At 37.0% G+C, this 1,015,627-nt stretch overlaps 83 protein-coding genes and 22 long non-coding RNA genes across 198 annotated transcripts; 58 read left to right on the plus strand and 47 right to left on the minus strand.

Moving 5' to 3' along the window:
- Positions 1-3,557: 3,557 nt before the first annotated feature.
- On the plus strand, positions 3,558-27,012 carry LOC149625023 (putative carbonic anhydrase-like protein 2). The gene is made up of 7 exons (XM_089851771.1): positions 3,558-3,810; positions 5,354-5,449; positions 8,280-8,346; positions 11,690-11,844; positions 16,428-16,559; positions 24,937-24,979; positions 26,905-27,012. Exons 2-7 carry the CDS (start codon positions 5,393-5,395, stop codon positions 26,928-26,930), a joined length of 480 nt encoding a protein of 159 aa, XP_089707897.1. The 5' UTR covers positions 3,558-3,810; positions 5,354-5,392; the 3' UTR covers positions 26,931-27,012.
- A 26,585-nt stretch (positions 27,013-53,597) lies between these two features.
- LOC149625024 (uncharacterized) lies at positions 53,598-83,418 on the minus strand. The gene is made up of 3 exons (XR_016374499.1): positions 83,335-83,418; positions 54,138-54,282; positions 53,598-54,026 (listed from the first exon to the last, which is right to left on the minus strand). It is a non-coding gene; the product is annotated as an uncharacterized LOC149625024 (long non-coding RNA).
- Positions 58,168-60,571, plus strand: LOC149625025 (uncharacterized). The gene is made up of 3 exons (XR_016374457.1): positions 58,168-59,102; positions 59,167-60,241; positions 60,331-60,571. It is a non-coding gene; the product is annotated as an uncharacterized LOC149625025 (long non-coding RNA).
- Positions 62,604-79,258, plus strand: LOC149625026 (solute carrier family 35 member G1-like). Of its 4 annotated transcripts, XM_089851789.1 has the most exons (3): positions 62,604-62,805; positions 64,111-64,658; positions 64,932-66,524. In XM_089851789.1, exons 2-3 carry the CDS (start codon positions 64,175-64,177, stop codon positions 65,492-65,494), a joined length of 1,047 nt encoding a protein of 348 aa, XP_089707915.1. In that variant the 5' UTR covers positions 62,604-62,805; positions 64,111-64,174; the 3' UTR covers positions 65,495-66,524. The 4 variants fall into 4 exon arrangements, with proteins under 4 accessions (XP_089707915.1, XP_089707914.1, XP_089707916.1 ...); XM_089851788.1 differs by lacking the exons at positions 64,111-64,658; positions 64,932-66,524 and adding an exon at positions 77,356-79,258; XM_089851790.1 differs by having other exon boundaries at positions 62,604-64,658.
- Positions 79,260-83,272, plus strand: LOC149625027 (transforming growth factor-beta-induced protein ig-h3-like). The gene is made up of 11 exons (XM_089851778.1): positions 79,260-80,122; positions 80,662-80,760; positions 80,835-80,899; positions 80,961-81,109; positions 81,168-81,344; positions 81,402-81,702; positions 81,763-81,972; positions 82,028-82,344; positions 82,404-82,540; positions 82,603-82,768; positions 82,825-83,272. Exons 1-11 carry the CDS (start codon positions 80,001-80,003, stop codon positions 83,110-83,112), a joined length of 2,031 nt encoding a protein of 676 aa, XP_089707904.1. The 5' UTR covers positions 79,260-80,000; the 3' UTR covers positions 83,113-83,272.
- A 780-nt stretch (positions 83,419-84,198) lies between the features above and the next one.
- On the minus strand, positions 84,199-87,319 carry LOC149625028 (uncharacterized). Its single transcript, XM_089851781.1, has 5 exons — positions 86,933-87,319; positions 86,461-86,840; positions 85,376-86,356; positions 84,643-84,787; positions 84,199-84,558 (listed from the first exon to the last, which is right to left on the minus strand). Exons 1-5 carry the CDS (start codon positions 87,111-87,113, stop codon positions 84,422-84,424), a joined length of 1,824 nt encoding a protein of 607 aa, XP_089707907.1. The 5' UTR covers positions 87,114-87,319; the 3' UTR covers positions 84,199-84,421.
- Positions 87,320-87,481: 162 nt separating this feature from the next.
- mIF3 (mitochondrial translation initiation factor 3) lies at positions 87,482-89,196 on the plus strand. Its single transcript, XM_089851802.1, has 4 exons — positions 87,482-87,756; positions 87,845-88,142; positions 88,206-88,473; positions 88,539-89,196. The coding sequence occupies exons 1-4, from the start codon at positions 87,726-87,728 to the stop codon at positions 88,692-88,694; spliced, it is 753 nt and encodes a 250-aa protein (XP_089707928.1). The 5' UTR covers positions 87,482-87,725; the 3' UTR covers positions 88,695-89,196.
- LOC149625030 (uncharacterized) lies at positions 89,150-91,791 on the minus strand. Its single transcript, XM_089851792.1, has 7 exons — positions 91,625-91,791; positions 91,460-91,557; positions 91,295-91,388; positions 91,148-91,230; positions 90,385-90,545; positions 90,092-90,315; positions 89,150-89,507 (listed from the first exon to the last, which is right to left on the minus strand). Exons 1-7 carry the CDS (start codon positions 91,721-91,723, stop codon positions 89,175-89,177), a joined length of 1,092 nt encoding a protein of 363 aa, XP_089707918.1. The 5' UTR covers positions 91,724-91,791; the 3' UTR covers positions 89,150-89,174.
- A 510-nt stretch (positions 91,792-92,301) lies between these two features.
- Positions 92,302-94,104, plus strand: LOC149625031 (putative serine carboxypeptidase CPVL). Its single transcript, XM_089851786.1, has 4 exons — positions 92,302-92,708; positions 92,767-93,303; positions 93,369-93,671; positions 93,784-94,104. The coding sequence occupies exons 1-4, from the start codon at positions 92,397-92,399 to the stop codon at positions 94,072-94,074; spliced, it is 1,443 nt and encodes a 480-aa protein (XP_089707912.1). The 5' UTR covers positions 92,302-92,396; the 3' UTR covers positions 94,075-94,104.
- A 152-nt stretch (positions 94,105-94,256) lies between these two features.
- On the plus strand, positions 94,257-104,421 carry Nipped-B (Nipped-B cohesin loading factor). 2 transcript variants are annotated; one of them, XM_089851773.1, is made up of 2 exons: positions 94,257-94,383; positions 95,516-104,421. In XM_089851773.1, the coding sequence occupies exon 2, from the start codon at positions 95,609-95,611 to the stop codon at positions 102,491-102,493; it is 6,885 nt and encodes a 2,294-aa protein (XP_089707899.1). In that variant the 5' UTR covers positions 94,257-94,383; positions 95,516-95,608; the 3' UTR covers positions 102,494-104,421. The 2 variants fall into 2 exon arrangements, with proteins under 2 accessions (XP_089707899.1, XP_089707898.1); XM_089851772.1 differs by having other exon boundaries at positions 94,263-94,383; positions 95,512-104,421.
- Positions 94,268-109,091, plus strand: LOC149625033 (pre-mRNA splicing factor CWF19L2). Of its 2 annotated transcripts, none has more exons than XM_089851776.1 (10): positions 94,268-94,383; positions 105,656-105,713; positions 105,811-106,089; positions 106,147-106,350; positions 106,408-107,280; positions 107,340-107,405; positions 107,472-107,798; positions 108,068-108,223; positions 108,317-108,499; positions 108,901-109,091. In XM_089851776.1, the coding sequence occupies exons 2-10, from the start codon at positions 105,696-105,698 to the stop codon at positions 109,060-109,062; spliced, it is 2,268 nt and encodes a 755-aa protein (XP_089707902.1). In that variant the 5' UTR covers positions 94,268-94,383; positions 105,656-105,695; the 3' UTR covers positions 109,063-109,091. The 2 variants fall into 2 exon arrangements, with proteins under 2 accessions (XP_089707902.1, XP_089707903.1); XM_089851777.1 differs by lacking the exon at positions 94,268-94,383 and adding an exon at positions 104,779-105,403.
- LOC149625034 (uncharacterized) lies at positions 109,059-111,230 on the minus strand. 4 transcript variants are annotated; one of them, XR_016374494.1, is made up of 5 exons: positions 111,091-111,230; positions 110,291-110,918; positions 110,076-110,220; positions 109,874-110,008; positions 109,059-109,203 (listed from the first exon to the last, which is right to left on the minus strand). XR_016374494.1 is itself a non-coding variant. In XM_089851799.1 (4 exons), the coding sequence occupies exons 1-4, from the start codon at positions 111,183-111,185 to the stop codon at positions 109,097-109,099; spliced, it is 975 nt and encodes a 324-aa protein (XP_089707925.1). In that variant the 5' UTR covers positions 111,186-111,230; the 3' UTR covers positions 109,059-109,096. The 4 variants fall into 4 exon arrangements, 2 of the variants coding, with proteins under 2 accessions (XP_089707925.1, XP_089707926.1); XR_016374493.1 differs by having other exon boundaries at positions 109,608-110,008; XM_089851799.1 differs by lacking the exon at positions 109,874-110,008.
- Positions 111,231-111,294: 64 nt separating this feature from the next.
- On the plus strand, positions 111,295-114,579 carry msl-3 (male-specific lethal 3). Of its 2 annotated transcripts, none has more exons than XM_089851779.1 (9): positions 111,295-111,425; positions 111,804-111,886; positions 111,956-112,051; positions 112,126-112,539; positions 112,606-112,779; positions 112,842-113,227; positions 113,292-113,471; positions 113,541-113,840; positions 114,275-114,579. In XM_089851779.1, exons 1-9 carry the CDS (start codon positions 111,318-111,320, stop codon positions 114,442-114,444), a joined length of 1,911 nt encoding a protein of 636 aa, XP_089707905.1. In that variant the 5' UTR covers positions 111,295-111,317; the 3' UTR covers positions 114,445-114,579. The 2 variants fall into 2 exon arrangements, with proteins under 2 accessions (XP_089707905.1, XP_089707906.1); XM_089851780.1 differs by having other exon boundaries at positions 113,295-113,471.
- A 647-nt stretch (positions 114,580-115,226) lies between these two features.
- Positions 115,227-117,382, plus strand: FRG1 (FSHD region gene 1). The gene is made up of 7 exons (XM_089851801.1): positions 115,227-115,309; positions 115,387-115,493; positions 115,550-115,845; positions 115,947-116,051; positions 116,122-116,213; positions 116,282-116,392; positions 116,453-117,382. Exons 1-7 carry the CDS (start codon positions 115,251-115,253, stop codon positions 116,487-116,489), a joined length of 807 nt encoding a protein of 268 aa, XP_089707927.1. The 5' UTR covers positions 115,227-115,250; the 3' UTR covers positions 116,490-117,382.
- SCCRO4 (DCN1-like protein SCCRO4) lies at positions 117,106-122,826 on the minus strand. Of its 2 annotated transcripts, XM_089851803.1 has the most exons (9): positions 122,594-122,814; positions 122,026-122,184; positions 121,724-121,923; positions 120,201-120,280; positions 120,053-120,129; positions 119,466-119,557; positions 119,171-119,384; positions 118,995-119,097; positions 117,106-118,037 (listed from the first exon to the last, which is right to left on the minus strand). In XM_089851803.1, exons 3-9 carry the CDS (start codon positions 121,804-121,806, stop codon positions 117,970-117,972), a joined length of 717 nt encoding a protein of 238 aa, XP_089707929.1. In that variant the 5' UTR covers positions 121,807-121,923; positions 122,026-122,184; positions 122,594-122,814; the 3' UTR covers positions 117,106-117,969. The 2 variants fall into 2 exon arrangements, with proteins under 2 accessions (XP_089707929.1, XP_089707930.1); XM_089851804.1 differs by lacking the exons at positions 121,724-121,923; positions 122,026-122,184 and having other exon boundaries at positions 122,594-122,826.
- A 5,692-nt stretch (positions 122,827-128,518) lies between these two features.
- Positions 128,519-137,034, plus strand: LOC149625038 (NEDD4-binding protein 2-like). Its single transcript, XM_089851775.1, has 7 exons — positions 128,519-128,720; positions 128,910-129,053; positions 131,483-134,360; positions 134,424-134,574; positions 134,633-134,845; positions 134,915-135,207; positions 135,326-137,034. The coding sequence occupies exons 1-7, from the start codon at positions 128,672-128,674 to the stop codon at positions 135,369-135,371; spliced, it is 3,774 nt and encodes a 1,257-aa protein (XP_089707901.1). The 5' UTR covers positions 128,519-128,671; the 3' UTR covers positions 135,372-137,034.
- Positions 136,838-140,634, minus strand: LOC149625039 (peptidyl-prolyl cis-trans isomerase D-like). The gene is made up of 7 exons (XM_089851791.1): positions 140,342-140,634; positions 140,140-140,277; positions 139,963-140,069; positions 139,711-139,902; positions 138,313-138,542; positions 138,005-138,239; positions 136,838-137,935 (listed from the first exon to the last, which is right to left on the minus strand). The coding sequence occupies exons 1-7, from the start codon at positions 140,403-140,405 to the stop codon at positions 137,804-137,806; spliced, it is 1,098 nt and encodes a 365-aa protein (XP_089707917.1). The 5' UTR covers positions 140,406-140,634; the 3' UTR covers positions 136,838-137,803.
- A 236-nt stretch (positions 140,635-140,870) lies between these two features.
- Positions 140,871-142,989, plus strand: LOC149625040 (coiled-coil domain-containing protein 130 homolog). The gene is made up of 7 exons (XM_089851797.1): positions 140,871-141,013; positions 141,254-141,387; positions 141,470-141,644; positions 141,723-141,807; positions 141,880-142,052; positions 142,144-142,282; positions 142,587-142,989. The coding sequence occupies exons 1-7, from the start codon at positions 141,011-141,013 to the stop codon at positions 142,916-142,918; spliced, it is 1,041 nt and encodes a 346-aa protein (XP_089707923.1). The 5' UTR covers positions 140,871-141,010; the 3' UTR covers positions 142,919-142,989.
- Positions 142,990-143,693: 704 nt separating this feature from the next.
- Positions 143,694-186,811, plus strand: LOC149625041 (tRNA wybutosine-synthesizing protein 2 homolog). 2 transcript variants are annotated; one of them, XM_089851796.1, is made up of 7 exons: positions 143,720-143,833; positions 174,073-174,241; positions 183,766-184,082; positions 184,829-184,979; positions 185,843-185,952; positions 186,040-186,197; positions 186,269-186,811. In XM_089851796.1, exons 3-7 carry the CDS (start codon positions 183,809-183,811, stop codon positions 186,650-186,652), a joined length of 1,077 nt encoding a protein of 358 aa, XP_089707922.1. In that variant the 5' UTR covers positions 143,720-143,833; positions 174,073-174,241; positions 183,766-183,808; the 3' UTR covers positions 186,653-186,811. The 2 variants fall into 2 exon arrangements, with proteins under 2 accessions (XP_089707921.1, XP_089707922.1); XM_089851795.1 differs by lacking the exon at positions 174,073-174,241 and having other exon boundaries at positions 143,694-143,833.
- LOC149625042 (guanine nucleotide-binding protein G(I)/G(S)/G(O) subunit gamma-12-like) lies at positions 143,817-183,182 on the minus strand. The gene is made up of 3 exons (XM_089851811.1): positions 182,639-183,182; positions 152,028-152,165; positions 143,817-144,705 (listed from the first exon to the last, which is right to left on the minus strand). The coding sequence occupies exons 1-2, from the start codon at positions 182,728-182,730 to the stop codon at positions 152,060-152,062; spliced, it is 198 nt and encodes a 65-aa protein (XP_089707937.1). The 5' UTR covers positions 182,731-183,182; the 3' UTR covers positions 143,817-144,705; positions 152,028-152,059.
- A 1,147-nt stretch (positions 186,812-187,958) lies between the features above and the next one.
- Positions 187,959-200,893, plus strand: LOC149625043 (uncharacterized). 2 transcript variants are annotated; one of them, XM_089851793.1, is made up of 7 exons: positions 187,959-189,544; positions 196,205-196,299; positions 197,094-197,215; positions 198,715-198,947; positions 199,003-199,211; positions 200,060-200,348; positions 200,424-200,893. In XM_089851793.1, exons 1-7 carry the CDS (start codon positions 189,466-189,468, stop codon positions 200,486-200,488), a joined length of 1,092 nt encoding a protein of 363 aa, XP_089707919.1. In that variant the 5' UTR covers positions 187,959-189,465; the 3' UTR covers positions 200,489-200,893. The 2 variants fall into 2 exon arrangements, with proteins under 2 accessions (XP_089707919.1, XP_089707920.1); XM_089851794.1 differs by having other exon boundaries at positions 187,959-189,532.
- A 4,526-nt stretch (positions 200,894-205,419) lies between these two features.
- Positions 205,420-206,303, minus strand: LOC149625044 (BET1 homolog). Its single transcript, XM_089851810.1, has 3 exons — positions 206,143-206,303; positions 205,842-205,996; positions 205,420-205,776 (listed from the first exon to the last, which is right to left on the minus strand). The coding sequence occupies exons 1-3, from the start codon at positions 206,165-206,167 to the stop codon at positions 205,621-205,623; spliced, it is 336 nt and encodes a 111-aa protein (XP_089707936.1). The 5' UTR covers positions 206,168-206,303; the 3' UTR covers positions 205,420-205,620.
- A 70-nt stretch (positions 206,304-206,373) lies between these two features.
- Snup (snurportin-1) lies at positions 206,374-207,561 on the plus strand. The gene has a single exon (XM_089851798.1). It carries the CDS (start codon positions 206,471-206,473, stop codon positions 207,494-207,496), a length of 1,026 nt encoding a protein of 341 aa, XP_089707924.1. The 5' UTR covers positions 206,374-206,470; the 3' UTR covers positions 207,497-207,561.
- Positions 207,562-207,696: 135 nt separating this feature from the next.
- On the plus strand, positions 207,697-241,190 carry dome (cytokine receptor domeless). Of its 2 annotated transcripts, XR_016374492.1 has the most exons (15): positions 207,697-207,861; positions 229,909-230,207; positions 230,696-230,956; positions 231,039-231,174; positions 231,259-231,437; positions 231,505-231,837; positions 232,493-232,840; positions 232,923-233,228; positions 233,695-234,030; positions 234,655-235,260; positions 235,345-235,435; positions 235,939-236,011; positions 236,133-236,300; positions 236,372-238,155; positions 238,518-241,190. XR_016374492.1 is itself a non-coding variant. In XM_089851774.1 (14 exons), the coding sequence occupies exons 2-14, from the start codon at positions 230,093-230,095 to the stop codon at positions 238,076-238,078; spliced, it is 4,659 nt and encodes a 1,552-aa protein (XP_089707900.1). In that variant the 5' UTR covers positions 207,697-207,861; positions 229,909-230,092; the 3' UTR covers positions 238,079-241,190. The 2 variants fall into 2 exon arrangements, 1 of the variants encoding a protein (XP_089707900.1); XM_089851774.1 differs by having other exon boundaries at positions 236,372-241,190.
- Positions 221,812-241,190, plus strand: LOC149625047 (uncharacterized). The gene is made up of 2 exons (XR_016374498.1): positions 221,812-224,850; positions 239,017-241,190. It is a non-coding gene; the product is annotated as an uncharacterized LOC149625047 (long non-coding RNA).
- Positions 241,191-241,253: 63 nt separating this feature from the next.
- LOC149625048 (bile acid-sensitive ion channel-like) lies at positions 241,254-246,000 on the minus strand. 4 transcript variants are annotated; one of them, XM_089851784.1, is made up of 11 exons: positions 245,956-246,000; positions 245,843-245,860; positions 245,326-245,730; positions 244,171-244,426; positions 243,137-243,309; positions 242,944-243,077; positions 242,706-242,880; positions 242,574-242,651; positions 242,412-242,514; positions 242,231-242,322; positions 241,254-241,837 (listed from the first exon to the last, which is right to left on the minus strand). In XM_089851784.1, exons 1-11 carry the CDS (start codon positions 245,960-245,962, stop codon positions 241,677-241,679), a joined length of 1,602 nt encoding a protein of 533 aa, XP_089707910.1. In that variant the 5' UTR covers positions 245,963-246,000; the 3' UTR covers positions 241,254-241,676. The 4 variants fall into 4 exon arrangements, with proteins under 4 accessions (XP_089707910.1, XP_089707911.1, XP_089707909.1 ...); XM_089851785.1 differs by lacking the exon at positions 245,956-246,000 and having other exon boundaries at positions 245,326-245,449; positions 245,513-245,730; positions 245,843-245,953; XM_089851783.1 differs by lacking the exon at positions 245,956-246,000 and having other exon boundaries at positions 242,231-242,319; positions 245,843-245,953.
- Positions 246,001-246,856: 856 nt separating this feature from the next.
- LOC149625049 (pleckstrin homology domain-containing family J member 1-like) lies at positions 246,857-250,431 on the minus strand. 8 transcript variants are annotated; one of them, XR_016374497.1, is made up of 9 exons: positions 250,160-250,430; positions 249,958-250,066; positions 249,807-249,892; positions 249,596-249,674; positions 249,381-249,535; positions 249,227-249,308; positions 247,224-247,323; positions 247,099-247,149; positions 246,857-246,991 (listed from the first exon to the last, which is right to left on the minus strand). XR_016374497.1 is itself a non-coding variant. In XM_089851807.1 (8 exons), the coding sequence occupies exons 2-8, from the start codon at positions 250,049-250,051 to the stop codon at positions 246,984-246,986; spliced, it is 555 nt and encodes a 184-aa protein (XP_089707933.1). In that variant the 5' UTR covers positions 250,052-250,066; positions 250,160-250,431; the 3' UTR covers positions 246,857-246,983. The 8 variants fall into 8 exon arrangements, 5 of the variants coding, with proteins under 5 accessions (XP_089707933.1, XP_089707932.1, XP_089707931.1 ...); XR_016374496.1 differs by having other exon boundaries at positions 246,857-247,149; XR_016374495.1 differs by having other exon boundaries at positions 247,099-247,323.
- Positions 250,432-260,508: 10,077 nt separating this feature from the next.
- On the minus strand, positions 260,509-265,349 carry LOC149625050 (uncharacterized). The gene is made up of 4 exons (XR_016374500.1): positions 265,203-265,349; positions 264,907-265,119; positions 260,686-261,558; positions 260,509-260,618 (listed from the first exon to the last, which is right to left on the minus strand). It is a non-coding gene; the product is annotated as an uncharacterized LOC149625050 (long non-coding RNA).
- Positions 265,350-265,851: 502 nt separating this feature from the next.
- On the plus strand, positions 265,852-272,924 carry LOC149625051 (neutral amino acid transporter 9-like). 4 transcript variants are annotated; one of them, XM_089851814.1, is made up of 14 exons: positions 265,852-266,001; positions 266,562-266,797; positions 266,859-266,985; positions 267,077-267,174; positions 267,721-267,784; positions 267,855-267,948; positions 268,018-268,185; positions 268,252-268,305; positions 270,577-270,870; positions 270,999-271,105; positions 271,190-271,294; positions 271,380-271,528; positions 271,597-271,686; positions 272,622-272,924. In XM_089851814.1, exons 2-14 carry the CDS (start codon positions 266,583-266,585, stop codon positions 272,785-272,787), a joined length of 1,731 nt encoding a protein of 576 aa, XP_089707940.1. In that variant the 5' UTR covers positions 265,852-266,001; positions 266,562-266,582; the 3' UTR covers positions 272,788-272,924. The 4 variants fall into 4 exon arrangements, with proteins under 4 accessions (XP_089707940.1, XP_089707939.1, XP_089707941.1 ...); XM_089851813.1 differs by having other exon boundaries at positions 265,858-266,001; positions 266,544-266,797; XM_089851815.1 differs by lacking the exon at positions 265,852-266,001 and adding an exon at positions 266,166-266,500.
- A 274-nt stretch (positions 272,925-273,198) lies between these two features.
- Positions 273,199-279,284, plus strand: LOC149625052 (SPRY domain-containing protein 3-like). Of its 2 annotated transcripts, none has more exons than XM_089851817.1 (10): positions 273,199-273,394; positions 273,566-273,736; positions 273,837-274,186; positions 274,254-274,410; positions 274,936-275,121; positions 275,203-275,352; positions 275,423-275,480; positions 276,441-276,503; positions 276,619-276,797; positions 276,908-279,284. In XM_089851817.1, exons 2-10 carry the CDS (start codon positions 273,692-273,694, stop codon positions 277,040-277,042), a joined length of 1,323 nt encoding a protein of 440 aa, XP_089707943.1. In that variant the 5' UTR covers positions 273,199-273,394; positions 273,566-273,691; the 3' UTR covers positions 277,043-279,284. The 2 variants fall into 2 exon arrangements, with proteins under 2 accessions (XP_089707943.1, XP_089707942.1); XM_089851816.1 differs by having other exon boundaries at positions 273,570-273,736.
- Positions 279,285-279,406: 122 nt separating this feature from the next.
- Positions 279,407-285,542, plus strand: LOC149625053 (leukocyte elastase inhibitor A-like). Its single transcript, XM_089851818.1, has 4 exons — positions 279,407-281,663; positions 282,406-283,091; positions 283,149-283,434; positions 284,169-285,542. The coding sequence occupies exons 2-4, from the start codon at positions 282,436-282,438 to the stop codon at positions 284,472-284,474; spliced, it is 1,248 nt and encodes a 415-aa protein (XP_089707944.1). The 5' UTR covers positions 279,407-281,663; positions 282,406-282,435; the 3' UTR covers positions 284,475-285,542.
- Positions 285,543-287,117: 1,575 nt separating this feature from the next.
- Positions 287,118-289,660, minus strand: LOC149625054 (uncharacterized). Of its 2 annotated transcripts, XR_016374504.1 has the most exons (4): positions 289,194-289,660; positions 288,657-288,852; positions 287,990-288,107; positions 287,118-287,954 (listed from the first exon to the last, which is right to left on the minus strand). It is a non-coding gene; the product is annotated as an uncharacterized LOC149625054 (long non-coding RNA). The 2 variants fall into 2 exon arrangements; XR_016374503.1 differs by lacking the exon at positions 287,118-287,954 and having other exon boundaries at positions 287,978-288,107; positions 289,194-289,598.
- A 160-nt stretch (positions 289,661-289,820) lies between these two features.
- Positions 289,821-292,390, plus strand: LOC149625055 (uncharacterized). Of its 2 annotated transcripts, XR_016374502.1 has the most exons (4): positions 289,821-290,079; positions 290,421-290,617; positions 291,211-291,328; positions 291,364-292,390. It is a non-coding gene; the product is annotated as an uncharacterized LOC149625055 (long non-coding RNA). The 2 variants fall into 2 exon arrangements; XR_016374501.1 differs by having other exon boundaries at positions 289,824-290,079; positions 291,211-292,390.
- Positions 291,046-292,782, minus strand: LOC149625056 (uncharacterized). Its single transcript, XR_016374505.1, has 2 exons — positions 292,486-292,782; positions 291,046-291,431 (listed from the first exon to the last, which is right to left on the minus strand). It is a non-coding gene; the product is annotated as an uncharacterized LOC149625056 (long non-coding RNA).
- A 5,210-nt stretch (positions 292,783-297,992) lies between these two features.
- On the minus strand, positions 297,993-302,058 carry LOC149625057 (protein phosphatase inhibitor 2-like). Its single transcript, XM_089851822.1, has 4 exons — positions 301,854-302,058; positions 301,388-301,567; positions 301,212-301,309; positions 297,993-301,134 (listed from the first exon to the last, which is right to left on the minus strand). The coding sequence occupies exons 1-4, from the start codon at positions 301,934-301,936 to the stop codon at positions 300,914-300,916; spliced, it is 582 nt and encodes a 193-aa protein (XP_089707948.1). The 5' UTR covers positions 301,937-302,058; the 3' UTR covers positions 297,993-300,913.
- A 326-nt stretch (positions 302,059-302,384) lies between these two features.
- On the minus strand, positions 302,385-310,125 carry LOC149625058 (deubiquitinating protein VCPIP1-like). Of its 3 annotated transcripts, none has more exons than XM_089851820.1 (15): positions 309,736-310,125; positions 309,080-309,659; positions 308,296-308,960; positions 308,041-308,236; positions 307,530-307,661; positions 307,223-307,462; positions 306,947-307,156; positions 306,302-306,533; positions 305,877-306,010; positions 305,642-305,796; positions 305,412-305,555; positions 304,562-304,892; positions 303,589-303,779; positions 302,692-303,048; positions 302,385-302,621 (listed from the first exon to the last, which is right to left on the minus strand). In XM_089851820.1, the coding sequence occupies exons 3-15, from the start codon at positions 308,941-308,943 to the stop codon at positions 302,511-302,513; spliced, it is 3,081 nt and encodes a 1,026-aa protein (XP_089707946.1). In that variant the 5' UTR covers positions 308,944-308,960; positions 309,080-309,659; positions 309,736-310,125; the 3' UTR covers positions 302,385-302,510. The 3 variants fall into 3 exon arrangements, with proteins under 3 accessions (XP_089707946.1, XP_089707945.1, XP_089707947.1); XM_089851819.1 differs by having other exon boundaries at positions 309,177-309,659; positions 309,736-310,124; XM_089851821.1 differs by lacking the exon at positions 309,736-310,125 and having other exon boundaries at positions 309,067-309,183.
- On the plus strand, positions 309,256-315,982 carry LOC149625059 (uncharacterized). The gene is made up of 3 exons (XM_089852060.1): positions 309,256-309,336; positions 312,571-312,971; positions 313,147-315,982. Exons 1-3 carry the CDS (start codon positions 309,256-309,258, stop codon positions 315,980-315,982), a joined length of 3,318 nt encoding a protein of 1,105 aa, XP_089708186.1.
- Positions 315,983-316,554: 572 nt separating this feature from the next.
- Positions 316,555-317,720, plus strand: LOC149625060 (uncharacterized). The gene is made up of 2 exons (XR_016374506.1): positions 316,555-317,150; positions 317,205-317,720. It is a non-coding gene; the product is annotated as an uncharacterized LOC149625060 (long non-coding RNA).
- Positions 317,268-320,533, minus strand: LOC149625061 (protein XRP2-like). The gene is made up of 9 exons (XM_089851825.1): positions 320,391-320,533; positions 319,994-320,317; positions 319,717-319,834; positions 319,391-319,655; positions 319,208-319,311; positions 318,998-319,126; positions 318,847-318,927; positions 318,647-318,740; positions 317,268-318,089 (listed from the first exon to the last, which is right to left on the minus strand). Exons 2-9 carry the CDS (start codon positions 320,071-320,073, stop codon positions 317,908-317,910), a joined length of 1,053 nt encoding a protein of 350 aa, XP_089707951.1. The 5' UTR covers positions 320,074-320,317; positions 320,391-320,533; the 3' UTR covers positions 317,268-317,907.
- Positions 320,534-322,428, plus strand: LOC149625062 (tRNA (cytidine(32)/guanosine(34)-2'-O)-methyltransferase-like). Its single transcript, XM_089851826.1, has 9 exons — positions 320,534-320,673; positions 320,824-320,899; positions 320,989-321,085; positions 321,157-321,235; positions 321,484-321,536; positions 321,610-321,663; positions 321,737-321,839; positions 321,923-322,107; positions 322,186-322,428. Exons 1-9 carry the CDS (start codon positions 320,553-320,555, stop codon positions 322,390-322,392), a joined length of 975 nt encoding a protein of 324 aa, XP_089707952.1. The 5' UTR covers positions 320,534-320,552; the 3' UTR covers positions 322,393-322,428.
- LOC149625063 (uncharacterized) lies at positions 322,417-332,696 on the minus strand. The gene is made up of 3 exons (XM_089851828.1): positions 332,166-332,696; positions 325,079-325,357; positions 322,417-323,629 (listed from the first exon to the last, which is right to left on the minus strand). The coding sequence occupies exons 1-3, from the start codon at positions 332,242-332,244 to the stop codon at positions 323,457-323,459; spliced, it is 531 nt and encodes a 176-aa protein (XP_089707954.1). The 5' UTR covers positions 332,245-332,696; the 3' UTR covers positions 322,417-323,456.
- Positions 332,697-334,096: 1,400 nt separating this feature from the next.
- Positions 334,097-339,109, plus strand: LOC149625064 (uncharacterized). The gene is made up of 6 exons (XM_089851824.1): positions 334,097-334,318; positions 337,618-338,046; positions 338,104-338,187; positions 338,257-338,583; positions 338,781-338,898; positions 338,970-339,109. The coding sequence occupies exons 1-6, from the start codon at positions 334,249-334,251 to the stop codon at positions 339,061-339,063; spliced, it is 1,122 nt and encodes a 373-aa protein (XP_089707950.1). The 5' UTR covers positions 334,097-334,248; the 3' UTR covers positions 339,064-339,109.
- Positions 339,110-339,148: 39 nt separating this feature from the next.
- LOC149625065 (WD repeat-containing protein 18) lies at positions 339,149-343,697 on the minus strand. The gene is made up of 8 exons (XM_089851823.1): positions 343,539-343,697; positions 343,162-343,359; positions 342,580-342,690; positions 342,375-342,508; positions 341,945-342,301; positions 339,545-339,842; positions 339,424-339,477; positions 339,149-339,310 (listed from the first exon to the last, which is right to left on the minus strand). The coding sequence occupies exons 1-8, from the start codon at positions 343,554-343,556 to the stop codon at positions 339,179-339,181; spliced, it is 1,302 nt and encodes a 433-aa protein (XP_089707949.1). The 5' UTR covers positions 343,557-343,697; the 3' UTR covers positions 339,149-339,178.
- Positions 343,698-344,056: 359 nt separating this feature from the next.
- On the minus strand, positions 344,057-350,581 carry Vps26 (vacuolar protein sorting 26). The gene is made up of 7 exons (XM_089851827.1): positions 350,424-350,581; positions 349,885-350,028; positions 349,745-349,820; positions 348,762-348,918; positions 348,217-348,381; positions 347,820-348,138; positions 344,057-345,861 (listed from the first exon to the last, which is right to left on the minus strand). Exons 1-7 carry the CDS (start codon positions 350,424-350,426, stop codon positions 345,784-345,786), a joined length of 942 nt encoding a protein of 313 aa, XP_089707953.1. The 5' UTR covers positions 350,427-350,581; the 3' UTR covers positions 344,057-345,783.
- Positions 350,582-351,171: 590 nt separating this feature from the next.
- snf (U1 small nuclear ribonucleoprotein A snf) lies at positions 351,172-352,343 on the plus strand. 2 transcript variants are annotated; one of them, XM_089851829.1, is made up of 5 exons: positions 351,172-351,335; positions 351,417-351,589; positions 351,657-351,807; positions 351,883-351,976; positions 352,065-352,343. In XM_089851829.1, exons 1-5 carry the CDS (start codon positions 351,272-351,274, stop codon positions 352,222-352,224), a joined length of 642 nt encoding a protein of 213 aa, XP_089707955.1. In that variant the 5' UTR covers positions 351,172-351,271; the 3' UTR covers positions 352,225-352,343. The 2 variants fall into 2 exon arrangements, with proteins under 2 accessions (XP_089707955.1, XP_089707956.1); XM_089851830.1 differs by having other exon boundaries at positions 351,173-351,335; positions 351,657-351,789.
- Positions 352,344-353,532: 1,189 nt separating this feature from the next.
- LOC149625068 (uncharacterized) lies at positions 353,533-357,638 on the plus strand. Its single transcript, XM_089851831.1, has 4 exons — positions 353,533-353,939; positions 355,767-356,827; positions 356,917-357,129; positions 357,194-357,638. The coding sequence occupies exons 2-4, from the start codon at positions 355,857-355,859 to the stop codon at positions 357,507-357,509; spliced, it is 1,500 nt and encodes a 499-aa protein (XP_089707957.1). The 5' UTR covers positions 353,533-353,939; positions 355,767-355,856; the 3' UTR covers positions 357,510-357,638.
- A 718-nt stretch (positions 357,639-358,356) lies between these two features.
- On the minus strand, positions 358,357-364,178 carry LOC149625069 (protein FAM199X-like). Of its 2 annotated transcripts, none has more exons than XM_089851832.1 (6): positions 363,964-364,178; positions 362,911-363,018; positions 362,693-362,817; positions 362,285-362,617; positions 362,001-362,203; positions 358,357-361,042 (listed from the first exon to the last, which is right to left on the minus strand). In XM_089851832.1, exons 1-6 carry the CDS (start codon positions 363,990-363,992, stop codon positions 360,872-360,874), a joined length of 969 nt encoding a protein of 322 aa, XP_089707958.1. In that variant the 5' UTR covers positions 363,993-364,178; the 3' UTR covers positions 358,357-360,871. The 2 variants fall into 2 exon arrangements, with proteins under 2 accessions (XP_089707958.1, XP_089707959.1); XM_089851833.1 differs by having other exon boundaries at positions 362,911-363,109; positions 363,873-364,005.
- An 18,147-nt stretch (positions 364,179-382,325) lies between these two features.
- LOC149625070 (pyrokinin-1 receptor-like) lies at positions 382,326-470,821 on the plus strand. Of its 2 annotated transcripts, none has more exons than XM_089851837.1 (4): positions 382,326-382,527; positions 383,136-384,346; positions 464,377-464,625; positions 469,749-470,821. In XM_089851837.1, the coding sequence occupies exons 2-4, from the start codon at positions 383,371-383,373 to the stop codon at positions 469,808-469,810; spliced, it is 1,287 nt and encodes a 428-aa protein (XP_089707963.1). In that variant the 5' UTR covers positions 382,326-382,527; positions 383,136-383,370; the 3' UTR covers positions 469,811-470,821. The 2 variants fall into 2 exon arrangements, with proteins under 2 accessions (XP_089707963.1, XP_089707962.1); XM_089851836.1 differs by lacking the exon at positions 469,749-470,821 and adding an exon at positions 465,796-467,544.
- LOC149625071 (uncharacterized) lies at positions 388,656-394,188 on the plus strand. Its single transcript, XM_089851834.1, has 2 exons — positions 388,656-391,404; positions 391,504-394,188. The coding sequence occupies exons 1-2, from the start codon at positions 389,851-389,853 to the stop codon at positions 393,955-393,957; spliced, it is 4,008 nt and encodes a 1,335-aa protein (XP_089707960.1). The 5' UTR covers positions 388,656-389,850; the 3' UTR covers positions 393,958-394,188.
- LOC149625072 (uncharacterized) lies at positions 395,617-401,149 on the minus strand. The gene is made up of 2 exons (XM_089851835.1): positions 398,401-401,149; positions 395,617-398,301 (listed from the first exon to the last, which is right to left on the minus strand). The coding sequence occupies exons 1-2, from the start codon at positions 399,952-399,954 to the stop codon at positions 395,848-395,850; spliced, it is 4,008 nt and encodes a 1,335-aa protein (XP_089707961.1). The 5' UTR covers positions 399,955-401,149; the 3' UTR covers positions 395,617-395,847.
- Positions 420,318-423,922, minus strand: LOC149625073 (uncharacterized). The gene is made up of 3 exons (XR_016374507.1): positions 422,307-423,922; positions 421,399-421,586; positions 420,318-421,255 (listed from the first exon to the last, which is right to left on the minus strand). It is a non-coding gene; the product is annotated as an uncharacterized LOC149625073 (long non-coding RNA).
- LOC149625074 (uncharacterized) lies at positions 440,435-441,012 on the plus strand. The gene is made up of 2 exons (XM_089851838.1): positions 440,435-440,835; positions 440,908-441,012. Exon 1 carries the CDS (start codon positions 440,454-440,456, stop codon positions 440,826-440,828), a length of 375 nt encoding a protein of 124 aa, XP_089707964.1. The 5' UTR covers positions 440,435-440,453; the 3' UTR covers positions 440,829-440,835; positions 440,908-441,012.
- A 4,502-nt stretch (positions 470,822-475,323) lies between the features above and the next one.
- Positions 475,324-494,046, plus strand: LOC149625075 (cathepsin L-like proteinase). Of its 4 annotated transcripts, XM_089851840.1 has the most exons (12): positions 475,324-476,747; positions 476,805-476,918; positions 476,994-477,211; positions 492,339-492,398; positions 492,463-492,714; positions 492,773-492,967; positions 493,034-493,133; positions 493,198-493,295; positions 493,354-493,520; positions 493,589-493,656; positions 493,730-493,774; positions 493,870-494,046. In XM_089851840.1, the coding sequence occupies exons 5-12, from the start codon at positions 492,463-492,465 to the stop codon at positions 493,965-493,967; spliced, it is 1,023 nt and encodes a 340-aa protein (XP_089707966.1). In that variant the 5' UTR covers positions 475,324-476,747; positions 476,805-476,918; positions 476,994-477,211; positions 492,339-492,398; the 3' UTR covers positions 493,968-494,046. The 4 variants fall into 4 exon arrangements, with proteins under 4 accessions (XP_089707966.1, XP_089707967.1, XP_089707969.1 ...); XM_089851841.1 differs by lacking the exon at positions 475,324-476,747 and having other exon boundaries at positions 476,760-476,918; XM_089851843.1 differs by lacking the exons at positions 475,324-476,747; positions 476,805-476,918; positions 476,994-477,211 and adding an exon at positions 490,654-492,269.
- LOC149625076 (cathepsin L-like proteinase) lies at positions 489,326-490,830 on the minus strand. Its single transcript, XM_089852062.1, has 7 exons — positions 490,702-490,830; positions 490,490-490,642; positions 490,044-490,421; positions 489,824-489,981; positions 489,644-489,756; positions 489,545-489,575; positions 489,326-489,462 (listed from the first exon to the last, which is right to left on the minus strand). The coding sequence occupies exons 1-7, from the start codon at positions 490,792-490,794 to the stop codon at positions 489,399-489,401; spliced, it is 990 nt and encodes a 329-aa protein (XP_089708188.1). The 5' UTR covers positions 490,795-490,830; the 3' UTR covers positions 489,326-489,398.
- Positions 494,047-494,242: 196 nt separating the features above from the next.
- LOC149625077 (cathepsin L-like proteinase) lies at positions 494,243-496,194 on the plus strand. The gene is made up of 9 exons (XM_089852063.1): positions 494,243-494,342; positions 494,412-494,949; positions 495,008-495,202; positions 495,270-495,369; positions 495,434-495,531; positions 495,590-495,756; positions 495,832-495,899; positions 495,962-496,006; positions 496,070-496,194. Exons 2-9 carry the CDS (start codon positions 494,569-494,571, stop codon positions 496,165-496,167), a joined length of 1,152 nt encoding a protein of 383 aa, XP_089708189.1. The 5' UTR covers positions 494,243-494,342; positions 494,412-494,568; the 3' UTR covers positions 496,168-496,194.
- Positions 496,195-497,431: 1,237 nt separating this feature from the next.
- Positions 497,432-498,416, plus strand: LOC149625078 (cathepsin S-like). Its single transcript, XM_089851844.1, has 2 exons — positions 497,432-498,155; positions 498,216-498,416. The coding sequence occupies exons 1-2, from the start codon at positions 497,868-497,870 to the stop codon at positions 498,414-498,416; spliced, it is 489 nt and encodes a 162-aa protein (XP_089707970.1). The 5' UTR covers positions 497,432-497,867.
- A 55-nt stretch (positions 498,417-498,471) lies between these two features.
- LOC149625079 (cathepsin K-like) lies at positions 498,472-502,757 on the plus strand. The gene is made up of 14 exons (XM_089852064.1): positions 498,472-498,577; positions 498,642-498,739; positions 498,799-498,965; positions 499,040-499,107; positions 499,168-499,212; positions 499,299-499,389; positions 500,271-500,364; positions 501,501-501,695; positions 501,760-501,859; positions 501,928-502,025; positions 502,080-502,246; positions 502,318-502,388; positions 502,456-502,500; positions 502,586-502,757. The coding sequence occupies exons 1-14, from the start codon at positions 498,472-498,474 to the stop codon at positions 502,681-502,683; spliced, it is 1,443 nt and encodes a 480-aa protein (XP_089708190.1). The 3' UTR covers positions 502,684-502,757.
- Positions 501,004-501,608, plus strand: LOC149625080 (cathepsin S-like). The gene is made up of 2 exons (XM_089851845.1): positions 501,004-501,124; positions 501,189-501,608. The coding sequence occupies exon 2, from the start codon at positions 501,189-501,191 to the stop codon at positions 501,447-501,449; it is 261 nt and encodes an 86-aa protein (XP_089707971.1). The 5' UTR covers positions 501,004-501,124; the 3' UTR covers positions 501,450-501,608.
- Positions 502,758-506,817: 4,060 nt separating the features above from the next.
- On the minus strand, positions 506,818-511,540 carry LOC149625081 (uncharacterized). Of its 3 annotated transcripts, XR_016374509.1 has the most exons (3): positions 511,336-511,540; positions 507,625-507,821; positions 506,818-507,041 (listed from the first exon to the last, which is right to left on the minus strand). It is a non-coding gene; the product is annotated as an uncharacterized LOC149625081 (long non-coding RNA). The 3 variants fall into 3 exon arrangements; XR_016374508.1 differs by lacking the exon at positions 506,818-507,041 and having other exon boundaries at positions 507,561-507,821; XR_016374510.1 differs by lacking the exons at positions 506,818-507,041; positions 511,336-511,540 and adding an exon at positions 508,164-508,664 and having other exon boundaries at positions 507,561-507,821.
- Positions 509,484-511,298, plus strand: LOC149625082 (uncharacterized). Its single transcript, XR_016374511.1, has 2 exons — positions 509,484-509,529; positions 510,104-511,298. It is a non-coding gene; the product is annotated as an uncharacterized LOC149625082 (long non-coding RNA).
- An 853-nt stretch (positions 511,541-512,393) lies between the features above and the next one.
- LOC149625083 (uncharacterized) lies at positions 512,394-548,447 on the minus strand. 8 transcript variants are annotated; one of them, XR_016374514.1, is made up of 3 exons: positions 514,228-514,456; positions 514,070-514,154; positions 512,394-512,618 (listed from the first exon to the last, which is right to left on the minus strand). It is a non-coding gene; the product is annotated as an uncharacterized LOC149625083 (long non-coding RNA). The 8 variants fall into 8 exon arrangements; XR_016374512.1 differs by lacking the exons at positions 514,070-514,154; positions 514,228-514,456 and adding an exon at positions 548,310-548,447; XR_016374515.1 differs by lacking the exons at positions 514,070-514,154; positions 514,228-514,456 and adding an exon at positions 515,821-516,124.
- LOC149625084 (COMM domain-containing protein 8-like) lies at positions 516,788-517,817 on the minus strand. Its single transcript, XM_089851847.1, has 4 exons — positions 517,680-517,817; positions 517,318-517,455; positions 517,107-517,256; positions 516,788-517,052 (listed from the first exon to the last, which is right to left on the minus strand). The coding sequence occupies exons 1-4, from the start codon at positions 517,803-517,805 to the stop codon at positions 516,870-516,872; spliced, it is 597 nt and encodes a 198-aa protein (XP_089707973.1). The 5' UTR covers positions 517,806-517,817; the 3' UTR covers positions 516,788-516,869.
- LOC149625085 (phospholipid-transporting ATPase VA) lies at positions 518,156-547,531 on the plus strand. Its single transcript, XM_089851846.1, has 16 exons — positions 518,156-518,373; positions 521,263-521,925; positions 541,443-541,647; positions 541,715-541,803; positions 541,863-541,975; positions 542,041-542,306; positions 542,369-542,869; positions 542,932-543,319; positions 543,379-543,860; positions 543,934-544,014; positions 544,083-544,403; positions 544,477-544,734; positions 544,805-544,990; positions 545,071-545,271; positions 545,355-545,542; positions 545,898-547,531. Exons 2-16 carry the CDS (start codon positions 521,291-521,293, stop codon positions 546,205-546,207), a joined length of 4,224 nt encoding a protein of 1,407 aa, XP_089707972.1. The 5' UTR covers positions 518,156-518,373; positions 521,263-521,290; the 3' UTR covers positions 546,208-547,531.
- Positions 548,448-549,292: 845 nt separating the features above from the next.
- On the plus strand, positions 549,293-572,305 carry Uch (Ubiquitin carboxyl-terminal hydrolase). The gene is made up of 7 exons (XM_089852073.1): positions 549,293-549,334; positions 549,410-549,421; positions 549,571-549,699; positions 549,773-550,012; positions 550,080-550,203; positions 550,299-550,357; positions 571,910-572,305. Exons 1-7 carry the CDS (start codon positions 549,293-549,295, stop codon positions 571,997-571,999), a joined length of 696 nt encoding a protein of 231 aa, XP_089708199.1. The 3' UTR covers positions 572,000-572,305.
- A 29,837-nt stretch (positions 572,306-602,142) lies between these two features.
- LOC149625087 (cysteine-rich venom protein-like) lies at positions 602,143-606,469 on the minus strand. Of its 2 annotated transcripts, XM_089851848.1 has the most exons (6): positions 606,220-606,469; positions 604,857-606,155; positions 603,481-604,518; positions 603,005-603,419; positions 602,641-602,930; positions 602,143-602,581 (listed from the first exon to the last, which is right to left on the minus strand). In XM_089851848.1, exons 3-6 carry the CDS (start codon positions 603,665-603,667, stop codon positions 602,238-602,240), a joined length of 1,236 nt encoding a protein of 411 aa, XP_089707974.1. In that variant the 5' UTR covers positions 603,668-604,518; positions 604,857-606,155; positions 606,220-606,469; the 3' UTR covers positions 602,143-602,237. The 2 variants fall into 2 exon arrangements, with proteins under 2 accessions (XP_089707974.1, XP_089707975.1); XM_089851849.1 differs by lacking the exons at positions 604,857-606,155; positions 606,220-606,469 and having other exon boundaries at positions 603,481-604,710.
- A 7,732-nt stretch (positions 606,470-614,201) lies between these two features.
- LOC149625088 (uncharacterized) lies at positions 614,202-633,705 on the minus strand. Of its 2 annotated transcripts, none has more exons than XM_089851857.1 (6): positions 632,748-633,705; positions 619,628-619,897; positions 619,092-619,228; positions 618,361-618,992; positions 618,200-618,259; positions 614,202-615,506 (listed from the first exon to the last, which is right to left on the minus strand). In XM_089851857.1, the coding sequence occupies exons 1-6, from the start codon at positions 632,940-632,942 to the stop codon at positions 615,289-615,291; spliced, it is 1,512 nt and encodes a 503-aa protein (XP_089707983.1). In that variant the 5' UTR covers positions 632,943-633,705; the 3' UTR covers positions 614,202-615,288. The 2 variants fall into 2 exon arrangements, with proteins under 2 accessions (XP_089707983.1, XP_089707984.1); XM_089851858.1 differs by lacking the exon at positions 632,748-633,705 and adding an exon at positions 627,980-628,285.
- A 785-nt stretch (positions 633,706-634,490) lies between these two features.
- On the plus strand, positions 634,491-637,339 carry LOC149625089 (E3 ubiquitin-protein ligase COP1-like). Its single transcript, XM_089851855.1, has 4 exons — positions 634,491-634,951; positions 635,012-635,830; positions 635,896-636,274; positions 636,335-637,339. The coding sequence occupies exons 1-4, from the start codon at positions 634,719-634,721 to the stop codon at positions 636,989-636,991; spliced, it is 2,088 nt and encodes a 695-aa protein (XP_089707981.1). The 5' UTR covers positions 634,491-634,718; the 3' UTR covers positions 636,992-637,339.
- Positions 637,340-637,484: 145 nt separating this feature from the next.
- Positions 637,485-639,545, plus strand: LOC149625090 (abasic site processing protein HMCES). Its single transcript, XM_089851859.1, has 5 exons — positions 637,485-638,176; positions 638,244-638,433; positions 638,506-638,580; positions 638,645-638,707; positions 639,100-639,545. The coding sequence occupies exons 1-5, from the start codon at positions 637,806-637,808 to the stop codon at positions 639,364-639,366; spliced, it is 966 nt and encodes a 321-aa protein (XP_089707985.1). The 5' UTR covers positions 637,485-637,805; the 3' UTR covers positions 639,367-639,545.
- Positions 639,546-640,049: 504 nt separating this feature from the next.
- LOC149625091 (medium-chain acyl-CoA ligase ACSF2, mitochondrial-like) lies at positions 640,050-644,892 on the minus strand. Of its 2 annotated transcripts, XR_016374520.1 has the most exons (14): positions 643,338-644,892; positions 643,003-643,131; positions 642,880-642,933; positions 642,644-642,810; positions 642,478-642,589; positions 642,173-642,414; positions 642,016-642,107; positions 641,872-641,945; positions 641,612-641,719; positions 641,391-641,539; positions 641,178-641,319; positions 640,643-640,753; positions 640,306-640,571; positions 640,050-640,243 (listed from the first exon to the last, which is right to left on the minus strand). XR_016374520.1 is itself a non-coding variant. In XM_089851856.1 (13 exons), exons 1-13 carry the CDS (start codon positions 643,551-643,553, stop codon positions 640,446-640,448), a joined length of 1,722 nt encoding a protein of 573 aa, XP_089707982.1. In that variant the 5' UTR covers positions 643,554-644,892; the 3' UTR covers positions 640,050-640,445. The 2 variants fall into 2 exon arrangements, 1 of the variants encoding a protein (XP_089707982.1); XM_089851856.1 differs by having other exon boundaries at positions 640,050-640,571.
- Positions 644,893-646,539: 1,647 nt separating this feature from the next.
- On the plus strand, positions 646,540-698,367 carry Pi3K21B (phosphatidylinositol 3-kinase regulatory subunit alpha). Of its 5 annotated transcripts, none has more exons than XM_089851852.1 (20): positions 646,540-647,437; positions 653,685-653,762; positions 656,910-656,957; positions 672,937-673,049; positions 681,829-681,963; positions 684,567-684,647; positions 684,718-684,772; positions 684,837-684,953; positions 685,026-685,124; positions 685,198-685,425; positions 685,499-685,627; positions 685,701-685,908; positions 686,004-686,113; positions 686,187-686,367; positions 687,285-687,383; positions 687,497-687,677; positions 687,758-687,996; positions 688,096-688,272; positions 689,349-689,603; positions 698,141-698,367. In XM_089851852.1, the coding sequence occupies exons 1-20, from the start codon at positions 647,089-647,091 to the stop codon at positions 698,166-698,168; spliced, it is 2,910 nt and encodes a 969-aa protein (XP_089707978.1). In that variant the 5' UTR covers positions 646,540-647,088; the 3' UTR covers positions 698,169-698,367. The 5 variants fall into 5 exon arrangements, with proteins under 5 accessions (XP_089707978.1, XP_089707976.1, XP_089707977.1 ...); XM_089851850.1 differs by lacking the exon at positions 698,141-698,367 and adding an exon at positions 691,722-694,126 and having other exon boundaries at positions 646,543-647,437; XM_089851851.1 differs by lacking the exon at positions 698,141-698,367 and adding an exon at positions 691,722-694,126 and having other exon boundaries at positions 646,543-647,431.
- A 1,099-nt stretch (positions 698,368-699,466) lies between these two features.
- Positions 699,467-701,256, minus strand: LOC149625093 (uncharacterized). Its single transcript, XR_016374521.1, has 2 exons — positions 701,146-701,256; positions 699,467-700,557 (listed from the first exon to the last, which is right to left on the minus strand). It is a non-coding gene; the product is annotated as an uncharacterized LOC149625093 (long non-coding RNA).
- A 1,775-nt stretch (positions 701,257-703,031) lies between these two features.
- On the plus strand, positions 703,032-704,951 carry LOC149625094 (uncharacterized). Its single transcript, XR_016374522.1, has 2 exons — positions 703,032-703,154; positions 703,741-704,951. It is a non-coding gene; the product is annotated as an uncharacterized LOC149625094 (long non-coding RNA).
- A 2,569-nt stretch (positions 704,952-707,520) lies between these two features.
- On the plus strand, positions 707,521-710,646 carry LOC149625095 (uncharacterized). 2 transcript variants are annotated; one of them, XR_016374524.1, is made up of 3 exons: positions 707,521-708,204; positions 709,241-709,592; positions 709,682-710,646. It is a non-coding gene; the product is annotated as an uncharacterized LOC149625095 (long non-coding RNA). The 2 variants fall into 2 exon arrangements; XR_016374523.1 differs by having other exon boundaries at positions 707,521-709,417; positions 709,503-709,592; positions 709,682-710,645.
- Positions 710,647-716,136: 5,490 nt separating this feature from the next.
- Positions 716,137-717,847, minus strand: LOC149625096 (uncharacterized). The gene is made up of 4 exons (XM_089851860.1): positions 717,836-717,847; positions 717,646-717,761; positions 717,447-717,582; positions 716,137-717,377 (listed from the first exon to the last, which is right to left on the minus strand). The coding sequence occupies exon 4, from the start codon at positions 717,313-717,315 to the stop codon at positions 716,359-716,361; it is 957 nt and encodes a 318-aa protein (XP_089707986.1). The 5' UTR covers positions 717,316-717,377; positions 717,447-717,582; positions 717,646-717,761; positions 717,836-717,847; the 3' UTR covers positions 716,137-716,358.
- A 1,740-nt stretch (positions 717,848-719,587) lies between these two features.
- Positions 719,588-746,616, minus strand: LOC149625097 (uncharacterized). Of its 3 annotated transcripts, XM_089851863.1 has the most exons (23): positions 746,331-746,616; positions 745,697-745,979; positions 744,103-744,277; positions 743,891-744,008; positions 739,482-742,220; positions 738,071-738,468; positions 737,894-737,980; positions 737,012-737,176; positions 728,315-728,493; positions 728,119-728,234; positions 727,790-728,046; positions 726,735-727,045; positions 726,065-726,261; positions 724,993-725,206; positions 724,215-724,397; positions 723,311-723,510; positions 722,625-722,858; positions 722,469-722,565; positions 721,842-721,929; positions 721,610-721,738; positions 720,944-721,141; positions 720,778-720,882; positions 719,588-720,654 (listed from the first exon to the last, which is right to left on the minus strand). In XM_089851863.1, the coding sequence occupies exons 2-23, from the start codon at positions 745,951-745,953 to the stop codon at positions 720,505-720,507; spliced, it is 6,597 nt and encodes a 2,198-aa protein (XP_089707989.1). In that variant the 5' UTR covers positions 745,954-745,979; positions 746,331-746,616; the 3' UTR covers positions 719,588-720,504. The 3 variants fall into 3 exon arrangements, with proteins under 3 accessions (XP_089707989.1, XP_089707987.1, XP_089707988.1); XM_089851861.1 differs by lacking the exons at positions 719,588-720,654; positions 720,778-720,882; positions 720,944-721,141; ... (10 more) ...; positions 728,119-728,234; positions 728,315-728,493 and having other exon boundaries at positions 729,511-737,176; positions 746,331-746,425; positions 746,504-746,600; XM_089851862.1 differs by lacking the exons at positions 719,588-720,654; positions 720,778-720,882; positions 720,944-721,141; ... (10 more) ...; positions 728,119-728,234; positions 728,315-728,493 and having other exon boundaries at positions 729,511-737,176; positions 744,103-744,259.
- A 140-nt stretch (positions 746,617-746,756) lies between these two features.
- On the minus strand, positions 746,757-748,240 carry MED30 (Mediator complex subunit 30). The gene is made up of 5 exons (XM_089851866.1): positions 747,815-748,240; positions 747,619-747,745; positions 747,390-747,557; positions 747,220-747,315; positions 746,757-746,918 (listed from the first exon to the last, which is right to left on the minus strand). Exons 1-5 carry the CDS (start codon positions 748,054-748,056, stop codon positions 746,820-746,822), a joined length of 732 nt encoding a protein of 243 aa, XP_089707992.1. The 5' UTR covers positions 748,057-748,240; the 3' UTR covers positions 746,757-746,819.
- Positions 748,241-748,291: 51 nt separating this feature from the next.
- Positions 748,292-750,375, plus strand: Uqcc1 (Ubiquinol-cytochrome c reductase complex assembly factor 1). The gene is made up of 9 exons (XM_089851865.1): positions 748,292-748,509; positions 748,605-748,696; positions 748,757-748,855; positions 748,967-749,039; positions 749,261-749,318; positions 749,387-749,495; positions 749,558-749,638; positions 749,709-749,822; positions 750,231-750,375. The coding sequence occupies exons 1-9, from the start codon at positions 748,482-748,484 to the stop codon at positions 750,318-750,320; spliced, it is 744 nt and encodes a 247-aa protein (XP_089707991.1). The 5' UTR covers positions 748,292-748,481; the 3' UTR covers positions 750,321-750,375.
- eIF2Bdelta (eukaryotic translation initiation factor 2B subunit delta) lies at positions 750,372-756,903 on the minus strand. The gene is made up of 11 exons (XM_089851864.1): positions 756,787-756,903; positions 755,782-756,429; positions 755,263-755,302; positions 754,969-755,163; positions 753,260-753,398; positions 752,989-753,180; positions 752,699-752,929; positions 752,052-752,143; positions 751,696-751,781; positions 750,748-750,928; positions 750,372-750,690 (listed from the first exon to the last, which is right to left on the minus strand). Exons 1-11 carry the CDS (start codon positions 756,796-756,798, stop codon positions 750,449-750,451), a joined length of 2,058 nt encoding a protein of 685 aa, XP_089707990.1. The 5' UTR covers positions 756,799-756,903; the 3' UTR covers positions 750,372-750,448.
- A 107-nt stretch (positions 756,904-757,010) lies between these two features.
- LOC149625101 (uncharacterized) lies at positions 757,011-759,382 on the plus strand. 4 transcript variants are annotated; one of them, XR_016374527.1, is made up of 6 exons: positions 757,018-757,292; positions 757,471-757,597; positions 757,685-757,890; positions 758,616-758,738; positions 758,840-759,113; positions 759,187-759,382. It is a non-coding gene; the product is annotated as an uncharacterized LOC149625101 (long non-coding RNA). The 4 variants fall into 4 exon arrangements; XR_016374528.1 differs by having other exon boundaries at positions 757,023-757,292; positions 757,685-757,725; XR_016374525.1 differs by having other exon boundaries at positions 757,011-757,292; positions 757,685-758,738.
- LOC149625102 (uncharacterized) lies at positions 757,576-763,304 on the minus strand. Of its 2 annotated transcripts, XR_016374530.1 has the most exons (3): positions 760,590-763,304; positions 759,951-760,515; positions 757,576-759,858 (listed from the first exon to the last, which is right to left on the minus strand). It is a non-coding gene; the product is annotated as an uncharacterized LOC149625102 (long non-coding RNA). The 2 variants fall into 2 exon arrangements; XR_016374529.1 differs by having other exon boundaries at positions 759,951-763,304.
- Positions 763,305-763,887: 583 nt separating this feature from the next.
- Positions 763,888-769,509, plus strand: LOC149625103 (uncharacterized). Of its 6 annotated transcripts, none has more exons than XR_016374538.1 (8): positions 763,888-764,202; positions 764,875-765,703; positions 765,778-765,994; positions 766,074-766,209; positions 766,274-766,479; positions 766,587-766,717; positions 766,806-769,015; positions 769,108-769,509. It is a non-coding gene; the product is annotated as an uncharacterized LOC149625103 (long non-coding RNA). The 6 variants fall into 6 exon arrangements; XR_016374536.1 differs by having other exon boundaries at positions 763,892-765,703; positions 766,806-768,376; positions 768,451-769,015; XR_016374535.1 differs by having other exon boundaries at positions 763,891-765,703.
- Positions 769,510-769,583: 74 nt separating this feature from the next.
- Positions 769,584-771,960, minus strand: LOC149625104 (uncharacterized). Of its 4 annotated transcripts, none has more exons than XR_016374533.1 (6): positions 771,677-771,954; positions 771,369-771,498; positions 771,076-771,281; positions 770,228-770,350; positions 769,853-770,126; positions 769,584-769,779 (listed from the first exon to the last, which is right to left on the minus strand). It is a non-coding gene; the product is annotated as an uncharacterized LOC149625104 (long non-coding RNA). The 4 variants fall into 4 exon arrangements; XR_016374534.1 differs by having other exon boundaries at positions 771,241-771,281; positions 771,677-771,950; XR_016374531.1 differs by having other exon boundaries at positions 770,228-771,281; positions 771,677-771,960.
- Positions 771,961-773,536: 1,576 nt separating this feature from the next.
- On the minus strand, positions 773,537-781,999 carry LOC149625105 (ecdysone 20-monooxygenase-like). Of its 3 annotated transcripts, XM_089851877.1 has the most exons (10): positions 780,268-781,368; positions 780,152-780,188; positions 778,389-778,614; positions 777,957-778,197; positions 777,081-777,271; positions 776,488-776,686; positions 775,613-775,769; positions 774,601-774,843; positions 773,964-774,209; positions 773,537-773,881 (listed from the first exon to the last, which is right to left on the minus strand). In XM_089851877.1, the coding sequence occupies exons 3-10, from the start codon at positions 778,591-778,593 to the stop codon at positions 773,762-773,764; spliced, it is 1,602 nt and encodes a 533-aa protein (XP_089708003.1). In that variant the 5' UTR covers positions 778,594-778,614; positions 780,152-780,188; positions 780,268-781,368; the 3' UTR covers positions 773,537-773,761. The 3 variants fall into 3 exon arrangements, with proteins under 3 accessions (XP_089708003.1, XP_089708002.1, XP_089708004.1); XM_089851876.1 differs by lacking the exons at positions 780,152-780,188; positions 780,268-781,368 and adding an exon at positions 781,427-781,999; XM_089851878.1 differs by having other exon boundaries at positions 780,152-781,368.
- A 4,280-nt stretch (positions 782,000-786,279) lies between these two features.
- Positions 786,280-789,567, plus strand: LOC149625106 (hepatic sodium/bile acid cotransporter-like). The gene is made up of 6 exons (XM_089851879.1): positions 786,280-786,876; positions 788,083-788,288; positions 788,384-788,588; positions 788,668-788,928; positions 789,202-789,328; positions 789,394-789,567. Exons 1-6 carry the CDS (start codon positions 786,664-786,666, stop codon positions 789,444-789,446), a joined length of 1,065 nt encoding a protein of 354 aa, XP_089708005.1. The 5' UTR covers positions 786,280-786,663; the 3' UTR covers positions 789,447-789,567.
- Positions 789,568-790,266: 699 nt separating this feature from the next.
- Lgr1 (Leucine-rich repeat-containing G protein-coupled receptor 1) lies at positions 790,267-913,617 on the minus strand. 6 transcript variants are annotated; one of them, XM_089851871.1, is made up of 21 exons: positions 909,535-909,621; positions 908,673-909,442; positions 817,628-817,869; positions 805,939-806,013; positions 803,633-803,707; positions 803,481-803,558; positions 803,322-803,393; positions 801,673-801,738; positions 801,532-801,600; positions 801,305-801,379; positions 797,238-797,448; positions 797,018-797,168; positions 796,372-796,719; positions 795,930-796,100; positions 793,747-793,975; positions 793,480-793,685; positions 793,045-793,411; positions 792,515-792,844; positions 792,172-792,449; positions 791,906-792,042; positions 790,267-791,752 (listed from the first exon to the last, which is right to left on the minus strand). In XM_089851871.1, exons 3-21 carry the CDS (start codon positions 817,750-817,752, stop codon positions 791,372-791,374), a joined length of 3,444 nt encoding a protein of 1,147 aa, XP_089707997.1. In that variant the 5' UTR covers positions 817,753-817,869; positions 908,673-909,442; positions 909,535-909,621; the 3' UTR covers positions 790,267-791,371. The 6 variants fall into 6 exon arrangements, with proteins under 6 accessions (XP_089707997.1, XP_089707999.1, XP_089707996.1 ...); XM_089851873.1 differs by lacking the exons at positions 908,673-909,442; positions 909,535-909,621 and adding an exon at positions 913,499-913,617; XM_089851870.1 differs by lacking the exons at positions 908,673-909,442; positions 909,535-909,621 and adding an exon at positions 832,422-832,632.
- LOC149625108 (uncharacterized) lies at positions 808,403-812,081 on the plus strand. Its single transcript, XR_016374550.1, has 4 exons — positions 808,403-808,882; positions 810,206-810,405; positions 811,390-811,438; positions 811,521-812,081. It is a non-coding gene; the product is annotated as an uncharacterized LOC149625108 (long non-coding RNA).
- On the plus strand, positions 858,931-908,478 carry LOC149625109 (cell adhesion molecule Dscam1-like). Its single transcript, XM_089851867.1, has 28 exons — positions 858,931-859,123; positions 860,588-860,760; positions 861,909-862,666; positions 881,249-881,569; positions 885,571-885,735; positions 885,812-885,961; positions 889,390-889,686; positions 890,325-890,591; positions 896,976-897,153; positions 897,652-897,881; positions 899,723-899,884; positions 899,957-900,241; positions 900,346-900,465; positions 901,368-901,541; positions 901,870-902,017; positions 902,084-902,232; positions 902,380-902,511; positions 902,575-902,742; positions 902,811-902,881; positions 902,946-903,183; positions 903,258-903,356; positions 903,656-903,841; positions 903,949-904,242; positions 904,302-904,454; positions 905,545-905,726; positions 905,825-905,906; positions 906,232-906,327; positions 906,395-908,478. Exons 3-28 carry the CDS (start codon positions 862,585-862,587, stop codon positions 906,427-906,429), a joined length of 4,464 nt encoding a protein of 1,487 aa, XP_089707993.1. The 5' UTR covers positions 858,931-859,123; positions 860,588-860,760; positions 861,909-862,584; the 3' UTR covers positions 906,430-908,478.
- Positions 870,265-870,850, minus strand: LOC149625110 (uncharacterized). The gene is made up of 3 exons (XM_089851735.1): positions 870,660-870,850; positions 870,439-870,592; positions 870,265-870,331 (listed from the first exon to the last, which is right to left on the minus strand). Exons 1-3 carry the CDS (start codon positions 870,810-870,812, stop codon positions 870,315-870,317), a joined length of 324 nt encoding a protein of 107 aa, XP_089707861.1. The 5' UTR covers positions 870,813-870,850; the 3' UTR covers positions 870,265-870,314.
- Positions 909,930-912,653, plus strand: LOC149625111 (uncharacterized). 5 transcript variants are annotated; one of them, XR_016374548.1, is made up of 5 exons: positions 909,930-909,967; positions 910,103-910,284; positions 910,347-911,648; positions 911,712-912,136; positions 912,199-912,653. It is a non-coding gene; the product is annotated as an uncharacterized LOC149625111 (long non-coding RNA). The 5 variants fall into 5 exon arrangements; XR_016374546.1 differs by having other exon boundaries at positions 910,347-910,531; positions 910,610-912,136; XR_016374545.1 differs by having other exon boundaries at positions 910,347-912,136.
- Positions 913,618-913,739: 122 nt separating the features above from the next.
- Positions 913,740-918,735, minus strand: LOC149625112 (sialin-like). Of its 2 annotated transcripts, XM_089851874.1 has the most exons (11): positions 918,476-918,735; positions 918,172-918,311; positions 917,120-917,334; positions 916,750-916,989; positions 916,140-916,323; positions 915,940-916,073; positions 915,369-915,518; positions 915,151-915,283; positions 914,904-915,059; positions 914,331-914,416; positions 913,740-914,264 (listed from the first exon to the last, which is right to left on the minus strand). In XM_089851874.1, exons 1-11 carry the CDS (start codon positions 918,541-918,543, stop codon positions 914,073-914,075), a joined length of 1,698 nt encoding a protein of 565 aa, XP_089708000.1. In that variant the 5' UTR covers positions 918,544-918,735; the 3' UTR covers positions 913,740-914,072. The 2 variants fall into 2 exon arrangements, with proteins under 2 accessions (XP_089708000.1, XP_089708001.1); XM_089851875.1 differs by lacking the exon at positions 913,740-914,264 and having other exon boundaries at positions 914,335-914,447; positions 914,862-915,059.
- A 176-nt stretch (positions 918,736-918,911) lies between these two features.
- Positions 918,912-919,840, plus strand: LOC149625113 (uncharacterized). 3 transcript variants are annotated; one of them, XR_016374544.1, is made up of 4 exons: positions 918,912-919,038; positions 919,098-919,242; positions 919,307-919,363; positions 919,427-919,840. It is a non-coding gene; the product is annotated as an uncharacterized LOC149625113 (long non-coding RNA). The 3 variants fall into 3 exon arrangements; XR_016374543.1 differs by having other exon boundaries at positions 919,307-919,840; XR_016374542.1 differs by having other exon boundaries at positions 919,098-919,840.
- A 1,850-nt stretch (positions 919,841-921,690) lies between these two features.
- Positions 921,691-924,844, minus strand: LOC149625114 (uncharacterized). 4 transcript variants are annotated; one of them, XM_089851893.1, is made up of 8 exons: positions 924,586-924,844; positions 924,294-924,424; positions 924,074-924,222; positions 923,893-923,952; positions 923,444-923,476; positions 923,134-923,235; positions 922,449-922,509; positions 921,691-922,359 (listed from the first exon to the last, which is right to left on the minus strand). In XM_089851893.1, the coding sequence occupies exons 1-8, from the start codon at positions 924,632-924,634 to the stop codon at positions 922,216-922,218; spliced, it is 729 nt and encodes a 242-aa protein (XP_089708019.1). In that variant the 5' UTR covers positions 924,635-924,844; the 3' UTR covers positions 921,691-922,215. The 4 variants fall into 4 exon arrangements, with proteins under 4 accessions (XP_089708019.1, XP_089708021.1, XP_089708020.1 ...); XM_089851895.1 differs by lacking the exon at positions 923,893-923,952 and having other exon boundaries at positions 924,586-924,839; XM_089851894.1 differs by lacking the exon at positions 923,444-923,476 and having other exon boundaries at positions 924,586-924,827.
- A 188-nt stretch (positions 924,845-925,032) lies between these two features.
- Positions 925,033-929,279, plus strand: LOC149625115 (glutamate receptor ionotropic, kainate 2-like). Of its 3 annotated transcripts, XM_089851889.1 has the most exons (8): positions 925,033-925,337; positions 925,457-925,635; positions 925,696-925,793; positions 925,912-926,005; positions 926,103-926,406; positions 927,079-927,293; positions 928,208-928,488; positions 928,555-929,279. In XM_089851889.1, the coding sequence occupies exons 2-8, from the start codon at positions 925,591-925,593 to the stop codon at positions 928,829-928,831; spliced, it is 1,314 nt and encodes a 437-aa protein (XP_089708015.1). In that variant the 5' UTR covers positions 925,033-925,337; positions 925,457-925,590; the 3' UTR covers positions 928,832-929,279. The 3 variants fall into 3 exon arrangements, with proteins under 3 accessions (XP_089708015.1, XP_089708014.1, XP_089708016.1); XM_089851888.1 differs by having other exon boundaries at positions 925,033-925,635; XM_089851890.1 differs by having other exon boundaries at positions 925,033-925,635; positions 928,527-928,572.
- A 141-nt stretch (positions 929,280-929,420) lies between these two features.
- On the minus strand, positions 929,421-937,410 carry LOC149625116 (equilibrative nucleoside transporter 3-like). Of its 2 annotated transcripts, XM_089851887.1 has the most exons (13): positions 933,870-937,410; positions 933,519-933,688; positions 933,371-933,452; positions 933,152-933,306; positions 932,994-933,088; positions 932,867-932,917; positions 932,713-932,798; positions 931,936-932,082; positions 931,837-931,870; positions 931,678-931,781; positions 931,177-931,291; positions 930,694-931,021; positions 929,421-929,987 (listed from the first exon to the last, which is right to left on the minus strand). In XM_089851887.1, exons 1-13 carry the CDS (start codon positions 933,870-933,872, stop codon positions 929,876-929,878), a joined length of 1,482 nt encoding a protein of 493 aa, XP_089708013.1. In that variant the 5' UTR covers positions 933,873-937,410; the 3' UTR covers positions 929,421-929,875. The 2 variants fall into 2 exon arrangements, with proteins under 2 accessions (XP_089708013.1, XP_089708012.1); XM_089851886.1 differs by having other exon boundaries at positions 933,519-937,409.
- Positions 937,411-941,115: 3,705 nt separating this feature from the next.
- On the plus strand, positions 941,116-950,726 carry LOC149625117 (uncharacterized). Of its 2 annotated transcripts, none has more exons than XM_089851901.1 (2): positions 941,116-941,841; positions 949,146-950,726. In XM_089851901.1, exon 2 carries the CDS (start codon positions 949,146-949,148, stop codon positions 949,650-949,652), a length of 507 nt encoding a protein of 168 aa, XP_089708027.1. In that variant the 5' UTR covers positions 941,116-941,841; the 3' UTR covers positions 949,653-950,726. The 2 variants fall into 2 exon arrangements, with proteins under 2 accessions (XP_089708027.1, XP_089708028.1); XM_089851902.1 differs by lacking the exon at positions 941,116-941,841 and adding an exon at positions 944,448-944,529.
- A 3,313-nt stretch (positions 950,727-954,039) lies between these two features.
- On the minus strand, positions 954,040-974,884 carry Npc1a (Niemann-Pick type C-1a). 4 transcript variants are annotated; one of them, XM_089851880.1, is made up of 22 exons: positions 974,709-974,884; positions 964,119-964,210; positions 963,920-964,061; positions 963,135-963,298; positions 962,564-963,065; positions 961,139-961,439; positions 960,987-961,062; positions 959,987-960,192; positions 959,707-959,907; positions 959,561-959,636; positions 959,366-959,494; positions 958,228-958,791; positions 957,561-957,650; positions 957,299-957,489; positions 956,275-956,393; positions 956,073-956,190; positions 955,950-956,014; positions 955,298-955,445; positions 954,998-955,229; positions 954,808-954,921; positions 954,562-954,724; positions 954,040-954,399 (listed from the first exon to the last, which is right to left on the minus strand). In XM_089851880.1, the coding sequence occupies exons 1-22, from the start codon at positions 974,743-974,745 to the stop codon at positions 954,341-954,343; spliced, it is 3,789 nt and encodes a 1,262-aa protein (XP_089708006.1). In that variant the 5' UTR covers positions 974,746-974,884; the 3' UTR covers positions 954,040-954,340. The 4 variants fall into 4 exon arrangements, with proteins under 4 accessions (XP_089708006.1, XP_089708008.1, XP_089708009.1 ...); XM_089851882.1 differs by lacking the exon at positions 974,709-974,884 and adding an exon at positions 964,988-965,254; XM_089851883.1 differs by lacking the exon at positions 974,709-974,884 and adding an exon at positions 964,984-965,254.
- On the plus strand, positions 966,030-968,523 carry LOC149625119 (uncharacterized). Its single transcript, XM_089851892.1, has 6 exons — positions 966,030-967,103; positions 967,193-967,329; positions 967,500-967,648; positions 967,733-967,834; positions 967,898-967,946; positions 968,018-968,523. Exons 1-6 carry the CDS (start codon positions 966,791-966,793, stop codon positions 968,180-968,182), a joined length of 915 nt encoding a protein of 304 aa, XP_089708018.1. The 5' UTR covers positions 966,030-966,790; the 3' UTR covers positions 968,183-968,523.
- A 108-nt stretch (positions 974,885-974,992) lies between the features above and the next one.
- LOC149625120 (alpha-tocopherol transfer protein-like) lies at positions 974,993-976,356 on the minus strand. Its single transcript, XM_089852074.1, has 4 exons — positions 976,233-976,356; positions 975,912-976,154; positions 975,044-975,348; positions 974,993-975,001 (listed from the first exon to the last, which is right to left on the minus strand). The coding sequence occupies exons 1-4, from the start codon at positions 976,354-976,356 to the stop codon at positions 974,993-974,995; spliced, it is 681 nt and encodes a 226-aa protein (XP_089708200.1).
- Positions 976,357-976,545: 189 nt separating this feature from the next.
- Positions 976,546-980,114, minus strand: LOC149625121 (general transcription factor II-I repeat domain-containing protein 2A-like). The gene is made up of 2 exons (XM_089851884.1): positions 979,918-980,114; positions 976,546-978,712 (listed from the first exon to the last, which is right to left on the minus strand). Exon 2 carries the CDS (start codon positions 978,665-978,667, stop codon positions 976,697-976,699), a length of 1,971 nt encoding a protein of 656 aa, XP_089708010.1. The 5' UTR covers positions 978,668-978,712; positions 979,918-980,114; the 3' UTR covers positions 976,546-976,696.
- Positions 980,115-980,385: 271 nt separating this feature from the next.
- Fdh (alcohol dehydrogenase class-3 Fdh) lies at positions 980,386-981,691 on the plus strand. Its single transcript, XM_089851891.1, has one exon. It carries the CDS (start codon positions 980,386-980,388, stop codon positions 981,523-981,525), a length of 1,140 nt encoding a protein of 379 aa, XP_089708017.1. The 3' UTR covers positions 981,526-981,691.
- Positions 981,679-984,044, minus strand: LOC149625123 (uncharacterized). Its single transcript, XM_089851885.1, has 2 exons — positions 983,898-984,044; positions 981,679-983,584 (listed from the first exon to the last, which is right to left on the minus strand). The coding sequence occupies exon 2, from the start codon at positions 983,582-983,584 to the stop codon at positions 981,845-981,847; it is 1,740 nt and encodes a 579-aa protein (XP_089708011.1). The 5' UTR covers positions 983,898-984,044; the 3' UTR covers positions 981,679-981,844.
- A 6,134-nt stretch (positions 984,045-990,178) lies between these two features.
- Positions 990,179-991,053, plus strand: LOC149625124 (acetylcholinesterase-like). The gene is made up of 2 exons (XM_089851900.1): positions 990,179-990,591; positions 990,808-991,053. The coding sequence occupies exons 1-2, from the start codon at positions 990,191-990,193 to the stop codon at positions 991,019-991,021; spliced, it is 615 nt and encodes a 204-aa protein (XP_089708026.1). The 5' UTR covers positions 990,179-990,190; the 3' UTR covers positions 991,022-991,053.
- A 5,170-nt stretch (positions 991,054-996,223) lies between these two features.
- LOC149625125 (uncharacterized) lies at positions 996,224-1,001,634 on the plus strand. Its single transcript, XM_089852075.1, has 7 exons — positions 996,224-996,245; positions 996,411-996,521; positions 998,654-998,756; positions 998,815-998,923; positions 999,631-999,699; positions 999,935-999,975; positions 1,001,327-1,001,634. The coding sequence occupies exons 1-6, from the start codon at positions 996,224-996,226 to the stop codon at positions 999,941-999,943; spliced, it is 423 nt and encodes a 140-aa protein (XP_089708201.1). The 3' UTR covers positions 999,944-999,975; positions 1,001,327-1,001,634.
- Positions 1,001,635-1,002,152: 518 nt separating this feature from the next.
- On the plus strand, positions 1,002,153-1,004,248 carry LOC149625126 (uncharacterized). Of its 2 annotated transcripts, none has more exons than XM_089851898.1 (4): positions 1,002,153-1,002,778; positions 1,002,842-1,002,973; positions 1,003,548-1,003,895; positions 1,003,961-1,004,248. In XM_089851898.1, the coding sequence occupies exons 1-4, from the start codon at positions 1,002,731-1,002,733 to the stop codon at positions 1,004,117-1,004,119; spliced, it is 687 nt and encodes a 228-aa protein (XP_089708024.1). In that variant the 5' UTR covers positions 1,002,153-1,002,730; the 3' UTR covers positions 1,004,120-1,004,248. The 2 variants fall into 2 exon arrangements, with proteins under 2 accessions (XP_089708024.1, XP_089708025.1); XM_089851899.1 differs by having other exon boundaries at positions 1,002,682-1,002,792; positions 1,002,871-1,002,973.
- LOC149625127 (uncharacterized) lies at positions 1,004,176-1,012,349 on the minus strand. Its single transcript, XM_089851897.1, has 3 exons — positions 1,006,377-1,012,349; positions 1,006,201-1,006,305; positions 1,004,176-1,005,672 (listed from the first exon to the last, which is right to left on the minus strand). The coding sequence occupies exons 1-3, from the start codon at positions 1,006,524-1,006,526 to the stop codon at positions 1,005,232-1,005,234; spliced, it is 696 nt and encodes a 231-aa protein (XP_089708023.1). The 5' UTR covers positions 1,006,527-1,012,349; the 3' UTR covers positions 1,004,176-1,005,231.
- Positions 1,012,350-1,015,627: the final 3,278 nt, after the last annotated feature.

Raw genomic sequence — 1,015,627 nt, forward strand, 5'->3', positions numbered from 1 at the left:
TGAAATTTGAGAATGCCTGTTTTAGCTCCCAGCTACGTATGTCAGAATGGTTTGAGCTCAAAAGAGAAACCCCTATAGGCCAAACCTGTCCAATGGTCTAGCAATAGGGAAAGAGAGAGAGAGAGAGAGAGAGAGAGAGAGAGAGAGAGAGAGAGAGAGAGAGAGAGAGAGAGAGAGAGAGAGAGAGAGAGAGATAGAGAGAGAGAGAAAGTTTTCGGGGAATGGAATTTCCCAACGTTGAATCAAACGAAAGCGGGACGCGTCTATGCAAGGATAATTAAAACATTCTTGCAAAGCGAAGTGCGTATCCCATCATTCATTCATTCGAATTCCCTGGCCATCCTCCATTCGTAGTAAACCCAACGCGTGTTTTCGGATATAAATATCTGTCAGGGTCTCAGGGACCGTAATAGCATCAGATTTGGATTTATTAGGTGATAATTGTCGATCTATTTCGGTACATTTTTTTGACTAATTATAATCGGACGACGCAAAATCTTGGAAAATCAGACACTAGGATATTATGTCGATCGCCAAGGCTTAGCTATACACATCGAGTGATGCCAATCCCCATTATATTACAATTATGACTTTGGGGAAGACTTTGTAATCTTAGTGCACGCGCTAAGTGGTAAGGGAGCTGTGGAGTAGCGTTTCGCGGTGCGGTCTCAAACCATTAAACGACTTGTTAGAAACATTAATTACACGCTTGAGTTGCGGCCGGGTTTCGCGATACAAACCCCTAACCTAAAGATCCCGTTTACAATTCTAGGAACAAATTAGCGCTCTATTTTAATTACAATTTTCTCTTACTAGTTCCCTTTAAGCGAACTAGAAGCGAAACCTCAGGGGGAAAAGAAGGGGGAAGGAATCAGCTGACCACCATACTTAGGTCTTAATATTGTACTAATATTCTAAGAGGAGAAAATTCATCAGAAATTATCAAATATCCACACCTCTACGGCAATGTTCCATTTGTAAATATAGAATATTAGAGCAAGAAGTGATATCTAGTTTATTAGGGAGAAGGTTTAAGATGACTAAGTATTCGCGCACCATAGTCCCAGTCCCCCTTTCAAAATACAAGGGGGGACGCAAAAGGAGGCTGGGCTATTTCGCCTCTCCTCAGTCGGAAAATACGTAATTTTCGTCATTCGCGTCGCGCTGACGTGGGTATTCAAGAACGAATGAGATGCTGGTTGTAATTTAGAGGCGGGGATCAACTCCGGACCTACGTTTGAACTGGAGATAAAGCTAGAAATTTCCCCAATTTATACCTTCTCCCTAATGAACTAGATATCACTTCTTGATATTATCCTCCCTCTCTCTCAAAAATGCCGACATAAGATGAAGCCATTTATATTTAGATAAATAATCGTGAAAGTACCAACCTCTAAGTGATAATTTCTAATTAATCTACTTCCGAAATAGATGTAACACGGGTTCGCTTTTCCACAGGGTTCGGGTTGGGCAAAAAGTAAGTGGGAGGTCAATAGGAATGCTTTTAATAGTTGGGTTCTCGCAGTTAATTCACCGGTGCTAGGCTTATAGGTGCACTCTGGGGCAAATATAACCACTACTTCCTACGGAAACGCAAGCGTACTCCGGTAGATTCCGTTTCCGTTTCCGCTTGCTCCTGGGAGTCCGACTATAAGAGTTTTTAGCCAATCGACGCTCGCTCTGCGGCTAAGAATGTACGGAGCGGGTCAATCTTAAAGAAAATACCGAAACATCCAAGAGTCGGTGGCGATATTAAATCGTATATTTCTCGAAACTGGACAGAATATTTCGTTAGCCGCAGGCGGAAGGTCAATAATTTTATGTTTTTATTCATAGTAGAGTTCTTGGCAGAATAATTTGGCTCGTAAGTAGACCAGTTTATCGAGGGCGTCGAAGCGGAGAAAAATTGCATGAGAGGGAGGGGGGGTTTAGGCCTTGGCGCAATTTTTATTAAACCATTCCCGCCGTCCAATCGGAATATGTCAACAAAGAATGTTTTCCGCTCCGATAAATTAATTACTCTCTCGGATTTTTCTCATTTTTCTGGTTTAAAGAATAATTTCCCTCGAATTTGCCCCTTTCCTCCTTTTCTTTAATAAAACTCGCTTGTTCCCAACATTTTACGAAAAAAGAAAGAAAATAAGAAGAAAAAAAAACATTAAAAAACAGATCGATGTTTCTTCCCATGCATGTAGTTTTAAGATTAGTTTAGCTCTGGCTTACTTAAACCGCACGAGAAAATGCGAGTAAATATAGCGTGCGTAGATTTTTTTGCGGCAAAACATTTCTCACACGTTACTTTTGCTTGTCGTTTTTCCGATTCAAAAAGTGAAACAATTTCTTTTGGGGGTTATAAGTTTTCTTTCGCGAACAATGATATAAATATTTTATATTTCGGCAAAGCGTACCTTAATACGCCCCAGTTTTCTTCCCATGCAGAAAAAGCGGCGAAAGTTTAAAGTAACTTTTACAATAGCGCGGTTTAATATACTTCTGTAAATTTCGAAATGGTAAAATTCATCTTACCCGTTTGCCGCCGCATGATCCTTGGTAAGATAATAAGATATGTTCCATAAGTTTGCCACTGGTTACTTAGAGCTTGTCATGAAAGCGACGCCTGGTGCGGAGCAGTCAAATTAAGGCTTAGTACAGACTAAATAGGAAGATTGACTGCAACACCAACCGAGTGTAGTCTGCAATTCTCGCTTATCGTTCTCGAACTAACTCGAGCTGTAAGTCTCTACTATAGAGCTATTTCAGAGGGGGTAATGGCTACGTCACCCATGCTATTTGCCCATAGAGAAAACCCTCACAAAATGTCCGCCCTACACTCAAAGGCAGGCCCAATTTTCGTAGCAGACGAAATTTTTCCCCACTGAAATAGCTCTATTGCGACGTTTTGGAAGTGTCATACTTACGGAACAAATCTTATAAACTTATGTAAATAAGGAGTGAAATTAAATAAAAGCGCGTGCGGCACGCGTTTGGAGTTCTAACGCAAAAGATACTCGAGGGTCGAAAACCCTCGAATCCGAGAGAATCCAAAATTTCCAATTCCCAACAGCAATATCAATATCTCCTATGGCGCTCTTACGTATAAACCTTATTGTTCAAAATGATTCAGATTCCAAACGGAGTCTGGGATCCACGGGGTTCCTTCATAAAGTATTACGAAAACATTTCTTATATTTGACCTTCCGACCTTAAAAACTACAGAGCCTCGTAGAAAACATAAAAAAAAAATGTTTTTTGATTAAACCTTGCGACAAAATAACCATATGGTATCCGAGATAAAACGCAATTATCCCCATTACCAACAACAACAACAAACATAAAGGAAAGGTCCCCAAGTGACGTAAGAGACGGGGCATCTTCTATTTCGGTGGAAAAGGGGCTCATAATGCACGTTCGCAATAAGCGCGTGGGAATATCAAAGCCCGATAAAATTTAATTAAAACAGCACTGGCGCCAAGTTTCAAGTCCCTCCGCTACCCCCCCCCCGTGAAGGATACTTATATATACGGTTGAATAAATTAAAGTTTATAAAATTTTATATTTTAACTAATTTTGGTTCCATGGCGTCGCCCGGTCCGGGCCCGTCTTTGACCTTTATAGGTGAACGGGTTCATTAGTAATACCGGTCACAGCGTTCGTTTTCGAGTGGAATCTACCGCTAATTCGCCGCTAGTTAACATATCGGGTGGTCCACTATCCTACAACTTCCGCTTCCAAGAGATTCATTTACGCTACGGTCGAACGGATAACGTCGGCTCGGAACATACAGTCGATGGACATGCCTTTCCAGCCGAGGTAAGAACAAAAATATCTAACATTTAAAGGGAAAAAATCCTTTTCTACACACTAGACCTTAAAGGAACGGCCTTTCTCTAAATAAAAAATAAATGATCTCTTATTTCAAAATAATTAGCATTTAATTAATCTTAAAAAAAGGACTACTACGCCTTCCGCCATAGGTTTAGTGGCGTCTGCTAGACAGTACCTCTTACCCTTACCTCTCTCAGCCTGTGAGAATTCAATAAATCGCGTAGCGGTAAGACGTTCTGGCTAACTAAACCACTGGCGGTACAGTAGTTTTAAGACTATTTAAAATGCTAATTATTTTGTAATAATAGATCATTTATTTTCTTTTTTTATTATTTTTCCTTTTATATTCATAAAAATGGCCGATATTTTAAGGCATAATGTTATTTTACCTGAACCTTTCCTTTAAGGAATGAAATATTTTAAAATCAATTAAAATTAATTTGGGAAATTACATAAAGAAATGGAGAAATATTAAGATTTTAGTAATAAAACCCGAAAATCGGTGTATTGCGGGTGAAACATTTCTACAGGCGTTCTACGGGAAACGAATGTTAAAGCTTCAGCCTGGTGGGATGCTTCTCCGCATTGTTCGAAAATGTGGTAAATTTGAACAAAACGGAATTCAATAAAATTCCTCTATATATACTTCAAGACAGTGAAATTAGTTTTAGGGAACAATATAACGTTTAAAATGTCTACCTATATAATAATTAATTAATATAAAAGGGGCCGACCTCTTCGTACCAATTTAGGCCTAAAATGCATCGTACCTTTATCCTTTGTAAATTTGTATGCCACGATTACCAAAGCTAGTGGATGTATGTTGTATAATACGCGATGCGTAGAGAGAATTTCACCGATAATTAGTTATAACCGAAGTGAACCAACAAGCGAACGTGAAAAGCTTTTAAACACAATGTTAGCGACTTAGCTAAGCCTAAAACAACACGGCGCTTCTCAGTTATTCAATTTATACTGTGTTGAAGGGTTTTGGGGTAGCTAGGGCGATTAGAATTAGGACTTGCTCTAAAATACGGTTAAAACTTCAAAGTTATAAAGCATTCCGCCAGGACAAAGGTCGGAATTAAGTTCAAATGGTCCCGTTTAATACCGTCAAACGCGGGAAAGAGGTAGAATTTGGCGCCATACTCTTAGCTTCCGCAACAATAACGAACTATCTATGAACTTGTACGTATTGTTTTCCGGGTCAAATTATCAAAATTCCGGAATACGCTATATACAATTTCTAAATTGCTATTGCCGAAAGCGCGTAAAATCTGTCAGAGTGTAATTTGAAAGCTCAAAGGGAGGGTAAATAATAATGGTAACAGAAAAATAAACCTCGGTAAAGTAACCTTAAAATTTGATTGCTTTTATGCACTGACAATTAAAAATACATAGTATTTTTTCAATATACGTTCACCGTCTCTTTAAAAATCTTCCCTTCCTACGAGCAATTAGACAATTCTAAATCCGTCTTTTTAATACATCTTCCTATAAAATAAATTTCCATCTCGTTTATTTGCAGTTACAAATATTCGGATACAACACGGACTTGTATGCCAGTATGGCCGAAGCTGAAGCCAAAAGTCAAGGCTTGGTTGCAATAGCGATATTACTTCAAGTAAGATCTTATTTTTAATAAAATAAAAAGTTGATTTGATTTTCTTTTTTTAAAACAGAAAGACCTAATTAGGTACGAAAATTAATTATAATAGAATTGGGAATAAAAAATGATCCATTCGAATCAATTTATTAGAGAGAGAGAGTGTGAGAGAGAAAAACGAATGACTCTCGAGGATTCATTTTGCAAAAGTTCATTTTTAACCCCGTCTTTTTCTGACAACGACGATCGATTTAGGGCTAGGGAGGGTTTTGTACGTCATAAATAAAAAAATATAGAATTAAAATGGCCCGGTGGATTGCTAGAATTCCGGCTTAGTTTTTGGAGCAAAAAATTTAATTAATTCATGCAGAGAAAGAATTTGAAAATGCTAAATGAATAATATTGTTATTTTTGCTTTGCGCTGGTTTAAAAATAGACAGAAATTCGCGGAGAAAAATTGAATTCGCCAAATAAATGATATTGTTATTTTTGCAATCAAAAACTGCCGCGAGCTTGAAATTCATTAAAACAGGGTTGCCACGGAATTTTCAGAACCAAATTCCCTGACTTTTCCAGATTTTCCCTGACCGTTTTCTTAGATTTTCCCTGACCTTTTTAGGCCGAAAGCGTAAATGTTTACAGTCCGTTTTAAGTGCTTATAATTAAATAAACTCTCAACATTAAGTTTTCCAATGTATTTGTAGCACCAAAATGATTAAGAAACATTTTAACTATAAATAACAGTCTAAGAGATTTTTTAGAGAGCATTTACTTTATAAAAATAGTTCTAGACACTTTTAAGGATTTCTCTAGAGTTTTCTGTGTTAAGAGATTAGGACGAGGAGAAACTTTCATTACTCTTTCAATAAATAATAAAGACTTATCCCCAGAAATTTTACCCACTAAAATCAAATCCCCTGACTTTTCGGCCCATTTTTAAATTCCCTGACTTTTCCAGGTTTTCCAGGATTTCCAGGTAGTGTGGAAACCCTGTTAAAAGTATAGAGATCACCCCAAAACCCAACTTTCCCTTATCGATTTATTTTCTTTCTTTCTTTCTACAATTACCCTAAAGTTTTAACCTTACCAAAAGAAACTTTGTGTGTCAATACCAACTCCAATTAAGCATTCTAAATTAAGTAAATAAACTGGTTGACACAAACATTTTTCCGCGGGATCTAAAGGGGAAGAAAAACCCAGTTTTATTATTTTTATCCAGGAATAAAAAGACAGGAAGCTGTCTTTTGGATGTCTCAGGGTTATATTAACCCAAAACCCACACGAGACTACTTGGAAGCTAATAGAGAGGATAAGGAATTTTATTCCTTAAAAAATATACCCGCATTGAGAGAATTTGATAAAGAGCTTCTTAGCCTGTCTACTAAAGTTTAAGCATCAGTGTCGGCGGCAGTTCGACAGGCATCGAAGATAAGAGAACAAAACAGAAAAAAAAAGAAAGAGACGATGCTAGCTGGCTACGACGTTTTCAAAGTATATTGCGGGGAAAGGGTTTGAATTATTCACTAACTTTTGAGACTAGAGCTCCTGGGAGTTTCCCCTTCGGCTTTCCAACCGTTTAAAAATGCATGATCCGTACAACACTATCGGTCGAATCCTGCGGCAGTCTATACTGGGATTTCTCAAACTTTATTTTTTTTTTCTACTTATACTTTGTTTGTAAATGAAAACACACTAATGGAATGGAAGAGTATAATAATCCTCGGGGTTATAGTTTATATTAGCAACTAGCTGTTAGCCATGACCTCGATTCCCTGGAAGTAGTATGGTAGCGTCTTAATCTATGTGGGAAAATGTTTCATCAAACTTGATCGAGTAAAAAAGATCCAAAATTACAAATCTATATCTATATAAATCAAAGTCCTGACTGACTGATAATCAACTCCCAGCCCAAACCGCTTGTACTAGAAGGCGGAAAATTTGTTGGAACGTTACTCATAAGTAGTAGGCGCGTACTAAGAAAGTTTTTCCAATCCGCCACCATCTTTATAAATGGCGCCCAGAAATGTAAAAAATCTTCTTTATTCAACAAAGTCCGAGCGTTTCAACCCATTTCACAAATATTTAGTACACTGGTTTCCTTTAACCTATAGACGGGCTGAATAGTCTTTTGGGTTCGATTGGTTTGCCATCATTTTAAATGGCGGCCAGAAATTTAAAAACCCTTCTTTAAGGAATAATGTCCGCATGAAAAGTAATAAAAAATGTCCCGACGGGCTGACGGGCAACGCCGAGTGCCTTCGCTCCTAGGGTGCTACAAAAATATTAGTCATCAGTAAAATCTACCCATTCTTTATATCATTTAGAAGGTTTCCATTCCTTTAGTACATTTCCGCGGTTAGAAAGCATAGCACTTGACTAAACACACGTACAAGGATGATTTTAGGAATATTGGTCGAACGGTGTTGCTCTTTACCAGGCATAGTTTGCAATATACAAAATGAAAACACCCGCGCAGTCCCAAATCACACCTTGTCTAAGGGAGTTATTCCTTATCGTATAAAATGCAAACACGAGTTAACATCCATAATATTTACAATATCGCTTATTAAATATTCAACATACAAAATAGTCTACCAGGCCTACACATTACCAAGGCTTATCGAATCAGACGCAAAATTTTTTACTTATCTATATACGCAAACTTGGAGTGCTGTGATATAACCCAGACATACGTTTCTAGAAGAAGCTAAACATTTATTTTTATTTTTTTCTTCACTTTAGGAAGCTGTGGGGCTTAAACTTATGTTTATTTAATACAGTACTGCTTTTTTTCTCCCTCTCTCTCTCTCCATCTCTATCTTCCTTTTCCCAAACTGATCGCACATAGCTGGGAGAATTGACAAACATCGAGTTGCGTCTACTGACAAGTCAACTACAGCAGATTTCATTTAAAGGTAAAAAATAAAAAAAATGTGCCTTTTTTATATTCAGCTCAGGGACTTTAATTCAATATAGAAATATTTCCGTTGGTTTGATTTGGTCTAAAAGTATTTTTGTATAGTCGTATCAAGAAGTGATATCCAGTTTATTAGGGAGAAGGTATAAATTCGCCAAACTTTCCAGCTTTATCTCCAGTCCACACGTAGGTCCGGAGTTAATCCCCACCGCTAAAATTCCAACCAGCATCTCATTGGTTCTTGAAAACTTACGTCAGCGCGACGCGAATGACGAAAATTACGTATTTTCCGACTGAGGAGAGGCGAAATAGCCCGGCCTCCTTTTACGTCCCCCCTTGCATTTTGAAAGGGGGACTGGGACTATGGAGCCATAGATAATAAACACCAGGATCAGAAGGTCGGGGGAGAGCTTGCCGCGCTTTGTACAAACTGGGTAGGTTCTACTTCCGGAAACCAGCGCATGCGTACGGCGAGTCATGCACGAAAAACGAGCAGGCAGACCTCGTCTGCGCAGAAGCGGAAGTCAACTGCGGAAGTTTGGCGTGCGGCCCCCCCCCCCGCACAGGCGCGGCAAAGAGAGATACACTACGGAAGGCATACCTTCCGATCCTTGTGTATATTATCTATGATGGAGCGCAAACACTTGGGCATCTTAGTTAGTAGTCCCAGTCCCCTTTTCAAAATACAAGGGGGGACGTAAAAGGAGGCCGGGCTATTTCGCCTCTCCTCAGTGGGAAAATACGTAATTTTTGTCATTCGCGCCGCGCTGACGTGAGTTTTCAAGAACCAATGAGATGCTGGTTGTAATTTAGAGGCGGGGATTAACTACGGACCTAGGTTTGGACTGGAGATAAAGCTGGAAATGTGGCGAATTTATACCTTCTCCCTAATAAACTAGATATCACTTCTTGGTCGTATTAAATCTTATAAAGTATATAGAATGGATCCACAAAAAAAATTTAGAATAGAAAAGAAATAAAATCCTAGCGAGAGATATAGATGGATACACTGTAATTGATTCTAATCCCTATTAAACCTCAATCAATCTTAAAGAATGGAGTAATCAATAAGAAACCCCTTTCTTCTTACGTCTAAACAAATTCAATTCAAAGGTTTGAAAGTTTCAAATTAAAACTCTTATAGGGAAAGGCATCTCTCGATTTTTCCACGTAACATACTTGATTAGATTTATTAAATTAAATTACTTTTCTCCGCGCTGTCTCTTTCGTCTTAATTTTTCAAAAAACTGGGAAATCTAGCGAATCTAAAGAATAGTCGTGGCTCCTTAGTCTTAGCAGATCTGACAAGTCCCACGCACTCTTTAAAAAACCTTTATACGGATCAATAAACTATTAAACCGTTAAAGCCCTCCAAAAATTTCTCCCCTCACGAACCAGAGGACGAAAAAAAAAGGAAGAAAAGAACAAAGAAAATTAAGTTTGTTGGTGTAATTAATTTCGGAGGTCTCGTTTGGTTCTTCATCGATCTATACTGAAAGACTATAAAGAACGAAGATGGCTTTGCCGACTTCAATGGTTATTTCCTGAAAGGTCCTTGGGCATTAAAACTAGCGTGTGCCGCTTTGGCAACTTTTATTTCAATTAGCCAAGCCCCTTTTCGGTTGTCCCTTCCCTTAAGAGTCGCCGATTGACGCAGCTACTCTTCACGCTTCAAAGACTAAAGAGAAATCGCTCCATTTATCACGGCAAAGTTGCAAAACGTTTCTCTAACTTAGCTCATATTTAAATTATGGGGATAAAACTTATTCGAAAAGTAATTCGGCAAAAATTTAACGATGGTTAAACAATTTTTAAAGGAACGTTCAGGTAACGTAACATTATTCCTTAATAGAACGTCCTCTTCTAAACATAAAATGGAATAATATTAAAAAAATAAATAAATGAGCTCTTATTACAAAATAACTAGCATTTAATTAGTCTTAAAAACGAGGACTACTGCGCCGCCATTTGTTTATTAGCGTCTGCTAAACGCTCAGGGCTGGAAATAAGCACAGGACTACTGCGCCATCCGCCATTGGTGAAGTTGAGTCTGCTATCCAGAACCTCTCAGCCTTATCTCCCTCAACCTGTGAGAATTCAATCAATCCCGTAGGAGTAAGAGGTTCTCGCTAGCAGACGCCACTTAACCAATGTCGACACAGCAGTCCTGGTTTTTAAGTCTAATTTAATGTTATTATTTTGTAAATAGAGATCACTTATTTAATTTTTAATATTTTTCCTTTATATTTAGAAAGATACCGTTATTTTAAGGCATAATGTTATGTTACCGCACCTGAACTTTTTCTTTAAATATATTTAACACACGTCATCGATGACAAATGTGGTCCGACCTTTTGACCTTTCCCCATAGGTCAATATTTCGTAGCCTTCGAATTACAAATTCAAACGTTGTCGGAAAAAGTTGACTTCAATACATAATACAGCGGCTAAGGGAATCGGCTCCTTCGAACTCTGCATTGGAAAAATTGGAAAACTCGAGACTTCCTCACGTTCCGATCCTACGATTTTCTATCGATTCTCGAGCGGTATACTAGGCCCCTAGTTTCCGTTTACGTTTAAGCTAACGAACCCTGGTTCCAAAAAATAAAAGACGACCGTTCAACGCTGCAGAATCGAGGCTATATAAGCCAATAAGCGCTATTCTCGAACCTCTATATTCCCGAAGTTCCTATAAATCCCTTTCCCCCCAATATCCTTTTATTGATTCAAATTCGACGGATAAACGGCCGGGCAATACCAAAAAATCGAAAAACCTTTATAGTAAATATCCTCAAATAACTGTAATTCACGACGGTGTAACACGATTTATTCCATACACGCTATCTTCAATATATATTACCCGCCTCTTCGATTAGAGTTTACAATGTTTCCCATTAAAATAACCAAACCCATGGAAGGTCTAAGCGCGATTGTAAAGAACTTAATTTAATTAAACGGCTATGAGTTAAAAATACGCAATTACGCTAATAGGCATTTGAATTAACAAAATAAATTTTTGTGTGCCATAAACGAATAAGGAAGTTTGGTGAATGGCATAGTTCTTCCCCAATATCATAAGTTTATGATACTTCGTCATGCTAGAGACTTACTGAGAGCTAGTTCGAGAACGACGCGAGAATTGACTACACTTGCTAAAAATTGCAGTCCATCTTCCTATTTAGTCAACGACTGACCAGGCGCCACTTTACGAGACTTCAGGACAAGCTCTTAGTAACCAGTGACAAACTTATGGAAGAAATCTTATGAACTTACGCCAATATCTAAGATATCAAATATGATGTAACGCGATATTCCCTCATTCTTTCTTATTCCGTTTCCAGGGCAAGAGGCGTATTTGAAATCTTTCTCGCTACGACAATTGATTCCCGATATAGATTCCTACATCACATACGATGGTTCTACCACAATGCCCGGATGTCACGAAACGGTCACGTGGGTTGTCGTCAACAAACCTCTCTATATATCCAGACAACAGGTAAGAACAATAGTCCTTTGCTTTTACTCAACTTTTCGCGAGATTCTCATTTCGCCGAAAAACTTTGCATTCTCACTCTCTAAGTTCAAAGTAACTTTCCATAGAATAATTCAACTTGATCACTTCACACACTTTTGCCTTGAAATGGCAAAGCGGTCAATAGAAAAATTACGTGTGATTTTAAAAGCTTATAGTTAAAATCAACTCAGTAACAAGTTCACAATCCTTCAGTTGCAAAGCGATCATTACTTGAGACTAAAGAAAAATGAGACAGTAGGCAAGCGTGTGGGTTAATAGGCTTAGAATAATTCAACTTGATCACTTCACAACTTCCGCCTCGAAATTGCAAAGTGGTCAATAAAAGAAAATATTTGGTAACGTACGCGCATTATTCGTAAATTTATGGGCTTATTTAAAAAAAATATCATCTATCACTGAATTTTACTAGAAAATTCATGACATTTTCAGGTTTTCCATGGTTGTAGGCCCATGAACCCTGTAAATTACAACTTTAGCCCTGGTTAAATCTTAAAATGAAAATTATTTAGTGCCTATTTCGACGCTATCTCACTGGTAACACCAGTCTATATTGCTAGTAACAGTAAAAAATATTGAAATAACGGGCAAGAAACGGAGAGCTCATTCGTTTGATCGAAAGGGTCTAAGGAGTTACGGGGTGGGGGTGGGGAAAGTGGGTGAATCGATGTAGAGCCAACTATACGGGTCGTTAATATCGATTAACTATAATCGTCCTCGGCTAATTTTCCTAAAAGGCTCGCGCAGCATTAGTTTAATTACGGTATAAGGCGATTTTCCTACGGGAATGTCAAAAAAGGCGGGAGATTTCGGCAGCTAGAGCAAAATGAAGTCCACGCATGGCCTGGTGAGCAACTAACTTCAAACTAACCTTATGGACGGATTGGATTGACTGCGGCAAAGAGTTCCCAACTTCCCACGGGTTCTTTTATTTAGTGTGACAGCGCGTGGGCGTGTTGACCTCATATTTAAGTTATGTCAAATGAAATAATAACGCTTTCACGAACGAAATTAGAGATATGCTAATTTTTGGAGCGAAAGAAAGTTTAGGTTAAAATGCAAATACGTGATTTGAGGGGAATGTTTCATCTTATTTAATATGCGTGGTACTTTAGAGCAAGAAAAAAATTATATTTCAAATTGCAACTATTTAACTAACGTCACATTACAATTAAGAGAGCATTTAAACATTGGAGTACCCGTCTTTATCCTCAGCAGACAAGCACTGCGAAGTTGCGTAATGCATATATCACGAGCTTCGTCCCGCACACGTTGTAAACTTAACTAGAATTGACCTCGCAACGGGAAGGACCAACCAGTTGCGGAACACCATCCCTGTAACTGTAAGTAAGGAGATAGGGTCCAAATTGGTCAACACCCTGACTCCGCCTGCGAGAAGCCAGATTTAAGTAGTTGGTTGTGGTTATACGCAAGAACTTGGGTGTCCATCTATGTCAGATGTCAACGTTTTTGAATATAATGCACCGAAATACTCCTTACGTTTTTCGTATAGTTTCAATTTGAAATATTACTCAGAAGTTAACCAGCAAAATGTGGTTATTTTCCGTGGCATGGCGTCATGAACCATAAGCACCAAGGTCGCCTAAACGAATTTCAGGCGTTTCCTTTTGGTATACGCAAACGAAAGAAGAGAAAAAAACCTAAATTATCCTTAGACTGGTATATTTGCCATGTAACAAAGCTCTCTAACAATAATAAAGTAAATGGAATAACAACTCAACTCGGGGAAGAAAAGGGAGAATTGGGGACAAATACAACATTCATTACTCCCCAAACAATTATTTATCAATTAAAATGGTCTTCGCAAATGACGCTATAGAGAATAGGGTTCTCGTGTTTCTTGCCTCATCAAATTATCCGTCAAAATAATGGGGGAAGGACCCGGGGAAGTTATACCATGTACCAGTCCAAATTACTGGGCGGGAACCCTGAAAAATATCTCAGCGAGAATTAAATACTAAACTTGGGAAAACTAAGCACTCCAATTTATTGCAAAGTTGGAATTACTTTTTTATAACATCGTGGCACAGTCCTTGATCGAAAATCTTTGTGACTAACATAAGTTCAAAAGATACGTTCCACATGTTTGTCACTGGTTACTGAGAGCTAGTCATTAAGTAATGTACGTCATAGATTCTCGTAAAGCGACGCCTGGTGAGGCGCTGTCAACGGCTTAGTACAAAACTAAACAGGAAGATGAACTACAAAATAGAGTGTAGTCAATTCTCACGTCCTTCTCAAACTAGCTCTCAGTAAGTCTCTAGCATTACGTGTCATACTTATAATAATTTGATCAGAAATAATCCCTGGAACATAATAAACGTTAGGCGTCTTTGAGAAGACCATGTGAAAATCTTATTTAAAATTTACGAAAGAACAATTTTCTACCGTATCCAGCTTTTAATAGAGAGTTTAACAAAATTGACCAAAAAAACTGTAGCCAACTGTTGCCTAAGTCTGCGTTCGGACAAAATCAACCGATGTGATCGGTTCCATTTAAAGCAGGGTCGATAGCCTACCAGACGATACGTTACATGTCACTGAACGTCGTGGAAACACTATATCAATCTCATCAAAAAAACGAACGAACGAAACCCTGTTATTAGACTTTGTAACAAAATAATCTACTACCGAATCCCGCGGGAAATTATCAGAAGAAAAAGAAGAGACATTCCTAAGGATATAGACAGAGATGGAAATAGATCAATATAAAGTAATCAAACATCTTATCTTCGAAAGAACACGTTAAGAAACACCATTCGTCTCATACAATAACGTCGCGTTTATGTACTTCATACAAATCCCCGCACGAGTAGAAGAGCAAACATAACTGTAAATACGGTGATTTTACAGGCATAAAACGTCGTAAGACTGTTTAGTATAAAACATATAAGATAATATAAAAATGCTTTCAGTTATCAATGATTAGATCATCATCATCATCACGCCGTCTGGCGGGAAGAAAACGGAACTACAGAATATTTTGAAAAATGATCAAAATAAATCATACTTTCAGAGATCTCAGTATATATATTTCTAAAGATTACTTTCCTTTACGATTTCCTAGAGTAGATTAACTTATATACATCACTTGCCAATACTCTAATATGTACCGCACTTTCCCCCATTATGGGTGTAGAAAACTTCTATAGTTAATTTACTTCTATTTTCTGGGGCCGGGTTTTTCCGTACTAGTGGACTTGGACTTGATAAAATAAATAGTGAATTTATCCTACTAGGCCTACTATATTTCTCGATGAATTTTTCTTTAGACGTCTGGATGTTTGCTTAGACCGAAATGTTTAAGGTGTGAAAAAATTATTTGGGGTAAAAAATAAATAAATAAATAAAACAGGATGCTAAAAACATCAAATATCGAAATACTTTTTCTAAGGATGAAACTTAATAAATTATTACGTTTAGAATTTTTAGTTTATAATGATATAAGGTTGCGTAACGAGAAATTGAAGTAGGACGCTAAAACATGACAAATATTTACCACAGGGAGCCCTTAAATTCCTTACAGGAAAAACAGGATTTCTTTTCAAGTCAAAAATATAGGATCAGGGATAGATTTAATTTTAGAAGTAGGAATAAAAAAAAAAAATAATCTGGGCACGCGTCAAAGTCTCGGACCCCCTTCCCCTGGACAGAGGGGTATGAAAGAAGAGGCGGGTCATAGCGACAGAGGTAAACAAGGAATTACGTATTTTTCGCCGACCCGTCAGCAACGTTATCAAAACGTAGTGAGCCAATAAGATAATTTAAAATTTTCGTTACGTGTTGGAGGGAGGGGCTCTATACCGGGGCTATGAGTCGGACTGAAGTAAATACTAACCGTTCTCGAAAATTAAATCTATCCCTGCTCAAGCCTATAGTTAACTAATCGAGCATTCAAAGGGGTCTAGTGGTCTACGCGGGAAAATTTCTAGGATCAGAGATAGATTTAATTTTAGAAGTAGGAATGGAAAACAGAGTAATCTGGGCGCGCGTCAAGGTCCCGGACCCCCTTCCACGGGACGGGGGGTATGAAAGAAGAGGCGGGTCATAGCGACAGAGGCAAAAAAGGAATTACGTATTTTTCGCCGACCCACCAGTAACGTCATAAAAACGTAGTTTAAGTGAGCCAATAAGATAAGTTAAAATTTTCGTTACGTGTTGGTGGGTGGGGCTCTTTACTGGGCTATGAGTCGGACTGTAGTAAATACAAACCGTTCTCCATTCCTACTACTAAAATTAAATCTATCCCTGATAGGATATTATAGGACCTTTCGTGGAATTATATGATAATATAGGAAAGGCTCAAAAATATACAATTTTAGAGGAATTATAGGACCGATGTTGGGCTCCCTGTTACATAGAAATTGATTTGATTCATATAATAGATGAAAATGCAAACAAGAATTAATAACTCGTACAAATTTGTCGGTGATTTAGGGTCTGAATGCAATGGCGCGGATTGCATTCAAATAGCGGCAATCAATTAACTAATCCCTTTTCTACGTGTGTTAATTTCTTAATCGCAGTTGTACGCTCTACGCAAACTGATGCAGGGTGAAGTAACGCACACGAAAGCGCCATTGGCAAACAATTTTAGACCCATTCAATCATCCAAACACCGTCTCATCAGGACCAATATCGATTTTCAACGATCATTGGTAAGTAGATTCATTTTCATTACGTACCTATATTAAGAAACGTATACTCCCCGCTTCAAATTCTCCACGGAATAAGGAAATGTAGGGGGAAAAGACTTATACAAATAGCGCTAGTGGAGTATGTCCCAATATTGACACTAAGTCTACTCGTGGGAAATCCTTCAGTTACATAGTTCCAACTCTTCAAAATAATCAATGCCTCATTCGGTACCAATTCCCCAAAACTGTGGCTTATATCAAACAATATAACAAATCCGATTATTGTATTGTTCCCTAATTAATACGTAATCAAACATGCCAATTACGAAATAATTGTATACTAGTCAATTGAAAATTAATTTACATTCTGTTGTTCAATAATCGTCTAACAATAACAAACGCTATTTTGAGCGTTTCTATTTACTGTTTAATTTTACTGAAGATAGAACAAGAGGGCAAACCAATTTCGTTTTGGTGTTTTAAATTTATTTTGCCGCTTTCCGTCTCTACTTAATTACGGAACAGGGGTAAGGGGAAGACGGTCGAAACTTAACGCTAATTGATAGTAATTAGTTTGCCTCCATAAGGAAAAGGAATTTCGCAATTTTAAGAGATCATCGGTCCTTAATCGGCATTATACTTGAACTTTTCAAGAAGGAGAGAGATAAAAGGAAGCCCTATACGATAGTCCACAATTAAGACTAATAAACCCTCTAGTCGTATAAATTAAAATGGAAATTCAATTAAACTTCAGCGAAAATTTGTTCCTCGTCTTAATTTAGCTAGCTCCAATTTAAAATATATAGGCCTATATGGGATATTTTTGATTTGTGTGGATAGGAACTTAATTATACATTTTCAAAGACAATTAAGAGGCAAATTATAATAATTATTCGCTAATTACTCGAAGACGGGGCTTGAGAAAAAGGAGAAGATATAAACCCTTTAGATTTAAGTTATGTAACTTTGCCTTACAGACTAATTAAAATTAACGATCTTAATGACGCTAATTAAGGAGTACACATAATTTGCGCTGGGATTAAATGTAGACTGTAAACAAGACCGTTAACTAAAACGGAATAAGCATGAAATTGTAGGCAATAGTCAACTCTACTAAATATTAATTAAAAACCAAAAAGTTGATTATTTTCAAAGCATATGATAATTCTCGTGACTTAATAAAACCACAACCATTGTTTTTGAACCAGCCAAAAGAGAATTTCGATATAAAAGGGTTAAAATAGCTTTTAAATCCAGGCCACAGCTATTGAAGCGGGTTTATTTCTTTTTTATCCATTCCATAAAGCCATTATTACCCTGGGATTTTTTTTATTATTATTATGTTAGTCTCGTGAAGGAGGCTCAATGCGGTAGTTAGCGTTTATGCAAATTTTAAATCGTTTATATATAAAAAAAAACGTTACGGAAGCGGATATATTCCATTTAATTCTTTCCTAAAGCCATATACAGACTGTATAAATCCGATGGTTGAAGTACCAGAGAAAAATGAGTTGGGGCTAATTATTTCTCTATTGAAATACCCTTAACCATCCCTTTTACAAACTAAAATAGAACGTAAGAAACCAATCACTGATATCCAATTTTATACCGAGGCTTAAAGATGCAAAAGGAGGGGGTGCTGCTGGTGTTGGTTATAAATGAGTGCAGTTCCCGCCATTTTACCCTTATTTCCCGCCTTTTTTTCTTCAAGCTAACAGCAAGAAGTGATATCTAGTTTATTAGGGAGAAGGTGTAAATTCGCCACATTTTCAGCTTTATCTCCAGTCCAAACGTATAGTAGGTCCGGAGTTAATCCCCGCCTCTCAATTACAACCAACATCTCATTGGTTCTTGAAAACTTACGTCAGCGCGACGCGAACGACGAAAATTACGTATTTTCCGACTGAGAACGGGCGAAATAGCCCGGCCTCCTTTTATGCCCCCCCATTGTATTTTGAAAGGGGGACTGGGACTATGGCGCGCGAATACTTAGGTATCTTATACCATCTCCCTAATAAACTAGATATCACTTCTTGCTAACAGCTAGCAGCATCCAGAAATACCCTATTTTGCCCTCAGAGAAGTGTGGCTTACTTTATAAAGCAAAATTTAAAGAGGTTTTTTATAGTTTTCCCTTCACTATTTTTTTGGGGGAGGGGGCATGGTTCTTAAAAGAAGTGATGCCAATAGCTAAATAGCTATAGCTCCCAAGCTTCCGTTGGCGGTTACGCTGGGTTCAAAATTCCTGAGTCGGAGCCAGCAGAACGCGGCAAGGAGGTCCGCATTATTGTCTTTTATTTTTTTTACCCACTAAGAAACGTGTTGGGAATCTTTAAAGTTCCTTTTGGTTTAGGCTTATGGCAAATACGCGGGAAAAATTTCTATTGCGGATCTTCTATTCAGTGAATGTCAAAAGCGGAGGTTTTTTGAGAGAGAGAGAGAGAGAGAGAGAGAGAGAGAGAGAGAGAGAGAGAGAGAGAGAGAGAGAGAGAGAGAGAGAGACGGAAGAAAGGTTCAAGGATCGAATCAAAGTTTTAAGCGAGATTACGAATATTATGCACCCAGAGAGTCCAGAAAAAAATTGACATTCTTTATAGGAAAAATATAGGATTTTTTTCCGGAATTATAGGATTTTATAGGAGAAAAATGTATTTTTATAGGAAAATATGGGACTAAAATGATCATATAAAATAATAGTTTGGCTTAAACTATGTAGAAAAATCTCAAAAATTAATAAATTGCACGATTAAAAATATTGGGCTTTAAAAGGAGCTTCTCTAAAAAAATCTTAAGTGGTTACAGGCTTTTGGGAGTTCAATAATTAACATAAAATTAAATATACCTAACCAAAATGCGCACCCGATTGTGAAAAACATTAGCGACAAGGGGGGGGGGCTATTTTTGTTTACCATTCTTTACTTATAAGAGATTTTTTTACTCAAAGTTTCGTCGAGACCCACTTTAGGTGACACGTCACTGACTTGTTGGGCCATCATACGGCTTATAACTTTCCAAAGATATTTTTCATCGTATCGAGCTTTCAAAGTTTCTCCAAAAAACTCAGTATAGACTATAGACGCCCCATCACATAAAAAAAAAGAATTCTCGATAAAAATCATTCGATAGAGGATGAGGAATATACATTATAGAAGAGAAAAGATAGCTAGCTATAAAAGGGCCGCGGATGGATGTCGCGAGCTTCCAGCTTGTTCCACTCGTCGAATGGAAACCTTAGTCTTCCTACTACACAGGGTTGCCAGATACAACCCTTAAGGGAAAAGGCAGTAACGTATTTGAGAACAAAAGTACGGCAACTACAAAATAAATACGATTTCATACCATTTGGAAATTAAATCTTCAACCCTCGTGTCCGTAATTTAAAGAACAAAATTACTAATGTTATAATTAGGTATTTTAAAAAAAATTCCTGAATATAATTTAATCCCAAGACCATTTAAAAGAAGAAAGCCATTAGGGAAATTAATTTCAACCTCCTAAGCGTAATTTGTAATAAGAAATTAATATTGCTATATAATCCAAATAAAATTGCAGAGAAGCATCCCACCAGGCTGAAACCTAAGCATTAATTTCCCATAGAGCGCCTGTACGTATGTTTCACCGCAATACAGAAACGTTTATCAGAGAAGCATCCCACCAGGCTGACACTTCAGCAGGTTTACAGGTTTACAGGTTTATTAGAGTGCCGTACAGGGTACACCCCTTTAGAACGGGGCGGCATTTGAAAATACACAATATATATACAAAGTTACACTAGAGAAAAATATATACAACAATGCTAGCGACAAACAGAGGAACGATTAATTAATTAATTAAATATATAAAATTAGATTAAAAAAACGAAACTAAACTAAACTGCACTAATCGGAGGGGGGCGCTGCACAACCAGTGTCCAATATAGCGTGGGGATCTTGGAGATTGGCACGCCTCCACGCTTGCTTCTTCTGGAACCATAGTGAGAGCACACTCCCCACCAGTTGATGGTCCCATGGAGCACCGGTTAGGCCCAGGACAACCTCCAGGGAGTCGGCAGCGTGGGTATTACGCCATAGTTGAGCCGAGGGGCCACTCAGCGTCGCGGGGCACTCCAGGAGGACGTGCTGGACGTCTTCGGCCACGTGGCCACACAGGCGGCAGGTCGGGGATAAATTGCCAAAGTCAGCCTGACGAACTCCTGTGAGGAGAGACCCGGAGCGGGCCTGAAAGAGAAGCCCACTGACGTGGGAGCCGTCGTAGAAAAGTTCCGGGGCAGGGTGCGGTTTAGCGATGTACGCTCGCAAGCTCCGCTTTTTCGCAACAGCGGTGCGCCAGATGCGTTGGGCATGTTCGCGTCCCTCGCCTTCTACGAGGTGGTCCCATTCTCTAGGCGTGGTTGCGGTACCACGTTCGGTACCCTTACCATATTTGCGATCCAAGAGCGCCACGCGTAGCGTCCAGGCCGTGACCAGACCATTCGACCGGAGGGAATCGTAGACCTGTTTGGCCAGGTGGGTACGGGGGAGGAACTTCAGACGTCCAAGGCATTAATTTCCCATAGAATGAATGAATGAATGGATGGTTTATTGACCCTTTTGTTTACAAATCCCTTTTGGAACAGGGAGGAACCCACTAACGTGGGGTCACAGGTCCGAAAAAAACATTAATTTAGTGTTTTTATTGTATTAAATTTAAACTTATTACGCGAAAATTATTTACAATTTCCATTAGAACGCCTGTAGAAATGTTTCACCCGCAATACAGCGATGTTTATCAGAGAGGCATCCCGCCAGGCTGAAACTGTAGCATTAATTTCCCATAGAACGCCTGTACGTATGTTTCACCCTCAATACAACAGTGTTAAACACCAGGAATAATTCAGGTGAAGTTAAGATTATGAGCAGATACTGTAAGCGAGAGTAATTAGCGTCACTTTCGCGCGAGTTAGGCAACAAAATTATTCCCGCTTGAATTACGCGTCACTTGAGACGTTTTTCCATTGAAAAGCCCCTCCCAAACAGTTGACACACACACACAAAAATACTTTTTGCGTCCGTATATCTCTATAGAATATTTTTCCTAGCGAGATAAAGGCAGAATTTTTATAGATCTATTATCGATATATCTCAGAAAGAGAAAAAAAAAACGTCGCGAGGGAGGAATGAGGGGTAAGACAGAATCGGAATCGAATGAGGCTATTAGACGTCGAAACAACGTATTCCGATTCGGATTCCTCGCATGAGAAGAAAACGGAAATTGTTCCTATCCATATCACACACGCACCCAAACGAATATACACCCCTTTCGATTCCTTTTTTTTTTTTTTTCTTTTTGTTATATACGAACGAAGCTATATGCCTAACTTTTATTTCTTCTTCCTTCTTTCTAAGCCTTGGTTAAAGCCTAGGTTTTTTTTTCTCTCTCTCTCTCTCTCTAAGGGTTTCCTCCTACTTCCTGGGATATCGTCTTACGCCTTACGTATTTTTGACACTCGGGAATTATAAGCTTAAGGTAACGGTACACGTTTGAACCCCTTCCTTCGTTTCCAAAGAGGAGAAAAGAAAAAGAAGAAGACGAAAAAAAAAGAAAAATATAATAAGTTAGAATTATATCCTATACGATTTTTACCCACATCATCTTTATCTATGGCTCCCTATATACAAGGTATTAAATTGGGGTAATGTTTCTTTTCATTCAATTTCGCTTCGCCCTATTACTCTGACCTTAAAGATACACCGTACCATAAGTGAATAATAAGCTACAATAAGTCTTCAATGGCCATGAAGTAACTAAAGTAAAGTGAAAAGAACTCGACGGGAAGTAACGAGACGGAATTAGACTTTTTAAGAGCGTTATTGTAATTCAGGAAAAGGTTAAGAGGCGCTTATAGGGTAACTAAATGAGTCTAGAGAGGTCGCCGGCGTAGGTTTCAAAACTCTTCATATCATATATAATAGATAAAGTTTAATCTAATTACATTTTCGGAAATTCTAAGGGGAATATACTTCAACACGTCTTTGAAGTTGAAAGTCTAAAATTCAATAATTAAGAGTATACTAAGTCAAAGAGGCTAAAAAATTATATATATATAAATATAAAGAATTTAAGAGTTATTCCAATATTCGGCAACTACCACAGTACTCTAGTAAAATCGAAACCGAACTTAGCAAATACCATATAAGTTAGTTTCTTAGATGTTCTGAATTATATTACACCCGCAAAAAAACCTTAGTTAAAATTAAAACTCTAGATCTGAGGTATAAAAAATGCAGAGAAATCTCCACAGCCTATAAACCCAATATTTACAATATTAAACTTTAAAATCTTCAAAGGAGCACATGGATATATGAAAATAAAAAAAAAACATTTAAGGATTTATAAACCAAAATATTGTAAAATCGACTAAACCAACCTGTAAGGTTGTAGCCATTCGCGACCCCCACATGACAACGTTGATGAGAAACAAACATTTACAAAAATACGTTATCATATACACCGAACTAAACAACATTCAAACTAAAACAATGGGGGAGTACTTGACGGTAAAAATATCAACATTAAAAATGACACGCGATCGCCGGACTAAAAAAATAATCGGGTGAATAAATAACGTCGTTTAACCATTAATCATTTTAGAGTATCGCAGAATAAAAGCAAGTTGGTTAAGGCCACAATAAAGACCCCATCAATCGCTTAATTTTGTAAGAGCCTTAATTCCGTTAAGTACAAATAAATAAACCGTGAAAAATCTAAAGTAAAGTCAAAAGGACCTTAGGAAACACAACAACTACGTAAGGTCAAGTCAAACTAATATCCCATCGATATGATGTATCTTAAAACTATACGGTCAGAGAGATCCTAGTATTGATCGAGGTAAAGCAACCCTCCTATCTTGTTTTACATTATTTTTTTATTCAAATAAGATAAGTCTATAACTAAAGTAGATTAATCAGCTCCTACTCCCCCAAAGAGAGCTTTAAACGAAGGAGCTATCAATAAGGTAACTTCGAATAAATTTACTTCGTGTATCCCGATCGAAAAGAAAAAAGAATTTATGAAGGTTGGTTTCACGTTCAAAGCGGGCGCTAGGTAATATCGGGGGTCACGGCATCTCTCAAGACTAGTTTTGCATGCCATGTCCCATGGCAGCCGATACCCTATACCCCCTCTGGTTAATTTAATCTTTTCTTACGAAGCCCCACCCTTAAATCCCTACGTAACAAAAATCCACGAGATTGGCTTGGCTCGGCTTCAGTATCGCGTGTTCTCGGCTAATCCAGATCGTAAATTTACCGCGCCAACAAGTCACGGTGGTACGACGAGAGGTGGATGTGGTTGCTGAACGGGGTGAGGTCATGGTGACTTTAAACGGTTTAAGGATTTATCCATCGAAACCATTTGGTTTACAGGGATGGCAAAGTTAAATCAAAACGCGTAGCTTGTACGAGCGTTATTATGTGGGATCGGTAAAAAAGCATATACTGGAAAACAAAATGGAAAGAACCTTGAAACAAACATAGTTACCAAGAAGCGATATCTAGTTTATTAGGGAGACTATATAAGATGCCTAAGTATTCGCGCGCCATAGTCCCACTCCCCTTTCAAAATACAAGGGGGGGACGTAAAAGGAGGCCGGGCTATTTCGCCTCTCCTCAGTCGGAAAATACGTAATTTTAGTCATTCGCGTCGGGCTGACGTGAGTTTCAAGAACCAATGAGATACTGGTTGTAATTTAGAGGCGGGGATTAACTCCGGACCTACTATACGTTTGGACTGGAGATAAAGCTGGAAATGTGGCGAACTTATACCTTCTCCCTAATAAACTAGATATCACTTCTTGTAGCTAGTTACCTCGAGTATTTCAAAAGCGCAATATTTATAATTGTGTACCGTGAAAAAGGACATATATAAATTCAATTAAACCCCAGAAAGGAACAATATTTTCCTTAAAGTTTCAAAATAAACAAAGACCCTCTAAGTTAAGATCAAAATACACAGACATAGTCCCTATAATACTACAAATATAGCCCCGATCCTGGGAAGTGGCTTCCACGAACCTCTCAAAAAATACTTCATTCTCGCGAGGTTGAGTACAATAAATCCTTGCAAAAGAATCTCTCGTATTAGAAGAGAACGGACTTTCAGGATATACATTAACGTCGCTCGCCTTCGCTAATGAATTCGTAATTGGCTCAGAATTTGATATAAGAGTCGAGGAATAAGGGAGGGGTATATAGTGTAAGTATCTTCCTCTTCTTTTTTTTTAAGAGGAAGATAAGAAATCTCGGAAAAGAAGATGAAGTTACGAGCTTCCAGTCCTAATTACGTTTTTAGAAACCCGGATACTCTTATTTTTTTTTATCCTGTCTCATTCTACTTTTTTTTTTTCTATTTTCTTTCGCAGGTAACGCAGTGCCCAACTATGAACAGGGAAATGTACTACGAAGGTAAGAAAATAATATAAAAAAAAAACTCCAAACGTCTTAGTGCAAAAATATCGTAATTAAATTTTGAAATAAGATGAATCCCGCCTCGCTGTACACTCTTATTAAATTTTACAGTAATATTACGAGTTACTAGAAAAAAAATTAAAGGTTAAATACATCCTCTAAGTTAAGGGAACGATGTAGAACAGTTTTCTTCAAAAAAAAATAAGAAAAATACAAAGGGATTAGAATTTTTCTGGAAATTTATGTTTAAAGAAAAACTGTGCGTAAACTGAACTGAAAACCAACGTAATGCGGTTCTAAATTTAAGATTTACAACCAAAATCGCACTCTGGAGTTCTGAAGAATCGACGTTGAACAAAATCAGGGATAGATTTAATTTTAGAAGTAGGAATGGAGAACAGAGTAATGTGGGTGCGCGTCAAAGTACCGGACCCCCTTCCACGGGACGGGGGGGAATGAAAGAAGAGGCGTGTCATAGCGACAAAGGTAAAAAGGAATTACGTATTTTTCGCCGTCTCAGTCAGCAATGTTATCAAAACGTAGTTTAAGTGAGCCAATAAGATAATTTAAAATTTTCGTTACGTGTTGGAGGGAGGGGCTCTATACTACGCTATGAGTCGGACTGAATTAAATACTAACCGTTCTCCATTCCTACTTCTAAAATTAAATCTATCCCTGACAAAATTATACATGGGAGTATAATTCAACACACAATCAACGTAGAATAATAGACACTTTCGATGTAACTATAAGGGAGAGACACGGGGCTAAAAGTTTGCTTACCATCTCGCTTTCTGGCGCCTGCGCTGTAGTCTTTTTGTATCACGAGAGTGCGCATAGACAACAATGTACCAGCCCCCATGTATGTCCCAATACTACCCCGTTTTACATCGAAAAGGTCTATTACAAATTGAGTACATCCACATCAAAATTTATAAATTTTTGAGTTACCATATTTTTGCACTAGGGCACTTTATCGATTTCTCGTGATAGTGCAAGCAGACTCTTTTATATCAATCAAATGAATCATTAAGCTACGCAGAGAAGGGGGGGGGGATAATACGTATAGAACATATTGGTAAAGGTATAGCTAGAGGACACGTGTTCGGATACTCACAGAACCTCCGGAAAAACCTCCCCACGGCATTGTCCTCAACTGAGAAAGGAAAAAGATTTCCAGCCTTTTTTTTTCCTCACTTTAATTGGATAAGGGTGTACTCTCCAAGAGATATATATATTCAACGCTACCACTTTTAATCATACATTTGGATTTGAGAATCAAATAAATGCACTCGCACTAATAGTGCTTCAAATATAGAATCCGAATTGAATTTTACTTGTTTGCAAATATCTTTCATTATAAGCAGCCAATTAAATTGGTAGAAACTGCGATAGAATATTATAATTAACTTGAAAATACCATTCCGAATGTCATATTAGACAGTATCAAGAAGTGATATCTAGTTTATTAGGGAGAAGGTATAAGATGCCTAAGTATTCGCGCGCCATAGTCCCAGTCCCCCTTTCAAAATACAAGGGGGAGAGTAAAAGGAGGCCGGGCTATTTCGCCTCTCCTCAGTCGGAAAATACCTAATTTTCGTCATTCGCGTCGCGCTGACGTGAATTTTCAAGAACCAATGAGATGATGGTTGTAATTTAGAAGCAGGGATTAACGCCGGACCTACATTTGGACTGGAGATAAAGCTGGAAATGTGGCGAATTTATACCTTCTCTCTAATAAACTAGATATCACTTCTTGACAGTATATTATCCTGTCTACAGCTTGTACCCAACCAAAATTTTAACTAAATCTAACTTAATCTGTTAATTAGTAATTCAACCAAACCTAAATAGAGTTCGTTAGTCGACATCCGACATCGAAGCATCAAACAAATTTTTACTTTCGTATTTTCTATTCCTAGCAAATATTAAATTATGGAAACCTTAGTATCTCTATGAAACAACGCAACAAATTCGTATGACGCAAGTCAATCGAAGAAGGCGCGGAGGCAGCTAAAGCCATATTAGCCGACGGTACAAACAAAACATACACACAAAAAAATGAAGAGTACTTTTGGAAGGACTGCCAAGTAGGACTAACGCCTCGAAAGGAACCCGGATATCCTGTCAGTGAACGATGGGGAAATCACAACACACGTCACACGAAGAGTAAAAGAGACAGAAAAAGAGAAACAGTTCAGTTACAAAAATAAGGCAAGAAAAACTCAGGACGAAAAAAAATAAAAAAAAAAAATAAAACTACTATCGTACGAAAAACATCGTACACTAGATAATACAAAAACTTTCCAAAAATGGACTAGAAACGTCAAATGAAGACAACTCAGGAAGGTAAGCGGAAATGAAAGCTCGATTGTTTGTTCGAATCCTTTCCCTCCTTCATATATATGTCGAGTAAATTTAGTCTGTATAGTATTTAAAAGGGGCATTGAAATATCGTTCAATTTCTTCAGTCGAAAATGGCCGATTTTTTAATATATACAGACTTAAGGTGGTATCAGAAGTGAGATGAGACTAGAAGTGAAGGGCTCTAGCATTGGTAATAGATCCTGGCACTAGTGAACAAATTTGAGGATTTTATGCCGCTTCCATCGCGCCTACAATACGCGCCGCGTTCGCCACCTAGCGGATTTTAGAAGAACAAATTGGCGGGAAAATGACCGCGTCTTTAAATGAAGCCATAGGCTTCTTGTGTAGTTAGTTGTAGGAATTATTACTGAAATTTCCCAGAAAGGGTGAAATTTTAACAATTTTCGAAATTCTAGAATTCATTGCGTTAAAATAAATGAATGGATTAACGCGCTTAAAGAGAAAAAGTAACTTTTTAGACTATCTTATCTAATCCCAGTACCCAAATTAAATGTACAGGTACAGTACAGTTAACCTCAAAAATGTGTCTGTCTAGAATCACTTGCTAGTTAATTTAATTAACTCACAACATAAACATATTTATTTAATTCGAACACTTACATAGATGGTAATATCATAAACTTGCTTGGTTACAGAAGTTTCCCTTGTACACTCTCCAGTGACTACGGTATTTCGTTTAGTTTACTAATATCTCTTTACGTTAAAAATATGTTCATTTTTAGCCATATCGTAGTATACGATAGGCTCTTAGTTTGACCCGAGCCGTAGTAGTAGTAGTAGTAGTAGTAGTAGTAGTAGTAGTAGTAGTAGTCGTGGCCGGAGTATTCGCTTTCGTTATCGTCAGATTTTAGCTTAAAAGGAACTTTATATTACCACAACCCACCCATAGGGGTTACTGGGCTCGGTTAGAGATTTAATTTCAATTAAAATTTTTTCAGGTCAGACCCGGGAATTGAACCCGGGACGCTGGCGCAGTAGACAAACAGTCTAACCACTAAACCATAGAGACTTGATAAAAACCTCGAGTTTTTTATTATTTATTTTTATCTCTAAAATGTCGGGGTGATGTGGGGTGGGGTACCTCTTAATCTGTGGGGTCGGATACTTTTGAATTTTTATCTGTGGGGTCGGATACTTTTGAATTTTTATCTGTGGGGTCGGATACTTATGAATTTGTATGTTTGGGGTTTTTATATTTATTTTCTTTTTATGTATGTGCTAATTAAATAGATAACGATTTTCCCCGTTTCCTACCGCGCTCATGTGTTTCGTTCTCGTTTGGTAGCTATCGTCATCTATGTTATGTTTGACTGGAACGTTTTGGCGGTTAATTCAAATGTGGGTTTAGATAGAGCTAACATAGTGCTAAATGAGCGTTATGCGTTTGATCATTTAGCATTACTAAAGGTAATTCGAGGGGATAATCACTAAAATGCGTAATCACTATAACTAAACTTTCTCTTTCAAAAGTTTCTGGGCATAAGTCCTTGTTAGAAATTTATAAGATGCGATAAGTGTGCATCGGCAAATTCGGCATAAGTCTATGTTGTAAGCTCATCGAGGGGATTATCACTAAAAACTATCTGTTCTTCGATTCGCCGGAATATTAGAATTAAACCATAAGTAAATTTATACGGTTATAATTTAATCACTGTTTAGAGAGTAGGGAATCGAGGGGCTATTCACTCTGATTTTATGCAAAGTAAATCATTTAAGCATTGAAAAAGATAGCGCTATTCACTCATTAGGGTAAGGTATAGAGGGGCTATCCACTCGTTAGGGTAGGGTATAGAGGGGCTATTCACTCGTACGATATGGCTACTATTACGAGCCCTTGGGCCGTCTTGTTTATTAGATTTTAGACTATTCGAAGAGTAGAATCCCTAAAATAATTTTGTAAACCTAATGCTAAAAATCCGACGTATTTTACAATTGTAGCGCTCCCCATCTTTAAATTGCCAATCTAACATTCGCGAATTTCCCGCCAAGAGTTTTCAATTCAATCCGCTAGAGGCGCTGCTTGCTACTTTACCTCTCAATCCTCGGCGCGTATAGAGAGAAAAAAATTGGTCGAGTTCCAAAAACATTTCCTACCCCCTTCCCCTCAACCTAAAGCGGCGGAACACGGACGCGGGTGCTTGAATCTAGTTCGGCCGTCTACCACCGCGAGCGTCTCACGTTTTGGAGGGGAAATTATGAAACCGCCACCAGAGGGCCAACCGTTGATGTGTTATCAAGAATATTCACTTTCGCCGAGTGAAGAATTTGGTTAGCTCAATACTTCTAGTCTCATCTCACTTCTGGTGGTATTCATAAACGTCGGACGCAACGCAATTTAGTACAGGCGACGGCAGGGCGTCGTGCGCAAACGTCCTGCCTTTGCCTGTACTAAATTGCGTTGCGTCCGACGTTCATGAATTCCACCTTAAGACGCGTGTTTAAAATTAAGACGACGATAATTCATTAGAGTGTATTACACTGTCCCTTTAGAAAGAACTACCACTTTTCAATTTCCGTAAAGATCTATATATCTCATCGCCGTTTCTCCAAATAATTAGATGAATCTCATTTGACGCAGTCGATGGAAATTAATTAAAATCGTTCCTTCCAATAAACCATATATACTCGTTTCAATTTTCTCAGTTACTATATACAATAAAACAGGTTAAAATAGCAGCGCGTACAAAGCTAGACTGGCTTCACGGGCCATTCTCTCATTTCAAGCGTATTCCGACTGTCTCATTAGAAATTAGATTAATAATTTTCCTAGGCGCTTTTCAACCTAAGTTTTTCAGCAGTCCCCTTCAAAACAGGCCAGGGATTTAATTTTGGGAATTTTGAAATTTAATATCACCTGAATTTAATTAAGCCCTATTTAATCTAAAAAAGGGGAGGTGTTAACCAGGATTAAAAAATTCGGAAATGTCAAAAGTCCAAAAAACAAAAAAATCAAAGGGATATTAAACTGGAGACAAGCATTCTACGAAATTAAAATTTAAAAATTTCTTTAACTAAAAAGAATAGATAGAATTAAAACAGAGCAATGTGGGGGCGCGTCAAAGTCCCGGACCCCCTTCCACGGGACGGAGGGGAATGAAAGAAGAGGCGGGTCATAGCGACAGAGGTGAAAAGAAATTACGTATTTTTCGCCATCCCCGTCAGCAACGTCATCAAAACATAGTTTAAGTGAACCAATAAGATAATTTAAACTCTTCCTTACGTGTTGGAGGGAGGGGCTCTTTACTGGGCTATGAGTCGGACTGAAGTAAATACCAACCGTTCTCCATTCCTACTTCTAAAATTAAATCTATCCTGATAGTGGTAAAAGAATGTCTAGATTATAAATATTCAAAATATAGACCTAGCTATTATTTTAAAAATTTGATTCTTTTTTTTCTTGATGCCTAATAGAAATCGTGGGAAAAAAATTCAACCACAATTTTCTTCCTAATAATATATCTAATATGAAACTTTGAAAAATATTGGAAACTTTTTGAAAAGATTTTCATTTGAGCTTCTTGAAGGAATACTGGGCAAAGGAGTTTTGTTATAGTATAGGAAAAGATGTTTTAAGGGCAAACTAATCAACATTCTGGCAGCGCGATGGTGTAATGGAATTTCTAATGGAAAAATAAGCGAACGTAGCGGGCTTCTCAATATATATATATATATATATATATATATATATATATATATATATATATAAACCCCGCGTGCATCACTATATCTCTTTCCTATTTAAATTCCTCTCGAAGAAGAAGATAGAAATATTGATTTTGAAAAGAATTGGACCAAAAAGAGTTAAGAGACTTTGTACGCGATCAGTTGGTGAATAAAGTGGAAGGCGAGAGATGAATGATTTCCGTTTTATATTAAGAAACGAAAAAAGAGTGCTTCGACTTACAAATCATCAACAACGAAAATCAAAATAGGCTAGCTATACCTCATATACCTTTGAAAAATTAAATTTCGAAACCAGTAAAACAATATAATTACGTAATATTAATATTAATATAAAACCATCGCCCGTTTCATGGAGTTAAACCTCACATTCACCAACTTACCACGTACGATAAATTCAACATGGGATGGGGGGTCTTTATATCAGAGCTCTCTCTCTCACTCCCTTCAAAAGCGCCCTATCGATTCGAGATTTCTCCTTTCCCTAACTGTCCTGAATCTAGAATCGGGAAGTTTAAACAATTTCCAACGCGTTCGTCCAATCTTACCCAATGCGTGCTATACTATAGCAATGCCTAGCCTTCAATCCGATTCTGTTTTGCTTTCAAATTAAGGGTGTATAGGAGAGGGAGGGGACTAACCCCCTTTCATTTTGATGACGCGATTGCGATAAATGTGACTGTGGGTTCAGGAAAAGGCGGGAAAAGCGTATTTATCAGACAACAACAATCGCCGACAAATTCTATAAATAACAATTTTTGACATTTTAGGTCTGTAAATTAATTAGGTTTACTAATTTATTTTAGATTACTATAGCCGATGTAATTCAGTCGCAATTTAGTTTATTTAGTTCTACTGAATGTTTTATAATTCTGATTTAGATATTTTGGACAAATGTTTGCGAACCAGAACTCGAAGCGCCAATCTTTATCCTCGGAAAAAAATGGGCATTCCGAAGTCCCAGCTGTCTTTAGCCTAATTTCACCCACATTTTATGCTTAAAAATCCCGGAAACCCATTAAGATATGCTTAGTTGATTGGGAACCAAAACTTGAAAGTGTCCATCTTTATCCTCCGAATAAAAATGGTCATTCCGAAGTCCCAGCTGTCTTTAGCCTAATTTCACCAACATTTAATGCTTAACAATCCCGGAAACCCATAAGGATATGCTTAGTTGATTGGGAACCAAAACTTGAAAGTGTCCATCTTTATCCTCCGAATAAAAATGGTCATTCCGAAGTCCCAGCTGTCTTTAGCCTAATTTCACCCACATTTTATGCTTAAAAATCCCGGAAACCCATTAAGATATGCTTAATTGATTGGGAACCAAAACTTGAAAGTGTCCATCTTTATCCTCCGAATAAAAATGGTCATTCCGAAGTCCCAGCTGTCTTTAGCCTAATTTCACCAACATTTTATGCTTAACAATCCCGGAAACCCATAAGGATATGCTTAGTTGATTGGGAACCAAAACTTGAAAGTGTCCATCTTTATCCTCCGAATAAAAATGGTCATTCCGAAGTCCCAGCTGTCTTTAGCCTAATTTCACCCACATTTTATGCTTAAAAATCCCGGAAACCCATTAAGATATGCTTAATTGATTGGGAACCAAAACTTGAAAGTGTCCATCTTTATCCTCCGAATAAAAATGGTCATTCCGAAGTCCCAGCTGTCTTTAGCCTAATTTCACCAACATTTTATGCTTAACAATCCCGGAAACCCATAAGGATATGCTTAGTTGAATAGGAACCAAAACTCGAAGTGTCCATCTTTATCCTCGGAATAAAAATGGGCATTCCGACGTCCCAGCCATCTCAAGCCTTTCTTCAACCAAACTTTATGCTTACAAAACTGAATTAAAATTAAGCTTGAATTATGCCATAACACCACCCAAGGTCTGAGTCAGGGAAGTGTCCTCACAACGCCGTGGAAAAGGAAATTTGGGATGTAGGGAAGGACCACCCCGTTGTGGATCACCCGCAACACTCCTTGGGGACAAGGAATACGCGGTTCGAATAGGACAACACCCTGACTCCGCCTCTGAGACGCCAGATTACAGGAGTACGCCACTACTCCCGGCGAAAAATGTTAAAATCCTGTACCCTCGGTTGTCTCAATTATATCAACCTTCAACACGAAATCTAATAAATACGCTTTTCCTCATATTATTCAATAGAAAAATAACGTTAGGGAGTCAGCCTGATAACTTAACCCAAAGAAAAACCATGGAGAATTTTCACTTTGAATCTTCAGCTCGAACGAAGCTAACCCTTTCAAAAACAAATGACCTTTTTAATCCACATCTCCCACTCCCGTCTGTGCACTCGAATCAATATGAAAAACCCATATAGGCCTAGGTGCGAATCATCGAGGCGGTATAGTCTACCCCTAATCAATAGCAAAAGTGGCATGCATACACTTGAATGAGGCCATGGTTTCTCATTATTTGTATTCTTCATCAAAATGAAGTCTTCTCCTTTCAATCGGAAAAAAAAATCTATTATTGGTAGCGGAAGAAGAAAATTTACACTAAGAAATCGAAGATCTATTCTCATATTACTAAATTCACAACCACGCGCAAAATACACCTTCGATAACTTCCGATTTGTATACTGACTTAAGCAGGCGAGAGAGAGCCGACGCAAAATACTTATGGTGGTTCATAGTAAAAAAAAAAGAATGACGCTTAACCAAGTACGGGTTCTTATATACAATATTGCGAACTAAAAGGACCCCAAGTTGGTGAGGAGGATAGGGACTAATACTTCTGTCAATTTGCGGTTGGTTTATGTTAGCTCAAACATTGAGATGAGATCTATATCCGAAACGAACCGTCATCGCTTGAGCAATCACCCTGCCACTTACTCGTTTATTATTCCATTGGCTATATTCTACCACTCCATCGCCGCGATGCCTGATGGTCCGGTTAGGGAATGATAATGAAAATGTAGAAGAGGATAGCGAAAACACTGAGCGCGACCAGGGACCCGCTTCGAAGGTTATAGAATTATAGGCCTTTATTGGTTAGAACGCATCACGTGGGCAGTCAAAAGCTAGTATTTTCTAACCCTTAACAGACTTGGGTTTAATCAGGGATAGATTTAATTTTAGAAGTAGGAATGGAGAACAGAGTAATCAGTAAATCTGGGCGCGCGTCAAAGTCCCCCTTCCACGTGACGGAGGGGTATGAATGAAGAGGCGGGTCATAGCGACTGAGGTAAAAAGGAATTACATATTTTTCGCCGTCCCCGTCAGCAACGTCATCAAAACGTACTTTAAGTGAGCCAATAAGATCATTTAAAGTTTTAGTTACGTGTTGGATGGAGGGGCCCTATACTGGGCTATGAGTCGGACTGAAGTAAATACTAACCGTTCTCCATTCCTACTTCTAAAATTAAACCTATCCCTGATTTAATACAAATCATTTGATACCTTCCAGTTACTCTAATTCCGATTGGGGATAAAACAGGTACTACCCTTCTTTCCTGAGAAAAGAATGACACTCCAAATGGGGCCCCATTTCTTATCTTTACCTGATAAATTTTCCATTATGTTATTTTTTCTAGATAGATATATATATACGTTCGATACACCGTATATCTTTTTCTTTAGGTTAGGGTATATATGGTCGGTTTGGGATTATAAGAGGTCTGATACCTTACGTCTACCACAATATCCGATTTAGGATTTATTCCACTGGGCTATTATTAAATTTATAACATTTTATGGAGCGCGAATGCTCCCGCAATGTTATACGATTCGTTCGATAACAGGAGGGTTTACGACCACTACGTCTATTGTAAAACAAAAAACCCTGACAAATATACTGCGTGTTTCGAAAAAAGAAAGGAAACGTGGTTGTTATATTATTTAGCAGAACCTACCGCACGAAATATTTAGTGTGGGAGATGGGATGAGAAAATGCATTACACGCAAGATTTTATTTATAACTGAGGCAGATTATTTCCACAAAATAATTAATACTCCAAGCCAGCCTCAGTTTTGTAATCAAACCATTTCGAAAATAGTACGCAAATAGTAACCCTAAAAAAAACAGCTTAAAATGAAAAGTTTACGTAACATAACCAAGAAGTGATATCTAGTTTATTAGGGAGAAAGTATAAGATGCCTAAATTTTTGCGCGCCATAGTCCCAGTCCCCCTTTTAAAATTCAAGGGGGGACGTAAAAGGAGGCCGGGCTATTTCGTCTCTCCTCAGTCGGAGAACACGTAATTTTCGTCATTCGCGTCGTGCTGACGTGAGTCTTCAAGAACCAATGAGACGCTGGTTGTAATTTAGAGGTGGGGATTAACTCCGGACCTACGTTTGGACAGGAGATAAAGCTACTAATGTGGCGACGTGAGTCTTCAAGAACCAATGAGATGCTGGTTGTAATTTAGAGGCGGGGATTAACTCTGGACCTACGTTTGGACAGGAGATAAAGCTACTAATGTGGCGACGTGCGTCTTCAAGAACCAATGAGATGCTGGTGTTAATTTAGAGGCGGAGATTAACTCTGGACCTACGTTTGGACTGGAGATAAAGCTGGAAATGTGGCGAATTTATACCTTCTCCCTAATAAACTAGATATCACTTCTTGACATAACATTATGTCCACGTTTTTAAGACCAATTAAATGCTAATTATTTTGTAATAAGAGATTAGTTATTTGTTCTTTTTTTTTCAATATTTTCCTTTTTATATTTAGAAAAAGGCCTTTCTTTTAAGGAATAAATATTAAGTTTACTGAACTTTTCTTTAACGAAAGAATTAAAACTAAATTAAGAAATAATCATAGCCGGAAAAAACCGATCTTACGAAGTCGCAAAAAACATCTGAAAATGCATCCATTTATACAGTATAAAGCGAATAAAAATAAAAATCGCAGCGACTAAGCCATTTAGACAAAAAGTATGAGTATAATTTTCCCATTCCCTCCTCTCTTAATTCAATTTCTATTGTTTAAATTCAGTCAGACACGTTAATTTCCGTTAAAAAAAACAATGAAAGGTAATCTATTTGAGGGGGCCGAGAAAAACACGTTAACTCAATTAAAACCTATTTTCTTTCTGATACCGTCCACTTCTCTATACCCTCTAGCTTTTAAACGAATTGAAAAACAAAGGAAAAAAATCTAGTTCTATACAGAAGTATAATTGAAAATAAAAAGACTTCAGAGAGAGACGGGGATAGGGGGCTGAGGGCTGGTTACCAATTACCGCTCTTTCAAATTAACTCAAGATTTTAAAGCTACGCGTCAACTAAAACTGAACTAGCTCTTAGTTGTTTGAAAGAGAGAAGCCAGGGTTTTGGGATTAAGGAAGTGAGGAGGAGGAAGGGGGGGAGAATAGCTGGAAGGCGCCTCGAAAAAAAAAATAAAAATAAAACAAAAACACACAAAAAGATCTGCAATCTAATATCGCGTTTCTGTTCCTGAAAAAAAATATGTGGAAGCAAATAGGAAATGGAGAAGCGAGAGTCGAAAGTAACAAGATGGTAGTACTACTATATGTACTCGCCATTTTGAGAGCCATTAGAAAAGTCTTTTGTTAAATGTATTTAAATAGTTTAAGCAAAAAGTGATATCTAGTTTATTAGGGAGAAGGTTAAGATGCCTTAGTATTCGCGCGCCATAGTCCCAGTCCCCCTTTGAAAATACAAGGGAGAACCAGGGCCGGAAATAAGGAAAAATTCCTATAGGACATGTGTCCTATAGGACGTCCCCTTTGACGTCCCCTTTGACTGGAAAAATTATAGGACATTGTCCACTGGAGTGTGCAAAAATATTGTCGCTTCTTCAGAGTCAAACTATAAAAACTTGGGAAACATTTACTGGTCAAACTGTCCAGTGGCCCTCTTAGTTTTTAGAAACATTATGGGACATTTTAAAATTTTATTGGACAATGTCCATTGCCCAGTGCTTATTTCCGGGCCTGGGGGGAACACAGGAGGCCAGGCTATTTCGCCACTCCTCAGTGGGAAAATACGTAATTTTCGTCATTCGTGTCGCGCTGACGTGAGTTTTCAAGAACCAAAGAGATGCTGGTTGTAATTTAGAGGCGGGGATTAACTCCGGACCTACTATACGTTTGGACTGGAGATAAAGCTGGAAATGTGGCGAATTTATGCCTTCTCCCTAATAAAACAAGATATCACTTCTTGGTTTAAGTTATACAGCTACAATTTAGGTGCAATTGTATTTTCTATAAATTTTAGCGCAATCGATGGATTGTATTTCCTATGATTTTTGGCGTAATCGATGGGTTGCATAGTCTAGGCCTTAAAGCGCAATCGAAAGATTGTATATTCTAGTATTATGGTGTTAGTCCAACTCTGCTACACATTATAGAAAACATAAGTTCGTTCAACCTTGAACCTACAACAACTAAGGAGCTCAAAGAAATCTCCAATCGAAAAGGGACCCACAGTACTCGAGTCGCGGGACTAAAAACGAAATGAGCAAATGAGATTTATGTTTTTTTTTATCCGCATCGACGAAAAAACCCAAAAGAAAAAAAAATAAGTCTTAATACGATCATTTCCTATATACTTTTCTCTTTGGCAGGCAAGCGAAAAAGCAAAACTGCGGAAAACAGGGACTCCTACCCAATACAGCTCTAGCTACTAAACAACCAGGTCAAGCTATATACCTACGGATCTCCTATCAACTTCAGCGCAACACGTGTGAAATAACGCACGGGCTTCCACGGAAAACGTGGTGGTGGTGGTCGTCGTCGTCGTGGAAATTGAACGCGAAAAAATGTTTCCGAATGAAAGAACAAAAGAAAAAAATATAAAACAATGTCTTCCGACAAAAGAAAAAAAATTACTAACAAAAAATTGAACCCAACCTTATTACACTCTTAAACTACAACAAAGGTGAAGCTACCGCGAGCTGGAAACGTTACGCGACTTTCTAATACACACAAATCATACCTCGAGGCAAAATAAAAGTGGTATGAACCGCAAAAATTGTAATTCAAAACTAGCGAATGAATAAAATGAAAAAAAAAAGAAAAATCGGTCCCTCTACATAAAAGTGCGTTGGAATTTTCGAAAACCAAATTGTTCGGAACGGAAAAAAAACTTATTTTCTCAGTTTGGCGGGGAAAAAAGTAAAAAAAAATGGCGGGTAAACCGTGCCAAGAATATGTATATTACTTTCTAGTAAAGGATTGACACAAGTTACTCTGTGGTGCTGACAAAGGCTTAAGTATTTCTGCCCTAAACCTTAAAAAAGTATGAAGGAACGAAGCAAAAAGTTCTTATACGGTTTGGGTTTTATTTTATTTTTTTCCTACTTTGCGAGATGGGGTTTTCAAAGAATAAAAAAAAAATATATACGCCGCGGAAAACTGAAACCGCGTTTGAATAAATGTGACACCGCAACTTTACGTCCCCTATACGCTTGTATGATTGTGTGAAAAAGGGATGCTTTCACCACCACGACGAGTAACAACGTTACGAAGAAGAAATTCGAGATGAAAGCTGACTTTCAGTTTTTGTTTATACCTATATATATCTCCCCCCTTAAAAATGCTACCCCTTGTTTCTGTTTTAAAAATATTTTTTGAGGTTAAATATACATTTATATTTAAAATCGATATGTTTGATAATTAACCGCTCCGATTGTTAAAGATTATAATTATAATTTTCTCAGAAATTTTTTTTTTGTCTCGGAGTTGAGGCTCCAAATCAACTAACCCCTGATATTTCGAAGTCTTCCCTGTGTCTCCAATTTTAGTATAAACCCCGTCATAACAATTTAACCATACAGCTCAAAAAGACTTCTCTAAAATACAAGGTAATTAGCCAATAAATCTTACGGGTTCAGGTATCGATTAAGAACTCTCGAATTAACTTAAATAAAAGTCAAAATTTCCCAAAAAAAATGTTAAAAAAACCCAAGGTATCCGATGGCGTTATAACTGTAACACCACTGCAATCTGGTTTAAAACAAAACACAACGGACCCTCCCAAACCAAGACTAGTCAATAAATATTACGTGTTCAGGTCGCGAGTAATAGAACTCTCGAATTTAACTTAATTAACAGTCAAAATTTCCATAAATATTCAACCCCCCCCCCCCAGGTATCCGCGTTATAACTGTAACACAATCGCAATTTGGTTCAAAATAACACAAAACGGGCCCTCCCAAACCAACCAAATTATTCCTGGTGAATATAGCGAGCAAAACTCAAGTATTTCCTATAGACAACTTTACCATCTTGGGTTCTACCAAGAAGTGATATCTAGTTTATTAGGGAGAAGGTATAAGTTCGCCACATTTCTAGCTTTATCTCCAGTCCAAACGTAGGTCCGGAGTTAATACCCGCCTCTAAATTACAACCAGCATCCCATTGGTTCTAAAAAACTCACGTCAGCGCGACGCGAATGACGAAAATTACGTATTTTCCGACTGAGGAGAGACGAAATAGCGCGGCCTCCTTTTACGTCCCCCCCCCTTGTATTTTGAAAGGGGGACTGGTTCTATGGCGCGCGAATACTTAGGCATCTTAAACCTTCTCCCTAATAAACTACATATCACTTCTTGGTCTTACGAAAGAAAAAACTAAGACATCCTTATCCCAGAGATATTTAGATGGATCTAGTTTTTGGGTTCTGTATATGAAAAAAAGTATGAAATTGTGGTGCGGAGATTTCCAAAGTAAAGGGGTCTAAAATAGGGTTAAAGAAAGCGTTCCCCGCTAAAGGAAAGATACTATTCTTAGGGGTTTGGATTGATGCTTTTAGAGTGCTGATAAGATACCAAAGGGAGCCCAAGACTGTGTGGCCCAGGATATAGAAGAGGGCCCATTGGGCGTATCCCCGCGGGTCAGATAATAGCTTACGTACGCCACATCGCAAAAGGAGAACAAAAAAAAAATACACCGTTAGGTATTTTTTGCGCTTACTACGTAACACAGATAGAAGCAGATCACTAAACGTTACACCATAGCTGCACGCGTGTCCTATATATAACATCAGAAATGAGATGAGACTAGAAGTGAAGGGCTCTAGCATTAATAGTAGATCCTGGCACTAGTGAACAAATTTGAGGATTTTATGCCGCTTCCATCGCGCCTACAATAGAGAGAAAACAAGACGGCCCAAGGGCTCGTAATAGTAGCCATATCGTACGAGTGAATAGCCCCTCTATACCCTACCCTAATGAGTGGATAACCCCTCTATACCTTACCCTAATGAGTGAATAGCGCTATATTTTTCAATGCTTAAATGATTTACCGTGCATAAAATCAGAGTGAATAGCCCCTCGATTCCCCACTCTAAACAGTGATTAAATTATAACCGTATAAATTTACTTATGCTGTAATTCTAATATTCCGGCGAATCGAAGAACAGATAGTTTTTAGTGATAATCCCCTCGATGAGTTTACAACATAGACTTATGCCGATGCACACTTATCGCATCTTATAAATTTCTAGCAAGGACTTATGCCCAGAAACTTTTGAAAGAGAAAGTTTAGTTATAGTGATTACGAATTTTAGTGATTATCCCCTCGAATTACCTTTAGCAATGCTAAAATGATCAAACGCATAACGCTCATTTAACACTATGTTGGCTCTATCTAAACCCACATTTGAATTAACCGCCAAAACGTTCCAGTCAAATATAACATAGATGACGATAGCTACCAAACGAGAACGAAACACATGAGCGCGGTAGGAAACGGGGAAAATCGTTATCTATTTAATTAGCACATACATAAAAAGAAAATAAATATAAAACCCCAAACATACAAATTCATAAGTATCCGACCCCACAGATAAAAATTCAAAGGTTTCCGACCCCACAGATTAAGAGGTACCCCACCCCACATCACCCCGACATTTTAGAGATAAGAATAAATAATAAAAAACTCGGAGTTTCTATCAAGTCTCTATGGTTCAGTTGGTAGAATGTCTGCCTAATGCGCCAGCGACCCGGGTTCGATTCCCGGGTCTGACCTGAAAAAATTTTAATTAAAATTAAATCTCTAACCGAGCCCAGTAACCCCTATGGGTGGGTTGTGGTAATATAAAGTTCCTTTTAAGCTAAAATCTGACGATAACGAAGCGACAACCCCGGCCACTACTACTACTACTACTACTACTACTACTACTACTACGACGGCTCGGGTCAAACAAAGAGCCTATCGTATACTACGATATGGCTAGCCTATCGTATACTACGATATGGCTAAAAATTGGTCGAGTTCCAAAAACATTTCCTACCCCCTTCCCCTCAACCTAAAGCGGCCGAACACGGGCGCGGCTCCTTGAATCTAGTTCGGCCGTCTACCACCGCGAGCGTCTCACGTTTTGGAGGGGAAATTTCAGAAACCGCTACTAGAGGGCCAACCGTTCTTGTGTTATCAAGAATATTCACTTTCGCGGAGTGAAGAATACTTCTGGTCTCATCTCACTTCTGATAACATTAATTTTAAGTCATTGAGTTTCGATAAAATATATATAATTTGGACTACCAAACACGAGCTTCTGATAGCTTATATAACACTGCTACGAGTTTGTAACAAAAAAAAAAAAGAATAACCCGTAAGCGCGAGGGAATATCTACAAGGGTACTTAAGTATATATAGAAAAAGTATACCATCAACCATAAAGCTAAGACAAAAGGTCCAAAAAGCTTGTCCTCGTTTTCGTTTTTTTTAAAGGGGCTATAAAATCGAATTTTCAGGTTCAATAGTTCGACATGAAGCGCGTCTCTCACATTCCAAGGCCTAAAGCTATCAAATTCATTTGGGAGGTTTAAATTTCACAGAATTACGTTCTATTCCCAAAAGTGACATAGACGAACGAAATCGTACCAGGTGCTCTATTTCTCTCTTAAAAACACACATTCTCTCTCTTTCTCTCTCTCTCTCTCTCGTTGTGTTCGTCCGTAGATAAAGGCGTAATAAAAATTAACCTGCAAGGGAGGCCCGAAGTTTAGGTTCAATAATGGCGGTAAACACATTATGCTTGTGAAAAAAAAACAATGTGGTATAATATTCTCGTGGTGGGGCGGAAGAGTGTAACGTAAACAAGCAGAGCTCGTGTTGTATGTCGTAATTCGAGCAGACAATCAGATAAAAACAATGTAAAAGCACATGCAGATTATGTGGCGCGAATGGAAATATGAATGTTATGAAAACAAAACTATGAACTATGAAAGATGTTAAATGAGAAATTATTTTTGTACTTAGAGAAAAAAGAATAAAACTTAATTTTTTACACACCGAAATCTTACTTATTTTCAGTCAGTATTGCGTTACTAAATCGTTTCTAATTACCCAACCCAAACAATTAATGCAATGTACTTCCAGGGACAACGAAATACCCATGGTTCTCTACGGTTCGAACAGGACAACACTAGGACCCCGCGTCCTGTACCGACGGATTATGGGTAGTACGCTAAGACAACAGGTGAAAAAAACCAGTATCTCAAGCTATGGTATAGAAGTGATACCTAGTTTATTAGCGAGAAGGTATAAGATGCCCAAGTATTCGCGCGCCACAGTCCTGTCCCAGTCCCAGTCCCCCTTTCAAAATACAAGGGGGGACGTAAAAGGATTCCGGGCTATTTCGCCTCTCCTCAAAGTAATTTTCGTCATTCGCGTCGCGCTGACGTGAGTTTTCAAGAACCATTGAGATGCTGGTTGTAATTTAGAGGCGGGGAATTACTCAGGACCTACGTTTGGACCGGAGATAAAGCTAGAAATATGGCGAATTTATACCTTATCCCTCATAAACTAGATATCACTTCTTGCTATGGTATAGAAAATGTATCCTCAATTTTTGTGAACTAATCTCACGAGGATCTAAACCTAACTTGGCAACCAATAAAACAAGCCAATTAACCTACTTAAAGTAAACAGTAATCACTTAACAACTCCAACTAGAAAATAGGTAAGTCAGGGCTAATTTTTGTTACAAAGTGATAAACTCGTCTGGGATATAAAAGTTCAGCATGGTTGTTTCTTTTTGTTAGAGACAAAGTAATTTAAAGAAGAATGAAGGCATAAAAGGCAATTGCTTCGCCTGCAGCGTCAGAGGTATTTTCCTACGTTTTTTTTTCCTCTTTGCCTTCTTCCACTTCTAGGCTATATCTATAAAAAAAAATACTGTTTTTCCTTCGACTTCGATAGGTAGGCATAAAAAGCAAAATAATCCACGGGAGTTTCCACCATCCCAATTTTTCCCGTTCAGAGGATCGTACATAGCAATGAAGTTCGGGAGAAAAAAACGGTTTTAGCTACTACACACATATAGATAGGAAAAAAACCTTTCCTAAGAAACATTTGAGAAACAAGCTTATTATCATTACAAGGAAACAAGAAATTGAACGAAGGTAGGGATGGATAAAGAAGGATCCAATCTCGTTGTCATGGAAGCAGCTGAATTTGCTTCCCAAAAGAGGTTTTTTCTTTTTGGAAAGTTTCGATATTAACAAAAAAAAAAAAAAAAGTTCAAAATTCGCAATAGAAATAATAAAAAACAGTAAGTCAAAGACCCTTATATGAGCCTGGTGAACAGCTCTCAACACTTTCAAGATGAGTATGGACGGACGTAATTGAACCCACCATATTAAAGTTGGCAACCATAACTCTACGATATCATATTTAAAACCCAGCGTGAAGATGGGCTACTCTAGCCTTATTCAAAGCCTAGCTTGGAAATGTAGGCTTAGAACCTATTAAACCGAATACAGCTCAAAGATGCGAGACAGAACTTAAGAAGCCCCATCTTAATCCTCAGAACTTTGTAGAACTAGCCATTACAAGCCTTGTATCCCCTAAACTAGAACTAAAACTACCCATAACCTTGCACCCATTAGGACATGTCCAGTAGAACTGGACCCAAGATATAATAAAGAAAAGCAGTCCGATAAAATCTTGTATTTCTAAACTAAAATCATCCTTAACCAGCACACCCATACTCCAGGACCAGGTCAAAGTCAACCCAACCCAACACCCTCAACCCAATAATCCGATAAACCTTTCAATTTTGGTTAGAGAAAAACAGCTAAAAAGGTAGAGTTCTTTAAAGTTCTATACAGTCGCGATTTTTACTCAAATCCGGGCCAAGCCAAAAAAAAATAAAAAAAAAACTCTCTCTTTAGAATTGACCCCCGGAAGGTTTCTTTTCTGCAGAAGTGGGGGTTTAGTAGGACCGTTATTTAAGTCTTCGAAATTGGATCGTAAAAACAAATTGTCTTTAGAAAGAAAGAATGAAAGAAAAGAAAAAAACTGGAGAATAAGGGAATTCAACTTCCTCAACAAGCAACTATTCCCGAAGCATTGCATGGGACTTGGACCAACTATATGCCTAAACCTGGACAAAAGGTTATAATTAGAAGTAACTAAGGCAACGCTTACCAAAAGTCTAAGATATTCACAACCTAAGCGTTGCTTTAATCTACTTCAATTAACGTACTTCGGTTATAAAAAGAGAGAGAAAATAGAGATTGAACTGGTGGTAGGTAATATATGGTAAAGAAATAGCGTGTTTCGAAGGAAGGGGAGCAAGTAGAGATCATCGAAGTATTTTAAGAATTGCTAAGTGATCATTTACTGCCAGGAAAGAGATCGTTAAGAAGAGCTCGAGAAACGTTATCCCTAATACACTAAGAAGAAAACTACCTCTCTTTTTCGAAATCGAAACCATCAGCTAGAGATTTGTTTCGACGACAAGAACTTAAAAATCCTTATTTCTTCTCCTCTACTTTCCTGCATGAAATTTAACACGCGGACTAGCTAGTTTCGAACGAGAAGAAGTTCAATTTAAATATGCAGAAAAATACAGGAGTAATTTGAGTAAAGTGAAGAATTTCCCGTGTATATGGCGCGAATAATAAACAGACTACAACAACTTTGTCCATAATGAAGAAAATAACGAAAACATATACTTAACTAACATGGGTCATCTCAAGATAACTCTTTAGCTTGTCTTAAGCCAGAGGCCCAGAGCTAGATATAAGTATTAATACTTCTCTTCGATAGAAGTGTACCACAAAGCGGGGTAATTGTAAGATGATTCTTCGCAACATCCATTGCCAACATTTGGAGTGCTCAAGGTAACTAAACCGAATCACATACGCGGTAAATAGTTTCCTCATCATTGCGCTTCACTATTTGCCAAGGCGAACTTGTGGATTTTTGTCCCACTTCAAGACGAGATTTGTGCAGGGTTGATTGCTGGGGAGTTAGTACCAAACAGTTACAGAATTCACCCCAACACTGGGCGATGCCCATCTAAAGTTTGATGAGCAGGAGAGCAATCAACAAAAATGGTAAGCCTGGGAAGAATCATAACTGAAGTATTAAGAGTATACAGAGTGTCATCCTTCTTCTATTATCCCCTTCTAGTATTATAGAGAAAATTTATACAGTATAACGTGGAAAACAATAAAACCCCCCAAATGTACTTTCCGTGTTATTAAAAAAATTTATACTAATTACGCAATTATAATTGCATTAAAATAATTGTGACTCTGCTATAAAGTCTCAACGCCTTTTTGGAGACTAGCTCTGAAACATAACTTCCCTCTACTTCAACTTCATTTCGTATTGTATCATTCTTCATAATAACAAAAACAAATGATAGGAAGTTATGGAAAATATAACGCTTGATACCCCAGTTTCTATAATTAAACATCATTTAATTTAAACTGTGGAAGGGAAATCTTATTTCGGTTTTATATACTACTGAGCTCTGTACATTTGTAAGGGGGTATGAATAGAGACATTAGCATTCTGGTGGAGTTCAAGCGAATATCGCGTTAATCCCGCCCCATCCACTTTGCTAGTCAACTAAACTGAAATGTAATACGACTAGACTCTCGATTAACCGTTTTCGACGTTGTCTATCGTAAACTATATAAAGACGACCTCGCCTCGCCTTTCACCATGGGCAAGCCAAATATGCTAATTTTTACAACGACGATCGCGTAATTATACCCTTACCGAGGGCAGTATCGACCGAATTATTTCGTCAAGTACCGTTTTTAACTGGTCTGACCGTAAGTAAAATGACAAACCTGTCATAACTAAGGGAACAGAAGAGGAATAATACATAAAAAAATTCAATTTAATTTCTTCAGTTGTTAAGAATAATCCCCGAATAATGTAACAGGGTAAAGTTACTTCTTTTTAATATGCCTAGAAACTATTTAGATAAAGACAACAAGAAAACCCACATTAAGAATTTGGTATGCTACCTAAATAAAACTGTACGATTTACCCTAGTCTTTATTTTCTTTTAACATTTACCAAAAACTCTTTTTCAAAAGCGTTTTTTTTCTTTAAAACTGAAAAGGATCAGCGTCGTGAAAAGCCGCGGATTTTTTTAATACTTAAAGAAGAAAAAAAGACAATGTACCAACAGAATGCAAAAAAGAGGTATTACCCATCAGTCATAAAACCCTCGGCTGGTTTATAAATTTGCGATGCCTTAAATTTCGTTACACATAATTAAAATTAAACCGGGAAATATATATGCAAATGGGGAGTGGGAGTGGTCCTTATACTTGGAGGGGGGGGGGCAATTATTATCTATATCTCCAACTGCCACGAAGAAGCCCAATTATTCGATTTGAAAATATTTGAATTACATAATTTCTATAAAAAAACATATCCAATTAACCTAGGACTTGGTTAAGGTTAAAGTAGTTATTTCTATCAAGTTCTAACACTCCAAATATGGCGAGTTACCCCAATTTTGTCAGTTACTTTACGTTCGCTCTGAGTAAGAACTAAAGTATGAAGTGAGAGAAATTTTTCTCATTTCACACTCTACTCGTCAAAAATCCTCTTTTTTTCTCTCTCTCTCGCTCTCTCGAGGTTATATGTTCTCTAGAATTTCTTTTCTACTTTTCAACCATAATAGGATCCGTCTTTCTTAAAAATCTTCAAAGCTAGGAGCATACTCCTAAAGTATCTTTCCTCGAGTAGACTGACTATTACTATATTCTTCCCATCTCTAGAAAAAATACGAAGAAACTTAGCCAAACCTAGGCTTATTTTGAATTATAGACAAAGTGTCTTGGCCCGAGTCTCTCATTCTTTCTCTTAAAAAAAAAAAGGTTTGCATTTGAATTTAGCTTTCTTGATTTTCTTCCATAACTTAACGCCTTTAACTTTTTTCCTTTTAAGGGTTATTTTTTCTTAAGCATTTATTTTTGTTGGAGTTTTCGAGTCTTTTGATTTGAATTGGGACAAGCTTAAACTTTCGCGCGTTTGTTACTTTCACGATGACAACAGATTGAGACGGAAGACGAAGAAGTGATGTCTTTTCTTTTTCTTGTAAGTAGGCCTATATCTCTGTCAATTTTATTAAAAATTTATTGAGTGTGCATGCGTGGAATAAAAAGGAAAAAGGGTTTAAATATATTCGTAATAGGTTTTGTTTATACTACATTGCTTTGATAGTGTTTGCACAAACGTCCATCTTTACTCCTCAAAATAAAGATGGACATTCCCAAGTCCCAGCTGTCTTTAGCCTACAATTTCACCAACATTTTATGCTTAACAATCCCGGAAACCCATAAGGATATGCTTAGTTGAATAGGAACCAGAACTAGAAGTGTCCATCTTCATCCTCCGAATAAAGATGGTCACTCCGAAGTCCCAGCTGTCTTTAGCCTAATTTCACCAACATTTTATGCTTAACAATCCCGTAGACCCATTAGGATATGCTTAGTTGAATAGGAACCAGATCTAAAAGTGTCCATCTTTACTCCTCCGAATAAAGATGGACATTCCGAAGTCCCAGCTGTCTTTAGCCTAATTTAACCAATATTTCATGCCCAACAATCCCGGAGACCCATTAGAATATGCTTAGTTGAATATTAACCAGAACTCAAAGCGACCATCTTTATCCTCGAAATAAAAATGGTCATTCCAAAGTCCCAGCTGTCTTTAGCCTAATTTCACCAACATTTTATGCTTAACAATCCAGGAGACCCATTAGGATATGCTTAGTTGAATATTAACCAGAACAAGAAGTGTCCATCTTCGTCCACCGAGTAAAGATGGGCCTTCCGAAGTCCCAGCTGTCTTTAGCCTAATTTCACCAACATTTTATGCTTAACAATCCAGGATACCAATTATGATATGCCTAGTTGAATATTAACCAGAACTAGAAGTGTCCATCTTCATCCTCCGAATGAAGATGGTCATTCCGAAGTCCCAGCTGTCTTTAGCCTAATTTAACCAACATTTTATGCTTAACAATCCCAGCTGAATAGGAACCAAAACTCGAAGTGCCCAATGCCCATCTTTACCCCTCCGAATAAAGATGGGCATTCCGAAGTCCCAGCTGTCTTTAGCCTAATTTCACCAACATTTTATGCTTAACAATCCCGGAGACCCATTAGGATATGCTTAGTTGAATATTAACCAGAACTCAAAGCGACCATCTTTATCCTCGAAATAAAAATGGTCATTCCGAAGTCCCAGCTGTCTTTAGCCTAATTTCACCAAGGTTTCATGATTAACAATCCCAGCTGAATAGGAACCAAAACTCGAAGCGCCCATCTTTACCCCTCCGAATAAAGATGGGCATTCCGAAGAACCCAGCTATCATAAGCCTCGCTGAAGTACAAAGTATGTTTCAAAATCATAGTTAAAGTATAGTGCTCGGTCACATTGTAAAAAGTCAGAATTCCTTTCTGTTTTCATGTTAGCCTACTTTCGCCAAAAAGACGCTTTGCTGAAAGGGGATAGTCTGTAAAATTTGGCTCAAGAAAAGAGGAAAATCGAATTATATGGGTGTAAAAAGTTCCGTCTTCTATATAATAAAAGCCGCTTGGCTTGGCTGACTAGTTCTATATAAGGGATCTAAGTTAGAGTCAGATCATTTCTTTTTTTAAGAGAATGAAAGCCAGAGCTAAAGTCTAAAGAAAGGGCATCCCAGCTCGAAGTGACGGCCCTTCGACGAGAGCTAATCCCGGAAATAGTCGCTGATTTATGTGGCTCCTTGTCTCAGAGCGGCAGCCTCCCCTATTGGTTCGAGTAAGAATAATGCCCATTGCCCACTATACATTCAACTACAGTCATCCTAGACATTCCTCGAAGTCAGCGTTACCAAAGTATACTAGACCCTCGTAAGTCGCTAATACTAATCCCGGGTGACTTTGACCACCACTTTCCGCGTTGTCCTCCCACAAATATACGAGCTGGAACGATCGGATCGGTTACAAATAGACTGACTAACTGACTTCCCCTTGGTGTATGGCTCGCTAGGTAAGGGAAATTAGTTCCATGTATGTCAGGGAATCGGCTATACGCTTTTTGTATCGCATCGTCTTGGTGGGTTCACGATGAGCGAAATAGAAACAACGTAGAAGTAGCCTCGAATCAACCAATTGGGACTTATTATAGATTCACAGTGCCCTTAGGGTTGATTATCTTGACACAAATATCACGATTAAAAACTAGAAATCTGGGTGCCAACGTTTATCCTCAGTTTAAGTAGTTGATCCTTGCAGTCCTAACATGTCTAAATCCGACATCAGAACTCGAGGTACCCATCAGCGGAAATGAATTTCATGATCGATCACCAGCATTACAATTTCAATGTGCACTACATAAAGTTCGAAACAGTCCTCATGCAGTTCAACACAAGTCAATACGATACAAGTATACGTCAGTCTTTCGGAAGGAAATGTACTTGACTAACGTACTTTTAGCACTATACCCGTCTAAAGCTTTTTCTCCTCTTTGTCTTTCTTTGCTCTATTGGTTCTGTTCTGTTTTGTCTTGGCAAATTGTTACCTGTGCTCCAATGATATTAAACACATCGAGCCTGCCTTACCCGTCCAAGAAGAAGAGAAAAAAACGGCTTTGAAAGGAATGGATTGTTGTGTTGCGTCTATAGCTAAGAGGCCAATACCTATGGGTTAAAGGACATGACTAAACTTTGATTCAATCGTAGTTTGCAGCTCGGGGAAAGTTCAGGCGGATTTATAAACTATGTTAAACTACCTTAACTAAACTAAATTTAATTAGCGTTTTAAAGAAATTACCATGTACCACTTCTTAATTAAAATTCTCAATTTCCTAATGATATGTATCTCATCTTTGGCAATTGGGGAAAAATACCCGAAACTAAAAAGCACCTTGCTCACTTGTCATTGTCAAAGAGAATCATAAATCAAGCGCAATAATTGAGAGGGCGCCAGAGAAAACACTCTAGATCACAGTAAAAACCTTGTTATATCACATTCCGGTGTTGAAGGAATTAAAAACAATAAGGTGAAAGGCGAGAGAGAAAAATAACTAAATTGATCCTTCGCAAGAAACCCTTAATAACCAATCCATACACAGGGTTCGGACGAAATTTTTATATTGAAAAGCCCTGACTTTTCCAGCTTCACCCTGACAAAATTTTGCTAATATCCCCTAGCCCACTTCATCACACCAAAGAGAATATACCAAGAGGAGCAGAAACTTTGTAAATAGGGACCGGCTCTGAATTCGGAGAAACTAGTTCCGGTTGTTCACGTGACCATGTCGTCTACTTAAAAATTACCTCTTGTACGTCAACGTTCAACGCAGAGATCAACCCTTTCCCACCACCAAAAATAAGCAGTCGACCTAATTTAACCAATAAAAGGCGTCGCCAATCAACAAAAACCGGATCCGGGCTTTTCAAAACCCTTGTGAAAGGCTAGACTTTCTGCTCCTCCTGGTATATTCTCTTTGATCACACCTGGCCCATCCAAATCCCTGACTGATCCAGGTTCTGTACGAACCCTAGGCTATCTCTTTCAATAGTTCGAGACTCAAGTTGATTTTCCCCAGTTTACAATAGGTATCAAGCAGAATTTTAGAGCTAGAATAGATATTTTCATAATTTCACCTGTATTTATTTTCATCTCCGCTTTGAAGCAAACATTTAATCTAATTAAAGAACCTAGTACAAACATTCCACTAGCGAAATTAAAATTGGCCAGAAAAAAAAATTAAAGTATATCCATTCGTGTTCAAAATTCTCGAATATTATTCAAAATTCCTCGGAGAGCAAATTCTGAATATTCATAAGGAAGAAGGAGGGATAATTTGTAACGTGACTAGTTAAGAGACGGAGCCGTCAAAGGTCACGCGGAAAGTAAAAGGGAAATTCGAGCTAATTATTTCTTTGAAGATGAAACTCTGAAACGAAGAATCAAATACGCCTTAAGGTCCCACCAATTATAACTAACAAAAATCAAGGCGCGGTTGTACCGTGAAGCTCAGTACGAACTAGGGCGAAAGAAAAATTACAGACTCCGTTCCTTAGCTTTCATGTTAACGAATTTTTTTTTTTTTTGTAATTCTTCCACGAATAAAAGTAATTTAGTCTAAACAATCCGTTGCTTTTACAAGAAAAAGAAAAACCGCGGCGCACCTTTGCTAAAACGCATAAACCGAGTGCGAAATTGCCGTAACTCCGCAATTTCTAAGTTACGTGGTGCAATAAGTTCATAAGATATGTTCCATAAGTTTTTCACTGGTTACTGCATGAGAGCTTGTCATGAAATGACGTTGGTAAAACATCATAGATTCCTGGTGAGGCGCTATCAAAAGGCTTAGTACAGAATAAATAGCCTTTATCTTCTTTGTCTCAACAAATTGAGATAGTATACGTCATACGTCACTGTAACCATAAGTTCATAAGATATGTTCCATAAGTTTGTCACTGGTTACAGACTGGAGCTTGTCATGAAGTGACGTAGGTCATAGCTTCTCGTAAAGTGACGCCTGGTGAGACGCTGTCAAAGGCTTACTATAGACTAAATAGGAAGATGGAAGTCCTGCAAAATTAACTAACCGAGTGTAGGACTTCAATTCTCGCTTGTCGTTCTCGAACTAGCTCAAGCTGTAAGTCCCTAATATCTTATAAACTTATGGTAGTTCCCGTTTCACTTTTAAGGATTATAATACGGCGGTTCCTTACTAATATTGAGGTGTTCTTAAAAATTCCTATCTGAGAGGACAAAAACAAGCCAGCGTTTTGAAACTTCGCGTTTGAGGAACAGTTACAAGAAGTGGCTTCCTAAATTACAACGCACGCGCGCTGCAGCTTCAGTTCCACCATACAAGTTTGAACCAAATACCAATTAATCAAGACAGCTCCAATCACGAGAAAATTACAATTACCCCCAATGCTTTAAGCACGCAATGTTGCGATTCCCACCAAGTTCACGAAGTAACTTGGTCTACAAAACTCCTGTACAGGTAAAAGTTACGAGGTTTCGGCCCCAAAATTTATCAGCATCGTAGCGCGGTACGCTTCACTAAAGGTCCTAGATTACACTTTGGATTCGTGTAGGGATGGTAACGGATGTACGCCGGGGTAAAAACGAAAAGCAAACATTAGAGAGTGGGTTTCTTAACTTAATTTATCATCTCTTAGTATATCGCCAATAAGGGGAAACGCGCCGCCATCGTTTCTTAACGGTACAAGAGTAAAAGTGGAAGTAACCCACTAGTTCCTTAGAAAAACAAAGATTTTTCCGGGGCCTCAGCGAGCCAAATAAGCCAAACCTGCTCTGCAACATATATATCACCAAACGTCAATGATTTGAAGTAAAATTTGCCCCCAAAACGACACTATTCCCTAGTATGAGGTCGGTCCAACATTTTTCACGTCACCCCTGAGCTCTTGGCAATAACTTAGCTCTGATAGCATATACAGGGTTCGTACGAAATTTTTACATTGAAAATCCCTGAATTTTCCAGGTTATCCCTGACCAAATTTTGCTAATATCCCTGACCTTTTCAAGGTGTTTACCAGAGCCCACTTCATCACACCTGTCTCATATTTAGCATTGCTCGAAGCATGGTTTGATATAACAAACGAAATCCCTGACATATCCCTGACTTTTTAGGAAAGACGTTTAAATCCCTGACTTATCCCTGACTTATCCCTGACTTTTTCCCCTAATTTTCATATCCCTGACTTATCCAGATTATCCAGGTTCCGTACGAACCCAGATATATCAACAAAAATTAAGAATTGCTTGACTTCAATTATAAGTATCAATCATTATCCTAAGCCTTTGCATCTCAACGATTTATAAGAATTTCGTACAACTACGACATGGATCATTTCTCTCTTGAAAGAGAAAATTTAACTTCATCTTATCTACGTTACCCCCTTTTGAATTGAGGAACAGAAAAAGGTTCAGGGGTTGTGACAGGGAAGGAGGTTGGTTGGTTGGTGGTAAAAAGAAGATGATTTTTAATTTAACGAAGGTTTTTGGTTTCAAGCAAAAGTCTGTCTTATTATTAAATTAGAATTTGCCGTCGACGAGAGAGAAAATTTATTAAGTTATCGAGTTACGCGAGAAAAGAAATTCTTTTATGGATGTAGATATATACTGGACAAGTCTTTTCATTTGCTAGCGTGGGTTTGTCTCGCTTTGAGATTACAATCCCACAAAAATCCCTTTGTTTATTTTCAGAAATAACATAACATTCGCGCCAATTGTGGTTCTCTTAATTTTTTTTTATTGAATAAGTACTGAATTGTACGAAAACCTAATACCAAAATAACACCCTCCCCTTTCAGTGTATCGTTCCCCATAAGTGTTAATTTCTGCACATAAAACGTAGAACACATTGCTTAAAGAGTTGTGGAATCTTTTATCTCAAAGATTTGAATATGTTACTGAACACACGTGTTTTAACAATATTAGCTTAAACTAGGGAGGAACATTTTGAACTTTCACCTAACACACTTCAAAAGTTACCAAACATAAGGGTTGTGCGTAAAAGTAAATCTGGTACTCACAGATTTGTTGTCATCTATGCCTTGTTATCCCTTTAAAATAGACCTACCTTTCAACGTTGTAATTGTCCATTACCCAGGAAAATAGATCCGTAATTTTGGTCCGGCCAAACGATTCCAGTTGAAATTTCAAAACTTTAAGCCTTAGCCTTTTTAAAACGACATGGGTACTGGTATTTGATTCCATGATACGGCCCTACTATATAAAAAAAAATTGTTGTAAATCATCAAAACATACCTTATACAATTATCAAACTACTTAATATTAATAAACGATAAAAAACTACACATTAATAAATTAATACCATACCTTAATTTAAATTTTTCATCGAGTCTGCGACTCTGGGCCAATTTGTCGAAGAAAAAAAGACCTAAAGGGCAACTGTTACCAAGGCAACGATCCAACCAATCACAGCTCGCTATTTTGATCTACACTAGTGCTATCTACACTAAGCCTAAAATAAAGATTTTAAAACCAAATTAGGGTTAACGAAAATTACTTTCGGAAATTCAGTCAAAACTTTGAAAATATTGACAGAAACTGACCAAAATTACTCAAAATTGGTAGTCAAACTGATAGTTAATTAAAATTAACTAAAATTAGGGGTTTAATAATAAAAAAATTACTCTTTTAATCCGATTTTCCGACTCGAACCGGGAGACGATATAATACGTGTCGATCTCCCGTAAAACAATGAAATCATGAAAATGAAATTGTCTTTTGCGCATGCGTGCCTAGTAACCCAAGTTCAAGTTTAGTTTCACCTTTTTAATAGAGCCAATACAGGGAAAGGCGGGGAAGTGAAAACATTTAATGAAGTTTTTTAACTTCATAGCTTTTTCTCTATTACGTCATATGAAAAATAAATTAAACAGATAGCTCTACAGTCTACACCCACTGGAAATTCTGGAATAGAGCCAATACAGGGAAAGGCAGGAAAATTAAAACGTTTAATGAAGTTTTTTAAATAATGGGAAAGGCACGAAAATGAAAACGTTTAATGACGTTTTTTAAATAATATTTGATATGTTAATTTTATCAATCTTTCTTGTTTAAGCGGAGTAGTTAATATTTCGTTTTTTATTACCAATAAGAGAGTCAAAGTCTCAACAAAGGTGGTTAACCACTGAGCACTGATTTTAGGGATAAAATAATGAGCTTCTGTGCTGCTACATTGATTAAATTGCAACGTTGTTTAGATAATCAATTTTTGCGTACCTTAATTGTTAATTGTTTAAATTATAAATGGTCCTCGGCATACCTTGACTCTTTCCTAAAAAAAGAGAACGAACTTACATGCAAGAACACGATTAATGCATTCAAAAGCAAGTTAAACATAAAATATTTAAAAATCCAATATTACAAATGGATTCAGGCAACCATAAATTGATATTTTAATAAATTAATAAGGTTTTGGGGCGACTATACCCAAAATTGTTTCTTATACTTTAATAGGATTGTATACCACGCGCTTTACTTGTCGAATACCGTTAACAATCCAAACCCAAAATATAATTTTTACTTCAAAATAATGGATATCTGAATTAACTCTCTCAAAAGCGATATCAAAATACGTGTATTTGAATCTTTTAAGCGTGAGAACGAATAAAGATTACGGTTCTGTTTTTAAGACAGTTTTTTCCCCTTCCCGTTCAAGATTGAACCGAACCCTTTAAAAAAGTATCAAGTATAAAGAAAAGTGGTTCCCAACTTCCCCGGGAAAGCTGAACCTGACAATGATGAAGAGGGACTCGAAACTGTTCAATTCTCTTTCACACATTTCGCGATGGGCAACTCGATCCCCTTTGATAAGAAACTAGGAAAGAAAAGAAAAGATGGGTCCCAGTCGGCCATTGTGGTGGATAAAAACCCTAACAAAGAAACTTGATTTAACCAGCCAAAGAAGGGAGAAATCAAGCACCCAACGATTAAGACGCCTTTGCAATCGTACCATTGGCTAAAAGCACATTTCTCGAAGTGATATCCAGGGTTGGTGTTCAAACGGATTGAAACGGGCATATAGCTTTTCAATCTGGCAGTACTGCTGGACCATCGTCATACAGCTACTCTCCCATGTCCCATCTCTAAGTATCATCAGAAGTATATATTACTACTTCTCTTCTAGAGAAGCGTATACGGCTATCCGCAGAAATGTTTCCAGTTACGCATTTCCTTGAAATCGCTTACCTTAGTAAGCTTTCATTCCGACGTGGCTATCACCATTAGAGTAAAAAAAAAAAACTCTCGCAGTCTGTAAAAGCGTTAATCGAAACACTTGGACTGAACTCTTTTAACTCCAAGAAGGGTAATTTAGACTTTTTCGATTAAAAGCCTGGCCCGGTAAACACGTCGATTTTCTTCCTCTACCTTATACAGCGAGAGGTTGGACACTAGATACCCTTTAAGGTCAACGTTGTACCTTCTCATGAAAAATCTAAAAGAAATTTTAGGTAAAATAACCCACACCTTGTCAGGGTGTAAAATGACTAAGGTTGAATAAAATATAAAGGTTGTTTCTGGTAAGTCTGACATAAATTAAGGGGGATATTCTTTGGGCAATTTTGAGTCGAAAATATTACTTTTATCTATAACATTTTTCCGTCCCGGCCAACGTTTTCGATTTATGATTGGAGTATTTTACAGATGACCCCTTTAAATTTAATTAAGAAACTGATTAAGACAATGATTTCTAATTTAATTATGGGGTCATCACTAAAACACTCAAATCAGAACTCGAAAACAGTGGCCCGGAAGACAAAAATGGAGATAGAAGTTACATTTTCGACTAAAAATCGCTCAGAAAACATCCCCATTAATTTATGGCAGACTTATCAGAAACAACCTGTATAATATATAAAGATATATATAAGGGGCATTTGGAAGTTCTTTAAATTATGCTGAGCTTATGGGGCACCGATTAAATAGTACCTACATATAAAATCTACTTTATTTTTTCTTTCTCGTTTATTCGCAAATACCCCATTAACAAAAGAAAATTAATCTAAAGGTTATTAAATGATAGTAATCCCACGACGGGATAGATCCTAACTTGACTAATATATACAACAATTATTGTACAACTTCATAATTAATCTACTTCTGCCATTAAGAATTTGGGTATGGGGGTAGAGTGAGATTCGCTTTAAACCCTTTTTTGGCGAGTCCCTTCATCGTGGCAATTGACAACAGGGAAAACCGCTCTCTTCTAATTACTATTAATTACTCGACCTATACTTAAAGTCTTAAATGATCTTGGCAATTTTGTTAATACCGGAAGCAACCTTTGGTTGAAGACTCGGCACTATTTCGCATGATGGGTATTTAGTATTTTATACCGCCTAAAATCAGGCGAAGGAAAAGGTTTTCTCGTGTTTGAGTTGACCCTCCCGGCTCTAGTGTTTCCAGATGATGGAGTTTCTAAAAAGAATGGCAAAGAAAATAACTCGCTTTCAGAGTCTTGTCAAACAAAAGTTTTGCAAAAAGGAAGAGTCCAGTTTCAGCCTGGCATGGTCCGTACTCTCGGGTCAATTCCCAGGGGCAATTTTTTCGAGATTAATTAAGACGAGGTCAGATATACCGTACATGTATATACCGTTGAGCCGGATGGGATAACCCAAGCGTATAAGGGCTAAGGTCCAAGTTTTATTTGTCCGTTTGAGTCGTCCATCTATGGCTTGGTATCGTGCACCGAACCAACAATCAAGGACACGCGTGTATTGTACAAACAGTTTCGTTTGGTATTATATGCCTTTGATGAACAAACTTTGACTTATATTTACGTCACGCGAGGAGAGATTTGATTGGATATTTACGTCATATTCCCAAAGGGTATTAGGGTTAGGGATTTCGAAAGAAAATCTCTTATTTCTAACTTACGCCAACGTCTGGCGCGATACAAATAAAAATCTTGTTCGAAATTAAAGGTAAGGTATCATCTTAAACTAGTCTAATCAATCGAGACTCTTTGGGAGTGTAAAACAACTATAGTTCACCAAAAAAGGGACAGGACATAGTGCGTAGGTCCAAAGACGTTATATAGGGCTTAAAAGTTACCAATCCGCAAAAAATTCTTTAGTTTGGAGCCATATTTTAATATAAGTCTTTGTTTTCCACATACCCATCAATATTCAGAGGTCAGATACAAATATTTTCGAACCTATCATCGTGGGTAGGTTTTAGTCGTAGAAGTTTAGAAGTAGGAATGGAGAACGGTTAGTATTTACTTCAGTTCGATTCAGAGCCTAGTATAGAGCCCCTCCCTCCGACACGAAACGAAAAGTGTAAATTACCTTATTGGATCACTTAAACTACGTTTTGATGACGTTGCTGACGGGGACGGTGAAAAAGACGTAATTCCTTTCTATCTCTGTCGCTATGACCCGCCTCTTCTTTCATACCCCTCCGTTCCGTGGAAGGGGGTCCGGGACTTTGACGCGCGCCCAGATTACTCTGTTCTCCATTCCTACTTCTAAAATTAAATCTATCCCTGGTCGCTCCTATTCCTTTAAGAACCAAGCAATTAAAATTCTCATTGAATTTATTTCACCGTTGCGTTTCAAAAGCAAAACGAATACGTGCGTTTCGTTATATACTTCCCGAATCCCGGCGTAAATTGCCTGATTAAAAATATATATGTTCTAACTCGTACCCTACCTTCTGGTCAATAGTATGTTTGAAAATGCCTCGTGTTTTAAAATTAAAATATTTTAGTAGGTATAGAAACTGGAAAAATCGATTATTTTTGTTCCTAAAGTTTAACCTCCATAGACTAAAAGTTAGAGTATCCCGACTCGTCGCTGCATCGACAAAAGTAAACGAAACTAAAGATATACGAGTTATTTTCCTCGTTTTGGGCCTTAGATTCATTTTAATGTCTAGTTAGATATTGTAAGTATCCTTTGATGGGTTTAATATATTTCATATTGAGACTCTGTAAGCTAACGGGGAAAGGTTTATGGGCGAATATAAAGTCAACATTTCCAATTCCGTCACACCACGTGTTTATACTGTCAAAAAGAAAGCCAAGAGAGTAAACCTAAACCTATGTGTGAAGGATTTTTGACAGACGATAACTTTCTTTGAAGGATGGTACGTACGTATTTTAACTATACATCAAAAGGAAAAGGTAACCAGAGCACTTACTGCCGATTCAATGCATGGGTATAAGGTCTAACTTCCGAGACTGAACCAATTCAATTTCCAATTCATACCTTTGATCTTAACTATACAACATTTTGACTCAACCGATTCATTCTTTTCTCGCCTTCTCCATTGGTAAATTAATTCAGTTCATCCAACTTTTATACACATGATCTAACTGATTCATACGCGACTCTAGATGACACGAGACGAAAAGGTGCATTGTTTTAAAATGACTTTATCTGGATTTTTACACCACTCCCTGGGGACTATCAGGAGTATATAATACTTCTCTTCGAGAGAAGTGTACCATAAATCGGCGTAATTCACCGTAATTGTAACATGATTCTTCCCAACATCAGCACATTCGGAGTAAGGTTACTAAACCGAATCACAGACGTGATAAATAGTTCCCTCATCATTACACTATTAGCGCTTAACTATTTGCCAAGGCGCATGCGCTTGTGGATTTTTGTTCCACATCAAGACAATCAAGATTTGTGGGTTGATTTCCGGGGATTTAGTATACCAAACAGTTATGAATTCACCCTAACACGGTGCTATGCTCATCTGTAGTTTAATGAGCAGGAGAGCAAACAAAAAGGGTGAGTCTGTTAAGAATCATGTTACATAACAAAAGGATTAAGAGGATACAGAGTGACATCCTTCTTCTATTATCCCCTTCTTAATGTATTCGTTGATGCGCTAACCACTCAAGTTATGTCTCGTAAAATTTGATTGGCTGTTCCATCACGTGGTAATACTTTGACCTATCCTAACATAACTAAAATGACCTATAAGTCACCTAATATAAGCCTTGGTTCATCAGTTTTTATTAAGATAATGGACACGGTATGGGGGTTCAAATGTCTGTAAACCCGGGACACTTCAAACTATACGAAAACAATGATTCCAGGGCGTCTTTCAGTTGTCGGTCTTCCGTTTAGATCCGACCAAGCATTAAAGCTGATTAGTTTTTTCCTGCTAAACCTAGATTATAGACCATATGGTGGGTTGTTGTTAGTAGGGGGTAAATCTATATAAAAAGGCGATAATGTGGTCCTAAAACCTTGGATGTGATCAGAAACAAATTTGGTCGAAGTTACCAAGCCAAAAATTTGTTTTGTGGAGGGCTGTAGTCAAGAAGCATCGTTTTACTGTAAGAATTGCTAGTTCTTTGGGAATAATCAAGTCAAAATTTCCCGATAATCAACTCTTTCTCGAGTGACTCACATCCTTCAAAGGAATCGTGGCGCTCATACAGGGAGATTTAGGTGAAATTTGTTGTTGACAACACCCATATACTCCTCTGTTCTTATATTACCGCAAAAAAAAACTAAACTGAGGCTCTCTTTCAAATTAGGGCTCCGAAAAAAGCAACTATACGAGAACAGATCCCCCAATCGGACAGGCCTCGCTAACTCTTCTATCGAACCCGAGGGTTGAGCGATACAAAAACAGACGGATATGTGACAGACTGTCTCGAATGCATTGGCAATCCGTCGCTCGCTTTAAAGTTCAATTTTGATAATGAGAATGGGTGTGCGTCACAGAATTAAGGGTTGGATACAAACTGACTAAACTTATAAACAACCGATTTTGATCAAATGGTAAATAAAAATAGCAAAAAGTGCAACTCTAATTAGTTGTTGTAATAATTACCACAACAACTTCTTTCCTAAAAATGGTCTTCCAACATAAAGCAACTCCTAGAAATTAATAGAAAAGATCTACCGCTCCTTCATCGCCACCACAAACCTTTTCGACGTAAAAAAGGGGGTAAGCAGCCCTCAGTTGATACATAGCCGTCTCTGTGCCATCGTATGATCCAAAAAGACTACAGCGCAGGCGCCAAAAAGTGTGATGGAAGGCAGAGTTTTACCCCCCTGTCTTTCCCTCTTAGTTACATCGAAATGTTCTATTCCTAATAACTGTCTTAAGTCATTCCTTGCAACTGTTGTATAATCTTATCAAATCATTCTGTTATACAATCTCTCGAATTTGTAAACTTAATATCGTTTAATTCTTTCCTAGAAGGGAACTAACTTTACTTGTAAAATTTACTCGAAAATCGGCTAAAACAGAAGCGTATTAAACTAAAGTACTTCCCTTGAAAACCGATCCTTATATTGAACGTGCACAAAGTAATTCGGGAAAATACTCTAAATTAGTTTAGGGTTGCTACAAACTCTACATAAATATGGTTTTAACTTTTTTGGGAAAGAGAAATAAATACGAATTCTTTGGGTAAGTGTACTTCATTTAGTTTTAGTCCCAAGTCGACAGTACTTAACAGTTGTTCATTAGACGAAGCGCGTGTAAAGTTACAAGGACCAACTGGGTCTGGTATTTCCTCATCTAACCATCTTGTACTATACGAGAAAACAAAAAACAAAAGTTCTTGAATCTTGAGAAACTCAACAGGTGGAAGAAGAGATTCGCTCATTAAAAGTACGGAGCGAGAAACTATGGTATACTGTTCTTCATGGCACTTAGTACCAGATTTGTGCATTAATGAATTTTCTCGAGTTGCTAGACTAAAACCCTTCCCATCATTCCTCGCGTACCCGGGAACTAGAAGACTTCGCTTATACGATCTTTTATTGTGATTTTCTGCCCCGGAAAATTTCTCTCAGTTATTGCTTCTTGGGAATCAAGTGAAACTTAATTATAAATTTAATTTAGAAAGAGGCGAAACATGTTTTCCACAAAATGACAACATTCGCCAGTTTTAATCAAAAATGTCCTTCGAAATTCTAGACAAATATTGTCACAATTCATTCGCGTTTCTAAGAACATAAAGATACTAAACGCGTCCTCGCGTACTTCAAGTCTGAAATCCATTTCATCTTCGAATGAACAATTTTCAGACGAGTTTAAAGCTACGTTCCCATATTCTTAGTAACGCGAATTAATTCTTGCTACTGCTTTAGTAAGTTAAAGGAAAAGTCCATGTAACATAACATTATACCTTAAAATATAAATGGAAAAATATTAAAAAAATAAAAATGATCTCTTATTACAAAATAATTAGCACTTAATTTGCCTTAAAAACGAGGACTACTGCGCCATCCACCATTGGTTTAGTGTCGTCTGCTAGCCAGAACCCCTTACCCCTACGGGATTGGTTGAATTCTCACAGGCTGATAGAGGTAAGGGTAAGAGGTTCGGGCTAGCAGATACCACTTAGCCTAACCAATCTGTTTTCTAAAACTAATTAAATTCTAATTATTTACCTGAGCTTCTCCTTTAACATTTACATTTACATTTACATTTACAAAATAAACAAATGTTTTTCTTTTAATAATTTAAAATTCGTGAATGCCAGACATCTAGCTATATTCACAAAGCCTACGCTATTCGAAAACCAGAGTCAACCTGACATCTCTACGGTAAACAAGCCGACGTGTATGTGTTGGCGCATCATAGATCAGGAAAATTTTATATATATATATTGAAAAAGGCAGTTTATTAATCGAAGAAATTAAAGCAATTTAAATAAATTAAATACGCGAATTTAACTAAAGAAAATTTGCGCGAAACGATGTCGCTAGTTAATGTAAACCATATGGATTAGTTATTTTTTTTTAAAAAAGGTATCGACCCCGCAGACATACAGTCACTTTGTAAGCCTTCTGAAATGGAGGCCCGAAGTCGAAAAATGCGTTGGAAAATTTCATAGAGGCCCCTTTACCAAAATGTATCAAAATATAGTTAATAATTATTCTTCCTTTTTAGTAGCGTTAATTATTTTAATGGGTAAATTTAAATTTAGTATTAATTATAATTTAATAGTCGTGGGAATTTAAAGGCGTCTACATTGACTGGGAATTTCAAGGTAAGCCAACATAAAAAAAATTTCCCGTTACTATGACCGCAGACTATATATAAATAGCCAAGCACGTGTTATAAGAGGAAAAAATTTATTGTATAATTTATACGTATAGCTTTTTTTTTTCAAAACATTTTCCTGTTACTATGAGGCGGTTGCTTTAAATAATTATGCCATTAAAGGTCTAGTTTAATTTCAACAAGAAAACATTTTTGGCAACAATTTTCACTGAATTAAAAATATGTCAAAATTTTTTATAACTATCGGTTTTAAGGAATTAAGGGATCGTGTGTCACACTGCTGCTTACGTTAATGATTAACGTAGGCAGCGATCACACTTGTGGCAGTATTTTCCAAAATATATTTTGCCAAATTCAAATTCAGTCGAATGTTTTTACTCATAAAAGTTATTTAAAAAATTTACCAAGAATTCAGGGAGCCCAGCCAAAAATTTAAATTCCTCATAGGAAAAATAGGAATGTTTTTCCGTAATTATAGGATTTTATAGGAGAAACAATGTGTTTTATTGGAAAATATAGGACTAAAAATTCTCATATACAGGGTGTTTTTGAAAAGTCCATCAATAATGAAGGAGCGTGTTTATTGGAATATTTTGAGTCGAAAATGTTCTATGACTATTTTCCGTCCGAGCCACTGTTTTCAAGTTGGAATTGGCGTAATTTACGTATGACCCCTTAAATTTAATTATAAAATTGAAATGCAACTGTAATTTAATTCAAATCATAACTCGAAAACAGTGGCTCGGACGGCGAAATGTCATAGAACATTTTCGACTCAAAATATCCCAATAAACACGCTCCTTCATTATTGATGGACTTTTCAGAAACACCCTGTATAATACTATTTTGGCTTAAACTATGTGGTAAAATCATCTAAAAAATAGCAAAATGGATTTTACTTTGAAAAGAGAAACGTAATTAAAATATAATATATAAAAATACCAAGCGAGCTCCGCCATTTCGGTATCTAGGCAAATGTGATCTAGAAAATAAGAGCTAAATTTAGTTAAATTTGATGCTAAACTTCGACTAAGTCAAAAATATACGATATCATAAGACCTTTCAGGAAATTATAGGATAATATGGGACAGGTTCATAAATATAGGATTCTATAGGAATTATAGGACCGCTGGGCTCCCTGTAGTAATAATAAGTAAATATAAACAAATTCCGCCAAGATGCTTTCCCATAGAATTAATGTGTATGGTTAAGAAAAAAAAACACGAACAGCATTGTCGCAGCTGTTTTCATAACACGAACACGCTTTGAGTCATTTAAATGTTTGAATCAGGACCGTAGACGACGAGCAAAAAACTCCGTACCAGTATTTAAAAGCATTCTAGTCAAGCAACAAAATGTCGGTTGTGACAATCGTACCAGTTGGCAAGTCCTCGGAGTCAATGACCATCATCGAAACTTTCCAATTAAGCGACATGATGCCCAAACCACGGAGCATCACGGGTAAAATACTCGTCAGTCCATTTTTGGGCGTGTACTGCGCTTTCGTGGCTTCCACCATTTCACCATTCACGTACTTAACGGCGGCCCTCATCACGGAGGTGAATCCGATGATGATTCTTTTGGTGCGTTCGGTTCAACAAATCGCCTTTTTCTACGTCATCGTCGCCAAGAACGGGAAGTTATCGAGTATCTTCGTCAAGGAAGAGTTTCTCTACGTTATCTGTCGGGCGGTATCGCAATCAATTTCCATGGCAACTTATTACTACGCCCAAACCAAACTGCCAACAGCGGATGTCTACGCTATCAGCTCCAGTTCGCCATTATTCGCCACCCTGGGCGGCTATATCTTCTTGAAGGAGAAGTTCGGAGTCGCCCAAGGTAATATTCTGATATTTTGGCACGTTTTTGGTTCGAGATTTTGGTTTGGCACGACTTTCTTTACGTAAATGGTTTCACACTTTTCCGTTGTTGTTGTTTGGTTTTGTTTTCATTTTGGTTCGATGGTTTTGCTGAAATTTTCATTTGCCTGGGTTGTGTTGTCAGCAATTAGACCTTGTATGGTTCCCACCATTAACATCCAGTTCCATGAACGTAGTTGGCCTTTATAGGCACGATGGCCAAAATCCTTCATAACTTAAATAATTATAAAAGGTGTTGGCGCTGTTGCCGTGGTAATTGGTGCGGTTTTCATATCAAAACCCAACTGGCTTTTCGGGGAGGTTGGCGGTAACTCAACGGAGGACGTCTTAAGCGGGACCACCTTGTCCGTCATATCCTGTCTCTTCCTCGCTTTCCAAATACTCTTCTCTCGTAAACTACAAATCACGGATACATCAGCCGTTGTCCTGGTCGACAGTTTCTTTTGCGCTTCCGGAACTCTGGCATGCCTCTTTTTCTACAACGACTTCCGGTATCCGAGTTGCGGTTATCCAATTATCCTGTGCCTAGTGGGAGGCGTAACCGCGATGATCACTAACGCCTTGACCGTCCACGCCGGCAAACTAATCAAAGCCGGACAACTTTCCGTCATTCGATCCAGTTCCATCTTCTTCACGTACATTTTTCAAATATGGATCCTGGGACTGATACCAACTTGGCACAGTGTCGTTGGAGCTTCTCTTATATTACTGTCCTTATTAGCAACCACCGTTAAATGCCGGAAAAAACCAAAAAGACTAACTAGAGTAGTTAAGATCGACGAAACTTTACTTTAAAAGATAGATAAGGCATTCGTGGTGACCTTGAACTCTACCTTCAAGGTCACGATGACGCCTTGACGTGATATTCTTGGATAATCGTTTGGAAATGTGATATAAGATTAAGATAATAATAAAAAAACTCAAACTGCGAGTGCCTGAAGCGATATAAAAAAAATTAGTAAGAGCCAAATGATAAGCGATTATATTCTAGGCAGCTTATAATTACATTTATACTTTTTTATGGGCAATGAAATGTTGCTTTAATTTATATATTTATTAAAATATTTAATAGTAACCCCAGTATTGTTTTGAACCGAATAAGTATATTCCTTTCATATACGTAATATCGACTACTCGACCCAAATAAAACCGCGGCAAAAGAAAAACCCATCGAAAATTATGTAAATTTATTACAAGTTAATTGAATCTCAACAACAAACTGGTGATAAGCGCCTGATACTCAGTATTAAAATATATTGAAATATTAGACGCTGTTTTGTACGCAAATTATCTCTGCTTTAGTGTTTAAAATATAAAAAAAAGTTCATCAACCCTAGATTAAATTAAATAAATTATTTACGCAAAATATTATCAAAATCGTGGTAAAGAGAGACCGAAAATGTCAAATTGATACATAAAATTACGACAATCATTTTGAGAAATCGTCTGTTTTTCTATTGATGTTAAATTATAATTCCCCATATCCAACCACAATTCCCTTGAAATTCTCGTTTAATGTAGAATAATTAAATTAATAAAAAATTATATAAAATTTAAATAATGGGCCAATATATTATTTCATAATTTTTTTTCCTTGATTATGATAGCTGTTATTCGTTTTTCCGCCCTAACAAGGAAAAAAAGAAAACAATTTATAGTTCGTACATTTATACGCGAACGCTGTATATTTTCATCAAAAGGTAGGGGGCGACTGAACTAAGCCTAACAACAGAGAAATCATTCACGTGTGAAACGCAAAAAGGGACGGACGTGAGTTTAGAATTCATTTTGTCGCTATGTGAAAAGTGCTTTGTGAAGAAACAGCTTTCATATTTATAAAAGTAAGAGTCATTAAATGTGTTTTTTATATTGTTGTTATTTTATTATTATTTTTTTTTCAATTACTCTGTAGCGAATTGTGTAACGGTCATAAGAAATAATAGATTAAATTTAACTAACATGTCAATCCACTACAAAAGTACGAAGGAAAAAGGATTAGGCTATCCGGGTTTTTCGCTACCTTACTCATTTCAGGAAGCGTAGGTAATATTAAGATAAAGTCAGTTTGTCTAGGGGATGATTTTATAGGAGGTAAGATAAATTAATTTAAGACGGTATTGAGAGTTACCAATAGGACGGTACCTTTTACTTTAGTCAAACAAACTAAAAATGTTGCTAAGGTCATGACCATACAAATTAATATACAAATTGGCATGCATGTTCTTAAGGAACATATTTAAATATAATAATAATGACACTAATAAAATAATATAATAACATAATAGTAAAATGAATAAAAGTCAACGTCACGTGATCATATTTGGCGGCGGCGGCGGTCGTCGCGCGCGGTGCTGAACACTGCGTCTGCGTAAAACCGATTATTTTAATCGTCCGAGCTCTTTTAATAGAGTCTTTTTGATGCGCGGTATTCGGCGCGGGAGATGAAGAGTTTTTATTAAATAACAACCATAGCGAACCGAAACATTGGCGAGTTGGTTTTTTGGCGATCTCGGTTATAAAGTTTAGACCTCAGTCCGGGACGTCCAGAGACCAGCTCTCCTCTTCAAAATCGTGGGTCTCTCTGTTCTATCTTTTATTCTCCCTCAAGTCTTTGGGACCCCGCGTCCCCGAGAGTAATATCGTCGTCTCTTTTCGAAGGCGCCACTTCCATGCCCTTAATGGGTTAAAAGGAAGTCATCGTTGCTCCTCTTTCATCTTTTTCTCTACCGCCGGTCGGATTGTCCTTTCCAAGAAAGTTCAGCTTTCTATAGGTAAAGCGCGCCCGCACACACACACACACACCGAATAGATTTTATCTTGGTCCTGCTACCAATTAGGCGGACCAAGCGCACCCGTACTATATACATATATACATATAAGCAACAATGCATTTACCAATTCTATTTTACTGGTACGTAGGTTAAAGGCAACTCTCAATACTTTTTAGTGAAATAAATGAATAAGAAAGATTGTCAAAATTCGTTCTAGGGAAGCTGGAGGGAGAACGCTTCTCGCTTTGAGTAAGGGAAAGATAAGGACTAATGACTTAAGGATATGGGTTTATGACTGTTGGGATTTGAAAGAGCGGTTTCGAACTTCTTTGGCCGAGAAAGTCCGAAATTGGTTTATCTACAAAATCTATCCGGAATAGAATTTTTGCAGGGAGGTAACAATTATATATTTTCGTGGAATTGACATGCCCACAAGCTTATTCTTAGAAATAGGAATTTTTAGCGTTACAATACCCCCCAAACTGGCTTCGAACGTCCTCGATCGAACTGATATTTTAACATTGAAAAATGAACTTTTAGTTTGATATTAACATTGATAAATTGACTTTGAGTTTGATATTAACATTTTAAAATACGAACATTGAAAAACTACTCTTTAGTGTGGTATAAACATTAAAAATCAACAGTAAGTTATGCGTATGGATTGAAAAAAAAATTGAACAGTAGGTTATACGCGTGTAATGAAAAAAAATTAACATTGGAGATATCTCAATATATACAAGTGCACTTTATAAAAAGAATTATTTCGAAATAACAACAAAATCGCGCCTAAAAATAATATTGTAACTGGTCCGTAAATCACACTTTAGATATGACCTTTCCAGTTACGGGATCCCTGGGTCGTAACACTCGACCTTTAAAAATTGGTTCCGAATCGTCAACCGGCTCATCTATGTCAGATTCTGCTTGGGACTTTGTTAAATCGGATACTAAATTGTCCACTGGTTTATCACTAACGGATTCCGCAGGGAGCGCTACAAAATTTTCGTCGTCTAGCTCACTATCATTAGTTACTGCCAGAGACGCATCAAAATCGCTATCCTGAAGGGTTAATTCCTTACGCTCTTTGAAAGGTTTTAGCTGAGAAATATGGTACGTTCCAAAGAGTAACTTTTTCGTCTCCATATTCTCTAATTTGTAAGTCCTAGAGCTTAGCTTTTTAGCTATTTTATAAGGGCCTTCATAATTTTCCGCAAGCTTACCAACAAAATTGGAAGCTGCGTTCGATAGGTGATGGGTTCGCTTAAGAACTAATTCTCCTTCGTCCAATTCAAAGTCTCTATGGCGTTTGTCATAGTTGGCTTTCTGCCTAACTTGAGCCTTTTTGATGTTATCGTACGCAATTTCCAAAGCTTTTTGTACTTTTGGAAAAAGGTTGAAACCATAGAACTGAGTGGCGTCATCACAATCAACTAAATCCGCAACCTGATTTTGAGGGGCAATTACATTACAGGCCGTTCGAATTTCGCGGCCGAACATTAACTCAGCGGGACTGAATCCCGTGGACTCATGAATTGCACTCCTTATTGCCATAGCGTATTGCTGTAGATATAAATCCCAATCCTGGTGATTATTTGTGACATAGGAGGCAATCATGGTCCCTAAAACTTGATTCGATCTTTCTACCGGGTTTTCTTGAGGGTGGTACAACGACGTATAGCGTTGCTTTATACCCAAGTTTTCGAAAACTCTGGCGAAAATCTTTGAAACAAAAACTTTACCATTATCACTAACAACCGTGGATGGTAATCCAAAACGTGTAAACACATCATCAATTAAATGTTTCACGATGGGTTTCGTGGTTGCTGACCGGAGGGGAAACACTTCGACCCATTTAGTCAGGAGACAGGTGATCACGAGGATATATTTATATCCCCGCTTACTACGACAATACGGGCCTTTTAAATCGATTGATATCGTGGAAAAGGGCTCCGTTACGTCACTACACTTCATCAGACCGGCAGGTAATTGTCTCGGTATTTTGTGTTTTTGACAGACCGAACAAGAGCCGCAGTATTTCATCACGTCTAGCGTGAGTCCTTCCCAGGTAAACTGGCTCTGAATACGTTTTATTGTTTTTCTTACACCAAAATGACCGGCTGATGGAATGTCGTGACTCAAATATAGAATCCGTGCTTTCAAAGCATCGGGAACAAAAATTTTGTAAGAGTCCCATCCGTGGGTACTCTTCTTAGTGTCGTAGTATAAAATGTCTTTTCTAATGTCGCACCGGGGGGCTGCCTTTTCTATATATTCCCGCAACTCTTTATTGTCGGGTAAATAACCTTGTCTTAAATAAATTAACAACGGACCTAATTTAGGGTCTTTAATTTGGGCACTAATAATCTCAGCATTATCATACAGAACTGGGCGACTATCAGGGTTACTGCCAGAAATGGTCGAAACTTGACCTGCGGGACTAAGGTTAGGGGGATCAGAATCTTCTGAGATTCTGGATAGAAAATCAGCGACAGCATTGTTCTTCCCGGGTACATGGTGTACATCAAAATTAAAAGATTGCAAATGGGCGTTCCACCTTGCGAACTTTCCCGTAGGGTCAGGTGCGGTGAGAAGCCATTTGAGCGCACTATGATCAGTATAAATATCAAATTTCGTGCCTTCTACGTAAGGTCGAAACGTGTCTATTCCAAACTTAATGGCTAAACACTCTTTTTCCGTCGTGGAATATTGTTTCTGAGTGTCATTAAGTGATTTGCTCGCGTATTGAATGACATGCTTTCTGCCATCAATAACTTGTGATAACACTGCACCCACGCCAACATTGGACGCGTCACAGTGGATAACGAAAGGGTATCTATAATCAGGCGAACTAAGAATGGGGGCTGATGTAAGATGGCGTTTCAGAGTATTGAAAGCGGATTCTTGAGCTTCTCCCCAACTCCAGGTAGTATTAATTTGTAATAAAGAATTAAGAGGGCTGGCTATTTTTGAAAAATCTTTAATAAATCTTCTATAATAGGACGCCATACCAAGAAATCTACGGAGTTGTTTAATATTTTTGGGGGTCGGATAATTGCTTATCGAATCCGTTTTCTCACTGTCTACTTTTATACCATCGTAACTAACTACATGGCCTAATACCCGACATTCCTGTCTACAAAATTGGGTCTTGGATGCTTTAACTGTTAAACCAGAACTTAAAATACGCTCAAAAACTTTTCCGAGAGTGTTTATATGAGTCTCGAAGTCGGATGAAGCGATGATCAAATCATCTAGATACGCGCATACGCCGGAATTAAACAAATCACCGAAAATATTGTTAACCATACGTTGGAAAGTAGCAGGGGCGTTGGACAGTCCAAACATTAACACTTTAGGTCTAAAAAGACCTCTGTGGGTAACAAAAGAAGCAATATCGCGGTGAGCCGCGTGTAAAGGGACCTGCCAGTAACCACTGCGCATATCCAACGTGGTTATGTATTTGGGTTTATGGAGAGATTCGAGGATATCGTCTATCCTAGGGAGAGGATAGGCGTCTTTGCGAGTAACGGAATTTAAATTTCGGTAGTCCTGGCATAAGCGAGGAGCACGAGGAGGTTTACAAATTAAAACGCTCGGAGCGGCCCACGGACTATCGGAGGGCTCAATTAAGTCTAACATTAACATTTCGTCGATTATTTTATCTATAATGGAGCGTTTTATAGGGGAGTATCTATAAGGGGGTGAAGCGAGAGGTAAGCTATTACCTACGTCTATATAATGTTCAACTTTATGGGTTTTACCGGGTATTAAAGAAAATATGGATTTATATTGGTTTACTAAGGAACTTAGTGTCGATTTCTTATCCGCATCTAATGGAGCTTCGTCGAGGGCCTTTGTTATGCCTTCTTCATCAATGTGAGCACTAAGATCGGGAGTGGATGACAAACTAAAAATACTGCCCTTACTGCCAAAAATGGGGGCAAAATCGATTTTATCCTTACTACTTTCTGGATACCAAAAATTATTTTGACCGAAGTCAACAATCATACCCACATTTCCTAAGAAATCCCGACCTAATATACATTGGTATGGAATATTGGAGACATAAGCGGCTTCGAAACTAACTTGTTTCCGGGGAATACAAAATGGAACTCTAACGGTACCCTGCGTGGCTAATAAGGTGGAATCTGGTTGAGCTAAAGCAAAATTTTTGTTGGTAGTTACAAAACCTTGTTGTTCTAATAGGGGTTTTAAATCGGTACGAATTAAAGTGTGAGTAGAACCATTATCAATTAAAGCTAGGCACGGGACAGAGCCTAAAAATATGTGTAAGAAATTTCGGTTTTCTGGCAAATCATTCGTTTTACCAGATGGCCCTGATGGCTCATTCCCCGTGCTAGTTTGTTTAGATTTTACATTTGTTGAGAGGGCGGCGCAGACGCGGCCGAGTTGGCACTTTCTACGTCGCCTCGATTTCCGTTTCCCGAAACCGGGGTTTGACCATTTAATATTAGCGGACAATAGGGGCGCACATGGCCAACTTCTCCGCAACCATGGCAAGTGACATTCGGGTTAAAATAGGGACCGGAATTAGGGGCCACTCGATTAACATTAGGATTACGGGAGCGATTGTTTACTTGGCCACTGGAATTATTTGTACGGTTCTGAAAATTATTTTGCCGATAATTATTACTATTATTATTGGGACCTGCATTATAATTCATAGATCTTCCCGTGGGAGGAATTGTCCGGCCGTTATAGCTACTAGGGCGACCCTGCGAAGAGCGATGGTTCGCCTGAGGGGATGGCCTATTGAAATTTCCACTATTGCCCTGGGCTAAACTTCTACTGGTAGGGGGGTTAGAGTCGCTTTGCTCGCGACCTTCCCTTCTTACAATTCTTTCGACGCCCATTGCGTCATCCAGTAGTTCACGAACACTGACATACTTGTCTTTAACAACTAAATGTTTTTGGATACTATCCCTTAGCCCAAATCGAATAACTTTAATTTGTTTTTCCTCCCTCATGGGTTTGTTTAATTGATTAAACAATTTTTGTAAGCTCTCGACATAATCGGAGACACTTTCTAGGGGCTTTTGCCTTTTATCATAAATTTTTCCTTTAATTATCTCGTCTTGCCCTTTTCTTTCAAATTTTGCTTTCAAACCCTCCTCAAATTGGGCAAAAGTTTCAAACGGTTCATTTTCTATAAAATAATCAAATGCTGGGCCGTGAAGAGCGGGGGCTATAAATTTTTGAAGAAAATATTGGTCTGTTACATCATGAGCGTAGCGCAATTGCTTAGCTCTCTTCAAAAATTCTTTAGGGCCCGAATCAGTCGGGTTCCCTGAATAAGACATAGGGGGCAACGGTGTTGAATAGACGATAGGGGCCATAACTTGGTTGGCGCCTGCTATTGAACCAGCATTTACTACCGTTGGTCCTTGAGATTGGGGAGTTAAGGAAGGGGCTTGCCCGCTTACATTATTTGGAACTACATTCAAATTAGTCGCGACACCCAAGGGGGGAGGATTAGAATTAATTTGTGGGGGTGTAGTCGCTTGAATTTGGTTCGAAAGACTATTTGTGACCAGCAAAGATTGGCGAGATGATGAGCTAGGGCATAGCGGCGGTGCCGGGGGGTTCGGTAATACTGCACCTACAACGCTAGGCGCAGGGGTACTCGAATTTTGAGTCTGAGCACCTAATAATTGCGTCAATAATAAATTAAGCCTTTGCTGTTCGGCCGCTTGTTGATTTAATTGGGCCATTATTAAATTTAATACGTCGCCAGGTATCGGATTAGTACCTGGGGCGTTATTCCCACTACCCGAAGGGGTAACGGTAACATTCGGGCTAGTACCACTCTGAGTACTATTACTAGTCATAATGGGGATAGTATTACTAACGGTTACCTGAGTATTAGTAGTAGTCGTAATAACAGGGTTAGGGGTTGCCTGGGAGACGTTTCCCGATACTGAAGTAATATTGGTTACGCTGCTAGAGGTGACCGGTGGGGTGACAGGTCTATTTCCTACGATTTGATTCGGACTCGTAGATCTGACAGGGGAATTATTCCTGGAAGAGGGGTTACTACGCGCTACGAAAGCCATATCAACTAATTGTCTATTTCTATAACGCTCACTGCGAGATTCCTTGCACAATAATGTGTCTTCTTTGCTAAATCTAGAGTAGGGATTCGTTTCACTCATTAGGCGAGTTTACCATAAAATAATAATAAAATTACGATCTAGCAGAGGGTGCATAGAGACCAGAGACGTTCAATAAAACCAATTATAAAATACTATTAACTTCCTTGCAAAATTGTCAATCTACAACAGTATCCTGGAAATGCCAAAATGAAAACCAACCAATCAACGAACAAACTAATAAAAATAACACATGGCACCCTGAATATATTGAGATTTTTTTTAATTTTTTTAATTTAGCTTCATAAGTATTTAATTCTTAGTTTAATTAACATTAAATCCCGGACGGACCCCCAGTTTGTAGCGAATTGTGTAACGGTCATAAGAAATAATAGATTAAATTTAACTAACATGTCAATCCACTACAAAAGTACGAAGGAAAAAGGATTAGGCTATCCGGGTTTTTCGCTACCTTACTCATTTCAGGAAGCGTAGGTAATATTAAGATAAAGTCAGTTTGTCTAGGGGATGATTTTATAGGAGGTAAGATAAATTAATTTAAGACGGTATTGAGAGTTACCAATAGGACGGTACCTTTTACTTTAGTCAAACAAACTAAAAATGTTGCTAAGGTCATGACCATACAAATTAATATACAAATTGGCATGCATGTTCTTAAGGAACATATTTAAATATAATAATAATGACACTAATAAAATAATATAATAACATAATAGTAAAATGAATAAAAGTCAACGTCACGTGATCATATTTGGCGGCGGCGGCGGTCGTCGCGCGCGGTGCTGAACACTGCGTCTGCGTAAAACCGATTATTTTAATCGTCCGAGCTCTTTTAATAGAGTCTTTTTGATGCGCGGTATTCGGCGCGGGAGATGAAGAGTTTTTATTAAATAACAACCATAGCGAACCGAAACATTGGCGAGTTGGTTTTTTGGCGATCTCGGTTATAAAGTTTAGACCTCAGTCCGGGACGTCCAGAGACCAGCTCTCCTCTTCAAAATCGTGGGTCTCTCTGTTCTATCTTTTATTCTCCCTCAAGTCTTTGGGACCCCGCGTCCCCGAGAGTAATATCGTCGTCTCTTTTCGAAGGCGCCACTTCCATGCCCTTAATGGGTTAAAAGGAAGTCATCGTTGCTCCTCTTTCATCTTTTTCTCTACCGCCGGTCGGATTGTCCTTTCCAAGAAAGTTCAGCTTTCTATAGGTAAAGCGCGCCCGCACACACACACACACACCGAATAGATTTTATCTTGGTCCTGCTACCAATTAGGCGGACCAAGCGCACCCGTACTATATACATATATACATATAAGCAACAATGCATTTACCAATTCTATTTTACTGGTACGTAGGTTAAAGGCAACTCTCAATACTTTTTAGTGAAATAAATGAATAAGAAAGATTGTCAAAATTCGTTCTAGGGAAGCTGGAGGGAGAACGCTTCTCGCTTTGAGTAAGGGAAAGATAAGGACTAATGACTTAAGGATATGGGTTTATGACTGTTGGGATTTGAAAGAGCGGTTTCGAACTTCTTTGGCCGAGAAAGTCCGAAATTGGTTTATCTACAAAATCTATCCGGAATAGAATTTTTGCAGGGAGGTAACAATTATATATTTTCGTGGAATTGACATGCCCACAAGCTTATTCTTAGAAATAGGAATTTTTAGCGTTACAACTCTCATGGCCTCATTACTTTTAAACCTTATGTTCGTTGATCCCATCAGTTCAAAAAGTGTCACGAATTAAACTAAGTAATAGTAATAAACACCAACTGTCATTAAATCTAACCACGATGGAACGCATAATTGATGGGAAACATTATACAGGGTTCATACAAACCTGGAAAACAGGGAAAATCAGGGACATGAATAGTTGACAAAAACCTCAGGGAAAACTCAGGGAAATTTAGAATTTTTAGTAAAATTCAGAGAAATCAGGGAAATTTGCGTCAAACAGGGGCCGAGTAATTAAGCAAATTGTTCATGAACATACCCTCCATAGGATTAACATTACAGTATACTTTGGAGGCTCATAACTCTGGTTATATTAGAGATACGGGGATGCCCTTTGATTATGTTAAGATTTGCTTCATAGGATACTCCATATACGGGAAAAACCTGGAAAACCCAGGAAAGTAAATCTCAGGGAAATTTGTTTTCCAAAAGTTGTTTGAACCCTGATTATAGTTAAAGCGATACAAAGCCATAGTTTAATTATTAATTATTGCCTCAAGTTAAAACCTTAGCGGTTGTACGTTTAAAATAAAAATACTTCGTTTCTAGTGGTAGAATATAAAACTGTTAAGTTCAAATTTGGTATGAGTATAAAAAAAAACCAGAAAATATACATTTATACGAAACTACTATTACATGACAAAATACAACCTTTCTCTATTACATCTGCATTCTAGAACGCAATAAAATACTTCCCAACTGTTGAAAGTATATTTATCTTAAAAATACAACAAAAACGCTTCATCATGGCACTTCAACAATTACATAGAGGTTCAGAAAACTTTACCAGCATTGAAACGAAATAACGTAAAACTGCCCAGAATGTGGCTAATCATTAATCCTGCCTACATGTACTTAAAAATGTACTGTTCTAAAAATTATATTTTCGTGCACGAAACCCTCCTTATTTTTAAAAACTGAGAGCCTCATCTTGTACACTACGATGTGGCTAAAAACCAGCAACAGTTCCCTAAAAAAACCGAGGGAGATTTAGGCGTTTAAGAAACAAGATTCCCAACTTCCTTAAGGCAAGCAGATTACAGACAACCCCATCAACTTAGCTCTTTAAAATGTAAAAGTATTATGGCTATAATTACAAGTACGTGTCTGTGGCGAAATAATTAACTACACGAACACAAAAAGTACCAATCTTGAAGGTCAAGTTCCAGACGTTTCAGTAAAGAAACTTTACGTGACCACTATCTTAAAAGGTCCTCAAATACAAATATACTATGACACTATCCCTTCAAATAATTGGCCCCAAACATACGCAATTTATATTTATATATACATTTTTTTTTATTATTATCAGCCATAGCCTTCAGCCCCACGAGTTATAATCTTATAATACGATATGGTTTTTTTCGAACCATGACTTCTATTCATTTATAATATTGAGAGAGATAGTGATAGTATACTGTTCCTTTGAATACAAGTCTTAAAATATATTACATAAAAAAAACGCCTTGAGTTTTCATTGCATTTCGTTCCATTCGAAAACCGGGCTCCGTTGAATTAACATACAGAAGAATGGGAAAAAATATTCCTTTAGTATAGCCTTTGCTATTTACGCCTGGAAGTTTGTTTGATTTACGAGGAAATGCTATTTCTTATAAAGGAATTAATTCTGGTGGTCTAAGCCACAGTGGTATGTACGTGTTTCATTTATAATCTACTGATATTATAAAAAAATAAGTGGGTCATTCGCTTTCTCCGATTTATAAACTATACACAAGTCAATGTAGGTTGAAGGCTACAGTCGCTTATAAGGGTTTTGCACGCACGATGTTGTTACATTGCCCTGACGAAGGTTGAAAGTTCGGTAATTTATTGTTTGAACAAGCGTCGCGTCGTTCTAATTCCGGGCAAGGTTTAATTACTTTTATAAAATAAAAAAAAAGGTTAACCCACGCGCATTCGTCGTTGTTTACGTAACGAATCAGTAAGAGGCTGAGCACGTCTTCTTCGTTGATTTTTTTATCAGAAAATGTAGCGTTTTATTTGAAATATATCTCTCTAGGTAGTCCTACAAAATGGAGGGTCAACCGTCAGAGAAAGAGGTTCGAACAGGATGCGTCCAAAGTATTTACAAGAGTAAATTCCTGGGGGTGTACTGCGCCTTCCTATCTTCAGCCGGGTCACCTTTGCACTTGCTAACCGCTGCCATGATTCAAGACATCTCAACGCCAATGATTCTCCTTGTTCGTTCCCTGGAACACTTTGTTGTCTTCACAATTATCGTGGTGCTAACGTGGACGACCATAGGTGATGCTTGGGTTCGTGGCGAAGTAGCCATCAATATCGGGCACGGATTGGCCTCGGCGGCTTCCTTGTTCTTTGTCTACTACGCCTTGGGTTTCTTACCCAGCGCGGACGTTTACGTCATTAGTTGCGCCACGCCCATTTTCTCTACAGTCGCGGCGTATTTTGTGCTGAAAGAAAAGTTTGGATTCGTGCAAGGTCTCAGCGCGATTACCGTGGCTGTTGGTGCGGTTATCATAACAAAACCCACGTGGCTGTTCGGTAAGGGTCATAACCGCGAAGGTGCTTGGATCGGGACCTTATTGGCGATTTGCTCCTGCATTTTTACGACAATTCAAGCGTTATCAGTGAGGAAGCTTCAAAAAACACCAACGGGAATAGTTATAATATTCGCCGCGATTGTCTTCACTATTGTCTCAGTCTTGTTAATGGTTATGTCTAGCGATTACCGTCTACCCCATTGCGGTAGGGACTCTCTATTACTATTACTTGGTGGCGCGTGTCAAATCATCACAAACGCCCTTCAAGTTTTCGCCGGTAAGCTAGTCAAGGCGGGCAGGTTAAGCGTCATTAAAACCAGCTCCGTCCTCTTCACTTACATCTTCCAAGTCATGTTGGTAGGTGAAATACCAACGTGGCATAGTTTACTGGGTGCCACTTTGATTTTAGTGTCCGTTTTATTAACTACCTTGAAAAAGTGCGATTTTTGCGATTCGTGCTTAGTTGGGCCAGCCAAAAGATTCAGGTCCAAAGAGACACGGGATACGTCGGAAGCAAAAACAAGCCAGAAGTATATAGTAGCTGATACGGTTGTCAAGAGGAATATAACGAAAAAGAACGAGTTGAAGGAAGAGGAACTTGAACGGTTAGACGAGACAATTGTTTAGAGATTATTAAGTATCAGTCATCATTTTGTTTTAAAACAACATTATCACGTGAAAGAACGTGTATACAATGGCAAATTCCGCATTGTGTTGTCAACGTTGAAGCCCATTATTTATGCTTAATATTTAAGTCTGTAAGGTTTGTTTGTAAGACCCCGGTTTAGTTTACTTTTACTTTAAAACCTTAATTATTACAACAGAGTTTGTTTATTTTGTTATCAATTTAAGGAATATCTAAATGTGATTAATATTACCGGTGAGATATTTAAATATAACTACTTAACCTTAATATTAACTAACACGAATTAACGTCACTTATTTACGAATTGTAACCTATTTGTTTTTAAACAGTAAACAGATAAATATATAAATATTAAAATAAGTAAAATATAGCTGAAAACTTCCAAAGCAGAGAAAGTACTGTATAATTTTTGTCAGGAAATATATTGTTCGGTTAATATAAATCTCTAAAATATACTAGTCAGTAATAACCCATATACAAAAGGTTAATAAATACATCCGCGGCTATTGTACATACATGTATTTTACGAAGCTGATATGTCGAAAGTAAAAAAGCGACTAGGTTCAGTATTAAAGTCTATTTTAATTACTAATTGCAATTTCCTTAATTAATTTAGGAAACGAAATCGTAGCTATCATCTTATAAAGTTTATCATCCTTGGGTGGGAGGCGGGAAGAGCCACGAAGGTCATAAATTAATCTAAATTAATTTGGAGATGTCGTATTGCCTTGAGTTTAATTTAAGAGATTAAATAGATAGTGTAATTTAGAAAAACGTTACGCAATGCCTCTAGATATGTACGTATACTGAATTTAAGCTCAAACCATACGATAATTAATATAATTATCTCTCTTCCCACAACTCTATACGAAACGCTAACTTGTTGAAGAGGGAAAATTGGTCGGTCCTAACCCTGTGTTTCCGAAAATAAATGACAAGTAGTTGGAAGTAGGAAAGAAAGAGTCAAAAATTTAATTGATCATTTTGAAACAAGTAGTTCTAAGTTTCTGTCAAATCCTGGCCTCACTAAAATATAGGCTAGATTTTATTTATATTTAAAATACCAGAACCAGGGAAGTGAAACTTCCATAAGCCACCTCGTAACCGGCAAATACCCAAGGAGATAGACATCAATGCTTAACCAGCTATTTCAACCACTAGACAAATAAGACCTAAAGACATTCATTACTAACTTGACAGGGCCTTGGGATTTGGAAACGCTAAAAGTTAAGAGGGAAAAATAGCAAATGGCACCACCACTCCTCCCAATTACCCTTCCGCCTTAGTTCCTCCTTGTACTTGGTCGGCATTTACAAATGAAGCGTAAGAAAAGAAAAGAAAAACACTCGTGTCCTCCCCTCGAAATAACTCCTACGACTTTTTAACTCGGGTATTTCGGGAACTAAGAAGCCAATTTCTGGCTCGCTATCTTTGGGACTTCGGAAGAAGAAAGTTAGTCAGTCAGTCAGTGGTAGAAAGAGACTGGCTCTTGTCTGTATGATGGTTAAACGCGGCGCAATATTTGTAGTGTTTTTATTGGTGTGTTGTTTCGCCAATTCATCATGGGCTGAGCGTCGTCGAATACCCGATTGGCAAATTAAGATTGCGCAGAAACAAGGGTAAGTATAACGTTATTCTATGTCGTCATAATGTTAAGTAACGTTTATGGTATCGAATTTGGACATAAAACTTGAGAAACGAGTGTTATTGCAACGGTCCAATAAACAGTGGTTCCAACTAGCGCTTTTAGGTGCTAAAATATCTGCTTAGTTTTTATTCATCTCAACCTGTCGTACAGAACTGACTTAGCCACTTTACGTTAGTTCCAAAAAAACGCTGCACAAATAAATTTTATCGAATACCCATTTAGCATCCATAAAAATAGTGGAAATATTGCCAAAAAGCTTAAAACTCCAAACCCATTTTTCAAACTTAAAACACCAACCTTCAAAATTTACAAGGGAATAAGGCATTGACCCCCTCATAAGTTAACGGTTAAATTCTACCAAAGCAAATTAGTTTCGCCTCCTAATTGCGAGTGCCTTTCAATTACACCCTGTAATTGCGGAAGGCCCCCTAATTTTCGGAATTACTGCGGAAACCCATCCATATCAAGCCTAAAAAAATTAAGAGAAAGTAATGAGTATCATAATTTTAGGCCAAACACATGCGCTGTGGAAGAAATCCCAGGAACCAATAAAAAATACTGGACCGAATGCAAATACTGGAGCAACAGAGAAATATGCGGAGTCAAAACGTAGGTTGGGCTTCAGGATTAGTTTATTATAAAATATATTTATATCAATTCGCCACACTATGAAAACGTAATAGGGTCATCAGATACGAATGCTGCGAAGGTTACCAACAGATAAAAGGGAAACACGGATGTACTGGAGGTGCGATCTACTTGTACGCTATCCTTGAACCTTTAATTTCTAAACCGCGCTTCGTTTGCAGTGAAACCCATGGTTGATATTTTGGAAACGGCCCGGAATTTGGGCGCCACAAGTTTCGTGGACTTTTTAATTCAAACAGGAATAGCTGAGAGAGTAAAGGAGGAAGGTGGAGCTCATACCATTTTCGCTCCCACCAATGAAGCGTTTAAAGTATGATTAATTAACGCGATTAATGCAAAATTTAAACTCAAATGTATTCGATCCGCAGAACATGGAGATGATTCACCAAGAAATCTTCAACCACAGTCTAAGAGATTTCAATTCCTCCCCATTACTTTACCACATTGTACCAAGACGAATTCATTCAAAAGACTTCGGAGCTAATTACATGGCGGACACGCTGTTGGGAGGTCCGCAACTTCGCATCAATAGATACGCCAATGGCGTAAGAAACTTTGAAAAGACATCCAAAGACCCAGAATAACTTCAACTATAATTACAGATGATGTCGGTTAACTGCGCACCCATCATTCGTAAAGACCAAGAGGCCCTTGATGGTATAGTCCACCTACTCGATCAGGTCCTACTACCTCCAGCCAGTGAGAGTTTTACAAGTGCCCCAGAAATGATATTTTACGATGGTCGATTCAGAGAGCTTTCCCGGGCGTTGCTACAATCTAATTTGGTCAATGAGCTTAGATCCCAAGGACCTTTCACCATTTTCGCACCATTCGACGAGGCATTTCAGAAATTGACCCCTAATGACTTGAAGAAAATCACCGACAATCCTCAAGCCCAATTAGGTACTTTATTACGAGACATTTATGACAATGATCCTAAGTGATATGCATGTATTTTTACAGCGTTGTTAAAGAACCACATTGTACACCATCCAATTTGTCCCACGGCCATCATAGACAGTCATAAAATGAAAACATTAGGCGGTGAACGTTTACACTTCTCTTGCAATGGATCAAGTATGATGGTCAATGGCGTACGCATGCCCGGTGAAACTATACTGGCTAAAAACGGACTGGTAGTTGTGGTCAATGACCTCCTCATACCCGACGAAGGTAATTTACTAATTACCTTAGATAAAAACACTTTAATAATCCGGGGACTCGATAGTTAAAAGCGTGGTTGACATTGCGAAAGACCGAAGTTACTTGAGCAAATTCAACGAAATAGCTAAACTAGGATCTCTGGATGAACTTATCAAGGTGACGGACAACGGTCAAATAACCATTTTTGCACCAACCGACGCGGCTTTTGAAGAAGTCTCAGCGAAAGAAATGGAAGCCCTGAAAAAGAACCCGGAAGCAGCCAGGAGTTTACTCAATTACCATACGGTACACGGTAGAGTTACCAAGGACACGATGACGGATAACCAGAGAGTGGACAATCTTAATAAGCAATCTATACTTAGGTTGAAAGTTTATCGAAAGGTTAGTGAACTATTCGAATATTCAAAGTGTGGGTGCCAAGAAAATAATAATAATTTCAGGCGACTGGAGTTGAAAACGCAATTATTAAAGAAGGAGACATCGTAGGCATGGATGGTATTTTGCACGTCATTGACAAAGTTATGTTTCCTCCCGATTTCAGTACTTTGGAAATGTTCAGAAAAGATAGAAATTTTAGGTATAAATACGGCGGTAAACGGTCCAGGACATGAATTATATTTTGAGAATATATTTTTCCAGTTTATTTTCTGACGCTATAAATCGAGTCAAAGAAACGGATCCTAATTTCCTAAACGTTTTTGAAAACGATTCGATCACCATTTTTGCCCCTAACGATTACGCTTTCCAACAAATGGACGAACAGGCATTCGCTAACTTGATGGAAAATCGCAACCAACTTAAACAGGTTATCAAAAGAAATATACCAGATTTTTGATAACTTCTAACCATAATTAACTTCAGGTTTTACAAAATCACGTGGTGGACAACATGATTTCGTCCGGTTCCTTCCAATCCCGCTTGGTTTACAAAGTTAACACGGAAAATGAACCGGTAAAAGTTCAGAAACGACACGAGGGAGATTTAATGGTCAACAACGCGCACGTGGTCAAGCAGGACATATTGACCAAGGACGGAATTGTCCACTGCATTGATAAGGTACTCCTGCCCCAAGGGGAAGCCCAACCTAACAGATACAGAGATTCCAGAAAGAGAAGGTGGTCTAGGAAGCGTCATACCAAAGGACATTAATCACGTTTTTTTTCGTTAAAAATGTCCTCTCTCAGTACTTTCGAGTTTCGAGGTGGTAGTCCATAATGTGTAGTTTTTGTCGTCAATGTTATTATCATGTTATTATATGAGTCGCTTTTAAGTTATTTTCTGAATCGAAATAAAATTTGAGTAATTTCGGCTCTCTGCTTTATGATTGAATCAGGGTTTACGGGAGGATATCAAGGGGTAACACTACTTTACCATTAACTTCAGTTCCACGTTGTCCAGCCAAATGCATGCAACAATCTCCCTCTGCCCCAAAAGAAATCATAACTTACAGGTTTCATGGACATGGACAGAGTGATGATATGAAACAGTTGCGTTGGCATTTGAGTTAGAAAGTCAATGAAATCTCACTCAAAAAACGTGAAAAGATGACCCATAAGTTCATGTAAAGTCATTAGAAATACGCGAAAACAGAACACGAAACTTTTTGTAAAGTCACTAGAAGAACGCGAGAACTCGACAAGTGTTCCATCCATGATACGTAGCCTACGTTAATCAAGGCCTGTGCGTGGTAGTTTCAAAGGGGGCGACTTTAAAGAAACGCGACTTCTTATTTTATCCCTATTTTACCGCGAGATGGCATTGATAGCTGGACCGAAATGCGCATGAAAATGAGTATTTAAAATTCTAAGCGCGCGAAAATGAACATTTCAAATTCCAAGAGCGAGAAAATGAACATTTCAAATTCCGTAAGTCCAGTTAATAGCGCTCTCAGGTGAGAGAATTTGGCAACTTTTGCCAAAACGAACAATAAAAATCGGCTCGCTCACACAGGCCTTGATTAACGTAGGCAACGCATGATATTACAACTACAAGACAAAACGAAGTTAAAATTCAAATGAAATTTAACACGCCAGTCAAGAGAAAAATTAAATTAAAACAAACATTAGAACACTAGGCCTAATATTAACAGAAATCAAAGCGTATTGGGCTTCACACGTGGCTTTTGATAATAGCACTATAAAAGTGTAAAAGAGCCAAAGCTTAACATTTCAAACTATGAAAAACAGCGATAGGTCTATTAGATTTTTCCAAAAAAATTATGATAAGGACCACAAATAAATTATCAAATGTTTATTGAATACTTAATTTTCATACAATTATGTATAGTAATAAAGAAAAAAATGTTTTTGCTTTATAATAATAAAAAAAATTGGTTAAACAAAAATCACAAAAGTGAAAAAAAAGATTAAGAAAATTAAATTTACCCTAAAAATTAATCTTTACCACAAACATAAAAAAAAATAGTAACTATGTGATATGAGTTAATGTTGGTCAACGGCTAGGCAGACGAGGGATGGAGAACTTCCAAAATAGCGGCAATGTCTCCATTCTTAGCCTTAATAAGAGGAAGAAGCCACTGTCCTTCATTGGAATACCCCATATGAATCATCTGATTCAAAGCCAAGCTGTATTTTTCTGTAAATAAAGAAAAAAAAAACGAATTAGACATAAAGATAATTAAACAACTAGTTGATAAAATAATGGGACAAAATTATTTACCATCATCCATTGACAAATCAGGGTAAATTTTAGAAGAGGATGAAACTGCTGAGTCACTCCTTACAAGTGGGACACCTTCGGCAGCCGCTTCCTTAACTGGAGAACTTTCCTTGTTCAAGAGAGTCCATTCATTTTCAGGGAACTCCTGTAATTAACAAATTACATACATCTATATCTATATAAATCAAAGTCCTGACTGACTGATTGACTGACTGACTGACAATCAACGCCCAGCCCAAACCGCTTGCCCTAGAAGGCTGAAAATTTGCAGGAACGTTACTCTTAAGTAGTAGGCGCGTACATCCGCCACCATCTTAATAAATGGCACCCAGAAATGCAAAAAAATCTTCTCTATGCAACAAAGTCCGCGCGTTTGAACCGATTTCACAAATATTTAGTAAATTGGTTTCCTTTAACCTATAGACGGGCTGAATGCTCTTTTGGGTTCGATTTGTTGCCATCTTTTTAAATGGCGGCCAAAAACTAAAAAACCCTTCTTTATGGAATAATGTCCGCGTGAAAAGTAATAAAAATGTCCCTAGGGGCTGACGGGCAACGCCGAGTGCCTTCGCTCCTAGGGTGCTACAAAAATTTTAGTCATAAGTAAAATCTACCCATTCTTTATATCATTTTGATGGAAGTTCTTATTACACGCGAGCAACGCCGCGGGTAACAGCTAGTTATTTAAAGTGTCATTAAGGTTAAATGACAAAGCACAAATAACAATAATTACCATCATATCTTCAGATGGTTTAGACGACTCTGGATAAGAAGGGCGTTTTGGAATGGCTCCAGTAGCTTTGGCGGAATCTTCAACAGCAGTTTTGATAGCAGTAGCTTCTTGTTCAACTTGCTTAGTGTCCTCAGCAGCTGGTTTAACTACATCAGTAGCTCGACTTTCAGTAGTTTCAGTCTTGGCGGCTTCTTTGGTCTTTGTTTCCTCCTTCTTTTCATCCTTGGCAGGCTCGGGTTCAACATTTTGAGGGTGCAATCCACTCAAAACTTCGCACATGATCCCTTGAACTTCAGTCATGCGTTCACGAAGGAATTCTTGTCTTTGGTCAGGTTGCAGACTCTGCATGTGTTGGTACAAGTTACCAGACATGTCTCGAATGTTGGATAAGATATTGCGAATGGAAATTGGTTCTTGAGAGTTGTCTTTTGGTTTCTCAGCGGCTTCGGTGGAGTTAGTGGTACTCTGCATGGTTTGGAACTGTTTAAACATGTTTTCAGCTTGTTTCAAGAGACAATTTTCATCCAATTTTGGTTGTTCATCTTTGGATTCCTTGTCGTCTTTATTTGAGGGGCAAGAGGCGCAGGGTTCGATCTCTCCATCGCTATTTTCAACATCAATTGTTACATTGATGCCCAGAGGATCCAAGAGATTGGCTACGGAAGTTCCAATGGTTTTCAATAGCTTTTGTTTATCAGAAGAATCATGAAACCCAGATAACTGTTCAAAGTCCAACAGAAATGGGTTGTCAAGGATAAAATCGGGACAAAGTTTCTCAGAACAATCCTTCTGCCCCGCAGCAGTCGCTTTGTCAGAAGCGTCCATTTTCTTTCCACATTTTCTTTGCATCTTGCGGTTACGTTTCTGCCTAATATGTTCCATCAATGCCATGTATTTTTCCTCACGTTTATCAATCGAAGCCGAATGACGTGCCATTTTGTGCCAAATGTGTTGAATGGGTTTAAACCAGTTTCTGGTAGCCTGAGAAGAAGAGAAAAAGATATTATTGTAATCGCGCTCTATCGCTGATACCCGAAGAGGCTCCCAGGATTTAATTATTTAACAGCTCAAAACCAAATCCTTACAGAAACTTTGGTAGGAGCAACAATTCTGATCATGTCATGGTCATAGTGGGTGTTTTTGCTGATGCATGATTGGCAAAGATCATAATCGTCACAGATTAAGCACTTGAAACGTGGTCCAACCACTCTACCATTACATCCATCACAAACTATGTTAGGATGTACTTCTTGGAGAGGCAAAGCGGCGGTGGTCTGACTTGTTTCAGGTGCTGGTGTCTTGTTCTGTACTTGTTGAGCGGGAGTTAGCTTCACTTGAGGTAAAGAAGGCTTGATTTCAGGGCCATCTTTTTTAAGAAAAATTTTGAATGTTCCCCCTGAAATGAAGACGAGAGCTTGTTGAAGCTCTTCTTCGCTTGACACTGTGATAATGTCATTATCTTCATCTATAAAATCAAGAAGAAAATTTGGGGTCAATTTTCAGCTTCATTCCTTTGTTTAAACCTGAAATCCTGAAATCTTCAGTAATGTTAAGTACCTATCCAACTAATACTGAAGCTAGCGTTATTCAAGTCAGGGAAAAGTTTTCCCAACTTTTGTACCAGATTGGCGTAAGTAATGTCGGTAATTACTGCCAAACGGACTTCTTTACAAACTGCGTACGTTTTATCTTCGCAAAGATAAGCTTTGACTTTCGTGGAGTTATTATTCATCGCCATTTTTAAAGGAATGTTGACGCCTAGTAATAGTAATCCAAGTATTTCTTTTGGTCCACCGTAATATAAAGCTAAAACTTTGTAATTTTATAACTTTCTCGCTTAAAAATAACGTCAATTCAGGTGTATCAAAACTCAAGTTATGATTTTTCAAAATGGCAACCTCGTTCTTTTATAAGAGACCGTTCTTTTCCAGAACTAACTGGAACAATCTTCAAAACAGAACCCGTAATCGCTATATGAGTCAGCTTGTGCCCGATACATAGTGTCAGCGATTTTTGTTTACCAGTTTAACGCATACTATTGGCTCTTGACACAGTGAACCGCCCATTACGTCATGAGTAACCAATGGTAAGTGTGGTCGGGATCCAAGATATCATCTCACCATAAAGATCAGCAATAATAAATCGAGGATTATTGAATAAATCAAACACTGTGTACGCCTTTGGCTTCACTGAACTTAAAGGAATGACTGTTTTCGTTTTGAAAATCGCCATGATGACCTCGTGATTTTTATGGAGACTGACGAAATATTGTTGCAAATATTGAGCTCTGTGATTGGGTGAACTTTACCCCGCCAAATTGAAACGCACCAAGGCTTAAGTGGTAGTAATAATGATGCGTAGAGGATGTTTGACATTTTTTGGTGTGTAAATTTGGAGTTTATTATTCTAGTGTTTCTTCCAGATAACAAATTTAGTTAAGATTAATTTAAAACCAAATTTATTTCATAGATTTATTAATTGGGAAGCAAAGTTTCAGTAGATTGAAGGAAATAAGAACATTTTCAAGGAATTATAGTAATCTCTGCCGATGCATTGATTTTAATTACAATAATTTGCAAATTAATTACGCGAGAAAAATAGCAACAGAAGCTTCTGACAGTGATGAAGATGATAAGATATCTGAAAAAGACCTAAATAAAACCACAAAGAGCAAAGAATTAATTTTTTTAATTGGGGTGGATGGCAAAATTTTAGGAACTAAGACCAAAGGGGAAGCTGAACAACTTGCTAGAAAAAATAAATGGAGGCAAGTGACGGAATTTTAATTTTTTTCTCCGCGCACTTTCTAAAAATTTAGATAAAATTCCAGTTTAATTCAAGACACAACAAATGTTGTTGGAATTAGAAAGCTACCAACTTTCAAGCTTTTAACAACATCCCAACTTCAAGAAACTTTGAATAAAGTTGAAAAAAAGCCAAAAAACCAAAATGCACCTCCTGAGAAAAGTTTAGCCTTTACTACTAAAATTGGTCATAATGATTTATTGACTAAAGGCAAAACTATTCAAAAATGGGTGAAGAAAAACATAAATGTGCGGCTATTAGTCACTGGAGATACAAATAATGAAAAACAACTGGTACTTCAAACAAATTAAACTCCAAAATAAGAGCATTCATTTATCAATTTTGGTGAAACTCGTAGGAAGATATGTTAAAAATTTTAGAAGATTTGCTGAAAGATGAAGCCAGGTTTCTCCAAAAACGCATAAAAAATGGAGTTTTAAAAGTTACAATTGCCAGCCAAGCAACAGCAAAAAAGCCAGCAACACTAACAACTGAGAAGAGTTCAAACAACTAGAAATCCTAAAACATGGATAAAGGATGCGCGTGAAAAACATTCGACGCTCAACAGGATATGCAACTCCCTATACTAAAAAGTAGACAAGTTGATACTAGCGCCGCCTGGCTACCAGCGCTGGAAAGCCTTGCGTGAAACATAAAAAATACTGGACATAAATGAGAAAAAAAACCTCTGTTTGGCTTCTAGCAGAGGACTCTGAGGAAAAAATCGACGGTAGCGCGTGTTTTTTTCTTATGTCCAGTATTTTTTATTTTTAGCGCGAGGCTTTCCAGCGCTGGTAGCCAGGCGGCGCTAGTATCGACTTGTCTACTTTTTAGTATAGGGAGTTGCATATCCTGTAGATAGAGCGTCGAATGTTTTTCACGCCCATGATCGTATTTATCCATGCCTAAATCAACTGTTCTTAAATTCGTTTAGAAAAAAAAATAAATAAATTAATAAATAGTCAATCATGGGTTTATAAAAACTTCAGTTTTATTAACATTGACAAATTACTTCATTATTTGTCTCAATTATTTCATTTAATTTCGAGTTCTTTTCACTCTCTACCTTCTCTCTAACGTTTAATACATCACTCTTTGACACCGACAATTCTTGAACAGTTTCTATCAATTGGTTTTTTACAAATTCTTTATCCTTAGAAAGTATAGCTCTTTCTTCTTCAAGACTCGGTTTATACTCGGCTAATGTCGAAGCCATAGATTTATGCTTGTGATATTTGTAGCGTTTTTTCTCTTTTGTTGTTGATTTCTTTGATTTGTTCTGATAACCTCCTGGTTCGTGCTCGTGAGAATGTTTTTTCAGGCTTTTCTATTAATTAAAAATCAAACTACAATTAAACAGAACCATTTATTATAATTATGTATGACTAGCTGTTGCCCGCGGCGTCGCTCGCGTGTAATAAGAACTTCCATCAAAATGACATAAAGAATGGGTAGATTTTACTGATGACTAATATTTTTGTAGCACCCTAGGAGCGAAGGCACTCGGCGTTGCCCGTCAGCCCGTCGGGATGCATTTTTTATTACTTTTCACGCGGACATTATTCCATAAAGAAGGTTTTTTTTTTAATTTCTGTCCGCTATTTAAAAAGATCGCAACAAAAAGAACCCGGAAGACCATTCAGCCCGTCTATAGGTTAAAGGAAACCAGTGTACTAAATATTTGCGAAATCGGTTGAAACGCGCGGACTTTGTTGCATAGAAAAGATTTTTTACATTTCTGGACGCCATTTTTTAAGATGGCGGCGGATTGGAAAAATCTTTCTTAGTACACGCCTACTACTTATGAGTAACGTTCCTGCAAATTTTCAGCCTTCTAGGGCAAGCGGTTTGAGCTGGGCGTTGATTATCAGTCAGTCTGTCAGTCAGGATATAGATATAGATATAAGTTACCTTATGTTTATACTTTTTATCACATCCTTCAAATGTACAAATGAATTTGGGTTCTTCGTGCGAACACCTTATGTGTTGTTTTAAACTTTTTTCTAACAAATATTCTCTGCAACAATTTTCATAAGGGCAGCTGATTGTTTTCTTATTCGACTCGTGATATTCAAGATGTTGTTTTAAGTTACATTTTTTCCTAAATATTTTTTGGCAAATGTTGCATTTATGTTCTATTTAAGAAAAACAGCGATGATTAATATAAATTTTACATTAAAAAGCTTTAAAAATGTAAATATTACCAGGTGGATGACAAAGTTTTTGGTGTTTTCGGTATAATGTCCATTTATCAAATGTTTCCGAACAATTTTCTTGTTTGCATTTATAGCCTTTATGGTATTTTAGGTGGCGCTTTAGATGAGCTGGGATGACAAAAGCTTGATCGCAACCTTCTATCGTACACCTTAAAATTAAATTGATTAGGTTGCAATTTTTGTGGGTTAGTTTAACTATACTAACATGGACGAAGAATGCGCGTGAGGAAATTTGTTTTCACTCTACAGGATCGGCAACTCCCTATCTCGAACGACAGAATATTCTGTATATACTCTGTTACAACGTCGGTTGTCAGCACGCGCAAAGCTATTTCTCTATGTAACGTAGCTTTGTACGTGCTGTCAAGAGACGAAAAACTTCAGGATCTTCAGGATTTAAAATATCCGCGAGTTTTTTAGCTCGAGTGCACGGACCTCTAGGCCTTAGTTTCAAATGCGTGTGAAATTGCATACAGTCTACTACACGCATTTGAAACTAAGGCCTAGAGGTCCGTGCACTCGAGCTAAAAACCTCGCGGATATTTTAAATCCTGAAGATCCTGAAGTTTTTGGTCTCTTGACAGCACGTACAAAGCTACGTTACATAGAGACCTAGCTTTATGCGTGCTGACAACCGACGTTGTAACAGAGTGTATACAGAATATTCTGTCGCTCGAGATAGGGAGTTGCCTATCCTGTAGAGTGAAAACAAATTTCCTCACGCGCATCCTTCATCCATGACTATACTAACTTATAAGGTTTGACTAGCGTATGTTGATACTCATGTACAGTTAATTGCTGATGTTTGGCAAACCGTTTTTTACACGTTGAACACTAAATTTTTAGTAAATTAGTCCAGTTGTATCGTATGTGAAGCTCAAAGTAACGAATTGCAAACCTGAAACTGTTTTAATTCACTGTGAGCTCTTTTTTCGTGTTTCTCCAATGTGTGAAGAGATGAAAATGTTTTATCACATCCTTCAATGGTACATCTAAATAATCCATTAATTTCAGCTCCATTTCTTTTGTATAATTATAATTTATAAATAAAGGTGAAATTTACTCAAAGGATTGGCTTTTGTGTGTTTCTTCGTGTCTTTTTAAGTGATGAGGTCGTTTGAAAGTCGCCATGCATCCTTCATGACCACACTTGAAGGGTCGCTAACATAGCAAAAATTTTACTGTATATAAAAATGAATCAATTAAGAATGTCTTAAAAGTTTCTTACTTCTTCATTATGCGATAATAAATGTACTTTTAAACGCGAACTTTTGGAAAAATACGCGGAACATCCATTATGAGAACATATATATGTAGCTCGAGCCATATTCAACCTCAACCACGTGGACTGGACTGTTTCAGTTTATCTTAAGCCGGCGCCATTGAATTACGTCATGAAAAAAAAAAGTTGCTTGCGTTCGGTGGATAAATCAGAGTCCGGTATGCTTCCGGTTCTTTATGTAATTATATGGAACCATAACTGTACCCGGTTTTCTTGCTTGGTAATGCTGATCTCAACCCTAGTGCCCGCGAAATTTGATTTTATAAAAAACAGAATTTATGAACGATTTATTAAATCTTCCATTTCAATAAATTAAATATAAAATATAAAAACTTAAAATTTAGTTTTGTTTAATTTAATTTTAGTTTTTTTTTTGTTTTCTCTTGACAATTTGTAACTACGTACGATGCCCATTTACACGTCACTTTGATGACTTTGTGGGCAATCATTCACTCAATAAATAAATAAATAAATAATTTATGAATCAAAATAATTATTATGTAATAATTTATATTTATCTTAAAATTAACATTTTGCGTAATAACTCTGCAGGTGTAACATAAACTTATCACACCCTGTATTATTAGTGCCAAATTATAAATTATTCACCCTCAACAAATGAATAGAATGATGATTAAACTAATGGTATTCAAAAAATAGTTTCAAATAAAATAGAACAAAAACGGGTCAAAATATCAAACGTTAGCCATAATTAAACATGTTTTCTACGGGATTAGAGGGTCTATTAAGGTCTATCCTTCTGGTATGCATAATTGAAAGGGCGTATTGTGGAAAATTTACCCTTGTACCATTATTCCTTCCTACATTCCCACTTCCGGTAAATGGTAATTTCGGAACGACTTTGTTTCTGACACCCTACATTGAAAGTGGACAAGTAGATGAAGCTAGAAACCTTAGTAAAGTCGGCCCTCTTCCGAATGTACCCGTCAACGTCACCAGTTATTCCGGATTTATAACAGTAAACAAAACCTACGATTCAAATTTATTTTTCTGGTACTTTCCCGCCATTGTAAGTAGCATTCACTTCCTATAACGTGTGGCTAGTCTTTTACCAACTTGAATTGCAGGAAGTTGACCCAGCAACTGCCCCGACAATAGTATGGTTACAAGGTGGTCCTGGCTGGTCCAGTCTCTACGGCGTATTTATGGAAAGCGGTCCATACTATATTTACGACGATGACAAAGTTAAAATGAGGGAATGGACGTGGTGTAAGCTGTTCAATGTCATCTACATCGACAATCCCGTTGGGACTGGTTTCAGTTTCACTAAAAAATCGGACGGGTACGCCAGAGACGATGAGGACATCGCGGACAACCTGTATTCGGCCATTATTCAACTGTTTCAGCTATTTCCCGAGTTTCGAGAGAACGATCTTTACTTAGCTGGAGAGTCTTTTGGTGGTAAATTTGTTTCTACCTTAGGTGCCAAGCTGCACAAGTTGAAGCCCGATAATGTCAGACTTGCTGGGTTTTTTCTTGGAAACCCCCTGCTGACTTTAGAAGTCCTTGAATGGGGAGACACGTTGTACAATATTGGACTTATAAATTACGAGCAACGCCTTCATTTTGAAGCGGAATTAGACCGTTTCCAATACTTATACCAAGTAAGACTTCAGAAATATTTTTATTTTATTAAACTATTACTACAAATATGTAATTATAATTCAAGAATCGTCGATTTGAAGAAGCAGGTGATATAATATTTAAATTGTACTTCGGATCCGATTCCTTGGAAGAAGTTGGCCCATCCTATTTCAACAACGCTACTTGCTATATAACATCCACGAACTTGGTTTACACTTTTGACCCAGCATCCACAGCGACCTATTCGCAATACTTATCACTTCCGGCTGTAAGGAGAGCTTTACACACCGGAAACTCTACCGTCTGTAACGGAAGTGTAGTTATAGAATATTACAGAGATATCGCGCCCGTCACTGAAGATTTTGTGAGCTTAATGAATGATTACAAAGTAAGTACCATCACGAATCTATATAACAATTGTTATATACACTGTTGTATAGATTCATGGTACCATAGGCGGTAAGTAAAATCAACATAGTTTAGCATCTCCTTTTCTGTAGACAATGTTGTATTACGGGGAAATGGATATGCTCATCACCTACAGAGCAAGCGAAAAGATCATCCGTGACCACATGCCATCATGGAAACATGCCAGCGAATATCGCGCTGCTGACCGTGTGTTTTGGAGGACAGATAGTAATGACACAGATTTGGCTGGATATGTAACGTCGATAGGCCGTTTCCGGCACGTCATGGTTCGAGGAGGTGGACATTTATTGCCTTTTGACCAACCGGAGCGTACTTTCGACATGGTTCGGCGTTTTATTCTCGACATTCCATTCGAAAGTTAACCTTTTACTGTAAACCACGTGAAAAATAAAATAAATTTTCAAATTCAGCGCTATTTTGACGGTGTTGCCAGTTTAGTTCCAGTAGTTCCCTAGCCCACCATTAAACCTATATTATAACAAGACTTTTGTGTTGTAGTTGGCCTTAGATCCAGTTCTAAATACTGGCGGCCGTTTCGCGCGCAGGTTTCGTTTCTGGCAGCACTGACTTTGCATGCAAAATGGCCGATTTGCTGTCCGTTGAGGATCGCTGTTGAAAACGAAAATTTAAGTGTGTTTTAAAGAAGATAATACGGATTATTTTTCGAAGAGGTAAGATAATAAATCTTTTTCAATTGTTTGGTTCCTCTCAGGTTGATTAAATTTTAGCGAAAAAATAGATATTATGGTTTAATTAGGACCGTTTATTTTGGTAACCTCTCGAACGCTGCGCAGGATTCTTCACATTTCCGAATCGTCTCACTCAATGCCCCGCGTTCTTATAGGGGAAAGGGCGACGTAGGGAACGGGAATAAGCCCGCCAACTTGGGATGAAAGCCAAATTCATTATTTTGGCGGTTTAAAACAAAAACTACACATTCAAAAATTAGCTAACTTTATTGTTCGAAACTTATTTGGTAAAGAAAGTCGATCGATCAATGCGTAAAAGTTTGAAAAAATAATCAACGTTCATTTCAAGTTAAGCCTAATCTATCGTTGACGTTGTCTTGTTTATACGATTATTATATCCTGCTAACGGATTCTTTAGTTACGGAACTCTTATATTAAGCTTAAAAATCCTGATGATTAAAATGTTATGTTCGATTTGGTTTATAAGGTGCTGTTCGTAAATGACGAACTTGTTTAAAACTTAAAACTCAGCGTTAGTTGATTCCACTGACCAAGGCCCGAAGATGCATCAAATAATCTTTCATTCATATACATCAACATGTAGATAAACATATAGATATAATGCATTTCTCTTTAAGCCTTGTCAGTGTTTATATTCTTGGGGAAACTATAATATTAAGTTAACAACATTAAAATCATAGATATATGTGTTAAATATCTATTAATTATGAAATTGACTATATCACTTGATCATATGACAAGGAGTCAGCTTTTGAAGCCATAATACTATGTTACAGAACTGTGGTATTTTACCATTATGATTATTAAGCTGTCAAACATATGAAAAAAACATAGAATAAGTATTTCATGTAGTGGGCCATGGATAGTTTAGTGAAAGACTTGAGAAAATTACGCAAACAAATTACACATCGTCATATCTTTGATGTTTAGGCCTTTATTAAGCTTATTTCTTGCATACTTCAATGTGCCATAGTTGTTTGAACAAACTTTTTTGCAATATATATATATATATATATATATGAGTTCTGAATGTTTTACTTGTAAGGAAGTTGGGTGTTTTGTTTGCTAATTTGTTCTCTTGTTTTGAAGCTAGGCTGCTCCATGACCCATATTTGCCAAGATGTCAAGTCACGTCATCTTCGGCTTCATTGTGTCACGAAGAGAATAAGTGGTGTGGAAAATCACAATGAATGGGGAAGGTCCTAGCGTACCCATCACAACTTTAGCTGGTATTCAAAGCCTAACAGACTTGCTGCTCGAGTTACCCCTACCAACTCCGTTACCCGGCACAACTGGTAGTCAAAGAAGCCTTCTTCCGCATGGGGCTCATGAAGCGGAAGAAGCTCAGAGATTACTGGCAGGACCACTTGACAACTTCCTGACCCAGCAGCTGCTAGATGCCTTGAACAGAACATCGTTGGACCAAGTAGAGGTCAAAGATGGATATTGCGGCCACAGTGCTCATTGTGGACAGACTTCTCCTTTGTTACAATATCTTTTGAATCGAAATCCGGGTGTATTTGGCGGTTTAATACCTGTTCAAACGCCCCAGCCTTCTCCTAGTGCCACCAATGCCAATGTTCCCCAAACTCAAGTGGCTGGAACATCTAACCCGGCTGCTCAGCCTGGGCAATCTGGCACACCTGGGTCATCACCGTGGATGCAAAATCAGTTTTCTCCCAATGCCATTTATTCTCAACCCGCCTCGTCATCTTCGTTTAGCGCGTCTCATCTTTCGTCATGTTCGCCTCACTCAAACTCACCCCAGTTTCCCGCCCAAGAAAGTCCGTCTTATTTTGAGCAATGCGCCCCACTATCCGCGGGTGGCAACCCACCACCCGTGAATTCTAACATTTGCGCCGGAAATCCGGCTACTCCAGGGACATCGTCAACCCCGAGTTTGCAATCAAATCACGGAAGTATTCCCCAACAACCCAATCAACTTTCTTCTTATTCGTTTGCCCAAGTCACGGGACAACCACCCACGGTCAACCATCCGCATACCCCCACTGTTTTGGTCAGTCCCAATTCGATACCGAACAATTGCTCTCCTCAAACGCCATCTAGCATAGTAGCTGACGATAAAAGCCATTACGCGACGGTGGTAAAACGCGATGATCAGTTATTGCAAACTAATTCTCAAAGCGAAATTCCGGTTTTAAACTCTATAAGCAATGGCGATTGTAGTAAAGGTAGTGTTAAAACATTTTCATCCGACGAATCAAGAACTGACGCTTTTACTCCCATTCAAACCGCCATACCGAATTGTATTGACAATTACCCTAATAATCACGGGGTTTCCTCGAAATTCGCGCAAGAGCAGCTACTTAAGAAAAATATCGGGGCATCCGCGTGTGAAGAAAGAATAAGTCAAGACGCGAATCAAGTCGAGCCATCTCATCGCAAAGTTGTCAATTCTGTTCCGAATTCCGAACCCCCCGCGGAAAGTAATTTAGATTCGAGCTCCAAGGTGCCCGTAATGCCGGCTAAAAGAGATCGTCGTCAGTCTTCGGCCAGTGAACCCGTTGTTGTTTTGAAAAAACTTAGCTTTGAAGAACAAACTTTGGCCCAAAAAAGTATTAAACAGTTTAATAAGAAAGTTGTTACCAAGCCTGAAATTGAATTGGAGCGAGAAGATACCAGTCCCGTTGCGAAAAAAGCAAAAATTCAAGGGAAAAATTGCGAAACGTCACCGAAAAAGAAAGCGTCGATTTCTTCCAGCAGTAAAAAAGAAACCAACTACAGAGTTTTCACTTCTAAAAGAAAAGAACCCGATAAAAACAAAGTTAAAAGCGCCAAAAGGAATCTCGACCCTGACTATGATGACCGAGACGATAATAACACGTTGGCGGACAAAGTCAAGAAGAGAAGAAGATCAAACCAAGCCAACTACGCTGAATCTCCCGTCTCTGGTCGAGAAGACCTTTCCGATGTTGAGAGTAGCGATGGTTCCGTTAATAAAATGTTTTCGCCAAAAGCCAATATCTCAACTGGACCAGTTCTCAAAAAAGTTAAGAAAAAAATCAGAAAAGATATAGTGGATAACCTGGAGGATATTTCGGAATCCAACACGTTTCAAAGCTTCTCCAGAATAGTTGACACCATCTTTGACAATATGGAAGAAATTGATTTAACGATTGAGCTTGACGAAAATGCCGACTGTCCGGAAGAAGTCTTGATACCATTATATCAACTGAGAGAACTAACTGGCGAAGCTGCTAAGATGAAGATGTTGAAAGTCACAAATCAGTTTCCTATTGATAAACTTAATAAGTTACTGATAATCTTGGAAAGAAACGTAATGGATGGTTTGAAAATCTATCCGGAAAGTAACGCCAATGAAGATGATGAAGAAGAATCAAAAATATTTATGGAATTAGCCATGGACAGAGTCACTAGAAGCGTTGACGCGGCTTTAATATGCATGTATATAATGACGTCAGCGAGTATGCCTGAAAAGGTGTTTCTGGAAGACCCTATTGAAAAGATAGTGACTCTTGCCAAGTTCCAGCTGCAAAATTCCGTTTACCCAGTCTTTGACCCAGCTTATAGGGTTGATCCTAAATCCAAAGATGGATATTCAGGAAGCATTAAACAGAAACGAGCTCACGCTAGTAAAGGCCGTCATAAGCCCATCGGTCATCTGTACAACAAGCTACATGAAATCGTGGGCTTATTAGGAGAGCTGTTAGACATTCAAACAATGACGGACACTATAATTCTTAAAATGTCCACACTGGGTGTCAGCCCCTTTTTCGTAGAAGGAGTTAGCGAACTTCAACTAAGCGCCCTTCGTCTTGTCACCTCCATCTTCGCTGGATATCCCAAACATCGTCAGCTCATTTTGGAAGATATACTCGCTTCTATAGCCAGGTTACCCACCAGCAAAAGAAGTTTACGAAACTACCGCCTAAACTCCGAAGAGAACATTCAAATGCTGACGGCGCTAGTTCTACAACTCATTCACAGCGTTGTTCAACTACCCGATGTAGTCGAGAAGCCAAAGTCAATGAACCTCTTAAGCGGAATAAGTGACAAGAAGAGTCATAAAGGAAACTCCGAAAAGAATGAGAAAAAACCGGACAATTCGGTTACTCCTGATAGAGAAGTTTTAATAGCAACTAGCTACCAAGCCGCGATAAATACTGGCTATCAGTTCTTAACGGTTTTTCTTAGAAAATGTGGAACCAAAAATGAAGAAATGGATTACCGGCCTCTTTTTGAGAACTTTGTTCAAGATCTCTTGAGCACTCTAAATAAACCCGAATGGCCAGCCACGGAACCCTTGCTTAACCTACTGGGCACTTTACTGGTAGCCAACTTCAGTAACAAATCCGTGGAAACCCCAATCAGGGTAGCGTCTTTGGAGTACCTTGGGGTTGTAGCTTCTCGTTTAAGAAAAGACGCGGTTTCGAGCCAGTCAAGAATAGAGTCCATCAACGAGGTTATCCAACAAGTTGTCAAAGAAAATCTTGACGAAGATGACGCGCCTCTGTCGTCTATATCGCCGAAAGGCAAGAAATCAAAACTCATCAAAAATTCCAAAATACCAAAGAAAGACGAGACGCAAATTCTACAGAAAGCCCTTCTGAATTACATTGACGACAACTTGGAGAGCGATCCCACTCTTCTCTTCGCCAGGCGGTTCTATATAGCTCAGTGGTATAAAGACACCAGTTCGGAAATTAACACCACACGCAATAAAAGCAAAGGGAAAAGCCTAGACGCGTCTTCTCCACCTCTTTCCCAATCAAAGTCTAACAAGCATAAACGAAACGCTTCAGTTAATGCCAACTACGCTGATGAGGAAGAAGAGGAGGAGGACGACAAAGAAGAAGCGGAAGAAGACCACGCGGAACAGTTAGCGCTTATTGAAGAAAGGAAGAAGTTCCTTTTCGCGCTAGTGGCTCCTAGGTCCGAAAAGAACAACCTTAAAAAAGACATTAACGAGTTGGACTACGAAACTGCCGAGTTGGTTGCCAGGTTTCTTTCCTCAAAGAGGTCGATATCCAAAAAATTTGATTTGTATTTGATGAAGATCTTAAACGTACTGAGTGAAAGTACAGTGGCAGTTAGAACCAAGGCCATGAAATCATTGAGCATGGTTGTGGAAGCCGACCCCTCAATTCTAGCCCGTCCGGAAATGCAAAAGGGAGTCTCTAGTAGTTTACAAGACCCTTCAACCAGCGTTCGAGAAGCCGTTATTGATTTGGTGGGAAAGTTCATTCTAATCCGTCCAGAGCTCACCCATCAATATTACAGCATGCTCACCGCGAGGATCTTGGACACTGGCGTCAGTGTAAGAAAAAGAGTCATCAAAATTCTAAAAGACGTATGTCTCGAACAACCGGATTTTTCAAAAGTACCAGAGATCTGCGTCAAAATTATTCGAAGAGTAAACGACGAAGAAGGCATTAAAAAGCTGGTTGGAGAAGTTTTCCAAAGCATGTGGTTTAACCCCATACCGGACAGAGAATCAGAGCGGATACTCCAAAAAGTAAAAAACATCACTCACGTGGTTGCCGCTTGTAAGGACATTGGGCTAGAATGGTTCGAGCAGTTACTGACGAATTTGTTGAAAGCGAAGGAAGAAATCCACGTTAAACCAGTGGTTAAAGCTTGTAAGCAAATAGTCGATTGCTTGGTGGAGAACGTTTTGACTTTGGAAGAATCAACATCAGACACAGCGGCCTCTGAAAACTTGGCAGCCTGTTTTACTACACTCAATCTCTTTACCAAAATTCAACCTCACTTGGTAATCAGGCACGCCACGACTATTCAACCTTACTTGAGCATTTCTTCAAATACGCAGTACGATTATATGGTGGCCCAAAACGCCGCGAACATTCTCCAGAAAATAGTGCCATTACTCGATCACCCGAGTCAAGATTTTTTGGTCCAACTCGAAGAAACTTTGGTGAAACTGGTCTTGCAATACAACCACCCTCCTTTATTAAATAGTTGCGTGGCTTGTTTCGGTACCATCGTTAACAACGTTACGAAAAATTACCGTTTCGTCAAGGATGTTTTCTTGAAATTTTTCGTTTGCGCGCTCGGTTGCAGAAAGCTCATTACTGAGAATAAATTTCACATCAGCCGCCGCGCGAGCTTATCTCGAAGTCTCCATACTATTGGTCTTTTTTGCGTGCAATTTGACTTCAATCTTCCTGCCTTAGATCCGGACAAGCTTCTCCCTCCAGCGAGAATTTTCGAAGTTATGCATTATTTTACCTTGTATAATGATAATGAAATTTCTCTCAAAGCGTTAATCGGACTCGGACTCTTCCTTCAGAGGTATTATGATTTTATGATGGGGCCAGAGGTAAAAGAGCTCTACCAAGCCATTTTAACCAATCCAAACGCGTTGCCTCAAGTGAAATGTCAAGTTCTTCGAAATATGAGCAACTATTTAGCCGCCGAAGACGCTAGATTAAATTTAAAAGATTCCGAATGGAACAAAGTCGGGAAAACTGAGGACCTAAAGGAAATGGATGCCTCCGCGGGGATGGCCAGTACGGTTATACAAATCTACCTGAAACAAATTTTAGACTCGGTTCTTAGCAAAGAGGACACTGTCCGTCAGGCCGCGTTAAAGGTCATACAAGTAACATTAAGTCAAGGTCTCGTGCATCCAGTTCAGATAGTCCCGTACCTTATTTGTCTCGGCTCTGACGACGATAACACGACGCGGGGCAAAGCCGATCAATTGCTTCAAGACATTGAAAAGAAATATCCGGGATTTGTACAAATGAAAGCGTTAGTCGGTGTGCAGATGTCTTTTAAACTACAACAACTATTAAAACCTAAACCAGACTCTTTGGTTCGAGGTTTTCGTATGGCCGAATGCCCCGTTAGTAGGAACGGATTCCTATACTCTGTGATCCGCGGTACGCGTCAAAATCGGCGCGCTTTCGTTCTTTCGCTTTTAAAGAGATTTGACGAACAATGTCGGACACCTCTCGCGCAATTAATTTATTTCGCGGACAATTTAGTATATTTTCCGTATCAGGCGCAAGACGAGCCTCTCTTTATCATGCATCATATTGATGTGATGTTGTCCGTCACCGGGGCGAACCTATTACAATCATTTCGCGAGGGGCTAATCCCTAAGGAGAAACCCGACCTACAAAACAACAATAATAACAATTCCGCTTCGGTTAAGAAAGACCCTGGCGGTATTTGCGAAAACGGTTTACCCGAAGAGAAAGACGCGTCTAGCCGCGACAACGCCCCACCGACTGATCCTACTGTGCCTGAAGCCCAGCAAACCACGCAACCGGTTGCTGAGGAAGATGACGACGACGACGATGATTTTGAAACGCTTCTCTCGCGCCTTCCGCAAGATACGATAAACCTCCAGGAATGTATAAACATGTCTCAAGGCTGGGTTCTTTTACTTTTCGTTAAACAAACTCTTAAGGATATGTACGGGTTCACGGACGGTAAATTACAGCAGTATTCTCCCAACGAAGCGGCCAAGGTTTACGAAAAATCTCTAAACCGTCGGAGCGGTGTCACCTTCAAACCAATAGCGGTTTTAGAGTTTGCTCAGCAGTGTTTGAACCAACCCGAACTAGAGCTTTTAGACGAGGAAGGAAGGAAAGCCTTGGTGAACCATTACCTTAACTTTAAGCAACTCATGTTATCTATCGATCCCAGCGAAGATGACGAGGAGGAAGCTGGTGGCGCAACTTCCAATAGTGCGCGCAATAGTGCCCCTTCGGCGGACCAACTATTAAGGACGTACACGGGAGTCGCGACCGCCATCAACGCGAGTCGAACTGGCGCTAGTGGCGTTCAAAAGGAGGACGGAAGTGGCGAAACCACTAACGCGAACAAAGTTGTTAATACCAACGACAGTTTAGTGACGACGCCCTTAAGGGACCTCGCGGTTAGTAATAAATCCGCCAAAACACCGGCCACAAACAGTAGGTCAAGGTCGAAGCACAAAACGCCCAAATCTTCGAGCAGCCACAAAGAAAAAGTCAAGAAAAAACACAAGAAGAAGCGACGGAGAATTATAGATTCGGATGATTCCGATGATGGAGACAGTGACCCGGACTATGAATAGTAAAAAGTGAACGGAAATGTATTCATTCATGTTATTATTATTATTTTATTACGAATTTTACCAGAAGGGTACAAAACATGTTTTCTTTTATCATTACACGAGCCTGTAAATTTATCCATTTTTCAGACGTGGTGGCAGAAAAAAAAAACGCGGGCAGGTGATGTAAATAAATGTAATAATAGATCAGTTGAAAAAAAAAAATAGTAAGTTTATATTTTTCCCCCAAGCCTCGAAAAATAATTTACGTTAACAAAACTTAGGCTTGTAATTTATTTCTTATTCATTAATTAAGTAGATCAAACTGTATTTGTGTAATTAATATAAACTATTTTTAACCTTATCATACACATACATTATCAGAAGCGACATTATATATAGTTTTTATTCTAACATAACATAACATACCATACCATAGATATTTGAAGCGAAAAAAAAAAAACACTAATTTTGTTTGTCCCGTTTCGTTTGTTTTTACTTACCGAGTATGGTACCTTTCTTTTCCTTCAGTTCTTAAAGTTAATAAACATTCTCAGTTACTATATCCCTATACCTTTTTACAAGAAAGAAAGTTACGTTTTTACTTAACACCCAGTTTTTTATTCAACTAAAAACATTCCTGTAATTTTAATTAGTTAAAAATTGAAGCGAACACGATGTATTTATAGGTTTTTTTTTTCTTATGGTAGGAAACACTGCTAATTTTTTTTTTTTCAAACAGCGATATACTGCATTTAAAACAAAGGTTCTAATCTAGATTAAAACAAATATTAATAGATTAAATTTATTAGGTTAGTGGGGGAATAATACAAAATTGCTTAATACCGGAGCCTACGTTAATCGTAACGTAGGCTCCGTTAATACGATCGAGAGATACAAAGATTGGTTGGAACTTTTTTGGACTGCTGTGGTGCTTTGTGGCTTTAATGACCAAAAAAAAATAAAAATAATAATTTTTATATAAAATAAAATAAAATAAAAAGAAATAAAACTAAAAATGGACAAAGATATAAATATAAATATTGTATCATCTCTCATCATCATTTATTGAAATGAAAAGAAATATACACATAGCCGCCGGTCAGGGGTGTTATTTTTATTTTGGGTTTCATAAAATAAATAAAAGGCCTCTGAATGAGTATAACTGTAAAATAAAATAAATAAGATAGTTAAAAAAAGTGTAAAAACTAAAAACACACAAACGTGCATATAGTGATCTCTATAATTTGAAAAACTTTGAAAACGCAACGCGTTAGGTATAAAAAGAAACGAAATAATTCCCCCCCCCATACCTTCATTAAACCCCCCCCCCTTTCCCTTCGTTACATCAGAAGGTTGGTTTAAAAATTAATTTTATCAAAAAATGCCAATTAAACAGACAGGAAAAGTTTATCGCCTTTTTATATATATATATAAATAAGTAACCATCTCTAAAAAAAGTGATAATTAATAATAGTAGATAATTTGTGTTGGGTTCGTTTTTAATAACTTGTAATATTTGTATCTTAATTTTTTAGCGCAAAAAAAAAGTGTAAGTTATATAGAAAGTGTTTTTTTTTTCTTTTGGGGTACGAGTTAAAAGTTGTATTTTATAATTTACAATTATAAAAATGCAAGCCATTTACAGTAATGTAATTGTAAATGAACTTTTCATATTTATTTATTATTATTATTATTATTAAAAACCTCAAAACGTTCCCCCATTTACGTCAAATACTGCTAATTTAAAACAAAAAAAAAATATTAATTAAAACCATTTTGGTTTTTTATTTCATTGACATTATAAATGTTTTATTGTTTTTTTTTGTTTTTTTTGAAAATTTTAATTTTTAAAATAAAGGGGTGTATTGTATAAGCTTAAAAAAGTTGTTTCCAAACTGTTTTTCAAACTTTTTCCTTCTCATAAATAAAAAAAAAAGTTTCTTAATTTCAATTTGTTTATCAAATAATTAATTTAATCAGGGATATATTTAATATTAGAAGTAGGAATGGAGAACAGAGTAATGTGGGCGCGCGTCAAAATCCCGGACGGACCCCCTTCCTCGGGGGGGGGGGGGTCATAGCGACAGAGGTAAAAAGAAATTACGTATTTTTCGCCGTCCCCATCAGCAACGTCATCAAAACGTAGTTTAAGTCAGCCAATAAGATAAGTTAAACTTTTCGTTACGTGTTGGTGGGAGAGGCTCTATACTGGGCTATGAGTCGGACTGAAGTAAATGCTACCCGTTCTCCATTCCTACTTCTAAAATTAAATCTATCCCTGATTTAATAAACAAATGAACGAGTTGTATTATTTAACCCTTTAATCTGAACTCTGAACAAACAACTTACGATACCGGTAAAGCTTTATATTCGTTTCGATCTTGATTTGTTTTTTAGGATATTATCCTCGTAAAAAAGGGCTGTAAAAATAATTGTATAATGTCTACATTGTACAGAATATGTTTTCCGACAGCACAAAATGCATAATTCCATTGAAATAAAAGAAAAATAACCATAAAACACCGAGATAAAAAGGAAAGACAATATCTTTTTAAAATATCACCATTTAGCATTTTCATCAGTTCGATTCATTTGACGAAAGAAATATATATATATATATATAATATATCTGTTAAATAAAAATGGTACGATACATTTTTGTATTTCGGAGATATACTAAAAAAATCGCAGAAACAAAGCAGCAGCCGTTTTGGGTGTTGTTTACCTTTTCATAAGAAAAATATCGCAACACCTTGAAATAAAATTGTTTGACCATTTGTAAAAGTTCGTTTTGAGGAATTAAAGATATGGTCATGTAAAGTATAGTATCGTTATCGTGTTACCTAAGTAATTTAGTTGGGGATTTCTTTTATTTGATTAGCTTTCCTGCCCGTTCATAAATAGCATAAGTTTATAAGATATGGTCCATAAGTATGTCACTACCCATACTTCGTAATGTTAGAGGCTTAATGAGAGCTAGTTCAAGAACGACGTGAGAATTGACTACACTCGGTTTTGCAGTCCATCCTCCTCTTTAGTCTGTACTAAGCCTTTGACAAGGCCTCACTACGCGTCGCTTTACAAGAATCTATGACGTTTCACCTACAAGCTCTCATTAACGAGCGATAGTTATTTAAACTACGCTATTGTTGAAATAACGAATTTTTTAATGTCTTTTTATAGGCACAACAATAGATATCTTCGAACATAAGTACTATACACAATGGATTTTGATGATAAGGTAGATTGGTGCACTACCAACGGGATATACCGTTGGTAGTTCATTGGTGGTAATATGGCTAAGAGAAGTGCTGTATAAAATATCTGACGTCTTTTAGAGCGAGAAAATTAAACGCAAGAAATCGAAAAAGAAGCATTCCAAGAAAAACAAAAGCAGTTCCGATAGCGAAGAATGGATTGAATCTACCAGTTCTTCAAGCTCTAAGCCATCTACTTCAAAAATGGTCGAAAAATCTTTACCAATAGATTCAAAACCAGAAAGGGACGATTGGATGGATATTGATGACGTGTTACACACCGTAACGCGAAAAGATATGAGGGACAAGAAGAAAAGAGATACTGATACGGGCAACAAATCTTTATCGTCAATTGACCAAGTACAATAAAGGAGTAAATGGATTTGAAACCACAATGACATTCACTTTACTTAATAGCCTGGTCAACATTCAAGGGAGCTAAATCCTTATTGGAAGGATGGCGGAAAAGGTTTACCTGCTGAGGAAACCAATAAACCAAAGGCTCTTCCGTCTGTCGGTGATGGAGGTTTAAACTGGCTAAGAAAAGCCTATAAGAGAGTTCATGAACAAGCCGAAGAAGAGGGGAAATCTGTTGAAGAAATAGCTGCTCAAAGATGGGGGGTAAGTTTGACGCTTTAATGTGGAATATTGTGATTAGAAGTGTTTCTATTTAATTAGTCTTTGGAGAACTTGGAAGCTTTGATAGCTGAAGCCGAAGGAAAGAGTGGAAGACAAGGGTCATTTCAACGGAAAGGGGATTATGATAGGTATTATTCTAGACGAGGTCAGCCCGACAATCGTCGAAGTCGAGACGACGAGCGTAAAGGTCGAAGTGACGACCACAGAGATAGAACCACCGACGATCGTAGAGGTCGAAGCGACGACCGAAGAGATGACAGAGGACGTCATAATACTGACAATCGAAAAGACGTCGATTATGATTCAAGAGGACGCGACAACAGGAATCGGTTCCAGAAACCAGGAGATGATCACGCGAGGAGTGACGACCGTTCATCACGAAGTCATCATCAAAATCGACAACCACGTTGGATGAAACCATCGAGCGAGGACGCGACAAAGAAGAAACCAAGTCAAATTGAACCCAAGCGGAACACTCCAGATAGAGACGAGCCACGAAATGAAAAAATCCAACAACAACAGTCACAAGTTGAGACCCCGAAAGATGACAAACCAAAGTTACAAACCATAAAAGCATTGTCAGAAAAGGAAATGAATGTCCTCGGTGCAAAAATCCTCAAAGCGGAATTAATGGGCAATACAGAATTGGTTGGCAAGTTGAAGATACAAATGAGCAATGCCTTGAAAGCCAAAGAAATGGGAATTCAACCTGACAACGACGAAACCACTCAAGGAAACCAACGAACTGTCGTTTTGACTCAAACAAATGCTAAGGGAATGAGCCGACCACTTCAAGAACCCGATTCTTCATCTGACGGTAGACGTAGAAAGATGAAAGTAGCAACCCATGACGGGGATGGTAAAAGAGTTCGTTACTTCCATGATGACGAGAAATATTCCTTGAAAGAAATGGTAAGTAAACGAATAAACCAATTCAGTTATAGCAACAACAAAAATAATTGCGCAATTAGTTTGAAAGAGAAAAATTCACTACTGCTGATGATGAAACGGCTATGTACCTCAAAATGGCTGCTAAGGTATGATGTAGTTAATTTTTTTTTACCTATAGCCTTAGGAACATTTTTAATACCAATTCTTAACAGAATCGACCCAAAACGGATGAAGATTATGACATTGATGACGTATTTGTCGACAAAGCAGCGAGAGGCGCTTCTTCAAGCCAAGACCATGAACGGTCGCGACAAAAAGCAATTAGGGAACATAAATCAATGTCCCACGCTACGGAAAACTGCTATCAATGCTTGGATAGTAAAGTCAATCAAAAACATCTTATCATAGCCATGGGACACAAAGTCTACCTATCACTTCCCTACCACGAATCACTAGCTGATGGTCATTGCTTTATTGTCCCCATGAATCACGTCGAATCAGCCACCCTGGTTGATGAAGATGTTTGGAGCGAGATACAGGTTAAATTTAAAGGAAAGCGCGGCTCCGTTGATGCCCCTTATGGATGGCGTTTCTGCTACACAGTGGCTAAGCTTGCTAAAGGCTACTTAAGCCAAAGGCAGGAACCAATGGGAACTAGTGCATTAGGTCTGATTGGTTCCTGCCTTTGGCAAGGTAAAATTTGTGTCCAGAAGATTAGCCAGAATGATAGGGGTGATCATGGAGCCGCCTGTTACTTTAAAATGGTTCTAATATCTTGCGAACTCTTCAATTGATAATTTATTCATAGCAATTTCGTAAAACATTAACCCTAATGTTCCAAGATCGTGGACATGACACTGTATTCATGGAAACTAGTATGAACCTCAGACGTCATCCTCATATGTACATTGAGTGCATACCATTAGATCAGGAATCTGGAATGATGGCTCCTATGTACTTTAAGGTATAATTCGGAGACAATCAATTACACTTTATCACTAAGACCATGAATCTTGTTGTAAAGATTCATGATAAAACTAGACTATATTACTTCTAGAAAGCTATATTGGAATCTGAAACTGAATGGGCTCAAAACGTTAAACTTGTCGATTTGTCTAAAAAAGACATTCGCCATTCCGTTCCTAAAGGTCTACCATATTTTAGCGTTGATTTTGGACTACAAGGTGGTTTCGCTCACGTTGTAGAGGACGAGAGAGATTTTCCAGTGTATTTTGGAAAGGTAAGATATTGTTCTAAGATTAGGGCAAGATATTATATCTAGTTTATTAGGGAGAAGATATAAGATGCCTTTGTATTCGCGCGCCATAGTCCCAGTTCCCCCTTTCAAAATACAAGGGGGGACGTAAAAGGAGGCGCCGGGCTATTTCCCCTCTCCTCAGTCGGAAAATATGACTGTAATTTTCGTCACTCGCGTCGTCGCGCTGACGTGAGTTTTCAAGAACCAATGAGATGCTGGTTGTAATTTAGAGGCGGGGATTAACTCCGGACCTACTATACGTTTGGACTGGAGATAAAGTTGGAAATCTGGCGAATTTATACCTTCTCTCTGAGATACTAGATATAACTTCTTGATTAGGGGGAAAGGGACTAACAACAGTTGTTTCAATTTTCAATCCAAAGGAAATTGTCGGAGGTTTATTGGATGTCGAACCGCGACTATGGCTGAAACCACCCAAAGAAAAATTTGACGACCAACGAAAAAAGGTTTTGCAGTTTACAGAATGGTGGAAACCATACGACTGGACTAGTGACCTTAGGAAAGGAGACGGAGATTCCGATTAAAATCAATAAAAACATTTTATTTGACATCATTCATTCATTCATTTTTATTTTTTATTTTTCGACTGTATTCAATTATCATTGGCCGTGATCTTAATTTGTATCCGTTGACAAGTTGAAAAGCCTCCTCAGCTACCGTATTATCTGTTAAAAAATTAATGGTTTTGAGTATGAAAATTTACAGTGCAAACATGGATAAAGAATACGCGTGAGGAAATTTCATTTGTTTTCACGCTATAGGATAGGCAACTCCCTATCTCCGACGGCAGCTTATTCTGTATATACTCTGTTACAACATCGGTTGTCAAGACGCGCAAAGCTAGGTCTCTATGTATAACGTAGCTTTGTGCGTGCTGACAAGAAACGAACGAAATGCTCGTTTTCAGGATTTAAATCTCAAGATTTTAAACTCTGAATATGGACACTTCTTTCGTCTCTTGTCAGCACGCACAAAGCTACGTTACATCAGAAGGGGATAATAGAGGAAGGATGACACTCTGTATCCTCTTAATGCTTTAGTTATATAACGTCATTCTTCCCAGGCTCACCCTTTTAGTTCGCTCTCCCGCTCATCAAACTTCAGATGGGCATCGCACCGTAAGGTGAATTCTATAGTTGTTTGGCACTAAATCCCCAGCAATCATCCCACAAACCTCGTCTTGACATGGGACAAAAATGCACAAGCGCATGCGTCTTGCCAAATATTTAAACGCTGATAAAGTAATGATGAGGGAACTATTTATCGTGTATGTGATTCGGTTTAGTAACCTTGCTCTAAGTGTTCCGATGTTGGGAAGAGTGACGTTACACTTACCCCGCTTTGTGGTACACTTCTCTCGAAGAGAAGTATTATATACTTCTGGTTACATAGAGTCCTAAGTTTGCGCGTGCTGACAACCGAAGCTGGAAACAATCTGCCGTCGGAGATACGGAGTTGCCTATCCTGTTCCTGTAGCGTGAAAACAAATTTCGTCAGGCGCATTATCCATGGTACAAACTCGTAAGTCGTAACCCGCCTCTGAATGTCACGAAAGCTTGTCCTTTCATTCTTCCATTTAATATTCGATATTGAACTGGTTCCTCTGTAGAATCAAACCTACCAAACAATGAAACTAGTTCTCGAATATCAATTTTAGGGTGTAAATTCTTAATGTAGAGAACCTGTAAGATTAAATGTGTAACGCAAATACTATCATCAGAATTTAAAGTGAATTAACTCCGATCTTCTTACATTACTAGGGTTCCCGGGTGAATAATCTTTAAACCTATCAATCCGCCTTATTTCCTCTAAGGAAATTCGGTTTGCAATTATTTCAGATTCTTCTAATGGCACCGCTACGTGGTATAAGGAAGTGTCAATGTTAATTTTATCTTCTTGTTTTGTTGATGGTAATGTTTCAATAGATTCTGACGATGTTTTGGTTTTAGTTTCAGTTTCAGCTTTTCGTTTTGCTCTCTTTCTCTCTTGACGTGTTTTACTGTTATCAATTCTCTTTGAAAGCTGAGCGACATAGTAAAAGGGATCTTTGGAAACTTTTTGGCAATCTGCCTCTTTTTCTTTTTGTTCGGGTTTATGGAATAGTTCTAGTTTTAGTTTTATTTGTTCTAATTTTTCAGTTAATATAGTCGGTTCTACGGGTACGTTTGATAGTTTAATATCAGCTAAGTCTTTCTTCTCTCGATATTGTAAGTATAAGTCTATTTCTTCAGCTGAAAGTCCGGCAAGTTTGAAAGTGTTTATTTCATCTTGATTATTTTGAGCTAATTTTAATTCTGGCAATGAATGAAATCCCTTGAAATTCTGTGGAATCAGACTTTGATTTTCGGCAGCGATAAAATTCTTGTGTTGTTCAAATTGTCTAAAAAAAACAGTTTTATACTATTTTTAATTAAAAAAAAAACGTCGAAAACATCAGTTCAGTACAGGCGCAACCAATAGACTAATGGCACCCCATGTTATTTCCCCATAGAGCTTAATAAAGTCGAAGGCAGAGGGCTGCCATTACTCTATTCCTCCCTGCTGGTACCAACCTTTTGAGTGTCAATGTTTTTTTAGTTTGTTTTTCAACCATGCATTTAACTGTTTCATATTCAATGTTTGATTCAGGGGGGCATTCAAATTCCATTTTTTACCCTTAATAATACTTAATTAGCTAGCTTAATTACTTTTTATTTTCTTATAAATAAAGGATCTTATAACGTTTAGCCCTGCGTTTCTCACTGCACAGTTTCTCTGCCAAACACCATGGTGGAAAATCATGACAACGTACGGAACTCGTGGCGTTAAGTTTAAATTTAGCGAAGGAGATAAAGTTTTGTGTTACGAGCCGGATCCGACGAAAGCGAAAGTATTATATGAGTCAAAAGTTCGTATATTTATTATTACAATTAGTATGAAAACTTAAGTTTTCAGTTAAAATTTGTGTATTTAACCTTATCGGAGTTTGTTATTAAGCCTTGGCTATTGACATTTATTGTTATTGTTTGTTTCAAATTTTCAAGGCTTTTTTTTCTCTTTGTCCGGGAATAGAGTAATGGCACTTCCCTGCCTTTGGCTACGTTACGCTCTATGAGAAATTAACATGGAGTGCCACTACTCTCATAGGGGCATGTTGCCATAGAGACATGTCTTTGCGGCCTTGTTTAATTTTTTGTCGTCAACTCGTCATACCAGCTTATCTGGCACGAATCTACGATGCCAATTGCCAAATAGCGCTAAAAAATTCATATTTGTTTTCGTTTAGGTTTTAGAAACTGTAGTTAGTAAGGATAGCAGAGGAAGGAAGGTAGCGGAGTATAGGGTTCACTTTCAGGGCTGGAATAGCAGGTATTTCATCATGGTATACCATGTTGGTTAGCAAAATTGACCCTCAGACGTTAATCCATGGTTTTTTAGTTGGGATCGATGTGTTAGGGAGGATTTTGTTCTGCAAATAAACCCAGAAAATCGCCTTCTTCAGAAGAAATTGGCCCATGACGCGGCAATCCATTTGTAAGCAATAACTATTGGCATGGCTCCTCTAGTAGTAGGTTGCCATATTCCTTGGCTTAACTTTCTTTATTTAGGAAGGGGAAAAAGCGAAAGAAACTGCCAGCTCTTTTTAGGGAATCTATGAAGAAGGGCTGCTATGATTCTGATGATGAAAATGATACGGAAGAAGATGGTTCTATTGAATCTAACCAGGACACTGATGATATGAAAGATGATGATGAAGAAGAGGAAGAGGAAAAGGATGGCAAACACGTGTTTCCGGAAATAAAATTGACTGACAAACTGAAAGAAAAGCTGGAAGATGACTGTTTCCTTATAACTGCCAAGAATAAATTGGTCAATCTACCTTGTGAACCCAACATCGTTCGCATCCTCGAGCGTTACGTCAAGCAAACTGCTTACAATCTCCTTTATTCCACACCCATGAAAGGAAACAGGCATCAGTCAAGGGGAAGCAATGCTTCTCACACTTCAGACATAGAGACAAAGTTGGTGAAAACATCGCTTGATCGTCCCAAGTTTGTAATAAAGCTAATTGATGAGTTTGTTTTCAGAATAAATCTCTCTAAAGAACTAGTTGATGGCATTCGTATATTTTTCGACTTTACTCTCCCACTTTCCTTACTTTACCGGGAAGAAAAGCAACAGTATGAGACCATCAACAACCTGGTCATCAATTCCACTCCTAGTCCAATTCCATCATTACCTCACTTGTCACCAAATAAAGAGTATAAATAAATAAAGCAGCCATTATTTGGTGCATAATTTCATCAAACATCACAATTTTCAGTGATTCTGATGAAAGAAATGGTGAACACAAACGTTCTAGAACTCCCGGGGAAGATTCCATTCCTTGGCACAGTTTCCAACCTCTTTCCCCAACACCCGTCACACCCAGTAACAGCAGCGTTAACTCTCAACCTTCTTCACCTTCTTTCTCCAATGCCATATTTAATAATGGACAAAACAACACTCCTTCATCCCCTCTTTTCCAATCTTCTAAGCTGGGAAATGGCCTGAATCTTAACCGTAACTCATTAAGAAGCGCGAACAATGGAGGAACCAATTCGAATGACACGGCTACAACGCAGAACAATCATAATGTTTCAAGCAGAACGAGACTTTCATCCAGAAGTCAGTCTTTGTTAAGGGATCGACAAAGTCCTTCTAGTTCCAGTAAGAAGTTTGGTTACTTTCTATTTGAGTTAGGTGACCAATGTAACGTATCTTCATTGTTAAGCAGTAGAGGATGGCGCATCATCCAAAAGAGTTCTTAGATCATCTGACCGACAACGGGAGAAATTAAGATTGGATCAAAGCCTCTTTAAAAATGACCAAAACTCTAATGACACAACAATTTCGGATGTTACAGGTGGCAATGGTTCAGCGTCCCCTTCAATGATTCTTAAAAATTTGTCTGGTAATAATGAACTCGTCCTTATCATTTAAATATGAAAATTTTTTCTAAGATTGTTAGATTTTATTTCAGCTAATACAGTTATCGCAGTCGTCACGAATCCATCTCGCGCTATTTCTCCCCCAACAAATGCAAACTTGCCAAGCCTAAGTATGAGTTCATCAGCGTCATCAACTCACTCTGATTCAACCCTAAAAGCGGTAACGGTTAATAGCAAACGCGATGTTTTCACCTCTGCAACGCGTTTACGCGATCATTCAGGCGTTTTGAATGAAGTATTGCATTGGCAATTGCTTCCCCAACAAGTATATGAAGAAAAACCCGTCACTCCTTCAATAGTATATGGTGCCCAACATTTGCTTCGTCTCTTTGGTAAATTATTGCTACTAGAACCATGGATGAAGGATGGTTCGACGCTCTACAGGATGTGCAACTCCCTATACTAAAAAGTAGACAAGTCGATACTAGCGCCGCCTGGATACCATCGCTGGTAACCCTCGCGTAAAAAATAAAAAATACTGGACATAAGGAAAAAAAACCACTGTTTTGCTTCTAGCAGACGGCGCTAAGGAAAGAAAAATCGAAGGTAGCGCGTGTTTTTTTTTCTTATGTCCAGTATTTTTTATTTTTTACGCGAGGGTTTCCAGCGCTGGTATCCAGGCGGCGCTAGTATCGGCTTGTCTACTGTTTAGTATAGGGAGTTGCACATCCCGTTGAGCGTCGAAAGTTTAGCACGCGCATCCTTCATCCATGCTAGAACTTTGAGTGAGGAGTTTTTAATGTTTTTTCTTTTCACCATATGATAGTTGTCCTTCCCGATTATTTATCAAGAATGAATATGACGCGTCGAAAAAGAAATACTCTCGTTGATGGCATGAAATCTTTTATTAAGTATTTAGACGATAGTTGTAGTGAACTGTTTCCTGATTCAGCAACGTACAAGGACTTGGATGAATTGAGTGGCGCTAAAAATTAGAATGTTCCCTAGAAGCTCGAGTCTTTATCTTTTAAAATTTATTTTTTTTTACCATTATTTTAGTTTTTTAACGTAAATGTAAACAGTTTGAAGCCTGTATAGTGTATCGTGACTAAAGTTTAATTTAAAAATTAACTAGTGTTAAATTATTCCTAAAGGAACAATTATGTAAATAGGTCGATTTAATATTAGTTGCATACAAGTTGGCTTAATTCATAGTGTTAAAAAGACAGCGTATCGGCTTGAAGCCTCTCTCGTCTTCAAATTGAATCCGAAATTTGTTACAAGTCTATACGGTGCCTTTTTAACATTATGGAAGCGGCCTAAAATAAAAATTAAATAAACTTTTATTTTGTTTTTTAAAAAATATGCAAGGTTATTGATTGGTTTTAGTTCGTAATTACGCAATTAATTTCAATTTTCGCGGTCAGATAAGAATGAGCCAATCACGGCCTTCGACACAAATTTGCAGTCGGCCATAAGCCAATAGAATTTTGAGAATTTAGTGTCGTCTGCTATTTTGAGCAACAAAAATGAGTGAGTACGCTGGTGTGCGAACAGGGAAATTGAGATTAAAAGGTGAAAAGCGGCCTAAAATAAAAAATTAAATAAACTTTTATTTTGTTTTTAAACAATACGCAAGGGTTATTGATTGGTTTTAGTTCGTGATTACGCAATTAATTTCAATTTTCGCGGTCATATAAGAATGAGCCAATCACGGCGTTCGATACAAATTTGCCGTCGGCAATAAGCCAATAGAATTTTGAGAAATTAGTGTCGTCTACTATTTTGACGGCCCAACAAAAATGAGTGAGTACGCTGGTGTGCGAACTGGAAAATTGAGATTAAAAGGTGAAAAAAAGAGGTAATGTGGTGAATCTTACGCAATAAATCAAATTTATATATTAATTAACAATATTACAACTATTTACACATCTTTAGTCGTAAGAAAAAGTCCAAAAGATCGCGTGAAGGTGATGGTGATGATGCTGCGCCAAGGCCTAGCAAAAGTAGAACATCGGAATTTGACCAAGATATGATTTCCCACGGTAAATTACGATAAAATTAATTAAAGAAATGGCGTTTATTAACACCTTTTTATAAGGCGGATGGTGGGTGGCGAGAAAAATTGAGGAGATGACAGGTTCAGTTGCAATTGAGATGGTACCACATTGTTACGTTCGTGCCCTGGACAATGGGTTATTTGTATTAGGAGGCCCACATCCAGCGGGTGAAGGGCCTTCCCCCGAGGAAGTTCTTACGGCTGTCAAAATAAATGATAAAAATATAGCCATGAAGTCCGGTTATGGTAAATATCTAAGAACAAATCAAGAAGGCTTAGTAGTTGGCAGATCTGACGCTATTGGTGGTATGGAACAATGGGAACCTGTATTTCAAGATGTAAGTGTGATTTCTCTTGCATTTTTCTAAACCCAACCCAACCCAATGTGTTTGGTTTCCATGGTTAAGTCACTTGAAATAACGCCGATTTATTTTATTAGGGTAAAATGGCATTACATGGACCAAATAGTTGTTTTTTATCGGCAAATGATGATGGTGACATTGTTGCCAGGGCTAAAAGTGCCACTGAAAATGAAATGATTAAAGTAAACCCACCCCTATTTAGAGTTAATTAATTTATAAGTCTTTAGTATAATTAAATTTAAATAACTATAGATTAGATCCTTTGCTGAAAGGCAACGTGAAGAGGATGATGGTCTACCAGATGAAGAGAGGGGATCAACAGCCCAATGTGAAATGAACTACGTGTAAGTTTTAATTGTAATTAAATAATTAGTATAATAGATTTTAATTCAGTTATTATTATTGCTTATAGGAAGAAGTTCCAAAGTTTCCAAGACAGAAAACTAAGATTAAACAATGAAGACAGATCCAATATTAAAGTGGCTAAAAAAGAAGGAAATTTACACGAAGTTCTGCTAGACAGGTAAGATTAAATTATAATATTAGAGTTTAACTTTGCATATCTAATTTAAAAACTTTATAGGAGGGCTAAAATGAAGTCTGATAAATTTTGTAAATAATTATTAAACATTTTTGATTTATGAAAAATTACCTAAATTCATGTTTAATGAATACAAACCTGGAAAACAGGGAAAACCTGGAAAAATCAGGGAAATAAATAGTTGACAAAACCCTCAGGGAAAACTCAGGGGAATTTAGAATTTTTAGTAAAATTCAGGGAAAACTCAGGGGACTTTAGAATTTTTAGTAAAATTCAGGGAAAACTCGGGGGAATTTAGAATTTTTAGTAAAATTCAGGGAAAACTCGGGGGAATTTAGAATTTTTAGTAAAATTCAGGGAAAACTCGGGGGAATTTAGAATTTTTAGTAAAATTCAGGGAAATTTGCGTCAAACAGGGGTCGAGCAATTAATACCCTCCATAGGAATAGCCTTACACTAAACTTTGGAGGCTTATAACTATGGTTCTACTAGAGATACGGGAATGTCCTTTGAGTATGTTATAGTCCTATTTGCCCCCCCCCCTCCTCCTTCGTTAACATTTGCCCCATAGGATACTACGGGAAATACCTGGAAAATTCAGGAAAGTATATGAAGAAAAACCTGGAATGGAAATCTCAGGGAAATTTGTTTTCCAAAAGTTGTATGAACCCTGATAGAAGAAACTGTGGTAATACTTTGGTGGTGTGAATGTATTTAATAATAATAAGCCATTATTAGGTACATAACAGTCCAAACAGGAATTAATTCCTCAAAAGCAGGCACAATTAATTAATTACACCAGGTCGTTTAATTATTTAATGGCGGCCTGGAAAATTAAAAATATGGAAATGTTGAGTCATCCATCCATCCATCCATCTCACCAACAAAACCAAATTAAAATAAGTAACTAACTAACACTCGGTTAACTCCTGAGTATTTGAGAGAGGGAATTATTTGAATATCTCAAAACAATTTTTTTTTAATAATTTTCTCTAAAAAATAGGAATTAATTCATTTGGCAATGGGTTAATTTAATTTCGTTTTTCTTCTTGACTCATTTTGTCAAAACGATAAGTTAAATTTAATTCTTGTACAAATCGCGTCTTCATGAAGAGTCATCACCCCCCCCCCCTTTCCCCATTTAATAATTAATTACAAGGAAAAAAAATAACAATTAAACTCTTAAACCTAATTTTTTTACGTCAATTGCGCAAAATTAATTTATTCACATGAAATTTTCTTTTTTTTTTAAATTCAAATTTTTAAACAATTAAAAAAAACTAATTTAAAAAAAAAACACAAAGAACAATGAACTTCATTAATTAAATCCAATCGAATTCATCTTCATCTTCATCATCGGGAATTAAAATATAGTACATGTACTAACTTCTTTTTTTCTTCCTTACTTTAGTTCCGCAAAATTTTTACATTTTTTTTTTTTTTCAATAGAAAAACCAGTCACTTTTCTGCTCACTTTTAATGAAGCTTTTACCAATTTTTTTTTTTTTTTTTTTTTAGCTTCCACTTGTACTTTTCATTTTATTTAAATACAACGCGTTTTATTGATTATGCAGAGGTATCTTATTAGTTTTAAGCCAATCAACAAATTCGTCTAGTAAGACAGGCCCTAATATAAAAAAGAGAAAAAAACTTTGTGACCAAGCGAATATTTAAATTCATAGTTATTATATTAATATTAATTATGCAGGGTTCATAAAACTTTGCCTGCTGGAAAACTTTAGGGAATTAAATAGTTGACAAAAACTGGGGGAAATTTGCTCTGAAGGGATTGCAGAAACTATTAAAAAAACTCAAGGAAATCAGTTTTAACCAGGGTTCATACAAACCTGGAAAACGGAAAAATCAGGGAAATAAATAGTTAATAAAAACCTCAGGGAAATTTAGAATTTTTAGTAAATTTCAGGGAAATTTGCATCAAACAGGGGCCGAGTAATTAAGCAAAATGTCCATAAACATACCAACGTCCATAGGATTAACATTACACTAATCTTTGGAGGCTCATAACTCTGGTTGTATTAGCGATACGGGGATGTCCTTTGAGTATGTTATAGTCCTATTTTCCCCCCATCCAACCATACTAGAAACTTACGGCTACGTCAAACAGGGGCCGAATAATTAAGCAAAATGTTCGTCAACATACCAACCTCCATAGGATTAACATTACACTAATCTTTGGAGGCTCATAACTATGGTTCTACTAGGGATACGTTGATGTCCTTTGAGTATGTTATAGTCCAATTTATCCCCCATCCAACCATACTAAAAACTTATGGCCACGTCAAACAGGGACCGAGTAATTAAGAAAAATGTCCGTAAACATACCCTCCATAGGATTAACATTACACTATACTTTGGAGGCTCATAACTCTGGTTCTATTAGAGATACGGGGATGTCCTTTTTATTATGTAATAGTCCTATTTGCCCCATACGGGAAAAACCTGGAAATCTCAGGGAAATTGGTTTTCCAAAACTTTTATGAACCCTGGTTTTCCAAAAGTTGTATGAACCCGGTTATGGTTGGTTAGCTTTATAATTATTAGAAATATAAAGAAGGTCTCATACACGCTCCATCTTCATCATAATTGCTTAGGTTTGACTGAATAACTCGACTAAACTCCAAGACATTGCACCATTGGTCTTTGTTGATAACCTTATACTTTGATTGCTATTTACAATAAAATAATTAGTAAATACTAATTAATTACTTCCATCGTTGGAAGAATTGAAAAGAAAGTTACTTCTAAAAATTGGTGAAAAGAACCGTATAATGGCCAATTTTTTCCTAGCAATAATTGTAACATGGCTTTGGCAGTGTCGATATCCATACTCCTTTGGTCTTTGTCCCTCGCAAAATCATAGGCGTATCTATAGATACTTTTAAAATGCGTCGGATCTCGTAAAAGAGATCGGAGGTATTCAAGTTTACCCTGAATTTTTTGTATACTGTCACACCTGCCGCGAAATTAACAAAGTTTAAAACAAAAAAAAAACGGCAATAGTAAGTTGACAAGTCGAAAAAGTCAACAAACTCACTGCATATCTGTTAAACCTCGCAACCATTCACTCAATGTAAAAAAACCCATCTGTTTCGCTTCCATTTTCCAAGCTAAAACTAACATAACTATCTGCAAAGTATAAAAAACACGTTTTAACGTTCAAGTTACACATAACATAGTATAACCAGAAGGGGTAGGCGATAATAGAAGAAGGGTGCCACTCTGTATCCTCTTAATGCTTTAGTTATGTAACGTCATTCTTCCCAGGCAAAGGAGCCCTTTTAGTTTGTTTTCCCGCTCATCAAACTAAGTTCAAATGGGCATCGCACCGTAAGGTGAATTCTATAGCTGTTTGGCACTAAATCCCCAGCAATCATCCCACAAACCTTGATTGTCTTGACGTGGGACAAAAATGCACAAGCGCATGCATGCGTCTTGCCAAATATTTAAACGCTAATAGAGTAATGACGAGGGAACTATTTATCGTGTATGTGATTCGGTTTAGTAACCTTGCTCTAAATGTTAAATTGATGTTGGGAAGAGTGACGTTACACTTACCCCTCGTTGTGCTTGTACACTTCTCTCGAAGAGAAGTATTATATACTTCTGGTGTAATGGACTTACATTTTCTGGTTCAACACCTATATCCTCGCAAAATTTTTCCATTCCTTCAGGACCTATAACTTCAGGGTCATCCGGGCCTAATTAAACATTTAAAATTAACTTTAATTAATAACATACATTAAGTTTAATGCTAAGAAGATATACTTACAGACATATTCTTGAAACAATACAGTACACCTCTTAGCGGAAAATGAGTCTGATAAGTCATTTGCCTTCTGTTTTCTAGAGCTGTGATAAAAAAAACTTAACATTAATTAAATTAATTCTATAGTTAATATTAAAATTTATAATCTACCCAAGGCCATCCATTAAGCGGGGAAAATAACCTAACCTAATCTATTCTATTCTATTCTATTACCGCTTGCTTTAGCTTATAAGCTACTTAAATTAAAAATGGGGTAGGTAGGTCAAGCTTATACGTTTTTGTAGGTAGGTAATTTGATACTAATCAGGGACAAAAAATAATTACATCCCAAATGTCTCTCCTCTCAGTGTTTTAGTCTAAAGAAACGAAAGAAGCATCGTTAAAAGAAGAAAACTAACGGCAAGGGCAAAGGGGGTGGGGGGTAAAAACTATTTATAGAATTAGAGAGGAGATGGGATCATGGGAGAGTACATAGACAATATAATATATAAGCTCCCAGCTACCAACTTGAAAGAGATTTTAAATGACAGCCAAAGCAAGGAGGGTGACGTGAGTAAGGAGGAACATGCCAAACACGCTGTGGTTTAAAGAAAAAGTTCAGGTAACATAACATTATACCTTAAAAGAACGGCGTTTTTCTAAACATAAAATAAATAAATTATCTCTTGTTATATAACAAAATAGTTAGCATTTAATTTGCCTTAAAAACAATCAAGGACTACTGCGCCATCTGCCATTTGCTTTAGTGTCGTCTGCTAAAACGAACCTCATAGCCTCTCAACATAAAATAAATAAAAGATCTCTTATAAGTTATAACAAAATAATTAGCATTTAATTGCCTTAAAAACAATCAAGGACTATTGCGCCATCCGCCATTTGCTTTAGTGGCGTCTGCTAAAACGAACCTCATAGCCCTACAGGATTGGTTGAATTCTCAGAGGCTGAGAGAGGTAAGGGTAAGGTAGGGTTCGAGCTAGCAGACGCCACTAAAGCAATTGCAATGGCGAATGGTGCAGTAGTCCTCCATTTGCTTTAGTGTCGTCTGCTAAAACGAACCTCATAGCCCTACGGGATTGGTTGAATTCTCACAGGCTGTTAGAGGTAAGGGTAAGGTAGGGTTCGAGCTAGCAGACGCCACTAAAGCAATGCAATGGCGAATGGTGCAGTAGTCCTCTTTTTAAGACTAATTAAATGCTAATTATTTTATTTAATAAGAGACCATTTATTAATTGTTTTTAATATTTAATTCCTTTTACATTTAGAAAAAGGGCGGCTGATCTTTTAAGGTATAAAGTTATGTTACCGGAACTTTTGTTGGCTAATTTGGAGTTTTATAATCACTAAAGAAAGTATGTAATGCATAGGTTAATATTTGACTAATTGCTCATTTTCACCGAAAATTATTTATAGAGGAATAAGGGCCGTTTTATAGATAAGCTAAACTTTATAAACCTTTCTTCCCAATCTAATTTTATTTGGAATTAAACTTCCCTTAATTTTATGGGTGTATATATATATATATATACCTAATGTACGTTTTTGCGCGCTTAACGTTGGTTTTATTATCTTCGTCCAGGTCAGCTCCTCTGCGCCTCCTTTGAGGTGGCATACTGTTATCACCAAAAAGTGGCAAATCCGCCCGACTAGTCGAACCTTTATAAGGGGTACCACTTAAAATATCTCCCGAGTCGCTCTGATTAACGGTAGTGGCTTCCTCTTCTAAAGTCTAATAAATTGATAGAAACTTATTAGATTTTCTCCATCTCTCCTGATATTTTAGCGGGGAACAAAATAATAGGGTCTTTTTTTTCTATAGAATTCTTCTCACCAAATTGCAGAATGATTTTTGAAGAACAATGTAACTGCTAGTTGGTTCCGTGTTGAAGGTTTTTTTAATGTTTAATAATTAAGATTTTTGTTTTGTTTTGTTTAGTTTGGTCTAGAAGGTTTTTTTTTTGTTTTTTTGCTTTTCTTAAACTTCTAGGCCCTAAAAATGAAGAGATAAAAACAATTTCCCCGCATGAATTTGGAGTGGACGGATTTAATTAAGCTAAGTCATTAATGAAGCGATACATTTGAATAAGATTTAACACCACCATTTGCATACGCATCAAGGTTAATCTAAAAAGCTAAGAAAGCCAATCTAATTCTAAACCTATACGTTTAAATGGTTTTTTTAATCTTTATAATTAAAATTTTTAATTAATTTGGCCGAAGTTTGGAATGGTAAATTGGTAACTCCTAACTTTTCAAGCCTCCAAGGCCTACTAGCCCTATTTTATGCATGGTCTATTAATTTCTAACTTTTATAATCTTTGCCTAATGCTGTGCATATTTTAGCCCCATTTTAAATAAGCTAAGAACCTTAACTACAGATAATTAAAAAATTATATTACAAATTAATCCACGCCATCGTTGAATGAAATGATGGTTAATTGATTCGTTTTCTCTTCGACATCCATGGAATGGATTCCAAAACACTGCTGTTTTCACTTCCAATCGAAAACCCTCCTTGGCGCGGGCATAGCCTACTCGATCAAAACGAATTTATATTGGTAATACAGGGCTGTACATAATGCACTAATCAAAGCATTTGACTACTAAAATAAATCGACAGCTATCTTGAGCCCTTTTAGTTACTTATAAAAATATCCCTATGTACAGCCCATCTCTATTTTTAAAGAGAGTGTCTACACTACATGGATGAAGGATGCGCGTGAAAAACATTCGACGCTCAAGAGGATGTGCAACTCCCTATACTAAAAAGTAGACAAGTCGATACTAGCGCCGCCTGGCTACCAGCGCTGGAAATCCTCGCGGGAAAAATAAAAAATACTGGACATAAGAAAAAAACCGTCTGTTTTGCTTCTAGCAGACGACTCTAAGGAAAAAAATTGACGGTAGCGCGTGTTTTTTTCTTATGTCAAGTATTTTTTATTTTTCCCGCGAGGGTTTCCAGCGCTGGTAGCCAGGCGGCGCTAGTATCGACTTGTCTACTTTTTAGTATAGGGAGTTGCACATCCTGTAGAGCGTCGAATGTTTTTCACGCGCATCCTTTATCCATGGTGTCTATTCTCACCCCCGGGTGGAAATAGCCTACGCGCTATTCTCACCCCCTCCCGGGTGAAAATAGCTTATACCCTATTCTCACCCCCCTACCACGCGACCTCCCGCGTAACGCCATTCGGCCGAGATTATTTTGGTCATTCTTTTGGTTGAGAGGTAAGCGAATGGTTTTTATTTTGTTCTTCCCTAAAAATTTGGTGTTTTATTTGTATACCCTTGAAAGTAATAATTTATATTAGTCCATATTACTTATTACTAATAATCTTAATATATTTTAGTGTATTTAATATAGTTATATTTATATTATTTTATCAATTTATTGTTAAATCAATGCCTACGAGGCATTGGTTAAACAGTTACTGCCATAATTTTCGTCATCCACAAACTACGAAAACAATCCTTGAAAAATCTAATTTATTATGATATGTTTACTTTTGTATTTGGTTTCGTAGAAATTTATAAAATTGCAATCAAAGTTTTGTGTTTGGAAAAGGCCTAGTTAAAATTTGTTTGTTTGATGACGTAGTAAGGAGAAATTTTCACTCTAGATGTTGCTCACGTGACCCCAGTTAGTGTCGCCGCGTGCGCGAAGCAGGCTGGGAAATAGCACACTTCCTCTGGTCCAAAACCAGTTTATTAATTGCTTGGACTAGTTTTTTAATTCAAAAAGTGGGGGTTACTGGTCCTCGGGACCAGTTTATTAATTGCAAATCTATTGGAGAACAAACGCTGGGACCAGTCCGGAGACCAGTTAATTATTTCGGGGACTAGAGGGGTCACTGGTCCCAAGGACTAGTTTAAAAAATATCCTTATTTCCCAGCCTGGCGCGAAGCCTATTTTATTCAGATTCGAGCGGCATTAGTAGGCTGGATGTCTCGGGCGCACGCGCTTGGCTTTTCCGCGAGATGCCGCATTGAGTTGAGATGCCGTGAGTGACGTAGCGAGGAGAAAAACCCGCCAAATATCTTCTCCGCAAATTTGCTTTTTCCCCCAAATTTCAAGTTTTCGAAGTGTTTTTTCTGTGTTTTCCCTTGTTGTGTTTTCTACAACAATAACAACCACGACTGGGATACGGATAAAATACTTGAATTTATTTATTACATTGGTTAAAAGATAATTACAAGTTCAGAGAACCGCGTTACATAGAGCCCCCCAGAAATTTGTCAGACTTTAAATTTTGCCAATTTTGGTTTTTGCAATTTTGCGACTATAAAATGTATTCTGAATGTACTAAAAGTATATATTTTCTTAGATAATTTTTTCTGCTCTACCTTTTAGGCACAAAATCTCAGTTTTTATGATTTTGCTGCTTGTCACCCTTTAAAAGAAAAACCATCAAAATCCACAGTAATTAAATTTTGAAAACCTTGTTTAATATCTTATATTATATAACCCTGTTTTAAAAAACGACTTAGATTGGAAGTGGAGGCAAATGATCCTAAACCCAAACTGTTTCATCGCCAACCTATGAGGAAGTCATGTTTTCAAAAAATTAATACAATCGAAGAAACAGTATCGCAGGCTGCGGCTGCACTTTCCTCCAATGCAGATTTCTTCTCATCCAAGAACAGTGTCCCTATTGATGAAGATATGACTGAAATATACGATGTTTCACTTTTTAAAGCCACAACAATGCCGATTGTTGCAAAGAAGAAAATTGGAAAAACTGTCCCGAACGTTCCTAAAGAGGGACAAACATGACTTGCCTTCATAGATGCGCTGCAGAATCAAACGTGTCACTTAGCTACAAATCCACTTCAGCAACACTTATCAAGCGCTACTACGGCTCTCGCTGTTGGGAGAAAACCCAAAGAAGTTAAAAAATGTGAGGAACCTCAAGCTACAACTTCAACTGCGATTGATGGAAATGTTGTTAGAGAGAGCGATAATTTTAAAGTACCAGCGAAAAATATCGCTGTTCGAACAAAACCCAAGCCAAAAGATCAAGGAAAAGAAAATAGGCAAAGTGAAGTACTAACTGCGTCCGACACAACTTCTGGACGAAAAACGTCTATAAGTGGAATTAATTTATATTTAATTTAAATTTTAATGATTCATTTTTAAAATTTTTAACACTGATTGTCTTATTCTTTTTTATATTTAATATTAATTAATTTATATTTAATTTAAATTTTAATGATTCATTTTTAAAATTTTTAACACTGATTGTCTTATTCTTTTTTATATTTAATATTAATTAATTTATATTTAATTTAAATAAGTTGCCTATTGAAATTTCAAATGATTAATTTTTAAAATTTTTAACACTGATTGTCTTATTCTTTTTTATATTTAATATTAATTAATTTATATTTAATTTAAATAAGTTGCCTATTGAAATTTCAAATGATTAATTTTTAAAATTTTTAACACTGATTGTCTTATTCTTTTTTATATTTAATATTAATTAATTTATATTTAATTTAAATAAGTTGCCTATTGAAATTTCAAATGATTAATTTTTAAAATTTTTAACACTGATTGTCTTATTCTTTTTTATATTTAATATTAATTAATTTATATTTAATTTAAATAAGTTGCCTATTGAAATTTCAAATGATTCATTTTTAAAATTTTTAACACTGATTGTCTTATTCTTTTTTATATTTAATATTAATTAATTTATATTTAATTTAAATAAGTTGCCTATTGAAATTTCAAATGATTCATTTTTAAAATTTTTAACACTGATTGTCTTATTCTTTTTTATATTTAATATTAATTAATTTATATTTAATTTAAATAAAATTCAACCAATTGATTTTAGTATTCATGGAAATGTTTTGGTTTTGAAATTTCGCGGGTTATTCTATGTTCACCTGGGATCGACTTCACTGGGCGGTGAAAATAGCAGCCAAGCTATTTTCACCCTGCCGCAGCCTTTGGGTACGTTCAGTAACGAAAATCTCAAAGAAATCGCTGTTTTCTTGATGTTTGGTTGATGGGCTCGAGACGTCACAGTGACGTAAATTGTTGTTGAACGGAAAAGTCACATTTTTAAGTTAGCGCTGTTTTCGAAAATGGGGTTGGGGAAACGTCTTACTGGCCCTCAAAACGTTACGAAGCGCAAATGGTTCTTGCCCACTATTAACGAGCTCGCAAATAATGAAATTGTTTAAGAAAATTATGTCCATTTGAATGGTAGAAGTAGTTTTGTAAAGAAAACTAATACAATTACTGTTGGAATAGCATCATTGGAATTTAATTTTTAAATCCCGCGCCAACAACAGTCAAGCGCTACGTCACGCCATCAAAAAAACCATATCGATTAGATGGTTTTTCTGATGAGCAAGCGCTGAGCATCATGACGTCAAAACCGGAAACGCGAAAAAAGCGTACAGTAGTGAAAATCTGGCATCGCTTAGTAAGCGCTGTCATCAAAGAGGGTTACTGAACGTACCCTTTACCTCAATTCTCAGTCACGTGGTAGGGTGGATTTAGCCTCTACCAGCGTGGGAAATAAGGCGGTGGCACAGGGCAAATGACCAGTTTAAAAATTGCCTGGACCAGTTTAAAAATTAAATCGGAGGGGGTCAGTGGTCCACAGGACCACTAAGAAAATTCAAGGGTTTCCATAGTCCAGACATTAGCTAATATATTTTAATTATCCACTTCTTCAATTTAGCAGACGACGCACCCTGGTCAGTGGTCATGGACTAGTTTATTTATTCCAGGCCAGAGGGGTCGCTGGCCCAATGTCCAGTTTAAAAAAATTCCTTATTTCCCACCCTGGCCTCTACGCTATTTTCACCCAGGGTAGGAATAGGCTTCCCATAGATGGGCACTATCATATCATTTGATAGTTTTACCACTTGATACGATAGAAAACTAAATCTTCCCCAATCAAAGTATCAATTTTGATAGTTATTTTCGAGAAAAATTTGAATTATAATGATTGATTGAGTTTGATAGCTTAGAAAGTGCACTCGAAGTTGATATGATTCATTGATTCGTTGAAATCTTCTAGAGAAAAATATCGATTCTCAACGTGATCTAGCTACTAACCCCATCTTTTAGAAATCATAAAAAACGATAGGCATTATTCCTTGAGAAATATATTGATTTTTTGAGTGATTTTATTTGGCGACATCTGTTTTCTGATTTCATTTTAAAAAAATTATGAGCTAATCTTTGATAGGCAATTTTGATAGTTATGAAAATTTCTGGAAAGATAAGTCGTTTTTTGAATGATATCGAAGTTTTTAATATATTTGAACGTTAGCAAGTGTAGGTTTATTCTATAAGAAGATTCTGTACTTGGTGGTCGTTATAACCCTCTCAAACAAATAAATAAACGATGGTTCAACAGTTCAAACTGTGAAGACGGAGCTTCTTGTATATAGAGGAGGAAGAACGATTCCACGAAATCATCCAAACGTAGAAGTAGATAAATTAAAGTGTAGATTTAATTGCAATTTTTGCTTTTAATTATTATTAGTTAACCGTTTATAGTAGATGGTTTAGATTAAATCAAGGGCGAATAATTTGAAAAAGTTTGGATAGTAGCTTTTGAACTATAGACAGTTAAAAGTCAAACTTGAGAAATGAGATTATGGAAATTATATGAATATATGAAAATATTAGAAATTCTACAAAATCAGGAAATATCAGGAATCGATTAAACAGAGTAAAATTAGGTAGAGACCAAATCAGTTTGATCGAAAACAATCAAATTTAAAGTCCGGAAATTAAATAATCGATTAATTTAGTCGTTCCTAAAGATTTATATTTGATTTGATAGGCAAAAAATCTATCTAACAATGAGAGCCAATCTAACATATTGAAGGAAGATTTGATAGTTTCACCATCTATGATTTGTTGAGAGGGAAAAAATCTATCTAACAAATAATGCCCGTCTAAAATATAGCTAGAAGAATTGATAGTTTCGCCAAATATGATAGTTTGAGAGGAAAAATATCTATCTAACCAGCAGTGTCAGTCTAAAATATAGTCAGAAGAGTTGATAGTTTCGCTATCCATGATAGTTTGAGAGGAAAAATATCTATCTAACCAGCAATGTCAGTCTAAAATATAGTCAGAAGAGTTGATAGTTCCGCCATCTATGATAGTTTGAGAGGAAAAAAATCTATCTAAGAAGGAGTTCCACTCTAAAATATAGCCAGAAGAATTGATAGTTTCGCCATCTATGATAGTTTGATAGGAAAAAAATCTATCTAAGGAGGAGTGCCCAACTCTGAGGCTTCCGCCTATTTCTACCCGGGGGGGGGTGAGAATAGTGACACTCATTTTTAAAACGCAGTTGGCCATGGAACGAAGGCTGTCGTCTGCTCTTTTAAAAATGGAGGTTGTAGGTGTACAATTATTATCTCTTAATAAATTTTATATTTCGTAGAAAATTGTTTATGAAAATATAGTTAAAGTAGGTTTTACAATTATAATTATCATAATGCCAAAGAAAAAGAAATCAAAATTGCGTGGATACGGCGTAGAAAATGGTAAATTTTCAATTTCAAATGGTTCTTAAGCCTTGGTCTTAACTGCGTAGAGAACTAGAGATGTATTGTGCATGTATTTATTTTCTGGGATTTACCAAGCTTGGTAGTACAAATTAATTGCTGTGCTAAGCCTTTGTAAGCAAGAACCAGATGTTATAGACCGTATGGTAAATTAAACGTTATTTTCAGGGGCCGGAGATGTTATAAGAAATCAGTTCGCATCAGGGGATGGATCAGATCCCGCGGAGTCCCTAAAACATTTACAAGAAATGTTCCGAGGCAAAGTTGATGGAGATGTTGTTCAGTTAGTGTTTTCAGAATGTGGTTTCAATGGTAATATCTTTACTCTTTGAGGAAAAGTTCAGGTAACATAACGTTATACCTTAATAGAACGGCCTTTTTCTAAATATCTAAGGAACAATATTAAAATAATAAATGATTACAAAATAATTAGCATTAATTAGTCTTAAAAAAAACTAGGACTAGCTCTCTGCCTGCCATTGATTTAGTGGTTCCTCTTGCGCGCGTGATTGAGTGGGCTATGCTCTGCCTTACCCTGATCAGGGCTGGAAATAAGAAAAAATTTGACCCCCCCCCCCCTTTGACTGGAAAATTTGTAGGACGTCTTTATAGTCAAGCTATCAAAACTTCGGAAAAATTTATTGGTCAAATGTCCAGTGACCCCTTAATTTTTAAAAAGATTATGGGATCTTTTTTAATTTTATTGGAGCATGTCCAGTGTAGTGTGGTTATTTCCAGCCCTGCTAATACCATGGATAAAGGATGCGCGCGAGGAAATTTCAATTTGTTTCCACGATATAGGATAGGCAACTCCTTATTTCCGACGGTAGCTTATTATTTTTATTCAATATGTACTCTGTCCCAGCTTCAGTTGTCAGCAATCGCAAAGGTAGGTGCATGGATAAAGAATGCGCGTGCGGAAAGTTTTTCACGCTATAGGATAGGCAACTTCCTATCTCCGACCACAGCTTCTGTTGTCAGCAAGCGCAAGGCTAGGTCTCGATGTAACGTAGGTTTGTGTGTGCTGACAAGAGACGGAAGAAAATAAGGATTTGAGCTAAAAAAAACTCTGTGGATATTTTAAATACTGAAAATCGGTATTTCTTTCCTCTGTTGTCAGCACGCACAAAACTACATTGCATAAACATTCCCTCAGTAGGTTAACATGGGGTTTTTAGCCACATCGTTTGATGGGGGCATTAGTTTGGCATGGTCTGAAGAAGATGTAGAAGAAGAAGTATCTTTCGTCTTTTTAAAGGGAGAATGAAAAGAGGGATCGGTGATTTTCAATTGGTGGGGATTATGATTTGTCTATAACAGTGCAATGCGAATGTACACTGCACATGTTAATGAACGCACTTAGAGTGAAAAGGGATAAATTGTGTTGAGGTGATATTTTTCATTAATTGGTGATTTTAAAGAGGAAAGGCTTATGATCTATCTTTAACAGTACAATGCTGATGCACTGTGAAAATATTAATGAACAAACAGTAATATCTGTATGTCTTTTATGAACACACAAATTTATCATATTGCCTTACCTAAAACGAGAAATTTCATTCTCTCTTTAAAATCTCTCATACTTTAAGCCATGACTTTTCTAAGAATCCTTACTTTCTATACAATAAAAAGTTCGGGGTTTACACAAAGAAAGAACTCAAGTTGGTTGTTTTACCGAATTCTTTCTCTTTCAAACGCTTCTGGGCATAAGTTCATGTTATAAATTTATAAGTTGCTATATGTATGCGTCGGCATTACTCTATGTTGTAAACTCTTCGAGGGGGTAATCACTAAAGCCATCAGATTTATAAGTACGCGTTGGTATAAGTTTATGTTGTAAAGTTAAATGAGCGTTATGCGTTTAATCATTTTAGCATTGCTAAAGGTAACTCATCGAGGGGATAATCACTATAACTAAACTTTCTCTTTCAAAAGGCTCTGGGCATAAATGTTAGAAATTTATAAGATGCTATAAAGGTGCATCGGCATAATTTTATGTTGTAAACTTATCGAGGGGATAATCACTAAAACTATCTGTTCTTCTATTGCCGAAATATTACAATTACATCATAAGTAAATTTATAAGGGTAATAATTTTATCACTGTTTAGGGTAGAGCATCGAGGGGCTATTCACTCTGATTTTATGCACGGTAAATCATTTAAGCATTGTAAAAGATAGCGCTATTCACTCATTAGGGTTGTTCACAGTATACTTTGGAGGCCTCATAAGTCTGGTTCTATTAGAGATATGGGGTGTCCTTTGAGTATGGTCGTATTTGTCGCCTTGCCAACGATACTATAAACTAGGGGTTGCGTCAAACAGGGGCCGAGTAATTAAGCAAAATGTTCAAAAACATTCCCTCCATGGGATTAACATTACACTGTACTTTTGAGTCCCATAACTCTGGTTCTATAAGAGATACGGGGATGTCCTTTGATTATGTTATAGTCCTATTTCCCCCCTTCGCTCCATAGGATACGCCATAATCCATATACGGGAAAACTCAGGGAAGTATTATATGGGGAAAACATGGAAATCTCAGGGAATTTTTTTTTTTTTTTCAAAAGTTGTATGAACCTTGTTATAAAAAAAGCCATTCTTTTAGGGTATAATCATGAATTTATTCCTTTAACATTTATTCATGTTAAATGAATAAATTCATGGTATAATGTTACGTTCCCTGACCATCTCTTTTAGTTAGCATTTAAATTTCACCCTGATAATTAATTTGGTTTTCAGTCGATCAAGCATTAGAGTCTCTACTTACACTTACCACGGAAAATGAAATGAAACAAGAGGTTCCTGGTGCCACTTGCAATCCCCCTTCTTATTCTGATATTAGACCCAAGGCCACTAATAATGCTTCAGGTTTCTTTGGCAAAAGTATATCTACCGATTTGGCCAATAATGTGCCTTCTCAATCGTCCAAATATCTTTCTGGGGAGCAAAAAGTTGATAAGCGCCTTTGTGATTTTGCTGCTAGTAGATTTAACTGGATAGGCATATCAAATTCATCCGATTCATCTACAAATGATTCTGATATCTCAGACCCTGTCGCTAGGAGAAATTCCAGAGAATTGAGACATAGATACGTAGCCGATGTTGTATGTCATAAACCGGACACAACTATAGAATCCCTTAATATTAATAAGGGAAACAACAGCAATACTTACGAAAATGTCGTCCCTATCCCTAATTTTGCGAGTATTCTCGGAGCTTCCGGTAGCCCGGTAAAACCAACTCCAGCACCTGATTATGAAACTATATTCCCTCAAAGCTCTTTGAATAAAAGCTTTTCACCCGAAGTTGCTAATGTTAGTAATGACAAATTGGTGGGAAATTCTATCGTCGAAGTTATTACTTTAATCAACCAGCACCAAAAAGTCATGGTTGTATTAAGAGGCCTACCAGGCAGTGGCAAAACAACTTTGGCCAAGAACTTAGTTCATGATGGAATGATTCTAAGCACTGATGATTATTTTAGCCAACGAGGGGAATACTTTTTTGAACCTAACAAACTTTCTGAAGCTCATAGCTGGAATAGAGATCGCGCAATGGTCGCCATGAAAGATGGTGTTACTCCTATTATCATTGATAACACTAACGTCGAAGCCTGGGAAATGCTACCTTACATTTCTTTAGCGGTGAAATCAAATTACGTACCCAAAATATTAGAACCAGAAACATCCTGGAAATTTAAAGTCCCTGAATTAGCCCGTAGAAATACCCATCAAGTCCCTAAAATAACCATCCAACGTATGTTTGACCGTTACGAATTTGGTCTGACAGTTGATGATGTCTTGAAACGTCGTCATCCTAGCTCAAATATTGTAAACCCGGTAACGCCTCAAGTCAAAGAAGAAACCCAGACTTTTAGTAATGGTTTATTACCCAGAAATAACCCAGTCAGACCCTCTAAATCAGAGTCCCATCTGGCAAAAGTCACTTCAAAGATTGAACCAAAATATGAAAGCCCCGAAATATCTTCGTCTAGTTCGAGATCAGTCAGTTCAGCGAGTCTCAATCCTCTAAATTTGGAGACCGCTCAACCGTCTCGCAAATTAGATTTAGAGGACTTGATGGCTTTGGCTCAACAAGACAGCGAAGATTCTCAAAGCGCTAGTCGACGAACTTCAAGTTCTAGTCAGGATGCATCTGGTTGGGAATGTGACGAAGAGTTTACCTGGACCAAAGAAGAGGCCCAAGAAATTGCCCAAAATTACGGAAGCTTTTTTACAACTCAAGATATTCCCGAAGAAAGTGACGTGGATAGTGCGATTGGTGAAAATCAAACATCGCCCAGCCCTGTTGAGAAAGTACCTTCGTTGGAAATTGAAATGAGCAACCAAAAAATTAGAGAATGGTTTGAAAAAACGGTGCCGGATAAAATAGACGAACTAAAAATGATTGAAGAGCCTAAACCCATGATAGTGGAAACTGTCTTCTCCACACACGTTATCCCAACATCCCCAATGAAAAATAGTGCAAAGAAAGATAGTTCGGAATGGGATGTGTTAGAAGTCGGCGATTGGAGTAGCAGTAGCGAGCTTGTGGAAGAAACAGTTGAACCTAAACCTCATCGGTTGCCAAAATACCACTCTAACTTAAATGAAGCTTCGTTACTACAGTCAGAAATATGGAAGGTTAAAACTTTTAACGTCGAAACCCAAACAATCTCTGAAGATTTCGCAGCCCTGCAAAGAGTTTCCACAAAGAAAAACATCGAAATAAATAATAGCTTTAAAGTAATCGTTGCAAAACCTCTCAATTCCTGCTTACCAAAAGTTAATAACTCCGCGAGCAATAAGAGAAATTCGAGACAAGTTTTGATGTTTGACAAAAGTACAATCACTGATAGCGTTGAAGAAATTGATGAGGAGTCCAAAATCAAACTACTCGCCTCAATGTTTCCATCTGTTACGCAAACTGACTTGGAAGACGTCTTGGAAAAATGCACTGGTGATCATAATTGGGCCATGAACCAACTTCTGGATTTCGGACACGAGTACAACTATCCCGATGTAAAACCTCCCACACTTACTCTTCTGAATAAAGAGTCTGATGGTACGACTGACAGTGGAGTAGAAACTAGAGATAGCGGATCGAGTGATAACGAAAAATCAAGTCCCGGTAGTACTCCTCAAAGTGCCAGTGATGAAGGGATTGGAATGGATCTCGAAACTTCGAAGGTATCTCCAAAATTAAATACCAGGAAAGTTACTTTGGAGTTGCCAATGGACCCTTTATTCGCTATGCAATTGGAGGAATTATTTGGACCGGTTAAGAGAAGAGACTGTGGAGATGATATCAACCCGGAAGACTTAAAAATCACCTTAGATTTGGAGTCGGCGAGAATTATCCATAGCTTATGGAAAAAATCGGTCAATAAAGATTTTGCCGAAGCTAGTACAAATTTCACCATTGATTCCAATAACCCAGTGTTATTTAAAGATATAATGGCTTTGGAGCTTGAAATGGCTAAAAAACGAGAAGCGATTGAAAAGGAAAGGATTAAAAATGGAGAGGATTTAGCTACGAGAATGAAGAGACAGAAATTGTACAATTTATTCCCAGGAGTTGATCCAACTGCTCTTGATGATATATTTGACACCAATAAGTACGTCTTTTCATCATTGAAACGTACATACACTGACCACTAATCCGATTTCATTCTACACAGTTTTAGTCTACCCCAATCTCTCGCCGCTCTTGAAGAGATTTTGGGACACGGGCCAAATGGATCGCCTCTGTTTAGCCAGGAAGTTGCTCAACAAGCCGAAGATGAGTTGGTAGAACAGGCTCTGGCCGAAAGTAGACAAGATCTATGTTACGTAAGTTACTGGTTATAGTCATCTATATTGGATTGAAAGAATAATGAAGTTTTATTAGATGGAAGATGATTGGCTTAGTTGGGTGGCGGTTGAAGAGTTTGATGATCCGGAGATGAAAAAATTACAGAGTAGTCTTTTTCAAAACACTGGTTACGATGATTTACGTCAAGAAGCCAAGACGTATCACGATTTACGTATGGAATCCTTTCGAAAAGGGAGAGACGCTTATAATAGAGGCATGAAAACAGTGGCGTCTTTCTACTCGCAACAAGTAAAGAACTATAAGGAATAGCGAATACTTCGTGAAGGTAAGCTTAAATTTTGTGTTTTTTTTTTTTAGGGACGCCTGCACTCCCAGAAGCTCCGAGAAGCCAACTGTCGCGCTGCTAACAAGATACTCCAAATACGTAATGCTCAAAATGCTCCGTGTGTACTTGATTTACACGGCCTTCATCGGGACGAAGCCATCCTGGCTGTCAACCAGTTTATTGAGAATAAGAAGGAAGAGCTAAGGAATGGGCAGCTAAATAAGATCGTGCTTTTCATCATCACTGGACGAGGATTACATAGTGCCAATAAACAATCAAAGCTGAAGCCAGTTGTGGAGGACTTTCTCAAGCGTGGACAATATAGGTAAATATAGTTTGAAATGTTCTTCTTGCGTTTTTGGATCGTAGTTTAGTTTGGTCGGTGGGATTTTTAACAAATGCTAATAAATTTTTACAATTCACATTGAATGAACGCGTTCTAGATTTGAAACCGTTCACGATGGACTTTTTAAAGTTACCCTGACGTAAATGAATGACGTCACGTGACGTAAATTGATAGTCACAACATAACATACTCGGTGTGTTTTTAATTATTGTACATATACGTAGAGTCTTCGGAAAAAGTATTAATTAATTTTTATAATCACTCCAGAGGCGTTTTATTTTAATATAAAATGCGCGCGCTATTCGTTTGTTTTTAAACACTTAAATTAAATTCCCCAAAATGCCATAAAACCAATAAAACGATAATCAAGACACTTTTAAACTATAAAACAAATCAATGATAATACTCATAAAAGCGCGGCGGTTGTTATTCATCAAATCATTTTGTAGATCATGCACAAAGAAAGAAAACAATGTTAATAATACCGCGGAAATATGTAAATTAGATATTCTAATTTCTCTAAAAATTTAGGCATAACCAATTGAAATTATTTTAAATACTTGAAAATTAAGAAGCGTACGTAGTTTACACCCACCATATAGATTTTTTAAAAGAAATATTTTTAAATAAGAAAATGAAATGTTAACTATGAAATTTTTTACTATTTAGCGGTAAAAAAATGTTAATTAATTTGCTCAGAAATAATTCGCGTTATGATTTAAACTTTTAAAATACTTCGATATCTATTCTAATCTTCTACACTCACCTCTAATTTTATCAGGGATAGATTTAATTTTAGAAGTAGGAATTGGAGAACAGAGTAATGTGGGTGGGCGCGCGTCAAAATCCCGGACGGGCCCCCGACCGGGACGGGGGGGGGGTATGAAAGAAGAGGCGGGAGGGTCTTAGCGACAGAGGTAAAATGGAATTACGTCACTATTTTTCGCCGTCCATGTACTCAGCAACGTCATCAAAACGTATAGTTTAAGTGAGCCCTGCAATAAGATAATTTAAACTTTTCGTTATTACGTGTTGGAGGGAGGGGCGCTATACTGGGTGGTCTATGAGTCGGAATAACTGAAGGAAATACTAACCGTTAATTATCCCATTCCTACTTCTAAAATTTAATCTATCCCTAATTTTATAAACAAAAACAAAAAAAAACAAAAAAAACACGTGCCTTTTTTAAACACACTGACAATGAACTTCGATTTTCATAAAAGTGTTCGAAGAAAAACGAACTTTTACACTTTTTACACACTCAACTTTTTAATCTCTTTCAGTTTTTAACAACACGGTGGCAGGAATTATAATTCAATACACTTTATATCCCCCTTTTAATTTGATTTTTAATAGTATTATAATTATACTAATCTTTATCGTTAAAGAAGAAAAAACTGTTAGTCTTTATTAAATAAAATTTCTGGGTTTTTTTAATATATGGTTTACTTTATAGGAATGAACTTAATTTTACGATCCTCAGTTGTACATAAAATTGTTTAAATTATGTTTTAAACAACTGTTTATAAAAGATTTTCGTTTGTTTTTTTACTAAAAATGGGCGTCAATTCTTTATCTTTATCGCTGAAAAAATCAATGGAAAAAAACATTTTACAAAACAAAATGGATTTATTAATTAATTTCAAACATATCAATTAATGATTCTGCCGGAAGATCGTCTAAGAGCCGTTTTACATTCTTTCAAATCTTTTTCGAGATATTTACATAAATACATCGAAGACATCTGGGTTTTTTTATTCCTTTCTTTTTACCAAATACACTGCATCAATTCAATTCAATTCAATTCAATTATAAAAAACATTCTCAAATTAATTTAAAACACAAATTCATTTTCATAGATAGGAAATACAAATTTAGTTTTCAATATTAGTTATTTTATTAATTATTACTACAGCTAATTAAATTCCAACAGCTACTAATTACGTATACTTTTCAAACAATTAATAGGCCTATATATTGCTTAATAATACGCGGGTTTTGAATTTGAAAAACGTAATTAAGAAGTGCATAGATTTGTTTCGGAATGACAGGACTAAATGTCAAGTAACTATTTTCTCAGTTTACGTTTTATTGATTTATAAAGATTGGTTTTATGTTTTAGACGTTTTTAACTTTTTCTTTCCTTTTTTTTTTGTTTTTTGCATATTTAATTTTTATTACTTTGGTTTTTTATTTTTTCCCTAATATAAATTAAAATTTAATTCCTTCATTAACCTAAATGTCTAAATCTAAAACCAAAGTGAAATACGGAACATTGTTTTTCTGTATCAAGAAAGGTACACAAACATAACGGTCAATTTAACATTTTTCTGTATCAAGGAAGGTATACAAACAAAATAACCAATTAACGATTAATAATTTTTAATTTTAAATAGATTTTAAAGTGATATCATATTTTGAAGAATCTACGTGAAAAAATTCCAACTTATTATAAGTGTTAAAAATTAGGGTTTTGTAACGTTTATTTTAAATTTTTTCTCCATTTTTAAACATTAACAAAGTATTTTTTTAAATGATTTCAGTTTAAATTAGTTATACTGAATTTATAATCATTCTAATTGAACATTTTTGAGTAGGCTTTCTTTTCTTTAGCTTTATAAGCTTGAATTTCGCCTTTAACAGCTGCCAACTCGGCCGAAATTGCTTTACTATTTGGGGATAATTTCAAGGCTTCTTGAAGACTCATCTACGTTGAAAACATTTATTATTGCATCGATGGATGGTGAACTGATTATATAACTTTTTAAATACTAACCAAGCTCCTTTCGTAATCCCTTTTGCCATGGAATGCTTGTCCTCTTCTAAATAACGCTTTAGGATTTTTAGGTTCAATATCTAAAGCTTCGTCACAATCTTCGAGAGCAGAGTCATATTGTTTCATTTTCAATTTGCAAGCGGCGCTATTTAAAATGCAAGGTAATACAGCGGAAAGAATGCTCCTCTCAACGTCTGGAGATAATTCATTGCTTTCGTGAAGTTTATTGAGATACCTTGCATTTTTTAAATAAATCAGATGGTTACGTAAGTAATTGTAACGCAAGGACTGGAAAATGCCCAAAGTACCTTAGAGCTTTTTTATATTTTCCACACGCGTTTAGGTAATCTTCTTTTTTAAAATAGACATTTCCAGAAGCTTTGATTTTTTCGGCTATTTGATGAATAATGGCAACGTTACTAAAATCTAATTCAGAATCATCGGGGAAAGGAGGAAAGACATCTTCACTGCCATCATTTTCGACAAGATTAAAACTTTCACCCGGTTGATATTGGCCACAGTTGGTTATCTTAACCATCTAAACCGGGATGAAATTTACCTAATATTTAATTCAGCTCTCTTGATGGGCCATTTCTAAAATAAAAGTTCAGGTAACATAACATTATATCTTCAAAAAGAACAGCCTTTTTCTAAATATAAAAGTAATGAAATAAAATAATTAGCATTTAATTTGTCTTAAAAACGAGGACTAAGTTGACCAACTGCGCCGCCATTATTTTAGTGGCGTCTGCTACCCAGAACCACTTACACAGACGGGATTGGTTGAATTCTCAAAGGCTGACAGAGAGGTAAGGGTAAGCAGGGCAGGAAATAGAAAAATTTCTTATAGGTCATGTCATGTGTCCAGTGAAGTGTGAAAAAAATAATGTCGCATCTTATCAAATGTCCAGTGACTCCCTCAGTTTTTAAACTTTTTTATTATTATTGGACAATTTCCAATGTCCTGTGCTATTTCCAGCCCTGAGGTTAAGGGGTTCTGTTTAGCAGACGCCACTAATTTCCAGTCCTGAGGTTAAGGGGTTCTGTTTAGCAGACGCCACTAACTTCCAGCCCTGAGGTTAAGGGGTTCTGTTTAGCACACGCCACTAATTTCCAGCCCTGAGGTTAAGGGGTTCTGTTTAGCACACGCCACTAATTTCCAGCCCTGAGGTTAAGGGGTTCTGTTTAGCAGACGCCACTAATTTCCAGCCCTGAGGTTAAGGGGTTCTGTTTAGCAGACGCCACTAATTTCCAGCCCTGAGGTTAAGGGGTTCTGTTTAGCAGACGCCACTAATTTCCAGCCCTGAGGTTAAGGGGTTCTGTTTAGCAGACGTCACTAATTTCCAGCCCTGAGAGTAAGGGGTTCTGTTTATCAGACGCCACTAATTTCCAACCCTGAGGTAAAGGGGTTCTGTTTAGCAGACGCCACTAATTTCCAGCCCTGAGGTTAAGGGGTTCTGTTTAGCAGACGCCACTAATTTCCAGCCCTGAGGTTAATGGGTTCTGTTTAGCAGACGCCACTAAACAAATGGTGGCGCGGTAGTCCTCGTTTTTAGGACTAATTAAATTCTAATTACTTTGTAATAACTAATAAGAGACCATTTAGTTCTTTTTTAATATTTTTCCTATTGTATTTAGAAAAAGGCCATTCTTTTAAGGACCGTATAATGTTATGTTAGCTGTCCACTTCCTATAAAGGAATTTACTTGGAATGGACGGTCGTTACTATCAGTTTGTAAACTTTCAATCATTTGTACAACCCCAAAACCTTTTTTCACTACTCCAAAAACCACGTGTTTATTGTCAAGGTGTGGAGTTGGAACTGTCGTGATGAAAAACTGAGATCCATTTGTGTTTGGACCTGAATTGGCCATGCTTAATAGACCACTCTTATCATGCTATAATTAAGTTTTTAATTATTAACTAGTCGTTAATTTTAATTAGCTAAATGTACAAACCTTCAACTCAAAATTTTCATCTTCAAATTTCTCTCCATAGATACTTTCACCTCCAGTTCCATTGCCATGCGTGAAGTCTCCACCCTGGATCATGAAATTCCTTATCACTGAAACGCAATATTATGTGTAAAATTAAAATTAAACTGAAAAAAAGTGTGGCTGATGATTTTAACATACCTCTATGAAACGCGCAACCCAAGAAATGAAGGGGTTTTCCCGATTTCCCAATGCCTTTTTCACCAGTACATAGTGCGCGGAAGTTCTCCGCAGTTTTGGGGGTTACATCTTGAAACAGTTCAATCACAACTCGGCCACCTGAAAAAAAACCCTTAATTAGTTATGGTATTTCCTTAATGTTTGATTATTTATACGATTGTACCTTTTTCTTCCCCAATTTCTAAGTCTAAAAACACATGTGGATTTCCATCTAACGGAGCTGCCATTCTTCTTAAACAGTTACACACTTCTGAAGTTGTTCGCCTTGATTTGATTTACTTTTAATACTATCACACCTTAATTATACGTGAAAAGAACTGCCCATAATGAGCATAATAAGTTTAAATATTTTAATTATATATATATATTAAAGTCCGCAATTTGTCCCTTTAAACTTTAAAGATTTATTAAAGTTAAACTTGTTTCCATTTCCGGTATTAAAAGTCCATCATGTTAAAGTGGTGTTTCGGATGATTTTGTTACTATGCACTGAACGAACTGGAAAATAAGTGTTTTTTTAGTTCCCATTTTATAATCAAAGGGGTTCTAAAAATATAATATATATATTTATAAACATATATATTCCTCCATATTTTGTTAAAATTATGAAAATTAGATGTTTTAAAAATGGAAAATCATGAATGGGTATTTTTAGTGTCGTTCGGTGCTTTAATCAATAGCTACCGAATGTTTAATACTGAAGATCATCTTCCGGAAAATAAAATGGCGATTGGCGAACCGGATTAACGGTGTAACTTGGAAAAGTGTTTGGTTTTATAACGTTTTAAGGGAAATTACCTACTTATTGAAGTGATACACGCTATATATCAAAATGGTAAGCAATATTTCATAGTATTCAATTATTAAATGTCAATATAAAATGAAAATAATAAGTTTAGAAAGGTTTAAGTCTGAATATTTATTTGTTAAGCCTTGGTGACTGTGCTTCGTCTATAGACTAGTGGCAGCCCATGTTATTTCTCTATTGAGTTTAATACAATGCTGCCATTACTCTATTGCTTGCAATTAAGAATAAGATCGCCGCGTTAAAAATTAATTAATATTTTCTTTATAGGCTGAAAGAAAAGCGGTTAACAAATATTACCCGCCGGAATGGACTCCAAAACAGGGTTCAATCAACAAATTCCGTGGTTCTCATCCTTTAAGGGAGAGAGCCAGGAAACTCGACCAAGGAATTCTTGTCATCAGGTAAAACAACCTGCGGAAAAATTACTTTCTCTTGTTACCTTAGAGTCTCAAAGACAATATAAACCATAATTTATTTTTATAGATTTGAAATGCCATATAATATTTGGTGCGATGGTTGCAAAAATCACATTGGGATGGGTGTTCGTTACAATGCGGAAAAATCCAAAGTTGGAATGTATTATACAACCCCAATTTATAAATTCAGAATGAAGTGTCATCTCTGCAGCAATCATTTTGAGATTCAAACAGATCCAGCGGTATAATATAACATAATTAATTAATTAATTAATTTAAATTTGCTACGCTTACTTTATTGCTCCTTGTAAAAATTGCAGAACTTGGATTACACTGTTTTAAACGGAGCTAGACGTCAGGAGGGACGTTGGGATCCTACAGAAAATGAACAAGTAGCCCCTGAAGGTAAATTAATTATAAAATAGAATTTTATATATGCATTTAATACTTAATTTATTTTAATATTAAACTCTACAGATAAAGAAATTAGCAGAAAACTTGTCGATGATGCAATGTTCAAGCTGGAACACGGTGTTGAAGATCAAGACAAAAAGAGAGCGGCTGCACCGGAAATCTTCAAATTAGAAAATTTACAAGGAAGGTGGAAAGATGATTATGCCTTAAATCAACAATTACGCAAAAAATTCAGAGTAAGTTTAACTTTAATGATCAGTTAATTAAATTAAAATAGCTGAGTTATTGATTTTAATTAATTTAAAACTAAAGTAACTTAAATTTCAGACAACAAAAAAAGAAATTAAAGAAGCTGAAGAAGTTGATAAGAAACTGATGATTAGGAATTCTCTTAGTATTCCTCTGTTACCAGAATCAGCAGATGACGCTCGTTTAGCTCAATTGATGAAGCTGACACCCATTGATAGTAATTAATTATTAAATTAATTAGCCTTATTCCTGATCAGCGCCACCAACCCATAGCGGCGACTTTGAGAACTACTGTAAATGGCAAGCCAATCAGATGTCGCTAAAATCTGGTGACGTCACTGACGGGCACTCTCGGGGTCTTACCAAAAATGACGTCACCAGATTTTTAGCGACATCTGATTGGCTTGCCATTTACAGTAGTTCTCAAAGTCGCCGCTATGGGTAGGTGGCGCTGATCAGGAATAAGACTAATTATAGTATGCTTATATTAATTAAAACGTTTTTCCTCCTAATCTCTGTAGCCTTTGAGAAGAAGCAACTTCAAAAACGGATAGAAATTGACAGTAGACCAATATTGCCTTCCGCTAGTGATATATTAAATAATAAAAAAGATTCTATTTCTATTAGCCCAACACAGAATGCAATTAATAAATTAGCGCAAATGGTTAATTATCAGAAAATTCAAGCTACAGCGCATATTAAAAGCTTAGACCCCATTCAATTAGGGATTGTTAAGTGTAAAAAGGATTTAACTGAAAAAGTTCAATCAAAAACACCGGAATATGTTGTAAAATCTAGTTTTTCCTCTCTTGTTGCTTCCGATTATAATACAGATTCTAACAGCGATTCTTAATTAAATTATTTGTTAAATATTTTTGTGTAAATAAATTGTAAAATAAAAACTGTTGTATAGAAATGAAAGAATGCGTTATTTTAAATTTCCCGCCTATGGCCTGGATTTCCGGGCTGAGTCACGTGATATAGTTCCAGCTGTTCAACTTCTAGCATTGAGTTGAGAAAATTACCCCTAGAGTGGTCTTCCATCCTCTAGGACATAAGACCCAATTAACTATATCACGCGCTTGTGACGCCATCCCGGTGCAACCAAGGGAACTAAAAGAAAAGGCGGGAAGACCAGGGCCGGAAATAAGCACAGGACACAGGACATTGTCCAATAAAATTTTAAAATGTCCCATAATTTTTTTAAAAACCAAGGGAGTCACTGGACATTTTGACCAATAAATTTTCCGAAATTTTGATACCTTGACTATGGAGAAGGACACCTTTTTTGCACACTCCAGTGGACAATGTCCTATAAATTTTCCAGTCAAACCGGTGGTCACTGGACACATGTCCTATAACAAATTTTTCTTATTTCCGGCCCTGGGGAAGACCCATTTAACTATATCACGGGCTTGTGGCGCCATCCCAATGCAAAGAAAGGAACTAAAAGAATAGGCGGGAAATTTGACTGATTTCAAGAATATATGCATTTATACATTTCTTATCTAGGCTTCGAGATGGCGGCGCCATCGCGTGATAAACTTGCAAGCTGTCCGTCCTGATGTTTTCAAAAGTGTCCCACGTACTCCGGCCCGCAAAGGCCACTCTAGTGGTACTTTTCTCAACTCAATGGTTCCAGCTGTTCGTAGCGTAGCAGACGATGTGTAACCACGTTTTTGAATTTTAGGCAGTTTAGTAATTAATAAGTTACATCAAAAACAGTTTTATTCAACATCAAAAGTGCGTTTTCTAGCAACCAAAAAACGTGAGTACAAATTTTATAATTGTATTTTTAATACAAAAATTTGGCACGGAGGAAGCGGGGATTCGGGGAACACTATTTTACAATGGCCAAGGCTTCGTACAATTTCGTTTTATCTATTACATTTATTTAGGTTACTTTTAAGGTTTTCTTTTTGGATAAGTAGGCATTCTTTTTGTAGGTGGTTGTTTTTTCGTCATAAAAATTGGCAAGGCTTTGTTTTTTTTTCAACAAATTTTTATATTAATTTTCATTAACATACAAACATGGCTTCTAAAACTGTCGCAAACTTAATTGTTAGTTAATTTATAATGCAGCGAATTATTTATAAATTAAATTAAATTAAACTGGCCTCTAAAAGCTCTCCCTTTATCTTATACACTCATTTTTTGTAAGAAATTTGACGGAATGAAGTTAACAGTTCATAATTTTTAAAATACCACCATCGGTTCTTGTTAGTGACAGTTTGTTCTATGTAAAAGTGTTTTATTGGCGGCAGATTACCAAGTTATTGAAATTCACGAATACAATCAAACCTTTTTTGGTGAAATAACGCAAAAATGTTCCCTACTTTTACAAAATAATCAGATAGTGCATGGTCAAACGCAATTAACATATTACGTTTTGTTTTCATTATGGTAAAAGCAAATTTTATAACATACATCGACTGGTATCTTCAACCATTATACGAAATGTACATACTGACCAATGTGTCTCGATGACACATTTTTTAATATATATCTTGCCGTATGATAGCTTTATTATTTTCTCTACTTGTTTTCCAACAATTTGTTTATTTTTGGGCCCATGATGGAGACGTAATGGAGGGGTTTGCCGCATACGTGTTCCACTTTTCCCCCCACTTTTGTCTCAAGCTGAAATTATAGCAAATTCATGTCATTTAAATAGCGATATGTAAATTATGAACTGGCTTGGGATCATTTATTATTTTGTTAAGAAAGTTTATGGAAAGGAATTGCCATTACCAAGAAGCGATATCTAGTTTACTAGGGAGAAGGTATAGAGTAGTGTCGGTAGAGAGGGGAGTAGACTGTTTATCCCTCCCTCTAGGCGCGTTTTTGTAAGAGGCTATACTGTACGCGCCTGGTAGGGGGGATGACACTGAGCTAGAGCTAGATGTCAGTTCTACGTATGCAAACGTCATACCCTTCTATCTCTTAGCTAAGTGTCATCCCCCCTACCAGGCGCGTACAGTATCCCCTCTTACAAAGGCGCGCCTAGAGGGAGGGATACACTGTCTACTCCCCCCTCTACCGACACTACTCTATGGTATGACGTTTGCATAGTAGAACTGACATTACTCTATAAGATGCCTAAGTATTGGCGCGCCATAGTCCCAGTCCCCCTTTCAAAATACAAGGGGGGGAAGTAAACGGAGGCCGGGCTATTTCGCCTCTCCTCAGTCGGAAAATACGTAATTTTCGTCATTCGCGTCGCGCTGACGTGAGTTTTCAAGAACCAATAAGATGCTGGCTGTAATTTAGAGGCGGGGATTAACTCCGGACCTACGTTTGGACTGGAGATAAAGTTAGAAATGTGGCGAATTTATACCTTCTCCCTAGTAAACTATATATCACTTCTTGTTATTACAAAGTTCTTTTTTTTATTGTATTGTTAGCAACAATTTCTAGATTCTAAACCATATCTCATTTTACGTAAAAAAAAAAAAATATAAAACAGCGTAGTTTTTTCGAGAATGGGTGGGCAGTTACGGAAATGGCGAATACTCCCTCAAAACAAACTTTAGAAATATATTTCTTCTCTAAACCATGATATTTGCATATCAAGAACAAAGGAGCAAGCTTTATACCCCTTTATATTTCTTTTCGGGTTTTTTTTACTTAAGATTAAGAATATCTCAAAGATGAAAGAGTTACGTAAGAAAAAGGAAAACTCTGTATATTTTACCATTTTTTTTCTATCTTTCTAGAAAAGATAATGGGGAATTTTTTTAACCCTAAACCTGTCAGTAGCATACTGTTCTCCCAAGTAGAATTTGAAAGAGCAAAGAAAGTGCTATTAGAAAACTGGGGTAGCGCTTTCTTGACAAGTTTAATAGTCTAGCTGTCCTCAAAAACCTTCTATCCCAGATATAAAATCAACAGAAATAAGAATTAGCCTTTTTTCCACGTTTTCTTAAAAAAAATTCGTGGTCCATTTTACTGCTTTGCGAGTAATTTTTTATCCATGGTGGTAAGTCTACGGAATGTCGGTTCTGCCATAGAGGATAAACAGTAGAGGAGTAGACACTTTAGCCTTTAGGGTGTTTCCGCCAGAGTAAAAAGGGGGAAGAAATAGGGGGCGAAAACCTTTTTTCAGGGGATGTCAACATGGCGTCCTAACGTGGCCAGAGCGGGGAGTCGGCAAGGGGAGAGGAAAGGGGGAAGATAACTTGACGTCACACGCAAAGACCCTTTACCAGTACATAAGGGAATATCTCGCCAAATCTTTACTATTTATTTTCGGTTGTTTTTTTCATTGTGGTGATTACGTGCAAGAAGTGATATCTAGTTTATTAGGGAGAAGGTATAAGATGCCTAAGTATTCGCGCGCCATTGTCCCAGTCCCCCTTTCAAAATACAAGGGGGGACGTAAAAGGAGGACGGGCTATTTCGCCTCTCCTCAGTCGGAAAATACGTAATTTTCGTCATTCGCGTCGCGCTGACGTAAGTATTCTAGAACCAATGAGATGCAGGTTGTAATTTAGAGGCGGGGATTAACTCCGGACCTACTATACGTTTGGACTGGAGATAAAGCTTAAAATGTGGCGAATTTATACCTTCTCCCTAATAAACTAGATATCACTTCTTGTTACGTGTCTACCAAGAAACCAAGTGCACATCCGGAAGTAGCTCCAAATAATTCAACAAGAACTGAATACAACAACTGCGTGTCTACTCCTCTATTGTATATCCTCTATGGTTCTACTTTGTCTGTAGCGGGGAAAGATATGGAAAGTCAGAAAAACCTCCGAGTAGCGTGAAAATTCCCAGAGGGAAAAACTAAAATCCCGGTTTGGAATGGCCTGGGAGTAGAAAATTGGGGTAATTAAATTATCTAGTCAGGAAATAGGAGCCGGGGCTTTTGTCTAATTGAATTAACGCGCGGATAGAAAGCAACCGAAAATCCAACTTCGAATTATTTAATTTAAAAAATCCTAAAGTAGGATGTCAAAAGAGAAAAATCTCACGATGACGGATTTAAATCATTATCAGGGAGCCCAGCGGCGGTCCTATAATTCCTATAAAATCCTGTATTTTTGAACCTGCCCTTTACTATCCTATAATTTCACGGAAGGCCCTATAATATGCTATATATTAAATTTTGACTAAGTTGAATTAAGTTTTCGTATAGTTTAGTATCAAATTTATCAAAATTTAGCTATTTTATCGAGATCACATGACTAGACGACGAAATTGCGGTGCTCGCTTCGATATCTCGTCATTTTTTCTATACTACCAGGGATAGATTTAATTTTAGAAGTAGGAATGGAGAACAGAGTAATGTGGGCGCGCGTCAAAGTCCCGGAACCCCTTCCACGGGACGCGGGGGGGGGATGAAAGAAGAGGCGGGTCATAGCGACAGAGGTAAAAAGGAATTACGTATTTTTGCCGTCCCCGTCAGCAACGTCATCAAAACGTAGTTTTAAGTGAGCCAATAAGATAATTTAAACTTTTTGTTACGTGTTGGAGGGAGCTGGGGTTCTATACTGGGCTATGAGTCGGACTGAAGTAAATACTAACCGTTCTCCATTCCTACTTCTAAAATTAAATCTATCCCTGACCAAATCCTTCATTAAAAGTCCCTGAAATATCGAACCACTGTTATGAAACCAAAACTGTTTACCCGGGGACAGCTTGTTTTTCTTTTAATATCAAGCCAATCACCTGCTAGTGACAGAAAGGGACGAACCTTCTAAAATTGGAATTTTAGTCGCTTGATAACATACCCAGTTCAAGCGCTAAATTTTCTTTTTATATTTTGTTTCTCTTCATTGAACCGAAACTAAATTGTTTGTTTAACTAGGAGATTACTCGCGTGTAAGGACTTTATGGGTAATTTTTAAACCGTCGTTCAAGAGCCTGGAGCTACAATATCTTTATAACATTTGAGAAGGACTCGTTAAACCATTGTTTGAGGTTCATATTATGATGAAATATTAATATTTCAATGGATAAAAGTGAGGATTATAAAATTAAATTTAAACGGTACAGGGAAACCCAGTGGTCCTATAATTCCCATAAAATCCTATATTTTTGGATCTGTAGGATGATATATATCCTATATTATCATGAAAGGTGCTATAATATCCTATATTTTCATGAAAGGTGCTATAATATCCTATATTTTCATGAAAGGCGCTATAATATCCTATATTTTCATGAAAGGCGCTATAATATCCTATATTTTCATGAAAGGCGCTATAATATCCTATATTTTCATGAAAGGCGCTATAATATCCTATATTTTCATGAAAGGCGCTATAATGTCCTATATTTTCATGAAAGGCGCTACAATATCCTATATTTTCATGTAAGGTGCTATAATATCCTATATTTTCATGAAAGGTGCTATAATATCCTATATTTTCATGAAAGGTGCTATAATATCCTATATTTTCATGAAAGGTGCTATAATATCCTATATTTTCATGAAAGGCGCTATAATATCCTATATTTTCATGAAAGGCGCTATAATATCCTATATTTTCATGAAAGGCGCTATAATATCCTATATTTTCATGAAAGGCGCTATAATATCCTATATTTTCATGAAAGGCGCTATAATATCCTATATTTTCATGAAAGGCGCTACAATATCCTATATTTTCATGTAAGGTGCTATAATATCCTATATTTTCATGAAAGGTGCTATAATATCCTATATTTTCATGAAAGGTGCTATAATATCCTATATTTTCATGAAAGGTGCTATAATATCCTATATTTTCATGAAAGGTGCTATAATATCCTATATTTTCATGAAAGGTGCTATAATATCCTATATTTTTGACGTAGTCGAAGTTTTCGTATAGTTTAGCCTCAAATCTGTCAAAATTTAGCTCTTTTATCAAGATCACTTTTGACTAGACAACGAAATTGCAGAGCTCCCCCATGATTTTTATATATTATATTTTAATTAAGTTCCTCTTTTCAAAGTAAAATCCAATTTGTTAATGTTTTTAATTTTATTACATAGTTTAAAACAAAAACATTATAATATTTGAGAATTTTTAATCCTATATTTTCCTATAAAAACAAATTCTTTCTCCTATAAAATAAAATCCTATAATTTCTATTTTTAAGGAATTTAAAGATATTTGGCAGTAATATTATTTCGAATTGTTTTCGCTATTTTTACACAATGGAAAATTTTGTCACCCTCGAGGCATTTTGTCGTCTTACGCCAGAACAGAATTATGACGTTTCGAAAATAAATTCGTTATTATTAAGGCGCGAAAACTAATTAGAGAAATGTCAGTAAACAAACATCAATTTCAATTTACTCTCGACTCTAGCTAGTTCCCTGTTGGCGAGTAGATAAATTATTCCGCGAAACAAGAAAGGAAAACGGAAAGTAACAATGCCCTTCGAATATTTTAATTTCTGAAGTTCATGCAAACAAAACGACTAATTTTGGACCTCATTTACCAAGCAAAATTCAGCAGAAAATCACCATTTTGCTTCCATTTGGGAATTTACCTACGCTCGAAATAGGGGGTATATTATTAACGTCTCATTTTGAGATAAACAATAGAAAATACACGCCCCGGGATACGCTTTAGTATTCGGTTGTTTAATTTAGAAAATGGTATGCATTTTGATACCTTTATTCCGATTAAACAGCGCGGGGTGAAACAGTTAGGTGTAAAGCAAGATATCCCGCCGGTAAAGGGAATGGATACTTAGTTTTCAACTCAACAAAGTAGATTAACGTGAAGCTGCTAATACGTATTGACGTTATGCAATCGATCAAAATACATTCTCTGCTAGTTTGATAACTTGTTTAAGTGCAGAAGTATATAATACTTTTCTTCGAGAGAAGTGTACCAACCACAAAGCGGGGTAATTGTAACATGATTCTTCCCAACATTATTTTACATTTGGAGTGCTCAAGGTTACTAAACCGAATCACATGCGAGATAAATAGTTCCCCTCATTATTACTCTATTAGCGCTGCTTAACTATTTGCCAAGGCGCATGCGCTGTGTGTGTTTTTGTCCCAGCCACGTCAAGACAATCAAGGTTTGTGGGTTGATTGATTGTTGGGGATTTAGTACACACCAAACAGTTATAGAATTCACCCACGGTGCGATGCCCATTTGAAGTTTGATGAGCAGGAGAGCAAACAAAAAAGGGTTAGCCTGGGTAGAATCATGTTACATAACTAAAGTATTAAGAGCTGGATACAGAGTGTCATCCTTCTTCTTCTATTATCCCCTTCTGAGGTAAATGTTATTCCACCGAACCTTGACTCCAAATGGATTTTGACAAACTATTCCAACCCTTTACGATGTTTACACGCCAAATCGGTTTCCCAAATCGATTGCTTATCATCAAATAACATATAGTTTTAGTAATTTAGACAACTTCTATTTGACTCTGTGTCAGGTTATATTTGCTTAAAACTCCTAATTTGAATACATCCACGCCCCAAGTAGAGACCAACATCTACGGTTCAAAGTTTGCTTTCGATTCAAGTATAGCTCGCTCACTCTTTGGGCAGTACCGAAACGGTACCAATAAAATCTGATTTAAATCATCCACTTGAATAAACTGAATGGGTGAAATTCAGGGTGCGTGGTTTATTAGAAAGTTCGAGTACCCAATACCCGAAGGGGATAATAGAAGAAGGATGACACTCTGTATCCTCTTAATACTTCAGTTATGTAACATGATTCTTCCCAGGCCCATTCTATTGTTTGCTCTCCTGCTCATCAAACTTCAGATGGGCATCGCACCGTGCTAGTGTGAATTCTAAAACGGTTTGGTGTGTACTGAATCCCCAGCAATCAATCAAACCACAAACCTTGATTGTCTTGACGTGGCTGGGACAAAAACACACACAGCGCATGCGCCTTGGCAAATGGTTTAGCGCTAATAGAGTAATGATGAGGGAACTATTTATCGCGTATATGTGACTCAGTTTAGTAACCTTGAACACTCTAAATGTTAAGGGATATAATATTGGGAGGAATCATGCTACAAGTACCTAGCTTAGTGGTACACTTCTCTCGAAAAGAAGTATAATTATATACTTCTACTAATACACGCTCTTTCAAAATGGATGAACTGTCTCGTTTTCCTATAGAAAGATAAATTTTGTCATAGGCACTCGAGAATGACATGATTGTAATATGCAAGGGACCTAATCTTAAGGCACGTCACGCGTTAATATTAGGAATACCTCTCAATATCCTCTTTGGGTTATGTCATGAACTTCTCGAGAAATAAACCTTTAAATCAAGTTTCTATATTTAGCCTTATCCTTTTCTGTCTATTGGGCTTAAAGGGATGAAGACTCAAAGAGCTTTTACGATGCACCCGTTATATTATTTATGCAAATTAGAAATCAACTTGATATCCATTAAATCTGATCGCCTTCTATCCATTCTTGGTGGCTTAAGATTATAATTAATATCGTATCGTAGGTAATTAAACGTCAGATGATCTGACCTTAGTTGACCCCTATTACGTGATTTCGTGATACGCCATCTTTTTCGTGTGCATTTTTATGGTATTAACTAATTTACTAATTAATGTTATGTTTTAAGGGACTTAAGGATATTAAGATTTAATAAACTAAGTTTTATTTAGAATTTTAATTAATATTTTTTTAAAACCATACCAGGGATAGATTTAATTTTAGAAGTAGGAATGGAGAACAGAGTAATCTGGGCGCGCGTCAAAGTCCCGGACCCCCTTCCACGCGACGGAGGGGTATGAAAGAAGAGGCGGGTGGGTCATAGCGACAGAGGTAAAATGGGATTACGTATTTTTCGCCGTCCCCGTCAGCAATGTCATCAAAATGTAGTTTAAGTGAGCCAATAAGATAATTTAAACTTTTCGTTACGTGTTGGAGGGAGGGGCTCTATACTGGGTTATGAGTCGGACTGAAGTAAATACTAACCGTTCTCCATTCCTACTTCTAAAATTAAATCTATCCCTGAATATACCTATGACGATAACGACGAAAAAACCACAATTGCTAAATGATAATGCAGGCTTTATTTTCTTTGAAAGGATTTTCTGATTGCGTTATTCCCGTCACTAGGACGTCAGTCTTTTGATGCTCCACACAATATTGAATTAAACTGAAATGAAAAATAAAACAATCGTTACCAAATTATAGCCTAGAAATTCTCCTCCTCGAGGTTGCTTTTAAATTTAGAGCAACGTTTCACGTGATATCATTGTAAAGCCCAAAAATTACCCGGGCTCAAATAAAAAATAGATCAAAAATTGCCCAGGCTCAAATTAAAAATAGATCAAAAATTGCCCGGGCTCAAATTAAAAATAGATCAAAAATTGCCCGGGCTCAAATTAAAAATTGACCCCACAATTTCCCCAGCTCAAATAAAAAAATTTCCCCAAAAATTTCCCGAGCTCAAATAAAAAAATTTCCCTAAAAATTGCCCGGGCTTAAATGAAAAATAGCCCAAAAATTGCCCGGGCTCTAATAAAAATTTCCCCAAAAATTGCCTGGGCTTAAATGAAAAATAGCCCAAAAATTGCCCGGGCTTTAATAAAAATGAGCCTAAAAATTGTCCGGGCTCTAATAAAAATGAGCCTAAAAATTGTCCGGGCTCTAATAAAAAATAGCCCAAAAATTGCCCGGGCTCAAATAAAAAATAGTCCAAAAATTTCCCGGGCTCAAATAATGGCGAAGATGGCGCTAGTGGTTTGCCCCTACTATACATGGTTCTCGAGGATGTGTGGAATTGGCATTAAAAACGAGATTTTTCAACAGTCATAAGTATGTCTACCTTCTTTATATGTCTATGGTTAAAGCGCGCCAAAATTAAAAATTCAAAAACGAAGGCTTAGTCTAAATTATGGCTATTACAAAGCATGTGATATCCCCTCGACACCATTTTCTTGAAACTCGTGGAATTAAAACAGACGCCTACAACCAACGGTAAACTTATAAAGTATTAATTGCGAATTAATTCAGATTTAAAGTCAATTTAAAACAATTCACGTTTCCACAAAGCGCTAAAAAGAGAGAGTTCCCAAAGTAATGTAAATTCAAGGATCTTCTCACTCTCTAAATGTCCGCGTAAAACCATAGGACGTGTGTTAAACCGAAGCTTTATACGAATGCACACTTTATCCGGATCTTAAAATTGACAAAGTGCTAAAGACACTGATAACTTCGTATTAATTCGTTTCGCGTGGGCTTTCGCATTGCCCTGGGAAGCATTAAAAATAAGTATTGCCAGGCGATTAAATTCATTTCAAATTTACGAGTCTGCGAGGCTTACTTTGGCCTGGAATGGGGAACACCATGGCAGCCCACGGATAATATACAAATAAACAATGCCGTTTTGCATTACTGTTGAAGGCTGATGGCATCCTTTTTGTTCTTAATTACGATGCAAAGTGACTGGGGAATCCTATTAGTCGCTTTAAGGGCGGTTTAGGAGAAAAGAGGCACCTCTCGCATTCTAAATTAGTATCTTCAAGTATTAGGTCGGAAAATTTTCAGAATACGAACGTGGTACCAAAAGCTCGTAGATAAAACAAAAAGAATACTTCCTACACAGTTCCCAGCATTTGGCTGTAGACGCCATCTAAAATTAGAAGCAAACCCAGAGACAAATGAGATAAGATAAGATGGAGTGGCAATGAGATGGTGGCCGATCTGCGGCACCGAAACTCTCCCAGTGTACCTTGCTCACGCCCTTATCCTTCGGTAGGCGATTATTATGTGCTGTCGTGAAGCGCCATTGTATTTGTATGAGAGCTATAGCTTCTAGAAACTTTTTAAGACTAAGAGAGCGTCCTTTACGATTCCGTACTGTACGACCCTACCTAAACGCTGAGGATGTTGAGAGGACTTCGGTGCCATAGGTGGGGGTACAGAGGCCACGTTATGGGTATGGAAGTTTCCACTCCATCCTTCTCTCCTTCAAGAACAAAGGACCCTCCTCTCAACCTCTACACAAAGCAACCAATCAGAGAAGAGGTCAAAGGTTTATAGAAAATGGTACTCGATGGTGGTGTTTCAAACATTAATACCTCGTCCAGCATTTTAGGCTACTTTAGGAGCCTATTCGCGCATGTTCCCTGTGCTACGGTCGTGACTTCAGGAAATCACACACACATGGGGGTCGACACTATTCTGAGAGGTAGAAGGGGGTTTCTCATATTACGCGCCGCGAGCAAGCTTCAATAAAGTACATTTTTTGTTTTTATCCATTAACTTTTGTTAGCACCTACCGTACTCACCAACTGTTATAATTAATTTTAATCCGTTGCTATTTTAATATAAATATAGTTGGTCAAACTATAGCAACGCCAGTTGGATTTAGGCTTAAGAGATATTATTTAAGATTTATGGGAAATTCTCTGACGGTTTTAACTAATTATTATTTTCTAGTAATCATGTTATTTTCCATATAGATGGGTTTACCAGAAATGAGTTTTTTTAACCGTAACGGAATTAATTATATTTTTATGATTTCACATATTAAATTTTTAGTTTTATATCCGCACAATATGTGGCTTAAATTTAAAGGGCCAATTTATGTTTATAGCAGCGATGGGTTTAAAGCTTACGTTACGTTTATTGATTTTAGAGTTTGTTGGTTTGGCTATAAATATCCCAGAGGAATATAGGTACCTTCCAATATTACAGCGCCAGCCTTTCCTTCGAGTTTCCTTCTCAAGGTTTAATATGAAAATTGCTTCGATATATAAAGTTATAGCTTCGTTTTGACATTTATGGAGGACAGGGAATAATATATATTTTTTTGGGAAAATTTTTATAATTTTTAATTTAAAATTGATTTTGGGAGTACGTTCTTAGGTATACTTAGAGAGTAAAAATCATCAGAAATTACACTGCGATTTTCTTGGTCTAAAGATGCGGGTTTTGTTGGATAAATGTATACCCTAAAAAGGGTCGTATTCTGATATAGTCTGGCATAAATTAAGGGGGATTTTCTTTGGGCAACATCTCCTATAATATCATGAATCATGATAGGTCCTATAATATCCTATATTTTAGACTTAGTCGAATTAAGTTTTCGTATAGCAAATTTATCAAAATTTAGCTCTTTTATTTTTTTATGAATTGTCAAGAAGTGATATCTAGTTTATTAGGGAGAAGGTATAAACTATAAATTCGCTACATATCCAGCTTTATCTCCAGTCCAAACGTAGGTCCGGAGTTAATCCCAGCCTCTAAATTACAACCAGCATCTCATTGGTTCTTGAAAACTCACGTCAGCGCGACGCGAATGACGAAAATTACGTATCTTCCGACTGAGGAGAGGCGAAATAGCCCGGCCTCCTTTTACGTCCCCCCTTGTATTTTGAAAGGGGGACTGGGAATATGGCGCGTGAATGCTTAGGCATCTTCTCCCTAATAAACTAGATATCACTTCTTGGTATTATGTTTTAATCAAGTTCCTCTTTTCAAAGTAAAATCCAATTTGTTATTATTTGAGATTTTTCTACATAATTTAAGCCAAAATAGTGTTATATTTATCAGCATTTCTAGTCGTATATTTTCCTATAAAAACATATTTTTTTCTCCTTTAAAATCCTAGTATAATTTCGGGAGAGAAATTCCCATTTTTAATATAAGGAATATAAATTGTTGTCTGGGCTCTCTGCCACAAAAACAGGTATGATTATATAATTGAATAAACGCGGTGTGTACACGCGCCACTGCTTTCTGACCAAAACTCTGGCTGATTAAAGAGCGGGGAACTTGGGGATAATTTCAAAGTCTTATTCAGTTAGGGACTGGCCTTTACGTGCCATCAGACAATAAGAGAAATAGAAGAGTATGCAGAGGCGGCGGGAAGGGCGGTCTGTGTAAGAAATGAGGAGGATACAGTCACTGATTTGAAACGTACCACCATGCAAGTTGCAGCCCAACCTACTTTAGGTCCTCCCTGTCCTCTCCACGAAATAATTTGGAACTTGTTAAGGCAGTGGGGCTTGTATTTCGTTCCAGCGGTGTAGAGAATTCTACCATGGCGGAAACGAATCTTACGGACCGATGCTTCTCCTCAATAGTTAGCCTCTTTTACTTCCGTCTCTGGCTTCGATTCCCCATTTACTTCCAAGCCATCCCCCCCTCCCCCCCCTCTCTCTCTCTCTCTCTCTCTCTCTCTCTCTCTCTCTCTCTCTCTCTCTCTCTCTCTTTTTCTTCTTTTTCGTGATTAAATATTTTCCATTCCATCTGCTATTGCCTCCTTTCCTCTAAATACTGGCTTTCTCTATATAGTCAAACGGGTGGTGATGTCCAAGTTATAGAAGTGAACCGTGTCTTTTTAAGTGTTTAGCTTTTTCTTTCCCTAAGCTTAAAGTTTAGCATAAAGATTATGTTTTCTACCACAAAAATCATGTTTTCTACCACAAAAATCATGTTTTTTACCACAAAAATCGTGTTTTTTACCACAAAAATCGTGTTTTTTACCACAAAAATCGTGTTTTTTACCACAAAAATCGTGTTTTTTACCACAAAAATCGTGTTTTTTACCACAAAAATCGTGTTTTTTACCACAAAAATCGTGTTTTCTACCACAAAAATCGTGTTTTCTACCACAAAAATCGTGTTTTCTACCACAAAAATCGTGTTTTCTACCACAAAAATCGTGTTTTCTACCACAAAAATCGTGTTTTCTACCACAAAAATCGTGTTTTCTACCACAAAAATCGTGTTTTCTACCACAAAAATCGTGTTTTCTACCACAAAAATCGTGTTTTCTACCACAAAAATCGTGTTTTCTACCACAAAAATCGTGTTTTCTACCACAAAAATCGTGTTTTCTACCACAAAAATCGTGTTTTCTACCACAAAAATCGTGTTTTCTACCACAAAAATCGTGTTTTCTACCACAAAACTCGTGTTTTCTACCACAAAACTCGTGTTTTCTACCACAAAACTCGTGTTTTCTACCACAAAACTCGTGTTTTCTACCACAAAACTCGTGTTTTCTACCACAAAACTCGTGTTTTCTACCACAAAACTCGTGTTTTCTACCACAAAAATCGTGTTTTCTACCACAAAAATCGTGTTTTCTACCACAAAAATCGTGTTTTCTACCACAAAAATCGTGTTTTCTACCACAAAAATCGTGTTTTCTACCACAAAAATCGTGTTTTCTACCACAAAAATCGTGTTTTCTACCACAAAAATCGTGTTTTCTACCACAAAAATCGTGTTTTCTACCACAAAAATCGTGTTTTCTACCACAAAAATCGTGTTTTCTACCACAAAAATGTTTTCTACCTTAAGGATTAAGTTTTCTACCCTAAAACACCAAAATAAAACTTAATTTGAGTGTATGAATATATTTTTTTAAGAATAGTATTTTGAAAATAATACATTTCAACACCGAAATACATCAAGGAAAACAACAGGGAACTTGGTAATTGAATCAGCAACACTTGGTCGCCCCTTTTCTCTTAGTACTCATTTCTCTGTGTTATGTCTCGCCTTTTCTGTCTCGAGGAAATAAGCTCCATTTCTATTTTATGTAACGCGAAATTATTGCTTTTCTCCTAAATATAGCTCTCGGTTGACTTATCGTAAAAGTATCCCCAAACCGAATGACGCTTAAAGACACTTGTCCCTTCTTCCCCCCTCCCCCAATCCCTTATTAATGCTTGTTCAACTGGACGTTCGGGTATACGATTCACTCATCCAAACGATATGGCTTATAGTCAGAGCCGACCATAACCTTGTTTTCATAACGAAAATTGATATCGCGTCTATTTGCCCAACCCTTCTCCTAGATAGAGTATAACTTCAGTGGTTAAGGGGTTGTTAACTACGACTGTTTTAGTTTTTTAAAAGAATTGTAGGATTGCCACAGCACATACATGTTACAACTAGCTGTTGTAAACTTTAGAACTTTTTGTAAAGAATGAGTAGATTTTACTGATGACTAATATTTTTGTGGCACCCTAGGAGCGAAGGCACTTGGCGTTGCCCGTCAGCCCGCCGGGAAATTTTTTATTACTTTTCACGCGGACCCTATTCCATAAAGAAGGGTTGTAAGTTTTTGGCCGCCATTTAAAAAGATGGCAACAAATCGAACCCAAAAGGTCATTCAGCTCGTCTATAGGTTAAAGGAAACCAATGTACTAAATATTTGTGAAATCGGTTGAAACGCGCGGACTTTGTTGCATAGAGAAGAGTTTTACATTTCTGGGCGCCATTTATTAAAATGGCGGCGGATTGGAAAAATCTTTCTTGGTACCCGCCTAATACTTATGAATAACGTTCCTGCAAATTTTCAGCCTTCTAGGGCAAGCGGTTTGGGCTGGGCCTTGATTATCAGTCAGTCATTCAGGACTTTGATTTATATAGATATAGATTACCCCGCTTTGTGGTACACTTTTCTCGAAGAGAATTATTACGTACTTCTGATGTAAATCAAAATCTGGTCTCATATGGCATTGAATCATGGTAGAAATTCAGCCACAGGTCGTAACCTGTATTATGATGAACTAATTCTGGTTGTACTACTTCAATTGTAATCATCTAGAATGATATATTACAATATTATCGTGTTGTATCCGGACTATGTTTGTTTCCCGTTTGTTAGCAATCAATTATAACTTTTCCCCCATCGTTGAAGTCATGATAAAAAGAACAAGAAAGGGGTGCTATACTTGACAGTTGTAAACTCTTCTTTGGATAACCGAAGGAGAGAACAACAAGTTTCCAGCTATTGTTCCCTTGTTCTTTGTCAATCTTCCCTTTAGCTTCTTATCTATCAGTCCGGATATCCCAGTATGGGCGGAGTTAGACGATAGACTATTTCTTGGTACAGGAAATGGGCGGAAACGAAATACGGGATACATGATCCTCGCCGCTACTGCAAATTACAATTTCGTAGATATTTTGCCATTTTTGTGCTATGATGGTATACTATAAACTCTATCAGAGATAGATTTAATTTTAGAAGTAGGAATGGAGAACGGTTAGTATTTACTTCAGACCGACTCTAGCCCCTCCCTCCAACACGTGACGAATATTTAAATTATCTTAATGGCTCACTTAAATTACGTTTTGATGACGTTGCTGATGGGGACGGCGAAAAATACCTAATTCCTTTTTACCTCTGTCGCTATGACCCGCCTCTTCTTTCATACCCCCCCCGTCCCAGGGAAGGGGGTCCGGGACTTTTAGGCGCGCACATCACTCTGTTCTCCATTTCTACTTCTAAAATTACATCTATCCCTGACTCTATATTATATTTCTTATATCTACTAGAATAGTTTCAAATATTCGTGAAATATTTGCTCTAAAATGTCTTACGAGGTCCGGACTCCGGAGGTCTGCTGCCAGGGTTTTCGAGTCTCGTGGGGCTTTTTATTATGCATGCAATCTAAGCAACTTTAAATATATACAGGGTGTTTGTGAAAGGTCCATCAATAATGAAAGGGCGTATTTATTGGGCCATTTTGAGTCGAAAATGTTCTATGACATTTTTCCGTTCGGGCCACTGTTTTCAAGTTATGATTGGAGTAATTTACGGATGACCCCTTAAATTTAATTAAGAAAGTGAAAGACAGCGCTAATTTAATGAAGGGGTCATCCCTAAAATATTCAAATCATAACTCGAAAACCGTGGCTCGGACGGCAAAATGTCATAGAACATTTTCGACTCAAAATGGCCCAATAAATACGCCCTTTCATTATTGATGGACTTTTCACAAACACCCTGTATATGTGTATTTTCTGAACGTCTATATGAAAGAAGAAGAAAGGTTTCTTTTTTCATTGAGATCAGCTAGAACACGGTATGATTTCAAAAAGCGCATACATCCCTTTTTTGAATCCGGTAAAAATACCTGGTTTTTCGTCGTATTATATTGATTTAATGGCGGAATATTTTTGTCGAGGTCGCGATGGACCGAATATTTTGTCAAAAGAAAAATATGCCAGACTTCAAGTAAAGTAAACATTTTTAAGAAGCGGGTTAGTTGCAAAAACTCTGGGGAATATATTTAGGCAAATTTCTTTGGCGAAAGTTTTAGATTTAGGCCTAAAAAAGTTAAAAACTAGGCTTAGGAAGTATTATCGGTTCAATGTCGCGTGCATAACTTCAAGAGCGTGAGATCAGCATCTATTCTAAACCAATTCTTTCAACTTCAAAGTCATATTTAGAACTTAAAAATAGACAATCTTGAAACATTCAAGACTGCTGCCTCGGAGAAAACGTTAAAAATATACCGAAATATTACCGGTATATTGTTCATGACGACTCTCACGATGTTGCTCTTGAGAGTACTTGAAAATGTTTCGAGTCTCTGTAATTCTTTTCTCTTATATCCCATCCCTTGGATTGAATGCTAAAAGGACCCTCGAAATATGCACGCAGTTTTCCACGAAATTCGAAACCTTTCAAGTTTCAACAACGCAAAAGTCAAATCGACTCAGAAGTTTAGTTTACGTTATTTTTTGTTTTTATAAATTTCCATAACTTCTGAAGTCGAAGCAACTTAGGAATGTGTTAAGTCGCATATATTGAAGTCGTTATATTTCAAGTTTGCGTTAGTGGCGTCTGCTAGCCAGAACCACAGTAGCCTTCGTTTTTAAGACAAATTAAATGTTATATACTAGCTGTTACCCGCGGCGTCGCTCGCGTGTAATAAGAACTTCCATCAAAAGGATATAAAGAATGGGTAGATTTTACTGATGACTAATATTTTTGTAGCACCCTAGGAGTGTAGGCACTCGGCGTTGCCCGTCAGCCCGTCGGAACATTTTTTTATTACTTTTCATGCGGACATTATTCCATAAAGAAGTGTTTTTAAGTTTTTGGTCGACATTTAAAAAGATGGCAACAAATCGAACCCAAAAGACCATTCAGCCCGTCTATAGGTTAAAGGAAACCAGTGTACGAAATGGGTTGAAACGCGCGGACTTTGTTGCATAGAGAAGATTTTTTACATTTTTGGGCACCATTTTTTAAGATGGCGGCGGATTGGAAAAATCTTTCTTAGTACGCGCCTACTACTTATGAGTAACGTCCCTGCAAAGTTTCAGCCTTCTAGGGCCATCCGTTTGATTATCAGTCAGTTAGTCAGTCAGGACTATGAACTATGATTTATATAGATATAGATTTCCTTATATATTTAGAAAAATGGCCGTTCTTTTTAGGTATAATGTTATGTTACTTAAACTTTTCCTTTAATGAAGGAAAGGAAAGAACCATTTTGTATCTTAAATCTTTTTCATGGATTCGCAACAGCTACGATTTGCTAAAACTACCGCAGCCAGAACATCATCGTTCCGCGAGGCTGAGTACTTTTTAAAAGTTCATATTCTTAGACGTTTATGTACATTACCTAGTCTAGAAAACTGCGTAAAGTATATGGAAAAAAAGGTAAATCTTTCCACGTAATAGTCTTATACGACGTGGGAGACTGTATTCTTTTCTTCTTTTTTTTTACGAATTGATTTTTTGATTATAAGCGTCAAAGAAGCCGCGAGTTGGTCGTAAAAACTCTTGTTGGCACCGTGGAAGCTATAGCTGCACCCTCGGTTTACCAAAAACTCGCGAGTCTGTTTTGTCGGTAAAACAGGGTTCATACAAACCTGGAAAACCGGGATAACCTGGAAAAATCAGGGAAATAAATAGTTGACAAAAACATCAGGGAAAATTCAGGGAAATGTTTGTCAAACAGGGGCCGAGTAATTAAGCAAAATGTTCATAAACACACCTCCTCCATAGGATTAACATTACACCCAACTTTGGAGGCTCTTAACTCTGGTTCTACTAGAGATACGGGGATGTCCTTTGATTATGTAATAGTCCTATTTACCCCCTCCCTTCCTTCGTTAACATTTGCTCCATGGGATACTCCATATAGGGGAAAAACCTGGAAAACTCAGGGAAGTATATGGGGAAAACCCTGGAAATCTCCGGGAAATTTGTTTTCCAAAAGTTGTATGAACCCTGTAAAAGAAGAGAGCTAGCTAGCTACTAGTGAATCTCTTTTATTCTTTTACCTCGTTATATCTCCCATCACTTGGTAAGATTCGCCGCGTCTTTTGCCGCCTTTACTCGCGTAGTACTACGCCCGAGTTACGATGTATAGGTATAGAACTAGGTCCTCTTCCCCCATCAATTCCTATATAGTGTATAAAAGCAGGGAAACAGCTCCAAAACAAATAGTATAGCTGGGAAACCAGCTAGGGTCTTCAACTTTTCGTACCGCACTCGCTAAGGGGAAATGAGAGGGAAACAAGTAGGGGACGTCGACTTATAACCCCCCCCCCACTTAACTGAAGCTTGTAATTAACCATGGCACAGTAGTCCTTGATTGTTTTTAAGAATAATTTAATGCTAATTATTTTGTATTAAGAGATCATTTATTTTAATATTTTTCCTTTTATAATTAGAAAATGACCAAGGTATAATCAGGGATAGATTTAATTTTAGAAGTAGGAATGGAGAACAGAGTAATCTGGGCGCGCGACAAAGTCCCGGACCCCCTTTTCCACTGGATGGGGTGTATGAAAGAAGAGGTGGGGTCATAGCGACAGAGGTAAAAAGGAATGGCGTATTTTTCGCCGTCCACGTCAACAACGTCATCAAAACGTAGTTTAAGTGAGCCAATAAGATAATTTAAACTTTTCGTTACGTGTTGGAGGGAGGGGCTCTATACTGGGCCAAGAGGTGATACCTAGTTTATTAGGGAGAAGTTATAAGATGCCTAAGTATTCGCGCGCCATAGTCCCAGTACCCCTTTCAAAATACAAGGGGGACTATTTCGCCTCTCCTCAGTCGGAAAATACGTAATTTTCGTCATTCGCGTCGCGCTCACGTCAGTGTTCAAGAACCAATGAGATGCTGGTTGTATGGTAGCTAAGACCATTAATGGTCTTTGCTACCATACAACCAGCATCTTGGTCTTAGATGGTAGAGGCGGGGATTAAATCCGGACCTACGTTTGGGCTGGAGATAAAGTTGGAAATGTGGCGAATTTATACCTTCTCCCTAATAAACTAGATATCACTTCTTGACTGGGCTATAAGTCGGACCTAAGTAAATACTAACCGTTCTCCATTCCTACTTCTAAAATTAAATCTATCCCTGGTATAATGTTATCTCAACATTTCCTTTAAACGTTGCTGTATCAAGCCATCAAACCAATAAACTCAAATTATTCCCGCTCGGGGAGGTGTAAAAAAACTTCTAATACACTCTCAATCCCAAAGACGATATTTCTCGCCCACGTCAAAAAAGTTCCACCGCACCAAACCCAAGGCGCTCTCTCTCTCTCTCTCTCTCTCTCTCTCTCTCTCTCTCTCTCTCTCTTTCTCTTTCTCTCTCTGTACTTTAGCGCGACTATCAAACTGAATACTATTCTAGTTCACTATAGGGTTATGGCCAAGAGGTGTTATCATTCGGAAGAGTGGAGAGACAAAAAACGTTAACCCTATTTTTGTTAGTTTCTTTTCCTCTCTTTTTTTTTCTTTGTGGGATAAAGAATTGTAAGAAGTATGCCTAGCTCTTCTTATTCTTCCTCAGCTTTTGTTGACTGTTTTCATCGCATTTACTCGCAACTTCACGCTTCTCCAATCTCGGAATAGTACCGTTGTTTCATCTCTCTGTTGGATTGCATTGTACATTCGTGATTTGACTGTATTTGGGAAAATTATTGGAGGTATGGAGGCTTGAAACGTACGGGATTGGATCATCTGGATGAGAAAATGAGGAACCTCTGCTAAAATAGAGATATTCGCATTTAGCTTTTTTACATCTCCCGTATATTCCGCTGTATTTATACTCCTAGTTTGGTTTTTCATCCGTGTTGTTTTGAAATCCCTTTATTTAAGGGATTTGATTTTTTTCGCGAATATTTTTACAGCCTAAAGGTTACGAAAAACGGATGAGAAAAATACTTCTGTCAAGTCTGCTAAAACGGAAGTGGGTCTGATCTGATTTCCGACAAACCGGAAATCAGATTGTCTTTTTTTTTTGCATTTTTTCTTTTACGTCTTGGGTTTCGTTTGTGTTCCCCGGTGTACAGTTCTTACTAGTTTTTTCATTAGTGGAAAACTCAATATCGTTTTTGGGAAATATTCAAAACAATCAAGTTTTATTTAGTTCATTTACTTCCTTCTTTCCTTTGGAAACGTTTCCAACTACCGTTAAATTAAAATGATCACGCGAAATGCATTATTAATTTATTTATAGGCCTAGATCTTGAGAGGAATTAAAAATAAAATAATAATGAAAATAATTGTTTGTTCATCCTGGTGGGTAGCTTCACCCTGAACCTTGGGTGTATTGCTACTTGATAGTGCGCGGCGCCTCCTCTCACTCCGTTGGCAGAACAATAATAATAATAAAAAAAATCATTGTATCATTACCATTGAACTATTTTCATACTGTATTTCATTTTGTATATAATCTGTTTAATTTTACCTTACAAATGTTCAACAAATTGTAACGGTCTGTACCAATTGCTTGCGAGCCAGTAGTGGCTCCTCCCTGTTTCAAAAGGGATCTCCATATAGAAAGCAAATAAAGATTCATTCATTCATTCATTGCGGGTAAAACATTTCTACAGGCGTTCTATGGGAAACTAATGTATTAGGTTCAGCCTGGTGGGATGCTTTCCCGCAAACCCATAATACTAAAATCAAATATATAAACTGGAAATTTAAATATTTACGTTTGATAAACTTTAAATTAATTAATATATTTTCGAGCCCTAACTTAACTTTAACATAATAAAATTATAGGCGAAAATTTAATATAACCCATAAATTATAATTCCCAAGGTACAATAACAGTTTTAATCTAATAAAACTGAAATTTACAGAAATCTGTTCCTTGATGTAATATTTATCGGGTATCCTTTCTGCCTGTACCCCCGATACCCCAACTTTTTCTTATTTCTTATTTTAATCTCTCATACCAACTCCCAAAAGAAACTCCCTTTTACATAAACACTAACATTGTAGGCGAGATCAGGAGGGGGGAGGGTTGGTGGTATATAAAGTCGCCTGTGCTATAAAGTTATTGCTTTGAGACCAGACTCGGTGCGAGCTTGAAACTTCTTCTCCCCAAAACCGACAGGGGATAGCCGAGAGACTATATAAGGTAAATAAAAATGGCTTATCGAAACTCGCTTCAGGCTAGATTTTTCTTTTAGCTAGCTTTTCTACTTACTTATATTGCAAAGGCTTAAGCCATATTATTGATTTCTACTTCACGACCATGTTCCTTCTCGGAAAGAGTGTAAAACCGAACTCTTTGTCCACCCAAGCACCGCGAATGGAACGTAAAATACTGGAGATCATTATAAGCTACAATATATTCCCCGAATCTAGAGTATTCAGGATCACAGGATGGACGAATTAGTCCTACCATAAAGGACTTCTTAGCTAGCTGTTAGCTTAGAACTCTTATCCTGGGGTGTACCGAGTGTCCTGTTGTCCCTTCTTGTTGGGACCACCCCCTTTAGCTTCCATTTTTGTCGAGGTAGGTGGTGGTATTTTTCTATTATACTGGTTGGTTTATTCAAGCGAGTTTAATTTGGATGTCCGTCCATCCAGGCCGAAAAATAAATAAAGTCAGCGGTTCCCCAATTAGAAAAGTTCCTAATCGTCACTCGTTTTTATATTAAACTGGGATTTTATTTTTCGGTATACGGATAACCCGAGCTACTTTGCTTTTACGCTAATGTTCAGCACCCTTTTTTGACTGGGAACTTGGGTTTTATTGCCGAGTTGTATTTAACCCTCTCTTATGTAAACTTTTGCGATTCTTGATGAATCTGGAAGAATTAACCGCGGAAATAATATTCACGGATGACTAAATTGATATCTCTTCAATAAAATTCTTTATTCCGAGGGGCTAATCACTCTCGGCTTCCCCGTACACCGGAATCACGCTTTAAAATTTTAGCACTGGGTGCCTCGGGCTAAGGAAACAGTCATGGACTTTTTAATACGCTCCCAAAAAAATAAAATTATTTTAACCAAGTGCATGAATAAGAACTCGTGGCGGGTTTTGAATGAGAACTCTTGGGGGTTTTGAAGGAGAACTCTTGGGGGTTTTGAAGGAGAACTCGTGGGGGTTTTGGATGAGATCTCTTGGGGGTTTTGAATGAGATCTCTTGGGGGTTTTGAATGAGAACTCTTGGGGGTTTTGAATGAGAACTCTTGGGGGGGGGGGGTTGAATAAGAACTCTTGGGGGGGGGGGGTTGAATAAGAACTCTTGGGGGGGTTTGAATAAGAACTCCGTGGGATTTTTGAATGAGAATACGTGGAATTTTGAATAAGAATACGTGGAATTTTGAATAAGAATACGTGGAATTTTGAATAAGAATACGTGGAATTTTGAATAAGAATACGTGGAATTTTGAATAAGAATACGTGGAATTTTGAATAAGAATACGTGGAATTTTGAATAAGAATACGTGGAATTTTGAATAAGAATACGTGGAATTTTGAATAAGAATACGTGGAATTTTGAATAAGAGTACGTGGAATTTTGAATAAGAGTACGTGGAATTTTGAATAAGAGTACGTGGAATTTTGAATAAGAGTACGTGGAATTTTGAATAAGAATACGTGGAATTTTGAATAAGAATACGTGGAATTTTGAATAAGAGTACGTGGAATTTTGAATAAGAGTACGTGGAATTTTGAATAAGAGTACGTGGAATTTTGAATAAGAGTACGTGGAATTTTGAATAAGAGTACGTGGAATTTTGAATAAGAATACGTGGAATTTTGAATAAGAATACGTGGAATTTTGAATAAGAATACGTGGAATTTTGAATAAGAATACGTGGAATTTTGAATAAGAATTCGTGGAATTTTGAATAAGAATTCGTGGAATTTTGAATAAGAACTCGTGGGGGTTTTTTGAATAAGAACTCGTGGAATTTTGAACAGAAATCGTGGGGTTTAGTAATTGGCCCCTTGCTTTTTCCTTTGTTCATACACGACTCCAGAAGGTGCAAAGCCGTACATTGTTTTTTTTAAGGGAAATACAACTTAATAACCCCATTTTGTTTTTGCGAAATGAGGCAGGAGGGAAAAATCTTTTAAAATAACAATAGCCTTATAAAAATAGTCGTAAAGTTCTAAATATATCGTTTTCTCCTTCCATATACTTTTACGATGTCACCAAAACTTCCCTCGAACAAAAAGAGTCCATAAGATTTAGAAGTTTAATAAGGAGAGTCCTGCATTGGACCCCCCTATGGGCCATGCACGCGCCATATACATTTACAACTCTCAGAATCGAGCCAGGGACCCACCGGAAAAGAAAGATTAATGTTCTCCAACACGAATTTATGACTGCCTGATAAAATGTAAATAAAATGCCGTCTCGGAAATGTAATGCATGCCAAACTCGTTCTAGTTTAACGACGCGAATATGAATGCCCTGGGAAGTAAATAATAAAACCCACTTGAATGAATTTCTTTAATTGTTACGTGAATATTGGAAATAATACGACGCTTATTTACACATTATTTGCGGCGGCATGACATCTCTCTTAGAAAATTCGTGGAAGAAATGAATTATTTATTTCATTTTTATTGTACGCCTTCTTTTTTCAATCCAATAAAAACCAACGTGGTATGCATACGTATTACAGTATGGATTAGATATACGAGGTTAGTAGCTTCAATATGCTTCTAGTGGTTTAGAGAAATGCTTTCCATTTTAAAGGTAGCTACTAGGATGACATTTTATTTTTGTTTTATTGTTAGGAAGAACTTAATTAATAAACTAATGAGTATTTCAAATTAGTACCATTCAGAGAGGCCAGCAGTCCCATAATTACTATAAAATCCTATATTTTTTAATCTTTTCTCTATTATCCTATAATTTCATGAAAGGTCCTATAATATCCTATATTTTTCACTTCTTGAAGTTTTCGTATAGTTTAACATAAAAATTATCAAAATTTAGCTCTTTTATCGAGATCACATTTGATTAGACACCGAAATTGAGGAGATTTCTGGGGATTTTTTTATGTATTATATTTTAATTAAGTTCCCTTTTCAAAGTAAAGTCCAATTTGTAATTTTTTGAGTATTTTCTTCATAGTTTAAGCCAAAATAGTTTTATACTGTATATGAGCATTTTTAGTCCTATATTTTCCAATTAAAAGATTTTTTTCTCCTATAAAATACTGTTATTCCGGAAAAAATACTCATTTTTCCTATAATGAAAATAAATTTTTGACTGGGCTCACTGTTATTAATAAAATAATGATAATTTCATATTAGAAACATGTGCAGAACAACCACCAAAACTCACTCTCCTCAAATAACTACCACACCCTGTATTGTTTTTACTTGTTATTATATCAGTATAGAAGAATGGCGCATCCTGGGTTATTTCCCTATTGTCTTATACCCTTTAGCAATAGTAGAAATACGCTATTACCCTCAGGTCATGCAGTATTCCCAAAGTCCCTTTAGTTTACTGCACAACCGCGTGTTTAATTTTAGTCTTTTTATGTTCTTGCTTTAGTTGCATGCCCTGAAAGAGACTCTCGGAGAATAAAATTAGCTTATGAATAATTACCCACATTAGAATATAGAACGTCAAGGGTAAATATGATTAATTATTACAGCATGGGTAATGACTCGCGGTGCTTGAAAACTGACTTTTATGGAAATGTTCGCGAGTATTAGTCTAGGATGCTCATAATGTATTTTTATTTTTCTCCTCTCTTTCTGGATTTGTTAATATTAAGTTTAATTTATTGTCTCTGTTAGATGTGTATATGGAAGTACCATTTGCAAGCATAAAAGTATGTTTCAAAAATAAAACATTGACGTCTGTAGTTTTTTAAAGGAACGCGTCAGCTGTAACATAACATTATGCCAAGAAGTGATATCTTGTTTATTAGGGAGAAGGTATAAATTCGCCACATTTCTAGCTTTATCTCTTTATCTCCAGTCCAAACGTAGGTCCGGAGTTAATCTAAATTACAACCAGCATCTCATTGGTTCTTGAAAACTCACGTCAGCGCGACGCGAATGACGAAAATTACTTGTATTTTCTGATTGAGGAGAGGCGAAATAGGCCGGCCTCCTTTTACGTCCCCCCTTGTATTTTGAAAGGGGGACTGGGACTATGGCGCGCGATTACTTAGGCATCTTATACCTTCTCACTAATAAACTAGGTATTACTTCTTGATTATACCTTAAAAGAACGGACTTTTTCTAAATATAAATGAAAAAAATATTTAAAAAAATTTATGATCTCTTATTTCAAAATAATCAGCATTTAATTAGTCTTAAAACACTGACTAATTAAATGCTAATTATTTTGTAATAACAAATCATTTATTTATTTTTTTTAATATTTAATTCCTTTTATATTTAGAGAAAGCCATTATTTTAAGGTATAATATGTAGAAACGAGATCTTTTCCTTTAAGTATTAATTAAATACTCAATCGTTGAGCTATAGTTGTATATTTTTAGCTAAACGATTGGCGCCATCGGAATGTTTACTTTAAAAAATTCTTGACTGGAATGTGGCATTTTAAGGATATTGCTAAGCCTTTTTTAAAGAAGGAAAGTTGTAAAAACTTACGGAGAGCGCGTGCGATTTATTTAAAGCCTTGGTGATGAATGAAAGCTTCAATTAGGGTTAATTTTTTTTCCTTAGCTCAATTGCTTTCGAATGGTTTCACTCTTTCTTCCCTTTTAAGTAAGCCCTCTGGATTTATAAACTAAAATATATTGCCAAGGCTTAACGTGTACCAGTACATATCCCTTTTAGGCTAAAGCTAAGGATTTTCGTCTCAGTGACGGCATTAGGGTTCGAGGGAACAGAATAAACGAATTAAACCCCTCAACTAAGGCGTAGGAAAAAAGGGGGGAAAAGTGTCCTCGAGGGAGGATTGGGGACCTGTACCGCGAAACCGAAGATAAAAGGTCATCCACGTTCTCCATCTGCACCATCTCTTCGACCAAAAAAGAAATTATAGGAAAACCTACCTACTATATACCATCACTCTCCATAGACTGTTTTATCACGGTCCGCGTTTAACCAGCTTTCCAGAACGCTGCACACTAACCTGTTGAAGGTAAATCCCCTACATGGTGCCGAGCTAATGATTATGTTTTATTTTTACGAAGTGCTATCGCGAACTAGGCCTAGTCTGTCGTTTGATGGATCAACGCTTACAATATTTCAAAATTATACAGCTTTGAAAGAGAAGAGACCCAAAGACGAAGTGACATTGAAAAAACGGTTTTATTATGAGAGTTTAAGCTCTTTCCAATGTTTAAGTGATGAGTATAGCTTGGAACTAACTTTCTCCTAAAATATTTTTTCGTTCAATAGACGCGCCTGTAAAATAACTGCAATGTTTACTTCCCATTTACTTTACTTCCGGAAAAATCCATGCTAAAAATAGTAAAATTGTTCGGATTATTTAATATAAAAAACAAAAAAAAAAGAAACAATATTAACAAGAACTCAAATATCGTATTTCTTAATTAAGTAAAATAATTTTGGAAAGATCAAAGAAAATTTACTGGATGTCTCAAAATTGGAATGTGCATGACCATCTGAATTTTTTTTGTCATTGATTAATACTCTAGTATACCAAGGTTTTCTTCTACTAGTTTGCATTGAGGTCTTATTAATTATATCTTAATATTGCAGTAGATGTTATTACGGTAAGACATAACTACGCGGGAATTTACTTCCTTGGCTATCAGAGAATTTGAGATTAAGGGCTATACCCGGAAGCTAGGTTTCGTGCAGCGTACTTGAATAATGCATGAACCTTCGTAGAATCTAACGGAGAAGATCATTCTTCCCCATTGCCTTAATTCAAAAAGCTTTTTCCTTTCTTCCTTCTTTTTTTGTCCGCGTCTTTTTCTCGTGGAAGCCAAGAAACCATACTTCTGGAATCGAAGGTGTCCCGACCGCCTTTAGAAGCGCGTTTCAGGGATATGAGGCGCTTTTTAGTAGTTCTTTCGTTTTGCAGCTGTCACTGATTGACTGTAGCAGAAGTAAGACGGGACTAGAAGTACTGAGATAACCAAATTCTTCCCTTGGCGAAAGTGAATATTCTTGATAACACACCAACGGTTGGCCCTCTGGTAGCGGTTTCTGAATATTCCCTCCAAAACGTGAGACGCTCGTGGCGGTAGACGGCCGAACTAGATTCAAGCACCCGCGTCCGTGTTCCGCGGCTTTAGGTTGAGGGGAAGGGGGTAGGAAATTTTTTGGAACTCGACCAGTTTTTTCTCTCTAGTGTAGGCGCGATGGAAGCGGCATACAATCCTCAAATTTGTTCACTAGTGCCAGGATCTACTACCAATGCTAGAGCTCTTTACTTCTAGTCTCGTCTTACTTCTGACTGTAGCGATATCATAAAAATAACTCTTTCAGTTAAATTCTATTCCAGTATACTATTTTCTTTGTCGACAGCTTTAGCTTTGCCTTATTCATATAGAGAGCCAATCCTTAAAGACTCGAAGAGAGATAAGAGGGAGTTGGGTAATGTGTGAAATGAAATGAAATGGAATTGATTGACACGCTATCTCTCGTCTACTTTCTGATCTGATTAAAGTGATTAGGCGTTTCCCCTGGCGTTGACATCACTGATGTCCGCCGGCTAGCTCCTTCGCCCTTTCCTCATTTAATTAACAGCTACTCGTATCTCCTTTGCCTCAACAAATTGAGATACGTCATACGTCACTGCGACCATAAGTTCATATGTTCCATAAGTTTGTCACTGGTTACAAACTGGAGCTTGTCATGAAATGACGTAGGTCATAGATTCGAGGTAAAGCGACGCCTTTTGAGGCTCTGTCAAAGGCTTAATAAAGACTAAATAGGGGAAGATGACTGCAAAATTAACCACCGAATGTAGGACTTCAATTCTCGCTTGTCTTTCTCGTAATAGCTCGAGCTGTAAGTCTCTATCATTACGAAGTAAAGGAAGTGTCATATACTTATATGGAACACATCTTAAATAGACTTATGCTGTGACGTATGGATGTTTAGAGGGTAAATTGCAAAGAGCTTGATTTAAGGTGGCAGAAAGCTCTTACGCAACTTGTCGGTAATTAAAAGACGATTAAGGCGAATTTATTGATTATAAACAAGAATTTTCAAAGTACAAAAACCCCCGATTCCTTCGCCAACTATGTGTTTTCAATTTGATCTATTTGAATTATAAATAAACCTGATGGTAAGGGAGAAAAAATATTATTTATGAATTTGAAATTAAATTTTCGATATGTTTTTCTCAAGGCTTGGTGCACTTCACCAATCAAAACTCGTACCCCCGAATCCCTCGGTTTCATAAATAATAAGTTAGAATGAAGATCCCGTTTGAGCCACGCGGAGAAAACAAACATGGAAGATCTAGAAAAGTTGGTTTTATCGCGTACCATGACCCATAGTCGAAATTGTTATCTCGCAGCGTGCGGTTGCGAAGGTCCCTATGGAACTGTTAAAAACCACCGCCTGTAGTATAGTATTCTAGATCCAGAAAAGTGGAAAAGGGGTTTCAACCAGCCAAGAAGTGATATCTAGTTTATTAGGGAGAAGGTATAAGATACCTAACCCTAAGTATTCGCGCGCCATAGTCCCAGTCCCCCTTTCAAAATACAAGGGGGGACGTAAAAGGTGGCCTGGGCTATTTCGCCTCTCCTCAGTCGGAAAATACGTAATTTTCGTCATTCGCGTCGCGCTGACGTGAGTTTTCAAGAGCCAATGAGATGCTGGTTGTAATTTAGAGGTGGGGATTAACTCCGGACAGGCTACGTTTGGACTGGAGATAAAGCTGGAAATGTGGCGGCGAATTTATACCACCTTCTCCCTAATAAACTAGATATCACTTCTTGAACCAGCCCTGGACGACGTTGTAGAACTTGTAGTGGTTGAATTTGTGATAGAAAAATTGCTTTGCGCTATTTTGGTGGGGTTGGTAGTTCGGATTTCTTACGTTCGAACACGTTTTGATGGAGCAAAATATATTTATAAGACCACTCTTGGTGTGTGTTGGGGGCCTTTTATATCCACGCTTGTCGTCGAGATATGGAATTGAAAAGAAAGAAAGAAAAAAAAATAGTACGTGACGCGATTGAAGTCTGTCTTATCATAGCAGACCAACTTATGTGCTGGTTCAATATACCAGAAAAATAAGCCTGTCAAAACTGTTGCTGCTACAGTAATCCGAGTTTAGTTCACGCCACCATTTCAACCTAGCCACCTCAAGGAGCCCAGTGGTCCTGTATAATTCCTGTAAAATCCTATATTTTCGAACCTGTCCTATATTATATTTATAATTTCATGAAAGGTCCTATAATATGCTAAGGAATTTTAATTTTTGGCTGTTCTTGCTGCTAGCGTTCATATATAGAACTTCGAAAATAATAATGAAATGAAATGAAATTGAAGTTTAATGTGCATAAAAAAAGTTGCAAAACAACTCGCGAGATTATACACAGAAATTAAAATTATACAAATTGTACATACACAAATTATACAAAATTACATAGATATATACACAAATTTAAACAGTATTATCCGAAATTATACAAAATGTTCAAAGCCACGACATTGGTTGATTCTAGGAGAAACCAGAAGTCCATTAAATTAGCCTAGGCTATGCTAATTTAATGGACTTCTGGAGAAACTTATTAAGTTAGTATTGTTAAGTGTTTTATTTAGTAATTGTGTAACAACTCTAGACGAATTAAGCGAATAATAATAATAATAATCTAGGCTTTGTCTATGAAGGAATTTCCACACATCAAAGTGGATAGTTTTGGAAATTTACAATTAATCCTGCAAAGGCCTAAAAATTGTTAAATACACCTTCGAGAAGATATATTTATAGGGTTTAATAGTTGATATTTATATGGGAATAAATTCTCCTATGGTTCTTCGACATTGTTATCTATTTTTCCATCATAAATTGTTAAACGTTTTTTTTTCTTCTGGTCAAATGCGAACGTATACAGTAGGCTTCTCCTTGCGACTAGACTATTTCTTTTTTCAGCTCGAAAGTGAGTGTTGCCGCTTAGACCAAGTGTAAGGAAAATGTTCCGTGAAAGCGCACCGAAACGATTTATCGGTTTTACACGATTCTTTTGTGGAGTATCTTTTATGATTGGATGAAAGGTGTTCAAACCAAGAGCACACCTCTCTGTCGTCTTTACTCCCAATGGGTAACTATATCTATCTGGAATACGTAAAAGAAGCTCACCTGGACTCCCTATCGAGGTTTCCCATTAAATACGCGCATGCACCCTGCATGTGTTTGTATTAAATAGATGAAATCGGTAGTAAATTAACTGGAAATTGTGATCATTTTAGATTAAATGATTTTCCGATTGTTTATGGTAAGTTTGGCATAAATGAAGGGGGATGTTCTTTATGGTATTTTGAGTCTTAACTTGAAAACAGTGACGTACCCGGACGACAAAATGTCATAGACTCGAAATCGTATAAAGAACATGCCCCTTAATTTATACCAGACGTATTTCATAACTTTCCTTTTATCTACTTCTGTTTAAAGAACTATTGGGCGTTTTCCTATTCAAATAAAGGGGTGAAAATAGCACTTTTTCATGGTTTATGTCTGTTAACGTGTAAAACAGGGTGTGGTGGGTCATAGGCTGTCTGGAAATGAGTAAAATTTTTGCATAGTTTAGAATAACTCACCAAGTCAAAATATTTGCTACTCGACTGTAGTAGGTCTATATAGTGGTTTATGGAAAATTTTATTATCTTACCCCTACTGACTTGAGTTAATTTTGATTAGTTTAGGGCAGGGATAGATTTAATTTTAGAAGTAGGAATGGAGAACAGAGTAATGTTGGCGCGCGTCAAAGTCCCGGACCCCCTTCCACGGGACCGGGGGGGGGTATGAAAGAAGAGGCGGGTCATAGCGACAGAGGTAAATAGGAATTAAATATTTTGCTGTCCCCCTCAGCAACGTCATCAAAACGTAGTTTAAGTGAGCCAATAAGATAATTTAAAATTTTCGTTACGTGTTTGAGGGAGGGGCTCTATAATTGGCTATGAGTCGGACTGAAGTAAATACTAACCGTTCTCCATTCCTACTTCTTAAATTAAATCTATCCCTGTTTAGGGTAAAAAAAAAATTCATTTTTTTCTTTTTTAAATTATCTGTGTTTGGGTTTTTTTTTTTCAGGTCAATATGTTATCCATACCATTTTAAGCTCAAATTTGCATACCACTCATTTTGGAACACCCTGCATGCTCAAGTTACAAAAATAACCCTGTAAACAACTTAGTTTTACAACCGAGAAAACTTCGAAACACCTAATCTCTTTTATCTGAGGCGGCAATAAATTATTGCGCACCAACTATTTACCATCTCCTAAACAAGTTTTATCCGACTTTTAGCTGGATGCGTGCGAAACCAAGGCCCCGATTTCTCAGTTTCGTTGGCTATTCCCAATTAGTACGTGGGATTAATTAGTTACGGAGATGCGAGATTCGGGGATAGGGGAGATAAAGAAATTCTACCTTTACAGCCGCCGCCGCGATAGTGTTAAAGCCCCCCTATAGATCGTGGTTAGGCTTAGGGCAACTCTCATTAAACGCTTAAGAAGAATAAGAAAAAAAGCTCCAGACCAACCAGAAATTTAGGAGACTATCCACTAATGAGAAAGCTCTCCTTTACACCTATACAGCAACATACTGTTCTTGCTACAGAGGGTGGGTGTTCAAATTGTTTGAGTAAAGCTTTGAAACTGTGTAATTATGTTAGGTGACGGAGAACATTTGTGAGTGCACTATCGTTTCTTCTCTTAAGATTTGTACTTCCGTGTTCAGAATTAACAGCGAAGTCCGTCAAATCGAAGCCCAAAAGCCGAGGGGTCGGTCATTCATGAAATCCCGTACGCTACGTGTGAAGTAAGAAATCCGATATCAATGCTGACTTCGAAATCAAATAAAAAATCCGAAATCAGCAACGAAATCACAAAATCAGCAACGAAATCACAAAATCAGCAACGAAATCACAAAATCAGTAAAAAAAATCACAAAATCAACAAAGAAATCACGAAATCTACATAGAAATCACAAAATCAACAAAGAAATCACGGAATCTACATGGAAATCACAAAATCAGTAAAGAAATCGTGAAATCCATTACAAAATTCACGAAATCGTAAATCAAAAGAAATCACAAAATCCGATGAAATCACGGGGAAACTCCCAAAATCTGAGGAAATCACGCGAAAAACCTCAAAATCCAACGAAATCAAGGGAAATATCGCAAAATCCGTCGAAATCACGGTAAAAAAATAGCAAAATCCGACGGAATCATGGGAAAAATCTCAAAATTCGATGAAATCCATTGGATTTTATCGAATTCTGAAATCAAACAAAATCCGACGAAATCTAACGAAATCCGAAGAAATCAAATTAGATTTCGAAATCCCGTACACTTTTTCCTAAACGTACGACCCCTCGCCAAAAGCCCTAATGCCCGTCTTCCAAATATTAGAGCAACGGGTTGAAAAATATATTAATTATATCTATGTTTATATAGATATAGTTTATATTTAAATTTACAGAAAACTAACATTCCTAAATCCTTATAGGCCTAGGTCTAATAATATTCGTTTTTAGTAACGAAATTTTGAATTAAAATTTTCTAAAAATGTTCAGTTGAAATTCCCCAGAAAGAATTAATGTTGGAAATAAAAGCGAAATTTTCCATCCTTTATGTAATACAGAAGGACATTAAACTGAACTTTGAAACTAATTATTCTTTAAGCCTGACCTCTGGAAGTGTTAAAATAACCTCGAGTTAATAACCTTCCGTCACTTGAAATTAAATTTACATTATCAGTAAAAATTTCCCCCCTTGCTTTAAGAGAAAGAGAGAGAGAGAAAGAGAAAAAGGAATGAGCGAAAATGTAATTTCGTAGAAAACGCGAATGGTCGAATTCGCTTGCTGTGTGTTACGGTATATTAATTTTTCACTAGCAACTGCCTTTATGGTTGGGTCTTTTCACTGTTTCAGGGATGTTTCTCCCGCGGTTTATCCTAAAAATCCTTTTTGCTTTTCTATAGAGACCACTAGCTGTATCTGGCATCGTAGGAACTTAGCTGAGGAGTGAGGAGAAATTAAAGATCGGAATCTAGAACATTTTAATTCAATTTCTCTCGTCTCTTGACGCCTCTAGTCTTAACTATATACACTTCAATTTCTCTCATCTACCCGCTCTTTCCATTGTTAAAGCGATATTCCGTAATGTTATCTACGTCATTTTCCATTAAGTAACGATCTAAGGTTCTGTTGTTAGGCTTAAGTGTTTCCAGAATACACCAAAACCTTAAAGATATTTATAATGACGTTTTCATATTTTTTCTTTATAGCAACAGAGTTTAAAACTCGCAATTTTGACGCTGTCTGCATGCGCGATGTTTTTAACCTCGATGCAAATGTCTAAAACGTATTGTTAGGCTTAAGTGTTTTTCAGCCATGCACCTACACATTTTTACAGTTTTCCGTTTCTTCTAGAGCAGTTTCTAAATTTGCAACTAAGTGCTATAGTCTGAATGGTATAGGTAATTTTCCTTTACGTAGCTCCATGCAAAGGCCCAAAGTCCAGTTTATAAGTTGGGCCAGAAGTGTATAATACTTCTCTTCGAGAGAAGTGTACCAAAAAGCAGGGTAATTCTAACATGATTCTTCCCAACCGATTAACATACGCGATAAATAGTTAATCATCACTCTATTAGCGCTTGCTGATTTTTGTCTCACGTCAAGACGAGGTTTCGGGGTTGAATGCTGAGGATTTAGTGCCAAACATTTATAGAATTCACCCTAGCACGGTGCGATGCCCATCTGAAGTTTGATGAGCGGGAGATCAAACAAAAAGGGCTCCCTCGCCTGGGAAGAATCATGTTACATAACTAAGTTGTTAAGATGATACAGAGTGTCATCCTTCTTCTATTATCCCCTTCTGGCTAGGCTTAAGTGTTTTCTCCTAAAAATACACCTAGGCTTTAAAAGATATTCAAGCCAATTAAGACGTTACTGCTATCTAAAATTCTGTCTTCCACACCATCCCGGAATTTGCAAAGTTCTCTTTATTGCACGGAAGAAGTATATGTAAAGAGTTTTTGAAAGAGAAAATTGACTTTCTTATGAATGAATGAACTGACGTATATTTTTACTCTGACTGAATCAATAGAAAAGAGGCTTTTCAATATGTAAAATAGTAACCCCAACATTTTTCTAACCAATAACACAATTTATTCCCTGACAGGGCGCCCACGAGTACGCCCGAAGAACGAACAAGCTTAGTCCCCTTCAACAGTAAAACTTTAATCCTCTTTTGACGCTTGTGTTCCCGTAAAACACGCTCTCCCGTCAGGCACAATGAAGAATATCTTTATAGCTACGTGTATGCGTAGGTAACCACAACGTAGCTTATGGGAACGGAGTTTGTTCTGGCCTTGGTTACGTCTTTGTTGAGCTCGAATGCGCGAAAAACGAGTTTAGTTAAGAAAAGATGTGCTACAAACTCCGAGTTTGAATTGTGGAAGATGGAGTGGGTATAATTATAGTGTTCACTCGTTGTAACGCGAGTCTTGACTAATACCCTATCTCTAAAATCCACTGCCAGCGCGAATAGAATAGCAAACTGGGGGTCACGCGAGTTTACTGTTTAACCCCTAAATTGTGACAAGTTTTCCTGACAACTGAAAGCTTCAACACTCTCGTTAGGCTGGGGTTTCAACTTTCAGAGCTCCGATAAACATAAGTATATAAGATATGTTCCATAAGTGTGACACTATAACTATACTTCGTAATGCTAGAGATAGAGCTAGTTCGAGAACGACCCGAGAATTGATTACACCCGGTTTTGCAGTCCATTTTCCTATTTAGTCTGTTCTAAGCCTTTGACAGCGCCTCACCAGGCGTCGCTTTACGAGAATCTATGACGTTTCACCTACGTCACTTCACGACAAGCTCTCAGTAACCAGTGACAAACTTATGAAACATAACCTATGAACTTATGGATAAATAAGAAAATATGGTCAAAAACGTTAACACACGTAGCTCTTAATATTACAAGATCGCAATTTTTCTTGTTAGAAAGATGAAAACCAGAAGCATCCATAAAATATTCGTGCTATTTTCTCTCTCCTGTTTCCTCTCCATCCCTAGTTTTTCAAAATTCTTTTATTCCTCTATTTTTACCCATGAATTCGACCTTATTTTTCAGTTTCTTAAGGGCTAGGATACTTCCTACAATAATTGGACGTTTCAGAAAATGCCTTCGAGTTATAGATAGAAAGTGTGCAACCTCTCGAACAGAAAAGTTAGATGGAAGGATTTTTAGAAGGCTTTTAGAAACTCTACCGCAAAGATTTTTCGTTTAGTTTTTTCTTTGGATTGGAGAGAGAGAGAGCTATTGGATATTTTTAACTGAGAAGAAATATAATGTCGCCGAATGGATGGATCTCCGCCATTGCCTATACTTAAACCAATCTTGAAAGATGGAAATAAACCTTAAACTCTTGGCCTTTTCCAACATTGACGCGTACAATAGGGACCATTTTGATACAGTTTAAATGTTGCCTTTGCTTTTACTATCTATTCATTCGTACATCGTTGCTAGGATTCACGATTGAAATAATAGATTGGAGAAAGATGTAGGCATAGTTCATTACAGGAAGGGCTCCCCGATATTCTTTATCATACCAGAGCTATTTATTACTTTGTAGGGTTCATACAAACCTGGAAAACAGGGAAAACCTGGAAAAATCAGGGAAATAAATAGTTGACAAAAACCTCAGGGAAAATTCAGGGAAATTTCGAGTTTTTAGAAAAATTCAGGGAAACCAGGGAAATTTGCGTCAAGCAAGGGCCGAGTAATTATGCAAAATGTTCGTAAACATACCCTCCATAGGATTAACATTACACTATACTTTAGAGGCTCATAACTCTGGTTATACTAGAGATTCGGGGATGTCCTTTAATTATGTTATAGTCCTATTTGCCCCCCCCCTCTCCTTCGTTAACATTTGCTCCATAGGATACTCCATATACGGGAAAAACCTGGAGAATTCAGAGAAGTATATGGGGAAAAACCTGGAAATCTCAGGGAAATTTGTTTCCCAAAAGTTGTATGAACCCTGCTTTATAGACAATATCAAAGATGGTATACTTTAAGTTACGATCTTCAAAAACTGAAGTCTGTTCGTCTTCTTATATGTTTGTGTGAGTGATGGACTCCCTACTGGTTTTCCACGCAAAGAATATTTTATCAAAGGAAGCATTTACAGTCTGAAAATTTTTCCATTCTTTTATATTCTATTGGGGACTACTACATGTATTGAATCGTTTTATCTTTCCTAGTCTCACTTAGAGTAATGGATGAGTAGCTTCCCACTGTCCATATCGTCCTATCCACCCCGTTAAACGTACTGCTGGGCTTTCTTCAAAACTCACGTTTTGCTATTATACGTAAAGATTTATTGATCATTCAGTTTTTCCGGCTATTTTTCTAAATATTCTTTTTGCTCTCGAGCTTCTAATGGTAAGGGGGGAGGTGAGTTATTCAGGGCTCCAATTAATCACGAGTGATTGGCATACGTGGCACCAGAGAATTCTCACCTCGTTAGTTTCTGGGGAAAGTTTTGGAAGGAAAACTAAGCTTTGGGCTTTTTAAAAATCTTCTATGAATAAATTTATACGTCTTTCACGTTAGGGTGACGTCAGTTTGGCGATAATGGCGCGAGAAAATGGGGCGAAAGGTTTTCTGAGACTAGAAAATGCCATAGGGTCATAGAGAATTGCACCAATGGGAGTATGTTCTTTGGGCGATTTTGAGACGAAAATGTTCTGTGGCATTTTGTTGTCCGCGCCACTGTTTTCAAGTATTTTGGAGTAGTTTACGGACGACCCTTTAAATTTAATTAATAAACTGAACTAGGCAATGCTTTCTAATTTAATTAAGGGGTCATCCCTAAATAACTCAAATCATAACTTGAAAACAGTGTCCCTTGTGGCAAAATGGAGATAGAAGTTACATTTTCGACTCAAAATCGTACACCCAAAAAAACCCCTGTATACATTTCATCAACTTTCATTTCTTAGATAATACCATTCTTTCTTGTATTGTGTTATCATTATTTTAATTTGATTGAGTTATAGTCTCGCTACCCTCTCAAATCTTAATTAGGTTTCACAAAACAAAATAAATGTGCTCTATATTGCTTAATTCAATTAAATCTGATAGCCGCGTTAATCATTTATATGAAATGAAAACCCGTTCGAGACTTCTTTTTTCTTCTTGTTCTTATTTTCTTTTTCCTTTTTGACAAGGGTTTTATTTTAAGTGCGACGTCGGGACCCGTTTAAATTAAATTTTGGGTGGAAAAGCAATCCCAAAGGGTAGTTTAGTTTAGTCAGTTCAGCCCATCTGATATTTATTGGAGTGTGTAGCTGAATAGCTGAGACAGACCGCTCTAGAACGGGAAACTCGGCTAGTCATTTATAATATCTGGTGAGAGAGAGTTCCCGAATTGTCTGATGTGATTTGAATTAAATATTTTACTAAGTTTATGAACAAACCTCGCGTGCTGCATGCCGCGAGTCGGAAATCCGCGGAGTAGGTCATTTTCCAATACATCAAACGGAGGATTGCATAATTTTAACTGATTAATAAGGATCTGCTTGGTTTATTTTAATTTCGATGTTTATTTTTATAATTAGTTTCATTAATATGATTATTAATAAAGAGGAAATCCCTGAACTCCAGAACAAATTACAAATCCTGTTTCCGGTTTACCTAAAAATGATCCATTTACTTCCCTGAGTCACTAAAAGAAATTCCCAACATTCCCTTGGGCGGAGTGTATATATATATATATATCTATATATATATATATATATATATATATATATATATATATATATATATAACCCCCCTGGGGAAAAGAAAGAGCAAGTATATCAAATCACTCTGTTAAATTGTCAGGTCAAAGGGCATCATTTATATTATATTCGGAATTTCAGATGAAATCCTCCCACCAGCTACTTAAAGAAGGTACTTTCTCCGAATCTTGCGGAGAGAAAAGAAAGTCCAGAAGCGTACATAATGAATATAAATTCGGAGATAAATTCGATTTTTCAATCTCGCCCCTTTTACTTCCGATACCCCCGACGGCTGACTACATTACCTCTGTCGAAGATCATTTATTATATCTGGGGGGGAACTTCCCAAATTGTCCGCGATCTAAATCATGAATAGAGTTTATGAGATTTAACGTCAGATATTGTTATCGCATATGGATGCACTCCTAGCTATATTCAGAAATTACGTTATCTGTGTATGATATTTAGGCGCGTAGTTAAACTGTACTAACTAACCGGAAGTAGATCCAAACAATAATACGATTTGAAATGTGATTGTGAAATTTGTCAAAATCATCCCGAGGAATCTTGGGATTGATTCGAAAAGCTTATATTAAGTATAAAGAATAATTGTTAATAATAATAAAAGGTGAGACAATCTTAAGAGATTTTAAATGGAACTTGAAAAGGTAATTAATTATGAAAGACTCACTCTTCGCAAGCCTGCGAGACGCTAATCCGTTGTATATTCGCTTCCTGTCTCAATTGTAGCACTTGTTTTTTCATGGCAGTCAACTGTGACATAGTCTGTTGACTGATTTTCACTGAACTCTCAATTTTGACTGTTTATGTAGGCACAACCACAAACGAGAAAAATTTACTTTCTAACAAGATTTATTTTTAAATCTTAATTTCCCCTCCCTTTAAAATGGCCAAGAAAATTAGCGGTGGTTTAACTTAACCGTGACAAAAGTTTCGCGACAGTTTAAGGTTGTCCGGTGTTTGAAAGCTGACAGACGGTTTACTTTTGTAGCGATGGAAAGTCCCGTTTCGCTTCGTTCCGTTTGGAATAAATTCAAAGAGAGCGATAACTCTGGCAGCTAGCTATGTCGCTAAAAGGAACCCCGCAACAAATAGTTTATGATATAAAACGAGTTTCGCGATCTCCTAGCTCACTCTTTTAGCCAGACCTTAGAAATAACCACCGATACCTCGCTGCCACCGTCTGTGGACCGTCTTGGTACTTGTCGAGCCGTACCCCGTGAACTAGATGGCGCAAATTCTATCCAGTGGTGTAAGAAAGGCTCGGGAAGCTGCGGGTGTGGGATGAGGATCTCCTAGCGTTGCCTGGCAACCGACCAGAGAGAGAGAGCTAGACTCCGTTTCTCTTCTCTTATACGCCTAGTTCTCTCTTGGGGGAAGAAAAGAGTCTATTTCCGAGCTTAAAGTCCTTTTACTACGGTGTATATTGTCTGCCTACCTTCTACCCTCGGCGTCTGTGTCTGGTTTTGTACCGAGAACTATAGCTACCTACTTTGACTTGGTTTTTACCCGTAGAAAATATTGAACAAGTTTTGTGTTCACTATCTTAAATCAGCTGTATTCTTACATCCCCAGTGCATCAAGTAGCCACATTGTATACCGAAATCATTTGGATTTTTGGAGCTCTTTTAGAACTTTACGTTTTATTTTATTTTATCTTTTTCCTTGATATTAAGGAGAAATAATATATTTTTATTATTGCTACCAAGAATCCAATTTTTATTTTATTGAAAACATTGATTGAATGATAAAAAAAAACCTCTCCAATTTAAGCAACAAATGTTTTTATTTTTGTAGGCGAATGATCGAATCGTAGTGGTTGCTTCATTGGACGATAGAAATGTCGAAGCAGCTGTTACCGAATGATGGAGGGAGAGAAAATCCGGAACATGAAAGTACCAGGCTGGTATCCAACAAGCCTAAATCTCCTTACGAACAACTGAAGCAACGCCTAGAAGATTGTATAAAGGGTCTCGCACGAACGGATCCCGATCTCGAGAATGTGACGTTGCTTTCTCGACTTATGTCGGATATTCCCAAGAAATGGGAGAAACACGGGGACTTAATCCTTCTACCGGCCAATTCCTTTCAGGATCCGGCTTGGGAGATGTTAGGTGAGTGTCAGCCAACCTTGGGTACAAGTTCTAGCGTTGACCTTTTCGAGGTCCCTCGCGATCTGTACCAGCAATTCCTCCCACGCTTCCTCCTTTTAATTGACCAGTAAGTGATAATATTCAATTTCCATAATGTACCCCTAGTATAAGAAATTCATTTAGTGTCAACAATATAAATACAACCAAGAAAGGATATGTAGTTTACTAGGGAGAAGGTATAAGATGCCTAAGTATTGGAGCGCCATAGTCCCAGTCCCCTTTTCAAAATACAAGGGGGGTCGTAAAAGGAGGCCGGGCTATTTCGCCTCTCCTCAGTTGGAAAATACGTAATTTTCGTCATTCGCGTCGGGCTGACGTGAGGCTTCAAGAACCAATGAGATGCTGGTTGTAATTTAGAGGCGGGGATTAACTCCGGACCTACGTTTGGACTGGAGATAAAGCTAGAAATGTGGTGAATTTATACCTTCTCCCTAGTAAACTAGATATCACTTCTTGGTACAATCCTTTGGTCTAAAGACAAATTTCAGAACCAGAATTTTCTACGTTCGGCTGTTTTTGATATTATCACTTGATTGTCGACAACTTTCTAAGATTCCATTTATATATTGGAATACTTTTCCCATTAGATATCAGGTTAATTCGAACGGAACCTTATTTAACTTTCCAAGGCGTCTGGTTTTATAGAAAATGTGAATTTTACCATTTTTCTCTTATATTTGATATTGTTAAATGATCTTACACTGCAGGGCCGGAGCTTTGGACGATTGTCTTAGAATGTCTAAAGTGTCGCGGATTGGGTCGGAAGCGAAGCGTCTCTTCGGACCATTTCCGTTCCTCTAGAGTTGAATTGATCGTTGGAGACGACGTTTGGGTCGAACACCGAGATAATGGAATAAGGTATATTATTACACTCTCCTTTATACCGTATATATATTCTTGGAGATAGTAACGGGAGGACTTGTCATCGTTAAGGTTTAGGCCTACTGGGCTTGGACTTAGCCCTTTAGAGTCCTCGGAGAGCAACAAACCTCTGATAGTTAATTTCTCCAATATTTTCCGCTAATCCTGTAATATGACTCTGTAAAGTTCTTGCATGGACTTTCGAAACGAGCCACGCTTTGTTTCGCGGTGACCCCGTTCTAGTTGTACCATGACCCTTCCATTTTCTCTCGAAACCTCTTAGGGCTAATAAAAATGATACACTGATTTGCTTCTATCTGATTATATCGATGATATCATAAGTTCATAAGATTTGTTTCATAAGTTAGTCAATGGTTACTGAGAGCTTGTTATGAAGTGACGTAGGTGACATCATGAATCTATATAACCATGAATATACAGGTCTATCATATGCCCCTTCTATCATGTCGATTTGGTTTGGGTATTACCCTCCTAGCTTTGACGCGTTTTGCGTAGCTCTAATAGCCAATCACAAGACAAGAGGAAGTGACGTTTCAAATTTACACACCCCCGGACTCCCCCTCCCGCTCCTAACACTAGCAGACGCGTGACTGATGTCTCCTTCCGCATCAAGAGGTTAGACAGCGTAACGCAGCTGTATATTCATAGTTATATAGATTCATGGTGACATGTCATAGATTCTCGTAAAGCGATGCCTGGTAAGGCGCTGTCAAAGGCTTAGTACAGTTCTCGAACTAGCTCTCATTAAGTCTCTAGCATTACGAAGTATAGGAAGTTTCATACTTATGGAACATATCTTAACGCTTATTATCTAAATGTCTGGTGTTATTTTGTTTTAGGTACACTTACGATGTTACTAAGTGTATGTTTAGCTCGGGAAATATAACTGAGAAGTTAAGGATAGCCTCTTTTGATTGTAGTAAAGAAGTTGTCGTTGATATGTATGCTGGTAAGGGCTATTTATAATCATTCTGGAGTTTAATTTTCACCCTAGCATCGTAGAAATACGGAACTATTTTGTGCCGTATGATTTCAGGTATCGGTTATTTCACCTTACCGTACTTGGTTCACGCCTCCGCCCTTCACGTACACGCTTGCGAATGGAACCCTAATGCCGTCGAAGCTCTACGTAGGAATTTAACCCTGAATAAAGTTGAAGATAGGTGTACCGTTTACTTCGGAGACAACAGAATCGTAAGATATAATCATTTTATAACCTTATGATCCTCTAATGTCAGAGGTGACTTCCAAATTGGTTCGGTCAGGTCTGCCCCGTTGGCGTGGCCGATAGGGTCAACCTAGGATTGATTCCTTCGTGCGAAGAAGGTCTAGAAACCGCTTGTCGGGCTTTGAAACGGACTACGGGTGGTGTTCTACACATTCACGGTAATGTCACCTCTAAATCAAAAGGGGACATTGTCCAGGACGTTTGCGAGGATGAAACGCGCTGTTCTAAATGGACAAAGAAAGTCCGAACGCGACCAGAATGGGAACAATGGGGTCAGAACGTCCGCGAGAAATTGCTCTCTATTCTGCGCGAAATCCACGGAACTCTATGGGACGTGTCGGTCATTCATGTGGAATATGTCAAGTCCTACGCGCCCAGGATAAGCCACGTGGTTTTGGACGTTCGTTGCACGCCTCGATAACACGACCATTGTTAATGTATCTCATCTTCAAGGTTTGAAAACCGAGAACGTGTGTCTATTGTTTAATTAGAGCCGAATACGCCAGAAGCGAGAAGCCTAGCTGAGAATAATTGTACGTAATCACGAGTGGCATAATAACAATAAGTATGAAACGTCGCATTGACGTAACTCTACATTTTCTTATTGCTCTTCTCTTACTAATAATCAGAAGTATATAATACTTCTCTTCGAGAGAAGTGTACCACAAAGCGGGGTAATTGTACATGATTCTTCCCAACATCAGAACTCCGAATCACATACGCGATAAATAGTTCCCTCATCATTACTATACCTATTAGCACTGCTTAACTATTTGACAAGGCGCATGCGCTTGTGGTGCGTTTTTGTCCCACGTCTAGACAATCAAGGTTTGTGGGTTCATTGCTGAGGATTTAGTAAATACCAAACAGTTATAGAATTCACCTTAGCACGATGCGATTCCCTTATGAAGTTTGATGAGCGGGAGAGCAAACAAAAAGGGGTGAGCCTGGGAAGAATCATGTGGCATCCTTCTTGTATTATCCCCTTCTGTTATAATGCAATTATTGACTTAAATATTTAATCACAACAAAGCAACGGGTTCGCGGCGATCAAAACAAATTGAAGATTTTCACCCCGGAACTAAATGTCATACAAAGGCACTTAATAAACCCACACATGGCATTAACATTTTGTTGTTAGCGTCATCCTTACCTATAGGCTCTCTTTTTTTTTTCACCTGTTTTCTGACGCTCTCTCGGAAAAATAAATGTTCACGCGGAACAATACAAAATTAAGTTCACCGCATCGCGTGCGTTTTGATTGTTTTGTTATGTTTTTAAATCTCGTGCATCCATTGCATCAAACGACTGCTAGATATTAAAACTGAACGCCCCTTACTGCGAAACCGGTGCACGTCTAAAGTACAGGATATATAGCCTTAGCAATATTGTAAAACGACAGAGAAAAAGCTACAGTTCATATACCGGTATTAAACGTGGGTTTACCTCTTTAGATGAAATATATTTAAAAAAAAATGTGTAGGCGCTCCTTCAAAGTTGTTGACAACAAACCTTACGCGAAATAAATAGGACTTTAGATTTAATCTAAAATATTTATTTTTATATTCCGAAACATATATTACATTTAGGCCGACCAAAGCTGTTAATATCAGCATCGTCATGAATAAATTATTAGCTAATACGTGACAACTATATTTCAGTTAGTATGAAATATTTTTCGTATCTTCCAATCGGCTCAAAGGGTATAATGTTTTATTTCGTAGGGCCTATATAATATATTTATTTATAATCTACAAATTAGATATTTTGTTTGGTCGAAAAATAAGCTATAGAATACGTTTGAAGCATCATTCGAAATTAAAGCTCCCAGACTTGACTTAACAGCTGCTAAATCTAAGCGTATATATATATGTACAATAATCACTTTCGAATTTTAAACTAGCAAGCTATGGAAGAAATATATTTACACGCATCACCGAAGTTATAAAATCGTCTATTTAAAATTGCCACGTAAAAAAAAGGGGTAGACAACCCTCAATATCGGCACATACATATCGGTTGATACATTGTCGTCTCTGCGTACACTCGTGATTCAAAAAGACTACAGCGCAGCCGCCAAAAACGGAGATGGAAGGCAGAGTTTTACCCCCGTGTTTTTCCCTCTTAGTTACATCGAAATGGTCTATAGAGAGCTTTCAGTTGGAGGAGGAGCTGAGTCTCGTGACATAATTTACGTTGCCATATTGGGGGCAGGAATGAGCATGAGACCACCCAATATGGGTACCAGAACAGAGGTAAGACTTGGGACGGTGTGACGTACTACTATCCCATCAGAAAGCTCTCTATAGAATGGTACTGAGAGGGGAGGAGCTACGGGGACGTGACGTCAATATTCGTAGTGTAAATTGTATAGAGTGCTGTCAGAAGCGCCGCTGTGACGTCACCCATGCTGTTTTCCCATAAAGAAAAAACGGTAACTGTCATGGCCGCCCATTGCTAAAGGCAGACTCGTGACGTTTAACCTTGGACCTGACAGCACTCTATAGCCTGATATGACAACTTTCAATATGGTCGCCAAAACCGAGGTAAGAGATAGGGGGTATGACGTCACGAGAAATGTTCGTAGTAGCAGACTATACGCTCTATCAATTTTGAAATTAAAAATTTGCACTGAAATGTTTTTTGTTTTTAAAAAAAGCGGTGAGGATATAGACATTAACTTCGGATTAATTACTTGGACGCTTGTTGTAGTTTTAAAACAAAACGAGAGGATTGTAATCGTAGTTGTTTTTGTTGCAGTAGGAGGAGTCTCTTGCCTCTAGCTTATTATTATATAAAAGTCATTGGCGTTTCGTTTTGCTCTTATTCATTCGGCTTTTGTTTTAAAACGGCGAAAAGTACGGGGAAAATGCGCTGTACACAAAACTGGGAGGGGAAATGTTTTTGAACGCAACTTCATCCCAGATAAACAAGGGACAGACATATGCATGGATTGCCTATGTCACATGGAGAGAGAGCGTGTGATTATCATCTACATTGTACAATTATTAAAGTATACTGGAACTGAGCTTGCTTGGGAGAGGGTGTATTCGTAGTCACTTTGTTGTCAGTCCTACACTCTAAGTACAATTAACTCGCGAAATACTGATTTAGCATCGCTTCTCCGAAGTCCTAACAATTCAATCTCCTTAAATCCTGATTTCGCGTCGTTCTCGATACGAAGCAGTCAACTCTGATCCGATTATAAAGGACCTCGGGGATATCCCAACAATAATGGAAGAGAAAAAATTTCCTGGACGGATGCTGAAGAGCCAAATGAAATGGGAGAACTCTAGCGAAGGTCAGCCGGATGGTAATTATGCCTCTAATTTGGTTTGAGACGCGCTCTCTTTTGTCTTTGTTAAGACTGACTTATTTCGAGTCCCTTTTCCATTGGGTATCTCGATCCGTACCGTACCGTACGACCTAATGCGGGTCGAAAATAGCTCTTCTTTATTGGGTTAGCCTGAGAATCGAATGTAATTAATGACTAGTATTCATTTACACCTAATTAGACTATACGCGACAAGGCGCAATTAAACCAGGAGGAAATAAATTACTACACTTTCCATAGGTTTTCATTTGTTCCTTATAAAGCAGCGTACGTTAAAAACAGGTTTTTATCGGTTCCTAAACCTTTCTTCCGAGATTTTTTTTAATAAATAATTAAACACCGTTAAAACACTAACATCAACTGAATCATGCGGTTTCCCTAAGAAAAATCGATTTTAAGAAAAGGCTATGCATTCATGTGTGAACCAATATTGTATAGACTTCACTTCACTTAGCTATAGGAAAAGCGGGAAACGTGCGCACTAATTTTGGCCATGGGCTAATCCATCAATATTGATTAACAATGTATCGCGATAGGTATAGATTAACCCGAAGATATCATTGTTTGAGGTACTTAAGTACAGCCAATCTAGTATTTATCTCTGGGCTCCTCAACTCTTCTTTTAGAGGGCAGTTCTTTTAGTACCCTTTAAGTGAAGCTAATGGGGGAGCTCTAAGGACAACACCTTTAAATAATAGAAGTATTAAACACTTAAATATTAGAAGTAGTTAAAAACTTAAATATTAGAAGTCATAGGCGTAGAGTTCTATAGGCCCGTGGGGCCCGAGTCCCCCCAAAAATTTTAGAAGTGGCCACAGGCCCCTCCAAAAATGTTTCATCCGTAATACCGAAATCATGAAGATAGTGACCTCATAAAAATAATTTTTGCGTTTAACTGACTGTAAAAAACCATTAAAACCACTACAGAGCAGTGTTTTCCGAACAGAATAGTTTTATTTTGTTCTGAAAAATGTAAACAAAACGACCCAAGGGCTGGGCCATAATAGTAGCCACATCGTTATCTATTTAATTATTCTTACTTCAATAAATTTACTTCTGTTATTTTTGTAATAGTGCGACATAAACAGAAATCTTGAAATTTCTTTATGTTATAATTGTGATAACCCGGTTCCGAAAAGCTTTTGCTTGTAAATTTCCCCACGATTTCTTTGAATGTTGAAATAGGTGAGTGGCATTGAAAGCGTGAAATACTTGTCGACGGGTGAAAGAAATTTTAAAGGGAGTTTTAAACCTTCCATTTTAAGGCTATATCATAATTCCCTCTCTCTCTCTTTCTCTCTCTCTCTCTCGCTTGAAACATAGAGCAAATGTGAAACAAACAATGCTTAACCTAATAATGCTTAGATGTACATCATACGATATTACTGAAAAAGGAGTTTCTAAGAGATTTTTTTCCTTTTCGTTGAAAAAGTGAGTTGACCGGTCAAGGCAGCAGCGGCTGGCAGCCCATCCTATTCAGATTGGCTGGTTATCATGGTTTTCACGTCAATTAAATTTAGATACTACAACAATTTCGTTGACCGTTGACACAAATAATGGAAGGAATGAGGGATGGGATTGAAAAGTGCAACTGGTCTTCTGAAAATAACCCGTTTTTATCATGCTCTCGTCTAGTATAGTCAGAAGCCGATTAGGCTTTACACATGAAGTACGTAACATGTGTCATTGTACCTGGAGGAGCTAGACGATATTCTCTAAGCTCCTGGGAAAGACCCCCCTTATGCGGAGGAACATAATTCGGTAAGGCGGCTCCTTCGGATCCTTGCGATCCTTCCGCTTTAAGAACCGATTTACCAGGTACGTAAATTAGGGAACTACTTTAAAAACTGAATATTCTTTAGTTAAAACTATATACACAATACCAAAGATTAATTGGGAGTAAGGCATGAAGACTCTGTTTTTTACGAGGATTTTTTTCTGTTCTCGCGGCTACGGCGAGCCCAGCCGCTGGCGGCTCCGGAATCGGGATAACGCCGATACCTAGCCGAGGCTTAGTGTAGTTTTCGAGTCTACTATTATTCGCAGAGCTATTTTTCTGTTGAAACTAAAAAAATTCTTATAATATTTAGTTGAAGACTTATTAAATGACTCGAAAATTTTCGAAACTTGAGCTTTAAAATGTTTAATATAATATAACGACTAACGAACGATCGCAAATTTGCCTTTCGAGCTTCGAGGATATGTCGCCGCTGAGGTCCCATGCAAGAAAATAGTAATAGCCGTCGCTGATTGGTCAGGCGTTAAAGAGGCTATCTACGGTTAGGGGACTTATGATTGGTTAAAAGTTTTTTTGTTCGTCTGTTTAGTTTTTATGTCATGAAATGATTGGTTAAAAGTTTTTTTGTTCGTCTGTTTAGTTTTTATGTCATGAAATCTATGGCCAAAGCTATGGAAAAGCGGGACTTACGTAATTTATGTGTAAAGCATAATCCGCTTTTGGAATAATGCGACAAATGTAAGGCCAGGGATACTAGATGCTTTAAGAGGGATTCGAAGGGAGACGGAAATTGCGACAGAGTTATCGGCGTGTCATGCGCAGTACAGTCTACCGTACTTCTAGATTTTAGTGCAATTCAAAGCCAAAATAAGGATGATGGCGGGAGGATGCGAAATCTGAGAGAAATAGGCGCGCTGTGGACGGCTTAGGTCCGGTGGGACGCAAAATAGGGGGGAATACTCGGAATAGGAATTAAATTTGTCCTTCATAGGGAAAAACCAGACGGCGTGAGTTATAGATCCCCGTTAAAAAAAAACCTCTGTCGCAGTCTCGTCTGAACGTACGTGAAAAGGCTCTAGCTGATCATCTTACTTTAAAAATCTAGTATCCCTGGTAAGGCGCGGCACTGGCCAACTCCATAGCGTAGATAAACAATTTTCAAAATGTTTTTCGAGGCACAAGTATAAATTAGTCTTAAGGGTTAAGTCGCTCTCATGGTTTCCTAAGTTGGTGATTTTCCCGAGTTTTGAAAGTGGTCTCGAAATTTTTGTAAGGATTTTTACATTCGCATTGTAATGCGCAAATACGGATAAATTTGTTTTAAAACGGCCTAGATTATCTTACATCCATAGTACATGGATATACTTAATAAATATACTATCCAATGTAGTATATTTAAATTTATTACTGAATATTCGTTAGGTATTTATATACATCATATGCATGCATCATGAATGATGCTATCTATGTATTGGTCCAGGCCGGTTGGGCCGGGCCCCACCAAACATTTACGAAACTCTACGCCTATGTTAGAAGTAGTTAAAAACTTAAATATTAGAAGTAGTTAAAAACTTAAATATTAGAAGTAGTTAAAAACTTAAATATTAGAAGTAGTTAAAAACTTAAATATTAGAAGTAGTTAAAAACTTAAATATTAGAAGTAGTTAAAAACTTAAATATTAGAAGTAGTTAAAAACTTAAATATTAGAAGTAGTTAAACACTTAAATATTAGAAGTAGTTAAACACTTAAATATTAGAAGTAGTTAAACACTTAAATATTAGAAGTAGTTAAACACTTAAATATTAGAAGAAGTAGTTAAAAACTTAAATATTAGAAATAGTTAAACACTTAAATATTAGAAGTAGTTAAACACTTAAATAAAAAGTAGCTGAACACTCAAATAAAAAGTAGCTAAACACTTAAATATGAAGTAGTTAAACTTAAATGTATATTACCCCTTTTATAACTTTATTTTAATAACTTTCGGATATTGCACATATCCCATATTTCATTCCCGCGACTAAAGCCTCTTTGTAATTGGAACTCTTCTTTACGTGGTTAAACCTAAATCACCCTAAATGACTAGCTACTTACTATAAGGGGTAATTCTGATAATCCTAATTCTGACCAAAATTTATCACCCTTTTTCTATGACAAGCGGAGTTTATGAAGAGGACAATACGCGTTTATGTAATTTATACAGAGAAAAACGTTAATCAATTACTTTTAATTGTGTTCGAATGGGTTTTTAATGACGTGAAGAAAAAGTAATTCTTTTTTTAAGCTCTGCTTGTTTTTAAGCTCCCTGAACTGCAAAATTGAGAATGCCTGAAATTCTCGCGGTTTTAAAGAGAAGGTAACATTGTAGCTAAAGACTTAGTGAGATCAAGAAGCGATATCTAGTTTACTAGGGAGAAGGTGTAAGATGCCTGAGTATTCGCGCGCCATAGTCCCAGTCCCCCTTTCAAAATACAAGGGGGGGACGTAAAAGGAGGCCGGGCTATTTCGCCTCTCCTAAGCCGGGCCGGAAATAAGAAAAAACATTTATAGGACATGTGTCCAGTGACCCCCTATTTGTCTGGAAAATTTATTGGACATTGTCCACTGGCGTGTGCATAAATAGTGTCGCATCTTCATAGTCAAGCTATCAATACTTCGGAAAATTTATTGGTCAAAATGTCCAGTGACCCCTTTAGTTTTTAAAAATATTATGGGACATTTTAAAATTTTATTGGACAATGTCCAGTGTCCTGTGCTTATTTCCGGCCCTGCTCCTAAGTCGGAAAATACGTAATTTTCGTCATTCGCGTCGCGCTGACGTGAGTTTTCAAGAACCAATGAGATGCTGGTTGTAATTTAGAGGCGGGGATTAACTCCGGACCTACGTTTGGACTGGAAATAAAGCTGGATATGTGGAAAATTAAACCTTCTCCCTAGTAAACTAGATATCACTTCTTGGTAAGATCTTGAGGTATTTCTGGGGGTAATAATGTAATTGTGACAGCTTCCCTTTAGAATCGAAACGTGGTTTAATAAAAGAAAAAAATCATATAAAAAGCCAGAGGTAAAGGAAGAAAAACAGACAAAAATCCAATAAATTTTATCGATTAGGGTGGTACAATGGGTTTTAGGTTATGGTTAACGGTAGCTAAAACAATTTTACGGGGACCTAGTTTTCACTCAAGTCTGCATAGTCTTTAATGAGATAAAATAACCATTAAAAATTCAATTTGTGTGTATAATTCTTTGTCACCGGAACCGATTAATTTAATTTATAAATTTACATTAACATTAACACCTTTTTATACGCTACTAATAGCAATCAGTCAGGAAAATACACAGGCACACTTAAATTAGTGTACTTTAAGTTCAGAGTAGCTCAAAAATCGGTTTTTTTTCCTTTCCATAATATAATCCTCTTAGTAAAGTTAAAATTTCCATTTTGCCATGTAGACGGGTGTAATTTTGAATATTTTTTATCGTATCTACGAAATGAAGTCAATCCCTGGGAGAAGCACCGGTGTAATATCTTTTTTATCTGTTCAAAAAACCTGAATAATTCATGTAGATAGATCCTGATCCTTTCAGATATAGGGCCTAGTTCGTCTCCCCTACTGCAAAATATACCGGTCAGTATCTCAACTTTTCCTTAGAAATTACTACTAGTTCTTCTAAAACGTCTAGGTACTTATAAATCCGTATATTTTATACCTTATTAAAATGCACTTAGACATTTTAGGTTCCGTCAATTTGAATATATTTTCTAAAAAGAACATCGTGATTGCTAAGTAAATTGGTTCGGAAAACTAGGCCTGGTTGGAATCCTTTCACAAACAAAATGAAATGAAAATCCTTCAGATAGAGAAATCAATCATCGTATCATCCTTAAAACAAGCAATTTCGAAACGAACTTCGTTCTGTATTTTTCTTGACGCGATAAATTCGTAACCCGGAGATGTCGAAAAGGGTTTGAGATCTCCCGCCTTCTTACTATTCTTTTTATCTTGGAAAGACCACGCCCCTTTCCATCGTTCCTTTCAACTCTGTCGTCTTTCTCTCTCGCTCTCTTTGCACGTCTTAGCACAGTTTTTGTTCCATCTCGAGGAAGCGGGCTCGAACTGCAATCTATAATGATTAATGGGGGAAGGGAGGGGGCAGGTCTGCCAATTTTAAGAGAGGAGAGGAAAAGAAAACAATTGCTTAGTGGTGAAGTGTGAAAATGGAGAAGGCGCGAAAGAATTCGTTTTGTACGCTTAAGACCGTGTCGTTGGTTATTTCAAGGACTCTCTGAATAACGAGGGGCTAGCATCTTCGTCTGATTGATTCTATCTCTGCAGGGATAGATTTAATTTTAGAAGTAGGAATGGAGAGCGGTTAGTGTTTACTTCAGTCCGACTCAGCCCAGTAAAGAGCCCCTCCCTCCAACACGTAATGAAAAGTTTAAATTACTTTATTGGCTCACTTAAACTACGTTTTGATGACGTTGCTGACGGGGACGGCGAAAATACGTAATTCTTTTCTACCTCTGTTGCTATGACCCGCCTCTTCTTTCATACCCCCCGTCCCAGGGAAGGGGGTCCGGGACTTTGACGCGCGTCCACATTACTCTGTTCTCCATTCCTACTTCTAAAATTAAATCTATGCCTGATCTCTGTTTTTGTTCGACTGAGAGTACTTAAGTTTAAGGATTTTAGTCTCGTTGAGTTTTTCAAGTCCTTGATAGCAATTTTTCTTTCTCTACTTGAGAGGAATAATCCCAATGTTTTCCTCTTTCTCTGTCTGTAAGCATCCATTATCTTAGATCAGGGTCTTAATTGGTATTCCGTCCAAAAATGATTAATACTTAAATAATCCAAATTATGTTATTAATTTTATTTATTCTTTCTTTTTCGTGTCTAGATAAATTAAACGAAGATGAAGAGAGTCTAATTTTGAATCGGATTGAAAGTAGTATGAAAAAGCGGGATTTTTGCCAAGTTTACAAACTAATTCAGGTTAGTTATAACTTAGATATGCAATTTCAAAGAACAAAAAGGGTTAACCTTTATCCTTGAAAAATTATTAAAAAAATACCGAAGATATGAAACTATTCTTAAGAAGGCTTATAACAACAAACTATTTCAACCATTTCAATTTTGAAAGACAATATTCATAAATCAATATTATTTTTTTAAGAATTTAGTTCTTGTTGAAGTCTTGTATATATTTTAGTGGGTTTTTTTTTCCAAGAAAGAAAACAGAAAAGGCAAAACATTCTGACAAGCTACATTTGAAACTAATGCATTTTAAATTGCCAGGCAATTTTTTTCTTCTTCATTGAAATACATCATTTCAGAAACATATTTAGTATTTTTTTCTTCAATTTTCTTGAACAAATAGAGCTTAACTCGAATCGATAATAACATCTTTCCTTTATAACTTCCGAAAGATTTACCGAGGGACTAGATACTCGGCGTAATTCTAAAGAAAGGGTTGCGTAATGTTTAAAAGGCCTACTCTTCAAGTTGCTACATGATATCCCCCAGTATGTGTTTACAAACATTTCTACAAGCCCTCATAAGAAATGCAAGGTCTTCTTTAAGACTTTAACCCTGTAGAGGCAGACTTTAGTGTTTTCTTTTTGAAAAAAATATTTGACAGAATAATCTATGAACTGAAACAAAATAAGCCCAAAAAGAAAAAAAAGGCATCTATAGCAGAGGCTGGATAGGGGCATAGAGTTGTCCTACTTTCCGTTCCGTGTTCTAATGGATCAACCCCCTCTTGGGGGCATTTTGGCATTTTTCAGAATGGTAAATTCAGTGATAACCTTCGAGTGATCGATTTGTGGGACGCGGCCCACTACGCCGAGAAAGAGATGTCTATTCGACGTCCCCTTACCCCTCTTATGAGATTTCGAATCAGGCAAAGGTAGGTCAAGAGACAGACATTGTAGGACTTAAGGCCTCAAAAGTTTGCTACATTTGTAGATCATATCCTAGCTATAGACTATATTATCAGGGATAGATTTAATTTTAGAAGTAGGAATGGAGAACGGAGTCAAAGTCCCGGACCCCCTTCCGAGGGACGGGGGTATGAAAGAAGAGGCGGGTCATAGCGACAGAGGTAAAAAGGAATTACGTATTTTCCGCCGTTCCCGTTAGCAACGTCATCAAAACGTAGATCAAGTGAGCCAATAAGATAATGTAAACTTTTCGTTACGCGTTGGAGGGAGGGGCTCTATATTGGGCTATGAGTCGGACTGAAGTAAATGCTAAACGTTCTCCATTCCTACTTCTAAAATTAAATCTATCCCTGATATTATTTATACCGTAAAGTGTACGACTCTTAACAGGGTTACAAGCGTCTTGTTCTTGCGTATAGTTTTTGGCGAAATCGATGAGGATATAGGAATTTTTCCATCGAAAACAGATTTAAGACCTCGTTTTCTTTTCTATATTGATTTCTATAGAGATCTAGCATCTTAGCGACTTGAAAGATATCAAACTCCACTTATAAAAGTGTTTTTTCTTCTTTTCATTTGAAATATTTTGGTGTTTTCCAAGCCGCTCAACGTTTAAATAGTTGCCGCTAGAAAGAAGTATGGTTCTCTAGAAAGAAATGAAAAAGTAAAGTAAAACAAAACAAAAACAAAAAAGAAACACCAGAATTGAGACATCTTTAGGTCTTCCCCGTCTCGTACACTTTCTAGTAGAACGGAACGTAGATAAAATTTATCTTTTCTCTTACTTCTAAAACCAGGCTTTTGTGGGGGATTCTTATTGTTTTTTAATTGTTATTTTTCAATTATGTTGATAATTACTAAAGTTCCATAAGTATGACACTACCTTTACAAGTTCGTAATGCTTGAGACTTACAGCTCAAGCTAGTTCGAGAACGACAAGCGAGGATTGACTACACTCGGTTAATTTTACACTCCATCTTCCTAATTAGTCTGTACTAAGCCTTTGACAGCGCTTCAACAGTCGTCGCTTTACCTCGAATCTATGACCTACGTCAATTCATGACAAGCTCTCACCAAGAAGTAATATCTAGTTTACTAGGGAGAAGGTATAAATTCACCATATTTCTTTATCTCCAGTCCAAACGTAGGTCCGGAGTTAATCCCCGCCTCTAAATTACAACCATCATCTCATTGGTTCTTGAAAACTCACGTCAACGCGAGTCGAATGACGAAAATTACGTATTTTCCGACTTAGGAGAGGCGAAATAGCCCTCCTTTTACGTCCCCCCTTGTATTTTGAAAGGGGGACTGGGACTATGGCGCGCGAATACTCAGGCATCTTACACCTTCTCCCTAGTAAACTAGATATCGCTTCTTGATCTCACTAACCAGTGACAAACTTCTGGAACATATTTTATGATAACAATGATACGAATGACTTCATTATTTGCGAATTGTCCCTTAGGTATCCCCCACCACCGAATATCTGTCCGAGTGGTGTCCGTAAAACCTTGTCGCTTCCTTTGAGAGCTAAAGTGGTGTTGGATAGTTGGTACGAAAGCCATAAGGATAACCCATTTCCAACCCGAGGCGAGAAAGAGTCGCTGTCGAAACAGTCCGGATTGACCCTAACTCAAGTTCAAACCTGGTTTGCTAATCTAAGACGACGGAAATTGAAGTCTTGCAAAGAACCCGAAGGTAATTAAACCATTATTTCTGTTACGCTTACATGAAAAAATGTCGTTATCTATAGATTACAGAGAACAGGGGACACCTAATCATCAATTATCCAGCGAAACGTCTTCGGATTTCATTTCTAATTTCAATCGTGCTTCGAATTCGCGTTGGTTTAATTACGATAATTACCCATTTCGAATTTCAAACGAGGCCCAATCTCATCATCTGTTACCCTTGGATCTCTCGTCTTCCAGTAGAAGTCCAAATCAATATCAAATTGAAGAGGTAAGCCCCCCCCCGTGCCCCCGTTGATGCGTCAATGACAACCCCCCCCCCCCGGGTCTCTATGCAGTTTATTTTGGCAAATTACCGAAAGAGCTCCTTTAAAACCCTTAGGTGGAATTTTAAATTAAGTAGCTCGAGAAACCCTTTTCTATAAACGAAAGAAAACTATTTAAAGTTCTTAAAATAAAATAGTTTTTTTTCCTTTCGTTCTATCTATGCTCGGGATTGGAGAGAAGATAGTCAGAAGTATATTAATTCGAAATAGTAATTAAAGGAAAATTTGAGATAAGATAACATTATACCTTAAAAGAACGACCTTTTTCTAAATATAAAAGTAATTAAATATTAAAAAGGTAAATGATATCTTATTAAAAAATAATTATCCTTTAATTAGTCTTAAAAACGAGGACTACTGCGCCATCCGCCATTGATTTAGTGGCGTCTGCTAAATCGAACCACTTACCCATACGGGATTGGTTAAATTCTCACTGGCTGAGAGAGGTAAGGGTAAGAGGTTCGAATAATGTTATGTTACCAGAACGACACGTTTTCCATATGTTACGGGGTGTTTGCGTCTGCCACACAAATGCAACATTTGACTACTCTGATATTTAGTGGCGTCTGTTAAATTGGACCACTTACCCTTACGGGATTGGTTGAATTCTCACTGGCTGAGAGAGGTAAGGGTAAGAGGTTCGAATAACGTTATGTTACCGGAACGACACGTTTTCCACTTGTTACGGGGCGTTTTCGTCTGCCACACAATAAATGCAACATTTGACTACTCTGAGGTTTCAAATGGAATGGTAACTTGTGGTTGATATACTTTTGAAACTTTTGGAATTTAGCCGAATGCGAGACTGCAGGAGTTGCTTAGCGATCCAGGAGACAAGAGTCACGTAGCTAGGGATGCGGGAGGCAATCTGAAAGTCTGTTCGGGCCCCTCTTCCATTTCGCCGTACAACAATTTCGTCGAAAGAGCCGTTTCCTTTTACGTTAAAGCCGCTGCAATTGCGTTTCCCGGTTATTTGAATCCTTCGGCTTGCACCAGGCATACTAATATCGACCACAATCAACCTCGTCAAAATCTCGCGTTGCCAGGTCAATTCCCGTATTATTGGAGACCAAATATCGAAGGTATATAACGGTGATTGAAGCAACTGCGCCGCAACCAAATTGCATCTCAATTATACGTATTTTTTACGATTTTAGACAATCCTGATTCTCCGCAAGATTTACGGCTACCCGTTGTACGAAATAGAAGCCAAGATCTATAATTTTGTACCATGTACATATCATATGTTGAGTGCATCGGATAATGCTAGATCTACTGGTATCGGGAATAAGGCATTAAATAGTTCTTTTTTTTACTCTGAACCCAATGCCAGTAAAATCAATATCTCTTTATGCACTCGTCAATAATCTCTAGCAAATTTACTGCCAAATATTGCTCCGCTCAAAACCGATTACTGCCTTACTAATCTAGTCAATTTTATTATACAGTGAAACAAAAGTTATACTTTTATAAAATGTTATAAATTGTTTATTAAATTTGGAAAATATACATTTTCAAATAATTTGAATATTTTTCCTTTATTATTATAGGCCTAGATTAAAATGGTAATTGGCGCGTGACTTTTTCCTACATTTTTTCGCGCGCAGGTAAAAAACACGTGATAAATTTCAACGGTGATTGGGCCTAAAAAAAGATACGGAATTTCCAATTTTTAAAAGAAAAAAATGATACCCGCGCAGTTTCTGTTACCTTTTATGTGGTTCTCGGAAGTTCCCGGAGTTATTGGGAAGGTATTCAATCACCCACCCAGAATGATTGAGTCCGAAATATGCGAACCCATTTCGCTGAGGTTGGAGAAGGGTCCTATTCTGAATCTTTGGAAGCGAGAGGCATCGACGTCTGAGGATACCATGAAACCGGGTGAGAGGGGATCCGTTTTAGTTGACGATGACAAATTATTGGTTCGATTTTGGGCTTTGGGCCGCCGTTTCCAATGTTTGGCTATCAAGAAGGCTTCCGTCGTATCCGGAGACTCTCTAGAAGTTACGTTTCAGGGACCTCAAGGTTCCATGGATTATGTCTTCACTGAGAAAGACTTGAATCATTTTGAAGGTACGTCGTCCTTCAATCTAAGTTAAGCCCAAGTTTTCGAATTAGAGATATATTAAACTAAAGTTATCACTGACTCTATTGAATTCTTTTTTGTATTGATTACCTCAATTAAAATTTCTGTACCTAATCTAAGTTAGATAAGGTTATTCTCTAGGACACTTGTTGGGTGATAGTACTAGTCCCTGTTATGGCTACCCAGAAGAAGATGGTAAACTTTCCATGGTAATTGAAAGCAAAAACGAAGGACATCTCTTCGTGGAACCTAGTACTTCTGTATTGTATTCTGACGTAAATAACGCTTCAAGTACTTGGTACAACAATATAGTTTACCGTGGTGCAAAACCGGACAGCGATGTAGGTTTCAATGACGCAAGTACTTGGCGCAACGAAATAATTGATCAAGGTACGAAACTATAATGGTAATGAAGTATAGTTGTCTTAGCAATCATAATCCTACCGCTATTAGAAAGATTCCGACCTGAGAGGGGCATCCAGAGAAACTACGGGGAAAATAAAAATGACAATAAAAACTTAACAGAAGAAATAATGCTTAGAAGATTGAAGAAGTTGAATGGTTCGCACTTCACGATATGCACCTTCGTCCACAGTTCAGTTTACGAAGAATTTAATTATAGTCAGTCTACCTTGGTTAGCAAGTTGATCCTGATATATACATATATGGATAGGTATAATTAGAAAAAACACTTCCCACAAACCAATTAATTTTAATTTTAACTTCTTATTTTTCGGCTCGAGAATCTACCGATTGTTTGACTACGACCAAGATGGTTTAGCCGACAATCTCGGTGCGAGACTAGTTAATTTGACCATAATGACCACCCCTTCCGATGGTCTTATCGGCAAATACATCTTCTATCCGAATAGGACTGCTCCACTTAAGGCGCAACAAACCCTATTTGCTTTTCAAAAACTTAGGAATAAACACGTAAAAGACTTTTCCCGCGTAAGCGTGAGTCATTTGTTAATGGCGGCCAACATGGATTTGGCTGGTTTAGCTTTCACCGGTCCCTTTTGCGTCCCGACGCACGCCCTCGGGGTAATTAACGCCCTGATTAGTGGACAATTGCGAATGATACCCAACTTTGCGTTTCTACTTATGCACGAGACCAGCCATATTTTGAGCGCGGTTGACGTTTACAAGGGCACCAAGTGCGCTCCCAAAAAGTTTCAAAGTTATCATCCGGATTTTGGTTTCAATAAAGAAGTGGAGAATATTCACAAGTTTCAAAGTCTGCGATTCACAGAATGCAACCGGAAACCAATCTTCAAACGTGTCATGGAAGGTTTGGAGTGATTATTTATTTAATATAAACGTCACCCTCCTCGAACTATTTTGAACTTTTCAGTGGGTCCTTTCGACCAGTGTTTCGTACCTGATAAACCCTTGATCGGTGAATGTGGAAACTTGATCATCGAAAAGGGAGAGGAGTGTGATTCTATGTTCGTTAACGCGACTCGTCCCTCCGATGGATCAGTGCTCTGTTGCGCGCCTCCTTTAACCGGAGTACAAAAGCATACCATACTTTTAGACGCGCCTTGTCGTCTAACCAGGAACTCATTCAGATCCGTTTGCGACCCGACTCATAGTCCTTGCTGCAAGACTGATTGCCAATTAGTGACGTTTGAAGCGAAAAAAGTCTGTTTTCAGTCCAAAACTTCTTGCGGACCTAAAGCCTATTGCGACGGTGTATCTCCCGAGTGTCCACGACCAAAACCCACTCCAGATGGTTCACCTTGCTCAAATGGCAAGGGTATTTGTCGTAATGGGGAGTGCGTCCAACCAGACTCTCCAGTAGTTCAGCCAGTGCTTCCTGTCTTCCCTCCTAATAAAACCGACCCTTCTTCATTAAATACCGAAAAAGGTTGTGGGCTAAATAGTCCAGCTACAGTCAGTTCGGAAGTGCCAACATGGGTCGTTGGCAAGACAACGACAAAACCAAAAGTGCCTACACTAGTACCTATTTTGACAACGTCCAAACCAAAAGCACCAACAGTAGTTCCTGTTAAGACAACAACAAAACCAAAAGTGCCTCCACTAGTTCCTGTTTTAACAACCGCTAAACCAAAAGTGCCTCCCATAGTTCCTGTTTTAACAACCGCTAAACCAAAAGTGCCTCCACTAGTTCCTGTTTTAACAACCGCTAAATCAAAAGTGCCTCCACTAGTTCCTGTTTTAACAACCGCTAAACCAAAAGCGCCTCCACAAGCTCCTGTTTTAACAACCACTAAACCAAAAGTGCCTCCACTAGTTCCTGTTTTGACAACGACGGAACCAAAAGTGCCTACACCAGTTCCTGTTTTAACAACCACTAAACCAAAAGCGCCTCCACCAGATCCTGTTTTAACAACCTCTAAACCAAAAGCGCCTCCACAAGCTCCTGTTTTGACAACGACGGAGCCAAAAGTGCCTCCACTAGTTCCTGTTTTAACAACCACTAAACCAAAAGTGCCTACACTACTTCCTGTTTTGACAACGACGGAACCAAAAGTGCCTACACCAGTTGCTGTTTTAACAACCACTAAACTAAAAGCGCCTCCACAAGCTCCTGTTTTAACAACCACTAAACCAAAAGTGCCTCCACTAGTTCCTGTTTTGACAACGACGGAACCAAAAGTGCCTACACAAGCTCCTGTTTTGACAACCACTAAACCAAAAGTGCCTACACTACTTCCTGTTTTGACAACGACGGAACCAAAAGTGCCTACACCAGTTGCTGTTTTAACAACCACTAAACTAAAAGCGCCTCCACAAGCTCCTGTTTTAACAACCACTAAACCAAAAGTGCCTCCACTAGTTCCTGTTTTGACAACGACGGAACCAAAAGTGCCTACACAAGCTCCTGTTTTGACAACCACTAAACCAAAAGAACTTCCACAAGCTCCTGTTTCAACAACCACTAAACCAAAAGCGCCTCCACAAGCTCCTGTTTTAACAACCACTAAACCAAAAGTGCCTCCACTGGTTCCTGTTTTGACAACGACGGAACCAAAAGTGCCTACACTAGTTCCTGTTTTAACAACCACTAAACCAAAAGAACCTCCGCAAGCTCCTGTTTTAACAACCACTAAACCAAAAGTACCTCCACTAATTCCTGTTTTGACAACGCCCAAACCAAAAGTGCTTCCAATAGTTCCTGTTTTAACAACGTTGTCAAAACCACAGTTACCTAATTTCGTATCGGTTTTCCCTACAAAGCTATCTGATGTGACAATCTTCCCTCCTATTCAACCTATTAAACCAAAGTCAGAACCGACTGTGATGCTAGGAGGGAGTACCATAGTGTCTCTCTTCCCAAATATCCAACCGGGAAAACCTATAATTACGACTGAACCACCACAAAACCCCGAGAAACCATGGACCTCTAATTCTATATTCATATCTTCAACAGCGAAACCAAAACCAAGACCAATGCGTGACTATGGTTTGGAACCGTTTTTTGAAGTGGTATGCATTTCTTAACCCTTTTCTTTCATTTGACTTTTAATTATTAAGTAAAATATTTTAATTTATTATATAGTATCATTGGACTACACCATTATTTGCGATATTAATCGCACTAATTATCCTCTCAATGGGATCGGGGATTTATTTCGTTGCTAAACCGGTACCTAGTTAGTCATAGAGGTTTTTATTTTTTTACATAGTGTAGGCAGAGAGAATTTAGAAGGGGAGTGGAAGGCCCCCCCTTTGACTCTATTAAACGTGATGACGCCCAAACAAGATGTCGCGTTGAGCTTTTTGGGGTAGGCGAGTTTCCGGTCACGTGTTCTAAAATCTATCTATTACAAACGCATCATACCGGAAATCGACCTGCCTAGATAATGTTTAGCAGACGACGTTGCGCTACATTCCAAACCACCCCTTCCACTCCCCTTCTAAATTCTCTCTGGTGTAGGAGTGTATGTACACCAGTGTAATGCAATCGAACATCTTTACAGGGGCCCATAGAAAATACATTAGGACGTTTCACCCTGTAAGTTGGCTTCTCTATGAAATTTTTAGAATATATCTTAATTAACTCGGTTTTAAATTAAATAAATTAAAGAAAAGAATAACTATTATTTGTTTTGAAAAAATATATTTTATTTATAAATAAAAACTAGATACACTTTAATTAGAATAAAATTTGCCACACACTCCATGTGGCTTATTTCAAGGAATTTTCAGTAAACATTCCAACAAATATATTAAAGACACTTTGAATTATTATAGGAGCATGTATATTTCGAAAAAAAGGGTTAGATTAATAGTTTAATAATTCATTTTAATTTTAATATAATATATATCACAAAGAAAACGAAGAAGGAAAACAGAAATAAATATAAAATGTATCTGTTGTGTCCAGCTTTTGATAATTTTATTAATCGACCCGCTGTTGACTGTAGAAATCCTTGAGTTGAATCAAAGTCATCGTCCTTATAGTATCAGAAAAATTTACAATTAATGTTTATAGGGATGGGCTAATTAATTTAAATTTTACCATGTGACGAAGGTATTTATTTTGCTCCTTGACTTCATGTCCAATATCAATTGAAAGAGATTTGAGCGCTGTAATTTTGTCTTTTAGTCCATCAACTAATCTTTCATTCTCCTCTTCGACTATTTCTCCTGTTTGCTGGCCGTAATAATTCCCATCTAATTAAGTAGGGTAATTACTTATGGTATAGAGGGCCATAGTTGAATAGTTCATATGGCAAGAATACTTAAGCCTTGGCGTTAAGGACAAAAGACACTTCAAACTCTAAATAAAGTTAATACTAATAAAATAATTTTATACTAACTTGACTGGGCAAATGATCTCTTCATTATGGAATCCTAAAATTATAATTTTGTATTTTATTTCACACTAAATTAACATTGAATTATAAAAATTTTCCCGGTAAAGGTAAGCCTCTGAACGGAATTGAAATACTTTGACACGTCATCGTAGGATACGTCTTTCAACCAATCAAATCACTCCCTTCCACTATTTGATCTTTGACCCCACACATATGGTTTCATATCGTCTGCTACTGTGCTACAATGTAGTTTGTTTTGATCTGTCAAAGACTGATCAAAATAAAGTGAATTATCCTTAATTTTTGTAATATTAATTCTACTTGTGGTGAAATGGCATCAAATATGTGTGATTTATCATCGGCTCTAGACACTATTAAAGTCGATCGTTTAGATCAGTATAAGAATTCCGGAAAACTAGTGGCTTCTCAAGAAGATAGAAGATCAGCATTCTTGAAGAATTTAAAGGAGAAGAGGCAAAGTTACGTCAATTTAGCAAGAAATTTGGCGATTGGAGATGTTGCCAAAGCGGCGGATTTATCAGATGATGAAGAAGATGAACCAGTTGCCATGGAGTGTGACCTCAAATCCAATCATTACAGGAGGAAACCCCAAAAATCAACTCGTAAAAATTTGTATAGAAACCAGCTCATGCTTTCTGAATGGATGTTGGAAGTTCCGAGTGATTTAGAATCAAACTGGCTCCTCAAATTATGCCCCGCTGCTAAAAGGTGTCTCATTGTAGCGTCAAACGGTGAAACTAAAGCTTACTCTCGTAAAACGGGCCAAAGAGTCAATATGTTCTCTTCATTACTACCAGGGGGGTGTAGAGAATATTCACACAAATCCTCAATCTTCACGATTTTGGATTGTTTTTATAATTCAAAAGAAAAAATATTTTATATTTTAGACATTATGTGTTGGAATGGCAACGAGTATTACGACACTGAAGCTGAGTTTAGATTTTATTGGCTCGAATCAAAGTTGGCAGAAATACCCGGATTGAGAGAGAAATCTAGTTATAATTGGTTTCCCTTTGTGGAATTAAAAAGTCATTTGTGTGATAAGGAAACAATGCATCGGGTTTTAAACTCTGATTTGCCATTTACAAATAAACTGGATGGGGTGTTGTTTTTTCATAAACAAGGCCATTACACTCGTGGTCGTACCCCCTTAGTAAATTGGCTTAAAGGCTTTATGGTAACTGAAGTATTTGGTATCCCAGTTTCCATTAATCAAGACGAAACAAAACCAAATGCTTATGTCTCATTTGAATTATTTGCTCAGAAAGAAATGGAAAAGATTAGTGCAAAAGAAAAATTAAACTGCTTAAATGAGGTGTCGATGAATGTTGATTAATTTATGTAAATACAGGCCATTATTTCGTTCTGATTATTTTAATAAAGTTGTATTATTCCCGTGTACAGTGCTTCATTCTCTATCTGTTCATATATTAGTTCTTGCTTTCACATAGGTGGCAGCACGAGTGTAAGAAAATTGCGGATTTGTTTTTCATTGGGTGCCACCCCCTCCATCTGATTTCGTAGCTGATGACGTATTCGCGGAGACCGAGGAGACATTCCACAATTTCCTAGAAATGGTGAAGCTGAGTACAATCGCGAAGTGCGGGTCCCGATTGAATTGCGTTATATAATATTACCACAGGTGACAAACAAAAACAATTAGGTGTGATTTTACAAGATTAACCACCGATTGATGATTCGGTAAGTCTCAAAACTTTCTCTTAATGTCTAGAATACCTTAAAACGGGTGTTCTTTACGTCTACTTTCGTTAACCAAGGCTTAACGAAATACGTTCAATCCGCGGTTTTTGCGATCAATTACTAAGCCTTGGCCAGTGATGCGTGCAGCAGCGGTGGGTTCGGGACGGGTGAAGCTCGCGTTTTTTACGGCGGGGGTTTATTTCCTCGGAAGTCCTTCTTTATGCGGAAGGCCGTCGATTTTTCGCTCTCAGCGGGAATAGCGATAGACAAAGGCCTGCTTTTACACTCAATTCTCAGCTCTTTTATTATGGCGTGAAAGGGGTTATCAATTAATATACTTTAACAAAGAAAACGTAACAATAACGTGTCGGTTATTAGCCATATCAACTTTTATTGTTCACGAGATAACTTTTAATTTGACAAATACGGAAAGTTACGGTTTTAAAGTAACTGAAGTTTTATGTAGGCCTATTATGCAAATTACGGCAAAACCAGCCACTCCTCCTTCCTTAGCAAAAGTTTAATAAATTCCTCTTGTCATATCAATCTTTTGAATTGTTATTACGGATAATACAAACCCTTGAAACCATTGGAAGTTTTTTCGATTAAAATTTAAACTATTTTGTAGTTCTAAATATTTTCCACTCTATGATAATCACGCGGAGTCTAGCCAATGTTAAAATAAGCTCTAAATATAGCATATCTGGGAATTAAAACAAATTTCTCATCAATCCACACCATCTACAGACATAAACAGTGAGGGGAAAAATAGTCGTAAATCGTTTTCCAAACAATAAACAAAGCTGGAACATTGGATAAAATGTTCCTACACCCCACTGACAAAATGTCTGGCCAGTGTCGAATTTCTAGCATTTCCAAATTAGCCATGCTTGGCACGTTGCGCGCAGTTTTCTCTGAGCTCCTTACCTTCGGTCAGGCTAAGTTATAGCTTATAAGTTTGGCTAAACAAGGCATTATAGCCCCTGCTGTACCCACCGTCAATTAAGCGGAAGTAGTTATTGGTCGCAGTGGTACTAAGGTCCGTTCGGGCGCCGCTTTGTTTCTTAACTTCTGGCAACCTTATGTTAATATACTTCGATCGATCTCTCCCCATGTTTTCCCGCCTTTTGCCCTATGACCCTGAATTTACCCGGGTTCGCCTGGGGTGTTAAGGGGACACATCCCAGGCGGTGGTTCTACATTACCCACCTTTTTTTTTCCCTTAAAATTGCTAGGGGGTCTCTCGGCGTCCTTTTTTGGTGAATAAAAAAAATGCTAAAATAGGCGTTACTATTTTCACACCATGCCAAAAAAAAAGAAAAAAAAACGTAGTTCCGACACCTTCTTTTAATATACCGTAGTATGTACGCCTGTTAAAGGAGAAACGGTGCCGGTTGTATATTTTTCCATCAGTATAAAATTCCCCTGGTTGTTATTGGGGGCTATCAGATTTTGAAAGCATCCTAACTTTAGGGATTGCTTTTGAGCCCTGGCAAAAAGCTCTCGCTGTGTTTACCTATTCAGACTTTTAAGGGAAAACGCTTTATATTGTGTTCATTTTATTTTGAGCGTCTATTTTTAGAAAGTTTCTTTAAATTCACACAATTTTTCTTTCGTTGGAGCAAGAAGTGATATCTAGTTTATTAGGGAGAAGCAGAAGTCCATTAAATTAGCCTAGGAAGTAACCAAAAGTGGGGTTTGGGACTGCCCTCTCTTGTGTAGCAATACCGAAGAAGGGCGACACCTTCGCCACCTCGCGGTAATTTTTCTCAGATCTCCGGTTTAAGTGCGACTCGTACGCCAAAATTTGCCCTATCGAGAGAGAAAAAACTATTGGCCGAAAACGCCCCCTTCCACTGTAAAACCGAGCTCTCTTTAGCATAGGAGAAGGGAGGGGGTGTGAATTTTGGAACAGTGAAGGTCATTCAGTTTTTTTATGACTCTTCGTAAACCTATTGAAAAAAACTATTTAAAGGGAGGGTGAAGTAGAAATCAAGTGATTTTTTAGCGATTCTTCTACTAATTACAAGACCAGTCTGCATAGCCAAACATTCAGGAAATACTTCCGAATGATTTTAAAATTCAAATAAGGTTCAGATTTAAAAGATAATTTTAAATAAGGACGTCCGACCAATCGCGTAATCTCCTGCCTTTTTATAATTAGTAGAAGAATCGATAAAAACCACTTGATTTTCTACTTCACCCTCACTTTAACAACCGTGGCCGTTCCTTTTTTTAATTTTTTATAAAGTAAACAATGTACCCTTTAAAGATCCAGCTGAAGAAGTCACGCCCCGCTCACGTCAGGAAAGACTTCCTAGAGAGGAGCTCGAGATTTCTGTGTTAGGAAAGGGGGAAAAATTTAACCCCCCATTCATGGAGCTAGAAGGAGTTTTTATCCCAGCAGAGACGTACGCTATACCAGCCATTGTAATTGTTCACTTCCTAGGCTAATTTAATGGACTTCTGGGAGAAGGTATAAGATGCCTCAGTATTCGCGCGCCATAGTCCCAGTCCCCCTTTCAAAATGCAAGGGGGGATGTAAAAGGAGGCCGCGCTATTTCGCAGCCTCTCCTCAGTCGAAAAATACTTGTAATTTTCGTCATTCGCGTCGCGCTGACGTGAGTTTTCAAGAACCAATGAGATGCTGGTTGTAATTTAGAGGCGGGGATTAACTCCGGACCTACGTTTGGACTGGAGATAAAGCTGGAAATGTGGCGAATTTATACCACCTTCTCCCTAATAAACTAGATATCGCTTCTTGGTTGGAGATTGAGTAAACTGCAGTGTTTTTTTTATTTATTTATTTATTTATTCAAGCCAATCCCCGCGTTTTGGAAATCTTTTAAACTAGGCCCGAAACATTTCGAAATTTCCAAATCATTTGTACCTACCATTTTATATTAACTTAATAATATTCCAACTCTGAAGTTTCGTAATATTTTTGCATAAATTTATTTCTTAAGAACAAGAAAACAAATCCTTATAGTATGCCTATTTTATTTCAGTTTAAATTTCACCCTGATCTTATTAGGTCCTTTAAATATCCTTGTTTCAAATTTCCCCTTTAATAATTTTGCAAAGTCCTTCTAGTTTTGAGAGTAATTAAGAATAATGTAAAGAGGTCAAATTGCCAATATTCCCGAAAACCAGTTTTGTCAAAATAAAAAACCATTTTACCCGTTTCTCGTTTGCTCGCGTTGATAAAGCTGTAATAAAATATTCGAAACAAGCTTTCAAATCTGGTATATTATCCATTAGTTTTTTTAGAAACGTCTCTAATCCCTATAGCTTAATTTTAATCGATATTAAATTATTTGAATCAATTATCAAATCGTCTTCCTTTTTCCCAAATATATTTATGCATATTCATTTTGTGATTTTTTATTACAAAACTCAAAAAGACCCAAATAAATAAATAATATCGAATATTAAATATTTTAGAGTATAGCCAGAAGTGAGATGAGACCAGAAGTACTGAGCTAACCAAATTCTTCACTCGGCGAAGGCATAGATAATAAACACAAGGATCGGAAGGTATGCCTTCCGTAGTGCATCTCTCTTTGCCGCGCTTGTGCGGGGGGGCCGCACACCAAACTTCTGCAGTTGACTTCCGCTTATGCGCAGACGAGGTCTGAATGCTCGTTTTTCGCGCCGCCCCGTGGCACCCGTGTGGCCCTTAATCTAAACCGAGGCTTAGGATGTTTTTCAATAATTATGGAAAATACTAAAGTATAAATTAACCTGACCTTTAAGGGCTATCCTTCTTTTGTTTCTAGTAAGTAGTTTATAGTCAGTTAAAGCCATAGTGCCAAGATATGCTCATATGATACTATAAGATGATAACCGATAGGCCTAAAAACTTTAAAGAATGCACGTGGGGAAATTTGTTTTTCCACACGTGCATTATTTATCCATGATTCTACGCTGTACGCATGCGCTGGTTTCCGGAAGTAGAACCTACCCAGTTTGTACAAAGCGCGGCAAGCTCTGCCCCGACCTTCTGATCCTGGTGTTTATTATCTATGGCGAAGGTGAATATTCTTGATAACACAAGAACGGTTGGCCCTCTAGTAGCGGTTTCTGAATTTTCCCTCCAAAACGTGAGACGCTCGCGGTGGTAGATGACCGAACTAGATTCAAGGAGCCGCGTCCGTGTTCGGCCGCTTTAGGTTGAGGGGAAGGGGGTAGGAAATTTTTTGGAACTCGACCAATTTTTTTCTCAGTAGTGTAGGCGCGTGGGAAGCGGCATAAAATCCTCAAGTTTGTTCACTAGAGCCAGGATCTACTATCAATGCTAGAACCCTTCACTTCTAGTCTCATCTCACTTCTGGTATAGCTATTTAGTCAGGAAGCGAAACCATGTTTTTTATTATTTTTTTCATTGTTGAGAATAATTATGGAGTAAAATATGAAAGAAGCAGTTGTTTTTTAACTTTAACGGTATATTTGTTTTAAAACATTCTGCGCCTTCAGGCGCGTATCGTGTGCCAGTGTGTGCGTGTTTAAAGGTTTTAAAAGTGGCAAGAATGTTTCAATTGGGCAAGGATGTTTGATGAATATCAGCAGAAGGGCATAATAGAAGAAGGATGACATACTATATCCTCTTAATACTTCAGTCTAACATGGTTCTTCCCAGGCGAGTGAGCCCATTTTGTTTGCTCTCCCTCTCATCAAACTTCAGATGGGCTAGGGTGAATTCTATAAATCCTCAGAAATCAACCCACAAACTAGAGACGAGTCGGGCCCCCGATTTAATCGGGCTTTTTCGACCCGACCCGACCCGAACCCGATTCGGGTCGGGTCGGGCCAAATTAATTTCAAAATTTTCCGGGTCGGGTCAGGTCGGGTTTTTATTTTAATTTTTTTTTTCGGGTCGGGTCGGGTCGGGTTAAGTTTATAATTTTAAAGTTGGACTCGGGCCGGGTCGGGTCGAAAAGAAAGTCGACCCGACTCGTCTCTACTCGACCCGACTCGTCTAGAGACGAGTCGGGCCCCCAATTTAATCGGGCTTTTTCGACCCGACCCGACCCGAACCCGATTCGGGTCGGGTCGGGCCAAATTAATTTCAAAATTTTCCGGGTCGGGTCGGGTCGGGTTTTTATTTTAATTTTTTTTTCCGGGTCGGGTCGGGTCGGGTTTTTATTTTAATTTTTTTTTTCGGGTCGGGTCGGGTCGGGTTAAGTTTATAATTTTAAAGTTGGACTCGGGCCGGGTCGGGTCGAAAAGAAAGTCGACCCGACTCGTCTCTACCACAAACCTTGATTGTCTTGACGTGGGACAAAAATCCATAAGTGCATGCGCCTTGGCAAATAATTTTTTCTATATTATCAGGGATAGATTTAATTTTAGAAGTAGGAATGGAGAACAGAGTAATGTGGGCGCGCGTCATAGTCCCGGTCCCCCCTTCATGGGACGGAGGGGTATGAAAGAAGAGGCGGGTCATAGCGACAGAGGTAAAAAGGAATTACGTATTTTTCGCCGTCCCCGTCAGCAACGTCATCAAAACGTAGTTTAAATGAGCCCCAAAAAGATAATTTAAACTTTTCGTTACGTGTTGGAGGGAGGGGCTCTATACTGGGCTATGAGTCGGAATAACTGAAGTAAATACTAACCGTTCTCCATTCCTACTTCTAAAATTAAATCTGTCCCTTTTAAGGGCTAATAGAGTAATGATAAGGGGGAACTATTTATCGCGTACGTGATTCGGTTTATTAACCTTGAGCACTCCAAATGGAAAATAATGTTGGGAAGAATCACGTTAGAATTACCCCTCCCGCTTTGTTGTTGGTACACTTCTCTCGAAGCGAAGTATTATATACTTCTAATGTTTTCCATCATGATAACTATAACTCGGATTTGCAGGACCCAAATTAACTCTTTCTTTTAAACTTAAGCAGATGTTAGGAAATAAATGAAAGGGGCTTTCCTTTGAACTGTTACGAAGTAACGAGGTAGAAAGAAGAAAAATCCCCTTTTCAGATTATTAAAATAATCCTCCATTCGAGGTAATTTTTCTCAGTGGACCCTTGATTTTTGTTTACGGTTTACTCTGCTGCCGCGAATGGAGGAATGGGTAGAAGAAAACCCGCTGCTGCTTGAGTTAGGGTTTAGATTAGGTTATTTACAGCTGTCTCCTCGCTTCTTCGGGTTCTTGGTAGGAGGCAAGATTATGTCACACATCAACCACGGCTCGATGTGAGAGTGAGAGAGAGACTAAACTGAAGAAAAAATTTGGGTGCAAAAAATCGGCGCCACTTGTTATAATCTATCCATCCTTTCTTTCTTTATTTCTTTCTTGGCTTAACAAAAATAAGTTCTCTTATAGCTTCTCTGAGGGTGATGGTGTTATTGGTCTTATTTAAATTCTTTCCCAAAAACTATTATTGCTTGTACGTTTAGTCACCCCCTTGAAAGGCAAATGCAAGGAAAAGCAGGGAGCCCAGTGGTCCTATAATTCCTATAAAGACTATATTATCCTATAATTTCATGGAAGGTTTATATATATACTATATATTTTTAATTTAGTCAAAATTTCCGTATAGTTTAGCATAAATTTTATCAAATTTTAGCTCTTTTATCGAGATGAAATTTGACTAGACACCGAAATTACGGATGCTCCCTCAGGATTTAAGTTCCTCTTTTCAAAGTAAAATCCGATTTATTTTTTGTTGAGATTTTTCTACATAGTTTAAGCCAAAATAGTATTATGTATGAGCATTTTTTTGCACATGTCAGGGTTCATACAAACCTGGAAAAATCAGGGAAATAAATAGTTAACAAAATCCTCAGGGAAATTTGCGTCAAACAGGGACTGAGTAATTAAGAAAAATGTTCATAAACATACCTTTAATAGGATTAATATTAATATTAAACTAAACTTTGGAGGCTCATAACTGTGGTTATATTAGAAATACGGGGGATATCCTTTGATTATGTAATAGTCATATTTGCCCCCCCCCCCTCCCTGCTTCGTTAACATTTGCTCCATAGGATACTCCATATACGGGAAAAACCTGGAATTGTTAGGGAAATTTGTTTTCCAAAAGTTGTATGAACCCTGCAAGTTTTTCTCCTATATAATTCTATAATTCCGGAAAGAAATCCAATATTTCCTATAAGGTATTTAAATTTTTGACTGGGTTCCCTGGGATAGCATTGGATGCAAAACGGGCTGTTTATTATACGGTCATATGTCGAGAAGTAATTGAGATATACACTTCTCATCTGGGAAAGGTTGCGGTCTTGTTCCAGCCATTATTGGAGTACCGAAGTATCAGAAGCAATACGCGACGGCTTGTTTCGTTCCTCAATAATTTATTCCCAAGTACTATGGAACCAGTTCATATATATATAGCCTTGGTAATTTGGCTGCGTTCGACTTTAGATTATCCTATAGCTGATTTTTTTATTTCTTTCTTTGCTCGTATAGTAAGTAGTCGTCTCTCTCGCCATTCCAGATTGAGATGTGCCGGAGGTTAGGTTTTATTTTATTTTTTTTTATAAGCTAGTTGAATTTTTTCCCAAATCCGGCGTTTTTTTAATAAATCGGAAGTAGATAAAAGCGAAGTGGCTAAAATATCTGCGGTTCAAGCATCCGTTTCTACATGGGTGACGTTTTAAACGCCGTTTTTATTTATAGGGAGATCACGTTTGACCTTTGACCAGACACAAATGTTTTTAAATATTCAAAAATGCGAATTAAACGCGGTTTTTTGCTATATCAGCGTTGCCACGGGTCAGGGAAAACCTGGAAAAGTCGGAGAATTTAAAAATGGGCCCAAAAAGGTTAGGGAAAAGTCAGGGAATTTTAAATGTTTTAGCAAAGTCTCTGGGAATTTGATTTGAGTGGGTAAAATTTCTGGGGATAAGTTTTTATTGAAAGAGTAATGAAAGTTTCTCCTCATCCTCTCTTAACACAGAAAACTCTAGAGCAATCCTTAAAAATGTCTACAATTAAATGCCTTTAAAATAATCTCTTAGACTGTTATTTATAGTTAAATGTTTTTAATCATTTTGGTGCAACAACTTAATGTAGAAAGTTCATTTAATTATAAGCACTTAAATCGTGCTGTAAACATTTACACTTTCACCCTAAAAGGTCAGGGAAAATCTCAGAAAAAGGTCAGGGAAAAGGTCAGGGAAAACCTGGAAAAGTCACGGAATTTGGTTCTGAAAATTCCGTTGCAACCCTGTATATTTAAAACAATGACAATGGGGCCTAAAATGTCAGGGAAAACTTGGAAAACTCAGGGAATTTGAGACTGAAAAAATTTCGTGGCAACCCTGTATTATTAATAAGTGTCAAATTGGATTATTTCTCTTTGAAAGCGTTTGCAGAAAGAGGTGTAATTTCGTAACTTCGCGTTTATCTACTAATTAGCGAGGGGAGGGCAACTGTACACTTGTCAGAGGCGCGGTGAGACGCCCCGTTGTAACTTGGAAATATTTTTCAGTTTCTAAAAATCCAGTTATGGAAATATGTATGTGTTCGCCGTACACTACTGCCATCGTTATGGCGACGTTCAGACTGTTTTTCCCCCTTCCCCCGAGATATCTCCGTATGCCTGTCTCTTTTTTTATGTCATTCGATAGTCGATACATATTTTTATACCCTAGACATTTTTTCTGACGCCAGGGCCCCATGAATGCTAATGAAAATTCATGAGAACGCACCACGCTATCAACACTATAGCCCCTGAACTCCTCCTGAAGAGGCTTATGTTGCCATAATGAACCGTATCAACCCCCTCTCTCTAAGTTAGTTCATTTGGAATTAGAAAGTGAATTGAAAATCACCCTTTTTTGCCTTAATTTTGTTGTATTAAAGTTTAAGTTAGTGAAAGGTCAAGGGTTATTTTTCTTATATTAAAGTTTAAATTGGTAAAAGGCCAAGGGTTGAATTGTAGTATTAGGTCCCGTTTTAAAATTAAAACATTTTCCATGAATTTTTAAACGACTGAACTAACATAGAGATTTTATTTAAAAATTAAAATTAATCAAAAACATTTTATATTTCAATTCTGAAAATTTTTGGGAAATGTATAAAAGCATAAGTTTATAAGATATGTTCCATAAGTATGACGCTACCTATACTTCGTAATGCTTGAGACTTATTGAGAGCTAGTTCGAGAACGACGGAAGCGAGAATTGACTACACGCGGTATTGCAGTCTATATTCCTATTTAGTCTGTACTTTTACGAGAATCTATGACGTTTCACCAAGAAGCGATATCTAGTTTACTAGGGAGAAAGAATAAGATGCCTAAGTATTCGCGCGCCATAGTCCCAGTCCCCCCTTTCAAAATACAAGGGGGGACGTAATAATTAATTTTTCTGATTGCGAATCTGATACCCTTGTTTTGATTTTTCTTCATCGATATACGGTGAAATTTCTTATTTTTGAATATTTGATTATAACTTGGATAAGAAAGAAAATTAAGATATTATATCATCTCGGAGTGTCATTTTTCAATAGCAGTTCTCATATTTATGATTCTGTTTTTGAATATAAAATTTGAATTATCTAGTATCAAGAAGTTATATCTAGTATCTTAGAGAGAAGGTATAAATTCGCCAGATTTCCAGCTTTATCTCCAGTCCAAACGTAGGTCCGGAGTCAATCCCCGTCTCTAAATTACAACCAGCATCTCATTGGTTCTTGAAAACTCACGTCAGCGCGACGACGCGAGTGACGAAAATTAGTCATATTTTCCGACTGAGGAGAGGCGAAATAGCCCGGCGCCTCCTTTTACGTCCCCCCTTGTATTTTGAAAAGGGGACTGGGACTATGGCCCGCGAATACAAAGGCATGTTATACCTTCTCTCTGAGATACTGATATAACTTCTTGCTAGTATATAATTTAGTTAAAAAATATGTTACGTAAATTTAGTTACTTTCGAAGCTCCCAACTGACTATTATCCACCATATCTTTGTTTGGTGTACTGAAAAATGTCCTTTAATCCAATAATGTCACCTACAATCAATGAATGCTTCAGGAAGTAAACAACTTGATAATGATAACATTGTTCTCTAACAATCAGCGTGGTTTAGATTATGACTATATAAAATTTTGTCGTTGAAGTTACGAAAGTTTAATAGATCAGCTTCTAAATTTGCAGTAGGAAAAAACCCTGATTACAGGGTGCGACGATAAATAGCTGTTATCTCGAGATACAGTTATGTTACCCCATATTAACACGTTTGTCGTCGTATGCTACTAACGTACAAGTACACTTGACGCAACTATAGACTTGCGTAGATTCCGAGGGACAAGTAACTCGGCGTAATGAGTTGGCGCGCTGTAAAGGAATTTCTTATATCAAAAGTATATAATACTTATCTTTGAGAGAAGTGTACGAACCACAAAGCGGCGTAATTGTAACATTCTTCCCAGCATCACTTTACATTTGGAGTGCTCAAGGTTACTAAGCCGAATCACATACGCGATAAATAGTTCCTTCATCATTACACTATTAGCGCTTATGCGCTTGAGAATTTTAGTCCCACAATCAAGGTTTGTTGGTTGATTGATTGCTGGGGATTTAGTACCAAACAGTTATAGAATTCACCCTAGCACGGTGCCATGCCCATTTGAAGTTTGATGAGCAGGAGAGCAAGCTAAAAGGGCTCACTCGCCTTGGAGGAATCATGTAACATAACTAAAGTATTAAGAGGATGCAGAGTGTCATCCTTCTTCTATTATTCCCTTCTGCTTATATGTACTCTCCAAAATCCCCCACCCTTGAAAGTGATTACGCGTACTGGTAATCGGAATCTGAATCTGAGAATGAATAGCCCCTCGATGTTTGCCAAGATAATGAGGTAAGTGTACAACAATATCCTCCTCGAGACTAGATTTCAATTAATATTGACAAAAGATTAAAACACCGCGCAACAATAGAGGCGGTATTAAATTTCCATCTCTGTGTTGAAGCACTGCCGGCTCATGGAAATTTAATTATATAATTAAACTAGACATAATTTTTAAATATTTTGAAAGTGAAAGTAAAAAAAATAAATCTCTTTAGAATTTTATTAAATTTCGATCAACCCTCTTAATTACTTTCTGTTCGTTAATCCATATAAATGATTAAATTTATAAAAAGAAATTTTCTTCCTAGTTCAAATTAAATCTCTCCAGAGGCTGTACAATTTTTTCCTACCGAAATTAATATCTATAGAATAGAATAAATAAATATTATATTGACCTTGGGTGGTGGAATAGTTGAAAAAGAGGGTTTGGTGCGAAACTGCATTTTTAATCTGGCGCCACTATTCTTCACAATATTTGAGGTGAAAATTATTAAGAAGTGAAATATGTATTTCTCTTTTTCTTTTAATTGCGTAGTTGGTAGTATACACGCACTCTCTTGTAGCTGTAGGCCTAAAAATTAACAAATTTGTTTAAACCACCTTTCCCCCAAAATAATCAAATTTGCATAACTGTAAATCGAATTGGTTGCACCGTTATAAATAAATAAAAATACACTCACTATTCAGGATCAGTTTAGTGGCGTCTGCTAGCCAGAAACTCTTACCTCTACCTTACCCTTAACCCAATACCGTAGGTTCTGGCTAGCAGACGCCTCGTAAGAAATGGCGGATGGCACAGTAGATCTCGTTTTTAAGACGAATAAAATGCTAATTATTTTGTAATAAGAGATTATTTATTTCTAGAGATGGGCCGATTCCAGTTTTAACCGATACCGATATCATTCGATAATTGGGAAACCGATACGTACCGATACCGCGGATAATTTACCCGATCATTCGAATAAACCGATATTAAACCGATACCGATATATTAACCAATATCAATAATAAAATAAATAAGAAAATAGGTTGTAGAGATGGGCCGATACCGATCCCATATCGGTATCGGTGCCGATATTTGACTTTAACCGATATATCGGTATGGTATCAGTTAAAAATGAACCAATATTTTTCTTTAAAAAATATCGGGTAGAAATATCGGTTCATTTTTAACCGATACAGATATATCGGTTAAAGTCAAATATCGGTACCGATACCGATATGGGATCGGTATCGGCCCATCTCTATTTATTTCTTTTTAATATTTACCCTTTTATATTTAGAAAAGGCCGTACTTTTAAGGTATATTAATTTTGTGTTACCTGAACTTTTCCTTTAATTTCAAATTAAAGGTAAAGGTTTGGTACCTTTTGAACGTCTTTTTTTTCTCCTCCATATTGGCAACCTTGCCAGCCATTGTAGGCGGAGTATAATAAACGAGCTGTATATACCCCTTTTTTCGTTGATTGACTCGGGCTGACGTAGCACCGGCATACAATTTCCTCTTTATTCTTATTTTTCTTCCTTTACGTGGTTGCGTTGCCTTCGCGATCCGAACGCAAACAATTGACCTTCTGTACTGGACAGGCCGCCCATGGTCTCTCTCTTCTCCTTCCAGGCATCGATTCGATTCCCAATTACTTTTATCGCTCGATTTAGCTACCAAATATAGCGCTTGATGTTTGTAAAGGCGACGGGATACCGTGATCTTTTAAATATAGAGTTTGAACCATTATGGAAAATAGATTGGTTGAAATAACCTTGTCTGGAATCACGAACAACAGGCTATAGTAATATCGAAAGAGTTAAAAGACCTAAAGATAGTTTGATTTTATTGATGTTTAATTTAAAGTCTAAAAGAATGGATAGTTTAAGTACGTAACTGTTGCTGTTACGTCATTTTGGAATATTTAGACCCGTAAAAGAGCCTTTTTTTAAGCCAGAGGGGGGGCGGCCTTTACGATTCCGTACTGTACGACCATACCTAAACGCTGAGGATGCTGGGAAGACTTCGGTACCGTTCCGTAGGTGGGGTACTGAGGCAAGGTTATTAGTATGGGGTTATTATTCCATCCTTCAAGATATTACAACTCTAAGGGAATAGTTCCTTCTTTTAAAAAGTTGTGACGTAGTACTTGCACCCGAGAAAATGAGGTTTAGTTGGCGCGGAAAGCCGTCACTTTAGGCTTAAATTAGTCTTACTCTAAAAGTCTACGTAAAGTAAATTCGACCTCGCCTTGGGCTTTATGTACATACAATATTGGTAAACACACTGAGATGAATCTGACACCCTCAGCCGTGCCATAGCACTGTACCCTTGGAGTTGCGTATAACCTTGTGATATTAATAAAAAGCGATAACAAACCGTGAATTATGAATAAATATTAGTTCTTATATCTGATCGAGCGAAAAATACACCCCGAAACGTCACAGGAAATCCTCAAAATAAAGAAAAATGTTTTATTCAGCTACAAGAAAGTTATTGTACGTAACTAATTTCTGCAAGAACAATCAATCGAATCTTTACGTGTTTCGTAGCAGTTTTGGCCCCCTTTACGCTTGAATGATAGTGGAAATTATTTGCCGTATTCCACAAAATTTTAAGGAAATAAATGGCTTTCTAGACGCATTTTTAAAGGATTAGTCACGTGGTAAGCAATAAGGACTTCAGCCCAACAACAGAAGTGAAATTTAAAAAAACGTTTTTGACACTACTGTTTTAAACTGATTCACGCATAGATACCCTCTGATTATTGGCGTTAACTCTGATGATTTCTGATAACGCGTAGCAAGAAGTAATATCTAGTTTATTAGGGAGAAGGTTTAAGATTCCTATGTATTCGCGCGCTATAGTCCCAGTCCCCCTTTCAAAATACAAGGGGGACGTAAAAAGAGGCCGGGCTATTTCGCCTCTCCTCAGTCGGAAAATACGTAATATTCGTCATTCGCGTCGCGCTGACGTGCGTTTTCAAGAACCAGCGAGATGCTGATTGTAATTTAGAGGCGGGGATTAACTCCGGACCTACGTTTGTACTGGAGATTTGACTGGGACTATAGCGCGCGAATACATAGGAATCTTAAACCTTCTCCCTAATAAACTTGATATCACTTCTTGGCGTAGGAAAGCGAAATGCTCTCTCTCTCACTCACCCTCCCCTCGAATTTTCTAGCTCGTTTATTGGAAAGTCGCCCAAAAAGGAAGGAGTTCATCACGAAACTTGATTTTCCTCTCCAATATCTTAACCCTTTAAATACATTCCCCTTCTTATATACGTAGTAAGACCGGCTTCTGATGTAGTCGTAAAATAACGGAGATCGCTGCTTCGCCTTGCCTTTCATAAAGCCCACTTTATGGAGCTTCCCAAGAAGTAAATTAATTCAACCACTCGAAGTTATCCATTTGATATAATATAACAAATTTAAAAATTTAGTAAACATTAATATTTAATTATAGTGTAACTAGATAGTGATTGAAAATGAATTTAAAATGTAAAATGTAATCAAGGTAGCAGCTAGAGTTTAATTTATTTATAATTAGTTACCTTTGTTTAATTTTAATTACACAAACTAGGTAGAGATTCCACGAATTTTACCTTATTCGTTAGTGAAATATCGACGTAGGAAACCTTCCAAATATTGTTTCATCTTGAGCGATTTCAACATGAAAAAGTATCTTTGACAAATCTAGAAAATTTCCATTTTCTTCTTTTGTTTTTTTTTTCTCTAAAATTTAACAAGTTTAAAGACTTCGGAAAAATGTGCTAACGTTTTTTTAAGCCCTCAGTCACTTAATACCGGTTTTTATCTAGCTTTGAACGAATTTGTCCTTATTTAATTTTGACATTGTCGTAAAAATTTTGCCCGGGCGACTCTGAATACTTACTTGGTTTGGGTTTACTTAGACACAAATATGATTTTAATTTATCCTGGAGTTTAAAATTGAAATTATGCATTCGTTTATTTAATGAAATTCGTGAAATTAAGTCATTTATTTATCAAAAACCTAAGAAAACTCCGAGTCCATTCGGTTCCAAATATGAATTTATAATTAAGTACTCAAAATATAATTTGTTCCGCATAATTAAATAACAACAGGTTATATTCTAATCTATTATTTAAATATATTACGGTTTCTTTCTTTGCATTTAATTATTTGAAAATGAAATTTCTTAAGTTCTCTTACTTGAAATTCCGTATAAAATCTTCAGCAGTTCTTATTGTTGAATAAATTTAACTTTGAATATGGAATAAACTAACATTATTCAACAAACCATCTATTTCTGCCCCATCTTTAAACTAAGGTTCCGTAAAACCGTAGTAACTTTCCATTATAAGCTCCTCTCCAAAGACCCCGCCTATTTTGAAATAACATAAGAACATTTACTCTTGTTGAAAATTCTGATTAAATTAAAGTTCGATTCAAGGATAAATTAGAGAATGATCTATATTATCATAACGATTTAGTTCCACGGAGAGAGTTAGGAGAAAAAAATGTTTACCAAGAATGTTAAGGGGTCAGAGACTTGACCTTTTTTCTCTCTATACATCGTATGATTGATATGAAATCGAGCAAAGGAACCTCTTAACACGTGGTCCCTTCTTAAAATTGATAATCAAACTTGTCAAAAACGCGCCAATTGCCACCGAGCAAGTGATATAGCGCCCTTTTTTAGTGAAGTGAAAAGATTTATGGTTGAATATTTCTTCACTAAACATGCCCCATTCACCATTCACCATCAAATTCCATAACTCATCCCATAAATTGCGCGTCTTATTTCCCTTGACGTTTGCTGGGAGTCGCAAACTTTCTTCTCTAGAATCCCCAGACGTTATATTACAAAGATTCCGGAGTTTTCGGGCTATCTTGATTAAGAAGCTACGATTCGAAGAAACTCTTGTATTTTATAATAACAACGGGTCCTTTTTTCAAGTTATATGACGTTCGGGATGACATGTAGATTAAACCGAAATCCTCAGACTTTAATAGATGGTTTTTCATCTGTTACATTTCAACTAAACCGACCGACCTGGAAAGTTTCGCGCGTTTATTTCAGTTTCATTTACTTCCGTTAACCCTTTAAAGAATTACGTATCGCTCGGTTATCGTTCGTTTTTCACCACTTGTCACTATATATTTATTAATTAAATTCATTCTGTGAAAACTAACTTTCAAGTAAGGATTTTTCTTTAACTGGAAGAGGTTAACTTTAACCGATGTATTTTGGACATTCGATATTTGTATTTCTTTAAATTCAATATGGGAGGCGTTGATCTATGGTATTTTTCAAACTAACTGGCATTTTTAGGTTTAATTTCTCCAAAACCCCCCTTTATAGTTCTCTTATATAGTTAATTGCCTCTGTATGTTTCTGAGACATTTTAGGGCCAATGGTTTAAGTATATAAAGCGGATTAGATAAGTTTAAGTAAGCCTTTAAAAGGGTTAGACTGGAGAGTGAATGTTTAAACTTCTTCTTTCCTTAGTTTTAAATTCACCCACGAAACTTATCTTTCTTTTTTGAAGACGCGAGAGTCGGTGTCCTTAAGTAGTAGAAGTTTTACTTTTCTTAATTCCTTCTTAAGAGAGGTAGTCTTCCCGATTCTCCACACTAATGTAAGTTCACTTTAAGTTTGTAAAAACATTTTTTGAAGATGTACAGTACAGTACAGTACACCGTTTGCTAAAGGCACGGTTTTATTAGCTCGGGGGAAATGTTTTCAGTTAAGAACTAGGGAGTATAAACATACCGACAAGGTGAAGAAAAAATATCTTGCACGGCAACTACCTGCCACCTGGCAAAATTCTGCTTTTCAAGTTTTCTTTTGGTTATTGGTTCGTAAGTACGTAAGATATGTGAAGCCAAGAAGTGATATCTAGTTTATTAGGAAGAAGGTATAAGATGCCTAAGTATTCGCGCGCCATAGTCCCAGTCCCCCTTCCAAAATACAAGGGGGGACGTAAAAGGAGGCCGGGCTATTTCGCCTCTCCTCAGTCGGAGAATACGTCATTTTCGTCATTCGCATCGCGCTGACGTGAGTTTTCAAGAACCAATGAGATGCCGGTTGTAATTTAGAAGGGGGGATTAACTCCGGACCTACGTTTGGGCTGGAGATAAAGCTAGAAATGTGGCGAATTTATACCTTCTCCCTAATAAACTAGATATCGCTTCTTGGTGAAGCAAAAGTTTGTCACTGTTTACAAACTGGAGCTTGGCATGAAGTGACGTAGGTCATAGATTCGAGATAAAGCGACGCCTGGTGACTGGGGCGCTGTCAAATGCTTAGTAATGCAGACTAAATAGAAACAACAAGCGATATCTAGTTTATTTGGGAGAATTTATAAATTCGCAACATTTTCAGCTTTATATCCAGTCCAAACGTAGGTCCGGAGTTAATCCCCGCCTCTAAATAACAACCAGCATCTCATTGGTTCTTGAAAACGCACGTCAGCGCGACGCGAATGACGAAAATTACGTATTTTCCGACTGAGGAGAGGCGAAATAGCCCGGCCTCCCCCTTGTATTTTGAAAGGGGGACTGGGACTATGGCGCACGAATACTGAGGCATCTTATAACTTCTCCCTAATAAACTAGATATGACTTCTTGATAGAAATATGGACTGCAAAATTAACCACCGTGTGTAGGACTTCAATTCTCGCTTGTCGTTCTCCCTTGAACTAGCTCGAGCTGTAAGTCTCTAGCTTTACGAAGTATAGGTAGTGTCATACTTATGGACATATCTTATGAACTTATGTTATTAGTTCTGGTTTTGTATTAATATACGAATCTATAGTCGATAAAGTAGTTTCAGCGATTATAAAAGGAGTAAATGCTGTGATAAATTTTAGTTTTGCTTCAACGTCTTTTGCAGACGGTGAACGTTGAAGTGCAAAATTTTGCAACCTGTTAACATTTATTTAATGTTTATTACAATGAAGTCTGTTAAAAATACAGCTAATAAGTCTGAAATTTTAATAGTATACTTTCAACTATTAAAAGATAATTTCACAACAACTCTATTATTTAGTGTTTATCTCACGAAAAAACGTCTAAAAAGGCCTAACAGTATTATAACTGCTAGATTAAAGAGAGTTTCTTAACTGGCTTATTTCGTTACTCGCTTTGAACTTTTAGAAGCTTCTCTCCTCGGCTTGGCTTGATATTTATAATAAAAATTAAGTTTCCTCTTTGAAAAGTTGAGCAATAACCGGTTTTTAATTTTGTCGTAACATTTATATTTTTAATATACTTTTGCCTCTACTTCATCAAAAGGCATTAGAAATATGTTTTCCCGCTTTCCATAATCAATTTTGCAGATATCTTTCAATTGGAAATAAATGATCGAGGCGCTAGTGGTTGTAACCCGCCTTGAAAGCCTAATTTGTTAGTTATAACAATTTATATAAATTGAAATTATTGCTGTCATCAAAGACAAATGTGGCATTTTAATTGCTGACGTGAAAAATTGAGCAAGAGATATTAAAATTTAACTTTGAAATATTCATCTATTGAAAATTGAAGGAAAAGTTATTTAGGGTTAAACAGCTAAGCCTTCTTTTTTTTTTTTTTAAATTTACCCTAATTTTCATGTTAGTAAATAAATAGGTACCTTTTTTCACTTTAATAAATAAATAGGCACCTTTTTTCACTTTAATAAATAAATAGGTACCGTTTTTTCACTTTAATAAATAAATAGGTACCGTTTTTTCACTTTAATAAATAAATAGGTACCGTTTTTTCACTTTAATAAATAAATAGGTACCGTTTTTTCACTTTAATAAATAAATAGGTACCGTTTTTTCACTTTAATAAATAAATAGGTACCGTTTTTTCACTTTAATAAATAAATAGGTACCGTTTTTTCACTTTAATAAATAAATAGGTACCGTTTTTTCACTTTAATAAATAAATAGGTACCGTTTTTTCACTTTAATAAATAAATAGGTACCGTTTTTTCACTTTAATAAATAAATAGGTACCGTTTTTCACTTTAATATTTAAATAGACACCGTTTTTTCACTTTAATAAATAAATAGGTACCGTTTTTTCACGTTAATATTTAAATAGACACCGTTTTTTCACGTTAATATTTAAATAGACACCGTTTTTTCACGTTAATATTTAAATAGGCGCCTTTTACCACGCTAATAAATAAATAGGCACACCTTTTTCACGTTAGTTTATATACACCGGTTTTTTCACGTTAGTAAATAAATAAGCACCGGTTTTTCACGTTAGTAAATAAATAAGCACCGGTTTTTCACGTTAGTTTATATACACCGGTTTTTTCACGTTAGTAAATTAATAGGCACTGATTTTTTTCACGTTAATAAATAAATTGGCACCTTTTTCACGTTAATAAATGAATAGGCACCGGTTTTTTCACGTTAATAAATAGGCACCTTTTTTAACTTACTAACTGAATAAACCGATTTACATCAATAGCGTATCACTTAACGATTTAAGAGAACCCGAAGCGTGTCGTCTTTCAAATTTAACTTTTATTTTCTTCTATCATTTATACATAATGATACTCATTTTACTCTACTAATTATTCGCTTTAAAAAAACCCTCTTCGACTTTAACTTTATTTGTAAGTTAATAACAGGCAATTTTATACAAGTGGTATCTTTTTTATATACACCCAAGTTAAATGGCGCGTTTAGGAACCGCTTAATCTTTTTTAATACTTTTCCAATGATGAGTCGAAATTAAATATTAAGGAAAAACCGATTTAGATTTTGTGTGTCATTTTTTCCGGCTATTGTTTTATACTCTTTAGATTTTTGTTTCTCCATCTGCTCCGGATTAAGTAAGACGTAAGGTTTTTTAGGTTCATCGGCATTTCGATTTATTATTCTTGTCGAACTTAAGGTATTAGGTATGCAGGTGGTAAAATCAAAAATCGCTCATTAAACTCGTAACGCGCTCGCTACATTAGCGTAATTCCCCTATTAGTGCCCTTGAAAACGACGCCAGTGAAAAAACTAGATTCATACACGACACGGGAATATAAATAAATTTTTTCTTCTTTTTTTTTTTATTTTTATTTTAGAACCTATCCGGCGAGTTCATTACTTGAGGTAAAAATGTTTCCCAGTTTTAATGATGTAGGCATAGGTATCAAGGAATGTTTCATAGTTTGATTAATCGAGTTTTATTATGAACCTTTTGTCGTTGCGTTTGGTTATTTGCTACCACTTTTTTGGGGGTCCAATTTAGCGTCGTTTATTTTGAAGAGAGAGTGATTTATATACCCCACAAAAATAACAAAGGATTTATCAGATAAACAATTAATGTACTTTTACTGACTGAATTTTCATAATCTTTGAGCCAAGTTCGTAGAGAAGTGTTGAAGGTTGTAATTTATCTACCTTTGAAATTTTGAATCTACTCTTAATATCTGAAAATTACTTTGAAACTAACCTCAAGGTCTGCGAATTATTTTGAAATATTTAAATATACTGTTAAAATGAGCCTAAAGATCTGCGAATTATTTGAAATATTTAAATATACTGTTAAAATGAGCCTAAAGATCTGCGAATTATTTTTAAATATTTAAATATACTGTTAAAATGAGCCTCAAGATCTGCGAATTATTTTGAAATATTGAAATATACTCATTATTTAGAAGTCAATTTCAAATTTTAATAAAATTTGAAACTGACTTCTAAATACTGACCCTTAAATTTGAAATTGCTTCAAATTTTTACGCATAAATTTGAAATTGCTTCAAATTTTTACGCATAAATTTGAAATTGCTTCAAATTTTGACGCATAAATTTGAAATTGCTTCAAATTTTGACGCATAAATTTGAAATTGCTTCAAATTTTTACGCATAAATTTGAAATTGGTTCAAATTTTGACGCATAAATTTGAAATGGCTTTAAAATACTGACGCATAAATTTGAAATTGCTTCCAAATACTGACGCGTAAAATCTAGAAATAATTTTCGAAGTGTCATCTACCTACTTCAAACGAATTAACTTCTAGCGTCAAAACATATTTATGCAGGCGCTGCAAATCTTTGAAAAAGAATTTAATATATATTTTTTCTTCTTCTTCTTCTTCTTCTTTCATTTGAAATATCATTTGCGGCTCTTTGCTTTAAGCTGGCCCGTTTTGCCTTTTCGACTCTCTTTATAACGTGTTCATCTCAATAATATTCTCGTTTAAAAAACGAATTATATTTTACATCATGGTCATAGATGGGGGAATTTTGACTATGTAGTTCATTTACATATTTTGCCCGTCTAAGGTGAGGGAATATTACCTCTACCCGCATCCATAAATCGTTTCGTTATTTTTTTTTTTTTTTTTTTTTTTAAGAAAGATAAAAACTTAACAGTTCGACAACTCCCATGACGAACTAAGAAAAATTATAAAGAAAAATTGTTTCTCCTTCTTCGTCGTCGTCGTCGTCGTAAAAAATTAACATAACTCATTAGAGGCATGAAAAACTTAATGAACTTTTTGTTAATGAAGCCAGTTTATAATAGTTTGCCTTGGTAAGCTTATATACTGCGTTTCTGCGAAATGATATGGTAGACAATTTTAAATTGAGCAAAATATTTTAGTTATCAGCCTGATAGATAAATTATTTTTTTTTATTATTATATCCATTGTTTATTATCGCGATATATTTAAAATCACACTTTTTTTTTCGTTAAAAGTCCTCGTGTTTCAAGTATAACTCGGGAACTTATTATTGGTTTTAATTAATTATCAAGAGGTCATTGAGTTCATGACTCTTTGACGGTAATGATATGATAAGCATATATCGGATCCTAGATCTGGTAATTTTTGATAAACTTAATTATTAATTAGTTTTTCGTTAAATTTTATATCGGTAACTACGTAAAATTTGCTATTCGGTTATTGATATGATCGGTTCTAGAAGTGTAGAACTTTATCGGTAACAGTTCGCGGTTTGAATCGGCCCATCTCTAAAATAAATGAACGTAAACGTAAATAGTTAATTCAAGATTATTTTTTACAATTTTTACAAATAAACAAAAAGAGAGTAAGTACACGTTTTAAACAGGGAACATACCACTATTAAACATCCTGTAATATCTTATCTAAGAATTACAGACTCCAGCGGATTTCAGGGTTATATTTTGCGTACATTTAAAAATAACTTTTTGTTATGTTTATTTTGAACGGGGTTATGTGTACGATTACTTCGACGGGTTTTTTTTTTTAATGAATAATCTTCACTTTTTCTAGATCTTATTTTTGATCGATTAAAACGGACATACGGAAAAATGTTGGTGCAGTGTCCGCAGTCAAATTAGGCATTCCTGCTTAGGAAGGCCAAAAAATCAAAAAGACTGTCAAATTGTGACAACCCAAATGATTGATTAATACCAAAGTCATCGGAAATATTTTGGTGGGAAATAAACCCATCACAATGAAAATGTTACGATTAAAGAATCTCCTCGCTGGTGCTTTGTTTATAATGATCTATTTAAGTCATTACGACTACGCTGATGGATGTATTTTGGGGGTTGGAAAGAACCTTGGATGTACGTTATTTACAATTGTTTAAGGAAATGGAGAGATAACGTAACATTATACCTTAGAAGAACGGCCTTTTTCGAAATATAAAATGAAAAATATTAAAATAAAAAATAAAAAATAAATGAGGACTTATTACAAAATAATTGCTTTTAATTAGAATTAAAAACGAGGACTACTGCGCCAACCGCCATTGGTTTAGTGGTGTCTGCTAGAACGAACCTCTTACCCCTCTCAGTGTGTGAGAATTCAACCAATCCCGTAGGGGTAATAGGTTCTGGGTAGCAGACGCCATTAAACCAATGGCGGATGGCGCAGTATCACTCGCTTTTAAGACTAATTAAATGGTAATTATTTTATAATAAGAGATCATTTATATTTTGAAAAAGAACGTTCTTTTAAGGTATAATGTTATGTTAGATGAACTTTTCCTTTAAAAGAAAAAAATATGAAAATATTTCGCAAGCTTAATGAAATTCAAACCCTGTTCCATTAGATATGACCAGAGATAAAGAATTCTTAGTGGGTTCTTCACCAAAATTTTATTGCAATTTAAACGCGAATCAAACTGAATTTGACTGCACCGATTTGGCGATTGTTTTTAAAAATGAGCGAGTCAATTCGAAATGCCTGAATTCAACCACTCTAGAATTTTCACTGCAAAATGCTAACGTTGATAAATCTGGCATGTATCATTGTAAAATAATGAAAAATGGTCAAAACCTGTACGTTTGCGCGGCTTCCTACAACTTTGGAAGTAAGTTAGCTCTAAAGAGACACGCTCTGTTCGATATACAAGTAACTTAACCCCCCCCCCCCTCATTTTATTCCTTAAAAAGCTGAACCGCAAAATGTCACGGATTTTCAATGTATTAGCGAAGGTTTTCAAAATTTAACTTGTTCCTGGAAGCCAGTTCCGAATAAGGTTAAAACGACATATACAATTGCCGTCAGTTTTGGCTTACTTATTGTACAGTAAGTAATCTAAACTAGTCCAGTTTCTATATTTGCCGCGTTAAAATTACCATCTTATTTAATTAAAATTTAAAATTTCAATAGAAACATGGACACGGCTCGTTCGTGTCCGTCACAACACACTAAACCAGTTAGCTGTATGTGGGGAATGGATACCAACCCACTTTACCATCGTAACGTGGATTTTATCACCTTCCTATTAACGGGAAATAATACATTCGGAACTAACACGCAGTATTTTAGAATAAACACGTCTGAAATTAGTAAGTCGACGAGTAAATCGTTAATCTCGTCTTTAAAGTGGTACGTAATAAATTTTCCGTTCGATAGTTCGAGCTGGTGTCCCGGTAGATTTTCGTCTTGATGAAATTGGAAAGAGTTTCGCCAGCTTCATTTGGAAGCATCCGTTATATATGCCTCCAACATTAACCCCACCAATGATTTACGAAGTTAACTACAAGAATGAGTTTGAAGATTTCTGGAGGGTCCTTAATTTAACGAATGAGGCGCTAATCAACAGTAAAATCAACAATGACGAATACAAAATTGAATTAGATCTCATACCCAATACGAATTATATCGTTAAAATACGTTGCCGAGTTCAAGATTCTATAGATTTGTGGAGTCCATTCGCCACTCTTAATGTGAAAACGCAACTGGATAGTAAGTGAAGAAACATACGCGCGACGGGTCGGACGTTCGGCATTTTAGTGTACGGGATTTTGAGATTTCAAGATTTTGAGATTTTGCCCCAGATTTTGAGATTCTGACTCATATTTTAGAAATCTGGAAATCTAGTCCAAGATTTTAAGATTTCGGGATTTTAAAGGAGATTTTCAGATTTTGAACGCGATTTTCAGATTTCGAAGAAGATTTCAGGATTTTGTTCAGGATTTTCAGATTTTGAAGGAGATTTTCAGATTTTGAAGGAGATTTTCAGATTTTGAAGGAGATTTTCAGATTTTGAAGGAGATTTTCAGATTTTGAAGATTTTCAGATTTTGAAGATTTTCAGATTTTGAGGAGATTTTCAGATTTCGAGGAGATTTTCAGATTTTGATATTTTAGGATGAGATTTCGGGATTTTACGTTAAGATTTCGGGATTTCTAGATTTTAATGTGAGATTTCGGGATTTTAGGTGAAGATTTCGGGATTTTCAGATTTTGACGAGAGATTTTAAGATTTTTAGATTTTGACATGAGATTTCGGGATTTCGAGATTTTAAACAGATTTCAAACGAAGTGTACGGGATTTTGACAAACGTCCGACCCCTCGTATACGCGAGTTACTTTAATAATTGAAATGTGTCTCCTTATAGTTCCGTATTCCGTACCGTCGATAATTCCGCAGTCTTTCATGGTAGTCAACTCGGGTTACCGAGACGTAGTAATTTACTGGCAGGGAATTGAAAGAAAACATTGTAATGGCGATGATTGTGGTTATTTCATCAAAGTAATTCCGATAACCGCGAAGAAAAGGCGGCGTAGGAGCATTGAAAACAGTGCCATCCGTCTCAGAAATTACACTTTGGACGGTTTCGACCAAACCACTCTAAGAATTGAACGCTTAAACAAAGATGTCGATTACGAGTGTGTCATTCGCGCCAAAAATATATTGGGACCGTCAGAAGGTTTTGCTAAAATTCTAATTCCTAGCAATGATAAACGTAAGAGTGTTCTAGGCTCTGAAACCTTTGATATCCATTCCATTCTTGAACGAGTTTGCAATTGCAAATTTTTCCCCCATAGTTCCTCGTAAACCACGGGAGCTTCGAGCCTCGTCTGGAAAAGAGGGCTACTTTTTAGAATGGGATGCTCCGGAGCATGAAGATTCGAATAAAATAAGCTACACCGTTGCTTGGTGTGAAAATAAACAACCTAGACCATTCCCGTGCACCGGGAGAATTAATTGGCTAAATGATTCTTTAACCGAGAGAAGCGTAGTTTTGAAGCTGCCCGACAATGAGTACATTTACCAATTCGCCGTGGCTTCGAATAATGATCGTTTCTCTTCCGGTCTCGAATGGGTCCCTTGCGTTGTTCCTTTCGACAAGGGTGAGTCTTAACGTCTTAATATTCTTTAATCAGTTTGTCCAAATGTGGATGAGAGGGAAAGTATGACAATGGCCATAGAGCCTGTGTTAAAAAACGCGAACATCAAAGTTTCGCCAATAACTATTTAGTTTACTATTGACTGATGGACTTGCATGCAAAACTCGCGACTGAAAGTAGTTCAGACATTTATGCTCCTTGGTTTAAACATAGCCCACTCGATCACGCGCATCACGACGCAAGCTGCTCGCGCTATAGCTAAATTACCGAGATTACACAATAGCAGACGACGGTAACCGCGAATTAACACAAGACCTATTTGAAAGGAGTGAACAGTCCCAGTATAGCTACGCCAATAAAACGGTCAACTACGGCGAAACTCTGATGACTCGCGACTTGACTTTTGGCCATTTTCATACTTTTCCTCTCATCCACTTTTGGTTTGTCCTAACTCGAAGCGTTCGTTTAGTTTTGGATAAAATTCGACACATCAATGTCGCGCGAGGCAATGACCCTCGCAGTTTGAAAGTATCGTGGAATCTCGATTGTTTCGGTCAGGCAAACACTGTTAGATATTACACTGTAGCCTATCGCGAATGCCCTCACTCTTGCAATAGAATTCAAAATCGTCATTTTTGCGAGAGAGAACTCTTTTATCGCAACTTTAGCCAAAGTGCTATGTCGAACGAAGTCCAGGTTAACGGCTTGAAGCCATTTAGTCATTATTTGGTTAGCGTGGCTGCTACCAATGACAAGGGAACGAGCGAATATAGCGACGAAGTGTATCAACAAACACCCCCCGGAGGTAAGGATCTTAAAGGGACTGTAAAGAAGGCATTGGCGGGTGGGTAAAAATTATTTGAAATACGTCAGAGGCACGTGACCAAGGAGAGGCGTGGTTCAAAGAAGTGTTCATAGTTAGTTTTATTTCAAAAACCACCACTTCATGGAATTGGCGGTGCAATCTCGCGTAAAACAAGGACTAGATGTTAACTAGTTCCACTCCATGAGGAGTCTTTGTATCTTGGTATCACCATAAGTTTATAAGATATGTTCCATAAGTGTGTCACTCGTTAATGAGAGCTTGTCATGAAGTGACGTAGGTGAAACGTCATAGATTCTCGTAAAGCGACGCCTAGTGAGACCCTGTCAAAGGCTTAGTACAGACTAAAGAGAAAGATGGACTGCAAAACCGAGTGTAGTCAATTCTCACGTCGTTCTCGAACTAGCTCTCATTAAGCCTCTAACATTACGAAGTATGGGTAGTGACATACTTATGGAACATATCTTATAAACTTATGGTATCACGTGATGTCTGTGACGTATTTCAAATAATTTGTACCCACCCGCCGATGCCTTCTTTGCAGTCCCTTTAACTCTGTTTAAATGGTAGCTTGACGTCATGACCAATATATAATATTATCTATAGAACCAAGCGCTCCTGTTGATGTTACGTACGGTAGCGTTACTTCAAACTCGGCGATTTTACATTGGGAAAAGCCTATAGAACCAAATGGAGTCATAACCTCCTATAAGATCTTATTAAATGATAAAGCGGTTCAAGAAGTTGGACATAAGCAAAGCTACGTTTTGAAAAATTTAACCAGCTACCTTAATTACTCAGTCGCTGTTGAAGCGTGCGTCTCCAATTTATGCGGAAATTTGTCGTCCCCCGTTTCGTTTATGACCAAAATCAGCACTCCTGGACGTATGGCCACCCCGCGTTATAGTATGAGAAACGCTTCAACCGCGGACATTCAATGGGACCCTCCCGCCATGCCAAATGGACCCATTGATTATTACGTCATGCATATAAGACCCGAGAATGACCGTAACAGCTCCGTATCCGAAGGAACTGAAGTGACAGAAATGACTGGAGACACGACGAATAAAACTGTAGATTTTCCTTGCGACCCTGAAGAACCCGAGAGACCATTCATGGTTTCCATTCAAGCCGTTAATGTTGTTGATGGACAAAGATTGGAAGGTCCCATTAGTTACCCTATGAAAGTTACTTGTTTGCCTTTCAAGGATGGTAAGCCGCCAGATCAGTGAAAAACTTAAGTTCTTATTGGATTGGCGTCCCTTAACCTTTTACCTTTGTTCGTTGTTGAAACAGAAACTATGGGTCCATTAACTATTGGATTAATTGTTGGAGTCGTTCTTGGTTTCATTGTTTTGATCGTCATTCTTTACAGCCTAGTTAATTGGTAATTGCAACTATAATAATTATCAGAAGTATATAATACTTCTCTTCGAGAGAAGTGTACAAGCACAAAGCGGGTGGGGTAAGTGTAACGTCACTCTTCCCAACATCGGAACATTTAGAGCAAGGTTACTAAAACGAATCACAGCCGCGATAAATAGTTCCCTCATCATTACTCTATTAGCGTTTAAATATTTGGCAAGACGCATGCATGCGCTTGTGCATTTTTGTCCCACGTCAAGACAATCAAGGTTTATGGGATGATTGCTAGGGATTTAGTGCCAAACAATTATAGAATTCACCTTACTGTGCGATAGTTACCCATTTGAACTTAGTTTGATGAGCGGGAAAGCAAACTAAAAGGGAAATGAGCCTGGGAAGAATGACGTTACATAACTATAGCATTAAGAGGATACAGAGTGTCATCCTTCTATTATCCCCTTCTGTAATTATTGAATTTCGGCTTCTTTATTGTATTTTAACGCGAAAATGTCTATTACCGTTTAGGATGAAAGGTAAAGTGGAAAAAATGCGAAATATTACTGCCGATTTGCCCGAAGGCTTGAATTCTCCGCAATCGGTAAATTATAATAATAATTTATTAATTTCTAACTACTATGATTATATTTTTAAAAAGAAACTTGTTTGAAATAAAGAATGCATATATATATATATATTTTTTTTTTTTTCAAAAAATCCAGAAACCCTTGAGTACTTACGAAAACTTTAAAAATGGTTTAATCAACAATCCGGATTTGAGTCCGAAACCGGCTTACGGTCGTTTAGATTCATTCATGTCCGAAGAGGATAGCTTTAAAAATCGTCACGGTTCTGGTACATCGCAGTTCAGTGCCACATCCACGGATGAGGTATTTAAATTTTATTTAGAAAATAGGCTTATAGTTTTAACAGGTAAGCCGCTAATAACGCATTTCCATAGCTTATTACGAAGCAACAAAATATAGTCGCTGAGAAAGCTAAGCGTAATCCTAGTGGAGATAGCAGTGGTTGCGGTAGTACCGGTGGTCACGATAGCCTGTCCTCGTCTTTGACCCATCGCACTAACTTGTCATCTGACAGCGGTAACGAAGCGGATCTAAAACACCCCCCTTCTCTCGAAGTAGCCGTACGCGATGGTGAACCTTCTAAACCCGATGGCGAAGAGAAACAAGTCGATGTCTCTCGAGTGTCCGGTAGTAAAGATTCCGGAGTCGATAAGGGAGATGATTCTGACGAGAAATCAAAGTCACCCGTTAGTCCGTATTCGCAATTTTCAAGTTACGTCGATTCGAGTAATAAAGCCTTGGGAAGTTACTCTCCGCAAACACCTTACAGTAAATTCGGTATGGAACAGAGTTGCTACGTTCCATATTCGAGAGGTCGCAACATGAACCTCTACGGGCATAATTTAGCCAACAGTGAACCCTCCATTAACGAAATGGATGAAGGAAACTATTCTTGCATCGGAGCCGAACAGCGGATGGTTGGAACCATTTTAGATTCCCAAGCGGCTGGCCAATACTCCAAATTAGGATTATCTCGAAGTATCCACGATGTTCTTGGATGGAGGGATTACTCCGGGGATGGTGACGAATCACCCGAAATTAAGAATGGTAAACACGAAGAAGGCAATGGCGTTGTCTTACCTTATTCTCGTTTTGGTATCCGCCGCGTGGAATCTCCGACAACAAAAAACAACCCTTACATTACCGTCGGCATGGCTTTCTCAATGGTTGATAAAGACCCCAATGAGATATTGAAGCAGAAAAGGCAACAGGTCCCTTGGCTTCCCGACATCGCCACCATAACCAGTGGTGGTAAAACTACACCTTTGTCTAATGACGCAAAAATACCTCCTCCTCCTCCTCCTCTTCAAGATGATATGGTTGTACTACAACCAAATGATCAAGCTTATTCAAAATTTGGAATGGGAAACGGGGATTACGTAATGGCGAATAAGAATACGTTGCCAACTTTAACTCTACCGGGTGAAGGATATGTTGGGTATGATGACATGAAGATCGTGCCCATATCGAAAATGGTCTCGGATTTGGAGAATTTCAGGGCCGAAGTTGAAGATTTGAATGCTGAAAGTACGGATTATGGCTCAGATTCGATAGAAAGCCACGGGATAGCTCCTTACAGTTGCTTTCTCACTTCATCCTTGAAAGAGCCGCCGGATGAAGTCCACGTCGAAGATACTCCGGAGCCATTTTCTCTAACCCTTTCAGACAATATTTACGCTCCTCCGAGTTACGACGATTTGAAAGAGATGATTGTTTCTCCTGCGGCCAAATTGCCATCGCCACCATCGTCGAGTGTTACTCCGCCGCCATTATCTTCAGTAAGTAATGGTTACGTATCGACGGAAGCCATGACGCGTATCGCGAACAGTGTATCGGTGGAAAATGATAGGACATTACCTTTGTCGAAAACGACAACCAGCGGCGTGCCACACGAGCTTCTACCGACGATATCGTCTTCGTCCAGTGGTTCCGAATTGAAAGAAAGTATTAGCCACCTTCCTGACGTTAATATTAAACGTAGTAACGGTTACGTTACACTCGGCGAGCTTCCTTCGGTATGTGGTTCCGGCGGCTGCGGTAAAGAAGAAGCGCGGTACAACATACCTATAACGGATGTATGAAATTAACACTAAATGAGCTTTAATATCTCTCCCTGTTTTTTCTTCACGAAAAAATTTGATTGCCGTCGATAAAATTGGTAAGAAATTTTGTTTTTTCGTAAAATTTCTACTATGCCTACATATATATCGAATCGCGATTATAAAAGGTTCCTCAGAAAAAATAAATGGTTTCGTTCATTTGTGTTGTATTGATTGAACGCGAGAAAACCATTGATAGTATATAATCTCATTTATAATTTCTTTTAATAAGAAATAAGAATTAAAAAGTAAACAATTCATTGCCGGTAATTGGTGTTTTTTTGTTTTTTTTTTTACACAAAAAACCCTTTAAATACAGACGTTTTCGGGCGCCATCTCTCCCTAGAGTCCTGAAAAATACGACAGATAGATCGTTTTATATGATTCTTTAGCCTCACAGTACCTGTTTTTATTAATTAAGCGCTCTCGAATGTACAAAATGAAGCGAAACAAAATTAAATTAAAAAGACTTTGCGAGTGCGCCATCAAACTTTAACTCTTATTGGTTAATATTCCGAGATTATGATATAAGGACGATTCTTACAGAAATTAGCGCGCGCTCTATTAATTAACCTAGTCAAGAAAAGAAAAGAAACCATATTTTAAAAAATAAAAATAAAAACGAACTAAATGGATTTTCATCGATGAACGATATTACAAAAAGATGGAAGTACAACTCAAAAAAAATATATATTACGAATTTATTCGTACCAAGATGTATAGTGACTTAGCTTAAAACAAACAAACAAATAAATACACGCTCATCTTTATAACAATTTATTTAGTAATTAGTGGAGTGATTACTAATTATCTTTTGGCTAAACAAATTAGTCGTAGCTTACGCTTATCTTTAACCTTAATGACAAACTGTCAAAATCCTTCCAAAATGAAAACGGTATGTTAAGAGGGGAGGATTAGAGATATTATATATTGAATTATATTGCAGGGTATAAAATATATATATTAAAAGTACGTTAACAAAAACCCCTTCTATCTTTCTACCTGTTAATAGAAATATAAATGCACGAAATACGGTATATTGCCTCCTGCCAACGTGACCACATTGGTTTTTATTATTAACAAGAAGCGATATCTAGTTTATTAGGAAGAAGCTATAAATACGCCAGCTTTGTCTCCAGTCCAAACGTAGGTCCGGAGTTAATCCCCGCCTCTAAATTACAACCAGCATCTCATTGGTTCTTGAAAACTCACGTCAGCGCGACGCGAATGACGAAAATTACAGTCGTATTTTCCGACTGAGGAGAGGCGAAATAGCCCGGTCTCCTTTTACGCCCCCCCCCTTGTATTTTGAAAGGGGGACTGGGACTATGGCGCGCCAATACTGAGGCATCTTATACCTTCTCCCTAATAAACTAGATATAACTTCTTGTTATTAACTTACCGTTGGGGTTTAACCTTCATTAGTGCAAGCGGCACTTATTCGGAACTAAATCTTTCAAAGTCTATTCGTATTTGAACGAAACAAAATTGCGTTTTATTTTTTCGAAATTTACGCTTGGCACTTGCCGAGTAATGAATGTTCAACCCCAAATGTTTCGTTATTAAAGTCCATAAAGTGAAGTTTTTTAAAAACAAAAATTATCATAGTGGTGCTAAGCCTAATTCCGCGTAGATATTAGATTTACAGAAACTTCTAATAGTTTTCTAAATACTTCTAAAAGCTTGGCACCATCCAATTATTTTAGAAAAAAATAATAATAAGGGATTAAAAAATCATTCAAAATTGTCCATGCCACAACTAAATATTGAAAAAGGAAAAACCCAACCTTGGAAGGAATACATTAATTACTCCGTCTTAGGTTGGTTTCTATTATATACTGAATACAAATGAAAAATAATTTTGTGCCATTACGGAGTTTTTATATGAAAAGTTTTAAAAAGATATACCAGTTGCATTGCTTCGTGCCAGAGATGTTTGCGTCGTAAGGGATTTTCTCAGAAGGACTGTAAATAAGGTTATTGGTTAGATCTCTATTTTCTACGCTACTTAAAAAAATAATTCTTGTAAATTAAAATTAAGTAACTGTTAATTTGTTTTTAATTAAAGTTTAAAAGGTCACATTGGACTCAAAATTTATAAAAAAAAATATTTTTTTTTTTTTTACAAAAAGGGGAATTTGTTAGTTGAGATAAAAGTTTCGTTTTTGGTGCTAAGGGCTGACGTACTTTTTCTCATGGGCTGTTATTAAACACTAGCTTTAAAATAAATTAATTAAATTAGATAATTAAATACGTCTTATAGCTTTTCAATTTGATGAAAAGGACAATCTCTTTCGTAAGTAATGTTTTTAAATATCCCCCGCCTAAAAATAGACCAAAAAAAATTAGGCCTAAATAAATGACTTATTTTTTATTGTAGGGTAATATTACTTCGCGCCTTAGCTGTAAATAATTTTTTTTAATCGAAATTTTAAAGAAGAATTACCGTTTTTTAAATTTAGAACCAAATTTTTTAATTGAAAGAGAAAAATCTTGGTCGCGAGGAGGATTAGGAGAGAAGCTTTGTTATAAGTTTTTTTATTATTAAATTTTTGGTGATATGAACTTGGATGACCCTATCGCGGAAGTAAGTTTCGGATGTTTAAAAATTATTAAAAAAAATTGAGAATTTGGTAAATGTTTTTTTGTTTTATTTGAGAAGCAAAAGTGGTATATTTTACTAAGCGAAAGAATTTGAGAAAAAAAATACGAGGGTTATTTTGGAAATACGAAGGAAAAAAAAACAAACAAACAAAAATGTAAATACTATTAAAACGAAGGAAAAATATTAAAAAAAAATAATAAAAAAAACAAGAAAATGTTTAATATTTTGTGTTAAAAAGTTGCACACTTGTATAATATAAAAAAAACATGTTGCCATATCTTGTAAACGTCCATGTTCCGATGAAAAACTTCCTGAAACAATTTACAGTACACCCACAATAAAAACAAAACAGAATACAAATATTAAGTAAAACAAAAAGAATTATTAACTCTCGTCTTGTAATACCTTCCTGTAATTTGCGCTTTCCATGAAAAGGTTATGAAACTTATAATTGAAAAAGAATTAAATAAATAAAAAGTTTTTGTTCAATATGTTGATTTTGTTTTTAATCTTGCTAAGTTTTACAACTTCAAATTGATGTACTTTTGTTAATTGCTACTGATTCTACGTGGAGAAAAATTGGCATGGACGTTTGCGTAATCAAAAGTAGACGACCGCATCGTAACCTTTAACCCCCGGAGTCATAGTTTGAATTATATAAAGTCCATGCGGTTACTCACACTGAAAAATTAAGGGTAAGTAATTCGTTACGAATTTTGTGTCTAGTCTAGTCAGAGTCACGAGGTTCTCAGTTTTATTTCTTCACAAATTAACGTTTAATTATTCAAGGTTGCCATAGTAATTAGTTTAATCTTTCGGGGTAACCGCGTAAATAAGTAACGAAGAACTGAAGTTTTTTAACTGGAAGCTCTCGTTAAAAAATTCGAAGTAAAGAAAATAAAAATAACAGCAGCCAGGCACGCGGTTTTCTACGTAAATTTAATAATAGCAACGTATCTTTTTGAATGAGTCGTTTTAAGCGTGAGATATCCGCAATGACTTTTTGCTTCGGTTAATTAGTATCTTGTAAATTCGCGTGGAATAATGCCAAAAATACTCTAGAAGAAAGATGGTGATTTCGATGACTGTTATAAGACTGGCTCCCAAGAAAAGACCCATCAGACCACCGATTTCGCCTAAAAATAGGTTATGTTTCATTTCTTTAAAAAAAAGGACCTATTCAAACGAATATGCCAACATGAGGGCCAATGGAACCAGGAATTTATACAGGTGACACAAAAAAAAATGTGATGATTACTTAAAGATGTAGGAGGAGCTATTTCATATCCCTTCATCGTCGTCTAGGTCTAATATTCCCGCGCTTACCTAAGTACCCAAAGCAGAAGCGGATTACATGTAATCCGCTTCTGCCCAAAGTAACAAAACTACATCCTTACGCTCGGAGATAAGGATCGCATTGACCTCTCCCCCCTCCCTGTCGAGGTGGGGAGGTCAAGGGTCTATTATGTCTCATCTCTATAATTTCCTGATAAAGTTATAAATTAACCAATTTCTTTGTAAGTACTTACTTAAAGTTGAAGAATACGTGTAGTGATGGTACTTGAGGAATTCGTAAGTTGGATCTTTTTGACGTATGGACAGGCTAACTTTACCATCCCTACTAGAATGATTAAAGGAGTTACTTCCGAGGGGTTGGATACTCGTAGCTTTTAAAAAGATATTTTCCCAGTCTTTTAGTAACGTAATTACCTTACTTTACGAGTCCTTTTTATCTCCCTACTTATCCTGGCGTAATTAACGCTCAGTTGGTAATTAAATTCATTGCACGCAGGTTTACATTTGTATACTTCGTCTAATTTAAAATATCATCAGTAGCTGACCTAATAATTACCTCGTAATTATCAAAATTACCCATTATTTCGCTGTGTTTTGGCAAAACGCACTGGAACATTTTCGGAGGGTCACAGTATTGTTCGTGCTCAGTGTCATCTGTACAAAATATATCAATTAATATTAGGCTATTCAATTCGTTACGCAACGTACTTAATCTCTCGTCGATTATTAGTGTGCAATTACACAAGTACTTGATGGTTTCCATCATCATGTAATTCTCGCAATTCATTTGGGTATACGCCTGAGAATTTATCGTATTACCATTGGGACAGTCCAATCTATAAAAGCCCATGTCACCTCCCTTGTATCGTTCCTTGTGATCCGTCTATGATGAAATTAGGTTAATTAAAATGTCAACCCATAAATTGGTAATTTCAATGTCGAGTACCACTTGCAAGGTGTATTTTACGTTAGCCATCATTCCAGGCCATACGGCCACCCCGTCTTCGAGAGCCTTTACTAAAGGAATCGATCTCGGGTCGTGAAAAGTGAAAACAACTCCTTCACGTTCGGTCGCGTTGTCTAAATGATACGGACGGAGATATAATTGAAGCTCTATATACTTTAATCTATTAATTAACCTGAAGGAACTGATACATCAACAGATAAAGGTTTTCGATAAAGGGCCGCTTGTAGAGTCTCGTTAGGAGCAAACGTAAAGCACATTCCATTGGTGGTCAGATAACCTTTGAAGATTGAACAGCAATCTACGGTACCGTCCCCTAAATAGCAGTACGTGAACAGTTCCTCGCATCTGCGTAAGTTATTAAATGATGAATTGCATTGTTAAATTGTAGTTGAATCTATTTGGGTTCATATTTTTAAACAAACTCCGTGGCCTTTTAAATATAAAGAAACTAATTAAAACTTTCGAAATTCCACATTAATCACGCTGACTAATTATCCGAAGGTTAATTGTGAACCAGCTGTTAAACTTGCGGTTGTAGTTAAAACTATTTATAGGCCTACTTCGTTAGTCATGCAAAAATTGTTGATCCAAAACCACCTTTCAAAACTTTAAGAATATCGAAGGGCTTCTTAAAATTAATCTTCTTTGAAGTCTTTCGTAATAAATGGAAATTCTGTTACAAAAATTACGCATATGCTACGAGAGAGGATAAAAAGATGAAGCCCTATACATTAACAAGACCTGAGTTCTGATTAGGAATTTATAAACTAGAGTATCTCTCATTAGTTTTATACCCCATGCCATTCTGATTCTAGTAGAATTTGCGTAAGTAGTTCATACTATCGTTTGTCAATTCCTGATAGTGTCAACTTATCGATTGGGCTTGTTCAAACAAGAGTTTGTTGCCTTTGGTTACTCGCGAGGTTTTAATGAAAATCTAGAAGGGTTTTGGTAAGAAGCGTTTAGGGAATGTTTTGCGGGTTCTTAAAGATAAAGAAGGACCTAAGTAACTTGTCAAGGGAGGTGATATTATCGATATATAACCCATCGAAGGTTGATGTCAAAATTCAGAAATGTGGCAAAGAAATTGCGTTACCAGACTCCATTTTCTCTAGAAGAAATTTTTGTACTTTCCCAAAATTTAACATGACCAATGTTTGACGATTATCAGTGGTAACTCTTTCAAAGCAAATATTGTTCTTATACCGTATACTTTCGTTGGAAACTAGATCCTTCAGATTAAGAGGATGTCTTCTCTCCTTCAAATTGGCGAACTCTTCTTCGGCGCGTAGGATGGAAGAAGAGGCTGAGGATCTGGAACCTCTAGAGACCCTGTCAGATAGACCCAAGATCAATGATTGATTCGGAAGTAATAACTCGCCCCGCTCCTTGAAGGTTAGTCCCGTAAAAGGTGGGCCCAATGACAGGAAGATGTAACGTGATAAATTAGCCGTGTAACGCTCTGGAAAATAATAGACGATATAGATACTCGGAAAGAAAAACATGTCTTCAAAATCAAATTAAGCAAAGGATGCATTTTTTATTTTAGGCACTAAATTATAGTTAAATTGGTTCAATTTCTACAGAATTTGGACCAAATTGCTCAGAGTCACGAGAGATTCGTTGCTTATACTCATTTGTTCATAAGTGAATTAGTTTAAGAGATAATAGTTAATTTGGATCTTGATTACGCTAATGCTATTTCTATGGGTGGCAAAAGCGATCTTGATTTTAGCAGGAGTTCATAATAACCCCCGGGGGTTATTATGAACTCCTGATTTTAGTATATTAAACTACTCGATCAATACCTACCAAAATTGGACCAAATGTAGGGTTTGTTATGACACACTAAATAGAGCTTTCTTTTGTTTACTAAGTTTATTAGTTTAAAGGGAGCCATCGGAGGGTTTGCATTTCCCTCCCGCGGATTTCCGAGCCCTCTTCTAGCTACGAGGGGAGTGAATAGAAAGTATCCCCCCATGGCCACCTAGAACCAGGCTTCTCCCACAGAAAACTGAAACAAAGTTGGACGTGCAGATTCAGCGCCACAAAAGTGCAGCGTCGAAATTTTAAACGAATAGGCAGACTGGCTAGCATACCCTCCGGTGGCTCCCTTTAAGGCATATTAAACATATATTTATCTCGATCGCCAATGCTATTTCTATAACCGTACTAAAGAGGGATTTTCTCTAGAATGGTCGAATCAATATCTATTAAGATTGCTCAAATATAGTGCTAATTACGAAGTATATAATGGTAATGGCCATTAGATTCTAGGTAAATTGGTATGGGAGATGTTGGACCTATAGGTTATTGGTTTCGCCAATGTTATTTCAATGCGCTGAAAATTGAAATGCATACTTTTTAGAGTGAATGGCGAATAACTGCAAATTGTTACTCCCGGGAACAAAGGCATTTGCTCTAAATCGGAAGTTAATTTGTCTTTAACCATGAACGATATTCTGTACGGAACTTCGTTGAGGGCCTTATTTAAGATGGACGCTGTGGTTACTAAGTAGAAAGTCGCGATGGACAGTAAAAGAATCACCCATTTGGCTCGCTGCCTCAAAGTCTTGGATCTGGCAATATGGCTTAAACCGTGCAAGGAACTCGTGGAGAGAAATTTGTTAATTGCTTTCTTAACACCTTCCTCCCAATTATGTTTATCCTCGATTTGCACCTGGTCATTTGACTGGTCATCCAAACCGGTTTCGATTGTGCAAGATTTTTCGATGGTATAAAGTTGCCCCTTCATTTCAGAGCTACCTAACGAAAATCGTCAAATACCACCAATTTTAAAGGGAGTATCAAGTTGTCTTCGAAATAGAGGCTCCATTTAAAAGGTTAGGAAAATTTTCAAAATTTTATAAAATCTTACCTTTAAAACGAAAATTAGCTATTTTCATTTTAATAAATATTAAAGTTGAATAATATATTCTCCTAGGAACTTTGGTAATTAATTATTCAAATTAAGGGAACGGTTTTAATTACCTTTCATTTATCAGAAAGGAACTAGGGCCATGTGTTACCCGCGGCTTTGCTAGACTTGGCGCGAAGGGGTAGAAAATAATTCCGATTTATAACTTTATCCACTTAACTTGGCCGATTCTTATCTTTATTAAGTTTATAAACTTCCATAGGTCATACTGTATATAAGAGAAATGTGTTTGTACTACACTTCAACTGGTATTACTGTAGCTAAGTTAAAACGAATAGGTGTCTGATGACGGCGATATGAAACTAATTGAAAATTATAATATTAAGGAAATTGCCGATTTTTTTGGAGGGGGGGGGGGTGTCTAAAATATCTAATTATTTTTATTTAAGCCGACTAGAAATTTTTAATGGAACATATCTTATAAACTTATGGAGTATATCTTATAAACTTATGGAGTATATCTTATAAACTTATGGAGTATATCTTATAAACTTATGGAGTATATCTTATAAACTTATGGAGTATATCTTATAAACTTATGGAGTATATCTTATAAACTTATGGAGTGTATCTTATAAGCTTAGGATAGTATCAAGAAGCGATATCTAGTTTATTAGGGAGAAGGTATAAATTCGCCACATTTCCAGCTTTATCTCCCGTCCAAACATAGGTCCGGAGTTAATCCCCCCCTCTAAATTACAACCAGCATCTCATTGGTTCTTGAAAACTCACGTCAGCGCGACGCGAATGACGAAAATTACGTATTTTCCGACTGAGGAGAGGCGAAATAGCCCGGCCTAATTTTACACCCCCCTTGTATTCCCCCCCTTTTATTTTGAAAGGGGGACTAGGACTATGGCGCGCGTATACTGAGGCATCTTATACCTTCTCCCTAATAAACTAGATATCACTTCTTGTTATAATATCCATCTTTTACCATAAAAAAGTGCGAAATTTCAGTTTTAAAATATTTTTTATTTAACTCTTCAAATTTTTTCATAGTTTAGCAAAGACTATTATAACAATCCATTTATATTCTCCTCTTCAAGCGGTATTTTACAAAAAGCGTGAAATTTGTTTATCAGTTGGCTATAAATGCGTAAGAAAATTAAATGTCTCAGAAATCTTGACTACAAAAATGTTCAATTTTTTTTTTTCCCGCGATTTGAATTCATTTTTCTACCACAGTGACTTACTGCGTGATAGACGAGAGACAGATTTAGGCACACGCATTGGTCTGGCACAAACTAATAAAAGAAATAATGCTCTAAAACGTATAATTATTTTTAAAATCAATTAAGATAAATTAAATTATCGATACTTATTAGTGATGCGTTTCATCTACTACATTAGGGGCTTTGTTTTCTAACTTAGTCAATAAGCTAATGCTTCCAAGTCTATTAGAAGCAATGGTGTATTTCCTTCAATGTGAATAAAGGCAGGGATTAAGGGTTCATAGAAAAAATTTTGGTTAATTTTATTAATTGTTATTTTATTTTAGTTCTTAAATGGGCTTAAAAAAATTAAAAATAAAATAGCAAATTAAATAAAAAATATATATATGCAATTTATAAATGATTTTAATCAAATACAAATAAATATTTCTACAAAATTTCGTGCATCAGGAAAAATATCATGAAAAGTAATATTTTATTTTTATTTTTATATTTTTTAGGTTTAATTATTTACTAGTAACAAGAAGTGATATCTAGTTTATTAGGGAGAAGGTATAAATTCGCCTCCACATTTATAATCTAGCTTTATCTCCAGTCCAAACGTATAGTAGGTTCGGAGTTAATCCCCGACGCCTCTAAATTACAACCAGCAGCCATCTCATTGGTTCTTGGAAACTCACGTCAGCGCGACGCGAATGACGAAAATTACAGTCATATTTTCCAACTGAGGAGAGTGTAGCGAAATAGCCCGGCCTCCTTTTACGTCCCCCCCCCCTTGTATTTTGAAAGGGGGACTGGGACTATGGAATACGCGAATACTTAGGGATCTTATACCAGGGAGCCCACTCTTAAATTTAAATTCCTTATAGGAAAAATAGGAATATTTTTCCGGAATTATAGGATTTTATAGGAGAAAAAATCACGTGTTTTTATAGGAAAATATAGGACTAAAATGCTCTAATATAACACAATTTTGGGCTTAAACTATGTAGAAAAATCCCAAAAAATAAAAAATAACAAATTGGATTTTACTTTGAAAACTCAGAAGAACTTAATTAAAATATAACATAATATAATATATAAAAAATCCAAAGCGAGCTCCGCAATTTCGGTGTCTAGTCAATTGTGATCTCGATAAAAAAAAGCTAAATTTTGATAAATTTGATGCTAAACTATACGAAAACTTCGACTAAGTCAAAAATATAGGATATTATAGGACCTTTCATGAAATTATAGGATAATAAAGGACAGGTTCAAAAATATAGGAATTTATAGGAATTATAGGACCGGTGGGCTCCCTGCTTATACCTTCTCCCTAATAAACTAGATATCACTTCTTGCTAGTAATTGGAAAAAAAAAAAAAAAAAAATTCAAAAATACATATTTTCATGAGACTTTACCTTCATTTATTTTAATATTTTTAAGGAACAAAATTATAGGAGACAAAATAATAATTTATAAATATCAAAAATAACAAATAATATAAACTAATAAAGCTATTTCTTTTTCTAAATAATATAAAAATACTTCATGCATTTTGTATTTTTTTTTTTTTTTATAAAAAAAATCAAAAAATACTTCATGCATTTTGTATTTTTTTTTTTTTTTTTTATAAAAAAAATCAAAAAATACTTCATGCATTTTGTGTTTTTTTTATAAAAAAAATCAAAAATACTTCATGCATTTTTGTGTTTTTTTTTATTTTTTTATAAAAAAAATCAAAAAATACTTCATGCATTTTTTTTTTGTTTTTTTTTTTATAAAAAAAAATATAAAAATACTTCATGCATTTTTTTTTTGGTTTTTTTTTTTATATAAAAATTATCAAAAAATTGTAGGAGATTACGAAAAAAATAATTTTTGTAAATAATATTATGTAAAAATTGTGAGGTGAGGTGAGGTGCTGGTTCAATTCGGACAGGGCATTGTGTGATTGTGAGATGCAAAATAATAAGGTTTATTTTTATTTATTTATTTTTAAGTTAGGGAAAGAAGCTGTGGATCTGCAAAATCAAAGCAATTAGCAATTTTAGGAACTAACTAACTAATAATTTAATAATTATTTTTTGGGCTTTTAAAAAAGGTGCAAAAATGTGCAAGAAAAAAATAGCTGTACATGTTAAATTAAATTAAATTAATATACCATACCTGAATATGTTTTTGACATAGATCTTTGTACACCAGTACCTTTTTGATCACGTTTCCTAGTTGGAAAGGCTGCTAATGGATCCTATTTAGAATTTTCAAGTAAGTTTTTTAAACTTTTTTCAAATATATTGAATTTTTTAAGGTTTTCAAGTACCCTTCCGGTAATTTTTAATATTTTAGCTTGAACCAAGTATAATTTAGCCCTCTGATGTTCGTAACTACATTCTTTAAGATGTTTAACCCATTCTGTACAGTGTTTTTCAGTTGGACAACTGAACGTATGCTTTTTTTCTTTATCATCATTAAAAACTAGGAATTGATAATTATTAAACACTCATTAATATAATTATAAAATTAATATTAACCTACCAATTGTAAAAACAAAGGGTAGATCGGCAGAATTATCCTGTTGAATTGAACAATGCTCTACTACAAGCAAGCCAGCAGGCTGCAAAATTATAATTTCCTTAAATATATAGGGCAATGGCACCTCCCTGCCTTTGGCTATGTTATCCTCTATGAGAAATTAACACGGAGTGCCACTACTCTATACTATAAGACTGTATTTTAAAATTCTCACTTCTTTATCACATATGCCTCCATATTCATTCAATTTAAAATAGAATAATAAATTCCCTTTTATTTTAAACCATCGCTCCTTATAAACTATAAACAGAGTAAAAGTGATGAATAAATTTATTCATTTGTCGCTATAATATATTTATTAAGACCTTCTCTGAAACCGGGTGCTTTATAATTCATTCTTCCTTCTTTATCAGCTATTTGGGTAGCAACAGATAGCAGTTCTTTTTCATTTACCCTCATTTTGATTTAGACAAGCTGAGAAAATATTATGATGATAAACTAATTAAATATATCTTAAGAATAAGACGCCCCCAAAAGAAGCCTAGTAACAAACAACAACAAACTTACTCAAATTTCTAATTATACCCTAAGCCTTGGTCAAATATTGACAACTTAAATTTTATCACTTACATAACGTTTTTTATCGTGATTAAGGCACTAATTTTGTTCGAAAATCCTGTTAAGCAATTAGATTTTGATTCATTTTTATGAAATTAAACTTTGATTTAAACTTATTTAAACTTCGCGTAAGATTTGTTTACAAAATTCTGACAGTCTTACGGTTGCTACGCATGCTCCAAGAGCCACGTGACTTTCCCTTTCCCCTTGGGGTCGGGACATAGCCCACTCGATCTCGCGCAACACAACGCAAGCTGCTCGCGCTATAGAAGCCCGTACACGACTTTTAAAGAAAATTCAAAGGAACCCAAAATTAACAGTAAGTTCTATGGGAGGAGGTAGCTTTTTTGGCCGGATACTTTGTCCTATTCATCCAAATGACCTGAAATTTTAATGAGACGTGTGTTTTGACGTGCTTTATAATACTAAAAAGTGTTCAAGTTTCTAGAATGGATAGTATTTTTATAAAAATTATTTTCTAAAGTAAAAATGATGGCTTCAGTGCTAAGGAGCACCCTACACGCTCAATAATTTGCGCAAAAAACGTGGGGCCCGTTATTTAAGTTACAAAGAAACAAGACGACCCAAGGGCTCGTAATAGCAGCCACATCGTAGCATACAGTACAGAAAATTTGAGTGAATAGCCCCTCGATGCGCTACTGTTTTAAAATTATTACTGAAATTTTTTTACTTCAGTGTGACACGACGAAAAACGTGAGTGAGTACCCCCAGGATGCGCAACCTTTAACAGTGGTAAAACGAAATACCCATTAAAAGAAGTACAGATAATCCCAGTGAATAGCCCCTCGATGCCCTAAAAAAAATTATAACCCCCTAATTCTTACTTCAATAAATTTACTTACGTTATAATTGTAATATCTGGGGCCCCAAGCTAGTACCTTCTTTTAAAACTCTTCTCTATTTATGGAGAAATAGACGTAACTTCCAAGAATAAACACTACCTTAAAACCATTCCAAATATAACGTCGGTATATAGTTCCTTTTGCTTTTAAAAATTCCCCTCGATTTCTTTGAATTTTGAAATACAGGGGAGCGGGATAAAAAGCGTGAAACACCTATTGTTGACGGGTGACAAGAATTTTAAAGGGAATATTAAACCTCCAATTTAAATTAAGGCAATACCATAATCCTCTCTCTCTCTCGCTTTAAATATATCGAGCAAACGTAAACCACAATTCACAAAGCTTAACCTTACATGTACAATTAAATGCAATGCTTAAACTTGCTATTATAATCCCCATCCTTTTAAAATACACGAACAAAAAATATCACCTCACCACAATTCTCTGACATTCACTCTCCCTTCAATGACGAACGAAACATTTTATGCTGCCAAAGACATAAAATAACCATTTCTTCGGTTAGCTCTGACATAACCATTTCTTCGGTTAGCTCTGACATAACCATTTCTTTGGGTAACTCTGACCACATTCCAAATCGCGAAAAACTACTACTACCACCACCCCCACCACAGGCTCGCGGGACAAAGTAATAGCCTCATCTTATATATACGATGTGGCTAAAAATAAAACGTTATCCAGACTAACATTTGTGCAAAGTTCAAATATAATGCTAGAATATGTTTTAGGAAATGGAAAATCATTTGCAGTAAATTTTGGACAATATTTGCGTAAAAAACTGAGTGGAGATATAGTTTTAAATTAATATACTTAGTTGTCAAGGGGGGCCAAAAAGAAAAATAGATTCCTCACCGCTATCAGGGGTAAATAACGAAAGGAGTTAGAGACGCTAGCTTCCGTAGTGTAGAATACAGTGGGACTTTCAAACGTAGACACAGAAAAGAGAAAACGCCTCGGTCGCGCCGCCTATAATTCAAAATAAGTATCATATTTTCCAACCAATAGCGTGGCAGCAAAGATTCGAAAGGCATGCTGGGATATCAATTTTCTAATGTCTGCTAGTATTCGTCTGCTAGTGTTCGTCTGCTTACGACTGAGTGACAATTAGGCTTAGAGTAAAGCTTATTCATTAAGGTGCACTTGGATTAGAAACATGCAACTTTAAAGTTGGTAAATTCTTATTCGATAATGAAATGGAATTAAATGTCGTTTTTGCATCCTTCAATATAGTTTTAGTTGTTTTAATTTCTTTAGTCATAGATACAGTCGATGATCCTGATCCCACAGTTCCCACTAAGCCTTGGCTCACTGGGCCGACTCTGTCTGTAACCGCGCACTTACGGCAAAACAAGTTTGATCACATTTTGAGGATTTCCCCGGCTTCAAATTGCAAATTGTTGACTTATCTTTCTTCTTTAATTAAATCGCTGTTTACTCGTGATTGAATATAATAATTATATTGGGTTGATTTATGAGACGACTTCACAACATCGACACCCGCCATTTTACTTTACCCAGAATACCTTGCGGCGCGAGATTTTAAGGCAAAACTTTTAAGGTTCTGGTCTTATTTACAATACAGTTCCAAAGATGGCACTACGTTAGTTACAAATTCTATGACGTTTCAAGGTCCCACTGTATTCTACACTACGGAATCTAGCGTCTGTAACTCCTTTCGTTATTTACCCCTGCCGCTATACAATGCTTGTTCGATGACATTCTGACGCTTCTTGTGTGGTAGACTACATTATAACGTATTATTTTTCATCAGTATCCAAGAGAGAGAAAAAATGGGATATAGAAGCAGTACGAGCGTAGTATTAGCATAAGTTTATAAGATATGTTCCATAAGTATGTCACTACCCATACTTCGTAATGTTAGAGGCTTAATGAGAGCTAGTTCAAGAACGACGTGAGAATTGACTACACTCGGTTTTGCAGTCCATCCTCCTCTTTAGTCTGTACTAAGCCTTTGACAAGGCCTCACTACGCGTCGCTTTACAAGAATCTATGACGTTTCACCTACGTCACTTCATGACAAGCTCTCATTAACCAGTGACACACTTATGGAACAGTAGTATTAGTAATTAAATTTATTTAGTTTGTAAAAATACGGGCGTGTTTAATTTTGATCCCTTACATATTCTTTCAGTAACCATCTAAAGAGACGGGACCCGCGGTTTGGACGTTTCTCTTCATCCCCCCCATCCTCCTTGCATCATGAAAGGTAAGACCCGATTTACATATTCTCAACTCTACATTAGCTTTCAGTAGTAATACTTCTCAAGTAAGAGAAAGTATGTTAAAGTATTTTTAGCCACATCGTTTGATCTACATCTAACCATGGGGGTATTGGTTTGGCTTGGTCTGAAGAAGAACAAGTATCGTTCATCTTTTTAAAGGGAGAGTGAAAAGAGGGATTTTTGATTTTCAAAGGGTGGAGATTATGATTTGTCTATAACAGCGCAATGTACAACGCACATGTTAATGAACGCACTTACAGTGAAAAGGGATAAATTGTGTTAAGGTGATATTTTTCATTCATTGGTGATTTTAAAGGGAAAGGCTTATGATTTATCTATAACAATATAATGCGGATGCTCTGTGATAATATTAATGAACAAACAGTAATACCTGCAGTCTTTTATGAGCACAAAGATTTATCATATTGCCTTACCTAAAACTAGAAATTTCATTCACTCTTTGAAATTTCTCATACTTTAAGCCATGACTTTTGTAAGAATCCGAAATTTCTAAACAATAAAAAGTTCGGGATTTACTTAGAGAAAGGGCTCAAGTTGGGTGTTTTGCCGAATTCTTCCTCTTTCAAACGCTTCTGGGCATAAGTCCATGTTATAAATTTATAAGATGCGATATGTATGCGTCGGCATAAGTCTATGTTGTAGACTCATCGAGGGGATAATCACTAAAACTATCTCTTCTTCGATTCGCCGGGATATTACAATTACAGCATAAGTACATAGGGGTAATAATTTTATCACTGTTTAGGGTAGGGCATCGAGGGGCTATTCACTCATTAGGGTAGGGTATCGAGGGGCTATTCACTCATTAGGGTAGGGCATCGAGGGGCTATTCACTCATTAGGGTAGGGCATCGAGGGGCTATTCACTCATTAGGGTAGGTCATCGAGGGGCTATTCAAACTCACTAGGGTAGGGTAAGGCAAGGCATTGAGGGCTATTCAAACTCATTAGTTCAGGGTATTGAGGGGCTATTTACACATTAGGGTAGCGCATGGAGTGGCTTTTCACTCATTAGGGTAGCGCATCGAGTGGCTATTCACTAAAATTTTCTGTACGCCGGTTAAGTACGGTACGATGTGGCTACTATTACGAGCCCAGCCCTTGGGCCATCTTGTTTAACTTTTATTTATTGGAAAATTATGATTTGTTTTGTTTAACCAAATGGTTCGTGTTCAAGCATTATTATTTGCCGATTAAATCAAATTAATTGAATATTTCTGTTTAGTTCTATCATGGAAGAACTAATTTATTTATTATAATTGCAGATGTACGTTGAAACTTTTTTCCACCCTGCACCGTATCCCTCTACCCGTGGACACTCCCTTAAACTTGCAAAACCACGCGCCCTGACGTCTATCCGCCAACATCATTTCACCCACACTGTCATCTCAGATTGGAACGCACTCCCTGAATCTATTATTACCATCTCAGATAAATCAAAATTTCGCGCTAAGTTATCGGCTCACTTCAATAATACCCCAAATTGACCTGTAGTCATACCGTTTTTTACTTTGTTACTTATATTTTTTCTACTTTGTCACTTATTTTTTTTTTTTTTTTTTTTTACTTTGTTACTTATCTTTTTTTGTTTTTTTTTCTTTTTTTTTTTTTACTAATGTCTAACTAAATCGTTAATCTCTGTACAACTAAATCGTTAATCTCTGTATAACTAAATCGTTAATCTCTGTATAACTAAATCGTTAATCTCTCTCGGTTGTAAATCGTTAATCTCTCTCGGTTGTACTAACCAAGCTCCAATGGCTTACCTGTACTGAACTAAAATAAATAAATAAATAAATAAATTGTTTCAAACGTTCCTGGCAATTCCGGCGTTACTCTATTCCTTGCCGCCATATTGGTATTTCTTTCTAAGCTATAAATGTTTATGTTTTGAGAGGCATACCAAGCACGGAGGGGTCCGACATTCCAAAAAAAAAAAGCGTTCGGAATTTCGTGATTTCCACTTTGATTTAGTAATTTATCGATTTCTTGAAAGATTTTCGAGAAGCGTACGGGATTTCGTGTAAATGTCGGACCCCTCTACAATGTATAATTTAATAGTGAGGTTGATATAGTTTATAGTGTCACCGAGGGGCTAAACACTCGCGCATTATGGCATCAGTGTAGAAAAGCGCTTGTTGGGAGAGAAAATTTATTTTTTTAATCCATCCACCGGACTGAAACAATAGTTGGGTAGTCATTTTTGTTTATTAATTGGTCTAAGTTCCGAGGTAATTATTTAGCAACCCTGGGTTATCTAAACAAATAATTAATACGAAGTTATAAAAATGGATAAAGTTACAATGACCATTCGGGTCCAGCGACATTATACAAGAACAATTTTAAAGTTTTAAAACTTGGTTAGGTATAAATTTCCCCCTTAGGCAGGTGACCATTAGGGTCCCAAGACAAGGTATAGAGGAAAGAGGAGTGTGTCAAAGTTTTTAGATCCTGGTTCAAATGGGCTAGAACCCCTTCTGCTTCCGTCTCACACTCTCCACCCCCACCTTGTTTCATATTTAATTCCTAGCCAGTGGTCATTTTAAATTTGAAGAGAAGAGAAAGCCTGTACTTTTCGAGGAATCATTTTTTTAGTTTAATTGCCTGTCAATTATGGTTCTTGCTTAACCTTGTTGGATTGTTTAAAAGAGGTTCAATTTATGATTTGAAAAAGTTGAATTATCTGAAATTAAGTTGGATTATTCGAAACGGGGCTTAAGGCAAAAGAAAGTACTAGCTTGTGGACCCGTGGATATTACAATTATGACGTAAGTAAATTTATTGAATTAAGGATTAAGGGTTATATTTTTCTTATTATTGATGGGGCATTGAGGGGCTATTCACTCTGATTTTCTGCACCTCTTTTAAGGGGTATTTACGGGTATTTCGTTTTTACTTTTTTTTTTATTATTTTTATGGCATCGAGGGGCTATTCACTCTGATTTTCTACACTTCTTTTAAGGAGTATTTCGTTTTACCACCGTTAAAGGATGCACATCGTGGGGGTACTCACTTACGTTTTTCCTTCGTGTCACACTATTATAATTATAACGTGAAGTTAAAAAATTGAAGTAATAATTTTAAAACAGTTACAGGGGCTATTCACTAAAATTTTCTGTACTCCTGTTAATTGCGGTACGATGTGGCTACTATTACGAGCCCAGCCCTTGGACCGTCTTGCTACAAGGTAGTTTTCATTTTAAACGAGGTAAACGTGCATTCGGGCAAAGGGTGCAGTTTTTGCGCGTTTGGGTGTTTTTGGGGACGTTTCCCTTTCGCTAGCTCGAGAGAAATCTTCGGGATTACAGTTAAACAAAGTTTGCTTAAGTTTTTACTTCTGTTATTTTTGTATTCAAGGTTGGGTGGGTTTTTTTATTATTGTTCACTTGCACTTATATATTTTTCTTTTATATGCTTAATCTATGCATGTTTAATAATATTTATACAATATTAATTTTAACAATTAACTTATTTCTTAAAACGCGTAAATTTCTTTCCTTTTTCTCAACACTCAGTGACTTTACGCACTTCCTATCTGTACGCAAAAGCATAATGCCACCAAATACCCTGGTTTTCCATCAAAACAACCTCGTTTTCCACCGTAGGATATTAGCGTGGAAAAACAGTGGAAATTCTCAGCCGATTAAAATTTGTTAATAATAGAAATTTTCTTATTATTTTCAGTACCTGGACTCAACACTCGGAAGTTACACGTTTATAAAAATATTCTTATTATTTTCATTATTAATCTTTTTAATAAAATCTAATGTATCAATGTAATATATTTCAAAATAAAAACTTGCATTAATATTTATAAAATGTTATTTGATAAAACTATTTCTATTTATAAGCTTATTAATTATAGTTATGGCGTCAAGTAATAAGAAGAATAAATGACGTTAACCAAAGTTATAATTAATGATTACCACACTTTTGAATAGTATTTTAATTACAAATTTTTAATAAATCCGAATGTATCAAATGGAATAGATTTCAAAATAAAATATTGAATTAATATTTATAAGTCTGCCTGATAAATTTAATTTTACTTGTAAGCTTACTAATTATATTTAGTGACTAAGGTATAGAAACTTGCTTCATGCCTCTGAATTAGAGAGCCGTGAGTCGAGTATGTTGACGTGAGACACGTGACACACTCTTAATAAACAGAATAACTGAATTTATCCAATGAATATTTTGAATACAGTATCAAAGTTATAATGAATGATTTTATTCGAAGTGCATAGTAGTAACACAAAACTAATGCTTATAGTATTTACTTTAGCTTGTGCTGGTTACATAAAAGTGTATGTGTGGTAGTGAACGGATTAATCAAACCCGGTCACGTGACCTATGACGTCAGATCACGTGACCTATGACGTCAGATCACGTGACCTATGCCGTCATATCACGGCCATATGAAGTCATATCACGCGATCAATGACGACATATCACGTGACCTATGACGTCATATCACGTGACCTATGACGTCCGACCACGTGTCCTATGACGTCAGGTCACGAGACCTATGCCGTCATATCACGTGACCTATGACGTCCGACCACGTGTCCTATGACGTCAGGTCACGAGACCTATGCCGTCATATCACGTGACCTATGACGCCAGATCGCGTAACCTATGACGTCATATCACGTGACCGGATATGACGTCAGATCACGTGACCACGTCACTGAGGTAATTGACTTGTGACGTCACGACAGATGTTAATGGTAATAGGTAATGACTATCCATTCAGTATACCTAGCCTTCATTCATTTAGGCCTAGCGTTCATTCATTTAGGCCTAGCGTTCGTTCATTTAGTAGGCCTAGCGGTGTGCAGCTATTTGAATTTCGTGCCTGGGATATGGCGCACCCGAGTCCGCGCATAGGACCTTTAGCGCCCCCGACGTTGGAAATTTACTTAGTTGATCGTTACGGATCAGCCGGCTCATTTGTTGCTGGAAGCCGTCGAGGAAAGTCGCTTGGAAAAACCTTTCCCGCTCAGCTGATCATTATGGGTCAGCCGGTTCATTCGTTGCCTGGAAGCCGTCGACGTCGCTTGGAAAAACCTCTCCCGTTGATCGTGACCCCGGCTTTTGAAATTGATTCTTGATCGTTCCGCCATTTCGCTGATCGTTTTTCCCGAGGACGCAAGCTGAATTCGAAGCTCTTCAACTGATTTGGCGGCCATTGCTTGACCTCCTCGTGCTTTAACAGTCCGTAAGCCTAACTTTACAATAATCCAAACTCATCTATGCCCCCTTAAATTATTTATTTTATTTCAAGCATTTAAATTAATTAGGTAGTGTTAAATGTTAGTGAATTTTATTTATTTATTAAAAATCAAGTACCACAAATAAAATTTTACAACGAGATGCTGGACAAGAGAGAATCCCTTAGTTTAGGGCTTATTATTATTAGCTATTAAAAGGGGTACGTAATTAATTTAGATATAACGCGACAGATTTTCGGACATCAGAAATTTAGAACACGAGGCCAGTTGCCCTAAGCCTAAATTAAGCCTTGTCCCATTTAAACCCTAGTTATTTACGGGATCTGTCTGTGGGAATAGTTTTGAAATAAATAGCGGGTTTTCCTAAAATTAGTTTAGGGGCTATTGTTAATTAATTTAAGATGGACAGTTTCTAAAATCAAGTTCCGCAGAGAGAATTTTAAGACACGTGGACAGTTGCCCTAAGCCTTGTCCCATTTAAACCCTAGTTATTTACGGGATCTGTCTGTGGGAATAGTTTTGAAATAAATAGCGGGTTTTCCTAAAATTAGTTTAGGGGCTATTGTTAATTAATTTAAAGATGGACAGTTTCTAAAATCAAGTTCCGCAGAGAGAATCTTAAGACACGTGGACAGTTGCCCTAAGCCTTGTCCCATTTAAACCCTAGTTATTTACGGGGTCTTGCTTTGGGAATTGTTTTAAAATAAATAGCGGGTTTTCCTAAAATTAGTTTAGGGGCTATCGTTAATTAATTTGGAGACAAAGCGTCAGTTTCTAAAATCAAGTTCGGCAGAGAGAATTTTAAGACACGTGGACAGTCCAAAGCCTTTTCCCATTTAAATCCTAGTTATTTGCGGGGTCTGTCTGTGGGAATAGTTTTAAAATAAATAGCGGGTTTTCTTAAAATTAGTTATTTCTATCCAATTATGGGAAATAATTAGTTAGCCAGAGTATTTATTTATTTAAGGGTGGGAATCACGGTAATCAAGCCTTTATTTAATTCGGGGTGGCAATTAGTCGGTGGTAATTTTGATTCCTCTCTAAATTTAGTAGCCAGTTTTTGAATTAAGGACTGCCCAAAAGTAGGCAATAGTTTAAGATGTGTTATTAATATTTTTTCATTTATAGATGCAGCTGATATTCTTGGATTTTTCTGTCGCTGGTTATTCCGAGATGTATCCTTCCCGATGACTTATCATTCCTGATGACATCCTTTGTTGGTTGACGTTGCATGATGACTTCCGCTGTTCTGGACTTGCTACGTATAATTCCTGATGACAAGCTTTGTTGGATTCCGTTACACGATGTCTTCTTCCGGACTTGCTATCTCTCTCAACATTGACTCGCAATTACGGAGAAAATTATCGAAGCTAGAAGACACAAAATTCATCTTTTTTACTTGAAAATTTTACATGTAATCACTTATTTTAGTTTTTTACTTGCCAATTTTATATGTAACTACTTATTAGTTTTTTCGCGTTCAAACTTTAACTTATATAACTCTTTAATAATTTGTTTGTTCGAAATGTTTGTAAACACTTGGTTTTTTTGTTTCTTATTCAATAAATTTTGCCTTAAACCTCGTTCTTTCTTTTCTTGAATTTTTTTAGATACTAGACTTGGTTTCTTTTTTTAAAAGTCAACACTTAGGGAGTTTTTTTTTTACCCCTTTTTTTATAATTTTTACAAAAAAATAAAGAAAATAATACAATAAAAAATTTTTTTCAAAAAAAAAATTATTAAAATTATTAAAAACTATAAAAAAAATCAAAAAAATGGTAAAAATAAGCATAAAAAATGTCAAAAAAACTACCCTAAGTGTTTTTCGACTATTTTTGTTCCTTCCCCAATATCGAAACTTTAGATTTAAACTTAAGCTACCACCCCCAAAGTAAGCCTTGCGAGTCCCAGTTCAATTCGGGAAACATTAAATTTAAACTAAGGCCCGCTGTAGAGCCCCCAAAACCAGGAAACTTCGTCCTTAGCATGGGATTTCCAATGAAAGTCCACTCGCTGACGTCCACTTGTTCCTGCGCAAGAAAAATTCATATTAAAATTTGGAAAAAAACGGCACACGAATAACATCAAATTAATTACCTTAAAACGGAAATCCACTCGAGTATTCTCGCATGATGCGACGCTAAAGGTTCCGGCATAAGACAAATGAGTATTATTTGACAAATGGCACACTCGTAACATTAATAGGGAAAGAATACCATAAAAAGCTAAGTCTCGCCTTAAATCCGCTTAAAATCGTGTTTACTTTTAAAGGACAAAGCGTAAAAGCAACCTTCTACCTTAAACCTAAATCAGAAATTTATTTAGATCCTACAAAACTCCCTCAACGAGTTGCCAAACGCTTTTCCTTAAAAAATATAATTAAAACCATAAACTTGATATCTTAATACCGCAAAGGGAATCTCACCTATTGAAATCCTGATTACGCGTTCATTATTCTTAAAAGGGAGGGCTAGGACCAGTGTTCACCTATTCCATAAGTAAGATTTTATTTATGTCCTGGCGAAAAGAAAAATCCCTAAAATTTAAAGGACACAAAGCGCTTCCCTTCTAACAATAAATAGAATAACAAATAATAAACTAAATAGCCTAATAATTGCCTTAAAGTCGCTTCACACTCTGCCTAAATAGTTTTAATAATGAGATTCCCTTTCAACGGATAAAATCAAAGTGTAGGCCCGAATGAAGAATAGAATTGTCCTGTTAATATTGCTATAATTACTATTAATAAGACTTAATTTTTGCACTAAGGGCCTAAAATGTTTAACACGCTGTCTAAATAGTTTTTGTAAAGAGATTCAGTTTCAACGGATAAAATCAGAGTGTATACCCTTATTAAAAATGGAATTGTACTAGGTTTATTGACCTGATTAATATTGCATGCCATTTGTCAAATAATAGTTATGCATTCTGGAATCCAACATAAATTGCTCCTTTGGAAACGACTGATAGCTATAAAAAATAAAATTCAAACAATCAAATACAAATTAAAATTTCTGTCAGCTTAAACAGCACAAGTATTTTCAGGGCCGGATTAAGCAATTTTGCACCCGGGGGCTGAGATAATGCGCGCCCCTTAAGTCGAAAAAACAAAACGAACAACAAATGTTGCTAAGGGGGGAATAGTTTAACTTAATATGCCCCCAACAAGCGTTGCACCCGTGGGCCAGTACCCCTCGCCCCCCTTTTAATCCGGCCCTGACTAAAACATACTCAAAGGGCATCTTCCCATATCTAGTAGAACCAGAGTTATGAGCCTCCAAAATTGGGTGAGTGCTATTCCTATGGAGGGGGGTATGTTTGTGAACGTTTTACTTAATTACTCGGCGCCTGTTTGTCTTAATCCCAAGTCCTAAGTATGGTTGGATGGGGGCAAATAGGACTATAACATAGTCAAAGGACACCCCCGTATCTCTAGTAGAACCAGAGTTATGAGCCTCCAAGTTGGGGGAATGCTATTCCTATGGAGAGGGTTTGTTTGTGAACATTTTACTTAATTACTCGGCCCCTGTTTGAATTAATCCCAACATGGACAAAGCAATACTGAAGGACGGATGGCAGAGGGAGAATGTTGAAAGATACTTGTGAATTCGCCTTCTAGCGGAAAATAGTAGCAAACCTGGTAGTGGGGGATTTGACTCAGTATTTTTTATAGTCCCCCCGTCCATTTTGGGGCTGAAAAGGGGGAAGTAAGCTTAACGTTGGTTATTTAGTCGCTTAGTATGGGGCTCTATGGGCTGCCATCGGTCCTTCAGTATTGCTTAGTCTATGATCCCAAGTCCTAAGTATGAACATAGTCAAAGGACACCCCGTATCTCTAGTAGAACCAGAGTTATGAGCCTCCAAAGTTGGGTGTAATGCTATTCCTATGGAGGGGGTATTTTTGTGAACGTTTTACTTAATTATTCTGCCCGTTTGTCTTAATACCAAGTCCTAAGTATGGTTTTATGGGGGTAAATAGGACTATAACATAGTCAAAGGAAATCCCCATATCTCTAGTAGAACCAGAGTTATGAGCCTCCAAAGTTGGGTGTAATGATATTCCTATGGAGGGGGTATGTTTGAGAACATTTTGCGCAATTACTCGGCCCCTGTTTGCCGTAACCCTGGGCTTTTAGTATGATTGGATGGGGGACAAATAGGACTATAATATATTCAAAGGACTTTTGCCTCCAAAGTTGGGTGTAATGCTATTCCTATGGAGGGGTGTGTTTGAGAACATTTTGCTTAATTACTCGGCCCCTGTTTGCCGTAACCCTGGGTTTTTAGTATTGTTGGATGGGGGACAAATAGGACTATAATATACTCAAAGGACATCCCCGTATCTCTAGGAGAACCAGAGTAATGAGCCTCCAAAGTTGGGTGTAATGCTATTCCTATGGAGGGGTGTGTTTGAGAACATTTTGCTTAATTACTCGGCCCCTGTTTGCCTTAACCCTGGGTTTTTAGTATTGTTGGATGGGGGGCAAATAGGACTATAACATAGTCAAAGGAAATCCCCATATCTCTAGTAGAACCAGAGTTATGAGCCTCCAAAGTTGGGTGTAATGATATTCCTATGGAGGGGGTATGTTTGAGAACATTTTGCGTAATTACTCGGCCCCTGTTTGCCGTAACCCTGGGCTTTTAGTAGGATTGGATGGGGGACAAATAGGACTATAATATACTCAAAGGACTTTTGCCTCCAAAGTTGGGTGTAATGCTATTCCTATGGAGGGGTGTGTTTGAGAACATTTTGCTTAATTACTCGGCCCCTGTTTGCCGTAACCCTGGGTTTTTAGTATTGTTGGATGGGGGGCAAATAGGACTATAACATACTCGAAGGACATCCCCGTATCTCTAGGAGAACCAGAGTTATGAGCCCCCAAAGTTGGGTGTAATGATATTCCTATGGAGGGGGTGTGTTTGAGAACATTTTGCTTAATTACTCGGCCCCTGTTTGCCGTAACCCTGGGATTTTAGTATGATTGGATGGGGGACAAATAAGACTATAATATACTCAAAGGGCATCCCCGTATCTCTAGTAGAACCAGAGTAATGAGCCTCCAAAGTTGGGTGTAATGCTATTCCTATGGAGGGGTGTGTTTGAGAACATTTTGCTTAATTACTCGGGCCCTGTTTGCCGTAACCCTGGGTTTTTAGTATTGTTGGATGGGTGGCAAATAGGACTATAACATACTCAAAGGACATCCCCGTATCTCTAGGAGAACCAGAGTTATGAGCCTCCGAAGTTGGGTGTAATGATATTCCTATGGAGGGAGTATGTTAGTGAACGCTTTCCTCAATTAATTGGCTTCAGTTTACTCGATCTCCAAGATTTTAGAATCAGGGTTCATAAAGCTTTTGGAAAAGAATTTCCCTGAGATTTCCAAGTTTTTCATACATACTTCCCTGAATTTTCCAGGTTTTTCCCGTATATGGAGTATCCAATGGAGCAAATGTTAACGAAGGAGGGGGGTTGGCAAAATATGACTATTACATAATCAAAGGACGTCCCCGTATCTCTAATATAACCAGAGTTATGAGCCTCCAAAGTATAGAGAGCTTTCAGATGAGATAGTAGTACGTCACTACCTCTCATGTCTTACCGCTGTTCTGTTAGCCATATTGGGTGATCTCAGCTACATTCCTGCTTTAAACCCACCAATATGGCAGCGTAAATTATGTCACGAGACTCAGCTCCTCCTCCAACTGAAAACTCTCTATGGTGTAATGTTAATCCTATTGAGGGTGTGTATGTATTAATAATTACTCGGCACTGTTTGATGCAAATTTCCCTGAATTTTACTCAAAAATCGAAATTTCCCTGAGGTTTTTGTCAACTATTTATTTCCCTGCTTTTTCCAGGTTTCCCTGTAGTATGGTTGGATGGGGAACTCAATGCGCAACCAACAAGCCTTGCGCCCGGGGGCCAGTGCCCCCCACCCATATTTACACCAATTGATTTGTTAATTGAAAACATTCTAGAGAACTACAGTTACTTAACAACCTCACTTCCGCGTTAATAATTATACACCTGCCATTGAAAGGTTTTCTACGCGCTTCAGTTTAGGGCAATATACAGCCATTAACTTAGACAACAAAAGTGCACTAGTTATTTAGAACTATGAAGTTCCAAATATAAAATCAACTAAGGTTATGTTTTCTACAAACAAAGGTCGTAATTCATTTAATTGATAATCCTATTTGGCATTGGTTAACGATAAAGTTTCCACTTGTAACACTTAATTCCCATTCGGTTGCGATAAAACTTTGATATTTAATCTAAATTAACCCTTAATAAATAAACAAAATATTTACCTAGAAAGATCTCTGTAACAACCATTGAAGGGCTTCAAGTTCAAGCCAACTTTCCAACGTGGTCAGGATACTAAGCCTTGGTCGTAGTAACACATGCCAGTGACGTCACGAGGTGAGGTGAGGTGCACTGCCAACGTGGTCAGGATACTAAGCCTCGGTCGTAATTAACAAACGTATTTGGCACGTTTAAGCATAAATTTTCCAGTTGCAACGCTTAATTTTCGATCGGTTGCAGTAAAAATTTGGTATTTAATACAAATTAACCCTTAAAATATAAATAAAATCAAAATATTTACCATCAAAGATCGCACAGAAAAACGGAGCGGCAAGTTTCCACCGCAAACGCCCCAAAAATAACCCACAATGGATACACTTATTGGTTGCAAACATGGACCGCTAGATGGCGTTGCTGAAAACCAAAACTAGGCTGGCAGACTTCAAAATATGGCGGGAGCGTGCGTTTCAATTTCATTGTTTCTATTTTCTAATATAATTAATAATTTAGTTAATTGTAATTTAGTAATGTCTTCTAAAACACTTTTCTCCACTTTTAAAAGGTTGTACCGGAGTTTATGGATTCCTACAGCTGGAAAAACCACAATATAAAAAGGAAATCATAATAACATAATCACTAATTCCTTTGTACCTTAATTAATTTTACAGGGGAACCAGTTTTACGTGGAAAATCAACTCCGTTGATCTAGATCGAATAAAAGTTTTGAAATTCAAAAGTGTAATATATTCCAAAACCTTTGTTTGTTTTTGGCCTAATTATTCCTGTTCTTAATTAGATAATTAGTAAAATAAAAATAGTAATGAAGAAAGAAGATGCTATAGGTTTAGCCGCGACACAAATAGGGAAATCGCACTAGCTTGCGTTGTCGAGTGCGTGATCGAGTGGGCTATGGCATCAAACATCCGGCCTCCCTGGACCCTGGTTATGGTCGGGGTCAAATGATCAATTATTGTTATTGACAACAATGACACGCGCTTTGCATTTTTTTGTATTTTTAAAAGTATAGGGTTTTGACCAAATTAATTCAAAATGTGAAACTGCTATAAATAAATAAATAAAACCACATTCCAGGAAGTAATGTAAGTATAAATTTTTGATATTTCACAGAAAACAAGTACCAAACTAAGTGTAGTCCGTGAAAATTGTACAAGGCTTAGCGTCAATGAAATGGAAATGGGTGGCTTCACTAAGTTCACTTTACCACTACATGTTTATGAACTTCTTGCGCACTCATGACATTTTTTAAGAAATATCAATCATTTTAAATGATATTTTTCATGAGTCAAATCGTATAAATTTTCCACTAGCAACAAAGTACCAATGAAAAAATGATATCTGAGTGTGACACACATTCCTCCTTGAAAATGTCCCTCCCTCCCACTCTTAAGAAATCAACTAATCTAGGTCTAGGTCCAACAACTTTTTCTCTTAAAAAATTGAATCGATCGAGAATAAATTGAAAATATATAGTCCTGATTATGAAAAGTGGATCTGGGCCTCAAATTCTGTGGCCAATTTGTTTACTCTACGCGTGAGATAAGATCGAAGAAACTTTCTTCTAATCAGGATTATTCTAATGTATAAGAGAGGGTGGTAGTACATTTCTACTTAAAAAAAATAGTCTTTCACACACTCTTAGAAGACCAAAGACCAAAACGCAATGAACAGCAAAGATTCAAGGCTCCAAAGAGTAAGGGATTGTTCCCCGACACAACGTTTATTAAGATCAAACAGGGAAAAGAAACTACTACGTCACTTGAGAGATTCATCCCCATCTCGACCCCTTTTAAGTAACAGTCAAGATTCATATTTGACCATCAAGAGTGTAAATGAATCGGGGGAATTAGTAGCCAGCACTCGAAGAGGAGGGACAAGGTGTGAATATATTTTCAAAAATATATTTATACCTTAAAACATTAATTTAAATTGGTTCCAGACGACCTTTTCATTATCCAGTTGGTCAAAGAGGTCACACCCAACCTGACCCTGATACTAGCGTAGCTGCAAATTATGAAAGATACCGCTATTATAGCAGACTTGCGGATCCAAATGATGATACACTCGTAAGTAAAATTAAATAAACACTCATTATATAAAATATCATTACATAAATAATTAATTAATTTATTCTCGTATTTTTAATGAAAAACGCAGTCCATTCCAGACCATGTTTTACCTGATATATTTTTCCACCCGTTTCTTTTGATACCAGACTCCGGCCAAAATGGTAACCAAAGTAGCATCATTACTATGTAAGTAATATGATCAATAATTAATTGTATAACAGGGAGCCCACCGGTCCTATAATTCCTATAAATTCCTATATTTTTGAACCTGTCCTTTATTATCCTATAATTTCATGAAAGGTCCTATAATATCCTATATTTTTGACTTAGTCGAAGTTTTCGTATAGTTTAGAATCAAATTTATCAAAATTTAGCTTTTTTTTATCGATATCACATTTGAATAGACACCGAAATTGTGGAGCTCGCTTAGGATTTTTTATATATTATATTATGTTATATTTTAATTAAGTTCTTCTGAGTTTTCAAAGTAAAATCCAATTTGTTATTTTTTATTTTTTGGGATTTTTCTACATAGTTTAAGCCCAAAATTGTATTATATTAGAGCTGCATTTTTAGTCCTATATTTTCCTTTAAAAACACATTTTTTCTCCTATAAAATCCTATAATTCCGGAAAAAATTCCTATTTTTCCTATAAGGAATTTAAATTTAAGAGTGGGCTCCCTGGTATAAGTAAGTTGCGTACGGTTAAATTTTAATATTTTTAACTGTAGATTTGCTATGTATAATACGATGATGGGGTCAAGTTTATTAAGTATTCCTTGGGCAATTGAAAAGGTATTTAATTTTTATACCTTATTATAATAATTAATATAAAATATAATATATAATTTTAATGATAAAATAGGCTGGGTTTGCCTGTGGTCTAGCATTAATTGTATTAATGGGGTTGGTATGTACTTACACCGCGTATAGAATCATAGAAATGCCTAAAATGTCTGGTAAGATTAGTTGTTTTAATTAATTTAATAAGTATGATTTTAATTAACAATTTTTTTTTTTTTTTTTAGGTCTATTGGGGTCAACTGTGGAGTTTTCGGATATTTGTTCCTATTATTTGGGAAAATGGGCCAAATGGCTGAGTCTATTTTTTTCTATAGTGCCATTGTTGGGTGGTGCAGTTGTTTACTGGGTTTTGATGTCTAATTTCTTGTATCATACTGTATTGTTTGTTTACGGTAATATTTATCAGATTATTTATTTCTCTTAGATGTTTTTAATAAATAATTGTTTTAATTTTTTAGAAGAAGCAACAGGGGAAATGATATCAGTTACCCCCGACAATAAGACTTTAGATGGTAAGTATGAAAAAATATTGGTTATTGAATTAATTTGCAAATAGTTTAATTGATGCGCAATTAGTTTATAATTAATGCTCAAATAGTTTCATTAATGCGCAAATAGTTTGATTAATGCGCAATTAGTTTGATTAATGCACAATTAGTTTAATTGAGGTGCAATTAGTTTAATTATGGCGCAGATAGTTTAATTAGTGCGCAGATAGTTTAATTAATGCGCAGATGCTCAGATAGTTTAATTAACGCTCAGATAGTTTAATTAACGCTCAGATAGTTTAATTAATGCTCAGATAGTTTAATTAATGCTCAGATGCTCAGATAGTAAAGTTAATGCTCAGATAGTTTAATTAATGCTCAGATGCTCAGATAGTTTAATTAATGCGCAGATAGTTTAATTAATGCTCAGATGCTCAGATAGTTTAATTAATGCTCAGATAGTTTAATTAATGCTCAGATAGTTTAATTAATGCTCAGATAGTTTAATTAATGCGCAGATAGTTTAATTAATGCTCAGATGCTCAGATAGTTTAATTAATGCTCAGATAGTTTAATTAATGCTCAGATAGTTTAATTAATGCTCAGATAGTTTAATTAATGCTCAGATGCTCAGATAGTTTAATTAATGCTCAGATGCTCAGATAGTTTAATTAATGCTCAGATAGTTTAATTAATGCTCAGATGCTCAGATAGTTTAATTAATGCTCAGATGCTCAGATAGTTTAATTAATGCTCAGATGCTCAGATAGTTTAATTAATGCTCAGATAGTTTAATTAATGCTCAGATAGTTTAATTAATGCGCAGATAGTTTAATTGATGCTCAGATAGTTTAATTAATGCTCAGATAGTTTAATTAATGCGCAGATGCTCAGATAGTTTAATTGATGCTCAGATAGTTTAATTAACGCTCAGATAGTTTAATTAATGCGCAGATAGTTTAATTAATGCTCAGATGCTCAGATAGTTTAATTAATGCTCAGATAGTTTAATTAATGCTCAGATGCTCAGATAGTTTAATTAATGCTCAGATAGTTTAATTAATGCTCAGATGCTCAGATAGTTTAATTAATGCTCAGATAGTTTAATTAATGCTCAGATGCTCAGATAGTTTAATTAATGCTCAGATGCTCAGATAGTTTAATTAATGCTCAGATGCTCAGATAGTTTAATTAATGCTCAGATGCTCAGATAGTTTAATTAATGCTCAGATAGTTTAATTAATGCTCAGATAGTTTAATTAATGCGCAGATAGTTTAATTGATGCTCAGATAGTTTAATTAATGCTCAGATAGTTTAATTAATGCGCAGATGCTCAGATAGTTTAATTAACGCTCAGATAGTTTAATTAACGCTCAGATAGTTTAATTAATGCGCAGATAGTTTAATTAATGCTCAGATGCTCAGATAGTTTAATTAATGCTCAGATAGTTTAATTAATGCTCAGATGCTCAGATAGTTTAATTAATGCTCAGATAGTTTAATTAATGCTCAGATAGTTTAATTAATGCGCAGATAGTTTAATTGATGCTCAGATAGTTTAATTAATGCTCAGATAGTTTAATTAATGCTCAGATAGTTTAATTAATGCTCAGATAGTTTAATTAATGCTCAGATGCTCAGATAGTTTAATTAATGCTCAGATGCTCAGATAGTTTAATTAATGCTCAGATGCTCAGATAGTTTAATTAATGCTCAGATAGTTTAATTAATGCTCAGATAGTTTAATTAATGCTCAGATAGTTTAATTAATGCTCAGATAGTTTAATTAATGCGCAGATAGTTTAATTAATGCGCAGATAGTTTAATTGATGCTCAGATAGTTTAATTGATGCTCAGATAGTTTAATTGATGCTCAGATAGTTTAATTAATGCTCAGATAGTTTAATTAATGCGCAGATGCTCAGATAGTTTAATTAACGCTCAGATAGTTTAATTAACGCTCAGATAGTTTAATTAACGCTCAGATAGTTTAATTAATGCTCAGATAGTAAAGTTAATGCTCAGATAGTTTAATTAATGCTCAGATAGTTTAATTAATGCTCAGATGCTCAGATAGTAAAGTTAATGCTCAGATAGTTTAATTAATGCTCAGATAGTTTAATTAATGCTCAGATAGTTTAATTAATGCTCAGATAGTTTAATTAATGCTCAGATAGTTTAATTAATGCTCAGATAGTTTAATTAATGCTCAGATAGTTTTATTAATGCGCAGATAGTTTAATTAACGCTCAGATAGTTTAATTAATGCGCAGATAATTAATCTCTCTTTACAGTAATTTGTGTTGTTAGTGATGAATCAGATACAAATACAACAAATTTGCCTAACAACATTACTTTTCCCGATGAACTTTTCTATAAAGTTTGGGATTTGGATGGAACTGTGCCCCTATTTTTAGTCGTAATACTATTGCCTATGATCAGTTTAAAAAGCCCGACATTTTTCGCCAAGTTCAATGCTCTGGGAACATTTTCCGTTGTTTATCTTTGCATTTTTGCTTGTTACAAAGCTTTCCATTGGAAAGGTCATTTCAATGTTGTTGACATTGACAGCGATGATTACGTTCCCAGTGAGTTTCTTTCAAGTTTCAATTGTTTCTTATCTAAACGAGCCAGATAAAATTTTGTTCATTTATGAAAAAAGTAAAAAATAAAATGAAAATTTGTCTAAAAAAAAATAAAAACTATCCCGAAATAGATTTCCAAACAACATTTCCAGCGTTAACTGGAATTTTATCTATGGCATTTTTTATACATAATGGAGTTTTGACTCTCTTTAAAAACCAGAAAGAACCGGAAAACAATGTAAATTAGTCAACCACTGAATTGGTTTTCATTTTTTTTTTGTCAATTTTGATGTTTTTTATTGGTTTTTTAAAATTTTTTTAGACGAGAGATTTGATAATTGCATTTTTTCTCGTTGGTTCAACTTACCTTATCTTGGGAAGTATTTTCTACATATTTTTTCCGTTACCCAAAACATGTATACAAGATGTAAGTAATTAATTAATTAAAGAAAGAGATTAGGAATTATTAGATTTAAATTAATAAATTATAATTAATTTATTAATTAATTTAGAATATCTTGAATAATTTTCAACCCTCCGATGTTATGGCAATGATTACTAGATTTTTCTTGTTATTTCAACTATTGACTGTTTTTCCCTTGATCATTTATTGGTCTAGAATACAACTTATGTTGGCTATATTCAACCAAGCATATCCAGGGTATTTCCTTTTTTTTTTTTTTTTTAAATTGAAAACGAAAATTGGCAATGTATTAATTAAATTTTTAGATGGAAACACATTCTAATCTTAAACTGCCTTATCCTGATATTTTGCATTTTATTTGCAATTTATCTACCACATATTGGAACAATTATAAGGTAAAATTTTATTTCTTAATTGTAGATTTTAATAATTTATTGCATATTTTTAAGAATTTATTGCGTATTTTTTAGAATTTATTGCATATTTTTAATCATTTATTGCATATTTTTAATCATTTATTGCATATTTATTAATAATTTATAGCATATTTATTAATAATTTATAGCATATTTATTAATAATTTATTGCATATTTATTAATAATTTATTGCATATTTATTAATAATTTATTGCATATTTATAAATAATTTATTGCATATTTATTAATAATTTATTGCATATTTATTAATAATTTATTGCATATTTATTAATAATTTATAGCATATTTATTAATAGTTTATTGCATATTTATTAATAATTTATTGCATATTTATTAATAATTTATTGCATATTTTTAAGAATTTATTGCATATTTTTAAGAATTTATTGCATATTTTTAAGAATTTATTGCATATTTTTAAGAATTTATTGCATATTTATTAATAATTTATTGCATAGTTATTAATAATTTATTGCATATTTATTAATAATTTATTGCATATTTATTAATAATTTATTGCATATTTATTAATAATTTATTGCATATTTATTAATAATTTATTGCATATTTATTAATAATTTATTGCATATTTATTAATAATTTATTGCATATTTATTAATAATTTATTGCATATTTATTAATAATTTATTGCATATTTATTAATAATTTATTGCATATTTATTAATAATTTATTGCATATTTATTAATAATTTATTGCATATTTATTAATAATTTATTGCATATTTATTAATAATTTATTGCATATTTATTAATAATTATTGCATATTATTAAGAATTTATTGCATATTTTTAAGAATTTATTGCATATTTTTAAGAATTTATTGCATATTTTTAAGAATTTATTAATTTCATGATTTATTCATTCATTCAGATATTGCGGTGCCCTATCAGGCTTGGCTTATATTTTTACATTGCCAAGTGTGGTTTACATGATTGCATTACACCACCGTAATTCTTTAACAGCCACAACTGTTATAGTACATTTATTTATTATTATGTTGGGTGTGGCTAATTTTATTTCCCAATTTTTTGTCTAAAATATAGACATCTTTTATATAATCTTTAAAAAAAGTGATAAACAAAATAAAGCATTTTATTATACATATATTTTATATATGATACATTGTAGAAATTCAATATTATATATACTAAATAAAATTTGCAATAATTTTAATTTTTTCTTGTCACGTATCATTTCGCTGGTTAAAATTGGCGCCGTTTTTAGGCTCAGAGTTGTGTAATTCTCCACTGGCTCCTAGTAATCAAACACCATGGAGTAATATTTAAGTAAAATTAGCTGTGGTTTAAAAATTTAAGGAAGTCTTCATTTCCACTCCAGTAAAATTTCTCCATGGGAACGGTATGGTAAACCAATGACGTAACTTTTCCGTGCTTTGATGTTTGATCATCCGGAAATTGATTACGTAATCAGTGACAACACACAATGACGGCGGACACCGTGTGGTGTGGGTGGTTCGCTAACGTAGTTCCCAGGGTAGATCCTTGCAGGTTCATTCTAAAATCACGTTGCATATAGTTCCTTTAATAAATTAAATGTAATTGCATTGCAAGTATATTTAAAACACGATATTTTGGTTAAATAAATTAAACCAAAAGATCTGACATATTGACACAATAGCCTAGGTGGGTGAAAGTTAAGCCTTGGCTAATATTCCGAGTTGTTTCTTTTTGGGGGGAAGTTGTCTTTCTGCCTATTTTTTTTAGAAATTATTTGCAAAAATTGCAATACCGAAAATAATTCGGCTATCAGACACCAAGATCTAATTACAAATTCAATATTATTTTCAATTAAAGATAGTAATTGGTTCGGAACGTCGGAATGCTGTAACAAACTAAGTTCTAGGACCAGAAGTTTTGTGACATCTGGTCAGTCCAGTCTGGTCTACTCCTATCTGTTGCTTCATTAATTATTAGTTTCATATGCTTAATTGCAATACTCCTGAATCATTTGCATACTTTAGAAAGGTCAGTACTTTCTATTTATCGCTTTAAATTACCTTTCTATTGTCAAACACATACATTTCTGATAGTGTTTTTTGTTTTTATTATTATTATTTACGTTCAGATCCTTTCATCTTTTGATAAAATGGAAGATATACTTCAAAGGCATATTTCTAAGATATATCGTAGGGATAGAGCGGTAGTTCGAGAAGCTTTAGTAAAAAAAAGGGTTAGAATGGAAAGGATTAAAGTAGAAGGGGATGTTCTAAGTTACGTAGCTACCGAAGGTGATCAGAGTGGCCTTTATGTCATGGGTGAAACATTATCTCCCGAAAAAAACTACTTTGAAATTGAAATACTCGATAGTGGGGTATCTAAGGAATTAAACATTGGTTTGGTAACTGCCCAACATCCTTTAAATCAGCCACCAGGTTTTGTGGCTGATTCTGTTGGTGTGCAAAATAGTGACGGAAAGTATGTTAATTTTTTGAAGTAAATAATTAATTATTTGCATAAATAACACTGACAATTTAATTAATAGACTATACACAGGCTCTTCTAGAGGGTCTTTCCAAATTTGTAAGCTAGAATGTGGTGATGGAGATAGATTAGGATGTGGAATCAAATTTGACGAATTGCCTTCATGGGAGAATCAACAGACATTGGTGCCAGTTTTTTTCACAAGGAATGGAAAAGAGGTAGTAAATATGTTAAAGGGTATGGGAATTTACAATTTCATATCATATTTTAGCACGAAAGTGGTATTATATTACACTTTCAAGTCTCTACTTTCAAAATATAATGTTTTTAATATAAAGGAACCAAAGTTTCTATTTTTAAAATCCATTGGAAAATCACGAAAACTCAGTTTCGATATATAAATCATTTTGTCTTGTCAGCTTGTTCGGTTGGTTTATGACATCACTATGACGTTGAGGAAAAAAGCGCGGGAATCCTATACGCGCGAGCGCGAGAAACTTTTAAAAAGTGGATTTTAAATAATTTCATATGAAGCATTTTCAAATGCATATTGCCAAATAACTAGAAATCGGAGAATTAAAAGCTTGATATTTTTGAATTCACAGTAATTAATTCTATCTTTTGCTATATAAATCAGAGGTTTTTCAAACGAAGCTTCTCATACCCTTTAAATAAATGTGTTAATATCTATATTTTGCGTTTATTTATTAATTTTACTGAAGAATTCCGTATCTATTTATTAGCTTGGTTGCGTATCTTTTCCGTGGCCTGCTGGTGGTTTATTCCCGGCAATTTGCCTTAGCTCTACCGGAATGGAAGTGCAGCTGCTAAAAACTGTTAAATGGATTGATAAGGATGATATGTTCATGTGTATTGATAGTAACGAAGATGATTGGATCAGGCTACATGATATTAGTCTAAATGGATCGGTAATATAAACTAATTTTAGTATTTACTAAATAAACTGTTCCCATTATTCAGCATTATATAATATTAATATTCTTTTGCAGGTTTTGGAATATTCTGGTCAAGGCAAAAGTATAGTTGATGTAGGACTAGCTCAAGCGCGTTATCCCTTAAATACCACAAATCATTATTTTGAAATTGAAATATTAGACCCTGGAAAAAATTGCTATATTGCTATTGGATTAGCCAGACGAGTAAGCGAACTTTAACTATTATTTTATTTTGGTATTTGTTTTTTTAATAATTAAATTTGTTTCATTGTAGGATTATCCAAAATGTAGACATCCTGGTTGGAATAAAGGTTCTATCGCTTATCACGCAGGTAATTTGTCAGAATTTTGCATATAAAAAGAATAATCGCGCATTTTAAAGTAATATCATAGCCCTATTATACTTCCATAAGTATGGGTTTGCCATAGAGGCCTTACAAATTTATGAAACTGTTGCGCCATCTAGGATTACATTTTTTTCCTTCAAAATGGATCGAAGAGAATGGATTTTATGATATTTCATGATTTATTTATTTTTTATTGGTCAGTTTGGTTGGGATAGTGATTTAATTAGGAGATTTTTTTATTTTCTCCACCAGAAGACGCCTCTATAACCTTTGGTTAAATATTTTTACTTTTGGGAGGTTGTTTTTTATGTTGTTGTATTTTGAAATAAAAAGATATTTCAGTTGGTAGAGCGATACATATAAGCGGGTACGTGTGGGGTCAAAGGTCAGGTCACGAACGTCCAATGGCGCCATCTGGCGGCGGCTGTTACAATACCCACCTAGAGGGTTCATACATGGATTAACTAACGCTAGGTATTGTTCACTAACCGCGTTTCCCATGTCTTGCAACTACATGTTCCGAATTATTCCTTGATTCCCCCAATCTATTGGGCCAAAACGGATGTAGATATAGCGCCATCTTTAGGCGAAATAAATAGTTTTTGCGGATTTTAATGACGGCTTAGTCCAATTTAGACAGGATTTCAATTTTGACGTCATAGAACACGTGATATTTGGTCCAATTTTCTTATTAACTTCCTGTTAGGGATTGTAGCTGCTGCTAGGGGGCGTTTGGAACATGCATGCTTTATCATTTCGGGGGAACGGACTATCCCTAGCGTTAGTTAATCCATGGTTCATACAAACCTGGAAAACTCAGGGATTGGGAAATAAATATTTGACAAAAAAACTCCGGGGAAATTTCGAATTTTTAGACCCATACTTACAGGGATTGTTATGGGGTTATGATAATATGTATCTTGTGTTTCCGTTTTCTTTGTAAAGATGATGGCAAAATCTTTGTTGGAAGTGGTGTAGGGGATGATTTCGGACCAAAATGTCACAGAGGTTTGTGTTATTTTTGTTCCTTCCTTTACTATTACTATTATTATTATTATATGTCGTTTCGTGTCGTTTTTGACTGTTTTTTACGTAAACGTTTTTTGGAAAATGTCATTTTTAGGTGATGTTATGGGCTGTGGCATTTTATTTCCTCGTGATTACGTGTGCAACTACGAAATAGATTCGAGAGAAATGTCCCCGTCGCCTAGCGAAGATCCTTATCACGACTCTCAAAGCGAATCCGAAGATGAAGGATGGTTTTTGGAAAAGGATAATGTCGAAGGAGTTGCTCTAGTTCAGGTAAAAAGTTTTTGTTTTTCTGGCAGTGTAGTTATTACGATGTAGACTCTGTTGGTTATTGCCAGGTTGTTACTGTTAGTTCTTTTACAAACTAGTGACATTTTTAACAGGTTTTCTTTACGCGTAATGGCAAAACCGTTGGGCAAAAAGAAGTAGGTATTCCTAAGGGTGGTTTTTACCCTACAGTCGGTATGCTAAGTAGTAGGGAAAAAGTTCGCGTAGATTTGCACCCTCTAACGGGGTGACATAATTAATATAGTACCTAAATCAAATTTAAATAATTATATGTAAAGTTTAATAATTTTAGTCAACAAATTTAGCTAGAAAACTGGCAACACTCCCGAGTCCTTAGGCCTATTACCATAAGTTCATAAGATATGTGAAGCATAAGTTTTTCACTGATTACAAACTGGAGCTTGTCATGAAGTGACGTAGGTCATAGATTCGAGGTAAAGCGACGCCTGGTGAGGCGCTGGCAAAGGCTTAGTACAGACTAATTAGGAAGATGGAGTGTAAAATTAACTGAGTGTAGTCAATCCTCGCTTGTCGTTCTCGAACTAGCTCGAGCTGTAAGTCTCTAGCATTACGAAGTATGAGAAGTGTCGGCATACTTATGGAACATATCTTATAAACTTATGGTATTACCGATGCAGCTGCAAAGGCTTACGAAAGCTCTAGCCTAGCTACTGCGTCTGCTAGCCCTATTGTTAGTGGATAGCTTAGCTAAGCCTTGACAGACTTATGGGGATTCGGGAATTTATTCAAAATCAGTTTATATTTAAACATGATCGGATGATGAAAGTAATTAAGGTGCTTCGTAGATAAATAACTTTAAAAAGTTTTGAGAAAAATGGTGATGAAACATGATGGTCCCTTTAGTTACAAATGACGTCATGCCCCCCCCCCCCCGGGTGACGCCCGTTGGAGAATAATTGCGTTTTTTGCGGGAGATTAGGTGGTGATCAAATTAACCGAAATTTTTTATCTTTATATACCTACCTACTCCCTTTAAAATTACTATTTTAGATTTAATTGTAGCCAAAATTCACTGCCATTAATTTTTCTCGGCCAGCATTTTAACTGCCAATTGTAAATAAACTGTCTGATCAGTCTGGGAAATAAGAATATTTTTTAAACTAGTCCATCATCATGGCACCAGTGACCCATCCCCCTTAGTGTCCAAAATAATAAACTGGTCCATCCTTTAGTTTTCCTATAGATTTGCAATTAATAAATTGGTCCCGAGTACCAGTAACCCCCACTAATTGAATTTAAAAACTGGTCCAAGCAATTAATAAACTGATGTTTTGGTCCAGAGGAAGTGTGCTTTTTCCCAGACTGCTGTTGATTATTTAATTTGAACGTCATCACGTGATTGGAGTTTTATAAATCCCGCTTTTAATCCGCGAAATTTAAAAATAACCTAACCTAAATTCGTCTTGTGTAATGTTTTTAGTTCTGGTTAAGTGTTTTATACTTTTCTCATTATTATAACGCCCATTTTACAACCAAGATTTTTACGAAAATGCGTTTTTAAAAATGTGCACGATAATCTAGAGAAAATTTGAATGAAACCACCGATTTATCAACGTAAAGTGTATAGTACTTAAATTTGCGCGTTATGATGTTAAGTCGCGGTCATTTTCTGTCGATAATTAGATTATGACCGTGTGTTAACTAACTATAAAAGCAGCCATTATTGTTTCATTGCCATAGTTTTGATCAGGGATAGATTTAATTCTAGAAGTAGGAATGGAGAACAGAGTAATGTGGGCGCGCGTCAAAGTCCCGGACGGACCCCCTTCCACGGGACGGGGGGGGGAGGGTTAAAAAAGAAGAGGCGGGTCAGAGCGACAGAGGTAAAAAAGGCCCCGTCAGCAACGTCATTAAAACGTAGTTTAAGTGAGCCAATAAGATAATTTCAACTTTTCGTTACGTGTTGGAGGGAGGGGCTCTATACTGGGCTATGAGTCGGACTGAAATAAACACTAGCCGTTCTCCATTCCTACTTCTAAAATTACATCTATCCCTGTTTTGATATAATTCAGTCAATAATCGAATGTTTCAAATGAACGTGTAACGCTATACATTTCTATGTTAGACTGTTAGTACGCTAGCCAAAAATTTTTATCGTAACCCCCATAAAAACATTTTATTTATAAAGAAAAAAAAACGTGTTTATGATTATGAAAAAAATTAGCTGCAAATCACGAGAACGTGTTTTTGAGTGTATATAAACGTGTCCGTTGTACATGTGTAAATAGAATATCATATTTTATACGCAAAGTTGGCTTTCGCGAAAATTGTATTATTTTCTAATCGTAAAAATTAATTCTAAAAAAAAAAAAACAAATTGTACTTGCCTTCCAAAAAAAAACTTATATACAAGCAAAAATTTGTTTAAAAAAAAATGCAAATTTATTTGTCTTCAAATGATGTGACAATTAACGCTTGATCTTCCTAATTAATAAAACCCATAAAATATGATATGGTTTGGCCTGTGTTTATTTTCTTCTTTATACATAAGTGCATATGTTCCATAAGTTTGTCACTGGTTACAAACTGGAGCTTGTCATGAAGTGAATGAGGTAGGTCATACATTCGAGGTAAAGCGACGCGTGGAGAGGTGCTGTCAAAGGCTTAGTAATGCAGACTAAATAGGAAGATGGACTGCAAAATTAACCGAGTGTAGTCTGAAATACACCCTTTCGACGGGAAAAGGGGGGTAGGCAACCCTTCGTATCGGGAAATACAAGAGGGTTGCTCCAGTGCCATGTTGCGCACTCTCAGATCCAAAACGCCTACAGCGCAGGCGCTAAAAAGCGAGATGGAAGGCAGAGTTTTACCCCCGCGCCTTTTCCTCTTGTCGTTCTCGAACCAGCTCGATCTGTAAGTCTATAACATTACCAAGTATTTGTAGTGTCATACTTATGGAAAATAACTTATGATTATCATACTTGCTCGCTTTTATCTTTTAAGAAAGACTTAACTTTTTTTTTCTTATAATTTGCTGGCGTATTTTAAAAGAAAGGCGTAAAATAGCAAAACCATGTCTTTCTAGACTATCTTAAACAACAAACAATCATCTAAGCCTAAACAAAGTTTATGTGTAGATAAGTAAATTCCGCTTCAAAAGTATGGTACTGGTTTCCATTTAAATATGTTTATTGGACCAGGCAGCCTTCTGATTAGTATCAAGAGACCACACAAACCTCTAGGCCTAAAACTTAATAATTCTAATGGCGTAAAGCAAGTCATTAAGATTTCTTGTTTTTGCTGGGTGCGGTTTATTTTTATTGAATCTTTAAATATACCGGAAACAAAAAAATAAAGATGGACAATTAAAACTCCTTCTAATTTTGCCACTTCACCTTAGTTACGGACTGATAGATACATTCTTAAAATGCAAATTTATGAATTAGTGCTTTGCTGCGAGGTTGAATTTGTACTCGATTCCGGTAGCAGGGAGACCAGAGGTCTTATAAAGTCCTGTAATTTTGAACCTATAATTTCATGAAAGGTCCTATAATATCCTATATTTTTGAACCTATAATTTCATGAAAGGTCCTATAATATCCTATATTTTTGAACCTATAATTTCATGAAAGGTCCTATAATATCCTATATTTTTGAACCTATAATTTCATGTAAGCTCCTATAATATCCTATATTTTTGAACCTATAATTTCATGAAAGCTCCTATAATATCCTATATTTTTGAACCTATAATTTCATGAAAGGTCCTATAATATCCTATATTTTTGAACCTATAATTTCATGAAAGGTCCTATAATATCCTATATTTTTGACTTAGTCCAAGTTTTCGTATAGTTTAGTATCAAATTTCTCAAAGTTTAGCTCTTTTATCTAGATCACATTTGACTAGACACCGAAATTGCGAATTAATATGTTCCTCTTTTCAAAGTAAAATCACATTTGTTATTTGAGATTTTTCTACATAGAAAAAATAGTATTATCCATGAGAATTTTTAATCCTTTATTTTCCTATAAAAGCACATTTTTTTCTCCTGTAAAATCCTATAATTCCGGAAAAAAAGAGTTCTATAAAGAATTAAAATTTTTGGCAGGGCTTCCGGTTGTAGTATCATTTAAAGTTATTATATAAACTTCTTAAGGGAAATTGACTAATTTTCATCCCTCCCTCTCTTGCAAATTAACGAGGTCAGATTTAACGCTAAATTAAAATAGTTTTTGGCAATTTCTAAACAGTAAACAATTTGTCAATCTTAAACAATTTAGGTTTGTAGGATCTCGAAAGAAAATCGTTTTTTTCGGGTAAATCAAAATCACTTTCGCGTCCTTAATAAGTCGTATTTTCAATAGGGTTAAGCAACGAAGGTTAGCAAACTATATAATTTGGAGTTACATTTATTTCGAGCGTATCTTAGCACGCGTACAATTCTTAGTTGTTATTTTAAAAAGCCAAAACCACGTTATTATATTAAGTAATGCCAGAAGGTACTACAACGTAACTTCGTTACTTATTTCGCCGCTATTGAAGGCCAGAAATACGTGGTTTTCGCATTAAGACGCGTACGCGGACCTTAAGAAAACCGTTAGCTAGCGTCGCGCCTAACGAAGTGTGACTTAATGTCGTCCCGCTCCTAAGAGCATTCACTGTGTCCTTAGAGGTCACGCGAAGAAACGGTGTCCTCTCTTTTCAAAAAAGGTATAATAAATCCCTCTCCGTTTCGAATCCGTGTTATTAGCGTAGGCACCACCCTCGCGCAAAAACATACCAACTTCTTTTATTGGCACCCAAGAAACCAGAGAAACCAGTCGCGCACTTCTCAAGTCCTCGATACGTCCTCAGCGAGCTGGTCTCCTGAGCTTATTCTTTAAAAGGTAAGTTGCTTATAGTTATATAAATTATATCAACTAATGTTATTATTTATTTAACGTTATATTATTTATAAAACCATAACGTGCCAATATCACTTTAAATATTTTTGTACCAAGTTGACCACTATAAATTATTACTTCCTGTTATGAATTCAAATACTTTAAAGTCCATACGAAAGCTATATTTTTATATATATAAAACTAACTGCAAATTTAATAAAAACTAAAGTTTTCACTTCTTCGGGTCAATGATACTTCACGCGGTCAAAGTTTTAGCTCGCGTATGGTCTTCGTTTATATTATTGTCCCACGCAAATATAGTTGTATGTCGGTTTATAATGGACAAAAGTGGTGGTATTTTATTTTATGGAATCTCTTCCGTTGGCCTTTACCTTTCTGTATTTCTATAGTTACCCTTAGGCGAACTGTCAAAATGTAAATTTTTCATAGTATTGTCAAATCAATAAAAGTTCTAAAACCCCTACACCACCCTAACCCCAGGAAGTTTAAGTCTAAACTTGTAAAAAAAAAAATAATAACTGAGACGTCAATGAACTATTTTTTTTTTAAATCATTTGGTGGTATGTTTTCGAAGGGAATGGTTAGGTGTTTAAGCTTAATGTTAATTTTTAATCCACTATATAAGTTAATTTAATTTTATTGGAAAAAATGGGTCCCGTATTAATTATAATTTTAACCGTAACTTGATCGAAGTTTAATTATCAAATTCAACGCGAACTTCTAGGTGTAACGTTCAATTATCTTCGAATTAAATATGGAAACAGTACAAAGCAAGACGTGGGCGTTAATATTATTGCTCGGGTTAGCAATTTGCTATTCCATGGCTGAACCAATGGCCATCAACTTTGGCATGCGCAAGTTGGCGTTTTCCAGTAACCAATTCGGCTTAGATTTACTCCGTACCATGGATACCAGTAGAGGTGACGTGGTGTTTTGCCCCTTCTGCATCGGTTCGACATTAGCCATGCTATTACTGGGTGCTAGAGACCATACGGCTACTTCCTTACGTCAAACATTGTATTTATGGGGTATGAGGCCGCCGGAAGTTCACCGCGCGTACCACGACCTAAACGATCACTTGAACTTTAACTTGAAGAACGCGGTCAGACATCGTAGCCACGGAATTTATCGACAGTTCCCGAACGCCGAAACCTTGGACAACGATTTGCTGCATTACGATACTATGTACATGCAGAGAGATTTTGGTATCAAGTACCCTTACCAAATGTACTTGCAACGGTTTTATAATACAACCGCGCACCCCTTGGATTTTGGTTTGAACGGAGAAGAAACCAGGCATCATATTAACGCCGTTATTGAGAAGGAAACTGGTGGCAGGATCAAAGATATTCTACCAGACCGTCCTCCGCCAAACACCAATCTTATGCTAATTAGTGGTGTTTATTTCAGGTAATTAACGAGCTGTTCTCTTATCTAACCATTGTTCTAAACTCGTTATGTTTTCAGAGGAACACTCGGTTTAAATATGTCCGCTATTAGGCAACAATACCAGTTGGGTAACCAAGTAGCGCACGACGTTCTCTTGGAATCCCGAAAGGCCCGAGTGCGAATTGGCCAGCATCCGTACCTTAACTGCACGGGTATCGAAATTCCTTTACAAGATGGTCTGATGTCCCTCGTCTTACTAATACCCATGGAAAAGGAAAGCATAGCGCTACTTGAAACCAGATTGAGCGCCCAGAGGCTTAGCGATCTCATGGACAGCATGGAAGTTAGAAAAATCGCTCTACAAGTAAGTCAAGATTTGTTTGGTGCTAAGATAGTGCGGATTTAGACATAGCCTTCCAATGGTACTCAGAGTTATCATTACCTTAAAGATGGGCGGATGCTCTTTTTAACATTTTAAAATTAATAAAAGCGAAAAGAAATGGCATCTTCAATAAACTTGATTTAGATATTTTCCTCGCTCTGTTAATCTAAGTTATCCGCTTTAAAATAATGTCGCTTGTCGCGCGTACTAGACCAGGGGGCTCTTTTTTGACGAAATGCTCGAGAAATTAGGACTTAAACGGTGTTGCTTCGAAGAATTGAATGTCCAACGAGGATAAGCGATTGTTCAAAGTTGTCCAGGCGTTAAAAGTCTACACCGCAACGCCCAAATAAGATTGCTATATACGTTTCTTGTAGAGTCACCATGCGTAGAAAGGATATTGTTCTCTAAAGAGAAACGCGATTTATATTTCGTAACACGGTAACCATCACCATTTTAATATCGCCTCGTTGACTTGACCACGCGTTGTTCCATGGACAAAAGGCGTTATCTTCGCCGTTGATCTTAATGGATATTTAGTTAGAATTAGGGCCTTTACAAGTTCATCGTCGCTATGTAGGTGGCAAACGAAGCGACCAAGATGCTAATGATTTTCTTAAGAAAACTGTCGTCTACGAATTTTTATCTCTAGTAATAGGTCAAATCTTTATCATCTCTGACCGAATAACTAAGTTGTTTTTTCTGGTATAACGCAGATTCCCCGCATCACCGTGAAAACGAGGTTCAGCAATTTGAGTGATTCTCTACGCAAGTTAGGTCTTCATAGCATATTTCAACCTGGTTTCGCCAATCTCTTCGACATTTCCGACTACCGTTGGATGCATGTCACTAACATCATTCACCACGCGGAGATTAACGTCCACGAAGGTAGCCCTGACGTTAGTCCTCTTCAGATTCCGGCTGATACCCTCAGGGTCAAGATGGACAGACCCATGCTCTTTTTCATAGTTGACAGCCTAACTGGACTGGCTCTGATTATGGGAAAGCTTAACAACAAATAGATACTCTACGATTGATAACAGACATTCTTGAACGTGAATTAACGTACAAGGAACTTAGGGAAGAAAAAAAGTTTACATTTTTCCAAACATCTCTCACAACGGACTCTAATTTTACGTTACTGTAACGGTGCAAAACGTCAGAATCATTACAATGTATATTTTCCCTCAGAGTATAGTCTTTTAGTGGCTTGGTTTGCCTTGAAATCTCCATTAAAAACTGGTTTTTAAATAGGAATTTTGCCCAAGCCCCTCAAATATTATAATACTATTTAAATTACTATTTTCAATTTTCTATTTAATAAATTAAATCGAATATTTCCTTTTATCTTAATTAAACTTAAATCTAGTTATTTTATAAGCATTATTATAGGTAATAATTGTTTTCCGTGTAAAATATTTTTTGTAACTTTGTACAATATCTGGGAAAACTTTGAAAATAAATCGTGTAAAACTGTAAACATTTATTCAAAACTACAAAACAGATCATCATTCAATCCTGGCAAGGAAATGGTAATTTATTCAAGCGACGGAACCGTTTTAAATTTTACATTGCGACGTAGACAAGTGGTATGGTAGCTCGTTACGTAGCTTCCTTATACCACACAACAATCGCCGGGTTCAAGTCATGGCGAGGGAGATGTAATTTATGTAGATATTTTAGTCCTGTAGCATAGAAAACTTATTGAATTAGACTTTTGCCCGGACATCTTAGATCTTGTATCCAAAGGGCGAGTAATTCAAAAAGATTCCGAGTGCCGAACTATAGGGGTTAAACGTATAATGTATTTCCTACGAGCCCCTGTAAAATTGTTACCCGCAATACACCGGTGTACGATTGGGCCAATATAGGTTCATTGGTTTATTACGGAAGCCGTACAAAGTACACCCCTTTAAAAAATAAAATTGAATACAAAAGTGCAGTAGCATAAGAATTAAAACTTGAAAATGAGAAATAAAATTGGGTCTCCTTTACCATTGATTCTCCTAAGTTGTGGGTTTGATATTGATTCGGTGATTACAATGATAAATGTACTATAGAATAAATAAATTGTTCGTCGATTTAATGAATCTCATTTTTATTCCTTTCCTTGTCAATTAAGTTACAGGCATATATAGGATTTTAAAATGAATTAATTAGATTAAAATGGATTGGAAATATGGGTTAATTAGAGGTTCCCGGTAATCACTTTAGCACTGTTAAAGGCAGCGCGTCGAGGGGCTATTCACTAATGAAAATTTTCTTTTATTGCTGATTTTTATTTATGCTTTAAAAAAAGATAGGGCTTCATTGGTGATTTAAAATGGATGGGGATTAGTGGTTGCGTCTGGATTACGAGTAATCATCGAGGGGCTACTCACTAAAAACTTGTTAGCGATTTTAAACGGGATTGGGATTGTGGGTGACTTAGGGGCTACGGGGGTTGTTATTATTTTACTAGTGATGAACGGATTATTAAGCATTCACACATTTGCCGCTAGGGGAGCTGCAAACGTAGTTACGTATTTACTGACATCTAAAACATGATAAAATTCTGCTAGACATTCGTGTAAGCTTTCTTCTGGTGTAAGCAATAGATAGTTCATAAATTGCCGCTAGGGGCGCTGTGTACGTAGTTACGTATCTACTGACATCTAAAACATGATAAAATTCTGATAGACATTCGTGTAAGCTTTCTTCTGGTGTAAGCAATAGATAGTTCTTAAATTGCCGCTAGGGGCGCTGTGTACGTAGTTACGTATCTACTGACATCTAAAACATGATAAAATTCTGATAGACATTCGTGTAAGCAATAGATAGTTCATAAATTGCCGCTAGGGGCACTGTGTACGTAGTTACGTATTTACTGACATCTAAAACATGATACAATTCTGCTAGACATCCTTGTAAGCAATAGTTAGTTCATAAATTGCCGCTAGGGGCGCTGTATACGTAGTTACGTATTTACTGACATCTAAAACATGAATAAATTTGCCGCTAGGGGCGCTGTATACGTAGTTACGTATTTACTGACATCCAATACATGAAGAAATTTGCCGCTAGGGGCGCTGTCTATAATATTATATAGGCCTAACGGTGTGTTCTCTAATTTGAATTAGCGCCCACGTCACGCTTCGAAGCGCCCCCAACGACGGAATTTACTATAAAACTCGGACGCCACTTGTCCAGGTTTCTTTTCTCTCTGCGCCGGCGACCAGTCAACATCGTTCCTTGATCAGCTCCTCGTAATCCTGACTTTCGAAGGCAGTATTGGATGGAAAGCCACGTTTTACGCCGATGGTGGGACGTGACTCTAAGCTCTCCGCCATTGAATGTCCATTAGAACGTTGAAATCAACGCGAAAGGTTAAGCCTAATACGGTATGTGTGAAAGTCTTTCAATAATCCAAAGCCATCCAGCTAGCAATTTATTATTTTATTTAATCCTAGAGTTTAAATTATTTAGGTAGAGTTAATTGTTAGTTAATTGTGTTTATTTATTGAAAATTAACTACAATATGAAGAAATTTCCAGACACGAGGTCAGTTAGACAAGGCTTAATTTAGAACATCTCAAATCAAGTACTTGGGCTCATATTAGGGTAAATTAAATCCCTTATCTATTTTAAATAATAAACCTAGACTGTTTGCAAATTAGGTCTCATTTAAGGGCGCGAAACTATATTACCTAAAATGTGTAACGTATGGTTTAACGGGGACAGATTAGGTCCCAGAAGGCTAGACTTAACCTTTTATAAAAATTTATCCGGGCCTGGCACTAATCTCTAAGTTTTTACTTTATGCCGTCGTTTTAATTTAAATTAACGAGAGTATTTTAGAATTATTACGCGTAAATTATAGATTTGAGATTCTAAAATTTCATTCGTGGCAGTATTTAATTATTTTAGATAATGAACTACGGTCTATTTAATAAATTAAATGGTTTAAATTAATTAGTGTTAACTGTTAATAAGTTATCACTAATTATGGAGATTAAGTCAATTTAACAAATTTAAAATGACCCACGAACGCGAAGTTAAGGCTCGAGATTTTTAATTTATATTTACGTAGTTTTTTCCTTAGATTATTTTAATCTATGGTATTGTTTCCGTGAGCTGTTATTTTGTTGGGACCTTGAGTAGCCGTTTAATTCCGATATGGAAATTGCTTAATATTTAGTGCAATTCTTACATTATATTTATGGGAATATTTTACTTGGTTTTTTCTTAAATTATTATTTTGCTAGGACCTTAAAGTAGCCCTTGAATTCTGATTTGGCTTAATATTTAGTGTGATTTTTAAATTTTGTTTTTGGAAATATTTTACCAAGTTTTTCTTCAATAATTTACGGAAACAAAGCCATAGATTAAAATTATTTTTTGTTAGGCCCCTCTAATTCTTATTAATAATTGTTATTAATATATTTTCATTTTTAGACGCGATGACGTTCTTGGATATTCTGTTGCTGGTCATTCGGAGAAGTTTCCTAGCAGATGATTTCAACCTTTGTTAGAGACGCTCATTCCAGATGATTTCAACCTTTGTTAGAGACGCTCAATCCAGATGACATCTTCCTTGGATTTGCGATACAAGATGTTTTCAACCTGTGGTGGCCATGCAATCATTCTCTACAAAGATGCGAAGAACATCACCGAATCTAGAAAATTCAAATTTTTATTAGAATTATATTTGCAACTAAATTTCTTTTGACACGTTCAAACTTCAATTTACGGTACACTTTTTGTAAAAAACCTTATTTTTTAACTTTTTGTTCAATAAATTATGCCTTAAACCACTCTTTTTGTTTTCTTAAAAATTATTTGATTAAGAGGGAAGGTTTGAATTTTTTAGCTCTAAACAGATAGCCTATTTTTTGAGAACCTTCTTTTAGGCTTTTTTTAATTTATATATCAAAAAATAAAACGATCAAATTGTTTTGGAAAAAATTATGCTAGAACCAGCTTAAATGGTTTAAAAGCCCAAAAAAGGGTCCAAAAATACTACCCTAAGTCCAGACCCTAAAAAATTCACGCCATCCCCCATATCGAAACTTTTTTAAGAAAACAAAGAACGTGAGGCAAGAAAAAAATGTTTTATTGAGAAAAAACAATTGAGGTGTTTACAAAAATTTTGTACAAAAAAATATTTAAAGAGTTCCATAAATTAAAATTTGACCGCGTAAAATTAAATAGGGTAGGCTAGTTACCGATTAAATTTAAGAATAAAATTAAGTTCATTGCGGAAAAACTTCACGGTCCAATCAGTTGGAAGGCCTCGTGTTTCGCAAATCCAAGAAAGATGTCATCTGGATTGAGGGTCCTTAACATCGGATGAACTTCCAAGTCTACTTGAAAACGTCTCTGAATGACCAGCAACAGCTTATCCAAGAAAATCATTCGCGTCTAAAAATTAAAATAAATTAATTACAAATATTAAGGCAATGCCTAATTTTAAATAAGTGCTACTTTAAGCCTAGCAAAATAATAATTTACCGAAATAATCCCATATATTTAAATAATTAGCGAAATACTGGCGATATATTGCTAAGAAATTTTTTTTAATAATGCAAGTTAAATTTCTTAAGCCTTGTTCAAATGTCTTAACATCGTGGTCGTGGTTTATTTAATTTTAATTCAAAATTATTATTTAATAGACTGAATTTACGTCAATAATAATAATTAACTGCCTGTTTCATTAAAACTACTTAATTTATTATAACAGTAAGTTATTTAAAAAGGCTTACATTTGCTGCGCATTAACAAGTTAGTTCATTCCAACATGGCCTTGCTAAATCGATTCCAAAAGAACATTCAATGGCGGAAAAGAGCTCTAGATTCTGGATTTATTCCTTGAAGGCGAAAAGAAAAATGGCTGATCGTCGGCGAAAGGTCTGATTTCCAAGAGCTGAGCAGGAAACGATCTTGACTCCACGATGCCAATCGAAGAAAGAAATTTCGGTCGGTTACTCCAGAACAAAGTTCTCTCCCGCAAGATTTACGCCCTCAAGACGTTAAAAGCAGACGACAGTAATTGGAGTAATACCGTTTTTCCGTTGGCCTATTCCATGGAGTAATTTTCTTGGAGCGAGAAGGAAACTTTCTTTGAAATTCCATAAAATTTGTTGTTTCCTACAATATTGCTCCATACCTTCCATTGTCCTTTTCCATGGAGTAATTTTTATGGAGCGAAAACGAAAGTTTCCCTAAAATTTGGTGTCTCCTACAATATTGCTCCATACCTTCCATTGTCCTTTTCCATGGAGTAATTTCCTTGGAGCGAAAACTACTCCATGGAATAGGCCAACGGAAAAACGGTATTACTCCTTGGTTGAATTTACACCAATTGGTTTCGTCTGCTTTTAACGCCTTTAGGGTGTAAATCTTGCGGGATAGAACTTTGTTCTGGAGTAACCGACCGAAATTTCTTTCTTTGATTGGCATCGTGGAGTCAAGATCGTTTCCTGCTCAGCTCTTGGAAATCAGGCCTTTCGCCGACGATCAGCCATTTTTCTTTTCGCCGTCAAGGAATAAATCTAGAATCGAGAGCTCTTTTCCGCCATTGAATGTTCTTTTGGAATCGATTTAGCAAGGCCATGTTGGAATGAACTAACTTGTTAATGCGCAGCAAATGTAAGCCTTTTTAAATAACTTACTGTTTTAATAAATTAAGTAGTTTTAATGAAACAGGCAGTTAATTATTATTATTGACGTAAATTCAGTCTATTAAATAATAATTTTGAATTAAAATTAAATAAACCACGACCACGATGTTAAGACATTTGAACAAGGCTTAAGAAATTTAACTTGCATTATTAAAAAAAATTTCTTAGCAATATATCGCCAGTATTTCGCTAATTATTTAAATATATGGGATTATTTCGGTAAATTATTATTTTGCTAGGCTTAAAGTAGCACTTATTTAAAATTAGGCATTGCCTTAATATTTGTAATTAATTTATTTTAATTTTTAGACGCGAATGATTTTCTTGGATAAGCTGTTGCTGGTCATTCAGAGACGTTTTCAAGTAGACTTGGAAGTTCATCCGATGTTAAGGACCCTCAATCCAGATGACATCTTTCTTGGATTTGCGAAACACGAGGCCTTCCAACTGATTGGACCGTGAAGTTTTTCCGCAAATGAACTTAATTTTATTCTTAAATTTAATCGGTAACTAGCCTACCCTATTTAATTTTACGCGGTCAAATTTTAATTTATGGAACTCTTTAAATATTTTTTTGTACAAAATTTTTGTAAACACCTCAATTGTTTTTTTCTCAATAAAAATTTTTTTTCTTGCCTCACGTTCTTTGTTTTCTTAAAAAAGTCTCGATATGGGGGATGGCTTAAATTTTTTAGGGTCTGGACTTAGGGTAGTATTTTTGGACCCTTTTTTAGGCTTTTTTTTACTTTTTTTACTTTTTTAAACAATTCAAGCTGGTTTTAGCCTAATTTTTTCCAAAACAATTTGATAGTTTCATTTTATGATATATTAGCTAAAAAAAGCCTAAAAGAGGGTTCTCAAAAAATAGGCTCTGTTTAGAGCTAAAAAATTCAAACCTTCCCTCTTAATCAAATAATTTTTAAGAAAACAAAAAAAGTGGTTTAAGGCATAATTTATTGAACAAAAAGTTAAAAAATAAGGTTGTTTACAAAAATTTTCAACAAAAAATAATATAGAGTACCGTAAATTGAAGTTTGAACGTGACAAAAGAAATTAAGTAGTTGCAAATATAATTCTAATAAAAATTTGAATTTTCAAGATTCGGTGATGTTCATCGCATCTTTGTAGAGAATGATTGCATGGCCACCACAGGTTGAAAACATCTTGTATCGCAAATCCAAGGAAGATGTCATCTGGATTGAGCGTCTCTAACAAAGGTTGAAATCATCTGGAATGAGCGTCTCTAACAAAGGTTGAAATCATCTGCTAGGAAACTTCTCCGAATGACCAGCAACAGAATATCCAAGAACGTCATCGCGTCTAAAAATGAAAATATATTAATAACAAATATTAATAAGAATTAAAGGGGCCTAACAAAAAATAATTTTAATCTATGGCTTTGTTTCCGTAAATTATTGAAGAAAAACTTGGTAAAATATTCCCAAAAACAAAATTTAAAAACCACACTAAATATTAAGCCAAATCAGAATTCAAGGGCTACTTTAAGGTCCTAGCAAAATAATAATTTAAGAAAAAACCAAGTAAAATATTCCCATAAATATAATGTAAGAATTGCACTAAATATTAAGCAATTTCCATATCGGAATTAAACGGCTACTCAAGGTCCCAACAAAATTACAGCTCACGGAAACAATACCATAGATTAAAATAATTTAAGGAAAAAACTACGTAAATATAAATTAAAAATCTCAAGCCTTAACTTCGCGTTCGTGGCTCATTTTAAAATTGTTAAATTGACTTAATCTCCATAATTAGTGATAACTTATTAACAGTTAACCCTAATTAATTTAAAACATTTAATTTATTAAATAGACCGTAGTTCATTATCTAAAATAATTAAATACTGCCACGAATGAAATTTTAGAATCTCAAATCTATAATTTACGCGTAATAATTCTAAAATACTCTCGTTAATTTAAATTAAAACGACGGCATAAAGTAAAAACTTAGAGATTAGTCCCAGGCCCGGATAAATTTTTATAAAAGGTTAAGTCTAGCCTACTGGGACCTAATCTGTCCCCGTTAAACCATACGTTACACATTTTAGGTAATATAGTTTCGCGCCGTTAAATGAGACCTAATTTGCAAACAGTCTAGGTTTATTATTTAAAATATATAAGGGATTTAATTTACCCTAATATGAGCCCAAGTACTTGATTTGAGATGTTCTAAATTAAGCCTTGTCTAACTGACCTCGTGTCTGGAAATTTCTTCATATTGTAGTTAATTTTCAATAAATAAACACAATTAACTAACAATTAACTCTACCTAAATAATTTAAACTCTAGGATTAAATAAAATAATAAATTGCTAGCTGGATGGCTTTGGATTATTGAAAGACTTTCACACATACCGTATTAGGCTTAACCTTTCGCGTTGATTTCAACGTTCTAATGGACATTCAATGGCGGAGAGCTTAGAGTCACGTCCCACCATCGGCGTAAAACGTGGCTTTCCATCCAATACTGCCTTCGAAAGTCAGGATTACGAGGAGCTGATCAAGGAACGATGTTGACTGGTCGCCGGCGCAGAGAGAAAAGAAACCTGGACAAGTGGCGTCCGAGTTTTATAGTAAATTCCGTCGTTGGGGGCGCTTCGAAGTGTGACGTGGGCGCTAATTCAAATTAGAGAACACACCGTTAGGCCTATATAATATTATAGACAGCGCCCCTAGCGGCAAATTTCTTCATGTATTAGATGTCAGTAAATACGTAACTACGTATACAGCGCCCCTAGCGGCAAATTTATTCATGTTTTAGATGTCAGTAAATACGTAACTACGTATACAGCGCCCCTAGCGGCAAATTTATTCATGTTTTAGATGTCAGTAAATACGTAACTACGTATACAGCGCCCCTAGCGGCAATTTATGAACTATCTATTGCTTACACGAATGTCTAGTAGAATTTTATCATGTTTTAGATGTCAGTAGATACGTAACTACGTACACAGCGCCCCTAGCGGCAATTTATGAACTATCTATTGCTTACACCAGAAGAAAGCTTACACGAATGTCTATCAGAATTTTATCATGTTTTAGATGTCAGTAGATACGTAACTACGTACACAGCGCCCCTAGCGGCAATTTATGAACTATCTATTGCTTACACCAGAAGAAAGCTTACACGAATGTCTAGCAGAATTTTATCATGTTTTAGATGTCAGTAAATACGTAACTACGTTTGCAGCTCCCCTAGCGGCAAATGTGTGAATGCTTAATAATCCGTTCATAACTAGTAAAATAATAACAACCCCCGTAGCCCCTAAGTTACCCACAATCCCAATCCCGTTTAAAATCGCTAACAAGTGTTTAGTGAGTAGCCCCTCGATGATTACTCCTAATCCAGACGCAACCATTAATCCCCATCCATTTTAAATCACCAATGAATCCCTATCCTTTTTTAAAGCATAAATAAAAATCAGCAATAAAAGAAAATTTTCATTAGTGAATAGCCCCTCGACGCGCTGCCTTTAACAGTGCTAAAGTGATTACCGGGAACCTCTAATTAACCCATATTCCCAATCTATTTTAATCTAATTAATTCATTTTAAAATCCTATATATGCCTGTAACTTAATTGACAAGGAAAGGAATAAAAAATGAGATTCATTAAATCGACGAACAATTTATTTATTCTATAGTACATTTATGAAGTATAAACAAAAGTATATAGAAATAAAAACAAAAAGTAAACTTCGTTGAAACTTGCTCGCGTCGTGTGATATGAGAAGCCCTCCTTTATCTCTGAATGGCGTCGACCCCGTCCCCTCTGCTTGGCACTGGGAAGAAGACGTCAATAGGCTCATGATGCAGCAGATGCCGGTATTTTTCTTTGAAATTAGAAAAGTTCATTTTTAACTCATTATCTTCATAAACACTAGTATTAATACTTGGAATGCTTTAATTAGCAATTTAATTTTAAACTGAAACTTAGTAACAAACATCAGAAGTTAAAGGGGCTGTTCGACCCGACCCGACCCCCCTCCTTCTTTTTTACCCAACTACAAAGCTAAGTTCTGTGAGGAAGACCGTCGTTTGCCCCACGGTTCGGACTGCCCGTTTAATATCCTGAGAAGTGTAAGGCTCGACGCGTACTCGAAACCATCTCCCTTGTTAGTTAAAAGAATTAACTAACCCACAATCCGAACAACTAAGATACCGATTTTTAGCGATATTTGAGAAACCAAATAATTTAAATTTTAAACTAAATCCTGTATGGTACCCGTGTTTTTTCCCCAAGGAAAATAGTAATCTGTGGAAAATAGCTATAGGTAATATAACGCTACCAGTTTTAGCTTCAAGATTGTACAACCTAGGTCCTAAATGTCCATTCTCTGAGAAAAAGCTAGGGAATATCAAACATATTTTTTAACTGTGGAATAACGCAGAGATTTCTAACTAATATCATAACTTTATAGAATATTTTAGCCTAAACACAATAAAACAGCATAAAACACAATAAAACAGCATAAAACACAATAAAACAGCATAAAACACAATAAAACAGCATAAAATACAATAAAACAGCATAAAACACAATAAAACAGCATAAAACACAATAAAACAGCATAAAACACAATAAGACAGCATGAAACAAAATAAAATAGCAAATAACACAATAAAACAGCAAAAAAACACAATAAGACAGCATGAAACAAAATAAAATAGCAAAGAACACAATGAAACAGCACAAAACACAATAAAACAGCTCAAAAAACACATAAATACACGTTAAACAGCATAAAAACACAATAAAACTGTATAAAACACAATAAAACAGCAAAAAACAATAAAACAGTATAAAACACAATAAAAAAGCATAAAACACAATAAAAAAGCATAAAACACAATAAAAAAGCATAAAACACAATAAAAAAGCATAAATACACATTAAACAGCATAAACACACATTAAACAGCATAAACACACATTAAACAGCATAAAACACAATAAAAAAAGCAAAAAACACAATACAACAGCATAGAAAACAATAAAACAGCATAAAACACAATACAATAGCATAAAACAACATAAAAACACAATAAAACAGCATAAACGCACAATAAAACAGCATAAACGCACAATAAAACAGTATAAAAACCACAATAAAACAGCATAAAACCACATTTAACAGCATAAACACACATTTAACAGAACAAAACACAATAAAACAGCATAAAACCACAATACAACGTGCAGTAGTTTGTAGGCAATTTCACACGTGTCTGAAACTAAGGCCTAGAGGTCGGTGCACTCGAGCTAAAAAATCTCGCGGATATTATAAATCCTGAAGATCCTGAAGTTTTTTGTCTCTTGACAGCACGTACAAAGCTACGTTACATAGAGACCTAGCTTTGCGCGTGCTGACAACTGATGTGGTAACAGGGTATATACAGAATAAGCTGTCGTTCGAGATAGGGAGTTGCCTATCCTATAGCGTGAAAACAAATTTCCTCACGCGCATTCTTTATCCATGTCAAGACAGTAGAATGGTTTTTGCGCACTCAATAAAATCAAATTGCAAGGGTTGAGTGTAACCAAGAAACTTTTCCATATTGGCTTAATCGTACACAGGTGTATTGCGGGTAACAATTTTACAGGGGCTCGTAGGAAATACATTGTACGTTTAACCCCTACAGTTCGGCACTCGGAACCTTTTTGGAATTACTTCATTTTCATGGTCGCCCTTTGGATACAAGATCTAAGATGTCCGGGCAAAAATCTAATTCTTTAAGTTTTCTATGCTACAACTCTAGAGGTTTTCTGGTCATATAAGTTTATGGCTTAAAACCTCAAACGGTAAATATGACAAATTAATTCGAGACCAGATGATAGTACTATCATAAGTTCATAAGGTATGTTGTAGAAGTTTGTCACTGCTAACCTGGAGCTTGTCATAAAGTGACGTAGGTGAGACGTCATAGACTCTCGTAAGAGACCGTCCATAAACTACGTCACACTCTTATGGGGGGGAAGGGGTTTCTAAATTTGTGACGGTCCGTGACAAGGGGGAGGGAGGGGTTCTTCGATGCGTGACGTCACATTTAGCATTGATTTTGTTACGAAGTCGTTATAGAAGAAGAAAGACAACATTCCATAGTCCACCGTTACAATAATATACCAAAATTGTTATTCCATCATCGCTTAAATAGTAGAAAATTTAAGCAATTATCTACTATTTACACATTTATATAGCCAATTTAAATAGCGCATTTAAAATAAACAGGCTAAAACAGCGTAAACTCTCTTATGTCTCTGTTTATTCGCCCATATTATTTGTGAGGATGAATCAAATCCCCCTGCCGATAGAAATGGTTTCGATTCTTTGGCAAATTTTCTAAATCTCAAGCTCGATTAGTCTGTTTTCGGTGACAGTGTCGAAACCTAAAAATTGTGCCCCGGAACTATTTTGAAACTTATAAAAAGCACATCCAGACATTAAAATTCTAAAGGTCAATCAGAGGGAAAAAGCTTAAAACGGAAGAGAACTTGAATTTTCAGCCGAGCAAAATATTTCTGAGAGGGCGGTATATCACTCAAAAAATTAATCAAATTAAATTTGTAAATTAAGACAAATCATAGTGCGGAGGGGGGGGGGGTGTTAAAGAAATGTGACGTGGTTTTTAGGGGAGGGGTCTGAGAAAAGCGTGACGAAGCGTGATCTGGGGGGACGGGGGGTCAGAAAATGCTTTTTTTCGCGTGACGTAGTTTATGGACGGTCCCTTAAAGCGATGCCTGGTGAGGCACTCTCAAAGGTTTAGTACATTCTGTATAGTAAGATGACTGAAAAACAGAGTGTAAGTATGGATAAAGAATGCGCGTGAGGAAATTTGTTTTCACTCTACAGGATAGGCAACTCCCTATCTCGGGTGACAGCTTATTCTGTATATACTCTGTTACAACATCGGTTGTCAGCACGCGCAAACCTAGGTCTCTATGTAACCAAGCTTTGTACATGCTGTCAAGAGACGAAAAACTTCATGATCTTCAGGATTTAAAATATCCGTGAGTTTTTTAGCTCGAGTGCACGGACCTCTAGGCCTTAGTTTCAAATACGTGTAGTAGGCTGTAGGTAATTTCACATGTATTGAAGTTTTTTGTCTCTTGACAGCACGTACAAAGCTACGTTACATAGAGACCTAGCTTTGCGCGTGCTGACAACCGATATTGTAACAGAGTATATACAGAATAAGCTGTCGTTCGAGATAGGGAGTTGCCGATCCTATAGCGTGAAAACAAATTTCCTCACGGGCATTCTTTATCCATGGTGTAAGTCTCTAGCATTACGAAGTATATGTAGAGTCATACTTATGGAACATATTTTATAAACTTACGTTACTGGCAATGTCCTGCGTAGAAAGCTTAATACTCGGAATGAATTTTTGACAAGGTATAAGATCAGAAATATATTACCTTACACGAAGTTCACTTCAATAATGGTTAGTACCGTGGACATCAATTTTTTCCCCCTCCCGACGCGCGCTAGTCGCGAAGAGAAAAATTTTTCCTCTTGAGAGAGAACTGTGATAAATGGCCACTGCCAAGATAATCTGACGTTTCCTAGAAACGGCGGGATTCAACTGTATTTCGCGCAAGTGAGAAGCCGCTGCATAAGATACAACCATGATACGATTGTAAGAAAACCGGTTTTACGCACATTTTTCTCACTACGCGTCGGTAGCGTTTTTATTTTCACCTCTCTGCCTCGCTGTTCGGGAGGAACGGTACCGTTTCTAGCCTATAAAAATACTTCATAGATGATGGCCGGCGCGAGGTAGGGAGAAGTGAACTTCGTGTAAGGTAATATATTTCTGGTAGAAAGCTTAAGCTTAACACTCGGAATGTATTTTTCACAAGGTATAAGATTAAAAACTCTTTTTATTTCATTTCTCTTGTTTTTTACACATCTGTATCCTCACGTTACATATTTCTAATTGTTGGTATTCCCTTATTTATTTTTACATAACTTTATCATGCCATTAATTTACATTTGTCAGATCAAAATATTCTATTCAATTCTTTCAATTTACAATTCAATCGCAATTAAAGAAATGAACGAGTGACAAAGTCGTCTCGAAAAATTTTATAAACAATTAACCAAGATGTTTGAATTCATAGTTCAAAACGGGTCAAATCTAGAGAGCTTGCCACATTTGATTTGAAAAGCGTTCGATTTCTAACTTAGACAATTTTAAACTCAATTTTCCACAAAACTAGCCTTTTTTTGTTGCCCATCGAAAGAGGTTTCTAAAATACTACAAAAAGGTAAGGGATTGTGGTACGTAATAATCATCTCCTTAAACAGGAGTTTCTATTATTTTTAAAGCTATCCCGCGGTGGTTTTGTTTTTTTTTTGTGCTAAGGTCGGCACTTTATAATTTATCCAAGGCATTTTTAGGGTTGTACAAGGTTAAAGTTTATAAAAAGTATCTAAGTTCACCTAAATTAACATTTACGAGTTTTCTTGCATGATAATAAATAACTAATTAAGTAATTAGTAACTATTTAAAGGGACTACGAAGAAGCAATCGGCGGGCGGGTAAAAATTATTTGAAATACGTCACAGGCACCACGTGACAACAACATACAAAGACTCCACATAGAGTGGGACTGGACACCTAGTCCTTGTTTTTCGCGAGATTACAGCGCCAATTCTCCGAAGTGCTTGTTTTCGAAATAAAACGAACTAAGCTTCTTTGAACCACGCCTCTCCTCGGTCACGTGACTCTGACGTATTTCAAATAATTTTTACCCACCCACCGATGCCTTCTTTACAGTCCCTTTAAAGGAAAAGTTCAGTTAACATAACTTATACCTTAAAAGAACAGCACAGCCTTTTTCTAATTATAATTATAAAGTAATTAAATATTAAAATAATAAATAAATTATCTCTTATTACAATATGATAATTAGCGTTTTTTTAGTCTTAAAAATAATCAAGGACTACAAACAAAGCCATCCGCCATTGCTTTAGTGTCGTCTGCTTAGCCAAAACCCCTCACCCCTACAGGATTGGTTGAATTCTCACAGGCGAGAGATAAGGGAAGACACCACCAAAACAATGGCGGCCCAGTAGTCCTTGATTGTTTTTAAGAATAATTAGCCTTATTCCTGATCAGCGCCACCTACCCGTAGCGTCGACTTTGAGAACTACTGTAATCGGCAAGCCAATCAGATCAGATGTCGCTAAAATCTGGTGACGTCACTGACGGGCACTCTCGGGAGTCGGGTCTTACCAAAAATGACGTCACCAGATTTTAGCGACATCTGATTGGCTTGTCGATTACAGTAGTTCTCAAAGTAGCCGCTATGGGTAGGTGGCGCTGATCAGGAATAAGGCTAATTAAATGCTAATTATTTTGAAATAAGAGATCATTAATTAATTTAATTCCTTTTATATTTAGAAAAAGTCTGTTTCTTTTAAGGCATAATGTTACGTTACTGACCTTTCCTTTAATAACAAAAAGAAATCAAACAATTATTTAAATTTTAAAATCAACAAAATAATTTCACATCATTCATTAGTATAATATTAATGAAAAAAATTAGGATAAAAATAATTAATAACTAGGGGTGTGCGGGTACCCGATACCCGAAGATTACCCGTTCGGGTATCGGGTCGGGTACCCGCCCCGATACCCGAAAATGAATTTTCCAACTATTCGAAACTACTCGGGTAGTAAAAATAATCCCCTCCATTACCCGTGACAAGCTGAAACTGGTTGTCGGGTTATTCGCGGGTAGAAAAATAAGAATCAGAAGTGAAAGGGGACCACCCATTGTCCGGTTTAGAAAGAATCGAAATTTTAAGAATGACGAAATTCCATGAAACATGGTTTCAATGTGAAATTTAGTTCACATAAGGTATGCGTTCTGTGGTAGTTTCATTCTGAGACAGACTAGAATCACCGCACGCAACGCGACACACCTATATATTGCCAGTATTCTGTGTTGAAATAAGACTAAGGGTTAAGAAAGTGAAAGCGGAACCAGAAGTTAAAGAAAGCATCAAAAAGAAAGAAACTAAGAAAGAGCATACATTGAATAACGCAGGATTGAGATATAACTGTAAGAAGTGTACTAAAGGGAATTTTTGAAGGAAATATCAATTTATTTAAGCCTAATTACCCGAATACCAGGCAAAAATTTTTGGGTACCCACACCGATAACTAACTTTCGTCTAACTTTTAATACCCGACTATTACCCGACAACCATTTTTCGGCTAAGCCTAATTACCCGAATACCCGACAAAAATTCGGGTACCCGCCCCGATACCCGATAACAGTATTTTTGATTACCCGAACCCGATTCGAAATTGAAAAATCACTACCCGCACACCCCTATTAATAACACGTCAGTTTTTATGTTATGTTTTTTATTTAATGTCAAAATTGAAAATATTAAATTAATAAGCTGCCAATGCTGCTGCCGCCATTTCTTAATTCTTTCCCCCATTGATTTATTTTTTGTTCATGATTCTTTTGACCCATCAACATAGTAAAATGTAACGTTAAATGTTCGTATTAAAAAATGAATTTTTAATTTTTTCTTCTCGGTATTTTTGACATTTCAAGTCAAAAATTATTTTATTTGATATTATTTTTCGTTTGATTTCAGTCCCACTATCGTTAAATTTCTATTTCATCCCGACTTTTTGATGTGAAAGACATTAGTTTTGGTTCTTAATTATCATATAACCAAATAAAAAAGTAAAAGTAAAGTAAAACCTACTTACACCTTGACTTTTAAAATTTTTCCGTTACTATAGATTTATTTTTTTCTACATTTTTGACTCGATTATGGAATCATCCTGGGCCATTTCGTTGGTTTCACTAGACAAATTTTCCGTTTTGACTTCTTGATTCCCGTTATTTTCTTCGTCTTCATCTTCATCTTCCTCATCATCATCGTCATCATTTTGCATGAGTTTACGTGCCAATTTAACGGCGTAAAATTCGTTATAGTGACTTTTTCTTTTTTGCTCAAATAACTTTCTTTTGGCTGTAAATAAATAAATAAATTAATGTATAACCAATGGTTTGATTGAACTTGATACCAAGACTGTATTATTCCCTGACCTCTTTCTTCTTCCGTTTCATTGGCAAACTCATCATCATCGCTGTCACTTTCTTCTTCCATCATGGCTTTGGGCAAAACGTCAGATCCCATTTCGATTCTTTGATAGAACAATTTCATAGCACAAAGTATTAGTTTAATTAAAGAATACGTAGACATTACACACGAGGTAACTTACTTTTTGGCTAAGAGATTAAGATCTAGGGGTTTGCTTTCGGTAGGAACATCTCCGTCAAGTTCATCTTTATAATAATTATATGGGGTTTTTGGTTCTTCAATTTTCATGTGCCCGTAATCCTTATCTGCCGGATGTAGCGTTTGAAGGATATTCATTTCGTCCCATTTTATATCTTGCGCTCTTTTAGGATAGGAAATGGAAAAGTAGCGGTGGTTATATAGAGATACACATGTATGAATGTCACTCCCTCGGATATACTATGAAACTAGGGCAATCTATATTTTCTACAACACAGACTTGGCTTAAAGTCAAATTAAGGTCACTTTCTTAACCTAAACTAATATAATTCTAAACAAAAACCTATCTTTATTAATATAAATTTTGGTTCAAGATCTTATAGTAAGAATTTCCGATGTTTGTTTTCATTTTTTACCAAGCTAATTCGCTAAGCCTTGGTTCTCCTTACCTTCTTTGGGCTTCTTGCTGTTCAAAACTTGACGAGGTTTTCAAAATTCCCTTTTGGGGACGTTTCATAAGGTTTTCGGCCATTAAAACTTTATTTCATTTGTAAAATTTCAATTTATATCACTCTTTAACAAGAATTTTAGGATTATCTCGAGTTTCTAGAAAACACGACTTCCATGATAATCAACAAACAGAATCCGAGGCTCTGATTGGCTGATAACAACGAAGTACAGGGGAGACCTCTACAGACACCAGATTCAAACTGGTATCGAGCACGTGCTTCGGAAATCATTGTTTTTTTTTCAAAGTTAGGCCCGATTTTAGGCCTATGCCATGAATTTAAAAAAAACCACAATAACGCAAAAAAAGTCAAAAAAATTTTTTTTTACATATAATTTATCCAAGTTCTGCAAATTTTTCGGAAATCATTGTTTTTCCCAAAGTTAGGCCCGAGGTTAGGCCTATGCCATGAATTAAAAAAAAAGCACAAAAACGCAAAAAAAGTCAAAAAAAATTTTTTTTTTACAAATAATTTATACAAGTTCTGCAAATTTTTAATAAATGAGTTAAAATTTTACAATGTTTACAAGTATTTCAAAAAATTACATTTTTTTTTGAAATTTCATTAATTTTAATTTTTAAAGAAAAAAATTCGAGATTACGAATTTGTATCCATAACTGATGATTTACTATTATCATCAGAATTATTATCATCATCATCATCATCAGATGTAACATCCAAAGCCTGATTGATGGCTCTCATGGCTTCCTACAAAATACATGACAATTTACACAGATTAATTAAGTAGATTAAGATTTAAATTTAGTAATTTACTTACCATAGATTGCTGAGCAATACTGGATACCAGATTATGCATTTGTTCCGTGATTGAATTAGTTTCATTGTTTATCACAGGATTAACTACTGAAAAACCTGGCCCTTTCCTTATGAAAGAGGGTTCGGGTGTTTTTGTGGAAGCTTCTTTCAAAATCGAAGTAGTTCTGTTACTTCTAGCGGTTTCCATTTTATCACTGGAACCACCGAGTCTGTTTTTCATATCGCAAGGCTTTAACATTCCCAAAGCCCCACCAACTCGCGATTCAACTTCTTCCTCAATTCCGGAGGAAACTTGAAAATGTCCGTGAGGTTCTAAACACAATTCCAAACAATCCTTTTCCGAATTATACCTGAAGACCTAGAAAAATAAGATATTATCATGCATGTTCTTTCTTCTTTTTTGTGACAAAGAATCAGGGGTGTGCGAGTACTCGTTAAGTTCGAGTACTCGACTCGATACTCGATAACAACACATTGAGATACTCGAGACAGATTCGAGTAGCTTTTTAACATTTTAAATACTCGACAAATACTCGAGTCCGAGGCTTACAACTATAGCAGACGATGAGTTCATGATCATTTATTTTGAAAATCACCTGTTCAATGTTGTTTAATTGATCACTAACAATCTTTTTGAACTAGTTAGATGTTAGATAATTGAACATCTTCGTTATTTTCAAGAAATTTACAAAATTGCTACTCGACAAGTCAATATTTGAGACTCGATAATTACTCGAAAGAAGCAAAATTTGACCTATCTAAATACTCGATACTCGAAAGTATTTTTGAGACTCGGCTCGATACTCGATAAGAAATTAGTTTCGATACTCGGACTCGGCTCGAAACCGAAAAAACGGGACTCACACACCACTGCAAAGAATGCCTAAATTAGTATTACTTTATCGGGTAGATGAGAAAATCTGTAATGTTTATTGTCTTGTAGCCCAATTTTTTGAGCTTCTCGATAGAAGAAACCCTTTTTTACAAACATAGAGGCGTGTTTTTGAGAATACTCCCATACAGTTTGGTTAGAAATTAGGGCACTTAAAATCAACAGTTGTTCTTCTTGAGATGTTGGCTTTGAAATTCCTAAAACAAAATCCAAGATCAACATCATATACATTCACAGGGTTCATACAACTTTTGGAAAACAAATTTCCCTGAGATTTCCAGGTTTTTCCCCAGATATGGAGTATCATATGGAGCAAATGTTAACGAAGGAGGGGGGGGGGGGATATGACTATAACATAATCAAAGGACATCCCCGTATCTCTAATATAACCAGAGTTATGAGCCTCCAAAGTTGGGTGTAATGTTAATCCTATGGAGGGTATGTTTATGAACATTTTGCTTAATTACTCGGCCCGTTTGGCGTAGCCGTAAGTTTTTAGTATGGTTGGATGGGGGATAAATTGGACTATAACATACTCAAAGGACATCCCCGTATCTCTAATATAACCAGAGTTATGAGCCTCCAAAGTTTAGTGTAATGTTAATCCTATGGAGGGAGTGTTCACGAACATTTTGCTTCATTCCTCGGCCCCTGTTTGTCGTAGCCCTAAGTTTTTAGTATGGTTGGATGGGGGACAAATCGGACTATAACATACTCAAAGGACATCCCCGTATCCCTAATAGAACCAAAGTTATGAGCCTCCAAAGTATAGTGTAATGTTAATCCTATGGAGGGGAATGTTTTTGAACATTTTGACGCAAATTTCCCTGATTTCCCTGAATTTTACTAAAAATTCGAAATTTCCCTGAGTTTTCCCTGAGTCTTTTGTCAACTATTTATTTCCCTGATTATTCCAGGTTATCCAGGTTTGTATGAACCCTGCATTCAATAAGAATCAACGGTTAAGTGAAATTAGTACCGGAATAAAGCGAGGCTAAAAACTCTTCAGCAGGGTCCTTCATAATTTCTACAAGAACCCTATCACCGTGCCCCAAATTAAGTGGTTTTGTATCTAAATCTGGATAAATTTCTTTAGGCGGGACACCCGCTTTTAAGTTCTGTCTCGAAGCGGGAATATCAAACTCTTTCTCGATCCAATCTTGAAGTTCCAAATAAGTCGGTGGCGTGTTAGATAAAATAAAAGAGCCTTGTCGTCCGTCAGAAGTTACAACTCTGACAAGTTTTCTTTGAGGTGTCGTAGCTAAAGCAGCGTGTTTCTCAGATGTTACTGTTTTAGAATTTGGACTTTGCTATTAATTAAAACAAATAAATAAATAATTAATTAATTGAGTTAAATCAGAAGGGGATAATAGAAGAAGGATGCCACTCTGTATTTTCTTAATGCTTTAGTTATGTAACGTCATTCTTCCCAGGCGAGTGAGCCCTTTTAGTTTGTTTTCCCGCTCATCAAACTAAGTTCAAATGGGCATTGCACCGTAAGGTGAATTCTATATAATTGTTTGGCACTAAATCCCCAGCAATCATCCCACAAACCTTGATTGTCTTGACGTGGGACAAAAATGCACAAGCGCATGCATGCGTCTTGCCAAATATTTAAACGCTAATAGAGTAATAGAGGGAACTATTTATCGCGTATGTGATTCGGTTTAGTAACCTTGCTCTAAATGTTAAATTGATGTTGGGAAGAGTGACGTTACACTTACCCCGCGTTGTGTTGGTACACTTCTCTCGAAGAGAAGTATTATTTACTTCTGGTTAAATTAATTAATTAATTAATAAACAAATAGAAAAATTTAAAATAAATAAACCTTTTTGTTTTTAGGCCTCATGGAATCATAATTTTCCGCGGCTTCTACAGTTTGTCTTTTCTGTTGTTGAGGGGCAACTATGGCCACTTTTTTCATTAATTGGCGTTCAGTGTTGCTAGCGCCTAATTCCTCTTTATGCAAGAGCTAATTAGTAATTAAATAACTTGATTAAAAATCCATCTTCTAAACATTTTCTTCAATAATAATGTTATAAATAAATAAATAATTACCTTAGGACCGGAAGCAACCAATTTCATAGGTGGAGTTAACGGCAAGTTTTCATCTTCTTTGGGTAGGCACTTTTCAACCAATTTTTCAGGTAACTTTGTTTGTTCAAGAATTTTATCCACGACAGACTTGACTAAAGATTCGGTACCAAACTCTCCTAAAAAGAAAATGGGCAAACATTTCGAGTTTTAGCTATTAAAGCTAATTAATTTAATACCTTCGGAAGACCCGCATTACCTGGAAAATTCTTCTCAACCAAATTCATGGCTATGTCATAAGCATTGCTGTTTAAAGTTGCGTCACTTTCAAAAGCAAACCACGTGACAACTTCAATTATATCTTTTCCTTTCCATTCTAAAGATACTTTAAACCTAAAACGAAGAGACTTAATTAGCCTTATTCCTGATCAGCGCCACCTACCCATAGCGGCGACTTTGAGAACTACTGTAAACGGCAAGCCAATCAGATGTCGCTAAAATCTGGTGACGTCATTTTTGGTAAGACCCCGAGGGTGCCCGTCAGTGACGTCACCAGATTTCAGCGGCACCTGATTGGCTTGCCATTTACAGTAGTTCTCAAAGTCGCCGCTATGGGTAGGTGGCGCTGATCAGGAATAAGGCTAATTAAAACTATTTATTAATTAAAATTAAAGTTACGCGTACTCTTTAGGAATATTGTCGTATTCTTTCCCATTCCAAAAGTGTTTCCATCCACAGCCACACAAACCGGACTGAGACGGTGTTTTTGTTTGATCTCCGTTAATGTAATCTACACTACCATCCTTATTAATTAATCTTAACTTGGGCCAATTACACATTGTGCATTTTTCGATTCTAGATTTCTCATAATCAGGAACCAGTTCGTCTTTAACCGCGTCATAAGTGCAGATAAGTCCTTTAAAATAAATTAAGTTATACTCGCTAAAAGTCTATTATATTTACACCCTTACTCTTACCAAGAAGTGATATCTAGTTTATTAGGAAGAAGGTATAAATTCGCCAGATTTCTAGTTTTATCTCCAGTCCAAACGTATAGTAGGTCCGGAGTTAATCCCCGCCTCTAAATTACAACCAGCAGCCATCTCATTGGTTCTTGAAAACTCACGTCAGTGCGACGACGCGAATGACGAAAATTACAGTCATATTTTCCGACTGAGGAGAGGCAGCGAAATAGCCCGGCCTCCTTTTACGTCCCCCCCCCCCTTGTATTATGAAAGGGGGACTGGGACCATGGCGCGCGAAAACTTAGGCATCTTATACCTTCTCCCTAATAAACTAGATATAATATCTTCTTGCCCTTACTCTTACCATGCGTAGGGAATGAATAAAGCTTATTTGGCATAAGATTTCCGTGATTTGAAACTGCCAAACGATATAAACCTCCGTTTCTTCTAAATAAACTGAGAGAATGTTGTTGTTCACAGACCGCGTTACAACGTATACAACGATATAATCTCTTCTCTATTACTGCCCTTTGAGTTGCTTTAACAACTTGTTGAGATTGAATACCAACTACTCCTAATAATAAATGTTTAACAAGTTTAAAATGTTACGAAACTTGAAATTTAAAACACTTATTCCTACCAACGCGACGGTAAACATAGTGATGCACATCAGCAACTAAACTGGGGTGAACTACATTTTCTTCCTGAAAAACTTTATCCATGGCAGCGGCTAAACGTAAAATATACGAATCGCCTAAAGTTCGGTCCCCTCCTATAGTACAACAGTCTTTTTCATTGAATTCAATATATTGGTCTACTAGTGACTGGGATATTCCCCAAGCTTTAGGTACTAGGCTTCTATGAAGTTTTGGCAATGAGGCTATTGACAAAAATGATAAGATTTTGAATTTTATCGCTGCTACCGAAAGAAACAATGGCTTCCCCACCTTTCTTAATTCCAACTAAAGGAATGTAATGATTTCGACCCGAACTACTCCAAGCGATACAGAGTGGTTTGTTTAAGACTCCTTCTTTGTCTTTGCAATTAGAAGGCTCAACAAAAGCGGGCAAGAATAAAGCTAAATAGTGTTTGGATTTAATGAGCACTTGGTTACGTCAAGAAGCGATATCTAGTTTACTAGGGAGAAGGTATAAATTCGCAACATTTCTAGCTTTATCTCCAGTCCAAACGTAGGTCCGAAGTTAATCACTGCCTCTAAATTACAACCAGCATCTCATTGGTCCTTTGAAACTTACGTCAGCGCGACGCGAATGACGAAAATGACGTATTTTCCGACTGGGGAGAGGCGAAATAGCCCGGCGCCTCCTTTAACGTCCCCCCTTGTATTTTGAAAGGGGGACTGGGACTATGGCCCGCGAATACTTAGGCATCTTAAACCTTCTCCCTAGTAAACTAGATATCGCTTCTTGGTTACGTGTTTTCTATTAAATTCTTACCGGAATAATCCCCCAAACTTTGCATACCCGCGACTGAATCTAACAAAATAATTGGTCTTCTCAAAATATTTGCAAGACCAAAGATATGTATGTTTCTGAGTCCTAATAATTCTCCATCGGGTGGAATAAATTTAGGGTCACATTCATCTATAATAGCACTCCATTCCCTATCATCGACAAACTCTTTAAAAAGCTCCTAAAAATTATTAACATCTGTTAATAATTGATCAGTCTTATATATTACATCAATTATACTTTGTATTTTGGTAAATTCTCCTCAAAATGTTTCTTTAAGTTACATCTTAATGGGTGCCAAAAAAGTTCCCTGCCGACCAAAGCTCTGGAAATAGCATGCACTAGACAATGCCCATCTCCATCAGCGTGGATGGGTATCAAACGATTTTCCCCATCATTAAACGCTCGAATTAGTTCCAGAGTATCAGACAAATAATTGATACTGCCTGACACGTCAAAACCGTAACCAACAATGTGTAAATGTTCGGGATCAATTAGAAAAGCACGATCATGTAAAACTCCGCAGTCAAACATTTCTCCTTGATTCATGGCATTTAACGGTTTGGCCTGCCCAGTCTTTTTATCCATTCCATATGTTGTTAAGTAAGGGGATAACAGTTTGCAATGATAGTTAGATAAACCAGAAACTAAAACCATCTCAGCTCCTTTTTTAGGAGGAGATTGGGGTTGACGATTGCATAAGATGTTTCTTATCAAGTTATGGATAAAAGATTCGGGATCTGGCAATTCCTCAATGTTTTTGACTTTAGATCTTTCAAAACGTTGACCACATCCATTGCATTCAATATTGGCATCATAGTACGTGAAGTATAACTTAGCTCCACAATGGTCATCCGGACAAATGCCACTTAACATCTTATCCTCCATTTCCGAATTTTATTAACCTTGTCATTAAAACAGAATAATTGTAAACTTTACAGAGCTCTAAGACACTATCGCGTGATGCCTTTGTCATTAAAAAAATCTTATCTGACTGATATTAAAAAGTACGTTGGTTATTTACCGTCAAAACAAGTAAACATTAAACAATCATCTCATCTGGGCCACCGAAGCCTTGGCTTAGTCATCCGCTTTATATAGTATTAACTTATGAAACTTACCCACGGGCTAGACGACGTCTTTTAAACAAACTAAATTATGGCACGCTTAACTTTAAACGTTAGTTCGTTAAATTTTAAAATGACAATAAACGTTCTACTTAAACGACAGCAAATTGACAACTTCTTAATAACAATAAACAAACCTCAACAGCATCTGACAGTCAGCCTGATCGCCCTAGCGGACGAAAAAATTATAAGAACGTGATTGGTTTAAAATTTCTAAGATAATTTGAAAAAAAGCGGGAACGTGGAACCAAGGTCAAAGTTGATTTCCTTGATTAATTTTATTCAAATTGTCATTCTTATAATACGATACAGGGAATATTTATGCATTTATTTTTTGTCAAATGATGGAGTCCAAAACATGAACATCTCATTCCATTTGCTTCTAGGTTGACATTTATGGTGAACATCGCAATAAACCTTTTTTCCACCCAAATCACAACACTCTCGAGGTGGTCCGGATGGATTGTCGGGATAACACTAATAATTTTAAATTTTATTAAAAATCTTGTTGTAGACAGTAAATGCTGAAATAAAAAGCAATAATTTTACTCACATATTTGTAAAGCGAGGCGCAATTTCTATCAGAATTAACGCAACTAAGAAAAACGCAAAATACACAGCAAATTTGGAATAATTTCATCCTCATTTTTTAATTGCAATGATCACAGAAACTTTCCCAAGAGAGAACCGAGTTTTTGAGGTTACCTATCAAGAGTGCAGGCTGATGAATCTGGATGTAAAATCCGAAATGTCCATTCCACAGAGCGTGATATGATAACATATCGAAACATGAGTAATGGAAAAATAATAAAGAATAGTCGAAACTCATTTAAACTATCTGAGCAATAAAAACTTTTCTTATATTTCTACAATCTAAAAATCGAAGAAGAAAGCACTCAACATATCGGGAACAGATTTCAGAAACCTCCTACACTAGATACTTATTTATGTTCCTATTGCATTTTGGTTTTACTTTATTCGATTTATTGATTTTCCAGTCAATAAGTTTTGCCACAAGTTCATAAGATAAGTTCCATAAGTTTGTCATTGGTTAATGCGATCAGAGCAGCAGAGTTTGCCATGAAATGAAGTAGGTCATAGATTTTCGTAAAGCGACGCCAGGTGAGGCGCTGTCAAAGGCTTAGTAAAGAATAGGAAGATGGAAGTCCGGCGAAACTACGTCGTGTAGTCAATACTCGCTTGTCGTTCTCGAACCAAAGATGAGAGAGAGAGGGAGATAGAAACGACGTGCTTTTTAAAATCCGCCGAAAAATGGGAAAATAGGGGGGTAGTAAAAACAATTTTCGGTACGTTTAGTTTTTGGACGCACATCCTTTGCGCATGGGGGGATTGCAGTGTTTCCACTTTGCGGCGAAAAAGTCCGTTTTCGGCGAAAATCGAGTCTCTGAGCATAGATGGGCACTATCATATCATTTGATAGTTTTACCACTTGATACGATAGAAAACTAAATCTGCCCCTATCAAAGTATCAATTTTGATAGTTATTTTCGAGAAAAATTTGAATTATAATGATCGATTGAGTTTGATAGCTTAGAAAGTGCACTCGAAGTTGATATGATTCATTGATTCGTTGAAATCTTCTAGAGAAAAATATCGATTCTCAACGTGATCTGGCTACTAACCCCATCTTTTAGAAATCATAAAAAATGATAGGCATTATTCCTTGAGAAATAAATTGATTCTTTGAGTGATTTTATTTGGCGACATCTGTTTTCTGATTTCATTTTAAAAAAATTATGTGCTAATCTTTGATAGGCAATTTTGATAGTTATCAAAATTTCTGGAAAGATAAGTCGTTTTTTGAATGATATCGAAGTTTTTAATATATTTGAACGTTAGCAAGTGTAGGTTTAATCTATAAGAAGATTCTGTACTTGGTGGTCGTTATAACCCTCTCAAACAAATAAATAAAAATAAAATAAACGATGGTTCAACAGTTCAAACTGTGAAGACAGAGCTTCTTGTATATAGAAGCTCCGTGCTGTCACTGATGTGAACGACTACTCGAGGAGGGAGAACGATTCCACGAAATCATCCAAACGTAGAAGTAGATAAATTAAAGTGTAGATTTTCTGATTTTTATTACCCACAGTTTTAATTGCAATTTTTGCCTTTAATTATTATTAGTTAACCGTTTATAGTAGATGGTTTAGATTAAATCAAGGGCGAATAATTTGAAAAAGTTTGGATAGTAGCTTTTGAACTATAGACAGTTAAAAGTCAAACTTGAGAAATGAGATTATGGAAATTATATGAATATATGAAAATATTAGAAATTCTACAAAATCAGGAAATATCAGGAATCGATTAAACAGAGTAAAATTAGGTAGAGCCCAAATCAACTTGATCGAAAACAATCAAATTTAAAGTCCGGAAATTAAATAATCGATTAATTTAGTCGTTCCTAAAGATTTCAATTTGATTTGATAGGCAAAAAATCTATCTAACAATGAGAGCCAATCTAACATATTGAAGGAAGATTTGATAGTTTCACCATCTATGATTTGTTGAGAGGGAAAAAATCTATCTAACAAATAATGCCCGTCTAAAATATAGCTAGAAGAATTGATAGTTTCGCCAAATATGATAGTTTGAGAGGAAAAATATCTATCTAACCAGCAGTGTCAGTCTAAAATATAGTCAGAAGAGTTGATAGTTTCGCTATCTATGATAGTTTGAGAGGAAAGATATCTATCTAACCAGCAATGTCAGTCTAAAATATAGTCAGAAGAGTTGATAGTTCCGCCATCTATGATAGTTTGAGAGGAAAAAAATCTATCTAAGAAGGAGTTCCACTCTAAAATATAGCCAGAAGAATTGATAGTTTCGCCATCTATGATAGTTTGATAGGAAAAAAATCTATCTAAAGAGGAGTGCCCAACTCTGTCTCTGAGCACCAAAATATTGAAAAAGGGCGAAAAGGCGAAAATGCGGCGAAAACCTTATAAAACGGCGAATCAAGCGGTGAAAACTTTATTTAGATTTTTTTATGGTTCTGTTCGTTTCATCACACATTTTTCCTTAGTTTTTTTTTTCCACCTACGAGCACTAGTGCTTAGCCGTTAGGCCTTGAGCACCAGGAAGAATGGAGCGGGAGACCCTACGCGGCCCAGCACAGACGGGGACCGCTAGGTCGTATGTGGATAAGCAGGGAAGGAAATGAGGTTTACGTGGGAGGTGACGGAAGGTGGAGTTGGGGTTAGTCACCTCCGGCGGACACGGGACAGTCGGCACCTATAGGGTAGGATCGCCGACATGTGTCGTATTCCCTCAAACTTTGCCGCCCAGAAGCTGGGCTTACAGGAGCGCGCCATACTCCCGGCTTTTTCCTTAGTTTTTATAATATCTAGTAGGTTATGGGCTCCAGCGTACCAAGCTGGCCGCTGCCAGAGCTGAACTCTCCCGTCGACTCGCTAATGGTGAAACTGGTCTTCACATTCGTAACTGTAAAATAGTTAAGAGACCTCAACGCCCCACACCTCTCCCACGTTCTACAAACAGTTCTTCTGTGGGCAAGTCTCCTACTCCCTCCCATAGTGTCTCTTCTGGTACTGTGCCGAAAACGTTTGCCTTTACCGCACCTCCAACTCCACCACCAGCTCCATTCGCCGCTGGTCCACCTCTATCCTTCCCCAATAATCTTCCAGTTGGTGTCCCATCTCTCCCTGGTACTGTTGGACAACCTCAGTACCCTCCCCCAGTACCGTGGTCCCCTTACATATGTCCTCCGCCGTTCACCACTCATCGTCCCCCGGCATTTCTTGCCGTGTGATACTGTAATATCAACCTTAAACTCTCGTGCCGCTGTATTTCGTCCTACTTTGTCTACATATTTACAATGTTACGCTTCGTCATTTTTACCCACTGGCTCCCCGAGTCACACTGAACGTGTTTCCCTCTTATCATCTTGTGATTCTCGCGCGCTACTGACCAATGTTCGTAGCCTTAACACTCGTTATAAACTGGATGAGCTTACTACTCTAGTCGCCACATATCATCTCTCCCTGATTGCCGTTACCGAAACCTGGTGGTCACCCGAAGTTCAGGACTGTGAATATCCCCTACCGGGATTAACCCTCTATCGGCAAGATCGACTTACTAGTTCCTACGGCGGTGTAGCGCTTTATATACTCTCTTCGTTACAGGTTACCGTCTTAAGTTTTCAAGACTTAGGTCTTCCCAACTTCACCCCAAATATCCATGGTCTTGATATTTTAACTGTTTTAGTGTCCCAGTCTACCTTTAAGATTGTTATATCTGTCATTTACCGTTCGAGCAATGCGGCTTACCGCAATCACGACCCATTAATTTCGTACTTAAATACGTTAATTGCCTACTGTGATATCAATAAGTTCCTACTCCTCCTCCTAGGTGATTTTAATTACCCCTTAATTGATTGGTCTACGACCTCCCCTAAACCTGGTGCGTGTCGGTTCACTAAACATTTCTGTGATATTATACAACAACATTCCCTCTCTCAAACTGTTCGTTTTGCTACCCGTGATGGTGGTCCATTTTGTAATGATAATTTATTAGACCTCATTTTTAGTTCGGATCCTAACCTTGCACATTCACCAGTTTTATTACCTCCAATTGGTTCGAGTGACCACGGTTCTGTCTTATTCAACGTTGTACTCTCTCCCGCCAGTCGGATACATGTCCCTAAGCCTAATTTTTTTAAAGCTGACTATGTTGCCTTTAGTTGCTTTTTATCTACCGTTGACTGGTCATTGATCTTGTGTCAAGGTGATTTAGATACTATTTGTTCTGCCCTCCTCACACTGCTCCATTCTGGCGTGCGAGCTTTTGCCCCGCTAACTAAACCCCATAAAGCTGTCTCCGCTGCTCCTCGCACTCAAGCCAGTCATGACTTCAAACAAAAAGCTTGGCAGCGTTTCTGTAAAGCTAAATCCCGTGGTGCTACGTCTGAAACACTCCTTCGTCTCCGTAATGCTTACTGTCAAGCTCGCAATGCCCACACGACACATTACCGTAATTCTCGGCGTAGGTACGAGAATTCCCTCACCACCCTTATCCGTTCCAACCCGAAATCTTTTTATTCCCATATAAATAAATTTCGTCAGTGTAGATACACAGTCCTGCAATTAAAACGCCCAGATGGCTCCCTGACCAATACTATCGAGGAGTGTGCTACCCTCCTTAACGATTACCTTGCCACTACTGTCCAGTATCCATCCTCGCGTCCAACGTTTAACTTCCCTCCTATCCCCACGAATTCCTCGGTTATCCCCTTAAGTGAATTTACTTGTGACCCTAGCGACATCCTTCGACTCCTCACTCATTTAGATGTTAAGCAATCACCAGGTCCCGATGGTATCCATCCTAACCTCTTAAAGGCCCTTGCACCTCTCTTAGATTTACCACTTTATTTGCTCATAGTCATAGCGCGTTCCTTTTCTTCGTGTTCTGTACCCACTACCTGGAAAGAAGCCAATATCACTCCTATACATAAAAAAGGGTCTAGGGCCGATCCCGCTAACTACCGCCCTATTAGTTCCTTATCCCAAGTCTCGAAGTTATGTGAACGTCTCGTTCATGAACAATTGCGTTCCTTTCTCGAATCGAAAAACTTTTTCTCCCCCTATCAACATGGTTTCCTTCCCCGTCGTTCTTGTCTCACAAACTTACTTGTTGCCACGAATGAATGGACGCAGTGGTTGGATGTTGGCCACTCCGTAGACGTCTTATATCTCGACTTTAGTAAAGCGTTTGATTCGATCCCTCACTGTGCCCTTATCTATGCCCTCGAGGTTGCTGGTGTCACGGGTAATGCCCTTGCTTGGCTCTCCCACTATCTCCTAAACAGGCGTCAGCGAGTCGTCCTCCAAGGTGTCACAACCGACTGGCAATATGTTGAGAAGGGGGTGCCCCAGGGGTCCATCTTGGGTCCCCTCCTTTTCAACATATTTATTAACTCCATGCCGTCAGTTGTGAAACACTCTTCTATTATCCTTTTTGCTGATGACGCCAAGCTATATCGTCGTATCCGTAACTCCTCTGATCAAACCTTGCTCCAACTTGATCTTGATGCACTGGTTCACTGGGGTATTGCCAACGGTCTCTCATTTAATGTCACAAAATGCAAAACTCTCCATTTAGGTCGCCGTAATCCCCTATTCGACTACTCTATAAATGCCACAACTTTAGCCACGACCTCTTGTGAAAGAGACTTAGGGGTATTTATTGACCCCCTTCTCAAGCATTCCGTTCACACGCTTAAAATTTCTAAGCGTATCAGGAGTCTGACGGGCATAATCCGCCGTAACTTAAATTTTAGGTCCATACCCCTTATTAAAACGCTCTACAATTCATTAGTCCTTCCTCTAATTGACTACTGTTCACCAGTTTGGTCCCCCCATTTACTAACCGATATCCACTTACTACAGAAGGCCCAAAATGCTTACTCCAAGCTCCCGCACAAACTTAGTAACTACCCAGCCCCCCACCGTCTATCTTCACTAAACATTGACCCTATCACCTTACGACACAAAATCAACAACCTGTGTTTAGTATTCGATATTGTCCACCGTAACCTTGATTTAGACCCCTCACTATTTTTCACCCCATATTCCAATACAAGAACTCGTGGTCACTCTCAAAAATTAACTAAACCGCGGGTCGCGACTACCTTCCGCCAAACGCATTTTGCCATTTCTGTCATTGATGATTGGAACTCTTTGCCTAATGATATTATCTTACTCTCTACTAAATCTCAATTCCGTCGTCATTTGATAAACTTTTTCCGCGCTACTTTGTAACTTTCCATTTCTCTAAGTCCTTTTCTGTATTGTTAGTTAGTTTTTTTTTATTATTACTATTCTGATTGACCAACTTATACTGTACCATTTTAATTACTTTTCCATAATATCTTTATTTTATTTTTTTTTTATTTTTTTTTCTTTCCACGTGTAGGCCTACATGGTCTTAATTAATCTCATGTTGTTATTTTTGCCTAATGTTATTGTAATATTGCTCCTGATTATCTGTATGTTAATGTTTTCTTACATTGTATTACACTTAATTTTTTTTTTTCTTTTTTCTCGACAATTTTTTGTAACTACGTACGATGCCCACTTACACGTCACTTTGTTGACTTTGCGGGCAGTCATTCACTCAATAAATAAATAAAATAAATAAATAGGGTCTGATTAGGCTCTATTAAGTGGTAGTGATTGGTGCCATTGCTTGGCGGTCTTAAGTTATAATGGGACACAACAAGCGTGATCGATTTGGCTCAACGTGGCTAGTGGCTACGCTTTGTGTTTCTCTCAAGCACAGCCAACTCCATCGCGCTATAAAAGCCCCATCAAACAATTTTTCCTTTGTATCAGGAATTTTCGGCTTTTTAGCTCGAAAAATAAAAGGAGTCAGCTTTTAACATGATCGTCTATGGGAGGAACACCATTTTTTAACCCTTATTTTAAAAAATTTGGTTCATATTTCTTGAAATTTAAATGAGATGTGAAAACTAAAAGCGAAAATTTCTGATCCGGCCTTTTACATAGCGTTTGCAGCCTAAGTCCTATAGAGTGGGCTGTGGTTGGACCAATAAAAAGAGAAAAAATTAGGGGATTTTTTGCGGCGAAAATCTACTATAGATGGGGCGAAAAACAGCACTTTTGCACCTAAAATGGGCGAAAATTCTAACCTTCGAGTGGAAACAATGGGGGATTGACCTCCTCGCCTTAACTCTGTCATCCCCTACGTCAACTGTGCGCGAGAAAGCTGCGCTCAGGCACCGCGGTGTACCGCAGATTTACCCCCGTTTTCACCACGCATGGATCACGGCTGCTTATACTGATTCTCTCTCCCTCTTTGCTCGAACTAGCTCCTAGTAATTCTCTAGCGTTACGAAGTATTGGTGGAGTCATACTTACGGAATATATCCTATTATAAACTTATGGTTTTGCCGGAAGCCCGATACAAGTAGGCCTTGGCTTCAAACTTCTAACACAAAAGTGACAAAACTTTATAAAATAGTACTGTAGGCAAGAACCTTCTTTAAAAGAAAACACAACATCAATTACACCAAGACGCAATGCAATGACAGTTAAAAGTGATTTATTCAATTAAATTAAAAGCACGTTGTGTAAATGGCAACAAATTCGTGTTGTACAATATATTTTTCCAGTAACAAAATTATAGTTAATCGTACAGTTATTGCCTATCGCCCGTTTTCTATGATTTCCGTGTATAAATTGGTATGAAAAATATATGTAGAAATCCAGATATTGATAAACATTAAAACCAAGGCTTATTTTGAAACAAAATTTCAACATTTTAAAATGACTAGAAAATTAAAATAACCAATTGTAAATAATAAATTTTTAAAATAAAATTAACTTATTCAGATTGATTAAAATTATTAATAATATTCTGTTGTTTAAGTTAAAAATTTCCTGTTTAAAATAAAAATTAAAAATAAATAAAATACTTACATTTAAGTGATTTCTTTTGGTTTGAGCGGAGTAATTAATGGCCCTGCTCCTCAAAACCTTAAAATAATTAGGGGAGCAAAATTGAAAAATTAATTACACATTCAATATTTCAAGTGTAACTTGTGACTTCTTTGCGTTTTCTTTTGGTTTTTTTGGTCATTTTAAATGTTATTTGTTTAAATTATATTGTTTTTTGAATTTTGTAAAATTTGTATGCAGTGTTTTGTTTTTGTAGTTTCCTTGATTTAGACGGACATTTGGATATCTGCGTAAGTGAAGAATTGCTCAATTTGTTTCGTGGCGTTTTTGCTTGAGGAGCTGACATAAACCAATCCAGTTGAACCAGTTTCCAAAGCAATTGACTTTGCCATATTTTGACAATTGTTTGTTGACTCGTCTCCGTTATACTCCAAAGCAATAACAGGACCTGAAGAAAAAAGAAAATAAATTTGAACAAAATAGATTACTAATTAAGAAATATTAGACTACAGGGAGTCCACTCTTAAATTTAAATTCCTTATAGGAAAAATAGGAATTTTTTTCCGGAATTATAGGATTTTATAGGAGAAAAAATGTGTTTTTATAGGAAAATATAGGACTAAAATGCTCTAATATAACACAATTTTGGGCTCAAACTATGTAGAAAAATCCCAAAAAATAAAAAATAACAAATTGGATTTTACTTTGAAAACTCAGAAGAACTTAATTAAAATATAACATAATATAATATATAAAAAATCCTAAGCGAGCTCCACAATTTCGGTGTCTATTCAAATGTGATATCGATAAAAAAAAGCTAAATTTTGATAAATTTGATTCTAAACTATACGAAAACTTCGACTAAGTCAAAAATATAGGATATTATAGGACCTTTCATGAAATTATAGGATAATAAAGGACTGCTTCAAAAATATAGGAATTTATAGGAATTATAGGACCGGTGGGCTCCCTGATAGTTTCTAAGTTTCCATTTATAAGTAATACCTCTTTTGACTACTGTATTGTAAGAGTCAGTTCCAAAAACTCTTTCAGCATCATTTTTATCCATTAATACTTCTTTAGTTCTGACTAGTTTATTCTTAAAGTTAATAATTAATAATTAATTATCAATTATTAATGGATCAAAAATAAAATTTAATTTAATTTAATTAAAAAGGATGACCAGGGGTCAAATTTCAAATTACCGAGGATTTTTCTAATTTCCTGATAAATGCCATGGCTCTTTCTTGGGTTTGACCATCAGGAAAGAATACTACAAGACAGCTCTGTCAAAATATAAACACAATTAAGTATACTAATTACTAATTAATTAATTAGTATTTTAATGTTAATTACCTCTTTGGATTTCTTTTTGAGTTTCCCTAAAGTTTGAGGCACTAAACTGTTTTCGGCTTTAGTAGTGACTTGAACTTGCGATAAATCATTAGATGAAGGTATTGGTATAAAATCTTCCACTTCGGTTTCCTGGAAAAATTAATTTTAATTATAATTATAATTATAATTAAATCGTAAAATAATATAGTTAAAAAGGTTTTTAAATTTTACTTGGTCTAAAAGTTCATAATTTTTTTCACCATCTCCGGGTGTAAAATCATGGATAACAGACCAACTATTATTAAAAGGGGTTAACCCAGCATGGCGAAATTGTTCTAAAAGTATCAGAAATTAATTAATTAATTAATTAAGCTTTTAGTGATTATTAAATGATAATGTTTCGGGTTAATTTACCATCCAACTCCTTATAGTTGTACCGATAACAACCAAATTTGATCTCGGAGCAAGATTCTATAGTTGGTTGAGTCGTACAACTAATAAAAATGTTCATTCGTTTACAATCTCTGGCACGGAATTGTTGAGAAGCCAGAATAACGTAACAGTCTTTGCAATCACGGAGAAAAACACTGCCTTTAGTTGGACCAATGTATATGTTACAACTTTCACAATCATCTACAGTTACAGTGTTTAGCCAATCAAAAAGGAATATGTTGCAATTCTGAAATATATATTAGTACATTCTCTTTGTTATTAATAACAAGGGAATGTTAAAAACTTACTTGACAGTTTTGTATTATAAACTGCTCTCCATTGATTGAGCCTGGTAATTTTCCCGCAGTTTCATTTTTGAGGTTTTCTATCATGAAATCTTTAGGATCCACTTTTTCTCTTTTATCCCTGCAAATTTACGTAATTTTTCAACATAGATTACCCATTAAAAACTCCTTCCCATTTTATAATTCAGCATCCAGATGCATTATGCATGCATAACATTCACATTATCACATTCATAGATAGAATCCATGATAAAATCATAAATAAAAAACCAAGGCTTACCAAGAATAAACTTTATCTTCAGCTTTTTCCTGTATTTTCGATTTTACCTCGTTACGATTTTTTGCATAAACACACCCCATAATTAATTCACAGATCTGATTAACTCAAAAACAGAATTTTTAAACTCTACATAGTTAAACTACACTTATCCTTAATCAATAAATTGATTCCCCCGAATTCAATTCAAGCAGACGACAATACGATTTTGAAGGAGAGAAGAAAGGAGTGGTATTTATAACTTTGCCTGCCTCTGTACCGGCCCCTCCCAGCATCCTCAGGGTTTAGGTAGGCTCGTGCTGTACGAAATCGTAAAGGAAGCCCTCTCTGTTTTAAAAATAGAAGCTAGTTCTCATACAAATACAATGTCGCTAAGCGGCAGCACTTAACAATCGCCTACCGAAGGGTACACTGGGAGAGTTTCTGTGCCGCAGGCGGGAGGTCTCCGATCATGACTACCAACTACCACTCCATATAACCTCTTTTCTCCCTGTTTTCAAATTTGGCCTAAATTTTTCTCAAAGAGTATAAGCAAAAATTTGGGTTAAAATAATTGATTAAAATGGGAAAATCCTCAAAGGATCGAAGGGACGTTTATTATCGCTTAGCTAAAGAAGAAGGTTGGCGAGCAAGAAGTGCATTTAAATTGCTCCAAATAAACGAAAGTTTCAATCTGTTCGATGGTAAATATTGGTTTTCCTAATAACCAAGGTTTAAGTAGAATAACATTAAGGGCTGGAAATAAGCAAATATGTTACGGTTTAATCGTTTACGATAACTAAAGAACCACCGTTTTATAAGTAATTAAACTAAATTTATCGTTTAATTTTTAGAAGTAAAGAAAGTGGTTGATCTGTGCGCTGCTCCAGGAAGCTGGTCACAAGTTTTATCAAGAAAACTCAACTCATGGTAGCACTGCTTTATATAAACTATTTGGCGCGAATTTTGAAATTTGTTTTGGTACTATTTGGCGCGAATTTTGAAATTTGTTTTGGTAGTGCCAATGACGAAAAGGATGTTAAAATTGTCGCCGTAGATCTTCAGGCCATGGCTCCTTTGCCAGGAGTTGTACAAATACAAGGAGACATTACCAAAGTAAGTACTGATATAAATTATTAATTACAATTAATTAAATATAATTTAAAAAAAATAAATGAATTTTGAAGCTTTCAACAGCTGAAGAAGTAATTAAACATTTTGAAGGAGAACATGCAGACTTGGTAGTTTGTGATGGTGCACCTGATGGTAAGTTAATTTTTACCCCTCCATTAATCCACCTTATTCCCTTTCGCGGGAAGTTAGGCTTAGCTCGGAAGTTAGGCTTAGCTCGGGATTCATGGGGGTGAGTAATGGGAAGAAATTCGTCTGTAGTCTGCTACAAAAGCCAAAAATATGTACTGTAGCAGATTACTCACCCCCATGAATCCCGAACTAAGCCTAACTTCTGGCGAAAGGGAATAAGGATTAATTAACTTAATTACTTAACCATTTAGTAACTGGCCTTCATGATATTGATGAATACATTCAATCGCAATTACTTCTTGCTGTAAGAAATATTTCATTCATGGCTAATTAATTAATTAATTTTTTTATAAACAATATACTAATTAATATTTTAGGCTCTAAATATTACAACTCACATTCTAAAACCAGGAGGAAATTTTGTTGCTAAAGTAACAATCTTAATTAAAATATTTTTAAGTCTATAATTATAATTTAAAATTAAAAAAAAACATAATATTTCAGATATTTAGGGGCAAAGACGTAACTTTACTATATTCCCAACTCAAAGTATTTTTCCCATTAGTTACTGTTGCTAAACCAAGGAGCAGTCGTAATTCAAGCATAGGTATATTATATTATATTATAAGCCTATAACTTACCTTTGATATAAGTCTGCCTTTTCCTTTTTTAATATTTTTCCAATTTCAGAATCTTTTGTCGTCTGTCAAAATTACTCTCCTCCTATTGGTTACATTCCAACAATGGCTAATCCATTATTAGGCCAAAATTATGATGATTTAAACCAATTAGAAGGTCCCAATCGAGTGATTGTACCATTTGTTTGCTGCGGTGATTTAAGCGGTTACGATTCTGACAAGCCATACCCCTTGGAGGTTTTGTTTTATTCAAAAAAAGTTACTTAATTAATTACGAAATTCTTAATTAAACGAAAGTATGTAACTATTTTACAGATGAAAGATGGAGAAAGCTACGTGTACCATCCTCCGACACAAGGACCTATTGACCCTCCTTATAAAGAAGCTTGTATGTTAAGAAAACTGGATAAATTAGCTAAACCAAGCTCCCTCGGTGGAAAATCGGAAGAAGACGCGCCTTCAAACGCGTCAAATGACGATTCAGTTGATGTAAATTATTCTTTAAGCAATTTAACACTGTAATTTCTTGAATAAAACGTTCAAATTGTTATTATAAAATGTCTGGTAAAAATTTATTAAACATTACTTTAAAAAATACTATATTATTAAAAGACAAATATGAATAAATTAGGGGTAAACCACCAGTGGTGTGCGAGTGCCGTTTTTTCGGTTTCGAGCCGAGTCCGAGTATCGAAACTAATTTCTTATCGAGTATCGAGCCGAGTCTCAAAAATCCTTTCGAGTATTGAGTATTTAGATAGGTCAAATTTTGCTTCTTTCGAGTAATTATCGAGTCTCAAATATTGACTTGTCGAGTAGCAATTTTGTAAATTTCTTGAAAATAACGAAGAAGATTTTCAATTATCTAACATCTAACTAGTTCAAAAAGATTGTTAGTGATCAATTAAACATTGAACAGGTGATTTTCAAAATAAATGATCATGAGCTCATCGTCTGCTATAGTTGTAAGCCTCGGACTCGAGTATTTGTCGAGTATTTAGGATGTTAAAAAGCTACTCGAATCTGTCTCGAGTATCTCAATGTGTTGTTATCGAGTATCGAGTCGAGTACTCGGCTCGATACTCGAAATTAACAAGTACTCGCACACCCCTGTAAACCACGCCCTCAGTATTTTTAAATACCAATTAATTTAGCCATATAGCTGAGACCACTAGACTAGACAAATGCATTTATGATTAATAGCGCTCAAAAAAAATGAAAGAATAAAAATTAAAAAGTAATAAATAAGATCTATATCATGTTATAAGTTTATAACTTATATTCCATAAGTATATTACTCAAATATACTTGTGAAACTTGTGCTAGAAACATCCACCAAACGCCAGGGAAAAAAAGTCCCAATAGGTTTTCATAAAATTTTCTTAAGCCTTGGCCTTAAATTTCACAAATTCCGAAGTTACATCATATTACTTAAAATATTTTAAGTTTTTAATTTTATATAGTTATTTTTAGAGGTAGATAGGCCTGTGACCCAAAAGGTTGGGTTTATTGGTAAAATTTTGGTGGTATTTCGAGAGTTATTATCCCACGTGTTCTTATAATTTTTAAATTAGGCGCCATTCGTGCTACAGAATAGCCAATACCAATAGAGGAAGGGTGAGATGTACTAATGACGTCACTGTTAAAGATGCGCCCGATACACTGGCTTCCGTTGCACCCAGTTGGTAACTTCTTCCGTTTCTGTTGTCAGTGTAGGCGGTTTTAGTTATTGCCATACCAACTTCCGCAAAGGAACCAACTAAACATACACGAAAATGTCTATGTATCAATATACTACAAACTTCAATAACTTCATACATAAGTTCATAAGATATGTTACATATATTTTTCGTATATGCTAGAGACTTACAACTCGAGCTAGTTCGAGAACGACGCGAGAATTGACTACAAGCGGGTTTGTTAGTCGGTACTAAGCCTATGACAGCGCCCAGTCACCAGGCGTCGCTTTACGAGAATCATGACCTACGTCACTTCATGACAAGCTCTTACAGGGTTTATACAACTTTTGGAAAACAAATTTCACTGAGATTTCCAGGTTTTCCCCCATATACTTCCCTGAATTTTAAAGGTTTTTCCCGTATATGGCGTATCCTATGGGGCAAATGTTAACGAAGGAGGGGGGGAGCAAATAGGACTATTACATTATCGAAGGACATCCCCGTATCACTAGTAGAACCAGAGTTATGAGCCTCCAAAGTATACTTTGGAGGCTCATAGTGTAATGTTAATCCTATGGAGAGGATGTTTACGAACATTTTACTTAATTACTCGGCCCCTGTTTGACGCTGATTTCCCTGAATTTTACTAAACATTCTAAATTTCCCTGAGTTTTCCCTGAGGTTTTTGTCAACTATTTATTTCCCTGATATTTCCAGGTTTTCCCTGTTTTCCAGGTTTGTATGAACCCTGTCTTAGTAACCAGTGACAAACTTGTGGAACATATCTTATCAACTTATGGTTCTTGGTGTATAATACCAAAAGTATTATCATCCACTTTTGATAATACCAGAAGGGGATAATAGAAGAAGGATGCCACTCTGTATTATCTTAATACATTAGTTATGTAACGTCATTCTTCCCAGGCTCACCCTTTTAGTTTGCTTTCCCGCTCATCAAACTACAAATGGGCATCGCACCGTAAGGTGAATTCAATAGTTGTTTGGCAATAAATCGCCAGAAATTATCCCACAAACCTCTTCTTGACGTGGGACAAAAATGCTCAAGCGCGTCTTGCCAAATGTTTAAACGCTAATAGAGTAATGATGAGGGAACTATTTATCGTGTATGTGATTCGGTTTAGTAACCTTGCTCTAAATGTTCCGATGTTGGGAAGAGTGACGTTACACTTACCCCGCTTTGTGGTACACTTCTCTCGAAGAGAAGTATTATATACTTCTGATAATACGAAAAAGATTAAAAGGAAATGTTTCGATGAAAACTAATGAAAGATTTCACTTATTTTCACGATATTAACGCTATTCGTGCGTAGCAACTTGACACGACGGTTGCAGTCTCAGAAACCACTTTAATTTAATTTTCTCTATACGAATTAAAACGGTTTCCAAGACTGTAATAGTACCGAGTTAATTCAAGCGTACGAAGCAAGCGTACGAAGAACATTTCCCATAAACGATACTTCTTTCTAAGCCTAATTATGTCTAATAAAATTTAATTATTTGTTACTGACCTCCAGTCCCTCTTGGATATTCCTGGGCCGGTGCCGTTGGCCTTATTGGACTTTCTAAGGTGTTTTCGCCACCATTGAACATTCGACCAGTCCGTCGAACCGAGCTAACCCTCATGAAATTTCGGTAGTACGGTCTACTGGAAGGTCCAACACTCTCGGGTGAATTCGTGGACGAAGAACTGACTGCGTTTAGACCAGATTCTTCCACGATTTCTTTAATTGTTGAAGAGAGTGTCGTGGCGTTGATGCCAGATTCGACAATGGTTGGGATACTTGTAACTATAATTAAAAAAAAATTATAAAAAAAAATTATAAAATAAACCGTTAAAGTAATAAATTTAAGATATCAGCAAGAAGTGATGTCTAGTTTATTAGGGAGAAGGTATAAGATGCCAAAGTATTCGCGCATCATAGTCCCAGTCCCCCTTCAAAATGCAAGGGGGGACGTAAAAGGAGGCCGGGCTATTACGCCTCTCCTCAGTCGGAAAATACGTAAATTTCGTCATTCGCGTCGCGCTGACGTGAGTTTTCAAGAACCAATGAGATGCGGTTGTAATTTAGAGGCGGGGATTAACTCCGGACCTACTATACGTTTGGACTGGAGGTAAAGCTGGAAATGTGGCCAATTTATACCTTCTCCCTAATAAACTAGATATCACTTCTTGGCGTAGAAAAAAATAATTAAAATTTATGTAAAATAATCAAAAGACCTAGTTAAAATTTAAGGAAATCAATATATCTTCAATCTTACGAGGAAGTTTAAAAATTGAGTAGTACAAAATGTAAAGGGTTAAAAAAACAAGTTTAAAAGTTTGTTTGGTGGGCGAATTTTGAGCGCCTACCTCATTTGTTTAAATAAAAACAACCCCGAATAATTTTCCAGAAAAATCGAAGGAGGAAGATTGGGCATTTACCATACATAGAATGGTGTTGGACACTTTAGGATTATTTTAACGATTGCAATGCAAGTTTTCCATCGAGGTGTTTTCGAAATAAGTGTTTGACCCCTCGTTCCTTCAGAGAGAGGAAGGGTGTCGTGATTTCTACACACGATTATGTATAGTATGTTCTAGCCTCCGATAACAGAAGATATTCTAGAATATTATAAGTTCATAAGATATGTGAAGCATAAGTTTGTCACTGGTTACAAACTGGAGCTTCTCATGAAGTGACGTAGGTCATAGATTCAAGACCAAGAAGTGATATCTAGTTTATTAGGGAGAAGGTATAAATTCGCCACATTTTTAGCTTTATCTCCGGTCCAAACGTAGGTCCGGAGTTAATCCCCGCCTCTAAATTACAACCAGCATATTATTGGTTCTTGAAAACGCACGTCAGCGCGACGCGAATGACGATAACTACGTATTTTCCGACTGAGGAGAGGCGAAATAGCCCGGGGCCTCCTTTTACGTCCCCCCTTGTATTTTGAAAGGGGGACTGGGACTATGGCCCGCGAATACTTAGGCATCTTAAACCTTCTCCCTATTAAACTAGATATCTCTTCTTGTCAAGACTAAATAGAAAAATGGACTGCAAAATTAACCGAGTGTAGTAAATTCTCGCTTGTAGTTCTCGAACCAGCTCTCAGTAAATCTCTTAGTAGCTGCATTACGAAGTATAGGTAGTGTCATACTTATGGAACATATCTCATAAACCTATGATACTATGTATGCCCCCGATAATTTATATAAATTTTACAAAAGTAATAGCAGCCGAGCCGAGCTTCCTTTAAATTTCGAAATAAAATGACGAAAAATAGTTCACTTATAATTCAAGATATTGTAATATCTGATTTACGGCCTAGATAACATGGCCTAAAGATGTAAAAACCTGCAAATTTTTTTTCTTTTTCCAAGACACGACTTTTTTGGCACGTTTTATTTTTTCTTGTGGATGTAGAAACCTCTTTCGTTTAGAACATTGATTCTAAGAAAAAAACTGAACCTGTTTAGATTTCTACGGGAGTGTACTCCTGGCGCATTTCAAAGTCAAGTTCAAGGGAGCGATAAATTGCTCGTAAAATTTCTCAACAAGTTGGTGAAAAGTTAGATATAAAATATTTCTCAACATTACGTCATTTAACAATAGAGATTTTGCACGAAATAGGTTAAATTTATTACTTTTCGTTTACAAGGATTTAGTACATAGTCTTTTAGCGGCTTGTGTTTCTTTGGAAAACCGGTTTTAAAACCGCTGAAAGACTATAGTTGTCATTCGAATCTAGAACTAACAATACGCATGGCTAAGGAAGCTTGTAACGTTCAGAAAACCTTGAAATCTTTTTGTTTATTTTTTTGCAATTTCTTTTACTCGCTCGCTTTGTGATGCAATAATCTTTTAGGGAACATATATTTACTTTAAAATCTCTTGTTTTTATACTAATGGTGCATGGCTGAATTTTTTAAATAAAATCTAGGTGAATTTAGAACACTGGCAAAGTACATCACTGTTCCCATCCATTGTGAACATTTTGTTGTGTTAAATAAATAAATAAATAAAGTCTTATTCATTGGTCATAGATGGACACTGGCCCAAGGGCCCCACAAATATATAGCCATTGAGGGGGCCCGGGGGGCCCATTGAACCGCATTGCCCGAGGGTCTGTAATGCCGTTAAGAAGTCACTACTTCAAATCATGTAAAATTTGACTCAAATTGTACTGAAATCAATTAAATACAAAACGTTTTTCCATGCAATTTTACATTCAGACTTCAAAAGTTACGGGCACGTGTTTAATGTTTTTAATTATTATTGTCATAAGTTCATATGTTATGTATCTTGTAAACTTATGCTACTGTATCAAGAAGCGATATCTAGTTTACTAGGGAGAAGATACAAATTCGAAACATTTCCAGCTTTATCTCCAGTCTAAACGTAGGTCCGGAGTTAATCCCCGCCTCTAAATTATAACCAGCATCTCATGGGTTCTTGAAAACGTACGTCAGCGCGACGCGAATGACGAAAATTACGTATTTTCCGACTGAAGTGAGGCGAAATAGCCCTGCCTCCTTTTACGTCCCCCTTGCATTTTGAATGGGGACTGGGACTATGGCGCACGAATACTTCATCTTATACCTTCTCCCAAATAAACTAGATATCGCTTCTTGACTGTATGAACTTCAATCTTATACAAATTCTTAAACTTAACCAAGCAGAGCAATCGGCACGTGGGTTCCTGACTTGTTTCAATGAACTCCAGAATCTGATAGGGACCCTATGTGCGATATAAAATGTGAAAAAACGTGGAGGAAAACTAGTATAGTCGAAACATTATGACTCAAAAGTGATAAAAAAATGTTTTTTTTTTTAATAAAGAAATCTATGATTTGAGCTTTTACTCCCACAAAGCCATTGTCAAAGCATGTAGGAAGCCAGTACACAAGTGACTAGCAACGAAGAAAAACACTTCTTGCTCTAAGTAACTAACAAAACGCCCAAGTTATTTGTACAAAATTACTCATACAAGGCGGACGGGTGATGGTGGGATTTTTAAATTAAAAATTAGCAATTCCGTAAAGGGGGTCGTATACTCGTACATTAAAAGAGGTAAATTCAGCCGAAAACAGGATATCTCACACCTATGACCTCACGACCAACTCGGAAACACTACAGTGTTGCCACATATTTTTAATTTCAAAATTCCCCGACTTTCCACGTTTACATTAATAAAATCAAGAATTTTGCGGGTAAAATTAATAATAACAGGGATAGATTTAATTTTAGAAGTAGGAATGGAGAATAGAGTAATCTGGGCGCTCGTCAAAGTTCCGGGCCCCCATCCCCGGGACGGGGGGGGGGGTATGAAAGAAGAGGCGGGTCATAGCGACAGAGGTAAAAAGGAATTACGCTTTTTCGCCGTCCCCATCAGCAACGTCATCGAAACGTAGTTTAAGTGAGCCAATAAGATAATTTAAACTTTTCGTTACGTGTTGGAGGGAGGGGCTCTATACTGGGCTGTGAGTCGGACTGAAGTAAATACTAACCGTTCTCCATTCCTACGTCTAAAATTAAATTTATCCCTGATAATAATAATTAGTTAATGGTAGTATAATTAGTAAAATAAATTAACAAATGTGTAATAGACCTTTTCGACGTAAAAAAGTGGATAGGCAACCCTCAGTATAGGAACATACAAGGCGGTTGTATCATTGACATCCGTCTCTGCGCAGTCTCGTGATACAAAAAGACTACAGCGCAGGCGCAACAAAACCAAGATGGAAGGCAAAGTTTTACCCCCGTGCCTTTCCCTCTAACTTAGTTATATCATCGAAATGGTCTATTCCTTAACAATATTAAGGCAATTTTAAAATTCCCTAACTTTCCCATGCACCATGAAAACATAGTTTTTTAAAACAACAGACCCCTTAATTACAGAAAGGGAATAGATAAACAATCATTCAGTGTGAAAAGAAATGATGTTACTCTGCCAAGTCCAATTTGGTTCACGCACTTTTTACCACCGCACCAAACCGGTTAAGATCGAAAGCGTATTTAAAACAATGCTTTCAACCGCACCATTAACTTACAATCAAATTATACAATACTTTTTCTTTTAAAAATAAAAGTGAGCAAACACGGAGGAATTTGAGATGTGTTAAGAAGAGTGTAAATTACTAACCGGGGTTGGACAGACGTTAGTGTTTGAGAAAATACATTATTTTAACCATCAAAGATGTAGAAATGAATTTAGACCGTTCTCTCGCGATAAGGAGACGTTCAGGCACGTTATTTCTGGATGTACTACCAAGAAGCGATATCTAGTTTACTAGGGAGAAGGTATAAGATGTCTATAAGTATTCGCGCGCCATAGTCGAAGTCCCCCTTTCAAAGTCGGAAAATACGTAATTTCCGTCAGTCGTGTCGCGCTGACGTGAGTTTTCAAGAACCAATGAGATGCTGGTTGTAATTTAGAGGCGGGGATTAACTCCGGACCTACGTTTGGACTGGAGATGAAGCTAGAAATGTGGCGAAATTATACCTTCTCCCTAATAAACTAGATATCGCTTCTTGGTACTAATATATGGAATTTTCGTTAAAATGCTAGACACCTCGGATATTGTAACTTCTTAACAAAACCAGTTTGCTGTTAGTTCTTCCAAAGTTCTAAACATCTCCAGGCGTAAAAATTCGTGAAGTACCGGTATAATTTTATCGACCTTGTATTTCTAAATAATACTTAACATTTTCCAAGTAAATTTCGTTTTGAACATCTTAACCATGGGATTGAAAGAAATCTTTTCTTAGATCATGAAATGTCACTTGTATTTAACAAGATTCACTAGTTACACGAAGACGCATCTTAAAAGAAACCCTAAGAAAATTACCGGAAATGATAATTTATCTTATATACAGGGTGTTTCTGATAAGTCTGCCATAAATTAAAAAGATGTTCTTTGGGAAATCAATTTTGAGTCGAAAATTTAACCTCTATCTCCATTTTGCCACGACGGACACTGTTTTCGAGTTATGATTTGATGGAGTGTTTTGGGGATGACCCCTTAATTAAATTAGAAATCATTGTCTAGCTCAGTTTCTTAATTAAATTGAAGGGGTCATCACTAAAACACTCAAACCAGGGATAGATTTAATTTTAGAAGTAGGAATGGAGAACGGTTAATATTTACTTCAGTCCGACTCATACCCCAGTATAGAGCCCCTCCCTCCAACACGTAACGAGAAGTTTAAATTATCTTATTGGCTGACTTACACTACGTTTTGATGACGTGGCTGATGGGGACGGCGAAAAATACGTAATTCCTTTTTACCTCTGTCGCTCTGACCCGCCTCTTCTTTCATACCCCCCGTCCCGTGGAAGGGGGGTCCGGGACTTTGACGCGCGCCCAGATTACTCTGTCCTCCATTCATACTTCTAAAATTAAATCTATCCCTGCTCAAACCTTAACTCGAAAACAGTGTCACTTAGGGAAAACAAAATGGAGATAGAAGTTATACATTTTCGACTCAAAATCGTGCACCCAAAGAACACCCCCTTAATTTATGGCAGACTTATCAGAATTCCAAGTATGAGAAACCATGGTCGCTATAAGTTCAATTCGGTTTATTTAATTTCTTAATAAATAAAATTTGGTATTTAATTAAGGTTTTGGCGTCCCAGACGAGGTGAATCGGTCAACCATAGACCGTAACGTACAAAATTAACAAACGCGAGTGACAATTAACTACCGAGCGATATAAATATTAATGAAAAAGAATTTTTTTGGTGAAACGAAAGTTAATTTGGAATGAAAATCACGCCTCAATGTAATTAAAAACGCACTGGTATCCGGTTTTTAACAAAGGTTTATGCATACTATAGGAGAAAATATAGCGAGTTTGCAACATAATTTCAAATTCTTGTAGGTGATCTTATCTTTTTCTATCTATTAGTTCATCGTCCTAGAGTAGTTAGTTTATAAAGACAAAATTTATCCCCAAATTATTGCTTTAATTGCAAAATAAACTTATTATTGTTTACTGAAACAAGGTGACAGTTTTAAATTTATTTTTTTTGTAATATAAAATTATTTTTGAACAAAAACGTGAGTTACTGCGAATTTACCCTGAGTTCTTAATGAAATTCTAACAAGGCTATGGAATTCTTCTTGAATTCAAAATAGTTATTACTCATAAAAAATAAACTGCACCCGGTCCAGGTTCAACAGTTCGTTAAAAAAAATTCACATCCGGATGGTTTAATAATTCTGATATCTAGTCTTATACATTGCCTTTGGCAAGATGAGAAAAGAATTCGTAGTATACTTAATTTCTTTTAAATAAATTAGGTTTCTATAACCAATTAAAAACTGGAACAATTTTTCGATATTTTATAATCTATATCAAAACGTACGTACCTAGAGGGTTAGCCCTAAACAAATCATACGAAACTAATTCAGATCAGGAACTATGTAGCTTTAATTTAAAAGATGGAGATGGTAATTCTAATTTAATCTAGATTATAAACTCCCCCGCGGCTTGTTAATGACGATTAAGTCATCGTGTCACCCAAATCGATTATTTCCAAACTAATCAGCGAATTGTATTATTTAACTAAGATTAAAATTAACACTTCAATTAAAACTCAACTCACCATCATCTCCATTACAATTCGCAAACGCCAAAAATGTCAATAAACACAAATAAGAAACTACGTTTAAATACGTATCCATTTTTATCAAATTTAAAAAACGTTTATATTTTCTGTTAAATATTTTCCATTGTCACATTTCTGTTTTACGTTTCCAAATTATAAAACAAAGTCAGGTGACTGAGGTCGGGTAAACGAGTAGACAAGTAAACAAACGAACGAACGATTAAAAACTGGAGCCACAAAAAGAAAACACACGCACAACAACAATCCGAGCGTTCCGTTTGACGTTGTGGAAGTATCTGAATGACAACTTTTAAGTTTTAGCAGAAGTTTTAAAAATATCTGAAGCGTGATGATATTGAGACGCGACTACCCGTAACACCACGCGTTCGCTGGGAAGTAGTGTTTTTAACGAGTTTACAATGGCGCTGGCTTCGAAGCGACCAATCAGGATTCGAATTATGAGCCAAAAACCTTATAAAAAGAGGGGCGCGAATCTTCAAGACACAAACTTGGTTGGAGCGGGAATGAAGAAGAATTACCTTTGTGTACGTTTGAAATTAAGTCAGAACCAATCCTCCCCCCTCTCTCGTTTACCCGCATAAAAACGAGCTTAAAACAAATGTACAAGACCATAATAAATCGACATCGATCTCATGGGTGTCGTTTGCCCCCCAAAAATTAAGCAAGAACTGATTAATAACAAACCAGGGACAAGTTTAATTTTAGAAGTAGGAATGGCGAACAGAGTAATTTGGGCGCGCGTAAAGTCCGGACCCCCTTCCACAGGACGGAGGGGTATGAAAGAAGAGGTGGGTCATAGCAACAGAGGTAAAAAGGATTTGAGTATTTTTCGCCTTTCCCGTCAGCAACGTCATCAAAACGTAGTTTAAGTGAGCCAATAAGATAATTTAAAATTTTCGTTACGTATTGGAGGGAGGGGCTCTATACTGGGTGGTCTATGAGTCGGACTGAAGTAAATACTAACCATTCTCCATTCCTACTTCTAAAATTAAATCTATCCCTGAACAAACCAAGGCGTTCTTTGGGCACTCTTTCAACAGTAATACTATATTCAATTAATTCTGGTATTAAGAACCGATAAAAGACAAGAGAAAGTATTGAGGAGAACGTGAAATAGCGGTGTGCGCAACAAATTCAATTTTTGAATGCTCTGAAGTCTTATATGGGTTCTGACAGAAGGGGATAATAGAAGAAGGATGACACTCTGTATCCTCTTAATACTGTAGTTAAATGTAACATGATTCTCCCAGGCTCATGGACCTTTTTATTTGCTCTCCTGCTCTTCAAACTTAAGATGGGCATCGCACCGTACTAGGGTGAATTCTATAATTGTTTGGTACTAATCCTCAGCAATCAACCCACAAACCTAGTCTTGACGTTGGACAAAAATCCATAAGCGCATGCGCCTTGGCATATAGTTAAGCAGCGCTAATAGAGTAATGATGAGGGAACTATTTACATGGCGTATGCGATTCGGTTTAGTAACCTTGAGCACTACAAAGGTTAAGGGATGTGGCTAAGAATCATGTTACAATTACCACGCCCGCTTTGTGGAGGTACACTTCTCTCGAAGAGAAGTATTATAAATGCTTCTGCTATCCAAAAACTTTACGACTTTTTGAAGGGAACACCTTTATACAGGGGTGCATAGGAAATTTATGGGGTTTCTAGCCCCTACTGCATGGCGGGCTTTGACGCGAACATATTACAAACAATTGCCTTAATTACATATTAAGGTTAAACTTAAATAAACATATTTCTAACTTTTACTGGTGTATAATAGCGGAGAGATAATTGGTCGTATTTTTTTAGAGAAGGGTTACTATGGAAACGATAGAGGATCCGTACCTGTCCCTATTGTATAGATCTAGTCATTCCATCGTCTCCTATAGCTACTAAAAGCAAAAGTCACTAGGACATCGTAGAGTAAGGATGGATTACTGGAGCGCGGATATTTCAAAAGCCTATCTATTACAAACCGTATTTCATTATAATCGCGCAACATCTTTCAAAATATTTACGGTCTGATGTTAGAATATCGATATTAAAATAAATAAAGATGGTGAAAATACCAATCCGGACGGCGGTGTTCTTTAGTTACCTGGCTTTACTTCTTGAATTTAATTCAGGTAAATGTAATTTCCTTATTTCTAGTATGAAAGCGTTGCCTCAATTAAACTTGACCAGAAGTATGTAATACTTCTCTTCGAGAGAAGTGTACCAACCACAAAGCGGGGTTCTTCCCAACACCATTTTACATTTGTAGTGCTCAAGGTTACTAAACCGAATCACATACGAGATAAATAAATAGTTCCCTCATCATTACTCTATTAGCGCTGCTTAACTTTTTGCCAAGGCGCGTAAGCGTGTGGATTTTTGTCCCAAGTCAAGACAATCAAGGTTTGTGGGTTGATTGCTGTGGATTTAGTACATACCAAACAGTTATAGAATTCAACCTAGCACGGCCCAATGCCCATCTGAAGTTTGATGAACAGGGAAGAATCATGTTACATAACTAAAGTATAGAGTAATGGCACCTACTTGCCTTTGACTGTATTAAGCTCTATGGGTAGTTAACAAGGAGTGCCACTACTCTATAGGGAGATAACAACTGGCAAGGGGGAAGAGATAGTCTGACGTCACGCAGCCCCCCTCTGTTTGGCATTTTTGAGCGTAGAGTACTGTTTCCAACCGTTAGGGGGGATGAAACTCCAGTAACAGATAGAAAGGTGTGACGTTTCAGGGTCAGAACTGTTAGCTCCCTATTAAGAGGATACAGAATGTCATCCTTCTTCTATTATCCACTTCTGACTTAACTAACAAATTCAGCCTATGACAACATCACTGAAGAAGAAAAGGTTTGAAACCCCTTTTTCTAACGCTGTAAAAGCGCCATGCATAATTCCTTTTTACTACCTAGTACCTGCCATTACGTGGGTGTGAGTTTGTTATTTGTTTTGCAAATTCATTTAAATATGTCGGCCAAAATAAGGCGTCACTCGGTGAGTTCGGTATATTCTCTATAGAGTTACATTTGTCGTCGCGTGACAAGATGTCAAAGCTTCGTGGACCTTGTCAAAGTATCAAATGTTGGTGGAGGAGGTTGGCATAACGATATAAAAGGGGGCGACATTCTCTAAGAGGTTTAGCTCCATTTCACGCGACCCACCATTATGGCTAATATAAACGGAACACGCTATTTTATCTTCCTTGAAAGAAATAAAGAAAGAAGATACGAGTTTACTTTGTAAACCTCCGAGTCTATAATGGCAGACGTTGCTTGGATAATCATTGATTGGACACACAAATATTTGGGAGTTTTTTTAGATATAAATTAACTTTAGAACGTTAGAATTCATTTAATATTGTAATTTCATCCCTATCTATATGCCTTTGGATAATTTTAAACAATAAAATAAGCTAGGTTCAATTATTATTCAGGGTTCATACAACGTTCGGACAACCTATTTCCCTGAGTTTTCCAGTTATTTTTCCTAAATACGGAGGGAATGTTAACGTACATTTTGCTTAATTACTTAGTCTATGTTTGCTGTAACCCAAAGTTTTTAGTATGGTTGGATGGGGGGGCAAATATGATTCAAAGGACATTCCCGTATCTCTAATAGAACCAGAGTTATGAGCCTCCAAAGTTGCTTTTAATTAAGCCCATGTTAATAATAACGGGAGTGGTTTTTTAAAGTCGAAGCAACCCCTTCAGAGCAAACTAACTCAAACCTCAGAGTCACAAATTTCCTTGAATTTTACTAAAAATTCGAAATTTTCCCGAGTCTTTAGTGAACTATTTATTTTCCTGAGCTTCACAGGTTTGTATGAACCCTGTTATTGACACCACCGTAAGTTATGGTCTTCCAATGAAACATAAAACTGACCACGCAATTCTTAACCAATAACTAAACATTACTCATACCAAAATAGATGATATAATGTCAAATTGTAGAGCCAAAAACATTAGTTATTAAAATATATGTTATAATAGATTATTAAACGAAAACTGAAAAAAGTTTTGTACGAGCAATTTTTCATGTAAGAATAAGCATCCGAAGCGTGACGTTTCACCTCGGCTCTTGGTCCGAATCTATAGTGTCAGCTTCCATAAATCAAACGACCATTGTTTACCGGGGAGTGTCCCTTAGCGGACAACTAACGCGCTAGGAATGACCCCATGGGTGGAGTCTGAGGAATACAAAGTACCTTCAAATTAAGCTAATGAAATATATGGGTGCCATGTCCCGGCCGTTTCTACCAATTACAAGCTCGACGTTGTAATCCTTTAAAAATTGTACAGAATGAAACCTGTGACTCTAGCCTACTTTTTTGAGGGGATAGGTGTGGAACCAAAGACGTGATTTTTACTCTAAATTACAAACCACCTTTTAACGGCGCGGAATTCCAGTCCCTGCTTAATTTTAACATCGATTTTTATTGCACATTTCTTTAGATCTTAGTATCAACATAAGTTCATAAGATATGTGAAGCATAAGTTTGCCACTGGTTACAAAATGGAGCTTGTCATGAAGTAACGTAGGTCATAGATTCGAGGTAAAGCGACGCCTGGTGAGGCGCTGTCAAAGGCTTAGTACAGACTAAATAGGAGGATGGAAGTCCTGCAAGAGCGAGTGTATTCAATTCTCGCGTCGTTTTTGAAATAGAGTAATGTCAGTTCTACCATGGTTCTACTATGCAAACGTCATACCATAGAGTAGTGTCGGTAGAGGGGGAGTAGACTGTGTATCCCTCCCTCTAGGCGCGCCTTTGTAAGAGGGGATACTGTACGCGCCTGGTAGGGGGGATGACACTTAGCTAAGAGATATAAGGGTATGACGTTTGCATACGTAGAACTGACATCTAGCTCTAGCTCAGTGTCATCCCCCCCTACCAGGCGCGTACAGTATCCCCTCTTACAAAAGCGCGTCTAGAGGGAGGGATAAAAAGTCTACTCCCCTCTCTACCGACACTACTCTAAAGCTCTCAGAAAGTCTCTATATTACGAAGTTTAGGAACATATCTTATTAACTTATGGTATCAATCAAGATGAAAAAATTAAGCAGACGCCGATATCCGCCATTAAGAGGGTTTCATTATTGGTCTATAAATAATGTGAGGAACACGGCTCGTAATTTTTACGCAAGGATCTGTTTTAGGGCGCGGTTTTTAATGACACAATATATGGAAGGACACGCTAGAATTATCGCGAATTATAAAATATAGCGTATGCTTGAGAAAAAATCAGATAGTTATACGGTAGTTGAAGCTAAAAATCAAAGTACGTGATGATCTATGACTCTAAGAGCAGACTGATTGATGGTCCGCCGGAAGTTGATGGTTTCCTTCCGTCGAAGACGCTAAAAGCTTCCGCGGTTACCTTAAACTGTTAAACACGAGCTAATTTTTCTGTAATTTTATACAGCATTGATTCCAGGTACTGAAGAAGATAACTGGTCAGAAACTAGCGTGTCCAATAAGGAAGTTTCTTTACAAGAACTCTTAACAACCTCACAAGAAACTGGACAGACTACGGGAATTGAAGACGCAACATCGAGTCCTCTATTATCTACCATTTTTAAAGTTAGCCCAGTTTATAAAAGGGAAACCACTTTGGGTTTACGCGATTCCAGTATCTTTAGAAACCCAAATACCGAAACCACAAACACAGCATCAAGTGGCGAACCTTTGGAACCCACTTTGGAAACTGTGCCAGACATCAAAAAAACGACGTCAGCACTTACACCCCCGATAACTTCACCATTCCACGTTTTAAATAAAATTAATGTAGTCAGTTCTACAGAGTCGTCGTTAGCTTTTACTGATGGAAAGGATGGCCCAACTGAAGTCGATGGTAATTTTTAGAGGACAATACACTAATTATTTTAGGGCTAAAGATAATGTTTTGTAGGTAAAGAAGTGTGTCATATTAGGGACACTCTAATGTGCGTAGAGGAGTTGAAATGCCATGGGTCCGGTGAAATAGATTGTTCTAGTAATAACTATTATTATTATTAATTCCCTCTACAAGATTTCAATTTTTTCCTTAACTCTTATGATAAAGCTCCTCAAGATTATAAGGAAGATGAGTACTACTACGATGACGAGAAAGTGTCTTCCACCACTTCAACAATTACTCCAATAAGCCCAAATAATAAACCATCAGTAGCTGAGGAACCGACAGCCACCAATAATACATTAAAAGCTTACCTGAATTTCAATAGAAGACGGAAGAAGATTCATCAAACAACAAAAGCTGGTAGAAATAATTACAATGCCCTTGATGATGAAACGGATGGTGCTGACGCTAAGCCTTGCATCCTGACTGGTGAAGTTCAATGTTTTCCGATTCCAACATACGATAACTGCCGCGGGAAAAGTATTTGTGGAGGTAAATCACTTTTACGTCGTTATCGACTTTATTTCAACTCTTGTTAATTAATTATTCACCCTAATTTCGATTATAATATCTGTTAATAATAATACGCGGGGTCACATTGCTACTAAGCTAATAACGCGCGGCTTTTCGCGCCGCGGCACTAGCTAACTCCAGTTTAGTTCAGTTCTATATTTTGGTTCTTTTTTCAGATCCAAAAAAGGAGGGAACTTCGAATGGCTTAAAAGATTGGGAAATCGCCGTAATATCAGTTTTGACCATATTAGGTGTTGTATTGCTGTCAGCGCTCATTTATGTCATTTATTCTTCGTAAGTTATATAGTTTTATATATAATTTGAGGATATAATTACAAAATTTGGTTGTAATTCTTATAAATTAGTTGGAAAAAGAAGAAAGTGCGTCCTAGGCCTAGGCCTTCAGTACCAACCACAAATGTGCATCATATCATGGGACGTAATGCGAGAACTTACTAGATTTTTGGAAAATATTTAAAGTCACACTTAACTAATAAAAATTAAGCTTAAACTGTTAATAAAATCAATTAAAAGTCTCCCAATGTCAATGTCAGTTAATTAAAAATGAATTTTATTAATCATCAGATACACTTAACGCTTGCAATACATTTTCAACCGCGTAATTATAAAGTTGCTGGTTAATTTCAGCGTGTCTTTGTAGGGCTTCCTTGAGATTAACTTTACTATCTCCCGGTTCACTTTCAACCTTAAATAAATAAATAATTACCAAACATAATTAATTAATTAATTAATTAATTATAAACTATTTTAAAACAATCTTGTATATCTCTTTCAATAAAAACATAATTAATTAATTACCTTATAGCTGTTTTCATGAACAATATTTTTCATTTCATTAAAACTCAACAGACCCTGAAACAACGATAAACGTGTTAATTATTAAATATTAAATAACTAATTAACTATTCAATTATATTACCTCGTTTTCAATTTTTGATCCCTTAAAAATTTGTATCTGACGTTTTACATTTAAATCTTGATCATCTTGAGATATTTGTCGTTGGAATTGACTGATGGTGAGAGTTGGTTTGAATTTTTCATTTGAAATAAGATGATAAGGAGTTGGAATGAAAAAGACATTCAATACTGGTCCTTTGTGATTCAAATTACGAATGCATTGTTTGCTAGGAATATGCCAAACTTTGGCAGAGTTATCGTAAGACCCCGATAACAGATTTGATCCGTCAAAACTAACAGCTAGACTTGTCACTTGTTTCCTTTAAAAAAAAATGGAAATTAATAATTAAGTTTCTTCTTCTGTAATAAAGTAATTATACAGGGTTCGTACAGAATTTTTAGAATGAAATTCCCTGACTTTTCCAGGTTTTCCCTGACTAAATTCCACAAATTTCCCTGACCATATGCAATAACTTACAAGGCGTAAATATATGAAAACCAATCTAAATTCACTCGAATCATTTTTGCACGAGTTGTCATTGTTATAAAGATAAGCCAATTAATTCGTTTAAATTTAACCATAAGTAAATCATAAATAAGTTAAAATAACCGGAGCGAGCGAAGCAAGCTCCGCGAATTTTGGGTTCTGCTCAAGTCTCAGACCACACTTTTTTGGTCACCCTTATACTGTTATCCAGACTATCAATTTCCCACCAATATATTTTTCCGTGACATTTCCCTGACTTTGTAGGCCCATTTTCAATTTCCCTGACTTTTCCCTGACCTTTTAGGCCCATTTTCAATTTCCCTGACTTTTCCCTGACCTTTTAGGCCCATTTTCAATTTCCCTGACTTTTCCCTGACCTTTTAGGCCCATTTTCAATTTCCCTGACTTTTCCCTGACCTTTTAGGCCCATTTTCAATTTCCCTGACTTTTCCCTGACCTTTTAGGCTAGAGGACTGCAAAGGCTTTGGGAAAACTCCAACTCCATAGAAAGCCAAGGGACTCCCTCAATTTTGGTCGGAGTTGGAGTTGGGTAAAATAAATAATTTGGCTTTGGGTGGCTTTGGGAACATTATCTCTGAAATGGAACGGAGTGGAAATATTTCGAAAACTTATACGGGAGTCGGTCGGGACTGGATTGTTGTTGGATTCAGGTGGCTTTGGCTGGCGTTGGCATTTATAGTATCCAAATGCAGTTGGTGGCATTGAGAGCCAGCCTTATTTTATTCAACCGGAGTTGGGTGGCATTAGTTATATTAGTCAATTTTTCCTCTTTGAATTTCCCACGCGGTTGTTTTTGCGCAATCGGGATGCATGAAGTTCAACCCCACACAGACGGCACATGACGGTCGCGGCTGGTACAGCCGTCCCTCCGCAAAAAAAATCAAATTCATTGCTGTGCGAGAGAAAACGAAACTAAAACTATTTGTTCTTTTTGAGATAGAGAGTCATAAATTTTTCCGTCGCCTTAGATTAAACGTAAAAAGGAAAACTACAATTATAAACAATGTTCGAGTTTATAATAAAAATAATTGAAAAAATGCAGTGGGATAACGGTGGAAAACCTTCATGATATATAAGTTCATAATATACCACACGGCCGGCTGGGAAACGTTGGGGTAAATATAAATGAAAATTGGTTAGGTTAAATGCTATAGTGTTTGGAAAAAGAAAATTTGTTGAAGCTCTCATTGGCTTTGGCAGAGATGGGAAAACTTGTCGGATATCTCATTAGTTTGGTCAAGGATTAGAAAACTTGTCACATATCTCATTGGCTTTGGCAGGAATTATTAGAAAACTTGTCCGATTTCTCATTGGCTTTGGCAGGGATTGGAAAAATTGTCAAATTTCACATTGGCTTCGGCAGGGATTGGAAATATTATTGAATTTATAAATTGGCTTTGGCAGGGATTGAATATATTATTGAATTTATCAATTGGCTTTGGCAGGGATTGGAAATATTATTGAATTTATCAATTGGCTTTGGCAGGGATTGGAAATATTATTGAATTTATCAATTGGCTTTGGTAGGGATTGGAATTCGTGTGAAACCTCACAATTGGCTTTGGCAGGGATTCAAAAATGAAATGAACTTTAGTGTGGCGTTAGGGAGGAGTTGAAAATATAACAATGGCGTTAGGGTGGCAGTGGCGTTTGTGAAAATTTTACCATTGGAGTTGGCAGGCTTTGGGAATGACTTTTTTCAGTTTGCAGCCCTCTATTTTAGGCCCATTTTCAATTTCCCTGACTTTTCCCTGACCTTTTAGGCCCATTTTCAATTTCCCTGACTTTTCCCTGACCTTTTAGGCCCATTTTCAATTTCCCTAACTTTTCCCTGACCTTTTAGGCCCATTTTCAATTTCCCTGACTTTTCCAGGTTTTCCAGGTCGTGTATGAACCCTGTTATATTTAACTTACGCGTGACCTGTGAAGACAGATTGTTCTTTCTCTTTCTCCGTTAAATGGATATCTTTATCAGCTGAGACATTAAACAAGTTAATTTCATAAATATGGCCACTGACTCCACCGACGTAAAGATGAAATTCACTAGGATCCATAGCCACACTCATTAAAGCAACATCCAAAACAAATGATAAGAGTAATTGGCCGGAAGAAAGTTTATAAATTTTGCAAGTTTGATCCAATGATACAGTAGCGATTCTTGAATCATCTCTGAAACATCCAATATGAATATCCGTCACTTGAAGTTGGTGATCGGACCAGGTATGAACCGCTTCGGGTTTATTATTAGAGTCATTTTCAGTGCTGATAACTCTTAAAATCAAAAATGTAATTAATTAATTATTAATTAAAGTAAAATTTTTATTAAAAAATTAAATTTACGTACTTGGCAAGGGACCAAACAGAAACTTGTCCATCAGCGCATCCCGTAACCAAATGGGAATCATTATCACTGAATTTAATGCATGTTATAGCTTGGAGGTGAGATGATACGACAGCTAAAAGTTTGCCATCTGAAATCTATTGCAAAATTGATGGGTTAAGTTAAGTTAAGTTTAAATTTCTGGCCACTATTTATATTATATTAATACCTGCCAAATATGAAACTTTTCTTCAAAAGCAGCGACACAAAATGAACCCTTATGAGACACGGCAATTACCGATGGCTTAGATGGGCATAAAATCTTCATATGAACTTGTTCCTAATGAGATATTTGTAGCATAACATACTCCATACCATGGATAAAGAATGCGCGTGGGGAAATTTGTTTTCACGCTATAGGATAGGCAACTCCTTATCTCGAGCGACAGATTATTCTGTATATACCCTGTTACTACATCGGTTGTCAGCACGCGCAAAGCTGGGTCTCTATGTAATCTAGCCTTGCGCGTGCTGACAAGAGACAAAAAACTTCAGGATATTTTAAACGATTTTAAATCCTGAAGATCCTGAAGTTTTTTGTCTCTTGTCAGCACGCGCAACGCTAGATTACATAGAGACCTAGCTTTGCGCGTGCTGACAACCGATGTTGTAACAGAGTGTATACAGAATAAGCTGTCGTTCAAGATAGGGAGTTGCCGATCCTATAGCGTGAAAACAAATTTCCGCACGCGCATTCTTCATCCGTGCTCCACACCAAAGATATCAATTTCTAATTATTAAGCTTACTTACTTTCTTATTAAGGGCCCATACTAAGATGAATGGTTTGTCTTTTTGGGCAGCAATTATGTAACTGTCACTAATGAAAGCCATTCCTCGTTGGCAACTTGCACTACCAGGAGATTTGTATGTTGCAAGGACAGTGCCAGTTGTTGAATCCCATACGCAAGTGTTCCATGGCTCTCCTGAACCGTCACTTGTTACAATAGCCTAAAATTATAGGCAGAAAAATAATCAACATAACTTTAAAATTAAAAAATGTATTAAAAATAAGGCATTATGTATAATGTAAATAACTTCAAGCATGGCAGGTGCAAAGGCTTAGCGATAAAAGTTGAAATTTGCTACTCCCTACTATGTATAATTTAGTATATATAAAAATTACTTACTTCTATATTTTCAAACATTTGTATTTACTGTTTTTTTAAATGTATTAAATCAAAATAAAATAAGATTAATCAAATTGTGTAATTTAATTGTAAAAACCGGCCCAGAAACAAAAGGCTTCGTCTGCTATTACAATTACTGATGCCGTTTCCTATTGGTTGCTAGCAATCTGCCACCATGGAGAAATATTATAGGATTCATAATCATAACTGTAAACAAATGTAATTCTTTTATAGGAAAAGTTCTGATAACGTAACATTATATCGTAACAGAATGGCTTTTTTTAAATATTAAGGAAAAATATTAAAAAATAAATGATCTTTTAATACAAATAATTAGCATTTAGTTAGTCTTAAAAAACGAGGACTACTGCGCCGCCATTTGTAATTAGGCCTACCCCAAGGGGATTGGTTGAATTCCCACAGTCTATAACAGACTATAATAACACACATGTAAAAGCGGTTAGGCTTAAAAAATAAATGTAACATAATTATTTTCTCCTCAAAACATTGCAAAGAAATTTATTAATTACCTTTTTTCTTTTATTTACAAGATGTTTTTATAATACATTGTTTGGGCAAAAACCAAATATATTCGGTAGAGGCACCGGAAAGCCTATGTACACTACCACGGAATGTTATGTGAAAACAAATTTTAATTATATTTTGAATTTTTTCCGACTTTAAAAAGGAGATAAAATAAAATTTAGAAATTAAAATGGCAATCAATAAATTTGAGGCAAGATGATGATAACCTTAAAGGATTTACCGTTTATTATTTTAAGCTGCGTTAAATAGATTATTTAATTATTTTATTTTATTAAGAAAGGGTTAAAAATAAGAATACGATTAATAAACAAAGTTTGAATGAACTAACGCGCAAAAATTATAATTATTTAGGGAAGAAATGTAATGTATCGTTTGTTCTACAATTGTTTAAACTATTTGCATATTTTTGGCCCATAGTAAAAAAAAAAAAAGAAAAAGCCTGAATTTTTAATTTTAACATCAAATAAAACGATCGATAAAATAAAAATTGACGCTACATAATTACTCTGTCATCAATATAATATGGAACTGCATTACAAACACAAATATATTTATTATTATTTATATATAATCATATAAATCACTTATTTACACCTATAAATTCCTTTGTTTTTTTTTGTTGCAATCTCTAAATAAATTTGTTTTCATATTACGTTCTTCTCGGTCGGTGTGTGTATATATTTTTACTTTTCAAAAATTCCATTAAATTTCTTTGTTGGTTTGCCAAATTAGCGTAGCTTATTCCTGATCAGCGCCACCTAACCATAGCGGCGACTTTGGGAACTACTGTAAATGGCAAGCCAATCAGATGTCGCTAAAATCAGGTGACGTCACTGACGGGCACTCCTCGGGGTCTTACCAAAAATGACGTCACCAGATTTTAGTGGCATCTGATTGGCTTGCCGATTACAGTAGTTCTCAAAGTCGCCGCTATGGTTAGGTGGCGCTGATCAGGAATAAGGCTAATTAGTAAATTAATTAATTTATTTATTACAATTATTATTTCAAAGTTTCTGTACCGATGTTTTAATCATTTTCATTTAATCATGATTTTTCAAAGTTGAGTAGAAAAATAAATTAGAGAGAATCAGCGAAAAAAACCTAATCTATTTTTATTGTTTTCTTTTTTTGAGGCATAATTTTGAATTTTGTTTACTCGTTTAACGTTTTGTTTATTTACTTCTTTAAACATTTAATATAGTAAACTATTTTTTAACTATAGAGACATATCTGTGCTGGAATTCTACTCAACTTAAAATTAATTTAAAATAAAGAAAATTAACTTAAACAATTTAATGTAAATTTAATTTAATTTAATTTAATTTCTTTGCCATTTTGTTTTTTTTTTAACTTAATTAAGTCGGTTGGTTCTCTTTTTTAAAATTGCGTGTGAAGTCTATGGTTGTTTGTTTGTTTGTTTGTTGGTTTTCTTTTTAAATTAATTAAAGATTGATTTTGAACCTCTTACATATTTTTTTCTTTCACCCACGAGTTTTGTTTACTTTGTTTTATAGTTTTGTATCATTGCCATAAAATTGTAATAATTAATAAGAAAAAAAAGGGGCGGGGCGTAGAGACAAGAAGATAATTAAACTCATCTCTTTATGGCAATTAACTTCTTCAATCATGGTGGTGGCAAATTTCAAATTTGGGGAGAATACAACTGATACAAAAAAAATTATTATGGACTATAAAGCTGCTATTTAGAATCTACCGTTAATGGTGGCTGTTGGATTGGTTTTCTTGTTCGTTCACCTTTTCTCCAAAGGACAATTTCCTAATTAATTAAAAGATTGATTGTTATGTTAGTTGGAATAATTAAAATCCCCTTAAAAATATTGCTCATGTATAATGTTACGAATTTTACTAAAAATTCGAAATTTCCCTAAATTTTACTAAAAATTCGAAATTTCCCCTGAATTTTACTACAAATTCGAAATTTCCCTGAATTTTTACTAAAAATTCCAAATTTCCCTGAATTTTTACTAAAAATTCCAAATTTCCCTGAATTTTTACTAAAAATTCCAAATTTCCCTGAATTTTTACTAAAAATTCCAAATTTCCCTGAATTTTTACTAAAAATTCCAAATTTCCCTGAATTTTTACTAAAAATTCCAAATTTCCCTGAATTTTTACTAAAAATTCCAAATTTCCCTGAATTTTTACTAAAAATTCCAAATTTCCCTGAATTTTTACTAAAAATTCCAAATTTCCCTGAATTTTTACTAAAAATTCCAAATTTCCCTGAATTTTTACTAAAAATTCCAAATTTCCCTGAATTTTTACTAAAAATTCCAAATTTCCCTGAATTTTTACTAAAAATTCCAAATTTCCCTGAATTTTTACTAAAAATTCCAAATTTCCCTGAATTTTTACTAAAAATTCCAAATTTCCCTGAATTTTTACTAAAAATTCCAAATTTCCCTGAATTTTTACTAAAAATTCCATATTTCCCTGAATTTTTACTAAAAATTCCAAATTTCCCTGAATTTTTACTAAAAATTCCAAATTTCCCTGAATTTTTACTAAAAATTCCAAATTTCCCTGAATTTTTACTAAAAATTCCAAATTTCCCTGAATTTTTACTAAAAATTCCAAATTTCCCTGAATTTTTACTAAAAATTCCAAATTTCCATGAATTTTTACTAAAAATTCCAAATTTCCATGAATTTTTACTAAAAATTCCAAATTTCCATGAATTTTTACTAAAAATTCGAAATTTCCATGAATTTTTACTAAAAATTCGAAATTTCCATGAATTTTTACTAAAAATTCGAAATTTCCATGAATTTTTACTAAAAATTCGAAATTTCCATGATATTTTACTAAAAATTCGAAATTTCCATGATATTTTACTAAAAATTCGAAATTTCCCTGAATTTTACTAAAAATTCGAAATTTCCCTGAACTTTACTAAAAATTCGAAATTTCCCTGAATTTTACTAAAAATTCGAAATTTCCCTGAATTTTACTAAAAATTCGAAATTTCCCCTGAATTTTACTAAAAATTCGAAATTTCCCCTGAATTTTACTAAAAATTCGAAATTTCCCCTGAATTTTAATAAAAATTCGAAATTTCCCCTGAATTTTAATAAAAATTCAAAATTTCCCCTGAATTTTAATAAAAATTCAAAATTTCCCCTGAATTTTACTAAAAATTCGAAATTTCCCTGAATTTTACTAAAAATTCGAAATTTCCCCTGAATTTTAATAAAAATTCGAAATTTCCCCTGAATTTTAATAAAAATTCGAAATTTCCCCTGAATTTTAATAAAAATTCAAAATTTCCCCTGAATTTTAATAAAAATTCGAAATTTCCCCTGAATTTTAATAAAAATTCAAAATTTCCCCTGAATTTTAATAAAAATTCAAAATTTCCCCTGAATTTTAATAAAAATTCAAAATTTCCCCTGAATTTTAATAAAAATTCAAAATTTCCCCTGAATTTTAATAAAAATTCAAAATTTCCCCTGAATTTTAATAAAAATTCAAAATTTCCCCTGAATTTTAATAAAAATTCAAAATTTCCCCTGAATCTTACTAAAAATTCGAAATTTCCATGAAATTTACTAAAAATTCGAAATTTTCCTGAATTTTACTAAAAATTCGAAATTTTCCTGAATTTTACTAAAAATTCGAAATTTCCCTGAGGTTTTAGTGAACTATTTATTTCCCTGATTTTTCCAGGTTTTCCAGGTTTGTATGAAGCCTGCTTTAATAAAACCAAGTACTTACTTGTTGTTTAAAATACCTCCTCTCCTCTTCATCAACAAGGACGAGATTGAGATAATATCTGACAGAAAATTTCTTGTTGATATCCTTCATAGTAGGAGTCAGGTCGTAACCAGCCAAGAAGAGACGGATTGGGATGGATTCCCCTCTAACAGGCGCTCCATCCATTATTTCATACTTGGCAATTGTTTCATTTTCGTTAAAAGTATTTGGACCAGATCCCGTTGTCTCTCTCTTGATAATAGCTATCTCCATATGTTTGATCTTTATGCGAACCAGTAAGAAGTAAATCTTACCCACTATTACGTCTTTCAAGTGATACCTTAAACCCCAAAAGCCAATTAATTAATTAATTAATTAATCTATTGGGACTTTAATTTAGTTAAAAACACTTTCATACTTAGACTTGTTGTATTCAAACTCAATGTGAAGGCAGTCTTCAATCCCAACTTCCATTTTGATGGAGGAATTCATTTCTGGATAGGAGCTTAACGTGTGAACGATAATATCAGTTTCTTTAACTACATCGGATATTCTCCTGACAACTGTTGCGCGTAAAAAGTACCTGGAAATAATACTACACTGTTAGAAAACACAATAATGAAATACAAGAAGTGATATCTAGTTTATTAGGGAGAAGGTATAAATTCGCCACATTCCCAGCTTTATCCCCAGTCCAAACGTAGGGCCGGAGTTAATACCCGCCTCTAAATTACAACCAGCATCTCATTGGTTCTTGAAAACTCACGTCAGCGCGACGCGAATGAAGAAAATTACGTATTTTCCGACTGAGGAGAGGCGAAATAGCCCGGCCTCTTTTTACGTCCCCCCTTGTATTTTGAAAGGGGGACTGGGACTATGGCGCGCGAATACTTAGGCAACTTATACCTTCTCCCTAATAAACTAGATATCACTTCTTGTGACATATTAGTAAGAAACATTTACCGTAATCGAACATTAGAGCCTGTGTAAGATTCAAAAGGTTTCTCAACATTAACAAACTCAAATGAGAAGCTAATATTTTGACCAAGTTCTCCGGGTCTGGCTAACTCTTTCAGGAGAGATGTAAATTCGTGGTGATTTCCCCTATCATAGTATAACTCTGAGGAATACATATATATACTTGTTAATTTAATTTATTCATAACATGGTTAATTCAGGGCTCATACAACTTTTGGAAAACAAATTTCCCTGATTTTTCTACATTTTTCCCCATATATTTCCCTGAGTTTTCCAGGTTTTTCCCATATATGGAGTGGCTATCCCATGGATCAAATGTTATCGAAAGAGGGGGCAAATAGGACTATAACATACTCAAAGGGCATCCCCGTATCTCTAATATAACAAGAGTTACGAGCTTCCAAAGTATAGTGTAATGTTAATCCTATGGAGGGGATGTTTATGAACATTTTGCTTAATTACTCGGCCCCTGTTTGTCGTAGCTCTAAGTTTTTAGTATGGTTGGATGGGGGATAAATCGGACTATAACATACTCAAGGGACATCCCCGTATCTCTAATATAACCAGAGTTACGAGCCTCCAAATTATAGTGTAATGTTAATCCTATGGAGGAAATGTTTACGGACATTTTGCTTAATTACTCGGCCCCTGTTTGTCGTAGCTCTAAGTTTTTAGTATGGTTGGATGGGGGATAAATTGGACTATTACATAATCAAAGGGCATCCCCGTATCTCTAATATAACCAGAGTTACGAGCCTCCAAAGTTGGGTGTAATGTTAATCCTATGGAGGGTATGTTTACGGACATTTTGCTAAATTACTCGGCTCCTGTTTGACACAAATTTCCCAGCATTTTATTAAAAATTCTTAATTTCCCTGAGGTTTTTGTCAACTATTTATTTCCTTGATTTCTCTAGGTTTTCCCTGTTTTCCAGGTTTGTATGAACCCTGTTAATTATCTTTCCTAACCAATTTGTCCTATGAATTCTATTTTTATTCCTTGATGTTCGAGTTTCATTCCTGGTTTTTTCAGAGTAATGTTGACCTAAATTATGACGTGTTGAATGGCAATGGGGACTGACTTTTCGAAACAAGAAGTATATATTTACCTTTCCAGAAACAGTTTCACCATCATAGTAAAGATAGTGTTTTTCTTTTTTACCATCTTCCGTTTTAATTTCAGCCATTTTTCTAGTTTCCCTGCCATCGAGGATAATTTCGACGTCAGCCGTCTGCCCAAACCCAAAGAAACTCTGGAAATTTGATCAAACAGCTTTAAATTATAAGACTTTTACCAAACCAAGTGTATATATGATAAATTTACAAGTCTATGGTCGGTGGAAAACATTACGAATTTATTTAGGAGCACCGAATAGAGTTGGGGAATGTTACCGCAAAGAATTTGTACATAAATTAAATTTAATTAATTTTAACTGCAACATTAAAGTTTACCCTGGCGCGGGCTAAAAGGCAAAGTTCAAGTATAGCCAAGGCTTAGCGACTAATATGGTTTTAAAGGGTTATTCATACGTAATGATAACTGAAACAATTTATTATATATACCTTAACTAAATCGGTTATAGTTTAATTAAATTATGCTTAATTCGACTGTTAATAGCGGCTTAAATAATTATTATTAATTTCTTACCATTCTTCGAAGACTGCACTCTACGAGTGTGTACTGGCGGTCATGGGACTACAGTCACTACACCGCCTTCTTCGGCACTTCCGCTTTCCGCTAATTTAATTACGTCACTAAAATAACATATAACTTGATTACTTAAGATAATTAGAAATATTTAGATTATATTCGATAAACGTGGTTAAAAATCACTTTCTTAAATTGCGCATTTTTCTAGTATTTTCCCTATTTTTATATAATCACTATTTTGTTCGAAAAAAAAATATAAAAAAAATCCTATACAGTAAAGCCAAATAAAAATAAATAAAGCCAAATAAACGTAACTTTTCAGCGGAAAATAAAAAAGATAAAATATTTTTGCTTGGAATATTTTAAGAAAATATTTGCAGATCCCAGTTCACCGTCCGTGTTTCCGCTTTCGAACTTTATCGGAGGGATAGAGCTGAACTGAACTGAGTTACAAAAACCACTGCCTACGTTAATCAAGGCCTGTGAGCGGTAGTTTCGAAGGGCTTGCAACTTGCTTTTTAAGAAACGAGACTTCTTATTTTACCGCGAGATTTCATTGATAGCTGGACCGAAACGCGCGGAAAAATGAGTATTTAAAATTTCAAGCGCGAGAAAATGAACATTTCAAATTCCTTAAGTACAGCTAATAGCGCTTCAGGTGAGAGAATTTGGCAACTTAAATTGCCTAACGAAAAATAAAAAGCGGCGCTGCACACAGGCCTTGATTAACGTAGGCAACGCAAAAACTCAACATTCTCATTATTTAGATTTTAGTCTTTTTTGGAGTCGCCGACTGAGCGTGTGTTGAATATTTTTCGTTTAAACCTTTGATTTTCTACCTTAATATGGATATTAGGCCAAACCATACGATTTACATCAATAATTTAAATGATAAAATTAAGAAAGAAGGTAAATATTCTGTTGGAAGGTTTTTCAACATGGTTCTCTTTGATTATACGCTAAGCCTTGTCTCTCAAATACATCTTTCAGAGCTTAAGAAGTCTCTCTTCGCAATTTTCTCCCAGTTTGGTTCTATTATTGAGATAGTAGCGTTAAAAACCTTAAAAATGCGAGGCCAAGCTTTTGTAATATTTAAGGATATCAACAGCGCGACAAACGCTCTTAGAAGCATGCAAGGTTTTCCATTCTATGACAAACCAATGGTATATGACAATTTAATTTTAATGGCAATACCTATAGATTAAAACTCTAATTAAACTAATTCAACAGCGAATTCAATATTCCAAAACTGATTCTGACCCCATTGCCAAGTTAAAAGGTACGTATGTTGAAAAACCGAAGATCCCGAGAGTTGTGGAACCCAAGAAACCTAAAAAGAAGGCGGACAAAGAGTCAAAACATGGTAATTTAATACACGGAGGTTAGTGGGATACCTGGAAAAGCCTGTTAATACCTTTTACTAATACTACTTAATCTATTTTTTAATTTCACGAAGGAAATATGCCTGAACAACCACCAAACAATATATTGTTCTTAACAAATCTACCAGAAGAGACAAATGAAATTATGTTGTCTATGTTATTCAATCAGTAAGTTCAATATTTTAAAGTTTTTAAAACCCTAATTAGTAATTAATTTTATTACAAATTCTTTAATTATTTAATTTTTACTTTGTAGATTTGCTGGATTCAAAGAAGTCCGTCTAGTTCCAGGTCGTCATGATATTGCTTTTGTTGAGTTTGATATTGAAATGCAAGCAATGGCAGCCAAGGAAGCTTTACAAGGCTTTAAATTGACACCAACTAATGCCATGAAAATTTCATTTGCAAAGAAATAATTTTTTTTTTTTGTATTATTATGTGGGCTTTTAACACAAAAATATTGACTGTATATTTAGATCCATGTTCACAAATCATAATCATCACTGAAATAAATCGTTTTGAAAATTTGCAATAATTTTTGTTCAAAAGCTGATTTTTTTCCCATTGTGTCTTATTTTCCATGGAGTAATTTTATCACGCGCTTGTGGCGCCATCCCGATGCAACCAAAGGAACTAAAAGAAAAGGCGGGAAGGGGAAGAGCCAATTAATTAAATCACGGGCTTGTGGCGCCATCCCGGTGCAAGCAAGGGAACTAAAAGAAAAGGCGGGAAGATCCAATTAACTAACTATATCACTTGCTTGTGGCGCCATCCCGGTGCAACCAAGGGAACTAAAAGAAAAGGCGGGAAATTTGACTGATTTCAAGAATACATGTATTTATACATTTCTTATCTAGGCTTCAAGATGGCGACACCATCGCGTGATAAACTTTTAGCTGTCCGTACATGGTACAGTCGGTCCGTCCCGATGTTTTCAAAGGTGTCCCACGCATTGAGTTGAGAAAATTACCACTAGAGTGGCCTTTCATCCGCATGGATATACAGACCAAATGAACTCTATCACGCGCTTGTAGCGCCATCCTGGTGCAAAAAAGGGAACTAAAAGAAAAGGCGGGAAATTTGACGAATTTCAAGAATACAGTCATGTAAATGGCCGAAATTCAAGTTCGTTTTCTAGATGGCGACACCATCGTTTGATAAACTTGGTGGCTGTCCGTCCGTCCCGTTGTTTTAAAAGTGTCCCGCGCTCCCCCAATAGGCAGGTTAACGCAAAGGCCACTCTAGTGGTAATTTTCTCAACTCAATGGTCCCACGTACCCCTTACGTGCCAAGGGGATCGGTCATTGTTTCTTCTAAAATCCGCTAGATGGCGAAAGCGGCGCCTCGAGAGAAGGAATTTAAAAAAAAAGTAGAAAAAGGCGGGAAATATAAACTTAAGAAAAGAAAGGTGGAAAAGGCGGGAAATTGAAACTTACATATGGTATAAGTTTTATAATTTTTTTATTTTCTAAATGTTTATTAACAAAAAGAAATATTTATAAAAATAAGGCAAATTTAAAGAACAAACATAAAAACAACTTTCTGTAATATATATAAGAGTTAATTCCCTTACAATCTGAAGATTGCCAAAAAGAAAAAGTTGAACGTCATGGCCTCAAATCTTTTGCCAAAAAACAAAAAAACTCGCTCCATGATCATAATCCATCTTCCGAGATAAAACCAGTAAAGCGAAAGGCGGAATCAAGGTGATAATGTACCTGCGCGAAATACCTTTCACTCTTTTGCCTTTAAAAGAAAGATATAGATACTAGACAGGGGTCACGGAGCAAAGAGTATAAAAATCTCAGCGGGTATTATCCGGTATTTGCTAGGTGGATTATAAATAAGGAGAGAATGGAACGTCACACGTTACGTCATGGTAAAGAAAATATCACGGTTGCTAATGGCAACCAGAGAAACCCTCTCTTTCTCTTCGACTCCCTCGCTGCATCCACAGTCCCAGACTTCAGTCAAAAGCCAAGAGCTTACTAAGACAGTAGCGGGAGCTCGGGCAATCTCCCGGATTACAAAATTTACTTGCTACCAATATCGCGGTAAATACTCGTAAGAATAACATCTCGTGGCAGTGTTATTGAAATTCAATTAGTGTTATGGGGCTCTACAACATAAGGTAAGGGAAATTCTAAAGATTTTATAGTCCTTCAGCGACTTTGAAGCGATGAAAACTAAAAATATTTAGTTTAAAACCATAGTAGTGTCGCGAAATTTTCCTCGCTATACTTCCAAGTCGCTCGAGGACTATATTGTTATTTTTCAATGTAAATATAATCTTTTCCAAGCCCCTCAAACCGAGATTTACAACGGCGCCTTTAATTTTAAATATTTATTTATATCGTGGACGGTTTGTAAGATTTCTAATAATATTAATTAAATTTAATTTATAGTTTTTTGATATTAATAGTGTAACCCCATGTTATCTTATAATATATTTTAATACAGTTAAAAGGCATTAAAAGCCATTAGGCCTATTGCTTTACGAAGATTGCTATAAAATCCTTGATAAGTTAAATTTCAAGGTTAACATGATCGATAGCGCCGAGACATATTAAAAAAGATCTTATAGAAAAAAAAAAATTAAATTTAAGAATTCGAAGGTCTTTTTATGATTACATTGCCGTCTGTGCTGTGAAATATTTTTAATTATAAATGGCCTAAGGTACGTAACATGTACTCCACTTTAATCGAAGTTTAAGGAAAATGTACAAGAAACAATTTTAATACCACCGGACTTCAAAATAATCCCGAGTTAGTCTGGAATTTATGATATTAAGGTATTTGCAATTGATATTGAGGGCGGATGAGAGTTACTAATCAATAATCTGGACCAGGGTCTTTATCTGACCAATCAGAGGATGGTACCAGTACCGCGTCACACGGGAATATCAAACTAAAGATATTTGAACAAGCGCAAACCTTTCTCTAAACATTTTTTTAATAAAAAAAACTTCTGAGGGATTCGGTTCAAGAATTTTATTACCTTAGAAAAGTTTCTCCCACGTTTTTTTTCCGCCAAGAAATACCTTCGTCTTAGTCTAGCGTGGGCTTTGATGCCCATAATTGGTATTACCAACCGTCTTTTACCTTGAATTTTTTTTTCCAAGAGGTCATTATCATAATAAAATAAAACGTAAACGTTGGTCTGAATACATCCCGAAATAATTTCGGGAACGGAATCCGTTCAGTTCCCGCGATTTTCAGAAAATATTGAATTAAGTATTTATCTCGTTTCGTTTGATGGAGACATAACGCGCGCGCAAACTTTTCTATTGTATTAAATAATTTAGTGTTTGAAAAACCGGCAGAGCGTATAATTTTTACGGATATTTAAACTTCCGGCCTATAGAATGATCGCGTTTCTGGTTATAAATAGAAACTTAAATAAAAGAAAGGGTTGTTTGAAACATATGGTTCATTACGGTAAAAAATATTTAAAAAAACCCTGACAGGTTGTTAATCATAACTCGACGGCAAAATATCATCTATGTTCTAACATTTTCGACTCAAAATCGTACACCCAAAGAACATCCCCCTTTATTTATGTCAGACTTATCAGAAACACCCTGTATATATTTCCCGCGTATGTTTCTCAGGGTTTATCTAAAATCTTGATACGTAATTATGAATAGCTGAAAATTTGAAGAATAGTACTAAAGTAATTTAAGATGATTTTCACACAACCTAAAAACTTTATAATTACAAAGATTTATACCTAATAAATCAAATCTTTTTTGAACCTTTGATGCTATAGTGACGGAAAAACCGCGTCATTTCTAAGCCAACTTTTTTCCTTCACTTGAAAAAAGAGTAACGTGGGCCCTGAAGCATACCCGCGTTAAAAAAAAAAGAATTTATTTTTAAATTATAAGAGTGAAGTTAGAACATAAGAGGCGAAACAAAGCGCTTTCTAAAAATTCTTATCACTTTCTTTCGTTTGCAGAATCGTCATTTCAAACACTTCCTTAACGCGACGACTGCGGTATTACGATGTTAAATTAAGCTGAGTTTGCTGTTCGAACCCCGACAAAAGATGCTGTGGAGATGGCACAAAACCTTTTACGTATTAGGTCTTATCGCCACGTTCCTTATGTTTTCCTACTTCTTCATGATACAGGACAATTCTTATCAACCGACCAATCGCGCGAATGGTAAAAACGATCACAAGGGTCTCTTCGTCGAGAAAATCGTAGCGTACGCCGAGGACTTCTTTAACCAAGTCAGCAATTACCCGTGCCACAATCTAACCTTGAACGACGTCGATAAAGTCGATTTAGTTAATGGTATGTGGCAAAAACCAAGAGGGTCCGAGGTGTACGCTTTCACGGCGTACTACGACAACAGGTACAAGTCTTCCAGCGGGAAAGAGTACCATTTCGTTCGCGTTATCGCTAGTAACTTAGGGAACGTTGAAAACCCGGTATACTGCCAATTATGGTACGCGAACCGCACTAATCCTTTAGTGGTGCAGGCAGACGCGTCGGAAATTTGGTCCAAAATATGGGATAGAAACTCTAAAAACTTGTACTACAAGCCTTATTTAATTTCGTGCCCAATACCGTCCACTTTCAGCGATACCGGGACTTACCCGGCGGCGGTGACCGTGACTCTTGAACCCTGCGTTTACTCCGGTACCTTCTTGGAACTGGCCAAACCTTTGCCTCGCGATGCTAAAAAGAAAAGTTTCGCGGTGTGCGTGAAAGGAATGGACTTTGCCGAAGATATCTCGGTTAAATTTGTCGAATGGGTTGAGACTCAGTTGATAATGGGAGCTAGTTCCATCACCTTCTATTTATTTCAAGTACATCCCAATGTTCAAAAAGCCCTAAATTACTACCAGTCCTTGGGTAAGGTCATCTTGAGGAATTTGACCTTACCAGGAAGACAACCCAATTCCCCACCATCTTCCCGTAGCGAATTCCTAAAGAAAAATCAGTGGCAGAAGCGACGCCACGAACTAGTTCCTTATAACGACTGTTTCTATTCATACATTTATAGTCATAGGTTAGTAACTGGTCTTATCCCGGGCCAGCAGCGCACACCGTCGGCGACCCTTTACCGTTTTCTAAAAGTTCAACTTGTCCTTTCGTCAGGTTGGTTGCGTTGGTCGATTTGGACGAAGTTATAGTTCCCACCACTTATCCTTCGTGGGAGAAACTGTTCGCTGTCATAGTCAATAATCAAGCTGACGTCTTGGCCAAATACGCGTCATTTTCCGTCCAGAACGTCTACTTCTTCGATGACTTTGGGCCGACTTATGACCCTGATGTTCCCCAATACCACCACATTCTACGCTACATTCACAGGTCGCGTTCACCCAAAAACCCACACACGCTTTTCACTCTTTCACGACGCTTTTCTTCGTTATAGGTCGAGCAATTTCAGCAAACCGGGGTACGCGGTCAAGAGTTTCTTGTCGACAAGCACGACTCTGATGGCCTTCAACCATTACGCCTTGAATACTCTGTATCCGGACGTCCGTCGAAGTGCCTTGGTTAGCGCGGACATGGCCCGTCTTCACCATTATAGAAAGGGATGCCCCAATGGCATGAAAAACGACTGTGATAATATATTCATGAAGTACGTTAAAAAGGACACGACTGTTTTCAGGTGGAAAGAAAAAATACGAGACCAAACCAAGGCCACGTTACAGAATATTGGTCTTTTGGGCTTGTCAATTACTTAATTATTAATTATATTTATTTATTTACGTTTTTAACTAACCATGGACTGTTGTTGTTATTATAAAGTCATTGATTGAGTTGCCATATTTTTAACCTAGATCTCAATGAAATAATAAAGATTTTATACAAAAAATCCGAGTCTTCCTTTATTTTCGCGAATTTCCCTCAAACCGATTACGCGTAATCCGCAGAAGTGAGATGAGACTAGAAGTACTGAGCTAACCAAATTCTGCACTCGGCGAAACCAAAGAGAATATAAGGGAGGAGTTGAAGCTCCACAAGGCTAAATTACAATGTTGTCCCTAAATTATACTAGTGGTACGAGGGAGTTTCCGGCTCAGTCGCGCCACCTACGATATCATTTAATGTCTCAAACGGAAATGCCTCGGTACTGCGTATTGAAGATGCGCGGTAGGAAAGAGCAACAAGAATTTCCCCTCTTTCCACTCCTCCCCTATATTCTCTTTGGCGAAAGTGAATATTCTTGATAACACACCAACGGTTGGCCCTCTGGTGGCGGTTTCAGAATTTCCCCTCCAAAACGTGAGACGCTCGCGGTGGTAGACGACCGAACTAGATTCAAGTACCCGCGTCCGTGTTTCGCCGCTTTAGGTTGAGGGGGAAGGGGGTAGGAAATTTTTTTGGAACTCTACCAATTTTTTTCTCTCTAGCGTAGGCGCGATGGAAGCGGAATAAAATCCTCAAATTTGTTCACTAATGCCAGGATCTATTACCAATGCTAGAGCCCTTCACTTCTAGTCTCATCTCACTTCTGGTAATTGGCATAGAGGGAAGTTGTTGTGATTAGCCCCTCGCACCCGTCGCGGTTAATAACAAAAACCAACCACATATACTTGAAATCCTTTACTTTAAAATGATTTTTTTTACATTACAAATTGGTATTTGTTTAATTACAATCTACACGATTTTCATCTATGATCTTAAAACCAATTTTATTTAATTTTCCTGTAAAACTTTAGCAGATTGACGGAGATATTTTAGGCCTAGTTTAAGTACAAATTCAATTAATTTTAATTTCAGAGAATAATGAATATCCCAATGTTTACTGATGATGATTATTTTCTGACGTCTTGAAATTTCAGTTCTTATCAAAGGGGCTTTAGAAGAAAATTGTTTAGGGTCAAAGGGCAACGCTATGGATTCAAACATAAGAAACGTAATTATAATAAGTGTGACGTTGCCATGATAATGCTCAATAGGGAGCTAACAACTGGCTAGGGGGAAGAGATAGTCTGACGTCACGCAGCCCCTCTCTGGTTGGCATTTTTGCGCGTAGAATAATGTTTCCAACCGTTAGGGGGGATGAAACCCCAGTAAGAGATAGAAGGGTGTGACGTTTCAGGGTCAGAACTCTTAGCTCCCTATTCCTAAAGGAAGGTTTGTTCCCAGGGATTTTGGTTGAGTTGCTGACAACTGATCTCATAAAGTGTCACGTCTTATTACTATTACGTCACTTACGATTCAAAATAGAAATGGAAAAATTGTGGTGGTAGTTTTAAGGCACTTTACTACGCGATAATTAAACTAATCATATTTAATTTTTGGTATATTTCTGATAGAAAAAAAGGCAATTTTATTAAACTGATCCAAAAAAACTAAGGGTAAGTATTTTGAAATTACCGAGTTAGAAAGAAAAATGCTTAGAAATTATATATAATGATAATAATGGTAGAGTAATTAAACTAATTACTAAATTAATTTGAACTGTAAAATTTATAAAAGTAAAAAATATTTAGAAATGTTTGTGTTACTGAAATTAATCTGAATGCAGTTAATTCTTATAATAATTATAATTTCCAAACTTTAGGCCTTAAAGGGACTCACCCGCGCTGTTGAGGGGGGGGAGACCGCCCTTAGTTCAGGGGGAAAACACCCAGCTCTTTGGCCATAAGGAATGGCGGCGCCACCGTCGCCGTGGGGGGGGGGGTAAGCAATATACTAACCAACGGTTTGACCCCCCCCCTCACCCCAACAGCTCCTGCCAGCCCCTTTAACCTGGTCTGAAAAATGCTCTTCATTAAGCCTAAAGCCCTAAACTCACCTATTTATAATTTCAACTGATTACGCAGCAACAATTGAATCTATAAAAAATGCGTAGCTTTTGATATGAACTTGTACTTTTTGTTATTTAAAAATAAAACTGATCGCTAATTTCTCCAGTATTTATGTATTTTCCCGCAAAACTATTAAAAAATTTGAGAACTTCATTAAATTAAATTTGAAATGAATGAAGTCATTCTGTATCCTTAAAGCAAATGTGGATGAGAGGAAAAGTATGAAAATGGCCAAAAGTCAAGTCGCGAGTCATCAGAGTTTCGCTGTAGTTGACCGTTTTATTGGCGTAGCTATACTGGGCCTGTTTACTCCCTTCAAATAGGTCTTGTGTTAATTCGCGGTTACGCGGTTACCGTCGTCTGCTATTGTGTATGCTAGAACTTCCTCGATTTGTGTTTGTAGTCAGAACAGAGTAACTGGTAATGTTTTAAAAGCTATTTGAAGGTATAATATGGATTTAAGTTAGGTTTTCGAAGCAATAGAAGAGCACATAAAACTAGATACGTTTACAACAAATCTCGGTAATTTAGCTATAGCGCGAGCAGCTTGCGTCGTGATGCGCGTGATCGAGTAGGCTATGGTTAAACCAAGGAGCATAAATGTCTGAACTACTTTCAGTCGCGAGTTTTGCATGCAAGTCCATCAGTCACTAGTAAACTAAATAGTTATTGGCGAAACTTTGATGTCCGCGTTTTTTAACACAGGCTCTATGGCCATTGTCATACTTTCCCTCTCATCCACATTTGCTTAACGGAAAACTTCAATTAACATATTAATTAAATAAAATAAAAAAAACCTGGTTCCCAATAAAGCAGGTGTACGCTAAAGTCTTTCTTTTTATAAAACAAAAATACAAATAATTTGTGGCCTGCTTTGAAAAAATAAATAAAATAAAAAAAACCAAAAATAAAAATAAAAACTTCAAAAAAAAAAAAAATGTTTAAAAAATATCAGTTTCACTGACAAACATTGATTTGTCAAATTTTCAATCAATCCAATTATTTATTTCTGTATTAAAAAGTGCTTATAAAAATAATATTCTTTAGCTTTACTCCTGCTTTTAAAATGGGGAGTTTCGTAGTTTTGTCGTTTTTGTTTATTAGAAATCAAAATCAACTTTTCTTTCATTTTAAAAAACCTGGGGGGCAAAAAAAGGGGGCGGGGCTCCATTTTTACAGGGCCAAGACAAACAAACAAAATCTGTTTGTTTTCTTTAAAAATATATGAGTAATTAATTAATTAATTAATAATAATAATAATATAATAACATAATAATAAGCCAAAGGGGCTACGCCAATATATCAATATCTTCAATATCATCAACTGGTTCTGTACTTAAAACTGTTAAAGAAACTACTTCTTCCCTAACAAATAAACCACTCTTTTTCTCTTTAAGTTTTTGACGATGTTGACGTTGGTGCCAAGCTTTTAATTGTTTACATTGCTCTCTTAGTTGCTTCTGAAAATGGTTAACATTTGTTTAAAATTTAAATTAAAATTGCCAAAGTTGCGTGTTTATTTATTTTTTCTTCAAAATTTGCCAGGGTTCGTACAAAATTTACGAAATGAAATTCCCTGACTTTTCCAGGTTTTCCCTGACAAAATTCCACAAATTTGGGGCTCTGGTCAAATATCAGACAACACATTTTCTGGTCACCCTTGTACTGCTATCCAGGCTAAAAATTTCCCTCCAATATATTTTTCCCTGACTTTTTAGGTCCATTTTTCAATTTCCCTGACTTTTCCCTGACCTTTTAGGCCCATTTTCAATTTCCCTGACTTTTCCCTGACCTTTTAGGCCCATTTTCAATTTCCCTGACTTTTTAAGTCCATTTTTCAATTTACCTGACTTTTCCCTGACCTTTTAGGCCCAGTTTTAATTTCCCTGACCTTTTAGGCCCAGTTTCAATTTCCCTGACCTTTTAGGTCCATTTTTCAATTTCCCTGACTTTTCCCTGACCTTTTAGGCCTATTTTAAATTTCCCTGACTTTATAGGTCCATTTTCCAATTTCCCTGACTTTTCCCTGACCTTTTAGGTCCATTTTTTAATTTCCCTGACCTTTTAGGCCCATTTTCAATTTCCCTGACTTTTTAGGTCCATTTTTCAATTTCCCTGACCTTTTAGGTCCATTTTTCAATTTCCCTGACTTTTTAGGTCCATTTTTCAATTTCCCTGACTTTTCCCTGACCTTTTGGGCCCATTTTCAATTTCCCTGACTTTTTAGGTCCATTTTTCAATTTACCCGACTTTTCCCTGATCTTTTAGGACCATTTTCAATTTCCCTGACTTTTTAGGTCCATTTTTCAATTTCCCTGACTTTCCCCTGACCTTTTAGGCCCATTTTCAATTTCCCCGAACTTTTCCAGGTCGTGTACGAACCCTGTTTGCCCTTTAACTAATTAAAAGTTAAATTACCTTTGAGGGTTTAATGTTGCTAGTTACATAGTTACAAGGCCCCATTCCTCCGTTACTGCTACTACCGCTACTCGATTCGGAGCTAACTGATGGTGTTGAGTTTGATGAATTTAATGTTCTTCTATTTGGGGGTAATTTAATAGCGTGTCTTTCTACATAATCTCTTATCCTCTGTAATTTGTTATCATCCAAACATCCTAAATCTATAATTAAAAGTTTGCGTTAAATTAAATTAATTGATTCTTTTAAGATTAAGAACAATAGCGAATTAAAATTTAATTTACCTATAGCAAACTCCGTATCAGTTGAACTAACAACCGCAACTGGGTCAATGATATTAATAACTTCTAGTTGTTCTCTAAGACCCATTTGATGGCTAATAATTTGAGTTAGAGCTTCAACCATTCCTAATTTTTCCTCGCTACTCATTCTAGACCAGGATTTCCCCGAAGCTAATGGATCTGGTGATTTGTTACGTTTTCTAACATTAGTGTGAGGTGTAGGAATAGTTGTTGGGACATTAGAAAGAATATCGCAACTACTATCACTATTCCAATTTGATTCATTCATCGGAGCAGCTGTCCAGTTTAAAGACTCAAATCCAAGTGAGTCTTCAGCTGTTTTTTTGGATTGTAAGGTCTTCTTACAAAACTGAATTTGACCATTAGATAATAAAAATAACATTTTATTACCTGCTGGGCTATTTTCAGTAAGAGCTGAGCATGATCCTGAGCTTAAAGGGCTCATTAGTTCATCCTGATTTGTGTAAAACTCATCACATAAAAGAGAGGGTAAGGCTTCCCCTCCAAAGGTCAGACTAATTAACAAATACAGATTGGGAGAAGTTAAATTTTTCAAAGGGGGTGTATTGTATGTTTGTGTTTTGTGAACTACAAAGAAAATTATCTACCTTTCTGTGGCATCCTGTTCTGGAAAACCCATGTCTAAGATTCCCTGGCAATCTAGGCCAGGGAAAGGGTTTAAATCCTTACAAAGAAATGGATCTGAATTCCAAGGGCTGGAAATTGCCAACATAATATTTCCAGTGTTATAAACAAAAGGTACATAAGCTTAGGCTTAGGAAACAAGCGTGATAATAAAGCCTAAAGGCCCGTTCAGACGACACTCTTTTTCTCGCTACGCTCGCTGTGCTGAGCTCGTCAGATTTTCTGGCTTCACCAGCCTCTAGAAAATGCACTGTTCACACGGCCAAAATTTTCTCATTCTTGATCTCGGGAAAGCGAGAAAAAAAGTTGAAAAAATTCAACTTTTTTTCTCTCTTTGCTCGGCACAGCCAATAGAGTGCTTCCGAAATGACGTCATTCTTTGTTGTGTAGGCTGCTTCTATGTGGAAATGTGTTTTCTTCGGTTTCGCTGGTTCGAATCCCTTGAAATTTTAATGAGATATATATCGAAGGGTTATAAATTATCGTGCAAAGTTTTAAAACGAATAGTTCTTTTCTTAAAAAAGGTTTTAATTATGCATAAATAAAACTTTAATGAATTTTTTGGAAAACAACTAATCGTTTTAAAACTTTGCACGATAATTTATAACCCTTCGATATATATCTCATTAAAATTTCAAGGGATTCGAACCAGCGAAACCGAAGAAAACATATTTCCACATAGAAGCAGACTGCACAACAAAGAATGACGTCATTTCGGAAGCACTCTATTGGCTGTGCCGAGCAAAGAGAGAAAAAAAAGTTGAATTTTTTCAACTTTTTTTCTCGCTTTCCCGAGATCAAGAATGAGAAAATTTTGGCCGTGTGAACAGTGCATTTTCTAGAGGCTGGTGAAGCCAGAAAATCTGATGAGCTCAGCACAGCGAGCGTAGCGAGAAAAAGAGTGTCGTCTGAACGGGCCTTAAAGCCAAAGGCCGATCTTGCGATTCTGTCTGACGCGCAAATGTATGCAGTATGCTTAGCCTCATTTACGTTAGACAAAGGCTTAAAAAACATACCTCGTTCCTAATACGCTAGATTCAACCATTCTTTCAATTTATCGCCAGAAAAATCATCCACTTAAGTCTTATTTTCATAACTATATATTAACCGATACAAAAAATTAAAGAATATTCGCTACTTTCACAGAAATATGGAAAAATCTGTCACTATTTTACGACTACACATCAAAGGTCTTTACCGAAACAGACGTGCCTACGTAATGGTAGACGCTACAGCCTCCGGCGACAAAGCTGATTGGATAAAACAGTAGAGCCGACTTCCGGTAACAAACTAGCAAATTAGCGCGGCAAAGCGCGTTCTTTTAAAATTAGACTTAACTCTTCGTTGATGTTTCGCGCCTATTTAAACAATTATGTTAATATCGATCAATATTGTTGAAAAAAAAATGCACAGTGCAATCTTGGACGAATTGTTTTTCAATGAAACAACTAGAAAAAGAAACAATGAACTTCAATTTCATGATTTAGGCCTCGTCTCTTTTGCGAAGTGAAAGCTTTTCATATTTAAGTCATTTTGTATTTAATAAACACCAAAATACAAGTAATGTAACGTTTACAAATACTAAAAACAGCTTTCCAAGGATAAAAATCTCAAATATTATTTGAGCAAATCAATACAAATATGAATTGAGCATCTTCATGCCTTGGACTTTGAAAGAAAAAACTATTTAAGTTTGAACATTACTGTGATTATCTTCAGAAAATCTGCGCGGGCCAAGTCAGTGGATCTAATTCTGACGTTTTATGTTATAAGTTTTAGGGAATCGGGCTTGCCGGCCTTAAAATAACCCTTAATCAGTTAGTTTTTTCGGTATGGCAAGGCCCTATCTTTATTCTTTAAAAACGCTATACCCATGGCCATTAAAATGTCGCAATCAAAAAGTCATAAAGAGCTCCCTGTCTGGGTGGTCATTAAAATGAAACTATCTAATAATCAAAAACAAAAGAAGGGCGTTAAAGAGATTACGAGCTAATCCTTCCTTTCCCTAATTGTCAAGTGACCCTAAACTTAACTAGCCGTATCCTACGGCTTTTGACAACGTTACTCGTCACTGGGGAAAAGAGTGACATCCACTTTGGTACCACGTATGATTGATTCTTTTTTCCACACCACCGTTTAAGGTTTGAGCGGGTTTGAGTGCTTTTTGGTGGAGATTAGACAGTGATAGGGTTAGTAAAACGTAAAGCGGAGGTTGCCGCGCTTTTTAAGTTTCCATACACTGGAAAATATTCCCTTATACCGCTCGATACTCTTTTGACACGGTGCAACCTATCCTTTTATTATCCATTAACCCTGGTATCCCTTTAATGGTGGCTGCACTTCGTTGGTCTTTTGATTAAACTCCGGTAGCTCTTAAGGATCCGTTAATTGGTTCAAGGGGTTTTTTTTTTTCGAGGAACAACCCATATTATTTTTGATTATCAAGTCTCGAAATAAGCTACTTATTGGCCTAAAGATCCATTCCCCACTAATTCAGCGAACTTGAATTATTTTCAAATCGGATTTTATTTACAAGTAATCATGTCTTTCTTTGAAATGTAAATTTTTTTTGAGGGAAGCTCCAAAGAGATTACTAATTAGCTAATTCCGGGAATTAGAAATCACGTGTAATGTGGTTTATTTTCAACTGGAAAGAAATATTATTCGATTTTTTTTCTGATTTAAGGCAAGAAATAGATTAATCTGAAGTTAGAAAGGTTCAGGAAATTTAACATTAAACCAAGAAGTGATATCTAGTTTATTAGGGAGAAGGTATAAATTCGCCACATTTCCAGCTTTATCCAGTCCAAACGTAGGTCCGGAGTTAATCCCCGCCACTAAATCACAACCACCATCTCATTGGTTCTTGAAAACTCACGTCAGCGCGACGCGAATGACGTATTTTCCAACTGAGGAGAGGTGAAATAGCCCGGCCTCCTTTTACTCCCCCCCCCCTTGTATTTTGAAAGGGGGACTGGCACTATGGCGCGCGAATACTTTTAGGCATCTTATACCTTCTCCCTAATAAACTAGATATCACCTTAAAAGAACGGCCTTTTGTGTAGAACCGGGATCTTTTTCTTTAATTGAAATCCCGATATTACTCCACTTTTCTTCCATTTTTTTTGAGTATGTAGTTTTATACTTATATCGCTTGTATCAGGTACATATATAAAATAGCGATGTGGTAAATCATAATGATGAATGCTCCACGTTTTCAACAAGTTTTTTTGGGCATCCAAAGTTTTTTTTTTAGCGTTTTTTGTTGGGGCTCCTCCGTGATTTGTTACTCTGGCGTGACCCCTCGCTCCTCAAATTCTCACCGTGGCTAGTTGAGACATCTCCAGCCCGCGAATTTTGCCACGTAATAATTCCAATTTCCTAACGTGATTCTTCATACTCTCATAGTTGGAAAGTTTTTCCAAAGCTCTCTCTCGTCTCGTCTTATAAATAGAGTTTACTAAAACGTGTTGGTTAATGTATTTTTTGAACTATGTTGGACTTTGATTGTTGCAAGATAATTGTTACGGGTAGAAATTAATCTTGAAATAAGTGACCGTTTTTGAGTTGAAAGTGTCCCCAACAATCATATAATAGGATATTTCGATGTAACCTGAAGGGGATAATAGAAGAAGGATGACACTTTGTATCCACTTAATACCCCCCCTGATCATCAAACTTCAGATGGGCATCGCACCGTGCTGGGGTGAATTGTATAACTGTTTGGTACTAAATCCCCAGCAATCAATCCCCAAACCTTGATTGTCTTGTCGTTGGACATAAGTCCACAAGAACATGCGCCCTGGCAAATAGTTAAGCGCTAATAGAGTAATGATTTGGGAACTATTTATCTTGTATGTGATTCGGTTTTGTAACATTGAGCACTCCAAATGGGAAATGATGTTGGGAAGAATCATGTTATAATTACCCAGCTTTGTGGTACACTTCTCTCGAAGAGAAATATTATATACTTCTGTATTTTATTATAATTCTGAAATTATTCTATAAAATTCCATTATTCGTCAATATATCGTAACTGGTAAATGACGGACCCTTTTTGTAACACCCTGTAATGTGAAATTTGTAAATGTTCTTAGGGGTCATTGAGGTCGAGATTGAGACAGAGGGAAGTCTCCGCTTAAATCCGTCTCTTTAACTCATTATATACTTATGCTAAATTTCTAATTAAAATCCTTAAAGTTCCTGTTAATATTACAGACTTGGAAACTGAAAGTTTTTGAAGTTCGTGTGCAAATATTGTTTTTAGGGAAGAAATAAGGTTTTTTTTTTCTTCCCTGAACCCACTGGAGATCTTTAAGCTTAGGCAAGAAGCGATATCTAGTTTACTAGGGAGAAGGTATAAATTCGCCGCATTTCCAGCTTTATCTCCAGTCCAAACGTAGCCTGTCCGGAGTTAATCCCCACCTCTAAATTACAACCAGCATCTCATTGGTTCTTGAAAACTCGCGTCAGCGCGACGCGAATGACGAAAATTGCGTATTTTCCGACTAGGAGAGACGAAATAGCTCGGCCTCCTTCAACGTTGCCCCTTGTATTTTGAAAGGGGGACTAGGACTATGGCGCACGAATAATTAAGCATCTTACACCTTCTCCCTAATAAACTAGATATCGCTTCTTGGCTTAGGAAAATACTTTTTTCGAAGCTGTGTAAAAAAGAGCTAGGGATAATTCTTTCAGCTTTCCAGCAATCGCCGACAGAGTAAATGTTATTTTAAGAATGAAAAACCTTTAGTGGGCTGCATTTTACTCATATACAGGGTGTTCCTGATAAGTCTGCCATAAATTAAGGGCGATGTTCTTTGGGAAATCGATTTTGAGTCGAAAATCTATAACTTCTATCTCCATTTTGTCCCCCGGGTCACTGTTTTCTAGTTAAGATTGGAGTGTTTTAGGGATGACCCCTTATTTAAATTAAAAATAATTGTCTAAATCAGTTTCTTTATTAAATTTAAGGGGTCATCCGTAAAATACTCCACCAATCTTAACTTGAAAACAATGGTTCTTAGCGCAAAATGGGGATAGAAATTACATTTTCGCCTCAAAATCACCCAAAGAACATACCCCTTAATTTATGGAAAACTTATCAGAAACACCCGGTATGGTGAAAGACTTTATATTAGGTTTAATTTTTTTTAAATATTTTTGGTTAAATTTGGAAAATGTCAGGTAAATTTCACCGTGTAGAACGTTTAACAAATATGCCGAAAATATAAAAAAAAAAAACAATTTAAGAACAAATTGTCCGAACTTAGACAAGAACCTAACTTTTATCTAAAGCTTGAAATAGAAAAATACCCCTGGCCTTATTGATGCCCTAGACAAGTGAAATCATCTTTCTGAATAATTTAAGTATTTCTCCAGTGTATTTTTAGCCATTCTCCCATTTTCTATAGCTCTTACCGACTTCAAAATTATCTTACACTTAAGATTTTATTACACAACTTTTTTTGCACGAATCAAATTTCAAACACGCGAATCTCTAATCATAATTATTTTATTCTTCACTTGGAGGTGTCGCGATTCGCGAATCAATCTGAACTAGGCTTCAGCGAGACGCATTCCATTTTCTTATAAATACATTACCGCACCATAAGTTTATAAGATATGTTCCATAAGTATAAAGTTTCTTATCACGCATCGTTCCCAAAATGCTTTCCGAATATAGCTTTGAACTTTTTCAACTTTTGATAATTTCGGTTTAGTTTCAAACCAGGGATAGATTTAATTTGAGAAGTAGGAATGGAGAACAGAGTAATGTGGGCGCGCGTCAAAGTCCCGGACCCCCTTCCCCGGGACGGAGGGGTATGAATGAAGAGGCGGGTCATAGCAACAGAGGTAAAAAGGAATTACGTATTTTTCGCCGTCCCCGTCAGCAACGTCATCATTACGTAGTTTAAGTGAGCCAATAAGATAATTTAAACTTTTCGTTACGTGTTGGAGGGAGGGGCTCTATACTGGGCTATGAGTAGGACTGAAGTAAATACTAACCGGTCTCCATTCCTACTTCTAAAACTATAACCATCCCTGTTCAAACGTAATGCGAAACTGAGCTCTAAAAATTCGTCTATTTGACACTTGGATGAAAAAAAAGTCCCATTATTTTTTTCCCCCGGATTTGAATAATATCTTCGGAAATTGTCGAGTGTTCTTTTCCACTTTGGGTCGAGGTGCGCTGAGCTGATATAGTGGAAAGAACTATATTGCATAGGCAATGATCTCTTTCAAGCAAATGCCTCTCAAGAAAGACTTTCTGTTGGCCTTTTTGGCCTCTCAAATGTATCGAGGCTATATAGTTCGGATTTCTTTTGCCAGCATGCGGAGAAAAGGGATTCCATCGAGCCCAACTACATCGACATACGAGTGACCATGCTAATGTTTAATGTAGTGACGCAGTCAAATATATTTTGATGAGAACCCTGAAGGATGAAACTTGGATATATTCGATGAAATGGATATAATATGCTCTAGCAAGAAGCGATATCTAGTTTACTAGGGAGAAGGTATAAGATGCCTAAGTATTCGCGCGCCATAGTCCCAGTCCCCCTTTCAAAACACAAGGGGGGACGTAAAAGGAGGCCGGGCTATTTCGCCTCTCCTCAATCGGAAAATACGTAATTTTCGTCATTCGCGTCGCGCTGACGTGAGTTTTCAAGAAACAAATGAGAAACTGATTGTAATTTAGAGGCGGGAATTAACTCCGGACCAACGTTTGGACTGGAGATAAAGCAAGAAATGTGGCTAATTAAACCTTCTCCCTAGTAAACTAGATATCGCTTCTTGGCTCTAGCCTATAGTGGATTCAATAAGCTATTTAAGTTACTGGATAAAATTTCTATAAACGCACCCGTTTCATGTTTTTGGGTATCGTCTTCCTTAGGTCAATTAGGGTTTTTAGTTTAGCTTCGCTCAAATTGACCATTGAACGATACCCGGAAATTGTCGACTTTAATCTATAGTTTGACATTAACACTTGTTTCGTCTATACTTATAAGAGATCGAGTGTAAGGAGAAATTCTAGAGAATGGGAGAAAAGTATATCATAAATAGGAATTGGCCGACCGTTTGCTTTACCCCATATCGATTTTGCTTTTTATACGATGACATTCAAAGAGAAATCGCTAGAATGGAATCAGAGAGAATTATAACATGAAAAGTAGAGCATAATCTCTATTCTTTCACTTTTGGTCATTGCGTGTTTATGGTTTCAAATATATACCAAAACCGCATCGATATAATGCTGTGAATCGAGCAAAACAAAGTTACAACTCCGTGGCAAGAACACTCCTCTATAAATAATTCTCTCTGATATACCGCTTTAAAGGCATATTCTAGTATCAAAACATTTTATTTCGCTGTTGTCAAAGGCAAATAGTGATAACAGAAAGTGAAACTGTATGAAGGGCGCGAATGACGAGTGATTCACGCTGAAAAACATAATTCCTTTCGTACACTCGCGTATGAATACCAGTTCGAGTAAGCGGGCAAACCGAATTATAATAAAAAAAATTTGATAATCTTTAGGAACAGATATGCTTTCATCCATACCAGTGCCTTACTTTCCGTTACTTACATTTGCCTTTGCTAATAAATTATGAAAGAGACGTGGACTTGATATTGTTCAGTTCATAACAAAATTTGAATTCCCTTAAACATACTTGGGCCCTGATTGTTGGAACCCGAAGCATTTAGTATCGTTAGACAGGGTAGAAATAGGACTATAACATACATAAAGGACTTCACAGTACCTGGAATTATAATGTGTCGTACGGTGTAAGTAAGCTAATGTTAAACCTATGGATTGAGGAGAACATTTACCTTAATTATATTTGTGAAAATATTAATGTCGATTCACCAATTATTACATCACCAATCTTCTAAAAAACGTTGCACTATAAAATATCGCGTTTTGAAGACTTTTTCGACTCGGAAACTTTTAGTTCAGTGGAAATGCACCATCGAAATAAGCCGAGTGAAGCTCGTAATAAGATGTATAAGAATCTTAAAAAACAGCCAAGGCTTCAATCGTATCAGCCTGCGAATTCCTTCGAAGTAGTTTTAATCCCATGCAGATTGTTATATTTACTTCGAGTTTATCGACTTTAAAAGTTGAGCACTCTTATAAAACGAGGGTAGGAAAATGAAGAAAAAGTAAAAGGCTTTTAAGAGAGTTAACCCTTGAATGGAAAGGAGTGTATACTGTATATGGCCGCTCCTAAACTCGAGATGGAAATTGGGAAAAGATGGTGAAAAACATTCCATTAGTTTTAAGATATTTTTAAAGTTGAAACTCGGTTATTCCATTTTTTTTACGCATTTCATTTCCGATCTGATTCGATCCCAAACGGTATAGGAAATTTCCAGGATTTTATACCCTAGATCTCTTGACCTTTGTGAACCTTAAATAACCAGCGCCATTCCCAACGGGTGATATGGGTCTAGTAACGCTTTAATTATAATAATTAGGTTAAGCAGACTAGACTGGAAACACGTTTACATTAAATTCGGGCAATTTCAGTATCCATCTATTTTTATAGCACTGAAATTTTAATATATTCGCCATGGTTTTTGAACCATTTCTGTATGGAAGTTGAAACATGTATGATATATTTTGAGTAGGCCTAACTTCTTAAGCTCTAAGACATGCATAATTCGTAGTTCTTTACGACGCGTGTAACAGCTTTAGACAAGGAGTTATATACCTCCTAAAAAGACCTTTGTATCATAAGTCTGTATATTTCTTATAAGTATGGTACTGTTTTTTGTACAAATACTCGTTTTTGGTTGTAAGAAACGCGTTCAGTTTGAGAACGACTGACTAAAGAAACTTTTATACCTTGCTGATACATTTATGGTTTTGTACTCTGGTTTTACATTGTTAAAGTCTTCGTACCTATAATTTTTACCGACATCTCAGACTGAAAGATTTCACTCTAAGTAGCTTCCAAACTTATAGGTATAAGCATAAGTTTATAAGATATGTTCCATAAGCATGACACTTCCAATACTTCGTAATGCTAGAGACTTACAGCTCGAGCTAGTTCGAGAACGACAAGCGAGAATTGACTACACTCGGTTTTGCAGTCCATCTTTCTATTTAGTCTGTACTAAGCCTTTGATATGCAGCGCCTCACCAGGTGTCGCTTACGAGAACCATACGTCACTTCATGACAAGTTCCAGTTTGTAACCAGTGACAAACTTATGGAACATATCTTATAAACTTATGATTTAAAGAATGGTTCCTATGCATACTTATATATACCCTTCAGTACGTATTCTTTAACTTCTGAAAATATTACCGTGTAGCTTGAGAAGGTGTAAAAAATTTGCCCGTAAAATTTTAAAATGCATTTTTACAAGCACTTAGAAAAGTGCTATGTTCATAAATTTCACTTATAATATATTTCTTATGGTGTTACGCTCGCTACTAGAAACCCTTCTTATAAATGAATAAACGTGAAATTATAAAATTGAAGCGGAGTTATACGGCTTGTAAGGTATTTTGGGTATATTCAGGAAGAACTTCGTATTAGTGAACTTCACGTTTCAGGTATATGTTAAAACATCTATTATTTTGTGGCTTTTCCGGCACGTATTGTCTTTTCTCGTTTCCCTATATTGATCCTAAGCCTTTGCTTTTCCTTTTTTGTGACTGTCCGCAAATATACTTGAAAATCTTCGTATTTATCTCTGAAATACTCAAAGCCTCAAACCTTACTCTCTCTTTCAAATAATAAATGGTGTTTCTGATAAGTCTGGCATAAATTAAGGGGAATGTACTTTTTTGGCAATTTTGAGTCGAAAAAGTAACTTCTATCACCATTTTGACGTCCCACTGTCTATATTCCACATTAATTTCAATTTACCGGAAGTGAACATCTTCCAAGTGGAATAATATAACCAGGGATTGATTTAATTTTAGAAGTAGGAATGGAGAACGGTTAGTATTTACTTCAGTCCGACTCTTAGCCAAGGAGGATAATATGGAGGGCCGACTTAGTATAATTTTAGGAAAGTGACTGGTAGCCCTGCTTACGCTAGTGGCCCCTGGTTCATCTGCGGAAAACTAGCGTTTTGTCGTCTGCAACATATTCGGTCCGCCATCGCGATTCGCCAAAAAAAAATATCCCCCTACCTCACCCCTCCGCGAAACCAATAGTTTTCCGTAAATGAACAGGTGTCAGCAGGATCGAGCTCCAAAAATCACTTAACACCCCCCAAAGGCTAAGTCGGCCCTCCATATTATCCTCCTTGTCTTAGCCCAGTATAGAGCCCCTCCCTCCAACACGTAAGGAAAATTTTAAATTATCTTATTGGCTCACTTAAACTACGTTTTTATGACGTTGCTGACGGGGACGGCGAAAAATACGTAATTCCTTATTACCTCTGTCGCTCTGACCCTCCTCTTCTTTCATACCCCTCCGTCTCGTGGAAGGGGGTCCGGGACTTCGACGCGCGCCCACATTACTCTATTCTCCATTCCTACTACTAAAATTAAATCTATCCCTGATATAACATTTCTCCGGCATACGTGTATTTTCAACATTTCGACTTCCGACCACCGCTTTTTTTTACATAATTAAGGCGTAGCTACTTCTAGTAAACCTTGATCCTTTAATTAAGAGTTATTTTATGCTAATTATATCGTAGAAATTCGAGCTAAACTTAGATCCAAAATTGTAACGTACAACTTTTCAGCGTATGTAAAGGATTATCCGACCACACGAAAATAAGAATGATTGATTAGATTTTCTCATCCCCCTAAGCGCGCCCTATCGTTTCTCCGAACTTTTCAAAATTCGAACACATTTTTTTAGTAGCTGGGGCAACCGCCCACTCTATGACGTCATAGAGTATAGTCAGGGCTCCTATATAGAATTTTAGAGCGCTCGATATGGTTGCTATAATTTATTTTCAAAGGATTTGTAGAATTTAAGCCTTGAGATTTAACCAGAAGAAAATAGGGGAAGTGGGTAGCCGTAGCCTTGAGCCATACAAGTCGTCCAGTGATTCTCACTTACAATGGTCGATTCCCCTACCACCCTTAAAATTTGAATCTGGCCAATCGGCGCGGAGCATAAAATAGTACCAGATTTCATTGCGAACGCCACCATGTAGCGAACTGTGGAACTAACTTGTGTAGTCTGCTTATATTTCTGCTGTGCTTCAGTTTGAGTTAGGGTTACGTCAGGCAACGGGTTAATGCGGATATTGGTTTAATTAAGGACGAAAATTCGGTTATTTAATAAAATGAATGTCGTTAAGAGTACGCAGTGTGATTTAACTACTACCGATAAGAAAACTCAGGCTGTGTTGAAAGGAAAAGTAAGATCTACCCAAACCAATCCCAATGTTAAAAATCAAACTACAACAACTTGGATACAACTTTATTACTTTGAACTCTTCCCTATCACAGTTTAAAACTTCGGACAAGTTAATTTTTTCCCTGGAACTTAGAAATACCATTGTATTTAAAAATAAAGACATTTTAAAATAAGTTATGAATTTAGTACTTACCACTCGATTCCAGCCTCTGCCATTCTGCCTGAGTGCCTGAGTGCCTCACTGCCTCTAGCAGACGCCTCTAGTCAGTTGGAAGGCGTAGGACCGTACTGTCCACAGAATTACGTCACTCGTGTGTTAATGCGCGTAAAAATCCTATCTCTCTTCACCCCCACGGGGAGGGAAATGGCGCGAAAAATCCGTAAACGGGACGCCTCGCGAAGTTGCCCAAGCTACCCACTTCCCCTATTTTCTTCTGATTTAACTTAAGAATGTGATGGATATCTTTGGCTAATTTGGTTATTTACATCATAATCGTTCGAAGGGGAAGAAGTATTGCTAGATAACATAGTCAAAGGAGTTTCCCGTGTCGTAATCATAGAGGATGTACAATAGAGGAGTAGACACGTTTGCCTTTGCCAATACATAAGGAAATTCCTCGCCATAGTTTGCTATTCATTTCCGGTTTAAACTTATTGGGAAAGACATATCATTATTGGTTGAAAAATGTCGTCTGCTTTACTGTACATCCTCTATGGAGGTGGAGAGTGATATTTAGACAAAGGTAACCAACCACGTGTCTACCAAGAAACCGAGTGCCGGAAGTTGCTCCAAAATTTTAACGAGAACTGCATGTCTACTCCGCTATATTGTAGTCTTTTTGTATCATGAGAGGGTCCATGCAGAGAAGGCAATGTATCAATCGCTTTTTTTACATCAAAAAGGTCTATTGTTACGAAACCCAAAATTCCGACGATTATCTTTGACATCTGTAAATATGAAAAAGTTTCTTTCAACGGTTGACCAAAGTGAGCGATAACTTAACAAGAGAATTGGCCGATAAATGATAACAGAACGCGACCGTGTTCTACAACGTTAACCCTCGTTCGTCTATCCATCTCTAAAATTTTATCGTGGCCAAAATGCTACGTGACAAACGACGTTTTAACGTCAAATCAAATTGAATCTGGTTGCAGTTCCAGGAATTCTGTACAGGGTATTTCACTCGAATTCTCTTGTATATTTTGAATTGGTTAGTTAGAGATCTGAAACTATATAGTGAACTAACCACGATGCATTCGTATCTCATGATGCTATGTTCACACTTGCACAGGAGTCGGTTGACAACTCGTTTGCAGAACTAGTTTTGAAACGGACTTTATTAATAGTTCGAAGCGATTTCAGCAGCCTCGGTTCACGCATTAAGACGCTTCTGTTGGTGGAATTGTCTGCTTAGGCCGGTGAAAATAACCTTACCAACTGACTGCACGTTTGAGATATTGCAATGTTTCTTGAATCATTTCTATGTATTTAATCCTTAATCACGATTTAATTCAAGCACCTTATTTTACTGTCAATCGATCTGTTCCATCCAAATTAATAGAAAAAATCACATATCTACGCTTTTTCAAGAACAATTCCATTTTCCGAAAACACATTATCATGAAATAAATTATTTTGAAGAGGTTTAGTGTCGATACGCAATAAGTTGTAGTGCAAGCACCAGTACATGCACAAATACAAGCATCAGTGCAAGCACCAATACAAGCACCAGTGCAAGCACAAATACAAGCACAAATACAAGCACAAGTGCAAGCACAAATACAAGCACAAGTGCAAGCACAAATACAAGCACCAGTGCAAGCACAAATACAAGCACAAGTGTAAGCACAAATACAAGCACAAATACAAGCACCAGTGCAAGCACAAATACAAGCACCAGTACAAGCACAAATACAAGCACCAGTGCAAGCACAAATACAAGCACAAGTGCAAGCACAAATACAAGCACCAGTGCAAGCACAAATAAAACAGTGCAAGCACAAATACAAGCACCAGTGCAAGCAGAAATTACAAGCACCAGTGCAAGCACAAATACAAGCACCAGTGCAAGCAGAAATTACAAGCACCAGTGCAAGCACAAATACAAGCACAAGTGCAAGCACAAATACAAGCACCAGTGCAACCCACAAATACAATACAAGCACAAGTGCAAGCACAAATACAAGCACAAGTGCAAGCACAAATACAAGCACCAGTGCAAGCACAAATACAAGCACAAGTGCAAGCACAAATACAAGCACAAGTGCAAGCACAAATTCAAGCACCAGTGCAAGCACAAATACAAGCACCAGTACAAGCACAAATACAAGCACCAGTGCAAGCACAAATACAAGCACCAGTGCAAGCACAAATACAAGCACCAGTGCAAGCACAAATACAAGCACCAGTGCAAGTACCAGTACACGTACAAATATAAGTACCAGTTTAGAATACCCCTGAAAACTAGAAATTGGCCTACAAAGCCGCTTCAAGTTGGTTCGCGAAGCAACTCCAAGAAACCGCGTTTGTAATTACCTACTCGAATATCAGTTTTGTTCACACTTAACTTTGCAAGCGTTTTGAATCGCTTCGAACCCGTTTCTCACGTAAGTGTGAACATGGCTTTATTTATTGTGGTTGAGTCTTTATTTTCGGTAAAAAATTGGTAACTTCCCGTGGAATAATGTACGCTTCCGGTAGCGTATTGTCCTTTTCCGGAACAAAAATGTCGAAAGTTTATGTTTATTTACGGGGTTATTGGCCTGGTCGGCTAGTTGGGGTTTGTTTTTCTTCTTAAACTTTCTAATGCATGTCTATATTCGGACCTCCTGTTTAAAAACGAATTAGGCCTAGAAAATTATTTACTAAAGAGGCTGCGTAAATTAAATTTAGAAATCATTGTCTTTCAGTTTCTTAATTAAATTTAAGGGGTCATCCGTAAAATACTCTAATCTTAACTTGAAAACAGTGACCCTTAGCAGGGATATATTTAATTTTAGAAGTAGGAATGGAGAACAGAGTAATGTAGGCGCGCGTCAAAGTCCCGGGACGGGGGGGGGGTATGAAAGAAGAGGCGGGGTCATACCGACAGAGGTAAAAAGGAATTACGTATTCTTCGCCGTCCCCGTCAGCAAAGTCATCAAAACGCAGTTTAAGTGAGCCAAAAAGATAATTTAAACTTTTCGTTACGTGTTGAAGGGAGGGGCTCTATACTGGGCTATGAGCCGGACTGAAGTAATTACTAACCGTTCTCCATTCCTAGGGACCGTCCATAAACTACGTCACACTCTTATGGGGGGAGGGGGTTTCTAAATTTGTGACGGTCCGTGACAAGGGGGAGGGAGGGGTTCTTCGATGCGTGACGTCACATTTAGCATTGATTTTGTTACGAAGTCAGTAAGAGGCAGGTTGGCTCTCTTATGTTATGGAAGAAGAAAGACAACATTCCATAGTCCACCGTTACAATAATTTACCAAAATTGTTATTCCATCATCGCTTAAACAGTAGAAAATTTATGCAATTATCAACTATTTACACTTTTATATAGCCAATTTAAATAGCGCATTTAAAATAAACAGCGTAATCTCTCTTATGTCTTTGTTTATTCGCCCCTATTATTTGTGAGGATGAATCAAATTCCCCTGCCGATTGAAATGGTTTCGATTCTTTGGCAAATTTTCTAAATCTCAAGCTCGATTAGACTGTTTTCGGTGACAGTGTCGAAACCTAAAAAGTGTGCCCCTTTAACTAAGCTTTATGGAACTTTTTTGAAGCTTATAGAAAGCACATCCAGACATTAAAATTCTAAAGGTCAATCAGAGGGAAAAAGCTTAAAACGGAAGAGAACTTGAATTTTCAGCCGAGCAAAATATTTCTGAGAGGGCGGCATATCACTCAAGAAATTAATCAAATTTAATTTGTAAATTAAGACAAATAGTGCGGAGGGGGGGGGGTTAAAGAAATGTGACGTGGTTTTTAGGGGAGGGGTCTGAGAAAAGCGTGACGAAGCGTGATCTGGGGGGACGGGGGGGTCAGAAAATGCTCTTTTTCGCGTGACGTAGTTTATGGACGGTCCCCTACTTGTAAAATTAAATCTATCCATGCCCTTAGGGCAAAATGGTGACAGAACATTTTGCACTCAAAGTTGTCACTTAATTTATGGCAAATTTATCTAAAACACCCTAAATATTAGATTCCCAACTTGCCTCTCTGTTGAATTAAGTAGTTTTACAATAAACTGTATGTACAATTAAGAAGAATTATTTTCTAATCGAATTCAAATTCGTAGTCATCAATAACTATATCGGTGAATAGCAACGCGTTTAGGCTTTAAGAGGTCATTCGAAGCTCCACGGGTAATTGCTATGGGATTGAAATTTGGAGGCCTGTGGCAGATAAGGACGCATTTGACGATACAAGGATCCTACATTCAGGCTTTTAAAGGTGTCCTGATGGATTTACAGCTTACATAAGGGGGCTTAAAGATAATATTCAACAGTGATGCACGAAAATCCACCGTCATTTAAGTCTATTATAATCTCAGTGGTGGTTAGTTTATTGGTAATGAGGGTTTATAATACCAAAGATTAAGTTCAAAATTCGGAAGGATTTAATTATATACAGGGTAGAGAACGTCGCCGAACACCACGCTAGATTGATAACTTGTACGGGATTTATAGCAGAGGCTAGAGGTATTACCACTCCATCGCTCTCTCCTTTAAGATGGAGGCGCGAAATTTTGCTGGAAATAAGTGGGAAACGGAGTATGAATTTGTTTTTTTGCGAATTCGGCCAGCCCTTCACCCAACACTGGCTGCCCTGGCGTGATATTCTGCGCGTTGACTTTTTTTTAATTACTGAAATGAAACACGTGGCCGTCGACTCTCATTTGTAGACTTAAAGGCATTTTAAATGGTCTCGACCACGGTTTTAAAAACTAACGGCGCGTGTTTTCTTCAGCGTGGCGATAACCAAGTGGTATGTATAAAATCCAGTTAATTAGGGTATTTTTTTAACACCAATTAAGGGTGTTTGTACTCTTGGATTTTTTAAAATTAAGTGTGTATTAGATTAATTATGAGTAATCACTAATTAAGGTTATTGCCGTAAAATTAATTATGAATAATCACTAATTAAGGTTATTGCGGTAAAATCAATTATGAATAATTACTAATTAAGGTTATTGCCGTAAAATCATTTATGAATAATCACTAATTAAGGTTATTTCCGTAAAATTAATTATGAATAATCACTAATTAAGGTTATTTCCGTAAAATTAATTATGAATAATCACTAATTAAGGTTATTTCCGTAAAATTAATTGTGAATAATCACTCATTAAGGTTATTGCCGTGAAATTAATTATGAATAATCACTCATTAAGGTTATTGCCGTGAAATTAATTATGAATAATCACTCATTAAGGTTATTGCCGTGAAATTAATTATGAATAATCACTCATTAAGGTTATTGCCGTGAAATTAATTATGAATAATCACTCATTAAGGTTATTGCCGTGAAATTAATTATGAATAATCACTCATTAAGGTTATTGCCGTGAAATTAATTATGAATAATCACTCATTAAGGTTATTGCCGTGAAATTAATTATGAATAATCACTCATTAAGGTTATTGCCGTAAAATTAATTATGATTAATCACTAATCAAGGCTATTGGCGTAAATTATGATTTTTTTATAAGCGACAACTTCATGGTGATAAACACATTTGACCCCGGTTCATATTTAATTTAAAATACCTTAAAAAAACTTACTACTAGCCCTATGGCCAGTACAGGAGAAACACCTGTCTTATTAATTGCGTAACTATCTAAATATACCGGTAATTTTCTCCAGAAAAACTAGGGGGGGGGCTTATTAAACCCAGGAATTAATTAAAAAATAAAAATATTGGAAAACGGCCTAGAAATTCCCGTGGTTTAGAAATATAAGCTTAAAATTCAATCCAACGTTTTAGAGTTTTTTAAATTTTATTTTTTCTTTCAACTTACGCAAGTCATGACAGGCTAGCTAGTCGATCAATTCAACCCCCCCTTTTTTTAACCTCCCCTATAATCAATGAAAAATTGGACTCCAGATATTTAAAAAGGTTTAATCTCAATCCGGTATTAAAAGTGTTTTCGAAATTCCAATTAAGTCATTTTTTGTTACAAGTTTTATTTGAAAACTTAGTTATATCAAGAAGTAATGTCTAGTTTATTAGGGAGAAGGATAAATTGGCCACATTTCCAGCTTTATCTCCAGTCCAAACGTAGGTCCGGAGTTAATCCCCGCCTCTAAATTACAATCATCATCTCATTAATTCTCGAAAACGCACGTCAGCGCGACGCCAATGACGAAAATTACGTATTTTCCGACTGAGGAGAGGCAAAATAGCCCGGCCTCCTTTTACGTCCCCCCTTGTATTTTGAAAGGGGGACTGGGACTATGGCGCACGAATACTTAGGTATCTTGTACCTTCTCCCTAATAAACTAGATATCACTTCTTGGTTATATACATACATAGTTTTCGAAAATGGTTTTTTTCTTCTTTCAATCCCGTTTTTGAGTAGTGAGACATTAAAGTGTAAGACTAGAAGTTCAGCTTGAATCAGTTTTTAGTTCACTGAGGGATTGCGCTGAAGTTAATTTAAATATGAAAGAATTTGCGGATTTTATCTGCCCTCCTCCCTTTAGTGAAAACTATAATTTGAATAAATTATAATAATCACTCTTCGGTGCAGTTAAATCTTGTTGAAAATTATCAGGAGAGACACTTTGAACTTTGGTAATAATGCCAAATTACAAAATCAATTTATAGATTAAGAATTTGACAATTTATGGGAAGAAACTTGTTATTTTCGATGAAAATAAATTTAATTTTATTAATGTGAAATTATGGGAATGTTAATTTGCAGTGATAATTGCCAGGGCGGCACAGTAGCCCTAGTTTTTTTGACTAATTAAAGGCTAATTAATTTTTATTAACAGATCAATATTGTCCCTTCTACACTTAGAAAATGGACGTTCTAAGATATAATGTTATGTTACCTGACCTCTTCTTTTAATTAATCAGTCAGTATGGAAACTATGAAAAATCATACCCCCATAACGCTGTTGGAAATCCATTCCAAAGTGTCCAACTATACGATAATGGTAGAAACACCCTATCAATTCTCACACAACTCCAACCAAGAAAAAAAATAATTCCAAAAATAAGTGTAACCAAGTGTTTTTGATCTATTTTTAGCTTTTCAATCTTGTAACTTTCTTTTCTCTTCGATAAAAAAAAGCGTAAGGGCGGTGAGTTGGTTGAAATGCAGTGACTCTCGCCTCTCCTTACTTACTCCTTTGGAAACTTTTTACTTTTTTGAGAATGGTTGAGAAAACCTTAAGGACCCCCGGGACACACAGGAATCGCTATCGCCACCCTGGCCATGACGTCACTATGACGTTTAAAAATACCCGGTTAGGTCCAGCCTACCCCTTTTCTTCACTTTCACCCACTTGTCCTCGATGCTCGGGACCCTGCGCGTCACCTAAGACTTACTTAATTACAACAACACTTAGTAGGAGAGCGTTTAAGAGAGTTATCACGATATTTACGATGAAATCATGTATACATCTTGGAGAAGATGGCGTGTAATAAGAAATAAACATAAGGTGTACAATTTTAACTAGTCAGGGTTGAACTAACTGGGCCTGACAACACTGCGCTAAATTTCAAGCTGAGATAGAAGAAAAGGGGGGGGGTCACGATCTCTTGAAAACCATCTTTATCTTAATTAAATATCTCTATTTATGACTTCTTAATAATCTAACAGCTTTTTTCTCCATATTTTATGTCTTTCATAGCGACTTAAAAACTTCAGAAGATGCCGGTTGCCGAAGTAGCGTGTTTCTTAGACGGACGTAATATCACACAAGTTTCGTACGCAGAGCGGGATTTCGTTGCGGAGTGTGTTTTTGGTTGGCTAGGCTAGCCAAGAAGAGCGAGTCCCAGCTCATTCCCTCATTCAAGTTTGGAACGTGACGGCAAACGGATAGGAATAGCGGGCCGAGTTTTTTTGCCCCAAGAGCCTAGAAAACACCGAGAAAAATCTTCTCCATCAGTGCTCTTCAGCTTCCTTTTCTCTTAATCCCAATCTCTCTCCTCTTCCATTGGAAAAAACGCCATCACTTGGGATTGAGAACGACGTAAAACTTTCGAACTTTGAGAGAGAAAAAAATATTCGCGGTAAGTTGTGCCTTCATTATTTTGGTTTTGACGATTTTCCGCCTCGTTCAATTTTGAATAATTAATATGATGATTAGATTAATTGATTAGCTAGGCGGTTTCCTTAATTAGAATCGCTTAATAATTATTTTTTGCACCTCCTTTTTCTACGACTCAGAAGTTATAAGGGAAAAAGAAAAATTCCTTTTAAATAAATACACAATTTTAGTTAAATTATAGAAAGGTGGTGGTGTTTTCTTATTCAAGGATTTATGATGGTTTACTTTCTGGAGTTTAAAGTATTGCCTGATTTATATTCCAAATAGATGCTAAATTTAGGCTTAGGTGTTTTGAATTTGACCTCTGGTTCTAAAATGTTATTTAAATATTTATTATTTGTTCCTGTAAATTTAACTTGGATATAATATTGCTCATAATTTAGGTATAATAATAGTAATTTTAAAAATTAATTAACTGAATTTAAACAGCACTGAAAGCAATATAACTTTGGGTTAGTGTACTTCTGTAAATGAATTAAACTCCCCACCTTATAAAGGCATTTGCATATATTTTGGGGAATATTAATTTTATTTTATTTTCTTGTTTTCTCGCTTATATCTTTTTAATAGTTGACGAGGAAATTCCCAAAAGACATCTAAGAGAAGAAACCAAACCGGAAGCCCGTAATAACGTAATAGATAAGGAAACACCATACCATACGAATTAACCGGAAACGCTTTTGCTATGACGTTAATCTTCTTAAATCGTGGAAAGTTAACGAGAGCGCGAGTATGAATAGTGTCCCAACTAGTCGACTCCGTAATTGACCTAAACTCCGAGGCAGAAGTTAATTATTACGAAGTTATGGGCACAGTGGAATATCAAAGCGAAGTTTATTACTCGGCGACAGCGATAACCATGGAGGATTCGGACTTCTCAAACGGTTCAATTAACGCTAGTACAGCCAACTTGACGCATTTGGACTTGGGACCCATTCGCGATTCTTTGAGCACCGTTATCCCCATGACTTTCGTCTACGCGTTGTTACTGATTACCGGCGTTATCGGTAATATCTGTACGTGCGTCGTAATTACCCGTAACAAATACATGCATACGGCGACTAATTACTACTTGTTCAGTTTGGCCGTTTCTGATTTGTTGCTTCTAGTCTCGGGGTTACCCGTGGAACTATACCAATTATGGTACAAGAGACCTTACGCTTTCGGAGAGTTTTTTTGCATTTTTCGAGGGTTAACGTCGGAAACTTCGACGAACGCCTCGATTTTGACGATTACTTCGTTCACCATGGAACGATACGTCGCGATTTGCCACCCTTTACGAGCGCATACCATGTCAAAGTTATCTCGCGCTATCAAGTTCATCGTGGCCATTTGGATTTGCAGTGGACTCAGCGCCATACCATTAGCTATCCAATTCGGTATCGTTTACTTGGAATATGAAGGAGAAGTCTTACTAACCAGCGCCACGTGCTCCGTTAAAAACCCTTTGACGCACGCTTTTGAAATCTCCACTTTTATGTTCTTCATTTTACCCATGACGCTAATCTCTGTCCTGTACATGTTGATCGGCGTACAATTGCGACGGTCATCGAGATTAAATCGCCGCAACGGTAACGTCGGCGGCGGGGCGCCCGTCACCGTAGCCAACGGCGTCAAAAGTTACGCCACGGACTCCGGCGACTACCGAAGCAAAATGTCCGAACACTTACAACAGAATTCGTCATCTTCGACCAAAGTCGGACGTAAATCATCGAAACAGTCTAAAAAAGGATCGCCCAATTCGGCGGCGTCTTCCAGAAGGGCTGTGCTTAAAATGTTGGGTAAGTTCATAGATTTTTTTTCCATTCATTTCAACTTGATTTCTCAAAGCGTATTTTGGGAAAAATGTTTGAGAGACAAGCTTACTATTTTGAAATTTATTTTTTTTTGGAAGGGAGTGCACTTGTATGTCCCAGAGACAAACTTATCAGGGTTTAAAATGTTTCGTGCAAGTAGTTTACTCAAATTTTGGGTGTTTAATGTGCCCCCGTTATTGTAAAATGTATTGATCAACAACCTTATCCGGTTTTAATTCTGCCATTATCAACAATGTACAATTGAAATGGCTTCTATACGATTTAGAGAGGAAATATATTCAATACATCCTGGGTATTCCTTCCGTTTGGGAGGAAATTAAATATCATGCCTTTGTATATTGCGTTAAATGTTTAGCTAGTCACGTAACGGTTTTCTACAGGAGTTACCTTCCGATCTCTGCTTTAAGTATAAGTTTGTTCTTGTAATTTAATCTGGGATCACTTGGTTCCTGTCCCTTGTCGTCAGGAAGGAGTTGGGAAAATAGTTTGCCTACTTCCTCGATTCACTGTCTTCCATCCTTTGTGTCTTGTATGTGATATTAACGGAAGACAATATCTGCCGGAAGCGAGGTATCTCTTCTCAAGATACATATTTTTCCAATAAACTAAAGCTCGGTATTTATTGAGCGTGACGCGTTCTATGTAAAAATTGATTTTTAAAAATATTTCGAACATCGAAATTTGGTTATCGTTTATACTTGGAAACTTTTAGTGAAAGCCCAAAAGACCGTCCTTTTAAAGGAAAAGTATGGGAAATTTTTAATTCTAGGGGTGTTTGCGCGTGTGCTGTCCATTATTCAGATGAAATTTTTAACGCGACACTAGTCCTTTTAGGCTAAAGTTTTGAACAGCGAGTTGCAGAATGTGTAGTAATCGATAAGATGTAGTTTTCAACTAGCTCCCTAGTCGCTTTAACTCTAATAGTGTTGGAGGAATTTTTTGAACGGATATCCCATACTTCGATTGGTTCTAATCTTTTACACCAATATTGAACTTGAGCTCAACACGTCCAGAGTCCAGCCGTATGCGGGCCTGTAGCTATAGGGCCCTTTTCAAACTCCGGTAAGCTGGATTATACTTGAGAGATTGCGATGGATGGTTTTCTTACAGGCTTGGAGCTGTACCATGTCGATTAAATTTGATAACTGGTGCTTATTGGAGACCACCCGTTAGTTGACCCCGTACATGTAGCGATGTTGATATGAATTCAAACTTGGAAAAATTAATGAATTTGAAAATACCCATGCATGAAGGTGGATGTTCTTTGGGTGCACGATTTTGAGTCGAAAATTTAACTTCTATCTCCATTTTGCCGTGATGGCCACTGTTTAGGAGAACTTTATAATTTGAATGTTTTAGGGATAAACCCTTAATTATATTAGTAATCAAATCATTGACCTTCAGTTTCTTAATTAATTTAAGGGGTCATCCGTAAAATACTCTGGACAATATTAACTTGAAAGCGATGACCCGGACTCGATACTTTCCTACAGAATTTTTTTTATTGTTTGTAAGGAAATTTACAAAAGTATTATCAGAAGTGAGATGAGACCAGAAGTACTGAGCTAACCAAATTCTTCACTCGGCGAAGGTGAATATTCTTGATAACACAAGAGCGGTTGGCCCTCTATAGCGGTTTATGAATTTTCCCTCCAAAACGTGAGACGCTCGCGGTGGTAGATGACCGAACTAGATTCAAGGAGCCGCGTCCGTGTTCGGCCGCTTTAGGTTGAGGGGAAGGGGGTAGGAAATGTTTTTGGAACTCGACCAATTTTTTTCTCAGTAGTGTAGGCGCGTGGGAAGCGGCATAAAATCCTCAAGTTTGTTCACTAGTGCCAGGATCTACTATCAATGCTAGAGCCCTACTATCAATGCTAGAGCCCTACTATCAATGCTAGAGCCCTTCACTTCTAGTCTCATCTCACTTCTGGTATTATGGCAGTTAAAGTAATTCGCAGTTAGTTAGTCGTCAAAGAGACGGATTGCCTATAGCTTTTAGACAATACAACAGCGAAGGCTAACGAAGATTTTGCGTGTTAACGACTCTATTGATTACATTCGAGAATTCTTTACGGAAGAAATACGAATTAAGGACGTCGGTGATTAACCTCATCTTATTGGTTACTATGCTAATTAAATCCGGTTAATTATAATGAATTAATCAATTCCAACATAATTGGGTACACGAGTATAACTCGCAGTCTCCCACTCTTTTCTAACGAAATCAGAACAATCCTCTTATCGTCAAGGCCTAAAAAACAAGCTCAAAATGAAAAAAAAAAAAAAAAATAAAGCGTAGACGATGGAATTGGGTCTAATGACCGTCGTGGTAATTTATGGACTATAATCCACCCAGATTTGCAACTTCTTTTTATTTCATATAAATCCACAACTGGATGGGTAATTCTAATCTGTTGCACTAGCTGCTGCCGTCAAAAGTAAAGGCTAAGGTCATTGGTCAATATACAGGGTGTTTCTGATAAGTCTGGCATAAATTAAGGGGATGTCCTTTGGACGATTTTGAGTTGAAAATGTATAACTTCTGTCTCTATTTTGCATTAAGGGTCACTGTTTCAGAGTTAAGATTATCCAGAGTATTTTACGGATGATCCCTTAAATTTAATTATGAAACTGAACTAGACAATGATTTCTAATTTAATTAAGGGGTCATCCCTAAAACACTCAAATCATAACTCGAAAGCAGTAGCTCTTAGGGCAAAATGGAGATAGAAGTTACATTTTCGACTCAAAATCGATTTCCCAAAGAACATTCCTCTTAATTTATGTCAGACTTATCAGTAACACCCTGTATATGAATAAAATACAACTCAGGGAAGCCTACCCTTAGCAAATGAAATTCGTTGGGTTTAATTGCTCGTGTCCATCATTTTCGAGGTATCCTATACTTGTTGCTTCAGTGTTAGCCATTCTTACAACACCTTCGATTCCTTGGCGTTGTTTATTCTAGGACACCCTGGGGTAACCTCCCCGCGGGTATTACAATTTCCAATGGCGAGAGTCGAAATTGGTGCGGGTTTGTATTTTGTCACCTTTCCCAACTCGGTCAAGGATTATAACGCTCAAAAGTAGATTAATTCTAAAGTTAAGAAAATTAGGGTTTCAACAATTATTCTAGATGTTTTCGTAATATAAAAAATATATTTTATATAAATTGCAATATATGGTAAGGCGCCAGTGTTAAAATGAAACCTAAGCCGCTTAAATTAATATCAGACCAGGGATAAATTTAATTTTAGAAGTAGGAATGGGGAACGGTAGGTATTTACTTCAGTCCGACTCATAGCCCAGTATAGAGCCCCTCCGTCCAACACGTAACGAAAAGTTTAAATGATCTTATTGGCTCACTTAAACTACGTTTTGATGACGTTGCTGACGGGGACGGCGAAAAATACGTAATTCCTTTTTACCTCTGTCGCTATAACCCGCCTCTACTTTCATACCCCTCCGTCCCCTGGAAGGGGGTCCGGGACTTTGACGCGCGCCCACATTACTCTGTTCTCCATTCCTACTTCTAAAATCAAATCTATCCCTGATCAGACAAAGCCTTAAATTATTTACTTAACCGTAAATGGACGAAATTCAGTAAAGAGCAACGTTGCAGAATTTTAGGAAATACCTCTTCGTATACAGGATATTTTTGGAGTGTTTATCAATAACTTTGAGTGAATATCTTTTTCCTTTATACTTCCAAACAAATATATTCCTCTTTAATCTCGTCTTCCATTTCCTAGACACCCGTCATGGTTGACACTGAGCGGCTTGCTCGCGTAACGCCTGATATTTCATATCATTTATAGTCAGGTTTTTGTCGCGCGAGTATAGGAGCATTGTTTTCTATTTTGGCTCCTAAGGGGAACCCCTTTATCGTTTGCAAAATTGCCTTTGCAAATATTTTCCTTCGCTCTTGGGGTGATGGCCAAGATTTCCTTCAAGTGTTTGACAATTTGTCTTTGACAGACCGGCTGATTCTGGCATACCACGCTCTATCCATGTATGCGTAAGTTTATAAGATACGTTCCATAAGTTCTTCACTGGTTACAAACTGAAGCTTGTTATGAAGTGACGTAGGTCATAGATTCTCGTAAAGCGACGCCTGGTGACTGGGGCGATGTCAAAGGCTTAGTACAGACAGAAGTGAGATGAGACTAGAAGTGAAGGGCTCTAGCATTGGTAATAGATCCTGGCACTAGTGAACAAATTTGAGGATTTTAGGCAACTTCCATCGCGCCTACAGTAGTACCTATTTGAGAGTTCAACATAATTGCCGCCGTTGCCGCCGATGCCGCCGTTGCCGCCGATGTCGCTGTTGCCGCCGTTATCGCTGAAGTCGCTTCAATCTCCCCTCCGACGCCAGATATTTCATGCGCGCCTTATCTTTATTGACTTTGATAAGGGAAAACATATGTTAGGCTTAAGACTGAGCGTCATATTTCCACAACTTCACCTGAAACTAGAATTCATTACATCATTATTTTGTGGTACCCGATATTTGTGGGCACCTTATCGTCGAATACACTGTGTTTGACCTAATATATATTAATGGAATACACTATGTTAGGCTTAACATTTTTAACGAAGTAGGCGGGAAATATGAACGGAAAAAAGACTGTACGGTTTTCGGATACGACGGTGTACGTGATTCCTCAAGAGGACAGGGTGAACCATGAGTTTCGTAAACCTGCAATGGTTTTGAATGCAATTAAAGTGTAAATACGAATACATATTATCTCCGATATTGGAGTTGAAAATTGAACTTTTCGCTAACCCTTGTCTTACATGTGACTCGGGGCTTTCTACGTCACGTTGACTTTCGACAACGTGGCGGAAGGGGGAAATTATATATGTTAGGCTTAAAGATTAAGCGTCATTGACTTTGGCCGCCCGGTTGCCGCCTACCGCCAGGGTGCCACATTCAAACTTGACGCCCAGTTGTCGCATACCGCCAGGGTGTCAATTTCAAACGGGAATTGTCCTGAAATCTCATGATGGCGGGAAATTGTTGTGATAAGGAGGGAAAATTTGCGTGATAAGGAGGGAAAATTGGCGTGATAAGGAGGGAAAATTGGCGTGATAGGGAGGAAAAATTGGCGTGTAATCATATTTTCCGAGGGCAATGTTAAATCTATACTTTCACTGATAATAGGTCCTTTGATAGGGATGTTATCTTACTCTTACATGTTAGGCTTAACACTAGGTGCCATATTAACTTTCGATGATGTGTTTCCTTCGTATATTTCTAAAGTAAACATGAGTAGACTATAAAAAGACCCCCAAAGATCAGAAAACATTTTATTTTGTTCCTGACTCCAGTCTTGAATGTTCTCGAGCTATTATCCTGAACTTTTACCGATAAAAGTATCTGCAAAGGGTGAGATTTTTTCTTTCTTTCACAAGTCTCGTGAAGAGATATATTTAAGGTTCAGTTTTAGTAAACTTAAATTGTAAGAATGTTTGAGTGTAACGTTTGCAAGAGTCAGTATGCAAGGAATAAGGATCTCATGAGACATAATCGTGAAAAACATGAGGGAATTAAATTCTCTTGTGATGACTGCTCTGCAACTTTCACAAGGCGTCAAAACTTAGTAAGTCACCAGGCTAAGTTTCACGGTGTTAAGAGACGTAAAATAGAAGACCCCAAGGACGTTTCTGGCCCCTCGACCCATAACAACCACTCAGTTACCTACCCCGCTCTTATGATCGACGCCGAAAGAGTGTCGCCAGCCCTCACTCTAGACGACCTGACAAGGCAGGAAACGGGGGCTCGACGCATGCTGATGGACCAAGGGAAAGTTCATGATCCTGACGAACTGGACGATCTAACCAGTCAGGAAAATCCGGACTTACAAGCCCTGATGGACCACGAGGAAGTTCACGATCCCGACAAACTGGACGATCTAACCAGTGAGGAAAACCAGGCCTTACAGGCCCTGATGGACAGGGAGGAGACCAAGCGAGCCAATGACGAACCTCAACCCATGGTTACCACACCCGTCGAGCCTCTTCTCGATCAATTGGAGGAGTTAAACGTATTGCGTAATGCGATTTTCTGCGCTAGATTTACGTCGGCAGTCGTGGAAACTAGCACGGAACTTTACATTGGTAGACATAGAGCCGCCATAGAAAATTACTTAAGAAACAAACTAGCTCAAGATAGGGGGATTAAATGGTATTTGACTGTTAGGGCTCGCTATACACGCGAATTGGGAAATTCGGAACAGGATGTAGAAACTCTAATATACCATAGAACGCGCAATCTTATTATTTTAACCCCCGACGTTATTCCGGGACAAATAGATCAGGGGATAGTAACATTAAAACGGTTAATGGAAGAGTTTGAAGCGCAAGGTAGCGGTTGGTCATTAGATAGAATTATGTTTCTACAAATTAACATAATTGCATATATGCCTTTACATGGGGGTACGTATTTCGAAACCCCCAAAAAACTCATGTCTAAGAAAGCTATTCTTAATGTTAAAAACCATGATAATAAGTGTTTTCTATGGTCAATTTTAGCTCATTTACATCCTGTAAATTTTAGAAATAACCCGAATTGCGTAGAAAATTATCTCCCTTTTCAAAACGAGTTAGAATTGACAGGAATCACATTCCCTGTACAAGTTAATGTAGCTGTTTTAGAAAGGTTTGAACAGGTTAATAACTTATCAGTTAGCATCTATGGTTATGAGGATGAGGTTTTCCCCCTTTATGTGAGCTCGAACAGGGTCGACGATGCGCGTCAAATAGATCTGCTGCTACTATCTCAGGGGGCAGAGAAGCATTTTTGTTTGATTCGTAGCTTGAGTCGGCTTCTATCGTCATTCACCGCACATAACGGTAGAGCCTTCTACTGTCGTTATTGTCTGCATCGTTTCTCCGGCTTCGGCTCAGAGCAAAGACATGAAGAGCACGTCAAAGAGTGTAGCTTACACGACCCCCAGAAAATCAAAATGCCTGTCAAGGAGCCCATCCTAGAGTTCAAAAACATCGCCTGGGAGCAAAAAGTAAGTTTTGTCATCCACTTTTGGTTTTACTAATACATAAGAAGCGCGCGATAAAGTGTGCCATGGAATAAAATGTTTCCAATTTTTCTGTTCCATTAGGTGAAGTTCGTCATCTACGCGGATTTCGAGTCAATCTTAAGTAAAATACAGGGATGCGATCAGGACGCTACCCTCTCTTCTTCCACGAAAACCTCCCAACACGTTGCCTGCGGGTTCAGCTACGTCATCGTTGGACAAGACGGTTCAGTGTCAAAACCAGTGACGTACAGAGGAATGGACGCGGCGGAAAGGTTTTTACAAAACCTTATTCGTGAAGATGAAATCATCCAAGGGAAAATAAAAGCCAACGTACCCATGAACCTGAAAAACTCGGAAATGACGGAATTTGTATCAGCCCAAGTCTGCTACCTATGCGGGAAGGCGTTCACCCATGATAACTGCAAAGTTCGGGACCACGACCATACAGATGGGTCCTACAGAGGAGCGGCTCATAATACCTGTAACCTCAAGTTGAAGACATTGAAATTCGTTCCGGTGTTCATGCATAACCTATCCCGCTATGATGCTCACTTGATAATGGACAAAATCGGACTCTTTAAACATCAAGAAATTAAGTGTATCCCGACGAATTCCGAGACTTACATTTCGTTTTCTCTGGGAAATCTACGCTTTCTAGACTCTATCAGGTTTATGCCAGCCTCGCTCGACTCCCTCGTTTCCAACTTGGCCAAGGGAGGTGCGGAAAAGTTTAAATGCCTAAACTCTGTTTTCAAACCGGACGAAGTGGAGCATTTACTGAGGAAACAAGTCTACCCGTATGACTATTTCGATCGCGAGGAGAAATTTGACGAGACGGAGTTACCACCGAAGGAGGCTTTTTTCAACTCGCTCACCGATGAAAAGGTTAGTGACGAGGATTATTCCCAAGCCCAAACAGTTTGGGAAAAATTCAGGATCGCTAACCTCGGCGAGTACCATGATTTATACGTCAAAACCGACGTTTTACTCTTGGCTGACGTATTTGAAAACTTCCGAGCCATGTGCTTGGAATATTACAAATTAGACTGCGCTCACGCCTTTACCGGTCCCGGTTTTGCTTGGCAGAGCGCTTTACGTATGACTGGAGTTAAATTAGAACTTCTTTTAGACCCTGATATGCACCTATTTATCGAGAAGGGAATTAGGGGAGGAGTTTCTCTGATAACCCACAGGTTGGCTGAGGCGAATAACAAACATCTTCCTGAAACCTACGACGCTTCGAAACCTAGTTCCTACATCACTTACCTGGACTGTAACAATCTTTATGGAACAGTAATGTGTCACCATTTACCTATGAGGGGTTTCCGATGGTTGCAGTCATGTGAAGATTTCACCAGAGAAGTTATTCTTAACCAACCCGACGATGACCCTCAGGGTTTCATTCTAGAGGTGGATCTTGAATACCCGGACAGTTTACACGTAGAGCATAATTGTCTCCCCCTCGCCCCTGAAAGACGTGTTGTTACCGCCGGCGAACTATCTCCATATTCAATAGATCAATTGAACAAATTAAAACTGAAAATTAAAGATAGTCTTCCCAAATTAGTCCCCTCGCTTTATAACAGAGAAAAATACGTGCTCCATTACCGAAATCTAAAGTTCTACCTCGCTAAAGGTATGAAATTAGGGAAGGTTCACCGTATTCTCACGTTTGAACAAGGGGCTTGGTTAAAACCCTTTATCGAGTTTAACACGGAGAAGCGGAAGATGGCCGCTAACGCGTTCGAAAAGGATTTCTTCAAACTATGCAACAACTCTGTGTTCGGGAAGACGATGGAGAATCTACGTAACCGCATAAATTTCGACCTTGTGCAAACCCGGGAGATGGCAATCAAGAAGGCGAGTTCTCCGGCGTTCGAAAGGTTTACAGTTTTCAAGAACGACCTAGTTGGAATTCACCAACTGAAGAAATCCTTAACCTTGGACCGACCCATTTATACGGGCTTCACCATTTTAGACTTGTCTAAACTGGTTATGTACGATTTCCATTACAACACCGTGAGAGCAAAATATGGGGAAGCCGCCAAGCTTCTCTTCACAGACACAGATTCCCTGACCTACCAAATCTTCACCGACGATCTGCCCCGAGACTTTGCCGAAAACAAGGAGATGTACGACTTCTCCGATTACCCTCGAGACCATCCCTTGTTCAGCGAGGAGAACAAGAAAGTTCTCGGCAAGTTCAAAGACGAGCTTAATGGAGTACCGATTCAGGAGTTCTGCGGACTCCGTCCGAAGATGTACTCCATCTTGTCGTCGAAGGGGGAAAAGAAGACGGCGAAGGGAATTTGTCGTCGTGTGGTTAAGAAGAAGATTCGTCATGCCGACTACAAGGAATGCCTACTTCAACGTAAACTCACCGTGGAAGAGATGAAAAGAATTGTGAGTTTGAAACATGAACTGTTTTCCGTCACCCAAAAGAAACTCGCATTGAACCCGTGCGATGACAAGCGATACATCATCGACGGTGTGGCTACTTACTCGTTAGGATATTTTAAAATTAGGGATCTATAAAAGCGAGTTTTCCTCCGTGGCATAGCCCGGTTTCTCGCTTTATGTAAATTATTTTTACAAATATCTTAGAACTGTGTAACTTTAATATCTTAGAATTTTATAACTTTTTTTTTAAAAATATCTTTCGTAAATTTGTATATGTAAATATTTGCAAACTCGCTATTTTTTTTTTATATATAAATTTTTGAATGCTGTTGAAAATAAAATAAATATAATTATAATTATGTTAAAGTATTCTTCTCCAAATTTTTCCTACTCTTATTCATTTATCATGTACGAGGAGGAGAGAGGGGCCCGGCCTACCCTTCCGTTCAAAGTTTCACAGTTTGCGTTCAAAGTTTACTATTTCTTTTCAAAGTTTCACTATTTCTTTTCAAAGTTTCCCTATTTCTTTTCAAAGTTTCACTATTTCTTTTCAAAGTTTCACTATTTCCGTTCAAAGTTTCACTATTTCCGTTGAAAGTTTCACTATTTCCGTTCAAAGTTTCACTAAGGGATTGATTACATCACTTTACATACAGTCTACCAAAAATGCACTTATTCTCCTAAACAAAATTTATCGTACCATCAATGATTGTTAAGTCACAACTCTTACAGAGAAGGGACTGATTTCCGAATTCCAAGTGCTTTATTTGTTTACTTCCTTATCAGCATGATAAGGAACTGTCGGCGGAAAATTCAAAAATCGTACCCTATATAATCAGTTCAGTTCCGAGTTTAATTTTAATTCAGTAGTTGAGCAATTGACGATAAATTTGAAAATGTCAATCCTATACGAAACGTGTGTTTGTTTTAAGACCCCCCATTTAACTTGGGTTTATAGGACCTTGGGTTATCAGAAACTTTTGAAGTGGGCGAATTGGCGACTGATAAGATAGAACCTTTGCAGGGGAGGATCAGATCTTCGAATTCCATTATCCAGGGGGGGGGGGCAACCACCCGCCTAGTTTAAAAAAGAGCCCCCCCCCCTGGATAATGGAGTTCGAAGCTCTGACCCTCCCCTGCAAAGGTTCTATCTTATCAGTCGCCAATTCGCCCACTTCAAAAGTTTCTGATAACCCAAGGTCCTATAAACCCAAGTTAAATGGGGGGTCTTAAAACAAACACACGTTTCGTATAGGATTGACATTTTCAAATTTATCGTCAATTGCTCAACTACTGAATTAAAATTAAACTCGGAACTGAACTGATTATATAGGGTACGATTTTTGAATTTTCCGCCGACAGTTCCTTATCATGCTGATAAGGAAGTAAACAAATAAAGCACTTGGAATTCGGAAATCAGTCCCTTCTCTGTAAGAGTTGTGACTTAACAATCATTGATGGTACGATAAATTTTGTTTAGGAGAATAAGTGCATTTTTGGTAGACTGTATGTAAAGTGATGTAATCAATCCCTTAGTGAAACTTTGAACGGAAATAGTGAAACTTTCAACGGAAATAGTGAAACTTTGAACGGAAATAGTGAAACTTTGAAAAGAAATAGTGAAACTTTGAAAAGAAATAGGGAAACTTTGAAAAGAAATAGTGAAACTTTGAAAAGAAATAGTAAACTTTGAACGCAAACTGTGAAACTTTGAACGGAAGGGTAGGCCGGGCCCCTCTCTCCTCCTCGTACATGATAAATGAATAAGAGTAGGAAAAATTTGGAGAAGAATACTTTAACATAATTATAATTATATTTATTTTATTTTCAACAGCATTCAAAAATTTATATATAAAAAAAAAATAGCGAGTTTGCAAATATTTACATATACAAATTTACGAAAGATATTTTTAAAAAAAAAGTTATAAAATTCTAAGATATTAAAGTTACACAGTTCTAAGATATTTGTAAAAATAATTTACATAAAGCGAGAAACCGGGCTATGCCACGGAGGAAAACTCGCTTTTATAGATCCCTAATTTTAAAATATCCTAACGAGTAAGTAGCCACACCGTCGATGATGTATCGCTTGTCATCGCACGGGTTCAATGCGAGTTTCTTTTGGGTGACGGAAAACAGTTCATGTTTCAAACTCACAATTCTTTTCATCTCTTCCACGGTGAGTTTACGTTGAAGTAGGCATTCCTTGTAGTCGGCATGACGAATCTTCTTCTTAACCACACGACGACAAATTCCCTTCGCCGTCTTCTTTTCCCCCTTCGACGACAAGATGGAGTACATCTTCGGACGGAGTCCGCAGAACTCCTGAATCGGTACTCCATTAAGCTCGTCTTTGAACTTGCCGAGAACTTTCTTGTTCTCCTCGCTGAACAAGGGATGGTCTCGAGGGTAATCGGAGAAGTCGTACATCTCCTTGTTTTCGGCAAAGTCTCGGGGCAGATCGTCGGTGAAGATTTGGTAGGTCAGGGAATCTGTGTCTGTGAAGAGAAGCTTGGCGGCTTCCCCATATTTTGCTCTCACGGTGTTGTAATGGAAATCGTACATAACCAGTTTAGACAAGTCTAAAATGGTGAAGCCCGTATAAATGGGTCGGTCCAAGGTTAAGGATTTCTTCAGTTGGTGAATTCCAACTAGGTCGTTCTTGAAAACTGTAAACCTTTCGAACGCCGGAGAACTCGCCTTCTTGATTGCCATCTCCCGGGTTTGCACAAGGTCGAAATTTATGCGGTTACGTAGATTCTCCATCGTCTTCCCGAACACAGAGTTGTTGCATAGTTTGAAGAAATCCTTTTCGAACGCGTTAGCGGCCATCTTCCGCTTCTCCGTGTTAAACTCGATAAAGGGTTTTAACCAAGCCCCTTGTTCAAACGTGAGAATACGGTGAACCTTCCCTAATTTCATACCTTTAGCGAGGTAGAACTTTAGATTTCGGTAATGGAGCACGTATTTTTCTCTGTTATAAAGCGAGGGGACTAATTTGGGAAGACTATCTTTAATTTTCAGTTTTAATTTGTTCAATTGATCTATTGAATATGGAGATAGTTCGCCGGCGGTAACAACACGTCTTTCAGGGGCGAGGGGGAGACAATTATGCTCTACGTGTAAACTGTCCGGGTATTCAAGATCCACCTCTAGAATGAAACCCTGAGGGTCATCGTCGGGTTGGTTAAGAATAACTTCTCTGGTGAAATCTTCACATGACTGCAACCATCGGAAACCCCTCATAGGTAAATGGTGACACATTACTGTTCCATAAAGATTGTTACAGTCCAGGTAAGTGATGTAGGAACTAGGTTTCGAAGCGTCGTAGGTTTCAGGAAGATGTTTGTTATTCGCCTCAGCCAACCTGTGGGTTATCAGAGAAACTCCTCCCCTAATTCCCTTCTCGATAAATAGGTGCATATCAGGGTCTAAAAGAAGTTCTAATTTAACTCCAGTCATACGTAAAGCGCTCTGCCAAGCAAAACCGGGACCGGTAAAGGCGTGAGCGCAGTCTAATTTGTAATATTCCAAGCACATGGCTCGGAAGTTTTCAAATACGTCAGCCAAGAGTAAAACGTCGGTTTTGACGTATAAATCATGGTACTCGCCGAGGTTAGCGATCCTGAATTTTTCCCAAACTGTTTGGGCTTGGGAATAATCCTCGTCACTAACCTTTTCATCGGTGAGCGAGTTGAAAAAAGCCTCCTTCGGTGGTAACTCCGTCTCGTCAAATTTCTCCTCGCGATCGAAATAGTCATACGGGTAGACTTGTTTCCTCAGTAAATGCTCCACTTCGTCCGGTTTGAAAACAGAGTTTAGGCATTTAAACTTTTCCGCACCTCCCTTGGCCAAGTTGGAAACGAGGGAGTCGAGCGAGGCTGGCATAAACCTGATAGAGTCTAGAAAGCGTAGATTTCCCAGAGAAAACGAAATGTAAGTCTCGGAATTCGTCGGGATACACTTAATTTCTTGATGTTTAAAGAGTCCGATTTTGTCCATTATCAAGTGAGCATCATAGCGGGATAGGTTATGCATGAACACCGGAACGAATTTCAATGTCTTCAACTTGAGGTTACAGGTATTATGAGCCGCTCCTCTGTAGGACCCATCTGTATGGTCGTGGTCCCGAACTTTGCAGTTATCATGGGTGAACGCCTTCCCGCATAGGTAGCAGACTTGGGCTGATACAAATTCCGTCATTTCCGAGTTTTTCAGGTTCATGGGTACGTTGGCTTTTATTTTCCCTTGGATGATTTCATCTTCACGAATAAGGTTTTGTAAAAACCTTTCCGCCGCGTCCATTCCTCTGTACGTCACTGGTTTTGACACTGAACCGTCTTGTCCAACGATGACGTAGCTGAACCCGCAGGCAACGTGTTGGGAGGTTTTCGTGGAAGAAGAGAGGGTAGCGTCCTGATCGCATCCCTGTATTTTACTTAAGATTGACTCGAAATCCGCGTAGATGACGAACTTCACCTAATGGAACAGAAAAATTGGAAACATTTTATTCCATGGCACACTTTATCGCGCGCTTCTTATGTATTAGTAAAACCAAAAGTGGATGACAAAACTTACTTTTTGCTCCCAGGCGATGTTTTTGAACTCTAGGATGGGCTCCTTGACAGGCATTTTGATTTTCTGGGGGTCGTGTAAGCTACACTCTTTGACGTGCTCTTCATGTCTTTGCTCTGAGCCGAAGCCGGAGAAACGATGCAGACAATAACGACAGTAGAAGGCTCTACCGTTATGTGCGGTGAATGACGATAGAAGCCGACTCAAGCTACGAATCAAACAAAAATGCTTCTCTGCCCCCTGAGATAGTAGCAGCAGATCTATTTGACGCGCATCGTCGACCCTGTTCGAGCTCACATAAAGGGGGAAAACCTCATCCTCATAACCATAGATGCTAACTGATAAGTTATTAACCTGTTCAAACCTTTCTAAAACAGCTACATTAACTTGTACAGGGAATGTGATTCCTGTCAATTCTAACTCGTTTTGAAAAGGGAGATAATTTTCTACGCAATTCGGGTTATTTCTAAAATTTACAGGATGTAAATGAGCTAAAATTGACCATAGAAAACACTTATTATCATGGTTTTTAACATTAAGAATAGCTTTCTTAGACATGAGTTTTTTGGGGGTTTCGAAATACGTACCCCCATGTAAAGGCATATATGCAATTATGTTAATTTGTAGAAACATAATTCTATCTAATGACCAACCGCTACCTTGCGCTTCAAACTCTTCCATTAACCGTTTTAATGTTACTATCCCCTGATCTATTTGTCCCGGAATAACGTCGGGGGTTAAAATAATAAGATTGCGCGTTCTATGGTATATTAGAGTTTCTACATCCTGTTCCGAATTTCCCAATTCGCGTGTATAGCGAGCCCTAACAGTCAAATACCATTTAATCCCCCTATCTTGAGCTAGTTTGTTTCTTAAGTAATTTTCTATGGCGGCTCTATGTCTACCAATGTAAAGTTCCGTGCTAGTTTCCACGACTGCCGACGTAAATCTAGCGCAGAAAATCGCATTACGCAATACGTTTAACTCCTCCAATTGATCGAGAAGAGGCTCGACGGGTGTGGTAACCATGGGTTGAGGTTCGTCATTGGCTCGCTTGGTCTCCTCCCTGTCCATCAGGGCCTGTAAGGCCTGGTTTTCCTCACTGGTTAGATCGTCCAGTTTGTCGGGATCGTGAACTTCCTCGTGGTCCATCAGGGCTTGTAAGTCCGGATTTTCCTGACTGGTTAGATCGTCCAGTTCGTCAGGATCATGAACTTTCCCTTGGTCCATCAGCATGCGTCGAGCCCCCGTTTCCTGCCTTGTCAGGTCGTCTAGAGTGAGGGCTGGCGACACTCTTTCGGCGTCGATCATAAGAGCGGGGTAGGTAACTGAGTGGTTGTTATGGGTCGAGGGGCCAGAAACGTCCTTGGGGTCTTCTATTTTACGTCTCTTAACACCGTGAAACTTAGCCTGGTGACTTACTAAGTTTTGACGCCTTGTGAAAGTTGCAGAGCAGTCATCACAAGAGAATTTAATTCCCTCATGTTTTTCACGATTATGTCTCATGAGATCCTTATTCCTTGCATACTGACTCTTGCAAACGTTACACTCAAACATTCTTACAATTTAAGTTTACTAAAACTGAACCTTAAATATATCTCTTCACGAGACTTGTGAAAGAAAGAAAAAATCTCACCCTTTGCAGATACTTTTATCGGTAAAAGTTCAGGATAATAGCTCGAGAACATTCAAGACTGGAGTCAGGAACAAAATAAAATGTTTTCTGATCTTTGGGGGTCTTTTTATAGTCTACTCATGTTTACTTTAGAAATATACGAAGGAAACACATCATCGAAAGTTAATATGGCACCTAGTGTTAAGCCTAACATGTAAGAGTAAGATAACATCCCTATCAAAGGACCTATTATCAGTGAAAGTATAGATTTAACATTGCCCTCGGAAAATATGATTACACGCCAATTTTTCCTCCCTATCACGCCAATTTTCCCTCCTTATCACGCCAATTTTCCCTCCTTATCACGCAAATTTTCCCTCCTTATCACAACAATTTCCCGCCATCATGAGATTTCAGGACAATTCCCGTTTGAAATTGACACCCTGGCGGTATGCGACAACTGGGCGTCAAGTTTGAATGTGGCACCCTGGCGGTAGGCGGCAACCGGGCGGCCAAAGTCAATGACGCTTAATCTTTAAGCCTAACATATATAATTTCCCCCTTCCGCCACGTTGTCGAAAGTCAACGTGACGTAGAAAGCCCCGAGTCACATGTAAGACAAGGGTTAGCGAAAAGTTCAATTTTCAACTCCAATATCGGAGATAATATGTATTCGTATTTACACTTTAATTGCATTCAAAACCATTGCAGGTTTACGAAACTCATGGTTCACCCTGTCCTCTTGAGGAATCACGTACACCGTCGTATCCGAAAACCGTACAGTCTTTTTTCCGTTCATATTTCCCGCCTACTTCGTTAAAAATGTTAAGCCTAACATAGTGTATTCCATTAATATATATTAGGTCAAACACAGTGTATTCGACGATAAGGTGCCCACAAATATCGGGTACCACAAAATAATGATGTAATGAATTCTAGTTTCAGGTGAAGTTGTGGAAATATGACGCTCAGTCTTAAGCCTAACATATGTTTTCCCTTATCAAAGTCAATAAAGATAAGGCGCGCATGAAATATCTGGCGTCGGAGGGGAGATTGAAGCGACTTCAGCGATAACGGCGGCAACAGCGACATCGGCGGCAACGGCGGCATCGGCGGCAACGGCGGCAATTATGTTGAACTCTCAAATAGGTACTACTGCCTACGCTACTGAGAAAAAAAATGGGTCGAGTTCCAAAAACATTTCCTACCCCCTTCCCCTCAACCTAAAGCCGCGGAACACGGACGCGGGTCCTTTAATCTAGTTCGGCCGTCTACCACCGCGTGCGTCTCACGTTTTGGAGGGAAAATTCCGAAACCGCTTCAAGAGGGCCAACCGTTCTTGTGTTTTCAAGAATATTCACTTTCGCCGAGTGAACAATTTGGTTAGCTCAGTACTTCTGGTCTCATCTCACTTCTGGTATAGACTAAATAGGTAGATGGAAGTCCTGCAAAATTAACTAACCGAAGGTAGGACTTCAATTCTCGCTTCCGTCGTTCTCGAACAAGCTCGAGCTGTAAGTCTCTCAGTAACATTACGAAGTATAGGAAGTGTCGTCATACTTATGGAACACATCTTATAAACTTATGGTGAAGGAGATGATTTTTTAAAAGCGTATACAGCGCACGAAACTAAAGCTTTTAGAGTTATTAGTATTTTGTCTTATTTCCTTTTGCAACTCAGTTCACGGATCACCAGAGTTGGCCTGGGTAATTTGTAAAACGCGAAGGGCCACATTGATTTATTTTTCGGTTCAATTGAACGGCCTTAATATTCATTTTACAGTTTAAAGGTTACGCGATTATCGCGTCTACCAGCTGTTTAACATCATCATCGTTTTAAACGCTCGCATTTCTAAGATTCCTAGGCCTCGTTTTAACCAAGAACGCTTTCCGTTTCGAAGTCGATTGAGAAACGCGATGTAATGACGCGTGTATATACTGCTGTTCTGGCTAATTTGCATTTTCTTCTCGACTGCGAACTTCTGACAATGGCACTCGTCGGGTACAGTTTAGTTATTCGAGAAATTTAATTTATATCTTGTTCAGACGGAAACTTAACGGAATATCTAATTAATTCATTGTATCCGCAACAACAAGGGACCGAGTTATCTTCTCCCTCAAAATTTTAGATATGGTTTGTGGTATAACCCTCGTCTACTGATATTTATAGTTACCTCTCCAAGGTTGAATTTACTTAAATGAATAATATTGGTTTGGCAGAAAGTGAAATATCAAAACGTACCAAGCTTTGATTAAAGTTAATTTATATACCAGAAGAAGGATGAAACTCTCTATCCTCTTAATACTTTAGTTATAAATAACATGATTCTTCCCATGTAGGCTCACCCGTTTTGTTTGCTATCCCGCTCATGAAACTTCAAATGGGCATCGCACCGTGGCGGAGTGAATTCTATAACTGTTTGGTACTAAATCCCCAGCAATCAACCCACAAACCTTGATTATCTTGACGTGGGACAAAAATCCACCACAAGCACGTCTTGGCAAATAGTTAAGCGCTAATAGAGTAATGATGGGGGAACTATTTATGGCGTATGTGATTCGGTTTAGTAACCTTGCTCTAAATGTTAAGGGATGTTGGGAAGAATCATGATATAATTACTCCGCTTTGTGGTACACTTCTCTCGAAGAGAAGTATTATATACTTCTGTTTATACTAATCACGGAATCAAGTAAGGTTGGTAAGCATTTAGTTAGAAATATATGGTATTTTACTATGTAATTGGATAAAAGGGTGCGTTTTCTAGTGGTTTTCCTTTAATCCATTTCTTCATCTTTCATCTAATTTCCTTGAATTAGAGGTAACACGCGGAAGCATCTCCCCATCATTCGCGAGGCTATATTGACGGTTAAGCTGGCGACCCTCGGGCAATATTATTGACGTTAATAAAGGGCTACCGGCTCCTCCCATTTTTAGAAAACTCCTTAGAATTTTATTAAATTTACTTGAGAAACTTAAATTAAATTAATAAATTCTAACTTTATTAATATCAAAATAATTTAAACTATAGTGAAGGCCTCTTAGGACCCTATTATATTTGAGCCATAATAGAGAAAGATGCTTAACATGGAAGCATTCTGTATATACGAAAATTCGTTTATTCCGTTTACGGTGTTACTCATTAAAATCTTCTGACTAAATTCTCCAACACGATCCCTAATAGCCTATATAGGCCTAGTACAAAAGGTCCCCTAACACCATGATCTAGAACGTCGGGTGTTCTTGGTTGATCAAGAAGCGATATCTAGTTTATTAGGGAGAAGGTATAAATTCACCACATTTTCCAGCTTTATCTCCAGTCCAAACGTATAGTAGGTCCGGAGTTAATCACCCCCGCCTCTAATTACAACCAGCATATCATTGGTTCTTGAAAACTCACGTCAGCGCGACGCGAATGACGAAAATTACGTATTTTCCGACTGAGGAGAGGCGAAATAGCCCGGCCCTCCTAGGGGGACTGGGACTATGGCCCGCGAATACTTAGGCATCTTACAACTTCTCCCTAGTAAACTAGATATCACTTCTTGGTTGATGTTGTTACTCGACGTGAGAACTGCATGGTTGGCTTTCAATGTATCGCGTTACTGTGCTGTGTTAAACCTTTGTTTTAATATATAAGCAAGTAAAAGGCGAGACCAGACGAATACAAGGCGAGCTCGTTTGTTCAAAGTTTATTCATTATGTCCTTAATGACTTCATACAAGGGGAGTAAATGGAATTGCGAATACGATATACCTGGGAGTATACATGGACTATTTCGATGAGATACGTTATGTAGCTTTTGGATATGGTTACACTAGCTGCTTTTGTTTATTGATAAAGTTGGGCTGCATGCGTTACCTGTTAAGGTCCTTTCGAAGATTATCCTAAATTAAGTGTTCGATTTTGAGTCGAAAATTTTCTATGACATTTTGCCGTCCCAGCCACCGTTTTTGAATTTATGATTTGAGTATTTTACGGATGATTTCTAATTTAATTAAGGAGCGGTCATCTATAAAATACTCAAATCATAACTCGAAAAAGGTTGCCCGGACGTTAAGATGTCACAGAATATTTTCAACTCAAAATTTATTTCCCAAAGAACATTCCCCTTAATTTATGGCTGACTTATTAGAAACACCTTGTATTAAATTTATCTTTAGTGGTAGTAAAAAATGGATTAGAATTAGTTATTTGTTCCAAATATACTTGATTCTGTTGGAGTTTGAAAAGGTTTCTGGCAATTTCAAACTAATTTTTCTACTTGGGAGATTTCTTCCATGGGAAAAAATATTCCAAGGGACCATTCACTCAGTTCTACCCTAGCTGGACAGCGCTGAAATAATTATACGTAATGTATTGAAATTTGAGAGTTAATAGCTCCTCGAAAATATTTAGTCAAACACTTTTAATAGCGTATTTATTTATTAAGCAATTTTACAATATTCAATAGAAAATTCCACACGCGATGTAGCGTTTTATAAAAAAAATTGTCTGGTTCGATAATAACTTTCGCAAACTAGGTAGTATACTTATTATTTATTTATTTAATTTTTTTTCCATTTGCAATATTCGTAGTTCATGGGATTTTTTTATGTATATATATTATCAAGCAGTGATATTTTATTAGGGAGAAGGTATAAGATGTCTAAGTATTCGCGTGCCATAGTCCCAGTCCCCCTTTTAAAATACAAGGGGGGGGGACGTAAAAGGAGGCCGGGCTATTTCGCCTCTCCTCAGTGGGAAAATACGTAATTTTCGTCATTCGCGTCGCGCTGACGTGAGTTTTCAAGAACCAATGAGATGCTGGTTGTAATTTAGAGGCGGTGATTAACTCCGCACCTATCCGTTTGGACTGGAGATAAAGCTGGAAATGTGGCGAATTTATACCGTCTCCCTAATAAACTAGATATCACTTCTTGATATTATCTGTAATTAAATTACTATCGCCTTTTCCACAGATATTAATTGGTAATATAAGAATATAGAAAGAGAACTTTAGTATTTCGAAGTGTCGATTGGTTTTTGTAACAAAACTATTTGATATATGCAAGTGTTTCTGATAAGTCTGCCATAAATTACAGGCGATTTTTAGTCTAAAATGTAACTTCTATGACATTTTTCCGTCATGTAATGATTTGAGTGTTTTAGGGATGACCCTTAATTAAGTTAGAAATCATTGTCTAGTTCAGTTTCTTCATTAAATTTAAGGGGTCATCAGTAAAATTGTCCATCCAATCATAACTTGAGGACAGTGTCACTTAGGGCAAATTGGATATAGAAGTATAGAACATTTTTGACTCAAAATTGATTTCCCAGAGAACATTCCCCTTAATTTATGGCACACTTATGAGAAACAGTCTGTATATACATATACGTTCGCGACCTTGGTTCGATATTACAACTCTAATAAGCGTAGCTGTTAAAGTTATGGTTAATGTAAAAATTTATGTAACTTAAGAAATACAGACGTCGTATTAGAACAAAAGGAAATACTGTTTCGACGTTGGAGCAATTTAAACATAACAGGATATCACTCGAAATTGTTTTTCCACCATAAATATCATTAATTTGATGAATAATTTTTGGCCAATATTTAACTATGGTCTATGGCTTATCAAGATACTCGAAATGTATAAAAGGCCTCTCAAAAGAGAGATAATTCCACCAAGGTCAAAAATTATATAATATTAAAAAAATCACCGATTATATATTACTTCCGCCTATCAATTTGAAGAAGTAAATTAATAAAGATAACCTTTTTCCCCATAAAGCAAACAAATTTTTAATGCAAACATTTTGCCGCCCGTGTCACCGTTTTCTAGTTATACAAAAATTATAGTAGGTTTCCTGGTTTTACCTTGAAGGAGAGAGGGATGGAGTGGTAATCCCCATACTTGTAACATTGCCTCTGTACCCCCATCCACGGAACGGCAGCGAAGACCTCCCAGCATACTTAGTGGCGTTTAGGTAAAGGTCACCCCCCTCTGTATTAAAAATTTAAGCTATAGGGAGAGGGCGTTTGTCAGGGAGGGAAAGAACATCCGACGTCATTTTATACTTCTACTGAGGGAGCGTTTGTAGGCGCGATACTGAAATTCCCCCGCTAGGGGGATGGAATCGAGGTAAGAAATATAAGCCTATGACGTGCCAAGAATGGGTTTGCCCTCTCCCTATAGTTCTCATACAAATACAATAGACACAATCAACAAATCTTTTGAAATTTTATAACGGCTCAGATCTCGTTCTCGGGTTTTGAGGCGAGAAAGGGATAACCTGATTGGGTTGATTTTGCCATGCGCAGAACCTGTTTTACCCCACGAGTCAGACTCTAATCCAATCAGAAAAATAAGAGATTTATTTTCGTTGCTCAACGACAGACGGTACTACAGTCAACTTTGTTAGTCACGTGATCCTATCCCTTAGATGGAGACGAGACCAAGCCAACTTGTTTATTTGTTGGTTGGGTCTATGGCGCTACGACGCAGGACTCAACAATCGCGGCCTATCGAAGGGTAGTAGCGCGAGGTATACTGGGAGAGTTTCAGTGCATGCCGCAGGTCGCCCATCATCATCTCCTCTCCACCTTACACTTTTCTCCCTGGTTATACAGGATAACCACTATGACTTATTCCATTTCATTTATTTGGTCGTATTTTACCCGCATAATTATGGTTATGTTACCCGAGTAACCCGACAGTTATTGAAGGGAAACTTTGAACGTATCAACTTCGTTGACGCTTATCTGTCCTACACATACTCTATTTTCACTCCACTATATATGCACCATAAAGGGATCTCCCTGGTGCCTTGCAGGATCTTTCCACGCGACTTTACTATGATATGATGTGCAATGGCGTAATGCGTCAGCCATTAAAAGCTATTTTTCTAACTTATGGCAGCGCTTTCGGGCGCCTGTCAGCTTTTCTATATTAGTTTTTTTTTCTGGCAAGGGTCGTGCAGTTACTCGGAATTCAGATATATCTTGGACAAAGCCGCTGTTAAGAGGGATGGAGAAAATTTATTTAGGTTATGGTTCTTATTTTTTGAATATAAATTTTCTGATGAAAACTAAAACTTTTGAATAAAATTACGAAAATTTCCCAGAAATTTATATATGAAAAGAACGAAAATATTGCGTTTAAAAATAATTTTGCGAAACAGTTCCGCGGAAGTCAAATCAACTAATTTGTTTGATCAAGTTGCTAATGTTCTTTTTGACAATCAGTCAAGCTAGAGAAAAAATCATTAATGTTTATAAAATGGGACAAACACTTAATGAAAATGAATTTTCTTTCAAACCAAAGACTGTTAACCAAATTTGAATAGGGTAAAAAAAGTGGCAAGAAAACTGCATTGGGAAGAAAAAAATCTAACGGAATCCATTAAGATTCATTTTACGTCCGCAAGATTTCATTGCTTAGATCTTCGTGGGATTGGACAGAATACCAAAGAAAAGGCAATCTTTTTTATTCCCATAAATTCGATTGCTTTCCCCGACTTCCTCTATGTTTAATTGCGGAAGAGGATGATTTGAACGCATCCATGAGTATTGGCAAGTGTCACACCCCCTTTACAAATCCATGAACGCCGATAAGAATTTGCAGCGCACTGTTCCGAAATAAATGTTAATGACTTAATGATAACGGGTAAGAAGGGGCCCCAGCGAATGCGCATTTATCTTTTAAAGGAGAGTTTAAGAAGCCGGGTCAACCGCGAGATTTTTCAAGTATGACACGATAAAGTCATAGTCGAATTAGGGTTAACACCTCCTGCAAGTATTTGAGAAATTTAAACATAGGTAACAAATTTAAAATTCGATATTAGTTTTTTCTTAAACTCTCTACTTGGTCTCAAATAGCTAGTAATTGCTCGATATTTTGGAACGAACTGCGCAGTCGATTCGTACGTATATCGACGACTCCTAAATTGGTAACATCATAGAGGTTATACAATAGAGGAGTAGACAGTTGTTTTATTCAGTTCTCGTTAAATTTTTGGAGCTACCTTCGGCGCTATGTTTCTTGGTAGCCACGTGGTTACCTCTAAACATCACTCTCCGCTTACATAGAGGATATATAGTAATGCCTACAACATTTTGAGACTAATAATGATGTCTTGTACAGAAGGTAATCACCCATCAAAATTTGGCGAGATATTCCCTTATGTATTGGCAGAAGTGAGATGAGACTAGAAGTACTGAGCTAACCAAATTCTTCACTTGGCGAAAGTGAATATTCTTGATAACACACCAAAAAATTCAAGCACCAGCGTCCGTGTTCCGCGGCTTTAGTTTGAGGGGAAGTGGGTAGGAAATGTTTTTGGAACTCGACCAGTTTTTTTCCCTCTAGTGAAGGCGCGATGGAAGCGGCATATAATCCTTAAATTTGTTCACTAGTGCCAGGATCTACTACCAATGCTAGAGCTCTTTACTTCTAGTCTCATCTTACTTCTGGTATTGGTAAAGGCTAAAGTGTCTACTCCTCTACTGCGTATCCTCTATGGTAACATCAAGAAAGGGGGGTTTCTAAGGAGAATTCGATGGATGGCACACTTGGGGCAAACGACCATTTATCGTTGACAGGGTTACAATGCTTTCCGCTTTGCATTTGTCGGCGTCTAATTACAAACGTCATTACTATATATCTATATATCCCAATCTAGGGTCAAGAACTTATATCGTTATCATCGATTTTCGTTGGGGAAAATAGGTTTAATTCATAATCCTTTAAAAGTTGTTTTTTCTTCTTCTTTAGTTTCCGAAGATTCCCCTTAGGCGGTTCATTCAAACTTATTCGCAACACTGTTTTTCGATAACTTTAAAAATAATAAAAAAAAGTAACAGAAAATAATTCGTTATCTTTCGCGAGAGAAACTCTGAAAGTGTTTCGGGTGAAGGAAAAAAATGTGTATATACTTTATTTCCGGTATGATAGGAGAAACTTCAGAGAGATAAGTCGGTTTCGCTTAAGATGCTTGTTCAATTTTCCTATCCTGGAACGTCTAGCTATAGCTGCACGAACCATCCATCGAAAAGGAAACAAAAATTCTTCCTGAAGGAACAATCTTGAAAACGAAAATACCTCCTTTCATTTTTTTTTGTGCCAAGGTTTCTCTCGTTTCTTTTTTTTTCCAACTTTAAGGATGGGCTAACCTCTCGTGGTCAGTTCGAATTTTCAGTAGAAATATTGGCTAGGTGTCAGATTCAAAGCTTAGGGTTTTATGATCAAGTATAGTGTTGGTTTTTGGACGGTGTTAAACTAACAGGTATCGGATAAGAAGCAACTAGCGTTTGGTTTTCTTTTTTGTTTTTGGTCCAAAAAAAAAAAAATAAAATAAAAGCTTACGGAGAACATCACGAATTTTCAGTACCATCAAGAAGTGATATCTAGTTTATTAGGGAGAAGTTATAAGTTGCCTAAGTATTCGCGCGCCATAGTCCCAGTCCCCCTTTCAAAATACAAGGGGGGACGTAATAGGAGGCCGGGCTATTTCGCCTCTCCTCAGTCGGAAAATACGTCTTTTTCGTCATTCGCGTCGCGCTGACGTGAGTTTTCAGAACCAATGAGATGCTGGTTGTAATTTAGAGGCGGGGATTAACTCTGGACCTACGTTTGGGCTGAAGATATAGCTGGAAATGTGGCGAATTTATACCTTCTCCCTAATAAACTAGATATCGCTTATTGGTACTTTATCTGGTAGCTTAGGTTAAAAGTTATTTCTTATATAGTGCAGCTACCCTACAAAGCTAGTTTCAGTGTCAAAGGTCAAGTGGTGTTGTGGAGATTTGGTGATCAGTCAGTCAGAGTCAGTCAATGAGTGGATTTCGCAACTATGGATGAATAGCAAGTATGAAAATGTCCGCGAAAACGCTTTTAAAGAATAGAATACTGTTTATTTCTGTATATTTTAACTCTAAAGTTTTGAAGTAACGCAGTTTCAAAAATCCGAATTGAGATGATGGATAATCGTATTTCAATATTAAGAAACTTGACGTGAAAGTTTCAAGCTCTTCTGTTTCGGATCATTAAATTCGACGCCCTTTCGAGGGGCCTCCCATAAGGATTTTGACCTTGTTTTAGATATACTTTGGAAAATGTACAGTATGTATATTCGTCCAAGTACTTTAATCAAACTTCTGTTCAGCTGGAACAAACTTGTTGGGATCGAGTCAATGCTGTCTAGGCCTATATCTGGTTGTTGATCTCGTTTCAACCCCGATTGAATTTCTCTCCGAGATATTTGGCACCGATATCGTCTCTAATAGGGTACATCGAGTGTCCTTTTATAGCTTTGGTTTCCGATTTATGTAAACCAACTTGAGTGGGTTTGTGATTTTTTAGCTGTTTTTGTTTTAATTGCGAATTGCGAGTGGGCTTTTCCCAGCATGCCTTGCTCTAACCAGGGATAGGTTTAATTTTAGAAGTAGGAATGGAGAACAGAATGATCTGGGTGCGTGTCATAGTCCCGGACCCCCTTCACGGGAAGGAGGGATATGAAAGAAGAGGCGGGTCAAAGCGACAGAGGTAAAAAGGAATTAAGTATTTTTCGCCGTCCCCTTCATCAACGTTATCGAAACGTAGTTAAAGAGAGCCAATAAGATAATTTAAACGTTTCGTTACGTGTTGGAGGGAGGGGCTCTATACTGGGCTATGAGTCGGAATGAAGCAAGTACTAACCGTTCTCCATTCCTACTTCTAAAACTAAATCTATCCCTGGTAATGCCAAGTATAGCAACTTGAGTGGGTTTGTAATTTTTTGGTTGTTTTTGTTTTAATGACTAGTGGGCTTTTCCCAGCGTGCGTTGCTCTAACCCTCAGTGCTCCTAGATTAAACAAAGGCTTAGTACCTATATGATACAATCTTCTTGTTGAACTCGAGACGACCTCGAACTTTCTTTTCTCAGTCTTCCTTTTGGTTATTTTTCGACAATGTTTCTAAGTGAATTTGTTATATAGGAAGTTTGCAAGGCCATGCACTGTCCCGAGGAAGCACGCTGGCGCGCTATGATTTTATTTAAGGAAATTGCGTATAAGAAGTCTAGGGTAAAGAAAAAAGGAAGAGTATATATGTGTGTGACAATATATGCTAGAGGCAAATACGCTTACGGGCTCTTTGTCGAAGACAAATTGACGTTGATGAATGGCTTCCATTGACCACTTATTCAATGAGTTGTTTGCTTATTCGTTTAACCTTTATAAAAGCGCGTGCAATGACAAAATTTTCTCCCCCCCCCCTACCCGAACTGCGAAAAATGCAAAGAGTAATTAATCTAACCCAATCTTTCAGTGGGACGCACGTAACCAGGGATAGATTTAATTTTAGAAGTAGGAATGGAAAACAGAGTAATGTGGGCGCGCGTCAAAGTCCCGGACCCCCTTCCAGGGGACAAAGAGGAATGAAAGCAGAGGCGGGTCATAGCGACAGATGTAAAATGGAATTACGTATTTTTCGCCGTCCCCGTCAGCAACGTCATCAAAACGGAGTTTAAGTGAACCAATAAGATAATTTAAACATTTCGTTACGTGTTGGAAGGAGGGGCTCTATACCGGGCTATGAGTCGAACAGAAGTAAATATTAACCGTTCTCCATTCCTACTTCTAAAATTAAATCTATCCCTGTGGTAATTATTAACGCAAGTATCGGCTGTGGTTTAGTTTAAATAAATGCCACTAGATGCTCCCATAATCGAGGGGTGAAATTGACTTACCCTCTAAGATTAGCAAAGGCTAGTTTTTAACTCCGCTCTCATGTACTAGTTCTGATTGGCTCCTGCCTTTGGTAAGGTAAAGTTTGCGTTAAGGGTGCGACAGTAGCCGGCTGACATTTTCTTCAAATCCCTTCGTAAAGAAGTATAGTATTTTTTATCAATCCTTTTCGAGTTAGTTAGGAAGACCGGGTAGTTGATGATACTTGTTTGTGGAAAGTATTTGTGTCGGAGCAATTTTTCTAATGGTCATTTCGGGTACGACGACTTCCCCTCTTAAGTTAGAGAAAAGATCGATTCCGGTATGTTCATCGTAAACTCGTATCCTCGACAAAATCGCGCAAAGTAGTTCCGAATTCAGGAAGTTCCTAAGCCCCAAGTCTGTTGTGCCCAAAGTAGTCTATTGTATGGGCCATTCTATAGAAAATATAGCCAAGGAGTAAGGGATAAATGCCGTCATTTAAAGGAAAGGTGCAAGAAAAAGAACAGCCTTTTCTAAATTTAAAAATAAATAAATTATCTCTTATTACAAAATAATTTAACATTTAATTAGTCTTAAAAACGAGGACCACTGTGCCGCCTTTGGTTTAGTGACGTCTGCTAAACCGAACCTCTTACTCCTACGGGATTGGTGGAGCTCTCATAGGCTGAGAGAGGTAAGGGTAACAGGTTCGGGTTAGGAGACGTCACTAAAATAATGGCGGATGGTGCAATGGTCCTCGTTTTTAAGACTAATTAAATGCAAATTATTTTGTATTAAGAGATCAATATTTTCCCGCTTATATTTAGAAAAATGCCGTTCTTTTAAGGTATGTGTAGATAGAGCATCTTTTGCATGAGTTGAATTTCCAGTATACTTTGGTGTATTGTCTCTGCAACTCTTTTCTAGGCTGCAAAGGTTAATCCACTAGGACTTCCCCCTGTTCCCTTTTTTTCCGGATGACCGGTTAGGGATAAAGTTTCCGGTTAAAAGATTTATCGGTATGGAAGAACGCTCTACCAATTGCCGCGCGCTTCGTCTAGCGGAAAAATGGGGAAACATCCCGCGACTTAAAAAAATAATGGTATCCTTGCCTATATAACTGACTTTATATCGCTTGGTCCGCTATCCGATCTTGACTAACTTTTCGCTAAACTTGATATCCTTATGTTATACAGGCCTAGTACCAACCCCATTGTATTCGATTAGCTTAACGAACGAAGGGAAGGGAAGATACGACGAACTTCCTATGCGTGGAACCTTTCTTTGACCAGTCTGAAGAATGATCCGGTTAAGGTGATACGACCTTCTAGTTTTTTTCTCATTCCGCCCATTTGTTCCGGAAAAAAGGTGCTTTGTGTATTTCAATTAGCGACCCCCGGACAGCCAACTTCCTGAGCATTAGCTAGAAGGTTCAAGTTACAAATTATAACGTATGATGATTCTTCAGAAGTCGGAAGCTATTTTGTTCGAGTATTTCCTGCCTGGCTTGTTCCATCTTCAATAATTTTGATACGCGAGCGCGATATAGTTCCTTTCACGAAGGTATCATTATGATTTATCTGGCTTAGGTTCGAATTAAGATGGTTGTATACAAACTCGCGTTCTTGAATGATAAGGACCATTGAGATGACATAACTAAAGGGAAAGACACGGGGGTAAAACTTTGCCTTCCATCTTGGTTTTGTTGCGTCTGCGCTGTAGTCTTTGTGAATCGTGAGAGTGCGTAGAGACCGCAATGTATCTACCATCTTGTATGTGCCGATACTAAGGGTTGAATACCCCTTTTTTACGTCAAAAAGGTCAACTTGATCGCTCCTATCTCTTACCTCGCTTTGGCGACCATATTGGAATGTTTTTCGTTGTGACCCCTAAATGCTGGTAACAAAACATCTGACCCAGTACAATCTCCTAACTTCTCGGCAACATAATTTATTTTTAGCTTAAAAAGGATGCATTTCAACGGTCCATTTGCGTCGTGTCGTACTTGGCAAATATTAGTGGAATTTATTGTTGAATTGCATAGGTAATTCTCAACTGTCCTTCGAGTTAGTCGCTAACAAATTTGAATAAATAACGTTACTTACAACATTAAACGCGAGGCGGACGTTTTTTTAAGCCTTGGACCGAATTTCCGCGCGGTAAATCACTTTGTAAAAGACGATAAGGTACATTGCAAACGTTAAGGAGAAAAAAGGGTAATTTTCCTTTAGGGGTTTTAGTCGGTGACTCTCTTGAATCATCCGTGTCATAAACTCCAGTTAATAGCCCCTCCCTTGTAACGCTGCCCTATAACAAACTCTTATGGAAATATATTACCTTGCTCTGATAAACAAATTCAGTCTAGTAACCAACCTAGCTGGTTCGAAAGTGTATGCATGCATTTATTTCAAAGAGAAGTTTTGAAATTCACTATGTAATCATTGACCTACTAAACTGAAACTATAATATACAGCGAGAGTGCATGGGAACTCGCTATACGGAGGGCTCCAGTATGTCACTTTCTGTTTAATCTATTTGCCTTTGCTAGAACATGGATGTTGCTAAAGTAATAATTTTGAATAATGTGTACTTTGATCGAAATCATATTGGTTCACTTCTTTTCCTAAACTGATTCAGTTGAGAGATTTATTTAAATTTGCAATTAAAGCAAGCATACGTTTGTAATGTTTTTAAAACACATAAATTTCAACGAAGGGATGGACGGATTTTTAACGCGTTCATATTTATAGTTGGAATCAAAATATTTACAGCCAAAAGTGCAATGAGGAGAAGGCATTTTACGGAACCGTTACACAGTATAAACAAAAAATAAGAACAGCACCGGGTTATGGTTTAAATTTAGGTTTTCTTTTTTCGTTCTTCTATATTTTTTCAGTTTTTTATGTATAACCAGGAAGTGATATCTAGTTTATTAGGGAGAAGGTATAAATTCGCCACATTTCCAGCTTTATCTCCAGTCCAAACGTAGGTCCGGAGTTAATCCCCGCCTCCTAATTACAACCAGCATCTCATTGGTTCTTGAAAACTCACGTCAGCGTAAATTACGTATTTTCCAACTGAGGAGAGGCGAAATAGCCCGGCCTCCTTTTACGTCCCCCCTTGTATTTTGAAAGGGGGACTGGGACTATGGCGCGCGAATACTTAGGCAATTTATACCTTCTTCCTAATAAACTAGATATCACTTCTTGGTATAACCTAGAAAGATTAAAGGATACGCGCCTTGGGATTTAGAGTTTGTTAAAATTTGAGTTGACATTAGAGACCTCAAAATGACACTGGTAGTTAAGAAACTTGCAAATGATCAACTTGTTTGTGGCTTTAATTTTCTGTGACAGATTAAAATGTCGGTGCTCTCGGTAACTGTATGTTGGGATTTACAATACTGCAGTCTGCGTAGAAGCGAACGTTCAAACATCGCATTCAAACATTCTGTTGATATTAGTGTATTGTAGATTGGCATTTATACAATGCGAATCTATTTGTTCCAGTTCGACTAGTAATAATGCAATTTATAGCTATTGCATTTATCACATCATTGGCATCAAAATCGAAGTGAATGAAACCGAAGTTATCTACATCTTTATAAGTCAAAGTCCTGACTGACTACTAATCAACGCCCAGTCTAAACCGCTTGCCCTAGAAGGCTGAAAATTTGCAGGAACGTTACTCATAAGTAGTAGGCGCGTACTAAGAAATATTTTTCCAAAACGCCGCCATCTTAAAAAATGGCGCCCAGAAATGTAAAAAACCTTCTCTATGCAACAAAGTCCGCGCGTTTCAACCGATTTCACAAATATTTAGTACACTGCTTTCCTTTAACCTATAGGTGTGCTGAAATTGTCTTTTGGGTTCGATTTGTCGCCATCTTTTTAAATGGCGGCCAGAAATTTAAAAACCCTTCTTTATGGAATAATGTCCGCGTGAAAAGTAATAAAAAATGTCCCGACGGGCTGACGGGCAACGCCGAGTGCCTTCGCTCCTAGAATGCTACAAAAATATTAGTCATCAGTAAAATTGACCCATTCTTTATAACATTTGATTGGAAGTTCTAATTACACGCGAGTGACGCCGCGGGTAAGAGCTATTAATTTAATATACAAAGAACATCCCCCCTTAATTGATGCCAGAGTCCAGACTAATCAGAAACACCAAAAATAACGTAAAATGGGACAATATAAAGGGAAGCGTAAGGTACCCTCGCGTATGATTGCGAAAATGAAGGCAAGCTGAATTACAGTTACGGAGTGTCAATCAACTTCTAACCTATCTACGTTGTCCATAAATACCTAAACGTTATTAACTGATTATTATCCAGCTAGGCAACGAATATATTTTATATATTAATCGGAAAAATTTACATTGTCTTCTCGGCATAGCGTGCGTAACTTTGCAAAATAGAATAGGGATCCATGACGTAATGCCGTGTCTCGAACTTATAACATTCCTTGCAGCTGATACGAGTCTTTCGGGGCCGGACCATAAATCCCATATAGCTGTCTCGATAAATCTTAACCGACCATCTGCTGTCTTAAGTGCCTCGGAATTTCATAAAGAGACGATACGATGCTCTTCGCTTATTTTTTTTTATCCTCGACAATATAAAGATTATACGCTTAATCAATATACCAAATGATGCCTTTATCTACCAAGAAATGCCTCCGTTAAATCTAAATACCCAATATATTAGACTCGTCAATTGGCAATCTCATCTTCATTTCTTGTACTTACGTATTCATTTTGAATGTTCAATAGGATAAAATTAACTTCATTTCATCAGACTGTTTCGGAAATTACATACAGGGGTATTCTGACTCTTGCCAAGTATCACCGCCAGAGGCAGTGAGAGATGGTTACCATCCCACATTTATTGAATTCGGGCTCTATCTAGCGTTGCTTCTTGGCGCGAGGCATAATAACCCAATGTATGCCTCGCCCCTATATTTCGCTTTCTCTGTATTTAACGGTATTTAATTTCCGAAATTATTTATGGAGAAATATTTACTTTCGTGTTTTAAAGTTTTGTTTTTGTGGACAGACAGCCCGAAATTTTAGTATAAGCCCCGTTTGCGGTATCAGTGGGATAAGAATAATTTTATTTATTACATCAAGTATAGCGTTGAACTTTCTTAAATTTAGTCTATATCCTGATGAGGGGCCAGTCGCATTTTTCCCAGGTCATAATCGGGAATTGTTTTTGGATTTTGCTTGTTTTAATGCCATTTTTCTCCGTGTACAATGTCGAGGTTTTCGCGTGAAGAGAGTGTATTAAATCTTAAGATGTGTTTTGTACTATATTGGGAGTCCTTCAAGCGTCTTTTTAGAAAGAAATCGCCTTTTATCCATTCAAAACACTACAATGTCGAGGTTTTCGCGTGAATAGAGTTTATTAAATCTTAAGAAGTGTATAGTTTCCTTAGGAGATAAAACCTTGGGTACATTGGGTGAGCAGTCTCAGAAGCGCGTATGTAGAGAGAAAATGCATTTATCCATTCAAAATGCTGTAACACGCGAAAGTTTCGACAGGGTTTGTAAGATTGTCTGTTTCTACTCCATAAAGGTTAGCCATCAAGTATTTCCAGGACTACATAGATTTCTTCTACTTAGAATCTTTTCTGTCCTCTGATTGAAGGTGAGGAGAAGGACTTTAAGACTTGCTCCTCATTTCTAGTATTTTATTGGCCATTCACGTGACAACAGTCGACCCTAGGTTTACACATTCAGAACACTGAAAGAGTTCGACACTCATAGGTCTCGGCACAGGTTGCTAGCTACGTCAGTATCACATGGTTTCTGCGTTGAAATGACTTGTGCATCACGTCAGGGGTGACGGTTTTTACTGGTCCTCCCCTTTAATCCAAGCAGAAAGGCCCAGAAAATGACTTGTTAAAGATTCCAAGTAGAACAGAAATCTGTAGACTGCGGTTCTCCTACTCCAATAGGTATAAACATAAGTGCATATGTTCCATAAGTACCTGAGAGCTTGTCGTGAAGTGACGTAGGTGAAACGTCATAGATTCTCGTAAAACGACGCCTGGTGAGGTGCTGTCAAAGGCTTGGTACAAAATTAACCACCGAGTGTAGGACTTCAATTCTCGCTTGTCGTTCTATCTCGAACTAGCTCTAGCATTAATTACGAAGTATAGGTAGCGTCATACTTATGGAACGTATCATATAAATCCAATAGATATAAACGTGAGATAGCGGATTTACAACGCCATAATTCGTTGCTCCATGGTCAGCCAGATATGTTTTTAGTTTCTGGACAAGTTTTGGATCAATTGTCTTCGTTTAAAATTCGTACTAATTTGGTAACATCGCTCTTCCTTCCATTATTCCTCGGGGGTATAACTAGCTTTTAGGACTGAAAACAAGAGCTTAATATTTTCCACTGATTAACTCGTGCGGTTATTACAGAAGGGAGTTCGTATGTTTAAGCGAAGAACGTTGCCGCCCTCACCCTTTAAGCTTAAATGAAGCTCGAGTTCATATTTTCCAAACACCTTCTTTGATAAATGATCGTTTAGCGTTAGAACCGAGTTAACCAACCCTCTCGTACCATCACGCCTTGTTAAATATGTTCCAACGGTCCCAGGGAATTATGGGTAAGAAGAATGGACCTTAATCAGAAGGAAATAACTTGAAATAAAGTTGAAAATATCTGCTGGAACTCTGAAATGTACATTGCTGTTTCCAAAAAGGGGTGCATGGAGTTCTAAAAAATCCTATATATTTGAATCTGTCCTATATTATCCTATAATTTCATAAGAGGTCCTGTAATATCCTATATTTTTTACTTAGTCAAGGGAAAGATTGTGTTCAATTGAAACGGCACCAGAAATTGATTCTCTACAATGTATACTTTATATTATCAACTTCATTATTTCATTAGCAAATCATATCTGTTAGCTTAATCCTTTGTCTCTGTTCATTCTTTTGACTGAACAATCACTATGAAAATATTTGAATATGTTCGCTAAAGTCCATTGAATAAAGACGAGACTACACGTTAACTCAGGCGGTGTAATTAGAATTTAACTACCAACGGTTCGAAGCCTTGTTCTATATTAAAACTTAAAACGCGAATAAAATTAAAGGAAGGGGGCGGGGTTTATGCCCTTAGGGCTCTTTTCAACTCGATTACAATGAATCTACATATAGTCCCGTCCCCCCCGCTCATCCCCCCAACTTTTAGATCTATTTAAACCCCTCTCCCTCGCACCAAACCATACTTTTAATAAATGATCGCTCGAATTTATAACTTGTTAAAATAGCTCGGCGCCTTAATTAAGGTGTGAATTTAAGTCGTGAGATATTCTAGGGCGTCTTCAGTTCAACGGCATTCAAGTAAGCGCTTTGTTATAAAGTAAAAGTTCAGGCAACAAAATATACCTTAAAATAACGGCCTTATTATTTAAAAGATAAATGGTCTATTATGTTTAAAAGTAATTACCATTTATTTGGTTTTAAAAATTCTGTCTACTAGCTTTAGTTTAGTCAGAACGGGATAGGTTCACCACAGTAGTCCTCTTTTTTGGACTAATTAAATGCTAATTATTTTGTAACAAGAGATTATTTAATTCTTAGTATTTTTCCTTTTATATTTAGATAAAGGCCGTTCTTTTAAGGTATAATGTGTAGTACTGTGATCTTTTCGTTTTAATACATCGCCGAGTCGCATTTTTGATAACGTAGAGCTACCATTGTCCTAACAATTTTCACCAAATTCGGGCTCGCTTTTCCAAAATGAACGCGTCTATGGGAAATCGGAAACCAATTTTCCTCTTTTGTGACATCAGTTGTGTTTGTTTAAAGGGAAGGGATGCCATAGAATTTTCTTGCACCTAGAAAAATAATAAATATTTAAATTTGAAACTATAATATTATAGAAGATACATAAGTTCATAAGATATGTTCCTTAAGTTTGTCGCTGGTTACTAAGAGCTTGTCATGAAATGACGTAGGTAAAACGTCATATATTCTCAAAAAGCGACACCTGGTGGGTAACTTAGTACAGACTAAACTGAGTGTAGTAAGTTCTCGCTTGTTGTTCTCGAATTAGATCTCGGTAAGTTTCTAGTATTACGAAGTATAGGCAGTGTCATACTTATGGAACATATCTTATAAACTTATGGTTACAGTAAGTAAACTTAATTACTCTTATCGTCTTTAATATTGTAAAGATAAATAATTTGATTAGAAATATTTTTAATTTCTATCGTGCTCTTTCGAAATCAACAACACAAAGACAATTTTATTTTATCGTGTACTTTCCTTTAAACTTCTTGAAGGGTAATTAATAAAATTCTAACAATTCATATTTATTCTTCAGTTTGTTTACCAAAAGTTAGTGTATTATTTGTTCTTCGGCTTCCTGAAGCAAACACAACGCGTATTGTTGTTTATTTCAATCCCTTAATATCTAATTAATTTTCAACAATTGCAAAAGATAAAATATTTATTTACAAAATGAATTCATACGTATCACGAGAAAGGACAATTATTTTACAGATTTTAATACCGAACTTTAACTGATATCGTTAACCTTCTGTTTTAAAATTTAGATCTTCCTCATTATTTCCAAAAACGTTTTTCAGCTATTTTTTTCATAGACAGTATATTTTATTATAATTATTAAAATATAAACATGACCTTTATATTAATTGATATCGTTAACCTTTTATTTCACAACGATTTACATATTTAGATCTTCCTAATTATTTCCGAGTTTATTTTCAGCGAATGTTTTCCATAGATAGGCTAATATATTTTATTATTGTTATTATTACTTTTTAAAATTGAAACATGACCTTAATGATGTAAAATATTCGGGGTTGTTTTGGAATAATTGATATCGTTGAAAGGACAAACGCTATTTTTGTGTAAAGTCACGTTTCCCTCTCGAATCCGTCCGTATTCTTTTCCATTCTTGGGAATGGAATTTTGTCGTCGTAATGCCTAAACATCTTTTTATCTCGAATTTCTTCTATTTACATTTCTTTTGAAAACGTAAACCAGAAGCAAATGTTCCGGTAAACAAGATGCACCCATGCTTGTTGCTTTTCACGCGTTGTTAGTTACGACTACGCGGTCCCGTTTAGATTATGTAAACTTTTATAATACTCGTTGTGGTCTCCTCCATAATCTAAGTCTGTATAAATCAAAGTCCTGACTGACTAATAATCAACGCCCAGCCCAAACCGCTTGACCTAGAAGGCTGAAAATTTGCAAGAACGTTACTCGTAAGTAGTAGGCACGTACTGAGAAAGATTTTTCCAATCCGCCGCCATCTTAAAAAATGGCACCCAGAAATGTAAAAAATCTTCTCTATGCAACAAAAGTCCGCGCGTTTCAACCGATTTCGCAAATATTTAGTACGCTGGTTTCCTTTAACCTATAGACGGGCTGAATGGTCTGCTGGGTTCGATTTGTTGCCATCTTTTTAAATGGCGGCCAAAAACTTAAAACCCTTCTTTATGGAATAATGTCCACGTGAAAAGTAATAAAATTGTCCCGACGGGCTGACGGGCAACGCCGAGTGCCTTCGCTCCTAGGGTGCTACAAAAATATTAGTCATCAGTAAAATCCACCCATTCTTTGCATCATTTTGACGGAAGTTCTTATTACACGCGAGCGACGCTGCGGGTAACAGCTAGTTAATATGAGAGAGAAAATGAAATTTTGTGTAGCACGAAACGTACCGAAAGTTTGCTTTTTTGGCGGTAGTGACGTAAGAATTTTGTTGACCAGGAGCGTAAACCGGATGCTGGAATAACCAATGGGTAACGTCCCAGTATGACTGATAATCAAAACCGAGGGGCACGGCCTTAGTGAATGAAAATATTGCGGCCTCAACGGACAGACAATTTTGTCGTTTTCGCAAAGCATCCTTTAAAATTGACCATTATTTATTAAAAAAAAAAACGAATGGGACCAAGACTTGTGTCTAAAATTAGCATATCCAAAGGGGAATTGATTCCTAACAAGGACGGTTTCCTCTATTTCAATATCCTATACGAGTATGACCCTTTGAATTCTGAAAACTCTAAATACAAATAAGCATTTTTTTCTTTCTTGCCGGATCGAGCATGTTCGCCCTTATAAAAGATACGACTTTTATGCTAAGGAAGAAAAGGATCTGATAGATTTTTACAGTACGGTTTTCATATACAGGGTGTTTCTGATTAGTCTGCCATAAATTGTGGAGTAATATTCTTTGGGAAATCGATTTTGAGTCGAAAATGTAACTTCTATCTCCATTTTGTCGTCCGGGTCACTGTTTTCAAGTTAAGATTTGAGTGTTTTAGGGATGACCCCTGAATTAAATTAGAAATAATTGTCTTTCAGTTTCTTAATTAAATTTACCGGGGTCATTAATAAATTACGCCAAACATAAATGGCAAAATGGAGATAGAAATTAAGTTACATTTTAGGCTCAAAATCGCCGTCAGACTTATCAGAAACACTCTGTATAATCCAACTGTAATGTTCATGCATACGCTTTCCAAGTCAAATTCGCCTTTAGAATTTAGCGAAGATTTCTTTTTCTTCAAAGGTTGACCCTCCTTCTTGGTTTTACCATAGAAAATTAATGATGGAGATTACTTACTTTTGTTCACTTAATGATGCGGATCATGCGGTTATTGAACTTTCCTGAACAGGAAATAAGGAAAGTAAATAATTTGATCACACGTAGTTAATAATGAGGATTTTGTGAGTCGGGGCTTCGAAAATCGGCACGGTCGCTTCAGTTCGCTAGAACCCTTTTCACTGGAAGTCGGCCTTTAAAACCAATGTGGGACAACTTTAGGGAACGTTTTGTTTTTCAAATCGCCTAATTTGTTTTTTATTATTCTTAACCCTGGCGACTATTTTGACTTGACGTCTCCTTCAACAAGAAAAGAAAGAAAAGTAATGAATGTTTTCAAAATATGGTCCAATTTTCAAAAACACCGCAAAGGTCGTCTCGAAATTTATTTTCACTGGAACACTCCTGTTCACTATTTTTTCTTCCATGTCCTGGGGTGGTTTTTGCTGATGTGGCAGCCCACTTTGTAGACGCTTCCTACATGGAAGAATTCCTATATAGAATTTTCCTTGGAAACTTGCCCCTTTTAGAAGTGTTTTCCAGACAGAAGGTTGAGTTTAAAAGCGTTAAACAGAAAGCTTTTAACAATTTAAACAGTTCCGATTAGTTCAACGAGTAAAGTTATTAATCAGTTTCGATAAGAACCCGTATAAGACTTGAGAAAGTATGGAGAGTCATTGTGGGTGTTCCATGATCTCATTCCTTTTGCACCGTGTCGTTACGAGCTTATGCACAAAGCAACCTACCAGTTTGTGGGGGAAAAATCTGACTTCACCTCGTATGCAACGGCTCAATTCTGTCTTTGAACTTTCTCGAGCGTTAATGGGTTCTTGGTTTGCAACAACAATTGAAATTTTGGAAACTAATATTAATGATACCGGGCCATTGTTTAAGTTAGAAAGAGCGGGAATTTATTGTTAATTCTCTCATGAAGTTGAACACCTTCATTAATAAATAAGCCAAATAAACCTTGATAACTTCAATATTCACGTGAGCGTTGCGCAAATTCATGACGCGCTTTGATTCCCGTTGATTAGCGCATAGAAAGGCGTCCTTTTAGCGTTTAACTCTGTGTTGGATTGTATATGGTGTCGGTATGAGTAATGAATCGTAGGTGCCATCGCCGTATCGTGGTTCGTGACAGTCTCTAACCTTGCCATGATTAACGTCTCTTGGCCCATTACCAAAAAGACAGTTAGCTTGACACTATACCACAATGTCACCGACTTAATTTTCACGCGCGCGACTGTAGCGTGAAACCGAAAGGAATCTCCTCTTCTAAACCATCTATATTCAATCTTGTTAGCAATAATACCAGTTAATGTCGTACGTCAACACTATAACAAAACCATAGATATCTTTAAGCTTTAGATAAGGACGAAAGTTCTAAATTGATATTCCTAGCGACGATTTAATACATTCTTAAATATTATTTATGGCACCGATTAAATAAAGAGGTGGTTCCCACTTTGTTATAACAATTATATTTTTAAGACTCGGTCAGTTACCATGCAATTATCACGTACGATATTTATACTATAATCACCTTAACGTGACCAACCTATAAAAGCCAACGCATTAAAGGTTAAAGGTCAACCAAGTAGTCTGTGTTTGCATAGAGGATATACAGTAGAGGAGTAAACACTTTAGCGTAAGGATTCGTCAAATTTTTACTAAATCTATTTCCGGTTTTCTCCCATTGGGCGATTCTGTACAAGATATATTATTATTGGTTGAAAAATGTCGTCCACTTTATTGTATATCCTCTGTGTTGGTGTGGTGTAGAGTGATATTTGGACAAAGGTAACCACGTGTCTACCAAGAAACCAAGTGCTTCCGGAAGTAGCTCAAAAAATTTAGCGAGAACTGAATACAAAAACTGTCTACTCCTCTACTGTATATCCTTTATGATGTTTTTGACCCCGGTTCCCAAAAATCCCTGGGTAGACTAACCTTCGGCAGTTTGACTAGCGGTTGGGCCAGTATACGACAACCCCTTTGGGAGTCTAAGTACTTGGTTAGGGCAAGTGCGCGAGGGTCCGCCGCGGAAGCCAAGAAATTAAGCCTTTTTTTCCTCATCAGGCCTCGTTATACGGTCTCTAGTCAACTACCACGGTTGCAATGTTAGAAGCGGTCAAGTTAAACCGCTTCTCTACCTAGATTAAGTATTTTATGCGCCTGACCTGCGGTATACTTTCCCGGGAAACTATTTCCGTTACCCATTCTAGACGTTCCACTGTTACCTAGCAGCGTTTACTCTGAAGGAATCCGTAGCCTGTGAGACTTAATGAGGAAGCTGTCCATTGGTTAGGGTTGCGTCTAGTTATCGACCACACAATTGTATATAGTATCACCTTGTTTTACTCCGTACATCTCCCGAGCGGCGGTCGAAAATTAGTTGTTGAGAGAGGAAGCGGTCTTACCGAATCTTCCCCCTAGCATTTACCACAAAAAAGAAAAAGTAGAAAGAAATAGAGGAGAGGCTAAGCCTTTGCGATTGAATAATTAACGCAAAAACCAGGTAAATTCGACTTGAGTTACAACGAATTAGCATTGAGATGCCTTATTGAGAGAGTAATACCGCAAATTCGGCAAACATTTTTCTTGCAACGCAGTTCATTTTGTTTTTGCTCCTTGCGCAAGCTTTTATTTCCCAGTAATTTCTAAGTGCGCCTAGAGTTAATCTATAAATTGATTATACAACACGTGTATATTATAAAACGTACTCGCATTAGCTATTAGATGAAGGATTAATTAGGGTAATTAACAACTACCCCCGGAAAAGTTGTTGCGAATTCGAATTACGGGTCTGCACGAACCTAAAAGTATGTATCGACCCAGAGGGTATGTGTGTGTGTGCTTAGTATAACTCGTTTTGAAGATCTTCATGTTTGTAATATTGTTAAGGTATAACCAAGAAGTGATATCTAGTTTATTAGGGAGAAGGTTTAAGATGCCTAAGTATTCGCGCACCATAGTCCCAGTCCCCCTTTCAAAATACAGGGGGGGGGGGCGTAAAAGGAGGCCGGGCTATTTCGCTTCTCCTCAGTCGGAAAATACGTAATTTTCGTCATTCGCGTCGCGCTGACGTGAGTTTTCAAGAACCAATGAGATGCTGGTTGTAATTTAGAGGCGGGGGTTAACTCCGGACCTCCGTTTGGACTGGAGATAAAGCTAGATATCACTTCTTGGTATAACCATAAGTTCGTATGTTCCAAGTTTATCACTGGTTACAAACTGTAGCTTGTCTTGTAGTGACGTAGGCGAAACGTCATAGATTCTCGTAAAGCGACGTCTGGTGAGGCGCTGTCAAAGGCTTAGTAGTACAGAGGGAGCTTGAAGCGTTGAAACAAATTGATGTTATTTCGTTTCAGAGGGGTAAAAATAACTCAAAAACCCTTAAAATTCTGTAAGGAGACGTTTGTTTTCTTTCTTATACGGAAGCTCTCAGATCTTTGGCGTTACTAGCTTTTGTCGGCCGAGTTGTCATATTAGGAAGCTCTCTTCAATTTCGCGCCTTTTACCCTAGCTTCTCTAGCCGGAAACTAATTAAAGGGTCGCCGCCAAGGTTTCCTTCTTACCATTAGAGCCGCATCGTATTCTAAATGGGAAAATTTTCCACGACTCTCTTCAAAATATCCGGCGGGAAATGCATGATCTGTCTCATCTTAAAGGGTTTTATTTTTTTAGTCTTTTTTACGAAATGGGCCAAGGGCTCGCTACCAAATATTTGGCTTCTTCTTTAGCTACTCGACCACGCCAAGCGAAAGCTTCTTCTACAAACTATAGTTATAGCGAAAGCAAATAAAAAATATCAGAAAGTGTGCACCGTAGATATGTCCGGGGATTCAGGAAAACCGAACTGCATTTATCAGATAATCTCCATGAACAAAAATATTCGCTATGTTAGTCGTCATTGAGAAATTAAAAAATACGAAATTATATTAAACTAGAGCGTTGATTGGTCGATCAAAAAATACATGCTAGAAACCAGGGTTTGATTAAGCAATTTTGCACCCTGGGGCCGAGATAGTGCGCGCCCCCTTAAAGGCCGACTTCCATCGAAAAGGGTTCTAGCGAACTGAAAACCGAGCATAGAGAGTAACAATATGGAGCGACCGTGCCGATTTTCGAAGCCCGCTGGGTCAAAAGTTGGAAGGGCTCTAGCTAACTGAAAGCTGTGTAATGTGGTTCTAGCGAACTGAAGATGAACAATAGAAATCCTTTTAAATTAATTTCCTCTCGAATTTTTCCTTTCCCCTGAAGGAAATTCTCTATTGTGTATCTTCAGTTCGCTAGAACCACATTGCACGGCTTTCAGTTAGCTAGAACCCTTCCAACTTTTGACCCAGCGGGCTTCGAAAATCGGCACGGTCGCTCCATTGTTAGTCTCCATGCTCGGTTTTCAGTTCGCTAGAACTCTTTTCGATGGAAGTCGGCCTTTAAGTCGGAAAAAACGGAACAGCAAATGTTGCTAAGGGGGAATAGTTTAACCCAATGCGCCCTTAACAAGCCTTGCGCCCGGGGACCAGTGCCCCCCCCCCTCCTTTAATCCGGCCCTGCTAGAGACTTTTTGTCGTTAACTTCATGCCAACCATTAGCGCCGCCTCACTTTCTGTAAGTTATATTTGCCTTTGTTAATAACCTCTAAAACTTAAGAGGGTGGGGGTAGAAAGGGGAAGCCTCGTGTCACTCTCGACTCGGAGAAATGTCAAAAATTTGGCGCTTTTTAAAAATATTTTGACAAGTGAGAAAATGGAAGGAGAAAAATGAGTTTTTATTTCTTTCGGCGTTTGTTTGCGGAAGCTATTGGAGCGTTGTTTCAATCCGTTTTAGTTTTGATTCGCTGGAATTATCGTTTCGACATTCGATGGGTTTAGTGGGTTCAGGCTCTTGTTGCCATGATTCTAATCCGATTTGATTTTAATTAGATCAAACGATTCCTTTTAAATCATGTAATTTTTTTTATCCAGAATTTGACCTTCGATACTTCTCCGCAGCCATAAATATTTGATAATGCCGTATCAAATAACATTTCTATTTTGAACACGTTGTTAAATCGTAGCAATATTTGTCGTGTATTATACGAATACTTTTTTTCCGTTACCTATAGACTTCGTGGCATATTGAACTATCAATCACTAAATGGCTTATGAAACATATTGCTATGAATGAATGTATGGAATTTCTTCTGTAATATTCTGCTTTAGCTAAAACCATAAGTTTACAAGGTATACCAGCAAGAAGCGATATCTAGTTTATTAGGGAGAAGGTTTAATTCGCCATATTTCCAGCTTTATCTCCAGTCCAAACGTAGCCTGTCCGGACTTAATCCTCGCCTCTAAATTACAACCAGCATCTCATTGGTTCTTGAAAATTCACGTCATGACGAAAATTACGTATTTTCCGACTGAGGAGAGGCGAAATAGCCAGGCCTCCTCTTACGTCCCCCCCTTGTATTTTGAAAGGGGGACTGGGACTATGGAGCAAGAATACATAGGCATCTTAAATCATCTCCCTAATAAACTAGGTATCACTTCTTGGTATAACATATCTTATGAACCAATACGGTTTAAGGGGCCGCAATTAAAATAATATTCACGAGAGAAATAAAGGCATTCAGCGTCGAAATAAAACTGGCAAACGTTTGAAATTGACTCTATTCGAGAAAGAGAATTCTTTTAGACCCAAACGGTTTAGTTTCTTCAAAAGATATTGTTTCGATTCGTTCATATTTTATTGATGAATGAAGAGTAACTTGGGACTAAACGGATTTCCCGTATCAAGTATATACTTCCCTCGTTTCCCTTCATTAATTGGTTGAAGTCGAATGAGGTACGGGCATTTTTCACTCTCCACGGTATAGTTTTCAAAAACATCCGCGGCGACCCTTTCTCCGATTTCTCTCAAAACAGCTGGTGCTCGAATAAGAAGTGTGTGCCAAGGGTGAAATAAAAATACAAAAGAAAATTTAGTCAGGCTTGGGAGACTTTTCAATAGACGTAGCTTAGAAATCTCGGATACTGTACCGTTTGAGAAACTTTTAAAACTTAAAAGGCTACACTAATAGGTGCTCAAGGAACTAACTACCTAGCTGTTGGTCTATTTTTGGTTTTTATCGTGTAAAGGAAAATATCCCGTATACCAAGAAGAGATATCTAGTTTATTAGGGAGAAGGTATAAGATGCCTAAGTATTCGCGCACCATAGTCCCAGTCCCCCTTTCAAAATACAAGGGGGGACGTAAAAGGAGGCCGGGCTATTTCGTCTCTTCTCAGTCGGAAATACGTAATTTTCGTCATTCGCGTCGCGCTGACGTGAGTTTTCAAGAACCAATGAGATGCTATTTGTAATTTAGAGGCGGGGCTCAACTCCGGACCTACGTTTGGACTGGAGATAAAGCTGGAAATGTGGTGAATTTATATCTTCTCCCTAATAAACTAGATATCACTTCTTGATTATACCAGTGATAGATTTAATTTTAGAAGTAGGAATGGAGAACGGTCAGTATTTACTTCAGTCCGACTCATAGCCCAGGATAGAGCCCCTCTCTCCAACACGTACGTAACGAAACGTTTAAATTATCTTATTGGCTGACTTAAGCTACGTTTTGATGACGTTGCTGACGGGGACGGCGAAAAATACGCAATTCCTTTTTACCTCTGTCGCTATGACCCGCCTCTTCTTTCATACCCCTCCGTCCCGTGGAAGGGGGTCCGGGACTTTGACGCGCGCCCAGATTTCCCTGTTCTCTATTCCTACTTCTAAAATTAAATCTATCCCTGATTATACCTTAAAAGAACGGCCTTTTTCTAAATATAAAGACTTATCAGAAACACTCTGTATGTAAGAAAATTTCCATAACTGAAACGTCGTGAACCTACATATAATCCATTATATCAGAACGTGTTAAATTATGGTTAAACTATAGCTTGACTTTGTCGCCCCGAAAACTTAAGTCGTTTTAACGGTTCTATACCGTATCAGTATTCCGAATGAGAAATGCCACCCACCCCCCTTTTTTTGGTCTTTCGCTTTTGGGACGTGTTTATGGCATCGGAACCCGAGAAAGAAAGAAAACCCATACCGAAAAACCCCAAAAAAACCTAAAACCCTTTTTAGGTTAGAACTAAAACAGCCTCGGGGGCCCTTATAAAATAGATGGTAGAAAAGGACCAAAAAAAAAATGGCGTAAAACTGGCCCGGGGCCTTGCTCGCTCGCTTTAGAAACTAAACGGATATCCATAAGGGGCTAAAAGTCGAGATCGTACAATTGATTTTTCTACAACAACACCATAGAGATAAGCGGAAGTTCCTTCTATGAAGTTACGTGTGCATTCCATTTACTGATCTCCATGGGGTGCTCCAGGATCAGTAATATCATCAAAATCTGTATAGGGAGCTTTCTCTAGATTCTAAGATTCGTGAGATAATTTTCTCGGCCATACTGGTGGGTTTGAATGCAAAAGGAAAGCTGATACCCACCAATATGGCTGCCAGAACCTTGGTAAGACTTAGCAGGGTATGACGTACTACTCCTCGGCCAACTGAAAGCTCTCTATAGACGTGGCTCCGAAAATGAGGCGTGTTTTATTTACAGAGCAATCTGTAATTAACAAAATTGGCCCCATGGTTTATAAAAACTCAGCCCCGGGTTTTATTGTGTTTTTATAATTATTATTTGCGTGAATGGTTGAAATTGTAATTCAAAAGTCACTGCTTAAAAAAACCTTAAAGCAATAAATAAAAATATCTTAAATTATCTTTAAAAAGAAAATGTTTTTGCATTTTAAATTCATGAAAATTGAAGATTTTAAGTGTGTTTTTTATTGTGGCTAAAACCCGTGTTTTTTTAATTCGAACGATGATTGGCCCTCCCTGTCAGATTTTAGGACGTGTATGGAGCAAATCGCGAGAGACCTCAGAGCTCGTATAAATGGAATACACCCTCTTACTTTTAGAATCATCCTAGCCATGTTCGATGTATTTTATCCGATTTTACTTCGAATTATTAGCTTCCGATAGAATCGTGTTGTAGCGTTTTTCCCGTCGACTCTTAAGTAATATTGAAAGCTTTCTTTTTTGTGCGTATATCTTGTTAAAGAAAATATTTTTCCATTGGAATCTAAACCCAGCTATATCCTTGGTACGTTGTCCTATATAACTTTGGTCTACGAGGAATTCTATTTTTTTCTTCTTAATATATTTTGATATTTCTTAACTGAAACGTTTATCCATTTAAGCTGCAAAGAATAACCTTAGATAAACAAGGCTTTTCCCTCCCCGCTTGGTATTTTCCACTTAACCTCTCTAATAAATCGTAAAAATGTTTTTCTTTCGATTTAAAATCGATTTTAGAGGTTTAAAATATTTCGTTTTAAACCTAAAGAAATTTCTTTCAAAAATTATCGAATTTTTCTATTGATATTTTGAAACTAAAAATTTTCCGGGTGGAAGCCGTATATACGTTTGGAATTTATTTATAAATAAATATAATCATTTTTATTTTATTATTATTAAAATAAGTTAACTTTTGGGACTTAATTTTCTTTCGGCTTTTAATTAAATTTCATGGAAATATTGGGTATAGAATAGATAGAGGCGATTTTGAAGCTTGGATCACAAATTACAGAAAATAATATTAGGTTGAAACAAGAAGTGATATCTAGTTTATTAGGGAGAAGGTGTAAGATGCCTAAGTATTCGCGTGCCATAGACCCAGTCCCTTTTTCAAAATACAAGGGGGGACGTAAAAGGAGGCCGGGCTATTTCGCCTCTCCTCAGTCGGAGAATACGTCAATTTCGTCATTCGCGTCGCGCTGACGTGAGTTTTCAAGAACCAATGAGATGCTGGTTGTAATTTAGAGGCGGGGATTAACTCCGGACCAACTATAAGTTTGGACTGGAGATAAAGCTGGAAATGTGGCGCGAATTTATACCTTCTCCCTAATAAACTAGATATCACTTCTTGATTGAAATTCAAACGAATGAAAAAGATCTTTAGTTTAAATATTTCGGCATAATATACTTAGATCATATTTTATATCATACTAAGCATGTGACCCGAGTCATCAATATACCGTATAATTTACATAATAGTCGTTTATAAAACTTTTCTTAAAATAAAGTCAAGTTACTTTGGAACGCTTCACCTATAGATACTTTGAAAGAATGAGCTCGGCGGCGAGACACTTGATAGTAAAGAACTTAATTTTCCTTTGAATAGGAAAACTTGGCCAAGGCCCTAGCGCTGTACAAAAGGCTGCCGCTGCTGCCTCCTCCAAAATGTCACAGCCCGGAAAATGGGCACCTCCTGTCTTTCTTTGCCCAAGAAAACTGCCCCCTCATCCACCCACCCCCCACCCTTACTCCAATTTTTCCATAATTCAATCTTTTCATCCTAGTAATTTATCACTCGACACTTTTGCTTCCGAAAAACTAAAGAGATACGTGGCTGGCTGCTGCATAGGGAAAAGATTTTTATATACGTTAGTTTAGTTTCTTCTGGGCCGTCTGTCTGTCTGTTAGTAACGATCTGGCAAGGCTTAACTTGTAAAAATGTGATTAAAAATTGTCTTCGTTTTAAATGTTTTTGTTAAAGTGTATTTCCGTATCCAGCAGGCTTCGAATTAAAAAAAACCCAGCCCCCAAAAGAAATAACCCCATGGGTTTTATTGGGTTGGGATTTACCACCATCAAAAACCCATCACTAAAATCTTAAATATTTATGAATTTAAAATGTTAAAATGTTAAAATCAAATATTTTCATTTTAAAGATATTTATTGTTTTAAAGTAATATTTAAAAATATTTATGAAACGTTTTAACATTGTTTTACAATTTCTACCATTCATACAACAGAAAAACCCATTAAAAACCAGAAAAACCAATAAAACCCGGGTTTTTTCGATCCCTGGTGTACAGCTCAGCTCCATCGCGATAATTTTGGCGATCAGACACTGTGTTATAAACGATAAAACATTGTAATTAAGAATATAGACAAACTTCCAAGGAATGTACGGTTTAAATGTACGAAGAAAGAATTATTCGTATTATCATATATCTCGCTAGAGTTATTGAATTCACTTACAGAACGTATATTATCTACTAATTTACTGCCTCTTTTAAACAAACCACTTAAAAATTAGCTAAGCCTTTACCCTTAGAAATTATAAATAGTGATGGTTTATTTTTAAACAAGTAAGATTTATCGGGCTATTTAGGATTTCGTTTTGTTTTGATAAAGATGTCCTTTAAGACTAAAAACAATTTTTTAACTCTTAAAATTTTAAAAATCCCTTAGAACGTTGAATGAAATTCATACTAGGCCTAGTGAAAAAATTAAATCCTCTGTTTTTAAACGTTTTAACCTTCTACCGGTACCTCGGAATGATTTAGAATTGAAATAACAAGCCGGGGGAAATTAATTTGACAGCGTCTCTTTCTATTACTATCCTCTTTCCAAACCGAAAGTAGCTTCTTCGTTTCGTTCGTTGAAATAGAAACAATTAACGCAAAGGCTGGGGGCTCGTGGCTTAATAAGCGCGCGATAATGTACTCGTTAGTAGTTCTATTTTATCAAACGGAATATATCTTATTTTGCCAATTCTCAGCTCGCGACAATATTTTTTCTTCGCGGCAATCGAGGCAGTCAAAACAGGAGAATTTTGGCGCCGAAAGAACTTTACGCGCGCGACAAGGTTTAAGGATTATTAATCTAGAGGTTGGCGTGCCCTGATAAACTTTCCAAAATTATTGAGATATGCCATTCCGTAAGTGCATAAGATATGTTTACCATAAATTTGTCACTGTTTACAAACTGGAGCTTGTCATGTAGTGATGTAGGTCATAGATTCTCGTAAAGCGAGGTCTGGTCAGGCGCTGTCAAAGGCTTAGTACAGACTAAATAGGATTAGATTGACTGAAAAATTAACCTCCGAGTGTAGGACTTCTCCTTTGTCGTTCTCGAACAAGCTCGAGCAGTCTCTAGCATTACGAAGTGTAGGTAAACTTATGCCTTACATCGTAGTAAAGAATGTCCGCCAACCTTTTTTATCAATTGGCTTTCTATCAACCTTCGTTTTTACTCCATAAAAAATAGCGGACGCTTTTTCTCTCCGAGAGTGGGAGGATGAAGCTCTCTTTATCTGTTTTTATATTTTAGTTGAGACATTTTTTAGGCCGGGTTTTCTGGGTAAGATTCGGTTTCTCCGATACTTTCTAGTTCCTTGCGGTTATGTTATGTTTTTATGGTGTTTTTGCCTCATCTATTTTCGAAGTATTTCATACTTGCTTTTTTCTTTTTTTTTAGTTCTTAGAGGTTTTACATTTCTCTTACGCGTTTATGTATTGAAAGTTTTCTGGTGTTTGGAGTTTGATATCAAAGAATCTTTGATTTTTATTGATCCTTTTGAGCGGTTCTTTTTTTTTAAATAAAAATATGTTAGTTCGAATTTAATAGACGGTTAAGTTATCTCCACTGAGTGTCTAGATGTCGCTTAGTTTAAATCCGTTTTAATAATCAATGGAGTATTTATCGATTAATAATGTTGGAAATAGTTTAAATATAACGGATGAAACATTGACAGCGTTTATTAGGCTACGCCCTTTAAGTATATAACGCCGATAATTCAGTCCGACTCTTTTTAATTTTCCGCGTCAAGATGAGTTACTTCGACATTCTGGGCTTGAAGTTTTTAAAATGCGAACTCGTTCTCTCGATTATAATTATGCACTATTACCTTTTAACTTTTATCATTATGATTTTCGTTCAGTTTCACGAGTTCTTTCAAACTTTCGGCAGTTTCTTCGTCAGCATTACTTCCCAATTGGTTATAATTTATTACGGCATGTGGAACCGTAAGAAGTTATATTCCTTGTTCAACGATATGACCGATTCATTACGCGCGATTAACGCGTCGCGATATCGTCAACTGATGAATCGATTGAAAATCGTCGTAACTCTTACGTATTGTCATATTTTGATGGTCTCGATATTGTCATTTTTCGGTAGTTTCAAGATGTACAACTCGACGATGAGTGAATTTTCCTTTAAAAGACTGTGTTTGCAGTGCAACATGTCCAACATTGATTACAGAATTAGAAACGCGGCGATAACCATAGAACACACTTTTAGCAACGTAGGTTACTCGAGTTTGGCATTAATGATAACGACGCCTTACGTTATTTTCGCCGTATTTTTAACCGAAATTCTTCGCGATGTCGAGGAGCAAATAATTATTTTACCGCAAAGAATGTTCGATCTCAGGGCGTTTCAAAGTATCCTTCGTAAACTGGAAGATATCAACGATTTTGTCAACCGTCTTAACCATTTCTGTCAAAACCCGGTTCTCTTATGGTTCGCCAGCACCTTACTGACCTCTTGTCATAACACTCTCGCCCTGAGAAATTTGGTTTCTCTTTACGCGCACACGAAAGAACAGTTGTTCGCCGTAATCTCCACGACAGTCCAGGATTTCGTCGTTTTGGTGCTGATAATTATATTCGGGTCGAAGGTCGAAGAGCGTGCTAGACGTTGCCGTTGTCTTTTACTGCCATTAACGGAAGGAGCCATAGACCACAAACGTCAAATTGAACTCCAATCATTGTACTTGCGATTCAACACTCGAAAATTCATTTTAAAAGTCGGTGGCGTGTTTAGCATTTCGAAAAGTCTATTGTTATCGTTTTTAGGTGTTTTTGCGACGTACGGTGTTTTATATTTACAATTGACGCAACAGCCTTTGACATAACGGGGAAAAACAAAATGAGGCGTATTTATTGACGTATTACAAACACCTTTAACGTGCCACGCCCAGCGAAACGCGATGTTAAAATAAAACGGTCATCTAATAGTTCTAACATTGACGCCATGGAACAAGCTCGTAAAGTTTTCGTTTTCTTAACCAAGCTTTGGATCGCAGTTTCAGTTCTTTTCTCCCAGTACTCGCTGGCAGTGACATTGTATAGTGTCTTCGTGCAGAAGTCAATTTACCGGCAGCATTACGGTTTCATAGTAAGCGGACTTAACGGCGTATGCTGTTTTTACACGCTTCTTACCAAAGGCCGGAAAATTTTAAGTATCATCCGGAATTTGAAACATCAACTACTAACCGCGAATCCCGTTGCATTTTACACGTTGAAACGTCGAATGTTTATGCTAATTATTTTCGTCTGGCTTTTCGTCGTCGTAACGGTCACTTTGTGCGCTTTCGAATTACCTAAAATTAAAAATGGCATAGATAAACTCAATTTAAATTATAGCGTGAATTTTCTGACAACATTTTGCTTCGGTTGTGACGTTTCCGGGGCATCTCCGATTGTTTACAACGCTATTTTTTACATGTACATCGTATTTTATCTAATTGTTAGCTTGACTATTTATCTGTTAATTTCAATACCTTACTCCATGACTATCAAAATGACCGAAGAACTTTTAAAAGAAGTTCGAAATTCCATTCGGAAAATCGATTTTGAACATCGACATCGCTGGCATTTTCGAATGGAATCAATTCGAAACGCGCTTCGAAACGTTTCTAAAAGCGTTAATAGTATCAATGAAAACTTTGCTTGTATAATTTTTATTTTTATGGCTACCTCGGTTGTTTCACTTTGCTTGAACGGTACGATTGTCATTTATTACTTGTCTTTAAGGCGTTATAATGGATTGTCCATGGCCTACTGTTTCATAAGCTACGGTCAAGATATTGTCCACGCTTTTATATTGATTATTACGGGGTCAAAGATCAAAGAAGAGTCGGATAAGTGCGTCATGGTCGCGGTTGATTCGTTAAACGACGCGATTTCCAATGGAAATGGCGCCGAGATGCAAATGTTATTAAACCAATTAGAATCTTACCGTTTGGAAATGAGAGCCGGTGGATGTTTTGTCGTTAAGAAAAGTTTGATTTTCACTTTGTTAGGAGTCGTGGTCACTTACGCCGTAGTTTATGTTCAGTTAAATCCTTACGCTCTATATTTGTTACGAAATGATCATTAATAGAGCTAATAACGTAACGTAAATAATAGACCTTTGAGGTAAAAATGTATGGTTATTAATAAATTTTCTTATAAAGTTCCTTAGTTTTAAGGCTGACTCGATAAATTCACCGTTCATTTTGAAACCTTTGGTACAGATGCACTTGAAATTTGTCTTTTCTTCGGTACGTGATAACATATAAATAGGTTTTTTTTCAATTTACGCAAACTAATGTTTATTAAAGGCGTATATTACATTACAAAAAGAACACGCCCTAAGACACAAACCAATCGATCACCCATAAGAAGAGCCTATTAGAAATGAAGTTTAGTTTTCATTTTATCACTTTAACGCGAGACATCGTCATGAAACCACGTATCCCTACGAAGATTTTCTCCTTTTTAACCAAGTCATGGATTATTTTCTCTATAATATACATCCTGTTTATAATAATAGCTCTTTTGCGTTACTTCATCTTTCATAACTCGGTGTACGGTGAACAATATGGTTTCGTCGTTATTGGAATTCAACATATTTTCGCGATGTACCATATGGTCACTAAACGGAAGAAAGTCGAAAATATTATCTCCAATTTGAAAACCCAGTTACTGTCCGTCAACCCCGCTTCATATTACGATTTGAAACGAAAGTACAAGATGATCATATTATCCGTCATTGGTTACGCCGTCTTAATCGCGATTTTGGCAACTTTGCAAACGATTAACTTAGAAAACGTGAATGGGTTTCCCGATAATGAAACGCGAGCGTTATCGCCCTTAAAGTTTCTATGCCTGGGTTGCGACGTTTCGAATATTTCGTCAACGGGAGGTTTTCTAGCCAGTCTAAGCATTTGCTTCTTCTATCCGATGACGTCACTTACTGTGGCTTTAATGGTATCGATACCTTACGTCATATCGATAAAATTAACCGAAGCTCTTATGAAAGACATTGAAACATCGATAAGGAAAGTCGATTTTAAACTGCACACCTCTAATCACTTAAGTTTAATCAGAAGGAAAATTAGAGATATTTCAAAGTTTGTGGATAACATTAATGACAATTTTAACTTTGTTATATTGGTTTTTTTCGCCACTTCCGTTATAAGTTTCTCTATTAATGTCACTACAATGATACTTTACGTCAACTCAATCAATAACAAATTTTACGCTCTCGTTTATTGCTTCGTTAGTTACACTCGCGATATTGTTCATATATGGTTTTTGATTATTATTGGGTCAAAGGTCAAGCGTAAATCGATTCATTGCGCTTCGTTAGCGGCTGACCAATTGAACGAAGCAATCGCGAATGGTAAGGGTTTTGAGATTCAATTATTGTTCGCGCAGTTAGAAAGGTCAAATTTTGACCTGAGTGTCGGAGAATGTTTCGTGATTAATAAGAGTTTGCTTCTGTCATTTTTGGGGGTTGTTGTGTCTTACGCGATCGTGTACGTTCAATTGAATACTAAAGCCTTGGAAATTCTGCAATTACACAGTTCTCGTGAAAACGTGTCAAAAATTTAAAACCTTTTAATATCGTAGAAACTGTTTCAAAAATTATTATTAGTCAAATTCCTAGCTTGGTATTTAAATTTATTTAAACCTGATATTTTTAAAGAAGTTAGTTTTGGAAATTTCGCATTAACCCTGTTTAATTTATTGGGAAATGACTGTCGTGTTAACAACCACGCCCTTGTTGCACTTATTGAATTTATTATTACAGTAAAATGTAATTTAAAATATAAAGCGTTCTTATTGTTGTTTATATGGTCCAAACATTACCACACCTAAAACAAAATTCAAAATAAAACCCGATAAAATCATTAATTCGATCGTTATTTTGATCCGGCTAGCCTATATAAGCTTCGGAAAGTCGATTGAACGTGTATTATATTCGAGTCAACTGATGAAAATGAAGAGCTTATTAAAGACGATATCAAGTTTTCTTATTAAATCTTGGTTGATTTTCTCCGTAATCGTAATAGAATATTGCAGTCTACTGTTCGTCCGTATTTTATTTCAATTAAATCTTTGGGATAATTCGAATATCAGTTTCCTCGTAAATGGTTTGAAATACAATATTTCCCTTTTAATTCTCGTAACTAAACGACACAAAATTCGTCGACTTTACTCGAGATTGAAATCGAATTTGATTTCAGTTAACCCGTTGGCATATTCGAGGTTAACGAAAAAGTTTCGATATTTCTTGGTTGCGATACTGTGTTATTTTTTTCTTCGTATTATTGGGAATTTCTTTCGAATTTCAAAAGCAAGACGAGAGACGTTTTACGGAAAATTCGAGCGTGGAATTTCTTAAATTTTACTGTTTTGGTTGCGATTTAACCGAAGTTGACATTGGTTTATGGAATTTTGTCGTTGCCTTGGACATGATTATCTACCCAGTTTCGCTTTTAACCGCTTCATTTTTTATCGTAACTCCGTACATCGTTGTTGTTAAACTGTCTGAGGAATTATTGAAGACCGTACGATTTCGGATTGGTAACGTTGACTTTAAACGTGGTTACGGCACGTCGCAACTGAGCTCGGTAAGGAGATCATTGGTAACAGTGTCCGATTTTGTTGGTAACATCAACGATTGCTTCTCGACGACGTTACTATCGTTCCTGGTACTATCTTTGGTTTTCATTTCGATTAACGTTACGACAATTATTCAATTCGTGCGACTGTCCAAACCCGAGTTCAGCACCTTAACGTATTGTCTCGTTATGTACCTCGAAGATTTCTTAACTATTAGTTTAGTGATTCTTTCTGGTGCGAAGGTTAAAGACGAATCGGACCGATGCGCCGCAACGGCTGCGTTGCTCTTAGACGAAGCGGTTATGAATGGAACTGGACTAGAGATTCAGTTGTTGTTTTCCCAACTGCAAAATCGTCCCTTAGAATTGAAAGTCGGAGGATGTTTTGTAATCACACGTAGTCTAATTTTGTCGGTTTTGGGAGTTCTTATAACTTACGCGGTGGTTTATGTCCAGTTTAATCCAGACGTAATGAAATTGTTGGAAAGAAAAAGTTAATTTTGGGATATCGATGATCAAACTATTCAACTGGTGAAAACATTTATATTCCAATTGTACCTTTGACACTATGACAGTGCTAAAATTATTTCGCAAATTTTAGAGTGATCAGCTCCGCGTAATTATTTATTTAAACAGTGCATACCCGAACAAAATTATCCATATTTAACGCTACCCTTGTGATGTTCTCAATGTGCTAAGTTTCTACAAAAAAGGGTGTGATAAACTCAATTTGGGTGTGGCACATTTACTAACTTACATACATGTATTTACATTTAACAATATAATTTATTGATCAAGGCTGCCATTTACTCTTCACGCGTATTCTGTCCCCGGGAAGATTGCGATTAGTTTCAACTTGGGTTTTAAGCGGTCAATATGTCGAGTGGAAGTATTCCGTCAAAAGATCTTTCCAAGGCATTCACTGATGTACGCGAATCGAAAATTAACGTAATATATTTTCGCGGAGTAGTCACTATCCTTATTTTCCCCGTCCTGTACATACACTTTACCGCCCTCAGCTGCTTGACGGGTCTTCTGTGTTCGTTCTCAATTAGCAATATCGTTACATTCGCATTCGGTTCCTCCTCAATTACAGCGACCATAACCTCGATTCACTTGGTGTTACGGCGTCGTAAAAATATTCTCGCTTTATGGAGTGAACTGAAAGTCATCAGCCAATCCTTAAATTTAAAAGCGTACAACAATATGGTCTTACGCACTAAGATTATCGGGATAATATTATGTTTGTATTGCGTCGTAGCCGCGCTACTCGGAGGACTGTCCACTTTGGATGGTAACTCCAAAAGATTTGATATTTTCCAGCTACAATGTTTTTGGTGTAATTACACGAACATACCGGTGTGGGTAATCGATACCTATGCGTTTTTCGATTACACAATCTATCCGTTTGGTTCTATCGCTATCAGTGGTCTGTTGGCCAATTGCTACGCCTTTCAAGCATCGATGTTACGCGTAATTGGCGACGGTATCATTCCTGAACAGTCAGAATTATCAACGATCTCGCGTGATGTACCATCCTTGCGTCGTCGTGCTCAGAAGTTCCTGTCCTACATCGAACGAATGAATTCGCTATACCAGGACATCATGATCATCTGGGTTTCGTGTACAGTATTTAACGTTTGCGAAGGCGTTGTCCGTATGATTACGGCCAGCTCAATCCATAGCCAGTTATTCTTAACCTACTTGATTGCTATTCAATTTCAAGACGCCTTCATATTGGTGTATTTGACCATTGTCGCTTCGCGAATACCAGACATTTTGGCTCGATGTTTGAAAAGAATGTCCTACTACATCGTGACATCTTACGTCGACAGTAATCGAGCCGAATTGCAATTTACTTACTCTATCCTTAACCGTCCTCATGGTCTACGCATTGGAGGTTGCATCCTTATAACTAGAAATTTGTTACTGTCCTTCGCTGGTTTGACCGCTACTTACGCGATAGTTTTTCTGCAATTGAGTCCCGAAGCCTTGCGTAAACTTCACGGTGAAAATAGTACTTGCACTAACTAAAACTCTGGTAAGATGGCGTTAGATTCGCCTTTGAGTAATATTGATTAAGCTTCATCTAACTCTTTAATTATTATAAAAGGAAAACACCCTTTCATCAAAGAATTCACACAACGTCAAGATGCAAAGAGAAACGGTTGTACCAATCATCCCGCGTCGTAACGGTAATGTTGTCAAAGTCACTTTCACTTGGAAATTAATCAAGTGCATCTTTATTCCATGGACCGTTTTATCGACGATTATAATTCATATCTACTTCGTCGGGATGATTCGACTTGTTTTCGTCTACAAAATGGACAGGTCCATGATGATATTTTACAGTTTAATACTGGCTATTAGTTGCCTCTTAATTTCGCTGTACTTTTTCCTGTACCGTCGCGAGAAACTAATTGTTTTAATTAAAGATATACTGGAAACTATGTACCACGCTAACCGGAAGAATTATTGGCTGGTGTACAAGAGATTTCAAATTTACTTTTTCATCGTGTTTGGTTATGGACTGGCTTTGTGCTGTTTGGCAACCGCTGTCGCGATTTTTGGCATGGATGAGGACAGTACAGACATCACTACTGCGGTTTACGGAGTGGGTATAATGTACACGGACAATCCATCGGTTCTCCTGGCGATTGTTATAATAGATCATGTCGCCTACACCCAGTTATGTATGGCGTTCGGACTTTTGATATCCGTCGTGTTTTCCCTGCTAGTTTTAACTTTGGATTATCTTCTTAAAGATTGTCTCTCGGATCTAAAAAACGTAGACTTTAACGACAACTCTTTGTCAACGTGGCGTAAGAAGTACTACGAAATTCGAAACTTAATCGATCGGCTTAGTGAATTATCGGGCAATTACTTGTTTCTTTGGTACGGCTTTACCTTGTTGAGTACTTGTTACAACGTAACTTATTTCGTCCAACAAATTAATTCTAAACACCCATTGCGAATAATCTATTACTTTTTTGTTAATTTTCAGGATTTGTTTAATCTGACCCTCGTGACCCTTACCGCCTCTAAATTACCCGAGACCGCGAACGCTATGATTTCCGTTGTATCCAGTTTAATTGATAAGGCAGCGGTCAGCGGTAAATTATCCGAAGTACAATTGCTTTTTCAGGAATTGACCTGTAACCCAATTGGATTGGGTATCGGAAAATGCTTTGTCGTTAGCAAAGGATTGTTTCTGTCATTTTTAGGGCTAAGCGTTACTTACGCTATCGTCGGTATTCAAATATTCCCTGATTATGCAAAAAAAATCGACGGGAGTAATATGTGAAAGATTCCCTAGAAAGTTTTTAACTGTCGCCAAAATCACATAAACAGCTCATCTTGAGGAAACACATCCCACAAATAGCTAATCTTGACGAAACACAAGCACACGTTCATCGACCTTTCTTGGTCCGATTGTCACTTTAAGGACAGTATCTGCTTTCGCGATGTCATTATGAAACTTACGAAAAATACAGAAATATGGTTGCACGAAGCCCATAAAACTGGGTACTACGTATTATTATTGATTCTTGGTGTAGTCCCAGTACACGCAAAGACTAACAATAAAGTACACCGAAACAACCTTTATCGCTTATAATAAAAGCAATTATATCACTTGATTGCCTATAAAATGTTGAAAAGCCTTTTGTGTCAACCTACTCTCAAATATAATTTCCTCTTGCTTGAAAAGACAATTAAAAACCCTCGGATAACGAGACAAAGGAGTCGGAGACTCTTACGTCTTGGGTAAACAAGGGCGGAGTGTCCATTTTCGATAGATGTCTCTTTGAGATCATATTGACAATCGCGATCATTTCAAGGCCCGTGCTATCAAGCAACGCTTTTAGTTATTGGTCTGTCATGCGTTCGTTAACCATGCGAAAACTCGCTCGGAAAATGTCCCTTCTTCAGATAGAAGATGGAAGATTTGTTAAGGAAGGAATGTTCCCGGTTTCCTTCTCGTTTTTTAAGAGTTTGAAAATTGCTCTTTGCGCTTGGATATCGTTATCTTTTATATTCATTCACGTTTATTTCTCGGCAATAATTGGAGTTGTTTATAGTAAAAATCCGAAGTACATCAGCTACGCTAGGTAAGCTCTGCAATCCGTAATCAGCATTGGTATCGACGTTGGTTCAATCGAATTGAACCTTTGTCTTTACCAAGGGTGACATTGGTGGGTTGTCTAAATTTTTCCGTGAATGTCATAGATATCCCTTGATTATTGGGACATCCGTCAGTTGTGGAGGTTTACTGGTCACCATATACATCTTTATCTACCGTCGCGAGCGACTGAGCCGTTTAATGAACGAATTAATCACGATCCTGGACATTGTCGAAAGTCGTAAAGTTCGTAAACTCGTACGCCGTTTCAAATTGTCATTGCTACTCATGTTTTCCTACGCATTGTGGGTCAGTTTCGTCGGGTTGTATTTCAGCTTTAAATCGACGCGTCAAGATCGGCTCTTCGCTATATTTTTTTACTGCTACGGTACATGCGACCCGGAAAATTTCCCGGATTGGCTGGGAAATTTCTTATTGAGTTTCGATTTGTTCACGTACCCGTTAGCCGTTCAAGGCGGATGCATGTTGGTTGTTACGTTCTATACTTTCTGCGCAATCTCTGTCGCGCATGTCGTGCGCAAAGTTAAACGTAGCTTAAAAGAATTCGACTTTGAAGAACCCGCAAATTCAAAACGATTAAAATTTATTCGAGTACAACTGCTGGAAATTGGATCGTGCGTCGATAAAATCAACGAATTATTTCAAAACATTATCTTGATTTGGTTTTCCGTGACAGTTTTTTCAACTTGTCATAATATGACGATTATGATTAAAAATAGAAGCGTTTTCTGTAACCTAAGAGCTAGTCATTTTTATATTCCAATGTATTTCCAAGACCTGATTAATTGTACCGCGTTAACTTTAATCGCGTCGCGGGTTGCCGTTGAGATTGAGAAAATTACGAAAATGATACCAGCCTTGTCAGAAAAGGCCATACCTTACGGAAAATGTCCCGAAATTAGATTGATGTACACGCAGATTAGCGCCTACCAAATCGCATTCAGAATCGGTGGTTGCTTCGTAATAACCAAGAAATTGTTATTGTCATTTTTTGGAGCTGGTGTAACGTACGGTTTTATGTATATTCAATTTGATCCTGATGTTTTTAAGAAATTACAAGGCGTAATGGTTGATACGAATATAATGCCGGGTAACGCGAATGACATCGTCAGTAATACTTGGAGTCAGCGGAATTGTTCTTGTAATGATAATGCCACTTTTATTAAATGAAACAAGCACTAGCACTCTCCAAATATTGTCAGAAGTGTACCACAAAGTGGGGTGATTGTAACATGATTATTGCCAACATCAGAACATTTGGAGCAAGGTTACTAAACCGAATCACATATGCGATAAATAGTTCCTTCATCATTACTCTATTAGCGCTTAATTATTTGCCAAGGCGCATGTTGATTTTTGTCCCACGTCAAGACGAGACGAAGTTTGTGGGTTGATTGCTGAGAATTTACTACCAAACAGTTTTAGAATTCACCCTAGCCCATCTGAAGTTTGATGAGCGGGAGAGCAAACCAAAAGGGTGAGCCTGGGACCACTCTCCAAATATTGTCAGAAGTGTACCACAAAGTGGGGTGATTGTAACATGATTCTTGCCAACATCAGAAAATTTGGAGCAAGGTTACTAAATTAACCGAATCACATACGCGATTAATAGTTCCTTCATCATTACTCTATTAGCGCTTAATTATTTGCCAAGGCGCATGAGCCTGTGGATTTTTGTCCCACGTCAAGACGAGACGAAGTTTGTGGGTTGATTGCTGAGGATTTACTACCAAACCGTTTTAGCCCTTCTGAAGTTTGATGAGCGGGAGAGTAAACCAAAAGGGTGAGCCTGGGACGAATCATGTTACATAACTAAAGTATTATCCCCTTCTGATATTACGAACATTTGATACGCATTTCCAATAAATTGACTTAAGACACTCTGAGGAAAATGGGTCAATTCTAAACGCATAACAGTTTTCAAAAGCCACACCCTTGTTTGAGTAAGGCAAAATATATTTATACGTAGTTGGTCAGTGTCTTGGTGTATCCGTAATTCTCGTCAAAACCTATTATCAATGGAAATTTTACGGTAAACCAACCCGCTCAAATGATATATATCGATTTTACCTTAGACTCGTTACGATCTGAGAAAAAAAACAAAACTTGTTATAAAGAGCCATGTTCGCTTCGCGTGCAGTTGTAATGCCCTACGGGGCTGGCTTAACTAAAAACACGTACGATGTTTTCATAATTAACGGTGTTAAAGTTTGGACTGTATTTTCCTTCGTATATTTGCAATGTTTTTCCGTGTTAGCCGTAGTGTACAGCGCAAACAACAACCGCGACATCGCCTTGCAATTCACGATGCCAGTTTTGCAAAACACCTCGGTGATCATTTGCACTTATTGCGTCATATTGCGACGTCGACGAATTATAACCTTTTTCAACGAACTATTAAACGAACTTAAAGAACTGAATATCGTCTTTGTACGACGAGTAAAGTTGTGTTTCGTTTTTATCTTCTTGTGTAGCGTTTGTATGGTGCCTTTAGGATCTGTTGGTGCCTGGCATGATTTCATGAATATGAACAATATAGACGTTGTCGCGTTTTACTGCTTCAATTGTAAACATATTACCTCCTTCGATTTTAATCGCGTGTTGTTTACAGTCACGATTAGTATTTATCCCATAGCCGCGTTGGCTCTCAACGCATTTTTATCAATTTTCTATTGTTCCATGGCCGTTATTTTAACCAAAATTGGACGTGACATAGTGCAAAATGCAAAGTTGTGTAAAAACAAGGTTAATCTACGCTACGTTGCAAATAGATTTAATATTTTTACTGAATATGTCGACTACTTGAACGATTTTTCTCAGAGCGCAATTTTCTTATGGTATTCCACAACGTTACTAAGTTCTATTAGCGCTATAATGTATTTTATAATACAATCGAAGCAATTGAGTACGAGTATGTTGATTTACAATACGATTTTATGTTACAAAGATTTATTTAATTTAATAATTGTAACTTATTTGGCGTCAAAAGTTAATTCAATATCCGAGGAATGTTTAACGGCTTTGAGTCAAGTTGATTGTAATACCGCGGAAGGCCACGAGGACGAGGAAGTGTCTTACGACGCTTTGCATTTGTTATTTACGCAGATTTCTTCACGGAAAGTTAGTCTAAGTGTAGGAGGGTGTTTCCCCATTTCAAATCAATTGTTTTTGTCCTTTTTAGGCTTAGCCGTAACTTATACGGTCGTGTTTATTCAATTTAACCCCCAAATTATTAACATACTGAATGGAACCAAAAATTAAATAAAAATCTTTACAGACTGACAGGTATTCAACGTCTAGCCCAAACCGCTTTATCAGGGAAGCGTAAATTTTGCAGGGACTTTTCTCTTAAGTAATGTGTACTCACTAAGAAATATGTTTTACAAAAATATCCTGACGGACAATGATAACTTTACGAAGTTCGAACCAGGGATAGATTTAATTTTAGCAGTAGGAATGGGGAACAGAGTAATGTAGGCGCGCGTCAAAGTCCCGGACCCCCTTCGGCGGGACCAGGGGTATGAAAGAAGTGGCGGGTCATAGCGACAGAGGTAAAGAGGAACTACGTATTTTTCGCCGTCCCCGTCAGCAACGTCATCAAAACGTAGTTTAAGTGAGCCAATAAGATAATTCGAACTTTTCGTTACGTGTTGGAGGGAGGGGCTCCATACTGGGCTATGAGTCGGACTGAAGTAAATACTAACCGTTGTCCATTCCTACTTCTAAAAATAAATCTATCCCTGTTCGAACTTAATATGTTTCTTTTTTGTTGTCTTTTTGTTTTTAAATATACAGTTGTCACAATATTCTAACAAACCATCCATCATAAACAATAATAAAAAAAAATTATGATTGACTTATATACTCCACCTTTTTTGTTCTTATCGAATAAACCACGATTAAAAAGGGACTCAGTATTTATTTTCTTATACTGCTATTTCACTTCGAACCGCTCGCTATGAAGGAACAACTTCGGAAGAAACTCGCTTTAGCTTCTCTCAAAGTTTCCGCGGGAATTCGACCAATTTATAACAATCGTTACTGGCGAAAATTTATAAAATTTTTGATAGTTTGCGTGGCGATATCTTGCGTTAATTTAATTTTAGTTCTAACTACGATAAACTATGGATACGCGTCTTTTCAACGGTTTAAGATTTTAGGTTTCTCTGTAAATTTAATTTGCCTATTTTTTCGACGAGAAAAGTTACGTAAGGTTTTTTTCTTAGTTGTCAATCTCGCGGAATCAACCAATAAGAGAATTATCAAACGTATGAAACTTAAATGTATCGTCGCGATTCTATTGGCTGTTATTTATAGCGCGTGGTTAGTTTTCCTGTTGTTAAAAGAACTTAAATATTATATAAAATTGTTAGATGGAACGAGCCATAACGAGACCGTCTATCAAACATTTGGAGAACTTTCTAGTTTCGAGATGTTTTCAACGGTACTTCGCGTTTTTTACCATCCATCAGAAATTATATTTAGTTTTTCTCAGTTAATTCTTTATTGGTTTTTGGCCCAGACTTTAGTGGAAATTTTGAACGAAACAAAACCAATAATGTTCACTGAACGTCCGGTAAATTTGATATTTATCTGTCGATTTTTACGTAACTTTCGTGACGCGGTTCGAGAAATGAATGATTTATTTCAGAGTGTAGTTTTTATTTGGTTCGTAAATGGTGGAGTTTCCACTACCGCATTTATAGTCATATCTAGACACTCTTACGTTATGTTAATGAGAGGGTTTTTAATGCCCGCGTCCATATTGACCATGGTTGATGTTGGAACGCTGATTTATTTGACTCTCGTGGCTTCGAGAATACCGGAGCGTATCTCGCAAATTTACGGTTGCATTTCGGATTTGTCCGATTTCGACGTCACTACATTCGAATTTCGACAGATATCGTTGCTTTACCACGAAGAAAAACGCGAGCAAATTAACCTGAAGGCTGGTTCCTGTTTTCCACTGTCGAAAAAAACCATTTTATCGTTCTTAGGTATAGTTATTACGTACGCGCTTATTTTCATACAGTTTATCTCGGAACTACTCAAATTTCAAAATAGGGAATCCTAAACCGTAACCCGATGGTATTGTAGTAATTTTTTTGTTCTATGATATATAACAATCACCAAGAATATATAACAACAAAATAGTTTTAGGGGTTCCGCAATTGTCCATCCAGTTTTGTTAGCATTTCGGCAATTTGAATTGTCATTGTTATTGCTAGTGATATATTACATATAGCAACATCTGTTCAATGTAAGTTATAAACCTTCACATAAATATTCACTAAGACAATAAAAAAACTAAATTAATTTACAGTGTTGATTGACACACCGTATTTACAAAAATAATGTTTTCAATTCACGTCAATTTCTTTTGACATTTTTATGTGCGTGTTTGCATAAATATTACCGCCCAAGAAAAAGTCATTCCTTTCCATTTTTCTTTCGGCTTTGTCTTCAATGTTCAATTGTCACGATAGTGACTGGAAACTTGTCTACGATATTAAAAGAAACTATGTTGTTAAATGTAAACAATTGACTTTTAGAATCGATTACCTTAATGTATTTGCGACGCCGTTTATTTGTATAACAAAACATTGAAGATTCAACGCCCATGGTAACAAAATATTCAATATCAGAACCGGAGACTTCAATTTTAATTTCTTTGTCACGCAATCACTCGTGCCTTTGAGATTCAGAGGAAACGGTTGGCTTTAAAAAATGTTCGCCATGTTTAAAGAAATGTTTTCTGTCGCGTCGTTGAAGGTAAATTTAATATTCGGTTCCGAAAGTGTCGTCCCAATACGTAATCGCAAGTATTGGGAATATTTAATTAAAATCGTAATTGGCTGGGTCTCGGTCTCTTTCATGGTACTTATTTATGCCACTTGTACCGCATTGTACTACTCGGTGCACAATAAAACTATTTTAATACCAGATTTCTGGTGTTACATCGTTAGCTATTTTGTTCTGATCGTGAAAAGATCGAAACTCTATCAATTAGTTCGACAAATAATCGATCTTTGCGATTCGATTGACAGAAAAATCGTTGCATCGTTGCAGTGTCGATTCTTGTGGTTTTTCGCGTTTATGACAGTTTACAATATCTATATATGTTTCACTGTATTCCATTTTCAATCCCCCGAAAAAACATCGATGAATAATCATTTGTGTTTCGGTTGCAACTTTACTTCGTGGAAATTGGAGGCTTTACAAGCGTTTCATTACGCTTTTAACGTGGTTTATTTGCCGTCAACTGTGGCATTGAATTGTTGGCAATTTGCTCTTTATTGTTTTATAAGCAAAGCCTTATCAGAAGCCTTGAACGTGGCAATAACGGATTTTTCTAACGATTGCGTCGGACTTCGGGTAAACTTTACCCAATTGTTAATCGTTTTCCGCGAACGTTTGTCTAAAATCCAACTATTAGTCGACCAAACTAACTCGATTTTTAAAAATATAATTTTACTATGGTTTGCCTTAACTTTATACGCCACCAGTGTTAAAGTGGTGGAATTGATTAAAAGCTATTCCGATCCCAATAACGTATACGCCTATTACTGGGCATTGCAAATGCGAGAGTTGGTCTTGCTCTTGTCTTTAACTCTGATTGCTTCGAGGTTAGCGGAAGTAAATGACCGCATCAACGAATGTTTGACCCAAATGACCGACAAGACAATTTCTGAAGGCGATACTAAGGCGATGATGATCTTAATGCTGTTTAATAACGATATGAAGAATCGAAAAATGGGTTTCAAAGCCGGTTCTTGTTTCCTCATCACCAAGAACTTGTTGTTGAGTTTTGTGGGACTTGTGGCTACTTATACCGTGGTGTTTATTCAGTTTAATCCGGATTTGTTGCAAAAGTTGCATGGAAAAGAACAAGGATCGAATTGTACATTGATTTGTAGTTGAATCATAATGCATTTAACAATTTGAATTAAAAAACTTAAATTACACTATCTTCAATACCTTTTCTTCTAACGGATTGTCTTTAAACTTGAAATTTTGCCTTATACCCTCATAAGATAAATGTATAGCCAAAAACCTGCATGTGATATGTAAATATAGTTTATCGATCACTCTTTTTAATTGAAATCTTTCGAAGCCATATAAAAGTCGAAAAGAAAATGACCATGGCATAGTAACTTTACTGCAAGGTTGTTGGAGATTGTGACTTTACTGTTGTTCTGGTAAAATACTCGTTAATATTTGCTTCCCAACCAATCTATAACTTTTTAAACACGTGAAAGTCTAAGCTCCGCTAAAAACGGCACCGCCTAAACACGGTTATACCGTTTGATGTGTTTTGATCGATTTTTATATTCTTACCTCTTTTCCAAATGTAATTTCGCTTCATTTCGTGTCACAAACGTCTCTTAAGAAGTCACCTACTCAAAATAGAGTCCATAATGTTGCAGTACAACTGTCTGAAGAGAAATTTATCAAGAGTATATCCGTTTAGCAAACGAAAATCCCAAGACAATAGATTGTGGAGATACTTTTTTGGATTCATGATTTGTTGGAGTGTTATCTCTTCCATAGGGGTAGCGTACTCTAACTTTACGTCGTTTTATTCGTTCGTTAAATTCGGCACAAGTAAGGACAACATCAACTCTGTGGGGCCAGTGGTTTCTCAGTCGATTTTCTTTTTGACTTACTGCTTCCTGGTATGGCGTCGCAAAGAGCTACGTCGCATAGCGAGCGAAATTGTGAAACTCGCTGACGAAACCGATAGAAAAATCATGGCACGACTTCGACGACAGTTTTCAATTATCCTTTTCGTGACATTTGTTTACGCTCTCTTCGTGGTTGGGACCATGTTTAAAGATTCCGATACAACATTTAAGACAATGTACAACACGTCCTATCAAGACACCTATTTATGTTTCGGGTGTGATCACGAGTCGTGGGACTTTCAAACATTCAAGACGTTTATGACGATCTTTACGATCTCGTACATCTTATCAATTGTCGGTCTTAGCGCCGCTCAAGTCATCTTGTATTGCTTCGTATCCAAGGGTTTGGCTGATATTCTTGGGGTGTGCGTCACTTTGTTGGAAACGGAGTGTCGTTCGACGAGTTTGAAGATTTTTCGAGAACGATTTTCACGATTGCGCTTATTGGTCGCTGTTACTAACGATTTTTTCAAGAACATGGTCCTAGTTTGGTTTGGAACCACCTTATTCGGAACTTGTCATAACCTCACCAATTTTCTAGAAATTTGGACGATTGAACCCATTGAAATCATTCTTACATACGCCACCATTTACGCCAAGGATTTCGTTTTGCTGTTGGCCCTGACTCTGATTGCGTCAAAAATATCCGAGGAAGCTGATCGTATCTTAGACGTTCTGCCATCGTTCACAAATGACGCTTTGTCAAGTGAAAATCAAACGAAAGAGCTCTTGGTGTTTTACAGCGAACTGAACACGAAGAAAATGGGTTTTAAAGCCGGTTCTTGTTTCATCATCAGCAAAAATTTGTTACTGTCGTTCTTAGGGTTAGCATTAACCTATACTGTTATTTTTATTCAATTCAACCCGAAGGTTTTACGCATGTTAACTGGAGATGTTGATGAAGATAATTCGCGTAATTGCACTTGTCCAAAATAATTATTAATTCGAAATAATTTTAATTCTATGATACGTTATTTTCGAATTTGTGTTTTAATTAAGTTTTAATATTGCTCCATACCCTATAACATCCGTAGAAGGTGGTAAGGTATAATCATTGGAAATTCGTGACTTTCTCCAGCGTACGTCTTTGACCCTTCAGTATCTTGACGCCTTAAGTGATATGTAAATATTATAATTGCATTAATCCATAACGCACTTATTCGGGATCTTTCGCGCACCACACAAAGGACGGATTGCTAAACAAAATCAGAGATTAGATAAGATTAGCTTGAGTAAAAAAATCCCTTCTCCAAATCAATTCTGAATCACAGTTGACCGTCCAGTCTCCTCAATGAGACAATTTCTTTGTTCTCCGTTTAACACCGTTAAAATGTACGAAAGTAAAGTCTGGCTCGTTATTTACAAGTTAGTTACGTGTTGGGCATCTATATCGTGCGCATTGTTAATCTACTTTATGGTCACTATAATGTACGTTTTACTACGAGATCTCAACTACGCGGAACTTGAACATGACCACACTCCCATGATATCTTATTCATACTTCAGCTTCGTCATATCATTCCTTGTATTGGTATTCAAAAGAGCGCGAGTACGTCAACTATTCTATGACATAGTTGACCTGGCCGAAGTGACCAATAAGAAAATCATGAAAAGGGTTGAATTTTGGCTGAAGATTGTACTTGTAATTACCGTGGTTTATGGTATCTACTTGACATTCGTCACCGCAAGATACAACACCTCTATTCAATGTGAGATCCAAATGTCAAAAAGATTGTCTCATTTATGCTTCGGGTGCAATTACACCTCGTGGGATAGCTTGACTTTTCGGGACTTTTTATTTACATTCTCGACGCTGCATTGGCTCGCGGTGGTCGGAGTTAGTTTCTGCCAATTTATACTGTATTTCTTTATGGCTTTTGCTCTATTTGACGTACTGAGACACTCAGTTGAGAATTTTTCACGTAATTGCACTGAAGATGGGTTGATAGCTTTCCGTGCGCAACATCTTAAGGTAAGGGGGTTAAATAAATAACACATAAAGTTGTTAGTATTTAAAATATGAAATTTTCGTGTTGAAGGTTCGTGGACTAATTGATCGAATGAATGCCATTTTCAAAAATATAATCTTTCTGTGGTTCGCAACTACCTTATTCACTACTTGTCGCAACATTACCAACTACCTTAGCGTATATTCGAGTTTAGATCTAATATATTCGTACTATTGGACCATTTATTTGAAGGACTTTGCACTCCTGGTGTCTTTGACGTTAGTCGCCTCCAAAATTCCCGAAGAAATTGATCGAATTTACGACTTTTTACCCGAATTAGTGAATACAGCCTTGACCCAAGGTTGTCCCAAAGAATTACTGATATCAATTGTGTTTTACAACGAACTGCAATCGAGAAGGGTTGGTTTGATTGTCGGATCTAGTTTCGTGATAAGCAAAAGATTGTTACTGTCGTTTTTAGGGTTGGGGGTTACTTACACGGTCTTGTTTATACAATTTAATCCGGATATAGTGGAAAAGATAAAAATTGGCTAAAGATTGTTACCTTGAACTATTGGGTTTGAATTGGATTTATCTATACATCATTTTGACAATTATCTATATGCTTCTGAAATAAATGTCTAGAACATAACACTAAACATTGACACTATTTGTTAATAATTTTCTAGCTGTCACGAAGTGTTTTGAATTAACGCTTTATTTATGACGACCGCACCTATAATATAATATAATAAACTGTAAAACCTTTATTTCAGTAAATAATAAATATTGGTAAAAGTAAACAACTCTCTGAATTGGCGCATTTTCGATTATTTCCATCATTCTGCCCAAAACACTTGCAGAGTTCGTACGCGGCCAAAATGAAATTGCCGAGGAACGTCAATTGCTTTAATTCAGATTTAAGTTGGTTTCGCGTTGAGTTCTTATGGAATGTCTTATTCAAAATGAGCGTGATTTGGATAACCGTATCGTGTTTGGCTTTGACCTACAACCTCTTGACCTTGTCACACGCTATATTTACGCACGGAATACGTGACGCCATTTCTGGATCGTATTTAGGGACCATGGTCATCACGGCAACTTTCGTCTTGACTTATTTATTTCTAATTTTCAAACGAAAAGATTTACGACGTCTCTTTCGCGAAATAATCGATTTGGCCGATTCTACCGATAAGAAAATCGTTAAACGAATTCGATTACGCGTGATATTGGCGCTCATCCTGGCTATGATATACACGTTGTATTTAAACTTTATAGCGAGATATTTCTTGACGTATCGTCACAGATTCTACGGAAAGAGGCAGAGCTTTTCGCGGCTTTGTTTCGGTTGTAATGTTACTTCTTTGAGCGATTCGCAATTCGAAACGATGTGCACCCTTCTCACCGTGTCTCATACGGCTTCGAATATTGGAATTAGTTTTATACAGTTTGCCTTGTATTGTTTTCTGGCCCAACTTATATCCGACACTCTACGTAAGAAAATAACTCTATTTTCGATTAATTGCCTCGACGTTGAACTTTCAATCGACGCGTTCAAAACTCTCCGCGATGAACTCCGCTCAATTATTCGATTGGTTGATGCTACGAATCATTTGCTTAAAAACGTAGTTCTCTTTTGGTTTGGTTGCACGCTCTTCGGTACATGTCGTAATATCACCATGATCATTTCCAAGTCTCAACCAATACGAGACAACGTTCATCTTAGTTATTTCACGGTTTATATGAAGGATTTTATATTACTCGTGTCTCTAACTTTGATTGCCTCTCGTATTCCGCAAGAAGTCGAACGTCTTTACGATTTTCTACCCTCAGTTACCAAAGATATCTTGGCTAATGGCTGTAGCCAAGAGTTGTTGATATTTTATAACGAATTAAGATCTAAAAATGTCGGTTTGAAGGCCGGTTCTTGTTTTGTTGTTACCAAGAAATTATTAATGTCTTTCTTAGGTTTAGGGTTGACTTATACGATTGTGTTTATTCAGTTTAATCCTGAATTACTTAAACAACTACAAAATGAGTACACCTAGTTAGTGAAAGTTTAAAAAATTCTGGAAGTACGAACGAGGCTTTGTACTTTTCGTCTTTTCTGTCTTAAAAGGTAAACAATGTCAAAATAGTATTAACGCCCTCTTAAAATGACGTATTGTAATTTTTAATTCGTGTTTTGAATAGTCAATACAAAAATGCTTTTAATATAACTCTTTCACGCCCTTTTTTCCAATATTTACACGCGTTTTACTATAAATGGCTTTAACTGAAAAATAAATGTAACTATTGCTTTGTTCGAAATAAAAATCAATTACACCGTATCTAGTCTACGGATAATACTCTTACGCTTAAGTTAGTTGAGCATTAGGAAGCAATTGGATATCGCCTACATTTGAGTATTGCTTTAAGAAATTAATAATGGTAAATTTAAATCAAAACGATTCGATTGAAAGTAGTAAGTCATTTATAGATCGGAGTTGGCGTTACGTTTTAAGATCAATGATTTGCTGGAGTTTTCTTACCTTTCTGGAAATGATACACTGTAACCTCGCCGCGACATACTTCATCTACGAATTTGGAATAAGACAATTTGATGACGATGGTCACTTGGGTAATTCTACTGCCATCTTCTGCTTCATCTTTACGTACTGCCTCTTGTTATACCGTCGAAAAGAAATCCGATTCATTCTTAACGAAATCACGAAACTTACAAAGGACACGAACTCAAAAATCCTGACGCGACTGAAATGCCGAGTGACAATTTTCTTCATCTTGATTTTGATATATAGCCTTTACCTCGCCTACCTCACTTCAACTCATTTATCGCGCCTATCAGCGGTAATGCAGACATCGCCCAAAATGAGCCACGTGTGTTTCGGTTGTAATTACAGTTCGTGGGACATTAAGACCTTCAACTTGTTTCTCATGGTAACGTCTGGTTTATATATATCGTGCAGTATCGGGGTTAGTTACTCTCAAGTGACTTTGTACTGTTTCTTGACTTTGGCTTTGGCTGAGGTACTTGGCGATTGCGTAGATTCCTTTAAACGTGACCTAAGTTTCACGAGTTTTGAGGCTTTCCGTCAACGTTTTAGGCGCATTCGCGTCTTGATGAATGATATCAACAAAGTCTTCAAGAACATCGTTCTGATTTGGTTCGGTTGCACCTTGATTACAACGTGTCACAACGTGACTGTCGTGATTAAGGACTTTACGGATGAAAATAAAAGCACCCCGCTATTATATTCTACTGTTTATGTCAAGGACTTTATCTTGTTGATGGCCCTGACGCTCATCGCGTCGAAATTATCCGAAGAGACTGGTCGTATCTTGGACTTTCTTCCTTCAATGCCCAATGACTGTTGTAGTAGGGGAGATCTCTTGACCTACTACAGCGAACTTAACGCCAGGCAAATGGGTTTCAAGGCTGGTTCCTGTTTTGTCATAACCAAAAACTTGCTACTGTCTTTCTTGGGTTTAGGATTGACCTACACCGTGGTGTTTATTCAGTTTAACCCCAAAATAATGATGGAGTTGTCCGGCAGGAAAATTGTTGACTGTAGTAACTGTTGTTCTTGTAATGGTACCGGTTAATACCGACCTCGCGTGTCCGAACATAACCCAGCCATCAATCATTAAAAACACGATTGCGTTAAATGATCACGCCCTGATAATAACGTTAACTCCCTCTTTTCATATTGCGTTTGAAATAAAATATATATTTATAGAATTATTTCAACAAATGCAATTTCGTTTCATTTCGCGATACAAACGTCTCTTAAGAGGACACTTACTCAAAATGGAGTCTATAATGTTGCGTCTGAAGCTAAAGTTATCAAGCGTACATAGTTTTGACAAACCGAAGGCTCTGGATCATAAATTGTGGAGATACTACTTCGGATTCATGATGAGTTGGAGCGTTTTTTCGTGCGTCTTTGTAACCTACTTTATCGTAGTGTCAACTTTTTCGTACATTAAATTCGGCCCAAGTAAGGACAACATTAATTCTGTGGGGCCAGTGGTTTCTCAGTCGATTTTCATCTTGACCTACTGCCTCCTGGTATGGCATCGCAAAGAGCTACGCCACCTTATGAAGGAAATCTTCAAACTCGCTGAAGAAACCGATAGAAAAATCATGACGCGACTTCGACGACAGTTTTCAATTGTCCTTTTCGTGACCTTCGTTTACGCTCTGTTCTTGGTTGGGACAACTATCAAATATACCGCAGGAAATTTTAAGCTAATGCACAACAAGTCCGAGAAATTCATTCATTTGTGTGTTTGGTGCGATTACAACTCGTGGAACCCTCAAGCGTTTAAAGCGTTTATGATGATCTTTATGAGCTTGTTCACTTTATCAATTGTCGGTCTTAGTACCGTTCAAGGTATCCTGTATTGCTTCTTGTCCAAGGGTTTGGCTGATATTCTTGCAGCTTGCGTCACTTTGTTGGAAACCGAATGTCGTTTGACGAGTTTGAAGACATTCCGCGAACGTTTTTCACGTTTGCGCTTACTGGTCGCTGTTACCAACGATTTTTTCAAGAACATGGTTCTAATTTGGTTTGGAGCCACCTTGTTCGCGACGTGTCACAACATAACCGTGATTTTAGAGCCATTGACGAAGGAAACGGTATTATCCTCTCTATCATACTCCACGATTTACGTCAAGGATTTCGTTTTGCTGCTGGCCCTGACTCTGATTGCGTCGCAATTATCCGAGGAAGCTGATCGTATCTTAGATGTTCTGCCTTCGTTGAACAATGACGCTTTGTCCCGTGAAAGTCAAACGAAAGAGCTCTTGGTGTTTTACAGCGAACTGAACGCGAAGAAAATGGGTTTTAAAGCCGGTTCTTGTTTCATCATCAGCAAGAATTTGTTATTGTCGTTCTTGGGGTTAGCGTTAACTTATACCGTTGTTTTTATTCAATTCAACCCAAAGCTTTTACAGAAATTTACTGGTGATGTTGGTGAAGATCTTTCACGTAATTATACTTGTCCAAAATAATTAAATCAAACACTGACCTATTATGTTATTTTCGAAAGTAAATGCGCTTTAATATGTATTATTGTATAAATGTATAACCAAAAACCCATAAGTTAATAAGGTACGTTATGATAGCACCATAGTACGAAATGAATTTTGAAATGTACTCGTGTGTTTAATCGTAAGCAACTATAAACGAAAACTCTAAATAAAAAGCAAGTATTTTCGGATCATTTAAAATACCAGATTCGCGACATTCAAAGTTCGTTAAAGTCTCGTAAAAACAGACCTATAACCATTTTACGATTTCTACTCTACCACCTAAACCTATATCTAAAATTTTATCAACCTGTAAAACAAAGCCACAAAATTAACAACCGAACCATTGTAAAATGTCTAGCATATGATACTTCTAGCTTTATATCGTACGGTATTCCTTTTAAACATCTTCTCGAGATCAAATATCTTTATTTGAAAATAAAGTTCTAAGTTGTAAAACACAGTATCTTCGTCGTATCTTCCGTTCACGACATACCACCTTTTGAAATTAGAGGTAAGTAAGAAATAAAATTGGTTTGGTTTCCTGCTCGGCGATGGGAGATCCGAGTTTGAACTAGGTATACAGCGAATCGAATTGCAGCCCTCGATAAGGCCTCGTGTCCCTAGCGAGGGTCTCTGGTTCTCTTGGCTCGTTAAGGTTTTTATCCTTTTGTTATTATCCGGAGACCAGTCTTCCGGAAAAGAACAGAAATACTTCTCTTTTGTATCTTGAAAGATCTCATTGCACTTCTTCATTTATTTTTCGTTCTTATGCATACCTATATTATTGAAATGCCTTAAGAATTTGTGTACTATTATTGGATTAACCAAATACAGTAATTAGGCTATTATCAATTGATGACTGTGGCTTCGGAAATTTTAAAGCTATAAATTTGATAAGGCCAGATGGGGATAATAGAAGAAGGATGACACTTTGTATCCTCTTAATACTTTCGTTACGTAACATGATTCTTCCTAGGCTCAACCTTTTTGTTTGCTCAATTGCTCTCCTGCTCGTCAAACTTCAGATGGGCATCGCACCGTGCTGGGGTGAATTCTGTAGCTGTTTAATACTAAATCCTCAGCAATCAACCCACAAACCTTGATTGTCTTGACGTGAGACAAAAACCCTCAAGCGCGCCATGGCAAATAGTTAAGGGCTAATAGAGTAATGATGAGGGAACTATTTATCGCGGATTATTCGGTTTAGTAACCTTGCTCCAAATGTTCTGATGTTGGGAAGAATCACGTTACAATTACCCAGCTTTCTGGGACACTTCTCTGGGACATTTCTCTGGGAGAGAAGTATTATATTCTTCTGCTATACATTAGGTAAGATCCATAAAAATTAATAAACATCAGCTATGAAATTTTTTTATTGAACTGTTAAAATTATTGTTAATAGAAATAGTATTTCACCACCGTAGCCAAGGGTTAGATTAAAAAGCTAACAAAGGTCATAAAAATCCAGCCGAACCGTTATTGAATTGAATCACGTGGTTTATTGCTACTAAGTCACTCCTAGAACTCTATGGTTGCCGATAATAATGTCTTTAATGGTTTTAGAAGACCCTTATATCACCACGTGGACGTGCTTGGACTGCAGTGGTTCCCTAAGTATTGACGGTATACCGTTCCCACGTATGTCTGTATAACCATGAAATACGAATGCGTTTTAATCTCGCAGGAATATGCTCTTTATTTTGTTTAGAAGTTTTCACGTGTAGTTTCTGTTCATGCATTTTAACATTGTGGATATAATTGAAGTTATTCCTACCACCCATCAATATCGTAGGTTAGCCATTACATTTACGCCTGAATCATTCACATATAGGTTAAAGGTCATGACCCTTAACGCAAAATTTAAAAATGTCAGTGTAAAACTTACCTAAGCCTAATTTGAAACTCTCAGGCCTAAAAACATGGAATTTTTAATAGGTCTGAGAACCGTTCTAAATTGTCTTAATAGTAATATTACGAAATCTAAAAGGCTGACCTGATGTGAACCGCCTCTCTAGTTGAGTTATAAAATGAATGCTACTCTACCTATAGCAAGGTACATTACACGTCTACAGCATCCTCTCACGTGACCCTTATCTAAGCCTTTTTCCCACGAGACAACGAGGCTGGTACGTACATATCGACGAGCAAACATATGGTAGCTATTATTTCTTATTATTACAAGGGGTGATTGGTTTTTTTCCTTGTTTTTGCGCGGTTTCCTGACCATTCAGAGCGTGAAATCTCTGCGTAACCCTTCTACGACAATGGGTTTGGTCACTGCAGCTTTGTTGGGTTAGCAAACTGCGGTTGAATCGTATTACTTCAGCCAGGATTATTTCGAGATGGACAAGAATTATACTTGGCCTAATTTAGCGGCAGACAGCTGGGCGTCTTTTTGATAGTGTTTGTTAGATATTTCGCTAGGATTTGTGGGTATTTGTTAGTAAAGGATTGTTGGTCTTAACGGTAATTGGTTCTGTTAACGTGTAGAAGTAGATTTTTTTTTTAACCCTAAACTACTTTTAATACGGTTCCAAAATAGCAAACAACTCATCAATTCCTGCCCCAGTAATTTTACCGCAGAAAATCTAATTTTATAACAAGCAATAACCAAAGCAAAATTCACTTAACGTAACAAAACCCTTGACAGGCGTTCAGTAAAGCTTTTTAGAACATTTTTTCTTACAACTACCAATAAAGTTTTTCATCTAAATTCTGAAAAAAAAAAAGTCTTTTAACACCACCAGATACCGATATATCGACATAAATTCCGTTTAGGGTATAAAAACAAAAGTGTTTCGGGCCTTAGCTTCCATGGTAAGCTGTGACGTGTTACTGTCACAGCTCGTCAAATATGTCATCCCGTGGGGTACCTTCCCACCAAAAAAATCCAATAATTGAGCTGAACTAACGGATGGTATCCGTTAAAACCTATGGGCATTTTTTCTATACAGTGATATAATTTTCTTTTGGACATAATCGATATTCTATGAGCATTATGAGGTGTAAATATTTTCGATGTGGAACTTCAGTTTCTCAATCATATTCATATTTGGGTAAAATGGAAATTTTATGCCTTATTGTTCTAAATTGCGAAGTTAACTATAGCTTCTTTTGGAACAGTTGCTGCGTGTTCTGAAAACGCGTGTAATTGCTCGGCAATAATTGAAACTATACATTTCCATACCCATTGGGGAGTCGCTGATAAGGCCCCCAGCTAGGTGCAGCGCCTAATCAAGTCCTCTGACGTGTAGATACACTGTCTTGCAATACCCTGCAAAGAAACGCTAAAAACATCTGTGGTAATTAAAACATATCCATGTAGGCCTAGCCCATTTTCTGTTGTAGTTCTTTTTTCGCGTCTATTCGGTTGATGCCTTGCCTACCTACAATTGATGTTGAAAAATGTCTAGGATGGCATTTTTTTACCAGCTACTTTCCCAAACGAACGCTAACTTCATAGCAGTTGGCGTTGTTCGGAGTTGCGGAAGACCATGGAAGACTCTAATGGCTTTGACGCCTCCACGAACTTGCTTCGGAACCATCCATCTTCTATTCTCGGAACGGATAGAGCTGGAGTAGAATTTTCCGATAAAACCAAAAATCTTACATGTTAGTCTTATATAAAACACGTACCGAGGCTATACCTAAAGCAACCTGTCAGCTATAGGCGTCGCTGTTACTCTGTTGCGCGATGCAATTGCTATTCTTGTCCGTCTTAAAATTTGGAATTTAAATTTCAAGTTTTTCCACTGTATATTTTAAACAATTCTGGAATAGTTTGTTTTGGAAAATCGATTTTGAATGCTTTTAGATGGGCATCTTAATGGACTTTTAGGCAACACTCGTATGTGTCAATGGTGCAGTGGTTATCACTGCACAAGGAAGGCCCCATTTTCGAAGCCTAGAAAGGGACATCTTTTATAATAATAGTTAGATATAATTTGTAATTAAATAAGTTTAAGTCAGACCGTCAACCCATGTATCACGTATCTATCTATGGTGCAGTGGTTATCACTGTACACGGAAGGCCCCATGTTCAAAGCCTAGAAAGGGACATCTTTTATAATAATAGTTAAATATAATTTGTAACTAATTAAATAAGTTTACGTCATATACAAAGCAACCCTTGTATCACGTATCTATCAATGGTGCAGTGGTTCTGACTTCCGCTGCACACGTATTGTTTTTGCATGTATATTTTTTTAGAATTCTTAAAACATGGCCGTTGTAAGAGAATCGAAAGTGTATGTCCTAACGTATTCCCCATAGACCAATTTTTTCGGCTATATTTTGGTAAGTCTCAAGGTGTTTTGTTTTGAGGGACCAATTTTTCTTTCGTGCACTGTTTGGAAAACTATGTGTGAATACCTAGTCACGGCATCCCTCGTTACTTTCCCCAAAGACTCGAACATTGTCTAAAGCCCAGTACCGCCATTAGTCCATCCATTTGGGCTGCTTTTTTAATTTTACACGTAATTTTAATTACGGTAAAATTTAAGAAACGGCACCAAAACCCCTGTCCCTGTCCCTGTCCCTGTCCCTGTCCCTGTGCCGGACGCGTCTGCGAAACGAACGCTTACGATAAGAGAGGGAAACCGGTCGCGTCCGCGAAACGTACGCTTACGATGAGAGAGAGAGATCGCTAGCGTACGCGGTGGCGATACGAAGCTCCGCGTAGAGAGAGAACTGCCTGCCTGGTATATTAGTGAGAGGGGGAAGAGGGAGAGGGGGCATCCCGCTCGGAGAGAGAGGAAAGAAAGGTAGTTTAAATCTCGCGGGCTTTTTTGAGTGAAGGGAAACAAGATGATAATTTTCGTGCATTACTGCACTTTTTTAATTTTACACGGAATTTTATTCCGTTAAAATTTAAGAAACGGCACCATGCGCGTGATACATCAGAGATTATGCTGAATGGTTAGGTTAGGTTAGGTTAGGTTTCGTAAAATAGAGGGGACGGTTTACGGTCATAGTGATTTCTGGTTTAGGGGATCCAGGATTTGGTTTTAGATACATTATTTGATTCGTATGGTTTTGAAAAATTATACTTTAGTGGGGTGCACAATTTAGTTTCATTAATATTATTTGAAATGTGACGTTATTAGAAATTAAGGGGATACACGATTGCGTTTCAGAAATGTTTTTAGTTGTACGATTTATTGGAGATCAACTATACGGGGGGTCACGTGAGCCGTGTAAAATTACTATTAAGGCCCAGCCCTTGGGCCATCTTGTTTCTTTTTTTTTTAAACCACAGCACCTTTACGACTTTCGTACGTACGTACGATTGGATATTTCCGCTGAGCTGGATGATCGAGATTTATTTTTTATCCCTTTTTTTGGTGTTTCATCTTTTTGGCCGAATATTTTCTTCCTCTCAATTTAACTCACGGAATATGATGGTTCCTATCAGAAGTAAGATGAGACTAGAAATACTGAGCTAACCAAATTCTTCACTTGGCGAAAGTGAATATTCTTGATAACACAGCAACGGTTGGCCCTCTGGTAGCGGTTTCTGAATTTCCGCTCCAAAACGTGAGACGCTCGTGGCGGTAGGTAAACGGCCGAACTAGATTCAAGCACCCGCGTCCGTGTTCCACGGCTTTAGGTTGAGGGGAAGGGGGTAGGAAATTTTTTGTAACTCGACCAATTTTTTTCTCTCTAGTGTAGGCGCGATGGAAGCGGCATAAAATCCTCAAATTTGTTCACTAGTGCCAGGATCTACTACCAATGGTAGAGCTCTTTACTTCTAGTCTCATCTTACTTCTGTTCCTATATATATATATACGCCGAGCCTGTACTATTTCCGCTCGCAAAATAGGACCAAATTTTCTTACCAATTTCCACTTTCCAATCTCTCGAATCTTGATATGTAATATTTCCATAGAGGTGCATTGAGAGAGGAAAGAATATCAAAGACTTTCAAAGGAAAAGTTTCATAAGTATTGAAGTTGTGTTTTAATTATCAATTAAAGCAAAGGTATAGCATTGATAGGCCTAAATTGATCGTTAATATGGAGAGAAAATGCTAGTCGCTAGTTACTGATCTTTCCCGTCAAAAGTCAATAACGTAGTTAGTCATTTTGTAAATATTTTTATTTACAAATCACAAAATTAACTTACTGGGTTTAATTTTGACACTTTCAAGTATTTAAAACCATTAAAATTAACATAAAATTAGGCTTAAGATAGCTATCGAAATTTTATTTGGAATTAATAGCGCATTTTTCGTAATACTTCACCTTTAATGAAGGCAGATTGAAGTTTCTAAAAGGCCTCTTGGGCCTTAGGGAGATACGGATTCGATTTGAATTTTTTCCCTCCGAAAAATTTCTTCCTAGAGTAGTTGATGAAATAATTAGGTTTACTACGTCAAAAGGTTTCAACGTTATTTCAGACGTGAAAAAAATAGCTAGTCTTTGATTTGGTTTTCCTAATATCAGAAGTATGGCAATTTTTCTATTAGAAAAGGTATTTTAAAAGGCTTGACGCATTTTTCGAATCAAGTAAAAAAGGATTTTTGCATAAAAAGTTCATTAGATTTTCTTGGAAACAATACCTATCGACTGAAACTTAAGATTCAGTCTTTAAGAATACAAACTTGTCTACGATAACCCCGGTAGTTACTGGCTATTTGAACGCGACACGATACGTTTTAACCCTAATGTTAGTAACGTCTACCATGATGTTATTAGTGGCTAGCCTGTAGATTATCAATATCCGATCATTCATCTAAAAGTGACACGTGTTTCTTTCTTTCTCTTCTTTATAGTTGCCGTCGTGGTTGCTTTCTTCATATGTTGGGCGCCCTTCCACGCGCAGAGGTTAATGGCCATCTACGTCACGGCCCCAACGGAAACGGACATCAAAATCTACGAGGTTCTTCTACACATTTCTGGCGTCAGCTATTACGTCAGCGCAACCATCAACCCGATTCTATACAGTATTCTATCGCTCAAATTCCGTCAGGCTTTCAAGGAAACTTTGGCTTCCTGTATAGGAAGACGCGTGTCCAGAGCAGGTCAGTACCTCTTTTTTTATTCGCCGTATCATTTAGTTATTTTGGACATGACTCGCTTTTTGACCATTCCATACAAGTGAACTCTTAAAGGGATTGTGAATGTCTAATCTCTCATCATAACTCGAAAACAGTGGCCCTCAGGGCAAAATGTCATCGAACATTTTCGACTCTATATAGCCCATAATTAATTTATGCCAGAATTATCAGAAACACCCTGTGTAACTGAACAATCCGTACTGAAAGATTTTTCAAACTCGTATTTCACAGTCCCTTCAAGATATCATTTTGAAAGGCTTAGCAATCTATATCCATGACCTTTTAGGCTGTTAATCGATCAAATCAAAAAACGCGAAGGGGAATGCGCTGAAAAGGGGCGCTATTTTTGGAAGAAATCCATACTAGTGGGGTAGGCTGTGAATGGTCACTACTAGACTAAACTAAACTGCACTTCTTTTTATCAATGTCTGACCCATTTGGATTTATGTCAACGTAAAGAAAAGAAAAAAAAAATTCCTCTTGTATCTGTTGTTACTTCTTTTCTAACTTCTTCTTTCTTCCGTCTTCTATACTTCTCTGAATCTGTCTTCTACTTGTCCTTTCCAATTCTAATAACTCTGTGACTTTGTCCTCTACTTGAAAAGATCTATAATTCACCTTCTATTTGTCAATTCACCCCATCGTGGTGGAATTGGATGTTTTGCCTGATGCAATGCTGCTCTTAAAATAATGACATGTTACAAAGGCTTATAGCTAATCAAAGACATCTATCTACCTTCGCACGAAACTAAATTCCACTAATCAGAAATGAATGATGTAACTAACCGTAGCGTATTTTGTTACGAGCTTGTGTCTTAGTTTCTCTAGTCATCGTTACGGAAGTATACTTGGGCTAGCTTTGATCATATGGACGTGAAAGTTCAAATACTAATGGAGATGTATTAGAGGTTGTTTGTCAATTCGTATACACTATGACGTATAATCCTTTAACAAATTCACATCCATGAACGTTTAAATTTGCCAAAACTACGAGCCTGTCGTACATCTCCATTTAGGTACGTTCTCCTCCCTTTAAAGTCGAGTTTAAACTAAACGATGGCTAGCGAAATGGCACCCCTTTATCGAACAATAAAAAGAGTTGCAAAAGCTCGGTCCTGTCCACTGCCTCTGCAGGGTCCAGATACGCCTCGGCCACTTCGGCTCCCAGAAAGTCGACGGCTATGGAAAATACAGACTTGACCATGATTTCCGAATCTTCACCACGATCGAGTTTGGCCAAAGTTGTGGCGTTCATAAAGCCATTGACCAATGGTCATCGCAACAGTCAACATCAGATTGACAGCAAACGTGACAAACTTCCTTACAACAACAACCGATCCGGATCAGTCGCTGATCGATCAAACTTGTTGGACCGACAAGAATCGGTCGTATCGGCCAACGCGCCAACCGTTGCTAGTAGCGAAGGGGCTGGTAGCTCTATCAGCAACAGTAGCTTGCAAATGTTAGACGATGACGCGTTTGATGGCGCCGAGTTACGCGATTTTATGGCGCATGAGCAGATAGGCAGAATTTAAATTTTTTAATGGTCTCGCACCCCGAATTAATTGAAATTATAGACACCAGAAGTTAATGAGAGGGAAGGAAAATAGCTTTATTTTATATTTACTGTCCTGGCATTGATCTGTCTTTATAGTACCTTCTTAACCTTAACGCCAAATTTGCTGTGAGAGATCAAATTAAAATAGACATAAATTATACTCACCTGTACTCTAAAACCAACTAATTAGCTTTAGAATTCTCCTAATTATCCACCAATTAAATATGTTAAATAACACCTGTGATATATATACGATAATTTTTGTATATATGACTCGTTTCTTAATTGTAAATCTGTAAAATTAATTAACTTTCAGTCCGAAAATGTTAATTAAAGATAATAGATTATATTAAACTTAGAACCAGCTTAAAATTAGATTAAACCGAACGCATTGACAGCGAAAGTTCCCAATGCAGTAAAACCAAAGATATCTGTGCCATATAGTTCACCCTTTTGTGTAGGAAACGTATTTCAGTGCGTGTAAAAAAGATTCGCTAAGACTTTTGAGTTTGTGTAGGGTACCTCCATTTGTCTCGATATCTTCACTTATCTCAATAAATAGGTTGTTGAACAAGCTTTCACTTTCTTGGATTGAAATACTATCTCTTTCAAGAGTTAACTGTGTTAGATTTTGAAATTGACGAGACGCAGACCTTGTAAGGTATACCTTTAAAGTCGTACTTCATACGAATGTACTTCTAGTAGCGGAAAATTGATGTATCTACAGTCGCGTAACCTCTAAACTTTTTTCAGATAAATTCCACACACTTTTTGCCTCAAGTTGTTTAGCTCGAATTCGCTAAGAAAGTCTGGATGGCTTTCTTCACGACAGTATAATCCTATACTTCTTGTTAAAAGCATCAAAACCAATTGAAAACAATGGCTATACTAACTCCGCTATAGTTGAAGATGTCCTTATAACACTTTTTTAGAGGGGATTAGTCCTAAGGACACACACACCGTAGGTTTCTCTTTAGACCGGGGATATCTTCGAAGTAGAGTCGATTTGTGACCTAAAACGACACATAGGTCCTGATAATCCGTTGTTTCCCCGCTGTGAGAGTGGCCTTGTTGGATCTATTCTGTCTGCCATAGTGTTGGTCTAATCCACTTAGGTATTATTGAGTGGGGGATTTGTCTCTTACGTTCTTTGTTGCCTCTCAAGGTCTACTAAAACCTGTGCCAGTGGACGAGAACCATTCTCACGCTGCAGTTGTCATTAATGATCTAAGTAATTTCAGTGCAAGTTCTTAAACAAATTTACCTTTCAGTATTTTATTTGATATTTTCATATTAAGTTTCTTTGATATTTGACTCATCCTTTTATTGGAATTTTTGAGTTTTCAACCTTATCGTTGAATATTTAGATGTCAACTGCTAACGTCTAAGGAAATAAAAAAAATCCAATAGCTTTGCTTCTTTCCATCTTGCAGAGTACGATAGGATTTTTCAATATCAAATATCTTTCTGGTAAAGTCGCGAACCTTTCCAGTCTGTTTTTTCTTCAACGACATCAATTTTCACGACTTGATATGTACGTTTGCGCATCTATTTATCGACTTTTTAGCAATATAAGCTTTGGAATTGGATATTTCCAAGCTATATAGTATAGTTCAATATATACTTTTCCAAGAGGCATTCTAGGTTAAAGGTCAATATGTATAAATGACCTTCCATTTGAAGAAAAGTAATTCATTTCACGTCCTCGTTTTATAAATAACCGTTTTCATGACAGAACTTGGAAATAAGAGTGGTTGAAATCTACCCAACCCATCGACTAACTCAATTCTTTAGGGAATGCTTTATATACTTTTTTTATAAAATTTATTTCCCGAATCAATCGTATAGGTCGCTTCCTCGGTTAGTTAGGACTGTCTCAGGTTGCAGTTCTTTATTTTCTTTCCATGGTCACAGTGGACAGTGACATCGATCGATAATTACTGAAAGCGAAAACGTTCTATGGACTAGGACAAACGTTTTCCTCGCGGTTTCGTGGAAGCGATAAAGTTACAATCGTCGTGCTAACCAAACGACCTCGTACTAGCTCTATTGACAAATGTTTTTTCATTAGAAGTCTTTGTTTAAGCAATTATCTCATGAATATTTATTTTCTGGGCTGTTGCTTCTAGTATTCTTGGAGATGTATCGCGGGGTTTTTGTTAATTTTGCTTTGCCAGTTATCGAGTTGGGACGTTTTTGCTATAGGCTTTCGCTGGTCGTGGTCTCTCGCTTACACTGCAACCTGATTTTTTAGTCTCTAGCCACGAGGTATCTCTACTATTGGGAAGTGAAGTTAGGGTCCCATGGGTATAGAATTGAGTCACGTAGGATTGTCATCATTTCAGAGGTGACAGCTTCTCAATGGCACAGAGGTTCCAAGCAATCTCTTCACGAGCCAGAGACCGCCGCGGAGCCTTGAACAATGCACTCCCCACTTCACAGTATCCGTCTCTTCTCACTTCCTCTCTCTTACGTTGCGACAAATGTGTACCACTAGAGCTAGAGTTTTGACCGTACTACGTCTCTCTTCCGGCTCCGATGACGTGCACTATCCAGGACGTAGTTTCTGTAGCGTGCAAGAAAGGTCTTAGAACATTGAAAGAGTACGCGGTTTTGTTTATAAACTCCGAGACAGTATTAAAGCACCGTGAAAAATCATTTGAACGCTTATCTTACAGGTGGGTTTAAACAGAAACCAAAACCTAGCATGATTGTTCAATGACCTTTCTTGTAAAATTTATCTATGGTATGCGCATGGTCAGTGAGATCGTATGCGAAGGAGAGTCAAAGAGGGTAGGTAACTATAACGGCACACCCTGGTATTTCTCTCATGCGCACCTACCTCGGCGCTGAGGAGTTAGACGTCACGTGATGTCTTAAGAATACTGGCTGTAAACAAACTTGCCTGATTGCGCATGTATGGAACACAGATACCGAGTCACAGCTCGGTACTGGTTTTGAAAGGGGACTTGACATAGAATTCTGTCTATCCGAGTCTCCTTCTCACACGTTCTCACTGGAATTTTTGGATTTACCGCGAGTGCTTGCTCGGATTACCACAAATATAAACGGTGATATAATTGACACTCTGCACTCTTCTTTAATTGAGGAATTTAATTGTTTGGATCTATCACCCTATTCCCCACTTTAAACACAAAAACAAACGCCCCTAAATAAAAAGCAAGGAAAGCAAAGTATCCCTCTGAAAGGAGGTAATTTGCCAGTTTTCTAAATCTAGACTGGATATCATTTCTATACCATAGGTAGGGAAATGTTTCGTAAAAACATACCGCAGATTTCCATAAAAATTCGGAATATTATTCTTGTCTGTCTGTCTGAGCCTGTGTATGTAAATTCATCCAAGTACTTGTCTTTTTCTCGAGTATAAATCCTTCCCCTTGGAATAAGTAACTATAAGATTTGAGTTTCTTACTCCAAGATTTCCATCCACCCTCAGGAAACAAATTTGTCTTGAATGGAACGAAACAAAAGACTCGAAAAAGGTGTTTTGTCTGTTATTTCCTTACAGAATGGACTTCCGCAGATTTCGCATCTTATCACGCTGCTCATACAACGTCCGCGACAGTTTGAAATCAAAAATGAGCGGTCCACTTTACATTTCTTTCTCCCAACGGTTTTAAAAGCTTCAAACGAACAACGCCAAACCAAAATCGTCGCCTATCTGTCTTGACCAGTCTTTCTTCCTGTGTTTTTACTCGGAACAATTTTAACCGGAAGTCGCTCGACTACACGTAGCCTTACTTCCGGTCTATGTTTTTCGGAACTCTTTTTTGTCCTGTCTTTTCTTTTCCCGTTTGCGCTTTATTGAGAACACAATATTAAAAATCTCTCCCTAGCGAAGAACTATATAAAGTCTTTCTTATAGTAAAATGGTCGTCTCTGATTGGCTAATAAGTTTAAGTTAGGAAATTTTATTAAAGTTAATATACCTATACGGAGTGCAGGGTCTTGCTAAATACCAGTTAATCTTATTGTATCATAGATAATTGTAAAAACATTAACAGAAATGGAAATTTTTTAAACTAACCAAAATTAAATATATCTAGCTGTAGTTTACAAAAAAACATCAAAGCACACCCTACAGTACAAGCAAAAATATCCTTAAATATCTTTAAATCCAATCCTTAGAATTATATCCAACATGAATTCGTGTCAACCGAAATATATAGTATGTATAAAGTCGTATATATTTAATTTCTCGTTGTTAATTTATTATCCTTGAAATTAATAATTATTAATGTCCATTAGCTTAATTAATAATTAAAGACCTATTTAAAATAGGTTGACAATACACTCACTGCGCGTGTCTATATAATAAATATCTATATGTATACATGAATATTGGTTGGGGTTTCATTTCCAATATTATATCTATAACCTATAACCTCAAAAACCATTGAAATGTGTGTAAATATGTTTATTATTGGTTCCATAACGATATTTATAAACGTCAAACGTTTGTCAGTGCCTTTTTCTAAATGTAACATAATGAAATCATGTATTTTCTTCCGAACAATGTAAAATTTCAACCTTTTATTCGTTTCTCCTTCGTAAAACACGTTTTTATTTCTAATTAGAAATAAACGTGAAAATAAGGAAAATATTGTTGGTTTTTTCTCAACATCTTTAGTCAAAACAAGAAGTGATATCTAGTTTATTAGGGAGAAGGTATAAGATGCCTAAGTATTCGCGCGCCATAGTCCCTATCCCCCTTTCAAAATAATAGGGGGGGACGTAAAAGGAGGCCGGGCTATTTCGCCTCTCCTCAGTCGGAAAAAACGTAATTTTCATCATTCGCGTCGCGCTGACGTGTGCTTTCATGAACCAATGGTTGTAATTTAGAGGCGGGGATTAACTCCGGACCTACGTTTGGACTGGAGATAAAGCTGGAAATGTGGCGAATTTATACCTTCTCGCTAATAAACTAGATATTACTTCTTGGTCTAACATTCATATTATCAGAAGGGGATAATGGAAGAAGGATGCCACTCTAAATTTATTAGCTCTGTTTAACGTTAGTTAATTTCTCGTTTGGAGTCGCAAAAACATCTTCGATAATTCTGTTTAATATTACAAAGCCCATAGTAAAAAAAAGGCTTAGCTAGGCACCAATTAACCTTTATCAATGACCCCTGACCCATTTACGAAACGTATTACGTTGTTTTGACCCGTATTGAAAGGTTAAAAACTCGATATGGCAAAATTAAACGCTTTTATACACAGTCAAGCATCTGTGGTTATTTTTCTTCGAGCCCGGTCAAACCAGCTGATCCCCGAAAAAAACCCTTTTCATTGAAAAGAAACCATTCTAATTAATAACGATCCCTGGCTGCTTTTAATAATTAGTTTCTTTAATGAAGGGAATCTGTCAGAAAGCTTGGCTTCAAACTTGGTAGGAAAAAAAATATATATGTTACCCTAGAGAGCTAGTGAAAACCCTGGCTCAACTTCCAGCCCCATTTTTTGCGAGGGGCTGATATTGGATGACCTTACCCCCGGGTTGACTGCTGAGCAAGGCGTAAGGCGCGAAGAAAACTCGCTCGGGATTCAGCCTTCAGGAGCAAGGAAAGGGTAATAGCTCATTTTCTTTCACGGCTCTGGCCTTCTTTATTGAAAACTGATGACACATTTTCGACCGAGTTACGTAAAAGATAAGAAAGTGGTGATCTGTACGCTTTAAGGGGCTTGGACTTGATAGAATTTTCTTAGTAATAAATGCGTTAATTTTTCTTACGTAATTATTCGTTTTAGCACAGTTCGTTAGTGCTTTGTCGGTTGAGCTGTATCGCGTGAACAGGTTTGGCCACTTTTTGAAAATTCCGTATCCTTTATTTGATAATAGCATAAGTTCATAAGATATGTTCCATAAGTTTGTTAAGGGTTTCAAACTGGAGCTTGTCATGAAATGACAACGTAGGGCATAGATTCGAGGTAAAGCGACGCCTGGTTTTGGCAATGTCAAAGGCTTAGGACAGACTTAATATGCAGATAAACTGCAAATGAAACTAGCTTGTCGTTCTCGAACTATCTCTCAGTAAGTCTTTAGCATTACGAAGTATAGGAATTGTCGTCATACTTATGGAACATATCTTATAAACTTATGAGAATAGTAATGCTTCCTTATGGGAATTTTTGTATCTTCCAAACCGCCCAAAGAGTAGATCTATAGTTTGCGTAACGGAATGAAGGGTTACTTCAATTACAACCCCAAGCATGGTGTATACTTTCAGCGGTCAGTGTAATATACAGGGTGTTACAATATAGAACTTACTGCATTTTTCCTGTGAGTATTAATGCTCAGGCGTCTTTTAGGGTATCATTTGAACCTGGGACAAAAATACTCTCTCTGTTTTTTGGGGTACCCGAGATAAATGTCTCTCTCTTTTTTTCCTGACTCCAATCTCTCTTCCTCGCTTCCTTAGGTTTCCCTTATAAGTCCTCATTTTTTTCCTTTTTCGGCAACAATTCCCATGCCTCGAAATCGTTCTGCTAAACGTTTGTAAGTCTTGTACATTTTGTTCAAATTCTTCTACATGTACCTACTCCTTTTCTTTCCAGGAAAAAAGGAAATTTCCAGATATATGGAAAGCGCTATTAATTTTCCTTGGACTTTTTTTATATTCCTTAAAATTTTCTTTACTTATTTCCTTGGCTATCTTTTTCTTTTCTTCGCGGGAGTCTCTTTTTACAAAAACTAATTTGGAAAAAAAAAGAAAATTATCGGGATTTTACCAGCGTAATATGCACCGGTAAACTTTAAAACTTTTCATTCTCGTGGTTATTAGGACGCGCATAATGGTGGGGAAAATATGCGGTAATTTAAATGGATCACGTATTACATATATGACCCAAAAACGTCAGTAGAAATAGAACCAATGGAGATGAGACTGAGTTAAAGTTCGATCTCTGTGGGTTAGATAATAGATTTTTATAATTATAGTAAGCTTTAATGATGATATTTTAACTTGATCGCCCATTGAATACAACCTAAGCCTTGGTCTAACATAACCCTAATCTAAAATAAGCCTAGGTCTAACCAATAAGTGATATCTAGTTTATTAGGGAGAAGGTATAAGATGCTTAAGTATTCGCGCGCCATAGTCCCAGTCCCCCTTTCAAAATAAAAGGGGGGACGTAAAAGGAGGCCAGGCTATTTCGCCTCTCCTCAGTCGGAACATATGACTGTAATTTTCGTCATTCGCGTCGCGCTGACGTGAGTTCTCAAGAGCCAATGAGATGCTGGTTGTAATTTAGAGGCGGGGATTAACTCTGGACCTACGTTTGGACTAGAGATAAAGCTGGAAATGTGGTGAATTTATACCTTCTCCCTAATAAACTAGATATCACTTTAGAAAATTAAAGAAATTTACGGAGATAAACCACGTGTAATTACTCTAATTACACGTGGTTTATCTCCGTAAATTTCTTTAATTTTCTAAATTACTTCACATCCGTGTATAATAATAGTTATGTTTGACCTTTTTAGATATCACTTCTTGGCCTAACATAACCCTAATCTGAAAAAAATAGGCCTAACATAACCCTAATCTAAAATAAATAGGCCTAACATAACCCTAATCTAAAATAAGCTTTAAATGAACCTAAACTTAACCCTAATTATCACACAATGGGTGGTTAGCTTGCCGGCTTATCCCTCTGAAAGGTATTGTCAGAAGATCTAGCTCGCACTTCATAGTCTGCATTTCAAATTTAATACTGACGAAAACTTTAATGAAGGTAAAAGTCTGATTTGAGAAATAACGGATGAACTTCACTAGCTTCGTGCCTGGTTTATGACGTAACAGCAGTAAAATTTGCGTCATACTTAAACTAAACACCAAGAATTGTTTTTCTTATTCTCAGGGAATATTAATTGCAAAGTATCAGTTTCGTATATAGTCCTTGAAAATAACGACTACTTGCTTTTTACAAGAAATTTACGGAATTTCCAGCAAGCAATTCATTATGCCAAAAGCTAAGAGCGCGCTGTTTTACCGGTTTTTCTTAAGGCCAAAACTCCCTGAACCTTGCGGTAAACACTGACAAATTAACAAGAAGTAGAGACAAAACCAAACCAGAGAAAAACCTAGCTCTATTAGAAAAACATACTGGATTAGATTTAAAATTTCGTGAAATAAATTTATAGTTCCTTTGGATATATTTGGTTTCTGAACAAGCAAGCACTTCTTTCAAGATCCCATTTAACTTATCTCCCTAAAACCATGTGCACGTTTTTCTCGACTACCATCGAATGAAAAAGAAAACGTTTAATTACGTTAATGGTATTTCTCTTCAGGTCTTTTAAATCTACGAATTTAAGGTTGAAACTCCTCTATTTTGAAAAAAAAAACGGAGATAAATTCCACTCTAGTTATTTGATTGGGTTTTTTTTTTACACCAACTCGTGGAATACTGAAATAAAATTGAGAATATAAGGTTATATAGCACCAGAAGGGTATAATAGTAGAAGGATGACACTCTGTATCCTGTAACCTGATTCTTCCCAGGCTCACCCTTTTTGTTTGCTCCCTCGCTAATCAAACTTCAGATGGGCATCGCACCGTGCTGGGGTGAATTCATAACTGTTTGGTACTAAATCCTCAGCAATAAACCCACAAACCTTGATTTTCTTGACGTGGGACAAAAATCCACAAGCGCATGCGCCTTTAGGCAAATAGGTAAGCGCTAATAGAGTAATGATGAGGGAACTATTTATCTCGTATGTGATTTTGTTTAGTAACCTTTGCTCAAAATGTAAAATGATGTTGGAAAGAATCAAGTTACAATTACCCCGCTTTGTGGTTGGTACACTTCTCACGAATATAACTATTATATACTTCTGATAACACTTATTAAGTGTTATTGGATGCTCAACGTTGCGAATAAATATTTCGCATATTAAAATAGTCTGGAGGTAGGTAACAATGAATCTTATTTTAAAATTCTTACCAAAAAAAATAAAAGTTATAGAACTTTAACCATACTCCGAACGCGGTGTAGGCCTACTGGTAGATAAAATAAATGATCTATCAGCTATCTGTAAACGATTTTCCACTAAACCCATCTTCAATCTCGGTATTCTTCGAACAAACTTACCTCAAGCGAAACGAAACGCAACGCAACTTGTTAGATTTTGGGAGCCCTTTGGAAAAAGAACGAAAAAAAAATGTGCAAGAGACAATTTACCACCTTGGACTAGAACCAAGAGTAGATCTACTTTTGCTAGAACCAAAAATATACTAGCCGTACCATTGATAAACCAATGAAAACGTCGCCATAATTGACCCCTTTTCAAAGGTCGGGGTTTAAAATAGAGTCTGGACCTTGACCACTTTGTTGACTTGGATTCAAAGACTGGCTTCGAACAAAACGACTTTGGTGGACTGCATGGCAACTTTCTTAAACTATTCCTTAGGACCAGTGACCCCCTAGTGTCCATAATAATACACTGGTCTCAGGACTGTTCCCCCTTAGTTTACCAATAAATAAACTGTTCCCGAGGACCAGTACTCCCACTAATTGAATTTAAAACTGGTCCAAGCCAATTGAAGCCATTAATAAACTGATTTTAGGCTAGAGGAATTAAGTGGGCTATTTCCCAGACAGGTCTTAACCCAATATCAAGCAAACGACACTGCGTCCCCATCCCACCATTCGAGTCTCTCTTTAAATGCTCCTAGATTCAACGGATATACCTCCTTTAATCTAAAGAGAGAAAATGTTTTTAAGAAATGATAGCGAAGGTCCAAGGCCCTATAGCTAAGAGTATAGCAATAGCTGTAAATTACCAGCGACTGAGAAGAGATTTATCGAGATCGGAAATAGATTTCCACTCTGTTTATCCAGCTCCCTATATATTGGGGTTGGTACTAAAGGGGTGAAATTCACCTACACCATCTTTCAAGACTCCCAATGTACCATCACCCAATTTGGGCAAAGTGTCGGTGTACCTATCCTTTCCCCCGTCCGTGATGAATTACGTAGTAAGACCAGAGTGTTGCGAGGGTTAGGGTATATACGACTAGGTTCTTTTCCAAAATCATTGCCAAACTCTCAATCTGCCAGACTGACTACCCTCAAAATTGATCATTAGTTATATTAAATAATAAATTTCGTCTCCTAACATTTATCCTCCTTTAAAAATAATTTTCCAGGAAAAGAGAGAGAGCTGGAAATAATGTAATTTAATCATATAGACCATTTTGATGTAACTGAGAGGGAAAGACAAGGTTTTTGGCGCCTGAGCTGTAGTCTTTTTGTATCATGAGAGTGCGAAGGATTACCTACCCCCTTTGTTACATCGAAAAGGTCTATTATTTAAAAAAAACCATTTGAAGTATTAATTTTCTGAGGCCAGGTTTAGATCTACATTTTAAAATTGGAAATCAAGACCATTGCGAAACAGGATTCGCTTTACAAATCCACTTAATATGTTTGCTAATAATTTATCAATGACTGTCTAATTCAACGCGTAAAATTTACACTCCCAGATGGAACCACATTGAAGGTACGAATTAAATTCTATTTCTTAACTATACATGTACAGTAATGACTTATTTTTCAGTCTCACGACATCTGCTGCTGTTCCTAGTAACCTTTGAACCTTCCCTCCCCTCGGGCGTCGCATTTTTGATACGTGCATCGCCGTCGCGCCATTCTTTATACGAAAACGAATTCAGTGAGACAATTTTTATTTTTTGAAGAAACAAAGCGAGTCGCGAGTGCTGAATTTTAATGATGTTTCTCGATTTAGAAACATAAATCTTTCGGTCCAAGATGCCCAAAAGTGAAGGAAAGAAAGAGAGAGAGGCGGACAGAACGATCTGATTCGAATTTGTCTTTGAAAGATGACTTTTCAATGGTTACCGCGGGCCTGCAGCGGCCTGTTTCAACTTCACAAGGGTGGATTTCTTTCCAAGTGGAACACTCCAAGACGTTTCAACTTCCGTCGGGCTCCAGCGGACCTAATGGGTATGTTTTAAGACGTTTCGATGTTGATTTTTCAAGTGTTTTAGTTTGTAACTTTGTAAGTGAGTAGGCTATTTCGGTATCGCTAGGAGTTAAGGAAAAATCAGCCTTCCACCACGCTATTCGCGATTTGATTTAGCGTATTTCATAAGTATAGTTTCAATCTACCGTCGAAATAGACTAAAAATTTCGAATGAAAGGTTTATTGTATGTTTCCCAAAAATGTATCTGAAATGATTGCTATTTATTATTAATTACAATTTTTAAAATCGCGAATTCATACCAAAATAAGAGTTTATAGCGTGTATTACAAAGAACCATAATGTTTACCAAAATTTATCCTAATATGACCCCACTCATTACGAAAACAGATGTCCTTGCCATTAGGTTTTTTTTTAATTTAAAGAACTCTGCGCACGTAAAAAACCTCTTAACCGTACTACGTCTATGATGTGTGTAGTGTAAACAAAGCCAAGTATTGGTTTAATTATCCTAACTCTGTCTTCAATACCATAGAAGCAAAGTTCCAACCACAACTTCGTAAGAAACTTCCTTATACTATACAGTGTGTTTCTGAAAATTCAGCCATAAATTAAGGGGGATGTTCTTTGGACGATTTTGAGTCGAAAATATAACTTAATTGATATTTTGCCCTGACCGTACCACGTCTATGATGTGTGTAGTGTAAACAAAGCCAAGTATTGGTTTAATTATCCTAACTCTGTCTTCAATACCATAGAAGCAAAGTTCCAACCACAACTTCGTAAGAAACTTCCTTATACTATACAGTGTGTTTCTGAAAATTCAGCCATAAATTAAGGGGGATGTTCTTTGGACGATTTTGAGTCGAAAATATAACTTAATTGATATTTTGCCCTGAGGGACACTGATTTCGAGTTAAGATTGGAGTATTTTATGCATGACCCCTTAAATTTTATTAAGAAACTGAATTAGACAATTGTTTCTAATTTAGTTAAGGTGTCATCCCTAAAACACTCTTAGAATCATAACTCGAAAACAGTGTCCCTTATGGCAAACTAAATGGTGATAGAAGTTACAATTTCGACTCAAAATCGCCCAAATAACATCGCCTTTAATTATGGCAGACTTATCAGAAACACCCTGTATACTTACGTGTAACTTTCTTAAGGATCCTAGATCGCCAATCTGTGCTAAGCTTATTATCTTCTTTTATTATATTAAATGAAAATGGGATTGAACACTGACTATACTTGTATAGTTCACGCGTAATCTAGCGCTCGTATGGCGTGGGTGGTGAGTCATTGACTTTGTCTTTGGAGCCTGTAACTTTACGTAATCATAATAATATCATAATGTGGTATGGGCGAAAGAAATCTCTATTGTTGACTTTCTGACGTGGATGACACACGTACTTAAAAAAATATTGAAGCCATATACGTTTATTCAAGGCAGTTTGTGAAGACTATTTTCTTTTCTTTGAGGTTATACATTGAGTATTATAGCGCCGTGACATTATCAGGGCTGTAACCCTATCCTGAGTTGAATTCGATACCCTAGCTACGTCTTTCAAGACATGAGCTCCTTATACCGAGGATTAAAAGTGACTCCACCCCATTCCCTCAAAATGGCGGGCTAACATAGCAAGGCGCTCATTCAGGAACCGATAGCCCCTTTAATGTACAGAAGCAATTGTACGCGGGCTTTTTTCGCCATGTTCGCGGTTGAAACCACTCTGAGAGATAATTGGCAAACGCGGTCACGTGTAAGTCGGTCGTTTTAAGCTGAACCGTTTCTTTTTCCGGTTATTCCTTCCCGTCCCCCCTCTTTTACCAGGAATAAGCTAAGCCTATTTCGACTCAAGATGAAAAGAAAACGAAAAACTCATTAATGGCTTAGGGACAGCTTCTCGATCTCACTTGGAACATTCCGCTCTGTACCTAAATCTGAAAAAAATATATATATATAAGAGATTGAAGCGGACCAGACTCTAGAATAATAGTAGGTACTTAACGACAATTGCATAGTTGAGTTGGGACCAACATCGTGGGTGTTTCTTTTTTCTTTTCGTTCATGGGTCCTTGTGGTTTTTCTGTCAGAACCTTTTAGTCACTCCAGTCCTAAAGAGTGAAGATGGAAACGCTTAATTTAGGACCAAGGCTTAAGTTAACGCTAAAACTTCTTAAAGTGATTTCTTCGTATAAGAAAGTTACCAACTTATCACGCTTTTCTATAAGACAGTAACGTACTACGCCGCTTTCATAATATCTACTCCAAAGTCAAGTGAGGTTGGACCATACGTTTATAATATATGTTCCATAAGTATGACACTACCTATACTTCGTAATGCTGGAGAATTACAGCTCGAGCTAGTTCGAGAACGACGCCAGAATTGACTACACGCTCGATTTTGCAGTCCATCTTCCTTTTCAGTCTTTGACAGCGCCTCAACGAGAATCTATGACCTACTTCAATCACTTCATGACAAGCTCTCAGTAACCAGTGACAAACTTATGGAACATATCTTATGAACTTATGGTTGGACTACTACTTAATTCATAAATACTGCTTTGGGTGCACACAGAATTCAATTCTACACTGTAATTACTATCAGGGATAGATTTAATTTTAGAAGTAGGAATTTAGAACGATTAGCATTTACTTCAGTACGACTCTTAGCTTAGTATAGAGCCCCTCCCTCCAACACGTAACGAAAAGTTTAAATTATCTTATTGGCTCAATTAAACTACGTTTTGATGACATTGCTGACGAGGACGGCGAAAAATAGGTAGTTCCTTTATACCTCTGTCGCTATGACCCGCCTCTTCTTTCATACCCCTCCGTCCCGTGGAAGGGGGTCCGGGACTTTGACGTGCGCCCACATTACTCTGTTCTCCATTCCTACTTCTAAAATTAAATCTATCCCTTACTATTTGAGTTTTCTGCGACAATTATTACGTGACGTATCACGACGTAATTCCATATCTAAAGTATTTCCCTGAAAGGGTTGCGTCCTTGAACCTGACAAATTTTGATGAACTATGTTATGGGCGCCTTTTCGATAACTCTAGTGGTCCATAAGCGCACTCGCCGTCAATCATACTTCGTTATATTCTTTCATTTGTAGAAGAGGGTGATTGTGACGATTGATATTAAGCACCGGAAACATTATTTTACGTCTCTAGTTTAGTTAAAGCCATCAATTTAAGTTCTCAGATTTGAAATCTCGCCTTATGGAAGCAGTCAACACATTCAAATTTATTAAAGTCGACATCGCGAGACTGAAACGCGATCGCCGTTGACCTTCATCCTTGAAACAAAGACATCCTTTTATGTACATATTGGAATGCCTTTCAGAAGTGAATTAATTATGGCTATCTCGAAGTTATGAAATACTCTTATTTCACTTTAATAGTAATTCTGATTGCGAGCTTAAAGGAAAAGTTCAGGTAACATAACATTATACCTTAATAGAACGGCCTTTTTCTAAATATAAAAGTAAAATGATAATTACTTTGTTAAAAGAAATCATTTATTTTATTTGTGTTAATATTTTTCCTTTAATATTTAGAAAAGGCCGTTCTTTTAAGATATAATGTTATCAGTGATTGGTTTAATTTTAGAAGTAGGAATGGAGAACGGTTAGTATTTACTTCAGTCCGACTCATAGCCCCTCCCTCCAACACGTAACGAAAAGTTTAAATTATCTTATTGGCTAACTTTAAATCCGTTTTGAAGACGCGTTGCTGATGGGGACGGCGAAAAATACGTAATTCCTTCCTACCTCTGTCGCTATGACCCGCCTCTTCTTTTATACCCCTCGTCCCGTAGAAGGGGGTCCGGGACTTTGACGTGCGCCCACATTACTCTGTTCTCCATTCCTACTTCTAAAATTAAATCTATCCCTGATGTTATATTACCCGAACTTTTACTTTAGTTTCTTAAAACTCTTTAAACCAGATGCTGAAACCGTTATTTATTTTGACAAGCTTTATATTATCATAAAACCGATAAAAATTGTTTTCGATACATTATAGGCACGATGTACGTTCCCCTCATTATAAAGTCGCCATAGATATCGACAAAAATATGTCCGTAGTTGTATTAAGATTGTCAGTTATATATATATTCTTCAGTATATTAATGATATCTATGTGTTTGCCACACTCCAAATCCCCGCCAAAAAAAAAATTAAACTCTCTTGAAACTCTTTTCGAATAAAAGTTACGAAAATAAAAATAAATACATCTAGGTTTAGATTAAAGAAAGATAAAACAGTTTAAATCATCGTCAGTTCAAAAACAAACATTTAAAGAGAAGAGAAAATGCATTAAAGTCCGTCCTCGGAGAGCAAGAGAAGTGATGTCCCCTTAATGAAATGTAACCATGAGAAACACTGCAACAAGAAGTTTGACAATTCCAATTTACCTAATCTATATCTATATAAATCAAAGTCCTGACTGACTGAAGACTGACTGATAATCAACGCCCAGCCCTAACAGCTTGCTCTAGAAGGCTGAAAATTTGCAGGAACGTTACTCATAGATTTTTCCAATCCGCCGCCATCTTAATAAATGGCGCCCAGAAATGTAAAAAATCTTCTCTATGCAACAAAGTCCGCGCGTTACAACCGATTTCACAAATATTTAGTACATTGGTTTCCTTTGACCTATAGACGGGATGAATGGTTTTTTGGGTTCGATTTGTTGCCATCTTTTTAAATGGCGACCAGAAATTTAAAAACCCCTTCTTTATGGAATAATGTCTGCATGAAAAATAATAAAAAATGTCCCGACGAGCTGACGGGCAACGCCGAGTGCCTTCGCTCCTAGGGTGCTACAAAAATATTAGTCATCAGTAAAATCTACCCATTCTTTATATCATTTTGAAGGAATTTCTTATTACACGCGAGCGACGCCCCGGGTAACAGCTAGTTACTAAATAAAGATCTCAACAATTATGCATAATATTAAATGAAGATCGTAACAATTATCGTATTTCATTGGGTGTCATACTTCTTGTTGTGATATTACCTACGATACAGAGGAAATTCTGAAATTGACTCCCCCAGATTTGGTTGGCATTGGACCGAAAACCTTTTTCCATTTTTGTTTCGTTTTTTATTTATTATTTTTTTAGCAATTCCGCGACAACGGTTTCTGTTCATGGAAATGGCGTGCAAAGGCTTAAAATAGGGTTAGCGAATCTCAATTACGAAGCTGTCAAACGCGATTACGCTAGTCTTTTCCACAATCAAATGTATGGGCAAATTATTGGAATTTTTCTCTGGCTTGAAATTTTCGCTGACTCCTTCTAGACTGGCGTAATTAAGTACGGCCAAGAGAAAAATATAATAGAGAGTATTTTCTCTTGGTACGGTACGATACCTTACCACAAGTCACGTTTGACCACGTACAGTCTTCGATATACTTACGTAATATGTTACGTAACTACGTTTTAGACGAGGGACAAGGGGACATCAGAAAAACAACTTCCGTTAGAGGTATCGGGTTCAAGAAGGAAACGTGATATCCTCGCCACATTGCTACCCACATCAGTGGAAGTCCTTTTGGAAACGAGAGAAATATTACAAGCACCCATAAATTGTCTTTGCCTTTGACACCCGGTCACAAAAAGGGTGTAGTTTCAAGTTACATGGAATCTCAAATACCCTGAAAAGCACGTCATAAAGTCCATGATTTGAAGTAAACATTTCTACACTAGGAACTCTCTCCAGGCCAAACAGAATCCAATTTATGATACTATAAGTTCATAAGATATGTTCCCTAAGTTTGTCACTGGTCACTGAGAGATAGTCACGAAGAGACGTAGGTAAAGCGCTGTCAAAGGCTTAGTACAGACTAAATAGAAAGATGGATGTCCAGCAAAATTAACCGAGTGTATAGTCAATTTTCGCTTGTCATTCTCGAACTAGCTCTCATACGAAGTAAAGATAGTGTCATACTTATGGAACATATCTTATAAACTTATGCATGCTATGCGTTACTATCTACTCATAATTACCGTATTTGAAACCAATATCTTTCTTTTAAACAAGTGTTGTTTGGTTATAACGAAAAATATGTCCCTTTTCGTGAACCTTTCCTCGTTTTTAGCTGATAAGGAGTTAAAAACAAATACTGTGGTATTAAAAATACAAAATCTACATTGTTATGAATTTTTAAGCCGAAAAATCACTTATAATTCATCATTGAAGCGTGATTCTACCCACAAATTTTTCTTGAGTACCAAAATACTGTTAAAAATAGCCCTATTATGTAATATGTCGGTATTCACGAATTAGAAGCCTGCACGCTCCTAAGCCTTTGCCTTTTATTTTTCTTCCTTCAGAGTTCCTGTCGCGGTTGAAGAGGCAATCACGCATTGTACGATCATTGAAAGGGGAACTAGATTTATTTCTCTCGGTCACTTATTCATAAGAATGTCATAGCTGATATGATATGTTTTGGATCCGGATCACTGCTATCAGAAGCAAAAATATATATATTATTCGTACATTTTTCTCCATTCGAGATAAGAATAGCGTAGAAGCGTGAGGGGTGTTGGGGAAGTGATTCTTTGACAATTGACGCCCTGAGGTTCGATCCAAACTGAGTCGTCCCTATATCGAGAATTTACGTCTTTATCCTTTGAATATTCATAGAATTTTGAGTCTATTAACCGGACGGTAGTTCATGAAACCTTGGGTGTTTCTGATAAGTCTGGCATAGTTTAAGGGGGATGGATGTTCTTTGGGCGATTTTGAGTCAAATATGTTCTATGAGATTTTACCGACCGGGACACTGTTTTCAAGTTAAGATTGGAGTATTTTACGGATAGTATATTCAAGGGTTAATTTAACGGACTCATATTGAGGTTTACATTATACAAAATGTGCTTTGTTATGTAGGCCATTTCAAGAACACATTTTTTTCTTCTTTTCCTTAACTTGACCTTATTCCCTAGAGGACGCGAGTCATTTTGACGGATGATGACCTTTTCAGAGCAAGGAACTTTTGATTCTGACCTTTCTTTGATGCCTTTGAAATTTGGGGTAGGGTAGTAAACATAAATAGACATTGCGTAATGATTTCGTACGCAACTTTTGCCCTCATGAACCCAAAATTATCAATCGAAACGTTGGATAAATGACCTTTTCAGACCGAGGAACTTTTGATTGTGACCTTTCTTTGATGCCTTTGAAATTTAGGGTAGGGTAGTAAACATAAATAGGAATTTCGTAATAATTTTCTACACAACTTTTGCCCTCATGAACTAAACAAATTCTAATCGAAACGTTGGATAAATTCAGGCGTTTGAAAAGAAACGAGTCGAGGCATTGAACCTAAGTTTTGAAGGAAAATATGACCCCAACTGTGTCATATGATAAAGTGCAAGTAAAAATAGCTTAAATTGGTCCGAATGCGTTCAGTATAGATAAATACGCGTTTGGGAATTGAAGGCGTTAGGCTCGTAAAAGCAGTATGAGCAGATAAAACACACTAAATTCTGTTTCCTTCGGCAATAAAACCTTCCAATAACTTTATTCTAGGAAACTTTCCTCCCTAAAAAGTGAATTTTCGATAAAATTTATATTACTTTTATGTCGTCGTATAAATTATCATTCTTTGAAAGCAAGATCTGTAGTCATCGAGCAACGTGGATAGCACCAAATTTCGACGAAACGGTCATTGCAACGCGAATTTTGGTAGCTTCGAAGCCGCTTAAAGACTATAGTGTATATTACTAGTGGTTTTATGTTATTTTTGAGAAAAAAAATGTGACATTTTAAGAACAGAAATATAACTTAAGTAATGAAATTCGTTGTGTTTTGTCTGAGCTCTTTCGCGAGGTAATATGGGATTAATAGAAAAGTGAATGCAATTCTAAAAGTTTTACATTAATTCAATAAAAATAGTGGTTTAATTATACTTTAAAATAATTAAATACGATGTATTATTTATTTTAGCTTATAATTCTAAAGCTGGATCGTCTATGTATTTTTAACACAAGTGCTATTAGAAAAAGCAAACATTCAGGGTGAGGCCTCGTAATGTATTTTCAATACAACGCCTGTAGAAATGTTTAACTTACAATACACCAATGTTCTGGGTGAAGCTACAATATATGCGCTTTATGTTATTTTTAAGGGAAGGGAAGTTTTAAAGAGTTTTTCAATTATTTTTAATTGAATTTATAGATTAAGCTTAAGTTAAAACAAGTTAGAAAAATATTAAATACAACTTATTTTCAAAAAAGGGTCTCCATCGATTGAGCCAGAATCCCACCATAATTGAGCACTGCTTTCATAAAGATATAAAAAATATAATTAAGAAAAATATAAAAACAGCAATTTCGTGCTCTGCTATTACGTTTCCTTTGTAAGTGTTGACGTAATTTTCCCAGGAATATTAAACAGAACTCCCCGCTAAATATTAATATTTTTAATATAAAACGTTGGCATAAATGTTCACGCTCAAATTTTTTCAATTCTTGGGAATTCAATGAATGCGTAATCGAAAACCGTTTTCCGGCACCGTTCTCCCTCCATCAACCATTTAATAAGATTCTGTGTCGTTACATCTTGCTAACAAATATCTCTCTCCCTCTCTCAATCTCTCTTACCCCCTTCTCTCGCTCTCTCTCTCCCTCTTTATCTCTTTCTCTCTCACTCCCCTCTCTTTCGAGCAAGAATAACAGATACGATTACTGGATGACCTACATTGCGTTCTGTCCTGATTCCCACTATAATTCTTGACCAGTGGGCCCGGTTAAGCTGACGGTCTTGCAATCTAAAAGATACAATTGCTGTGAGAAATTTATTTGTCTATATTCAAGGTTTTAAAAGAAGTTCAGTCTTCGTATGGATGTTGTTTAGCAAGAAAAATGTATGTACTTATATAAGGGAAGGTTTACTTTCTAAGAAGGATTTATTGTATAGTAAATAACCGAAGCAGAATGATTGTGTTGTCTAGATACAACCATAAGTAAAATAATTCACTTCACTATTATATGTTATTGGTAGATTTTTGGGAGCAACGTTTCAAAATTTTTACAAAAGAGAAAACAATTTTGTAGAAATTTTATGTCCTAACTTGATTTATTTTCCTGTATACGAGAAAATACTAGAATATTCTCGGGACTAGGAAGTTAGAGCGTAATTACTTTATTCGTGGCACTACGTAGTACGTAAGTAACAACGGTCGTTATCGCGTGGCCGGGTCAGGGACTTGGCATTTCTGCCATGTATATGTGCATCGACCGAGTTTCTGACCATTTCCAGGACTCCAGCAATAGCTATTCATTCTACTTTCGCTTTGAAATAAACACGTTCCATCCGTAAACACAGCCAAAACTCTAGTTTCCTCTTTGTTGCGCGTCTTTTCTAGCAGTTCATGATGGCGAAAGTGTTTCCTAAAGAAGATGTTTCCCCATCTTACATTTTCCGGAAGTTGGCCCGCATTTTTAAAGAAGCCTTGAAAACTTTTCTGACAAGGTCCAGCCAAGTTTTCAGTCCTCTATATATTTATATTTATATATATATTATTTTATAAATTTAATAATATTAATATTATTGTCTGTACAGGGTGTTTCTAGTACGTCTGACCAGGGATATATTTAATTTTAGAAGTAGGAATGGAGAACGGTTAGTATTTACTTCAGTCCGACTCATAGCCCAGTATAGAGCCCCTCCCTCCAACACGTAACGAAAAGTTTAAATTATCTTATTGGATCACTTAAACTACGTTTTGATGACGTTGCTGACGGGGACGGCGAAAAATACGTAATTCCTTTTTACCTCTGCCGCTATGACCCGCCTCTTCTTTCATACCCCTCCGTCACGTGGAAGGGGGTCCGGGACTTTGACGCGCGCCCACATTACTCTGTTCTCCATTCCTACTTCTAAAATTAAATCTATCCCTGGTCTGACATAAATTAAGAAGTAACATTTTCGACTCAAAATTGCTCAAAGAACATCCCCCTTAATTTATTGCAGACTTATCAGAAACACCCTGTATAATGTAGATATAACCAGAGTCAGCACTTTATATAGATATAACGTTTTGTTGCTTTATTCAATATTTTGCTTGATAAAATTGAAGGTTAACCCGAGTTATTGATTTTCCCTTCAGATTTCCTAGAAGTTTTAGTTTTACTTTGGGGTTATTATATGACATACACGATAATCTAGAATTAATTACGGGGTTTGCCCGCCGACGTAACGTCTTCCTGGCCTTTCATAAATCAAGGAAATTCCGCATTGTGAAGGAAAATTCCAAGAAAAGCGAGGTTGCGTTTATGAAAATAATGGCATTTCTCCGGGGTAAAGCTTAAAGCGTATACGGATGTTTTAGTTATTTTTCTAGATGAAAAGATGGCAAAGGGCATATTGAAACCAAAAACAGTAAATTCGTCAACATAGGAAGCAATGGGTTATGGATTTCTGGTCTATACTCACGGGGAGTCTGGGAAACTTCGATTAAACCAATGGATGGCTGCGCTGTAGTCCACGCTTAAATGAAAATTATTTAATTTTCTTTTTATCAAGAAGTGATATCTAGTTTATTATTATTTTCAGCTTTTTACATTTTAAATCGTAATATTTCCACTACACGCGTAATCATCCTTCGCTTTAAGCTTCGTCATGGCATACAGAATATTTCTGTATCTCTTTACCTCTTCTTACTAAAACCAAGAAGTGATATCTAGTTTATTAGGGAGAAGGTATAAATTCACCACATTTCCAGCTTTATCTCCAGTCCAAACGTAGGTCCGGAGTTAATCCCCGTCTCTAAATTACAACCAGCATCTCATTGGTTCTTGAAAACTCACGTCAGCGCGACGCGAATGACGAAAATTCCGTATTTTCCGACTGAGAAGAGGCGAAATAGCCCGGCCTCCTTTTACGTCTCCCCTTGTATTTTCAAAGGGGGACTGGGACTATGGCGCTCGAATACTAATATCTTCTCCCTAATAAACTAGATATCACTTCTTGCTTTTATATTTAGAAAAATGTCGACTGTTATTTTGGGTTTAATACAATTTTCTAATACGCGACTGTATAGTAAAATTCGACCATTTATGTTACAAACTTTCGAAGCAAACTTAATTAAATACTATAGTATTAAGGGGGTGAATTTGTACCGTTAAACTGGGTAAGGGTAAAATTAATGAAGTAATTAAAAATATTGCCTGGACCGGGCTAGACGATTAAGCCTCGTATATTACACCTTCACAGAACGGGTTAAACCCGAGGGAATTCCATTAAATCGCGTTAATATAACTTCCCAAAACCTTATCAACTTGGACTAGGTTAATAAGCTTTTTTCCCATCGTTTTTAATCTTAAGTACAAGTCCCTTTTATTATTCAAATTAGGCTTAGGAAAGAAAAATTATACATGCAGGGTTCGTCATTTTCTGCCCTGGTTATAGGTTATTCCAAGGGCAGCGGGGTTTCGCCCTAGATGCGCTTGGATCTCGGGCCTCGGAGGCCTAACTGCATGGCTCTTCTTAATTACACGCCAGGCTGATTCGATTAAGATTTCCAAAGCTATCAAAAGAGATTGTTCGAAATTCTAAGCAAAGAAAAGTAAACTGAATATACAAGAAGTTCTTTAAGTTTTTTTCTTAAACAAGCGTCGAATTTTCTAACTTTATTTAATATACCTTTTATCAGATGGGGATTATAGAAGAAGGGTGACACTCTGTATCCTCTTAATACTTAAGTTATGTGACACGATTCTTCCCGAACCCATCCCTTTTTGTTTGCTCTTATCAAACTTCAGATGGGCATCGCACCGTGCTAGGGTGAATTTTATAACTGTTTGGTACTAAATGCACAGGAATCAACCCACAAACCTCGTCTTGGCAAAAATCCACAAGAGCGCCTTTCCAAATATAATTATTTATATTTGCAAAGTGTTAAGTATATAACACTTCTCTCCAAGAGAAGTATTATATACTTCTGATTTTATTCCTCGAACGTTTACTGGTTCGCTTATTTTTTTCTTCGTTAAACACGAAGCTATGAATTCCTAATTTTTAAATAAACTTCAATTTCAAACCGTCACCCCCTTTTTCTTATCATTTGTTATTTAAATTTTATGTAGGAATGGATTATTTAACTTAAATATTTATAATTTTATTTATTATTAACAGTTGGTTAATAAATACATATTTTTTTTAAACGTGGTGTCTCCTTGCATGTATTTATATGTATGGGAAGGATGCAAAGTCGGCGATTCCGCACATATTTCTGCGGTTTCTAGCGATCCTGTTTAATTATGAATTAATTTAATTATTGATCTTTAACTCTAAAATAAATTTTCGATTATTTAAGTGGCTTTAAAACCAACCTGATGTATCCATTTTCACCCCAATTGGCACCTGTAAACCAAAATAATTTGAATTAGTTCGGTTAATTGTGGTTTCTTATATAGATTTTCTTTAATTACCCCAAGAGTTCTTGATGGTCCAATAATCTTGTCCGTTTTCAGTACCATATCCAACTAAGAGGACAGCGTGGTTGACAAATTGGTTGCAGTTGTTTTCGATAAAAACTCCACGGCTGTTAAATTTCAAAATATATATAGTTTAAAAGGATTCAACAACGGAAGTAATGAAATGGTTATTACGAATATGCAGAGAAGTTATCGTTAACGTAGACAGCAACGGAAATTGGTCCGTATTTGTACAAATACTCCTTCAAAGTCGCTTCGTCACCCTTGGGTACATCGTAGAAATCGGTGATCTTGGTAACGACGCAACCGCTGTTGTATCTGCATTGTTTTTTCTGTAAAATTATATCAGAACTTAGTATTTGTATAGGGATGGTAATTATCTATGGATACTTACCACGTTCTCGTAACCGTAGCAGTTCAATCTTTCAATTCCGAAATCCTTGACGTACTTGTAGGCATCGTTAGGCCATCCACCGCCGCAACCTTGGGTACCGTAATTTGCGGAGCAATCCAAAAGTTGTTGCTCGCTCAAGTCAACGGCTTGACCAGTCTTGATAGCCCAGGCTCCTTCGAGAGCTCCGGCTACGGCAAAGGTCCAGCAGGAACCGCAAGTCTGTTGGTTTTTGACGGAAGTAACGGCGCCAGAGTTTCTCCAGTCGTGAGAAGCGGGAGCGGCACGGGCACTGATTTGTAATTCAGCTGGAACAGGGTTGATGGTACGGTTAGCTGGGGCACGGAATCCGCAAAGTTTTTGAACGATCTCTTCTTGGGTCTGTGTTATATACCGAAGAATTGAAATTTGTAATTGAATTCTATAGGAAAGCGCGGTTACTTATATACCCAATCGGTGTACTCGTTGACGGCCTTCTTGTAAGAGTGGACACCCATATCGGCGGCTAAGTTGTGCTCCAAGATACTCTTAACGTTCCTTTCCCATGACAAACGCTTTTGATTTTCGTGGGCATCACTTTGGAATTCTTTCTTGAACGTTTTCTGATGCGTAATGTTGAGAATTAGGCTTAGCTCATTTTACCTATTAGATGTATTTATACCTTAAAAGTGGCCCAATGATGGTGAAGGTTTGGATCGGCGGCTTGGCAAATGCCGAAAGCGGCTGCTAACAAAATGAAACTCCACCTTACCATCTGTTAAAAGTGAAAAATAGAATTAACTCCCTATTTAGGCATCTATTTTTGGGGCCTGGTCCTTTTAAATTAAGCTCATAAATTAATTAAAACCTCCCGCACAACGGTTAGCCATTTTAATTAACCAATGGGAACCGACCTAATAATCTCTAATGCGATTAGGGTGCTTTTAACAATTTAAGCAATCATTTGAATTAAAATTAGGAACCTTAGTAATTAAGATAACGGCGAAGAAGCCTTTATTTACCTAGCGCCAAATCATCTTATATTTAAAACCCTCGTTCCTAGGAGAGAGAGAGAGAGAGAGAACCCTTTTAATATCGCTTCCTAGCTGATTGTATTGTACTATCTTAGCACAAAAAATTAAGTCAAAATCCTATTCTTTTACGGTCGTACGACGTATACGTTGCAAGGTGCTAAGAAAGTATAATTTCTAATAAGAAGGAATACATCTCTTTGAAGATACTTTAGTTAAAGAGAAGTGGTTCGGAAAGAGGCCTTATACTTCCTTGAAATAGCGAAAGCGTTTTAATAACGAAAGTCTTAGTTGCGCTAATCTTTACGAAGGAAAATAATAAGAGAAACAAACTTCACGAAGAAAATATGCCATTCTTCCAAGCTTTTAATGAATTTAACTCTTTTCTTAACTTCGTTTCGGACAAAGACTAACAGCTGTAAATGAAAACTAACTGACTTGGCTATCTGATACGGGGAATTTTAAAAAGCATGGATGAAAAGATATGGATAATTTATCCACTGTTGTTTTCACTAACAAAATATTGCAATGAACGATATTTTTACTTACGTTTGTAGATCACAAAAACTTGTAAAGTGAATGGATCTATGGGTACCCTTGTTTTTATACTCTGCTTTATGGGTATTCATAACAAAATTATTAATTGCATTGTCGTCTTTTCTATTGTTTTTCGTGAAATCTATTTTTTTGATTGACAATTTGATGAATATCCAATTCGTATTTGCGTGGCGTAAATGTTTCGAATATTTGTGTCATGGTAAATAGGTTAAAATTTTCATTTGCATAATTAGATTAACTCGTATTTAATTATCAGTTAATTACTACTTTGTAGAAGATATAACGAAGGTGGTGATAAATTACTTGGAAAACAAGTTCATAAATTAACTGGGAAGACACTTTGAAATTACGAAATGATGTTCTTAGGTTGACTGATGGTTGTTTGTAACTCAGGTGTTTTATCGCCTCGATCGTAAAGCCAGCCTGAATCGTTTATAACGATTTTGACAGATTAAATCGAAGTCCTTTTCGATATCATTAATTTCGTAAAGAACGCATTGCGTTTCTCTGTCAAATATACTGGAATATAGCACTTTTGATGTTTAAAATATAATGAATAATTGGGTTAAATATTACTGGGTTGATAATTATAAATGTATGTCACTTTTAAGACTAGGACAAATTAGAGTAAACACTATCACATCTGGCGAAAAAATACGGTGTACGTGGACTTACGCTCTCTTATGACAATTATTAAGTACAATTTGAGTAATTATCCTTGAAAATCTAGGTATAAATAGATCAGGATTCACTATGGTATCCTCACACTCCAATCGGATTGGAACTCAAGGTAAAAATTATTTTCTTGTTAATTTTTAATCTGAAATTCTGACTTTGTATTTTTTACTTCTTAGATGAACGGTGTCCTCGTACTTGTTCTCGGTGTTTCGGCGTTGCAGTTGGCGTTGGGTGCCGATCCGAAGCTTGACCCTCACTGGGCCCAATTTAAGACCAAACACGGCAAGGAATATTCCAACGAGGCTGAAGAAGCGCAGAGAAGAGAAATTTTCGAAAGTAACGTAAAGCACGTTGCCGAACACAATGCTCTCCATGACGCGGGACTAGTATCCTACGCCAAGTCAGCCCATCATCCTCACGGCGATAAAGTAATATAAAATATAAATACCTGTCTAACATCATCTTGAACCGATACTTTCCTCCCAGACCTTCGAAGAACTGCAGAGTACCATTCTCGCAACCAAAACAAAATTCCAAGTTATTCCTCCATCCGACACTTCCCAGAATTTTTCCTCCGTTATTAGTAACAGAGGACACTGGTGGGTTGATTGGAGACCTACACGCGTAACTAGCGTCAAGGACCAAGGTGGTTGCGGTTCCTGTTGGACGTACTCAGTCACGGTATGTTTCAAATTGGCGCTTCGAAATTTGGTTGAAAGATGTTGAAAGTTTGTTACCTAAAAACAGGGCGCTGTGGAAGGACATCTACCTAGAATCAACAAGCAGTTGAAGGACCTTAGTAACCAACAGCTTGTGGATTGCGCGTCTGACCGTCGCGGGGAAACTGGTACGTTTTCGAAAGTGTATTTTAAAACAGATAGACTTCAACTCGAAATATTTGTACTTAACAGGTGGTGACGGATGTAACGGAGGATGGCCACAAAGCGCCTTTCAATATGTCGAGAAGTATGGTCTACAAAGTCAAAGTTCCTATCCTTATAAGGCCAAGGTAGGTAAAATACAATAATGAGTAATTACGGAATTAACCTTCATATTTTACCTTTCAGCAAGAAAATTGCAAGTACAACTCCGGCAGTGTCGTCGACGGTACCAGAATCAAGGGTTACGTTGATATCGCACCTTCTGGGGATGAGATGGCTCTAGAAAACTTCGTCGGTCCATATGGGCCAGCGTCAGTAGCTATCCATGTCAACAGCAACTTCATGAACTACAAGTAAAACGGATGGACAAAATCTTGTTGCAAAACAGTTACACTAAAATCTTTTTTAAAATTATATTTAGATCCGGAATTTTCGACGACCCAAATTGTAGCAAAGATGTCAATCACGGAGTTCTCATTGTTGGATACGGTAATATTAGTGGTTTAAATATTAAAATCTCGAGTGTGTGTATCTTTAATAAGTTTGAGTGATTCATTCATAGGTCGGGAGAACGACATGGATTACTGGATTGTGAAGAACAGCTGGGGTAATTAATTAATGAAATAGTAATGTTAAGTTTTCCTCGGTGATAGTTGCAAAATTAAATTCCGGTGTTTCTTCCGTACTTTCATCAACTTTCAGGTCCAAACTGGGGTGATAAAGGATACATTCGCATGCGCAGAAAGTCCAATAACATGTGCGCCATTGCATCCTACGCTTCATATCCCAAGATGGAATGAGACGACAAGTTAATTTCAAAAATGTTACTCTGTTACACGTAATGTTATATATTAAAATAAACAAATAAGCATTGAAAAATATGAACTTATTTCTAACATATACTTACTTTCCTATTCGTACAATCAAGAACCCAAATACGTTCTGAGAACGTATGAATATCCACCTGAAGTTTCCATGAGCACATACTTTTGCACTGTCTATATCAGTTCTTCCTATAATTTAGTACAGATAATGTATTACCTTTGGTATTACTTAACGTCACAAACAATAAGCTACGTACTAGAGTCCCGCCTTAAAACCCGTAGCTCATTCCCCACATCTGGTTAGAAAAATCAATCAATTATATTTGAAAAACAAACAGACATAATTTTACGGTAAACATCCCAAAAGTCAACGAATCTTAAAGTACTATTAATGAGAGCTATTTTTTATTTGTGTTTCAGTTACAGTTACATCTACCATAACAATAAAAATCGTTTCAAAACATAATGCGACAAAAGTTGATCATCAATTCTTATCATGAAATGTTTATCACGATTGACAAAAAGCATCTGGCAACTTTATTATTTCTGACATTAATCAAGTACAATTTGAGAGAATATGTTTGAAAATTTAGGTATAAATAGATCAGGATATCCTCGCAATCCAATTGAATTGAAATTCGAGATAGAACCTACTATCGTGAACATTATTTACAAAAATTTAAACTTTGAACCCTTTAGTTCCAAGATGAACGGTATTCTAGTACTTGCACTCGGTATTTCGGCGTTGCAGTTGGCGTTGGGAGTCGATCCTAACCTAGACCATCACTGGGCCCAGTTTAAGGCCCAACATGGCAAGGAATACGCAAACCAGACGGAAGAAGCATTGAGACGTGTAAATTTCGAAAGGAACATAAGGCACGTTGCAGAACACAATGCACTTCACGAAGCGGGACTCGTGTCCTACACCAAGTCAGCTCACTATCCTCACGGTGACAAAGTAATATAAAATATTAATACGCGCTTAACATCAGCCTGAACCCATTATTTCCTCACAGACTTTCGAAGAGCTGCAGAATACCATTCTTGGAAGCAAAACACAGTACCAACTTATTCCTCCCACCGACACTTCCCAGAATTTTTCCTCCCTAATTAGTAACAGAGCAAACACTGCGACTGATTGGAGACCAGAACGCGTAACCAGCGTCAAGGACCAAGGTAGTTGCGATGCCTCTTGGACTTATTCAGTCACGGTATGTTTTAAATTCTCGCTTCAAATTTGGTTTTGGTGTTAATTGAGAGTTATTTACATAAATTCAGGGCGCTGTGGAAGGAAATTTAGCAAGAATCAACAAGCAAATGACCGACCTTAGTAACCAACAGCTGGTGGATTGCGCCAGTGTCCTTCGAGGTGAAACTGGTACGTTTTTGAAAGTGTATTTTAAAATAGACAAACTATTACAAAAGGTGTTTCTACTTAACAGGTGGTGACGGATGTGATGGAGGATGGCCACAAAGCGCATTTCAATATGTCCAGAAGTACGGTCTACAAAGCCAAACCTCCTACCCTTATAAAGCCAAGGTAGGTAAAATTGAACATTGAGTAATTACTGAATCAACATCTATCTTTTATATTTCAGCAAGAAAGTTGCAAGTACAACTCCGGCAGTGTCGTCGATGGTACCAGAATTAAGGGGTACATTGATATCGCACCTTCTGGAGATGAGACTGCTCTTCAAAACGCCGTCAGTAATATTGGACCAGTATCAGCTTTTATCCATGTCAACGAAAACTTCATGAACTACAAGTAAAAACGGACTTCATTAATCAAGTTTCGAAACAATTAAGCAGAGTTGTGTACTTTATTTACGATATTCTTCAGATCCGGAATTTTTGACGACTACAGATGTTTGATGATTGTCAATCACGGAGTGCTTGTCGTCGGATACGGTAATATTCGTTAAGTTCGATTGCGTGTACCTTTAATGTGTTTGCGTGTTGTATTTTCGCAGGTTCCGAGAACAATCTCGATTACTGGATTGTGAAGAACAGTTTCGGTAACTCATGTTAGGGCAAAATTAAAATCAAGCTTTTTCTTCCATATTTACATCAACTTTCAGGTCCAAACTGGGGTGAGAATGGATACATTCGCATGCGCAGAAACGCCAATAACATGTGCGCCATTGCATCCTTTGGTTCCTACCCCAAGATGCAATAAGGCGACAAGTATGCTTCAAAAAGAGTTACATTACTACCCGTGATGTTAAAAATAAAATAAATAAATTTACCTACATTGAAAATAAAATTAACAAATTACTTACCTATACTAACTTACTTACCTATTGCCGCCTATTGCTACAATAAAGAACCCATATTAAACCTGAAAACATATTCTTTTCCTGAGAAACCTTACGTTTCTGTGATTTCTGTTAAATATAATATACCAGTTGCATCCGTATTTTAATTTTTACAAATTCGAGTAATTTTTGAAGGGAACTTACTAAGCAAAATACAGATCACGGCACTTGCATTGAATTATTTTTACTTAGCCCTAACAGTTGAAATGAGATCCCATTATTCTTATCTTCGTAAAGCTATTTCAAACGTTTCTTGGGACAGGAACAGCAAATTCTTCAAGATTTTTTTGAATTTATCTTAAAAGGGAGAAATTGTTGAACCTTTTTAGGCTTTCCTGTTTTTAGACGCAAACAGATTTCTCCGGTTTTTCTTAAGTATCATTACAAGACCATTTCTATAAATAAACTCATAATTTTGCTTTGGGTCGGTTTATACTTGTCCATAGACCACTTCGGAAATTACTTGCCGAGAAACTAGCACACAGAGGCGAGACCGTCATCGGGGTATTCTCCATCGAACCAATAAGAAACGCCAGATGAAGCCCGAGCTAGCGGTACTTCTTGGCGAGAAAGAGGATACCCCATTTTCGGCCTCGCCACTAATTGCTGGTTTCTCTGAGCGTACTTTCCGTAATGGTATGGCGATGATGCACGAAGGGGGAACCTGACGTTACGATACTACAGCCCAATTCTATCATTTTAATGTCCTCAGTTCTTATATATGGGTTGTTTCTTGATAAGTCTTCCACCTTTAAGGTCTTTCTAAACTTAAAATTAATTCAATCAAATGGCAATTTTAACAACGGAATACGTTTTGAAACTTCACTACTAGCTTAATTGTGCTTGAGTGAATTACGGTTGTGCTCACCAAGATTAGGCCTATTAGATAAATTAAATATTCTTATGTAGTCGAGTAACTGATTAAATTTAAATTATTTACGGGTTCAAGGAATTTAGTATAGATAATTTATCACTCAACGACACAAACAACAAAGCTATACGTACTATGAGTTCCCGCAATAGCTCATTCCCTAGCGAAGCAATAAATTCTTTGTCAAATTCAACCTTTTTTTCGCAAAAGATGTTAAATTATTGCTCGAATTCTAAAGGTAAAACATCATGAATCATGAAATAAATTGAGGCGATGGACATTTGAATTGACAAACGACCAAATATTTCTCGATTTTCTAACATCTGGTTAGAAAATCAATCAATTATATTTGAAAAAGTCGCATCCAAAAAGGTCAACGAGTCTTAAAGAACAATTAATAATAACTATTTTCTATTGCGTTTCAGTTATAGTTAAATCTGCTATAAAAATAAAAATGGTTTCAAAATATAATGCGACAAAAGTTGATCATCATTCTACCGTGAAATGTTTATCACAATTGCCAAAATACATTTCACATCTGGCGACTTTATTATTTCTGACATTTATCAAGTACATTTTGAGTAATTATCTTTGAAAATTTAAGTATAAATAGATCAGGATTCGCTATGGTATCCTCACATTCCAATCAGATTGGAACTCAAGGTAAAAATATTTTCTTGATAATTTTTAATGGAAAATTTTGACTTTGTATCTTTTACTTCTCAGATGAACGGTTTACTAGTACTTGTACTCGGTGTTTCGGCGTTACAGTTGGCGTTGGGAGTCGATCCTAACCTAGAGAATCACTGGGCACAGTTTAAGACCAAACACGGCAAGACATACGCTAACCGGGCCGAAGAAGCATTGAGACGTGTAAATTTCGAAAGGAACGTACGGCAAGTTGCCGAGCACAATGCTCTTCACGACGCGGGACTCGTTTCCTACACCAAGTCAGCCCACCATCCTCACGGCGACAAAGTAATATAAAATATAAATACTTGCCTAACATCAGCCTGAACCGATACCCTTACCTCACAGACTTTCGAAGAACTGGAGAGTACCATTCTCGCAACCAAAACACAATTCCAAGTTATTCCTCCCACCGACACTTCCCAGAATTTTTCCTCCCTAATTAGTAACAGAGCAAACGCTGCGACTGATTGGAGACCAGCACGCGTAACCAGCGTCAAGGACCAAGGTAGTTGCGGTTCCTGTTGGACTTACTCAGTCACGGTATGATTTAAATTCTCGCTTCAAATTTGGTTAAGGTGTTTATTGAAAGTTGTTTATGTAAATGCAGGGCGCTGTGGAAGGACATTTAGCGAGAATCAACAAGCGAATGACTGACCTTAGTAACCAACAGTTGGTGGATTGCGCCACTGAGCGACGCGGAGAAACAGGTAGGTTTTTTGAAGCGTATTTTAAAATAGAGTGGCACCTACCCGAGATATTTGCACTTAACAGGTGGTGACGGATGTAACGGTGGATGGCCACAAAGTGCCTTTCAATACGTCCAAAAGTACGGTCTACAAACCCAAACCTCCTATCCTTATAAAGCCAAGGTAGGTAAAATAGTATACAGAGTAATTGCGAAATCAACCTCTTATCTTTTATATTTCAGCAAGAAATTTGCAGGTACAGCTCCCGCAGTGTCGTCGATGGTACCAGAATTAAGGGTTACGTTGATATCGCACCTTCTGGAGATGAGACTGCCCTTCAAAACGCCATCAGTAGTACTGGACCGGCATCAGTTGCTATCCATGTCAATGACGACTTCATGAACTACAGGTAAAACTGACTTCATTAATCAAGTTTCGAAACAGTTACACAACGTTGCGTTCTTTATTTACCATATTCTTTAGATCCGGAATTTTCGACGACGCTACCTGTAGCAAGGAAGTAAATCACGGAGTTCTTGTCGTTGGATATGGTAATATTAGAAGTTCGATTGCGTGTATCTTTAATGTGTTTGCGTGTTGTATTTTTGCAGGTTCCGAGAACAATCTTGATTACTGGATTGTGAAGAACAGTTGGGGTAATTAATTTAATAGTACAGTGTTCTCTTTGTTATAGCTGAATTAAATGTCAATCTGTTTCTTCCGTATTTTCATCACCTTTCAGGACCAAACTGGGGTGAGAATGGATACATTCGCATGCGCAGAAACTCCAATAACATGTGCGCCATTGCGTCCTACGGTTCCTACCCTAAGATGCAATAAGACGACAAGTATGCTTCAAAAAGAGTTACATTACTACACGTGATGTTAAATATAAAATAAATAAACTTACGAGCATTGAAAATAAGACTAACTTATTACTAACCTATAAGCTTAACTTAATACTAACATTTACTAACTTACACACCTACTGCTACAATAAAGAACCCAAATAAAACCTGAGAACCTATGAACAGTAACCTTACGTTTCCGTGATCTCTGTTGAATATTGTACTATTATAGTTGCATTCGAATTTTAATTATTATCCATGGAACTTAGAGTTGTACTAAGAGGGGAGGAGCTACGGGGTCTCCACGTCAATGTTGGTAGTCTAAATTATATGGCCTGAGCTGACGACTTCCAATATGGTAGCCAAAAAGGGATGTAAGAGATACTCTCACAAATGAATGCCAACCCTGAAGCTCGATTAAAGTTAAGAAACGGGGGAAGGAAATTTCTCTAGCCCCTTAAGTGCACACTACCTATAAATAAACTTTAATTTGTTTTAATTATTCAATATGGCGGCAATCAACGATGAAACCCAACTAGACAGAGGTCAGAGATACAGTTACTGCAAATCAATTATATCTTTGAATGTTCTCAGTTCTTATATTTGTGTTCCTGCTACAATCAGGGATAGACTTAATTTTAGAAGTAGGAATGGAGAACAGTTAGTATTTACTTGACAAGGACGGCGAAAAATACGTAATTTCTTTTTACCTCTGTCGCTATGACCCGCCTCTTCTTTCATACCCCTCCGTCCCGTGGAAGGGGTCCGGGACTTTGACGTGCGCCCACATTACTCTGTTCTCCATTCCTACCTCTAAAATTAAATCTATCCCTGCATGCTACTATTGATAATTCTTCCAATTGTAGACAAAATTTAAAATACTTATCATTATTCCTAAAAGATGACAGTTTTAACAAGTGTCACGTAACGAAATACGTTTTCAAATTACATAGTTCTAGCGTAAATTGCCGTTATCCTCTTCAAATATAGTAAACAAATGTGTTAGAGCGAGAAAGGTCTTCTTTAGCACTGTAAAATAAATTAAATATTTTCCTTTCGTTGAATGATTGATGAAACTTGAAACAATAACGTGTTCACATAAAGAGCGAGTTATACACTAGTAGAAACCCGCTTTATTAGTCGTAACTCTTAAGCAGTAGTTTATTCAAGCTTTGTTAGGTGTTAAATCATTGCCCCAATTACAAGGATAAAGCTTCATGAATCATTAATTTATTCTTAGTGATTGACAATGCATTTAGTCATTTGAATTGAAAAACGACCAAATATTCGTGAAAGATTGAAATATCTTGCTTACCTATCTCGCATCTTGTACTAAACTTTAGAATATGAATCATTTAACTTCGTTCAGACCACAACTGTAATCTAACCGGGGTGTGTCCCAAAACGTCAACGAGTGTTAAACTACAATTTATTATAACTATTTTCGATTGTGTTTCGGGAATAGTTAAATCGACTGTAACAAAAATAATCATTTCAAAATATATATAGGACAAACGTTGATCATCAATTCTTGTCGTGAAATATTTGTCAAAGTTGTCAAAAATTAGCGTCTGCCAAAAATACCGTCTACGTAGACATCAGCTACCTTTAACTTAATTATTTATGACAATTACTTGAGTAATTATCTTTGGAAATTTGGGTATAAATAGATCAAGATTCGCTATGGTATTCTCACATTCCAATCGGATCGGAACCCAAGGTAAAAATTATTTTCTTGGTCAATTTTAACCGAAAATTCTGACTTTGTATCTTTTATTTCTCAGATGAACGGTTTGCTTGTACTTGTAATCGGTGTTTCGGCGTTGCAGTTGGCGTTGGGTGCCGATCCTAAGCTGGACCCTCACTGGGCCCAGTTTAAGACCAAACACGGCAAGGAATACGCGAACGAGGCTGAAGAAGCGCAGAGACGCGAAACTTTTGAAATTAACGTAAGGCACGTTGCAGAACACAATGCTCTTCATGACGCCGGACTCGTATCCTACGCCAAGTCAGCCCACCATCCTCACGGCGATAAGGTAATATAAAATATAAATACTTGCCTAACGTTAGCCTGAACCGATACCCGTTCCTCGCAGACCTTCGAAGAACTGCAGAGTACCGTTCTCGGAAGCAAAATACAATTCCAAGTTATTCCTCCCACCGACACTTCCCGAAATTTTTCCTCCGTTAATTCTACTGTAGGAGATTGGTGGGTTGATTGGAGAAGTTCACGCGTAACTAGTGTTAAGTACCAAGGTAGTTGCGGTTCGTGCTGGACATACGCAGTCGTGGTACGTTTCAAATTGTCGCGTCAAATTTGGTTGAAAGATGTTGAAAGTTAGATACATAAAACAGGGCGCTGTAGAAGGACATTTACCGAGAATCAACAAGTCGTTGAGAGAGCTTAGTACCCAACAGCTGCTGGATTGCGCAAGTACTCGCCGCGGGGAAAGAGGTACCTTTTTGGAAAATTACTTAACTCATAATAGACTGACTTCCACCCGAGATATTTCTACTTAAAAGGTGGTGACGGATGTAACGGAGGATGGCCACAAAGCGCCTTCCAATACGTCCAAAAGTACGGTCTACAAACCCAAAATTCCTATCCTTATCAAGGCTATGTAGGTAAAGTACAATATTTTGCACGGAAAGAAAATTCATATTTTAACTTTCAGCAACAAAACTGCAATTACAACTCCCGCTATGTTGTCGGTGGAACCAGAATTAAGGGTTACGTTGACATCGCGCCTTCTGGAGATGAGGGTGCTCTGGCAAACTTTATTTATTATTATGGACCTGCATCAGTATCTGTCGATGTCACCAGCAACTTCCAGAATTACAGGTAAAACTGACTTTATCAAGATTCCAGAAAGTTGCGATGAGTTGTTTAAGTTATTTACCATATTATTTTAGATACGGAATTTTTCACGACAATACCTGTAGTAATCAGAACACCAATCACGCGGTTCTTGTTGTTGGATACGGTAATATTTGTTGTTAAACTCTCGAATACATTTGTGCCTTCAACATGTTTGAGAGATTCCTTCGTAGGTCAGGAGAACGGAGTCGATTACTGGACTGTGAAGAACAGTTGGGGTAATTAATGAAATAACAGTGTTTAGTTTTATCGTTAATTCATAGCTAATTTAGGTGTTTCTTCCATATTTACATCAACTTTCAGGAAGTAACTGGGGTGAAAATGGATACATTCGCATGCGAAGAAACAACTGGAACATGTGCGCGATTGCCACTTACGCTTCATATCCCAGGATGGAATAAGATGCCAAGTACGTTTCAAAAAAAGCGTTACATTGTTAAACGTAATGTAAAAATAAAATAAATATTGAAAATAAGATTAAATTATGATTTAGTCCCATTTCCCCCAAAATAGTTCTCCCAAACGCTACTTATCCCAATCCCAGTTTACCCAAAATTATTTCTCCCAATGATTTTTAACCCAAATATTTATTTCTCCCAAAATTAAAATAAGTATCGTATACATTTTACTATTCTAAATTAAAACCATATTTTATTGCCTCCAAAAACTCTTCGGGTGTTTTAGCGCCGGTGTCCAATTGTTCTCTTAGAATGTTCCGTTTGTTTTCGAGATCGCGAATCATTTTTAGAGGTGGTCTAATCTAACAGAGTGAAGACGGCTCATAGAGTCTATTTCAATTTCTTGATGGACCTCTTTTCTTTTCATAAACTGTATGAGTTCATAGATGTCGGGATGAGGGACCTTCAACGCTTTGTTCCACTTGTTATGTGTGCCTTCACAATCATTGTTCGTTCTTGCATCCGCGTTGTCACCATGGCACCACATGAATTCTGCAGGGCTGAAAGATAAACCACGGATTGCGGCGATTGTTTCTATGGCGCGAAACATACGATCATAAGTTTCGCGAGATTTATCTGGTAGCAATACAAATAGCTGAGGTAATATTTTTTTTTTAACGAGACGGTGCAATGTAAAGAGTTGATAAAATAGTGCAGGTGAAGCTTTGAATGTTCCATCCATGCATATGCGTTGAGCAGAACAGATTCTCCCAACCATCCGATCAGTTCCGAAAATGAGTATCTTATCTTCGTCGCCTTCGTTGAATAACAGAAAATTATGCTCAGATATAGTCCTAGTCACTCGGAGAGGTAAAAAAGTAGACTTAATTTGATTTTGAAATAAGCGCGTGACAGTAATCACGTGACGGTATACTATATAAAAGGTATCGAGAGGGCTGAATCAAAAGTAGATTTTAGAGTTCTAGTGAAGAATGTAGATTTTTCTTGTCCAATTTAACATAATTAATTTTTATCTATCTGATTTTTGGATTCAATTATTCTCTTATTTGCTCGTTTATGGTTTAATTTGTTACCTTATTGTTCTATTTGTTTGTTAATTGTGTTTTATTGTGTTTTTATGCAGTTTTTATGCTGTTTAATGTGTGTTTATGCTGTTTTATTGTGTTTTTATGCTGTTTTATTGTGTTTTTATGCTGTTTTATTCTGTTTTAAGCTGTTTAATTTGTGTTTATGCTGTTTTATTGTGTTTTTAAGCTGTTTTATTCTGTTTCAAGCTGTTTAATTTGTGTTTATGCTGTTTAATTTGTGTTTATGCTGTTTTATTGTGTTTTTATGCTGTTTTATTCTGTTTTATTGTGTTTCTATGCTGTTTAATGTGTGTCTATGATGTTTTATTGTGTTTTTATGCTGTTTTATTGTGTTTTTATGCTGTTTTACTGTGGTTTATGTTGTTCTATGCTGTTTTATTGTGTTTTATTGTAGTTTCTGTGCGTTTTATTGTAGTTCCTGTGCGTTTTATTGTAGTTTTTGTGCGTTTTATTGTAGTTTCTGTGCGTTTTATTGTAGTTTCTGTGCGTTTTATTGTAGTTTCTGTGCGTTTTATTGTATTTTTGTGTTTTATTGTACTTTCTGTGCGTTTTATTGCAGTTTCTGTACGTTTTATTGTAGTTTTTGTGTTTTATTGTAGTTTTTGTGCGTTTTATTGTAGTTTCTGTGCGTTTTATTGTGGTTTTTGTGTTTTATTGTAGTTTTTGTGCGTTTTATTGTAGTTTTTGTGTTTTATTGTAGTTTCTGTGCTAACTAAAGCATTCCAAGTATTAATACTAGTGTTTATGTCGATAATGAGTTAAAAATGAACTTTTCTAATTTCAAAGAAAAATACAAGCATCTGCCGCATTATGAGCCTATTCACGTCTTCTTCCCAGTGCCAAGCAGAGGGGACGGGATCGACGCCATTCAGTGATAAAAGAGGGCTTCTCAAGTTCTCATATCACACGCCGCGAGCAAGTTTCAACGAAGTTTACTTTTTGTTTTTATATCTATATACTTTTGTTTATACTTCATAAATGTACTATAGAATAAATAAATTGTTCGTCGATTTAACGAATCTCATTTTATTCCTTTTCTGTCAATTAAGTTACAGCAGGCATATATAGGATTTTAAAATGCATTAACTAGATTAAAAAGGATTTACACTTTAGCACTGTTAAAGGCAGGGCGTAGAGGGGCTATTCACTAATGAAAATTTTCTTTTATTGCTGATTTTTATTGACGCTTTTAAAAAGGATAGGGATTCATTGGTGATTTAAAATGGATGGGGTTTAATGGTTGCGTCTAGATTACGAGTAATCATCGAGGGGCTACTCACTAAAAACTCATTAGCGATTTTAAACGGGATTGGGATTGTGGGTAACTTGGGGGCTACGGGTTGTTATTATTTTACTAGTTATGAACGGATTACTAATCATTCACACATTTGCCGCTAGGGGCGCTGTGTACGTAATTACGTATTTACTGACACCTAAAAACATGATAAAATTCTGCCAGACATTCGTGTAAGCAATATATAGTTCATTAATTGCCGCTAGGGGCGCTGTGTACGTAGTTACGTATTTACTGACATCTAAAACATGATAAAATTCTGCTAGACATTCGTGTAAGCAATAGATAGTTCATAAATTGCCGCTAGGGGTGCTGTATACGTAGTTACGTATTTACTGACATCTAAAACATGAATAAATTTGCCGCTAGGGGCGCTGTATAAGTAGTTACGTATTTACTGACATCTAATACACGAAGAAATTTGCCACTAGAGGCGCTGTCTATAATATTATATAGGCCTAACGGTGTGTTCTCTAATTTGAATTAGCGCCCACGTCACACTTCGAAGCGCCCCCAAACGACGGAATATACGATAAAACTCGGACGCTACTTGTCCACGTTTCTTTTCTCTCTGCGCAGGCGACCAGTCAACATCGTTCCTTGATCAGCTCCTCGTAATCCTGACTTTCGAAGCCACGTTTTACGCCGACGGTGGGACGTGACTCTAAGCTCTCCGCCATTGAATGTCCATTAGAACGTTGAGATCAACGCGAAAGGTTAAGCCTAGTACGGTATGTGTCTTTCAATAATCCAAAGCCATCCAGCTAGCAATTTATTATTTTATTTAATCGCAGAGTTTAAATTATTTAGGTAGAGTTAATTGTTAGTTAATTATGTTTATTTATTGAAAATTAACTACAATATGAAGAAATTTCCAGACACGAGGTCAGTTAGAAAAGGCTTAATTTAGAACATCTTAAATCAAATACTTGGGCTCATATTAGGGGAAATTAAATTCCTTATCTATTTTAAATAATAAACCTAGACTGTTAACAAATTAGGTCTCATTTAACGGTGCGAAACTATATTACCTAAAATGAGTAACGTATGGTTTAACGGGGCCAGATTAGGTTGCACTAGGCTAGGCTGAACCTTTTATAAAAATTTATCCGGGCCTGGCACTAATCTTTAAGTTTTTACTTTATGCCGTCGTTTTAATTTAAATTAACGAGGGTATTTTAGAATTATTACGCGTAAATTATAGAGATTCTAAAATTTCATTCGAGGCAGTATTTAATTATTTTAGATAATGAACTACGCTCTATTTAATAAATTAAATGGTTTAAATTAATTAGGGTTAACTGTTAATAAGTTATCATTAATTATGGAGATTAAGCCAATTTAATAATTTTAAAATGAGCCACGAACGCGAAGTTAAGGTTAGAGATTTTTAATTTATATTTACGTAGTTTTTTTTTAATTATTTTAATCCATGGCATTGTTTCCGTGAGTTATTATTTTGTTGGGACCTCGAGTAGCCATTTAATTCTGATATGGAAATTGCTTAATATTTAGTGCAATTCTTAAATTATATTTATGGGAATATTTTACTTGGTTTTTTTTTAAATAATTATTTTGCTAGGACCTTAAGTAGCCCTTGAATTCTGATTTGGCTTAATATTTAGTGTGATTTTTAAATTTTGTTTTCGGGAATATTTTACATAGTTTTCCTTCAATAATTTACGGAAACAAATCCATAGATTATAATATTTTTTTTGTTAGGCCCCTCCAATTCTTATAAATATTTGTTATTAATATATTTTCATTTTTAGCCGCGATGACGTTCTTGGATATTCTGTTGCTGGTCATTCGGAGAAGTTTCCTACCAGATGATTTCAACCTTTGTTAGAGACGCTCATTCCAGATGACATCTTCCTTGGATTTGCGATACAAGATGTTTTCAACCTGTGGTGGCCATGCAATCATTCTCTACAAAGATGCGATGAACATCAGCGAATCTAGAAAATTCAAATTTTTTATTAGAATTATATTTGCAACTACTTTATTTTTACACGTTCAAACTTCAATTTACGCAACACTTTATATTATTTTTTGTTGAAAATTTTTGTAAACACCTAATTTTTTTACTTTTTGTTCAATAAATTATGCCTTAAACCACTTTTTTTGTTTTCTTAAAAATTATTTGATTAAGAGGGAAGGTTTGAATTTTTTAGCTCAAAACAGATAGCCTATTTTTTTGAGGACCCTCTTTTAGGCTTTTTTTAGCTAATATATCATAAAATAAAACTATCAAATTGTTTTGGAAAAAATTAGCCTAAAACAAGCTTAAATTGTTTAAAAAAGTAAAAAAAGTCTAAAAAAGGGTCCAAAAATACTACCCCCAAGTCCAGACCCTAAAAAATTCAAGCCATCCCCCATATCGAAACTTTTTTAAGAAAACAAAGAACGTGAGGCAAGGCAAAATTTTTTATTAAGAAAAAAACAATTGAGGTGTTTCAACAATTTTGTACAAAAAAATATTTAAAGTGTTCCATAAATTAAAATTTGACCGCGTAAAATTAAATGAGGTAGGCTAGTTACGGATTAAATTTAAGAATAAAATTAAGTCCATTGGCGGAAAAACTTCACGTTCCAATCAGATTGAAGGCCTCGTGTTTCGCAAATCCAAGAAAAATGTCATCTGAATTGAGGGTCCTTAACATCGGATGAACTTCCAAGTCTACTTGAAAACGTCTCTGAATGACCAGCAACAGCTTATCCAAGAAAATCATTCGCGTCTAAAGATTAAAATAAATTAATTACAAATATTAAGGCAATGCCTGATTTTAAAGTAAGTGCTACTTTAAGCCTAACAAAATAATAATTTACCGAAATAATCCCATATATTTAAATAATTAGCAAAATACTGGCGATACATTGATAAGAATTTTTTTTAATAATCTAAGTTAAATTTCTTAAGCCTTGTTCAAATATCTTAACCTCGTGGTCGTGGTTTATTTAATTTTAATTCAAAATTATTATTTAATAGACTGAATTTACGTAAATAATAATAATTAACTGCCTGTTTCATTAAAACTACTTTGTTTATTAAAACAATAAGCTATTAAAAAAAGGCTTACATTTGCTGCGCATTAACAAGTTTGTTCATTCCAACATGACCTCGCTGAATCGATTCCAAAAGAACATTCAATGGCGGAAAAGAGCTCTAGATTCTGGATTTATTCCTTGACGGCGAAAAGAAAAATGGCTGATCGACGGCGAAAGGCCTGATTTCCAAGAGCTGAGCAGGAAACGATCTTGACTCCACGATGCCAATCGAAGAAAGAAGTTTCGGCCGGTTACTCAAGAGCAAAGTTCTCTCCCGCAAGATTTACGCCCACAAGACGTTAAAAGCAGACGACACTAATTGGAGTAATACCGTTTTTCCGTTGGCCTATTCCATGGAGTAATTTTCTTGGAGAGAGAAGGAAACTTTCTTTAAAATTCCATAAAATTTGGTGTCTCCTACAATAATGCTCCATACCTTCCATTGTCCTTTTTCATGGAGTAGTTTTTATGGAGCGAAAATGAAAGTTTCCCTAAAATTTGGTGTCTCCAACAATATTGCTTCATACGTTCCATTGTCCTTTTCCATGGAGTAATTTCATTGGAGCGAAACTTCATGGAATAGGCCAACGGAAAAACGGTTGAATTTACACCAATTAGTGTCGTCTGCTTTTAACGTCTTGAGGGTGTAAATCTTGCGGGAGAGATCTTTGCTCTTGAGTAACCGACTGAAATTTCTTTCTTATATTGGTATCGTGGAGTCAAGATCGTTTCCTGCTCAGCTCTTGGAAATCAGGCCTTTCGCCGTCGATCAGCCATTTTTATTTTCGCCGTCAAGGAATAAATCCAGAATCTAGAGCTCTTTTCCGCCATTGAATGTTCTTTTGGAATCGATTCAGCGAATTCATGTTGGAATGAACAAACTTGTTAATGCGCAGCAAATGTAAGCCTTTTTAAATAGCTTATTGATTTAATAAATAAAGTAGTTTTAATGAAAGGCAGTTAATTATTATTATTTACTTAAATTCAGTCTATTAAATAATAATTTTGAATTAAAATTAAATAAACTACGACCACGAGGTTAAGACATTTGAACAAGGCTTAAGAAATTTAACTTAGATTATTAAAAACATTTTCTTAGCAATATATCGCCAGTATTTTTCTAATTATTTAAATATATGGGATTATTTCGTTCAATTTTTATTTTGTTAGGCTTAAAGTAGCACTTATTTTAAAATTAGGCATTGCCTTAATATTTGTAATTTTAATTTTTAGACGCGAATGATTTTCTTGGATAAGCTGTTGCTGGTCATTCAGAGACGTTTTCAAGTAGACTTGGAAGTTCATCCGATGTTAAGGACCCTCAATCCAGATGACATCTTTCTTGGATTTGCGAAGTTTTTCCGCCAATTAACTTAATTTTATTCTTAAATTTAATCGGTAACTAACCTACCCCATTTAATTTTACGCGGTCAAATTTTAATTTACGGAACGCTTTAAATATTTTTTGTACAAAATTTTTGTAGACACCTCAATTGTTTTTTCTCAATAAAAAAATTTTGCCATGCCTCACGTTCTTTGTTTTCTTAAAAAAGTTTCGATATGGGGGATGGCTTGAATTTTTTAGGGTCTGGACTTGGGGTAGTATTTTTGGACCCTTTTTTAGGCTTTTTTTACACAATTTAAGCTTGTTTTAGGCTAATTTTTTCCAAAACAATTTGATCGTTTTATGATATATTAGCTAAAAAAAGCCTAAAAGAGGGTCCTCAAAAAAAAAAGGCTATCTGTTTAGAGCTAAAAAATTCAAACCTTCCCTCTTAATCAAATAATTTTTAAGAAAACAAAAAAAGTGGTTTAAGGCATAATTTATTGAACAAAAAGTAAAAAAATTAGGTGTTTACAAAAATTTTCAACAAAAAATAATATAAAGTGTTGCGTAAATTGAAGTTTGAAAGTGTAAAAATAAATTAAGTAGTTGCAAATATAATTCTAATAAAAAATTTGAATTTTCTAGATTCGCTGATGTTCATCGCATCTTTGTAGAGAATGATTGCATGGCCACCACAGGTTGAAAACATCTTGTATCGCAAATCCAAGGAAGATGTCATCTGGAATGAGCGTCTCTAACAAAGGTTGAAATCATCTGGTAGGAAACTTCTCCGAATGACCAGCAACAGAATATCCAAGAACGTCATCGCGGCTAAAAATGAAAATATATTAATAACAAATATTTATAAGAATTGGAGGGGCCTAACCAAAAAATTATTTTAATCTATGGATTTGTTTCCGTAAATTATTGAAGAAAAAATATGTAAAATATTCCCGAAAACAAAATTTAAAAATCACACTAAATATTAAGCCAAATCAGAATTCAAGGGCTACTTTAAGGTCCTAGCAAAATAACTATTTAGAAAAAACCAAGTAAAATATTCCCATAAATATAATTTAAGAATTGCACTAAATATTAAGCAATTTCCAAATCAGAATTAAATGGCTACTCGAGGTCCCAACAAAATAACTCACGTAAACAATGCCATAGATTAAAATAATTTAAGAAAAAAACTACGTAAATATAAATTAAAAATCTCTAGCCTTAACTTCGCGTTCGTGGCTCATTTTAAAATTATTAAATTGGCTTAATCTCCATAATTAATGATAACTTATTAACAGTTAACCCTAATTAATTTAAACCATTTAATTTATTAAATAGAGCGTAGTTCATTATCTAAAATAATTAAATACTGCCTCGAATGAAATTTTAGAATCTCTATAATTTACGCGTAATAATTCTAAAATACCCTCGTTAATTTAAATTAAAACGACGGCATAAAGTAAAAACTTAAAGATTAGTGCCAGGCCCGGATAAATTTTTATAAAAGGTTCAGCCTAGCCTAGTGCAACCTAATCTGGCCCCGTTAAACCATACGTTACTCATTTTAGGTAATATAGTTTCGCGCCGTTAAATGAGACCTAATTTGCAAACAGTCTAGGTTTATTATTTAAAATAGATAAGGAATTTAATTTCCCCTAATATGAGCCCAAGTACTTGATTTAAGATGTTCTAAATTAAGCCTTTTCTAACTGACCTCGTGTCTGGAAATTTCTTCATATTGTAGTTAATTTTCAATAAATAAACATAATTAACTAACAATTAACTCTACCTAAATAATTTAAACTCTGCGATTAAATAAAATAATAAATTGCTAGCTGGATGACTTTGGATTATTGAAAGACTTTCACACATACCGTACTAGGCTTAACCTTTCGCGTTGATTTCAACGTTCTAATGGACATTCAATGGCGGAGAGCTTAGAGTCACGTCCCACCGTCGGCGTAAAACGTGGCTTTCCATCCAATACTGGCTTCGAAAGTCTGGATTACGAGGAGCTGATCAAGGAACGATGTTGACTGGTCGCCGGCGCAGAGAGAAAAGAAAAGTGGACAAGTAGCGTCCGAGTTTTATCGTATATTCCGTCGTTTGGGGGCGCTTCGAAGTGTGACGTGGGCGCTAATTCAAATTAGAGAACACACCGTTAGGCCTATATAATATTATAGACAGCGCCTCTAGTGGCAAATTTCTTCGTGTATTAGATGTCAGTAAATACGTAACTACGTATACAGCACCCCTAGCGGCAAATTTATTCATGTTTTAGATGTCAGTAAATACGTAACTACGTATACAGCGCCCCTAGCGGCAATTTATGAACTATCTATTGCTTACACGAATGTCTAGCAGAATTTTATCATGTTTTAGATGTCAGTAAATACGTAACTACGTACACAGCGCCCCTAGCGGCAATTTATGAACTATCTATTGCTTACACGAATGTCAAGCAGAATTTTATCATGTTTTAGATGTCAGTAAATACGTAACTACGTACACAGCGCCCCTAGCGGAAAATGTGTGAATGCTTAATAATCCGTTCATAACTAGTAAAATAATAACAACCCGTAACCCCCTAAGTTACCCACAATCCCAATCCCGTTTAAAATCACTAACGAGTTTTTCGTGAGTAGCCCCTCGATTATTACTCGTAATCCAGACGCAACCATTAATCCCCATTAATTTTAAATCACCAATGAATTCTTATCCTTTTTAAAAGCGTGAATAAAAATCACCAATAAAAGAAAATTTTCATTAGTGAATAGCCCCTCGACGCGCTGCCTTTAACAGTGCTAAAGTGATTACCGGGCACCTCTAATTATCCCATATTCTCAATCCTTTTTAATCTAATTAATGCATTTTAAAATCCTATATATGCCTGCTGTAACTTAATTGACAAGAAAAGGAATAAGAAATTAGATACATTAAATCGACGAACAATTTATTTATTCTATAGTACATTTATGAAGTATAAACAAAAGTATATAGATATAAAAACAAAAAGTAAACTTCGTTGAAACTTGCTCGCGGCGTGTGATATGAGAAGCCCTCTTTTATCACTGAATGGCGTCGATCCCGTCCCCTCTGCTTGGCACTGGGAAGATGACGTGAATAGGCTCATGATGCGGCAGATGCTTGTATTTTTCTTTGAAATTAGAAAAGTTCATTTTTAACTTATTATCGACATAAACACTAGTTATAATACTTGGAATGCTTTAGTTAGCACAGAAACTACAATAAAACACAAAAACTACAATAAAACACACAGAAACTACAATAAAACACACAGAAACTACAATAAAACGCACAGAAACTACAATAAAACGCCCATAATCTACAATAAAACGCACAAAACTACAATAAAACACACAAAAACTACAATAAAACACACAGAAACTACAATAAAACACACAGAAACTGCAATAAAACGCAATAAAAATTCAATAAAACTCACAGAAACTACAATAAAACACACAGAAACTACAATAAAACGCACATAAACTACAATAAAACACACAAAAACTACAATAAAACATGCATAGAACAGCATAAAACAGCATAAAAACACAATAAAACAGCATAGAGCAACATAAACCACAGAAAAACAGCATATAAACACAATAAAACAGCATAGAACAACATAAACCACAGAAAAACAGCATAAAAACACAATAAACAGTATAAAACACAATAAAACATCATAAACACACATTAAGCAGCATAAACACACATTAAACAGCATAAAAACACAATAAAACAGCATAAAACACAATAAAACAGCATATAACAACATAAACCACAATAAATTAACTTTAATTTACAAGGTACATAACAAAACCACCCCATCGTATATTCAAGAGCTGTTTGAGAAGGGAAATACACGTAATCCTAGATACATTACTAGAGGTAGCCACACTAGCTTCCCAAGAGCACGCGAAAATAAATGGTCCCAAAAAATGGTTAAAAACATAGGAATAGAACTATGGAATGCGCTGCCTACCGATTTACAAAGCTGCAAAACTATTACAACTTTTCAAAAAGAACTGAAAAACTATCTTCGTAGCACTTAGCGCACGTAGTCCTCTATTCTAGTCCCTATCAAAACCAAGAATATTTTATAATAGAGATAAACTAAATGAAAAATCCTCTTAGATTACTTTTATTTTTTTTTTACTTTCAATTTTATGAGACTATATTCTTTTGCAGATTATTGTTTCTTTATCTTTTAATTTTAAACAATCAAAGAAAATCTTTAATGTTATACAATTAAAACATTTAAAATATCTTAACGACGGACTCTCCTGTAAACCATGCAAAAGCTGAAGAGAATATCCTAATAAAGCTTATTATTATTATTATTATTATTATTAAAACAATTATCAAACAAATAGAACAATAAGGTAACAAATTAAACAATAAACGAGGAAATAAGAGAATAATTGAATCCAAAAATCAGATAGATAAAAATTAATTATGTTAAATTGGACAAGAAAAATCTACAATCTTCACTAGAACCCTATAATCGTTGCCTACGTTAATCAAGTCGAAGGAGGGGACTTTTAAGAAAAGGGACTTCTTATTTGCTCCCTATTTTACCGCGAGATTTCATTGATAGCTCGGAAACCAAATCATCTTCCAATAGTTTATATTGTTCCAGTTTACCCGATGATAAAATAGAGGACTGGGTGAAAACGGTTAAGTTCAAAGTTCAACTACAACAATATTACGTTTTTACAAGTTGGAAAAAATATTACCTCTCCGAGTCAAGAGGATAACTATTACTACAAACTTATTAACCTAGATATAGAATTATTTCTCTTTTTTTGAAGTAAAAATTTACGAATTATTAAAGCAGTATTCCAAGAATAGCGAATATACTATAAAGCAGACGACATTTTACATCCAATAAAGATATGTCTTGGACACATGGAAAATCAGTCAATGGGAAAAAACAGGAAATTAAGTGTATAACTTTAGGAGAGATATAACCTTTATGTGTTTGAAAAGGCCCAATTGTCTACGCTTCAACTGTTAACCCTGTATTCTCATAACTACATTCACAACCGGTTTGCCGTATAAACACTATTGTCTCGTTTCACCTCAACGATATTCTTAGTTAGCCAACATGGGTGTTAACGTTAAATACCACCAAAGCTGACTTGTGGTTACACGCAATGAAAGTCAATGCGCACCATAACAAGAATGAGTCTCCGAAGTTGCAACCCGATTACGAATAAGCCCTTTCACTGATCTAATTACCACAATGATGCTTTCTCCTATTATAAAATCTAAACCTTATTATTTAAACGTGTATTTAACTTTCGGCTCCCTCTGAACCGTTAACGTCTCTTCATTACAGACACGAAAATCAAAACACATAATTTACTTCACCACAGGTCTCAATTATTTACTCTTTGGTTCACTAAGCCTATTACGGATAAAACTTGATTTAAACGACACAGTCTTGGCCTTAGCTTTCTTCTTGCAATCACCAAAGCAAGGATTATTCTATATACAGATGTAGTATAGCTTAAGTACTATATAAACAGCCATTTCAAATAATAATATTGAAAACTATTCTTGGAATATCTAAATGAAACAGAGCTTTCAAGTTACAAAACTACTAAAGGCATCGTAATTACGAAAACTATTTCCACAAATTCACTTAATATTATGGAAAAAGGGAATATTAAGGTTCTGTAGGATTTCTTTACACATGAACACAAGGCGAACCGCTAACGCGGCAAACTAGTGTAACAACGGACGGACACACACAGACAATCACATAGACTGCTTTTTAACCCTTTTCGTATTAATTTTGACTTGAGAAATAAGATTATCTTAAATACTAAAATAAACATACTGGTGTTCATGTGGGATGGACAAAAGATCAGATGATGGTGGTGTTTAGAAGCCAGTAAGTACAGACTGGTGTCCATGTGGGATGGATAAAGGATCGGATGATAGGGGTGTTAGACAGACAATGGAGTAATAGGCATTGTAAGTGGAATACAATTTTCCAAATTTCCGGTCCGGAATTTGGGAAAACGTTTGCTCCGATTTGAAAATTGCGAACGCGGTCCCCTGGAGTGTAAGTCAATAACAACAGACTGACACACACACACTCACACAGACAGACAGACACGTCGAAATTAGAACCTCTCCGTGACATACGTCACTCGGAGAGGAAAAAACGCTAGATTTAGAAAGTTTTTGGGTTAAGTGGGAACTGGGAGAAACAACGCCTTTGTTTAAATGGGAACCAAAATATTTTTGGGTTAAGTGAGAATTGGGAGAAATGGTTTTGGGTTAATTGGGAACATACCTAAATCATTGCCATTACTAACCCAATCTGATATTCCAACCTATTCCCGCAATCAACAGCCCATATAAAACCTTACTCTTTTCTGTGACCTCGCACTTTTTCATTTTTGTTTCGTTTTATGCTTGCCACTGTGGCAGGTTCAATAGTGAGGGCGGAACTTGAGATCACGGCATTGCAACCAACTCTATTCTTGAAAGTTCTATGGTGTTGCGCTCGGTTGTATTCATTGACGCGAGTGGCATTTTAAATTGATAAACGACCAAATATTTCCAAAATATGAAAACATGGTTGATAAAAAACCGGTTAAAATATAATTCATATTTCATTTTCCACGCGTTGTCTTGTACTTAAAACCATCGTAAACTTCTTTCAGTTGGTCCGACAGGTGGGGTGAGGAAGGATACTTGAAACTGAGACGTAACGCTAATAACCAATGTGGTGTTGCCGATTTTGCGTTTGCAGTTGAATTGGCATAAAACAATAAGCGTGCAATTTACTAAATGTAATCAATCCCAACTAACAATAAAACTTCCCAACCTATTCTGCATATAATTCCGAAGTTCTTGTTATGTCCTTGTTAAATTCTCTAATACCTCATGAAAATAACGACAAGGGCTTTGGTTCAGCCAATTAGCCCCTGTAAATCCCCTACAATTAATCCCTGTACAACACCGACGCACAAGGAGAAGTACCTATTCTGGCCACCAGCGTCGTTTTCCACCCTGTATAGTGTGTTACCACGACCTTTGTAGTGACGTCACATGCTCTTATCTCTTACCTTATTTTCAGGCGACCATATTGGCAGTCGCGAGACGTCGTCAGCTTGGGCAATACAAATTCGGGACCCAATATTGACGTCACAGTTTCCTCCCCCCCCCAGCTTCGCGGTAGCACACTATATTACTCATAGACTAATCCCACAACCTACATAGATAGGAAAGTTCTATTACCAACTGAAAATATGAATTTCAATTATAAATCATTTCAAGTTACGATTTTTTAAATATTTATTTTATTTACAGAAATCAAATTAATATCATAATTAACTGGAATTTCAATTTTTATTTTTAATTAAGAAATTAGTGGTGAGAGTGCCTTATTAGCATTTTCCAAAGAATTAATCAGGTTTTTCAGTTCATCTTTGGACATTTCAATTGAGACTGTTTTCTTTCCATTGACGGGGTCTTGTAAATCCAAATCAAGTTCTAGTAAGGGTTGAAATAACGTACCCATCTTATCGCTGGCTAATACCATCTGTAATTAGAAGTTTTAGAATAAATCAGGTAAGTTATCTTACACCCTAATTACCTTAAGTTTCCAATCAAAATCTTTCAAAGATACTCCGTCATTTTGACATGCTTGTTGAGTTAAACTGTTTTCTATTTCGAGTTTTCTTGTAGTTAGACATTTAGATAGAATTGTTTGAGTAGATTTTGGAATGTTAGATTGAAAGGAGTCCTATGATTGTTAAGTCAAAAATTAAGCAACATAGTAAGAAATTGTGACTAGAAAATATTACTTTATCGCTTGAAAGTTTTATGATCACGTCTTTTAAGTAATTATTAACACTCCACCAATCTTCCAGGGTCCAAAACGTATAATCATCCATATTTCCACCAACCTTTCCACAAATCCCATCAATAATTGAGTGGAAAAACTGGAAAGAGTTAAAAAAATGTATTTAAATTTCGCGGGTAGTGATTTATATTGACAGATGGGGATAGTGTCGCTACAGCTGTTCGATCTATATCGATTGACAACAGCAGACGCCCTCCTACGCTTTAATCAATATTTTCCTTTTTAGTTACGAGATAATATTGCGAAAACGTACATAATTCGGCTAATTAAGTCTAAATTGAAATGTAACAAAAATTTTCTTACATTTTCTAACTTATTTTCCGGACATTTTGACAACAAAGTGATTGGATCGCTCGACGGTGCCTCACTAGGATCCGCCATTTTCCACGAATAAGGGGCCGTACATAAAGTCACCAAGTGGGAAAACATATTTGACTTAATTAAGCCTAATTGTACTAGAGTAAATGAGTAGATTTATTAGGATACAATTAATACATGAAATTTAATTATAATAAATCACAAATATAATCTTAATGATATTTATTTACAAGGAAAATTTAAAAAAAATGCATTTTTGGATCTAAATTATAGAAGACTTTCCCTGGAATATTTTTCTTCCCTTGATTGGTTGTTGGTAAACGTCACATCCTATCCTAGGCAGACTCTTTGGCCGCTACGGCCGCTACGCTACGGTTCCCGCGTATTTGTAACCGGAAGTCCGTGAATGCGGGTAACAGAGGGGGAAGGAAATAAGCGGAACGAAAAATCGTCTGTCAAAAAGTTAGTTTGAAGTTTCTCTACACTCAACTTAGTCAAGGGGGAAAGAGAGAGACGTGCGTGTGTGCGTTTGGTCCCTGGATTACTCTGTTTTTCCTTGTTTTCTCGCGTTAAACGTTCGCGGTTTTTGTGTACGTAACGTCAAAATGTGGATGTGTTTATGAAAAAACCCTAGAAAATGGAATACATAAGGACGATTAGACGAGCGTCAATATTGTCGGCAAGTTAAATTATTTTTCTAACAATATTAGGCTTAGCGAAATTCAAGTACCACCGCGGCCCGGGTTGCTCTATATGGCCGATTTTTTCGGAGGAAAGAAAAAGGGGGTCGAAGCGGGTCTACTGAAACTGGCAGAGCCTTTAGGGTAGTCATATTTAGAAGGATAGAGAGGTGTTTTCAGTTTTTCACTAGGACACATCTGGTGACGGTATACGAATGCGGAACCAAAATTATTTGGTGGTTTGTGACCTTTTATTACGTACGCGTTAGAGTGGGTGATATTAGAAGTTTCAGGGAGATAATCATTTCATCCATCAATAATGAGCCTATACGGTAAACTTCCGGTTTTTTATTTAAAATCACGAGTTAGTTTCATCCTTTATAGTTTTAAAATGGGCAATTAAAGACCTATTTTTTGTTAAACGTAATAGAATCAGTATTCATGGATTTTCTAAATAAATTCTTCAAAATTTATGCAAATGAAGATATGTGAGATGTTTGGTTGAATTTATGGGTCAAATTTTATTATTATTTATTATTTTAAAAATACATTAACTAAATTATGTCGGTAAAACCTTCCCTCATCTCCGGAATATTATTTAGGCCAAAAATGCGGGTACCTTATTGAATTAGGCCTATTTTTCCCTGCATTCATTCGTTTTAGTTACACAATATGGCTTTTCAACGTGACCTCTTATAATTACATCGACGCTACCGCAAATAACCGTTAAAAATTGTGTTATCACACGGTCTTATCGCGTCCGCAAACACTACCTTTTGCTGGAAAAAATAAAAAAACCTTTTTGATAAAGAAAGGTTAGGGTTAGATGTTTCTCGTGTATGATACAGCTGAAATGAAGCCCAGCTTGACTCTTTTCTTATCATAAACAATTTGCTTTCAATTAATAAGAGTTAAGCCTAATAAGAGAAAGAAATTAGATCGTTAAGAATCATGGAATTCAACCTTGGTCCTTGGGGAAGGGTGGAGTTGATTTTTTGAGTGGTCCTCATTGGTTTTATTCAACCTTGATCCTAAAAAAATATTTAGGATAAGTTCCGTTAATTTTTTATTTTATTTTTTTTTTAGACAGGGGAAAACCCTTTCTTATTGGTCCAAAGTTTAGCTTATGGTAGAGTTCACTCGAAGCCCTAATTTCTGCGCCCAAAAAATACACCGGTTTTTGTTTCAGAATGACCTGCATTCGCGGTTACGCGTTAGAAATAACTAAGACCTATTCATATATTTTATTACAGGTTGTGTAAGATCAAATTTAAATATTATTCATAGTTTACAGACTAGAAGGATTCATACCATTTACACAAGGAGGCCAGGCTTCAGGTGTTACAAGGAGACCTCCTTGTGTAAATGGTATGAATCCTCCTAGTCTGTAAACTATGTATAGAAACTTCATGTTAATATACTTCTAAAATTATTTCAATGGCGAACTTTGATATCGAAGTCTGTCAGATGTGTGGACCCATTTGTTACGATATTAAAATAATGGCCCCTCTGTATTTTTGGGACGGGAAATTAAGAGGGGAATGGTTTATTTTTGTACGTAGTTATCAGGGGTTTTTTCCACTTAGAACTGTCAAAAACCATCTCAGATACAAAGCAGTCGGTTAGGGTAGATTTGATTAAGATGTTGGATAGTTTTTCTCGTAACATGCAGTTTTCAGCGCGAATTTTAAAATACATTGGGAAGTATCCGACACCTCTAGTGAGACACAAGCAGTCTGGCCGCGGAGATATTTCTTACTTACAATATTTTAAACTGAAAAGAGACCCAAAAGGGATTTTCTTTCCTTATTTAGCTTTTCGTTCTTCAGTTTGTAATGGGGGTGTAATAATTTCTGTTATTGATACCTGATACCCACATTATTCCTTGGTTACCGGTTTAGTATATTTCTTTCGAGGGGTCAGTCACTAATCACGTCCCTCGATTTGCACCTTTGATTATCAAAAGGACTATACATGGCAGGGCTAAAATATTTCACGCAATCTTATATTAGAGTGATTAGCCCCACGTAACGTTTCCTCGCCGAATTATGTCTGACTTGGCTATATATCGAATGATTGATTTACGATTAGAAATTTATGAATCATCTTAACATATTTTTGTAACTGAGGATCAATTTCAGGGCTTATTTCGCGATAATAAAAGTGGTTGATTTTTAAGTTTAAATCATTAGCAAAATGGTACGAAAAGTAAATATTACCAGAGTTGTCACGTCATCACATTTTCTCTTATCCTGTTATCAGCGGGGCGGACTCTTTCGTAGCTAGAGGTGAAGTTACAGCTGTAATATCTTTCATTGCTTAGTTTAGCACGGAAAACCTGTAAATGTTAGGCAATTCAAAGATAAAGGTCGGGAAAAGTCGAGAATGTGGAAGACTTATGCCGTGTTCTATTGGATTCTAGCAATCTGCCACCATGGTGCAATATTAGATTAGACATAGATGCATTTAAAGTAATTTCAAATGTTCTCAATCCAATGGAAAATGGCATTAGAATTTCCAACCAATACACGATGTTAAAGCAAAAGTTCATAAGGTATGTTCCTTAAGTTTTTCACTGGTAACTGAGAGCTTGTCATGAAGTGACGTAGGTCATAGATTCCAGGTAAAGCGACGCCTGGTGACTGGTTGCTGTCATAGGCTTAGTACAAACTAAATAGGAAGATGGACTGCGAAACTAACCGAGTATAGTCAGTTCTTGCTTGTCGTTCTCGAACTAGCTCTCAGTAAATTTCTAGCATTACGAGGTATAGGTAGTGTCATACTTATGGAACATATCTTATGAAATTAAACCAATTTCATCGCGGACTTGATGGTGTACATCACTATTCGATTAAGTTTTAAATTCCCCTTTTGTTTATATATTCCAGATGAGGAACCCTTAACGAACCTTTAACGATGGTGACCGAATTCACCACGCAACCGTCGGTCAGTTTCGATGAGACTGTGGTTAAAGCCGACCGTATGGGGTCCATCAACGACTCGTCAACGGCCTCACCTCCTCCCGCCCCTATACCAGCGGCATCTCCTCCTAAAAACCGGAAACGGGTCCCGGGTTTCTTCCGGAAACTGTTTGGTTGGAAAACGCGTAGCCGTGGTGCCTCCGAATCGAATCAACACGGGGCCAACTCTGCCAGGGGTCATCGTAGGACGGCTAGCAGTACGAGCACTGGCAGTTTCAGGTTACCCCGGCGCGTGTTGGTTCCAAATCACACGGTACCCGATGACGTACCACCCAAGTTACATCCGAATGCCGATTACGCCGGGAATCGAATTCGTACGACCAAGTATACGCCTTTGACCTTTGTACCGAAGAATTTGTTCGAACAGTTTCATCGTTTCGCCAATTTGTACTTTCTGTTTATCGTGTTTTTGAATTGGGTGCCGGCAGTGCGCGCTTTCGGTAAAGAAATAGCCATGGTGCCCGTCTTGTTTGTACTGGGTGTCACCGCCATAAAGGACGCCTTTGAGGACAGACGAAGGTATCGCTCGGACAAAAGGGTCAATAATTCAACGTGCAGAGTTTATAGCAAGTGAGTACATATTTACCTTTATTGTCAACACGTGGAATCATCTGGTGAAGTGGGAGGGGCTTAGAAATAAGCAATTTTACGTCACAGGCGACGCGTAAGCTGTAAGAAAATTAAATCTCGCTTAAATATTAACTTTTATTAGAATTTACGTTTAGTTCGACAACATATGGTACACCATATATCACTTATGTTAATTTTAATTTAATGATTCCACGTGTTTTCTTGTTTAAAGGCCGGATTTTCTGCTAGAGGGTTCTCCTGGTACAGAAAATGACTCGCGATCGAGTAACAATAGAGAAGCGAGTCGCCTAAAAAATACGGTTCTCTTGGTACAGAAGACCGAGAGTTGGGGGTTCTACCTGTGCAGAAAATTGAGATACGGTAGTCACGTTAAAATATTTGAGCCCCGTTTTTTCCTCAAACTTCGACGCCCAATATTTCCGAAAATACGGTACAGAAGCCCGAGCAATAAACATACTTACACTTTACATTTCAATTGTAATCTGTTCAGCAGTCCTACGTTTGTAACACCACTTCGCGAAGAACAACAAAGTCAGTGGAAATTTTACCCCCGTCGAAGCTCTAAGTACGGAAAACCAGTAGAGTGCTACTAGGAATATTGTCGTAACGTCACACTCTCTTATCTCTTACCTTTCTTCTAGCAACCATATTGGAAGTCGTGAGCTTTGACAATGCAATTTAAATCCCCAGTAATGACGTCACGTCACATGGTTTTTCTCTCGAGCTGTAGCTCACTATAGCCTACGTTCATTACAAAAGATCCTCTTCTTACGGGGAAAAGTTGTCGAGGCAAAAAAGGAGGGTGACAATAATGGGCCAAAACAGTACCCCTACCGCCAGAGGGGTTGAAAGTTATAAGGCACGGTCACTAATGGGTTTCTACAATTGTTCGTAGTGGGGACTCCAGAAATTTTGGGAGATGCTCTTTCAAAGTAATGACAAAAAATCTTCTTGAAATACCGCTATGGTCCCGAACTTGGCACAGTCCTTGTTGTAGAGAGATTTCAGTTGGCCGAGTAGTACGTTACACCCTCCTAAGTCTTACCACGGTTTTGGGAGCCATATTGGAGGGTTTCAGTTTTCCTTCTGCATTGAACCCACCAATATGGCAGTGTAAATTATCTCACAAGTCTTAGTTCCTTCACCAAACGAAAGCTGTCTCTGGATATTTACTTAAAATTGATTTTACTGCTTCTTCAAACTGGATATTTTTGGACGGTAAATTTTTAACAGAAGTGAAACCACGTGACGTGAAGAAGTTTTATAGTTTTTCTATGCTATACTAATTTCACTTATACTAATACAACCCCCTCCCTTCGGGTTGGGGAGTTTTAAGAACGTATAGACACCAGAAAATTTGCTTACCCCAAGTCACATAATGAACTTTTTCTTTGTAATGCCCAAACGTTCTGAGTAACTATATAGCTCTCTGGGGACCGAGGAAGATTTTTAACAGTAAAGCGCGCAAGTTTTACCCAACTTTGGTCACGCTTTTTTTAACAATATAAGTTCGAAATATTTCAGTAGAGCTCCATAGTATCATTAGAAACTGTTTCGTATGCTATGGAATGTCTTACTCGAAATAACGTTTACCGGATGCTTCGGAAAAGAATTACATGTACGAATGTGCTAGTTCGGATGTTACTAAACTTTTTCGCTTTGTAAAATACTCCGCGGAATCAAAATCCAGCCGATTGATTAAAAAATTTCTTCCATTTTTTTAATTTGAAATATAATTTTTTGAACAATTGCAATGAAGTGTAGAATTACTTTTCTCACTCCTGTAGGCAAAAATTCTTAAATTTACCATATGGGCTGCATGTGCCTACAATTATCTAAAACATTTTCACAACATAGTGATATAGCCATAGCCCTCACTCGTTGGTTTTCACATTTTCAAAGAAATAGTTTATTTTGAATATAGATTCTCTACCTCAATAGTACACTTCACCACTGATTCTTTGACAGATTTGTGTTGCCGTGGCTAACAATTGGGAGACTAACCCCCCTGTGGTATTCAACAAAACCGATATGTGGTTTAGAAGATAATTAAATTGGCTATACCTTGAACTTCAAAGCAATAGTTTACTTTGTTGAATGTTTATTGCTCTGGCTTCTGTACCCGAAGAACCGTACTTTCGGAAATATTGGGCGTCGAAGTTTGAGGAGAAAACGGGGCTCAAATATTTTAACGTGACTACCGTATCTCAATTTTCTGCACAGGTAGAACCCCCAACTCTCGGTCTTCTGTACCAGGAGAACCGTATTTTTTAGGCGACTCGCTTCTCTATTGTTACTCGATCGCGAGTCATTTTCTGTACCAGGAGAACCCTCTAGCAGAAAATCCGGCCTTTAAGTGGTTTTGCAACAGTCAAAGCGTTGTTGTTATTGTAGTTGTCCAAGTGTGTTATGTTTAATTAAGTTTATTATATATTAGGCGGTGTTTTAGATAAATTTTAGTAGAGGTTTTCTTAATGAGCGTTAGCAAAAATTGTCAACAGTGCGAAAAATAACTCGAATACTCATTAAGGATATTCGGTTGATTGCTTTTCAATTCCCTATATTGACGTAATATTATTTATTGCTTTATTTGAAATAGACTTGGGTTTTTTAACATCATAAATAACCTAGATTCTGATTGCGAATTGATTTTTGGTGAAATTTGAACCAAGTTCTTGATCAATTTCCTTTCATATGCATATAGAATATAAACAGTCTGGACTTAATGGATAGTATTTCAAAAACACATCTTTCGTGCTGTAAGAATTTCTAGAATAGTTTTGACTGAAAAGTTACTTAAGCCTTGGTAAAGTAAGAATATCATAATGGATAAACAGACGGAAGTTGTAATGATTCTATTGCGATTGCGCAATTGATACTCAATGGGGAAATTTCTTGAAGGGATCGCGAGCCAGGCACGAGTCAGTGTAATTTCCTGGAACTGTCAAAACATTTCTCGAGATTATTTAGGCCTAACGCAATTTATTAAATTGGGGGGTAAATTTTTTAAACCTTGAATTAAATTCGCCTTACTCTTGATAAGTAGGGGTTTTTTTCCTCTAGGATTACTGACGTTCAAAATGATGAACAAAATTTCGATATTTCAAAATGAGTTTATTTGCATAAATTTTTAATTACGTACGGTTTATTTGAAGAAACAATCGATTAAATAATAAATGATAAAATCGTGTTCATTTCGTAGTATTTTACGAACTATCGGGAGTTTTAAAGGCATTCTTCTTTTTAGTGGTAATATAAGTTTATAAGATAAGTTCCATAAGTATGACACTACATATACGACTTCCTAATGCTAGAGACTTAGAGCTCGAGCTAGTTCGAAAACTATAAGCGAGAATTGAAGTCTTACACTCGGTTAATTTTGCAGTACATCTTCCTATTTAGTCTGTATTACTAAGCCTTTGATAGCGCCTCACCAGGAGTCGCTTTACCCTGAATCTATGACCTACGTCACTTCATGACAAGCTCCAGTTTGAAACCAGTGACAAACTTATGGAACATATCTTATGAACTTATTTTGGTAACGATAGTGAAATATTGGCAATAGACCCAAACTCGACTAATACCGGTTTTTTTAGGGTTTTTATTTTTAATTCTTTTTCCCACGTATGAAAATCATTATTTGTTATGAAGGTTTGACCTCAAAACCACTTTACCCACCATTAAGAATTCACTTTCTTCCTGTTTAAATAATTTAAAAACCAAACAATAACTTAATTTAAACAACAAAGAAGAGATAGCATTGACGTCTAACTTATTAATGTCGAAAATTATTCGAAATCTTTCCGCGTGCAATTTCCCTAATTTTGTCATTTATTTAGAATTGATTTGTAAATATAGTTAGGTATGGTTTTAGTTACGATATTGTATAATGCGAGATTGCGAAATATGGTTGCGATTGTGGGTTGAGTTACGAGTTGTCTACACGGATGTGTCTAGCTTTGTTTACGAGATTTTTGTGATTTAACGCAAATTATCAACCAGATCCGGTTAGTTACATAGTTGGGATTGGGAAATGAACTAACTAGAGGTTCTTAATTAGGGGGGGGGCGTTAATTGAAAGGGCATTTTTCTCGACCCCCGTTTGAAATGATCACAACGTATTTAGTATCGTCAGACTCATAAGTTTATGACACTAAATACACTTCGTAATGCTAGAGACTTGTTGAGATCTAGTTCGAGAACGACTACACTCGGTGGTTAATTTCGCAGGACTTCCATCTTCCTATTTAGACTGTACTAAGCCTTTGACAGCGTCTCACCAGGCGTCGTTTTACCCTGAATCTATGACCTACGTCACTTCATGACAAGCTCCAGTTTGTAACAGGGTGGGAAATAAGGATTTTTTTAAACTGGACTGTCTGGACATTAAGCCAGCGATCCCCCCCCCTGGCCTGGAATAAATAAACTGGTCCATGACCATTGACCAGGGCGCGTCGTCTGCTAAACTTAAGAAGTGGGTAATTAAAATATTTCAGTTAATGTCTGGACTCTGATTACCCTTGAATTTTCTTAGTGGTCTCCTTGACCACTGACCCCCTCCGATTTAATTTTAAACTGGACCAGACAATTTTTAAACTGGTCATTTGCCCTGTGCCACCACCTTATTTCCCACGCTGGTTCACTTTGTAACCAGTGACAAACTTATGGTGAACATATCTTATGAACTTATGGTATCGTGTTATAGAGGACATCTTGGGCTATCGTAGACATAAAGGTTTTTTTTTTTACCGTAAGTCACGTTACGCAACAGTTATAACGTTCCATAAATTGGGGGCCCACGCTAAAGTATATGTTTAAATATAATAAAAAATAAAACATTACAATTCTTTATGAATTTGTTAGACAGGCGTTTAAAATCGCCTTGAAACTCGCGTTAAACGCTTATAATAACTTAACAAAACCAAAACGCATAAGGAAGTGAAAATATCATTATTTATTAGTCAAGTGTAGGCTAAAAAAATATAAAAAAATTATGAAGCAACAAATTTTTTTTAATTAACCTCTTCTTAACGAACCTCCGTAATTAATTGAGCGTTAATTAAAATTTATAAGAAGACATAAATTAAAAGAGCGCAAGACCTACGAAAGCGTAATAAATGAAAGGTCATAATTTAATTTGTAACTTGTATTATAAGTTATCAAAGATTTTAAATAATTTATTTTGAAACTCGCGTGGCTAATTTAGGGACTTATTAACGCGAGCAAACCACGTTAATTACCGGACAAAATTCACGTGATTGTGCAATTAACGGTTTTGGAATTAAAATATTTTTTTAAGAAAAATTTCTCCTTCTCAGTGGCAAAACCTGTTAGTCAAGATTTCAAAAAAATTTCTTCCACTTCAATATAAAGCGAGCGAGGCCGTGTTCGTCCCTAACAGGTCCAAGTACGGAAGACAACAAGTGTATACGTAGTATACATATAAGCGCGCGTATTTATAATGTTTAGATTGAATAATTTGGCGGTATGTTTGCTACGAAAGTTTTGGTCCAACTTAATTTGGACGGTTTCCTCACCGGGATAATTTAGGTTAATTTACTGAAACCGTTTCGGTTATTTTTCCTAACGATGCGAATTTTTATGTCTTATGGTATAATTTTGAAATGTGTTGTATAGTTTGTAATTGCGCTGGTCCTTTAAAAATGCGTAGTATTCTGCGCATTTTATGGAAAGCTCAGTTAAGACAGGGTTCGTGAAAACTTGGAAAGGCCAGGGAAATTGTTGGCTAAATATTTAGGGAAATAAATTGTTGGTTGAATATTCGGGTGAATAAATTGTTGGCTAAATATTCAGGGAAATAAATTGTTGGCTAAAAATTCAGGGAAATAAATTGTTGGCTAAATATTCGGGGAAATAAATTGTTGACTAAATATTCGGGGAAATAAATTGTTGGCTAAATATTCAGGGAAATAAATTGTTGGCTAAAAATTCAGGGAAATAAATTGTTGGCTAAATATTCGGGGAAATAAATTGTTGGCTAAATATTCGGGGAAATAAATTGTTGGCTAAAAACTCGGGGAAGTAACTTGTTGGCTAAATGTCCAGGGAAGTAACTTGTTGGCTAAATGTCCAGGGAAGTAACTTGTTGGCTAAATATCCAGGGAAGTAACTTGTTTGCTAAATGTCCAGGGAAGTAACTTGTTGGCTAAATGTCCGGGGAAGTAACTTGTTGGCTAAATGTCCGGGGAAGTAACTTGTTGGCTAAATGTCCGGGGAAGTAACTTGTTGGCTAAAAATTCGGGGAAATAAATTGTTGGCTAAAAACTCGGGGAAATAAATTGTTGGCTAAAAACTCGGGGAAATAAATTGTTGGCTAAAAACTCGGGGAAATAAATTGTTGGCTAAAAACTCGGGGAAATAAATTGTTGGCTAAAAACTCGGGGAAATAAATTGTTAGATAAAAGCTCGGGGAAATAAATTGTTGGCTAAAAACTCGGGGAAGTAACTTGTTAGCTAAATGTCCAGGGAAGTAACTTGTTGGCTAAATGTCCAGGGAAGTAACTTGTTGGCTAAATGTCCAGGGAAGTAACTTGTTGGCTAAATGTCCAGGGAAGTAACTTGTTGGCTAAATGTCCAGGGAAGTAACTTGTTGGCTAAATGTCCAGGGAAGTAACTTGTTGGCTAAATGTCCAGGGAAGTAACTTGTTGGCTAAATGTCCAGGGAAGTAACTTGTTGGCTAAATGTCCAGGGAAGTAACTTGTTGGCTAAATGTCCAGGGAAGTAACTTGTTGGCTAAATGTCCAGGGAAGTAACTTGTTGGCTAAAAACTCCTGGAAATATGTGTGTCTTGAGTAAGGGGTTGCTTCACCTAAAAAAACCACTCCAGCAGTTTCTGGCCTTGCTCCTGGAAATATATGGGAAATTTATTGTAAAAACTTGGAAATATGAGGGAAATCAGTTTTCCATACGTATGAACCGTGTAAGAGCGTTATTTCATCAGATAGTCGCGCTTAGAGGATGGGTGTGCAATGATTTAGTAGGCGTAGTGGTTTAAACATCATCTTCCACCTACATTTATATGGCAATTGAACAAACACATGGGTCCAACACAATATTCTTGAAATTAATTTTGTCGCGACGTATTTCGTAATAATCGCTGTTTGATCTATGGCAGGTAAAAGTACAGGGTGAAGCTTTAAAAAAAACATTTTTTAATTTTTCTTAAATATATTTTTTTTCTTTTCTCTCTCTGTTGAAATCTTCTTTATCTCTAACTTTTTTTGTAATAAAAGAGTCTAGAGATAACCCGCAGAGCTAACTTTCCTATCGAGCTTAGAGTTAAGTTAAACTGGTTCCTTTTGTTATTTTTGCTCTAGTCCTTCGTTTTCGAAATTTTATCGAGATAACATTTTTTATTTTATTTGAAAAAAAAATTGCTATCTTTGGAGAAATAAAAAACGGTTTATACTAATCTACATTCCGAGAAAAAAGTCGTAAATTTTTATCCCTTTTCCAATTGGCTGCAGGATCTGCGAGATTCCGCCATATTCAATCAGACCTACCTACGATTAATTAATGATGTTTTAATGATGCACTTTAAATTCTCACTCCAATAAAATTACTCCTTGGAAAATTGCATTAAATTCTATTAAATTTTAGCATCTTGGTACTGGAATTAAATTATTTATTACGTCTTCTCGATTAGAGTAAAAATATTTCAAACATGAAATAATATTTGCATGGTGCTTATTAATTTATTATTAAAATATTGCGCCGTCTCAATTTGAGGTTATGTAAATTTATTATACCGATAAGTAATGTTTTTAACTTGGTTTTTAATCCTAAATTTTACGTCAATCATTAGTAATTTGCATAAGTATTAAAAAAATTTGCATATTTCGTTAGGAATTTTAGAATAATTTATTTTAATCGAAATAGGTGCAATCTCTCGCGAGGTATGATGAAAAAAAATGTAATACCATCATAAGTTTATAAGATGGTACCAAGAAGTGATATGTAGTTTATTAGGGAGAAGGTATAAATTCGCCACATTTCCAGCTTTATATCCAGCCCAAACGTAGGTCCGGAGTTAATCCCCGGCTCTAAATTACAACCGGCATCTCATTGGTTCTTGAAAACTCACGTCAGCGCGATGCGAATGACGAAAATTGCGTATTTTCCGACTGAGAAGAGGCGAAATAGCCCGGCCTCCTTTTACTTGCCCCCTTGTATTTTGAAAGGGGGACTGCATGGGACCATGGCAACTTAGAACTTCTCCCTAATAAACTAGATATCACTTCTTTCGGTCCTTATTTCGTTCATTTTACTTCTACATAGTTTGATCAGATAATTTAATTTAATTTAAGAATATGGGTTTAAACTTCACATAAATATAAAAATAAACACGAGGATCTAAATTCTCGAATATTATTTTTCGCTATATCAGCGCGACGATACGATGTTGTTATCTTATATAAACTGATGTCTCTATGCTCAGAACGTGTTTGTCTATAGAACTTGGTGACCCGTACCATTTTTCTGTGTTATATTTTTCTAAACGTTCTGTAGTCCTTCATCATCTATAGTCTTTGAGTTTCTTGGTTTGTCACGAAATTTCTGTTAAAAACCGGTTTTATCAATAGGAAAGCCAAGCCACTAAAATAGAAGGTAGTTGAGGGTGTAACTCTAAACTTCTAACTTAGAAAGAAAATAACAAAACTAAAATGTTTGCGGTAATTAGTATTTTTGTCTTATGTTGAGAAACAAACCCATAAGAACTTCGTAACAGTTATTTTTAAAAAATTCTTCTAGAAGTGTTTTGCGAGATTAACCCTTAAATTTAGCAAAAGTTCATAAGATACGTTCCTTAAGTTTGTCACTGTTTACCGAGAGCTTGTCATGAAGTGAAAGTTGCCCTCGTTTAATTGTATTGTACTCTAAGGGAAGGTCATGTTAGATGCCACCAAGAAGTGATATCTAATTTATTAGGGAGAAGGTTTAAGATGCCAAAGTATTCGGGCGTCATAGTCCCAGTCCCCGTTTTAAAATACAAGGGGGGACGTAAAAGGAGGCCGGGCTATTTCGCCTCTCCTCAGTAGGAAAATACGTAATTTTCGTCATTCGCGATGACGTGAGTTTTCAAGAACCAATGAGATACCGGTTGTAATTTAGAGGCAGGGATTAACTTCGGACCCACGTTTGGACTGGAGATAAAGCTGGAAATGTGGCGAATTCATACCTTCTCCCTAATAAACTAGATATCGCTTCTTGTGGCCACTAAAACCCGTTCAAGAACAAAGATTCTCTATAGTATAAAAGGTTCCTGGTTCTCACGTTCTATTCATTGTATGTTATATCCTTCAAGGTTTGACCATATTTTTTTCTTTACTTCACAAATACTTTATAATTTAACCTTGGTACTGTCATAGAATTAACCGTAAAATTTACTGTATTTATTTCTATAAAATTCATTTACTTTTGAAGGTCTCTCGCTTTCGTTTCAAGTGTACAACCAGGTGAATTAAGTCCTAGAAAAACCCTCAATTGTTAAATCGGATGAATTAAATGACATCAATTAGAGACTATTTAATTAGCCCCGCGGGTTTGGCATTGAAACTTTGTGGATTTTTTATTTTTATTTGATGAGGTATTGGTGAAAATGCGCCTTGAAAATCAATGTGAGTGGAGATTAGCACGTGGTTAAGTTGTCTCGTTATCGAACGTATGTCAATAATTGCGGGTTCAAGGAATTTTTATTCCACTATCTCAGATGATATACACAAAGGAATGAAACTTGAACTTAATTGTCATCATTTCTGATAATTTTACGGAGCCAAGAACCCATGTGATATTTGAGAAGGTTTAAAATTACATCAAGAAGGGATATCTAGTTTACTAGGGAGAAGGTTTAAGATGCCTAAGTATTCGTGTGCCATAGTCCCAGTCCCCCTTTAAAAATACAAGGGGGGACGTAAAAGGAGTCCGGGCTATTTCGCCTCTCCTCAGTCGGAAAATATGACTGTAATTTTCGTCATTCGCGTCGTCGCGCTGACGTGAGTTTTCAAGAACCAAAGAGATGCTGTTGTAATTTAGAGGCCGGGATTAACTCCGGACCTACGCTTGGACTGGAGATAAAGCAAGAAATGTGGCGAATTTACACCTTCTCCCTAGTAAACTAGATATCACTCCTTGATTACATCTTTGGTTTTTACAAGCTCGTTCTTTTGTATATCCGAGTCGTTTTTTTTTGGAGCAGCCCAATCTTTGAACTTCTCAGTGTTTATACCAGAAGTATATAATACTTCTTTTCGAGAGAAGTGTAGCACAAAGCGGGTGTGGTAATTGTAACATGATTCTACCCAACATCCCTTAACATTTACTGTTTCTAAGGGTATTTTTCAATACATACGTTAGAAATTTTTGCATCAAAAGGTACTTAACTATATTTTTAGCCATGAGATTGAGAATCGCGGTGTAGGACTATATCAAGGCATTCCAATTTGTCATAACAGGTGTTATACACATCAAACGTCAGAAAAACTGTACAGACGTCGAAGCAAAATTTTACCTTTTGTTGAAAATATTTTGACATTGAAATGAAAGTATGGGTGGTTCATATATATATATATATACATTTCAGACATGGAATGCTTTTAATCCTTCATAGAAAACTGGTTTTACCATGGTTAATTTAGGTACCTTTTAAAATTGCAAAAATATTAATTTTAAAAACAATGTACACTACCTAGACATTTTTTCCTCGTAATGGCAGAGGTGTGTCGGTTTTGAGTTTTTTTTTTTTTTTTCAAGGAAACTAATAAAGGCTTATGGTTTGTCATTTAGGGTGCAATTAGGCCTAATGATTTTAAGCCTAATTTGTGACTTCTATTGAAGTTTTTGGCATTATTAAGCCAGTTGGCTTCAACACGTTTGAAATTAACTAAGAAGTCAAAAACCACCATAAATATTTGACCCGGGAAATCAAACAAAACCAAGAAATAATAAAATATATATTTAAAAAAATATAATAAAAAAATCCAGTTTTAAATGACCGACATACTTTCACTCCTTCGAAATATAAAGGAATAAAGTCAATCTAACTTGAAACAAAAGAAATACTTATACGTTTAACTTAACGCTACGGATCTCGCTAACGAGTTAAGGTGACCTAATTTGGACTAGATACTAAAGCTGAAATTGAGGTTACCATCGTACGAACGAATGATTATTACGAAATATTAAGACTTAATACGAACCAGTTTGACAACGGCGTAACTTGACATTTGTATAACTTTTAATCTTAAGCGAGATTGGCGTTATCTGTAGGGACTAATGACATTGGTTGTTATAGACTTAAATGTGGGTGGAAACGTTTTGAAATGATACACAAAAGAAGTAAAACGAAGTAAAAACTTTCAAAACAATATAAAAACTTGATGAAGTAATTTTGATAATTCGCCTACGTTGATTTCTTCAAGGGCATCCATTCCCGCGTTTGTTAGCCTATTGTTAAAGGTGCTGGGTGATAGGAAGTATATTAAACCGACGTGTAATGAATTGCGTGTGGTTTCTGTATTTTTATAGTATTTTTGCATAAACTAATAAATTAAGAGCAGACGGTGGTCCGGACGGCAAAATGGAGATAGAAGTTACATCTTCGACTCAAAATCGATTTCCCAAAGAACATCCCTCTTATTATATGCCAAACTTATGAAAAACACCCTGTATATTAAACAGGGTTGCTACGGGTCAGGGAAAACCTGGAAAAGTCAGGGAATTTGAAATGGGCCGAAAAGGTCAGGGAATTTTAAAAATTTCAGCAAAGTCAGGGAATTTGATTTTAGTGGGTAAAATTTCTGGTGAAAGAGTAATGAAAGTTTCTCCTCATTCTCTCTTAACACAGAAAACTCTAGAGCAATTCTTAAAAATGTCTAGAATTGTTTTTGTAAAGTAAATGCTCTCAAAATATCTGTTAGACTGTTATTTATAGTTGATTCTTATTCATTTTGTTGCAACAAATACATTGGAAAACTTAATGTAGAAAGTTCATTTGATTATAAGCACTTAAAACGTGCTGTAAACATTTACACTTTTGGCCTAAAAGGTCAAGGAAAATCTCAGTAAAAGGTCAGGGAAAACCTGGAAAAGTCAGGGAATTTGGTTCTGAAAATTCCGTGGCAACCCTGTTAAACTTTTCTACGAATGAATTGTTAGTTGGTTAGGAAAGTCAGTGATAACCTCGGCTTGATACACTTTTAATTTATAATCAAATACCTTTAGCCAAGATCGCCGTTGCCAGGTAAGGCAAATCACCTTTATAATAGTCTCCGATAAATTTCATTAAATTTCCCCATTAAAAATACCGTCATCGCGTCTCTTAGTAACGCGGGAAATGCATATCCATATTGGGGCGTCGACATAAATTTTTCTCGTGTATTTTAGAAAAGAAATCGAACACTTATTTGTTACTTCCTGTATGGGATATACGGTAAGTTGTCGCGTTGTCACACTTACTGTGGTATAATTTCTTTTCCTACGATACGCTACATTGTTTTACGAGTATGACACGCCCCTTAGACTGTCTTATAGTACAAAGTTAATTCGATTCTTTTAGCATATTTCAATATAAATTGTCATGAATACGTTGTAACTCGTAAGAGGAGGTACATAAACCTTAGTGAATAGTACAAACTTAATGTTTTGCCGGACGTGGCGAGCGTGGGCAGTGAGTGTCGGTCTGTTTGATTGACGGACACTTCTTTTGAAGTCGTGCATGTCCGCCCTGTACCTGTAGTTAATTTCCCTTTTTGCTTGAAATGGACCATTCATTCACCATTGTTCGCCAGATTTCTGGTTTCGGTTTTGTATATCCTTTTTTGGAGGTCAACCCGAATTCTCGTAAAGAACAAAGGGTAAGAAGAAGTTAGTTATCCCGAAGTTATGTCACGATGTCATAAGTTCATGAGATATGTGAAGCGTAAGTTTGTCATTGGCTACTGAGAGCTTGTCATGAAGTGACGTAGGTGAAACGTCATAGATTCTCGTAAAGGGACACCTGATGAGGCTTAGTACAGAATAAACAAGATGGACTTGAGTTTGAATGTTTTCATTTACGTTGAAGGGTTGTAAAAACTAAGTTAATTTCCTTTTTAAACTAAATAAATTTAAGTAAGAATATCTTGTTTAAATTATATGTAAAACAATTTGAATTATTTAGATTTAAATTTTTGGCGCAGCTTTTGATAACTTTAAATGACTATGGTTAATCTACTTCTCGTGGAGACCCGATCGAGGAAGGTCAAATTTATGCCTCAAAAATCGTGAATTCCGGTTTCATAGAATCGGTTCTCGGTTGATATTCTTTGAAATGAAATTTAACGGAAGTCTGGCAATATAATATAATGGATTCGAAATCGGGATATTACGTAATTTAATTTTATATATATATATATTTTTTTTACTTTTATTTTCTCTTCTCTCATTTATTCTTCGATGTGATGTTAATTTCCACGTAAATTCTTTATCCGTAGGATTCGATATTTAATGCAAATATTTGTGACGTCACTTGTAATATATGAAATTCTACGGAAATTGCAGGTCCGTGTGAATGTGATTATTTGCAGTGTGGCTTAGTTTGTTATCTTTAGATAGAGGCTCGTTCATACTCAAATATACAGGGTGTTTCGGATAAGTATACCATAAATTAATTAAGAGTCGAAAATGTAACTTCTATCCATCCGTCAAATACTAACTCAATAATCTTAACTCGAAAACAGTGCTCCGGACGGCAAAGTTTCATAGAAGTTATATTTTAGACTCAAAATCGCTTTAAAGAGCATTCCCTATGCCAGACTTATCAGAATTAAACACCCTGTATAAAGGGATTTTAATGCGGAACTGTTATCTCGTTCGTTATTTTAGTAAACTCGAGTTAATACCGCTTCTATGTCCTGTACGGAAGTCCGAACATAATCTAAACATTTTCCAACTTAGTTTCACTTTGTTTTTGATTCTTCAAGTGGATTTATTTCAATAGTTCTTTTCCATATATATCCCCTTATCTTCCAAAATCGAATACCACTTCTTTACAGTCTCCGTATTTCACAAAATTTTGTAATTTGTATTATCTTAGCTCCTTGGAACACGCCTAAGGTTTTTAGTTTCTTAATTTTAAAGTGTAATTAAGTTATTAATGAGCCGCTTAGTATCATTAAAATTCAGTTTGTTTCACTACGTAAGTCACGCGCGGAACGTTTAGAATTTAATCTTTAAATTTTTCCGCGTTGAATTTGTTCATCTCATGATGAATGCAATAGATTTTAACCCTATGTTTAAGTTAAACACCCATTGTCTAAAAGAATCTTCAAACTGAGAGGAGTAACCGGCCGGAGATATCATTCCCAGTTTTATAAAAATTTAATTCACCATAATTTATTATGTTTATTTATCCGTCTCTCTGCTTTTTCCCCATCTTAATACAGACACGGCATCCCACGTTATACTCCCATAGAACGTTAGAGATTTCATTTATAAAAACTGCCTTTTCTATAAATTTTTCAATGCTAGCAATTACGATACGCTCGGAGTGAACTTTTGTAAATTTGGCGCCAACCCAAGTGAAAATACGAGACTGTGCAGACCATCTCTTTTTCCCGCTTTTTTTAAAATGGCGGGAAAATTGCGCCACGTGGAAACGATGTTCACGAGAGAAGGCCTTTTTTGACAGGAGCTCTTGCTTTTACGGGGAAAGAAAACTCGTCAGGGTGGGTGGGTTATAGTAACTACACGCCACTGACAGAGCGTTGTTTTGGTGAAAACCAGTGGTCCGTTGGCGTGGTGGGTAGCCCGGGTTGGTTCCAGTTGGTAATTTAGAAATGGGGGCCTCTCATTGAGCTCAAGGCCAAACAAGAACACGAGCACTCGAGTAATCCGTACTGGTTTAGCAAAACCTTTAACCCTTCTTTATCTTTAGGATGTCCTCCGTGGTACGCCGCGTACTTTCTTCATTGCCTATCGTGCGGTCTCTACTTGATCCCAAAGTTCTTAGTTCAAAGAGTAGAGTACCAAAGGGGCGGGCGTTGAGCCATTGGGTCAACCCAACCCATAGCGCTGATGAAACTTTGTAAAACTGGCGCCCTTGATTAGATTTTAAATTAAACTTAACATTTTTATTATATCGGGATTTTGCGATATCTTAATTTTACTCCCATCAAAATTCAGTAAATACCGCAATTCCGTCACGTTGAAAGTTGATCAAATAACCTTGGCTTGGTTGGTAAAGATTCCATCGCACGAACTCGAGGAATGCCATCTGATACTAGAAGAAGGATGACACTCTGAATCCTCTTAATACATTCGTTATGTAACGTGATTCTTCCCAGGTTCATGCACCTTTTTGTTTTATCTCCTGCTCATCACACTTCAGATGTGTATCTCACCGTGAGGTGTTGTTTGGTACTAAATACTCAACAATCAACCCACAAACCTTGATTGTCTTGACGTGGGACAAAAATCCGCAAGCGCATGCGCCTTGGCAAATAGTTCAATAGCGCTAATAAAGTAATTACGAGGGAACTATTTATGGCGTATGTGATTCTGTTTAGTAACGTTGAGAACTCCAAATGTTCAGATGATGTTGGGAAGAATAAAGTTACAATTACCCCGTTTTGTGGTACACTTCTCTCGAAGAGAAGTATTATATACTTCTGCTAAAATTAGAACCCGTATATCATATACCTTACCAAATCCTTAATATCGCGTTAGATTACGTCTTTAAAAGTGACGAATAAGAAATCTGTTAGATCTTTTCTTAGTATATCCTGGTTAGAGTAATCTCAATTTTTCGAAGCCCTTTCTTTAAGAAAAACTAAAGGTGATCGTCATCTTGACTCCCGTTGGAAAAACCACCACTATTTTCCTAATGATAATGTCCTCCGACGTTTCTAAAGCTAGAGAACCGACAATGCTATATTATTACAGAATATTTTTTCTCCTAGTAAATAACAGTTTGATGCGTAGTCTACTTAGCTTCGGGGGTAAATTTTCTAGTTTGTAAACTTGAAGAAAGAAAAAAATATCGAAATTTGGTAAATAATGATAGGAATGAAATGAATTCTTGAAACGCGAGATAACGCTTAGAAACAAGATTGAAATGAACCATACATACAACCCCAATATATAAATGTAACAGTAAAATATATTGCAAAGTCCTTCAAGAAGCGATATCTAATTTATTAGGGAGAAGGTGTAAATTCAGCACATTTCCAGCTTTATCTCCAGTCCAAACGTATAGTAGGTCCGGTGTTAATCCCCGCCTCTTAATTACAACCAGCATCTCATTGGTTCTTGAAAACGCACGTCAGCACGACGCGAATGACGAAAATTACGTATTTTCTGACTGAGGAGAGGCGAAATAGCCCGGCCTCCTTTTACGTCCCCCCCTTGTATTTTGAAAGGGGGACTGGGACTATGGCGCGCGAATGCTTAGGCATCTCAACCTTCTCCCTAGTAAACTAGATATCGCTTCTTGGTTCTTACAAACATATTTGTGTCTTTAAAATATCAAATTTCAACAAAATACCAAAGTTAACTTTTTTGTTTTTTAACGTTCAAACGCGAACGTCAGACGTTTCATTCCTTAATTCTAATAATTCATGCATTTCTCGACGTTCAGACGTTTATTCCAGTTTGCCCGTCGACGTCAGAGTTTTCTTAAACTTATAGGGTAACTGCTTTAAAAAATTCAAAACATCTAAGTTTAGAAGAAACACTTAAAAGAATAAAAAACTTTACGAAAACCTAATTTATATTAAAGCATAATTTTAAAAATAACATTAATTGAAGCTTAACCTTCGAGTTAGTTAGATTATTACGTAATATAACTAATGGTTAATTACGTGTGTACGTTTCTAACCACAGAAATAACCAGTTTTCAGAACGGTAATTGCTACAGAGCCCAAAATGCGTATACGCATGCCCAATTATTTCTTCAACTCAAGCGAGCTTTTGAATTTGAAATCAAATGTCCGTTAAATTTGAGAACCCCCACTTTTCCCATTCCGTGAGAAAGTTAAACTTCTAAGTTTAGCTTTAATTTAAAGTTAAAAATAATAAATATACCAAGGATTTAATTTTGAAACTTTATATATTTTAGTCCTAAAACGGTATATTTTATTTTTTTCATATTAAATCAAGCAAAATAATCGAGATTGTAAAGGAAACAATAGAAATAATTTTATGGAATCGATTGAAACGATAGTCTGCAATGAACCATTAATTTCTTTTTTATTTCTATACCATTTGGAAACAATTATTAAAATGAAGTTTTCTTTGCTTTTTTCAATTTTATAAAACGTTTTGTCCTACTCCGACTGTCTTCTACAGACTGACCTAAATTTTAAAAGGTTATAGAATCGAACGTTGCCATTTTTCGCAGGTGTCCCTGGAGCTGTTTGTCTTAAAATACTTTTAATATAAACACAGATAACTTTGAAATAATAAACAAAATTTTTGAGAGAAGAAAACGTTATGTTTTGTACGAATAAATATTTTGCCTGAAACGAGACGTTGGTTATAATTTAAAACATTGGAAGTTTATAATAAATAGGTTCATGTTGAAGTGACGTAGTCGTTAATGAATTTTTGCGGCTTAAGCTTAATTGACTTTTTCGTTTCCCCTCAAAATGGCGGAGAACTTTACAGAATTTGAGGACGCCTGATTGGCTAAATGGGGAGATTATTTTTACACCCTTGCCCGGCTCCCTATTGTTGGTGAAAATATGTATTTACGCTGTGATATGATGAGTGTCCGATGTAAACACTTTCCTGCCGCTATATATAATATCAGGGATAGGTTTAATTTTAGAAGTAGGAATGGAGAACGGTTAGTATTTCCTTCAGTCCGACTCATAGCCCAGTAAAGAGCCCCTCCCTCCAACACGTAACGAAAAGTTTAAATTATCTTATTGGCTCATTAAAACTACGTTTGGATGACGTTGCTGACGGGGACGGCGAAAAATACGTAAATCCTTTTTACCTCTGTCGCTATGACCCGCCTCTTCTTTCATACCCCCCGTCCTGGAGAAGGGGGTCAGGGACTTTGACGCGCGCCCAGATTACTCGGTTCTCCATTCCTATTTCTAAAATTAAATCTATCCCTGATTATACATAATTCTGTCGCGAAAAAATCTTAATTTACGTAAAATTAATTTTTTTTAAATAATTTTGGATATTGAAACATTGAGGGCCACCAGATCTTGAACCACTATATTGCTTTCACATCTGTTTACGAGTGCACTTTTATTATTAAATAAAACAAAGACCGCTTGTTGTTCAACAAAAATAAGTTCGAGTAATTTGCATTCGTAATAATTCGTCAACAAATCTCTTGGTTCTACTAATGAAAATCTCGGTTATTTTCCGGTTTTTGTTGTCTAATTAAATTTTGCATAAATTACCGTGAACGCGGGCGCTTGCATTTCATAATGACTTACTTTTGTCTCATTAACTTTCCTTTTAATTTGTAAAAACAATTAAGAGATATTATAATTATTTTTAATTATCGCGTGGTGTTGTTTTTAAAGGTTATTTCTGTTTATGAATTTGTGTGAAGTTGGTTTGAACTTAAAATTCTATCATCTGTTATTTAATAATCTAGCGAACGCGCAAATTAAGGAAGCTTTATTTGTTTCTTTATTATTTAGAAGAATTTTAATGGTTAAATTCACATCTTGAAAGCGTTAAAATACTTTAATATACAGCGTAACTGATGTCTTTTGGGTTGAATGAAGGAAATGGGCCTCATATGGCGCTCGTTGTCCATTTGAATAAGGAAACGAGTCGAAATACTAGCCTAAAATGTGGGAAAACCTTTTTTTAAATTGTCTCCTTTTAACTTGCAACTTCCTTTATCGACTATGATAGAATTAATTAAGCGGGTAAAATGAACCACCATACTTTAATTTGGTGTTTAATTTTTTTTCTTTTTAATAAATTGACATTTAAAGGGCTACTATAACGTTTAATTTTATACCAGGGATAGATTTAATTTTATACCAGGGATAGATTTAATTTTAGAAGTAGGAATGGAGAACGGTTAGTATTTACTTCAGTGACTTCAGTCCGACTCAAAGCCAGTATAGAGCCCCTCCCTCCAACACGTAACGAAAAGTTTAAATTATCTTATTGGCTCACTCAAACTACATTTTGATGACGTTGATTGCGGGGACGGCGACGAATACGTATTTCGTTTTTACCTCTGTCGCTATGACCCGCCTCTTCTTTCATACCCCTCCGTCCCGTGGAAGGGGGTCCGGGACTTTGATGCGCGCCCACATTACTCTGTTCTCCATTCCTACTACTAAAATTAAATCTATCCCTGTTTATACTTATTGGTTTGTAACAATGTCCTACGTTTTTGACTGTGCTCTTTCTGCCAAGTACGGGAAAAGATTCGTGTCTCGTGACTGCCATTTGCCCCACGTGACTGTCCATTTAAGTCATTTAACAATTTTACATTTTTACCGGAATTCTGTAGATCTCAGGGTCGATACGTTAAAAAGTTATGGAAAGAAGTGACTGTGGGTGATATCGTTCACCTGTCTTGTAACGAAATGATACCGGCAGATATTTTACTCCTGCATTCGAGCGATGAACAAGGCGTTTGTTACATTGAATCGGCTAATATCGATGGTGAAAGCAATCTTAAACAAAGAGAGGTTGTTCGTGGAGCAACCGCGATGGTAAATTAATACCGCATCCGTCAATTAGAAACTGTGAATTTCAAATTTATTAATTTTACGAAAATAGCAACGGGAAGATTTCCAACCGTCGAATTTTACAAGTAGAGTCGAATATGACGTTCCAAACAATATGATTTATAGATTTTACGGATTAATGTATGTAGATTTAACTAGTTAATCTTAATTAATTTTAAAGAAACTAATTATTTTTTTAGATATGATGAAAATAATCCAACTGCCAAAATACCGATAACAACGGACAATTTACTTTTAAGGGATTGCATATTGAAAAACACTGATTTTGTCGAGGGCATTGTTATTTATGCTGGTATGGATTTATATTAAACGCTGTATTTTGTTGCAATTGTTTGATGACGGGTTTGTTTGGCAAAGGTCACGAAACGAAAGCCATGTTGAACAACGGAGGTCCACGTCACAAACGTAGTAAACTCGAACGTTTCATGAACAGAGATGTTGTATGGTGCATAATAATCCTTTTGGCTTTGTGTCTGGCTGGAGCCGTCGGAAACGCGCTATGGTTGGCTTCATTTGACGGAAATATAATAGTGGAATTTTTAGTTAAAGACATGGATTCCTATTGGGATATTCCCGCCCTACAAGGATTTGTCAACTTTTGGACATTTCTGATCATCTTGCAGGTATTTGAACTCGAAAGTATGTACCAGTGGTTAATACTGACGCAGTTGTCCAATTTTCAAAGGTGATGATACCACTGTCTCTCTACGTCACTATTGAACTAATAAAACTCGGTCAAGTCTTCCATATCCACGAAGACTCCGATCTCTACGACGCCAGGTCCAAAAAACGCGTCGAATGTCGAGCCCTAAACATTCCCGAAGACTTGGGACAAGTTCAGTACATTTTCTCGGACAAAACGGGAACCTTGACCGAAAATTTGATGGTGTTTCGAAGATGTACCATCGGAGGTGTTGATTACAACCACGGTTTTAAGAATACCGAATCCCAGACTGCGAGGGTGGTCGAGGCTGATGGCAAAACGAAGGAACGTCCTATGATCATCAACGCCGCTTTGCAAGATACTCTTATGGGGATGGATATGCAACTTCATAAAAATGCCATCGAAGGAAGCCCGAATTCTCAGGTTCATCTTTCACCCGAGTTCCAAAAAATTCAGGATTTTTTTCTGTTGATGACAGTTTGTAATACGGTTGTCGTTTCGAAACATCCTCACATGGACCAGGTAAGGCTTGTTTACTCAGTCTTCAGCATGGTAAATATGAACCATTCAATCCTGCTCTTCAGATGAATTCGAGTGGCTTTATCATGGGCAACAACTCGAGCCTCAATTCGAGCGCTTGCCCTTCATTAGCGAACACTCCGGGAAGTTACGCCGCCAACTCTCCCATGAATCACATCTCGACTCCTCAGGACCGATACGCGAAATTGGTTAATACTGAAACTCCCCCCAGTTCCGCCGCTTCAACTCCTACCAGAAGACCAAATCGATTACCGATTCCACTGTTGGGTGGTAGCCGAGCTAGTCCATCTCCAACACCACCATCGCCAAAAGAAATTAGACCTTTCTTCGAAGGTGAAAGTCCAGATGAGATTGCCTTAGTCGAAGCGGCCTTTAAGTACGGTTGCAAGTTGTTGAAGAGGACATTAGATTCAATTCAAGTTTGTTTACCAGGTAGGGAGACATTGTTTTATACACTATTTTACTGTATTCCAACAAAACTATCTTTACAGGCGAAGGTTTCATTGAATTTCGCGTCCTTCATGTGTTACCATTTGACGCGGTTCGCAAACGAATGTCCGTCATTGTCCAACACCCTTACACGTGCCAACGCATCCTGTTTTGCAAGGGTGCTGATTCGACCGTCTTACCATTACTAGCCTCCACGCAAGACCAAGAAATGCAGTACATGATCAGCAAGACGCAAAACCACCTGAACAATTACAGTCGACTTGGTCTTCGTATCTTGTGTATGGCTAAAAGGGTGCTTACGCCAGACGTTTACGAAAGTTGGGCTTCCGAACACCGTGATGTCGAGCTAGCCACTGAAGAAAGGGAGCATCGTTTGTACAAATCCGCTTGCAAAATCGAGAAGGATCTCGAATTAATAGGAGCAACCGGCATTGAGGACCGGTTGCAAGACGGTGTCCCTGAAGCTATAGCTAATCTCAGGGCTGCGGGAATCGCTGTATGGGTACTTACGGGTGACAAACAAGTAAGTGATCTGATCCCATCTCTGTCAATTTTAGTGAAAGTAAACTAATACTGGAGTTACCTTTTGATTACAGGAAACGGCTATTAACATAGCATATTCTTGTAAACTATTTTCGATGGGGATGGAAATTATAACGCTTAACACTCGATCCAGGGTATGTTTAATTCTACCACTGCGTATTTGAGGGCTGTTTTCGCCTTTTAACCGGTAAATTACTTATAGGATACGGCGGAAAATACTTTAAGGTTTTATTTAACCCAAGTTGAGCGAGAAATAAGTTACGAACAGCAAAAAGACTCATTTTTTTCGTCCATCGCGTCTTTTGTCCATTCGGGCCTCTTTGGTCGTCCTCCCACTGCCAGTAACACGAGGGGAAGCGTCATATTTTCTCGAGACAATACCCTTCGACGCAATCAACGCGCCCTAGTAGTCGATGGACGCACGCTTACCTTCGTTCTTGAGAAACGTCTGGAGAAACTCTTTCTCAAACTAGCCATGAATTGTTCCTCCGTCCTATGCTGCCGTGCCACTCCTTTACAGAAGGTAATTAATTAATCGCTAAGAGGTTTTTATCGCGGTGTCCACTGACTCGAGGTGCCTTATCTCTCTTCAACAGGCTTCGGTGGTTAAACTAGTCAAAGAAAAACTCAAAGTTCTTACGTTAGCCATCGGAGACGGCGCCAATGATGTCAGTATGATTCAGACGGCGGATGTTGGCATTGGAATCAGTGGTCAAGAGGGAATGCAAGCCGTAATGGCCAGTGATTTCGCCATTGCCAGGTTTAAACACTTGGAGCGTCTTTTATTAGTCCATGGGCATTGGTGCTATGATAGATTAGCCAGGACTATCTTATACTTCTTTTATAAAAACGCTGTAAGTTTTTCATCCACCCTCGCATAAATTTCTTCGGTAACTTTTTAATCAAAATTATACCACGAACCAGTCTTTCATCTTCATAATATTTTGGTACCAATTCTTCTGCGGCTTCTCTGGTCAAGTCATGATCGATCAACTTTACCTGATGCTCTTTAACGTTCTTTTCACGAGTTTACCCCCTCTAGTCATGGGTATCTACGACCGCGATGCGCCCGATTACTTGCTGTTAAAAGAACCAAGTTTATACGCCCTGGTAAGTGCCTCAATCTCAATTTGTCCGCGGGAAAACAACTGGACAATGGACATTGATGGGTCTTCGTGTCTTCAATATAGGGTATGAACTCTCAAATCTACCGGAAGTACTCGTTTTGGGTCAATATGGTGGATGCTTTGTATCAAAGTATCATCATTTACTTTGTACCTCATTTGGTCCATGAAGATACTGACATCGGTATCTGGGAGTTTGGGACCACTATTTGTACCGCGGTGACAATGGTTCAACTACTGCATGTTGCCATAGAAACTAAGTCATGGGTAAGTTTTATCTCCCTGTAATTACTAATTAATTATTTACTTTGGGAATTAGGGTTAATTAGACTTCTTTTATTGGTCAACAGACTGTGTTGCATATGTTAGCCATTGTTTTTTCTGTTGGGGTGTTTTTTGGTTTCGCGGTTGTCTACAATTTATTGGCTGTTGGAAACAATCAATTGCAGAATCCATACTACGTCATACAGCATTTGATGAACACCGCCAATTTCTGGCTTATTATGGTGTTAGTGACTGTTTTAGCTTGCTTACCAAGGTAAGGACGTTTAACTTAAAGGGACTGTAAAGAAGGCATCGGCGGGTGGGTAAAAATTATTTGAAATACGTCACAAGCACGTGATTTAGGAAAGGCGTGGGTGGTCCAAAGAAGCTTAGTTCGTTTTATTTCGAAAGCCACCACTTCATGGAATTGGCGCTGCAATCTCGCGAAAAACAAGGACTAGATGTTAACTAGTTCCACTCCATGAGGAGTCTTTGTATCTAGGCATCACGTGATGTCCGTGACGTATTTCAAATAATTTTTACCCACCCGCCGATGCCTTCTTTGAAGTCCCTTTAAGTTTATCTTTGGTATTGAGTGTATACTTAGGTGCCTTTTCTATTCACTGAAGACTGGTAGTTCGCGCTATGCAAAACAATTTGACTCCATCGAAAGTGACAACTACTATTATGGAGTATAGGGACAATGCCAGACAACACGAAAATTCCGTCATCTCGGTCTCATGGAGTCGAGATTCGTCTTTAATTTTGCGAAGCAGCCGTTCCAATTCCATCGAGGATCAACAGTCGAATTCACTCGAGAGACCAAATGGAGGCGGCCGCGTCATAAAGCCACTGCCAGAGGGTGAAAGTAACGTAACGCTAAGAGTTCCTACCGTTTCTTCCACTTGCAATCTTACCAGCCCAACTTTGATCGTTTAAAAAGTATTATTTTATAATTAATTCAGATAAAACAAAGAAAATATATATTTAATTACTGAGAAATATTCAATAATATACCGATACATGACATGACAAAGAGTGCCTTACAAATTTATCAGGACCTAGGCTTAGCTTAAGGCACTGAAAATTATCACAAATTTACAATGCCTTATGTTAAGCCTCAAAATAATCAGTTTAGGCCTAACGTGAATTAAATTCAAGTAAGGAAAAATTAATTCATATGTAAGAAATTTTAAATAGATTTTAGCTCCAAAGTTGTGCCTTGGCTTCTGTCCAAACAAAAGAAACCTACCAAATATAGGCCTAAATAACTTTATTTTTTATAAACTATAATTAATCTTCACTTAAAATTAATTCCCTTCCCCTTTACAATGCCATTTGCTAAGGCTTAAGCTTCAAAATAATCAGTTTAGGCCTAACGTGAATTAAATTCAATTATTTAAATATGGAAAAATACTTTTATAAGAAATTTTAAGTACATTTTAGTTACGAAGTTAAGCCTTGGCTTCTGTCCAAACAAAGGAAAACGTACCAAATATAGGCCTAAATAACTTTATTTTTTGTAAACTATAATTAATCTTCACTTAAAATTAATTCCGCTCCCCCTTTACAATGCCTTTTGCTAAGCCTCAAAATAATCAGTTTAGGCCTAACGTGAATTAAATTTAAATATGGAAAAATACTTTTTATATGAAATTTTAAGTAGATTTTGTCCCCAAGTTAAGCCTTGGCTTCTTCCCTAACAAAGGAAAACGTACCAAATAAATAAACTTTATTTTTTATAAACGATAATTAATCTTCATTTTAAAATTAATTCCCGTTCCCCCTTCTGCCATTCATTCTGATCTCTTTTAATTAAATCTTTAATTGAATGTTAAATTTTTGATAATATTAGCTTAAAAATGTTATGGTAGAATTTTTTTCTTTTTTTTTTTAATTTTTGAGAGAAATGTACGCGCTTTTTCTTGACAGCTCATCTCCATTATATTTAAAAAATATATATATATTCTCAAATGTGATGTTTAAATTTATACTTATAAAATGCCAAATATTCATTCCGAATAATTGATTGCAGTTTGAGAAAAAAAATGTGCCTTAAAAGTGTTTTTTTTCTAAATACATTTTTTCACTAACCCTTCATTAACGCCAGAAAGCACAAATTGTTCTATAATTTTTTTTACATATTATAAAAAAATTGCTTAATTTTAAAATTATAATTAATATGTGTATATAAAAATTTTAAACATTTTTTTATATTGTGATAGTGTTTAATTAGTTAATAAATTTTTAATCATTTATTGCATTTGAGTTTTTTTACAGAAACCTAGGCCTAAAAGTTAGGCCTATTGCACTGTCAAGACCATAGATAAAACCGTTGCCTACGTTAATCAAGGCCTGTGCACGGTAGTATCGAAGGGGGGGGGGGACTTTTAAGAAACGTGACTTCTTATTTTCTGCCTATTTTTACCGCGAGACGGCATTGATAGCTGGACCAAAACACGCGCGAAAAGGAGTATTTAAAACATAGACATTATAACACTATTAAAGCCTAGACAAACTATTGGGGAAAGCGGTCCTTGAACGTTTTTGTGATGGATTTTTCGCTTCTCCTCCTTCGCATGTGTGATAGGGTGAATGACTGGTGGCGCCCCCTATCGACGAGCGAAGGAGTTATTAATAAGGAGTAGTGGCACTCTATGTTAACTCCCTATAGGGCATAATAAGTCAAACCCTCGGAGATGCCATTACTCCATTTTATACGAGCTAAGAGCGGAAAAACGTATTTTATAAATTTTACACCTGTAAAATCTTTTAAAAAACACTTGGAACTTGTATTTCTACTTACTTTCGAGGAAATACCACCGTTTTCTGAAGGTAAGAGTCTTTTTTTATACATTTATTAGTAATAAAAACATTTAAGGCGAGCTAAGCCTTGGTCTTGTAAAACACGGCAGATGAGTGATTTTGAAAACGACGCTAATCCTCGCGCTAATCACTAATCTGCCGTGTTTTACAAGACCAAGGCTTAGCTCGCCTTAAATGTTTTTATTACTAATAAATGTATAAAAAAAGACTCTTACCTTCAGAAAACGGTGGTATTTCCTCGAAAGTAAGTAGAAATACAAGTTCCAAGTGTTTTTTAAAAGATTTTACAGGTGTAAAATTTATAAAATACGTTTTTCCGCTCTTAGCTCGTATAAAATGGAGTAATGGCATCTCCGAGGGTTTGACTTATTATGCCCTATAGGGAGTTAACATAGAGTGCCACTACTCTAAGCTCATCCTTATTAATAACTCCTTCGCTCGTCGCTAGGGGGGCGCCACCAGTCTTTCACCCCATCACACATGCGAAGGGGCGAATGCCTTAAAACCGTCACAAAAATGACTCTCAACTGTTCCTCTTGTATCTCTATGATTTAAAATTCCAAGCGCGAGAAAATGAACATTTAAAATAATTTAGGTCCAGCTAATAGCGCCTAAGGTGAGAGAATTTGGCAACTTAAATTGCCAAAATAAAAATAAAAATCGGCGCCTTGCACAGGCCTTGATTAACGTAAGCAACGGTAAAACACATAGATACAAATAGATGTAATTGTAGGCTTAAATTTTAGGCTATTTGTAGGCTTAAACTTAAGTGTATTTATTTTGGATTTAAAAAATGTCATTTATATAGTCGTTTGCATTTACGCACATAAAAAGTGCATTATTTTTTGCTCACTGGTGATTTTAGACCATAGAGTTAGACTGTCATCTGCTACGAAGCCAGTCGTTTTTTTTTTTCAGACGGGACCACCTAATTGGCTAGACAACTTTTTTATCAGGGGAAAAATTTCTCTACTAGTTTGAACAGCCAATCAAATCACCGCATTGTAGACGCCAGTCACGGGGAGGGGGGGGGGACTCGCTCCACGTGACGCCACTCTCATCGATTTTGCCGGCATTCCACTGACCGAAACCGTTACCGTTATTACTTACTCACTGTAGTTTCCTTCACTGTCTCGCTGAAACCGCCCTATCTCAGTTCCTTTCTTTAAGTTTAAATACTTAAATTAATTAAATTAAAATGGCTGATATTAACTGGCTTCCTTTGGAATCTAACCCAGATGTATGTATCTAATTTTTAAGAATATAATTTAAGTAATTAAACGCGTACTTATAAGGTTTCTCTAATTTTTTGCAGGTCATGAACAAGGTTGGTTTTAAGCCTTGGCTACTGTCAATGTGTTAAAGTCTAGACGCCGTCATTATGACAGGCAGACCAAGACCAGACTATTTAATTGATTTTTATTTTAGGCCAAAAATAGACTTTACGATACGAATTTCTTAATTATTTTATTTTAGTTTCTACGTAATCTTGGTGTTCCTGCTGGGTTTTCAATGGTAGATGTTATTGGTATTGATAAAGAGTTGCAAGGTGACGTTCCTCAACCAATTGCCTCTCTACTTTTACTCTTTCCAACTGGAGATAAAGTAAGTGTTAAAATTTATTTAATTATAACATTTAGAAAGTGTTGAACAAGGCTTACTTGTTAATTAAAATTAGCACGAAGCTTTCTCTAAACAACAAAAAGAAGATATTGAGGCTAATGGACAAACTGTCAGCGATAATGTCTATTTTCTACGTCAAACTATCAAAAACGCTTGTGGTACTGTAGCTTTAATACACGCTGTTGCCAATTCCTCTCAGATTGAATTAGAGAGTGACTCGGCTCTTCAAAAGTTCTTGGAAGCTACTAAGGGATTAAACCCTGATGAAAGAGGTGCTGAATTGGAAAAAGCCGAGGTAATTTGCGCTTGCGAACGAGTGTTTTATAATTGCTAGGTATTAAATTTATCAATTGCTTGCGTAGAGTATTTCAGAAGCTCACGAACAAAGTGCCCAAGAAGGTCAAACTCAGGCCCCTCCCGCTGGTGAAGATGTTAATTTGCATTTTGTCGCTTTCGTTCATGTTGATGGGAATCTTTATGAATTAGGTATTTATTGTCAGAAATTAATGGAGAATATCTGGGATGTTAATACGTCACGTAATATTTAATTTTATTATTTTTATTTTATTTTATTTAATTAGATGGAAGAAAGGCCTTCCCGATTAATCATGGAACCACAACTCCGGAAACTTTATTGGAGGTAATGGAAATTTTATTTTATTATCTTTAGTCGTTAATAATGTATGCTGGATTAGTGTGCTTTGTCACGTATTACGGTCAGGATAATGTTAGAAATTAATTAATTAACTAATTAATTGCAATCTAAAATATAAATTGATTGTTAAAAGTGCTTCGCGGTAGAGATGGCGCGAAATACGGGTTTTTATTTAGTTCGCGATTTCGAATAGAGATGGCGCTGCATTTCCCGCTTTATAATTATAGCCTCCGTCCGTTGCCTACATTAATCAAGGCCTGTGCGCTGCGCCGATTTTTATTTTTATTTCGGTAATTTAGTTGCCAAATTCTCTCACCTGAGGCGCTATTAGCTGGACCTAAATAATTTGAAATGTTGATTTTCTCGCGCTTGGAATTTTAAATACTCATTTTCCCGCGCGGTTTGGTCCAGCTATCAATGACGTCACGCGGTAAAAATAGGCAGAAAATAAGAACTCTGTGGTTTCTTAAAAGTACCCCCTTCGAAACTACCGTGCACAGGCCTTGATTAACGTAGGCAACGGTACGTCCATACATTAAATTAGTTAAAAATGCTTCGTGGTAGAGATGGCGCCAAATCCGGTTTTTATTTAGTTCGCGGTTTCGAATAGAGATGGCGCTGTATTTCCCGCTTTATAATTATAGCGTCCGTAGAAGACGTTAATTTATAGAGGGAATGAAAATTTTAGTCTTTAATAATGCATGCTTGATTAGTGTGCTTTTTTTTCTACATATTACGGTCAGAACATTGTTAGAAAATAATTTTATTATAAAATCTAACTTAATACTTCAAACTAAATCGCGGTAGGAATGGCGCTAAATACGGTATTTTATTTAGCTCTCGATTTCGAATAGAGATGGCGCTGTATTTCCCGCTTTATAATTATAGCGTCCGTAGACGTTAATTTATAGAGGGAATGGAAATTTTATTTAACTTTAGTCTTTAATAATGCATGCTTGATTAGTGTGCTTTTTTTCTACATATGAAGGTTAGAAAATTATTAGAAATTAATTGCATTATAAAATCTAACTTGATACTTCAATCTAAATCGCGGTAGAGATGGCGCTAAATACGGTTTTTTATTTAACTCTTGATTTCGAATAGAGATGGCGCTGCGTTTCGCGTTCTATAATTATATCCATAGACGTATAAAAGTATAGGACATAGTATTATAAATCGTTATTTTGTCTATGCCAACGAAATTAGCAAATGAACGCGACTTAACGAGATAAAAATGTTAATTTTTTTATGATTAGCAACGCGAGTCATTCCCCATTTTTTTTTTCTGGTCAATCTGGTCTCTCCCAAATTATTTCTCATATTTATTCTTAGAATTAAAGAAAGGGTAAATGACGTCACGCTTTTGTAGTCACCAATGCTATAAAGACATAGGGAACGTTAAGATTTCGCCTTGGGTCATCTTCTGTTTAGTTTTAATTTTCAAGTTCCGGGAATTAAGTTTTAATTGCCGTGAAAAGTGACTAAGAATTTTCTTAAACAGTTTAAAGAGAGTATTTTGGGTTTATTTTCTTTAAGAGGTTAATTAGGGCTTTTAATTAACGGCAAAATTGTTTAGCAAGTGTAAAGTGATGTTATAATAGGGATGTTAAGGGTCAGGAATAACCTGGAAAAGTCAGGGAATTCAAAAATATTCCCAGGAAGGTTAGGGAATTCAAAAATATTCCCAGGAAGGTTAGGGAATTTGATTTTAAGGGAGAAATTGCAACATTGAATATTACCAGGGTTTATACAAACCTGGAAAACTCGGGGACATTTTTAGTAAAATTCAGGGAGATTTGCGAGGTTTGCTTTAACTATTAAAAACGACTCCCGTTGTTACTACTCCATATTTGGCACGGTTCATACAAACCTGGAAAACCGGGAAAAATCAGGGAAATAAATAGTTGACAAAAACCTCAGGGAAATTTCGAATTTTTAGTAAAAATCAGGAAAATCAAGGAAATTTGAGTCAAACAGGGGCCGAGTAATTAAGCAAAATGTCCGTAAACATCCCCTCCATAGGATTAACATTACACTATACTTTGGAGGCTCATAACTCTGGTTCTATTAGAGATACGGGGATGTCCTTTGATTATGTTATAGTCATATTCCCCCCCCTCCTTCGTTAACATTTGCTCCATAGGATACTCCATATACGGGAAAATTCAGGGAAGTATATGGGGGGGGGGGAAACCTGGAAATCTCAGGGAAATTTGTTTTCCAAAAGTTGTATGAACCCTGGCTTATGATAGTTACATTCTGCATAATATCCCTATAGTATTGCCTACTTTTGATCCAAAGAATCAGGGAAAATTAGATAAAATAGTCAGGGAAAATAAATCAGGGAAAGTTAAATAAAATAGTCAGGGAAAAACTAGAAGGAAAGTCGGGAAATTTGAATCTGAACATTTTGTGGCAACCCCTGTCCATGGAGGCATAATTAGAACTAAAGTTTGGTTTAGCTAGTCCGGGGTTAAAAGGTTAGGGAAAATGTTTCTGCAACGATTTTCTTTCTTAGCTTTTTTTTTCTAATTTATATTCTGGAATATATTACCCGAGATGAAAAAAAGGCCTGTGGCGTTTTATTGTAGAAGCAACTAATCGACCCCCATTCTACCCCTAACCTATCTTTACTCTCTGGGCTTTATATGAATTTTCTTTTTGGCCTGATATGATCATTGCAATTTTAGATGAATCCCCCACCCCCTTCTTGATTCAGCACCCTCTCTACCTTCCCACAATCCCCTAGAAAAAAAGAAATTCAAACGAGGCTTAAAACTAAAGAATAGGATGTTTTATTGCACTGGGTTTTATTTTAGTGTTATTGCAAGTCTGGAAAATTCGTTGGATTTTAAAAGTTTCAAATTCAACAAATTTTCTATGGTTTTTTTTAACCCGTCGTGTAAGGTCCAATAATATCCAATATTTTTAACTTAGTCGAAGTTTTCGAGTAGTTTAACATCAAATCTATCAAAATTTAGCTCCTTTATCGCAATCACATTTGACTAGACACTGAAATTGCGGAGCTCGCTTAAAACCTTTTTTATTATTAATTATATTTTAATTAAGTTCCTCGTTTCAAAGTACAATCCAATTTGTTATTTATTAAGATTTTTCTACATAGTTTAAGCCAAAGTAGCATTATATATGAACATTTTTAGTCCTATATTTCCCTATAAAAACACATTATTTCTCCTATATTTTCCTGTAAAAGTTGATTTTCCTACTATAAAATCAAGAAGCGATTTCTAGTTTACTAGGGAGAAGGTATAAGGCGCCTAAGTATTCGCGCGCCGTAGTCCCAGTCCCCCTTCAAAATACAAGGGGGACGTAAAAGGAGGCCGGGCTATTTCGCCTCTCCCCAGTCGGAAAATACGTCATTTTCGTCATTCGCGTCGCGCTGACGTAAGTTTCAAAGGACCAATGAGATGCTGGTTGTAATTTAGAGGCAGTGATTAACTCCGGACCTACGTTTGGACTGGAGATAAAGCTAGAAATGTTGCGAATTTATACCTTCTCCCTAGTAAACTAGATATCGCTTCTTGATAAAATCCTATAATTCCTGAAAAAGGGTTCAGTAATATTAGTGTTAAATTTATCAGTTCACGGTACAAATAATATTTAGATACCACCACCCACAACAACAAAATTCTGACTTTTCAACAAATAAAATGAGGGGGCGTGGTCAGGGAAATGACTTTAGACGGTCAGGGAATTTTGAAATGAAAAAAAAATAAATATAAAAAAATCTATTACTTAACCCCTATAATAAAACTTTTTTAACATTTATCAAAATCTTAAAATCTCGCCAGTTTAAAACTACACAAAACTGTATTTCTTTTCTCACAACAATGATATGGTCCCTAAACAATAGAAATTGAAGTTTCGTGATACGTGTAGTTGTTTTCTCCCAAAACAAAGTTCAAGAAAAATAATATATATAAATGTCATTCTTAAGAACGTACGTTAATTCGAACGCAGGTGGAGATATGCCCTGATTTTTTTTGTTTTAATCATTTTAATAACTCTTAACGTTCACTGGTAACATCTGCGCTCGCTCGAATATCTGAATAGGAATGTTTTCTGACCACGAATAATTCCATAAAGGTTTGGTGGGGTCAGTCAAAAATTAGGTAAAATATCTCTTTAGTCAAAATAAGCCCATCCCTAACCCCTGATATTAATATTTTGATAATTTCCGATATATTACGAGTTCTTTATTCATGTCTTTTTGAGAGTTGGGGTTTCTTAGTCATTCGAGAACCAAGAGGGGTTAGTCACTTTGATTTTACTTCTTAGTACTTCGTGTCGAATTTGAAAGGTCTTTTCAAACCATAGAACTTTAGACTCAACTAGATGGGTCAAAATAGTTGAATCAGGAAAAATTGGTCAGTGATCAATTTTTTATTTGGTGATTCAACTTGTCAGATTCAACTTGTCACACAACTAGTTTAATCAACTCAAGTCGGGGTTGCCACGGGTCAGGGAAGACCTGGAATAGTCAGGGAATTTTAAAATGGACCGAAAAGGTCAGGGAAAAGTCAGGGAATTTTAAAGTTTCAGCAACCTTAGGGAATTTGATTTTAGTGGGTAAAATTTCTTGGGAGAAGTCTTTATTGAAAGAGTAATGAAAGTTTCTCCTCATCTTCTCTTAACACAGAAATCTCTAGAGCAATCCTTAAAAATGTCTAGAATTGTTTTTGTAAAGTAAGTGCGCTCTAAAAAAAATCTCTTGGACTGTTATTTATAGTTAAAATGTTTCTTAATAATTTTGGTGCAACAAATACGTTGGAAAACTTAATGTAGAGAGTTTATTTAATTATAAGCACTTAAAACATGCTGGAAACATTTACCCTACCGTCCTTAAAAGGTCAGGGAAAATCTCAGAAAAAGGTCAGGGAAAAGTCAGAGAATTTGGTTCTGAAAATTCCGTGGCAACCCTGTAAAGTTCACTGATCTAAATGAGTCAAAAAAGTTGTATCGTCTGGAAAGGCCTTTTCAACACTTGAATTGAAAGAGTGACTGTCCCCTCGTTGGTGATTTATTATTGGTTTGGTGTTGGCAAATTTGTTTTGCTTGCTTATGGCACGCGTAGTGGTGGTACAGAGTGTATCGTTTAATGGTATCGTATCACCCTGTATATCGCGGTCTATATTGGTTCTTGGCGGTGAGGGGGGGGGGTAAGATATCCATTTCTTTAGGCCGTTTATTAATTACTGGTTGGGCTTGTAAGAGCTGGCGTTAGTTGTTGTTCTTGGCCTCGCTTAGGGACGCCTTTCGTTTATAAAAAGGGAAACGCCCTGTCCGGGTTTCTACATTTTTCATCGGCAGATAGATTTCCTTCGTTTTTAATTTGGTTTTATCTTCGTTCGGTCGGTCTTCTAGAAAGATGCGGCTGCCCGCCAAGCTCCCATTATTTTAACGATCAAAATTGTTACGCGATGCTACAGCGGCCGGTCCGTACGTCCCCCTTCTTTACGACTTAAATTATGGTGCCTTACAGATAATTTTCAAACTATTTTTTTCTTCTTTTAATGGTTTTCGAATTTTCCCCTCGATGTTTGTTAATTTTTTATTTTATTTTTTTTTTCTTATGGTAATGAAGAAATTTAACGGTTTGTTTAGTCTATTAACTTCACTAATTACAGTTTGATGAGAATTATTGTAGTCCTGGTGGCATTCTTTTGACCAATGTGCCGTTTTCGAGGTACCCTCTTGGTCGTACTCGCCGCGTTTATGGTAGAGGCACCCTTAACTCCATCTTGGTCGTATGCTCGCCGCGTTAATGGTAGAGGTACCCTTAACTCCATCTTGGTCGTATGCTCGCCGCGTTTATGGTAGAGGTACCCTTAACTCCATCTTGGTCGTATGCTCGCCGCGTTTATGGTAGAGGTACCCTTAACTCCATCTTGGTCGTATGCTCGCCGCGTTTATGGTAGAGGTACCCTTAACTCCATCTTGGTCGTATGCTCGCCGCGTTTATGGTAGAGGTACCCTTAACTCCATCTTGGTCTTATGCTCGCCGCGTTTATGGTAGAGGTACCCTTAACTCCATCTTGGTCGTATGCTCGCCGCGTTTATGGTAGAGGTACCCTTAACCCCATCTTGGTCGTATGCTCGCCGCGTTTATGGTAGAGGTACCCTTACCCCATCTTGGTCGTATGTTCGCCGCGGTTATGGTAGAGGTACCCTTACCCCATCTTGGTCGTATGTTCGCCGCGTTTATGGTAGAGGTACCCTTACCCCATCTTGGTCGTATGCTCGCCGCGTTTATGGTAGAGGTACCCTTACCCCATCTTGGTCGTATGCTCGCCGCGTTTATGGTAGAGGTACCCTTACCCCATCTTTGGTCGTATGCTCGCCGCGTTTATGGTACAGATACCCTTACCCCATCTTTGGTCGTATGCTCGCCGCGTTTATGGTACAGATACCCTTACCCCATCTTTGGTCGTATGCTCGCCGCGTTTATGGTACAGATACCCTTACCCCATCTTTGGTCGTATGCTCGCCGCGTTTATGGTACAGATACCCTTACCCCATCTTTGGTCGTATGCTCGCCGCGTTTATGGTACAGATACCCTTACCCCATCTTTGGTCGTATGCTCGCCGCGTTTATGGTAGAGGTACCCTTAACCCCATCTTGGTCGTATGTTCGCCGCGGTTATGCTAGAGGTACCCTTACCCCATCTTGGTCGTATGTTCGCCGCGTTTATGGTAGAGGTACCCTTACCCCATCTTGGTCGTATGTTCGCCGCGTTTATGGTAGAGGTACCCTTACCTCATCTTGGTCGTATGTTCGCCGCGTTTATGGTAGAGGTACCCTTACCTCATCTTGGTCGTATGCTCGCCGCGTTTATGGTAGAGGTACCCTTACCCCATCTTTGGTCGTATGCTCGCCGCGTTTATGGTACAGATACCCTTACCCCATCTTTGGTCGTATGCTCGCCGCGTTTATGGTAGAGGTACCCTTACCCCATCTTGGTCGTATGCTCGCCGCGTTCATGGTACAGATACCCCCTCTTGGTCCTACTCGCGGTGTTTATGGTAGGGTATCCTCTTGTTTTCGAGATTACGCTTGTTTAATGCCACGTTTCCAAGGCAACCTCTTGCCCAATTCTCAAAACCAAAGTGCAATTATAATCATAACCTCAAGTTTAAAACATTAAAATTTCTTTTAAAAACGGCCATAAATAAGCGTTGCCCTATTGGGACAGGTGCATCTGACTTTTTGCATATATGGTTTTATGTTTTTTTTTAAAAAAAAGAGAGAAATGAACCCTCCACCTGAGAATATCAGCTTTGATAATAACAACTCTTGATTTTCGTGTAGTATTATAGGAGGTTTATCCAAACGTTTAAAGTTTAGCGATCGGGGAGTTCTTTGGTTTTTTTGGGGAATCGTGCTTACGGGCACACGTGACTCTAACACCATTTTCGCACCTTCAATCCTCAACCCCCTTGGGCTCCACCTCCTGTTTAGGAATACACGAAAAGTCGTGAGTCCGGGCCTTCAGGGCCACGCGACCATATTAATATAATACATATTTATAACAAATTTCCCTTTTTCTAAGAGATAGTCTCACGAAACATCCTGCCAAATTCTTAATGATCTTATGGCTGCGCTCTGTCGTGGTTGTTTCATGTACATGCAGGGACCCAGATAGTTTAGGGGCGCCATTAATTGTTATTGTAATCCAAAGTATTTTCTATCTTAAAGGCCTATCATATACTCGGCGGACTTCCATGTGTATCTCATAAAGGCCGAGTTATGACCCTCCAAAAGTTTTTTAAAAAATGTTAACCCTATGAAGAGAATGGTTACAACCCCGAGTTTTAGGTATCGATGGAAAGGGCAGGGCAAAAATGTGACTATAACATACCATAAGTTTATAAGATATGTTCAATAAGTATGACACTTCCTATACTTCGTAATGCTCGATACTTACTGAGAGCTATTTCGAGAACGACGAGAGAGAATTGACTACACGCGGTTTTGCAATCCGTCTTCCTATTTAGTCTGTACTAAGCCTTTGACAGCGCCCAGTCACAGGCGTCGCTTTACGTCGAATCTATGACCTACGTCACTTCATGACAAGCTCTCAGTAACCGGTGACGAACTTATGGAAGATATCTTATGAACTTATGAACATACTCGAAGGATATTTTCGTTTCTCTTGAAAAACCCATCGGTTTTTGTTCCTCCTCCGTTGTTCGGTGTGAAACTATCTCTTTAAGACTCGGTTTACTCTCGAGATAAATTTCCTTAATTGATAAGTTTTGCCGTGTTGAATAGTCTTGGCCAGGGTATAGTGTGTTAGGAGGTCCCGGGTTTTGTATTCTATATAGTCATATGAATGTAAATATATTTAAAATTATGCTCGTTAATAACGTCTGCGTGCTGTCTGTGACCGTAGGGGGTATGTTGCGACACGTGTATCTTCTACCTAAGATGATTCGTTGTATCATTCTAATTTATCAGGGGATGCTTTCCATCTCTATGGTTTAATAAATGGCTTTCGAATTATTATTAGGCAAATACCAATCATTTCGTAGACATTTTTTTATTTGCATCTGTAGGTACAGATTAAAAATTATTTCTTAGGGTTTTAGGGATGTTTAGCCGTTGTTTGGTTTCACTTTTACCAAGAAGTGATATCTAGTTTGTTAGGGAGAAGGTATAAATTCGGCCACATTTCCATCTTTATCTCCAGTCCAAACAAACGTAGGTCCGGATTTAATCCCCGCCTCTAATTTACAACCAGCAGCATCTCATTGGTTCTTGAAAACTGACGTCAGCGCGACGCGGATGATGAAAATGACGTATTTTCCGACCGACTGAGGAGAGGTGAAATAGCCCGACCTCCTTTTACGTCCCCCCTTGTATTTTGAAAGGGGGCTAGGACTATGGCGCGCGAATACTTAGGCATCTTATACCTTCTCCCTAATAAACTATAGATATCACTTCTTGCTTTTACTATGAATGCGTTCGTATTACCAGAAGATGATAATAGTAGAAGGATGCCACTCTGTATCTTATTAAAACTTAGTAACGTAAATTAATTCTTGGTTTTTACATACATAAATTAACGTAACTGTACACGAAAATCCTTTACTATATCGCGCTTAATATAAACCCACAATTTCAAATGAAGCCGTATTTGTGACCCGTGCATTTTAATTAAATAGTAGGCGGACATTTTAATATTAAAAACCAAAAAGCATTTGTGGAAATAAAAAAGAAATCCATGCACTCTAAAAAAAGTGGTCGTATATTTGGTAAAGATTAGGAAGTTTAGCCTGGTAATAAATTATATCCATATATAGGTGCCGTTTCTATAAGCTTCTTTTGCTTATTTAAGATTTGTGGTATTTTAGTTTTTTATATACGTGTAGTAAAAACAAACGTTTATTAGCACTACTCAAACCTACGCGGACTTCTTTCCTCGCACCCCCAATATAACCCCAGCCAGCTTGATGAAAAATCGAGGTTTTTAACATTTAAAACGATATTTTTTTTTTCTGGCCACTACTCACTATAAAATAAAATATACGCCCACCAGAAGGCGAAATAAGAAGAAAAAATGTATATTTTAACATGTTTAGACGATAATTAAGTAACTTATGAACGTACCCTGGCTACAACGTCTTAAGAGTCATTTTTCGTAAATATTATTGGAAAGAGCGTTTTAAGTAATAAATACTTCAAATTAATATAAGCCGTCTGTCTGCGTCTATCTGTAATATTAAAGAAGATTTAAGCGATTAAGGTGATAGGTGATGACGACGTTTGGGTCTATTAGGCGACTTGTACCACGTGACCTGATTTATAAAACAATGTTGTTAAAAATATTGATTATTTTGGAAAGTCAGGGAAAATCACGGGAAATATAGTCAGGGGAAAGCTTGAAAACGTCAGGGCAACCTTAGGGAAATCGCGGGAAATATAGTCAGGGGAAAGCTTGAAAACGTCAGGGCAACCTTAGGGAAATCGCGGGAAATATAGTCAGGGGAAAGCTTGAAAACGTCAGGGCAACCTTAGGGAAATCGCGGGAAATATAGTCAGGGGAAAGCTTGAAAACGTCAGGGCAACCTTAGGGAAATCGCGGGAAATATAGTCAGGGGAAAGCTTGAAAACGTCAGGGCAACCTTAGGGAAATCGCGGGAAATATAGTCAGGGGAAAGCTTGAAAACGTCAGGGCAACCTTAGGGAAACCACGGGAAATATAGTACTTCGAAAAAGTCAGGCCGGCAACCTTAGGAAAAACACGGGAAATAGTCAGGGCAGCCTTGAGAAAAGTCAGGGAAAATCACTAGAAATAGTCAGGAAAAAACTTTGGAAAAGTCAGGGAATTTGAAAATTGAAACCTTTAGGGGCAACCTATGGCTGCGTTGTGGATTCAAAACTATCCAAGTTCCATTATATTTGTTTATACGCTAACTTGATGAAAGATTGTCTATAGGGAAGTTACATAGGAAGCACACGCAGGGGTCACATCAACGGCGATGTAACTGGCGACAGATAGACGCCGAGCGACCACGGGGGGTCTTCTTATACACCAACCAACCAACGTTTTCATACACGAGTCGAGGAAAGAAGTTATTTGAAAGAAGAAAAGTCAAGTGGCCATACATACATAGATGGTTGCTTGCTTGGTATTTCGAGGGTCCTTTTACTACGCGATAGTAGATTTGTTGGTATGGTATGGTTTCTACGGTTCACCACCGGAAGTTTTCGACCAAATGTTATAATTAATATCCACCCACTTTCTCAATTTAATTTAGTTTAATTAGTGTCATTTTATAAAAAAGACAATTTGTTATTCACTTATCAAGATTAGTTACATGGTGGCCTGAAATAAAAATTAACCGCGTAAAACTTGAAGAAAAAAATATATTGGCTGGCTATATAGGAGGTCCCCTGGCCACGTGATAATATCGAGTCTTACGTGGCGCCTGCCTTTTTTTTCTGTGGTTTTTGTGGTGGCACACGTGCCGGCCCATTCATTTAGTTTTTCGCGCCGTAATTACGTAGGTTACAGTCTGTCACCGAGTTTGGGTCCTCCTTAGGTGTACCGTCAGGTATTGGTGAACCCCTACTTGGGTGCCTTATAAAAAATAAGGCGTATTTGTACCAACTTTAGAAGTTTTATATCGTTATAAAAACGGGTCCTATCGATTCCAATATAGATGGTTCATGGTGGTTAGTTCAGACAGGTCCAGATAAGACAGTTCCAACTCGTGGCAAAGCCGCCATGGCTATTTTAAATTTTGATAAGGACGTACGGGGAATGCCACCTTATAGCCAGCTTTTTCGCTCGACCTTATCTAACAAAGGTCAAGCAATTTCCGTCACTTACTTTTTTAACTCGACTCGCTTAAGTTTGCTTCAATATCTGTTTTTTTTTTTTTTTGTTTTTTTTTCTGGGTATTTTTCTTTTTTTTTTTTGGCAGTAAAGTTATTTTAAAAGTAACCGCCCAAACATTAAACTTGATAGTTTATTTCGATTTCCAAATCTCTCCTATAGCTTAACTTAACCTTGTGGGTTTGATAATCCAAACTTGTCTATGCAGTTGTACTAACTATATAATTGGGTGATGTGTCGAGAAAATAGGGCTTAAAAAGAAAATTCGTAGACCAACTTGTAATATCACTAGAGAGACCCAACTCAGGGAGCTCAGCGGTCCTATAAAATCCTATATTTTTGAACCAGCCCAATATTTTCCTGAAAGGTCCTATAATATCCTTAGTCGTTTTCCTATAGTTTCGATTCAACTTTATCAAAATATTATATATGAGCGTTTTTAGTCCTAAATTTTCCTATAATTTATCCTATATCAAGAAGTGATATCCATTTTATTAGGGAGAATTCATAAATTCGCCACATTTCCAGCTTTATCTCTAGTCCAAACCTAGGTCCGGAGTTAATGCCCGCCTCTAAATTACAACCAGCATCTCATTGGTTCTTGAAAACTCGCGTCAGCGCCACGCGAATGACGAAAATTACGTATTTTCCGACTGATGAGAAGCGAAATAGCCCGGGGCCTCCTTTTACGTCCCCCCTTGTATTTTGAAAGGGGGACTGGGACTATGGCGCACAAATACTTAGGCATCTCGTACCTTCTTCCTATTAAACTAGATATTACTTCTTGCCTATATCGTATATGGTTTCTTAGTTTCGTCTATATAACTAACAAGCAAATGTTAAAAAATTTAAGAAAATTGGTTGAGAACTACACTTGAACTCTTCAAATTTAAAATTAAAAAAATACCTAAAATAGATTGAAAAATTAATGCTCCAAAAGAAAAAAAGAAACCTAATTGTTTTAATATATCTTTAATCTTATATAAGAATTAAACATAATTAAATTAACTTAGAAAGGAAAAAAAAAGCTTACAAGGAAGTATAATATACTGCAAACTTCAACTTTATTATCTAACATCTACATTTTTTTTTATGTTTTTGTTTTGTTTTTTTAAAAATATAATTATAAATTTCCTGTGCCAGAAAAAGCCTAGATTTCTTTACATAATTTTGGTTAAAAAGAAAATAATTTTTCACGCAACCTAGCTAGTGATGGCTAAATTTGATTAAAGATTTTTTGCGAGGTTATTATTTTGCATAGGTCGTACTAAGTTTGCGGTTCAATATGGGTTAATATATATAGATATATATACATTTCATTACGGTAATACTTGGGTCGAGTTCAGTTTGACCCAGTTCCCACGCTTGTCGTGTACTTACGTATCAAGGTAGGTCTTGAAATAGCAAATCTCTTTTAAAGAAGTTCTCGGGTGGGTTTTCGTCTTATACCAGGATAATCTTTACCTTGTCCGCCTCAATTCATTTTAGTGTTTTGGTTTTAGTTTTACAAAATAGGGTACCTGTTTGTTTATATATGAAGATTTTCTCACCTTTTTCAAATCGCGTGTGTGTCTATCTCATTACGTAATCATAACGTTGGTTATGTTCATTTTTTAACGGAGTTAAGTGGTGCCCTGGCCTTGGGAGTAAGTGTTTCTGTAATAAATAACAGGGTTGCCACGGGTCAGGGAAAACCTGGAAAAGTCAGGGAATTTAAAAATGGGCCGAAAAACTCAGGGAATTTTAAAAATTTCAGCAAAGTCAGGGAATTCGATTTTAGTGGGTAAAATTTCTAGGGATAAGTCTTTATTGAAAGAGTATTGAAAGTTTCTCCTCATCTACTCTTAACACATAAAACTCTAGAGCAATCCTTAAAAATGTCTAGTATTGTTTTTGTAAAGTAAATGCTCTCTAAAAAAATCTCTTAGACTGTTATTTATAGTTAAAATGTTTCTTAATCATTTTGGTGCAACAAATACAATGGAAAACTTAATGTAGAGAGTTTATTTAATTATAAGCACTTAAAACGTGCTGTAAACATTTACACTTTTGGCCTAAAAAGGTCAGGGAATTCTGGAAATTCCGTGGCAACCCTGAATAAGATTATGTGAGGAATTAGTCTAGTAAAAGACTTGGGTGTAATTGGGGAAGGAAGTATTTGATAGTCATCCAAATTGTCCTTTCTTTCTCCGTGCAGAGATACACAATATTATTTGCTTAAGGCACACGGCGCTTGACTCTTGAAAAATTGTGTTAGAAAAAAAATAAGAAATATTTAGTTTTAAAACGTACACCAAATTTCAATTATCCATCATTCGGGGACAGATACAATTTAAAGTTAAGCGCGCGGAAAGGAAAAAAAGAAAATGTCCGAGCTAGGCGAGCGCCGCGCATCTTGTCTGAATGATTGGCCTATGAAATTTCAAGCCCCCCTTGCGAAGAAAGATCTCGTCAAACGTCTGAGACTACTAACCTTCGAGATATTCGAGAAATCTTTTCTTAAAGTTTAATTTTCGGCAATGCACACTAACGCAGGTGCTCAATTACTCCCCGAAAAGTTGCGAAATAAAAAGTATACTTATGAATTATAATCACTTCACCCATGAATCTTCCATCCCATATCTGACATAGTATATAATACTTTTCTTCGAGAGAAGTGTATCAACCACAAAGCGGGGTAATTGTAACATGATTCTTCCCAACATTTGGAGTGCTCAAGGTTACTAAAACGAATCACATACGCCATAAATAATTCCCTCGTCATAACTCTATTAGGGCTTAACTATTTGCCAAGGCGCATGCGCTTGTGGAATTTTGTACCACAAAATCTGGGTAATTGTAATATGACTCTTCCCAACATCATTTTACATTTGGAGTGCTCAAGGTTACTAAACCGAATCACATACGCTATAAATAGTTCCCTCATTATTACTCGATTAGCGCTTAACTATTTTCCAAGACGCATGCGCTTGTGGGTTGATTGCTGAGGATTTAGTACATACCAAACAGTTATAGAATTCACCCTAGCACGGTGCAATACCGATCCCATCTGAAGTTTCATGAGCAGTAGAGCAAACAAAAAAGGGGTTAGCTTGCATGGGAAGAATCACGTTACATACAGAGTGTCATCCTTCTTCTATTATCCCCTTCTGCTAACATTAATCTTTATATTGTATGCCTAATAATTTCATGGATAGTTATAATTAAATTCATGGTAGATCTTATACTAGCGGATTATAGTATAGTTCCATGATGGGGGTCATCCATCATGTTGCGCTAGGAGACGTTTGACGTGGAAATTAATAGAACTTTTAAAGTTTAGTTATAGCCAATGAGATCCAAAGAAATAAATGCCCTTTGAGTAAATTAACTCAAAGTCATCAGAATGTTTTCGTTCCTAATATTATTCCCATAATACCTCGCGAATTTTCACCCAATAGTAAGTCCAGATAATTGCCTTAACAAATACTTCCGGCGTTACCTCAATCTGAGCACAGGTAGTTTTTTGAATCCATTATATCGCTAAAAATAAACAATTTCTGGGGTATAAAATTAAAATATTATCTTTAATATTTAATTTTAAACTAATTTAACGTGTAAAACATGTTAAGAAAGCATAGTTCTTGACCTTTTTTTACATTCTTTATTAAATTAAAGCTTTAAACTTCCTTAGTAATTAAAAACCTACGTAATTTCGAAACATTATCAAATAATTTATAATTAAAAATGTTCGTAATTTTTACGGAAAACGTTACCCGCATAAGAGATATTCTTTTTTTTTTAAAAAGTTGCAAAGAAAAACATAACAGAATATATTGGTGAAGTATATAATTGCTATGGTACAATAATGGTTATTATCTTTTAGAAAGCGCTCTCCGTTTTCTTGGTCCTTTTATGATGGATTAGTTTTAGCTTTAGGATGGCGTAGGAGGGTTTTAAAAATATTAATTTATATTCACAAAATTGAAAGAAAGAAAAAAATTAAATAATATTCCCGAATTTTAATAATTTTGTTCCAGATTTTCTAAAAAAACCTTTTTGCGTAATAGTTTAAGTTTGTAATGTTTTCATTGACTTTCAAGTTATGTTCATTCTATTGTGTTTTTTAAACGTTGGGAGGGGTTTTTGTGTTAGCGGTCAAAATTTATGTTAATTGTTTTTTTGGTAACGAAAGTCGCCAGTTATTAATTTCTGGTATTTTTTTTTAATATGAGTGATATAAATTTACCAAGGAGTCGCGTATTTTAATGTAATTTTAACGTATCATAGAGCCCAGCGGACCCTATGTAATCCTATATTTTTGAACCTGTCCTATAATATCCTATAATTTCATGAAAGATCCTATAATATCCTGTAATTTTGAGTTAGTCGAAGTGTTCGTATATAGTTTAGAATCATAGTTATCAAAATTAAGCTCTTTTATCGAGATCACTTTTGACTAGACAGTAGACACCGAAATTGCTTCAAAGGCTCGATCAGTATTTTTTTATATCATATTTTAATTAAGTTCCTCTTTTCAAAGTAAAATCCAATTTCTTATTTTGTGTTTTAGATTTTTCTACATAGTTTAAGCCAAAATCAGGGATAGACTTAATTTTAGAAGTAGGAATGGAGAACGGTTAGTATGTACTTCAGTCCGACTCATAGCCCAGTATAGAGCCCCTCCCTCTAACACGTAACGAAAAGTTTAAATTATCTTATTGGCTCACTTGAATTACATTTTGATGACGTTGCTGACGGGGACGGCGAAAAATACGTAATTCCTTTCCACCTTTGTCGCTATGGCCCGCCTCTTCTTTCATACCCCCTCCATACCGTGGAAGGGGGTCCGAGACTTTGACGCGCGCCTAGAATACTCTGTTCTCCATTCCTACTTCTAAAATTAAATCTATCCCTGATTTAAGCATATTTTTCTCCTATAAAATCCTATTTTTCCTATAAGGAATTAGAATTTTAGGCTGGGCTCTCTGATATGGCTTCAAACACCTCGGTTTGGTTTGGTTACGTTAGGTTACTGCGATGACAAAAAAATTAACGTTTTCTGTTGTATCTTTGAACTTCCGCGCTTATTCGTTATCCATTCCTGCATGCAACCAGATATATTTTTTTTTAAATTCTTATATTTTCAGAGCTCTGGCGCAATTTTAAGCCAATTATAAATTAAAGCGTGGTCAACCAACGATCAGAATCAAAACTATAATAATACGGTATCCGTATAAAATTCTGACGTCACCCTCTACCTTTAACAGAGCTAAATGTTTCTCTCGATCCATGAGCCAATTTACCTTCAGGCTAATCCAAAAATTTCTTGATTTAAATTCCCTTTTAGTTTTTACACGTATATCCTTTGCCAACTTTAGTAATAGCACTTGTTTAGTATTGATTGTGTTAGGGGCTTATGGGAATCTAGTACGGATGCCGTTATTCTTTGGATAGAACCCGCGAAAGATGTTTTACTAAACTTATTTGGTAATCGTGGCACGTACTGTTTTTACACATTATATCTCCACCCCCAATTAAAGTCGAATTTTTGTGGTTCGTTCGCTGAATATATCGTTTCCTGCTAAAATTCTCGTCGCCCGTTTTTGATTGGTCGCGAGGTATCTTATATTAGATATCTATATCAGGGTTATTATAGGTCCCTCTAAATTAAAAAAAACCAAATGATAAACTACCTAATTATTCAAAAATGTATCTATTTTGGTTCTGGGTGACATTTTTGTTTATTAATTCTTAAGCTGTACACTTTAATTTAGTCTTTTTTAACCGCGATGCAGGGCCCCCAGAGGTCCTATAATTCCTATAAAATCCTATATTTTTAAAACTGTCCTATAAAATCCTATAATTTTGGCTAAAATCTCCAAAAATCCTATGATTTTGAAATTTGGGCGAATTTAATTTGTTAAACCAGGACTCTGGTCTAAAAAATATCATAAAATGGAGATGGTTAGCCTATTGTAGCTTAACTAGTTAAAAATAGCTCGGTATATTATGGTTCTGATAACTGAACGTTCAGTGCGCGCCATCATGGGACGTTTTGCGTGTGGGCAGCTAATAGGGAGTCTATTAGTTGTCATTTTCTAGATCAAAAAAAGGCCGGAAATAATTTTTTCGCAGTACTGATTCTTTAAAATAAAGAAAAAGTAATATTTGAATGTCCTATATAATCCTATAATTCTGGAAAACCGTCCTATAAAATCCTATATTTTCATGAAAAAAATAATTATAATTCCTATAAATATCTGATTCTTTAAAAAAAAAAGAAAAATTAATATTTGAGTGTCCTATATAATCCTATAATTCTGGAAAACCGTCCTATAAAATCCTATATTTTCATGAAACAATAACCATAATTCCTATAAATATTAATATTGAAATTCGGCTGCGCGATGTTATTTTTCACCCACAATTCCTTTCCACTACATCCCACACGTAATTAAACGTTCCACTTTAATTTAATTTAATTACCATTAAATTTAAGTCGTAAAGAAAGACATTTTAAAGAAAATAAAACCAAATTCCCCCCCCCCCTTTTGTAAGAATAAGTGGTATTAGATCATCCAATGTCTTTTCGACGTTTAAACGCTATCGACTTTTAATTCGGTCGTTAAAATAAAAGTTGGGGGTTCGGCCCACCAATGGCGTTTTAAGAAGCGTAAAATTGGAACTTAATCTTGACACGTCCCGCCGCCAAAAATTTAACCACTCTCCCTAAGAAAGCTTTAAGAAAGTCGAACTGTAATTTTGTAAGCGACTCACGCCAACGAGAGAACTCTGTATCTGATAACGCGTGCGCCATTCGCCTTCGACTCGATTTATTTTTATTGAAAAGAATTAAATATAAATTTTAATTTAATTAGCTGTATACGAAATAGAAATAACCTCTCCCTTTCTGTAAGAGAGGCCCCCCTTGCGTATGGTGTTATAATTTTCAGGTTCTCTTTAGAAGTTTCTAAACTACTTTGACTTTGTTAGCCTGACATCAGTTTTAATTGGGGATTTTTTTTTTTTTTTTTTTTTTTTTTAGTTCATTGCTTATTTATAGTTATTGGCTTTTGGTTTTTTCTTTAACTTGTCAACAATTGGAATTTTAAGAATGTTTTGGAGTTAATTGAGACGTTAAGTTTTTGCCAATCGTGGATTGATACTTTTTCCAATAAAAGTTAACATTTTTGTAGGGTATATATCAGGGAATTTGAAAATTAATCTAAAAAGTCTGCGATTATTTTTAAATTGTCGTTTGAAAATTTTGGGTTTAATTAGATTTAATTTTAGAAGTAGGAATGGAGAACGGTTAGTATTTACTTCAGTTATTCCGACTCGTAGCCCAGTATAGAGCCCCTCCCACCAACACGTAACGAAAAGTTTAAATTATATCTTATTGGCTCACTTAAACTACGTTTTGATGACGTTGCTGACGGGGAGGGTGAAAAATACGTAATTTTTTTTTACCTCTGTCGCTATGACCCGCCTCTTCTTTCATACCCCCCCGTTCCGGGGAAGGGGGTTCGGGACTTTGACGCGCGCCCACATTACTCCGTTCTCCATTCCTACTTCTAAAATTAAATCTATCCCTGCTACAACACTTTTTTTTTTAAATTGTCATATGAAAATTTTGGTGCGTTAGTTACACTTTTTACAATAAAAGTTAACATTTCTGCAGGGTAAAGTCATGGAATTTTAAAATAATAAACAAAAAAATCTGATAATTGTGAGACTGGATGCTGCGCCATGCAATGGTTATAAAAAGTTTAGGATTAAGTCAAACCAACCCGCATCTGACTTCAGACATAAAAACACCTTAGATAAATATAGTTAACCTCCACTTAAACGTAACTATTCACCAAAAGAAAGAAAAGAATTCTAACCCACAATTGTCACATTTTAATATAGACCCCACATACATAACCTAATAAATAAGTTAGCGTAGGTAGTGCCATAATTAAGCCATTAATTTTTTGAGTACCTTCGCGTCCCTGGTTGATATAGGACTGCATACAGTTCTGTCTTTATAACATAATCAAGTCATATTCCTTAAATAATTTCGGCCCCGAACACGCAGAATACGCTTCTAAATTGTTCCACCCTTGGAAACCAAAAATAAACTCGAAGTTATCAAAAAGATTCTATGGGCCATTTTGAGTCTAAAATGTTCTATATTTTGATGACATTTTGCCACTCGAAGGGACACCCAAAAACAAGTTATAGCTAAATTATTTTAATGGTGGTCCCTTAAATTTAAGTGAGGAGCTGTAAGACAATACTAATTTAAGTTGTCAAACGTGTACTCGGTGGCTGTTATACATGGTGTTTCTGATAAGTCTGGCCAAGAAGTGATATCTAGTTTATTAGGGAGAAGGTATAAATTCGCCACATTTCTAGCTTTATCTCCAGTCCAAACGTAGGTCTGGAGTTAATCCCCGCCTCTAAATTACAAGCAGCATCTCATTGGTTCTTGAAAATTCACGTCAGCGCGACGCGAATGACGAAAATTACGTATTTTCCTGACGACTGAGGAGAGGCGAAATAGCCCCGGCCTTCTTTTACGTCCCCCTCTTGTATTTTGAAAAGGGGACTGGGAATATTGTGCGCCAATACTTAGGCATCTTATACCTTCTCCCTCCTCTGGCATAAGTAAGGGCGATTTTGAGTCAAAAATATTCAATCTCCATTTTGCCCTAAGGGCCACTGTTTTCGAGTTATGTTTTGATTGTTTTAGGGATTAAATTAGAAATCATTGTCTTTTAATTTCTTTCTCTTTTGGTAGAGTTTACATCCGTCAATAACTTAATTGAGAGTGAATTAAGGTTAAAATTTTAATTTAATCTATTTCTGTTTATACACTGAATTCTTCCGTAATGCCACGGGGGTCTTCGTTCTTTAAGTAAATACGTTGTTTCGGGTAAAAGGACTTTTTGTTGTCAAAAAATTTTGGGTGTTTTCTTGTAAATTTTTTAAATGAATGGACACCCAACGTGTTTCAAACTTTATGTTTTCTTTTTTAACTATACAGTTCGTCCCTTATGGCTCGCACGTGCTTTGATTATTAATAGTTTTAACTAAGGTCTTAATTATGAATTTTTAGAATAAACATGGAGCGGGTATTAAAGTTTATTATATTTGGTTGGGTTATAATCGTAACGTCATTTTTATAATAAATTTAACTAGATTAAAACAACATTAAATATAATGGCGGCAGCGGTGAATTACGTATTTTATAACTCGTGTTGTACGCGTCTTCATCGGCCGCCTTTCACGTACGCCTATAAAGGTCAACTCGGGTCACGCCTTATATAAATAATTTGTTAATAAACGAGTTTTGAAAGAAATAAGAAAAATGATACAAAGCCTTTATAGCGCAGCCAGTTGAAATTAACGGCTGTATAGTCTCTTGAAAGGTAAATTGTTCTGAAAAATGAACTCTTGTCAAACCGAATTTATAAAGAAACGTTTGAAATAAAAATTAAGAGAGAACCTACCTACACGCATGCACTTTCGCAAATCGAAATTGATGTAAGAAGATAACTTAAGCAATTTTAGTTTATAGTATTTGAGAATCTTGGTTTGATTCAATTCAAAACGGGTTTTTCAGTATGGGTTTTCGGTGATAAACAATTCTCTAAAATACTATACGGAGTTAAACTGGTTTTATTTTTCACATAAAACACCAAATCAAACTTGTATACCCTCTTGCAGAAACATACTATTTATCAATGCATTAATTACGTAATTTATTTTTCTGTTTTCATTTTGGGGTTTAAATGAGTTGTAATATCAGGGATAGACTTAATTTTAGAAGTAGGAATGGAGAACAGAGTAATCTGGGCGTGCGTCAAAGTCCCGGACCCCCTTCCATGGGACGGGGGGGGGGTATGAAAGAAGAGGCGGGTCATAGCGACAGAGGTAAAAAGAAATAACGTATTTTTCGCCGTCCCCGTCAGCAACGTCATCAAAACGTAGTTTAAGTGAACCAATAAGATAATTTAAACTTTTGGTTACGGGGCTATGAGTCGGACTGAAGTAAATACTAACCGTTCTCCATTCCTACTTCTAAAATTAAATCTATCCCTGGTAATACTTTGCTTTGTACTACTTTAATTTATATTGTGTGTTAATACGGCTAATATTTGTTTACTTTTATTTAATTATTAATTTTATTTATATTTATTTACAGGACGCTAGCTCAGTCTGCAAGCAGTTCATGGAACGCGATCCTGACAATGTTCGTTTCACCATTGTGGCTTTGGCTCCATCTGAAGCTTAGCAACCTAAATGGAGACACAACCCTTTTGCCTATTTATTACACGCAGCGTTAAGCAATTAAAACAGTTAACCTTATCAATTAACCTTAGATTATAAAATACTTTAGCTAAAACATTTAAGCGAGAAACTCAAAATTTGCCTTAAAACTAAATGTGTATGTAAAGCTTCGTACAATTTTTTTTCTTAACCACTAATTTAAAAAAAAAATTAATTAATTTTCGTTTAAATACGGGTAAATTCATTTAATAATTTAACGTCTGCTGTAATAATTAAAAGGCTTTATTTTTCATCATTTTTCAAAAAGTAAGTGGAGTATTCTTAATTTGTCAAAACACGTTTAGTTGTTGTACATGCATACCATCAGAAGGGGATAATAGAAGAAGTGTGACACTTTGTATGCTCTCAATACTTCAGTTATGTAGGCCTAGTATGATTCTTCTCAAGCTCGCCCTTTTCGTTTGCTCTCCCGCTCATCCAACTTCAGATGGGCATCGCACCGTGCTAGGGTGAATTCTATAACTGTTTGGTACTAAATCCCCAGCATTCAAGTAGGCACAAATCTTGATTGTCTTGACGTGGGACAAAAATCCACAAGCGCATGCGTCTTGGCAAATAGTTGAGCAGCGCTAATAGAGTAATGATTAGGGAACTATTTATCGCGTACGTCGTTCGGTTTAGTAACCTTACTCCAAATGTTCTGATATTGGGAAGAATCATGTTACACGTCTCTCGAAGAGAAGTATTATATACTTCTGATACCACATAGCAGATACCAATGGGTGCAGCGTTTAACCTTTTAGTTCTCCAAAAAAAAATGCTTAACCCTACAGTATGATTCTGACTCTTTCAGGATATAAAGAGCGTATTTTTTACGTTCATTTTATTGTAAAGAGACCCAATCTGTATCAGATTTTTTGCGCCTGGTGACTGTCGTTGAATGAATGGCCCTATCCGATTCTGAACCATTTTTTCTCTCTCTCTCTTTTTTGGGGTTAAACCGTTTTTTTTTTATTTGGCGGTGTATTTCTTTGTTGCTTACGTTGCATCTAAGGGTAAAGTAATTGTAACATGTTGGGATCAAGGCAGATTGCCTCGTATCATTCTGGACCGATAGTCGAGAGGGGTCGCGATCGACGGATGTACGCGTCTTGAAGAGGGTTGTACCTTAAATGTCAACACTTATTTTTTGGTACGATGTTAAAAAAAACCACATTTTTTTATGAATTATTTGTATTGGGTTCTGTACGCATTACTAGCCAGGGTTCGTAGTACCAGCATAGGTGGGCATTAGGAAAGATCAGGAAATATCCAGGAAATCCGTAATTATTTTGTAGAAAGAAACCTGGAAAACTCAGGGAAAGGTATAGGAAAACCTGAGAAACAATGGGGGGAGGAAACCCGGGGAAGGTATGGGAAACCTATGGGGAATGATCCAGAAATATCCAGGAAAACCGTAATTATTTTGTAGAAAGAAACCTGGAAAAATCAGGGAAAGGTATGGGAAAACCTGAGAAACATTGGGAAGAAAACCTGGAAAAATCAGGGAAAGGTATGGGAAAACCTGAGAAACATTGGGAAGAAAACCTGGGGAAGGTATGGGTAAAACCTGAGAAACATTGGGAAGAAAACCTGGGGAAGGTATGGGTAAAACCTGAGAAACATGAGGGAAAAAACCTGGGGAAAGGTATGGGTAAAACCTGAGAAACATGAGGGGAAAAAACCTGGGGAAAGGTATGGGTAAAACCTGAGAAACATGAGGGGAAAAAACCTGGGGAAAGGTATGGGTAAAACCTGAGAAACATGAGGGAAAAAACCTGGGGAAAGGTATGGGTAAAACCTGAGAAACATGAGGGAAAAAACTTGAAAACTCAGGGAAATCAGTTTTCCAAAAGTTGTATGAACCATTTATAAATTTACATTACGAGTTTAAATTTGAACATATCTGTCTGAACTAGACCCCGAATTGAAACTCAATCGATCGTGGTATCAAAAATGTCGATTTTGTTTTCTTGTTTTCCATACCGTAAAATTACCTGGGTTGGCTTATGGCCCTTTAGCTTAGCTGTATGTAGGAAGCGCTTATTTTTAGGGGAGTTGTAACCCTTGGATCATCCATCCGCAATCGTACCTTGGTCCTTGGATTAACAAATTACGGAAATACAATTTTTTTTATCCCGAAAAAATCGTTATTCTCGCTTAAATTTCAAACGGTGTATTGGAACCCCATATAGTTATTTACTCCTATTTTCCTATGTATGATGATCGGATAGGTGGGATTTAGTATTGGGTGACCGCGTTGAAGAAGATTGAACGGTTTTCATTCTTATTTCTCCTCCCCTGCCTGCATCTTTCGAGTTGGTTTTTTTTGTCCGGTAGATCTGTTTTGTGGTCAAGTTAGTAAGGGATTTTTAGGCCAATTGCAGCAGGGTGCAGCGGGAATACATCGTCGTGTTTTCTGATATCTCTGCGGAAGTTATTGCACGCGGTCGACCTCAAAATAACGGACGAAACTTTCACGTTTCCGTCAAAATTTATTTCTAAAGTCTTTTTTTTTCCTTCGGTGTTATCTCTCAGTACCATCCCTTGTCAATGATAGATGAATTTCACCTCTGTATAAGCCTAGTGTGGTTGCTTAGTGTCATATGATTTATCTTTCTTAAACGTACAACTTTTAGGCTAGCCTATTTGTTACGGGTTGCCTTGGAAACACCGCGGTAAAGTGAATTCATAATTGATAGTTTTTTCATGAGGCTAAATAATTTAAGGTAAGCGGACGTACGCCACGTATTATTCGCTGAGTTCCAGGCAGGAATATTTTGCCTCGACGTCAAATGCTAATTACTTTGTAAAGAAAGATCATTAATTTCTTTTTAATATTTATCCTTTTATATTTTAAAAAAATGCCGTTCTTTTAAGGTTTAATCAGGGATAGATTTAATTTTAGAAGTAGGAATGGAGAACGGAGTAATGTGGGCGCGCGTCAAAGTCCCGAACCCCCTTCCCCGGAACGGGGGTGGGGTATGAAAGAAGAGGCGGGTCATAGCGACAGAGGTAAAAAAAAATTACGTATTTTTCGCCGTCGCCGTCAGCAACGTCATCAAAACATAGTTTAAGTGATCCAATAAGATAATTTAAACTTTTCCTTACGTGTTGAAGGGAGGGGCTCTATACTGGGCTATGAGTCGGACTGAAGTAAATACCAACCATTCTCCATTCCTACTTCTAAAATTAAATCTATCCCTGATATAATGATATGATACCTAACCTTTTCCTTTAAATAACCATCGGCATATACGCGAACGGTCGAAACAGGCCCTAAAATCCCACGATCGCCGACACTAGCACCTCGGCAAGTTGACACGTCGTTCACAATTTCATTTTTTTTTTTTCTTTTTCCACTTCCCTATTTGTGACAAACACGGAAATAGATCGCCGCGAGTCATAGAATACACACATGGAGTTAAGCCAATCAAAAAATAGAAATTCAGTGGAGGTTAAAGAACCGTTGATAATAACTTTTAAAGGATTAGATTTCTTCCCATGCCGCCGCGGGTCGACGTTTCACCCCTTTTGGGGTACACGTGATCGTACCCAAAGGGTGTCGAAGCGGATCAATTTCCATAGTGTACGCCGACCGCGTCATAGGATAGACCATGGTAGACTTTTGTCACTTTTATTGAAAAAACGTCCGAGCAGTTTATAATGGAGTCGTCCCGTTGAACTTCAACTCTTTTTTTATGTTAGACTTATACCTAACGCGGAAATTGATACCCGGTTAAAGGGTTAGTTTTTAAGGGGATCTGTCCAGGATGTTTTGCTGTCAGGATTGCAATGTCATTGACGTTTTCTTGCGAATGATTGAATTACTGAGCTGCAATTCAGGAGAGAAAAAATATGATAGATATTAATGCATTTTTTTTGCCCAGTTAACATCCGGGAATATTTGAAAAAGTTTCAGAAATTTTAATAAAGATTAACTTCAAAAACACCTAAATTTAAAATTGTCATCGGACAATTTCTATATCTTATACAGGGTTCATACAAACCTGAAAAACCTGGAAAAAATGAGGGAAATAAGTAGTTGACAAAAACCTCAGGGAAATAAATAATTTTTAGTGAAATTCAGGGAAATTTGCGTCAAACAGGGGCCGAGTAATTAAGCAAAATGTTCATAAACTTCCCCTCCATAGGATTAACATTGCACTAAACTTTGGAGGCTCATAACTGTGGTTCTATCCCCCCCCTCCTTCGTTAAAATTTGCTCCATAGGATACTCCATATACGGGAAAAACCTTGAAAATTGAGGGAAGTATATGGAAAAACCTGGAAATTTGTTTTCCAAAAGTTGTATGAACCCTGTTATAGTGTAACCATAAGTTTATGTTCCATAAGTATGATACTACCGATATACTTCGTAACGCTCGAGCTAGTTGGAGAACGACAAGCGAGAATTGAAGTCCTACACTCGGTGGTTAATTTTGCAGGACTTCCATCTGGGTCCTATTTAGTCTGTACTAATTAAGACTTTGACAGCGCCTCACTAGAATCTATGACCTACTTCAATCACTTCATGACAAGCTCTTAGTAACCATTGACAAATTTATGCTTCACATATCTTATGAACTTATGGTGCAACGTATTGACCCTTTTTCTTACCACCTCTGATTTAAAAAATAGAAAACACCTCGAATCATCCAGATGTCGAGTGTGTGATCCAAATGTAAATTCTTTACAGACGTTCGTTTTGCACTTCTTAATAGAAGGTTTTTTGGGGTGTAATTCGAAACGTGTCTTGTGTTGTGTGCGGTTTAGAATCGCACGATTGCGTTTCGGTGTACAGTACACCGGCGGGGGATACGCTCGGTTTGAACCTAAGCAGACGGAAAAATAAGAGAGGATTATTTAGTTACTATAGATCCAATTCCCTAAGCCTCGTGCTGCTTCGAGTCGATGAGAAAAGCCAATTGAATTAAGTGATAGAATAGAACATGGTTTCGAGTTCAAGTGACCCCCCTTTCCACCTTCTCCCCTTTAACCCGCGCACGCGTGAGAGGTCATATACAGGGTTCAAACGAACATGGAGAACCCTGAAGAGCTGTATAAATATCTGCGTGTGAAATTGGGTGTGTTAAAAGAAAGGTTCAGGTATCATAACATTATACCAAGAAGTTATATCTAGTTTATTTGGGAGAAGGTATAAAGTAGCCACATTTAAACCGTTATCTCCAGTCCAAACGTAGGTCCGGAGTTAATCCCCGCCTCTAAATTACAACCAGCATCTCATTGGTTCTTAAACTCATGTCAGCATGACGCGAATGACGAAAATTACGTATTTTCCGACTGAGAGACAGGAGAGGCGAAATGGCCCGGCCTCCTTTTACGTCTTCGGGCCCTTGTATTTTGAAAGGGGGACTGCAGGACTATGGTGCGCGAATACTTAGCCATCTTATACCTTCTCCTTAATAAACTAGATATCACTTCTTGCCCTAACCCTGTGTTTAATTTTTGTATTTAAATTTTTCATTTATATTATTAAGGAATTTAATAAGATCCATCGCTGGGTTAAAGGTCACGTTTGATAGATGATAATATAAATCCATTTATTAATTTGAAATTTATCAATCTTACTAAACATTGAATCAAATGTCGAAATTGCAAAAATTGAAGAATCGCAATGCGCTTTAACGAACTGTAGCCGTTATGCTTTAATCGTTTTAAAATATTTTTTTCAATTTGTATGAAAACCTAACTTAACAGATGTACAGTACATACGTCAATACCTTATATACTGGTTTTTACTAAAGTATAAATTCTAAAAAGAAAAAAAAAACTTAATCTAGGGGGTCCTAGCTAGCTGTCGAAGGGAAATCAAAATGCATCCCTTTGATGTCGGAGTCAATCTTTGGGTGCCAAAAACATCCTGCCCCAAACCAAAAGAATCTCTTTATTCAAAGTAACCCTTTTCTATGATCTAAAAAAAAGGATTTTATTTTTAATATATAAGAAACTCCCTTGACACACCGCGCGTTTCGTGGGTAGCCCTAATCTGGTCGCCAGATTTTAGTCTGTACGAAGAAGGGCAGGATATTAGAACCTAATCATCAACCGAAAATTACACCTATCGCTTAAAAAATTGTGAAATGCCCGACCTCTTTCATATTTTGAAACCCTCTGGACAAAAATGTATGGATGGATGAATTTTATTTTTTATGATTACGAAATTGTGACTGACAGTCTATACGAATGTATGGTTTGACCTTTTAAGAGGCAATCGTTCGTTAGGCTTATAAGAACGTTAATTTCAATAGGTTGCAACAGGGATTTTAGAAGTAGGAATGGAGAACCGAGTAATCTGGGCGCGCGTCAAAGTCCCGGACCCCTTTCCCCGGAACGGGGGGGGGTATAAAAGAAGAGGCGGGTCATCACGACAGAGGTAAAATAGAATTACGTATTTTTCGCTGTCCCCTCAGCAACGTCATCAAAACTTAGCTTAAGTGAGCCAATAAGAACATTTAAACTTTTCTTTACGTGTTGGAGGGAGGGGCTTTATACTGGGATATGAGTCAAACTGAACTTACTGAAGTAAACACCAACCGTTCTCCATTCCTACTTCTAAAATTAAATATATCCCTGGTTGCAATAACTTGGCGGGTTTCTTGTTGTTGAAGTTTCTGTTCTCTTGAAATTAATATTACAATGTTTAAATCACTAATTTTAATTATTTTTTATTTACAGGTTTTCAATCGTTTCTTTTTTTTAAATATTTTGGATATCACAAACTACGCATTGTTTTTCTAGTTCCTATTCGTTTATTAAACAATTAACCCCTTAAGTAATAATTTTAATTAATAAACCCCACTAACAGCTTTAAACACTAAAATAAAAATGTGATAATATCAGGTCCAAAGACAGCAGTGTGTTTTTGCACTAAGACTATATACTTACATGTGAGCAAAAAAAGAAAATACTGATTGCAATGTGTAGAGTTATTTTTGATCTGAAAGGATGAAAATAATTAATCTTTATTTTCCCTAAAATAGCTTTGTAATATTAAAAATAAAGATGTTGATATCGTTCGGAAAACAATGACATGATATAGTGTTTTAGTTCCGTGAGTTCCCTGGCATTCAGACGCCGAACTAAGACGCTCAAAGGCAAAAGTACTTGCGGAATCTATGGAGAAATAACCCGTGTTTAATTTATCCGGCAGATTTTTCAACTATACTTGACAAATTGCTGGTAATTTTTTACTTACAAGTACCTTCACGCCTATGTGCTCCAAAGGTCTACGCAGTTATCTTACTGTCTTCATGACGTCCGTTATTTTCCCGCCATGGAGGTCAACGTTTGTTTGTGTTAGAATTGGGTTATCAACAATATACCCATAAATTTTCGTGTCTTTGCATTTCGATACGACGTTGTGTGGAAGGGAGGTCTACGTTGCACTGTTTTTCGTCAACTATACCATCATAAGATAGTTTCGGTAAGTTTGACGCTATCGCCTAATATCAAGGGGTACAAACGGCTATTTGGCATCATTGTGCCCTCATATATGCGCACGGTTGCCACAGTCAGGGAATTTGAAAGAGGGTGTAAAATTTTAGGGATTTTGAAAATAGTCGTACAAGTCAGGGAATTTTCGTTGCACACCGACTTGAGAAAATGTGTAGCTAGGCGCACCAGCTCAAATATGGGACAATGATAACGTCTTATATGTCTACACTAACTGGTTATGACAGTTCATAATAAAGTTTAATTAACTACTAAATAGTAGTTTCAATTAAAAACTGTGATAAAATAAGCATAATTTTTGAAGGCTGCATTCTTACTTGTCTGTTAGTGTAAGTTTGAAAATTGGTCAGGGAAATTTGCTTTAGATGGTCAGGGAAAACCTGGAAAAGTCAGGGAATTTTGAAATGAAAAATCTGTGGCAACCCTGTTTGCGGGTTTCGAACTTATTCGATCATAATCTTTTGAATCAGGGAAGATAGCGACTGGTTCCCGAGTTCGCCTGATTTTTCAATTTCTTTACCATCGAGGCAAATAAATCTTTCTTTTATATTGGTGGTAATCGAAGGGGTCCAAGTAAGCGGAATAAATACATTTCTATAAATGAATAAAGAAGTCCCCAAATTCGGTTCTGTATGTCCCCCTAAAAGCAAGGGGTGCGAGACTCGTGTCCGTTAGCCATATAGACTGACTGCCGTGGGGTTTTCTCCCCTTTATCGTCCAGGAACAACGGGTACCATTTCATTGTGAAATCGGAACCCACCAATTCCATCAAATCGCAAATCGATTTGACCTTACCCAGCGGGCCTCTGTTATTTTTACCCAGTAAGGTAATTTAGCGTCTTGGTGTACCAACTACCAAAACATCGTAACCCATGTCTAAGCCTGGTATAAAGATACAATGTTTTCGATTGAAGTTACGTTCTTGATTTATCCAAAAAGGGGGGAACCGGAAGTGCGAAATCGTTTTGAAATGAATTGCTTTGCAATTGTCGTTCTGATGGAGTGAACCTTATGGGGTTGATAAATCCTTCTATTGTTGGATTACGATATATCTTCAACGTTATATATGATTGGCCCCCTTTTAATACAATCTAAACTTCATATTTTCCTAGTTATCCCATCCCGCCTGTGAAGGTTCCAGGCCTAGGGGGCTGTGTATTTTTTGTGTCGTAGAGAAATGGCAAAATACTTACTGTACGTAACAATATCATATTTTGTGTTTGATATGAATGATTCAAGTATATGGGCAACGTTTAGTGTTAAGTAGGGATTAAAAATTATTATTAAGTACTACGGGGTTTTTTCTCCTTCGAGTGTTTGTCGGGTATCGCCCTTAAATAGTGAATATATTTAACTGAGTGTACAGGAAAAAATAAATTCCTATAGGTTCATGAAATTACAACTAAATTTTATCAAACAATTGTACCTTTACACCTCCTACACTTAACGTTGGAATAATTCCCAACTATTAATATCAATTTTTGGCCCATCACGCGAGTTCTCGCGCGTCGACGCCTAAGTTACCGTTGTTTCCGTTCCCAGGCCTATTTTTTGCCTACTCTTTATCGTTAACCGCTGGCGCATGCGCATTTTGTATAAGCTCGCTAGCTCTACTAATGAGTCATAGGAAATCGCGTGGCATTGAATTTGTCTGCCCTAAATGAATGAATTTACAAAGGCCGCGATTAAATCTTGATTACTTAATTATTTAACTTTAGATTAATAAAGTTATTATTCTTTTATTGAAAACTAAAATAATCGCGAAACGATGTTTGAACCATACGGCGACTAGAAATTTAGAACCGGTGTTTTTTGCTGCATTCCTTCGCAGGCGCCATTGCCACGTTGGTCCACATTGAGGCTTTTCGCGTCGTAGACAACGTTTGGCCGCCATTGATGACCCATCGTTTTCTTTGAACATTCAAAGCAGTTAAGGGCTCGGTTTTAAGCTTAAACTATGACCAAAGGCCATGTCCTACCAAGCAGAACCACAACATTTATAGTTCCTGGTCCTCAACCTCGATTATACGGTAAGTACTTCGCCTTAGCTTCATGGAAGGACATACATACTCCGTGTCTTCAAGTCACAATAATTTTGAACCACATAGCTACAACACCGCATTTGAACAAATGGATCACCTTCCTGAATTCTAGCACCAATTCCCAAAGATATCTTCAAGAACTTCTCATCCATAAAGGTCTGTCTAATTAAGTACTTGTAATTGTTTCGTCCCGTGTCCGGCCAACACGTTGTTGGTCAAAATATTAGGCTTTTATTTTAAGCCTTGGCTTCTTTAAAAAATTCAAGTTATATCATACAATATTTAATAGCTTTTTAAAACTTTTCCCTTTATTGGTATGTAAAGAATTTCGTTTATTATCGGTGTCGAATTCCGTTTTTATATATAGTTTTTGACCTTCGATAAGGTCTTAATTGTAGAGTAGAGTAGTGTTTTAATCATCATTATCAGTTGATAACCGTAATAGATATATATCATTAAAGAAATTCTAAAATGTTTTGGTATTATTCGTGGGAAACCTTTTTTTTTTATAAATTTTAGGTGAGGTTAAATCCTTAATTTAAACGATTAAATTTATAATTCCAAATTGAATTTTAACCAAGCATAATACTAAGTCTATATTCATGTTTAAAATACACTCGCTTCACGACATGAACCCAACCGCAATTTTGTTTTTTGGCTAATTAGATATTTCCACATGTGTCTCTTTTCTTTTTTTCCGAAAAGTCTTTGGTAGATCTTTTTTGGCGGTATGTAATTAGTTAATGTGTGGGCCTCATTGCTAAGCTCTCTATGGGACCCCATTTTTGGAGGGGTGGGAGGAAACAGAGGTGATTTAAAAACGCGTCTTTTGAATTATTCATAAGAGTTAATACCAATTTTTGCTTACCACTTAAGCCTAACGTCAAACCGAGTCGTTAAAAAGTTTGGGATACAAACGGTAGCCAAATTGCGGTTTGTGTTTTTACTTGTTTTGACCATTTTTTGACTGTTTTCTTGGCTGTAATCATAAGTTTATAAGATATATCCATAAGTTTGACACTTAGTAATGCTAGAGACATTGAGAGCTATAGTTCGAGAACGACAACAAGCGAGAATCGACTACACTCGGGTTTTGCAGTCCATCTTCCTATTTAGTCTGTACTAAGCCTTTAACAGCACCTCACCAGGCGACGTTTTATCTACGTCACTTCATAATAAGCTCTCAGTAACCAGTGACAAACTTATGAATTCACTACACTCGATGGTTAATTTTGCAGTCCGTCTTCCTATTTAGTCTGTACTAAGCCTTTATCAACACCTCACCAGGCGACGTTTTATCTACGTCACTTCATGACAAGCTCTCAGTACCCAGTGACAAACTTATGAATTCACTACACTCGGTGGTTAATTTTGCAGTCCATCATCTTATTTAGTCTGGATTATTAAGCCTTAGACAGCGTCTCACCAGACGTCTCTTTACCCTGAATCTATGACCTACCTCATCCACTTCATGACAAGCTCCAGTTTGCAACCAGTGACAAACTTATGGAACATATCTTATGAGCTTATGCTATAACGTCCAACTTGGGATGATTATTTTCGTTGTCCATAATCGTAATTATAAAGTTACACCCATTCTAGAGGTCCTAATATTTAGTTTTGAAGTATTGAACTAATTATTCCCGTTGGAAAATTAGTTTTTTATATATATATGAAATCGTAATTTTATTCAGTTTTAAGTTTAATTGTATGTTAGGGCAGAAATATTGGCGTATTTACAAAAGAATAAAAGTAACTAACGAGTCTTTAAGTATTTAAGAAAAATAAAGTTCTAGAAAACGGGTATTTTAAAAGCAATCTTCAATCGAACATTTTTAGAGGATAAAAAAAACACAAATGCCATCTTATAAATTGTTTCGGTTTGACCTTTAATTTGACCCCTCGTTTTAACACCGCCAACGCCTTTTTTAGTCGAAGAAAACTCGTGGAAAAAATGCTTAAAACAAGTAATATAGAATAAGATGGGGAAATTCGTTGATTTTTTAGGGCTAAGGTCAAAGGTTAGATAATCTAGAGACTTGAAATTATAAGGATTTTGCCCTAGTAACCGGACTCTTTAAATGTCCGTTTTTATTATGAATTATAAAAGCATTTAAGTATAGCGATTGAGATTTTTATTGGAGGATTATACAAGATGCTAATAAAACTCGAAAACTTACGAAGGTGTGGTTTCAGCCATGAGCAGATTTTCTATTGGGTGATTTCGAAAATTATTAGTTTGAAATAATTATTGTTCTGGTGTTATGGTACTTTCCCGGATCGTGACTAGAGTCTGCGGAGATTCAAACTATGTTCTAAAAAAGATTAGAAATTAATTTTATAATTATCTATTAGTAAAAACATAAGTAAATAATAATAAGTTAAATAGAGTAATTTAAGTAATGTATTCATAGTAATTTAGGTTATTTTTTTTTAGGTTTTTAAACTATTTTTTAATGTTCCTATTAGGAGATAAGCTAGTTAATCCATGGTCAAGGACTATAGCCTTAGAAGGTCAGGGGTCATGGAATGCTTGAATTTAATTTTAAGTCCATATTCTAGGAAATGTAAAGTAAATTTACAATTAATTATCAGTTAAATTTTAAATGAATAACATTAAGTTAAACCACACCAAGGCTTATCTATGCTTAGTAAAAAAATTACGGGTTTGTATGAATAGCATTCGAGAAATTATTGCCATGTCCGTTTTTTCAAGACGTCGTATAATTAGTATCACATAGAAGGTTTAAACGCAGTTAGCGAGTAATTATGGGGTAAATAAGAATTAATATTTTGAGATGAGAGTCGGCATCCTAATATATCCTGGTCGAACATGAACCGACCAATCGCCTTTCATCTCTTTATCCGGGTTTCATGATCTATTAACTGGAAAGAGTCGAAAGAGAATTTATAATCGCCTTGGGAAAATAATTCTGATACGCGATAGCCAACATTTTTTATAATCATTAATTGTTTTAAGACAACTCTCATTTTCTTATTTTTTGTTTTTGGAATTTCATAACTGAAAGTTTTAATTTCACTTAAACAAATTAGATAACAAACTAACCATAAGTTCATAAGATATGTTCCATAAGTTTGTCACATGGAGCTTGTCATGAAGTGACGTGGATAAAACGTGATAGATTCGAGGTAAAGCGACGCCTGGTGAGGTGCTGTCAAAGGCTTAGTAATGCAGACTAATTAGGAAGATGGACTGCAAAATTAACAGAGTGTAGTCAATTCTCGATAGTCGTTCTCACACTAGCTCGAGCTGTAAGTCTCTAGCATTACGCAGTATAGGTAGTATCATACTTATGGAATGTATCTTATAAACTTATAATTTTACGAATTGGGGATGATTGTATGTCTGAACTCGTCTTAAATTTAACTTTCAGTATTGTACCTTTTTGTAAAACGGAATTTTTAAAACTTTAAAAGCGACTTATTTTATCGGCCCTAACAAATCTATGGATTAGTTCCTGGATGTTTTTGACCGAAATTCTTGTAAAATTACTTATATAAAGGTATTTTCCGAGTTTCGAAGGATTTATACGGTAGTATAGTTAGTGTACAGCGTGGCTTAGATAACTAGCGGTAGTATTATCATCTTCCTCACGACTGACAGACCGTATTATCTAACCACGTGGCATGGTTAAATGTTAATTATTAAGGAGCCAGCAATATCCATCCAAATTCAAAAACCAAGCTTACCTTATTAGCCCTGGTACATATTGACGTGATCGAGTTAGCAATGTTAAAAATAAATCCCTCTCTCCATAAATGGCGGCCGATCACGTGATCATATTTTTCCCGCGTAAAACGTCGAGAGATTCTTGAGAACTCTGCGGCGCTCAAATGGACCCATACTCTTTATGCCAAACTTATCAGAAAAACCCTAGAGTTTCTGGATTATTTACTCGACATGAAACTAGATCATTGTTTTTCCCTAATTAGCCTTTAACCCTAACCTTTACTTGCAATAGGGAGCTAACAACTGGCTAGGGGGAAGAAATAGTCTGACGTCACTCAGCCCCTCTCTGGTTGGCATTTTTGCGCGTAGAATACTGTTGCCAACCGTTAGGGGGGGATGAAACTCCAATAAGAGATAGAAGGGTGTGACGTTTCAGGGTCAGAACTGTTAGCTCCCTATTGGTAGATTACAACCCTCGAATAGCTAACCCATCCTATAGGGCTATAACATTGAATCGCATGAAGGCATTTTGAAAATGTCACTTGAATTTGACCCTTGTGTCTCTCGGATCTTTACTCGTGTTGACAAGATTTAATCGTCCACAAAAGATGGTGGTAGCTGGGTCTCTTACGGCTCGCACAGGGGAGATTATTGCTTTTCGAGCTTTTTGATATACGTTCGGCTCGATTGTTCTGTCGTTATTGACTCCCTAGGTTCTTCATCAGATTGTACCCTGATAAGACGCTGCTTTTTATGTTAGACAAGGGATTTTACTTCGATACGAATCTATTCTTGGTTGGTGGTTTTAGTTACGGATGAATTTAAACTGTTCGTCTTACATTACATCCTTGTTTTTCTTAAATTTTATTGTTTTGGATGAAATCTTGCTCGGATCAAACGATTTTTTATTGTTTTCTACAATATTGTCCAAATGGATTTAATTTTATGTTCTGAAGTAATGTAGCGATGGAAGATTAGGTTTAGTATGTTGAAAGTTGAAACATTTATCGCTGTTTGTTTTGGCATGGACTTTATAAATATCGTATGGGATAAGAAAACTGGGGTATAGACGTTTAGATGTAAAAAAAGATGGTAGGCAATCCTCAGTACCGGGATATACAAGGGAGTTGATACAATTTCACTCTCATGATACAGCGCAATCGCCAAAAAGCGAGGTACTTCTTTGCTGGTCCTTTTATGTACATAGTCCATGGCTTTTTGAAAATCTTATTTCGAATTGTACAAGGCTCTGATCTTCTTGGATACGTGGATAAAACCTTGAAAATGAAATCGGTGAAATATGCCTGATACTTGTAAGTAAATAGGCTTAAGTCTGAACTCCGCTATGAAATATTTCCCGAATTTTTATACCCAAGGCTTTTTGGTTTTTCGTGGAAAGTCAACTCTGTCTTTGAACCAAGAAGTGATATCTAGTTTTTTAGGGAGAAGATATAAATTCGCCACATTTCTAGCTTTATTTCCAGTCCAAACGTAGGTCCGGAGTTAATCCCCGCCTCTAAATTACAACCAGAATCTCATTGGTTCTTGAAAACTCACGTCAGCGCGACGCGAATGACGAAAATTACGTATTTTCCGACTGAGGAGAGGCGAAATAGCCCGGTGGCCTCCTTTTACGTCCCCCCTTGTATTTTGAAAGGGGATCTGGGATTATGGCGCGTGAATACTTGGGCATCTTATACACCTTCTCCCTAATAAACTAGATATCACTTCTTGTTTGAACTAATTCAACTTGAGTCATTTGAACAGAGCATTCTCGCCTACTGAATAAGAAGGTATTTATTTAACCTGAAATTATTGTCCATTGAAAAAAATGGCAACCAAACCAACGCACCATAAGGTTAATTCCGAATCTAGAGACAACATCCGATTTGACGCTTCGACTGTTAACCCATCACCAAATAAAAACACCAACGCCTTAACAAATGGGTTCGATCCTCGTTTCCCCCTTATAAGGGGACCCTCTAACAGTGCCCCCTACCGATAAAATAAAAAAACTTATTTTATTTAAACCTCAATATATACCGAAATCCGGAATTCGACGGATTCGATCCTAGAAGAAAAGTTTGTTTGATTTCTTTGGGCGTATTCTTAGATTTTTTTGTAAAAACTTTTTCTACACTCGGAATCAAATTGGTAAAGCGAAAAAAGGTCACGTGACCTCGAATCTATTCCGATATTCTTTAATTTGATTGGTCTAGAGGATATTGACAGCGCGCGCTGCGTGGGATCATTCTCAATACATCGCACGCGCTTATCCCAGAATGAATGAATGAATAAAATTCAAAAAGAGTTGGTGATGTAATTTTGGAAACATGCAATTGTTGTTGTTTCGGTTTTCACAATTTTTGTACCGACTTTAATTCGTGTTAGTTGCTAAAAGGGGCCACACTTTGGGCATCAGGCTTGTTGTTTTCCATTTCCTGGTCACGCTGTGCATGCGCGAGAACCCCATAAGTGAAAGTGTGAAATAAGCGCGTTAATCTTGGTGAGATTCAAAGGCGCTATCTCAAGGTCTGCGGGGCAATTTTTAACACGTGAACAGTTCGGAATAAAAAAATTTAGAGTAGAAAAGAGAAACACGGTCATAAATCTGAGCTAAAATCGTAAAAAGTCCGGTGAAATGAGGAAATTTTTATTATTCATATTTTTGCATGGACCCTCTCAAATGACCCCCGTTGCTTGTCATCGCGGTTAAAATGAGTGCAACAATACAGTAACTGGCCTGTTAGTTTTTCTACGTTCTCACAAGTTCATAAGAGATTCTACGTTCTCACAAGTTCATAAGAGATGTTCCATAAGTTTGTTACTGAGAGCTTGTCATGAAGTGACGTAGTTCATAGATTCTCGTGAAACTACGCCTGGTGAGGCACTGTCAAAGGCTTAGTACAGACTAAATAGGACTAGATGGACTGCAAAATTAACCGAGTGTAGAACTTCAATTCTCGCTTGTCGTTCTCGAACAAGCTCGAGCTGTAAGTCTCAAGTATTACGAAGTATAGGTAGTGTCATATTTGTGGAACATATCTCATAAACTTATGGTTTTGTATACTCGACGCACTTAAGTTACGTCCTTTTGACGTTCAACCTTAACCATATTTAACTATACTAAATATTCTTGTTTAGGGTTCTGTCTTGGTGGGTTTTTTGTGTCGTGTTGGAAGAGGAGGGGGGGGTACATTTCCCAATGGCTTTACGATCTTCATAGCTCGGGCAATTTTTTTTCTTTTGTTATCCCGAAATATGTCGCTCGTTCCATCCCTATATGAATTCATCCCGAGCTTCTATGATCATTTCTGAAAGTTTTTCTCTCCCCTCAGGTTAGGGTGGGCCGTACCTTTATATCTAAGTTGGCGCGCGAGTCCCGTCTATTTTTTATGACATTTTTTTACGATAGGACGACTTCACCATCTGTATAGTAGTTTTTATTTTTTAACTTACCTGACTAAAATCAGAAGTATATAATACTTCTCTTCTCTTCGAGAGAAGTGTATCACCAAGCGTAGTAAGTGTAATGTGATTCTTCTCAACGTTTGGAGTGCTCAAGGCTACTAAACCGAATCACGTACGCGATAAATAGTTCCCTACAAAGCGGGGTATGTGTAACGTGATTCTTCTCAACATCCCTTAACATTTGGAGTGCTCAATGTTACTAAACCGAATCACATACGCCATAAATAGTTCCCTCATCATTACTCTATTAGCGCTTAACTATTTGCCAAGGCGCATGCATGCGCTTGTGGATTTTTGTCCCACGTCAAGACAATCAAGGTTTGTGGGTTGATTGCAGGGTTTTAGTACATACCAAACCGTTATAGAATTCAGCCCCACGGTGCGATACCCATCCCATCGGAGTTTGATAAGCAGGAGAGCAATGTAAGCAAAAAGGGTGAGTCTGGGAAGAATCGTGTTTCATAACTAAAGTATTGAGAGCATACAGAGTGTCACACTTCTTCTATTATCCACTTCGGCTCAAATTTACCTGAAGACTGAAGTCGTTGGGACGGTTGCTTTGAGTTTTATATATATATATATATATACGAATTCTTTTGTCAGGTTTTTTGAATTTGCCGAAACTATCTATGCCAGAAGCACCTAAGGGAAATATCTTTTAAACTTTTAAATTAGTTTTGACGTTATGACACTTTCGAAACGTATAATTATGGGTGCTCAGTTTTACACGTTTTTTTACACCAACAATATTGTAAGTTTAAGGTGTTTATGGGGTGTTGGGAAGGGTGCTTTAGGTGTTAAATATGGGGTCCTTTATTATTACAAGCTCACTACAAGCAGAAGTGAGATGAGACCAGAAGTACTGAGCTAACCAAATTCTTCACTCGGCGAAAGTGAATATTCTTGATAACACAAGAACGGTTGGCCCTCTAGTAGCGGTTTCTGAATTTCCCCTCCAAAACGTGAGACCTCGCGTGAGACGCTCGCGGTGGTAGACGGCCGAACTAGATTCAAGGAGCCGCGTCCGTGTTCCGGGGCTTTAAGTTGAATGGAAGGGGGTAGGAAATGTTTTTGGAACTCGACCAATTTTTTTCTCTGCGTGGGAAGCGGCATAAAGTCCTCAAATTTGTTCACTAGTGCCAGGATCCACTATCAATGCTAGAGCCCTTCACTTCTAGTCTCATCTCACTTCTGCTACAAGTAAGAGTCTAGCCATGTCGGTCATGCCTCTAGCGGTGTCTCATAGTTATCCAGTCTGTAGGCTTGCCCCTGGAAATTTGTTTCCCTGCATATCATTTTCGTATTGTTCTATTCCATATGCTTTCTTACATTTGTTGAAAACCCCATAGATTGCTCATTGATATCAGTTCAAAACCATTGTTTAAATTTTAAGACTTATTGTGTTATTTTTAGAATTTAAATTGTTTTGAGTTGTTTTATTTATATTGTTTTTAGTGCAATCACCTTGTCTGATATAAAGGTTAAACGGTTTTTCTTTATATGTACAGTTTTCCAAAACACGCGCGCTTTAGTTGTATTCTAGAGATGGAGTTGATATTTTTTTCTCGCAATTTATATACATTTTCCCACAATTTTGTTTTTTAATTTTTTTCTAAAATATCCTGTTTACGAAAGGTGATACGATACCACCGACGGGAACTATATGTACCTATAATATGCGGGTTATAAATATAAAACGTTTATATGTCTAGATGGCAAATCTTTTAACCAAACAAGGTTGGCAAGTGATATTATTAGTTGTAGGAACGATAAACGTATGCGCTTAAAGTCCAAGTGTATTTACCTGAAAACTTGAAATTTTCTGATTTAAATAGTCCTAATGTTTCTCTGGTTTATGCACGTGTAAAGCATCGAGTAACAAAACATTTTCGTTTCGCTGGAAAATCCCGATTCCCTAAAAACATATTTTCAATCAAATAAACCGAAAACCATGTTTAATTTTGAAGGTTTTAAACCCATCAGTGTAAGATAGATACGTCGTTTAAACGAAAAATATGGCAATTTTCTTAAACCCGTGGCCGCTAGGGGTCAAAGAGAGTCTTTTTTGATATAAGGAACCGTTTAAAATACGTTTTAAAACGATTTCTTATTGTCGGACCATCTCTAAGACTAGAGTACATGCATACCTCAATGTTCCGGGCTCTGATAGCGGCGCCTAAGCTTGCCTTAAATGGGGTCCATTTATAAACCACCCTTTTAGGCATCCTTGTATACACAGAGGTCACGTGTTGTATCGGGGTCTATAGTCTATTTTGAATAGAGTAATTTCTTTCCCATATACGGCAACGTCATAACCCTCTATCTCTTACCTTAGTGATATCCCCCCTCCCCTTCCCTTCCGGGGGCAAATAGTATTATCAAGTACAAAGTTGCCCCTAACGTAGGGGATACACAGTTCACTCCCCCTCTCAACCGAAATTACTCTATTCAAGTGCTTTGAACTTGAAACGGAGTATTATTTTATTTAAGTAGTAAATGCCATTGCCATTATTGCGATATTATCATAAGTTCATGAGGTATGGTCCATAAGTTTGTCACTGGTTACTGAGAGCTTGTTATGAAGTGACGTAGCTGAAACGTCATTGATTCTTGTAAAGCGACACCTGGTGAGGGGCTGACAAATAAGAATATGGACTGCAAAACGGAGTGCAGTCAATTCTCGCTAGCGCTCACTAGCATTACGAAGTATAGGTAGTGTCATACTTATGAAACACATCTTATAAACTTATGATATTATAAATTCTGATATGGGCTTTCTAGAATTAAGGAATGAAGTTATAGTGGGTGACTTACTTTACTTCAAAATAATTAGGAGATTTTTATGATATTAATGAAAATTTATTAATTAGTTAAACACAATTGATTAAAATTAACTGATGATACGGCAACTTTGCCAGCGTTTTTCAGGCGGAAATCATGGCCATTTGTTTATGTGTGGATTTCTGCAACAAGAAAAACTACCGCGGACGGACGATTCAGATTTATTCGGATAGTCAGGCCGCTCTCAAGGCGCTAAATCAGTGCCTTGTCGATTCTAGACTGGTGCTCAGCTGCCTGGATCTGCTGAGTTCTTTGGCTGCCCGCAACAAGGTTCAATTGCTGTGGGTGCCAGGGCACTGCGGATACCTGGGCAATGAGAGGGCTGATATGTATGCCAAAAGGGGGGCTGAGGCGAAGTTCTTCGGACCTGAGCCTGCGGTTCCCATCCCCCATGGCATCATTCGCCATAGGATTCACTGCCGGATGTCTGCACTTCAACTGCAACTCTGGCTAGACATGGATGGGCAGAGACAAGCCAAGGAGTTTGTCCCGGGTCCTTCTATTACTAGGGCAAAGGAACTGCTTGCCCTTACCAAAAGCAAAATTAGGCTGGTCACCAGTCTCCTCACTGGACACTGCCGGCTGAATAGACACCTGCACCTACTGGGCATCGTTGATGACCCACTCTGTAGGTTCTGCCGGGAGGAAGAGGAAACCTCCTCCCATATCCTATGTTGCTGCGACTATCTCGCGGCCATGAGGTTTGAGCATTTCGATATGCATACTATGGAACCTCACCAGTTCTCTACTGTCTCGGTCAATCGGATTCTCCGATTCATCGAGGCGACAGGACTCTTCGCAGTCTAACCAGTTCGGGGCGCACAATATACCCTTGGTATCGGTGCTCGACGCGGCGACGCGTCACCCCCTTCAACAATAACAATAACAACTGATGATACACACAAACAATCTTTCTATCGTAAACTCCAACGATGGCGCGTTGATGTAATTCACGTTTGAATCGGTATATGTTATCTCCATTTGAAGTCTCATCCGGGTACAGCAAAGAAAAAAAAACAAAATGAAGAAAGGTCAGCTATTGACCCTCCGTTTTCCCTCCTTACCCTCGAATTAGTTTCAAATCTCAATAATGGAAGCCACTATGAACTTACCTATAGTCATCTCTTATAGGAGAGAGGTCAGCTTTGGGGGTCAAGATAGCACGCTGCGAGAAAATTGCCCGTATACATTTTGGGGGGGGGCATAATAAAGGTCGTAAACAGGCACGCGAACACCGCGCGGGTGATCTCTTTCAAAAAAGCCTTTGGCGGCAAATCGGATTACTGCAATCAAATCATAATCACGTGAGACCTTATACCGTCTGTAAAGGTACAAGTTCTGCTATGACGTTATGGTCATGTTTTGTACTCGGTATTAACGTTTCAACCTGATTATGATTGAAAATTCTGTTTAAAGTGGACTGCGCCCACGAAAACGGTTTGTTTATCCGAACTAACCACCGTTTTGTTTAAACGACAGCGTATAAACAAACGAATTACGAGAGCATGTAACGTCGCGTTGCAAAAAAGTCGCCCGGCGGTGCCCGTCAGCAAGTTGGCACATTTTTTTTTACTTTTCAAGTCGCCATTTTGAAAGAAGTCGGCAAATGGAACCACAAAAGCTAGCAAGCGCGTTTAGGGAGCCACGTGTTCTAATTATTAATGAAATAGTTTGAAACGCACGCACGAACTTTATTTCATGGAGAAATGTTTTTTACATTTCTGGATAGCCGCCATCTTTCAAGATGGACGCGGATTTGAAAAATATTTCTTAGTGAGTGGTGCCTACTACTTATGGGTAACGTTCCTGCAAGGCGGTTTGGCCTGGGCATTATTATAAGTCAGTCAGTTAGTCATTCCAGTTCATAAGATATGTTCCATACGTTTGTCTTTGGTTATTGAGAGCTTGTCATGAAGTGACGTAGATGAAACGTCATAGATTCTCGTAAAGCGACGTCTGGCGAGGCGCTGTCAAAGGCTTAGTACAGACTAAATATGAAGATGGACTGCGAAACCGAGTGTAGTCACTTCTCGTGTCGTTCTCGAACTAGCTCTCGGCAAGTCTTTTACATTACGAAGTATAAGAATTGTCATACTTATGGAACATATCTTATTAATTTATGCTTATATAGATACAGATTTTAGTTGTATATTTTATAAAATTACTGGGTGAACATCTGGTCTGTGCAGTCGTAATGCTATAGTGTTAGTGTTATTTTTGGAAGACTAACGAGGCATACGCGACCGGGGTGATCTTTTTGATGTTGTAACATCGTCAACGATATTATTTGCCTTAAAAATCAGACAAGGGTGTCCTAAAGTTGTCGTTAGTATGATTTTGACGGAAGATGTGTCACCTTTTTTGAAGTTGATGGATTACATTTCCAAGGCGCGCTGATCTAAAGCCATATAGGAGCAATGCAATCTTGATAATACTACATTTTAACACTGGGAAGGCAGAGTATCTATGGGACGTTCACTGATTTTAAGAATGTTTTTAGTTCGTTCTGGAGTTTTTAATTCAACATCATCGAGAACCTATTTATTGGCTTCCTTTTTTTGACCAGCTATGTATAACAGCTCGATCACCTACTTGTTTATTATGATCGTATGATTGATTATTAGAAATGATTTTTATACATTAAACTCATGTACGAGTTAACGATCTATATACCGGTATTTTGTTGTTAGTGTGTGTAAGGTTTTACGGAAAAATAAACCTTGTTTGATCATGTATGATGCATCACGTGTTTTTTCAAAGCTTCTACGTATGCATGGTGTGGCTTCTATGGGGGAATTCTACGTAAATTATATAGGCCTAGGCCTAGTTTTTGTACTACGTAGTTTAAGAAATTGAGCGGGAAAGCGCGTCCGAAAATGTCTCGCGCTTTAAACCTAAGATTTTTCTAGTTTTGGCGCGAGAAAGAATTCCCGCGCTTTTAAATTTTCTCGTCAAAGTTCTAGAAAAATTTAAATTTAACCAGAAGGAGATAATAGAAGAAGGATGACACTCAGTATTCTCTTAATACTTTAGTTGTGTAACTTGATTCTTCCCAGGCTCAACCTTTTGCTTGTTCTCCTGCTCATCAAACTTCAGATGGGCGTCGCACCGTGCTAGGGTGATTAACTGTTTGGTACTAAATCCCCAGCAATATAAACCCACAAACCTTGATTGTCTTGACGTGAGACAAAAATCCACAAGCGCATGCGCCTTGGCAAAATAGTTAAGCCCTAATAGAGTAATAATGAGGGAACTATTTATCGCGTATGTGATTCGGTTTAGTAACCTTGAGCACTCCAAATTATATACTTCAGATTTAACGAAATTGAAGTGATAAAGGTCTCTCTAATATCATTTGAGATATCATTTGAGATATCATATCATGAACGTAGTTACTGCACCGATGTTATGACTTTACAAACTTGATCAATAATAAGTCGGTCCGACACTAAATTTTCGGTATATTTTAAAAAGGCCCCTTTTGCCCTCAAGAGTCAAAAAATTTCTAAAAACTTCCATTAATTATAATTTCATGCGCAGAACCGCGAAAAAAAACATCATCGTATCGCCATATTAGCAACGGGTTGGGGAAAAAATGACTGGAAGGCAGCGAGCGCATGGTGCCCACCTGCGCTTGCACCACTTGAACACCCCCGCAAGTGGATTTTAAAAAATATGTCTTTAAGTGGCGGTTACACGACTCTTACCTACCTGTAAGGTAAAGAAAATTTCCCGTGTCCATGCGATGCAAAACTCTTTGACAGTAGACCATTTCGGAAAAACTACACAGAGAAACCAACATACAGGGGCGAGGCAGCCATTGGGGTATTATCACTTGGGCCGAGGGACAACGCCAGACCATGGACGAAGTAATACTGTATTGTTTTGTCCATGGCCAGACGGAGGTCGAGTTAACTACAGGCGAGAGGCTAGCCAACTTGCACTGCCTCTAGCGGGGCTTCTTGGCTAGAGGGAGAAAACCCCAATGGCCTCCTCGCCCCTGTGTGTTGGTTTCTCTGTATTCAATTTACGAAGTATTGAAATAACCTAAAGTGAGAGAGACTGTTAGGAGACAAGTTTGCTCTATATTTTCGCAAGGAAGAGTAAATCGATGACGTCACAAAGTAGAGCACTGATTGGTCGACCAAATAAGCTAGACTCGTAGTTGGACACCCTTGTGACTCACTTTGTTATTTCAACTTTCCTTTGACCGTACTCGCGTACAAGCCGAGTAAATCTGCGTCATTGACGCGAGTTACAGTCTTACCGAAAGAAACTGGTTCTCGCAAATTAATCTAGCAGTGAAATATAAGCGTGTGGCCGGGCCTTTAATGTATTGTACATACTTTATCATGGCGGGGGAAAAAGAAGAAAAAAAAAGAAACAGGTAACGCACGGCAAATTTTATTTTTATTGAGCGCCAGCGGCACCTGCTCTGTTGGCGATGTAATGAATGATTCTAACTTAGAGAAAGGTCTCTTATAGCGCGTCTTCTCTGATGCCAGTCATGCCACGAGGAGAGAGAGATGGTATCAGTTTTCATTCCTCCGGTTTAGACTTGGGTTAAGAAAAGATCATCATTTTCTGTGTAGAGTTTACGTTGCGCTCTTTTTGTAAGTTAAGTTTTAACCTCCCACCTCTTTCCTAAGAAGAATTATTATTACACCCCCTACTTGCTTTCTCTATGGAGGATTTTTTTATTTTCTGTTGCTCCGAGCCGTTTTTACTTACTCGTTCGTCAAACCTTTGCGATTTACATGTGGTATCCCTTTACTTTCATCGCATTGTTGTAGAGCTAAGCTTGAATATGTTAAGTATTAGCAGGATTTGATACGGAATAGACATTGCCTTAATTACATGCAAATTATAACCAAATAGTTATACCAACCACAAAGCGGAGTAATTGTAACATGATTCTTCCCAACATCTGAATTAACATTTGGAGCAAGGTTACTAAACCGAATTACATACGCGATAAATAGTTCCCTCATCATTACTCTATTAGCGCTGCTTAACTATTTGCCAAGGCGCATACATGCGCTTGTGGATTTTTGTTCCACGTCAAGACAATCAAGGTTTGTGCGTTGATTGCTGGGGATTTAGTACATACCAAATAGTTATAGAATTCACCCTAGCACGGTGCGATACCCATCTTAAGTTTGATGAGCATGAGAGCAAACAAAAGGTGCATAATCCTGGGAAGAATCATGTTACATAACTGAAGTATTAAGAGGATACAGAATGCCATCCATATATCCCCTTCTGGTTAACGTAATCATTATGAAAATTGAACTGGCTTTCTAAAAACAAAAATAGACGTAAATCTTTCGTTGCTTATTGAGGGCCCTTTAAAGGATAAAAGTTAAAGTATAAAAATATGTAAACAAAGAAAAAGGAAATATGTATAAACACACAAAACATATTGCTTCGTCTCGCTGTTCTTCAAAGGAACGTTGTATTTTTTAATTTTTTTTCGTTTGTTAAAACCACGTGCCGCCGCGTCTATAATTACAGCCTGACTCGTTGCAGGTTCCTGACACGCACGCTTTCGAACCCAAAGAAGAAGTATACCCCATCGGCTTTCCCCTTTCTAAGATGAAAATGCACCCCGGGCATGCGCCTCGAGTTTTCGTCGCTCGCGCTTGGCGCGAGGTCTCCGGAGTTAACTAGAATCGGAAAGGTCAACGGGGTCAGGAAACGAAGTACGCCTATTGGCTGATGAATGTTAAAGGTCACGCGCGTGGTGTTGGCGTTCGTTTCTGTTGTATATTTTAAGCCTAATCGTTAGTTCTCTTCTAACCCCCGCGGGGGTAATGGGCACTCGATTGCAATATAGTATGAAAATAACATTCTACAGCATCGGATAGATGAATTTTTTTCCATGATCAATTACCAGGTTAAATTCCATCCGCTGCATATTTTCGTTAAAATAGATCTCGGGCTTAGATAAAATATTTTATGGCGATTATTTCCGGATTTTTATAACATCTTATAGACATTTCTTTATACAAGTTTTTTTTTTCAAATGAGAAATTTGACCTTTAAAAACTGCGTTACTGAGTACTTCAGTATATTTCAAATCTTGGAATATACTACGATTGAAATGGTTAGGTACTAGAAAAACGCTATATGAAAATATGTAGAGCAAGGATTTGTTTGTTCCTAAAAGATATTATACAGAATGAAATTATAATTAAAAATTATATCATTTATTTATTTATTTATTTTATTTTAAACACCGCGTTGAGACATCATTAGCGTTATGAGTAAATACATACATTACTCGCGACCGTCCGCACGGTATGACCAAGAAGTGATATCTAGTTTATTAGGGAGAAGGTATAAATTCACGCCACATTTCCAGCTTTATCTCCGCCTCTAAATTATAACCAGCATCTCATTGGTTCTTGAAAACTCACGTCAGCGCGACGCGAATGACGAAAATTACAGTCATATTTTCCGACTGAGGAGAGGCGAAATAGCCCGGCGCCTCCTTTTACTTCCCCCCTTGTATTTTGAAAGGAGGACTGGGTCGATGGCGCGAATACATAGGCATCTTATACCGTCTCCCTAGTAAACTAGATATCGCTTCTTGGTATGACCAATATGACAAAATGTTGTAAGAAAATGTGAAATCATTAATATTTTAAATTCGGTATGAAGACAATTAGTATAATTACTGGTGTTTGTACGCATTGTTTTGACCCAACTTCCGCGAATTCTCGAGCCAGGTTTTTATATTTTTAATTTGAAATAGAAAAATGTGATCGTTTTGAAGTTTTCTCTTGGCAAAGAATCAAACAATTTCTCTTAGCAAACAGCGGGGTCTACCTTTGTCACAAACTCGTCTTTTGAAATATTTTAATTATACCTTTATAAAAATTAATCACGGTCATTTAAACAAGGAGGAATAAATTTTGGATTTCGTACCTTGGGCCAATGGGGTTAAGTTAGTGAAAGAACCACCCAAGTCGGACTCGTAGCTATAGTACCAAAATACCTCTCAAGTACGTAAGTTCTCCTTGGAATTTGTGTTTAATGCGATCTCCACGCGCCGGTTCTTCTAGTATTCAAGTATAGCTTAATTATCTTTACATATTCGTTATTTTACATTATTATTCTCAACTGTACAATAATAATTACGATTAGGGGGGTCCCTAGATACATTTTTCTAGTAAACATTAATTGTTTTGCCAAGAAGGATTTAGTTCAACTTTCCTTTCTGTATTTGCAAAAACATTACGGATGTGATTACCAATTTTCAAGCAATAATACGAGTATTTTAATCAAAATTTAAATAGAAGTGTTTTTTTTTTATTTTAAAATTCCACTTGTTATTCCACTTGCCGAAAAAAGTGATACTCGAGGTCATAAGTCAGTTTTTATGATCTCGCCTCAATCTTAAGTTTATAAGGTATGGCACTTCGTTATGCTAGAGGCTTACTGAGAGCTAGTTCGGTTTTTGCAGTCCATCTTCTTATTTAGCCTGTACTAAGCCATTGACAGCGCCTCGCCACTCGTTGCTTTATGACAATCTTTGACCTACGTCACTTCATGACAAGCTCTCAGTAACCAGTGACAAACTTATGTAACATATCTTATGAACTTATCCCTCAATTTATAACTACAATGTTTTTGTTTTGCAATTTGTACGAGCAGGTAAATAATTACTTGCAATGTATTTTCGACGAAGGTCATTTTTAAATATATATATGAATAACGCAACTTTAGAATTGAAGAAATGAAATAATAAGTTTTTTTTTTTTTGCTATCGTTTTTATGTACCCACGCTTATTTTTATTTTGAAAAGGCAACAAATTGGTAGATCGTTTATAAAACACCGGATATCAGTCATAATAAAAATTACATCATATGTGTCATGGTGTTAAATTTGTAGATTATCTTTTGAAATCTAAAAAAAAAAATATTTATTTTTAAACTATAGTCTGTCAAACGAAAGAAGAGCCCTGAGAAATTTGTCCAAATTGGTGTCGCCACCATCGACCCCATAGTACTTTATCAACTTGTTTTGTTTTGTCAATAGTCGTCTGTAATATAGTCTGCTATATACAGATACTTTAACTTATGTCATTAAAATATATTGCAATACTAGTTCAACAAAGATAAAACTGGTGTCTTGTCGTTAATTTTGTTTTATTTTCTTTAATACTCGATGATCGTAAAAAACCATGAAACATAAACGTATTAAATATATATTGCAAAAGGTATTGGTTCTATTGCGATTATGCCTATCTGTATATAGCAGACTATTACAGACGACTATTGACAAAACAAAACAAGTTGATAAAGTACTATGGGGTCGATGGTGGCGACACCAATTTGGACAAATTTCTCAGGGCTCTTCTTTCATTTGACAGACTATAATTTATTCACAGAAACCTAAACGCGTTAAAAACAGTTTTTTAATCCCCTAATATGAAACAGGAAAAATATGTTGTTTATTACTCAGTTAATTGGGATAATTAAAGCGTCGAAAATTAGCTAAATTTAAAAGCAACCAGAGTTCAAGCTAAATAATAAATAAAGAAAAGAATGGTTTTGTATGGAAAATGTGGAATGTATGAGAGAGGAATTCTTTTAACGTTACAAACCTCATATCATAATTCTAGTTGTAAAATGTTTAGATTAGAAACAGGCCTGAGATCTTGGGGTTTTTTATTTTTTTAATAATACCTTAGAGCATTCGGTATGTTTTGTTTTAGTTTATGTGTCCATGGAGCAATTTGATTCAGTGTAAATAATATTTAAGTAAATATAAAAGATAATTTTATATTTTGAATCTCCGGGGTGCTTCACTATAAGGGTTATATATCTAGCTCTTTATTTGGGTTAATTTTGGGTCATTTGCAAATTGCATATGCTACGTTTTTATTATATGTACATACAACATTTAGAAAGTTACCTTGAAGTATATTAAATCGAAGTTATTATTATTAGAGATACGGAAAACCATGCGCAAGTTTATTAGAGGAGAAAGGCGCGAGATTTTGGCGCAAATATGTGGCGCGAGATTATGGCGTAAAACAATTTACCGCGAGATTATGGCACAAGATTTTTGGCGCGAGATTTTGGTTCTAAAAAAATGGCGCGAGATTATGGTGCAAATAGGTGGCGCGAGTTTATGGCGTAAAACAATTTGGCGCCAAAAAATGGCACGAGTTTTTTGGCGCGAGATTTTGGTTCGAAAAAAATGCCGCGAGATTATGGCGCAAAAACTTGCCGCGTGATTTTGGCGCAAAAAAGAATATGCGGGAGAGATTAAAAACAGGAATCTCTTCATATGAAAATCAAAACAAAGCAGTCTACAACGAATTACTTAGTTTCATTTTTCTGCCCATTTGTTTCTTAAAAATAAAAATATAAATATAAATTTTTAAGATTCCTTTGATGGTTTGCGCGTATTAAGAAATCGTTGCATCGCGTGCAAATTGTGTACAAAGTCAAATAAATTGTTAGCGGATGAGTCGGTTAAAAGTATCAGGCGGCTCGGGTAAGTCTGGCGCCGTCCGAAACCCATAAACATTTTGGCTCAACCCCTATTAAATGTTTAAGTCCCCATAAACACCTATAAGCCCCATACACGCGCCTGTATAGTGAGTATACTTTATTTAAGCGAAAAATAACAAGAAAATGCAATTAACCAAGAAAAACATTCTTATACTCTACCGTAAATATCTACATCCTTTAAAGGTCTACTGCACGTTGAAATATAATTAATATCAGAGCCCTTTATTGTTTCACTCAAGCAAATTTCAACCCTACACTATCCCTTTGCCGAAAATTCAAGCCAGGTATTTCTTAATCATCAATAACTTTCACCGTACTCCCACAACAACCAACCGTACCACATACGATACGGTCAGTTTCTTGTACGAACTAAATGGCTATAGTCTAGAAAATTATTCGATATATTTCACTGAATTCAAGGGCAGTTTGCCTACTGGATAAAGGTAAGACTGGTTAATAAACCCGTGTTAAATCTCGTAGAAATTAATAAAGCCGATGCAAACTTGGAGTTTGCGCTTTATAGTAAATTGGGCCGGTGAATATCGCCGCCACGCCCACGCGTCCATGCTATACATTTTCCCGCCAAAAAAAAAGAGAGAGGGCAAGATCCGGGTCAAGATGCCCCCCAGGGCCCGTATACCCGCCACTACAGTTCATGAATGCACTCGAGATCTAAATTATTGTAAATGCATAAACCGATACATTTTTTATTCCATCTTTTTTACCAAGAAAAAGTATTCTCCCTCATTTTCTCATTCATGTTATTACGCTGTTATTATACGGTTTACGTTTCTTACCCAATTTTGTGTCTTTATGCCTGTAATGGTTAAACAAAATGCGCTTGATACGCGTGAAGTTATTTATTGCTTTTAGTAATAAAGTTTAATTGGAAAAACAGGCTTGTAAGAAATGCATTAAAATCTAAAACCAATAAGACATCACATACAAAACATAGAATTAATTGATCTCAGGTTCCCCCGCCCCAATTCATCTTAGGCCTACTTTTGACCTACTGTGAACCACGGATGTGCGCAGTTTTAAGTCAAAGTATACGAAGCTTAAACGATTCAAAACTTAATTGGTTTTGTTTATTTTATTGTTTACAGATAATATTAGTTAAGTGAAAATTTTTATTACGTTTCCGTTTAAGATATTCAAAACATTTTGTGTAATTGCGGAAGGGATACTGTAATGAAATTAAGACAAATTAGCGTGAGTACTTGTCCCCCTATTGAAGAGGAATCCGATTTTGTAGTAGATTTAGTAGGACAGGTCGTTCCCCTTGATGACGACTTTGGGGAAGTTGCTTTTGGCCAAAAAGGGATTGTGTTTTCTTCATCTTCTGTCGGGCTTGGTAAAGTCACGTTCTGAACGTCAATTCTGTTACCACCACCCGATTCTCTAGCCAATTTCAAGGCGTAAGCTTCCTTCAATGCTTCGTCCACCGTGACGCATTTGCAATCTGAATTTAGAGATTCTCCGGCGTTACAAGTTGTACCTAAAGTTATTGGTAATTGATTTAGAAAAATCTAAAAGAAATCGTGGTTAATTTCTTACCGTCGCAACACAGATCACTTGGATTGGACAAATCTAGAGCTTTACATTGACCGCAAAATTGTCTACATCTTCTGTATTTGATTTCCGGGTCAGTGTCGCAATGTTCCGGTAGGAACCAACCAGGGTTCCTTCCACAAAGCGTGTGCATCTCGTTGGCACAAATATCCGAGCAGTCACTACCGTCCCAACCTGACTTGCACTTGCAGGAGCATTCATTCTCGTCCAAAACCCCGCAATTTAAGCAGACCGTGTTGCATTTGCAATTAAAGTTGTGTCTTTGACATTGTCTCCTGTAAATATTTCAAAATGTATAGCGTTGAAATAGAATTCTTCCAAACATGTTGCGATGAACGTAGTAACGTACCTAGTCATGCACATGTTTTGGTAACATCTGCAGCCAAGTCCTCTATCGCACTTGGTGCAAGGTGGTCCTTCGGAAAAGGGTTTTTGATTCGGAATATTAAAAGCCGGGAAATAATTGCAGACGACGTTAGTTTTGTCTGGCGAACAGGCGTTTGTTCCGCAACCCATTACTTGAACATCAGCCCAAACTATTCCAGTGTAATGTCCGCACATGCGTCCATCTTTGCACCGGTTGGTTCTGTAGTCGTAATCAACGTATTCACTGTGCCAATAGTACGTAGCTCTCATCATTAAACTAGCTGGACCCCAAAAGATGTTCTGCCCAACTTTTCCTCGTATGCTATCGGTCATTCCGTGTTCCTCCTTGCACGTTAATGACCAATTGTAAGCTAATTCAGCCAAATGAGGGTCCCATTCTGTAAGAGCAATGAAAGATCAAGCTGCATAACCCATTTAGACAAGATCTCAGTTACATACCAATAAATTTCATATCAGAGGCTGTTGGCTTCACTTCGGAACGATATTTTCGATGATCGGCTACGATTTCATCTCTTTGTTTCTGGTTGAAACCGTATTGCAAATCGAGATTTTCAGTATCATCATTTTGACCCCTAATTAGGCCCAAGAAAGCTACTAAACCCCAAAAAATCAAGACGGTCTTCATTGTGGCCACTTAAACGTCTATGACTAGGCCTATAACTATTTGAAAACCAAAACAAATCACGCGCATCAATTAATGAGAATCGCGTGCGCTTGCACTTTGTTTTTAATTCGTTTTGAATTTAAACCGATGACTAACAACAGCGGTTAAGCCTAATTATGCCCGGATGAGTCACGAATATCTGTAAAAGGAATTTCTTTAAACACAATAACGAAAAATATGCAAACCTAAGAAGTAAACGGGATGTTTACGGTATGTTTTTAAATAATAGATTCGTATGGGATATACGGATAAATTCTTTTCAATATGAGCATAATTTTATTATGCTCCAAGGCTTAGCTAACCGAACGATTTATGAGACTATATTCAATGGGCACCCAAGAGGCACCCAACCCTTATAGACGATCAAGTAGGCTCTATATACAAATTGCCTGGGTAAGGAAGCACGCCTTTACGAGTGGGGTAGATAAAGGTTTTAACGCCTGAATGGAGTCCCTCTATTTTTCTACCTTTTACCTCCAAGTAGGGGTGATTCTTGTACCGTTGGGTCATCTCTTACGACGTTCTTATAAACATGTAAATAAAATCAGAAAGGAGAGAGAAAAATTCATATTTTTTATGGCGGGATAGGGTATAGGGCCCATTGTCAATTTTATTAAGATATTGAAAGGCAAGAGGGACCCCAATTTTTTTATACATTATATTTATCATGATATATGGCTTCCTCGACATGTTTTCGTTGACAACAAACAATTTGGTCGTTAACACCCACTGTATCTTTTAAATTACCTCAGTTTTGACTTTTGACCTTTTAATGTCGCTCTATATTTTGACCTCCTTCAATTGGCGTTTTTCTTTATTTTCCAAATGTATGTGATGGTAATTCGACGTTTGAATATTAAAGAAAAAATAAATGATCTCTTATCAGAAAATAATTAGCATTTAAAAACGGGCGTATGCTACCCAGAACCTCTAACCTCTACCTTACCTCTCTCAGCCTGTGAGAATTCAACCAATCCCGTAAGGGTAAGAGGTTCTGGCTAGCAGACGCCACTAAACCAATGTCGGCCCAGTAGTCCTCGTTCTTAAGACTAATTAAATACCAATTATTTTGTTTTTAATATTTGATTCCTTTTATATTTAGAAGAAGGCCGTTATTTTAAGGTATAATTTTATGTTACCTGAACCTCACCTTTAATAGTTTGCTAAACAAGGGAAGAATGATTTTGACCTCTGGCAACCCGGGTTAAATATGACTGTCACTTACGTATTTTAATTTGAAAAAAGAAATATTTTAAACTGAAATTCCTGCTATCCTCTTATGGGTTCCTCTCGTCTTTTCCATCATGTGAAGTTGAACCGCAAACAATCGCTTAGCACGCGACTCTGAAGTCATCCCACACATACACGCAATGTAGTTTCTCGAGTCTTCGTCTCTCAGGGGCCCCGTATATCTTTTGGTGATGGTATCTCGCGTGTTTGTTGATTTCTTGGTCTGGCGCCACTCAAATAGCTCCCGAGCGCTATGCTCCCCGCGACTCCCCTAATTCTCTTAACCGCTAGTTGACCGCTAATGTGACGACGTACCTTTCTATCCTTTAAACAAAAAGAAAACGGCTTGAACTCTAACCCCATATTATTTTATGCCTTTAACGTTCAATTTCTGTTCAAAGTTTGTTCACATTCAAGAACGCCCATCAGGGCTCATTATCGCTAATTGATTATTCATAGCTCGGTGGGCCCCTCATTATAGTTCATGTGGGAGTCAGTATCGGTCATTCAGGGACTGGGTCCCTCATTAGAGCTTACTAAGGTTCATTATCGCTTATTGGGCGTTGGTATCGGTCATTCAGGTTCATTATCGCTTATTGGGCGTTGGTATCGGTCATTCAGGTTCATTATCGCTTATTGGGCGTTGGTATCGGTCATTCAGGTTCATTATCGCTTATTGGGCGTTGGTATCGGTCATTCAGGTTCATTATCGCTTACTGGGCCTTGGTATCGGTCATTCAGGTTCATTATCGCTTATTGGGCGTTGGTATCGGTCATTCAGGTTCATTATCGCTTACTGGGCTTTGGTATCGCTCATTGTAAGACTTAATTATCGGTTTACAGAACTCGATATAGCTAATTGAGACTGAATATAGGTACGTAGTCTCGTTATGTCTCATTGAAGAGTAAGGTCCCGTTTGGGGTAAAATGCGAACTTGGTCAACTTCATAAGGGTAACTTTCCCTTGGAGTTTTCTTAATGTAATAGGTTAAATAGCGCGTTGAAAAATAATGTTCACCTATAAGATGGTTAAAGAGGGGACCCTCGCTCGCTTCTTGAAGTTATAGAACTGTTAACGCCTAATAAAAATGTAATGTCTGGCATTCTTTAACGTACTTGAAGTCTTGAACTCTCCTCGGTTCCTAGGAAAAGTACGACCAAAAAGGTATCCAGCTTGTCTCCCGTCAATGGCTGCTTGGCGCCGCTTAGATTAAAGCAGCTAAAATATTTAAGAAAAATACATGTAGCTTCAAAAGACATAAAGTTTACTTTACGGTGTTTACAGGAGGTCTGGTACGTTTGGCGCCCAATTTAGTATATACCACCATCGTTTGTACAAGGGGGGGAAACTCGCTAAATTGTTTCTAGAAATTCTTTAAACTTAATTTTTACGCGTTTTTTCCTTTCAACATGATATTTAATGTTTTAGAAACATTGTTCTCTCGGTGATGCCCAAAATTTATGATTCTCTTTTTTAAGGGAAAGAAAAAGCGACGCTTAACCCTTTGTTCGGAATGCTTCTGAACGTTTAACGACAATGTAAAAAGTCTGTGCTAGGAATTAATTACTATCATAAGTTTATTAGATATGTTCCATAAGTATGACACTACGAGTTCGTAATGCTAGAGACTTACAGCTCGAGCTAGTTCGAGAACGACAAGCGAGAATTGACTACACTCGGTTAGTTTTGCAGTCCATTTTCCTATTTAGTCTGTACTAAGCCTTTGACAACGCCTCACCAGGCGTCGCTTTACGAGAATCTATGACAAGTTCTCAGTAACCAGTGAAAAACTTATGGAACTTATCTTATGAATTAATTATTATTAATAGTTTTCTGCATAAAATAAGTTCGTAAGAAAATTCGCACCATTTTTAAACACCAAAACATTAAATTTCAACCCAAAATTATATATAATGGAGTTTGACCAGGAAGTGCGCGAAGGAATAAAACTATACACTGTAACGAAAACTCAGCCTTAAATGACCTTTAACCCGCGCTCTCACGCGCTTAAAGTGTTTCTCCAACCTCGCTATAGAGTAACTGAGAAGTTTTCATGGCCATAAAAGCACAACAAATGTATATTTAGAAGTTCTGAGTCATTGAGCAACGAAATATTCGTATATTAATATTTCCAAGATGTTAAAGTTCGGAAAAAAAAAAATAATTCAACCCAAAATACGTATACGTAATCTTGATCTAACAAATCACTTTAAATGTAACTTTTATACAACCAACCAGGGCCGCGTATTTTAGGAAATATTAGAGGTCAAAGCATCTTCGAAGAAGGTTGAGTGACTGTTGCTAAAAAAATAAGCTGATTTTCCATCAGTGCAGCTACAGGAGAGCTTAAGGTACTTAACCCGTCACCGTGGTAAACGATTAGTCTCATAAATCATCTTTCATCATGACATATTGAAACAATTAGCTAAGCCTAATTATCAAAGGCCTAAATCTTAGTTGCGTTTTGGAGAACCTATTTTAAATAATTGATCGCTTTACACTCAAAACAAAACCGCGCCTATTCACTGTGTCTGCGTAAGAAATGCCTTTGTTTACCAGTTGCCTTGCAATTACGGGAAGAAAGCGCAACGCATTGTGGGTCTTGCAAAATGATATAAATCGGCTATAGGGTTCATGAGTGGGGTACTTGTTAATGAAAAGTAAACGTTAAAAAGTTAATAACAAGTATTCAGTTACATCCCTGAGGCAAATTAAGGGAAAGAATTTAATTGATCCACTGAAGCGACTCCTGAGGGCGTGACGAAACGCCTCCCGGAATCGAGAGACTGCGTGCCGTCTAGTAATGTTAATTTCTCCAGAGAAATCGTCTGCTACTTAATTAAAAAGATAGCGCGAAAATGATACTGAATGCTTTGGGCGAAAAACTTCAATTATAACTCTTGACTGTAACACGTGTCAATACATCTCAAATTTAAAATTGTAATTTTTTAAGGAGTGTTTTAAGTAAACTCCCCTCGTGGTTATAATTATCATTATTCTTTCCGGAATTAGGCTTAGTTATAATTATGTAATAATTACTGTTATTTAGAAATTAATAGCAGAAACGCGTTACATTAAAAAAATTGACTCGCGTATCCACAAAAAATTCAATATCTATAACTGGCAGATGTTTTTAAAAGATAGTTTCAAATCTTATCATCATCTCTAATTCAATTTCCCAAATGAAACCTCCCAGATATAAAACCCCCTAAGGTTTTAAAACAAACAGGGGTATATATATAGCGTGGGTGTCAAAAGTAGATAAAAAACTGACGAGGGGAAGTATATAAGTGTTTATCTGATCTGACAAAAAAGGTACGTCCCCCTAAAGGTAAAATCGAGCTAAGCCTAATCTACTGAAACAAACTAAAACTATAACCTGAAAATATCTTCTCGTATATATATTTGTTTCTAAAGAGGCGAATTAAACCAAATAGGTTGACGTTAGCTTTCAATAAAATGCCAGTCATTCGATATCTTTTACGCCACGATCTGAGTGACTGACTGACAGACAGTATACCAGAAGTGGGCCGCGTCAAAATGTTTAAAACACAGAAGAATAACAAGATGATCAGGCCGTATTGTACTCTCCGTGAAATCTAGAACTATTTCTATCAATATCACCCTTAATTAATCTATTTTACTTTTGATTAGCAATTAAAACAAATTTTTTAACTCATTATAGGCGTTGAAAAAAAAATAGCAGACGAATTTATGCAACTATGGTATTAAACACGGACCAAGTTATTGTTAGAAGGTTAACTAACCATTTGTAGTTCCAGCCAGCCTGCCATGCCAGACTTACGAAACAAATCTTTGATAAAAACCAGAAATAAAAGTATTATCTTTATCTTGTGGTATCATCTTTGATTCGAGATTTTCCTTTGAATTTTACCGGGTTTTCTTTCATGTATATTGAGAGTTATACTTAAGAATAAGCTGCGCAAAATAGAGAAGAAAAAACAACACACAGCTATTGCTAACAGGGAAATTAGTTTAAAAATTAAGTTTTCGTAATGGATACGACGTCCTGGAAAATTTCTTTTCCAACTCTATGTCTCTCTGCATGGGGAAACGGGAAGAAATGTTTCAGACAGTTGGGGGCAACGTTTTTTGCCAGTTATTTTCAACGGACATATTAGCTAACAAAACTGTCTTCAAGATAAACGAGTGGTTCAGGTTAAAATCAACATTCATTCAAAGAAAAATGGTTCTAAGGATTTGTTATGAAAAAGATGTGTTTGTTCTTCTCCACCACAAACAGGGTGTTTCTGGTAAGTCTGCCACAAATTAAGGGGATGTTCATTGGTCATTTTGAGTCGAAAATGTAATTTCTATCGCCATTTTGCCCTAAGGGCCACTGATTTCAAGTTAAGATTATCCAGAGTATTTACGGATGACCCCTCAAATTTAATTAAGAAACTGAAAGACAATTATTTCTAATTTAATTAGAGGTCATCGCCAAAACACTCAAATCACATCTCGAAAACAGTGGCCCGGACTGCAAAATGGAGATAGAAGTTACATTTTCGACTCAAAATCGATTTCCCAAAGAACATCCCCCTTAATTTATAGCAGACTTATAAGAAACAACCAGTATATACTTGTAGCTTTCCAACGTATGAAATTTGACAGAGATACGCGTACGTTGGGACAGTTAATTTATTTCTTAGTCATACTGAGGATCCAGTTGGAAGATTCTGTTGGCGAAAGGAGGTCGCGAACCCGCGAATTCCGAGGCGTCACTCAAACTTCGCCACATGGTGTTACGGTTACGCGAATCCACCAAGATTCGTTGCAGACAGAAGCAAAACTAGTATATTACGAATTTCAGCGCCTTTCGTTGTACTGTAGAAATCCATTAATAGATGCACGTTGCCAAACTGTACATACATATGTATTTTCCACTCATATTCTCCTACGACATTTATTTACTTTCACGAACCTACTTCTGATTGTAGTTTTCAACCGGAACAATCCCAATTTACTGTGCTTGTCACTTGTCACAATTCCTAAACGGACCAGGGCCGCGTTACTCGGAAAGTTTGCTAACTACTGCCGACAGCAAATCGAAGTTTTTGAATTCTTTCGCGTGCATAAAATCACCGTAAAATTCTAGGAAAATTCGGGCTTATTTAAAATAGTTTGAAACATTTTCGCAGCGGGGTTTTAATTAAAATTTCTCTTTAAATTTTAACTGTTATTCTATTTTCAATTTGCAGTCTAAAGATAATTAAAGAAAACATTAGGTACTCCACCCCAAACCAAAACTAAACTAAACTAAAACTGGTTTTCAAAAAATCGAAGTAATTGCTTTGTGTATATAGTCTGGGTCATTGGGGTCAATTATGAATGTGGGTTGTTTTTTATAACTTCAATTTATGGATGAACCAATTGTAATTATAACTAAATTTTAACGCCAATATCTAATACCCGAACGCGTGTAAATTACTTACCCGTGGAAGAGGTCACCTATACGAAACCCGTTACGATGTACTCAAATTTAAAATAGATATCCAAAAATATCAAGAAATTCGATATTTTTTCAAGGCTCTAGCTTTAATCTTGTTTTTGGTGGGAAAAGATGTCGTTCCCAGTATGTATGATCTACTTTTACCAACGTTATGTTATGTCTGGGTTTCTTGGTATAGAACGCACCGCTTCCTAGTTGTTATAATATTACAAGTTGAAAAAATATCTTATCGAATGTTAGGTTTTAACTTAAGACTGAATGATTTTGGGTACGCGCTTTTGGTTCCCATGGTTCTGTTTCAGGGGGGTTTTTAATTTTGAGGTCAACTGCCCCGAACGCCGCACAGTCTATAATTAGACCAAGGTGGATCGCTCGCTGCCTTGCCGTGGTTCTATTACCTTGGTCCATGAAAGATTTATTCAAACTTAAACTAATTCTAATAGATCAATTTAGAAAGAAGGGTTTGGAAATTCATCGATGATTGAATTATAACGTTGCTTACTAGAACGATTGGTAAATGCAATGTCATCAGGGCTGGAAATAATTATAAGTCCAGTGACCCCCTATTTGACTGGAAAATTTATTGGATTGTCCACTGTCGTGTGCGTAAATAGTGGCGCATCTTCATAGTCATTAGTCAAGCTATCAAAACTTTGGAAAATTTATTGGTCAAAATGTCCAGTTTAAAAAAAAATTATGGGACATTTTAATATTTTATTGGACAATGTCCAGTGTCCTGTGCTTATTTCCGGCCTTGGCTATACCCCGCTGTGATCCCTAAATAGAGAGCTTTCAGATGGGATAGTAGTACGTCACACCATCCCAAGTGTTACCGCTGTTCTGGTAGCCATATTGGGTGGTCTTAGCTTCATTCCCGTTTTAAACCCACCAATATGGCAGCGTAAATTATGTCACGAGACTCAGCTCCTCCTCTAATTGAAAGCTCTCTATTGTGTCAAACCAAAGCCATTTTTACAGAGAGAGGAAAATATTTTAAACGAGTTTTCATAGATGGAGCTAAAGTACATGGTCATAAGTTTTTAGTAACATCACGTGCCCTTTTACCCATCCAGTTTCAGTTGTAAGAGTGTAACAACTGACTTCTGTTCTAACTAACTTCAGGTAGCCCCTCACCAACGCTGCCTTAAAACTTGAATGTAACTACGAAAGAAAGTTGGCACGTAGAGTTTTACGTACATTTTTCCACCGAAGTCTCTTGCCATAAAGTTCTCTTGATATTTACCCAAAGTCTCTACGAAACACAATAAAGTACATCCGGTCGCTTCTATCTGCTTCTTTGCAGATTAAATATATTTCCCTCGAATCTGGCGCCAGTGAGATAAAAAAAAAATAATATTATATTTACTTTTTATTTTGTAACAAAACTCGCCAAAAAATCTAACATTTACAACAACAAAAATAAATATATTATAAATAAATAAATAAAAACAAAAATTAAAGGAAAATTATACCAGCGAGAAATATTTAGTTCTTACGTATACTTCTTTTATTACAAAGATATGGCTAATTTGCATATTCGTAACGTTAAAGTTTTATCGGTTTTTTGAATATTTGATAAAGGTGAACAACTATACGACTTATTGAGAAAAATTCTTATCCTAGATTACCCTAAATTCTCATTAATTTGTTTTGCAATATATTGTTTCTTGGAATTTCGTAACGTTTTATGAAAGTGTCACTTAATTTTTATGTTTATCCCACATTTTATTGGTTAAATTGTAAATTTAATACGAACTCTTGTTTATAGTTCAATTTATTTGTTATAAAAGTTCAAATTTCGTATTATTTTACATTGAAATATAGACCGCAAATAGCCATTTTATATTTTAAGAAAAAATAAGAATCATTAGAAGCTATCTTTTTTTTAATTGTTTCAGTTTTCAATTTATTTTATTTCTTCGAATACCTTAGATTCCATCACAAAAATCCCCCCAAAAATTAAATTCCAATATGAAGATAATATTTTCTATACTATATAATTAACAAAGGAACAATTATATCGCTTCTTAACCTACTAATTTTCTTTAAACACGAAAAAATGTTTTTAATTATATACTAGGCCTATACCCCCTGATCGAATCCAAAGAAAATATTTTTTTTTGTCAAGACTATCAGACCTTGAAATGATATATACTAATACCTAACTTGTTGGATATAGGATAGAGATGTAGTTTAAGAAAGACTCCGCCCCTTTTCCTCAAAATGGCGGAGAACTTTACAGAATGAAACGCTAAGTTGGTGGATTAAATGGATGTGGGTCTTGAACGTTTTTAATATCTGAAATTTTCAACTTGTAAAAATACTATTGGACATGAATATTTCTTGACAATGAATTTTAGACCACCAATATGGCTGCTACATTACGTAGCTCCTCCCCTTGTCCTGTACTCTTCCTGGACATAGATTTCTTAGACACCTTGAAGGAATTATTACCTACCTATATTTTTAATATTTCTTTGAAAGAACATCGTGCTTCTAACTCCAAACTTTTAATATTAAACTAAATAGTTAAATATAACTTCTATATATCAATTCACCTGGCATGGATTTTTCTTTTTTGAAAACAAAAGTGGAACCTCAAAATAATTTTGTTAATGATATAGCTAAGTTTTTAAGGGTCGTTTTCCAAACGGTCTATTAATGAACTAAGTTTTTATTTTAAACGAAAAATATGGAAATGAAAAGTCTCGTAACCGCCAATTTAGATGTTAGAGTCAATTTAACTTTGTTTTAAACCGCTGGTTTTTATGTTTAGATACAAGGGCTTACTAACGCTATCGTTTTAACTTGTCGCGAATTGTGTCCGGGCCTAAATCACGATCGCTTTCGCTGAAAAATTATTTAATGAAGATTTAATTATTAAGTTCGTAATGATAATTTCACGAGCTGTTAGGGGGGGGGCTGAGGATTAAGGTTAGTGTTATATTTTTCGTTTGTTTTTGATTGGATGTCTGGGTTTTATTGGTCCATTTTTATTGGCTGAAGTATTAAGTAATGCGCATCAGACAAAGAGAACCTCATTGTTCTCGTAGAGCACACATTTTATTAATAATCATTCAAGAACACATGAGAGAGGTAAAAATATGAAATAATGGGTAGAAAAATATGAAATAATGGGTAGAAAAATATGAAATAATGCGTAGAAAAATATGAAATAATGGGTAGAAAAATATGAAATAATGGGTAGAAACATATGAAATAATGGGTAGAAACATATGAAATAATGGGTAGAAACATATGAAATAATGGGTATAAAAATATGAAATAATGGGTATAAAAATATGAAATAATGGGTATAAAAATATGAAATAATGGGTAGAAAAATATGAAATAATGGGTAGAAAAATATGAAATAATGGGTAGAAACATATGAAATAATGGGTAGAAACATATGAAATAATGGGTAGAAACATATGAAATAATGGGTATAAAAATATGAAATAATGGGTATAAAAATATGAAATAATGGGTATAAAAATATGAAATAATGGGTATAAAAATACGAAATAATGGGTATAAAAATACGAAATAATGGGTATAAAAATACGAAATAATGGGTATAAAAATACGAAATAATGGGTATAAAAATACGAAATAATGGGTATAAAAATACGAAATAATGGGTATAAAAATACGAAATAATGGCTAGAAAAATACGAAATAATGGCTAGAAAAATACGAAATAATGGCTAGAAAAATATGAAATAATGGGTAGAAAAAGATAAAATGAGATGTAAATGTGAAATAATGGTTAAAGGAAGACAAAAATATTAAGAAAAATTATATTTTAATTTTTGTACAAAAGACTGATTGTGTTTAAAAATATATAGAAAATCATTGAAATTTACATCGAAAATTGGTTAAAACCACAATTAAGGAAAATATGTGAAACTACGTCAAGTTTTACAAATTATGAAAGTAAATCGTAAGGCACGTTATTTTTGACAACCATGTGGTTTGGTATCAAGTTTTATTTTTATTTATTTTATTTTTTTTTTGAAGGAAACCCATGTCAGAGTTTAGACACTTATGGCGTATGATTGGTAATGAGAATTGGGGTCAAAATATCACATATTTTTTTCGTGTAAGGCACTGATTTTGACAATGGCACTGTGATTTTTTTATAAGGCAAATATTGTGCATAAATACTGATTAATTTAAAATGAGCCAGGTTTGAAAAAAAAATAAAAAAATGCCATACAAAAAATAATTAAAACATTTTAGGTAAATTTTTTCCCAGTTAATATATATTTCAAATTAAATTTATTATCATTAAAAATAATAAATTAATTTAAAATAAAAAAATCTTATTCACAAAAAGTACATAATTTTATTGCGAGTTTCATTACGAAACAATTGAGGTAAAAAAATCTTTTTTATCGGAATGCTGAATTATTTTGGACGGGTTTTAACAGAATTAGAAATAATGCTAAACGGGGTATAAATACGAATAAACATCTTAGTCGTTAATTGGAATGTAGTTGATTGAAAACAGTTGAATAAATTTCACAACACTTGTAATATCACTATGAAAGGTAGAGTTCTTATATCTTCGAAAATGTTTTGATTCGTCGTTATGCAATGCTGGTATGTATATTTTAGGGGAGGGAATTATGGCCACTTCATTCGATTTGCAAAATCAAACTCCTATCACAAAGTTAACGCGTTTTGGCATTCGTTGAAAAAATGGCGTACAAAATAAATACTGTTACGTATGGTGCAACAAAACAAAAACATCGTATGTTTCAAGTTCAACAATCATCCGTTTCTGCAGGGCGTTAGCCCGAGTCTTAAACGGTGGTGGGATTGTTTCGAGTTTTTCAAACTTTAATTGTTTTTCTTCTTAAGGCACACTCGTTATTGCTTGCTTCCCATATTAACTTTACCATTTGGTTCCTTGGGTAGGTGACGTTTCATGTGCAACGCTAAATGATCTGATCGGGCGAAACAGCGATCGCAAACCGCGCACTTGAATGGTTTATCGCCTGTGTGTTTGCGAAAATGTCGCGTTAATTCGTCCGAACGCGCGAAACGCCATTGGCAGTCATTCCATTGACATTGGTAAGGCTTTTCACCTAAAAAGATACATAGTTTCCAACGTTAGTTTAAAATTCATAACCCAACATCGCTTAAATTAATTCGCCACATCGTAAGTTATGTTCCATAAGTTTGTCACTGGGTACAAACTGGAGCTTGTCATGAAGTGAGTGATGTAGGTCATAGATTCGAGGTAAAGCGACGCCTGGTGAGGCGTTGTCAAATTGAGGCTCAGTACAGACTAAATAGGATTTAAGATGGACTGCAAAAGCGAGTGTAGTCGATTCTCGTTTGTCGTTTTCGAACTAGCTCGAGCTGTAAGTCTCTAGTATTACGAAGCATAGGTAGTGTCGTCATACTTATGGAACATATCTTATAAACTTATGGCGGCGACATACGCCTAGCTGCCAATTTCGCTAAACCTTTCAATTTTAAGATAAAGTATTAGGTGGTGTCAAAGAAAAAGGTGTCCGTAATGACACAGGGCCATTAAAGTACCATAAATCAGACTGGGATGTTTCAACCCTTTCCAAATCGCCAAGTCTGCCTGTCGATTGTCAGAGTCTAGATGAGGTAAACCCCTAAGGCAATCTAACACGAGGCTTAAAACTAACTCTAATAAACCCTCCAATGCCCTGTCAACTAAAATGGACCGTTGCACGTGTGTCCTTGAAAAATAAAACTTCCCAAAATATAGCGCAATGTCAAGACGAAGTGGTACAAAGCCAAGGATGGATCTTGGCTTTTTGGACGGTTTTTTTTCTCCGAAATAAAACGCATGGTTATTAAGTTACCCTTGAGTTTCAACGTGAATTCTTTCCACTGGGAATATAGAATAGACACGTTTGGAATTTACTTTGATTGCCCTTTGGGGTCTGGTCGCGTTTAAGCGTGAAAAAAGGGGACTTACATAGCCAGGGTCATAAATCAGTACCCTATAGAGTACCCGGGTTGTCCCTAAACTTGGCACACTCATAAAAGAAACTCCATTTGGATACGTATAGCGATGGCATCTACAGTTACTACTGACAAGGCTTAACGAACAATAGCCCTAAACGTAATGGGTCAGATGCCCTCGCCTATGGTACCACAGTGTCACAAAGTGCACTTGGCAACGAAAAATTTAAGAAGTTCGTTACATGAAGTACGTAACTAAGAATTGTTAGGAACCCCAATGGCGGCCTCGCCCCTTTGTGTTGGTTTCTCTGTATGTAAGTTTTGAAATGGTCTGGGGAAAGTATTGTACATCAAGAGATGGATATCTGATTTAAGGCCTAAGTAGCCGCTCGTCATGGGCGTTTTTATACTGTCAATGAGTTGAACTATTTACGACACCCGACGAGATAGAATACCGACAAAAATTGATGGAAAAATTTTTCTTTTACTTTTTTCTTCACTCTGGTTATTGTGAAATGAACTGAAATAATAATATTGAGCGCGAGCTTTAACCGAAAAGAAAAAAAATGTGAACTAATTTTAAATGTAGCCCGATTTTGCGCGAGTATCTATCGTTTATACCGGTTTTGTTTTCTAAGAGGTAGGTTCACTTTAGAAGTGGAATTTTTTTTAAAAGATTAAATTAAGAAGTGATGGCATCTTTCAGCTATGATAGTGCTATGGTCTATGGGGAAATTTATGTCGGGTGTCATGATTCTATTGAAGTTACGGTACGATTTGATGATTAAGTTATTCTCTTATCTTAGGAATTTTATCGTTATAGTCTTGTTGTTAATGGAATTCTGGTGTTTTCTCTTAAAACTTGAATTGACTGGTTTTTCTTTACGGATTTTTATATAATATAAGGAAGCATTATGATTATCTCTATTTTTAAAGGTATAGTCCTAGTCTATATTAAAATAGCGCCACCGCTACGGCAGTCGCTACTCGCTCATTTTCGAAAGCGAAACCTAACGCCATTTTCTGAGGTGCAATGCTGCCAAACACATTTCCCTAGTATTTTTTGGACTCATTGTAGTCGGCTGCTATTCATTCCGTATTCAGACACAGAACATCCGTAAAGGTTAATTTTTGTTAAAGGCAAAATTTAACTGGCTTATATTTAAAACTTCAATACTATTTAATTAAATTTTGAACCTCAATTTCTAAACGTCATGGCGGACGAGCACGTGATCATATTTTACCCGCGAGATTCTTGAGACATACACCGTCGGCGCTCAAATGTACCAATACTATTGAAATCTAACAAGCCGAAGTTCTCAACTGAAATCAATCAGAACTCCACATATGGCTTGCCCCCTCCTCTCTTGTATTCACTAACTCAATTTCTATGGAAGAAACTGGCACATAATCGACTGGCTTTTCAAAAACCCTTTGATGTAATTCAAAAATCTCCGCAGATGTTAGAATGGCCCGATTTTTATCTTTAGACCTCCCCCTAACTTCTCGGACAAAAGTTTAAAATTTCGATTTTTACCCTTTTCGAAACTCTATACCTTAGGCCTTGGCTAACCTGGGGGTTAAGGGTCAGGGTAACGCGCGTGGCTTTGAGGAAATTCGCCAGATTTACGACAGTACACGTGTGAGGGAGCGAGAGGACACCCGAGTCAATCGAGGATTTTAGAATGGACTAAGAATAGAAGCCCAATTGAATGTCCGAGAAAAAGGGTCACCTGATTTACTAGCCAACATCGTTTTACTTTTGACCATTTGTCCCTGACCCTTAGGGGAGTGAGGACCCCGCAATAAGTTCAAGGTTAAAGTAGTGACTTACCGGTGTGGATACGTTGATGCGCTTTGAGATGTGAGCTCTTCGTATAAACTTTATCGCAGGCTGTTTAAATGAAAAATAAAGAATGGAAACAAACTTAACTTAAATATAACAAGACGGAAATTGAAGTACTCTTAATTTGTCTGATGAAACAATTGACTTACCAGGGAAATCACAGTGATGAATCCGTCTCTTTTCCAACTCCGGGTTATTCCTTCGATTGTGTTTCACTGTTCCCGTTGGTGACGTTACGGGTGTCTTTTTCTGTACCATTTCCGGTTGTGTTTTCATCCCAACTCGACTACTGTCCATCGTTTGCGCACCACCTCCGCACATTAAGGCCATTTGACTCGAGATACTTGAACCTTGGTAAGGAGGAGGCGGCGTTCTTCTTGGGACACCGTGTAAAGTACCCAAAGCGTCGGTACTTGGTGAACCGGGTTCGGAACTCGGAGGGGTCGGTGGCATATAAACTCTGGATAATGAAAACTGTGGGCCCATGCTGATGAAGGTCTGAGTTGGATGTTGAGGAGGCGAATGGTGATGGTGTTGAGTTAATTGTTGGTTCGAGTATTCCATGTCCATTATGTCGTCAACCGGTTCCGTTTTCATGACCATTTGAGGGTCGACGCTCGTCCATAAAAGGCTATTGGAAGGTGAGAGGACTGACGTTGAGGATGGAACATTTTTGCATGGTGGAACCGCGGGTTGTTTGAAAACGTCGTCGTCGCACTGTTTGTTGGGCCCATGCATGGGACCGTTTGAGCAGGACTGGTAGTAATTGTGGTTGGGAACACTGTTTTTAAGAGAAACAAGAACAAACAATCGGGGTTAAATGAATGGTTCTTTCAGTTGATCGTCTATGAGGAGATAATTAGTATATATAAGTACTAACCGATTTGCCTGTGATTGGTTAATATTTTGATGGTTTGGTAAATTGAATGAGGAATTGTAGTAATTCGGTAAATGCTGGTTGTAGTTGTTAGTGACCTCGTTGGTAATGTCCGTATGCGATCCAAAAAAGTCGTCAACCTAATAAAAAAAACCAATAAGGAAATAGATTTCATTTAGTTTCTCAATCATATCAAATGCCAACATCAAAATAATCCTCGGTATTTAATATCATCGTGTTGAAATATTGTCTGTGTCTAAAACTATTCCAAGTTTTTATTTTATTTTTCGATTAAAATCTCTCAGCTGGAGATGATACATTACTGACAGATGAACTATGGAATATTTTGACCCCTTGACCCGCAGCCTACAGGGTCCCTGATCGTTCTTGGACTAAACTAACACACACCCACTCTGTGGGAAGTTATGCCTCGTGTTATTACAAATAGGTAGCAACACCCATAGGTACATCAAGTCCCTGACATATCCATAATCATAAGTCACTAACGAATAAAAAATGAAAAAGATATCAGAACTTACCTGCGACGCGCTTTCTCTTCTTGGTTTATCGTCTAAATATCCCGTGTCGTATTGCATGACGTGGTTTGACGTGTGCATTGTAAGATGTCCACCACTTGGCCCGTGTCCCTGAGCGTGTACCATGGCGTTGGCGCCGTTTGATTGGGAGTTGAGACGAACTTGCGGAACACCGTTTAGGACTGATTCTTGTCCGATATGTCCGAGCTCCGGTTGAGGGACTTGGCTCGAACCAAAGTATGTTTGCTCCAAATTGTTTTTGGCACTCTGATGCTAATTGAAATAGAAAAACGGAAAAGATGGTTGAAGTACGTATTTTCATAGAATGAAGGAGAAAATCAGCTGTAGATACCAAAAAGATAAGTCTAACAATAAGGGGGTCAAAACTTTCCTATACCTGTTCCTTTTCCTTTCTACACGCTTTCTTTCAGGGGTTCAACCCCCATCCCCCTCCTACATCCTATGCAGAGTCGATCGTAAAAGGTCTTTTTGTGGGGACGTTTTTACGAATTTTTATGGGACTCTTTTTCGGTTTTTGTGGAAAAAAGGAAGTGAATTTTTTTATTTCGAACTATATTGTTCTTCTTTCAAGCTAAGAGCCTTTGTACTTTTCAACTTTGGTGGTGGCGGTATACCGACGACTTCAGGGAGGTTTTTGCGTTGTGTTTTTACAAGTACGGGATACGTACTATCGAGGATGTCTCTATCGTAATTTAAGGGAGGTATTTTTCACAATAAATCGTGAAATATCGAACGCAATTATAGCGTATGTGATATAATATAGAGTATTTGTATGTTGGTTGTAAGACTGCCATTACACTATTAGAAAATTGTAGATACTGGTCAATTGAATTGAGTTACCTAACTAAACATAATTTAAATTTTTTTCTGTTTTGTATACATTATTTCAGGGATAGATTTAATTTGAGAAGTAGGAATGGAGAACAGAGTAATGTGGGCGCGCGTCAAAGTCCCTGGCCCCTTCCACGGGACGGAGGGGTATGAAAGAAGAGGCGGGTCATAGCGACAGAGGTAAAAAGGAATTGCGTATTTTTCCCCGTCCCCGTCAGCAACGTCATCAAAACGTAGTTTAAGTGAGCCAATAAGATAACTTAAACTTTTCGTTACGTGTTGGAGGGAGGGGCTCTATACTGGGCTATGAGTCGGACTGAAGTAAATACTAACCGATCTCCATTCCTACTTCTAAAATTAAATCTATCCCTGATTATTCTAAGTACAACATTCCAAAATATAATATTACATTTAAGCCACTCAAAAACAGGAATAAGTACAGTACACAGCGTAAATGTTATGCCATATATATCTTCCGTTTTGACTCGCGAGACTTCCACGTTTCTCAAGACGTTTCCTTTTAATGAAAACACGTTTCCCCGTAATTTTTCGATGTACAATTTTCTCACAGATTCGATACAAGCGAGTTATGCCTAAACGGAAAGCGAAAAGTACGATAAGGTGGTACGGTTAGAGTTTTCTCAAAAATTCCCTCTCGAAAAGGTATGCCACATATTGGCGGACTCCGGAGCGGCGTTTTGTTGTAAAAACCTTACATCCCGAGCGGGAGAAATCGGTGTCAGAAAAAAATTTGTACTTTTCTCTGATATCGCGAGCGGTTCAGGACCGTTTTTTCCCCGTTTTCTCCCTCTCTTCTCCGGCTTGGTTCCGTAAGAGTTTCCGGTATTCTCTTCTGTCTGTTAGACCTGGATTTTTAGCTCCTTGAACGTTACGGGAAACCATTGTTCCCTATACCGTCTTACGTAAAAGAATCGAACGCCGCGCTACGGGAGTAAATATAGCTTAGATATCCCAGTCCTTAGATTTCATCCCGATTTAAAAGTTCTATCAAGACCCTATAGACGCGTAACCTTCAACATTTTAAAGGTCAAGGAATATATACGGTGTAGTTTTTTTTTATTTCGAAGTTAGAGCGGTATCAAAAATACATCCCCATCGTTGGTTCCGGTTTTATTTTTACTTGCCTTTCATATTATGTATTTTTAGGGGCGATTTTTTTCTCACTTGCCTCTTAATTTGGTAAAAGCTGAGAAAGTATACTAGATTCTCTAACGGAACGGAAATTGGTTGGATGGGGAATGAAGGGGGGTCATTTTAAAAGGAAGTTAAGGAACTTTCTACAGTTTAATATTGTTAAGTAAAAACGGGAACTCGGTACTATTATTACTATACTAGTTGTTGCGTCAATGAGTGTGTGAAAATTTACTTATCAATGAACGTATACAGTTTACTTGCGAAAGTATAGTTGTGATGCTATACTTCATCACGTTTCTACGATTTTTACTCCGTGTGGTTATGTAATAACCAAAGGAGTTATGGGTTGATACACAGTAATTTAGTTAGTTATTTAGTGGGGCAGTCGGATGCACGCGATTCCACGGATAATTCAGTCGAGTAAGCTGGTAAAAGTGACAGCTTTGATAGTTCAAAAATTGTGGCACGAGGATGGTTTTGAAGTCGGGTTGAGTATAGAGAGCTTTCAGATGGCTGAGTAGTACGTCACACCCTTCTAAGTCTTACCAAGGTTCTGGCAGCCATATTGGTGGGTATTTTGCATGCAACCCACCATTATGGTTGTGAAAATTATCTCACGAATCTTAGCTCCTCCCCAGCAGAAAGCTCGGGTTCTAAACGGAATTGTGAAACCTATCTTTTAAGATTTTTACCTCTCCGTGTGACGTAGTCCAGGAGAGGTTCTGTAACGGCCGTGTCTGTGTGTCTGTCTGTCTGTCTGTGTGTCTGTCTGTCTGTCTGTCCGTTGTTACACCCACGTGACCGCGTTCGCAGTTTGCGTATCGGAGCAAACGTGTTCGCCATTTCCGAACTGCTTTCACAGTCACGGAAATGGCTCCTCTACTTGAGTTCTCACACCACCATCTTCTGGTCTTTGTCCATCCCACACGGCCACCAGTCTGTACATACTGGCTTCTAATCACCACCATCTTCTGGTCTATGTCCATCCCACACGGACACCAGTCTGTACATACTGGCTTCTAATCACCACCATCTTCTGGTCTTCGTCCATTCGACTTGGACAGCAGTCTGTACATACTGGCTTCCAATCACCACCATCTTCTGTTCTTTGTCAATCCCACATTGACACCAGTCTGCACTTACACTGGCTTCTAACACCACCATCCACTGGTCTTCCGTCTATTCCACATTGACACCAATCTGTATCATTGGCTTCTACTCCATTATCATCGTTTGGTTTTAGGATATACGCGGCGATCAGCTAGGGTTACGAGAAACGTCTAGCCTCCCTAAGGTGGGATCGCCACCAAAGGTTTTCGCAATTGCGCTTTTTCCTTACTATTATAATGGAAACGAATCGTATATATACCCCAAAATTTGAATAAAGCGGGCAAGAGGGGTACCCTTCACTTTAAACGTCAATATTAGCAAAGTTTGAGATGATAATAGGTATAACTTTATTTTAAACGATTTAACTATTATTAATGTTAATTATTGAAGATTAAAATAATTAAAAATAATTATATTTATTTAAATATTAAAGATAAACCTCTCGTGCAAAGAGAGAGATTATCATTGCCTCCTATATCTACCAAGGCCCGTGCATGCGATATATTTCCTTCATTGCCTCCTATATCTATGAAGGCCCGTGCATTGTGATATATTTCATTCATTGCCTCCTATATCTATCAAGGCGCGTGCATTGTGATATATTTCATTCATTGCCTCCTATATCTATCAAGGCCCGTGCATTGCGATATATTTTTCAAAACAACAACAAAAATGGGAAGCTCCTCTCAGAAACATAATAATTTCTTTTCTCTGTATATGAAATGAAAATATGGATAATATTGCGCTCCTTCTTTAATGGTATGAATCCTTGCCTGTCTATTAATATTTTACGTAGGAGTAATACGTTTTTAGCGAAGTCTAGAGAGGATAAACATAAGCGATATTGTTTCGGAAAAAAAATACTGCTTCCACTAATGGGTTTATACTCCTTGTTACTGTTGTATAAAGTAATCATGATAAAAGCTTAAAAAATTACGAGAGGACAGACCTTTTTATCCTCTTGTTTTATTCTTAATAAGAATATAAAACATTTATTTTGTATCAAAAAATATTTTTTGGTGCTAAGATTGCTTTAAAAAATCCAAACGGTTAGGCATTGGTAAAAAAGACAAATGATATTTTTCAAATCTAATGAGATAACACCCACCTAGTTGAAAATTGCCCTTTTTTATCCGCGGGAGCCATTCTTAATGAGAATTTCGATGCTAGTAGGTTGTCAATTAAACTACCGGTATATTATTGTTGTTGGAAATTGGACATTAAGTCAAATTTAGTGGTTGTATAGGGCCAGCAGGTTTTTGCCGCTTCTTTTTGTGAGTATTTGATTTTTGTATGTAAAATGGAGGAAGATAATGTTGAGAGTAAGGATGAAATGAGGAAGCGCAAAGCGCGGGAAAGGATGAGGGCAAAAAGGTCGACGTTTTCATTGGATACTTAAGTTTATATAATCTTCTCGACACGGAGAGGTAATATTTTGGTTTTCCCAACTTGTTAGAATTGTAGAATCATTTTTAAACTCGTACTGGAAATGAAAAATTTCGCATTGTTTGCTATAGTTGTACACACTTTGGTCTTTGTTTAGGCCAAATATCTAAATTTTGCCATCTCTAAATAATATACCAAAGATTTAACAAGCCCTATATGATTTCATTACAATTTTTGGAGTTTTCCAATGACACTAAACTAAACTCATCTTTAGACGAAATTCCCTGCATGCAGAACTTGTTGTTTATAATTCACGTAAAAATTTTGACAATCTGTTATACCGAAACTTCTCCCTGGGGGAAGAACGAAAATACGTTATTTACGGTGTTTTCTCTGTCCCCGAATTAATGTGGGTCACGTAGATGGGATATAACATCTCCGGAACCGTGCCAGTATGGCCCATTGTCATCATCCGTAACTCGGGTGACCGTTTGTTAGGTCATAACTTTTAAATCATCGGAGCTATAGGTTCCACTTGCATCGGAACTTTCCCCGGTTATAGGTAAAGACCTATATTTTAACCTAGAAAACCTGGCTGGCTGGTTTGATCGCGAGAAAGTTGGTTTTGCTTTGGGGGGATCTTTAGTAGATTTAGGCCCTGGTTAGGCTTAGGTGCTTAAAGGTCCCCTGCTACCTTGATGGTTTCCGATCTGAGCAGGTCAAATTAACCCATATTTCTCCCGCCATTTCGGATTATGGGAAGAGAAAAAAACTAGGCCTAATATACAATTGGGCATCCAAGGTTTGACCCCGAAATATTACGAGGTCAGTAGAGTATTTTTGGAGCAAGGAGAAGGCCAAATGTTATGTAGTTACGGAATTCAGGGTTGGTTGGTACTTAAAGTTAATCGAAGGAAATGGTTATGGTTTTGCTCGTGACATGGGAAATTCTGTTTTGTGTGTTAGTATAAATGGAACGCAATCAATTTCAGGGCGTCACCATTAGTCTCCGTGAGTTTACCTGACTCTCCATGAGTTTCCCTGAGCCCCCATGAATTTCTCTGAGTCTCCATGAGTTTCCCTGAGCCCCCATGAATTTCTCTGGGTCTCCACGAGTTTCCCTGAGCCCCCATGAATTTCCCTGGGTCTCCACGAGTTTCCCTGAGCCCCCATGAATTTCCCTGGGTCTCCACGAGTTTCCCTGAGCCCCCATGAATTTCCCTGGGTCTCCACGAGTTTCCCTGAGCCCCCATGAATTTCCCTGGGTCTCCACGAGTTTCCCTGAGCCCCCATGAATTTCCCTGGGTCTCCACGAGTTTCCCTGAGCCCCCATGAATTTCCCTGAGTCTCCTTGAGTTTCCCTGAGCTCCCATGAATTTCTCTGAGTCTCCTTGAGTTTCCCTGAGCCCCCATGAATTTCTCTGAGTCTCCTTGAGTTTCCCTTAGCCCCCATGAATTTCTCTGAGTCTCCATGAGTTTCCCTGAGCCCCCATGAATTTCTCTGAGTCTCCATGAGTTTCCCAGAGCCCCATGAATTTCTCTGAGTCTCCATGAGTTTCCCAGAGCCCCATGAATTTCTCTGAGTCTCCATGAGTTTCCCAGAGCCCCCATGAATTTCTCTGAGTCTCCATGAGTTTCCCAGAGCCCCCATGAATTTCTCTGAGTCTCCATGAGTTTCCCAGAGCCCCATGAATTTCTCTGAGTCTCCTTGAGTTTCAGAGAGCTTCCATGGGATTCAGTTAATTTCAATCAATCTCCATGAGTCCCATGTACAATTTTCCGTTACCTACACTAAGATTACGCACCGGTGACTTAAAATTCCAAAGGTCGCTCGTCATTTGTCAAAATGTTTTTGATTTAAAATGAAATCGCTCGTGTTCAGTAATAGTATTATTCATAAATCATATCAGTTATCTCGCGGCTTTCTTCAAATGAGCCTCTCTAGCTTTATTTTTCCTATAATACGGTATTATATTTTGTAACTGGCAGGTAAAAACCTAGCACCTGGATAATAAGAAAGGGGATTCGATAGATAAGATAGGCAAATTGATCCCTTTAGTCGAGATATTTTCCATCTGCAAATATCATACCTCAGCCCTTATCGACATTTGTTTCAAAATAGTTTGTAATACTAACAATCGCCCTAAATTTCTAACAATCTTTTACTTTTGAATTCAAAGCCGCGTAGAGAAACTTAAAAAAACTTTTTTTCGCTTTTCCTAAGCCTAATTTCAAACTATTTTGAGAAACGGTTTTTTAACCCTAATTTCAGACTATTTTCTTATAAAAAATGTCTTTTCCTAAGCCTAATTCAGACTGTTTTGTTATAGAAACTTCATTTCCTAAGCTTAATCTCATATTATTTTAAAAGAAACGTCTTTTTTATAAGCCTAATTTCAGACTATTTTAGGTAAACGGTTTTCCTAAGCCTAATTTCATATTATTTTAATAAAAACGCCTAATTTCAGACAAGTTTTATAAAAACAGTTTCTATTAAGCCTACTTTCGGACTAAACCTTTCCTATATCGTTGAATAGGTGTTGTTTAAAATTGCAATCGACTTGGAAATCGTATAAAATTCACCCGTTTTTATCAATTAATTTATTTATATTCATAAATCCCGAAAAAATGAGGTCTTCCATATCACGCATGCAGTTATAAATAAAGACCAAAATAATAAAAAAAAACTCAAGTAAATTTTTCCGATATTTAGAATTCAATAAGGAAGAAAACTGATTCTTGGCGCATCTATTTCCATGAAATTAAACATACAGATATTCCGAGAAAAATTCGAAAAGTCTACGCAATGCGTCATGTTAAGATATTTTTGAAATGAACGCCCCGCGGCGAGAATTTTTCTTTCCTTTCGACTTGTCGTGTTTCTACCTTGCCACGATAAATTTTTTATACCTTCCGTGTATAAGTTAGTTACCTGGTGTCCTAATTAGCGTTGCGGTATATCTTTAATTACCTAATCTTAATTACAATTTATGTGAATTGAAATTGAGTCGACTAACAGCTTTGTCAGTGAATTGGTTCTAATTTGATCACCTGAGTATGATAGCGTAATTTTACGGTACACTGATTTCCAAGATTCTAAGGTTATTTAATTGAACGTGAAAGTGGAAATTAATTTTGGAATAAAAATGAATGATTCACCATTTAATTATTGTTAAATTAATATTAAAATACTGCATTTTTATCACATTAGGTTTCGGTAACCCCGGAAGAATTTCAACTACTTTTAATTTAATTATAATTAATTATTATTAAATTAAATTAAATCAAATCAATATAATTTTAAAATTAGAAATAACCTCCTAAAGTACTTCAACTACTTGCGGTTGAATTTGATCATTAAATTAATGCAATTACAATAAAAATTTATTTAATAAACAAATCGAAATTAAATTTAATTAAATGAACTCTGAAAGCAAATAAATTTAACTAAATAAACCCTTATAGCAAATAAATTTAACTAAATAAACCCTTATAGCAAATAAATTTAACTAACTAAACCCATATAGCAAATAAATTTAACTAACTAAATCTATATAGCAAATAAATTTACCTAAATAAACTCAGAAAGTAAATAAATTTAACTAAATAAACCCATATAGCAAATAAATTTAATTAAATAAAACCCATATAGCAAATAAATTTAATTAAATAAAACCCATATAGCAAATAAATTTAATTAAATAAAACCCATATAGCAAATAAATTTAATTAAATAAAACCCATATAGCAAATAAATTTAATTAAATAAAACCCATATAGCAAATAAATTTAATTAAATAAAATAAACCCATTAAAATTATTAATTAAATTTGAATAAATCTGATTAATTACCTCTAAGGGCCACGAACCGCAAGATGATACGGAATCCGATTCTAATTTGGCGGTTAACAATAACGTCACGTTACAATCGGGAACTATTTGATCGTCATCCAAGAGATGATGTTCATCGTGATCATCCATGATTAAACTTTGAATTTCGTTTAATTTAAACATAAATAAATATAATATATATTATTATCTAAATATAGTTTGGTGAGTTGGATGAATGATTCAAGCGCGCATAGCACGAGGAGGCGATTTGAAACCGTGTTACAAGGTACGCGACGACTGTCCGTTCACTCTCGTACCAAATTCAGAATGCTCTAAGATGCCTTGACTAGAGTCAGGAACGTAAGAAAATCCCCCTGTTCAATCTTTCCCCCGATTTTTTCCCCAGAAAAACGTTTTCATCAATGAAAATCCAGTTTGGTACGTTGCTTTCCCCTTAGATTTGTCGTAGTACTACCATATATGGTTGTAAAGAGGCGGGTTTATTTTTGATGACGTTTCAATTCGAGTACCTCCTATTATTTTTCTAGTTGGGCAATATCTTTATAACAGGTTGGAATCCGTACGGAGCCGCTCGGTATTTCGTCATTTTTTTACTACGAATTTTGAGCTCTATTAAAACTCGAATAATGGGGAACTTTACTAGACGAGGTCGCCGGTAAATTTTGAAGAAATTTACAAAAAGATTGTGGTATATTATATTTATTATAAAATTGGTTTCTGACTCCAGATTTATTTTTTTTTTATTTTTTGTATAAGTAAATCTCACAAAATTAAAGAGGAATAACTATAAACATAAGTTTGTAAGATATGTTACATAAGTATGACACTACATATACATCGTAATGCTAGAGACAGCTCGAGCTAGTTCGAGAACGACAAGCGAGAATTGAAGTCCTACACTCGGTTAATTTTGCAGTCCATCTTTCTATTTAGTCTGCAGTCTGTACTAAGCCTTTGACAGCGCCAAAACCAGCCGTCGCTTTAGGAGGATCTATGACCTATCTACGTCACTTCATGACAAGCTCCAGTTTGTAACCAGTGACAAACTTATGTAACATATCTTATGAACTTATGCTAAAATAATTCAGATTTTTCTTTTTCAATTTCAAATTCCGCTCTCCAATTTCTCAGAGTTCACGGGGCAATTTTTTTTTCTCTTTTGCTTTCCTTGAATATTTAAGATATTCCGAATCTTTCTAGTTAACGTATCACGTATATTAATGTTTAATTAAGTATTCATTCATCGTAATTTCTAAAAGAGAGTTTTTACCTTTCTTTCAATCTCGTTTAAATTCCTTGAATGGTGATATTGCTCTAGGGGCACTTTTAATTAATGTCATATGATAAGACCCTATTGAGATAAATACTTTAATAGTTGAATCATCGCTAGCTTATAGCTGTCTGCATGCCCCAAATACCAAAGGACCAATTAGCACCCATTTCTAGGTACTTCAAGGTCTAAATCGCATTACTATAAGTTAACTATACATTTTTCAGAAATATTTAAATTAGTTTGATCCGATTTTTTTATTTGTTGTTCCAATACTGTTCGCGACTTTTGCAATTTTGCCAGAAGGCTCCGTAATACCAATGTTGATTCATCGTAGTTACATTCAAATTTGACCTTTTCCACTTGAGTTAACTTTGATTCGTAACGTAATACACGTTTAATTTTCCAGGACTTTTTGGGCGTTGAAAGTTAAGTTCGAATTAAGATATAGAATAGATAAATTTATTTAGAGAGAGATTAAAACGCGCTGGTGAACGTTAGCTATAGACCAATTGGGAAATTACAAACAGAGAAATCAACACACAGGAGCAAGACTGCCCTACCAGAAAACAACCCCAGACGTAGCCCGACATCACTACACGCAACTTTGACCAACGTGGAAGCAGGGATAGATTTAATTTTAGAAGTAGGAATGGAGAACAGAGTAATGTGGGCGCGCGTCAAAGTCCAGGACCCCCTTCCACGGGACGGAGGGGTATGAAAGAAGAGGCGGATCTTAGCGACAGAGGAAAAAAGGAATTACGTATTTTTCGCCGTCCCATCAGCAACGTCAAAAAAACGTACTTTACGTAAGCCAATAAGATAATTTAAACTTTTCGTTACGTGTTGGAGGGAGGGGCTCTATACTGGGCCATGAGTCGGACTGAAGTAAATACTAACCGTTCTCCATTCCTACTTCTAAAATTAAATCTATCCCTGGTGGAAGTTATTAGTAATTTCCCTTGCCAATTATCTGTCGAAGTTGTGAATGGAATCTCTGTGTTTAATGGTCTTAGATGGAATTTGTTTATGAGCAAACACTTGTTTTTCTGGTCTTTTACATATTAGAAAAATACCCTCGAATTTTGTTTATTTGTTTATAAAGGAAATGGAACCTCCTTCGTGACTTTGCACTATTTTATTTTATTATTATTTTTTTTTTTCGTCAAATTATGAATTTTTCATTAAAACCGACATTTTCTAATAATTACGAAATTTTCGTTAGTAACTTCCTTCGAGAAAAAAGGAAACCATGCATCTACTTCCTATATATTTCAACACATCGTGGATTCGTGGGCATTGTATTTGTAGAAGATAATTTAGGCCTAACTTGGAATCATGCGGTTTCTGTATATTTATAAAATTATATCTGAAATTACATTAATTCCAAAGATTACTAATAATTTTTTTCCTGACGATTCATTCAGTCATTCATAGTACTGATGTTGAAACATAAAATTATATATCACCTTTGACTTATAACAGAAGTATATTATACTTCTGTTCGAGAGAAGTGCACCACAAAGCGGGGTATATGATTGTAACATGATTCCTTCCAACATCAGAACATTTGGGGCAAAGGTTACTAAACTGAATCACATAGGCGATAAATAGTTCCGGCTCATTACTATATTAGCGCTTAACTATTTGTCAAGGCGCATGCGCTTGTAGATTTTTGTCTCACGTCAAGACAATCAAGGTTTGTGGTTTATTGCTGGGGATTTAGTAACAAACAGTTATAGAATTCAAATCAACACGGTGTGACGCCCATATGAAGTTTGATGAGCAGGAGGGCAAACAATAAGTGTGAGCCTGCATGGAAGAATCATGTTACATAACTTAAGTATTAAAAGGAAACAGAGTGACATACTTCTTCTAATATCCCCTTCTGCTTAAACTATATTAATACGTATATGCGCGGAAAAACTATTAAAAATTAAGTGAAATTGAACACTAATTCATCTTTGACTAATAGTTAACCGTAATTTCGTAATTATCACATCCATTTCCTTTGTGATACGACGATATTTAACGTTGTTTATCAAACTTTATCTTTACAAACATTTCGTGGAATTATTTCCAACCTTAAGAACGCGAATGCGTGGTTGAGATCAAAAGGTACTTGGCAGTCCACGAGAACGCGTGGTTGTATCTACGCACGTGCATAATTGCGCCATTTTCATTCCCGCCAGAAGCTATTGCGCGCCTTTTTATCCTGAACCACGCTGTAAATTGGCGCCAATTCCTTAAGGGTGATAATCATTGAGCAAACCAAAACCGTTAGAGTAGTGATACGTAACTTCATTCTTAAGTTTGTCCGCGTTCTTATCAATTTTTTGGGTTAAACCCTTTGGATCATGCACTTGAATTTATCCGTAATTTCGAGCGGGAAGATACGGCCTTTGAGCGAATTCTCATTGAAAAATAAAATATAATAAAATAAAAAGTAAAAGAACGGTTTACCTCTGAAGTAAAACTTAAGAGCTTCATTTTACTATAGTTACAAGATTTTCATTGATAAAATTGAGATTCGTCTGTTATTTTATCTGCATTGAATTTCTGAGAAATAAACCTTATCATTGTGTCTTCTAAAACACGTGTCAAACATTCATGGGGGGACCACTTTGAAATTACCTTAAACTTTTTAACCACTTATCAGTTAACTTTATTCTCATTAAATGCAAAGAATAATGCCCAAAATTTAGCGAGAATTAACTTCTGTAATTAAAATGCTGGAACTTTTAGTGAATGGGTTTGGATTGAATAGATTCTGTTCACGAGCCGAGAGAGATATAGGGGCTTGAGAGTTAAGGGCTTGCCGACATCACTGGCAGTTTTTCCGGCTAAGATTATACGAAATTGCCGTCAAACAATTATCCCACCTAAACCTAAAATATAGGGTTTAATGGCAAATTTCGAATATTTGATTTTGATCGAATTGTTATGGTTATTTCGTCAAGTGTTATAGTTTATAGTTAAAACTCTTGATCCAAGTTCCAACTTCTGTTGTACTAAACTAAAATTGGTCATTGATGCAGTAAGTTTTCAGCAAAACTTCGTTATTAATTAGTTTCACAGAAAAAACTGTAGCCCAAGTAGATTTTCAGCAGAATTAGTAGATCCAATGAAAAGGGTTCTAAGTGAAGTGAAGACAGAGCATCTGATCAAAGAGCGATCGTGCCCACTTGAGACTTTCATATATCTATAATCGTTTAGACCGATTGTAGGCTAACTGTAACTAAACTTATGATAAACAAATGAATTTTAATTCGAAGCCCTTGACCAGAAACGAGGAGTTCCACGCATGCAAATGGAAAGACATGTTGAATTTTGGTTTTATATCAAAAAATAAAGGACGTTCTCTTGTTTACCATCAGTTCATTGGATCTCAGTCCTTAAAGTGTCTCAGTGTTTTAACACTTCATTATAAGATACAACCCGTTTGTAAATTGCAAAACCAAAAGCGTCCCAAATTCACATTCTGCAAAATACACTTACCCCATAATATTGATGGTTTCTATTAGATGTTGTATTGTAATGATGTCCATGAGCGTGCCCATGATGGTGATGATAATGAAATATGGCTGGGTTATGATGGTCATTTTGATGCGCTCGACGCTGTATCGGTAAACAAGCCGAGGCAGTAGCGCCATCGGCTAGATAAGCACCTTGTCCACCGCGTTCCAACATCATTTAACTCGATTAAACGTTTAACGCGTAATTAATGTCACCTATTGTTACGTTAATCCTTTTGTTTTGTTTACTTTCGACTTCAATGAACCACGAACACTCCCTGACACCAAACGCGTGTCAAGATTTACCAGCCGAGGTAACCAAGCAAGATTGCGGACAATTGAATGTCAAAAACGTTCCCAAGACTCTTTCCAGATGGGTGGGGTGAGGTTCTTTTCACTCTAACGTCTCTTGGTGGGTGAAAGATGAAGAATTCAACGGCACAATGACGTTGGAATATATAATACCTCTAGAGCTCAGACCCCGCGTGGGAATAGGCTCGTGCCGAGGACCACTGACAATGTATATGACGTTACTTTGAGCAGTGTTTTAAAAAAGCGCGGGCGCGAAGTTTTTTTTAAATTGTCTTTAACGTTGTAATATATGTCTCATCGTCACGTGATAAAATGTTGGTAAAAAACGTCATACACATAAATACGCAACTTGGCTTGATGTTTGGAGATTTTGACGCGGTCGATGAAATCTCTATTTATCTTCATAACTCATTGGTGCGGTGGTGATGCCGGCGCGTGTCTACTGGTTTCCGGCGCGCGATTTTTAAGTCGTGACTGACCGGAGGCGAGTTGATCAGACTCTTTCTTTTTCTCTCGAGAAGTCGAGTTCTCCTGAGTGGTGGGCTCTTATGGGATGAAGTTGGTTTTTTTCTCATTTTCATCCCTCCTTCCTTGAATTTGCGCACCCAACTTGCCTCCCCCGGCTAGAGTCTCTATTCTCTTAAACACACGCCTCCTATACACCATAGACTACATTAATTTTCCCCGTTTATCCAAGGAGTATACGTGTTTCACCAAAACCCCGAAGCAAACTCTTCAATTATAGTAAATGTTTTGAAGAGAATGTGAATGTAGCGCCGTCTTTGTGAAATAAGTGTGCTATTTAGCCATATCGTATGATGTATATCTACGAAGGGACAGTTATTTTATTTGGTAGGGACAGTAGGGAGTAATGCGAGGAACCACCTTTTTTTAATTATTACTTCCGGTGACGTTCATCGTGATTTCTTTCTCAATTCTACCCCTCCCCTGGCATTCAGTTTATTTTAAGCGATGGATACAAAACTTGTCTAAAAGTAGTTTTCAATCAACTTTATTCAATTAGTAATTAGTTTTCTACATTAATTCGTAATTAAAAGCGAGGAAAAGTTGGAATAGCAGTACGGTCATCGGTTTTAACCACTTAAATCTCCCGCGATTATACTTCGCTTGAATTTGCGCCAAAAGGATCGGTTGATAGCGCCTTCAACTAATAGATAGCGCTTATATGATAATGAAATAATTTTGTAAAACTTAACTTAAAGTTTTTATTTAATCAAATTACGTTTTAAATATTGATTTTTTTCATCGTGTTTTAAAATTATTTAATAAAGTTTAAGAAAATTTTAATATTCAAAGCAAAACGCTTTTCTACACAAGATTTCGCTCAGGCTGCGATACTATCGCTATCTAGCGGTCAACCGATCAGAAAGTTTCACATTCACACAATAAAATGCCTGTGCCCGTGCCAGACTGCCAGGCTGAGGCTGCCAGCTATCCAAGATGAAGAATGTCTGTGGACCTTGTGTAACGATGCGCGTATCAATGGAATGATGTTAAGAGCAAGATTAGTCCTGCTTTAAATTAACTTAGTTTTAGAATATTAATGGAAATTGGAAGGTAAAAGGTGTAAAATATCATTTATTTTCCCAACGCGATTGTGGCGGGAAGAATAGGCGGGTAAATGGCTGCGGGAAATAGGCCCAACAGTGGGCATGATTTATCATCAACTCGTCCACGAAAGAGGCAACATCCTCTTCCTCCGGTCTACAACGGTGATCTCAGTTCCTATGAAGATAAGAATAACGACTTTTTGTGTCCTGTTTGCTTCGAAACCATCGAAGAAGCTCATATGACTAAATGCGGACATACATTTTGTCACAAATGCATAACTACCAGCTTGGAACACAGCAATCGGTAAGTCCCTGCATGTGATGTGAATGACCCAAATAGGCGTATTAATTACTATTCCCTTAGGTGTCCGAAATGCAACTTTATCATCGAAAAAAACTACGAAATATTTCCTAATTTTGTTCTGAACGAACTAATCACCAAGTTCAAAAAGAAACAATTAGAAAAAAAGTTGAAATTAGATGCGGAGAACTCTGTTCATGTGTCAGAGTTTTGGGAACTGTGGAACAAAGATGGTGAAAAATTAGATTTGGCCAGCGTCGACATGATGCTTAACATTTTAGCTCAGAAGAAGCAACAACTTGAAACGAACAACAAATCAGCTCAATTACTCTTGTTGAAAGAATTTCTAACAAATGCTCGACGTCGAAAGCAAGAACAACTTGAATCCATCATGAAAGAACTTCGTTATGTAGAGGAAGACATGAAAACAATTAGCGAAACTGTAGACAATCGTACAAACGTCAAAAATTCAGACTCTGATTCAGTGCCAGATTTAAACACGTTCAATCATAACGAAACGATTGACGAAGTTTTCACCAGCCTCAAAAAAGATGAACCATCGTGCAGTTCATTTAGTAGAACTGGTGGAGGATGTAGTGGGACTAATTTTACCAGGATAGTTCCCGCTAGCTCTATTGTTGATAAAAGCCCGGTTACTGTAAATACCTTGAAAAATAACTCTTTACAAGATGGTTTTAATGGAAGTTTATACAGTGGATCTTCTAAAAACGTTATGACAAACTTGATGCATAGACGAAGACGAATGATAAACCATTTTGACGATTTAGAAAAATGTTATTTTACCTCACGATCAAAAGATCCCGATAGCGTTGACGAGAGTTTTACAATGGAAACAATCTCAATGAATTCGACAGTTAAAGGGTAACATAATCATACAACGAGCTCTTTTTTTTTTCAGATGTTCAACTCTTATACTTATTTTTCAGAGCTCAAAATGGCTTAGTAGAATTCTCAGATACCCTTCATAAATTCACGAAATTTTGTTCTGTTCGAGCATTATCTACACTGAATTACGCTAGTGATTTATTTAGCGGTTCCAGTATAGTTTCGAGCATAGAGTTTGATAAGGATAACGAGTTTTTCGCAATTGCCGGTGTGACGAAGCGAATTAAACTCTTCGAGTACAACTCTGTTATTCAGGATACGGTTGATATCCATTATCCCATGAATGAAATGGTCTGCAACTCGAAAATAAGTTGTATCAGTTGGAGTTCCTATCATAAGGGCATGTTAGCCAGTAGTGATTACGAAGGGTCCGTTTCACTTTGGGACGCTTTTACCGGACAAAAGATTCGTTTATTTCAGGTGAAAAGTAACCAACTTTAAATTCTTCATTTCAACAATACTTACTGATTTGGTTTATAGGAACACGAAAAACGTTGTTGGAGCGTTGATTTCAACAAAGTCGACACTAAACTCATAGCTTCAGGTTCTGACGATTCCAGAGTTAAACTTTGGTCAACTGATTGCGAACATTCCGTTACGTGTTTGGAAGCGAAAGCCAATGTTTGTTGCGTTAAATTCAACCCTGAAAGTCGATACCATTTGGCATTTGGTTCGGCCGATCATTTTGTTCATTATTACGATCTGCGCAACACTAAACAAGCTCTAGGCGTTTATAGAGGCCATAAGAAAGCCGTTTCCTACGTCAAATTTCTAAGTTCGACGGAATTAGTTTCAGCATCCACGGATAGCCAATTGAAACTTTGGAATGTTGATAAACCGTCGCATTGTATTCGCTCATTTGAGGGGCATTTGAATGAAAAAAACTTTGTGGGATTAGCCACTGATAGCGATTATATCGCTTGTGGTAGCGAAAACAACTCCCTTTACGTTTATTATAAAGGCTTAGCTAAGCAAGTTTTAGCCTTTCACTTTGATACTGTGAGAAGCGTCATTGAAAAAGACACTAAGGAAGAAGACTCCAATGAATTTGTTAGCGCAGTTTGTTGGAGAACTGGTTCCAATGTTGTAGTAGCCGCTAATAGTCAAGGTACTATAAAAGTCTTGGAATTAGTTTAACGATAATTAAAGTTTAGATGTTCCCCTAATTTGTATTAATATTAAAGTTAAACCTAACTCGATAGTGGGTTCTATTTTCATCCTTTGATGTTTTTAATTTTAATTTTTCTTTTTTTGAGTGTTTAGGAAATAAAAAATAAATTCCCTCGTATTTTTGAAATGGCTGTACAACTTAATTAACATTTAAAACTATTTAATTATATTTTACTAGATTTCACTTTGATATTGGGCCTAAAGTGTTGTAAAATTAAAGAGTGTAAATTTGTACAGTTGTAGGAGCAAAGTTTTCTTGTAATAATAATATGCTTTATTGGCGTCAATGGAATAAAATTATTTTTTTAACTATGACGATTAGACTTAAATAATTAAAAAAAAAAACGAGGACCACTGTGCCGCCATTGCTTTAGTGACGTCTGCTAAACCGAACCAATCCCGTTACATAGTGGTAAGAGGTTCTAAGTTCAACTTCTAACTTCTGGCTAGCAAAGGCCACTAAAGCGATGACGGATGGCGTAGTAGTCCTCGTTTATAAGACCAACTAAACGCTAATTATTTTGTAATAAGAGCTAATTTATTTCGTTTTAATTATTTTCCTTTCATATTTGGAAAAAGGCCGTTCTTTTAAGGTATAATGTTACGTTGTTAATTTTTCCTTTGAACTACGTTTTGGGTGAGAGGGGAGGAGGGGGCCGCGAAGGCCGTCGTCTGCTACTTCAAGCGAGCGGCCAGTCTGAACTGTCTGGTACTCTGGTTGTCAACTCAAGTTGGCATGTTTTTACGCGATTAAGTTAATAATTTTAATTAATATTTAAACATGTGCGGTCGATATGCGTGTACCCTAGAGGGATGCCACTTCCAAAGAGCTCGTGCATATCCAAATAAGGCGGGTAATCCAGTTTTACCAGTATATAGTTACAAATACGAAATAGCACCTTACGCGCCAAATTTTAATATGGCTCCTACAAGTATCACACCGGTTTTAGTGTCCGCGAAATTCGAAAGTAATGAAAAAGACATAACAACTGAAAGGAGTGAAAGAGTTCTTTGGGACATGTGTTGGGGTATAACACCATCGTGGAACTATTCAACAAAAATAAACAACGCGAAATCCGAGACAATATTAGAAAAAGATATATTTAAAATACCTTTTACTTCTGGACAAAGATGCGTCGTGGCTGTGAATGGGTAAGCCTTTGCTTTCTGTCAATAAGTTTCCTAAGCCTAACTAACTAGGGTTCACCTTTAAATGGAGGTTTTACGAATGGCAAAAGATTGATCCTAAATTTAAGCAACCGTATTTCGTTTATTGGCCATCGGATATAGAATGGCAAGCTCTTGATTATGATGATTTAGAAAAATATTGGAATGCGTCTAAAGGTTGGACAGGGCCTAAACTTTTAAATATGGCTGGATTATTCTCAAAAACACCTGAAACGCAATTGGTTTGAATAAATTAGATCGTTGTGGGAGGGGGGGGGGTTAAGGAATTTTTTTCATACCAAAACTTTCAATAGGGACCGAAATATTCGTACACAGTGGTGACAATCGGTTCACAAGAGCCATTTGCAAGCATTCATTCCAGAGTCCCTGTAAGCTCTAAAATAAGCGCCACTTTATTAAAATTGCTAAGCCTATTTTTTTACTGCAAAAAAGGTTATTTTGGAAACCGACGAGGAAATAAATACTTGGCTAGATTCTAAGAGTTCCATAGTAGAGGTATTTCCCTAGTAACATTACTGTTATCAGGGATAGATTTAATTTTAGAACTGGGAATGGAGAACGGTTAGTATTTACTTCAGTCCGACTCATAGCCCAGTATAGAGCCCCTCCCTCCAACACGTAACGAAAAGTTTAAATTATCTTATTGGCTCACTTAAACTACGTTTTGATGACGTTGCTGAGGGGGACGGCGAAAATACGTAATTCCTTTCTACCTCTGTCGCTATGACCCGCCTCTTCTTTCATACCCCCTCCATCCCTTAGAAGGGGGTCCGGGATTGAGACGCGCGCCCACATTACTCTGTTCTCCATTCCTACTTCTAAAATTAAATCTATCCTTGCTGTTATCTAGCATAAAATTAAACTATACTGTACCAATTTATAATAAGGTTAAGAACCTTCTAAAGCCCCCTACGAAATTGGAATGGTACCCGGTTTCTGATAGGGTCAACAACTCTAGAAATCATGATCCGTCATGCCTGGTAAAAACAGAACCCAATATGACACCCCAGAAAAAAACGGCAACAACGAGAGCGTTGCTGCCCGGACAAAGTTCGATAACGTCATTTTTTAGAACTTCGAGCGCCTCTAAAACTCTCGAAACTGGATCTGCTGGTGACCATTCCAAAGCCAAAAAACCCAAATTGAATCATTAAAGCACTTTTAAGGCCCATATGTACCTTCCAGAATTAATAATTTTAATATGTATAAGCCAAAGGTGCAAATAGGCCATCCATTTGCAAAAGTTCATTTTTGCCAAACTAGCAGAAAAAAAGTTCTACAAAAATGTTATTATAACAACGTATTTCATTTTAAATAAATATTTTTACAAACACACAGTTCAATAACCATTATTTTAACATGGTCATACATGATCTAACATTTATCGCGAAGCGTACGGAAGGCAATCATGGATGGTGCAAAAATACTTTGGGGTGCAAAATGGCGCGAAAAAAGGTAAGAGCTACGCCACGCGTTGAATGTAATACCAGGGATAGATTTAATTTTAGAAGTAGGAATGGAGAACAGAGTAATGTGGGCTCGCGTCAAAGTCCCGGACCCCCTTCCCCGGGACGGGGGGGGGGTATGAAAGAAGAGGCGGGGTTATAGCGACAGATGTAAAAAGGAATTACGTATTTTTCGCCGTCCCCGCAATCAACGTCATCAAAACGTAGTTTAATTGAGCCAATAAGATAATTTAAACTTTTCGTTACGTGTTGGAGGGAGGGGCTCTTTACTGAGCTATGAGTCGGACTGAATCAAATACTAACCGTTCTCCATTCCTACTTCTAAAATTAAATCTATCCCTGGTAATACATTATTATTAATGATAATTGAAAAAAATGCAAAACTTTTTAATGATACTAAATGAAAAAATTTCACAAAAATAAGTATTAATATCCATCACAAATTAAAACAAACTTATACTTTCAAACTTCAAGTGTAAGTAGTGTACAATGTAGATAAAGCTGAGATTTATTAACGTGTAATTCGAAAACCTCGTAGTAGTAAGGAAGAAGGAAATGAGATGCCCTAATGATTATAATCATTTAGGTTTATCTTAATTTTTTTTAAATGGATTTATAGTTATATACAATATCTTAAAGCCCTCCAGGTTTTAAAAAGTGAAAGTTTATAATATGGAGTTGAACAGCGAGTTGGCACTCAATGTTATGTCCCCATAGAGTGTGATACTGTTTAGGGAAAGACGTAGCCATCGCTTCAATGTATTTCCTCATCGATTCAAGTTTAGTTTCTCCAGGGCGAAATTTATCAGTTTAAATTTTTGAACTTTCCCGGAAACGGTAGTGGGAAATGAGTCCGCGAAGAAAACGTACTTCGGTATTTTGAAATGCGTTATCTGTTGGTGTTTGTAAATAAAATCGGTTCTCGAGCGACTTCGTACCCACTGAACGAGTTAGTTATTATTACCTTTCCCTTGCAGTATGATTTAATATCGTCTTCACTCAGAATCATACCGGGTTTTGGTGAAATCCAGGCGCAAGCTTCTTCACCCATTTTGTTGTCTGGTACGCCCACAATCTTTCAAAAGAACGATAAAGTTATCGCGTAGTTATTTAAAGCGTAATTAATATTGCCAGAAGTAAGATAAGAGACTAGAAGTATGGAGGTAACCAAATTTTTCACTTGGCGAAAGTGAATATTCTTGATAACACAGCAACGGTTGGCCCTCTGGTAGCGGTTCCTGAATTTTCCCTCCGAAACGTGAGGCGCTCGCGGCGGTAGACCGCCGAACTGGATTCAAGCACCCGCGTCCGTGTTCCGCGGCTTTAGGTTGAGGGGAAGGGGGTAGGAAATTTTTTTGGAACTCGACCAATTTTTTTGTCTCTAGTGTAGGCGCCATGGAAGCGGCATAAAATACAAAATTTGTTCACTAGTGACAGGATCTACTACCAATGCTAGAGCTCTTTACTTCTAGTCTCATCTTACTTCTGCCTATACTTACTTGCGCATCCTTGACAGCAGGGTGTTTCAATAAAAACTGTTCGACTTCAACGGGGTATATGTTTTCCCCGCCTCTGATAATCATGTCCTTTTGTCGACCCACGACGTAGAGATAGCCTTCCTCGTCTAGTTTACCCAAATCACTACCGATATGATAATTTAAACGAGTTTGTCATCGTCTAGGAGACAATGTTATTATCTATTCTATTCTTACCCGGTATGATACCATCTATCCGATGTCAAGGCTTCTTTCGTTTTGATTTCGTCGCCCCAATATTCTAAGAAAACACTAGGTCCGCGAAGCAGTATCTCACCTTCTTCGCCGACTGGTACGACGTATCCATTTTCGTCCACAATCTTAATCTAGGTGGTGGTAGGGTACAGAAAGAAACCAATGGAGGAAACGAATCGCGATACAGTGTCGCTGTTACTTACCTCCAATAGATCCAAAGGTTTTCCAACTGTATTATGCAAGTGACTTGACTTGTCATTAGGATCGTACAATGTTATGGCGCCGGAAGATTCGGTGCAACCATATCCAACCTTAATTAATAAGTACGATATCGTAAGTAAAGTAATTCTCTACCTAGTCTGTATCTTCCCAATGACAACGGTGTCGTAGGCTTCGAGTATTACAACTTCCGGACGATATCATAGATTAGTGAAGAATTACTATTCCCAAGGTCAACTCTTACCAGTACTTGTATTTTCAAAATGGCGCCACATTTTTCAATGACATCTCTATGGCAGAAGGCTCCGCCCATTCCAACTGCAAACGGACACAGCGTAACATTTTATAGTTAACAAGATTCACAACAGAAAAGGATGCTCGTACGTACCCGTTTTAAGGGAGGAAATATCAATGGATTGTAGTTCCGGTTTGCTTATCATGTCTACCATCATGGCCGGAGCGGCAAATGCTGAGGTACATCTATAGCAAAAAAAGCGTGCCATTTCAGTGTTTGGGGACAAACACGCTCCAAGCTACGCAATTACCTTTCTTTTTCGATGGCCACTAAGGAATCAACTGAGTTATATCTGGCGGATGGTATTACGATGGTACCTTTACTGGCCAAAATGGCGTTCACCGCTATAACGCAACCTAAAGTATGGTACAATGGTACCTGAATGAGAAATCTCAACGTATGGTCGAAGCTCATACGACGCGCCACGGCTCGACCCGCGTTGAAACATTGGAATTGCGATACCACAGCCGCTTTAGCTCGTCCAGTTGTACCCTACATAGATTACGTCATCATAACCTTGAAACGCGAAGTAAGGTCATCCACATTTTAACTTACGGAGGTAAATTGTATACAAAATGGATCGTCCGGTTGGGCTTTAATGGCGGATAGCTTATCTAGCATCGCTTTTTGGGGTGGTTTCATAAGTTCTTTGAAATCTAATGTCCCCCTGAATGAATTAAACTTCAATTTCTAGTAATTAATTTAAAATTTAGGATTCTACATTTTCGGCGCATCGGAATCCAAAAAAACGTATTTCAGATGCGGAAGTGTCTTAGATGACACTGTTTTGGATTTGTTTCGAACAATTTCGGGTTCAATATTGCATAAAATCCCGTAGTAGTCAATCGTCTCCATGTTATCTTGCATAAATAATGCCTTGCATTGAACCTGCAATATAATATGTCCTAGCTTGCATCTTTTGAACTGCCCGTGTATTGACCACTAGACTATACTTACGTGATTCAAGGCGTACTCTAACTCATCCGACTGGTACGCTGGACAAATGGTTACCTAACAAAGACGTTAAATTAACCCCTAAAAAGCTAAGAAGCGCGTAATTCGTTGATATAATATACTAACCAATATCATGCCAGCTTTAGACAATGCAAACTCGAAGAGAATCCATTCGTAAGAGTTACGACCCCAAATCCCAACCCGGTCGCCTTTGTTCAAACCGAGGGCTAGTAAATTTGCTGCCAAGGTCTCGGCCTAAACAGAAACGTTTCAATAATAATAATTACCTACCAATTTGTGTTAAATTTACGCGTTTTAAAGGTAAATTAATAGTGGAATTTATGAATTTCACCTTAATTCCCTGGTTACATTACACAAGGGTTTAGCTTATTGTTTACTTAAGTAAGTAATTGCAAGAATTTGAGGGTCTTCACAAAGATAAAAATGTAATGAAAACTTACCTCGTCATTAAATTCCGAGTATGTCTTTCTAATTTTTTGGTGAACTGAAATCACGGCTGGTTTTTCGGGACATTCTCGAGCCAATTGTTTTAATTGTTCACCCAGAGTGGTATAGACCAATTTTAAAGTAGACGCCTGGTAGTAATAAGACAATCCCTGGCCGGGCACACCAGAATCAGAATCCATGTTGTTTTTGTTTACGGTGTTACCGTTCATGGTGTTGTTTTTTATGTATAAATAAAATAACGAACAAGATAATTTCGTCCGGCGGAAGCAGAGTGAGTATCCGTTTGTTGCGGTGCGGTGTTTCTCAACCAAACAGGTATAGGAACTGCCAACAGCAAGTTCCCTTTTAATTAGAACTCGAGTGGCGTGATTTCGTTACGTACAGCGGTAGTTAGTTCCTCGTTACGACTTAATTCGGAAGTTAATAAACCCGAAGAGATCACAATATCAATAACGAACTTTTATTAACGCAACGGATTAAGTTAGGCGAACTTCTTTTTTTATCGAAGTGTATTTTAAGACGTTTCCGAGTTGTAGACTTCTATTTATCGAATTAGTTTCAATTTCGTTACAAAGATTCTTTGTTACTTTCTGCTATGTTTTCAGGTGAAAATCAATGTATTTCGTTAACGGAAAACAGTTTATATACTCCTTTATACCCAGAAGAAAAAATAAGAAAGCTAAGATCGAATTTTAAAGGAATTTTACCTTATTATCCTGTTGGAACTGTGCCTATTTTGTAATTCTTTTTAAATTTATATATTTATGATTGATAATTATTGAGCCCGTGGGCTTCGATGAATATATGCGACAAAATATTTTCCTTAAACCCGTTATTTGTTAAACTAGAGAGAAATAATTCATTTACTAATTGCTAAGGTATTATTTGTCGACGGTGGCACCGATGCGGCCGTCCAACATCGGAGATGAAATGAATTATGGGAGTTTGGACGTCTTTTTCGAGTGTGTATCGGCTACCGCTGGTCATGAACACTGGATCTCTAACGGGACTGAAAAACGCGACTCTTTAGCATGTTTGCTTTAGATGAAAACTAAGAGGGAAAGACACGGGGGTAAAACTCTGCCTTCCATCTTGCGTTTTGACGCCTGCGCTGTTGTCGATTGCAGGGTTCGGAGTCCTAACTTTGGACGAAATTTTTATATTGAAAAGCCCTAACTTTTCCAGCTTATTCAACGGTTATCCCTGACGAAATTTTGCCAGAGCCCACTTCATCACATCTGGGTCATATTTAGCATTGCTCGAATAGCATGGTTTGATATACCAAACGAAATCCCTGACCTTTTAGTACAAAACTTTAAATCCCTGTCTTATCCAGGTTCCGTACGAACCCTGTTATTGTATCACGAGATTACGTGAGACGGCAATGTATTAACCACCCTTGTATGTCCCAATACTGAGGGATGCATACCCCCATTTTTTCTAAGTGTGACGTATAATAAAGGATTGAGAAAGAGGTGACCTTGAAAGTGTGGTTTGTGGAAAATACACGAAACACAATAATGGTAGTATGGGGTGAAAAGCGGTTAAGAAAAGATCGGCTTCCGGGTGGTATTGGGAAATAAAGTTTTGGTATAATTTTAGCGACCACACTGGAGTGCGTAGTGAGTGAGTGGCGCGACTTATGCTCGCGCAAACCGTTATTAATAGCACATTGAAAGGAGAAATATCGTAAGCTCTACAGCAAAACTGTCACTCGTAAGTTGGGAAATAAGACCGCCTTTAATTCCTTACTGAGAGTAAAAATATAGTTTAAAGGGAATTGTGATTAGGGGTAACTTAGGAGCTACTTACAAAAAACAAAACGGGATTTTCATTGGTGGATTTTAAAAGAAATGGGAATTAAGGGTTGCGTAAACGTTGTGAAGTTCACAATATGACTATTTCTAATATAGATAGTTTTCACACATGGAGGATTCATACCATTTACACCAGGAGGCCGGGCTATCTGGAGGACAAAAACCCGTCTGCTTTTGTCCTCCAGATAGCCCGGCTTCCTGGTGTAAATGGTATGAATCCTCCATGTGTGAAAACGATCTATAAACGCACCCATATATAAATACCGTCACACGTAGAATTTACGAAAGTATTTTCGTGACTTGTTTCAAAATCGAAAAGGTCTCCCCAAAACAACAACCCCTATCCCTACGCTAAAAATTGCTCGGTTTCTAAAATGGAAGTCAAGACTTTTCCTGTCCCGTTGGAGGTCCAGTGTTCTAAAACAGTTTTCAAAAACCTGGGCATCTAAAATATATCGATGAATGTACACTAAAGGGAAAAATCTTTTCACCCCTGACAGTGTCCTATTGTTGGGCATAATGATGGTTTTTCCATCGACGTCACGTGTTTTGAAAGAATCCAAAATTTAAAACCGCAAAAAGACGAAGCTAGGTTTAAAGAAATTCAAAATTTGGAAGAGTTCAAAATTTAAAAGGAAGGGCTGGAAGGCTGTAAAAATATCGTTATAAACCATTGATTGTGCAGCTACAACCGTTGTCTGAACAATTCTCACATGATTAATTAATTTTGATAAGCATCTAATTCATTGGCAAAAGCTCAATTAAAATATTAACGAGGAAAATTTTCATTAATTAGCATATAGCAATAATGACTTTGCAATATCGAAATTAATGTTAAAAGAAATTATTTATCCAAAAAACAAGTCGTCTGACGTCAATACAAAGAGAGGAAGGAATTTCTGAAGTACTTTTAGGAAAAACTCTCAATCAAAACAAAGCCTTAAAATTTAATGAATTTAATTATTCACAGTTTTAAAAAAAGTCAAGATTGATTCTAGTTCATTCAAAACCACGTTTCTTGAAATCTTAAAATTTCGCGCCTACTAAAATAACGCCACCACTCGTCCAATCAGTGAAAAGCTTAGGTTGGCGAGCCGCGCCAGGATCCCAGGAAGGGTAACACTTTGCTCCGGCCTCAAAGGGTGCGCCTCGACGTAGCCGACGTGTAAAGGGGAGGTTCAAAAATCCAATTTCTCTTCCCTCACCTACCTAAGACGCTGAATAGGTCTACATCTTCACCCCTGACCCCTCACAGTTTTTGTTGTTAAATAAACTCCATTCTCGCACTGGGCGTTCCGGCGTGCCTGGCACCATGGCTCACGGCCGCACGTGCCAACCCACCCAACCATTCGAAAAAGAAAAAAAAAAAAAAAAGCCGCGCTCTCGGCTTGGAAAGTTGGGCTGGCCCTGTGCTTTTTTTTGACAAAGTGTATAAACGGGAATCACTCCGTGAAATTTTAAAATTTCTTCAAACAGTTTATTAAAACGTAACTGAATTAATATTTAATAATAAATACGAAAAAATTGGAGTGACGCTTATTGTGTGAGTTTATCTAAAAGTCGTAAACAATTAATTTCCGGGAAAAACATTTTGGCGGAAGCCGTACGCCTTAAGCCTTGGCCATTTTTCTGTTTGGAAATATCTCACAAAGACTCACATTTATGATTTTATGTGCACTGATTTTTCGAAAAACGCCGCCCTTGGTTAAATGCTAAAATGTTCGGCTCAATTTCGACCGCGTGCTTCAAAATGGGCGTGTAAACCGCGCTTTCAATTATGCCCAAGAAGAAATTAATCATTTTGGAAAGTGGAGCCTTATCCTTATACATTCCATTTGCAGTACAATCTTTACAGAGTACTGTAAGCCAGACGTGACAGTTTAAAATGACAGTAGGCTTAGCCTAAGCCTCGTCCGTGTCAATAATCATGGGGGAACTGTTATTCTACCGCTCAAATTATCAATATGAAAAACACAGTCAATCTGAAATTACTCTTGAGGTGGGGGATATTATTGAAGTTAAGAAGCCATTCCAGTTTCCATTGGAAGGAACGGAAGAAAATCCAAAAGGATGGGTGCTTGGAAGAAATTTAAGATCTGGAGAATCTGGATACTTTCCAGGGAAATTTGTGGCCTTTCTTAGATCCGAAACAATTACTTATCCCCCAATTGTACCTCAAAGATCAGTGCCTAGGCCACAAGTGCTACCACGTGTACCGGGACTTCAACCACCACCCGAATTGCAAGATTCTGGATACGGTGACTCTCCTAGTAAGTGTAAGACATTACTTTTTCCTTATTCTCTTGAATTAAAATCAAAAAAATTACGTGCCCATGTTTTAAACAATTTTTGGTAAAAAAAATTAAATCAATTTTTAAGCAGAAACATCGTAGGATATTTAGAAATAATTGTTTTGGTTTATTAAGAAGTTAGTCTTTTTAGAGAGATCTTATTTTGAATTTGAGAAAAAATGCCTAAGGGAAAGATAATATATTATGCATAAACTATACTATCAGCACCGCGTATTAATCTCTCAAATAAAAGAGTTAAATGTAATGAAAGACGCGCCATTACCGGGTTAGTATAGATTCTTAAGTTTGTTACGATAAACCGTAGCTAGATGGCGCCACCTGCTCTACAAGATGTAACACGTGGTTTTAGAATTTCCCGCCATTTGGAGCTGTTTCAAAAAATTATCGATTCGATGTAACTTAGCAGCTAAGATGAAATTTTTATCCCAAATACACCTAGAATTGACTAAATGTACGGGTTGTTAGGATACAATTGTAATTTAGCAAGCCGCTTTTAAAATGAAAACCAGCTGTGCTTTGTAAAGCTTGCAATGTAATATTTCCATGAAAGCACGTGGGGTGGGAAGGCTTTGCTAACTTTTCGAAATATTCTAACGCAATTACATCTGTACTGACAAAGCTAACGCAACCTAAAACAAATTTTCGTTTTTGTTAATTGTAGACTTGTCTAGGTGTAATGATTCATCCTTTACATAACCGTTTTTTAATTTATGGTGGGTGACAAATTTAAATGGTATTTTACGATAGGCTTAAAAGGAAAAAGAAAGAGGTTAAGTACCTTCAAGGGAGGGGATATTAACCATAGATTAGATTGACACTGGTCAATAGGTCAGGGAAAGACAAAGATAGTTACGTATTATGTTTTGAAAAGTATTTTATGGAACTCGCGGGGTCCTTAAAGGAAAAGGTTAGATAACCCCTAAAGGGATTGGTTGAGTTCTCACAGGCTGAGAGAGGTAAGGGCAGGGATAGATTTAATTTTAGAAGCAGGAATGGAGAACGGTTAGTATTTACTTCAGTCCGACTCATAGCCCATAACTATAGAGCCCCTCCCTCCATCACGTAACGAAAAGTTTAAATTATCTTATTGGCTCACTTAAACTACGTTTTGATGACGTTGCTGACGGGGACGGCGAAAAATACGTAATTCCTTTTTACCTCTGTCGCTATCTTTCATACCCCTCCGTCCCGTGGAAGGGGGTCCGGGAATCTGACGCGCGCCCACGTTACTCTGTTCTCCATTCCTACTTCTAAAATTAAATCTATCCCTGGTAAGGGTAAGGTGGGTTCGGTTTAGCAGACGTCACGTCACTAAACCAATGGCGGAAGGCACAGTAGTCCTTGATTATTTTTAAGACTAATTATATGATAATTATTTTGTAATTAGAGGTCATTTTTAGTATTTTTCTTTTTATATTTAGAAAAAGGCCGTTCTTTTAAAGGGTATGAGAAGCTTCGTTTGAAAAACCTCTGATTTATATAGCAAAAGATAGAATTAATTACTGTGAATTCAGAAATATCAAGCTTTTAATTCTCCGATTTCTAATTATTTGGCAATATGCATTTGAAAATGCTTCATATGAAATTATTTAAAATCCACTTTTTAAAAGTCTTTAAGAAAGGCTACAACGTTTTCTTGTTTTTGACGTCACGCACGCGAGATGGTGCCACTCTCTCCGCTATCAAAGCATAGACAGAGCACGAGACGGGTATAGCTCGCGCTCGCTCTCGCTTGTATAGGTTTGCCCGTGTGATGTCATAAACCAACCGAACAAGCTGACAAGACAAAATAATTTATATATCGAAGCTGAGTTTTCGTGATTTTCCAATGGATTTTAAAAATAGAAACTTTGGTTCAATTATATTAAAAACTTTATATTTTGAAAGGAGAGACTTGAAAGTGTAATATAATACCACTTTCGTGCTAAAATATGATATGAAATTGTAAATTCCCATACCCTTTAAGGTTACGTTAGTTGAACTTTTCCTTTAAGCCTAATGACCTAAGAAAGATACTTCGAATCTTGCCAATATTTGCGCAATGTTTTGTTTCGCACGCATTGTTAGAGTTGTCCTCTCAAAACCACAACAGAGAACAATTTTATCCCAGTGCTCCAGTCCTTGTGGAAAATGTTTGATACCAACCAGTTGCGTAACCTCTTTTTAATCGATTTTCAACTGGAAGGTTGCGGAGCAGACAGCTTCTACTACCGTATACAATCCAATCCAATCCTTGCCCTTAGAGCTATCCCCGAAAGGCCCCTTTCAAGCGGAAGCCCTTTAGGTGCGAGGCTCGGGCTTAGCTCCCAACGTTAGTGTTACGTAACTTCAACTTCATCCCATTGGCCACAGGGGCGACCAATAACAACCGAGGAACAATATATAGTGTTAGTTTTCTTACTGTTACCGTTACATAATCGCAAATGACGCTGTTACCATAGTGACAAACTGACAAAGACACGCAGCGTGGAAACTTACATTGACAAATCTTACTTGGAGATTGAATTAGATAAAAGTTAACCATAGACCAATAATATTTCATATATTCTCTCAGGAACACGTGAGAGTTTTTAAGATGAATGAGATGCCTTACTGTTTAGCTGATTTTCATTTCGAAATTGCACCGATTTCGTCACTTGTACGTTTGTAGTCGAGTAGTCCTTAGGTAGCGGAAAGTGATTTAAGTAAGCTGGATGTTAAAGGGAGGGTGAAGTAGAAAATCAAGTGATTTTTTATCAATTCTTCTACTAATTACAAGACCATAGTGAAACATTCAGGAAATACTTCCGAATGATTTTAAAATTCAAATTAGGTTCAGATTTAAGGATAATTTTAAAGAAGGACCTCCGCCCAATCGCGTAACGCCTTGCCTTTTTACTAACAAAATTCTCGTGGCATGCTCCATGTCTCGCGCCACGATTGTCACATCGCGCGCAAATTTTATCAAATCTCGCGATAAATCTCATTCGACACGGAACGTGCCACGAGAATTTTATTAATAACAAGGCGACCCAAGGGCTCGTAATAGTAGCCACATCGTACGAGTGAATAGCCCCTCTAAACCTTCCCTAATGAGTGGATAACCCCTCTTTACTTTACCCTAATGAGTGAATAGCGATATCTTTTACAATGCTTAAATAAATTACCGGGCATAAAATAGAGTGAATAGCCCCTCGATGCCCTACCCTAAACGGTGATAGAATTATTACCCGTATTAATTTACTTATGCCGTAATTGTAATATTCCGGCGAATCGAAGAACAGGTAGTTTTAGTGATTATCCTCTCGATGAGTTTACAACATAGACTTATGCCGATGCACACTTATCGCTTCTTATAAATTTCTAACATGAACTTGTGGTCAGAAGAGTTTGAAAGAGAAAGAATTCGGTAAAACACCTAATAATTGTAATATCCCGGTGCCTTAAGACCATTCTAAAAAGAACGTCAGTAAATACTTGCTTTTGCTTTCAAAATTTCCCTCGATTTCTTTGAATGTTGAAAGAGGGAAGCGTGAAACTCTTATTGTCGACGGGTAAGAGGAATTTTTAAGGGAGGGTATATGGCTTAACCTAACTATCATAATTTCCTTCCTTTTAAAATACACGAACGAAAAATATCACCTCACCACAATTCTCTCCCATTCACTCTCCCTTCAATGACGATCGAAAAATTTTATACTGTCTAAGGCAGTTCTCTTTCACGCCACCACCACCACCAACAGGCCTGCAGGTCAAACTAAAGACCCTCATCGTAGATGTTCATCATACGATGTGGCTAAAAAGGCAGGACGTTACGCGATTGGTCGGAGGTCCTTCTTTAAAATTATCCTTAAAATCTGAACCTAATTTGAATTTTAAAATCATTTCGAGGAATTTCCTGGATGTTTCACTATGCAGACTGGTCTTATAATTAGTAGAAGAATCGATAAAAAAATCACTTAATTTTCTACTTCACCCTCCCTTTAAGACAAACTTTAAGCTCTTTCTACAATTTAGAATGGATGGATTTAGTAAAGATTTTAGGCTCTACAAAACATTTTAAAAGATTATCGCTACTTCCATCTTAAGAAACTAAAAACAAATCGATTTAGAATGGATCTATAGCTATTTTAAACTTAAGCCCCTTTCTGTTACTGACTTGTCTAATTGAAGTTAATATCGATGTTAGAAATAAACCGAAGTATAGGTGGAAAGTACTAAATTATAGGAAGATAATAATCCTGGAAATTTCAGTGAAAACTCTTGTTTCAAATTTCGTATGAACCCTTTTTGTAACGAACTCGACAACTTTTTATTTGATGATTAAAACCAGAAGTAGGATAAGGGACTAGAAGTGCTAAGCTAACCAAATTCTTCACCTGGCGAAAGTGAATATTCTTGATAACACACCAACGGTTGGCCCCCTGGTAGCGGTTTCTGAGTTTTCCCTCCAAAACGTGAGACGCTCGCGGCGGTGGACGGCCGAATTAGATTCAAGGAGCTGCGTCCGTGTTCCGCGGCTTTAGGTTGAGGGGAAGGGGGTAGGAAATTTATTGGAACTCGACCAATTTTTTTCTCTCTAGTGTAGGCGCAATGGAAGAGGCATAAAATCCTCAAATTTGTTCACTAGTGCCAGGATCTACTACCAATGTTAGAGCTCTTTACTTCTAGTCTCATCTTACTTCTGTTAAAACCAAGGATAAGCCCCTATTATATTCCCCACTCTTTTCTATAATTTGCTCTAGATTTTTTTATTCTATACGTTATTAATATATTACGTAGCTATATAGGTAAACTACCGCCGCATATATTCAAAGTTACGCAACCGCTGCTGGTACAACACATTTTTCTCTCCAACGCGTATTTCATCTACATTTATACGCGCGGGTTTAACGATATGAATTTTAAATATTCCCCCTTTCTCTATATACATAGTTTCGTAAGTATCAAACCTCCATGGTCATACAAAGTGTTTCGTTCCAAAGTTGCGTAGCTAGGGTATAGCCCACATTTCTAAACGAATTACCCGAGATTGGTTCGATCGGATTTCGATAGAATTCTTTGGGTGATTTTTGATCGGGTAATTTTAGCTAATTTATTTATTTTATTATCGATTTCGGACGATTTATGGCCTATTTTATGATCGAATTCGCTTAATTATGGGCTGTTTTTTTTTACCATTTAATTCCAATCATTGTTGTCAGATTTTACGATTGGTTTTCGGCAATTATTGCCTGGTTTTATGATGGGTTTTCGGCAATTATTGCCCGATTTTACAATGGGTTTTCGGAAATTATCGCCTGATTTTATGATGGGTTTTCGGCAATTATTGCCTGATTTTATGATGGGGTTTCGGAAATTATCGCCTGATTTTACGATGGGTTTTCGGCAATTATTGCCCCGCTTTTACGATGGGTTTTCGGCAATTATTGCCCCGCTTTTATGATGGGTTTTCGGCAAGTATTGCCTCGTTTTACGATGGGTTTTCGGCAATTATCGCCTGATTTTACGATGGCTTTTCGGCAATTATCGCCTGATTTTACGATGGCTTTTCGGCAATTATCGCCTGATTTTACGATGGCTTTTCGGCAATAATTTCCCGATTTTATGATCGGCTTTCGGCAATCATCGCCTTAACATGTAATTGAGGCAACTATTGGCTGATTTTTATTGTATTTTAAGTGACATTTTTATTCAGATTTGAGCCATTTATATCTTATTTCCCGATTTATGATGAAATTCTGGTTTAATTTACGAGGAATTCTGCTTATGGATATATTTGAGGAAATTAATTGAATTTTAGCGAATTTTTAACTGAATTGAAGACCAATTTGATTTAAACCGAGAAAAGGAACAAATTTCTCAACTGTTTCACTTTTCGGCGGTATTTCACCTATAACGGACCGTCATATAAATGAAACATTTTATCACCGCCATTAATATGGCAGCTATTCCACAATCTCAGAATTGGAATGAAGTCTACAATAATTCGTTTCCCAATAAGCCTATTTCCCAAGACAACTGTAGCTGTAAAGAAAAATGTAGGCATAACTAGATGAAATCTTCAAGGAACTCATCTCGGCAGAAGCAACTGTATTTTCTTAAATTATATTGCATTATATCTTAAATATTGTTTCCACACCTTGTTGCCATACAATCTTAAGGGAAAATGTATATTATAAATAAATATTTTAATTTTTAATAATGCAAAACTTTTTTCCCGTTCTTACAGCCGGGTCAATCGTTCAAAACAACTCTAAACATCAACTAGGAGAAGCCTTTTTTGTCACGCCTGTTCTATGCAAACATTGTAAGTATCGTACTAATTATATATCCTAATTACTACACATCAATGTCTAATTAGTCTTATCTGTCATTTGGACGTATTTTGGGAAATATTATAATTAAACGATATAGTGTTGGGAAGGAATTTAAAGTCACTAAAATAGTGTTGCAGGAGGACTTCGAAGTGGCTAAAATAGTGTTGGGAGCTGGGACTTCGAAGTGGCTAAAATAGTGTTGGGAGCTTGGACTTCGAAGTGGCTAAAATAGTGTTGCAGGGGGACTTCGAAGTGGCTAAAATAGTGTTGCAGGGGGACTTCGAAGTGGCTAAAATAGTGTTGGGAGCTGGGACTTCGAAGTGGCTAAAATAGTGTTGGGAGCTGGGACTTCGAAGTGGCTAAAATAGTGTTGGGAGCTGGGACTTCGAAGTGGCTAAAATAGTGTTGGAACTTGGGAGCTGGGACTTCAAAGTGGCTAAAATAGTGTTGGGAGCTGGGACTTCGAAGTGGCTAAAATAGTGTTGGGAGCTGGGACTTCGAAGTGGCTAAAATAGTGTTGGGAGCTGGGACTTCGAAGTGTCGCTAAAATAGTGTTGGGAGCTGGGACTTCGAAGTGGCTAAAATAGTGTTGGGAGCTGGGACTTCGAAGTGTCGCTAAAATAGTGTTGCAGGGGGACTTCGAAGTGTCGCTAAAATAGTGTTGGGAGCTGGGACTTCGAAGTGTCGCTAAAATAGTGTTGGGAGCTGGGACTTCGAAGTGTCGCTAAAATAGTGTTGGGAGCTGGGACTTCGAAGTGTCGCTAAAATAGTGTTGCAAGGGGGACTTCGAAGTGTCGCTAAAATAGTGTTGCAGGGGGCTTCGAAGTCGCTAATATAGTGTCGCAGGGGAACTTGGAAGTGGCTAAAATAGTGTCGTAGGGGGACTTCCTGGCCCTATTTAGAATTAGATAAGAAGTCTATGAAACTAAGAGCTATTCCAATTATAGAAGACGTTTTCTTATGCACGTATACATTTAATTCGTCGTTACGTGATGATTTGCGCAATTTTCCAGGAATTAAAACAAAGATTTTTTTCCCCTACCGCCGAGTTAGTAACTTGACAAGCCAGAAGAAGTGCATCAAATAGTTTATAAGAAATGGGAAGTCTTCCAATAAATAAAGTCAATTAAACCGAAATTGAAAGTTAAACGTGTAAAAATTGTCCCTTGAGAAAACTCCCATAGGTGATAAACTTCATTTTCAGTTCCTCTATTTCTGGTACACTAAAGTAGGAATGCACTTTTCTTAGGATTTAAAAGGCTTAATGCCATACGGTTATTTCAAACTAGACCATCACAGTAACAATGGACAACATTCCTTAGGTCCCATGTTGCGACATAACCTCGCAAGACGATTTGCAGCCGTTTTAGTTAACACCAAGAAGTGATATCTAGTTTACTAGGGAGACGGTATAAGATGCATAAGCATTCGCGCGTCATAGTCCCAGTCCCCCTTTCAAAATACAAGGGGGGGGGACGTAAAAGGAGGCCGGGCTATTTCGCTGCCTCTCCTCAGTCGGAAAATACAAGTAATTTTCGTCATTAGCGTCGCGCCGACGTTCGTTTTCAAGAACCAATGAGATGCTGGTTGTAATTTAGAGGCTGGGATTAACTCCGGACAGGCTACGTTTGGACTGGAGATAAAGCTGGAAATGTAGCGCGAATTTATACCTTCTCCCTAATAAACTAGATATCGCTTCTTATTAACACGAATGGCATTAGTTGAAGACTATTTATATGCATTTACATTTTATTTTTCGCCCATGCAACAGCAAGGGGGCGCCTACTTTCAAATATCTTGTCACTCTTTTAAACTATTAATTTTAACTTGAGCGGATTCAACCGGTTTGAATCTATAATCTATAATCTGCAAGGTCCCTTTTCTATTCATTCGATTCCAAAAACCAAAATTTTTTGACAACTGGATTTTTTGGCTAATGTACAAGATATTTAAAAATCTTTTAACTCTTATCGTATCAAAACCTTATTATCTCAACTCTTTAATTGATTTAAAGCAAAGTATTTAGTATCTTTGCATATAGGACAATTTGAACTTTGAACCCCCCGTCAAGGAATTTTACCGTATCTTTTAATTTACCAGATTTCTGACCTATTAAATCTAGGTTTATTAAAAATAGTGTTCATTTTGTATTCAGATTTGATTTATTTGAGGAAGTGGGTTATTTAGTTCCATTTTATATTGGACGATTTGAACTTTAACCCCGTTCGGGAGTTTTAAAGTGCCTTACGAATAGCCTGTGTTCTGATCTACCAAAGTTGGTTTACATTATTAGAAGTAACTTCTCTTTGAGAGAAGTGTACCACAAAGCGATCGGGGTAATTGTAACATGATTCTTCCCAACATTTGGAGTGGTCAAGGCTACTAAACCGAATCACATACGCGATAAATAGTTCCCTTATCAATACTCTATTAGCGCTTAACTATTTGCCAAGGCGCATACACTTGTGTTGCTTTTTTGTCCCGCGTCAAGACAATCAAGGTTTGTGGGTTGATTGCTGAGGATTTAGTAGCAAACAGTTATGGAATTCACCATAGCACGGTGCTATACCATCCCATCTGAAGTTTGATGAGCGGGAGAGCAAACAAAAAGGGCTCCTTCGCCTGGTAAGAATCATGTTACATTACTAAATTATTAAGAGGATATCGAGTATCATCCTTCTATTATACCCTTCTGATATTATTTTGGAACCTCTGTAGTGGGATTCAACTTAAAACTGTTGTTTGGATTGATTTTAGACGAGTTTGTCCGACCCCCCGCTCTTCGTTAGAAGCATTATTAGATGAAACCATAAGTTTATAAGATATGTTCCATAAGTATGACACTTCCTATACTTCGTAACTTACTGAGAGCTTGTTCGAGAACGACGCGAGAATTGACTACACTCGGTTAATTGCAGTCCATCTTCCTATTTAGTCTGCCCTTAGCAACAGCGCCTCACTAGGCGTCGCTTTACGGGAATCTATGACGTTTCGCCTACGTCACTTTACGACAAGCTCTCATTAACCAGTGATACACTTATGGAACATATCTTATAAACTTATGATGAAACGTATTTAGGCCTAGTTTGCCCGGGAATTCTAGGAACTGATTCGGATATTTCGCTTTTCTTTTTCAGGCAACGATTATATATGGGGGAGTGGACCAGTTGGAATGATCTGTAAAGGTGAGTCCCTTTCCATTCAGTTTCTTTATTTCTTTGAAAAGATCCCCGGGCTAATTAATGCTCTCCGTGGCGCGAGGTTAATTCGAGCGGGAATTCACGCGTCTTTAACGTCTCTGCGCACGCGCTTCAAACCCTACCTCGGAACGGTTTACCCTGCCTAACAACAACGTAACGTGTTCTCAAGAGAGGAGTCCCTAAAAATTTAGTATTGAAAGATGTTCGTTCCTCTTGGCCCTAGTAACAAGGATTCTCCCTAATTTAGGGATAATGTATTGAAGGAGAAATGCGCCTATCCCGCGCGTTTTCTTCCCGCGCATGCCCCTTCTATTGCTTATAATCCTTGTTGGGAAATTTCTCAGAATTTTGGGGAAATGGAAAATTGGCGAAAATCTGACCTACAAAACGTCGGCCGACTGACTAGTGGTGGTAGAGAGGGGTGTGGACTGTGTATGCCTCCCTTTGGGCGCGCTTTTTGTACTAGGGGATAGAATTGGATGACACTGAGCTAAGAGATAGAAGGGTATCACGTTTGCATGCGTAGTACTGTCATTACTCTAAAGCCTCTGTATAGCTCGCCGCCATTTTGAGGGAAAGGTGAGGAGCCATTCTTAAGATACATCCCTCGGTCTTCTCACTGTAGTTATTATGCGCATATACACTTGGTAAAATAATACGTGCTCAGTATGGGATGACACTGAGCTAAGAGATAGAAGGGTATCACGTTTGCATACGTAGTACAGCCATTACTTTAAAGCCTCTTTATAGTTCGCCGCCGTTTTGAGGGAAAGTTTAGGAGCCATTTTAAGATACATCCCTCGGTCTTCTCACTGTAGTTATGGGCAAATACACTTGGTAGAATAAGGAATGAAAATGCTATCGTTGATACCCGTAAGCATTGGCAAATTATTAAGCGCTAATAGAGTAATGATGAGGGAACTATTTACATGGCGTATGTGATTCGGTTTAGTAACCTTGAGCACTAAGGGATGTTAGCAAGAATCATGTTACAATTACCACGCCCGCTTTGTGGTAGGTACACTTCTCTCGAAGAGAAGTATTATCTACTTCTGATGGTACTAATCATTTTTAATCGCAGGTAATCTGACTTACTTGGGGGAAATTACTTTAAACCGTCAGGGAAAACCTAGAAAATTCAGGGAATTTTTAATTGAAAAATCTTTTTAAAACCGTGTATATTTAGGCTTGTAGGTCTATTACCTATACTTAGAACCTTAACCTTGAAATTTGACCTTGGCCCGTTGCCTCGGGTACTTTTAAGAGCGCATAATATAAGGTCATTATGAATATATTTCCTTGCGAGTCGCGTAAAGGGGCGGGATTCCGTGAATAAAGCAATGTATGCACGAGGTATCCAAGTTAAATAATATACACTGAAGAAATAGAAATTTATACCACGCCCCCGTCCCTTTTTTTCCTATCAAAATCGTTACTGGTCACGAATCGCGCGACGCTCTCTCGTGTTTTATAAGGATGGGAATGAGTTATTGCGTAACTTAGTAATTCTTTTACATTTTTTCTTGTCATTAAGAATTAACATAGTTTTCCTCTTTATTTAATTAAACAGTTGCTATTTGGTAGAGGTTTTTAATAGAGTAGTAGTAGTATGTTTCTCCTGAAATGTAGTGGTTTTTCACTGTACTTCTGACCTAATGATATAACATGGTTTTCAAACTAGGAGTGTTGATACCATTTACACCAGGAGACCTGGCTACTTGGGGAAAAGTGGGAAAACTAATTTTTGAAAAAGTAATATCAAGGAGTGATATCTAGTTTATTAGGGAGAAGATTTAAGATGCCTAAGTATTCGCGCGCCATAGTCCCAGTCCCCCTTTCAAAATACAAGGGGGGACGTTAAAGGAGGCCGGGCTATTTCGCCTCTCCTCAGTCGGAAAATACGAGTAATTTTCGTCATTCGCGTCGTGCTGACGTGAGTTTTCAAGAGCCAATGAGATGCTGGATGTAATTTAGAGGCGGGGATTAACTCCGGACCTACGTTTTGACTGGAGATCGAGCTGGAATTTGTACCTTCTCCCTAAGAAACTAGATATCGCTTCTTGGTAAAACTAAGTCTATCACGAGCCTTGTCTTTCTTTTTGAAAGGAATAATTTAATACCTGTCCGCTACTGGGAAAAACTGGGGAAAATAGGTTTTTCCCAGGACGCTTTTAGCCGGTTTTAATCACGCAGTGAGGACGTCCTCACTGTTAAAAACCGGCCCTGTGTGGAAAACTTGCCAACCCTGAACGTAATCCTACAATTCCTCTACAAAATATCGGAATGTTATAATGGATTCTTCTTATGTAATGTTTTATGTATTTCTATTGTTTCTCCAAACGCGATTTATCTTAGCGAAGACCAGTCAGGCGTATATTAAACCTTAACCTTGACCGTAGAATCATTTTCGTATTGTTGCTATACGCCTAGCTAACTCGTTTAAAAAACCACCTATTTAAATATTAAATTTACTAGTGTCTGAATTAAATATCGATATTGCATAAATTTTAATTAAACAAACGTAGGGTGGTGACGTCTAATTCGGAACACGTCTAATTCAGAACACTTTTTTAAAAATCGGCTTAAATTTGTTTTGGGGGCTTCAATTCGGAGAAAACGAGGCCTAAAATATCAATGATTCATCGCGAATCCATTAAATATCATCCCGAGATTGTAGGAAAACATCCCGAGAAGATACGACAATAATTAGCAGAGTACCCAAATTAAGCATATTAAATTAATGGAAATTTTAGGGAATGTCACTGCCATGGCCTCAGCAAATAAGGTTTCGAGAACGACTGAGGAAAGGTACGCTCAGTCACCTGATTTCAAACGAAAGTACCACTCCTTAGCTACAATTTATGACCCTTGGGAATATGGTAGAAAATATATTTCACTCACAATTCCTAATCAAAAAAATATGTCCATTACGTCTAATTCGGAACGATGAAAAATACACCGCTTGCCCTCTTGATTACTTGTACTAAACTCATCCTAACCTATAATTATGGTAATCGTGAACATCGTTAAGTACAAGACCAAACTTTTAAAGACTGTATAACACCAATAGCAGACTATTCTTTCGCTTCGCGCCAAAACACGGTATTTCCACCGCTTTTTCGCGGCCTCTAAATTTTTATATTTATTAACCTCTTTGAAAGTGAGTTTTCTGTTTTCTTAGCCTGTTTACCGAATTAAAACAACCCTGCTCGGATTTGAAACCACCCTTTACCATTTAAAACCACCCTTTACCATTTAAAACCACCCTTTACCAATTAAAACCCCCCTTTACCAATTAAAACCCCCCTGTTCCGAATTAAACCCCCCTGTTCCGAATTAAAACCCCCTGTTCCGAATTAAAACCACCCTAGTTCCGAATTAGATACAATTGTTCCGAATACGACGTAACTACAAAGTTTGGGAAAAACCTATTTTCTCACTTAATAATTACATTAAAAAGATGAAAAGGGGCTTAAAATATGCGCAAAGGTTCGATCTACAAGTCTACAAACACAAATAATATCTGCAATTGCCAAAAATACGCTATATTATGTAATTTTAAAAAAGTGTTCTGAATTGGACGTCACTATCCTAATTCGTTTAGAACGTTTAAAATTTGAATAATCATACTTTATTCATTTCCTGGTAATAATCAAAATTTTAATTTTTTTACCTCCCATATAATTTATAAAGTAACTCTACATTAAAACGCGAATTTAAATTTCCCAATTTTTCTATCATTACTCCAGGGATTAAAATTTTTTTTTTTTTTTTTTGATAAATGCCCTTGGCGATTTTTAATTATCGGATTTAGAAGTATATTTTTTTTTCTTAAATTTTCTTAATACATTATCGATTTAAGAGTTTGATCCGCTTCTAACATTCTCTAGGGGCTTGGACATCATTGACCAAAGGTCAAACGGGATTTTATAAAGTTCAGGAAATATGGAAAAGTTTAGTCAGGGATAGATTTAATTTTAGAAGTAGGAATGGAGAAGGTTAGTTTTTAATTCAGTAGAGTCACTCCCTCCCTCTAACACGTAGCAAAAAGTTTAAATTTTCTTATTGGCTCACTTAAACTACGTTTTTGATGACGTTGCTGACGGGGAGGGCGAAAAATACGTAATTCCTTTTTTACCTCTGTCGCTATGATCCGCCTCTTCTTTCATACCCCTCCGTCCCGTGGAAGGGGGTCCGGAACTTTGACGCGCGCCCACGTTACTCTGTTCTCCATTCCTACTTCTAAAATCAAATCTATCCCTGGTTGAACTTTATAGCGTTACAATATGTTTTAAACTTGAAGAATTAACCTTAAAAGAACACCCTTTTTCTTAATATAAAAGGACAAATATTTAAAAAATAAATGATCTCTTATTAGAGAATAATTAGCATTTAATTAGTCATAAAAATGAGCACTACTGGTTTAGTGGCGTCTGCTAGTCAGAACCCCTTTACTCCTACGGGATTGGTTGAATGTGACAATGGCTAAACCTTTCCTTTAAAAATATTCTATTTACAATATTTGGCCTAAAAATTCTGGGAAAATCACAGGAAATAGTCTGGGGAAAGCCCTCTTTGGGCGTTTTAGACTAAAACGTCCCATTATTCATTTTATCTAAATATATTTTAGCTTAAATCGCGCAAAAATGGAGAAAATGTGTTGAGAAGAGCAGCGGAATGCCAATCTTCGAAGCATAACTAACGTCTGGAGTAACTTTTAGGGGGGTAGGGATGAAGGAAGGGGAGGGGGTCTCCTTTATTTTTATTTTTAGCATCCCAATTTTGCACATCCATGGGCGACATTTGGACCCCGAAAGTTGCCAGACGAGTTGACCTACTTTTCACCCGCTATTTACCGTTCTCGAGTTTCCCCCTTATAATTCTTTTTATACGATGTGTCAGTGTAAGTTGGGGGGGGGGGGAATGGCACGTACGACTATAGACAGGGTGTTTCTGAACGCTCTGTTAAAATCCTAATTTGAAAACTTTGACCCCGGACGGCAAAATGTCATAGGACAATGTGAACTCGAAATCGTGCACCCAAAGAACATTCCTTCATTATAGGTATTTTTTTCATGAAAATATAGGATTTTATAGGACGGTTTACCAGAATTATAGTATTGTATTGGACACTAAAATATTAACTTTTCTTTTTTTAAAGAACCAGTACTGCGAAAAAAATTATTTCACGCCTTTTTTGATCTAGCAAATGACAACTAATAGACTACCTATTAGCTGGCCACACGCAAAACTCACCATGGTGGTGCGCACTAAACGTTCAGTTATCAGAACCATAATATACCGAGCTATTTTTAACTAGTTAAACCACAATAGGGTGTTTGCGCGAGAGTAAAAAGGGAGAAGAAATAGTTGTGAAAACCGGTTTTCAGGGGATGTCAACATGGCGTCCTAACGTGGCCAGAGCGGGCAGCCGGCAAGGGGAGAGGAAAGGGGGTAGGTAACTTGACGTCACGCGCAAAGACCCTATACTAGGGAAACCATCCCCATTTTATGATATGTTTTAGACCAGAGTCCTGGTTTAACCTTTAAATTCACCCATGTTTTAAAATTCTAGGATCTTATAGGATTTTTTGCGATTTTAGCCGAAATTATAGGATTTTATAGGACAGTTTTAAAAATATAGGATTTTATAGGAATTATAGAGCTATTTCAGTGGGGGAAAAAATTTCGTCTGCTACGAAAATTGGGCCTGCCTTTGAGTGTAGGGCGGACATTTTATGAGGGTTTTCTCTATGGGCAAATAGCGTTGGTGACGTAGCCATTACCCCCTCTGAAATAGGAACTCTGGGGGCCCTGGGGGATGGCAACCCTCAGTATTGGGATATAGAGGCGGGTTGATACATTGCCATCCGTCTCTGCGCATGCACTCTCGTGATATACAAAAAGACTACAGCGCAGGCGCCAAAAAGCCGAGATTGAAGGCAAAGTTTTACCCCCGTGTCTTTCCCTCTTTGTTACATCTTAATGGTCTATTCCTATCTGGCAGACTTTTCATAAACACCCTGTATGAATCCGGTCGTGATTATAACGACAAAGCACGAAAAAGTTACGTATAAACCAACCATCGCGTCTTCAAATGCAATAATGACCTTGAGACTCTGGCGCAGTTTCGGGTAATAATTTATCGAGACTTCCATTAATATTTGGAATGTGACTTCGTAGAGGTTATTTGTTTTGCTATGTTAGTTTAAGCAAATCGCGTACAGTTTGTTTTGACGTATGAATTGTGTCTGGACCGTTAAACGAGCGCTAAGAAGCTGCATGGCGCTTTTTCACGGCGTCATGGGACAGGTGCAAGGAGTCTCTTGGCTTCTAGCTCCGCCCTCTTCACTGTCAATTCGTGATTTCTCCGTTAAATTTAGTAGAACACAAAGCCGATAATATGATTCTCGATGGTATAATATTATATTTCACGCCCTATGTTTACAAACTTAGGATTAGCCCAACTGGTCCATGGGTCTTCATTCCGTGACACGATACGTGATAACTCAAAGTTTGTCAATTTTAGGAGTTAACGAGGTTTTGTTAAAAAGTATGTTCGAACAATGGAGGCATTAATGAAAAAAGGCCTGTTGCGTTTCTCTACTTTTTGCTAATGGTATATTGGAAGCACGATATGCTTGGTGGCTCTACAGTCGTTACGCGGTCTACTACGAATTAATAGGGAAGAAAGTGGGCCATAAATAGTAATAAACATTCAAAAGATTTGTAAATCGCGTGCCCTTATACATTTTGGCATTTATTCTTTTGCGAAGATTTTTTTCCTGAAGAAATGTTACGTAAATGAACTACTTGACAAGAAAGATCTTGTATTCTTCTTTTGGATAAAATAGTAGGTCCGATTCAGTTAGGCCTATTTCGAAGATTGCCTTATCCCTATTTCGAAGATTGCCTTATCCCTATTTCGAAGATTGCCTTATCCCTATTTCGAAGATTGCCTTATCCCTATTTCGAAGATTGCCTTATCTCTATTTCGAAGATTGCCTTATCCCTATTTCGAAGATTGCCTTATCCCTATTTCGAAGATTGCCTTATCCCTATTTCGAAGATTGCCTTATCCCTATTTCGAAGATTGCCTTATCCCTATTTCGAAGATTGCCTTATCTCTATTTCGAAGATTGCCTTATCTCTATTTCGAAGATTGCCTTATCCCTATTTCGAAGATTGCCTTATCCCTATTTCGAAGATTGTCTTATCCATATTTCGAAGATTGCCTTATCCCTATTTCGAAGATTGCCTTATCCCTATTTCGAAGATTGCCTTATCTCTATTTCGAAGATTGCCTTATCTCTATTTCGAAGATTGCCTTATCCCTATTTCGAAGATTGCCTTATCCCTATTTCGAAGATTGCCTTATCCCTATTTCGAAGATTGCCTTATCCCTATTTCGAAGATTGCCTTATCCCTATTTCGAAGATTGCCTTATGCCTATTTCGAAGATGGCCTTATGCCTATTTCGAAGATTGCCTTATGCCTATTTCGAAGATGGCCTTATGCCTATTTCGAAGATTGCCTTATGCCTATTTCGAAGATGGCCTTATGCCTATTTCGAAGATTGCCTTATGCCTATTTCGAAGATTGCCTTATGCCTATTTCGAAGATTGCCTTATGCCTATTTCGAAGATGGCCTTATGCCTATTTCGAAGATGGCCTTATGCCTATTTCGAAGATGGCCTTATGCCTATTTCGAAGATTGCCTTATGCCTATTTCGAAGATTGCCTTATGCCTATTTCGAAGATTGCCTTATGCCTATTTCGAAGATTGCCTTATGCCTATTTCGAAGATTGCCTTATGCCTATTTCGAAGATTGCCTTATCCCTATTTCGAAGATTGCCTTATCCCTATTTCGAAGATTGCCTTATCCCTATTTCGAAGATTGCCTTATCCCTATTTCGAAGATTGCCTTATCCCTATTTCGAAGATTGCCTTATCCCTATTTCGAAGATTGCCTTATCCCTATTTCGAAGATTGCCTTATCCCTATTTCGAAGATTGCCTTATCCCTATTTCGAAGATTGCCTTATCCCTATTTCGAAGATTGCCTTATCCCTATTTCGAAGATTGCCTTATCCCTATTTCGAAGATTGCCTTATCCCTATTTCGAAGATTGCCTTATCCCTATTTCGAAGATTGCCTTATCCCTATTTCGAAGATTGCCTTATCCCTATTTCGAAGATTGCCTTATCCCTATTTCGAAGATTGCCTTATCCCTATTTCGAAGATTGCCTTATCCCTATTTCGAAGATTGCCTTATCCCTATTTCGAAGATTGCCTTATCCCTATTTCGAAGATTGCCTTATCCCTATTTCGAAGATTGCCTTATCCCTATTTCGAAGATTGCCTTATCCCTATTTCGAAGATTGCCTTATCCCTATTTCGAAGATTGCCTTATCCCTATTTCGAAGATTGCCTTATCCCTATTTCGAAGATTGCCTTATCCCTATTTCGAAGATTGCCTTATCCCTATTTCGAAGATTGCCTTATCCCTATTTCGAAGATTGCCTTATCCCTATTTCGAAGATTGCCTTATCCCTATTTCGAAGATTGCCTTATCCCTATTTCGAAGATTGCCTTATCCCTATTTCGAAGATTGCCTTATCCCTATTTCGAAGATTGCCTTATCCCTATTTCGAAGATTGCCTTATCCCTATTTCGAAGATTGCCTTATCCCTATTTCGAAGATTGCCTTATCCCTATTTCGAAGATTGCCTTATCCCTATTTCGAAGATTGCCTTATCCCTATTTCGAAGATTGCCTTATCCCTATTTCGAAGATTGCCTTATCCCTATTTCGAAGATTGCCTTATCCCTATTTCGAAGATTGCCTTATCCCTATTTCGAAGATTGCCTTATCCCTATTTCGAAGATTGCCTTATCCCTATTTCGAAGATTGCCTTATCCCTATTTCGAAGATTGCCTTATCCCTATTTCGAAGATTGCCTTATCCCTATTTCGAAGATTGCCTTATCCCTATTTCGAAGATTGCCTTATCCCTATTTCGAAGATTGCCTTATCCCTATTTCGAAGATTGCCTTATCCCTATTTCGAAGATTGCCTTATCCCTATTTCGAAGATTGCCTTATCCCTATTTCGAAGATTGCCTTATCCCTATTTCGAAGATTGCCTTATCCCTATTTCGAAGATTGCCTTATCCCTATTTCGAAGATTGCCTTATCCCTATTTCGAAGATTGCCTTATCCCTATTTCGAAGATTGCCTTATCCCTATTTCGAAGATTGCCTTATCCCTATTTCGAAGATTGCCTTATCCCTATTTCGAAGATTGCCTTATCCCTATTTCGAAGATTGCCTTATCCCTATTTCGAAGATTGCCTTATCCCTATTTCGAAGATTGCCTTATCCCTATTTCGAAGATTGCCTTATCCCTATTTCGAAGATTGCCTTATCCCTATTTCGAAGATTGCCTTATCCCTATTTCGAACATTAGATATTCGTTCTTTTTCTTACCAGTCTTTTTTAAATTTTAGTTCGTGGATTTCTTATCAAGGTTACGTTAGGGAAACCCTTCGCCCCCTTCTGCGTTTAAGAGCAGAAAAAGAAAGAAAAACTTTTTCAAGGATAAATGTTAATGGTTTTTGGTCGTGAATACGAACAAAGAAGAATCAACTACTACCTAATAGCGTTTAATAAAAATATCTGGTATACCTTGTTCTAGAAACTAGACTGGTGGCTAGACTCGTATCTCTAATGCTTATTGTGTACCGTGGAAATATCTAATGGGATCGATTGCTCGAAGCTTTCTTAATAAAATTTGTATTGGTCGTGTACAGAATTGAAATGTAGGTACAGTTGGTGAAACGACAAGCTTTAATGTAAATGTTTTCTAAATAACCCTTGTCAGAAGAAACATTTATGGTTAAATTATAATGTCCTTGGTTATTGCCATTAGCGATTGAGATTTATATATACTCTCTAAGGCTGTAATCGAACCGCATGAGGTCAATAACAGTTACCGAGAACGGAAGAGGTTGTTGGACTAGCCAATATGGTCAACTGTTTACCTCAATGGAATAGTTTCGCGTAAAACCTACCACGATAAAACCGTTAAGAATTATTTTTAGCTTACGGAATTAACGTAGGTAAATATCATATATCTTGGCAGTTTGAAAGGTTTAGGTCTCAGATTAGGTAGGTTCTAGGAAACTTAACTTTTGAACTCTGGCTTTGCCATAAAATTTATGGCTTTTGATCCTGTGAAAATAGTACTGGAAATTGGTAGTTACTACCTAAAGCTTTCTCCTTTCGTATCCGGTTATAACGTCACAACAGAGCCGATACAAAGACCAATTAACCAATCGGACACGGCCGGAAACGAAAGGAAACCACGAAAAATCCCTTACAAAGGCAGGATCTTCTATTCCAGCCCTATAGTTTTTCTGTGATTCCATGAGGTTTCTATGATGTATTTCGACATAACCTGTCTGGTATGACCTTGGCAAGTTTTTTTTAGCATGGTATATCATTTTATTTCTTGAGGTTTCCACCATAAACCATTTAAAATCCGTATTAGATCCACCCTAAATATAAAATTTCAAGGGCGTTTGTTGGCGAGTTCTATTTAGGTATATGCAATCCGTCAAATAAAATTTCCCCCCAATTTAGCCTCAATTAGTGCGAATGCGTGGCGTGGGCCTATATTCTGGTTTCTTTAATTCTCGTCAAATTTGGCTTCGAGCCCGAGAGCACCGAGATACGTCATACCTTTTTTTTTTTTTTAAGTTTATTTCATTCGTAATGTCAAAGGTTTAGGGGAAGCCCTAGTATTATCCGCGCCAGATATCTTTCTAGGTATAGCGTTCCGTTATATATTTAATAGCTACTCTTGTCGGTGTTCGTATCTTATAAGATGGGTGTTGGTTTGTGCGTTTGTTTGTGGAACCCTTAGAAAACACGAGAAAGTTTCGTGTGCGAAACTGGGCGAGAAAAGATTCGCTACCTGCTCGTATCGGGTTAAGAAAGAGTTGTGGCCTCTTGGTGTAAATGGTATTACTCCTCCTAGTCTGAAATCTATACATAAAGACGAAATTCCAACGCGGTTATGCTTTCTATCAGAAGTAAGATGAGACTAGAAGTACTGAGGTAACCAAATTCTTCACTTGGCGAAAGTGAATATTCTTGATAAGATACCAACGGTTGGCCCTCTGGTAACGGTTTCTGAATTTTCCCTCCAAAACGTGAGACGCTCGTGGCGGTAGACGGCCGAACTAGATTCAAGCACCCGCGTCCGTGTTCCGCGGCTTTAGGTTGAGGGGAAGGGGGTAGGAAATTTATTGCAACTCGACCAATCTTTTTCTCTCTAGTGTAGGCGCGATGGAAGCGGCATAAAATCCTCAAATTTGTTCACTAGTGCCAGGATCTACTACCGATGCTAGAGCTCTTTACTTCTAGTCTCATCTTACTTCTGTTTCTTTTTATATTCAATCCAAAATTTCATAATCTCTATAGATAGTTTTCACTAATGGGGCTGGAGAAATTTCATTTCCTCTCTCACCTCAGTGCAGTTTCGTAAGGCCCTCCTTGGTGAGACCGATTCAATCTGAACTGCTAGCCTTTCTCTCGGCAGTTTCCTGCCTCACCAACGGTCTGGCAACACTGGGGAAACGGTACAACCCCCCTTTAATGGAAACTATATATGAAGTTGAATACTATGGGGACGTATAGTGTGCTACCGCGAAGCTGGGGGGAGGAAACTGTGACGTCAATATTGGGTCCCGAACTTGTATTGCCCAAGCTGACGACGTCTCGCGACTGCCAATATGGTCGCCTGAAAATAAGGTAAGAGATAAGAGCATGTGTCGTCACTACAAAGTTCGTGGTAACACACTATTTTGCCGAGTTACACACGTAGATATTAATATTACGAAACCGTATATATACTTATTATAAAAATAGGATTTGATTTTCCCAAGAGTTATCTGTTCCATGTTGCAACACTTGGCAAACGTAACGACTAGCTCGATTTGCTTATCAGGAAATACCGTCGGAAGTTTTTGCTAGGGATGCCTCTCTCTTAACCATGGCCATGGCGCCACCCTTTCCCAAGCTCTAGAGTCAGGTCCTCCTGATGAACCTTTTTGGCAGTAGAGGGCTATCCCCAAACCCAATTCTAAAAGGGGGGCGCGTAAAAGGATGGTCGATCCCCCCCTTAGCAACAAGGGGAAATCCCCGGGTCTTCCTCCATTTGATTCGCTGGCAGCCCATACCCTTATGAAACGTCTCCGAGTACAGAGTGAATCTTAGATTTCCTGGGCTCCTACTGACCTTCCTGCCAGATAATAATGACTTTACGAAAATGAGAATTTCGGCCTCTTCTTGAATTCTGGGAAACACCCTTCAATTTAGTCCCGCATCTTGTAACTTGCTCGCGCTCGCTGCGCAGTTCTTGCGCTAAGAGATCTTTTAAGAAATGAATGGTTCTTGGAATCATTTTGTATCTTAGCTTAGAATTTGGGGTGTAATTAATTGGAACTCTTTTTTAAAATAGATTAATTATTACTCTAATTTTTTCTAAATGAAAATGCTTAAATTATTAACTGAAACGAAAAGTTGCCTTGAATTACGTCATAATTACCACGCGAAGTATAAACGTACCTCTCTCCCCGCGAGACATCTAATTTGAATATTTAACAAATTAGCTCCTTTTCAAGGTCAACGTTGTAATCAATCCCAAGTGTGATCTTACCCATTGGTTTAAATTCACCTCCTTCCTTCTGAGTTAGGCTTTATACAGTAATTGACTTGTACTAGTGTAGTTCACTAACCAATGCCATGTGCACGAGCCCAGAAACAATTGTGGATCAACAAGTGTAATTGGGATATGGATATGTTCGTGTAACCTACTGAAAATGAATTACGTTAACAATTACCACCCCTCCCTCTTTTAAAAGCGGAGTGGTTTGGAACAGTCAATTTTTGCAGGTTTCAGCTTCTTTTTAGCCACTCTGTATTTTTTCCTGCTAGCTTATAGTGCTAGTCGATAAAAATATTTTGATCAGGAAGGCATGGACTTATTAGCAGGATGACTACCATTTCATCCGAATAGTTCACCGAAATTTAACTCCATTAAGTGAGTTTAGGGGAATTCATTTCATTTAGTCTCCCTCGGTGCAACTGACGTGAAATATATAATGACCTTGATATACTAATCATCCCTCACTCGTGCCCCCTTTCTTTTGCACACGCATCGACAAGGCACCCAGTTTTCCCATCCTCTATGGGGCTGGCTTATTAGAACCATAGTTTAGAAGATAGTTGTTGCGTGCATGACTTTTCGACTAGTACTATATCGCGCCTCTATTCCACGCGGAACGTCTATACTGGCTGTCAGCCATCTAAGGGGCTTTGATCTCTCGAAGCCTCCCTCCCTCCTTGCTCCCTCCTTCCCTTCCTCCTCAACTTTTCCAGAGCTTTCCTTCTCAAAATTGGAAGAAGCGTTCCCCTTTGACAACCCCCTCTTTCCTGGCGTTGGCTGGCTGTTTCCATTTGGAGTTTCGAGCCCATAGCAACTAGCTGGTTGCGGCTTCGCTAGCGTAATGTTGGGCAGTCATTGGTGGCGGTGGCGCTACCGTCGCTTTTACAAATCCCTCCAGCTCTTTTCTTTTAGCAGTAGATAGACTAGAAGACTCGCTTGTCGTCATTAGAATTCTAGGCCTCTTTCGTCGTCGTAGCCATTTTGTGGCCCTTGACGCTTTTTAGAATATATACTTTTACCTTTCTTCCTTATCATTTTCTTAATCTTCGAGAAGTTAAATCTAACCTCTAAATTCCCCCCTACGTCTACACCAGTCATTCGATTGTTCCTCTAATTTTCTAACCAAAAAGCGCCAATTAACTTTGTACACCATTACGTTTTTGGCGCAGTTTGAGGATAGATCCAACCCTATTAGGCAAGGCTTACTTATACAATAGCCCGACAGAACATTAGAATAGACGTGTTAATTAGCGTTTAATTCGTTTTTAACGGAAATTGCACGTGGGGTTTTTTTTAAATCTCTTAATTAATCCTATACGATATAATGTAGAAGTACTTTCGTTAGATTCCGTTATCAACGTCCTCTATAGATTAGGCATTAAAAATGAGGTTCGTACGCGATCATTTCGTATTTGTAGAGGTGTTAAGATTTTTAGGTTATTTAAGCCTCGGTTAAGCACTAGGGCCTTGTACGAAGGACTACCTCGTAGTCTCGTCGTGTCGGGTTAGAATGGAGGACTTGGCTTCGCGAACGTGCCTGGTTTACGTAATGTTGCGTTTGGTTTAATTCCACCGCCACCCTACCCTCCCCACTTTTTTACTCTTAACTGTAGCCTTGAGAAAGATCTATCTCTCACTCTACCTCTCTTTCCCGACCAGTTTTTCCTCTTTTTACCCTCAAGGCTTCGTTGATTCTAGGGGAACCCCTTTTTATGCCCCACTCTTTCCCCGTTGTAACTCCTAACGCGTGGAATTGTGTTGCGCAACTACGCATGCGTCTATCCCCTAGTGATCCCCTGAAAGGCGGGTGTTCTACAGGGTTGCCAGCCAGGATATGTCGACCCTTTTCGCTATATACCATCTCTCGAATGATATATATATACATATAAATATATTTATAATAAATTATTATCAATACTGGAAGGAGATATATCTGTCTTTTCTAATTAATATTTTACACGTAGGTTGGATATTCAAAATCAATAATTTACGTAGAACTTTCGAACTAGCATCGACTTTGTACTTTCATACGTGTTTTTGCGGCTCTCAACTAATCATTCATGAATTTTATTCTTAAACTAACCTTTGTACTTATATTATACAAAAACGAGTTTTTGCCACGCTCTTCTAAAATTGAAACTTACACTCGAGAATCAAATTAAATTCTAAACATTTCCTCAGATTATCTTATTCGAAAAAGTAGGCCTTTAATCCATCCGATCACTTTGGGTATCGGTGTGTTAAAATAGCGCCGCTAGGACATAACCCCTTTCGTAAAAGTATCGCCTCAGTTTCCTCATCCCCGATAACTATATTCTTCCCCTTTGCTTCGGGACTAAAAAAAAATTTGCAGTCCTTCATCCCAATTTTCGTCCGTTCGCCATCGCCGCCATTTTTCCCCTTATCCCTAATTTCCCTCTCTCCCCATAGCGCGAATCGAAAGGCTGAAGCCGTCATTGGCCAAGGTCTCCCTACGGATTCCCTTCAAAAAGTTTTTCCCGTTAGGGGCGCCACGGTATCGCCGCGACGCGGAGGTACGATTTTCCGAAAGAGAAATCCGCGAGCCGACTGCCGACTGGGCTTCTCTTTCGAGAAAGGGAGGTTTACGAAGGCTGTTACGCGACAGACGTTCGTTCGGCTACGCTCTTTATCGTTAGCGTTCGCTTTACCAACGCCATAGGTTAAATTTAATCCTTCCGCGGATTATCCAATCCTCCTATGGATTTGTCGTAGCGAGAGGAAGGACCTAAAAACTGACGATGAATATTAAAAGTTCCGACTGGAATTTGTGACCACGGTTTTAATTAGACTTCAATTTAATAAATTGAGATCGGTTTTAGAAGGTGGCGACCATGCACCCACCCGGTTTGGCACTAGTTGCCGATGACAAGGAAGTTTTTGATCCTTGTTGCCATTGCGAATGTCGCGGGGAACCTTGCGGTATAGTCGGGGGTGGTGGACCGACATCAACCCTGAATGGCAGGACTTCCGTAAATTTGTTACCCGGTGTTCCGGCGGCTAGCGTACCCGTTGACGCTAGGACCGTGGCTTCGTCCGCCTATCCCGGTGGCGTCCCGGTTTTAGGCACCTCCGAAAGCCTATTTTGTTGCGGCTGTTGCCATTGCGCCACCGCCGGACTTATTTTAAACGGTACCAACGTCGGTTCTAATAGTAACGGATTAGTCGCCGCGACCATACCAACCAGACTCTCATCTACTTGTCCTCATCCCTCAGATTGCCACGAATGTTTCCACAACGTCTGCGTACCATTCGCTTCGACACGTCACCCGTGCCAGAGGACTGTCGCCCCGGAAAGGTCAGCCCCTCGCATCATAGAACAAAACGTGGTAAGTAGTACCATTCCTTAAACGCGAGTAAGCCTAAAGTCGCGCGGACCTAAGTAAGATACCGGAAACAAACTACTTTTTAATAGCACGTTTCCTAAACCCACTTCACTTCCTCGTGCGACTACTAGCCTTCTTATAAGCCTTTAGATTAGATTTGAACACGGTGTGCGCCAACCAATCTGCTCGGTTACTTCGTTGTCGCGAAGAAAATTTTAAAGAATGTTTTGCCATTATAGGCTTAGCGAATCAATTTTTTTTAGCCATTTTTAGCGCCGTCATTAATAAAAGCTGATTAAGTGACAGCCTTGTACAAAGTTCATCCTTGAAAGCCTTGACAGGCAAGGTTTTCCTTTTTTTTCTCTCCCGGTTTTTATTTCTTCGCGAGTTTAGAAGAAAAAAAAACCGAATCCCCTTTTTAAAACTTGAGAGAAAAATCTGATATAGCTTAAAGAAAGACTAGAAGTAATAAATTATTTGAAGGATTGTGTCCTTTAAGACTTAAAGAGAGAGGGGCCAGTTTAGGGAGCAAAAAGGAAAAAAAGAAAAAGGCGTAGACGCATTTTTATTTCCCCCTAGTGTTAACTTTACGCAACATTAACTTTTTAAGTATATGATTTTACCGAAGAGTAAGTCACGTAGGAGGCAATAGTTGAATTTATTTCATCCAATGGCCCCATTTTTTTTTTTTGCTGGCAAATTTTAGGGTAGTCTTATGATTGCGATAATTAAGTACGTCTAACTGATTTCTCTTTATGATAAAATTTAATCTCGGAAATGCGCCGCGCGCATGCTCCGTTCCGTTCCGTTTCAATCTCCGAAATAAAATAAAAAAAAAAATGGAAATTTCGTATCAGGATAATGACACCATCGCGCGATATTTGAACGCGTTTTAAAATAATTATTTTAGCCTAGCGTTTAGATTAGATTGGGACTGAGCGACCTGATATTGTATTAATTAACGTATAAAAACGCCCTCGAGCGTAGGCTTTTTCGCTTACGTTTTATTTTAACCTTTGTAGATAGCGATAGTTTCAATATTTAAAATATTCAAAAAGAAGAAAAAAAGAACGTTCTTTATCTTATAATTTTGAAATATCCGATAACAAGCTGGGATTCTGGGTTTCGGATGTAAATTTTTTTTACGTATTATAGTGTTACTTAATTCAGCCCGTATAATTAATTTAAATTTATTTAATTAACCCTTGTAATAAATATACATTTTTGTATGAAATACAGGGTGTTTCTGATAAGTCTGTGGATGGAAATTATTTTAGATACAAATTACGAAGGGCTGTTAACAGAATAGTTAAGTTTAACAATTCGAAATATATTCCAAATTTTTATGACGTAGGTATGAAAGGTAAATCTTTGACAAATATCCGACACCTCAATATCAATACGATAATTTATCATATTAAAATAAACCTTATCTTTTGTTGAAATATTAACCCTTAATATCGGGATTCCTTGTTACTAACGCGATTGTGAATCAAATTTAAAACTGAGATAGCGTGTGCAATTATTATATCGGAAGTTTCTTCCGGGTATTATATTATATTATATTATCAAGAAGTGATATCTAGTTTATTAGGGAGAAAGTATAAGTTGCCTAAGTATTCGCGGGCCATAGTCCCTGTCCCCCTTTCAAAATACAAGGGGGGACGTAAAAGGAGGCCGGGCTATTTCGCCTCTCCTCAGTCGGAAAATACGTAATTTTCGTCATTCGCGTTGCGCTGACAAGAACCAATGAGATGCTGGTTGTAATTTAGAGGCGTGGATTGACTCCGTACCTACGTTTGAACTGGAGATAAAGCTAGAAATGTGGTGAATTTATACCATCTCCCTAGTAAACTAGATATCACTTCTTGGTATTTATATTAAGTCCAAAATTTTGGTGATCTCGATAAAAGGGCAAATTTTTGATAAATTTAATGCTAAACTACACGAAAAGTTGGACTAAGTCAAAAATAAGTGATATTATAGGACCTTTCGTGAAATTATAGGATAATATAGGACAGGTTCAAAAATTTAGGAACGCTGGGCTCCTCGAATGATTAGTTATTAGCTGATTATCATAAAGTAATTTCTCTAATCATTTATCAGGCAATGACCTGACGACCTCTTTGTTGAATAATTTTAGGGTTACTGGTTACTGATTACCGAACATAGCAATTACTTAATTTTTTTTTTATCAGGGAAGTGTTGAGTGACTCTTCTTCTTCTAGAGAGATGCTCCTATTTATTTATATTTTTTATTTCCTAGATAAAGGTCTTGATATATTAGATGCAATATAGTTTTTTTTTTCTATTGGCTTGTTTGAAGTCATGTTCCGAAACTTATCAGTAATGTTATAATTTAAGTCAAAATTTATCTAACGATATGAAAAATTTATTGGTTAGGATGTAAGGCATTTCCCATGTTTGGAAATAAACGAAGAAGCCGCCGCGAGATGGGATTATTAGTCACGCGTGAAGTCATTTATTTCAAACGGGGAAGTCGGGAAATTTGAAAGTGGGGTCCTCTCTTGTCAGGGAATTTATTATCCCATATTTTTGAACCTCTATTATATTATCCCATATTTTTGAACATCTATTATATTATCCCATATTTTTGAACATCTATTATATTATCCCATATTTTTGAACATCTATTATATTATCCCATATTTTTGAACCTCTATTATATTATCCCATATTTTTGAACCTCTATTATATTATATTATCCCATATTTTTGAACCTCTATTATATTATCCCATATTTTTGAACCTCTATTATATTATCCCATATTTTTGAACCTCTATTATATTATATTATCCCATATTTTTGAACCTCTATTATATTATATTATCCCATATTTTTGAACCTCTATTATATTATATTATCCCATATTTTTGAACCTCTATTATATTATATTATCCCATATTTTTGAACCTCTATACGCATGCGCAGTAATTGTCACCCAGTTTCGAGCAAGCTTTAACTACTTAGTTATGTTAGGCTTATTAAATAGTTGCAATTCTTTCATTGATTTGAATGCACGTTGCGCGTAGCTAATTCCTACTCTACCTCTTATCAGCTTTTAAAATTAATAGATGGAAATAGGCCAAAAAATTTAACTCCGCTATCATGATATACTAGGCCTAGAAGTTTTAAGAACCTGTTTGATCCGGATTTAGTGGAGTTTTTAAGGCAGCCGTTTTCCACGTGCTGAACTGAATTTTAGGCGCGTATACCCCCACGCGGTTTAAGTTCCATCCATGCGATCCATTCCATGGTAGTTCAGACACCAGACTAACTCTCTGCTTCTTTCTACCATCAAGAGATCGAGTCAAATAAAAAAACGTTTAAAAAAAAACCTTGAAACCCTGGAGCTGACTAAAACTGACTGAAAAACGACTACATATAAAATTCCCCTTAGAACGAGCTAGCTAGCTAGCAAGCTATCTTACGCAATGTTAGTTATAATAACGTGGTGAAACAGCGCCCACTTTTTTTTTTAAAAATGGTATTCAGGGGCGTAGGGTAAGTTAGGTATTTTTTTCTGTTCTATCTCTCTATCTCCAAAGGTCGACTGGATTATACCAGGGGCTGTCTGTAGCCCAACAGTCTATGGCGCCATCGTTACAGGTGGAATGCCACCTTTAAATTTATTACTTTAACCGTCATACCAGTTTAAGTAAGCTTTTACCGTATACCCATTTTGGACTAATTCCGGATTATCCGTGACCTGTTGGGTATCTACGTAGATAAGTCGCCGATGTCCAGTTAAAAGTGCTTTGGATCTACTGACCATATGGCCAGTTTAAAAAAAATTCCTTATTTCTCAGAATGGTATAAATTAATTAATATAAATTTAAAAAAATCGAAATTACTTTAATAGGAAACTATTGTAATCTCTAGTCTTTTTTTTTTAGTCGTTTCCGCTCACGTGACCATCAAATTGGCGCGCGGGAACACGCCGGATAACAATGATAACGCGTTAATAACTTTCCTATAAAAAAAACTTTTAAAATTGCCTAACGATTCGTTTCGTTTTTTTTTTTTTTTTTTTTTTTGCAAAAAGAAAAAATGGGCAAACCGAAGTAGATAAACTAATTCTGTTGCGATTAACGAAACATTCGGTTATGTTATGCCTTCTCTTAACCTTTTCTGTTTAATACGCTTTTTGCAGCGCTGTAGTAGTGTGCTCTCTCTGTGTCTCTCTTGGAGCGAAAGAACAAAATTTAACGCTTCATAAAAGAGTTATGAACAGTTCCCCCTTTTATTCGAGAAAGGTTCTCTCTCTCTGTGGTCGTTCAATTTTCTATATAGACTCCAGAGGGCCTCACGATCGTTTCAAAATAGGCTTAGTTCGTACTACCTCTGCCTCTTTTCGGGTTTTTAACCTCTATCTCCAATCCAGCATCACAGTGGCTGTCACTAGGGCGGCAAAAAAGTTTTACAAGAAGTAAAATTTAAAGGAATAGTAATGATGTCGGGGAAAACGTAACAATGTAATTTTATTTGTAAGGAAATTTAAGTTTTAAAATTTGGCCTGGAGTCTGCCATATTTATCGCTACAGGTATTGGTTAGAGGGAAAGGAGGCTTACAGCATCTCTTATATGTTAATGATGCTCTGTCTTTGTAACTAATAATGTAAAATTAAAATTTCAAAAGTTCTAAGCTCTTCTAAACGCACTCTAACACCAGTGAGGCTATCCCTTTATATATATTTATATAAAAAAAACTTGAACGTAACCCGTTTGCTTTAAAGTTTTTTAACGCATTAGGCTTAGCACACTATATTACAATGAAAGCTTTTATAAAAGGAGGGCCTCTCTTTTTGGCGAAAGTTATTAACCGTGGTCACTATGAGATACTTAAAATAAAGGACTTCATTTAGGTCTCCAACACTCGCAACTTAAAAAAAAAAGATAAATTGGCAAAGTCGACTTGACGCCATTCACTCTGTCCTAGTTTAAATTTTTGTGATTGGTTTTTAGGCTTAGCGCCAATCGCCCGTTTCATAGCCAACTCGATCACGCGCTCATGGACGCGAGTTGTGCACCCCGTTCAATAAGCTGAAACGCGTACAGTAGATAATTTTTGGACATTTAGACCAGTAGTTGGTGTTGGGCACGTGGTAATCGAATAATTCTTTGAACGGGTTGGCGTCCGGGAACGCGAGATCGAGTGGGCCATGCAGGAAGAGTTGGCTGTACTGTTTGGAATTTACGACCAGGGGGATTGACTGTAGCCCCCGTTTGTAATAAGGTTAACAAGATGGTTTTTAGTTTTTGTTTTAACACTCTTGCCGCTGGCAGCCGTGTCAGTATTTTAACTTTTTAGGCCTAAGTGCGGAGAGAGGAAAATGTTCACCCCTTTTAAATACTATTTAATAATATTGCGTAACAACTGACTGCATACTGTATTTTAAACTTGGCTTTGCATCAATAGATCTGGAGTGGTTTGTCCTATTTAGATCGACGTAGGGAAAAATTTGGGTTCTATTGAACGGACATAAGTTAAAAGGAATAGGAATTCGTAAAATCTAACGCGTTCGAAAACTTTAGAATTATCTGAAATACAACGAAAATACATGTTGCCAGTTTTAATTTTAAAAATTAAAATCTTTTTAATTTGTGCTGAACTATTAACGACGTAACTTTGGGGGGGGGGGTCTCTCTCTAAAATTTCCAATTTTATTTAATTATAAGAATGACCATGCGGTTTTTTTAATATTTTATAAACACACCGCGGAGAACTGTGGGTTAGGTTTGAGGCGCTACTACACCATTGAAGGTTTTACACTATCAAGAAGTGATATCTAGTTTATTAGGGAGAAGGTATAAGATTCCTAAGTATTCGCGCGCCATGGTCTCAGTCCCCCTTTCAAAATACAAGGGGGGACGTAAAAAGAGGCCGGGCTATTTCTCCTCTCCTCAGTCGGAAAATACGTAATTTTTGTTAGTTGGCGTCGCGCTGACGTGAGGTTTCAAGAACCAATGAGATGCTGGTTGTAATTTAGAGGCGGGGATTAACTGCGGACCTACGTTTCGACTGGAGATAAAGCTGGAAATGTGGCGAATTTATACCTTCTCCCTAATAAACTAGATATCACTTCTTGACACTATACATTTTAATAAATCGAAATGAAATTATCATTATCAAAATTCACTTTCCATTTTAGTAAATGGAAAATGGGCGGTACCTAACGTGTCATTAAAAATCTTTTTCGTCCTTTTGTGACTTTGTCGTGAATAAAGGATAATTTTTACCACCGGTTTCCTACCCCTCTATTAAAGTCCCTGAAGCTATATAAAATTTTATTCGTTGTCAATGTAGGTTAGCCCGTAGTGGAGTCAAGAAACTCTAGTCCTAGGCCTAATTTCAGTTGCGCGCGTTAACTTCCACCACCACCACGACGTTACTCTATCTATCTAGTACTAAATAGGCATGCCGTGGTATAACCAAACTAGTGTCAAAGACCCGAATAATTCAACTCGCACTCGCCTTTAGGCCAAGGCAAACCATTTCGTATTAGTAATTGCCATTAATTTTTATATTTTATCTAAAAAGCCGTACTTGTATTGTGAATATGTATTTCCACTAGCGCGTGAATCTGAATAGATGGTGAAATAATTTCTTGGTTCCAACTTTATTCGAAGCTTTTCACCAGGGAAATTGATATCCCTTCATTGTTAAACGATATACCTTTAAATTTATCAGAGCATAAGTTTATTGTACGATATGGTCCATAAGTATGACACTACCTATACTTCGTTATGCTAGAGACTTTACTGAGAGCTAGTTCGAGAACGACAAGCGAGAATTGACTATACTCGGTTTTGTAGCACTTCCATCTTCCTATTTAGACTGTCCTAAGCCTTTGACAGCGCCTCACCAGGCGTCGCTTTACCCTGAATCATGACGTTTCCCTTACGTAACTTCACGACAAGCTCCGGTTTGTAACCAGTAACAAACTTATGGAACATATCTTGTGAACTTATGTCACAGGTATTCTATAAAACCAGGGATAACGGTTAGTATTTACTCGAGTCCGACTCATAGCCCAGTATAGAGCCCCTCCCTCCAACACGTAACGATAAGTTTAAATTATCTTATTGGCTCATTTAAACTACGTTTTGATGATGTTGCTGACGGGAACGGCGAAAAATACGTAATTCCTTTTTACCTCTGTCGCTATGACCCGCCTCTTCTTTCATACCCCTCCGTCCCGTGGAAGGGGGTCCGGGATTTTGATGACGCGCGCCCACATTACTCTGTTCTCCATTCCTACTTCTAAAATTAAATCTATCCCTGATAAAACCTAAAAATTTATACCAGGTATACTTTATAAAAACCTGGAAATTGATCAGGGTTATGGAAGTTTCGTTTTACCGTTTGGTGTATACGTTAAACCTTGTCAAAAACAGTTGTACTTAAACCTATCCTTGAATTTTTTACACACGTTACAAGTATAGGTACGCGATTTAGTACATGTGCTATGTCTAAACCTGGCGGAAGGCGGACGCTCTGTAATTAATATCTATTAAAAAAGAAAAATCTGATCTTAGTCATTAAATTGGTTACTAGGTAGTTTAATATTAATTATAGTTAAGAACTTTTTTTAATCCTTTATTATATTAGGTATGGTTTTTAATGAGGAAAAGAATATTTTTCAAGGTTATTTTAAAATTTTATGACCCATATAGAATAAATCTAAAATTAAAATAGTTTAAAGTTAAAAAATCAAGGTCTACCCATTATAATTTGAATTTTTAACTTTATATGCTAGTCTCGAGTGCTACTTCGCGAAAAGAAGTGAAATCAAGAAGCTATATCTAGTTTACTAGGGAGAAGGTATAAGACGCCTAAGTATTCGCGCGCCATAGTCCCAGTCCCCCTTTCAAAATACAAGGGGGGGGGGACGTAAAAGGAGGCCGGGTTATTTCGCCTCTCCTCAGTCGGAAAATAGGTAATTTTCGTCATTCGCGTTGCGCTGACGTGAGTTTTCAAGAACCATTGAGATGCTGGTTGTAATTTAGAGGCGGGGATTTTAACTCCGGACCTTCGTTTGGACTGAAGATAAAGCTAGAAATGCGGCTTCTCCCTAGTAAACTGGATATCGCTTCTTGGTCAAATATTTAGCCATTAAAGTGTCAACATAAGTTCATAAAATATGTTCCATAAGTTTGTCACTGGTTACATAGAGCTTGTCATGAAGTGACGTAGGTTATAGATTCGAGGTAAAGCGACGCCTGGTGAGGCGCTGTCAAAGGCTTAGTACGGTAATAGGGGCTGCAAAATTAACCACCGAGTGTAGGACTTCAATTCTCGCTTGTCGTTCTCGAACTAGCTCGAGTCCAGAATTACGAAGTATAGGTAGTGTCATACATCGGCAAATTCCGGGGACACCCTTATTAGGTTTTTATACTATTCCTTTAATCTACATTAATTAAGTTTAATTTATGGGGCGTTAACTTCTTTTTCTTTTGGTACTTGTAAGATATACCGTTACCAAATCATTCATTTGGAAAATTAGTATGGCCAGGAAATATTAAATATTCCAATTTTTTTTTTTAGTTTTTTATTGAAACCCTTTATCTAGATAAAAAGACTAACCCACCCCATTGTCTTTATGGGAAATTTTCCATGTCTGTTTTTATTTTTTCTTGATAAAACCATACTAAACTGATAACTAATAAAGACATTACAATTTATATTGCAATAAAGGAAGCCTATTTAAAGCTACGAATATTTAAATTACATTATTCTTTCTTTATTTCTTTGGGTAGCCTGTAAGTCAGTGGACTTCCGCCAATGTTCTAGAATGGATGGCAGCCCTAAATCTCTACAGGTACATAGACGCTTTCAAATCTAAAGATATCAAAGGATGCGATCTGGTCAATTTGGATAAGCAGAAATTAGAAGTAAGTCCTTGTCAATCATTATATTTTCTGGTGATGGTTCTAGTTGATCTGGATTTTTTTTTTCAATATGTATATACAGGGTGTTTCTGATAAGTCTGCCATAAATTATGGTTGATTTTGAGTCGAAAATGTTCGATGACATTTTGCTGTCCGGGCCACTTTTTTCTAGTTTTGATTTGAGTGTTTTAGGGATGACCCCTTTAAATCATTGTTTTTAAGGGGTCAACCGTAAAATACTCCAATCATGACTCGAAAACAGTGTCTCTTACAGAAAAAGGGTGATAGAAGTTACATTTTCGACTCAAAATTACCAGAGAACATATCTCTTAATTTATGGTGAAATTATCATCGGAAGCACCCTGTATATAAAACCGGTTTTTAACTTAAGATGGTTGGTACTTTGCAAGGCTGCCAAATTTTATATCTCTGTCATATTATTACTGTCATATTAGAGAGAAGGTCTTTAAATTAGTTATTACAATTTTTATCCACACTTATAAATTTTAGGGATGACCCCTTTAAATCATTGTTTTTAAGGGGTCATCCGTAAAATACTCCAATCATAACTCGAAAACAGTGGCTCTTACAGCAAAAGAGTGATAGAAGTTACATTTTTGACTCAAAATTGCTCAGAGAACATATCTCTTAATTTATGGTGAAATTGTCATCGGAAGCACCCTGTATATAAAACCGGTTTTTAACTAAAGATGGTTGGTACTTTGCAAGGCTGCCAAATTTTATATATCTCTCTCTCTCCTTGTTCATTGGGCCGATTACTGTCATATTAGAGAGAAGGTCTTTAAATTAGTTATTACAATTTTTATCCACACTTATAAATACGCTTCGAAACATTAAAGAAGATTTTTTTTTAAGAGAGGTAAAATTCATTTATGGGCAATTTTAATCAATGTCCAAGGTTACTTTAAATACAGGTTTTATGAGCCAGGCATGGATTCGCTAAGTGTATCTAATTCTTGTCGTGGTATTCGCGTTATACCGAGCGAAATAAGCTTCCGCTAGCTTTTATACAGACTAACGACTTTTATTTATTTATTTACTTAGGTTTTTGTTTGTTAATTTACGTTTAGATTTTAGTTTCATTGTAGAAATTTTTGGGGTTTTCTTTGTTGGTAGCTTTATTTAAATTTTGTCTTCTCGTGTATACATGCGTAGGGAATTTAATTTGGTCCAGGTTAAACTGGTATTTCAAGTGAATTAAAGTTTGAAGGCAATCCTTTTTTTTATTTATTTTAATCTAATCTCTGGAAAATTTATGGGAAAGTAGACTTTGAATTGGTTGCGAGTCGTAAAAATTAAAAAGAAATACTCCGTCGATATCAGATATTTCCCTGTACATTTCGATTTTGACGCTTGTTTAACTTTATAAGACTGCAAAGTATATTAATAGATTGGAAATCTAAAAATTCTAAAGTATAGTCTGGCGAAATCTCAATTTCGCTAGCTAGCTACAATCTAAACTTTTAGTTATTTAAAAAAAATTCGCTAAAAAACTCGGAACTTCCCCATTCTTGGCATCTTCCTCCTATAAGTAAAATGCTGCTTAACTAGTACAGGAACGTCTTCGACTTATCCTTTGAGCAGCTTGGTTAACTTCGTATTACAAACTTAATCGGGTTTACCGTGATGATTTTTAGAACGGACTAATCGGCTCAAAAACTATAGTGCTATAAAAGTTTAACAGTGGCGTCGGGTTTTTTTTAGGTACCTAATTTATTTGAAAGTCTCCTGTTTAGTTTGGTTTATGTTTGTCAACGTTAGCGTTCAAATTCCCATGAGTTTTTAGTTTCGGAGAAAAACTGTTCTTCTCAAAGGGTTGGGTTGGGAAATATCGGCTTCTCTTCGAATCGGTTTGGAAAAAGTCCAAAAATGAGGTTTATAAATTGTTTTAAAATGTTAAAATAACAATTATTATATTATACCCTTTTTGATCAATTCAAATCAAGAAGTGATATTTAGTTTATTAGGGAGAAGGTATAAATTCGCGCCACGTTTCTAGTTTTATCTCCAGTCCAAACGTATAGTAGGTCCGGAGTTAATCCCCACCTCTAAATTATAACCAGCATCTCATTGGTTCTTGAAAACTCACGTCAGCGCGACGCGAATGACGAAAATTACAGTCATATTTTCCGACTGAGGAGAGGCGAAATAGCCCGGCCTCCTTTTACGTCCCCCCTTATATTTTGAAAGGGGGACTGGGACTATGGCGCGCGAATACTTAGGCGTCTTATACCTTCTCCCTAATAAACTAGATATCACTTCTCGTTCAAACCTACGGTATATGTTATTTTCCATATTATATTTGTCAAAACGTTGAATAACTGCGGTGTTTAAATCTCGGTAATTTTAAGGGTTGCGCACTAGACAATATTAAAGTTCTTTGATTTCTGATAATATCAAAGAATACGTTTATCAAGTGCTATAATAAATTTATACGTTTGATAACTACCAATGTGGACCAAAAATATTTCATTTCATTTTGGATTTAACATTCGTAAACATAAAATAAAATTTTTATGTTAATTTTTGGCAAATAATTTTTAGGAATAAAGCGTTAATTTCGTTATATATTTTTTAATTAATAGAACATGGGTGTTTTGGAGGAATATCACCAACAAGCTATTTTAGTCTGTATTGATGAATTATGCCAAAGAAATTCACCTATGGTGCGTTTAAGTTTTAAATGTTTAACTTATATCGGACGTAATTAACTTAAAGTTCATTCGTTACTTTTAGAGTTCGGAAGAATTTCAGAACAAATTGAATATTAACGCGCTCTCCGATAGTGAAAGTATGTCCGTTATATTTAGGTGTGTTTTGAGGTTCTTAATTGATTAAATAAAATTATTAAACAGTAACGAGTCCTGCCAGTCATCATCAGTTATTAGAGCAGAGTTTCCCATCTTTATTACGATGCGACAAGTGTCAAGCATATTTGCGTGGTTTGATGCATCAAGGCATGCTTTGTCAAGGTACTTAATGTTCCTTTGAGATATTTCTGTTAAATTATCAGTGAAAATTGAGAAATATTGCCATTATTTAAGATTGCGGTCTTATTTGCCATCGAACTTGCGCCGCAACGGGTCTTCCACCTTGTATAGTGACGGATCCAAGGAGACAGGGTCGTTTAAGTTTAATTAATTGTAAGTTTGAAGGCATTCTTTCATTCGTTGTGTTCAACTTTACCATATTGATAATTAAAATGGTTTTAAACAGCCGTTCACGCATTCGGACGCGATTTAAGTTTGCAATTTGATCCCAGTGAACGTTCAGCACCCTCAGTAGTTCTTCGTTGCATTCAAGAAATTGAATTACGAGCCCGCCAATTAATAGCTACAAATTCAACTCAAGATTTATATAAAATTTACGAAGGTTCTTTTTGGAAAAGGCAGGAGAAGGAATACGAAATATATTTGTTTGATTTGAAACAGAAACTTAGCGAAGGTAAGTTGGTTGATAACTTGATATTATGCCTGAACTTTGCATTTTATCTCATGTTCCGTTTACTAAATCTTAGATCCAATGCGGGTTGATTTAAGTAGCTTCGATATTAACGCGGTTGCCAGCATATTCAAGCGGTATCTTCGCGAATTACCTAATCCAGTTATTCCTACTCAATTATATGATAAATTTTTAGAATCTGCGAGTAAGTAACATTTTAATTGATTTTCTTATCAATATTTAAAACTTAATTCCTATTGATAATTTAATTTAATTAGGAATAGAAAATGAACAGCAATTTTCAGCCGAATTATCACGTTTAATATTGCAACTTCCTCTGCACCATCGCTTAGTTCTTCACGTAATCATGGCTCATTTGTGCCGTCTCTGCACTATGAAGTACAACTCTGGTTCGACGGAAAAACCAACGGAGCTTATCAATTCTTTCAGTCACGTTTTACTTCGACCTCCTTGGGAAAGGATAGTGTAAGTTAATTAATATTTAACTTTGAAAACCAACGATAAGTCTTTAATTAATATTTAACCGAACAAATTAAATTAAACGCATTCTGTTTTTATAGCGAACTTGTACATCAAATGGAGTTCTATAACCGCATTGTCGAATGTTTATTATTAAAATTGGATTGGGGTGAACAAAGACCGAACTTTGATGCCCAACCAAGTTTTCCTGGTAAGTTCGAGTACTTAATTAAATTAATTAAAATTATATTTAATTTAATACTAATTAATATTTTTATTTGTAGGTTTACCTCCTCGCAGAATAGCAACGAGACCAGGTCATCCAACATACATGGACCCGAGTACTTGCATTATCGGTGGAAGTGGTGGTTCGGATAAATTTGAGGATGGAGAACCAGTTTCGATCTTATCGGGACCTTTACCGAATTTGGAAGACGCTCCGTGGTATTGGGGTAGCATTTCAAAGTAAGTCTATAAATTGGCTAGGCCTGTGCTGGTAGTGATTTTTGGGTTTCGGGTCGGGTACGGGTAGTTGAAAAAACTTCCAATCGGGTATCGGGTCGGGTACCCGGATTTCTAACGGGTACTCGAATAATTAGGCCTAGCTAAACTACCATTAGTCGGGTGCTTTCAGGTAGCAAAAAAATCTTATCGGGTTGAAATACTTTTATTTGTGAAAAAAATAAGTGTCATGAAAGACTTGGATACCATTATGGCGAAAAGTACAAAAATAAGACGCTAAGTGGAAATCACAAACGTCGGACGCAACGCAATTAGCCTTATTCCTGATCAGCGCCACCTACCCATAGCGGCGACTTTGAGAACTACTGTAAACGGCAAGCCAATCAGATGCCGCTAAAATCTGGTGACGTCACTGATGGGCACTCTCGGGGTCTTACCAAAAATGACGTCACCAGATTTTAGCGACATCTGATTGGCTTGCCGTTTACAGTAGTTCTCAAAGTCGCCGCTATGGGTAGGTGGCGCTGATCAGGAATAAGGCTAATTTAGTACAGGCGAAGGCAGGGCGTCGTGCCCAAACCTACAACGCCCTGCCTTCGCCTGTACTAAATTGCGTTGCGTCCGACGTTTATGAATTCCAGCTTAAAGCTATTAGCGAGGATTGAAATAATGAATAATACTGAGCATTGTGGAAAAGTTTACTCAAACTTAAGTTCTTCTAAGTTCAAGAAACTTTGCCAAACCAATACCCGATTGTCCTAAGCCTTGTCACGGGTAATGAGCGGGAAAATTTAAATATTCGAATAATTTCGGGTATTAAGAAATTAGGTTTTCTTTCGGGTACCGGGTACTCGCACAGGCCTAAAATTGGCCTATTAATTGAAACTTGCCTATAAATAACCATTATCTTTCTGTTGTAGGGAGGAAGTTAATGAAAAGTTAAAGGACGCGTTAGATGGGTCTTATCTGGTACGAGATGCTTCCAGTAAAAATTACGGAGAATACACGTTAACGTTAAAGTAAGTGAAGTTCTGTTTAGTGTTCAAATATTTGCGCTAAGTTCAATATTAAAGATATAATGTTTCGAGTGTTTGTATTTGAACCTTTTTTGTCTTATCTTTGTTTATAACAGACAAGGGGGTTGCAACAAATTAATAAAAATCATGCACCATAATGGAAAATACGGTTTCTCCGATCCTTTACAATTCAACTCTGTCGTTCAACTCATCACTTATTACCAACATAATACGTTGGGGCAATATAACCGTTCGTTAAATACTAGGTTAATGTATCCTGTCTCTAGGTTTTACCCCGTAAGTATTTAAAATTCGTGGTAATTATGTTTAAAAATTCCGCATCGAAGTAACCAATTATTTTTAATTAATTATTAAAGGCTGCTGATAAAGTAGATGTTATTTTAACTGCCAAAAAATTGATGGAAATCAGTCAAGAATATCAGACGAAAAGTCGTCAATATGACAAGTTTCACGACGATTTTCAGAAGACTAGAATGGAAATTAGTTTAAAACGACAAGCGTTAGAAGCCTTTACCGAAACGGTGGTTGTTTTTAAGGAACAAATAGAACTTCATATGAGTTCTCAGTTGGAAGCGTTACCTCATGAAAAATCCACGTAAGTTATAATACTTTTTATTTATTTTTCTTTCTTTCGTTTAATTATTTATTTCGTTTTTAATTTGATTGATTGATTTTTTTTTTATTGTTTTTTTAGGTTAATAGAAAATTTTCACCTGTTAAACTCTCGTTGCCAAGAAATTGAACAGAGCAAGTTTCATTTAGAAGGCGAATTGAAAGCTCGAATGGCGTACAATCGTTCTTTGGATCGCGAAATTAATTCTCTCAAACCCGAAATAGCCCAACTTACCAAAGAACGGGAAACTTTAAGACTGTGAGTAATTCTTTACTACTATTATTATTATTATTATTATTACTACTACTACTACTACTATTACTATTACTACTACTACTACTACTACTATTACTATTACTATTACTACTACTACTACTACTACTACTACTACTACTACTATTACTATTACTACTACTACTACTACTACTACTACTACTACTATTACTATTACTACTACTACTACTACTACTACTACTACTATTTCATAAGCGCCTAGGGTTTAGAAAACTGTGCGCCCCTTTTTTTTCAAACAATTTAGAAAAAGTTTTGTTGGTTTAAAAGATTAGTGACAGCAGCCCTATGCCTATATATTTTTTTTGTAATGTTCCGCCATTTTGTAAAATGGCGGCAGTTATTGTGAAATTAACTCGTCATGCGACAACTTTCTTAATTTTCATTGGATTTAAATGAAATTTTGCATGTAGACGTAACGCATTGTCTAGAATAGCCTTGTTATTTTTGCAATAAGATCCACGGCCATCTTAAAAAATGGCGGCAGTTATTGTGAAATTAACTCGTCAGGCGACAACTTTCTTAATTATCAATAGATTTAAATGAAATTTTGCATATAGACTTAACGCATTATATAGATTAGTCTCTTGATTTTGCAATAAGATCCACGGCCATCTTGTAAAATGGCGTCAGTTATTGTGAAATTAACTCGCCAGGCGATAACTTTCTTAATTTTCAATAGATTTAAATGAAATTTTGCATGTAAACGTAACGTATTGTCTAGAATAGCCTTGTTATTTTGCAATAAGATCCACGGCCATCTTAAAAAATGGCGGCAGTTATTGTGAAATTAACTCGTCAGGCGATAACTTTCATAATTTTCAATGGATTAAATTAAATTTTGCATATGGACGTAAGACATTATCTAGAGTAGCCTTAAATGTTTTTAATGAGATCCGCAGCCATGTTTGAAAAAAGGCGGCTATTAAGGTCCGCCAAAGTTAATTCGCGGCAAATATGCAATTTTATTATGTTAAATGTAGTATCGCGTGTTCTAATCGCGTGTAGTCATTAAATATTCTTGTTTAACTTTATCTCGGCAGACTTCTGATGATGGCCGGTGTGAAGAAAGACAACATTGACCGTTTGCTCTCTGATCCCAATATGGACGTGAATGAACTGATGCGCGAATCGGCCTTTTTGAAAGAAGAAGAGTATTTGCTTCATCAGAAAGAGGAATATTGGTTGCGTCAAAATGTATTGAGAGAAGAAGCGGAAGAACTCTTGGCGGGTCATCCAGTTGGAACTTTCCTAATAAGGCTCAGCAGCAAGACTAAAAACTACGCTCTATCTATTGTGTAAGTTTTTAACCAAGCACGTTCTTCATTCATTCATTCATTCCTTTGAGCATACCATAAATCACTACGCGGAGTATAAATAAATTCCCCCCCCCCCCCCCGAATTGGAAGGGGGTGGAGATTACTTTCAAACCAGTAGTTGGGCGTGGCTTAATTCAGGGGCACTCCACCTTTCCTTTGTTGTTAAAGGAAAAGTCCGGGTTTAATTTTAGAAAAAAGACCATTCTTTTAAGGGATAATGTTATGTTAGATGAACTTTTCCTTTATGGGACAATTTTATGTTAGATGCACTTTTCCTTTAAGGGATAATGTTATGTTAGATGAACTTTTCCTTTAAGGGACAATGTTATGTTAGATGAACTTTTCCTTTAAGGGACAATGTTATGTTAGATGAACTTTTCCTTTAAGGGACAATGTTATGTTAGATGAACTTTTCCTTTAAGGGACAATGTTATGTTAGATGAACTTTTCCTTTAAGGAATTTCAACGCAGTGTAATAGATAAAATATGTAATTAGCTGTGTAGTTGACCCTTTGTAGGAAATTTATTCTTTCTGATTTATGGTAGAGTTGCTAAAAATCCACGCATTGTCGATTTTTTTTTTTTGGATTTTTATTTTGTTAGCTAAGCTTTTGTTTGCGTAAATGTAAGGGAAGATAAAAAAAATTCATTCAATTTTGATTCTGAAGATGTAGAGTTAAATTTGTAAGAACTTTAGCTTAAAAAGGCGCTCAATCATCCATGGTGCATTTATAGATTATAAGAATTTCTTTTTTTTTAAGTACTGGCACATTCATAGGGCATGGGAAAGAATTTTTTTTGTTTCGTTGTTGACTTGCGCTTTTGGCGAAGTCATTTTGACAGGGTTGGCAAGTTTTCGCCAGGGGTGGAAAAAACCGCGGTTTTTACCTGGTAAAAACCGGGTGGCAAAAACTAATTTTTCCGCGGTTTTTACCGCGCGGCTTAAACCAGGTTAAAACCGGGTGGCAAAAACTAATTTTTCCGCGGTTTTTACCGCGCGGCTTAAACCAGGTTAAAACCGGGTGGCAAAAACTAATTTTTCCGCGGTTTTTACCGCGCGGCTTAAACCAGGTTAAAACCGGTGGCAAAAACCATTTTTTCCGCGGTTTTTTCCACTTTTTAAGGTTTTTTCCAGTTGCTATGTGAAGTATTTGACTAACTATTCGTTAAATATTCGCGAAAAACCTGGCAAATTTGAATACCAAAAATTTAATAGAGTAATAACCACCTCAAATTTAAAAATTAAAAATACTATTGTTATTTTTCTAACATAACAATAACAAACATCACGAAAATGCACTTAAAATTCGCTAGTTTACCACTTTGTAACCATGAATTTAGTTTTTGCCGGTTTTTTCCGTTTTTGCCGGTTTTTACCGGTTTTTTCCACGTGTCCCGGCAAAAACTAGTTTTTTCCGGGTTTTTGCCAACCCTGCATTTTGATGACCTTCATAAGGGGGCATGAATTTATTTCAAGTGGTACTACACTACAGGCTTTTCATAAAATTCTCTTTAAAACGTTTTAAGTGTAGTGGAATTATTTTTAGCAAAGGGTACACGCTTCCGCTAAAGTAGTTTTTGGGGAAATGAAATTGGATGTAGGCCTAGAGAATTTAGAATTCAATTTTCGCGTCAGTTTCATAAATGCGTGTGCTTGATTATAGCGTAAGTTTATAAGATACGTGTTCTATAATGCACGAGACTTACTGAGAGCTAGTTCGAGAAAGACACCGGAATTGACTGCTTTCGATTTTGCAGTCCCATCTTCTGGAGCGCATCTTATGAACTTATGATTATAGTCTTTGAGGGACTTTGAAGTCGTTAAAATCGTTTTCGAAGCTGTGGTATTATAGTTTGTAGCTTGGTTATTTATAGACCAATTTTGGTGTCGCTTGTCTCAATTGGAAGCTCTTGTTCCCCGTGTCCCTCGCATATTCTCCAATCCCCACTCAGGCTTTTATAGTGCTCCAAAAATCTAGTATTTAAAGATGATATTGTTTGTCATAATTTGTGCACATCATCATGATACACTCGCATTATTATGACCGGCCCATTTGGTTACAAGAGAAAACATTTTTTTTTTTTTTAACTTTACAGTACACCTGATGGCAAAGTAGGACATTGTATCATTCACAAGACTGACACGGGTTACGGTTTTGCCGAACCTTATAACGTACATCCTACTCTGAAAAAACTAGTTCTTCACTACGCGCAAACTTCCCTAGAAGAGCACAATGACTCTTTGAAACTTACAATGAAATACCCGCTCTTTGCGCCCAAAAATGAACCCAGATGATCAAAAAAAAATATAATTCTCGCGTAGTGTCCAGCGCCATACAGTAAAACCATATTTCTCTTCAACCGCGCCTACCCCTGAATTCCCCTACGGAATATCCATTAATGAACCATTAGCGTCAGAAACTCTACAAGATAGTAGATCTCAGCTGGAAGTGAAGAAAGGATTTAATTAAACCTTATAACCGCGCGTCAAACCTTTTAAATCGCGCAAAGAAATACTTGAGTATGAGCGGGAAGGCATAAAAATGACTAGGAAAGATGGAATTTAAAATGTCCCATGTGGGTAGAGAAAAGGGGCGTGTTTAAATTCGGAAAATCTTTTCCCTATTGGTTAACCAGTTATTTATATGCCTTTCTTCTTTACTTACAGTATTTTATAAGCAATTTCCTTGATTTAAATACAATACCTTAAGCACCGCACCGCAAAAGAATTAAAAATAAATATTAGGCGAAAAATAACGAGAGAAAGAAAGAGAAATTTGTCGTGTTGTTAGTAAATTAACGTTAAATGATATGGACTACAATTAATTCATGGAAAGCTGTGATAAATAAGTCACGTAATTATAAAATACAAAAATAACTGTAAATATCATACGTAAAATGTACAAAAACTTTCTTATGATCTTGGTTTTCACTTTTTTTTTTTTTTTTTTAAACTGTTCTGTTCTGTTCAGTTCAGTGTTGTGTAAATGTGTGTGACAGCGGAGATTCGTTTACACCTAGCTGTATCTAGACTTTGTCCCTAACATTGTAACCAATTTTTTAGAGTATCCGGTTTGATACTAGGTGAGGAAAACCCCTTAAAATAATTTGGTACTCATCTAAATAGTGAGAAATACACGGAGAATGGGAAAATATTGTTTTAAAATACCCGGTTTGATACCAAGAAGTTATATCTGGTTTATTAGGGAGAAGGTATAAATTCGCCCCACATTTCCAGCTTTATCTCCAGTCCAAACGTATAGTAGGTCCGGAGTTAATCCCCGCCTCTAAATTACAACCATCATCTCATTGGTTCTTGAAAACTAACGTCAGCGCGACGCAAATGACGGGAAAATTACAGTCATATTTTCCGTCTGAGGAGAGGCGAAATAGCCTGGCCTCCTTTTACCTCCCCCCCCCCTTGTATTTTGAAAGGGGGACTGGGACTATGGCGCCGAATACTTAGGCATCTTATACCTTCTCCCTAATAAACTAGATATCACTTCTTGTTGATACTAATTAAGTAAGGGGGGGAAAAAGAGAGTACTCATTTGGATACTTGACCAAGAAAATTTTAATAATGGTGTATTATAATTTTTTAAGAAACGTCGTGTCTTTGTCGAGGTGTTTCGTGTTAGCTTCTCGGATTGTCTAGAAACAGGTAGGTGACTGACTGAGGTGTAACGTAGAAATTCGATTTTTAGTTTAGTACAATTATTTGTTTAAAAAAATTCGGGAAAAAAAAAATCTTTTGTCCATAACGTCTTCCGTCTATATTTACTTTTTATTAAATAATATTTAACGAAAAGACATTTAAAAGAATCAAAAGTTATTGAAATATGGTATTTTTTAACGATGAAATAAACGGGCGAGAGTGAAGTGATATTTTTTAGGATTATATTTCAAAGTTTCACCGGGGCAAAAAAAAGGCGCGTAAAAAATTATTGAACTATTAAAGTAATTGTCGCAACGCGTGTCGGAAAAAAAGGGTTTATAATATTTAGGAATTAATAAATTACGTATGTAAAGAATAAGAAATTTCCACCGCTTCCGCTCGGATATGAAAAAAAAAAAAATGTTTTTTTAGTTATTTTTAAGTGAATTAATTATTGAATAACATTTTCAATCCCTAAATGTTATGTACAGTAGGCTTTGGCATTTTAAATACAAATTAATTTTTGCTTTAGTATTTAACGTTCTGTTCATTATTGAAAAAAAAAAAAAAAAAAGAAACCTCGTAGAATTTTTGTATTGAAACTTTTTTTTTTTCGTTACTGGAATCATTCTATTAATATTAGAAGCCTGGAACTAGTCATTAACTGGTTTATATAAATTAAACTAGAATTAAAAATAGAAAAAAACAAAACAAAAGAAAGATAAGTTGTTTAACATTGTTTTATATATAAGTTTTTACTTTTTAAAAAACCTGAATAGGTAGAAATAGAAGTTGAAATCAAATAAAATAAAAAAAGGCTTAGTAAATTGAAAAGAAATTGAAATAATGGTCCAATTTTATTGAAAACTAGCTGCTACCCGCGGCGTCGCTCGCGTGTAATAAGAACTACCATCAAAATGTTATAAAGAATGGGTAGGCCTAGATTTTACTGATGACTAATATTTTTGTAGCACCCTAGGACCGATGACACTCGGCGTTGCCCGTCAGCCCGTCAGGACATTTTTTATTACTTTTCACGCGGACATTATAGACCTGTTCACATTAAGGGCCGCGCATGAGAAGTTGCAATGATTGGGGGCATGAGTTATAGCGCTTCTATGGAGTTAAACGTGTAAACTAAACTACGATGGACGTATGGGAGACCTTTTGAAATTTAATATTAAAATAAAATGCCTAGTATTTAAAACCGAGATAGTACAATTAAAATCATGTTAAGAAATAAAGTGTTTAAGTTCTAATGGAAACGGTGCATTGATATTACTAGGCCGCTATAACTCACTAAGCCTTGGCGACGGTACGGGATCATCGATTCATCGGCGAATAGACGGCGATGTCCGCCGATGCCGTGCCGAAAGCGGTGTGTATGCCCGTAAGCCCTGGCGCCCAATTTAGTGAGTAGAATTTCATTACATGCCCTAATTTTAAGTCTATCAATTGAATTTGATAAAATTTCACCTCGGAAGTTCAATTAATACTTTTACAACAAGTAATACAACACTGTTTTATACAAAGAAACTCGAATGCGTAGCAAATAAGGCAAAAGGAATGGTTTAAAGTACTGCACTGCCCCCAAACATTCTTTCTACGCATGCTCACCTCTCGAACTTTTTCCCCCCTTTTCACCCCCGCTCTACCGGTGAAAAGGTCTATTCCATAAAGAAGGGTTTTTTAGTTTTTGGCCGCCATTTAAAAAGATGGCAACAAATCGAACCCAAAAGACCAATCAGCCCGTCTATAGGTTAAAGGAAATCAGTGTACTAAATATTTGTGAAATCGGTTGAAACGCGCGGACTTTGTTGCATAGAGAAGTTTTTTTTTACATTTTTGGGTGCCATTTTTTTAAGATGGCGGCGGATTGGAAAAATCTTTCTTAGTACGCGCCTACTACTTATGAGTAACGTTCCGGCGAATTTTCAGCCTTCTAGGGCAAGCGGTTTGGGCTGGGCGTTGATTATCAGTCAGTCAGGACTTTAATTTATATAGATATAGATGACGCGTTTAATTGGTTGAAACATATTTAATGGTGTCTTGGGAGTTACAAGATATTTAACAAAGAAACTATTTATGAATGAATATATTGGGGTATTATAGTAAATACAAGAAAACTTTAACGTTAGAATATATTTGAAATGGAACTTTAGGATATTATACTATATGTGAAAGGAACTTTAGGATACTGAAAACTATAGGAATATCAGTTTAAAGGTAAGTTGATGATTTAAGTTAGAAGAGGAAGTGATGGGAACCATCGGTGGACGCCTTTTCTGGCATTGAATGGAGATCATTGAAGAAATTGAATAATGGATTGGGACTGCTGTTGGAATCCTCCTTAGCGTTGACGGTGGTAGTTACGGGTGCGGAAGACTGGCTTCTAATATCCGCCGAGAAACTTGGAAGACTAAAAGGTGAACGGTCATTCTGTGTGCCAAAGTTAAAGGTTGGTGGATTTGCGTCTTGTTGCTGAGGTACTGTTTCATTAGTTTCATTATCATCGCTGAGGATAATTAATGGTGGAGTGCTGGGAGCTCTATTATATTGCGAAGATTTAGCGTAATTAGTGTCTCCAGATTGTTGAGTACTACTCGAAGACGGTTCTACAATTTCTTCCTGGAACGAACCACCTAGGTAAAAAGTGTCATTGCTTTCCTCCTCTTGCGGTTGTTTTGGCTGTTGAAGGTGTTCAGAGTGCATGAGGTTGATCTCCTTTGTTTGTGATTGCGTAAGCCCTCGTGGTAGATTGGTCGGTAAAGGTTGAGGCATTGCAGTGTCAATGTGGTGAGGTGCGTGTCTCAACAATTTGCTGTCCAGCTGCGGATATTCTTTGGACTGTTTGGACAAGGTGCTCTCCATCTCCTGGGAAGATTTTCTTTTTAAGTGGTGAGATACTTCGAAGTCTTGGATAAATCCTATGTCCATCTCTTGCGAGGATCTGGTCATTGACTGCTGAGATGGGTTTAACTGTTGGGATAATTCAATGTCCATCTTTTGCGAGGATCCTGTCTTTGACTGTTGGGATAATTCGATGTCCATCTTTTGCGAGGATCTTGTCTTTGACTGCTGAGATGCGTTGTCAATCTGCTGAGATTTGTTGGATTGTTGGGACAATCTTAGTGAATCAAGTAGGTGAAGCGCGCTGTTCTCTTGGGACGATCTAGTCAGCTCCTTCAATGCTGAATCGCTGTTACTGCTCGAAGAAATGTTGATGGTTTCATTGGAGTCAAAAGAAGGCTCGTATGGTTTGCTTCTTATCATAGTCTCAAATATGGGAGACTCATCAAAAGGTGGGTCTCCTCTAACTGCGGCGATGTCGTGGCTGTCAGCTTTCTTTTGGTAGGTTGGGTCACCTTTGATAAATTCGTTTACATTGTTAGTACTCGAGGATGGGATAGTTTCGGGTTGAAAATACTGTTGAGATGTTTGAGGAATTTGTTTTTGCAGATGCTGAATTTCCAACTGCAGTTCGGTGGCCGTTTTACCAAGTTCAATGCACTTGTCTTGCATTCGCCTAATTTGATGAAATTGTTGTCGAATTCCTTCAGGTTTTTCCTTTAGCTTCATTTCCAATTCGGCGATCAAGTGTTTGTTAGCCTCCATAACATTCTTTTGCTCGTCCAGCTTTTGAATCCAAGGTTGCATGTGTGGTTGTTGTCTCCGTTGTTCGAGAATCTCGCTATATTTCTTGACGTTGGCATCTTGAAATTGTTTTCGTTGTAATCTCTTGGCAGTTTTATTTTCTAGTTTTTGCCATTCGTCGTTAACTTTGTCGCGAAGTAAAATGTTGATTGATTTTAGATGTTGGTAGTTTTCTGTGCGTAACTGGAGAAATTGTTTTGCCGCGTTGAAATTAGCTTCTTCGAAAGCGATTTCAGTTCTAAGGGTTTTCAATTCCTCAGTTAAATCTGCCCTTTGTTCTTGTAATATTTGGGAGTGTTTTGTGGCTGTTTCGTTTTCAATTTGCGCTCTATGTAAAGCAATAACCATTTTTTCTTCGAAATTAGACAGCTTTTCATCGAAATTGAAATTTTCGTTGCTGCGCTCCATTTGTAGATTTTTTGAATATGAAGAGACAGAGGCAGCGGGTAAAAGATTGAAATTAGGCTTAAGAATGAGCACTTTACCCGCCAAAATTTTACGTGGGCAAGGGGCTGGAAATATTATAAGAGTTGGGTTGAAACACAGCCGACTCGATCACGCTATGGCTTCACGCGCTATGGGCCATGGCACGCGCTAACCCATCCACGCTTTTCTTCGGTGTTTTTCGAATACGCTCGTCGCTCAAACTGAAACATGGATAAAGAATGCGCTTGAGCGTTGCCTACGTTAATCAAGGCCTGTGCGCGGCGCCGATTTTTATTTTTATTTTGGCAATTTAAGTTGCCAAATAACTGGTAGCGTTATATTACCTAGGCTATAGCTATTTTGCACAGATTACTATTTTCCTTGGGGAAAAAACACGGATACCATACAGGATTTAGTTTAAAATTTAAATTATTTGTTTTCTCAAATATCGCTAAAAATCTGTATCTTAGTTGTTCCGGTTGTGGGTTAGTTAATTCTTTTACCTAACAAGGGAGATGGTTTCGAGCACGCGTCGAGTCTTACACTTCTCAGGATATTAAAGGGGCTGTCCGAACCGTGGGGCAAACGACGGTCTTCCTCACAGAACTTAGATTTGCGGTTGGGTAAAAAACGAGGGGGGAGGGTCGAACAGCCCCTTTAACTTCTGATATTTGTTACTGAGTTTCAGTTTAAAATTAAATTGCTAATTAAAGCACTCCAAGTATTAATACTAGTGTGTATGACCATAATGAGTTAAAAATGAACATTTCTAATTTCAAAGAAAAATACAAGCATCTGCTGCATCATGAGCATATTGACGTCTTCTTCCCAGTGCCAAGCAGAGGGTACGGAGTCGACGCCATTCAGTGTCAGTGATAAAGGAGGGCTTCTCATATCACACAACGCGAGCAAGTTTCAACGAAGTTTACTTTTTGTTTTTATATCTATATACTTTTGTTTATAATTCATAAATGTACCATAGAATAAATAAATTGTTCGTCGATTTAATGAATCTCATTTTTATTCCTTTTCTTGTCAATTAAGTTACAGGCATATATAGGATTTTAAAATGGATTAATTAGATAAAAATGGATTCTGAATATGGGTTAAATAGAGGTTCCCGGTAATCACTTTAGCACTGTTAAAGGCAGCGCGTCGAGGGGCTATTCACTAATGAAAATTTTCTTTTATCGCTGATTTTTATTTATGCTTTAAAAAAGGATAGGGATTCATTGGTGATTTAAAATGGATAGGGATTAATGGTTGCGTCTGGATTAGGAGTAATCATCGAGGGGCTACTCACTAAAAACTTATTAGCGATTTTAAACGGCATTGGGATTGTGGGTAACTTAGGGGCTACGTGTTGTTATTATTTTACTAGCTATGAACGGATAATTAAGAATTCACACACTTGACGCTAGGGGAGCTTCGAACGTAGTTACGTATTTACTGACATCTAAAACATGATAAAATTCTGCTAGACATTCGTGTTGACAAAATATAGTTCATAAATTGCCGCTAGGGGCGCTGTATACGTAGTTACGTATTTACTGACATCTAAAACATGATAAAATTCTGCTAGACATTCGTGTTGACAAAATATAGTTCATAAATTGCCGCTAGGGGCGCTGTATACGTAGTTACGTATTTACTGACATCTAAAACATGAATAAATTTTGCCACTAGGGGCGCTGTAAACGTAGTTACGTATTTACTGACATCTAATACATGAAGAAATTTGCCACTAGGGGCGCTGTCTATAATATTATATAGGCCTAACGGTGTGTTCTCTTATTTGAATTAGGGCCCACGTCACACTTCGAAGCGCCCCCAACGACGGAATTTACTATAAAACTCGGACGCCAGTTGTCCAGGTTTCTTTTCTCTCTGCGCCGGCGACCAGTCAACATCGTTCTTGATCAGCTCCTCGTAATCCTGACTTTCGAAGGCAGTATTGGATGGAAAGCCACGTTTTACGCCGATGTTGGGACGTGACTCTAAGCTCTCCGCCATTGAATATCCATTAGAACGTTGAAATCAACGCGAAAGGTTAAGCCTAGTACGGTATGTGTGAAAGTCTTTTCAATAATCGAAAGCCATCCAGCTAGCATTTTATTATTTTATTTAATCCTAGAGTTTAAATTATTTAGGTAGAGTTAATTGTTAGTTAATTATGTTTATTTATTGAAAATTAACTACAATATGAAGAAATTTCCAGACACGAGGTCAGTTAGACAAGGCTTAATTTAGAACATCTAATATCAAGTACTTGGGCTCATGTTAGGGGAAATTCCTTATCTATTTTAAATTATAAACCTCGACTGTTTGCAAATTAGGTCTCATTTAACGGCGCGAAACTATATTACCTAAAATGAGTAACGTATGGTTTAACGGGGCCAGATTAGGTTGCACGAGGCTAGGCTAAACCTTTTATAAAAATTTATTCGGGCCTGGCACTAATCTCTAAGTTTTTACTTTATGCCGTCGTTTTAATTTAAATTAACGAGGGTATTTAAGAATTATTACGCGTAAATTATAGATTTGAGATTCTAAAATTTCATTCGTGGCAGTATTTTATTATTTTAGATAATGAACTACGGTCTATTTAATAAATTAAATGGTTTAAATTAATTAGGGTTACTGTTAATAAGTTATCATTAACTATGGAGATTAAGTCAATTTAATAATTTTAAAATGAGCCACGAACGCGAAGTTAAGGCTTGAGATTTTTAATTTATATTTACGGGAATATTTTACGTAGTTTTTTTCTTAAGTTATTTTAATCTATGGTATTGTTTCCGTGAGTTATTATTTTGTTAGGACTTTAAGTAGCCCTTTAATTCTGATTTGGCTTAATATTTAGTGTGATTTTTAAATTTTGTTTTTGGGAATATTTTACAAAGTTTTTCTTCAATAATTTACGGAAACAAAACCATAGATTAAAATTATTTTTTTTGTTAAGACCCCTCTACTTCTTATTAATATTTGTTATTAATATATTTTCATTTTTAGACGCGATGACGTTCTTGGATATTCTGTTGCTGGTCATTCGGAGAAGTCTTCAAGCAGATGATTTCGACCTTTGTTAGAGACGCTCATTCCAGATGACATCTTCCTTGGATTTGCGATACAAGATGTTTTCAACCTGTGGTGGCCTTGCAATCATTCTCTACAAAGATGCGATGAACATCACCGAATCTAGAAAATTCAAATTTTTATTAGAATTATATTTGCAACTACTTAATTTCTTTTTACACGTTCAAACTTCAATTTACGGGACACTTTAAATTATTTTTTGTTGAAAATTTTTGTAAACACCTTATTTTTTTACTTTTTGTTCAATAAATTATGCCTTAAACCACTTTTTTTATGTTTTCTTAAAAATCGTTTGATTAAGAGGGATGGTTTGAATTTTTTAGCTCTAAACAGATAGCCTATTTTTTGAGAACCCTCTTTTAGGCTTTTTTAGCTTATATATCAAAAAATAAAACGATCAAATTGTTTTGGAAAAAAATGTAGCTAAAACAAGCTTAAATTGTTTAAAAAGGTAGAAAAAGCCTAAAAAGGGGTCCAAAAATACTACCCTAAGTCCAGACCCTAAAAAATTCAAGCCATCCCCCATATCGAAACTTTTTTACGAAAACAATGAACGTGAGGCAAGAAAAAATTTTTTTATTGAGAAAAAAACAATTGAGGAGTTTACAAAAATTTTCTACAAAAAAATATTTAAAGCGTTCCATAACTTAAAATTTGACCGCGTAAAATTGAATGGGGTAGGCTAGTTACCGATTAAATTTAAGAATAAAATTAATTTAATTGGCGGAAAAACTTCACGGTCCAATCAGTTTGAAGGTCTCGTGTTTCGCAAATCCATGAAAGATGTCATCTGGATTGAGGATGAACTTCCAAGTTTACTTGAAAACGTCTCTGAATGACCAGCAACAGCTTTCCAAGAAAAATCATTCGCGTCTAAAAATTAAAACAAATTAATTACAAATATTAAGGCAATGCTAAAATAAGTGCTACTTTAAGCCTAACAAAATAATAATTTACCGAAATAATATATTTAAATAATTAGCGAAATACTGGCGATATATTGCTAAGAAAGTGTATTTAATAATCTAAACTAAATTTCTTAAGCCTTGTTCAAATGTCTTACCCTCGTGGTCGTGGTTTATTTAGTTTTAAATCAAAGTTATTATTTAATAGACTGAATTTACGTAAATAATAATAAGTAACTGCCTGTTTCATTAAAACTACTTAATTTATTAAAACAAAAAGCTATTTAAAAAGGCTTACATTTGCTGCGCATTAACAAGTTTGTTCATTCCAACATGGTCTTGCTAAATCGATTCCAAAAGAACATTCAATGGCGGAAAAGAGCTCTCGATTCTAGATTTATTCCTTGACGGCGAAAAGAAAAATGGCTGATCGTCGGCGAAAGGCCTGATTTCCAAGAGCTGAGCAGGAAACGATCTTGACTCCACGATGCCAATCAAAGAAAGAAATTTCGGCCGGTTACTCCAGAACAAAGATCTCTCCCGCAAGATTTACACCCTCAAGGCGTTAAAAGCAGACGACACTAATTGGTGTAAATTCAACCAAGGAACAGTACCGTTTTTCCATTGGCCTATTCCATGGAGTAATTTTCTTGGAGCGAAAATTAAAGTTTCCTTAAAATTCCATAAAATTTGTCTGTTTTCTGCAATATTAGCAGACTGCGGGAAACAAACAAATTTTATGGAATTTTAGGGAAACTTTAATTTTCGTTCCAATAAAATTACTCCATGGAAAAGGACAATGGAAGGTATGGAGCAATAATTTAGGAGACACCAAATTTTAGGGAAACTTTCATTTTCGCTCCAAAAAAATTACTCCATGGAAATGGCCAATGGAAGGTATGGAGCAATATTGTAGGAGACACCAAATTTTATGGAATTTTTAAGAAAGTTTCCTTCTCGCTCCAAGAATATTACTCCATGGAATAGGCCAACGGAAAAACGGTATTACTCCAATTAGTGTCGTCTGCATTTAACGTCTTGAGGGCGTAAATCTTGCGGGAGAAAACTTGGTTCTTGAGTAACCGGCCGAAATTTCTTTCTTTGATTGGCATCGTGGAGTCAAGATCGTTTCCTGCTGAGCTCTTGGAAATCAGGCCTTTCGCCGACGATCAGCCATTTTTCTTTTCGCCGTCAAGGAATAAATCTAGAATCGAGAGCTCTTTTCCGCCATTGAATGTTCTTTTGGAATCGATTTAGCAAGGCCATGTTGGAATGAACAAACTTGTTAATGCGCAGCAAATGTAAGCCTTTTTAAATAGCTTTTTGTTTTAATAAATTAAGTAGTTTTAATGAAACAGGCAGTTAATTATTATTATTTACGTAAATTCAGTCTATTAAATAATAACTTTGATTTAAAATTAAATAAACCACGAGGGTAAGCTTAAGAAATTTAGTTTAGATTATTAAATACATTTTCTTAGCAATATATCGCCAGTATTTCGCTAATTATTTAAATATATTATTTCGGTAAATTATTATTTTGTTAGGCTTAAAGTAGCACTTATTTTAGCATTGCCTTAATATTTGTAATTAATTTATTTTAATTTTTAGACGCGAATGATTTTTCTTGGAAAGCTGTTGCTGGTCATTCAGAGACGTTTTCAAGTAAACTTGGAAGTTCATCCTATATCCAGATGACATCTTTCATGGATTTGCGAAACACGAGACCTTCAAACTGATTGGACCGTGAAGTTTTTCCGCCAATTAAATTAATTTTATTCTTAAATTTAATCGGTAACTAACCTACCCCATTCAATTTTACGCGGTCAAATTTTAAGTTATGGAACGCTTTAAATATTTTTTTGTAGAAAATTTTTGTAAACTCCTCAATTGTTTTTTTCTCAATAAAAAATTTTTTTCTTGCCTCACGTTCATTGTTTTCTTAAAAAAGTTTCGATATGGGGGATGGCTTGAATTTTTTAGGGTCTGGACTTAGGGTAGTATTTTTGGACCCCTTTTTAGGCTTTTTTTACCTTTTTAAACAATTTAAGCTTGTTTTAGCTTAATTTTTTTCCAAAACAATTTGATCGTTTTATTTTTTGATATATAAGCTAAAAAAGCCTAAAAGAGGGTTCTCAAAAAATAGGCTATCTGTTTAGAGCTAAAAAATTCAAACCTTCCCTCTCAATCAAACAATTTTTAAGAAAACAAAAAAAAGTGGTTTAAGGCATAATTTATTGAACAAAAAGTAAAAAATAGGGTGTTTACAAAAATTTTCAACAAAAAATAATTTAAAGTGTCCCGTAAATTGAAGTTTGAACGTGTAAAAAGAAATTAAGTAGTTGCAAATATAATTCTAATAAAAATTTGAATTTTCTAGATTCGGTGATGTTCATCGCATCTTTGTAGAGAATGATTGCAAGGCCACCACAGGTTGAAAACATCTTGTATCGCAAATCCAAGGAAGATGTCATCTGGAATGAGCGTCTCTAACAAAGGTCGAAATCATCTGCTTGAAGACTTCTCCGAATGACCAGCAACAGAATATCCGAGAACGTCATCGCGTCTAAAAATGAAAATATATTAATAACAAATATTAATAAGAAGGAGAGGGGTCCTAACAAAAAAAATAATTTTAATCTATGGTTTTGTTTCCGTAAATTATTGAAGAAAAACTTTGTAAAATATTCCCAAAAACAAAATTTAAAAATCACACTAAATATTAAGCCAAATCAGAATTAAAGGGCTACTTTAAAGTCCTAGCAAAACAATAATTTAAGGAAAAAAAACCAAGTAAAATATTCCCATAAATAGAATGTAAGAATTGCTATAAATATTAAGCAATTTCCATATCAGAATTAAACGGCTACTTAAAGTCCTAACAAAATAATAACTCACGGAAACAATACCATAGATTAAAATAACTTAAGAAAAAAACTACGTAAAATATTCCCGTAAATATAAATTTAAAATCTCAAGCCTTAACTTCGCGTTCGTGGCTCATTTTAAAATTATTAAATTGACTTAATCTCCATAGTTAATGATAACTTATTAACAGTAACCCTAATTAATTTAAACCATTTAATTTATTAAATTGACCGTAGTTCATTATCTAAAATAATAAAATACTGCCACGAATGAAATTTTAGAATCTCAAATCTATAATTTACGCGTAATAATTCTTAAATACCCTCGTTAATTTAAATTAAAACGACGGCATAAAGTAAAAACTTAGAGATTAGTGCCAGGCCCGAATAAATTTTTATAAAAGGTTTAGCCTAGCCTCGTGCAACCTAATCTGGCCCCGTTAAACCATACGTTACTCATTTTAGGTAATATAGTTTCGCGCCGTTAAATGAGACCTAATTTGCAAACAGTCGAGGTTTATAATTTAAAATAGATAAGGAATTTCCCCTAACATGAGCCCAAGTACTTGATATTAGATGTTCTAAATTAAGCCTTGTCTAACTGACCTCGTGTCTGGAAATTTCTTCATATTGTAGTTAATTTTCAATAAATAAACATAATTAACTAACAATTAACTCTACCTAAATAATTTAAACTCTAGGATTAAATAAAATAATAAAATGCTAGCTGGATGGCTTTCGATTATTGAAAAGACTTTCACACATACCGTACTAGGCTTAACCTTTCGCGTTGATTTCAACGTTCTAATGGACATTCAATGGCGGAGAGCTTAGAGTCACGTCCCAACATCGGCGTAAAACGTGGCTTTCCATCCAATACTGCCTTCGAAAGTCAGGATTACGAGGAGCTGATCAAGAACGATGTTGACTGGTCGCCGGCGCAGAGAGAAAAGAAACCTGGACAACTGGCGTCCGAGTTTTATAGTAAATTCCGTCGTTGGGGGCGCTTCGAAGCGTGACGTGGGCGCTAATTCAAATAAGAGAACACACCGTTAGGCCTATATAATATTATAGACAGCGCCCCTAGTGGCAAATTTCTTCATGTATTAGATGTCAGTAAATACGTAACTACGTTTACAGCGCCCCTAGTGGCAAAATTTATTCATGTTTTAGATGTCAGTAAATACGTAACTACGTATACAGCGCCCCTAGCGGCAATTTATGAACTATATTTTGTCAACACGAATGTCTAGCAGAATTTTATCATGTTTTAGATGTCAGTAAATACGTAACTACGTATACAGCGCCCCTAGCGGCAATTTATGAACTATATTTTGTCAACACGAATGTCTAGCAGAATTTTATCATGTTTTAGATGTCAGTAAATACGTAACTACGTATACAGCGCCCCTAGCGGCAATTTATGAACTATATTTTGTCAACACGAATGTCTAGCAGAATTTTATCATGTTTTAGATGTCAGTAAATACGTAACTACGTTCGAAGCTCCCCTAGCGTCAAGTGTGTGAATTCTTAATTATCCGTTCATAGCTAGTAAAATAATAACAACACGTAGCCCCTAAGTTACCCACAATCCCAATGCCGTTTAAAATCGCTAATAAATTTTTAGTGAGTAGCCCCTCGATGATTACTCCTAATCCAGACGCAACCATTAATCCCCATCCATTTTAAATCACCAATGAATCCCTATCCTTTTTTAAAGCATAAATAAAAATCAGCGATAAAAGAAAATTTTCATTAGTGAATAGCCCCTCGACGCGCTGCCTTTAACAGTGCTAAAGTGATTACCGGGAACCTCTATTTAACCCATATTCAGAATCCATTTTTATCTAATTAATCCATTTTAAAATCCTATATATGCCTGTAACTTAATTGACAAGAAAAGGAATAAAAATGAGATTCATTAAATCGACGAACAATTTATTTATTCTATGGTACATTTATGAATTATAAACAAAAGTATATAGATATAAAAACAAAAAGTAAACTTCGTTGAAACTTGCTCGCGTTGTGTGATATGAGAAGCCCTCCTTTATCACTGATTCTTGAATGGCGTCGACTCCGTCCCCTGGGATGAAGACGTCAATAGGCTCATGATGTAGCAGATGCTTGTATTTTTCTTTGAAAATAGAAAAGTTCATTTTTAACTCATTATGGTCATAAACACTAGTATTAATACTTGGAATGGTTTAATTAGCAATTTAATTTTAAACTGAAACTCAGTAACAAATATCAGAAGTTAAAGGGGCTGTTCGACCCTCCCCCCTCCTTCTTTTTTACCCAACCGCAAAGCTAAGTTCTGTGAGGAAGACCGTCGTTTGCCCCACGGTTCGGACAGCCCATTTAATATCCTGAGAAGTGTAAGACTCGACGCGTGCACGAAACCAGCTCCCTTGAGAACGGGGAGATCAATTCTGTCTCTGAACATTCTCTGAATTTAAACGGGTTCTTGGTGAAGGAATAATAATTAATATAATAACATACAGGGTGATCAGAGATGATTCAAAGTTCCTTCAGCTGCCATTTGGTCCAAGTTTTTGGTCACTATGTTTGGTTCCTCGAAAACTCCAAGACCACCCCAACCCATCTCTGAAGAGTTTATAATACTGAAAATATCCGTTTTGTCGTAAGTTACGTAACGACAAAATAAGTATCACGCTTAATGTGAAAACGTTCGTGGTAGCGGAAACTTTCCCATCAAATCAAACCCTTTATCTTTAACGTGGGAAAATAGCAAAGGTAAATATCATATTTGTTATTGTTACGATACAAAAATGGGTGGTATTTTAACAAATATTTTGACTCACGTCGTCCATAAGCGTAATAATAACATTTGGTAGGGTTTCGTCTCCATACCTTTAACTGTTGTAAAATTATTATTTAAATTTTTTTACTTCTGTTATAATTATAAGTGTAACACGAACGGAAAACGTGAGTGAGTACCCCCAAGATGCGCATCCTTTAACAGTGGTAAAACGATATACCAGAAAACACCCATTAAAATAAGTACTGAAGATCAGAGTGAATAGCCCCTCGATGTCCTAACAAAAAATTATGACCCTTAATCTTTTACTTGATAAAAACAATTGAAACCATATCGACCCTTTCCAAAAGTTAAGAAAATCCGCTAAACGAAGATGTGTTTTCTCTCATTTTGTCTGTTAGTACCGAGTTAGTACGCTCTACTTCCCTCGAGGTCATTGCTTTCGAACAGTATGGAGACGGAACCCTACTTAATGTTATTATTATTCGAAACAATAACAAATACGATATTTCCCTTTGCTATTTTCCCACGTTAAAAAAGGGTTTGTTATAATGGGAAAATTTCCGCTATCAGGGACCGCTTCCATGAACGTTTTCACATTTTAATAAGTGTCATACTTATTCTGTCGTTACGTAACTTACGACAACACGGATATTTTCAGTATTATCAGAAGTATATAATACTTCTCTTCGAGAGAAGTGTACCACAAAGCGGGGTAAGTGTAACCTCATTCTTCCTAACATCGGAACATTTAGAGCAAGGTTACTAAACCGAATCACATACGCGATAAATAGTTCCCTCATCATTACTCTATTAGCGCGTTTAAATATTTGGCAAGACGCGCTCGTGCATTTCTGTCCCACGTCAAGACGAGGTTTGTGGGATGATTGCTGGGGATTTAGTGCCAAACAACGATAGAATTCACCTTACGGTGCGATGCCCATTTGAAGTTTGATGAGCGGGAAAGCAAACTTAAAGGGGGAGCCTGGGAAGAATGACGTTACATAACTAAAGTATTAAGAGGATACAGAGTGTCATCCTTCTTCTATTATCCCCTTCTGGTATTATGCACTCTTCAAAGATGGGTCCATCATGGATATTTCGGGGAACCAAACAGAGAGACCAAAAACTTGGACCAAATGGCAGCTGAAGGAACCTTGTTAACAGACTTCGAATCCTCGCTGCTCACCCTGTATGTTATCATATTAATTATTATTCCTTCACCAAGAACCCGTTTAAATTCTGAGAATGTTCAGAGACAGAATTGACCTCCCCGTTCTCAGGTTAAAGCTTTGTTTTCATCAGCGCGTCAAATAGAGTAATGGCAGTACTACGTATGCAAAACGTCACACCCTTCTATCTCTTAGCTCAGTGTCATCCCCCTACTGGGCGCCTACAGTAGTCCCTCTTACAAGAGCGCGACCAGAGGGAGGGATACACAGTCTACATCCCCTCTCCACCACCACTAGTCTATTTAACGCGCTTGCTATACTGTTTAAGTCGTTTATGGACAATTCAACCTTGAAGTAGAGAGGAATGGGATGGTAATCGCCTACTGAAGGTGCGGCAGGTCGCCTATCAACATTTCTCTCCACCTTACCTCATTTCTCCCTGATTCAACTTCTAAATTTGGCGCTTTTTGACGCACGTTCGCATTTACGCGTCTTTTTTCTCGCGCCAATGAAAACTAAGCTTAACGGCTCCATTGCTACACCTATAAGTATTCTCGCGAAATCTCTATTTCTTAAAGCTAGAGAGACTTTACTGACTGGATATTAGAAATGGATTCTATACTGACAACGCACGCTCGCAATGGTATATACTCAGGGTAAACACTCAAAGTAACTTAATCCGAAGTTATCACATCATTTATGATATACAAAAACTGACGTCATAGGGGGAATATCAGAAGATGAAATTATAATTCCAGAGTTATTATCCGAAAAACTATATCGGAACCATATAACTAGGAAATGGTGTTGAAAGTTAATAATTAAGTCAGTTTAAATATAGTATTTCTAAATGAAAACGACCACTCATTATTTACCATTGAAGCGTGGTTTTCACGAGTTCTTCGAGTCCCCTTACACGGGTCCTTATAACGAAAATGACACGTCCAATATCCCGTTTACAGAAATAATAAAATGACAGGCTGGCAAGCCATAGATAAAAATTTTCCCGTCCAAATTTAAACTTAATATTAACGTCGTATTTGTTTATTTTTCTAGATAATACGTAGATGAATTTATGACAGGAAATATGACTCAAATGTTGAAGGACGTAATCAAAATCAAATTTCAACTTTAGCTAATTTTGATTGTTCACTCTAGTTTAATGAGTCCACGCTTTACTCGCGAACTCATGGAGGCATTAAACTTCCTCAAAGCTATAAACATCCCTTAAGCGTAACTTTACAATTACTTACTTGATAATTAGGACGCGGTAAGATTCATAAAAGAACAAGCTCCCAATTGGACTCTCTTTTTTCAGTATTGAACACAGTCCAACCTTAAGGTGCTCTTTGGCAAAATCCGGAAAGGATTTTCACTGGATAAAGTCATCCATTCTGAATAGCTTTTAGTAAGTCTCTTGCATTACGAAGTATAGGTAGCGTCGTCATACTTATGGAACATATCTTATAAACTTATAATTTATGTAATAAAATATAGGTTCTTTGCCTTGACGAAGAAAATAGCATAAAACACAATAAAACCGTATAAAAACGCAATAAAACAGCTCAAAAACACAATACAGCAGCGTTAAAACTCAATGAGGCACAATAAAACAGCATGAAAACACAATAAAACAGCATAAAAACGCAATGAAACAGCATAAAAACGCAATAAAACAGCATAAAAACGCAATAAAACAGCATAAAAACGCAATAAAACCGCATAAAAACAATAAAACAGCATAATGAAATAATGTTTTGATAAATTTGTATATGTTGCGTCTTAGAAATATATAACTGCAAATGTAGCTCCATTGAGTAACGTATACTTTTTGTTTTAATCTATGAACTTTTGATAGTGTCTACATGGATAAAGAATACGGTGTGGATATTTTGGTTTTCGTTGTTTTGAGCATGAAGTTGCCAAAGGATAGAAATCCATGTTTATCTCATTAATTAGTTTAATTACAATTATGTTCGAAATCGGTTTTATCTTAGGAGACCTTGATAATTAAAATGAAAGCGTTTAAAGTGGAAAAATTAACTTATAGTGTGTTACCACGAACTTTGTAGTGACGTCACATGCTCTTATCTCTTACCTTATTTTCAGGCGACCTATTGGCAGTCGCGAGACGTTGTCAGCTTGGGCAATACAAATTCGGGACCCAATATTGACGTCACAGTTTAGCTTCGTGGTAGCACACTATTGAGGGTGCCTAAGGATGGGAAATTTTTAAAAAGGCGTTGAATAGTTATTCTAGATGTTGAATAGGGCTTCTACATCATAATTAGCGGTTCTGAATCGGTTATTTGAATTAATTTACTATTAATTAGCTAAAAAAACGCCTAACACCATCGTACTTAAGACAAATTAGCGACAGAAGGCGCTGATCCTGCGTAGCGGGCGTTTCAAAAAATTCTGTACTTGACAACTTTACGTTTGTTCAAAAATAAATTCGAAAGTAAAAGGGAATGTTTTGATTAATACTACTTGTTTATATTCAATTAGCTAAAACAGTTACTCCGGTATGATTTAAAACTAGGCCTAAACCTGGGCGTAAGCTGATTAAAGTATGGAATTGTGAGCGGAGTATGTAAAATGTTCAATTTTGAAGAATTAGTTGTTTCCAGTGGTAAAAAGGTTTAATTGGTAAAATATAAATCATTTATAATTACGATTAATTGTATTTTACTTACCGTTGGTCTCCTTGGTGAAAACGTCTATGAGGAAACTACCGCCGTTTCACCCAATGAGATAGAATATATATATTAAACCTAGAGTTACAATTCAAATCGGCTTACCGCGAAACATTGTTTTTATCAAGCACGTTTATCAAAACATGACAGCGTCGCCATTTGTGAGACTCTAGCGGAACTAATTACAACTTTTACTTGCTTATTTGCAATGAGAAACATCGTTATGATTCTTATTTCATCTATTTATTAGATTATACAAAAACGAGTTTTGCTTCGCAGTCCTTAAAAAACTGCATTTATACACAATCCGCGACACTTTTTCAAACCCACAAGGGCCAGAAACTAGAAATTATTATATGTATTGCAATTTGAAATGAACTTTAATCGTTATGAGAAATTTGCTTTTAATTGCGTAGTTCAAACATTTGTTATGATTAGAAATTTTACAACAAAAACGGGTATAAATGCGGCGTTTCGAGATAAAGGGAGCTTAGATTTTCACGTATGAAATTATATAGAATCTGTTCCCGTAAAAACTTATCCCTGTCAAATAATTAAGGCGAAAAAATACAAAATGAGCTTTTAGCATTTTAATTTTTCCGGGTGGAAGAGATATTAAGAACATTTATTTCGAGTAAAATGTCGCTTTACTACTCCTAAAATGAGGTCCCTCATTCTGATTTGTGGCTTTAAAATCAGTGTCGTATTTCTGATATTTATCATACATTCAGAAAAGGTGTTCATATGTGTGTTGTTACATCTTGTATAAGTTTTAAACTTCAATTCGAACTCGAGTCATAATCGTCCTTGATTTTGCTCTTTGTTCCGAAACGCCGCATTTATACCCGTTTTTGTTGTAAAATTTCTAATCATAACAAATGTTTGAACTACGCAATTAAAAGCAAATTTTTCATAACGATTAAAGTTAATTTCAAATTGCAATACATATAAGAATTTCTAGTTTCTGGCCCTTTGTGGGTTTGAAAAAGTGTGGCGGATTGTGTATAAATGCAGTTTTTTAAGGACTGCGAAGCAAAACTCGTTTTTGTATAATATCTGTCCCTTTTTGGGGAGAAATGTTATTTGGGAATAGTCAAACTCAAGCGTCCAATTTTTTAAGACTAAATCGTAAGTTACGATTCGTAACTTAAATTTGGAAATTGGAATGGTCGGATATAAAATGCACTGTATAAAAGCACACTATGCTAAATATTCGATTTAACCTGAGGCTTAGAAAGACAAAAAATAGGCCCAAAAAGTTTTAAAAATATCACGTGAACTTAATTTAGAGAATCAGAATGGTGAAATTAAGCGCGAGATTCGAATTGAAACTTATTGAAATGCAGCGCGTGAGCTAGCGCGTGGTTTAAAAATATTTTTTTTTTTGAAACCTATACAAAAAGGCCAAGTTAATCTTACACTACGAGAAGTGAGATACTATACCTTTTCAGCCTTTGCTAGTGCTGTAAAGTTAGGCTGTGAAAAAAGTGTACCCCCTTGGTCGCGAAACCTTGGGTCTAACTCGCAAAAGTTTTTCCACCTCATAATGTTAAGCTCCTTAATTAAAAAGGACAAGAGTTTTTACCTCTCCGAGTGACGATGACGTCACGGAGAGGTATTGCACTGGACGTGTCTGTCTGTGTGTGTGTCTGTCTGTCTGTCTGTGTGTCTGTCTGTCTGTCAGACCCCACGTGACCGCGTTCGCAGTTTACAAATCGGAGCAAACAAATACCCGATTTCCGGAACGCGTTCGCGGTTCACGGAAATTTGGCCATTCATCTGCCAACACCAGTCTTTACTAACTGGCTCCTAAGGACCACAATCTGCTAGTCTTTGTCCATCCCACATGGACACTAGCCTGTACCAGGGAGGAGGAAGGGAGTGGCGGGCTAATGCTATAAAAGCCGGCGTTTAGTGGCCCCAGAGAGAGAAATTGTAGTACAGTTTCTTGGTTACCGCGCCTGCGCGGCGTCGATGACGTAGTTTGAAATTTGAATCGGCAATATTTTGTCTTCTGCTCTCCCATCCGATATGTGCCAGTGCCAAGCCAACTTAGCCAAGTCTTAAAGTTTTTTCTCTAATTTATTAAACTTTTAACTGGTTTTAGCAAAGTTTTAGGAATAATTCGAATAGTTCTAACTAATTGATAACTAATGAACAATAATGCCAGCAAAAAACTGTTCTTATAATGGTTGTAGAAACCATTCTAGATATGCCCACAAGAAATATATGGCTGGTATCAAATTTTTTCGTTTTCCAAAACCTAAAAGAGAATCTAATAAGTGTACTCGGTGGGTTAGAGCATGTGGTAGGCCAGATTTCTTAACTTCAGAAAGAGTATCGAAAGGGCTTTATGTTTGTTCAGAACATTTTGTCGGGGGGGAAGGTCCAACAGAAGAATACCCTGACCCAATGGCTTACAGTGAGACTGAATACATGATTGTAAGTATTTACTAAACACTTAAAGAACTTGTATAAATTATTGTAAATAAAATATATTAATCTATAGGATCCAAGAAAACAGCAGGACTGTTCCATAATAACAAATACTTCTTCCTCTCTCCTCTCTACTTCTTCCGAAGTTACAAACTGCGATATATCTTTGAATTCTCAACCACTTGAAACCAGGGACCTTCCTCTTGAAGCTGAACATCTAATTGTCAGTCTTGTGGATGCTTTTATCAAATACATTGACTAGTTTAAAATATTTAATTACATTTAGGATCCTAAATGAAGAAAGCTACATCACGAGAATCTTGATTCCTATGAGGTTAATAACCCCGATGGTTCGCTAAACATTTATCAATCATCACCATCGACGTCAAATCATATTGATGCAGATGTTCAAGGAAACACCACCATTTCACCAGAGCCAGTCCTCAGTATATCTTCAAAAATTGACTCTACTGAAATAAGCGGCTTGCAAGACCTTTTCACAAAATATTGGGAGTTCCAAATTAAGAAAGTTGCTGAACCCTTAAACTGGGCCGTTACAAGAACTTCAAATTCAAGATCACTGTTTGTATACAGTACTGACCGAATGACTGATATTGGCTGCCTAAGCGTCGAAGTTAATGAATATCTTAATATGCAAATTAAGGTTTACGGAGTTCTGATATCTGATGAACTCATTGGTCACAAGATTCCTAATACATTAGAGACATTAGAACAGTTGTGCGAACTTCTGAAATATCTAGACACCTTTAAACTATGCCCAGGGGTGTTTGAAAATAATTTAAAAGAGTTTGATTTAAATTTAAAAAATGGCCAAGTGAATATATTTACCAAAGCATTGCATTCTACAAAGTGCGAGGGCCTTTTTAAAGGCTCCTCCATCTCAGACAGATGTAAAAATTGTATAATTTTGAGGAAATCACTGAATAAGAGACTAAAGAGAAGGTCCATGAAGAAAAATCCCAAAGTATTTAGACTGATGTCTAAAAAGGCACAGCATGCCGAGTTTAGAAAGAAAAAAGATGAAATTAAGAATTTGAAGAAAGAAATCCGGAAACTTCGCCGTAAAGCTGAACTATTTCTAAGCACCGAAAGATCTGATATTTTCGACCAAATAATTGATGACAATCCATTTTGTAGTAAAGAAAATTTCCTTTTAATTTTAATGAAACAGCAAATGGAACTTCTGAAAAAGGGGAAAAAAACACCGAAGAAATGGCATCCAGCAATTATAAAATGGTGTTCATATCTAAAAGCTAAATCTCATTGTGCATATGAAGCATTTCGCCAGGTTGTACCACTACCAGCACCTAGGACTCTTTTCGAATATAACTCTGTACTAACTGCAGAAAGTGGCTTTACACAAGATGCGATAAAGGAAATGAAACAAAGGATCGATTTAAACTCGCTGGAAGAACATCAGAAATATTTTTCACTTATCGTAGATGAGATGAAAATTAAAGAAGATCTTGTTTATCGAGCTAAAACGGGTGAATTTGTTGGATTTACACACTTAAATGATGCTGGAAATAAATTGAAAGCCGAAGAACAGAAAAAAACAGGAGGAAATTCTTCAGAACTTTCAATAGCTTCTCACGTTATGACCTTAATGGTTTATGGGTTGACTACCAAATTTAAACATATTCTGGCTTACTTTCCTTGCAAGGAAATGAAAGCCGAGGAGCTACACTCTATCATGGATGAAGCGATCGAGCGATTGGAAAACAATGGTTTCAAAGTTCTAACTGTTGTCTGTGACAAATCATCAATTAATCAAAAGTATATAAAGCTAAGTACAGAGTCAGAAGATTCAGATAGAGAAAGCCAAAACTATAAAGCCAAAAATCTTTATGCTCCTCTAAGTGACCCAAGAGATATATTCTATATTTCTGATCCACCTCACCTTATAAAAACAACACGAAATTGCTTGTTTCATAGTGGGTTTGGCAGCAGTGCCCGGCTTTTAACAAAAAATGGAAAACATTTGTTATGGGCCCATATTGAAGAAATGTTCTTAAAAGATACTTCATCCGCTCTGAGGCTTTGTCCAAAGCTAACTCTGGATCACATTGAACTTGGATCTTTCTACGCCATGAGAGTCAAATTAGCATCTCAAATACTTAGCGCAACTGCAGCTGCAGCCGTTGAAAAATTAGTTGGAGAGAAAGCATCGGAAACTGTAGTTTTCCTCAGAATATTCAACCGATTTTTCGACATACTTAATTCTAGAAATGTAGCACAGGGGACACGAACTAGAAATCCGGATATTGAACCATTTACTTCTATTAATGACTGGCGCTTTAAGGTATGAATTAAATAATATATGACAATGCTTTAAATAATAATATTTAAAATTTCCTTGCAAATAGTGGTTGGAAGAAGACTTTTTAGGATATCTTAAAGAATGGAAAGATGAAGCGGAGAAGGCTGATGTTGCTCCTGAAGAACAAAAGAAAATGCAACTTAGCAGAGAAACATTAGCTGGAATTTACGCAACAGGTACTACGTCATATTGAATTCAATAAAATTTATTTATAAGTGTTAATAATACTAGTCCTCCTTAGTTCACTCAGTGATTGGAGCAACCAAATTTCTTTTGACCAAAGGAGCACCATTCGTGTTAACAGGAAACTTCAATCAAGATCCCTTAGAACAACATTTTGGAATGCATCGACGTTCAAGCGGATGTAACCAAAACCCAGATTTATCCCACATAGGATTTAATGAAAGAAAGTTCAAAATAATGAAACCCTTAATTAACCAAACTACAAGGGGTAATACGACTAAATACAGACCAACTAGTTCAATTTAAAATTTATTACTTTCTGAAAGTCATATTCATGACTAAATTGTTTCTACAAAAATGTACTTGAAAGTTAGGAGTACAGTATTTATAAGTAGTATATTCAAATCACAAATGTATCACTAGTATTTTCATATCACAAATGTATCCCTAGTATTTCATATCACAAATGTATCACTAGTATTTCATATCACAAATTTAAATTTGAAACTAAAATAAAATTATTTGTTTTCAGCCTTGCAGTAGCATTTGACTTTGCATGTACAAGATAAACTTTCTTTCAGTAACCTTCGCAGCCCTTTTTTCTTCGCCAAAGCTAAGCGCTGGGTCTCGTCTAATTTTATTTTAGTGTAGTTTCTCAAAGCAGATCCACGACAATTGATGTATGTGTCAAAAACCAAGGACATAGCCTTTTCCCTATGCTCTACATTTTCATTTCCCCATACATCATACCAAAAGTTTATAACATCGGTTTCTTTAAGCCTTGCTAAAACCATAGCTTTCTGGCTCTTAGTTTCAGAAGCATCCTGCGATAAGTTGATTTTATTTACATTTTGATAAAATGGTTTTGTAAATTGGTCCAGCATTTTAAATAATCTAAAGCCTTTCGTAGTTAAAGATAAAAGACCACCCCTACTAATCAAAGTTGTCCACTCTGTGAAGGTTTTTTGGTTGGATCCAGAATCTTTTGCTATACAATTTTCAAATAAAACCAATATTGCTGGCTCCTCATAGCGATTAGCAATTTTTCGCATTGTATAGCCACCAATGTGATGTATAATTTGGTCTTCTTTGTCCTTAATTTCTTTAAGAGACATGGCAGGGTGTTCTGGGACTTTCAAATTGGTATCGACAAAATCCGGCTTCAAGGAAACCCATTGCGTTAAAATATTGTTCATGAATCTTCTAAGCCAATTGAAAACCACTTTTTCCTGGATTTCTGAACTCAATTTCTTAAACGTTTCAAAATTTAAGAAAAGTGTAATCAGTTTCGAAATTAGATGACTATTTTCCCTAAGTTGTCTGGCGTGTATAATGAAGCTGCCCTTGTCTTTGATATTTTTGGAACTCAGGGTGGTTAGGATCACAATAATATCTGGGCTTAAGTATAGTTTATTTGGATTTAAGCTTTCAAGAAATTCTTTAACATTTTCGCCTTCCAGATCCACGTCTTTCATGTCAGTGCATGTTTTATCAAGCAGGGTTTTTTCGTTCGTAGCGAAAAAATCAGCGTTGAAATCTTAAAAGGGTTAGTATGTTAATTTTGATTAATTTGAAAGAAAAATTCAACATTATCAAGCTTATATACCTGCTGAGGTAAAGTTCTTCGCGAAATATAGCTGTGGTCTAACAGACTTTTGAATAGTAACGGAAGATGGTGGTTGTGGTGGTTCATTTTTTGAAATTGATAAATCAATTGGCGTATTTTCATCATTATAATCTGGCTATTATTTGGATTTCGGAAGAATTAGAACGCAATAAATAATAAAAATATTAAATTTACTTACCTTGGCATTAAGGTATCCTTTTATGGGGTTTGAATCTGATCCCAAAAAGTGTCTGGAGCATACATAGTGTCTTTGATTTATAGTGGCGAGGGTTAATTTAGGATTACCACAAGCCTCTATCCATTTGAGACATAGTTCTTTCTTTGATTTTGGTTTCGGAAAATTAAAAAATCTAATATCTTTTTCATACTTTGAATGGGTTTTACAGAGATAATAACAACACTTTTTATAATTCACCATTCTATCGCTCTAGGCCTAAATCCAAAATCAAAACATTAGCAGACGCTCGAACTTCACAGCTGAAATTCTGACTTGCGCAGTGCCAGATTTAGTGTACTACTTTTAGCCTCTCCTTCGATCCAAAATTGGGGTACCCCGTGCCTATACTAGCCGCCTATCCCTCTCTGGTCCCTGCCTGTACTTGCTGGCTCGTAAGCACCACCATCTTCTGTTCTTCGTCAATCCCACATGGACACCAGCTTCTACGCACCACCATCTTCAGGTCTTCGTCCATTCCGGCTTCTTCTCCATCGTTATCGTTTGGTTTTAAGATATACGCGGCGATCGGCTAGGGTTACGAGAAACGTCTAGCCTCCCAATGGCAGGGCTTCCACCATCGGTTCACGCGAATGCGATTTTATCTATTATTATAATGGAAACGAATCGTATATATACCCCAAAATTTGAAAAAAGCGGGCAAGAGGGGTACCCTTCACTTTAAACGTCAATATTAGCAAAGTTTCGAAAGATAATAGGAACAACTTTATTTTAAACGATTTAACTATTTTTTGAAGTTATTTACTGGCGATTAAAATAATTAATATCATTTATATTTAATTAATTATTTAAGATAAACTTATTTCTATGTAATGACACAAGTGAGAGTTTATATAGAACGAGTAATGAAGATTGCATCCGAATCAAAACACTGCACGCATATCAAAGTTAATATAAAGCGAGTAGGATGATAAGATCTCTTACAAAACCATAACATTTCCTTTTTGCAGAATATTAAATGGAAATATTTTAAATATTTTTCGGCATTACGATTCTTTTAGTAGTTGTGTAGCTATAAAGCTCTGTTTCGTCTCAATATTCCAAGAACATCTTTTATATTAACATTTCAAATTTGGTGTTTACTTTTTAATTCAGCTTTACTACATTTATATATAGTGTAAACGCAACTTTTACCTTCACTACATAATATGGATTTTAGTACTTCGTCTCTTTATAAGTGTTGAAGCGATTGGGTCTATGAAATAAGATACCCTAGATTTAAATCAGAATTGACCTTGTTTTGTGTCCTCTTACAAGAGGTGTTAACGGTTCAGAGTGAGCCGAAAGTTAAATACACACTTAAGTGATAGATATTAGGTCCTCATTAGAATTATGAGGATACACAGGGAAATGTTATACGATTAAACCTTTACAAATGCCCTTCGCAATATCCCGCCAATTTGAACTACATATTTCCGGTTTTTCTCACTGGCTGGTGGACCGTCTCGGCTCGGAGAGGTTAATTTTGGTTTTCCCAACTTGTTATTATTTAACACGCTTAAAACACTATCTTGACGGGTTGTTACACAGATTAAAGCAGCAGACGGTAATAAAAAAGTTCTTCGAGTGATTAATAGGTGGCGCCACCCGTATTTGATAAAGATTCATGCTCGACAAAAAAGTGTATCGCGAAACGTCGATCTCGAGATCCCACGTTGTCACTCTAGGTTTAATATATATCTCACTGGTTTCACCCACTATAATTTTAGTGATTTTCGACCTTAAACTAAGATGGATTTGAGGTAGGCCTATGTCACCATAGAATTTTTGATTGAGAATAAATAGAAAACACCACGTGATATGATATTCTAACTTTGTTAGTTTTATTTTTTGTTGTTGTTGTTGTTGTTGTTGTTGATTTTACATTAAAAATAGACACAACAGCCAGATGACCAAAGGGTATTTTATTTTTTTAAATGGGCATGATTTCTAAATAATGAATGTTATGAAAATGGAAGTGATTAATTTAACAGACACGTGATAAAAGTTACCACAACAATGCTGCGTCAAAAAAACAAAATCAAAGAACACAATTGCATTTAATTGTTTTAGTCAAAAATCAAACAAGGAAATAAATTTTAAAATTGCAAATTAACGTTTCTTTTGAAACAGCCTACAGGACAAAAGTGAAGAAAAAAAAATAAAAAAAAAAAAAAAAAAAAAAACATTTAAGAATCTTGATAGATAAGTGGTTTTTTATTTAAAAATTAGTGTTAGGCTGGCTTAGATCATTCATATTCCTTGTTTGAATTTTGAAATAATTCATAGCAACTTACACCGGCTGTAAATTTTATTTTTATACTTAAACCGAAACTATTAAAGCTTGGAAAACAAAAAGTATATTTTGATAATAATTCTCCCGTTGTTATTTTTTTATGGTACAAAAACTATTTACATTACAACTTACTAAATATAAGCCTTGGTCTGGCTTAGTTAGGGTTAAAGGGACTGTAAAGAACGCATCGGAGGGTGGGTTAAATTTTTTTGAAATACGTCACAAACACCACGTGACGTCAAGTTACAAAGACTCGAAATGGAGTGGAACTGGACACCTAGTCATTGGTTTTTCGCGAGATTCCAGCGCCAATTCCCTCCCTGAAGTGGTAGTTTTCGAAATTAAACCAACTAAGCTTCTTTTAACCACGCCTTTTTCTCAGTCACGTGCCTGTGACGTATTTCAAATAATGTTTACCCACCCGCCGAGTGCCTTTTCACAGACCCTTTAACGACGACGTTTCTTTCTTAGTTAACGAGACAGTATTTGTTTAATTAAAGTTTTTTGGTGGAAAACTAAAGACGCGGTCATGTCCTTTCGTTATCTTTACTAACTTTGGCTAATAATCGATTAATTGACGGTACCTTAAGCGCGGAAAAACAACTTAAACGAACCAAACCCGATTGCCCCGCACTTAAGATCCAACATTGTGATCCCAAATTCGGATTCCAAGAAACCTTAACGCAAATTAATTCAAATTAGCGTTAAATTTCGAGTTAATTAATTTAAAAGAACAGAGGAAAAATAAAAAAATGGGCTTCAGATTTTCAATAAATGGCGTAAAAATAAAAATAACTTACATTGTTAACGGACGCGATTTGATATTGTCCAGGATATAATTCAGGAATATTTTCTAAATGGGTCATAGAACGGGCTTCTGGTGACGATAACTGATTATAAGAGCTCTAAGTCCAAAGATCAAAAAATTTGTAACCACAATTAAGCCTTGGCAAAAGGGAAACATACCAGAGGCGCGTCAACGAAGACCAGTCCATATTTCTGCGTTATTTTTTCGCGCGTATTGTACGTGAATAAGGAAGGATCATTCTTCAAACAAAGGGACGTGCTTTTCGAACCCTTTTTTTTCGAATCTGTTTCCAAACTTTCGGAATTCTTTGTCCCCAGTTCTTCCACCAACGGGCACAATTTAGTTGTATAAATGGGCTTTAATTTCATAAATTAATGCTTGGTTCGTATAAAACACTTTTACCAGGGATAGATTTAATTTTAGAAGTAGGAATGGAGAATAGAGTAATGTGGGCGCGCGTCGAAGTCCCGGACGGACCCCCATTCCACGGGACGGGATGGAGGGGTATGAAAGAAGAGGCGGGAGGGGGGGGTGTATGAAAGAAGAGGCGGGAGGGGGGTATGAAAGAAGAGGCGGGTCATAGCGACAGTGGTAAAAAAGAACTACGTATTTTTCGCCGTCCCCGTACTCAGCAACGTCATCAAAACGTAGTTTAAGTGAGCCAATAAGATAATTTAAATTTTTCGTTACGTGTTGGAGGGAGGGGCTCTATACTGGGCTATGAGTCGGAATACTAACCGTTCTCCATTCCTACTTCTAAAATTAAATCTATCCCTGCTTTTACGTAATATTGTAAGAAACAACAAGATCGCTTCGCTTCTTACCCATCTTTTGCCTTTAAGTGACTTTAAATTTTGAATATTTTCATTTAGAAGGGGTAATACAGTCATATTAACGGCACCTGCCGCGTCGCAAGTGGCTTCGCAATTTAACCAATCGGATATTGATGTTTTCTAGAGATGCGAATCACCGATAATAATAAACAAATACTCTTTAAGGCATAATGTTACGTTACCCAAGTCCCAAACTTTCTCTTTAATTAGTCCAAAAACTTACCCATATGCAGGAATTGTGGTTTGATACGCTTACATGTCCAACATCAAAATAACCACATTCTTTGAATATGGAATTCATAGTAGTAATGCTAAAAATGAATTAAATTACTTTAAAAAATCATCCCGAGTGTTGGGAAACACGTAACAGTGTAAAATCCAGTGGTGTGCGAGTCCCGTTTTTTCGGTTTCGAGCCGAGTCCGAGTATCAAAAATACTTTCGAGTATCGAGTATTTAGATAGGTCAAATTTTGTTTGTTCTTTCGAGTAATTATCGAGTCTCAATTATTGACTTGTCGAGTAGCAATTTTGTAAATTTCTTGAAAATAACGAAGATTTTCAATATCTAACATCTAACTAGTTCAAAAAGATTGTTAGTGATCAATTAAACATTGAACAGGTGATTTTCAAAATAAATGCTCATGAACTCATCGTCTGCTATAGTTGTAAGCCTCGGATTCGAGTATTTGTCGAGTATTTAAGATGTTAAAAAGCTACTCGAATCTGTCTCGAGTGTCTCAATGTGTTGTTATCAGTATCGAGTCGAGTACTCGGCTCGATACTCGAACCGAGTACTCGCACACCCCTGGTAAAATCAGGCCCTTAATCCAAAGTTTGATTAATTACTAACTTGTAAGCGTCATCTATGGCCATAAAATAACCCGCCCAATGACACGACCAAGCAATATCACGACCCAAAGATTTTTTGTAAGTATCGTACGGTAAACCTAAACGCAAATTAATTAAGTTTTTTAACTGAAATTATAATAAACAAATAAAAACTTACTAGTATCATCAAGATCCCATATTTTTGTAATTCTATCGAAACCGCACGTGGCGATAAACCTTCCGTTTGGTACGCAACTAAAGGTCAAAGCGGAAACGGAGGCAGACTGGGCTTGAAATATATGAAAAGGTCGGAGAGTTTGAGGTAAAGGGGTCACTCCTCGCGAGGCGGGTCTACGGCGACAAGCAACGACTAGAGGAGAGTTACTCCGAAGATCCCATAAGCTAACTAAACCTAGATTGACGTCAAATCGTTTCGTTACATTTTAAGAAATATAAATTTAACCAGAAGTGAGATGAGAAAAGGAGTATCGAGGTAACCAAATTCTTCACTAGGCGAAAGTGAATATTCTTGATAACACACCAACGGTTGGCCCTCTGGTGGCGGTTTCGGAATATTCCCTCCAAAACGTGAGACGCTCGTGGCGGTAGACGGCCGAACTAGATTCCAGCACCCGCGTCCGTGTTCCGCGGCTTTAGGTTGAGGGGAAGGGGATAGGAAATGTTTTTGTAAGGAACTCGACCAATATTTTTCTCTCTAGTGTAGGCATTGCGCGATGGAAGCGGTGGCATAAAATCCTCAAGTTTGTTCACTAGTGCCAGGATAAATTACCACCAATGCTAGAGCAGCCCTTCACTTCTAGTCTCATCTCACTTCTGATTTAACTTAATAGTTTCCCCACTTACCATTACCATAACCAGCGGCTAATTTTCCATGTCCGTCAGTTTTTTCAAAAGCGATTGAGGTACAGCATGATTTTATACTAGTAGAAACTATCCCAGATTCCGGAGCGTTCATTAAAAACACGGGGTTTGTGACGTAAATTTTGGAAGTGTTTTTGGAACTTTTGGCTAAATCGTGGTCTAACGAGTCGGGATGTGGGATACTGCGTCGTAAAAATAAAATAATAACGCGATGATTCGCGTGTTTAAAAGAGTGTATAGAGTGCTCTCAGAAGCGCCAGTGTGACGTCACCCATGCTCAGGGAGCCCACTCTTAAATTTAAACTCCTTATAGGAAAAATAGTAATTTTTTTCCGGAATTATAGGATTTTATAGGAGAAAAGATGTGTTTTTATAGGAAAATATAGGACTAAAAATGCTCTAATATAATACAATTTTGGGCTTAAACTATGTAGAAAAATCCCAAAAAAAATAAAAAATAACAAATTGGATTTTACTTTGAAAACTCAGAAGAACTTAATTAAAATATAACATAATATAATATATAAAAAATCCTAAGCGAGCTCCACAATTTCGGTGTCTATTCAAATGTGATCACGATAAAAGAGACAACTAAATTTTGATAAATTTGACGCTAAACTATACGAAAACTTCGACTAAGTCAAAAATATAGGATATTATAGGACCTTTCGTGAAATTATAGGATAATATAGGACAGGTTCAAAAATATAGGAATTTATAGGAATTATAGGACCGGTGGGCTCCCTGTATGTTGTTTTCCCATAGAGAAAAAATGGTAACTGTCATGGCCGCCCATTGCTAAAGGCAGACTCGTGACGTTTAACCTTGGATCTGACGTCACAACTGACAGCACTCTATTGGTAATACGATGATGAAAAGGACAAACCTGAGTACTCTAACGCATCCATCACCGCATGCCACGGCTAAGAGACCCATACGTGGCAAAACCGCCTGAGTTTGAAAAGTTTCATCCGGTTGATCCCAACAACCAGAAGGACACCATTGCATATCTCGAATTTCACCGTAATTATGACCTATTGCCAAAACTAACCGAGGAGTTGACTTCAAACTGAACAAAACAAAGTATAGTAGTTACTAAAACTTAAACCTAACACATCTGCTTAAAGGGAGGGTGAAGTGGAAAATCAAGTGATTTTTTATCGATTCTTCCACCAATTTTAAGACCAGTCTGCGTAGTGAAACATTCAGGAAATATGCACTTCCGAATGATTTTAAAATTATTTCAAATTAGGTTCAGATTTTAAGGATAATTTTAAAGAAGCCCCTCAGACCAATCGCGTAACGCCCTGCCTTTTTGTTAACAAAATTCTCGTGGCACGTTCCGTGTCGAATGAAATTTATCACGAGATTTGATAAAATTAGGCGCGCGTCGTGACAATCGTGGCGCGAGACATGGAGCATGCGTGCTACGAGAATTTTGTTAATAAAAAGGCAAAGCGTTACGCGATTGGTCGGAAGTCCTTGTTTAAAATAATCCTTAAAATCTGAACCTAATTTGAAATAATTTTAAAATCATTCGGAATTGGTATTTCCTGAATGTTTCACTATGATGCAGACTGGTCTTATAATTAGCAGAAGAATAGATAAAAAACCATCACTTGATTTTCTACTTCACCCTCCCTTCAAGAGAAAATCAATCTTACATTTTATTATTTAAATTTCCGAAATTCCATATTTGTATTAATCCTTTGCATTTCGCGATGTCAGTCATTTTATGCTCATTATCGGGATCTAAACTAACGCTAATCGCGGCGTGTTGCTCAGTTTCTTTGGAAGCAGCCTCGGTAAGAGGCGTCGGGCACCACGCGCTGGCCCAAATGGGACCACCGGCGTTAAACGTTATGTGCTCGACAGGTTCTAAACCAAAATTAATCGCGTATAATAATCCAGACTTAAGTTTACAAACTTTGAAAATTATTTACAGGGTTCATACAACTTTTGGAAAACAAATTTCCCTGAGAATTCCAGGTTTTTCCCCATATACTTCCCTGAATTTTCCAGGTTTTTCCCGTATATAGAGTATCCTATGGAGCAAATGTTAACGAAGGAGGGGAGGGGGCAAATAGGTCTATAACATACTCAAAGGACATCCCCGTATCTCTAGTAGAACCAGAGTTATGAGCCTCCAAAGTATAGTGTAATGTTTATCCTATGGAGAGGGTTGTTTGTTTACGTTTTGCTTAATTACTCGGCCCCTGTTTGTCGTAGCCCTAAGTTTTTAGTACTGTTGGAAAGAGGACAAATAGGGTTATAACATACTCAAAGGACATCCCCGTATGTCTAATATAACCAGAGTTATGAGCCTCCAAATATAGTGTAATGTTAATCCTATGGAGGGGGGTATGTTTACGGAGATTTTGCTTAATTACTCGGCCCCTGTTTGTCGAAGCCCTAAGTCTTTAGTACTGTTGGAAAGAGGACAAATAGGGTTATAACATACTCAAAGGACATCCCCGTATCTCTAGTAGAACCAGAGTTATGAGCCTCCAAAGCAAAGTGTAATGTTAATCCTATGGAGGTTGGTATGTTCACGAATGTTTTGCTTAATTACTCGGCCACCGTTTGACGCAAATTTCCCTGATTTCCCTGAATCTTACTAAAAATTCGAAATTTCCCTGGGTTTTCCCTGAGGTTTTTGTCAACTATTTATTTCCCTGATTTTTCCAGGTTTTCCCGGTTTTCCAGGTTTGTATGAACCCTGTATTTAGTACCAACCTGATTTTGATTCAAAAACCTCAAAAAGTTTTAATTTTGACCACGAGGTCGGTGAGTCATCGTTTAAACGTTGGATTTTGAAATTTACGGATTCTTGATCTTTGGGCAGATAATCATTAGGATTATTTACTAACATCCAATCGGATTTCAGGGGCCGGAATCCCGAAAACGTTTCGGCAGTGTGATGGTTTTCGTAACTTAAGAAATACATTTTGTATAATCAGAAGGGGATAATAGAAGAAGGATGACACTCTGTATCCTCTTAATGCTTTAGTTATGTAACGTCATTCTTCCCAGGCGAGTGAGCCCTTTTAGTTTGTTTTCCCGCTCATCAAACTACAGATGGGTAACTATCGCACCGCAAGGTGAATTCTATAATTGTTTGGCACTAAATCCCCAGCAATCATCCCACAAACCTCGTCTTGACGTGGGACAAAAATGCACAAGAGCATGCATGCGTCTTGCCAAATATTTAAACGCTAATAGAGTAATAGAGGGAACTGTTTATCGCGTATGTGATTCGGTTTAGTAACCTTGCTCTAAATGTTAAATTGATGTTGGGAAGAATGACGTTACACTTACCCCGCTTTGTGGTTGGTACACTTCTCTCGGAGAGAAGTATTATATACTTCTGGTATAATATAATTCCCCAAAATTTAACATTACTTACAATTTAAAGGCGTATTTAGTTAATTTCTGGTTGAGTTCAAGTTTGTCCAGACTTCCGGTGTTAGCCGCTTTCCTCGCTTGGGGAATAACTTCGAAGTATTTCCTATAGCCGATATTTTTCGGCTGACCATCAGTTTTTGCGGAACTGGTGCTCTTTTTATGTTTTTTGAGATGCATGTAAAATTTCTTGGCAGATTTGCATTTAGCTGGACGCGAGGTCGTGCAAAGTAAACAAACGTAAAACGCCTCATCTCCGCACAATTGTTGATGCTTAACGCACGCGCTGATTGATAATAATCTCTTATTACAACCCTGGATATATTAGAAACAAAGTTCGGGTTAACGTTTTATCGTGAATCCACCACGGATGACGTCGAGGGGTCGGACGTTTGTCAAAATCCCGTACACTTCGTTTGAAATCTGTTTAAAATCTCTCTCGAAAATCGAGAAATCCCGAAATCTCACGACAAAATCTAAAAATCTTAAAATCTCGCGTCAAAATCTGAAAATTTTAAAATCTCACGTCAAAATCTAAAAATCCCAAAATCCCTACCTTAAAAACTGAAAATCCCGAAATTCCTATTTTAAAATCTGAAAATCCCGAAATCTTCACCAAAAATCCCGAAATCTCACATTAAAATCTAGAAATCCCGAAATCTTAACGTAAAATCCCGAAATCTCATCCTAAAATCAAAATCTGAAAATCTCCTCGAAATCCGAAAATCTCCTCGAAATCTGAAAATCTCCTTCAAAATCTGAAAATCTCCTTCAAAATCCCGAAATCTCCTTCAAAATCTGAAAATCCTGAACAAAATCCCGAAATCTTCTTCGAAATCTGAAAATCGCGTTCAAAATCTGAAAATCTTCTTTAAAATCCCGAAATCTCAAAATCTTGGACTAGATTTCCAGATTTCTAAAATCTGAGTCAGAATCTCAAAATCTGGGGCAAAATCTCAAAATCTTTGTCAAAATCTTGAAATCTCAAAATCCCGTACACTAAAATGCCGAACGTCCGACCCCTCGGATGACGTTGTACTCGAGAAGAAGTTGTATTACCTCATTTTTGCAACTTATATAATTATTTTGTTGCAATTCCGTTTTCCATTGGCGTTTTTGCTCGGCGTCAACTAATTGCTTCGTGGGTTTTCTGTAATGATTGGCCCAATCTTTCTCGAGTTTATTTCTAAACCATTCGAGGTTGTGAGTGGCGGCGACTTCTGGCATCTCGTCCATAGAAACCTCACTCGAGTCATCCGATTTTTCGCTTTCTTCGTCAGGGGCCGTATAATCTTTGTCTTTCGCGTTAGGCTTACCTGATTTTCAGTTTATCAATTGTATAAATAAATATCTACAAAATGCTTGGCAAAGCCTTAAGGAAAAGATACCTTCGACTTCCGATTGAAGGGTTTCTTCATCGGCATCGTGTTCCGAGTCTGATATTTCTTTACCATCTTCGTCAACGCGTTCGGCTTTTACGAACTCTTCAAGTCGCGAGTTCGCCCTGTTGTCAAAGTTTTCAGTGTCAAGGGCGCGATTTTAAATTTTGACAGCAACCGTCACGGTCTTTGCCAACGAACTTACATAAGAGCGGCTCTTCTAGTTGTTCGTTTCTTGACCAATGGAACATCGTCATCATTCATATCTTCCGTATCTGATTCCGTCGCTTGCCGCTTCAATTCTTTGGCGTGTTTTAGCTTATGAGCGTTATATTTGGGTTCCATCACCTCCTCTTTACAAATGTCGCACTTAATCATGGCAACCTATCACGAAAATTAAATAAAATCTCGTCTTTAACACTATTAGAATTTAATAAAAGGGGCGTTATACAAACCTTTGAATATATTTCAAGAAAAACCTACCTGATACGAAAAGTCTGAGTTGCCCTTAATGTAATCTATAGAAGCTAATTAAAAATCTGGTCTAATTTATGCCTAAAATGTTTCATGCTAAAGGGAATAAAATCCTTCGATTTTGAATAACAAAGGCTAAATACAATAATTATAGGAAACCCCGGCATATTAGAACTTAGTGCACACGAAACCAGCCAGCCATAAGGGGTCTCCGTATAACATTTTCCAGGACAAACGCGAAAAACTAAAAATTAGCGTTAATCAACCGCCTCAATTTAAACTTTTGAGATTTGCACTATACTATCTTTAAAATTTAAATTGTCCGCGCAGTATCATAAGTAATTTATGTAAGATACCTATAATCATTAATCCTTTGATTTTGAATAACGACAGGAAAACAAGATGGTTCCGGCATATTAGAACTCAGTGCACACGAAAATAAATAAGGGGTTTCCGTATAACATTTTCTAGCACGAACTAAAAAATAGCGTTAATCAAGCGACTCAATTTAAACTTTCGAGAATTGCAGTGTACTCCCTTTAAAATTTAAATTGTCCGTAGAATGTCATAAGTCTATTACGTAAGTGTTTCTAGGCCTATATGAGTTCAAATAAAAATTTCAATACATAATGATAAATAATGTGAAAAAACCTTTCCAAAAATCCACAAAATAAATGTGGATTAATTAAAGAAGAAGAGTTAACTAATCAATTCTTGAAAATCATCGCGTTTTTTTTTCTTTTTCTTTTAATTTTACATTGAAAATAAAATTATGCGACACTAGGATCGTGAAAACCATTTTTGTTTTCCCAATATATTTATCATTATTATTAAAAAATTTTGATGATAATAATAATTTTAAGGAATTCCGAAGGCGTTTATTTATAAATAAATTAATAATAAAATAAAAAAGCCACACAAGAAATCTATGATGAATAAAAAGAACGATTTTATTTAACAAAAAAAGTTTAAAGATAGAAATATATTTTAACAGAGGAGAAACAAAAAGGTGTTTTGTTAAAGATTCTCTCGTGAAGCATATTTTTATTTTCATTTTATTTAATTTCATCTTGAAATTAATATTAAATATTTAAAGTATTTTTCGATGAAGGAATAATATTAATATACCTTAAACAATATTGAAAAATGAAAAATATTGCAATAAAAATTGACAAATTCGGTCTCAGCGCTATTTATCCCTTTAACGAAACTAATCCGTTATAAAAAGCGAGATGATTTTAATAGATCTACGCCATACTTTGGCGTATTATGTTAGGGATGACTTATGCTAAATAAATTTATTTTTTTTACATTAAAAATGTGATTATTATCAACGCGTTATGATTTAATCTAGATTAAATCTCGTTTAAAAAACTTTTTACAACATTAAATGGATTTCTCTTCTGTTATATATGGTATAAAAAATCAACAAAGGCTTAGCTAATATTATTCTTTTTTCTTCAATAATGTATGGCTAAGCCTATTTCTGAGTTTTTCAAGGCATTTAGTGTTTAGCAATATCAGCGTCTATTATCGGGCGCGCGCTGAATTTGTAATTTTTGGTACCGTGTGTCGTGAGCAGTAACCGTTTGCATCGAATGTTTGAGTGATTACCAATTGTCTTGTGTTTCAATACGGGACACGAGACGCGCCGTTTTTTAACCGCGGAACAAGGATGACCGATAAATTTCCGTTTATTAGAAACGCCCGCGCAAACTTCACTAGTACTCTGACTACCGCTAGCTCTAATGTCTTCAGTGTTCAAAGTATGTTCAGTGATTTGCGACTCGCTTAAGGATCTGGGACGTTTTTGAACATCACGGGTCTCGGGGACAACTTCAGTTTCATCATCAACTATTTTTTGATTATTGCAAAGTTCGGTTTCGATAATTTCACACTTCGGCGACGCCTCACCGCTTGAAATTTCATCATTTAGCGTAACTTCCACTTCAACATTATCGAGTACTTCAAGGAGCGTATTTTCAACGTCAACTTCACACTTTGAAGTTGAAGTTTCATCGTCGTCGGCCGGACTTTCACTCGAGTCAACCGCCGATTTTTCCGCGGTAATTAAAGTGTCGTCGCTTAGAGTCGATACTTCAACTTCGACATTATCGCTAACTTCAACCAGTAGGTTTTCTTCGGGAACTTCAAGATTAGAAGTATCAGCGACTACGTTTAAAATCATTTGCTTTTCACCAGTTTGAGTATCGCTTAATTCAACCGGTGAGATTTTAGGAATTATATTGGAAGTTGAAGTTGAAGTTGACGTAATTACCGCTAAGGATTTCTCGGGACTTTCGTGTTTTTTTGGTCCTCTACTCATGGCCTTAAGCTGATTCATGGCTAGCTTAGCTTCATCTGACTCGCGACTAAAGTTTGTCGTCTTTTGCCAAGGTTTAACAACACTCGATTTTACGTGTATCGACGATTGGGACGCGCTTCTTGGAGTCACGGTATAAGGCCGAATCATATCGTGCGATAAAGGTGGTTGTAGATTACGTAGTTGAGGGTTAACGGACAAAATTCGAGTCATACTTTCGGGCGAAAGCTGAGCAACCATATTTTTACCCATTCTCAAATCGCGAGTCTTGATCTTCGCGTTTATTTTCGAACTGCAGACTTTTATAAGATTAGGTTGCTCTTGAGACTGACTTTCATTCGGAGTTTCGTTAAACCTTTGCAGCTGAGGTGAGGTCGACGATGACCTTTGGGAAGACGGCGAGGTCGACTGAAACCTTTGTGAAGTTGGCGAGATCGGCTTAAGTCTTGGCATTTGAGGAGAAAGTGTAATAGGCCTTGCCGATGGCGGGGACATTGTCTTAGACCTTGGCGATTGCGGTGAGATTGATCCAAGTCTCGGAGATTGTGGCGAAAGTGTCGTAGCGCGAGATTGCGGTTGATATTTTTCGGTGTTAACACTCAAGCTTGGGATGGCGGGTGGATTTTTTATAACGACAGAATCGAATATAACGTCATCTTCTACTTCATCGGGATTACGAAGAATTGAGCCAATCTTATCTTGAATCGCTTTAACTAATGGTATATCCGCAACTTCAACTTTCGCTTCGTAAATATTATCACGACTTGCCTCGGCGGGAGCTATTGGGGATGACGTGTTTCCACTATCGTCGGCAAATTTGTCATCAATACCAGCGGCTAATTCCACTTCGTAACTCTCCCAAGATAATTCAATGTCTTTATCATTACGTTCAACATTCGATTCTGAATCTTCTTCCCCAACTCGGGAGTTAATTTTCATAAATGCTTTCGGAAGACCATCATCGTAAAGGCTAACCTCATCGGAAGTTTTCGATTTTTTAACCTTTCTGGAATTATTGCTGTCCGTACTTTTTCTACGTTCATTTCTAAAAGCTTTCTTATTTTCATTTGGCACACGTTTTTCTAAAGCTTGAAGACTCGAAGATCGAGTCTTTCCTTGAAAACTTCGAGACTCTCGGGAAGCGGACGCTTTAAGCAATGGTACTTTCCTCGACCTATTTCTCCCGTACTGAGTTTTCAGCGCTAATCCTATTCTTTTCTTGCTACTCTTAACCGCTTGCAACTTGGCTTTCGCTTTAATAACTCGTCCAATGTTCAGTTTGGCCGTCATGGATTTGCTACGGATTCTGCGTTCAATTTTAAACTTTTCGCTGGGGTATGGACGTACTTTACTCGGGCTAACGGGTTCGGTTTGATTACGCGTAGCGTTTGAAGTGCTGGGTTCGTTTTCGCTCGAATTCCTTCGTTCCAAGTCTTGTATGGACATAAGTTCGTCAAAAAAGACCTTAAGTTTTCGAACCCTGGCTGTTTTTCTTACTGAAAAGCTCGATTTCGATGACGAAGTCGATTTATGTTTAAGAGTTACGTTAGGACTAGATCTTGGTAAAGTTTTTGGAGTTGTTTTTGCGATGGGTTTAACATTATGGCTTTTAGCGGGTTTATTAACTTTCTTGGTTGCGATATAACTGGCCGAGGCAAGCCTTTGTCTCTCGACGGTATTTCTTAGGGATTTTACCCTACTCTGATCAAGACTGCTTCTTCTAGACGGAGGTTTTGACTTTTCAGTATCATCCACGCTAGGAGTTGATTTTTTCGGTGGTGATGGAGTGGACGCGATTGTTGGACTTGACTTTTTCTTCTCGTTAGACTGTTGTAGTAATTTTCTCTGGGCCGCGTCAACTACGCTACTTTTAGTTGATAACTGAGTTGATTTTCGTACGGATCTCGTACTACCTTCAGTGAATTGAACGGAAGTCGAGCTCCTAGTTAATTTCAGAGTGTGTTCAAATGATTTACTAACTTTCGGCGTTATTGTAGAAGACTTTTTAAGTTCATAAACTTTTGATTTCGGTTTTGATGAACCAGAATGGCTTTGATTTTCCATGGAGTTACGTCTCTTAGTACCTTCGTGAACACTCTTCGGCGACGTAACATTGTCTGATACCTCGTTCCAACCAGCAGATCGCAGAGATTTAGTAATTTCATTATGAAGTTTCGTGTATACGACTTCCTTTTTGGATTTCTTTACAACGGCCATTGCTTTGGTCTTTGTCAAATGTTTCTGCGGACGTGCCTTTGATTTTAAATTCTTGGATGCTGTTGTTGAAACTTTGCGTAAACTGTCTTTGGACGAGTCTTTGTTGAAATTTGCGGATTTTACTTTGTTTAGGTTAAGTTTAGCATTGGACCTCTTGAAAAACAGTTTAGGATTCTTAGTTTTCAATTGGGATGGCGGTGATTTCTTAGCAGATGCGAGTAGTTTGTTAGATCTTGTTCTTGCGAGAGACAACTTAGACTGTCGCGCTACTATCCCGCCGCGTTTCTTTGTCGAAACCACGTTAATTTTTTTCTTGCCGGCACCTTTTGGACCGCTTTCGTTCCTAGTGGAACGTTTTCTCCGGCTTACCACAACACCATCAGTTTTCTTGGATTTTACAACCGGGGGTTCCACCTTCTTCGGTTTATTGGAAGACACGCTACTCGCGATTGAAGATACTTTCCCTTGTTCACCGCGACTTTTTAGTTTTTGCTTGGTTAAGGCTTTCAAAACCTTCGACTGTCGTTTGACCATCGAAGTAGTTGCGTTCTTTGACGTGAGTTTCGCTTTAAAATCCGCGGTTTTCCTTGTAGGTTTCATTATTTGCATCGCGAGTGTCCGTTTGAGTTTAGCTAAGGCGAAGTTTGTCCTTGCTCGGGTCATTTTAACAGCTACTCTAAATTCAGATTTACTCGCGACGTTCTTAGTAATTCTATTACCACTTGGATTTTCGGACGTTGATTGGTCTTTACTAACATCCTTGTCGGAATTATAGTTCTCAACATCGATTTCGCTTTCTTCCGAGGTGACTTGCGCTGTTGAGTTTCTCGTAATTATTTTACCGCCTTTCTTTGGACTTGGCGATTTCGTTCCTGAACGGGACTTGTTAAAGGGTTTCTGGACATCTACATCTGTTGGCTTTATGTTTCTTTTAAAACCACCCTTGGTACCTCTTGAAGATTTTGCCGTTTTCTGTGGTTCTTCTATGGACACTTCCATACTACTTTCTTCGTGGCTTATCGTTTTGTTGAGTCTCGTAACCCTTTTAAATTCACTTAACTTGTCACCCTTATTTTCGTCACGATCGTTTATTCTTTTTTCTATAACTTTCCGACTACTTCGAGGTTCGTCAACATTCTCATGGTCATCAACTTCGGATATGTCCGCGTCATCATTACTTGTACTATTCTCAGGTTCCAACATTGCTTTACCTTTCCGCGTAACCCTTTTCCTGGGATTCTTAAGCGCTGGTACATTGGATTTTATGAAAATTTCTTCATCTGTAGAACTCAGGTGGTCTTCAAGATCCTTTAGGTCTTGCTTACAAGGACTTCTTGTATTAATGATAATTTCACTATCTGAAGAACACTGGTCATCGAGGACATCCAGTTCATTATTCTTCATCAAGTTTCTCTGAACTGTTGACTTCTTATTACTGGGACTTTTGGTATTAGTTTCGTCTTCGGAAAGTGAAACTAAGGACGTAATTTCCACGTCATTTACAGGAACGGAACTTCTCGTGACCCTTTTTGACCTTGTTTCACTCTCTGATAGTTTTTTACTCGAACTCTGACCTTTAGATTTAGGTGTAGGTGTAGTTTCAATTGAATTACTGGTAACTGACATTTCTGAGGTTAAATCAAAGTCATTATCATCAGCTACCAGACGTTTAGTGTTCCTCGTGACCCTTTTCGCCGTTGCTGGAAGCTTTGCTTGACTTTTACTGGAAGCAGAGACTGTGTCTTCAGGAATAACATTTGGTGACTCCAAGCCTCCTTTAGAATTCCTCGTGACTCTCTTTGGCTTACCACGAGTTCCTGGTAAGTCCTCGTTCCCAGATTGTCCGGGAACAATTAAAAAATCAGAGTCTTCGCTGGAAGCTTCAGCTGGTTTCTTAGAACCCTTCTTGCCTTTCTTCCCACCAGCTTTGGTTGTAGGTTTACGAAGACGCGGTGGCCTTTTTCGGGGAGGTTTTTTGGGTGGTTCCTTGGGTTCTTCGTCTTCAAATTGTAAACCCTTAAACGTCTCATCTTCTTTGAGATCCTTGATACTTATGACTTGTTTGCGAGGGTGCGATTTTCTGGACGAACTCTGATCCTCATTTGTTTTACTTTCAGTTTCAGTTTCAGCTATATTAAGCCTTGGCTCCAGCGTCTGTTCTTTGGAGGTTTCGTCGCTAGGCCTTAGTGGCGAGAATATCGTCGAATTTTTCAGATCTTTAAAGGACATCGCGGAACGTAAAAATTCCGATGCTTCGCGTTCTCTGTTCGGTGTTTGAGTCACATCGACAATGATTGACTGTGTCTTCGAAGGTTCTAAATCTTTGATACAACCGACAGTTTCTATTGATTCTGAGCAAACAGCTGGAGAATTTTCAAATGTTTTCGAAATCGAAGTTGAAGCTAATTTATCTTCAGCTGTCTTTTCGGAGATAAGCAATGAATTCGAAGATATCTTATCTCCGCGCGATGAAGTGTCTGTTTTCAGCAATGATTGCGAAACAGCTTTATCTTTAGTAATGGCTGGGCTTGCTGTAATTATGAATGGAGCGGTTTTATCTCTGTCCGCTTTAAGCGACTGCAAATTCATTTTATCCGCTTGAATAATTTCTTTATCTTCAATCATTGGGGATGGGGAAACTTGTAGCGACGATATCCTCGAGTCTTCGCCCCTATCTCCGATTGATGTAGTGAAGGTACTATCAGAAATCTTCGAAATATTATCATCGAATGACGTTTCAGTTGTTGCTGTTGCCACAGATTGCGTATCTTCAATTGACTTTGGCACGTTAGTCTCTTCCAATAACACGGCGACCGCCGTTTCAAACTGTGTTGAGATTGGTTGTCGCGTACCTCCATCTTCGCATGGCGTTAAAATCTCTTTAGATTGTTTATCTTCATTTAATAACGCGACAGATTCGAACGCGAGTCGCGTCTCTTTCGTATTATCTTGGCCTGAATCGATAACTTCCGTTTGCGTTATCGAAGAAACATCTTCCGATGATACTTTATCACCGGTAGTTACGGCTTGTTCCGCGAGAGATTTGAATGAAGTTACAAGAACCGGTGCTTCGGATAATTCTCCAATTTGTAATTCCGATTCGTTACACGAATTTCCGTTATCGCTAGTTGCAATTTCATCAAAGGCGCCAACGACAAACGATTGCGGTTCATCAAAAATAAAATTATCTCCGACAACGCAACTTTGAGACCAATTATCCGAATCAATGGGTATAACTAAGAGATTATCGGCGGCGGTCTCGCTTATTTCTTCACTTTCGTCAACTATAAATTTTTCTTCTTCAACGATAATTCGCGAATGGTAATCACTAAACACTTCGGGGTTACTACGAGTTACGTTTGTGGCCTTTGAGTTTGATTCAATCGAAATTTCCTCGGTAACTACTCGCGGCGCGTCATGTACATACTCAGTTTCAAGTTGTGACGATAATTCCTGATTCTGACCCTCATCATGGTGGTAGTTGTCAGTTAATTCAACATTAGCGACATTTTTAACTCGCGCACTGTCAAATTCGGGTAATTCTTTAGATTGGTTAAGGCTAACTTGTTCAGACTCAACGATGTCCTCATTTTGAGGATATTCACCACAAACTATAACAGAATCAGGAACTACCTCCTCATGATCATCGCTAACTACCTCGGATAAACCAATGGATTGATAATCGCTAATAAATTGCGTAATAACGTTCTTAGTTTCAACGTCACCCGGTTCATCAGGATGATAATCGCTAGACGCGATATCACCTTCGTAATCTACACTATCAACACCCGATTCTACCTCAGAATTACTTTCTGATTCATCAGAGTTTTGCACCTCATTGTCATCAACGACGTTCGCGGATCTTAGTTTAGAATTATTAGACTTTACCTCAACTCCGCAAAGTTTCCGATGATTCAAGTATCCGGGTCCGGAACGAAAGACGCGTCCGCAATCCTGGTTAAGGCAAACTAACGATCGTTTTGTCTTCAATACCATACGAAGGGCCGCGTTAATTTCTGATTCAGTCATCGGGGTGTCGTCATTTAAACGCGCCTGTTTATTAAATAAAAACGAAAAACGAAAAAAAATCTTGAGGCGACGTTCCAAAATAGACTTAAAGTCGAGGGGTCGGACGTTCGGCATTTTAGTGTATGGGATTTTGAGATTTCAAGATTTTGCCCTAGATTTTGAGATTCTGACTCAGATTTTAGAAATCTGGAAATCTAGTCCAAGATTTTAAGATTTCGGGATTTTAAAGGAGATTTTCAGATTTTGTACGCGATTTTCAGATTTCGAAGAAGATTTCGGGATTTTGTTCAGGATTTTCAGATTTTGAAGGAGATTTCGGGCTTTGGAACAAGATTTTCAGATTTTGAAGGAGATTTTCAGATTTTTGGGGAGATTTTAGGATGAGATTTCGGGATTTTACGTTAAGATTTCGGGATTTCTAGATTTTAATGTGAGATTTCGGGATTTTAGGTGAAGATTTCGGGATTTTCAGATTTTAAAATAGGGATTTCGGGATTTTCAGATTTTAAGGTAGGGATTTTGGGATTTCTAGATTTTGACGTGAGATTTTAAAATTTTCAGATTTTGACGTGAGATTTTAAAATTTTCAGATTTTGACGCGAGATTTTAAGATTTCTAGATTTTGACGTGAGATTTCGGGATTTCGAGATTTTCGAAAGAGATTTTAAACAGATTTCAAACGAAGTGTACGGGATTTTGACAAACGTCCGACCCCTCGACAAAAGTTCATCAACTACTTACCATTCCATTGTGCCTCGAGATTACGTGACTTCTGGCTAGCGATTTTATAAGGAAAACCTGTTTACACGCGCTGCATTTATACGAATCCTAAAGAAAGCGTAAATTAAATTTAATCATAATAAAATAACTTAATTATTAGCTTTTATCTTCGATTAAAAGCTAAAAATGTTTACTTACAGCTTCTATCTCCATTTGTTGCCGGGGAAGATCAGCGGGAGGCGTTTCGGGTTTTCTCCATCTTCCGGCGTATCTACCTCTTCTACCACCTCGTCGCTTGGCGTACCTCCCTCCTCTCATGGCAGGACCGCCCCTTCTAGATGCCGGAGTCAGGTTTGATGAGTCGCTATCGGAAACGGAATCCAACACCGAAGCGAACGAAGTTTGCTTGGAAACGTTCGAAGTACTTTTGATATTTCCAAAATCATTGCTCAATGACTCATCCATGGTGGATTCAAGGAGGCTCAGGTCACTGCTGTTATTGACCAAGGTCATTCTCGTATCGTTGCGACCGATGTTAGGTTTGAAGATTTTACTCGGAGGTGGTGAAACTGGTTTACTCGCGCGAAGCACATGGACTATAATTACCACATTAAAAAGTGAACATTAAGTTACTGACAAGAACCTTGGACTTTGAAGAAATGTAGTAATGACCCCTTGACCTTGAGAGATCATGGTAAGTTTTGTTATCAAGGGGGCCAGTGGAGAACAGTTTTGTACGCTTTCTGACAACCAATTGTATTCTAGCCATTTCCCGCTCTTTACGTTTAATCAGAAGGGGATAATAGAAGAAGGATGACACTCTGTATCCACCCTATGCTTTAGTTATGTAACGTCATTCTTCCCAGGCTCCCCCTTTTAGTTTGCTTTCCCGCTCATCAAATTACAAATGGGCATCGCACCGTAAGGTGAATTCTATAGATGTTTGGCACTAAATCCCCAGCAATCATCCCACAAACCTCGTCTTGACGTGGGACAAAAATGCACATGCGCATGCGTCTTGCCAAATATTTAAACGCTAATAGAGTAATGATGAGGGAACTATTTATCGTGTATGTGATTCGGTTTAGTAACCTTGCTCTAAATGATCCGATGTTGGGAAGAGTGACGTTACACTTACCCCGCTTTGTGCTTGTACACTTCTCTCGAAGAGAAGTATTATATACTTCTGGTTTAATTAACTCACAGTTATCAAACTCTTCGTTAAAAACTTAACTATTAAACTTCTTTCAATCGCGCTTCTTAATTTCATAATGAATATAAAACTATATAAAATTAAAAACCAGCAAAATAAACTAACTTCGCATATTCCGACTTTGATTATTTGGTAGCCCAAATACTACTCGCGTAAGTAAGCTACGATCAGCCAAAGAGATCCAGGACCAAATGCAACCTCATCTCAAAGACGCCCTAACTCTACAAAAGCAAATGACCTCACCTAACATCATCCCATTCAAAAACTAAAATAAAATCAATTACAATTGGGCTGTATGCCAAGTCCAAGAAGAAACTAATCAATATTCAACTCGAAGGTATCAAACAATGAACCCAACTTAATTAAATAACTTTAATTAAAATAAAATTTAATTACCTGGTGTAGTTGTATTAGTTGGCAGAACTTTGGGGGTTGATGAATCGATTCGCGGTGGTCGTCCTCTTTTTCTTTTAACTACCGTTTCAACCGTAACGCTACTTCCGACGGTATTTATAGAATTGACATCGATGGAATTTTCATTCTCAACGCTGCTAGGTGTTAAGGGTCCTTTCATCAATTCATTCTCAATTCGTATCAACTCTTCGTTCTTGGCCTCGTGAATGGCGATTGAATTCGAGGTTTGTCCATCAGAATTTGCTAAAGGTTCGATAGCGCTACGCGAGTTATTCTCCTCATTTTCCTCCAACCCAACTGCCGCCGCCGCTGCTGTATCTATATCAATCTCGTGTTGTTGTCCACCATCGCCAATTTCGGGTAACACTGATATTTTATTATCGTGGGTTTTAATAGTTCCTGATGAGGAACCGGTAGCGATCATTTTTTGTACTGTTTTGAGGATTAAATCTTTGTTATCTCCGACGATCATTGGTTTAAGAGTTCCGTCAGTTTCGGGCGTCATAATTCGAATTTGCGGGTTGCTCGATAAGATTGAGAAATCTTCTAATGGCGCCAGGGTACCGTCACTGTTCGGGGTGTAGATCTTAATATGCGGGTTTCCCGTCAAACCGCTGAGTCCCTGAAAGGACGTGATTTTCTTCATCTGAGGTAAACTTCGCGATGAACTCTCACTCGTGTTTGACGTTCTCGATTCTTCTTGATGGTGAGGCGAACTTTCGATGTTTGTCGTAATAACTTTCGTCACTTCTTTAGCCATTGACGAGTTTTTGTTAGCGAACGTAGGGGTACATGCCGCATTTTCTTGTACAAATGCTGTTTTTGAAATATTTGCCGTTGATGGTTCTAATTTCTCAGCAAGAGCGCGATTTTGGTTGTCCGATGTGATAGATTTGTCTGATAATGGAAGACCTGATTTGGGAACTTGCGTACTTGGAGTTGATTGCAATTTCTGCGCGGGTGTTTGCGCAGCTTGGGCATTTCGCGGTGTCTGGGAAAGATGCACAATATGAGGTTTTGATGAAGCTTGCGCGGGTTGAAGTATCTGCGAAACCGACGACGCGGTTTGTGCAGGAACAATTTTAGCATCAGTCTTTGTAACCACTTTAGTGGGTTGCGAAACCACCTCAACAAGTTTCGCCTTTTCCTGGACAAAGGCGCTTTTTAAAGCCGTGCTTACGGAGACATTTTTAACGTTACTCGGATTCATCTTGGGTATACTGGGAACGGAATTCTTTAAAATAATGGCGGTATGCGTTTTCGCGGAGGGTTTAGGTGACGCGGTTCTCGGTGGCGGTTCAACCCAGGATCCATTGACGTCGCTTTGACGAATGGGTGATGACCCGCCACCCTCTGAGGATATATCGGTCTTCTTCTTCTCTGACCGTCCTGAACCAAACTCCAAGAGTTTATCCAAATTCGGGGGTAGAAAATCATCTCCAATGTTAATCGAAGCCAAATCCTTCGGAGTTGGTAGTTGAAATCGATCCACAGTTGGGTCATTCGAATCTTCGCTACCACTTTCCATATGCGGTGTCGTTTTGACTTTTCGTTTGCGTATGACGACCTTTTTATTCTCAACTGATTTCCGGTTTCTTTCAACCCATTTATCAGCGGAAGGCATTGAGGATAACAAATCATCCGTGGCCTCTTCGGATGGTTTCGACTCGACAAAAGCAACTTTCTTATTGGCCTTCGCGGGTATGACGATTGGTTCGCTAGGTTGACTGGAAGGTATGACGACTTGTCCCACATCGTTCTCTATATCCTGAATGGTAGCCGTTTCAGGTACGTCATTAGGAACAGTTTCAGCAACCTCTTCGCCCGTGACTTCAACCTCAGCGTCGTAAGTCGAGGCAACTTCTATCTCTTCATCGGGCATAGTTACAACGTTGAAGCAGCTGTTTTCGGACACTTGTAGCTCGCTGTTATCATTCAGGGTAACTCCATCAGCCAAGGCTTGCGATATACTGTCATCAATAACAATGTATTGACTCTCTCCAGATTCACCAGTAACAATCACCAATTGGTAATTTTCATCCTCAGCTTCCGGTGTCTCTTCATTATTACCGACAGTGACGCAACCTTCAGTCTCAATTGGTATCAAAACGTTTCCGTCTTCGTCTTCATTGAAAAACGTCACAACTTCTTCATCCCGCTGGATTTGCTGTTGAACCACAGTCGGAGTCTCAACAACTGGTTCTGGTGGTTCAATTACTTTCTTCTCGGGTATGGTTGATGTCTCGGGTTCAGGGTCATCGTCAAAGATTGACGAATCCCTGCTTCCGGGTGGCATGTCCGCTGATGATCCTGATCGGGAATAAGTTTTTCTCTGGACTCCCCAATTGCGCGCGAGTTGTAAAACTTCAGTCGTATCTTTCCTAGGAGGAGGACCTTTTCTAGCTTTGTCCTTTGTCGGTGTCATTCCAGGGTCATCAACATCTCCTTCATCATTGTCATTTTCGGGACCTTGTTTCGCGGTATGGATGACGGAAACAACCTTTTGGAAGCGCACTTTTCTATCGGATCCGTCTTTACTGTTATCGCTGTCTGATTTGGCTGGTGTTTTTTTCGCGTAACAAGTGGGTCGATTACGCTGGTAACTATTGCGATTATTCTGACGTTCTCTTTTTAATTCGAGAGCCTTGGCTTCTTTCAACTCTTTTGCCCGTTGCTCTTTCTCGCGACACTCTTTTATGATTTTTCTGGCAACTCTTTTAGCTGCAAGTAAGTGCGTGTGCGTGTTTTTTTTTCATTTGTTAGATATAAGCCTTGCCACCGAACCCTTTATTAATAGAGGTACAAAACAAATCAGGGTTGCCACGGAATTTTCAAAACCAAATTCCCTGATTTATCCAGGTTTTCCCTGACCTTTTTAGGCCGAAAGTGTAAATGTTTACAGCACGTTTTAAGTGCTTATGATTAAATAAACTCTCTACATTATGTTTTCCAATGTATTTGTTGCACCAAAATGATTAAGAAACATTTTAACTATAAATAACAGTCTAACAGATATTTTGAGAGCATTTACTTTATAAAAACAATTCTAGACATTTTTAGGGATTGCTCTAGAGTTTTCTGTGTTAAGAGAGAGAACCAGAAATTTTACCTACTAAAATCAAATTTCCAGACTTTGCTGAAACTTTTAAAATTCCCTGACCTTTTGGGCCCATTTTCAAATTCCCCGACTTTTCCCTGACCTTTTGGGCCCATTTTCAAATTCCCCGACTTTTCCCTGACCTTTTGGGCCCATTTTCAAATTCCCCGATTTTTCCCTGACCTTTTGGGCCCATTTTCAAATTCCCCGATTTTTCCCTGACCTTTTGGGCCCATTTTCAAATTCCCCGATTTTTCCCTGACCTTTTGGGCCCATTTTCAAATTCCCCGATTTTTCCCTGACCTTTTGGGCCCATTTTCAAATTCCCCGATTTTTCCCTGACCTTTTGGGCCCAATTTCAAATTCCCCGATTTTTCCCTGACCTTTTGGGCCCATTTTCAAATTCCCCGACTTTTCCCTGACCTTTTGGGCCCATTTTCAAATTCCCCGACTTTTCCCTGACCTTTTGGGCCCATTTTCAAATTCCCCGACTTTTCCCTGACCTTTTGGGCCCATTTTCAAATTCCCCGACTTTTCCCTGACCTTTTGGGCCCATTTTCAAATTCCCCGATTTTTCCCTGACCTTTTGGGCCCAATTTCAAATTCCCCGACTTTTCCCTGACCTTTTGGGCCCATTTTCAAATTCCCCGACTTTTCCCTGACCTTTTGGGCCCATTTTCAAATTCCCCGACTTTTCCCTGACCTTTTGGGCCCATTTTCAAATTCCCTGACCTTTTGGGCCCATTTTCAATTCCCCCGTCTTTTCCCTGACCTTTTGGGCCCATTTTCAATTCCCCCGACCCTTCCCTGACCTTTTGGGGCCCATTTTCAATTCCCCCGACCCTTCCCTGACCTTTTGGGGCCCATTTTCAAATTCCCTGACTTTTCCCTGACCTTTTGGGGCCCATTTTCAAATCCCCTGACTTTTCCCTGACCTTTTGGGGCCCATTTTCAAATTCCCTGACTTTTCCCTGACCTTTTGGGGCCCATTTTCAAATTCCCTGACTTTTCCCTGACCTTTTGGGGCCCATTTTCAAATTCCCTGACTTTTCCCTGACCTTTTGGGGGCCATTTTCAAATTCCCTGACCTTTTCGGGCCCATTTTCAAATTCCCTGACCTTTTGGGGCCCATTTTCAAATTCCCTGACTTTTGGGGCCCATTTTCAAATTCCCTGACTCTTGGGGCCCATTTTCAAATTCCCCGACTTTTGGGGCCCATTTTTAAATTCCCTGACTTTTCCTGGATTTCCAGGTACTGTGGCAACCCTGCAAATTGAGGTAAAACCAATCTTACCACAATAATCATTTATTTCAGTTGGATGTTCTTTTCTAACATGATCTTCTATGCCTTGAATGCAAGTTAAAAACTCGCAGTTGCAGTATTCGCACGTTTCCACACCTTGACCATTTTCCTACAAAAAATATAAATTTAAAACTTTAAGCTTAAGATATTGAAACTTTAAACTTCACACAGAAATGAGACCAATAAATAATAATTGAACTTACCCCGGTACAAAATTTGTAATGGTCTTCGAAGGAAGCGACTGTTGAATATTTCATCTGACACCCTGGTACGGAACAGGCCACAAAACCACTTTCAGACAACTGCGTCTCCCAGGCGCTTTTAAGCTCGTTTTTAATCAATCGCGGTTGTAACTGTTGGCTGCAAAGAAAGTTTGAACTGTTGACAAAAATATATCAACATTACATTCGCATTCTCAAAAAAATTTTTACGACCTATAGAGTAATGTCAGTTCTACTATGCAAACGTCATACCATAGAGTAGTGTCGGTAGAGGGGGGAGTAGACTGTTTATCCCTCCCTCTAGGCGCGCTTTTGTAAGAGGGGATACTGTACGCGCCTGGTAGGGGGGGATGACACTTAGCTAAGAGATAGAAGGGTATGACGTGGTAGAGGGGGGAGTAGACTGTTTATCCCCCCTCTAGGCGTGCTTTTGTAAGAGGGGATACTGTATGCGCCTGGTAGGGGGGGGAAGACACTTAGCTAAGAGATAGAAGGGTATGACGTGGTAGAGGGTCTAGGCGTGCTTTTGTAAGAGGGGATACTGTACGCGCCTGGTAGGGGGGGGGAGACACTTAGCTAAGAGATAGAAGGGTATGACGTGGTAGAGGGGGAGTAGACTGTTTATCCCTCCCTCTAGGCGCGCTTTTGTAAGAGGGGATACCAGGGCTCCCACCAAAATCTCAAAAATAAATAGGGGAAAAAGGGACTTTTCACGATAAAAATAGGGACCTAAATTCTAAAAATAGGAACCAAAAAGGGACCACTGGTAAAACAAAATGATATCTATTCTGTGAAAATATCACAAACAGTTAGGAACCTATTACTCTATTCTATTTTTTTCGACAAAATAGGATATTATTTCTGACTTTCCGGAAGTAACTATTTTCGTATCATGTTTACTGTTTTATAAAAAAATCCACTGAAATAGAATTTGGACCTTTACAAGTTTACAGGGTTCGTACAAAATTTTTGGAATGAAATTCCCTGACTTTTCCAGGTTTTCCCTGACTAACTTGAACAATAACGTACATGGCGAACATATATGAAAACCAGTCTAAATTCAGTCAAATAACTTTTTGCACGAGTTGTTATTGTTATAAAAATTAGCTAATTAATTCGTTTAAATTTAACATTAAGTAAATCATAAATAACCGGAGCGAGTGAAGCGAGCTCCGCAAATTTGGGGCTCTGGTCAAATCTCAGACAAGACATTTTCAGGTCACCTTTATACTTTTTCTGAGGTTTATAAAAATAGGGTGATTTAAGGACCGAATACCAATTTTAGGGTAGATTAAGGACCTTGTAGGAAAATAAGGACTTTTAGGGACCTGGTGGGAGCCCTGGGATACTGTACGGGCCTGGTAGGGGGGGGATGACACTTAGCTAAGAGATAGAAGGGTATGACGTTTGCATACGTAGAACTGACATTACTCTCTTAGCTCAGTGTCATCCCCCCTACCAGGCTCGTACAGTATCCCCTCTTACAAAAGCGCGCCTTGAGGGGGGATAAACAGTCTACTCCCCCTCTCTACCGACACTACTCTATAAGTATCACTAATATTTCAAACATTCTTACCCAGCTTCTTTAGTGGATTGGTCCAAATCGCAAAAGGTCTCCCCTTCCATTTCTTCCGACTGTTGCAACTGACCAGTGTCTTGGGTCTGGTGAGGATGTTCTTGCGTTATAATATACGCTTCCTCAAGTATTTGGCCATCAGCTGATGTAACAATAATAGTTTCTTGCTCAACAGTGCCATCAGGGAATTCATCATTGTTATTTGGGTTCAGGACAGTTGCTATGGCACCCAATGCGTCTAGGTTCCCCAAAGACATGATTGATGACTATCAATGTCTTTGGACTGAAAATAACAGACATAAAACACACCATTAAGCTTTGTTGATGTTATCTTTTCAAGTTTTCATGATAACACGTTTTATAAAGTATTTAACAAGACAGGAATTACATTTCATGACAGAGAAGGGTGTAATGGAGATTGGGGTAAGTAACATTTAGGCTTAAGTTTGGCACCATCCAAAAGACACCATGAAATTTGCACGCATTTCTAGCGCCACCTTACAGATACCATTACCAATGCATATAATAAACAAAATCAATCACGCATTTTACTAATTTCTAATTAATAACGGTGTCAATTAGAAATTAATGCCATTATTCCTTAATTTTTAGTATAATATGAAATTTAAAATACCTCCAACGGTAAAAGGCGCCAACGCTACATACTAGGACTAGTTAGGCTTAGCGTTCAGACGTCAATATGAATATTCAACCTTTTAAGCCTAGGAACTTTGGAGGACCTTGGCGATTAAATCGCTGGTAATGTCTACCTAAGCCTACTTTTAAAATTTTTAATTAACTACTCACGCGTTATCAAAATACTTTTAATTAAACGTCAATAAATTGATTATCGATCGAGTACCACAATCCACAACACTCACATTGCTGTTGAATCGAGGCTGGCTAACGCTTAACAAACAAGGAATATAGATTAGACTTCAAATGGATTGGGCACGAAAAAATAATTTAAAATAGCATGGAGGCTTTATATTGGACTGGAGTCGAAGGTACTGATATTATTGCCGAAAGACAAAATTAATTTTATTTATTTCGAATAAAATTTATCATTTTAAGGCAAAAAATGCATGTTTTATTACAATAATGAAATGAACCGAAGATATTTTTACATTTTTCTCATGGCCAACATAGTATTTATATCCCAAATAATTGTGCGTAAAAAATCAATAACTTCTTTTAACTGACGATTTTTCATCACAACTTGCTGAAAAGAAATCAGACAAACGTAATTAGCCTTATTCCTAATCAGCGCCACCTACCCATAGCGGCGACTTTGAGAACTACTGTAATCGGCAAGCCAATCAGAAGTCGCTAAAATCTGGTGACGTCACTGACGGGCACTCTCGGGGTCTTACCAAAAATGACGTCACCAGATTTTAGCGACATCTGATTGGCTTGCCGTTTACAGTAGTTCTCAAAGACGCCGCTATGGGTAGGTGGCGCTGATCAGGAATAAGGCAAATTAAACAACTAGTCACGTTTAATTAATCGCAATTTAAACAAACCTCAACTAAATCCCGATGTTCCGAGAGATATTTGACCGCATCTGTCACTTTCTCTTCTTGTTTCATGTCCATTTCGTCTTTCATTGGAACCAGACTCTGAAAAAAAAAAAATAGACCAAATTTTAATCAAATAGGCCTAACTAGTAACTATTACTTAAAAGTAATATTACCTCAATATGCGTTGGTCTACAATACTCAATTCCTGAGCAATTTTCATTACATTTCTCATAAATTCTCCTGAGACGTTTGAAGAGTGCTCCGATACTTTTGAGACTATCCTGACATTTTGATTTGCGTTCCTCCTGACCTGACAGGCTTTGAGCAGTACCATTTGGCAACTAAAATTAAATTAAAACTGTATTGTAATTAGTTAATCTAAAGAATGAGATTAATCCATACCTGTAGCCCTTTCAATAACTGAAAAAGTTCCGTTGTTTTAGCAACAATTTCTTGCACTGTTTCTTGACCAATTCGACACAGAAGAGCAGTGTTGAAGTCACGTTGAGGTTGTATGGGTTGAACCTGTCTATGAGCGTAAATTAAAAATTTATTTAAATAATCATGAAAATTAAACTTAAATCATGAATTTACTTACCCTGGACCACCTGAGTTTCCAAGACCAGAGTTACCAGCCGGGTTCATAGAGTTGTCTACCATTCCCATACCAGACTGATTATGGGTTTCTAGGGATCCAGGTACCCCAATTCCTGACTGGTGACCTCCACCCATGGGCCCCATTCCCACCATTCCTTGCGGTTGAGGGGGTGGAAGCTGATATTGTGGGGGGTGTGACAATCTTGCACCACTTCCATAGGGTTGTTGCATCGGAGAAGTCATAACCTTTGACCTATACAACTAACAACTATTTAATGCAATATAATTATTTATTAATAGTAATTAAAATGTTTTTTAAATTAATTTTATTGCCTTAACAATGATTACTAATTCTAAGAATCATGCAAACGAAATAACTCCAAAAGTAAAACAATTGTCAAATATGCAGTCAGTTTAGACTCCAGAACTTGTAGCAGACAATAAAAAAGAATAATTACCAATTTACCATGGAGTGGTTTAATAGGAGTGAGAAGGAACTTATCATTGAAAGTCCATTAAGTTCTATATAAGACTCCTCAAATACTACTCCATAGCATCGAATTTATAGAATTCTTCGGCTAAGCACTAAAGCCTTCTGTTAAAGTTTCTGCTTCTCTGAACCTGAAACAAAGGGTTACTGGTACTTTAGTCCCTCTTTCAAAATTTCAATGGCATTTATAATGAGGATTAACTATGGTAAAGATTTAATTATGATATTACTTAATGAGAACTCACATAATGACCAAAAAATACATAAATCTTCATTTGTTACAAAAAGATAATTCTTGCAGGTTTAACGCGCCAATTAGGTAACACTATTACAAAACAGCCTAGATACGTGGTATCACAATGCAGAACTCTCTACATACACTCACAATTATCTGTATGTTACGTAATTTAATTCTCCTCTAATCAAATTTGGAGTAAAGGAAAATATTTTCAGTACCCTATTCAACCAATTAAAATGCAAACTCAAAGTAAAACTACCTCAAAATTGCATCAAATTAAAGATAGTCTCGCGTGGAAACTCTTTGGAAAAAGTGTAAGACACATCACAGCCCACTCGATCACGCTATTGCGTGATCGAGTGGGCTGTGGACACATACAAAAATTCCAGTGACTCTAATCACAGGCAATTTTTAAAAAATTATAGAAATTGCTGAGAAGTTCCTTTGTACTCTATGCTAGATGTACCGATGACGTAAATACCCTCGAATTTTTTGAGGGTACGAAAAATCAAAATTTAAAGTGTTATCAAGGAAAAATTAACTTACTACTGACATATTCAAGCTAAAACCATTATAAGGTTCAGATATTATACTAAGTACAGGGTAATGGCAGCCCCCTACCTTTGACTGCATTAAACTCTATGGGGAAATAATATGGGGTGTCACTAGTCTATAAACATACATACTCTTAAAGGTGCAGATATTTTTTGTTTCCTCAGTATTTAAGATGCCGGACACATTTTTCTCATGGTTCCTCATTACCGAACTCCATATTTGGTATATTTTAATAATTTAATCCAAAAATTAAATTGGCAAATTAATTAAAGCTAAATATGATATTAAAGGATGTGTCAAGTTCGTTTAACAAAAGAAGGAGAACGCGGTCGTTTCATGAGAAATAAAATGGTTGACGCTTTATGGAAAGACGTCGATGTTAGGACTAGAAAATTGGGTGTACGTCGCGACTGTTCCCTTTAAAACATTAAAATAAACCCATATAACCAATAATATTTTAGGAAGTTGACGCTACCACTAAGAAAGAAGGCTTAAACGACTTATTAGAACATTATCAAGCCGCCCTATTCTCTTATGACGAGGTACCCAGTGACTAAATTACCAAAAATAAACGACGCCATCTTGAAATTAATTATATTTACCGTTTTGTAGGGTTTATTATCAAATGATACTGTTCTAGCTGGCGCTTTATGGCGAAATTTCTTCTCATACGACTGCGAAAGTGCCATTTGTCTCGAAAAATTAGTTCACTACGTTCGTCTTAATGTAATGGCAGTAGTACAACACGTTACTGACAATGTCGCTGCCAAGGCTTAGCAAGCTCAGCAGCAACTAAGCCTTGGCAGCAGTACACGTTACTGACAATGTCGCTGCCAAGGCTTATCAAGCTCAGCAGCAACTAAGCCTTGGCAGCAGTACACGTTACTGACAATGTCGCTGCCAAGGCTTTAGCAAGCTCAGCACCAACTAAGCCTTGGCAGCAGTACACATTACTGACAATGTCGCTGCCAAGGCTTAGCAAGCTCAGCAGCAACTAAGCCTTGGCAGCAGTACACGTTACTGACAATGTCGCTGCCAAGGCTTAGCAAGCTCAGCAGCAACTAAGCCTTGGCATTAGCATTGTGAATAATCTTAATTTATTTTTTCATTACATTAAACCTCTTTTTGATACAGATTACGCATTTGGAAGGAATCCCAACAGAAGATTTGTATAATGGAGAGATAACGTGGCTTCCGTTAACTCAAGTTTCGAAAAATATATGAAGATAATTTGATCATTGTAGATACAAAAAATTTCAATTAAAATATTTAAAATTCACGATAGTAAAGAATTTTATTTCCTCGACAGAAGAACAAAAACAAAAATGAATAATAACTAAGTTATAAATTAATTACCCATAAGTCACTCTGAACTTATCATTATACATTTCATGCGTGGCTACTTGTTTTACCCTCAATACAACTGGAACGGAAGTACACGGTAACATTTCAAGTTCCGTAATGACGCACGTCACTAAATGCGCGGGCATGACGTCATACGTCAGACTGACGACGTTTAACGAATTGATTTCTTTCCATTTACCCAAATGAGCTTTGTGAACCGGGGTTGTTGTGACGAATTTGTCAGGATCGCCTAGGATATGACAAGGCTAAAGAATTTCTACCACAATGGCGGCTGGAACAGACTTACCTAATTCGTTACAAATAAAGGAATCGGTATGAACTCTTTCGCAAAATTTGTACGTCTCGCAACAAACCAGGACGGGAACATTGTTCGAATGCGCTACTAACGCCACTTGGGAGCTTCCAACGCGCGACATGACGTAGCCATTAGCTTGTAAAGAATGGCAACCCAAAATTACCTTGGTTACCTAATTAAAAAAAAAAACTTGATTATTACCGTAATTTAAACTAATAAATGAGTCACGGCCTACTTAGATCATCTCCTCCGTCGCCTGTAAGGCCGTCCGATTTCGTGGGCGCCCTATGCTAATGGAAAAGTAGCGAAATCCCGCTAGTGCGGCAATTCTCGGGTAGGGGGCGCTCGCATCCGGGACAAACGTCTTAATACATTACTATGGGGAAACTATGCCTTAAAAATGCACTTTTTCATCGGAATTTTTCTATATTTTTTAGATATTTTAGGAATCTAATTTTTACATATATTATGAAATCAAGTAAGAGCTATCTTTTGAAACTTATTTCATAATTTTCCGTCCATTAGTTTTGCTGCAATCGTTATCGAAACATTCGAAGCGGATAAACTCGAACTTCGCGGCTAGAAACTTCGAATGTTTCGATAACGATTGCAGCAAAACTAATGGACGGAAAACTATGAAATAAGTTTCAAAAGATAGCTCTTACTTGATTTAATAATATATGTAAAAATTAGATTCCTAAAACATCTAAAAAATATAGAAAAATTCCGATGAAAAAGTGCAGTTTTAAGGCATAGTTTCCCCATAGTAATGTATTAAGACGTTTGTCCCGGATGCGAGCGCCCCCTACCCGAGAATTGCCGCACTAGCGGGATTTCGCTACTTTTCCATTAGCATAGGGCGCCCACGAAATCGGACGGCCTTACAGGCGACGGAGGAGATGATCTAAGTAGGCCGTGAATGAGTAAACAATAGTTTACCTCTTTAATAACGTAAGAAACTGCGTTAATCCAAACATAAGTGCAACAAATGCCTTTACTGACAAGATACCTCAGCATTTCACAACCTACAATTGAAATGTTGCAAATTTCACAATGTTGCAGTTCCATTATATTAATTAATTTCCCGGCAAACTTAAAACCGTTTCGCGATTGAAAATTTTAATATGTTCACTCCGTATCTGTCTGTATACCAGGTGCTTATGGGTAATACAGTCATCAGCAGAGTAATTATTGTAAATTTAATTTTGGGGAATTTGTGACGATAGCTCTTAATACTTTTGAAACCATCTCGTATGCAATCCCCGATAAATAAGCCAAGTAAATATCATAATTACCTTCGAGTCCAGGTCGTGAATCAACAACAACTACTCTGAATTTCTTGCCAGTCGCATGTGCGTCTGATAAAACTTGTTTGACTAATGATGAACTGTAACAGATGAACGCTCATTGCAATTACCTAACGCGCACGGCGTTTGCCTAAAGCGAACGGCGTTTAGCCTAAAGCGAACGGCGTTTAGCCTAAAGCGAACGGCGTTTAGCCTAAAGCGAACGGCGTTTAGCCTAAAGCGAACGGCGTTTAACCTAAAGCGAACGGCGTTTAACCTAAAGCGAACGGCGTTTAACCTAAAGCGAACGGCGTTTAACCTAAAGCGAACGGCGTTTAACCTAAAGCGAACGGCGTTTAACCTAAAGCGAACGGCGTTTAACCTAAAGCAAACGGCGTTTAACCTAAAGCAAACGGCGTTTAACCTAAAGCGAACGGCGTTTAACCTAAAGCGAACGGCGTTTAACCTAAAGCGAACGGCGTTTAACCTAAAGCGAACGGCGTTTAACCTAAAGCAAACGGCGTTTAACCTAAAGCAAACGGCGTTTAACCTAAAGCAAACGGCGTTTAACCTAAAGCGAACGGCAATTACCTAACAAGCACGGCAATTACCTAACGCGCATCGCAATTATATAAGACGCGGTTTGTTTTATTTACCAGGCGTATGTCAGTATAACATCATTATCAGTAATTTTCTTCCCAGCAATTTGAGATATGCCTCGTTTAGCAAGAATAATTTCTTCGTGAATGAACGTATCTATTAATTGATTCAATTTATTCTTGGCTTTAGCGTCATTGAACGTGCTATCAATTTGAGTCACTTCAAACTTCAATCGCTTCACCGCGTTTGAAGTACTCGCCGCTAAAGGTCGGCATTTTTTAAGAAACCTGAAGAAGGAAATGTATTAAACGTAATTATTATTTAAATAAATCATTCATTAACTTACCCAACATGTTGAGTTATTGTAGCGTCAAGTTCTCGGGATAGTTCCTTTTGAGGTGGTGTTGAGTAATCCTTAATTACTTCTTTCAAGGCTGCCAGGGAGGCAACGCATCTAGCGTTGGAACCAGTTACCAAACCCTGAGCCATTTGTAATCCAGCTTTAATTACCGCAGGGTGTAATTCAACACTGGCCATTCTGATAATTATTTTTAAGGCAAATCATAAACTTATTCGTATTCGGCAATCAATCAAATTCAATTTTCCCATTCTCCTACCCAAGACTAGCCGTTAATTCCGGACTAAATACGTGTTGGGGCAAATGTGAAAACAAACGTAGCTTTCTTTGTAAACCCTTAGTTTTTTTATCAGGGGATGGACCTTTTAATGGAGATGTCTGATCCTTAACAGGCAAAACTGAACGGAAAATTTTCTCAGTTAAGCGAAGGGTTCACAGGGAAGTACGAGCAGGGCTCCCACCAAAATCTCAAAAATAAATAGGGGAAAAAGGGACTTTTCACGATAAAAATAGGGTAAAATAGGGACCTAAATTCTAAAAGTAGGAAGCAAAAAGGGACCACTGGTAAAACAAAATGATATCTATGCTGTGAAAATATCACAAACAGTTAGGAACCTATTACTCTTTTCTATTTTTTCGACAAATTAGGATATTATTTGACTTTCTTTTGTTTATAGTTTATATTGTTATTCTAAGTTAAATAGAAGTAACTATTTTCGTATCATGTTTGTTTTTTAAAAAATTCCACTGAACTAGAATTTGGGCCTTTACAGGGTTCGTACAAAATTTTTGGAATGAAATTCCCTGACTTTTCCAAGTTTTCCCTGACCAACTTGAACAAATTTCTCTGACCATTTGCAATAACGTACATGGCGAACATATATGAAAACCAGTCCAAATTCAGTCGAATAATTTTTGCACGAGTTGCTATTGTTATAAAAATTTGCCAATTAATTCGTTTAAATTTAACATTAAGTAAATCACAAATAACCGGAGCGAGCGAAGCGAGCTCCTCAAATTTGGGGATCTGGTCAAATCTCAGACATGACATTTTCAGGTCACCCTTATACTTTTTCTGAGGTTTATAAAAATAGGGTTATTTAAGGACCGAATACCAATTTTAGGGTAGATTAAGGACCTTGTAGGAAAATAGGGACTTTAGGAACTTTTAGGGACCTGGTGGGAGCCCTGTACGAGGGATCGGACGTTCGGCATTTTAGTGTACGGTATTTTGAGATTTCAAGATTTTGACAAAGATTTTGAGATTCTGACTCAGATTTTAGAAATCTGGAAATCTAGTTCGAGATTTTAAGATTTCGGGATTTTAAAAGGAGATTTTCAGATTTTGAACACGATTTTCAGATTTTGAAGAAGATTTCGGGATTTTGTTTAGGATTTTCAGATTTTGAAGGAGATTTCGGGCTTTGGAATAAGATTTTCAGATTTTGAAGAAGATTTCGGGATTTTGTTTAGGATTTTCAGATTTTGAAGGAGATTTCGGGCTTTGGAATAAGATTTTCAGATTTTGAAGGAGATTTTCAGATTTTGAGGAGATTTTCAGATTTCGAGGAGATTTTCGGATTTCGAGAAGATTTTCTGATTTTGATATTTTAGGATGAGATTTCGGGATTTTACGTTAAGATTTCGGGATTTCTAGATTTTAATGTGAGATTTTGGTATTTTAGGTGAAGATTTCGGGATTTTCAGATTTTAAAACAGGGATTTTGGGATTTTTAGATTTTGACGTGAGATTTTAAAATTTTCAGATTTTGACGTGAGATTTTAAAATTTACAGATTTTGACGTGAGATTTTAAAATTTTCAGATTTTGACGTGAGATTTTAAGATTTTTAGATTTTGACGTGAGATTTCGAGATTTTCGAGAGAGATTTTAAACAGATTTCAAACGAAGTGTACGGGATTTTGACAAACGTCCGAGCCCTCGGGGAAGTATCTACCGAAAACTGACCCATTTTGACAGTAGGCTTTTTAATGTTAATGTTCTTTTGGCTTTCAATGTTCGTTGTCTTATTTTCATTTGGTTTCGCTATGCCTTTAACAGAATCTGGTTTATCTCCAGTTCCAGTTGTTTTTTGAGCTCTTTGAGCTTCTTGTACAGCTCTTCGCTCAGCTCTCAAATCTGCCTTGCTCTTCTGAAGTTTTTCTAATTGGTGGTGAAATGTGACAACGTCATTCATTAAAAACCTCCATTTTGTTTTTGTTTTGAAGAAATTAAAGTAAACTAATGCCGAAGCTCAAGTACCTTCTTTTTGAGCAGCAATTTGAGCAGCTTTTTCAGCTTCCTGTTACAATTATTATTAATACGTTATATCAGAAGGCGATAATAGAAGAAGGATGACACTCTGTATCCTCTTAATACTTTAGTTATGTAACGTCATTCTTCCCAGGCCAGGGAGCCCTTTTAGTTTGCTTTCCCGCTCATCAAACTACAGGTGGGTAACTATCGCACCGTAAGGTGAATTTTATAATTGTTTGGCACTAAATCCCCAGCAGTCATCCCACAAACCTTGATTGTCTTGACGTGGGACAAAAATGCACAAGCGCATGCATGCGTCTTGCCAAATATTTAAACGCTAATAGAGTAATAGAGGGAACTGTTTATCGCGTATGTGATTCGGTTTAGTAACCTTGCTCTAAATGATCCGATGTTGGGAAGAATGACGTTACACTTACACCGCTTTGTGCTTGTACACTTCTCTCGAAGAGAAGTATTATATACTTCTGGTTATATTAAAAGTGCATAATTAACTTCAAGACTCACAAAGGCGGCTCTTCTCTCCGCTTTCAACTGGGCTTTAGTCTTCTGTTGAGGTACTTCTTTATCAGTTTCCCGTTTCCCTTGAGGCATTAAATCATTTGCCAAGCTTTGCACGGTTACCGAAGTAACCTTAACGTTATCAACTTCATCATAATTTTGATTGACTGCGTCTAATGGCCGGGAAGTATCCGAGTTCATTGAGTTTGTTTCGAGCACCAAATTATTATGATTTTCTTCCACCGCTAAGTTCATATTATTTTCTTTTCTAGACCATTGAAATAAAGGGCTCTTGTTCGCTACTGGGGGACATTTGGGAGGGTTAGCCATTGTAGGAGGTTTACTACCACCGTCACCTTTAACTTTCTTACTACTCGTAGGTTCATTAGGATTTGGGGCAGGCTTAGCATTTGCTGTATTTACGTTCGATTTTTTATCCGAACCACTAACTACACCCTCAACGCTGCGAGGAGAATTTGAATTTGGACTTGGGGAGTTTGTATTTTTAATGATATTGTTTTCATGGAGGTTATCTGGGGTTTCAGCTTTCGTCACTTGATTTTGTGGCGTGTTCTGTTTCTTATTACGTTTACGTTTCTTCTTAGAATGTTCGGAAGGATTACCAGAAGCTGCTGCAGCCTCGGTGGGTTTTTTCTAAATAAAAACATTGGCCCAAATTTAGGACTAAAGCAAATGTTAATTCATCTTTCAAACGTGTCATGATTTTTAGGGTTAAGTATTTAAATTTTAATGGCTCGCATTAATTGATTTCTATTATAATAATCTTAAATTCTAATTATTGACGTGACGTCTTGTTAAAGGGTCAACACTCAACAGTAAGTCTGTCAATAACATAACAATAACATACGTTTAGCTGACCAAGGCTTAATATTAATTAATGCACATTTGCACATGCAATGCAAGAGATGGCTTACGGATTACGATATTAAAATCAACGAGTATTATCTAAAGTTAAAAATTAATTTACGTTAATATATATGGAAAACTTACGGAATTTTCCATTGTTCCACCACAAAATCGTTAAGAAATGACGAAATGTTATTATCGTATTTAATCGTAACTCACAGACAGTATTTCACAGATCACAGTCCGTTCGTAACTTAAGTCATAGCCCCCTGGATCACGCGACTCGCGGACGCAGGCTGCTATATAGCGCGAGCAGCCTGCGTCGCGTGATCCAGGGGGCTATGCTTAAGTTCCGTCCTATCTCTATGGAGGTATTCCAAGAGTCAAATATCGACCACAATGATCATTCTCGTAATGCACTGCCAAAGGCTGGCTGTTCTTTAGGCGGGTTATACTCCCCAACTTCCTGTTTAAATAAATAAAAAAGATGGCTGCCTTCGAATCGTACTCGTAGTAGCTCGTAGAATTAATTTAGATGCAGTTTGAAGATTTTATATTTAATTCTATGCGACTAATGTTTTTCAGAACTATATGTTTCAACCTTCTATAGTTTAATTTATTTGTTTTAACATCACCGAAGCGAGAGAAACGTAAGTATTTTGAATAACAATTGTTTTTCATGATAATCGACTAAGGCTTAGGATTGTTTTCCTTGCGGTTTCGCGTTATTAAATACATATTTTGCATTTTTAATTAAGGGGAATCATTCTTAAATGCATAGTTCCATTGTTAATTTAATTAAAATTGAAAAAAACTACATAATTTCAGATTTTTCTTAACTACGGAGCACTGAAAGCCGTTGCTTATTGCAGTTTCAACGAACATCAAGAAGATTAGGAGTTAATCATTACACCCCCCCCCCCGCCTTAATCAAGTCAAATTAACTCAAATAACGGTAAATAAACGTCATAGTAATTGAAACTAATCTCATTTTTATCTGAAACTCCCGTCAGAACATACTAACCTTGCATGTTTTTTTTAGGCTAAAAGATCTTCATCCCGTTCCGTTTCCACTGAAAATTTGTAAATAATTGTTATTAATTGGAGCATATCGGTAGCGGCAATATGTAACATGATTGATAGCCACCATTGTCATTATGACTTGATGATAAGGGGTGGGGCGAGAGCCTTTCGCCGCAAAAACGTCTCTCAATGGCGTAGGCTGTCTATTTAGCGCAAGTAGACATGGTAGTTTCCTATTTGATGATAGACAAAGCCCCGCCCATACCTTACCTTTTGTAGTTGTAAATAGACCATGCCCCGCCCTTACCTTACCTTTTGTAGTTGTAAATAGACCATGCCCCGCCCTTACCTTACCTTTTGTAGTTGTAAATAGACCATGCCCCGCCCTTACCTTACCTTTTGTAGTTGTAAATAGACCATGCCCCGCCCTTACCTTACCTTTTGTAGTTGTAAATAGACCACGCCCCGGCCATACCTTACCTTTTGTAGTTGTAAATAGACGAAGCCCCGCCCATACCTTACCTTTTGTAGCTGTAAATAGACCACGCCCCGCCCATACCGTCTGTAGTTTTAAATGCTCCACGCCCCCATGACTTCAACCCTCTTTAATTGGAAATGATGAAGCGCAATTAGTACTATCGTGGGCTTTAGCTATTTAGTTCAAGGATGCACGGGAGGTTCTTATTTTCTGTTAGACGATGAAGCCCCGCCCATAGCTTCTGTAGTTAGTACTAGACCACGCCCCTAGATTTCGAGCCACTTTAATTGGAAACGATGAAGCGTTGTTAACGATTATTGTTTAAAAGTTCCCTATTTCCCTCTTAAAGGGACACGAAATTTGAGTATGACACAGTCAATTAGAATAACGTCACAGACTTTTGCGAAATCATTATACTCATTTAATTCCAATTCTTGCTCTATAGACTAAAATTGCAACCTCAAATTTTCAGAAAAGTGGCCAACTTATTGCGTTTCTCATCATTGGTATATTGCAAAAGAGAGCCGAGTGTAGTTGAAGGAACACTCTAGACGAAGCTGAAAACTCTTTGAAAGGAGGTAACGCGGTCGAAAAGGTTGGTATTTAAAGGGACACGAAATAGAATAAGAATTAATGTTCAAATGTTGGAAATTAATTGGAACCAAAAAGAAGCAAATCATATTTTATTTCCTGCAGTTTCTTTTGCAAAGAAGGCTTCACCGGTGAATAAGAATTCTTTGGAATATGTCAAAGGCACCACGTGACTCCATGATACAAAGACTACCCAAGGAGTGAGATGGACAACAAAGTCCTTGTTATTCACGAGATTGCAACGCCGATTCTCCGAAGTATTAGTTTTTCGAAATAAAACTAACCAAGCTTCTTTGAACCAAGACTTTCTTTCGTCACGTCCTTATCATTATTTTCAACTCGCTGATGTCTTCTTTTCAGACCATTTAATACAACTACGGTGAGGTTTTTATTATTTTTAAAGTGTACATAATAGCTTAACCGTTAATTTGAATAATCTTAAATTGTTTTAGGTTTCCTTTTACAAAGGGTTTCACCGCAACACAATCCCAACCAGAAAATCCAGTTTTTCCCACTAATCTTGTGATTGATAAAAATTTATGGAACATTAATCGTTATTTTTAATTCTGTTTGTTTCAACCCCTTATGAGCCTGATTAAATGAATTTATTATAAGATTAAAATTAAAGAAATTTTAAAATAGTAGAAATTTTCCGTTTTCTTGCAAAATAATGAATCTAGAGTTTTCAATAAAATATTTAGAGTGAAAAGAGAACGCTGTAATTGTTTCGAGGTAATAAAAATCTTTATTTTCTATTTAATTACAGGATTTGCTTCAATTAAAAATGAGAAATCAACATTAGCGACTTGGGGGAATTAGGCAACGGAAAACGAGTCTGTGAATTGGAGACGTCTTCATGGGGGACATGGACGTCTCGTTGATTATATCTATCAAAATAGTTATTATGAGAGGCTAAAAAACCATTTCCGCACTAAATCAAGGTAGATTTCAAGTTTTAAAAGAGTTAAAACAGCCATAATTGCATCCTGAAGCAGTACAGTAAGCAGACGACAAGACAAGAACAGCTGAGCTAGCCCTAGCAGCGATGAAAAACTTATTTACAGCCCGCCTTAATTACAATCTGTAATCGCTGTCTGCAACGTCGCCTGCTAGCGTGGAGATTCCTGAAAAACACTTTAGTTTACTTATTTATCTATTTTAAATTAAACTGGATTTGCGAATTGAACTATTACACTCGCGCTAGTTAATTACTTACGTCTTTAATGTTTAATTTTTATATTACGTCAAATCAGACTTAGAAATAGCACACGTCCACTGGTCCAAAACCAAGCCTTGACTAGTTTTTTAATTCAAAAAGTGGGGGTTACTGGTCCTCGGGACCAGTTTATTAATTACAAATCTATAGGAGAACAAAGGCTGGGACCACTCCGGAGACCGGTTTATTATTTAGGACAATATGGGGGTCACTGGTCCCAAGGACTAGTTTAAAAATTATCCTTATTTCTAAGTCTGCGTCAAATATCTTCAAAATCATTTGCCGGTTACTGTTAGTCTGCAACGTCGTCTGCTAGCGTGGAGATTCCTTAAAGACACTTTAATATACTTGTTTATCTATTTAAAATTAAACTGGATTTGCCAATTAAACTAATTACACACGCGCTAGTTAATTCCTTGCGTATTTAATGTTTAATTTTTTTTATATTGCCTCAAATTTCAATAAAATCAATTGCCTGTTGAAAATAATTTTGATTTATTTACAGCCCGCCTTAATTACAATCTGTAATCGCAGTCTGCAACGTCGTCTGCTAGCGTGGAGATTCCTGAAAGACACTTAAATTTACTTGTTTACCTATCTTAAATTAAACTGGATTTGCCAATTAAACTAATTACACACGCGCTAGTTAATTCCTTGCGTATTTAATGTTTAATTTTTATATTACGTCAAATATCTTCTAAACATTTGCTTGTTAGTCTGCAACGTCGTCTGCTAGCGTGGAGATTCCTTAAAGACACTTTAATTTACTTGTTTACCTATCTTAAATTAAACTGGATTTGCCAATTAAACTAATTACACACGCGCTAGTTAATTCCTTGCGTATTTAATGTTTAATTTTTATATTACGTCAAATATCTTCAAAATCATTTGCCTGTTGAAAATCATTTTGATTTATTTACAGCCCTCTTAACTTCGGGGTTTAAAAATAAATTACGCGATGTCTGAATCGTCGTCTGCTAGGAAAGTGATTCCCGAAAAACGTTTAATTTTTAAATTAAGAAATTAAAGTTAAAATAAAAGAAATATTTCAGATTTCTAAAGTGAATTCGTTGATTATTAACAGATTTAGGTTTTATATTTCATCTATATTGTACAAAGGTTCTCAACGCCCTAAACCCTGTCTATCCAATAAGCGATAGACTGAATATTCTTTATAGAAGTGCACTAACTAAAGTTAATATATTTTGTCTTGTTTTTTACCTACTTTCTAATTGCAATTTTCCCCTTTAATTTACTGTAGCCGTTCATAGTATTTATGTTCAGACTATTTCGAGTGAAATATATTTAATTTATTTAGTGAAATAGCTCAACAAGCGCTTGTCTTATGATCCTGGGACTACTTCCATTGGATTCCTCTTAGGCTTTTTAAGACAGATTAGACTAAACAAATTTAATTTAATTGCTGTTTTAATGCTAAATATACGTTGAAAACATGAATGTTATACAAATCCCGCTTTAGTTTTGGACATTTAGTATAATAATTAATTAACGCTTAGTTGTAGAGGGGTGAAATTGGCTCCATTGGAACTGTGAGGTCCGATTCATCCAGATTTCATGTAATTCAATAACTATCGAAGCTAATTACTATGACAACAAAATAAAATAACCGTAAAGCTACATTATGAAAAGTTCTCCCAAAAATACTCTTCGATCGAGATTTTATTCCAGTGTTGTAGCCCTAGAGGTTTCATGCATTTGGAAAGTTAAGGTTTTTATGGATTTATTTTGCGTTTCTTTCTTAATTACGGCTCGTATTTAGGGTCATTTAACAAGAAAAAGATTTTTCCTGATTAAATTCAGGCTCAGGAATCCGAAAAAAATGGTTTTAATTGCGTACGGTTTTTTCACGTACTTTTTTTGCATAAACTCGCGTGTTACAGTTCAATAACTTGCTCCAATATACCCAAAAACACATCACTTTAATTAAGATAAAACTAATTAAAGTCATTAAAGAAGAAACACCATATCAGGCGTTCAAGGGGCTAACCAACACAAATCAAACTCCATTGTAAGATATAAAACATAACTAACATTATTCTACCTAAAAAATCGTTGTGAAAATTAATTAAACTAATTTTAGACAGCAAATAATGTGTTTGAATTTTCCATCATTTCGAGCATTGGCAGCGTATGTTATTTTCCAATAGATATTAATACTTCTTTGCCACAGCCATGCTACTACTCGCATTCTGTTAAAAAAAAAAGATATTTTTTCTCTTTCGAGAAATATTTTTGCCTCTGAAGGGTACTAAAGTATTCATCCTGGGAGTCCTAGGAAAGGAAGGAGGGAACTCCAGCAAGGAAAATCAGACCAGATTAGGAAAACTGCATAACCGGTGTGCAAAAGTAATAGCTTGGTCCCATAAATATGAATCAGCCACGGCTGCAAGAATTACGGCAAATGTAGAATATGGTTATTACCTAGATATTCTGACATTTATGTTTAAAGTAAAAAATAACATTGCTCCGAACTTCATTTTACATTGGTTCCCACACCACAATACAAACCAGATGAGGGGAAGCGTCCTCAATTTTTATAACGAGCCTTTTAACTCTAAATATCGAGCTAAAAGCGTAAAATTCAACTAGGGTTGGTTGTTGAACTGGAAAAAACCAGTTGGAAGTCGCAACGGGGGTACGGAGAAAGAAAGATATAATACTAACAAAATATTTTTTCTCTCCTTTGAAAATAGTGAACCATCTCATCTGAAAGGTATCTTCGGAACCAGAAATTCGATTAGCCTGAAACTTGAGCTGATACATTTAAATTAATGTGGAAAAGTTTAAAATTAATTGCTCTAAGTTTAGTATTTTTAGAAAATTATTTTCAAAAGATAAAGTTAAATAAATTAGTTTTAGCTCTGGAAATTAGATCTCTCCTTTAACGTCAATTTCTTGTCTGGCTGGCTTCAAACTTGCCCTTTAATAACTTACGAGGCTGTTAATTAGTGAACGGTAAGTAATAAAGGATAGAACAAATTGAAAATTAATTTGTCCCTTAAAATTATTTGTATTTTATGAAATAAATGGTGTTTAATCGAGTCAAATGCGTCTTCTTCGGTGTGATTTATGTGATTTTAAGTATTTGGAATTGATTTGAATTATAATGGCTGGGACTAAACGAGGATTTGATGGATTTGCTAGTGATTTTAATAATAATTTGATTGAATTGATGATTTCTTGATTTGCCTGCTTTGTATAGTAATTTCACTGGTTTTTATAGTGATTTGAATGATTTACTATCTATTTCACTGATACGTGCCGCGAGTTGAACGATTTGATTGATTTCATAGCGATTTAAGTGATTTGCTAGATTCGGGAAGTGATTCGTGTGATATCAGAAGTAAATACCAGGTGATATGAATAATTTGAAAACCCCTCGTCCCAAATCGGACAGACAAACTTCGCTTCGGTTTTCTCGCGGTGGTACGACTTGTTTTACGGAGGGTCTCGCGATTATTGACCTCAGTTTTTTCAACACTGCTTATCCCTCCCGTTACCGCTGTCTGCCCCCCTCTTTTTACGCAAACTTTAAGAACACAGACGTACGATACCAACTCAACTTAAAAGTGAACGCGTTAGCCTCTCTTATTCCTCCCTGCGCTTGCTGGCGCTATCTGCTTAGTCGCGTCCTAGACTAGAGAGGAAAAAGTTGGAAAAATAATCTTTTTTTTACTTCGTCCAGCGGTAGTGGCAGCGCCGTGACTTACTAGCGTTAACCTTACAGCAAAGTAAAACTGGGTGCCATTACTCGAAAACGAAATCGAACGAAATTCGTTATTTGGGCTTAAAAAATCATTTTAATTAATTTTAACCGCAATTTTTTACTGATTACCGTTAGTTACGAAGTCCAGCGTAGGATAGGGTTCATTTAGAGACATTTTGAACCTTAGAAGGGCGGATAAGGAGGGTTTTTCTCGTTTTATGGCTGTAATTAGGCCTATATTAATTATTCCGATATCGAGTTCGGGGTAGTTTTAGCCGACGAATCGATTGGTGATACGCGAATTGGCCTACAATGAACGAGGTGGCCAAAAACGTGGCTGTACAGTTCTGAAACCATTTTTTTCCGATTCCTCGCCTTAAAGTTAATCAGGAAATATATTTTCCTTGTTAATATACCTTAATTAGACGCCTTAATTAAGGGAAAAACCAATTTTTAAAACTCCAAATTTAAGCCTATGCAAACGCATCAGAAGTCTATGGATGACAGACTCGGTTGAAACGCTAGGTGAGAGAGAATTTTTCGCAATTTCAATTTTCGGTTATTTTTAATTTCCCATCGAAATTAACTTAATTAATTAAATTAAATACACTTAATCTGAATGATTAAAACCTCCTGATTCCGATGGTGCTAATCGCGTCTCTCTACGACTAAGCGTTAATTAACTACGCCATTAAACGTCTCGAAACGCAGCCGGTTTTTTCAGTTTTTTTTCTTTCCAACGTCTTTTTGCCTTTCTAATTAACATTACTTTAATCTTAATTAACCGATTCTGACGTAGAAAACTGTGAGGAATCGAATGAAAGTGGTCCAAATATCGTGCGACTAGCGGTTCATTCGTTATTGCGCTAATTAAGGCCATGTCCGTTTTTGGTTTCAACCTAACTGTGTTGCGACTATAAACGCTATAGCCTAAGGTCTGGCAGTAGATCCTTGGTATCGAGTTACGTTGATATTCGTTAAATAGAGTTTAAACCTTAATTATCTTGATTTTTAACGGAATATTTTTATCGCGTATTGTCACGTGACCCGTTTAGAGTGTCATATTGAAAAATCAGATTAATGGCGTTAGAAACGAGGTTTAAAACTGATTATTAATGTTCCTGATTTAAATTCCGCCGATTTCGATGAAACTGATTGCGATTATTTACTCATTTCGACTGATTTATCCATTTACAGCCTCTTTGTGCTTTTGCCGCCATTTTTCAAAATGGCGGGAAACTAGTGAGTGAGATAGGGCCTAAACTACTAACCCGATCTGTACGGGGTTACTCGAGTTGAATTCAGCATCAAAATATCTACAAAATGACGTAGAGAAAGTTTAAAAATTGTTTATAGAATTTGCATAATTTAACTTTTAATGTTACAAGTTCGGAGGTCAATATTTCAAAACATATCAGATGTACGAACTCAAAACCAACATTTTCGGATTTCTCGACCTCTGTTTAGTTAATGCAATCAAATTTGAGCCATAATGTAAGTTTAATTAGGGTTTAAAATAGAAAATAAAAAAATTACAGAAATCTCAAATTCAAAAATACCGCCACAAGTATAGCTTGAGCGAGAATGGAAAACTACATCACCGGAATCGCCTTCATTGTATCGTAACTGTCGTCGTGACGTGGTAACCTATAAAAACTAAAAACATTTATTAGTTAAAATGTCCAGTGACACCCCTTTAGTTTTAAAAAGCATTATTGGACATTAAAAATTAATTAATACGACGCTTTATGCTCTGTGCTTATTTCCGGTCTTATCCGCGGCCGAGCTGCCTGCCTGGCAGCCTGTCGTACGCTGTGGTATTAAGGTCATGTTCCTTACGTGTTTGCGCTTGTATTTAGTTTAATTTAACCAAGTTCTCGCGTTAATTGCAATTAAAAATGGTTAAGAAGTGTACAAACCACGATTCCGTGAAAGAAACTCTCGTGTTTTATTCAGATCTATAGACCAAAGGTAATCGAAAAAGCAATGATTAAGGAAAAGAAGGACCAAGGTTTAAGCAATGACAGTAGGGCCAAGGCTTAGTTAGAACGGAAGATAGGCCTATTTAAGTGTAATTAAGACATTTTAATTTAATATTAGGGGCAACCCGCTGCTATAATGGATGTAAACAGCCCCTCGGAAGTGCTTGGGGCGTCGTGTTATGCGAGTAGAAGCTGTTATCTTCAGTCAAACTCGAGAGACATGCGTGGCGAGTTGGCACTTGGCAAGGAGCTGTACAGCTTTCTCTGCTGAAAGATAACTTGGTGGGGGCTCACGCAGTTTTAAGAAACTCGAGAAACTGTTCGCTTAATGCCTGGTAAGTACCTCTTTAATTAATTATGGTGTCCAATTATTATAGCATTAAAATTGAACTAACTCCAAATGGTTTACGTTAGGCTTAGGTTTTATGGCTCGTAACTCTTGTTCTACAAGAGATACGGGGATGCCCTTTGAGTCCAATTTGTCCCCATCTAAGCGTACTATAAACTTAAGGCTAGAGACAAACAGGGGCCGAGTAATTAAGCAAAAAACGTGAGCAATAGAAATAGCGTTAGATTATACTTTGCAGGCTCGTAACTCTGTTTCTATCCTATAGTCCAACGGGGCAGTCTAAGAAGGCCAGTTTCAAAACTACTCACCAAGGGAAAGTCTATGAAGTTTCAAAAATACTCGCGGATGAAAGTCTATGAAAACTCATTCAAATTTGTATTTTTTTAATAAAATTGAAGGAAAACTCGGTGAAATTTTTTAATTCGGTTCTGAAAGCATTTTTTTCCTATTCCTCGACTTAACATTTATCAGGTAATATATTTTCCTTGTTAATATACCGTAATTAGACGCCTTAATTAAGGAAAATGCTCAACTTGGGGTTAGACTGTTACTTATAATTTTCACACTAAACTTTGCAGGTTCGTAACTCTGATATTTTTTCTCTTTCGAGAAATATTTTTGCCTCTGAAGGGTAGTAAAGTATTCATCCTGGGAGTCCTAGGAAAGGAAGGAGGGAATTATAAACCTAATGTGTTTACTGTCAACTAGGGTTGGTTGTTGAACTGGAAAAAACTAGTTGGAAGTCGCAACGGGGGTACGGAGAAAGAAAAATATACATATATCTTTTTTTTTAACAGAATGCGAGTAGTAGCATGGCTGTGGCAAAGAAGTATTAATATCTATTGGAAAATAACATACGCTGCCAATGCTCGAAATGATGGAAAATTCAAACACATTATTTGCTGTCTAAAATTAGTTTAATTAATTTTCACAACGATTTTTTAGGTAGAATAATGTTAGTTATGTTTTATATCTTACAATGGAGTTTGATTTGTGTTGGTTAGCCCCTTGAACGCCTGATATGGTGTTTCTTCTTTAATGACTTTAATTAGTTTTATCTTAATTAAAGTGATGTGTTTTTGGGTATATTGGAGCAAGTTATTGAACTGTAACACGCGAGTTTATGCAAAAAAAGTACGTGAAAAAACCGTACGCAATTAAAACCATTTTTTTCGGATTCCTGAGCCTGAATTTAATCAGGAAAAATCTTTTTCTTGTTAAATGACCCTAAATACGAGCCGTAATTAAGAAAGAAACGCAAAATAAATCCATAAAAACCTTAACTTTCCAAATGCATGAAACCTCTAGGGCTACAACACTGGAATAAAATCTCGATCGAAGAGTATTTTTGGGAGAACTTTTCATAATGTAGCTTTACGGTTATTTTATTTTGTTGTCATAGTAATTAGCTTCGATAGTTATTGAATTACATGAAATCTGGATGAATCGGACCTCACAGTTCCAATGGAGCCAATTTCACCCCTCTACAACTAAGCGTTAATTAATTATTATACTAAATGTCCAAAACTAAAGCGGGATTTGTATAACATTCATGTTTTCAACGTATATTTAGCATTAAAACAGCAATTAAATTAAATTTGTTTAGTCTAATCTGTCTTAAAAAGCCTAAGAGGAATCCAATGGAAGTAGTCCCAGGATCATAAGACAAGCGCTTGTTGAGCTATTTCACTAAATAAATTAAATATATTTCACTCGAAATAGTCTGAACATAAATACTATGAACGGCTACAGTAAATTAAAGGGGAAAATTGCAATTAGAAAGTAGGTAAAAAACAAGACAAAATATATTAACTTTAGTTAGTGCACTTCTATAAAGAATATTCAGTCTATCGCTTATTGGATAGACAGGGTTTAGGGCGTTGAGAACCTTTGTACAATATAGATGAAATATAAAACCTAAATCTGTTAATAATCAACGAATTCACTTTAGAAATCTGAAATATTTCTTTTATTTTAACTTTAATTTCTTAATTAAAAAATTAAACGTTTTTCGGGAATCACTTTCCTAGCAGACGACGATTCAGACATCGCGTAATTTATTTTTAAACCCCGAAGTTAAGAGGGCTGTAAATAAATCAAAATGATTTTCAACAGGCAAATGATTTTGAAGATATTTGACGTAATATAAAAATTAAACATTAAATACGCAAGGAATTAACTAGCGCGTGTGTAATTAGTTTAATTGGCAAATCCAGTTTAATTTAAGATAGGTAAACAAGTAAATTAAAGTGTCTTTAAGGAATCTCCACGCTAGCAGACGACGTTGCAGACTAACAAGCAAATGTTTAGAAGATATTTGACGTAATATAAAAATTAAACATTAAATACGCAAGGAATTAACTAGCGCGTGTGTAATTAGTTTAATTGGCAAATCCAGTTTAATTTAAGATAGGTAAACAAGTAAATTTAAGTGTCTTTCAGGAATCTCCACGCTAGCAGACGACGTTGCAGACTGCGATTACAGATTGTAATTAAGGCGGGCTGTAAATAAATCAAAATTATTTTCAACAGGCAATTGATTTTATTGAAATTTGAGGCAATATAAAAAAAATTAAACATTAAATACGCAAGGAATTAACTAGCGCGTGTGTAATTAGTTTAATTGGCAAATCCAGTTTAATTTTAAATAGATAAACAAGTATATTAAAGTGTCTTTAAGGAATCTCCACGCTAGCAGACGACGTTGCAGACTAACAGTAACCGGCAAATGATTTTGAAGATATTTGACGCAGACTTAGAAATAAGGATAATTTTTAAACTAGTCCTTGGGACCAGTGACCCCCCTATTGTCCTAAATAATAAACCGGTCTCCGGAGTGGTCCCAGCCTTTGTTCTCCTATAGATTTGTAATTAATAAACTGGTCCCGAGGACCAGTAACCCCCACTTTTTGAATTAAAAAACTAGTCAAGGCTTGGTTTTGGACCAGTGGACGTGTGCTATTTCTAAGTCTGATTTGACGTAATATAAAAATTAAACATTAAAGACGTAAGTAATTAACTAGCGCGAGTGTAATAGTTCAATTCGCAAATCCAGTTTAATTTAAAATAGATAAATAAGTAAACTAAAGTGTTTTTCAGGAATCTCCACGCTAGCAGGCGACGTTGCAGACAGCGATTACAGATTGTAATTAAGGCGGGCTGTAAATAAGTTTTTCATCGCTGCTAGGGCTAGCTCAGCTGTTCTTGTCTTGTCGTCTGCTTACTGTACTGCTTCAGGATGCAATTATGGCTGTTTTAACTCTTTTAAAACTTGAAATCTACCTTGATTTAGTGCGGAAATGGTTTTTTAGCCTCTCATAATAACTATTTTGATAGATATAATCAACGAGACGTCCATGTCCCCCATGAAGACGTCTCCTATTCACAGACTCGTTTTCCGTTGCCTAATTCCCCCAAGTCGCTAATGTTGATTTCTCATTTTTAATTGAAGCAAATCCTGTAATTAAATAGAAAATAAAGATTTTTATTACCTCGAAACAATTACAGCGTTCTCTTTTCACTCTAAATATTTTATTGAAAACTCTAGATTCATTATTTTGCAAGAAAACGGAAAATTTCTACTATTTTAAAATTTCTTTAATTTTAATCTTATAATAAATTCATTTAATCAGGCTCATAAGGGGTTGAAACAAACAGAATTAAAAATAACGATTAATGTTCCATAAATTTTTATCAATCACAAGATTAGTGGGAAAAACTGGATTTTCTGGTTGGGATTGTGTTGCGGTGAAACCCTTTGTAAAAGGAAACCTAAAACAATTTAAGATTATTCAAATTAACGGTTAAGCTATTATGTACACTTTAAAAATAATAAAAACCTCACCGTAGTTGTATTAAATGGTCTGAAAAGAAGACATCAGCGAGTTGAAAATAATGATAAGGACGTGACGAAAGAAAGTCTTGGTTCAAAGAAGCTTGGTTAGTTTTATTTCGAAAAACTAATACTTCGGAGAATCGGCGTTGCAATCTCGTGAATAACAAGGACTTTGTTGTCCATCTCACTCCTTGGGTAGTCTTTGTATCATGGAGTCACGTGGTGCCTTTGACATATTCCAAAGAATTCTTATTCACCGGTGAAGCCTTCTTTGCAAAAGAAACTGCAGGAAATAAAATATGATTTGCTTCTTTTTGGTTCCAATTAATTTCCAACATTTGAACATTAATTCTTATTCTATTTCGTGTCCCTTTAAATACCAACCTTTTCGACCGCGTTACCTCCTTTCAAAGAGTTTTCAGCTTCGTCTAGAGTGTTCCTTCAACTACACTCGGCTCTCTTTTGCAATATACCAATGATGAGAAACGCAATAAGTTGGCCACTTTTCTGAAAATTTGAGGTTGCAATTTTAGTCTATAGAGCAAGAATTGGAATTAAATGAGTATAATGATTTCGCAAAAGTCTGTGACGTTATTCTAATTGACTGTGTCATACTCAAATTTCGTGTCCCTTTAAGAGGGAAATAGGGAACTTTTAAACAATAATCGTTAACAACGCTTCATCGTTTCCAATTAAAGTGGCTCGAAATCTAGGGGCGTGGTCTAGTACTAACTACAGAAGCTATGGGCGGGGCTTCATCGTCTAACAGAAAATAAGAACCTCCCGTGCATCCTTGAACTAAATAGCTAAAGCCCACGATAGTACTAATTGCGCTTCATCATTTCCAATTAAAGAGGGTTGAAGTCATGGGGGCGTGGAGCATTTAAAACTACAGACGGTATGGGCGGGGCGTGGTCTATTTACAGCTACAAAAGGTAAGGTATGGGCGGGGCTTCGTCTATTTACAACTACAAAAGGTAAGGTATGGCCGGGGCGTGGTCTATTTACAACTACAAAAGGTAAGGTAAGGGCGGGGCATGGTCTATTTACAACTACAAAAGGTAAGGTAAGGGCGGGGCATGGTCTATTTACAACTACAAAAGGTAAGGTAAGGGCGGGGCATGGTCTATTTACAACTACAAAAGGTAAGGTAAGGGCGGGGCATGGTCTATTTACAACTACAAAAGGTAAGGTATGGGCGGGGCTTTGTCTATCATCAAATAGGAAACTACCATGTCTACTTGCGCTAAATAGACAGCCTACGCCATTGAGAGACGTTTTTGCGGCGAAAGGCTCTCGCCCCACCCCTTATCATCAAGTCATAATGACAATGGTGGCTATCAATCATGTTACATATTGCCGCTACCGATATGCTCCAATTAATAACAATTATTTACAAATTTTCAGTGGAAACGGAACGGGATGAAGATCTTTTAGCCTAAAAAAAACATGCAAGGTTAGTATGTTCTGACGGGAGTTTCAGATAAAAATGAGATTAGTTTCAATTACTATGACGTTTATTTACCGTTATTTGAGTTAATTTGACTTGATTAAGGCGGGGGGGGGGGGGGTGTAATGATTAACTCCTAATCTTCTTGATGTTCGTTGAAACTGCAATAAGCAACGGCTTTCAGTGCTCCGTAGTTAAGAAAAATCTGAAATTATGTAGTTTTTTTCAATTTTAATTAAATTAACAATGGAACTATGCATTTAAGAATGATTCCCCTTAATTAAAAATGCAAAATATGTATTTAATAACGCGAAACCGCAAGGAAAACAATCCTAAGCCTTAGTCGATTATCATGAAAAACAATTGTTATTCAAAATACTTACGTTTCTCTCGCTTCGGTGATGTTAAAACAAATAAATTAAACTATAGAAGGTTGAAACATATAGTTCTGAAAAACATTAGTCGCATAGAATTAAATATAAAATCTTCAAACTGCATCTAAATTAATTCTACGAGCTACTACGAGTACGATTCGAAGGCAGCCATCTTTTTTATTTATTTAAACAGGAAGTTGGGGAGTATAACCCGCCTAAAGAACAGCCAGCCTTTGGCAGTGCATTACGAGAATGATCATTGTGGTCGATATTTGACTCTTGGAATACCTCCTCTATGGTTCCGTTATTCCGAAAGTCGTCCGTCACGGCCAGGCTTGGAAATAAGGTTTATTTCTGAACTAGTCCTCCGGACCAGTGACCCCTGATGTCTTAAATATGAAACTGGTCCCGAGACCAGTGACCCTTCCCCTATTTATTTTTCTACTGGTCCCAGGACTTGTGGTCGTTCTCTCTTCTAAAAAATCTCTCTCGGCTTAGGGTTGTATACACAACTGGACTCCTGGAGTCGAATTTTATGTTAAAATGAAAATAATTAAAGAGGTCCCCATATCAATTTTTCATAAAAGTAGGAATTAATCAACTAGTCATTGGGACCAGTGACCCTCGGGCTTTGAATAAAAAAAGTGGTCCAAGCTATTAATAAACTGGTTTTTGACCTGTAAACCTGTCTTATTTCCTAGCCTGGTCACGGCACGGCCAACTTAGCTTATCAAACCGTTGCCTACGTTAATCAAGGCCTGTGCGCGGCGCCGATTTTTATTTTTATTTTGGCAATTTAAGTTGCCAAATTCTCTCACCTGAGGCGCTATTAGCTGGACCTGAGGTGCTAATAGCTGGACCTAAAGAATTTTAAATACTCATTTTCGCGCCCGTTTCGGTCCAGCTATCATAGCGATTTCCACTGACTGCACTAGAGCACTCTAAGTGTACTCTCGGGAGTCTCGGCGCGTTTTCGTCCGCCACTGGGAACACGAGTGCAACACTCGCCCAGAATCGCGTTTTCCACTGATCCCAAAAACTGCCCGAGAATTGCTCTTTCGTGCTCTGAAAAATTCGATGGAGCGACGGTGCTCGAGACCATGCGGTATCTCATAGAAGACAGGCTCTCGCTTATGCTTATTTATTTCTGGAATCATCTTCTTAAAGTTCTGAAGATGAAGAATACGAGGTTTTATCATTACTTTAAAGATATTACGGTTCTTCCTAAAACCAATAATTATATCAGAGACGTTGTCGATCATTATTCAAAATAGATTTTTGTAAATTAATTGAAATGTTAAGTCTATTAATTGGTTTCAGCCCATTTGCGTCAAGATATACAAACTTTATTACAATTTCGTTTCCGGCCCCAATTTTGATTATTCAGAGCGCGCTCGGACCTCTCGATCGTGTTCCACTGACGAAACTATTCTCTCCAAAACTCGCTGAGGGCAGTAACGTCATCCTAACCCTGAGAGCACTCTTTGGAGCAGTCAGTGGAAATCGCTATCAAATAAATCTCGCGCTAAAATAGGTAGAAAATAAGAAGTCGCGTTTCTTAAAAGTCCCCCCCCCTTCGAAGCCACCACGCACAGGCCTTGATTAACGTAGGCAACGATCAAACCCATCGCCCGACGCTGGTACCAATGCGGTTACCGGGGTACCAGGCCGGGCTACGGCCAGGTCGTTTAATTTTTTTTTTCAATCGGAAAGACACAGAAAGATTAATTCTAGAATCGAAAATCAGATGCCCTTTTTGGTTTTTCATTCTCCGCCAAGTGCTTACCTTGAATATATGACGTTTCACGCTTTAAAATTGATTATTTGCATTTACAAAAAAACTTGTTACACATTAATTAAACAAATAAATAAATATTATAAACATTTTAATACTCTTTTTAAAAAGACTACTATTCTTCGGCTTATAGACAGACCGATGTTTCGGAGGCCACATCTAAAATATCTATAGTTAATATTTCCCATAAAATATCTTATGAAAACTATAATATTACAGTTATATAAATAGAATTTATACAAAAATAATTTCCTAAGCCTAAATTTAATATTTAGAATATTTAAATTTTGATATAAATCTTATCTATCAATAAATTTCAAAACTATGGGTTTCGAAGGGACAACAATGAAGGCGTGTTTTAAATTAAGATCTGACGCTTCGGTCAAATCACCGCATTCCATACGAAACGATTGCACTACCTGTACGAAAAAAGCACATAATTTTGATGTGAAAAACAACCAAAATTAACGCGCTAATCAGCTTATGAAATATTAAGCGTACTTTAGCAGCCGTGACGCAAAGTTCCAAATGCGAAAAAGTTCGTCCAGCGCACATTCTACTTCCGAATCCAAACGGCAACAATGCGAACGGGTTTTGATTGGACTTTGGTATTTTATTATCGTTTGATTGCGACGGATGGGACACGGCTCCCGTTTGTCTTAACCAACGTTCGGGAACAAATTCATTTGGTCTTTCAAAGTACTTGTCTAACTTACAGGTCACCATGAAGTGGCAGAATATGGCAGTCTTTAAAAATGAGCATAAAAAATTGGAAATTTCAAAAAGAGTGTATGGGGGCGCGATTGCGGCAATTCTCTAAGTTTTTCGTTTTTATCGCAAGTGATAAACTTTGTCGCGCGCTACCTTATCGACAGTGTGATCATTTGGTATTCTCTAATTCATCACCTTGATTTGCGATAAGGATCATGTCGTTAGCTCTGGGCCATGATAAAAAACTCCCGTCACATGATTTGAGAACTTTCAGATTCAGAACCGAGTACTGACTGATATACGACAGGTGTATAACTTACAGAATTAGTGATAAAACCAAGTTATCACTAGTGATAACTTCCAAAATGAGTCAAAAGAATTGCCCCCATTGGCTAAATAATTATTCATTTACGATGTCAGTACTTACACCGGCTGGTACATTAAAACCGGACAAAGTAACATCTTTAGGCAGAATCCTCATAATTCCCGGTACAGTTGGACTTATTCTGAAGGTTTCCTTAACACAGGCTTTTAAGTATTTTAAATTCTCCATTTGATCATTAGTTATAATTTTATCCGTAGCAATTTGAGACACCTCATTGTAAAGTTTCTCTTGAACGTCAGCGTTTCTCGCCAAATGGTAAAGTAAGTAGCAGAGAGAGTTGGTCACCTATAAAATACAAGCGTAAGTTACATGATAACAATAAGTATATCACTTCAAAGTGCGGTAAGGCTATGTGTTTTTAAGATACTAAAAAGAAGGCCACGGCAAGTACGTAAAAATTATTTGAAATACGTCACTAGCATCACGTCAAGGAAGATGGAGATAGGGAAGTTTCGTGTAACGCTATAACTCCGGTCGCCCAAAAATCCCGTTTTCGGCTTGGATGTGCATGTGCGCACTTTTCTCGCGCATCGTGCTGAGGATAGGCGGCACTACTGGTTTCCAACCGAGACTGCGCAGTTCAAACTAACGCCGAATATAAGTCATGTGACCTGCTACATTTCGTGAAGAGAGATTCCTATACTGACCAAACTTCCTTATCTCCATCTTCCTTGATCACGTGATGCCAAGATCCAAAGACTCCATACGGAGTGGGACTGGATACTTAGTCCTTCTTTTTCGCGAGATTGCTGCGCCAATTCCGCGAAATGGTAATTCTGTAACTAAAACGAACTAAGCTTCTTTGAACCACGCCTTTCCCAAATCACGTGCCTGTGACGTACTTCAAATAATTTTTACCCACCGGCCGATGTTTTATTACAGTTCCTTTAAATTGAAAATAACGTTTGTTGTTATGGTTATTATGTTTATCTTTAAAATGATTCACAAGTCACGCATTGATAGTTTTGATAAGAACAAGAAAAACAGGAAGTTTTTTCTGAAGTAGCAAGGTTGCGGAATTTACAAAACAAAGAAAATATTTTCCTAAGCATACCGTAAAAACTCCTCCAATTATGAAATCAACAATCGTAAGTGTCTTCTCACGATCGGACAATGATTCCACATTAAGTAAACTCTCTAGAACCGGACCATGATTGCTTTTAGTTTGATCTTTCGCCTGTAGAGCACCGGACATATACGACGATACTGTTCTGAGATTATTAATTTTTAAAACCATAATAATTTGAGCAAGAATTCATTCATGTTCCAAAATAGAGTCTAGTGTTTGACTACTTTGCTTTCTAAAGACGGAACATTAATGGGTATTTGGAGAACAAAGACGTAAATTAAGATATGGCTTTGGTGCAGGACTATTACCTTTGAAGCCCTATAAAACGTCTCTGTGTCCACTTACCCTGTAAATGTTCCTTCTTAATCCTATATCAATACTACGCCACCTTTTTTTTTGAAAAGTTTCTATTATATCAGGGATAGATTTAATTTTAGAAGTAGGAATGGAGAACCGAGTAATGTGGGCGCGCGTCAAAGTCCCGGACCCCCTTCCACGGGACGGGGGGTATGAAAGAAGAGGCGGGTTATAGCGTCAAAGGTAAAAAGGAATTACGTATTTTTTGCCGTCCCCGTCAACAACGTCATCAAAACGTGGTTTAAGTGAGCCAATAAGATAATTTAAACTTTTCGTTACGTGTTGGAGGGAGGGGCTCTATACTGGGCTATGAGTCGGACTCGAGTATATACTAACCGTTCTCCATTCCTACTTCTAAAATTAAATCTATCACTGATTATATTTTCTGCCCCCCTTTCACTACAGAGTTCCCATATTCTTAGTAACGCGAATGAATCCTTGATATCAGTATCTGGGGTATTACTATGAATCATTTTATTTACAAAAAAGAAAGTATTTATTACTGGTAAATGATGCACTCGGCCTTGTCTAGTTTCTTGTAAGCAGGCGTAGCAAATTTCTTCCAGAGTGGTACACCATAATAAAGCTTTTGATAAGCATCAAATGTGTCCTTGGCTGCTTGAATCATTTCGAAAGCGTGACCAACGCTCTCCCCTTTATCAAGACAGCCTAATCTTTTGTTTAAACACATCATAAAGATGCCTGTATTTAAATTATAACAAATAATAATAAGATTTTAGAAACGCGATACAATTCGGTAAGTATTTAGAAATATTGCAAAATAAGTCTATAATGCATAAGTATGGGTTTCCAGTATCGGTATTGTCCATCCGAGACAAAATTAAAGAGACTACAGCGCCATCTACGTTCAAAGGTTACTCTGCAAACGGGAGGCAGGAGGCATACGGTGGGATTTTTCTGTGGTCAAGTCGGGTTAAGGTAGAGATTGATATCACAATAGGGTATCATGGTTTCGGTTTCCGAAAAACCCGCCACCAGGAGACGCCCCCCCCCTACATAAAGGGTACGCGCTCGTAGCCAATATTCTTTCGACCCATACTTATGGAGACTATCATAGGCTTATGGTAATAATTACATTCCAGCGCGACTTTGTACAGCAAATTTTGCATGTTTTCAACGCTATTTCGACTAGTTCTCGAAGATTTTATTAAAAGGACCATGTCGTTTGTAATTTCGCTAAGATGTCTCAATGCCGTATCATTTTCTTTCATTTTTAATAAAACCGGAGACAAATTTGAACGTAATCGAGACCATTCTTCACCCAAGCTTTTGTAAACACAGAAATTAATAATTAGGCTTAAATACTCGATCCTGCTAATACCTAAAGGCAAGCCACTCAGATTCTATTCAAGAGTCAGGAGAATTCGCGGCATAATTTAATAACTACCAAAACCTTATAATAGAGAGATTTCGTTTGCGAAAGAAGTAAGATTCGTGAGATAATTTACACAGCCATATTGGTGGGTTCAATGCAGAAGGAAAGCTGAAACAAACCAATATGGCTGCCGGAACCGTGGTAAGGAGGGTGTGACGTACTACTCAGCCTACTGAAATCTCTCCAAAGTCGAAATGAAAGGAACTGTGACGTAAAGAAGCTTAGGCATCGGTCAGTGATAAAATGTTTTGAAATACGTCATAGGCACGTGACTGAGGAAAAACCTGGTCCAAAGAATCTCAGTTCGTTTTATTTAGAATACTACCACTTCGGGGAATCGCGAAAAAAATGCAGGACTAGTGTCCAGTCCCAATCCGTATGGGGTCTATGTATCTTTACGTCACATGGTGAGCGTGACGTATTTCAAATAATTTTAGCCCACAAGCCGATGCCTTCTTTACAATCCCTATAAACGCTACTGTCCCTTTAATTGAGTGAAGTAATCTAAGTGACTTACCTCTCGAAGAATAAATTCTTAGCAATTAAAGTGTAAAACTATAAAGACCTAAGGCTTACGAGTTAGCCAATCCGGGAGATTCATATTTCTCGGGTTGATCCTTACGATATTTGCACACGAAATCCATCACCGGTCGAACAGGATATTTTCCCTGATTTCGGAAAACCTTTTCAAAGTCTTCCGGATCAAAAACTTGAACTATGGGTCGACGCCATTGATACTCCTCCTTGACAATGGTGCCGAATCTTCGGTACTTGTCAACGTTGGCTTCGTGTAACTTAAATAAACTGTAACGACCAACTGCGGATCCACACGATGTCAGCGAAGAATTGTCTTAGATTTAAGCATAACCCTACAAAACTCTCTATAAGTTTGAGTCGCACCCGAATAACTTGTCCTTAAGGCGTATTTATCATAGAGGGCGTCTCCTGGTTGGCAGACCCATATTTATGGAGAGTATTATAGGGCTATCGATTTAAGTGTTTATGTACCAATTGGAAAGTATTGCCATCCGTTCCCGATGAATGGAATTGACGGTTTTGGTCCCGGTATATCTTCAAACGGTTTAGGAGGAGGTGATTCAATATTGTCAACTCCCTCGAGTGTCTTTGACGATACAAGTACTGTTTTTTGTCGTGTTTTCTTCCAGCTAATGACGTGTTTCCATTTACGCGAAGCTTGTATCATTTTCAACATACTTGAAATAATTAATTACTTCTGAAAAAATTTTTAAATACGAATTTCAAAAAAAAAAAAAAATAAATAAATTACAATAATAACTCGTAGAATAAATGGATAAATTTAACCGAGATGTTTCATTAAAAATTATGGCTAACTTAAAGCGACAGTCGTATTATTCTATCAAACGAAAATCACGTAAATACACAGCGCGGGAAAGATTAGACTGAAACTTATTCCATCTGAAGTTCGCGAAACCACCGACGGAATAAATAGGTAAAGTAAATTTTATGAAACTTGACGGAGTACAACCGTGCGCATTATTAGTTTACCAATTAACCTATAAATTAATAATTAATAAAATTCAATAAATAACAATCCAACATTGTTGTTTTTTTAAAAAATATCTAGTATTCAATATTCATAATACGCGACTATCCATTATGATAAATTATTTGAATTTCTTCATGAAAGAAACAGGGCACATTCAAAAGAATTTTCCCTGGTTTTTTATGTTCGGATTTAGCCATCGTAAACCATATAGTCCCCTACTTGACAATGTATTAGGTACAACGATGGAATTTCTATTCACCGGACGGTTTGTGGGTGAATTACTGTCTACAGCTGGGTCTAGACGTATCATATAACGGGGCCTGCACGCTATTATGTTCAGTTCGTAGCGAGAGGGGCCAAAGAACCTTACCATATGGATTTGCTTCTTTAAAAGGGGTAAGTACAAGTGAAAACTTACTGCACCCTTCACGAAAAAATGTTACGGTTCAAAAACCATAGCTTTGGTTACAGTTTAGTAGAAGCAAAACCATGTGAAAACTAAAATATTTTTCACTAACATTCCATAGACTATCTTAAAGTAAATACGTTTTTAAAGCAATGTTTTAGAATATGTAGAAATCAATTCAAAAATTATATTCTCACTAATATAAATAAAGTTTAGTATGGAATTTAGTAGGAATTAACCGTTTTAGCTAAATTAAATACGCTTAAGGTCTTGGGTAGGTCGTGAACTCTGTTGTTTTTTGGCAGGAAAAGGAGGGAAATCTACTTTGTAATAAACGGGGGCCATCGTTTTTGTCTTTAAACTCTTTAAAGTGCTATAACCTAACTATTAACTAACTGGAAAATGAAGTTAAACGGTCGAAGACATAAAAGTATTATATTGTCGTGGAAACTATTTATGAATGAAAAGTTTGAAGCGAGGTTTGAAGTTACATATGGGAAAAATTTTAATTACCGCGTTTAAAATTCTAATCAATTGAATTTAAGTGGGCAGATAAATTTTGGATAGTTAGTTTTAAATTTGCTAAGTAGACAGATTAAGTTTGGATAGTTAATTTTAAATCTGCTAAGCGTGGGCAGATTAAGTTTGGATAGTTAATTTCAAATCTGCTAAGCGTGGGCAGATTAAGTTTGGATAGTTAATTTTAAATCTGGTAAGTGGGCTGATAAATTTTGGATAGTTAATTTTAAATTTGCTCATTGGGCCGATAAATTTTAGATAGTTAATTTTAATTTGCTAAGTGGGCAGGTAAATTTTGAACAGTCAACTTCAACGTACCAGCTAGAAACCATAAGTCCCAAACGCTGCACATCACCTGCGTACCATATATTACATAATTTGAAAAAAAAAAAAAAACAATAATTACAGCTAAACATTAAAAAAGCTAAGTCTACTTTTAAAACAGAGGGCGTCGTCTGCAAGTTGATGAACTTTTAAATCTGTATACGGTGGACTGAACGCGAGAGTAATAGCAATTCTAAGAGAACAAGAAATTTTGACAGGGCCCTGTCAATAAACTGTGAAAATTCGTCGTCTATCTCCGAAACTTGATCTAGCCTTCATTAATCTCTCTGAGTTGGTTCTAGAGATACTTGGTTGTCTAGTGAATCAGAGCTAATTATGTTTATAGTAGATACCCGTAATCGTACCCGTATTTGTATCTGTTTGTAGCAAGCTCGTCCTTGTATTGGTTCTAAATAAGTAGACATTCCTAGCGAGAGGCACTTAAGCCGGTTCTACGATTGGTCGCCTTTATCTAATCAAATAAGTCTGCCGCTTAGAATACCGACGGAATAGGGATTGTAAGAAAAACCACACTCGAGTTGGGCTTAGTAATTTGTCATTTTGCTACCATACTATTTTACATAACATCGTCGGAAATTAGCCAAAATATGTTTTTTATTATATTTTTGAAAAATATTTAACGAATTTTAAACAATACCTTCTTGTGATCAAATCTAAATTAATAACAGATTAAAAGTCTGTCGCTAGTTTATAGTAATTTAATAAAGAGTTGTACTCTAATAGGATCCGAACGTCAAAAATTCACTTATCAATGACAAAAATGATTTGTAATTTATATGTGTTCGGTAATAGACAGGGACCTGGTAAAGTACCATTATACAATTATGATATGCTATAAATCAACATTTTACGGAACTAATAACATAATCATTATAACCGAAAGATTTTCATTGTCAAATTGTTTGGAATTCAAAAGAATAGTGAAAAACATTTGTGTCGAAAATGTAACTTTAAGGACATTTTGACACAAGGGACTCAAGTTATCAACAACACTGTTTTACGGAGGACCCCTTTAATTAATGTACTAAACTGAAAGACAATGCTAGGGGGTCACGGGTAAAACACTTTTAATCATAACTTGTCTAGGGGGTGTCCCTTATGGCTAAATGTCATAGAAGTATTGAACATTTTCGACTCAAAATTGATTACACTTGTGACTGTACTTCAGTTCTATAATAACCCTTTCTCGGAACACCCTGTATATCTATTTTCAAAATCGGAAAATTTAAGAATAAAAGATGAACTTACCTTTAAATGAGATACAAATACGCCGAATTTCCTGACGTAGTTATTTTGTAACACAACTGTAACTGTTGTTTGTTATTTTTATTTTGTAAAACAAACACACCGGCGGCCGTTAACGCGATGGTAATGAACTCTCGAACGACCGTTGGCGTCCAACTTGTAATGTGCTCCGTCCCAGCGAATGACTACACTAGCAACTGGCGCCGCGTTCAACGCACACACACCACACACACACCTTGAAAAATGTATTCACTCCCCACCCGAAAAAACTCTGAATTCCCCGCTTTTAAAAAAATGCTACCAAACTGATTCTCGTTCGAGGAGCTTGAGCCTATTCAGATATTTTATACTTATATGGCATACCACCACCTCCCCACCAGCCTGTATTAAATGAGAGAGTGGTGGAGGGAACTATAAACAAGGTGGGACATACGTAACTAGTGTTACATTCACTTTAATGGGAGGGCGAAAAGAAAACTCAAGTGATTACTTGACGATTCTTCTAATTATAAGATCTATCTGCGGGAAATACCTACGAATGATTTTAAAATTCAAATTAATTTCAGGTTTCATAGAAAAGTTTGAAATTTGTGAGGATTTCTATTCGTGATTTTGGAATTTTTTTTCTTCTCTGTTATCAAAACATATTTATTTTCTTTCGAGTGTTTTCCTTAGTTTTTCTGGTCACCAAGACAACCACAGATTCGAATCAGATCAAATGTTGCCTCGCATGGACAATGGCGGTAACTATAAGCCCCTACAGCAGAGACCAATACTTAGGCATTATAGGGTTGTGTTACTAGCAATGTCATACGCCTATTATAAAGCCAGGCATAGATTTAATTTTAGAAGTAGGAATGGAGAACAGAGTAATGTGGGCGCGCGTTTAAGTCCCGGACCCCTTCCACGGGGGGTATGAAAGAAGAGGCGGGTCATAGCGACAGAGGTAAAAAGGAATTCCGAATTTTTCGCCGTCCGCGTCAGCAACGTCATCAAAACGTAGTTTAAGTGAGCCAATAAGGTAATTCGTTACGTGTTGGAGGGAGGGACTATATACTGGACTATGAGTCGGACTGAAGTAAATACTAACCGTTCTCCATTCCTACTTCTAAAATTAAATCTATCCCTGATAAAGCCTTATTTTCATGGAATCTAGTAATTTAGGTAGTATTTACCGTTGTCAATCCGTTGTTCCATGCTCTACCATAAGAAATTACTAAAACAATATGTCATGTCAACTTTCAAAATTCCCTGACTTTTCCAGGTTCCGCTTGATATCCATGTACTGTGGCAACCCTATTATCTACTACCGAAGTCACTTGGTCCCGCCCCCAAAAGACAGCCACATACATCAACACACACCAGCCTTAAACACTTATACACACTAGATTTGGGCGAAGCTAGATAATTTTTTAAGGGTGATAACTTAACCGAGAAAAAAAGGCCCCTTAATTTTTTGCTCCTCACACTATAAGGCTTGTATCAAAATATTTTTTTTTATATATATAAATCTAATAGACTAGGCTGTTGGGAAGAAGTCGAAATTCCTTCCCATACTTAATAGCTTTAAAATTACATAAAAAATAGTTGAAGGGCATTGGGAGACCTAAGCAACAGGCACAGCTGATTTCTTTTTTTTTTATATAAGTAAAAAGTAAACCAAGTGTGTTTCGCCTCGTTAGCATTATACGGGCGTTTAGTAAAAACATTGTGGCCGTTTTTTTGAAACAAAGGATATTTTGCATTTTTTAAGCTTGGTTTCCATTTTTCAGATTTTTTTACATTTTTGCTGAGGGATTAATATTTGCGCTTTCAAAAATATCTATATTTATTCAGATACACGTGCTGCTTTCAAAGGGAATAGATAGTTTACAAACAAGGAGGATTCAAACCATTTACACTAGGAGGCCTAGGCTACCTGGAGGACAAAAGCAGACAGGTTTTTGTTCTGCAGGTAGCCCGGCCTTCTGGTATTAAATGGTATGATTTCTCCATGTGTGTAAACTATTTATAGTGACGTTTCACGTAGTCGAAGAGTAACAATGTATCTCTTACAGAACCAGAGTAATAACACTGCAAAGTGGTATGGAATTGACTAAAATTATCTTTTGCTAATTTGCTTAATTACTCGAGCCCTGATTGAGGTAACCCCAAGTATTAGGTATCGTTGGATAGTGAATTAGTAGGGCTATCATATACTCATAGGATTTCAATGTATCATTTGTTATTATACAAATCAGTTTTGACTGGGATCTTAGTCTTATCAAGAAGTGATATCTAATTTATTAGGGAGTAGGTGTAAGTTGCCTAAGTATTCGCGCGTCATAGTCCCAGTCCCCCTTTCAAAATACAAGGGGGGGACGTAAAAGGAGGCCGGGCTATTTCGCCTCTCCTCAGTCGGAAAATACGTAATTTTCGTCATTCGCGTCGCGCTGACGCGAGTTTTCAAGGAACCAATGAGATGCCGGTTGTAATTTAGAGGCGGGGATCAACTCCGGACCTATGTTTGGACTGGAGATAAATCTGGAAATGTGGCGAATTTATACCTTCTCCCTAGTAAACTATATTTCACTTCTTGATCTTATATAATAGGTACACAATATTCCACCATCTTGAAAATGTAAAATAGTCCTACCTTAACTCGCGTATTAAGGTACAAACAAAAATATTAAAATACAAAACGATCAAATGCAATCTGTTCCGCTTGCCACCACTTACCTTAAAATAAACAAAAACCTCGTTGACTTAGTTTGGAAAAATAGGCTAATTTGAAATGCAAATTTTGGAATTACATTATTTCCATTGTCATATGATATGAGAGTACAAAATTCAATTTACTATTGGCATTGTATTAGAAAGAAATAGATCGAAAACTGTGTACGAAAACAAAGCGCTATAAACATAAAATCGTTCGGGTATGGCGCCAACAAAATTATCACACGCACGTACTTTCAATTTGAACATTAGGTTTAACAAGTACAGCTATTTGAGAAAGTTAAACATAACAAAGTACAAAGTGTCTAATGAGCTAGGCCTACACGTTTTTAGATTAATTTCCAAAGACGAATTATATTGGACTACTCCGAGATCGCTCGCGATTTAATCTATTTCGTGATCAAATCCGATCAGGGATAGATTTAATTTTAGAAGTAGGAATGGAGAACAGTTAGTATTTACTTCAGCCCTACTCATAGCCTAGTATAGAGCCCCTCCCTCCAACACGCAACGAAAAGTTTAAATTATCTTATTGGCTCACTTAAACTACATTTTGATGACGTTGTGATGGGGACGGCGAAAAACACGTAATTCTTTTTTACCTCTGTCGCGAGCCCAGATTACTCTCTTCTCCATTCCTACTTCTAAAATTAAATCTATCCCTGATATTATAGAAAAAGGCGCCGATCGAAAACTATATCATTTCCGGAGAGGACCGTTTTTCCCACCAAAATGTTAACGCTAATTCACCGAATGATCAGCATAGTGATTTGTCTTTCAATGCAAAATTCTCAAAGCGCTTCTAGAGCGCCCCGAGCAGCCCAATGGAATTCACTATTAGCTTCTCTAATGACGTCATTATCTCACAACAAGTTGGTCTATTATATGTAAAACAGTCTCCCGTAGCTTACTATCATCAAATAAAAAAAGATCCAACAGAGTACTAGTTGACATTCGAGAATTTAGCGTTGAATGGGAAATTCAATTATAATTGAAAGTGCACCACATTGTTTGTACAATTGCCTAAAATGTATAGATAAAGATTATTAGCGTATAGTTAACAGAGGGACACTAATGCCGTATCTAACGTAGTGCCTTGACACCCCCCTTAGCATTCATCAGGTGTTTGCCTTAGAATAGGTTAAGTTAGGTTTGGTTAGGCTTAGCATTTTAGGGTCAATTGTATGGGAGGTTGGTTTGTCATAAAGAATAGTAAACCGCGATACTTGTTTGTCGCGACCTTTAGTTAGAGGAAGCATTGACTATATAGATGTAAATTGTCCTACAACGTTTTGTAAACGCCACAAACAATTAGGATCATTGTCGGTTGCAAATTGACGCGGATGGTCAAACGTAGTTTAAAGGTTCCGCTTGAAGAGAAAAGTCTCATTGGCATATTAAGCTCATTAGTTAAAAAGCTTGAAAAACCAGAATCGTGCAAAGAATAATAAAGATTTAAAGTAGAAATGTAAGTTTAAATTTCATGTTGTTTATCTTATAAATTACGGTTAATTTCGAAGTTTTTGCAATATTACTTGTTAAAGGGATGTACAATGCGTAATGTAGGGGGCGTGTCAAGAACTATATTAGGGAGTAGTAGTGTTACAATTTGTTGGAGTAGTGATTGGGCAATGTCACGTGACTTTATGTCGATGATTTAACCAGTGGCGAGGATAGAGTAAAAGGGTTGTTCCTGCTCTCTAAACAAATAGCGGAAATAGTTATAGATGCTAACATGAAACTTAGAAAGTGGCAGTCTAACTCAAATAAGCTCAGAGAGCTATGAAAAAGGGAAAATATGTCGGGGGACAATTATAAAGGTCAAGCTGAATCTGAAAAACAAAAGGTTCTGGGATCCCAAAACTGACAAATTCTCATTTGATTTAACAAACCTATTGGAAACCCTAAAAAACGTGAAGGAAACCACAAGAAACGTCATTATCATGGTCCCTCAAATATTTGATCCCATGGAAATTTAGACACCGTTTACCATTAGAGCCAAAAATTTGCTTCAACAGTGACTCGACGAAAACATTCCGTTGCCTACGCTCATTCCAAATGCACTGCTAACGCCCAATAGATCATTATTTGATGAAAGATAAGCTACGTAATGCGTTGTACATCCCTTTAACATACTGGATACGTTTCCTTCTGATAATATCAGCATTCGCTTTGATTACTATCAAGCTTCAACTATTGTTTTAAACCAATATCAAATGTTGCACTTACACTTTAAATTACCACTAGGTGGTTTTAGTAAATAAACAACCAATTATAGAAAGAAAGAAAGAGATAAAAAAAAACATTTTAAAAAATGTTATATAAGAATAAAATTACTAAAATAAATAATTTCTTGAAACGTTATATATACACTTGTTGATCTGAATAACGCGAGCATTTAAACTATCGTCATCGCCATTGAAACTTTACTCTCGCGTGTATCGAGTTTCAAATTTTAGTACATTGACTTTAAAACTTAAATCTGATAAATAAATTTTTAATCATCCCAGTTTAATACGTGCACTATGGATGAGGATTACCACGTCGCGAATACCAGTGATCTTGATTTTTACTTCCGAAGCAACGCGTCAGAATTAAATGCCACTTCCAGACCGAGTGGTATATTTGAATTGGATACCGATTACAAAAGGAGTCTCAAATTATCCCATGATATTGTTTGTTTTTTCATCGCCGGAGCCGCCATGTTGGCTATCGGGTGTGATATATCAATTAACAAGGTACGTTAATTATACCGGGTGTTAGTAAAAAGGGTAATTGTAGGACCGAAGTAGAGTGGGATGGTGAGTCAGAAATGTTACTTCTATGACCGATTTAGCCACAAGGGACACCCATTAAACAAGCTACGATTAGAGTTTTTCACGTCGAAAAGGTCTTCGGTCCTATCAAGAAGCGATATCTAGTTTATTAGGGAGAAGAAATGAGATGCCTAAGTATTCGCGCGCCATAGTCCCAGTCCCCCTTTCAAAATACAAGGGGGGACGTAAAAGGAGGCCGGGCTATTTCGCCTCTCCTCAGTCGGAAAATACGTAATTTTCGTCATTCGCGTCGCGCTGACGCGAGTTTTCAAGAACCAATGAGATGCTGGTTGTAATTTAGAGGCGGGGATTAACCTCGGACCTACGTTTGGACTGGAGATAAAGCTGGAAATGTGGCGAATTTATACCTTCTCCCTAATAAACTAGATATCACTTCTTGGTCCTATAGAGTGGTACAAAAAGGATAATTATATATAACTAGCTGTTATCCGCGGCGTCGCTCGCGTGTAGTAAGACCTTCCAACAAAATGATATAAAGAATGGGTAGATTTTACTGTTGACTAATATTTTTGTAGCACCCTATAGGAGCGAAGGCACTCAGCGTTGCCCGTCAGCCCGTCGGAACATCTTTTATTACATTTCATGCGGATATTATTCGATAAAGAAGAGTTTTTAAGTTTCTGGTCGCCATTTAAAAAGATGGCAACAAATCGAACGCAAAAGCCCATTCAGCCCATCTATAGGTTAAAGGAAACCGGTGTACTAAATATTTGCGAAATCGGTTGAAACGCGCGGACTTGGTTGCATAGAGAAGATTTTCTACATTTGTGGGCGCCATTTATTAAGATGGCGGCGGATAGGAAAAATCTTTCTTGGTACGCGCCTACTACTTATGAGTAGCGTTCCTGCAAATTTTCCGTCGGCGCCATTTATTAAGATGGCGGCGGATTGGAAAAATCTTTCTTGGTACGCGCCTACTACTTATGAGTAGCGTTCCTGCAAATTTTCAGTCTTCTAGGGCAAGCGGTTTGGGCTGGGCGTTGATTATCAGTCAGTCAGGACTTTGATTTATATAGATATAGATTATCCTTTTTGTACCACTCTGCATATTATTAAAATTTAGCGTGGTTATTAGCGAATCAAAAACCTTCATTGAATTTTTTTTAGGTTAAGGAACACTTGAAAAAGCCAAAGTCTCCATTACTGGGATTAACTGGTCAGTTTATTCTGATGCCTTTGGTAGGATTCACCGTGGTTAATATTTTAAACATGGACCCATTGAATGGAGCGGGAGTAATAATTTTATGTTGCGCCCCTGGTGGCGGCTATTCGAACCTTCTGTCGTATTTAACAAAAAGTGACGTTTCATTGAGGTAAATTATTAGTAGCATAAACCAGGAATACATAGCATTAAGTATCGGTCTGTCATACAGATCCCATAAATTTAATGGTGTTTTTTTCTTCACAGCGCACTGATGACGACATTATCAAGCGTCCTATCTTTGGGTTTAACCCCTTTGAACTTATGGATATACGGAAGGTTTCTGGAGCAAATGAACGTAATTATGCCGTATGAAAAGATATTAATTAGTCTCGTTATACTGCAAGTCATTCTTGGATTGGGCATCGTCATTCGATACAAATTTGGAGTGGTTGCTGATTTTATAACGAAGGTAACAACATCACCCTCCTTACTTTCTGTTATCTATATTTGCCTTTGGTATAAGAGTTGGGTTACTTTCAATCATACAGATCGGTGTTGTCATTTCTGTATTGATGTTAATCGCGCGTCAAGCAATTTCAATCATGATTAAGCCAAATTTCTACCAAGAATTACATTGGAAAATCTACGCCGCTTGCTTTACAATATTCGGGACTGGTTTAATCGTACCGTATTTCGTTGCCCTTCTGTTTCGATCAGACCATAAAGTTGCTCGAACTCTAGCGATAGAAACGGCCATTCAAAGTATCGGGACTTCATTCACAATTGTATTTGTGTCCTTTAATATAGAAGTAAGTGCGAAAGTATCTTCACCCATAACATACAGGGTGTTTTTCACCAGTTTGCCATAAATTTAGCTGCGGCATAGGGGCTAGCCACCACCCCTCTATGCATTGTAAAGGGGCCCACAGGCTTAGTGTGGAAATCCCTTCGTAGACAAAGCTTAGACAGACCCCATGTTATTTGAGACGTTCCACTCAGTTTGACCCAAAAAAAAGACACACTCTTTAATTTATGGCAGACTTATCAGAAACACCCTGTTTATTAATTAAGTTATATTTTAGGTGATTTGGGAAGTTCAACAATACATCGGTTTATACTCTGACGTCACCTGCACGGGTTTTTTGGGACTCATTATGTGTTATTACGGAATATCCCAACTGATTGAACGATGCCAAAGGGACAAAAAATGTAAGTTCAAAGGTGAAATTAACATTTTGGAAGCAATATAATTAATTAATTAAAATTATTTATAGTAAGTGGAACTTCGGCAAAGTGGATGATTGTGGACAACAAAGAAGTTATTTAGGCCTAACATTCCCATCACCACTAATTCAACAAAAAGTTTTGTAAATAAGTTAAATTTCTATGTAACTACTGTTAAAATAAAAGTATTTTAAAAAGGGTTAAAGATATTTGTATTGAAACCTAAAATCTATCATAAAATAAAGATTTCCTTTCTGACTAATGTGTCAGGCATTCTGGAAATTTAAGATAGTAGCAAAACAAAAATGACGTGTCCACTCATTTAGAATGAGTAGGTAGATGCAATCTTTTGAAACTAATATTTCGCAAGCTTACATTCCGAAGCAATTTCTGAACGAACACAAACCAACTAAGTTAGGACATAATCTAGAGTACAATGTCAAACTGCAGAGATGTTGTTTCGACGCAGGGATCGATAAGGTTGTTTCTTTAACCTAATTTGTAGAAATTTGTGAACTTAAAACTACTTATTCATCTTAAACTGCGTAGCAGTTTGGTAATTGCAATTAGAAATTACATTTTATATGAATCGATTGACCACTTTTTGTCGTCTATTAGGGCGTTTGCAAGTGGATAGATTAGATCAGCGAACAAACTGACTCATACCCAACAAACAGAAATGTTTATAGATTTATATCATCGTCATTTTTGCGATAGCAGTAAACAAAACCCAAAATAGGATTAATGAAAGGAGGAAATCGGACTTTGCGAATTGCCTCAACAACGTTGACTACAAGGGTCTATTTTTAAAAGATTATAAAACTACTTGAAACTTAAGTTTAATTTTGTTAAAATTCAAGACCCCTTAAGTACTTCAATTGTAGTGTATTTTTGAAGCATGCTAATAACGAAACAACTGAAACTTAGTGATCTACCAAATATACTTTACTTTAAATAATATACCTATATAGAAAACATTGCAAATATTAAATTAGTCATTTTTGGACCGACAACATTGCCTCTATATCGAACATTAGGAAACTTTGAGCGAATTAATCGTTATCTATTAACTTTGGCAGGCGAAATTCTATATTACACTTTAGTTAAAAAATGCAGTGTACTTGGTTTTGGCAACCATCACAAGTTTGGCAAAAAGGTAAAAATACTGTTTGGCCATGGACCCTCTATAAAACATGGGACTTTCTTTACTCTCGCCCAAAGATGGTACTGACAAGGAGAATATGTTATAAGAGGGGAGACTCGTCGAAGTCAGACAAAATGCAAGTAGTTCCCCGATAATAAAACGGTACTGTGCCTTTCCCCGGTTACCATGGTTACCGCTACCCCTTCACGGCGAGAGAGTATACGTTCTCGCGCATGCGTTGAAGCCTCATGAGATTGATTACTATTTTGCATATCCATCGTTTCCAACAACGATCACGTGACGGCTTGCGCGTCGAAGTTGCGTGCCACTATATGCGGTATCTATCTCGTTAATTTTTTACTTATATCCCTTTCCACAATCAGTCTCCTCTCTTATACATCCTCCTTGCTATTAAGAAATTGGCAGGGAGACTTTATAGGGAGGATAGGTATTCAGAGCAAAACAGTCCTACGCTCAACACCTTCCGCGCATTTAATTAAAAGAGAACGTCATTGACTCATCGTTGTTGATAAAATCAGGGACTCAGAATATAATAAACATGACTAAAAGACTAACTCAAGAGCAGAATGACGCGAGAAAACATAGGGGGCGCGGAAAAAGGGGGACAAACATTTACAACCGAGTGAGATTCAGCTTACCCTTATAGAGTCTCCCTGAAAATGGTAAAACGCAGGCTCCGATAAAACTACAGACATGTACATCTGTTACTACAGCTTTCTGTAAACCGTGTTAAAATAAAACATCTTGGTAGCAAAAGAGCACTCACTTTTAAGCCCTAGTCGCTAATTCTACAAGTTCTAGGTTAATGGAAGGCATTGTAGCGGAATCACCACAAAGGGGGACGTGTAGTAGTAGTAGTAGTATTAATCGACACCAAAGATCGTCTGCGAACAACAAATATTTGTATCTGAATAATTGAGCACTTCGTCGTTCATTTTAAGTAACGGAAAGCTTGAATAAGTCTCGGCCGAGGAATCACTCGCGTTTTGTACTAGTCCTACTTTGCTAGTTTGTGGCGTGTCACCAAGCGCTGGAGTACTACTGTCTTTAGGAAACACAACCACTACGGGGAACGTCGCGAAATCAGCGCGTAGTTTGTTTTGAGCCATCGCCTCTTCGCACCAGCAACATTTTTCGGGTAAAGACGCCCCTGATCTCGATATCGGGTCGTCCTTTTGCCGACGTTCCAACGTGTCCTCCGTTTGACTTAAACTGTGACTTAGGAGGTCACTAACGTCAACGCTCTACACCGACAGACAGCGAAAGCAAAGAGATTGGAAAGAAATAGGCCTAAATATCAATAATTGTCTAATGTTTTGTTTCAAGAGTCATGCCACGTTTAATAGTATCTAAAAGCCAGGATGCGTTGAACGTTACGAAATTGTAAATAAACTTACCGTGTGGAGCTGCTTGATTGTGTTAAGTGAGGGTAGGTGAGCTGGGTTTGTTTCTTCGCTATAATACTCGTCTTCTTTCGAATCAGAAGTGACGTATTCGCTATTCGTATAGCGACTTCGATGGTGCCTTTTATGAGCTATTCGTGGAAAAACTTTATTTAACCTAACTAAGCAATCTCAAAAAGTCATCTTGACCTTGAGGTACATCTGAAGGTCATGATGGCTTTACTACTACTACTTTGCAATAAAAAGTGTAGTTTAATTACCATGATGTCTGGAATGACTATGCGGGTTAAGTCTGTACCGACACCTTCCGGATGGCAGTCCATCTCCGTATAAATTAAGCCTCAATTCGTCATACATGTGCTTATTTTTCTCGGCATCCACTCTGTTGCACAGATTCGGACTCGATAAGTGATTGACAAAGTTTGACTTCTTGGCGACGTTATTGCGTCCCATGGATAACCCGCTATCTTTCAGTAATACGCCGTTCGAAGGGTAACCGGAAGCGGAGACGTGACAATTAGTTCGTAAAGAAAGAGCCCTTAAAACATTTGACCCAAATAAGTCACCTACAAACTAATCTACGCGAGATGGAAGGTAACCAACCTGTTGGTGGTCGTGTTACAGGAATAAGTCCCCTTGTACTTGGAAGCTCGCTGAGTACAGAAACCGTATCGACTCGCCAAAATGAAGAAATCTCGACGATATTGTTTGGTCATGATGGCGTACAGAAATGGGTTGGCGCAGGAATTCAAAGGGTAGAAGAATACCAAGAGAATTTTGGAATTGGTAACGGATATTAAAGGATAACCAGCCACGGCAGTGATTCCAAAAAATGCAATGGGAGCCCAACAAGCGAAGTCCGTAAAAACGAGCATAGCCATGCGTTTGGCCACTGTGGTATCCGCAGCGGCTGCTCGAGTTTGTTGGGCAACTCTAGCAAATGAACGCAAAGCCTACCTAAGTACTGACGAGTTTATTTTCAAAATCTAGGACGAAAACTGCCTGTTTCTCTGTTGTTGAACGACCCAAACTTTTAAGTCGTTCAACTATGAGTTAACAATTGACTAGGGTTGTCGTTAAGACAGACCACGTTTGTCGTTTAACACCTATCGGGATTGAATTGTTTCGCTTACCTATGTCGACCTCCTATTTTAAGATACATTTTTCCGTAGCAAGCGCAAACCAGAAGAAACGCCAGACCGTTTGTGGTTAAAAGCGTTAGAAGGAAGGCGAGGTCTGAGGTATCGGAATTTTCCATAGGTAAACAGATTGAAGTTCTGGCGTAACCACTAACCCCGACTAAGGGCAAAGTAGCCATGGTAAGGGCGTAGAACCAGCCAACAGCCATGACTTTAACCGCCACACCGAGTTTAAGTCTTTTGTGCAGATGAATAGCGTATGTTATGGCGTACCAACGTTCCAACGTAATTACGGTTAAAGTAAAAATGGACAGTTCACTCCCAAATACAGTTAGAAAACCAGCTGCTTGGCATCCAACACCTGAGAGATAAAATACACATAGTTGAACATTATTAAGAACTATAGATATAAACAAACAAAATTAATACCTTGTTGCCAGTCAATAGCCCAATTGAAATACACCCCGACTGTATGTAAATCCACAACGGCAATTACGAGTAAATACAGTCCCATACACAAGTCGGCGAATGCCAAATTACACATGAGAAACTTTGAAACACTCATGGTGAACCTTGAACTCATAAGAACTACCATAACGGCCAAATTACCGAAGACGGCAGCGACAACCACAAACCTTATATAAACACTTAAGATTACGATAAGACTAAAGACACGCGAGTAGCAGACTTAATTACCAAACTACAACTCGTAGGAAACTGTTCCCCATAACGTCTTCGCATGGATTAAAGGCGTCCGGTTCGGGAGAACATTGAACTTCTCTGTAATTCTTGGCGATTTCCCCACATATGAACACGACGTTGTAACTGGGCGCGACGGAAGAGTGAAATATGCCATCGTCAAAATTGGTACGAGATACTTTAACATTTTCATTCGGAAAGAAGTCATTTTCGTAAACTCCAAAGCCTGTAAAAGACCATGGACTAAATTAGTTAAACCAGAGGGGATAGTAGAAGAAAGATGACACTCTGTATCCTCTTAATGCTTTAGTTATGAAACATGACTCTTCCCAGGCTCACCATTTCTGTTTACTCTCCTGCTCATCAAACTTCAGATGGGCATCGCACCGTGCTACGGTGCTAGGGTGAATTCTATAACGGTTTGGTACTAAATCCCCTAGCAATCAACCTACAAAGCTCTTCTAGACGCGGGACAAATAATTAAGCGCTAATGAGTACGTGATTCTGTTTAGCAACGTTGCTCCAAATGTAAAATGATGTTGGGAAGAATCATGTTTCAATTACTCCGCTTGAAGAGAAGTATTAGATTAAACGTATTTGCGTTTATGATGATTTCAACATAAATTAAATAAAAGTAGCATTTTTACCACCTTGCACTTTAAATATAAATAAAATCATCCTGAATTACACCACCGATTGCGGTAGGTTAATTTGTTGCTATTAACCTTCATAAGTAACCATTTATATTAAGTAGAACTCTATCAGTATACTGAGCGAAGTTTGGATGTGTATTAGACGTTAATCGTATATACTTAGGGCCACTTTATTTAATTAAGATACTCTATCTCAAGGACAGAAATACCTTTCAAATAACACCACGCTACAAAACGTGTTACTTTTATCAATTACACCCAAAAGTAACTCAAACCGAAGTTCAAACTTCTTAACTAAAAACATTTGGCTAATTGAATATCAGAAACACAATATCGAGGAAGCACACTTCAAAATAATATATTTCTGATTTGATATATTAGGAAGTAAAGGAGTTGGCTAAAGTTCCAGGATAGTTTCCTATTTCGATCCGTGCATGGCTCGTTCCAGAGAGAATTATATAAAAGGGAGTAGTAATATGGCATCCTGTTGAGACTGCGACCGTACCAACTTGAAAGGAATATAAATATGAAACTTCTATCCCGTTGAATGTAGGCATAATAATTTTTTTAAGGTATGGGGTTTACTTCGCATTATTATGCCTACATTCAACGGGATAGAAGTTTCATATTTATATTCCTTTCAAGTTGGTACGGTCGCAGTCTCAACAGGATGCCATATTACTATACTCCCTTTTATATAATTCTCTCTGTTTCGAAAGGTATAAGTTTTCCTCTCGCTATTTGAGGCTTAAGCGAAACGTGATGAGAAAAATAAAAGACGGAAGGGTCAAGACGAAGTAAGAACTATCAGCCCTTGAAAAGATCAATGCCATAATATTATAGCGATAAAACTTTCCTATCTTTCTCTCTTTTCTCCTAGCTGCCACGTTGATTTACTTTTTTTAGACATATCATTTTTAGTTATAGGTCAAATACACGTTCGAAACTTACGATTATAATCCTACAAAGAAAATTGCCAAAGCAAAACACGTAAAGTGTACGTTTTTCTAGAGCTAAAATGACAGGCAAACTGAAGTTTTTGACATGAATTACAATTTCGTGGTCTTAGTTCAAACATGGTTATATAACGAAATAACGATAGGTGACTTAAGCCATTTTGGCGGTAGGTATAAAAAGTACGTTCTTCCTCGCGTCCAATCGACTGTAATCGCTAATCACGTGACGTTAAGCCTAACAAAGCGTGTGAATTTTCAAAATTCAAAAATAAAGGCTTAAGGAATACAATTTATTTCCGGATTGCGATGCGTGTGTCGAGGCTTATCGCACGATTTTAAACTGACAAGCCTGGGTCAAAATGACGCGTCGTCTGTTTCTAAGTCGAAGATATATAATATAAAACCCAGATTTTTTTTATTAAAAATCTCTCGTTAAGCCTCGCCACACGCATCGAGAATAAGGTGGATTAAAATATCAAACTATGGATTCTATTATTGAAATTCTACACCAACAGTTGACTAGAGTAGAGTAAAAACACCATAGATGTGTATAAAAGGAAATGGAACTTACCTTCGCGTTCTTCCTTCATCTTTTCCCATACTTTATCGATATTGGATTCGTTCTTGTGGTACCCATTGCGTTCCTTGTAGACAAATTGAGCGAATTCACTTGACTTGTCGACAGTTCCAGTTCCAGACTCGTTCCATAAACGAGCGCTTTCCAGAGAACGATGAGGTCGACCTTTAATAAAAGAGAAGAAGAAATGGTGATTGGTCGACCAAAGAAGCTATAGATAAATCAAGACTTAGTTGGGAGTAAAAACAAATTCTGGTTGTATTTTTATTTTAGAACCAACCTAGTCTGACAAATTCCATAACATAAATTGGACAATTGGCCAACAGGCCATAATGTACGAAGAAAAACCCTAACCATAAACGTCAACTCAAATGGGTTCCAAAAAAGAGCAAAAAAGCTCAAAGAAGGTTAAGGGTTAGATGGATCAAGACATCACCTTTTATAGTTGTCACTCGTATCTCTCCTTCTTGGGTGTTGGGCACGTTGGTCGATGAGGAGGTTGCCTGAGGATGGGCTAGACTGGCTTCCGCTTCGTCGCTTTCGTAATAGGAATATTTCTTGAGTTGCCGGATGACAAACGACCAGAAACTTCGAATAGCTTTTGCCGAAAGGAAGTTCGTGTCCAAGATGAAACTTCTGTCGTCTTCCTCCATTCTGACGCCTCCACGCTGCTCGTGAAATCTTAAATCTCGAGCGTGAATTTTACTCACGTCTTTTGAGTGAAAGACTTTAGCCAACGTGGGGTCTTTATGTCGAACTGGTCCGTTTGGAAACGGCCATGAATCTAAAAATAGAAGTGATTGTCTATTGACGTAAGCGGTTTATTGGCGAAAGAAAATAGAGAAGATTCCTAAAATTCTTCATGGTTACATTTTACTGTTTCGCCCTGTCTTTCGGAAACTAGGTATCACGCTACCGTAAGCTGAAGTTTAAAGACAGCGATTCAAAATTTTAAATGGATGCGTTCATTGAGAAGAACCGATAACTTAAAGCTATCTTAATGATTCCAAGACGTGCTTAAGCAGTTAAATGCCGGCTGTAAAAGAGCTTAATTAAGTTACAAGAAAAACTTGATATCTTACCGGAATACATTCGTTGCTCAGAATCGCTCAATTCAACTTCATTATGTTCCCTGACCTTATTGGTAGGTTGCGTAACGGGAGAGTAAATTACGGGTTGAGTTTTGGTCACCTGACTTGTTGTTTTGCCCTCGGAACACTTAATTGTTGTCTCCTTCAGGAGAAAGGAACCATTTTCAGGAATATAAAAATCGTTAAACCTAACGTAACGTTCTTTTAATACCTGAAACTTCGCGTATTCTTCAGGATGGTGAGTTTGAGGGAATTTGAAGGCACAACAGTGATAGGGGTAAGTCAATTTGGCTTCCTTGATCGATTTGAAATGGTAAACTGAAGGGAATACTTTAAGAGTGTACGTGCTTGCCACCTTTAAAATCTCCAAGCTCTCGAGACCGTTCGTTGGCAGTCTCGTTATGCTGGTCTCAGACAGATCTCTGCCACGTAAAAAATAATAAACAGGCTTAACAATTTCAAACATCATTCGGATCCATAGGAGGTTTCAGAAAAATGTTTGGAAGCCCATATCCCCGGAACTATATGTTGTAGACACCTTGTTCTTTGACACTTTCCACTCAATTTGACCCAAAGAACATATGCCCTTAATTTATAGCAGTTTTATCATAAACACCCTGTATAATACAGAGATCAATGACATAAGATGGAGTGGGAATGATGATGGGCGACCTGCGACAATGAAGCTCGCCCAATGCACCTTGTGCAAGCCCCTCACCTTTTGGTAAACTACTGTTAAGTGCCGCCATTGTTTTTGAATGAGAACTAGCTTCTATTTTTAAGACAGACGGGCGTCCTTTACGATTCCGTACTGTACGACCCTACCTAAACGCTAAAGATGCAGGGAGGAATTCGGGGCCATAGGTGGGGGTACAGAGGGACCGTTATAGGTAAGAGTTTTACCACTCGATTTCTCTCTCCTTCAAGTTTATTTTATGTTAGTATTGTAAACGCTTACTATCCCCTATAGGGTTAAAGATCTATACCGTTAAATTTTCGAATGATCGAAATTGGCGAATTTCGTTCTCAAACAGTTCAAATTGCGTAAAAACTTAATAAAGGGCTTGTAAGAAAAGCTGAGCGGAGTATTTCTGGTTAGTGAGCGTTCATTGTTGTGTTAGGCTTAACGTTAATAGCTTGATATAAATCACTAAAAAAATGAGAGACGCGGGAAAGTTTGCACTGGTAACAACAATGGATAGCGAGCGGTACGGTGGTAAGAGTGCATTGGGATTTAGTGCTCCATCTACTCCCTTTTGTGTTTCAAGCCGTGAAATATCGATCCGTATTCGTAAAAACAAGCCCCACCTGCTGCTTCTCCTGAGCCTACAACAAGGCTAAGCCGCAAATCCTACCACAGTATTTATTATCGTAGGTGTTCTCGGTTTCATTTTGAAAATGTGCCTTCAAAAAGACTATAGATGCGAAAACACGGACTTTGTATTGATAAAGAGGACCAGTATAGAATTATTTAGCGATAAAATTAGCATAAATTATGCAGTGAGTTTAGGCGAGTACATTATTTACTTCCGCCCATGTGCCTATATTTACAGTGTATTTTAGTATTAATTAATTCTTGAAAGCGACCTTGATATACCAGGAACATTATACAGTTTTCAGACTGGGAGGATTGATTCTATTTACACCAGGAAGTCAGGCTACTTGGTACTTCACTTTGTCCACCAAGTACCCCGGCCTCCTGGTGTAAATGGCATCAATTCTCAAAGTCTGAAAACTATGTATAGGGAATATCTATAAGAGCCATGGTACAAAAATCACGCAATTGTAGCTATTTCGCTGAAATTAGATATCTAACACACGTTCGGCCCTCTAATAACGAATAACGATAGAGGTGGTCGTAAATGAGAGGAGAGAAAACGAAAAAAAAAGGGTCACACTATCTCTTTTATCCCTGCACCATTTTAGACTTAATGAGCCCTAGCCGTTTCAGCACTTTTACCGTCGTAACACTATTCATGGGATAAGTAACGTAACAGCAATAAGTACATGCACTCAACGTTCATTATTAAGGTACGTGTTTCAGAGTAAAACGAGATTTCCTTCAATCGAACTTGTTAAATAACTTAAGCCAATCAAATATAGCTTAGAATAAAAGTTTGAACTTAGAAAATTATTTTCCCCAAGCATAACGAAACGTAAAAAAGGCCGCGCTATTCAAAAGGTTCTCAGTTCCTATATGGGTTCTTGCTTTAAAGCAAGTCTCGGTTGTGATTTAGTTTGTAGAAATGCCTCTAGATCCTCCCAAAACATCATAAACATTCGAATAACCAATGAGATGCGATGAAGGAGGAGCTGGCGGTTTAACGAAGTTTAAGCCCTTCCCCTTACATTCAATCAGATGTTAGTATGGGGTTTATGGCCGTTTAAAGATTCCAAGTAGTATGTATTCCGGTTTTAGGTGAGAGATGCTTTAATCTATACAGAGTAGGAGACTTACGCCTTATTATAATCTTATGAATATAACACTAGATAGGACGAAACTTTGCCAAAAAAATATAAAACAAAACTGTCCATAATTTTGTACAGATTTCATTAACTTTCTTACCAACTGAGCCTGAGGGGTCCGACAGAATGTACTTTCACACGGTGTATTATTGTTTATTTCGATTTATAACGAGTTTACTTGTAGTAGTGTCATACCCCTTGATATAAATAATCCGCGAGACTCGCGCAAGCTCGTTATCGGGTTTCAATCAAAAGAGATCTCATGAATAATTTTCCCCTATTTTTCCAAAAGAATTAGCTCGAGCGTCAGCTGGATGTGTTTCCACATAAAGATGGTCCGTATCTCTTTCTTTTCATCAAAATCTACCCCTTCCAGATTTGATCATGGATCTTAGAAGTATTCCCTATAGGGGATGGGAAAACTCCATGGGACAGCGATATGTCGATACAAAAATATAATTTACAGGTGGTTTTTGATAAGTTTGGCATAAATTAAGGGACATGTTCTTTGGGTGCACGATTTTGAGTCGAAAATGTAACTTCTATCTCCATTTTGTTTGTCCTAAGGGACACTATTTTCGAGTTATGATTTGAGTGTTTTACCAGGGATAGATTTAATTTTAGAAGCAGGAATGGAGAACTGTTAGTATTAATTACTTCAGTCCGACTCATAGCCCAGAATAGAGCCCCTCCCTCCAACACGTAACGAAAAGTTATTGGCTCACTTAAACTGCGTTTTTATGACGTTGCTGACGGGGTCGGCGAAAAAAACGTAATTCCCTTTTACCTCTGTCGCTATGACCCGCCTCTTCTTTCATACCCCCCTGTACCGTGGAAGGGGGTCCGGGACCTTGACGCGCGCCCAGATTACTCTGTTCTCCATTCCTACTTCTAAAATTAAATCTATCCCTGGTTTTACTAATAACCCTTTAATTAAATTAGAAATTATTGTCTAGTTCAGTTTTTTAATTAAATTTAAGGCGTCATACGTAAAATACTCGAATGTATTCCCTGCATAATTTATGCAAATTTTGTCGCCAAACATTTTTTCTGCTTTATTGCGGGTCCTTTATAGGATTACAAAGTCCATGTCTAGACATAATCCTATACTATAATTCAAGTGAAGTTTTGAGAAACCCGACTCAGAGAGAGTGAGAGAGAATGTAATGGGAAATAATATTCCAAATTTTAAATTATCTCAAATAAATTGAGGCGAGATATTTCTTAGAATTTACGTCGGATAAAAAATTGACTAAATTATGTTTCAGCGATTTCGTAGAAATAGCTATGGTGACGTAAGAAATTTCTAACTTGAAGTAAAGAAAATTCAAAAGGTGTAAGGGGGACCGAAGTATCGTTTGATTGATATGGGGTTAAAACGGAACATTGCATTGATCCATAAGTTTGTCACTGGTTACTGAGAGCTTGTCATGAAGTGACGTAGGTCATAGATTCTCGTAAAGCGACGCCTGGTGAGGCGCTGTCAAAGGCTTACTACAGACTAAATAGGGGAAGATGGAAGTTCCGCAAGTGTAGTCTATTCTCGCTTGTCCTTCTCAAACTATGGCTCAGTAAGTCCCTAGTATTAGTAGTGCCATACTTATGGAACATATCTTATAAACTTATGATTGATAGAACGGTATGTTGACGCAAATACAACAGATAGGGAGGGCTTCAAAATTCCAAGCTTCTATACAAATAACAAATGAGCCGTGTGATAATCAATCAAAGAAAATTAATTCTAATTAAGAATTTTTAAGTTTCTCCGTTCAAAAAAAGAAGGCTAACAAAAACGAATGCGGAAAAACTTACAAGCGACGAAGACTCTCGATGTTAAGAAAAGCATTTGGTTCGATGAGTTTCAATTGACGGTTCCCCTTGAAACTTCTGAAGAAAACATTACATGAAACGAAAATTAATTAGAAAGTGTAGTAATTGGTAAATTTATTTTTTTTCTCGAACAGAATATAAAAAAGAAAGCCTTTGAACAATATAGGCCTTAAAAATGTTAAAATATAATTTTTTTCTTCTATACTTACAATTTGGCAATTCGCGATCCGTTGAACGCCAGGTTTCTAATAACTTCTATTTTATTATACTCTAGATTTCTGCGTATTTTAATTTATTTCAAATTAAAAATAAATAACCTAACCTTTAATTAAATTAAAATAAAAACTTACACGCTCTCAGCTTTCACGCGAAACGCGCAAGTATCAACCATCTCAATTTCGTTGTTATCCAAATCACTGAAACACAATTAAAAATTCCTATAATTAAATTTCTTTGAGAGGTCAGGTTCATTAGCAATAATGAATTCGAGTTTCCTAACGAGTGTTTAATTAAACGGAAGCCAAACATTTTTTATCGAGTACGAACAAACATTCCTTGAAGTAATATAACCTTTTCAAAATTCGGGGGTATAATAGAGTATGTTGTTTGAACACCTTGTTGATTAGGCATGTGCTTAATTAAGATATAGCATTAAATAATAAGGACCATCCAAATTTGGTGGACTAGTATCTTTGAAATACCGTCCTATCGTGTTCCGTCTTAACACTATATAAAGTAAACATTTTGCCTCCAAATTTGGGTGTAATGCTATTCCTAAGGAAGGTATGTTGTTTATGAACATTTTACTTAATTACTCGGCCCCTTTTTACTTGATCCCCTCGTTTTTAGTATGGTTGGATGGGGGGCAAATAGGACTATAACGTACTCACAGGACATCCCCGTATCTCTATTAGAACCAGAGTTATGAGCCTCCAAAGTTGGGTGTAATGCTATTCCTATGGAAGGGAGTATGTTTGTGAATATTTTCCTCAATTACTCGGCCCCTGTTTACTCGATCCCCAAGTTTTCACTATGGTTGGATTGGGGGGGGGGAATAGGTTAGTTTAAAGTAAGCTGTCATACTTTTTGTTACAATGTTACATATGGTATTATTAATTAACAACGCGGGTTTTTTCCTACTATAAAAAACAGCCTCATTAAAAACCTTCTTCACGTATAGTTTTTATAAAAAAAAAGACTGAAATTACTATTAAGCCTTGGTCAACTCAAACATCGATTTAGAAGAAAAAACTCTTAGATTTGCCATTCCTGATAAACGTCCGCAAAGGAGAACGTATTTGAATTATTCAAATAGCGAAAAGAATCCTTGATTGCCCGAATTCACTTTCATACCATAAGCCTATTTTGTAAAGAATGCGATTGTACTAACAAGGGAGATTTCATAGTTTTCACCAGGGATAGATTTAATATTAGAAGTAGGAATGGAGAACAGAGTAATGTGGGCGCGCGTCAAAGTCCCGAACCCCTTTCCACGGGACGGAGGGGTATGAAAGAAGAGGCGGGTCATAGCGATAGAGGTAAAAAGGAATTACGTACTTTTCGCCGTCCCCGTCAGCAACGTCATCAAAACGTAGTTTAAGTGAGCCAATAAGATAATTTAAACTTTTCGTTACGTGTTGGAGGAAGGGACTCTCTACTGGGCTACGAGTCGGACTGAAGTAAATATTAACCGTTCTCCATTCCTGCTTCTAAAATTAAATCTGTCCCTGTTTTCACTAAAGGTGTTTTTTTTTTGCAATTTTTTTTCTCCTCATTGTTGCCAGACCGTTCAGTTCAGATTGAACTAGTCAGTTCTAGTGAAAACTATATCGTCCTTACTCGGAGCTAACTTATGGAGACCTTTAATAATAAACTTATGCTCGTACAAGTTTGCTCAAAGTGCCTGACTGGAATGTTTCACGTGAAAATAACAAAATTGCTTTAATACGCTACTACTAAATTGGGCTTAAGTATAAATTCATATTTAATTAAAGCTTACATGGAAAAGAATTGCCCAGGTTCTAATCCTTTCGTATCAGGTATTTTTCTTAACCCAGTTTGAACGATGCTTCTGAAAAGGTCAAAGGTCAAGTCGTTATTACAACCTAGTGAATTATGAAGACATTTCTGTAGGTGTAAACTAAATAATTCATCTTACATTTTCTTCAGATCCGGAAATATTCCGCGAAATACGTTTTTTCCGATTTCAGTTAGTTTCGGAGCTTGTTTGATGTATCTTTTTTGAAACAATAATAATAATTAAATCATTGATGTTTTTCAAAATAATAATTAATTTAAAATAATACTTACACTGTTCGCAGCCTTTTGAATCCATCAAATACACCACCTTCAATTGTGGTTAACAACTTGGGTCGTTCGAGATTTCTGTTAAAAAAGAAATTAACACCCATTTTTTGTACGTGAATATTTCTTTAAATGTCAGAAAACGAAGATGCAATTATAGGTGACAGATGTAGTGCACCCGAGACTGCCTTAGTGAAAAATGCGATGACATAAGTTAATAACACTCATGAATGTAAGATGAGCGTTTCGTCAATCATAACTTAACACATCTAACGACCGCGCAATACCATGCCATTAAAACAGGATTTTCCAAAAAGGGCAATTGTAGGACCGAAATACAGTGGGAGCGTTTATGAGCAATAAAATTTGAGTCCAAATGTAACTTCAATTTCATTAAACAAGTTGTAATTAGAGCGTTTTATGGGTGACCCCTTAATTGAATTAGAAATCAGTCTTTGAGTTTAGTAGTTAAATTTAAGGGATCATCCGTAAAACACTCCTCCAATCATAACTTGTTTAGTTTATGTCGCTTGTAGCAAAATCGGTCAAAGAAGATACATTTGCGACTCAAAATTTATCGTCCCACTATAATTACCCATTTTGAAACACGGTGTATATAAACTTAACGCAGTATCATTTGACTTATGATGATACCTCGACTTCCCAAAATCCCTCGCGCCCGAAGGCGCGCGTGAACGTGGCTTGTTACCTTTCTTAATTACTTTTCTATAGGAGTGTATCGCGAAAGGGTTTTTTATAATACAGCACCGGCGAAATCGATTCAATACTAAAAGAGATACTGCTAAAGAGGTAAAAGCTAAAGGCGTCTTCCTGAAGACTTACGTCACCCAAGGCGTTAAATAAATAACCTTACAAACCCTTAGGATCTTTACTGGCCTTACAAGGCACCTTATCACGAGCCAATCAAGTCAATCTGCCATGTAATCGGATCAAAGTATAAGAGAGTAGAGTATCTTACGACACTGTCAATGCAGTTTTGGAATTCCCACCAAGGCTTAAATTAAGAATTTTACTTTGGGATCGTTAAAATACGGTCACCTTTGATCTTACCGTTAAAATTCGCTACCATGCAACGTGTTGTTAAAAGAGATTTACATAAATGTATCAAGGAATGGTACCACTACCACTATACAGGGGTGTCCTTATTCAATCAAAGGCAGAAGTGAGATGAGACCAGAAGTACTGAGCTAACCAAATTCTTCACTCGGCGAAAGTGAATATTCTTGATAACACAAGAACGGTTGGCCCTCTAGTAGCGGTTTCGGAATTTTCCCTCCAAAACGTGAGACGCTCGCGGTGGTAGACGACCGAACTAGATTCAAGGAGCCGCGTCCGTGTTCGGCCGCTTTAGGTTGAGGGGAAGGGGGTAGGAAATGTTTTTGGAACTCGACCAATTTTTTTCTCTCTAGTGCAGGCGCGTGGGAAGCAGCATAAAATCCTCAAATTTGTTCACTAGTGCCAGGATCTACTATCAATGCTAGAGCCCTTCACTTCTAGTCTCAATAATAATGTAGGTACTGGAAAGGTTAATGAAAATTAACCTTTGAATTTAGTAATGTTTAGTTGTTTACAACCTAGACCAAACCTTCAATTCTTGATTTCTTTCTCACTCTAATCAAGAAGTGATATCTTGTTTATTAGGGAGAAGGTATAAATTCTCCACATTTCCATCTTTATCTCCAGTTCAAACGTATAGGTTCGGAGTTAATCCCCACCTCTAAATTACAACCAGCATCTCATTGGTTCTTGAAAAGTCACCTCAGCGCGACGCGAATGACGAAAATTACGCAGCATTTTCCGACTGAGGAGAGGGGAAATAGTCCAGCCTCCTTTTACGTTCCCCCTCCCCTTATATTTTGAACGGGACTGGGACTCTGGCTCGCGAATACTTAGGCATCTTATACCTTCTCCCTAATAAACTAGATATCACTTCTTGCTCTAATGTTATAACCATGCAGTTATCAGTTTTTAATTTCTCTAAAACACGTCAATATTTAGTCAACTGAGTTCAGTTGAACGCTTTGAGACATAGATTGATCTGGGAAGGGAATACGTTGGAAATTATATTGTTTGCTTCAAGGAGATTATAACAATAGATTGGATTCCGTATAGCGCAACACCTGTTAACACTTTCGGTTTACCCGAATACTCTTAATTACCCTTGTTCCGCGGGGCAGTAAATATTTGCTGGTTTCCTGGTCCTCTTTAGAATTACAGTAGTGCTCACATATTTAAAGAGGTGAGAGGTCATACGCGATTTAACCTTAACAGAAACATAAGCATATACTTACAAGTCTTGCAATCTGTCCGAATAACCTTCCAGGTCAGATTTCATTAAAGATTGCATCGTATTCGACACCAAAAATCTGGAATAAGAAACAAAACAAGAAAAAAAAAATAAACTTTGAATTATGATTTTTTTTCGAGAACTTATATGCAGGGTGTTTCTGATAAGTCTGCCATAAATTAAAGGATGTTTATGTTCTTTGGATGAAAATGAGTTGAAAGTGCCTCAAAGAACATGATTGGGGTCTACAACATTTAGTTACGGAGATTTGGACACAAAAACATTGATTTACCCCTAAAACAAGGAACTGTTCAAGAGTAGACGTATCATCAGCCTTCAATAGTCTTCAATCTAAAACGTTTTTGAACCTTTATCTAGCAGAAGTGTGTGTACGCTGCTAAAATAAACCTAAAAACTCCACATTTGTGACTATTCCCTTGTTTCAGGGGCCAATCAATGTTTGGGAGCCCGTAACTCGGTAAATAAATGTTGAGGACCCTACTTTCTTTGATGTACTTTCCACTCAGTTTGACCCAAAGAACACGCCCTTTAATTTATGACAGACTTATGAGTTAGGCCTAGAATTTAACACATTCTAAACAGAATAACAAACAAACAAAAGGAAAACCTTGAATTTATTGCATTAAAGTAATATATCTAAGAACTTATATACATATATATTTATATACGCCTACTATACACTTTTTTACGTTCTAAAAATAGAAACGTGACAGAAGATAGAGCGAGTCCCCCCAGGGGATGATGGAACAAGACTACTACTACCATAGTAGCAAACCGCGATCCACGAAAACGAACGAACGGACTTCAATCAATAAAATTTTAAATAACGGCTGCTTTTTTGACAAGTTACATCAATCCTTTTAAGTAAAAAGGGTTCAAAAGCTCATAAATGGAAGTAGTTATTCAACACTTAATTTCAATTACATTAATTTAAATGTTCAGTTAAAATAATTCGTTAAATTTGAAATGTTAACACATGGAGGATTCATACCATTTGCACCTGGTCGCCAGTCTACCTGGAGGACAAAAGTATGCGAGTTTTTGTCCTCCAGGTCGCTTGGCTTCCAGGTGCAAATGGTATGAATTCTCCATGTGTGAAAACTATCTATAGACCCTTTTCAAGGGGGGGGGTGCAGTGTCGTCTGCTTGATTTAGGGCTAAGGTGGAACACGTGGACGGTATGTGGACGCAAAGACTTTAGCTAGGACTTCAAGGTTACCATACAGTCCAGCAAATTTGTTCCGTTTTATTTGAAGTCTATGTTTTCCCGCACACGCCTTTCAATGTTCCGTCTTATGATATTTAATTACGGATCTTATAATTCCTTTAGTGATTAGCCCCTCGATTCTCATACTCTCCTCAGCTTTCATCTAATTGCAATTCGAACACTTGAAAGTGTAATATTTTATCTCCTTTTCTTTTAATGGAGTAGCAACTGTCAAACTGACAATGACTTCCAGGAACAAATCGAAGTGTATAATAATAATGTAGCATTGATTTGAAGCTAAAACCCCTAGAAGTTTTCCCCTATACCCCTACGATTCGTTATCGTTTTTTTCTTGCACCAAGGCTTAGGTAGCTCGCAGCTTGCTAGAGGCGACAATAATACGAGAGTAGTACTGGGACAATCAATAATCATGGTACCCTTAAAAAGAGCTCGAAGTCTGTCCCTCCCATTCCCGGAGTCATGAGCGATGAGTTTCCGTTAATTCGGAGGCACTGAGACCCGCCAAGGCTTCGCAAAATAACGTATAGTCAATTCAACATCGTGAATTATGAATGGCCCATTTCCACTAGTACTAAGATAAAAGCATACGTTAATCACCGCCATACATAAGTCTACAGAGGTTATGACCCTTCACGAGGAAGATAACCCAATTACATTCGCCATAAGTAGAGGCTTACAGTATCTTCTGCGCGAAAAACAATTATAGAGACTTCAGTGCCACCTTCTTTTGAATGTTTCTCCTACAAACCACGAGATGCCCCTCTACCCTTTTATAAAGGACTAGCTGTTACCCGCGGCGTCGCTCGCGTAAAATAAGAACTTCCATTAAAATGATATAAAGAATGGATATATTTTACTGATGACTAATATTTTTGTAGCACCCTAGAAGCGAAGGCACTAGGCGTTGCCCGTCAGCCCGTCAGAACATTTTTTACTACTTTTCACGCGGACATTATTCCATAAAGAAGGATTTTTAAATTTCTGGCCGCCATTTAAAAAGATGCCAACAAATCGAACCCAAAAGACCATTCAGCCCGTCTATAGGTTAAAGGAAACCAGTGCACGGAATAGTTGTGAAATCGGTTGAAACGCGTGGATTTGTTGCATAGAGAAGAATGTTTTTACATTTCTGGGTGCCATTTATTAAGATGGCGGCGGATTGGAAAAATATTTCTTAGTACGCGCCTACTACTTATGAGTAACGTTCTTGCAAATTTTCAGCTTTCTAGGGCAAGCGGTTTGGGCTGGGCGTTGATTATCAGTCAGTCAGGACTCTGATTTATATAGATATAGATGAGCGGTCGTACCAATTCACACTTATGGAGAGTATGATTGACTTATGATGTACTTCAACGCAATGGTCTTCTGAAAGTGTAATAATCAAAATCGATGCAAAGTTTTATCTCGGTTTTTGTTGGAAAGTGGTTTTGTCTCCTCCTTCCTGACAAGGGGTTTGTTGTAAATGGTAGCTTCTTGTCCTAACAATAACTTTTATTTTTTTCTCCTTCTAGATAAGGTGATGGCGTGGTTCTTTCTTGTGTACTTAAAATAGTACTTCGCTTAAAGTTGTAATTTGTCAAAGTGGGTGATTTATTTTAAACTACTATTGACATAAACCTTTTTACGTGTTTCCTGTACAAAAAGGTGGATTTTCTTTTTCTACAACTCTTGACCTAATGTAGGGTCCGTGGACCGGACGGTAATTACCGAGAAAGTGAATACCCCCGACTTTTGGAAATGTACTGTAATGCAGCAACTATTCAACCTTCTGTTCCGCGGTTCAATTTTCTATGACAGTAGCGCGAAAAGGGAATTGAATCAAAAAGTAGCAGTTGGTACAATTTTAGTTTAAATTCAGTAGTATTTTCTGTCTAAACTTCAAAGCTAACACTTACAGCGTCAAGATGAAAAAGCTCAAAACCTACCATAGCATAGTAACTTTTATATATATATAAAAAGGCACTTTACAGGCGGAAACATGGTCTAAAACACTCTAGTAAATAATCTTAGCTCTTGGCAGCTTGCTAGCTAAACTACAAACATTTTGTTTTTATTGACCCGGTCGAGTTCGTGGCGATACACTAAAAAAGAAACCATTTTCTGGTCGACCGAGCGGCATTTTCGGCCCTATTTATTTTCAGCTTTTACCAAACTTTCGTCCCACGGTTTTAATAATCTGTCGATTTCTGCTGCTCTTTTTGCAAGCGTTTTTGTCCGCTTTTTGATGTTTTACTTTTTATTAAGGGGTAGCCTAGATCATATTAGTTGGGTCAAGTCCTTTTCAAACTATACGGTTTTCTTGGTAGAATGTGCTCTGGCTTAAGCATGGTTTTCACTTGACCGAAAAAAACTACTTTGCAGCTGGACGTCAAACGTCAGATTAGTTTTTTACGTTGTCGCCCAACGTTACAGCGTTTTCACTTAGCGTAGTTCATGCAAATCATGGAACCAAGGCTGAACGGATAAACTGAACACTGCAATAATTGCGGCCCCCATCTATTGTCTTCTTTTTCGCAATCTTTGTTTCTAATATCATACAGATTTGTATTGTTCCTAACCTCTTCAATAAAACTTTCAGCATTGAACTTCGGCATTCTCCGCGTTTTGTACTAGTTACAGACTCGATTAGAAACGAAATAAATAAAAACATGGCGGATCGCGGACGGCCTCTTCGGAATTAACACGCGTGGTCAAAAATGACGTCACACTCAACGTAATTTCTGTCCAACGTAACTATGTTTTTTTTTTCAGTTGTCGCTTAACGTCGGGCGAAAAGTCGTGATTTATGCCAAGTGAAAACCATGCTTTATCAGCAAGTTTTGAAAGGTTAAAGGTCAGCAGGCTATGTCGAGTTAGCTCTATTAAAACCCCACTGTCTTTAAACAATCAAATTTATAATTTATCCTGTACCAAGATAGGAGAACGCGAGAGCGTTAATCACGATTGAGAACGCTTGAATGAGTCAGAAACCTTTTAAATACAAAAAGAGAGTACATCTATAAGATTTCCCTTTCTTTAGCAGTCGCCTCATGCATAAGAAACAGGGGATTTTTCGGGATCAGTTTCGTAATACCATTAAATTCATCCGGTTGATATACGGGACATATCCATCGCTAGCCGCCAACATGCATGGAAGAACTGTGCCTGGAACTATGACTTCAAGCCCGAAGCGAAGGCCTTCCGGATCAATTCCTACTCTCTCGAACTTTCGCAAGAAATAGAGTAAGGCTACTACATAAGTTCATAATCTTCCCAAGTTCCCGTGAAATGCTTCCTTCCTCATCATATACTGGTGTTTGTCAAATATTTAGCGTCTTCTACTGACCTCCCCCCCCCAAAAAATTGGGCTTAACCTACCCTAACCTTATGAATACAATGAGAGAAGGGGTCAGATTACCGTCGTATCACCATCTACTGGCTTGTTACAGGCAGTCTGGGAAATAGCACACTGCCTCTGATCCAAAAACCGTTTATTAATTGCTTGGACCAGTTTTAAATTTTAGAAGTTGGGGTTATCAGTTTATTAAATGCAAATCTATGGAATCTATGGCTTAACGAAGGGGGAAGCAGTCCTAAGGACAAAGTTTATTATTTTCGACGTTAAGTGGTCACTGGTTCCAAGGACTAGTTTAAGAAAGTCTCTTATTTCCCAGACTGGTTCCACAGGGTTGCCACAGATTTTTTCACTTCAAAATTCCCCGACTTTTCCAGGTTTGTCCTGACCATCTAAAACCAATTTCCCTGACCAATTTTCAAACTTACACTAACAGAATGCAGCCTTTCAAAATGCCTTATTTATCATCAGCTTACAATTATTTTGTCACAGTTTTTAATTAAAACTACTATTCAGTAGTTAATAAAACTTTATTAAGAACTATCAGAAACAGTTAATGTAGGCCTATAGGACGTTATCATTGTCCCATATTTGAGCTGGTACGCCTATAGTAGGCCGTGACTTAACATATTCTCAAGTCGATATGCAACGGAAATTCCCTGACATTTTACACCCTTTTTCAAATTCCCTGACTTTTCCAGGTTTTCCAGGTACTGTGGCAACCCTGTTCCACGTCAGAGAAAATAGAACCTAGACGAGTCCGTTCCATTTTCTGATCTAATAACACCCTATTTCTCTTTTCGGGAGCGGGGGAGGGGTTTGAAGCACGTTGACATAATACTTTGTGGAACATTATATAACTTATGATATAGCCCATGGAAACCTAGAAGGGAACCCAGGGACAGCCAAAGAACGTTCTTGGTAAGGCTTAACGCTGAGGTAGAAGTAGGAGCGAGTAGAAGGGGTAAGGGTAAAGTAACGAGATCTTTTTTGTTCCTGTCAGCGTCCGTCGTTTATCGTCAGCGCTCAAGAGGAAAATCTAAGTTTCTTAATCCCTTTAAGGCCGCATGGACCCGGGTCCTGCCCCCCAGAGGAGGTCCCTAAAACGAGACCTATGCAGGGACCCCATTGTATTTCTCTGCCTTATTTTCTAAAAGAAGCCGAAAAACAATACACAAAAATTCTACTAGGTTTTGGCAAGAAAGTAAAAAAGGTACTAAAAGATTTATTTTTGACAAAAGGGTTTTTAGACGTCAAAACCCTTTTGCCAAATCCAGAATTTTTCAGAAAGTTTCCAAGTTTAGGTGGAATTCAGTTTTGGAACTGGCTTGTTCAATTGAACCCAATGAACAATGAAGGTTAATTAAATTACAATGTTAAATAATTCATTGCAAATGCTTCACTCATAATTTATTGTTATTCTTCCGTTTATTTCGGTCGCGAGTTCGTATGTACAAATTAAACAAAGGCTTAATAATTTAGGGTACAAAGTTTAATAAAGACCGATCCATAAATTTCATAGACAAAGGGGCCCAAGTTTACGGGAATTCTCCATTGGAATAATGAAAATGAGTTTCATAGATGGAGCTATAGATCTAGAGGAAGCACGTGGCTCCATCTAGAGTTACTTCTTTACAGTTATATTCATCTTAGCCCAATTTATATGTATAAACTTTATGGATTGGTCTAGAAACAATCTTGCAGGTCAAAAAAGTCATCAAAACGTCTTTCTTGGTCACTCTCACTTGATAAAATACCCTATGTTAAGGCGCGCAAATACATTATGTTAACCGTCATAAGAAATAAAATACTGCTTCTTAAGTATAGATTCACCCACATAGAAGAAACAAAATATGATCCTCGCAAAAATCTATCTAATTTCCGATGTTTTGGGATCGATTGTAACTCGAGGTTAACCGAGGAAATGCGATTTTATCTTGGTAGCGTTACGAATGCCATAAGTAATACGATAAAAATACTCGAGACGTCTAAGGAAACCCGAGCTAGGCGCCACATTTTCTGTTACAGCAATTCCATGAATACATTATGGCTTACGCGAGAATGAAAGAGTGAGTTGCCGTGAAAATAAAATTGCGAGGTATACTGCGCAAAATTCAAATAGCAAATCACTATGGGAGGTCAACAAGTAAAGTTTAAAATCAATTAAAATTAAAACGCAACCAGGCAAAATGTGGCGACACGAAATTCTAAACTTTAAACGCTTTAAACGTCACTTCATTCTCTCACATCATTGCGCCTCAGCCTCTTACGCGGTGGCGTTCATACTCATCGGATCCATAAACCGGTTAGTATGATCACCGTTACTAAACCCAAAGTTGAACAACCCCTTCTCACCAAATACCATGGATATGATGATATCCATAAACCGGTTAGTATGGTAAATTTCACTGAATCCAACACTCCCGTTCTTCCTTTCCCGCCAAATATCAGTTGAACAACCCCTTCTCGCCAAATACTATGGATTTGATGATATCCATAAACCGGTTAGTATGGTAAATTTCACTGAACCCAACACTCCCTTTCTTCCTTTCCCGCCAAATATCAGTTAATCGCCGTCTCTCCTTCTTCTCCCTGCAGGAATAAGTATATCTTTGTTTCTAAGATTTCAGTTTGGGCAGAATCTGAATAGCGTAAGGAGTACAACACACATAGAGGAACTCGGGCCTAAGGCCTTAATGGTAAATACTGGTTGGTTTATTCCTTTGGGACCCACTTAATTTTACCAAGAAACGTACGGGGAATTTCTGAGAAGCTACCATACATACAACCCAAACCTTTGAGACGGGAACGACCTAGTCCAAGCGGAGCCGACCGGCCGTGAACAATATAGTTTTAGGTTGCCTTTTATGACGTATGTTTACCCATCTTTAGCGCGCCAGGCCAAAAGAGAGGACCCGCGTCTTTATTGACCTAATAAAACATTTGTTTTGCCAGTAATCTTATACGCGGTTGGGTTTTCCAAGCAAGCTGACCTATTTCGTTTTACCGTACCGTTCTGTACCAAAACATTTTCGTGGGAATCAATGTGTCTGTGTCTGATGTTTCGAGTAACAACCAACGTTGTGTTATATTCTGTTATATTTCTGTTTAGCGCGAGTTGAAGAGATAGTATAACGTTAAATTTCGATATCCACGTATACTTTGTTGCAATTTAAAGGGATTGAAGTGTTTAAAGGCCGACTTCCAGCGAAAAGAGTTCTAGCGAACTGAAAACCGAGCATCGAGACTAACAATGGAGCGACCGTGTCGATTTTCGAATCCCCGCTGGGGCAAAAGTTGGAAAGGTTCTAACTAACTGAAAACCATGCAATGCGGTTCTAGCGAACAGAAGATACACAATAGAAAATCTCCTTCATAATAAAGCAAAAATTTCGGATTTAAAAAAATTAAAAGGATTTCTATTGTTCATCTTCAGTTCGCTCGAACCACATTGCACGGTTTTCAGTTAGTAAGAACCCAACTTTTGTACCAGCGGGGATTCGAAAATCGGATCGGTCGCCCCATTGTTTGTCTCGATACTCGGTTTTCAGTTCGATAGACCCCTTTTCGCTGGAAGTCGGCCTTTAATTTCGACTATCATATAAGGATTTGAAGTGGCAGGGATGGAAAAATGTCACGGAACATTTTCGACTCAAAATCACGTAAAGAACATCCTCTTAATTGATGTTAGACTTATCATAAACACCCTGTATTACTTATGATTTGATACTAATTATATAAATTTCCTCTGATGCTATCAAATCATTTTTGTATATAAGAGAAACTGTTTGTAAAAATTAATCGAAAACTTCTAATTGGCCCGAAGTAAATTTTTCCCAGAACTGTAATGATTGATGAAGTTGTTTGACCTCGCTTTTGGGGAAAGGGAGTTTAGTCCCTCTATATAGATGGCTATTTCCTGTCTATTTTTAACTCAGTCATCCGAAAACTTTATGATAGAGTTAACCCTATGCCATTAGGCTTAAAGTTCCCATATATTGGAACAGCTCTCGGCGGCCGCTTATCGCGGTCAAATACCGAAGAAGTTATATGGTCGGTAATGGAGTGAAAACAAACGTTAGTTGATTAACGAGCGACTACCATTTTGGCTGGCAACACTGTATGGGGGCGCGAGAGAACGAGCTTCCTTACTCGCGAAAAATCGGAAATCATTCTCCTCGAGGCGGAAACCACTTCCGCCTGAAATAAAAAGCAACCTTTTTAAATTTTAAACACTCTAGATGATTCTTAAAATTGGCAGGGCATCAATCAGTTTGTTTAACACGAGTTTACAGATTATGTTGACGTCATAAACGCGCGTTCAGATGCATGTACCGAAGAAATCGGTTACGTGATTGCTTTAATCGCTGAACGCAGTTGACGTTTGAATTTTAACCAATTCGAGTGGTTATCCCCTCGCGAACCTTGCTATTTTAATAGGCTTTCTAACAAATTACCCGCGAAGAGACGCGGTTCCCAACTTCCGGTTGCGTGGCGTGGTTGCTAAAAATATCTAAGTTTATAGAAACTAATTTCGTAATTCTCACAAGCACGACTCTATTGACATATATAGCCGCTAATTTAGAACGGGGAAAATATGCACTTATATATAAGAGTTAATTTACTTATGCTTTAAGATCGAGTGGGTTTTGGTTTGAGCAAATAAATTCTGATAAGAAATCCTCGGACTATATTTTAAATATATTTTTACTCAAATAGAATATTTTCTTTCAATCTGAAACTCAGAGTTCACGAATATCCGTTACAGGTAAGTTCGAAAGAAAACGTATATTTCTTACTTAACGTCATAGCATCCCTGAATATAGTGATCCCCTACTCTAAGTATGGGAAAGATCAAATCTCCTACATCTTTCTAGTTTCACAGGACTGAAGTTTGCTATACTCATTTCTCCGTCTTCAGTACTTTGATTTCCAGAAAGAGTGGACTCAATAGGCAATAAATTTTGAGTCAAAAATGTAACTTCTATGACATTTTGTTATTAGAGGGTTTCACCCCTTAGCAGGTAGCCCATCCTAAAAATTTACTTCCTTGTAGGAAAAGAGGAACTTATTAAAATATAGTACATATAAAAAATCCTATTTATTTCCATGTTTAGTCAAATGTGATCTTGATAAAAGAGCTAAATTTTTATAAATTTGATGGTAAGCTATACGAAAACTCGGACTAAGTCAAAAATATTGGATAGTATGGGACCTTTCATGAAATTATAGGATAATAGGGGATAGGTTGAAAAATATAGGATAATAGGGGACAGGTTCAAAAATATAGGATAATAGAGAACGGGTTCAAAAATATAGGATAATAGAGAACGGGTTCAAAAATATAGGATAATAGAGAACGGGTTCAAAAATATAGGATAATAGAGAACGGGTTCAAAAATATAGGATAATAGAGAACAGGTTCAAAAATATAGGATAATAGAGAACAGGTTCAAAAATATAGGATAATAGAGAACAGGTTCAAAAATATAGGATAATAGAGAACAGGTTCAAAAATATAGGATAATAGAGAACAGGTTCAAAAATATAGGATAATAGAGAACAGGTTCAAACATATGGGATTTCATAGGAATTATAGGACCACTGGGCTTAGTTATGTACCCTTATTTGGGACACCCTTTTTATATCAGTGTTGGAGATCCAATCTCTTCCACTCTGTATGTATTTTCAAGGGAATGTTCTATGAGAAAAATTGTTTATAAAGTAACCCCAGGGACGTAGCAATCACAATCACACGATTTAGAGTGGGTTATACTTTATACTTACTAAGAAACCCTAGCTCTAGTATATATAAAGTCTGAACTTGACAGGACCTTTATTAGATAAGTTTAATAAAATGTGGTTTAGATTTGTTAAGTTTCCTTGAACTATTTTATCCCTATAATATAATAACATTAAATATCCTTTCGCCTGTACCTTCTACGTTGATGCTAACTTGGAATGGTTCTTAGATATAATCCCAGTACTATGAACTTTTGACCAATGACCTGTCAAATAATACATTTAGAAATGCCAACACCATCTCAATTTCTTACGAGGTACGTTCACCCGGAGACCCTGAATTACGATTAAGCTGTAAGGATATCAACCGCTTTAATACTAAATAAGGTTATATTCTATTCAGGGAAGCCGGATGGACAATGCGAAGAAAATATATAAGATTTATTACTTAATAAATGGGCAAAAACCTCACTGAAGTTACTTCTTATTTATCAAAACATACTGGGAGGGTGTTACCTTACAAATTCAAGGTTCGACGCGTTAAAAATGATAAAGTAGGCTATTTTGACGTTTAGGGTCTACCCCTTATGTGTGGCGCAGCTTTGCGTAACACCCTGTAGATTTGTTCGGGTGATTTTACCAAAATTCTACCATTACTTGGTATCATAAACAAAATACTAACAATAAGAAATACGTTAATTATACGGTGTGCTAAGATTAACAGTTGCCAGGATGACCTTTGACTTCAAATATCTCAGGTCATAGATCGAATTTTTAAAAGTGGTCTTGTTTTAAAACTTAGACCTTTAAAATATCTTTAATTTAAAAAAATAATGACCGAAATCGGTCAATTTATCTCTGAAAAATAGCGAAAACACTTCCACAACAAAACTACCAAAAATTCTTAGTACACTGAAGCTTTGCAGTGTAGCTTTTCTACAGGGGCCGTACGTTATACATAGGGTAGATTTCCCCTGTAAGTGGGCTTCTAGTAAAAAAAATTCGGGAAGGCGTTTACTTTGAAGGATACATTTTTAAATAGAAAACAAAATTAATATTCGTGTTCAGCACCCTCAACTTAGTCAGAAACAATGGAAAAATTTAGTGCAAAATATTTTTTAACAAAGATAAAATTCCACAAGCTTGGTTACTTGCCCCAACTTAACCTAACTATGATCAAATACTATTATTATTATTGAAAATAAATCATTTACGATAGTTTTAAGACTAATTTAAGGATGCTTAGTAAAATATCGATTTTATTTTTTATCCATTCAAAAATGTTCCCAGTAAAGTAAACAAACAGAATTTGAAAGTTTTTTGATCTTGGGGAGAAAAAAAAAAGAGATGAAATGAATATTTACTGACAGTCTGAGTGTTTGCGGATTGCTGAGAAGATTGCAGTTTATAACTTGAGGAATTCCTTGGGTTCCAACGCAAAGTAAATCTTCGTCGCTATTGCACCTGCAACCCTCTTCATCGTCCGCTTCCATCTTCCAATCATCGGTGTCCTCCGTTGGATGGAGAAGGAGGGGCGTTTCCGAAAACCCTTCGTACTCTTCAGTAACGAAAAAACCAGCTTCCGGTCCAACCTCGCTAATGCCGAAACCCTAAGAAATGAAAGAGCAAAAGACAACTCCTCAGTTTGCATTCACAAAAAAAATAATCAATTTCTTATGTTAGGGCTAGATGAGAAAAAATATATACATGTATATGTATTGCAATCTATTCCACGGAGATTTTCATGAGTAAAGGTACGTAGGAATCGCGGATCTCACAAATGCAATGCACTCTATATATAGGGGATAGGAAAACTCCATGGGAAAGCGCTTATAATACAAAAATATAATATATAATAACGGAACGGTATGCAATAACAGCGAGGAAATTAAGATCAGAGTTCGCTAGTATTTCAACCGTCATTTTAAAAGGTAGGCGCGTGGGTGGACGTAAATTAAGATCTGTTCTCTTTCTGATATATCAAGTTCAATTTCAGGAAGAAAATAAAAAGTTATTATTTTCAAAGAACACGTACTGTTTAGAGGTAGAAAGTAAATAATGCACTCCCCTAAGCTCACAAATTTATAAAAATCGATCCATCTTCTTTAAAATTACAGAGCTATTGATATCACCGAGTTTACGAAACAAACCTAAGCCGAAATTTCGAAAGCATAATTTGAAATGAAAATTTAAAAGCAAACGTGAACATTTGTACCACCCAACGTATTCGAGGTTTCGCGGGAAAGCCGAACGCGTAGTGTGTATTACGCGCCATAACGGAAACTTAATTGCTCGTATTTTCTTTAATATTGTAGATAGAAACATGATTCCAATTGTTATATTCGATTATTTTATAAGCTCTTTCCATTAAAAAAGAAAAAATTCTAGCACGGAGTATAAGAACTTTAACATTATTAGGATAGGTTAGGTAACAACTATGTCGTAACTCAAGTTCAAACAATTCAGAAAATTCTTTAATTTTGGACAACGTTTGATAGGTAAACCTCGTTGAAGTCAAGCTAATAACCCGCGAAATTCTCAGGACTTACTTTTTAAGTAAATTTTGAATGATTAAATTTTAAAACGAACAATGTTTGTTCAAAGATTTTTAATCTATAAACGGACATAGGTAAAAGAAAGAAATTTTTAATCTCGACTTTAGGCAGCAAAATTTACTTTACGTTACTTAAAAATTAATCTATCCGAAATTTTAAATACGGAGATGAAATTTTCATTACAAGCTTAAAAATTTTTCAGTCAGATTATTTTCGTTACACAACACCATTTTTAAAAGACAAAACCTTGGAGGTGAAATAGAGGATCAAATGTTCGTGGGCGATGTGAAGCGATGAAAGTCTTCTCAAGTACTTAAGTGCTGCCGAGTAGCGCCATTTAAAAATTGAAGCCAGTTTTCACGAATTAAGCTTCAGGGGGCATTCATACCGTACGACCCTACCAAAACGCCCACTGACGATGCTGAAGGGGGTACAGAGACTACGTTATAGCGTAAGTTTATAAGATATGTTCCATAAGTATGACAATACCTATACTTCGTAATGCTAAAGACTTACAGCTCGAGCTAGTTCGAGAACGACGCCAGAATTGACTACAATCGGTTTTGCAGTCCATCTTCCTATTTAATCTGTCTACTAAGCCTTTGATAGCGCCTCACCAGACGTCGCTTTACCCTGAATCTATGACCTACGTCACTTCATTACAAGCTCCAGTGTGATAAACCTATGCTTCACATATCTTATGAAATTATAGTTATAGGTATGGAGCTTCAACTCTATCTCACCTCCAAGGTTGAACACCAAAGGCAAGCCATTGGATTCATGCATTCTTGTTATCGTTGATTATCAATCAGTCAGTCAGGACTTATCATGGACTTATTAATTATCTTATGCCTTCAATTTTCTCGAGTGTGTAGTCAATATACTCAGGGATAAAATATATTTCTTAAACAAAGCCCTCGGGTAATACGAGATTAAGTAGATAAACATATAAGCCTGACGGCGGTATATTTTATGTAAATTAGATTAAAAATTCAGGGTAAACTTAAAACACCAAGAAGCTGTTCTAACAAAGTAAACAAAGTATTAGGTATCACGCATTGTTATCCATAAATATCTTGCAGGCAACTTTCCAAGTATTTAAAGTAAAATATCCGTGTATTTTTAAGTTCAGTTCGGAGACAGTGAAGATCTCTAAAAAGGGTGCGCGTAAGTTTATTTAGTCTTTAAGGTTTGGCAATTTTTCATTTTCGATAACCTCGTGATTGTACGTATTTAATCCAGGGTTCGAAAAAACCCGGGTTTTATTTTAAAAAAAATCCAGCCCATTGACTTTTATTGGGTTTTTCTGGGTTTTATAGGGGTTTTATATTTATCAGTTGCGTGAATGGTAGAAAATGTCATTCAAAATTCACTGCTTAGTAAAAAAATCTTAAAACAATAAATAAAAATATTATAAAATATTACTTTGAAGTTGAAACAATAAATATATTAAACTATCTTTAAAAAGAAAACATTTTTTTTGCATTTTAAATTCATGAAAATTGAAGATTTTAGTGGTGGGTTTTATTAAGTGGGTTTTTTACGGTGGTTAAAACGCAATAAAATCCGTCCTGAGTAAAATCAAGAAGCGATATCTAGTTTTCTAGCGAGAAGGTATAAGATGCCCAAGTATTCGCGCGCCATAGTCCCAGTCCCACTTTCAAAATACAAGGTGGGACGTAAAAGGAGGCCGGGTTATTTCGCCTCTCCTCACTCCTCAGTCGGAAAATACGTAATTTTCGTCACCAGGGAGCCCACTCTTAAATTTAAATTCCTTATAGGAAAAATAGGAATTTTTTTCCGGAATTATAGGATTTTATAGGAGAAAAAAAGTGTTTTTATAGGAAAATATAGGACTAAAAATGCTCTAATATAATACAATTTTGGACTTAAACTATCTAGAAAAATCCCAAAAAATAAAAAATAACAAATTGGATTTTACTTTGAAAACTCAGAAGAACTTAATTAAAATATAACATAATATAATAAATATATTAAAAATCCTAAGCGAGCTCCACAATTTCGGTGTCTATTCAAATGTGATCTCGATAAAAAAAAGCTAAATTTTGATAAATTTGATGCTAAACTATACGAAAACTTCGACTAAGTCAAAAATATAGGATATTATAGGACCTTTCATGAAATTATAGGATAATATAGGACAGGTTCAAAAATATAGGAATTTATAGGAATTATAGGACCGGTGGGCTCCCTGCGTCACTCTCGTCGCGCTGACGTGAGTTTTCAAGAACCAATGAGATGCTAGTTGTAATTTAGAGGCGGGGATTAACTGCGGACCTACGTTTAGACTGGAGATAAAGCTGGAAATGTGGCGAATTCATACCTTCTCCCTAGTAAACTAGATATCACTTCTTGGTAAAATAGAGTCTGGTTTGTTGACCACCTAGTTTTGTTAAGAAGTAACATTGTTGTACGACAACAAAGGCGTAAATTAAAATATGGCTTCAAACAATAAGGACTTCTGTAACTTCGAAGCCGTATCTAACGTCTTTACGTCCACATACCGTCCAATCAACGTTCCGTATTAGCAATATAACAAGCAGACGATACTGCGTGCCCCTCCCCTTTTGAAAATAATCTATTGCTAAATCTTTATCGGTTTTTCTTTTCACTAAAGAGTGGCGCAGAAAGATACCAAAATTTTCAGTGTATTATCTCAAAATATTTATTCATGGCGAAACACCCGTGTTTTTCCCATCTGAATGTCTACACAATAACTTAGGAGTTATAAACAAAAGATTTTCTACAAGGGGTTTAGAGCTACCGCATACCGATTACGTATGCACTATCTCAACGAATATAAGCTAACGTAAAAAGTAGAAATAACACAGCCTGATCTTTACAATGTTGAGCGTGGGATTTTAATCTCAGAGCTTATACATTATAGCGAGACACAGTTGCCTATAGATTAAATGACCTTTGACCTTTAACCTTTAACCGCCATACTGTCACGTGTTTTTAATTAATTGTGTTTAGAGTTTTGCAATTTAAACAAATTAGCGGAGTTTTTAACTCCAAACTATTTCTCTAAACATTCGAAATTAAATTCACTTTCTATTTTTTTTCTTACAAAATGAATTTTCTAAGCCTTGGCATGGAAAGAGATTTATATTATTAATAATTGAAATAGACGTTCCAGAGAAAGTGATGATTGTAGCTAATTAATATAATAATTAGAACTACTACTATTGCAAATAAGGGATATTGAGATGGTATAAATTAGATTTATTTGGTTGTTTTTAGATTTAGTTGCCAAGGAAACGAAATAAGCCTAATGACTATATTCCGAAATAGATAGTTTATGTACGTGGAGGTTTCATACCCTTTACATTATCAGGAGGCCAGGAACACCTTAAGCTTAAGTAAGAAAATGAAAGTCAATTTAAACAGGGGGTCATTCGTCAAACACACCAATCGTAACTTGTAAACTTGTGCCAAACTCGGTCAACGAAGTAAAATTTTTGGACTCAAAATTTATTGGCCATAGAACAGTCCCACTTCGATCCTATAATTACCTTTTTTTAAAAACCTGTATATTCCGAAACTACACATTTCAGAGCTCATGACCGTTTTAGTTAATTAATTCCAGCATTAAAACAGATGTTTTTGAGATAAGAGAACCAATTATAACCTTTGATTTGGAATTTTCTCGCGATCTATTTCACGTCATGAAAACGTTGCAGTATTTCAACCTTTCTTCCTAAAATTCTCATTCGTAAGGTTCGACTAGATGCAGAAGTGTTTTGTTTTGATCCTCATAAACCGTATGTTATATATTTCGTGATGCTAGCTTATAACCAAAAGATATAATCAGAATCGGCACGAAAGTATACGTTCTATCAGATCCACGCCCACACCATATTGTCTACCGTATCGTGTTAAAGAACAATTTGTGTTTCGATACCATGTTTCATTTGAAGAAGTTACATTTATGTAGCCGTGATTAGAAGCTATCATTTACACTATAGCCTCCTACTGTACAGTTTGGCTTATAGCCAATTTTTTTTAGTGTTAGCAGAAGTATATAATACTTCTCTTCGAGAGAAGTGTACCACAAAGCGGGGTAAGTGTAACGTCACTCTTCCCAACATCGGATCATTTAGAGCAAGGTTACTAAACCGAATCACATACACGATAAATAGTTCCCTCATCATTACTCTATTAGCGTTTAAATATTTGGCAAGACGCGCTTGTGCATTTTTGTCCCACGTCAAGACGAAGTTTGTGGGATGATTGCTGGGGATTTAGTGTCAAACATCTATAGAATTACCTTACGGTGCGATGCCCATTTGTAATTTGATGAGCGGGAAAGCAAACTAAAAGGGTGAGCTTGGGAAGAATGACGTTACATAACTAAAGCATTAAGAGGATACAGAGTGTCATCCTTCTTCTATTATCCCCTTCTGGTGTTAGTAAAGGTGAATTGGAAAGTTTATTTATAGAATTCGTCCATTATACAAGATGTTTCTGATAAGTCTGCATGGCATAAATTAAGGGTTATGTTATGTTCTTTGGGTAATTTTAAGTCGAAAATGTAACTTCTATCTCCATTTTGCCACAAGGGACACTGTTTTCGTGTGAAGATTGGAGGTTTTAGGGAAAACCCCTTAAATTAGAAATCATTGTCTAAATCAGTTTATTAACTAAATTTAAGGGGGTTTTGAGCAGGCCTGTGCGAGTACTCGATCAAAGGCGAGTACTCGATCGAGTCTCGAGTCGAGTACTCGACTCGAGACTTGAAAATCAAAATTTTAGGACTTGAGATTAATTTCGAGTCCTCAAAAATCGTCACTACTGGACTCGAGGAGGACTCGAACCGAGGTTTAACACCATATCAAGTCCAAAAATATTTACCATGCATAAAAAATTTATTCTTCTTTCGTCTCTTGTCAGCACGCACAAACCTACATTACATGGTGGCTTAATTTTCCCGTGCTGACAACCGAAGCTGTAACAAAGTATATATCGAATAAGCTGCCTTCGGAGATAGGGAGTTGCCTATCCTCTAACGTGAAAACAAATTTCACTACTCTCATCCTTTATCCATGTATTTCCCCTGACCTCGTTGACCCGGAATTTAGTAAAGCGTGGCATCTAGAGGGGTTTTACTGATTTAGATTTTAGAGAAGACAGGTGATTGGACAAAAATTTGACGTCAACTAGAAAAAACCAAAACCAAAAGTTAAAATTATGTTTATTGACGTTTGTTACTTTTTATATCCAAGCTGTGATATTTGAACAAATGAAGAGTAAAAATAAAAGATATGAAAATATTTAGCCTTGATTTTGGCATGAAATAATTTAATGATTTAATTTATCAGGACTCGACACTGGGCTTGAGACGTAGTTTTGAAGCTGACTTTAGGACTCGGGGACTCGATACCAGTTAAAAGACTCGACTCGAGATTCTATAAGAGCTTTTTTAGGACTCGAGACTCGACTCGAAGCCCAAAAAACTGGACTCGCACAGGCCTAGTTTTGAGTTTGCCTTGAACTCTTTCGTTGATTGCATGGATCTCGGTTTCAAAATTACCATAAATTACCGCTAAAAACAATTAATTTCATTACGGTAATAGATATCTTCAAGGTACAAGGATGTTTTTTGGGCAATTTTAAGTCGAAAATGTAACTTCTATCTCCATTTTGCCGTCTGGCCCACTGTTTTCGTGTTAAGATTGCAGTGCTTTAGGGAAAACCCCTTAATTGAATTAGAAATCATTGTCTAAATCAGTTTCTTAACTAAATTTAAGTTGTCATCCGTAAAATACTCCGGCAATCTTAACTCGAAAACAGTGGCCCTTAGGTCAAAACGGAGATAGAAGTTACATTTTCGACTAAAGCTAGATTCCCACTCGACCTAAAAAAACCGACGGAAATCACACAGCCAACGGTAGAAATTTTAACTTACGCCGGCGTCCGGCGGTAGACCGTTCACACTACGACTGAATTTTCAGTTTGGCGGTAGATCTTTTTTGTCACGTGACAAATTTGAGTTGTTTCTACATCATCTATTTCACACTCTTGATTGGTATCTTTGTCCCCTTGTCGCTTAGATCGTACAAGAAGGGATATTTTCTAACCTCCTCAGTTAAGTCTTCCTTATTAACATCTTATCTCTTTTTACTTCCGTTAGTTTAATTTTTCATTCTTGGTGGTATGTTTCCGATAAGCCTTGGTCAACAACAAAAAAATGGCAGCTATCAATCGATCTCGCGTATGTGTGAGCTCTTGAAATTTATGACGTTGTCAGTACGATAATTTCATTGGCTGAGACACCGGCGTAACGCCGAACACGACCGAAAAAATAGAACACAACTTACGCCCGACTGATCGGAAATTCCGTCGGGCTCGGCGTAAAGATTTTTCGGTCGAAGCCCTTTCTGCCGGGTTTCCGTCGTGTTTTCCGTCGAGTGGGAATCTAGCTTAAAGAATATCCCCTCAATTTAAAGCAGACCTATCAGGAACACCCTAAATATTATATTTTGAATGTATAGTTTTATTGTTTAGTATTAAAATCCCGTAATCTCTTTCTTTCTCCACTACACTGATGAATGCAAAATCTATAAAGTTTAATTATTAGAGCTAACTAATGAATAGAATATCCATAAACAATAGAGCGTTCCTATTATTTTATTTACCCTAACTTTAATTTGGACTCTCTAGATAAACTGGAATGGAATTAAGCGGTGAAAAGGTGGGAATTCTCACCATGTTAGCCCAGAACCTGAACCTCTGAAAATGACCACTGATATTTCGAGACACGGTTTTGAGTTTGCCTTGAACTCTTTCGTTGATTGCATGGATCTCAGTCTCGAAATTAACATAAATTACCGCTAAAAACCATTAATTTGATTACGGTAATAGATATCTTCAAGGTACATTTTTATTGTTTCGTATTTTTAAACTGGCAATCGTGAATGTTTTCGGAAATTGAGGGAAAGAGTAGGACGTATTGTTGACGGTGTTCAGCGAGGAAAACCGATCACCCGTACTTTAATATAAACCCACGAAAAAAAGAAGCTGTGAGGTGCAAAAACAATTCTAGGAATCATCTATTTCACCATAAGTTTGTAAGATATGTTCCGTAAGTATGACCGTATACTTCGTAATGCTATCCTTACAGCTCGAGCTAGTTCGAGAACGACAAGCGAGAATTGACTATACACGGTTTTGCAGTCCATCTTCCTATTTAGTCTGTATTAAACCTTTGACAACGCCTCACCAGGCATCGCTTTACGAGAATCTATGACTTACGTCACTTCATAACAAGCTCTCAGTAACCAGTGACAAACTTATTTAACATATCCCATGAACTTATGATTTCACATTAAGATTCATACATATTCACCTAGTCAATAAAACTACTTTGAAATTTAAAAAAGAATTAAGTCGACCTTATTTTTCAGTCTAAACAATTACGGTGAATGGGCTTTCCAAATTTTCCCCAACAGGTACCCAACCTGTCAAATCCTTGCAGCTTTATTTTTAACACCAGTTTAAAAAATTTCCACCCCATTAAATTAAACTATTTGTCAAGCGATGGGGGTTTCAAAGTATTTGCTACGCAATTAAGGGGGAAAGGGGTCTTCCCGTTTGAGACCTTTTATTAAGAGAAGGTAGTCAAAATGTGGCAGGTAATTTATGAACAGCCCCTATAATTAAGCCACCAAATTAACGCTGACAGGTGACAAAATCAATTCACCCAATAAACCCCTTTGCCATGCAATGACAGTATTTAAAATAAAACATACGAACTAGATTTTATTTTGTTATTTTAAATTTACGCAATAAAATGTTACATTGCGTTCTATTCAACCTCTAATAGGCCAATTACTTAACAAAGGGATAGGGTTGCTAAGCTTTTGTGCAATCCCCCAAAATCATTACTGTTCTACGAATGCAACACAAAAATAAACATAAAATTCAGGGACTGTTCAGAATCCGCAATTCGTTATACTGCGACGGAAATGGATGTAACATTTTAATGATAAGAATTTATGACGTCATCAATATCACCTTAAAAGGGGGGGTTGGGTATGAATATCTATTTGTAATATACTAACCTCTTGGTTGCCACGAGTTTTATCTCGAAATTTGTCGTTAATATCCGTTGAAGTTTCGATCATCCTGATATAGCCTTCAAGAGCTTCGAAACTTCCTTTCAAATCATTGTTATTACCGCCGGGGATATCCTTAATAGTCGGTACCGTTTGACCACTTAGTAAGGTCGGTAATTGTAAACACGTCAGTAGTAAACTCAATAGAACTTTATAACTTCTCGTAAAGGTCAAAGTTCGTTCCATAATTACTTAAAAACCGGGTTTTGAGTTTTTAACCACGATATAAAAAGTAAAGTCTACATTTTCTCGCTTTTCTAAAACTTTTTTTGGCCGTTGAATTACAGAACGTGTAAGAAGAAATTCCGTTCGCGAGTTTGGAGCAACTATGCGGAGTTGCCGCGATTTCGGAAGAGAGCGGAGTGAGTTGCCAATCCCGAATGGCTCAAGGCTCAAAGAGAAAAGGTTCAGGACTGTATTCTACTCTCTGCTTCGACTCCGGAGAAATCGCGGAGGCACCAGAGCAAACGACTCCGGCACGAGAGCAGCTACGAGGAAGAACGACATACAGAAAAATTTAACAAGTTGCACAAGCCGATACTAAAGCCGCGCTTGAATTCATTCGAGGCATTAGAACTTAAACTATTTTGAGGCGGGTCTATCAACTTTTTTGACGGAAATTTCAATCCTGGCCCTTTCTTGTGTGTGATAGAAAGAATGTTAAGTGGCGTCCCTATCGAAGAGGGAAGGAGTTATAATATAGAAAATACTGTAACGTTGCATCTTGAAAAAATGTTCTAATTCCCTGTTAATAAACCTGTCGGCATCCTACAAACACTTTTCTATTCATTAAATAACACTGAAAAAATAACAAAAACGAATAAGATATAAAACGTCCCCGGCGGGATTCGAACCCGGGTTGTTTCCCTCCCAAGTACTGACCGCGCTCGACGCTGCATTGTTTAACTTCGAGTGTTAACATGGGGTAAGTAATAATTTAGTTAACCTCGCTGCGTGTAGAGGCATCACTAGTTAATCCCTCCATAACACACTGATGCAAAATTCAACTGTTCCTCATACTTGCATCTCTATAAATAGAAAAGCTAACTGGTTTCATTAATTTTCTATAAAGATGCGTGTTGTTTTGCTTTTAGAAACTGATTTGCAGGTCACGCAGTTCGCAATCAATTGCATTTATCATTTACTAGCAAAGCTACTCGATGTTCTTGAAAGCGGGCTTAACGAATGGGGGTTCGCCGCTGTCGAACCACTTCCCTGGTGTTACCATGAGTGAATCATATACTAGCTCCCTATAAGTTACTCAGTCACACTGGCCTAATGTATCCAGCATTTTCTTCCGAATAGTAGTCGAGAGGAGGGGAGGCGGGTGAAAGTGATAGTAGACGGCGCCCTCTCTTAGGGCTTTGAAATTAATGTATTAACGGTTTTGGAGGTATGACTTCTTTGCGTCACATTCATTCTTTTGCTTATTGAAAAATAATTTTGGTTTCCATTTGATTAAAAATGGGCCTTTCTTTAAGTTTTTCTATTAGTTCTTTAGACGCACTATTAAAAAGTTTAGTAAGGTTTTCGAGATGACTATTAAGTTGTTGTTTAGCTCTTATTTTTTGATAAAGTTTGGTTCTCTCACCATAAATAGTTCCTGCCTCTGAATGTTGCCTACGGAATAAAAAAATTTATTCCGTAGGCAACGCTCTGGAGTCTGAATTTAAATGAGTTTCTATCATTTGGGCTTTGTCAAAAAATATCCAAAATTCTGCCATTTTAATGCGAAAAAAATAAAACTTCCAATTGCGCCAACCCTAACCCATTAAAATAACTTCTAAGATAAAATACGACTGTGAACCGTCCGCAAACAATCACATTTCTAAAACGTCGTCTGCTTATACTAACTACGTTTCAGTTCAAAGTTTCATTGGATGATCTCCTATTCCGGTATTTTACCGGAAATACGTAAGCGCCGGGAGAAGTGTTATTTTCTCTCAATGTAGGTCGCATATAGGTAACACTTTTTTGGCGGGAAGAAAATGCTGGATACATTAGGCCAGTGTGGCTGAGTAACTTATAGGGAGCTAGTATATGATTAACTCATGTTGTTACTGATAATAACAACGCATTTGGTAAAACAAATTTGGGAGATTAACGATTTGTTTCTGTGTAGATCATGAAGAACAAACATCAAAATAAACAACAAAAGATTTCTAGTCAATAAAACATTTTACCACCCGATATTTTGAAGGCAAGATACCAGTAAACCTATTTGACTACGAGAGTTTAAATCTAGAGATTCTCGGGAGACGCCGGAACGTGGCGCGCTAACTTATCGAGAAATATCATCCATGGAATATGAGAGAAATACCAGGAACCACGGAAGCACGTTAATATAATTAAGATAAGGTAAGGCTGTGTAGAAGAAATTCACATCTTGACAGCTTAGAATCTGAGAAAAATGTCGAAAAAAAAGAACCTTATATTAAAAAACTAATATTTTCCATCGTTCTCTCGCCTAGGTGTACTCATTATATTTCAAGAAGCCAAAATTTATTCGGAATTTGAGAGCTTGGAAAATATTTGCAGATCCTATTTTATTTTTATCTTGAGCTTGGAAGAACGCAATTGGTTATCTCTAAGCGTAATTCCTCGCGTGGAAAAAGTCTTTATCGGCGAAGCATTGTGTGTCAGCTGGAATGTTAATAAAATTCATTCGATATTTGAATTGCTTCTTGTATCAACATTATAAGTCTATCATAATGCGCCTAAGTGCAGTCCGAGTCGACAGGATATTTGGTACATAGTAAGAGTATGCAAAAGGGAAGAGGAGCGTCTCCTTCCGGCGGATTTCCCGGATATAGAAAAAATACCCTACTGTCATCTCTATCTTTATTCCTAACTCTACTTGACAATGGAAGGAAAATTAATATTACTATGATCCCTTCCGATAAGTAGGAAAACTATAAAACGTAGATGGCGCTATAGTTTAAATTTTTTTCTAGGATGAACAATGCTGATACGACTGACCCGTAGCATAAGTATATAAGATATGTTCCACAAGTAGCACTACCAATACTTTGTAGTGCTAGAGATTTACAGCTCGAGCTAGTTCGAGAATAACGAGCGAGAATTGACTACACTCATTTTTCCTTACTTAGTCTGTAATAAGCCTTTGACAGCGCCTTGCCAGGCGTCGCTTTCACCTATGTCACTTTACGACAAGCTCTCATTAACCAGTGACAAACTTATGGAACATATTTTACGAACTTATGATTATAGTGTTATGACAGCACTTTCTCCACATACAAATTTTAATTGCGAAAAAATGCTGAAGCTTACGTTTCACGCATTACCATAAAATTAAAATAAAGCAAGGAGTAATGACGACTGTATTGTGATAATAATATCACAGCGTATCAAAATGTATGTTCAATGCGCTAGTGTATTGCTAAGCATAATTTATCTACAACAACTTGAATTAATCAAGCGTGAAGTATCGAACGGATCATTTACAGAAAATTTTACTCTTGCCAGGGAGGGCTAATTACTAAGGCCCTAATTTCTAGGAATGGACCATCAACTCGTTTTAAATGAGATCTTGTTGAAGGCTATTATCCCATAATCAGATCCTGGTAAGGCTCCTAGAGTCCAAGCAGCTGCAACTATAGGCCCTGCTCCTCAGTTCAACCGCAAACCATTGTCATTTGACAATACGGTTTGGATAACCTCGTAATAGCAGTATGACTTAAAATCTAAGACGTTCAAAATACTTTTCTTTTTATCAAACAAAGGGTTAAGTATCCTGTTAAAGGGATATTTTACCCTCGACTATTCAAATTGGGTTACCAAATTAACCATGTTTCTTCCAGGAACAATGATGACTCTTGGCCCCTATTGGTTTCCCAAGACGTACAGGGGTTGCGCCGTTTCCGCATTGTGATATAAATAGAACCAATTGCTCATTGAATGCGACGTTGCCATAGGATCTGGGCTTAATATATAACTTAATAATAAGCTAATTATGTATTTGAGGTAGTTCGGATTTTCTAACCACATTTCATGGAAGATAAATATTAATGGAACTGGGCCTTGGCGTTTTTATAAAAAGAAAATTTTCAATAGATCATTATATAAGATTTGATTTCCTCGATATCAAATCAGTCTTCAGTGGATATAAACACAAGTAACATGATTTTCTTCCAAGCTTATAGCGTACATTTATCATGGTTTGCACAACTACGAAATATAATCTATTATTATAATCTCCTTGAAGCAAATTAAATTAAAATTAATTTCTAAGGCATTCCGTTCCCAGATCAATGCCACAATTGATTCAAATGAACAAACCAAATTGACTAAATATTAACAACTGGTAATATAAAACTAGAGTGATCACTGATTGGTCTAAGTCTCTTGACCCAAAGAAGCTAGTAGTGAATGAGAAAATGATCAAGACTTGCATGGTAGAAGGGTTGGTGTAGGTCGTAAATACCAGTATTGGCAGAAGTAAGATGAGACTAGAAGTACTGAGCTAACCAAATTCTTCACTTGGCGAAAGTGAATATTCTTGATAACACACCAACGGTTGGCCCTCTGCGGTTTCTGAATTTTCCCTCCAAAATGTGAGACGCTCGCGGTGGTAGACGGCCGAACTAGATTCAAGCATCCGCGGCTTTAGGTTGAGGGGAAGGGGGGTAGGAAATGTTTTTGGAACTCGACCAATTTTTATCTCTCTAATGTAGGCGCGATGGAAGCGGCATTAAATCCTCAAATTTGTTCACTAGTGCCAGAATCTACTACCAATGCTAGAGCTCTTTACTTCTAGTCTCATCTTACTCCTGGTTTTTTGAATAGACTAAAAACAATTAAAAACTTTCAGTAACCTCCCCAGTGTACCTAGTTCACTTTCTGTTATTTTAGAGACTTACTTTTCAATTATTAACTTATGTTAAAGTGAAATACTCAGGATAAAAGGGCCCATAACAACATTGGAAAAATGTTGAAAGTCACGCAGAGACAGCGGTTTTCAAGTTTCTTTCGTTGAAATAGCGAAAAAAAAATGGATTTGATAGAAAAAAAATAATAAAAGTGGCTGTGCAGTTTTCGAGTTCGCAAAACACTTTTGGGAATAATATAAAAGCGCAATGAGTTGAAGTAAAATAAAAAAAAATTCCATTCCCAGATTTATTTTTTACTACTAAGGTAGTTTGTGTGTGCAAATTAAAGGGCCATTATAGGACCGATGTACAGTTCTGTGGACAATCAATTTAGAGTCCAAAATTTTCTATACTTCTATGACTGATTTTTCCACAATGGACAACCTCCTAAACAAGATATGAACATTACAGTGTTTTAGGGATGACCCCTTAATTAAATTAGCTATGTCTTTCAATTTCTTGCTTATTAAATTTAAGGGGTAATCCCTAAAAAACTCAAATGCTTATAACTAGCAACTAGTAACTAAAAATTCCACATACACCCAAAATCAATGTATTTCTGTCCTACCATCCTACTTACCATTGGCGCAGTAAATTCAGTAACCATTCTTGAGGAATAAGAATTAGTGACGCAAAACGTGCTTAAACTGAATTTAAACAACGCATTATTATATTATTAATTCAAATACTCCATTCTCAAAGTCATTCTTCGTTTTAGCAAATCGTTTAATTTAAACATAAACTTAAAGTGAACTACATTTAAACACTCAAAATTTTATCACGAACTTCTGAACCCTGACTGTTGGGTTGGATAGACTGGAGGGTCTATCCAAAAACAATGAATAATTGGGTTTTTTTTATTTAAATAATCTCTGATTTTTTATTTTTTAAACAGGGTGAAAGTTCAATTTGTCTTTGATTCCGTTGCATTTCATGGAATGGATTAATTTCAAACTGAATATTTTAAACGAGTCAATATGGGTAGGAGGATAAGGGAGGGCAGAAACATTGACGTTCCTTTGCATTATTAATGAGATGGAAAATCAATAAACGGAAAGGTTAAGTAAATATTCATGAGATCATGAAGGCACTCATTGAAAGTAAACTGTACGGTTATTAAAATACTAAACAGAGCTTCACTTGTAGAGCTGCTCGAATTGATTTCAACCAAATTTCCCAATAGAATATTCTTTTTATTTCAATTTTCGTGCCATGGATCTTAGAAATAAAGGATAAGAAAATTTGAGATCGCTTAAGACCCAAACAAGAAGTGATATCTAGTTTACTAGGGAGAAGGTATAAGATGCCTAAGTATTCGCGCGCCATAGTCCCAGTCCCCCTTTCAAAATACAAGGGGGACGTAAAAGGAGGCTGGGCTATTTGCCTCTCCTCAGTCGGAAAATAAAAAATTTTCCTCATTCGCGTCGAGCTGATGTGAGTTTTCAAGAACCAATGAGATGCTGGTTGTAATTTAGAGGCGGGGATTAACTCCGGACATACGTTTGGACTGGAGATAAAGCAGGAAATGTGGTGAATTCTTGATCCAAAAATAAGTCTGGCATAAATTAAGTGGGATGTTTTTTCACTTCTTTGGGCGATTTTTGAGTCCAAAAAAGAAACAAAACGGAACGGACATAATTTCTAAATTTAATTTCAGTAAACTCACTGTTTAATTCTAGGCTTCCTATGGATACGTGGATCAGGATCAACAGGTAATTTTTTTTCTGGGATATATAAGTCACTTTCAAGAAATTAATTAAAAGTTTTCATTTTTAAAAGTGCACTGTTTAAATGTAAGGAAGGTAAGGCGGAAGTAAATGTATTACCCTAAGCTCAATGCCGAAATTTATGCTAATTTGATTGCAAAAAATAATATAGTCTATGCTGGTCCTATTTAAAATTTAAGGTCCTTACTTTAAATCCATTTTAAGTCAAAATCCTGTTCCGGGTCTTTCAAGTCCTCAAATTTTGATTTCCTTATGATTTTGTTTTTAAATAAAGTTTTCTTTTGAATTACCACTTAAAAGTGTTTCTCCTTTTCTAAGTAAATATTACTTTCGCTGGCTTAGAGTCAACGTCATTCACACTCTCCCTTCCTCACAATTTGCCTTTGATAATAGGGATAATATTGCACTACCAATTAAGCCTCGTTTAATTAAAAGTGTGATATCTACGAGTATATAACTATAAAGTCATCCAGGTCATATTAATTTAATTAACCGGTCTACATCTCCAGTTACTTATAGGTCAGCATACCTCCAGAGTCCGAGGACTTTTATTGGGGCCGTGTATTTAAAGACGATATTAGCTTTTATTTGAGTATAAAAAACCTATTGTAGTCCTTAAGATACTTCTACCATCGTTGTACCTCGTAAGTCCGATAGTGGCGGGATTATCGTGAGGGGTTATGGTTGGTTACCTTGGAAACCGATTTTATACCAGATCCCATTCCTTTAAGCATAAGTCAGATAATCCGTTCCTAAGCACGAAGTGATATCTAGTTTATTAGGGAGAAGGTATAAATTCACCACATTTCCACCCAGTTTTATCTCCAGTCCAAACGTAGGTCCGAAGTTAATCCCCGCCTCTAAATTACAACCAGCATCTCATTGGTTCTTCAAAACTCACGTCAGCACGACGCGAATGACGAAAATTACGTATTTTTCGACTGAGGAGAGGCCAAATAGCCCGGCCTCCTTTCACATCTCCCCTTGTATTTTGAAAGGGGGACTGGGACTATGGCGCGCGAATACTTAGGCATCTTATACCTTCTCACTAGTAAAATAGACATCAATTCTTGTCCTAAGTTTATCTACCTTCGCCATCTTAACCCTATCAAGCAGACGATTCTTCACCCTCCCCCCTTTCGGGTTAGGTTCAGGAGGATCATTTCTTAGTAACTTACGGATGTATTTTAAACTTATGAGATAGAAATAGTCTTTGACGTCAAGTTGGAAAGGTTGAGATGGCCTTAAGGTAAGCCCGAATCACCTTATAAGTCCAAAGCTATTTGTCTTTCTAAATGGAAATAAAACTTTAGTCTTGGATATACTACGACCAACAAACACATCCCATTTGAAGAATGGACAACCAAGTGACTAGTGTGGTCAGGATATGTAATATCCGTACCTTAATGTTGACCATTATAATCTAGCAACTATATGCTATCACGTTTGGGGTTATCATAAGTTTATTGTATAAGGAACTCCCCATAATTCACTATATTTCCACAAAACTTGGGAGTATGAATACTAGCAGAGGTATATAATACTTCCCTTCGAAAGAAGTGTACCACAAAGTGGGGTAATTGTAACATGATTCTCCCAACATCATTTTACATTTGGAGTGCACAAGGTTACTAAACCAAATCACATACGCGATCTAAATAGTTCCAAGTAAGATGAGACTAGAAGTAAAGAGCTCTAGCATTGGCAATAGATCCTGGCACTAGTGAACAAATTAGAGGATTTTATGCCGCTTTCATCGCGCCTACACTAGAGAGAAAAAATTGGTCGAGTTCCAAAAAATTTCCTACCCCCTTCCCCTCAACCTAAAGCCGCGGAACACGGACGCGGGTGCTTGAATCTAGTTCGGCCATCTACCGCCGCGAGCGTCTCACGTTTTGGAGGGAAAATTCAGAAACCGCTACCAGAGGGCCAACCGTTGGTGTGTTATCAAGAATATTCACTTTCGACAAGTGAAGACTTTGGTTAGCTCAGTACTTCTAGTCTCATCTTACTTCTGGAAGAATTAATAACAGATAACGAGTAATATTAAAGTAGACCGAGTGATTACTGATTGGTGTCTAGCCGAAGAAGCTAGTGAACAATACCTTATTCTAACTTATATGGGAGTTTAAATTAACTTATGCTTGTATAGGCGTTTACGCTGTACCTTTTAGAGAGGGTAGTAATCAAATATATTGGCAAAACAAATGGGTTTGGCTCTTTTTGTAATATATGGGTCGTCCATCTAAGTCTTTGTGTTTTTAGCGTCCTCGTAATACTCATGCGTGGATGACATTTTCAAAATTAAATACCAACTATAAATAAAAAGCCAAGGTTATCTATTTTCGGAATTAAGACTAATTATTTTAAAGCACTGGTCTACGGTAATTATAAAACAGTAACGATTAACCGACTGGAGAGCTTAATTTAAATTTTTCATTAATTAGTTTTAGAAAACTTAATTAGCGCGAGTGTTTTAGACGCGACTAGGATTACAGTTTTAATCCCAATTTGAGCCATGGGTTCATAAAAGCCACCTGAGTCAGGCCCACCGAAATTTACCAACGTAAGTCAGTCAATAAACAGAAGTATGACGCTGTAATTGACTACAAAAAAGGAGGGAACAAAATTGATCCCAATTCAATTTCGTGCTGACATCTAGTCCATAAATTTTGCATTAAATGTGTTTTAAATTTATATATATTTAGGCAAATTTTTCTACCAAAATATGAGTTAATATCAATGATATTTGGATTAAAATTGGCCATCTAATTAAAAGGATAGTAGCTAATGAATCGATCCATTTTAAAATTTGCACTATACATCAATAATTTTACAAGAAATTGATGATAAAATGTGATACTAAAATATGTTGGATACATTTTTGTATATTTGAAGTATTTCTATTAAATATGGCTAATCTCAATAATTTCTTCCTAAACCTCCAAGAGGTGTCGACACAAAGTGTATCGATTAGGGAACTTTTTAATAGAAATCAATGCATTACACAACACAAGGGTTTCGGAGGGAGAATACGAAGCGTTGCAATTAGTGAGAAATATTCATTAGCGATGCGGATCAAAGGCTAAAATGGCGCATTATTTCTCGACAGTCATGTTCTGGGGAATAGTTCGAATTTCACATATTTTGTAAATTAAAAAAATTACTGATAAATCAATAATATCTGAAACTATCCCTTACAATGAAGTGAAACATGTTCAAAAATTTGCAATGTGGATTTGTAACACATTTTCAAAGTATTCAAAGCAAAATCCCACCTAGGGTATCACTGGAAAGTTTCAGCCAATCAAAGGAAGGAACGCGAAAAAAGTTTCATCTCGTGCACCAAGGCCGAAGCGAACCCAGCATTTATTATTTAACCTTTCTCGCTTCTTACGCGTTCCCTTCGACTTTAATTGGTTGAAACTCTAGCCAGTGAGGGCGCGTGTCGTACCATTTAGGCCTAACATCTTCAAACTTTGCGAATGGATTAAAAATCAAAACAAATATTTTACCTGAAAAAGTTTTCAAGCCACATTCTAAATCAACTAAAACAAATTTCTTTTTAAGTCCTTAATGCGGAAGCTTTTTAAAAAAATCTTTGGGGGGGCCCGGTATGTTATATTTTGACCCTTAGGATCATGTTCTCAAAGTAAATGGTATCTACAGTCAGTGAAGGAGATAAATTAATTCTTTGAAAGGTCTTAGCCCCATTTTATCCCGAGCCACAAAATATTTTACTTCTCTCGAAACGTACGCTAGATTAAAAATGATAAAGAAAAAATGGATAGAGATTTCTTGGCGAACGCGCTGTACTTTAAGATTACAGCTATACGTAAAAAGAAGAGAAAAGGAGAGTCTGTGGAGAAGAGATCTTGGGCTTCCGTACAATCTGATTGGAGATAAAGCGAGCGCCATAACAAAGAATGATGAAGATGCATCAGCTAAGCCTAACCCTAAAGTACGTTCGCCCGTTTCAGAAACGTCGGCGCCACTAGCGTTTTTTTAATACAACTCTTGAACCAAAAATCGCGACGATGAAAAAGAAAAATTAGGCCTGAACAAGATGGGAAGCCTATCTTATGGGTTTTACTCCGGACCATGACATAAGCAGACCCTTTTAAAAAATGGAGGCGTCTGCTTGATCTTGATATAGGGTTAAGATAGTACGTGGACGACAAAGACGTTAAACAAGGCTTCAAAGTTGCCAGTCCTCCAAAGTGTATTTGTTTAAAGCCATATATTTATTTACGCCTTTGTTGTCAACATACCCATCAATGCTCCATCTCAAGAACAACAAGGTGATCAAACACCAGATTCTATCCCCGACACTTGGGTGTAATACGGTTTAAATAATACAATATACATTCAGGGATAGATTTAATTTTAGAAGTAGGAATGGAGAACGGTTAGTATTTACTTCAGTCCGACTCATAGCCCAGTATAGAGCCCCTCCCTCCAACACGTAACGAAAAGTTTAAATTATCTTATTGGCTCACTTAAACTACATTTTGATGACGTTGCTGATGGGGACGGCGAAAAACACGTAATTCTTTGTTACCTCTGTAGCTATGACCCGCCTCTTCTTTCATACCCCTCCGTCCCGTGGAAGGGGTCCGGGACTTTGACGCGCGCCCACACTACTCTGTTATCCATTCCTACTTCTAAAATTAAATCAATCCCTGATACATTTTAAAATACCTTCGAATTTAAAGATACTGTGGCAACGTTTTTCACATACAAAGGGAGCAAAGGCCAAAAGGTCATTCATGTATTAAACAGACCTCACATGGACTTTAAGTCTACGCTTATGGATAGTTACGAATGTGAACACCAACAACATCAACAACATCTATACAAAACAATGCGCTATCCACTCAATATTATACTTCCTCTTCCGAAATCCCTTATTACAAAAAGAAAAAGAAAGAAAAAAAAAGCGGGGAAAAACTTGGCACGAAACGCAATGTAGATAATGGAGGAACTAATTTTAGGTTACTCTTCCACTCCTAACATCTCTCTGGCTGCTGCGCTGAGTAACCATGAACCTTTATGTTGTGTTGTGAATTCACTTTACTATTCGACAGTGGAAACTCAACTTATTTTATTATTTATAACTAACTCCTCGATATGATAGCGGTCCAGTATTTCTCTACGTACGATGTAATGGAGCATTTTTAAAAATAAAACAAAACATATATTATATAAAAGCAAGCTTTGAAATACGAGTAACGTGGTTCGGATATGATCGTTGACGGTAATTACCGAGAGGTTGGACAGTTCTTTTCGATCATTATAGAGGCGCATTAAGGTAAATTTTTAATGACAGGGACGATAGTAAACTTCTCTACTTTAAAGCAATGGGATGGTCATTTTGTGTTATCGGTGTACAAGCGACTTGATTTTATTACGCGTTCTCGGTGCATTTAGCGTAATATCGGTTTAATTCGAGTAATTTTGGAGTAATATCGGTGTTATTCGCGTCATTTTGGAGTAATATCGGTGTTATTCGCGTCATTTTGGAGTAATATCGGTGTTATTCGCGTCATTTTGGAGTAATATCGGTGTTATTCGCGTCATTTTGGAGTAATATCGGTGTAATTGGAGTAATTTTGGAGTAATTTCGGTGTAATTCGAGTAATTTTGGAGTAATATCGGTGTAATTCGAGTAATTTTGAAGTAATATCGGTGTAATTCGAGTAATTTTGAAGTAATATCGGTGTAATTCGAGTAATTTTGAAGTAATATCGGTGTAATTCGAGTAATTTTGAAGTAATATCGGTGTAATTCGAGTAATTTTGAAGTAATATCGGTGTAATTCGAGTAATTTTGAAGTAATATCGGTGTAATTCGAGTAATTTTGAAGTAATATCGGTGTAATTCGAGTAATTTTGAAGTAAAATCGGTGTAATTCAAGTAATTTGGGAATAATATTGGAATAGATCACGTAATTTCATTGTTATCCGCGTAATTTAGGCGTAATCTTGACGTTCGTACTCCAAGTAATCGATGCATTTCGGTAATCCACGTAAGTCTTCGCTTAATCCTAGATTTCGTAATCAGTGGTACAACCAAACTCAAAGTGATCAACCCCTCGAATTATTGTGACATTTGTGAATATAATTTAATGAGGTGGTAAAATTACTTTGTGATCGTTCACAAGTTGCGAGCGAGTGATATTTTTATTCGTGAAGTGAATTTTGTGTTAAATTTTCATTAGTTCGTGACCGACCCCTTAATTCAGATAGAATAGCAATATATTTCCCAAGCTTTTTATAAGGTATTCCAACCATCACTCGTGATCCCCTAAAGCACAACAAATTCAAGTGGATAAAAAGGCCCATCACAAAAAAAACACCACTCTAAATTGGATTATACCTGGAAGGGTTTTACCGCAAATTACTTCTTTTTTTTTAAGAGAGAGGTTCGTACATTTTTTTATTCCTATTTTTTTTCGTTTTTAAAATAAAAATGTCTGAAGTACCTTTGGGGCCTTTGAAGTTGAAAGGTTACGAATGGTCCTTATGTTTCTAAGAAAATCATGATAACAAAACACTACGCGCAATTTGGTATGTCTGTCTGTCTGTCTGATAGTAACGTTTGATCTTTTACTCGCTAAAAAAATATCACTCTAATCAAGCGAGTATTTTAGACTTATAACTAGTAGAAAAGTCTATTGCCTAATAAATAAATTAGAATATTCGTTAAGCCTTTGTTTTTGAATTTTGAAATTCCGCGCGCTTTTATTGATAGAGAAATTTCACGTGAGCAGTGAATACTGTCGTTTGTTAAGCCTATTTTTAAAGTAGCTTCAGTTTTCTCGCGCCAAAACTCTGAAGATATTGCCCACTCGATCACGCGAATAGCTGAAAGCGTGATTGAGTTGGCCATGCTTTTAATAAACCCTAGACGTTTTAGTACAGATTTTTCCGTGCAATTTCTCTTAAATAAATTATCATAAAGTTCAAAATCAAGAACGATTAAGTATGGAATTGAAATAAGGATATATTATAAAACGTAAAGCAAAAGGATGATTAAGAATTGTGTGGGAGGCAATTAGACACATAGATTAGTCCGTCAAACGACGTTCTAGTGATTAGTAATAAAATTAATGCCTTTAACAATATTAATATTTTGCAATCATATACTATACGAAGGTCGTCCTAAATTAATAATGAGTCAATCCGTTACGTAATTAATTAATTAACAAGAAAATAGTCACGCTGTATCTTAGAACTGAATTAAATAATTAATTAGAACTAATTAATATACATTGTCTTTCAGTTTCTCATGTTAATTTTAAGGGGCCATCCCTAAAATCTCTGGGCGTTGGTTATCATGGTCAGGATTTCTACTTATATAGATGCTTATATAAACTTATGGTCAGTATTTTCTCAGGGGTTGTGTACCCTAGCCATAGTGACATAACGTGACCAGAATATTTTCCGTTGTTAAAAAAATATACGGTTATGTGTCCACGGTGCAACGTATAAAGTCATTAAACGAGGTTTTTGGCCCTAAAAAATATAGCCTTCAATTAGTTATTTCTTAAATCATCACACACATAGCTAGCTAGCTATATAGCTCTAGACTAGAGCGTTATGGCTACCTCGTAAATTTTGGCCGACGATTTTTCGGTCATCGCTGCAAACATGATTTATATCCCTGGCTTTTAATCAAAAAACAAAGCGAGGGCTTTCGTAATGAGTTTTTTGGGCAGGAAATTGTAGAGGTGACACCGGGAATAGATAAATTCAGGTGCTACATACTACTACAGGGAACCGAAAGGGGGCTATACCGGAAATTAGCGCAAGTTATAATTGAAATGCAAAGATTTAATCATGGACTTTCTAATTCTATAGAGGACCAGAGTTCAAAAAGTAATTCTTGGATCTTATTTAGCTTCAATCAGGTCTGTGAAAATTACCCTGATATAATACAGTTATACAGTTGTGAGCCTAGAATCTACAGAGAGAAAGTTTACTAGTTCAGTTTGAATCAGAACTTGACTAACTTGGCTTGACAACACTGAACTGAGAGGGATGGGGGAAGGAATTTATCTACATGGTATCAAGAAGTGATATCTAGTTTATTAGGGAGAAGGCATAAGATGCTTAAGTATTCACGCCCCATAGTCCCAGTCCCCCTTTCAAAATACAAGGGGGGGGGCGTAAAAGGAGGCCGGGCTATTTCGCCTCTCCTCAGTCGGAAAATACGTAATTTTCGTCATTCGCGTCACGCTGACGTGAGTTTTCAAGAACCAATGAGATGCTGGTTGTAATTTAAATGCGAGGATTAACTCCAGGCCTACGTTTGGATTGGATAAAGCTGGAAATGTGGCGAATTTATGCCTTCTCAGTAATAAACTAGATATCACTTCTTGATGGTATCCATGGTTTTAGCATTTCTCTTTGACTCATAAAGATCATAAGAAACAAATTCCATTTGTAAACTCTAATTTACTTGGTTTGGTCATTGACGGACGCGAGAACGTGTTAAAATCCTTCTCGAATATAACTTAAGCAAATTCCCAAATTATTTACACGAATTTTAGAGAAATTACGACGCGATCAATAAATATCAATAAATTAAATTACCTTAATCCTAAATTTTAAATTACATTTAGGGACAATCAATAAGTAAATAGCGTTGAGTTTTCACGCGTCTAACCTCAATGGTATTTGTTGAAATATGAAGCCTATTACAGCCGTGTTCGTTTCAGTCATTTGATAGGTAATAAAGATTCTTGTAGCGCGAGGCAAAGGGCTAACTATACCTAAGCCTTTGCCAAGAATTTTGCTTCTGGTGGAATTCTGGAGAATGTATTATTAAAGGATTTATAGGAGAGCTAGTAGCACTATAGCTCTAGTCTTAAATATCCATTATTAAAAGGTTAGGGCTTTGGCTGGCGTTCGTACTTACTCTAATTAAAGTTGGCCTTCCAACGAGATTTAATAGCCTCTCGAATTATTTATATTATTTTTCCCAGAGTATATCTTAACACCATTACCCAAGACAAACGTAGCTAGCTTCCAAGTGCCTCTCGTATGACAATTTTTAATACCTTAGGAACCTCGGGTTTCCTTTCTTTCAACTGTGGATTTGGTTTTGATTTTTTTACTAGTGTAAACAAGATCTTATCGGCGCTTCTCGACCTTGCAGAGTTTCAAATTATTATAGGGTAGATATTTTAATTTTGCATGATTTCCTGGGTTAGAGCTTCGGATAATTTGAATACTTGGGTTTACTGTAATGTAGTTTAGATTGAAAAAAATGTATGAAAAAAAAAAGACCGAACTGAATTCTCAATATATAGTTTACAGACTAGGAGGATTCACACCAGGTCAGGCTTCAGGTGTTACACGAGGAGGCGTGACTCTAAAGCTGGGCCTCCTTGCGTAAAAGGTATGAATCCTCCTAGTCTGTAAACTATGTATTAACTGATATGAGTTACAAACAAAGTCCTATGGTCGGTTTTCGGTCTTCTTCGTTTTATTTACAACGTATCACGGCGTCACGTGGTACCTTTCGTTACCACCGCTTCTTGGCCATGTAGCCAAGATCGCGTTCGCACTACCAATTTATTTAAAACCCAAGAAAGAAGTTTTGGAAATTTCACCAACTCCTTCTTGTTTCCGTAACTGAATCGTTAAATTTTCAAGGGGATCTTTGTGTTGGGGGTCCCGTTTGAAATATGTATGAGACAAAATGGAGCTTAAGGTTTACGAGATATTGGGAAAATCGCCAGCCTCTTAGATCTTAGGAACCCAAGCAATTTTTCCGGGAGCCCCGGTTTTTTTTCTTTTTCCGGGTTCTGATGAAAAGGGTCCTCGGTTCCCGCCTACATTTGCCGCCATCGACCGACCCGAATTCGATTCCATCCTATCTTTTATTTGGAAAAAGGTTGCCTTGTGCCGCCTGTGAAGGTTTCTTTAATCTTTAAGCCTCTTTTCCTTCGCTACCGGAGGAGCGAAAACGTTTGACAACAGACCAAGAAATTGCGTTTTTTTTTCTTTCTTTTTAGCAAGTTTTCCCGCGAACGATTTTCCAACTGCAATCGGGGAAAAATACGATCCTATATACTCCGTGAGTCGTTGGTTTACTCCAAAGGTTGTCTTTGAAGAGACAAGGGAATTGGGGAGCAAACCAAGGCACTCAACGAGTATACACCTTAACAAGAAAACAGACCGCGTTCTGTGTATAAGAAATTGTAAGATACGACGACACCGCAGAAGCAAACATGAATGTTGGGTTGGAAATTTAATACTCCAATATCATTAGATTGAAGCATAAGTTTGCTACGTATCGCATCGTAAGTTTGACACTTTGTTGTGTAAAAGAATGTCTCAACAGGCGTGTTATATTTTCCCTGGAGAAATGCACATTCCAGCTAGACTATAAGTTTGCAAGAAAAATCTGTAAGTGTGCCTTACCAAGAGAAAGAAGCGATATCTAGTTTATTAGGGAGAAGGTATAAGATGCCTAAGTATTCGCGCGCCATAGTCCCAGTCCCCCTTTCAAAATACAAGGGGGGACGTAAAAGGAGGCCGGGCTATTTCGCCTCTCCTCAGTCGGAAAATAAGTAAATTTCGTCATTCGCGTCGCGCTGACGTGAGTTTTCAAGAACCAATGAGATGCTGGTTGTAATTTAGAGGCGGGGATTAACTCCGGACATACGTTTGGACTGGAGATAAAGCTAGAAATGTGGCGAATTTATACCTTCTACCTAGTAAACAAGATATCGCTTCTTGCCAAGAGGCGCTTTGAGAACGACTAGGCCTTAGACAGCGCCTCGCCTGGAGTCGCTTTACGAGAATATATGACGTTTTATCTACGTCACTCCAACCATTTTCCAGCTTATGAAACATCTATCTGAGAAGGGAAGCCCCCAGCACAACCAAAAATTTCACTTCCTCCGCCCACAAAGGCCATCCACATACAATAAGAACCCGCAATTTTTAATCAAAAAATATGATACCTTTTTATAGCGATAAAACGTAGTATTAGGTAACATTTGAAACGCGCATTGCGTAGATTATCGGGGTCGATAGAATCCGTTTGAAACGCCTACTTCAAACACTCGTAACATACGTGCCACGAGTGGGAAGTCCTTATATTCTGTATAATCCGTGTAGCTATAATTATAAATAACTAACCTTTACGCGTAATGGCCAAATATCGTTAAAAGGTGAACGGTTGATCACGTTTTAATATCCCGATGGGAAGACGTCAATTAACGTTAAAACCCCGCGTTTTCTATAGTATAACCAAACGTAAGGTAAGGTGAGGTTGCAACATGGCCAAAAATAAATTAACTCAAAGTTACGAGAACTTCAAAAGGGGGCGGTAAAGTATCGTCTATAATAGGGTTAGGGCGGAACATTGATTAGACGGTAAGTGGACGCAAAGGCGTTAGAGAGGGCTCCTAAGTTACCTGTCCTGCACCAAATTTGGCTGGTCTGTATTGTTTGAAAATATATCTTAATATACGTCCATGTATTTTTAGAAGAAAAATACGTAGTTCCATTTTACCTCTGTCGCTATGACCCGCCTTTTCTTTCATGCCCTTCCCCCGTAGCGGTCAAGATGGTCAAACACCAGACACTATTCCGGGCTTTTGAAAAGATCGAGTCTATCATAACTTCAAGGTTTCATCTACTTCCATATCGTGCATGCTGTATGTAATGAGGCAACTAGTTATTAATAAAAATCTCGCGAGGGAGAGAGATCTTTGATTAAGATGAAGGTTTGAACGTTGGTTTGCCACCCACCCACCCGAGCGCGAGAGGTCAAAATAATAAGGTATATGCTTCGCCAATAATTTCAGTTATATTTCGTGAGGAGACCATACCACGTGGTTTACCGAAGCGCGGGAAAAATCGCAGTGGATTGTGGGCGGTTCTCACAATAACCGCGGTGGCGGCATTTTATCGATTAAATGTTGTCTATACTCTAGAAGATTGAAAGAAACGTTTCAGCATGGACTTTAAACTCTATAGGGGATGGGAATACTCCATGGGGCAAGCGCTTTCGATTCAAAAATATATTATCAAGAAGTGATATCTAGTTTTTTAGGGAGAAGGTATAAGATGCCTAAGTATTCGCGCGACATAGTCCCAGTCCCCCTTTCAAAATACAAGGGGGGACGTAAAAAGAGGCCGGGCTATTTCGCCTCTCCTCAGTTGGAAAATACGTAATTTTCGTCATTCGCGTCGCGCTGACGCGAGTTTTCAAGACCCAATGTGATGCTGGTTGTAATTTAGAGGCGGGGATTAACTCCGGACAGGCTACGTTTGGACTGGAGAGAAAGCTGGAAATGTGGCGAATTTCTAGCTTCTCCCTAATAAACTAGATGTCACTTCTTGATATTATATAATTACGGAACGCTATGCAAGCAGCAATACCAACAAGGAAATTAGAGATTAGCTTTTACTAGAGCGAGCATTCTAAAGCTAGGTACGCTTGGGAGAGGTAAAGTATATGTCTTTTTCTGGTATATCAAGGTCACTTTAAAGAAATTAATTATCTTAAAAGTATTGTTCCCCTAAACTCACTGCATATTCTAATTCGGTCGCAAAATAATTTCTAACTATAACCGGCCCTCTTTAGAATTTAAGTCCATGGTTACACTGCCATTTCCAAGCGTTGAGTGCTACCAAAAATACCACTTTTCTTTTCTGTTTGAAAAGAAAAATGGATCAACCCGAGAACTTATAGAAACAGTTTGAGGAAAACCAAAGAAATAAAAGAAACGGTACGATTCGATACGATTGAAAGGGGCTATATTGCAAAGACTATAAAATGAAGCACACACTAAACGGACTGGACTTTATTTGATGTACATAAACATACTGAAAAATATATTTAGCAATATAACTTAGCAACTCACAGGGCGTATAAAATAAGGATTAGTAAGTGCACTTCGACTATATAGTCTTTGGACTTTGTTCTTAGCAAATATAATTTTCGGAAAAAGAAGATGGAGATGGCGGCAATTCTTTTAAGTATTCCATACTAGAATGTACGTATTGGGCCGCCAAACGGAACAAAGGCTCTCGAGTTAGATGAATTAGGCATTTCCTTGTCTCGATATTCGCGAGTGTGCAGACGAAAACAAAAAGGAGGGGATGTATATATATAGACAGAGAGGAAAGTTTTATTATTCGTCCGTTTCCTTTTTGAAAATCCCCCATCCACACGCAGGACCTACAATCCTAGATCCTTCCGCAAACTAAGCGCTCTAAAGCTTTGACAACGTCGAAGTGAAAATGCTCGATATTGTTGAAGTTTTCTTAATTCCAAAACGTCCAACAGAAATTTTATAATTTTGAAAATGAGCTATGGGCACCGGGAAGGTTAATGAAAATATTTGGCCAATTCGGTTGAATTGAAGCATTGATCAGGATGGTAATGAGCAAGAAGTGATATCTAGTTTATTAGGGAGAAGCTATAAATACGCCACATTTCTAGCTTTATCTCCAGTCCAATCGTATAGGTCCGGAGTTAATCCCCGCCTCTAAATTACAACCAGCATCTCATTGGTTTTTGAAAACTCACGTCAGCGCGACGCCAATGACGAAAATTACGTATTTTCCGACAGAGGAGAGGCGAAACAGCCCGGCCTCCTTTTACGTCTCCCCTTGTATTTTGAAAAGGGGACTGGAACTATGGCGCGCGAATACTTAGGCATATTATATCTTCTCCCTAATAAACTAGATATCGCTTCTTGGAATTAGTAATAGAATTTATATTTTAATTTGCTTCAAGGATTTATAATAAGACATTAGATTTCTTATTAGCGCAATACCTAGTGCAGGTAATTGTAAAATTTAAAGTATTATACAAATAAAAGTGGAAAATTTAGCCAGAAAAACTCAAATTAAATTTTGAAATTAAAAATTCGCTTCCAACTTTTGCGTATAAAATAGTAAAAGATTACATCGTTCTGTTAAAGCATTTGTTCCATGGTTGGATACGAGAGAGAGAGAGCGTTCCAGGAAAATAAGGACTAGCTAGGAGTCTAGGAGTGGGAAAAATCAATAGTGGAATAACAAAATAGTGTCTTGGAAGACAGGGTAGGTGGCCGTGAGCTTCGTCCTCCCGATATCCAGGAACGTTTTCCTAGGTTGTATCGCTTTTAGCCGGGAAATTCACCACGCGGGTCGAGCTATAGGCCGGGTGGGTTCCGCGCCATTTATCTGAAATCAATATTTAAAGTTCTTTCACCGAAATAAAGTACAATTCTAATCTTCTTTTTCATTCCTCCTGCAGGGCTGCTGTGGCAAGAATCGACTGGCGTATACTATTTACTTTACTTTATTAAAAGTCCTACAGCCGACTTCGCTATAAGGTTTTTGTTGTCAACCTAACCAACCCGTAGTAAACTACAAATTGTAGTCATGCCATCATTAAAGCAGTTAGTTTTAAATTGCAAAGGTTCAACGTGCAATCAGACCTTTTAAGCAAAGGGTCCCGATGTACGTTATCAAAAAGGAAGCTAAGAAGTCAAAAGCACAATAGGCGATTCTAAACTCGCGGAGATTTTGATACAATCACTACCACTCACTAAGATGTTGTAGTTAGAAAAGGTATTTTGACTATGTATATAAGCACCGTGCGTCCGTGCCCGAGAAATTTACTTCATTACATCTCATATATTAACTAAGATCTTCAAATAAAAGCCTAAGCACAAAAGCCCAATTCAGAGTGTCAGTAAAAGTTGTCCTGAATAGATCTTTTCGATGTAAAAAATTTGGTAGGCAACCTTCAGTATCGGGAAATACAAGGGAGTTGATACATTGTAGTCACTGCGCACCCTCATGATTCAAAGAGACTACAGCGCAGGCGACAAAATGCGAAATAGAAGGTGGAGTTTTACCCCTGTGTCTTTCCCTATGGCCTATAGTCTGCTACTACGAACTTTCTCGTGAAGTCACAGCCTCCTGTCTCTTACCTCGGTTTTGGCGACCATATTGGAAGTCAGACCAGGCCATAGAGAGCTTTCAAATGGGATAGTACTACATCACACCCTCCCAAGTCTTACCGTTGTTCTGGTAGCCATATTGGGTGGTCTCAACTTCATTCCTGCTTTAAACCAACCAATATGGCAGAGTAAATTATGTCATGAGACTCAGCTCCTCCTCCAACTGAAAGCTCTCTGTACAATTTAGATTACCAATATTGACGTCACGTCCCCATAGCTCCTCCCTCTCAGTAGCTCTCTATTACGGATTGAATCGTATAAGCTCAAATCAAGCTCACATCAAAACGTAACCATAGCTTAAGCCTTTGAACAGTTAGTTTTAGTTTCTAAAAAGCTGAATCCCTGTATTACGGATTGAATCGTATAAGTCTGAACCTTCTTAGCTCAAATCAAGCTCACATCAAAACGTAACCATAGCTTAAGCCTTTGAACAGTTAGTTTTAGTTTCTAAAAAGCTGAATCCCTGTATTACGGATTGAATCGTATAAGTCTGAACCTTCTTAGCTCAAATCAAGCTCACATCAAAACGTAACCATAACTTAACCCTTTGAACAGTTAGTTTTAGTTTCTAAAAAGCTGAATCCCTGTATTACGGATTGAACAGGATAAGTAAGACCTTTCTTTTTACAGTAAATTCAAGCTAACGTGTATATTGACTGCTTCTTCGTGTTTTCGTTACTATTTTAGGAAAGTATTTTTAGTAAAAATTATACCTAAAGGCCATGTAATACATAGGGGAGAAACCGCTTTTAAAATTCAAAATGTGGCAGCATGGCACGTCTATGGAAACTTCCAAATTTAATAAGGGAAGGTATATGGTTTCGCGATCGATGTATACCACCACCGCCCAAAGGCTTCGGAACTTCCACGCTCTGGAGAAAAACATGGATCTTATAAACATTTCCTATAGAGGATGGGAAAACTCGGAGAGAGCGCTTATATACAATACAAAAAATTTGATATAGAGAAATGATACGCTATATCAGCAAGGAAATCGAGATTTGCGTTCGGTTTCTCGAAGCAGACGGCATAGGCCACTCGATTGAAACAAAATTATTTCTTTGCCGGTCCTCTTTGGAATGACAAGTCATTGATAAGACCAAGCAAGTCACCAAGAAGATCGTGCTCCGTTACGTGTTGGGATAGATAGACGACAGAATGTTTTTGAAACTTTGGGAGGTTTTAGGGTTAGAGGGGTTTCAAATTTCGACAGCTCTTTCGCGCCTCTAAAATTCCCACGGGATTATCAAGAAATAACATCATACACTACAGCTCTAGTCGTTTATGGAGTTATTCCTTGGATGGAACAAGTGAACCCACACCAAACTCTTGTCTTTTGACGTAAACAAGATCATATAGGGATAGTTAAGAGAACTGAGAGAGTGTGTAAGTACAGGGTGTCTTAATATCCATCGAACAGATACTTCTTCTAAAGCGTTGGACAGCTTGTGAGGAATTAACAGGCGATAGTAGAGAAATTAATTGTTGTAATCGCTATTTCTACATTTATTTGTACCAGGGATAGATTTAATTTTGGAAGTAGGAATGGAGAACAGAGTAATCTGGGCGCGCGTCAAAGTCCCGGACCCCCTAAAAAGAAGAGGCGGGTCATTGCGACAGAGGTTAAAAGGAATTACGTATTTTTCGCCGTCCCCGTCAACAACGTCATCAAAACGTAGTTTAAGTGAGCCAATAAGATAATTCAAACTTTTCGTTACGTGTTGGAGGGAGGGGCTCTATACTGGACTATGAATTGGACTGTAGTAAATACTAACCGTTCTGCATTCCTACTTCTAAAATTAAATATATCCCTGTTTGTACAAACCAAATTGGTCATCCGACTTCTTAGCTAGAGAGAAAGAGATCCAGAAGTGGACGGTGTATGATCATACTGGGTATATACGCAACGAAAGTATTTCACTAACACCCCCTCCTCACTATCTATTATTCGTATTAGGCTTGCCTCATTAAAATTCATGGTCGTTTCAGAACCATTTGACCTTTATTGTAGAATGGTTAAAACATAACCCGAGCGTTTGATGTCCTTTTAAAAGTTTAAACCGTGTATCTGAAATAACAATCTCAATTTACTTCGCAAAAGACTCACTGGCGGAATAATACATAATGTTATTTCGCATTGAAAATAAAGTCCGTAAAATCTAAACTGAGATTGGGTTTATAAACTTATTTTGATATTACGTAGGAAGGCGGTACGGCAAAATAATAGAATGGAACGAACATCGTTTTGAAGAGCACTTTACGTGGGTATGTTTGTGGTTTTGACGAAAGAGGAGAGTGCAACCCACCCACGCAGCGCTTTCATTACTAAATAAAATGCATTTCGACGAAGCTTTCAACAAAGAGTATATAAGCCAAGGAATGGCAACCTTCTCTATTTAATGCCATGCAATTTCGGAAAGGTTAAGTTATTGGACTTTCAGTATGTTGTGATTTGCTAAGAAAGAAATAAACTAAGAGCACCAAGTGACAGATTCTATTCCTATACTTTATACTCTTTGCTTTCAAAGACGTTTCGTGTTTCCTTGAAAGATAAATTTAATTCGGTTGGCGACGTACTTAAGAAATCGATTGCTCGTTATAAGGAACTCTTTGAACAAATGTAAAGTAATTGACTTATATCTTTTAATTAAGAATATCAAGGAAACTTAAAATTAATTCCAAAGAAATCAGAGCTAAAACTATACTCGGGTTCTTCTTCTTTACAAGTTTTTTTTAGAATTTCGGAGCGCCTTGTAATTAATTCTTTAAACTAATTAAAATAATACTTTACTACCGGCATCAAGTATACATACAGCTAAAAGGAATCATTGTGAATCCATTTTCTTGGGGGATTTTGTGAGAAAAGCTAGACTAATCATCATGTATGACTTATTTTACCTGTCATGGCGAATAATCTATGTCGATGCGCGTTGCACATTGCGCACGCCTTGGAACTCGCGTTGCTACGAAGTTCGAACAAATAAAATCAAAGTTAGAAAGACGTGTGTATTACGAGGCGTGACGGATAGTTAGTTCCCAAGCCAGGCCCACAAAACCCGCGTAGAAATTAACATGGGATATAAAGAGGTGCAATTATTCCTAGTAGATTTATGCATTCCCGTCTGCATTTATATATATATATTATCATAGAGATTCTAAACCTCTTGAATTTTACGCTGACAGACAGTTTATATTATTATTAAAAGCGTCCAAGTTGAGGGAAAAGAAAAATGTCCCGTTTGATAAAGAGAGACTGCGACTTCATCACCACCTTGTTTACGATACAGACATACGACCATAACGCTATAAGAATATCAATAAGTATGTATCTACCGTAGCTATGTATCAGCATACAAAAAGACTGCAGCGCCATCTAAGTTTCTCCAAACCGGAACAGAATAGAGACATAGCGCTACCTACTGTGATTTATAACCCTGGTCTGGTCGGGTTACGGGTAAAGATAGAGACTTGTAAGAGAGAGAGAGAGGCGAGATAGAGTAGGAATGTTTGCGGGCCATGTGCGGTAATGAAAGTCTATAGTTCATCGCGCACGCTCCTACCTGTGGTAGGGGATTGTTAAGTGCTGCCGCCTTGCGCCATTTAAAAATTTAAGCTAGTTATCGTGAATTAGCTTCAATTTTTTTAAGACACATGGCGCATTGACGACGTTTGTGTACCGTACGATCCTAGCCATTAAGGATGCCGGGAGGACTTCGTTGCCGTTCAATAGATGGGGTACAGCTGCTACGTAATAGTTATGCAGATTTCTACTGCATCTCACCTCTTTGATAGAGATCGCAGTTATAGAGATCATGTTTCTATTTGTAGAAAACATTTACGATACATACACCGCATACAATAGGGAAAACATCAGTAGGTCCTCCCATTTACATCTACACTGTGGAGGATTTTATAAAGTAAGGCTCTTGGGGGATTAAAGATGATTGGGTAAGCGTAGGCCTGACGTTTGGTTTATTTCCTATTGCGCCTACCCTATAAATAATAGCTACTCACAGAAAAATTACCCAAGACCCATATTTATATCTAGCGTGATAGCCTTATGATAGGACACGATTCCATCCTTTTGAGTGACAAATCCTTTGTTAAAAATATTTCATTTCGCCTTAGAGACGTTCCCTCGCTTGTTTGGCTTGACATACGGAGGAAACAGCAATCAAACTTAACGTAGAGTGTAGCCGCCAGCAACTTTTAATAGCCCGGCCACGGAATGCCCTTTTTTTGGGTTCAAAAAAAGGGGAGAAATTTTTCTCTGTTAGCAGGAAATTGCCGTAGTATCCGTTATACGAAAAGCTTTAGTAAGGCTCGCTCGTAAAAGCGTAAACCAAGGCTTGCCTAAGGTTCAACCGAGCGAAAATACTTTGCCTAGCTCCGAAAGCTTTTTATGTTCCAAAATATTAAACCGCGCGCTACACTTCGTTTAATAAAGTTTGGGAAACGGGAAATTTAATTTAAGTAATTTACAAATTTAATTGTCATTAAAGCGATAGTAGTAAAGATTATTTAGAATGTAGAATGTTTATACATCAAAGGATATTACCAGAAGTGAGATGAGACCAGAAGTACTGAGCTAACCAAATTCTTCACTCGGCGAAAGTGAATATTCTTGATAACAAACCAACCGTTGGCCCTCTGGTGGCGGTTTCAGAATTTCCCCTCCAAAACGTGAGACGCTCGCGGTGGTAGACGGCCGAACCAGATTCAAGCACCCGCGTCCGTGTTTTGCCTCTTTAGGTTGAGGGGAAGGGGGTAAGAAATTTTTTTGGAACTCGACCAATTTTTTTCTCTCAAGCGTAGGCGCGATGGAAGCGGCATAAAATTCTCAAATTTGTTCACTAGTGCCAGGATCTACTACCAATGCTAGAGCCCTTCACTTCTAGTCTCATCTCACTTCTGATATTACTAATATGTTCCATTCAATTTCCAATTTAATCAGATATGTGAAGATACGTAACTCTGTAACGTCTGGTGTGTTGAGCCTCTTTGTTATTCTTAAGGCGGAATATTGATGGATATGTCGACAACAAAGACATTAATTAAGATATAGCTTCAAACAAAAGGACTTCTGGTAGCTTTGAAGCCCTGTCTAAAATCTTTGTTGTCCACATGTTCCGTCTGAACCCTAAATTGAGCAGACGATTGTTAACCCCCCCCCCTCTCCTGAAAATGGTCTATTACTCTATTCCATGTCCCTGCAATTTGAACTCTTAAAATTCCCTGACCTTTTTTCCAAGTCTTCCTTGACCTGTATCTAGTACTGGTTGACCCATTAAACTGTAATATTTAAAATTAATTTCTCAAATCAGAGAAACCAACGTGCACGTTTTAATCCGGTGAAGCTAGGCCTCGGTTTCGGTGCTTTGGCGAACCTCTTTACCTAGTTTATAGCCTCTTGCATTGGGGACCATTCTAATTGAGCGGTGCTCGGCTCGTTAACAAGCTATATAGAGGAGCCAAGCAGACCGGATTGGGGGAAGCCAAGCTCCTATTGACTCAATTAAACAATTACTCTAAATTCATTAGTTCCATAAAGGACCCAACTGGGAACGGGCCGAATTGGAATATAAAACGGCCAATCGTTAAGTACCTTCGCCATCAATATAATTCTCTGAATGTTAAATCTCAATTCAAATTTTAGTTCAGAGCGTGGCATGGACTTTGGAATTGTAATTCTGAATAAGATCAGAAAAGATGTACTTGTATTTTAGCCAATCGATATCAGACAACTCAGGGGAATACAAATTATTCATTTACTTAACTCTCCTAGCGCCTACCTTTAAACAGTGTACTTTGTAGCTAGATAATTTTTTTTTGGAAAAAGACCTTGATATACCTGAAAAAATTACCTGTAGACCCTGATCTGCGTCTAGCTTTAAACAGGGTGTTCACTGAAATCAGGGATAGATTTAATTTTAGAAGTAGGAATGGAGAACGGTTAGCATTTACTTCAGTCCGACTCATTGCCCAGTTTAGAGCCCCTCCCTCCAACACGTTACGAAAAAATTAAATTATCTTATTGGCTCACTTAAACTACGTTTTGATGACGTAATTCCTTTTCACCTCTGTCGCTATGACCCCGGCTCTTCTTTCATACCCCTCTCCGTCCCGTGGAAGGGGGTCCGGAACTTTGACGCGCGCCCATATTACTCTGTTCTCCATTCCTACTTCTAAAATTAAATCTATCCCTGCTGAAATTAAATTTAAAATGATCCTTCTGTTGATATACTAGCGAAAGCTGATTTGTATACCGCTCTGTTATTATATGTTATATTTTTGTTTTGTAAGTTTCTCACCCACATAAGATCAAACACTAGGTGATATTTAATTCTTTTTGAAAAGCAAACTTGCATCTTAAAGGGCTTAAGAAATGTATTTATCTGGAAAAGATTTCTTATTTTTTTCTTGTACCTATATGGTCCTATTTTCAACTCTCTGAAGTGTTTTACAAGACGGAAAAGCTATGATAAAGTAATGCTTTTAGTAGGAAAAAGGAATGCATACAGCTAGAGGGAATCATTGTGCTCCCATTTGATATTTCCAATGCTAATTTCCACGCAGTTTTGTGGGCCAGGTTTGAGAACTTACTATCCGTCATACCTCGTAATTCTAACGTCTTTCTCACTGTAATTACATTGATTGGTAGCAACATGAGGTCAAGTAAAAAATAGATTATTCGCGAGGTAAAATTCGTCATACATAATGTTGATTAGTCTAGGTCTTGCTACAAAATCCGCCTTGATACGTTGAGAAAATGTCTATACAAAGATTCCTAGTATCTGTATGCATTCCTGGTCGGAAGTATAGCTCCGCTATCTAAGTCACATCGGACTTTTAGCAAAAAAGGGGTTGTTGTAAGCCTTCCGGAACTAGAAAACGCTTCTTCTCTCTTTTCTTCTTTCTTGTTTTCTTCACAGACTCGATGTGTTAAACTTAGGTAGCTTCGTTTTATCCCAAGTCAAAGCCTCTGTCTCGAAGATTCACTAAAGATTTTTCTTGGAACAATTAAATAAGGAGAATTTCTTCTGGTTATACCAACGTCTTCTAAAAACAGCCCCAACTGCGCAAGTTCAAAGGGTATAATACCTTTGTTCCAAGAACTATGTCAGGGAGGAAGAACCGTGGTATTTGTAGTTTCGCTTCTCGGTAGTTCTATCTCTGGTCTACCATAAGCCTCTTTGATATAAATAAGAGTGTAGGCAACCCTAAGTATCGGGACATACAAGGCAGTTGATCCATTGCCGTCTCTGAGCATTCTCTGCCAGTCTGGGACACTTCCTCTGGTCCAAAACCAGTTTATTAATTGCTTGGACTAGTTTTTTAATTCAAAAAGTGGGGCTTACTGGTCCTCGGGACCAGTTTATTAATTGCAAATCTATAAGAGAACAAAGCCTGGGACCAGTCCGGAGACCAGTTTATTATTTCGGACCCCATGGGGGTCTCTGGTCCCAAGGACTAGTTTAAAAAATATCCTTATTTCCCAGACTGCTCTCTGCATGACCCAAAACGTCTATAGCGCAGGCGCGAGTTGTAATTAGGCAAAGTTTAACCCAAGCGTCTTTTTCTCTTAGCTACATCGAAGAGGCTTATGACGTAAAAAGTGTGTAGGCAACCCTTAGTATCGGAGCTACATCGAAGAGGCTTATGACGTAAAAAGTGTGTAGGCAACCCTTAGTATCGGGCATACAAGGGGGTTGATACATTACCGTCTCGTGATACAAAATGAATACAGCGCAGGCGCCAAAAAGCCAGATAGATGGCGGAGTTTTACCCCCGTGCCTTTCCCTCTGAGTTACATCGAAATGGTTTATTGCTAGCTCTACCGCGCAATTGTACGTCAGCAGGAAAGGCATTTCAAATTGAAAGCACGTGGCGAGAGAGGGTGACACGATCTAAAGCCTAAACGTCTTTGGGTCCATGATCCTTCCAATGGAAACCCGTATACGGCGTTTAGGCTGTCCGGTTCCATAAACCGGTTACTATGATCAGTACAACTGAACACAACCAACCCCTGTTCTCTTCCTATTCTCTCTAAAGGCGAGTTCAGTTCCACATATCCTCCCTGCAAATGTTCTCGCTTCAACAAGAGGCCGCAACTCCTAATTTTTATTGGTCCAAGAAAGGTTAACCAAAGCTGAGACGAAATGTAGCTGTGTAAGATGTGTGCAAAATCCTTTTCTGTTAATGGATATCCCTAGGGGTGTATAAAATGAGAAAGTGATATTTCGGCAACTCCATCACCACCTGAGGGCGCCCTTTACCAATACCCCGCACGAATAGTTTAAGACGCACGCGCATTTGAACAGAATGCAAAGCGCGCGCGCTCTGTTACCTTACCAACTCTAGTTACCAAGCTCGAGTAAAAATAATATTTCAACTGGTTTTTCGTTTGAAGAAATTTATGGAAATCATTAAAATTTTATTTTTGCTTTGAAATTCAGTTTGAATTTGATTTAATTTGAATTTTAAATTAAAAGAAAAATATCAGGGTTATTTTAGTGGTAAGGTTACTTTCGTGGGAAAATTATAAATGGCCATATAAATTAAACCTTACCAATTTCCTTAAACTTTAATTCCATGGTAAAGAATATGCAAGGAGGGAATTAGTCAAAGGCAAATAAAAAAAAACCAGAAAGTAAGGTGTACGGAGCGTTGTCAAAAATCACGTGATTCATAATGATTATTCCATAGAGCCAATGACGGGTACATGTTGTATAGTTGTAAACCATACTGAAAATTCACTAAAAATGAAGTCTTTCATTCAGTACCGATAGTCAGAAGTGTATACAGCACAAAGCCGGGTAATTGTAACATGATTCTTACCAATATCCCTTAACATTTGGAGCAAGGTTACCAAACCGAATCCTACACCCGATAAATAGTTGCCTCATCATTACTCTATTAGCGCTTAACTATTTGCCAATTAAGTCGCGTTTGTGGATTTTAGTCCCACGTCAAGACAATCAAGGTTTATGGGTTGATTGCTGAGGATGTAGTACCAAACAGTTATAGAATTCACCCTAGCACGGTGCGATGCCATCTGAATTCAGTTTGATGAGTAGGAGAGCAAACAAAAAGGGCTCCGAGGCCCGGGAAGAATCATGACACATAACTAAAGTATTAAGAGGATACAGAGTCTCATCCTTCTTCTATTACCCCCTTCGGCTAGAGCTTACTTTCTAAATTGTTATTTTTATTTGTCTTTGCTGTAACAGCCCCGTTGTCTTTTGCCTAAAGAACTAAATAAGTTCAGTAGGGCGAACGAAAAACCGAGGCACAACTTAACTTGCCTTTCTACTCCTTGTTTATAATATTCTATATTAACTTACGCTACGCTTATCGCGTGTTGAAATGCGCACCATAATGGAACATGGAACCAAATATTATGCAACACGGAAAACGTTTGCTCGTAACGATTAATACGTGTACATAGACTTTTTAAATCCAAAGTTAATCTCTGTTTATACACTGAAATATCAAGATAGCGAATGTATAGAAGAAATTTTTATAAAGCTCGTTTTATACTTTGGGTTTGAATAAATGTTTTTTGATAATATAAACTAATTTTTTTATTTTCATAAGCTAATAATACAAACTAGAAGTTCCCAAGTAAATCATGGTCTTTCAGTTTCTTTATTAAATTTAAGGGGTCATCCATAAAATACTCTGGACAATCTTAAAGGCCGACTTCCATCGAAAAGGGTTCTAGCGAACTGAAAAGCGAGCATCGAGACTAAAGCGACCGTACTGATTTTCGAAGCCACGCTGGGTCAAAAGTTGGAAGGGTTCTCGCTAACTGAAAGCCGTGCAATGTGGTTCTAGCGAACTGAAGATGAACAATAGAAATCCTTTTAAATTTATTTCTGCTTTCCCCTGAAGGAAATTCTCTATTGTGTATCTTCAGTTCGCTAGAATCACATTGCACGGCTTTCAGTTAGCTAGAACCCTTCCATCTTTTACCCCAGCGGGGATTCGAAACTCGGCACGGTCGCTTCATTGTTAGTCTCGATGCTCGGTTTTCAGTTCGCCAGAACTCTTTTCGATGGAAGTCGGCCTTTAACTCGAAAACGGTTTCCTGGGCGGCAAAATGGAGATAGAAGTTACATAAAGAACATTCCCTTTAATTTATGCCAGACAAATTTTGCTATTTCAATTGCAACCAGTGCTTGGTAACTTAGAGGGAAGTACTATCAACATACGCTGGTGAATGTTGTACTGAATTCAGATGGGGGAAATTGGCTCAAAATCGGATGAAGTCGAAAACAAAATCATAGGATAGCGTATCAGGATAAGAAGATAGAAATATAGTCAGCCTCGCTAGCTGCAACTGCATGCGGCTGAACGCTCTCGGTCTAGTCGTCGGGGCCCGCTAGTTTCAACTCAAAATCGATAAGGCGAATATCTTCTACACAAAGTTCCTTCCCCGGTCGGTTATGCTTAGAATTCAAAACGAAGGCCCATGCAGAGAGACTCATGAATAGCTCTTAGAGTCTTGAAACGGTATGAGAAACACATACCATAGAACAACAAAATTTCTCATAAAAACACGAATCGTCCGTAAGTATATACGATGATGAATGTATATCAACTTTGTTGTCTGCTCTAACTAAAGGCCTTTACCAGGCTTCGAAATAAGGCTTTTCCCCCCCAAACTGGTCCTACGGACTAGGGACCGCTATTGTCTCGAATAATCAAGGACCAGTGTCTCTTACCCTAAGTATTTCAGTTGGAATTATTAAAGTAGTCCTTGGACCAGTGCCTCTTTCCTTGGACTAGTGCCTCTTATACCCTATGTATTTAAGTTGGAATTATTAAAGCAGTCCTTGGACCAGTGCCTCTTATACCCTATGTATTTAAGTTGGAATTATTAAAGTAGTCCTTGGACCAGTGCCTCTTATACCCTATGTATTTAAGTTGGAATTATTAAAGTAGTCCTTGGACCAGTGCCCTTACCCTATGTATTTCAGTTGGAATTATTAAAGTAGTCCTTAGACCAGTGCCTCTTATACCCTATGTATTTAAGTTTGAATTATTAAAGTAGTCCTTGGACTAGTGCCTTTTATACCCTATGTATTTCAATTGGAATTATTAAAGTAGTCCTTGGACTAGTGCCCTTACCCTATGTATATCAGTTGGAATTATTAAAGCAGTCCTTGGACTGTGACCTAGTTACCCTATGTATTTCAGTTGGAATTATTAAAGTAGTCCTCGGACCATGCCCTTACCCCATGTATTTCAGTTGGAATCATTAAAGTAGTCCTTGGACCAGTGCCTCTTATACCCTATGTATTTAAGTTTAGATTATTGAAGTGGTCCTTGGGACCAGTGTGGGTCGGGGTTTTGAATTAGAAAAATGGTCCAACGAATTAATAATCCCTTTTTTGACTTGAAAATTTCCCTTGACATTTATAACAACTTTAAAATCTCTTAACACCCATGTACGTTTCTGAGGTCGTTCCTCAGATACTGAACTCTCAACCCTGTACCAAAATAGCTACGTAACATATTTGACACATAACCATAAATATTGATAATTCAAATACAAAACTAATCGACGCCTTGATTCGCAAATCACAATACATCCCATAAAACCCCATTCACTCCCTTACGCGTCAAGCAAACGCATTATTCTAAGTTAGATAAGGCGCTGGAATTTGTTTTACATAATGATGGCGCGTTGTTAAGCCTAAAGTGATTTAAAAATACTACAAGAGTGCTAGAGAGAGAGAGAGAGAAAAAGAGAAACGCGTATCTTCAACCCCTATTACGATGAAAAAAATGGGTCTTGTCCTGTCCAGCCCATAATGTAAAACAGTAGATGCCGGACTATTCTTACATATTTCATGCATTCATTAGCGTGATAAATTATTTATGAGTGATAAGGTCCATCTATTCATTAATGAAAAGCATATTTTTAGCCACGATTTTCTTTTTTTTTCTTTTTCATCGTGGTCTTCAAAGAAAAGCTTTAGCGTGTGGAAGTATGGATTTTCTCAAAGACTTCTTCCGTCTCTCCTTTAGGTTTGATGGCGACGCTGCTCTAGGCCTTGGATCGGGAACAGAATCAAGTGTACTGAACGGAACAGAGACGACGGGGCATTGCACAGTAACGTTCCGCGCCAACCGGAGCTGGTGGTGGTGGTGGTGCATGGTGCTAGTCTTTCCAACGCTTCTAGGAACATCCCTTTCAAGGGGTAGGAATGTCGTAACTCAGTTTATAACAGAAATTCCAATTGTGATATGATTTTTGTTTCCGGGATATTGAAATAGGGGTGTGTTAACTTGTTTCTTTTAAGGTCTAGAATTCTATTCCCCCATAGGGATAAATAATGAAATCTTTTAGATAATTTGAATAGGAAAACGTATTTAAACCCCAATTTTCCCACAGATAAAGTAATTAATTCGATATAATCCCATGAAACCGTAGTTAAAACCAATATTATCCATAGATAAACCTATCATCAGGAAACATCCCAATTGATAAACCTACATACAGGCTACATTCCCATAGATAAACCTACATTCAGGCAACATCCCAATGGATAAACCTACATTCAGGCAACATCCCAATGGATAAACCTACATTCAGGCAACATCCCAATGGATAGATCTACATTCGGGCAACATCCCAATAGATAAACCTACATTCGGGCAACATCCCAATAGATAAACCTACATTCGGGCAACATCCCAATAGATAAACCAACATTCAGGCAACATTACCATAGAAAAATCCATATTCGGGCGACATCCCCATAGAAAAACCTATATTAGGGCAACATCCCCACAGATAAAAACCTATATTAGGGCAACATCCCCACAGATAAAAACCTATATTAGGGCTACATCCCCACAGATAAAAACCTATATTAGGGCTACATCCCCACAGATAAAAACCTATATTAGGGCAACATCCCCACAGATAAAAACCTATATTAGGGCAACATCCCCACAGATAAAAACCTATATTAGGGCAACATCCCCACAGGTAAAAACCTATATTAGGGCTACATCCCCATAGAAAAACCTATATTAGGGCAACATCCCCACAGATAAAAACATATATTAGGGCAACATCCCCACAGATAAAAACCTATATTAAAGGCAACATCTCCACAGATAAAAACCTATATTAAGGCAACATCTCCACAGATAAAAACCTATATTAGGGCTATACATCACCATAGAAAACGATTTATTCAGACAACTCTACCGAAGAAAAACCTATATTCTACTAAAGTTCCCCATTGAAAAAAGCAAATTAAACCAATATCCCACAGGAAAAAGTATATTCAAGCAATACTCTTACGTAAAAACTCATATTCAATTAATATTCCCATAGGAAAAAGTCCAATTAAACCAACACGTCGGAATAACTGATAAACTATTAACGTCTAACCTTTAAACCAACGTAAAAGCCCACGCTGTCAACCTCATAAAAATTTCAATCTGTACATTTTCCCGCATAAACCCTAAGGACCCTGAAAAGGAGCCAGTTACGACATTTCTACAACTAAATCTGTTCGCGAGTGACGTCACCGGGCATTTTCCACCAATCACAATCATTGTCTCCAAGACCTCTTCCAGAGGCACGGCACAGCGAGCTACGGAACTGAAAATATCGAACCGAGAGCTGGTTGGCCCCCTTTAAAGGGATCTTTACTTCATAGCGCGTGGGTGTTGTGCACGAGGGTTAAGCCTAACCTCGCTCTCTCTCCGCGAGATTCAGTCGCGCGAACCCCGCGAGTTCGATTGAACGAACGAAAAGGAACCGAGCTGTACGTCAATACCCAACAGCCTCTGGACGTAAGGTTACCGGACTCGAGAACCTCGCGTGGCGCGAGCCGTTACTGACTGGACTTACGGATATAATCAAAAACTGTTAAGCCTTGGTTATATAGTTCTGATTTTAATGCGTGTCTACGAGACTGGTACGCGTTGTACGACGTTCGCTGTTAACCACGACGTCACGGTAATACCACGAGCAACGGGATTTTGTACATCGTGGCTCGGACATCATGGTGAAGTTAAGAAAACAACACCGATCTCTAGGTTTGACGACGTTATTTTGCGTCATCGTCTCTTCCTCAATAACCAAAGGTAAGCAGCATCGTTACTATACTAGAAAACTCAACTAGGAACCCATCTTCTTCCTTGAATCATTTATAATTCAAGAATTTAAAAATCAGTAGTGTGAGGGAGGTTGGTACGTTCCGTATCTTTCAGTGGTTCATTATATAGATGGATGGTTAAAGATTCACTATCTTTATTAACTGAAGACCTTAACACCGAGATAAGACGGTAACCTGACCTCTTCATTCACGGCATGTTAGGTTAGGTTAAATGGGGGGGGGGGTTAGGTTATGTTGGCAGTCTTCTTGGTCTTCTAGGCCTTAACACGTGTGGTGAAAAAAACAAAGCTCATCCTAAAATGTCTAAACATCGTAAACCATCTTGTCCCACCCATGTCTTGTTGAGAGGGTGGTAGGACCAAGTAAAGTGGGACTGATCCATGGACAATCAATTTTGAGTCGAAAATGTAACTTTTATGGCATTTTGCCACAAGGACGCCCCCTAAACCAGTTAGGCTTTCCGCAGCATAGCGTCATGGTTATAGAAGGAAGTGGGCCTAAAATGATTTAAGAATGGTTTCAAATCCTAAACCACTCTAGTAATTTTCCTACTCATGACTTCTTTTAAAGAGTATAGTTTTCTGCAATGCTTGGAGAGGCAGCTAGAACGTCATGGTTAGAGAAGGCAGTGATAGCGTGGGCGTAGAGAGAGAGAGAGGGAGAAGATCAGGGGTGGGCGGACAGGAAGACAGTATCAGGCAAGCAATTATTGATGGATTTGTTTTGTCTTCGTCCCAAAGCAGGAATAGGGCGCGCTTAGATTTTCTTGCTCCACCATTTATCGATTTTATTGTATTTTCTTTTCGTGAAGACCGACTTCAATTCAAATTCGAATCTGGGACATATACAGTATTAGTCATAAGTTTATAACGAGTATCTACTATAAGTCTTAAGGAATTAGAAACAACCGCCATGCTGAAGTACTAAACCATGGTCGAGGGTTGTCGCTAAATTCCACTTTCAATTCCTTCAAATTAGCAGACGAAATTTGCTTGAGCTAGGTCACAATGTGAGTCGATAATTTACCATCCGTAAATTACCGGTAATTTACCAAATACCGCATAAATTACCGATTTATATTTTACCGTAATTTTAGAATGGTAATTTACTGGTAGGTTACAAAATTACCGCGGTAATAAGCCTGTTAAAACGTAAAATACCATAAATTACGGTAATTTTTGTCATTTCAAAATTTTAATCGGTAATTTACCCGGTAAATTACCATTTTTAAAAATAACGCTAATTTCGCATGTCTAGTCACACCCCAATATTCTTCGATACAGCAGTAAACAAATTGCCGCCATACTAAATGCTTACTTATTTATATATCTACTCTGGCAATAAACTTATGAAAATATAAAGGATTTGAGATTTATTTTTGATTTTTCTAAATGATTAATAGAGTTGTCTTCGAGGTATTATGTAGGATTACATTTCGGGTTATATAAGAAAGGATTTCACGAGACATTTTTACATGGGATTACGTTTAAAAGACACAGTTTTAATTTATGAATGAGATTACGGGAATTTTTGGCAAAAGTCCAACAATCCACCGAACTGGTGTTATACTTAATAACCCCACGAAAAAAAATTTGTTAATTAAAAGTACATCTAATTGGGGTGTCCTTCTTCGTTAAGCCCTTCGTTATTTAGTTCCTTACATGAAGAATGATCTCTCTTGGACTTGGAAGTTCATAGCATGACTTAAGGTTATCACGTCCAAAATACTGTGATGATTCTACTACGACTATAGTTCTGGTTGATTTTTTCATAATTTTTAGCAAAAGTTAAATTTTTTTAAAAACCTGGTGCTTTGTACATAAAAGGGTTAAACAAATTCTGAAAATTTTTAATTTATATGAAACTATCCCTTTAAAGAGAGAGTGAAAGTAAAAATAAAGTGATTTTTTAACGATTCTTCTACTAATTATAACAGGGCTCATACAACTTTTGGAAAACAAATTTCCCTGAGATTTCCAGATTTTTTCCCATATACTTCCATGAATTTTCCAGGTTTTTCCCGTATATGGAGTATCCTATGGGGCAAATGTTAACGAAGGAGGGGGGGGGGGCAAATAGGACTATTACATAATCAAAGGACATCCCCGGTATCTCTAATATAACCAGAGTTATGAGCCTCCAGAGTGTAGTGTAATGTTAATCCCATGGAGGGTATGTTTATGAAATTTTGCTTAATTACTCGTCCCCTGTTTGACGCAAATTTCCCTAATGTACTAAAAATTCGAAATTTCCCTGAGTTTTCTCTGAGGTTTTTGTCAACTATTTATTTCCCTGATTTTTCCAGGTTTTCCCGGTTTTCCAGGTTTGTATGAAATCTGTATAAGACCAATTGCACACTAATTTGAATTTTAAATCATTCGGACGTATTTCCTGGATGTTTCACTATGAAGATTGGTCTTATGATTAGTAGAAGAATCGATTTTCCTTTTCACCCTCCCTTTGAATGATTTTGTTTTTGGACATAACGTATCACGGGACTCTTTTATGTTTGTCACCTGGGAAGCTTATATCGAACGTTCAAGTGAAAAAATACACGTGTACTCTGGCGTGTTCTTATATAGCTTAAGGTTATTACATTCTCTCTAACCTAATGTACCATTTTTTTACGACAAAAATATGGTAATTTTCTTGATTATACTAAACAAAACTGAATAACCATTAAAAACTTCCGAATCGATAAGAAAAAGCAACTAAGGCATATACTTTAAAATTATATAAATTTCAGCAAAGGTTATAAAATACTCCAAAATTTCCAAGGAAAAATTGATTTTTTTTAATGGGAATTTTGTCGCAAATGAAACTGGGCTATATACACTTTGACCAAAGATAAATAGAAATAATAGAAAGTAACTAAGTTAATGGAATTTAGTAATTTAATTCTTAAAGCTAGAGACTTACAGCTCGAGCTAGTTGGAGAACGACGCGAGAATTAACTACAGTCGGTTTTGCAGTCCATCTTCCTATTTAGTCTGTACCAAGAAGTGATATCTAGGGAGAAGGTATAAGATGTCTAAGTATTCGCGCGCCATAGTCCCAGTCCCCCTTTCAAAATACAAGGGGGGACGTAAAAGGAGGCGTCGGGGTATTTCGCCTCTCCTCAGTCGGAAAATACATAATTTTCGTCATTTGCGTCGCGCTGACGTGAGTTTTCAAGAACCAATGAGATGCTGGTTGTAATTTAGAGGTGGGGTTTAACTCCGGACCTACGTTTGGACTGGAGATAAAGCTGGAAATGTGGCGAATTTATAAATTCTCCCTAATAAACTAGATATCAGTTCTTGTCTGTAATAAGGCTTTGACAGCAGTTCACAAGGCGTCGCTTTACCTCGAATCTATGCCGTTTCACCTACGTCACTTCATAACAAGCTCCAGTTTGTAACCAGTGACAAACTTACGGAACATATCCTATGACCTTATGGGAAAATTAAAGGCTTTCATTAAACTTCCCTGCAGTGTGGCAAACTCCCTTTGAGAACATTAGGGTATACGTATTTGCCGTTGCTTCGACGTTTTCCCCTGGAACAGGAAGTTACTCGAAACGAATCAACTCTAACGCTATTGAATTTTTCTATTACACACAACACACACACAGCTATCCGGAAATCTATTTCGAGAAGCCATATATTGTTTACGATCGAAGGAATTTGTCTATAGACTATTTCGAAGGAAATCAAGAGAACGTTCGAGAAAGGCTTGAATGGTCACTATATATCGATTTTAAAGCGAAACTCTGCCTCCTTCAATATTTATTCCTTCTATAGAAACATACTACCAGGGATAGGTTTAATTTTAGAAGTAGGAATGGAGAACAAAGTAATGAGGGCGCGCGTTAAAGTCCCGGACCCCCTTTCACGGGACGGAGGGGTATGAAAGAAGAGGCGGGTCATAGCGACAGAGGTAAAAAGGAATTACGTATTTTTCACCGTTCCCGTCAGCAACGTTATCAAAACGTAGTTTAAGTGAGTCAATAAGGTAATTTAAACTTTTCGTTACGTGTTGGAGGGAGGGGCTCTATACTGGGCTATGAGTTGGACTGAATAGTTTCTCCATTCCTACTTCTAAAATTAAATCTATCCCTGATACTACTAACTTCAAAACCTAACCAAGAATGTTTTACATTGGCAAAAACTAAAAATGCGAGGAAGCTAAACAGTCAGAATGTTTAAGGTAGTTTCTAGGCCTAAAGGTACGGGAACGTCGAGGATGACCCCTGTGTCTTAAAAATGGAAGCTAGTTCTCATACAAATACAATGGCGCTGTGAGGGACAGTGAGGTAGCACTTAACAACCGTCTACCGAAGGGTAGGGGTGTGTGCAAGGTACACTGGGAGAATTTGACTGCCACACATCGCCCATCTTCTTTACCGCTCCATCTTAGGGCTTTTCTCCCTGGTCAAAACAGTAAAAATAAATATCTTTCAATGAATTTTAGTAATCACCAATTGGGTCGAATTACTGTACGCTATAGTACCAAGCGTTACCCTACGTACTTTCTTAAATTTGTACCCACAAATTCTAACAGCAAATATTGCTTTTCAAAGGCATTGGCGAAATAGCCCCGAAGCCTTCAATAAAAAAGGCCCATACATTAAATTCTATGTTTTTTTCATGCCCTGAGCTTAAGCGTGAGAAGGATGAAATCTGTTTTCTCTGGGATTTCCTTGGAACGTAAAGGAAATTTGGCTGCGAAATAAAAAAAAATAAAATAAAAAATATAAAGGCAATATCTGACCAAACAGATCTAACCACACCAAGGGCCTTATTTCGACGATATTTTTTTTTTATCTTGGCAACACATCTTCCGCTATACTGTAGACTTATCTATATATATCTTTGTTAGTTTTGCACAATAATCCTATATCGACTTTTATTACAATAAAACGCGGGCAAACATTGAAAAACACACACAAAAAAATAAAAATAAAAGAACTCGGGCGGCAAATTTCGATGGAAAAAGTGCTGGGCATTCGAGTTAAAAGGGAATATTAAATTTTATTATTGCAGTATAGTTTTGAGTTCTTAAAGGGATAGATTAATTTCAACTAACATAAAATGAACGTTTTGGTAGTTTTAAAATATATCTTGAAAATTTTGGTTTTGTTAAATCAAAAATATTTCGAAAACAGAAAAAAAAAGCTGGAGACTGCATAGTGTTTGCGCCATTGAGCTTGCAACGTGCGAATAAGCCTCTTCGGTGTAACTAAGAGGGAAAAACAAAGGGTTAAACCTTTGCCTTCCCCCCCGGTCTTCGGTGCCTGCGCTGTAGGCGGTTTGTGTCCAGAGAGTGCGCAGACACGGCAATGGGTCAACCCCCTTGTATATCCCGATACTGTGGGTTGCCTACCCCTTTCTTACACGGTGCGAAAGCAAACGAGATAAGTATCCTTTTCTGTTTGGGGCAAAAGAACTCTAAAACCCTCGCGATGGGCGTGCCACGTGCAATAGCAATAGGGGACGTCATAACTCTGTCGCCATCTGATTGGTGGAAAAGATCTCTATCTCGCGACCAGCCTTTGCTCCATAGAGTGTGTCACGTGCAATGGCATTAGGGGGACGTCATAACTGTGCCGCTTTCTGTAAAGCTAGTAACTGCCGTTTGCTACAAGCAGCATACCAATAGACCCAACCAACAAATCTTTTGAATTTTTATAAGGGCTCAAATCTTGAGCTCGGGTTTTGAGGTGAGAAAGGGATAGCCTGATTTGCTTGATTTTGCCATGCGCAGAACCCATTTTTCCCCAAGAGTCAGACTCTAAACCAATCAGAAAAATAAGAGATTTATTTTCGTCGCTCAACGACAGATGGTACTACAATAAACTTTGTTAGTCACGTGATCCTATCCCTTAGATGAAGACTATACCAAGCCAACTTGTTTATTTGTTAGTTGGGTCTATTGCTATCGCAACAGAGAGTGACGTCATGACTATATATCATGCTCCTGAAGATGCAAGACGTAGCCCACTGAATTGACATTTTTACGACGTCAATCTCGACTACAATCTTCTCACAGAAAGTTAAATATTGGGAGTGTATATAGCGCCTAAAACAATTCCGTATCCATTTAGTAGACGTACAAATTTACATAAATGCATGAAATTTAACAGGATTTCTGTTCCTTCCTTTCAACACGCCCTTGGAAGGTAATTACTCCCTGGCTACATATTTATTCTCTCTCCCTTCCCCCTCTCGGTGTTACTTTCAAAAGAAAGAATCGGTATTAACATGGTTATCATAAAACGCCGCTCATGTATAGCATGTATAGCGGAGAACACGAGAATTTAGATTATAATTACGAACGAAGTACGTCACGCAAACATATCGAGTGGTCTGTATCAAGAACACGCCGCACGGGATTTTTTTATTCAAAATTGTGTTTCCTAATCTGACTTTTATAACTGAGGTCATAAGTTAAACCACGCTTCCATAAGTTTGTAATAGACCCTTTTCATAAGTCTGGTGACTTGCGTCCCTTCTTGTCTGAAGACGGAACGTTGATGGGTATGAAGACGACAAAGACGTTAGATTAAGATATGTATTGAAATAATACGGACCATGCATCCAAATTTGGTGCAGGACTGGTAACTTTGAAGTACTGTCTAATAATGTCTTTATTAGATTGGGTTCCGCGCTGTAGTTTCTTGGTATCATGAAAGAGTGTGTGCAAGAAGGCAATGCATCAACCCACTTGAACGTTCCAATACTGAGGGTTGCCTATCCCCTTTTCTTACGTCGAAAAAGGTCCATGACAATCGTGACGTGGTTTTCTGTAGAGTTGAAGTATAAGTTTCGAAGTGTTTCAAGGGCTTATGTTGTTCCAAGGAGGTTAGGACCATTTGTTCGGAACTTAGAGAGGAATTATTAACGTCTTAATGGCTAAAATATTCTAATCTTGTTAGTTTAGCCCAGCAAATATAAGAAAAAGAGTGTATTTTACACAACTTATCTTATTAGATCTCCGAGATTAATCGTTTGCCAAACGGTTTTTTTTTCTTCAACCAATCACAGATAGCGCTTTAAAACACGTGACTTGTGCATACATAAATAGAGTGGTACTGAGATGGAAGGAGCCACGTTGACGTGACGTCAATATTGGTATGGTCTAAATTGTACGGCCTGAGCTGACGTCTTCCAATATGGCCGCCGAAAGCGATGTAAGAGATAGGAGAGTGTGACGTCACGAGAAAGTTCGAGGTAGCAGACACCTACAGTGTTTCAAAGCATTTCACAATTGGAAGTACGACCCCTTAAAGAACAGTTCTAAATATTTTTTGGAGCGTGTTAAGTACAAGAAAAAAAAATACGGCTGTAACATTTATTTTCTTGCGGAATTGACGGCCTGAAAAACAGGCCTTCCAAAGCATTTTAAGGCATGGAAAGGTTTCGAATGTCTTGTAAAAAGTTAGCCCCCTCGTGTGTGCGAGCCATTTGCGACTTATTCGACCAATAAATGATTCCAATTCTCTCACGCTGAAGCCGGTTTTCGTCGACTTATTGCCGCCAGCTGTCATTGCAAAACGTTCTTTGAAGCAGCTCGGCTATTTCCAATATGTTACGTTATATTGACTGCGTTCAATTGATCTATCGGCCTTTTCTAATTTACCGAAATTGTAGGTCTTAATACGACAGGACAAAAATAATTGCATAATTTCGTTAAGATAATTTATAAGGTTTTAAAATGCTTCGGAATTCAATTAAATATAAATTATAAGTTAAAACTCACGAATTGAAGTAAGAACTTTGTGGGTACCGCTTCGATTATAGCTTTGACTCTTTGGTTTTCCCGCGTTTGAAAGCCAAGACAACGTTAAGGGTGGGTGAACCCGGAGAATTTGATTTCTCGCAATTTCACGCTCGCCAAGGCTTAGACCGAAAGCCTATAAGGGGAATTAACAGGATTTATTTTAATGTGCCTTCCTCGCTTGTTAATGCATTAAAAATGACCTGTATGGCCTCATCCAAGGGGTAGCGCACTTGTAAATAACAAATTCTCCTAATAATAGGTGGGAATGTTTCTCGCCGTACTACTTGCGGAACAGTAAGCGGATGACGCTTGGCGATCCAGAACCAACGGTCCCATACACTTCTTTGGAACATTTTGTCCAAGAGTATGAGGTTTTCGCGTGTGTCCGACCCCTTTGTTTCTCTGTATCATTTCTGGTGGTTGGATTCAAAAGCAGCACGCGAACATCGGAAATAAAACTCGGCGCGAGCGAGAGAGCTATTTGCCATTTAAACCAAATCTCGAGTCAGGTCACGTTCTCCGCATAGCTTACATCACCTTATTTGTCTTGATTTCCCAACTAGGTTTATTTTTACATGTAGATACGGATGGGACTGAAATATATATACATATATATATTTGAAATGTAATATACGATCAAATATATTCCTTTTTTTTTTGAGAGGACGACCCAAAATTTTGGTGCAGACTTCATTGATACACATTGAATCAAAAGGTATATTTATAAGGTTGCCGTATCTTTTGAACCGTAATAGATAGAAGAAAAATTATATCATGGTTATAAAGACGAAATCAAGAAGTGATATCTAGTTTACTAGGGAGAAGGTATAAGTTGCCTAAGTATTCGCGCGCCATAGTCACAGTCCCCCTTTCAAAATACAAGGGGGGACGTTAAAGGAGGCCGGGCTATTTCACTGCCTCTCCTCAGTCGGAAAATACGTAATTTTCGTCATTCGCGTCGCGCTGACGTCCGTTTTCAAGAACCAATGAGATGCTGGTTGTGATTTAGAGGCGGCGGGGATTAACTCCGGACCTACTATACGTTTGGACTGGAGATAAAGCTAGAAATGTGGCGAATTTATACCTTCTCCCTAATAAACTAGATATCACTTCTTGACGAAATTATATACATTATGAAGTTAAATTATCATTTAAGTTATATAATAATTAAGTTAATTACAAAGAAAATAATTTTCATTTTATTTTCTACGGCCCCTTGCTGGGTGGCTTACCGTGAATCTCTAGCGCAAGAGACAACAAAAACACGCTCAAACACGCCCCCAAACGTCAGTGGTCAGAGAAAAAACAGAACTTTCCTATACGCTTTGGGAGAAAACTCTTACCCAGATTATACGCTTACTCAACTAAACCAAACGAAGCATAAGTTTATTCTTTACAGACAAGCCTAAGTTATTCAGTAACCTACAGTTTTCATGCAGAGCACCCAAGAAATGTGTTCGGGTTATCTTCGGGTTTGGCCCGAAATGACATAATGGGGTAATGTTAGGCTTTTGGCCCAGGGAAATTTAGGGTCTTTTGGTGCGGGCATCCAATTCCGAGATAAGAGAGACGAATGTATCTCGCTGACTTGACATCGATCAGGTCGTCGACGTTTATAATTTACCACTCCTCTTCCCCTCCACGCCTTTTCGTGTCCTTGTACTGTACACGACTGAATACTGTACCCCAAAACTATCTCTAAGCCTTGGTCCCTCGTATCGATTGATGGGCAGGCTGACGACCATGCAGAAGCAGTATACAACAGTACGCGCTTTCCGGAGGGACCAAGTTCGCTATAGCGACAGCTACGCAAAATCTTTTCAGACAATTTTGTTTCCTTTTTTAAATTTTTCGAAACCGGAAGTAACTCGGATCAGCCATCGGTTCAAGAATTTTTCGTCGTTTCGTGACTGGCCAAGTCGTAACACGCGATGATAGACGTACTTTGTGAGGTTTTTAAACTTGTGTGTCCCTCAAAGTTTAAACTTGTTAGGCAGTTGGATTTGGTTTCCCTATTTTGCCTGTTATGGTGTCTACGACCTCGACCCAACCCAGTTCCAGGTCTTGATCTCTTTCCCATTCACCAGAAGTGAGATGAGACCAGAAGTATTGAGGTAACCAAATTCTTCACTCGGCGAAAGTGAATATTCTTGATAACACAAGAACGGTTGGCCCTCTAGTAGCGGTTTCTGAATTTTCCCTCCAAAACGTGAGACGCTCGCGGTGGTAGACGGCCGAACTAGATTCAGGGAGCCGCGTCCACGTTTCACGGCTTTAGGTTGAGGGGAAGGGGGTAGGAAATGTTTTTGGAACTCGACCAATTTTTTCTCAGTAGTGTAGGCGCGTGGGAAGCGGCATAAAATCCTCAAATTTGTTCACTAGTGCCAGGATCTACTATCAATGCTAGAGCCCTTCACTTCTAGTCTCATCTCACTTCTGCATTCACTTCACTGCTGGCTTCTTTGGCTAGAGACCAATCATTGATCATTCTACTTCAATATTACCAGTTATCTGTATTTAATTTAACTCTAAAAGAGGTCAATATTTAGCCAATAGACCATTTCGGAAAGTATACATAAAAGAGAAACCAACGCGATGGCGGTCTAGCCCCTGTGTGTTGGTTTATCTGTATGTATGTAATTTTCGAAATGGCCTGTTTGGTTTGTTCATTTGAATGAATTGAGGCATTGATCTGGAAGGGAATGCCTTATAATATAAATATTTAAATTTGCTTCAAGGAGATTATAATAATAGGTGAGATTTCGTAGTAGCGCAACACCTGGACAGTAAATAAAAATAAAATTATCTTAGTTCGTTCTCCCTTTAAAATCGTATCAATTTATGCGCAAATTCAACTAAATTCAGATAGCTGGCGATAAATCTCAATAATACGATATGAAATAAATTTAACTGATGCCGTTAAAAGACAATTTATAATCAAGCGCAAAATGATTCCATCCCTAATTGAGCATCCTCCAATTATCTAAAGATTAATATCGCAAGGTATATTTTTGGATTATCGAGAATGAAATCCAATCATTAAGCTTCGTAACCATCAATTTTACCACCGTATAGTATAAGTCACCAAGTATCCAATTAATTTATAGATAAGCCACCAATTAAGCTTCGATACTAAAAATATTGCCCCGCAATAAACAACATGTGATACAAATCCTTGAGCCTCGCTCGGTTGGTTATCCTTAAACGTGAGTTTACTAGATTCATACGTGAATAATGAATTAAAATTATTTATTTAGTCGTTATTATCTCGTTTCGGTATTAATGATAAGTCCAGATATTTAGTAATAAAAGATAAGGGGAAGTTAGGCTATTGTTAAACTGTTCGAATTTTAATTTTTTCAACATCTGGGCCTTCCTCAGTTTGCAATTTTCTTAATATCTGTGTCTGTTAGTTTGAACTATTTTTTTTAATATCTGTGCTTTCGAGAGTTTGAACTATTTTTTTAGTATCTGTGCTTTCGAGAGTTTAAACTATTTTTTTAATATCTGTGCTTTCGAGAGTTTAAACTATTTTTTTAATATCTGTGCTTTCGAGAGCTTAAACTATTTTTTTAATATCTGTGCTTTCGAGAGCTTAAACTATTTTTTTAATATCTGTGCTTTCGAGAGTTTAAACTATTTTTTAAATATCTGCGCTTTCGAGAGTTTAAACTATTTTTTTAATATCTGCGCTTTCGAGAGTTTAAACTATTTTTTTAATATCTGCGCTTTCGAGAGTTTGAACTATTTTTTTAATATCTGCGCTTTCGAGAGTTTGAACTATTTTTATAATATCTGTGCTTTCGAGAGTTTGAACTATTTTTCAATATCTGTGCTTTCGAGAGATTGAACTATTTTTCAATATCTGTGCTTTCGAGAGTTTGAACTATTTTTTAATATTTGTGCCTAACACTCGACCATTTTATTTTATATTAACCACTTAGTAAAGACATTTATCAATAGAACTGAGAACTCTGCGAAATCAATATTCAAAGGCAAAATCATTAAAATTCATGAAAAACAGGAAGTTAAAAGACTTCATCATTAAATCCACCAGCTAAAAGGAAAAATGTTGAAACGTTCCGAAATTGAAAAGAAATATAGTATGGCTTCTAAAATACTTAAAAAAAAGACCAAGGCTTAACAGCGGTGGTCAGATTTTACGAAACAGCTCTCGAGGCTGTAAAAGAGCAATTTAGAGGTATTGAACCGCGATACTATTACTAACTCTAGTAGGGGATCTATTTCAAAAGCCTTTTCCGTAAGATATTGATTTTTTAGGCACATTTTTAGACCCCTATTTTTCTACTCAAAAAGGGTTGGTTGTAAGCCTTTCTTCGATAGAAAATACTTTAACCTAAGCGTACAGACACGCACCACCATTTTTGAATTGCCCTTTGCCCTTTAGAAGCACACGTCACAGTATGGTTTTACTAGGCCTATAAGTGAAGATAATTAAGGCCTAAGTTCGTATCTAGTTTTTGTGTTGGGTATGTGGATGACGTAGCAAAAATTCCATGAAATGTCACTGATTGTTAAAACAATCTTAGTTACGTGACCCCTTTTTGAAATTAATGACTATTTTTTGGTTAATTTAAAAGTCAATACGGTCCAGAAAGTCCTGGAAAAGTCGTGGACTTTTAAAATAGACGTGAAACGCCAATGAAATGTGAAAATTTTATAGAAATAAAATTCCTTTACAAATGAATAGTTAATACCATGAAATGTGAAATCGGAGCCTCCGAAATGAACTAGGCCCATGCATGCCAAATTTTTTGTGGGGAAATATCCAGTTTGTTAAGGAAAATATTTTCACCATATACGATATGGCGCTTACATTACCGTTGTGACAGGGGTCTTCCTTAAATTATCGTTGATATTTTAGGGGTCAGTCATAAAAATTTTATGATAGAGAAAAGTTTCATCCTAAAATTAACGTAAACGCTTTTGGGGCTATTCACTTTTTATTGAATCTTTCGGTTAGATTGTATTGATAACAACAAAATAAATTATTTCAATTAAAATAATTCAGTAAGAGTAATAAAAACATACACTTACAATCCGCGACCTTGGCCCAAATACTTAAGCAGTCGACAGGGTCACGGGGTTGAACTTTGTTTATTTTACGGTAATATAAGCGCCCCCAAGCGTGAAACCACGGCGAACTAAATTGGTTAAAAAAATATTCTCGCTTCGCGACACGCATGGGCCTAGTTCATTTCGGAGGCTCCGGTGAAATTAACATCCTTTAGAATTTAAAGGTCGTAAAAATTGCCATGAAAAATCATTTAAAGAATTCAGGGAAAATCCATGGAACAGTCATTGAATTTAACAACCAACAGTTCCTTACTTATTTAGAACATAAATCCTTAACCCTTTTGGCGTTGTTAATTTAAGACCTAATTTTAGATTGGTGTACATTATGTACATACATATATCGGAAGTTAAAAATTTCCGGAACAAATCCATCTCCCGAAACTAATTAGTAAACGTAGTCTCCTATCTTGAAGTCAGTTTAAACCCACGCACGCTAAAGAAACGTCAGCTAACCAGTTATAAGCAAATTATATATATTCAACCCGCCCCTTCTTGTCTGTATAATTATTGATTAAACGGGGAGGGGGTGAAATATGGCGTAATCACTCATACAAAGGGTTTCTACCAAATAAGAAGCATTACCCAAGTCGGAAGACCATCTATTAAAGTTACTGCAAAGATATCTTCGAAATTAGCCTAGCTAAGAGTCAATGACTTCGTCATTTTTACCTACTTCTAATTATAGACATCATACTTTATTATTCTTATATTTATTCCCTTAAAATTCAAAATAATTTATCATTGTCAAGAGTTTTAACTTTTAAATATAAATTACAGTTAAGTTAAATTAATATTCCAATATTTTTCTTAAAAATGGTTGGTAAACCGGCCTTTCTCTCGCTTTTAAGGTTAATTTCAAGTTTGAAGTTGAACTGTATTTACATGAACTTTATAATTACACAACTCCTTCCTCTATTTCCTAGAACCTTTCATAAAAGCCAAAATTAAACATTTCTCCACTCGATCACGCGCGGCGTCTGTAAAGCATGATCGAGTGAGCTATGGCCAAAGAAAAGGCGCTAACAAGGTGGTGCCATCTCCACACCGCATGAAAAAAATTTTAAAATTACACCCGCGAATCTTTAACGTAGTCGTTGACACGTGTCTAATTAAGAGAGCAAAGCGTCTTCACCGGAACCTGCCGGAACGTAAGATTTTAGAGTAGTCTGAGTGCGCCTTAATGAAACGCAACCTTCCCCGTCTACAGTTTACCCTTTTAATAAATACATCTTTCGGGTAAATATTATGACATTATCCTCAGTCGATCTCAGGGCAATGTCATTAAGTTGGGTGACTCGGTGTAGCCAAAAAATCTACCAGATCTTCTCTAAGAGTCGCAAAGAGTCGTGTCCGTATATTTGACATTGACAACGTTAAGCCATTGCATGCTATGGACGTTTCATCCTAGCCTAAGGGAGACGAGGCTCTCTTAAAGACGACGTCTGAGACTATCGATCGCTCTTGGCTATTGGGATCGAGAGACAAGGAGTTGACCACACCGTAGACTCCAATTTATGTATGGCTTCTTGCTCGGTACAAGAGGTGTACACTGCGCAGTTTCATCTTGTATAGTCAAGAGACCCAAGTAGATTTACTTTTGAAGGCATTGTAATGGCGTTGTAAGACTAAATTCAGTATCATACCATAATTTAAATTATTACGTGAGACCTTTGACCTTCAAACACGCAGAAATTAATTTCCATACTAAATTCCTCAAAATACCCAACAACGGAATTTCTCAAATGAAGTTCCTTGAAGACATAGATAGGGTAGGCGCGGTGTGGTTAGCATCTTGTACTGACGGCTTTTCATCTCCCATCTAAAGAGAGAGAGAGCGAGAGCAAAGACGTGCAAAGAGAGACGAGAGAGAGTGGAATCTTCTAGAGTAGTTGAATTAACATTCTCTCTTAGGAATAACGAGATAAAGCTATGCCCATTGAGACCATGGACTTTTTTCTCTCTACCCATCCTCCTAGATAACGGTTGCTGGGTAAATCAAATAAATGGCTTGCCAATTCAAGATCCGTACGTGTGTGTGTGTTTTGTCCTTAAACGCTCTCGAGAGCCAATGGATCAACACTTCAATTAAAAATCAAACTGGAAAACCCAAGGTTGTTTTTATATATTTCTTCTGGAGAAATCAATATCAGTTGAAAAACCGTTACTACACAAATAATTTCACAACGTTTTTGAAACATTTCTTGAGAAAATTTGCAATTTGAGATCTGCCCAACACTTGAAGGGAAAAAAATCATGAAAGTCCATTGAAATTCAAGGTTATATTTGATTTCATCCCATAGCAACTAGTATAAAGTATAATTTCGAACCAGTTACTACCAATACCCACAAAATTTCATATTTGTAAGAAATTCGTTCAGGAAAATGTATTGGGCAGTTTTTTCACATTCTAATTTATGTAGAAATACTAGCAGCAAAGGCACCCGGGACCTTTTTTAGTTTTCGGTTCACCATTTTGAAATATGGCGGCAAATCCAAGCCCAAAAATTACAAGGTCCGGCTATAGAAAATAGGGAACCAGTGTACTAAAAATAAGTGAAATCGGATGAAACGCCCGGACATTGTTCCATAAAGAAGGATTTATTCCATTTATGGTTGCCATTGTTCAAGATGGCGGCGGATTGGGAAAATCTTTCTTAGTGCGTGCTTATTACTTAAGAATAACGTCCCTGCAAAGTTTCAGCCTCCTGGGTAAAGCGGTTTGGGCTGGATGTTGGTTATCAGTCAGTCAGTTAAGCCGCGTTTACACGAGACACTATCCGTTTTAAACCGTTTTGGAATGTACAAAAAAGACTGTTACGCTGTTAAAACCAGAGATCTTTCACGAGAAAATGCAAATATTATTTTTCAAATAGGGTTAGGCCTTACCAAAACGGTTGAAAACGGTTCCAAAGTGTGTCGTGTAAACGCGGCTTGAGTTAGGACATTGAGTTACATTGACATACATCAAAACCCTCAATGGCAGTCGAACTTAAACCAAAGAAAATATACGCTCCGGGAATGGAAGGTATGTCTCGGGGTTGGGCTGATCAAGGAACTTCCGGTCTATGCAATTTCAAAGTAGCCGGAAATACCTCCGTCAACCGAGCCTGCCTTTGGAGCGTACTAGGAGGGGAGAGACAAAAATTTACACTAGAGGAAGCTACAGTTTCCATTCCTGGGGCGTGTATCTTCTTTGCTTAAACCCTACATCCATTTACCAAAAATACCTGAAGATGAAGGTAAATTATTCATTGGAAAGATACCTATTACGTTGTTTACTTTACCTAGTATCGTACGACTCTTCTATTTCTCCAAGCCAATAAAGTTTTACCATTTACTCCGAAACCAAGAGTATCGCCGCGTCGTGGCGCAATTGTACCGACCATGTGGGAAATGGAGCTACAAAAATTTATGATTATTCCTTTCACGACATAAACAGGTTCTTCTCGGGAATAAGACACCCCATTTTGAGGAATATAGCCATTTGGCAACGTTTTTACTGCCACCCAATGGGGTATAAGCCTAAGAAACGTAACAACAACAAGTATGACCAAATGAATCATACGTTAGTGAAAAAGTCGTTTCCGCCAACCGAACTTGTTAAATAATTTTCTTGCCAATCAAAACTAGCTTAGAACTTAAGTAATCAACTCCTGGGGGGTGGGTGAGGCAAATACACGGAGTAATATGGAGGGTTTAAGAGTTGCTAATGTTCCAAACAGAGTACTTATAGGACCGAAATTTATAATTGCCAAAAGCAAGGTCTTACTTATTGCTATCGCGTTACTTACGCTGTCAAACTACGGTATGGTATAGGATATAAGCCTAATATTTTCTTATTCGGGGCATCAGGGTTGAACATAAAGTGGGCAGTCCAGCGGTCCTTTCCCCACTGACTGTCTTTCTCCTATTCAATTCCGAGTGTCCCTTGGATCGTGGCCTCTCTTTGACCGTTAGCGGTTGGTTGACACGAGCTAAGGATACCCCATCACTAGAAGAAGCCCGAGACATAGAAGAACGAACCATCTTTATAAGAATTTCAAAAACTAGAAACGACATATCAAAACACTGACGCGGAAATATGTCGTCTCTCTTTACTTATCACCGACAGATGGCGCGGAAAATTTTTCGACTCCAAGTTATTTCAACCGTGCTTGGCTGGCTATATGGGTACTTATAACTCGCCCGTTAACATGCCCCTTCTATAAGTTATATTCGAGTATTGATGTTCAATATTTTATAATGTGGAATCATTTGGTTCATGGTGAAGACCGAGCTACAAACCGATTTACATTTACCAGCTACCGGGCTAATCCATTATTATACTTTTTTAGTCTTCCAAATCTTAAATGGTCTCAAAAATAACTGGCAACCATGAAGCGCTGTTAAAGTTAATAAATGGGGGATGAAATTTCTCTATAGTCTTATTAGTGCAGGCTACCTACACTTCTAAATACCTTTGTCCTTACATTATATTCCTTAATCCCTCAGAGGAATTTTGAGTTTATAGAATTATAAATCTACTTTGAAACAACACACCACCATCACATGTCCGTAAATTCGTCTTAATAATAGAAACGCTTGGCGCTCTTTAGCGGCGAACGTCGTACGTTTTTCCCGCGAAAAACTTTACGCGAGTAGGGTCGTACCAGAGTTCACCACCCCAAAAGAACATCCCCGAACATTTTTTCATTCTAACACTTGGATTTGGTCCCTGGGCTAGCGGCATTTGACGATCGATTCTATACAGTAGAATTCCGCTGGTTCCCCATTTTCAAGACGATGCCCTATTTAAACCCAACGTCACTCGGAAGTGACTCTTGGGAGTGTGTAGAAGGTTAGAGAGGCCTGCCTTATTTAGTACTGTCGAGTGATATTGATGATGGGAACACATTTTGATGGAGTAACCTTTTCCAAGAGTTCTCGGCACCATCCAATGTTTCAACTCGATTCCCACGAGCGCCCCGGTAATGACAGAATAGAGAGTTTTCAGATTCAACTCTCTCTCTACTCTGCTCAGCTCCTTCAGTGCCATTGGCATGCATGCTTTGTGCCGTGCCGCACTTTCCCTGTCGTCTTTGGATATAAGTTACGTACAGACAGAAGTATGCCTCTTCTTTTTCCTGAACTAGTTAAAGCACAAGTTCATAAGATTGTCACTGGTTACTGAGAGCTTGTCACATGAAGTGACGTAGTTGAAACGTCATCGATTCTCGCACTTAATTGCTTGTACCTTCTTTAATATTGTACAATTCACTTTTTTTATAACTTAAATTTCAATAGAAAGATCACGCTCTATTAGGGGTTAACTATAACAAAGCTAAACTGTTCATTTGCGGGGGTCCAGAATGGGACATACTTAACAGGCTTAATGGCTAGGGATTCGAAGCTGTCCCAACCAACCTTGAGAAGAACTCAACATTCACCAAACCACTTTTAAAAATGTACCTTAATTACCCTATTTTTTACTAATTAATATCAACCATGCATTTTGGTAAATAAAATTCGTAAATTAGGCCTAACGAATTGTGACTTTGCAAATCATAAAGAGCAAACGTATAAACAAACAAACAACTTTTTGAAACAGATTCGAAAAACAAAAATTTCAATTGAAAACTGAAATAGTCGAATTCGATTAATAAAGATTGGCCTATTAACCGATCGCCAATTGGCAATTATTTCTCTTTTGCAGTTGGAGCCTTGCAACCAACACGACGCGGTCCAACATTCACCTACGAGCCTCCTGCTAACGTCGACTTCTCTAACGAAACGGGTACCGTCATCCCATGTTCGGCTCACGGAAACCCACTTCCGGTGACTCGATGGTCGTTAGCCGATGGTACCCCGGTCACCGAGATAGCCAGCCTTCGACACGTTAGGCCCGACGGTTCTCTGGTTTTCCCCCCATTTCGAGCCGACGATTACCGCCAAGATATTCACTTCAACGTCTATAGGTGCCTAGCTTCCAGCGCTTTGGGTATCATCGGATCGCGGGATGTACACGTCAGAGGAGGTGAGATAATAATAACACGGTTTGGCTTTTACCCCCGAACCTCCCCCCACTCACCATTAGGCGTGTGGCAATCCTACAGAGATAAGGTTTATGGGCAATTAATAACACAACAAAAGTGTAGGGAGGTTAGACGTTCTATATGACTAATATCATATACAGAAAGTCGTGGGGCCATTCACTGAAGTTAAAAGGTAAAGCACTTCGCGCATTAGAGACCAATTTTTTTACTGTACGGTTTTTCAAACTTCCGGTTTGTACGTGACGCTGCGCATCGATGAGACACCGATCGCACCGGCTGGAAGAGCAGGTTTTTGCTTGACGTATTTTTTAATGGCGATTTATAAATTGTAAGCGAGCTATAGAAAGTTCTTGCTGGATAATTCATGAAAGTTTTTACAAAAATTGCCCAAATTAATTACGAGAGAATTTTTGTTACTAAGAATCATTTAATTTGATTTCAAGATAGTTTTAGCCCAAGATTTTCCTTGTTGTTCACATACCCATCAATCTTCCGCCTTAACAAAAAAAAACAAGGCGGTCAAACACTAGACTCTATTTCAATTGAAAAGAGTGTATTTACAAATTAAGTATCTTTATTAGCGAGTGAATAGTCCCTTGGTTTATTAAGGTAAGTAAGGGGCCATCTGATGAATAGAACATAAACTTAAGTTTCATAAATGATGATAAGTTTCTGTTTCTGTTGTTCCTAATGCCGCCAAGTACCTCCGCAAATAGTTATTATGCGCAGGTAATTTTAGGCAACTATTATGCCTCGTTAGTCGTTAACTGTTTGTTATTCCAGATCTGGTAGAAAGAATTCACGCATTTTGGAAATGTTACGAAACACACAAAGTGCTTGAAATTAGATGCAAGAAATAATAATAGATTCAAGCTACGATCCATATACGATCCGAGAACATATATGTAACTAAGAGGGAAAGACACGGGGGTAAAACTTTGTCTCCCATCTCGCGTTTCGGAGCCTGCGCTCTAGGCGTCTTGGGTTCAGAGCATGCGCAGAGACGGCTATGGATGTACCAATACTTGGGGTTGCCTGCATCGAAGGGGCTTATTCAAAGATAGAATAAATGCTTCAATAAATTTTCCTTCAAAGTTTCAACTGGGAGTTAGGATCTCTTGCCTGAAGCAGTGAAGCCACGAGATTTAGCTTCGCCGGCAACATAATTACCTTTGGGTTTTCTAGAACGCGTCGTCTGCTACAGTGAGAATAATATTTATTGAAAGAGCTATTGGGCTTACTATAATTACCACTGACACAGTGTAAAAAGAACGAGCTCATGTATATGGCTAGTACGTTCTCGGATCATATATGGGTTCTTGATTCTAAATATTATATGCAAGTCAAAAATCGCAGAGAAAAGTTTTAATTTTAACAAACAATAGCTCATGCTAATCCTTATTTACGGTTATATTGCAGTTCGCGAAACTTCATTTTAATAATCAACAAAGAGCTTGCCCTAAATTAAAGAATGTCTAAAAGCACTGAAGCAAATTCAGAGCTAGAATAAAATCATAAGGCTATTCACCATAAGTGAAAATTAAACTATCGAACACCATAGCGTCGCCAGATGTCGCTATGCCCGTTAAAACGAGCTTTGGCACGCTCCATTTTTTCAGATTGGGAAACGTTGAGAACTTGAGAGCGCAAAGTCGAGGTAAATGGGCGAATCTTACTTATGGGGACCTTTAATAATAAACTTATAATAAAATATAAACCAACCAGTATTTGGGCAGAATACAAACGGCATATTTGTGATACGATGGGCTTTTTCTATAAAAGTATAGAGCCCCTTAATCTCCCAGTTCAAAATGAGTAAATTTATACCACTAAAACCCTTTATTACACATTGCGATAGCTTTTAGACTGTATTGTTGGGCTTTTTCTATGAAAGATAGGAGCCATTTCACCCCTAACTTTAAAACGTATAAACTGATAAGCAAATAAAGTCAGAAGACGAAAGAGCTTTTAGGATATATTGTGTCTCTCATTAAATTGAAAGTACAAACTGGTCTATATTTATTTAAGTCAAGTCCCAGGAGCCAGATAAAGTATTCTATTTTACGACTGGGCAACCTTTTCTTATGGATCCATATAAACTGGCTCATAAATTACAACTTTCATCGTCGTAAAAGAATCTGATAAAACACAACCGGGTCCCTGACGACCGACCTTTCTAGCTTCCTTTCTTGAAGACCAAGACCAAGACCAGACCAAAAGCGGGGTGAAAACGTCAAAGACTTTCTCTGGTCCCTGTTTCCATGAAGAAACGTTTACCGCGTGACTTTTAAAGCTTTTACAATACACAGAAAGTTTTATCTAAAAGCTCTGAAAAATTTAACGGTTATTCAAGCTTGCTGCGTGAAGTCTATCATCAAAGTCAGATTGTATTAGGATGGTTGAAGATGAGTTGGTTATACATCATAAGTAAATTAGTTTTACGTTAAGTTCAGATCTTACGTTTGCAGTTGAATTGGGAACAAATGTAGGTCATATCCTCTTTTTCTGTTACAAAATTCACGCTCAAACCTAAACAAACAAACGCAAAGACAAACTAAGAAAACAGCGACTCTTAGTAACTTAGAGGATAGTCGATTCACTTATGACGTAATTGCAATTAGGCGAATAAGGGACTCACCATCTAATCTATTTTTAATCCCATCTCTGCTCGCTTTTAGCGAGAATCCCAAAAGTTAACTTGAGAGAAAGTATACAGGGTGTTAAAAAAAGGGGTAATTATAGAACCGAAGTACAGCGGGCTATCAATTTTGAATCGAACATGTTACTTTTATGACCAATTTTGCCCCCACAAAGGGACACTCTCTAAACGAGTTATGATCATTGGAGTGTTTTAATTCTTACCAGGGATAGATTTAATTTTAGAAGTGGGAATGGAGAACGGTTAGTATTTACTTCAGTCAGACTCATAGCCCAGTATAGAGCCCCTCCCTCCAACACGTAACGAAGAGTTTAAATTATCTTATTGGCTCACTTAAACTACGTTTTGATGACGTTGCTGACGGGGACGGCGAAAAATACGTAATTCCTTTATACCTCTGTCGCTATGACCCGCCTCTTCTTTCATACCCCCCGTCCTGGGGAAGGGGGTCCGGGACTTTGACGCGCGCCCAGGCTACTCTGTTCTCCATTCCTACTTCTAAAATTAAATCTATCCCTGTTCTTACTTAAATTTATCATACTCCTACCGTCCTTTCTTTGGAAACACCCTGTACATACCAAGTTCACTTTTACAAATGGAAGCCGGCAATTTTTTGTTGACCTCTGAGGCTTAGATCCAATTTATTACGGAAGAAACAGGCCGTAATCGAAAACCAGGCCCAAACTCACGCAATGGCGAGCTCAAATTCTTGCAGGTTGAAAATTAAAACCAAATGGGGGGAAAGGCCAATTCTTATCTTTGCGTTAACACGTTGCACCAGAGCACTAGATGCGTGCTATTGTGGTAGGCTAGTAACCAGTCGATATGAGAAATCGATAATTAGTTTGAAAAGGGGGGTCGGTTTGTTATAAGTCTAGACAAATTAGACTGATTGCCTCTATTGGGAAAATCGTGGAAATAATTAGTTTCGAAGTAGGTATGTATATATGTGTGTTTATCTTGGGGTCTATTGCGCTGGCGTGGATTTAACAGGGATTATAATACTTGTGGTATGGTGTTGTATTAAGAAATGCAGCTATTACACCATTTTCAAAGGGGGGTCGCAGTATCGTCTGCTTAAATTAGGGTTAAGACTGAACATTGATAGGACGTTTGAAAGTTCTTCAAGGTTATCTGTCCACCAAAATTGGTCCGTATTGTTTAAAGGCATATCTTAATTTAAGTCTTTGTTGATGGTGTCACATGCCCATCAATGTTCTGTCGTAAGACAAGGCACTCATATCCCCCCACCCGACTTCAGAAAAGGGGCCTATTTACGAATTTGAACTATCCAAAGTTTATATTATTTTCGTATATTTGCAGTTGTAAAACAAAGATACGAAGTAGAAGTGCCAGATGAATACGTCATAGCGGGGAATACAGCGGTTTTAAGATGCGCTTCGCCTCAAAATGTAAAAGAGTTTCTCACGGTGACGTCATGGTTGGAAGAACCAACTTCAACCGTAATACAACCAGCTGGATCATTCGGTACGTTTACGTAATTTTTTTTTTGTTTCAATTAAATGTTAATTTTGTTTATAATTGTATATTCGTTTCATTCAAGGTGGTCGCTATCTGATTCAACCAACTGGTGATCTGTATATAAGAAACGTACAAGTATCGCATTCTCAAAGATCGTACGAATGTCGCACAAGAAACAGGTTAACGGGAGAGCTACTCAAAAGTACAAACAAAGGAACTCTCTTAATAACTGGTCAGTATAAATAGTTTAACAAAAACAAAAAGAAAAAAACAGAAAGTGAGCTCTAGCTTCTTTGGGTCTAGAGACCAATAAGTGATCACTCTACTTTAATATTTTAACCAGTTATCTTTTTCTTTAATTTAACTTGAAAAATACGAAAATATTTAGCCAATTCGGTTTGTTCATTTGAATGAATTGAGGCCTTGATCTGGGAAGGGAATGAGTTAGAAATTATATTTTAATTTGCTACAAGGAGACTATAATAATAGATTAGACTAGCTGTTACCCGCGGCGTCGCTCGCGTGTAATAAGAACTTCCATCAAAATGTTATAAAGAATGGGTAGGCCTAGATTTTACTGATGACTAATATTTTTGTAGCACCCTAGGAGCGAGAGCACTCGGCGTTGCCCGTCAGCCCGTCGGGACATTTTTTATTACTTTTCACGCGGACATTATTCTATAAAGAAGGGTTTTTGGCCGCCATTTAAAAGATGGCAACAAATCGAACCCAAAAGACCATTCAGCCCGTCTATAGGTTAAAGGAAACCAGTGTACTAAATATTTGTGAAATCGGTTGAAACTCGCGGACTTTGTTGCATAGAAAAGATTTTTTACATTTCTGGGCGCCATTTATTAAGATGGCTGCGGATTGGAAAAATCTTTCTTAGTACGCGCCTACTACTTATGAGTAACGTCCCTGCAAATTTTCAGCCTTCTGGGGCAAGCAGTTTGGACTGCGCGTTGATTATCAGTCAGTCTGTAAGTCATAGTTTACTATACCGCTAGGGCAAATGGGGTGGCAACAATTTCATTCCTTAACTCAGAGGCAACACACACTCCGTTATTTCTATTTGCCTTTAATTGTGAATGTAAATACAAATCGCGTGTCTAGCGACAAATATAAGCGAGCTAATCCAACCAAAAAAAAATGCAATAAAATGAGAGTTTTACAACCGGGCTGCTTTTTCAGAGCGTGAAATCACAGTGTGCATGACATGTTGCGGGTAGGACAATTGACTTGTCACGAGCGGGGCATGCACGCGCTGGACGCGGCGTCACTCGTGCACGATCCATTTGTGTAATAAATGTTGTAACCTCTCGCCCGCGACTCAAAAAATCGACATGCCAACGTTGTAAATAGAAACTATATACAGGCTAGACTGTTTACCACTTCCACGTAACCTAAGCCTAAAATTCTCAAAAGGAGTTCCCGAAATAAACGCGAAAGGGGAAATAGGGAGTGGGAGTTAATCGATAAAGGAAGTAAATTAAAATGGGAAGTACTCATTACGACTAACTGATAATCAACGCCAAGCCCTGACCATTGATTGCTTTACCATGGGTTTGTAGGGACGTTAATTTTAATCGTATAGGTAAATGTTTTACCTATCACAAGAAGTGATATCTAGTTTATTAGGGAGAAGGTATAAATAATAATAACGTAGGTCCGGAGTTAATCCTCGCCTCTAAATTACAACCAGCATCTCATTGGTTCTTGAAAACTCACGTCAGCGCGACGACGCGAGTGACGAAAATTACAGTCATATTTTCCGACTGAGGAGAGGAGAAATAGCCCGGCGCCTCCTTTTACGTCCCCCCTTGTATTTTGAAAGGGGGACTGGGACTATGGCGCGCGAATACTTAGGCTTCTTATACCTTCCCCCTTGTAAACTAGATATCACTTCTTGCCTATCCTTTATTAGCATCTCAGATCTGGGGACGTTAATGAAAGCCTTATGTAATGTTTGTTCATTTATATTAATTGAGGAATTGATCTGGGAAGGGAATGCGTTAGAAATTAATTTTAATTTAATTTGCTTCAAGGAGATTATAATAATAGATTAGATTTAGTGTTGCAGCTAGGCAACACCAGGCCAGTGCTGCAAGGTAAATGGAACCATTTTGGTTCGCTTTGCAGCAATCTTCGTGTTAATACACTTTCGTTTGATGAAATAAAATCCAGTAGCTTTCTACTTGATTCAAGGCGTTCAACTTAAATGTTGCATTGAACGCGTGTTAGGGAAAGATACAGTTAAAAGGGTATAGGGAATAAATCCTTAGTTTTTCCTTTATGGGTATTACATGAATTTAGTTGAACAGTGAGAGCGTTATGGTGTCGACGTAGGCCTTTTGCCGGCCATATATATAGAATCCTTGGGCTAAAGTGAATTACTATCTTGGAAAAGTTTTAAGTAGCGTAACCGATTGCTGAAGTGTCTAGAAAATTATTTTCCCCGTCTTTTCGATTTGGCCAAAGCGCTTCCTCCTTTTCGCCAAGATCAAAAGATTCTTTGACCGCGAAATTTCGTAACTTTCCAGCCGCATGTACAGGATGGCTGCTTTCAAAAGCGCGGGGAATCGCTAGAAATTTATAGTAATCTAGTTTATTTTTATTCGATTATAGTTATTAATATTTGCATAATGGTATTAACGAAAACTCTCACTTTCTCTCAAATATTGCGCGTTCGTTTCAATAAGTTGCTTTGGCTCGTTAAAAATAACTCAATTTTTCTATCAGAGTGTTATAAAAACTGTGGTTGGACCGAAGTGCAGTGAGATACTTCTATGGGCAATCAATTTTGAGTGGAAAATGTAACTTCGATGACATTTTGTACCCCAGGGACACCCCTAAAGTCATGATTGGAGTGCTTTATGGGTGACCCCTTAAATTTAAAAAAAGAAAATGAAAGACCAGATCCGTAAAACAGTTTAATTGTAACTTAAATGTCAACGAAGATATGTTCCATAAGTTTGTCATTGGTTACCGAGAGCTTGTCATGAAGTGACGTAGATGAAACGTCATAGGTTCCCGTGAAGCGACGTCTGGTGAGGTGCTGACAAAGGCTTATTACAGACTAAATAGAATGATGGACTGTATAAGCGAGTGTAGTCAATTCTCGCGTCATTATCGAACTAGTTCTCCAGAGGTCTCTAGCATTAAGAAGTACAGGTAGTGTTGTACCAAGAAGTTATATCAGTATCTCAGAGAGAAGGTATAAGATACCTTTGTATTCGCGCGCCATAGTCCCAGTCCCCCTTTCAAAATACAAGGGGGGACGTAAAAGGAGGCGCCGGGCTATTTCGCCTCTCCTCAGTCGGAAAATACGTAATTTTCGTCATTCGCGTCGTCGCGCTGACGTGAGTTTTCAAGAATCAATGAGATGCTGGTTGTAATTTAGAGACGGGGATTAACTCCGGATCTACGTTTGGACTGGAGATAAAGCTGGAAATCTGGCGAATTTATACCTTCTCTCTGAGATACTAGACATAACTTCTTGGTTGTACTTATGGAACATATCTTATAAACTTACGGTATTATCCATAAGCAGGGATCTACCACAGAGGCCTTTAATATAGAATTACATTGTTTCAAATATCATCTGAAGCAACATCTAACTTTACCATCAATAAAATGTGACATTGTCGTGATATTTTACAGAATCCATGAACGGAGTCCATCCTCGCATTGTGGATTTTCAAAACAAGATCGTGATTAAACAGGGTGATACACTAACTTTAACGTGCGCGGCTCACGCGTACCCCATCCCAGAATACCATTGGTTTAAAATGGAGAACAAGAGGATGTCACCAATAGCGGCCTCAGCTGAACGAGTCCTACAACTGGACGGGACGTTAGTCGTCTACCGTACCACGACGCAAGACTCGGGAACCTACGTTTGTTGGGTCAATAACTCCTTGGGGGAAGAGAAAGCGCACACGGATGTAATTGTAACGGGTAAGTTATCAGGGAAATACCTAATCATAAGTTCATAAAATTCCTAAGTCTAAACAAGGAGGCACTGGGAAGTTCCACTATTGGACGCCAAGGGGTGTATCCCTTGAAAGGTCAAGATCCAATAAAAAGGGTTCTAACCAACCTGAAAACCGAGCAATGGCGACCATGCCGACGTTTATGTTACCGTCGTGCCCTAATTTTGAGGGCTTACAACACCGTGTAAAACTGTTGATTCTATGCAAATTGAGGATAAACAATATACCGTCAATTATTTTTACCAACAGCTCGCCATGTACTCGTCTGCAGCTAGTCAAAAGCACCATTCAAAATTGTTGCCAGAGAGGCAGTAACTACGACGTCAGTACACAGTGCCCATGCTCCGTTTTCAGTCTACATATAGAAGTACCCCTTTCACTGAACCTCTTCCTTTACCTAGGAAAATATTACCCAATAACATTACCTTTTTTCCCCTCTTTCTCTCCTTTCCTTAAGCCTAACTTTCAAAGTAATTCCAAGATATTTAAGGGGGGTTTAATGGCTTTTCGATTGAAGATCATAAAATCTAATTACCATTATACAGGTCGTTTAGGTGTACGCTTATTTTCTCCGGGTTTGATTTTTATCTTCCCCGTTTTTAGTGCCATTATCGGTAAAAGTGAATCCTCCACTCCTGAAGGCCGAATTGGGGAAATCGGCCGAGATTAACTGTACAGTTTACGGTCATCCCTTAGTCAGTGTGGAATGGAAAAAAGACATGAAAACCATATCTCACGATCGGATGAAAAGACTCTCCGGAGACCTATTACGAATCGCGCCAGTACGACGCGAAGATAAAGGAATGTATCAATGCTTCGCTCGCAATGACTTCGAAACGGCCGAGTCCGCCCTGGAGCTGACACTAGGTGGTAAGTACCAATACGCTAATTTCTTCAAAAAACCTTTATGGACATGCAGGGCCACGAAATATTTCCAAGGGTTTTAATAGCTTAGAAAATCACCTCTTGAGAGATTTTGACGAAATTCCACATTGAATATAAAATTGGAAATTTCCTGTCAATATTAAAGCATAGCGTGGCTCCAGTGGATCCCCTACAAGGCGACTTTCCTCCTGAACTCCGGGTTTGGCTTGGCAAAGGCTAGTGGGCGGGATTTATACATGCACGTATAAATCCCGCCCACAAATGCCTCCAGCTTTGCCAAGCCAAAGCTGGAGTTCGTAAGGAAAGCCAACTTGTAGGGGATCCACTGGAGCAGCGCTATGCTTTAACTTTGTTTCTCTGTATTTAATTTCCGAAATGTTCTATTCAAAATAGCAGTGTAAAAGGTATGATATTAACCAATAATTAAGCGGCGCTACAAAACTAAAGCCAACGATATAATTATACCAAGAACTGATATCTAGTTTATTAGGGAGAAGGTATAAATTCGCTACATTTCCGGCTTTCTCTCCTGTCCAAACGTAGGTCCGGAGTTAATCCCCGCCTCTAAATTACAACCAACATCTCGTTGGTTCTTGAAAACTCGCGTCAGCGCCACGCGAATGACGAAAATTACGTATTTTCCGACTGAGGAGAGGCGAAATAGCCCGGCCTCCTTTTACGTCCCCCCCTTTGTACTTTGAAAGGGGGACTGGGACTATGGCGCGCGAATACTTAGGCATCTTATACCTTTTCCCTAATAAACTGGATATCGCTTCTTGATTATACCAAGTCTTTCATTGACAATACGAGCTTAAAACTGATAACGGATACTTTCTTATAGCTAAAACAATTCTAGCTATAGAACCATACTAAGAACTTTTGAAGATACCATTTCCCGAAACTACATTACAAAATTTGCATATTACATTTTTTATATACGATAGAATATTATATGTATCCTATATATATATATATTAATCATACAATCACGACTCACACGTCAAGTCGTTGGAATTTATACATTTCGAAATATTTCCCTGTTTTTTTATACTCTAAAATATTGGAGGAATATCAACCATAAAAAAATACGTATCACATTCATGCAGGATATAAGGTTATATAATATAGCTTACGTTATAAAAAAAAATGATATTACATATTTTTGGGGGGCAAAAAGAGATGAGATGGATGCCTTCGAACAAATTTCACGCTAGAATTGAGCCAAAGGTTTGATGGGCCAAAAAACTTTCACATCCAAGAAGTTTTTCGTTTGAACGAGAAGTTCGTTCAGTCTAGGAAAAAAATCGATTAACGTTGCGGCAAAGGCAAATATAGAATTAACGGAAAGTGAGCTGGTAGTCTATGAGTCAACCAAAGAAATAGTATTTAATGCCCACTCCCCTCTGAGTGTAAAACTCGATTGGTACTGGGAGGGGAGAAGCTACGGGGACGTGACGTCACTATTGGTACTAGTCTAAAAAGAGCAGTATGAAGTCTTAAATAAGAGAGCTACCGCTCTCCTAGAATTGTACAGCCTAAGCTGACTACTTCCAATATGGTCGCCAAAAACAGAGGTTAGAGATAGGAGGGTGTGACATCACGAGAAAGTTCGTAGTAGCAGACTATAGACCGTTTCGATGCAACTAAGAGGGAAAGATACGGGGTAAAACTCTACCTTCCATCTCGCTTTTTGGTGCCTGCGCAGTGTCGTCTCTTTGTATCATGAGAGTGCATGCGCAGAGACGACAATGTATCAACTACCTTGTATTTCCCGATACTGAGGGTTGCCTACCCCCTTTTTTACGTCGAAAAGGTCTATTCGGTGCTGTGACGTCACGAGAAAGTTAGTAGTAGTAGAATATTCATTTAAACAGCACCGGATGTTGCTCTACTACTAAATCTAATCTAATTTAATCTTCTTGAAGCAAATTAAAATATATTTAAATTGTAAGGCATTCCCTTCAAGATCAATGCCTTAATTAATTCAAATGAACGAAAGGGAATTGGCTAAATATTTTACATTCAAATTAAAAACAGATAACTGGTTAAAATATTAAAGTAATCACTGACTGGTCTCTATAGCCCAAGAAGCTAGATCAAGACATCATACTGTGCACTATGTAAAACTTTTATCCACACCAGTAGTTAATTTTCCGTTATTTCTATTTGCCATTGGTTTTCACGCGCTACACTACTCTCTTTTCATTGGGTTTGTGTTCGGCATAAAAAAAAAGTTGGGCCCCGAGTAATTTTTTGGCGCGATTCGCTGCCAGTTTCCGTTTTGGACCATTGTTCTACGTTCGTTGAATGCGAAAAACGTTCGATATACAAGTCAAGTCCTAGGGCACGAGAGTCGGATACTCGTATAATTTCCTATAGCTTTTGAAACGTGGGTGGAGAAAAAAGATGGAAAATGTTAGACACCTCGGCGGGTCTCGAGACTTCCATACCCCCTAGATCGTGTTTTCCTCTTAGAATCCTAGTTCTTTTGATCTCGGGATAACTACACTCGCTGCAAAATTCATTTCGGTACAGTGAAGGGATGGTGAATCTCCGATATAAGCAAAAAAAAATATATATATTATTTATTAAATGACTCAAAATTCAAATGAACAAACCGAATGGCTAATTATTTTCGTGTTTGAGTGAAATTAAAAATAGATAATATTATTTCTATATACGAAGTTACCGCCCCCTTTTCGGAGAGTTGTTCTGGCAAGGCTACAGAGCGCGTTCGACGACAGGCAATGTCAGCCACTAACTAAAGGCCGCCAACAGGTTATGGCAGCGCCCACAGAAAACCTCTCGTAAATCCCGTATAAGGCAAAGTTCTGACTGACTCACTGACTGATAACCAACGCCCAGTTCAAACCGCTTCACCTAGAAGGCTAAAATTTGGCAGGGACGTTACTCTTAAGTAGTAGGCACGACCTACGACAGATTTTTTCAATTCGCCGCCATCTTAAAAAATGGCGGCCAGAAATGTAGAAAATACATTTATGGAATAAAACTGATTGCGCGTTTGAAGAGATTTCACTAATATTTGCTAAACTGGTATCCTATATCCTATAGACAGACTTTAAAGTAATAAAAATGCCATGACGGCTACGTTCTGTGTCTAGCTTGTTGCCGATACCAGTTTTAACCGATACCGATATCGATATCATTCGATACTTGGGATCGGTATAGGCCCATCTCTAGTTGCTAGTATATAATATAAAAGTGTAGCGCTGATTGGCCAATTATTCAATAAAAGCTAGTAAAGAGAAAGAAATCAAGGCTTGGTGTATAGGTCACCATATTTCATGGGAATACCCTAAAATTAATTAAAGGCTTTCACGAACCTCCTCACTTTCAGACAGTATCGATATTATTTTTGTTTCGATGCATGCACCATCCCTTTAAAGAAGTAGAGCGTAGCAATATCCGTATATATACTTTTTGGTATTTGCATTTTGATACGGTTAACGTTATGAAAACATAAAAAGGGATAAAAACAGAAAAAAAATAAATCTATCCACCAGGCCGAGTTTAGTTTAGCTTTTTTTATTTTCTTCGGATATACCTTTTTCGGGTATATCACTTTGGTTGGGAAACTGTATCCGTGAAACCAGGAATACAACATACATTTCTTCCACTTGGAATATTTAACAGGACATTTTCTGGGTCTCTCTGCTTGAATGAAAGGGGAGGAGCCTAGGGTATAAAAACCGTCACCCCTGACGTCATGCAAAATGTATTTGAATTTAGAAGCCATGTCATCATATGACATTGAGTTAGCTAGCGACACAGGGTTCGTACGAAAATTTTACATTGAAAATCCCTGACTTTTCCAGGCTATCCCTGACCAAATTTTGGCAATATCCCTGACCAGTTTAAGGTGTTCACCAGAGCCCACTTCATCACACCTGGCCCATATTTAGAATTGCTCGAAGCATCGTTTGATATATACCAAACGAAATCCCTGACATATCCCTGACATTTTTGGGAAAACATTTTAAATCCCTTACTTATCCCCCTATTTTCCATATCCAGGTTTTCCAGGTTCCGTACGAACCCTGGGCATACGCGAATGTTCTGAACGAGTAAACCTAGGGTCGACCTTTGTCCCATATACGTGAATAGCCAATGAAACGCGAGGAAGGAGTACTTGAGAAGTGGGCGGTTTAGCAAAGTTTCAAGCCCTTCCCCTTACGTTCAAACAGATGGGGCTCTATGGACTCTTCATGATTCCAAGTGGAAGAAATCTATGTATTCCTAGTGGAACCCTACTTTACTTTTTATACCTTATTCTTGCAACGGATGGAAATTGGAAAACAGGGTTCTGTGTGAAAAAAAGCTTGTTTGGTTTTCCTCTCCCATGCAGAAAGGCTATAGCCAAAAGCCCAAAATTAAATTAGAGTTTGCAGATTATTGTTAAAAACACAGCCGAGCCGAGCCGAGATAAAATAGAATTTAACTTATGAAATATTGAATTACTGATAATGAAATTAACAACCAAAACTTGGTGCATTATCGAGATAATTTACGACTTGGTTTGAACGATACAGGGCGTTATGGGTTTCACCTGGGTTTTTAGGATTGTTGCAACCCGAAGTTCTTAGTATTGATGTAAAGTAGTAGGACTATAACATGCTCAAAGGACCTCCCCTAAAGAGTCCGTAGAACCAGAATTAAAAGGTGACAGCAAGAAGTGATATCTAGTTTGTTAGGGCGAAGGTATAAGATGCCTAAGTATTCTCGCACCATAGTAACAGTCCCCCTTTCAAAATACAAGGGGGGACGTAAAAGGAGGCCAGGCTATTTCGCCTCTACTCATTCGGAAAATACGTAATTTCCGTCGTTGGCGTGCTGACGTGAGGTTTCTAGAACCAATGAGATGCTGGTTGTAATTTAGAGGTGGGGATTAACTCCGGACCTACATTTTAACTGGAGATAAAGCTGGTAATGTGGCAAATTTACACATTCTCCCTAATAAACTAGATATCACTTCTTGGTGACAGGTAAACAACATGTTAATCCGAACATTTTTCGTAATTACTCGAGTCCTGATTGTTATAACCCCAAGTTTTTAGCATCGTTGTAAAGATGAGAAATAGGGCTATGACATACTTGAAGGACTTCCCTGTATCTCTCAAAGAACTAGAGTTTTGGCATTCGAAACATGGTTTTCAATAAAAAAATTAAACCTACACCATAATTCACAACAAGTAAAAACTCAAAATCATAAAAAGCCTAAGTTATATTATGTCGTTAACTATACGAGTCTACTATATTTTAAGGCAATAAAAAATTAGTATACATCGAAACTTTGCCAAGGCTTAAAGGTATATATACCGATTTTATGGCCTTCCAAAGATGAGTTTATAGAACATTACATAAACAGGCATAAATTTAATAGGAGAACATCTTAAAAAAAAAAAAATAGGAAAAAGGTGAACCATCAAAAATGTTCCTATAATGGAAAGAACTGGGTATAACCTTTGAGTAGCATGGAAGATACCAAAAACACCTTGGGTTTTTATATAAGAATGGGTCGATCAAGCTCCCAAAACACTAGATTAAGTTATGGTTCAACGCTTTTCCAAAAAATATAAAAACCCCGCTAAACTTAGGATAACACACAGCTGCTTCGAATGGTTCTTGAGCTGCGGTTATACATTTAATTTAGTGTAATAAACCATTTCGTTTCGTTTTTTTTTTTTTTTTTTGCTAAAAGAGCTATGGGAAGGGGGGGGGGAATTTCCCGGTTTAAATAATTGATTTTCGCTTCCTAACTAAGGTACACGTACTTAGGATCAAGTTACATTAGGGTCAGATTATCTCTAATTATTTTCTTTTATTACCTACCACTCTATAATTAAATTACTTTTTAATTAGTATCGCGATTATAGCGGTTAGGGTTATTACCCCCTTTATACGGAAACATAGGTTACTTACATACTACGTAATAAGTTAAACTGAAGTAGTAAATACAAGGATTGGGATCGTTCTTAGGGCACTACATTTTGAGCTGAAAATGTAACTTTTATGACCGATTTTGCCCCCACAACGGACACCGTCTAAACAAGTTATGATTTTGGTGTTTTACGGATGACCCCTTAAATAAATGAGCGTTGTCTTTCAGTTTCTTACTTAAAATTAAGGGGTCATCTTTAAAACACTGTTATAATTTAAGTTTAAGTTTCATTTGTCGTTTTTTGTGTATCGTCCCGGACTCCCGGTAACCACACTTTACAAGCCTAGGCCTTCTGTGGTTGCCTGTAACGTCTGTTACTAAATAAAGTATTATTATTAACATTCCGTTTTTAAGGGTACACCAATGGGATATAAAGTCACTATACCCATACTTTTTAATTTTGTCTATAGAAGACCGACCTAATCTGGAAGAAATATTTGAAGAGCGAACAATGGACCCTGGAAATGCTCTTTCTTTACGATGTGTCGCATCGGGTAGTCCATTGCCACAAATAACATGGACACTCGACGAAGGACTCGTGCCTCAAAGCAGAAGGATACGAATGGGGGACTACGTCACTTCATCGGGGTAAGTTCATGTCACTTTAAACATCTTCATAAGATATGTTCCGTAATTTTGTCACTGGTTACTGAGAGCTTGTCATGAAGTGAGTGAGGTAGGTCATAGATTCTCGTAAAGCGACGCCTGGTGAGGGGCTGTCAAAGGTTTAGTAGTGCAGACTAAATAGGAACTAGATGGACTGCAAAATTAACCGCGTGTAGTCAATTCTCGCTTCCGTCGTTCTCGAACTAGCTCGAGCGGTAAGTCTTTAGCACTACGAAGTATAAGAAGTGTCATACTTATGGAACATATCTTATATAAACTTACGATGTTACTTTAAACATCTCCTTAAGTAATATTAGAATGTTCTTCCGCAAGAACAATTCCTTAGAATGGTCCCTATTATAGTCCCTAAACAAACACAACGACTTCAATTCTGGGATAAATTCCAAGAAACGACTGACGTATATCTTTTCGAGAAAAGCCTATAGTCCTAAAAAATTTTTGTTATCCCCAAAAATGTAGGACTGTTCTTAGCTACGTGAACATAACGATGGTTAAAGTCGAGGATGGTGGAGAATATAAATGTACCGCGGACAATGGCGTGGGAGTCGTTAATCATAGTGCCAAAATTAAAGTTCTGGGTCCACCCGTTGTCAGACCAATGAAAAACGTCACAGCCGTCGCGGGAGAAACCATGATTCTTAGATGCCCTGCCTCTGGATATCCCTTGGAGAGAATTTACTGGGAAAAAGGTAAGAAGATATCGATTTATTTATCACCCCCCAAAAAGAAATCGAATTCTAGGAAATAAACTTTATTTCCCAATCGTTAAATTAAATTATAACCGAATCGAAAGTTTACGACAAAATCCAGGACCGCACTTTAGATCTCTAACCTAAGCCTAAAGCAATTCAAAAACGATTGTCTGAGTTCGTACTTTATTAGTTTACTAGTACCAAAGGGAACCGGTAGTATTTTTGTTGGTACTTTTACAATCGCCATTTTAAAAGATGGAAGCATTTTCTTTACTTATCTACATATAAGTCTGCCATAAATTAAAGGGGGCGTGTTCTTAGGGTAAAAATGAGTAAGGAAGGGTCAAAGAACATGAGTCAAAATGAGTAAGGAAGGGTTAAAGAACATGGGTCGAAATGAGTAAGGAAGGGTCAAAGAACATGAGTCGAAATGAGTAAGGAAGGGTTAAAGAACATGGGTCGAAATGAGTAAGGAAGGGTCAAAGAACATGGGTCGAAATGAGTAAGGAAGGGTCAAAGAACATGGGTCGAAATGAGTAAGGAAGGGTCAAAGAACATGGGTCGAAATGAGTAAGGAAGGGTCAAAGAACATGGGTCGAAATGAGTAAGGAAGGGTCAAAGAACATGGGTCGAAATGAGTAAGGAAGGGTCAAAGAACATGGGTCGAAATGAGTAAGGAAGGGTCAAAGAACATGAGTCGAAATGAGTAAGGAAGGGTCAAAGAACATGAGTCGAAATGAGTAAGGAAGGGTCAAAGAACATGAGTCGAAATGAGTAAGGAAGGGTCAAAGAACATGAGTCGAAATGAGTAAAGAAAGGTCAAAGAACATGAGTCGAAATTAGTAAGGAAGGGTCGAAGAACATGAGTCGAAATGAGTAAGGAAGGGTCAAAGAACATGAGTCGAAATGAGTAAGGAAGGGTCAAAGAACATGAGTCAAAATGAGTAAGGAAGGGTCAAAGAACATGAGTTGAAACATGAGTAAATAATATGTTAGCTCCCTATAAGTTACTCAGGCTCCATTAGGCGTAATGTATCCAGCGATTTCTTCTCATTTCGCCCGCGCGGGAAAAACATCCGAATGTTGCGCTCTCTCTTGTCGAAAAAAAAATCTCGCTCGTACCGCTCCTCGACCCTGAGTCGTCGGCTGATTTTTCACCAAGGGAGTGTTTTAGTCGTGAATGTTTACGTTTTAACAATTTAACATTAAATCATGGTGTTTGTGTCAGTACTGAGACAAAAAAATGCCGGAACTCAATGCAATTTGCCGATATTGATAAAGAATGCTAAACATAAGAGTTGTTATTGTGACTTGAAACCAATTATACAACTGAGCTAAATCCAATCCACTGATCTCTTAACTGTTTTCTTAACCGAGGCTACTGAGCTCAATATTCGGCAGCTTCGGCTGCTTAAATAGCTCCGATATCATGGGCTAGCTTCCACTACACGCGCTTCCGGGGAAAAACCGGAAAGAAGAGTAAATAAGATTTTCGTTCACGTGGCGGCCGCACAGCGTCGCATATAATTGGGAAGCCGGCGGCGCGGGAGAAAACGCTAGAGTATAAAAATGAATTGCGTGAGTAACTTATAGGGAGCTAACATATTATTAACTCATGGTCGAAATGAGTAAGGAAGGGTCAAAGAACATGGGTCAAAATGAGTATGGAAGGGCCAAAGAACATGGATCAAAATGAGTAAGGAAGGGTCAAAGAACATGGGTCAAAATGAGTATGGAAGGATCAAAGAACACAGGGTCTACAACATTTAGTTACGGAGATATGGGCACCCAAACACTGATTGGAATGGTAATAACAGCTCAATAAAATCCCTTTTTAGATGGCAACCGTCTTCCAGTCAATCACAGACAAAAAGTGTACGAAAATGGAACCTTAGAAGTCCATCACGTTGAAAGAGCGTCAGATGACGGTCCTTATACATGCGTGGCCAAAAACCCTCAAGGTGTCACCGCTTTAAACACGGTTCACATCAAAGTTCAAGGTAAGCTAATTAGACTTTTTAACCTTTATGAACAATAACAATCAATGTATGTTTACGTAAACCCACTTTTAGTCAAACCAGCCATCGAACCATTTTCGTTCCTAAAATCTTTACGCGAAGGTCAACGTAGTTCGGTCATGTGTACAGTGGGCAGTGGTGATTTACCAATAAAAATCGAATGGTTAAAAGATGGAATGCCCATTTCGCCGGACAGTGGTATAAGGGTTAATGAAGCCGCCGATTATTCCTCCACACTCTTATTCAAGTCCCTCAGGTTAGATCATAGGGGTAACTACACCTGCGTTGCCACTAACGAAGCTGGAACCACGAGTCACACGGCTTCCATGGTAATACACGGTAAGTTGTATTATAATTATTTTGGAAAAAAACTTTGCAGAGATTTTGCATACGAAGGTAAAAGTTTTAGCAATTGTCTGACAATTTGGATATATCTTTAACAGTTCCACCTAGATGGTTGTTGGAACCATCGGACGTATCTGTGATAAAAGGCAAGGGTGTCGTTATGGATTGCCAAGCCGAAGGGTTTCCTAAACCGAGAACGCGATGGACAAAATCAACTGGTAAGTTTGCACATTTTCCATGTATTATTCCTTCATTTGATTGCAACTTTCATAAACTAAATTAAGAAATTTTCCCCGCTAAAATCTAATTCCCTGACTTCCCCGTGACCTTCCTGACTCATTTTTAAATTCTCTGACTTCCCCGTGACCTTTCTGATCCCGTTTTTTAAATTCCCTGACTTCCCCGTGACCTTTCTGACCCCGTTTTTTAAATTCCCTGACTTCCCCGTGACCTTTCTGACCCCGTTTTTTAAATTCCCTGACTTCCCCGTGACCTTTCTGACCCCGTTTTTTAAATTCCCTGACTTCCCCGTGACCTTTCTGACCCCGTTTTTTAAATTCCCTGACTTCCCCGTGACCTTTCTGACCCCGTTTTTAAATTCCCTGACTTCCCCGTGACCTTTCTGACCCCGTTTTTAAATTCCCTGACTTCCCCGTGACCTTTCTGACCCCGTTTTTAAATTCCTTGACTTCCCCGTGACTTTTCTGACCCCGTTTTTAAATTACCTGACTTCCCCGTGACCTTTCTGACCCCGCTTTTAAATTACCTGACTATTTCCAAGAGCTGTTATTACAACCCCGAGAGAGTTGAAAATAAAATTCCCGATAAAAATATTTCAAATCCTACTTCTGGGGAAAGACGACATTTAGGAGATTCGAACCTAATACATTTTCAATACAATGAATGAATGAATGGTTTATTGACCCTTTTGATTACAAATCCCTTTTGGAACAGGGAGGAACCCTCTAACGTGGGTTCACAGGTCCGAAAATAAAAAAACTAAAACAAAGCATTAAGCTCCTGTAGAAATGTTTTTTCCCGAGTACACCCTCTTCGAATATTTTAAATTCGCGTCGTTTTGATATGGGATAAACTACGTATTATTTTGTCTCGTTTTCAGGGGATATCCCGGGCGACTTTAAGGCCATAGTCAGCAGTCCGCACTTGCAGGTTTTCGAGAATGGTTCCCTATCTGTGACGCAAGCGCGCGTGGAAGACGCCGGCTTTTATCTGTGCCAGGCAAACAATGGAATTGGACAAGGACTGAGTAAAGTCGTTCGACTGAATGTCCACAGTAAGCGATTTTTACCTCAGACGAGCCCTCCCCGGGCCGCCCCCTTTCAAGCCTCGCTTCTTCTTATCTTAGCCCGACATTATTGATTGATTCTTTCTTGTATTTGATTTCAAATCTTTCATATCCACTATCATAAGTTTATGACTATTCCCAATAAGTCTCCATACAGTAATAGAAACGAACAGTCAACAAAAATATATTTACTACCCTCCCGCGGTATAATCTTAAATAATGCCTTATTCCTTTAAAGTAGCGTACTTTACCAGTGACAAACTTATGGAATATATCTTATGTAAAGGTCTTAACTCAACCATATTTATTTTTTTAGTCGCGGCTTATTTTAAAAGCAAGTTTACGGCGGAAATGGTTCGAAAAGGTCACTCGGCTAGACTGAAATGTAACGCGCTTGGAGATAATCCAATTACTCTAAGTTGGTTAAAAGATAATTACTCCATCAGTCCGGGACCAGACTCAAGGTGAAATTTAATTAAACAAATTAAAAATACCCAACAATTCAACTCATCTTTCTTTGTATGTTTTAGATACGAATTAGTTGAATCAATGGATTCAACTGGTATTTATTCGGACATAATTATATCGAAAACTGACAGGACAGATTCGGCACTTTACAAATGTTCGGCTCGTAACGTGTACGGGGATGACGAAACTAAAATACAACTTATAGTGCAAGGTAACTTTTATTAATTATTATAATAAGAACAGACAACGTTTCCCGTATGTCTGTCTGATAGTAAGGCTTGATTAGTTCTGTTAAGTTACTGTAGATGGCGATAGACATTTAGAATTTACCCCTTAAATATTACTTTAATCATTCCAGAACCACCTGACAGTCCAGCTGACGTCAAAGTAATTGAGGCAACAAGTAGAAGCGTCAAGTTAGAATGGGCATCACCATTCAACGGGAACAGCCCAATAACTCAATACGTTGTGGTTCACAAAGACGATTCCAGTATATAAACTAAAATCTATTTCAGTGTGGTCAACTACGATATCGAACCATGTTTTATTGTAGGTAATTGGCACACAAAACCAAAGAACACCAGTTTCCCAGGTAGCGATACAGCGGCAAGTATCCATGGTTTGAAACCGGCGCATATGTACCATTTTAGAGTACTTGCCGAAAACCGAATAGGGAGAAGTGAACCGAGTCGGTCAGTTGAAATTTTGACAGCCGAGGAAGGTAAAATTTCAATTACTTTTTGGTAAAAATATATGTAAATTTACTTAAAAATCATATTTAAATCCCAGCTCCAGGTGGACCACCCTTAAAGGTTCGAGCAACTTCAACGAGTTCAAAATCAATAAAGATAACTTGGCGCGTAGGTATACTACATTATACTTGAACAAGGCCTATTTTTCACCTATTTTTACCTCTAAAACTAGCCTCCGTCAAAGGACTTACAAAATGGGAAAATTACCGGATATTACGTTGGCTATAAAACATACGGTAGTAAAGACCCTTATGTTTACAAAACACTGGACACGGATATCCAAGTGAAGGACGAGGTCCATGTTAATGGGCTTAAAAGGAGCACTAAATACGGAGTAATTGTCCAAGCGTTCAACAGTAAAGGTGCCGGACCGCCATCGGAAGAGGTGACGATCGAAACTTCGGAATATGGTACGGTTATATTTATGCCTACTCTGAAATTTATTTATTTATGAAAAATGAATTTGATTTGTTTGGCAATGTAGATCCACCCTTAACGCCCAAACTGGAGGTCATAGAGGTTACGTGGTCTACGGTACATCTTAGTTGGACCCAAGTACAAGATTCAGAGAACCCAGTTTCAGGTTCGTAATAGTCGTGAGTATTTTGTATAAGTGTAAGAAAACTACCACTATCATCGTAAGTCTGCACTATATAATACCCAAAAAGCTACTCTATAGTTCTTTCTACAGAAAATGTTAAAGGGGGTTAGATGGTTGTACTAAGGGCGAGAAAATAGTCCCAAGCTACGACAATGTTACGCTAAACCTAGAGGGCGCTATATAACTAAAAAAAGTAGTTGTCCAATGGACAAACGCTTTCGGAGCATAAGATAATTGAAATTTCTTTATACTGCCTTTAAAAAGTTTTAATCATTTTACAGGATATCTGATCTATCAGAAAGCGGATAAGGAGGAATGGCAAGAAATTAAGCTTCAAGGAGAACATGGTTCTTACAAAGCGATTCACTTACGGTGTGGTACCCGTTACCAATTCTTCCTCAAGGCTTACAATGAAGCTGGAAGGGGTGAAGCTAGTGAAATTATAACGGCTAAAACAGAGGGCAAAGGTCAGTAATAGCACAAGGTGATAAAACAACTCCAAGGGACCAACTTAAGAAGGTTCCTTGGATCTAAGATTAAGGAACTAGAAATTAATGCTGTTACGCATTTGTAGCTCCAATTCCACCAGATAAAAGATACGCGGTGACGTCAAATCTGACGTCATCAATCATTCATTTAACCGCTTGGAAGGACGGTGGTTGCCCCATTGAATCTTTCTTAATTCGTTACAAAGCCAGTCGCACACGAGGGTGGACTGTCCCGGCAGAGAGAGTCGAGCCTGACGAATCAGAGTACGAAATCTCTAACTTGTCATCGGGGGTCGAGTACGATTTACAAGTTATCGTAGCCAATAGCGCCGGTCTAGTTGAGACCGAGTACACTTTTTCTACTTTGTTAAATAATTCAGGTACCGTTTAATTTTCGCAAGTAAATTAGGGGAGAGAATTAATTTTGGGTTATTTTCAGCCGCAAATTCGGCTAAAACAGTTATTCAAAAAAGTGACGGTTCAATTTTCTTTGATTTGACAATCATAATTCCAGTTGTTATTTCGATTGTAGTCGTACTCGCTATTCTCGTTATCGTATGCGCAGTTGTTAAAAAACGGAGGAATTCCCATTGTAAGTATTTAAAAATTATTATAATTATTTCGCATCACAAGGCCTTGTAGCTTAATTATTTCGCTTCAGAAGGCCTTGTAGCTTAATTATTTCGCTTCAGAAGGCCTTGTAGCTTAATTATTTCGCTTCACAAGGCCTTGTAGCTTAATTATTTCGCTTCACAAGGCCTTGTAGCTTAATTATTTCGCTTCACAAGGCCTTGTAGCTTAATTATTTCGCTTCACAAGGCCTTGTAGCTTAATTATTTCGCTTCACAAGGCCTTGTAGCTTAATTATTTCGCTTCACAAGGCCTTGTAACTTAATTATTTCGCTTCACAAGGCCTTGTAGCTTAATTATTTCGCTTCACAAGGCCTTGTAGCTTAACTATTTCGCTTCACAAGGCCTTGTAGCTTAATTATTTCGCTTCACAAGGCCTTGTAGCTTAACTATTTCGCTTCACAAGGCCTTGTAGCTTAACTATTTCGCTTCACAAGGCCTTGTAGCTTAACTATTTCGCTTCACAAGGCCTTGTAGCTTAATTATTTCGCTTCACAAGGCCTCGTAGCTTAACTATTTCGCTTCACAAGGCCTCGTAGCTTAACTATTTCGCTTCACAAGGCCTCGTAGCTTAACTATTTCGCTTCACAAGGCCTCGTAGCTTAATTATTTCGCTTCAGAAGGCCTCGTAGCTTAATTATTTCGCTTCAGAAGGCCTCGTAGCTTAATTATTTCGCTTCAGAAGGCCTCGTAGCTTAATTATTTCGCTTCAGAAGGCCTCGTAGCTTAATTATTTCGCTTCAGAAGGCCTCGTAGCTTAACTATTTCGCTTCAGAAGGCCTCGTAGCTTAACTATTTCGCTTCAGAAGGCCTTGTAGCTTAACTATTTCGCTTCAGAAGGCCTTGTAGCTTAACTATTTCGCTTCAGAATGCCTTGTAGCTTAACTATTTCGCTTCAGAAGGCCTTGTAACTTAATTATTTTGCATCAGACTTTGTTAAATATTTTAAACAATAAGGCTGATTATATTTTACTTCGGGGGGAAGTAAGAAATAAGTTAATTTGTAGGGTTAAAAAATCGTGCGCGTTTTGTTCTTGCCTCTACATGTCTAGGTAACTGCTCAACGGATGGTTTTCCGAAACCGGTGATGCCGGATTCCGTCCAATTAACAGAGTTAGAGAAAGTTGCTCAGAGTAAGCATGTCGCTTCCAATTTATACTCCTCTCCCTTTGCCACCACGAACTTTAACTGTGATTACGAAAATTGCCAAGCTAACGAAATTGGTTATAAAACTGTAAGTTTCACATTTTATCTCTTAAAACTACTTTAAACTATTCCACTCTCCTGATTATCCCCAATTTTACATTAAAAAATAAATAAACAAAATGACAGTTTCAAGATGAGCCGTTATACGCCACTGTCAAGAGAACACCAAGGCCGCCTAGACTGGACGCTCTTATATACCATAGTCCAGGTAAAAAACACTATTCCTTGACATAAGACTCAATCCGTAGTAAACAGAACCGAAATGCGGTGGAACTGTTCTACGGGCAATCAATTTTGAATCGAAAATGTAACTTCTATGACCGGTTTTGCCAAAAGAACCATTGTTTACAAGTTACGCTAGCAAGTAAACTAGCAGTCTTTCTGTTTCTTAATGCAAATGCTCATAACTTATTTAGGGGGTGTCTCTTGAGGCAAAATGTCATAGAAGTTACATTTTCGACTAAAGATGTCCCATAGAACCCACTGTTCATCCTTTTTTTGGAACACCGTTTATTTATGGCTTTTAACATTAGGATCAACACCGGGTGATCCAAATGGTCAGAGCGTAATTCACAGTAATTCCGAGACTGATATTAAAAGCGGAGTGAATGTTGCCAAAAAGAAATCAGGTAAAAATGTACCTTAAATTACTGATATTTTAAAGGGAATGTATCGAAATACTTGTTTACTCTACAGGGTTTTTAAATAAACAAGGAAAACGCCACCGGTAGTGGGATCAACAAATAAACAAACAAAAATAACAGCAAAAGGCAGAAGATTGATTGTCTGCGATAAAAACTATTTAGCCCAAACATTTCGCAGATGAAAAGTGCCAGTCAAGAACAAACAATGATGCTAATTTTCATTTTTCTGAAGATTTCATGACAATAAAAATACACAAAATACTCATTTTTAAATAAAAACTCCCCGAAAACGATGTAATAGTTGAAAGTAATTGAACCAAATCAGGACAATTCTTTTCGTCTAAACAACGGTTTATGAGAAACCAGCCAGCCAGCCTGCCAGCCGGAGGGGGTTGGAGCGATACTTTTGCAGCATTTAAAAGCGCGAAAAAGTAAAAAAAATAAAACACCATTGGGGTATTACGAAAAAAAAATTTCTACATAAATTTCTACGATATATGGAAAGAAAGAAAGAAAGATACGCGACTTGTTGCGAGTCAAAGAAAATCAATAGGGGGAATAAACTACTTAATATTAATCGATTGCGGCTTAATCGATTAATGCGCTCACCACGGTATAAACGGGGTAAAATTATAATTTAAAGGGGTACTTAATTGTTCCAATAAGCGAAATAAACCATGGGGAGTAAAAGAAAAATGTTTTCTAGCGTTTCCTTTGGTTTTTTGGTAATTCCAAGTTGCCAACTTTTTGAAGCATTTAAGAATACCTTTGCATTTTAAGGTGGGACTCGAAAAAAAAAACATAAACCAATTTCTAAACAAAAAAAAAATAATATATAATAAAAACTTTCACTACGTCCTGTGAATATCTTTCGTACTTTTGTGAAAGTATATTTTAAAACTTAAAAAAAAAACTCAAAAATAAATTAATATGTTAAAAAGTTGATAATATTATTATTAAAAACTCGAGAAAACGTAATTAACGTCATTTTAACTTAATATAAAAGGGAGAATTCCAAAAATATAATCAAATATTATTGGAATATTAAGGAATATTAATTAAACTAATCTCCTTCGTTATTAATTAAGTAAACAAAATAAACATTAAATAAAAATTAATACAACCAAATATATGAGCTTAGAACTACAAACTAACCAAAAAAAAAAAATTAAATAAATTTGGAACTAGTTTATTATAATTGAATATAATAATTATCATCAGAGTTAATCGGTTAAGGAATGGTTAAGAATTTTATCTTGTTAAGATTTTAATAATTTAAATGTTTGTCTGAATTTTAATTATTTAAGTTTTTTATTCAAGTTTCAATTGGCCTTACGTGAATGGTATTGTAAGCATAAGTTAATTATTACCCCCAATAAGTCAACCTTAAGGGGCCAGGAACCTTTATTTAAGTTACCCTTTAGTAATTTTAATAGAGTCGGCGCTAGTTAAGTTAAAAAACAAGTAGGTACGGGTGTTAGTAGGGTTTATTTCACTTGCCCTTTAGGGAAACGGCAAAAGGGGCGGGGCTTCAAGAAGACTCCTCCCATTTAAATCTACACGATGTGGATCAACAATTATTTTGTGTGGAAATCGCAGTATTGACGGAAGAAATGGGTATAATAAACAGCGTACTTATGAAACTGTGCATTCATAGGTCTGCAATTTAGTATACCGATTTTTCCGTCGGCAGTACGGCGATTTCCAGATAAAGTAAGTTTTGCACTAATCTCTTCAAGACTGTATATAAAACTACAGTAACGCGTAACTTCTTAACCATTTCTCCGACTAACTCTGAAGAACATAAACTCAACAAGAACAACATCCGCGAGTTGTATTGGGTAAAAACAACCCTACAACTAAACTCTCGACCAATTGAAATCCGTCGTTTAGAGAAGAAAACCGCTTTTCGGTTCGTCTCATTTTGTTGCATCATCCGAAATATTGTACATTTTTAAAGTTTGAATTACTATGACTAAGGCAAGTTGTGATAATTTTTTAAAGAAATCTTTTTCCATTGAGATAAAATACCAAATTAAAATAAAAAAACTTATGGATTTTTAATGATAATTATATAGTCAAATTGTTGTAGTGCCTTTTTGATTGAAATAAACTTATTTCGATTGTTTTTTAATTAAAAAATTCTCTAAATTCTAAGCCTATTTATCGCGGGGATTCCCTCTAAACTAAGCCTAACCAACCAAGGCTTAGCAAAAAGTTCACTTATTATTCAATAAATCTGGTTTATACGCGTTTACCACTTTGCGTCTCCGTGTTTATAGCGAATATGTTTCTTAAACATAATAAATTAATTAAAAAATGTGTTTTACCTTTAAGAAGTTGAAAGTTCCATTCCATGGTGGTTCCAGAATATAAAAAAAGTCGCCAAGCGTGTGCGTAGTATCACGGGTATGATCCGCCGTAACCTAAATTTCCGGTCCTTACCCCTTATCAAAACATTATACAATTCTCTGGTTCTCCCCATATTTGATTTTTGCTCCCCTATTTGGTCTCCCCATCTTAAATATGGATCTTAATGCCTTACAAAGGGCTCAAAACGCTTACACTAAGCTCCCCAACAAACACAGTTCCTCTCCAGCATCCCGCCGCCTCTCTTTGCTAAATATTGACCCGGTCCACATCCGTCTTAAAATTAACAACTTATGCCTTGTCCATAACCTTATCAATGGTCACCTTGACATTGACTTCTCCCTCTTTTTCACCAGAAATACGAGCGCGAATACCCGTGGTCACTCTCAAAAATTGGTCAAACCACGAGCCCTAACTACCTTTCGGCAGACCCATGTTACTAATACTGTCATTAATGACTGGAACTCCTTGCCCCCTAGCATTATTGCCATTACCAATAAATCTCTGTTTCGAATTAAACTCTCTGAACATTTTAACGATATGATCTAAACCCTATTGCATCCCCGTCTTTAGTTATTTTTTTCCATTATTTTTACTAAAGTATTTTCATTGGTTTTTTAGACCTCTGTGTCCTAGTCATTATATACTTTATATATATATATCCTAGCATTATATACTTTCTTATCACGGCCCTCTCGCTATAACCGCCGTCTGCTCCTAAGACACCTAGCTGTCTTTGCGGATGTTGTTGTATCAAATAAATAAAAAAAAAATAAAAAATAAATAAATAAATAAATAAATAAGTTGAAAACGGCTCCTTACAGTACGTGAAGTTGACTCATTAGGCAATGTCATTAGGTTTACTAAATTAGCACGAAAAACGATGAATTAACTACGTTACGCCGGGTCCGGCGGCCGTATTCTGCAGAAAAGTTAAGCTCCTCCTTCTGCCCTTGGCTCGCTGGTTGGACAATCAACCATTGCCCTTGGCCTTTTAATTGGCTACGTCTACCGATGACGTTCCATGCCTTGGCTCAGTGATTGGTGCAAATTCCGCGCAGACTCAGATGTAAACTATCAAATTTATACACCAAATTCAAAATGTTGTTTCATAAACCGACAAATGAGTTACCGGTTAAACACCGGTTTTAATGGTTGCTTCGGTAACGCTATGTGCTGAACGCACTTACAGCAGACGACATTTCAACACTTTTTGATCAACCTCCCGACGTTGATCAACGTGTCGAGTAAAGTGGTGAGTGTAATTTATGAAGGATTAATTAATTTATGAAGTATTCAACTAAACTCTTTAATTTTCCCCCTTAAAAATCCGATTTAAATAAAAACACACCATTTAATTTATTTCTATTATGATTTATTTATTGTTCAGATTGTGTGGCAACTGTCGATCGCAGGAAAGAAGTCACTGCAGTAAAAAAAGTGAGAGGGCTGTTCGCCCGTGGTAAGTGAATGGTTAAAGCCTTATTTGAGCACTTGGCAAGAGCAACTCCATGATTCGTTCATGCTCTTGTGGCACTAACAATTTCGCACTTATCATATTCTCATGGAATGGTGTGTTGATGAGCGAGATACACCCATACCCTTTAATCAATATTTATCCTTTCCTCTCTCAGACGAGGTATATCTTCCAACTGCTGACGAACAAGCTTATCCAGACACTGAGTGTCAAGCCATTTGACAACTAACACTGGAAGTCGCGGATCATCCGCTTAGCGCTTTACAACTGCAAGTCGACATAACTTATAAAACATAACCAGTAACCATATTTACACCTTCCCAATGAACAGTTACTTGAAAAGTAAGCATTTCAGTATGCAGCAATTGGTATAATCACCCCTTTGTTGCTCTTAATATGAATATGGTAAATCTGAAATAGGTCTAATGAATGACAATAGAATAGAGAAAGACTAATTTTGCGAAGAAAAACTCATGGTAATGATTTAATACTTTATTAGAAGTAAAATTTTTCTAATAAATATAACAAGCGGAAAGCTTTCGACCCGAGGGTCTTCATCAGTCTAAGCCACTATTGGCTCTGACAATAGAATAGTTATATTTAAAATAGGTATGTGGTCATGAAGACTTCGGAGGATGTAAATTGCAATCATGCAACAGAAAAGAGCAATGAACTCTTGACAGTCAGAAATATGTAAAGTTTAATACACGTGGAAAATAAATTGCCAAATTTTTGGGTTTGAGAGCGTATCGGGACTGATTGGGTGCTGGCATGCTGGTTATAAATAATGTCATCTTGAGTAAAGGCTAGACATCATCAACATAATTCTAATGTGAACAGATTGAAAACATGCCATTAACGGTTTTAAAGCATTAAAGGCGGTAACAGACTTTGTCTTCTTTTTTAAACCCCTCCCCGGCTCCACTTAGCTCTATGAGGATGACAAGCACTATCCACACAGGCTCACAAACCCTTTTAATAACATAAACAGTCAATGATAACAAAAATCCAAATAATTTAAAAAATGTTATGAAGTCTATGCCTATCTAATAAATTACTCAATGCATGCATATAACCCATGCAATAAATTTAATTGGCTTATTAAATGAAGCGTCTACTAAATTACAATATAAGTTAACAGTAAACTAACACGTATGCGAGAAATAAATCATTAAATACAGGCAAATAAATTAAATGGATTAAACGCGAAAAATAACTATTTATAATGAGAGAATGAGAAAAAGTACGTGTCAAATTGGATATTAAAGAAACTTTGGTGAAAATTAATTAATAGAATATCAACAATGAGTACTATAAAATCACAAAGGAGAATACAATAATCAGAGAGAGTTCATGCCGTCATGAAGAAAGTGCATGCCAAATTGAGCATTGAAAATAATCGAAATACAGGGAGACGTTATTCAAACAACCTATCATGGCATTTAGAAAATTATCTACAGTAAAGTAGAACATGCTTCGCTTGAGCATGTCTTCAAAAATCAAAACTAGTCATTATTTTCAGGTTGCAATTTTTCACTTCGGTCATGATGTTGGCTTGAATACTCTCGGTTTCCAGTCTAAACCTTTAATTTTCAAACCTTAGCTTTTCGTATTCATTCCTAGACCTTTCATTTTCAGTCATTATTTGCCAAACAGACGGAAACATGAGAAGGCCATCCAAACATGCATTAGCAGAAGCTATGAGCGTTTCTTTGCTTTTCTTACTAGGCAGTGACTAAGCTTTAAAAACGTTTAGCCCATTTATAAATGAAACAATAAAGGAAGGCCATGCATGCTGAAACAATAGCAAGGAATGATGGAAAAAATAACAATGAAATGTTGAAGTGAAGAATAAAATTAAAAGGACACCGCAGTAACTCTTAATGGTTAACTGACTTTGCAGCAACCCTCTATCTCAAAAAAATGTCCAAATGAAATTTTCAGAAGGTGGACTATTATACCCTACATTGAATAGAAACCATTCTTATGACCATTTCTGTGTTCTTCAGTGGCAAGTGGATGAGCACCATGTTCATGGAAAGCTGAAGGCTCTTTGAGGAATCTTCAGCAAAAACTGGAGGAAGGCTATTCAAGAAGCTTGCACCCACTTGCAACAAAAAATAATGTTAATAACATGGTTAATACATTACGAGAACGTACCAAATTTGCAATACGCAGAGCTTCACGTTCTTCTATAACAAAAGGGAATATTGTTGAGGAATGCCTTTCATTCTCACCTCGGGAAAGGGTTCTCTCTTGGCGCTGGACATCATTTACCTGCTTTGTGATATGTTATCACATCTTTGTCCTCTCTTGGGCGTGTCACTGATGACCAACAAGGGTACAACCTTCAACTCATAGAGGGAATGTGGCGCCTTTTTCAGTTTTTTAAACATGTTTCATTACTATGTATAATTCAATACAATAACTACAAATAAATCTTACCAATGTTAGAACATATAAATGTAATTACAACTTCAAAATTTGAAGATAAATTACACAGGAATGAAAAAATTACTGTTTCACCATTACCAATATAACTACTGACACAAAAATCTGTGTGCCCTTCACCTTATGCCTTCATTAGGCTTAGGTAGTTGTGGTTCGATGTTATCAAAGTAACAACATGGAAACAGGGAAAGATTTGACGTTTAATACTTAATTCAGCAATTACAATTGGTTTTTAATTTTTCATATGTAAATATGTCAAGCACATTATTTACGTGAAAATATATAACTTACTCAACATTTAACGATGTTACCTTAACAAGCGGCTGTCTCAAATACGTTGACGTCATTTAAAATTAAAAAAGAGCAGACGGCACGAAATTACTATTCAGTTCAAATGATAGGTGGCGTTAATAGCTTAAACGTTTCGGGTGAAAGGTTGCAGCACTGACCTTTGGCGACAAATTTACACTGTACACTGACCTTACACCGAAATTTGGTTCAACTTGAAACTCAAACTGAACTGAATTCAAAGGCTTATTTTTGCCAGTTGAACCTCCAATCACTGAGCCAAGGCATGGAACGTCATCGGTAGACGTAGCCAATTAAAAGGCCAAGGGCAATGGTTGATTGTCCAACCAGCGAGCCAAGGGCAGAAGGAGGAGCTTAACTTTTCTGCAGAATACGGCCGCGGGACTCGCGACTTAATTAATTTGACCCCCAAGTAACCCAAGTTCCAGTCACCGCCAGTCACCATGATAGTTTCTTAAGCCTTGGCAATTAAAGATAGAGATTTCGTTTAAATAACGTTCCCAAGGTATTTTCCCGGATAATAACACCCTTATTTAATGCTTGGCTTACCGTTTTTGATGTAAGGCATGTCTAAATTGGCTTTATTTTAACTCTAATTACGGTTTAAATTGGTATTTTACAATTAAATCGTTCTCGACTTTCCACAATGCGACTTTCCGCGAACTAAAACGCGCAGAGAGTGCAGTGCTGCCGGATGCCGGTCAAGGAGTAATAACATTAGAGTAGAAAATTCCACAAACAACAAGTTAATTTGAAATTAACTTCTTTCAATTTCAATTAAATCAAACAATTAAATGCATATATATTTATTAAGATTGAATAAAATTTTTTGGTTATACATCAACTTAATACAAGGAATAATTAAGTTTTAAAAAATGTTTAAATACATGGAGTATTTACACCCAACATTGGAGGCAAATATCTTCATACAAAAAAGTTTATAGTAATATTTATTAAAATATTTTTTGATATATTAAAATTTATCAAAAGTTTTCAAAATAAATACAAATTTATCGTAAACACTACGATATTAAATCACTAAAAAAAAATCATACACGTTGCAACCTTAAAAGGATTGCCTGAAATGCAACTTTCTATAAAAATATTAATTGTATAAAAACAATTAATCTTCGTTAATCTCGTTATTAATAGCAGGATCGGCTATTAAATTTTCCTCCTGTTCAAGTTGAACATAATTGGGTGTCGCGGCCCAAGGTTGGACTTCCGCTGATCCAAATAATAGGAAAACGGTGGCTCCAATTAACTCCATTATCGCTGATATATAAAAAACTTGACCCCAACCCGCCATTGTATCCTATGAACAATAATATAATTTCTAAGCCTTGGTCTACGGTGCTTTATACCTAAATCTTAATCTTACATTGTTATTGGTGATTAAACCAATTACCATTGGCGCAAAGATACCTGACAAGTTACTTATCGTGTTGGAAATACCATAAACAGTTCCTATAATTTAATATTAGTGTTTAAGTTAAGTGAAATCAAAAGTGGATGAGGGGAAAAGTATGAAAATGGCCAAAAGTCGCGAGTCATCAGAGTTTCGCCGTAGTTGACCGTTTTAGTGGCGTAGCTATACTGGGACTGTTCACTCCCTTAAAATAGGTCTTAAAATAGGTGTTAATTTGCGGTTACGCGGTTACCGTCGTCTGCTATTGTGTAATCTCGGTAATTTAGCTATAGCGCGAGCAGCTTGCGTCGTGATGCGCGTGATCGAGTGGGCTATGGTTAAACCAAGGAGCATAAATGTCTGAACTACTTTCAGTCGCGAGTTCGCAAGTCCATCAGGCACTAGTAAACTAAATAGTTATTGGCGAAACTTTGATGTCAGCGTTTTTTAACATAGGCTCTATGGCCATTGTCATACTTTCCCTCTCATCCACATTTGGTGAAATTAATTAACTTTCAACTTGTTTAAAGGTTAAAAACACGTCACCAGCGTAATTGGGTGCCATATCCAACGTAACTGGATTATCTCCACCAGCGCTAAAACCCATTAAAGCCATGGAAGCTACGAGAAGTAGAAAAATTGATAGCTTTTCGCAACCCACTAATGGAACGCAGGCGATACAAACGCCCGTACCAATACACGCTAAATAAAACACATCATAACTTTTGTTAAAAAGTAAAAAGCGCCATCTTGCGCTTGAAAAAACAATTAAAAATTTGTAATTAAGTATTACCAATTGATTGGAAGGATTTTCTAATAGTCGTAATTGAAAAATAATTCAAGGACCGTATATAATCGGCGGAAACTCCGGCTATAACGGCCGTAACTGCTTGAACTAAATTAATAATTGAATTTTGCCACGCGTTCTAACAACAACAAAAGAATTTTAATGAATAATTATTGTTAAAGTTAGTAATTAATTAATTTAATATAATTAAGGTATATTTATACCTTATTAATATCAAAATGCAAAATAGTTTGCATATAATTCGGCAATTCCGTTAAAATTGTATAAAAAACCCAAGAATTGCACATTTTTTCAATAGACAGTGCTATTAAAGGTACAGATGTTAAAATACTTTTCCATGGAAGCGGACTTCGCTAATTATTAATTAATTAATTAAAAATATAGTGTTTCAGCTGCTTGGAAGGCAATCAAAAGTTACGTTATAATATCAAGAAGTTATATCTAGTATCTCAGAGAGAAGGTATAAATTCGGCCCACATTTCCAGCTTTATCTCCAGTCCAAACGTAGCCTGTCCGGAGTTAATCCCCGCCTCTAAATTACAACCAGCAACATCTCATTGGTTCTTGAAAACTCGCGTCAGCGTGACGACGCGAGTGACGAAAGTTACAGTCATATTTTCCGACTGAGGAGAGGCGAAATAGCCCGGCGCCTCCTTTTACGTCCCCCCTTGTATTTTGAAAGGGGGACTGGGACTATGGCTCGAAAATACTTAGGCATCTTATACCTTCTCTCTGAGATACTGATATAACTTCTTGATAATATTAATAACAAACCTGTTGCCTAACTGACGAAGTTTGTCTATTTTCTTGAATTAGTCTTAATTCTTTTTTTGTAATTCTACGATGTTCTTCGGGTGTATTTGATATTAATATCGTCCATAATATAAACCATAAACACCCCAAACCACCTAGTGGCCAATTTACCAATTATTTTGCTTTCGAAAATTAATTATTATCAGCGGGAAATTAATTACCAAAGACGTAGAATACCAACGGCCATCCACCGTCATATTTCATATCACAGAGAATGGCCGCGATTGGTAAAGTTACGACTGTTCCAATTTGAGCCCCCGCGCCACTAATGGCTAATTGCAAACTATATTCGTGTTTGGGTATCCATTTTGAGAATATAGCGTAATACGCTGGATAAGTCACGCCCTATTAAACGTGACGAATTCGCGGTTAAATAGACTACCATTATTCGCGATGCATGGGACAAGGCTTAACGAACTTATCGGGCTTAAGTAGACTATGCCGCGTTCCTCCCATGTATCGACATGGCTTCAAGAGTCAATTTTAAATAAAGGCTATACTGTGGTTTAGTTTAAAAAAATGCCACTAGATGCTCCCATAGTCGAGGGGTGGAGTTGACTGGCCCTTTAAGCTTAGCAAAGGCTAGTTTTAGCTCCGCCCTCGAGAATGAGTTTCGATTGGTTTCTGACTTTGGTAAGGTAAAATTGGTGTGTAAAAGATTAGCCTAAATGCTAGGGGTGCCACAAGAGCCGATATTTGCTTTAATCTATCCTTTATTAAGTTAAGCCTCGCCAAATGCATCGCGAATAACCGTTTGCTTTTATAGCATACTTCTCCAATGCCTGCAATAACTCTGGTAATCATCAACGCGTAGAAATTCCATCTGGCAGCGAATGGCAATAAAAGCGTGAACACCGAAGTTACAAGAACTCCACCTCCTAAAAGCCATTTGCCACCAAATATTTCCGCCAATCGACCACCAGGGATTTGAGTTACGACGTATCCATAGAAAAATGCACCCAGAATCAACCCCTTTGTTTTCTCATCCCAATTAAATTCCCCGGGTCCCTCCTAGAATAAAATAACGATACTCACTCCTAAGCCTTACCAGCAAGAGTCGAGGAGAATTTGCAAAGGCTTAACGTGACCACGCAAAGGCTTAGCGAACGAGACCTCACACTTTTGCAAGGACTTAGCTTACCTGATAGTATAACGACTCATCGTAATAGGAAGAAACTGATGTAGAATTAAATGAACTATTGGCCGGGAGGCATTCACTGTTGATTGGAACATCCGAACCATTGTTCCGTTTTGACATTGCCACGATCGCGACGCTTAGATTTACGCGTAATGAATACACGAGAAATAAAGCCCAAAATACCATGAAACATAAGAAATGTCGAGCGGGAATAAATGCTGAAAATTGAGTTGATTCACATATTTTTGAACCCAACAAGACAATAGAGCTATCTCAGTTGTGACGTCAGTGCCTAGACAAAACGTCATGGGCTTACCCTTGGCAGTGGGCGGCCATGTTTGGTACCGCTTTGGTTCTATGGGCAAATAGCATGGGTGACGTCACACTAAGGCTTCTGAGATAGCTCTATAGGGAGCTAACAGTTCTGACCGTGAAACGTCACACCCTTCTATCTCTTACTGGAGTTCCATCCTCCCTAACGGTTGGAAACAGTATTCTACGCGCAAAAATGCCAACCAGCGAGGGGCTGCGAGACGTCAGACTATCTCTTCACCCTAGCCAGTTAACAGTTCTGACCCTGAAACGTCACACCCTTCTATCTCTTACTGGAGTTTCATCCCCATAACGGTTGGAAACAGTATAGGGACATGGCAGTACTACGTCATGCAACGTCAGTCTACCTTCCACTAGCGCTAAAAAACATACCAGGAGGAGGGGCTTATATAGCTTTCATTCTGTTAAAAAAACATACCATAATGGCGCTGGGGGCGGAGTTAAGCCCGAATTGCCAAGTCCCTATAGGGTCTTTGCGCGTGACGTCAAGTTACCTTCCCCCTTTCCTCTCCCCTTGCCGGCTGCCCGCTTTGGCCACGTTAGGACGCCATGTTGACATCCCCTGAAAACCGGTTTTCGCCCCCTATTTCTTCTCCCTTTTTACTCTGGCGGAAACACCCTATTCTACGCGCAAAAATGCCAACCAGAGAGGGGCTGCGTGACGTCAGACTATCTCTTCCCCCTAGCCAGTTGTTAGCTCCCTATAAGAGAACACTGTTTACCATAAAATCCTCTTTCAACACTCCCACGACTTGGTTTCACGATTCGAACGCGATCATTTTCTTCAAAGTAATCTAAACTGTCCGATAGAATATCTTCTCGCGATGACGTCCGCCCTAAGTTAGAAGTACTGGCCTCTTCACTAGTCATAGTGAGCGAACAAAAATATCAAGTTCAAGACTAGATAATGTAACTTTACGTTTAACACAACCACATAGGCACTTTGACGGAAAACGTTATAGCACAGTCACATAACATTCGCTTTATATAACGATTGAAGCGCTTTTAAGTTTATAAAACATTTACCATAACATTATTTCTGTCAGAAGTATACCAGTTTTCGCGGTATTATCGCTATCACTACCCATTTGCATGGCTTCCCCCCTCACTAATAAATTTCGTTTCAAAGCATTTGAATTCACGTACCGGATTATAAAAACTAATTAAAAAAATAATTTCAATTATTACGTTAACTACTGGCCTACACTTACAATACACAATTACATTTCTGACTCATCAAAACAAACCTTACGTTAGCACAAACTTAGCAGACGACGGATCACAGAAACCTTAAGTTATAGCGTTTTCCTTTGGGTCCTCGCGGAGCGCTCCCATGGAGGAATAAAACTAGGAGATCCTATTCTTCAAAAACAGTCTTTAACGAAGCTAGAAACTACTACTACCATTTTTATTGCTCCTTGGGAGCGCTCCGCGAGGACCCAAAGGAAAACGCTATTACTTTCATAGAGATACATAGAGTCACTGTTGAATTCCCGCAATTGAGGCCGATTGTTGCTGACGTCACAGCATTTATGTATTTTACGTCATATGGGGAAAAAAAGGCCATGCGACACTCTGCGGCGGCGGCGGTAACTAAAATATATTTTTTTAATTTAATGCTGGAATATGATTGGTTAACTTATTTAAGTCATGCGCACCAGCGTCACGAACAAAAAATGCCCAGTGTCACCAGTGTGTAAAAAAAAATACAGTTTAATTATACGGTAGGGCATTATTATTTACTTTTTCAAGTAAATTAAATTATTAATGTTCAAGATAAAAGAAAATAAATGGTAAGCAACTTTAATAGATTTTCTCCTTAAAGAGAGAGAAAGAAATATATAATTTATTATAAAGCAAAATCAACTGTTTTCAAGTTAGGGCTACTGCCCTTGTCAAAGGCTTAACTACTTGGTAAATTGGTAAGGTAGGTTTTTCCTTAGAGTTTCTCTATTAATTTCGTTGTAAATGTTTTAGTGGTTTTTGTGTTGACGAAAAGTAAAATAAATCGTATCAATTCGTTTTATCAAAGCGTTGAGATGATACCATCATGCTGGGAGCCTAGTTACATCATCAACCGATGACAACATCGATAAATCAGTATAAATGAGCTACTCCCTCCAATACACCGATACCCTCAGAATTCCCATTTCAAATAGTATTAACAAAGCTGGTCTTTTTAAATATTCTTAAAGGTATTTACTTCTTGGCAACAACAATTTCGTGGTTAAAGAAAGACAATTATGTGGGATTTATAAGACGTTATTGGGGATATTGGGCCGTGATTGCGATGTAATGTGTCTTTGTGTTAAATTTTTAAACTCTTTATTCAATCGTTATGTACACTTTTCAACTGGATTCATTAAATCTTTTAATTAAAAAAAAAACGAAGTAATTGTGTCATCATTAACTAATTGTCCTCTACCGTGAATCTCACTATCGTTAGCCTTGATAAACTGGTCTTAATTTTCCAGATTGTGACATTCTTCAGAGTTTGTTCTTTTTACCAGTAGTGTTGCGTTTTCTTATTGATTTATTTACCGAAATTCTACATTTTAATAAACCTATTATAGGAATGAGTTAAGAGTATTTAGGCCTACCAAAGTTGTTTTAAGAGTATTAGTTGATTATTCTCAATGAGCACTACTCTATCAGAATATTCTTTGTGATTAAATGACTGAGTCCAAAGATTCTTGTCCGAAGCAGCGTGACAGCTAGTCATTTAACATGTATTATCAGAGTATTTTTATCAAAATAAGTGTTTTAATCTAGTGTTTATACAACTACTTGGTAATTGTCTGGATTGGTAAAAATTGTTAGAGTATACTAGTATAGATGATAAAGGTACTCAATATTAGTTTCTATCTAAACATTTGTGTCAAGTTTTATATTGTTTCTTTAACATTTGGCCAATGAAAATTCATCATTTAATTTATTTTATCATACTAATTTTACATACGTATATCAGCTTTTGTGTGTGTCTTTTTTATTGTAAGCCGTTAACTTAACTCTCGTATTATTCACTTTTCCTATTCGGTCTACTCAAGTCTCAAGTAGCCTTTCTGTGCCAATGCAAAACAAGTAAATTACCACAAAGAGGCTTGCCTCTCTGGTTTATGGTAGGCCTCACATAGTTATTGTTCCTAGTAAAAATTACACAAATCCAATATGAATACCACTTACCAGGTACTAAGTTCAACAGCTTCATGGTAGCGAGTCATTTACAGTATAGTCTTTTCTTTAAAAGTAGTAATAAGAGTAAAATATCGATACCTGGGATATGAAATTAGACCTCAGGCTTCTAAGTAAGAGTCGAAATAAATAAATTATATAATTATTTTATGTATATCACCATACATTAAGAAACCTCATGCTCGGAAAGTTTAATTATTTATGAATCTACTTCACCTGTCTGGTATATGCCAAATTCCGGCTTTTATTTCATTTAAATTTACATAAATAAATAGCAAATGCATTTATATCTTAATAAAACCTAACTTTCTTAATATAATTTGTCTATTTTTATGCCTTCTCTTTTAAAAATACAGAAAATGCAACATAAATAAATAGCAAATGCTTTTATATCTTAATAAAACCTAACTTTCTTAACATAATTTGTCTATTTTTATGCCATCTCTTTTAAAAATACAGAAAATGCAACATAAATTTACCGCCTTTTGGAATTATTTTGATTTTTAGTTTCCCCGTCCGCCGCTAGGTGGCCAACGTCTTGTTTTTCCCCATAGCATATAAAATGGGTAAATAGCGTAAAATCGGCATCCAAAAAGCGCGTGTTTCTCTTCCGATAAGTGTGTCTAGGTTATTAATAGTATTCTAATGTCTATGGTTACTTTACTTACCTTTACTTGAACTAGGAGTATACTACAACCCTGGAGTAGTAATCTGAAGATGTTAAAAATCAAATTCAAAGAGGAAAATCCACGTTAAATTAATTATAAACAATTAAAATAAAGACACAATTATTCATTTAGAACAGAAAAATAGCTATTGCTTTAATTTTAAACGTCAATAAGAGATATTGAATTCCATATTCTTATGTAAAATTAGCTTAGCACAAACATAGCAGACGATGGATCACAGAAACCTTAAGTTACTTACCTTTACTTGAACTAGGAGTATACTAAAACCCTGGAGTAGTAATTAGTATATGTTAAAAATGAAATTCAAAAGACGATAAATCCACGCTAAAATAATTAAAAACAATTAAAATAAAGAGACAATTATTCATTTAGAACAGAAAAATAGCTATTGCTTATATTTTAAACGTCAATAAGAGATATTGAATTCCATATCATATTAGCGTTACATTTCAAAATTTCCGACAATATTTTGGACATTTTATTTTAAATTTAGGAGTTACTAAAATAAATGTGACTAAATAAATACAAAGTTATAATAACATAAGATAATCATAGAGCTCATTAAAAAACGTAACAAAATTAATGAGAGAAATTAATTAATATCTTACTTTAAAGTAATAGCTTTAAAGTTTAAACCAAAGTTAAATTTATTTTTATTTTACACCTAATCCACTCTTGAACTCCTAACACAAAATGTTTCAAGGTAAAGTGGGAGGGGCTTAAACTCTACAGGCAATTAGTGAGGGGGCGTGGTTAAAGGGACGATTAAGTCTGAAATTACTTAATTCTCCTTTTAATTAATATTTATATTAGAAGATATTGAAATAATTAAGGTATGTTATTTATTTATATATTCATCAGTGTAGTGGGCGTGGCTTATTTTTTTTAAACCAACGGTTTGCTTTCGACGTTTGTGGGACTGGTGACGGGTGTGGCGGTATTAGAAGAAGGGACAGATCGGCCATCAAGGTTATTAAGAGCTTGCTCGAAACTGTTGACACTGCTACTGCGCGAACTGGAGACTTTGGTCTGATTGATAGGGGTTAAGGGGGTGTGGTTAATTATTTAAATTAGAGCCATTTAATGGGTAACATGAGTTTTTGGGGTCGTAAGCTGACCTTTACGCTGGAATAAGCTGTACCGACTTTTTCCTCAAAGGATTTGAATGTTGCAGAGTTCCTTTATTATTCAAATATAAGTGTTTGAAATTAATCAGGGTTAATGTGTCATACCCTAGAAGGTACAGGTATTAAAGGTAAAAACGCCTACAAGGGGCGGGTATTCGAGGGAAAAAACGCCTACAAGGGGCGGGTATTCGAGGGAAAAAACGCCTACAAGGGGCGGGTATTCGAGGGAAAAAACGCCTACAAGGGGCGGGTATTCGAGGGAAAACACGCCTACAAGGGGCGGGTATTCGAGGGAAAACACGCCTACAAGGGGCGGGTATTCGAGGGAAAACACGCCTACAAGGGGCGGGTATTCAAGGGGGAAAACGCCTACAAGGGGCGGGTATTCAAGGGGAAAAACGCCTACAAGGGGCGGGTATTCAAAGGGAAAACGCCTACAAGGGGCGGGTATTCAAGTATAAAAACGCCTACAAGGGGCGGGTATCCAGGGAAAAACGCCTACAAGGGGCGGGTATCCAGGGAAAAACGCCTACAAGGGGCGGGTATTCAAGTATAAAAACGCCTACAAGGGGCGGGTATTCGAGGGAAAAACGCCTACAAGGGGCTGGTATTCAAGGAAAAAAACGCCTACAAGGGGCGGGTATTCGTGGGAAAAACGCCTAAAAAAACTACTCACTTAACATCACCAAGTTTTTTGGAAACACTAGCTCCCAGAGTTCCGAGTGTAGTAGTGGTTTTCTCAGTCGCTACTTTCAAAGTCTCAGAAGTTTTCTGGTATCTATAAATATATTTCAATCAATGAAAGCTACAGATACAAGTTTTTTTCCCAAATGACAAGCCAAGTTAAAATGACAAAAATTGTGACAAATGTGACATTCCAAAGACATGCGCAGAAAATACAAAGAAAATTCCATAAACAGGGTGTTTGCAATTGACGAGAAGTGAATTAATAATATCGCCTGCGAATTTAGAAAACTTTCACCTACGCTGGAGATGAGAAGAGTCCTGGCAAAGTTTGGCTATGAATTTTTGGGTAAGGAAAAAAGTTTAAAGAGATTGTTAATCCCTTAAAATAATCCTAAATTACCATAGATCACTAACAACAATTAACCATAAATAACCTTTCCCCCCAAAAAAAAAAGATTTTATCACAACAGCTAACACATCGTAAAAAAAATAAATATACATAAGATTGAGCGATATTTTGACAAAGGCAGGTGCGTGTCAGTTGTCAACAGGTTCAGATTAACCTAAATATACCATAAGTATATACTTATAAGTGTGACACATCACTATTATTTAGAGTTAATGACTTTTTCGTATTTTAAAATTGCAAAACCCTATTTATAAAACTAAGAGAAAGTTAATTAATTATTTAGATAGTTAGCGCGGAGTGGGGGGGGGGTAGCGTTCTTTAATTTAATTGATCACTCACATGGGGGCACTGGCAACTGCACTATTCCATTCTGTCATTTTTTCTGTCACACCTTTATACCTAAAATGTATATACTTTGAAAGGATTTAAACTCGGTTCCCGTTAAAAATGTTTCACCCTCCCTTTAATGAGTTTCCTAATTAAACATAGTTTAATTTTAATGTAATTAAAAATAACTTACGCTGTAGATTCCTGAATGTTTTTTAAGCCTTGTCCCATATCATCCTTAAATTCCTTCCACGCTGTTATTCCCAGTTTACGTTTAAGTTGTTGGGCTTTCTCTAATCGGGAAGCTAACACTTGTCTCAATGTTTGAATCTCGTCTTCACACTTAAACATGATTAATTAAACTTAATCCTGGCCTTTAATATTAAATTTAAATTTAATATTAATATTAATACCTTTGCTAATTCATTTCGCCATTCTTCTTCTAATTTAGCTTGCGATTCCGCGTCCATTCCGGAAAAATCATGGATTCCGCTATCAGGAGTTCCATCATAATGATTAGTATCGCCCGCTTCGAACATGCCATCTGTAACAAAATATAATTAATTAAATTAATATTAATATTAATTAATTAATTAATATGTCAGATATTTGACGCCAACCGGCACGTCACCTAAGATGATGGACTTTTAATTGATCAAGGCTTAAGACACACACAAGCTGTTTATTATTTTGACTTTTACATACCTGGTGTCATAAAAGGATAGGTTTTCACTTCTTGAGGAGTTGAAGCCATTTTCTATAACTGAGTTACAGAATTTAGCAACCTAATTAACGTAACTATGCTTGATTATTAATTAATTAATTAATCTCGATTTATTGCGGGTCGCAGTTTCGCAGAAGAACGTACGTATTAAAGGGTAACGTCGGACGGTAGGAGGTGAGTCAACTCTGCGACAATCACACGCAGGAAAGTGCACAATGCTGTGACGCGGCACGGGGAGTACAGCCCACTCGATGAGGCGTTGCAAAATAATATTTCCCGCGTAATTTAAATTTTGACAGCCAGTACGGAAACGCGTTTAATTAAGCCTACTTTGGTTCAAACTTGTTCATACATCTTGAAAATTAATTCTAAGAGAGGTGTGAATAAAAAGGTTTTATTTATTGCGTACTGTTTTAAAATTATAGATACTTATAAGGTCATAAGCTTATGTATCCAAATTATTAGGCATTCAGTAACTTTCCTATAGGCCCACATAATATTCGAAACACTTTTCTTCCAAAGATCTTGTTGAATAATTTACGAAAGTAAATGTCTTTATTTCGTGACACAAGACTTCAATTTAGAAATATTTATTGGATATCGCTTATTGTATAATCAATTCCTTTTTAAAGACAAATTTCCATGAAACATCGGCAAAAAACCGTTATTTAGTGGGAGAGACAAAAAATTGTAGAATTCAGGAGTAAATGAACTACGTGAATGAAATTTAAAGGTAGTTTTGTATAAGCTGTAACTCGGAATAACTCTTCACTCCTTGGAGTGATTATTCAAACATATTTATCTTTACTTCCATTATCTGAAATTTACCCATTTTGTTCAACTCCTCCTTAGGTGTTAAAAAAAATCCTACCACATATTCCACTCAGACTTACTGAGTTTTTAATGAACTATAAGTGATATAAAAGGCTTAGCTTTGAAAGCGCCGAATCACTCCATTGCAAAACAGCGTATTTTTCCGTGAAAATATGAGAAATTCAAAGGAAACGGACGTTACTGTCGCGTATTATCATGTACGGCTTGAAATTTATCTATTGTAATTGAAATTAGAGAACATGTTTCGCATATTGCAGATACCACCTTATGCTACCGTAACAACAGACGGATTTAAACTTGGCCCGTCACTGATGAAGTATATTCTTGATTATTTAACCGTAGCGATGAATCTCAAGTAAGTAATAACAAGAGCAAATAGAAATAATACAGAAAGTGGGGGTCGATGAATTTTCGCGAGTGTAACTTTGTTAACAAACCTCGACTTATTGAAAAGTCGCGTTTCTTCTTCATAGCGTCACAGTTTTAATACCAGACGAACACGAGCATGGTAAACGCAACAAAACAACAGGGAAATGGACAGGGATCATCGGTGTTATTGCTGACAATGTAATTAACCATAAGTTTATAAGACATATCTTATGAACTTATGAAGTAACCTATATTACAAATTAATTAGCCAAATTAACAACGCATTTATGTTCAGAAAGCCGATATTGCCATGCTACCATTCGGCTTGACATATCAGAGACATACTGCGATGTCCTTCAGCACCCCTTTCTATTACAGCTACGCTAGTATTCTATCAAAAGAACCCGATTCGAAAACCGATCCCTTCGCATTTTTGAAGGCCTTAACGCCAGAGGTCTGGTACTTACTGATCCTGGTGTTATTTGTTGCGTCGTATCTCTATTATATCTTGGACAAATATGACCAAGCAAGAACATCACCAAAATCAAAAACATTCGGATACTATTTTCAAGAATTTTTCGGGGCCATCTTCAACCAATGTAAGATGGAATATATTCAGCTAATAGGAATAATTGTGCCCCCATGTATCCCATGTTAATCTCTATGCGGGTTTTGTGGGCCGGAGTTGAGTATTTTAGCGTTTTTCTTTGAGGTGATCCGAGCGCCCCGAAGCGCTCCGAAAAAAAATCGTCTTTCATTGAAAAAAAACGAGCTGCTCCGAGACGGAGGCCCGTCTTACATTAGCCCAGTCGCTCCCTCCCGGTTGGCTCCCGGATTGATCCCAACCGCTCCGACTCTAGAGACGGAGCGACCAAAATGGAGCGCCTGATGACGTCACAAAACCGCTCTGAAAACACTTGTCTTTCAATGGGAGCAACTAAATTCGGTCCTCCTAGCTAGAGCGATGACGTAACACGAAAATATGGAGCGATCTCGGAGCGATCTCAGGCGACCACAAAGGAAAACGCTATTGGACTTCACCGCCCCATAATACTGACGTCTTCCTAACTGTGATTTCATTGGTCGTCAGCAATGATTAGTCTAGCTCTTCCCACAAAATCCGCTTAGATACATTGAGAAAATGGCTGTTACACAATGATTCAAATAAGCTGTATTTATTCCTGGTGTAAATAATTGTTGCAAAGCGCTTCTCTAACGAAAGGTACATTTAATAAACACAAGATTTTCATTATCATTTTGGTCGTACGCAGCAATGAATTTTGACTCGAACCAACTCAGCGAATCAATTTTTATAAGTTTTTGGTGGTACTTCCGAATTATTTTACTAACAACGTATTCTGGTACACTCATCGCGAGTTTCGCTTACCGAGAAAACGAAATATTGGACACGTTAACACAACTACTAGCGCGAAAACGTCTCAAAACTTACGTTCAACGTAACTCGGTACTTCAGGATTACTTTCAAGTTAGTAGACAAGTAGCTCGCGGTACAACTAAGCTAGTAGTGTCATACCAAGAAGCGATATCTATAGTTTACTAGGGAGAAGGTATAAATTCGCCACATTTCCAGCTTTATCTCGAGTCTAAATAAAGGTCCGGAATTAATCCCAGCCTCTAAATTACAACCAGCATTTCATTGGTTCTTGAAAACTCACGTCAGCGCGACGCGAATGACCAAAAATTACGCATTTTCCGACTGAGGAGAGGCGAAATAGCCCGGCCCCCTTTTACGTCCCCCCTTGTATTTTGAAAGGGGGACTGAGACCAGACTTGTAAATAGTGATCATTTCTTCGGGAGCCCTGCGGGCTTCCGACCCCCCCAAAGCCCAATTTTCTTGGGTACCCGGGGCTTCCTAGTGGACAACTGAGCCTTGAACTCTTGATCCTAGAAACTGCGTCACACCCGCCTAAAGGGAGGGAAGGGAACAGAGGCTTGAACTCTTGATCCTAGAAACTGCGTCATACTCGCCTAGGGAAGGGAACAGTGGCTAGGGAGTAAGGGAGCAAGCCCAAAACAAAATGTGAGGGAGGGAAGGATGCATTCCGGCTACAAATTTGAGGGGAAATATTCGCCAATTTATTTTTTCCCTTTTTGAGAGCTCTTTTGGTCTGTAGTTATGGTGGAGAGTTCTCATCGCACCGAATTTTTCATGGTACCCGGTTGGTACCCGCCCCCTCCATAAAATATTTTTTCAGGGTGTCCTGTGAATTTTCTTGGGTGTCACAGGCTCCCTGGTACCCCCTATTTACAAGTCTGTATGAGACTATGGCGCGCAAATACTTAGGCATCTTATACCTTCTCCCTAATAAACTAGATATCGCTTCATGGTCATACCATAACATATCTTACGAACTTATGATCTTACATTATTATTCTAGCACTCTCCATTGGCTGAAGCTCAATCCATGTTCCGCAAAATCGAGAAATTTCGTTCCGATTTACCCGTTCCCGCATTGCAAAGTGCGGAAACATACAGCGAAATAATTAGTGGTAAAGCAACGATGATTCACGAAGCTCTGAGCATAAATCGGATCACCGCCGCGCATTGCGATAAAAAGAAGAAAATTTATCACAGCTCAAAACCAATTTTTTGGATGCCATTGGCAATTGGAATACGAAAGGATTTGAACTCTAATTTGCTCGAAATGCTAAACCAATGGTAAATAAATATTTTAAACTCGAGGCTATTTCCCATAGGCAAGAATGAACGAGACGTCATTTACAGGTTGTCTTTCTACACCAACATGCAACTTCTTTCCCCGCACGTGTTAAAAATGCGCAAAGACGCGTTATCCTGCATCTGGAGAAAACCCGAATCAACCCCGACAAAACCCATGAGCATCGAAGAACTAAGCGGGGTTTTCATCTTATTAATTGGTGGTATCATTTTCTCCGTTGTTGCTTTCGTCACCGAAATTTTCATCTACAAGGACCGTGTTCGACAGAAACTTCGCTTATTAAATACTATAATGATGGTAAATCGCAAATTTAAGGGTTTGTAGATAGCCAAGGCTTATTATGATTTGGCAAGGCTTAAGTGAAGTTCTAGGTCTAGGTTGTACCCAATGAGATAGAATATATATATTAAACCTAGAGTCACAACGTGAAATCTTGAGATCGACGTTTATAGCGGCGATACACCTTTTGTTGAGCATGAATCTTTATCAAATACGGGTGGCGCCACCCTAAGATCTTTTTTATTACCGTCTGCTGCTATAATCTGTGCAACAAGCTGTAAAGATAGTTTTTCTAACGTGTTAAATAAAATACGCGAGCTAAATAATAAAAACTTTAGTCCTTTTTAATCTAATAAATAGATGAAATAAAAATCATAACGATGTTTCTGATTGCAAATAAACAAGTAAAAGTTGTAATTAGTTCCGCTAGATGCTCACAGATGGCGCTGTCTAAACAAGTAAAAGCTGTAATTAGTTCCGCTAGAGGCTCACAGATGGCGACGCTGTCATGTTTTGATAAACGTGTGCCTGATAAAAACGATGTAAGCCGATTTGAATTGTAACTCTATCTATCTCAATGGTTGTAGCAAAAACTGTTAAGTTTCCACTTCACTTTTAACAAAAAAAAACACGATTTGAAATTACACATTTTATTATGTTATACAAACAACATACTTAACATTTTTTTCTTTTTCAACATTATCATCAGTCTTTGTTACAAAATATTGAACATACGTATTTGAGATTAACAACCGCGTAAGAACACGTAATTTTGATTTAAAACACATCATCATCATAAGTTTAGGTAGCGTAAGTGAAGTCTCCAATCAACACGTATTGATAAAAGCTATATTGACGACGTCACAAACAATTTAATCTCATTGGAGACTAATAAGTGCGTAAACGTATGGATTTAACCGTGAGTTTTGAACACAATGCACCATAATATTAAATTAATTAAAAACTTATTAGGCTTAAATGCGTTGCGTATTAATTAAGAATTTTAAGTAAAATACGCGCGTGTAAACGTTTAAAAAATAAAAGCAATTTTATATAATACATTTCTACGAGTTATTATTGGTTAATAACTCATAAGAAATTGATCAATGGGAATGAGAGAAGGGAGCCAACGGAAAGACCCGCAAGTAAACATATTGTTAAGACACTCCCAGCTTTTTCACGATATTCCATTGGTAATAGTCTAGAAACAAAATCCAGAAAAAGGCCGTTCTTTTAAGGTATAATGTTACGTCCCTTGAACTTTTCCCGAGGGGTCGGACGTTCGGCATTTTGAGATTTCAAGATTTTGACAAAGATTTTGAGATTCTGACTCAGATTTTAGAAATCTGGAAATCTAGTCCAAGATTTTAAGATTTCGGGATTTTAAAGGAGATTTTCTGATTTTGAACGCGATTTTCAGATTTCGAAGAAGATTTCGGGATTTTGTTCAGGATTTTCAGATTTTGAAGGAGATTTCGGGCTTTGGAACAAGATTTTCAGATTTCGAAGGAGATTTTCAGATTTCGAGGAGATTTCCTGATTTTGATATTTTAGGATGAGATTTCGGGATTTTACGTTAAGATTTCGGGATTTCTAGATTTTAATGTGAGATTTCGAGATTTTAGGTGAAGATTTCGGGATTTACAGATTTTAAAATAGGGATTTCGGGATTTTCAGATTTTAAGGTAGGGATTTTGGGATTTCTAGATTTTGACGTGAGATTTTAAAATTTTCAGATTTTGACGTGATATTTTAAGATTTTTAGATTTTGACGTGAGATTTCGGGATTTCGAGATTTTCGAGAGAGATTTTAAACAGATTTCAAACGAAGTGTACGGGATTTTGACAAACGTCCAACCCCTCGACTTTTCCTTTAAAGAATAAAGCTCGTTCTTTGCCATACTTACACGGGTGCAATGATCATGGGGGCGCAAAAACAAATTCCATTAGTTAATCCGAGAATGGCAATTAAGGCAATGAATACTTCATCTTGCGGGAACAAAACGGGTAAATGCCCCTTCCTCGGATGAGCGTTACAAACCATAAATGCGGGTATTAATAAAAGCCTCAGGATACTCAATGCTAAAAAGAGGTAGTCGCTCCGACCCCGACGTCGACTCGGCAAATTTGAATTGACGGCAATTGAGGATAGTGGCAAAAAACCGCAAGCTAAACGACCCGCGAAGTCCCCGACACTGTACAGAAAGAAACAACTAACAGGGAGGAAAAAACGACCTGAAAATACGCATTAAATATCTAAATTAGTTAATATTATGCGCATGTGCAGACATAAATGCGCTCGCAGAGTCGCAGTTCATGGAATCACTAAGAATTTACGCGCGCAACTTCATTAGTTACTGCGCGAGGTAAGCCTTGTACTTTATACTTACCAGTCCACGGTGAATTGTTTCCAACATTCTGACTCACAACTAGAACTGTCAGTCCAGGATAAATCGCCATGGTGACGACAAACGTAATAAAAACGGATAACGCGCATGCCCAGATCTAATCCGAGGAAAATAAATTTACCTTCAATGATGATAAGAAAATATATAACCAAGAAGTGATATCTAGTTTATTAGGGAGAAGGTATAAATTCGGCACATTTCCAGCTTTATCTCCAGTCCAAATGCAGTTCCGGAGTTAATCCCCGCCTCTAAATTACAACCAGCATCTCATTGGTTCTTGAAAACTCACGTCAGCGCGATGCGATTGACGAAAATTACAATCATATTTTCCGACTGAGGAGAGGAGGCGAAATAGCCCGGCCTCCTTTTACGTCCCCCCTTGTATTTTGAAAGGGGGACTGGGACTATGGCGCGCGAATACTTAAGCATCTTATACCTTCTCCCTAATAAACTAGATATCGCTTCTTTATATAACATTATTACCTGTTTAGCTATTTTAAAAGAGCTAACGTTAGGTAAAGTTTCTGCAAAGTTAATGCTGCCTTCCAAAGAACGAGTAGTGTCTGAATTAAACTCTTCAATCCTTGCTACAATTACACGTATTTAATTACGGTAATTACGCGTATTTTTCAGACGACTTACCACTATCTAAAGTCGTGTAAAATTTAAAAACATCCTAAGATTGGTAAAAAAAAAAAGTTATTTTATGTAAAGTTACGCGCGAGTAACTTCTTTTCTTACAGTTTTGCGAATGGAGCAATAAGCTATAAACGAAATTAAAAGTCCCGCTAAAGCGCTAAGAAAAAACGTCATCGCAGTGTGAACTGGAGATTGCCCTTCAAGTAACGCTAAAATTTGAGCTACAGCTGCAAAAACCCCGGCTAAACCCTAAAAATCAACCAATTTTTCAATTTTCGTTAAATTTAGAAGAATGATTAATATCATAAGTTTATCATGCCTCTAAGTACACAAATATGAGTTAAAACTGGGCATCTTAGGCAGGCTACTGTGACGTCAGAACTCGTATAGCGCTAAGATCCGAAGAGAGAAAATTTTGAAATTTCTGTCGCGGTACAGCCACCAAGCGGTCGAGACGATTGCTAAATGGGTCACGTGAAAAAAATCATCCAATGGGATAAAGGAGATTTTTACGTTTCGTATAGGCAGGCATTGGGGGGGGGGGCGAATTTTACTTGAGCAACCCCAAAATCCCTCTCTCTCGTGAGATAGAGGCGGTTTCAGTCCTGAAACATTCTAGAAGGGATAAAAGAAACGCTAGGCTAGGCGGTACAATAGGGTAATGGCAGCCCTCCGCCTTCGACTGTATTAAGCTCTATGGGGAAATAACATGGGGTGCCATTAGTCTATTTTGTATCGAAGTTGAGGTGATAAATGATACGGAGAGAGTATAGGGTTTCATTAAAGGGAGCCAGACAAACACTATTGCCAATTTGCCATAGGAGTAGCAGTCATTTCTCTACTTAGAGGCATGATAAACTTATGTTAATATGGACTTACTTGTCCAGTAATCATGCTATGCATGTATTTTTTTGGAAACATGGCGGATAAACCGGCAACGCCAGCTTGGAATATTGCACCAGCAACTTTATACATAATTAATTGTTCAATAATTAATAGAGAGATTGAGCAACTTAACGAAAGAAACACTAACCATTCATAAGTACAATAGTTGCAATGGTAAACCCGAAAAATTCATTTTGCCCTAAAGTTTGATTAAAAATTAATAATTTGATATTGATTTAATGGAGTCTTATGGAGATGTGATAAATTTAACGTACAATTATCAGAGTTGACAAAGACAAGCGCGGTTGTGGCACCGAAAAACAGTATTATGACTAATTGGGATATTCCATTACGATAAACTTCAGAAAACCTTTATAATATCGTATTAACGGGAAGTCATTTAAAAGATTTCAAGGATAATTGCAGCAATTACCTAAGTAATTTTGTATTCACGAGTAAAGCAAAAAATGCCGGAATGTTACTGGCAATTGAGATCCAACTAGCGTAAGTTGTTTGAAGAAATGTCTTATCTCTAGGGTCCGCGGGTGGATATGGCATAGTAGTATTGCGGAATTTATACATCCAATACTAATTTACAATAGTAATTTACAAATATTAGTAGTTTTCCCTCAATATTTCCCATTATAATTACATCATTAGCGGTAATAAAGAAACTCCATGTCATTAATGTCGATAATCCCAACAAAAGGAATGTAATAGAAGCAAAATTAAACCTAAAACGTTGATATCATAACCGAAATTTATTTAGAAAGTTTTAATTAATTAAAATTATTACTTACGTGTCTTTCACTTCACGTATTTCATCAGTAGGTAAAAGATTAGCCGTATCAGATTCGTGAGATTCTACAATACTAGTGGTTTCAATGAACGCTTCATCATCGGAAACATAATTTAGTCCAACTAAGGAGCTATTATCATGTTCGTAATGTGGTTTTGAAACATTTAGACCCTGAGGATTATTATAATCATCACGATTTAAGTTATTCATGACGAAAGTAACGCTAATTTAATTAATCTTGGGAAGACGCTAATACATTTCACATGAAAGGTAACACGAACCAGAACGGAGACTCAAGCGATAAGAATAAAAATATTAACTATTTTGGGCTATTGAGTACGACAAGGCCTACCATGATTAAGAATCACGAGTGTTTTTTAACCATACTCATTTACCGGATATAATAACCAGTTTTCTTATTAAAAGTAACGGAAAAAAAATTAAAACTCAAGGTTAACGAGTAGATACGATCAGTGTCACCGGAAACCAGTAAATGAATAACAATACAGACGATGTAGCAGACGACAGTAATATCCAAGATCTCCAGTCTAATGCAAGGAGTATACATGACTAGAGTGGGCTTTACTAGTTACAAATAGCATAGATTATTTAGATCGAATTCGAAACTCATCCAAATTGTTTAACAAATTTATATTTTTATCCTTTTATTTATTAGCTTAAAATTTACTTAATAATAACTTCAAATACATCTTCTAAAAGTAGATTTAGATTTTTCGCTTTACAAAACTGAATTGATATCAATAACATATTTCTATTGGAACTTCGAAATTTCAAAGAGAAGGTGAAGTACCAATCGATTTTGTAGGCTTAATGTTAACATCCCTTGTAAAAGTACCACAGAATAAGGAAAAAAATAACGTTGCATTGTTTATAATTAAAAAAACCTAAATTATGACATGTTTTAAGCTAGAGCAAAATAAACCCCTTGGAAATATACAACCCCAATCCGGAAATATGTTAGAATATATACAAATAGCCTTTTGGCTCTGACTGAATATTAGATTCTTTAAAACATGCGAAAATACTCGCCTTGGGCCAATACACAAACTCAATTTTATTCAACACCCCTCCGTAACAAACACTAATTATCTAACTTTAATTTAATTTCACCTTCAAATGTCAGCGGGAAGAAACGTACGCGGAGATATACACTGTAATAAACTCTGTAAAGATATAAGTAGTCGGTAACAATTCAAGGTGAAATCGACTGTACAATTAATTATGGGGTCTCATTAAAAAATATCGTTTATATCTTCCTTGTTCGAAAAATTATTTATATACGTTTCCATTATTAAGATGAACATATAAAGCCCTTAAGCTAGTTAGCATTTTGCATTGAATCATGGACCTTAATATCTAAAAAACGGAACGGTATACAATATCAGCAAGGATATGAAGATTAGCAATTAGCATTCACTAGTATATCAACTGTCATCCAGAACTCTCTATTTAAAACTAGGCGTTCTTATGGCCCTATTTGATCTGTATTTTATCAGGGATAGATTTAATTTTAGAAGTAGGAATGGAGAACGGTTAGTATTTACTCTAGTCCGACTCATAGCCCAGTATAGAGCCCCTCCCTCCAACACGTAACGAAAAGTTTAAATTATCCTATTGGCTCACTTAAACTACGTTTTAATGACGTTGCTGACGGGGAAGGCGAAAAATACGTAATTCCTTTTTACCTCTGTCGCTATGACCCGCGTCTTCTTTCATACCCCTCCGTCCCGTGGAAGGGGGTCCGGGACTTTGACGCGTGCCCAGATTACTCTGTTCACAATTCCTACTTCTAAGATTAAATCTATCCCAGATTTTATCTGGTGTATCAAGGACACTTTCAAGAAGTTAAAAGTACACTTCTGGTCCTCTATTAGAATTACAAAGTCCATGAATATTTTTGAACCCTTGCTAAGACGTTTTTCAAAAAGGTCAAACACCTTAATTTTCATTAACAGGATCATGTTCTTTTTTTTCGGATGTGAATGAACTTTTGAATAAAGCTGAAATTTATTTTATTTTTATGTTTGATGGTGGTGACTCGTCTATCGGCTTTCCGGGCAGGACGAAAACATCCAAAGGGGTGGCTTGTCTACATTCCTGCATTTATTAGTTCATAACAAAATATCCGTAGTTTGTAAAAGTATACTAAATAAAAGATGAAAGTTAATTGCTACAAATAAAATACACTTTCAGTGAATAGAATTTAAAATTTTCTTAAAGTATATAGTGGTCCAATAAGTACACTGGGTTCAATCATAAGTTCATAAGATATGTTCCATAAGTATTAGACTTCCTATACTTCGTAATGCTAGAGACTTACAGCTCGAGCTAGTTCTAGCAGAACGACAAGCGAGAATTGACTACACTCGGTTAGTTTTGCAGGACTTCCATCTCCCTATTTAGTCTGTTGACAGGCGTCGCTTTAAGAGAATCTATGACGAGGCAAGAAGTGATATCTAGTTTATTAGGGAGAAGGTATAAATCGGGCCACATTTCCAGCTTTATCTCCAGTCCAAACGTAGGTCCGGAGTTAATCCCCGCCTCTAAATTACAACCAGCATCTCATTGGTTCTTGAATGACGAAAATTACGTATTTTCCGACTGAGGAGAGGCGAAATAGCCCGGCCTCCTTTTATATCCCCCCTTGTATTTTGAAAGGGGGACTGGGACTATGGGGCGCAAATACTTAGGCATCTTATACCTTCTCCCTAATAAACTAGATATTACTTCTTGGACGAGGTTTGTCGGTTGAATTCTGAGGATTTAGTACCAAACGGTGCGATGTCCATCTGAAGTTTGATGAGCGGGAGAGCAAACAAAAAGGTGCATGAGCCTTGGAAGAATCACGTTACATAACTAAAGGACTGTTATCCTTCTTCTATTATCCCCTTCTGATATAACTAGAGCCCTTCAGGTTCAGCACACGTGTATTCAGTCGAATAAAAATTAGGTAATCAAACCAAACTTTGCGTATTGTTACACCCACTTTAAGAGGAAATTACCGAACATTATTTACTCGTAGAACTAATTTACAAAATAAAACAATTTATACAATCTTAAGGCCTCGGGGATGGGTACAGACGGACAATGGTGAGGCCAAGCTGTCTGCGAAGCTTTGGGGTTACCCTATAGATGAAAATTCGAGGAAACTTAATTTTTAGTATGTGTTTCAAATGGGGATAAAAAAAAGAGTTAAACGTTAAATTACGGTTTTCCTCAATATTTTGACCTAATTCTAGGGGGTGTATTGTGTTCTGTGAGTCACAGTTTAGTTATCAGATAATCGAGCGACCTCTCGCTAAATGATTTTAGGCGCTAAACCAATCAAAGAAATGAGATCGTTCGTCTCGTCTATCGTTTGATGAAATCTCAAAGAAAGTTACATCGAAAACTACCTTCCATAAGACATTTACCCAAGTTTCCCACTAAAAAAAAATAGTACAGAAAGATGTCAAACCATAAATAGAATAATTATTACAATAAGTTAAGTTTAGGGTGCGGGAACATGGATTTTATAAATTTTCTCTAAGTAGAGTGTGAAAAATAATAACATAAGTTTATACAGGGATAGATTTAATTTTAGAAGTAGGAATGGAGAACGGTTAGTATTTACTCTAGTCCGACTCATAGCCCAGTATAGAGCCCCTCCCTCCAACACGTAACGAATTACCTTATTGGCTCACTTAAACTACGTTTTGATGACGTTGCTGACGGGGACGGCGAAAAATACGTAATTCCTTTTTACCTCTGTCGCTCTGACCCGCCTCTTCTTTCATACCCCCCCCCCTTCCCGGGGAAGGGGGTCCGGGACTTTGACGCGCGCCCAGATTACTCTGTTCTCCATTCCTACTTCTAAAATTAAATGTATCCCTGGTTTATAAGATGTGTTACGTAACTATGACACTATCTATACTTCGTTATGCTAGAGACTTGCACGCCCACATCGATCGGTTGAGACGGGGAGGGAAACATTTCCAAAGTTTGTACTTAGGAGTTACGGTGGCTAACTTCAAAGAACAAGTGTCGATCGTAAAAAGAAAGTGTGCGTGTGATTACTTAGAAACTTAGTTAAGAACCATTTTACTTATGAATGGCGAAAAGAAACTTTCAGAAAAATGCCAGACCACTGAGACCAGACTGTAAAAAAAAAATATGAAATGATTTTACACTCACTTTTATAAAAAGTTTAAAACAACGTTTCAATCTTAGTCAATTAACCAATCTTAGAAGTTACCAATTTATCATTTAAAAAGGCCTATTTTCTTATACTATCAAGATTGTATTCGAGTATGATACGATTAGTCAAGGAATTTAATCACGTATTATAACACGTGCCAGGGGCGGCCTTTAAACTTTTAAGTAATAAGTATAAAAACGAAATAAACCACAAATACGATCATTTTCCTGGTTATTTTCTTTTTTAAAAAGTGATTTTTAGAAAAATAGAAACTGCGTCTTTTGAAATTAAATTTTTCCATAATTTTTAAATGTTCATTTTTTTAAAAAAGTAATGAAGCCCTATTTATTAATGAGGTAAACAAAATAACTCGGAGGAAAAAAAGAATTAAGAATAAAACTGGTTTCAAAAAAATTTAACTTTTAAAGTTTGAAAGTTTTGGTCAGTTTTTTTAAATCGTTTTTGAATAACATGGGCGTGGTGTAGAAAAATTGTCTATATACGTGTAAAATTGTTAAGGCCACAAGTTCAAAACCAAATTAATAAATTGTTTTAACAAGAGTCGATATAAAATGGAGAGTAAACCAAATAAATCAGCTGCATTGCAAAATATCATGGAAGTTATATTTTCGACTTAAAATTGAACAATTCCACTGTACTTCGGTCCTGTAATTACCCATTTTTATATACCCTGTATTCTCGTATTCACTAAAAGTAAATTTTTTTCGCAAGGAACTATGGGTTCTTCAATTCTTGTTAGCGTATAAGCAATCAATGGGTGTGGTAAGGCGTGATCAATCATTATGTCAAACATTTTCCGACAATTCATTTTGTTTGTTTAATAGCGTGTTTCAAAGTCACTCATATCCTTCAAATTCTAGTTATATTTGAACTTTCTTGAACCCTTTCACATTCCCTTTAAGGGAAATTGAACGGGTACAGTGTTAAAGGCGGGAGTATATTATCAGACCTTAAAAACAGCCAAAAACCAAAAAGAGAGACCAAAAACAACATTAGCCGAAGTTAATACAGTACTCAGACTAAAGGCGCGTTTTCATAACAGCTTGGAGCTGCACTTGCACAGCATTCGCAGTCAGGGCCGGAAATAAGAGAAATGTCCTATAGGACATGTGTCCAGTGATTCCCCCCTTGACTGGAAAATTTATAGGACACTGTCCACTGGTTTGCGCCAAAATTGTGTTGCGTCTAATATCTAAATTCACTGGTCAACCGTCCAGTGACCCCCTTAGTTTTTAAAAAATTTATGGGGCATTTTAAAATCTTATTGGACAATGTCCAGTGTCTATTTCCGGCCCTGTTCGCAGTACTTTTCTATTTCAGTCTGGTGTAAGACCACTTTGTTTTCTTCAAACGGAACATTGATGTGTATGTGCATGGACAACAAAGGCGTATATTAAGATATGCCTTCAAACTATACGGACCATCTAAATTTGGTGACGGACTGGTAACTTTGAAGCCCTATCAACCGTCTTTGCGTCCACACTCCACATAACATCCTATCAATGTTCCATCTTAAGCCTAAATCAAGCAGACGACACTACCCCTCACCACTTTTGAAAAGATCTATATCAGTGCCTAGGTAAAACTTCACAGGCTTAGTTTTGACACTGGGCGGCCATGTTTGGTACCGCGTTGGTTCTATGGGCAAATACCATGGTCCATGGGTGACATCCCATTAAGGCTTCATAGCTCTAGTGAATAATTTGGCTACTGATGGAAAGGGGCCTTAATTCTGAGGCAAGAAAAGCAACTCCGGTAAAGAAAATTACTTTTCCCAAGCTGCACATAGGCTAGAAAGCAGCTGTTGTCCTAGTTTAACAGAAATTCCCTTAAATTCACCTTCCTATCATCGATTTCCAATATCACTTGCTCCTCGACTATCTACCAACACTATCCCCTAATCTAGTTTAACGGAGGAAAGTTTGTAAAAGAACTAACATCAATGCCTTCATTGGAAATGCAGACTTACTTACAGAGCAATAATATATACTTACGTATAAATACCCATAAATATCTCAGTGAGACTCAAATGAACTGACTGTTGACTGTATCTTAAGAACTATATAACCTTTTGACCTTTTGATACAGAAAGTAGTTTAGTATGGAAGTTAATATTGTTTAGTAATAGATAGCTGTTTAATCAGCGGCCATATTGGAAAATGGCGGACAGATAAGTTACTATTATTAGTTCGAGATGGAGCAATATTGCGGATCTTTTCAACCAAGCAGAAATCAATACAATTATGGATGACTTAATCAACACCCAATCTTGTTCTCCCGTTTTTGAAATTAAATATTTTCTGTTTAACAAAACTAATATATTAGCTTCTTAAGTTATTTAAAACCATTATTTGGTGGTTGAAATTGAACGCCACTATGTCATTAACTACGCGAGTTAATAATTTTTACCAAAAAGTCCAGTTGGATATTGATTGCTATGTCCAAATAATCGAAATGGATTTGAAGGTATGATAAACTCTTACATTTCTATAGAGACCATTCCAGTTTTCTCGACTTCTTTATATATATAAAAAAAAACATAAAAAATAAATAAAACGGGAAAAAAATCAACCTTCCAGTAGAAAAGGTTCGACTGTATATCTTATATCATAAAAGAACGTAACAGCAATAAGTCTGACAGACACTAGTCCATCACCAAATTTGGATGGTCCGTATGGTTTGAGGCCAAATTGAAGTCTTTGTTGTCCAAATGACCCATCAATGTTCCGTCTTAAGACAACAATGTGGATTTCGAAATCCAATTTGATTTCTTCGGATTTCGTTTGATTTTGTTTGATTTCATCAGATTTCGATGGATTTTGTTTGATTTCATCAGATTTCGTTGGATTTTCTTTCATTTCAAGATTCCATAAAATCCATCGGATTTCGTCGGATTTTGCGATTTTTCCCGTCATATCGTCAGATTTTGCAATTTTTACAGTGATTTCCTCGGATTTTGAGATTTTTCCGTGATTTCGTCGGAATTTGCGATTTTTCCCGTCATATCGTCAGATTTTGCAATTTTTACAGTGATTTCCTCGGATTTTGAGATTTTTCCGTGATTTCGTCGTATTTTGTGATTTCTTTTGGATTTCGTGAATTTTGTAATGGATTTCGCGATTTCTTTACTGATTTTGTGAGTTCGTTACTGATTTTGTGATTTCTTTACTGATTTTGTGATTTCTTTACTGATTTTGTGATTTCTTTACTGATTTTGTGATTTCTTTACTGATTTTGTGAGCTCGTTACTAATTTTGTGATTTCTTTACTTATTTTGTGATTTCTTTACTTATTTTGTGATTTCTTTACTTATTTTGTGATTTCTTTACTGATTTTGTGATTTCTTTACTGATTTTGTGAGCTCGTTACTGATTTTGCGATTTCTTTACTGATTTTGTGATTTCTTTACTTATTTTGTGATTTCGTTACTAATTTTATGATTTCGTCACTGATTTCGGATTTTTTATGGGATTTCGAAATCAGCATTGACTAAAGTTGGATTTCGCGGGTAGCGTACGGGATTTCACGAATGACCGATCCCTCGCACGAGACTCTATCCCGACTATTGAAAAGAGTCACTTCCACTAAACGTTTTGATTAACAAATTGCTTGTCGTAAGTAATTACACCTTCATACTTATCACGACGATGACCCTTAAGCGAGCTCATAGCAAGTATAATACGTTCTGGTGTATGGATAGATAGGAATCTTTGGCCATAGCTAAGCACTGGCCTGTGGGCAAATCGATAGGACAGAAACCATTACCCCTTGCTTGTAATCTTGTACAACGTATCCCCACCCCTGGTTCGTCCGTTCAACTCGCGGAGTCACCGTATACTCGCCTCTCATTGGACGAAACCCAGTGCTTCTCCTATCCGACCAGCTTCTATAAGCGAGGGGACCAGAGATTCCAGAATTCAGAATCTCAACTGAGTTAAAGCCAAACGGAACAAGACTTTTCTTCGATTCAACCGAGAGAAATTATTATAAACCTCGACTAATACCAAATAGTCAATTTTCTTAAAAAACTTACTACTCCGAAATAGAAATCAAAAGTTTTATTTAATTCATCGAGATCCAAAAACCGCTTTACGATAAATTAAAAGTAAGTTCAATTAAATCATTCATTTCCCAATTATCGCGACCATTATGGGATGGTCATGAATCCACTGTATAGATAATTAAAATTAAATCACATTAAGTAAATTAAATAAAATTAAAAATAGTAAAATGTTTTTTTGATTATCTTGGCTTGATTTTATGATAAGGTAACCGTGGAGGTTTCCGAAGGGAGGGTATTTTTTTTTACAGGTGAAGTTATGTGTTAGGGGTCTAAATTACAGAGCTAGGGTTTAATTACGGTTATGGTAATTAAATTGCATCCTCTTTCTTGATGTGATTTTAAATTAAATTATGTTTTCCAAAGATAATCACTTACCGAAAAATTATGTCTCAGGGATCTTAATTACCGCCATATTAATTAAATTACTAACTACCTCGGTATGGAGCTTTTCACTTTACGAAATTACCAAAAAAGACGCTAAATTCAGACCCTAATTACCGCCAAATTCAAATTCAATAAATTACTGATACTGAATTATCATCAATTCAACTCATAAATAGAATTTTAAGAATAGAGGGGGGACTTTTGCAAGCCTCGGATGTTTAAATTAAAACTACAGCTAAAAATTAAATTACCGCAATAATACTTAAATTACCACAGCCTACCCAGCGTTAATATATTGCTATACTAACGAAGTTTCGAAAGAATAAAGGTTTTTCCCACGTAACTACGTCTCCTCAGACTCAGAGCTCTAAATTACTAAAATATAATACAGCTAAACCTTAATTACCGCAATAATAATTAAATTACCACAGCTTCCCCTGCGTTAATTTTATGCTATACTAAAGAAGTTCCTAAAGAAAATTGGTTTTTCCCACGAAACTACGTCTCCTCAGAGCTCTAAATTACTAAAATATAATATAGCTGAACCTTAATTACCGCAATAATAATTAAATTACCACAGCTTCCCCGTAGTGGATTTTATACTATACTAACGAAGTTTCAAAAGAATAAAGATTCTTCCCACGAAACTACGTCTCCTCAGAGCTCTAAAATTCTAAAACATACTACAACTAAACCTTAATTACCGCAATATTCATTAAATTACCGCAGCCTCCTCAGCGTTGTTTTCTTTTTAATACTAATGAAGTATAAAGGTTTTCTTACGAAACTACGTCTCCTCACAGCTCTAAATTACTAAACCTTAATTACTCATTAAATTCCCGCCTCACTAACCAGGGTTAATTTTACGATACATATGTCTTTGAAAGACCCGTTCGTCTTTTTTTTCCATGAAATTCCCCATAGTTTTCGTTGCAACCTACCATATCCAAGAGAGATTTTACAGAAAAGGGTAAAACCTGGCTAGGATCAATACTTCCCAGCAGTACTCGTACATTTCGGTAAAGGTATCGCACTTTTCTAGCCTATCCTAAACCCTAGATGATGATGAACCAGGAGAAAAATACTTTATAACTCGGTACAAAAAGAGATAGTAAGGATCTGTATTTTTCTATAGTATATCAAGGTCACTTTAAAGAAATTAGTTAAATGTTTAAAGGTAGGAGCAACGAGGGGGAAATTTACTGCATAATTTATGTTAATTTAGTGGCAACAAAACAAAGTTCAGTTTGATACTTACAGAACAGTATCTTACTTATGTTATTATTTTGAACTTTGCAAGGAGCTCAGCCAAATATTCTTTTCCGGAATTATATAGGATTGGATTTTATAGGAGAAAAAAATGTGTTTTTATAGGAAAATATAGGAGGAAAACGTGTTTTTATAGGAAAATATAGGAGGAAAACGTGTTTTTATAGGAAAATATAGGAGGAAAACGTGTTTTTAATAGGAAAATATAGGAGGAAAACGTGTTTTTAATAGGAAAATATAGGAGGAAAACGTGTTTTTATAGGAAAATATAGGAGGAAAACGTGTTTTTATAAGAAAATATAGGAGAAAAAATGTGTTTTTATAGGAAAATATAGGAATAAAAATTCTGATCATCTATAAAAACTAATTTGGCTAAACTATGTAGAAAAATCTCAAAAAAAACAACAAAAAGAGGTCCTTAATTAAAACATAATATAACAATCTTAAGCAAACTCCTCAATTTCGGTGTGTTCTCGATAAAAGATTTAAATTTTAATATATTTGATGCTAAACTATAGGAAAACTTCAACTAAGTCAAAAATATAGGATATTATAGGAACTTTCATGAAATTATGGATAATATAAGATAGGTTCAAAAATAAAGGATTTTATAGGAATTATAGGACCGCTGACCTCCCTGAAAGTAATCCCCTAAGCTCACTGCATAATTTATGCTAATTTTTTTCACGAGAAAACAAAGTTCCGTTTGATACTTACAGAACATTATCTGACTTATGCTATAATTTTGAACTTTGTATACGGGTAGAACGTAGCAGTATAAAGGCGTTAAACATTTTTGGCGGTTTACTTTCACGAGTTCACGAAACAAGGAAAACGTTAAACGAGGTTTGCCTTAAGGAATTTTTACGAGATATCCTGAAACCTTAAAGGCGGCTTTGTTTATCAGTAAAAGATTTAGCGGGGTCATAGTTTTGAGGGTTAGAAACGTAGAACGTGATGAGTTTCGATAAGGCCACTGAATTTATTTAACAATACGTGTGGAGCGTGCGGTCATGGGGTTGAAATAGGGGCTATTTGTTCAAAACCTCACGTTTACCAAACACAACTCAAATAAGGGTAAACTTTTAGAAATTTTTGGATGGATTTTGACCCTAGAGGCGGTTTTTCTTTTTGGTTAGGAAATTCTGTAGGCATTGAAAAAATGAATGGCATCCCGCTCAAAATAGTGGCTAAGAAACGATAACTGAAAAAGGTGTGCCCTTGAAATTGACCTTGGGTCAGTCGTAGAGCACTTTTTCGTCAGTCAGACGGGCCTTGGGGATCGATTTTACTGTTATATCAAGGTCACTTTCAAGAAAGTACAGCGTTTAAAGAAGTGATATCTAGTTTATTAGGGAGAAGGTATAAGATGCCTAAGTATTCGCGCGCCATAGTTCCAGTCCCCCTTTCAAAATACAAGGGGGGACGTAAAAGGAGGCCCAGGGCTATTTCGCCTCTCCTCAGTCGGAAAATACGTAATTTTTCCTCATTCGCGTCGCGCTGACGTGCGTTTTCAAGAACAAATGAGATGCTAGTTGTAATTTAGAGGCGGGGATTAACCTCGGACCTACGTTTGGACTGGAGATAAAGCTGGAAATGAGGCGAATTTATACCTTCTCCCTAATAAACTAGATATGACTTCTTGGTACGCGCATGGGAGAGAGAGAGGTGGTGCCACTTGAATTAAAGTTGGGGTATTCGCAATAAGGTCAAAGTTCAATTTCAACACGCATTTCTCCAATATTGTTTAGCGAAAATAGACATTAAAGAGTCATTAGAAAACAATGACGGGGAAAACACGTCATGCCCCTGAAATTGACGTTAACGTAATCGAAAAAAAAGGAGATTCACAATTTAGCTATAACACAAAAATCTAAGGTAAAAATCGATAAAGTGAATTATTAGTTGAAAGAGCGCAGCCTATAATGTCTCTAGACACTCGTTACCGGTTGCCCTAAGCAACCAATCAAAATAAAGCCCCTCTATTCGCCAATTTATATCGACTAATTTAGTAGAGAAATAACGACACGAGATAGAAAGACCAATCAATTCGATAAAGAACATATATAAAACACGTACACGAGAAACACGTGTTAAGATTAAAAATACACGTGAATGTCAAAGGGATAGTAGGCCTAGAGCATGTGCGATAGTTTTAAATTGGTTAGATCAAAAATATTTCCAAAATTTAACGACTGGATGATTGATGACATTGTAAGAGGGTCGACTTCTGGTTGTTTGAAAAGATCTGTAATTCACGACTGTCGGTTACTAGATGCTTCACGGTACGCCATGCGTAATTATAGCAACGGACGACGTCTTAACTGGTCATTTTCTTTAATCCATCGCGTAACGCCATTGGTTTAGTGGCGTCTGCTAAACCAAACCTCATACCTACCTTGCCCTTACCTTTCTCAGGCTGTGAGAATTCAACCAATCCCGTAGGGGTACGAGGTTCGATTTAGCAGACGCCACTAATCCAATGGCGGATGGCGCAGTAGTCCTCGTTTCTAAGACTAATTAAATGCTAATTATTTTGTAATAAGAGATAATTAATTTTTCCTTTCATATTTAAGAAAGGCCGTTCTTTTAAGGTATAATGTTATGTTACCTGAATTTTTCCTTTAAATGATTACGCTACTATCTCTTGAATAATTATAAAATTTAAATATTTAATGGACATGCAATTAGTTTAAATGGGGCGCACCCATTTCCTTTTTTTCAAGGCCAAATTAGTCCAGAAAATAAAATAAAATAAACCAGTCTATTTTTTTGGTCTAAAAATTCCACATAATAATAATCCCAAGTCCTTGACACGATTCTTAATTAATCAAACGTAATATTTATAAGCTAATTAAAGGCTTGAGAAGGGAATAAAAATCAAATTTTTTCAATGGGATTAGTTTTCCGAGTATGGTTTCCCCAAAAATGGCTTTCCAAAGACATTTATTCTTCAGCCAACCATAAGTATCTGGCACTTGGAAAATCGTGTTAAGCCTTTGTGCTTTGTTTTGTTCATGCAGCACTTACTCAATCTTCCTTATTTTCTGGAAGGAAAAATCACAAAAGTCGATAAAAGACGTTAGAAGAATCGCGCGACTGAGTTTCCATGGAACTCTGTTTTAGTCGGGATTTTTGGCGAAAAGCTGAAACCAGATGTTATGGATTTTCACAGAATCCCACCACGCTACAGCATATGTTACTGACTTAATGCATAAGTTTTTGGGGATGAGTTTAGTTTCTTTAAAAGTTAGTACATCATTATAAAGAACCCCTTTATGACTGCCAAAGATCATAGATCAATAGAAGACCATTTTCAAAAGGACGCTTGCAGGACAGTATGTGAGCGCAAAAATCATCTTATTTGAGGCCATATCTAACGTCTTTGGAACCACATATCAGGTGTTCCGTGTGAAGATAGCAAGGTGGTCAAACAACAGACTCTATTTTAGACCCCACTTTTGAAAAGAGGTCAATTAAGATAAGGTACAGCAGACTATTCGCAAATTTATTTCACAACCCTATATTGCATAAGGATGGTATTGCCGTTGGGCTTAAAGTATCCGAATTGTCACTGCCATCTAAGTTTAAAAGCTTCTAATACAAACAGGAAAGCAATAAACAGATGCATGGCGCCATCTATTGTGATTTTGCCTTCCGTAGTTGAGATAATGAGACAATTATGATATTTGTTTCTGGCGTATAAGTTGGCACCAGGAGACGCCGCTGAAGCGTGTTCTTAGCAAATAACCTTTTCACCCATACTTATGGAGAATGTGATACACTTCTGATTATCTGAAACCCACGATAAAGTCGATCATCTTCGTTAATTGATCAAAATGTCGTGCAATAACGACATGTACTCAATGTTTCCAGCAAAGTCGAATTTACCGAAGTACAGGAATGGCAGAAAATAGGGTCAAACTAATTGCTATACGATGCGTTGCTATAGAAACATTGTTCTAAGCCTAATTTGGGTTACAAAAGCGCGAGGCACCCTTGGTCTAGTTTTAATATCACTCTATTAGATTAAAAGAACAAGATACTATCCAGGTATTCTGCCTAAAACTACCTCGTTACAAAAATAGAACTCCGTATGGACCCGGACGGCAAAGGTGAAGGTCTGAATTTAGCATCCGTGACGCGCAGAACCCAGAAGTAAATTAATTGAAGTATGATACTAAAAGAAATAATTTAGTGTAATAAAACACAATTCAAACTACGACGAGACTTGACTAACAGTTAAATTTATATACTAGCACGCGTTTTATTAGCTAACGTTTATGGCCGCCATTTTCTAAGATGGCCTCCGAACTACTCAAAAATTTAAAAATCAATGCATTAGGTTACAATGTATCAGCGTACGAAATTTCAATCGAATCGGTTCACAATTACGCCAGCTATTACATCAAAAATAAAAATTCACCGATAATCATACTTCAACTAATGGACATTTAAACCGTTCCCAGAAAAACTACCGTAGTAGTAGTAAGAAAAATCGATAAAGGTATATAAGGGCCTTTGCACAAGACACGAAGGAAGTCAGCCTTTAAGGAATCTAAATATTTAAATATTCAAAAGCTTGAAAATGCTGAAACTCCTTTAGGCTTACCGCTCGGAATTTTACTGGAATAGTGGAAATGAATTAGAAAAAATATGCGCATTTTAAAGTATAAACGCCATGTAGAATCCACGTGGGAATTAAAAACACTATATTTAAGCGCAACATCAAAGTAAAGCGACAGTACGCGCTGCCACCAAAATATGTTTCTAGGTTGTTTATTTATTTATTTACTAAAATATATGCCTTCCATCTTAAAAGCATTTTAAATTAGAATATAAACTAAAACTTGGGTCACGTTCGTGAACTGGAAATGATTCTAGTCTTTATTCTGAATAGTCTTAGGTCTTATAGCCAACTAGTAAACTTCAAGTCATTGATTCTAGTCTTTATTATGCATAGTCTTAGGCCTTGTCCAAATCGTAAATACGTAAATGATATAATATCAAGCCCCACCCAATAATAGTCTCTGGAGGGAATGTTTGCGGTTCGGACTCGATTCGAGCATGCGCGTGACAGTGTCGATAGTGCCATTGTGCCCTTAACGACGGAACAATATGCTTAGGACTTAAATGTTCAATAGAAAGAGGTCAATCAATAACTTTCCTACTTTTTATCTAGGCTAAAACATTAAAAGCAACGCCAATAGTTTTTTTCCCAGGACACCTGAATGAGTTCAACCATATTACTCCCCCTAAACATGACCTAATTAAACATGCTTTATTAATAAAGGGTGCAGTTACTATCATAAGCCTATAATAATCGTAAGTCTTCATCTAGTTTGACCAGGAATATATATTTCATCTACTTGGAATCTTTAACTTGAAATTTTCCGGGTCTTTCTGCTTGTACTAAAGGGGTCGAAGTGTTGGAAGTGTCATACCTAACGTCACCCTAATGTATTTGAACTTAGAAGTAAAGTGGCATTGACCATAGCCCACTCAATTCGCGCTCACGGACGCTGCGCTGCTCGCCTATGCGCGTGATCGAGTGGGCTATGCATTGACGTAGCTAGCGACCTATCCAAGACAAACGCTGAGGGGAGGGGGTAGGGGGAGGATTTTTCTGTAGCCAATTTAGTGAAAACTATCTATTCACTCCGCCATCAATAACAATTATCTAAATTTTTTAGATGGCCGCCATTACGATGAAACTTGCCTTTGTAATCTTCGCCTTGCTTTTACCGTCCACCGTCTACTCCAGAACACTCGTCAGGACAGCGCGTGACGCTAAACCCGAAGAGGTTGCCGCATCCACAGCAAAACCGGAAGCCGAAGCCAGTTCCGCATCAAGCGTAGCAGCGGCTATAATCCCCAAAGGAGAAAGCACCACGGACAAACCATCAGAGGAAGCCAAAAAAGACGAACCAACTACCGCTGAAACCTCAGCGAAACCCGCGTTAAACAGCGCTACACCCGCCGAACAAGCTAAAGCGGAAGCGTCAGCTTCTCAAAATCCCGACGCTAAGCCTACTTCCGCAGCGTTGGAAGCCGATTCTACTCCCGCTAGTGTCAAGGTCACAGGCGCGGCATCCGAAGACTCACCAGCGAAAATTGCACCCACGACCGCTTCTTCTTCTGGGTCATCGACAGAGGGCGCTCAAACTGACGCTAATTCGTCCACCCCTAAAGCGCAGTAGACAAAAAAATTTCCCGCGCACAAACTTTCTAAAAAAAAACATCACTAACCACGTCCTGAGAAATCAAACCTATTCCCGCCCATATTCTTGGCGGGAAATTCTCGCGCGAAAAAATAAGGGAATTTTTTAAAATAAATAAAAATACCCACCAAGAATAATATAACGAAGAGCATAAGATTATTAAAGAAAGAAAAATTAGATAAGTTTGAATCAAATATTACATTAATATATATGAACTTTTTGAGAATTAAAAAATAAATAATAATTTACCAGTATGCATGTTTGAAGTGATGAATTCAGCTGCATTATTTAAAATTAATTATTGTTAATAAGTCGTTATTAATCACGATAGATAATTAAAATTAAGTCACTTAAATATTAATTAATTAAAAATAATTGCAAATTTTTTACGATTTGTCAAAAAAAAAATTAAAATTTTGAGATAAATATAATATATTTAAAAAGTTGTGGAATGCCTAGAAATATTATTAAATGTTAGTGTTAATTAATCAGCTATTGAAAATATAAAAAATACCCATAATCCATCGCGAATATGAAAAGAAACAAGAAAAGATTTCGTAAAAAAACAAAATGGTATATACATATCTCTTATACTACACATAGTAGTTTAGCACATTAGTAGTTTAACTATTAAAGAAAAGAAAACATAAAACAAACGTCCTACAGTTAAAAGTCCTACGAATTTTCCAATTGAGAAATTTAGGCCTAATTAATAATATTTAACCGAGATTAAATTAATCTAAATGATCCTTAAAAAACGAGCCAAGTGTACTGATATATGAACTATATTTTGTGATAGAATTTTCAAACACGGTTGCGAAAAAAACACACTGAATTACATCCAAACAACTCCATCCTAATTAACGACTAAAAAAGCCCGTAATTAACTCAATTATTAATTATCATTAATTAAATAATTAATTAAACCTTTCACAGTAGATTTGTGACTTCGTTTTAAAGCAAACAACGTGTTGATCACGTTTATGTTCATAATTTTTTTTTGTAATCGCATGTATCACGAAATGGTTAAATAAAAACGACTAAAAACCTTAATTGATTTAATTTTATTTATTTATGCCTAGGCTTAATATTAATTTTTATTATCTATGTCTTTCGTTAGCTAAAATGATGTAGCTTATATGTTGATTATCTGTGTGTTAGTTAGTGTGTGGAACACGGATACATGAAAAACAAGTTTGACGAGTCTTTTAAAAAATCTCCGCGAGGTGTGACACGTAACTTTTTATTATCTACGTCTATTGTCAACTAATAAATGTAGCTTATATGTTGATAATCTGTGTGTTAGTTAGTTTGTGGAAGTCGGATACACGAAAAACAAGTTTGACGAGTCTTTTAAAAAATCTCCGCGAGGTGTGTGACACGTAACTTTTTATTATCTACGTCTATTGTCAACTACTAAATGTAGCTTATATGTTGATAATCTGTGTGTTAGTTAGTGTGTGGAACACGGATACATGAAAAACAAGTTTGACGAGTCTTTTAAAAAATCTCCGCGAGGTGTGACACGTAACTTTTTATTATCTACGTCTATTGTCAACTAATAAATGTAGCTTATATGTTGATAATCTGTGTGTTAGTTAGTTTGTGGAAGTCGGATACACGAAAAACAAGTTTGACGAGTCTTTTAAAAAATCTCCGCGAGGTGTGTGACACGTAACTTTTTATTATCTACGTCTGTTGTCAACTAAAAAATGTAGCTTATATGTTGATAATCTGTGTGTTAGTTAGTTAGTTAGTTTGTGGATGTCGGATACACGAAAAACAAGTTTGACGAGTCTTTTAAAAAATCTCCGCGAGATGTGACACGTAACTTTTTATTATCTACGTCTATTGTCAACAAATAAATGTAGCTTATATGTTGATAATCTGTGTGTTAGTTAGTGTGTGGAACACGGATACACGAAAAAGAAGTTTGACGAGTCTTTTAAAAAATCTCCGCGAGGTGTGACACGTAACTTTTTATTATCTACGTCTATCGTCAACTAATAAATGCAGCTTATATGTTGATAATCTGTGTGTTAGTTAGTGTGTGGAACACGGATACATGAAAAACAAGTTTGACGAGTCTTTTAAAAAATCTCCGCGAGGTGTGAGACACGTAACTTTTTATTATCTACGTCTGTTGTCAACTAAAAAATGTAGCTTATATGTTGATAATCTGTGTGTTAGTTAGTGTGTGGAACACGGATACACGAAAAACAAGTTTGACGAGTCTTTTAATAAAAAATCTCCGCGAGGTGTGACACGTAACTTTTTATTATCTACGTCTATTGTCAACTAATAAATGTAGCTTATATGTTGATAATTTGTGTGTTATAGTCTGTCAAACGAAAGAAGAGCCCTGAGAAATTTGTCCAAATTGGTGTCGCCACCATCGACCCCATAGTACTTTATCAACTTGTTTTGTTTTGTCAATAGTCGTCTGTAATATAGTCTGCTATAAACAGATAGGCTTAATCGCAATATAACCAATAAATTTTGCTATATATATTTCATATGTTTATGTTTCATGATTTTTTACGATCATCGAGTATTAAAGAATTAAAAACAAAATTAACGACAAGACACCAGTTTTATCTTTGTTGAACTAGCATTGCAACATATTTTAATGACATAAGTTAAAATACTTGTCCATAAGTAGTTCAGCATCAAAGCGTCTTCAGTCCACGTTTTCATCAGAGTCTTCGCTGTCTTCTTGCATATTAATTTTAAGAGGTTCAATTGTGGTTTCGATGATGGGATCTTTTTCCCAATACTCATGCATTATATTCTCGACGTGAACTTTATGAAATAATAAAGCGTCACAAGTCCAGAACCCTGAAGTACGAAATTGACGAGGTTGCTAAAAGTAGAGGTCACACGGTAGTGAGGATTCCACCGTACCATTGCGTGTTTAACCCGATTGAACTAATATGGGCACAAGTGAAGAACGACGTTGCGAAGCAGAATTCGGGTTTCAAACTCTCGACGGTCAAAGATTCAACATTGAGGACCATTAAACGTGTGACACCAGAGAATTGGCGTAAGGCAATAGAGCACGTCGAGAATATAATGCATGAGTATTGGGAAAAAGATCCCATCATCTCCACAATTGAACCTCTTAAAATTAATATGCAAGAAGACAGCGAAGACTCTGATGAAAACGTGGACTGAAGACGCTTTGATGCTGAACTACTTTTGGACAAGTACTTTAACTTATGTCATTAAAATATATTGCAATGCTAGTTCAACAAAGATAAAACTGGTGTCTTGTCGTTAATTTGGTTTTTTATTCTTTAATACTCGATGATCGTAAAACATCATGAAACATAAACATATTAAATATATATAGCAAAATTTATTGGTTCTATTGCGATTAAGCCTATCTGTTTATAGCAGACTATATTACAGACGACTATTGACAAAACAAAACAAGTTGATAAAGTACTATGGGGTCGATGGTGGCGACACCAATTTGGACAAATTTCTCAGGGCTCTTCTTTCGTTTGACAGACTATAGTTAGTTTGTGGAAGTCGGATACACGAAAAATAAGTTTGACGAGTCTTTTAAAAAATCTCCGCGAGGTGTGACACGTAACTTTTTATTATCTACGTCTATTGTCAACTAATAAATGTAGCTTATATGTTGATAATCTGTGTGTTAGTTAGTTTGTGGAAGTCGGATACACGAAAAACAAGTTTGACGAGTCTTTTAAAAATCTCCGCGGAGGTGTAACACGTAACTATTAAAATTACGTACTTAATTTAAATAGTATTTTATTTTATAGGGAATTACGTTAAGGTACAAAAATCTTTACATTATAAATTTTAATTATATATAAATATACACAATATAATAATTAATTTCCAATACTCTATTTAGGTTTAGAATATAATATATAATTATATATATGCGGGTGGGTAATTTTCACACATGCACTGCAAAAATAGAGATGCCTTGGTAATCCACCAAATACCGCTGTTAGTTACCACGTTAGATTACAATCATTTTTGGTATTTTTGACACTTAGAACCTACATTTAAATTCTTAAACTATTATAAATTACCGATAAAACGGTACTTTAATTATTTTACAAATTACGGCAATGAAAATCTCTCAATCCCTAAATGTTGCTCTTATCACAGGTTAATTAGTGCAAAATATACTGCAACCATAAAACCGCTGCGCAGTTAAGAAACTAATGTTTAAAACCCTGACAAAAACCACGCAAGTCAAGTTAAGCCTTTACCGCGATAAAAAGCCCTTCTCCGTCAATAAAACCGAAAAAATTCAAAATGATCGTAAGTGCCTTTACCGCGATAAAAAGCCCTTCTCCGTCAATAAAACCGAAAAAATTCAAAAAGATCGTAAGTGAAATAATTTTAATATATAATAAAAATAGCAAGTAATTTAAAAACTTTTGAACGAATTAAAAAGAAAGTTAGAAATAAACAAATAGAAACACAAACACTGTTGGTGAAATTAGACCAAATTTAGACCAAACAAGTAAATCTTAGGGAAATTGTGGTGTGTAGTGTTGGGGTTAAGTAGATAATATATATTTTAATTTGGTTTTTAGATGATCTTAAATTACTTGAGATTACTTTGGTCCTATTATGTTATATATATTTATAAATCTAGACACTTTTTGTTAATTACAGTTATTCTACAAGGCACAATTAAGCACCATGTCTTGACGGCATCTTGCCGAGTTAATTGGTGGACCTGGAAAATTTGATTAATTAACTTTGTGATGTAATCAGTCAGGCTTAACGACAATGTCAAGAAAATTAATTGATATGACAGCAAGCATACTAAATACGTGGGCTAAACCAATCAGAACGCAAGGATGTGAGAAATTAACGAAAATAGTAATTAATTTCTTACCAATTATACTTAGAAGTACTGGTAAAAAGACCAATCCATGAGTTGCACCAATCAAAACGATACCTAAATACATTCTGAAGTAAAATACTTGAAAAATCTGAGAATTTGCAAAAGCCAATACGATAATTCCACCAAATTTCGTGATGGTAATTCCCGATAATACCTTTTAAGGTATTTAAAAAGAAATTAGGCTTACCTCATTTCTTCATTAAATTAAATAAATCCTAATTAAAATAAACAACTCACGGAGCTACCCATTGACGCTAACGCATTTTGAGCCCTTCGTTTACGAGTTCCATTCGTGCTCAAAGCAAATGCTCGCGTAATATGCGAGCAAAATTCAACGGAGATACCAACAGCCTTGATGATAAATCAAAAACTTATTACCGCTGATCATAAACTTATGGATGGTAAGTAAGTAAGTAAGTAATCTCACCATAACAAGATTGACCAGTGACAGTGCGTTCAGTGAGACATCCCAAACGTACATTAACCCCATTATATTTAACACAATCATAGAAATAGTTGCAATTATAACCAAAGCCGAATGTAAACTAAAGCTCAATAAGAAGAATGTAATAACCAAAACGGCGACTAATGATATCACCAAGTTACGGATTGTCACGTGCCACATTGTCAAATATTGCTCGTAGAAAACGTAAAATACACTGCACAAATATTTATATTTATGAATGCGTGTTATTTTAGATTTGGGGGATTGCTTAACCGAACTGACCTGTATGGAAACACTTCAGCGTTTTTGGTAACTTCGTTACTTTTTAAAAAATCTGTTATATTAGCCGCGATCATTCTAGCCCATTTCATAGCGTTCGTATAATCTTCAGAAGTCTTTAGGATTGTATGGTAAGTCATAAAGTTCGTTGCTGTAACGTTAATTATTAAAAATAAAAATTAATGTGAATTATCCAGCCTCTCGTACATACGCGAAACTCAAAAACCTTCGCACACTAAACTATGATTATACGCGAAACTGCCAGCCAGCCGGCTGAGCATCAACGAATCTTTTTCCCCAACAGTTCACGCGAAAAGCAAAAAAAGAATAAATAAATGTGAAATATCCAGCCTCTCGTACATACGCGAAACTCAAAATCTTGCGCACACTAAACTTTGATTATACGCGAAACTGCCAGCCAGCCGGCTGAGCATCAACGAATCTTTTTCCCCAACATTTCACGCGAAAAAGCAAAAAAAGAAAAAATAAATGTGAAATATCCAGCCTCTCGTACATACGCGAAACTCAAAATCTTGCGCACACTAAACTTTGATTATACGCGAAACCGCCAGCCAGCCGTCTGAGCATCTACGAACGTTTTCCCCCAACATTTCCCGCAAAAAGCAAAAATAGAAACAAAGGAAATTGGAATTACCTCCGACTGATGTTTCGTTCTTGTCTTCGAGTAACTCTACTGATTGTTTATAAGCTGCTTGACCACTAAAAATAGCTTAAGCAATTAACATCTTCATTAACACCTTAAAGCCTTAGTTCGTACCCTTTGGGACACGAAACAGTTGGATTTTCACTTAAAAATCCTGGTAGTAAACGATAGAAATTTTCCTGAGGTGGTCTGTTATATTTCGTTTTATCGCATACGTGACAAACGGTAGTTCCTTGGAAATTATGGTAACGGTAATTTAAAACTGTAGGAATTATATCGTACGTACGTAATTTCAAGAATTTATAAATCTAATTACGATTAGGGGTGTCAGATGGACAGTATGTTCCGTTTGGAAAGGCCATACAACAACCGTCAGTTACAGCCCATGAAAAATAATCGTCAATCCACGATTGCATTGGTTGCGCAATGTACGTTCTTCAATTATGTTCAAAACTAATTAAGTTACTTTTGCTTTTGGATAACAACCAAGAATCCATATAAGACCCGATGTCGTTCATAAGATATGTTCCATAAGTTTGTTACCAGTTACTGAAAGCTTGTCATGAAGTGACAACGTAGGTGAAACGTCACAGATTCGAGGTAAAGCGACGCGTGATTTTGGTGCTGTTAAAGCAGGGAGCCCACTCTTAAATTTAAATTCCTTATAGGAAAAATAGGAATTTTTTTCCGGAATTATAGGATTTTATAGGAGAAAAAATGTGTTTTTATAGGAAAATATAGGACTAAAAATGCTCTAATATAACACAATTTTGGGCTTAAACTATGTAGAAAAATCTCAAAAAATAAAAAATAACAAATTGGATTTTACTTTGAAAACTCAGAAGAACTTAATTAAAATATAACATAATATAATATATAAAAAATCCTAAGCGAGCTCCACAATTTCGGTGTCTATTCAAATGTGATCTCGATAAAAAAAGCTAAATTTTGATAAATTTGATGCTAAACTATACGAAAACTTCGACTAAGTCAAAAATATAGGATATTATAGGACCTTTCATGAAATTATAGGATAATATAGGACAGGTTCAAAAATATAGGAATTTATAGGAATTATAGGACCGGTGGGCTCCCTGTTAAAGGCTTAGTACAAACTAAATAGGAAGATGGAAGTCCTGCAAAACTAACCGAGTGTAGGACTTCAATTCTCGCTTGTCGTTCCCGAACTAGCTCTCAGTAAGTCTCTTAGTAGCATTACGAAGTGTCTTACTTATGGAACATATCTTAAACTTATGATAGAACTGGGTACCGTTTTTCTGGGGTCTTAAATGGGTTCTTTAAGTAACAGATACTAAAAACACAACAACGCAATTTTGTACCTATTAGAAAATTCCGAGGCTCGGAAACCTTGAGTTAACATTGAATTACGCGCGCAATAAGTCGTACTACAAATCTCGTTTTGAGATTCAAAATCAGAGTAATTGAAATTTTCCTTAACGACAAAGTAAACGGGTGGTCCGACTGAAAGATAGTCTTTCATTGCATCGAAGTATCTTAAAACGTAAGAGTCCTATGGAAATGGAGCTCAGTGTTGAAACAACATTGAAATTTGGCAAAAAGGGGGCAAATAATTATTTTTACCAAGGGCATCGATAATTTTTGATCTAATCCAACATCAAGCTTATGTATAACTGCAATTGAGACGCTAAGCCAACCCACGAAAAACACCATCTGTATAAATACGCCACGCGAGTTAAGATTTTTTCCTTAAAGGGAGGGTGAAGTAGAAAATCAAGTGATTTTTTATCGATTCTTCTACTAATTATAAGACAAGTCTGCATAGTCAAACATCCAGGAAATACTAATTCCGAATGATTTTAAAATTCAAATTAGGTTCAGATTTTAAGGATAATTTTAAAGAAGGACCTCCGACCAATCGCGTAACGCCCTGCCTTTTTGTTAACAAAATTCTCGTTGCACGGAAGTTCCGTGTCGAATGAAATTTATCGCGAGATTTGATAAAATTCGCGCGCGACGTGATAATCGTGGCGCGAGACATGGAGCATGCGTGCCACGAGAATTTTGTTAACAAGAAGGCAGGGCGTTACGCGATTGGTCGGAGGACCTTCTTTAAAATAATCCTTAAAATCTGAACCAAATTTGAATTTTAAAATCATTCGGAACTGGTATTTCCTGAATGTTTCACTATGCAGACTGGTCTTAAAATTGGTAGAAGAATCGATAAAAAAAATCACTTGATTTTCTACTTCACCCTCCCTTTAAACGTTCTTGAAATTGCGTGACTTACAATGGCGGCTCGAATTTGATCCTTCATCAAGGTAGGAGCGTAAATATTCGTAAAGAATTTATAAAGCATACTATTTCCGGTTCTATCCTCGGGTTTGGGTACCGTTTTAATACAACAAGCAACTTCGCAGGCGTTGGCCTCTTGCCGTTTAGCGTCGAGCGCCATTAAGGCGACAAAGCAAGATATTTGCAATAAGAAATCAATCACAAGGGCCAGACCCGAAAAGAACGCGAAGATATGAACGGCGGGCATTTTAGACAATGACCCCAAGAAGAAACACCCTGCTTCCGATAAACTAGCCAATAACATGGAAGGCGCAACGTGGCCTACTGTACGTCCTATTTTATCCTCAACCGAGACATCGGTGACAATCATGTCACGTTGATAGGCGTGGACTAATATAAACATATTATCAACGCCAACAGCCAGAATTAAAAACGGTATCACTTCTATTATGATTAAGGTTGCGGGAACGCCGCAATAACTGAAGAAACCCAAGGAAGCAACGAAGGACAGTAAAACCATTAAAACGCCAAATAATCCAACGACAATTTTGGAATCAACCTGAAATTTTCGCAGCAATTTTTTAACCGCAATTAGTAGAACTTTGCATTTCTACACTTAAAAGGAGGGTGAAGTAAAAAATCAAGTGATTTTTTTATCGATTCTTCTACTAATTATAAGACCAGCCTGCATAGTGAAACATTCAGGAAATACCAATTCCGAATGATTTTAAAATTCAAATTAGCTTCAGATTTTAAGGATGATTTTAAAGAAGGACCTCCGACCAATCGCGTAACGCCCTGCCTTTTTATTAACAAAATTCTCGTGGCACGCATGCTCCATGTCTCGCGCCACGATTATCACGTCGTGCTCAAATTTTATCAAATCTCGTGATAAATTTCATTCGACACAGAACGTGCCACGAGAATTTTGTTAACAGGAAGGCAGGGCGTTACGGATTGGTCGGAGGGGCTTATTACAAATTATCCATAAAATCTGAACCTAATTTGAATTTTAAAATCATTCGGAGTTGGTATTTCCTGAATGTTTCACTATGCAGACTGGTCTTATAATTGGTAGAAGAATCGATAAAAAATCACTTGATTTTCTACTTCACCCTCCCTTTAAGACTTACGAAAAGTCTTCGCCACGATGTAAACTGCCCTAACGCGATGGATACGTATCCAAACATAACGGCGTAACTAATTGCGATTGTGGCAATATCGGACTCGCTTTCACGCGTCAATTCATCTTGAATTGAATTCTAAGAAACTCACCATTATCAGAAACAAGATTAATTTAATTAATTAATTAATTTAACGAAACTAACCTCAGAATTAAATGCAATATTAATATCACTTGGTTTTGTATCATTTTCAATATAATTCTTCATAAATTTAACATACCTGCAAGATTACCATCGTTTTAACGAAGAATGACAAGTGTGAACACAACAGCGACTTCAACAAAACTTACTCTCTTTCCCACGCAATTGCCTTTTCATTTCCAGCATCTTTCTTGTTATTGTTAACTAAAAATGTTACGACAAGCGCAGTGGCCAGTGTATAATTTTGATCTGGGAATCCACCTAAAGCAACGTAAGGGAAAACGGGGCCACCATACGCTCCTAAACAACTAAGGCCATTATAACCGATATCGTTGATACTGAAATAATTTCTACGCAAGGAAAAAACCCCACAATTAAGTACAGAAGATCACAAAATAAAATGTTATTTAAAATTAAAGGATTAAATACCCTGAGCAGAATGTAATATGATCCATGTAATTCAAACCAGGGATATCTAACAACGTTACGTTGTTCTGAAACCAATTTAAAACGCTTTCAACGGTACAAATACCGTTTTCCAATGGAGAAAAGCATATATCTTGTAAGGTAATTGTATTATTGCTATTGCCATCGGTGGCTGTCAAGTTCGTAATTGAATTTTGAAGATCGTAAACCTATATTTGATTTGTCAAATTACCAGCGTGTTATTTGTACCGCAAAACTTTAGTACAGCACAAATTAAGGTCGAGCTAAAGCCAACTTGGGAAGGGGGGAGGGGTTGTTCATATGCCTTTAGTTTCTGCTCATTTCCAAGCGAGTGTTTCAATTAAAAAATTTCAAGACTTTACAAACCGAAAGACAACATTTCAAAGATTACAACAAAATTGTGAAAAACTTTTATTTTTGAAATTACATTAAGTTAAATGACATTAAATTTAAAGTTACTAATTCCAATATATCTTGTCTTTCCGTCGTTTAAATTGCATTAAATTTTGCATACACGCGCATTTACACCTACGCTAGTGGTTAATCGAGACACTTTTGCAAAATGTCAATTATGTAACTAATTAAGTCACTAATTAAATTAATTTATTCGCTTAATTAGTTACATAATTGACATTTTGCAAAAGTGTCTCGATTAACCACTAGCGTAGGTGTAAATGCGCGTGTATGCAAAATTTAATGCAATTTAAACGACGGAAAGACAAGATATATTGGAATTAGTAACTTCAAATTTAATGTCATTTAACTTAATGTAATTTCAAAAATAAAAGTTTTTCACAATTTTGTTGTAATCTTTGAAATGTTGTCTTTCGGTTTGTAAAGTCTTGAAATTTTTTAATTGAAACACTTGCTTCTTGGAAATGAGCAGAAACTAAAGGCATATGAACAACCCCTCCCCCCCCTTCCCAAGTTGGCTTTAGCTCGACCTTAACCGCGTCTTATTTGCACCGCGCAACGTTAGTACCTTTTTGAGAAACGTCTTATCAAATACACTTCCGTTAGGGTTGGTTATAATCAGTTGTTCAGTGCGATAGAATGGTCTAAAAATGGCGTTAACTATTTTTAATATCATTTGAAGGCTTGATAACTAAAACAATATTGAACATTTTGAGCTACCTAAAATGTGAATCAAAGTATTCTTTCTCTTGTCTTGCCACATCTCCGGGTGTGGACCATAGATCAACAGGGTCAGTTATGACCGTAAAGTATTTTAAACCCGCGCACAAAGCTGCAACGCAGGTCATACCCACGATTAAAATATAGTAAGGGTTTCTTGCGCAGAATCGGCCCCATTTTGTGAAATTATCCTCTAAGAAATCGTCAAATCGCGCGCCTAATTTTTCCAAGTAGCTCGAGTGTGGCGTATCAACCGGGGGATATGTTCCCGAAGATTCCACGGATTCAATCAGATATTGTTCTGATGAATCAAGTTAAAAAATATATAGTGTGAACTCGACTTTCATCATAAAACTACAAAGTGTTCCAAAAAGGTCATAGAAATTACATAGAACAGTCCCACTGTACCTTGGTCCAATAATTAGTACCTTTTTGGAACACTCTGTAGAGCTATGTTCGAGGGGTCGGACGTTTGTCAAAATCCCGTACACTTCGTTTGAAATCTGTTTAAAATCTCTCTCGAAAATCTCGAAATCCCGAAATCTCACGTCAAAATCTAAAAATCTTAAAATCTCACGTCAAAATCTGAAAACTTTAAAATCTCACGTCAAAATCTAGAAATCCCAAAATCCCTACCTTAAAATCTGAAAATCCCAAAATCCCTACCTTAAAATCTTAAAATCCCGAAATCCCTATTTTAAAATCTGAAAATCCCGAAATCCCTACCTTAAAATCTGAAAATCCCGAAATCCCTATTTTAAAATCTGAAAATCCCGAAATCCCTACCTTAAAATCTGAAAATCCCGAAATCCCTATTTTAAAATCTGAAAATCTCGAAATCTTCACCAAAAATCCCGAAATCTCACATTAAAATCTAGAAATCCCGAAATCTTAACGTAAAATCCCAAAATCTCATCCTAAAATCAAAATCTGAAAATCTCCTCGAAATCCGAAAATCTCCTCGAAATCTGAAAATCTCCTCGAAATCTGAAAATCTCCTCAAAATCTGAAAATCTCCTCAAAATCTGAAAATCTCCTACAAAATCTGAAAATCTCCTACAAAATCTGAAAATCTCCTACAAAATCTGAAAATCTCCTACAAAATCTGAAAATCTCCTACAAAATCTGAAAATCTCCTACAAAATCTGAAAATCTTGTTCCAAAGCCCGAAATCTCCTTCAAAATCTGAAAATCCTGAACAAAATCCCGAAATCTGAAAATCGCGTTCAAAATCTGAAAATCTCCTTTAAAATCCCGAAATCTTAAAATCTTGGACTAGATTTCCAGATTTCTAAAATCTGAGTCAGAATCTCAAAATCTGGGGCAAAATCTCAAAATCTTTGTCAAAATCTTGAAATCTCAAAATCCCGTACACCAAAATGCCGAACGTCCGACCCCTCGGCTATGTTTCGTTCATGTACAAACCTTCGCCTTGTCTTCGACTACGAAGGTACAACCGTATAATGAACCCCGCGGTTATTGATACCATTAAAACGGCAAAAATAATCCCCATGATGACGAACCACGCGTCAAAACCAATCAGAGTAAATGGAGTAGTTGGTTCGGGTAACGGTGGAAATTGACAAGGACAATCCAAACATGAACAAAATGGAATATCAGCTCGATAGGTTTCGTAACACGAAATAGCAGTCGAGTTCATGGGAGTATAAACGGTTCCATTTTTGGTAAACGAATTATTTTTAAATACGTATTCGATAGGAAATGGGCTGTTACTCGCGGTGAACTTTAACCATTTCAATGGATCACAATCTTTGCCGCATAACATGGAGATAACGGGTTGATTACCGAGAGGGGCTTGAACGTAAACGCATGAATCGTACATATTGTAAGCGAACATTGGATTCATGTAATAATAAATAGAAGCAACAAGGGTAACATTAGGAGATACCACTAAGGTACTGTTAACCTGAAAATTTTGCAAATTAATTTGCCATGGTTCGAAATAAAAAAAATGGAAGGTGGACGGACGTCTTACCTCAAGGTAGGTACTTTGATTTCGACCACAAGTAAGGGAACAAAACGTTTTGGCCATATTTGTGAAACAAGTGGGGCATCTACCGAAAAACAGACTTAAGGTATTCAACCCTACTTTAAACGTTTCTACTTGACCATCGTCGCAACATACGCTGGTATCATTATCTAATAAAAAACAATTAGAATTTTAGTGCCAATCCACCTTATTCACGATGCTTGCGCCAAGGCTTGACGCGCTTTCTTTAAACTAAGTGACAATTCTTAGTCGAAATGACGCGTCGACTGCTTCTCAGTCAAAACCATACGGTATTTTCGGTTTTTACTGACTCTGAAACAGCGTGGGAAATAAGGCGGTGGCACAGGGCAAATGACCAGTTTAAAAATTGCCTGGACCAGTTTAAAAATTAAATCGGAGGGGGGGTCAGTGGTCCACAGGACCACTAAGAAAATTCAAGGGTTTCCAGAGTCCAGACATTAGCTAATATATTGTAACTATCCACTTCTTCAATTTAGTAGACGACGCGCCCTGTTCAGTGGTCATGGACCAGTTTATTCATTCCAGGCCAGAGGGGTCGTTGGCCCAATGTCCAGTTTAAAAAAATCCTTATTTCCCACCCTGCTCTGAAACCTACGACGCATCATTTTGACCCCGATTTGTCAATAAAAAAAACGTGTGTTAAGCCTCGGCACACGCATCGTGAATAAGGTGGATTACTTCCAATAGATAAGCTTATGATAGTGCCCCTCTAAGTCCCCAATTTGAAAAATTAGATTAAACGTAATTACCGATGCCTAAATCAGGACATAATTCTCTTAGAGTATCAATTGATTCATTTTTCTTTAACGGTAACGGAGGACCGTTGTATACGTGATTTAAAGGCGTTTTATCGTCATATTTGGTTCTCATTATACAATGACCATTATCTCCCTGTTAATTAACACTCTTTAACAAATTTTGAACATTTTAAAATTATTTTAAACTTACATTACACGTATATAAAATACACGTTAAAAATATAACGCATTTCGTTGTGAATATGAAACAACTTTGTTTCATTTTGACGACCTGGTAATGACCTATTTTGGTACCAGAACGCAAAATAAATTGAGGAATATGTTCAATATTTAATTTTAAACGGACAGGGGGGCCAACAAAACGATATTTCTATGTTAAAAAACAACAATCACGTGATATATATCGCGCCATGTGAAACAAAAATTCGCGATAACATATTAATTTATGAAACAATGTAGGAAAGATGCCAAAAACAAATCATTTCTGTGGAATTAATTATACTATTTGAGCAGCTTTTGCAATCAAAATTATAATACAATGTACGGTGATTTTCTATGGAGTAATAATTGAAACCAAATATGTAAATCTTAACAGCAAAAATTAAATAAACACATAAGGAATGTGTAAAGTGACACAAATCCCAAGGCTGTTATATAATTGTAATATTAACATCAAAAACTAACAAAAAATTAAATAAACACAAAGGAATGTGTAAAGTCACACAAATACCAAGACAGTTATATAAGATCCCCAAATGAAGTGTTTACTTATAAGGAGCTTATATAATAAACTTTTATTTGAATTTTATAAAACGGAATTGCAAATAATACCAATTCAAAGGCAAATCGGATCTTACCTTACTTTCACTGCAGCAAAAAAATAAGTGATAGAATATAGCTGATTACGCGGATATTAATAACTTTAAATTAACTCTTATTGATAATTATCTCCATCAATTTTTACGGATATTATTGCTATCTTTTCGATAGTAAACGCACGGCAACACAACTGAACTTGAAAGCTAAGCCTAATAATTATCGAAATTTACACGTACTCACCCACAGCTACTGATTGTTTTATCCTATAGTTTTCTTTCAATTGTTCTTTGATCAAAACCGATGGTTTTTAAATTGCTCAATGACTCATATCAATCGGAAAAAACGCCAAATTTGCGAGATAACATACTGTGATTTCAACATACAACTGCGCCATTTTCCAGAAACAGAATTGCTATCAGACGACGTATAATTCGGGTATTGACCGCGATTTCTTAAGGCCCATTAACACTATACATTTCTCAGGGTGAATTAACTATTCACTGTACAATTTTCACTTGAACATCAACAATACGTGCACTTAAATTTCATAAATGCAAAAGAAAAAGCTATTAATGCTCACACTCGGTTTTCACTGAGCGAATTTCTTTCCGGAAAAAAATTCGCAGAAAAAGCGAAAAAGGTAAAAACCGCCATGGAAATTTTTATCCTGTGTGGTCGGTTTCCACTGGACGAAACCACGGCGGAAATAAATATATCTGATAAGCCCCGTGTCCGAACTGAGCGATTGAGCTCATTATATTTCCTTCATATTAACATCTTTGTAACTTAAATTTCTTCTATCCCAAAGATAAAGGATAATTCCTTTCTTTCCACCAAAATTTTCGAATCTATTCATTTTAATATTTAAATAACATCACAGTTCTCTAATCAAATGATGGTAAACAGGTTAAGCCTCGGTCAAACACCGCAAATTTCAAAATGGCGGCTCGCTAGTAAACACACGTTCAGTGTTAACCACGTGACAAGCATACCCTCAATGATTGGTTTGTGCCTACGGAAAAAAAACGCGGCTCAGGAAAATTCGCAAAAATAGAAATAGGACCCGCAACGCAAAATCGCGAAATTCGCCAAAAAAAGAGGAAAAAATTTTCCTTTTCCGCAAAATTTTGCGAAAAACGCATGAAAAACGCCCAGTGAAAACCGAGTGTTACACTACTCTTTAGTAACACAACAAAGTAATCAACGCTTATATCAGTCAATTAGAGCATAGTGTTAAAGGACCTTTAATCTAAAAATAAAAAAACAAGGAGTATAAATACAGACGTATGATGGGAGTGTAAAATCATAATCTGTATTGATAAAGACTAGAAAATTCAAATTTTTGGGCGGGAATGTGAAAGACTGACGTTTCTTTCTATGAAACACCAATTCTGAACAAAACCTATTGCATAGCAGCTAATTAAAGAATCTAAACACGTTTAAAACGTCGCTTAACAACCTTATCGATTAAACTACAGCGAAAATTCCTTTCCCCCCTTCCACAGACTTAAATCATTCATGCGCGAAACAATTTACCAAAGCTTAAACCACCATCCCATAATCCCAGATGAAAGAAGCCCTTTAACCGTCTGGGTAATATCGATTTGTACGTTGCAGTATCACCTATCCTCCGACGACGCAGCAAAGAATAAAGCGTAACACACACATACTCCCTCAACGTACAGCACACAATACACGATTTGACGGTAAAGGTACCCCCTCCCTTTCTGACGCAGTGATGCTCTTTACCTATACTCGTTTAAAAACGCGATAAAAAAAAACTAGTCACGGGTTTAATAGCACATTACGAGAAAATCTACCTTTGGAACGAAAGAAAAACATATTCCGCGTCATACGCTAATTCTGGGGAGCCGGTTTTTCGGCAAGCTTCAAGTAATGTAGGGCAGCTTTTGCCACGAAGCTATCAAAGAACTCGTGATTTTAGAGCGGTTTCCGCCATGCCCCGAAACTAAGATGAATTTAAATTATATTTTTAAAGTTCCTAATTAATTACAATGGTTAAATTATTGTAAGTAGTTAATTATGAGTGAAGTTAAAAGTACTGGTAAGAGGTACAGAGGTAATGGCGCGAAAAATACGAAGAAACAGCTGGCAGAGGCGGGAACGGCTTACGATGGAAGGCCAAACAGTTTACCGTTGCCGATAAAGGGAGATTTACAAGATGGACCGTCAAGTGATGACAGTGTCCTGGGACTTGAAGAAGGGACAACTGACAGCCCGACAAATGATCCCAGAGAGGAATTAGTGTCCTCCATGAACAGTTATGATGAAAAACGATACAGGCAATATTGGAGATTAGCAGCGGCTGAGGAATTGGATGAACTAAGTGATCCAGGTAAATATAAGTAACTAACAACAATAAGTGTGACATTCAACGTTAATGGCGCGTTATGCGGTAAATCATAAGAATTTTCATCGTTTAAGATAATTTTTTCGACGCGACTGAAGACGCAAATGGATACGATCTCATAACACCCGACAGTGGTATTCATGACTTGGCCGGTCTCGACCCTGAGGCGCAAAAGAAACTACAAGAAGAATGGCGCGCCGAACTGGAAAAGGTACTTCGTAACTATCAGTATTTATTCCTGTTTCGAACTGCTTATGCTTATTTTGCTACGGGAACTCGTTGACGCAATGTATTTGTAAATACCCCAGAAGCAGTTGAGAGCAGTTCAAAGAAAAAAGTAAAACATTACGTTTTTTCTAACATACCTTTTAAAAATCGCAGACGGAAAGCGAAATTTTGACGTTGAAACAAGTATTATATTCGAAAATGAACGAAGCCCATAAACTGAAACGAAGAATTGGAATTACAGCTTGGAAGGAATTCAAAGATGACATGGGACATGGCATCAAAAGCATACAAGAAACAATAACGTAATTATTCTTTACTGGATATTTCACTCGGCAGAAGAAGAATTTGTTTGACATCGTTTGCAATAATATTAATTTCTATTGAAGATTCCAGAAAACCAGCGCAACATTAAAAGTAGCTACCGAAAAAACGACTTCAACTTTGGGATCACTCGGAGCCAGTGTCTCCAGAAAATTTGGCGATGTTAAGTGAGTTCCAGTAAGCTAATTACTTAATTGAACAACCGTTTAACATGGTTCTTACTTATTTAGGAATTCAGCGACATTCAAATCCATAGGATCAGCGTATACTTCGGTTAAGGTATGAACAGTCCTCTAATACATTCATTGGTGTTCGTAATAAGCAGCATTTGGTAATTAATTGCGTTACAGACTAAAGTTTCAAGTTCGAGAAGTTTAGGAAACCTTAACGCCAATTTGAGTAATAGCGTAACAAGTTTGGATAATCAGTCGTTACTAAAGGAAGTAGATCTCTCATCTAGAAATAATACTCCCGCTACAAGTCCCTGTACAGACGAACCTAAACCCATTGCATAATTACTGGAAGCAAAGTAGAAGCGACACGTGGAATCTTTCCGTACCAGTTTCCAATAAGGATAAATTATACTTCGTAGTGGTCAGGGCTTCTAGTAAGCCTTGGTGACATCGAAGTTTACATGATACGAAAATGATAGGCCTAAATATTCCAAGTGTCGTTTCTACATTTTCCTGATAGATATAATAGTTCCGTGTAAATTATGAAGAAAGTCACGTGGTAGTGCATGTTCATTCCTTACTTGTCCTCCAATTGTTAAGAGAAAAAAAAATGGTCGGTGGATGTAATTTAAATCATGTTGAATTTTAAAATAAATTTTATGATCCTAAGTAAACATAAATAACGTCCATTATTTACGCGTATATATTTCGAAAAGTATAGATGGTTCCATCAGGGATAGATTTAATTAGACAAAAACGAGTTTTGCTTCGCGGTCCTTAAAAACTGCATTTATACACAATCCTTGGCGAAACCAGGACACTTTTTCAAACCCAAAAAGGGTTTGCAGTTTGAAATTAAGTTTAATCAAGAAGCGATATCTAGTTTGCTAGGGAGAAGGTATAAATTGTCCACACTTCTAGCTTTATCTCCAGTCCAAACGTAGCCTGTCCGGAGTTAATCACCGCCTCTAAATTACAACCAGCATCTCATTGGTTCTTGAAAACGCACGTCAGCGCGACGCGAATGACGAAAATTACGTATTTTCCGACTGAGGAGAGGCAGCGAAATAGCCCAGCCTCCTTTTACGTCCCCCCTTGTATTTTGAAAGGGGGACTGGGACTATGGCGCGCGCATACTTAGGCAACTAATACCTTCACCCTAATAAACTAGATATCGCTTCTTGGTTTAATCGATATGGGAAATTTGGTTTTAATCGCGTTGTTAAAACATTTGTTATGATTAGAAATTTTACAACAAAAACGGGTATAAATGCGGAGTTTCGAGATAATTCAGCTTAGATTTTCACGTTGTATAGAATATGTTCTCGTAAAAACTTATCCATGTCAAATGATTAAGGCGAACAAATACAAAATGAGCTTTTAGCATTTTAATTTTTCAGGGTGGAACAGATTTTAAGAACACTTATTTAGTACAGGCAAAGGCAGGGCGTTGCGAGCAATATAATAATAATAATAATTGTAATAAATTTCGTTTCTCCGACGTTTATGAATTCCACCATTACGATAAAAATTTATTATTTTTATTAAAAAAAAAAGAATACTGTTATTTGCAAAATTCCCGTTAAACTTGTCTCTAACGCGAAGGCCTAAATCATCAACTTCTTATAGGCTTTTACGGTCAACTAACAATATTTCCAAATATATACTCCACGGGGATTCCCCGGTATTAGGAAGGGAAGGCGCGCGGCGGCACCTTTGAGCTTTGAAGTCTGGGCGCCGGCGCGGTGGGGTTTCCCAGCTGCGAGGCTCGCTAAACTTCAAGGATGCCGACTTAACAGTGCAGATACTACATACCAACGGGTTGGGAACCACCTTCAGGAGGGTTTCCCCCAAGAATGTACATTCCTCAGACAGACACAAGAGAGACCGACAATTGGAGAATGCGGAAAAATGGTACCGGAAACAGACACGATATTTTGGGAATGCGGAAAGATTACCACTTCCTTTTTAGCTCCATCCACAATTATATCATGACTGACTTATAATTTAACGCCCAGACCGAACCGCTTTACCTAGAAAGATGAAATTTCGCAGGGACGTTATTCTTAACTAGTAGATGATCATTAAGAAATATTTTTGTAATCCGCTGCCATCTTGAAAAATGGAGGTCATCCCTACCCTAGTCGCTATTTACGTTAATCGCATAGTATATTAAGTATATGATTGTAACTAACCTTTAGCCCAACAGACGGGCGACAATTCTGACCTGAGATTTTTAGAAAAGCCGCATTTATACCCGTTTTTATTGTAAAATGTGTAATAATAACAATGGTTTGAACTACGCGATTAAAACCCAATTTCCCATATCGATTAAACTTAATTTCAAACTGCAATACATATAATAATTTCCAATTTCTGGCCCTTTTCGGGTTCGAAAAAGTGTCCTTGTTTCGCCGCGGATTGTGTATAAATGCAGTTTTTTAAGGACTGCGAAGCAAAACTCGTTTTTGTCTAATATCTGGTCCTTTTTGAGGAGAAACGTTTTTTTAGGAAATAAATTAGTTCTGGAATTGTCAAACCCAATCATAACTTACAGTTTTAATGGTCGGGAAATACAATGCATTGTATAAAAGCACACTATGCTAAATTTACGTTTAAACCGCGTGAAACTAGCTGATAATTATAAAAAATCTCCTGGTATTTCATTGTGATCATTTTAACCTTAGAAAAATCACGTGACCATAATTTGGGAATATAAAATGGTGAATTTGTGCGCGAGATTTGAATTGAAAATTTTAATAAAATGTAGCGCGTGAGCTAGCACGCGCTTTAAAAATATTTTTTATAAAACCTATACAAAAAGTTCAACTTAACTTTACACTACGAGAAATGAGATACTATACCTTTTCAGCCTTTACTAGTGCTGTAAAGTTAGGTTGTTAAAACGTGTACCCCTTGGTCGCGGAACCTTGGGTCTTCGCAAAAAATTATCCACCTCGTAATGTTAAGCTCCATAGACATTAGCATTACGATTTTGGATTGAGAAGAAGGAATGGAGAACAGAGTAATGCAATGAGATATATATATATTAAACCTAGAGTCACAACGTGAGATCTCGAGATCGACGTTTCACGATACACCTTTTGTCGAGCATGAATGGAGTAATGTGGGCACGCGAATGGAGTAATGTGGGCGCGCGTCAAAGTCCCGGACCCCCTTCCACGGGACGGGAGGGGTATGAAAGAAGAGGCGGGTGGGTCATAGCGACAGAGGTAAAAAGGAATTACGTATTTTTCGCCGTCCCCGTTAGCAACGTCATCAAAACGTAGTTTAAGTGAGCCAATAAGATAATTTAAACTTTTCGTTACGTGTTGGAGGGAGGGGCTCTATACTGGGTGGTCTATGAGTCGGACTGAAGTAAATACTAACCGTTCTCCATTGCTACTTCTAAAATTAAATCTATCCCTGGTTCCATATAGTTCTTATACACCTGCTTTTCAAGGATTTTAAGGCAAATAATTATGTTCCAAACTCGAGTCCAATATATATCTGTTAAAAATTTCTTTTATTCATTTTCAACATACCTTACCATACCTACATTATTAGTAGCTTTAGTTGTTTGTTAAAATTTCTCAACGCTACAAAATCCCGTCCCCCAAAACCATTATAATAATTTACACGATCCTGTGTATCTTATATTCTGAAAATAAACTTCGTATATATCTACAAATACAAGTACTTATACTTTTGGTTTGGACATTTTTCTTTGTGGTTTGTTTGTTAGTAGTTTTTAAGTTAGAGACGATTCCTGTTATTTTACACTGATTATTATTAATTTTGTTGATATATGACCTAAACCTACACATTAATTAATTTACTACTGTACTAGCACCATATATTTATATATATTTGTTTTTTAATTATTGGTTAGAATTTGTTTGTGGTATTTTGGCAGAGACGTGTTTTTTTTCTTGGGCTGTGTGTATGTTTGTAATAAGTGTATTCACCTTACGTATGACCATACCGCGTACCAGCTTTTAAAAGGGGCCAATTTTTGGAAGGATTACAGTTCTAGACGTAATTGTTTTACAATATAATTTCTATTGCTTAATTAATTAGGTCCGATTATTCAGGTTAATTAGTAGCTCATTTTGATGTCCATAACCAAATACAAATAGAAAATAACAGAAAGTGAGGAGGACATACTTCATTTCTTTCTCTCTAGTTTCTATTTTAACATTGCCTAATTATTGGTCACAGATCTGGGTTTATATAGGGACTTGGCAGTACTACGTCATGACTGTCATGCTACCTCACTCGAGCCAGAACGGGATCGGAACTTCGGAAGAGCGGCTAAAATAGCTTCTACCATGGATAAAGATTGCGCGTGAGAAAATTTGCTTTCACGCTATAGGATAGGCAACTCTCTATCTAGAACGACAGCTTATTCTGTAATACTCTGTTACAACATCGGTTGTCAGCACGCGTAAAGCTAGGTCTCTACGCAACGTAGCTTTGTCCGTGCTGATAATAGACGAAAAACTTGAGGATTTTCAGGATTTAAAATATCCGCGAGTTTTTTAGCTCGAGTGGACCGACCTCTAGGCCTTAGTTTCAAATACATGTAGTAGGCTGTAGACAATTTCACACGTATTTGAAACTAAGGCCTAGAGGTCCGTGCACTCGAGATAAAAAAAACTCGCCTATATTTTAAATCCTGAAGATCCTCAAGTTTTTGGTCTCTTGTCAGCACGTACAAAGCTACGTTCCATAGAGAAATAGCTTTGCGCGTGCTGACAACCGATGTTGTAACAGAGTATATAGAGAATAAGCTTTCATCCGAGATAGGGAGTTGCCTATGCAATAGCGTGAAAACAAATTTCCTCACGCGCGTTCTTTATCCATACTTCTACTCCGCAAAAAAAAAGGAGCACCACCAGAATGGCGGCAGGTGGATGTGGTGGAACTAGGCCCGAATAGCCAAGTCTCTATAGAGTAGGTATGCAAACCCCTTCTATCTGCAAAGAGAGTATAGGGGAGGAGTGGAAAGAGGGGCAAAACTTGTCTCGCTTTTCTACCGCGCATCTTCAATGCGCAGTACCGAGGCATTTCCGTTTGAGACATTAAATGGTATCGTAGGTGGCGCTATTGAGCCGGAAACTCCCTCGTACCGCTAGCCTTGCCGCTAGTATAATTTAAGCGAGACATAACTATTTACGCTTGTGGAGCGGGGGAGCTTCCACTCCTCCCTTATATTCTCTTTGCTATCTGTTAGTTCAGTGTCATCCCCCCTACTAGGCGCGTCTTACAAGAGGGCGCCTAGAGGGAGGGATACACAGTCTACAGTCCACCCCCTCTCTAACATATACCGCACTACCGCAGTAAATATGTTCGTTGGCTGAGAGTCAAAGGCAATGATTGTGAACGACGCGTCGTCTGCTATCCTTTAACCCTCGCTTTAACCATTACAGTATTTCACTTTCTGTCATTTCAATAATCAATAACCATCAGTATTCTGTGCAAATTATCCAATAAAATAAATAAGTACTTTGTGCCTTCCTATAATTTCGCGGCATTTGCCATAGATATTTATTAGTAACTAAACTATTTCGTAACTAATTTGCTAAATTAACTACTTAACTAAATATTTATATAATAGCCTAAACCTCACACCTTCTCTCGTAACTCGCGTTATTTAACTAACTCTTGTTAATAAAAATTATTAAAAACTTAATGTTAAATACTTATCTTTAAACCGATTTAAAAAATTTGATAAAAAATTAGAAAATTAAAATTCAAAAACAGTTTAAAAAATTCGTCAAACCAATATTTGAGCAGCTTGGAAAACATTAAATGATTAAATGTTTTTGTTGGTTTTCGAAGTCTCTCAAACACTTGTATTCTCAAAGATTATCATCCCTCCCTTGTATAGTTTGTTAATAAGTTACTTATCAAAATGATTAACTTAATTTAACTTAAAAATAAGGCCGATAAATTTTGTTTAGATTCAGTTCGCTGTTATAGAAATTGCATTTTTGCTGCGTGTTGCAAACTTTTGATAATAGATAATATTTTGGGAAAAGTATAAGTAAAATAAAGGAATTTTTTTTTTTTTGGAGATTTGGAGATAAAAGTTTTTACAAGGCGTAGTCAGCTCTCCTGAAATCGAAAGGAAATATAGACATTTTAGGCCAATTTTTGAACTCTACTTTCGAATTCTTTCAGACCCCATTTTCAAAATTTCCTGATCAATTTAAGCCCGTTTTCAAAACTTTCCGATCAATTTGAGCCCGTTTCCAAAATTTCCCAATCAATTTAAGCCCGTTTCCAAAATTTCCCGATCAATTTTAGCCCGTTTTCAAAATTTCCCGATCAATTTTAGCCCGTTTTCAAAATTTCCCGATCAATTTAAGCCCGTTTTCAAAACTTTCCGATCAATTTGAGCCCGTTTCCAAAATTTCCCAATCAATTTAAGCCCGTTTCCAAAATTTCCCGATCAATTTAAGCCCGTTTCCAAAATTTCCCGATCAATTTTAGCCCGTTTTCAAAATTTCCCGATCAATTTAAGCCCGTTTTCAAAACTTCCCGATCAATTTAAGCCCGTTTTCAAAACTTCCCGATCAATTTTAGCCCGTTTTCAAAACTTCCCGATCAATTTAAGCCCGTTTTCAAAATTTCTCGATCAATTTAGGCCAAGTTTCAAAATTTTACCGATCAAATTGGGCCAATCCCTGATCAAGGTATGCCAATTTTTAAATTTACTGATCAATGTAGGCCAATTATCAAATTCCCCGATCAATTTAGGCCAATTATCAAATTCCCCGATCAATTTAGGCCAATTATCCAATTCCCCGATAAATGAAAGACGATAAGTGAAAAACAATTGTAAACGAAATGCATCACTTACTGTATGCAAACTCGCTTGTAGGAATGTAAAAAACCATCAAAAGTATCAGTGCGTTGTAATTCGTTGTTTCTTTCAGCGGCCATTTGTCTCGACGTGACTGGTCCGTATTTAAGATTAGTCCTGAACATATCTTCGGAAGCTAAGAGCTTGGCCGTCCATTCGCTATTGTCAAAAGGCGGTAAGTGACCACCATAATCAGCGGGTAAAAGATGTGGGCCAATGTGTTCGTGGAGGGATTTCAAATTGGATCCGTGAAAACATATCTTTAATTACCCATAAAGTAATTAACGATACTTACACCCAAAACCATGAAAACACTTGACTCGTTTACTTACTCTGCTTTTAAGTTTTTCACTAAGGAATGGTTTCGTAATTGCATAGACAACGTCGAAAACCGCCGGTTCGTTTATGATATGGACTGCTTTGAATCGAGCTGGGAAACTGTCTTGTACGATTTGTATCGTTTGTTTCGCGTGGCTGGGTGTGAAATGTCGAACGTGTTGTAGGCCCAACCCTCGCATATCCAATATAGCCACGATTCCGTTAATTTGGACATCGGCCTCTTGGATAATTTGCTCTAAGCAAAGAAGATTGGCACGTAGAATTTCGTCGCCAGAGAATCGAGTCGTGTTCCATACCCCTGTACGGTTTATGGGCGTTACATTTTTAATTTTGGTCACCTTGAACTGTGCACCTAAGGTCATGATGACACGTTCCCAACTTTTGCGCAGAAACGCCCGACAACTCGATATCATCCAGAAGCGATATCTAGTTTACTAGGGAGAAGGTATAAGATGCCTAAGTACTCGCGCGCCATAGTCCCAGTCCCCCTTTTAAAATACAAGGGGGACGTAAAAGGAAGCCGGGCTATTTCGCCTCTCCTCAGTCGGAAAATACGTAATTTTCGTCATTCGCGTCACGCTGACGGGAGTTTTCAAGAAACAATGAGATGCTGGATGTAATTTAGAGGCGGGGATTAACTCCGGACCTACGTTTGGACTGGAGATAAAGCTAGAAATGTGGCGAATTTATACCTTCTCCCTATTAAACTAGATATCGCTTCTTGATATCATATCAAGTGATTTCAAATATAGACCTATCTGTTCTGATTCTATTGGGTTTTTCTTAGAACCGATAAAACGCGTCATCACGACCTTGACTAAGCAGTTCAAGGTTATCGAATGGGTTTAGCCAGTGACATACCTCCCCTGTAAATAAAAATTGCACGCCCTTCGTCATCTCGATGGGATAAAAAACCTTGTATCCCCGATGACAAGACATGCGTCGAATTTGACGGTAACAGTTCGTGGTAAAGATGGGGGTATTTAACGCGAAGGCTGTAGTAATGACGCAACAATTTAAAGGCACGATCGTAATCAAACTTCCTCGCTCGCAGGAAACGAATTAAAAACGCGTCATCAGAACGGGATACCAAATGAACATCGGCTTTGAGAAAAAAAATAACACCCCAGCGAATATTGTACGCATAATCAGCAAAACACTTTAATTTTGAGAAATACCAACCAAGAACCATTTCCCTCAAGGCTTGTATATCCCTTTCACGCCATGATGGTTTTTCCATCAACTCCCGTTCGGCCTTATCGACCAAATCGGGGCTAAGGCAACCCATTTCTGTGTCAAGCGTCATTTTAACCACAATCAGCGTCAAGATAATCAATTTCTAGTACAATTTTGATCTAAGTTGTTGCCTCTCATTTTGCATCCAACGCAATTGCCGTTTTTTTGGTTTCTACAGAGTGTTTAGATTCAGTTTTCAACTTGAAAAAACGCCGAGGGCCACAATACTCATTGTACATCAACAATTAACTTAACACACTTGATTTAAATATTTCCTTTAATACAACATGTCATATAATTTCTACAAATACATACACCTAGTTACTAGTGGTTAATGACTTATAGTACCACTACGTGTGTTAACTAACATCAATTGTTTAATATTTTTCGTATAATTTCTTGATAAACAATTACACTCGGTGCGATGCCTGACACTGCATACTTTCAGATAAATGCGTAAAATTCGGTTGATACTTCGTTAAAGCTAATCTCAAACAATCTTCCAAATGATCGGCGGTCAATCGCGTTCGTTTCTTTGTCTTGATGACCTTTAGATCAGCCTGCGCCGCTTTACTGAGATGCAGCGATCCAAAACACGCGTGGACCCTTTGCGCGGCTTCCTTCAACAACGGGTATTTTTCTTTAGAAGCCAGTGTCCAAAATTGCTCATGATCAGCGCGGGTTTTCAATTCTATATCGCTTTGAATTGAAACGATTTCGAGTTCCAATTCGACGCTGTCCATTTTAAATAACGACGCTATCTTAGCGGATATGTTGTTAACGTCAACTTCGATGAAAGGGTTGAACATAAAAGCCACAACTGGTTCCAGTAAGCTAAAATCCTTGAATCTCTTCGTGAATTCGTCTTTCGTACTCGATAAGTGATTTATATACAAATCCAAGTTAAATTCGGCATCCTCCATACCGCAAAGTCGTATTTTCTTTAAATTCGGGAAATGTTGCAAGTTGCGATTACCGAGTTGATGAATCCATAGATCGAGCTTGCCTTTGAAGGCATTGACGCATCCTATCATTTGCGCGACCGTTTTTCCTTTACTTTGAAGTTCTTGATTGAGTTTATATAATTTAGCCGAAAAGTCCGCGAAAAACGATAAATCCTTCAACCATAAGAAGTTGTACAATTCAAGAGGGGCTTCGTTCCGCGATTCCAAAAACATTCTGACATCGGGTAAGGAATCAATGAATGCTTGTAAGAACTTCCCTTTCCCGATACTCTGCGCGTCAATATGCGAGGAACCTCCGTCGATCGCTTCGATTTCATCCAACAGAGGCTTAAGATTGGTTACGTCGCAAGTATGGGCGTTAGCGCGAATTGAACTTATGGCTTTAACGAGTACAGTTACAATATGATCGAAATGTACTATCTTGGTAGGTAACGCTTGCGGTTGATGTACGCAATGATAATTTAAAAACGGTGGGAATAACGGGTCGCGCATACACAACGTAACGAAACCGACTTCGGAACTCATCATAGCCGGGGATCCATCCGTGGTTATGGAGACCAGTTTATATAACGGCAATTCAATCTGCGCAATGAACGCTTTGAATAAATTGAACAAATCCGTTCCCGTGGCTTTCCCGCGGATCGGTATCATCTTTAGCAATTCCTCCTTTGAAATGGAGTCATCGAAGACCAAACGAATAAGGATTACGAGTCTGGGAGCGTCAGTTGACTCGTCTAATACGTCGAAATGTAACGAAAAAAATTCGCAACTTGTTAAATCATGGCGTAATTGCTCGTAAACGTTCTTGGATATTTCTTCAACGCGACGCGTTACGGTTTGAGTTGATAATGGGATGTCTTTAAAGGCGTTTATAATGTCTTCTTTATTTTCAAAGGCGCTTCCCAACGCTTGCGCCGCTTCTAAAATGGCTTCTTTCAACATTTCCCCATCTTCGAACGGTTTCTTCTTCTTGGCGATTAGAAAGGACAATCTAAAGGACGCTTCGGAATAACTTTTAACTTTGGCGGCTTCGTGGGCAATTACCGCTCGATCGCTATAAAACACCGATTTCAATTCCTTCAATCTGTAACTACGTAATGCGCTGTTTTCGGGGAAATCCGTTTCGTAGTTGCGATGAACTGATTTGAAATGTCGTTCCAAGTTGTTCTTTTTTAAGGTCGCGATGTTAAAGTTGCAAATTAAACATATGCACTTGTTGTCGTAGTAAGTAAAGAAGTATAGCTCTTCCCAATTTGGGTTGTATTTGCGATTATGGTCGCGACGTCGACGTTTAACAGCCGGTTTCTTTTTAAATGGCATATAAACAACCGTGACGGGCATCATAGCGTTTGTAATATGATTGTCCGATGTATCGTCGCTTGGCGATCCCGCTTCCGAGTTATCTTGCTGACTCATGGCGGTTAGCGTAAGGCTTAGCCGATCCTCCTAATTATGTCTTTCCTAAAAGGGGATGACGTAAGAGTTACTGACTGCCTTGACGTATCATATCAACATTACGCAATTATACAACTTTAACGCGATATAAATTGTGAACATTGCAGGGCCAATTCTTTACCTCATAAATTGTATTTTACACAAAACCGTATTCAAAAAAAGAACATGTTTTGTTGCGATGTGATTCATTGATACTTCAGGGCAGTTATTTTAACTCAAAAATGAACCCAACTGTTCAAAATGACCAGTTTAAAGGGTTTGGGACATGGGGCTCACTGGCTATTGAAAAATTCCATGACAGTTCACGCACATATTCAAAGTTCTTTCATGGTACAGTGGCAACCCAATGTAAATCTCTCTAAGCTTAAAGCATAACAAGCACAAGGCCGTGTATGGTGATACCAAGAAGTGATATCTAGTTTATTAGGGAGAAGGTATAAATTCGCAACATTTCCAGCTTTATCTCCAGTCCAAACGTAGGTCCGGAGTTAATTCCCCCCCCCCTAAATTACAACCAGCATCTTATTGGTTCTTGAAAACTCACGACAGCGCGACGCGAATGACGAAAACTACGTTTTTTCCGACTGAGGAAAGGCGAAATAGCCCGGCCTCCTTTTACGTCCCCTCGTACCCTCTACCGACACTACTGTCGGTAGAGAGGGGAGTAGACGGTGTATCCCTCCCTCTAAGCGCGCTTTAGTAAGAGGGGATACTGTACGCGCCTGGTAGGGGGGTGACACTGAGCTAAGAGATAGAAGGGTATGACGTTTGCATACGTAGAACTGACATTACTCTATACCCCGGCCTCCTTTTACGTCCCCCCTTGTATTTTGAAAGGGGGACTGGGACTATGGCGCGCGAATACTTAGGCATCTTATACCTTCTCCCTAATAAACTAGATACCACTTCTTGGTGATAATAAGTATTTTATAAAAATTACGTATACTGTTGTTTCACTATAGTTATGTTACTTATGCATCTATTATGTCGGAAAATACCGGTTTTCGTATGGGTGACACGTATGACATAGTATCTTAGAAACTAAACGGCTATTGTCACTACATAACCATTCGATTACAATTTACAAAGTGAGCATCATCGCGTAGTTAGTAAAGCTTAATATCGAAGTATTTTATGTGTATTCGAGTATTGTGGCCCATTTTTAAAGCTTATTAAACATTAAAAGCACTTACAAACAAAACGACACTTACTATGTTTTAGTCTCAATCGTAAGCAATCTTCAAATTACCAACGTAAACATTACCGTTATTCGCAAACTGAATTTATATTAACTCTATTAAAGCTGTTTATATTTTTTAAACCCCATAAACTTATTTAGGATAGATCTTAACACGATCACTTCACTTGTTTGTTTCCGTTTTTTAAGCCTTTGCTAAAATAATTTTCCAAAGACAAGCAATTTGACTTTCTCAAAGACCATAAAAACACTACCGATTAATTTAGCAGACGACATTGGAAGGGTGCCATTTTCAAATTTCAAACCACGTTTATAAGAGCTTTTTAATCGAAGAAGATAATTTCAAGGGCAATTTGATATTAACCGGCGTGACATTCCCTTCTTGAACAGACTGAATATTGCAGCGACTGGTATGTAAAACCGCCTAGATCACATGATTTTATGTACATAATTACTTATTTCATGATAATTCCTAGTTAATATGAGTAGTACAACTGGACAAGTCATTACCTGCAAGGCAGCAGTTGCCTGGGAACCAGCTAAACCCCTAGTTATTGAAACCATTGAAGTTGCTCCACCCCAAGCGGGTGAAGTTCGGATCAAAGTTCTGGCAACGGGAGTTTGCCACACTGATGCCTACACCCTAGAAGGGTTGGACCCCGAAGGCGTATTTCCGTGCGTCCTAGGACACGAAGGTGGAGGAATTGTCGAAAGCATTGGAGAAGGAGTCACTTCGGTCAAACCGGGTGACCACGTCGTACCTTTATACATCCCGCAATGCCGGGACTGCAAATTTTGCAACAGTCCCAAAACTAACTTATGCAGTCGCGTCCGAGCGACTCAAGGCAAAGGTTTAATGCCAGATGGCACCGTTCGATTCAGTTGCAAGGGTCAAAAGTTGTACCATTTCATGGGGACAAGTACCTTTAGCGAATATACGGTCGTAGCTGAGATTTCCGTAGCTAAGGTCAGGGATGACGCGCCTTTGGATAAGGTCTGCTTGTTAGGATGTGGGATCGCTACGGGATACGGAGCGGCTTTGAATACCGCTAAAGTAGAAAGTGGGTCCAACGTAGCCATATGGGGGTTAGGCGCCGTGGGTTTGGCCGTTGCCATGGGATGCAAGGAACGTGGCGCAAAGCGAATCATAGGAATCGATACGAACCCAGATAAATTCGAAGTCGCTAAAGCGTTCGGGTGCAACGAATTCGTCAACCCTAAAGATCACGCTAAGCCTATTCAAGAAGTGCTGATCGAAATGACAGATGGAGGGTTAGATTACACGTTCGAATGTATCGGAAACATTCATTGCATGAGAGCCGCCTTGGAATCGTGCCATAAGGGTTGGGGTGAATCAATTATTATTGGCGTAGCTGGGGCTGGACAGGAGATTTCAACGCGCCCATTTCAGTTGGTCACGGGAAGAGTTTGGAAAGGGTCAGCGTTCGGGGGTTGGAAAAGTAGAGATAGCGTACCGCAGTTGGTTGAGAAGTATATGAATAAACAACTGAAAGTTGACGAATTCATCACCCAGAATGTTAACCTTCCGGAAATTAACGAAGCGTTCAAATTAATGCACGAGGGAAAGTCAATTAGAGCTATTGTTAACATTCAAAAGTAATGTGCCAAACTACTACTAATACTACTATTGTTAAGTTCTCTATAATTCTGTTACAAAAACCATGTTGAATGTCAAACTCTCGTATTTTGTACTACTGCGAAATTTTTCTACCAAAGAAGTTACAATTTACTAAATAAAAATAAATCGAACGTCTTAACCCTTTAAATTGTGTCTTTATTTATTTAGTGTACAAATGTGACCGATATTTATGTTAAACCCGAACGAAGTTCAACTTCAAAATAATATTCTTGAACCAGATAGACCAAAATAGACCTAAGATGAGCTAGCATATGATTGCGACCTTCCAAAACGATAGTTGCTAAGCCTCTTTCAATTCCTCATTTATATACTCGTTAACCTTATCCTCCAGAAAGCTAAGCGGTCCCAAGGACATCAATACGACTTTATGAAACTTTTTCAAATCAAATTTGGCTCCCAATTTATCATTAGCCCGTTTTCTAAGTTCCTTAATTTTCAAATCGCCCATTTTATAAGCGCACGCTTGTCCAGGCCACATGACGTATCGTTTAACCTCTTTGGCAACATTCTCCTCAGCAGCCGCGCTATGTTCTAACATATACTTAATCGCCCTTTCCATGGACCATCCGAAATAATGCATACCCGTATCGACCACTAGTCTACAAGACCTAAATATTTCTTGACTCAATTGCCCAAAATGCGAATATGGGTCCTTATAAAGGCCCAATTCGTGGCCCAAATACTCTGAATACAAGCCCCAACCTTCACCGTAAGCGCTGTAAATCGCGAACCGACTCGGTACAGCGAAGTACTTGCGGTCTTCGTGGATTTTTAAGAATAGTGGTACATTCTCCCTTTCGATCATGAATGAATTTTGCATGTGGTGACCGGGAACCGCTTCGTGTAGGGCTAAACTAATCATCTCGTATTTTGGACTTTCGTTCAAGTTCCAGTCATTGACGTAGAAAGCTCCGGGTCGTTTACCATCGTACGAACCTGCAAGGTAAAAGGCCAGTGGTCCATTCGCTTGTGATTCTGGAAGCGATTCTATTTCTAATTTCGCTTTAGGAATGCAAGATTCATCGAAAATCGTTTTCAATATCGGGTAAATTTCGTCAAAAACTATGCGTTTGTAATCTCGCTGCAATTCGGATTTGTTTCCATAAAAAAATTGGGGGTCGTGCCGGATTTTGTTTGAAAATTCCTGAATGTTCAGTTTTAATCCTAATCCTTCAATGATCGATTTCATTTCCTTTGATATGCGATCAACTTCCTTTAAACCGATATTATGAACCTCTTCGGGTGCCATATCGCAACTCAGGTGAAATTTCAAACACCGTTCGTAGTATTTTTTACCATTTGGCATAGAAGTAGCGGCGATTTCCGATCGGGCGTTGGGAATATATTGCGTTTTTAAAAATTCCCCGATCTTCGTAAACGATGGGAGTAACGATGTTTCAATTGCTTCCTTCGCCTTTGTTTGAATTTGACTCTTTTCGTTATCGGTCAGTTTCGAAGATTTCAAACTTTCATCGGAGAATGGTTTATAAAAATCGGAGCTTTCGATATCCGCGTTGACAATGTTTTTAATTTGATCCAAAACCGAGATGACGGAAGAAACGTGATTGGTTGTTTTTTGTTCGATGCCTATTTTCATCATTTCTATCATTCCTTCGGATTGGTTGGCGAAATTGAGGTATCGAGAGACTATTTTGCCTAAATCTTCAACTGTATCTTTCTTCATGTAATTGACCAATTGAACTAATTCGCATTGCGGACCTTCGAAGTAATTAATGGGTGCGCTATGCCACGTGAATTCGTATCCATCAACTAAATTGTTTAGCTCCATTTGAAACAGTTTCAAATTATCCAAATCGCCAATTTCAGAAGTTGATTTTTGAAGTTCCTTGGCTCTATTAAGAAACTTCTGACAGCCATCTCGTCTCGATTCGAATCCCGCTTTGCTGTAGGATTCTAACTGATCGTCATAGTCGTGTATTCCAACGCAAGTCGCAAATTCAGGCGTGTCTTTGAGCCTCCATTGCATAAACTCCTCGAAAAACTCCATTGCATTGGACATCTATTGTACGTAAATTTATTTTCTTTGGTATGTTTAATATTGTACCAAAAATGGCAGTGCATTGAAAGCAATGAATGCTAGACCAACGACAATTCGTGATAAATTTTAGCGCATATCTTAACGAACATAAAATTTAATCACTACAGTAAAAGCTGATAACAGTTTTACAACTTGTGTTTAAGGGAAAGGGAAGAAAAGCATTTCACATTAAAAATTTATCAATGAAATTCTTTATACAATGGCTATAACGTTAACCCCAGTGTTAAACTCTTATTTGCGTGAACAATCATACATCTTTTAACATCATTCTTACCTAAAAATTCGATTTTACGTGTGAAACTACGGACCCAACCGGTAATTAAAACCCAACGTTACAGTGTTAACTTGTCTTTGGCAATGACTGACTGACTCAGACTGACACTCTGTTGCGTTGCGCTATGGTAGCAGAATGTGTAGCATACGACGGCCACGCGGCGTCGCTGACCAAGAAGTATAACTGGCCCTGCTGCCCCAGTAGATGAAAAGCCTTCTATCGCTTCTATGTAGACGCGTTTACACGAGACACTTTAAAACGGTTTTGGAAAGTACTAAAAGGAATATTACGCTGTTAAAAGTGAAGATCTTTCACGAGAAAATTAAAATATTACTTTTCAAAAAGGGTTGGTTAGGTCTTTCCAAAACGGTTCCAAAGTTGTCTCGTGTAAACCCGGCTTATGTTAATAATAGGAGCGTTACATTTTTATAACCCAACCATTAACTTTTGATAACTAACACTTTTAGAAATACAAATGAATTTGCAAAGTATCATGATTTTAATGATAGAAACTAGTTTGAGCGAGTGTAATTTACAACTTTCGTGACAAGTGACGAACAAAAGCCTTAAAAAATCACACTTTCACGATATTCTTTTCGAAGTCCGTGAACCAAGTCACGTTTAAACTCTTATTTTAATGGAGTTTAAAATGGAATTATATAGGGATAGATTTCCATTTACAGCGCCTTCTCGCGCTGAGACCATTTTTAAGACCCGCCAAGAGCGACACCAAAGCGCTAAACTGCATTAAATTGAAAACCTCGCAAATAACTTGACCTCTCAAAGAAAAGGTATACTTTCCCAATGGTAAAAAATATCACAAATCATTGTAATTGAAAAGGTCGCGTTGCTAAATTGCTAATTCTAATTAACTTCTGAAACTCGAACATTCTTCGAATTTTTTTTTTTTTTCATTTTTCCCAATAAATTAATGGAATAAATTGGAATCCCAAGGGCTTAAAGATAATTTCAAATTCCGATATCTCAAGCTTATCTCTTAACGAAAAAAGTGGTTCAACACAGGAAACTGGCGAAGATGTTACTAAATTGCGCAAGAACTCTAGTCTTGTCGCGCCAATGGGGTGTGGGTTTTTTTGCCCGGGGCCTAAGATGGCGTCTATACCATTTCTTCCAGTGATATACGATTATTTGAAACAGTAAAAAAAAAGCTGATACCGTTATAACAAGAATATGTAACCGCAATACAAAGAATGTACAAATGGTACCAACGTAGTATACGAAATCCATACCTTACAAAAGTGTGGTTACTAACTTAACGGCAGTGTTCATTTGACTATGGCGTCATACAGAACGAAAGGTGTTTTGACTCCGCCTTTCGAGGTTTCGATGTACACGTATTTTACTTGGGAATAAGTATTCGTGGTGAAATAATTCAAGATAAAACTTGGAAATTACAAGGAATAGTAGAAAAACATCGCATCGAGAAAGGGGGACAATTTTTTAAGATCCTATCAATTGAGCATCAGAAAACATCGAGGTAAATCAGACAAGTATGTGAACATGTTGGGTGACACTAAGTTACAAAGCCCGCCAATAGGGTGCATTTAATTAATTATAATTTTAGTATTGCGGTCATCTCGGCTATATTATTACAAAAATATTTCATTACTACATCAGATTGATGATACCGAAATATATTTAATCAGGGATAGATTTAATTTTAGAAGTAGGAATGGAGAACGGTTAGTATTTACTTCAGTCCGACTCATAGCCCAGTATAGAGCCCCTCCCTCCAACACGTAGCGAAAATTTTAAATTATCTTAGTGGCTCACTTAAACTACGTTTTGATGACGTTGCTGACGGGAACGGCGGTAAATACGTAGTTCCTTTTTACCTCTGTCGCTATCACCCGCCTCTTCTTTCATAATCCTCCGTCCGTGGAAGGGGGTCCGGGACTTTGACGCACGCCCACATTACTCTGTTCCCCATTCCTACTTCTAAAATTAAACCTATCCCTGGTATAATGTTATGTTCCCAAAGGCCGGGAATTGTTAATGAAGTGTACTTTTTGTTTTTAAATCTATATACTTTTGGTTATAGCTCTAATTCTTCTCTTTATAACGATACATAATACTTAGGGATACGACCATAAGGGCTCGAGTAGTTTAGCAATAAGGTATAAAACCCTCGGTAGCAATGACGGATACAAAACCTTTCTCCTCGTGTTTTAAAACGCAATGAATTCGATCTAAACACGTGCTCGCGTATCGATTTTAACTTCACTCTTAATCTCTTTTGGCCGTCTCATCTTCAGGCATACGTGTCATGGACGAAATCCAAAAGAATTCCAACTGTACAAATCTGTAATACAGATCTACAAATCTCATTTCCACCAAATCTGCCATTAGAGAAAAAAACTGACACAAATAACGGGTAGAATACGACAAATGCAAGGTCATCTCGTATCGTCTTTACTTAAGTACATTGGAGACAATCCACTTTTTTCGTGGTTAAAATTCAGGGGGTGGCAAATAGCAGGTAGGTGGGTTACCCGACTAGGTGGGGTTAACATTTGGAGATCGGGTATAAATACGGTTAACACTTTCCCAAATCAACCAACAATTCCTTTCACTTCGGACCTTAAGAGAACCAGCAAATCTTCTCAACCAACTATCATCATGTTCAGAGTAAGTACTTGAGTACTTGGAGATAAGCTTCAATTAAGTAGGATATGTATTTATATAGAAAATATTAGATGGTAAGGTATAACTTAGAAGTAATAAATAAATGCTTGTCTGGACAAATTTAACAATTTACTTGGCTGAGGATTTTAAGGGAATTAGCTATTTTCGATAAATGTTTAATTGGCTTGGTGAGACTACAGCACAACCATGAAACCATATAAGAACTTAGAACGTTAAAGCAACCGAATTGTAACAGAAATAGTTGTAATCCAAGTTTTAGACTGCTTAAATTATAATGAATCGTTGAAACATTTCCAGACTCTTGCCCTCGTATGTTGTTTGGTGGCCGTCATGGCTCAACCATTGCCCGTTGTAAGTACTTAAAATCATCCAGTACTTAATTAAGTACCTCCGTTGATGTCCCAGGAACTAACAAACCAACCTTCCAATAAATTTTCGCAGGACGAATCCCCCAAACCCTACTCCTTCAGCTACGAGGCTCAGGGCGAAGATGGCGGTTCCAGCTCCCGATCCGAAAGTGCCGACGGTAGCGGTACCGTTGTTGGTTCATACACCTTGACCAACCCAGATGGAACCACCCGTAACGTTCAATACACCGCTGGCCCAGAAGGTTTCAGTGCCTCCATTGATACCAACGAACCAGGAACCAAGGCCGAAAGCCCAGCTAATGTTGAATTGAGAGCTAACCCAATCGATGTTGCCCCAGCTCCAGCCCCAATTGCTGTAAGTATACTCAGTCTCTAATGAACAACACAGTCTAGTGTCAACCTTTCAAAAAGAATTTTAGCATTTCATTTAAAAATAGTCTAAATTAGGGTTTAGAAACAAGATTATCAAACGTCACTCAAAAACAATTAGAAACGCTAGCAGTTGCAAAGTCTCATTTTCTCTAATTTGATTATAAATTTCTTGCAGGCTATCCGTCGCGTTGCCCCAACCGTCAGATACATTCAACCAGCTGTCCAACCAATCACTTACATCCGACCAGCTCCTCGACCAGCCACCTCTAGGTACGTCTTGGTACCAGCCGATGCTTTGGGAGGTTTAGGAGGTCTTGGAGGTTTGGGTGCTATCCGAGGATATTAAACCGCACACAACACCTATCCTTTAAACTCAACCGGACAAGGTCGCTTGGACGGTCGCACAAGTCATTCATATTGGGTTGACTTCGTCTGATTCTGGTTTAACGAACAACCCGCGCTTTTCGCAATGTCCATTGTATAAATTTCTTGTATTTAAATGTTAGTATAATTAGATTATCTCAGTTTAACCAAATATTAAGTTTTGTTTAAACAGTTTAAAATTATTCGTAGACCATATAGTTATACGCAATATCTATTACTCAATTCCGTTTGTATGTATATTTCAAAAAATGTACAAAAATATGTATTTGTTCCAATAAAATGGACGCTTAGCACAATTGAATATAAATAAGTTGTACTGATTATTTTCTATGAGGTAGTTTCCCTCCATTACCTCAGTTGGATAAGGGTGTCAGTAACTTGACACATAGAGGACCTTACAACGCGGCACCTTATTTGATAAAGAGAGCTGCCTATCCTGTAGCGTGAAAACAAATTTCCTCACGCGCATCCTTTATCTATGTTAGAACAAAGAGAAAGTGAAATAAAATTTCTCTCCCATCTAAAATGAAAACTACCAATTTATTACGTCGTTACTTTTGAGTTCTATAGATAAAAACTGTTCAAGATCGAATCTACCACACTATACGAAAGACCTTGGAGGTAACATCAAAGTATCGTCAATTAGGAAAATATTTCTTAATTTTTTTCCTTGGTCGTCACTCAGTAACAAAGCGCTAAGAACGCGATTTTAAATTTTAATTTGACACGTGGGCATTTATCATGCAATACGAAATGAGTGTTCTTTTGGGTAATTATTTTAACTATAGATGAAGGAAATATCTCCAAGGTTAACGAGGCCCTGAATTTTTCCAAATCGTAGCTATACAGTTATAGCTTGTATCAATACGCGTATCATTAAATTTATGGACTCACAAAATTTTTTCACTCTTGTACCAGCATTTCCTAAGATGAAGTTGCTAAGGATAGGTGCGGTTTTTTCTATGATCACGTTGTCATTGTGTACATTTACCGAAGTAATCGATACCAATAATGGATTAGTGCAAGGTATTTTAGTTAATACTCCAGTTGGTGTAACTGTTAAGGCGTTCCTAGGAATACCCTATGCTCAACCTCCAATTGGAAATTTAAGGTAAAGAGAATATTAAATTGGATTTTTGAACTCGTAATTTTTTAAAGAGTCAACTCTGAAACTAATATTTCGAATGACGTTGATGTACCAGAAGCAAAATAAATTATTTACTGATGTTTTAGGTTCAAAGGACCTTCTCCAATCGTTGACCGTTGGCCCAACGTATTCCTAGCTTATAACGGATCAAAGTCATGTATTCAAGGATTCGACAGGAACGCTGGTGGTACATTGCTAGAAAGATGGTTTGTACCCGAAGAAATAGACACATCCGAAGACTGTCTTACTCTTAACGTATTTACGCCACTTGACGCTCATAACGCGGCGGTAATGGTATGGATTCACGGAGGGGCATTTGAAATAGGGTCATCGACATCTTACAAGTACGATGGAGCAATAATGGCAGCGTTAGGAGACGTTATTGTCGTGTCCATGAACTACCGATTGAATATATTTGGTTTCCTGTACATGGGTGACAACCTTAAACAGGAAGTTCCTGGTAACATGGGACTCCTTGATCAAGAATTGGCCTTGAAATGGGTGCGAGATAACATCGGGGCTTTCGGAGGTGATCCTGATAAGGTAAGTGTCTTGACTAAGGCAAGAAATGAACTTAACACCTCACAAGACTTATTCCTTGACTTTTGAATAGGTGACCATTTTTGGGGAAAGTGCCGGTGCAGCTTCGGTTAACCACCATCTAGCGTCAGCATCGAATTCACAGAGATATTTTCAAAGGGCCATAATCCAGAGCGGAGTTAGTAATTCGCCTTGGGCATCAACGAACGTCAAATCAGCCACAACACTAGCCGAAAGAGTCGCTAATTTAGCCGGATGTTCCGATAACTCAATGGAGCGGAACAGTAACGAAGTACTTCAATGTTTCAGAAAAGCTGACCCCTATGAACTGGTCAAAGATACGTTCGGAGTGCCATTGATGTCAGTGTTCGAGGTGAAATGGGCACCATTAATCGATGGTGATTATATACCATATGACCCCGAGACTGCTATAAAAGTCGGAAGAGTTGGAAGAGATATTGACGTCATGGTAGGAACCACAACGGACGAAGGATCGACCATCGCCATATATCGAAAATTGTTGCAGATCCAAGAAGACGCGGTTTTTGATCAAGCTATGTTTCAACAACTTATACCGTGTAAGAAAAACCTTCCTACCTTACGCCAATGGAATTGTCAATCCACCTTATTCCCACTGCGTTTGCCGAGGCTTAACACGCGATTTTTAACCAAAAAATCTGGGTCAGACTGTTTCAGAGTCGAACCGTTTCAGTATTTTTGACTCGGAACCAGACGACGCATCACTTTGACCCAAACATGTCAGTTCAAAATCGCGCGTTAAGCCTTGGGTCACGCATCGGGAATAAAACGGATTGATGGAGTTGAAAATTAAGAAAATTTCTCTCTTAGTCTTCATTGGGACTAACGATAGCTTAGCAAGTGGTCTGATCCAGCACTTTTACACAAACTGGGAACATCCATCGGACCCAGCTCAAACTCGCCAGGAATTTATCAATTTGTTAACGGACGTATTCTTCCATTGCAAAACTAACATCATGAGTGACTTATTAGAAGCAAATGGCAACAATGTTTACCGATACCAATATAGCGTCCATCCTAGCGATTCACCTTACCCTAAATGGTCAGGTTCTGGTCACGGTGAAGATATATCACTTACCTTTGGTTTACCATTAGACCCTGCCAGGGGTTTCACTTATGAAGAGATGAAACTTTCCGCGAAAATGATAAGATATTGGACAAATTTTGCTAAATACGGGTATGAAGTCAATACATTTATGATATTGATCCAAAAAAAGTGTACGAAAACCGACGAAAAAAAAAATACAACTAGAACGCCGGACCTTTGGCTTGACACTTTCGTGCACGTTTTTGGGTCAATTTTTATGTTAAATAAATAACATTTATATTAATCTGTTTAACTTATTGCGAGAAATTAATACCTTATGAATGATTTTCGTTTTTAATTTAATAGAAATCCAAACGTGGGTGACATCCAGGTACCAGTTGAATGGCCTAAATACTCAACAGAGGACCGGAAGTACTTGGAACTTGGTATACCAATAAAGACTAGATCGGGGGAGAACTTACGGTACAAAGAATGCGCGTTATGGAGCGATTTATTACCAAAGTTGATGGCTGCCGCTGCTGACAAACAGAGCGCCAATTTAAGAACTACAAAATCTTAAATAAATGAAAATAAAATAAAAATTCAATAAAAATGAAACGGGGTTTTTAACGTCAATCATTTCGTAACAAGCAGAAGTATTAAATAAATTGACTTTTAATTAAACTGTTTGATATTTGCATTTTATTTTATACATAATATAAAACAGGAATATATTTAATTTTAGAAGTAGGAATGGAGAACGGTTAGTATTTACTTCATTCCGACTCATAACCCAGTAGAGATGGGCCGATACCAGTTTAAACCGATACCGATATAATCCGATACTTGGGAAACCGATACCTACCGATACCGATATTTTACCCGATCCAACAATTAAACCGATACCGATATTTTACCGATCCTTCGATTAAACCCATACTAAACCGATACCGATAAATTATCGATATCAATATTCAATAATAACAATAAATAAGAATATTGATGCTAAAATATACAAGCACCAGTACAAGCACTTATACAAGCACAAGCACCAGTACAAGCACTTATACAAGAACAAGCACCAGTACAAGCACTTATACAAGCACAAGCACCAGTACAAGCACTTATACAAGCACAAGCACCAGTACAAGCACTTATACAAGCACAAGCACCAGTACAAGCACTTATACAAGCACAAGCACCAGTACAAGCACTTATACAAGCACAAGCACCAGTAATTCCTTTTACCTCTGTCGCTATGACCCGCCTCTTCTTTCATACCCCTCCGTCCCGTGGAAACAGGGGTCCGCGACTTTGACGCGCGGACACATTACTCTGTTCTCCATTCCTACTTCTAAAATTAAATCTATCCCTGATATGGTCTAGGTATAGAAAGTAAATTTTTAATGGCTATAAATCCTTTTCAAAAGGGGAGGGGCGCCACTTCGATGTAACTAAGAGGGAAAGACATGGGGGTAAAACTTTGCCTTCCATCTCGCTTTTTGGCGCCTGCGCTGTAGCCATTTTGGTATCATGAGAGTGCGCAAAGATGACAATGTATCAACCCCTTTGTATGTCCTGATACTAATTGTTTTCTACCCCTTTTGTACATCGAAATGGTCTATGGAAGCTTCAATATTAGACTTACAGAGGATGTACATTATACGCTTATGACTGGTTGCAATTTCACTTTTACCGCGTGTAGAAAACCATTTTTATCTCGGTTAAATCTCTAGGAAACATAATATATATTTCCCAAGGCTAATAAAGGATTATAGAGATTTCGATGATATGATGGTTCGATTCCGTAAATTAAAACCTTAGAAAAGACAATTTTGTCATACGAAAACTGGTTCTACTAAGAATATTGGTTCCTTTTAAAGGGATAGTAGTAGAGATCATTACACTTTTTTTAAATATATATAAATCAAAGTCCTGACTGACTGACTGACAGACTGACTGATAATCAACGCCCAGCCCAAACCGCTTGCCCTAGAAAGCTGAAAATTTACAGGAACGTTACTCATGAGTAGTAGGCGCGTACTAAGAAAGATTTTTCCAATCCGCCGCAATCTTAAAAAATGGCGCCCAGAAATGTAAAAAATCTTCACTATGCAACAAAGTCCGCGCGTTTCCACCGATTTCACAAATATTTAGTACACTGGTTTCCTTTAACCTATGGACGGGATGAATGGTCTTTTGGGTTCGATTTGTTGGCATCTTTTTAAATGGCGGCCAAAAACTTAAAAACCCTTCTTTATGGAGTAATGTCCGCGTGAAAAGTAATAAAAAATGTCCCGACGGGCTGACGGGCAACGCCGAGTGCCTTCGCTCCTAGGGTGCTACAAAAATATTAGTCATCAGTAAAATCTACCCATTCCTTATATCATTTTGATGGAAGTTCTTATTACACGCGAGCGGGTAACAGCTAGTTTTAAATATAAACTTATTACCATAGTAAGTACGACATGGATGTCCTATGGAGCAAATGGTACCGTTGTGACGTTGCTCTGTTGTTACAGTTATGGCTACGAATCTTTTCCACCAACCAACTAACCAGAAGATCATACGTCATCACCACAAAACGGAAATAATTTATTACCATTTTCCAAATAAATTTTTTTCCGTTTAACAATTTAACTAACTTATTACCTTCTAAATTTTAAATTTTCCCAGATTTGAAAGTAGAAAAACCTTAATTTCTAGTAAGTCAAAATAAAACGCCCGTATGTGCAATGATCCCTTTAAGGATGTATGTACATGTACAAGAGATCACATTCGGTATCATGAGGAAAGTGGCGTGATTGATGTCATTTTAAAAGTCTTTAGAACGATAGAAGAAGCTATAGTTCCATCCGTTTCGATTCAAAGATTAAGATCCGCTAACCCAAGGGGTTAAATTTGAAAAAAAAATAACCGGGATATCTTCCTCCCACTAAGGGGTATTAAGATTATTTTTTAATAGCCGTGTCTACCTACGTTCGCACTAAAAAATAAGAAAGACCAAAGACGATATACCAAAAATTTGTCTAAGACTTAAGTTATAGTTGTTTGTTCTTTATACATAGTTTACAGACTAGGAGAATCCATACAATTGAAACAGGGAGGCGTGACATCAGGTGTTACACAAGGAGGCCTGACTCACTGGTGGAGTTTAAGCCAGGCCTTCTTGTGTAAATGGTATGAATTCTACTAGTTATGTTCAATTTTCTATAAGAACATCATACAGAATAGGGGTGGGCCCAAAAACAAACTCTTCCCGGTTTAAAGCCCCTTAAAAGATCTGGGCAACGCCAAGTACCTTAGCTAGTAAACTATAAGATCAAATGAAGTTAAGACTATAGTATGAACACGGTTAGATCTATCGTCTATTTCATAACTGACTGTTTATTGACTTAAAAAAAAATTCGGGTTCTTTACGACATAAGCCTTCCACTAGACCCTAAAACGTACCACAACCGGTCGCGGTATAAAACTCTATAAAATTACTTTTAAAACTAAAAATCGTTATCTATCTTTAAAGAAGACGATATTGGTGACACGCCGCTATACCCGGCGGACCAAGTGTCATGGTCGTTCATAGAAAAAAACCAACTTAACTTTAGCGAAAAAAACAACTTAAAGTTGTACCACATTAAAAAGCATTTTCATCGCTCTACCAAAACGGACTATTCAGGTCCAAGGCCATTTAGTAACTTAAACAAGTTACTTAAACTGAATTCTCCGAAAGTATATAAGGGTGAAATCATTTCAAGCCAAGTCACATCTCTTCCAGATTTCAAAGTTTCGAACCAGCAACTAACTCGCCAATATGTTGAAAGTAAGTAATTGATCTTACTGCATGAAACTGCACTAAAGAGTAGAGACCGAGATAGAATTGAAGATTTAGAACCATTTTCGTTGTTCCGTTATGGACTCTAAATATGACCGCGAGGACACCGATAGGTTTCCGGTATATTTACCAGACCAATTCGCAATGATTACCGTTTGTTTTCCATGTACAGATCGCCTGTCTTGCCGTTCTCCTGGTTGCCGTTTCGGCTCAATTACAAGAGGAGAAATACGGTCCACCACCTCCATACAGTTACAGCTACGATTCCGAGTTAGAAGGCGGTCGAACCTCCCGATCCGAAAGCACCGATGGTAACGGAATTATTATTGGCTCCTACTCAATCATCGATGATGATGGACGTCAAAGAATTGTCGAGTATACCGCCGGACCAGATGGATTCCAAGCTAACATTAAGACCAACGAACCAGGAACCAAGAGCGAACCTTCCGCCGGAGTCCAAATTGAAGCCAACCCAATTGAAATCGCTCCCGGTGCACCCACCTCGTACGCCAGAGCTCCAGCCCCAGCTATTGTAAGTACTAAGTCACCTTCCTTCGCGTACAAATAGGAATAGGCCTTTATAGAAAGTTTTTACGGCTTGCGCACCTTGTTGATTTGTCCCACCGCGCCTGCGCATTATAACAGCCATACTTCACCAAAATTCTCTCTGACGTGACATCACTAACCTTAACCGTTAAGATTAGGCTTCCATAGCCCATTTTAAGAGATGGATACACAGGAGAACGAGTAAATTATTTTAAATATTAATTAATTAGAGGAACAAACGCGTTAAAAAAAGCCCACCATTTTATCAGTCTGCTTTATCTCTCCAAATCTTGCCTCCAGTTCGTGTTTTTTATAACACAAAACTTGCTGAACTGAACTGACTCAATTTGAACTACAAGAGGGGCCAAGTACCCATAATTCCTTTAGAACTTTCTGTAAAGGCCTATTGGTACCTATAGATTAATGACGAAAGCACTAAACCCAAAGTTTGGAACAATTACTTATTGGGTCCCTATAGAGGTCCTTGGCAAGGATGCGATTAGTCAGGGCACGTAATGTGAATAACCAGGGAAGGAATGAGGTATACTTTGGAGGTGACGGAAGGGGTGGTGGGGTCAAGTCACCTCCGGCGGATACGGGGCAGTCGGCATCTATAGGGACGTAGGATAGCCGACACTTGTCGTATTCCCCCAGAGTTTGTCGCCCATAAGCTTGGCTTACTGAAGTGCGACACACTCCCGTCTCTAAAGGTAATACCACCATATTCTTACTTAGCGGACGATATTAAAAAAGGTAAACTGAATTAGATGTATAGATGATAATTTGCTCGCAAAATACTTCTTCTGTCGTTTTCTTTAGAATTACAAACTCCATGATTTATCAACGTTAATTTCAAAGCGAATTTTTTTTCAAACTAAAATTGACACTAAATGTTAAATGTTCAATCTTTTCACAGGCTATCCGACCCCAAAGCCGACCAATCACTTACGTTTCCGCTGCCCCACAAGCCCGTCCAATCTCTTACGTCTCAGCTGCCCCACAAGCCCGCCCAATCTCCTACATCTCCGGAGGTGCCGCACAACCACAAATCGTATCTTTGGGTGCCCAACAAGGCGCTTACGATCCATCCCGTTACGTTTTGGTCCCACTTGACCAAGCCCAAAGACTCCGTGCTGCTGGTATCCGACAATAAAAGTTTATCGCTTTAAAGACACTAACTCAAAATCAAAATTTTTACATTGTGTACAATTAAATCAAAATCAACACGCATCTTCGTCACCTAGTCGCTAATTAAAATAACATACTAATTAGTGTATCGTGTAAAGTCGTTTCTAATTGTTGTCAATTTATGTACAAAATTATCTTCTTACGCTGATGAAGTTTTTTATGTAAAGTTATAGTCCTTGTTGACAAAATTATTACATTGTTATTAAAAATCCGCATATGTTTTGCATTCAAATACTTGGTTTATTTACTTTTGAATAATACATAAGTTCATAAGTATGGTCCATAAGTTTGTCACTGGTTACTGAGAGCTTGTCATGAAGTGACAACGTAGGTGAAACGTCTTAGATTCTCGCAAAGCGACGCCTGGTGAGGCGATGTCAAAGGCTTAGTACAGACTAAATAGGAAGATGGATTACAAAACCACGTGTAGTAATTTATCGCGTCATTCTCAATCTAGCTCCTGGTAAGCCTGTAGCATTACGAAGTATAGGAAGTGTCGCTAACAGATATAACAGTAAGTTGTATATTCCCTTCCAGATCAATGCCTCAAATCATTCAAATTTATATTTTCGTATTTTAGAGAAATTAAAACAAGATAATTTAATATTTATGAAAGTCGAGCACTGATTGGCCTCTAGCCTTTCCGGTTTTGTGTACATGTACGTTGTAAAGTTCATACTATGCACTAAGAAACTGTATTTCAATAATACATGAATAATTCAGAGTTTCAATTGGATTGCAGTACTGAAACTACCCCCGTTATATTAATTTATTAATAACATAGCTTTAAATAAGTTTAATTTGAAATTATTTCTCGCTCCTCGTGAAGTTCGGTTTCTTATCCATGTCTTACACTCGGTTTTCACTGGGAGATTTTCTTTGCGTTAGGCCTAAGAATTTCGCAAGAAAAACCTGAAATCTGCTATCATAATTTATCTTATAGTGTGTGTCGGTTTTCACTATTCTCCTAGTTTTCGATCCAGAGATATTTTAACTGAACAGACTCGAACTGGTAGAATGCTACAGTGTTAAAGCATGGATTAACTAAAGCTAGTCATTATTCACTAACCGGGTTTCGCGTGTAATGCTATCGCCAACTACATGCTCCGAATTATTCCTCGATTCCCCCCAATTTACTGGACCAAAACGGATGTAGCGTTAGTTAATCCATGGTTAAAAGGCAAGTCTTATATAAATGATAAAATTTTAAACGCGCCATTAAACATACTTAATACGTACAAATAAAGATATAATTTTTCAAAAATTTCAAACTTTTTGGGTGAACCTGGATTTTAAAATCTTTCAAAAATTTGTATCTTGGTGAAATATTCACCGATTTTAACGAAAGTTGTCTTATTTTAAACTTAAAGATAAAAATATTCTCTACCTCACTAAATTGAATTAAAAAAATCATTTTAAATTAGACTTGACCTTTAAAGATGGCGGACCTCGAGATACTTGAAGTCGTCAATGCTTTGAAAGTATACTTGTTACATAACAGATCTACCAGGGACTATCCGTGTCCAAGGCCGTATAACGCAAATAAGATATGAAAATAATGAATAAGGGATGAAACGTCCGCGCCTTACATTACACCCCTTGACGAAGAAATGTCTTTGACATGGCCAAGCAGTTGAGAAATTTGTTATTTGTAACATACCTGTCCACCATCGCTTGGGCTCAGCTCAGCTCACGTTACTTTATAGAAATTGACAACGAGCTCAGCTCAAGCTCAAAATTGAAACAATGTTTCCTTAGAGCTCAATGTGAGCTCAAGCTCAGTTAGTTTTTATAAATGAGCTCGCCTCGGGCTCGGGTTCATTCGCATAATTTTCATGGGCTAAGCTCGAGCTCAAGCTCTCTCTAATATCTTTCGCGGGCTCAGCTCGGGCTCAAAATCGATAGAATTTAAGGCTCACCTCGAGCTCGGGCTCATTCAATTTAGTAAGCTCAAGCTCGAGCTTGGTCTCATATTTCTGGAGAATATTTCTTCCAAACAGTGTAGATGTTGAAATAAATAATTTTGCAGCTATTTTTACGCGATAAATACAAAATTACAATACATATTTACTATACAAATGACTTGCACTACATTTGTATTAAAAAAATTTCAAAACTTCATCTAGCAATGAGTTACGCTAGTTTCTGTTGGCACTGAATACGGCGCTGAGCCAAGCTGAGCGCAGTCTCAAAACAGTGAGCGCCCTTTTAAAATGAGCGGTCTCATAGTTTTCAGTTGGCCTCGCTCGAGCTCAGGAAAGCCAAAACATTTGTAAGAGAGCTCAGCGCAAGCTCTCGTTGATTTTACAGTCGAACCTGGGCTCAGCTCAAGGCTCACTTTGTTTGTGACGTACTGTGAGCCCGGGCTCAAGCTCAGAAAACTTTTTCATAAACTTTCGGGCTCGGCTCGGGCTCGTGACTTTATCAATTATTTCGAAGAGCCTCGCTCAATTCGCGCTCGGGCTCGCTAAATTGAGGTGAGCGCGGACAGCTATGATTTGTAATCAACTAGGCCTACATAACAGGACGCTGCATGGCGTAGGTAGTCCTGTTATTTCAAACACGTAGAAGGCGAATAATACTTATCTCTTCAAAGTTACCGTTATAAATTCAATCTTATCAATCTTTTACCCTAAAATCTAATAGAATACGGTAGGAAATGTGTCAAAACGTGCGCTGAACTCGAGAACCACTCCAATACGTCCACCATCCTTTCAATTCTACCCAACTATCCATGTCCAAGGCCGTAGTACGTGTAACGAAAACAATATAATCGAGTAACGTTAAATACTAAATTCTCTGAAAAGTATAAAAGGCGAAAGACATTTCAAACTAAATACCAAATCTCTCGTAAAACTCAAAGTTTCAGTTTCGAAGTCGACCCACTCGTCAAGAATCTATATCAACATGTTGCGCGTAAGTATTTTATTTTGTGTTAATTGTCCTTTGAGCAAAAAGTCCGCTTTCCGAGTAGTTGCCATTACTTTGGTTAACCCCTTTTCGAATAGATAGCTGGTATATTTGAAAGAATACGTAGATCAGGGATGGCCAACACGCGGCCCGCGAACCAAATCTATCAATTGTTTTTGCGAAATTTCGAAAGCTGTCTCTATCATAAACAAACTCCTCCGCCTTCTAAGGTGGACGCGCTACAGCCGTTACATAGAATATATTCTTTGAATTTCGTGACTTTATCCTCTTCATACATACCACATTTTTCCTTCTTTAAGTCTCAAGGTGTTTTCCCGCGCTTTTACAATCAGATTTAAATAAAAAAAGTGGTAATGTTCCTAATTTCCGCGCTAGTAATTTCAAATTTCAAACTTTCGGCCCGCGACTAATAGCGAATTCCACTTACTGCTCTCGGAGCGCTCCCATGGAGCAATAAATATAGGAGACCCTGATTTAGCAAAAACAGTCTTTAACGAAGCCGAGAACTACTTCTCCCATTTACATGGCTCCATGGGAGCGCTCCGCGAGCAGTCAGTGGAAATCGCTAATAGTTTGAATTTTCGGATTTGGCCCTTTAATCGAATATGTTGGCCACTCTTGATGTAGATCGTAATGATTACCGGGTAGATTAAGGGATATATAGTTGCCATTAACAAGTGTTTGTGTTATAGATTCCAGTACAGAATCCAACCAAGCCGGTTCAACAGACCACAGGTGCAAACACTGGGGCTCCAACTAAGGTAAGTACCAAGCGACGTTCATAACGATAAAACTATGTGAATTACTTCCCACGAGTTAAAATGGCACCCGAGAGACACAAACTTTGGGTCGCCATTGATTCCCCCCCCCCCCAATTCCCTGATCAATTTTAATTTCTACTAGTATACAAGCTAAGCTACCCGTAAAATCAAATTCCCCCTAGTCCACACGCTTTCAATTCCTATTGAAACATATTTTTAACCATTTATATATCAGCCCGTCTAAGTCAACAATAAATGATGGGTGCCCAAGAAGGACTGGAGCCAGTGAGCACAAAAATAGAGGAGAGCCGGAGAGACCAAATTCTCCGTCAGCCCCCCTTTCAAAAACGTTACCCCTGCTACGTTCAGTAACTGCTAGCGTACGCAGCGCTGCGCGCATCGGAGACCGATTTTTTTACTGTACGGTTTTTCGCACTTCCGGTTTCTACGTCACGCTACGCATCGATGGGACACCGATCGCAGCGGCTGGAAGAGCAGGTTTTTTCGATGCGAATCGGATTTATGACGTCATTAATTGAAGTTTAACATGGCGAGCAATCCAGTCCAAAGCCACTAGCGAAACAATAACACATTTTTCTTTTTTAGATCTTTTCGATTCAACTGCAATTAAGGTTAATTCCGTTTCATCATCATAGATACTTCATTTAATAACAAAAATAACAGTTTTCGATTCAATCCAAGATCTCTAGCAGACGCCATCATGGAAACCATCATGAAACGCAACAGAGAGAGAAAAAAATCGTTCAGTGACGTCTGACGTCACTCTGACGTAGCGTTCGGAAAAATGCACATCGGTAGCGGTAACGGCTTTTTCCGATTTCCAGTTACTGAACGTAGCCCAGTGCCACTGGCTCTCTAGGAGCGTGGCGCTCATGCGCAATCGGCGCAAGCGAGAGAGAAAAAAATCAGAGAAGTTTGTTTACGTTATTACGGCCGAGGCTTAAGTTTTACGGCGATACTCCGATACTCGTGCCGCTTCGTGATTCGTGAATCGCGCGTGCCGCGTGCGTGCTTACAGAGCCTCGGCGACGGTTATTATCAAATTTGTTTCATGTTTTTAATCTACTGACCCTTTCCAGTGTTTTATTTTTAACCTCTTAATATTCACAGAAAAATAATAAATATGGTTATAATACAGGGTTGCCACGGAATTTTCAGAACCAAATTCCCTGACTTTTCCAGGTTTTCCCTGACCTTTTTCTGAGATTTTCCCTGACCTTTTTGGGCCGAAAGTGTAAATGTTTACAGCACGTTTTAAGTGCTTATAATTAAATAAACTCGATCTACATTAAGTTTTCCAATGTATTTGTTTCACTAAAAATTATTAAGAAACATTTTAACTATAAATAACAGTCCGAGAGATTTTTTGAAGGCATTTACTTTATAGAAACAATTCTAGACATTTTTAAGGATTCCTCTAGAGTTTTCTGTGTTAAGAGAGGATGAGGCGAAAACTTTCATTACTCTTCCGATAAAGACTTATCCCCAGAAATTTTACCCACTAAAATCAAATTCCCCCCCCCTCTCTCTCTCTAACCGTATTTTCGGGTATACCCTTTTTGAATTTCCCTCTCAAAGGATCATGTGTGTGGATTTGTGCTCCCTGCTGGAGCTGACGTCTTGGTCCCTTCTTTTGGGCCAGGCTCAAAGACTCCGATCCAATGGAATCCTACACGCTCTCAACTTAAAATCTTTAACATCTTTCTCTAATTACCAATCATTTATGCATAAATGTTCTTTCTATTTCTATTTGATGAATTTTTCTTTTTTGTAAACTTCTCACTTTTGTCGACAAAATAAAAATCCGTACGTTTTGCATTCAAAATATTTGTTTTGATACTTTTGGGTAAAACCAAAGGCTAACAATGCACGTAACATAAAATGAATTACACGTAGGAGAAAATTGGTGTTAAATATAGAAAGAAATTGATATAGGATAAAATATAGGATAAAAAATAGGACCAAATTTTTAAAGAAAGATACATCGGACGAAATTTTTGTACTGGAAATCCCTGACTTTTCCAGCTTATCCCTGACAAAATTTTAGCCAATATCCCTGACCATTTTGGGCAAGGTGTTTACCATGAACCTACTTCATCACACCTGGCCCATATTTAGCATTGCTCGAAGCATGTAATTTTATATACCAAACGAAATCCCTGACGTTTTAGGTCAAAACTTTAAATCCCTGACTTTTCCCCCATTTCCCAAATCCCTGACTTATCCAGGTTGCGTATACGAACCCATCTACCATATTTTGATTGCAAAAATCCATTTTTCATCCAAAGTTATGCCATGAGTAATAAGATATGTTCCAAAAGTATTACACTACCTATATTTGTTATGCGAGAGACTTACTGTGAGCCAGTTCGAGAACGACAAGCGAGAACTGACTACACTCGGTTAGTTTTGCAGTCCATCTTCCTATTTAGTCTGTACTAAGCTTTGACAGCGCCTCACCAGGCGTCGCTTTACGAGAATTTATGACCAACGTCACTTCATGACAATCTCTCAGTGACCAGTGACAAACTTATGGAACATATCTTATAAACTCATTCCATTTTATAAGTCAAACTTTAATATCAAATTAATAAGTCTGCGTAATCATTTTCGCTTGAATAAAATGATAAAATAATTCCACATAATCTAGCCTAAATGAAGTTCAAGGTTGTATTTAAATTTTAAATTTTTCTCTACCTCCTTATCAAACTTGGGGTCCTATAAATGTCTTAAAATTGAAATTCCCAGTCTAAAATAACGGGATGACACGCACCTTTCACGCTCGGACGGTGAAATTTATTAGACAAGGCCAAATACTTCAGAAAACTCGGAATTTGTAATCAACTTAGCCAAGCGAAGAAACCGGCGTGTTTTTATCTCAAACACGCAGAAAACGAATAAAATAATTAAATAAAATCTGAAAACGGTAAATTACAATTCCATAGACATTTAGATACGTTTCAAATTAGGTTTTAAAGAAGAAAAAAATATACCTGGGCTATGCGAAGATATGCTTATCAAGAATTCTGCAAAAGCAAAGTCATGGTCGGACAACATGGTAGGTAATAAAAGGTATGGGATGATACCCTTTTTTTTAGGTGATAGTTTAACCCAAGGTTAGGACCCTCGACACAACCCTTTGCGTTTTAGTATAAAAGGACCGTTCTCAAATTTGGAAATCACCAGCTTTACTTTCGAGTTCCAATTGATCAGTAACTTTACTCGAAGATCAACCAGTATCAATATGTTGAGGGTAAGTATCCCATTTTTTGGTAACTTGATCTTGCCGAATCTTTACAATTGTAACTTAGCTAGCTTTCTTAAACGCGCATTGTTAGGGTTGATAGGGTATTGATGGAATTGTGGTCGGAAAGCCGAGATAAGTAAAATTTTAAAATAATGGAGATTTTTCAAATAGTTGAGAGGGAATATAAATTGATTACCAGTGAAATACGTTTATTCAATGGAATACGCATGTCTATAAGTTTTAATTAAAAAAATCGATATCTGTGCCGTCAGTCAAGTGATCACCTAATTCTTATCGATACTTTTTAAGCCATGGTTCTATCGAGACAGTTTTGAATTTTGTAATTGTTGTTGGCTTGTATCTTACGATGACTTGCCGGGTAAAATTTGTGATTATTTTGGGGTAGATTTGAACCAATAAGGTTTAACGTAACGAAGATCGGTAAAGGGTACCGCACCATGCTCCTCAGTATTATGGTTTATGCAATATTGTTTTAATAACATCGCTGGAGACTTATAGGGCAAATACAATGGACTTATGAGTAGGTACAATAACTATCTCTCCTTTATTTAACCAATAGTTTACGTGCGTCTGCTTGCTCTTGGTTGCCGCTTCGGCTCTCCCAGCACCAGCCAAGGAGGAAGTATTTGGCCCACCAGCCCCCTACAGTTACAGCTACGACGCTGAAGGTGATGGCGCTAAAGTTTCCCGTTCCGAAAGCACCGATGGAAGCGGAGTTATCATTGGATCCTACACCATCGCTTCCGAAGATGGTCTCCTTCGTGTAGTTGAATACACCGCGGGACCAGAAGGATTCCAAGCCAACATCAAGACCAACGAACCAGGAACCAAGAGCGAGGCTTCCGCCGGAGTTCAAATTGAAGCTAACCCAATTGAAAACCCAGAGCCTCTCGCCAGGGCCGTTTCCGTAAGTACTTATTAAAGATACGTTTTAGAGACATAGAATCACCATGGTACTTGCGCTTCTTACAGTCTCCAGCCGTCCGTGCTGCCGTAGCTCAACCCAACGCAGTCCGATACATCTCCCTCGCCCCACAAGCTCAACCACAACCAATTTCTTTCGGAGGTTCCCAACAAGGAAACTCGAGATACGTCCTCGTCCCATTGGATAGCCTTCGTTCTGCCCAATAAGTTACTAGCACACTTTCATAATTTCAATGTCTTGTAAACCTGTCAATTCACTCGTGTTCCTACGTTCTACGTTCGCTTGCATCATTGTAAATTACAAATTTTCCAAATTTTAAAAATAAACTTTCGCTCAAGATGAATTTCGTTTAATTTTTAAGCGTAAGCCTATGATACTAACCATAAGTACATCCTGCTATTTCAGGGTTGCCACGGAATTTTCAGAACCAAATTCCCTGAATTTTCCAGGTTTCCCCTGACCTTTTTCCCAGATTTTCCCTGACCTTTTTAGGCCGAACGTGTAAATGTTTACATCACGTTTTAAGTGATTATAATTAAATAAACTCACTACATTAAGTTTTCCAATGTATTTGTTGCACCAAAATGAATAAGAAACATTTTAACTATAAATAACAGTCTAAGAGATTTTTTAAAGGCATTTACTTTATAGAAACAATTCTAGATATTTTAAAGATTACTCGAGAGTTTTCTGTTTTAAGAGAGGATGAGGAGAAACTTTCATAACTATTTCAATAAAGACTTATCCCCATAAATTTTACCCACTAAAATCAAATTCCCTGACTTTGCTGAAACTTTTAAAATTCCCTGACTTTTCCCTGACCTTTTCGACCCATTTTTAGATTCCCTGACTTTTCCAGGTTTTCCCTGACCCGTAGCAACCCTGTATTTCTATCTAGAACGAAATTGATATTCAAAATAAGCCAGTTGAGGAAGTTCATTCTTGAAAATATATTTATTGTATATCATTATATATAATTATACATAAAACATCACCTGAACAACATGAAAAAGGATAATTTTCGTTTACAACATTTTACAAAACATGAACAATAATTTTTTTTCACATAATACTTTCTTGTCCGTTTTTCGCAATACATAAATAACCAACTACTTTTAATTTTCATTAAGCCTAATTTAAAACCCCATCGAAAATTAACCATATCACCATTTGAAACAGAGGTTATTTAAAATTTACTAATTAAGACTTGGCACCACCCGTCCTACGTAATAAAGCTATGATTTTTTAAAATCCATTCTAAAGCACGAGACCACAGAACTGAATTGGGTTTTTTGTTATTATTACCTAAGCCTAAATTTTACCAGGCGTGATGTCCTCTACCAGCACCGGCACCGGCACCAGCGAAGCCACCTGGTCGGTAAGCGCCTCCAGCGGCACCACCTCCGTATTTGTAAGCACCTGGAACACTAGCGGCACCCAAGTAGGATGAAGGTGGTCCGTAAACGACAGCGGGGGCGTTGGACCTGTAGATAGCGTCAGCGGCATTGCTGGTTAAGGTGCCTGGTTCGTTGGTTTCAACTTGGGCTCTGAAGCCACCGGCATCAGCGACGTAGTTGACAACTCGGGATCGTCCATCAGCGTCATTGATGGTGTAACTTCCGGTGACGCGTCCACTTCCGTCTCCTGATTCGGTACGAGAGCTGGAACCACCGGTGGCAGGCGCAACGTAGTTGAAAGAGAATGGGATTGGGGCGTATTGGGAGTTCAATGGATCAGGGATGTACTGTCCACTGCCACGCTGTGGAATTAAGTACACAGGTACAGAAAACCGCATCGGTATATAATGTAATATCTCACAAGAGTTCGATAGAGGGGGATTAAGTAATTAATGCTGCAATGTTCCACCAACAGAAACTGTCCCATACTACATATTACCGTTTAGTCTTACAGCATCTAGAGTCTAACGATACTTTCCCATATCAGAAGTTAAGTAAACAATGCTTTACTGTCCCATAGAGTCAAGAATGAACCGAAAATGTACCATAGCCCGGACAGAGATGGAAGTTAGTTAAATATCGATGTACTGTCCCATAAAGACCCAAGTCTAAACCGAATTACCCTGCATATGCCAAAAGCAATGATGAAATAACATTAACTAAAACTGTTCCATAGTACTCGAGGTGCGTTTATAAAAACTTCCCCAAAGTGAAATAATGAATATTTACAGTAACAACGCGATCGGGCAAATACAATACAACTGAAGCACGTTTAAATGAAAATTGACGCTAGTATCTCTATTACAAGTACTCGAGAAAAAGGTACTTACTCCACCGCCGTAAGCCCCAGAGTAACCACCGGAGTATCCACCTCCGTAGGCACCGGGAACTCCTGAATGAACAGCGACCAAAACGGAACAAAGGCAAAGAGCAATCTACAAACACGATGGGTTACATCCGGTTAGAAACGGAAGGTAATCCTTATTCAAATTCATCGCAAATTTACCTTCAACATGATTGAATTTAAAGTACTTGAAACTTTTAAAAACTCGAGACAATGGAACTCTTCAGTTGTTCTCGGTTGAAAGAGAAGATGAATTGTGACTAAAGGATGCAAAGTCCGGTCCTTATATACCCCGTCATCTCTCCGAAACATCCCTTCCCATAATGCATAGCGAAAGGGTAAATACTAGACGACCTTTGTTAAAGATCTAATACGCCACCGGAAAGTTTTAGTTACCTGCCTGGTATTTAGAAAAGACATAAAACCTACGTAAACATTAACGCCTTCATTCCGTTTTCCCCCCAAAATAAAGAATCTGGAATTCTGGATCACTTTCCAAATGGACCATTTCGATTTAAAGCAAAAGTAGATTCGTTTATACCTTGAGTCTGTTGTTAATTAAAGGAAAGTGGTATAGTTGTTTGCAGTAGTGTAAGGTGTTACGCCGAAGTTTATAAGAGGTAAAACGAGAAGCGAAAGTTTTTCGTTCGTTGTTATACTGGGGCGGTAATCCCGTTATTCTTGCAGGAGATTTTTTGTTTAATATTTCTTAAGGTGTCTAACATTTGCTCCCAAATTTGGTACATACGTACATGAACTTAACATGTAGGCTATGTATTTCACAATCATTTGTTATTAAGATTGGTTTGGGTCAAAACCAAACCCATAAATAGATCAAGTAATCGCAATTCGCAATTTCTAACATTAAAAATTTCATAAATTCTCTATGGAAACTGTCCAACCCCTTACCGAGAGAAAAAAGAAAAAATACAATATCTATGCCAAACCATATTGCAATCTCATATTCCGGATTATGAGTTTTTCGTCCACTCGGTCAAATTGAATTCAAGTTAAGTTACGCTAATGTCATCCTTTTTCAATAATTCCCAGCTTTGGTACGTATTCCGTACAGACGAATGAACAAGTATTGAAGATTGTTCAAAGACGCCCCATTTGTGTCGTGATCTTAAGGCTGGTTTACGGGGAAAACCCTTTCTTATTGGACGACCTTGCCCAGACGTAACACGTGATCTAGGTTCCAGCTAGGGTTCCAGCGTGTTTTAGGTTTTTACGAAATAAGTTTCAAAAATAATTAATGATTAATTTTTGGAATAAAAATGGGGGAACATGGATGGCCCTAGGTTGTGTGGGAGGGTCATAAATAGCTGCTGGCTATCATCGAGGCTATATACGCTAATTGCTAATTAGTTAACCTTTTTCTGAGCCAAGCCGCAATAAAGGCAATTAAAGCAAGCTATCGAAATAAATATTAATAAAAAAATTAAACTTTCCGAAATTCTCTTAAAGGGAGGTTGAAGTGGAAAATCAAATGATTCTTCTACTAATTCCGAATGATTTTAAATTTCAACTTGGTTTGAGATTTCATAGATAATTTGAAATTTGCCCCTCCCACCAATCACGAAACGCCCTGCCTTCTTCTTAACAAAATTATCGGGCCGTGCTCTATGACGAATGAAATTTAGTGCCAGATTTAATAAAAATTGCACGTGACAATCATGGCGCGAGATCTATAGCGTACCACCTAAATTTTGTTAGTAAAGAAGGCAGGGCGTTACGCGATTGGTCAGAGGTGCAAATTTCAAATTACCCATGAAATTATCAAACAAATTTGAATTTTAAAATCATTCGGACGTATTTCCTGGATGTTTCATTACGCAGATTGGTCTTATTAGAAGAATTAATAAAAAAAAATCACTATATTTCTCTTTTTACCCTCCCTTTAAGTCCATTGTTAATTATATGACCCTGAGACCTTCCTGCACCTCTCCAAAATATAATATAATCAAGATGAGAAACACCTTTTTATTACCTCTACACTAAAGTAAGAGCATGGGCTTTGTTTCAATGTATTAAGCATAAGCTTTTGTTAATTTTTTCGAAGAAATCGACACAAAATTATGATTGGTTTCGTCACAATGGAACGCCTTGTGTATTTTGATGATTCGGTTCCCGAAGAAAAAAAAACCGCCAATTAATTGTTCAACAAATTCCTCGCTCTGTTGGGTAGAACTCCATTTTGTCATTTAAGCATTTCAATGAATTATTATTATTGGAAAGAGGTTAAATGTTTGGCAAATTGTTTCAGAATCACCAAAAATACCGTGTTCAATTTCGACCATTTGACCTCTAACGTGATCTGTTATTTTTAAATATATGAAAATATTTCTGAAATAAAATAGGCAATTTGATTCCGAGATTACGACATAACGGTTATTTAAAATTCCTGAAGGCTAACTATCATTGGTTAGTGGTAAAGACAATGATAGTATGAGAGTTAAAAATAACAGTTAGGCTTAGCAACCTAACTTTTGAATGTTTAAAAGCGAAATTAAGTTTTATACTCTTTATTAGTTCATAAGATATGTTCCATAAGTTTGTCACTTGGAGCTTGTCGTGAAGTGACGTAGGTCATAAGATTCGAGGCAAAGCGACGCCAGGAGAGGCGCTGTCAAAGGCTTTGGACACACTAAATAGGAAGATGGAAGTCCAACAAAACTAACCACTGAGTGTAGTCGATTCTCGCTTGTCGTTTTCGAACTAACTCGAGCTGTTGGTCTCTATGGTGTCATACTTATCGAACATATTCTAACTTATGGTCTAAATCAATTAAAATTCCATGTCTATTAATTTCATGCTCCCTTCAAATGCTAAAGATATATTTGTTTGTACATTAACACCACGCCTCGAAACATAATTTGAATTGTTTAGGGTAGATTTTTAACTATAGTTAAGTCTGAGACTCAATGTCAAAAACGACATATTCTTCATATTCGATAAACATTGTTAGTAAATCTTCCACTATAGGTTGATTGAAGGTAAAACTCTTAGAAGATAGTGTAATATCTAAGGAGGAGACGGAATATCTTGTTCTGGGATGGATCACTCCTTAACTTTTTAAAAAATTATGAAACCGGTAAAACGAGTGTTAAAAAAGAAAGCGAAAATGGGCAGCACGAATTCTCACTCATTTTAAAAGAAATCGGGATAGTTTTACGAGCACGATTTAGAAACGAAAATGTCACGAAATTACGCTAATCTAGATTCTATTTCACATACGAGAGAACATCCGTCTAAATTTTAACCCGTTAAATAAACCACGTTAATAAGGTTATCATTCAAAATTATTAAATGTATTCATATCGTGTCACGTACGCTGTCTGCATCATTTATTGTAATTTGGTTCATCTAGATCTCAAGACTTTTGAACTATGGTAAAGAAATTGCAGCGTTATAACTCTGGTTCTAGAGTCGAATCCTTTCAGTATATTATAGCCCTACTTCATCACTTTGCAAAGATACCTAATACCTGGGATTGCAAAAATCAGAGCACAAGTTATTAAGGAAATTAACAAATATAGCCTAATACCTCCATTCTCTTATCTATCTATATTCCACTTTGAACTTTGGGACCTCAAAACTCTGTTTCTATAATAGATACAGGGAAATCCTTTGAGGACGTGATAGCCCTATTTCTCCACTATCCAGTGATATCTAATACTTGGGATTGCAACAATCACAGCGCAAGTTATTAAGGAAATTAACAATTATAGCCAAACACCTCCACTCCCTTACTTATCCTCATTCCACTCTGAATTTTGGGACGTCAAAACCTTGGTCTATAAAGGATACAGTGAAATCCTTTGAATATGTGATAGCCCTATTTCTCCCCTATCCAGTGATACCTAATACTTGGGGTTTTAACAATCGGGACTCCAGCAATTAAGCAAATTAGTGAAACTCAGAAAATAATTTGGCTTGGTAAAAATCTAAGAAATTCGAGATTATTGCAAAGGAGAAATTGGACTAAATTGTACGTTCACTACAACAACATAACACACAAAACAATGGTGCGAATATATTTGTAAATTGACGGTCCGTAACACTTGGTAAATTAGAGGAAACACCATGGCAGTTTTATGGCTAAAGCGTGCACTAAGGAAGTGAATTTAATCTGTAATACGTACAAATGGATATTGTACGAGTTCAACCTACACGAGACATACTTGTAAAAAAAGATTTTGAACTATCCGTGACTAACCTAATCTAGGGATGATTTTCATGTTACATTTATGTAACACTTGGCACTAGGGGCCACCGGTGTCGACTGTATAGCGTGGCAGAGATCATAGGTCGGTATAGTTCAGTATACAAGAATTATCGATATCAGTACAAACAGACGGTGGTGCAATTTTTTGCGCATATACAGACCTTGGACGGTGGTATGATCCGTTCCACGCTGATGCATTTAACCATTAACAGGCACACCTGAGAAAATGTACCCGAGCTTTTGCGTAGATAATGGAGGGATTTATAGTCGGAGATGTTACAACTTATCGCTTATTGTAATCGCTTAATCGTAGTAGAAAATCCTAAAAATTTCGTAACTATAATCTTCTTTTTGTTCTAACAATGAAAACGAGTTTTAACTTTTTTTTTAAAAAAAAAGCACTTCGCAACTAGCTCTAGTCCGACCCACTTTTGTCTTTTAACATTTCTTTTTAAATCTCGAAAAATTTTCCGTTCCTTACTAATGATTTTAGATTGTTAACCGTAAGCTTAAGGTTAAGTTAAACGTAATTAAATCTGGTTTTAAATTTATAATCAAGAAGCCAAAACTCATTAAAGTTTTGCCCTAATTTTTATTATTTTAAATTAGCTACCGCTTCCATTCTGATTCAATGTTTTATTTCGAAGCAAGGCTAAGGGCAGGCAGATGTGGGGGCCAGAATACTCCAATAGTAAAGAGAAGAAATTATACATTGAGTTTTGGGCCTAAATATTAAAATCTTGACACTGTTTACAATTTTGAACTTACTTAATGTTTGAAATTTCTTATCATTGTGTTGGCGCACCCCTGTTGTGAACGGGAAAGGGTTAAACAATTACCAACCCACTGAATTTTAAGTTTGAAACTATATAATTTACAATTTTAACTTAAGTATGATTTAGTTTAATCTAAGTTAAAAATGAGGCGAGTGGGATTAAACTGTACTAGGTCTTTTTCTAAGCGAAAGTACTCACTCACTAATGACTATATCTTCGAAACAAATTGACCTAACTAAGATGACGAATGAAACTAATTTTGTCACACCAAGAAGCGATATCTAGTTTACTAGGGAGAAGGTAAAGATGCCTAAGTATTCGCGCGCCATAGTCCCAATCCCCCCTTTCAAAATACAACGGGGGACGTAAAAGGAGGCCGGGCTATTTCGCCTCTCCTCAGTCGGAAAATACGTAATTTTCGTCATTCGCGTCGCGCTGACGTGAGATTTCAAGAACAAGTGAGATGCTGGTTGTAATTTAGAGGCGGGGATTAACTCCGGACCTACGTTTCGACTGGAGATAAAGTTAGAAATGTGGCGAATTTATACCTTCTCCCTAATAAACTAGGCATCACTTCTTGGTCACAGTACAATACATCCTACTAGCAAAACCAATTAAATGACAAAAACCGTAATTTTGAGACCAAATTACTAACTCTGAAATGTCTCTCTATATTTAGCAAATGTTTATTTCCTACAGGCGGAGTTGCGTTTGGAAAAATTCTTTCGAGTTATAATAGACAAAGTATTCAATGCCTAAACCGAAATGTCGTGATGTTTACGCTTCACACGATAGACGAGTAAATATCATTTTTTCCTGGTAATCATTGTTGGCATTTTCTCATTATTTTCTTCAAAGAAACCGTTTTTCGAATATAATGCAATTATAATATAATTATAGCAATAAAAATTGCAGGGTGTTTTAAAGAAAAATCAGGTTTATTATTGAAGAATTAACTTCTCACCTTTCGATAAAATGGCAATTAACACTGTCAAAATTAACGCGGACGAGACAATTCATTATTTTGGAAGTTTCCTTTTAAGACGGCGAAGGTAAATTACGGAAGAGTGTGTCAAGGTAACACTTTTTGGAAATACCTTTTTTAAAAGAGAAAAAAAAATTATATAAAAAAATATACAGGGTGTTTGTGAAAAGTCCATCAATAATGAAAGGGCGTATTTATTGGGCCATTTTGAGTCGAAAATGTTCTATGACATTTAGCCGTCCGAGCCACGGTTTTCGAGTTATGATTTGAATATTTTAGGGATGACCCCTTCATTAAATTAGCGCTGTCTTTCAATTTCTAAATTAAATTTAAGGGGTCATCCGTAAATTACTCCAATCATAACTTGAAAACAGTGGCCCGGACGGAAAAATGTCATAGAACATTTTCGACTCAAAATGGCCCAATAAATACGCCCTTTCATTATTGATGGACCTTTCACAAACACCCTGTATATTGGGATTAAACTGTATTTCAACTTGGAAGAGAAAATGATATTATAACGATTCCGTTTTGATTTCAAAGGAATCCCGACAGGAGCTACGATTATTTAAAGTTTTGATGAAGATAATCACAGTGTTTTTGAATGACACGAAAGGACGGAGAAATTGTTCACGATGTCATTTAAAGAGAAAATTAAATGCGTAGCCTTCGATATCGTTGTCATGCACAAATGTTTCATTCATTTCAAAATTATTAGCCTAAAGCTTTTAATTTTCCCTAATCAATTTAAATTTCTATTTTAATTTATTTGTAGCAAGTCAAAAATGAGCGTTCTGGGTTTAAAAATAACTACAGGGTTGCCAAAAAATTTTCAGCAGCCATTTCCATGTTTCCCTGACCTGAAGCAACCCTTTAACAGTACCAAAATTAACCCATTAATGCCTGTACTACTACTATTGGTAAAGATTACCGAACAAATATGAAGTTATCCTCCCTGGCTTTTAAAATTACAATTATACAATTCCCTAACAATCATTTTGAACCCTGGAATTAGCCCGTCATCAACTTATGAAAGTTCTAAAAAAAATTTATATAAAATAAAAATTGATATAAATATGTTTGTCTACTCATTTCATTGTCCCTTTAAGATGAGTTTCGTCCGCCCCTCGAGCTATTCTCATTCGGGAATTACTTTCCTTTCGAAATACCTGTTTATACGTAAAAATAAAACTAAAGCATTACAGATTCCTTTTCTTATAACTTGGAAAAATGCCGCTAATTGTAAATTACCCTATTATATTGGGAACCATTTTCGACTTTTACGATTTTCTAAAGGTCAAAAATTTAAGCGAAATACATATTGTAGTCTAGAATTTTCTATCTAGGGTAGACTAAAACAAAACACCTATCAATAAAAGTGAAAAAAACTAACAGAAAATAAAATGAAGGAATTGTTCTTTTAAAAAATATTTATCTGGAATGCTGTTTATCGTTTTGAATAATCACCGTTATTATGTTCCCCGCTATGATAGTACTTATAATTTTTTTAACTGGAATTTAAATCTTTAGTAATGATTTATCCTTGATCTTCTCAGTTAATAATATTAAGTCGGTATTTTCTTATATTTAAAGTAATTTATATCGGACAAGGTCAAAAGTAATCATCAATGCATTAAAAGTGAAATTGTTCTTCGTTGAAGCTACCGTAGTATTACCGTCTCACTTTCTGTTCTTGCCCCTTTATTTAATAAGAAGCGTTTTGATCAAATGATAATATTCGATCAGAACGCATTTGATCAAATGATAATATTCGATCAGAAGGCATTTGATCAATGGATAGTATTCGATCTAAGGATAATTAATATTAGATCAGTCTGATCAGACGACATTAGATCAAATGATAATTAATATTCAATCAGAATCCATTTGATCAAAGGATAGTATTCGATCAGAAGTCATTAGATCAATGGATATTTCATCAGAAAATCAAATGATAATTAATTTTCGATCAGAAGCTATTTGATAACATTATAATTTTAGATTAGAAGCTATTTGATAACATTATAATTTTAGATTAGAAGCTTTTGATAACATTATAATATTCGATTAGAAGCTTTTGATAACATTATAATATTAGATTAGAAGCTATTTGATAACATTATAATATTCGACTAGAAGCTTTTGATAACATTATAATATTCGATTAGAAGCCATTTGATCAAATGATAATTATAAATTAGAAGTCATTTGATCAAATGATAATTAATATTCGATCGGAAATCATTTGATCAAAGGATTATATTCGATCAGAAGCTATATGATCCCTAAACTAGAATTAAACCAACCTTAACGTCAATCAAATTGATTAAAATTGAAACCGTCTGCAGCCGTTCATTTGAAATAATTATTTCATTCCATTCAAACAAATGATTTTCTAACTTTTACGACTATCTAATTATCATTGAATATGATTTTTAGAAAGTTCCACACTTCGTCTTACTCATCTTTTAATTGCATTATAATTGAAGGTTTGTTATGAAAATAAAATAATTAGTAGGTGTCTGTTTTAGGTTTGATGGTGTAGAGCTAATCAAACACCGAGTATATAATTACATTAGCCACTAATTGGGAAGATAATGGTGATGTAATTTATGAATAAATTAAATGGACATATTAGAAACAGATGGGGGAATTAATAACAAAACGGCTTAATGATATTTGTAAGGAAAATTCTACGTTAATGTTCTTTCGCTGAAAAATATCTCGGTTCCAATGGATTATCAAATGGTTTACTTCGACTACAATGCATCAGAAGGGGATAATAGAAGAAGGATGGCACTCTCTAACCTCTTAATACTTCAGTTATGGCTAAAGTGACCATTTATTTTTTACCCCAAACCGGGACGGCTTGTAAACACTAGAAACAAACTAAAATTCGGATTGAAGTAAAGACAACTAAGATTTTTCTAAGGGTTGATATTGTCTTTCTTATATTTTTCTGAAGCACAGATTTGTTTATGGAGGTCTGGTGATGATTTTAAGCAGGGGCGCCGATCATTGTTTTTCTCAGGGGGGCTGGGGCCCAAGGCAACACCAGGGAGCTCAGCGAAAAACTTTAATTCCTAATAGAAAATATGAATTATGATATTATTGAAAAGAAAGTGTGTTTTTATAGGAAATATAGTACTAAAAATCCTCATAGGTAAACCTATTTTAGCTTAAACTATGTAGAAAAATCTCAAAAAAACTAATCGGATTTTACTTTGAAAAGCAAAGCCTATTGAAAATATTATGTTTAAAAATTCAGAGCGAGCGAAGCGAGCTCCGCAATTTCGCTGTCTATAAATTTGATCTCGATGAAAGAGCTAAATTTTGAAAAACTTGGCGCAGGTGGATTCGCAAAGGCGCTGAAACCACTCAAAAAGCGTAAAGCTGAAGCTGAAGCTGAAAAAAACTGAGCGCT

Source organism: Phalangium opilio, unplaced genomic scaffold (assembly GCF_054372755.1).
Source record: "Phalangium opilio isolate 3A_F unplaced genomic scaffold, DU_Popi_V2 ptg000105l_1, whole genome shotgun sequence".
In the NCBI taxonomy this organism is placed as follows: Eukaryota; Metazoa; Arthropoda; class Arachnida; order Opiliones; family Phalangiidae; genus Phalangium; species Phalangium opilio.

Bases quoted from the DNA above. Each gene is read 5' to 3' on its own strand.
- LOC149625023 (XM_089851771.1), top strand. From the start codon at position 5,393: ATGGCCGAAGCTGAAGCCAAAAGTCAAGGCTTGGTTGCAATAGCGATA. The intron at 11,845-16,427 runs GTAAGAACAATA...TCTTAATCGCAG, and splicing joins TCTATATATCCAGACAACAG to TTGTACGCTCTACGCAAACT. The intron at 16,560-24,936 runs GTAAGTAGATTC...TTTCTTTCGCAG, and splicing joins TCGATTTTCAACGATCATTG to GTAACGCAGTGCCCAACTAT.
- LOC149625026 (XM_089851788.1), top strand. From the start codon at position 77,369: ATGGAGGGTCAACCGTCAGAGAAAGAGGTTCGAACAGGATGCGTCCAA.
- LOC149625027 (XM_089851778.1), top strand. From the start codon at position 80,001: ATGATGGTTAAACGCGGCGCAATATTTGTAGTGTTTTTATTGGTGTGT. The intron at 81,345-81,401 runs GTAAGAAACTTT...CTATAATTACAG, and splicing joins TCAATAGATACGCCAATGGC to ATGATGTCGGTTAACTGCGC. The intron at 82,541-82,602 runs GTATAAATACGG...ATATTTTTCCAG, and splicing joins AGAAAAGATAGAAATTTTAG to TTTATTTTCTGACGCTATAA.
- LOC149625028 (XM_089851781.1), bottom strand. From the start codon at position 87,113: ATGGCGATGAATAATAACTCCACGAAAGTCAAAGCTTATCTTTGCGAA. The intron at 86,841-86,932 runs GTACTTAACATT...TTGATTTTATAG, and splicing joins CTTCAGTATTAGTTGGATAG to ATGAAGATAATGACATTATC. The intron at 84,788-85,375 runs GTAATTATTGTT...TGTTAATTACAG, and splicing joins AACCATCTGAAGATATGATG to GAGTTCCCTGAAAATGAATG.
- mIF3 (XM_089851802.1), top strand. From the start codon at position 87,726: ATGATGCGTAGAGGATGTTTGACATTTTTTG. The intron at 87,757-87,844 runs GTGTGTAAATTT...TTTATTTCATAG, and splicing joins AGGATGTTTGACATTTTTTG to ATTTATTAATTGGGAAGCAA. The intron at 88,143-88,205 runs GCAAGTGACGGA...ATAAAATTCCAG, and splicing joins GCTAGAAAAAATAAATGGAG to TTTAATTCAAGACACAACAA.
- LOC149625030 (XM_089851792.1), bottom strand. From the start codon at position 91,723: ATGGCTCGAGCTACATATATATGTTCTCATAATGGATGTTCCGCGTAT. The intron at 90,546-91,147 runs GTTAGTATAGTC...TTTAATTTTAAG, and splicing joins ACGCTAGTCAAACCTTATAA to GTGTACGATAGAAGGTTGCG. The intron at 90,316-90,384 runs GTAATATTTACA...TTTCTTAAATAG, and splicing joins AAAACTTTGTCATCCACCTG to AACATAAATGCAACATTTGC.
- LOC149625031 (XM_089851786.1), top strand. From the start codon at position 92,397: ATGTTTTCTACGGGATTAGAGGGTCTATTAAGGTCTATCCTTCTGGTA. The intron at 92,709-92,766 runs GTAAGTAGCATT...CTTGAATTGCAG, and splicing joins TCTGGTACTTTCCCGCCATT to GAAGTTGACCCAGCAACTGC. The intron at 93,672-93,783 runs GTAAGTACCATC...CCTTTTCTGTAG, and splicing joins GCTTAATGAATGATTACAAA to ACAATGTTGTATTACGGGGA.
- Nipped-B (XM_089851773.1), top strand. From the start codon at position 95,609: ATGAATGGGGAAGGTCCTAGCGTACCCATCACAACTTTAGCTGGTATT.
- LOC149625033 (XM_089851776.1), top strand. The intron at 107,281-107,339 runs GTAAGTAAACGA...TTGCGCAATTAG, and splicing joins AATATTCCTTGAAAGAAATG to TTTGAAAGAGAAAAATTCAC. The intron at 107,799-108,067 runs GTTAAATTTAAA...ATTTATTCATAG, and splicing joins ATGTTTGGAGCGAGATACAG to CAATTTCGTAAAACATTAAC.
- LOC149625034 (XM_089851799.1), bottom strand. From the start codon at position 111,185: ATGGAATTTGAATGCCCCCCTGAATCAAACATTGAATATGAAACAGTT. The intron at 110,919-111,090 runs GTTGGTACCAGC...TGTTTTTTTTAG, and splicing joins AAAACATTGACACTCAAAAG to ACAATTTGAACAACACAAGA. The intron at 110,221-110,290 runs GTAAGAAGATCG...TTAATCTTACAG, and splicing joins CACCCGGGAACCCTAGTAAT to GTTCTCTACATTAAGAATTT.
- msl-3 (XM_089851779.1), top strand. From the start codon at position 111,318: ATGACAACGTACGGAACTCGTGGCGTTAAGTTTAAATTTAGCGAAGGA. The intron at 112,540-112,605 runs GTTGGTGAAAAC...GTTTGTTTTCAG, and splicing joins ACTTCAGACATAGAGACAAA to AATAAATCTCTCTAAAGAAC. The intron at 113,841-114,274 runs GTAAATTATTGC...ACCATATGATAG, and splicing joins ACATTTGCTTCGTCTCTTTG to TTGTCCTTCCCGATTATTTA.
- FRG1 (XM_089851801.1), top strand. From the start codon at position 115,251: ATGAGTGAGTACGCTGGTGTGCGAACTGGAAAATTGAGATTAAAAGGT. The intron at 115,310-115,386 runs GTAATGTGGTGA...ACACATCTTTAG, and splicing joins TTAAAAGGTGAAAAAAAGAG to TCGTAAGAAAAAGTCCAAAA. The intron at 116,052-116,121 runs GTAAACCCACCC...AAATAACTATAG, and splicing joins CTGAAAATGAAATGATTAAA to ATTAGATCCTTTGCTGAAAG.
- SCCRO4 (XM_089851803.1), bottom strand. From the start codon at position 121,806: ATGCCACCTCAAAGGAGGCGCAGAGGAGCTGACCTGGACGAAGATAAT. The intron at 120,281-121,723 runs GTATATATATAT...TTTTTATCACAG, and splicing joins CGCGCAAAAACGTACATTAG to CTCTAGAAAACAGAAGGCAA. The intron at 119,558-120,052 runs GTAAGTCCATTA...TATACTTTGCAG, and splicing joins TAGGTGTTGAACCAGAAAAT to ATAGTTATGTTAGTTTTAGC.
- LOC149625038 (XM_089851775.1), top strand. From the start codon at position 128,672: ATGCCAAAGAAAAAGAAATCAAAATTGCGTGGATACGGCGTAGAAAAT. The intron at 134,361-134,423 runs GTACGTCTTTTC...CATTCTACACAG, and splicing joins GATATATTTGACACCAATAA to TTTTAGTCTACCCCAATCTC. The intron at 135,208-135,325 runs GTAAATATAGTT...AACGCGTTCTAG, and splicing joins CTCAAGCGTGGACAATATAG to ATTTGAAACCGTTCACGATG.
- LOC149625039 (XM_089851791.1), bottom strand. From the start codon at position 140,405: ATGGCAGCTCCGTTAGATGGAAATCCACATGTGTTTTTAGACTTAGAA. The intron at 140,070-140,139 runs GTATGTTAAAAT...ATTGCGTTTCAG, and splicing joins GGGTTGCGCGTTTCATAGAG to TGATAAGGAATTTCATGATC. The intron at 139,903-139,962 runs GTTTGTACATTT...ACTTAATTATAG, and splicing joins ATGAAAATTTTGAGTTGAAG to CATGATAAGAGTGGTCTATT.
- LOC149625040 (XM_089851797.1), top strand. The intron at 142,053-142,143 runs GTAAGTTTAACT...CTTAAATTTCAG, and splicing joins AATTACGCAAAAAATTCAGA to ACAACAAAAAAAGAAATTAA. The intron at 142,283-142,586 runs GTAATTAATTAT...TAATCTCTGTAG, and splicing joins GAAGCTGACACCCATTGATA to CCTTTGAGAAGAAGCAACTT.
- LOC149625042 (XM_089851811.1), bottom strand. From the start codon at position 182,730: ATGTCACAGTTGACTGCCATGAAAAAACAAGTGCTACAATTGAGACAG. The intron at 152,166-182,638 runs GTGAGTCTTTCA...TTTTCATTTCAG, and splicing joins GTCTCGCAGGCTTGCGAAGA to TTTAATTCAATATTGTGTGG.
- LOC149625041 (XM_089851795.1), top strand. From the start codon at position 183,809: ATGTCGAAGCAGCTGTTACCGAATGATGGAGGGAGAGAAAATCCGGAA. The intron at 184,083-184,828 runs GTGAGTGTCAGC...CTTACACTGCAG, and splicing joins TCCGGCTTGGGAGATGTTAG to GGCCGGAGCTTTGGACGATT. The intron at 184,980-185,842 runs GTATATTATTAC...ATTTTGTTTTAG, and splicing joins CACCGAGATAATGGAATAAG to GTACACTTACGATGTTACTA.
- LOC149625043 (XM_089851793.1), top strand. From the start codon at position 189,466: ATGGAAGAGAAAAAATTTCCTGGACGGATGCTGAAGAGCCAAATGAAA. The intron at 196,300-197,093 runs GTTAGTTATAAC...GGCATTTTTCAG, and splicing joins AAGTTTACAAACTAATTCAG to AATGGTAAATTCAGTGATAA. The intron at 199,212-200,059 runs GTAAGCCCCCCC...TTTGGAATTTAG, and splicing joins ATCAATATCAAATTGAAGAG to CCGAATGCGAGACTGCAGGA.
- LOC149625044 (XM_089851810.1), bottom strand. From the start codon at position 206,167: ATGAAGAGATCATTTGCCCAGTCAA. The intron at 205,997-206,142 runs GTTAGTATAAAA...CTACTTAATTAG, and splicing joins GAGATCATTTGCCCAGTCAA to ATGGGAATTATTACGGCCAG. The intron at 205,777-205,841 runs GTAAAATTTAAA...TGATACTATAAG, and splicing joins ATAAATACCTTCGTCACATG to GACGATGACTTTGATTCAAC.
- Snup (XM_089851798.1), top strand. From the start codon at position 206,471: ATGGCATCAAATATGTGTGATTTATCATCGGCTCTAGACACTATTAAA.
- dome (XM_089851774.1), top strand. From the start codon at position 230,093: ATGAAAATGTTACGATTAAAGAATCTCCTCGCTGGTGCTTTGTTTATA. The intron at 231,838-232,492 runs GTAAGTGAAGAA...GTCTCCTTATAG, and splicing joins TGTGAAAACGCAACTGGATA to TTCCGTATTCCGTACCGTCG. The intron at 236,301-236,371 runs GTATTTAAATTT...GCATTTCCATAG, and splicing joins GTGCCACATCCACGGATGAG to CTTATTACGAAGCAACAAAA.
- LOC149625048 (XM_089851782.1), bottom strand. From the start codon at position 245,870: ATGAAAATAGCTAATTTTCGTTTTAAAG. The intron at 243,310-244,170 runs GTATAAGAACAA...TAACTTACGCAG, and splicing joins GTTTCCAACGAAAGTATACG to ATGCGAGGAACTGTTCACGT. The intron at 242,881-242,943 runs GTACTCGACATT...ATTTCATCATAG, and splicing joins TAAAATACACCTTGCAAGTG to ACGGATCACAAGGAACGATA.
- LOC149625049 (XM_089851806.1), bottom strand. From the start codon at position 250,051: ATGAGGGTAAATGAAAAAGAACTGCTATCTGTTGCTACCCAAATAGCT. The intron at 249,893-249,957 runs GTCTTAATAAAT...CTCTGTTTATAG, and splicing joins AGCACCCGGTTTCAGAGAAG to TTTATAAGGAGCGATGGTTT. The intron at 249,675-249,806 runs GTGAGAATTTTA...ATAATTTTGCAG, and splicing joins GAGGCATATGTGATAAAGAA to CCTGCTGGCTTGCTTGTAGT.
- LOC149625051 (XM_089851814.1), top strand. From the start codon at position 266,583: ATGAACAGCAAAGATTCAAGGCTCCAAAGAGTAAGGGATTGTTCCCCG. The intron at 268,186-268,251 runs GTAATATTTATC...TTAATTTTTTAG, and splicing joins TACTGTATTGTTTGTTTACG to AAGAAGCAACAGGGGAAATG. The intron at 270,871-270,998 runs GTGAGTTTCTTT...ATCCCGAAATAG, and splicing joins CAGCGATGATTACGTTCCCA to ATTTCCAAACAACATTTCCA.
- LOC149625052 (XM_089851817.1), top strand. From the start codon at position 273,692: ATGCTTAATTGCAATACTCCTGAATCATTTGCATACTTTAGAAAG. The intron at 273,737-273,836 runs GTCAGTACTTTC...ATTTACGTTCAG, and splicing joins CATTTGCATACTTTAGAAAG to ATCCTTTCATCTTTTGATAA. The intron at 276,504-276,618 runs GTTTGTGTTATT...TGTCATTTTTAG, and splicing joins CGGACCAAAATGTCACAGAG to GTGATGTTATGGGCTGTGGC.
- LOC149625053 (XM_089851818.1), top strand. From the start codon at position 282,436: ATGGAAACAGTACAAAGCAAGACGTGGGCGTTAATATTATTGCTCGGG. The intron at 283,092-283,148 runs GTAATTAACGAG...TTATGTTTTCAG, and splicing joins ATTAGTGGTGTTTATTTCAG to AGGAACACTCGGTTTAAATA. The intron at 283,435-284,168 runs GTAAGTCAAGAT...GGTATAACGCAG, and splicing joins TTAGAAAAATCGCTCTACAA to ATTCCCCGCATCACCGTGAA.
- LOC149625057 (XM_089851822.1), bottom strand. From the start codon at position 301,936: ATGGCCGAAAACCTTATGAAACGTCCCCAAAAGGGAATTTTGAAAACC. The intron at 301,568-301,853 runs GTAAGGAGAACC...CTATCCTAAAAG, and splicing joins CAGCAAGAAGCCCAAAGAAG to AGCGCAAGATATAAAATGGG. The intron at 301,135-301,211 runs GTCAGGGAATAA...ATTTATTTACAG, and splicing joins TGAAACGGAAGAAGAAAGAG to CCAAAAGAAAGTTATTTGAG.
- LOC149625058 (XM_089851820.1), bottom strand. From the start codon at position 308,943: ATGGAGGATAAGATGTTAAGTGGCATTTGTCCGGATGACCATTGTGGA. The intron at 305,556-305,641 runs GTAATTATTTAT...ATTACTAATTAG, and splicing joins TGGTTGCTTCCGGTCCTAAG to CTCTTGCATAAAGAGGAATT. The intron at 303,780-304,561 runs GTACTAATTTCA...ATTTTGTTTTAG, and splicing joins TTTAGCCTCGCTTTATTCCG to GAATTTCAAAGCCAACATCT.
- LOC149625059 (XM_089852060.1), top strand. From the start codon at position 309,256: ATGACAATAAACGTTCTACTTAAACGACAGCAAATTGACAACTTCTTA. The intron at 309,337-312,570 runs GTCAGCCTGATC...TATGGGCTCCAG, and splicing joins AACCTCAACAGCATCTGACA to CGTACCAAGCTGGCCGCTGC. The intron at 312,972-313,146 runs GTGATACTGTAA...CAATGTTCGTAG, and splicing joins CCCCCGGCATTTCTTGCCGT to CCTTAACACTCGTTATAAAC.
- LOC149625061 (XM_089851825.1), bottom strand. From the start codon at position 320,073: ATGGGGTGTGTTTATGCAAAAAATCGTAACGAGGTAAAATCGAAAATA. The intron at 319,835-319,993 runs GTAAGCCTTGGT...GTAAATTTGCAG, and splicing joins GAAGATAAAGTTTATTCTTG to GGATAAAAGAGAAAAAGTGG. The intron at 318,928-318,997 runs GTAATTAACATT...ATATTTTGACAG, and splicing joins TCAAAAAGAAATCCAAAGAG to AGCTGTCTTGTAGTATTCTT.
- LOC149625062 (XM_089851826.1), top strand. From the start codon at position 320,553: ATGGGAAAATCCTCAAAGGATCGAAGGGACGTTTATTATCGCTTAGCT. The intron at 321,086-321,156 runs GTAAGTACTGAT...TGAATTTTGAAG, and splicing joins TACAAGGAGACATTACCAAA to CTTTCAACAGCTGAAGAAGT. The intron at 322,108-322,185 runs GTTTTGTTTTAT...ACTATTTTACAG, and splicing joins ACAAGCCATACCCCTTGGAG to ATGAAAGATGGAGAAAGCTA.
- LOC149625063 (XM_089851828.1), bottom strand. From the start codon at position 332,244: ATGGATACGTATTTAAACGTAGTTTCTTATTTGTGTTTATTGACATTT. The intron at 325,358-332,165 runs GTGAGTTGAGTT...TTTTAATTATAG, and splicing joins GAATTGTAATGGAGATGATG to TTACAAGTATCCCAACCATT. The intron at 323,630-325,078 runs GTCAGTAACAAA...GTGTATGTTTAG, and splicing joins ATATCCAAGAGGGACTGGAG to TTGGTTCCTTTGCGGAAGTT.
- LOC149625064 (XM_089851824.1), top strand. From the start codon at position 334,249: ATGGTGAAAATACCAATCCGGACGGCGGTGTTCTTTAGTTACCTGGCT. The intron at 338,047-338,103 runs GTAATTTTTAGA...AATGTTTTGTAG, and splicing joins TGGCCCAACTGAAGTCGATG to GTAAAGAAGTGTGTCATATT. The intron at 338,188-338,256 runs GTAATAACTATT...CTTATGATAAAG, and splicing joins CGGTGAAATAGATTGTTCTA to CTCCTCAAGATTATAAGGAA.
- LOC149625065 (XM_089851823.1), bottom strand. The intron at 342,302-342,374 runs GTACGTAAATTT...TTTGATTTTAAG, and splicing joins TCTGTTTGGTCCCTTGCCAA to AGTTATCAGCACTGAAAATG. The intron at 339,478-339,544 runs GTAATATAATTG...TCGTTGTTTCAG, and splicing joins GATCAAAAATTGAAAACGAG to GGTCTGTTGAGTTTTAATGA.
- Vps26 (XM_089851827.1), bottom strand. The intron at 348,382-348,761 runs GTAAATGTTTCT...TATTATTTCCAG, and splicing joins GGCTCTAATGTTCGATTACG to GTACTTTTTACGCGCAACAG. The intron at 345,862-347,819 runs GTAAGTACTTGG...TTAATTAATTAG, and splicing joins GGAGGTATTTTAAACAACAA to GAAATTGTCCTTTGGAGAAA.
- snf (XM_089851829.1), top strand. From the start codon at position 351,272: ATGGATATTAGGCCAAACCATACGATTTACATCAATAATTTAAATGAT. The intron at 351,336-351,416 runs GTAAATATTCTG...TACATCTTTCAG, and splicing joins TGATAAAATTAAGAAAGAAG to AGCTTAAGAAGTCTCTCTTC. The intron at 351,977-352,064 runs GTAAGTTCAATA...TTTACTTTGTAG, and splicing joins TTGTCTATGTTATTCAATCA to ATTTGCTGGATTCAAAGAAG.
- LOC149625068 (XM_089851831.1), top strand. From the start codon at position 355,857: ATGCTGTGGAGATGGCACAAAACCTTTTACGTATTAGGTCTTATCGCC. The intron at 356,828-356,916 runs GTTAGTAACTGG...TCCTTTCGTCAG, and splicing joins TCATACATTTATAGTCATAG to GTTGGTTGCGTTGGTCGATT. The intron at 357,130-357,193 runs GTCGCGTTCACC...TCTTCGTTATAG, and splicing joins ATTCTACGCTACATTCACAG to GTCGAGCAATTTCAGCAAAC.
- LOC149625069 (XM_089851832.1), bottom strand. From the start codon at position 363,992: ATGGTTGAATCTAGCGTATTAGGAACGAG. The intron at 363,019-363,963 runs GTATGTTTTTTA...GGCAATTTCCAG, and splicing joins TCTAGCGTATTAGGAACGAG to CCCTTGGAATTCAGATCCAT. The intron at 362,618-362,692 runs GTAATAAAATGT...CCAAAAAAACAG, and splicing joins TACTGAAAATAGCCCAGCAG to CTGAAGACTCACTTGGATTT.
- LOC149625070 (XM_089851836.1), top strand. From the start codon at position 383,371: ATGGGCACAGTGGAATATCAAAGCGAAGTTTATTACTCGGCGACAGCG. The intron at 384,347-464,376 runs GTAAGTTCATAG...TCTTCTTTATAG, and splicing joins GGCTGTGCTTAAAATGTTGG to TTGCCGTCGTGGTTGCTTTC. The intron at 464,626-465,795 runs GTCAGTACCTCT...CTGCCTCTGCAG, and splicing joins AAGACGCGTGTCCAGAGCAG to GGTCCAGATACGCCTCGGCC.
- LOC149625071 (XM_089851834.1), top strand. From the start codon at position 389,851: ATGTTTGAGTGTAACGTTTGCAAGAGTCAGTATGCAAGGAATAAGGAT. The intron at 391,405-391,503 runs GTAAGTTTTGTC...CTGTTCCATTAG, and splicing joins ACATCGCCTGGGAGCAAAAA to GTGAAGTTCGTCATCTACGC.
- LOC149625072 (XM_089851835.1), bottom strand. From the start codon at position 399,954: ATGTTTGAGTGTAACGTTTGCAAGAGTCAGTATGCAAGGAATAAGGAT. The intron at 398,302-398,400 runs GTAAGTTTTGTC...CTGTTCCATTAG, and splicing joins ACATCGCCTGGGAGCAAAAA to GTGAAGTTCGTCATCTACGC.
- LOC149625074 (XM_089851838.1), top strand. From the start codon at position 440,454: ATGATTACGGCCAGCTCAATCCATAGCCAGTTATTCTTAACCTACTTG.
- LOC149625076 (XM_089852062.1), bottom strand. From the start codon at position 490,794: ATGGTAAGGTGGAGTTTCATTTTGTTAGCAGCCGCTTTCGGCATTTGC. The intron at 489,982-490,043 runs GTAAGTATCCAT...ATAATTTTACAG, and splicing joins GCTACGGTTACGAGAACGTG to AAAAAACAATGCAGATACAA. The intron at 489,757-489,823 runs GTAATAACCATT...GAAATTTAACAG, and splicing joins GATAACTTCTCTGCATATTC to CCGTGGAGTTTTTATCGAAA.
- LOC149625075 (XM_089851840.1), top strand. From the start codon at position 492,463: ATGAACGGTGTCCTCGTACTTGTTCTCGGTGTTTCGGCGTTGCAGTTG. The intron at 493,134-493,197 runs GTACGTTTTCGA...TGTACTTAACAG, and splicing joins TGACCGTCGCGGGGAAACTG to GTGGTGACGGATGTAACGGA. The intron at 493,521-493,588 runs GTAAAACGGATG...AATTATATTTAG, and splicing joins AGCAACTTCATGAACTACAA to ATCCGGAATTTTCGACGACC.
- LOC149625077 (XM_089852063.1), top strand. From the start codon at position 494,569: ATGTTTGAAAATTTAGGTATAAATAGATCAGGATATCCTCGCAATCCA. The intron at 495,203-495,269 runs GTATGTTTTAAA...ACATAAATTCAG, and splicing joins CTTGGACTTATTCAGTCACG to GGCGCTGTGGAAGGAAATTT. The intron at 496,007-496,069 runs GTAACTCATGTT...ATCAACTTTCAG, and splicing joins GATTGTGAAGAACAGTTTCG to GTCCAAACTGGGGTGAGAAT.
- LOC149625078 (XM_089851844.1), top strand. From the start codon at position 497,868: ATGGAAAATTTTGACTTTGTATCTTTTACTTCTCAGATGAACGGTTTA. The intron at 498,156-498,215 runs GTAATATAAAAT...CTTACCTCACAG, and splicing joins ACCATCCTCACGGCGACAAA to ACTTTCGAAGAACTGGAGAG.
- LOC149625079 (XM_089852064.1), top strand. From the start codon at position 498,472: ATGCAGGGCGCTGTGGAAGGACATTTAGCGAGAATCAACAAGCGAATG. The intron at 501,860-501,927 runs GTACCTTTTTGG...TCTACTTAAAAG, and splicing joins TACTCGCCGCGGGGAAAGAG to GTGGTGACGGATGTAACGGA. The intron at 502,501-502,585 runs GTAATTAATGAA...ATCAACTTTCAG, and splicing joins GACTGTGAAGAACAGTTGGG to GAAGTAACTGGGGTGAAAAT.
- LOC149625080 (XM_089851845.1), top strand. From the start codon at position 501,189: ATGAACGGTTTGCTTGTACTTGTAATCGGTGTTTCGGCGTTGCAGTTG.
- LOC149625084 (XM_089851847.1), bottom strand. From the start codon at position 517,805: ATGTTTTCCCACTTGGTGACTTTATGTACGGCCCCTTATTCGTGGAAA. The intron at 517,456-517,679 runs GTAAGAAAATTT...AACTCTTTCCAG, and splicing joins CGGAAAATAAGTTAGAAAAT to TTTTTCCACTCAATTATTGA. The intron at 517,053-517,106 runs GTAATTAGGGTG...TTCTAATTACAG, and splicing joins ATTTTGATTGGAAACTTAAG to ATGGTATTAGCCAGCGATAA.
- LOC149625085 (XM_089851846.1), top strand. From the start codon at position 521,291: ATGGTGACCGAATTCACCACGCAACCGTCGGTCAGTTTCGATGAGACT. The intron at 541,976-542,040 runs GTATGGATTTAT...TGTTTGGCAAAG, and splicing joins GGGCATTGTTATTTATGCTG to GTCACGAAACGAAAGCCATG. The intron at 544,404-544,476 runs GTAATTAATTAA...TCTCTTCAACAG, and splicing joins GTGCCACTCCTTTACAGAAG to GCTTCGGTGGTTAAACTAGT.
- Uch (XM_089852073.1), top strand. From the start codon at position 549,293: ATGGCTGATATTAACTGGCTTCCTTTGGAATCTAACCCAGAT. The intron at 550,013-550,079 runs GTAATTTGCGCT...TTGCTTGCGTAG, and splicing joins CTGAATTGGAAAAAGCCGAG to AGTATTTCAGAAGCTCACGA. The intron at 550,358-571,909 runs GTAATGGAAATT...ATTTATTTACAG, and splicing joins CTCCGGAAACTTTATTGGAG to GACGCTAGCTCAGTCTGCAA.
- LOC149625087 (XM_089851848.1), bottom strand. From the start codon at position 603,667: ATGAAGACCGTCTTGATTTTTTGGGGTTTAGTAGCTTTCTTGGGCCTA. The intron at 603,420-603,480 runs GTATGTAACTGA...TTGCTCTTACAG, and splicing joins CTCTGATATGAAATTTATTG to AATGGGACCCTCATTTGGCT. The intron at 602,582-602,640 runs GTAAGAAATTAA...CAATAACTTTAG, and splicing joins AAGTGATCTGTGTTGCGACG to GTACAACTTGTAACGCCGGA.
- LOC149625088 (XM_089851857.1), bottom strand. From the start codon at position 632,942: ATGATGTTGGAACGCGGTGGACAAGGTGCTTATCTAGCCGATGGCGCT. The intron at 619,898-632,747 runs GTAAGTGTATTT...TATTTCAATTAG, and splicing joins GAAACCATCAATATTATGGG to CATCAGAGTGCCAAAAACAA. The intron at 615,507-618,199 runs GTAAGTCACTAC...GTATCTTTTTAG, and splicing joins GCATCAACGTATCCACACCG to GTGAAAAGCCTTACCAATGT.
- LOC149625089 (XM_089851855.1), top strand. From the start codon at position 634,719: ATGGCTGCGGGAAATAGGCCCAACAGTGGGCATGATTTATCATCAACT. The intron at 635,831-635,895 runs GTAACATAATCA...CTTATTTTTCAG, and splicing joins ATGAATTCGACAGTTAAAGG to AGCTCAAAATGGCTTAGTAG. The intron at 636,275-636,334 runs GTGAAAAGTAAC...TTTGGTTTATAG, and splicing joins AAAAGATTCGTTTATTTCAG to GAACACGAAAAACGTTGTTG.
- LOC149625090 (XM_089851859.1), top strand. From the start codon at position 637,806: ATGTGCGGTCGATATGCGTGTACCCTAGAGGGATGCCACTTCCAAAGA. The intron at 638,177-638,243 runs GTAAGCCTTTGC...CTTTAAATGGAG, and splicing joins TGCGTCGTGGCTGTGAATGG to GTTTTACGAATGGCAAAAGA. The intron at 638,708-639,099 runs GTATTTCCCTAG...ATTTATAATAAG, and splicing joins CTAAGAGTTCCATAGTAGAG to GTTAAGAACCTTCTAAAGCC.
- LOC149625091 (XM_089851856.1), bottom strand. From the start codon at position 643,553: ATGAACGGTAACACCGTAAACAAAAACAACATGGATTCTGATTCTGGT. The intron at 643,132-643,337 runs GTAAGTTTTCAT...GTTTCTGTTTAG, and splicing joins ACTCGGAATTTAATGACGAG to GCCGAGACCTTGGCAGCAAA. The intron at 641,946-642,015 runs GTACGTACGAGC...GTCCGTTTGCAG, and splicing joins TATTTCCTCCCTTAAAACGG to TTGGAATGGGCGGAGCCTTC.
- Pi3K21B (XM_089851850.1), top strand. From the start codon at position 647,089: ATGGGGGAACTGTTATTCTACCGCTCAAATTATCAATATGAAAAACAC. The intron at 684,773-684,836 runs GTATGTCCGTTA...ATTATTAAACAG, and splicing joins CGCGCTCTCCGATAGTGAAA to TAACGAGTCCTGCCAGTCAT. The intron at 688,273-689,348 runs GTGAGTAATTCT...TTATCTCGGCAG, and splicing joins GAACGGGAAACTTTAAGACT to ACTTCTGATGATGGCCGGTG.
- LOC149625096 (XM_089851860.1), bottom strand. From the start codon at position 717,315: ATGAAAGACGTGGATCTGGAAGGCGAAAATGTTAAAGAATTTCTTGAA.
- LOC149625097 (XM_089851861.1), bottom strand. From the start codon at position 745,953: ATGTCTTTGGGGAACCTAGACGCATTGGGTGCCATAGCAACTGTCCTG. The intron at 742,221-743,890 runs GTAAGATTGGTT...ACTTACTTGCAG, and splicing joins TGAAATAAATGATTATTGTG to CTAAAAGAGTTGCCAGAAAA. The intron at 737,177-737,893 runs GTAAGTAGTTGA...TTTAATAAACAG, and splicing joins TCTCGAGGCACAATGGAATG to GCGCGTTTAAATGACGACAC.
- MED30 (XM_089851866.1), bottom strand. From the start codon at position 748,056: ATGACTTCTCCGATGCAACAACCCTATGGAAGTGGTGCAAGATTGTCA. The intron at 747,316-747,389 runs GTAATATTACTT...TTTTTTTTTCAG, and splicing joins GTAGACCAACGCATATTGAG to AGTCTGGTTCCAATGAAAGA. The intron at 746,919-747,219 runs GTTTGTTTAAAT...ATTTCTTTTCAG, and splicing joins AACATCGGGATTTAGTTGAG to CAAGTTGTGATGAAAAATCG.
- Uqcc1 (XM_089851865.1), top strand. From the start codon at position 748,482: ATGGCATTTATAATGAGGATTAACTATG. The intron at 749,319-749,386 runs GTATATTTTAAT...ATGATATTAAAG, and splicing joins ATTACCGAACTCCATATTTG to GATGTGTCAAGTTCGTTTAA. The intron at 749,496-749,557 runs GTACGTCGCGAC...ATAATATTTTAG, and splicing joins TTAGGACTAGAAAATTGGGT to GAAGTTGACGCTACCACTAA.
- eIF2Bdelta (XM_089851864.1), bottom strand. The intron at 755,164-755,262 runs GTACTTGAGCTT...ACCACCAATTAG, and splicing joins AATTGCTGCTCAAAAAGAAG to AAAAACTTCAGAAGAGCAAG. The intron at 751,782-752,051 runs GTAATTATGATA...TTTCAATTGTAG, and splicing joins TTCACGACCTGGACTCGAAG to GTTGTGAAATGCTGAGGTAT.
- LOC149625105 (XM_089851876.1), bottom strand. From the start codon at position 778,593: ATGTTGAAAATGATACAAGCTTCGCGTAAATGGAAACACGTCATTAGC. The intron at 776,687-777,080 runs GTAATTATTACC...ATTTAAATACAG, and splicing joins GTACAAAGTCGCGCTGGAAT to GCATCTTTATGATGTGTTTA. The intron at 774,210-774,600 runs GTAAGTACTGAC...TCATTTTTAAAG, and splicing joins GTTTTAATGTACCAGCCGGT to ACTGCCATATTCTGCCACTT.
- LOC149625106 (XM_089851879.1), top strand. From the start codon at position 786,664: ATGGATGAGGATTACCACGTCGCGAATACCAGTGATCTTGATTTTTAC. The intron at 788,589-788,667 runs GTAACAACATCA...TCAATCATACAG, and splicing joins TTGCTGATTTTATAACGAAG to ATCGGTGTTGTCATTTCTGT. The intron at 788,929-789,201 runs GTAAGTGCGAAA...GTTATATTTTAG, and splicing joins TTGTGTCCTTTAATATAGAA to GTGATTTGGGAAGTTCAACA.
- Lgr1 (XM_089851868.1), bottom strand. From the start codon at position 827,138: ATGGAACGAACTTTGACCTTTACGAGAAGTTATAAAGTTCTATTGAGT. The intron at 793,686-793,746 runs GTAATTAAGTCT...TGTTTATATAAG, and splicing joins TTCCTACGAGTTGTAGTTTG to GTTTGTGGTTGTCGCTGCCG. The intron at 792,043-792,171 runs GTAATTAAACTA...TTCCACGAATAG, and splicing joins TAGTCATTCCAGACATCATG to CTCATAAAAGGCACCATCGA.
- LOC149625109 (XM_089851867.1), top strand. From the start codon at position 862,585: ATGGTGAAGTTAAGAAAACAACACCGATCTCTAGGTTTGACGACGTTA. The intron at 890,592-896,975 runs GTAAGTACCAAT...TTTTGTCTATAG, and splicing joins CCTGGAGCTGACACTAGGTG to AAGACCGACCTAATCTGGAA. The intron at 905,727-905,824 runs GTAAGTTTCACA...ACAAAATGACAG, and splicing joins ACGAAATTGGTTATAAAACT to TTTCAAGATGAGCCGTTATA.
- LOC149625110 (XM_089851735.1), bottom strand. From the start codon at position 870,812: ATGTTCCAAAGAAGTGTATGGGACCGTTGGTTCTGGATCGCCAAGCGT. The intron at 870,593-870,659 runs GTCATTTTTAAT...TTCCCCTTATAG, and splicing joins CCTTGGATGAGGCCATACAG to GCTTTCGGTCTAAGCCTTGG.
- LOC149625112 (XM_089851874.1), bottom strand. From the start codon at position 918,543: ATGCAAATGGGTAGTGATAGCGATAATACCGCGAAAACTGGTATACTT. The intron at 916,990-917,119 runs GTAAGCTAAGTC...ATTTTATTCTAG, and splicing joins ATGAGTCGTTATACTATCAG to GAGGGACCCGGGGAATTTAA. The intron at 915,519-915,939 runs GTTTGTTATTAA...ATTAATAATTAG, and splicing joins CTTCGTCAGTTAGGCAACAG to CGAAGTCCGCTTCCATGGAA.
- LOC149625114 (XM_089851893.1), bottom strand. From the start codon at position 924,634: ATGGCTTCAACTCCTCAAGAAGTGAAAACCTATCCTTTTATGACACCA. The intron at 922,510-923,133 runs GTGAGTAGTTTT...TGAATAATAAAG, and splicing joins AAAAAACTTGGTGATGTTAA to GAACTCTGCAACATTCAAAT. The intron at 922,360-922,448 runs GTCAGCTTACGA...CCTATCAATCAG, and splicing joins CAGCTTATTCCAGCGTAAAG to ACCAAAGTCTCCAGTTCGCG.
- LOC149625115 (XM_089851888.1), top strand. From the start codon at position 925,591: ATGAGAAATTCAAAGGAAACGGACGTTACTGTCGCGTATTATCAT. The intron at 927,294-928,207 runs GTTAGTAGACAA...TTATTATTCTAG, and splicing joins TACTTCAGGATTACTTTCAA to CACTCTCCATTGGCTGAAGC. The intron at 928,489-928,554 runs GTAAATAAATAT...CGTCATTTACAG, and splicing joins CTCGAAATGCTAAACCAATG to GTTGTCTTTCTACACCAACA.
- LOC149625116 (XM_089851886.1), bottom strand. From the start codon at position 933,727: ATGAATAACTTAAATCGTGATGATTATAATAATCCTCAGGGTCTAAAT. The intron at 933,307-933,370 runs GTAATTATAATG...ATTGTAAATTAG, and splicing joins TCTTTATTACCGCTAATGAT to TATTGGATGTATAAATTCCG. The intron at 931,871-931,935 runs GTAAGAAAAGAA...TACCAATCTTAG, and splicing joins ATTGCTCCATTCGCAAAACT to GATGTTTTTAAATTTTACAC.
- LOC149625117 (XM_089851901.1), top strand. From the start codon at position 949,146: ATGGCCGCCATTACGATGAAACTTGCCTTTGTAATCTTCGCCTTGCTT.
- LOC149625119 (XM_089851892.1), top strand. From the start codon at position 966,791: ATGAGTGAAGTTAAAAGTACTGGTAAGAGGTACAGAGGTAATGGCGCG. The intron at 967,104-967,192 runs GTAAATATAAGT...TCATCGTTTAAG, and splicing joins GGATGAACTAAGTGATCCAG to ATAATTTTTTCGACGCGACT. The intron at 967,835-967,897 runs GTGAGTTCCAGT...TTACTTATTTAG, and splicing joins AGAAAATTTGGCGATGTTAA to GAATTCAGCGACATTCAAAT.
- Npc1a (XM_089851880.1), bottom strand. From the start codon at position 974,745: ATGGTTTTTTACATTCCTACAAGCGAGTTTGCATACA. The intron at 964,062-964,118 runs GTAAGTTTAAAA...GTTAATTAACAG, and splicing joins GTATTTTATATACGTGTAAT to GGAGATAATGGTCATTGTAT. The intron at 956,191-956,274 runs GTAATTAGATTT...ATAATTTCCAAG, and splicing joins TCCATCTGACACCCCTAATC to GAACTACCGTTTGTCACGTA.
- LOC149625120 (XM_089852074.1), bottom strand. From the start codon at position 976,356: ATGACGCTTGACACAGAAATGGGTTGCCTTAGCCCCGATTTGGTCGAT. The intron at 976,155-976,232 runs GTTGGTATTTCT...TTTTTCTCAAAG, and splicing joins CTTGAGGGAAATGGTTCTTG to CCGATGTTCATTTGGTATCC. The intron at 975,349-975,911 runs GTATGTCACTGG...TAAACCGTACAG, and splicing joins AATTTTTATTTACAGGGGAG to GGGTATGGAACACGACTCGA.
- LOC149625121 (XM_089851884.1), bottom strand. From the start codon at position 978,667: ATGAGTCAGCAAGATAACTCGGAAGCGGGATCGCCAAGCGACGATACA.
- Fdh (XM_089851891.1), top strand. From the start codon at position 980,386: ATGAGTAGTACAACTGGACAAGTCATTACCTGCAAGGCAGCAGTTGCC.
- LOC149625123 (XM_089851885.1), bottom strand. From the start codon at position 983,584: ATGTCCAATGCAATGGAGTTTTTCGAGGAGTTTATGCAATGGAGGCTC.
- LOC149625124 (XM_089851900.1), top strand. From the start codon at position 990,191: ATGGAGTTGAAAATTAAGAAAATTTCTCTCTTAGTCTTCATTGGGACT. The intron at 990,592-990,807 runs GTATGAAGTCAA...TTAATTTAATAG, and splicing joins ACAAATTTTGCTAAATACGG to AAATCCAAACGTGGGTGACA.
- LOC149625125 (XM_089852075.1), top strand. From the start codon at position 996,224: ATGTTTTGCATTCAAATACTTG. The intron at 996,522-998,653 runs GTAAGTTGTATA...AAAATCTAATAG, and splicing joins TGTCGCTAACAGATATAACA to AATACGGTAGGAAATGTGTC. The intron at 998,757-998,814 runs GTACGTGTAACG...TTCTCTGAAAAG, and splicing joins TATCCATGTCCAAGGCCGTA to TATAAAAGGCGAAAGACATT.
- LOC149625126 (XM_089851898.1), top strand. From the start codon at position 1,002,731: ATGCTTATCAAGAATTCTGCAAAAGCAAAGTCATGGTCGGACAACATG. The intron at 1,002,779-1,002,841 runs GTAGGTAATAAA...ACCCAAGGTTAG, and splicing joins AGTCATGGTCGGACAACATG to GACCCTCGACACAACCCTTT. The intron at 1,003,896-1,003,960 runs GTAAGTACTTAT...CGCTTCTTACAG, and splicing joins CTCTCGCCAGGGCCGTTTCC to TCTCCAGCCGTCCGTGCTGC.
- LOC149625127 (XM_089851897.1), bottom strand. From the start codon at position 1,006,526: ATGTTTCGGAGAGATGACGGGGTATATAAGGACCGGACTTTGCATCCT. The intron at 1,006,306-1,006,376 runs GTAAATTTGCGA...TCGTGTTTGTAG, and splicing joins TAAATTCAATCATGTTGAAG to ATTGCTCTTTGCCTTTGTTC. The intron at 1,005,673-1,006,200 runs GTAAGTACCTTT...TTAATTCCACAG, and splicing joins CTGGGGCTTACGGCGGTGGA to CGTGGCAGTGGACAGTACAT.